Source organism: Pseudorca crassidens, chromosome 10 (genome assembly GCF_039906515.1).
Source record: "Pseudorca crassidens isolate mPseCra1 chromosome 10, mPseCra1.hap1, whole genome shotgun sequence".
NCBI lineage: Eukaryota > Metazoa > Chordata > Mammalia > Artiodactyla > Delphinidae > Pseudorca > Pseudorca crassidens.
In genome coordinates this window covers 15,801,480-16,954,912 of record NC_090305.1, presented here as the reverse complement: position 1 = coordinate 16,954,912, position 1,153,433 = coordinate 15,801,480, and the positions used below count along the sequence as shown (strand labels likewise).

The 1,153,433-nt window shown below is 39.9% G+C and overlaps 2 protein-coding genes, 3 long non-coding RNA genes and 1 pseudogene across 12 annotated transcripts; 3 read left to right on the top strand and 3 right to left on the bottom strand.

Annotated features, from left to right (window-relative positions):
• Positions 1-11,974: 11,974 nt before the first annotated feature.
• LOC137231629 (uncharacterized) lies at positions 11,975-100,573 on the top strand. 2 transcript variants are annotated; one of them, XR_010946697.1, is made up of 3 exons: positions 11,975-14,847; positions 93,907-94,019; positions 94,799-100,573. It is a non-coding gene; the product is annotated as an uncharacterized lncRNA (long non-coding RNA). The 2 variants fall into 2 exon arrangements; XR_010946698.1 differs by having other exon boundaries at positions 93,907-94,941; positions 95,233-100,573.
• Positions 100,574-111,683: 11,110 nt separating this feature from the next.
• LOC137232646 (large ribosomal subunit protein uL18-like) lies at positions 111,684-112,533 on the bottom strand (annotated as a pseudogene).
• A 187,036-nt stretch (positions 112,534-299,569) lies between these two features.
• Positions 299,570-950,498, bottom strand: CDKAL1 (CDK5 regulatory subunit associated protein 1 like 1). Of its 5 annotated transcripts, none has more exons than XM_067752108.1 (16): positions 950,421-950,493; positions 949,547-949,590; positions 937,523-937,692; positions 935,927-936,039; positions 849,503-849,587; positions 784,675-784,771; positions 765,149-765,197; positions 736,031-736,151; positions 667,913-668,016; positions 571,256-571,422; positions 537,697-537,842; positions 474,096-474,276; positions 431,164-431,226; positions 336,124-336,207; positions 332,987-333,151; positions 299,570-300,227 (listed from the first exon to the last, which is right to left on the bottom strand). In XM_067752108.1, the coding sequence occupies exons 3-16, from the start codon at positions 937,690-937,692 to the stop codon at positions 300,036-300,038; spliced, it is 1,737 nt and encodes a 578-aa protein (XP_067608209.1). In that variant the 5' UTR covers positions 949,547-949,590; positions 950,421-950,493; the 3' UTR covers positions 299,570-300,035. The 5 variants fall into 5 exon arrangements, with proteins under 5 accessions (XP_067608209.1, XP_067608206.1, XP_067608207.1 ...); XM_067752105.1 differs by having other exon boundaries at positions 937,523-937,697; positions 950,421-950,489; XM_067752106.1 differs by lacking the exon at positions 950,421-950,493 and adding an exon at positions 950,375-950,395 and having other exon boundaries at positions 937,523-937,697.
• On the top strand, positions 713,664-719,473 carry LOC137232974 (uncharacterized). Its single transcript, XR_010947259.1, has 4 exons — positions 713,664-713,763; positions 716,980-717,082; positions 717,983-718,067; positions 719,300-719,473. It is a non-coding gene; the product is annotated as an uncharacterized lncRNA (long non-coding RNA).
• A 36,607-nt stretch (positions 950,499-987,105) lies between the features above and the next one.
• E2F3 (E2F transcription factor 3) lies at positions 987,106-1,067,850 on the bottom strand. Of its 3 annotated transcripts, none has more exons than XM_067752100.1 (7): positions 1,067,277-1,067,850; positions 999,314-999,425; positions 997,866-998,085; positions 996,387-996,545; positions 993,209-993,323; positions 991,769-991,904; positions 987,106-990,599 (listed from the first exon to the last, which is right to left on the bottom strand). In XM_067752100.1, the coding sequence occupies exons 1-7, from the start codon at positions 1,067,673-1,067,675 to the stop codon at positions 990,337-990,339; spliced, it is 1,404 nt and encodes a 467-aa protein (XP_067608201.1). In that variant the 5' UTR covers positions 1,067,676-1,067,850; the 3' UTR covers positions 987,106-990,336. The 3 variants fall into 3 exon arrangements, with proteins under 3 accessions (XP_067608201.1, XP_067608202.1, XP_067608203.1); XM_067752101.1 differs by having other exon boundaries at positions 997,866-998,067; XM_067752102.1 differs by lacking the exon at positions 1,067,277-1,067,850 and adding an exon at positions 1,066,072-1,066,400 and having other exon boundaries at positions 997,866-998,067.
• LOC137231622 (uncharacterized) lies at positions 1,067,096-1,069,189 on the top strand. Its single transcript, XR_010946696.1, has 2 exons — positions 1,067,096-1,067,639; positions 1,067,746-1,069,189. It is a non-coding gene; the product is annotated as an uncharacterized lncRNA (long non-coding RNA).
• Positions 1,069,190-1,153,433: the final 84,244 nt, after the last annotated feature.

The window sequence follows — 1,153,433 nt, the reverse complement described above, 5'->3', positions numbered from 1 at the left end:
TCAAATTAAGGAGAGGACTCCACGAAATGCACCCAACTCCACCCCCTTTTCCAAGCTGAGCTCCACTTCTCCCCACTTAGGGTTGATGCTGAGTGATGGGGGCAGAGTCCAGCTGGAGGCAGATGTACCAGAAAGTACCAAGGCCAAATTGCAAAGAGAAAACGTCCTACTTGTTGAAGGATAGAATCTCGAACTAGCAGAGGGAGCACACAATCAGTGTTGAGTTCACTCCTACCCTCTGATGGAAACAAAACCTATAGTCTAATGTTTGAACGTAAAGGACTAAGCAAGGAGGAGCACAGCACCAAAGTTGTCAACTACCCGGAAAACGTCTGCTTCTCCTCTGAGCAGGCAGATAAATCCATTCACTTTATACACTCTACAGAAGTTTTTATTGTTTATAAATAACTACAGCTCTCTTTCATGTCTCCACATTCTGGGTCTGAGAAGGGAATTGGGCCTGTTAACCTTCATGTGCAACTAAGAAACAGTTTATGGCTGGCCAGGTGCAAATGCCCTATCTAATCTCTCCCTGTGTCTGTCCTGGAGCAGCTGCAGCAGTTGGAGGGAGTTAGGGAGTTATGAAATATCAAGGAAATGTTTGTGCCAACATTGTCCCAGTTAGGGAGGTAAGAGAAATTTACAAGTTGTTTTCCATTTAGAAAGAGTGACAATCATCACTGGGGAAAAGCTATTTTTACTGAGATCTCAACAATGGGGGTGAGGACCAAGTCCAAATGGAAATTTGAGACCTTTTATCAGTCTGTTTCCTTTTAGGAACCATGGCCCCTTATAGTTGCAAAAGCCTTTACCGTGAACTTTTCTTATTGCCACAGGTTCTCTGTGATCATGGACAGGATACTCAGGTCTCAGAGCTAAAGTATATTTACCTAGAAAACAAAAATTTTCTTTAATTCCTCGTGAATGCCCAAGGGTTATTTAAAAGGTTAATAATATAATTCTGGGTTCAGTAAAATGAGATATTGAAGAGAGAGAGTATAAGACAAGAGGAAGTTTTGTATGAATTATTCAAATGGGGTGGTGCAATGCAATGAACACTGGCTGAGAATCTAGAGTGAGCACAGGCTGTAGGACTTGCCGGAAGCCTGAGTTGGGACAAGGCTTCTGAGCCCCAGTTTCCTTATCTGTACCATGAGAAGGTGATCTTTGCAAGACTCCTTTCGTTTTACAAATCTATACTGAATGCATACCACTCATCCGGGAGAGGGCTAGGCACTGTGTCAAATGTAAAAGAAATAAGACATAATCCATATGCTCTCATAGTGCTCATAATGTAGACAGTACTAGCACAGATGAAACAGTGACCTGTTGACGTGAACTTTTTACAAAGATATTAATGTAAGAACAATCTCTCTCTCTCTCTGTCTCTCTCTCTCTCTGTATGTGTGTGTATATATATATGTAAAATCAAATCATCATGTTGTACACCTTAAACTTACAGTGTTATATGTCAATTATATCTCAGTAAATCTGGGAAAAAACCAATCAAGCTGGAGGATGGTTTGTAGTGATATGCCATAGTTCTATCTTTAGCTCTGTTCTGTTTCAGTATCTTTTATTTCCCCCAAATATTTAGATGAGACTACAGATGGCATCTGGAGCCCATAGAAATTGCATTTGCTAAATGCAGCAGCACCCTGACGACACAGGCTTAACCAAAGAGGGGTTGTTTTTGTCACAAGACAGAGACTCTGGGGATGCCTAGTGAAGGGCCTGTGCAGCTGCTATACAATGGCATCATGCCCCAGGCTACTTTTCTTTCCTCTCCATCTTTCTTAGAATCCGGTTTTCATCCTCATGGATCTGGCCTCTTTAATAAGCTGGCCTGGAAGTCTTCCCAGTGACTTTTGCTTTTACGTCACTGGTCAGAACTGTATCACGTGACCACCCCTAGCTGCAAGTGATGCTGGGACATAGAGTTCGGTTGACTCTTGAACAGTCGAACCTCCCTGTGTAACCTTATAGTCTGCCCTCCATATCTGGGCTTCCACATCCTCGGATTCAACCAACCACATGTAGTACGATAGTATTTACCATGGAAAAAAATCTGCGTATAAGTGGACCCGCACAGTTCACTCCTATGTTGTTAGGGGTCAAGTGTACTTTAATTGAACACATTGCTACAATTTAATGCAATCAAACATTTGTTAGTAAAGAAGATGAAAAATGGATATTGGGTATGTAGTAGCAGTGGGTGTCACAGGCTTCTCCTGAGATTCACAGATCACACAGTCTGGGGAGGACAATAAATACGTTGAAGAAGTCAGAACACAGAAGGATCTTAGGAGAACGGAATAAAAAAGTGAATCTAACATGCAAAACTCAGTAGAGTTAAAGTCTTACCCCTGAGTCTAAAAGAACCAACTGTATACAGATAGAATGGGAAAATGTTTCTTAACAGCACCCTATAAAAATCTCTATTAATTTAAATTTACCACGAGTAGTAACAGCAATCAAAATAATATTTTACATTTCTTGAATGTTTACTATTAGTTATCTCATTTAATTCTCATAGTAATCCTCTGAGGTAGAGTTATTGTTATTACAATCCCTATTTTATTTTTGAGAGAACAGAGAATTATAAGGAACTTTACTAAAGTCCTATAGCTAGTAAGTGGCTAAGCCAGGATTTGAACCTAAGGCCAGGGCTCTTATTAATTACCTCTATAGTATACTGTTTCCTAAGGAAAAGTGATCTGTCTAAAGTTAATACAGTTGTGGACTACATTTGTAGTTTCACAATATCTATGTCTAGGAAGATAATAGCCTGTCTTTTCTGATCAGAACGTGTTTGCAGTGTTGCTCTTAATTCTGGAAACCACAATCAGACAGACAGGAACCAATAGCTCCCTCGTACACCCATACCATCTTTGCTTCAGTTTCAGAGGATAAGAAGGATGCTCAAGGCCAGCTCCTCCTCCAAGGATGTTCTTGGCCTCATCCTGTGTCTCTCTGGAACTCCATCACTTAACCCTTCTATCTTCCATATCTCCAACTTACCACTTTTTACTAATTATTTTTCCTCAGCCAATAACTTTATTTTTAAAGTTGCTATCCTAAATAATTACCCCCACAAATCTCATGTGTAGAAATATGTACCTTTTAAACTACTCCTTCTAATGGGTCTTTGTTAACCATAGTTCTTAAAAGAATATCTAACATATGCTTTCTCTACCTCTTTGCCTCCCATTCACACCTTCCTCAGTTTCCAACTATATTGAACGTCACCAGCCATCCATCGCACATACAACTGGCAGCCGTCTTTGTAAGTCAGAGGAGTTGACAAACCGGATGCTTGTTGGATGCTTGTACGTTAAGGGCTGCTCATTTATCTGATTTGCATCCAGAAAGCATTCATAAATCTGTTACGAAGTCTAGTTTTCACAAATGTGTTCTCCTACTAAATCAGGATGACTTTTAATTCGCTTTGAAACTGAACCTAAACACTGCATGATTTTATTGGCTCGCTATTGGTTTTCTTATTATATTATTCTTAACATAACAAGGCTGACTACTGCAGCTCTTTCATACTTAGGAAATAATTTTTATGGCTGTAACACTAACTTATTATGGAAATGGTGGTATGTTGAGTGATACAGTAAATGAAAACTGGCTGGTTCCATTTTGAATTATCAGTGCAATAAGCATTAGTGACATGAAGGATCTGAGAAAAGAAAATCTATTGTCTGCATCTACCCTGGGATTGGCATTGCCCAGCACCACGTCCTCTGAGAATGGAAGAGACATGAGTCCCTTTGGCAAAATGCTTTGTAAGCAGATAATTTCACGATGGCATAGAAAACCTTAGGTTTTAATTGCAAGCATATAATATAATCATATTTCTAAACTTCCACCATCTAGAATATATCAGGAATACTGGTGGTGTTCAGAAGTTCTATTTCTTACCAATTTTAACTCTTAGACTCTTTCTGTTTTCAGTGGATTGTAGCAAGCAATATCCTTCAAGGAAAAAAATCCTAAAATTTCCTAAAGGTAGAAGGAAAAGAGTAATTAACTTAATATCCTGCTAAGATACAAAGAACAAGTTTTCTACAAGATTTGGCTTTTTGCAGCTTTTTGTTTTTGACCATTTGCAAAGCATGATTAGAACAAGACATTGCCAAAGACAGGATGGAATGAGAGGCAGGGTCTAGGAGCAGCGCGGGGTGGGGAGAGCGAGCAGTGGTATACAACCAGATCATGTGCGATTACAGAATTTACTCAAAAATTTAAAGAATACTGTTACATTAGTGCCTGTATTTTAAAGTAGCTCTTCCAACTTTTTTTTTTTTTTTTTTTTTTTTTTTGCGGTACGCGGGCTTCTCACTGTTGTGGCCCCTCCCATTGTGGAGCACAGGCTCCGGACGCGCAGGTCCAGCGGCCATGGCCCACAGGCCCAGCCGCCCCGCGGCATGTGGGATCCTCCCGGACCGGGGCACGAACCCGCGTCCCCTGCATCGGCAGGCGGACTCTCAACCACCGTGCCACCAGGGAAACCCAGCACTTCCAACTTTTTAAAGCACATTCACATGCGTTATACATTTGTGTGCATTACTCACAAATATATTCATTCTCAGCTTAAAATTAGTAAGCCTGAGATGGAGAAGGTAAGTGATTTGCCCAATGTTTTCTATCTCCTCGCTCAAAAACCTCTCCCCCCATGCCACAGGCATGCACTTATTTACTTTTATCTCATCTCTTTTAGCTTCCATTCCTGAAATGAGAAAGGAGACAGAGGGAGAGAGAAATACAGCCAGACTTGTTATTAGAATAAAATGGAATAAGAAGGTAGTGATACTTGGGGAGCATTCTGCAAGCACGTCTAGATGCTAGAAAGACTCCTACATTAATAAACAAACAAGAAGCTTGCACGGCTATGTATTTTTCCAAAATAGACTGCATTTACGATCAACTTTTAAAAGCTAATAACCTTTACTCTACATAATGTAAGAAAAAGAAATCATTTTGTATTGAGTTCTAACCTGTACTTAGAGCCTACACTCTAGTATATTTTACCAGACAACATTGTTCAAAAGAGTTATGGCTTAGCATTAAACAGAACCAAGGGAAAAACAGAATAACTTTAAAGTGTTCCACCGGTACAAGAAAGAGTTTAGGGGAATCTTCTATTAAACCATGTTTTCAAATAGCTGCAGTTATTTAGTAACTACCTGTCAGCCCCTTGCTGTAGCCCCTTGCTCATTTGGTTATATGTGCTTTACAAATTAGTGCCCCCAAAGAGCTAAAAAAAGTATTACACAGAACATGGTGATTATCCTTAGAGTTACTTGGTTTCTCAAAGGGTAATTGCAAGTTAATTTACTAGGTCTGAATTCCTGTCCTGACCTCATGGTATTCACGTACTTACAGAGTGACTTTGCATGGCTGTTGGAGCCTCAAAGTATCGTGCACTGGCTAAAGTATGGGACAGCACTTGGGAACAGGTGCGAATCCAAAATGGTGAGTGCAGTGTGTTTGTACGTGCTCCTGGCTATACAGGGCTTGCAATAAATATTATTGAATGCATGTGTGCGAGGGAGCACATGCAAACATACACCTGCAGGCTCCTTTGTTCTCTCAAAGGCTGACCAATTCTCAGAGTGAGCAACCTTTTACCCAATCAAGGGTCACTCCCACTTAATAAACTACACACATTTGTTATGTTTATTAGATAGTCAAGGGAAGAGAAATACAAATGTCTCAACTTCCTTTAAAATCAAGAATAACAAAAGTAAAAACATCTTTCATTAAATACAAGAAGTACAGGCACACAGTTTGGGAGGGAGAACAAGAAAGATACAGGAGACTATCTAAGACCTTGAAGCAGCAGAGAGCTGGGGTTTAATCAGAGAGATGAAGACTGTCCTGAAAGTAGAGGCATTATAAAATGATATGGCTTTTGGAGGCTTCAAAGGAATCCGCTGCTTGAGCCCAAACTGTGGTGTGCTGAGGGCTACTCCTGTTAGCTTGCTAGAACCAATTGTTAAATATTCAGAAATCTTGGGAACAGGTTGTTACTGTTGAAATCTTGAAACTGGCCACAGTGGGAGTATTTACACCATGCAAATTGGCAAACACTGCAAGCCAGGGCTCCCAGCCCCGACCCAAGCCAATTTATTAGCATGCCACTGAGTTCAAATATCGTTAAAGGAACACTATAATTAGAAGCCCAGTTTTCTAATAATTTGTATGGGACAGGGTCTCCCTACTCATCAACTCTCAGACTTTAAGCCTTCCCTTGAGTGACTCCAAGTCTCGCTTCCCTTCCTTCCTTCTCTCTCTAGCTCTTCCGACCCTCAAGAGACTATCACAACTGAACACTAATTTGTAAGAAGCCTGTATTTGAATATGAATAGGTAAGAGCATAGATTTGAATTTGAACCCAGGTCAGACAACCTGGGTTGGAATCCACAAGCCTGTATTTACCGGATGTGTGATTTGAATAACACCTCGTCAAGCTTTGGGTTGTAAAAGGGACGTAATAGCTCCCCACCTAATGGAGTGGTTGTAGGAATAATAATATCTTTCTTAAAGTGCTGCTGGAGCTATTAAATGAGTTGTTATATGTAAAACATTTGGAACTCTGGCCATAGAAGGCCCCGTATGTGTCTCTGTTATTGTACTTATGATTGGGAAGATGGTCATGTGCACAGGGCACACTGTAGACACTCAGTAAATGGGAATTGCTTTTATTCTTCTTTTTGCAGTTCCATTATTAGACAGAATTGGCGTTTGGGTTAAAACACCTTTTTCTTTAGCAGCTGGTAGGCTGACGTCTCTTGGGCCACAGCCTGGCTATTTGGAGAGTGTCTGTTGTCACATCGGATGCCATTTTCTGGGAGTGGAACTTCAGCTTTAAAAATGAACAAGCACTGGGGCTTCCCTGGTGGTGCAGTGGTTGGGAGTCCACCTGCCGATGCAGGGGACACGGGTTCGTGCCCCGGTCCGGGAAGATCCCACGTGCCGCGGAGCGGCTGGGCCCGTGAGCCATGGCCGTTGAGCCTGCGCGTCTGGAGCCTGTGCCCCACAGTGGGAGAGGCCACAACAGTGAGAAGCCCACATACCGCAAAAAAAAAAAAAAAAAAAAAAAATGAACAAGCACTAAGTGGGTGGGCTAGGAGACCCACAACCCGTGGAAGCAGGCAGAGCAGGGAGCACCTGGTGACCTGTCCTTTCTCTGAATTGACAGAACTTACTACCTGTAATAGTCTGTAAGAACTGCACAAATTTGTTCTGTATTCCCTTGGGATTTTATTAGCGCTTAGGGTACCCTGGTGATAACTTTATCCCCTTTTTGCTCTTTTGTGGTTGGGCTGGGATGGGTGGAAGTAAGCAGGGTTCTGCCCCCACCTCTTCTCAACTGCTTCTCCACCCTCTCCCTATAATAGTGGTCCTGTGTTCAGTGACACTGACTGCAGAGAGGCCCAAGGATGGGACAGACCTGTGACACCCATTCCAAGGACCTGCCAATGCCAACACGGGGAGAGTGGGGAGAGGAGTGTCTCCCTGGCTTGTAACACTCTGGATAGAGCTGACTTGATGTTCCAACTCCTGGGCCTCTGAGAACTAAGTCTTCCCTGGCCTCCAGGCAAAGGGTCTTCCCTCAAAGCTCAGTCTCGTTAACAGAGGAGTTCTTAATTCTGAAAAATACGGTATGTTTCAGCAGGTGTGCAAATTGGCCATTAGACTCTACAAGTGAAAATGCATTCATGAGGGTATAGGACTATAGGTGCAAGAGGCCTGATTGATTGCATGTGTTGTGTACAGTGATCCCCTAATACAGCATATAGTTTTAATTTGTCTTCTCTAAAATCTCTAAATCATGCTGAAACTACATCCATCAATAATTTCTCTGTTGAATTGTCATACTTTCTTAGATTCTACAACTGATGCAAAAATAACACCAGCCCTTCAAACCTCTATTACCCACAAGAGTCAGGAACCACAGGGGAACCCTCCATTCTCCAGAATCCTAAGTTGGTTGTATATGGTTTTTTTGGTTTTGTTTTCTGCCTGTAACCCCTTAAAAATCTCATCAGTTTTTCCAGGGCAAACAATGTCAATCTGCCATGATGATCAATTGAATAAGAAAAAGTAGGAGGAGGGAGAAGGGGAAATTATTCATGGCTAACAGCCACTGGGAGCTTAGCCTGTGTGAGAATCCATGCTAAGCGGCTTATATGCACCACTCTATGCATATACAAAACAACCTGTGAGGCACGCAATATTATGAGCCCTGTTTTTTTTTTTTGGTGGTTGTTGTTGTTTTTTGCAGTACGCGGGCCCCTCACTGTTGTGGCCTCTCCCATTGTGGAGCACAGGCTCCGGACGCGCAGGCTCAGCGGCCATGGCTCACGGGCCCAGCCGCTCCGCGGTATGTGGGATCTTCCCGGACCGGGGCACGAACCCGTGTCCCCTGCATCGGCAGGCGGACTCTCAACCACTGTGCCACCAGGGAAGCCCTGAGACCTGTTTTATAGAAGAGGAAGTTGAGTTTCAGGGGAGTGAACTTGCCCAAGGTCCCACAGATAATAAGTGGTACAGGATTCAAAGGTAGGCCGTCTAACCTGAGAGCTTCATGCTTAACCATTGTGGTTTATATTCTTAAGCATTTTGGATTCTGGGGTTGAAATAAAGGAACATATGATTACAAGTTGGCATTATTAAATATATTGCAGCATGTCAACCAGCTCTCCAGAAAAAAGCAACAACCCTAAATTTTTAGTATTTGTCCGTTTCCATGGTGTAAATATTCCCAGTGTGGCTAATTTCAAGTACCCAGTTTTTAAAATCCCTGCACATCACTGACTAAATATCAGTATGTAATAGGAGAGCGTTTGCTGTAGGTTTAGGAGAGTTGGGGCCTGGGCTGTCTCTTTACTTACGTGCTGCTGTAGCAAGACTCAATCTTTTTTGAATTTCAGTGCCCTCCCTCATCTATAAAACAAAACATAGAAGCCACTGCCTTCACTTTTTTTTAAGCCTCAGGAAGGGTCTCTATAATGGGACTTGACAGTTTGGAAAGTATAGTCTTTTTTTAACGTGAAAATGAGGAATATGCTAGTCACTGAAAAGGTCACTTTTGAGAAGAAATTAAGTTTCAAGTTTCATGAAATTTAATAAATACAATCATCTGTTTCCCTCCCTCCACCTTTATCTTGTCTAGGCTCTTTTTTTTTTTTTTTTTTTTTTGGCTGCACCGAACAGCTTGCGGGATCTTAGTTCCCCGACCAGGGATCAAACCCGTGCCCCCTGCAAAGGAAGCACAGAGTCCTAACCACTGGACCGCTAAGGAATTCCCATTGTCTAGGTTCTTCTTGATCTTTGCTTTCTTATTGGGTGATTGTTGGAGGAAAGACAGTCAAAGTCACTTTGCAATTTTACCTTGGAAGTATTTTGATTTTCTAAGGCAAAAGTTCTTCAGTTAGGATACCTAGGACAATTAGTTTTCTTTGTAATCCCATTTATTATATTGTATATGCATATAAAAGCATCCTTGAGAAATGATCCATAAACTTTACAAGACTACTGGAGAGTGCATGGCAAAAAAAAAAAAAAAAAGCACATATCCAAATGGAGTGTTCCAGAGGCCTTAGGAACAGAGTTTTTTTCCCTCATCTGTGCTGGGAGAGGGCAGATTTCCAGCAAAGGCATGAGGAGCCACGACTTCACTGGCCTCACTCCCCAAAATGAAAAGGAAAATAAAATATGTTCCTTACTTTTCTGAATATCTAAATTGAACTGAAATTTATTAGCCATTAAATACTAATGGGATTTTGATTGACTTTCATAAAGCGTGTCATCCATTTTTCCACACACACCGCCCCCACCCCCCCTTTTTTAATCTTTCCTCAAAGCCAACTATAAATACTGGCTTTGAGTCAATATTTATAGTTGAGAATGAACATTCTTTCAGTCATTGGGAAGCATGTTCTTTCAGGATAATCTACAGTGAAGGAAAAGCTTGATCTTCTTGTGTTGGAAACTTGGGTATCGCTGAACTATCTTCTCTAACAGGAAGACATCCTTTAGCATTCCCTCATTCCTTTCACAAATACTGAGGACATACCACTTGCCAGGCAGAGTGAAGGCACTGGGGCCATTAAGACAAATGTCCCCTGCCTCTGCCGTTGAAGAGCTAAGTCCACGGAGGAAGACACTAGGTGAGCAAAAAATCACAATGCAAGGTGCTGAAAGAGAGGAAGGAACAAGCTGCTGTGGAAGGGTGTGACCTCCACAGGTGGCCAGACAATTACAGAGGACCTATGGGTATATCGCAGCTGCGTAGATGTCCTCGATTAAAGTTAGTTTCTATTGATTTGTACAGAATTTTAACAGTAAAGATAGACACATTTAAGGACTCATTTTTATTGGGTAATTCTCATATTCAACTAAAATATATATTGTGTATTTGAATTTCCAAACAAAATTCACATGTGCATAAAGGAATACATTGCATTATTTAATCAGTAGTTCTCCATGTTGGATACACAGTAGAATTAATGACCTGATGGCAGGGGTGGCGGGGAGCTTTTTAAAAATACAAATGCGTGGGCCACTTTTCCTTGGTGGGCAAGGACCTGAGAGAGATCACAAGGAATGATGGGATGCCCTTGAGGGGGGAGAGGTGTTGCCCGAGTGTCTCCTGCCCCCATGACCCACACTGACCATACATATTCAGGGCACACGCTGGGTTTAGTGGGTTCCAGACCAAGCCTTCCCTGCTCCACTGGCACCACAGGCACAGACCTGCCATATGATGGAGATGCAGACTCCCTGGCAGGCCTCCTTGCCCCACAGAAATGATTTCCCACCTGGAGCGTTGGTGCTTGAAATCCCATTAGATAGCCATGGCTTTTCTAGAAGTCTTGCATTCTTCAAAGACATAAGTGCCTCTGAGGAATTACACGAAAACTTATTGGTTATTTGTACCATCCGGGGGCTCATTTCCTGAGAGCAGGTTTTGAAAGAAGGCAGCAAGGTGAATTTATGAGATTTGGATTCTTGACTGAGAGCTGAAAAAGGGTACAGGAAGAGAAAGCGCCTGTTTGGTTCTCTCCAGGTGGCATCCCTCAGCATGGGCCTGCACCCACCGACCGCCTCAAAGTAGAATCGCTGCTTTACTTAAATGTCACTTACGACTCTTAGTAGTTCCCTAACGACCTGAGGATACTCTTCCATCCAGTTTTGACCTTTCTGTTGGCTATGGAGAAACTTCCTCTTTCAAGTGGGATTCATGTCAAGAGAACCAAATAAGAAGCGAATAGAAAAATAAAATTCATAAGGCGCACATGGGGAGAAAAATCACTGGATCCTTACAAAACAACTGGCATTGGTCAAGGTGGTGCTTCTCTCTATGCCACCTGCATGATACATCGATACATGTGTCCTTCTGGCTCAGAGCAAGAAGCACCTCTGCCCAGAGAGGCTGGGCATGGCTTGCCCTGTAGAGCACTTAGCACTTTCTGAGGGATGTCGCCTCAGAGGAAGGTGCCGTGCCGATACTAGTATTGTTATGCTTTTAGCGCAAATTTATAATTGACTTCCTGTTAAACACTGCAACAAAAATTAATTCTGTATGATTACAGTCATTAAACAAATGCCTGGTGATGAATGCTTTCTTATTAGCATTCCTCAAATCACTGGGGTGATACCATATAAGGCTCTTGCTCCATTGTCAGATTAATTGGAATGCACAACCTGCCTTTTGCAGTAGAGCCTGCACACAGCTTTAGAGCAGCCGGACCATGATTTAAGGCTACTGCTGGACTCATTTATCTTCGAGTTTTTTCCGATCGCTCTTGCCCTTCCGTTAGGTACAATTTACAAGTTAATTACAGCATACAAGTAGCTGAAGGCAATTTCTACCTGCTAAAAGAAAGCAGTGTGTTTTTTAAAACCAAAATGCAGGGGAGAGCTCTCCCACCAGTTCTTCTTTTGATGCCGAAACTAACCCAGACAATAAGGATGGTGAAGGTTTTCACCTGTTTCTGCATGGGGACGGTCACGCCAAGAATCACCTGCCTTCTTAGCAAGCAGGACAGAAATAGTTAAGTCCCGAAGGCTGTGAGTTAAAAACTCTGCCTGAGAGACACTCAATGTGAGGTGTCCCTGCCAGGTGTGGGGTAGCACTGCCAGGTGTGGACGGAGAAAGGCTGCCCTCCTGCAACTCCACTTCACAGTCAAGGTCGTCTGACTGGTGCCACCTTAGAAACTGGCCCGGTTCTGTAGAGGACATGGAACGATCACACCCTGCGAGTCAGCTGACTGCTGTGTCATCGCTGCTGCTTTCTGCATCATCGCACTGCCCCAGCCCTGGTTCCTGCCGTTCCCTCATCACAAAGCATACAGCTAGGCAAAAAGCGACAGTTTGAAAGTGTTCTTTTCCTGCTGCTACCTAGCATTTCTTCCGTGAGGAGTATTTACCTTGTGTAGCCAGGAGCAGAGAAGCAGTCTGAATGCACACAATGGCTTCACACTTGGCAGCGTGCATTTCCAGCAGAGCAGGTACTGCCTGGAGCCTGGTGGCCAGCCTGCCCCTGGTGGAGCGCGGCTGGGTCCCCAGCACTTGTGGGAATAGCGTGCGGGCTTCTCACGCCGCGCCGCTCTACCTGCAGGAGTAAAGGCTAGGACAAAGGAGATGCTGATGCCGTTTGCCTGGCTGGGGCCTGGGCAGGCAGACTCCACCGAACTGATGCTGTGTGACTCTCCCAGCTCCCAGTTCGGGCTGGTCACGGGGGCTGGCGCAGATTCCCGCTCCTCAGTTAGAACACGGTTGAAAGGAGAAACCAGGCTCACTGACCTAAATCCATCCCGGTCCTCTCTGGATGCGGGGACAGCTGTCGACTAGCAGTGACACAGCCAGCCATCAAGTGGAGAATCGTTGCGACTGCAGTCTGGGTGCAGGTGGAGCCTGGGAGATTGACAGTTTAATTGCGGTCCTCCGATGGCTTCTTCTCATTTTCCTAAATAATCGTGCGCGCTAAGTGTACAGTTGCCTGGATTAGTCTGCCTTCCACAGTCTTCGTCTGCGCTGGTTGGAAATCAGGGTGCCAGGCAAGACTGTTTAGTGCTGGCTCCTTCCTGCGTGATGTTATTCAACTAGGATGGGTCACACTGACAACAAAGAAGGAAGCAGAAGGCATCACTTTATCTTCTCTTGTGATGTTAGCGGAACATAACCGTTCTCCTCCGCAATGATGCCCTCCTCTGTGTGTGTGTGCGCGTGTGTTTGTGTGTGTGTTTTAATTCGTCTCATCGAGGAGCCTAACAGATATCATCATGGATGTGTGCCTTTTTAAAAATGATTTGGAAAAAAAGGCAGCCTGTGGAGACAGCGATTTGAGACAGCTGCACATTAGGTTATTGCCAATTTGAAATACTTCGGTTTGTGAAGCCGAGCCCTAAGAGACAAGCTGGGTAACTGAGAAGGAGATCGTAGATAAAGAAATAAAAATGACAAGCGTAATGGAGGCTCTGTGGAAGGACTGTCAGAGCATCAGTTCCTGGATGGCAATTTCGCCAGGCTGAGATTGAATAATTCATAGATTGAAATTACCCTGCTTTCACCTTTCCATTTAAACCGGCATGATCTGAATCTCTAATAAATTTTCAAGATAAAGTAAAATGCCAGTTTGAATCTGAAGAGCTTTTAAAACCAGATGCTGCATCCCTGAATCTTTCGGTATCTTTCACAATTATCCTGTGAGAACTGCACTTCATCACGAAGCACCATTACCAGTGAAAATTACTGTGATTACAATAGCAACAGTAGAATACCGTCAAATGATCTCTAATTTACCTAATTTGCTAAGACTGTGTGCTTTTAACGCCCATTGTATGTCACCCTGCCGGGCACCCTGGATCTCTCTTGCACCGAAACAAAAGTGAGGCAGTGTGTGTGATACCTTAACTCCCAAAGCACATTCTCCTAGGTTACAACGTCTCTTTCGTTGGGTTTGCATTTGTGTGTGTGTGTGTGTGTGTGTGTGTGTGTGTGTGTGTGTGTGTATGTGTTTCCATTGCCTATACCCCAAATGTCCATTTGGGGAATTGGTGAGTGTGTTGTATATTTGGGGTTGATTCTTGGATACAGGAGAGCACAGACTTCTTAATTTATCCACCCTTTTAATTTTAATGTATACAAGCATGTGTTTACCAGAAGGGAGGGAAGATTCTGTTCTAGGAGGAGTTTAAAAATGCAGCCAAGATGAAGTGTTCATCTTTGTTTCTTTTTTGAAACTCCTTTCTGCTTTCAGGTTAGAGAGCCTTTCAGGGAATTATAATCCTGGTGTGATGTGTTTAAAACAAAACCAAAAACGTTTCAGATTGAGAAGAAGCTCAAGAGACATCCAGTAATAACTCTGTGCAGCCCTTAGTGAGAGCATGTGTGCCTGAGTGAGTATAGGAAGCTTTGGTCCTAGACTTTGGTTGTGTTTGTGTCTGCTCGCTCTCCAAGTAGAAGTCTCACCCAAATAAGTGCTGCAGGTTTTGTCTCGGGGGTCACTGTGCCACCTGAGAGAGTGGCATGGCTCTTCAAGCCTCCGTGGAGAACAGACTGTAATCATTTGATAGGCACAGGCACTTGTGGAATTTCACCCTCAGTAGCAGACAGTATGTGGGCTTCTGCTAGTCAAGTGATTTAAGTTTGACTCTAGGTAGGGTTTCCGAGGAATGACAATCTCTGCGGAGGAAGGTAGGGTTGAAACATACCTGTCTAATGTTGCGAGTTGTTTGCTGAAGACCCTGAGCTCTGGTATATTTCTTAATCCATTATCCCAGCTTTACCTCTTCCTGCACCCCTGCAAACACCTTTGGCAGAAGGAGGTAAGTTGTATTTCGAATCATTTCTATAGTCGACGATGTTCCTTGTTGTCTGGTTTCAGTGGGTGTATGTTTTTTATGTTATACTTTTCTTTCCACTTATTGTTATTCTCACTAACCTTGAGATAATAAACAACTTTTTTTCCTGTGTTTTTTCTAAATACAAATGAAACATGGTATTTTTAAAAGGTGATTTAAATATAGTTTTTTTTTCCCTTTGTCTGAATACATACAAAGTTTTAAGGCTTTCCAAAGGAAAGGGGGAAACAGTTTTACACTGTAAATAATTTGTTTAAAAACAGCAGCAATTCACTAGAGATCAATTCTGTTACCATGTTGTTTTGTGAGATAGCTCACATTTCTAATACTGAACCTATTCTTATCTTTCGAGGAAGAAGCTTGGCTCTTAGTGACAAAGGGCTTTTCACAAACCCACACTGCCTAGGTGCCAAAGTGTTTTCTTTTGTGGGGGGGGAGGGGGGCGGGGGAGAAAGAAACATAGTCTTGATATTCTGCACAAGGTTTTAAATTCCTGGCATTTTAAAGCTCTCCAATAGTCAAAATTGGAGCAGGGTAATTAATCATTGATTGAGCAAACTGGTTTACAAGTCTGATATTTAAGTAGTAACAGGTATCCTAAAATTCTCTAAGAATAATTGGAAGTCAGATTTTTGTTACTTTTTGGGGAATGAGAAACTAATTGTATTCACTTGATAAAATAGCAAATTTGAAACTGATAGTTTTATGATTCAAGTATTTGTACCTCATATTCTTGGAAAATGAGAGGTTTGTTTTATTTTGTTGGGATGCAAGTGCCTCCAGTGCTATCATGTGTTCGTGCTTGATGATATTGATGATATTGAAATTCCCTTGTTTTGCCACAAAAAAGAAAAGATTCAGCATTTAGAGCTGCTAACTGAAAAATCTTGAACTCCAGGATTTCTCTAAAATTAAATTCTCTTTTCAAACTATGTTTAAGTCATTGAATGTAAATGATCATGGTAGTATAAAATAAGTTCTTTAGATAATTTCTAATCCATTGTTGACAACTTTTTTCACTATGGATATGTCTGACTTATAATGCTCTAGATAAGCATAACAGCTGAAAAAGACTACCAGGATAACTTTACAATTGCAAGTAATTTGAAAAAATTAAAGAATCAGCTGTAAAGTAGGGATTAATTTGGGTGAATGTCAGATACTGTCATGGCTTAACACTATTTTGTACCTTTTTTTTTTTTTGATGAGCGTGAGAAGACAGGTAAAAAGTTACCCCCTCCCTCCTAACTCCTAACCCCCAACCCCCAATCACTACAGAGCATCAGCTACAGTTAGCAGGAGTGATTTAAAATGTAAACACCTGAACCACACTCATAGACTCCGCAAGAATGCCTCGTATTTTAAGATAGGATGTGCAAACTTTATCACTTAATAATTGCAGTCTTTTCTGCAATACAGATACTTTGGTGAACAGATGCATTTCACATATAGTCAAATAGAATATTCCTAGTTGATATGAGATTTCTCTAATTAACATATGCTACAAGGACAATGGCAGAGTATAGTTTTTTCTAAGTTTTAGGAGCGTAGTGATGAAACATGCTTTTACCAAGTACCAATATTTGTGCTATCCTAGGCTGCCAAAGAGAAAAAGGCAGGTGAGACAAAAGAAACAGGTGAAGATCAAAGAAAAGCACTCACATTATTCAGTGAGGCTTTTTACAAAAAAATAGCATGATCAAAAAGATTGAAAATCTTGTGTCTGTGTACTGTGTCTGTGCATTGTCTTTTTAAAGAGCCTCTTCTCTCTAGTAAGAGAATCTTTCCAACATTTTACTATGAAAAATTTCAAACATACAGAAAAGCTGAAAAGTTGTAAACACCCAGATACCGACCCTCCAGACTCTGTAAATACCATTTTCCTGTACTGGCTTCATCACAAGTATATCCAACTATCTACCCTTCTGTTTATCCATCAATCCATCTTATTGTTTTGATGCATTTCCAAGTAAGTTGCAGGCATCAGTATACTTTACCCCTAAGGAGATACCTGCTGAAGTGTTTAACTAGAATTCAACATTTGTTTATAGTGCTTTCCTAAGTAAAATTTATATGTGATGAAGATAGAATTTTGAAAACAACGTACTGTTTTTTCTTATGTGGCATTAATTATTTCTTTAACGTGATGAGTGACTGCTTGCAAACTCTTATGATCCGATGTTTTAAAGGTACAAATCCCCCATTAATGGTGGAGCGAAAGAAGCCCTTTGCAACCTCAATCCCCATCGTCCAGGTGAGCCTTCATCCACTGAGCCTGGGGACCACTAGTAACTCAGCATCAGTATTGGGATGGAGGAGGTTTCAGGGCATATACATAATTAATTCCCAGGGTCCATCCCCATTCTTGGACCAGCTTTCCCTTCTTTTACCTGCAGACCCTTAAAAAGTAACCCTTTGCCTCTTGAACAATCACCAGCTGTTCTTTTACTTGGGTTCTTCTCTGCCTCTTCCCTTTCCTCCCCTCCTTTTCCCAATTGTTTTTTTCCCTTTTCCACTTCCTTCTGACTCCTAATTTTTTTTCTCAGAACAAAAAACCAAATCTCTTCGTTTTTCAAGTCATTCTTCTGCATGCAATTTCAGGGAAATGATTATGGGAAGCAAAGGTAGGGAGTTAAAGAGTCACAAGAACGCTTAAAGGGATTGGTCGTTTATGTTATAAAAACAGAAATGAGTTAAGGATTGCCCTCTCAAGACCCCTTCATGAATCCATCTCTCGAATACAGTCTTGTGGGTGAGTTTTATCCAATCCTCTCTTAACTGAACCTTAGACCAAGCTTCTTTACAATCTGTACTGGTGTAGTTCCTAAGAATAAGGACATTCTCTCTGCTTCCCAAATCTGCTAAGTTTCATAGACTCAGCTTCTGGTCACCAGCTCTGGTCCATAACATTTCCATCAGTAGCAGCACGAGGCCTGCCTCTTAAATTATGCTTGGCCCTGACCCCCCAGGATGAGGAAATTCTCAAATCTTTGGTCCATATACACATGGCGCTTTCTAGGTGGCTTCTCCCTCGGGCCATCTTTCTTCCGTTCAGTTCAGCATATGCCTAAAGCTTTCATTAGATATTAGATAAAAAGATCATTAGGTCGTTGTGGCTGGGTCTATCTTGGGCTGGATTGCCGCCAATTCGCCTATTTTTATAAAGTACTAGTTGGTTATAACAGACCAGTTAAAAGTTTAGGTTTTGTAATTAGACAAACCTGGATTGTAATCTGTGTTGCCACTTAACTAGCAACACTACTCTAAGCCAAGTTATTCAACCATTTTGAGCTTCACTTCTTCAAAGGGTTGCTGTGAGTATTAAATTACATTTATATATTATATAACATATACATATTATCTATATATAAATAATATATAAATTATAATTGATTTATACATTTTTATTTATATTATAATTATATATTATTTATATATAAATGAAATGTGTATGTTATATAATATATAATTATATGACATTTTATTAAGTCTATATAATGTATTAGCACAGTGCTTGGCTCCCACTTGGTACTCAGTATATATTAATGTTCTCATCATCATCATCACCATCACCACCATCATCACCATATCAACCAAAGGTGCCATCCTCCTTGAACTCAGCCGGCCCTCCATCAATCTGGGTTCTCCAATACAGCAGTCCCTAACCTTTTCGGCACCAGGGACTGGTTTCATGGAAGACAATTTTTCCACGGACTGGAGTGGGGTGGGGCGGGGATGGTTTCTGGATGATTCAAGCACATAACATTTATTGTGCACTTTATTTCTATTATTATTACATTGTAATATATAATGAAATAATTATACAAAGCAATAGACTTATTATGGTCTCTGTGCAGTGAAACCTCTCTGCTAATGATGATCTGTATTTGCAGCCGTTCCCCAGCGCCGGCATCACCGCCTCAGCTCCACCTCAGATCACCAGGCATTGGATTTTCATGAGGAGCACGCAACGTAGATCCCTCCCATGTGCAGTTCACAGTAGGGTTCCCGCTCCTGTGAGAATCTAATGCCGCCTCTGATCTGACAGGAGGCGGAGCTCAGGTGGTAATGAGAGCGATGGGGAGCGGCTGTAAATACAGATGAAGCTTCTCACTTGCCAGCCACTCACCTCTCCTGCTGTGCGGCCCGGTTTCTAACAGGCAACAGACTGGTACTGGTCCGTGGCCTGGGGGTTGGGGACCCCTGCTCTAATAGATCCTAGCAGACTGCCCTCTCTTACCATGTCCACATTTGCTTATTGTAATGGAACTCACATTAAATTTCCCCCTTTTTTTAAGGTCTAAGAAGGGCCCCCCCCCCCAGCTTTCAGTTTGGTGTGGAGCAGAAACAACCAATAGAACTCACTGAATGATCAAGCTGTTCAGGTGAGGGCTCCAGGTCTTCCTCAGCTGTTCCCCATGAGACTGCCCTCATTCTTTCAGAATTCTACATTACAAAGTCAAATTGTGGAATATGTGCAAGCATAGGTTTAATTTAATTTTAACAAAACGGGGAGACACAGGGTCTTTCCGTCTAGGAGGGTCAAAGGTAGAATTGTGGAAGATTAATTTCCTACCACATCATTGCAAAACATAGCAGATGACCGAGGACATACCAGAGAAACACAGCCTTTAGGTCGGCAAGAGGGGCCTCTGCCCTGGGCACCATGCTTTTGAGAGCTGCACTTCAGAGGGCCCTGCTCTTCCCCTCCGCTGTCATGCCCTGTCACAGCACTCCCCACAGGGCACAGTCAGTGCGTCAAGGGGACTCGTCCATCCAGAGCCTGCGCTTCCCCTCGCTCCTAGAGCTTGCTTCCGGGAATCCTGAATTCCTGCATAAGCATCTCTGTGTAAACATCCTGGGCTGAGGATGAAGGATGCTGCCAGCGTATGTACTCCTAGGCCTGAGAGGTACGCAGGGGAGGCTACTGGGGGGGCAGCCCCTGTAATCGAGCAGGACCCTGTGGGGCCTTCCAGGGAGAGACCCCTCCCCCATACCCTCTGCTGAAGCTCCTCTCTCAAGTGCCCAGATAACAGTATCTGATGCACATTTCCTGAGTTGTTTTACAGATGAGAAAACCCCCACCAAATGGAAGCAATTAACTGCTTGATGACCAGGAGCACGTAGCCCTCACGCCTACTAGGGCCTAAGGATTGATCAGTTAACCCCTGTGACACCTGTTACCTTACCATCAACCAATCAGAGAATTGTGCATGAGCCGATCACGTACCCTGGGACGCCCCTCCCTCACCTGGCCTTTAAAAATACTTTGCTGAAACCCACGGAGGAGTTGAGTGTTTTGAGCACTAGTTGTCCTGGGCTCCTTGCTTGGTGCCCTGCAGTAAACGCTGCATAGTCCTTTACTGCAACCAGGTGTCAGTAACTTGGCTTTACTGCGCGTGCGTGAGAGGACCCAAGTTTGGTTGGGTAACAAGGTGGGCTGGAGTATCCACACGTGGGAGACGCCTTTCCTAACGCAAGAAAGCACTGGGGGTGAGCAGAGGAGCTGGTCAGGCCAGAGGCTGCTGCCCGTACCGCCGCCACGTTCTGGCGTAGAAACCCAGAGCAGGGAAGAACCCCGCGTTCCGTTCTGGTCTTGGGAAGGAGGATTTGTCAAGGTAAGAGGGTAGAATTTAGTTTCTTTAACAACATGCTGGCTTTATTTGTACCTTTTAAGTATTTAGAGATGGTGTGGCGGCCTCTGTCTCTACTCTCGCCCAGACCCTGCTCGTGGTGGTCAGGCCTGAAGCTGAGCTCGCTTTTGGAGGCTCAGTCCCCCCAAAACCTGATTGGTTGGCCGTTATTGTGTTCGTGGACCAGTCAGCCTTTACTGTAAGTACAAAGGGAAAAAGGCTGTTTGCTCACTCAAATCTAGGAAGCTTATTCTCTAATTGAGATTTTTAATCCCCAACGTTTTTGAAAGTTAGTAAATTCAGAAAGTATCAAAGTTCCATTTTGTATTTATGTATAGAACATTCTATGGGTAAAAAAAAATGTGAAAATGATTCTGTCTCTCTACTGACATATTAAAGAGGTGAACTGGTTTTTTGTACTTGACCTAGCCAGAAAGCCAGCAGCTAACTGAATTAGATAGGGGGCTGGGCAGGATTGGTATATTAGAGGCTATGGACCCAAAGTCGCCATTTTATTGAGCTACTTAAAGACATGATCTCTCTTTTACTGCACTGACTACGATATTCGGTACTGAAGAGGTGAGTTGAAAACAGAGAAGTTAAAAAATTAACACCTGGCAGTAGGAGAGTCCCTGTTTCATAAAATAAATCCTAGAGTATATATGATTTTTTAAAAAAATTGGATTTCCAAAAGAAAATTCAGGGGTCAAAGAGAGATTTGGGAAGCATGGAGAGGGAATACGCCCAGGGCTGTGGGTGTTTTATACACAGTAAATGATAGACGTGTTAAATGTCATTTGGTCCAGCATAAAACACAGGGGCTAACGTAGCCGGGTCTGGAGCTCGTCAGCCGGGATTTTTTTTTTTTTGCGGTACGCGGGCCTCTCACTGTTGTGGTCTCTCCCGTTGCGGAGCACAGGCTCCAGACGCGCAGGCTCAGCGGCCATGGCTCACGGGCCCAGCTGCTCCGCGGCATGCGAGATCCTCCCAGACCGGGGCACGAACCCGGGTTCCCTGCATCAGCAGGCAGACTCCCAACCACTGCGCCACGAGGGGAGCCCCGTCAGAAGGGATTTGAATCCTGATTTTGTTGCTTTACCATCTGTGTGAACTTTGAGTTTTTAACCTCTCTGGTTTTCAGTTTCCTCATACGTAAAGTAGGGATAATAGTGCCCTCCTTGGGCTTCCCTGGTGGCGCGGTGGTTAAGAATCCACCTGCCAATGCAGGGGACACGGGTTCGAGCCCTGGTCCGGGAAGATCCCACATGCCGCAGAGCAACTAAGCCCATGAGCCACAACTACTGAGCCCATGCACTTAGAGCCTGTGTGCTGCCACAAGAGAAGCCACCGCAATGAGAAGCCCACACACCACAACAAAGAGTAGCCCCCGCTGACCACAACTAGAGAAAAGTCCGCACACAGCCACGAAGATGTAATGCAGCCAAACATAAATCAAATTAAATAAATTAAAAAAAAAAGTGCCCTCCTTGGAAGGTAGGAACGAGGATTAACTTAGTTAATATTCACAAAACTCTTAGGAGAGTGCTGGCACACAGTAGATGCTATAGAAGCATTTGTTAAATAACAGAGTAAAAATGGAAGATGAAGAAATTCAAGTCAAGAGAAGTTATTAACTTTTTCCCCATCACACAGTGAATTAATAAAAGATCCACCATCCAACACAGATATTCAAATATCAGGCCTGATTCTGAGAGTGGCACATTGCCCAAGAGCTGATTTTGGCCAAAATAAAAATATTTATTTGTGTCACTTATTAGATGTCTAAAGGAGAAGGAAAAGGAACTTTAAAAAATACTGTAGTACATTATTCTGATATATTTTTAAAGTTTTTGTCCTACCTTTTCTGTATTTAAATGTTGTTTTTTACATTGTCATTCCCTTTTCAAGTTAACTCTTATTCCTAGCCAATAATCTACCAAGAGAGCTTACTACCTCACCCCAGTACATTACGTACTCCAGAAAAAGGGCCGTTGCCACACACACGTACACATCCCATCATTGTACGGTGCAGTGAGTCTCATTATAAAAATAATGCAAATATATGAAAGAAATTGGGAAAATGCACAGAAGTGTAAGAAGCAAAATAAACCTCAACAATAATCCCACTATTCTTAAGACAAGCGTTGATTGTCTATATGATACAACTGTGTGTGTGTAAATAAATTATAAAGATTGGACTTAAATTGCATATCCTGCTTTGTAACCTGCTTTTAAAAAATGAATATATCAAGAACAGAGCCCTTTAATTGCTGTATATTGTTCCAATACACAATCCTTTTAGTGGGACGTTTAAATTTTTCCAGATTTCTACTATTATAGATGTAATTGGAAACAATAAAAGTTTAACATGGCAGAATACATTCAGAAGCAACCAAGGTCTTTCCTTCTCTTCCCAAGGACCCACATAGGCCTTTGAGTCGTGGTTATCTGTACTTTCCTTGGTCCCTAGGGGTAAGTCAATAGGCCCTTGTGTTTTCAAAAGTGTGTGTTCAGGGAGATGAGTCAACTGGGAGTCCTACGTAGGAAAGCGTTGGAGGCTTTGAACGTCTAGAGTCAAGAGGGAGAAGAGCCAGACCGGAAGCAGAAGGTGGACTGTTCCAAGATTCGGAATGAGGGGTGGGTTCCTCAGGAGGAGGCAGCAGTCGGGAGGCTGTGGTGGCATCCTGGAGGTGCAGAACTTTGAACGGGGGACTGTGGGATTGCCTGGGGACTACTCTACATTCCTGTGGCTGAGGTGGGTCCAGAGGGTTGTGGTGTCATTAGCAGAGGCTCTGGCCCTGACAAAATGCACGCAAGCCTAGAGAGTAAAACTTCTTGGAACGACCTTCCCTAGATTCTTCAACTGCTTAAGCCCAAGGATTCTCCCACAACCCCAAGGGCTGCAAGAGGAAAACTAGAACTCGGAAAATAGTTGAGCGTCCCACCAACTCTGGCTGGTGGTGACATACTAGCCTTAGTATTGTTTGGAAAGATGATATGGCACCCAAGTCTCAGGGGTACACTTCTTGTATGTATAACTTAGTATGCCTGATGATTTGCTTAGTATAAATTCCTAGAAATGAAATTACTGAAAAAAGGGTCCAGTTGAAGGCTTTTTGTATATCCTGTGTCTTATAAGTTTCTGTATTTTTTAAGTCCACTGATTCTTCTATTTATCTCTTACAAAGGATTGTTAGGGGGAAAAGCAAAATTAGCCAAGCTAATTGATCATTAAGTATAAATTTCCATTTATAATCTTCCTCATCTCAGAAGACTTCAATTACTGGATTACTTTATTGATAAGCCCAAGTGATAGTTAATCATTAAGTATTTAAGCAAACAACATAAATTCCCACATGAGCAAGTGACATGCACTTTATCGGTTATGCAGACTGTCAGGAAATTATCTGAAAAACCCGACTCCTTGGCAGCCTTGCCAGTTGTATGACCTTGAACAAGTTACTTAACTTCTCTGAGCTTCAATTTCCTCTTCTCTAAGCAATGGGTAATAAAAGGACTGACTTCTTGGGGTGATTGGGAGAATTAAAAGCGGTGATACATGAGATACACTAGAAGAGTGCCCGGCACCTGGTGAGCACTCTGAGTGTCATCATCAGATCATGCAGCATGCCCTCCAAAGCGGACCTCCTTCCTGAGTCCCCAGTGTCACCTCTCCCGCTCCCCTCGCCTCAGGCGCCAGCTCTACTGAAATGCTTGCTATACTCTACCCTTGCCCTACTCTCATTTTTCTTGCCTACAATCGTACATGCTGCTTTTCCTCCTGGAATGACCTTGACTCCCTTCTGTTCCTAGTGAATTCTCTTATCATCCTTCAAGATTGAGCTCCTGTGTTATCCCTCTCCCTGCAAAGCCCTTCAGGCTGAGCTGGGCACCCCTCTGCTGTCCACTTATGCGATGTGGCAGAGTGTATTTTAATTGCTTGTTTACGCTGCTGTACCCCGCCCCCAGGTAAGCTCCCCAAGGTCAGGGAACATGCTCGATTTTCTGTTGTATCTCCAGGGCCCAGCCCAGTGTGGCCCGTCATAAATCCTCAGTAATCATGTGCTGAACGACTGCATTTGTCGCAAGATCACCAGGGGAAGAACGGGACCATTTATATTCGTAGTGTTTTCGAGCATTTCCACAAACATCTCATTTGATTTCTGTGGACCAGACAAGCAGGGATAATTCCCATTCTTAGAGATGTGGAAACGGAGACTCAGGGAAGTTAAAGCTCTTACCCAAGGAGCCCTAGCCTGCAAGAACCAAAGCCCAGTGCCTCTTCTCCTGGCCAGTTTTTGTTTTGTTTTGTTTTTGCACTGCACAGCTCCATCTTTCTAGAGCAGTCTCTATAAGACACTGTGTATGCTTTCGACTAAGGGCTGACCTCTCCAAGTAGGAGTTAAAAGAAGGTTAGAAACAGCAACGTAAATCCTGGAGACGGGTGAGCTGGTTGGAGTAGCTGATGAAGGAACGGAAGACAGAAGAGGCAGGTTTTCTTTTTCTCTCTCTCTTTATTGGAGTCTAATTGCTTTACAATGTTGTGTTAGTTTCTGCTGTATAACAAAGTGAATCAGCCATATGTGTACTTATACCCCATACCCCCTCCCTCTTGCGTCTCCCTCCCACCCTCCCTATCCCACCCCTCTAGTGGGTCACGAAGCACCGAGCTGATCTCCCTGTGCTATGTGGCTCCTTCCCACTAGCTAGCTATTTTACATTTGGTAGTGTATATATGTCCATGCCACTCTCTCACTTCGTCCCAGCTTCCCCCTCCCGCTTCATGTCTTCAAGTCCCTTCTCTACATCTGTGTCTTTACTCCTGCCCTGCTACTAGGTTCATCAGTACTGTTTGTTTTTTTTTAGATTCCATATATGTACGTTAGCACGTGGTATTTGTTTTTCTCTTTCTGACTTACTTCACTCTGTATGACAAACTCTAGGTCCATCCACCTTGTTACAAATAACTCAATTTCATTTCTTTTTATGGCTGAGTAATATTCCATTGTATATATGTGCCACATCTTCTTTATCCATTCATCTGTCGACAGGAAGACCCGGGTTTTGTGGAGGTGCTTTGGGAAGGTGGGAGAATGGACCCCAGGGTGATGTGCCCACCTCTGAGTTTGAAAAGTGGATCAGAATACTTACCATCTACTTTTCCAGAGGGCTTTAGGCCAACACAAATCATTTTGATTCTCTTTCCCTCTTGAGGCCTCAGGACATTTTAAAACCTGCCTCTGTGATTCTCACCCATGGGCACGTGGAGCTGATTCGGGGTCCATCAAACCAAATGGAAATCGGCTGCCTGCTTTCCTCTGCTATACTCTGAACCTGCCATTCAGAAGCTGTAATTGATACCCCACTAGTTATCTTTCTTGGTTTTTCGAAGATTGGTGAGGCAGGAAGGATCCGCTCTTGACCATGGTTGCATTTATGTTCAGGAAGAACGAATGCTCTTCAGAATTTCATGCCCCAGATACCAGTAACAAAGGAGCTGTGATGGACAACGTTTAATTTCATTATCCGTCCTTGGAGGCTGTTAATTAAATAATGCTTTTTTAGAAGTGTTGTAGAGTTAAGCTGATGTGCTCTTCCATGCTGCCTTTAATTTTCAGTCCCTTCTGCTTTGTGAGTTAGGATAATGGCCGTTCTTTATATATTACTTTCCAATTTTCAAACCACTCTCATCTATGTTATCTCATTTGTTTCTTATGACCCTGAACTTGGAACATAGAGAATTGAAACAACTTAAAGTCACCCAGATGGTGAGCAAGCAGATCAGAAACTCAGCTCCTGACTGCAGACTCGGTTCTCTGCTCACCTCTCTGAGGATATTCTGACCAGGATTCACCTGCTGCCCAGTCTAAGGCTAGCCCGCCAGGACAATTCCCGGAAGCATGAATCAGCATTCCATACAACTTCAAGGCTTCTGAAATCAAATTTTGAAGATGACTGGTTTGGGGAGGAAAAGGACTGAGTGAAAACTTTCAGACCCAATTCAAAGGCAGAGTCCCCCTTTCCATTCTCATACCATGAACGTTAACTCTTTGGGCAGAATAATTGTAAATGTCCAGGAATTGTAGTCTCAAAAAAGATTTCATGCATTTCTAATCATGGGCCTTTTATGATAAGGCCAGTTGTTAGCAGGAAGGCAGCAAGATACTGGGTGAAAAGCATGGAATAGGGAGTGAAACGGACTTGCCTTTCAAGCCAGCTTTGCCATGGACTGGCTGTGTGACCTTGAGAAGTTATTTACTCTCTCTGGGCCCTTAGTTTCTTAATTTTTACAGTGTAAATAATAACTACCTTGTCATGTTGTGAGGGTTCCCAGTAGCATGTCCCTCCAACACTTAGAACACCAGTTCATTAGTAGATGCTTGATAAAAAATCTGTTGAATTGGATGAAATGAATTTGAGATACATATGGTGCACCTACGTGGAGTCTGAAGCCTGGTGAAAACAACAAGGGCTTTCAGTTCTCAAAGCTCTACAGGAGCACCAGAGGCGAATAAGTTACCTTCAGTTAATCTAGCAATGGCATAAAAATGTGTATGAAAGAGATGATTTGTTTGGTTATTGTGAAATCAATCCCAACTCTCATTCTGGTCGTTTAAGAGACGGGAGGGGAAGAAAGTGCTTTTATTTTTTTTTAACATCTTTATTGGAGTATAATTGCTTTACAATGTTGTGTTAGTTTCTGCTATATAACAAAGTGAATCAGCTATATGTATACAGCTGACAAAGGATTAATCTCCAAAATGTACAAGAGCTCACTCAGCTCGATATCAGAAAGTGTCTTTTAGATCATCTTGAAACATGGTTAAGAAAAGGGACTTTGTCCCAGTCTTCCTCATGCTTTCCGGCTGACAAGTATAGACCAGCTGGAATCTTCAGTGGGTTTGTGAACTTCAGGCCACTGGTACACCAAAATTGTACCATATTTGTAAATCTTGTGTAAGTTCACAGTGGGGCATTGTCTTCTCTGCTCCAGGGTATGAGGATTGTCTGGAAAAAAAGGTTAGTTGTTGCCATGACGGAACTTGGTGTAGCCAAGACTACAGTGCAATATTGAAGCAGAAATAAACCATGGGCTCTTGACATGTTTGCCAAGTGATTTACGAATGAGTTTACTTAAAAAGTAAGCATAGGGTTTCCCTGGTGGCGCAGTGGTTTAGAGTCACCTGCCGATGCAGAGGACACGGGTTCGCGCCCCGGTCCTGGAAGATCCCACATGCCGCGGAGTGGCTGGGCCCATGAGCCATGGCCGCTGAGCCTGCGCGTCTGGAGCCTGTGCTCCGCGACGGGAGAGGCCACAGCAGCGAGAGGCCCGCGTACCGCAAAAAAAAAAAAAAAAAAAAAAAAAAGTAAGCATAACACATCATCTTATATAATATTATGTCGAGGGAAGTTTTGTGACTCTAAAGTGCCCACATCATATTCAAGTAATGGCTTCACATCTCCCTAATACGACCTCAGGTCAATTTTTAGTTTTATCCAAAAATCTTGATTTCCTGATCTTTTACTTATGCCTCATTTATCCAGTTCTCTCTTTTTTTTTCTTAACATACCTGAAACTAGTTTTGAATAAGAGGAACGGTATTAACCTTAGAACCTCTAAAAGCAAAGTGTTGTTGGAAGTTTTCCAGTGAAGTAGATGGAGGGGGAGAAGGGTGTCCTTGTACTTTTTTTGCTATTTCACAGTGCTTTGAGAGGTAGGGAATGTACACCTTTGAAATAGTGAATCAAATCATCATAGACCTAATGAGATCACCTGATCCAATCACCAGGCTTCAGGCAACAAAATGTCTAAATCTTCTAAGACACATAGTAACGAATATCTTTCAACTTCAAGATCTTGAAGGATAGAGGCATTGCTGTCTGCCTTAATAACCTGACTGAAGGGCTAAAAACTTTTTTCTGCATCCAACTGAAACTTCTTTTGTCATCTAAATGATAAAAATAACTGATCAGACTTCTTGTGGAAGACACATAGATTGATAGACCCAACACCCATTCCTATCACTTTTTCCCTTTCTGTCTCCACTTATAAAATCCTGGAAAGTTAACCAGTCACTTTCCCAACTTCCTTTGTAGATAGAAATAATGCTGCAAAATTTCAGGCTAATATCCAGCAAATGAATATCTGCTGGGGGTGGTGATGAAGCAAGGCTCTGGATAAACTTTTGTTGTCCTGAAAAAACATGACAAATATGTCTTGTGATACCCTATTCCTTTCTTCCTGTGTTAAATACAGATGTGATGTCTGGTGCTACAGTAGCCATCTTGAAACCATGAGGGAAAGGCCAAGAGAATCACACAGACATTGGTCCTACCTTTTTGAGCAATTGAACCACTTCCAGCTACCACTAACCTCCAAACTTCTGATAAGAAAACTCCACCCCTATTCCTTTAAGCCACTATTGTTGGGTTTTCTACTATTTGCAGTTGACCTCAATGCTATCTGAAATTCATTATCTAAAAGATTTCATGTGGCCAAAGAGTCAAACCCATTCAGCTTCTCAAGGCAGGCTCTGTTCTCCCACTGCACTTTTATATGTTCCTCCCTTCCCCAATCAAAGCACACTCATGAAGGCATTGGTTCCTTGGTTACTTTTCTGTGTTTACTCTTTTTTTAAAAATTTTTATTGGAGTGTAGTTGCTTTACAATGTTGTGTTAGTTTCTGCTGTACAGCAAAGTGAATCAGCTATATGTATACAAATATCACCTCCTTTTTGGGTTTCCTTCCCATTTAGGTCACCACAGAGCACTGAGTAGAGTTTCCTGTGCTATACAGTAGGTTCCCTATTTTATACATAGTAGTGTATATATGTCAATCCCAATCTCCCAATTCATCCCACCCCCCCCCCTTTTTTCCCCTTGGTGTCCGTATGTTTGTTCTCTATGTCTGTGTCTCTATTTCTGCTTTGCAAATAGGTTCATCTGTACCATTTTTCTAGATTCCACGTGTATGTGTTAATATACGATATTTTTCTCTTTCTGACTTATTTCACTCTGTATGACCGTCTCTAGGTCCATCCATATCTCTGCAAATGGCATAATTTCGTTCCTTCTTATAGCTGCGTAATATTCCATTGTATACATGTACCACATCTTCTTTATCCATTCTTCTGTTGATGGACATTTAGGTTGCTTCCATGTCCTGGCTATTATAAATAGTGCTGCAGTGAACATTGGGGTACATGTATCTTTTGGAATGTTGGTTTTCTCTGGGTATATGCCCAGGGGTGGGATTGCTGGATCATATGGTAGTTCTATCTTTAGTTTTTTTTTTTTTGCGGTATGTGGGCCTCTCACTGCCTTGGCCTCTCCCGCCGCAGAGCACAGGCTCCGGACGCGCAGGCTCAGGGGCCCTGGCTCATGGGCCTAGCTGCTCCGCGGCACGTGGGATCCTCCTGGACCGGGGCACAGCCCTGCGTCCCCTGCATCGGCAGGCAGACTCTCAACCACTGCGCCACCAGGGAAGCCCTATTTTTAGTTTTTTAAGGACCCTCCTTACTGTTCTCCATAGTGGCTGTATCCATTTACATTCCCACCAACAGTGCAAGAGGGTTCCCTTTCTCCACACCCTCTCCAGCATTTATTTTTTGCAGAGTTTTTGATGATGGCCATTCTGCCTGGTGTGAGGTGATACCTCATAGTGGTTTGGATTTGCATTTCTCTAATAATTAATGATGTTGAGCATCTTTTCATGTGCCTCTTGGCTATCTGTATGTCTTCTTTGGAAAAATGTCTATTTAGGTCTTCTGCCCATTTTTTTGTTTTTTGGCTGCATCGGGTCTTAGTTGCAGTACGCTGGATCTTTGTTGGGACATGCGGGATCTTTCATTGTGGCGTGCAGGTTTCTCTCTAGTTGCGGCACGTGGGTTTTCTCTCTCTAGTTGTGACATGTGGACTCCAGGGCATGTGGGCTCCAGAGCATGTAGGCTCTGTAGTTTGCAGCACTTGGGCTCTCTAGTTGAGGTGCAGGAGCTCAGGAGTTGTGGCTCATGGGCGTAGTTGCCCCGCAGCATGTGGGATCTTAGTTCCCCGACCAGGAATTGAACCCGCATCTCCTGCATTGGAATGCAGATTCTTTACCACTGGACCACCAGGGAAGTCCCTTCTGCCCATTTTTTGATTGGGTTGGTTGTTTTTTTGATATTGAGCTGCATGCGTTGCTTGTATATTTTGGAGATTAATCCCTTGTTAGTTGCTTCATTCGCAAATATTTTCTCCCATTCTGAGGGTTGTCTTTTCGTCTTGTTTATGGTTTCATTTGCGGTGCAAAAGCTTTTAAGTGTAATTAGTTCCCATTTGTTTATTTTTGTTTTTATTTTCATTACTCTATGAGGCGGGTCAAAAAAGATCTTGCTGCAATTTTTGTCAAAGAGTGTTCTGCCTATGTTTTCCTCCAAGAGTTTTACAGTATCCGGTCTTACATTTAGGTCTTTAATCCATTTTGAGTTCATTTTTGTGTATGGTGTTAGGGAGTGTTCTAATTTCATTCTTTTACATGTAGCTCTCCAGTTTTCCCAGCACCATTTATTGAAGAGACTGTCTTTTCTCCACTGTATATTCTTGCCTCTTTTGTCATAGATTTATTGACCATAGGTGCATGGGTTTATCTCTGGGCTTTCTATCCTGTTCCATTGATCTATATTTCTGTTTTTGTGCCAGTACCATACTGTCTTGATTATCTCTATTTACTCTTGGTTTACTTCCCACTCTGCCCTCATCCCTAAATCAGCTCCATCTTTAAAGGCACATAATTGTCTGTAATCTCTGTTATAGACTGAGCCCTACATAATTCCCCAGTAAAACACTTATGTGTGATCACTGTGTTACCTAGACTTTCCTACTAAGTCTCAATTGTTCATCTGCTTCTCCAAGTCCCTCTACTGGAAATGCAAAGGAGAGGCAGGATAAATACTTTGAATGACATGAAGAAATGGCATTAATAGCCATGGATTACTTCAAAAATGTTATATAAAAAAATGTTATATAGCATTAGTTCTTCCATCATTCCATGGTTCTGGTTACAGAACCATGGAGCTTCTGTAAATAAAAAGGAGGTTCTTTAAAGCAGTGATTTTGACACCAGAAGCATTTTTATAACCATAGTTTCATTAATGCAAAAGTTTTCCTTTATAAGACTTAATTTCTCAGTAGAATAAGAAAAATTATCCCTAGAAATTAGTTACTAAATGAAATAAGGTGGTTGAGTTAGATTATCTTTGTTTCCTTCTAGCTTTGAATTTATGATTATAATGAACTTTTCAGACTTGTGTTTGATAAAAAACACATCTCTCCAAATAATTGAGTGAGATCTTGGGGAACTAAACAAACTCATTTCCTTCTCTTCCTGTGTAACTCAGTCCCAAAGCCATTAGATGAAGCAGAGGAAAGTAGAAGTTCATGGAGTGGGGAGAGAGGGAGACAGGACGGCCCAAAACAGGAAATTGGAGCCCAAGTGGGGTGTCCCCATAGAGGGAAAGGGTAGCCAAGTGTCGAGGGTCGGATCCCAAATGAAGGAGATTGATCAAATAAGTATATTAAGAGTAACGGAAACCACGTGTATTAGTCTGCTCAGGCGGCCATAACAAAGTATGTTAGACTGAGTGGCTTATACAACAGAACTTTATTTTCTTATGGTTCTGGAGGCTGAACGTCTGAGGTCAGGGTGCTAGAATGGTCCAGTGCTGGTGTGGATTTCTTCCTGGCTCTCATATATAGCTGGCTTCTGTGTCCTCACATGGCACAGGGCTCTGGTGTCTCTTCCTCTTCCTATAAAAGGAAGAAATTCATCACGAGGGTCCCGCCTTCATGAACTCCTCTAAGCCAATTACCTCCCAAAGGCATTGTCTTCAAATACCATCACATTTGGGATTAGAGCTTCAATGTATAAATTTGGAGGGGGATATAGTTCCATCCACAGTATCATGTTCCTCACTACCAGAGAAGGGAAGTATAATGGGAGAAAACTAGAATTAACCTGTGGGGTTGGATTGGGAGTGGAGAAATTAGCATGAACTCAGGATTTCCAATATATAGATAGATATAGAAATATAGACTTAAATGTATGTGTAAACATGTATCTGTATATATATTCCCTAGCTCTGTCCACTGAGAGTGTCTGGGAAATGAACACAGTTAGGGTCCAGATCTCGGCCTCTCCACTAAATGGATCCAGAGCTCCTTGGAGAAATGGTCAATTCCACGGTCAGGTCAGGTGAAGTACAACATGAGCCTGAAACACATTTTTTGTGCCAGAAACCAAGGAAGTGCTCAAAAAATGATGATGTCATGTAAAAAAGCATAGAAGTCAGCTTAAACAGACTCCTGTTGTGGCCAAGTGGGGAAAAGTTAAGCATTAAGTTAAATAATTATATAAATAGATTTCACAGATCAAATAAAATAGGAAATGATGAATCCTTACATTATTAATAAAGTAAAACTCAAATGAGGAATGGTATATTGACATGGTTACAAAATATCACGCCACAAAATACTTATTAATAAGGGAAAAAAGTAACTGCAGTGGAGAAGCTTGGCAAGCATCCCCTTAAGCAGTCAAACTGAGCCATGCCTGTAAGGGGACAGGGTGTAAGCGTGCACCACCTATCAGGATGCAGAGAGAACAGAGTGCTGCCTCCGTGTTATTCCTGCCAAAGTTGCATAACCTGAATCTAAGCATGAGACAGTAGCCGATAAATCCACGTGGAGGGATATTCTACAAAGTGAACTGTCCTGTACACTTCAGAAGCATGTCAGGCTCATGAAAACCAGAGAAGGATTGAGGAACTGTTTCTGACAGAAGACAAGTGAAGATGGGTGATCACTAAAGGCACCGTGTGACTAGATCTTTTAGCTATAAAGTTGGACATTGACAAGACGATGGGAGAACCTTGAATGGGCTCTGAGGATTAGAGGGAAGCAGTGTATCAATGTTAATTTTCTGAGTTTGATGGTTGTACTGTGTCAGGTAGGAGAATGTCCAAAATAGTATGAAAAAAGCCACACTAGAATATTCAGGGTGATGGGGCATCTGAGCAGCATTTACCCTCAAATGGTTCATAAAAGAGAAGTTCCTTGTCCTGTTGCTCTAATTCTTCTGTAAATTTGTGATTATTTTGAAATTTAAAAAATTCTAATGGAGCTTTTAAAATGAGTCTAAAACCAAACTAAATTAATCTTAAATGAAAACTTTTGATTTTCCTTTTATCAAAAAGTTGACAGCCCAAACCCATAGAGTGTACAACACTGAGAGTGAACCCTAAAGTAAACTATGGACCTTGAGGGGTTATGATGTATCAATGTAGGTTCATCAGTTGGAACAAAGGAACCTCTCTGCAAGGGGATGTTGATAATGGGGGAGGCTATGCATGTGTGGAGGTATACGGAAAATGGCTGTACTTTTCTATCGGTTTTGCTGTGAACCTAACACTGCTCTAAAAAAAAATATGAAGTCTTTAATAAGAATAATAAAATGTGAACAGCAACTTATATGTTGTGAGTTTGCACAAATATAAACTTAGCCTTATTACGGGATACAAGTACAGATGGTCCCCAATTTACAATCGTTAGACTGATGATTTTCAACTTTATGATGGTATGAATGTTACTGAGTCCAAGCCCATAATGCTTACTGTACTACAGGCCAATAAATTGAGAGACGAGTTATTGGGGCAAGGAATGGTGACTTTATTTGGAAAGCCAGCAGACTGAGAAGATAGCAGACTAGTGTCCCAAAGAACCATCTAACCAAATTAGATTTAAGGCTGCTTTTATACTAAAAGGGAAGAGGGTGTGGCTGATTGTTGCAAACTTCTGGGTATAAGAATCCTTTGTTCTTGCATCTACCCCCACTAGGTCAGATCATGAAGTTCCTGTAAACCTCCAACAAGACAAATGTTATTCTCTGTTCTGCAACTTTTTATCTTTATATGAACAGAGAAGTTTTATACCTTTAAAGGTCAGAGACTTGAGAATGAGCTCTCTTGTATATTTCAGGTTCTAGGGAACATTCTTGTAGCAAAAGCAACAGAATACAAAAGTGAAAGTAAAAGAAACAGATCAGGTGTGGAGTCAGATTTGTTCTTGCCTACTACGTGAAAGTGGTATGCATTCAGCAGCACTGTACTTTGAATTCTGATCATTTCCCCAGGCTAGCAATACGTGGTACAGTACCGTCATGATGCTGGGCAGCAGCAGCGAGCCACAGCTCATGGTCAGCCTCACGATCGTGAAGGTGAACAACTGATAGACATACAATTATTCTGTACCCAGACAACTGTTCTGTTTACCACTTTCAATAAATTACATGAGATATGCAACACTAGCATAAAATAGGCTTTGTGTTAGATGACTTTGTCCAGCTGTAGGCTAATGTGTTCTGAGCACATTTAAGGATAAGCTATAATGTTCTGTAGGTTAGGAGTATTAAATACATTTTTGACATATGTTTTCAACTTACAACTGATTTATCTGTATGTAACCTCATAATAATTTGAGGAAGATCTGTATATACTGGGCTTGCTTGACAGACATTTGTCAGACACCAATGTATGCAAGGCCAAGTGCTGTAAGGATATTTTAAAACTACAGTTGACCCTTGAACAACATGGGTTTGAACTGTGTTGGTCCACTTATAAGGTGATTGTTTTTCAATAAATAGAGTACCTGTATGCTCATTTTACAGATTTTTTTTTTTTTTTTTTTTTGCGGTACGCGGGCCTCTCACTGCTGTGGCCTCTCCCGTTGCGGAGCACAGGCTCCGGACGCGCAGGCTCAGCGGCCAAGGCTCACGGGCCCAGCCGCTCCGCAGCATGTGGGATCTTCCTGAACCGGGGCACGAACCCACGCCCCCCGCATCGGCAGGCGGACTCTCAACCACTGCACCACCAGGGAAGCCCCATTTTACAGATTTTTAAATGAACTAAGTGTGGGGAAAAGTTTGTGTTTGATGAGAGATCCCAGTATGTGGAATCAAAAGAACTAGGGTTTGAGTCCTGATTCTATCCAAACAGTTTCAGCTTCTTGCCCTTGGGTGAATCATTTTATCAATTCCTTTGTTTCGAGGCAGAGATAGCAGTATGTGGATTTTTGACTCGTGGGTAGTGGGGTATGGGGGGTCAACACTTCTAACCCACCACATTGTTCAAGGGTCAACTGTAGTCATACGTGGACTCTGCCTGCAAGGAACTCACGAGCTGGTTACACATGCGTGTCGCTTAACCACAATCCCATTCTGTATGATTCTAGTGGACAAAGCGTTTATTTAAACCTCTCGTTAAAACTACGTGTTTATGACTAACTGCAGAGAGGAAAGGAAATTGAGCTGTGGGTTCAGAGTTGACTTAATGCAAAAGAAAGCCAGCATATTCACAGCAAGCTGTGGATTCCTAGAGCTGGATGCTCATGGCATGCATTTGTATGTGTAGGCTCTATCTTGAATCTTTGTAATATCTACTACATGGGTCTATTTATACTTGATAAAAATCTCTCTGGAGACTTTTATCTTTTACCTTCACTATGGAATAATGACACCTACATTGAAATTAGACTTACCAAATAAGGAACTGTTTGTTTTTTAAAGCCATGGATACTTCTAACAGTCCAGTGGCCCAGTGGGTTATGTTGAGCCAGCAGATGACTACACTTAAAAGAGGAATGTGCCCTTCTTCAAACAGCCTCTTGCTACTTCGGCACCTTGCTTTGCAGGGTATGTCCACTAATTACTCAAATGAGCATTTGTTTCCACTTGTAAAAGCCAAGTCTAGATGCTAGCACATCCCCAATCAAACTTCTCAAAAGCCCCCACTTTTAAAAAAATTTTTTAGTTTTTATTGGAGTATAGTTGATTAACAATATTGAGTTAGTTTCAGGTGTACAGCAAAGGGATTCAGTTATGCATATACATGCATCTATTCTTTTTCAAATTCTTTTCCCATTTAGGTTATTACAGAATATTGAGCAGAGTTCTTTGTGCTATACAGTAGGTCCTTGTTGGTTATCTATTTTAAATATAGCATTGTGTATATGTCCCAAACTCCCAGTCTATCCCTCCCTCCCACCCTTCTCCACCTGGTAACCATAACTTCATTCACTAAGTCTGTGAGTGTGTTTCTGTTTTGTCAATAAGTCCATTTGTATGATTTTTTTAAGATTTTGCATATAAGCAAAATCACATGATATTTGTCTTCTCTGACTTATTTCACTTGGTATGATAATCTCCAGGTCCATCCATGTTGCCGGAAACGGCATTATTTCATTCTTTTTAATGGCTGAATAATATTCCATTGTATATGTACCACATCTTCTTTATCCATTCATCTGTCAATGGACATTTAGGTGGCTTCCATGTCTTGGCTGTTGTAAATAGCACTGCAGTGAACATTGGGGTGCATGTATCCTTTTGAACCATGTTTTTCTCCAGATATATGCCCAGGAGTAGGATTGCTGGATCATATGGTAGCTCTAGTTTTAGTTTTTTAAGGAACCTCAGTACTGTTCTCCATAGTGGCTGTACCAATTTTCATTCCCACCAACAGTGCAGGAGGGTTCCCTTTCCTCCACACCCTCTCCAGAATTTATTGCTTGTAGACTTTTTGATGAGGGCCATTCTGACTGGTATGAGGTGATAATCTCCTTGTAGGTTGATTTGCATTTCTCTAATAAGCATTGGTGTTGAGCATCTTTTCATGTGCCTCTTGGCCATCGGTATGTCTTCTTTGAAGAAATGTCTATTAGATCTTTTGCCCGTTTTTTTATTGGGTTGTTTGTTTTTTTGATACTGAGCTGCATGAGCTGTTTGTAAATTTTGGAGATTAATCCCTTGCAGGTCACATCGTTTGCAAATATTTTCTCCCATTATGTGGGTTATCTTTTCATTTTATTTATGGCTACCTTTGCTATGCAAAAATTTTGAGTTTAATTAGGTTCTACTTGTTTATTTTTGTTATTTCCATTACTCTAGGAGACAGGTCAAAAAAGATATTGCTGTGACTTATGTCAAAGAGTGTTCTGCCTATGTTTTCCTCTAAGAGTTTTATAGTATCCAGTCTTACATTTAGGTCTTTAATCCATTTTGAGTTTATTTTTGTGTATGGTGTTAAAGAATGTTCTAATTTCATTTTTTTACATGTAGCTGTCCAGTTTTCCCAGCACCATTTATTGAAGAGACTGTCTTTTCTTCATTGTATATTCTTGCTTCTTTTGCAATAGATTTATTGACCATAGGTGCATGGGCTTATTCCTGGGCTTTCTATCCTGTTCCATTGATCTATGTGTCTGTTTTTGTGCCAGTACCATACTGTTTTGATGACTGTAGCTTTGTAGTATAGTCTGAAGTCAGGGAGCCTGATTCCTCCAGCTCCATTTTTCTTTCTCAACATTGCTTTGTCTATTTGGGGTCTTTTGTGTCTCCATACAAATTTTAAGATTTTAAAATTCTAGTTCTGTGAAAAATGCCATTGGTACTTTGACAGGGATTGCATTGAATCTGTAGATTGCCTTGGGTAATACAGTCATTTTAACAGTATTGATTCTTCCAATCCAAGAACGTGGTATATCTTTCCATCTGTTGGTGTCATCTTCGATTTCTTTCATCACTGTCTTATAGTTTTTGGAGTACAGGTCTTTTGCCTCCTTAGGTAGGTTCATTCCTAGGTATTTTATTCTTTTTGATGGGATGGTAAATGGGGTTAATTTCTCTTTCTGATCTTTCATTGTTAGTGTATAGAAATGCAACAGATTTCTGTGTATTAAGTTTGTATCCTGTCACTTTACCAAATTCATCGATGAGCTCTAGTAGTTTTCTGGTCAAATCTTTAGGATTTTCTATGTATAGTATCATGTTGTCTGCAGACAATGACAGTTTTACTTCCTCTTTTCCAATTTGAATTCCTTTTATTTCTTTTTCTTCTCTGCCATGGCTAGGACTTTCAAAACTATGTTGAATAAAAATGGTGAGAGTGGACATCCTTGTCTTGTTCCTGATCTTAGAGGAAATGCTTTCAGCTTTGCATCTGTGAGTATGATGTTAGCTGTAGAGTTGTCATATATGGCCTTTATTATGTTGAGCTATGTTCTTTCTATGCCAACTTTCTGGAGAGTTTTTATCATAAATGGGTGTGGAATTTTATCAAAGACTTTTTCTGCATCTATTGAGATGATCATATGGTTTTTATTCTTCAATTTGTTGATCTGGTGTATCACACCACATCAACAAATTGATTTGTGGTTATTGAAAAATCCTTGCATCCCTGGTATAAATCCCACTTGATGCTGCCGTATGATCCTTTTAATGTATTGTTGAATTCAGATTGCTAGTATTCTGTTGAGGATTTTGGGGTCTGTGTTCATCAGTGATATTGGCCTGTAATTTTCTTTTTTTGTGCTGTTTTTTGTCTGGCTTTGGTATCAGGGTGATGGTGGCCTCATAGACTGAGTTTGGGAGTATCCCTTCCTCTGCAACTTTTCGGAATAGTTTCGGAAGGATAGGTATTAACTCTTCTCTAAATGTTTGATAGAATTCACCTATGAAGCCATCTAGTCCTGGACTTTTATTTGCTGGAAGATTTTTAATCACAGTTTCAATTTCAGTACTGTTCATATTTTCTATTTCTTCCTGGTTTGGTCCTGGGAGATTGCACCTTTGTAAGAATTTGTCCATTTCTTCCAAATTGTCCATTTTATTGGCATATAGTTGCCAGTATTAGTCTCTTATGATTCTTTGTATTTCTGTGAAGTCCACTGTAACTTCTCCTTTTTTGTTTCTAATTTTATTGATTTGAGCCCTTACCCTTTTTTTCTTGATGAGTCTGGCTGAAGGTTTATCAAATTTGTTTATCTTTTCAAAGAACCAGCTTTTAGTTTCATTGATCTTTTCTATTGTTTTCTTTGTTTATAATTCATTTATTTCTGCTCTGATCTTTATGATTTCTTTCCTTCTGCCAACTTTGGGTTTTGTTTGTTCTTCTTTCTCTAGTTGCTTTATGTGTAAGGTTAGGTTGTTTATTTGTGAGTTTTCTTGTTTCCTCATGTAAGATTGTATTGCTATAAACTTCCCTCTTAGAACTGCTTTTGCCACATCCCATATGTTTTAGACCATTGTGCTCTCGTTTTCATTTCTCTCTAGGTAATTTTTTATTTCCTCTTTGATTTCTTCAGTGATCAATTTGTTATTTAGTAGCATATTGTTTAGCCTCCACCTGTTTGTGTTTTTTTAGAGTTTTTTTTCTTGTAGTTGATTTCTAATCTCATAGCATTGTGGTTGGAAAAGATGCTTGATGTGATTTCAGTTTTCTTAAATTTACCAAGGCTTGTTTTGTGGCCCAGCATGTGGTCAATCCTGGAGAATGTTACATGTGCAATGAAAAGAATGTGTATCCTGCTGCTTTTGGATGGAATGCTTTATAAATATCAGTTAAGTTCATCTGGTGTAATGTGTCATTTAAGCCCTGTGTTTCCTTACAGATTTTCCATCTGGATGATATATCCATTGATGAAAGTGGGGTGTTAAAGTCCCCCACTATTATTGTGTTACTGTTGATTTCTCCCTTTCTGGCTATTAGTGTTTGCCTTATATATTGAGGTGCTCCTATGTTGGGGGCATATATAGTTACAATGGTTATATCTTCTTCTTTGATTGATCACTTGATCATTATGTAGTGTCCTTGTCTCTTGTAACAGTCTTTATTTTATTTAATTTATTTTTTTTGCGTTACGCGGGCCTCTCACTGCTGTGGCCTCTCCCGTTGCACAGCACAGGCTCTGGACGCGCAGGCTCAGCAGCCATGGCTCACGGGCCCAGCTGCTCCGTGGCATGTGGGATCCTCCCGTACCGGGGCACGAACCCGCGTCCCCTGCATCACAGGCGGACTCTCAACCACTGCGCCACCATAGAAGCCACAGCCTTTATTTTAAAGTCTATTTTGTCTGATATGAGTATTGCTACTCCAGCTTTCTTTTGATTTCCATTTGCATGGAATGCCTTTTTCCATCCTCTCACTTTCAGTCTGTATGTGTCTCTAGGTCTGAATTGGGTCAGCATATACACGGGTCTTGTCTTTGTATCCATTCAGCGAGTCTTTGTCTTCTGGTTGGAGCATTTAATCTGTTCATGTTTAAGGTAATTATCGAAATGTATGTTCTTATTGCCATTTAAAAAAAATTGTTTTGGATTTGTTTTTGTAGGTACTTTTTCTTCCCTTCCTTTTTTGTTCTCTTTTGTGATTTGATGACTAAATTTAGTGTTGTGTTTGGATTCCTTTATTTTTTTTTTTTGCGGTACGCGGGCCCCTCACTGTTGTGGCCTCTCCCTTGCGGAGCACAGGCTCCGGACGCACAGGCTCAGCAGCCATGGCTCACGGGCCTAGCTGCTCCCTGGCATGTGGGATCCTCCTGGACCAGGGCACGAACCCGTGTCTCCTGCATCGGCAGGCAGACTCTCAACCACTGCGCCACGAGCGAAGCCCTCTGGATTCCTTTTTGTTTTTTGTGTGTATCTATTGTAGATTTTCGATTTGCGGTTAACATGAGGTTTTGGTACAGCAGTCTATATATAAAAAAGTTTGTTTTAAGTTGCTGGCCTTTTAATTTCAAATGCATTTCCAATATCGTGCATTTGTGCCCTCCTCACAGTTGCTGGTTTTGATATCATATTTGGGTGAGGATGATTTCCAACCTCTACTGTATGTTTGCCTTTACCAATGAGCTTTTCCATTTGTAATTTTATTCTTTCTAGTTGTGGCCTTTTCTTTTCCATCTAGAGAATTTCCTTTAGCATTTGTTGTAACACTGGTCTGCTGGTGCTGAATTCTCTTAGCTTTTGCTTGTCTGTAAAGCTTTTGATTTCTCCATCAAATGTGAATGAGAGCCTTGCGATGTAGAGTATTCTTGGTTGCAGGTTTTTCCTTTTCATTGCTTAAATATATTGTGCCACTCCCTTCTGGCTTGCAGAGTTTCTGCTGAGAAATCAGCTGATAACCTTTTGGGAATTCCCTTATTTGTTATTTGTTGCTTTTCCCTTGTTGCTTTTAATGTTTTCTCTTTGCCTTTAATTTTTGTCAGTTTGATTACTATGTGTTTTGGCACATTCCTCCTTGGGTTTATCCTGACTGGGACTCTCTGTGCTTCCTGGACTTGGCTGACTATTTCCTTTCCCATGTTAGGGAAGTTTTCAGCTATTATCTCTTCACATATTTTCTCAGGTCCTTTCTTCCTCTCTTCTCCTCCTGGGACCTGTATAACGCTAATGTGGGTACATTTAGAGTTGTCCCAGAGGTCTCTTAGACTGTCCTCATTTCTTTTCATTCTTATTCTGTTCTGCATCAGTAATTTCCACCATTCTGTCTTCCACCTCACTTATCCGTTCTGCCTCAATCTGCTATTGATTCCTTCTAGTGTATTTTTCATTTTAGTTATTGTTCATCTCTGTTGGTTTGTTCTTTTAGGTCTTTGTTAAACATTTCTTGTATCTTCTCGATCTGTGCCTCCAGTGTTTTCTGAGATCTTGGATCATCTTTACTATCATTACTCTGAATTCTTTTTTGGGTAGATTGCCTATCTCCACTTCATTTAGTTGTTCTTCTGGGGTTTTATCTTGTTTTTTCATCTGGGAAATATTCCTCTGCCATCTCATTTTGTCTAACTTTCTATGATTGCCATTTCTGTTCCGCAGGCTGCAGGGTTGTAGTTCTTCTGGCTTCTGCTGTCTGGCCCCTGGTGAATGAGGCTGACTAAGAGGCTTGTCAAGGCTTCCTGGTAGGAGGGACTAGTTCCTGCCCACTGGTGAGTGGAGCTGTGTCTTCCCCCTCTGGTGGGCAGGGCCATGTCAAGCAGTGTGTATAGTGGGCAGCTGTGTGTTCAAAAAGACTTTAAGCATCCTGTCTGCTGATGGGTGGGGCTGTGTTCCCACCCTGTTGGTTGTTTGGCCTGATGTGTCCCAGCACTGGAACCTGCAGGCTGTAGGGTGGGGCCTTCAAGAGGGCTTATGCCAATGAGTGCTCCCCAGAGCTACCACCACCAATGACTTTGTCCCTGCAGTGGGCAAAAGCTGCCCCCACCCCCACCTCCACAGGACACACTCCAAAACTAGCAGGTAGGTCTGGCCCAGGCTCTTATGAGGTCACTGCTTTTGCCCTGGGTCCTGATGTGCACGAGACCTTGTGTGTGCCCTCCAAGAGTGGAGTTACTTTTCCCCCCAGTCCTGTGGAATTCCTGCAATCAAACCCCATGGGCCATCAAAGCCAGACTCTCTGAGGGGCTCCTCCTCCCATTGCCACACCCCCAGGCTGGGTAGCCTGATGTGGGGCTCAGAATTTTCACTCCTGTGGGAGAACTTCTGTGATATAATTATTTTCCAGTTTGTGGGTTGACCACCCAGCGGGTATGGGATTTGAGTTTATTGCAGTTGCAGCCCTCCTGCTGTCTCATTGTGGTTTCTTTTTTGTCTTTGGATGTAGAGTATCCTTTCTGGTAGGTTTCAGCGTCTTTTTCTTGATGGTTGTTCAGCAGTTAGTTGTGATTCTTTTGTTTCTGTAAGAAGAGGTGAGTCCACGTCCTTCTACTCCACCATCTTGTCTCTGTCTCCCAAGATTGGATTTTTCCCAGGATCTTTTATATACACTGAAAGCTCATGGAAAAGTGTTCTTATGAAACAAATTATGATGGCTTTATCCCAGCTGAAGAAGAGAAAATTGTGGAATAAGCACTTGCTTTATCTGCAACCAGGCATCCACTTTGCACCACTTCTGAACAGTCCACCCCACGGCCCCTCGCAGATTCTTCTGACTCCTCCTTGTCTGTCAGACCTGCACACTGGCCGCTCCGGGGTCACCGGAAGTGCACCTCAGGAACTCAAAAGCCCCCAGTTTAAAGTTCAGCCTTTACCAAAAGAATATGTTCAGAATAGTAATAAAAGTCTTATTAATATTAAATTAATATGCATGAAACAGGAAGATCTAAGGTTTTCAGCTTAAATGTACAGGGAGGTATCATTTTCCATTTCTGAATTTAGACTTCAAATAAACCCATGCAACTTAGTTATGGTTGCACAAGCAGATCTTAGGCGACGGTCTTTCATGTCACTGGCTAAAGCAAAACTTTCTTTCATTTTGGTAAAACCACATTCTAATTTCTGTATTTATTTTGTCATCTTCGTCAGTGGTCACGGGTTGTTTAACTTCATCTATTTGTTTACCAAATGTCTCTAATGGCTTACTTCCTGCTGGGTATCAAACTAGGCACTGAGATCTATCAGTTAATGGGATCATCATGGCCCCTGCCCTCAAAGAGCCTCACTCTATCCCGTGTACAACCCGATGCTGGACTACAAGCCATATGGAAATATGGGGAAACTGGGGAGCTTACCCACAGTCAGGAGTACTAGCAAAACAAATTACTACATGAAATTGTGAAAAGTTTATTGGAGATCACTGACAGTGGAGGAGTGTTTACACATGCCTTGGTTGGGTTACAGTCACCTTTTCTGGAAAAACGGAGCAGACAACATTTTTAGAACTTCTAATTTTTTTTTTTTGTTTCATCTGTGTATTACATAAAAATCTTTCTTGGTTTTCAAACATAGTAATGATTTCATTGGCCAATTGTCTGGTTTGCTTTTTTCCAGAAGTTGGGATAGATTGCTCCATTCTGTCCACATTCTCCTCTCTGGTTTCTTTGACAACTGACATCTTCAGACACTTGATTCAGAATTCAAGAGAGATTTAGGGTAGAGACAATTAAAAAGAGGGAAGCTGGGCTTCCCTGGTGGCGCAGTGGTTGAGAGTCCGCCTGCTGATGCAGGGGACACAGGTTCGTGCCCTGATCCGGGAAGATCCCACATGCCGTGGAGCGGCTGGGCCCCTGAGCCATGGCCGCTGAACCTGCGCGGCCGGAGCCTGTGCTCCACAACGGGAGAGGCCACAACAGTGAGAGGCCCGCGTACCACCAAAAAAAAAAAAAAAAAAGGAGGGAAGCTAATTACCTGGTCCATGTGGACTTCAGATTTATGTGAATATGGATAAAATAATACAATCAGGAGGGAATGATCTAGATAAGCAACCTGAGAGGTGGCAAGGATAAAGGAAAGAACTTGGGCATCACATTGACCACTTTTATGTGATCTTGGCCAAGTTACTTGAACGCTGTGATTCTTGGTCCTCTCACCTGTGCAATGTGGGTAGTAATATCTATCACATAGTGCTTTTGTAAGGATTAAAGTGAGATCATTTATGCGATGTGCTGCAGGTCTGTATATAAATGGTCTTAGCAGACAAATACCTTGAGGTGACTCCTGCGTGTCAATCCTACCTAGGGTGTGTGTGGTCTAATCTGCTCCAATCTCTTACATGTTAACACAGTACTGGTTAATCATTGTCTCATAAGTTAGGAGAGGCTAGGTTATGCTGCAATACCAAGCCATCCCTAAGTCTCAGTGGCTTTCAAAAAGAAACTACAGGGTTTTTTTCCACTTAAGCAAAGGCCACTGAAGGTCTGTGTGACTCTTCAGGGAAGCTATCCCTCCTTCGATGGCTCAGCAAGATGCCTCCTATGGAAGTAGGTTTCCATGACACTGAGGAAGGAGAAGAGGGTCCTGTAACTGAGGACCAGTGGTTAGATGATTTGACTCAGATATGAAATGCCATGTCCACTCACTTTACATTGGTAAAACCAAGACATATGGCCATGCCTAAACTCAAGGAGCTAAAGAAATGCAACCTTCTGTGTTCCCAAAAAGAGGACCAGAAATATTGGTGAGCAGCACTGATGCCTATCAGTCTACCATGGGGAATGATCTCTAACCAAGGGTGCACGGGGGGGTGGCTAAAAGTTACTGGAAAACTTAGTAGAATTCTGAACCTCGCAAACTGTATAAAACCTTTAGTGGCCACGACAGTGGCTTCTGAAAATGATATTTGTTTCAGAATAGCAAGGCTGTTTCTTTATTTATATTGCCATTAGCATGCTTTCTCTTCCCCATTTTTCATCTTTTCTGCACTTTTGTGACTAAGAGAAGTGGCAGTGAATAGTACGGAGCACACAGTGAGTGCTTACAACTCATTTGTTGATTAATTCCAACCATCGTAAAGAAATCACATTTGTAAGGGCAATGAATTGATATGTTTCCTGCCCGAAGTCACAAGGCAGTGAGGGAGCCAGAAAGAGACGTTCATGATGACTGTCATTGGCCACAAGGGTACATTTATTACTTCCTCGAGAAAAGCTGGGCCCAGAAAAGTTATTCATGTTTGTTGGCAGTTTCCAAAGGTGACTGCCACTATTAGCCTTAGACTGTAGTCATGCCCAGAATGTTAGGAGCAATGATGGTATAGAACAATGTCAGACACAATTAAAAGATCCTGACGGTAGGGCACTCCCCAGTGTCTACGCGAAGAAAGTACAAAACTACCACCCATCATTCAAAAGTCAGCTCACTTCCTCTGTAAAGCCATTGCCCGTCCCCAGTCAGAATTGATAGTTTCTATAGCTTCTTATACTCCTAGTGCTAGATAGTCATATTTATAGCATTTCCGTATTCTTTACTGGACTTTGACCTCCATGAGGACACAGATCTGAGATTATACAGACTTATTGCCCCCAGCACCCAAGAGACTTCTCAGACAAAAGAAAGACAAAATGACTCTTCGCTGAATTGAAGCCCTGCATTCACTTCAAAAATCCAAACTGTAGGGCTTCCCTGGTGGCGCAGTGGTTGAGAGTCCGCCTGCCGATGCAGGGGACGCGGGTTCGTGCCCCGGTCCGGGAGGATCCCACATGTCGCGGAGCGGCTGGGCCCGTAAGCCATGGCTGCTGAACCTGCGCATCCGGAGCCTGTGCTCTGCAACGGGAGAGGCCACAACAGTGAGAGGCCCGCATACCGCAAAAAAGAAAAAAAAAATCCAAACTGTAGTACTTGCCTCACCCCTTGCTGCATTTTAAAATTGCAAACCAACATCTATAGGCAAAGAAGGAAGATGGGGACAGTCTGTGTTTGTAATCCTGGTCCAAAACACACATCATGCCAAAGAGAGAATTTGATTCCATTTCTGAGCCAAGGTCTCAGGTCCAATTTAATTAGATCCCCAAATGACCAAGCTGATTAATTGTCAGCTCCAGCCTTCTTCACTGTGAACCTTAATCCCTCCTAATATGCCATGAAATTAGTGGGAGTTGACTGTTCTAGGCATGAAAAACATAGGTCTTGTTCAAACCTCCCCAGGCCTTACTGAGGCAAGGAGGGGATGGGGCTCGAAGCCCTGGAGAGGAGCAGGTGTCCTGAGGATTAGGTCACATGGGGGAAAGGGGGCTGCAGTAGGTAGGCAGCTGGTGCGGTCCCAGGTGTGTGCGAGTTGGCAGGGATACAAAGACAGGAGAGCTGCAAACAGCTCAAAGTCCCTGGGCTGTGCAGCTGCTTGTTTGGCACTTGCACGGGACCCACCTGTAGTGTTGGTGGGCACAACCCATTCACAGGAGCAGGGAAACATGAAAGGTCCCCAGTGAGCTGTGGCGGCCCTGCCCGTCCCAGGCAGAAGGCTGGAGGAAGCAAGCCTGCCTGAGGACTTCTGGGTAAAGCATCTCTCTTGCACTTTGCAGCCTCCCCAGGCTTAAGACAAGGCAGCTCTGGCTTTCCTTTTTCAAACGATGGCCCTGAGAGGACTGAAATAAAGATAATTATTTTTTTTCCAATCAGGGGGCTTGTTCCCAAGTACACCTAGAAAATAAGTGAAAAACTCCCCAAGCTGGAGAGTAAGTCAACAGGCAGAGATACTCAAGGGAAAAAACAGGCTCAAGGCCGAGTAGCAAAAATAAATGATCATCCCCTCTCCTGGGCTGCAGGGAGCTCATGTAAACAAACTCATCATAACAAGCCTTTCTTAATCTGTTTCTGTCCCGCTGCTAATCGCTCCTGTAGTTTTGCAGGATAGAATGCATTCTTGGTGCTGAGGCTAGTGTTTCAGATTTAGTTACTGTGAATTATGGAACGTCTCTTGATCTCTGAGGACAAGAGGGGACTGATGGCCACAAACCCAAATGACTGTTGTTCATTCAAGGTGAAACAGCAATCTCTCTCCAGCGTACCAGCTTGTAGAGGGTGGTGACCTCTTCTCTCCATATTAAGCCAGCCTCCAGAACAATTATGACACAGGTTAAGGCCATCTTGACCACTTACTGCTCTACTTTGGTATCTCCCATCTCTGCTTTTAAGTGCAAATAGCAGAACCTGCCAATGTCCCTGCACACAGCATCCATCCCCCTGTTCCTCTTATTAACAGAATCCCAGCTTCGGGGCAAGGGGACAACGGCAGTGTACACAGTTAACACATACTTACAGCAAGATTCTGTAGCATCCGGGCATGGCTGTGTGTCATTTATTGTCAAGGAGATACAAGCAGAGGATGTCTGGGAAAGATAAAGGCCCCAGCCATTCTGGATTCACCCATTTTTCCTACCTGGCATGCAGATATGGCATATAGAGTACATCTTCCTCCCAGGAAGATGAAAGTCACATGCTGAAGATGTCAGAGCAGGGGGAGAGAAGCAGTCGGCATCCTCAGCATTGCTGAGCCAGGGTACCAGCCCCAACTGCTCAACCCTGGGCTTCCTGTAAGAGAGGATAACCCCTGTGGTTCCCATACTCCGGTGGGCATCTTAATCATCACAGGTTTCTGGGCCCCTCCCCCAGAGTATCTGATTCAGAAGGTCTGGGGTGGGGCCTGAAACAAGTTCCCAGGTGCTGCTGATTCCGCTGGTCAGAGACCAGCCTTTAAGAACCACTCGGATAACTGAACTTCTACCTGTTGAGGCCACTGTCTTTATATATTCATAGCTGAATACAGTCCCAACTGATACACTGCCCTCTAAACCCTCAATAGCCAAACAGCTCACCTAGTCCTTTACCTCTGAAAAGGGGCTGAAAACTTAATCACAAGGCATAAATAACCAATGAGGTTTATAATCTATTAAGATTCTCATCAGAGAGAGATCATTAGGTCAAAGAAAGGAATCTCTGCGTTTAGCTTTGAGGCATCATTGGAGCTAATTGGAAGAGAGATTTTGGAGCAGAAAGGCTTACCTGGAATCTCTGAAATTACACCAGACGCTTACCTTTTATACTTACAAGTGGATTTTCTCTGGCACTCTTTCTAGAGACCATTAGCCTAAGGCTGTAGGGTACATTAGCTATGGGACTTGGGGCAATTATTTTTTAATTAAAATTTTTTTCATTCTTTTTCATATTCTTTTCCACTATGGTTTCTTACAGGATGTTGAATATAGGTCCCTGTGCTCTACAGTAGGACCTTGTTGTTTATCCATCCTATATTTAATAGTTTGTATCTGCTAATCCCAACCTCCCACTCCATCCCTCCTACACCCTCCCTCCCCTTGGCAACCACAAGTCTGTTCTCTATGTCTGTGAGTCTGTTTCTGTTTTGTAGATAAGTTCATTTGTGTCATATTTTAGATTCCACATATAAGTGATATCATACAGTAGTTGTCTCTTTCTGACTCACTTCACTTAGTATGATAATCTCTAGGTCCATCCATGTTGCTGCAAATAGGAAAATTTTGTTCTTTTTTATGGCTGAGTGGTATTCCATTATGTGTGTGTATACATACATACACATACAAAAACCACATCTTTATCCATTCATCTGTGGATGGACATTTAGGTTGTTTCCATGTCTTGGCTATTGTAACTAGTGCTGCTATGAACACAGAGGTGCATGTATCTTTTCAAATTATAGTTTTGTCTGGATATATGCCCAGGAGTGGGATTGCTGGATCATATGGCAACTCTATTTTTAGTTTTTTGAGGAACCTCCATACTGTTCTCCATAGTGGCTGCAACCAGTTTACATTCCTACCAACAGTGTGGGAGGGTTCCCTTTTCTCCACACCCTCTCCAGCATTTGTTATTTGTAGACTTCTTAATGATGGCCATCCTGACCAGTGTGAGGTGATACCTCATTGTAGTTCTGATTTGCATTTCTCTATTAATTAGTGATGTTGAGCATCTTTTCATGTGCCTATTGGCCATCTGTATGTCTTCTTTGGAGAAATGTCTATTTAGGTCTTCTGCCTATTTTTTGATTGGGTTTTTTTTTTTTTTGATATTGAGCTATATCAACTGTTTGTATATTTTGGAAATTAAGCCCTTGTTGGCTGCATCACTTGCAAATATTTTCCCCCAGTCCATAGGCTGTCTTTTCATTTTGCTTATGGTTTCCTTGGCTGTGCAAAAGCTTGTAAGTTTGATTGGGTCCCATTTGTTTATTTTTGCTCTTATTTCTATTGCTTTGGGAGAGTTACCTAAGAAAACATTGGTACGATTTATGTCAGAGAATGTTTTGCCTATGTTCTTTTCTAGGAGTTTTATGGTGTCATGTCTTATATTTAAGTGTTTAAGCCATTTTGAGTTTATTTTTGTGTAGGGTGTGAGGGAGTGTTCTAACTTCACTGATTTACATGCGGCTGTCCAACTTTCCCAACACCACTTGCTGAAGACACTGTCTTTTCCTCACTGTATATTCTTGCCTGCTTTGTCAAAGATTAATTGACCATAGGTGTGTGGGTTTACTTCTAGGCTCTCTATTCTGTTGCATTGATCTGTATGTCAGTTTTTGTGGACTTGGGGCAAATCTTTTTTTAAACTAAGGAGAAAACTTTATTTCTTTTTTGGGTGGGGGGAGGTTAAGAAAAATTTAATTTGGAAACATTTTCTAACTTACAAAAATGTTAGGAAAATAGTAGAAAGAACTCTCATATACCCTTTACCCAGATTCTCTAATTATTAACGTTCTGCGCCATTTGCTTTATCATTCTCTCTATATAGGCATATTTTTCTGAGTCACTTCAGATTAAGCTGACATTATGCCCCCTTACACCTAAGTCTTTCAATGTATATTTCCTAAGTATACGAACATCTCTTATATTATCCCAACACAATGATCAGCTTCAGGAAAATTAACCTAACATATAATACTTTAATCTACCACTCATAATTTTGGGGGCAAATTTTTTTAACTTCCTTGAACCTCAGTTTTCTCATCTATAAAATTGTAACGGTAATACTCCTCACACAGCCTTGCTGTGAGACATGAGTGATGTTGGGGAATTTGAGACAACCTCAGTGTCCATCAATGGGAGGATGGACAAGTAAGATGTGTGGGTGAAAATCACAGAATATCATGTAGCAGTCAGAGCAATAGAATAGCTGCACACACAGCAAGACCTTGAAAACACAGTGCTTAGTGAAAAAAAGGCATATAATGCAAACATTTTATGAACTAAAGAATTAAAGGTAGATACATACCAAATACTACCCATCCTGCAGAATATAAACAGATATATATTAAATACATTAGATCGGTTGTCTGGGACGGGGAGGGAATGGCAGTATGATATGGATATAAAAGTTTTTTTTTTAAATAAACGAGTACCTATCAGCTTAACAAAAATCAGTGTCTGACAATACCAAATTTTAATGAAAACATGTAAGAAAAGGAGCTCTCATACCCTGATGATAGGTGTGTAAATTGGTACAAGACATTGGTGTAGTCTACTAGTTATCCCAATATCCATTTCCCCTTCTTCTGTTACCGACCAGGGTTCCTGGCCTCCTTAATGAATAGAAATTGATCAGAGGCGGGACAAGAAATTCAGTCAAGGCTTTATTGGGGCCCCTGCTGCAGCAGGGGGGAGTGAGAACAAACAACAGGTTCCCTTGCTTGCTTGCTTGCTGAGGGGGGCAGCGGTCTGGGTCCTTGTATGGCGTGAGGGTAGGGGTGTGTCCAGGGGTCAGGCTGGAGGCGTGGCTTAGGTGGTTTGCCCAACCCTTTGGTGGTGGTGTGTGCAGGGCACATGCACAGTACCCTGCTTTTGCTCCCAACCCTCTGCTTTTGTTCCCAGCTTTTGGGAAGTGGCAGTTGGGCTTTTGGGGGTTTTTTTGTATCTTGTTGTCCAGAATTTGCCCCAACTGCACATGTACACAGTTATTTTTAGTACTCAAGGAGACATCTGTCCAGGTGCAAGCACTGCAGCACTGCAGCAAAGGGTCCCAGGTCCCAGCCTGTTTCACTTCTACAAAGTTGAACCCTTTGATTCTTTAACTTGGCCCATGGCCACTCAGACTAACTCTCCATTTCCCAGACTCCTTTGAAGCTAAGTGTGGACATTTGAATAAGTTCTGGCCAATGGTATGTGATTGGAAGCATCATTTGACATTTCTGGGAAGTGTTATTAAATGAAAGGGGGGGGTCTCAATATATGACTTGGGACAAAAGAGGCGGGCAGAGAGACATGGAAATAATCTGTAATGGCTAAAGTCTCCCCCTTAGCTGACCCAGCCCCAAACTGAGCGGCAAGTAATCCATAATGCTCACTTTATTCTTAAAGGAAGAGGGAAATAGGCCTGCAATACACAAAATGATCATACAGTATGTAACTTAGCACCGGTACTGCAACGCCCTAAGAGGATGAAACTGTTAGAAAGGGGCAGCCATAAACAAATTTAGACTGAAGTGATTTGAAGCACAGTGGTAAAGGAATCTTTATAATTACTTTCTAAACCGCTGCCTCAGCCTGGAGATACGTTAACAAAAACAGTCCCCCCGTTCGTTGTGCACTGTTCAACATATGCATAAATAAATATCTTGGAGTTTGTTTTTGATGGTTAGGTGACTCCTTGAAGAAAAAGATGATGAATTCAATTTGTTAATATTTCTCTGTCCTAAAAAAGAAGATATTATGGTTCTTAGCTGCTTGTTTCAATAACAGTTTGTCTACCACTCAAAACCACAGCCCCACATCTGTTCCTAATAAAAATCTATAATCAGCAATGCCCATTGCCTTTCAAAACTTATTTTCATCATCCCCAAACTATGCACAGACCTGGCCAAAGCTTATTTCTGTTGTCACCAAGACATAATGGCATTGCATTTATTCCAGGATAAATAAATCAACAGTGATTCCAAGTAGCATCAGTGTCAGCCACTTAGGCGATTGAAAATTTGAGCCTTAATTACAAATTGACATTTTCACTTATTAAAATGCTGGGGTAGGCAGGTTTTTTTGTTTTTAAGTTTATGACATTCAAACCTTTGTGATACTTTGTTTCAGGTCACAGGGCTAAAAGACATTTGATAATAAAAACAGTTCACATTTTCTGGAAAAACAGACTCTCAAAGCAGCAACCTTAAAACACCCTTTCCACGAGAAACACTTATTTTTAAAAATTGTGGACTTTGAGCCCGAAAGACAGCAGACCAGGCCACTATCTAGCAAAGAACTTCACCTGGAACTGGCCTGAGGCCTGCAGGTTCCTGGAGAAGAGATTCAGAAGCTGCCCACTGCCCCATTTGGGCGGACTGTCTTGCTGCTGTGTGAGAACCAGCCGGGGTGTTTAAAAACAGCCTTTAGAAAAGGATAGTATATAATTCCGGGTGAAAGTTTAGTGCTGCTTTTCCTGGCAGTGACAAACCCACCACATTTTCTTCTTCCTCTGAGAACAGTTGATCCTCGGTGTTTTTTCAGCTTTGAGCCATTTTTAAAGAGAAGCATAAGCTGGGAGCTTAAGCAAACTTCTGTTTGTCCTAAAGTGATAGCAAAGTAGGGTAAGTGTGCAAAGCCATGGTGCAAAGTAACAGGAGACTCAGCAAGACCAAGGCATGGAGACAATGGCAGAGAGAGGTGGGGTCTGGGAGCGGCCTTAAGACCTCATGGTCTCGGGAGCAGGCATGTGAAGCTCACTGCTGAGGATTTCTTTCTAACTCTAGGAAGTTCATCGCCCTTCATGATGCAGAGGTGGGCACTAAGCTTTGGTTATTTCAGACAATAATATTTCCCACTGGTGACATCTAACAGGCATCTTTTAGCTCCAACCAGATCATTAAAAGATGCTGAAAACAGCATATTCCCTTTTGAAGGATGTACATTAGTTTGTTAAAATCCATATTTTTCAAACCCAAGGCCTGTGGTGTCACAAATTGATCAAGGCTTCGTGTGGAGGAAGGGAGAGGTTTAAAAGCATGGAAAAGATATGAAAAGGGCATAATTTTGAATTATGGGGATGACTTCAGAATGATATTTTTTCTCTATCAGGGAACTCTTACCTGTGATGTGCAAGAATACTGATTTCTGAATTTAGGGCAAGTGGCCCTAAATCCATCAGGGCTGTGCTGGTTTGTGCTTCGTTCCATGAGCAGCATGTGTAGAAAGAAAGAAGATGTGGTTTGTGCACAGAAACCTGCAGCAGGTTTTCCCAGAAATCCTCAAGATAGCTGGGATTGTGTTCCCAGCAGGGGAGAGTAAGAACTGTCTCCTGATCCACAGCATGTGAACTTGAGTCAGAAGCAGAGGGTGGACTGGCACCCTAGGGGACCCTCTACATAGAATGAGGATGAGCTACAGGGGGTCCTGTTAGGTCAGAGGCTGGAAACTTGTGGCCCATGGGTGACGACTCCAGGCGCCCAATCCCTAGAATCCGTTTGCAGAGACACCTGTGTTGGGTGTGGGAGTCGAGAGGTGTTTATGTTGCGTGAGCACCTGGAAGGAGAAGAAAAGGGAGCAAGTTCCCAATTCCCCCACCAGCCTGGAAGTTGCCCGTAAAATCCACAGACCCAGACCCCGAAGCAACTGTCGTCACTGAAGACTCAAGACAGACGCAGAGCTGCTTGCCCTCCTCCCCTCACTCCCCCCAGAGCCCACAGAGAAGCTCCAGGCCTGAGGAGAGGAGGCCCCCAAGTGGTTCAGGTGGTTGGCATCCTGAGGACCTTTCTCAAGAGGGCACTGGCAGCAGAGATGGTGGGCAGGTGCCTTGGCCAAGTTGGTGTGGAATGCAGAAATAGAGATGTGTCGAGGGCCTGCAGTTACAGGGGCTGGGAGCTGAGAGTGCTTAGACTTATATTTCCATGTAAATATAACCTCCCTTGTCTCCACAGGAGGATGAGGCTTGAGACACTCAGTTTACGCATACAAAGAGCCCCCTCACTATTCACCCTTTACCAGGTCATTGACCAGTGAAAAGGGGATCCATCAGCTTTGCGGCTTTCAGGGACACAACCAGAGTCTGTGGGGCCCCTGTGATCAACTGTAGAGGAAGCATGTGGCCCCTGAGAAAGGGTGAGCTGGGTTTCCTTTGCTGGGGGTAGTCAGGATGGCAGTAAATGGCCCTGGGCCTGCCCTCAGTCTGTTCCTTCTTTACATTTATTCAACAAATGTCCACCGAGCACGGAGTATGTACCATGGACTATTCTAGGTGCCCGAGATACAGGAACGAACAAAAAGGATGGAAGATCTGACATCATGGGGTTTATGTTTTAAAAAGCAGACAGATAATAAGATACATTTTCCAACTACATAGTACATCAGGCAGTCAGTCAGGAGTGTGCTAAGTTAAAAATAAAGCAGAGGAGGAGGATGGGAAGAGTGTAGGAAATTCCATGAAACCATGGAAAGGTAGGAAGCAGAAGCCTGAACGATCTGATTTCAGGAGGCCTTTCTTCTTGGGAGGGAGAGAGCTTGCAGTTCAAGTCAGAGCTTTTCTCTCCCTTGGCACGTTTGCGAGGAGAGGCTCTTTAGGGGAAAAGTCATGGGGTGACAAAAGCTTTGGAGTTTGGGGTACTTGAATTTTTAGAGCATCAAAGCACTTATCTCACCTTCACCCTCAGTAGAAAACCATCTGAAATGAAAGTTCCCCAAGATAGAGCAGTTTCCAAATTGTGTTGAAGATGGAGACCTGGACACAGAGAGAAATGAGGCTGAGCCAGTCCAACCAAGCCCAGAGAGAAGCAGTGGGGACTTGGGGTCACCAAGCCACCCTGCGGCTCTTCTCTCCAACCCGAGGGTCCCCCAGGAGGAAAGAGGTAATGACTCCTGCTGAGAATCTGACCAATGGCTGGAGGCCAAGAGCTGCCATCTGCGGAGACTATGATGAGAACGATCATGAGGGCATTTGAGCCAGCGCTGTCCTGGCTCCGACTCTGAAGGTGGACTGAGCCTGTTTCCTTTCAAGGTGGGGTGATATCCCTGGACTTACTCTTTTTTCCCCACTTAAAAAAATTGTGGTAGGGCCTCCCTGGTGGCGCAGTGGTTGAGAGTCCGCCTGCCGATGCAGGGGACGCGGATTCGTGCCCCGGTCCGGGAAGATCCCACATGCCACGGAGCGGCTGGGCCCGTGAGCCGTGGCCGCTGAGCCTGCGCGTCCGGAGCCTGTGCTCCGCAGCGGGAGAGGCCACGACAGTGAGAGGCCCGCGTACCGCAAAAAAAAAAAAAAAAAAATTGTGGTAAAATACACATAACATAAAATGTACCACCTTAAGTAATTTTAAGTATAAGCTCAGTGGTATTAAACATATTCATAATGTTGTGCAACCATCTTCACCATCCAGAACTCTTTTCACCTTATAACACTGAAACTCTGTACCCGTTAAACAATGACTCCCCATTCTCTCTCCCCCCACTCCCTGGCAATCACTGTTCTGCTTTCTCTCTGGACCTATTCTTAATTGCCCTATAAGGTCAGGGAAAACCTCTCATATATCTAAACGGATTCATTGGAGAATGGGCCCAAATCAGGGTTCTCATGTGGAGTTCTGCAGGGCCCACGCCTTGCCCTAAGGCTGCCAGTTCCACTGCAGCAGGAAAGCAGGGAAGAGGCCGAGAGTCTTCCCACTCTGCTTTTCCTCCATGGAGACTGGCTGAGGCCCAGCAAACTACAAGGGACCCTCTGTAAAGACCTCTGGACTCTGGCCACAAAATAAGAGCTCATTACCATACGGGATGTTTCCTTTTTTATTTTTTTAATTGCTTTTGACTAGAAAAGCAAACAATTTGGGGAATTTGTATGGCTGATAAAAAGGCAAAAAGAGATTGGACTGTTAGAATTGAACAAATATCTACTACCAAGCAGGACGAAACTTGTCTTTATTGAAGGAGAAGTGGAAGGTTAAAAGGTACTGTTTGCTACAGGTTGAGATTTGCACACAGAATTTGCAGAGTGCTGAATTGCAGCAGGATGCCTGTGGAGAAGCTGGAACGCATCTCCTGCGAACTTCTCAGGTGAAGGGGGACTTGACAACTGAGACTTCACTAATAAGTGACAAAAATTATGTGGGTAATAATTGGACATTTTTAGTGTGAAAGTCTCTATTGAGATAGAATGCATAAATTAATACTCTTAGGAGACCTGCTTACAGGAAAAACGGAATGGAGATCATGAACCCTATTAAGTCACGTCTCAAGCCTCTAATGAAGAATTCCTGAGGGAATGGGAATGAGTAGGATGCTCTGGGTATGTAGGAACTTTAAGACACAAGCATGTGGTTTGCTTTGCTTGCTTTTTGTTTTTTTTGTTTTTTTCTTTTTTTGTGGTACGTGGGCCTCTCACTGCTGTGGCCTCTCCCATTGCGGAGCACAGGCTCCAGACGCGAAGGCCCAGCGGCCATGGCTCACGGGCCCAGCCGCTCCGCGGCATGTGGGATCTTCCCAGACCGGGGCACGAACCCGCGTCCCCTGCATCGGCAGGCAGACTCTCAACCACTGCGCCACCAGGGAAGCCCTGCTTTTGGCTTTTTAATTGATTAATTTATTATTTATTTATGTATTTGGCTTTGCAGGGTCTTAGTTGTGGCACGTGGGATCTTCATTGTGGCATGCGGGACCTGTTTTAGTTGCAGCGTGCAGACTACTTAGTTGTGGCATGTGGATTCTTAGTTGCGGCATGTGGACTCTTAGTTGTGGCATGTATGTGGGATCTAGTTCCCCGACCAGGGATTGAACTCGGGTCCCCTGTATTGGGAGTGCAGAGTTTTACCCACTGGACTACCAGGGAAGTCCTGTCACAAGCATGTGTTTTATAAAGTTGCAGGGCAGAATCCTCAACTGATTTTATAACTAAGATTTATGTCTCTAGCAAAATAAGATACATAGCAAGAGAATCGCTCTGCTAGCCTTTTCTGGAGAGGGATTGATAAGTTCTCTAAAGATATTGTTTACTCTGCCGAGTTATCTATTTTTTTCTGTAAATTTTCTACATCGCCCCAGCTTGGAACTCCAGATCTGTTGTTCCCATCAAATCAATTTCCCCAGAGAATGAAGAGTGCAGTAAACACTGTGCTTAAAGTTCATTGTTATCTGTTAAGAACCCAACTCAAAAAGAATCGCTAAGATTAAGAGGGTCTGTGTAGTGCAGGTGGAGAGAATGTGGGAAAAAAGAGATCCACACGCTGATTATTTTCTAATAAAACTTTTCATTCTGTCAGTAAGTGGAGAGAATTAAATATAAACAGATTTGTTTAAACCCAATTTCACTACTATTCTGTAGGCTGCCTTAACAGTATTCTGACATGTTATTAAATAAATGATGATATTTTCACAGATAGGAAACAACTGAGCTGAAGCTACCCAGGATTATTCTGTATTTAAATTTAATGTACACAGGTTGAAAAAATTATATGACTGTAGAACATATTCACAGATTTCACGAGCTTGGAATTCCATCCAACAAAATGACTATTTGTCAGGAAGTATGACAGTTTTTAAAAATTGAAATAGAAAATAACAGTAATAGCAACAACTTACTCAGTGCCTACTATTTGACAGAGACTTTATATATATACATAGTTTATACCTCTCATCCTTCCAACGACCCTGCAAAACAGTATTAACATTCTGATGTCACAGAGGAGAACACTGAAATTTACAGAAATTATCTAAGGTTAAATAAAGTCTAATCCATGGTTAACTAAAGCATAGAACCAAGATTTTACCTGAATTTGTCTAACTCGTAAGTCCTGTATACTTTCCGTCATTGTGCTCTGTCCAATACTACAATTAGGTAGTTGTCAACTGGAAATTTAAAAACCCTAGTTTTCATAAGTAAAATTCCAAATCCACAGTTAAGGGACGTAAATCGATTGCAAATGTATTTGTGTGCATGCTTCCCTAATCAACTTCCTTGATTGAAATAAAATTTAATGGACTTTAAAATGAAAATAGAAAACCCGGTTTTATTTCCTTCTTATTTATTAGGTACCTGCTAGGGCCCAGGCACTATGTCCGACATTGGGGATCTAGAGGTACAGAGGTTTCAGTCTCCGTCATTCATGCTTTAATGACTGCCGTTGTGAGCGCTACAGCAAGTTTTCAAACATATTGACTTAAAAGGACTGATGCTATAAAAGGAGAAAAGGACTGTACAGTCTTATTAGGTGTTTCAACTTACCTCTACTAAACCCACATGACAACTAAGCAATAAAGCAGAAAAGCGTTTCATACTGCATTTTTCTTTTTTTAAAATTGGACTATAGTTGATTTACAATGTTAGTTTCTGCTGTACAGCAAAGTGAGTCAGTTATACATACACATATGTCCACGCTTTCTTAGATTCTATTCCCATATAGGTCATTACAGAGTACTGAATAGAGTTCTGTGTGCTATTCAGTAGGTTCTTAGTTATCCTATATATAGTAGTGTGTATATGTCAATCCCAATCTCTCCATTTATCCCTCCCCTCTTCTCCCTTGGTAACCACAAGTCTGTTTTCTACATCTGTGACTCAACTTCTGTTTTGTAAATAGGTTCATTTGTACCATTTCTTTAGATTCCATGTATAAGAGATATCATATGATATTTGTCTTTCTCGGTCTTAGTTCACTCAGTATGACCATCTCTAGGTCAATCCATGTCACTGCAAATGGCATTATTTTGTTCTTTTTTTATGGCTGAGTAACATTCCATTATATATATGTACCACATCTTTATCCATTCCTCTGTCGATGGACATTTAGGTTGCTTCCATGTCCTGGCTATTGTAAATAGTGCTGCAATGAACATTGGGGTGCATGTATCCTTTCAAATTACAGTTTTCTCCAGATATATGCCCAGGAGTGGGATTGCTGGATCATATGGTAGCTCTGTTTTTAGTTTTTTTAGGAATCTCCATGCTGTTCTCCATAGTGGCTGTACCAATTTACATTCCCACCAACAGTGTAGGAGGGTTCCCTTTTCTCCATACCCTCTCTAGCATTTATTGTTTGTAGATTTTTTGATGGTGGCCATTCTAACTGGTGTGAGGTGATACCTCATTGTAGTTTTGATCTGCATTTCTCTAATAATTAGTGATGTGGAGCATCTTTTCATGTGCCACTTGGTCATCTGTATGTCTTCTTTGGATAAATGTCTATTTAGATCTTCCACCCAGTTTTTGATTGGGTGGTTTGTTTTTTTGATATTGAGCTGCATAAGCTGTTTGTATATCTTGGAGATTAATCCCTCGTCGGTTGCTTTGTTTGCAAATATTTTCTCCCTTTCTGTGGGTTTTCTTTTCATTTTGTTTATGGTTTCCTTTGCTGTGTAAAAGCTTTTAAGTTTAATTAGTTCTCATTTGTTTATTTTTGTTTTTATTTTCATGAATCTAGGAGGTGGTGCATTTTTCTTTTTATATGGCTAAGAGTTATAAATGAAAAGTGAAAAGAACGTTAGCTTGGAAGCCAGTTCTGGGCTATACTTACCTTGTGGCCAGGCTTCTCTGAGTATAAAAATGGGGATGGTAATATGGTTTTACAGGGCTTTTTGCTCAGACTCAGCACAGTTTCCAGGAACTGTTAGTGGTCTCCTTTCCAGGCCAGTCTACAGCTCTTTCTATCACTCTGAGTACCCTGAGATCCTGTCTCTTCGAATGGCTGGCTTTCTGCGACAGACCAAATACTTTCTGCACGTCCACGGCTCTGCTCAATTCCTCATCCATGACTGCCTGGCACTTCCTTGCCTATGGAAATCTCTCCCACTTGGAAACCGTCTTCCCAACACCCCCAGTCTGAACTAAGAGCTCCCTCCTTACTTCTCCTTGAATGATAGATTATCATCTGGACCATGTCTTAATCCTTTCTGTTCCCTTCACTGTGCCCAGGACGGTGCTCTCCAAAGAGTGACACTCAATACATGCCGAACGAGTGAATGAATCTATTCTCCATTAGCACGGCAAAGGGGTTGGGAAAGAAGGTCCTCTTCCTTCGACTCCATTCAGTAATTAGCTCGGTTGTTAAAAAGACATACATAAAATTTTTAAACAGTGTATTTTCCATTGAGGATATATATGATTCTCCAGCACTTAAAATCTCAGACTCCAATAAAGAAGTGATTTTGAAGGATAATAAATGGTGATCTCTAAATGTTTAATTGTGTACTCCTATCATGAAAATATTTTGAATTTTATATTTTTTGTGTAAATATACACAAATTTTAGTTAACCCCAATATACATACTAATTTATAAAGTGTGCATATATCCTACTGTATTAATATATATGATATATATAGAAAATATAAAGTTTTTAAATGAAGAAATAAAAATAAAGTTTTAATATTTTCTTTCCCCACCCCAGTAACTGGGTTGCACAAGCAAAGACTGATTTAGCTGGGCAGCTACATTTTCTGGTAGAAAGGAGATCATGTTTTTCTTTTCCTAGGATATTCCCTGATGTTGTCTATTTCCTCTCTCTATCCAGTTTTCCCTTATGAGACCACCAACATTCTTAAGATGTTAGCAAAATAAAACAGGAGGGTTTAGAGCTCTGGACTCTCAGTCTGGAAGTGTCACAATTTGATCTCAGAGGTTTGCTGTGAAGTCATAAGCATGACAGTGTGAAACTCCACATATGATTCTTGAATTCCTGTTTGTTTTCATTGTGACCTGACTCTCATAAAATTTTATTTTATTTTTTTCTTCAAAACTCCCAGGATGCGTGATCATATGATTTAAATGGAGAAAAACACTGTCAAAATAGTATCAAGGAATTATCACTTTTACAACGTGTTTATTACATGAAAAGCCCTGATATTCAGATAATCTAATACTATAGTTTTTGTCTATATCTTAAAGAAAAAGAAATCAATAAAGATTTAAACAGAGAGTTTGTTTTCAAAGTATAAAATGCCCACAGTGTTAAAACTATTTTAATTGTGTGCACGCACACACACAGAGACGGGAAAAAATGTCATATGGATATTCTCCAAAAGTTAACAAGGTATATATCCCAAGATGGTGAGATTGAAGTTAATTTTGTTTTCTTCTTTGTGCATTTCTGTAATTTTCCAGACATCCTGTAATGGCCAAGTACTTCTTTTAAAATTGAAGTATAGTTGATTTTACAATGTTGTGTTTCAGGTGTACAGCAAAGTGATTCACTATATATATATATATATATATATATATACACACACACACACACACACGTGTGTGTGTGTATATATATAAATTATTTTTTAGATTATTTTCCCTTATAGGTTATTACAAAATACTGAGTATAGTTCCCTCTGCTATACAGTAGTTTCTTGTTGGTTATCTGTTACATATAGGAGTGTGTATATGTTAATCCCAAACTCCTAATTTATCCTCCCCCCTCCATTTTGATAAACATAAATTTGTTTTCTGTGTCTGTGAGTCTATTTCTGTTTTGTACATAAGTTCATTTGCATCAGTTTTTATATTCCACATATAAGTGATATATGATATTTGTCTTTCTCTGGCTTATTTCATTTAGTATGATAATCTCTAGGTCCATCCATGTTGCTGCAAATGGCATTATTTCAGGCTTTTTTATGGCTGAGTAATATTCTATTGTGTATATATACCAGATCTTCTTTATGCATTCATCTGTTGATGGACATTTAGGTTGCTTCCACGTCTTTATTGTAAATAGTGCTGCAATGAACATTTGGGTGCATGTATCTTTTCGAATTATGGTTTTCTCCAGATATATGCCCAGGAGTGGTACTGCTGGATCATATAGTAGCTATATTTTTAGTTTTTTAAGGAATCTCCATGCTGTTCTTCTTAGTGGCTATACCAATTTACATTCCCACCAACAGTGTAGGAGTGGTCCCTTTTCTCCACACTCTCTCAAGAATTTATTTGTAGACCTTTTGATGATAGCCATTCTGACGGGTGTGAGGTGATACCTCATTGTAGTTTTGATTTGCATTTCTCTAGTAATTGGCGGTGTTGAGCATCTTTTCATGTGCCTTTTGGCCATCTGTATGTCTTAAAATTTAGAGAAATGTCTTTATATCTTCTGGCCATATTTTGATTGATTTTTTTTTCTTGATATTGAGCTGTATGAGCTGTTTGGAGATTAATCTGTTGTCTGTCCTAAATTGCAAATATCTTCTCCCATTCCGTAGGTTTTCTTTTCATTTTGTTTATGGCTTCCTTTGCTGTGCAAAAGTTTTTAAGTTTAATTAGATCTCATTTGTTTATTTTTGCTTTTGTTTCCATTACTCTAGGAGACGGATCCAAAGAAATATTGCTGTGACTTATGTCAAAGAGTGTTCTGCCTGTGTTTTCCTTTAGGAGGTATATAGTATCTGGTCTTACACTTAGGTCTTTAATTCATTTTGAGGGGTACTTTTGAGTATGTATGGTGTTAGAGAATGTTCTAATTTCATTCTTTTACATGTAGCTGTCCAGTTTTCCCAGCACCACTTATTGAAGAGACTGTCTTTTCTCCGCTGTATATCCTCGCCTCCTTTGTCATAGGTTAACCATAGGTGCGTGGGTTTATGTCTGGACTTTCTATCCTGCTCCATTGATCTATATTTCTGTTTTTGTGCCAGTATCATACTGTCTTGATTACTATAGCTTTGTAGTCTGAAGTCATGGAGCATGATTCCTCCAGCTCCGTATTTCTTTCTCAAGATTGTTTTGGCTTTTTGGGGTCTTCTGTGTTTCCATACAAATTAAAAACTTTTTTGTTCCAGTTCTGCAAAAAATACCGTTGGTAATTGGATCGGGATTGCATTGAACATGTAGGTTGCCTTGGGGAGTATGGTCATATAGTTTTGACAATATTGATTCCTCCTATCCAAAAACACAGTATGTCTTTCCAACTGTTTGTGTCATCTTTGATTTCTTTCATCAGTGTCTCATAGTCTTCGGAGTACAGGTCTTTTGCCTCCTTGGGTAGGTTTATTCCTAGGTATCTTATTCTTTTTGATGTAATGGTAAATTGTTTCCTTAATTTCTCTTTCTGATCTTTTGTTAGTGTATAGAAATGTAAGAGATTTCTGTGTGTTAATTTTGTATCCTGCAACTTTACTGAATTCATTGATGAGCTCTAGTAGTTTTCTTGTAGCATCTTTAGGATTCTCTATGTATAGTATCATGTCATCTGCAAACAGTGACAGTTCTACTTCTTTTCCAATTTGGATTCTTTTTATTTCTTTCTCTTGTCTGATCGCTGGGGCTAGGACTTGCAAAACCATGTTGAATAAAAGTAGGGAGAATGGGTATCCTTGTCTTATTCCTGATCTTAAAGGAAATGCTTTCAGCTTTTCATCTGTATAACGTTAGCTGTAGGTTTGTGATTTATGGCCTTTATTACGTTGAGGTATGTCCCCTCTATGCCCAATTTCTGTAAACTTTTTATCATAATCGGTGTTGAATTTTATCAAAAGCTTTTTCTGCATCTATTGAGATGATCATATGGTTTTTATTCTTCAATTTGTTGATGTGTATTGCACCGATTTGCAGATATTGAAAAATCCTCGCATCCCTGGGATAAATCCCACTTGATCCTGGTGTATGATCCTTTTAATGTGTTGTTGAATTTGGTTTGCTAGTATTTTGTTGAGAATTTTTGTGTCTGTGTTCGTCAGTGATATCGGCCTGTAGTTTTCTTTTTTGTGACATCTTTGTCTGGTTTTGGTATCAGGGTGGTGGCGGCCTCATAGAATGAGTTTGGGAGTGTTCCTTCCTTTGTAATTTTTTGGAAGAGTTTCTCTTCTCTAAATGTTTGATAGAATTCACCTATGAAGCCATCTAGTTCTGGACTTTTGTTTGTTGGAAGTTTTTAAATCACAGTTTCAATTTCAGTACTGGTGATTCGTCTGTTCATATTTTCTATTTCTTCCTGGTTCAGTCTTGGGAGACTGTACCTTTCTAAGAATTTGTCCATTTTTTCCTAGGTTGTCCATTTTATTGGCATATAGTTGCTTGTAATAGTCTCCTATAGCCCTTTGTATTTCTGTAGTGTTAGTTGTAACTTCTCCTTTTTCATTTCTAATTTTATTGATTTCAGCACTTTTTTTTTTTTGATGAGTCTGGCTAAAGGTTTATCAATTTTGTTTATCTTTTCAAAGAGCCAACTTCTATTTTCATTGATCTGTTCTATTGTTTTCCTCATCTCTATTTCATGTATTTCTGCTCTGAGCTTTATGATTTCTTTCCTTCTAGTAACTTTGGGTTTTGCTTGTTCTTCTTTCTCTAGTTGCTTTATGTGTAAGGTTAGGTTGTTTATTTGATATTCTTCTTGTTTCCTGAGGTAAGCTTGTATTGCTATAAGCTTCCCTCTTTGAACTGCTTTTGCTGCATCCCATACATTTTGGATTGTTGTGTTTTCGTTTTTATTTGTCTCTAGGTAATTTTAAAATTTCCTCTTTGATTTGTTCAGTGATCCATTGGTTGTTTACTAGCATATTTAAAAACATACTGTCCTCGATGTGTCTGGGGTTTTGCAGTTTCTTTTCTTGTAGTTGATTTCTAATCTTATAGTGTGGTCGTAAAAGATGCTTGATATGATTTCAATTTTCCTAAATTTGCTGAGGCTTGCTTTGTGTGTTAGCATGTGATCTGTCCTGGAGAATGTTCTATGTGCACTTGAAAAGAATGTGTATTCTGCTGCTTTCAGATGGAATGCTCTATAAATATCAATTAAGTCCATCTGGTGAAATGCGTCATTTAAGGTCTGTGTTTCCTTATTGATTTTCTATCTGGATGATATGTCCATTGATGTAAGTGGGGTGTTAAAGTCCCCCACTATTACTGTGTTACTGTCAATTTCTTATTTTATGTCTGTTAATATTTGCCTTATATATTGAGGTACTCCTATGTTGGGTGCATGTATATTTACAATTGTTTATCTTCTTGGATTGATCCCTTGATCATTATCAAGGGATAATATGTCCTTCTTTGTTTCTTGTAACAGCCTTTATTTTAGAGTCTATTTCATCTGCTATGAGTATTGCTACTCCATTTTCTTTTGATTTCCATTTGCACGGAATACCTTTTTCCATCTTCTCACTTTCATTCTTTATGTGTCTCTAGATCTGAAGTGGGGTCTCTTGTAAACAGCATACATATGGGTCTTGTTTTTGTATCCATTCAGCCAGTCTGTGTCTTTTGGTAGGAGCATTTAATCTGTTTACATTTAAGGTGATTATTGATATGTCTGGTCTTATTGCCATTTTGTTCATTGTTTTGGATTTGTTTTTGTAGGTCTTTGTTCTTCTCTTCCTCTTTTGTTCTCTTGTGATTTGATGATATCTTTAGTGTTGTTTGATTCCTTTTTCTTTTTTTCTGTGTATATCTATTATAGATTTTTGTTTTGCGGTTCCCATGAGGTTTCGATATAGCAGCATATATACACACACATCTATATATACACACGTATACATAGATATGTGTGTGTATATATATGTGTATACATATGCATATGTATATACACATGATTGTTTTAAGTTGCTGGTCTCTTAATTTCAAATGCATTTTAAATATCCTGTATTTTTACTCTCCTCTAATGATTACTGTTTGTTTTTGATATCATATTTGTGTGTGGATGATTTCCTACCTTTACTGTATGTTTGCCATTTCTGGTGAGCTTTCCCATTTTGCAATTTTCTTGTTTCTAGTTGTGGCCTTTTCTTTCCATCTAGAAAAGTTCCTTTAGCATTTGTTGTAAAGCCAGTTTGGTGGTGCTGAATTCTTTAGCTTTTGCTTGTCTGTAAAGCTTTTGATTTCTCCATCAAATCTACCTTGCCGGGTAGAGTATTCTTGATTGTAGGTTTTTCCTTTTCATCACTTTAAATATATCATGCCATTCCCTTCTGGCCTGCAGAGTTTCTTTTGAAAAATCAGCTGATAACCTTATTGGGATTCCCTCGTATGATATTTGTTGCTTTCCCCTTGTTGCTTTTAATATTTTCTCTTTAATTTTTGTCAGTTTGATTACTTTGTGTCTTGGTGTGTTCCTCCTTGGGTTAATCCTGTATGGGACACCCTGCACTTCTTGGACTTGGGTGGCTGTTTACTTTCCTATGTTAGGGAAGTTTTCAGCTATTATCTCTTCCAATATTATCTCAGGCCCTCTGCCTCCAACAAGAGTTCAGTAGATGAACACTCCCTGATATGTCTGCCAGCAGCCTTTATGACCCCAGAGAGAGCCACAGCCACCCCCTGCCTCCCAGGAGGCCCTCTAAGAGCAGCAGGTAGGTGTGGCCCAGGCTCCTATGAAACCACTGCTTTTTCCTTGGGTCCTGGTACACAAGAGACCTTGTGTGCACCCTCCAAGAGTGGAGTCTCTGTTTCCCCAAGTCCTGTGGAGCTTCTGTAATGAAGCCCTGCTGGTCTTCAAAGCCAAATGCTCTGGGGGCTTCTTCTCCCAATGCCAGACCCCCCCAGGCTTGGGAGCCTGATGTGGGCCTCAGAAATCTCACTCCTGTGGGAGAACTTTTGCAATATAATTTTCTCCGCTCTGTGCGTTGCCCATCTGGGGGGTATGGGATTATATCACAAGTGCGCCCCTCCCACTGTCTTGCTGTGGTTTCTTCTTTATGTCTTTGGATATAGGATATCTTTTTTGGTAGGTTCCAGTCTCGTTCAGCAGTTAGTTGTGACTTTGGTGAGCTCAAGTTCCTTCTACTCCACCATCTTGTCCAGGAAACTAACTACTTTTTAAAAACAAAAGTATACATATAACCAATTGTAAATAATTTATATAGGTTTCTATAATATAAACTTCCCATAGAAATTTTTAAAATAGCTTTTGGAGTTATTGGTATTGAGGAGGAAATTATTATTTTCACGTTTTGTGATGCATTGTAACACAATTTTTAATGTCATTTTGGTTTCACGTATGAAATTTGCATTTTAAATCAAATGAGTCATAATGGAACCTCCCTTATCTAGATTTTAGCCACATTTTATATTTGGGATACAAAGAGAGGCAGAGCACCAGTCCAGAGGAGCTTGTAAACTAATGGAATCAAAGCAGAGAAGAAGCTCCTATATCAGAAGGTGGGTTGATCTGGAGAACATTAAGATTGTGGAGAGCCCCATATAATCCCAACATGTGATAGTCCTTGTAAGGAAAGCCATCATCATATAAATAGTCTGGAATCCCAGTTCCCCTCATTTTTTCTGACAGAGTCTCAATTTGGCATAGATGTCCCATGTGCCCACGTTGGTCTAAACTATATATGATAGTCTCTTCCCCTTGTCACTGACTCACTTAGGAAATCCCTGCCATTGGGACTCAAGAGGTATTCTGTTGAGGGTATTCTGGTTAGACTTTCCCCTCCTTATGAAGGCTGAACACAATATTTAAACCATCCATTGAAAGCCATAAAAGAACAGTGAAGGCAAATAGGACTTGCTTGGCCAAATTTCTAGAGAGAGAGGGGACAAATTGAAAGAAGCCCTGCATCTTTTTTTCTCCATCAGGACGCTCTCATTCTACCCATTAATGGTGTGGGGAGTGAGGGTGGAGCAGAAAGTGACAGCCCAGCACAGAGATGACCTCTCTGGCCTGGAAAAAGTTCAGGTTTGGAGTTTCCAAAGAGGATGAGAAAACAGAGGTTGAAGTTTGAGGCCCAACATGATTGAAGGCCCCTAATATTGTTGAGACCCCAGACGACTCTACTATGAGTCTCAGAACAAACGATGAACAGATCAAGCCTAACAAAGCCTAGGACCCACCCTTAGGACATTTTCAGGTCAACTTGTGTTGGCTCTCTGCCTTCCAGAAAAGAATTAAATCCTCTGACCATTTAAGATTTATGTATGTATGTTATACTTTTTAAGAAGCTAAGTAATAAATTCTAAGAGAAAGAGAAAGAAAATGTCTGACTCATCTTCGCTGGACATCATACCTGTGATTCTTCAAATTAATGAACTCCTCTCGACCATGAAGGAAGACACTGTCAATGTGATAAAGATGGCAAAGTAGAAAGCTGGAAATTACCTAGGTCCAGGGGTGATATAGCAAATAGTTAAAACCCGTGTACACTACAGGCACCAACCAATCAGAATGTACACCAACTGTAAATCAAGTGGTATGCTTGAATTGGGGTTTTCTATCATTTATGAAATTATAGAACCAATGAATTAACTATTTGAGAAGAGTCCTATTATAATAGTTAAATGAGTAGGATCTGGAAAGCTTGGGTTTAAATTCTGGATCTTACACCTAATATTTGTGTAAACTTTAATAATAATTAAACTTTCCATGCCTCAGTTGCCCCATCTCAAGGTGGGGACACACCATGAGCTTTATATAAGGGAATAAATGAGTTAATACATGTTAAGAGCATAGCATAATACCTAGGACTTAGTCCTTCATGTTATTTCTTGAATAAATTATTATTAATATTATTCCTTATGGATTTTTGTTATGTGAAATAATAAACCCCTTCCTGTTTAGGCTTTTATTTGGATCTTCTGTTACTTGCCAAAATCATCCCAGTGCATTCATGTGGCATCCAGTAAAGACAAAAGTATGAGGAAATTGCTCATTAGCCTTAAGTGTTCATCCAGAAAGAACTCTTACCTTATGTAAGAATTCTCTCAACGTAGTTCTTTCCCTCCCATGAATCAACCTGAACACAGGTGTACTGCTGCTATGGTACAGATTTCTCCACATAGCTGCCACATTTCAACAACGATTCAAGTATGCTTTTCACATTATCTTATTTAAAACATTCCAAAGCCTTTGTTACCATTGTAGAGCAGTATGTGTACTTGAGAAGTATAGCAGCAGAGCTGTGAAACACACTTCCCTAGCCTAATACCTCTCATCTCTGGGATTCATGCCACCTTGTTTGGAGTTGCTTTCAGTTGCTGTCCATGGTTACCAATACCCATCCAAAAAAATTGTCATAGTCTTTTTCTAAGTAATTTTACTTCTGAGACTCCTAAGGATAAGAGACTCCTAAGGATAAAATCCCAAGTTAATCAATCAAGCAAAAGCTGTGTTCAGGAAGGTGTTTATGGCAGGGTTATTATAATAGTAAAAAATTGAAAATAAGCTAAAGTTTCAGTAATAAGAAAATATTTAAGTAAATGATTATATAGCTACTCAGTGGAATAATCCATTGTCATTAAAAGGATAACCATGAAGATATATATATAGCAACAAGGAAAATACTTACGAGATAGTACATTTTATTTTTATTTATTTATTTATTTTTTGGTACGTGGGCCTCTCACTGTTGTGGCCTCTCCCGTTGTGGAGCACAGGCTCCAGACGCACAGGCTCAGTGGCCATGGCTCATGGGCCCAGCCGCTCCATGGCATGTGGGATCTTCCCGGACCGGGGCACGAACCCGTGTCCCCTGCATCGGCAGGCGGACTCTCAACCACTGTGCCACCAGGGAAGCCCCAACATAATACATTTTAAAAACAGGATGTAGAAATACAAAGGATCATAAGAGACTACTATGATCAGCTCTATGCCAATAAAATGGATAACCTAGAAGAAATGGACAAATTTGTAGAAAGGTACAATCTCCCAAGACTGAACCAGGAAGAAATAGAAAATGTGAACAGACCAGTTACCGGTACTGAAATTTCATCAGTAATTTAGAAACTCCCAACAAACAAAAGTCTAAGACTGGATAGCTTCACAGGTGAATTCTACCAAATATTTTTAAAAGAGTTAACACCTGTTTCTGAAATTATTTTAAAAAATTGCAGGCAGAGGTACACTTCTGAACTCATTCTATGAGGCCACCATCACCCTGATACCAAAACCAGACAGAAATACCACAAAAAAAGAAAATTACAGGCCAATATATCACTGATGAACACAGACGCAAAAGTCCTCAACAAAATACTAACAAACTGAATCCAGCAAACTGAATCCAACAATCAATTAAAAGGCTCATCCAGGAAAGGGAACCCACTTACACTGCTGGGAATGTAAATTGGTGCAGCCACTATGGAAAACAGTATGGAGGTTCCTCAAAAAACTAAAAATAGAATAACCATATGATCCAGCAATCCCACTCCTGGGCATATATCCAGACAAAACCATAATTCAAAAAGATAACATGCACCCCGATATTTACAACAGCACTATTTACAGTAGCCAAGACAGAAACAAATGTCCATCAACAGATGAATGGATAAAAAAGGAGATGTGGTACATATATACAATGGAATATTACTCTCAGCATTAAAAAGAATGAAATAATGCCATTTGCAGCAACATGGACAGACCTAGAGATTATCATACTAAGAGAAATAGACAAATACCATATGAAATCACTTATACGTGGAATCTAAAATATGGCACAAATGAACCTATCTACAAAACAGAAACAGACTCACAGACATAGAGAACAGACTTGTGGCTGCCAACTGGTTGGGGGGAGGGAGAGGGATGGACTGGGAGTTTGGGGTTGGTAGATGCAAGCTATTACATTTAAAATGGATAAACAACAAGGTCCTATTGTGTAGCACAGGGAACTATATTCAATATCCTGTGATAAACCATATGAAAAAGAATGTAAATATAACTGAATCACTTTGCTGTACAACAGAAATTAATACAAAATTATAAATCAACTGTATTGAATAAAATAAAAATTTTTAAAAGGCTCATACACCACAAAATTTAGATTTATCCCTGGGATGCAAGGATTTTTCAATATCTGCAAATCAAACAATGTGATATACCACATTAACAAATTGAAGAATAAAAAGCATATGATCATCTCAATTGATACAGAAAAGGCTTTTTGATAAAATTCAACACCCATTTATGATAAAAACTCTCCAGAAAGTGGGTATGGACAGAACCTACCTCAACATAATAAAGACCATATATGACAAACCCACAGCTAATATCATAATGGTGAAAAGCTGAAAGTATTTCCTCTAAGAGCAGGAACAAGACAAGGATGTCTGCTCTCATCACTTTTATTCAACATAGTTTTGGAAGTCCTAGCCACAGCAATCAGAAAAAAAGTAAAGGAATCCAAATTGGAAAGGAAGAAGTAAAACTTTCATTGTTTGCAGATGACATGATGCTATACATAGAAAATCCTAAAGACTCCACCAGAAAACTACTGGAGCTCATTAGTGAATTCGGTAAAGCTGCAGGATACAAAATTAATATACACAAATCTGTTGCATTTCTATACACTAACAAAAAAAGATCAGAGAAAGAAACAATCCCATTTACCATCGCATCAAAAAGAATAAAATTACCTAGGAATAAACTTACCAAAGGAGGCAAAAGACCTGTACTCCAAAAACCATAAGATGCTGATGAAAGAAATCAACAATGACACAGATGGAAAGATATATGGTGTTCTTGCATTGGAAGAATCAGTATTGTCAGAATGACTATACTACTTAAGTCAATATACAGATTCAATGCAATCCCTATCAAATTATCAATGGAACTAGAACAAAAAATTTTAAATTTGTATGGAAACACAAAAGACCCTGAATAGCCAAAACGATCTTGCAAAAGAAGAATGGAGCTGGAGGAATCAGGCTGCCTGACCTCAGACTATACTATGAAGCTACAGTCATCAAAACAGTATGGTACTGGCACAAAAACAGACACATAGATCAATGGAACAGGATAGAAAACCCAGAAATAAACCCACGCACCTATGGTCAATTAACCTATGACAAAGGAGGCAAGAATATACAGTGGAGAAAAGACAGCCTCTTCAATAAGTGGTGCTGGGAAAACTGAACAGCTACATGTAAAAGATGAAACTAGAACATTCTTTAATACCATATACAAAAATAAACTCAAAATGGATTAAAGACCTAAATGTAAGACTGGATACTATACTCCTAGAGGAAAACACAGACAGACACTCTTTGACATAAATCACAGCAATATTTCTTTGGATCCCTCTCCTAGAGCAATGGAAACAAAAGCAAAAATAAACAAATGGGACCTAATTAAGCTTAAAAGCTTTTGCACAGCAAAGGAAACCATAAACAAAACTAAAAGAAAACCTATGGAATGCAAGAAAATATTTGCAAACAATGTGACTGACAAGGGCTTCATTTCCAAAGTATACAAACAGCTTATATAGCTCAATATCAAAAAAACAAAACAACCCAATCAAAAAATGGGTAGAAAATCTAAGTAGACATTTCTCCAAGAAAGACATACAGATGGCCAACAGGCACATGAAAAGATGCTTAACATCACTAATTATCAGAGAAATACAAATCAAAACTACAATGATGTATCACCTCACACCAGTCAGAATGGCCACCATCAAAAAGTCTACAAGCAATAAATGCTGGCGAGGGTGTGGAGAAAAGGGAGCCCTCCTGCACTGTTGGTGGGAATGTAAATTGGTGCAGCCACTATGGAGAACAGTATAGAGATTCCTTAAAAAACTAAAAGTAGAGTTTACCATACAATCCAGCAATCCCACTCCTGGGCATATATCTGGAAAAGATGAAAACTCTAATTTGAAAAGATGCACACATCTTTTGTAAATAGTTCATAGCACTATTTACAAGAGCCAAGACATGGAAGCAACCTAAATGTCCATCAACAGATGAATGGATACAAAAAGATATATATACATCTATCTATCTATCTATAGATATGCAATGGAATATTACTCAACCATAAAAAAGAATGTGGCAACATGGATGGACCTAGAGATTATCATACTAAGTGAAGTCAGAGAAAGACAAAATGTCATATGGTATCACCTATATGTGGAATCTAAAAAACAAAAATGGTACAAATAAACTTATTTACAAAACAAATACCAAAGGGAAAGGGGCGAGGGATAAATTGGGAATCCTGGATTAACAGATACAAACTACTATATATAAAATAGACAACAAGGACCTACTGTATATCAGAGGGAACTATATTCAATGTATTGTAATAACCTATAATGGAAAAGAATCTGAAAAAGAATAAGTACATATGTGCATGTATAACTGAATCACTTTGCTGTACACCTGAATCATTGTAAATCAACTATACTTCAATAAATTAAAAAAAAGATCTAGTATGTAAACGTGTACAGCAAATGTCAGTATGTTTGCAAAAGCATGCATAGGAAAAGCATGCATAGGAAAAGAAGTACACCAAAGTGCAAAGCATGGTGGTGTTAGGGCGACAGGAACTACAGGTTTTGGAGTTGTTGTTTATTTTCTCTGTATAACAAATTCTCTGTAATAGAATTATATTCATCCTATTAGTGGAAATTTTACAAATTAAATTAAAAATAAATAGGATGTTAACATATCATCCTGAAAATATGAAATTAAAAGCCAGAAAATTGAACAAAAGTTATGTGTAATCTGGGTATCTCATATAAATCTCTATCAGATGCCTAAATTCTATGCTATAATTAGCACCTTTTATTAATTTCAGTGGTACCCCATTTATACAGTCAGCTCAAATCTTTGGAATGTGGTCAGGAGACAGATAAAAGTAAAAAGGATTCTAGCAAGCAGTGAATGTCACTTAACTCACAGGCTCCTACTAAAAGCCAGTTAGAGTCATTCTTGCCACAATTCTAACAAGTTAGAGTTTTAGGCCATAGCATATGAGAAGCAGGAAATTGAAAAGTGGATGGTGACATCTGCCAGCCTGACAGTAAAGTCCAGAGGTAGAGAAAACCACCCCAAAGTGGACTAAAACGTTTTGAAAATGATTTAATATTAGGTGTCAAGCATAACTATATTCCAGCATTTTCTATGGCAGTTGGCTCTAATAATGACATTGGAGCCCTCAGTTGCAAGACACTTACCCTCTTTGGGGTGCTGTCTAGTCAGAGAAGCATGTGGAATACACATTTCAGAAAGAATTCCACTGAGTATGGTTTCTTATTAAAAAATATTTTTGGTACTTGTTTTGCCTTAAAACACACACAGATACACACAACTGCAAGGAATTGCTCAGTCTTCCATTATAGGCAATAAATGAGGAGTTAAACTTGAGCTTTTCTGGAAAAAAAAAAAAAAGTGGCAACTTTTTATAGAAGCAATTCCCTCCTCAAATTTCTGTGGTTTTGCTCTGTTACTAATGAAACAGGATGAGAACATGTTTCAATTTCAAGGCTTTCAGGGTGTCCTTTGTCTCCTGTTCCATACCCTCCTCTACCCATGCCTGTTTGTTTTCCTCTATACTCCATCCCCCGACTTGCTTATCACAGGCCTGAGCTGCACTAGTCTGCAGGGAATTAAAATTGAGATATGTAAATGTCAGATTCTATTATAGCTAAAAAGAAACTCTTTCGCCAGGATCTCTGCAAGCACTGTAAGCCCTGGGAGCTGGGTTCCCCAGGATCGGGGCCACCTGCGGATTGCAGCAGTGGGGTCTGTTGGGAAAGTTTTAAGGTTGTTTGCTTTAATGGATTTGTTCCAAGTGAGGCGCATGTTTTTCAGAAACGAATGCCAAAGATAACAAGGACTGCAAAGGAGAGGGGAAAGGGAGACTTATCCAGAATATATGAGTGAACCCGGATAAGACTTTACTAAACAGCAGAATGTTCAAGGGCACTTGGCTCTCCACCTCATTTAGAATGACCCAGAAAGACTGAGGTTAAAAACAATGTACATAAGCACTTGGAAGACAGTGATTTGGGACCTGGAATGTGTTTAACATCTTCTTCATGTCAGTTGGGGCCTAGGTCACTGCAATATTCTGTTATTTAAGCTGTTTACAGCTATATTTGAGTGGTCTTTGTTGACAATTTTGTTCCCAAGTAATTTTCTAAAAACATTCTAATTACCGTTCCCTGTCATTAGCTACTGTAATTTGTTTTCAGGGCTGGTGGTCAGCACTGTAATTGCCTTTAGGAAGCTGAATGGGTTTGCATGATCATTTGGTGCACCTCCCTGTTAAACTAACTGCTGTTTCTTGAACCCACTTTAGATTTAAGAGTATGTCACTTACATCTTTAAAGAAGATAATGGAAGATGATTATTTTCTATTATCATTTAGCATTTGCACAGCACTTCCATTTCCAAAGGCATTACAGTCATTTATGAATTACCCAGCCCTATACCCTTGAGCTCTAAGTCATGTGGAGTCTCTCTGATTTCTAGATAAGCCACTGAGGCTGGCAAAGGGCAGATGCCTGGTGAGATGTTCCTCCCTTCCTGTTAGGATTCCCACCCTTTTTCCGGGCCACCCCACCCAACTGGGATCTGCACAGGCTGGCTTCATTGCTGTGTTTGAAGTTTTGTGTTTGATGTTCTCTGAATGTGTGTATAAAATACATTCCAAAGTCATATATAGATTACTTTGGGATTATTTGATGTTTGGGATTTTCCCTGTTACTGTTCACTCCCATCCCTTCATTCCTCCCTCTATTAAAACCTGTATCGAGGTGCCCCTCTGTGTCAGGCAGTGAGCTAGGCTCTGGGGAGTGGGGCGCTTCAGTCTCACCATGCAAATCATTAAGACTGAAAATCCTGTTAGATGAGGTGTGGGATGGCATCTGAAGGAAATACCGTGGAAGAACCAGTGGAATTATTTCTTCTTGGGAGGGCAGGGGTGGTGTTTTTTGAGCTGGAAGTTGGGGGCTCCAGCTTTGTGTGTGTGCATTGGGTGGGAAGTGGGGAGGAAAGGGTGAAGAAGAGATGGAAAGAAATAGGATTATTCCAGGGAGAAAAAACCAACAGCATGGAAAATGGAAACTCGGGGAACAGTAAGTCACTTATTTGCCCTGATTAAAGGGTTTGATGTAAGGAATGATGGTAAATGAGGCTGGAAAAATGGTTTAGAGGAACATTCTGGGTGGTCTTGAATTGTCTGCTGATCAGGGTGAACTTCACCGTTAAGCAATATCTCCCCAGTTGGACTAAAAGCGATTGAAAGCAGCCAGAAATATAGGGAAAGTAATAGGTATAGTTGCATACACTGTATGGGAGAAAGTTACACAGGGAGACTAATTATATGGATGAAAACCCAAACAACCAAGAGAACCAAAGAAAGCCAAGAGAATAGAAGGAAAATTGATAACTAAGTAAGGGGTTAATTATACTAGAGAATATTGAAAGCAACAAGATTGAGGAGAGTTTTCTCATTTTCTATCAATAGATCTATCTTATCATAAACAACATGGGCTTCACTCAATCATTTATTTATTTGTAGGGGATTAAAGGGTTGACTACTCTGAGTTTCAGCTCTTATTTACTCATGGATTCCTCTTTTTCTCCTCCCTTCTGACTTTTTGTCTCAACCCTGTACTCTAATACCAGATTGGTGCCAACCACCATTTCATGCTAACTTCCACAGGAAGTCCAGTCATATCAGTGATACTGTGATGTGTGCAGTTTATAGAGACAAGCAGGATGTTGGGAGTGTGGGTCACATCACAATCTTTCATCATTTCCCTCTCCTCAGCATCACCCAGCTTATAAAGTACCCCCTCCGACTCAGGAAGCTCCCCTTCATGATAGGTGGCCCTTCCCACCTGCTCTCAGCCTGTCGACACTGAAGACCTGGCCTCTGATCCACAATCTTGGTTTATAAAGATACAAACTCTAATAAAGTTGGAGCAGCTACGCTTTATTGAGCATCTACTATGTGCCAGGTCCCAAACTAAGAGCTTACCTGCCATTATCTCATCTGACTCTTCAACTCTATTACTAAGCTATGTTACAGACAAGGAAAGAGAAGCACAGAGAGGTTAAGTCACCTGTCCAAAGTAATCCCGATTTTAAGAGGCAGATATATCAGTCTTAACAAAAGTGTCATTAAAATTGTCTTCATTACTCCATGCTAAAGACACATTGTCCTAGGCATCCTCTGGAATAAAAATGAAATAGGCTACAGCAAAATTTTAAATACAGGAACCTCAGTTATTCAGAATGAAAACTCAGTGAGTGAAAAATCAGTATGAACATATAAGTTAAAGTCACTGACAATTAAAATGATGTTCCTTCAAATACCGAGTCTTTTAATACCTTGTGGTGAAAATCTTTCCAAAAGGTCCTGGGCACTTCTGTGTATTAGTTAATAGAACACAGTGAACTTAATCTGACTGCTTCTAGGAGGTTTGTTTTTGAGACACTGGAAGCATTTGTTTTTGCACTGAGCGTATCAGTGAGGCTACCAGATACCAGCAGTGGGTGCTCCTTACATGGGTTTTCACTAAATGCCACACTTCCCCCACATTATGGGCTGAATTTCATCCCCCTCCCAGCCAAATTCATATGTTGATGTTCTAACCTAATACCTTAAAATGTGAACTTATTTGGAGATAGGGTCTTTATAGAGGTAAGCAAGTTCAAATGAAGTCATTAGGATGGGTCCTAATCCAATATGGCTTGTGTCTTTATAAAGGGAGAAATTTGGACACAGAGCCCTTATAGAAGGAAGACATAGGGAGAAGACGGCCATCTATGAGCCAAGGAGAGGCTGGGAATAGATCCTTCCCTCACAGCCCTCAGAAGGAACCAACCCTGCTGACACCTTGATTTTAGACTTCCCAGCTTCCAAACATGTGAGACAATACGTTTCTGTTATTTAAGCCACCCTGTCCGTGTACTCTGTTACAGCAGCCCTAGAAAAACTAAAATACCTACCCCACATCCCTAATACTATGATAGTTGGAATTCCCTCTCCTTTCCTCATGTTCACCCCATTGACTAAGAACCAACAGAACTGACAGCACTTTGATGAGCTATCCCTTTTTGAACAAAGTACCGGACAGTGAGCTTGTCCTAAAAGAGTTTCCTTTGAATTGATCTGCTCTAATGATTATGTAAGAACAAGTATTTGAATATTACTTTTCCTGAATTAAAAAGAAAAAGGAATGAGTTATCTGGGGTCCGTAACAACTTTCGAGTCTGACCCGCACTGCAGCAGGGGCTGATTCTAACACAGACAGACTCCTCTGTGAGATTACTGGAGAGTGCCAGTAGGATTCCGAATGGATCTTAAAACAAGTATATGCAGCTTCTTGCTTAAGACGTGTAAATAAAGTGACAGCCAAGTCAACAGCCCCTTGTCTATTCCTTTTTTTAAGTAATTTTCAAGACAAGCTCAAACATAACTCTCACAGTTGGTAACTAGAGGAGTTAATGACTCCAAGCTCAAAAGGAATGACTTTTTTGAATTATCCATTTGACAAAAGTCTCCCTAAGGCAAAACTTTTACCCCATGCCTGAGTCCCTTGTTGAAGGTAGCAATCGTGTATTAATTACGTGAAGCCAAATCCCAGGAAGCACTAACCCTTGCCTTGTCTTTTTAAGAATACTGAGTTCACATTAGGAGACAAGTAACTCTAAATTACCTAGAAGCTTCTTGTTATGTGAACTGAAAGTTTCCTGGTAAATATTTTCCACAAACTACCAAATTAAGGACCTTTCGTCTTAGTAGGACTGACGTGCTATGAAGGTAGTTTGTGCCCTACTTGAAAGGATCAGCGAGTTAGCAAAAACGTGTTCCTCTCCAATGCATTGCCTTCACTGGCTTGTTGCAAATATCAGAATTTCACCACAAATACATCAGTGTTAGAGTTAATCACGGCCTTTGCTTCTGCATCAAAATGTACCATGCCTAGAAGAAGTAACTTCTGGTTCTTACTGGAACCCACTCACATGGAGGGGGGCCCAGCAGAGACAGGTCAGAAGCCCCCCCCGCCCCCAGGCCCTGCAGCATGAAGCTTAGTTTTGCAGGGATCAATGGGACAACTGGTAGCAGAAGACATGCTCCTGGCAGGGTACTGAAGGTCAAATCAGGGCTGGCGGCCTTTTTTGTAAATAAGTTGGGCTTTCAGATCTCCCTCCTATTGGGAGTCAAATAGTCATAGTTTGGTGGTACTACCTGGGTAAGAAGTCCATTATTGGATCGACAGGTAACATTTTAAGTTGCTTGCACGTTGGTAGGAATTAGGCGTTTTCTGTGTGATCAAATTGATGCTAGCCGGATGAGAGGACTGGCCCCCCAGAGGGGGCTGTGGTGGGCAGGGCTACCAAAAAGGATAAAAGAGGAAACTGGACACAACAGCCTCCAGAAATGTGAAAAAATAAATTTCTGTTGTTTAAACCGTCCATTTGTAGTGCTTGGTTACAGCAGCCCTAGCAAACTAATACATTTGCCTTGCTTTAGTCTCTTTATTTTTGTGAAGCTCTGTAAAAGATTGTAAGTGCCTTTCTCCAAATACTTTGCTTCTTTTTGTGGCGAGCTACAACTATAAATTCAGCCCACATCCAACCCTGTTGGATCATTCGAGGTCTATTAAAATCTATCTAGGTCTTGTTCTTGATGAGACACTTATCAAGTCTGCCATTGAAAACTTATACCTAGAGGAGATTCTGAGATAATCCTAAATGTAAAGAGAGTTCATGGAGCCAGAGATGATGATAACTTACTATCTGTCAGTGCTTACCATCCATCAGCACCTTCAATGCACAGACTCAATTCTTAAGACAATTCTATGATTTGAATTTTGATGCAGACTAATGAATAGTTACTACTCTATCCCTCTTTACATGAGAAAGATGAAGCATAGAGAATATAGGGTGCTTTCTTAAGATCATACAACTAGTAACTAAATAAAAGGAATTTAAGTCTCAGCAATTAGATGCTAGAGCCTGAGCTTTTAATCACTCTGCTATTCTGCCAACACATTTCATTTTAGCGATGGAAAAACAAACTGAAGTTGGAACCCTACCTCACACCACATATAAAACTAGATTAAAGACCTAAATGTAAGAGCAAACTATGAAATTCCAAGAAGAAAACAAAGATATGTCTTTTTGATCTGTCATTAGACAAGGATTTCTTAGACATGATACCAAACGCACAAACAGAAAAAATTTTTAAACTCTTGCACTTCAAAGGACAGTATCAAGAAAGTTCAAAGACAATCCGCAGAATAGGAAAAAATATTTGCAAATCGTATATCTGATAAAGGTCTAGTATCCAGAATATATAAAGAACTCTTAAAACTCAACAACAAAAAGACAAACAGCCCAATTAAAAAATAGGCAAAGGACCTGAATAGATATTTTCCCAGAGAAGATATACAATGGTCAACAGGTAAAGATGCTCAATATCATTAGTTATTAGGGAAATGGAAATCAAAACCGTGATGAGATACCACCTCACACCTTCTAGAATAGCTATAATTAAAAAAATTTAAAAGACAATAACAAGTATTAGGTATAATGTGGGGAAATTAGAACCTCTTACCTTACTGATAGGAAAGTAAAATGGTGCAGTTGCTATAGGAAACGGTATGGCAGTTCATCAAAAAGTTAAACTTAATGACCATACAACCCAGCCGTTTTACTCTTGTATATATGCAAGAGAACTGAAAACATATTTCCACACAAAAACATTTTCATGAGTGTTCATAGAAGTATTATCATAATAGTCAAAAATTGGAAACAAACCAAATGTTTATCAACTGACGAATATATTTAAAAAATGTGGTATACCCATACAATAGAATATTATGCAGCCATAAAAAGGAATTAATTACTCATACATTATACCACAGATGAACCTTGAAAACATTACACTACATGAAAAAAGTCAAACATGAAAGATCACATATTGTATGATTCCATTTATATGAAATGTCCAGAACAGGCAAATCTATAGAGACAGAAAATAGATTTGTGGTACCCCACTGTTCATTGCAGCACTGTTTACAATAGCCAAGACATGGAAGCTACCTAAATGTCCATCGACAGGAATGGATAAAGAAGAGGTGGTACATATATACAAGGGAATATTAGCCATAAAAAAGAATGAAATAATGCTATTTGCAGCAACGTGGATGGACCTAGGAATTATAATGCTAAGTGAAGTAAGTCAGACAGAGAAAGACAAATATCATGTGATATCACTCATATGTGGAATCTAATTTTAAAAAATGATACAAATGAACTTATTTATAAAACAGAAACAGACTCACAGATTGCAAAAACAAATTTAGTTACCAAAGAGGAAACATGGCAGGGAGGGATAAATTAGGAGTTTGGGATTAGCATACACACAACACTATATATAAAATAGATAATCAACAAGGACTGACTATAAAGCACACGGAACTCAATATTCTGTGATAAACTATATGGGTAAAGAATCTGAAAAAGAATGAATATATGTACAACTGAATTACTTTGCTGTACACCTGAAACTAACACAACATTGTAAATCAACTATACTCCAATAAAATTTAAAAAATTAAAAGTTAAAAAAAGAGAAAATAGATTAGTGGTTGCCAGAGACTGAGTGAAGGCGGAATGGGGAGTGACCATTAATAGGCTAGGGTTTCTTTCTGGAACAGTGAGAATGTGGTGGTCGCACATCTTTGTGAGTATATTCAAAACTACTGAATTGTATGCTTTAAAAGAGTGAATTTAATGGTATGTGAATTAAATGTCCCTAAAAAAATGTAGGTCCCTTAGGGGCTTCCCTGGTGGCGCAGTGGTTGAGAGTCCGCCTGCCGATGCAGGGGACACGGGTTTGTGCCCCGGTCCGGGAGGATCCCACATGCCGCGGAGCGGCTGGGCCCGTGAGCCATGGCCGCTGAGCCTGCACGTCCGGAGCCTGTGCTCCGCAACGGGAGAGGCCTGCGTACCGCAAAAAAAAAAAAAAAAATGTAGATCCCTTAAATAAACTTTAGCCAAGATAAAAACAAAATAATTTCAGATGTGCTGTATTTGTTTATTAGGGAATGTCTTCGGGGGAAGAAAAGATCTGTCCCTTTCCATTAATATGTATGTACATTAAAAATAATTTTAAAGCTCCAAAGGGGACTTTCAAAACGACTTAAATAGCTGTCGCACATACTGATAATATAGTTATGTGGAAATAGTTGGAAAACTAAGCTGTTTTGTGGAAAAAGGAAATTTCAGCTTTGCTTTGAACTAAAACTTCCTCCAGATAATCGAGAACTAAAACTAACCAGATTTAACGTACATTTTTAAAAATTCAGTACATTCAAATAAGATTTATAGATATTGAAAATGTAGAATTTTGGGTTTGGACTCTGCCAATGATAAAAGACCTTGGGCAAGTTGTCTAATCTCTTTGAACAGGAGTTTTCCCATTTGTGAAACAGGCAAAATAATATCTGCTGTGCAAGGATTTGCCAACATTCAACGAAATAACAAATTCACAGTACCTGATGCGTATTTCATTTCACCGTGGCTGTGTTGCTGGTGGTGATGAGGAGGAGGGATGCAAGGATCCCAAATGAGCTAAGTTCCTGCAGACCCAACAGTCCCCAGCACAGGGCTAGCCAAGAAGTAGGTCCTAAACAAACACATGTGAGTTGATCAGTTATTTCCTACTGGAAACCACACAAATTAAAAACATTTGTCCTCTGATTTGTCATCTCTTTTCAAGGGACCTCCTACCCCTAGGCTTTAGCATATACTCTTTAACTAGCAAATGCACCCTCCTCACTCATTAATACTGGCTCAGGGCAAGCTACGCTACGAGATTATTTTCTTTTGATTATATTTTCCCCATCTAAGAATGTTTACTCATTCTGTATTATGCCAAACCGCATCATCTGGAAGAAGGTACTACAACTCCAGTTGGAAAGACCTAATTGGGTTTCAGCCATTGCTGGGAACGTTGTAGTCCTTACTTAAAATCATTACTATTTTAACTGGCCAAGCGCCCTTTGTTCTCAGATTAATAATCTCTCTGCATCATGCCTGAAGCCTTGAAGTTATTTTCACTTTTACGCTAAATTTCACCAGATTCTTTTTGAAAGAAAAGCACACCCTCATTTTCAGAGCTCAAAACTCTTCTGAGTTTTTCTAGTCACCTTATTTCAGAGGCCTAAGCTTTTGAAAAGAAATCTCACTGCATTGGTTTGAGTTCTCTTTGGCCCATCCACTGAGCCAGCTATTTTCACTGGCAAAAGGAAACAATATTTGGTTACTGTTCATTTATTTGTTTCAGAGAAACTTTGTCATACCCCAGTTTAAACCATACATATTAACATTAGTCTAGAAACAATGCAATATTATGGGACCAAATCAGTTTCAGACCATCGCACTGGAATATTACAATAGACTGAATTATATACGACAGGTTCAAGCTAATATGGCCCCCTCCCCAAATTACTAAAAAGTCTAAAAGTAAAAACAAGCTGATGTCAAAGCGTAAAAGAGAAGTGTTGTTTCTTCAATAAGGTGTTTAATCAAATGTAAAATTTCGAAACTATTCAGCTAATTCTCAAGTGTTCCATGGTAATTAACCGGGCTACTGAAAACCTAAAGTATTCCAAAACCTTTGCTTTTGCCTCCTCCAAGATAAAATTTGAATCCATTCTTGGTAACAAGGAAAATAATGTGTTGGTTTCCATGCCTTTCTTTTCCCCTGTCACCCTCTCACCTCCAAGTTCTGAAATAGCCCAAAGTCCGAGATACGTTAATGTCCAACCCAAGGGCAAGTTAACTGATGGTTTGTGAAATTTGCCTCTGAAAATCTGAAGCCGACTGCAATTCCAGGATGATTTCCGAGGAAGAGACAGTCTACTCGATCGGTTCGGGAGGCTCCAGTTAACCCTGTCACCATGGGACCCACCCTGGGCCCATCAGCCCAGTCCTGGCCCTGGGAGGAGGCATTTGTGGGAGGGAAAGAAATTGCCCTTGGATGTTAACTCCTCTCCCCAGCTTCCTCTCAACAGCGTATTATTGATTTATTGTCTGTATATTTGTCTAAACCCTAAAGCTATTTATCTTTTCACCGGGATAACAAGTTCTGTATGTATTCAATCTACTACTATTTTCTATTTCCCTTAAACTAGCTCCTTTAAGCTTCAAAAAGATTCTGAGATTTGGGGAACAAGTTCTTACACAGATTTTCTCTACCTCTCATGATTTTATGGATTTTCATCAGTTCCCCTCAGCTTTAGTCTCTTACCGCCAATACTTTCATCCCAGCAGGCATCAAGAAAGAGGTGGGAGAGAAGACAGTAAACTATGGGGGTGGGGGGAGAATGGAATAAAAGACACAGGATGGGGGAGCTGGAGAAAGATGAAGGCTTGAAGGGTTGGCCATTGCACTAGAAAAGGCTTCTGGTAAAATAACAGTGATACCTTGGAAGAAAGTGTTTCACATTCATTTATTTAGCCATTTCAAGTGGTATGTACTTGACAGGAAGAAAGAGCTACAGGTTAGACCTATTGCTACACATGCCAATAGGATTAAAAACAGTCTTGCTTTACTTTCTGCATCACATATATTGAAACCTCACGGACAAAAACAAATCCCATATTGTAGGGTTCCATTTACGTGAAATGTCCAGAATGGGTAGATCCATGGAGACAGAAGGAAGATGAGTAGTTGCCAGGGGGCTGGAGTGAGGGAGGGAGTCGAGGGGGAGGTGGTGGTGGTGACTGCTTAATGGGGGTGGGGTTTCCTCTTGGGGTGATGAAGATGCTTAGGAACTGGACAGAGGTGATGACTGCACAACATGGCGAATGTATGAAACACCACTGAACTGTATACTTTAAAATAGTTAATTCTATATTATGTGAGTTTTCACTCAACTTATAATCCAGTCTCATTATGTATACTATATATGCATATAAATATGTATACGTTGCATCCAATTTAACAAATATGAGTGTCAATGATATGCTAACCACTTTGCAGCTACTGGGGATTCATCAACGAAAAAGATACAGCTCTTACGGGAGTCTTTAATAAATTAACCATGAAATCACCCTGCAGTGTGAGAAGTACTGTAACAGGGAAAGCACAGACAGCTGTGGGAGGGACGGTTCACAGAGACTTTGAGGGTCATGGAAGGCTTCCTACAAAAGTAACATTTAAATGGAATTAAAAGGTGCTATTCATTCCACAAACGTGTACTAGAAGGTATTAGTCACTGATACAGGCCCTAGGGACACAGCCGTGAACAAAATGAAGTCCCACCCTCATAGACCTTACATCCTTGTAGGAGAGACAAAGGATACAAGTACGTATACAAGTATAAGTGATGAATGCCATGGAGAAGAATAATACAGGTAAGGGGGTAGAGAGGTGTATGTGGGGAGCAAAGGTCCAAGTGCAGCTTTAGACAGTTGGGTCAAGGACTCCCCCACTAGTAAGCTGATATTTGAGCAGAAACCCAAAGTTAATAAGGGTGGAAGTCGGGCTGCTGTCTAGGGAAACAGCAGTCCAGGCAAGTCACAGCAAGTGCAGAGACTCAGATGCAGAAGAATTCTAGGTGGGCTCAAGGAAAAACAAGGAGGACGGTAGGTCTGGAACACAGTGAGTAAGAGGAAGAGGGGCAGGAAATGCAACTGGGAGCATCACTGTGGCCTCTCACCCATAAGACACTGGCTTGACTCTAAGATGGGAGGACTCTGGATGATCCGAAGTAGAGCAGCAATTTAAAAAGGGCTCCTCTAGCTGCTGTGCTGAGAAAGCAGATGAAAGGGCACAAGAGGGGAAGCAGGAAGATGAGTTAGGAAGCTGTTGCGTTTAACCAGGCGAGAGACAAGGCAGGGCTTGGGCCAGATACAGACGTAGGGGCAGCAGGAAATGACTTGATCCTGGATTGATGTTCTTTGAAGGTGGAACCAACACTTTTGTGATGGATTAGATGTGGGTAATGAGGGATGGGATGATACCAAGGTTTTGGCCTGATCGTGGGGAAGGGTGGAGTTGACATTTGCTGAGATGCGGAAGCCTGCAGGAAGAACAGGTTTGCTGGATGGGAATCAGGGGTCAAGGTTCTGAACGTGTGAGGTTTGAGATGCCCAAGAGACATCCCAGTTGCGATCCTGAAATAAGAAGCAGGAGTTCAGGTAAAATTCTGGATTAGAGGACATAGCAAGTTGGGAGACATCAGCAAACAGATGGTATTTAAACCCTGAAACCGAATGAGATCACCTAGGGGTGAGTTACCCAATGTCTGAAAGTCAAGTAAGCAACAGCCAGCCCTGAGTCTTATGCTGAGCAGATCATTTATGTGGGGAGAGAAACGTGTTACAGAGCTTGGAGACTCAGCAAGCATTTACACGCCAGATCCAGCTTTCACCAGACATCTCAAAATGGTTCAGGAAAGAGTCAACACATGTGTACAGACAGGAAAGGTGGCATATCTCCAAAGACAGATAGGAGCTGATTTAAGCAGGAGAGACTGGACAGTCATGGATCACAGCTTGCTGCTGCCCTGCCTGCTCTGCTCTACAGATTTCAGGGACGTTGTGTTCTTAACAGGAACTGTATCCCAGTTCAAGAAAACTAGAAGCCCGGGACGGATTGCCTCTGAGTTTATCCCATCTTGTTTTGTTTCATTTTATTATTTTGAATGAACACTTGTGTTTCCAGTAATTGGAGAAACTTTTCAAAATATATAGCATGAGGTCTTTTAACCACCAAGATCATTTCTTTTTTACTCTATTCATCTAGCAGAAAGGTAAGGAATAGACCAACTTTTGCTGTCAGAGGGACTGGTTGTTACTCAGGGCTCCATCTTCAGAGAGACCTAGGTATCAGTGGCCCCAAATGCCCACTCCGTCCTCTAGCTGGCCTAAGTGCTAGAAGACCCTTAGGACAGGAATCCCCGCCTAACATGTACCTAGTGATCAAACATCATTTGCAACACTACGCTAGTGCACGTTACCGAACCAAATTCATTTGCCCGACTTGCAGCAAGCCAGACCCTGAGCGCTGAGGTTTGCAGCAGAGAAAGGGTTTGCTCATGAGGCAGCTGAACTAGGAGACGGGAGAACACGTCTCCAATCCGCCTCACCAAGGCGAGGGGCTTGGGGTATTTGTGGGTGGAGAGTATAAGGTGTTTGGAGGTACAGAAAAAAGTGAGGGAATCGCTGCTCTACACAGGCCTGTCTGGATCACGCGCTTTTTCATGGGTTGCATGTTCAGGAAATGGCGGCGTTAGCATGTCTGAGGGTGGAGTTTGTGAGCCTCTGACGTCACAAGGTTACTGAGCGGACACTTGTGCATGCCCAGTTGTCGGGTTGGTGGTCCCAGCCAGTCTTAATTGGCTCAGATTTGAACTGCACAGCAGCTGACTCTAAGTTCCTGAAAAACAACTTAATCAACCACTACCACAGCGGTCCATACGTCAGAAGCGTTATCTATAGGGGGCTGTTAAAGGAGTCTTGTGATGTATATTGCCTAAGCCATGTGAAGCTAGGAGGGTATGCAATTTGCAAGAACAATTAGTCAGTGAAGGCAGGTTACAGGATAGTCTTTATTAATTAATTAAGCTATAGTTTAAGGGATCTGATGATTGCCCTCAGTTTCACAGATAGAAATTATACTACCTGTTCTCATTTAGATTTCAAGTGAAGAGTTCTTTATGGTAACCCTGCAGGTCGTTGTTGGTTGGTCTGTCATATTAATTTTTCTTTGGCTGTCACTCACCCAGAAGTCCCCATTATTTTATTTATTTATTTATTTATTTATTTATTTATTTATTTATTTGCAGTACGCAGGCCTCTCACTGTTGTGGCCTCTCCTGTTGCGGAGCACAGGCTCCGGATGCGCAGGCTCAGCGGCCATGGCTCATGGGCCCAGCCGCTCCGCGGCATGTGGGATCTTCCCGGACCGGGGCACGAACCCGTGTCCCCTGCATCGGCAGGCGGACTCTCAACCACTGCGCCACCAGGGAAGCCCAGAATTCCCCATTATTGACCCAGAACTTCCACATTTACTGGTTACCTTATTAAAGTTAGACTCTGCATTTCATAATCTACAGTGGTAACACTTTTGTTCAGCGTGCTGACACGCTGAACCTGACCAAAACTGCTTGGACCGGGATCCCTATAAGAACCGCTGATTGCATTTATTCCTTTCCTGGGGCAAAAAGCTTCCATTTCCTTTAAGACAATATCCTTCACAGCAAAACCAGATCTGTTTCCTAGCAAAGCTACCAAAACCCCTGACTACTATTGCCAGTTGCCAGTGGACACTCATAACATAATCTGCCCTGACAGAGCCAACCATACAAAGAGAGGGGTTGGGTGGCTGCTGCCTGGTAGGATTTCAGGACAGGGGAGAGGCTCCCATGCAGAACTCCCTCCCAGGCCACCTGAGCCCTGCTACCTGAAACTCTACCACGAGTGAATCATTCCTTTACAGAACACATTGCCTTTTGGAAAACATTCTTCAAAGAGGTATTGTACTTAAGTCAGTTGGTGGTTAAGAGGGTGGTGGGGGGGAATTACAAAGAGAGGCAAAGAGGAAGAGAGTTGAAATGAAGGTGGTAACATACAACTTTGTGTGAGGAGAGCCTTATTAAGGATTGTATTGCAACACTGGTGTAAACAGGGTAGGTAACGACTATGAAAGAATGATTCCAGTATGGCTCAAACCCACAGGCTCATGCCTAATGTGGTCTTATTATCTATTATGTATTTGTAGGAAAGCTTAATAAATAAGTGAAGGTTCAACCTGATTTGTATTTGGCCTGCCAATTCAATATACATTATAGGTTTTGATTAAGACAGTGATTCTCAGCTGTAGGCAGTTTTGCCCTATCCTCCCAGGGGTTACTGGCAATATCTGGAGACATTTTTGGTTGTCACAAGTAGGGGATGGGAGCGGGTGTTACTGGCATTGAATGGGTAGAGGCCAGGGATGCTTCTAAACATCCTTCAAGGCCCATGAAAGCCTCTTCCGGAAAAGAATGATCTAACCTAAAATATCAATTGTGCTGCAGTTGAAAAACGCTGCTTTAGGCTTATAGGTGAGTAGCCAGGATTGTAGAAATGACAGAACTGTCATGTAGTAATTTCTAGTTACATCTTGCACAGGAACAGGAAAGCATGGATATAGAGTACAAAGGCAAAAAGAGGCTCTGAATGTTGTTCATCTTCAGAAATTCATCGTTACATCCAGCCCCACAGTCTGCTATTTGGAGAGTTGGTTTTTGGCCTCTACATTTAATCTATTCATCACCATCTCAGAAGCCAGAAGGAGAAGGTTAGGAATCTTAGCCAATTCATTTTAAGAAGCTCTGGGCCTCTGATTCAGTGATACCTCTAATCAGTAAGCTCTATGGGAGGAAATTTCCTATAAATAACTTAATTGACAGACCTTGATGAGGGCAAGAATGCCTTAGTTCCCAGCTTCTAACTGTTCCAGCCAAATTCATGGCAGACAGATGCCATGAGAAGTCATCTTCTTCTCTAGCCCCTTCTGTATTTCCTTCCCTCTGATGAGAGTAATTCCCTCCCACCGCCCCTCCAGCACAGTGTGCACTCTTTAGCCCTCACCCATTCACCTTCTTCTCCATCCCACCCCCTCCTTTCCCAAGAGCAAGACCAGGTGACTAAGAGCTGGCACAGAAGGAGCTGCCATCACTTACTTCCCGTTCCCGATCAATGCACTTTAATAGCAACTCATCCACAGCAACCACGACCTCATAGGGTACTTGTGGAATAAAAGGATTTCTCCATTCCACCTTCTACTTTGGCAAAGCCGCTCTAGACTTTAAAAGCAGCAGAGAAATCTTGAGAGAGGGCAAACCAAATTTGAAAATTTCACTAAGCCCACTGCTTTGTCTGAAGGTAAGTCTGATTTGGTCTTGAAAACTCGTTTGGGGAAGAGGAGAGGTGTCATGATCAGTGTATGCACAGAAGAGACCAGCAGTGAACCTCTGCTACCTGACACCCCCTGACTTAGGGAAGACCTACCAACTTGGCCAACCTGGGAGTAGAAGTTTTTCTCAATCCTTCCTGAACAATCCATGCCCTTAAAAGAACAGCCTCTGCTAGCTATCTGCTCCCTGCAAGCTTTCTTCTGGTGTCGGACAATCAATCAATCAACCTTAGCGCCAAGGTTTCTAAAACACATTTTTAATATCTTCTTGCACGTATTACTGGAACCTACATTGCTATCGGATGACTCTTTTTCTTTTAATGCCAGCAGTGCCCTGATGTAGCCCATGGAGCCCTCCTTTAACCCTCCTATATTCTGACTCTGATTGTTTAGTTTCTGATAATACGTGTCCCTGGAATGCCCCTCTTGGCTAATGGAAGCATCCCTGTACTGCAGTCACAATCCCTCTTTAGGAGACTCTGGTTTGAACCCGATTGGAACCTGACTGGTATCTGCAGGATAAAAGAGAAATGTTGCTGAGTAGTCAAGAGAATTTGTCCAGACCTCCAGCCACAGGGAGAAAAGGAAGGAGGGTGGGAAGGAACCAAACTAATCTTCATTCTTCCAGCAGAGATACAGAGGCTGGGAAACATCTCATCCATAACAACCACATCACGGCTCACTCCCTCTTATGCTCCTTTCCGTAAGGCACTTAAAGAAGAAGAAAAAATTAAGTCCCTCTTTTCCCCTTGCCTTTATTCTTTTAGCCAAGTTGTGACAAGCCACTGATTTCTACCCTATAAATTATTTAAAATTCCACCTTCACATTGGGATTGGAAAATCAATCTCCCTGATTAAAAAGTGACCAGCTTCACATTTCTAAATGTCTCTTTAATCTTTTAATTATGTCTGGTTACAGACAGCATGAGTCTCAAAGAAGCAGAGAAATGCACTCTGTGCTAACTCAACTCAAAAGATCTATACGTCCATCAGCCTTTTTACTTAACCATGTGGCAGTGTTACCGTCGCATAGGACTGCTTGGAGAAACACTGCCTAGAGACGAGTATCTTAATATACTCTGATTTCAATGTCATGTGTGAAGTTTTGTTGTTTCTAATTTCCCCAACTAAATTAAATATTATAGCATCTAACTGGAGACTCTGTAGATGCAAACGCTAGTTTTAATACAAAGCACTGAGGCATATGAATTCATGCACAGACCTGAGAATTCACCCCAAATCCACCATCGTAAATAGGGCAAGCCAAAGCAACCCAGCTAAATGTATACATTTTTAAATTGACTCCGGTGCCAAGACTGTTGGAAGAAGAATTACAATCACTTCAACCACCCAATTCTTCATGAAAAACTACTCCTCTCTAGTGAGCTAGATGAAAAACAGTCTCCAGCAGGCTTTTAAATGTAAGCAACAGATGATGGAGTGCGAAACAAGGGGAGAGGGATCCAGGTAGGCCTTACAGGGATTCTTGGAGACGTCATTTATTATGTGTGTTGTTTGAAAGTGCGGTGAAGTCTGCGATAATGCGGCCCAAGAAACCAAAGCATTTCAAAGCCCCAAACACAGACATGCAGCCAGCTCTTCCTAACTCGACATCCCAAGGACCATCGGCAGAAATCCCTGCTGACTAATAAGCTGACTTAGACACCATAAACGACTGTTTTAAAGTATTCTTGCCATATGAATTGCACTGTAAATTTCACAGCCCCTTCTCCACGTGTCTAACAGAGAAAAGGCACATTTAGCGTTCTGAGGTCCAGTCTAATCAGAGAGCAGAATGGAGGCTCCAGGGAGACACTTCAGAATGGAAACGGACGATTCCAATTCCCTCAGTTGTAAGTCTGGGCCTGGTTGGGATGTTTGTGCATATGAAACACAGGGGAATCTGAAGCACCACAAGAGATGGTTGCAGGCAAGAGGAGAGATTCACTGGGAAGGTTCTGTGGTCGTGAACCACTTTGATGGTCTAACCTGCCTTTGGCCTAGCAAGTTCAGTGGGCTTTCTCCATCTCATCTAGGCGGGGAAGTGACAGCATCCACTGGAGATGATGTGTTCTGGGGTCTTACCACCATGTGCTTGTGATGAGTCTGTATAACTCTTGAACTTAAAGGACAACCTCCGTATCTATCCTTGTGTTTCAAGGACCACACCTGAAATCTCTTGGAAATAATGAAAACTTGTATTCTCCAAGACTATTCTGAAAAAGATGATTTAGGTTATGTTTCCTATAATATTGCACAAAATTCTTCTAATCTCAAGTCCCAGATGCCTCAAAAACCCAACCTTGAGCTAATTTAGACACTCCTGTTGAGTTGACATGCCTCTGTCATGGCCTAATGATTTCCTTTATACAATCAACTTTTTTTTTTTTTTTGCGGTACGCAGGCGTCTCACTGTTGTGGCCTCTCCCGTTGCGGAGCACAGGCTCCGGACGCGCAGGCTCAGCGGCCATGGCTCACGGGCCCAGCCGCTCCGCGGCATGTGGGATCTTCCCGGACCGGGGCACGAACCCGCGTCCCCTGCATCGGCAGGCGGACTCCCAACCACTGTGCCACCAGGGAAGCCCCTATACAATCATCTTTTTAAAAATGTTGTGTATTTATGTCCTTATGACTTTAATTTTCCTGGTCTGAAGCCCTATAATCATCTCTGGAGAACACACTGGATCTGCTCCTTCCCATGGGATTGGAAGGATCTTCATCTCAAAGCACTGCCCTTCTGACCTAACCTGAGTTAAATATAAAGGCCAGAACAGTGAAGCAAGACAAATCATCGAACACTCATTAGGCATCTACAGAGGCCAAGTGATAGAGATAAATGTACATAGAGATATCCACATGGACATACATTTAAATCTACAGGTATAGCTGGAGAGAGAGAGTTTAAAATCAAGTGAAACATACTAAAATAACTAAATAAATACAAAGTAGAATAAAATAAACTCCAAAAGAGAGGAATACTGATTTGTGCAAACAGGTAATAAATTTCCTTTTAGGTGTATTGATTGTGAATTTCCTAAGAGGTGGAGATGAGTGTGTAGGTTAGCAGTCATTATCATAAAAGTCATAATTAGAGCCCTGGAAGTAAATGAGATTCCCCTGGGGAAAGAAATGAAAGAGACATGATCAGCAATAATATCGGCGAATCAAAAAGCATAAGCTCAAAGAAGTCCTCGTAAAAGAGTTTAATCTAAAAAGGTGTTTCACGGAGTCAGATGTTGCAGAGTTCAAGGAAACACTAACACCATAGGCCGCTGGCTCGTAGATCCCTTCGGAGCAAGGCGTATGCCGAGCACAGTGGGAAAGGAATGGGGAAGGCATGGTTTCGGCACACGAAGGACTTCTAACAATAACTGGGAGGACAAAGCTGACCCGAAGGATGGTACTAAAACTCAGAGCTAAATTGCGTGATGCCAATTATAGAAGGTGGGAGGTTCTACGATGGTCCAAGATGCCGGCTGCCAAGGAGCCCTAGACCCCACAAAGAACAAAAGCAGATGCTGCCCAGATTGCTGCAGGAAGGATGACACTGAGGCTAGAACTTTTTAAAAATAAACTGCCCTAATATAATGTAATTGCCCAAGCTAGAAAATGACAAAGGCTGTTTAGCCAAACATTGATCCTGCATTCATGAATGGAAGAGTGAATGGAAGATTTGACAGGAAATGCCCCACTCCAGCTCTGTGGATGAAAGCCACCAGTGCATGAAAAGACACACGATAAAATTAAAAAAAAAAAAAAAAGACACATGAACTCTTCATCTCACCATCTCCTCTCGCCCTTTATTCTCATTGCAGAGACTCACAGCCAAAGACTCTTATCTGCAGACCTGCCAAAGGAAGTGATTGCCAAAGGGTCTTTTAAATGAAGAATGGAGACAATCTGTTGCCTCTTTTCATTCCGAACCACGGTATTGGATTTGAAGTGCTATTTGGGCATTTAAAAATAATGTTAGTGTTCCTTAGCTGTATTTGCAGCTCTTAGCACTTAGCTCTTAGCACTTAGCAGCACTTAGCACTTAGCTTTATTTGCAGCACTAGAGAACCAGTAATCCAGGAGCTCAGAAAAGAATAGTGGTTTCTTAGGATCAGCAAATAGTTAAGAAAATACATTCTAAAGGAAGAAAATAGCAAATGATGATGATTCATATGTCAGGAAAATAACCTCAACTCGTATAATCCAGACATTCTTTGATTTATTCATTCATTCATTAAATATGCAGGAAGTGCCAACTTCATGCCCAGCACTGCCCCAAGGGTGGGGCTACATGTAAGAAGAGCATATGGTCTCTCCATTTGAGAGGTTCACCCCCTGATGGCGAAGGAAGAAAAAATAATATCTACCATTTATTCTGCACCTACTTCCCATCAAGAAATGCCCATAACCCTTTATCTGGCTTTGTTCATTTAATACAACCAATCTGGGAGTTAGGTATTATTATCTCAATCTGATATAGCAGTAAATTTAGATGTAGCAAGATTGAGTAATTGACCAAAGTCACACAGCCAATATGTGGAATTCAAACCCAGCTCCCCTGCAAAAGACCATATTCTTTGCACTGCACCACAGGGCCTCCTGAAATGAAGAAGAACTTCAACCTGCCCTCAAAGATTAATCACAGACATGTTTAGAAATAATAACAATGATATGATTATTGTAATAATACCATCACTTCCAATGCCTACCTAGGATTCTTGTCAGCACTGAGGAGAATTTTTGAACCCATGCCCACCCCTGGATCAACTCTGAAGGGCGTAGCCTGGGGAGTCTCTCCATGAGGAGAAGAAGATGTATTCAGAGCTGCTATCCATCTCTGGTGATGCTCCTCTAGGGTACTGGGCCTGCTAAAATGTAGCATCTATCTATCTATTTATCTATTTATCTGATCTATCATCTATCTATCACATATAGCTATATGTCTAGGATAGAGCATATAGCTATATGGACTCATTTCCAACCTTCACACTAGCCAGAGCCTTGGATCCTACATAAAGAGTATGAAGAAAAACTGACCTAGGCATTTTTATCACCTTCAGGGGGAAATGGTACTCCCATTGCATTGGGTGCATATTTCTAGACTAAGATGAATTACATTGCCTAATATTTATCTGTTTTCTTGACAGTCTCTCTCGCTAGACTGTGAAGCTCTCCAGGCTAAGGACTCTTTTTCCTTCATCATGATATTTCCAGCTCATACAGAAGTTTATTGCACTTAGTTGATCATTAAAATGTTTACTGAAGAAAAGAAGAAAACTGCAACTGTATTAGTTCATTATTGTTGTTGTTGTTGTTTTTAAGTTTATTCGTTAAAAGGTCTGTGGGCTGGGCTTCCCTGGTGGCGCAGTGGTTAAGAATCTACCTGCCAATGCAGGGGACATGGGTTTGATCCCTGGTCTGGGAAGATCCCACGTGCTGCGGAGCAACTAAGCCCGTGTGCTGCAACTACTGAGCCTGTGCTCTAGAGCCTGGGAGCCACAACTACTGAGCCCATGTGCCACAACTACTGAAGCCTGTGCACCTGGAGCCCATGCTCCGCAAAAAGAGAAGCCACCTCAATGAGAAGCCCGTGCACCATAACGAAGACTAGCCCCCACTCGCCACAACTGGAGAAAGCCTGAGCGCAGCAACAAAGACCCAATGCAGCCAAAAATAAATAAAATAAAAATAAATTAATTTAAAAAAAGAAGTCTGTGGGCTAACTCCTAGGAGAATGGTTGATACAAAACCGAATAAAACAAACCCTGGTCCTGGTCTAACCTAGTTAGCACATCCAACTTTCACATATTGTTTAATTTATAAGGGAAGACTGGGTCTGTATGTATTAACCTTGAAATAAATGCTATGTTAATATGATATTTAAATTCCCACTCTGATTTCATTTATCAATATAAGGCCTGACATCCCTTAAAAAATAAGCTATAACTCAGAAGTAATCATCAATCAAGTTACAAAATTCATATCCAACTAAATGTGAGACATTGAATACATACATATATATTTATCTCCACTTTCTCCTGGAAACCCACTCACACATCAGTAAAAGAATACAAAAGTATAAACCCACAAGAAATACAACAGCAAAGAGGACATCAGTGGATGAGGATGGCAACGAATATCTGCTATAATGCAAAGTACTGGAGGAATGATAACAGTTTAAGCAGAACAGAAACGGCTGGATTCTATGTGCCCATAGAGGCAACCCAATAAGGAACAAGCTAGCCATCCTTCAGAACCCTGGGAAGGCTCAGGAACTGGAGGTGTGGGGCGTGCAGAAGATACAGGCATGAGGTCAAGGGTGACTGAAAGTCAACATAAGGCAGCTAGCTCCTTAGGTCTCATCATGACCTACCTCCCACCTCCAGAGACAGGTGACTTATTCTCTCAAAAAACTGAACCAAACAGGCTCAGGACCAGGGACCCAAGGCACAGAAGACAGAGAAACAGGGGCCATTAGCAAAAGTCTGATCACCAAACTCTTCTAGCCTCTTCCCACCTGCCACCCAGAAGGCCACAGCCAGGTTTATAATCCCCAGAAAGAGCTTTGGGAAGTCCTACTGTCGAGAAATTAAAGGGCTTAAGGAAGAGACCTGTAGAATTCAGGGTTACACTAATAAAAATGTTGGCTTACTGCCCCGTCATTCTATAGTGAATCCCTCAGTTGGTGAGCCTTACGTACACACAGAGCATTCAGTTCACATGTGATTCCCTTGTAGCCAAGGGTCACAAGATTTGAGGGACAACCTCCAACATGAAAGAGACAAAACCAGCAAACAGAAAACAAGAAAATCAGAGGGAAGAGAGACAATGCAGGGATTAGAAGAACACTTCAAATAAAGTATGCTGAACATCCACAGAGAGGTTAAGAAAACATATTGCATCTATAAAATAGCACAGGTGCTATAAAAGAAAGGAACAATCCTAGAACATGAAAAATTCCCTAGAAATTAAAAATGTGGGCCCTGATATTTTTAAAATATCAGTAGAAAGTTTGGGAGACAAAGTAGGTGAAGTCTTCCAGAGCGTAAAACAAAAAGATAAAGCAGGCATTTGTGAGCGAAAAGATAAGAAAACGTGAGATTAATCCAGGAAGGGTCAATAACTGACCAATAAGAGTTCCACAGGAAAAATCAGGGGGGTTGGGGAACAGGGAGAAACAAACTATTGAAGAAACACTACAAGAAAATTTCACAGACCCGAAGGATATAGATCTTTAGATTAAAAGATCCAAAAGGATGTGGAACTTGAGATTAAAAGGACCACTTAATGACCAACACAGTAAGACCCAACCAAGGCATATCATTTTGAAATTTCAGAACTACAGAACTACACAACACTCACATAAAAATCACGGGGGATCAGAATGACATTAGACTTGTGAATGGAAACATTGGAAGCTAGAAGATAATGGTGCAATGCCTTTAAATTCAGAGTGAGAATTATTTTTAACCTAGAATTCAAATTTCAGCCAAACTATCAAACAAATGCAAGGGTAGAATAAAGATATTTTCAGGCAGGAAAGCTCTCAGTAAATTTACCTCACATGCACCCTTTCTCAGGAAGGGTGTGCCGCCAAAAGGAGGGAGTAAAGAAAGAGGAAAACCAGGAAGGAACCAAGGAGAGGCTCCAGCACAGGAAGGAGGTGAGGAGAATCAACAGGATGATAGCAGAGGGAAGTCCTGGGAGAACAGTGGAGCCCAAGAGAAAAACCAGTCCAGGTTGCAAAAAAGACATCAAGGGGCCCAGAAAGGAGGTATTTAGACTCCGATAGATTACCTGCTCTATATTACTATGTGGAAAGTTTGGGGGGCACTGTTGAAAGTTGGGGACAGTTATATACAAAGCCTGGCTGATGGAAAAAACAAGGCAAGTATTAACTCCAAGAAAAACAAAACGTTGTACAAGAAAGGAAAGGTAATTATAGGGTAATGTTAGCTCAGTAGAGAATATTATTTATACAGTTATAATAATATAAATCCTGAATATTGATTTAACCGAAAAAGGGAACAAGAGGAAGCAGTGTTGTGGGATAGGAGACTTAAGTCCTCCCCAACTGTAATAGTCACTAAATAATGATCTAGTCAGACACATATATGACTTAGAAATATGGAAGTAAATACCAGAAGGAACTGCTAAAATTAATTTAAAGTAGCTACCCGCAGGGACTAGTGGTAAAGGGGGTGGGGCAGGAGGATAACTGTGGGTTTTGTCTTTATTTTTTAAAGTGCTTTAGTAATATTTGACTCTTAAAATATATACATTTATTTGGATACATCTGAAGTTATTTTTAAGCTGCCATAACTCTGGTCCTAAGGAGGTTTATGATCAACAAATCGGATACACTTCTGCCCTTAAGGATCGTACAATTTAAACACAAATCTGAGAAAAATCATACAGACCATTTTCTAACCTAACAAAGCCTAGGAGATTTCAGAACCAATCTGAATGCATTTGTCCCTTCTCCTCTCCAACCTGTAGATATCTTTAAAATGTGAGAAGCTCCATAAGCAGATACGCCCACATTTTCCCAAGATGTTTGAGATTACATAACTACAAAACTTGACCGCAGTCTGAGTGAATGTGTACGTGGTAGCACTTGCTCACCAAAGCAGGGAAACCAGCTGATGTTAGGAGAATTGGTAGAGGCTTTATCTGAGTAGAGATTCAGAGAAGGTACCAAGGATGGGGGGGGGTTCGAGCCAAATCTTCAAGTACAATAGATGTGCAATTTGATGGACAGGAGGTAGTGCCATCCCTGACGGGCAGTGAACAGCTCGGAAAGTCGGTTAAATTGAGAGTCAGAATGGCCTTGGGGGTTCTCAGAAACCCACAGGGTTTTGGGAAATCAGACACTCAAGAGTCACAGAGAATGTAACCTGCTGATTCATCCCCAAACGAATTTCTCCATCACAGCAGAAGTCTCTGGTAGAGCAATAAAGACTCTTCTCCTGAAGCAGCATCTCCGCGACCGAGCAGTAGCTAGCCTGCTCACAGCAACAATAATGTGTTAATGACTTCGATAAGGGGGATACTCATCATTATCACCTCTGAATCCCCTTTTGAGCAATGGGAGAGCAGCTGTGGAATACACAAAGAAAGGAACCAGGGGAGGAACTTCCCCTTACATTGGCCTCTGTGATTGTTAATTTTGTATTATTCTGCCTCTAGTAATTATCTTTTTTTTTCCCCTAAGGTCACCTCCATTAGTCAAGAAGCAAAGTACAGGCTTGTAGTTGATTTGGTTCCAATTACAAACATGGTGTTTATCTATGGGAAGACCATTTCCGTTGGGCATGTGGCTTAGAATTTAGGTCCCTGTTGATTTCCCTCCCCATCTTTACATTGACAGGATACAGGTCTCCACATTTACTTGGCAAACCAAGAACCAGAAGGCACTTTGGGGTGACTATGATTCCTTAAGAAGGGAGCTCTAGTTGTTATCCACCATGGCACCTAGCACAATATAGATGTGGTGTGTGGAATCCCCAAAACTCCAGTCCCGAGGTGTCCTGTCCCCAAAAACTCTGCCCAGTGGCCGGCCAAGGAATGAGTGAACTTTGTGCAGTAAATCAATAACCTTTTCCCTTTCTCTCCACATAAAAAGCAGTCATCAGCTTCAGACTTTCCTTGCAAGCTGCTCTCTGGGATTCAGGGTTACCTGAACACAATTCCCATGATCACTTCAGGATTCCTCTGTCCTCATATTATCTAGCCCTCCATGGAATTATTCTTCAGCTGTATGAAATTCTGGGCCAACTCCCTGTTCACAGTTCACTGTTATCAGTTATAATATTTAATGCTCCCGAGACAACTCGTTTCTCTACAGGTTGGCAAAACCATTGCTGGAGAGAGATGGGGGGAGGGGGCTAGAGAAAGAAGGAAGGAAGGAAGAGAGGGGAAGGAGGGAGGGAGGAGCAAGGGAAAGAAAGAAAGAAAATGGGCTGTGAATACATTCAACTGAAAAAACTAAAATGCTGGTTCTGAAAGTTTGTCTTGCCTTGTTATTTTTATTTTGATAGATTTTATTCTACTTTCTGTTTCTAGCCTGGACTAGGAGTAAAGGAGTTATTGAAGTCCTTTATATTCATGAACCCAGGGCGATCTAAATCTAAGATTATGGGGCTTCCCTGGTGGCGCAGTGGTTAAGAATCCTCCTGCCAATGTGGGGGACACGGGTTCGAGCCCTGGTCCGGGAAGATCCCACACGCCACGGAGCAACTAAGCCCGTGCACCACAACGACTGAGCCTGCGCTCTAGAGCCTGCGAGCGCCAACTACTGAGCTGGCGTGCCACAATTACTGAAGCCCATGCGCCTAGAGCTCGTGCTCAGCAACGAAGAGAAGCCACCGCATGAGAAGCCCGCGCACCGCAACGAAGAGTAGCCCCCGCTCACCGCAACTAGAGAAAGCCCGCGTGCAGCAACGAAGACCCAACGCAGCCAATGAATGAATGAATAATAAATAAATAAATTTATTTTTAAAATAAATAAATAAATCTAAGATTATCCCTCAAATCTGAAGTTAGCATAAAACCACAAACGATGAGTGGGCAGCTGAGATGACCACAGATTCCACTATTTGGATGTAACAAAAAGAGATCAGAAAAAGTGCTGTCTAGATGAACAGTCATCCTGATTTTTCAACAGTGATTCTGCATTGTATGTCGAATTTCTAAACGTTAACATTTGAATTTTAACGTTTAGGGGCATTTGAATTTTGTTAAAAAAAAAAATGCAGGCCAGTGCAATTCACTGGGCCAGTTAGTTTTTATCTGTCCCTTGCTCATAAGCAGACCTAGAGCAGCCGCCCGGCCCCTTGCCCTTACCACCCTCTGGCTGCTACTGTCAGGCATGACCCCTTATCTCACTCGGCTGGGCAAGGGCAGCGTCTATGACATCAGAATAGATAAAAGGGGCAAAGGGAGGAGTGTGAGAGAGAAACCAGACGCTCCTTTCTCTTCCACCCCACCTGCAATGGCCTCCTCATCTTCACCTAAGGCCCCCACCCCCCACAGCTCCACTTTCCAGAAGCCCCCGAAGCTTCTTCACCTCTGTTCTGGCAACCAGTCCTCAGTGGTACCCTGAAGCTGGGGTTTTACTAAAACAAAAGAGTATGGTAGCCCCTTCATATCCGTGGGTTCCGCATCCCAAGATTCAACTAGATTTGGATGGAAAATACTCAAAATAAAAAATTCCAGAAAGTTCTGAAAGAGCAAAACTTGAATTTGCCATGTGCTTAAAAATTATATGCATTGTATTTACAATTATTTACATAGCATTTACATTGTATTGGGTATTATAAGTAATCTAGAGATGATTTAAAGTATAAGGGAAGATGTGTATAAGTTATATGCAAATACTACACCATTTTATACAAGGGACTTGAGTGTCCTTGGGTTTGGGTATCTGCATGGGTGCTGGAACAAGTCCCCTGTGGATACCAAGAGACAACTGTAATTTTTACTTTAAACCATGGTGTTTGGGAATAACATGCCGTTAGCTCTTATCATCTAATGAATCTATTGCTGTTCCTGGTTGAAATTGACGATGAAAGGGTGGAGGGGGAAGACAGAATTCCCAAACTGCTGTGTGTTTGCTGTAAAGATGGCAGAATTAGAAAACAAGAAAGGAACGCTGGTTTCTAAAAACCAGGCAAGCGAAATCTGGAAGTTTAATAGCAGACCAGCAGTGTGGAAGAGAAATGGCGTTGCCTGGGAGCTCAGGTGGGCCCCAGGAGTTTGTGTGTGAGTTGGGCCATGACAGACGGTGCTATAGCCCAATAGCTGTCCTCTTAATCCCCACTTCGCCCCTCTTACACGTTCACACGTGATCCTCTGTCCCTTCTGCTTAGCCCACCCACTGGAAACGACCAAGAGCCTGTGTACCGAATTTTCTGAGAGTTTCTCTTTTAAATGTCTGTTCTCCTGGCCCTACAGACAATAGTAGCAAAAGCCAGGTGCTGGGCTCTGGCACCAGACTGCCCAGTTTTGAATCCCAGCTTTGCCACGTAGTGAGTGACCTTCCTTAACCTTCTAAATCTCAGTTTCTCACTTATAAATCAGCCGTAATAGTAGTACATTGGGATTTTGTGAGAATTAAAAGTGCTAATATGATGAATAGCTTAAGATAGCATCTGTCTCTGCTAATATCTAATAGTATCCAATAGTAATAGTAAGCTCTCAATAATACTAAACTTATTTTACTCATAATTGTCATTACTGCAGCAGTAGATACTTTACATACATTTCCTCTACTCTTTATGATAACCCAGGAAGGGATAAAATGTCTTAGAAATTGCAGAAGTTGGTGACAAAACAATCTCTCTCAGATTGCGGCTTCTATCAAGAAAATGATGCAAAAACAACTGGTACATAATTTGCAAACTTCCTTGTATGATTTTAAGTCAGCCTCAGTCATTTCCCTGCTAAGAATCTGTAGTAGGTCTTCACAATTGAATCAATGCTAGTTAAGCCTTAGTAATGATCTGTTTTGACCTTGCAAGACTGCAAAGCTGTGACCTCAGGGGGAGGTAGGTGCTCTCTCAGCAACTTTAAACCTCCCTCCAGCATAATTCTTTTCACATTGCCCTGTGTTCACTGGTTGGCCTTTCCCAGGAGACTGAGCCAGGTCATAGTCACCTTTATATCCCCAGATCCTGGCAAGGTCCACCTCCCAGTAGGTGCTCGAGAATCTTGGTTGAATGAATAAATTAATCAAAGTTAAAGGTGGAGAGATTTCAACTCAGCATAAATGTGGAAGCAAAGGAAGGAGGGAGGGAAGGAGGAAGGAAAAAAGACTGGAGGAGGGAGGGAAGGAAGGAAGGGAGGAAGGAAGAGGGCAGAGCATTATGGAAGTGGTTATTTCTCTAATACAGCAGAGTTTATTTGCCCATCTATTATCTGGATTTAAAAGTCCCAACTCTAAGATGCTATGAATTATTGAACACCTATTGAGGACTTAGAACTCCGATGGTTACCAGAAGAAAGGGAAAGTGAGAGTTTAGCCCGTAGACATTAGACACAAAAGTTATCCCCTGGAGCTTACAATTTAATTGGGGAAGTAAAATTAACACACGAAACAGTCAAAAGACAATACATTCTAGCATGTAATTGGGTTCTAAATTACTTGTTACGGACAAAATTGTAAGGTCAGAAGGGAGGAACTGCAGTGTGAGCTGGAGGAATCAGGGAAGACTTGTTGGAGATGTGAGACTTGGGCTGCCCCCTGGAAGGATAACAGGGAAGAGCAACAATCTCAGTGAGGACAGAGGCAGGGAGGAGTCTGTTCAGAGATCACTGAGACCAATTTGGCAGGGGACAGAAGCAGGCAGAGTGGAACCAAACGACTGGTGGCCTTGGAAGTCAGCCTAAGGCCTTTTTACACGGGATGTGGTAGCGCATAGAAGCAGCCAGGAGGACGTTTTGGGCAGGACTCACTTCCTAGTCTTTCTTTCTCTTGCCCGTGGATGAGAGTGACTTGTATTGGCTAGAAGCACCCTATGGGTGATGAATTTCCGAGAATGTGGCAGATGAAAGCGGTGGTGGCAGCACCAGGCAGCTCATTCTAGTTCCCAGATGGTGCTAAATCTAGGCCAGGAAGCGTCACTATTTCCCCAAATTCTGTGACTTCACAAGTTGCAGGAAGTGGGGTGGGGATGGGAATAAAGCGCTTTTCTCCACCGCCTCAGAGGGTGGTATTTTACAAGAGGCATATGTGCTGGCTTCGATCTGAGATGGCTTCCACGTGTGTGCCTCTTCTCGTGAGTGATAAACCAATCAGAGAAGTATCCTCTTGGCAAGACAGCCCAATGCTGGCTGATACTACCTTCCATCTTTCTAGATCATTCTGATTTTACATAGATACGTAAGTATGTGTTTTTTCTATCTATCTTCTCTGAAGATAGATCCTAAACACACTTGATGGAGTATATAATACTGGCTTTCCACGAAAATGAATTCACCACAAAATTTGAGCTATCACTATAACACTCTGTTATATCAGAACAATAACTGCTTGGAGCCATTGCGATATATAAAGTATGAGAGCTTTAACAAAATGAAAACATGACATAAAAGAAATGCCCTTCAATTTTTATGCAGATTTCTCGATTTGAATAAAAGAAACATTAAGTTTACATATGCAAATTAATTCTAACTAGCCATGTTTTCATACTTAGTTATTAACCACAGTTTTCTTTTGTCTCATTGAAATTAGCCCTACCATTTAAAAAATATTAACAAAAGAATGCTTTAAATGCCTTAGATTTTTATGCATTATTATGAAATATTATCCAAATAAGGAAAAAAACATATATTTGAAAATATACTATAAAACAATAAAGAAATAATTTTTTGGAACTAATTTTGTGTTAATTTGAGATTTTACTAGATATCAGAGGAACCATGTGTATTTGTGCCTATCTCTGTTATGTATCTGTGATCCTGCTGTGTTTGTCTATGCCTCCATCCTTAGACGAAGTCTTAGGATGATTTCTCATGAGAACAATAAAAAGGATCTTCCACCAATGAATAAAGTAGCAAGAAAATGTTTGGGGGGAGATATTGAGAAGCAAGTCTGATCTTTTGTTTTATATACCAATGAGTAATTATTGATATAACAGTTTTAATTAAGGTAACTTCCACAGCCTAAATACATTTCAAATCACATTTTCAACAAACATAAAGTAAGGGCCATTCCTTGCAAAATCCATTTTGCAGGTAGAAAAACTGATTGCAAGAATAAATGACTTGTTTAAAGACAGGTTGTCAGTAACAAAATCAAACCTAGCTGTCTTCACTTTTAGCTCAGAGTATTTCTCATTAACCCTCATTTATGTCCAGGACCCACTACTGGACAAGACCTCACTTTGCCCAGAGAAGGTCTCACAGGAGAAAAACAACGGATTTTAGGATAGATCTCCCTATTATATACCCCCTCTTTTAATTTATAGAGGAAATTAAACCACTGGTTCTTAACTATGGTTGGTCATCAAAATCACCCATGAGACTTGGAAACATGCAATGAGCAGGACCCACACCAGAGCCAATGAAATATACTCTCTGGAGGCGAAGTCCTTTAATACTTCTTTTTCAAGAAAAATAACATATGTTTACTAATCGACCGCCTGGCACACTCCATATTGCTTTTTATTTCCTGTTTGGAAATGTCCCGAATCTCATCCTCCTCTTTATTTATTATATTTTTTGTCATTTCCATCGTCTACATTTTCTGTCCCGAAAGAAGTTTGATGACCTTGAAGATTTGGAAAGGAGATGGTATTAGAAAAGTTCTAAAACTCTCTGTTTTAGAGTGAAAGAATTAAAGGAAAATCATTTGCTGTGGAGGTGTCTTATCATTTCATCAGCATTTTTGGAGATGGTTGTTGGGAAAGAAGATTCACAGATGAAACAACACAAAGGAGAATACATACAAAGAAGAGATCATTCGTACTGAGGAAGAAACAGACCCAGCTATGCTAGCTCATATTCAAGTGTTACTCTGCGACCTGTTTTAATTCTCTAAATGGTACTCTTAAATGAAAAAAAAAAAGGTCTTTACAGGGAAGAATGACCATCACTGAGGCTTCTTTTGCCCTCTTTGTTGCACACAGTTCCATTAACCAGGATTAGAACAGGATTCATCCAAAAACCTAACATGATGAAACAAAACAACAAAATTACAAATTCACCATTCCTCCAGAATGCTTGGTAGAGAATCTGAATTAACCCAACATTGTGATAAATTGGCAATAACGATGTTTACTGTTTCATACAATGTATTTAACAGTAATCATATTCTGCATGTAATTTTTAAATTTATTTTTTTATTCAGGTAACACTGGTTTATAACGTTATGTAAGTTGCACGTGTACAACATTATATTTCTACTTCTATATACACTACAGCTTGCTCACCACCCAGAATTTAGTTTCCACCCATCATCTTACAGCTGATTCCCTTTACCTATTTCACCCTCCCCCCGAATATAATTTTTTTTGATAAATCAAAGAAGTCATATCTTTAGTTCTCATTGGGCAATTCTTTAGGTGCAAATGTACCCACACAAAACTGGCATGAAGTGACTAAGCAGAAATGCCTGTGTTCTACCTGCCCTTTCCATCACCACAGGAAGCAAGAGGACACAGCTGACAGAGAGTGCATACACGCACTCATAGTCATTCAACAATAGCTGCTGATTTCGTGTCAGGCACCGTGCTAGGCAATGGATTTACGGCTGTGAGCATAAGTTTTGGTCCCTGCCTTTCTAATACTTACATTCTAACTACAGAGACAGAGAACCAGGGCATTCAAACTGATAGTGGAAAAAAGCAAAGCCACTGACTTAAGTCTGCTCAGGCTGCTATCACAGAATACCATGACTGGGGGAGCTTACACAACATTTATTTCTCTCAGTTCTGGAGGCTGAAGTCCAAGATTAAGGCTTTGGCAAAACTGGTGTCTGGTGGGGCCCTCTTCCTGGTTTGCAAACAGCTGTCTTCCCCTTGTATCCTCACATGGCCGAGAGAACAAGCTCTAGTCTCTTCCTATAAGGACGCTAACCCAGCATGGCAGGGTGAGGGCGGGGGGAACTCCATCCTCATGACCTTATCTAAACATAATTACATCCCAAATCCACCTCCTGATACCGTCCATTGGGGGTTAGGTTTCAACACATAAATTCTGGAGGGACAAACACAAAGTCCTTAACAGCCATCTAGACCTGTGTTATCCAACAAGATAGCCACTAGCCACATGTAGCTACTGAGCTCTTGAAGGGAGGTTCATCCCTGCTGAGGTGTCCTGCAGTGTAAATTATACACCAGATCTCAAAGATTTAGCGGGGAAAAAAAAGCACTATGGAAAATACCTCATGAATAATTTCTTATATTGTTACCTGTTGAAATGATAATATTTTGGATATATTGGGTTAAATAAAAAATATTACTATTTATTTTTCTAGTTTATTTTTACATTTCTTTAATGTAGCTATTAGAAAAATTAAAATTACTTCTGATGCTCACACTTACGTCCTGCATCATATTTCTGTAAGACAGAAGTGGTCTAGCCCCAAGGTTCTCACATAAAGGCGATTTTAGCAGACCAGCTCAGATCACTCCTTCAGACCCCCGGTTGTCACATGTCACCAGCATGTTCGTGAGTAAGAACTAGAGGGTTCTCTCAGAACCCTGAAGAGATGGTTTAAAGTTTAAGGCACATACTTATGGGTCTGAGTATCCACAACAAATATTCACAGCAGATCTCCTTAGGCCTCATGTTAAAGAACTTACTGCTTATAATTCTGACTAGATGGAACCTTCCATAATACAGATTTTAGAATTCAAAATGAGCCACATGTGGTCAATGGTTCATCTCAGCGAAGTTTATTTCTGCCTGAATGTGCCACATGTTTTAAAGAAGTTAAGAAATTTGGCTGCGATCAGTCCCGACCCTGTAACATTCTGATAATTGCTTTTCTCTTGAAGGTGTGCCTGATTTCAACTGATTTCCTTGCCATGTGTTATTTTCTTACTGCCAGGCAATAAAGGGTTCTGATTATTTCAGCTTCCTGGTTGTTTGGATTTTAGCAAGGAAGTGTAACCATACTTGGATGTGATGCATGACATATTCGAAGCTGTCGTATCAAAGGGTTTTGGGACTTTGGCTAAATATTTAGAACCCCTACTTCTCTATTTCCATCCTGATGCAAGAGAGAAGCCCAGTGCTTATACACTGAAGTTCTTCAAAAATAACAGTAGGAAAATAAGTTTCCTTCCTTGGTCCCCAGGGACGGAAACCTACTCCCCACCTTCCCCACTCCAGTGTCTCATCTGAAAACTCTGCTTTGATCCTCCAGATCCACAGGCCCTGCTCACCTGAACCTCTCCTTCTCAAAGTGCAACTGTTGCTTTGAGATTTAAATAAAGTTTTCTCATGCATTCATTAGCATTTTTACATCCAGACCACCTCGGATTATTTCTTTTTTTAAAAAATAATTAATTAATCATCTCGTTTGTTTGCATTGGATCTTCATTGCTGCGCGGGGGCTACTCTTTGTTGCGCGGGTTTCTCATTGCGGTGGCTTCTCTTGCTGCGCAACACAGGCTCTAGGTGCACAGCCTTCAGTAGTTGTGGCTCACGGGCTCGGTAGTTTTGGCTCGTGGGCTCTAGAGTGCAGGCTCAGTAGTTGTGGTGCACGGGCTTAGTTATTCTGTGGCACATGGGATCTTCCCAGACCAGGGCTCGAACCTGTGTCCCGTGCATTGGCAGGCGGATTCTTAACCGCTGCGCCACCAGGGAAGCCCCCCGATTATTTCTTAAACAGGCAGAAAGTGGTGTGCCCTTATAGTCACAGTCTTCAAAATTTAGGCACAAATAAGGCTTTACTTGGAAGCAAAAGCAAACTGCTTAGTGATAGGGTGAAAGAAAATTATCTTGTTATAGAAACCGCTTGAGGAAGACCAGGATTGGTCTACAAATACTGTGCTGCATCATTAAACCGCAGGAAGAAAAAAAAAGGAAACCACATTACTTTACATAACTTTCAAACCTCATGTAACCTCCCAGGCCCTCCCCCTTAGTCAGATGCATCATCTGCTTCTAAAGCACAATAATTTTCCAGAGTAAAACTCATCGAGGAAAAGTTCCTATACTTTGGATTAAAAATACACATAACTCATTTATATTCTAGGTGACGTATGACTATGTTGAACAGCAGGGAGAATAGCATATTGAGTTGGCATATGTCACAAATATTCCAGTTCTCCTTCTGGGTACTTGGTAGAATTGCATTTTCCCACCCATTTGAATTTAGACACAGCCATGTGAAGGTGGCTAAAAAAATACGAGCAGAAGTGATGAGTGTCACTTCCGGTCAGCTTTGAGAGGAAGGGCTCATGGCAGAGTGTATCAGCTCGGATCTTGAGTGAATTAGATAACCAGAGTTCTTCTGAAGACCTAACTTTGAAGATGTAGCCTGTGATGTTAAGTCCTAGAGACTTGGGGGCTTTCATTACTACAGCATCTATCTATTCTGACTAATAAACACATCATTTAGAATCTAGTATCTTGTTTTTACCTTCTATGTCTTCTCAAAATATCACTTACTTTCTCCCAATGTAACAGAGGAAAGAGAATTCTATAAGCTGACTTAAAAAGAATCATTACAAAGATAAAAGTACATTTAAAGCACAGAAAGTATACTAGGAGGGAAGAAGAGGGTGGCTGTCTGACAATAGATATTGTTGCTGCAGTTGTGTGTGTTTTGAGTTCATAGTGCCACTTCGCTGTGTTGAGCACGGGGATTTGCTCCATCTTTTCCCCAGGCCAATTCAACAATGTTACCACAGCATGATTTTTAGTGACCAGTTTTTCCATGCCCTGCTTTTGGTTGCAGCTAGTTTTCCATTATGTTTTGATGTCTGTGGTCCTTATTTGACTCTGTTAGGATGGAGGCTACCAACGTGAAGAACACCTGCAGTGTCTGCGACTCAGCAGCTAACTTTGCATGTGCTTTTTTTTCTATTCTCCCACTGTGTACTAACCACAAGTATGCAAGCTAGAAGACTGAATACTAATCAAAAGGGAAAACTGGGTTGGTTGTGGCTTAAGGTGTTAGTAGGAAATTCCTCAGCTGCTGGGGCGTTTGTTGAACACGTGACTACTGCTGGCAATGGCCGACGCTCTACACCAGCTGACTACCAATAACTGGGAAACTTAGTTCTTTTTCTTTTTTATTTCCACTTAATTTGCAGTTTTATCAAAATGAAATGCGTACTTAATTTTTAAAAATCAAACAATTCTACACAGCCTGTAATGAAAACCTCTATCCGTCCCGACCCCTGATTTACATTCCTTGGATATCCATTTTCAAATCCATTCACTGCTTCTGTCATCATGTTTCTAAACAACCTGCTTCTCTTGTGTTGCTTGCTTTTTCAGATTTAGATAGATGGAATGATTTCCCACTACAGAACACAAAACCTTCACTTTACCGCATTAACATCCTCCTGTAGACATACTGGCACACGTACGCATAGTATCAATTCGTTTTTGCTGTGTAACAAATCATCCCCAAAGGTACTGGCTTAAACCGGCCATTTCTATGCACTCACAAGTCTGTGGATCAGCCGTTTGAACTGGACTGGGCTGGGCAATTCTGGTCTTGGCTGAGCTCATGGTCAGCTGTGGTCAGTTACTGGGGTGGGTGGGGGCTGGCTGACCAGAGTGGCCTCAGCTAGGGGGGCGCTTCCATTCTCCTCGTGGTCTTCCATCCTCTAGCAGGAGAGGCCAGGCACGTTCACACAGAGGATGGGCAGGGTCCCGGGGGCCCGAGTGGAAGCACACGCAGCTTCCTGAGGCCCAGGCTCAGAACTGGCTTTCTGGTACTCCCACTTCATTCTCTCACAAGGCCAGCTGGATTTGAGTAGAAGAGGAATAGACTCCACCTCTTGATGGGAGGTGCTATAAAGTCTCATCGTGAAGGATACAGGGAGAAGAAAATTGTGGCCATTTTTACAATCGACTACACACAAGTAGTATACGTACACATAGGTACTTTCCCTCGCCACCATCCTCTTTACATAGACATATCATATATCACCAGTCAGAGTTAAATGAGTATTTAATATTGACCCTATTATAATGATGGACGTTTACTTATAACTAGATCTCATAGTGAACTAGGATTATATTTTCTTTCCTACATGAGGATTTTTGCTCTGCTCCTCAGAGTAATTAATTGTCTTGTTTTGAGTTGTTTGCTAAAGCTTTTCTATGTGCTTGCCAGTTATTCAGCTCCAAACTCTGCAGTAAGTATACATTTCCTAAGAACAACAGATGAATGATCAACTTCTTCCCCCACCCCCTTGGAGTCATCCCTCTGGATCCCTCCATCCTTCTATTCAATCTGGACTCGGTCTTCTCTGGCCCTGTTTCATAGTAATCACCCTGAGGTTCCCTTGGCTCCTTTCTTCTGTAGAACGCCTTCTTTCTTGTCTGCTGGTGTCCTCTTTCTTTCTCCTCATTTTGGAGGGTATTCTCTAGCAGGTTCCTGGAAAAGGGTGCATAGGCAGCAACTCTCTGAGACTTTGAATGTTTGAAATGCTACCCCACCTGCAGACCTGTCTAACAGCGTGGATGGAAATTCTAAGGTGGAAGTTATTTTCTTCAGAATTGTTAAGGTGCTGCTTTTCTACTTCCAATATTATTTTTAAGACCTCTGAGACCTTCTGATGCCTGATCCTTTGTCCATAATCAGGTTTTCTTCTCTAGAATTTTTTAGAATCATCTCTGTTACTGGACTTCTGGGAAAAAAAGACAATGATCTATCTCAGTGGGGGTCCTTTTCCATTCATCTAATTGCATGTTGACTCAATCTAATAACTTGTCTACTTATTATGGGACTTCTATTGGAGATCCTTTACAGATAATTATTTTTAATCTTATTTTCTCTTATTTTCAAAACTGTTTTCACTTGTTTTACTTTTACGAAGGTTTTTGTTGTTGGTGGTGGTTTTCACTGCTTTGTCAATAAATTTATTGTCTTTATCTGAAAAATCTTCACAGAAAGTTGTGGTTTGATTCATCTCTCAGTGGTCCACTCCTGAGCTCTGAGGCAGCTTGCCTTCTGAGCTACTTGATCTTTCCTCTGAGCAAGAGACCTTCTGGAACAGCTCCAACTCTTTTTTTTTTTTTAACTTCTTTCTTAGGCTTCTTCTGATAGGCCGGATTCTCTCATACAGTAGTACAGTTTTCGTGTACATCTCCTCCATCGTGTCTGCAGCTATGTTGTTCTTTATGTACTGGGAGGATTGTTTCTTGTTAGCATCTTCATCATCTTCCATAAGGTAACTCACATCATCTGCAACGTTCTGAGCCACAATGTGCTTCTGAGGTACTTCTGCTTGGAATCCCCTGCTTTCTGAATCGTAACCAGGGAACAATTTGGTACTGTGAGGCACTGATAAGCCTCCATCCACAACTCCCCTCAGAGCCCCGAAAACTTTATTTCCAGTGGTAGTTCTGGCAAAATTTTAGTTCAAATAGCAGGTGAAGGTACCAGGCTGACCATCAAAGCTTTCCTCATTGTATTCATATCTTGTCCATGTAAAACCAACTGAGAAGGCTGTGGGCCAGCAGGAGGCCAGGACAGAATGCCGCAGAATATCTGTCAGGCCAACCGCCACACCATGCTTTGGGAGTTCATGAGCGTTATCTCCGCAGAATATCACATGCCCTTTTATTCAGGCATAAGAGATTTGACAAATGATATCTCTGTTGGTTACATGGACGATCATTCTTTATTTGGTTGTGTTGTACTTAACTTTTGTCCTGGAGTACCAAGTGTTTCTGAGCATAGCAATCCATTTTACCCTCTTGTTTTCTTTAAATTTTACTTGGTATCTCTTAAAGTAAGACCTATTCTTGATATCTTTAACAGAAATCCATGTCGATGGGTTGCCACTGACCTCTTTTTTGGTTTTTAAAACTTTATTTCTCTACCATTCTATTTAATATTTATTTATTCTATTATATTTTTAAATTCTAAGAGTGCTTTAAGTCTTGTGAATGCTCCTTTTCGAGAGCACTCTGTTCTTGTTTCTTGGATGCAATATCCTCTCTTATTTCTCTGAGAGTTTTGTTTGTTTTTTACATTTTCTTCTGCTCCCTGAATGGTCTCTTCCCTCTGTGGTGTTTATTAATTTTGAACTTTGCCTTTTATGTTAGATACTTCCTTCAAATATCTGTTACTCCTTGGCTGTCCATTTTCAAGAGAAGTCCTAAAAAGTTAGTGGCAGAAGTCCTAAAAAGTTCCTGTCTGAGGAATGAAAGTGTATGCGTGGGATCTGCAACAAATGAGATTCACCGTTGGGCTCCCCCAACAGTCTGTGTCTGCACTAGTTTTCTATTGTAACGGTAACAAATTACCACAAACTTGGCTGCTTAAAGCAACATAAACTTACTATCTTACAGTTCTGGAGGTCAGTTGTCTGATTCCGTCTTGCTGGCCTAAAATTAGGTTGTCGGCAGGGCTGCATTCCTTTCTGGAGCCTCCAGGGAAGAGTCCATTTCCTTCCCTTTTCCAGGTTCTAGAAGCCACTTGTATTCCTTGACCTTTGGCCCTCTCCTTTCCTCTTCAAAGCCAGTAACAGTGGGTCAAGTCTTCTTCATATCACATCACTCTGACCTCTTCTGCTTCTCTCTTCCACTGCTAAAGAGCCTGGGGATGGCACTGGCCCACCTGGATAACCAGGACACTCTCCCTATTGTGGCTGGCAGATGAGCAACCTTAATGCCATCTGCTATCTTAATTCCCCTTTGCCATGTCACCTAACACAGTCACAGGCTTCAGGGATTAGGATGTGGACATCACTCTTACCACAGTTACCCCAGTGCCTGTAGACACTGTCTCCTGGGCTGATCCATTTACCCAAAGAGGAAGGCTCCTTTCTCCTGCCAGTGTACATGCAGCATTCCGGGGGTCAAATGTTGCTGGCGGTGCCACTAGTTGGTCTGCAGATGCCCCTCTTAGCCTCCCTGTTTCTAGTTGTCACGAGTGCCCTCAGCTGTGTCCAGTATTCCCTCATCCAGAGCAGCCTCACTCAACCTCTTTTGAGAATAAACCTTCAGTCTTGTACTGAGTTGAGGAGGTATAGTCACTGGCGGTGCAGGATACCATAGGGAATCTAGGTCCAAGTATTCCTTAAACAGATTCTTAATCACTCCTCCTGGTGTCAGTCTTGCCCACACCCCTTTGGAGGCAGCTGGTGCCTCTACTGCTGAGACTCTTGGGGCCTCGGTGGCTTCATCAAACCAGATTTTTGGCTTTGCTTCTTACAGGCTCTTGCCATTCAGCTTTCTCCTGTCTAGTCGGTCAGTTATTGCCCATCCATCTGCTTTCTGGCTTTCAAAATAATGCTATTTCCTCTTTTGTTCCCATGGTCCTTATTGATGTGTGCTTTTTCATTCTCTGTCATCTTAGTGGGGCTTCGAGAGGGAATGGAGATCCGGTCATGTTTTGTTTTATCTGCCGTGTTTAGCTAGAAGTCCCTATGGTTTGTTTTTTGGGAGCACTAAGTAATTGTGAAACCAGTTATATCCTTTGTGTTCTGTATGACAATCAGTTTCTATTAGTTTTCACTAAACACCAGTGACAAGAGTTCTGAAATGTTTGTGTTCCCTGTGAAGGAAAAAACAAGGAAGTGAAGACGGCAATTACCAAGTGGCCGTCTCAAAACAGTAACGTCAAAACAGCCTTCTTTGCCTCATCTAGAATAGGTGCTCAAGAGGGCATTTGTATGAATTACATGCTGCCTAAAATGTACTCCAAGAATCAGGCAGGTCCAAGCTTTAATCCCAATATCTCTGAGCACAGGCCTGTGCAAACTGAGTTGTTGTTGAATAAATACTGATGAATTCATTAGCTGTTTTTCTTAAGTTGAAGCTAGAAAAGCAATTCCTTCTCATTCTAAACGTCTGAAATGAAAAGTAAAAAGTACCACACCCTAATCAATTTCAATAAAGGCAAAATACTGAATTCCCTGGAATGCATCAAAAGGAACTTTGATATTTTATATACTAGTGGTACTGCCGGTAGTAAATCAGATAAACCATGTATAGAAGATGTAGATTTTTATCACCTCCTAGTTATGTTATATTAATAAGTCATTCTCTCTCCTCTTCCCCCAAAGCATGCTATTTCATTAATTGTTTTACTTTTTCCTGATAACTTCTGTCTGAGGACTGAAAGCTTGGCCAACTACTGTTTTGACAATGCAGGCGAATGGGATGGAAACATCACCCAGTTAGAGGCAGAGTGGTGGCTACAATCTCAGTCTCCTTCTCTTAGCACTATGGCTCTTTTCACAAGTATCTGCTGCCCCTTTGGGGGGCCTGTAGTTTGTTCCATGTAAATATAAGAGGTGTTGGGAGCTAGCAGTGGGTTACTAGGGGCCTCCGGGCATCTAGCAGTTTGCTCAGACCAACAGCCAACACAGCTACGTGGCAAGCTCCAAATGAGGACTTTGGCTGCTCTCAGAAGGCTTCTTCTAGCCCTAGGCTAACGTCTCCACTGTACTGGGCTTTCTTTGTTGACACCTAAGAGCAGCAGCTGCATCCAGCACCACCGTGACACAGAAACTCGGTTGTGTTAGCGAGGCCGACCTCTGCTCTGAAATGCTCCTAATTCGCTGTTAATACATGACATCTTCACACACACACACCTCAGTGCAAAGAAAAGCCAGTTCAACCCATGCATAGAAAGCTGACGACAAAGGCGAGAAAGAATGAATGGTTATGATACATTCTGTTCTTTCAGGGTAAAGGAAAAATATTTGAATTGTATACGGTAGCACTTTGTTGTCCCATATTTATGATTCCAAACCTGAGATCTCATCTGGACTGCTGGGTGGCTTGGAAAACAGAAGAAAAGATATTTCTTTTTTTTTTTTAAGTTTTTTTTTCTTTAATAAACTTTTTTCTTTGGCTGCATTGGGTCTTCGTTGCTGTGCACGGGCTTTCTATAGTTGCGGCGAGCAGGGACTACTCTTCGTTGCAGTGCGCGGGCTTCTCATTGCGGTGGCTTCTCTTGTTGTGAAGCCCGGGCTCTAGGTGCGCGGGCTTCAGTAGTTGTGGCACGTGGGCTCAGTAGTTGTGGCTCCCGGGCTCTAGAGTGCAGGCTCAGTAGTTGCCGTGCATGGGCTAAGTTGCTCCACAGCATGTGGGATCTTCCCGGATCAGGGCTTGAACCTGTGTCGCCTGCATTGGCAGGTGGATTCTTAAGTACTGCACCACCAAGGGAATTCCTATATTTCTTTTTAATCTGTTCTGCAAAGATTTAAAAGCAGTTGAAGAGATACTTATTAAAACTTCAGCTAGCTCTGTGACCTAGAGCTAGTTGAGCTAGTCTGTAGCACAATCTTTCTTCTCTTAGGACCTCAATGTTTCTCATTTATAAATGAAGGGATTAGATTCTCTATATATTGAACTAAGAGGTTTCTGTCAGTGTTAAAAACCTGAGATTCTAAGATAGGCAACTTTCCTGAAACGACGGGGAGGAAAGCCTTTGAAAAAGCACCACTCCCATTATATGAGGATTTGTTATATCCAACTCGGATTTAGCACCTTTATACACAGACAGGTGTTAGAAATTTGCAATGAACAAGAAATATGCTGAAAGATTTAGTAGAAAGAAACAGCATATTGTTTGTTTGTTTCTTTTTAAATAGCAATATTGTTTTTTGAAGAGCTCTGTGCACTGGGAAATTGTCATCTAGTACCAAAGAAAATGTTTGTCATAGTTATGTTTCCATTTCATGATCTCAAGCACAACTTTGTAACTGTAACTGTGACTGGTCCACCTGTCAACTCCTGGGACCTGGAGATTTCTAACTCCACAGGGAAGACAGGAGAGTACTGCCTTCCACTGCACCTCTCAGCCCCACACAAAGTGTTTTATCATGTATCATCTCATGCAGGACTCATTTCCTACAGTCAGAAAGACACAACTTGAAAGAACTTTTTTTGCAGACGTTTTGAAAGCTAAACTTCTCTCTTGTGGGTGGTAGATGAAAGCTCAGTGTTTGTACCCACGGCCTTATAGCTAAGATGAATATTCCACTCTGCTTCCGCCCAGTTTCCCAGGGTATAACCAATTTTCCTGATGGAGAGTGGATTAAATTTGCAGATAAAACGTGCTGAGGCAAGAGAACTGGCCTAGGAAACTCAAGGAAGGAGAGTTCAGAGCCTAACTAACGAGGTGGGTGGTCTAGGGAGAGTCACTTTCCTTCCTGGAGCTCAGTTTCTCTACTGTATGTAATGCCCACGTCACTGCATTCTCAACAAGAATCTTCTCGGGTAGTTTCTTTTGTGGTATCATGCCAGCCTGGAATTTTTTTGCTCCTTTCTTTCAAATTCCTGGGAATGGCTTAAATAAGGAGAGGTACTATCACTCCAAAGTGGTTTTAATATGTCAATCTTGTGTGAGGCCTGTTGGTAATTCTCCAGATCTTGGTCTTTTTTATGACTATATTCAGTTAGGATTAGGTTTGGCCGTGAATAATGGAACCCTAAATAATGAAGACCTGCACAAGGCAAATGTCTTACTTCTCTTTCACGTAAAAGAAGCCTGGGGACTTCCTGGTGGTCCAGTGGCTAAGACTCCACGTTCCCAATGCAGGGGGCCTGGATTCGATCCCTGGTCAGGGAACTAGATCCCACGTGCCGCAACTAAGAGTTCGCATGCTGCAACTGAAGATCCTGCACGTGGCAACAAAGATCCCATGTGCTGCAACTAAGACCCGGTGCAGTCAAATAAATCAATCAATAATTTTAAAATAAATAAATAAAAGAAGACTGGGGGCAGGTATCTAGAAATGCATCAGCAGAAAATCATCACAGACGCGGCTCTACCTTGCTATACTGCCCGTTTTAGCATAGGGATCACACCTCATAGTCTAAGATGGCCCCTCAAGCTTCATCCATTATTTTGACATCCCTCTCCACTGGAAAGGAGAGAGGGCTTAAAAGGGAGCACCTTCTTGCTTTAAAAATCACTTCTGGAAGTTACATGTGGCAATTCTACTTACATCTCACTGACCAGAACTTAGTCACATGGCCACAGCTAGCTGCAAGGGAGGCTGGAGCAATGTAGTCTTCAATCCAGGCAGCCATGGGCACAGCTAAATGAGAGGGTTATGGAGGTGAGCACTAGGGTCTGACCCAGATCAAATATCCTGCAGAATTCTTTCACTCTCAAAGAGTCATGAACTATTCCTCTGGAAAGGCTCTATGATTAAATTAGGAAGTACCATCTCAGGAAGGACAAAGAGGCGATAAGATGGATAAAAGATAGCCTCAAGATACACTAGACTGTTTCAAGAATGTCTTAACACATCCATGCAGAATGTGTTAACCTATCAGAGAGATGCAAGGGGTGTGGTCATTATGGGTTAACTAGAAAAGTTTCCATGGATAAATTTTATCCAAAATCAAAGAGATGGGAAAGATATAATTTGGCAGGACAAAGAGGTGGACGGTTTCAGGAAAGAGCGCAGTTGCTCCTTGGAAAAACCATAAAGTGAAGAATGTTCTCTTCAGTTCCCCTCTATTCTCACATCTATATACTTTCCTCTCTTTCAACACTACTCCCTTTCCATAAGCATGCAATGGTGTGGGCATTTGTGTGTGCGCACACACATAAACATACACACACATGCCCATACACAAAGGCATACACTAATATTTTACTGAACCATAATTTAAGAGGAAAAAACCAAATCTGCTAAACTAATTAACTCTTACCTAACTTTCTACCATCCCAGGAGTACTGTACAAATTAAATTAAAATTAAAGTTCCTGGGAGTGAGCGTTGCTTCAATTCTAGGCAATAAATGCCCTAGAGACTATTACTTACAGACCCTATGAGGTTGAAAAAATATACCCTCAAAGAGGTTATACTCCAGAGAGAGCGATGAACATTCCTTCCAAGAAAAACATGCAGTATGATCTTTTATTCAAACTGTTATGAGGGCACTGGGAAAGCAGAGTTTAATCCCAGCTTGAGAGGAGGATGATGAGAAATGGGTAATATTTCGTAGGTAGAATCAGACCTGGTTGAAAGGAGGACATGTCAGATGGAAGGACCAGCCTGAGAAGAGGATGGAGATGGATGACAGTGAGTAGCCTACGTAATGGAAGGAAAGGGACCAGGGATGGCACAATGAGACTTGCAGCTGAAAATACAGTTTGAGATCTTATCATGAAGGGACTTGGAACTTTAACAATAAAAGAAATGGACAATACAAGAAAGTTAGAAAGTACCGTGATCAAAGCTCTTCTATAAGAAATGTCATATGGAGGCAGCACATAGACTGAAGGGTGAAAAGAAGTGATCCAGGCAGAGCAACTTGGAGACCGCTTAAGTCCAGATAAGAAGTAACAGAGACCTGAATAAAGTTAGTGGGAATTGAGAAGACAATGTATCACTAACGGTGAAATTTCACGTGAAAATCAGGTGGGATATATGGGGGAGGGAGCCCTTCTAGGCACTTCTCAGGTAACACCATGTGAGTTTCCACATTTCCCAATGGTATGTGTGACCGCTGAGCCCAAGTGCAGAGAGGCAAAGGGAGGGGAAGGCGGGGGCGGGGGTTGGCAGAGGAGAAGGGAAGGCAGGGGAACCTTAATAAACCAAAAGGTAAGAAGAGAAAATGAAATCATAGACTTTCAGAGGTGAAGGGGCCCTACAACAAGGTTCACATTTTTTACAGATGAAGAAACAGATTTGGGGACATAGTGGTAGCCCAAGACCTGTGGGACTTGCCCTCCCTGGTGTCTTAGCAGGAGAGAGGTATTATCTATCTGAAAACACAATATGGAAAGTCATAAGACAAATGACAAACTGGGGAAAATATCTGCAACATACATCACAGGTAAATGGTTAATATCAACTAATAAAAGCACCTAGTTAACAGGAATGAAAAGATTAAGTGCCCAACAGAAAATGGGCAAAGAGACATGAACAGTCAGTTCATACACACAAAAACTATAAATGGTCCTTAAGCACATGAAAAGATACTCAACCTTACTCAAAATAAGACAGAGGCACATTAAAACTGCCCTGAGTACAATTTCTTACCTCCCAACCAAAAGGTGAACAACACGACTGGTGAAGCTGTGGGGAAATGGACACTCATGTTTTGCTGGTGAAGGTGGGAAGTGGTACAACCCACAGGAAGGGTAATATGGTGATTTCTATCAAAATTACTGATGTATGGGCTTCCCTGGTGGCGCAGTGGTTGAGAGTCCGCCTGCCGATGCAGGGGACGCGGGTTTGTGCCCCAGTCCGGGAGGATCCTGCATGCCGTGGAGCGGCTGGGCCCGTGAGCCGTGGCCGCTGAGCCTGCGCGTCCGGGGCCTGTACTCCGTGGCGGGGCAGCGGCGGTGAGAGGCCCGCGTACCGCAAAAAAAAAAAAAAAAAAAAAAAATTACTGATGCATTTATCCTTTGACCCAGTAATCCTATTTGTGGGTATTTACATAGAACTTGCACGTGGAAAAGACAGAGACATGCACATGTGGTTATTAATTGCAGCATTATTTGTAATAGTAAAAGACTGAAAACAAGCCAACTGCCAGCATAAGGAACTGGTTCCAGAAACAGTGCAAGAGTTTCACAGTAGAATTCTACGCAGCTCTAAAAGGAGAGAGATTCTTTATGTCTTGATATAGAATAAGCTCCAGAGTACGTTGTTAGGGAAGAAAAAGTATGTTGTAGAACACGCATAAAGTATGTTATTTTTTGTGTCAAATAGGGGAGAAACAAGATACATATTTTGTACTTGTCCCTGCAAAAAAGAAATACCGGAAAGATAAATAAGGAACTAATAAAAAAATGTTTGTCTATAAAAGGAGAGGTTGTGGGGTAAATGAGAACAGAAATCAAAGCTAGATAGCTCAGCATATAGGTTTTTATTTCATTTTGATTTTTTTTTTACCATGTCAACATGTTTAAAGTAGAAAAAAACACACTATAAAACTTAAAAAATGGCAATGTGACAAACATGTAGTTGAGCCATTCACGGTACTATCACAGCCAGGAAAGATCTGACCTAATCACAAAGCTCAGGGGAGCCTTCCTGGAGAAAGTAGCTCTTGCGTTGAGATCTGAAGAATGAATAGAAGTTAATGGGTTCAGAGAGCAGGGAACATTATAATCAGAGAGGGAAACCTGTGCAAAGGCTCTGTGATGGGAAGGGGAAAAGTGCTTATGAAGAACTGAAAGCAAGCAGAATAGCAAAGCCAGCTTTGAGATGAGGCTAGACCAATAAGGGCAGGCTAGACTACGTGGGGTTGTGGGCCATGCTGAGAAATGTTTTTTTTCTAAGAGCAATGAGATGCCGTTGAAAGGTTTTAAGCAGGTGGAGAGGAGGAGGTCCGGGGAGTTTGTGCTTTCTTCAGGGGAATATTCGTAGTCACTGAAGATTATAGAGGAAGAAGTGTGGTGTGATCACTACACTTGTTCTTAGAAAGCACTGTTGGCCCACCCATTTCCTCAATTCACCTGTAAAATCACACGTGATGCTTTGCTAACAACAGTCTACGTATTTCAGTTATGATCCATCAGTTGCTATTTGCCAAAAACATTACACAAATTGCACAAAGGATAAAGTTATTATAGTCTAATTTACACTGGAACTTATCTTCGTTTCTAGGCAACATCATTGCACTGGATAATGATGGTTCCGACCCTCAGAATCTTTCACAATCTGGTAAGTGAAATGAATGAGGGAACCAATTTCTATGTGTTCAGGCCAGTATTTCACCCTATTAGATCCAGCCTGGGAATAAAACCCATTTTTAATGCACCATTTGATAAGAACGCTTAACCTCAGTATGTGTTGTAATTAGAGAGATAATTAGAACTTCACTAGAACCTCTTAAATCTAGAAATACATTTGAAATTCACCTAGAATGAAAATCGCACTACCTAAGACTAATCCAAGGCATTTTTCCTTCCAACTCTATACCTTGCCTTCCCCTCCATCCCAAAGCCTTTGCAGTCTAAGAAGTGTGAAAAAAGAATTTTATAGGTAGTGCATATCACAGAAGGCTAATGGATTCAGTTGAAAATTGCTTTATATGTTTATGGCAAAGATGCTTATGGGGAAGATACTGGAGGTGGCCTCTCAGGGCAGACAGGTCCTACATGTCTGTGATCCAGATGAGTAACCACAGGGGAATGGAATCTCGGGTGTAACTTGAATTTTCAGAGTCCATATCATCCAAGGTGTATCTGAAAGAGCCGTGTGGCTGACGGGTTGTGGTGCTCTGCCTGCTGTCAGACCCATGACGCTGACGTGGGAGAGCCGAATTCAGGACACTGGTCCACCAGAGACCTCCCGGCTCCACGTAATATCAAGTGGCAAAAGCTCTCCCAGAGATCTCCGTCTCAAATCTAAGAACCAGCTCCACTCAACGACCAGCAAGCTACAGTGCTGGACACCCTATGCCAAACAACTAGCAAGACGGGAACACAACCCCACCCATTAGCAGAGAGGCTGCTTAAAATCATAATAAGGTCACAGACACCCCAAGACACACCACCAGACGCGGTTCTGCCCACCAGAAAGACAATATCCAGCCTCAGCCACAGGCACCAGTCCCCTCCACTAGGAAGCCTACACAACCCACTGAACCAACCTTAGCTACTGGGGGCAGACACCAAAAACAATGGGAGCTACGGACCTGCAGCCTGCAAAAAGGAGATCCCAAACACAGTAAGTTAAGCAAAATGAGAAGACAGAGAAACACACAGCAGATGAAGGAGCAAGGTAAAAACCCACCAGACCAAACAAATGAAGAGGAAACAGGCAGTCTACCTGAAAAAGAATTCAGAGTAATGACAGTAAAGATGATCCAAAATCTTTCAAATAGAACGGAGAAAATACAAGAAATGTTTAACAAGGACCTAGAATAACGAAAGAGCAAACAATGATGAACAACACAATAAATGAAATCAAAAATTCTCTAGAAGGAATCAATAGCAGAATAACTGAGGCACAAGAATGGATAAGTGACCTGGAAGATAAAAGAGAGGAAATAACTGCTGCTGAGCAGAATAAAGAAAAAAGAATGAAAAGAATTGAGGACAGTCTCAGAGACCTCTGGGACAACATTAAACACACCAACATTCGAATTATAGGGGGCCCAGAAGGAGAAGAGAAAAAGACAGGGTCTGAGAAAATATTTGAGGAGATTATAGTTGAAAACTTCCCTAACATGGGAAAGGAAATAGTCAATCAAGTCCAGGAAGCACAGAGAGTCCCATACAGGATAAATCCAAGGAGAAACATGCCAAGACACATATTAATCAAACTATCAAAAATTCAACACAAAGAAAAAATATTAAAAGCAGCAAGGGAAAACAACAAAAAACATACAAGGGAATCCCCATAAGGTTAACAGCTGATCTTTCAGCAGAAACTCTGCAAGCCAGAAGGGAGTGGCAGGACATATTTCAAGTGATGAAAGGGAACAGACTACAACCAGGATTACTCTACCCAGCAAAGATCTCATTCCAGTTCAATGGAGAAATTAAAACCTTTACAGACAAGCAAAAGCTAAGAGAAATCAGCACCACCAAACCAGCTGTACAACAAATGCTAAAGGAACTTCTCTAGGCAGGAAACACAAGAGAAGGAAAAGACCTACAATAACAAACCCCAAAGAATTCAGAAAATGGTAATAGGAACATACATATTGATAATTACCTTAAATGTAAATGGATTAAATGCTCCAACCAAAAGACATAGACTGGCTGAATGGATAAAAAAATAAGACCCATATATATGCTGTCTACAAGAGACCCACTTCAGACCTAGGGACACATACAGACTGAAAGTGAGGGGATGGAAAAAGATATTGCATGCAAATGGAAATGAAAAGAAAGCTGGAGTAGCAATTCTCATATCAGACAAGACAGACTTTAAAATAAACACTATTACAAGAGACAAAGAACGCCAATATATAATGATCAAGGGATCAGTCCAAGAAGAAGATATAACAATTGTAAATATTTATGCACCCAACATAGGAGCACCTCAATACATAAGGCAAATGCTAACAGCCATAAAAGGGGAAATTGATAGTAACACAATCATAGTAGGGGACTTTAACACCCCACTTTCAGCAATGGACAGATCATCCAAAATGAAAATAAATAAGGAAACACAAGCTTTAATTGATACATTAAACAAGATGGACTTAATTGATATTTATAGGACATTCCATGCAAAAACAACAGAATACACTTTCTTCTCAAGTGCCCAGGGAACATTCTCCAGGATAGAACATATCTTGGATCAAAAATCAAGCCTTTGTAAATTTAAGAAAATTGAAATCGTTTGAAGTATATTTTTTGACCACAATGCTATATGAGAGTAGATATCAATTACAGGAAAAACACTGTAAAAAATACAAACACATGGAATTAAAAAATACACTACCTATTAACCAAGAGATCACTGAAGAAATCAAAGAGGAAATCAAGTTACCTAGAAACAAATGACAATGAAAACAAGACAACCCAAAAACTATGGGATGCAGCAAAAGCAGTTCTAAGAGGGAAGTTAATAGCTGTACAATCCTACCTCAAGAAACAAGAAAAATCTCAAATAAACAACCTAAGCTTACACCTAAAGCAATTAGAGAAAGAATAACAAAAATCCCCAAAGTTAGGAGAAGGAAAGAAATCATAAAGATCAGATCAGAAATAAATGAAAAAGTAATGAAGGAAACAATAGCAAAGATCAATAAGAACAAAAGCTGGTTCTTTGAGAAGATAAACAAAATTGACAAAGCATTAGCTAGACTCATCAAGAAAAAAAGGGAGAAGACTCCAATCAATAGAATTAGAAATGAAAAAGGAGAAGCAACATCTGACACTGCAGAAATACAAAGGATCATGAGAGATGACTACAAGCAACTCTATGCCAATAAAATGGACAACCTGGAAGAAATGGACAAATTCTTAGAAAAGCACAATCTTCCGAGACTGAATCAGGAAGAAATAGAAAATATAAACAGACCAATCACAAGCACTGATATTGAGACTGTGTATAAAAATCTTCCAAGGAACAAAAGCACAGGACCAGATGGCTTCACAGGCGAATTCTATCAAACGTTTAAAGAAGAGCTAACACCTATCCTTCTCAAACTCTTCCAAAATATAGCAGAGGGAGGAACATTCCCAAACGCATTCTACAAGGCTACCATCACCCTGATACCAAAACCAGACAAAGATGTCACAAAGAAAGAGTACTACAAGCCAATATCATTGATGAACATAGATGCAAAAATCCTCAACAAAATACTAGCAAACAGAATCCAACAGCACATTAAAACGATCATACACCATGATCAAGTCGGGTTTATCCCTAGAATGCAAGGATTCTTCAATATATGCAAATCAATCAATGTGATGCACCATATTAACAAACTGAAGGATAAAAACCATCTCAATAGATGCAGAAAATGCTTTCGACAAAATTCAATACCCATTTATGATAAAAACCCTCCAGAAAGTAGGCATAGAGGGAGACTACCTCAACATAATAAAGGCCATAAATCAAAAACCCACAGCCAACATCGTTCTCAATGGTGAAAAACTGAAACCATTTCCACTAAGATCAGGAACAAGACAAGGTTGCCCACTCTCACCACTATTATTCAACATAGTTTTGGAAGTTTTAGCCACGGCAATCAGAAGAAAAAGGAATAAAAGGAATCCAAAACAGAAAAGAAGAAGTAAAGCTGTCACTGTTTGCAGATGACATGATAGTATACATAGATAATCCTAAAGATTCTACCAGAAAACTACTAGAGCTAATCAATGAATTTGGTAAAGTAGCAGGATACAAAATTAATGCACAGAAATCTCTGGCATTCCTATACACTAATGATCAAAAAACTGAAAGAGATATTAAGGAAACACTGTATTTACCATTGCAACAAAAAGAATAAAATACCTAGGAATAAACCTACCTAAGGAGACAAAAGACCTGTATGCAGAAAACTATAAGACACTGATGAAAGAAATTAAAGATGATACAAACAGATGGAGAGATATACCATGTTCTTTTATTGGAAGAATCAACTTTGTGAAAATTTCTATACGACCCAAAGCAATCTACAGATTCAGTGCAATCCCTATCAAACTACCAATGGCATTTTTCACAGAACTGGAACAAAAAAATTTCACAATTTGTATGGAAACACAAAAGACCCCAAGTAGCCAAAGCTATCTTGAGAAAGAAAAACAGAGCTGAAGGAATCAGGCTCCCAGACTTCAGACTATACTACAAAATTACAGTAATCAAGACAGTATGGTACTGGCACAGAAACAGAAATATAGATCAATGGAACAGGATAGAAAGCCCAGAGATAAACCCACGAACATATGGTCACCTTATCTTTGATAAAGGAGGCAAGAATATCCAATGGAGAAAAGACAGCCTCTTCAATAAGTGGTTTTGGGAAAATTGGACATCTACATGTAAAAGAATGAAATTAGAACACTCCCGAACACCATACACAAAAATAAACTCAAAATGGATTAAAGACCTAAATGTCAGGTGAGACACTATCAAACTCTTAGAGGAAAACATAGGCAGAACACTCTATGACATAAATCACAGCATGATCCTTTTTGACCCACCTCCTAGAGAAATGGAAATAAAAACAAAAATAAACGAATGGGACCTAATGAAACTAAAAGCTTTTGCACAGCAAACCATAAACAAGATGAAAAGACAACCCTCAGAATGGGAGAAAATATTTGCAAATGAAGCAACTGACAAAGGATTAATCTCCAAAATTTACAAGTAGCTCATGCAGCTCAATATCAAATAAACAAACAACCCAATCCAAAAATGGGCAGAAGACCTAAATAGACATTTCTCCAAAGAAGATATACAGATTGCCAACAAACACATGAAAGAATGCTCAACTCCACTAATTAATAGAGAAATGCAAATCAAAACTACAATGAGTTATCACCTCACACCAGTCAGAATGGCCATCATCAGAAAATCTACGAACAATAAAATGCTGGAGAGGGTGTGGAGAAAAGGGAACCCTCTTGCACTGTTGGTGGGAATTGATACAGTCACTGTGGAGAACAGTATGGAGGTTCCTTAAAAAACTAAAAATAGAACTACCATGCGACCCAGCAATCCCACTACTGGGCATATACCCTGAGAAAACCATAATTCAAAAAGAGTCATGTACCACAATGTTCACTGCAGCTCTATTTGCAACAGCCAGGACATGGAAGCAACCTAAGTGTCTATCGACAGATGAATGGATAAAGAAGATGTGGCACATATATACAATGGAATATTACTCAGCCATAAAATAAACGAAATTGAGTTATTTGTATTGAAGTGGATGGACCTAGAGTCTGTCATATAGAGTGAAGTAAGTCAGAAAGAGAAAAACAAATTAGTATGCTAATACATATCTATGGAATCTTAAAAAAAAAAAAAGAAGGTTCTGAAGAACCTAGGCGCAGGACAGGAATAAAGACGCAGACGTAGAGAAAGGACTTGAGGACACAGGGAGGGGGAACGGTAAGCTGGGACAAAGTGAGAGAGTGGCACGAACATATATACACTACCGAATGGAAAATAGATAGCTGGTGGGAAGCAGCCGCATAGCACAGGGAGATCAGCTCGGTTCTTTGTGTCCACCCAGAGGGGTGGGTTAGGGAGGGTGGGAGGGAGATGCAGGAGGGAGGAGATATGGGGATACAGGTACATTTATAGTTGATTCACTTTGTTATACAGCAGAAACTAACACACCATTGTAAAGCAATTATACTCCAATAAAGATATTAAAAAATAATATTTCTGTGTATTCTTACACATTCACCATCAAAAAAAGAAAATTGCTTTATAGTTCTTTGAAAAGGAAAAAAAAAAACCACCTTAATTTTGAAAATGAGTTTCAGAGGCCAAGCATGAAGAAGACAGAGTGTGAGTCACGTATGGAGAGAGAAAAAACTGCTCTTGCAAGAACCCACTCGTAAAATGTTAATATATGCATAAGAAAATTGTGTTCCTTAATCTCTGAAGAAATACTTATCGCTAAGAACCCTTTAATTCTTTTCCTGTGCTTGATTTATTAGCTTATGAAATTATGTTAATAACCTTCATGTTAATGGTTTGGGGACTCAAATGACCTGATTTTAATAATGAAGTAATTTATGCAATAAATGCAATCAGCATCTATGAATCTCACTTAACACAACGGTATTGGTGATTAGCCAATGCTAAAACCAGTGATTGTCGGCGTGGGGCAATGCATGTGCTTCTGCAGAGAAAACGGATCTCGCTGATGGGTGATAGGCACAGAGGTAGGGGCAACTCAGGGCACGTGATGTGAGCTGCAGCCCTTAGCTGCAAAAGCTTTGGTAGCGAGGTTGAGCATGAATCCAAACTTAGTTTATGAACTGTAAAATGAGTCTGCTACTTCACTAACTACAGAGTAAATCTACATAGGACGTGTATCCATGACAAGGAACATTTGTATGTTTGTTGGAGTGGAGTGATCTGCTGGAAGGAAACTGGGGAGCCCAGAAGAGAGCAGATGAAGGAATAGCCAACAGCTTCCTGGGAGAGAGCAGAGTGGCAGTGGGCGGAAGGTCTCCCGGGAGGTCGAGGGGATACCTAGGAGGAACGGAGGGTTCCCAGTCCTGTCATCAGAAAATCCACGTCTTAGAATAACCTGGGCGCTAGTGTTAGTCAACTTTGGCTTTTGAGAGTATTATGGTGAATTATCCTTTTTCCTTTGCTTTGTTTTGTTTTTTGACTTTTTTCCATTCCCTTCAGATCTAAAGCGTAGAAACAACTAATTTACACCCTGATACATTCATCTAAGTGCAAAGGGCCACTTTAACCATGCTGGATAGATGGGATTTTTCTCCTTTCTTTCTTCAGCGAATCCCCAACAAACAAGTTTCCATTTCTTTCTCTTATGATTTAAATATTCCTCTTAAATGTTCTTTCTCCCTCCCAAGTACAATCCCCTAAGCCGTTGTCTGACTTCCTAGAAATAAAGACAGGTGTGGTCATCGCCTCCTCCTACTGGCTCTGCAAAACCCCAGCCAGGTGAGAGGAGGGCAAGGCTGTTGTGTAAGCCTGTGTTTCCAGCTGGGTGCAGACACACAGTGCGAACCTTCCAGAACCCTTGATCTTCACCCCGAATAGCGACATTCGCAAGATATTTTTTAAAATGTTCAAAAAGACTGTTGGGGTACGTGATAGAATGTTACACCTCCCCCGAAGAAAGTTTTACGTCAAATATGCTTTTGGCACAATGTTAAGTGAAAACAAAAAGCAAAATATTAAATTAGCTAAACTCTAAACTGTGACGTTGCAAAGATAGCACTGGCTTGGAAATCAGACTCCCTAGGTTCCTAATTCGGCTTCCATTGTCACTGCTTGTGAAATTGGTCAAGGTGCTTGACTCTTTAAGAGAGACATATTTATTTCTATTTTTCTATATTTGAATGAATGGGCATTAATTTTATGACAAAATCATAAAGCACATAATTTTGGAAAATATATACAGACTACACCTTGTAAGAAGAAAAATCTTCAGTAGAATTTTAGTTCTTCATCTCAGTTGTAAATTGGCATTTTATTGACGATGTTGAAAATGAGGGTCATCCAAACTCTCGTGTCTCATACGAAATCTAACCCAAACTCTACTCTCTGTTTTGGATCTGCATAAAGTTGATCACAATTTTACCATCCCAGAAAGCATGAAGTAAAATGCCTTTCAGAGGCTTCACGTGCAATCTGCAGTCGGAGCCGCTCTACATAATTCCATAATTTAGAAAATTACAAGTGATAATAATACCGTGTGCTCATTGCAGCACCTAAGTCCTCAAATCTCTACTCACAGGTTGTCAAGCCAAGTACCATGCACTGCATTAATCCTCACCACTGAAAAGCAACCAGAATTGTTGTCCCATTTCACAAATAAAAATATCTGCTGAGAGACCTTGTACCTGCTTTGCCCGTGTCTTCAAGCACAAAATCTGGAATCTTGGTCCACTGTAATAATCACCATACGGTCATGGCTTCATCCATCAGCATTCTCATTAAATACGGGCTTAACCTATGATATCACAAATAAATTAATTAATAAAATTGCAAGGACACCTTCTCTTTGGAGAAGAGATAACTCTTAAAGTTATTTAATCCATCTCTCTGCACGCAAAATTTTGAGGAATTAATTTTTTCTGTAGCCAGGAAACATTGTAAAAAGAAAGAAACCATACCTTTTTCCTAATATCAATGTAGAAAATAGAGATCTAAGCTAAGCCTTCCTTTGGTTCTAAGGAGTGGACTCCAAGATGAGTACTTTGGATGGAATTCCATCCTACTGAGTTTTGATGTAATTCCACGGCTTTTAATATTGTTTCTAAACTCTGACCACTGTTACTTTAGGTGCCTCTCCCCCTCACCTGTTTGAGCTCTCAAACTCACAAAGACACTTTCTTGCACTTTGGTAGCAACATCGTACCTTGCAAGGCAGGAAGAAAAAAGTGATGGGTGTAGTAGTGGATGGGTTGGAAGTGAGGCTCGTCTCTCCCACTCTGCTTCCAATCTCTTCTCTATTTTGCCTCACGGGTACTCTCCACACTTTGAGGAACATTGACCAGATTATAGCCACTTCAAACATCTTGAGAGACTATTCAAAATGATCCCTTGGGTGGAAAAAAACAAAGGCTCTTTCCAATGCTGTGGTATTGAGAGATCCATCATGTTGGGAGACGCTGCGCTTCCTGTTGCGCTGAGGAGTGTAGTCACCAACTCATCCCATTCTTCTGAGAGTAACTCTGCTCCTGGTGACCTGGGAGTTTCTCACCTTCTGACTCCATGGTTTAAAACATGTTCTTTCTTCTCTGCTCTGAACTGAAGCATTTCTTTTACCACTCACAGCTGCTGTGTAATTTAAACAGGCCATAATGTCAAAGGAAATAAAATGAATTAAAACAAGAAAAATCAGTTCTTTAAATTTTAGCTCCATCTTTTTTAAAAAGGAAAATATCAACCTGGATCCCATTCAGGCCAGGAAGGTAACACAAAGTCCCTCTGAACACGTGCTTCTCTGGCTTTCTCCACATCTTACTGTACTCTTTTTGGCGGTGCAAAAACTCTGACTTGTTTTGTATTTAAACTGACTTAAAATGAACGGGTAACAAAAAAGAGACTTCCTCTTGCTAATAAAACTGTTCCTGGGATACATGAATATATTTTTACACCCATGGCCAGAAATAGATTATTTTTAAAATCCCAGTGTCTTTAAATAGCTTAGAACCACAGTACTGTGGTTGAAAAGGTGGATTCTGGAGCCAGGATAACTTGAATACGAATCCTGCCTCTTTTGTAAGAGCTGGGTGACGGGGCAATGATCTAACTCTTCAGCTCGCTCTTCTCATCTTTAAAATGGAGACACTAATCATACCTACCCCATTTTTTTTTTTTTTTTTTTTTTGGTGGTGCCGCATGGCATGTGGGATCTTAGTTCCCTGACCAGGGATCGAACCCGTGCCCCCAGCATTGGAAGTGCAGAGTCTTAACCACTGGACCACCAGGGAAGTCCCATACCTACCACTTTTGATTGTAGTGCAGACCAACTGAATTTATACATATAAAGCACTTAGAACTATGTCTGGCATAGAGTAGACGTTCAACAACCGTTATCTATTATTTGTGTAATAATTATGCACCACACCCAGTCCCGTTAATAAAAAAGGCCATTCAGCCACTGTGACTCTAGAACAATTTCTGGGAATCTCCAAGTAGGATCAGGAACAAAGAAACTGTTTTGCCTCTCACATCCTCTCTAAAATACTTTTCTCTTTACTATTCAAAAATTCTTTTGATTCAGCACAATCTTGAAAAGATACTTATCAAGATAATAGTTCAAGGGAGTAGGAGACTTAGTTATGATAACTGGAGTTAGCCAGATAAGCATTTGACTCGTACTGTTTAGTACCCTTAACAACTTTGGTTTAAGCCCTACGTAATCAAAAACAATCAAAGCCAGTGGCTCTGTCAGCTTCTCCACAGAAACAAAAAGTCATCAGAGGCCAAAGGAAGTTAAGGTATTTATCTTTTCCCTGTAAGAATTTCTCATCTCACATATAAACTACAGATCTCTGTCACGGCATCAAGCTTTAGCGAAATTAAGATATGGCTTGTGGAAGGAATTAAAAATTATTCACCCAAAGCAGTTTTGCAATGTTTCATGTGGGGGGGTGGTAAGGGCGGGGAACAGTCATTGTTTCTCCTGCTTCTACCCCATCAAGATTATCCTCCAATCTGACATTTCTTAATCTGAGTTTATTTTCCAGGTCATTAATTTGATTTCTCAATGTTTTGCAGCCTTTAAATTTCTCAGTGAAAACAGCAACATCAACATCAATCATCATTTTCACTTCTTCCTTTTTTTTCCTTTTCTCCTGCCATCTTGATTTGCTTGCTTTGTTTAATCCTTTTCCCACCATTATTTCTGAATCCTTTTTCCATCACAATTTTTGACCTTTCTTTGCATCAACCCAAGCTAATTCAACTTAATAAATCAATTTTGAGTCTCCAAAGGGAGACAAATGAAATAGTGGGCAGGCCTATGTCCTGGATTGTGGAAACCAGAAGAATGACAACATGGAAGCGTATGTTGATCTCTGCAGAATTTTTCCTGAAACACAACAAACTGGCTACCAACCAAACAGATAACATTACAAATGGAAAGCAGAAGATCTTCTAAGTCCATCATTCCATCAACAGATAGCTGCCTATCAACCCAAATTCTCTTTCAGCTGTCTTCAGGGCTATAGAGTTGAACCACGGGGATGTTTCTCTCACCACTGACCATGCTCTGGTCTGGTTATAAATATAGAGGGCTTCTCTTTACATCTATTTTAGACACATCAGATCTCCCAGAAAACTGAAATCTCTTAGGTGAACTAGGATTTAAATTCAGAAGAAAGAAAAATAAGAGGAGCGAAATTCCAGGAACTTAACTGACTCATTATCTGAAACGTAAGTTAAATTAGTTCAAGTGAATATACTTGAGTCCTAATATTGCAATTTAATAGTTTTACTGCCCAGAGTCACAAGCTGAGGGTATATGTGCACATTTGTTCAATATGTTTTGGTACATGTAAAACTTTGGCCACCTAGCCAAAGGGTAGCCTTATTGGGATTTTCTCTGGACACCCTCAACTCTGAAATTGTCCACAACTCTCCACTATTCTTATTGTCCGGGGTCAGGGCAGCCCTGAGTATCTGACACTCACCTGGAGGTTTGTTGACTGTTCCTCGAAAACCATTCCAAAGCATTTCCATGGCTCCAGAACAGAACAGCTGCTTTCCTCTGCTATACACCCTGATGTCTGATCCTGGTCAGCATTCTTCAGCCATTCAACAGAACCCTTCATAAGCATTGCTGTCATGTCTTTAGGCATTTCGCGCTTGAGCTGATGAGGTGTATATGAAGAGTCTGGGTAGAGACAGAAAGGTGAATTAAGTTACAAAACATCTTTGCAAGGTTTTTGTTTGTATGCTTGTTTAATATACAATGCATTAAAAGGTCAAAAATTGTGATGGAAAAAGGATTCAGAAGGTTTTTGTTTGTATGCTTGTTTAATATACAATGCATTAAAAAAAATTCTTTAGATGGTTAGGTTTCCAAGCCTGCCTCTAAAAATTTATTTAAATGTTAAGGTAGTTGAACTGGAGTATTAAAATCATTTCCCATTATTTCTTTAGGAAAAACAATGAAATAGTCCTAACAGGGATATTGGAAGCAGGGTGAGAACTCTGCTTTTGCTACAGTCCTAGTCTTCAGAAGTGAATTTCCTTTAAATTTCTTTCCTCCTTTTCCTCTCAGGGACAAATGAATTTTCTCTTCCCTTTTCCTTTTTTCCTTCTTTTTCAGGAAGCGAGAGTGGATTTCTTCTTCCATTTTACGCCTCTCCAAACAATAACAGGACCCTCGGGGGTCCTGCCCAGCAGCCAGGACAGTAAATCCAATAGTGGACAGTGACAACAAGGCTCAAGAGAGAATCTTCCTACCGCCCTTTCCTTAACAAGGAATGTCCCATGTCAGCTGTGTAGTCCTTGGGGACCACAGGTAATAAAGAATAGTCATGGCAGGGGCTTCCCTGGTGGCCCAATGGTTAAGAATCCATCTTGCAATGCAGGGGACGCCGGTTCGATCCCTGGTCTGGGAACTAGGATCCCACATGCCGCGGGGCAACTTAGTTCATGTGCCACATCTAGAGAGCCCACATGCTGTAACTACAGAGCCCACGTGCTCTGGAGAGTGCATGCTACAACTAGAGAAGCTCTGCCACTGCAATGAAGAGCCCGTGCACTGCAGTGAAAGATCCCGCTTGCCGCAACCAAGACCCAACGCAGCCAATAATTAATTAATTAATTAATTAATTTAAAAAACCCCAATTCCATGGCCAAACTAAAGAGACAATAAAAGAACAGTGGTTATCAGGGGTTTGGAGAGAGAGAGATGAATAGACAGAGCACAGAGGAGTTTTAGGGCAGTGAAAATACTCTGTATGATACTATTATGGTGGATACACGTCATTATACTTTTGTTCAAACCCACAGAATGTACAACACCAAGAGTGAAGCCTAAGGTAAAGGATGGACTCTGGGTGATTATGATGTATCAATGTAGGCTCATCATTTGTAACAACTGCATCACTCTGGGGGGGGAATGTTGATAATGGGGCGGCTATGCATGTGTGAGGACAGGAAGTATATGGGAAATCTCTGTACCTCCATCTCAATTTTGCTGTGAACTTTAAATTGCTTTTAAAAAGACACGGAAGTCTTAATGTCTTAAAAGAGGGGGAAAAGGAGGGAAAAGAAATACAGTAGAGCAATTCTGAAAAGAAAAAAAACCCACCAACAACAGCTTAGCACTTTCAAAACATACCCCCACCCATCATCACACTTAATGCTCACGTTAACCTTGCAGGGTAGGTGTGATTTCCACCCCCATCTTACAGAGAAGGTAACAAGCTCTGAGAGGGTAAGTTAAACAAGGTCACTTGGTTCGTAAGTGGTAGCTAAATTCTTTTCACAATATCAAAGACAATTGTCTTTAACGTGCAGTTGTCATCAATTATACTTCAAGAAAGCTGAATGTAATTGTCTTAGTAGCACAAGTAGAGAGACACAGTATAAATTTCTTTTAACTGTTAATAATCAACTTGCCTTTGTATGTTTAAGGCAAAGTGACTGAAATTTAAGAAGTATTTGTCCTTTTATTTTTTTAAGCACCCTGTATATTAAAGCTTATTATTCTGTTTTATTCATTTAAATGTTAAAGGCTTGAAAAATTGAAAAGCATACCTATCAGTGTGTAAAATAAGGATTTATTTCGGAAACCTAAGAATGAGCATTAGGAATTTTATCAACATAATTTATTCCATTAATAAATTAAGGGGAAAATATAGGACTGTACCAATATATGACAAAAGAGTAATTGATATAATTCAGTAAGCATTCATGATGAAATCTCTAAGTAAAATAAAAATTGAAAATTTTAAAACAAGATAGAATATTTACTGGAAGCTAACAATGAAATACTAAAGAAATTTCTGTTAAAATCAGAAATAAGATAGAGCTGTCCATATTGCCGCTATTCTTCAGAATGTGTTTTGGAGGCAGCTAAAATTTGTGGGGGCGTGGCCAGAGAAAGGGGTAGCTACACAGAGCTGGGGCCCAAGAAAACTGGATGGCCACTCCCTCAGATCCTGGGCCAAGAACTGCGAAGCACATGTACAAAGCCTGACTCTGTGAGTTCTGTTGCTGGGAAGCTGAGAGCTGAACAGAGATATTAGCGAGCACACAGAGTTTGGAGAATCTGGGATTGTGGCCCAGCCAGAGTGGACACTCCTCACTGAAAACATCAGGCATCCAATTGAGACCCTAGAAAAGCCATATCTTAGTGAAATTTATGTCCTAGAATAAAAGCCATTCCCTAGGACTTAGGGCAAAAATAGTAATAGACTATTCTAAGAAACCTTAAAACAAAGTCTGACTAGATCAAGATCTACCAATTATGTCACTATTCGATACCACCAAAACAAAACTTATCACCCTTTAAAGGGAGACAACATAATCACTTCTCCCTATAATGTATCATCTACAATGTCTAGCATGCAATAAAAATTATTAAACCTGCAAAGAATCAAGGAGAAAAAATGGAAACAGACCTTGAAAGACCCAGATGTTAGGATTAGTATATGAGGATTTTAAAACACCTATTATAAATATCCTTAAGGATATGAAATAAAGCATGAATAACTATGATGTAAGAGATGGGGAATCTTAGTCAATATATAAAAGCAATAAAAAAGAGCCAGTGGATATTAAGCTGAAAAATATAAAATCTTAAATAAAAGATCGCCTGGATAAGCAATTTACTATTAAGTAAATTGGACACTACAGAAGAAAGCATCAGTGACCTTGAAGACAGCTCAATAGAAATTTTCCAAATTGCTGAACATGAAAAAAAATTTTTTGAAATAAAAGCAAAGCCTCAGTGACTTGTGGGACAATATAAAATGATCTAACACAGTGTTAAGTGGTGATGAAGAAGGAGAGGAGAGAGAATAGAAAAAAATATTTAAGCAATAGTATCTGAGAATTTTCCAAATTTGATGAAAAACATTAAGAAAATCGTACCTCAGCATATCACAAAGTACTAAAAATCAAAGATAAATTATAAAGCATTCAGAGGAAAAGAAAAACACTGTGTGTCAGGGGACAAAGATAAGAATTATGAATGACTACTACTCACAGAAAACAATGAAGGTCAGAAAACAATCTAATGGTATGTATAAAACACAGAGAGAAAACTGTCAACCTAGAATTCAACAGCCAGTGAAAATATCCTTCAATAAATGAGGTTAAAAAAATTTTTTTTTGGATAAAAGAAAGCTAAGAGAATTCATAACAAGCAGATCCTCACTTCAAAAAATTCTTAAAAGAAGTTCTTCAGACTGAAGAGAAATGACAACAGATGGAAACTCAGTTATACAGAGAGAGGTCACTACCACCACTCTTAGTAAATACGTGGGTACATTTTGAAAAACGTGCTTTCTTATGTTTTAAATTTCTTTAAAACAAAATTGATCATTTAAATTAACTATAATAACATTTTGTTGTGGATTTTTATAACGTAAATAGAAGCAAAATATATGACAGTTCATGAAGAATGGAGTGGCAGCATATGGAGTGATACTACTGCAAGGTTCTCATGTTTTACACGAAGTGGTAGTGGACTATGACAAATTAAGAATGCATAATAAAATCCCTAGAGCAACAGTTTAAAAAAAAAATACAAAGAGGAATACCTAAAAAGTCAATAGCCGTTCAACAAATGTTGCGTCACAATTGGGTATTCATATGCAAAAGTTAACTTCTGTCCATACAAAAATTAACTCAAAGTGGGTCACATATCTAAATATAAAACCCAAACTCTAAAATTTATAGAAGAATACATAGGAGAAAACCTCTGTGACCCTGGGTAAGGCAAAGATTTCTTAGATACAACAACAAAAGCAAGATCCCTAAAAAGACAAATTGATAAATTAGACATAAGCAGCAATAGAAACTTCTGCCATTTATGAGAAGATCATGAAGAAGATGAAAAGACCAGCTACAAACTGGGAGAAATATTTGCAAACGATGTCCGATAAAAGATTTGTATCCAGAAAATATAAAGAACTCTCAAAATTCAATAACAAGAAAATAACCCAATTTTTAAAAATGGTCAAAAGATTTGAACACATGCTTCGCAAAAGAAAATAAGCAAATTTAAAAAAAATGTTCAACCTTCATCATTAGGGAAATGCACATTAAAACCACAATGAGATGCCACACATGTCTATTAGAATGGCTAAAATTATAATGACCATATCAGTGTTGGTGAAGATGTAGAGTAAATGAAACATTCCTACACTGATGATGGCAATATAAAATGATGCAACCACGGGAAAACAGTTTGACAGTTTTTTAAACATATACCTGTTGTAGGATTCAGCCATTCTACTACCAGATATTAACCCAAGAACAAAGAAAGCGTGTATCAATACAAAGACTTGCACACAAATGTTCATAGAAATTCTATTTGTAATGGCCCAAAACAACACAATCCGAATGTTCATCAGTAGATGAATGGATAAACAAATGGAATACTTCTCAGTAATAGAAAGTAACGAACTATTGATACACTCAGGTATAAGGATGAACCAAAATTCATTATGCTGATGAAAGAAGCCAGACAAAAACGAGTATATAGAGTATGATTCCATTTGTATGCAATTCTAAAAAACGCAAACTAATCTACAGTGACAGCATATCTGTAGTTACTGCCTGGGGTTAAAAGAAAACAGGGAGGAGAAGAGATGGGGAGAAAGATTATAAAAGGAGCACTGAGGAAATTTCAGGAGTGATGGACACGTTTATCATCTTGGTTATGGTTATGGTTTTGCAGGTGTATACATATGACAAAACATAAAATTGTACACTTTAAATATGTATAGTTTATTGTATGTCAAATATGCCTTAATAAAGCTGTTTTTTAAAAAGCCAATAGAGGAAATAGAATACTAAAAAATATTTTATTAACTCCAGAGAAAGTAGGAAAGGAGAAATAAAAATTAAACATTTCCACTAATCAAAATGTACCATTAAGAAAATACAAAGGGAAGTCACAAGAGAAAAATTATGTATATATAAATAGATAAGTAGATAGATATACATATCTCAAGGGGCTTGAATGCAAAATATATAAAATCCACTACAAATTAACATTTTAAAAAAGAAAAACTTATTTTCAGGGCTTCCCTGGTGGCGCAGTGGTTGAGAGCCCGCCTGCTGATGCAGGGGACACGGGTTCGTGCCCTGTTCCGGGAGGATCCCGCATGCTGCGGAGCGGCTGGGCCCGTGAGCCATGGCCGCTGAGCCTGCGCGTCCAGAGCCTGTGCTCTGCAACGGGAAAGGCCACAACAGTGAGAGGCCCGCATACCACCAAAAAAAAAAAAAAAAAAGAAAAAGAAAAACTTATTTTCAAATGGGCAAAATGCTTAGACACTTCACCAAAGTAGATTAAAATGATAAAAGAAAAACATATGAAGGAGTGTTCAATTTTCCTAGTCAACAAAGAAATGCAAATTAAAACCACAATGAGAAGCCACTCATTCCACTAAAAAAATGGTAATTAAAAAGACTAACAACCATCAAATACTGGCAAGAATGTGCAGTGATTGGCATGCTCATACCATTGCTGGGTATATAAATCGTACAACTCCTATGGAAAAAAAAATTTGTTGGCTTCCTATAAAGTTAAAAATGTACCTCCCTATGACTCAGCAATTCCATTCTCAGTATTTAACTCAAGAAAATAAAAACACACATCCACAAAAGACATGCACAAGAATGTTCATTGCAACTTTATGCATAATCCTAAACTTACCCTAAAGTCCATCAGCAGAAGAATGGACAAAGAAATTGTGGTATATTCATACAACTGAAAACTACTAAACAACCTAAAGAGAAAAACTACTAAAACATGTGACAACATGGATAAATCTTAAACCCATTTTGTCATGCTGAAGAAGTCAGACACAGAAGAGAATATACCATATGATTTCGTTTAAATGACATTTAAGAACAGACAAAAATAATCTGCTGTGATAGAACAGGATGTGCTTCTTGAGAGGGATTGACTGCAACATGGCACGAGCAAACTTTTTAGAGTGATGAAAATGTACATCTTTATTGGGATGTTTATTTACACACAGATGTGTAGGTCTGTCAAAGGTCATTGGACTTACACTTATTTACGGTGCATTTTACTCTATGTAAATTTTGCCTAAATTAAAAATAAAACTCAAGAAAATCATAATGAATTAGTGAATTCAAAATCTGAGTAGAACTTTATTCTGAGTATCACACAAAAGGATGAGATCTAAAAAATAAAATAAATATTACAAATGTAGCCAAATATTATCATGTTAAATCAGGATGCTGGGTATATGGGGTGTCTGAAATGTTAGCGTCTGTGTTTTTCTGCATGTATAAAATATTTCAAATTAATTAAAATCAATAAAATATGATGAAGTTAAAATGTCTCTCCAATCTTAATTGCATCCTTACAGTCAGACTTGGATCAGAGATCAACAAATAATGTCATTGTTTTAAAAGATCCCATAAAAGAGGAATGGAAGTTTATTGACCCATGATTTCTGATTTAAGAGTCATTTTTCTATTGCTACTTAACAGTACAATATATTGCCTTCCTCTCAAACCAAGATGTCAGTTTCCTAATTCGTTAGGTTTGTCACAGTACTGTAAATCCAACGAGCCAATATTTCATCAGATGAGCTGGGAGCACAATTTCTGCACTGTCTTTCGTTTCCGTTTTGCTTTTGAAATTTGGGCATCTGACTGTTCCACTCAACTGAAAAAAACACAGCCAGGCTCCTTAGGCGATTTACTCTTGCATTTTAAATGCAAAGAGCTTTCTAAGGGAACTGATACTATTGTTTACAATGTCGTTCAATTGTCATCATTAAATTTCACTCAATCGCCCTACTAGAGGGACCAGATTCTTTAAAAATTTCATTTCGTACATTTCTCACAGGAGGCGACATTTTAAAGAATCAACTGCGTCATTAGTGTTCTTACTTTATTACTACACCAATTAGTGTCCATGGAGTTCTCAGAGGGTGGGTGGTAAATCAGTCTAGTGATATCTGATTCCTTCAACAAATTTCAAGTGCTTTATATAAAAAACAGACTCTGTTCTAGATGGGAGGTGACTACAGAACTATAAATGATACAACCCAGGACTTTACAATTAGAAAAAGACATGAGGTTCGCACGAATAAGTATGATGCCCGAATAGGAAAAATGACTGAAGAGGTGTAAGGAAAGGGTTTTTGGAATTCGAAGAAGAAGGGAAAACATTCTGGCAGCTGGGAGGAGAGTGGGTTATCAGAGTTCTTAGGGGTAATGATGTTTCCATAAGGTTTTTAATGGTGAGGATTTCAGTAGATGGGTAGAGGGAGGGAGGGATTTCGAGGGGCATTTATAGAGTAGCGCAGATGCATTTGGCTGGGGACCCTGAAGTGGTAAAGATCCAGATTGCAATTAGGTTGAAACAGAAAATAAAAATGGAACAAGATTGTGTACAATGCTTGTGGCTGCAAGTAGCTGAAAGCCTGACTCTGATTTAAAATAGAAAATTGTATCATCTTAATATAACAGGGTCTCCAGAGGCAGGGAAGACTTGAGAGTTAGTAGTTGCTTCAGCAGCTTGGGGATGCCATTAATGACCTAGGTTCTTTCTATCGCTCTGTTCTTCTTGGGGTTGGCTTACTTCCAGGAAACCCAGTCAAACATAAAGCATCCAAAGACAGACTTCGCTTCTCCCTAAGACCCTCTCAAAAGCAAGGAAACTTCCAGAGGCCTCTGACACACTTCTCCTCACATCTCATTGGCCAGAACTGTGTTATAAGCACATTCCTAAACCAGTCACTAGCAAGGGGATTTGGATTATTCTTAGACCAACCAGAGCCTCCCTTTTCCCCTGAGACATATTTCCAAGTGTTGGATAAAGGGAGGTCTAAGAAAAATAAGGGTTATCTTAGGATAAAGGAAGGAGGAAAAGAAATGGATGCCAGATGGAAAAAACTAACATCCACTAAGGGGACCAACACTTGTCACATGCCTTCTATGTATGGGCATAGGTCTGCTATGTATTTTAGTTTAACACGTGTGGATCTGGATAATGAAGAGCTTTTCAAGGGCCAGGCTGAGATAGCTGGACTTCATTCCACAGACATGAAAAGACTTACGGATTTTGAGCAGGGAAACGATATAATCAGAGAATGATATTTAGAGACTTAGAAGAAAGAGGTTGTGAAAATGCACATGTACCTGAAAGTGGTATGACTACTTGTCAAAAAAAAAAACAATGTCAAATGTTCACCAGCTTCCCTTATTTTCCATTTTTAGTGGCACCCCTTCCTCCATCCTTCTGCCTGGCATTTGGTCAAAATAACTGTACAAGTTAAGCTTTACCATCATATGAAGCAAATATGAGGTGCAAACAGGATGGAATGGAGATAAATAACCAATAAAGTCCCATGCTACTTCAACTGTCATCCTTTAAAAGCAATAAAGAGTCCGTGCCTGTGCCTCTGGCATAGATCCTAGTTTTGAGATTCTGCTTTTATTTACTTTGTGGTGTGTTTAGCTCCCCAAGTTGAGCTTCCATCTCCTTCTATACTTTCTGAGCTCAGTTCTTCCAACTCTATTCATTCCAATTCCTATTGTCCATTTTACTCTTGCTGTTAAGACCTCCCCAGGGATGTCCTGTGGTCCTTCCATGTAACTTATAAGGTCTCTCTCCTTCTCGTTTTCATTTGGGTTTTTCAATACGCCATCTAGCCACTTCACCCAAATACACAATATCCTTGCTTCTATAAACCAGAGCGAGTGAGATTATTTAAGTGTATTTTAATTTCTCAATCAAATCTCTGAAATCACTTTTGGGAGTCAATATTTGTATCTTTTACCACCAGACTTTTACAGGGTCCAAAATATCACAGGATTAAGTTTAGAGCTTAAGTCACTAAAGGTGCTCAAATATTGACAGATAGAAAAGGCCGTGAGAAATGATGTTGTTAACTCAACTCTGAGGTGGTGAGTAACTGTGTCAAAATAACATGTTGAGTGCATCTGACCTCATTTGCAGTCAGAGGTTTGTCAGTTACATCTCCTTTATATCCTAGAGCCTCCTGAGAGAGGTCTTTTCTCCCTCGCTTTCTCTTTTCTGTGGTGGCTCCTGCCCTGGGCCCATCCCAACTGGGGATTCACCAGTGGTGTCCTCCCTAAGGGAGAAAGGGATCAGGGAGCAAGAGTCAATGCCAGGTCTAGGAGGAACCCTTTTACTCCCTCTACCCCTTTTCCATGTCCCCTAAAGCAATCCCATAAGCACTTGTAACTTGCTGGTAGCATGAGGAAACAGTTTGTGGTGTTCCCAAGGGGATAAATTCTGCGGGGAATGATTAATGGCCATGGAAAGGGAAACAGGACAGCCAACCCCAAGGTCAATGAAATAAAAGCCTAACTAGGGAACTGGGAGATTTTTCCTGATCAAGGTCTGACTTCAGGGTTTGCAAACATAGGACAACCTGCAATATGGTCTCATCTCAAACTCATCAGTCTTTGCCCAGCCCCCCAGCAGCAGATGGAGTGACTCTATCCTGCAGAAGGATGGTCCCACTCAGTGCCACTGCCCTGAGGGCAATGCATTCCTACCGTCCCGTGCTGGAGTTGTGAACAGATTTCCCCCAATGGAAAATGCGACACGGGAAAGGTGCTCCTGAGACTGGACTGTATTGAAGGTACGCATAGTCTAGAAGTCGAAATGCAGAGTCAAACCCACTGTCCCACACCACGTAACACATTAGCTTCAGATCCCGGACTAGAACTCAGTTTCCCAACTACCAAACTAGCCCTATTTCACGACGACTCCATTATGAGTGAACTGGGTTTTTCAGAGTGAATCTGAGGCCTTGAACACTTCCGCTTACAGAATTTATATGAGAGGGAAAAGCACGTGGAATTTCAAACGATCAGTTCTGCTAACATTATTAATAGGGTAGGGGACATCCTGTACTGGACTTTCAGCTTTCTGTGTCGGCCTTTTCCTCTAAATGCCTCTAGCATGTCTTCCTAGTATTGAACAAACATCAGTTCTGCCTAGGTCATGGATTTTGTCAATATGAATTGAAAATGTGCTGGCTTTTTTTTTTTTTTTATCATCACTAACAGCTTTCTTAATTAACCTGCTGATAGAATCAACAGCACAGTTCACTGTTCCCTGTTTGCTCTCCAGCCACTGTGGAGTCAAGATGCTCTTTGAGAAGTACAGAACACTTGCCTGAGGTTGTTTTGTTTTCCAGAAAGAAAGGGGGACAAAAAACCCAAACCCTCACAACCACAGCGAATTTGACTTAATTGCTAAAACTTCCTTCTGATTGTGTTGCCCCGAGTAATAGCCCTTCCTTAACTAATAACTTTAATTATAGCAACCACTAGTTATAAAAGTGTACCTTTTCTCTTGACTTGGTTTGTGCCTGCAAAACTTCTAATTATGAAACCAAGGATCAGCAAGTCACCTTCCTGGGTTTTCATTAGGTAGGATGCTGGGTCCAGGAGTTACACATATTGCATATTTCATGCTCTGTACATCAGGCTGTTGTGCCTGAAGTCAATCTGTGGCTTTGTCTTCAATGTTTTTCTTGACACATGCGATGACTACAAAGCAAAAACAGGATCCTAATTCTCGAAGAACTCATCTTCAGAGAATAACAAAGTTGAGGATATTGTGAACCCTCTTCAAGATGAATGTAGATTTCCCAGTGAAACCTAAATTCTTCATTTCATCTCAAAAAGTTTACTGGGATGGTACAGTTACTGTAAAAAAAAAAAATTAAAAAGCTGTTTTAAATTTAAGGCACCCCAAAATTCCAATATGAGGCTGTTCTCTGGCTCTGTACCCACAACACTTTCATCGGATTATGAAGAAAATAAACTTTTTCTGTACTTCAGGCTACTGTGTCAGTGTTCTTGTTACGGGATGGTTAAAGGCCGTGTTGGGCTCAGTCACAATGAAAAATTACTTAAATGATCTATTTCAGCTGTGTTATTGCCAGGTAAGGATGATCTCGTGTTTGATGACACATATTCAGTGGTTGATTGTGCAAGAAATGGTGATGTTTTTCTAGAATGTTTTGCTCCTTACTCATCAATCCAGCTTGCTTTCCCCACGCTGTTTGCAAAGCTGCCCCTTCTCTTTGAAAAATCACTCAGCAGTCTCAGAGGCACTCCCACTTGCTGGCTCTTCTGTGATGCTGTGGGGTGGACATTCTCACTCCCAGCCTCACCCCCACCCCCAGGCAGTCTGTGGTTGGCCCTCACTTTCGTATCCAAGCTGGGAGAAGCAGGAAGGGCAGTTCTGGGCATGTGGCCGCCATATGCGGAGAGCTGATCGCTGGGTGGGTGGCTGTGCACTATCTATCCCTTCTGTCGTGATGATGGACACCCCCCTAGCCACACACCACAAGAATTTCCCACAGCCTTAGCTGAAAAATTGGATCCTGACAAAATGATTTCTAACCAGGGACTGTATCTGCTTAATGGGATGCTGACTACAAAAGTTTCACTTCTCAGAGTTCTTTCCCAGTCCCTCCTTTTGGGTCCCTCCCTTCTCTTACTGTTGTTCATTGTTTACAGAGACGTGTAATGTGAAATGGGTGCCTGGTTAAATCAGAATTGTTAACTTTTATTTTTTAACAAAAGTAGGTAGTTATTTAAAATTTGCAATCTCGTCTCTATCCTAGAGATGGCGAGTCCTCTTGGAGGTTTCCATGGCTCTGGGAAGAATAACTTAAATGTAAAGTAAGTAGGTATCCACAAACTAGTCTCTGGTGGATTGGAGTAGACTGACTGAGCTCTGCTGGCAGGAAAAGACACCAAGGGCCTCCAAAGGGGGTCTCAGCATGATGGCAAAGGGAGAGCCTAGAAACGTAACCCCAACTCCACAAGAGCAGAGTGATGGAGATGTGGTTCTGGTGTAGGGTGGATAACATGGGTGTACTGGGGTGGTGGGAACAGCCAAGCAAGGAAATGTAAACCAAGAGCTGTGGACCCTGAGAATGTGCTCATCATCCCGTCCTAAAGAGCCACTTGGCACAAAGATCTGGACCAGCAACAGCATCGTCACAGGAGAGGATGGGAGCCCTGAGCGGTGACCACGTGGTCTACAGGAAGGCAGTGACGGAGCCACAAGAGGGCCACCTCATGGACTGGTCACATGCGGCAGCTCCCTCTACAAGAGGTGTTTATTACCAGAACTAAGTAATCCGATCCCTTAGAGAGATTGGGTGTCCTGTCAATCTCTGGAGGCCCAAGCTAGATTTAACTTAAAAATCATAAATGCTGGAGAGGGTGTGGAGAAAAGTGAACACTCCTGCACTGCTGGTGGGAATGTGAATTGGTACAGCCACTATGGAGAACAGTATGGAGGTTCCTTAAAAAACTAAAAATAGAACTACCATATGACCCAGCAATCCCACTACTGGGCATATACCCTGAGAAAACCATAATTCAAAAAGAGTCATGTACCAAAATGTTCATTGCAGCTCTATTTACAATAACCCGGAGATGGAAACAACCTAAGTGTCCATCATCGGATGAATGGATAAAGAAGATGTGGCACATATATACAATGGAATATTACTCAGCCATAAAAAGAAACAAAATTGAGCTATTTGTAATGAGGTGGATAGACCTAGAGTCTGTCATACAGAGTGAAGTAAGTCAGAAAGAGAAAGACAAATACCATATGCTAACACATATATATGGAATTTAAGAAAAAAAAATGTCATGAAGAACCTAGGGGTAAGACAGGAATAAAGACACAGACCTACTAGAGAACGGACTTGAGGATATGGGGAGGGGGAAGGGTGAGCTGTGACAAAGCGAGAGAGAGGCATGGACATATATACACTACCAAACGTAAGGTAGATAGCTAGTGGGAAGCAGCCGCATAGCACAGGGAGATCAGCTCAGTGCTTTGTGACCACCTGGAGGGGTGGGATAGGGAGGGTGGGAGGGAGGGAGACGCAAGAGGGAAGAGATATGGGGATATATGTATATGTATAACTGATTCACTTTGTTATACAGCAGAAACTAAGACACCATTGTAAAGCAGTTATACTCCAATAAAGATGTTAAAAAAAAAAAAAAAAGGATATGGCTTCATATGTATCCAAGGTGGGACTCCAGTCATTCAGGCTAATTTAGAACCAAAAAGGACTACAGAGATCAATTAGTTCTCATTTTGCAGAGAAGAACTAATCAAGTCCAGAGTAATTTACCCCCGTTGCAAAGTAAGTAGTGGGTAGAGTTTCCATAGAAGACACAGACGTGACTGCCAACCCAGTGTCTTTTCCACTGTCATAAATGCAACTCCCAATAAATACGGTATTATTTGCTTTAAATACTCTGAGATTTAGGAAGGTGCAAACTTTAGCTCCAACTTTGGCATTTTGAGACTAAGCCTGACTTTTCCAGTTTCACGCTTTGGGAATATATGTTATCAGGTTTTCTCTAGTAACTAGGAGAGCCTAGAGATTTCTTGGTAAGGTAACTACAGAGATGGAACTCTTTATTTTTGACCCTAATTCCAGATCTCTCTCCTGACCTCTCGTCCTTTATATGCAGCCACCAACACAACATCTCCATCTAGATGATCAACATGGTTAAAGCATAGAGTCATCTCAGTCTCCTCCCAACCAGCCCTCTCGCCCCCAACAAAATTCTGTTCCTCCTCCTGGGTTCTCTGTTAAAGGAAGGGCACCACCAGCTTTCTCCTCAGCCATACACAGTCCTACACATTCCAGCTCCCAAAAAATTATTTTATATCCTCTTTTCCGTTCCCACTGCTATGACAGTACTATAGGATCTTATACCATCTTCCACCTGGGATGTGATAATTTCCTAATTGGCCCCTTGGTTTTTCATCCCATTCCAGATCTTTTTCCTCACTGGCACTAGACTGATCTTTTGAAAATATAAACTGGATTATGTTATTCCTTCAGTGGCTCTGTGGTCCATCAAGATAAGCTCCAAACCCCTTTGCATGCAAGGAGCGCCTGTCATTTTATTTCATTCAGGTCTTATTTCACACAGTCCACCAGCCATCTCCCCAAACACTATGTCCCAGCGATCCCAAGCTCTCAGAGTTGCTGACTAGTCAGCAATTTTTCATGACCTCTTCGCTCATCATGAGTCCCCCCACCCCACCACCTGGGAATGTCCCTCTGCCTTTTCTCCAGGTGACCACTTACATCTTTGAAGACTCAATTCAAGTACCACCTTGTCTATGAAGATTTTTCTAACCTGTCAATTCCACAGGGTAAAGATGAACATACAACCTTTCATGTTCTGACTGAACCCTTTTTAGATGTCTATCCTAGGCCTTTTAACATTGCGGGGTAATTATTTTGTTCATGTCCGTCTCTCCTGCATGGTGTTAGGGACAACTTGATGGTAAAAAGCACGTCTTATTTGTCTTTGATTTTCTAGTAGCAAGCACAGTGCCTCATATATAGTAGACACCTGATAAGTGTTTTCAGAAGGAAGGAAGGAAGGAAGGGAGGAAGGGAGGAAGGGAAGGAGGAAAATAGATATTGTCACAAAATATTGTTCCATTTTTTATTATTTCCAGAAAGAAAGGCACGTGGTAAAACTTTGACCACTATTTCTGTAAAACACTGATGCTAATTACCAAAGGCAGTTCAGGAATTCAATTAGGAGTGTTAACGAAGATAAATATGTATTCGTTTTCATATTGTATAATGTGGCCATTGGTGAGATACCTCAATGCTAAGATTTAAAATTAGTGACTATAGTGGATACTGTTTTTCTGTCTAGATGCCCTTCCTATGTTGGAGAATTCTCCTATGTATAAGTCTTTTGGGGAGGCATAGCCCCTGCTCCTCTATAGTAGCTGCAGAGGTGGGGTACCCACATTCCCAGCATCCTTTCCAGCCAAGGTACAGACTTAAGTGTGCACAGGGCTTACCAGGTATATGTACGCATAAGGAAGAGAAGTTGATGGTAACGAGATGTGGGGACCTAGGATAATTGTTTTCTAGTGGTGGTAATGGTACCAGCGGCATCAGAATTCAGCACCAGCAGCCACATGGACCACAGGGACTGGCAGGTGGCAGCAGTGTCCCCACTGGCCCATTCTGCAGAGGGATGTTAGCCAAAAAGCTGATGCATTGCCTCCCTCTGACTCTGCCCAGGTCCTGAGCCTGGCCCTTCAGCTGTCCTAGTGGTTCTCTGACCCACAACTCATCTTTTCAATAAATCCCTTAGCTGCTTATAGTCCTTTCTGTTCCAACTAACAAACCCAAAAAGATCCAGAAGTCCTGGGTGATTCATAAGTGCTCCTGGCCTCGGTGACTTGGGTCACTAGTGTGCACGATTTTTATGAGCCTGGTTGGTACAGTATCTCATCCACTGGTGAGTCAATGGTTAGTTCATTCCACATCATTACAGGGAGTTTTCTAGACAGATTATTTTCCAGAAAAGCCTCATTGGGGCAGGTTTCTTCCCCTAAATCACACCCGCATGTGTTAGTACAGTGCCTGGCATATAAAAGATACTTGACAAGTACTTGCCGCAGGAACTAATGAATGAATATTTAAACCCAGGGGACTGTTACCTAATTTTACTATATCAAATTGGTATTAAGATAAAATCCTACCGAAAGAAACTAGATGGTCTTTGAAGATTCTCTTCCTACGTGTGATTTGATGATGAACCCACTCAGGAATAATGCTGGTAGATAGTCTAGCAACCAGTTCAATTCAACAAATATTTATTGATCCTTATTGATCATTTCTTGGAGCTGTTCTAGGTGTTCGTGCTCAGGTTATGGCTCCCCCAACTGCTGTCTGTGACCTTTGGCCAAACTTAATCTCTGTGACCCTCAGTTTCATCATCAATAAAATGGAGATAATAATCCTTCCTTAAAGGGTTGTCAGCAAAATCAAAATGTTACTGATGCCCATTTCTTTTTGCCTTTATTATTCCTGTTTCTGCTCTCAGCATCCTCTCTTGAATTTCGGTCAAGACCCCTCATGAGCACCTTCTCTGCTCCACTGAGTAAGTCACAAAGGTAAACAGGGCCTGCTCCCGCTCTCCAGGAGTTCACCGCATAGTCAAGGAGATGAATGGGTCAAAAGAAATCAGTGGATACGGGGAGGGCAGCGATGGAGGCAAACACAGGTACTGCTAAGGAAGGGAAGTTAATGAAGGAAGAGGTGGCAGATGCGGAAGGATTCCTGGAGATGTCCTTGAGGGGAGTCTCCAAAAGGAAAAGAGAAAGGAATGAACCTCCAAGAAAAATAAAGTACACGTGCAAAGACAAACATGGAACATGACATTTCAGTATTTCTGGAAGGTGAAGTTCAAGATAGGTTTGGAAGGAAGCCAAGTCTGCAGACGGAGGTGGGTCAGGTCATGGATGACTGTATCTGTTAATAAAGGGCCATGGGACTCTGGGTAGTAGGGAGCCCCTAAAGGATTGTAAACAAGTGGGTATCTTCAGAACCTCAGTCTGGCAATAGTATGGAGGACGAATATGGGAAGCCACAAGCTTGCGCAAGGCGAGGCACAGTAGGAAGTCATCACCTGGTCCAGGTGAATGATTGCGTGGGTGCAAACTGGGGAAGTGGTGTGAGAGAGAGGGATGAAGGATGGGAGTCAGCAATGTTTAAGAAGACTTTAAATATGCTGTGCGAGGGCCCGTTAGTCTCCTTGGGGTTCACCTTTGTTCTATTTCTATTTCTTAGCATCGTCATGGCAGAAAGGGGCTGGACTGATGATGATGGATGGTCGCTTGGCACACACATTCCCCACACCTCCATCTTCAAATAGGATGGCGTCAGAGCCCATCAGACTCTGTGCCCAGCACCAGGCTGTGACAGCTTTGTTCCAAACCATCTTTCATCGATACTCAAAGATCACACAAATAGCAGAAAGGCTTCTAATATTTTCCATGTCAGAAGATATTTTTGACGAGGTATAAATTATTCATCTTTCTGGAATTCCTTGTAAAATACTTTACATTTTTTAGACAATTCTATTCGGAAGTTCAAATGGATCTCTAGCTAGGATTTCTTTTCTTATTTTCACCAGACAGCCTGTATACATTAAAATCAAATAGGACAACAAGGTCCTACTGTATAGTACAGGGAATTATAGTCAATATCCTGTAATAAACCATAATGGAAAATAATGTGAAAAAGAAGATATATATATATATATATATATATATATATATATATATATATATATATATATAACTGAATCACTTTGCTGGGCAGCAGAAATTAACACAGGATTGTAAATCAACTAAACTTCAATAAAATAAATTTGAAAAAATCACCTACGGGGAAAAGAAGGCAAAAAGGATATTTGGGTAAAAACACATGATAACACTGGCCAGAAACGTCTAGAATAGCTGCCCCATTCTGTCGAATAGAAATGAGGCCAGACGGTTATTTCACTGGGATTTACATTCCTCCCCAGCTGCCCCACCCCCAGCAAATCTAATCTCATCCTGGTGTTCACAGTCTAGGCCAGCAGGAAGACGGTCTAAATGTGGAGCACAGAGATGCAGATAGACTGGCTCCGTTCCCAGGAGGCCAGGTCAGCATGAGAATCAATATTTCAATAGCTCGGGATTAGGAAACACACATATCAAACCTTGTCCATTAAGGACGCAAACGTTAAAACCACAGACATCCTGTATCTTGCATAGACTGATAGGGATGAAGTGTTTGACTCATCGGCAGAAATGTACCCATTATCCTTGTACTTTCCGGACTCGTACAAGTTGTGTAAAAACTTCTCAGAATGAGACCGAGGCTGCTCAGAGGATTGCCATAAATAAGATCTTAAGGGCCCTGATAAGCAGCTTTTCGGGGTAAGGGGAAGACACAGCAGGGCTCTTAAATGGGGTTGTGTAGTCCTACGTTATCTAGAAAATAAGAGTCACAGAAATCAGAAGAGGTAGAACATGGCTTGGATATGGAACTGCCTTTGCTCAGATGTGACAGACCTCCCCCGGGTTCCCCCGCCCCCCCCCCGACCCCGGCCCCGCCACTCCAAACATTTGGAAAATCCAGGCAACTCAGTTAGTCCCAGCCAATTGGTACCTTTCCTGTTTGTATCAAAGGAAACACACTGAAACCACAGTCTGATTCATATCAGCTCACACACTGGGACATGCATCTGCAGGTGTAACTGGGGGGATTTCACATTTACCTTTTCTCCCCTCAAAAATGATGAATGAAAGCAACTGTATTTAGAAAAGGGGTTTTCCTCGAGGAGAGGTTCTGTCTCTGGTGTCCTAAGCACTTCAGCCACGCGGCTTTCTCCAGGGCATGCCTGGGTCTAGCACTTCCAGGTGTCCAGGAAAAGAGAAGAAATAAGAAGAAAGGGCGGGGAGGAGGCAGGGGCCAAATGCAGAGTCTCAAAGATCTGACTGCAACCTTGACAAGCAGCAGATCAAAGCAGTCTCTCCCTGGTCTTTGATCTCTTGATAACTACATTTAGCACCCTCCTCCAGCTCGGCCTGGGGCAGGCAGCCCTCCTTCCTAACTCCCTTGGCTCTTCCCAGTTTAAATAATTCGACTGCTAAGCACGTTCAAAGGGGTGGAAATAGGCAAATGCTTTAAGATCCAACTCCTTGTTAGATTTAATAGAGTCCCATTACCATACTAATACCAGATTGCAAAATAAGGAAAAACACCATCGAATCCTAACAAGGATGGCTATGGCTTTGAATCCCTCATCTGACTTAAAGTTGTGCAGCATGGGCACAGAAATGGGGCAACGACCACAACTCCACCTCCAGAGGGGCCTGGAGTGGGAGGGAGGGCAAGAGGTGGCTTCCAGTTCTTCTGCTGGCAGAGGCAAGAATCCTCAGCAGCGGCCCTTCCCTCCTCCCAAATTCCCAAGACAGTTGGCTGGGCCTCCCCTTGGGGTCCACCCAGTATCACCCAGTATCTCCCAGTGCTGAGTTTCCTTATTAGGCTGTACCCAGAATGACCTTTAATAAAGGTCAGAGATGACCTTTATTACAACATTAGGAAGTGGGGCAGAAAGCCTGCCATGGAACTTGCTTCTACCCTAAGGTGAGTCGGAGTTGCCAGATTTAGCGAATAAAAATACAAGCCAGCCAGTTCAATGTGAACTTCAGATAAATGAAGAATAATTGTTTAGTGTACGTCCCAGATGTTGCAGGGGACACACAAGTACTACCTAAAAAGTTACTCGTCGTTTATCTGAAATTCACATTTAACTGGGTGTCCTGTATTTCACCTAGCAACCTACCAGGGTTTCTCTGTCACCCAGCCTTGCTGGAATGCCATGGGGGTAGCCCTGCCTCAGATTGTAGCAATGACTGATTCAGCCCTACCCTTTCGTTCCCTTGTGAATCTGGCCCAGGACAGGCCTTTTACCACGTGGTAGGGGACAGAAGGGGCGAGCATCTGTTGAGCACCTGAATATGTCGTGTCCCATTTGATCCTCATAATTTCCCTAGAGGATAGGGACTGTGATTCCCCTTTCACATTTGATGGAGTTAAGGCCCGCGAAGGTCAAGGAGCTGGCCAGCTTCTGAGCTTTGGAGGTAGGATCCTTGTCCAGGTATCCCTGACTTCAAAGCCACGGTCCATCCGCTAAGTACCACTGTGTCCTTCCCTCTCCCCAATGGGTACGGCAGACCCTGAGGCCAATGCACTTGCTCCAACATAAACAGGCCTTTTTCGTTCCTGATATATCTTTTCTGTTAACCAAATGTTCTAGATCTTATCTTCTAGAACTCTCTATTTTGCCATTAGAAACTGAGGGATGTAGGAAACCCAGGCTAAGAAAGGAAAGTAGATCTGAAGGGGGGGATCTTATATACTTAGGTAAATTGAACAGAGTCGCTAGTGGTTTTTCCTCACACCGGTGAGCCTGTGTAAACTCACTGGTCTGCACTGAATTCAAACTAGGAAACCAGCATATTGCTCAATCCTGACTTCCTTATTCCCTGGGGCAGTGGTTCTCAAATTTAAGTGTGTTTCAGAATCACCTGGAGGGCTTGTTAAAATACAGATTGCTGGGTCCTGCCCAGGTCTGGGACGGGGCCCGAGAATCTGCATTGCCGACAAGGTGTCAGGTAACTCTGATGATGCTGATCTGGGGACACCACTTTGAGAAGCAATGCTCTAGGACTAGAAGGAAGGCTTCCCTAAAACTAATATACAGTACTTGGAACTTAAATCCACATAGACTTGGAATTCAAGGACATTCTAAACCTTTCATCCCCACCATTTGAAAATCTCCCACAACCCTACCTCTTCAACAAAGTCTACAAATACTCTTTCACTCAGTCATTCCCACAGATATGAATCAGGCAAATGCAACATGTCAGATAATGTGTGAATCCTTATGTCAGAGATGAACTAGACCCAGTTCCTGCCAGTGCACAGGAAACAAACACCACATGCACAAAATAACACCAATGGACAAAGAGATGTTACAAGAGAAGCAGATAAACTCAGTCACAAAGGAACAGAGAGAAGGAAGGGAGGGCTCTCAAGGGACTTAACTGTTGAGTCCAGTTTAGAAGCTGAAGATGAGATTATAGGAAGACAAAGGGCAGAGGGACAGTCCATGCAGAGCGAACAGCATGTGCAAAAAGCACTGAGATGTGAAACAACACGGCGAGTGCAAGGGCTGCAAGAAATTTACAATAACTAACGTATATGGTCCATTTGGTGGTGGATGGGGGCGAGTGAGGAGAAGCCCAGCAGCAGGGCATGCTGAGATGCTTGGCTTTCTTTGAAGATGATGAGGAGGCATTGGGTGTTTTTTAAAGGAGAAATGACATATTCAGGCCCATGATTTGGAAAGGTTATCTGAACGGAGGGGCCAGGGATATCAACCTCGGAGGCTGTCGCAGTAGGACCCACTAGCGATGGTGAGGGTGTAAGGGAAGGTGGGACTTCTGTGAATTGAATGGAGAAGTAAATACTGGTGGGCGGAAGATGAAACCTTCATTTCCACTCTTGCTATTCTCTACTGCCAAAAGGACCCTAACTAAATCTGGGGGCAATAAGATGCAAATATTTCCATGTGTTTTTACACTGATATCTTAACACAACTGTGCCTTAGTTAAACCGTGCACTTCTGTTCCAGTAATTGCCGCCTTTTAAAGGATTGCTTTAACTCATTATTAGTTGTTTAATTTTACTCTCCTTCCCATTCCCAGCCATTTATATATTCATCCAAAATCATTTTGGTAGCTTACTGGCTGGCAGAGGAGACAAGCAAGTAAATGGAGAGCTGGAATTCCATGTGGCACCTGATACAATGGAGGGATCTACAAAGATCCATGAGATGAACCTAAAAATAGTCAATTGCGTGACAGGTAATTTTCAGATCACTTTGAAATTAATTTTATGGACTTGAATAGAAAATATCAATTCATTCCTTCGAATGAAAACTACTTCTCAGAAGAGCCTGTATTTTTTCCTTTATACACTGTCTAATAGAGCACCTATAAATATGTTTTGCTAATTAAGAAGATGAATTAAACTCTTTTAACACGGTAATCTCACTAGAATGTCAAAAATCTAAAATAAGTAGAACTGTCTTCATTATGTGACTTTCTCCAAATAAAAATATTAAAAAAATTAACTCAATTTTTTTTTTAATTGTAGTTTAAAAGGGATGAGAGTGTAATATCAAATTATCTGGTACAAAAACCTACCCTGGAAGGGAGAGCTTGACTTTCAAAGGGGGGATGGGTGGTTCATGCAATCAGGGCTCTTTATGGAGTGAAATAATTGAGGACATAGGAGAAAAATATACCAATATTCAATAATTATAATCTTAGAAGATACAAACATTTTCATAAATCACTCCTGCATATGTTAGGAATCTGAAGTAGCAACAACAGCATGATACATCAATAGAATCTCTTTAAATAAGGCAAATTTTAAAAACCATCTTCCAGCAGTTCAGTGCCAAGTGCTTGAACTGGTGATAACAGAAGTTACACTAAAAGGGCAAACCTTTCTCTGGGTTTCCTGTGGGCCACAAGTACAAGTGGGACGCCCGAGGATGGTAGCTTCTCCCCATCTCCGTAGATGACCTTTGGCAAGTCACCCACTGCGGTGTCCACAAAGAGTCACTGTCCGCCTTTGAGAGCTGCCAGCAGCTCCATCCACGGGGAGACCAAGAATGTAAATGACCCTCCCCAAGCCCCGTGCCCCGACCTCACTGCAGGGAAACCCACACCTCCGCAGCCAAAGGAACGTCCAAGATGAAACTGAACTAAAATTAACTGGGGAAAAAAATGAGAGAAAAGAAATTACAGGCAACGATTCAGGATCTCCCCCGCCTTTGGGCTCTTCCTGTTGAGCTAATTCATGATTGGCCTTGTTCTTGATAAACTAAGTAAGAGTCTGCAGCCGAGGGAAGGCAGCTTCATCCTGGCCTCATCCCCCTGAGGCCATGCAGCTCCGTGAGGACCAGGCTTACTCCCAGAGGCAAGTGACCTAGAGACGGGAAGGTCTGCTGCTTCCACCCCTCCACCTGCAGCCCTAGCTGTGCTGTAGACTGAAGGTCGCTAGCATCTTTCTTTTTTTTTTGCGGTACGTGGACCTCTCACTACTGTGGCCTCTCCCGTTGCGGAGCACAGGCTCCGGACGCGCAGGCTCAGCGGCCATGGCTCACGGACCCAGCCGCTCCGCGGCACGTGGGATCCTCCCGGACCGGGGCACGAACCCGTGTCCCCTGCATCGGCAGGCGAACTCTCAACCACTGCGCCACCAGGGAAGCCCCACTAGTATCTTTCTTAATGGCCTGGAAAGGGTCCTGGGTATGGTTTACTGACAGCAGGCATCCGTGAAGTTTAGTTTGCATGGCAATAAAAACAAAAACAAACAAAACCAAATAAACAGGCATTGGAGAGGTTGTTTAGCAACTGGGACACCAGAAGAGTTGTCAATCCTGGGAAAATTATAAATTGGGTTCATCACTGCTGCCATCACATCTTGCTTTCATCACCCCATCCCATCACTTGGCCCTTGGGCCCCTCAGTTGCCTGGCCACTTCCTATTTATACAACGATCTGCACTTGGAACTCCTCAGAAACCTGTGTTCTTAAAGCACACGGTACACGAAACTATCCTTCCCTTTCCTCACCTTAGGTCTATTTCTGTCCTACCTACCTGCCAAAATTCCTTTCCTATAGCGTAACAGCTTTCAGGTAAAAAAGCCAACGGATAAGTTATTTACACTAAGGTGCGAACAGCAATAGTAGCAGCAGATACACAGCCCGCTCACCCATTCTCTTCTTCCTTGTAGTTATAATCCCAGCTGGTTTACTGGTTCTCCCAGCCTTCCTGGCCTGGGGTGGCCATGAGTCAGTCTGGCCAATGGAACACAAAGCACAGCGCTGCTGGGGATGTCCTTGACAGCGTTCTCCTGATAGAAGGGGGCAGACACCTCTCTTTATCCTCCTCCTACTAAGAAGCAGGCACATCAGCTTCCCTGGCACAGAAGCTATGCTACAACCAGAAGGCTGCCGGCAAGAGGGAAAGGCCGAGGAAATGGTGAGAAGACAAGTGACTGGCTTTGTCTCCTCATCTGTCTGCGTGGAACCCTGGAGCCCTCCAGCACATCCTCTCTTGTCAGCACCCTCCGTGCCCTTGTGTCCTCTTCTGACCCTTTGCCTCTCTAATCCACCACTCAAGCACCATCTAATCATTGACTTTCTCCCGTGCTGCCTGCACCCTAACCCCCATCCTATTGCTGGAAAAGGTTGACTGGCTCCATTATGCATTTGAGGTTGTTGGGTGGTGTTGTTTTTATGGTGGTAAGAACAGTTAGCATGAGACCTACCTTCATCTTACCCCATAAGATTTTTAATGTACAATACAGTGTTATTAAATGTAGGCTCAATGTCTCACAGCAGATCTCCAGAACTTCCTCATCTTGTAAGACTGAGATTTTATAGCCATTAAACAGAAACTCCCCATTCCCTCCTTCCCCCAGTCCCCAGCAACCACCATTCTACTCTCTGTTTCTATGACTTTGGGTATTTTAGGTTCCTCATATAAGTGGAATCATGCAGTATTAGTCCTTGTGCGACCAGCTTACTTCCTTTAGCATAATGTCCTCCGGGTTCATCCACGTGCTTGCATAAGGCAGGATCTCCTCCTTTTTTTATGCACACATTTGATATTTAAACCTCAGTTGGAACATTTTCTGAGGCCTTGTCGACAGTAGAAACCACACTCACCCTGCCCCATAGCTGAAGAAGCATGGAAAATACTGGAACTTAATGACTTTCCCTGGCACTTCCAACTTCTGGATCTTGTGTAACTCTACTCTTAAGATCACAAACAGATCTCTGCCTCCCTGTTCTCCTGGTTCTTGTCCTGTTATTATTAGATAGAGAGTAATGGGTAATGTTTTGGTCAGAAAGACCCAGGTTAGTTTCCCAACTCTGCCAGGAGAGCTGAGTAACTTGTGAAGTGACTTAACTGCTTTCCCCCTCAAATTCATCCCCTGTAAAATGAAACCATTTTACCTGTCGTTATGGACTGTTATAAAATACAAACGAGTTCTCATACACGCACACAATAAGAGTTTAGTAAGTATTAGCCATTATTCTTAACGGGGTCTGTACCAGTAGGCCACTGCCACTCTGGGGCCACCTTACCCGATACCACCAGCAATTTACTCACTGGCTAAAGCATCTCCTCAACTCCAAAGTCCCCTTTATCCTTGAGAGTGAAAAATGCATTGTCACAAAGACATCAGATTAAATCTATTTTTTAAGTTTCATTACTTTAGTGGCCGAAGCTGGGGTTGAATCGGAACATGAGAGCTTCACCAAGGCAGACAAGATCGAGAAGGCTGAGAGGGATGGGATGGGGATGGAGAAAAGGGTGGGAAAAATAGAAGAAACTGGGACCAATGGACATTTGCCCCAGAGACAGTCCTAATTGGGTTCTTTGCTTTCCTGTTGCTGTTTTTGCTTCCTTTGGTTTAAAAATAAAGTGTCCTGTTTTAGCTCTAATTGTGCCTTTTATTTTCATATTTATAAGATTAAAATTGCACAACCTGTCCAGGACAAACTATGATCTTAAGCATTTGATGTGTGTTGGAGAAGGGGAAAAAAGGCCTCAAGCCCAATCCGAGGAGGCAAAATGCTTATGCAGCATGAGAACATTATGACTTGAGTTTCGGGACTGTTCTCCCAGGCAAGGGAAACCATCTTACAAAACAAACAAGCTTGTATTCTGGGGTATTTCCCAGAAAAGACGCAGGTATGGTTTAGTAAGATGGGATTTGGTTTTGTTTTTCAAGCTTCAGCCGGGTGGTAAAAGGTCAGCTCTGTGTTGTAATCCACTCTGGTGCCTTGCTCCCGTAATCCTCACCACAGCCCTCTAAGAGCTATGCAGCATGGCAATTAGCAAAATGCAATTTCGTTTTCTAAACATTTTCTCCTTGATACCTTCAGAAGTTACTGCTGCATTTTAGAATGTTCTGGAAAAACTCTAGTGGTTGAAATTTCAGAATAATTTCCCTTGGAGAAAGCTGTTAAAACTATTTTCTCTAAAATAAGTTACTGAGATGGAGCGATGGGGCAAAGTAGCATGTCTAACATGACTGAGGTCTTGAGAATGGGTTAGAAGGAAAATGAGGTGGTGAGACGTGGGAAGAAAAAGGTGTGTTTTTTGTTTGTTTGTTTGTTTTAAATAAGAGCTACATAACCTTTTGACCTGCAAACAAGCATGTCTGTTGGTATGAAGCCCACCAGTCTGCCCCAGTCTGTTCAATGAAACACAACCTATTTCAAGCCCTGTCCTGGGTCCTGGACCTCCAGGCAGGGATGCTCCAGCTCCAGCCTGTGGAGCATGGGCTCCCCAAGGTCAGCCTAGAATAGAACCTGCCATCTATACACACTTGGCGAAGGTGTCAGACAAGTAAATCACATGACAGTGAGCACTGTTGCAAGAAGACATATCAATATTATGGCTCCCAACTTTAAGTTGGATTGCAATCCTTACTGCATCATTGTCATTATAATTAGGTCTGGTATCTTATCCGTAATTCAGCCACCACCCCCTTATCTATCATTGTGATGGGAAGCTGCTTATACACACCATGAACTAGAAGCCTCGTTTTGACCCCATCCTGTTACCAAAGCTTCATGCCACAAAGTGAGACACATTGGCTTGAACTTTATTTTTTCCCTCTTTACCTAACTTTTATTACAAGAAACTGGGCAGCAAAAAAAAAAAAAAAAAAAAAAAAGTAAAAGGGGAAATCAAGAGCCTATATATCTTATAAACTAATTAATAAGCTCCTAATTCAAGAGCCCAACTCTTTTGTTATGGATTGAATTGTGTTTTCCCCAAACTCATATGTTGAAGTTCTAACCCACAGGACCTCAGAACACGACCTCATTTGCAGATAAGGTCCTTGCAGATGTAATTAGTTAATGAGATCATACTGGAGTTGGGTGAAGCTTAATCCAATATGACTTCCATTCTTATAAAAAGGATACATCTGGACGCAGACACATGCACACAAAGAGAACACCATGTGGAGATAAAGGCAGCGATCCAGGAGATGCTTCTACAAGCCCAGGAACACCAAAGATGGCCGGCAACCACCAGAAGCTAAGAGAGAAACCTGGGACAGATTCTCCCTCGTGGCTCCCAGCAGGAACCAACTGTGCAGACACCTTGATCTTGGTGATCCTCTAGCTTCCAGAACTGTGAGACAACGCGTTTCTGTTGTTTAAGCCACCCAGTTTGCGGTACTTTGTTACAGCAGCCCTGGAAAACCAATACCTCTTTCTATTTAAAATCCCCATGATTTGGAAACAGGGGTCTCTCTATGTGAGTAGAAGAGTGTGGGTACCCATTTAAACTTCAGACTGCTTCCCACAAGTTTCACGATCAGCTTCGTTTACAGAGTGATGTGTGAGAGTCTCAAAGGAATGAACAGAAATCTTCACTGTTTGGGAATACAGTCAAAATGTATTGTTTTTCAGGCATTCCCCCCTCGGTACGTCTTGTCCACCTCAGGTTATTAATGGGTTAATGTATTTCCCACACAGCTGTGGTCTGATGAAGATGAGAGTGACCTTTAGAGCAGTTTTCAACCTATGGCTCCTACAAAACCACCTCACTGTGTGCTTTACGTTACTTTACCCGAACGTGTGGTGCTCTCGCTCCAAGAGCAGTGCAGAGGTCAATGGAAATAAGGAGAAATAATTCACGGAGCCATGACATCAGCACTTCCTCTGCCTTGCAACAGTGATTCCACGTTGAACCCTTAAGTATGTTAATATCTACTACTGATAAGACCATTTGTACACTATGGGCTCAGAGAGGAGGAGGCAGGGGTCTCTCCCAGCACCAATCGATTTCTTACGGCCTCATGATCATTACTGCCAAAGCTCAAAACCATGCTAGCAGATCCCAAAGGGAACTGTCTCTCCATTGCCCAGAGGAGGCTGGTGCTGGGAAGGCTTCCTGCCTGGGGTTCGCACCTTCCATGTGGCTTCTGAACACTTGCTCTTGCTGGAAAATACTGACGTCAGCAGGAAAGCAAAGCAGGTTGAATGAACATTATCAAGCAGATTTTCTGAACTCACTTTTGCCAAAGTAATCCATTCCGTTGACTATTTACATGTGAACCGGTCATGAAAATACAGCTCTCCTTGGAAATGTGCTGTCAGATGGACTGGCATTTCACCATCCTCTCCAGGCCGTTTCCCTAATATTTACATTGCCTCATGTTACTCCACTTTGATCTTATTTTTCCTTCCAGGCTCCCAAGCTGAAATGTCAACAAAACTCCACCCCAAAAGCTGCTCCTATACTACTGGTGCTAATAATTTTTATAAACAGAAAATGAAAATTGCCTATAGCACTAAGTGGGGCAGAAAATTATGGCTTTCACTCTCTGCCCCTGAAGGCAAACCTTCTGTCCAATCTGCAGAGTGCCAAAGACAGCATTTGGTGCTTTAAAAGAAGGAGGAAGAATGACTGCAAGTGGGACTCAAGATGTGGCGTTTCCACAGAGGCTTTCCAATCAAGTAATCACTAAAGGGTGTGCTCTGGACAAAGTATTTTTAAACAATACTTCGCAAAAGAAAAGATGTTAGGCCCCAGGGCAAGTGATCCGGTTATTAAATGTTGTGCGGGGGACCAACTCTTTGTCTCACACGAGCACCTAGAAGATATGCCTTCTGTAAACCTTCTGAGGGTTTTACCTTCATGTTCAATCCTCCTGCGATTGCTTTGAAGTTATCATCTCCTTGACAGTACTGACTGTGAATGTGGAACCCCATACACTTGGTAACAATCTAGGAGTGGTTAAACCTCAGTGTCCACAGACAGAGAGGACTGAGTTGAATGGGGACTCTGCCATCTTGCTCACTGTCTGATCTTCAGAAAAGTACTCACCACAGAGGGTTGTTGTGAGGATGAAACGAGCTAATGTGCAAAGTGCAAGCACTGTTTTGGAGCAAGTGCCCAAGAGCAGCTCTCACTACTGTTGATGCTTCAGGCCATCTCGGCACTTGGGAAATCTGGGTATGAATCTAATGTGTCTGTTGGCCTGATCACGCTCAGTTTGCTACGCGGGGCACAAATATGCAATAAACCTGTGCATCTGCATCTCTTCCTTGTTTGGGTACGTTCATCTCAATCAGTCCATTCAAGGTCCTAGTGGGTTCATACATCTGTTTCTCTTGAATCTGGTAAGTTCCCCCTGCCCCCAGCTTCTCACATAAGTTCCCCAAAGTCATTCCTAGTCCTATGTAATCACCACTCTCTGTTTTCTTTTCTCTTGTGCCCAGACTGCTGGGCACTGTTGCAAAATGTCAAGAGATTGATCTATTCATTCGTTCATTCGTTCAACAAATATTTACCGAGCAAATCTCTACTATGTGTGGAGAGCACTTTGTTGGGAAGAGACAGGAAAGATATCACACTCACAGACTAGTGGGGGGACAGTGAATGAACAAGTTGACACATGAATACATACATTGTTCCCCAATGTGACAAGTGCTGTGAAGGAAGTGACCAGGTGCTGTGATCGGGGATGATGCGGGAAGAGGGAGGCCACTTCCTCAGGAGGGGGCATCCAGGCTGAAACCTGCAGGATGAGGGGGGCTGTTCTGGGGGAACAGCACGTGCAAAAGCCCTGAGGAGGAAGTGTGCCCGGCACGTCCATCCAGGAACCTGAGAAGGCCTGTGTGGCTGCAGGGAGGAGTCTGAGGGGAATGGTGGGGGGCAGGGTTAGGGAGGTGAGCAGAGTTCAGCTCATGCCAGGCCTGGGTGGTCCTGGTAGAGTTAGAATTTTATCTTCAGAGAAATGGGAAACCATTGACAAATATTAGGCAAAGGATGGACGTGATAGAATTAAGATTTACCAAGAAAAGGAGAACCTCCCACATCACCCCTGAACCTGGGCCATTCTGGTGCCCAGTTCTTGTGCTACCTGGTACGGGTCCTCACAGCTTTTCTCCCTCCATCCCCATCCTCGGGGGCTCGCAGCACTCACCCTCCCTACCTACCTGACTGCGAGACTGAGCTCACCCTTTCTCTCCCTCTGATCAAATATAGCTAACGTAACATTTACCATTTTCACCACTTGTAAGTGTACGATTCAGTGGCATTAAGTACATACACCATCAATTTCCAGAGCTTTCTCATCATCCCAAACTGAAACTCTGTACCCACTAAACAACACCCTTTCTCTTTTAACTCCTCTGTACCTTCACCAGCAACTTCCGTCCTGTCTCTGAAGAAAAAGTGGGCCCCTCCTGTGCCAAGGCCTGTGCTCGATGCTTTTCTTCATTCCATCCTCTCTGACCCTCTCTGAGCCATTTCCCCGGACTTGGCCTGTTTATATCTTCAAACTTTGCACTCTCTCCTTAGACCTCCCTGACAAACAGACCTCTGTCTTTCTGACAGTAATATGAATGAATGAATGAATGAATGAGGGAATGAATGAATACTTTAAAAATCCTTCCTGCAGTTCCGCTACTCCCTTGTATAAGCATAAGCTTCTCCTCTGCTTCGACCCTAGATTACGAGTTACTCCGTACTCTGCCTGCATCACTAACACCAACCGTAGCCCCGAGCCCAGGGGTTATCAGCCCTGGCCTTGCTGCAGCAGGTGACACTGTTTGCTGCCACTTCTTCCTTGAGGTTCTTTGATTCCCTGTATCCCATCACACTGCACCACAGCAGTCCCTCACACGGGGAACGCCTCCTTTCCTGTGTCCTCCCCACTCCTCCTGTCTCTAACCATAGGCAGCTCCTGAGGTTCTGTTCCCTAACCCAGTGGTCCTACCATCAGGCCCACTTTTCCAGATGCCATCTGGACATCTCCAAGGGGACAGCCTGCCGGCATCTCCAGTGCAACAGGTCCAAAGCCAAACTGGTAATTTTCCCTAACCAGGTCCAGCCCCACTGCCAGTTCAAGTGTCCCAAAGGCCCTAAATGCCACTGCCCTAGTTCAGGCCTCCTTAACACTTCCCTTTACTATGGCAAGAATCTCCTTTATGTCTCTGACTCCATTCTTGTCCTGCATGAGTCCCTCTTATCTGCTGCTTCCTGATCGATCTTCCTGAAACCTGGGCTTGATCCCAGTACTCACCTGTTCCATCACATCACTGACACACGCCGACACACCTTTAGCCTGACACGCAGCTGTTCCCAGCCGGCCTTTCAGCCTTATCTATGACAACGGACTGGACCACAGGAGTCCAAGCATCCTTCAGCATCCAGGCTCTCGCCCCTTCCCTGGCTCCCCCATCTGACATCTATATCCCTTTCTTTCTTCAAGGTCCTTCTAGCTGATGCTATTCCTTCCTAAAACCTTCTACCCAAAGTGGTCCCTCCCTACTGTACTTTGTTACAACTTTCTTATTGACGTGAATCACGATCAGTCAGCTTCAGGTCTTCCTGGGTATCACCACCTTGGCCAGGGAGGCCGGTCCCTCTGACCCAGGACCGTCCCCATTTCTGCGCACTCAGTTTTTCCGAGGCCCTTGCCGCTCCCCGTAAGTTCAACCTCGTGCCGAGCCGTCTCCCCAGCTGACTCCCTTGACTCCAGGTCACACATCCAATCAGTCCTCCTCACAGTGAAGTGTCTGTGCCCTCAGAAGTGCAAGTGTACGTGGAGGAGAGATGAAGAATGGATGAGAGAGGGTGTGTGTCCCCGGCTATCCCGGGAGGGTGTCCAGGGGAACATCCTCCAGCTCATTCTCCACGCCCCGTCTGCTCTGCAGGACAAACGCCGCTGATATTTATGCACTGAGTTCCAAACTTAAAGGCTTGGAACCCTCCTCCCCCGGTAAAAAATGCTCCCATCATATGATCTTACTCATAATGGTCTTAAGAAGGTAAAGAGCTCTTTCTAGTCTTTTTCATTTGTTTCTATGTGTTAAACATCTGTTTTGTGTGGACGATTATCAAGGGCTACTCCTGAGAAAGCATGGAGGAGGTGTTGGTGTGCCCGAGCTTGTATATTCCCTGCACTTCCCATGAAGTGCGGACCCTCTGCTCTGGACAAGGAATCCACCATCAGCCGTGCACGCTGTAATGTGGACTGGCTCACTCTGTAGTCCAAGTATCCGTCCCCTCAGAAAGCCCTTGGGTGCTTGTGAAGATGCAAATTCCTGGCCTCATCCAGACCCACTGAATAAGAATATTGGGGAGTAAGGGTTGAGGTCTGTTTCTTGTGCTTAGCTTGCACTGCAGTCCATGTGCTAACGTATTTCAGGGATATTTTTTAGTGGAAGGCACTGTCCTCAATTATGGGAACTTGGGAACTGACGAGCAGTCAGTAGGGGTGGGGAAGCTGGAGATGGATGGGGGGGCGGATTTTGAAAACCAGGGATCTTATTTATAAGGTTAAAGTCATACCTCTGGATCTTACCACCTGAGTCTATTAATATATTCTGTCTTCTCTAACTAGCTGGCACCTCAAAACTATGTCAGTTTAGAAATTCTGAAAATAGGGCTGCCGCTGAGCTTTTGAAAAGAACTGTCGGTATCAAGAATGTGACACCACTCTTTCAGGAGTTTTAACCTCCACCCACGTTCAGTTATAACAATTGTACTTTATGCATTTGGAGGAGCAAATGGCCAGATTCAATCTGTACAGAGCTCTGCTCCTTCCCCTCTCCCTTATATATATGTATATATTATATATAATAGATACAGTTTATATATGTTCCACACATGCATACGACCTCCTTATATACATACAACACAGAGACTTTCTGCCACGGAAAGCCTTCACAACAAATGCAGCCAAAGGAGTTTGCGAAACAGCCCCTGCTGGATTTTTTTACCAAAAATAATTCTCATGTGGTACAAAAATAATTATCCTTACTAAGGAGCATTAGTATTTTCCAGCCTTAAATAAAACCTGTGTCTATATGTACCTTAATTATATATATTTTGTGTGTATATATAATTAAAATATTAAAAGGTACATAAAACTAAATAAATTTAGTATATAAGTATAAAGAGTATATCTATTTAGTATTATATATATGCATATATTTATACATATCTATAAATATCCATTAATCCTCAAGACTATCTTTCAGTGCATGGTTTCGGAACTAATCTTTTTAGCTAGAGCCCTATTCTCCTGCCTAACATTTTTAAAAAAACAGATGAAGCCTGGTATAAATGAGGACAGCTTTGATTGGCTGCATCTAGAAACTGTGGGTGCTCCTGAAAATGCAGATTCCTGGGCCTCGTATTTTACTGACTAGTTCAGAATCTCAGGGGATGAAGTGCATTTTTTTTTTTTTTTTTTGGTACGCGAGTCTCTCACTGTTGCGGCCTCTCCCATTGCGGAGCACAGGCTCCGGACGCGCAGGCCCAGTGGCCGTGGCGGCATGTGGGATCTTCCCGGACCGGGGCACGAACCCGTGTCCCCTGCATCAGCAGGCGGACCCTCAACCACTGCGCCACCAGGGAAGCCCTGAAGTGCACTTTTAACAACTCCTCAGGAGGCTGTGGTCATCATGATGTCATATCCTAGAGCTTAAATATCACCAGCTACTCAGTTGGAAGGTAGATGCGTCCTTGCCAGGCTCTGAGTTCATGTGAAAGTGGCTTAGCTCTCTAGCAAGGCCAGGTGAGAACACAGTCTTTCCCTTTTGAAATATCTCACAGCATATAATAGAAGCTCAATACAGATATTTGTTTCATTGTTTCTCCTGCCTCTGAGGGAGGGAAGAGGGGTCATGAAATACCAGTGAGAAAGTACGTGCACTAAGGGACTCATGCTAATAGTGTCTTACCTGTTGACCTTTATTTTCTCAGCCAGCTAATAGTGATGTCTATTCCACAGAACCCCTCAGACCTTGGATCTGGTCCCATTCTGTCCTTCCACGGGATAGGCCCACTGTCCCTGTACCAGTAGCAGACAACTCTACCCAGAGGCTGAATTTAACTACTGCAGACTTCTGTTTCACCTTTCATCTTGGCTAATGGCTTTTTGATCCCAGACTAATAGTAAATTCTTTCTGGAAATCAAATAACACTTAGGCAAGTAAGTGTAATCGTGTGGCTTGTTACCGCTCCCTCCCCACAAAAAGAATACTTTTTCTACAGTACTGGGAATCACACCCATTTTAATAAACCCTCCATGGCCCATGGAATTAAAAGTTTGGAAAAGAAGTATGACAATGTATTTAGTGACTAAAAACGCCCTTCAGAACTGGGAAGGGAAATGGGAAGATATGGAAGAGAAAGACTAAGTAATTGATTAAGTAGCTTTTCATATTTGTCATATTAAGACCTGTAGTCATTATGATAAAATTTGAAGATTTGAACTTAGGATCCGTACACTATGAGAAAACATTGAGTTTGTTATTATTTTATTTTTTCTGAGTTTGTTATTATTTTACTAATTTTCTTTTTACAGCCTACTTCCAGGCACCATCTGAAGCTACATATTTTAAAACAATAATGCTGGAGACAATTTTTTTAAAAAGAAACTCTTTAAAATGCTCACTTTGAATAAACCATTTGACAGTGCCTATTCCAATAAAAATCTCACTTCAGCTTCCTTTCACTGCGAGATTCTAGGCCTGGCTGGAGCTAAAGTTTTCCTTTCCTGAGATGGTGGAATTTCCATGAAGGTCAGAGTTTATCCTTGCAGCAAAGGTTAGACAGGTCAGCGATTTGGCAGTAGAATAAAGGGCTTGCGAGGAAATGAAAACCAAGATTACAGAGAATATTAAAGTACAGTCTATTCCCCGAAATGTAAAACAACTTAGCATAACATTCACATACATGATGTAGATGAACAGAAATGCTTAGAAACCAAGGAAAGGAAAATTGTTTTCTTTTGCTGCTTTTTTCCCCAAAGGTCTTTGAATCTGCACAGACACACCCCAAAACACTTGGCTTGTTCCCAAAACTCCTGACTCTCAAGCTGCTGTAAAAATAGCTGTGAGCTAGCAGGAATGAAGGGTGGCGAAGGAGAGGGGCCTTGTTTGGCTTCAGCCCCAAAGAGTTTTACGTGTACAAACTCATTTGTCCACGTGGATAAATGCAGTCACTACGATAACCACATTTACAGGGCAAATAGTCACATGAAGTAAAAATCTCTGACAGTGTTCACACTGTGAGGGAAAAGAGAGAGAGAGTCATTCCAGATGTCGCTAGATAATTCTGAGCTGTTTCCATGAAAAGCTGGAGGAATGGCATTAGCTCACATGGAAATAATGTTTTAACTAGCTAGGAGTGGTTCCTGGGGCTTGCCCCCATCCTGCCCAGATCTAACCCACCCTGGGCCATTGAAGAAACTATACCCAGCTACTGAGCTGTTAGAGTTGAGCAGAACTCTGGTAGAAATAACCTCTGGTCGAAAAAGACATGGCATTTATCACTGCCAGCCTGGGCATCGGTAAACACGCCTCAGGGGACCAAAACCAGAACTCTTAGGGCTCTAGGTCACAAGAAATGCTGAGATAACCCCACAGAGGTAACCAGGGAGAGCAATTTCAGGGTACTCTGTGGAATTGAGTACATCAGTTGCAAAGAGAGGCATCTTCTCTCTATAACCACTGGGTGAAATCTGCCACTATGTGGTTATATATATATTTTTTTATTCCTCCTCTGTGATAAACAATCCTGGTGACATGAATTGATTTTACTTGATTTCGGTGCTAATGAAATGTGGAGACTGTCTGCTCAAATTAAAATCTTTTTATTTCAGGGTGAATAAATATGAAAGGGCTCTTTGGAATGAGGTTTTGAGTTGGGGTCTGGAGCTCCTAAGAAAACTGTGCAATGCCCTTCCCCCCAAATCCTAGTATTATAAAATAAAACATTGTAAAAATACTCTCAGATGTGCTTCTGCCTTAACCACGTGATTGCTAAGAACAGGCCCCTCACTCCCCCAGCGCCTGGAGAGCAGCCTTCACTGTGGAAACCTTGCAGAACTCAACCTTAAAGAGACAGCACTCTGTAAGAGGGACTTCTCTCCTCATCTTGGCCACTGTGGGCCAAATGAAATTCTAGGCTTGAATAGTTAGGGAGGATCTATCAGATCTGTTGGTCTTGCTACCTGGGGTAAGTAGGCTGCAGTGCGCCATATTGGCCACAACCCACAAAATCAGCTCCCACTTAGAAGTGGGCAAGGCTGGCTCCCAGCTTGGAGTGTGAGGCAGAGGACATCTACAGATGAGGGGAGGGTCATCTTGGAAAGCAAGAGACCATCTGAAAAGCCAGGTGGTGGGGGAGTGGCTAGAGGAAGAGAAAAAACTAGGAGAAAAGGGTCAACAGGAGAAAAACCACATGAAGGATCCAGCAGGTTCAGGGGGCAGGAATCTGGAGGGTTTCCTGAAGCCACTGGTACACAAGGGAATGAAAATTTTATAGAGAAATTGGAGAAACAGCAATGTGGTGGAGCTACTGAGGACACCCAGTAAGTGCAGAGGACAACAGTGAAGCCTAGAAGGCTTTTCACTGGGATCCTCATGAGGAGGTGTTGTGGAGAATGTTGAATATGACACTCTAATGAGAATTAGGTTCAGTTTAGGGTTATCCTATAAAATCCAGAACGGATACTGCACGGGACAGATATACACTAGAACAATCATTCATTGTTTACCTGAAATTCAAATTGAACTAGGTGTCCCATATTTTTATTTGCTAAATCTGGCAACCCAGATTCAGTTTACAACGCACACTACGATTACTTAAACAAAATGAACTGTAAAGTTTACAAAGTGGGTTTTATCGCGTGCCTTCAATTCTTTCTCCTCTAAGGAACTTGGCGGCGGGGGCGGGGGGGGCAGGGAGGGAATAACCTTTAACCCAAATGTGGCTTCAGAAGAAGTCTCTCCTCACGTCAAGTCTTGATTCCAGTGCATACACCACATGTGGTTCGTGAACCACAAATCACACCAACCACGCTACGGAGCCTTATTGTTTCCAGGCCTTTATTGCTAAGTCTTCTTCTCCCTTATGCAGTTACTGTAAGAACAGTAGTTCAGCACCAAGTCTATAAATCTTTAGAAATTAACTTCTACAGAAGGCTTTATTTGCTTCCAAAATACTCTTCAAAATGCTTAATAACCTGTATTCCTCATTAACTTAGAAAAGATGCATAAAACTGCATCCCATCCTTTTTCCATGCCACGAGCATTCTCTACATGGTGTGGCTTTCCAGTTGCTACATTTGTCTCTCCTTTTTTTTTTTCCTCTCCTTCGCCTGCAGGAGACCAGGCCCCATGGAGCTTATCCACACCTTCTAAAGGATGCAGGGTGCTATGGAATTTTGTTTCCATTTTCCAGCTCCTTGACTGAGAATCTTACCTTAGCGATTCTGTCAATGAATAGTTCCATGTGGGGATGATCAAAACCCAGGGCTCCAGCTGTGATCTCTCTCCTACTTTCCAGACCTACATATTCTGCTGCCTGCTCAGCCTGGCACCAGGGTGCCTTATCAAAAGAGCCAGAAAAACATCCTGGTCCCACTGATTGTCGGCCACTCCTAAAAAGGCATGATGGGAGGTGAAGCACCTGTAATCACAGGAAGTAGTTTTACATTGGAAAGAAGAGTACTCTGCAGGTGGCCTCTTCTGGGGACCTTTGAAGGATAAAGGGCCATGAGATCAAGGAAGGAAGTTCCACTTTGAAGAGTTGATGCAGGGCAAATAGCCCCAGTTTCTGAGACAGAGGGGCCAAGGGAGATTCTTTGTGGTTCAAGGAAAGTAAGAAAAGCTCCCCAAGGCTTGATGGAGGATGGAGGGGGGAAAGTGGAGCTGTTCCGCGGGGGTGGGGTGGGGGGGGGGTGGATGCCTACATTAAACTGGAGTGGAGTTTGGTTGAGAAGGAACTTTTCTTTCTTTTTTTATATGAGCTCAGATCAAGTTGTTGTGTTTTTTTTTTTCCCCAGTCTTACGGAGGTTAACATTTTAGGGGTGGTTACTATAAGTTTGATAGCACGCCTGTTAAGGATGAAGAGTGGTAGCATTGAGCCAGTAGTGAAATATGCAGAAAATACTGCAGGAACAGGCAGTAAACCTGAGAAGGATGGTCACCTCCCATGAGCATCTGAAGAGGCAGATTTGGTCAGTACCGGGGATGGTTCTCACAGCTTAAGGCTTCAAATGAGATTACTGACTAGATTAATTTTCTGTGGGATATTGGGTTTGGTTTGCAATTCAAAATCAGAGTTCATTAAATTTGCATTGCAGTTGATTATCTCCCATTAAGGAGCACATCTTGAAGTTTCATTACTGGGAAATGTATGTGTGTTGACACCTCCTTAGTTCCAACGCTCAGAATGCAAATATAGGAGCTTCCTACTGATTTCATTGAATTTCACCAGGCAGCCTAAACCCATACCTTAAATGCCCATTCCAGTTTCTTGAAAAATTAGCACCACTACCCATAACTACAAAGGAGTGGAAGTCTAGAAAACTATTGTTAAAATTGTATAGGTCCTTCGCATAATGAACAGAGAGTAATTGAACGAATAAAGCTGCTTTAAACAATATTTCTAACTTAGCAAATATATGATTCAACACCTTTTGAGGACAACTTCACTTATAAGTCTATTTTGGAGTTGGGTTTTTGTTTTTCCAAATACCACCATAGCTATGCAGGATTTTTTTTTTTTTTTTTTTTTTTTGCGGTACGCAGGCCTCTCACTGTTGTGGCCTCTCCCGTTGCGGAGCACAGGCTCCGGACGTGCAGGCTCAGCGGCCATGGCTCACGACCCCAGCCGCTCTGCGGCACATGGGATCTTCCCGGACCGGGGCACGAACCCGCGTCCCCTGCATCGGCAGGTGGACTCTCAACCACTGCGCCACCAGGGAAGCCCTCTATGCAGGTTTTTAAAGCTATATTTCAGATTGAAAACCTAGGGGTGGTACGTCAGATCTCAGAACCTGAGCTCAGGAAAACCAAGTATTCTGCATCCCGAAAAGACTTAAGAAAGAAGATATAATCCTACGAAACACCAAGTTAGCTTTGCAGAACTGAAAATCTCTCCCAGTCAGCCTGAGCTGTGGGTAATATAGGTGACTCTCCTATATTACGACAAAGAGTATGTATATTCAAAGGCAAATGAGAATTTCAAAGGAAGAGTTCACAACTCCTAAGCACTTGTTTTTAACCTCTCACTTGCAAGAGACCAGAACTCCTGGAGGTTTTAACCAAAGTTGTTGAGATGTGGGAAGTTCTCTATTTTTTAAACTGTCATCCTGGCAAGCCTATGCCTCAGGATAACAGACACAAAGTAGGGAAGGGATTTGTGAGGCCTAATAAAGGTTTATGAGAGTTTCACCTTGGTCTAAATTCTGGAAGCCACCCACTGTCCTGTCTGTGTCCTCAACAGTGAAATGATGAAGTTTAAACAACACACAAGAGTCCCAAAGTAGAGGCCAGGCATTTCTGGAACAAAAATTTGCCTCACTTGGGAGGACATTTTACTAAGGCAAAGTGTGAACTTTGATCACCCTGTTTTTCCACCCGTTGTGAGATGTATAAAGTTCGATAATCGGAGCGCTGGCTCTGAGTTGGAGAACCTTGGAAGCCACACACACAACTTCCAGTTCCTGGGTCTTGAACTCGGGGAGCCATGAAGACAGCAAGACCCCTAAAGACACATTGTTATAGCCTTGGGGTGGTGATACCAGGGCCCCCCTTGGCCACATGTTCTCTTTTTTAATGTCTCACAGCCAGAGACTGCAGATGGAACCAGAAAATCATGTCCTGGTCTCTAGAAGCAAAGGTTCTACTAATGCGCCTCTCGATACGATTGGGTTTTTCTGCAGGAAAAGCCATATTCAACAAGATTGCGTAGGAGAAGGCAAGTTTCAGAGGCCAAGGAGGCAATAGGTTGGGAGACATGACAAAAAATTATCAGAGGTCAGAACCTAGGCAGACTGGAGAATCAATACAAGGTCAACTCAATAGAAGTCAATACAACAAAAGCATCAGATAAACCCTACCCAGAACCCAGATGTAGATTCAGCTAAGCAATGGTTCTCAGCCCTGGCTCTACATTAGAATCGCCTGGGCTATGCTTTAATCTAAATTCAATAATCAATTTCTCTCCATGAGTACAGTGAGGTTTAAAACTGGTGACTCTAGTTTGCAGTCACAGTTGAGAAACACTGAGCTAAAGAGTTCTTAAATAGTCCAGCTGGAGCAGGTAGAGGTCTCATATCACGGACAGTAAGAGCTTAACCCTAGGGAAGGATGGGAATGGATCACACCTGGCTGGAAACAGATACGGAAGGAGGCAGATGAAGGTCGATGTTGATATAGATGCTTGGGCAGCTGTAACTAGCCTGGTTATAAAACATGTCTTTGGGCCTGGGAAAATGGAAGAGGGCCTGATTCTCAGCCTGTGGGAGTCATATTGCTACTGTTTCCCTAGGTGTACATAGTCCCTTCAAGGTCAAGTGGCCGCATCTTTGGCTCTACTCCCTCGGTGCCAAGCTTATCAACAGGGATCTCAGCACTGTAATCGCCTACTGAACCCCACCCCTACCCCACAGTGGCCCTGCCACCTCAGAGGCCCTGAGTGTGTGTGGGACCAATTCTCCATCCCTTGAAATACCTGCATTCCCCCATCATCCTTCCCAGTCTCCACGGACCCAACACAAAAATGGTTCAGATCTGCTCCACATCTAGCAGAAGAGGAAGTTAATACATATATAATATGTTTCTCCCACAAGTATCTTTGAGCATCATACTAACATCCTGCCACCTTCTTTCTTGTCTGATTATGCATAAGTTGAAAAGCAGTGAGTCCTATCATCTTGGAGAAGTGAGTCACCAAGAAGAGATATGTGGTTTTCTGGCCAAGTTCAAAGTACTTAGCAGATGTCATGACTTCCTGCCAGCATGGTTCAATTTATCGCCTAACAATAAACAGTCAATCCCCAGGTGATTTCTCTGTTTCTATAATAATCTTCCAAGATGAATGGATCATGAGTGCTTTCCCATATGACTGGAGCTATCCCCTCTGTCACTGTTATACCTTCTAAGCATCATTTCAGATTAAACTGGTTTAGTAGTTGAAATTCTTCTGTGTGATAACTCTGGATTCTATTATTAAACCAGTTTAGAAACTACCATCTGGTTTTGGTGTTGATGTCAGCAGTTTCTAGGTTTCGGGTATAATATATCCACCGGAGGGATCCTTCTGGCTGTAACAATATTCCTCAAATTGACCATTACCATAGTTAAGAAAACCAGCACTAATAAAATTATTTTTCCTTTGATACTCATATTCTCTTTCATGCTCCTCTCTTGCCTTCGCTCTCCTAAACCCTCGGGAGCTGTCCCTGTTATACCCTAAGACACCCAGAACACAAAACTTAGCCTGTTCTCTGATTGCTTTGAGGCAGAGGCCTTCTAGGGCTTTTTTCTTTACAGATTTTACTGGAGATTTGTGGATTTGCAGGAAGGAGTCACACTGCAGATCTCTTGGCCTTTGACTGTCTCCCTTGCTCAACCTTTATTCCCCCCTCTATTGTACCACACTGAAAAGAATAAATTAAATCTTCTGAAAACAATGTACTCAAAGGAAACATACTGAAAATGCAGCATCTCCCTCTCTCTCTCTCATTACTTTTAACTGAAAGCTTTTACAAATCAATGGTTGGTGGGTTTATTGGAAACAGTCTTTCAAATGAGCTCCCTTCCTTCCTTCCTTTTTTCCTTGCTTCCTCCCTCCCTTCCTCCCTCCCTCCTTCTCTTTCTTTCCTTTTTAAAAACTCATTTCTAATGACTCAGGGTCCAAAGCACCCTTGAACCCATACTCAGAGTCTGGCTTTCATGTGACCACCAGAAGTGTCATAGCTCTGGTAGTTGACTCTTCCTACCCTTTGAATATGGAAGCTTTTTTAAAAGCTTTTCTTTTTATTTTTTACAGCAGTTCACAGCAAAATTGAGCAGAGAGTACAGAGAGTTCCCATGTATTCCCTGCCCCACATACACAGGGCCCCCCCCCCTCTACCAACATTCCACACCAGAGGGGTTCATTTGTTGCAACTGATGAACCTACATTGAAACGTCATTATTATCCAGAGTCCATAGTTTACATGAGGTTCACTCTTGGTGAGAGGAAGCCTTTTTTATCAATGGCTTTTATGGTACCTGCTCTGTGATCTGGGTTCTGCTGGGCCTTATAAATTGATGCTCACCCTATATCCCCCATTAGAGGGCAGACAACACGAAGGCAGGGACCCCGATTCCAAGGTCTGTATAATTCCAACAGACTTCAATATTCTGCCCAGCTCTTGCTACGGACCTATCTTAAAGTTCTGGAACAGAAAAATTATCTTACAGGTCTGGAAGAGTCACAAGCATGACTTTAAACAAGCCATCAGGGGTGAGCTCACACGGGTGCATTTTCAGGACAGGGATAATGGTGGTGCCCTATAAGGTTAGGGGGTCGGATGTCCTCATGTGACTTAATCAGTGCCAGATGCAGTGGGTTCAAATCAACTGCAGTGTGACAGCATCAGAACGTGGGGTAACAAGTTGCAAGTGTTATTGAAAAAGAAGAGAGAGTCTTGTCCCTGCCACTTTTATTACATTTGGATCCTTAATTTATTTCTAAAATAGTCTTGGAGCCAAAGCAAACACATCTCAGCTAATGTGCTCTGTTGTGTGCTTCTGAACCCGGCCAGGCCCTGATGACTGCACTTTGTGGGTCCCTGAATTCACCACAGTTACTTCCGACTTTCTCATTGTGCAATCAGAAGGGGCTTCGTTTTTCAATGATTCCAAAGATTGAACTCCTTGCTGAGGACAGTTTCTCAGGGAGCTCAGATGCAGCAAACTGTGAGAATTCGGAGGACAGTTTATCTTGTTATTTCATAACCCCTAAAACTCCAGCAAACACGCTGAAGTCAGACACTATCTTAACTTTTCGAACACTGAAATCCAAGACAAAGGGAGGGCCAACTTCAAACTTAAGTTTGTGGAAAAGCAGGTTTTCTTTTTGGAATCGTGACTCATTTAAGTGATCATGAAAGACTGAAAATTAACCTTTCCAACAGGCCTTCTGCGATGAATAAGGGTTATTTCAACAAAATCAAGAAGAGGGCTTCCCTTCTTTTTGGTTTTCTTTCTTAAAAGTAAAGCTTGGTCAAGCGACTTAACTTTGTAAATATCTATGTTTAAAAATTATTATCTTTGGGTGGTAGAACTAAGGGTGATAATTTCCAGCTTTTTATTCTTTGTATTGTCTTACTATTTCATAAAAAGTGTGTCGCTTTTAACATTTTTAAACCTGGTTTGTAAATACAGATATATTTAAAAACCCTAGGATTCTTACAAGACAAATTAAAACATTTTTCGAGCATCATTATGGATTCACCATAGAGGTAAGCAGGTTGATTTATTTTAGTGATGTTGCAAACTCTCCCAAACCAATTTGGACATTCTCAATTAGCCTCCAGAGACTACAGGCAGTGGTGTTCGGAAAATGTTTAATGACCAGCTTTCCCAGGTGAAAAAAAGCGCTGATTGGTAGTATTTGCTATTTTCGTGGTGGATTTTAAGCTACTTTGTGATGTCACTGGACATAGGGTTGAGAAGCGATGTGCACACTGACCTCTTTCCAGCCCACACGGGCCCGTGTGTGCAACTCCAGCCCACCAGTGAAGTAACAGGTGTGCACACGCGCGCACACACACACTCACCACCGGGGACACGTTACGATGAAAGTAAATCCCAGACCGGTTCGGCAAACATTTCCAGCCAACAGGCACCCAGCACCCGTGCAGTCACAGCACGTGTCCTTGGAAGGTGAGTAAAATCCCAGGCCGCTGCCTATTTCTACATCCCAACAGGCACTTTCTGGAAAACTCTCATCTGAGGTATGTATTCCTCAACCCTAACAGCAAGATGCAGTTTACTTTCCAGTGGGTATCAGGTGACTGTTCCAGGGCCACACGAAATGCCATTCTGAGGAGTACCTGTGACCAGGCTGACTGTAGCCTTCAGCCCTGTCTGGGCAAGGGCAGAGGGGCCTGGAGACTGCTCTAGCCAGTCCCTGCATCTTAAACACCACTTGTCCTGACAAGGAAAAATGTTTCCCAACGTCTCCTGCGCTAAATCACAAAGCCTCTGTTGCTGATGGAGATGGCCAAGAAGCAAAGCCTTGGAGGAGACACACACATCTGGACTGTGGAGCAGAGAGGGCTGCAAATCTAACAGACCACGCGGGGGGTGGGCGTTCCTGGTCAGAGTGTATACTAACCACTCAAGAACAGAGATTAAAATGAGCGTCTCTAATCAACAAGGACATACTGTGTAGGTCAGAGGACTTTACTCAGTACTCTGTAATAACCTATATGGGAAAAGAATCTAAAAAAGAACAGATACATGTGTATGTATAACTGAATCACTTTGCTGTACACCTGAAACTAACACAACACTGTTAATCAACCATACTCCAATATAAAATAAAAATTTAAAAAAACCAGCAACAAACATCTGTATATCTCACAGGCTGTCCTTTTGGAACATGTAAGGCCCTAGGGCTAAGTGAAGCCAGGTACCAGTCAGGTCCCACATACTCCCCAGGGTCTGCCAGCTGAGGCAGCATCACTTCCGTCCCCCTTTGGCCTGCCTCTGCACGGGAAGGGAAAGCCAGGAACCGTGAAGGCCTCTGAGTGACTGGAGCATTGATTGGTCCATCAGCCACGCTGACATAATCTCCTGGTCTCCGGATTTGCCCGTAGGACAAGGCTATATTTGTTCTGAGTATCGGGGCTTGGGTAACTAGCTAAGGACTTGGACGCCCAGGAGCTACATAGGGCCCAGTGCAAGAGCAGGTTTCTTGGGGAAGGGGAGAGTAAAGATGCTAGAATATAGTGAGCAGCCCACAGAACATCAATATCCGAGGTCTATGATACTTCCATCAGCTCATTGCATGGTATTTTGGCCATACTCCAATGGCCACTAGTCATGTGACCCTAGGCAACTCATCTGGTCTTTGGAGCCACTGTTTTTTCATCTATAAAACAGGGGGTGTTCCATCTTCCTCAGGGAGCTGGTGTGATTGAGTAATTAATGAAAAACGGCACCTGCCAGGCTGCCACACATATTACAGCCACTCAAATTGTCAATATTATTATTAATCTTGACTAACCGATATTAGCCTAAAAAAAATCACAGCCAATTTCATGTGACAAGAAACTCTTTTAAGAACATGAAAGTGTGCTTTGTAACCCTAAAGTTTTTTCCTTCCTTCTCCCTCATTCTTATCATTTATTCTGAACCCAATTTATTGAATCAATTTCTCTATCAATTAATGACAAGCATTTGTTTTCTTTTCTTTCTTCTTCTTTTTTTTTTTTAAACATTATATTGATTCCAGACTTGAGGAAGATGGGGAAGCTCTGGGCAGGAACTGGGAGAAAAGGTAATGTTCCCATCACTTTTACACATGAAGAAATTAAGAGCTAAAAACAGTGATTATTCAGGAGAAGAAGATCTGACAATCTCTGATGCCATTTTAATTTCTGCTAGATTATCATGCCTCCTACTGTTTTAACCTAGTTTTTAAAATTTGTTTTCTGCACTCCAGCAGCATCCTGCCTGTCATGAGTAGTTTTTATTGCTATGATATCTCATGCCAAGAGATTTGTTGCCGCTGAGAACATCTTTAGGGGATAACATGATTTAATGATTAAGCCTCTGCAAGTAAATATGTAAGCACAAACATATGCAAGAATATATCAGCAACAGACACTCTCATGTTAGCAAAGATTTTTTCAATTCCTAAATATTGGCCCAAATCTCAGGACTTTGCTTTATCCTTTTTGTTTGCCGAGTTCCCTCTAATGCCCTGATTACACACCCAGCAAAAGAATCAAGTGGGGTCTGGCTGGCGGGCTTGTGACCACGGTGTCCTGCTACCCTGTCAGCGCCGGCCTGATGAGGGCCGGGTGACAGGGAGGTGAGCAAGGGCACAGCTCGGAGCTGAATGGCCAGGGAGGGGAAGGGTGAGCTCATCTCTTCCTCACCCCCTCCGTCCCTTAGGAGGGGCTCTGACACCAGCAGCAGCTAGCATCGCCAGTCACAAGATCCCCAGAGGCCTGGCCCTGCGGGACACGCCAGGGCTGTGGTTGCTGCAGATGCAGCCTGGTTCTGCCACCTTCCTTGGGATCACCCCCAGGGCAGCTGCCCCGGGACCGGCGGGTCCACGTCAACAGGGGCAGCTTTCCACCTCAGGATTTTCCCAAGGCACCAAATGAGGACCTCAAGACTGAGAGGCTGGTATTAGTCTAATTCCTGTTTTATGTCGGAAAAGAGGTTGCCTAGGACCAAATAAAGAGGCTGAGAGAGCTCACTGGGGACGTGGAAAAGCCAGCTCAGCCAACGACAGGTACATACAGCTCTGACCCACACAATTCTGGGCAGGGGTTCCAAGATGTTACAGCCAAAGGGCATCTGTGCCACCTGGAAGCATCTGGTCATCTCCACCTTCTACCCATTATCAGAGAGGGAAATCAGAGGGTGGGATGGGCTTCACACTTTCTAGAAATTGGCACCAGGCAATGAGATAGGTTCCCAAGTACAAGCAATGGTTGTTCATTGGTAAAGACAAAGGTACTCTCCTTGAAAGTTGCACAGTTAAAAACGGAGTCAGTAGAACCATAAAGACATAGATGACACTCCCTACAGGAGAAAATCATTTCTTTTTTTTCCTTTAAATAAAATGGATTGATGGGCTCTTGGAACAAGGAAGAAAGGGTATAAGTGAAGCCCAGAGAGCATGGGACTGTGAGAGCTGGAGAAACAAGGAAGACAGCCCACAGAAGACATTTGGAGGAGGGAGGGCGGCTTAGAAGCAGGCGGAAAAGGAGGGAAGAGCGTTGCCCATAGTCTCCAGTGAGGTCTGGCTCCCCCCTCAGCACGCACTTAGGGACAGTCCTCTTGGCCTCTCCCTCCTTCTGCAACCTGTGCTCCTACTGCTTCCCCACCCCTGGTGTAGGCTGGGCTCCTCTGCCCAGACCTGGCTGCCCTTTTAGTTTCCACCAAGTTCCAGTCTCAAGGGGAGAAGACGCTCGTAACCTCACTAGTATGTCACTCAACCCCAGGACAGTCAGCCCTGGTGTCCAAGGGGATTGCTTCCAGGAACCCCAAGGTCCCCACATCCACAGACGCTCAAGTCTCTTATTTGAAATGGTATAGTATTTGTATATACCCTATGCACACCCTCCTGTATACTTTAAATCACCTCTAGATTACTTACAATACTTAACACAATGGAACTGCTATGTGAATAGTTGCCAGCACAAGGCAAATTCAAGTTTTGCTTTTTGGCACTTTCTGGAACTTTTTTTTACAAATACTTTTGATCTGTGGTTGGTTGAATGTACAGATGTGGAACCTGCAGATACTGAAGGCTGACTGTATATAAGGATATAAATTCAATGGTTTATAAAGATTTGTTTTTACTGACTTCTCAAAGACTTTAAAGAAAGGAATAGTAATATTAAAGAATAACACACAACCCTCCATTAAAGATGTCTCTTGTTATAGGCTGAATTACATCCCCCAAAATGATGTGTTGAAGTCCTAACCCCCAGTACCTGTGAAGGTGAATTTATTTGGAAATAGGGTCTTTGCAGAGGCAATCAAATTAAGATGAGGTCGTTAGGGTGGGCTCTTAATCTATATGCCCAGTGTCTTTAAAAGAGAGAGAACCCCACGTGAAGACGGACACTCAGAGGGAAGATGGCCATGTGAAGACAGGCAGAGACCGGAGTGATGCAGCCACAGGCCAAGGAATGCTTAGGCCACCAGTAGCTGGAAGCAGCAAGGGAGGATCTTCCCGAAGAGGATTTGGACCTGCCAACATCTTGATTTTGGACTTCTACCCTCCAGAACTGTGAGAGAACAAATTGCTGTTGTTTAACACCACTCGATTTGTGGTACTTTGTTATGGCAGCCCCAGGAAACTAATACATCTCTTCTGTCCCTCACTGGCCTACAGGCCTTGTCCAAATATCATGACCCTTTACTCTCTCTTCCCCAAGGGTGAGTCCCTTCCTAAGAAACTCCTTGGATCAAATGCAAATAGGTCTTGGTGGCCTACCCTTGGCCTTCCAGGTGCATCTGAGTCCTAGAATGAACATGGCTAACACTCTGAAGCTGGCACTGCTGCTCTATCTCTCTGAAACCTGTCTCTTTTTTCTAAATGTAGTAATCAGAGAGACCCCCAAACCTATCTTCAAAATTCTCATTTTCAACAGCATTTACTGACAAACTGCTATATGCTAACCACTATTTTAGACTGGTGGGGAGGGAGGGTCAGAGGAAATAAATGGTCTCTGCCTTCAAGAAGCGGATGTTTCTTTCTGGAGAGAGGAGAGTAAAAATACATCCATATTTAAAGTGGGCTCTAAATCACAAGATCTAATTAAATGTTAAACTGCAATATAGAGCTTACGTTCCAAGGGAGTTCAGATAAAAGGGCTTAGAGATGTCAGGAAAGGCTTCCTGAAGATGGGGCTTGAGTGGCGGGGTGAAGAGAAGAGCTTGAGTGAGGCGAGCAGAAGGGAGAGGGTGGAATATTGTGGACAGTAACACTCTGGCCAGCAGTGGGAGGCCAGAGAGTCCTGGGGAATGAGACTGTCCCCGGATTGTAGAGGGCCGTGAACCCCAAGCAGAAGGAAAGTCCATTTGCCTCCAAACTGCTAAGGGAAGTTGACGACTCTACTAGAGGAGAACAGGCAGAGTGATAATCAGCTAGTCTGCCCCCACGCTGTGATTGTCACTCTGTTTCTTAGAGTTTCTAAAATCGTGAGGGATTAGAGGTAAGTACACACTCTCAAGAGCAATTCCCAAAAGATGAACGGAGCACTGAAATGTCACGGTGACTCTCCGGCCCGTTTCATCCCGCCCCGTCATGCACAGATCCACGGCACACGCCCCACATGAGCTGGGGAGGACGGCTGGAAATGTATGAGGTGTCTTAAGCGTGCTCTCAGAGACAGGCTCCACAAATAGCCCTGCCAGCGTTCCGCAACCGGGAGTTACGGACGCCAGATGCTGTTAGCAGCTCATGACTGCGGAGACCAGAAACAGGGGTCTTAGCGATATGATCATCATCTAGCTCCTGGCCTTAAAGCTCTTATCATGTTACTCACCCGCCGACTAAGTGGAGAGCATTCTTCCCTCCAGGAATGTCGCTGTGCTTCACTGTTTGCATTCTTGGTCTGTGAACGTAAAGCAGCTGAGTTCAGGATGCCGAGTTCCAGAAAAATCACTGAGACGGATTTGCAGAATGCTGATCTCTCTGAGTGTTTCCAACAGTCTGAGAGGCGGGGACCTGGGGGTCCTAAAACACCAGGCGGGACCTGAGGATGAAATGTTAAGCAGTGTCACCGTGACATTTCAGGCCTCTGCTAATCCTTTGAGAAGTGCACTTTCAAGCGAACACCTGTCTCTGGTCCCTAAGGAATTTAGACACTCACAGAAACACTATGTCCTCGGTTGCAATTTGCAATAATGCCTTTGTGACAAACTGTCACTCTGCCCCTTCCAGAGGCCTGGAGCGACATGCTCTTTGGCCCCTCTTTCTACTTGGGGTAGACCAGGCAACCTTCCACAATCTACTTTAAGTGTCCAGGCATGTACATCGCCCAAGTTATTATCTAGAGAAAGTCTGTGTGCAGTTATTCCACCACCTTCCTGCTAGTCCTGGTGGCCTTGGCACCTGATCTACCTGGTGAGGGGGTCAGAGCCACCTGGGTGCCCTGAGACAAGAATCCAGGCTGGGGCTTTGCCGTATCATCTCTCTTCCCACACACACAGAACAAGTCCTTGAATATAAATGACTTCTTTTATTATAGATCAGCGGTCAGTGAACTTTTTCTATAAAGGGTCAAATAATAAACATTTGGGGCTTCGTAAGCCATGTGGCCTCTGTCTTAGGAACTCAGTTCTGCCACCGTTGGTGTAGCAGCAGCCATAGACTACCTGTGAGCAAATGAACATGGCTGTGTGCCAATAAAACTTTACTTACAAAATCAGGAAGGGGGACAGATTTAGTGTGCTGGTCTAGATCTACATATACATAACTATTTTTGAACAGCCATTATAATTTTAAAAATACTTTCACAGACCTCTTTGCTTCTTACCACCCTGGTAGGCGTAAGGTAAGACAGTGCTATATACACTTATTTTATATTCAATGCAGTTGAGGTCACTAGTGACTTATCTGATGCCAACAGTTAGGAAATCACAGAGGAGACTCAGACACAGGCCTTTTGTTTCAAAATCCAAAATATCTTCTACCAGGCCAGTATTTTCCAGAATGTGTCTCTTGCTCTTAATAGGTGTTATGTGAAAGTAGACTTCTGGAGTCAACTAAGCTTGAAAACTCCACAGTAACCAAGGTTAAGGAGGCTTTCAATGTTTGTTATGAATCTCCAAGAGGGGATTATAGCATGCTGAGTTTTCCAAACATATTAGATGCCAGACCCCCTTTCATTCTTCTTGTCAAAACATCTCTCAGGACTCATGCTTCTTGGATCAGAGTCTAGGAGATCCTTGACTAAGGATAAATACAAGCTATAGAGGAGAAGACATTTCAGAGAAGAAATGTAAGACTGAGCTATCAGACAGGTTAAGGTCCCATGGCAGCCCACCTAAGACAGACTGTGGATTTTTTTTTAAACATCTTTATTGGAGTATAATTGCTTTACAATGGTGTGTTAGTTTCTACTTTATAACAAAGTGAATCAGCTATACATATACATATATCCCCATATCCCCTACCTCAGGCCTCGCTCCCACCCTCCCTACCCCACCCCTCTAGGTGGTCACAAAGCACTGAGCTGATCTCCCTGTGCTATGCAGCTTCTTCCCACTAGCTAGCTATTTTACATTTGGTAGTGTATATATGTCAGTGCCACTCTCTCATTTCGTCCCAGCTTACCCTTCCCCGTTCCTGTGTCCTCAAGTCCATTCTCTATGTCCATGTTTTTATTCCTGTCCTGCCCCAAGGTTCATCAGAACCATTTTTTTTTTTTTTTTAGATTCCATATATATGTGTTAGCATACAGTATTTGTTTTTCTCTTTCTCACTTACTTCACTCTGTATGACAGACTCTAGGTCCATCCAACTCAAAACAAAAACCTCAATTTTGTTTCATTTTATGGCTGAGTAATATTCCATTGTATATATGTGCCACATCTTTATCCATTCATCCGATGATGGACATCTAGGTTGCTTCTGTGTCCTGGCTCTTGTGAAAGGGTGCTGCAATGAACATTGTGGTACATGACTCTTTTTGAATTACGGTTTTCCCAGGGTATATGCCCAGTAGTGGGATTGCTGGGTCATATGGTAGTTCTATTTGTAGTTTTTTAAGGAACCCCCATACTGTTCTCCATAATGGTTGTATCAATTTACATTCCCACCAACAGTGCAAGAGGGTTCCCTTTTCTCCACACCCTCTCCAGCATTTATTCTTTGTAGATTTTTTGATGATGGCCATTCTGACTGGTGTGAGGTAATACCTCAGTGTAGTTTTGATTTGCATTTCTCTAATGATTAGTGATGTTGAGCATCCTTTCATGTGTTTGTTGGCAATCTGTATATCTTCTTTGGAGAAATGTCTATTTAGGTCTTCTGCCCATTTCTGGATTGGGTTGTTTGTTTTTTTGATATTGAGCTGCATGAGCTGCTTGTATATTTTGGAGGTTAATCCTTTGTCAGTTGCTTCATTTGCAAATATTTTCTCCCATTCTGAGGGTTGTCTTTTCGTCTTGTTTATGGTTTCGTTTGCTGTGCAAAAGCTTTTAAGTTTCATTAGGTCCCATTTGTTTATTTTTGTCTTTATTTCCATTTCTCTAGGAGGTGGGTCAAAAAGGATCTTGCTGTGATTTTTGTCATAGAGTGTTCTTCCTAAGTTTTCCTCTAACAGTTTTATAGTGTCTGGCCTGACATTTAGGTCTTTAATCCATTTTGAGTTTATTTTTGTGTATGGTGTTAGGGAGTGTTCTAGTTTCATTCTTTTACATGTAGCTGTCCAGTTTTCCCAGCACCACTTATTGAAGAGGCTGTCTTTGCTCCACTGTATATTCTTGCCTCCTTTATCAAAAATAAGGTGACCATATGTTCGTGGGTTTATCTCTGAGCTTTCTATCCTGTTCCATTGATCTATATTTCTGTTTTTGTGCCAGTACCATACTGTCTTGATTACTGTAGCTTTGTAGTAGAGTCTGAAGTCAGGGAGCCTGATTCCTCCAGCTCCGTTTTCCTTTCTCAAGATTGCTTTGGCTATTCACGGTCTTTTGTGTTTCCATACAAATTGGGAAATTTTTTGTTCTAGTTCTGTGTAAAATGCCACTGGTAGTTTGACAGGGATTGCACTGAATCTGTAGATTGCTTTGGGTAGTATAGTCATTTTCATAAAGTTGATTCTTCCAATCCAAGAACATGGTATATCTCTCCATCTGTTTGTAGCATCTTTGATTTCTTTCATCAGTGTCTTATAGTTTTCTGTATACAGGTCTCTTGTCTCCTTCGGTAGGTTTATTCCTAGGCATTTTATTCTTTTTGCTGCAATGGTAAATGGGAGTGTTTCCTTAATTTCTCTTTCAGATTTTTCATCATTAGTGTATAAGAATGCAAGAGATTTCTGTGCATTAATTTTGTATCCTGCTGCTTTACCAGATTCTTGACTAGCTCTAGTAGTTTTCTGGTAGCATCTTTAAGATTCTCTATATATAGTATCATGTCATCTGCAAACAGTGACAGCTTTACTTCTTTTCTGTTTTGGATTCCTTTTATTTCTTTTACTTCTCTGAATGCTGTGGCTAAAACTTCCAAAATGATGTTCAATAACAGTGGTGAGAGTGGGCATCCTTGTCTTGTTCCTGATTTTGGAGGAAATGGTTTCAGTTTTTCACCACTGAGAACAATGTTGGCTGTGGGTTTGTCATATTTGGCCTTTATTAAGTTGAGGTAAGTTCCCTCTATGCCTACTTTCTGAAGAGTTTTTATCATAAATGTATGTTGAATTTTTTCAAAAGCTTTTTCTGCATCTATTGAGATGATCATATGGTTTTTATTCTTCAGTTTGTTAATATGGTATATCACATTGATTGATTTGCCTATATTGAAGAATCCTTGCATTCCTGAGATAAACCCCACTTGATCATGGTCTATGATCATTTTAATGTGCTGTCAGATTCTGTTTGTGAGTATTTTGTTGAGGATTTTCGCATCTATGTTCATCAGTGATATTGGCCTGTAGTTTTCTTTCTTTGTGACATCTTTGTCTGGTTTAGGTATCAGGGTGATGGTGGCCTCATAGAATGAGTTTGGGAGTGTTCCTCCCTCTGATATATTTTGGAAGAGTTTGAAAAGGATAAGTGTTAGCTCTTCTCTAAATGTTTGATGGAATTTGCCTGAGAAGCCATCTGGTCCTGGGATTCTGTTTCTTGGAAGATTTTTTTTTTTTTTTTTTTTGCGGTATGCGGGCCTCTCACTGCTGTGGCCTCTCCCGTTGCGGAGCACAGGCTCTGGAAGCACTGGCTCAGTGGCCATGGCTCACGGTCCCAGCCGCTCCACGGCATGTGGGATCCTCCCGGAGCGGGGCACGAACCCATGTCCCCTGCATCGGCAGGCGGACTCTCAACCACAGTGCCACCAGGGAAGCCCTCTTGGAAGATTTTTAATCATAGTTTCAACTTCAGTGCTTGTGATTGGTCTGTTTATATTTTCTATTTCTTCCTGGTTCAGTCTCAGAAGGTTGTGTTTTTCTAAGAATTTGTCCATTTCTTCCAGGTTGTCCACTTTATTGGCATATGATTGCCTGTAGTAATCCCTCATGATTCTTTGTATTTTTGCAGTGTCAGTTGTTACTTCACCTTTTTCATTTCTATTTCTGTTGATTTGAGTCTTCTCCTTGTTTTCTTGATGAGTCTGGCTAGTGGTTTATCAATTTTGTTTACCTTTTCAATGAACCAGCTTTTAGTTTTAATGATCTTTCTCTTGTTTCCTTCATTTCTTTTTCATTTATTTCTGATCTGATATTTATGATTTCTTCCCCTCTGCTAACTTTGGGTTTTTTTTGTTCTTCTTTCTCTAATTGCTTTAGGTGTAAGGTTAGGTTGTTTATTTGAGATTTTTCTTGTTTCTTGAGGTAGGATTGTATTGCTATTAACTTCCCTCTTAGAACTGCTTTTGCTGCATCCCAGAGGTTTTGGGCCACCATGTTTTCATTGTCATTTGTTTCTAGGTATTTTTTTAATTTCCTCTTTGAGTTCTTCAGTGATCTCTTGGTTATTAAGTAGTGTATTGTTTAATTCCATGTGTTTGTATTTTTTACAGTGTTTTTCCTGTAATTGATATTTAGTCTCATAGCATTGTGGTCAGAAAAGATACTTGATACGATTTTAATTTTCTTAAATTTACAAAGGCTTGATTTCTGACCCAAGATATAATCTATCCTGGAGAATGTTCCATGAGCACTTGAGAAGAAAGTGTATTCTGTTGTTTTTGGATGGATATCCTATAAACATCAATTAAGTCCATCTTGTATAATGTGTCATTTAAAGATTGTGTTTCCTTATTTATTTTCATTTTCGATGACCTGTCTATTGGTGAAAGTGGAGTGTTAAAGTAACCTACTAGTATTGTGTTACCTTTGAGTTCCCTTTTATTGCTGTTAGTATTTGCCTTATGTATTGAGGTGCTCCTATGTTGGGTGCATAAATATTTAAAGTTGTTTTACCTTCTTCTTGGATTGATCCCTTGACAGCGTGTAGTGTCGTTCTTTGTCTCTTGTAATAGTCTTTATTTTAAAGTGTATTTTGTCTGATATGAGAATTGTTACCCCAGCTTTCTTTTGATTTCCATTAGCATGGAATATCTTTTTCCATCCCCTCACTTTCAGTCTCTATATGTCCCTAGGTCTGAAGTGCTTCTCTTGTAGACAGCATATATACAGGTCTTGTTTTCATATCCATTCAGCCAGTCTATGCCTTTTGGTTGAAGCATTTAATCCATTTACATTTAAGGTAATTATTGATATGTATGTTCCTATTACCATTTTCTTAATTGTTTTGGGTTTGTTTTTTGTAGGTCTTTCCTTCTCTTGTGTTTCCTGCCTAGAGAAGTTCCTTTAGCATTTGTTGTACAGCTGGTTTGGTGGTGCTGATTTCTCTTAACTTTTGCTTGTCTGTAAAGGCTTTAATTTCTCCATCGAATCCAAATGAGATCCTTGCTGGTTAGAGTAATCTTGGTTGTAGGTCTTTCCCTTTCATCACTTTAAATATGTCCTGCCACTCCCTTCTAGCTGGCAGAGTTTCTGCTGAAGGTCAGCTGTTAACTTATGGGGATTCCCTTGTATGTTATTTGTTGCTTTTCCCTTGCTGCTTTTAATATTTTTATTTTGTATTTAATTTTTTGATAGTTTGATTAATATGTGTCTTGGTGTGTTTCTCCTTGGATTTACCCTGTATGGGACTCTGTGTTTCCTGGACTTGACTTACTTTTTTCTTTCCCATGTTAGGGAAGTTTTCAACTATAATCTCTTCAAATATTTTCTCAGAGCCTTTCTTTTTCTCCTCTTCTTCTGGGACCCCTATAATTTGAACATTGGTGCATTCAACGTTGTCCCAGAGGTCTCTGAGACTGTCCTCAATTCTTTTCATTCTTTTTTCTTTATTCTGCTCTGTGGTAGTTATTTCCACTATTTTATCTTCCAGGTCAGTTATCCATTCTTCTGCCTCAGTTATTCTGCTATTGATTCCTTCTAGAGAATTTTAAATTTCATTTATTGTGTTGTTCATCATTGTTTGTTTGCTCTTTCATTCTTCTAGGTTCTTTTTAAACGTTTCTTGTATTTTCACCATTCTAGTCCAAAGATTTTGGATCATCTTTACTATCATTACTCTGAATTCTTTTTCAGGTAGACTGCCTATTTCCTCTTCATTTGTTTGCTCTGGTGAGTTTTTACCTTGCTTCTTCATCTGCTGCATATTCCTCTGTCTTTCATTTTGCTTAACTTACTGTGTTTGGGGTCTCCGTTTCACAGGCTGCAGGTTCGTAGTTCCCATTGTTTTTGGTGTCTGCCTCCAGTGGGTAAGGTTGGTTCAGTGGGTTGTATAGGCCTCCTGGTGCAGGGGACTGGTGCCTGTGTTCTGGTGGATGAGGCTGGATCTTGTCTTTCTGGTAGGCAGGACCCCATCTGGTGGTGTGTTTTGGGGTGTCTGTCAACTTATTATGATTTTAGGCAGCCTCTCTGCTAGTGGGTGGGGTTGTGTTCCTGTCTTGCTAGTTTTCTGGCATAGGGTATGTACCACTGTAGCTTGCTGGCTGTTGAGTGGAGCTGGTTCTTAGATTTGAGACAGAGATCTCTGGGAGAGCTCTCGCCAAATGATATTATGTGGGGTCGGGAGGTCTCTGGTGGTCCAACGTCCTGAACTCAGCTCTCTCACCTCAGAGCCTCAGGCCTGACACCCGACCAGAGCACCAAGACACTGTCAGCCACACAGCTCAGAAGAAAAGGGAGAAACAAAGAAAGAAAAATAGTTTTTTTAAAATAATAATTACAATTAAAAAATTTTTAATTATATTTTAAAAAGTAATAAAAGAAGAGAGCAACAAAACCAATAAACAAATCCACCAATGATAACAAACTCTAAAAACTACACTAAGATAAACATAAAAATCATAAACAAGTCAGCCGCAGACAGCAAACCCCAATTCTACAGTTGCTCCCAAAGTCCACCGCCTCAATTTTGGGTTGATTCATTCTCTATTCAGGTATTCCACAGATGCAGGGTACATCAAGTTGATTGTGGAGCTTTAATCCGCTGCTCCTGAGGCTGCTGGGAGAGATTTCCCTTTCTCTTCTTTGTTCGCACAGCTCCCAGGGGCTCAGCTTTGGATTTGGCCCCGCCTCTGCGTGTAGGTCGCCCTCAGGCGTCTGTTCTTCGCTCAGACAGGACGGGGTTAGAGTAGCGGCTGATTAGGGGGCTCTGGCTCACTCCGGCCAGGGGCAAGGAGGGGTATGGAATGTGGGGCGAGCCTGCGGCGGCAGACGCCAGTGTGACATTGCAACAGCCTGAGGCATGCCGTATGTTCTCCCGGGGGAGTTGTCTCTGGATCCCGGCACCCTGGCAGTGGCGGGTTGCACAGACTCCTGGGAAGGGAGGTGTGGATAGTGACCTGTGCTCGCACACAGACTTCTTGGTGGCGGCAGCAGCAGCCTTAGCGTCTCATGCCCATCTCTGGGGTCCGCGCTGATATCCGTGGCTTGTGCCCGTCTCTGGAGCTCGTTTAGGTGGTGCTCTGAATCCCCTCTCCTTGTGCACCCCAAAACAATGGTCTCTTGCCTCTTAAGCAGGTCCAGACTTTTTCCCGGACTCCCTCCCGGCTAGCTCTGGCACACTAGCCCCCTTCAGGCTGTGTTCACGCAGCCAACTCCAGTCCTCTCCCTGGGATCTGACCTCTGAAGCCCGAGCCTCAGCTCCCAGCCCCACTCGTCCCTTTGGGTGAGCAGGGCTGGTGAGTGCTGGGCGGCACCGATCCTCTGTGCAGTAATCTCTGCTTTGCCTCTGCACCCCTGCTGCTGCGCTCTCCTCCGTGGCTCTGAAGCTTCCCCCTGCCCACCCCCCGTCTCCACCAGTGAAGGGGCTTCCTAGTGTGTGGAATCTTTTCCTCCTTCACAGCTCCCTTCCCGAGGTGCAAGTCCTGTCCCTATTCTTCTGTCTCTGTTATTTCTTTCCTCTTTTGCCCTACCCAGGTACGTGGGGAGTTGTCTTCTGCCAGCGTTCAGTAGGTGTTCTGTAGGAGTTGTTTCACATGTAGATGTATTTTTGATGTATTTCTGGGGAGGAAGGTGATCTCTACATCTTACTCCTCTGCCATCTTGAAGGTCCCCCCAAGGCTGTGGATTTTGATCAAACCTTGACCCAGCAGAGTGTTAACAGAATGAAATAGGGGCCATCATACCCTAGATCCAAGTTCAATACAAACAAGGTAACTGAAAGAAGTGGGGATGGAAATGTATTTTGCCCTGCCCAATACCATATCTGCTTCTGCTTTTTCTCCTTCTCAGGAGGAATTGCTGATCTGATTGGTCATGATCCACGTTGATGGTTGGGCCTCTTTTCCTTCACAATCTCTTTGGTAGAGGGCATAGGCCCTAGCCAAGATGCTGTATGGGGTTTGGTTATAGCCCAGAGTTTCTGAAGAAATACTCCTTTTTAATGTGCCAGATGTCAATTATAATCAGTACAATATTTCATTGTGCCAATCAAAGAAGTGAGTGTCCTCTGCAAGAGGGTTTGATGATACTATGAAGGCATTGTGACTGGAAATCCAAGAATGTCTGAATCCTGACTGTAAATACCCCTTCTCCCTCCAGGATTCTGGAATGGATGATACTCAAGGAAAAATCACAGGACAAGAATCAAAATGCATAGTCTTAATAATAATGCACAAATTCTCCTAAATCCCCAGTGCTGGCTTCTCTTATAAAACCAGGACTGGAGTCCACAGCTGAGGCTCAAGTCTAAATGAGGGCTCCACTCACCATTTATCACTAAATCCAAGAATAGGGACCAGCACACCAGGGCATATTTGTGGGAGGCAGAGTTTAAAATACGATGGGCCCCTAAGAGGGATCCTGACTCACTGTTCTAAGAGTGCTACCCTTTGTGGGAGAAGATGTGCAGAGAGTAATGGCTTGTGAGCTTCAGGGAATAGGGGCAAGAAGCACATGGAAGAAGGGAGAATGGTTTTCATTTTACAGGCTGGTCACCACGTCTCACTTGAGTTTGCTGGCTGCATGGCATGTTGCAGGCCAAAGTAATGTACGCTAGTCAGTTGAGGTCCTCTGTCTTTTCATCTTTGGCCAACTCGCCAGGGAGTATTCTGGGATGCTGAGGACATTTCTCTCCTAACCTCTTTTAAGGAGTATGAGTCAACAAACAGTAAATGAGGGTCTACAGTTGAACAAAGGGAGAGAATCATTGCCTTTGAAAGAGCTTGTGCGAGAAGCTTACCAGATTTGGCAAAATGGGGATGACAAGGTCCTTGGTAGAACAGGGGCAAGACAGTAGAAGAAATATCCTCTCTCTCCTTTTGTGAATGAGCTCTCCTTGTGCCTGGAAGGGCCTGAGAAGGGCATGCAAATCCCATGGACCATAGCTTGTATCTGCAAGAATAATACAAATCTAGAATAAAAATCATTTATCTTCATAAACAATGTATGATCTTATGCATCTACCTTAAAACCTTTTGGAACAAGTTAAGGCATATAAAAGAAAGAAATACATTTATGCAAATCAATCAACCAATCTATAATATTGCACCTGCTTCCAAACATTTTCCCATGAGCAAGTGATCAGTTTGGGGGACTACAGTGGGCTAGATGGTAGACCCCAAAAGATATGCCCACTTCCTAATTCCCAGAATCTGTGAATATGACCTTATTGGAAAAAAGGTCTTTGCAGATGTAATTAAGTGTCTTGAGATGAGGAGATCATTATGGCCCTAAATCCAGTGACAAGTATCCTTCATAGAGACACAGAGGAAAAGGTGACGTGAAGGCAGAGATTAGAGTGATGTGGCTACAAGCCAAGGAATGCCAACAGTCACGAGAGGCTGGACGTGGCAAAGAACAGATTCTCCCCTATAGCATTCAGAGAGAGCACAGCCCTGCTGACCCCTTGCTTTTGGACTTCTAGCCTCAGAAGTGTAAGAGAATAAATTTCTGTTGGTTTAAGCCACCCAGTGCATGACAATTTGTTACAGCAGCCCCAGGAAATGAATACAGGCACTTAATCTTTTCATGTACTTTTAGTTAAATTTCAAATGCACACGTGCACACATACAGATATATATTCCTGTTGACCTTCCACAATTCTCTACCTCCTCATACGAGTATAAGACCTCCTACAAGCCCTGCCACACAGACCTGATCTCAGCTCCTCCCGTGAATGGAGAAGAGGCAAGAAGCATCTGCCTTGGTTTCATGGCAAAGATTGTTTGGGGAGAAGGAGGGACTGCAGGTAGAGAGGAAGAGGAAAGGCATCTCCTCACAGGACCAACCAGCCTGCCAAATCAAGTGGAGTTGGAGGTGGTCACCAGCTTTCACCTGGGACTTGACTTGTGTTGCACAGAGAAAGAATGGAGGTGATGCTACTAAACTCGGTTCCATCCTCTCACTCTGCTCCACACAGTGAGACCACGTCTTCTGTAGTTAGAGCTTTGGACACGGGATTCTGTCTGGCTAACTTCCTGGGTCTGGAATCTACAGTGCAGACCCTCCCTATTCCTGCTCCCATTGAATCTGATACAATATTCTAATCCTGTCTCATTTTCAAAAAAGTGCTGGTTTACCCAAAGTTGATTTCTATGTCCCTTGAGAAACTACAAGGAGAAGGTGGACTCCAGGGGAGGACTGAGGATGATTTGGTTGAGAAAATTATCTGGGTTCCCAACTCATACTTGTTTTAATCAATTTGGTCAAAAGGTATGGCAAATTTTGAAGGAATGAAATGACCAAAAGGCACTTTTTCCCCAGGATTCGAATAAGTCCAATTCAATTAAGTTTCTGACAGGAAGGTGCTTAACTTTTTTAATAAACAGGTATCCAGCAAGAAGGCAGCAGAAAACAAATTCTACTAAAAGAGCAATAGGCAGTGTTCTTAGTAATCACTTCTCAACTTTCAGGGCCTTGTGCTGTACTTTTCCATTAAAAAAAAAAAAGAGAGAGAGAGACTATGCAAAGGGGAAAAAAAAAAAGAAAAAAAGGAAGCTGGAAGTTACTGCCAAAACAGATCAGTTCCACCAAAAATGCACCACAGTCCTCTTTTCCCTGCCCTGGAAATTATGCAGCTCTCTCCACCCTTCTAAATTACACTGTCCTGATAGATTTTATTTGCCCACTAAAAATACAGAATGGAGATATTAGCTGATAACATGGCTCACGCTACTTTTGGCCAAGCTTTTTTTTTTCCAAGAACAGAACCAAGTTCTGGATCACAAGACCTTTAGAAATAAAGCCAGCATTTCTTTGTCCTTTGCAAAAATGTGGTGGCTGTCTCTTATCTCATACCACAGAGGGGACCTAGTGGCTGCAGCAGTAGTGTATATGAAATAATTTTGTAGAAATCACAACTGAAGAAGGAGTATATTAATATTGCATTTGGATTCTGCACAGTATGTATATTACCCTTTCTCTAAACCTCCTTAAGTATTCCAGAGCCTTAGACAGAGAAAAGAGGGACAGTGGAATCAGTTTCCAAGTTAAAAGCAATCACAGCCTTGATGTAAAAACAGTAGCCAATAGCCTCAACGTTGGTCCTGATTTGGGTCTAGATTGGCCTGCTAAGGAATCCGCCAACACGAGAACCCTAGCTGGTCCCCTCACTTACTTCCCACTGAAATGAATGCATCCGACTTCCAAATGGTAGTTTCGAATAAAGGCAATAATTTGTTACCAGCTGGTACAATTGTTTAATAAAATGCCTGCTGGCTCTCCAGAAGTAATATTTTCCTCTCCTCGGCAACAGTGAAAATTACCCTGTCTTGGGGACCACTAACTCAATCCGTACAAAACGGTCTCAACTTGAAGCATAAGATTTTCAATGATGGTAATTTGCCATATGGAGGAAAGAAAAAAGAAAGTTTCAGAGATACATAGTAAACTGGAGGAGAGAAAAAAAAATCTTAACAGAAGGCTGAAGCCATTTCACTATTGTAATAATTATTCTTCTAATGTTTTAATCAAAGGAAGCAGCCGGTCTCTCTCCCCTCATCTATATTCAAGCCACCACACTTTGTAGGTGTTAATCTCCACGCCCTCAGGCTGTTAGGAGGGAGCGGAAATTGGCAGCCTTTGCACTGCAGAAGCCTGGAGGATAACAGTACCTGGCACTGCCCTTAATTAATTATCTCAATTACGTTAATATGTGTTGTTTGTCAACAGCTAGAAAGAAATGAGGTTTTCTTTTTTTTTTTTTTTTTTTTGCGGTACGAGGGCCTCTCACTGTTGTGGCCTCTCCCGTTGCGGAGCACAGGCTCCAGACGCGCAGGCTCAGCGGCCATGGCTCACGGGCCCAGCCGCTCCGTGGCATGTGGGATCTTCCCGGACCGGGGCACGAACACGCGTCCCCTGCATCGGCAGGCGGACTCTCAACCACTGCGCCACCAGGGAAGCCCAGAAATGAGGCTTTTAGGCAGTTGGGGAGATAGGTTTTTAGATGCAGGTTTGGGCAACGAAGGTTTCCTTTCAGTTATAATTTTTAAAAATTGTTCAAGGGATTTTTTTTATTTATGAGGATGAAAGAAGTATCTAAAAAGTCACCGCATAATCTCAGCTAGTGTGTATTTTCTGGAAGTCATTTGTCCAATGTGGTTTCAGTAAGTTTTTATTCTTCTTCTCCATAAGTGATCAAAAAATATGTAAATGTATAAAAAATATAAATAAGTAAATACAAACGTTATACACACAGAATGTAAGGGATTGTGAGTGATTTATTTTCCAGGAGCTCAATTAGCTAATTAATTAATTAATATATAAAATCAGTAGCATGTAATACTTTCAAATACAACAGGAAAACATTTTAGACTATGCCATTGCTATTCAAACCCCTAACACTAGCAGATCTTTTTCAGGGCAGCATGGCGAAGCTTATATGAGAGTTCTGGTCAACTTTCTAGTTTCCTGACATAAACAATGCCTGGAACCCAGCCTAGTCTGTCCATCCTGAGACCACAGAAGTGAATTGGACCAATGGCAATTCCATGGCAACTGAGTTATCACTAGGTCACCACACACACACAGGGTGTGTTCCCATATCAGCAACAGAAAGGAGAAGCAGGTGTCCTTTTTCTTAAGTCATTTCTACTCCGAACGTGAGCTTTTCTGCGTATTTCCCGAGCTGCCCCCGGGCTGAGCACGGCCTGATCACTGGAGGGAAAGGGAGTGCGCAGTGGCTTGCCTGCTCTGATTTCAACAATCTGAGCTGCAGTTTCCTCATCTGCTGAAATAACGCTAATCGGACTAGCTGGTTTTGATCAGCCAGTTCTCAGAGCCTCTGTCCTGGCTTGCTGGACTGGCCCAGAAGAATGGGGCCTGAGTAGGGACTGGCATGTTAGCATTCTGCCAAAAGCATTGAGAAGCACTGAAACTTTCCTTCTAAACCCACAGGGATGCTAGAAATATGTGACTTCCACAAAAAGAGTTCGTACACGGCAGGGCAGTAGAGTGGAGAGAGGTAACTATGGTTGAGGACCTGGGTCCAAGCCCCATCTTCGATTGACTTGCTGGGTGATTTGGGAGAAGAAATATAGTATTTCTAAGTCAAATTCCTTACCCGTAAAATAGAACTAACACAATACTCCTTTCATTGGGTTATTTGTAAAAATTAATTCGAACAATGTAAGAAAAAAAATGTATAAGCTATCAAACGCAACATAGATGTAAATCTCATCTTTCTTTTCTTCTGAAGGCAAATCCTACTTCTAGATTCAGAGCACTTTTATTTTCACTGAGGTGCTGGGTATATCACCCTCACAAAGTGACTTTTATTCCAATGCACACAATGTCCAAGATTTTCTGTCGAGGAGGACCTACCTCCTTGGCTACATGCTAGAACTTAATTCCATGGAGAAAGAAAAAAAAAATGTCTCCTTCCACTGAAAAGGAGTTGTTACCGTGTTCTATTTCGTTAATGCTGATTGGAAATGTGGCCAAATTAAGTATAAGTTTGAGCCTTTCTGCCTAAAAAGATCTAGAGAGAATTTAGTTTGCTGTGTCCCTGGTGAGAAAAGTTGAGTGGGTCAGCGGGGCCTTCTCCTGCCCTGCGGCCGGGGTGAGCCAGTGGGACAGGGTGGCAGGGAGCCCGTTCTCCCCGGCCCCTTCTACTGGCCCCGCCTTCTGCCCAGGCAAGGGAGCAGAACCAGGGTCAGCTGTTCTCCTCCCAATGAAAATGTAACTGCGCTAGTGTTGCCAGATACAGTACAGAACACCCAGTTCAGTCCGAATTTCCGATAAACAGCAAACGATTTTTGAGAGTAAGTATGTCCCAAATATTGTTCAGTCTGGTGATCCCAAACTGTTGCCCGAGGCAGAAGAGTCGTGGAATCATAGAATTTTCTTTTGAAAGAAGACGAACCATAGCAATCTCCTAATTCAGCCTCCTTATTTTACGTACGAGAAAAACGAAAGCTACCTGCCCTTATAAACACCAGCAGAGTCAAGCCTAGAATCCCCCCACAGAGAGCTGACTTTCTACCAAGAGCAGTTTTGTGACTGATTTTTTTTTTTTGAAAAGCTATTGAATACACAGTGCCTTCCATTTTTCTGAATATTTGTTTACATAAACCCAGGAAACGACTGAGTTGCCATTTTTATACCAAAGTCTTTGCGTGTTTGGGGCCAGCAGAAATAGCAAGCACTAAAAGGTTAATCAATGACTATCTATGGCTACTTCTGCGGACACAGGATGCGAAGACAGGAGGGGATTTCGTGTGAGGTCAGTTATTTCACAGGGTTTCCACCGTGACTTAACTTGAGAAAAGGAGGTCATCAAGCCAGAAAGGCACAGAGTAAAGGGAGGTAAGAAAGGAGGTCGACCAGGAAAAGGCTTTTACCTCAGAACTCAAAAGCAAAGTACACATGTTTTAGTCACAGTCTCATCCTTTGACCTCTGTGCTCTGACCGTGACCTACCTGCAGTCCCAGGGCTGCCCTTGCCTCCTTCCCCTTCCATAGCTGGGGCACGGGTGGGTGCCCAACCATCACAGTAGCTCCATTTCTTCTCTCAGAAGAACTGGGCCTGGGAATTGTTTTGCAGTGGATTTCTCCCTCAAGTCAAAGCATACAACAAAAACAGCGTGCGGCACCATTAAAGCCGGATTTGAAAGAAGGCTGGGAGGACTCCCGTGTTTTAGGTGGATACAGGGGGAAAAGATGACATTCAAAGGCTTCAGTTTCATGAATATGAAACCAGTACTTTTCCCCTTTCCTTGTCTTTTCAGGGATTTTCACCTCGTGCTGTGAGACACTTGGTACACACAGAGCATGATGAGAAGAATGCTAGGGGACAAGCGTTGTCTCGTCATTTTCATCCCACCCTTCGGAGCTGGCTAGCACGCTCCACCTCTGCAACCGGCCAAGCCTCGACGCCTGTGGTGCTTTTGGAGCTGCGAGCCCTCCACACCCTCTTCTGTGACTGGCTTTCAGCAGCACATGCGGCCCACGAGGGACTGTCCCCTCCGCGCTCCACAGTTAGCGCTGAATCTCCTTGGCAAGGCTCCAGTGACTGCACAATCTCACACCTGCCAGCGCTGAACAGTTCTGGAAATCAGGACTCTGTGCCAGACATTCCTCTGAAGCACTTTGCCTCATCCAGTTCCTCATTCTCCAGGCCGTTAGCCGAGTCACCAATTTCTTGAACTTGGTTCAACTTTGTGCAGTGAAAGTACGCGAAGAGCATATCTGAGAACCGGAGTGGCTGCCCAGGCCCTCGGGCTCTAGCGCTGGCTTTCTGGCTCCCTTGGGTAGTATGCCTCACACTTTCCAAAGCATCCTCACATCTGTTCCTCCTTGGGTCTTTAGGACAGCTCTGCGAGATGGAGGGGGCAGGTTCAGATCAAGTAACACGTTGTGAGGATTTACCTTGTGACAGGTTTGTGCTGGGCCGTTTCATCTACTCTATCTCATGGGATCCTGCTGACAATCCTACAAGGTGGGTAAAGAGAAGGTACCCACAGAGGGAACGCTTGGGAACCAGAGAGTGGAATGCCCCAGAGTTGAAAGCTGGCTGTTCTTCTGCATTACAGATAACTTATTTTAAATTCTGTGCCTCAAAACAGACATAGGAATCAATGGAACAGAACAGAGAACCCAGAAATAAACCCTGACACCTACGGTCAATTAATCTTCGACAAAGGAGGCAAGAATATAAAATGGGAAAAAGACAGTCTCTTCGGCAAGTGGTGCTGGGAAAGTTGGACAGCCACATGTAATCAATGAAGTTAGAACACACCCTCACACCCTACACTAAAATAAACTCAAAATGGCTTAAAAACTTAAACATGAGACGTGACACCATAAAACTCCTAGAAGAGAACATAGGCAAAACATTCACTGACATAAATCATACCAATGTTTTCTTAGGTCTGTCTCCCAGGGCAATAGAAATAAAAACAAAAATAAACAAATGGGACCTAATCAAACTTACAAGCTTTTGCACAGCAAAGGAAACCATAAACAAATGAGAAGACAACCTACAGAATGGGAGAAAATACTTGCAAATGATGTGACCGACAAGGGCTTAATTTCCAAAATATACAAACAGCTAATACAACTCAACAATAAAAAAAAACAAACAATCCAATTGAAAAATGGGCAGAAGACCTAAAGAGACACTTCTCCAAAGAAGAAATACAGACAGCCAAGAGGCGCATGAAAAGATGCTCAACATCGCTAATTATTAGAGACATGCAAATCAAAACTACAATGAGGTATCACCTCACACTGGTTAGAATGGTCATCATTAAAAAGTCTACAAATAACAGATTCTGGAGAGGGTGTGGAGAAAAGGGAACCCTCTTACACTGTTGGTGGGAATGTTAACTGGTGCAGCCACTATGGAAGACAGTATGGAGGTTCCTTAGAAAACTAAAAATAGAATTACCGTATGATCCAGCAATCCCACTCTTCGGCATATATCCAGATGAAACTATAATTCAAAAAGGTACATGCATCCCTATGTTCATAGCAGCACTATTCACAATAGCCAAGACATGGAAACAACCTAAATGTCCACTGACAGATGAATGGGCAAAGAAGATGTGGTACACATACACAGTGGAATACTACTCAGCCATAAAAAAGAACAAAAGAATGCCATTTGCAGCAACATGGATACAACTAGAGATTATCATACCAAATGAAGTAAGTCAGAAAGAGAAAGACAAATACCATATGATATCACTTTTATGTGGAATCTAAAATATGACACAAATGAACCTATCTATGAAACAGAAACAGAATCACGGACATAGAGAACAGACTGATGGCTGCCAAGGGGGAGGGGGCCAGGAGAGGGATGGAGTGGGAGGTTGGGCTGAGCAGATGTAAGCTTTTATATATAGAATGGATAAACAACAAGGTCCTATTGTATGTCACAGAGAACTATATTCAATATCCTATGATAAACCATAATGGAAAAAAATATTAAAAAGAATGTATATATATGTATAACTGACTCACTTTGCTGTACAGCAGAAATTAATACATCGTAAATCAACTACACTTCAATAAAAAAATTCATGAAATAATAAATAAATAAATTTTATTAAAATTCTTTCATTAACTACAGTGAGCTCAAGAAATGCAGCTAGGCAGGTGGATAACATCACACAGTCTAAAAACAATAACTGGTAGTTGTGGCCACAACTTGTTACTTACACCCCTCATAGGCTCTTTATTCCTGGACAAGTATCTGGCCTATACCTAGCCCTTCAGACAGATGATACATATCAAAGCTGGAGGAGGAGTGCTAGGTGCTTCTGCTATGAGTTCCCAGAATACTCTCTATCTTCTCTGTAGTATTTTATTAGTAATAAAACTGTTCCTTGTTAAAATTCTCTTTATTTGATACTTTACAGAAGTAATACAGGGTAAGGTATAAAAGAAAAAAGCTAATCATCTACCCAATCCCATCCCCCCGTGGTAACCAATACTAATACCATGCCAGGTAACTGTAAACACATTTCTCCTTGATCATATAAATAGACAAGCTTATACATATATTCGAGTTTGGTGGCTTATTTTTCACTGAAAGTGAATCATACCTGTTTCTTACTCTGAAACTTTATTTTTCCTCCTTTTAAATTTTTGTTTAATAAGGTATTATGGATATCCCTAAATCTAATTTTTCCTAATTTTTTATGCATATATATATAAATATATATAATATCACACATATGGGATAGTATCATGCAAGAAATAACAAATGCATAAAAACCCCCATTGAGTGGCTATATCATGATTCCTCTTTTGATCTCTTTGTTTCCAGTTTTTTGCCACTATGAACAAAGATGCAATAAACACTGTTGAATGTTTAGAGGAGGGGGAAAAAAAAATCTTTTCCTCTAACCTCTTATGTTCAGTTCCTGGGTACTGTGAATGAAACTGAAAAAGACAGATTAACAGGAGAAAAGTTTATTACACAGTAAAGAAGTGAAACCTGAAGAAGTGGTTAGGTCTGAGTGCTTATATACCATTTTAACAAAAGGTGATAAAGTGTGGAGAAGTGACAAGACAAAGGTAAAGGAGTTTGGGCTAATAGGGGTGGTAAATTGTAGGAAGGTAAATATATGGACAAAACCAATGGAAGATAAAGGTTATTTTTGTAAGGTTTGTTTATGCAGGCTCAAGTCAGTGCTGTCCCCAGTGCTAAGAGTCGACTCTTCTTTCTGCTATGAGACAGGGTAGGGGGGGTATCTTTACAAAGGGAAATTTGTACCCTGCTTTAGCCAGAAAGGGGCAGGGCAGAGAGTTCTTCCCGTGACTCCTCCAGCTCAAAATAATCCTTTTTCCAAAGAGGCGTGTTTTGGGGTGGCACGTTCTGATCCTCTTCAGATGTATGTTCTTAAATACTATTTCCATGGGAGTGCTCCACATTTTAGTTTTTATAGCTGTGGCCGGATTACTTTCTTAAAAGGGTGAGAACCCATCTCTTCCACATTCTGGCTGCCTTTAGGTGTTTGTTGGTTAGTTCTCTCAATCTAATGGGTGTAAACTGACAACTCATTAATATTTTACTTTGCATTTCCCTCTCTACTGGAGAGGCTGAATATCTTTTTATGTTTGTTGACAATTTGAATCTGTTCTTCACAGAATTCTCTGTAACTGTTTAATTATTTTTCCTTTCTCCCTGGAGTATAAGCTCCACGAGAGCAGATACCAAGTATGTCTTGTTATTCTGGTTGTTATTTCTGGTTCCTAAGACAGTTGCTGGCAAAGAGCAAACACTCAATAAAGAGCTGCTTAAGGAATAAGTGAATAGCCTTCAACCCAGCCCTTCTCCTTCAAGGAATGATATTAAAGAAATAATTACAGCTGTGTAACGATCTGTCCATGAAATTTTCATTATAGGACTGTTTGTAACTAGAAACAAAATAGGTACTGATATTTGATACAGAAAGAAAATAATAATGACTATAACAGCTAACTTTTATTTAGTGGATACTATTAAGTAGTGTGTTAAAACATTTTAATAATTTATCCTGTTTAATCATCACAACATATTAAGATTTAAAAAGTAATTATAACAGTGTATGCACTGTTATAGTAATTATAATTGTGTATGCACAATATAATCCTCATTGTTTAAAGAAATGTTTCTGTATGCATCAACAAATAACTGGAAAGATATATACCAAACTGTTAATAGTGGTATATTTGTGTGATTTTAAAAATATAGATTTTTAGTATCTTTTTTGCTTAAACCTACTTTTTATTTGAATTGTAAGAAACAGATTTTTATTTTATTTGTTAACATCTTTATTGGAGTATAATTGCTTTAAAATGGTGTGTTAGTTTCTGCTTTATAACAAAGTGAATCAGCTATACATATACATATATCCCATATCTCCTCCCTCTTGCGTCTCCCTTCCACCCTCCCTATCCCACCCCTCTAGGTGGTCACAAAGCACTGAGCTGATCTCCCTGTGCTATGCGGCTGCTTCCCACTAGCTATCTGTTTTACATTTGGTAGTATATATAAGTCCTTGCCACTCTCTCACTTCATCCCACCTTAGCCTTCCCCCTCCCCGTGTCCTCAAGTCCATTCTCTACAACTGCATCTTTATTCCTGTCCTGCCCCTAGGATCTTCAGAACCTTTTTTTTTTTAGATTCCATATATATGTATTAGCATACGGTATTTGTTTTTCTCTTTCTGACTTACTTCACTCTGTATGAATGTCTCTAGGTCCATCCACCTCAGTACAAATAACTCAATTTCGTTTCTTTTAATGGCTGAGTAATATTCCATTGTATGTATGTATCACATTTTCTTTATCCATTCATCTGTCGATGCATACTTAGCCTGCTTCCATGTCCTGGCTATTGTAAATAGAGCTGCAATGAACATTTTGGTACATGACTCTTTTTGAATTATGGTTTTCCCAGGGTATATGCCCAGTAGTGGGATTGCTGGGTTGTATGGTAGTTCTATTTGTAGTTTTTTAAGGAACCCCCATACTGTTCTCCATAGTGGCTGTATCAATTTACATTCCCACCAACAGTGCAAGAGGGTTCCCTTTTCTCCACACCCTCTCCAGCATTTATTGTTTGTAGATATTTTGATGATGGCCATTCTGACCGATGTGAGGTGATACCTCACTGTAGTTTTGATCTGCATTTCTCTAATGATTAGTGATGGTGAGCATTCTTTCATGTGTGTGTTGGCAATCTGTATAGCTTCTTTGGAGAAATGTCTATTTAGGTCTTCTGCCCATTTTTGGATTGGGTTGTTTGTTTTTTTGATATTGAGCTGCATGAGCAGCTTGTAAATTTTGGAGGTTAATCTTTTGTCAGTTGCTTCATTTGCAAATATTTTCTCCCATTCTGAGGGTTGTATTTTCGTCTTATTTATGGTTTCCTTTGCTGTGCAAAAGCTTTTAAGGTTTATTAGGTCCCAGTTGTTTATTTTTGTCTTTATTTCCATTTCTCTAGGAGGTGGGTCAAAAAGGATCTTGCTGTGACTTCTGTCATAGAGTGTTCTGCCTATGTTTTCCTCCAAGAGTTTGATAGTGTCTGGCCTGACATTTAGGTCTTTAATCCATCTTGAGTTTATTTTTGTGTATGGTGTTTGGGAGTGTTCTAATTTCATCCCTTTACATGTAGCTGTCCAGTTTTCCCAGCACCACTTATTGAAGAGTCTGTCTTTTCTCCATTGGATATTCTTGCCTCCTTTATCAAAGATAAGGTGACCATATGTTTGTGGGTTTATCTCTGGGCTTTCTATCCTGTTCCATTGATCTGTATTTCTGTTTCTGCGCCAGTACCATACTATCTTGATTACTGTAGCTTTGTAGTAGAGTCTGAAGTCAGGGAGCCTGATTCCTCCAGCTCCATTTTTCTTTCTCAAGATTGCTTTGGCTGTTCAGAGTGTTTTGTGTTTCCATACAAATTGTGAAATTTTTTGTTCCAGTTCTGTGAAAACTGCCATTGGTAGTTTGATAGGGATTGCACTGAATCTGTAGATTGCTTTGGGCAGTATAGTCATTTTCACAAAGTTGATTCTTCCAATCCAAGAACATGGCATATCTCTCTGTCTGTTTGTATCATCTTTAATTTCTTTTATCAGTGTCTTATAGTTTTCTGCATATAGGTCTTTTGTCTCCTTAGGTAGGTTTATTCCTAGATATTTTATTCTTTTTGTTGCAGTGGTAAATGCAGTGTTTCCTTAATTTCTCTTTCAGATTTTTCATCATTAGTGTATAGGAATGCCAGAGATTTCTGTGCATTAATTTTGTATCCTGCTACTTTACCAAATTCATTGATTAGCTCTAGTAGTTTTATGGCATCGTCTTTAGGATTCTCTATGTATAGTATCATGTCATCTGCAAACAGTGACAGTTTTACTTCTTCTTTTCCGATTTGGATTCCTTTTATTTCTTTTCCTTCTCTGACTGCTGTGGCTAAAACTTCCAAAACTATGTTGAATAATAGTGGTGAGAGTGGGCAACCTTGTCTTGTTCCTGATCTTAGTGGAAATGGTTTCAGTTTTTCACCATTGAGAATGATGTTGGCTGTGGGTTTGTCATATATGGTCTTTATTATGTTGAGGTAAGTTCCCTCTGTGCCTACTTTCTGGAGGGTTTTTCTCATAAATGGGTGTTGAATTTTGTCTAAAGCTTTTTCTGCATCTATTGAGATGATCATATGGCTTTTATCCTTCAATTTGTTAATATGGTGTATCACATTGATTGATTTGCATATACTGAAGAATCCTTGCATTCCTGGGATAAACCCCAATTGATCATGGTCTATGATCCTTTTAATGTGCTGTTGGATTCCGTTAAACCTACTTTTATCTCAGTCTTCTCCACCTTTTCAAATAAGAAAAGCAATTCATGAATAATATTCTAGTATCCAGTGCTTTCTTCTTATTTTTAATGAAGTGTGTATATATACTATTACATGTATATATATTTAAAAATATACATACATATAAATATGTATGCAGAAACCAAATAAAGTCCTACAATAAACACTAAAGCTGATAAAAGCCTAATGAAATAGCTCATTGGCCACCTCATTTTTCCTAGATAATGTATGTCCTGGGGCTTGTTTCCCCATGAATGAGGTATATTTGACTCCTCTGTCTTTTAGGGTTGACCCAAAGGGCCATTAATCATTCTGTCTGGAGCTCAGAGAGAACCCTCTGGCAACAGGGAGAGGTGTAACAAGCCCAGCTAGCTTCATCAGGAATGATGAAGGTGCCCGGCCACTGGGCTGGAACGAAGCATGGGCAGGAACGGAATGATGAAGAGTGTCATTTCCTGCCTCCCTGGCCTGTGCTGCAGGTGAGGCCCACACCCATCCCACTCACACTCTCAGAGCAGTTCTTCCCCCTAATGTCATATGGAATCGAATGAGGCTTTTCTCTCAGTGGAAATCAAGACTGGAATCCAGAGAGCAGAGTTGAAATGCGGCGCTTTAACTGGTATAACGTGAACACAAAGAAGCCATTGACAACAGATCACAAGGAAGATTTCCCCTTAGCAGCAAAAGCATCTCCCCCCAAAACCAAACAAATAAATCAACAATTAAAATTTTACAAAAGCCTACTCTGTTTCTCTTGTGTTTCACCCCAAATCCCTTTTCCACGTTGAGCAAACCCAACAGAAGCCACACAAACAAGTCTCCGCATTCCCTGCCCTCAGAAAACTCACGGGCTGATTCCATTCGTGTGGGTTTAAGCTATTTCTAAGGACCTCATGGACAGGGAGCAAAGCCCAGGCCCAGTCTGGGGGCTCAAGGAAAGCTGCGTTGAGACACAATGTGAATGCCACAGGGTCAGTCCCCAAAGACTCAAAGTAAGAGCCTGAACCTAAGTGTGGAAAGCGGTCAAACCACATCGTCCTCTGTGGACCCTTGGTGACCAAGGCCCACCATCCCTACCTGCTGTGTGTCTCTGACAGTGCGATGCCGGTGTACCCCCACCCCTTCTGTGAACTAAGATTAGATACCAGTGAAAATCAGCTTGGGGGAGAGGTATTCACACACATCCCTGTTAATGTTCTTAAAATAAATTTCCTTTTCTCAAGAGACATGGATCTGCCATAAACCAACTACAGCTCCCTTAGTACAGGCAGTTATCCCCACGAGCCCAGGCCCTCACCTAGAGAAGGAGGACGCAACTCTGATGGGCATGCGTCAGCTCCCCGTCAGCTCTGTGTGGCCCTCATCTCTTCTCATTAGCAGCTTAGCCCTTCTCTCCTCACTCTTCCTCCAAAAAGATGCCGTTCGCTTTCCCGTGTGTTGCCTGAGCAAGCTGTCACCTGTCCTGCACCTGACCTGAGCGGGTGCCTCGTTGGCCTGGCCCTGACTTCCAGGCACAGTGCTGCCCAGTCACAGAGGGAAGCCGGAAGTGACGAGTGGGCTGGGGAGACAGGTGCAGAGGCAGCCAGCTCTCCCTGAAAAGCCGCCCTAGACGGCCAGTCTCAGGGATGTGTGTCAGGGCGGCTGCACCCGGCACACAGAGCGTCCCTTGCTTGGTCCCTCACACGGTGAGGTGCTGCCCTGGGGCCACCTCATGTTGGCTCACGCAAGCCGATGATTCCATCTTCAGGAAGTCTGGGAGCCAGCTGAGTTCCCACCGGCAGCTTGAAATGGGCCCCAGAGAGGACGGAGCCATGGAAATCAGCAGAGGCTGTCAACAACAAGGACTTCTTTTTGTCTGAGAACTCGCTGTTGAACCTTCCCCAGCACATCACCGGGGGGCGGGGGAGCGCCCATCCCCAGCGTGTCCAACGCAGTGGACCAGGGCGAGGCCTGGGTCCCCGCTCCAGCTCTTTCACTACCTAGAAAACACGGGGGCAGCTGCTTAAGCTCCCTGTGCCTGTTTACTTCTCTGCAAGAAACGACAGAACCTATAGCAGGACTAAATGAGTTAATTTATTTAAAATGCTAAGAATTGTGCCTGGCACAATGTAAAGTATTTTCCATTATTCTCTGCGTTTAATACCCTAGGGCATAGAAAGGATTGAGAAACAGATTAAAAAAAACACCCACCCCCATATCCTGAACGCTTAACAAACTCGTTTCAGGGTTCAAACGAGGCTGGCTATTCGAAGACATCCAAGGGCTAGAACGTCCAAAAAGTGAGCCACAAAAACAAGGATTCACCAAATAAGTGTAAAGGAGAGAAGATGTGAATGTAAAAGTACATGATGAGTATAGTGGCTTCATCCGCTGATTTCCCCTCAATACACATAAGTAGGAATGGAAAAATGGAAGGTCTTGGTAAGCCACCAGACGTTTAAAGTCCATCTGAGAAGCTGACTACCTTCATAGCAATTATTCAGGGGATGTTTTCGCTTAGATGTTTTGTGTTTAGAAAAAGAACTCCAAGAGCATTTAGCTCCCAGATGCAGAAACCTCAGTACCTTCTCATGCTTTGCAAAACTGCTGTTGGAACCAAGCATCACTGTGAAGTAAGCCGGTAGCAATAAATATCTTGTGTTTTTGTTGTTTTTTTCCCCCACATGAAGAAAGTTCTATTTTGTCCAAGGCTTCACCCATCCAGGTAATCACAGTCAAATACTCAAATTTGGATTTCTGCTTCCCGCTTTGGTTTCTAGCACACTGGGCCCCCTGCCTCCTTTTGGACTCCTTGACTTAAGATATTTGTCATTTCAGGGACAGACTTTGCCAAGAGCATTTTGGTTTCAGGCAGAAAATAAAAATAGATGCACTCCAAAAATGATCCAAGTGTTGTTATATTTCTAATGTTTTTTATCCCTTCCACCACTACAAAAATAATAATTATAATCCTGCCGTTTCAAATAATCACCTGAATCCCCTGAGAAGCTTTAAAGCACGTTATACAATTAAACAGATTCCCGGCATCACTACGGCCAGCTGTGTGTGTGGGTAGCACGCGAGCAACACGGTGCAGCTAGAGGTAATAATTGGAGGACACACGGCGGGTGTAAGCTGCATCTTTTTTCCCTGGAAGCGACCACATCTCAAAGTTTCTTTGATAATATCCCCATGATTTCTTGTCAGCATGATGCTTCCAGCAGTTTTGTTGAGAAACGCCTTTTGTGCTGAGGAGACCACGTGGGCTTTGACCCCGACCTTGTTTTTTCACATTTAATAAATGAGAAGAAAACAGAGCTAGAGGACATTACTCCAAAGGCATTACTCCCAAACTTGCTTTTCCATGATTATCCACAGCATAGCATGTGCCTGAGAACACGGACAGGGGGTGCTACTGTAATGTGATAATCCTGGCACCAAGGAGCAAAAAGGAGGCTTCATGCCCTGAGCATCTACCTCTGCCTGGACAGGGTTACTTTGCGGCACTGAAAGGTCAACAAAGAAGCAGCGTTGTCAGGCAAGTAAGAAGGACGCTTCCGCCTTCAATGTGTACAGTCTGCTTTCCGTCTCCATGGGTTTTGCATCCACGGATGGAGGGCCAACTATACTATGCCATTTTACATAAGGGACTTGAGCATCCTCCAATTTTGGTACCGTGGGGACTTCTGGAACCAAGCTCCTGTGGATGCCGAGGGAGGAATGTGCTGTAATTGCAGCTCTGCATCCCTAAAAAACACTTATGGGTGTAGAAGCAAAGGTGGGTGTTGTATGCCAATACCAGACGACAGAATGAGACGGTGGAAATACAGACACCTTATATATTCATTTGCAGACACCTTGCTCCTAAAAGGACTGGGACAGCTTGCAAAAATATATAAAATTTAAGATAAGGTGTTTGGGCGTTTTCTTTTAATCATGATAAAACACACACAACATAAATTTACCACCTTAACCATTTTTAAGTATATAGTTAAGTGTATTCACATTACGGTGCAACTGATCTCCAGAACTTTCCCATTTTGCAAAGTTGAAACTCTCTACCCATTAAACAAATTCCCATTAACAAGTTGTTTTTTTATGACAAGTTTGTGTATTGCTTAATGAAAATAAAACACACTTTAAAAATTAAGCAAACTGTAATGATTTTGCTATTCATGAGAGAAGGCTTTTGGCTTGGAAACGTTTTGCCTACCAACCTAACAATTCCTTTTGACAGAATAAAAAAGGCTAGTAAGGAAAACAGAGCAGACTTACAGGAGGGTAGGCAACAGTAGAATGAAATCTGTAATTTTAGTATGTAAAACACACCTGGTAAGGTCCAGAACATTGCAAAAGCTGGGCTGCAAATGTCGTGGGAGGCCCTCCAGCAGCCCATGTGAAGAAAGACCAGCGGTTACAGGAATGAAGAGCAAATCCACTACTGCTCTCTCGAGACCTGCCAGGAAATGAGTTTCAGGAAAGGCAGGGCCTGAAGCGTGTTGACAAGAAATGTACATGTGACTGAGACAAAAAAGGCAGGAGGTGAATGGAAATGGGACAGAAATGGAGAGAATCTAAATGAAACTAGAGGATCCTTCTAGAGTTCCCAGTTGGAAGGATAATCTGCAATTTGCTTGATCCAGGCTGGGAGTGAGAGATCAAGACAGTTCAGAAGATCACAATTATAGATTCCAGAGCAGCAAACAGGAAGCTAACTCGGCTGCTAGCTGCATCCACATTGGAAAGTTCCTCTCCAGAAAGGACCTTCTTTATACCCAAGCCAGTGGATATAAGAAGAAAACCCACCTTAAAATCTATTTCTAAGCTAAGCCTAAAATTTATTTCCAAATGGATAAGTTAGATCTCCATATTCTTCCTTCCATAACACACAATGCACTTTAAAGAGTTCCAAGATTATATACTACCGAGGAAAGTCCTTTAGATGCTGGCACTAGAATCTACTAGAAGAAAACAGAGAGGATTTCTGCTAAATTTCAGGCATAAACAGAGATGAAAATCTGTCTCATGGGACTGATGGTATGGAAAAAAAGTTTTCTCAGATTCTCAAAAGATGCTTTTAGCTCCATGGAAGAGAAACAGTCAAATGTGGATGTTCCTGACAGCATCTGACAGCTTTACTTGGAAGAATTTTAGCAGTGTTTTTGAAACTTGGAGAGTTTTCAAGCATATTGTATGGCTTTTTAAATAACTCTATATCTGATAGAATTACAATATTACTCTCATACCTTACAGAAACGCTACCATTACACTTAGGTTTGTAGTAGGTGCCAAAGTGGAGGGAAAGTGCACTGGTGTTAGGTTTCAGAACAAGTTCCACAATTCATTAGCTGTGTGACACTGGGGAAATCACTTAAACTCTCTGATCTTTAGTTTTCCATCTGTAACCTGCGGGTGATGATACTGTCTTATGAAAATCATTGGGAGGAGTGTGAATTGAATTGGATGCAAGAAAGTGTTAAATGGATTTCATAACATAATATTGAACGTCCAGCAACATGGAAGATGAACCTGATGTGGCCTTGATTCCTCCAGTTACAAAAATACCCAAATGTTGGATAAGACATAACATTTACAAATATAGAGGGAGAGCTGAACTCAAAGGAAAATAGGGGAAATGGCGAAGGTCACCAGTGAGAAATAAATAAAAGCCCAAACTTGTAATATGTACAGGTGTGGGCTTTGAACCTATCCTCCCTGCATGTTGTGGGAACTGTAAACTAAGAAACTGACAGAAAGTGAAATTTCTCAAACCCTACCAGAAACTTAAAAAAAAAGACTAATCAGAGCAAACATCTTACAACCCAAGATATGACACAGATATTTTTGAATCCTGCTACAAATTAACTCCAAAAAAAGAAAGTTACAAAAGCTCCAATGAGAGTCATCAAATGCAAGAATGGTTCTCAAAGTGTGTTCCCTGGACCAGCAGCACCAGTATCACCTGAGAACTTGTTAGAAATGCACATCATTAGGCCCCATTAGACCACCTGAATCAGAAACTTTGGGAGTGGGGCTGAGAAATCTGTGTTTTAACAAGGCCTCCAGGGGATTCTGATGAAGTGTGGGAAGCCCTGCAATAGAGGAGTGAGCATCTCACCAACTGTGGAGTATGATGCTTCCAAACAATAGCCCCTTTCTCCCTAGACGCTACCAGCTTAGATGCTCATGCCACCAAATGCACTCTCCACTGCCCTTCCCTGTTGGTGTGATGTTCAAAGCCCCAGGTTACGCCCCTTCATTCCTAAATGCCTTTCCCCCTCGCTCACTAGCCCTCCCTGCTCTGCCCCCACCCCTGGGGCTTAGTACATAGTTGGTGCTCAGTACATTTTTATTGGAAAGAATAAACAAGAGCTGCATGTGTTGTTGGGCTATGTTCTTTAAAAAGCAGCTACCCTTACCACATTTGATATTTAAAATGGGAGTGGTGGGCTGCTAAATCCAACATGGCTAAACCTAGAAAGCATACCTCTGAGACGAAGACAGTAACTTTGCAGAAGGAGACTGTATCAGTCAGCTAAGGCTGCTGTAACAAAGGAACAGACTGGGTGGCTTACACAACAGAAATGTATTTGCTCATAGTTTTGGAGGCTAGGAGTCCGAGATCAAGAGGTTAAAGAAGAAGATGAACTTGAATCCAGAGACCAAGGTGATGAGGATGACAAAGATGAAGATGATGGCAAGGAACAGGGTCACATCTAACTTTACAATCTCTAGGAATGACAGAGGTTCTCTTGTAACTTTGAAGACGGAATCTTTAGACAACGCTTTGGTTTGCCCCACAGAAAATACAGATTTAGAAACCAAGTGGAGAACGTTTACTAATACAACTCTTGATGTATTTTTTTAAATGATGCCATCCCTGTTGATAATCCTATTACTCTAACTTTATGCAGAACACACATCTTTCACTAAAATTCATCTGAACTGTCCCAAAATACAATTTGCAGAGAGCTACAGACACCAAAAATATAATATTTTAAGGCATGTGGTGGTAACGCTATTTGCCTTAGTTCATTGGTTGCTTATATAAGTTCTGCATTTGCTACTTTTACTTTTCAGAATTTGTGACTTTAAGTACTAACACATTTGATTTAATGTATGTTGGAACCATTGCTTCTGAATTCAATACGGAGTTCTTAGTTAATGATTTCCTTTCAAAGAAATGGATTTAATCAAAGGCAAGATAGCGTGGTCTGGGGGCTAATATAGCATCAGCCCTTCATCCAATGCCACTCCTAAGATGAGCAGGATAGGACAGTATAGAATGAGTGCCTTGACACTTGGTCTGTCTGCATTCTGCACCTCAGTGAAGAAACAGAAGGATGCTGGTACACAGTGAAGATGAGGGCATTTCTGAGAAACTTCTGCAGCAATGTATTAGCATGTGTTTGGTTTGGGTTTTATTTTAAGCTAAACATTAAAATGAATTACAAGTTAACAGCTCATACAACTCAGATTAGTATTATTGTTTATTATAAAAGATATTATATTCCTAGTTTTAAAAAGAACCAAACTATAGTTTATATAATTTATTGGCATTTTTGCTGAGTAGGTTTAAGTTAGATAATAGGTTTTTAAAAAGCAATGAAACAATGTGTCAAAATTTAATGTTTTCATAATGAAAATAGATATTATGTTCACTTAAAAAAAAAAAGAGAGGTAGGCAGGATTCCGTCTGAGCGCTGGGAGGGAATATCTGCTCCGGGTACCTTGGGTATTACTTGCCTTATTGAAAGTGTTCTCCTGTGTCTACACCTCATCTTCCCCCTGTAAGTGTTTCTGTCTCTTCCCAGGATGTTCTGTTATAAGGACACCAGTCACAGGGACTCACCCTACTCCAGTACGACCATGCCGTAACTCAACTAATCACATCTGCAAGGGTACTTTTTCCAAATAAGGCCTCATTCTGAGGTACTGCGTGTTAGGACTTCAACAGAGGAATTTACGGAGATAAAATTCAACCCATAACAGATACAATCAGCATACTATGTAAAATTTTAAATTATATAAAACCGTAAAACAAAAACAACGTAGGATATAATTTATGGACACATAAATGCATAGTGAAAGTATAAAAACACGTACGGGAGGGAAGAGACCAACTTCAGCATAGTGATTCCCTCGAAGGAGGGAGAAAGGGAAGAAAATGGTACCAAGAAGGGATCTGGAAAGGAGATTTGACTGTATCTGCACCATTCAGTTTTTTAAAATATGAAGCAAATACAGCTCAGTGTTAACATTTGTTATATGTTGGTGGTGGGTTATTATTTTATCTCTGCATTTTTTCTTTCTCATTTTTGGCATGTCTGAAATATTTCAAAATATTTTGTTTGTTTATTTGAGAAAGTAGCATTAGGGAAGAAATGTTTCTGCCTGAAATGAACATGACATGAGGACAAGCCCCAATACAAGGCAATATGAACTTTGTGCAGGTGAAGACATCAGGGAATGCCAAGGGGCAGGTGGCTGTATGAAAGGACAAGGGCAAGAGTCAGGCCAGACTGTAGGGGGATGGATGTGTCCCACGTCAGGCCACAAGTCACAGGAGATGGGGGATCAGGCAGGTTAACACAGGCAAAATCCAGAGGATGCTGCCCAGGTCAGCAGGGAAGGTGAGGCTGTGGCATAGATGTAGGCGAGATCTAGGTGAGCCAGGTCCAGAAATGCAGTCCAAAGAGATAAGCACCCAAGATTCAAACTTGCTGCAGGCAGTGAGCTCAGGTGGGCGGCCGGAATAGGCACCGGTCAAGCAGGATTAGATTAGGAATTTTGCCTTAGAATTCTAGGGAGGGGGTTAGAGTCCTACAATTTTACAAGAGATGCTTGGAAAGGGAATGGCAGAGATCTAGCAGAAGCCCCAAACCAACTGGCAGCTAAACTGGATGTTTAGTTTGCCCCGCACCCTGGGGGCAACTGCCAGGCGACAGACCTAAGGAGGGAGGGCGGGGTATTAACCCTGACCCATCTCTGCCTCACTCAGAAGACTGAAATGTTTGCCAGGCCCAGAGCTAAGCACTTTACAAGCATTATCTCACTTAATCCTCACAACAACCCCGTGGAGCTGGTACTACTATCCCCATTTTACAGATGAAGACGCCAAGGCTTAGAAAGATGACACAGCTTGCCAGTGGACACGAGATGGCACAAAATCAGTAGATGGCAAAACTGGGATCTGAGCCCAGTCCGGATTCCAGAGCTCAGTCTCGGGCCCTGTGTTTCATGGCCTCCTTTCATTCACGTCAGCAATACTTGCCTGGGGACTTCCCTGGTGGCGCAGTGGTTAAGAATCCGCCTGCCAATGCAGGGGACACGGGTTCAAGCCCTGGTCAGGGAAGATCCCACATGCTGCAGAGCAACTAAGCCTGGCACCGCAACTACTGAGCCTGAGCTCTAGAGCCCGCGAGCCACAACTACTGAGCCCGTGTGCCACAACTACTGAAGCCTGCACGCCTACAGCCCATGCTCCACAACAAGAGAAGCAACCGCAATGAGAAGCCACCACAATGAGAAGCCCATGCACTGCAATGAAGAGTAGCCCCTGTTTGCCGCAACTAGAGAAGCCCGCATGCAGCAATGAAGACCCAACGCAGCCAAAAATAAATAAATTAATTAAAAAAAAAAAACAAAACAAACCTTGCCTGACCCCGGTTCAGGTGCTGGAGATACAGCACAGAATAAGTCAAAGAAGAGCTCCATCTTCCTGACGCTCATGTTCTAGGGAGTAGCTCATCACCCCCCTCTTAAATAGCAAATGTAGCATTAGAGGCCTTTTTAGAACATGCCCTAGCTTGACATTTTTTTTTAAAGTGGAGAAGGGTGGGGTTTGGGGAAAGGAATATAGGGAGGAGGCCCTGCTACATGGAAAGGCCAGGATTTCTAAAAGGCACCTCTAATCATTTTTGATGTGACAAAACTGTAATGATGACCTTTGAGCTAAAAGGAAAAGGAGGCTCGTCCAGATGGAATGCCCACCGACAGGGAGACCCTGGTCTGGCCGAGGTGCACTGTGCTTCTTATTCTAGCCTGGGAAGAAAAGAAGTCAACTCAAAAATTGCTTGTTCATGTCATGGTACATCCTTAATGCTTTTAATGAAAATTCTCCTTCATAAAATATTTTCTATTTTAAAGAAGAACGGCAAATTAATACAGCGTTTCCAATAGCCTTTAAGTCAGGTTTAATTGGGGCAAATCCCTCCAGTGAATCGAAAGATGACATTAGCCTTCATTGCCTGGGTGGAATGTTAAACTAGAAGCAGGGAGGAAATGTCAACGTAAAATAATGCTAATAATTATTCTGAATGTTACATTCTCCTTGACCTTGGAATTTAAAGGGCCAAGATGAAGGCTTTTTGTCAAAAGTCAAGAAGTCATCTAGAGACGCTGCTGACATTTATGATTAATGTAATCTGGGATTATTAGGAGAGAAGTGCAGAATATGATTAGCTTCTAGGATCTCAGTAATTCATTTTTATATCATTATAGAAACCATATAGTATATGGACATAAAAAGAGCTGACATGCTGTGGATAATCCTAATCTCTAGAAATTTAAAAAGGAAACCTCTAAAGATAAGTAAGACGTTTTAATTAAAGCCGCAGTGACCAAATAATTAAATTTATAGGTCTGTAGTAAGAGGGAAGAGAATGACCCCAGCCTATGGAAAGATAATGATTTCTTATGCATAACACACATGCGCACACAAAAGAAATCAAGCCTCTATCTGCAGGGTCCTGTCACTTCAGAGAATTTTCTGGTTCATTCGCGGTCACAAGAGAGAGTGTGGCTGGGAGAAGGCTTCCCCGGCACCGAGCTCTGAGCAGGCAAGTCAAGCGCTCCCTGAAAAAATGCCACTGGGTAAGAGCAAAGCACCTCTGTAACGGGAAAGATGGCTTTCTGTTTTTGTTGAGGAAAACGAAGCTCCCATTTCAAATAAAGCTTTTGGTCCAAAGCTCTAGCTGGGCCAAGTGCAAAGGGGAAAGGGCACCCACTCTTTGGGACCTGGTTTTCCTGCCCCTCAGCTCCCCCCGCATCACATTTCATCTCATGCCTCTCCTTCTTTCTTGCTCAGCCTGAAGCAGGAATGAGGGAGGGGGTGGGGTGGGCAGGGAAACTAATTTTTAGAAAGAAAATTAAATTAGTAAGAAAGAATCACATGCACATTAAAAACAAAGAAAAAAGGTTTTGGAGAGAGAAAAAATATAAAATATTTAACTTACCCATTTTAAAATTAAAAATTGGAAATGAGAAGCTTTGCATCATACATTCAAGCAATATATGTAATTCTGCTATATGTACAGACAACGTATATGTATAGGATGTGTGATATATGCACAGTAATTCTTCATCGATTTTTCCCCAATAGGGACAGATGAGAGGGAGAAAGCGAGAAAACAGAGAAAGAAGAGGTGGGAAACGGTGAGGCGGCATGTGCAGGAGAAAAATGTGGAAGGGAGAGGGAGACGGAAGGAGAAAGCACAAGGAAGAGAGACCCACCGGAGAGGTTTCCCTATAGCCCAGTGCCCATCAGAGGTGTTTCTGATAGCTTTTGATTACTCCCCGGTAACTGAGAACAGCGTCTCTGGTTTAAGGTCTCACTCTCATAATCCTGCCAGTTCAGCCCTGAGTGCTGGTAGATTTCCATGTTGGTGCGCGTATCACTCTATCCCATGTACAAAATCTGTGTAGGCCAAGAGAAGGGCTCGCTCATCCATGGGTCTGTACCGCCTGGATTACACTGCAGGCATTTGGCAGTGTAAGAAATAATTCAGGGGAAGTTAAGGGAGGCACTATTTGTAAAGGAATCATATGAGCATTTCTTATGTTGTACTGAAGGCGCCTGTGAAAACAAATGAAGGGAGTGTACTTGCAAAACCCCAATAAGGTTGAGAGAACTGTGCTCAAAAATCTGTCTAAATCGGGACTTCCCTAGCAGTCCAGTGGTTAAGAATCTGCCTTCCAATGCAGGGGACGTGGGTTCGATCCCTGGTCAGGGAACTAAGATCCCACATGCCGCGGGGCAACAAAGCCTGCACGCCGCAACTACTGAGCCTGTGCACTCTGGAGCCCGTGCGCCACAACTAGAGAGAAGCCCGCGTGCCTTGATCAACTGGAGAAGCCTGAGCACTGCAATGAAAGATCCCACATGCCGCAACGACGATCCCGTGTGCCGCAACTAAGACCCGATGCAGTCAAATAAATAAATATTAAAACAAAAAAAAGAAAATTGCTGACTTTAAAAAAAAAGAAAAGAAAATCTCTCTAAATCAATACAGCCGATGACGGACTTGAGAAGACTTTAAAGCAGCCGGGATCCGAGATGGAGCAATAATCACAGTGTGTTCTACTCACTCCAAGCCTCTCCCCGACGCCCCTCTGCTCCAGATGTTGCCATCTCAAATAATCACACATTTAAATGGACACCGTCAGCACCTTAAGAGGCACAGCCACAGTCAATGTTGAAAGATATACATGGAAAAAGTCTCTAAATGTCAAAACTTGCCACTGTCAAGTGGCAACTGGGAGGTATAAGGGTGACCACTAAAACCAAGCAAGGAGCTTCATTTTATTTCAACCTTCTTTGTGGACCATGGGCAGACACTGCTCTAGGCCCTGAAAGACAGCACAGGGTCTGCTGTCCTCATGGTCTAAGGGAGGGGACAGACAAGCAAACCAGCCATGAGAAGACACTGGTGTGAGTGCACAGGTGTAACTACTGAGGGCTAAGGAAGGGGAGGGGAGAGGCACTCACCCAGCATATCTCTGCGGGGGGAGAAAGGGTGATAAGGCTTATCTGAGGAAGTTACTCTTAAGCTGAAGTTTTAAAGAAAAAGAAGGAGTTAGGCAGAACAAGACGGAAGAGTAGGGTGCCTAGGAATTGGGGCGGGTGCACATGAAAGGGGATTCCTGCCACAGGAAACTCTCTGCAGGAAGGTATGGCAGCCTGCTTCCCAACAAATGGCACTACTGTCCATCCAGTGGCTCTAGCTAGAACCTAGGAGTCACTCTTGACCCCCTTCTTTCCCTCACTGCTCACATCTAATCATTAATTCCTGTTGACTTTACCCCAAAATACATCCCCAATCCATCTAGTTCTAACTTCATGCTACCTCCTAGTAGACGCTCTGTCCTCTCTCCTCCAGACTCTGCAGTAGACTCCTAACTTGCTGTTATGGGCTGAATTGTGTCCTCTGCCCCAACCTCACCTCCCCACACCCCTGCCCCCCCACCAAATTCATATGTTGAAGCCCTAACCCCAGCCACTAAGTACATCAGAATGTGACTGTACTTGAAGATGGGGCCTTTAAAGAGGTGATTAAGTTAAAATGAGGCTATTAGGGTGAGCCCTGATCCAATCTGACTGGTGTCTTTATAAAAAGGCATTAGGACACACAAAGACACCAGGGATGCATGGAGAGAGGAAAGACCATGTGAGGACACAGCAAGTGGGCAGCCATCTGCAAGCTAATGAGAGAGGCCACAGGAGAAACTGACCCTGCTAACACTTTGATCTTGGGTTTCGTAGCCTCCAGAACTCTGAGAGATACATTTCTGTTCTTTAAGCCACCCAGTCTGTGGAATTTTGTTACAATAGGCTTAGCAAACCAGTAACCTTCCCCTACATTTGTATTTTATACAAGACGTGCTCAAGGGGAACGGAAGTCCTTCCGATTTCAGATTGACTGTCACTTCCTCAGAGAGGCCTTCCCTGGTCCCCAGCATGAGGGGCTCACCAGATCCTCTCTGGGGTGTCAGTGTGCTTTATTTTCTTCACAGTATCCAAAACCGTGTGGTACTTTCTTCCTTATGTGATTGTTTATTTCTACGCCTTCCCTGCTATAATGTAAGCTCTTCTGTTCTCCCTCTAGAACCTTCATCTGTCACATTCTGTCTCTTGATCACAGAGCACAGTAGGTGCTCAAGTATCTTTCTGGATAAATGAACAGGAGCAGAGTGCATGACCTGTTAGAGAATTGCTTGTAGTTCAGGTTGGCTGGAGGATGGACAGGGAGAAGCCTGGGGAGGTGGAGAGGAGTCAGAACAATTCTGATGTGAGGGATGCAAACTATCCTGTGTCTGTGAAGAGTTGATACCCACCTACCCACACCGGGCGCTATGCACTCTGGTCAGTGTCTCCTTAATTACTACGGAGTATTTAGGGATAATCGAACAGTTATCCAGTCACAGACTCTGCTTTCTAAGGGGGCTCAGGAGCCCCATGAGAAAGAACACACACACACCCTGTCCACGACTGGGGATGAACACCCACTAACATGACTGATGGGCTCTGGGAATGGGGCAGGTCGAGGACGGAGCCGGCAGATGACAGATGAACAACGATGCTGACAGAAACTCACCAAATCAAGGATGAACCTGGAGGAACGGGCTGGAGCAGGTGACGGAGCCTGAGTGACACCAGTGCAAAGGGGGTCAGGATACAGTATGAGGTTCAAATCCGCACCCCATCCCTGCCTCTCCCAGAGTAACTGTGTGCCATGGAGGAGGAGGGGCTTTGGGGGAAAGTGGCAAGAATGTCTCACTTAAGAGCCTGGTCCCTCCGCAGCGGGCCTTTCCTCTCAAAGAGAAGGGCACTTCCAGCTGGAGAAAGGGAGTGAGGGCCAGCGATGGGTGAACAAATGGTATTTGTAGGAGAAAATCCTCCAGCAACGGGGAGAGAAGGTGGACCTCCTGGGCACCACAGCCGAGACCCGGCAGCCCCTCTGAGAACCCTGGAGATGTCAACAGAGACAGGGCTGACTGAGAGAGCCACAGCTGGAAGGAAGGAAGGCAGAGAGGCCATGCTGAGTTCACATGAAGCCATCCCCCACCCCTCCCTAATGGGGCTTTGTAGACACTTGAGAATGACCCGACTTAAGACTCAAGTTAGTAAGGCCAGCAGTTATAAACTTCTAGATTTGGGGGAATCAGTGAAAATTTCCAAGTGAGAAGACACTAATTTACCATTTTAAAAGATTACTCTTGGTACCCAATGGAAGATGGACTGGGGAAGGGGGTGGGGGAGAGAAGCAGGAGTTTCAGCCCCATGTGACCCTCTCCAGCTGTGGGGAGAGGGAAGCTGTGACCCTCTCCAGCTCTCCAAGAATTCTGAAAATATCGTCACAGTATCTAACTTTCAACTCAGTTTGACAGCATGATTTTTATGATTCCCCGGAATTATACGGTAACTGCTGGATGAAAAGGTTTCCTCCATTCCACATAACTAGAAAACTCATCTCCGTAAAAGAAAGCAATGCTCTGATATCCATAAATACTTCCATTCCTTAAAATAGTTTGTAAATCACAGAAGTAAACACCTCAGTACTTAATCCAAATATACCGTTTCCAGTTAAAAATTATATTCTTCAACCTGATAAACCATCTTAATCATCAAATTTGGTCCTAAAAGAATACAAATTGTTTTCAAACAAACAAGCCACCCTCCTAGGGCAAAGATTTGTCCGTTTTACTATTTTAAAAAATCTGAGACAAGTTCTGACTGTATTGGGTTGGCCAATAATTTCGTTCGGGTTTTTCGTAAGATGTTATGGACAAACCCGAAATAACTTTTCGACCAATCCAATATTTATTTTAAAAAGTCAAAACTGGTTTGAGCAACAGAAGCATTTAACCAACATTATTTTAATAAGCTTTTAGTCTCAGAGTGATTAGGTGGTAGAAGCCACTGGAATAGGATTTCTAGCACGTGTATTTTTTAGAAATCAGACACGATTTTACGCTAAATGATATGTTTGTGTGCATTGGGGTGATGGAGGGGCAAGGCAGAGAATACATGTATATCTTTCATGCATTGGAAGCACCGTCAAGATTCTAATGGAATACTCCTAGAATCTCATTATTCTTGAGTTTATGGGCTACACAAATTGTACTAACAATACATGCAAACTAGCCACATTATAATCAACCTTCGGTTCAGTTTCCCTTTTATAAAACAACGGAAGTTACAGCAATCTCTTGGTTCAGTTTCTAAACTTGCACTGCTTTAAAAAATGACACTAATTTGGATACATTAATACACATTAATTTAAGATCCCATTAAGAAGTCACAGAGAAAGGCCAATTACTTCTGTTTCTGACAACACATCTTTTCCTGGCTAGCCCACAACGGCTTCAACCAGTTCAGAGAAGGACGAGATAGTAGGTACAGGCTACAGAGCTAATTCTCCTATTGCCCACTAAATATATTCTCCTACAAAATTGCAAAAGGTTATTTCTAAAAACCACAGTGAAATTCATAAAATATTGGAAGGAGGTGATAAATATTCTGTACAAGAATTTTGGAATTAAATATATATCATCAGCATAGGTACCAATTACCCAATTATACAATATATTTTGAAACTTAGTTGGCGAACTATACCACTTCCTGTAGTATAAGGGTTGACGCCAGAACAAACTTCAGATTATGTCAAGTGTTATAAAAACCAACTAAGAGATAAAAGGAGATTTGAAATTTTTTTCCAGGTGTACTGAGGTATAACTGACAATACAGCATTGTGTAAGTTTAAGGTGTACAATGTGTTGATTTGATACACTTACTACAGCATTAGCTAACACCTCCATCATATCACATATATGTAATTACAGTATTTTTGTGTGTGGTGGGAACATTTAAGATTTACTCTCTTGGCAACTTTCAAGTGTACAGTACAGTATTATTAAGTATAATCATCATGTTGTACGTTAGATCCTCAGAACTTAATTCATCTTATAATGGAAAATTCATACCCATTATAAGTTTAAACATCTCCCTATTTCCCACATCCCCCAGCTCCTGGTAACCATCATTCTACTCTCTGAGTTCAGCTATTTTAGATTCCACATATAAGTAATATCATACGGTATTTGTCTTTCTCTATCTGACTTATTTCACTTAGCATAATGCCCTCAAGGTCCATCCATATTTTCGCTAACAGCAGGATTTCCTTCTTTCTCATGGCTGAATAATATTCCATTGTATGTATGTACCACATCTTCTTATCCATTCATCTGTGACAGGTACTTAAGACTGTTTCCGTATCTTAGCTATTGTGAATAATGCTGCAGTGAACATCTGAGTGCAGTTATCTATTCAAGATACTGTTTTCACTTCCCTTGGATGTATACCCAGAAGCAGGTTTTCTGGCTCATATGGTAGTTCTACTTTTAATTTTTTGAAGAACCTCCATACTGTTTTCCACAGAGGATGCACCGATTTGCATTCTCACCAACAGTACACAAGGGTTACATTTTCTCCACGTCCTCATTAGCACTTGTTATCTCTCAGGGTTTTTTTGTTTGCTTTTGGAGGGGTTGTTTTTGATAACAGCAATTTTAACAGATGTGAGGTATATCTCATTGTGGTTTTGATTTGCATTTCCCTGATGACTAGTGATGTCCAGCACTTTTTCACGTACCTCTTGACCATTTGTATATCTTCTTTGGAAAAATATCTATTCAGTTTCTCTGTCCATTTTTTAATTAGGTTTTGTTTTTGTTTTTTGCTATTGAGTTGCATGAGTTCTTGAATTAACATTTTGGATATTAATCTCTTATCAAATATATGATTTGAAAAATATTTTCTTCCATTCTGTAGGTTCTCTAGAAAATTTCTTGATAGTTCTCCTGAGCAAGCTCTTCCATGAATATCTAATCTTTTTTTTTGCGGTACGCGGGCCTCTCACTGCTGTGGCCTCTCCCGTTGCGGAGCACAGGCTCCGGATGCACAGGCTCAGCGGCCATGGCCCACGGGCCCAGCCGCTCCGCAGCATGTGGGATCTTCCCGGACCGGGGCACGAACCCACATCCCCTGCATCGGCAGGCGGACTCTCAACCACTGTGCCACCAGGGAAGCCCATGAATATCTCATCTTAAGGTGTTTTTTAAAACAGCTCTACTGAGTTATAATTTACATAAAAGTCACTCACTGTAAATGTAAAATTTGATAATTTGGGCACATTTGTATCATTGGGTAATTATCACACCACCACCATGATCCAGTTCTAGAACATCTCTGGAAAGTTACTCGTGCCTTACTTCTGACAATCCTCATCCCCAATCCCAGTCGCAGGCAACCACTCATCTGTTTTCTGTCCTATACATGTGCTTTTTAAAAAATTTTATTTCATATAAGTTAAACCATGTAGTCTTTCCTGCTTGACTTTTTTCACTTAGTGTAATGTTTTGAAAGTCCATCCATGTTGTACTGTGTATCAATAGTTCATTATTTTTTACTGCTGAATATGATTTCATTGTATGAATATACCACAATTTGTCTGTCTCTTCACCAGCTGATGGACATTTGAATTGTTTTCAGTTTGGGGCTATTATAATGATGTTAGGAGTATTCATATTCAAGTTTTTGTATGGAAATATGTTTTCATTTATCCTGGGTAAATACCTAAGGGTGTTACTAATGATGTATGTTAGGTCTATGTTTAATCTTTTAAAAAAATGTCAAATTGTTTTCTCAAGTGGCTCTATACCATTTTACCTATCTTCCAACAATGTATATATTACGGCCCCAGTTTCTTCACATCCTCATCAATACCTCATTCGTATTGTTAGACTTTGATTATAGCCATGCAAGTGGATAACTAGTGGTATCTTACTGTGGTTTTAATTATAATTTTCCCAATAACTAGTGATGTTGAGCACCTATTCAAGTACTTATTAGCCATTTCTATATCTTTTTGGTGAAGTTATTTAAATTTTCCACCAATTTTTAACTGGGATACTGCCTTATCATTATTTAGTAGTAAGAGTTTAAAACAATACACTCCATATATAAGCCCTCTGTCATATACACAAATATATGATGTACAGTAAGATATATATATATAAGATATAAGATACTTAAGATATATATAACATTATTTGCTAAGATATAAGATATCTTATAAGATATATGTTGTGTGTGTGTGTTCTAGGTAGAGGTCTTCTATCAGATTTGCAAACATTTTCTCTTAGTCTGTGACACGTCTTTTTATTTTCTTAATTGTGTCTTTAGAGGGTAAAAGTCTTAAATCTTGATGAAGTCCAATTTATCAACAGTTTTAAATTGAAGGTAACTTTGGTGTTTATCTAAGGAACAATTGGCTAACACAATATCACAAAGATTTTTCTCCTATGTTCTCCTCCAGAGCATTAGCTCTTACATCTGAGACTGTGATCTACTTTAAGTTCATTTTTTGCGTATGGTGTAAGGCCTAGGTGGAGGTTTCTTTTTTTTCTATGGAAAAAATTGCCAATTGTTTTAAAACCATTTGTTGAAAAGACTGTTCTTTCTCCCACTGATCTGTCTTTGCAGTCTGTCAAAAAAAGACCGTAAATGTAAAAGTTTATTTTTAGATGCTAAATTTTGTTCCATTGATCTGTATGTTTATCCTATGCCAATGCTATAGTCTTAGTTACTATACCTCCATAATGAGTTTTAAAATTGGATAGTGTAAGTCATCCAACTTTGTTCTTCGTTTTCAAAATTGTTTTGGCTATCCTAGGTCTTTTGCATTTTTATATACATTTAGGATCAGTTTGCCAATTCCTACCCAAAAAAAGAAAAGCCTGATGGGATTTTGATATAGATAGTGTTGAATCTATAGATAAATTTGGGGAGAGTTGTCATCTTAACAATATTGAGTGTTCCAATTCATGACCATGGAATGTCTCTCCACTTATTTAGATCTTCTTAAATTTCTGACAGCAGTGTTTTTCCATTTTAAGTTTAAGAGACTTGCTAATTTTTCCGCAAAGTATTTTATTCTTTTGGAAGCAACTATCAATGGAATTGTTCCCTAATTTCATTTTTTGATTGTTTATTGCTAATACATAGAAAAACAATTGATTTGTGTACTATGATCTTTTATCTTGGAATCCTGCTAAACTCTCTTGATTAGTTTTGGTAGCTTTTGTGTAATTTCTTCTGGATTTTTTTTATACGGGATCATGTTGTCTGCAAACAAAGACAGTTTTACTTCTTCCTTTCCAATTTAGATGCCAGTGATTTCTTTTTATTGCTTTAGTTCACTAGCTAGAACCTCTGGTATGCTGTTGAATGGGCATGGTGAAAGCATTCAGTTCACTTTAAGTATTATGTTAACTGTAGATTTTTCATACCTGCCCCTTATCAAGTTAAGGAAGTTCCCTTTTCTTGTTTAATATGAGTTTTCATAACGAATGGGAGATGGATTTGCCAAATGCTTTTTCTGCGTTTAATGATTATCATTTATCATGTGGTGGAGTTGGTCCTTTACTGTGTTAATATGGTATGTTAATTGATCTTTGGATGTTAAACCAACCTTGCACTTCAGAGATGAATCTCACTTGGCAATGGGTGTATCATCATTTTTTTCAGATGTTGCTAGATTCAGTTTGCTAGTATGTTTAAAAAGATTTTTGCATCTATGTTCATGAGGAATATTGGCCTGAAGTTTTCTTTTCTTGTGATGTCTTTGTTTGGCTTTGGTATCAGGGTGATACTGGCTTCAAAGAATGAGTCAGGAAATGTTCCTTCCTCTTCTATTTTCTGAAAGAATTTGTCTAGAAATGGTATTGTTTCATCTCTAAACAACTGATAGAATTCACCACTTGGAACTAGGGGGATTTTATTTGTAGGAAGATTTTTAATGTCTACTTTAGACACTTTACTTCTTATCCTTCTGTTCAGATTCTCTATTTTCTTGAGTTAACTTTGGTAATTAATGCCTGTCTGGGAATTTGTCCATCTTTTCTAAGTTGTCTAATTTATTGGCATAAAGTTATATAATATCCCATTTATAATTATTTCCATTTCTGTAGGGTCAATGATGTCCCTTCTTTCATTCCTGGTTTTAATGGCTTGTGTCTTCCCTCTTTTATTCCTGGTCAGTGTAGGTAAAGGTTTATCAATTTTTTTCATCTCTTCAAAGAAGCAACTTTGATTTCATTGGGTTTCTTTATTGTGTTTCTGCTTTCTATTTCATTGAGTTTATATTTCTTTCCTTTTGTTTGCTTTGGGTTTAATTTGCTGGTTTACAGTAGAAGCTGGTTTTGTTTTTGCTGGTTTACAGTAGAAGCTTAGAGGATTATGTTGAGAACCTCTTTTCTCATAGAGGTATTTAAATCTATAAATTTCCTCCTAAGTACTATTCTAGTTGCATCCATAACTTTTGGTATGTTGTGTTTTAATTTTCATTCAGTTCAAAATATTTCCTAGTGTCCTTTTTGATGTCTTCTTAGATCCATGTGTTATTTATAATTGTGTTAATTCCCAAATAACAGGAAATTGCTAAATTTCTTCCTGTGAAAGATTTCTACTTTAATTCTGTTAGGGTTGAATGGTTCTAATCCTTTTAAATTTATTCTTATGACATAGTATATGGTCTATCCAGGAAAGTATTCCTTTTGTACTTAAAAATAATATATATTTGGGATTCCCTGGTGGCGCAGTGGTTGAGAGTCCGCCTGCCGATGCAGGGGACACGGGTTCGTGCCCTGGTCTGGGAAGATCCCATATGCCGCGGAGCAGCTGGGCCCGTGAGCCATGGCCGCTGAGCCTGCATGTCCGGAGCCTGTGCTCCACAACGGGAGAGGCCACAACTGTGAGAGGCCCGCGTACCGAAAAAAAAAAAAAGAAGAAATAATATATTATACTGTTGTTGGGTGGAGTGTTCTATAAATCATTAGGCCATTTAAGTTTGATAGTGTTAATCAAGTCTTCTATATCTTTGCTGATTCTCTGTTTAGTTATTCTATTAATTATTGAAAAAGGAGTATTGAAATCTCTGTTCAATTTGACATTTCTTCTGTCAGTTTTTGGTTCCTATATCTTGGGGCACTGTGGTTACACACGTATACACTTATAATTGTCATATCTTTTTCATCTATTGATTCTTTTATCATTAGAAAATGTCTCTCTGTCTCTAGTAATAATTTTTGACTAAGGGCTGTTTTGTCTTACAGTAATATAGCCACTCAAGCTCTCTTATGGTTATTATTTGCATAGTATATTTTTTTCTACCTTTTTACATTCAATCTATTTGTGCATTTGACTCTAAAGTGTATTTGTTGCAGACAGAATATTGTTAGTACTTGCTTTTTAATCCATTCTGGCAAACTCTGCCTTTTAATTGGAATGTTTAGTTCACTCAAATTTAATGTAATCATTGATTTGGCTGGATTTATATTTGTTATTTTTCTGTTTTCCATATCTCATCTTTTTTTTGAATTTTATTTTTTTATACAGCAGGTTCTTATTAGTTATCCATTTTATACATATCAGTGTACACATGTCAGTCCCAATCGCCCAATTCATCACACCACCACCACCACCACCCGCCACTTTTCCCCCTTGGTGTCCATACGTTTGTTCTCTACATCTGTGTTTCTATTTCTTACCTACAAACTGGTTTATCTTTTTTGTTCCTTTATTTCTGTTTTACCACTTTATTTTGTATTAAATAGATATGTTCTAATGTGCCATCTTAATTCCTCTTTATATATTTTTAAGTTCTTTTCTTAAAAGCTATTTTTGTAGTGGTTGCTCTAGGGATAACAGTATGTATCTCAAATTCTAATGATATACTTTAGTTTGATTCTGATTTAATTCTGGTAAAATATAGAAATTTTGCTTCAGTAGAGCTCCATTTACTTCATCTTTCTATGTGTTATTATTGCCATATATATCACATGTATATATGTCATAAAACCCAAAAAACAGGGCTATAGTTATTGCTTTATACAATTTTAAATGTCTTTTGAAGAACATAAGGGAAGAAAAGAAAAAATATATTTATACAGTCTTTTATATTTACCCACATATTTGCCATTTCTAACCCTTAGTTTTATTGATATTTTCTTCCCATATGTTCCCTACCTCAACCTTCTCTTCTACTTCTCTCAAAGTGGCCCAGACACAGGAAAACATGTTAGTTACCACAGAAAACATCCTGAAACTAAAGGCTGTCCAGAAGTCTAATTTCTGATATAAATCAGAAAGGCAGAAACTTTTTCAAAAATGATTCAAATGCCATCTTCCTAAATAGTCTCTTCCTAGAACCAATCTTTCTGTGTAAAATGAAAGAGCATTTTAGCCTATTGTTTCACATTCTTCTGTTTTGAGGGTAACTTGCAACAACTTATGAACCTCATCCTTGAATAGCTGTTGATTTATTCCTTCCCACAGATATTCTTGGCAATTTCATTTGCTGCGTTTGCTGTTCATTTCTAACATCCAGGTGTTTCCCTTTACCTCTCAATAAGCTGATTCATTTCCTAGGTGTGATTACTTGGACTATTCTTCCTAGGTGTATTTGAATGACAGGGTTAGCAAGAGGATATCTTTCTGGTCTGCAGAAACTGAACCCAGACTTAAATCTATATTAAACAATACCCTTGAAGAAAATCCTTCTACTTTCAAACTCTTTAAACTGTGGGATAATTAACTGAACTCTTAGACTTCTAAGTTTGCATTCCAAACAGAAGAGTAAAATAATTATTCTTGAACCTGTTAAAACTTGACTAAGTGTTTCATTAAGATTATAATTATAGTTTCAGGACATCACTAAAGAAATATTCCAACATGTCCTATCTGCTTAATTGTATGTATAAACCTATGTATGCAATTGACTCATAAACAAACACATATTTGCTTTCTGTGGGTTTTTTTGTTGTTGTTCTTGCTGTTACTCCCAGTGGTTTGGGGTTCCTTAAAATACTGTCCATATATCTTTTTACCATTTTATAATAGGGATATAATGTTTATAGGTATGAGATTCCTGACAGTAGGGTCTGCTTAATTCACAGTTGAAGGAAAAAGAAAGAAATTGGGGTGGGGGGAAGAGAGGAAGGGAGAGGCAAGGGAAGGGGAGGGAAGAAAGAAAGGAAGAAGAAATAGAAAGAAAAAGGAAATATAAGCTAAGAAATGGGTGAGAATTGGGAAGAAATAACCTGTGTCTGAGTCCTTTCCTTAATCTAACTATCACCTGAGAGAGTTAAACCTTGGAGCCCTGAAGAGAAGGAAGTAGAGGATTGGGGTCAGAGTAAAGTCTCAAGAAATTGTATATTAGTCACCAAGGTGCTTTAATTAAAAAAGGTAAAAAGGACATTCTTCTCCCTCTAAACAAAAGGCCTATTGAAATGGAAACTAATGATATCTTCAGGAAAATAGAAAGGGTCTGATGCGGAAAATAACTAACATCCTACACAGTAATATTTTGTTATTGGCAAACACAAAGCAATAGTTCAAAATTTATCAAGCTTATCAGTTCCACCTAATTAAGGATATAGCCAGAGGGTATAGTAAACAAAACTCTAATAACTCACTTCGGAGCTCCTGGCTCCAGTGAAATCTAATATCCTCCTTGAAATGTGCTTGGTGGTCTCTGCTCACCTTGACCTTCGTCCGAAAGGCGACCACATGGAAACACTCTGCTTCTGTTGAGGCCAAGGATGAAATATTTAGAGATTACATTTTTGTCATCTATGACAGACACTTGTCTCCAGCCATAATTTTGCCAGAGGATGCATGAAATTTGTATGTGGTTCTTCGAGGAAAAAGAAGTTCTATAGAACCTGGAGGAGGATAATTTAATTTCAATTTCAATTACCACCACCATTTGTTTCAAAATGAAGCCCAACGTTATCCTAGAAAACCTCCCCTTCTCAACTGAAAAGATGTTTCAGTGTGAAAGTTACATGTTCATCAGAGTGCTTGGATGAGGGTCATAAAATGGTCTCTAAAGCTAAAATTACAAACACTGGCAATAATAGGTGAATGCAAATTCGAAGACCCTCAGGCTCCTTACTTCTAATCCTCTTCTACCTCTGCCCCAAATTCTCTCTTTTTTTAAAGATAAAATGGACGTTATTATTTTTTCCTTTTTTATTTATTTATTTTTGGCTGCGTTGGGTCTTCGTTGCTGTGCAAGGGCTTTCTCTAGTTGTGGCGAGCGGGGGCTACTCTTTGTTGAGGTGCACGGGCTTCTCATTGCAGTGGCTTGTCTTTGTTGCGGAGCACAGGCTCTAGGCGCATGGGCTTCAGTAGTTGTGGCACATGGGCTCAGTAGTTGTGGCATGTGGGCTCAGTAGTTGTAGCACACGGGCTTAGTTGCTCCGTGGCATGTGGGATCTTCCCGGACTAGGGCTTGAACCCGTGTCCCCTGCATTGGCAGGCAGATTCTTAACCACTGCACCACCAGGGAAGCCCTATTATTTCTTTCTGAGTTAAAGAATTCTATTTTATTGAAGTATAGTTGATTTACAATGTTTCAGGTGTACTCTATCTTTTTCTTTGGAAGTCACTTCTTATCCTCTTTCAATCTACAGTCAGAGAGAAGAATGTTGCAGACTAAATGTTTCTGTCCCTCCCCCAATTCCTCTGTTGAAGCCCTAACCCCCAGTGTGATGGTGTTTGGAGATGGGGCTTTGGGAAGTCATGAGTATGGGACCCCCATGATAGGACTATTATCCTTATGAGAAAAGGGAGAGAACAGAGCACCCTTTCTCTCCACCATGTGAGCACATGGTGAGGAGGTAGCCATCTGCCAGCCAAGAAGAAAGCTCTCACCAGAACCCAACCCTGATGGCACTCCACTCTCAGACTTCCAGCCTCCAAACCATGAGAAATAAATGTCTGTTGTTTAAGCCACCCAGTCTATGGTATTTTGTAATGGCAGCCCAAGCAGACTAAGGAAGAGAGATGCCCTTAAGAAGGGCTGGTCGTTCCATTCTCAGGCCACATCACTGTCACATTGAGATACGGGCAGCCACAGGAGCCAGCAGCAGAGAGGGGCAGGGCAACTGATCAGGCGGGCAAGATATCTCTGCCCAGAGTGGATGTGATAACTGGAAGGGCCAGGTAGATAAATGCATCAGAGTTAGGAAACCCACTTCTCAGAGGAATCAAAAGTAGCAGGGAGTCCACAGACACTGGGTCTACCCAGCGATAAATCAGTGGGTACTCTTTGGCCAAGAGCTCAAAGAACCCACAAAAAGGGACACCAGAAAAGGGGAGAATTGGAGGCAGACACAGACTTGGGGCAGAAGCTGACCTGTACTCAGATACATCCTGGACATGCCTCCCTACAAGGTGGTCAGGGTCCTATGCTCTCTGGCTTAGAACCTCTATAATGGCCTCATATTGTAAGCAGCCTGATAAACAATTCCTGGGAGGGGGACTGGCCCCACTTGAGGTCGTGATAACCGGGAATCATGAAGTCTAAAAACTCAGAGGTATGAGAAAAGAGAGAGATCATTGTACCACTCTTAGTCATGCAGATGAGGAAACTGAGACCCAAAAAGATTAAATGACATTTCCACCCCCCCAAGGTCACACCATTAGGAGTTACAAAACTAGTTAAGTCACAAAACTTAATGCCCATATCAGCACTTTGCCCTCTACCTCATGATATCTTCCCTTGCACAGTGTCTGGAGACCATCACACATTCTGCAGCTTAGATCTCAGCATACTCTCCAGGCATAATCACGTCTCAAAAAAATAATTCCTTAATGAAGAAGTGCATTGGGGCCAAATTATGGAAGATCTAGAATGCAGGCTAGAAACTGGACATTTTCTGTAGGTCATGGTTTTTCATATGAAAAAAACCATATTAAAGTCTCCTGAAAGTTATAATTTAAGAGTGTATGTACATGTGTGCATGTGTGCATGCACACATTTTCCTGGGAAGAGCTGTTTTTTTTTTTTTGCGGTACGAGGGCCTCTCACCACTGTGGCCTCCCCCGCTGCGGAGCACAGGCCCCGGATGCACAGGCTCAGTGGCCATGGCTCACGGGCCCAGCCGCTCCGCGGCATGTGGGATCTTCCGGACTGGGGCACGAACCCGCGTCCCCTGCATCGGCAGGCGGACTCTCAACCACTGCGCCACCAGGGAAGCCCGGGAAGAGCTTTTTAAAAGAATTCTCATATAGGTAAAGAACGACTGTGGTCAGTAGAGGGGAGCTAAAGAACATTTTTAAACTGGAGAATGTCATGACTCAGAATCTTTTCTCCAAACAGTTACAAAGAATTTGGGACTCTGCTTCTAAAGTATTACTTTTAACAACCATCCTCACTTCCTTTCAAATTAGCTAAGATTTTTTTTTTCTGTCACTTACACTATTTTAAAGAAATAGTTGTACTTTACAAAGCATTAGAAACTCTTTGTAAGCAAATACTTCTAACAGTGTAATTCCCATTCTTCCCAATTGGAGCCGCATTGTCAAGATGAGGAATCCTGTTCATTAGGCCCAGATATGCCTAGGAACTTGTTCTGGGCAAGTGGAGGAGAAAAAAGAGTTCCCCTTTCTAACCCAGAGTTCACCTGATGTTCAGAGAAACCACATTCCAGTGTCCGGTCTGCTACTTTGTCATTCTGCCTTTTCACCATGCATGACAGGGAAGTTTCCTGTTCCTAGTTCATCTGCAGGTCTTGCCCTCAGCAAAACTGACAAGTAGGAAAAGTTTGTCTTCATTAGGCCCTGCAACTTTTCTGGCTTTGGGCTTCTAAAAATTGAGTCTGACAGCTAAGTAGTTTGTGGTTGTCTGTCTTGCTACAAAATCCTGCTTTTAACCAAGACCTTTCCTTCTGTTTTATGGGCATTTCCAGCTTCTCCTCTCTGTCACGTCCATGCCAACAAGCACATTCAGCATCGGGTCTGGGACATTTGTGCCTCTGGAAATGTGTTACTTCTCCCAAAGTTGCTGAAGTGTAGAATGGATCTACAGATGTAGAATAAGAGACTTTAGCGGGGTAATATTGTCCTAAACTATTTGGAGAGGTAGGGACATTTTCTGAGAACCTAAAGTCACATGGGAGGGGCCTGCCTGTAGGAAAACTCTGTCTTGGCCATAAGCACCTGTAAGCTGAGAATTTTCCTTTAACACACAACAATGTTTGGGAAAAAAAAGTGGAGAACTCCGACTCCAAAATAGCGACACAGTCATCACCACAGAATCTCCTCAAATATGTATTTTAAATCTGTTGACAATTCTTCTCTGCGTACTAGAATGCATATACAACAAATCAATCTACTTAGTACTAAAAAAAAGGCTGAAAAAGAAATTTTCAGTTCGACATGCAAAATGTTTATTTTTTTAAAATGCAGATGTTATTGGACTCATAGTTCCAACCAGGCATGTAAAAGATCATTTTACACCAGGACTCCCACAAGGAACTCCGAGGGGCCAGGAATTGTGGGCTTGTTTTCTTATAAGTCAAAGAACTCTTTTAAATCCCTTCCACACAATTTGCAGAAGTCTTGTTAATGCAAACCATATAGACTGTTTGGAGTTCAGTAAATAACAAACATGAAATGACTAAGCCATTTTAAAAATATTATTCCTTCAATAACCTTTAGAGCAGGAACCAGAACACCATTTTGAACCCTCAAGAAGCCGAAAGCCAAGCCCCAGATCTTTCTCCCTGGTCATTGGGGAATGTTAGCCTTCACGTTGATTATTTTGAAGAAAGTGGCAGTATTTTACCATTCCCCAGTTTAAATCTGACATGGTTATTGCCACTCGGCTTCATTCTGGCCAGAAGAGCATTGCCAAGTTTTCTGTTTTCCTAAAGGGTGAACAAGTATGGCTTACAAAAATTCAGTCTGACAGTTAGGGAGTTTGAGGACTTCAAATCACATTGCCTGTCTTGCTGTAGAATTCTAACATTGTAATCAAAACATAATGTTTCTGTGAAATCTAATTTTGACCAACCAGTTACAAGCAACGGGCATTATCAAACAGGAAATTCCATAATTCAAATAGACCGTTTATCCATTTTCTGCATTTCAGAAAAATCCTCGTTGGGATTTAGTTTTTCCAGTTTTCTTCTATATCCATTGATCTGCTGTGAGATACACAAAGTCCCTCTCCTGGCTTTAAACTCTATTATCTTGACAAGGGGCTCAAAAGCTCTGGCCCTCCTACAAGGGAACTAGAAAAACATTCTAAAATGGTCTGGAGTGCTTTTGGATCTAGATGGTAGAGTAAACATGTTTGTGGCCCCCTTCTCTTGAAAATAATCCCTCAAACCACTCTAAAACAATAAAGATGTGGAAACACAAAGTTTATGTTTAATGAAAACAGAAGATAATTATAATGGAAACAACAACATATAAAGACACAAAGAGGGACTTCCTTGGTGGTCCAGTGGTAAAGACTCCGCCTTCCAATGCAGGGGACGCAGGTTCGATCCCTGGTCAGGGAACTAAAGATCTCACATGCCGCAGGGCAACTAAGCCTGCGCGCCACAACTACTGAGCTCACGCGCCTCAACTAGAGAGCCTGTGTACCACAAACTACAGAGCCCATGCGCTCTGGAACCTGCACGCCACAACTAAAGAAGAGAAAACATGCACGCCAGAACTACAGAGAGGGCCGCACGCCACAACGAAAGGTCCCGCCTGCCTCAATGAAGATCCTGCGTGCAGGAACTAAGGCCTGACAAAGCCACATAAATAAATCAATAAAAATAAATAAAGACAGAAAGAAAATGAAGGAATGGTAAATACTTTGCAGAGGAGGGGGGAGTCAAACTGAAGAGTTAGCAGGGATGACAATGCTGAGAAATAAGCTATTTTGCATCTCAGAAACCCACAAAAGCTCACTGGAGACAGTTGCAGCCTGAAGGAGGTATGTAGGAGACAGGATATAAATACAGGGAAATTGTTTGGAATTCTGTATGGGAAACAAGTTGACCCTGGTCTCCTCTTGGCCTTTATTGAGGAAAACCTCCAAAATGGCTATAAACAAATAACTGCCCCCCCAAAAAAACTCAGAGGAAATAAAAACAACAGGAAAGCCAAAGAAAATTTCAAGATATTACATTTATGAAACAGGAATAAGATGTATTTAAGAAAAAGAAGAAACATTTAAGAGCTCCTGGAAGCTAAAAATATGAGAGCCAAACTTACAAATTTAAAACTGCAGTTGGAAGATAAAGCAGACTTTAAAAAAATGATAAAAATGGAGAATAGGAGGAAAAAGGCAAGAAATTTAAGGGTTAGACAAGAATGTCCAATACCCAGACAATAGAAATTCCAGAAAGAGCAGAGAAAATATGAGGGAGATATAATAATACAAGAGAAAAACTCCAAAACTGAAATAAATGAAGCTGAATCTTCAAGTTGAAAATTCCCACTAAGTGAATTTTTTTTAATGACTCACATCAAGATGCATTATCATATTTCAGAACATTAGAAACAACAGACCCTAAACACCTCTAGAGAAGAAACCAAGGTTACATACAAAGAAGCATGAGTCAGAGCAGCATTGGGCACGTTGTCAGTCTGCTTGGGCCGTCATAACAAAACCCCATAGACTGGGCAGCTTAAACAAGAGAAATCTCTCTCTCTCTTTTTGTTAGGTCACTGATCCTATCGGATTAGGACCTCACCTCTATGACCTTATTTAAACTTAATTACCTCCTAAGAGCCATATCTCCAAACATAATCACAGTGAGGGTTAGGGCTCCCACATTTGAAGTTTGAACAATTCAGTCTCAATGGCAACATTAGAAGCTAAATGATAATGGAGGAATTCAAGGGAGAACTCATTAGGCAGATAATCTCTCAAAAACAGCAACAGTGTTCAAAGGAGACTTCGCAGTTACACAATATGACAAATGTCCACCACAAATTTACATAACATAATAAGAAAAGCTTCAGACATGGATTTAATTTTTTAAGTGATATAACTAAATTGAGAGGGGAAGGGAGGTATAAGAGCTAAAAATACTATGTTTCAAATAAGGAATTCAGGAATACTTAAAATTGATTAATCTGATACAGGTTTATAGGTTGTGGCAGATATACTCTAAGGTGGCCCCAATGTGTCATGCCCTTGTATATTCCCCACCCTTTAAGTGTGGGCAGAAACTGTGACTTGTTTTTGGCCAGTAGAATATGGCAAAGGTCCCAAGTCGGTTGATGTCAAGGTGAACAAAAGGAGATTATCCTTGGTGGACTTGAGTTAATCAGATAAAGGTCTTTAAACAGAGATTTTCTGCTGAAAGCAGTGAGAGGGCCAGATGGCAAAGAATATCAGGTAGCCTTGAGAAGCTGAGAGCAGGCCACAGCCAATAGCCAGCAACACAGGGACTTCAGTCCTACAATTTTAAGGAACTGAATTCAGCCAATAAGCCCATGATCTTAGAAGAGAATTCTGAGCTCGAGAATGGAATACAGCTCAGCTGACATCTTGGTTACAGTTTTTGAGACCCTGTGCAAAGGACACAGTGAAGCTGTGCTGGAATCCTGACCTGCAAAAATAATGAGTTAAGAAAGGTATGTTATGTTAAGTCACTAAGTTTGTGGCAACTTATTATGCAGTGATAGACAATTAATACATAGACACAGTATTTAGAAATATGAAGGAACATGTCAAAAGTCATTAACATGGTTACCTTTGAAACTCTGGACCTAGAAGGGTAGGGTTGCAGGGGGGTAACAGGTCGGTAGAGAGGGGCTATTTAACTGTTGTTACAAGGCTTTATTATTTGACTTTGAAAACTATTCAGGTATTATTTTGAAAAAAATTAACTTTTACAGATGGTAACCTGAGGAAAACAAAGATTATAGAACTTATTTCAGATGAAATGGGATAACATATATAAAAGTGCTTTAGGAAGATAAAAAGTGCTGTACAAAGATAGGAACTTGTATTTAAGTTCCAAAACCTCAGTCTGGGAGGAGCTTCAAGATGGCGGAAGAGTAACACGTGGAGATCTCCTTCCCCCACCGACAAATACATCAGAAATACATCTACATGTGGAACAACTCCTGCAGAACACCTACTGAACGCTGGCAGAAGACCTCAGACCTCCCCAAAGGCAAGAAACTCCCCACGTACCTGGGCAGGGCAAAAGAAAAAACAGACAAAAGAATAGGGACGGAACCTACACCAGTGGGAGGGAGCTGTGAAGGAGGAATGGTTTCCACACACTAGGAAACCCCTTCGTGGGCGGAGACTGCGGGTGGCGGAGGGGGAAGCTTCGGAGCCGCGGAGGAGAGCACAGCAACAGGAGTGCGGAGGAAAAACCGGGGAGATTCCCGCACAGAGGATCGGTGCCGACCGGCACTCACCAGCCCCAGAGGCTTGTCTGCTCACCCGCCGGGGCGGGCAGGGGTAGGAGCTGAGGCTCGGCTTCTGTCGGAGCGCAGGGAGAGGACCGGGGTTGGCGGCGTGAACACAGCCTGCAAGGGCTAGTGCGCCACGGCTAGCTGGGAGGGAGTCCGGGAAAAGTCTGGACCTGCCGAAGAGGCAAGAGACTTTTTCGTCCCTCTTTGTTTCCTGGTGCACGAGGAGAGGGGATTAAGAGTGCTGCTTAAAGGAGCTCCAGAGACCGGCGCGAGCCACAGCTAACAGCGCGGACCCCAGAGACGGGCATGAGACGCTAAGGCTGCTGCTGACACCACCAAGAAGCCTGTGTGCAAGCACAGGTCACTGTCCACACCTCCCCTGCCGGGAGCCTGTGCCGCCCACCACTGCCAGGGTCCTGCGATCCAGGCACAACTTCCCTGGGAGAATGCACGGCGCGCCTCAAGCTGGTGCAACGTCATGCTGGCCTCTGCCGCTGCAGGCTCGCCCCGCACTCCGTGCCCCTCCCTCCCCCACAGCCTGAGTGAGCCAGAGCCCCCCAGTCAGCTGCTCCTTTAACCCCGTCCTGTCTGAGCGAAGAACAGACGCCCTCAGGCGACCTACACGCAGAGGCAGAGCCAAATCCAAAGCTGAACCCCTGGGAGCTGTGCGAACAAAGAAGAGAAAGGGAAATCTCTCCCAGCAGCCTCAGGAGCAGCGGATTAAATCTCCACAATCAACTAGATGTACCTGCATCTGTGGAATACCTGAATAGACAACGAATCATCCCAAATTGAGGAGGTGGACTTTGGGAGCAACAATATATATATATATTTTCCCTTTTGCTCTTTCTGCGAGTGTGTATGTCTATGCTTCTGTGTGTGATTTGGTCTGTACAGCTTTGCTTTTACCATTTGTCCTAGGGTTCTCTCTGTCCATTGTTTTTTTTTCTTTTTTATTTAGTATAGTTTTTAGCACTTGTTATCATTGGTAGATTTGTTTTTTGGTTTGGTTGCTCTCTTTCTTTTTTTTTATTACTTAAAATTTTTTTTAAAATAATTATCTTTTATTTTAATAACTTTATTTTATGTTATTTCATTTTATTTTATCTTTTTCATTCTTTCTTTTTTTTCTCCCTTTTATTCTGAGCCGTGTGGATGACAGGCTCTTAGTACTCCACCCAGGCACCAGGGCTGTGCCTCTGAGGAGGCAGAGCCAAGTTCAGGACATTGACCCACCAGATACTTCCCAGCTCCACGTAATATCAAGCAGTGAAAATCTCCCAGAGATCTCCATCTCAATGCCAAGACCCAGCTCCACTCAATGACCAGCAAGCTACAGTGCTGGACACCCTGTGCCAAACAACTAGTAATTCAGGAATATAAACCCACCAATTAGCAGAGAGGCTGCCTAAAATCATAATAAGGTCACAGACACCGCAAAACACACAACCAGCCGTGGACCTGCCCGCCAGAAAGACAAGATTCAGCCACATCCACCAGAACACAGGCACTAGTCCCCTCCACTAGGAACCCTAAAGAACCCACTGAACGAACCTTAGCCACTGGGGGCAGACAACAAAAACAAAGGGAACTATAAACATGCAGCCTGCAAAAAGGAGACCACAAACACAGTAAGTTAGGCAAAATGAGAAGACAGAGAAACACACAGCAGATGAAGGAGCAAGGTAAAAACGCACCAGACCTAACAAATGAAGAGGAAATAGGCAGTCTACCTGAAAAAGAATTCAGAATAACGATATTAAAGATGATCCAAAATCTTGGAAATAGAATGAAGAAAATACAAGAAACGTTTAACAAGGACCTAGGAGAACCAAAGCGCAAACAAACAATGATTAACAGCACAACAAACGAAATTAAAAACTCTCTAGAAGGGATCAATAGCAGAAAAACTGAGGCAGAAGAATGGATAAGTGACCTGGAAGACAAAAGAGTGGAAATAACTACTACAGAGCAGAATAAAGAAAAAAGAATGAAAAGAATTGAGGAGAGTCTCAGAGACCTCTGGGACAACACTGAACACACCAATATTCGAATTATAGGGGTCCCAGAAGAAGAAGAGAAAAAGAAAGGGACTGAGAAAATATTAGAAGAGATTATAGTTGAAAACTTCCTTAATATGGGAAAGGAAATAGTTAATCAAGTCCAGGAAGCACAGAGAGTCCCATACAGGATAAATCCAAGGAGAAACACGCCAAGACCCATATTAATCAAACTATGAAAAATTAAATACAAAGAAAAAATATTAAAAGCAGCAAGGGAAAAACAACAAATAACACACAATGGAATCCCCATAAGGTTAACAACTGATCTTTCAGCAGAAACTCTGCAAGCCAGAAGGGAGTGGCAGGACATATTTAAAGTGAAGAAGGGGAAAAACCTACAACCAAGATTACTCTACCCAGCAAGGATCTCATACAGATTTGACGGAGAAATTAAAACCTTTCCAGACAAGCAGAAGCTAAAAGAATTCAGCATCACCAAATCAGCTTTACAACAAATGCTAAAGGAACTTCTCTAGGCAGGAAACACAAGAGAAGGAAAAGACCTACAATAGCAAACCCAAAACAATTAAGAAAATGGTAATAGGAACATGCGTATCGATAATTACTTTAAAGGTAAATGGATTAAAGGCTCCAACCAAAAGACATAGACTGGCTGAATGGATACAAAAACAAGACCTGTATATATACTGCCTACAAGAGACCCACTTCAGACCTAGGGACACATACAGACTGAAAGTGAGGGGATGGAAAAAGATATTCCATGAAAATGGAAATCAAAAGAAAGCTGGAGTAGCAATTCTCATAGCAGACAAAATAGACTTTAAAACAAAGACTAGTACAAGAGACAAAGGAGGACACAACGTAATGATCAAGGGATCAATCCAAGAAAAAGATATAACATTTGTAAATATTTATGCACCCAACATAGAAGCACCTCAATACATAAGGCAAATGCTAACAGCCATAAAAGGCGAAATCGACAGTAACACAATCATAGTAGGGGACTTTAACACCCCACTTTCACCAATGGACAGATCATCCAAAATGAAAATAAATAAGGAAACAGAAGCTTTAAATGATACATTAAACAAGATGGACCTAATTGATATTTATAGGACATTTCATCCAAAACAACAGAATACACATTCTTCTCAAGTGCTCATGGAACAGTCTCCAGGATAGATCATATCTTGGGTCACAAATCAAGCCTCGCTAAATTTAAGAATTTTGAAATCATATCAAGTATCTTTTGCGACCACAATGCTAAGAGACTAGATATCAATTACAGGAAAAAATATGTAAGAAATACAAACACATGGAGGCGAAACAATACACTACTTAATAACCAAGAGATCACTGAAGAAATCAAAGAGGAAATCAAAAAATACCTAAAAACAAATGACAATGAAAACACGACGACCCAAAACCTATGGGATGCAGCAAAAGCAGTTCTAAGAGGGAAGTTTATAGCAATACAATCCTACCTTAAGAAACAAGAAACATCTCAAATAAACAACCTAACCTTACACCTAAAGCAATTAGAGAAAGAAGAACAAAAAACCCCAAGTTAGCAGAAGGAAAGAAATCATAAAGATCAGAAATAAATGAAAAAGAAATGAAGGAAATGATAGCAAAGATCAATAAAACAAAAAGCTGGTTCTTTGTGAAGATAAACAAAATTGATAAACCATTAGCCAGATTCATCAAGAAAAAAAGAGAGAAGACTCAAATCAATAGAATTAGAAATGAAAAAGGAGAAGTAACAACTGACACTGCAGAAATACAGAGGATCATGAGAGAATTCTACAAGCAACTATATGCCAATAAAAATGGACAACCTGGAAGAAATGGACAAATTCTTAGAAAAGCACAACCTTCTGAGACAGAACCAGGAAGAAATAGAAAATATAAACAGACCAATGACAAGCACTGAAATTGAAACTGTGATTAAAAATCTTCCAAGAAACAAAAGCGCAGGACCAGATGGCTTCACAGGCGAATTCCATCAAACATTTAGAGAAGAGCTAACACCTATCCTTCTCAAACTCTTCCAAAATATAGCAGAGGAAGGAACACTCCCAAACTCATTCTACGAGGCCTCCATCACCCTGATACCAAAACCAGACAAAGATGCCACAAAGAAAGAAAACTACAGGCCAATATCACTGATGAACATAGATGCAAAAATCCTCAACAAAATACCAGCAAACAGAATCCAACAGCACATTAAAAGGATCATACACCATGATCAAGTGGGGTTTATTTCAGGAATGCAAGGATTCTTCAATATACGCAAATCAAACAATGTGACACACCATATTAACAAATTGAAGGACAAAAACCATATGATCTTCTCAATAGATGCAGAGAAAGCTTTCGACAAAATTCAACACCCATTTATGATAAAAACCCTCCAGAAAGTAGGCATAGATGGAACTTACCTCAACATAATAAAGGCCATATATGACAAACCCACAGCCAACATCGTCCTCAATGGTGAAAAACTGAAACAATTTCCACTGAGATAAGGAAGAAGACAAGGTTGCCCACTCTCACCACTACTATTCATTGAAAGTTTTAGCCACAGCAATCAGAGAAGTAAAAGAAATAAAAGGAATCCAAATCGGAAAAGAAGTAAAGCTGTCACTGCTTGCAGATGACATGATACTATACATAGAGAATCCTAAAGATGCTACCAGAAAACTACTAGAGCTAATCAATGAATTTGGTAAAGTAGCAGGATACAAAATAAATGCACAGAAATCTCTTGCATTCCTATACACCAATGATGAGAATCTGAAAGTGAAATTAAGAAAACACTCTCATTTACCATTGCAACAAAAAGAACACGATACCTAGGAATAAACTTACCTAAGGAGACAAAAGACCTGTATGCAGAAAATTATAAGGCACTGACGAAAGAAATTAAAGATGATACAAATAGATGGAGAGATATACCATGTTCTTGGATTGGAAGAATCAACATTGTGAAAATGACTCTACTACCCAAAGCAATCTACAGATTCAATGCAATCCCTATCAAACTACCACTGGCATTTTTCACAGAAGTAGAACAAAAAAATTCACAATTTGTATGGAAACAGAAGAGACCCCGAATAGCCAAAGCAATCTTGAGAAAGAAAAACGGAGCTGGAGGAATCAGGCTCCCTGACTTCAGATACTACAAAGTTACAGTAATCAAGACAGCATGGTACTGGCACAAAAACAGAAATATAGATCAATGGAACAGGATATAAAGCTCAGAGATAAACCCACGCACATATGGTCATCTTACCTTTGATAAAGGAGGCAAGAATATACAATGGAGAAAAGACAGCCTCTTAAATAAGTGGTGTTGGGAAAACTGGACAGCTACATATAAAGGAATGGAATTAGAACACTCCCTAACAGCATACACAAAAATAAACTCAAAATGGATTAAAGACCTAAATGTCAGGCCAGACACTATCAAACTCTTAGAGGAAAACATAGGCAGAACACTCTATGACATAAATCACAGCAAGATCCTTTTTGACCCACTTCTTGGAGAAATGGAAACAAAAATAAACAAATGGGACCTGATGAAACTTAAAAGTTTTTGCACAACAAACGAAACCATAAACAAGACGAAAAGACAACCCTCAGAATGGGAGAAAATATTTGCAAATGAAGCAACTGACAAAGGATCAATCTCCAAAATTTATCAGCAGCTCATGCAGCTCAATATCAAAAAACAAACAACCCAATCCAAAAATGGGCAGAAGACCTAAACAGACATTTCTCCAAAGAAGATATACAGATTGCCAACAAACACATGAAAGGACGCTCAACATCATTAATCATTAGAGAAATACAAATCAAAACTACAATGAGATATCATCTCACACCTGTCAGAATGGCCATCATCAAAAAATCTGCAAACAATAAATGCTGGAGAGGGTGTGGAGAAAAGGGCACCCTCTTGGACTGTTGGTGGGAAAGTAAATTGATACAACCACTATGGAGAACAGTATGGAGGTTCCTTAAAAAACTAAACATAGAACTACCATATGATGCAGCAATCCCACTACTGGGCATATACCCTGAGAAAACCATAATTCAAAAAGAGTCATGTACCACAACATTCATTGCAGCATACTTTACAATAGCCAGGACATGGAAGCAACCTAAGTGTCCATCACAGATGAATGGATAAAGAAGATGTGGCACATATATATACAATGGAATATTATAATAATAATATAATATTATTATATTATATATATTATATTATATATATATTATATATATAAAATAATATAATATAATAATATAATATCAGCCATAAAAAGAACCAAAACTGAGTTATTTGTAGTGAGGTGGATGGACCTAGAGACAGTCATACAGAGTGAAGTAAGTCAGAAAGAGAAAAAGACATACCGTATGCTAACACATATATATGGAATCTAAAAAACAAACCAAAAAAATGGTCATGAAGAACCTAGGGGCAAGACGGGAATAAAGACGCAGACCTACTAGACAATGGACTTGAGGATATGGGGAGGGGGAAGGGTAAGATGGGACAAAGTGAGAGTGTGGCATGGACAAATATACACTACCAAATGTAAAATAGATAGCTAGTGGGAAGCCGCCGCATAGCACAGGGAGATCAGCTCAGTGCTTTGTGACCGCCTGGAGGGGTGGGATAGGGAGGGTGGGAGGGAGGGAGGCGCAAGAGGGAAGAGATATGGGGATATATGTATATGTGTAACTGATTCACTTTGCTATAAAGCAGAAACTAACACACCATTGTAAAGCAATTATACTCCAATAAAGACGTAAAAAAAAAAAAAAAAGTGACACCCAAAGCACACACAGACACACAAATCTTGGTCTGTTATGGATTGAATGTTTGTGTCCCTCTAAAACATTCATATGTTGAAACCCTAACCCCAGATGGCTATAATTGGAGATGGGGTCTCTAAAGAAATAATTAAGGTTAAATACAGTCATAAGGGTGGGGTCCTGATTCAATAGGATTAGTATCCCTATAAGAAGAGAAACCATAGCACTTATTAGTGCACTCACTCTACCCCCACACCCTTGCCGTACATACTGAGTAAAGTCCATGTGAGGACACAGAGAAGGCAAGTATCTCTGCCAGCAAGAAAGTCCTCACCAGAAACTCAATCAGCTGGAACCTTGATCTCTAGAACTGTGAGAAAACAAATTTGTGTTGTTTAAACCACTCTATCTATGACATTTTCTTATGGCAGCCCAAGGAGACTAATACACATTTTGGTACCAAGAAGTGGGTGGCACTGTAACAAATACCTAAAAATGTAGAATTAGCTTTGAAACTGGGCAATGGGTAAAGGATGCAAGAGTTTTGAGGTGCATGTTAGGAAAAGCTTAGATTGCTATGAAGGGACTGTTGCTAGAAATCTAGATATTAAAGACAATTCTGGTGATCACACGGAAAGAAAAGAGGAGAGCTAAAGAGAAAGCCTCCGTATTCCTAAAGGATACATGTATCATCACAAACAATGTTGGTAGAAATATGGACATTCAATGCCATTCTGGTGAGACCTCAGACAGAAAGGAGAAAGGTTACTGGAAACTGGAGGCAGTTTCACAAGGCAGTCCTTGTTACAAAGCGACAAAGAACTTAGCTGAACTGTGTTCTAGTGTTTCATGGAAGGTAGAACGTGCAAGTGATAAAATTGGATATTGAGCTGAGGAGATTTCTAAGCCAAGTATGGAAGCAGCATCTTGGTTTCTCCTTCTCACCCATAGTAAAATGCAAGAGGAGAAAGATAAATTCAAGGAATTGCTAAGCAGAAAGGAATCGGAGCTTGAAGAACTGGAAAATTCTCAACCTATCCATATTGCAAAAAAAAAGAAGCAGCATGTTCTGAAGACACTGAGGGTGTGGGTGAACTACCATTTGAGAAGGCCATGAGGATGGGTGTGAGCCATGGATTTAATCAGCCAACTCCACAGAAGCTAGCATCAGAGATGGGATTATACCTGCAGAAACATTGCCAGCTGGGAGTCAATGAAACAGAGAAAATGGGACAAAATGAAGGAAGGCTGTTAACATGCGCTATCATTCAAGAAAAAGGAAGACTGACCTCAAAGGCTATTCAGAGATCATCAGGGCTGCCACTCCCATCACACAGGCTCAGGGGCAAGACTGCTTCCCCCTCAGTTTCAGAGGAGTGGGCCCCCTCTTCAGTTTCACTGGGCCAGACAGCCACCAAAAAGAACTGTGTGAACTCTCCCAGCAGAGAGCCAAGGTGGGAGGGAAGGGGCAGGTCACCCTGAAGAGTGTGGGAGTGATACCACCAACCCCAGTGGTCCTGACAGGCAGAGCACTGAATGCTATGGACTGAATGTTTGCGTCTCCCTGCAAATTCATCACGTTAAAGCCTTAACCCCCAGTATGGCTGTATTTGGAAACGGGGTCTCTAAGGAAGTAACTAAGGTAAAATGAGGTCATAAGAGTGGGGCCCTGATCCAACAGGATTAATGTTCTTATAAGAAGAGGCACCAGAGAGTTCACTCTCTATCCATAAGTATGTGCTTACCAAGAAGAGGCCATGTGAGGACCCAGAGAGAAGGTGGCCATCTGCAAAGCCAGGAAGACCCTCACCAGAATGTGAACCAACCAGAACCTCGATCTTAAACTTCTAACTAATTATCTGTTGTTTAAGCCACTCACTCTATGGTATTTTGTTATGGTACTCTGAGCAGACCAATTCACAGTCCAGTGCTCTGGTGTGCTTGTAGTTGAATCTAATGTTTTTTTTAAGTTTATTCTAACTATTTAAGAAGTGCTTTTAAAATAGAAAATACACTTGCTTTGTGAACGGGAGCAAATAAAACAAGAGCTTCCTTAATATAATACATAAGTACAAGTTAAACTTGCTATTGCTAAGTGAATATATATGTATCGAAAAAATAGCAAAAATACAGAAGAGAACACAACAAAGCAATTATCTGGAAAGGATTTGCACTAACAGTTTCATACAAGGATGCTTATTGTAGCATCACTTACCATAGTGAAAAACTGGAGACAAGCTAAACGTCCAGTAAGTAGGTTAGATAAATTATGTCACAACCATGCAATGAAATATTATTTGGTCACTTAAAATCAGCTTTAAAGGAGTAATTAACACCTTAAGAAAACATTAACAATATCGTTAAGGGGAAACACTGAACAGTATGAATAATATAATCCAAATTGGGAGTGTGTCTTCATGAACAATACATGTCAAAATGCCAATGGTTATCACTAGGTGGTACGATTACAAGCAGTTTTTATTTTCTTTTTAGAGCTTTCCTGCATGTTCTATATTGTCTACAATAAACATTTCTTGCTTTTTTTTACTATATATGTATATTTTTTTTTGTTTGGAGGACACATTATGATAATTTTACTCTCATTAGTTCTCAGAGAATTTGACAAGTTGGTTCCTATATTTTAATGCAGCAGATAAATCCTGACTTCACAGTTCTGTCTAGCACACTTTTTTCTCCTAGTAGATGAGAAACACCAGTGGGCTCTCAATTGCTCATCACAAAAGTAAAAGGAGTTGCAGTCACAAGCAATGTAATGGAAAGGGGAGGAAGCCATTCTGAGGCTTCGCAGCTTCTGCTGTACTAGGTTGCCCACCACATCTGCCCTGCTGTGCATCGCGTCCAAGAATAGAAAGCACGTTAAGTATGTAGCAAATTTTCCTGGTGCAAACTTTCTCTGTTCTTCCAGGAACACTAAGGGTTTGGGTAATGCTTTCTCTACAGGATTTAAATGGAATCCCCAAAGGAGAAGAGAAAAGTATGTCCCAGCTCTCCTAGTCTTACTGCCTCACTCATCCTGTCTCTTCTCTTTCCTTCTCCTTAGAGCCAAGTCACTGAAAGAGGGAGACACCCGACTCTCCAACAATGGGCGCACCACATCTGTATGTAGAGCTGAGAACTGTGTGGGCAGGGCCCTCTCAAAGGAAGCACATGTTCCCAGGAGTTGGCAGAACTTTGCCACTATCAAGGTAATAAGCAATTTGTTTTCACATTTTCCCTCACTGGTGTTAACTGTTCCCAAAACCACAGATTTGACTCATTAATTCACAAAGGTGTTATCAAAAACTAACCATTTAGCCTCATTAAGAAAGGTAGGTAAATGGTGTTGATGATAATTGATAAGCCTGTAGTTAATTGGAAGTAGTGTTTTCTTTTATTTCACCAACAAGGAAGGTGGATATACTATAATCAGTGTTGCCCTTAAGCTTCTGAGTCAACCATCCAATGAATGCATGAGGGTCTGTCACTAGACCCTCTCACTTACCAGTATCCTTATTCCAACCTCATCTGGGACTATCTCTTTCCACTCCACCTGGAGACCAGGAATCCTACCACAGAAATTCCCGGCAAATAATTCAGGCAACATGGATGTGGAAGTGACTGATGTCTCTCATCTCGAGCACCTCCAGAGTCATTCATATAATCCTGATGACCAAGGTGGTCTTTCCCTCTTTTCACCCCCATTTCCTGCCTAACTGCCCCTCCCTCTCCCACCCTGATCATCTCTCACAGAGCAGAAACCTTAACTAATCATGTAGAGGAGACCTGTCCTCAGACGTGATGGAATGTTGTACTGAGGTACAGAAAAGGGATATGGAAAAAAAAATGTCATGAAGAACCTAGGGGTAAGACAGGAATAAAGACACAGACCTACTGGAGAATGGACTTGAGGATATGGGGAGGGGGAAGGGTGAGCTGTGACAAAGCAAGAGAGAGGCATGGACATATATACACTACCAAACGTACGGTAGATAGCTAGTGGGAAGCAGCCGCATAGCACAGGGATATCAGCTCAGTGCTTTGTGACCGCCTGGAGGGGTGGGATAGGGAGGGTGGGAGGGAGGGAGACACAAGAGGGAAGAGATATGGGAACATATGTATATGTATAACTGATTCACTTTGTTATAAAGCAGAAACTAACACACGATTGTAAAGCAATTATACCCCAATAAAGATGTTAAAAAAAAAAGGGGGGGTATGAACAGTTCTCCGGCAAGCTCTGTGCTCACCCCACCCTAAGGACAGCCACTTATATTACTGCAGCAATTCTCCAGGGGAGCGGAGGAGCATGCTCTCTCTCAGAAGAGGGCATCAGAATACGAAGACCAGACGTGTAGTTGGCAAAACACGCTTAATTGATCAAATGCTTATTGACAAAAACTCCAAAAGCAAAGCTCAATAAAATTGGTTTCGCTGTTGGCGATACACAGAGGATAAAGAAAGAAAGAATTATATGGGTTTGAAGAGGTTGACAAACACAGCAGCATTGCTACTCAAATTGAACAAAAGAAAATCTAATGTGGATTAAATCTAATAGGGAATAAAGTCATAACACTCAGCAAGCAATCATTTAATCAGCAATGTTGTCTCTTTTTGCAAAACCTTCTGTAATACCACCGGGCATAAGAGGTCCAGGTGATAGCCTCATAGCTCCCTAGTCTTTAACAATTCTTGAGACATCTTCTCTAATAATTCATCAGGGCTGAGTTCCTTTCTTGAACATGGAAAAAGACTGAGTGGTGTCATGGATTGAATTGTGTCCTCCCACAAGATATGTTGAAATCCTAACCCCCAGTACCTCAGAAGGTGATCTTCTTTGACAATAGAGTCATGGCAGATGTAATCAGTTAGGTATGGATGAATTCATACTGGGGTAGCATGGGCCCTTCATCCAATATGACTGGTGTCCTTGAAAGAAGATGAGGAGAGACACAGGCTAATAGACACATGAAGTCTTGGAAGGAGGTAGACATTGAAGTGATGCACCTACAAGCTAAGAAACACCAGGGTCAACAAGAAGCAGGGAAGAGTCCTGCTCTAGAGCCTTCAGAGAGAGTACAGTCCTGCTGACACCCTGATTTCAGATGTCTAGCCTCTAGAACTGTGAGAGTATATGTTTCTGTTGTCTTAAGCTATCCACTTGGTGGTACTTTGTTACCATAGCCCTAGGAAACTAATACAAGTGGTAAGAAACTTATGGGCAACCTTCCTCCCACGATTTGCAATCAATGCTACTGATCCGTCATGCAGTCACTCTGGTGGAGTATTATGAGGAATAATGGCAGCTGGTGAGTTTCCTGTGCATAAAGTACAAATAGGGCACATGTTTCATTTTCAGAAATTAGAGTAGTGAGATGCTGCTAGTGAAGACGTTCAAACATAGATGGGACGCCCACTCAGGAGAGAGTCTGGAAAGGATTTAAGTTTTCTATATGAAGAGCTGCACTCTAGAAACACCTTAAAGTGTCTCACCAAATTCAATGCCTTCATCCAGAAGCTTCCCCATGAGAGGTGTGCAGAATCCACAAGGCATCAGACTAAACTTTTCTGGTCATGTCTCAAAGAAATATACAAATGTTTGGCAGGTTGTGCCCAAAAGACTGGCATACGCTTCAGTCGTTTATACCCTTTCCACCTGGAAAATATTCTAGGTCCCCTGACTTAGCCTTGTGCTGATGCTTTTAGAATAAAGGGTCAGGAATTGAGCGCTTAACGTGTTCCAGATTCTATGTCAGTTTCCTTTTCCACTTATAGTCCTATTTAATCATGTGCGTTTACTCCAGGATGTGCTGCATTACCGTGACCAAGGCACTCTGATAACACACTTCTAGAAAGACAGTGCAGCTTCCCTGTAAAGCCATCCTGCACAGGTCGGCAAATCATGTTCTCAGTTTGTGAATCATTTTTTTTTTTTTTTTTTTTTTTTGCGGTACGCGGGCCTCTCACTGCTGTAGCCTCTCCTGTTGTGAAGCACAGTCTCCGGACGCGCAGGGCCAGCAGCCACGGCTCACGGGCCCAGCTGCTCCGCGGCATGTGGGATCTTCCCTGACCAGGGAACGAACCCGCGTCCCCTGCATCGGCAGGCGGACTCTTAACAACTGCGCCACCAGGGAAGCCCTGTGAATCACTTTGACTTTGATTCATACAATGTTCACTTGCAGACACGAGCCAATTTGGGACTTTGTCCTAATAACTGCAGAGATGGGCCAGGGAGAAATGCCAGTCCTAGAAACTGGAGTGGAACTGGCAGCCCACATCTGGGATCCGCAGCAGTGGACGACACAGGACGTTAGTATTCAACATTGCTCATTAGACTTTCTGGCAAGCACCACGCAAACAGATGCTGTGCAGTGCACACAGTCATCTAATTAAGGGCATGGGCTATTTTTTCTATAAGTAAAAGCATTTATTACCCATTTTAATTGTAACTGCTTGGTGTGTGCAGAACACTTCAGGCATGTGTTTCAAAATCAAAAGATACATATGAGTTTTTAAATGAAATCTATAGGAGGTATAAAGAATCACGCAGTTACTGACACCTCTGTTCCCACTTCCCCAATTTAAGAAGCTGGCGTTTTTTTCCTCCTCTGATGCAACTGCCGGAGTTTGAGAAATATCTTGAAAGATGACTCTGGTGTGGGTCTCTGAATACACAAGGCTGACTTGATTAAAACTGACATTTGTGTGAACTATGGAACAAAATGTGCTCCCATCCCTCGTCTGTGAGGTCTGTCTACCCTCAGCAGTTCCCCGATCAGCTCATTGTTTAAACACAAGGTTTACGCTTACACACCAGAATAGTCCTCGTGTGAACATGGGTTAGAGAGGCTTCTACCTACACCAACCCAACCTCTCCATCTCACACCTACTGCCAGGCTCTCTGGCTGTGGGTTCTCCCATCCTATATGCCATCCCATTTTCCAAGCTCAACAGTGCCTGTCATACTGGAGGTAATGGTCAGACCCTCAAGTAACAGAAAAACCCCAAACCCAAGAATGTCTCTGATAGGGGAAGATCATTTGCATGCCTGAGGCAGAATCATTCATGAACATCGATAAAACTTGAGCCAGAAAGGCAGTGGAACAGAGCCTACACACACACACATAACCTAAGAGAGAACTCCTGGACCCTCCTCCTAGAACCCTCCCAAAAGTCTTCCACAATCATGCTACTGGGACCAAGTTCTCCCCATGGTAATTCCCTAGCTTGCCAATGCCAGAACCAATAAAAACATCCTATGGCAGTCAGAAGATCCATTTTCAAGATAATCACATCTTCCAAGTATGTTTCTGTCTCAGCTTTTTAAGAGAGAAATCCTGTATCTTGCTTTCAGAAAAAGGAGCCCATTCCTGTGATGTGCTGTCTAAGAAAAGAACTCCATTGTTGTTTAGCCCTAAATGGTCATTATTACTAATACTGTCATCTATTAATTGGTTGTAGATACTTAACATAGTTTTAGTTAATGTTGCTGTTAATTAATGTTAAAAGCATTTAATCTGTGTCCATCAACTGATGAATGGATAAACTAAGTGTGGTACATCCATACAATGGAATATTATTCAACCATAAAAAGGAATGAAATACTGATAGAGGCAGACACAAAAGGCCACATATTATATGATTCCATTTATATGAAATATAAATGTGACTCAATTGCACACTTTAAGATGGCTAAAATAGTCAATTTTTTTTTTTTTTTTGGTACGCGGGCCTCTCACTGCTGTGGCCTCTCCTGTTGCGGAACACAGGCTCCGGACGCACAGGCTCAGTGGCCATGGCTCACGGGCCCAGCTGCTCCACGGCATGTGGGATCTTCCCGGACCGGGGCATGAACCTGTGTCCCCTGCAACGGCAGGCGGACTCTCAACCACTGTGCCACCAGCGAAGCCCTAAAATAGTCAATTTTTTGTTCTATATATTTCATCACGATTTTCAATTTTGCGTTATATGTATTTTATCACAATTAAAAAAAAAGACTTTAACCTCTGGGTTTCTGTTCCCTCAGTTATACCCTTAGATCTATCGTTTTTGGTATGTTACAGGAGGCATATAATAACCTATTTTGTGAAAATCTTTGCAAATGGAAGCTTTATTTAAAGTGGAATATAAGAACCACCATGCTGAGCACACACTGAAAGGCTGAAATAGTCCATGACACCAGGCCACTGGGACAAGATATTAAAGGTGACAGCTGCACTCCCCCAAGCATCACATCACATTCCCCTCAACGTCTCTTGTTCTCTCTCCACCGCCACCCCAAGATAAATTGCTAGTCACAATTTACAATCAGAACACTATTTAGAAGCATAAACAGGCAGGTGTGCTTGCTCCTAATGGATTCTAAGTACTTGATATGCTGAGAGCACAGGACGACTTTTTCACACGATTGAACTCCTTAGGGTCTGTCTTCTAGACCCTTTTGTTGGTTTAAAATACACCATGGTGAAGTCCGCCCATGTGCCTGGCGGAGAAAGGGGGTGAATTTGGTTCACCGTGCTGAGATTTTTCTTTTATTTAAATCACCTAAATTTCAAACGAAATCTTTTATTTCTTTCAACAACATCAAGCATTAGCATGACACTTGCCTCTGTTTCTAGGAATAAAGACTAGAAATCTTAATATAAAACATTAACTCAGTGGGCTGGTCCGGGAGAGCAATAGATCTTCCGAACTGTAGTGGCAAAACCTGGGTGGGGCTTCCTCAAGTCTCAGTAAAGCTCTGCAATCCTCTTACTGAGCCAGTAGCATTCAGGCCACAGATGTATCTATGCAGAAAGCAATTGTGGCAGCTCTTTGAATGGATGACTAAAGGAACCATTCAGCGCCAGTGCTGATGGGCCCTGGTGCTAAAGGTGAAAATAGGAGGTTAGATTAGAAAGCACTGCTCAGACCCAGAGCAATCAATGACACCTCAGAACTGCTTATGTGAGCTGTGATCACTCTTCCTTTACATGTAAAGCACACTGCATTAGCTACCAGACGGTATCTTCCTTTTCCTGCTAGACTTCCTAGGATTTCCAAAGACTCTTGCCTGAATTACTTCACTTTCTCTGGCCGGCATAATAAGGTTTCAGCCAGCTGACAAGCCTGAATACAAGGAAAAATGAATCCCAACAGATAAGCACAACTATTTATTGGGCTTAATAAGAAAAGAGGAGAGAGAAAAAAAAAGCACAGCTTAGATATCAATACAGTCAATACCTCTGAGTCTCATTTTTTTAACCCCTGAGAACGTGTAAAATCCTATAGGTCCGGGAGGGATGTCAGAGGTCAGTTACTCAACATGCCGGATTAGTTATCTACTTCTACTTAACAAATTACTCCCAAACTCCGTGGCCTGAAACAACAATGTTTATCATCTCAGTTTCTGTAGGTCAGGAATCCAGGTGCAGCTTACATGGGTCTTCTACTTGCAGCGTCTCTCACAGGCTGCAATCCCAGTGTTGGCAGGGGCCGCAGTCAATGGAAGGCTTGACTGGGGAAGAATCTGTCCTCAGCGCACTCAAGAGATTGTTGGCAGAAGGCATTTCCTCCTGGGCTGTTGGACTGAGCCCTCAGTTCCCCGTGAGCTGTTGGCCAGAGGTCTTACTCTGTCCCTTGCCTCTCCACGTGCCAGCACACAGTATGGTGGCTGACCCCATCAAGCAAGCAGAGGAGATGGCAAGAGAGGGAGTATGAACAGAACACGAGTCATGGTCGTTTGCAAAGTAATACAGGCCCTGAAGATATTGTGGATTCAGATCCAGACCACAGAAATAAAGGGAATGTTGCAATAAGGTGAGTCACACAAATTCTTTTGGTTTCCCAGTACATATAAAAGTTACGCTTACACTATACTGTAGTCTAATATGTGTGCAATAGCACTGTGCCTAAAAAACGTACAGACCTTAACTTAAAAATACTCTGTTGCTAAAAAATGCTAAGCCTTCAGTGAGTCACAGTAGTAATATCCAAGATCGCTGATCACAGATCGCTGTAACAAATAATAATGAAAAGGTTTGAAATATTGTGAGAATTGCCAATGTGACACAGAAACATGAAGTAAGCAAATGCTTTTGAAAAACGGGCACCAATAGACCTGTGTGATGAAGGATTGCCATAAACCTTCAATCTGTAGAAAACGCAATAAAGCAAAGAGAGTAAAACGAGGTATGCCTGTATCAGAAGTAATATCCCATCATTTTTTCTATTTAGTAGAAGAAATTCACTAGGTCTAACCCACACTTAGGAAGGGGGGATTACATAGGGCATGCACGCCAGGAGGTGGGGTCATTGGGGGCCATCTCAGGGACGCCCTGCCGCCTGTGCCCATTAGACATTTCTATCTTATCCAGAGAACACTCACCAGCCTCTGCTTTAACTTCCACCGTCATGAAGCGTTAACTCACCACCTCCTGAGGCACCCAGCTCATTCCATTTCAGAACCCTAACCACGTAAACAGTTCTAATAGCTAACCCACCTGCCACTGCCTGGATCCCTGAGATTCTGTTAAATACCTGGAAACTCTTAAGAGACCCTTGAGTTCAAGATATTTATAAAGAAGATGTTCAAAAATAGGAACTTTGCTCATGAAATAAGATCTGGGCAGAGAAACAGTTTAGTTATCACAGAGGGAAGTTCTCACACAACCATTTAATCTCAAGCACTGCAAATATTAGGGCCAGCTGTGTAAAGGGAAAGGCATGCACCAAGCTCATCGCAGGGCCGAGCTCCCCCTAATCAGCCCTGTCCTGGGCTTCCCAAACCATTTCGGAAATGCATACAGGTTTGTCTCCTTGTGCTTAAAACCACTAGGTGCCCAGATGTAGCGATGGTATGGATACCAGCAGGGGAAGAGGGAGGTGGGATGAATTGGGAGATGGGGATTGACACATATACACTATTGATACTATGTATAAAATAGATAACTAATGAGAACCTACTGTATAGCACAGGGAACTCAGTGCTCTGTGGTGACCTAAATGGGAAGGAAATCCAAAAGAGAGGGGATATATGTATATGTATAGCTGATTCACTTGGCTGTACAGTAGAAACACAACATTGTAAAGCAACTATACTCCAATAAAAATTTAAAAAACAAGACAAAGTACTAGGGAAGGCTTCAAACAACTCTGGGCTGTGCCGTCCTTGCAGAGGTTCAGAGGAAGAATGCCAAGGACAGTTGCCTGGGTTCTGAAGCATCGCAGAGCCATCTGGAAAGTGGGGAGGGGGACAGCCCTGGTGACAAGTGGGAAAAGGACTTCCGATCAATCAGGAAGGAAAAAAGCCAAAGAACCACAGCCCTCAGGACACAGTCACATCATAAGCCTGAGAGGTCCTGATTTCCCAAGAGGCTGGGTTTCGTCAAGTCAGGAGGGGTTAGATGAACAGAAATGTGGACTGGAGACAGGGAGTAGGAAGGGCAAGAGGGGGAAGAAGCCTGTGCCCCTGTATTCTATTCATCCCATTCCAATGGTCACATTAATATTTTTTGCCACTCCATACACATTCCAAATAAAGAGTCCATGTGGGGCTGGGTCAGGGTGGTAAGGGAGGGAGGACTAAAGGAAGAGCATCCTGAGTTGGTTCCTTGCTCCACCTCCTTTATGGGCCCTAAACTCGTGGATATATTATTATTCACCAACGTAGAGCTCAAATCTAACTCAGCAACTTAAAAAAAAATCGTCTAATGAATTAGCAAGACAATTGACTCAGACAGACATGGGTGGCAAAAGGAAAATTGAAGCCCGTGTATCCTAGAAGAGGTAGAATGCCCCCTGAATCAATCTTCTGGCAAGGTTATTTCCAAATCAGTACAATGGTAAGACTGTACTGTGGGAGTGTTAACCTGGTTCTGTCACTTCTTTCCCTTTTTAGTTTCTCTCTCTGCCATTTACATTCTTCTCAGACAGGAACCATGACCTCTCTATTCTATGTAGTTGTCCTCAGCTTCCAGGGTGATGGTCAGCGTTCACCCAGTGGGAGCTCAGTGTTTGTCTCTGGCTGAATGGTAAGAATGAGAAACAAAAAACGCAAGCGTGATACCAACTCCTAACTCCAGCGCCTTTCCAAATGCCCTGGAGCAAATTCCACGTGCTCATTTAGCCTCAAATGCTGAGTCACTGGTAGATGATGACCACAAATCCCAGCCAAGGTTAGAAATACCGTGACAGGACTGATGAGAGTGCATAGGGGTGTATTTCTCCAAGATGTTCTGCTGAGAACCAATCAGCATTACCCTTTCAGAGATACATAAATGACAGTGTGCGTGGGGATAGAACGAACATGGGCCCAAACTTGCACTCAGATTCTGGAAGTGCTTTTTTTTTTTTTTCTTTTTTTAGCAAATCTGAAGTTGTTTGGGAGTACAGAAATATTTGCACAATAAACCTAAATTAACACATGGGCTGTAGGCTGAGGACCTGAAGACTTCCAGAATCCAAGGGGCCTCCAGGCCAGCCAACTATTCTGTCCAGTCAAAATGGCCAATCTACACCCAAAATTTCCATCCTGTAGTGTAGGTCCGCAATATAGGTCAAAAATTCAAGAACATGAAATTATATGTTTCAAGATTTATCTTAAAGGAAAATTAAGGTGACTTCAACCAGTTCAATCTTCACTCACATACAATGTCAATGTTTCTTCTAAGAGCCCCATACTCTGTGGTTCACAGGTGACTAAGTAATGATAATAAAGCATTTAAAAATTTTTTAGAGATAGATGCTTTCAAGAAAAACCTGTTAGCCAATGAAGAGAAGAGGGTCACAGAATGATTTCTTCCCCAGTCTTTTTCCACTACGATAGAGAGAATATTGGGCTTCTCCAAATGTGGGCTACATAAATCCTCCACGTGGTTCGTCAGCTGGTCTCTTGTGAGATTCAAGATTATAATGAGACGGAATGCTTGTTTCTGGCCTGACTTAATAACTTACTAATTGTAATTGACTGGACACCAGGTGTCAACTCACACATGTCAAGACTCATTTCTATCACCATCTTAGATCTATTATCTTCTATAGAGAAGCATGCTGGGAAATGTCCAGTGGGTCACCCAAACATGGCAGACCTGAGGTCGATATCACGTTCCAGAAGATGAAGCCAGGTGGTCCCGGGGCCAGGGCACAGGAGCAGGGAGCTGAGGTCAAGCAGGCACTGCGGGATGAGTGAATGAGGTCACTGAGCCCGGGCCACTGTGACTGAATGCACTTAGTGATGAGTGAGTACGCACAGCTCCTCTGAACAGCCAGACGCGGGGCACCATGGTAGGGGGTTTTAAAACAGAGCTGAGTCACACTAGATAGGCCCACCGCCCAAACCTTCTGAATGCCCTCATGTCTGGATGTCTCTGGTCTCTCTAATCCAGTGCTCTTTCCAAGGACCCAACTATCTTTATGTGCAGATTATTAGGATGCAATGTCTCTTTCCATTGCCTTCCAGCAACAAATGAGACTGTGTCATTTAGAAGCTTCTACAAAACTAGACCCAAGAGATATATATTGAGTAGAGTACCATGCACCAGGGACTATTCAAAGAACTAGAGAGCAGATGGCATATAAGAGAGGGTTCTTGCCCTCAAGAAGCTTGCCCGGAGGGGCAACAGAGACCCTGTGTAGAGATACATTTTCATACATTCTTGACAGCACGAAGTTTTTCCTTGGCTTCCTTCTCTCCAATTCTGTCCATGACAGGAAGCCTGGTTACGAGTTGAGGTATCTCTTCTCCACCCCCCGCCCTTCCCACAGCTCACATGGAAGGGCAATGAGCCCAGCCAACAAGCTCTGCCTCAAGTCTCTGCAAGATGGAAGAGCCTGTGAGCAGAATCTGTCCCGAGCCCTGTGCGTTTGCTGGGACGGATTTCTTCTCTCAACACTGTATTTATTACTGGGGCGTGAAACACAAATCTGCAGACGCCTTTTCCACTTGCTTGCTGTTGAGAGCCTGCTCAGTAATTCAGCGCTCTCTCCCTTAAGGACATTTGGTTTCTGCTGGCTGCTGCACACGACGTAAGACGCCTGTGGGACGGGTTCCGAAGGATCCGGATCCCTGCCCCCCCCCCCGGCCTCTCTTTCAGTTGGCTCTTGTAAGCACTGGTTTGCAGCTGCAGAAGCAGCAGCTCCTTAACTCTTGGGCGGCCACCACCATGACTGCTCTTTCACAGATACAGTACTGTTCTGTCTCTCCATTACATTATCAGAGCAAATGGATGATTACTTAAAAAAAAAAAAAAAAAAAAAAAAAGCTGTCACAATAGGAGACCAAACACTGGCAACAGATAAAACAAAAGAAGGCACCAAGCTCTTTAATTAAGGTTCAGGAAGGCGTGTGAATCCTAGCTTTTCGTTAGCCTGCTGTGCCGCTGCCTGATTAGCTACAATGCATCTGCTCGGTTTCCTGGTATCCATCTGTACTGCTAAGGAGAGATGTATTTGGGTTGCCCTGATACTCAGTAAGATGGTTCAAAGGCATCAGCTGTAGATAGACTAATGCTTATGCGTGTTGACAGAGTGTTTCCTGCGCTCCTTTCTGTGTTGACATGCAAGATCACACCACCTTACACGTACCCGAAATTAATCCACAGAATTAACCCGCACAGACAGCCCAAATGAAGCGCCTACTGCCACGAAACCCGAAGAGTTTTAGGACGACTCATTTCTCTGCTGTAGCGTTTAAAGCTGGAAGTACACCTCAATCACACCCTTTTCAGAAACTCCACCTACCTGTTCTGTCATGGCTCCTGCCATAGAATTTCTCCTTGAACAAATTAGAAGGACCACGAGAATTGGGATCTCTCTGCATGTTACAATGGAAGGGACTTTTCAACTCAATGTGTCCTGAAGGTGTGTCTGTGTTATACAAGGATTCTTTCTCACCAAGAAAAGGGCAGCCAAGACCTAAGAGGCCACTAGTCAGAGCTGTCTGGGCAGAACATGTTGTGCAACTGAAGTGATGTTGGCCCTGTGTGATTTTTGTTTCCCCAGTGACTTTATTTCCCTCATTTATAAAAATGGGTTAGCGCTATGTGGATGCTAAAATTCTTTACTCATATGCCATTCTGTGATTCAATGCCATCAGCTCAGGTTCATAGAACTTGAAACAGCTGAGCTGACCCCTGTACACAGATTCAGACATCTGAGATTTAAAAATATCTTCCTAAAACTGGTAAAAGCCAAACAAAGTCTGGAGTTTCATTAATAGTAGTGTATCAGTGGTTGCTTAGGTTTGACAAGTGTCCTGTAATAATGTAAGACGTTAACAGCAGAGGAAACTCGGTGAGGGGTGTATGGGAACTGTGTGTTATCTTTGCAACTTTTCTGCAAATCTAGAATTATTCCAAAATGAAGCATTTATTTAAAAAAATTTTAACATACACTTTCCTCACTTGGGTGTAAATGAAAGCAACATTGAGTTTAAATGGGGGTATTATGATGTAACATCTTGTCAGCCCTTTCATTTCAGAAAAGACAGGTAAGGGACGTGGGTTAAAATTTTGCTACTGCTATGAATGTAATGCCCATGCCATCAGACCATTGTCACTTCTTGAACACTTTGTACTCCCTCCATTGACGTAGGAAGGGTCTCAGGTTCTGAAGAATTTCATTCTTGGAATGTGATTGCATGCCTTGAACTATGAGGATAGTAATTGGTATAAAATACTAGAGGTAAGAAAAACTATAGGAGGGATTTCCCGTAGAAAGTGACCAAACCAGGGAACCTTAAGTGAAAAGCTTTATAAATCTTGAAAGCTTATTGGTAAGCATAGACAAAGCATTGTTTAGTTATTGTATACTAGATTTCCTGCTACGTGTTCACACTAGCCTGTCAATTAGGGTTACATTTGGTGCAATGATCATTACTCTACCCCGTTCTTTTCTTCCCCATTTAAACACCTTATTGAACTCATAGTGGTGGCTCCAAAAGGGACTCAGGAATGGCCCGACCCATTCTCTTCCTGAGGCCCAGAGGTAGGTGTCAAACGAAAAAAGGACACACAGGCGGAAATACTTTGAATAAACTGCTGCAAAATTATAAGGTATAATTACTACGCTATCATGACCAGCCACTGGGCCAAGATCACCCAGCTCCATGGACCATGGAAGATTCTGAACTCCAAAGATCCTGGCACGGATCTTTGTAATTTAATGATGGACAGTGCTGAATCCCACATGAGGAAGTGTTTAATAAATAATCAAGCGATTGCAACGTGAACTCTTTAATCCCAAGCCAGTAGAGAGGCTCACTTTCCGCTTCACAAAGAGCAAAGCCTGAAGAGACAGCATTTCTTTACCAATTTGAAAAGGGAGCAGAGGAAAGCCTGCATTTATTCCTGGAGGAGAATACTGTAACCGTTATAAGCTGCTGTGTTACATCAATTTAAAAGTAATTTTTCTGAATTAAGAGAAAATTGAGTGGGGAAAATGCTTCCTTTTGGAAATTTAATTCCCAACTATTTATATGCTGAAAGTCTTCGCAAGTACACAAGCCGTAAGCAGCTTCGTGTGCCAACATCACCCAGGACAGGGAAAGAGTCGTTCTTTAGACAGCCATTTTCCTCCCAGCCTTACTTACCCCAGTCCCCGTGATCTCACCAAAACCCAAGCCAACTGCTTTAAAAACAGATCGGCATAAAATAATCAAGTTCCATGACGAATATCAACAGAATCCACGGCAATGAATGGGAATGAAGGAGAACATTTCATTTCTTATTTAAAATGTTAAATTGGGTACTTATAATTCCCCTTATTTAGCTTTTTTAATCAAAAAATTCAAGCTTTATTCAACATTTGCATATTTATCCTCTATAATGTGCACTGATTGCATTAAAGGCGGAAAAAAAGCACGTAAGTGTGGCACAAATATAGTTACTCATCAAGTGCACCATCTATGTGTGCATAGATAAATATTTCCAAACAAATTAACATACACCCCAGCACAGGTGTCCTGGCCTCACAGCTCCCTCCAGCTATTTCAATCCCAGTTTTCTTTCCATAAAGCTTCAAGAGCCAGAGCATCAGTTTAAAATTTTTCTAATTTGATGATGTAGGATTGGTGGGTCCTTTTGCCAAAGTCACTGATTAGTGACTAACTCTTCTAATGAGCAATAGTCAGGGAAGAAAACACTCAACTGCACTTTTTATTAAAAACCAAAACTACAGCTTCCATGATTCAACAAAGACCTCCAGTGGGTAGTTTGTTGCCGTTAGTCATAGGAAGGGGCAGTTCCCATGTCTGAAAAGAGAATAGCCTTGTCCAGGCATAACAGGCACTGTTAATGGTCCACCAATAGCCGGTCACCACTGACTTCATGCCTACAGAATCATGACTGTTTAGAGCTCCAGTGTGGTCAGCTCTTAGAAGCAGGTTATGTTTTGTCTAAGCCAGAGGCTGGTAAACTACCCCTGGGCCAAATCTAGCCCATCACCTGTTTTTGTAAATAAAATTTTATTGGAACAAAGACCCACCCACTCATTTACTTAGTGTCTATGGCTGCTTTCACACTCCAAGGACAGATTCGAGCAGCTGCAACGACAGCACATGGCCTGCAAAGCCTCAAATATTTACTACCTGGACCTTCACAGAAAACATTTGTCAAGCCCTGGTCCAAGCCAACTCCAGCCAATTTCCCAGCCTCCCTTGCAGCTAGGAAGACGTTGGATTATATATAGTAGGTGAGGAAGAAGATGTGACCAAGAGCTACCTTTGGATACAGAATAGATGATAGACACATTCACTGAAGTAAGGACCATGGAAGAGCATTAGATTTGGGGAGTTCAGTGCAAGGAGGAAGACGTAAGTTCAGGACATCTGAATATGTGATTTGAGGTGCTTTGGGGAAGTCGAGTAAATACTTCAACATACAAGTAGAGGGACTTCCCTGGCGGTCCAGTGGTTAAGACTGCACTTCCAGTGCAGGGGGTGCAGGTTCGATCCCTGGTCAGGGGACTAAGATCTCACACGCTGCACGGCACAGACAAAACATACATACATACATACATACATACATAAATATTTTTTAAAAAAAGTATAGAATTCAGAAAAGAGGTCTAACTGAAGACCTCTAAGGTCAACTGCTTCATTAACTTTAACTCAAATAGACCCTTCTTGGATCTTATCTCCTGCAAACCATTATCTCAAATTAAATCCTCTTGACCACTGCCTCCTTCTTAACTGAGTTCCTAGGCACTAGCCATAGGTTCTCTTCCCGCCTCTCTCACTGCTCCATCTTTTTGGCCTGTCCACATTTTCACTCCTTAAGTTGGGGAATTCCTTTAGGTCTTATCATCAAGCTTTCGGGCTTCCCTCATTTTTCTCTCCCTGCACATTCTCATTAGCCTCACAGCTTTCAAGCAAATGCCTCCCAAATGGGCACTGCTAGCCTAGACTTTTCTCTAGAACTTGACCCACTGTTACCTGACTGCATATCCCCAAATGGGTACCATGTTGCCACCTCAGACTCTATGTACGTAAAATATTTATTGGTCTCACCCCCAAAAGAGAAAAGACACTGGTCATGGAGTCGGAATGACTTGTTTTGAGTCCTGGCTTTGAGTCTTACTGTGTGAATTTAGGGAATTTCCTAATTCCTCTGAGCCTCAGTTTCATCACTTCCATGTGCCTCAAGAGAGGTACAAAGTCCCATTTATGGTTATAGATGAGAAGAAGATGCTGATTTGGAATAGCTGGTGAGGGGAACCTGGAAAGACTGGGAGAAGAAGGTAACATTTCAGCTTGCAAAGTGTGGGGAACTTCAGCAATCTGCATGGCCTCCTTCCATGGGGCCTATGTGATTTAACCTGAGTATATGCACGTGTGCAGCGTACTCTGATCCTGGCCCCTTTATGGGAAGAAGACAAAGATCCGAGTACCGTTTCTGCTTTTGTCCTCTGCTCCCAGCTTCATTTCATACTCGCTTAGTTTCAACCTGGTTCCAACCTCTGCTCTGGTGTCCGTGGCCTGTGCTAATCGGTGTGTATCCAGCTCATTTTATCCTCTGGCCCTTCCTGAAGCTGGGCGTCCAAGTTAGCTCACATGGGAGCTTGGGTTTGCCGCTGCTTTTCTTAGGCTTAAACTCCTCTGATTTACACAACCGCCACAGCCAACAACTGTGAATGAGCTTTACAAAGACGCGGACGCTTAGAGTGGCTTTATATCAAGTCACAGAGGAAACAGGCAAAACACCAGGAACGACCTTCAGGGGTGTTCCCTCAGGTAGCAGGAGCCAGCAGCTGCATCCTGGCCCTTCCTGGCTGTGGTGTCGCTCCTGCTGGCCGCTCTGAGCCGCCAAACTGAAAATGTAATGGAAACGAGCTTCTTTTGCCCCATTTCTGTTTCCTATACTACATTTTTAATTTAGTATTTGCCGAAAGATCAGCTTCTAGCCTTCACACGTGTCCTGAGATGAATCCTTTACCAAAGAACGCATTTTCTGACTCCATAAGCACTCAAAGGCCAGATTCAGAATACTTTATTCATCTCCCTTTTAAGGTCTTTTCACAGGGGCTATAATTTCAGAGATCTACAACGTGGTCTCTCTATTCCTACTCCTCAAGGACACGAGGAAGCAAACCAGACCTGAGAAAAGGAAAAAGAAACAATTTCCAAGCCAGTGTCGTTCCCAGAAACAGAAAGTAAAGATGAAATTCCTTGTCACTCTCTCTTGACTGTTGCTTTAGGACGGAGAGCTGCCCAGGAAGATGGAGTTAACCAGAAGCCAAACTCCTGTGCGAGAGTCCAGGGGCAGAGTTCTTTCTTTGTAGTGATGACTAGATAGTTCTGCCAGTCAGTGCGAGGCCGCAGGCCTGGCATTTGAACAGGAAGTGAGGCCAATCCTAAATGAAATCAAACTGTGAATAAAGGCGGATTCAAATAAAAATTGACAGCATAGTTCACAGAGCTTGTGTGCGGCTCGGCTGCCTGAAAGTCGCTGCCATCACACGCCTTGGACGAGGGACGGGAGAAATCGCTTCCATAGCGATTGGCTGAGGAGGTTGTGCGAAGCGAGTTTGTCTGCACTTTGTCGTGCCTGTGACACGGGGAAGGTAAGAGGGGCTGGTGAGAATGTTGACAGGCTGATAAGTTTCTTTGGAAACAGCCTGGAAAGGCTGCCAGGAATGCAGGAAGCTGAAAGTTCTAACTCGAAAGCTCTACTCCCCATGTTTTATAACTGCCGCAATACGATTTTAAAATAACTATTTCGGAAAGGACATTGGATTAGGACTCTGGAACTCGGGTCCTGCTAACTTTTTTGTATAACCTTGACAAATTGCTTCACTTCTCCAGGCCCGTGTGTTTAAAAGGGTATTTTCTGCCTAAAGGAAAGAGAATGGGGGCGGGGGGAGCGGGTAGGCAGACTGGCAGGAGATTGGGGAAGGGGTGGCAGAGAGGAATGAGATTTGGTTCATGGGTTCAGTCTGCGGAGGCCTAAGCCCTGGAGAACAGAGGAAGTTAGAACAGGACTGAGCCGACATTGCTCCAAAGAGGTTTTAGCTTATCGGCCACCATTTCAGCGGAAACACTTTCACCAGCAGTGGGTTGAATAGTAACTTTCCAAAAGAGAAGTCCAAGTCCTAAGCACCAGAATCTGTGAATGTGATCTTATTTGGAAGAAAAATCTTTGCAGATGTAATTAAGGGTCTCAAGATCAGATCATCCTGGATTTGGGTGGGCCCTACATCCGATGACTAGTGTGCTTATAAGAAGAAGACAGAGTGAGGGTTTGAGAGACTCAGACACACAGGGGAGAAGGCCACGTGAAGACAGAGGCAGAGATGGGATTCTGCAGCCCCAAGTCAAAGCACACTCGCAGCCACAGAAAGCAGGAAGCGGCACAGAGGACGCACCACTGGAGACTCCAGAGGGAGCGTGGCCCTGCCAGCGACTTCATTTCAGACTCTTGGCCACCAGGACCGGGAGAGACTCAGTTTTTGTTTTAAGCCACACGATTTGAGGTAATTTGTTACAGAAGCCCTAGGAAACGAGTACAACATCCTTGCGAATGGAAAAGTCAAGCATCCCTTTAAACAGACTTCCTTCCTCCCCTTGGGATCTTGGAGATGACCGGATTCAAGCCCCAATTTAAATATGGGCAAGGGAGAAGAAATATGTCTCTCTAACCCTACTAAAGGCCATGCTGGTCCCAGAAAGGAGAGACCTCGCTGCTTTAGTTTAACTCTGAGATGAACAGCAGAGTGTCAGAGCTGTTTGAAGCTGTTTGGCAATGGTGCTGGGAAGAGGCAGCTTTTCCACAAGCCCTTCCTGTGAGAAGCTGAGAGATGCTGACTGGACAGGAAAGGCTGATGAGGCGTTACTGGCATCGTGTCATTTTTTCCCTAAAGACTGCTTTTGATGTGGCTCATTTTTAAAGTCTTTACTGAATTTGTTACAATATTGCTTCTGTTTCATGTTTTGGTTTTTTGGCCACAAGGCATGTGGGATCTTAGCTCCCTGACCAGGGTTCGAACCTACACCCCCTGCATTGGAAGGCGAAGTCTTCACCACTGGACCACCAGGGAAGTCCCATTGGGTCATTTTTTGGTGTGAGCTCTTCATCGTTTGAGGGTGTGGTTCTCAGCCAGCGGAGGCCCACACGCACTCTGTGCTATATGCTTATGACTCCCACTCCACGACCAGCTGTAAGGATGCTGTAGGCCTCCTCATATGCCAGTCATACTATCCGTCCTCCACATGGCTATGAGATTCATTCTCAAGTCCCATTCATGCCTTGATTCATTCATGCAACAAATATTTTCTTAACCCCAATGGTTGGCTCTGCCTGATTGGTGCTAACCACCCCACATTCTCACCTAATTGCCCCTGTGATCCATGATATGATTTACAAAAAAAAAAAAAAAAAAGGCAGGCATGTGGCAGTAAGTAGGGGAATGGGTGTGGCCCTAGTATAACCTGAAGCTAACTGGTTGGCCAGCCACCCAAGGTGAGAGGGAGAGAGAGAGTCTGCAGTACAAAGTCACAGTAAAGATGCTTCCGTTTATCAAGAAAGCTGAGATGATTACTGATTTTCAATAGGCATTCATTACTGAATTCACTACCTCTGGGCGTCAGGGCCAAGAGAACTTCTGCAAAAACCCTCATTTGGGTGAAACAATTTTTTAAAAAGTCCTTGGGAGAAAATATGGAGAGGAATCAAATGTGCTTCACAACTGAAGTGAACTTAAGTGGTTTAAGGAAAAGGAACTATGGAGATGCTCTAAGAGGCATTTTCCTTCACTATAGAAAAAAGTTACTACAATCTTAACTGCACATTTCAGTTTTAATGAGTTATATGTTTTGTTTTGTTTTACTTTTAATTGTAGCAAAAGACACACGGCATAAAATTTTTACGATCTTAGTCATTTTTAAGTGTATAGTTCAGTAGTGTTAAGTATATTCACATTGTCATGCAACAAAGCTCCAAAACTTTTTCATCTTGCAAAACTGAAACCCTGTACCCATGAAACAAATCTCCCCTCCTCCCTGCCTCTGGTAAACATCTTTCTACTTTCTATCTCTATGAATTTGACTACTCTGAGTGCTCATATAAGAGGAATTACACAACATCTGTCCTTTTGTGATTGGCTTAGTATAATGTCCTTAAGGACAAACTGTGACAAAATGCTTAATGTCACTTAGCATAGTGTCCTCAAAGTTCATCCATGTAGTAGCATGTGTCAGAATTTCCTTCCTTTTTAAGGCTGAATTATATTTCATTGTACGTATAGACCACATTTTGTTTACCCATTTATTTGTCAATGGATATTTGGGCTGCTTCCACTTTGGGTGTACAAACCTGGAAGAAATTGGTAAATTTCTAGAAACATACAACCTACCAAGTCTGAATCATGAAGAAATAGAAAGTTTGAACAGACCAATAACAAGGAGATTGAATCAGTCATCAAACTTCCCCAAAAAGAAAAGCCCAGAACAGATGGCTCCACAAGTGAACTCTACCAAATACTTAAAGAAGAATTAATGCCAATTTTTCTCAAATTCTTCCAAAAATCTGAAGAGGAGGGAATACTACCAAACTCATTGTACAAGAACAGCATACCTAATACCAAAGCTAAATAAGGATGCTACAAGAAAGGCATACTACAGGCCAGTATCCTTGATGAATACAGATGCAAAAATTCTCAACAAAATACTGGCAAACCAAATTCAATAGCACGTTAAAAGGATCAAGTAGGATGTATTCCTGGAACACAAGGATGGTTGAACATATGCAAACCAATAAATACAGCACGTTAATAGAATAAAATAGAAAAATCATATGATCATTTATAGATCATATAATCAATAGATGCAGAAAAAGCATTTGACAAAATTCAACATCCATTCATGATAACAATTCTCAACAAAATGGATATAGAAGGAACATACCTCAACATAATATAGGCCATACCTGACAAGTCCACAGCTAACATTATACTTAATGATGAAATGTTGAAAGCTTTCCCTCTAATATCAGGAACAAGACAAGTTTGCCAACTCTCAACTCTCCTATTGAACATAGTACTAGAAGTTCTACTCACAGCAATTAGGCAAGAAAAAGAAATTAAAGCCATCCAAATTGGAAAGGAAGAAGTAAATTGTCTCTATTTGCTGAGAACATGATCTTTTGCATAGAAAATCCTAAAGATTCCACCAAAGAACTGTTAGACCAAATAGAGGAATTCAGTAAAATTGCAGGACACAAAGTCAACATAAAAAAATTACTTGTATTTCTATACATTAACAATGAACTACCTGAAAAAGAAATAAAGAAAACAACCCCACTTACAATAGCATCAAAAACAATAAACTACATAGGAATAAACTTAACCAAGGAAGTGAAAGATCTATATACTGAAAACTATAAGACACTGATAAAAGAAATTGAAGAAGACACAAATAGAAAGATATCACATGTTCATGGATCAGAAGAGTTAATATTGTTAAAATGTATACTACCCATAGCCAGCTATCCAATCCAATCCCTACCAAAATTCCAATAATATTTTTCACAGAAATAGAAAAAAAATTCTAAAATCTGTATGGAACCACAAAAGACCCCACATAGCCAAAGGAATCTTGAGAAAGAACAAAGCTGAAGGCATCATATTTCTTGATTTCAAAGTATATTAGAAAGCTGTAGTAATCGAAACAGTATGATACAGGCAAAAAACCCAGATACACAGACCAATAGAACAGAATTAAGGGCTTGAAAATAAATCCATTCTTATATGGTCAATTAATATTTGACAAGGGAGCTACCAATATACAATGGGGAAAGGACAGTCTCTTCAATAAACAGTGGTGGGAAAACTGGATATCAACATGCCAAAGAATGAAATTGAACACCTATCTTACGCTACTCACAAAAATTAATTCCAAATGGACTATGAACTTGAATGTATGACTTGAAACTGTTAAACTGCTAGAAGAAAACAGAGGGGGAAAGCTCCTTGACATTGATCCTGGCAATGAATATTTGGATATGACTCCAAAAGCAAAGGCACAACAAAACCAAACATAAACAAATGAGACAATAATCAAACCAAAAAGTTTCTGTGCAGCAAAAGAAAAAAACAACAAAATGAAAAGCAACCTGCAAAATTAGTAAAAATATTTGCAAATCATATGCCTGATAAGGGGTTAATATCCAAAATAATCAAGGAACTCATATGACTCAACAGCAAAAAAAAAAAAAAAAAAAAAATCCAATTAAAAACTGGCCAAATAATCTGAATAGACATTTTCCCTAATAAGACATGCAAATGGCCAACAGGCACATGAAACGGTGCTCAACATCACTAATCATCAGGGAAATGCAAATCGAAACCACAATGAGACATCACCTCACAACTGTTAACAAACAAAACAAAATAAGAGATAAATGCTGGGAAGGGTGTGGAAAAAAGGGAACCCTTGTGCACTGTAGGTAGGAACGTAAATTGGTACAGCCATTATGGAAAACAGTATGGAGTTTCTATACAAAATTAAAATCAACCGCCATGTGATCCAGCAGTCCCACTTCTGGGTATTACATCCAAAGAAGATAAAATCACTATCTTGAAGAGATACCTGCATACATGTTCACTGCAGCATTATTCATAGTAACTGAGACATGGAAACAACCTAAATGTCCACTGAAGGATGAAAGGATAAAAGAAAATGTGAGATAGACAGACAGATTAGATAGATAGACAGAACGAAAGAACAAACAAATGGAATATATTATTCAGCCATGAAAAGGAAAGAAACTCTGCTGTTTTCAATAACGTGGATGGACCTTGAGGGCATTATGCAAAATGAAGTAAGTCAGAGAAAGACAAATATTGGGTGATCTCACTTATATGTGGAATCTAAAAGTATCAAACTCAAAGAAACAGAGTAGAATAGTAGTTGCCAGGGGCTGAGGGGTGAGTGAAATAGGGAGATATTGGGCAAAAGGGTACAAACTTTGAGTTATGAATAAGTTTCAGGGATCTAATGTACTCTTGGTGACTATAGTTAACAATATTATATTGATATTGTATACTTGAAAAGTTTTAGAGGGTAGAGCTTTAATGTTCTCACCATAATAACAACAAAATGGTACTTATGTGTTAAGTAACATTATTGTGGTAAATATTTTACAACACAAACATGTATCAAATCATCATATTGTACACCTTAAAGTTATACAATATGTCAACTATATCTCTCAATAAAGATGGAAAAAAATAACACTAATCCCATTCATGAGGGCCCCACCCTCTTGAGTCAATAACCTCCCCAAAGCCCCACCTCCACACACCATCACCTTTGGGGGATAGGATTCAACATATGAATTTGGGGGGTCACATTCAGACCCTAGCAGGGAACAAGGCTGAAAACACTAAGCACTTATGAAGAAGACCCTGAGAATACAGATGGCAGAGGAATGAACCCGTTTTCCAGTTTTGCTGGAGTGTTGATGATGCCCATCTGGAGAGTCAATCTTGACCCCCCACATGGGGTCAAGGAAGAGTGAACCACCAGCCACAGAGGGCTGTCCTCACTGTGTCCTCAACATCAAGCCTGGTCCCTTATTAGTGTGACGAGTGAATTCCAGAAAAAATAAATGAAGTGCTAGGTTCTCTGTTCAGACCCCTTTCTGTTATTCCTTCCTGCTCAACCCTCCCACTAATTCTTAACGAGTACCTGAGTCAGGCCTTTCCTTATCTTCCACATAAACAGACTTTAAAGGTAACGAAAGAAAAATGTTGACTCTTATGGCTCAAAAAGCTTCTCACAGATATCCAATTTAGCACAACCTACTTCCACTAACTGTACAGTTTAACACTTCTTTCACAGCTCCATGTCCTTAAAAACTTTAGTAGCTAACGATGAACCTGAAGGAGGCTGTCACGTGAAGGGGCGTGCTTGTAAATCAAAGGTTTGTCTCATGTCCGAAACCTGACACCTTTTGAAAATGACAAAGATAGTCTTTTGATTGTCACCACAGAACAATTGTGGGCATTTATGATGCTTTTGGAGGAAGTAATCAAACTGTAAGGCTGACAGCAAATCAATCCCTCTTGGCCTCTGTTTTCTCATCTATAAAATAAGAGGCTTGGTCTTCGAGTCCTTTCAGCCCTCACACACTGATTCTGCTAATACTGGAGGGCCTTTGGCAAGGTCACATGGGGTTACCAAATCCTTCACAAATCCGGATGAAGGGAGGAACTGGCCCCAACATTCCCAGCTACGTTCAGACTTGACGCAACTGACCTTGACAGATGACCGACTCATTCCAACTTCTTGATGGGTCCTGCCTCCTTTTCTAGAGACTTCTCTTCTGACCACCTTTAAGCAGGACTATTCTTCCAACACAACCTTTCCTCATGGCTAGTGCCCCCAAGCTACAGGGTGAAAGCCAGCCTCTGCTTTGCCCCCACCCCCTTCAGCTCCTGTGACCCATGCACAGCCCCAGCCTCTTCATCGTCTGCAGCAGCCTTTGCCACCCCCAGGACAGTCAAACATACCTCCTTCTCAGCATGTCTTTTGCAGAAATGATTATTCCCACCCCACCTCCAGCCCATGTTTCCACAGAGGGGAAAGGAATTAAACCCATTTCTGAGGAGGCAACAGTGTAGGGTGAACACAGGTGGCCCCTCTTTCCACACTCTGCTCACCCTTCCAAAGAAGAACGGGGAGCCTGTGGCACTAGTGGGTTAGGTCACTTTGGTTCTGGAGTGGGAAGGAAGCAGTCTCTGCCTCCCCTCTCTCCCCCAAGACCTCCTCACAGACTGGTGAGGATGGCAGTGAGCTTGCTTCTCTTCCAGTCCCTGTGGTTCTTAGCATGCAGGGTCTGGCTTCTAGAAGCAGACTTAGGAGCCCATAGTTCTCTCCTCCACTCTCTAGCTCTCTCCGTTGTGCTACCGACTGGGTTCATTAGGTGACTGTGAATTTCTCTGATGACTAAACATCTTTGTTGCAGACCTAGCTCTTCGAGAGGTGGGAACCAGCCTCCATCTTGCAGACTTAGGGAGCAGGAAGTCCATTTGGCGTTTAGGTTTGGGGGTTTGCTTCAGGGTGTGGCGGGCACCTTGCCCACAGTTTTCCAGGAGAGGCGTGCTCTGGGTAATGAACTGATAACTCTGCTCATCTGACTGCTGGTGTTTGCTCTCAATTATCTGAAAGTTGGAGTAGATGAAGGGCACGTGGTATAGATGAGGGGCACATGGTGGATACTCCAAACACTCCAGCAAAATCACGCAGCTACTGAGGACCTACCAGGCACCAGGCACTCAGCTTACCCACATTTTTGGATTCATGCCTCTTTTTCCTCAATGCAAATGGTTTTCTGAGACCATTTTCCCATGAACTAAAGAGAGCCTTCCATCCCTCTTTCAAGCACAGGTTTCAAATTAACTTCCTCCACAAAGCCTCTACAAATAATTTCAAGTCCATAGACACTACGTCTCTACTTTGACTTTCTTTATATTTATGAATTTTATGCAATTTATTCATTTTAATCATGTCTAAGTGCCCTGGTTATTTCCTTCACACTCAGCATGTCACTCCAAATCTGTTCAAAGTTACACATTTAGGAATGATATTTTTTCCAACATCTCTCCTGTCCCTATGAACCCTCCCACATCTTAGGTTCTCTGACAGGGTTTCAATTTTGTGTAATTTTATTAACTTATTCAGAAAAACCTCTACTGAAATCCTACAACAGGCAGGCATGACACAGGTAAAGATAAATAAAACACAGTCCCAGCCCTTGGAGTTTTCAAATTCCATTGGGAGAGACCTTTCAATAGGAAGTATTGTCATAGACTTTATATTTACTTTACTTTGGGAACGGAGTCATGAAAACAGAAGACAGCAACTCACTTTGCCTAAGAGTCAGGAAGGCCTTACTCATAGAGGGGGGATGTGCCAATAAGGCTCTGAAGGAGGAATAGGAATACACCATACAGGTTAAGAGGGAAAGGTATTCTAAACAGAAGACATAGTATATGCAAAGGCACAGAGTCAGCAGTGGACCAAGCATGGCCCAGAAAACAATGAAAATCTCCAAGGAGCTGGAGTGAGTTGCCATGGAGATGACTGGTAGGGGATTAGGTTGGCAAGGCAGTTGGCAGCATGTGGTGAGAACTGTGTAAGTCAAGCTAAGGTGTTTAGATATTATCTGGTCAGCAACTGGCAGCCAACAGCAATTCCTAAAATCAACTTCAGCTTTAAAATATTTTTACAAATAGAAATTAACTTAGAATAAATTTCTGGTTTGATAATTATGGTTAGGATGTGCACAACGCCCAGGATAACGCTAGACACACAGAAGGCACGAAATAAATTCCTACTGAGTATGAATTCAAAGGCGGTCATAATGGAGGAACCATAGAAAGAGAGGCTGAGGCCATATTTGTCACTTTTCCAAATCTTAGCTGCCATTGGTCATTCCAGCAGAGACAGGATGCACAATGATACAAACAGAAGTCCTTTTCTTCAAAAAGGACAACTGTGTGTTTACAGGACTGAGCACATCTGCTCTCGTCCCACTGACTCTCACTTTGTGGTGAGGAGATGGCATAAACCACATTCACACACTCAGCTCACACTCGGTGAGGGCCTGTCACGACTCCCCAGTTTTACCATGGCTGAAGAAATGACTAATGCTGAGGTGGAGTCATCAGATAAAAATATTTTGAAAAATTAGGCACAGATGGTTGAGGATTGCTGTAACACTTTCTCAGATTTTTTCCTCCTTCTCCTTCTTTTCCCCTCCTCCTCTTTCTTTAAATAATGCAATTAAAGGAATGCCTTAACGGGAGACCTGGTTTCAAACCCCAGCTGTTGCTTACCACCTACCACACAGGTGACCTCGGTCAAGTCACTTTACTCCCCTGAGCCTCAATTGTTTTTCTGTAAAAAGGGCTGTTGTAAGGAGTAGATAATATGCAGAATGGGCCTAAACATCCCCTGGTACAAAACAGGTACTTAAAACACAGTACCTTTTATTATAACAAACTCTTTTTGATACTCCAATCTCTAAAATCTTTGGATGAATGCCAAGAACAACCAATATACATGCAGTGTGTCAGGGTGACATTATGGGGAATTATCCAAAAACTCTCTCCTTTACTTGGTTCCACCTTGACTCTGACAGCCAGATCTATGTTCTCAATTTCAAAACTTCCTTTCGTACTGCTTATCGGTGAGTCTTCAGTCTTACCTCCTTCATCTTTGCTGTAGAACTGACTGTGTTTCTCAAAAGTGGCTTTAGCTTACCCTATCCCTAAAGCAAGCTTTTGGGCCAATGGTCAAGCTCTGGAAATGTTTTAAAAGCATTTTAAAATCATTAATTAGGCCTCTGAAATGATACATTCTGCCACAGGTGAAATCATCCAGCTCAAACATACATGAAACAATAACATTAAATTATTAATTTCTATTCATTATAAATGAGTGGAAAACACAGTCTCCTGTTGGTTCTGATTTCCGTCTAAAATCAAAGCAGTCAGGTTTTGAACACAACGCACTCTCAACCTTCCAGCGTTAGCAGGATAGTATGACCACAGACAACAACTCACTGAAAACAAAATCCCCAGTAAGAGTCTGAACAACTCACAGGCCCCGGGAAGAAAAGTCATTAAATCCAGAAGGGCTGCTGCCTCCCCCTACCCACAGCAACCTCCGACCCCACCACCCACAAATAAAAGGTGCAAATCTCACCTAGCTGTTGAGAGGGCCTTGGCACAGAGAAGGGATGGAAGATGTAAAAATGTCCAAGGATGGAAAAGTCCTTCGCAAATCTCTATGTCGATGATTAGTGTTTTACAAGCTTGTAGAGATTAGATTATTCCTTTTTCTTAATCATTGTCTCTGAAAAGCTTCCTCTCTGTGGTCTGTCTACAGATCCAAGCGATACAGACTCCAAAATTCCAGCCGTGGGGCTTCCCTGGTGGTGCAGTGGTTGAGAGTCCGCCTGCTGATGCAGGGGACATGGTCGGGTTCGTGCCCCGGTCCGGAAGGATCCCACATGCCACAGAGCGGTTGGGCCCGTGAGCCATGGCCGCTGAGTCTGAGCGTCCGGAGCCTGTGCTCCGCAACGGGAGAGGCTACAACAGTGAGAGACCCGCGTACCGCCAAAAAAAAAAAAAATTCCAGCCGTTAAGAACGGGAAGGGCAACCCAGGGCAGCTCCCAGCTCAGCACCCATGAGCTTTCTGCCTTAGTATAGTGGTTCTCAGGCGTGACTGCACGTTGCAATCACCTGGGGAGCATGAAAAGCTATTGCTGGCTGGGGCTTACTGGTAGCACAATGGTTCCCAAACGTTGCTACACATTAGAATCACCTGGGATTAATCCTCCTATTGCCCAGGCTTTTCCCCAGAGCAATTACATTATTTTCTCTGCAGGTGACACCAGGTTTATCAGTAGTTCTTATAACTTCTCAGGTGACTCCAATGTGCAGCCATTGCTGAGAACCAGTGTGAGATGGGGGTGGTCTGGGGTGTGACCTGGCTGCGGGATTTTACATTCCCTGGGAGATTCCCGTGGGCAGAGCACTGCCCTGATGGAAGCCGGGAGCAGTGGGTTCAAACAAGGATGAAGGAGATGGTCACGGGAAGGAATACTGTTCAAGGAGAGAGTCTTGGAAAGAGTCTTGACATTCACTGCCAGTTACCTGCACAGCTTGCATGTTCCCCTTTATTCGTCACTAACAGAACACCGATTTTGTTCCGGTGATAATGTACCCAGCTTTAAAACACTACATTTCCCAGCTTCTTGCAAGTATGACTAGACATACGATATGTTTCTGACCAATGAGACATAAGCAGCAGTTACAGAGTGAGGATTCTGGAAAAACTCTTTAAAATAGCCAAAGCCACTAGAAGTGATTTTGGCCGTTGTTCTTTTCCTTATTCTTGCCTAAAGCACAAATGGGGGGCTACAGAGTAGATACACATCTCATAACCAAGAGGACACAACCACTACACACTACGAATGTTGCTGCAGAGAGCTGGAAGGAATCTGGGATTCTGAAACCATATGGGGAGCCACCGCACCACTGATCCACAGACTTCTTGTATGCGAGACGATCCCTCCCTCACTTGCTGAAGCTTTTTCTCCCTCATATTCCTGCACTGGATGGTACACCCTCCAAAGAAGAAAGGGACCAGATAAACTAATAGGAGAAGGTTTCCACAGCAGAAGTAACAAGGAAGTCAACGTGGAAACTGTGAATTAAAAACAAAGTGGGAAGAAACAAACATCATAGCAGAGCTCATTTATATTTTAGAGATAACCTACATGGAAAATACACTGATTTTTCTTTCTCCTCTTGTTCATCACTTGTTAGTTCCGTTGCCTCTTTGTGAAATTTTCTTGGATATTGCTGCTTGCCAATCTTCATGGCTCTAGAATTAAGGACTGCACCATTTATTTCATATATATACATATATATGTGTATATATATATATATAAAATGCATGTATATATGTATATAATGCAAAACAATAAAACCATTGTTTTCCTAGCATTTTTGAGCACAGGATATTTAACACCCCCCAAAATGTTATGTTTTATGTGGCTTTCTGCTCAACACTGTTAGCTCTTTGTGGATGAGACTGTGTTTCTTTCACCTTCGTGTTCCCATCACTTAATAGAACTTAGCACATAATAGATATCATTAACTGTTGGGAAGAAAGAAAGGAGGAAGGATGGATATGTCAGGAGGGAAACAGGAACCCTTCCCTAGAGGGAGAGAAACTGTAACGAGGAACGTTTTTTAAACAACTTCCTGTGCTGGCCACTAGGTGGGGAAGTTGGTTTAAGGCAGTTTTGCTGTCAGAGCCTATATAAAAGGATTCATTACATACAGGGCATTTTAAAAGTTGGGTCTTCGTAAACAGTAGTTTTTTCATTATGAAGTTCAACTCCTTTCCACTTCTAGGTTTCTTCCCTGAGTTTTATCAAGCATCCCTAGGGATTTCCTTAAAGGAAATACGATCATCTTTAACTTGTCTTTGTCTCATATTACATTAGCAGGTCCTGTCTCAACTCTATATGGGTTGGTGAACTATTTCCAAAATTTGATAACTCTAAACACAATTAACTATGTTCAATGAGACAACTCCTTTAAAGTGCCTATTATTGTGTCCAGCAAAATGAAAAAAAACATATGTCGGTTTCTTTCCCCTTGATTAAAAACAATACATGTCTTTTAGGAGTGGTTTTATAAGTGTTGGTTCTAGCTAGTGGCAAGAATTGAGACATAACTGAGATATTCTTCTAGACCTGCTGTGTGTTATTTCAAATTCTTTGAAAAATTATCAAAAGCAATTTTTGAAATTAAATAGTAAATTGAAAAGTTTTTCCAATTTTCCAATATTTTCAGTTTTCTCCTCCTTATCTCTTTCCTTTTATCTAATTTTTTCTGATAGTAAGATGACTGGTTATAGTAAGTCACAGTGTAGGGAGAAAGAAAGCAGACAGCTGTGAGGATGACAGTTCTGGTACGTGAATGAATGACAGTGAGCTAAGGTCTCCTTCTCCTGGTGCTTTCCTCATGTGAATGGACAGTGGACTTATGACCTCTATTTTTTATTAATTAATTTTCTGTGACTCATGACATCAGAAATGTGCTGGTATTGAAACCTCTTAGAAAAAAAGCTAATAATGAATAGAAAAAAGAATAGAAAAAGATTCACTATTTTGTAAATGTCAGGAATAATGATTGCAGGAGGATGCAAAGATCCTCCTTTTAGAAAGCACATGGGGGAATTCATCTTAAATAAATTAAAGGTCACAGGCGAATTCTATCAAACATTTAGAGATGAGCTAACACCTATCCTTCTCAAACACTTCCAAAATATAGCAGAGGGAGGAACGCTCCCAAACTCATTCTACGAGGCCACCATCACCCTGATACCAAAACCAGACAAAGATGTCACAAAAAAAGAAAACTACAGGCCAATATCACTGATGAACATAGATGCAAAAATCCTCAACAAAATACTAGCAAACAGAATCCAAAAGCACATTAAAAGGATCATACACCAGGATCAAGCACATTAAAAAGATCATATCCCAGGAATGCAAGGATTCTTCAATATACATAAATCAATTGATGTGATACACCATATTAATGAACTGAAGGATAAAAACCATATGCTCAATTCAGTAGATGCAGAAAAAGCTTTTGAAAAAATGCAACACCCATTTATGATAAAAACGCTTCAGAAAGTAGGCATAGAGGGAACTTACCTCAACATAATAAAGGCCATATATGACAAACCCATAGCCAACATTGTTCTCAATGGTGAAAAACTGAAACCATTTCCACTAAGATCAGGAACAAGACAAGGTTGCACAGTCTCACCACTATTATTCAACATTGTTTTGGAAGTTTTAGCCACAGCAATCAGAGAAGAAAAAGAAATAAAAGGAATCCAAATCGGAAAAGAAGAAGTAAAGCTGTCACTGTTTGCAGATGACATGATACTATACATAGAGAATCCTAAAGACTCTACCAGAAAACTACTAAAGCTAATCAATGAATTTGGTAAAGTAGCAGGATACAAAATTAATGCACAGAAATCTCTTGCATTCCTATACACTAATGATGAAAAATCTGAAAGAGAAATTAAGGAAACACTCCCATTTACCATTGCAACAAAAAGAATAAAATACCTAGGAATAAACCTACCTAAGGAGACAAAAGACCTGTATGCAGAAAACTATGACACTGATGAAAGAAATTAAAGCTGATACAAACAGATGGAGAGATATTCCATGTTCTTGGATTGGAGGAATCAACATTGTGAAAGTGACTCTACTACCCAAAGCAATCTATAGATTCAATGCAATCCCTATCAAACTACCAATGGCATTCTTCACAGAACTAGAACAAAAAAATTCACAATTTGTACGGAAACACAAAAGACCCCGAACAGCCAACGCAATCTTGAGAAAGAAAAACGGAGCTGGAGGAATCAGGCTTCCTGACTTTAGACTATACTACAAAGCTACAGTAATCAAGACTATGGTACTGGCACAGAAACAGAAATATAGATCAATGGAACAGGATAGAAAGCCCAGAGATAAACCCATGCACATATGGTCATCTTATCTTTGATAAAGGAGGCAAGAATATACAATGGAGAAAAGACAGCCTCTTCAATAAGTGGTGCTGGGAAAACTGGACAGCTACATATAAAAGAATGAAATTAGAACACTCCCTAACAGCATACACAAAAATAAACTCAAAATGGATTAAAGACCTAAATGTCAGGCCAGACACTGTCAAACTCTTAGAGGAAAAAATAGGAAGAACACTCTATGACATAAATCACAGCAAGATCCTTTTTGACCCACCTCCTAGAGAAATGGAAATAAACACAAAAATAACCAAATGGGACCTAATGAAACTTAAAAGCTTTTGCACAGCAAAGGAAACCATAAACAAGACAAAAAGACAACCCTCAGAATGGGAGAAAATATTTGCAAATGAAGCAACTGACAAAGGATTAATCTCCAAAATTTACAAGCAGCTCATGCAGCTCAATATCAAATAAACAAATAACCCAATCCAAAAATGGGCAGAAGAGCTAAATAGACATTTCTCCAAAGGAGACATACAGATTGCCAACAAACACATGAAAGGATGCTCAACATCACTAATCATTAGAGAAATGCAAATCAAAACTACAATGAGGTATCACCTCACACGGGTCAGAATGGCCATGATCAAAAAAATCTACAAACAATAAATGCTGGAGAGGGTGTGGAGAAAAGGGAACCCTCTTGCACTGTTGGTGGGAATGTAAATTGATACAACCACTATGGAGAATAGTATGGAGGTTCCTTAAAAAAGTAAAAATAGAACTACCATATGACCCAGCAATCCCACTACTGGGCATATACCCTGAGAAAACCATAATTCAAGAAGAGTCATGTACCACAATGTTCATTGCAGCACCCTTTACAATAGCCAGGACATAGAAGTAACCTAAGTGTCCATTGACAGATAAATGGATAAAGATGTGGCACATATATACAATGGAATATTACTCAGCCATAAAAAGAAACGAAATTGAGTTATTTGTACTGAGGTGGATGGACCTAGAGTCTGTCATATAGAGTGAAGTAAGTCAGAAAGAGAAAAACAAATACCATATGCTAACACACATATATGGAATCTAAAAAAAAAACAAAAAACTGTTCTGAAGAACCTACGGGCAGGACAGGAATAAAAACGCAGATGTAGAGAATGGACTTGAGGACATGGGGAGGGGGAAGGGGAAGCTGGGACAAAGTGAGAGAGTGGCATGACCATATATACACTACCGAATGTAAAATAGATAGCTAGTTGGAAGCAGCTGCATAGCACAGGGAGATCGGCTCAGTGCTTTGTGTCCACGTAGAGGGGTGGGATAGGGATGGTGGGAGGGAGACAAGAGGGAGGGGATATGGGGATATATGTATATGTATAGCTGATTCACTTTGTTATACAGCAGAAACTAACACAGCATTGTAAAGTAATTATACTCCAATAAAGATGTTAAAAAAAAAAACCTAAAATAAATTAAAGGGCCTCACAGACAATTCTTTCAAAAATCCATAGTTGGACAGTAATAGCAAATGCTAATGTAGGTATTATTCTTTATAACTATAAAATATGAATACTGATGTTTAAGAAAAGTTACTTCAGAGAATTAGATTAATTTTAAGAGCTTAACAAAATAAATTTTCTCCCCAGAGAAGTGAATCACAATTCAAAGCAAATGCCATTGGTAATTTAAAAGTTTTCCCCAAAGTTATTTAAAAGCTTTCCATCAGTTCAAATACTGCATATGTTGATAGAAAATGAATTATAAGATTAGTATTTGTTAAACAAAATTAGTTGACCGAGTAATTTTGTATGTGGCAGTGTGTTAACAAATTAAGAAAGGAACAATAGTTGCTAGGCAGTTAACACTATAGCTTTATAACAGTAAACATAGTTTTGTTAAGACAGTCCAAATAATTTGTTACACAAGTACACATTACAACGTCAGTATTTCCAGTATTAGGACGTGCACATAAAGATATAAAACTCTTGAAAACCACTGAGCACTTATAGCTGCTAGTGAGAAACACTCAGAAAAGAACATTGAGCATATATCAATGTCCAGAATAAGGCATTCGCTGTTCACACTGATTGACATTATCTATCTATTGCCTGCTATTTATTTTAAAGAGAATGAGAGAGAAAATTAGTTTACAAGATCGGCCAGATGTTGATTTAGCACGCTTTCCAATGCTTTCTGACCTATTTCACACCAATATATGCAAAAATGACAAATGCAGATAAAATGATAATATCGTACAGCATACTGGGGATATACTGAGATACCCCATCAGCTATCCCAGGCCTCCCCTATACACCTCAAGGCGAAGGAAATCAGTACCTTGTCAGGCCCAGACGGGGACCTGAGTTTAGTCCTTTCATTGGATAATTAAGTTGTGGGTAAGTAAGGTGTGACTGAATCAGAACAGTGAATGTTCGGTGGTTATTTCTGGTTCATCTTGGGTAGCATTAGAGTAGCAACATTCTTACTTATACTCGGCTAGTTGGTTGGGTCATTGAAACATACAGTTAAAGTGCGGAATAAAAAGTGACTTTAAAATATGTAAATGTCCATTCACACTTCACCATAAAGGTGAGCTTCTACCGTGTAGTTAGGGACCACATGCACCCAAATTGCCTGAGGAGCGTGCCTAAGATGCAGATTTCTGGTATGCAACCCAGACCTCCTCAGTCAGAGTCTGGGGAGCAGAGGGGTGTGTGAGGGAAGGGGCACAAGGGCCAAGAATCTGCAGTTTTTAAAAAGCATCTCTGGTGACTACTATGGTTGGTTTTAAAGCTTGAGAGTGAATACTATAGGAATTGACTATATCACTGTTGCAGAAATAAAATGTTAACCTTAAGAGAGAACTTAAACAACACCACAAGGAAGAAATCGGTTCATTTCAGAGTGGCAACATTCTATAAGACAACTGACCTGGAGATTAAAACCACTTGAAGGCCACTTCAGATATAAGCTAATGAAATACATTGGATCTTGTTTGGATCCTGATTCAAACAAATCAAAGGGAAGACAGTATTTTAAGACTATTGGGGAAATGTAAACATAGACCATTTATTGGTTGATATTGAAGAATTAGTGTTAGCTTGGTTATGGTGGTAACGTAAGAAGATGCTGCTCTTTATTTTTAGTTGTATACTTAAGTTTTGGTGGAGGTTGGGGGGAATTACATGACGTACGGTATTTGTTTTAAAATGCTCCAGAAAACCAAAGTGAGGTAGTGTGGAGACAAATAAAGAAACAGGTGTGGCAGAACATTGACGGCCATTGAAGGTAAGTAGTAGCTACGTGGGGCTTGTTGTATTTTAAATTTCTAGATATGTTAGGAAATTTTTAAAGCAGATTGTTAAGAGGATCTAAGGAAACAGAAATGCATAATCCAACAGAATGAGTTGCCAAGGTGGACTTGTAAGAAAACAGTTTGACGGTTCCTCAAAAAGTCAAACATAGAATCACCATATGACTCAGCAACTCCACTCCTACATATGTACCCAACAGAATTGAAAACAGGAACTCAAACAAATACATGTACGCACATATTCATAACAACACTAGTCAAAATAGACAAAAGATGGAAACAGCCCAAACATCCAACAGCAGGTGAATGGGCAAAAAAACCCATGGTGTATACACAGAATTGAATATTATTCAACCATAAAAATTATGAAGTCCTGATACATGTTACAACATGGATTGAAAACATTATGTGAAGTGAAATAAGCCACACACAGAAGGACAATTATTATATGATGCCACTTATATGAGGTATGTAGAATGGGCAAAATTCACAGAGACTAAAAGTAAAACAGAGGTTACCAAGAGCTGAGGGGAGGGAAAATGAAGAGTCACTGCTTAGGGTGCAGAGCTTCTGTCTCTGGGGATGAAAAAGTTTTGGAAATACAGTTGACCCTCAAACAACAAGGGTTTGTATTGTGCGGGTCCACTTACATACAGACTTTTTTCAATAGTAGATACTATAGTCCTACACGATCCACAGTTAGTTGAACTGAATATGGAGGAACTACAGATGCAGGGCAACCTTGGATATTGGGGACTGACTATAAGTTTTATGGGGATATGTGACTGCACGGAGGGTGGATGCCCCTAATCCCAAGTTGGTCAAGAGTCAACCGTTTCCAGAAGCGGTGGCTGCACAGCGTGCAGGTGTACTACATGCCGCTGAAACGTTCACTTTAAAATGGTTAATTTTTATGTTATCTGAATTTCACTTCAATTTAAAAATGAAAGGTGGAAGTCATCCCCAGAAAAGTTGAAAAATAGGTGTCCTACCTCTGTACTCATGGAAACCACTGGCCCAACACTGCCTGATGTTAACTGATCATTCTACATAAAAGATGAATCCAAGGATTACTTTCCATCTATTAATTAATCTCAGTAAATTCCTTGTTTTTGCATGCCTTCTTTCAGGACAATTTTATTACCTTTTTTTCCCTCCTAAATGGAATTTTTATTCAATGTCATAAATACTTCCATTCCTTTGTGTAATTATTTTCCCCTAGATTCACTTTGGGATCAAATTGTGGACAATATAACTGAGAATGGTCAGATGAGACTTTCCAAGGGGTTGGCCTTTGTTGGTTACCTGGGGTATGTGAGCTGTCGGAGCACCCCAAGAGGTGACCACAGGAGCTAAGTAGAAATTTAAATTTCTCATCATCTGATTTCTCCTTTGCCCCAGGAATACTGATGTAGCCACCCTAAGGCTAGCCTTGGACTTTCATCTGTAGATGACCTTTTCATTAAGGACAGTTTTAAAAATGTAGCTGAAACAAGTCTTGTTATTCCCAGAAGGGACATGGGCTTGGTGGGGAAATTTTAGAAAAACTCTTTCAAAAGATAAAGATTAACTTGGAAAATTAGACGATAAAACCACACAGTGTGATTTGGTAGCTGTAGAGAAAAGACCTGCTTCAGAATTTTCCTTTGAAAAATTGATCAGATCGAAACTAACCCAGGGTGTAACTGGACAACATGAAAATGAACGAGAAGCGTCCCTGCTCAGGCCTGTGTTGCAGAACTTGGCACTCAGGAAGGAGGGAATGAAACCAGGGTGTGGGAGAAACATTTACTGACTCTGCCCCATCAAGGCCCTTAACCACTAGAAGTTCAGGAGTGGAATGGGCGTCACTGGATTACTGCCAACTCTCATTCACAGGTGCTGCACGTTTCTTCATCAGAAAGAAAATGAGTTTTTCCCATGTGTTTTCACTTGTAAACTCACATCAGGGGCTGCGGAATAGAGTGAAAGAAAAACTCAGAGGGGTTGACACCCTTCTCGGCTAGATGCTTCTTTCTCTCTTTTCAAATCAAAGAATGAGACTACCGGAAATGAAACAAGCAATCTCATGGAAATTGATCAGGTCCGTAAATGCAGGGGTCGGTGAGTAGCTGATAAGGAAGGAGGACTGAGACCTCAGGGAAGGGAAGAGGCTCAGACTGGGGCAGGAATGCCTTGGATGCCTCTCTATTATTTCTCTTGTCTCCTCTTTTCGGTTTTTTTTTTTTTTTTAAACCAACTGCTGTAAGCTTCAAGTCCTGAGCCTTCTTCAAGCAATGCTAAGTAGGATATATTAACACTTTTTATTTTTCATTTTTTAAAAATGGTAACCTTCTATGCATGGCAAGTGACATAGGGTTGCATTTGTAATAAACGTTTTCTTTTAAAATAGATAAATTGAAGTCTCCAAAGTGAGTGATTGGAAGCAAACTATTAAGTAAGCAATTCTGCTGACGGTACTTGGCTGTGACAAAAGTCCTGAGGTTTGAGAAACTTCACGATCGAACAAAGTCTTTCTGTTTGTTAATGACAGGTAATATTTAATCAGCATCTACTACGGATAGGCCACTGTGCAGAACACTTTTCACATCTGATCCATCACAACCCTGCAAGGTCGGTATTATGGGTCCCATTGGATAGAAAAGGAAGTTGAGTCTTGAAGTTAAATTTTGTTGTGAAAGAACACACAATAAGAGGAGAAGCCAGGATTGGAACTCAGGTCTAATGCCCAAAGCTCTGAGCTTTCTGATAAAACACCCTACTTCTGGTTCTTCCTTACAGGGCTGGGCCAGAAGAGGAGCTCCATGAAGACCTGTCAGAGAACCGCCATAAAGGGCATGTGCTCTCTGTGTCCTTCCCCAGGTTAGAGCTCAGACGTTGTCCCTATTTCCACATCCTCATTTGCTTTATACAATAGCTGGGGCCCATTTTCATTATTTTCCTTGCTAGTCTGAACACTTCTTCCTGCCCCAAACCCTACTTCTGCTCCATCATTATGAAAACACCTGTTCCCGCAATCTAGCGCCCTAACAAGTTTTGTTGGAAGGAGGCAGTGCCCACTGACCTCAGTGTGAATTAAAACAAATCAAAGAGTCCGCGTTTTAAAGTTGACAGACCTCCGTTTCCAAGAGGAGGAACTCTTTTTTTTTTACTTCTACCCCAGCAAGACATTAGCAGCCTGAAATCACTTTGACAGTGTCAGTTGCTCTATTGCAGACCACAGGGAATTTTAATTCCAGCCTGTGAAATTGTAATTGCTTCTCAAGGAGAAGTGAGGAATCCTGGGTAATGGCCACAGCCAAGCTCAATGTCAGAGTTGCCAGTTGCTGCCACATCAGATATTACTTGCTGTTATTCAAAAATCACTCCAGCTTTCCATATGGGAGGTTGAACTGGGGAGTGAAAGTAAATTAGCAGAAACTGTCAGCTGTTCAGACAGAACGGCACAGACAGCAGTGTGACAGAGGTGACTGACCTCCCATCAGAAAAGGTAACTTTTTCTCTTTTTTTGGTTAAGATAAAGAGTTTCACAAACAAATTTCATTACTTAAGGTATGAAGCTAAATGATATCATTATAAGCCAAAAATTATCTGGTCCATGGCCTGATAAGATTAAAGCTGGAAGGAGTGGTGGGCACGGAGCGGGGAGGTAAGTGGCCCCAAAGAGTAATGAAAATAATGAAGATAGCAAGTCCATGTCAGGTTGATGTTTGCAACGGATTAAAATTACCTGCTATCTAAAGTTAAATTGTCTGAGAAATTCCTTCCTGGCTATGTTTGGAATAAAGAGAAGTGGGAGCTACCACATCTGATTACAAAACATTAAGAGACAGAGAAAATTATCTGCAAAGGGAAAAACTTGTTACCTGCCACCTTCTGAAGATAGGGGAGGTTCTGATGAGTACTGAGAGGTTCTGAACTTAATTTTTTTTGCTACAGAGGGTGAGAAAGACAAGAGGAGCAGCTAAACAAAATTGCTTAAATAGATACAGTCTGTGGCTTTCTTGTTTCAGACATTAGAAAAAATTCAGATGTGGGCTTTACTTTTCCTTGCTTGATGATTTTTAGGGCAAATTTTAGGAATTATATTTCACTCTTCGGATGAAAGAAAACTTGCCCTCAGAAGGTCCTTCCATGTAGGATAACTTCTGTTAAAGGTACTCCTGTCTGCCAATCTTCTACTCCAGTCTCCCCCAAATTCTATCTCACCTCTCTGCCTGGCTAAATCCCCTCACCGTTCAGCAATCTGGTTTATACTCCTTGCTTGCCCCACGATCTCATCACACCTGCGCCTGCCCCTTTCAATGTGCTTAGCATTCTTTAGAAGGCCTTCATGGACCTCCCCAGTCTGGGTTAGATGTCCCTCCCATGCTCTGATGATTCCCTGTATTTTTCTACCTCGAGTAGCTGGGTTACAATTGTCCCAAAGCTTCACAAAGGCAGAGACAGCGTCTGTCCTGTTCATTTCTCTCATCCCAATGACAAGCACAGTGCTTGGTACATAGCACCAAACATCTGCCGAGCTGTCCTTCCCCTTCAGGAAGTCTTCATCCTGCAGCCAGAAGGGATTCTGTTTCTCCCAGTGCCCTCACGTTACCTGGAGCACCTCCTGTGTTCATGGTCTGAGGGCATCTGTGTGTGCTCTGCCCCCCCTCTCTAGCTTGAGAGAGGAAAGCAAACTGGTTGAGAATAGGACTGTAGCTCCACATTGCCGGGTTATAATCTTGGCTCTGCCATTTACCATCTAATGACCTTGGACAAGTCACATCTTTGTGCCTCAGTCTTCTCATCTAGAATAATCGTTCAGAGTGAGTGGCTCTGAGGATTAAATAAGCTAATACATTAAAGTGCTGGGGAGAATGCCTGGCTGTACGTAGATGTAGCTACGGAGATGATGATGATCATGTTATTTACTTTAAGGTATCTTGGCTACTGCTTCCACCTGCCTTGACTCTTGTGCCAATCCAACCAACGCTTGAGCATGATTTCTAAAACCAATAATGTCAGGGAGTTCCCTGGTGGTCCAGTGGTTAGGATTTGGCGCTCTCACTGCTGTGGCCTGGGTTCAATCCCTGGTCGGGGAACTGAGATCCCGTAAGCCACACGGCACAGCCCAAATTAAAAAACAAAACAAAACAAAACAAAACCAAAAACCAATAATGGCAAATTACGGTGACTACAGCTTCCTCAGAAGCAGTCATCCAGGACCCTTCTCCTCATTTCTGTGACACTCCAGGTCCTCCTGCCATCTCCATTCCTGGATTTTAGCATTAAATGCCTGTTCCAGACCCAACAATTTAACAGGGACCCCAACTACTGTGGCGCGGCCTCATTCTCTCATGGCCTTGGAGAGCGTTTCCTCGCTCCAGTCACAAAGGCCTCAAATCTTAACCCAACCACTAAGTGCTGAGAAACTTGCCCTATGACAGAAGATGAATTAGCGCGTTTCATCTTTTCAAGTTGTACATAATGAAAGCAATGTTTATGGTAACAGAATCATGGAATGAGAAAACCGGCCCCCGAAACACTGGGCAGTCCTGGGCCCATGGGGCTTTATGTGACTCTGGTGCGTGGGTGGTCCATAACCTGTGTGCACTGAACGGTCAGAAGCTGCCGCAGGGAATCCGGCCCGATCCAAGATACCAAACCTGGCCGAGAGTAAATGGGGCCATTGGGTCAATCTTAGGAGGAAAATGCGAAGGTCCTCTGGGTGTGGGGAAGGCAGAGCTTCCAGATCTGGTGCCTAAAATCCAGAAGAGTCGTCACTATATTCCTAAATACAACATAGTTGTGGCAAAGAGTGTATAAACTCAGGAGTGTGAGGAATATGAATTTTACAACTCCGCTCAAGTTTCTTTTTGTAACTCAACTTTTTATAAGCCCATTCCAGTGGAGAGACAAAGTGAACCTGGGTCAGTTCAGCGCAGTGGCCCCAGTCACCACCACCGCCACTGCCTTCTCTGGGGTTGGGACGAAGAACTCAGGGGATGGAAACAGTTGCAGTTGGGCCCAAACTGGCATCGGGCTGTATAGGCATTCTCTTAGCCCTGAGCGGAGTCTCGAGAGGTACATTCAGTTATGATACACCTCTGGACACAGGTAAGTCCCAAAGCTTCTCAATAACAAAGAGAATACTTGGGATTCCTGTTCAGAAATGCTCCAGACTAGAGGAGCGGATCTTAGACAAGTCACTGAACTCCTCTAACCTCAGTTTTGCCATCTATAAGGCAAGGGGGTCCAACTCTATGGTTCCTATGAGCCCCTCTTGTCTTATTCTAGGCTGACCTGCAGGGTTCACCACTCCTGCTTTTCAAGCAAGACCAAGTCTTGGGTGAAGCAGAGAGACACAGAGCGATCCCGATCTTTTATCAAGTGTGGAGAATGAACAGTCTTTCTGTGTAACTTATTCAAATCTCAGTTCAAATTTCCAGCAGTAACTGGAGGAAAGTTTAAATTCCCTGACACGCTGCAGAGAAACACAGGTTGTTTAGGACTGATTAGCAGAAGGCAGCCGGTGGTGACTTTCTGGGGGTTTACACTTGTGACTTCAATGTTGGGTTGCCACAAGTTTTGCTTTTAATATTAATTGGAGTTACTGCAGCTCTTCAGATAGACAGCTTGACTCTGCCCCATAGCGTGAGGGAAAGCTGGTGTTAAATTGCTTCTCCCCTCCCCCACTTCCCTTTTGATTTGTGTGTCTAAAGGCATTAAAAATATTCTTCAACCTGAAATACGACATTTCTAGCTAGCGAATGTTCTTGCAGCTGGTATGATTCTGATTGCCCAAGGCAAGCTGGTTTGATAAGATTAAATTTTTTAGACTGGGATCCAACCAACTTGTGCTTTTTGTCAGACTGCTTTGGAACTTTCAACCTCTCTAACCTCAAAAATCTTGGAGGATGCTGTGTTAAGAGGGAAAAAGAGAAGAGGGATCTAAATTGGAGGCTTGAGAATCTTATCCTGCGTGAACAGGGTTAGAGATCTTACACATGGAAGGGATGTAGGAGAAGAAAAGCTGTTGGAAAATCAGAGACAAAAAAGATATAAAAACAGGAAAGGTGAGAAGAGGTCCAGGGCAACAGCTAGAGCAGACCTTTCAGAGGCTTTCAGGTCACTCTTTTCAATGACACAAAACCCAAGCCATCCTTGGGTTTTTAAAAGTAAATTTCAACAGCTCCTTTACTTCCTCTAGAGGGGACCCAGACTCTACAAGCTCCGTCTCATCTTCTGTTTGACTTCCAATTTTATTCTCGGATTTAGAACCAAATGAGGTATGATATTGACTATTCACCACTGTTTCCTGGGTGAGAGACTATGCTAGAATCAGGTTTATTTACTCAGGCCCAAAACATGGAGTTGATACCAAATTATAGCCTAGTTTTCCCGGTCCTGTAGACATGACAAGTTTTAACACTTCAATGGGCCAATAATCAGGAATTTAGAGTTTTCCTGTGAAGCTTGGAATTGAGGGTAGTAGACCATGAGGGCTCTATGGCGGCAGAAGCCCTTCCCTCATATCTCAAACGACACCAAGGAAGGTTGCAGAAATCATACTGGCTGAAAAACCAAAAACCAGAGAACCAAAATGCCAGGAGCATCTGCTCTCTAAGATCACGGCCCGAGATAGTTATCCCAGGTGGCTTTTTGGTTAAGTATTCTCATCCATTTGTTGAGAATAGAGCATGTGAATTCTTAACTGAACAGGTGTATTAATAGAATTTGAGATACAGAAGATCAAACCCAGAAAGCTGGAGTCGCTGATTTGAATCACGGTAGCTAAGCAGAGAAGGTAGCAGGTGCTGGAGGGATGGAGGGTTGCTAGGTCCCCAGAAGCTCCTCAGTGTGGCAGCACAAAGCAAAGATTAAAGAGCAAATGCACTGAACTACAAAGACGGGAGCCTGACTCTTACTGAGGAGCTTTCTTAATTGAGATAACGGTGGGACCCACACATCCAGTTCCGTGTTACAGCAACAGCTGTAAAACAAGCAAACCCCCATGTTAGCAACCCTAGTGTCAGTAACAGCAATGATAGGAACCATCACCAACGGGCTAAGTGAGGCTTGCTAATGGTTCTCTTGGAAATGGACACATTTGAAGCTTGGAAGCAGATAAAAAACTCAAAACCAAGGACAGAGATTTAACTTTCCTTAAGCCTTGCTTCACAGCCCCTGAAAAGTGATGACTACATTGTACATTTCCGAAAGTGGTGGTATAGGGTGAGGAAACGGGAGCCCATTGGCCTGGGTCATCAACAGAACAGGCCAGCCTCCAGACGGTCACTGCTTATCTTTTCAGACAACAATCTCTTCAGAGCCTGCAATGCTCAGAAGCCCGTTTAGAAGCCTACAGTGGCTCTTCCTTGACTATCAAATAAAGTCTAAATTCCTTAGAATGGGATCAAAACTTTTCACAACCTGAGCTTACTTGTAGTCTAATTTCTAGGCACTTCTCTTATATAGCCTTCACTCTAGCCACGTTGTTTCTCAAATTCACCATACACTTCTAGACTACGATGCCATTTTTATTTTGGTAAAATGTGTATAATATTGATCATTTTAACCATTTGTAAGTGTATGATTCAGTGGCATTAAATACATTTACAATGTTTTGTACCCATCACCATTATCTATATGTAAAACTGTTTCATCATACCCAGCATAAACTCTACCCATCACACAGTAACTTCCCTTTCCTCCTTTCCTCAGCTCCTGGTAACCTTTATTCTACTTTCTGTCTCTATGAATTTATCTACTCTAGGTACCTCATATAATGGTATCATACAATACTTGTCTTTCTGTGTCTGGCTTATTTCTCTAAGCATAATGTTTTCAAGGTTCATCCGTGTGGTTGCATGTGTCAGAATTTCACTCCTTTTTATGGCTGCGTAATAGTCCATTGTATGTATACACTACATTTTGTTTATGCATTCATCCATCAGTGGGCATTTGTGTTGGTTCTCCCTTTTGGTTATTGTAAATAATGCTGCTATGAATATTGGTATACAGATATGTATTAGAGTTCCTGCTTTCAATTCTTTTGGATATATAACTAAGAGTGGAATTGCTGGGTCATACAGAAGTTCTAGGTTTCAATTTTGAAGAACTGCCAAACTATCTTCCACAGTGGCTGAACCATTTTACATTTCCATCAATACTGTATGAGGGTTCCAACTTCTCCACATCCTTGTCAACATTTTTATTTTTTGTTTGGTTTGGTTTTATTTATTTACTTATTTGTGTTTTTTTAATGGTAGTCATCCTAATGGGTGTGAAGTAATATCTTATTATGATTTTGATTTGCACCTGCCCAATAACTAAAGATGTTGAACAAATGTGCTAATTGGCTGTGCATGTAACTTATTTGGAGAAATGTCTATTCAAGTCCTTTGCATATCTTTAAATTGGGTTGTTTGCTTTTGGATTGTTGAGTTATAGAAGTTCTTTATATATTTTGGATATGAATCTTTTGTCAGAGAAATGATTTGTAAATATTTTCTCCCATTCTGTCTTTTTGCTTTCTTGATAGTGCCCTTTGATGCACATAAGTTCTTAATTGTGATGAAATCTAAAAATTTTCCTTTGTTGACTATACTTTTGGTGTCACATCTATGAAATTGTTGCCAAATTCAATGCCATGAGGATTTCTCCCAATGTTTTGTTTTCTTCTAAGAATTTTATAATTTTAACTCTTAATTTTATTTAGGTCTTTCATCCATTTTGAGTTAATTTTCATATATGGTGAGAGGTAAGGAAAGGTCCAACTTTATTCTTTTGTATGTGGATATCCAGTTCCCCCAACACCATTTGCTGACAAAACTGTCCTTCCTATATTGAATGATCTTGGCACTCTTATCAAAAATCAACTGGCCAATTATGGGAATAATTTTCTCTGAGATCTCTATTCTATACTATTGATCTATATGTCTGTTCTTATGCCAGTACCATACTGTTTCCAGTGCTGTAGCCATGTTGTAAGTTTTGAAGTTGGAAAGTGTGTGTGAACAGTGAAAGTGCTCTTTCAAATCTATTCTTTTTCAAGATTTTTTTGTTAGTTGGGATCCCTTGAAATTCCATATGAATATAAAGGTTGGCTTTTCCATTTCTGCAAAGAAGTCTGTTTCAATAGGGAATGTATTGAACCTGTAGCTCACTTTAGGTAGTATTGACATTTTAATAATGTTAAGTCTTCCTATCCATGAACACTGATATCTTTTCATTTATTTAGATATGTAAAATTTTCTTTCAGCAATGTTTTCAGCATACAAATCTTTTACCTCTTTTGTGAGATTTATTCCTCAGTATTTAATTCTTTTAGATGCTATCGTACATGGAATTGCCTTCTGAATTTCTTTTTGGATTGTGAAACAATCCAAAAAGAGACAAGTGATTTTTGCATGCTGATCTTATAATACACAACTTTGCTGAATTTGTTTATTAGCTCCAGTAGATGCCTTGTGGATTCTTTGGACTTCTCTATACACAGGACCATCATGTCATCTACAAATACCTCTTCCTTTCCAATTTGGATGCCTTTTCTTCCTTTTTCTTGGCTAACAGTTCTGACTAGAACTACTAAGTACAATGTTGAATAGCAGCTGTGAAAGTGGGCCTCCTTGTCTTGTTCCTGATCTTAGGGGGAAGCTTTCAGTCTTTCACCACTGAGTATAGTATTAGCTGTGGGTTTTTCATAAATATCATGTTGAGGAATTTCCCCTCTAAGAAGTTTTGTCATGAAAGGGCGTTGGATTTTGTCAAATGTCTTTGCTCTTTCAGCTGAGATGATCACATGCCCCCCCTTTGTAAATTAATGTGATGTTAAATTGATTGATTTTATATTGAACCACTCTGTATTCCTGGTATACATGCCACTTGGTCATGGTAAACAATCCTTTTAATATGCTGTTGAAGTTAACTTGTTAATATTTTGAGTATTTTTGTACTTATATTCATAGGGGATTTTAGTTTGCAATTTTCTTGTAGTGTCTTTATCTGGCTCTGATATCAGGATAATGCTGGCCTCATAGAATGAGATAGGAAGTGTTCCTTCCTCTTACCATTTTTTGGTAAGAGTTTAAGAAGAATCGGTGTTTATTATTCTTTCGATGTTTAGTAGAATTCACCTGTGAAGCCACCTGCTCCTGGACTTTTCTTTATTCATGCTGGTCAGGGGGGAAAGTCTAGGGTTTAAAGAAAATAATTCTTGCCGCAAGTTCTTTTCTTTAGAGAACCAAGGCCCGCAAAAGAATTTTCCCAGGGACTCCTACCAATATACCTAGTTCACTCTTATGCTTCACTCACTGTTTAAATTATTTCTGGTTATTTCAAAACAAATTACACTTGCAAGAGTAAAATGTCACATAAATTCCTCCTGCAAGGGCAAAGATTCACAAGATAGCATGAGGAATTTCTTTCAGGATTGAGTGTCAACAGAGTCATTCTAAAGTGACCTTTAAGGAGATAACACTGAATTTAAGATGAGCTGGAATCTGTACTTAGACTCATTACTTCATTACTTATGTATACATTATGTGGACGGTATGCCTCAGGTCACAAAGGCTGGACCCACGTACATTGAGTCATAAGTAAACAACTTCCTTTACATCTATTTGAAAATCTTTAGGTCTGTTTAAAAAGCATTTGTGTTTTATTCCTCTTTATGGAAACTGGGGGTTAAAAACAGAAGTTAAAAGCTTGGACCTTGGAATTGGACAGTCTGGGATAACATCTATAGTTATTATGATTAATTACACATATTAAAAGCAGATTAGATAAACCCGAGAGTTAAAATTCCTAGTTCTTCAGGCTTTTCTGAACTCCAAGTTTTCCCTTACCTTGATCCGAGGTTTCTGGGTTTTTTTCCCCCTACATTTTTTTTTTTTTTTCTGGGCACTTGCCTCACCCGTACTTGTAAGTGTATTCAGATGCCCATAAATTAGGAAGACCATAAGAGACCACATGAAACTCTTTGCTTCAACTGTTACACAGTTGGGATATTTTGGCTATAGAGCTCTAGGAAACAGTACTGGTAGGAAATAATTGACCAAAAACTAATGAAGAATAATAGTGTCTGCACTTCCTTTTACCCCAAGGTAGGGTGGGGAAGGGCGCGACTTCTAGGCCTCCCTATTAATCTCTGCTCTTTTAATCTTTGGCCATGGAAAATCTTAGATCTTAGGCTGCCCACCCAAATCTGTGCAACATAGCATTCATTAATTTGATCTCCTCCAATACAGCTGCAATCCATTTTCTTTGAATTTTTCTTCCTTTGCTGCATTTGTTAAAATTAGACTTTAAGTCCCTTGAGGCAAGAATCTTTTTATCCTACATATAATTCTTTTGGGTGGTCATGTGTTAATAACAAAATTTAAAACACCTAACCTTATTTATAACGGTGGTTTTCATGTTTAAATGGCTAAAGGAATCATGAAAGGGGAAGGAAGGATGTGTGCCTAGGACACACTACTTGATACATGTGATCTCATTTCATCTTTAATGACACTGCAATGCAGTTGTGTTCCTATTTTACAGATGAGGCTCAGAAAGAAGTGGTCTGGCTGCAAATTTAAACCAAACTTTTGTTGATGTCAAAAATCTCACGCTCTTCCCCTATACTATTTCCCTCAGATTTGTAATGGAAACAACTGAGATCTGGACCCAGCTGATTCAGGTCCTTAACTCCTTCATGGTTCCTTAACTCAACTTCTATGGTTTCAACAGCATAAAAATCAAGCTCAGGGTTTCCCTGGTGGCACAGTGGTTGAGAGTCCGCCTGCCGATGCAGGGGACGCAGGTTCGTGCCCTGGTCCGGAAAGATCCCACATGCCGCGGAGCGGCTGGGCCCGTGGGCCATGGTCGCTGAGCCTGCGCGTCCGGAGCCTGTGCTCCGCAACGGGAGAGGCCACAACAGTGAGAGGCCCGCGTACCACACACACAAAAAAAAAAAAAAAAAAAAAAAAAAAAATCAAGCTCAGTGGAAAAGCAAGTATAAATTTATCAAATGTGCTATCGATGAATTAACATTTACAAACTAAAAATACTTTGAGAAGTGGTTAGAACTGCAGATTAAATATAAATTTGGCATGGATGCTCCAGGTGAGGTTGTATCATAGAGAGAGATGCCCAAGCTTTCTTGATTCACGGCACCCCTAGGCCAAAAGAAACAGCCAACCACTCTGGTTATTAAGTAGGTAGGTCCTAACAGCTTAAGAAATATTTGTGTCTTAATTTCTTACAAGAACTATTTGAAAAAATAATACATGTAAATTAAAATAAATTATTTCATTCTAAAATTGCCATAATTATCTATTAATGGGAGGTGTGTATCTTTTGGGCACTGCACAACTTCTCAGACCTTGAAATAAAATCACCTTCATTCCTTGTTAAACATTGATTTTTCACTTGATACTTGCTTTTTTATCACAGGAACCACCTAAAACCTAGTCTTACAAAGATATGGTAACATCAAAAAATGTTGTGCGTTTTAATGTTGAAACTGTGAACTATTTTGAGCTAATAGTTTTACATGGTATCTGATAGATGTCGCTGTGTTTCCCTCAAAAATTTAAAATACCCTGTGGCGCTCCTGTGAGTTCAGTGCAGCACCTTGGGGGGCTTAGGGGTCAGGCAAGCCTTAAGAATATCATTTACCCTCCTATCATTTACCTTTTCTTCTTTCTCTCCCTCCTTTCTTCCCTTCTCTACCTCTCTCCCTTCTTACATTTTTCCCCTAAGCTTATTTTATGATGATAAAACCTCTTGAAGCTTCATTTGTAACTCTAATTCTCCCTCTAAGACATCTTATAATATACATTGAAATTTTCAACCTGGAGTGAAGTCAATGGAAAAGCCTATGTTTTGACTGAACGACATATGGAAATCTGATGTTTAGACACATTTTCCTAGCAACAAAGCAAAGTTTTCACCAAAGAATTTTTATGTTATCCTATTGACAGTCTTGCACTTGATGAACTAGGGAAGATAGAAAGAAAGAGAGAGAGGGAGAGGGAGGGAGGAAGGAAGGAAAAGAAACTTGATTGTTAAATCTTTAAGAGTGCATCAAGTACCGTGCACGTTCTTGGAGCAGGACGACATGGAGAGAAAGGCTGGGCTCCCCCAGAACCTCGGCATCCACAGAGTTAATCCTAGATACCCGTCTATTGGTTCAGGTCAAGTTTAGGTGGAAGATGGCGTCATGGGAGCGGGAAGAGTATACAGCCTAGAAGCACAGGCTTTGGAGTCAGGCTGAGTTCAAGTTCTGCCTCTAGAACTTAGTATCTGTGCCCCTGGCAAGTTACTTAGTCTTGTGTGTTTTAAAGTTTTTTTTTTTTTCTCAGCAAAATAGGAACGATAGTACCTATCTCGGGGTTGTGTTTTCAGGACCGATGAACACTTGTAAAGTCCACATCATTTTGTCTGACACATTTAAAGGCTAGAGAGTTGATGGTTATCAGTATTATCAAAACAGGGCTGCCTCACGGATGAGAGACAACAGAGACAAGGCCTGCTGAACAAAGTCAAAGACAGAGAGAGAGGGCTTCCCTGGTGGCGCAGTGGTTGAGAGTCCGCCTACCGATGCAGGGGACATGGGTTGGTGCCCCGGTCCGGGAAGATCCCACATGCCACGGAGCGGCTGGGCCCGTGAGCCATGGCCACTGAGCCTGTGCGTCCGGAGCCTGTGCTCCGCAACGGGAGAGGCCACAACAGTGAGAGGCCCGCGTACCGCCAAAAAAAAAAAAAAAAAAAAGAGAGAGAAGAAACAGTGGGGAGAGTGGCAGAGTTCACGTCAACAAGTGGATGGCACCCGAACTCTTAGATACGCTGACAGGAACGTAAATGGGTACAACGCTTTCCAAACACCAGGGCAGCGTGTGCAAACGCCCTGACTTAGCAACTCCATTTCTCGATATAAGTTCATAAAATGCACATCTCTGTGGGCCCAAGAACATGTTTATAGCATTATTATTCTGATAGCCAAAAAATCAGAAACAACTCGAAAGTAGGATGGATAATTACAATGTGGTATATTCATACAGCGGAATCCTATTCCGCAATGAGAGTGAAGGAACTACTGCCGCACACAACCACCTGGATGCATCTCGCATGCAACGCTGAGCAAAAGAAGGCGGACACAAAACACTGTCTGCTGTATGACTGCATTTATGTAAAGTTCAGGAACAGGCAGACCAAGCTATGATTAGAAATAAGGATGGTCGTTACCTTTTGGGGGACAGAGTGAGTGCCTGGGAAGGCGCATGGGGAGCCTACCTGGTGCTGGTTACAATGTGCTCACTTTTTGAAAATGCATCATGCTGCCACCCTACGATTTATGCACGTATTTTTATACATGTATGTGCACTTTCATGTGTTTGTTTTACTCTAATAAAGAATTTAAGGAAAAAACTGGCCCAAGTATTCAAAAGATATTGCTATAGATTGAATATTGTCCTCCCCACCCCCTGCCAATTCATATGTTAAAACCCAATGTGATGGTGGGAGGTGAGGCCTCTGAAAGGTGATTAGGTCATGAGGGTAGAGCACTCATGAATGGGATTAACGCCCTTATGAGAGAGACTGAGAGCTCCCTTGCCCCTCCCACCATACGAGGACGCAGCAAGAAGACGGCCATCTGTGAACCAGACAGTGGGCCCTCACAGGCTACCGAACTGCTGGCGCCTTGATCTTGGACTTTCCAGCCTCCAGAACTGTGAGAAATACGTTCCTGCTGTTTAGAAGCCACCCAGTCTACGGCATTCTGTTATAGCAGCCTGAATGAACGAAGACAGATCTCTTCACGGGTGTCCTTTTTAGTAGAGAGGGCCGCATTAAAGAAAAAATGAAAAGACTTTGGTGCTAAGGAAAAACATGAAAAGAAAATATAAAGCGTAACAACAGTTATGTTTACAAACTGCAGGTCAACTGATAGCACATTTGATAAGTTTATCCTACCACGCCTGACTCTGTGAATCAGGATAGGCTGACTTACGCCATGGTAACAGCTCCCAGAGCTCAGTGGCTCAGCACAGGCTCCTTGTTCTACACAAGGTCTAGCGCACGCCGGCAGAAGGCGCTCTCCCTGCACTCCCTCAGGGACCCAGGCTGGAGGAAGCTTCATCCTGACACGTGTGTCCACAATGACGTCTGTGGTGCAAAGAACACAGGGCAGACTGGATTTGAACATGTCTGCCCCAAAGAAAGACATGACCTTTCCACTCCCTTTGCACTGGCCAGAACAGGCCACACCATCAGGCCTAATCCCAGAAGGGTAGATGTGCCACCACACTACGGGCAGGAAGGAGAGGAGCTGGAAAGGAAACAGCTTTGCTGACGCCACACTTACCCCTATGGCTCCCAGGCTCAGTCGCATTCAAAATTCTGTCTACAAGATGACTGAGTGGTTGACGCCCACCCACGCTTCTCTCTCGTATCCCTCTAGCAGGAGGTCGTGGAGACGCAAGCTGGATCTCCAGACCACTGCCACCCCCTTGCCAACTGGTCCTCAATATGGCGGCTGCTATCATGTACGATCTGGTCCCTGCTGCGGGGCTTCTAAACTTCCTGGACCTAAGAGCGGAGTGGAGTCGCAGCCTCCTTGGGGTTATGCAACAGCCACAGCGGCACGGGGACAATCCCGTACGGCTGAACAATCCCTGATAATCCCCACCATGGTTGGTGAGGGGCCGTGGGGCTATCGGACTGCTGGGTGTATCACTCTCACTCACAGAAGAAAAAATGAAGGGACGAGAGCGGAGGAGAGACAGGTACAGAGCTAGAGGGGAGGAAAGAAGCAGATGAGGGGGTGAGAGGAAAAGACTGAGACAGTGGAAATAGAAAAAAAGCTTTCTGTCTCCAATCTGTCCCAGATGCAAAGCTTTTCTTATGTCTTATATAGTGTGACTCTAGGCTTTCGGTAGCATTTCCACTTCTGCTAGGTTTTTATTAAATAAGTACCACGCTGGAACCCACTCTGTTTATTAATAAAGAAATGACTGCACATATCTCAAGAAAGGAAGCACCCAGCAGGCTCCTATTCTCTGTCAACACATCTCTCTCCTCTCGCTGCCAGAACAGGGGGATCCCAAGTGGACATCTCACTGCAGGACTCAGAGGAAGCAGGAACAAACCCTGGCATTTTAAATGCGATCTCCTCTTAGAAGCACATACCAGGGTCAGGAGAAGTGTACTAATACTAGAGTTTTTTATTTTGGTTTTTTAACTCACTGGCTTATAATTTAATTTTAATCTGGATTCAAAAGATACAAAAGAGGTTGAAACATTTTGAGATAAAATGAAGAGCTGAAAAGGGATGGGGGTTTAAAACTGAAAACTGTCCTGTGGTAATGACGGGCGCCTGATTTCCCTGCGCTATACGATCCAAATAACTTATCCAAATGCTGACAGTCATGAGCCTTGCTCACTACAACAATTCCTTTTATTGTGGAAGAAATCACTTCATTTAGTAAATGGCCAGTGATGTCAGGTAGAAATAGACAGTGGATGGAATCAATCGAAAATGTCAGAAAAGAGGCAGAGCTTGTTTTCGACAAGTCCAGTCTTTGAAAGTCTGCGGGAGCTAAAGAAGTGGGTGATTCCTCTGACTTCTCAAGATGGTGCCAGGAGTCGTTTAATTGCTAGGCTCTCCCTGCATGTTCTGAAAGGATTCAAGCTCCAGAAACAGGTTTCCATGTAAACTTTTCAGGAACACATCTGCTGTGGAAAATAAGATGTTCGTAGTGGCATCGGGACCCCAAACAAAGCATAAAGAGAAAGATACATGTAAAAATGTTTATTGAAAATGGAAAATCTTCCCACATGAGGAAGAGGTGACCAGACCCACGGTACAAATAGGTTTCTGACTTGAAGATTGGTGATTTAAAGAAAATGCGACCACTTGCATTTCTTGCTAAAAATAAACCAAGGGGAGCTTAATTGAAAAGACATGCTATAGCAGCTGTTGTTGGGTTTTAGGTCAAATAACCAACGAGTCCAACTCAAGATGAGACTGGGTAAGCCCCATTAAAGAGTGTGGCTGAAGGGCAGGCAGACAGTGTAAATTACTGCCCTTTGAGAAGTGATGTGGTCGCTCTCCTTTTCTTTGAAGATTTTAATTAGAAATTCATTCCTCTTCACAGATTTTATTTTTTAAAGGCCACACCGTGTAGCACGTGGGATCTTAATTCCCCAACCAGGGATCGAACCCATTATTCTTCTTCACTGATGCTTCAGTTAGTTGTGTTTTAATTACAGACCTTGATCAAAAAAGCAAAAAGAAAAGCAAACAGAGCCAGGACCACAGACATCCTCAGTGTACAGTCCTGGTGTAGCCTTTGCAATTGTAGCGCCATTCTGGAACTCGCCGAGTCTTGCTGAGTTGCATCCAAGGTGTGGGATACTGAATTCAGGTGGTTCCCAAGCCTATTTCTGAATTCCTATAGAAAGAGAAACATAGAGGAAAACGGAAGACATTAAGGATGCAAAATAAGAAAAAAAGCGCTAATGTGACATCAGTCAAGCACAGGACCCCTAGAAGGAGCTATTTTTTTATTGAGATATGATTAACATATAATATTGTATTAGTTTCAGGTACACAGCATAAGGATTCAATATTTGTATACATTGTGAAATGAGCACCACAGTAAGTCTAGTTACAACACAGTTACAATTTTTTTCCCTTGTAATGAAAACTTTTAAGGTCTACTCTCTAACCAACTTCCAAATACACAATGCAGTATTGTTAACTATAGGCAGCATGCTGTACGTTACATCCCCAGGACATATTTACATGATAACTGGAAGTTTGTATCTTTTGACTCCCTTCACTCCTGTCACCCACCTGTCACCCCCCTGTGTCTGACAAACACTAATCTGCTCTCTGCATCTATATATTCGGTTTTGTTTTGTTTTTTTAGATTCTATGTCTTTCTCTGACTTATTTCACTTAGCATAATGCCCTCAAGGTCCATCCATGTTGTTGTGAATGGCAAGACTTCCTTTTTTTTTTACACCTGAGTAATACTCCATTGTATACATACGCCCCATCTTCCTTGTCCATTCACCCATTGATGGACACTTAGGTTGCTTCCATCTCTTGGCTATTGTAAATAGTGCTGCAGTGAACATGGGATGCATGTATCTTTTTGAGTTAGTGTTTTTGTTTCCTTTGCGTAAACACTCAGAAGTAGAATTGCTGGATCATATGTTGGTTCTATTCTTAGTTTTTTAAGGAAACTCCATACTGTTTTCCAGAGTGGCTGCACCAATTTACACTCCCACCAACAGTGCACGAGGGTTCCCTTTTCTCCATATGTTCACCAACATTTGTTAGTTCTTATCTCTTTTGATGATGGCCATTGTGACAGGTATGAGGTTACATCTCATTGTGGTTTTAATTTGCATTTCCCTGATGATCAGTGCTGATGAGCACTTCTTCCCGCATCTGTTGGCCATCTGTCTGTCTTCTTTGGTAAACTGTCTATTCAGATCCTCTGCCCACTTTTTCTTTTTTTTTTTTTTGTGGTACGCGGGCCTCTCACTGCTGTGGCCTCTCCCATTGCGGAGCACAGGCTCCAGACACGCAGGCTCAGCGGCCATGGCTCACGGGCCCAGCCGCTCCGTGGCATGTGGGATCTTCCTGGACCGGGGCACGAACCCATGTCCCCTGCATCGGCAGGTGGACTCTCAACCACTGCGCCACCAGGGAAGCCCCTCTGCCCATTTTTAAAATCAGATTTTTTTTTCTATTGAGCTGTATGAGTTCTTTATATATATTTTGGATATCAACCCCTCATCAGATATCAGATATGTGATTTGCAAATATTTTCTCCCATTCAGCTGGTTGCCTTTTCATTTTGTTGATGGTCTTCTTTGCCGTGTACAAGTTTTTTAGTTTGATGTAAGAAGAAGCTATCACTCACTCCTTCAACACAGGCACATTCAAACACCTACCATAGGCCTGGTAGGCCAAGCTACGTACAAGCTATAGTTCCTTTCCTTGAAGGGTCAGACCAAGTTCATAAATTTCCAGATTATACACAAACTATATGAAAGAGACAAACAGTGTTTACGGAGAATCAAGGCCGACTTCACGAAGGGTAGAATTTATGTAGAGTGGAGTCATCACAGACGTATCTAACTTTTAGGGATGCAACCATATCTACTCAGGAAAAGAAGAATGACACAGGAAAAAACCACGAAGCCATTTTATTCATCAAACACGTCCCTTAGGACAGGGACTCCCAGCTGGTGCACCGCTGCAGGAGGGCTGCCCCGACCCCCAAGGGGCACCTGAAGGGGTCTGAGTGGCCACAGGGCTCCACCCCCACGCGCAGCCTCTGCATCCACTCTGGTGTGCCATGTGCCTGACATGGAAAGGCTGGGAAACCCTGCTTGGAGAGAACACGAGGAGCTAGGAGACATGACGGTGAGACTCTGTAGGGGGTCTCTGTCCCCTGATGCGTCTCAGCAGGTGTGGGGAGGAGGGGACAGGGGGCACCTGGCCACTCTCAGGGAGGTTCTAGTGTTTCGACGTGTAATTTTGATTCCACGCTATAAGATTTCCACCTTATGCACAGGCCTTAGAATCAGTGTCTCCCCTGTTGAAACCTGAATAACACTTTAAGAGATGGAGGCGGGGTGGGGAAGGAGAATCCGGGATGGAAGAAACATTGCGGGGCTGGGAGGAGGGGGCGAGCCAGAGGCGCGGCTGTGGAAGTGCAAGAAAGCCACAGAAGCACAAGATGCCTCCGAACAACCATTTCACGTGGCTTATTCTTTCCTTCCACACTCTCGAACAATCTGGGGACAGCTTCGGCCCCTGTGTGGAATGGCAGCCCCGCCATGCACAGTAGAAGCACTGGAAGGGTGCTTTACGGAAGGTAACTCTGGCACGAAGGTGTAGGGTGCATTGAGGGGAGTGGGGAGGTGGGGGTAGAGAATCCGGGGGCAAGCTGTGGCGACAGATGAGGTGGACAGTGCTGAGGACCTGTGTTGGGAGGATGGCGGAAGGCACGGAAAGGAGGGCACAACAGACACTTAATGTAGAATCAACAGTAGCTGAGTTCAGGTGAGTGGGTAATGGAGGGACAAAGAAGAGGAATGGGGAAACGAGAAGAACTTTCACAACCCAATTTCCACCAGCTAATACTTGCCTGTGATAGATATGGAAGAACTCTTGCTTTGACTATAGGAGACTGATTGCAAAATTAATATAGCTTTTGTCCACAAGGATGAATCTCTCAACCCCAGTGGCAGTCGAGCCATCATTTACTTCTGGGCTCCTCAGGGATCTGGGCTGACACCCTGCTGCTGTTCCTGCACTGGGGGCCCTTGACAAGAAGGTCACAGCTGGACAGACGGAGCCGTGGTCCCCGCAGCAGTGACGGCTGCACCCAGACCTGCCCCGGGAAACCGCTCTCTTGTACGATTGGCTTTCTGCATGATATTTTGGAGCTGGGAATATGTTGACAAGCTTTCATTTTGATGGTTAAAAATAGCCCCAAGGTCTCAAGGACAGCACTCAACCTTGGGAAAGAATGCAGCCTTCTACAGCTAAAATAACGGAAGCTCTGTGAGTTCCTCAAAAGCAGAGAGGTTGCCTAATTCATCTCTGGGTTCTTGCACAGCGGCAAACACAGAGCAGGTACTCAGCAAGTGTTCAGAAATGAATGAACGAACGAATGAGTGAATGAACGGATATGAGGATGAGTATTCCAGATGAGATACAACTGATCAAAAACATGCTTAGCTATGTCTCTGGTGATCGATAGGCACAACTGTAAAAGGGTCTTGAGTTGTTGCCTCTAGCAATTAAACCATCACTTCCTAGGCTTGGGTTTACAAGACAAGAACTAAGAGGCTGATTAAGTTCTCCTAGGCCTGAGTTCTTTAACCTTTTTAAGTCACAGATGGCTTTGAGAAGGCAGTGAGGACTACAGACTGTTCCCCCAGAAAACTGTGGAGGCATCCGTGCACATATACACACAGCCTCGCTCACACCCTGCAAATAACTTCAGGAGGTTCACAGATCCAGACACTGTGGGGCCTGATGCTTTCTCTTAAAAAAAAAAAATTCAATACAAAATTAAGAACAGGGTCTTGGAAGGGGCCCCTCAAAGTGTCAGGCCCTGAATCTTAAGCTCTACTAGCTTCAGGGAAGATCTGCTCCTGTCCCACCCCCAGTTCTGAAAAATGAACCTTGGTTCTGTGCATGCAATCCCAGAAGCTGCCATTCGGTGATCACTGGTGTTGGGGGCCAGGGGTCAGGCTGCCCCGGGCAGGACTAGGTGAGTCTCAAAGCATCAAGCATTGGGTTGGTTTTTTAACATATTCTGCTTCACAAAGGTGCAGTACAGGTAAAGTACCTGTGCACTCAGCCTGAAAATACCCTTCAACTCTTTTTTTTTTTTTTTGCGGTACGCGGGCCTCTCACTGCTGTGGCCTCTCCCGTTGCGGAGCACAGGCTCCGGACACGCAGGCTCAGCGGCCATGGCTCACGGGCCCAGCCGCTCTGCAGCATGTGGGATCTCCCCGGACCGGGGCACGAACCCGCGTCTCCTGCATCGGCAGGCGGACTCTCAACCACTGCGCCACCAGGGAAGCCCCACGACCCTTCAACTTTTAACAAGAGTTTCACAGAATTTCTTCCTCTGTTCCTTCCAACTCATTTGCCATAAAATTTTGCTCAAAACATAAAAGGCACCTATTAAAGCAGCATTGTGGATTATCTGTGGCTGGGTTCAACACAGTCATTCTTTCTTGGGCACTGATTTTTCCCTCCCTCACTCAAACATTTAACACATCTGAACATAACGGACCCATATGGTGGCAAGCTACTCTCCTGTCCCTGGGGGCAAGTCTGCAACACAGGATCGTGTGGAGTACCGTGGCACCCATACGCAGCCCCACAAGAAGCCCACCCTGCCATTCTCCCTAAGATCAAGGTGAGAGCTTGATGACACAGCAGGAGAGAGGAAATGCAGCCTGTCTCTGCCATGCTGTGCTTCTTTTATTATTTTCACCCTGTACCAGTTCACCATCTTGATTAAAGGAGTTTGACGATATGTTTTAAAATATAAGATTGAAAAAAAGTTTCTCAGATGACAGAGTGATCTGTTGCCAGCTAGCTTTGTACATTTCAATTGTCACTACCACTGTGATACTGAAGGAAAAGTAATTTAGAAATACAGGAAATACAAGGACTTTCTCATAAAGTCCAAGATTCTCAAACATATAAATGCACAACTATTATGATTTCCACACAGTCAGAAGCACCATTCATGAATATAAAATAATGTAGTATTTCTAGACGGTAATGAAAATAAAAAGGGTTTACAGGTGAAGTGATGATACATAACCAATAGCAAGATAAAGTTTAGACACACACACGCGCAGAGTAATGTATACAATTGACTTTAGAGAAAAACCTGGCAGAGTCAGTAGTTCTGGAAAGTAAACAGAAGGCTCGAGCCTTCCAGAAACCTCTTAAACATTACCAAGTCATTAATCTTTGAAATTTAAGACACACTTGTATCTCTCAAGCTATAATGCAACAAATACAAGAAATTTTATTATTTACTAAAACTAATTAAACATCAACTCTCAGATTTATAATTCTTAAGAAATCAAATTCCATTTAGAAATGCCTTTTACAAAACAGATAGAAACAAAGCAGGATATGACCTTCGTTCAATCAAAAAGATCCACGTATTTATCCGGTCATAGTAGACTAAGGACACATTAAGAAAGTGTTAACTTTGATTAACATGCTTTTCCCCCCTTGTAAATCTCACTGTTCCCTTGATTAATTTCTAAACATACTCACTTCCTAATTCTTAAACATATTGTAATTTTCAAAAGTACAGCTTATCAAATCCTACTAAAGTAATACATCTATTAGAGTAGCATCACATATACATGCCAAAAAAACCAAACCAAATCAAAAACAACTTTGATGTTCAGAACCTTCAGGGATCAGATTTCAATCAGTTAAAGATAAAGACAGTTGGGACGGTAACAACAGTCAACCTCTAATTATTTCCTTCTTCTCTAGCAGTTATACATGTATTGCTAGGGAAAGGAAGGAGAGGCCTTTAACCTGGGCACTTTTATCACCAGAGAAACAAATGGGACCTGTTCTAGAAGCAGTAAGTACATGGGCTCTGGGCTCTAATCCCAGCTCCATCTGAGAATTCTTGGGCAAATAACTTGTCCTCTCTTTTGCCTCCATACAGAATCACCTGAGATAGAGTAAGTATCTGCACATCATAGGGTTGTTATGAGGATTAAACGAGGTACATATATTGTGTCTTGAACATTTAAGATTCAAAAAAGATGAACACACTCCATGGTATTTTATGGTCCTAAGGAAATATGCAAACTGCCTCAGATATTATTTTTGTAAAATTACAAAGTCACTATTTTATTTGCTTCTCAAACGTGGTTTATCAATTTAAACTATTTTTGTTTCTTACACGTATCATCAGGAGGGGCACAGTATAATGAAGAGCATGGCAGACCAGAAACCGAATCCAAGCTCAGATGTTTATTAGCTGTGTGACCCCGGGCAAGTGGTTTAAGCTCTCCAGGCCTAGTTACCTCTTCTGTGAGGTAGGGAGACCAGTATCTACTTTAAGATGTTATTGAAAGGGTTAGAATTCGCATGCCCAGAGCCTGGGCAGAGTGCCAGGAATACAGAAGGTTTCGATGAAGGGCCACCATTATACTCCATTCCAGGAGTGTGGCGTGGAAGACGGAGAAGGGCAGAGCCTCCCACAGCATTTGCCAGCAGTGCCGGGAGGGTGACGTCCTGTCCCGGATGCTGTCCTCGCAGCTCTAACCCGCGAGGGAGAAGCTATGCCCGCCGTGAAGTTGGCACCTCCTACTCCCCGGGCTCTCAGTCTGTGGGGTGAGCCTTCTGGAAAGGCTCTTAACTAAAACCATACTATATAAGAAGGGAGACTTGGACACCACCATTTATAAGGGGGAATTCCCCTGTCAGATGTGCCACGGGCCCTTTTTATGTCTGCCTTTTCTTCTAATACCTAATATTGCTGTAACGCTGCTTTCAAGGAAACTAAAGAGGAAGAAAAGAAGTCACAGTCACCGCCACGACTCTGCTCTCCGCCTGACCCTGCCATCTCGCCTCCAGCCACCATGCGCCCCTGCCCCTCTTCTGATGGACGTGTCAGATCTCGACGGGACAGATCTCGACCCTCTCAACCAGCACCCAGCCCAGATGCACCGGAGCTCCCACTCTGTGGGCTGTGTGTCCTGCCGGCTGGCCCTCGTCACGGCACTCACGGCGTATGTGATCCCCCAAGCTCTCGCCGTCCCACCAGAAGGTGCGCTCAGTGCACGCAGAGCTGAACGAGCTGCACAAGAGGACCCGCTCCAGCGGAAGCCTCGGGCTCCACACAGTTACCAGGAGAGGGGTGCAGGGCGCCTCCCGGCAACTGTATGGCCGGCTGATCCTGAAGCTGCCTGGTGGAGGAAGAAGGGGCCACCAGGGCTGGGCCTCCTCTAAGGCCCTTTCCTTCTGTGGAGCTCACCAGACCCGCTGAGAAAACAGGCCTCCAGGGCCACCCTTACTGGTCCTCCTCACAGCTCTTTCAGCCAAAAGAAACAGACCTGAAGGAAACGGAGGGTACCTAGAAGGTGGTCAATCAACGTTCTCTGAAAGGATATTTGGGTTTCTCCTTGTTCCTTTGCATTCTGTGTTCATATTTTCATATAGTTGCAAGGATCCTGTTCTTGGGAGCTGATGAACTTGCCCTTCCAACGTTAGAAAGCCACCCTGTTCAGTGGCCTCTCCTGCCATTCCTCCTCACCAAAAATGTTTATAAATTGTGACATGGGTGCAGAACCAGAGGCATAACGATCCAGCAAGAAAGGTGGACGACAAGCTCTGGGTAAACATACTAAGTAGAAGAAGCAGTGTTTCTGGAATGTTCCCCATGTGCCCAGAAGGGCTCTATTCTCCATGCCTTCTCTCCTTTAATCCTCCCAACCACCCAGTGAAGTAGTTAACACAGGTTTCTCCCAACTTTAAGTATTCACCCAATTTACAGACAGTAGGTGTAAATGTGGAAGCAGAGGAGAGGATTGGCTTTAGACATATTAAGTCTAGCCTGGTAGTTACATATCAGAGATGCATTTATAGTGCAATGCAAAGAAATGAGAAAAATCAAGGCACTGAATAATTATTAAAATAACTACCAGTATCAAGATTCCTATCAAACAGACTTTCTCCACTTTACATGGAGGTGACGGTGTTATTCTGTGTTTCCCCAGAGAAGGCCCTTCCAGGAAAGCCAGCCCCAGGTCAGGCAGAGACATTGCACGCGACCTGTCTTGCAGCTCTGGGCCATGTTGAGACTCAGTAAACGTGACCTGTGGACGGCACATCCCGGGTTTCCTCTGCACACACACGCACATGCCCACACGCACACATACTTGATCTGCTCACATTAGAACGTGTTGCAAAATGTGTTTTAATGAGGAACAGTTGGTCTGGTTCTGCTCAAATAAAAGACATCCCTGTAAGAGAGTTGCCACCTGTCTCCCCAGCTTGCAGTGCAGCTTCTAAATGAATTCTTCGGTCCCTGCCGCCTGCAGGTGTTGCCATGGGCCAGCAATCACATTCCACATGCCAGCTTCCCTTCCCGGACCGACAGACAACTTTGTCCCTGTGCTTCGTGTCATTACTGGATACCAGGACGGACACGGGATTACAGGGGCCAAGGTACCTTTCTCCAATATACTTCTAGACATTTCTCAAACTGGGAGCATCTTAATATCACATAATTAGGAGTGCCCATTATCTCTGAGCCAAAGATGGTAGTATTTTCTAGCTCTTGCAGTCTCTGGAAAGAATGTTATACGTATAGTCCATTAGCGTTACTGGTATATCGTCATGTAACAGGATCAACAAATTAAACTTGGAATCAATTATACCTTATCATTTATTTGGGGAGAAAACTGACATTTGAAAATCTCTTTCACGGACTCACATGATGACAGCACAGTACTGTCAGCCTTTTCTGTATCACTTTTGGGCATGAGCAATTCTAAATCAGAAATTATTCATATGTAATTTTTCCTCTTCCCCCTCACCTCAAATGTGTACTTGTTTATCAGATCATTAAAACTGCAAAGAAGAAGTTTTAAACCAGAACACACACACACTCTCTAAAAAAATCACTATTATCTTAGTTTTCTGAATCTTATTTTGGTGATAGCAGAGTAAACCCAAGGCTCTGCTAATAAGGCCACACATAAATTATTAAACTGTCTGCCGTACGATCAAGTGCGTTTCAGATTATATTCTGAATAATTTTGGCTTGACGTCCACCAAAGGAACAGATCTGACGTGTCCCTGCGTGGTCTCGGTGATCCCTCCCTTGCTGGATGCCCAACCCTCTGACCTGAACAGCACTAAACGAAAGAGATAATAATCCTACCAAAAACCAAAGCTCGGCACTTGCCCAACCTAATTATTTCCTGTAAGAGCGGATTTCACCCTACTCAAGAGATCTGAAAATGACTCTTAAGCTCTGAACTTCTTTTAATAAATTCAAAATATTTCTTATGTGTAAATTTTTCTCATGGCTCAGAGGCACTGTTACAGCTTGAAGTGGAAGCTAACAGGGAGGAAGAAAAAATTGTTTGATATCTTGTAACTCTAGATAAATTAGAGTTTAGAATCATCTTTTTTTCAACCAAGCCTGAACATATGGCCTATGCAGAAAACCTATCGAAACCAAATATGTGATCAATACAAGGAAATTGTCTTAAAATATACATTATGCAGCGCGGTACACTATTCAAAAAGAACCTCTAAATCCCCTAATTTCGAAGAGTTTGCTTTGAATACAAAATTATCTTCATAGCAGAAAGGTATCTCTACTACAATTGCATTTTATCCCTAAAATATAAACTTAAGGAGGCACCCCTTCACATAAGCAGCCCTAACGCGCACTGCTGCATGAGTCCCTGGTGAGGAGAGATGAACAAAGGTGACTGCTCAGGCTCCGTAATGCCTTCTCAACCCTCCACTGCGGGCTTCTATCTGAATGCCTTCATCTTCTTTGAACTTTTTTTTTATTTTAAAGATTCTTCTGATGTGGACCATTTTTAAAGTCTTTATTGAAGTTGTTACAATATTGCTTCTGTTTTGTTTTTTTTTTGGCCACGAGGCATGTGGGATCTTAGCTTCCCGACTAGGGATTGAACCGCACGCCCTGTATTGGAAGGTGAAGTCTTAACCACTGGACCGCCAGGGAAGTCCCCGTCTTTGACCTTCTTAATCTTTCTTGAACCTAGGACAAAATGTCCATTCAAATAAGCTTACACTTCCCTGATTTTCGACTTGTTAACACGTACCAAAATAAGAGGGGTGGGGCAGGTAGGGTAGAGAATCAGATCCCAAATTAATAGTATAGTTCTCTCTTCTGCTAATTAAATATCAGCCACAGATGTACACACACACACACACACACACACACACACACACACACACACGCGTGCACACAGACCAAGAGGCTCACTTAGAACTATGAAGTCTGTGATCACAACGTTCATGACAGTGGCAGAAATCAGAACTCATCTGTTCCGAATTACTGGCTGGAAATAAGCATTAGTACAAACTAAAGCTGCTCCACAGGTGTGGCAAAGTTAAAGAAAAAGTGAATTGGGTCAAAATGCTTCACTGACAATGAAGTCCTTTTGATAATCTCTTAAACCAGAACCGAAACGATCCTCGTTCCATGGAGTGTACACTGGAAGCTGTGAACTGGGATGCAGATGGACATAACAATTGGGGGCATTAAAGTTAATCTTTAATCAATTCAACTCAAAATAATTACTCCTAAGGATTTTGTCCAAATAGGTAACCATGAGGGTGTGTTGGCAGATGTTTGTTTTAAATAACAACAACAACAAAAAACATGGGTGATGTTAACTGCTATCACAATGCAAACCTCTCATCCTAAGTATCACTTTCAATGACACTGGAAATATGGTTTTAGCATCACTGAGCTCCATGAACTGCATAAAATGAATAAAGGAGATGGCAGGTGCTTTGTTCTGTCTCAAAGAATCTCACAAATGATGAGCTAACATGTAAAATGTTTCCTTCAGATCACCATGACGTTTATTCATCTTGCAAAGTTCAGATAAACTAGTTAAGAAAAATTACACGGTACATACTCACTGTAATTACACTGAACTCAGCCATCTGAAAAAGTTCACATCTCTACCTATTTTCCTATCACTTCCAAAGTTCTATTATGTGTTCTTCCAAACATCCATTCCAAGGTATGCCCGTTCTCCCCTTCTACTTTGAACATGGATAATTTTTTAAAAATAAAAAATGATGATTCTACCAAAAGTCATTAAAATAACTGAGAGAAGGGCTTCCTGGTGGCGCAGTGGTTGAGAGTCTGCCTGCCAATGCAGGGGACACGGGTTCGAGCCCTGGTCTGGGAAGATCCCACATGCCGCAGAGCAGCTAGGCCCGTGAGCCACAACTACTGCACGTCTGGAGCTTGTGCTCCGCAACAAGAGAGGCCGCGACAGTGAGAGGCCCGCGCACCGCGATGAAGAGTGGCCCCCGCTCGCCGCAATTAGAGAAAGCCCACGCACAGAAAAGACCCAGCACAGCCAAAAATAAATAAATAAATGAAATTAAAAAAAAAATAACTGAGAGAAGACTAATATTAAGAGATCTAATCATTTATATCACTATAAAAGCATGGCAGGCAGCCTTTCAGATGGCCCCAAACGATCCTCACCTCCTAGCAGCCACGTCCTTGTGTAACACCTTCCCCGGGACGATGGACTGAACTTACTGACTTGCTTCTAATTAATTACACTCCACATAAATGATGGGATGTCCCTTCTGAAATTAGGATACTAAAAACTGTGGCTTCTACCTTTCTCACTCTCTCTGTTTGCTTGTTCTGGGGGAAACGAGCTGCCCTATGCAGAGGCCCTCATGAGAAGGAACTGAGGGAGACTTTCTACGAACAGCCAACGAAGAACTGAGACCTCAAACAACCCAAAAGAAACTGGGTCTCACTGGACTAAAATCAAGTGAGGTGTCGTCCTCCTTCTGGAGGCTCTAGGGACAAATCCGTCTCGTTGCCTTTTCCAGCTTATGTTACGTGGCTGTGACTCCCTTCCATCTGCAAAGTCAGCATTCTCATCCCTCTGATTCTGATTCTCTCGGAGCCTTTTCACTTTAAGGTCTCTTGTGATGTCACTGGACCCACCTGGATAATCCAGGAAACCTCTTTATTTTGATGTCAGTACATTAGCAAATTTATTTTGAAGTTTAACTTCTTTTTTTGTTAGTTATCTATTTTATACAATATTAGAGTACACATGTCAATCCCAATCTCCCAATTCATCCCACCACCACTTCACTCTGCATGGCAGTCTCTAGGTCCACCCATGTCTCTACAAATGACCCAATTTCATCCCTTTTTATGGCTGAGTAATATTCCACTGTGTATATGTACCACATCTTCCTTATCCATTCGTCTGTCAGTGGGCATTTAGGTTGCTCCCATGACCTGGCTATTGAAAATAGTGCTGCAATGAACATTGGGGTGCATGTGTCTTTTTGAATTATGGTTTTCTCTTGGTATATGCCCAGTAGTGGAATTGCTGGGCCATATGGTAGTTCTATTTTTAGTTTTTTAAGGAACCTCCGTACTGTTCTCCATAGTGGCTGTATTAATTTACATTCCCATCAACAGTGCAAGAGGGTTCCCTTTTCTCCACACCCTCTCCAGCATTTGCTGTTTGTAGATTTTCTGATGGTGCCCATTCTAACCATTGTGAGGTGATACCTCATTGCAGTTTTGATTTGCATTTCTCTAATAATTATTGATGTTGAGCACCTTTTCATGTGCCTCTGGGCCATCTGTATGTCTTCTTTGGAGAAATGTCTATTTATGTCTTCTGCCCATTTTTGGATTGGGTTGTTTATTTCTTTTTTTAACACTGAGCTGCATGAGCTGATTATGTATTTTGGAGATTAATCCTTTGTCCGTTGATTCATTTACAAATATTTTCTCCCATTCTGAGGGTTGTCTTTTCATCTTGTTTATGGTTTCCTTTGCTGTGCAAAAGCCTTTAAGTTTCATTAGGTCCCATTTGTTTATTTTTGTTTTTATTTCCTTTACTCTAGGAGGTGGGTCAAAAAATATCTTGCTGTGATTTATGTCAAAGAGTGTTCTTCCCATGTTTTCCTCTAAGAGTTTTATAGTGTCCGGTCTTACATTTAGGTCTTTAATCCATTTTGAGTTGATTTTTGTGTATGGTGTTAGAGTGTTCTAATTTCATTCTTTTACATGTAGCTGTCCAGTTCTCCCAGAACCACTTTTTGAAGAGACTGTCTTTTCTTCACTGTATATCCTTGCCTCCTTTGTCATAGATTAGTTGACCATAGATGCATGGGTTTATCTCTGGGCTTTCTATCATGTTCCACTGATCTATATTTCTGTTTTCATGCCAGTACCATATTTTCTTGATTACTGTAGCTTTGCAGTATGGTCTGATGTCAGGGAGCCTGATTCCTCCAGCTCCAATTTTTTCCCTCAAGATTGCTTTGGCTATTCGGGGTCTTTTGTGTCTCCATACACATTTTAAGATTTTTTTGTTCTAGTTCTGTAAAAAAAAATGCCACTGGTAATCTGATAGGCATTGCACTGAATCTGTAGATTGCCTTGGGTAGTATAGTCATCTTTACAATATTGATTCCTCCAATCAAAGAACATGGTATATCTCTCCAACTGTTTGTGTCATCTTTGATTTCTTTCATCAGTGTCTTATAGTTTTCTGCATACAGGTCTTTTGTCTCCTTAGGTAGGTTTATTCCTAGGTATTTTATTCTTTTTGTTGCAGTGGTGAATGGGACTGCTTCCTTAGTTTCTCTTTCTGATCTTTTGTTGTTAGTGTATAGGAATGCAAGAGATTTCTGTGCATTAATTTTGTATCCTGCAACTTTACCAAATTCATTGATTAGCTTTACTAGTTTCCTGGTGGCATCTTTAGGATTATATATGTATAGTAACGTCATCTGCAAACAGCGACAGCTTTACTTTTTCTTTTCCAATGTCTATTCCTTTTATTTCTTTTTCTTCTCTGATTGCCATGGCTAGGACTTCCAAAACTATGTTGAATAATAGTGGCAAGAGTGGACCACCTTGTCTTGTTCCTGATCTTAGAGGAAATGCTTTCAGTTTTTCACCATTGAGAATGATGTTTGTTGTGGGTTTGTTGTATATGGCCTTTATTACGTTGAGGTAGGTTCCCTCTATGCCCATTTTCTGGAGAGTTTTTATCATAAATTGGTGTTGAATTTTGTCAAAAGCTTTTTCTGCATCTATTGAGATGATCATATGTTTTTTATTCTTCAATTTGTTAATATGTTGTATCACATTGATTGATTTGCGTATGTTGAAGAATTCTTGCATCCCTGGTATAGATCCCACTTGATCATGGTGTATGATCCTTTGAATGTGCTGTTGGAGTCTGTTTGCTAGTATTTTGTTGAGGATTTTTGCATCTATATTCATCAGTGATATTGGTCTGTAATTTTTTTTGTAGTATCTTTGTCTGGTTTTGGTGTCAGGGTGATGGTGGCCTCACAGAATGAGCTTGGGAGTGTTCCTTCCTCTGCAATTTTTTGGAAGAGTTTGAGAAGGATGGTGTTAGCTGTTCTCTAAATCCTTGACAGAGTTCACCTGTGAAGCCAACTGGTCCTGCACTTTTGTTTGTTGGAAGATTTTTAATCACAGTTTCAATTTCATTACTTGTGATTGGTCTGTTCATGTTTTTTATTTCTTCCTGGTTCAGTCTTGGAAGGTTATACCTTTCCAAGAATTTGTCCGTTTCATCCAGGTTATCCATTTTACTGGCATAGAGTTACTTGTAGTAGTCTCTTATGATGCTTTGTATTTCTGTGGTGTCCGTTGTAACTTCTCCTTTTTCATTTCTAATTTTACTGAGTTGAGTCCTCTCCCTCTTTTTCTTGAAGAGTCTGGCTAGAGGTTTATCAATTTTGTTTATCTTCTCAAAGAACCAGCTTCTAGTTTTATTGATCTTTGCTATTGTTTTCTTTGTTTCTATTTCATTTATTTCTGCTCTGATCTTTATGATTTCTTTCCTTCTGCTAACTTTGGGTTTTGTTTGTTCTTTCTCTAGTTCCTTTAGGTGTAAGGTTAGATTGTTTGAGATTTTTCTTTTTTCTTGAGGTAGGATTGTATTGCTATAAACTTCCCTTTTAGAACTGCTTTTGCTGCATCCCATAGGTTTTGGACTGTCATGTTTTTGTTGTCATTTGTCTCTGGGTATTTTTTGATTTCCTCTTTGATTTCTTCAGTGATCTCTTGGTTATTTAGTAACATATTGTTTAGTCTCCATGTGTTTGTGTTTTTTACATTTTTTTCCCTGTAATTGATTTCTAATCTCATGGCGCTGAGGTCAGAAAAGATGCTTGATATGACTGCAATTTTCTTAAATTACCGAGGCTTGATTTGTGACCCAAGATGTGATGTATTCTGGAGAATGTTCCATGTGCACTTGAGAAGAAAGTGTAATCTGCTGTTTTTGGATGGAATGTCCTACAAATATCAATTAAATCTATCTGGTCTATTGTGTCATTTAAAGCTTGTGTTTCCTTATTAATTTTCTGTCTGGATGATCTGTCCATTGGTGTAAGTGAGGAGTTAAAGTTCCCCACTATTATTGTGTTACTGTCAGTTTCCTCTTTTATAGTTGTTAGCATTTGCCTTATGTATTGAGGTGCTCCTACGTTGGGTGCATATATATTTATAATTATTAGATCTTTTCTTGGATTGATCCCTTGATCGTTATGTAGTGTCCTTCCTTGTCTCTTGTAATGTTCTTTATTTTAAAGTCTATTTTATCTGACATGAGTATTGCTACTCCAGCTTTCTTTAGATTTCCATTTGCATGGAATATCTTTTTCCATCCCCTCACTTTCAGTCTGTATGTGTCCCTAGGTCTGAAGTGGGTCTCTTGTAGACAGCATATATATGGGTCTTGTTTTTGTATCCAGAGGCTGTGTCTTTTGGTTGGAGCATTTAATCCATTCACGTGTAAGGTAATTATCGATACGTATGTCCCTATTACCATTTTCTTAACTGTTTTGGGTTTGTTTTTGTAGGTCCTTTTCTTCTCTTGTGTTTCCCACTTAGAGAAGTTCCTTTAGCATTTGTTGTAGAGCTGGTTTGGTGGTGCTGAATTCTCTTAGCTTTTCCTTGTCTGTAAAGCTTTTGATTTCTCCGTTGAATCTGAATGAGATCCTTGCCAGGTAGGGTAATCTTGGTTGTAGGTTCTTCCCTTTTATCACTTTAAATATATCATGCCACTCCCTTCTGGCTTGTATAGTTTCTGCTGAGAAATCAGCTGTTAACCTTATAGGAGTTCCCTTGTATGTTATTTGTTGTTTTTCCCTTCCTTGTTGCTTTTAATAATTTTTGTCTTTAATTTTTGTCAGTTTGATTACTATGTGTCTCAGCATGTTTCTCCTTGGGTTTATTCTTCCTGGGATTCTCTGCACTTCCTGGACTTGGGTGGCTATTTCCTTTCCCATGTTAGGGAAGTTTTCGACTATAATCTCTTCAAATATTTTCTCGGGTCCTTTATCTCTCCCTTCTCCTTTTGGGACCACTATAATGCGAATGTTTGTGTGTTTAATGTTGTCCCAGAGGTCTCTTAGGCTGTCTTCATTTCTTTTCATTCTTTTTTCTTTTTTTCTGTTCTGTGGCAGTGATTTCCACCATTCTGTTTTCCAGGTCACTTATCTGTTCTTCTGCCTCAGTTATTCTGCCATTGATTCCTTCTAGTGTATTTTTCATCTCAGTTATTGTATTGTTCATCTCTGTTTGTCTGTTCTTTAATTCTTCTAGGTCTTTGTTAAACGTTTATTGCATCTTCTCGATCTTTGCCTCCATTCTTTTTCTGAGGTCCTGGATCATCTTCACTATAATTATTCTGAATTCTTTTTCTGGAAGGTTGCCTATCTCTACTTCATTTAGTTGTTTTTCTAGGGTTTTATCTTGTTGCTTCATCTGGTATATAGTCCTCTGCCTTTTCATTGTCTGTCTTTCTGTGAATGTGGTTTTTCTTCCACAGGCTGCAGGATTCTAGTCAGTTCATTAGCAAATTTAATTCCACCTGCACCCTTAAATCCCCTGCCTCCCATGTAACCTGACATATTCCCAGGTTCCAAGGATCAGGCCATAGGCATGTTTGGGACGCTGTTATTCTGCCTACCACAGGCCCTACGGGTGATAATGTTGAGTTGCTGGGTACATACACTTCAGAGAATAACTGCCATCCTCCAGAGAACTGGAAGTTTCCTAATCGAAGACCATGAGAAAGAGCTTTAACTCCTAACTTTTAGATTTTAGATTCTTTATGTGAAAAATGAGGGGTTTCTTTTATTTTAAAAACTAGATCTAACCCTTCCCGTTTCACAACTCAGTAACTAAAAACAAGACAGTGAGTTGTAGAGCTGGGATGACTGGCTCAAAGGCTAAAGCAGCATGTAATTTATCTGGGGCTACAGAAAGAGGGTGGAACGATGTGCAGCTCACAAGCAAAAAAGTCCAGGATTTCATAGGTTGGGACAGACTGAATACAGCAATGGTCCCAACTCTTCGTGCTCCCCTAGCTGTGCCTTCGGTCACATAACTGCCTAGTGCTTTCCCTGATCTTGGCCACGTGACTTACTTTGGCCAATGGCATGTTATCAAACATGCCGTATGCCAAGGCTTGGAAAGCTCTTGTGCATTCCTGTTTGCTGTTCCTGTTCCTCTGCCTTTACCATGAGGACGTTTCCAGGTTAACCTGTTGTAGGATGAGACACATGGAGCAGAGCTGATTCACCCGAGTAGTCCCAGTTGTGGCTACCTGCCAGCTGCCAGCTGAATCACCAGGCATGTCAGCAGCCACATCTAGATCAGAAGATCCACTCAGAGACCCCACAGCTGACTGCAGATGTGTGAGTGTGCCCAGTCGAGATTAGCTGAACCCCACTAAGGTTTTGTGGTTGTTATATATGAGGCATTTATAGTGACAGTAGCTAACTAATATATAGGATGACCAGATATTTGGTTCTGCAATCCTTTTTAAGTAAGGGATACACATATATCTCCAGCACAAATATATTCATTCACTCATTCATTCATTCAAGAGACACTGAGTGAGCATTTGCTCTATGCCAGGCACTATTCCAGACATTAAGGACAAAGGAGTGAACAAAGCAAAATAGCTCAGCTCTCATGGATGGGCCTTCCACTGTATTAGCTGGAGACAAAGAAACATAGATATTTGGTATGTCTGATGGTGAGATGTACCGTGGAGAGAAACAGAGTAAGGACAGAGGGGGTACTAGGTGTGACAGATGGTGGGGGCTGCTACTCAACAGAGGGCTCCTCAGGAAGGCCTCATTGATAAGGTGGGCTTCAGCAGAGACCTGAATGGAGGAGAGGACAGACATGATATGTGGGCATCTAACAGAAGCACGTTCCACGCAGAGGGTCTAGCAAGTGGGAAGGCCCTCCTGAGGGAGCAAACCTGCTGTGTTCACATCTCAGGTGGAGCACGGAGGCCAGTATGGCCGGCCCAGTGTGTTCGAGGGGGAAAAGGGTAAATGATGATGTCAGAGAGGCAACGGAGGAGTATGCAAGGCACTAGGCCTTGTAGGCCAGTGCAGGGCCTTTGGCTTCCACTCTGAGTGTCATGGGAAACCCGAGACTTTTTAAAAATATTTCTTACTGTGGTGAGATATATATAACATCAAAATTACCATTTTAATCATTTTTAAGTGTACAGTTCAGTGGCAATTACATCTGCCATGTTGTACAGCCATCACCACTGTCTATTTCTAAAACTTTTTCATCACTCCAAACAGAAAACTCAGTAACTATTAAGAAACAACTCTCCTACCTCCAACCTCTGATAACCTCTAATCTACTTTCTGGCTCTACAGATTTGCCTATTCTAGATCTTGCATACAAGTGGAATCACATAATATTTGTTCTTTTGTGCCTGACTTATTTCACTTAGCATAATGTTTTCAAGGTTCAGCCATGCGGTAGCCTGTACTAGAACTTCACTTCTTTTTAGGGCTGAACAAAATTCCATTGTATGTATATATCGACGTATCAAAGACATTTTGTTTATCCAGTTATTTGTTGATGGACACTTGGGTTGTTTCCAGCCTTTGGTTATTGTGAATAATGCTGCTGTGAACATTGGCATACAATACAATTGGCAACAAACAGAGCGAGTATCTATCTGAGTGCCTGCTTTTAATTCTGCTGGGTACATATGCTAGGTCATATGGAACCCTAGATTTTGAGCACAAGAAAGACATGATCTGATTTTTATAGAGGGTAGAAACAGGGAGACCAATTAGGCAGATTGATTGTGTTTATTTTCAGATTATATAGTACAGAGCATGGAAAAACCACCTCCTACAAGAATATTTAAAAGAAAAAGCTGTAGCAAATAACACTATCCCACACTATGGATACTTTGTGACTGGTCAGAGGAACTGACCTCATCTGAAGGACAGCAGAAAAGAAATAGCACTCAAAGTCAACGAAAAGGGGAAACTTAGAAACACGATCACAAAGTATTTATTTTAGGTAACTATACTTTAAAAAACGCTGTTGTTGGTTATAAATATGACTGAAAAGACCAATGACCAACTCCTCTTCTCACGGTATATATGTCGTGGATGCGATATTAGCATCTCGGTTAACTAGGCCCAAATAAATCCTCAGTGATCATCACCATGCCACCAACTTCGTACCGCATAGTCACTGATCACTTCCTCTGTGCCAGTACTGCTGAGTGCTTCCCATGCATCATCTCACTTCATTGTCAGAACTACCCTATGGAATAGATTCCATTATCCCCAATTTATAAAAGAGGAAACATACCTTGAGATGGTAAGTGAGCAGCCAATGCACACAGTTGTAAGGGATAAAACCAAAATTCCAAAATCTATACAGTAAGACCACAAAGTTTATGTGCTTGAGGGATACTCTATTCTTTCAAAGTGGATGTTTGCAGGAAAGAATCCCTGGGAGCCAGGGGCCTCTAGAAGGAAAATACTGACCTTGATAAGGTAAATCTGCAACAGTTTTTGGCTTTTTTTTGTCCTTTGGACTTCTTTCTCAAGTGGTGGCAAATCTGAAAGTTACTGGATCCTATATTTATAGGTTGACTTCCTACCAGATAACTGTTGACTTGACACATGGCTTGTACATTTATGTTTCTCAGTAATTTTATAGAATTACACTAGGGAGATTGAGGGACAGGAGAAAATTTATTTCTCCAAAGCCCTTTAAATTTCAAACATGGCAAACTATGTTAGAAAACAAAGATATTCATGGTTCTATTATTTTAGGCACAACTCAAAGTTAGTACTCTGAATATGACAGGAGAAATAGGCTGAAAATTTATGGTTAGAAGCATGCCTGGCTCTAAAAGTACTCATCCCTACAGTTCCCACGAAAAGAATTTAAATTTGCAAGATTAACATCAGTTTAAAAAGAGGTTTTTGCAATCTGCCTATCAAGATGTCAAATGACTTCAAAGAGCAGGTTGGGTGGCTTGACTGTGATTTTTTTAGCCTTTAAAGAATATACTAATGTCCTAAGTTGAAGTAATAGACGATATCAACCTATCACGTACTGTCAACCTCCCTGCCTCTGGTCAAGAAACCCTCTATTCCACCCTGCGTATCAGTGACAGCCAAGTTCATTCAACAAGTATGTACAGAGCACCAGCTCTGAGCCAGGCACTGTGCTACGGCCCGAAGCTGGTGGTGAACAGAAGAGACAGGGTGGCCCTGCTCTTGTGAACTTTTGTTCACACAGGCTACTTTCACTGTTTTGCTCGTGCTCAAAAACGTGCCAACGTGCATGGTAGAAACTTCTAGTATTCACCCATATCTTCTCTATCTTATTTATACAGAAGTATGTACTTCCCAAACTCTTGAAATTGGGTGGGGCCACGTGAATAGTTCTGGGCAACAGACATAAATAGAAATATCCTGTGCCACTCCTGTGCAGAGGCAGTGAAGAGCCTGGTTCTCCAGATAGGCAACCTGGGTCCCTGAGTGCCTGGGTGGAGCAGACAATCCCTGATGCCAGATGTGCTGTAGTATGAGTAGGAAATAAACCTTTCTTGTGTTAAGCATGGGATTTCAGGGTTAATGTGTTACTGCAGCACAGCCTAAGTTATCGTGGACTAATACATGTGCTTTGTTGTATAACGTGCTACTTTACTTCAAAGCCCAGAGGGCCCACTCTTCACAATGAACATTATTTTACGCTTGCTCCCAATTGCCCACATCTGCTTACAGATGCCCAAGGAAAGCCAGATTTATTCCTTGCATTCACTTGCCTCATGTTCCTTTTGCACTGAGAAAAATCTCCTTCTTCACTTCCCTGATTAAGTCCTTCTCACCTTCCAAGTCCAGTTCTAATCCCATCACATCCACGAAACCCTCTGTAGTGGGAACTGTGTGAATACTCTCTTCACACTGACAGTCTCCACGCTGTAAATCTCACCTCACTAATACAGATTCCAAGAAACACTTCCCATCCTCCTTTGTCCCTAGGGTACAAAACCTGAGACCCCGGTTCTCCACACTCAGATGCAACAGGTCTGAGACCTGGATTGTGAAGTAAGCTTCACGAGGAAGCAGTCAGGGCTTGGGGCTTCTAACTTGCTGGGGCAGGAGGGGCGGAGGTCACATATCTTACCAGCAGCTTCTACGTGGTTTGGGTGTTATTGTCAGAAAACTCAGCAAAGAGTCTGCTCCACAGCCCTAATTATTCTGTGGACGATCCAGTATCCCTTTCTAAACCCCTTTCTGTTTAAACTAACTGAGCTGTTTTCTGTTGTCATCAAAGAACCCCGACCTATACATTCCCTGATACCCCAAGTCTACAGAGGTCTCCTATCTTCCTATCTCTTATGATCTGATGTCATTCAATTTAGCACTTTACATATTACAGATTTTGTTTTACAAGCACCTGTCTTCTCTTCCCAACTACAGTTCCATCTCCTTGAGGGCAAGGATCACACCTTAAGACTGCTGGTCCCAAGCAGCGCTCGGCATAGTGCTGGGTCTACTTTGTGAATTGATCGGATGACCATATAATTTATCATCCAAACCAGGGTACTTCGGAGAATGGAAAATGGGCACTATTATTAATTATACCAGGGTAACAGGTATAAACCAGGGCCATCCCAGACAAACTGAGACATATGGTCATACGTTGGCACTGGTAATTGATGCCTGAGTAAGAAGTCTGAAAAGTAACGTAGTCAAAATGAGAGAACAAAAGAGCAATTCTGGACACCTTAGATGTGGTAAGAATCATCTATAAAACTTTAATCACCGGAGCAGTGATGTCACATCGGGCAGCCAGTGCACCCACAGAGGACCCTCTCTCTCACCCCAATCCCTCCCAAAAAGGGTCACAGCAGAATAGCAGTACTACGAGAAGAACATTCAGACTAAAATCTCCTCAAAGGCCGAGACCTTATTCATTATTTCCATCTCCAATATCTAGTCCGGTGCTTAGATAATATCATGTTCAATAAGTACTAAAACATATCCTAAGAAGCCAGGCATTACCTGCATGTTCAGTCTGAGGGTAATTCAGGCTGGGGGGCCTCATTCTTTTCTCTCGCCCCAGCCATTCCTAGCTCCGGGAGTCTGCCTGTTGCCTTGCCTCAAGCTCCCTCTACCCGCTTCTCTGACTGTGGGCCAAGAATGCAGAGGAAGGGGAAGTGCCTGCCCAATCCCACCCTATGGTGTCTCCTTGTGAGTGCGCACAGCCATATAAAGAACATTTCATGGGACTTCCCTGGCAGCCCAGTAGTTAAGACTTCACCTTCCAGTACAGAGGGTGTGGGTTCGATCTCTGGTCAGGGAGCTAAGATCCCACGTGCCTTGTGGCCAAAAAACCAAAAACATAAAACAGAAGCAATATTGTAATGAATTCAATAAAGACTTTAAAAGTGGTCCACATCAAAAAAAAAAAAAAAAAAAAGGACACTTCATGTGTTCTAGCTGCTGTAACCCAGGCCAGAATAATAAAAGAAGGTAATACAGGTAAAAAGTCGCAACACCAAGGCACATACTAGAGGCTCACTAAACAGTAGCTATTATTATTATCATTGAGGCACAATTAGTTCCTTGATGCATGCAATTCCCCTCACCTCTGGAGGGGGAAAATTATCGTCAGTGATCGTACAGTTAGTGATGCAAGTGAAATGAAAGCTAATTGTTTAGCATCAGCTCGCTCTGATGATACTTTGAATGGTACTCAAATTGGTGCATGGAAGGTACTGCAAACATACTGAAGACCTTTTGAACTGACATAATCATACAAGTTCAGCTGTAATGCCCAGTAAAATACAGCTCAGGGGCATAGAATAAAAGCTGTGTATCTAGACTGTGAAACCCAAATACGTCCTAATGGATCTGCAAATGGAACTAATTAGAAGCCATATGAAAGGAAGAAATGGACTAAATATTAGATGTGCTACAGTTTTAATTGTGACAACAATTTAACATATGGGCAATGAAGAATTCAGTATTATATAAAGTTAAAAAGGAAAAAAAAAAACTAGGAAAAATTGCTCGGGATTGGAGCCAGTATCTTGGGGGTGGAAGGAAAAGTCGGAAGGAACACACCCTCATTTACTTCTAACACGGTTAGCTGATCTGTTTGAAATTAGATCCACTTTCAACTGTTTTAACTTAATTGTTAAGCCATTTCTTAACCTCATGAATGCAGTTTTCATGCGCTTTCAAATCTGGCCCTGAACTAATAGACCCTTTCACTTCAGTAGTTTTGGAAATGAATGTTAGATGGAGAGGAAAGCATTTTAACAATGCTTTTCGAAGGGTCAAAGCTCTGAAAATATAGTATAGTTTGTACATAAAACTCAGTACACCTGAATATCCTGCTGGCCCTTTGTCTGGTAATGAGGCAAGCCATGCCACCCTTTAAAACTTCTGCTTCCTTTCTGAGGGCAGCTGGCTATGTTGGTGCTGAGCTATCTAACTGCTCAAGTGAATCCATTATTAGGATCAAAGTCCCAGCAGATGAGAAACAGGTGGCAGCCAGGCACCCTGGGGCAGTCTTCCCTTCCCTTGTGAGAAACAGGGTAGGTCCAGGTCTCCATTCTAGAATATTCTCCTTTAAAAGGGGGCATAAGGAATAAGAGGAAGAAATGCCTGTCAGTAAGAACAGCCAGTGCCGTAAGACTGTTACTGAGCCTCCTTCTGTGAATTTGTCATTCTCACTGTGTGGAAGAACCCCTAAATGAATCTGGTTTCATTTGCCATTTTGTAGGAAACCAATGGGTGACGATCACATTTGAAATGATAAAAGATTATGCCATTTTTACCTTCATTGCTTAAAGTAAAATGATGCCCTAGCATGTATCACAAATTAATAATGATAATTATTATTAATTATCAGTAGCCAACATTTACTGTAACAGTAGCTGACATTTCTGGATTGCTAAGGCATTTCCATGTAAATCCTATGAAGTGGGTACTATTACGTCCCCCATTTCCAGAGGCAAGAACTGAGGTAGAGAGAGGTTGAGTAACTTGCCCAAGGTCTAATTCTTGTGGTGAAACAAGGATTCAAACGCAGGTGATCAGAACCCAGAATCCATGTTCTTATGTGCTATACTGTGTTGTATAGTGACGACCAATGGAAGCAAAGTACCACTTAGAAAGTTAAAGTAAAAATATTAAAATAGAAGTCAGTAAATCACTGATTTTTTAAAGGTATACTTACTGAATCCCTTTATCAAATATTAACATATGTACTATGCACTGGGCACACTGTCCACATTATCTAATTTAATCTTCTGCGAATTAGTTATGCCCGTTTTACAGATGAAGAGACCGACTGAAGAAAGTGTGCTGTACAACATCACAGGAATTGTACTTGTAATCTGAACCCACACCTGACAGGTTCCAAACCTCGAGCTCTTCTCACAAAGCCACCCTACCTCTTCTTTTTTTAAAGCAATTCTCTATGACTAGGAATAAAACTAATAAGAGGAAAACTTTGGAATAAAACTGACTACTTTTAAGTTTAGAATTAGGAGAGAATTTTCCTCTTCTCTCTCTTCTGTCAGGCACAAAATAGCTCTGACTTCTTAAGTATCGATCCTAGAAATGGGAGGATTCAAGTGATTTGTTATAACATGGGCCGTAAAAGGAGAAAGAACCTCAGCAGTAAATCTGCTTAGTCTTTATCAAGCAGCAGTAGCGCTCACATTCCCATGTATTCCTAAGGCAAACTCACAACTCGAACCACTTTTAACAGAACACAGAGAAGATGATTAATACTGTCCATTTTCTCATCATTTTTTTCCTCTCCTTTTTTGTACCTAGTGTAAGCTTCTCTGTTACATAAAAGGAAACAGCTGTCTAGAAGTTGTCAAATAAGACTCCTGCAACTCAAAAAGGAAAGGCAGTATAGGCCTGGGATTAAAAACCCAGGCTTGATCCCACACCCATCAGGATGGCTACTACCAAAAAACCAGAAAATAATCAGGGCTGGGAAGGATAGGAAAGAAACTGGAACCCCTGTGCACTGCTGGGGGGAATGTAAAACGGTATAGCCACTGTGGAAAACTGTATGGTAGCTCCTAAAAAAGTTAAAATTACCATGTGATCCAGCAGTTCCACTTTTGCGTATATACTCAAAAGAATTAAAAGCAAAATCTCAAAGAGATATCTGTCCAACCACATTCACAGGAGCGTGAGTCACAACAGCCACAAGGTGGAAACAACCCGAGTGTCCACTGAAGGATGAATGGATAAACAAAATGTTGTGTAAATACACAATGGAATATTATTCAGCTTTCAAAAGGAAGGAAATTCTGACACATGCAGCAACAGGAATGAACCTTGAGGACATCACGTTAAGTGAAAGAAACGAGGCACAAAAAGACAAATACTGCTATGATTCCTCATATGTGAGCTCAGAGACAGAAGGGCGGTTGCCAGGGGCAGGGCTGAATGAGTTGTTCAGTGGGTACAGGCTTTCAGTTTTATAAGATGAAACAAATGGGTTCTGCAGACAGGCTGAACAACTTGTGAATGTACTTAACACTACTGAACTGTGCATTTAAAAGTGGTTAAGATGGTAAATTTTATGTTATATATGTATTTTACCACAATTCAAAAAGAAGAACACAGGCTTGGAAATTGGTAAGACCGGGAAATAAATCCTGGCTTGCCTCTCCCACCTTCTAATTTTGTGACTTTGGATAAGTTGTTTTTTGTTTTTTTGTTTTTTTTTGCGGTTCGCGGGCCTCTCACCGCTGTGGCCTCTCCTGTTGCGGAGCACAGGCTCTGGACGCGCAGGCTCAGCGGCCATGGCTCACGGGCCCAGCCGCTCCGCGGCATGTGGGATCCTCCCAGACCAGGGCACGAACCCGTGTCCCCTGCATCGGCAGGCGGACTCTCAACCACTGCGCACCAGGGAAGCCCTATGCTCCTGTAGGTCTAGGAGCCAGTGCTCTCTATAAGGTAATTCTGTCTGTCTTTTCTTTGACCAAAAGGGTATTGGGTTTCATACAGGGTAATATTATTCAACTCAGGTGCTAGAGCAATATAGAGTTTCAGGTATTTTGTTTAACAGCCTAAGAAAAATCATTAGAAACATTCACTGAATTTCTATATACAGTTAGGCAGTAACCATCAAGATATATTGCTGAGTGAAAATAGCAAAAGTATCCACCATTTATCTAAGAAGAAGGTAATAAAAAGTATGTAATATATATAAACGTTTACATTGTTAAGACAAACCACTGGAAGAATAAACTGAAAACTAAAACAAACAAAAACAGTTCCTTAAATAGGTAAGAAAGGAAACAGGGTGGAAGCGACAGGAGTAGTAGAAGGTGGACTTCTCAGAACACGCTTTTGTAGGTTTGATTTTGCAAAGTATTTTACATAATTATGAAACAAAATTAAGTGTTAAAAATTCAAAGAAATGGAAAATGAATACTCCTACTTATGTACTGATTTGTTGGTATAACTATATGAAGAATTAGTTCAGGTGCCTTTAGAACCGTTCTTTGCCTGTACATCCCTAGTGGGATGCACTCTATGAACAAAACCAGTGGAAAAACCACCACCACCACCTAAACTGCTTTCAGTAATCACATTGTTGGTGATAGCGTTGGTATAGTTATTATTAGGCAGTTACGTGAATATTATAGGACAAAGCAAATGAATAATTACGCTGTGTTACTGTGAACTGGGATGGAAGAAAGAAGTTACAGATGCAGGACAGAAAATTTCAGAATTTGACCCGGATGGGAGCTTGGGTATGAATTGAAAAAAAAAAGCGGGGCGGGGGGGATGTTGTAGCTCCACCTGCTGAAAGGTATAAATATAATGACCAATTAAATAGCCCACACTGTAGGCTCTAAATATCATTTGTTTAACTAAAAGAAACCAAGGCTCCTTAGAGACATGGCTGATTCCAGGTCTGGAGCAAAGAATGAGCCTAGAACATCTTGTCACATCAAAAAGCAAAGAAACTATCAGACTTCAGGAGCTGTGTCAAAGGAGTGAGGAGGTAATTTGAAGAGCTTCCACTCTCCAAAAACGCAGCTACTTGAGCACCAATTAAATATAATAACTGCAATGGATAAAACCATATCAAACATGCGAAATCCATGAGTTTATAATGATACTAAAAAACCCCTCATTGGCTACTTTTGGAGGATGTTACAGAATCAACTCAAAGTTTTAAAACTGGTCAACAGAGAGAAAGACATCAAGCCTTTATCTCACCTTTCCTGTCAGAAATGTACCTCAGGGTAAACAAAAATGAATAAGGCAAAGTTTCTCTTCATGGAAGTGCTTTTAGCTAATAAGTGAGGAAGGGAAGACAGAATTAGAACGCCACATTCTGAAACCCCTAATGACTCAATGAATCTAGGCAGTGCTCATCAACCACTGACACATAAAGAGAGACAACCAGACATTCTACGCCTCATAATGGAAACGCACAGCATCACACAAAGCAAGCTTGTCAAAAACTCAAACCTGAATCTGATTAAGCCTCTAAATCTAACTACCAATGTATAAAACAAGTGGGGAACAGAGAAGCCTGTATCAGAGGATACAGTTAGCAAACTCCAAACTGTGGGAAATGCTGCAGGACAAACAACCTGGTTTCTTCTACAAATAAACTGCAATACAAAAAGAGAAAAAAAGAGCGAGAAAAGGGAACACCTATAGATTAAAAGTGACTTACAAGACATACTAACTAATTGCAATGAGTGGACCTGATTTGCCTTCTGATTCAGACAAACTGCTTAAAAAACTGCAAAATTTGAACACTGTGTTGACATGAACTGGATAAAGAATTGATGCTAATTATTTTAGATTTGATACTGAATTTAAAAGGAGTCTTCATCTTTCAGAGAGATTTTCTGATATATACCTTGATGAAATAAAATGGTAAATGGGATTTTCTTCAAAAGAATCAGAGGGGGATGGGGGTGAATAAGAGCAGAGATGACATAATTGTTAAAGGCGCGCGATAAGTACGTGAGATAATTATACTAGTCTCTCTACTTTCGTACATGCTTGAAATTTTCTGTAACAGAAATTTTCCAGAACAGAGTTAAAGCAAAACCGCTTTCTGGTCCTGCTCTTTGATGACGGCTCTCAGATGATTTTTCATATTATCAAATAGTCATGGATCTTGGTACAGGTGACACTAGGTCCTGTTTACCCAAAGATTTTCTTCAGATGGAAAGCCTGAACAGCACAGTAATTTTCCAAGAAACATGAACTGTATAAAAAGATCATCACATTAAATTGGATATGTTAACACAGATTTAGGTTCCACGAGAGAACATGGTAAAAATATCATGCTATTAACATCGTAAAACTGTTTTCCCCCCAAGTTCCTACTCTTTTGGCCCTTTTCACTAAACATACTGTTTTCACAAATATCAAACACTCCTTCCCAGTTGAGAATCATTTTCCTGAAAGAGGGGCTCTCAAACCTCAGCCTGCATCAGTATTACCTGGACAACTTGTTAAAAAACAGATTACTGGGTTCCTTTCCCAGAATTTCTGGCTCAGGTCTGAGCTGGGGGCCAAGAATTTGCATTTTAACAAGTTCCCATTTATTGCTGATGCTGCAAGTCTGGGGACCACACTTGAGAATCACTGTCCTGGAACGTCTATGAAAATTTATGTGTCCCCTGCTTCCTCCCATCTCTTCTTCCTCCTAAGAACAAAGTTGCCTGACAGTTTCCATAGAAAAGGGCATGATCTATCCTTTCTTTGATTTATATTTACCCCTTTGAACTCTACAATGCCTTCCATTGGATAATTATTACATAACCTTTTTCTGAAATTAATTACCCTTCAATGATATTTGTTTTAAAATGTTCCCTATTAGGTTAGAGGTGGCATTTTGGCTGCCACCTTCCCTAAAAATAACCAGACTAATTTTGTCTCTCTATCCTACTCTCCCCTTCCTCTCTTCCTCCATCCCTCTAACTGAACTGAAAAGAGGAATAGTTAATAACCATAAAAAGATATTACTATATGCTGTTTTTATTAGAATATAATTTCTGAGAGGACAGTAACCTTTTGACTTTACTATAGCTTTCCTTTCCCACCATGTTATGGGCATTTATGTAACTATTATTATTTGAAAATAACAAGGCCTGATTTTTATTAATAGTTACAGAACAGAATTAGAATTCAAAGCCCTGACACAGGGTATGCATTCAATCCATTTTTGTCAAATGAAATATTTCAATCACAGAGTCTTAGAGACAACCGAGGTCCAGGGAACCTAAGTGATATACAAAAGGTCAAAGGGTCTGTTACTGCAAATGCCAGAATCCTATAATCCAGATCTCGTAACTCCTACCCAGCCTGTGCTTCTCCCCCTAGTCTGTTGTACCTCTCACCAGTTTTATCAGGAGAGGTCAACGGTGCCTAAAGTGAGACAACGTTAAGTCCAAAGTAGCATAGGGATAAATACTTAAAGAATAATCTTAAAATTCTCAATTAAGGAAATACACTTACTATGGAAAATAATTTTTTTTTACACAATATTTTGCTTTAGATGCTTTGGCCTTTCTAGGTTTCTTTACAAAGTGTGTATGAGGAGGTTATTACTCTAGAAAAACTCAGAAAAAGCCTAGAAAATTTAAGAAGATAGAAATTCTGATGGGATTGGTGTCTCTGGCACTGAATAAATTACCCTAATAGATCACCCCCACTCCAATGCAATGTGCACTGTGTGATCACAAGACCAAAGCTGATAGTACCACGGTCATCTGCAGAGTCTGCTCTTTCTAGAGAAGCTAGATTTGGGGGAAAGGGAAAATAACCACTTAGTAACTATTTACTACATCCCCAAAATAGTTTTAGGTGGTTTACATACACTATTGAATACATTCCTTTCAACAACCCTATGAAACAGACATTATTGTCACTTTTAACAGACTAAAGCTCAGAGGAGTCACAGGCCTAGGGTAACTGGCAAGTCCAGATGCAAACTCAGGTGTAACTGCTTCCAGGGCCACACTTCATCCACAGAGTGAGGCTCCTTGTTTCCACTGAAGAGTTCCGGCACCTTTGTCAGTACTCAGACTCAAAATGCCTGAGACAGGATTATAACCTCTATCATCTACTTCTAAATCCTATAAAAATGGAAGCTGTTCTCCTGCTGCTTAATTTAGTTTTGTTCATATCATTAGCAAAAACAGTTGTAACACCAGGACAAATTCATTAAGGAAGGATTTCTGACCCCGAGTTTGGCATATCTTTAAAAGCGGACAAATAATGAAGCGTAAAGCTATGTTCATTAATTTACATGAAGTCTCAAATGGTGATAAAGGACTTGCCTGACGTTTCCCTTAATGTAAATGCCCAAATCAATATTCCTAACCCTTTGGCCTAATGCATGCAATCAAACTATAATTCCTAGAGGCCCAGAAGGGCCAGCAGTCAAATGACCTTTATCCTCATCTCACCTATAGGGCTTTTGGGTCACGCCGGCTCAGAGGAGGGCTGTTGAGAGAACTGGTGACACCATTTCCCAGGCTGGAGGGAGGCAGAGGAGAATGGAAAAAGCTGCTCATAGGATTTAAATGGGGCTCTGCCCCTTTAGAAAGCAACACTACAGTTAAGGAACCAGTGAAAGGGCACTGCTTTTCCTTATTTGTGTATTATTAATGTGATGTTTTAAAATACCACCCTTTTCTGGATGGACCTAGAGTTTGTCATACAGAGTCAGAAAGAGAAAATCAAATACCGTATGCTAACCCATATATATGGGATCTAAAAAAAAGATGGTTCTGAAGGACCTCGGGGCAGGACAGGAATAAAGACGCAGACATGGAGAATGGACTTGAGGACACGGGGAGGGGGAAGGGGAAGCTGGGACGAAGTGAGAGAGTGGCATGGACATATATATACCACCAAATGTAAAATAGATAGCTAGTGGGAAGCAGCTGCATAGCACAGGGAGATCAGCTCGGTGCTTTGTGACCACCTAGAGGGGTGGGATAGGGAGGGTGGGAGAGAGACACAAGAGGGAGGGGATATTCGGATATATGTATACGTATAGCTGATTCACTTTGTTATACAGCAGCAACTAACACACCAATGTAAAGCAATTACACTCCAATAAAGATGTTAAAAAAAAATACCACCCTTTTCAATAGGCTTGCATGAAGGAATTAAAGCAGGCAGGGTCTTGAAATAATAATTTGCCCACCACTGCCATTTGTCATAAAATCCTTTTCACTGTGGCGATTTAAAATCAACCTTGTAAAACACACTGTGAGGAAAAACAGAAAAAAAATTTTAAAAGCCACTTCCTTTAAAAATTTCTGAAGTAGTAGTTAACATGTCAAAAGCCAAATCTCTAGCAATATAAATGCTGGATTACACTGTTCCTTCCTGGCCATCCATCCAAAGCCCCACGTATGATGTATGATTTTTTTCTAAACAACAGCAAACATTAATGGTTATGCTTATCAAGTGTGAGAGTTCACTCCTGGTTGAACAGGATGACACACTTGGCAGGGCTTTGACAAAGGCTGGCCTACGTCCTTCCATAATCAGTCAGATGGCTATACACACGGATTCTTCACATGTCCTCGTCAAGCTCATGAGAGGTGTCACTCACGTTTGGATTCCAGAGTCCACCACCACAATAAGCGAGAATATAGATAATATGAACTTCTTTGTCATGATTCCTAAAGCTTAATTAACATGCCCTTGACATTTCTTTTGAGTGAAAAGATAATACATATATTAAAACAATTTTAGAATTATATAGCCAGATAAATATCACTCATCATTGTTCTGAATGTTAAGTCATCGCTGTATACTTTTTTGGGGAGCACTTCACAATTGTGCTGAAGGAAGGACATCAAATGATGCTTAGAAATGTGACACACATTTTCATTTCACACTCCATCAGCTTTCACAGCTGTAGCTCAATGAAATGTAAGAGAGAGCTTGGCAAGCAGCCATATTTACCAAGGTATGAAATAGGGGTCAGGTTACTTTTTTATAGAAAGAAAAAAAATGTTTAATTTTCACTCCACATTACTCAAGCAGATATTCAGCTAACACCCTAGAGAAAGGCACCATAACCACATATACTGACATGGTTTAATGCCTGTTTAACTGCATGTAGGTTTTTACTATATTACAAACAGCTTTGCAAAGCACAAAAATTATCCTTTCCTTACCCCCTTCCACTGAGGATCTACTGACACAGAAACATACTGGATCAGATCATCTTCCGTGTTAAATCTTTCACCTGAAAATAATGGCTTTTGCCCTCTGTTTCTAGCCTAGAAGCAGAAACAGCTTATTCCCTTCACAGGCAGAGAAGCAAAGCTATAGGCATCAGCATAAATGCATCTTTCTAATTCAGATTTCAATCTGTCAGAAAGGATTAAAGCCTCATGCATACATAAAAAGGGAACTATAAATGATAACAGAAACATGGTGGGAAATCACTGTGCTTCCAGAGCGGCTGTTTTACTAGCAGGGTAGAGAGGAAAAGCATCTTCTACTCACCTCTGTTAAACCTGAGACTTCTCCTTTTGCTAATGGTTTGCTGATGGATGGCGCGTATACTTTGGCATCTGAAACTGGCTGCCCTTTCATAAAATGTTTTCCTGATTCATAAACGTTCACTTCGACCATTTTCCCCATGAATGTGGGGTTCTTTGGCACTAAAACCTTAAAAAAAAATGAGAGAAGGCTTAATTTTTAAAACTAATATTTTATCTTAGAACAGCTTTAGACTTACAGAATTATTAAGATAGCACAGAGAGTTGGTATACCCCAGACGCAGTGCCCCTCTTATTAACGTCTTATGTTGGTATGATACATGTGTCACAATTAATGAGCCAATGTTGGTGTATTACTATTAACTAAAGTCCATACTTTATTCAGAGTTCCTCACTTGTCCCTTAATGTCCTTTTTCTCTTTGGGGATCCCATCCTAAGTGGGCTCTATCTTCCAGATGCTCAAGGACCTGGGGATCTAGCAGGAAGGGAAGGCATTTCTGGGAGGGGTAAGGGGTTATAGACAGCGCTTTCTCCTTGTGGGATGCCTGTGGTCCGAGGGCACGTGGAAGGCAGGCCTGGAACCGCCCGAGGCATCCGCCAGTCACTCTTGGACAGGCCTTTGATATCCGACTCTTGGCTGTCCCAGGCAATGAAGAAAACTGGGACAACACTGATGAAAGCTTTATACTTTTAATACCTTCCAAGTTTGCTGTCAGAGTCAGGATTTGAGCAGCCACTTCAAATAAAGGCCTGCATGTCTGGGTGCATATGTGTGTGTGTGTGCAAGTGCACATGTGTGTGTGTGTTTTGGGGGAAGAGGAAGAATATTTCAAAGCCACCTTTTCAATATCCCAAACCTTGGTGTTTGGAGCTAAATGACTCCTTTAACTGATGGCTGCCATTCACTTCTTTCGTTCTGTTATGAAAAGCATGTACTTGTTAGTTCTGCCTCCACGTAGAACCAGCTCCTCTGAAGGGTACTTGGGCTGGCTCACAGGAAACTGTCAGATGGTCCCTTTCCACGAGCGATTACTGACGGAGGTACTTGTTTACCTCGAGCAAATGTTTCCCCTCCTCTTGGACTTACAGGTAGTTTGTATGTATTATGTCTCCCTCACACTTCTATTTCAGTACTGGAGCTCCTTGCCAATCTTTTCAAGTCATAATCCAAAATAAACAGACTAATTCTAATCCAGCAATACTTTGATATCTAGATACAATCTTCTGGAAGTCATCTTTTTTTAGAAAAATAATTCCTATGAAATCTTTGATATGCTTGGTTTTAGAGACCAAAAAAAAAAAAAAAGAAAGAAAAATCAGATGAGAGCCAGAAGTTCCACAGCCAGTTTCTCCGAGAGGCAGAAACGGATCTTGGTCTTTCTGAGTCTGATTTTTTATGACCACTGAGTACACTGCTTCATCAAAGTATAGGAAGAAAGGTCACCTGGGTGGTGGATTACTCGCGGCAAGCAAATGGACTAAAAAAGCTTTAGTATCAGGATATGAAAGCCCTTTTAAATCAGTTTTTATAAAACAAGAAAATCTCTAGAGCAAACTATCCCTGGGAGATCTGGTACTATTCTCGGGGAAAATAACTCTCCTTGATCTGCTGTCTTGATCTGAATGAAGGGCTCAGTGTTTTTTTCCCTCCGGTTTTAATAATTGGAAAAAGCTCGACTGCTTTAAATTGGAGGAAACAGCTAATGAGACATGCCATCGCCTTTAAAATGAAGGGGAAAAAAGTTCCCTGCTGAGGCGAAAACCCAGATGGCAAGAGAAAGGAGAGGAAAGAGGCAACCAAGATACAATCAAGCTCCTCCCGAGGGCTGAGCAGAAGTTTGGCCTGAACAGGAAAATGGCTCTCTGGAGTCAATTACTGAGGTGGAGAACGGGGAAGAGACAGACTCAGCTCAGACATGGAGTGTTCGGAATCCATCCTCAGCTGTAGTCTCTACTGGGGACCGAACAGGGCACATTCGGTCTGGGCCATGAAAAGCTCCCCCACTTTCCCTGAGGACCCAGTGCCCAGTCTGTGCCCCATGCTGGAGGCCCCTCCGGCTCCGGCTTCCCTGCTTTCTAACATGGGCAGTCGGCTTCCCTCGCCCATCCTTTACGTGACTTGCCCAGGCTGGGCTGAAGAGCCTTCCCAAGCCGTGACCCACAGAAAAAAATTTCACTTGTCATTTGATGAGAGTAGGAAAAAAAAAAAGAAAAGTAGGAAAACTCACTTGATATTAAGAAAAGCGAACACGATCCAGGGATGACCCATGAAATCCCTGTGCCCTTATGAGGGTCTCTCACCAGGAGGGGCATGTTACACCTCCTCCTTGGCCCTTCCCAGGGTCCATGGCCCCCGAAGGAGGCACTGTTTTCTTCAATCGCTTTTGAATTGCTTTACCACCTGGGGTAATGGAATCCCAAATGCTAAAACAGAAGTCTGGTTGCTGGTGGGGCAAAGCACGCGACTTTAACGGGCAGGGAGTGGGAAGCCTTTCAGGTTGGCCTTGAAGAAAACTCTCAGAGTGAAGTTGGTTTGATCCTTATGCTGGTCTCCAGAGTTGTTCACCCAACTTGAGTTGAGTCCAACGAACAGACTCCTTTCCCTTTGCCCCCAGCGTTTTTTATCAATGTGGAAGTTAAAAAAAAAAAAAAAAAAAACCCAAAAAAACAAAACACCTGAAACTAAACAAAACTAAGAAAGCCAACCAACAGACCAACCAATCAGAAGCCTGTGTGAGTGCTGTGACAGGGACAGGAAAGCCCTGCCCTTCCAGGCTGATGTCGCCGGCACAGACGTCCTTCCTGTCTTCTGGACAGAACTTTCCCCTCCACATTGCCAGGCTGTGGGGATTTTGGCAGTGAGAATTGCCTGTTCCAAACTCCGCAAAGCTAGAGGCGGGTCCTGTCAAAGATGAATGGGGACTAAAACACACTTATTCCTTCGTATAGAATGTTCTGGAGATGAAGCCACAGAGATAAGCCCCATGTCAGCCTGGTTGGCTTGATGCTATAAAATAGCCTTCCCGCGACAAGATTCTACACCTCCCCCCCCCCCCCCCCGCTTTAAGTCTCTTTCGCTTAAATTGATTTACTTTTTTCTCATTTTGGAGAAACCCTAAGAACGTGGGAGTATCTCTTACCTGCTCATAGAATCGATTGTGTGCAACATAAAACTTGGAATCAAAAGATTCTTCTGTGACTAACACTTTTTGTCTCTCACCAATCTGTGGAGAGAAGGGGAGAAAAACAGGAGAGATCAGGGCAAATACCTGAGCATCCAAAAGAAATGCCAACCCAAATAGTTATGGGCCGTAAGTCGTGTCTCCTTGAATTTAAAGTAGACTCCAGATTGCCAGCTACTAACAGCCAATGCAAGAGTCACTGATTCAAATGTTCAGAAAGACATTATTATCTATGTAGTAACATCAAATTAGTGTAGAACGGAATCTTATTTTCTTACAGAACTATGAAACAAAACTTGATCTCATTTCCTTCTTCAACGTAAGTTAGATAATTAAAGGCTTCTAAGACATACAAAAATCTTCTAAATATCACTTTGTTTTTCTTGAAACAAAGTTGCAAAACAAGTCAGAACAAGCTGCTTCTAATCCAAATTCATGAAAATATTTTGGCAAAATATGAAGTGGTAATAAACATTAATTTGAGTTACGAGGGATGTAGCACTAAAGAAAATGCCTTAAAAACTAGTCATTAAGTCCCCGTACCTAAACATTTCACACGTTACATGCAATTCTGAAATTACTGATTAATTCAGTTATTTACTTGTTATATACGTTTTCTCTGTCACGGGCAACTGTCTCTTTTTTGTTGCAGGCATGACCCCATATTCATTTTATTTTTTTAAGAGAAAGACGGCAAAAATAGGGGACTGTTAATTCTCTACAGGATCTATATTTACGATCTAAGCATGCATTTTTAATAACCAAGAAGTTAAATCAGCCAAAACGTTGGTTAAAGCAATGTGACCATTTTAAAAGTCTACTATTTCCAACTTTATTCTACTGTGAAATGCAACATTTAAAGTATCATTACTTTCTTTTTTTTTTTACAACATCGTCAAAATGTCTGATTTAGCAAACCAGCTGTATTGGGTGATTGTGCCTGGAATCATTTTTGCCATTGTTACTTGATAAATACAACCCTCTACGTTAAAGCACATTGGCAAGACTTTTTAAACGAAATCCCTATTCTCATATGTAGGGACCTGCCACCATGTTCAGGCAGTTACCACTCAGGCAACATAAACACAGCTGCACTAAATAGACCACCTAACAAAAAGAAAAAAACAAAAACACCAAACTCTTCTGTCCATTATACAATGCTAATACCTAAATACACCATAATTTGCTCTTTTTCACTCTCTCATTCAAATGTAGCTCCCTTAGCCGAAGGTTGTAAGGTCTCTAGGATACTTATCAAACACTTAACTTAGTTCACTCCTTGAAAACCAGTGAAAAGTTCCCGCACTATTGTCTCTTTTAAAGATCAAGGAGAAACAAAAGAACTACTCCCAGCTTCTACTTTGAGCTTTAATGGCCCTGTTTATAGAAAAAGACTGATGAATATTGGGTTTCACTGAAGTATATTCTTCTGGAAGGAAACTTAGAATGTTTGCACACATTTCACAGTGCGAGTTGCTTATAACTTAAGATAAGTATCTGTCAATGGTTCTTAAGGAAATCTGCAATTACACTTCATCTAACATTAAGTTTTCAGGAAATTAACAACAATACGAGAGAGCAGAGCCACTGAAAATGTATGCCGCTTTTTTCCTCTTGTTGGAATGAATGTGGACAGTTGGAGTAATCGTCTTTGGGCTATTCCATTTTATCTGGAGAGAATAACGATGACAGTAATATATACATATTGAGTTAGACAGACTTGCTATGTTTATACAGTAGAGGGCAGGGCTTTCGATCAACCATCAGAGAACTATTTGTATGTGAGTATTTAACTATTATTTGCCAAAGGGATTCAGGAAAGTTGCTATGGGCAGTAATTTATAGTGGCAAACACCTCTCCAATCACCCTTTTGGTCCCCTCAACTGTGGATTTTGTCTCATTGGTGAGGCTCTTAAAGTTCCCCAGAGGCTGCTGCGCACAAATGAGCATAAGCAAGATAGGACTTTGATGAAGAACTGATGCAGTCTATCCCCAACCCCTAAAAAATCCAACAAAAACAAATGCTCTATGCACAACTTTTTTTAAAGAATGAAGTTGCAATGAAGTGAATGATCAAATATGACCTTTCAGAGAATCAACTGTTTCAAATAACCTTAAAAACAACAAGGGGGGCTTCCCTGGTGGCGCAGTGGTTGAGAGTCCGCCTGCCGATGCAGGGGACGCGGGTTCGTGCCCCGGTCCGGGAAGATCCCACATGCCGCGGAGCGGCTGGGCTCGTGAGCCATGGCCGCTGAGCCTGCGCGTCCGGAGCCTGTGCTCCGCAATGGGAGAGGCCACAGCAGTGAGAGGCCCCCCCCAAAAATAAAAATAAATAAATAAAAACAACAAGGAAGTTAAGGGATGGGGGGTGGGTTTCAGCTGGAACTCTGGAAGAGGCAACTTTGCCTTGGTGACAATAAGGAAACTTACGGGCCAAACGTATTATTAGCCTCAAATGTTTTTTTAAATGAGTCACCTCCTTACTCTCCAAGTGTTTTCTCCCCAGCCCCACTCAATAACCCAGTATGGTTAAAGACCACATAACAAGATTTAGGATAATCATCCTGATTTACCTAAGAATGCCTCTCCTATCCAGCAAGGAAGTCCTGTTCTCAGAGGAAAAAGCAGGGCTTCGGAAGAAAAAGGGCCACAGGTACCCTTGGGCCACTAGGACTACAGCCACCCAGCTTTCTATTATGCTAAAGGCAGAGCTAATCCACTAAAGCAGGGGTCCCCAGCCCCTGGGCCACGGACAGGGTCGCAGAGCAGGAGGTGAGCGGGGGCCGAGTGAGTGAAGCTTCATCTGCTGCTCCCCATTGCTCGCATTACAGCCCCCCAGTCCATGAAAAACTGTCTGCCACACAACTGGTCCCTGGTGTCAAAAAGGCTGGCGACCACTGCCCTAGAGGGACCAGTTTGCCTTAGAGAATGATGGGTGTACACTGCGTCTTCTCTGAGATTCTGCAACATCTACTCTCTGCTGACATTCTGCTGAGAAGGCGGCTTCCTGGGCTACTCACCATCCCTGTCAGAACCTTCCCTGACAGCTGGAACCTCTGGCAGGAATGCAAGGTTACATCACTGGCTTAAGACAAGCCCTTTGAAGAGGAAGTTAACAACAAGATTGCTTGGGTAATTAAAAAGATGAACAAACTCCTGAGTTTATAGAATATATATATTTGTATACATACACACACACACACACACATATATTTTGAGAATGTAGAGGAGGTTGAAAATAATGGCTTCCATAAGCTTTGTGACTGGTAGCACAATATGGCTGTTCAGCAGGGATGATTAAGATGCAAGTGGAACTGTAAACCCAGTCGGTCGGTCTGGAGGGTGATTTTAAGATAACTGGAACTTTCAAGCACAGGAAGAAAGGGGGAAGTTATTTGGAGGGAGAAGGAATGGTCAGAAGCAGGAATGCACAGTTCTAGCAGAGCCCAGGGGGGAGGAAGAAGAAGAAGGTTTATTCAACACCATCAAATGCCGCATATTCAAACTGGACAGTAGGGTGAGAGGACATGGGTCTGGGCAGATTATTTTTAAGGTAAAAGAGATTTGGCTACTTTTTGGGACTTTGCTTTTCCTCATAAAAAAAATGAGAGTTTGGAAGAAGTGACGTGGAGCTGGGGGGACGTGAGCAGGGCTCAAGAGGAAGTAGATTCTGATTTTTAGAGGACCTTTCAGTTCCAAAATTCTCAGTCGTCATTCAGGGTAGATTTGGTCTGCTCACAAGGTTTCAGATGAAGGAAACAGGTACTCTAAATCCAGGCTGTCTCTTTTTTCACAGTAAATGTGTGCTGAGAGCCCTCTGCAAATTACAGGTACTTTCTTGCTGCACTTAAAGTAACAACGTGATCTTGATACCCACCAAAGAAACATTTACAACGTTTTTCATAAAGCTATTTAGTGACCTGAACCCGAAGAATCCTGTCAAAATCTTCCCAACAAGCCCCTTTTTAAAATAACCTCTTTTCCTTCTGATTTTCTTTACACGTATACAATTTATAGCTGATTAAATAAAATGCTTCTTTGATTTCTAGAGCATTTTAGAGTTTAAGAACTAGGGCTGGGGGACTTCCCTGGTGGTGCAGTGGTTAAGAATCCGCCTGCCAGTGCAGGGGACACGGGTTCAATCCCTGATCCAGGAAGATCCCACATGCCGCAGAGCATCTAAGCCTGTGCGCCGCAACTACTGAGCCTGTGTGCCTAGAGCCCGTGTTCTGCAGCAAGAGAAGCCACCTCAATGAGAAGCTCGCACACTACAACAAAAGTAGCCCCTGCTCGCCACAACTAGAGAAAGCCGTGAGCAGCAACAAAGACCCAACACAGCCAAAAATAAATAAATAAATTTATTAAAAAAAAAAAAAGAACTAGGGCTGGGAATACAAAAACCCCTGCACTTTTATGGGAAACTCAGTTTCCATTTACAAAGTTTGACTTTCAGGACATTTGTCAGGACTTTTCAAAGTGGCTGTCAGTCCTGGCACCTACTGTAACAACCTAGATGTACTTTGTAATTTATTCATCAGATGTCAGTGAAGACAGTGGCTTTTCCAAGGACGTGCAGAACTTCACTTAGTACATTTTAACCTGACTTCATAAATACATTTTATGAAAAATGAACTATAGAAATAGTCTTGTAAAAACCTTCCCTCCATTTCACAGATTGGGTCACTGAAGGAAGAGAAGGTACAGAAAAAGTCCACAGGTTCCTGCATTACCGCTGATCTCACAGAGGTGATGGGAACTACAGCCCCCACTATGAAAGGAGTGTAGTAGAACTTTCTAGGCTTTGTTGAAAAGATATGAGAAAAGCTCTTATGCTTTTTTTTTTTCAAACCACAAAGGGAGAAAAGAAAGACCCTATTCCCCTAAATAGACAAAGAAGGTAAGAGCATGAAGGGGGCTTAGAAATCTCTGATTTCACAGAGAGGAAACTGAGGTCCAGCAAGATGCGGTGATTTGCTCAGTGTCAGAAAGAAGTCTTGGAAGCATTCCTGCTACTTGATATCTCCTATTTAATTGCTAGCTGCAGAAAACGTACAACATCATGGCTCTGATTCTGCAGTGCATGGCTTTTCCTTGAGCAGAGAAACATCTGTGACAAACAAAAAGCAATGTTTTTTTAAAATTCAATTTGGGGGTAGATTTTACGGTACATTACATAATCAGCTGGCTGTGTTATTTGTGTCACATCTATGCTTCGAATTTCCCGAGTGCCTGAAGTGGTGAGAAACATCAGTTCTAACCATATGGCCAGATAACACACAGAAAACACACACTTGCATTCAAAAGCAGTGGTTTCCAACAGAATTTGGTTGCTGAATGAATGTTCATTCAAGCACATTCTATTTCTCCATTTGTCCTAAAACAAACAATATTCTGTATGGCTATTTAAGGATTTAAAGAGAGAAACTAAAAAGAATTGCTTCAAGACAGGCAGATAATACTGAAATTTAACAAAGACATTAAGAGTACTTGGGCTTTTACCTTTAACCCAGTAAGAAATGTTACTTGTAGAAGTATTCCTTGAACTAGAAGAAGCAAAGAGTTTCTTTTAAACCCATATATGGCTTTAAAGTATAAACTTTATGTAAATCTTACTTTTAACTAGTTTTTTTTTTTTTTCCCCTTCTTCTCACTTTTGTTTTACTTAAACAGAAAGCCTGAGGTGTGGCTTTAGAAAATAACTGCAATTCACTTTACTCTGAAGGGTTAGGTTAGAGAGATTTTAATTAATTCAATATAACCACTCAGAGTATCCAAAAACGTTCACAAAGGACAGATATATATTAGAAGACCTGTGTAAGAGAAATATTTATTTCTTGAAAACAGTTATAAGAAGGTAGAGGAATTATTTTGCTTCCCCTGAAAAGTTCTAGCAATTAATTTTTCTGTCCAATTGCCTTAGGTGGAAAAATGCAGATTAAAACACACGTATCAAAAGCTCTCATAATTATTTATAGTACATTCCTAATAAACTTAAATTTTATCTATGTTTATCCTATACAATATTCTGACATGCTACTTCTGCAGCTAAGTTTTTTTTTTTTTTTTTTTTTATTGTAGATAATAAAATACAATTTTTCTCCCTGACTGGTTTCTGAATGCATGACTCTGGGAAATGTCAAATGTCTTTCTTTACCTCCAGTCAAATTAGTTTTTTTTTTTTTTTTTCCCCTAAGCTGCCTGGAACATGTTAAACACAAGGCTGTGACCTTAAACTCTGAAATAATATTTCTAGTGTCTGTGCAAAAGCCTGCCCTCACATACACCTTTAGACTAATTACTGCAGTGTAATGTTGCCAGTGAACCACTGTAATTACACTTGGAGAAAAGTATGGTCTTGTTCTTTCCTAGCTAATGAAAATGATAACCTTTCCATTTTGATTCATCATTCACAACAGGCAGAACATGCGAGGCTGGGTCTCCACGGTATACAGTAATTTTCCTGACTGTTTATGCACACTTCTGTTTTCGGGCCCTGCAGAAGCTGGAATTAAAGAAGCAGGCATACTTACGCTAAAAATAGTCAACAGTAATAATAGCAATAACATTAAAATTTAATATCATCCTTACTCCACAACGCCATTCTATAATGAAATAGGGCCATGACACAGGAATGTGTGTCAAAAATGATGACAGCATAGAAAACAAGTAATGAGCCTCTAAGTCCATCGTATTCAAAATGCTTGCCATCAGTTTACTGGTCTACTTAAGGATTCTGAGAGAAGATGTGGGACAGTTCATTGTGAAAGGGGCTGAACTTGGATCCGACTCTTAAACAATGACAGAAAATACATTCTATTAGATTTTTAAAAAAACACTATCCTCTGTGTGAAGAAACACACATTCTTTAGCTATAATTATTATTAGAATTAAACGTGTTCAAAAGGGGAGGAATGTTCCTTTGAGGTAGAATATCCATACCTCTGAAGTGTTTAATTTATGTTTATCTAGTAATTGCCATGAGTATCTTAGTGGCTTTATTATTCCTTCTTCACATTTCAGAAATAACCTAAACACCAAAGCAAAACTGAAAAACAATTTGGCTTTTTGAAAGTCCTTCCTCCCAAAACAATGATGAAGGTTACAAAGACCAGACCCAAGGTGGTTCTGTTGAATCAAATCAAGACTATGACATTTCTTCTAACGATGGCCCTTGTGCTTTTGTCTTCAATTGTTGGCTGGTTTTCTTCTAGCCATGTGCCCACCCCAGTAAGAGAAAGGCAACCCAAGGGAGTCTCTTCTCAGTTGGAGGCAAATGCCATTCTTAATAACAAAGCCATTTTCTTCTGCTGGTTGACAGCCAACAATAACAGTACAGTAACAGTGCTTTACTGATCTGCTAAAAGTCATTCTAGACAGCAAATGCTTACATGACAAATGCTGACCTGATCCCTTTGCAGCATTAGAGATCTGTACCTGAGCGCTGACTGAACTTCCAATTCGAAAACCAGCCAAGTTTTAATTACCTGCCTGTACATTTTTGGTATTCTAGAACATTCTCTTAACAAACTCAAACAAGTTGCCTTTCCTTATCACAGACTCTGGCGCAAGTATGTTACCTCTATTTTTTCCCACACTAGGCAAGCTCTACAATGCCCAGGCAGTATAGGAAGCTGCTCAACATTTAAAACTACCAAAAGCCCTAAAACCAGATGTTGCCAGTAATATCTAATCATGAGATCTTGTTAATGGGATGACCAAGTGGGGCCAGTATGGGATATGTATGTGGAACCCTTTTTTTAATTAAAATTTCAATTCTAAGATTGAACAATTATCTCCATTTGCTTCTACCTTCCTGATCTTTTCCCATTGGTCCCTATCAATCATTACTCAGCAAGTCTGGGCCAATTTTCTTTGACGAGCTTTTCACATAGGCACAAAGGTGACCATCCTTTTATCTTAGAACTACTGAACAGACTACCTTCTTGGAAAGTGTCTTTAGAATTTTCACTGATGACACAATAAATAATCCAAATTACAAACTCAGACAGGCAGCTGAGCTTTAGAGAGAGAGTTAGTGTTCATGTAATCTAGTGATGTGCAGTAATTACTTGCCAGCTCACCTCACAGTTGCCCAAAGCCCTCATTCCAAAAGCACCAAGCATCAGGCACCTTCAGTCTCCAATGCTACCAAATACTTTATCAAAACAATACAAGACTTGGAAGAGTTCAAAGAAAGGTTCAGACATTTGGAGAGAAAAGGTGTGGATGTGGTATACAGGACACCTAATTTTCTTTGGGGGGAAAGAAGGCTTCTTTTCAAATACTAATTTATAGGAGAAGGTGGACAGGTTCTAGTGTACTCAGGCTCTAAATGTGAATTTCCTGAATTATGAATTCAGAGCTGTGTGGGTGGTGGGATTAAAAGATCATTCAGTTCAAGGGCTTCCCTGATAGCGCAGTGGTTAAGAATCCACCTGCCAATGCAGGGGACACAGGTTTGTGCCCTGGCCTGGGAAGATCCCACATCCTGTGGAGCAACTAAGCCCATGTGCCACAACTACTGAGCCTGTGCTCTAGAACCTGCAAGCCCCAACTACTGAGCCCGTGCACCTAGAGCCCATGTTCTGCAACAAGAGAAGCCGCCGCAACGAGAAGCGCGTGCACTGCAATAAAGAGTAGCCCCTGCTCGCCGCAACTAGAGAAAGCTGTGCGCAGCAACGAAGACCCATAACTTTAAAAACGGATTTTATCCTGACAGTTGCTTTTAGGCATGCGGTAAATTAATGAATTAATCTAAACCTGCACCATCCAGTACAGTGGCCACCAGCCACAAGTGGCTGGGGAGCGCCTGAAGCATGGCAAATCCAAATTGAGATGTGCTGTGAAACACACACCAGAGTAAAGACCTTACCAGATTTCAAAAACTTAAATAAGAGTATAAACTAGCTCATTACTTTTATATTGATTACACGCATGTTGAAATTGTAAAAATTAATCAACAGAAACCTCAATGAAATTAGAGTCGGGAGGCCGGAACGGGAAGTCCTGTGCTTTATGAGGATTGCCGAGCCCAAGAGGAAGAAAGACGTTCTCTTCTTTCCTGGCAAGAGCTCTGCTAATGAGAGACCAAAACAACTCAGCAAATGAAAAGCCACAATAGTGCTTTGAACTCTCAGTTCCTCCAGTGAACTCTTTGCTTACTACACCCATCCTAAGTTCCTTTTCCCTCTTTAAAAGAGTTCTCTCCTTGCTGTGTGGGGACTTGCATGGGGCTCACTGTGGCCGTAGACCCCAAACTGCAATTCTCTGTTGATCCGTCATAAACCCATTTTTATCGGAGAAACAAATGGCAGCCTATTTCTTGTAGGTCAACAAAATGATGATATATTTGATATATAAATAAAATATATATTAAAATTAATTTCAACTGTTTTTTACTTTTTTTAGCGTAGCTACCAGAAAATTTAAAATAACATCTATGGTTCATTTCCACTGGACAGCGCTGCCCTAAAACATTGTTAGGTAGTTTAAAAAAATTTAACAGAAATCCCCCCTTTCACTATTTTAAGGACCAGATTGATCACTTAAAAAAATTTTTTTAAACTCACCACAAATACCCTTAAATTTGCACTAATCATGTAAATGCAATGCTTTAATTTTCGGAGAGAATGCATACGTATCTATAAATTGTTAAAGGTAGGAATTTTGAACTGCTGAAGTTCTCTTTTTGACCTTGAAATTAATCTTGTTTCCATTCTTCTGGTCGACCCTAGCCTCTCCAAAAGCTTAAGGCATGATCAACTTGCTTATTGTTTTTCGGGCAATGCAAGCACCCTAAAGAGGCCACCTAAATTTCCCAATCTGTCATTTCCCATTTTGTGTGGCTGCAAAAGCAAATGGTGTGTGAACTTAAAAGGCAGAAACAGACCATTCTCAACTTCATTTTTTAAAAAGCCAAAATGAATGTCCAAAATAGGTACCGCCTTCGGTAAGATAAATCTTTTGTTACCAACCCTATTACCGGAGAACTCAGCATAGATGTGAGCAATAAATAACACGTGCAGTACACCCACCATCTTTCAACCATTTGCCAGCCGGGATGGAGGCAGAGGAAGCAGAATGGATTAAGCAGAAATCAAAGACAGCCAAGCTCTAATGGTGCCTAATTAGCATAACAAAAGACACCGCCACAATCTTTCAGCAGTGGGCAATACATCTCATTAAAGAAGACTGAATAACAATTATGCTCTCCTGCTCCCCGCCCCCCCAGCCCCTATGCTTCTTGGCTTAGCTCTGGGAGACCCTGAGAGCTGGGCTTGAGAGCTTCTGCTTTCTTGGCCAGGCATTGGGGCTGCAGGGAAAGAGCCCACTTGTATTACTGTGCACCTGCATCTCAATGCTTTATTCTGCTTACTCTCCTGCTGTGAAAATGTAGCTTCTTCAAGCACACCAAGTCCTACTATGCGGTTTATAGGTATATAATATTGAGAAATAGCAATGATGACCTAAAAAATGAATACCAGTTCCCCCTAAAATATCTTTACTTAAAGAAAATGATCTATTTGTTTCTCTTCACTTATTCTGTTTTTCCCCTTTGATATTACTACCCTGTCTCAGAGTTAATGAAGCTAAATTGAAATTCGACCAAATTTATCGCAGCCAGTAATTAGCCCTGAGTACGTGTGCATGCACATGTGCGCGTCTGCATGAACGCGCGCACACACACACACATCCATCCATACATACATCATGGAATTTAAATGAGAGCAGTCTGCTTCAGACCTATCCTCTCTCCCCATCTCCTCTTGATGACAGACAACCAAGAAAATATATGAAATTCAACACAAGGAAATTGAGGTTGCAGGTGAACACGTGGGTAGTTGTTGTATAAATTTAAACCAAGAATAAAAGATTCTACTTAAACCAAGGATAAAAAAATATTCTTCCAGGGTGATCACTAAGAAAGATGAAAGCTTCAAGTAATCCTATGTACTTTTTCATATCAATCCACTTTGGGGGAAGGATTGAGTGGGGAGGAGACAGAAAAGGATGCATTTATTTAAACCAAACAATTTCCAGTTCTGAGCTATATTTTTTGATCAGTAGCCTTTCAAAAAGGAATCTAGTTATGAGGGCTGCTTTGATTTTTGTTTTTTAATGGTCTCTCCTGCCAAACACAATATTACAGAGTCTACTTAAACCCAAATACTGCCATGTCTGTGAGCTGCCCTAGGAAAAGCTGTTGATCACAGGGGTGGACAGGAACCTCTGCAATCGTTAGAGAGACTCGAGCAAAAACTGAGCCAATGCACCGAGTAGCTGGGAAAGCCTGCTGAACCCATGTAGTGTGCCTGGATTGTCCACACTGCTGCAAAGTCGCTGCCTTGCAGGAACTGAGAGACCTTGAGAATATTCAGGTCATTCACATCATAGGCAGCAGACGTGGGGCGAGACATTTTGGTGCTATACACAATCTGCACACGGCAGCACACAGTTAAAGTAAAACTTGAGAAGTCACTTAAATCTTAAAAGGCCCTTCTCTCTCTGGTGAACTACTCAACATTCAAGAGCTGGTTTCCACCTTCCACCCTTTAGGAAGAGTGAATTTTTAAAAATCCTCTCTCCCACTTCTCCTGTTTAATAGATCACATTGTTTTTGTTTTTTACCTTCTTGCCTATTTCCACCTTAAAGTTTTGCCAAAAAGTAGTATTCAAACACAACACAACACGTTATTATGAAGTCTATCCTGCTTTATCTTTTAAAGTACAACAATTTGGTATTTTAATTCCCAGTCAGTAACTAGATCTCTGGTAATCACCACAGTCCGAGTCTACTGGTCTGACATCTTACAAAGGTATCTGGGTACATTGGTACAATTTCCTTCTCTTTTAAGACAGAACCCTGGCCAAGAAGAGAAGAGCTTGAAAAGTACTAACCAGGGAGTCAAGAAGCCTTTCATTCTCCAGACGAAGGAACAAGATAAAACCCCAGAAGAACAACTTAATGAAGTGGAGATAGGCAATCCACCCAAGAAAGAGTTCAGAGTAATGATTGTAAAGATGATCCAAGAACTCAGGAAGAGAACGGATGCACAGAGTGAGAAATTACAAGAAGTTTTTAACAAAGAGTTAGAAAATACAAAGAACAACCAAACAGAGCTGAAGAATACAATAACTGAAATGAAAAATACACTAGGAAGGAATCAACAGCAGAATAAATGAGGCAGAAGAATAGATCAGTGAGCTGGAAGGCAGAACAGTGGAAATCACTGCTGTGGAACAGAATAAAGAAAAAAGAACGGAAAGAAATGAGGACAGTTTAAGAGACCTCTGGGACAACATCAAATGTACCAACATTCACATTATAGGGGTCCCAGAAGGAGAAGGGAGAGAGAAAGGGCCTGAGATAATAGCTGAAAACTTCCCTAACGTGGGAAAGGAAACAGTCACCCAAGTCCAGGAAGTGCAGAGAGTCCCATACAGGACTAACCCAAGGAGGAACACGCCGAGACACACAGTCATCAAACTGACAACAGCCACTAACTAGCTGTTTGACTCCAAACAAATCATTTCACTTTGGGGCCTCAGTTTCCTCATCTTAAAAAAGGGGGAAGGGGGTTGAAACCAGTAACCTGAAAGGCCACTTCTGGTCCACATATCCATGGAGGAGGCAGGGCCAGCAAGGTGTCTGTCCTGCAGTGAAGGCTAAGAGTACACGATGGGAAGGGAGTGTCTGCTGGCAGTGGTTGTGGTGGCAGCAGCAGTAGTGTCCCATGGACACAGCCAGGGGCCGGCCCTTGCTGCACAGCTTGGCACTAGTCTCATCACCAGTATTCCTTCCTTTCACTTCCAGAGCTGACACATAGCCTGGGATTAACAACATTTGCCAAAGGCAAGGCTTTGTGGAAGAATGAATGGGAGTAACATTTTGGGGATTCGGTTTACCTGTCTGGAAGAAACAATTAAAATAATTACCCGGCTTGAATCTTGAGTTGTCCTCAGATTAATGACCTAGCTTTTGGAAGTCAGTATATGTGCTGGAAAAGTTGGATTACTGTTGGCATTACAGCTGATAGTACTCCTGTTACCGCCAGGAGTATATTCCCAAATTTCATGCATTTCATTTACTATAGAAGGTAGCTCTGTGAGCTGAAACACATTCATGAGTTCAACATTACTGCTGGATATCTTGATTGAAGGAGTCAAGAGAAAAATCTAAGAAAACTATCTTGGGGCTCTATCCAATTACTGCTTCAGAATAGGCATAGGTTTTAGAAAGCAACACCATATGGAGGCAGGATTATTTAATGTACATAGACTGTTGCTAAACAGGTTAACAAAGCAGAAGGCTGCAGGGCCTGGACCTTACGGAGCCCAGGTCAGCTGTCTTGCTAGGCCTGCTGTCGTCTCTCTTGAGGAATCCTGCCCAAAAAGCAGAGATAACTCTTGTGCTCCCTTTTCAAAGCCATGACCCAAAAGGATTTCAGAGAGGTAAGACAAAGCATATTTAATGGGAAGAAAGGAGGATAATTGTCCAATATTGATAAACCCACAATTCATTTTTTCAGTAGCTATTGGAAAGATGAATTATGCTTAAAAAAAAACACAAACCCCCCCCCAACCTGAACAGCTTCTTGTCACTTCTAAAACATGATCCTGTGTCTGCCTGAAAGAGTTAAGCCTATATAAATATTTATCATTCTTCTTTCAAAAGGATAAGAAAAATTCCTTTTGCATACATGAATTTCAGATTGCTAAGCAAACATCAGGATATGGTCAGGGGCCCATCATCTTAATGAGGATATGGTAATGATAATTTTTTTTTTTTTTTAAGCTTGCTTATATGTGATCAAAAATACACTAGAGATTTTGATTTTATACTGGGGCATGCATAGACCCATGAACAGTTAATGCCTTTAGAAGCATATGGGTGGGATAACAGGAATACCATCAAGGGCTTACAGTGGGACTAGGGTGAAAGATTCATTAAAAGTGATAAATAGGATATGCCTTACTTAATGTCTTGCAATTGCATATTTAATATAGCAGGCCAGTGACTATGCATTTTAACTGTCTTTATTTTTAAGAGAACTGCCAGATCTTAATTACATATTAAACAGTTATTTGCAAATGAGGACTTCTTCATTAACATATCAGAATCATAATAATAAACAATTCTCTGTTACGAAACAGTACATAGGACAGTGGGAAGTTTAAGAACAGTACATACATATAGCACTACAGCAGGGCAAAATATCCTACTTACCTTGAGCAAGCTGATACCTTAAAAATTTTTTAAGGGAAATAAATAACCTAGATGCAAGTTCACAAGATTCTACATTTTATGAGATCAGAAATTTTGTTTCTTCTATTTGCAGCTATATCTCTAGTGCCAACACCATGGTTGGTTCACTGCAGGTGCTCAATAAATGTTGAATGAATGAAAGAACCAGCTCTTTTTTTTTTTTTTTTTTTTTGCGGTATGCGGGCCTCTCACTGCCGTGGCCTCTCCCGTTGCAGAGGACAGGCTCTGGACGCGCAGGCTCAGCGGCCATGGCTCACGGGCCCAGCCGCTCGCGGCATGTGGGATCTTCCCGGATCGGGGCACGAACCCGTGTCCCCTGTATTGGCAGGCGGACTCTCAACCACTGCGCCACCAGGGAAGCCCAGAACCAGCTCTTTTAACAAGTACATAGTTATATTTTTGCAATTAGATTGTCATGCACTGATACTTTTTAAAAAATTAAAAATTCTTAAAAGTTAAAAAATTAAAAAAATTTTGCTTTTATGTTTCAATAACTGTGTATGTAAAAAAAAAAAAGAGACCTGAATATTTAAATTATGAACCTAGACTATAAATGTGTTTATAATAAGGCATGGATATTTCCTTCAGTAGATTGTAACCATATTTTAAATTATTTTGTTCCACACTGTTTTTTATATCTTTTTTTATCTGTTTTTTATATTTTTGTAAACTGGAATTAAGTCATCAGTGAGGTTATTCTCAAAGGATTTACTTCTCGAATTTATTCCAAGGGACATAGAAGAAACGCATTTTTCTGTTACCACCTTCATAACAAATAGCAGCTGTAATAATCTTACTTCACATAGTTCCTTATTTATTTATTTTTATTAGAGACTATTTTTTTAGAGCAGTTTTATGTTCATAGCAAAATTGAGAGGCGGATCCAGAGACTTCCCACGTATCTCCCTTATAACTTGTAACAAATGTACCACGCTGGTGAGGAATGTTGATAACAGTTCCCTATTTTTCATTTTCAGGTATACATTTGTTGTTTCTAACTCAGAGACCAAGAAACACAAAGAATTTAAGTAACTTGCTCAAGGTTAACAGTGAGTTAGATACAGCTCCCAGGCGCCAAGCTTCCTAGCCCAAGTGTTCTCTGCCGTCTACAATGCCGCACCATCTCTCTGCTACTTAATTTGTGGGTCTGGAAGACAGCACAAAACAAGGCCCTTAAGAAGAGGTATAAGAAAATAAGAGGTGCTGTAATTAGTGCACAACAGAGTAAAGCAGAAAAAGATGGGAAACGTTAGAGAAATTTTCAGTATTATCATTCACTAACTAGCAGAGAAAGATGGAAAATTATTGAGATCTTTTCTCAAAATAGTCACCTTGAGTTCTCTGCTTTGTATAATTTCTCTACTTACTTCTAGCACCTACCACGACCAAGAGCACAAGCACTGCCCGCCCCCACTCCTTCTGTTCCAGCGATGCAATGGCGTACCGTATTTCTCCACCACACACTCTCTAGGGTAGGTATTGACATTATCTTTTCTCTACAGACAAGGAAACTACGGCCCACTGTGGTGCTCTTAGCCAAAGTCACATAGTGTATAACGGTGAAGCTGAGTGATTTCCTTTTTATGGAGGTGATAGTTAATAGCTTACAATATTCATTCAGAAAAATTTTATTTATGATTTTTAAAAAATACAAAGATGTATTATTATGAATAAACAATTACTTCCAAATTCTTCAGCTTGCCAGAAAGCCAGTAGGCAAGAAATATAAAATAAATTTAAGGCTATTTATTTATTTAGTGGTACGCGGGCCTCTCACTGTTGTGGCCTCTCCCGTTGCGGAGCACAGGCTCCGGACACACAGGCTCAGCGGCCATGGCTCATGGGCCCAGCAGCTCCGCGGCACGTGGGATCTTCCCGGACCGGGGCACAAACCCGCGTCCCCTGCATCTGCAGGCGGACTCTCAACCACTGCGCCACCAGGGAAACCCAAGGCTAATTATTAAAATATACCCGTGCCCAGCATTTCCTAGCGAACACGGGGGGAGTGGGGGTAGGAATGCCCTCCCTTCCCGAAACTACTTGCTCCTAACTAGGCATCTTCATGTTCAGCATGTGACTTTGGTTAGCATTAGTCTTGAGGTTAAATAAGGCCTCAGACTGATAAACGAAGGAAACATCTGACTATTAACAAGCAAACCCATGATAATGAATTGTTGAATCAGGGCAATTTATTTTATAAGCCTGTTTTGGGTAATATTTCTATTATGGTCTCATTCTCTCTCTCTTTCTTCCCCTTCGCATCATGCCCCCCACCCAACCACCTTACTTCCTTCTCTGTCTTTGAAATTCCCAGACGCTCTTTGCAAAGATATTGAGGGCTTTGCTCACCCTGAAAGGAGGTGAGGAAAGGTGAGCAGCGCCATGCCAACAGCAGGTAAGTTACTTCCCTGCTAATGAGTCTATCACTTGCTGTGTCCTAGGTTAAAAGATAATACGGATACTGGCAAATAAGTTTATAAACTTTTAAAACTAATCGTGACAGCACTCTTCTCACACTTTTTGAGTTGAAATGTTGTTTGGGTAAAAATTCAGAAAAATGTGACAGGCTGGAATCACTCCCTAAGCTGTGTGCTCTGCTAGTGACCCCGGCATTACAGAAAGAACAGGGAACCTGGTTGGAGACCAGAGCTGAGCTCTCACGTGCTTGGGTAGGTCCTCTGGGGTCCTCGGTCAGATGCAAACACAGCTAGTTCACTTAAATGAGAGCAGGTGCCACTCCTTAAGAAAGTGACAACTGCTATATGAAAATGCATTGTCGGTGATACTGATACCACCGTTAGAACTACAGAGGCCCAGATGGTGTACAAGTGAGTAAGTTATTGTCTGGAAGCTGTCCTGGGTTGGAAACTTTTTTGGGTACCATTTTCAACCAGATTAATTCCTTCTGCAATGACTTTTAACAAGATAATCTTTGACAGTGTGATCCCTCCTTTCTTTCAATTAAAAACTCTTATATACAACTTAAAATTAACACTAAAACCAAGTTTTTTAAAAAAAGCTAAAAAGTGTGGCCTCCTCTTCATTATTTGAGTTCAAAATCTACACAGGGCACATCCATATTAACAGCACAATGATGTCTTTTCCACTATCAGTGGAATCACAACATAAATGGTGAAGGATTTATAAAGAAAAATAGGCATGGGGCTTTGTGGAAGAATTTTATATTATTAAAAATCCTTAAATATATATGTAACTGCTGTCATATAGTTTAGAATGATGATAAGAAATGTAATTTCATGACGGTTTCCTTTTCTCTCTCATCTTACTCCTCCTCCAGTACACTGCCCTCGCCTTGCATACTGTGTACTTGCCCCTTGAATCTTCATCTCTCATTTTGTTCTGCTGTCCTGTGCTTGCAACACTAGCTGCTCCTATCTTCTAAGTGACATTTCGTTATTTAGTTGACAGACTAGACAGGGTATCAAGGGGTGACAACAAAACAGGCTGAGTTCAAGTGAGATTCTGGCTTTGGTTTGGACAAGCTACTCACTCTTGCCGTCTATGAAATGAGAAAAGATTTAAAATCCAACTATCTTAGAATTAAAGAAACATATATAAAAATATCAGCTAAAATACTACAGAATACATTTAAAAATGTCACTTCGCATATTGGTTTATGCAACATTTCTGGTTAGGTTGCTAGGCTTTGAGAAAATTTTTATCAAAAATAAACGATTACTCTGTGTGTTTGCTTGCATTATCTTTTTGGAAAATCATCAAATATATCAGTAAATGATGATTCTTCAATTTCCTTATAGAACAAATGTTTGAGTAGATCCAGCAGGCGTTTTTGAGGTGATGTATCGCCGTGCTACTAAAAGAGAAAAAGTAGATCAGATAAAAACCTTAAATAATACCTAGCCAGGTTGAAAATCATATCACACTCTTTAAATCAAGGCTTTGGTTTTAGAAATCAAGTCTTCTGGTTTTGTTCAAAACATCTACTTTTTTTATGCATTCACTTTTAGAAGTTAATGAAAAGAGGGTAGAAAAATAGTAATACGAAGTAAAATTTCCAAATAGAATTAGGTAATTAAATCAAATCTATGAAAAATTCATAATCATTACAAACAGGAACTAGTTCTTCCTTGTATTTGATAACAAATATACCCTCTATAAAATAAAATGTGTGTGGGTGTGTGTGTGTTCAATTTATCAAAACAGTGATTATCATGATATATAAAAATCAATATCCCCCAAATGGAAATAAGCCAGTGTACTAAAGTGGAGGGAAAAAAAAAACCTTCTCCACAGTAGAAGGGAAGAGACCTAACTTTATTTATTTATTTTTTAAAAAGATTTTTTTTGATGTGGACCAGTTTTAAAGTCTTTATTGAATTTGTTACAATATTGCTTCTGTTTTTTATGTTTTGGGGTTTTTTTTGGCCATGAGGCATGTGGGATCTTAGCTCCCCGACCAGTAATCGAACCCACACTCCCTGCATTGGAAGGTGAAGTCTTAACCACTGGACCACCAGGGAAGTCCCGAGACCTAACTTTAAAAGCAAGGCACAAGGAACTCTGCTCAATATTCTGGAATAACCTAAATGGGGAAAGAATTGGAAAAAGAATAGATACATGTATTTGTATAACTGAACCACTTTGCTGTACACCTGAAACTAATACAACATTGTTAGTCAGCTATACCCCAATATAAAATAAAGATTAAGGAAAAAAAGGCAGTATTTTATAGATTTCCATTCTGTTCAAGTCTACCTAAATTAACTGCGAATATCCAAAAGTCCAAAAAAAAAATCATGTTTCACTATGATTCTAATTTAAGAAGTCTTGCCTATGTAAATACTTCAAATGAACAGCACAATTGTGGATTTCAAAATCATAATTCTTCTCTAACAGTAAGGGGATTGTGAGGATTGCTTTTCAGAAATGAAATCCCATCCTGTGAAGACATTTTCAGACCATGGGGCCAGGAAGACCCTTTGCCTCAGCTGTCTTGGGCTTCTTAAGAGTTCATGTTCTAGTGCATATGTCATCCTTCATATAGGGCTATCTATACACATGAATTCAAAGCAATAGTTTTTACTCCTTTATTTAGACTGTAATTTACAAAAACTCCCAAGCAGATTAAAAATTTCACCACTGGGGAGACAGCTGCATACTGAGCATACCCCTCGTTTGTCCTATTTGCACATCTTTTTAAATGCCAGCCTTTTCACTTCCACCGTTTGGCCTTGCAACGTTAACACCAAATTAATCAGCATGAACATTCACAAAGCAATCTATGGTTTTAAACTGATTAATGTATAGAAAAATGCTCTCTTCTTTTAGAAGTATATTTGCATATGCGTGAAAAATCAAAATCAAAGCTTTAAACCTTCAGTGCTCCTCTTACATACAGCCTTAAATGAGATAAACTTCTCTTCCATCTAAAGATGTACACTAAAAAAGAATCTTCATCACATTTTTAAAAAAAAATTTAACAAATGCCTATAGCTAGTGCTTTACAAATGTTAGCTAGGTGAATGCTCAAAATGACTTCATGCAGTGGGGACTTCCTCATGAGGAGTCTGAGACCCAGACGGACAAAGTCCCTGCCTGCGGTCCCACTGTTGGTAAGTGACAGGCACAGCCTGTGTTCAAACCTGGTGGTCTGGTTGTAAAGCCTGAGCTCTTAACTACCACGCTATATGCTACCTCTTCAATTTTAGAGTCAAGTTACAGTGTTCAAGTAATGTTATAAATGCTTAATTAATCTTGGGGAGCCGATAGTTTCTGTGTAGCTTGCTGTGGATTTAAAATGGCCCGTTTCTTTTTAGAAGAGCTTTGCTAAACCATTATGAAATATTCACAACTTTAGGAGATAAAAATCAAATGACACCTTTAAAGTCATCAAGGGAATCAAGGAGAATATGCAGCCAAAATGGTAAGTTTAATGCATTTATTTTGTTAAGAACAAGATAATAGGCCCCAAATGGAGTCACTTATGCTAAGCCCCACAACACCAAACCAAGACTTAATTACAGTTTTGGCCTCTTCCAGAAATGGAATCTTAAACCAGTCCATCAGGAATTATCCGGTCAGTACTAGCAAGGTAACCTGCCCAGGAGACCCCTACCACTCCCTGAAGGAAAGTGACCTTACCACAACCAGTCTGCTTTTTGCTAATATAACTTCCTTTTTTCCACCCGCATCTGCCTACCGAAGTCTTTCATTTTGTACAGCTCCTTGAAGCTCCTTTCTATCTGCTAGATTGGATGCTGCTTGGTTCATGAATCATCGACTAAAGCCAATAACATCTTTAAAATGTACTCAGTTGAATTTTGCTTTTTAACAGTAATTTTAAACCTGTCTAGTTTTTAAACAATGGATAATCAGTGTACAATAAAAACAACACTTAACCATGCAGCTTTTGAAAATGAAAATACAAGATGAAACTATGGAGGAAAAAGTGGAAGCTAATTCTACCCTAAACTTAAGCTTTATGGTCCCTGTAGTTGAGCACTGAATTCATCTCTGAGCTTCCTGACAGTCAAGACAAAATGGCTAGCGTGGTCACCTAGATGAGCTCCACTGTTTCAAAAGAGGGCATGAAAGGCCTCATTTGGAAAGCACACAATAAAACTAATAGATTTATAATTTTAACCTATTGGGAAATAGATACTACAGTCAGGAAACCTACTTTATCATCCTTGCCTAGGAAACTGCTTTGTACATAGGAGCTGCCCAACAAACATACGTTAAAATAGAATACAAAATGAATTTCCACCTGAGTATCTTTTTGGCAGTGTAACAACAGTTTCAGCTCTGCCATACTATGGGGCCACCATCAATACTCGACTGGATTAACAGCCTGGTAATGGGATTCTTGCCTCTATTTTCTGTCTCTCTAATCCATTTCCCATAATCCACCTAGAGAGATATTTTAAAAACTCAAGTCTGGTCATCTCATGCCTCCATTTAAAACCCTATGATTGTTCCCCACTGCGCTCAGGAGAAAGTTACCACATAAAACCCTACTTTATCTTTCAAATTAGTACACAGGAGGCCATGTAATGAAAATGTCATAATTTATTTAACTACTTCCCTATTAATAGACATTTGGCTTGTTTCCAATTTTTGTCTATGACCAACAGCAATGCATGCCTCTCTGGACACGTGTGTGAACATTTCTCTAGAAGTGGAATCACTAAGTCGAAGGAAGAATATTTACAGTTATGATTCTCTTTTTTAAAATTAATTAATTAATTAATTAAATTATGGCTGCATTGGGTCTTCGTTGCTGCACGTGGGCTTTCTCTAGTTGAGGCGAGCGGGGCTACTCTTCGCTGCAGTGCACGGGCTTCTCACTGCGGTGGCTTCTCTTGTTACAGAGCACGGGCTCTAGGCACGCGGGCTCAGTAGTTGTGCCTCGCAGGCTCTAGAGCACAGGCTTAGTAGCTGTGGCACATGCGTTTAGTTGCTCCATGGCATGTGGGATCTTCCCGGACCAGGGCTGGAACTTGTGTCCCCTGCATTGGCAGGTGGATTCTTAACCACTGCACCACCAGGGAAGTCCCTATGATTTTCATATATAAAATGAAATTGCCCTCCAAAATGGCTTTATTAATGTATACTTTCCCATTTAGCATACGGGACTTTCTTTCCTATACCCAACAACATGGTATATTATCAACTAAACACAAAAAACTTTGCAGAATAAAAGGTGAACAAATATTTTTGGTGTAATTTTCATTTCCCTACTTGCCAATGAGATAGAACATCTCCCATACCTCTATTGAATGCATTTGCCCATTTTTCTGTTGAATTACTGAATTATAATTATTAAAAATATTTTCCCCTGGTTTGTTGCTTATCTTTTAATTTTATCACTTATTATATAGAAGTATTTACTCTTTTGTAGCAAAATTTATCAAAAAACCCTGTTGGGCTTTTGATTAAGATTACATTGACTTTATAGAATAATATGGGGACATCTGACATTAGCATTATATTGAAGTGCCTATGCAGGAATGTGTTATTTTTTTTTGTTTTTTGCAGTACGCAGGCCTCTCACTGTTGTGGCCTCTCCCGCTGCGTAGCACAGGCTCCAGACGCGCAGGCTCAGCGGCCATGGCTCACGGGCCCAGCCACTCCGCGGCATGTGGGATCCTCCTGGACGGGGGCACGAACCCATGTCCCCTGCATCGGCAGGTGGACTCTCAACCACTGCGCCACCAGGGAAGCCCTGTGTTATGTTTTATAATTTAAATATGTCTTCCATATTCTTCAAAAAATATCAGTTTTTATCATAAAGATTTTGTACATTTCTTATTAGATTTATTTGTTGTTATATGTATTTGCTTGGTTTCTATTGTGAATGGGATCTTTTTTTCCATTACTTTTATTTGAACCATGCTTTTCTGTTAATTTTAGTTTTGATGGGATCTTGTAGCTGGGCTCATACCCAATTGTCTTCTTAGTTTTTCAGTTAGTTCTCCGGTATTTCCTGTAATTGTGCACTTGTCTTCATTCTCTACCAGAATAAAACTTTCATGAGAAAGGAGACTATTTCTATCTTTTCACTGGCATGTTCCCACTACCTAGCATAGCTCTTGGCACACAGTGGGCAATCAATAAATATTTGTTGAACTGAATAGACTTTAAAATGTAAATTCAAGTTTCTCTTCTCATATGAGTGTCAACATGTTCATTTCTCTCTATAATGGTCAACCTTTTTGAAGGAATGAACTTAGGATTCTATTATCTAAAAACTTAATAATAATTAGGCCTTCCCAGGTGGCGCAGTGGTTAAGAATCCGCCTGCCAATGCAGGGGACACAGGTTTGAGCCCTGGTCCGGGAAGATCCCACATGCCACGGAGCAGCTAAGCCCATGAGCCACAACTACTGAAGCCCACACGCCTAGAGCCCATGCTCCGCAATGAGAAGCCACCGCAATGAGAAGCCCGCGTGCAGCAACGAAGACCCAACACGGCCAAGAATAAATAAATAAATTTTTAAAAATGTAATAACAATTAACCTATGAAAATTAAAAACACTTTGCTCAACAGTCACTAGATCAAGGAGAAAAGAGAAACTCCAAATAAATCAACTTAAAAATAAGAAAGATCAGAACACTACACAGTGGACATGGAAGAAAAGAACAAGGAACAAACATGAAGTTTAGCAATTTGAAAAACAAGAACAACAAGCCCAACAACAGCCATGCCCTAAGAAATGCAGAATAAAGGAATACAATTAAAATCAGAAATAGAAAATATAAAAATAGGAACAATTAATCATTCAAGCATAGTTTTGTTTGTGCGTGGGGGGAGGAGCTCACAAAAACAAAATGAAACACAACAACAAATCAATACTGAAACAGACAACACGTTAGCCAAAGCAATCAAGGGAAAGAAAGAAAACAATGAGGAATGAAAAGGGCATGGTAATAATTAAGAGAATATCACATACAACTCTATGCTTAAAAAGGTGAAAAGGAAAATCAGTAACATAGGTAGTTATTGTAGGAATGTGTTATAAAAATTGACTGAACATTTTAAAAAAACTGATATACATACAAGCAATTAAAAAGGTTATTGAACAATTTCCTCTTAAAAGACTCTAGGCAGAAAGCTTCTTAGCAGTCAACTCTTAAACTTTTAAGAAACAGATAACCTCATGCTACAGAAATAGACTCAGAGCACACAAAAAATATGGCAAATTACCCCATTAGATTTTTAGGAAGGCAGCATTACTCTTATTAGAAAAACCTGACAAAATGACGTGAAAAAAGAAGAAAGACAAGGTGTGTTAACCTCAGTATAGTATAATATCCTGGATAAGAGGACAGGTTCTGGAGTTTGAATCCCAGCTTTACCATTTACAGTTGACCCTTGAGCAACACAGGGGGTAGGGGCACCGATCCACCAGCTGAAAATCCTTGAATAACTTTACAGCTTTTCCTCTGTATCTGTGGTTCCGTGTCTGCCGATTCAGCCAACTGTGCATCGTGTAGTACTGTAGGATGTATTTATTGGAAAAAAAATCCACATGTAAGTGGAACTGGGCAGCCTGAACCCATGTTGTTCAAGTGTTAACTGTGATAGTTATGCCACTTTGAGTGAGTTGCTTTCCTTTGTGATGCCCCAGATTGTGAGGATTGAATAAAATAATCCATGCAAAGCACTTAGTATAATGGGAGCAACAATATTTTAAGGGGAAGACTCTCCACACTCCCCTTAAAATATGAAAAATCTGCATTTTCTTGGTATGTTGATTTTTCTGAGAGGAAGGCTCATGATTTTCCTGAGATTTTCAAAAGAATCATGGCTTCCCCCAGATTAAGACCCACTGCTATACACTACTCTTACTTTCGAGTATAGATGTAGAAAATCTGGATGCAATATAAGATAAATAAATACAACAGCACATTAAAAGAATCATTCATCAGTCCCCCCCCCCCCCAAATTAATCTTTGAAACTGAAGACTAGGCTGGGGTGAGAATGTACATTGGTCAGCTTTTCAAGAAAGCAATTTGGCAGTATTTATCAAGAACCCCTTAACCAAGTAACATTTGTACTCTTAAACCTAATAATAGTGCTTCCAGATATACATCTAATGAAAATGGCCATTTTAAAGAATATTGACAGTGAACGACAGAGCTGCCAACCGACCATTACTTTACAAGTCTCTAAACAGCTGAATTATGTTGGCTAAAAGCAATGTAACCCGTTTTGGTAGGTTATGGTACTTTCTCAGCCTCTGTAAAAGGCAGGAAGTTTTCCCTACCTTCCATGTGAAAGCAGTGAAACATATTCAATGCATCAGAAACATTTTAGAAACAGTGTCATGATTTTTTGCTCCAAACTTCATGAAGAAGAAAGAAAACCTAAAAAAGTCCTTAAGTAGATAATATGTATGAAATAAGATGACTAATGAAACTACTTCTGTTATCTTCCCTTATAACTCCAGTCTTACACAATATTAAATGTTTTCCTGGTCAACCAGTCCCTCTTCTGTAACTATACAGTATGGCCCTGGTGGTGATCTCAGGGGCGATGCTTTAGGCATCTCATCGGACAAACTAAACTTTACTTGTATGTTCCACAGATCATTAGCTGTCTTCACTATTACTTTGCTTCTCTCACTGGTAGGTATGAATTCGTCTACATTCAGCAAGAATTTCATGGGTTTTTTCTTCTTCCTCCCGTCAGAAGACTGACAAATCCACCAAGGATTAGGCTAGTTGGTAAATAACACTTTTAAAACAATACAGGGTCTCAGTGGGGACACAGGTGCACAACATTTGCAATATCTGTTCATCAATATTACTGTCATGGGGTGCACTTTGTAAAATATTCCAATCTTTTATATCTATATATATATATATATTTTTAATTAATTTATTTGTTTTTGCTGTGTTGGGTCTTGGTTTCTGTGCGAGGGCTTTCTCTAGTTGTGGCAAGCGGGGGCCACTCTTCATCGCAGTGCGCGGGCCTCTCACTGTCATGGCCTCTCTTGTTGAGGAGCACAGGGCTCCAGACGCGCAGGCTCAGTAGTTGTGGCTCACGGGCCTAGTTGCTCCGCGGCATGTGGGATCTTCCCAGACCAGGGATCGAACCCGTGTCCCCTGCATTAGCAGGCAGATTCTCAACCACTGCACCACCAGGGAAGCCCTCTTATATATTTTTAATGTCCAACTTGTTGACCATCTTATTTTGTTTCTTCCCGTATTACTTTCATTGGGATAAAAACTATCCTGTGTAGGTGTCTCCTTTCTCTAAATAAATAATTTCTTCCTTGCCTCTCACATGAATTTCTCACAAGTCTTCACGGACTTGGAACTTTGTCTTGTAGCCCAAGAGGTCCATCCACATTAAATCAGCTTCTGTCTCAGGCAGGAAAGAATACACTTACATATTTATGTTTTAGAGGAGGAGAGTATTTATAAAGAGGAAGAGGGGAGAAAGGAACCTCTGAGAAAAGGAAGAGAGAGAGAGAGAGAGAGAGAGAGAGAGAGAGAGAGAGAGAGAGAGAGAGAGAAAGTATAAACCAAAATGGAGAGATAATGAAAAACACTGAAGTGCTCTTGGTTTGGGGGTAAATATATTACCTAAAAGAAAACTGCTAAAAGCCTGCTATTTACCTGGGCTATGCACCCGTTAGAAATTGTTTTTATAGCTCTTTGAAATCACATTGAGTTTCAGAATATTCCCTTTAGCCCTTAGAAACAGATGGTATGCATTTTATTTTGAAATTACTCCTATCAACTTTTCCCAACTGTGGTGTATTATTTTCTGATTTGTAAGACAACAGCTTCAAGTCCAAGGAAATATAAAATTACACACAAAAATGTCCTCATGTGTAGCTATGTCAGCATTAAAGCTTCTTCCCCAAAGTGACTCAAAACTAATCTCTCTGTAGCTTCCATGTGTTGCTTGTAGAGCATCTGCTCAAATGAGTTGTCTTCCAGGCCGATTGACACTTTAGTGCCCTGATCATGATCCCATATTGCTTTAATCTCAAATGCCCTTCATAAGCATCACTGATGAAACGGCTCGAGCGCCTGGATGTTACCTGCGTGGAATTCGGTTCTTCACTAGGAGTAGAAGGCTGAGTTCACTGGTGTGAAAACTTGTCTATTATATTTTTCTTTTTAAATTTTTATTTATTTATTTATTCTATTTTTGGCTGAGTTGGGTCTCTGTTGCTGTGCGTGGGCTTTGTCTAGTTGCAGCGATCGGGGGCTACTCTTCGTTGCGGTGCACAGGCTTATTGTGGTGGCTTCTCTTGTTGCGGAGCATTGGCTCTAGGCACGCAGGCTTCAGTAACTGTGGCATGAGAGCTCAGTAGTTGTGGCTCACGGGCTCTAGAGCTCAGGCTCAATAGTTGTGGCACACGGGCTCAGTTGCTCTGTGGCATGTGGGATCTTCCCAGACCAGGGCTCAAACCTGTGTCGCCTGCATTGGCAGGTGGATCCTTAACCACTGTGCCACCAGGGAAGCCCCAGTTGTCTATTAGCTTCTCAAAGATACACTGACTGACTTCATTGCATCTTCTGCTTTTGTACTCAAGTCACTAGTCAGCATGCTTCCTACCTGCAATCTGTGGCTACAGATGGATACATCTCAAACACATCCTGGCTAGAACCTCACCACGACTCAGACTTATTGTCAAGCAATAACGCGCTGCCAGCTCTGCACAGCCATTTCTAACCTAGCGCACCTTCTAGGCCATGTCTAGCGTCTGTCACACACAACAGTTTTAAGGGCTTCTGAAGACATCTATAGAAGGCAATGAAAGAAGTCCTCAAGAGACTCAGACATATTAGGTTGGCCAAAAAGTTCTTTTGGGCTTTTCCATAAGCTATTACAAAAACCCAGGAGAACTTTTTGGCCAACCCAATATATTCTGACATCAGCTTGCAGGTCCTTGTGTCTCCCTGAGTAAGGTTCATAAAGCCTCACGGTAAATAGAGTTTATTAAATTAAATCAAATGGAATCTGTAACAATCCTGATTTACTTCAACGTCACAGAATAATACGTAGGCAAGGTGCCGTTAACTGGCCATCCATGTAAACATACTCAGGATTTTGGTCCCTTAATCAGTTGACAAGATTTGCAGCAGTCATCTGAGAGGAAGCATTCTCACTGTGTCAGAGAAAGGTCACAGAATAGAATACAGAGACCATAAAGTTGTGAGCAGAGTACATATTCTTGATCACAATGAGGCCTAAGATTGTTAAATAATTCTAGAGACCTAGGCAGAATGACAGAGTTGAGTAGCCATTGTTTAGGTAAGGTCCTCCTATCTATTATAAACTAGCTGTTGTCTTTGTTTCTAAGCTAATTAAATATTTTCTGGCATTTATTAAATAGCCCTTCCATGGCTCATATGAATTAGTCATGGTTACTTTTAGTGGCACTTTCATTACAAGTGATTCAGTCAACTGTCAGCTCTGACAGTGCATGTGGCAGAAATACTTTGGAAAAGCAACTCAAAAATTAAAATTTAACAGCATCACTACTCAAACTCTTTCTCACCTGGCTCAAAAACTCCACTAAAACCAAACCCATATTTATAAGAACCAAAGGATAAACAAAAAGCTTAAAATAGCCCATATTAGATGCACAGCTTGGCAAATGCCGCTTTTCTATTTCACATGGCTCTCACCTACATTATCACATTTGTTTCTCATGACAGCTATCTGAAATCCAGTTGGCCTTCTGTATCTGCGGGTTCCGCATTTATGGATTCAACCAACCGCAGACCAAAAATATTTGCAAAAAGAATTCCAGAAAGTTCCAAAAAACAAAACTTGAATTTGCTGCGTGCCTGGCAACTATTTACATAGCATTTTCACTGTATTTACAATTATTTGCATAGCATTTACACTGCATTAGGTATTACAAGTAATCTAGAGATGATTTCAAGTATACAGGAGGATGTGTATACATTATATGCAAATACTATGCCCTTTTACATAAAGAATTTGAGCACCCTTTGGTATGGGGTACGTGTGTGTGTGTGTGTGTGTGTGTGTGTGTGTGTGTGTGTGTGTGTGTCCTGGAATCCCCCGAGGATACCAGGGGATGACTCTATTATCTCCAGGACACCGAAAAGTAAAGCAAGGCTCCCAGAGGTTAAGGAATATACCCATAGTCACCGAGTAGTCTGGGTTTTCCATCTTCCACTTTCATATCCACCCTCATAATAGACCAGTACTGATGCAGATAAAAAACAGATGTTTACGAGCAACATATGAGACAAAGTGTGGTACCATATATTTAGTAGCTTCTCCTTCACTGGAGTTGTTTGATTATTCCTCTATTTTAAAAAATCCATGTCCCAAATAGTTCATAGTAGTCTAAAATTTTCACTTCCAATAATAATTTTCCACTATGCTCTCTTTGATTAGTCTATTAAAAGCTAAGCCTCTGTCCATCTACAGGTTTTTCAATAGTTAAATTTGAGATGAGGACAATATGCTTGTACTAATGTTTGATTTGGCTGACGACTGTGTCTCAAAGGACCTGGCCCATCAAAAGGTATGAAAGCAATTAGCCTTTAACAAAACTGCTGGGTGAGGAGTGTAGCATCCTTTCCTCTGCCACTCCTTTAAGTCTATACCATTCCTTGCCTGGCATGTTACACAATCTATGTTATCCTCAATCTCTCCCTGGCTTTCCCTTTTCCAGCCTTAAAACTGGCAGGAGGATATCCTTTACAAAGTCCAAACCCAATCACCTAAAGCCTTTTAATGGGTCTCCCGTCACTTACAGGATAAAGGCCAAATCACATCTGCTTGTACAGTTCTCACCTCCCTTTACTCTTACGTGTACTACCTCCTTTTGGGGCAATATTGAAAAACTGCACGAGGTTCCCTGAACTTGGTATGCTCTCTCACACATCTGTACCCCTACATTTACTCCTTTTCCCTAATTCAATTATCAGGTCAACTCCTAATAGTAGTAAAAGCTAATTCTTCACTAGGCACTGTTCTAAGTGCTTAGTGCATGTAACACGTGTCATTTAATGTGTGTGATACTTACAAAAATTCTGTGAAGTAAGTACTACAATTACCCTCCATTTACTTATGAGAAAACTACCAGCACAGGCAGGTTAACTTACTTTCTGAGGGTCGCACAGGTAGTAAATGGAAGAGCTAGGATATGAATCTGGGCAGTCTGCTTCCAGAATGCCCCCCTAAGCACTGAAATAGCCTTTAAGTTCAGCTCAGGCGTCCCTTCCTCTGTGAAACTTCTCTTCAGTCACCCCGTCCTCAGGTAGCTAAGGCCCTCACTCTTCGCAATTATCACCCTGACAGCATCCCACCCACTCTTCTGTAATTGTTCTATTAATATAATGCACAGCGCTGACCCCTACGAGCCTCCCTGTCTGGGGCCATGATCCGTGTTCTCTTCATCCTCTCCCCTCAGTATGTGCCACCTGGGGACGTGGTCAGTTCTGAAGAAATACATTTCGATGGAATAAAACAAAAAATATTCTTATAATGAGAACAATATGTCAGCACAATAATTTACTAATCTAGTCTCTTCTAATGGTTATGAAACCAGAGTGTCAATACTTCCTTCTCCATAAAACAAAATAAAGAAAAGGGGTTTATAAATATAAAAGTTAAAAGGAAGCTAATAACTTATCATCTTAGACTGTTTTGAGCCAATAGAAATAATCTGATATTTCAACTAACAATCAAGTATTTATTGGCTCTTTACAGTCTGACCTCAGAACCCTAAACAATCATACTATTATTTTACTGTACCACCACACAAACACTGGAGCACCAAATTTTAGGAGAGCTGGGCAAAAAAGAAGCTGATTTCAGGAGTGGAGTGATTGCTCAGAAATTCTCAGAAGGGTCCAGTAAGTTACATAAAGACAAGGCGGCCCTCCCTCTCATGAAACAGAAAGTGGAAGGGAGGGGATGTGAGAAATTATCTTTGCTGCCACCAAAGCTACAGTCACTTGCTATGCAACAGGGCTTTAGTCAGGAAGGAAGTTTGCTCCTCTGAAGAGACACTTGGGGAAGGAGGAAAAAAAAAGTTTTGCTTCCATTCTGATTAACCACATCTTAGCTGTCTGTTCCATTTGTTTCAGTTCAGAAAGTCTTCAGAGTTTGTGCAAAGGTCACAAAGATGAAGAAGCCAGATCCCTTTCCTCGTGGAACTTTCCAGCTTAGTGATGGCAACAGATGTAAGAAAGAGATTCTTTCCAATAGGTGTTCATGATCTTGATGAAAGTAACAAGCACAGGTGTAGGGCACAGAGACTGGCACACTGAGGGTGAAGCTGGTAGTTAAGTTTCAAGGATCAATACAAGTTAATCAGGTTTCAACATAGCTAATCATTAGAGAAATGCAAATCAAAACTACAGTGACGTATCACCTCACACCAGTCAGAATGGCCATCATCAAAAAGTCTACAAATAATAAATGCTGGAGAGGGTGTGGAGAAAAGGAAGCCCTCCTACACTGTGGGTGGGAATGTAAATTGGTGCAGCCACTATGAAAAACAGCAATTAAAAAAAAAACAAAAACAAAACCCAAACCAAAAAAAAAGTTAAAGTTTACAAAAAGTGGGAAAGCTGGCTCAAGCAGAAAAGAAGCCATGAAAGAGGAAAGGGCGTTCTGAGCTAATCTCAGGCACTCAGAATTGTTTGACTCTGTTTATGAATATAAATTTCCCAGTTTATATTATGCCATCATTGATGGATTTTTACCTGGCTAGTACTGTTAAGAATGAATGCCATCCAGCCAATTTAGATCAGAATACGAAATGGTGGGAAACGATGGAAGTAGACAGGGGCTGGTCCAGGCCTTTGCGTTGTGCTGAAGCATGCGGACTTGCAGATAATGGTGGGTGCCGTAGGGTATTAGACAGAGCAGGGACACTAGTAAAATTGCGGAGGGGGAGGGGTAAAGCTATTAAACAAAACCAACCCAGTTTGTTTATAAGGTTAACCACTTTTTATTTTACAAGTAGGGACATAGTTTTTTGAAAATATAATACTTATCACCACAATCATTTCATAATAGAAAGGGATTTTAAAAAGAATCTTTTAAATAGTGAATTTAAATTTACTGTATTGTATTGTCCTTATTTTCCTTAAGTCAGATTGGTGAAAACGTTATCCTGGATCAGCACTAAATGCTAAGTACTGGGATAGACCATTCTGGGACTATAATTTAGACAGAGCTAGTGGGGCAGGACTGGGAGCCGGAAGCCCAAGTAATTAAAACAATAGCCTCATTTTAAGACCACAAACTTTACGATAAGATTTGCTAGAGGGCTTCCTTGGTGGCGCAGTGGTTAAGAGTCCGCCTGCCGATGCAGGGGACATGGGTTCGTGCCCTGGTCCGGGAAGATCCCACATGCCGTGGAGCGGCTGGGCCCGTGAGCCATGGCTGCTGAGCCTGCATGTCCGGAGCCTGTGCTCCGCAACGGGAGAGGCTGCAACAGTGAGAGGCCGCAACAGTGAGAGGCCCGTGTACTGCAAAAAAAAAAAGATTTGCTAAAGAACTCAACTCCATATACCTTTCCCTGATATTCATCTAACAAATGTCTGTGGTTGACGAGCCTCCGTGGAATAAGGATTTTGGCCATTTGGTTAGAGAACCGTTAAGGGAGAATGGAAGGGGCTAGGGTGGAAAAGAAACAAGCAAGGAAAGAGGAAAAGGTGGCAACTTGAAATCAAGAATATATCCCCAAACTACAGACAGTTCTCTTTGTGGCTCCAAACAAACTGGTGTTTGTTTTGTGTTACTGTGAAGACTAAGAGGCCAGGATGCAGGTTAAAGCAGCGACGGAGGAAACCTTCAAGAGGGCGGAAGAGTAATACGTGGAGATCACCTTCCTTGCCACAGATACATCAGAAATACATCTACATGTGGAACAACTCCTACAGAACACCTACTGAATGCTGGCAGAAGACCTCAGATCTCCCAAAAGGCAAGAAACTCCCCACGTACCTGGGTAGGGCAAAAAAAAAAAAGAAAAAACAGAGACAAAAGAATAGGGAGGGGACCTGCACCAGTGGGAGGGAGCTGTGGAGGAAAGGCTTCCACACACTAGGAAGCCCCTTCACGGGCGGAGGCTGCGGGTGGCGGAGGTGGGGAGCTTCGGGGCCGCGGAGGAGAGCACAGCAACAGGGGTGCGGAGGGCAAAGCAGAGACATTCCCGCACAGAGGATCGGTGCTGACCGGCACTCACCAGCCCGAGAGGCTTGTTTTGCTCACCCACCGGGGTGGGCGGGGGCTGGGAGCTGAGGCTCGGGCTTTGGTTGGAGCGCAGGGAGAGGACTGGGGTTGGCGGGGTGAACACAGCCTGAAGGGGCTAGTGCACCACGCCTAGCCGGGAGGGAGTCCAGGGAAAAGTCTGGAGCTCCTGAAGAGGCAAGAGACTTTTTCTTGCCTCTGTGTTTCCTGGTGCGCGAGGAGAGGGGATTAAGAGCGCCACCTAAACGAGCTCCAGAGACGGGCGCGAGCCACGGCTATCAGTGCGGACCCCAGAGACGGGCATGAGACACTAAGGCTGCTGCTGCCGCCACCAAGAAGCCTGTGTGTGAGCACAGGTCACTATCCACACCTCCCCTCCCGGGAGCCTGTGCAGCCCGCCACTGCCAGGGTCCCGGGATCCAGGGACAACTTCCTCGGGAGAACACACGGTGCCTCAGGCTGTTGTAATGATATGCTGGCCTCTGCCACCGCAGGCTTGCCCCGCACTCTGTACCCCTCCCCACCTGCTCCCCGGCCTGAGTGAGCCAGAGCCCCCGAATCAGCTGCTCCTTTAACTCCGTCCTGTCTGAGCAAAGAACAGACGACCTCCGGCGACCTACATGCACAGGCGGGACCAAATCCACAGATGAACCCCAGGAGCTGTGCGAACAAAGAAGAGAAAGGGAAATCTCTCCCAGCAGCCTCAGGAGCAGCGGATTAAAGCTCCACAATCAACTTGATGTACCCTGCATCTGTGGAATACATGAATACACAACGAATCATCCCAAAATTGAGGTGGTGGACTCTGGGAGCAAAGATATATATTTTTCCTTCTTCTCTTTTTGTGAGTGTATATGTGTATGCTTCTTTGTGTGATTTTATCTGTATAGCTTTGCTTTTACCATTTGTCCTAGGGTTCTGTTGGGTTTTGTTTTTTTTTTCTTAGTATAGTTTTTAGCGCTTGTTATCATGGGTGGATTTGTTTTTTAGTTTGGTTGCTCTCTTCTTTCTTTCTTTTTAAATTACTTTTTAACTTCAAAAAAATTTTTAATAATTATTTTTTATTTTAATAACTTTTAAAAATTTTATTTTAATAACTTTTAAAAATTTAATTAAATTAATTAATTTTTTTTTTCTCCCTTTACATCTGAGCCACATGGCTGACAGGGTCTTGGTGCTCCAGCCGGGTGTCAGGCCTGTGCCTCTGAGGTGGGAGAGCCAAGTTCAGGACACTGGTCCACCAGAGACCTCCAGAGACGTAATATCAAATGGTGAAAGCTCTCCCAGAGATCTCCATCTCAACGCTAAGACCCAGCTCCACTCAACGACAAGCAAGCTACAGTGCTGGACACCCTATGCCAAACAACTAGCAAGACAGGAACACAACCCCATCCATTAGCACAGAGGCTGCCTAAAATCATAATAAATCCACAGACACCCCAAAACACACCACCAGACGTGGTCCTGCCCACCAGAAAGACTAGAACCAGCCCCATTCAAAAGAACACAGGCACCAGTCCCATCCACCAGGAAGCCTACACAACCCACTGAACCAACCTTAGCCACTGGGGGCACACACCAAAAACAATGGGAACTACAAACCTGCAGGCTGAGAAAAGGCGACCACAAACACTGTAAGTTAAGCAAAATGAGAAGACGGAGAAACACACAGCAGATGAAGGAGCAAGGTAAAAACCCACCAGACCAAACAAATGAAGAGGAAATAGGCAGTCTACCTGAAAGAGAATTCAGAATAACTACAGTAAAGATGATCCAAAATCTTGGAAATAGAATGGAGAAAATACAAGAAACATTTAACAAGGAACTAGAAGAATGAAAGAGCAAACAAACGATGATGAACAACACAATAAATGAAATTAAAAATTCTCTAGAAGGAATCAAGAGCAGAATAACAGAGGCAGAAGAACGGATAAGCGACCTGGAAGATAAAATAGTGCAAATAAGTACCACAGAGCAGAATAAAGAAAAAAGAATGAAAAGAATTGAGGACAGTCTCAGAGACCTCTGGGACAACACTGAACACAGCAATATTCGAATTATAGGGGTCCCAGAAGAAAAGAAAAAGAAAGGGTCTGAGAAAATATTTGAAGAGATTATAGCTGAAAACTTCCCTCACATGGGAAAGGAAAGAGTCAATCAAGTCCAAAAGCACAGAAGTCCCATAAAGGATAAATCCAAGGAGAAACATGCCAAAACACACATTAATCAAACTAGCAAAAATTAAAAACAAAGAAAAAATATTAAAAGCAGCAAGGGAAAAGCAACAAATAACATACAAGGGAATCCCAATAAGGTTAACAGCTGACCTTCAGCAGAAACTCTGCCAGCTAGAAAGGAGTGGCAGGACATATTTAAAGTGATGAAAGGAAAAAACCTGAAACCAAGATTATTCTACCCAGCAAGGATCTCATTCGGATTCGTCGGAGAACATAAAGCCTTTACAGAGAAGCAAAAGTTAAGAGAAATTAACACCACCAAACCAGGTTTACAACAAATGCTAAAGGAACTTCTCTAGGCAGAAAATACCGACTGAAAACAAACCCATAACAGTTAAGAATAAGGTAATAGGAACACACATATCAATAATTACCTTAAATGTAAATGGATTAAATGCTCCAAACAAAAGACATAGACTGCCTGACTGGATACAAAAACAAGACCTGTATATATGCTGTCTACAAGAGACCACTTCAGACATAGGGACACATATAGACTGAAAGTGAGGGGATGGAAAAACATATTCCATGCAAATTGAAATCAAAAGAAAGCTGGAGTAATAATTCTCATATCACACAAAACAGACTTTAAAATAAAGACTATTACAAGCAACAAAGAAGGACACTACATACTGATCAAGGGATCAATCCAAGAAGAAGATATAACAATTGTAAATATTTATGCACCCAACATAGGAGCACCTCAATACATAAGGCAAATGCTAACAGCCATAAAAGGGGAAATTGACAGTAATACAATCATAGTAGGGGACTTTAACACTACATTTTCACCAATGGACAGATCATCCAAAATGAAAATAAATAAGAAGACACAAGCTTTAAATGATACATTAAACAAGATGGACTTAATTGATATTAATAGGACATTCCATCCAAATACAAAAGAATACACTTTCTTCTCAAGTGTTCATGGAACATTCTCCAGGATAGATCATATCGTGGGTCACAAATCAAGCTTTGGTAAATTTAAGAAAACTGAAATTGTATCAAGTATCTTTTCTGACCCCAACGCTATGAGACTAGATATCAACTGCAGGAAAAACACTGTAAAAAATACAAACACATGGAGGCTAAATAATATGCTACTAAATAACCAAGAGATCACTGAAGAAATCAAAGAGGAAATCAAAAATTACCTAGAAACAAATGACTATGAAAACACGACGACTCAAAACCTATGGGATGCAGCAAAAGCAGTTCTAAGAGGGAAGTTTATAGCAATAAAATCATACCTCAAGAAACAAGAAATATCTCAAATAAACAACCTAACCTTACACCTAAAGCAATTAGAGAAACAACAAAAGAACCACAGAGTTAGCGGAGGGAAAGAAATCATAAAGATCAGATCAGAAATAAATGAAAAAGAAATGAAGGAAACAACAGCAAAGATCATTAAAACTAAAAGCTGGTTCTTTGAGATGATAAACAAAATTGATAAACCATTAGCCAGACTCATCAAGAAAAAAAGGGAGAAGACTCAAATCAATAGATTTTGAAATGAAAAAGGAGAAGTAACAACTGATACTGCAGAAATACAAAGCATCATGAGAGATTACTACAAGCAACTATACGCCAGTAAAATGGACAACATGGAAGAAACGGACAAATTCTTAGAAAAGCACAACCTTCTGAGACAGAACCAGGAAGAAAAAGAAAATATAAACAGACCAATCACAAGCACTGAAATGGAGACTGTGATTAAAAATCTTCCAACAAACAAAAGCCCAGGACCAGATGGCTTCACAGGCGAATTCTATCAAACATTTAGAGAAGAGCTAACACCTATCTTTCTCAAACTCTTTGAAAATATAGCAGAGGGAGGCACACCCCCAAACTCATTCTACGAGGCCACCATCACCCTGATACCAAAACCAGACAAAGATGTCAGAAAGAAAGGAAACTACAGGTCAATATCACTGATGAACATAGACACAAAAATCCTCAATAAAATACTAGCAAAGAGAACCAACAGCAGGTTAAAAGGATCACACACCATGATCAAGTTGGGTTTACCCCAGGAAGGCAAGGATTCCTCAATAAATGCAAACCAATCAATGTGATAAACCACATTAACGACTGAAGGATAAAAACCATATGATCATCTCAATATATGCAGAAATAGCTTTTGACAAAATTCAACACGCATATATGATAAAACCCTCCAGAACATAGGCATAGAGGGAACTTACCTCAACATAATAAAGGCCATATATGACAAACCCACAGCCAACGTCATTCTCAATGGTGAAAAACTGAAACCATTTCCACTAAGATTAGGAACAAGATAAGGTTGCACAGCCTCACTACTATTATTCAACACAGTTTTGGAAGTTTTAGCCACAGCAATCAGAGAAGAAAAATAAATAAAAGGAATCCAAATCGGAAAAGAAGAAGTAAAGCTGTCACTGTTTGCAGATAACATGATACTATACATAGAGAATCCTAAAGATGCTACCAGAAAACTACTAGAGCTAATCAATGAATTTGGTAAAGTAGCAGGATACAAAATTAATGCACAGAAATCTCTGGCATTCCTATACACTAATGATGAATAATCTGAAAGAGAAATTAAGGAAACACTCCCATTTACCATTGCAACAAAAAGAATAAAATACCTAGAAATAAACCTACCTAAGGAGACCAAAGACCTGTATGCAGAAAACTAAAAAACAATGATGAAAGAAATTAAAGATGATACAAACAGATGGAGAGATATACCATGTTCTTGGATTGGAAGAAACAACATTGTGAAAATGACTAACTATACTACCCAAAGCAATCTACAGATTTGATGTAATCCCTATTAAACTCCAAGTGGCATTTTTCAAAGAACTAGAACAAAAATTTCACAATTTGTATGGAAACACAAAAGACCCCGAATAGCCAAAGCAATCTTGAGAAAGAAAAATGGAGCTGGAGGAATCAGGCTCCCTGACTTCAGACTATACTACAAAGCTACAGTAATCAAGACAGTATGGCACTGGCATAAAAACAGAAATATAGATCAATGGAACAGGATAGAAAGCTCAGAGATAAACCACACACATATGGTCACCTTATCTTTGATGAAGGAGGCAAGAATATACAATGGAGAAAAGACAGTCTCTTCAATAAGTGGTGCTGGGAAAACTGGACAGCTATGTGTAAAAGACTGAAATTAGAATACTCCCTAACACCATACACAAAAATAAACTCAAAATGGATTAAAGATCTAAATGTCAGGCCAGACACTATCAAATTCTTAGAGGAAAACATAGGCAGAACACTCTATGACATAAATCACAGCAAGATCCTTTTTGACCCACCTCCTAGAGGAATGGAAATAAAAACAAAAATAAACAAATGGGACCTAATGAAACTTAAAACTTTTTCAGAGCGAAGGAAACCATAAACAAGACCAAAAGACAACCCTCAGAATGGGAGAAAATATTTGCAAACGAAGCAAATGACAAAGGATTAATCTCCAAAATATACAAGCAGCTCATGCAACTCCATATCAAAAAGACAAACAACCCAATCCAAAAATGGGCAGAAGACCTAAACAGACATTTTTCCAAAGAAGATATACAGATTGCCAACAAACACATGAAAGGATGCTCAACATCACTAATCATGAGAGAAATGCAAATCAAAACTACAATGAGGTTTCACCTTACACAGGTCAGAATGGCTGTCATCAAAAAATCTACAAACAATAAATGCTGGAGAGGGTGTGGAGAAAAGGGAACTGTCTTGCACTGTTGGTGGGAATGTAAATTGACACAGCCCCTATGGAGAACAGTATGGAGGTTCCTTAGAAAGGTAAAAATAGAACTACCATACGATCCAGCAATCCCACTACTGGGCCTATACCCTGAGAAAACCATAATTCAAAAAGAGTCATGTACCACAATGTTCACTGCAGCTCTATTTACAATAGCCAGGACATGGAAGCAAGCTAAGTCTCCATCGACAGACGAATGGATAAAGAAGATGCGGCACATATATACAATGGAATATTACTCAGCCATGAAAAAGAACAAAACTGAGTTATTTGCAGTGAGGTGGATGGTGTTAGAGTCTGTCATACAGAGTGAAGTAAGTCAGAAAAACTTACTGAGAAAAACAAATACTGTATGCTAACACATATACATGGAATCTAAAAAAAGAAAAAAAAAAAAAACGGTTCTGCAGAACCTAGGGGCCGGACAGGAAGAAAGGAATAAAGAAGCAGATGTAGAGAATGAACTTGAGGACCTGGGGAGGGGGAAGGGTAAGCTGGGACAAAGTGAGAGAGTGGCATGGACTTAAATATACTACCAAATGTAAAATAGCTAGCTAGTGGGAAGCAGCCGCATAGCACAGGGAGATGAGATTGGTGCTGTGTGACCACCTAGAGGGGTGGGATAGGGAGGGTGGGAGGGAGACATAAGATGGAGGGTATATGGGGATGTATGTATTTGTACAGCTGATTCACTTTTTTATAAAGTAGAAAGTAACACACCATTGTAAAGCAATTATACTCCAATAAAGATGTTTAAAGAAAAAACCCAAAAGCAGTGAGGGATGTATGTGAGGCCTCTGCAAGGCTGAGAGGCGGCACGGATTACTACACAGACCCCAGGAAGTAGGTGGACAGAACCAGAGCCAGGAAACCACCGCCTCAGCTTCAGGCATCTCCAGAGAAGTAACTTTTTCATAAGGCAGGACCGAATGAGGAGTGGAGCAGAGGTGAAAAGGGCCATTTGCTTGCTCCCTACGTCAGGCATGAATTTAAGGCCAAATTCTGTGTGTTGTGAGATAGACACCCTGATATCACTGTGTGTGTGCAGTGAGTCCACCCTGATGGATTATAATAGATGGGTTTAGGTGTGACACCAGTAAATGAGACATCAACAGTCTTATTCTCGGTCCTTGAAAGCAAACAAGGGGTAGGGAAACTACAAATGTGATGCTCAATCTGAGCCCGGCAGTTTTGTTTTTATTTTCAACATTAGAGCAAAACCTCCATTAACTGGAATTCATCCAACTCAAATCTTGGGCCAGGGCTGGTTCTAGGCAAAACAGTGGAATAAATCTCACAGTTCTGAGCCCCGTTTATCCCTTTTCCATCAAAGTTTTCAGTTCTAGGGTCTCTTACATTTTAAAACGTTGCCTCTCTTGGGGAGATGTTTACTTTCATGACCCCAGAGAGATACAACTTTATGGGGACTTAGGAATCCATAAGGAGACACGATGAGACAGGTATATCCTATCTGTTGTCCTGACAACCATGCCACCAGGAAAGGCTTTCGGATGTTCTCTAGACTTTTGGGAGAAAGCAGTAAATTAAGGCTCATAATCAGAGAGACAAAATTTCAATGAATTTTGTGGGGTCAGGGAAGTTCAGTTCCTTACAATATCCACAGAGAGAATTTCAGTACCAAACAAATTAATATGCAGAAAAAAGATCCTAAAGACTCAAGATCCCATACTCACTAATATTTTTTAGACAGAATTTTTAGAAACAAAGGTTAAAACTGCAAGGACACACTGTTTAACCAGAAGATGGCTGTTCAGTGTTACAAACCTGAATTCACCCTGCCGAGTCCTGGAACTGTCCCAGTGTGTTTCTTGAGTCAATAATCAAATTGAAAACCTTTCTAAGATTTTAAATTGGTCTGGCAAATTAGTCGCTCACATTTTTGGAGTCTGAAACCAATCTCTCCCTTCCTACCAAGGCACATCTCCATCTCCAATGTCTACTTCCTGCAAGTAACACGGTTTCAAGAAAATATCAGCATAAATTAACTCAGGGAAGCAGTGTCTTATTACCGATTAAAAGCCTCTCGCTAGGCACAACAGGCGCTCACATTCAAGTGCTGAAGTAATGAAAACAGCACTTCCTACTTTCCATTCAAACGCATCTTTTCTTTTCCACCGCAGTTTAACTTCTTTCTAAATGCGGCTTTTAGTAGAAAATGACAACAATTATGAGCCCTTTGAGATTTAAAATCTGAAACTCAAATGATCAAGCCTTAATAAAAGCCTAATAAATTCCTTTATGTGTTATATTATGTCTGCTTAATTACTCCCATCCCATAATGGAAGCAACAGAGGAGCAGAGTTTATAGTCAGCTTTACAGAAGAGTTATTTCTGAGACTCTTTCCTCTAAATTTAATTTTTATGTGTACATTCAAAAACATATATTCGGAAACATTATAAATCTGAAATTAAGATCACTCTTATAAATATATTAAGTGGACAAATTCTCTTGAAATGCAGGAAGTGATTAAAACCACCCCGAAGTTCTTTATCTCCAAATAGTATATTCTCAGTTCAGTGGGCACCTCTTCGTTATTGCTAACAGTTTATCTCCTACACTGATTGGAAAGAGAGATACAACTTGCTTGTTGAAACTACCATTTAAATAGTGTTTTCCCACAGAACATAAATAACCTTTTAATGAAGCAGGAAGTCACTGTTACTTAGAAAATGGTCTTTGCTTATCTGCTACTGTTTAGAAAAAAACAGCAACCAACATTATTTTTCTTCTGATAATGTCAATCTTATACATTATCTTTGGAGGGGAGAAAGAAATGTAGCCTTGTCAAGTACAGGAGGAGGATGGGCCCATTTATGTAAGGTTTCCACAATCTCTTAACTCAGAGGAGAAAGGTAAGGTAATTACTCTGCACTTGTGACACGCAAATCAAGCTGGTAACACCAAAAGGTCATGTCCTCTGTCCACCTTTGACCCTACCTTCACCATAACCCCTAGGCTCCCTGTACTATAATCGACTCCTATTTTTCCTAAACTTGCATTTTCTAATTAACAGCTGTTTTCTTGACTGAATTAGCCACTGTTTAAGTAAAAACACATATGTATCCAAAAAGTAGAGTGAACAAAAAATCTTTTTTTCCCTTGAAACCAAAAGATGGAATGAAAATGAAAAGGTAGGATGCTCAGATGTCATTTCAAAGCCAAAGGTTCTTACTGATCTTTCACTGAAACTCTCAAGCCTAGGTCTATGTGGTTTAAAGTGGATCTACAAAAATATTTACAGACCACACATATGCTACCTACTGCCCAGATAAGCAAAGTGTTCCCTTCGAGAACTGTCCCAAATGGACAAAAGCAAAAGGTAACCCCAAATCACAAGAACAAATCCTATACATTTGGTGTCACAGTGGGTTTTTTTTTTTTTTCCCCAAACATCTCTTGTTCTGGAAATACAGGATATGAAAATGATCAGGCCTCAATGCAACGATCTTTTTCAAGAGTTGCTAGGAAGTCAATAATCTCCCCCTCTTGTCTCTTATGGAAACATATCCTCAAACCCAATCCATGCTGGGTGAAATTAGAGGGAACTTTTCGCATTTCAAACCGTGCCTGGAGCACGGATTTAAAATTTTTAAAAGGCTAGTCTACACTGCAGACTACAAAACAAATATACAAAGGAAGAAAGATCTCAACTGAGTGATAATTACGTGAATTAGGTGTCACTGTAAGTGTCCATCATCGGATGAATGGATAAGGAAGATGTGGCACATATATACAATGGAATATTACTCAGCCATAAAAAGAAACGAAATTGAGCTATTTGTAATGAGGTGGATAGACCTAGAGTCTGTCATACAGAGTGAAGTAAGTCAGAAAGAGAAAGACAAATACCGTATGCTAACACATATATATGGAATTTAAGAAAAAAAAATGTCATGAAGAACCTAGGGGTAAGACAGGAATAAAGACACAGACCTACTAGAGAAAGGACTTGAGGATATGGGTAGGGGGAAGGGTAAGCTGTGACAAAGCAAGAGAGAGGCATGGACATATATACACTACCAAACGTAAGGTAGATAGGTAGTGGGAAGCAGCCGCATGGCATAGGGAGATCAGCTCGGTGCTTTGTGACCGCCTGGAGGGGTGGGATAGGGAGGGTGGGAGGGAGGGAGACGCAAGAGGGAAGAGATGTGGGAACATGTGTATATGTATGGCTGATTCGCTTTTGTTATGGAGCAGAAACTAACACACCATTGTAAAGCAATTATACTCCAATAAAGATGTAAAAAAAAAAAAAAGAGTGGAGATCTGTAAAGAACAGACTTGTGGTTTCCGAGGCAGAGAGGGAGGGATGGGTTGGGAGTTTGGGGTTACCAGATGCAAACTATTATATATAGAATGGATAAACAACAAGGTCCTACTGTGTAGCACAGGGAACTACATTCAATATGCTATGTGATATGATAAACCATAATGGAAAAGAATATAAAAAAGAATGTATATATATGTATAGCTGAATCACTTTGCTGTACAGAAGAAATTAACACAACCTTGTAAATCAACCATACTTCAATAAAAAACAAACAAACAACTAGTGGATATCTGTGAAAACTGTAAACCAGGCTGACTGAGGATATACTTTCTTAAAATAGAATATACTACAGATATGGTTGTCTTTGTTCAATTCTACAAAGTCTCCACTGAGCAGGTACCGTATGCCAGGCTTTGGGCTGGGCTCTAGTGATACCACGGTGAGCAAAACCAGGTATGGTCCCTGTCCTTACGGAACTTAACAATCTAGGGAGGGAGATGAACCATGATCAAATAACGACACAAACGTAAAATGGTAACTGATGTGTGTTTAAGAGGAGTGTCACCTGTTAGTAACCATGATGGTGATCTGGCCTAGTCAGAGAGGTCTGGGGAAGGTTCTCTGAGGAAGCTCTGGGGGTGAGATCCGCAAGGTGACCAGGAGCTAATGCGGTGAAGAAGGGCAGGAAGAGCATTTCAGGCAGAGAAACAGCACAGGAGAAGGAATGGTGTTTGCTTGAGGGAGAAGAAGAAGGCAAGGTGTGGTCGGAGCAGAGAGGGCCGGGGGATCATGGGGAGAGATCTAGCCTCACACGCAGAAGGGCTTTCTGTAAGAATGGAAAGTCATTGTACAGTTTTAAGTAGAGAAGTGATATGATCAGATTTATTGGTGTAGAAGAGCATACTAGTTTCCCTTGGGTGAATGAATAGATTTGAGAGGGAAACAAGAATGAATGCAGAGGGATGAGTCGGCAGGTGACTGATGAAGTTCAGGTGAGAGAAGAGTGCTGCCTGGGCCAAAGGAGAGTTTGAGTAGAAATATACAAATGTTTGCTCGCCTGTAATCAGTGTGGTGTTTTCACTACTGGCAGATTTTCTCTTACCTGAGTAAGAGAAGTTGCATTCTATCCTAGAAATGAAAGCATCTTTTGGCAGGACAAAAATTCGTCCTGGAAAGACAAATCATGTATAATGATATATATGATTACAGTTATGTAAAACTAAAAATACGTAATTAGGTACACGTTTCTAATTGAAAAATAAAGGCTAGAAGTTGAAGATTCTAAACATTCAATGGGAAATTCATGTGCATGTTTAGCTATTCTAGACTGAGTTTTATAGGATACAATATTCCCATTTATCCAAACTAAATCGCTCAGATTACAGGCCACATAGTTGTAGAAACATTTAGTGATGAAATGAGCACTGAATTTCTAGACTTACCCTGTCAATACTATCATGAATGCTATCACCCATGATTTGCTTGTGGTTATTTGCTACTCAAGAGAAGAGTGACGGAAATATGTAAGAAACTACCAGGTATCCATAAAATGGAGTGCGCTTTTGTGGTCCAGGGTGGGAAACGGCAGGGCATAAACCCGCCCTGAGCTTTATTTTAGCAAAGGGGTTAACCGGTGCCTGCAGTCTTGTAGCCTTCATCTTGAGCACTTGAGTTTTTCTCCCTGAGTAAAGCAGAAACAGCACATCAGATCCCTGCAGATGCTGAGAGCTGAAGGTAACGGAAAGAAAAGCTTTGACATTCTGTCACTGGAATGACAGGACAAAATGGACTGTAATAAACAACAGTTTGAGCACGATAATTTGAGGCACTGGGACCTTAAGCTTCTCCAGATGCTGAACTCAGCTTGGGATGTGAGATAAGAGAACAGCATTTACCCTCTCGGATAAAGTAAGGGTCGGCGAAACCAGAAAAATTTTCTTGTGTAAACAGAAACCAGTTCACTAACACGCAGAGCCTCAGATATTATATACATTAATTCACATACAGAATACATACAATATCCATACATGTTACTGGCACATGTAATCATCATACTCACACGTATGTATAAAATATAACTTGTCCCTTGTTGTAATAGGAAACGATAGTTAAGCCAGAAAGAAAAACCAATGCTGGCGAGGAATCTTCACATGGAAAGAGCGCTACACCAATATTCAGCTTGCTCACTCTCATACTGCTCCATAACTATTACAAATAAAATGCCTCTGAATAACATTTCTTTTCCAAATAAACAAGCACATGCAGACGCAGATTTTGACTGTGAAGATTTAATTCACAACAGAAGGATGTTGCTTATGGAGTGAGAAGTGAAATCACAGTCCCTCTGGGCACATCCAGGTGTCTGCCAGTTTTCCATAACAAGGCTGAGCGATGTGCTTGCGTTTCTCAAAGACTGTTTTGTTTCAGGAAGGCCAGTTTAGGTGACTGGTAGATGTCATAATGAAATAGAAGTATCACCACACTATTGATTTTGGTTAGGAGCACTCAGAACCAACAAGGCATCTTGCTTTTACTGGTGAAGATTTGAACTTTTTAAAGATTTTGACTAGTTTTTCTTTACACTACTTAAGAAAAAAAATTTTAAAAACTACAAACAACACATCAACACAAGCATGTGGTTTTGTAATTATAAGATATACTGTGCTTGTGTAAGCAAGAATAAGAAAATACAACCTTAAGAACAATAGCTAACATTTACTGGCTGTCTATTACTGTGAAGGGCATTGCGCTAGTGACTTTACATACATTTATCTTGTTTAAAACCTTGCAAGGTACTTGTTATTAGCCTCATTTTAACACTACTTGCTCAGAGCATCAAAGCAAAGTTGTCCAAGGTCACAGAGCTCAGAGGTGAAAGAGTAAGGATCTTAAGAGTAAGATCCTTAAGAGTAAGAAGTTCCTGTCTGCTGAATTCTGCCAAGCTCAGAAGCCCATCTCTTTCCACTCTACCCACTGTCTCTCAAAATATCATTGCAGAAACAAAGAACAAGGTGCAGAAAAAAAGAAAGAAAGAAACACATATTAAGAGTCAAAGGAATATATGGCTAAAATGTGCTTAAATCCTATGCTGAATAAAACCCACCCAGGCAGACTGCAGACCCTTCCCCTAGACAAAGCTTACCAGGGTTCTGTTTCTTACCTACTTCACATGGCTTGATACTCTTAGGAGGATTCCATGCCAAAGCAATGACAAAGGTATGCATACCGATCTTGCTCCTCTGGTTCCAGGGATCTCTCTGCACCTTTCTAGCTCTCTGAGTTCTATTAACCCCACCAAACAAATTCTTTGGTGGCTGCTACTCTTAAATGTTGAGTGATCTCTCTCTTCCTTGTACACACTGTCACCCTTCCTCACCTTCCACTTACCTTTCAATCCCTTCCTCATGGGCTTGTCCCATCACCCTACAAAATGGCACTGGAAAACTTTCCTTTCTTCCACCTTTCTTTACAAAAGCATTACATGTTTGTTTTAGAAATATTCAAAAAATTCAGAAAGGCCACCAGAAAAGAAAATGAAAATCACCCAGGATTCTGTCACTTAGAGATAACTACTGTTAATGTTGTGGTGTATGTTACCAGTCTTATTTTTTTCTAAGCAAATATATTGTGATTATTAATAAAATTGATATCAAAGATACATGGTATCTCGTCATACTGTTTCCATTTTTTGACACATCAATAAACATTCCCCCATCATTAAATATTCCTTTACAACATGATTTTCAGTGACTGCATGGCCTTATATCCTGTGAGTGTAGCATATCTATTAATCCATCACCTAGTACTGGATATTTAGGGTTTTTTTCTTTTTTAATATTTTATTATTACAAACAGTTCTGCAATGAACCTCCTCATAGATTTATGTTTACCCAAATTCATGACTGTTTCTTTTAATATATTCCTCTATACACTTGGAAAGCTCTGATACATACTGGCAGGTTGTCCTTCTCACAGATTTTATGAATTTAATTCCCAGCAAGACTAAATACTAAGGCATGGGAAATGGGTCTTTTGAACATAGTGAATAATCACAAACTTGCAAAGTGACTTATAAGTGAATTCACTAACTCATTCAACAAATACTCATTAACCTTCTAAATGTCCTAGACACTAGGGATACAGTAAGCAGATACAGTCCTTGTTCTTAAAGAGCTTTCATTGTATCAAGACAGAAAATGAAGGAAGCAATAACAATAAAATGTAAAAAGTGCAAAAATGGGAGGTTATGAGAATGGAGAAAAAAGACTAGATTGGAAAGGTGTCCAGAGGTAGAGGAGAAAGTCAGGGGATTGACTGGATGTCCTGGGCGAGGTCAGGCTTCTCCACGAGCTCCTCAAGTCAGGTTCCTCGCCCTTCCTGCTGTCACAACGATTCCCCTTGTCCTCCCATGTTTCCTGTTTGCATTTCCAACTTGAGCTGAGCTAAAACAGAATATTTTATTTCAAAAGTCCCCTCCCAACTATAAAAGAAATCACTATTAAATATTACAGCTTTTTCAAGTTACTCACTTACTACCTCCTCCCAAACACACTGATTAAAAACAATAATTCTGGAGAAAAATTAAGTAAAATAAGCAATTACTTAGGGGGAAATGTTTTTCTAGAGGATTATTTAGATTTGAATTATAGTCTTTTTATAGCTAAGTTTCTAGATATATTATAATCAATATGGTAAACCAATTCTCATGAACATAAATGGCTACCAAAATTGGTCAGCAGTACATGGCCTAAAGGTTTAAGAGGAAGCAATCAAAACACACAGTAATTACATTCTCAAAACAACGTCACCACCCCTGTATTTTAATATTTCACACAGTACAGCATTTACCAACCGCTGAGGCTAACTTCTTCAAAGTAAGCTGCTTTTCCATTTCATGCAGACAAGAGCCCAGTGACTGAAACTTTAAAAGTTATGTCTAGTGAGTCCTAGTTACACCACTGCTTTAGAAACAAAGCACAGCTTTTCTCTTGAAGAACAAATGTATATGGACTGGAAAATATATCAACATTCTAATAAGATTCTGGTCTTTTAAAATACATGATGACATATGGAGCCAAATAATATTGATATATAGATAATAAATTACTCATCATTTATTTGTTTGGAGTATAAAATACATTTAAAGGAGAAATGAAGGTGTTAGAAAGAAGGGGTACTGAATCAATTTTGATTCCTTAGGGTGGGTTTTGTATGTATTACTTCTTTGTAACTGAGTTTTAAGCATGTGCATGAAAAGCACACCCAAATGTTCTATTATATGCATGCTTACAATGAGGACGGGTGATGTATATGGCAACATCCAGTGCATACTACGTATAGCATTTTTCTAATCTCTTCACTTGTATTCATTTATTTCATCATTAAGACACCCATATATATATACACTTTTATTATTTCCATTTTGTGGATGAGGAAACCAGGAATGAATATATATGAAACTAAGATGTCATCTGGGGTCTCCCTACCCCTTCAGATCTAGGCTCCCAACTTCCACACCTTGTCTTATGAAAAAAAGTATAGTGCCCTTCTCCATATGACTTTCAACATCTGGGGTTCTTGCATTCTCAAGGTCACATCTAGTTCCCAATTTCTGGTCTTCTGACTTAGTTTTGTGATTAAAGGCACACAGGAAGAAAATGCAAATCACCTATTAATTATTAATTATTTTATTTAATTGAATATTAATTATTTCTCCACTTCTTCCCCCTCTTTAATCACTCTTTCTTCTGTTTATAGTGAGAGAAAAATTCCCTCTATTTTTCTACTGCCGAGCATTCAGTTCTATCTTTCATAACTTTTTTCCTTCTCATTCATGGTCTCAGGTTCTTTCTTTGTCCATTAAACTGCTTATCGAAATAGTTTCCTAGACAAAGCTATTTCCTTTCCTAAGAGGAATTCTGTTCCTAGCTAAGACAGTGACATCCCGCCCCCCAACCCCCCATGTGCACACAAAGATGAAGGTGAGACATCCTATATTTTGATTAATATAAAATACTGCTATTGATGATTATACAGCTGCCATAACAGAAGAAATGTGACATATGTTCACTGACATCAGAATAGATGCAGAAGCAACCCACGTTCAAATGACATTAGGTTAATTCATTACAGTCTTAAATAAATCCATACAAGAGCAATTATTTTCCTTTGTATTTGAGAATCCATGGTTAGAAATGACAATGCTTACTGATAAAAAGAAATCACATACCTCCACTCTGCCATTGAGGTTGTCAATATATATAACAAGTGTTAAAAAGTCATGTCAAAACACCATTAGATGTCATTTTTCACAGAACTAGAACAAAAAATTTCACAATTTGTATGGAAACACAAAAGACCCCGAATAGCCAAAGCAATTTTGAGAAAGAAAAATGGAGCTGGAGGAATCAGGCTCCCTGACTTCAGACTGTATTACAAAGCTACAGTAATCAAGACCGTATGGCACTGGCACAAAAAACAGAAATATAGATCAATGGAACAGGACAGAAAGCCCAGAGATAAACCCAAACACATATGGTCACCTTATCTTTGATAAAGCAGGCAAGAATATACAATGGAGAAAAGACAGCCTCTTCAATAAGTGGTGCTGGGAAAACTGGACAGCTATGTGTAAAAGACTGAAATTAGAACGCTCCTTAACACCATACACAAGAATAAACTCAAAATGGATTAAAGACCTAAATGTCAGGCCAGACACTATCAAACTCTTAGAGGAAAATATAGGCAGAACACTCTATGACATAGATCACAGCAAGATTCTTTTTGATCCACCTGCTAGAGTAATGGAAATAAAAACAAAAATAAACAAGTGGGACCTAATGAAACTTAAAAGCTTTTGCACAGCAAAGGAAACCATAAACAAGATAAAAAGACAACCCTCAGAATGGGAGAAAATATTTGCAAACAGAGCAAGTGACAAAGGATTAATCTCCAAAATATACAAGCAGCTCATGCAACTCCATATCAAAAAAACAAACAACCCAATCTAAAAATGGGCAGAAGACCTAAATAGACATTTCTCCAAAGAAGATATACAGACTGCCAACAAACACATGAAAGGATGCTCAACGTCATTAATCATTAGAGAAATGCAGATCAAAACTACAATGAGGTATCACCTCATACCGGTCAGAATGGCCATCATCAAAAAATCTACAAACAATAAAAGCTGGAGAGGGTGTGGAGAAAAGGGAACCATCTTGCACTGTTGGTGGGAATGTAAATTGATACAGCCACTATGGAGAACAGTATGGAGGTTCCTTAAAAAACTAAAAATAGAACTACCATACGATCCAGCAATCCCACTACTGGGCATATGCCCTGAGAAAACCATAATTCAAACAGAGTCATGTACCAAAATGTTCATTGCAGCTCTATTTACAATAGCCAGGACATGGAAACAACCTAAGTGTCCACTGACAGATGAATGGATAAAGAAGATGTGGCACATATATACAATGAAATATTACTCAGCCATAAAAAGAAACAAAATTGAGTTATTTGCAGTGAGGTGCATGGACCTAGAGACTGTCATACAGAGTGAAGTAAGTCAGAAAGAGAAAAACAAATACCGTATGCTAACACATATATATATGGAATCTTAAAAAAAAAGGTTCTGAAGAACCTAGGGGCAGGAGAGGAATAAAGACGCAGACATAGAGAATGGACTTGAGGACACAGGGAGGGGGAAGGGTAAGCTGGAACGAAGTGAGAGAGTGGCATGGACATATATACACCAGCAAATGTAAAACAGATACCTAGTGGGAAGCAGCCGCATAGCACAGGGAGATCAGCTCGTTGCTTTGTGTCCACCTATAAGGGTGGGAGAGGGAGGGTGGGAGGGAGATGCAAGAGGGAGGAGATATGGGGATATATGTATACATGCAGCTGACTCACTCTGTTATACAGCAGAAACTAACACACCATTGTAAAGCAATTATACTCCAATAAAGATGTTAAAAAACAAAACAAAACAAACACTATTAGAAAAAAGAGGTTAGGAATACAATTGGGGTCATATACAGATTACTAAATCATACGTATCTAATTCATATAAAAATGAATTTACAAAACATCACCTACTTCTGAACCACTGAGTATGAATTATTCCCATGGCTTTATGTACTGCGTGGGTGGGTGGGTTTAAAAAGAGTAGGAGAAAGAAAGGATTCAGGGATGCCTTTTAGAAAACAAAACAATGTTTCATAAATTGCTGGCATCCCAAGAGTCAAACAAAAATACTTCTTGAGCATCAAGAGCCACTTAGATTGAGATGTGTTTGGTCCCCCTGGAGCTGAACGGTCCACAGCCTGAGTGGCTGCAGGAGGTAGCCCTGTGGTTAGGGTCCCCTGTTAGGCAATGACCATGAAAGATAAAAAGCAATTCAGTTTTAAAGCAGAAACTAACACACCACTGCAAAGCAATTAAATTCCAATAAAGATGTTAAAAAAAAATTCAGTTTTGGAAAAACAGTCTTTGCCTTCAAAATGTTTCCACCAAAACCGAAGAAAAACCACATTAAGCATTCTGGATACATATAAAATACACTTCAGAATTGGGGACAGGAAACAAGTACAAGTTCAAAATGAGACACATAGCTGGTATGGGCTCTGGGAATTGCATACACTATGAGATCCTTGAGAGCAAAGACTGTCATTAGCCATCACTGTGTCACTTGAATTTGACTCAGGAAATGTTTGCTGAATGACTGTGGAGGTGATATAAAGAACAGATTACCTGTTGAATCGGTTTGGCAGTTGTCAGCTATTTAAGAGAAGGGATTCTACCTCATTCGAAAGTGTATATACCCATGTGTATTACCTGGCTCAATGCCTGGGACCTACTGAGTGTTCATTCATGTTTAGCATTAGAGAAGAAGGTAGGTTAAAGTGGAGATTATTATTAGGCCCATCAGAAAGCAAAAAGGAAGAAGACCCAGAATAGGGGAGACCTCGAGACTCCTGGGGACAAACGACAGAATTCCAAGAAAGCCTGGAGAGACCTGATTGAGAGTCAAAGGGAAGGAAGAGCTTTGTCAAGGAAGAGAGGAACCTCTTTGAGACAGGCAGGAAAGGAAAGATCATGAACAAAGCACAGGATTATTTGCAAGGGGAAAGAACATTAAGAAAATCACCGATGTCTCCATCTTCTCACTTAATGAAATAACGATCCTTATTTAAAAAGTGCATAGGTCATTGTCAGCAAAGTTGACTATTATTACCCAAAGGAGTCAGGGTGGACTGAGTAGGATCTGAACCTTAAAAATGGCAAAACCTGAAAGTCATCACTGTGTGTGTTTGGGGGCGGGGGTGGCATGCTAGGGAGAGCCAGAAAGTTTTAAAAAATTAGATATGGACCGCATTTCCCAAACCAGTGGTTTAACTGTTCAATAATTTTATCAAGAACTGTGCTAGGCACTGTGGGGAATTGAGAGAAATGTAAGATATGGCTCTTGTCCTGAGAAGTTAAAGAACAACCCAGAGATATTTCATGGTAGAATGTGAACAGATGCCAAAAAAAAGTGGGAGAGATAAGGGCAAAAAAGTTCCATAACAAGAACTACATTCATTACATGCTATTTCTTTTTATATTAAATTCTAGTAATTATCTCCTCTACTGTTTTTTGCTGCTCTCATTTTGCTGTTTACAGTCAATAAAAAGTCATTTTCTGGCTTTCGTCTTAGAATAGTTATTTTAGTAGGTATTTGAGTTCTTCTTTTGTTTGTGAAGAAATTGCTTCTCCTCAAGGTTCACTGAATACACAGGTCACAAAGCTTTGGTTGAACACAGGGTCATTTCTTAAGTAGGCAGAACAGATTCTTTCAAGAAACACTCTGTGCAAATACAGGCCTGCGTCCCCAAGCTACACAACAAAAACGGTTATTAATGTCGGTCCACACTGAGCCTGGGTCTGAGAGGGTTAAGCTAAAAATCAAGTTATTGTTGCTTCTCTTTTGGTTCAGTACAGCTTTTCTATAATTCTCTAGAGCTAGGCAGCTGACAGCATGGATTTTTATTGAAGAAATGCTATGACATTTGTTCTAAATGTCACATTTCTCCCCTACAAACTAAAAATAGCATGTCACCATACCCCTACCCCTAATAAAATTGTTGGCTTGGAAATGACATTGATAAGCAAAATGAAGCATATAACCTTTTCTCCTCTTTTCTGTAAATGTTTTATTTATTCCTGAGTAACATTTGGTATCTTTTGTAGGCTGAGATCAAAGGGACAAATCAGTAAATTTTACTGCTGAAGTAGTCTTTACAGTATGGGATTGTCATTTTTAAAGCATGTTCCACGCAGGCACTGCTGTCATTTGAGTAGTGATCTAGTGACTGACAGAAAATATCTGTAGAAATAATGTGTGCTCTCATAGTAATGTGACATTTTATGAGCAGTTTGACTGTTTTCATTACTCTGATTTGGGTCTGTTGAAAAGTAAGTTAGAAAGCCAGCAATGGAATATGGAAAAGCCTGTCAGGATGAAGTTGACAGGACAACCTTGAAATTGGGCTGATGTATTTAATAAGGCTTTGTGGCAATTATCTGAAAGCGTTTTAAATATTAAGTTGACTTGAATGCTTAATCTGATCAATTCCAAGGTTACTGGTTTTATTGATAAGAGTGTTTGGTTAACTGACATTAAGAGCCAAGTTTCAAGCAAACTTTATGGAGGCTTTGACTACACTTGCCCTCATTATCTTAACTAGGTTTTGTTTTAAGGGTGAAGATTTGGTTATATAGGGAAACTTCCATTACAACAAGAGTCATATCTGCACTGGTCCCTTCAGTGGTGGAATTCTGTTAAAAAGAACATCTTGCTAGAGAACATGGTCCTGGACTGAAGGCCATGAAACCAAGCTTCCAGCAGATGCTCTCGAAGCAATCATTGCCAGTTTTGACTTTTATAGCACAGTGAGTAAGGAATACCTGTGTACCTTGTTTATGAATACCCAACAGACTTTTTTTTTTTTTTTTTCTTGCTCCTGGAAGTGTGTGCTGTTTGGTAAATGCACAATTAATGTGAGAATTCTTTCAAATGAGTGTGAGATCCTTACTACTCGTTTGAACTGGGATGTTCAGGACATTTATCTATTTGCTTTTTTGGTGACACACGATTTGGAATTCCCAAATTACTTCAAGATTGGTAGATGGGATGGACTCACTTAAGAGTGAAGACAGTCAACTTCCCAGTGTTTTACATCTTTACATGGCTTTCTTACTGCCAATGTGCACAGTCTCTTTCAGACAGGCCTGAAGGTGCCACTCTAAATTTTCAAATACTTTTATTAGCATAATTTAGGGTTGTAATTATAAACTATAAGGTTGTTTGGGAATCTGAGGATTCACAAAGGCTCTAGGATATGGCCAGCAAATGTCAAAAGGCCACTGTATATACAAATTATTACAACCAGATAAATGCCATTTCCACTACTACCAAAATTCTCCTGAAAAACTTTTTTTTGTAAGTAAATTACTGCAACTTCTATTTTTTTCTTTTTTTTATTTTGCGGTACGCGGGCCTCTCACTGTTGTGGCCCCTCCCGCTGCGGAGCACAGGCTCCGGACGCGCAGGCTCAGCGGCCATGGCTCACAGGCCCAGCCGCTCCGCGGCACGTGGGATCCTCCCGGACCGGGGCACGAACCCGTGTTCCCTGCATCGGCAGGCGGACTCTCAACCACTGCGCCACCAGGGAAGCCCTACAACTTCTATTTTGCTGCCACTCCTAGTCCCCCAAATGCTGGCTTACACTGTAAGCTCCTTCAGGGAGACTCCTATCTTTATCATCTGTATCCCTAAGCACACAGCAGACACCAGGCACACAATATATACTGATGTTTCCTTCACAGTATGAAATCTAATGTCGCTTCTGCTTCCAGATGTAAGATTTCATCCTAGTATTCTAGGACTTAACTAAAAATAGGGTCTTCATAGAGTTTATAATTTTTTCGTCATGAATGGTAATCTTTTCCTTCTGAAAAGTATGTGTACTTGGTTTTGGGCAACAATCTGCAGCTCGCATTGTGTCCTGTCTCCCCCGACCCTTGCCCCCCAACTTTATTATCTATTCCTGTGGACATTTTATCAGTACACCACCACTCTTTGAAATTACAATCAGATGCTTTAAAACCTCTGATTGTTCTCTCCAGTTGTGAAAACATAATCAGTGTGCTTTAAAGAAGCCTGCGGTGGTAGCCGCTAGCTAAAAAACGAATGCATATCCAGAAAACCTGTAATTTTTTCAAAAAAGGATAAAATAATTTATTTGGAGCTCAGACTGTAGTACTGTGATCCTGTGCTTTGCTCAGGATATACAAAACACTGAAAAATCAATGCTTCTGAGTTTCATAAAATAATTACCTATTCTTCTGTATATACTGTTATACATGAATGAGGTTATTTAGGTATTATTATTATTAGCTGGTGATTATACTTTCTATTAGATAAGATTTTTTTTTAAAGGATGAATTAAGACTATTTTCCCAAGTAAACGTAAGCTACAATGTGTGGCATGGAAGGGCAACACCAAAGCCCCAGTCACCAATATCCAGCATTTCATTTCAGGCCCCTCTTCCTTTGGTTCATTCATAAACATTCCCATCTTCTTCTCTGCCTCCCCTCCCCCTCCAAAACAAAACATTTATTAACTGAAGCTTCCAACTGTGACAGAAATTACAGTCGTGCTAATGGTACAGATGGTGTAAAAAATGCAATCTAAAAACATGATTAAAAAACTTAGGAGCTAGGTAACCCGAGTTCATCTCGGATATGCCTGACCAGACATCCCTCAGGAAGGAAATACACGTTTTTGGTTAATTAGTTTGCTTTTATCCATCCCTGTAATTAGAACATGCTTTTCCCCTACTTAATCCTAAAACAGTCATTAGATTTAATAAACCTTTCTCAATTGCCACAAATGAGAAAATGAATTAGTTAAAAAGTAAGCATTACGCTGGTATTAGCAATATGATTATAACATTATGTGAATAAAAATATTTTTCTTTAATTATTCAAGATTAAATACATCATTTTATAGCTTGTTGCAAAAGAGTATACAGGGTTTTTTGTTTTTCCTTTCTTCCTTATGTTGCTTCATAAGGTAGTAAAAACATTAATGCTGCCTCCACAGATTACATTCCACTAAATGGAAGTGATTATTAATCATTCTTTCCAAAAAAAAAATCAAGCCATAATTAGCTCCTTCTCAAGTCAAAATAGAGTCAGAATCCACATGACTAAGGAAAGAGGCTGGTCTTCGTTGCAGGGCACTAACTAGGGAGCTGGGCGCATACAACCTGCAAGGCTCCTGTGAATGGATAAGGGGGACAGAGCTGCGGGTTAGGCTTTGTTATTCTTAATTAGTTTAAGCTCTAAGCCTTTGTGTGATGGTCTGATCTGTCAGGGAGTCCACTAAGGCCTCCAAACTCCACAGGTCCCATTCATCTCCACCACGCTCTCTCTACTTGCCAGTCTGGCGAGAAAGCCAGTTACTCACATGGTGCTACTTTTCACACGATTAAAGGTGAAACTCATATTTAAAAGTAAAAAACAATATACCATAAAGTTGAAGACCTAAACTTTCCAGACTTTCACCTTGTTGAGCATTCTCTGTATTAAATGATGTCACTCTTTGTTATATGTCAAGAAGCATCTCAATAAAAATAACTTCATGTATGAAAAAGAACCCAAGTTGGTCCTCACCTGGATCTTGTGAGACAGTCACAGCAAAAAACTATTTGTTGGATGGCAGGTTCTAGGGCATTGACACTTCCCCCAATCAACTCCCTGCCTGTGTTTGCTGAAGCGCCTTTGGTCATGGCACCCACAGCCATTATTACTGATGGGCCATGCAGGCTCCGCAAAATGTGGATCTGGACCTGGATCGGATAGGAAAGTGTAGGAGAAATTACGCTTATTTCGATCATAGGACAAGAGCAGAGTTTTGAAGGCACCCTGGGTAGGAAGGTGAGTTCAAGAATATCTTAGTGGGACTAGTCTAACCCAGGAATAACACTAGAGGCTCTAGAAATAATTCTACATATTTTCCTCCTCACTTCAAAACTCAGAAAGTTAAGAGTAGTTAAGACTAGTCCAGTCTTTCCATATTGATTTTGAGCTGAACCTACTTTGGAATTTGTAGGATAGATCCGAGAGGTTGGGGTCTGAAACCAAAACCATTTTTTCCTCTGGGCTATGGGACATCAACTGCAATATTTTTAGGGAATTTTTAGGGAAGAATGGTACCCCATGGAGCTGATAGTTGGTCACGTCAGCCATCCTCATTTCCGAGCAGGGGAAACTCCCAAGACCCAGAAAGTACATGCTGGAGCTCAGACAACTGCCTGGTCTCTGACTCCCAAAGCCATACTTGAGGATATGTTTTGTTTTACTAGGCAATTGTGTTACATACAGTCCAGACCCATTTAAGGACAGTAGAAAGATATAATATTGGGCACCAGTTTAGAAGTGCGAAGTCTCCAAGCCAGTTTTCACATGTATTTATTTTTATAAAAAACGTTACATTCTAGTCCACCATAACCTTTAGGAAATATCACTCTTTATGTTGCCTAGTGTATCGAATTATAGCATCAGCCGTAACCCAGCCACGTGATTTCAGACAGACACTTAGCTTCTCGGGGCCGTGGCTGCCTCACTGCAAAATGCAGTGGTTAGATAAGATGATCTCTACGGTTCCTTCTCATGAGAAGATTACTCGATTTCACTCTATTCCCTAATACCACAGACTGCCAATCCGAATTACTATTCTTTGTTGAGATTAACTTCGAATGCTCCCTAAAAAGAGGCTAGGAATCAAGTTAAGAATAAACTGCTCCTTTACAAATGAGCTAGAATAAAAGAGATGTGTGTCAGGATGGATGCTTGACCTACGGGTTAATAGAGAATTCCAATTCTCTGGGATGTCACTAACAGGAAGAAAAAAGAAATCTCTTCTCCTAATAATGTTACAAGCTCTGGGAATCTTTTTTTTTTTTTTTTTTAAAGGAGTTACTACAAAGGAGATATTCTGAATGTGAAAAGATCAGTTCAGTGAATGAAGACATTTACATTATTACTTTAATTAAAAAATTGTATAGACTTTCTGCTCTTCATCATTAAGAACAAACATGAAAATCTGCACACTTCCAACAGTTAGGACATTGTCCTGAGAAGGAGAATGGAAAGAGAGGCTGTGAGTCTGGTGTGTGCAGGAGCCCCACGCCACCCACCTCTGCAGACCTCACAGATACATACGGCTCCAAGCAACCCAACGGGACATGACCACCCAGTGCTCAAGCCGAGTGAAACTAGAGAACTAATCCTGCGCATCTGATGTGGTTGAAGCCACTCTGCGTGAGTGGTTGAAGCCAACTCTGGTGGACAGCAAATAAGAATACTCGAAACAGGAAACGTTAGAAAATACGGGAAGTGGTGGCCTTCTCCTGGCTGCTCCTCCCCGGAGTCCCAGCTCGCCTGCACTTGTTTCCTTCGTTTTGAAGAAATGACAGGTGATTCAGTGTGACCTGCCTCATCACGGGATCCACTCCCAATGCCTGCATCACACTGGGCTCCCTGCTCATGGCACAGGACTTACCGCGCAGCGGTTGCTTTAAAAACAGTTGTTAACGGATGTGCGTGACTTCACTCGAGCCGAGGGAAAATACCTAACGCTTGCTTGACTGAGTGCCGCATCATTTGACCTTCACAGCTCTGTGGGGGTAAGAGGACGATTTGCGATTTTTATGCCCATTTCTCAAAGATCAGAAAACTGAGGCTTGAGGAAGTGAAATAACTTGTTCAAGCGAACAGGGCTTTGTGGTGAGAAGATTCATATGTAAAGTGCTTTCTGTAAAGTACTATACAAATGAAAGTAATTACTATTTAAATAGTAATTACTAATAGTAATTACTAATTTACAAATAGTAATTACTATTTGGGCACATCTCTATAAATTAAGGCAAAATTAAAGCTTCACATAGAATGGTATTCCAGTCTTTTCTGAATACAATATGCCTATGAAAGTTTTGGTGTTTTCCACCTTCAAACTCCCTCTTCACTTAGCCATAAACGAGGGGGGCTCCTTCTTTGTGGCGGAACAGCAGAGGGTTCGGCATGGGGAAATGCACTGTTCTATGACCTGAGTTGTTCCAGACGGCCTGTCACTGGCTGTTCAACAGAGAGCAGCAAGACACGCAATTACCCTCCTGACGAGGGTCCCCAGAGACACAGGCCTGGAGAATTATGGCATTAAGAAACGGGGTTTGGTAAAATCAATAGTCTTTCAGGTTGACTTAATGTGGAAAGAAAACAGTATTAAACAATTATGCTGCACATGAGCATTCTCTAGAAGAGTGCATAGTTGATCATTTTTATGGTTTAATAAAAATGTATTTGCTTTCATTTATTACAACTCCACCAGGAAACTGAAACATCTAGCAAGACACCAGCTAAAAAATAAAAGCCTGACAAATGTAAAAAACAAAATATCAATTTCTCATTTAAATAACATCAAGCCAATTTTGTTTAAAAACATACACAAAGCTTTTGTGTGGCCTGTTAGTCACCCTCGTTTTTTGCAACAGAAAAATGAACAGAAGGGCTTTTGGGATGAAATGCTACTATGAAAGGTTTGCATGGTCCTACCTTGCACTCATGAGACAAAGTCATCCTTACAGACACACTTGCTTTGATGACACACACACAAATAGTAAAAAACCCAAAACAACCCCTACAAAATAGAGAAATGCTGACAGAAAAACAAACTTTTAGAAGTTAATTACTGTGTGTGTTTTTGACTTTCCCAATTCAGGGTATACTGACCTAATCCTAGTTGCTTTTATTTTTGATCTTCTGGCAAAATTGTGTTTTTCCCTTTTAAGAAGTAAAATGTAACTCAATGATATATGAACTTACAGATTTCTGTTTCGCCATCTGCGAATAAGGATTAGGCCGAATCAGCAAATGAATTACGTTCCCTACATTTTGGCTGATGGAATGATCATTTGGCTTCAGGCTGCCCAGATCATGCATTCTTCTCCGTAATGAGGCAAATTAGATATTTATGTTTCTATTCCAAACAAAGCAGACATGCTGTCTGGCATGATTTTTTTCTACACGAGTTAGAACTCTTGTAGGTAAAGCTTGAGTTTTATCCTGTGGCACTGCAACCCTGCCACGCATAAACAATCTTTATGAGGGTCATACTGCTTGTTGTTTAACAGTCAATAAACGTACTACTGCCAATACGATCTCTAACGTCTTGCAATAATTTTGTAAAAGTAATATTTTCTTGCTTTAATTTGCACACAAAACAGTTCATATTTATTCTTTAAGAATGCCTTACTACAATTTGTGCTTGTTTTCCTTAAAGCATTCTATTTGTATTCTTGCCTATGCTTTGGTTCAAATTATCAACACAATTGTTCATCTCTGAATCTTTGTAATACCTGGCATGATGCTCCTCATATCCTAGGCATGTCAGTGACCCCCTCCCATAACCTGCTCAGTTGCTGCCAATGAGGGTTCCCAGCCTATGAATCCAGCAGCCTCCTTTAGTTCTTGAGCTAAATCATTGTCAGGGTGCAGAGTGCATTGGTGGCCACCAACTCACCAGGAGGTAGGGGTTAGAATGAGATGTGCTGCCACAAACCCTGCTGCTTGAAGTACAAACTGGGCACCCCGATTTCTGTGGAGTCTCAGCTCTCCTGAAACTGCTGACAGGCTGACTTGATCCACATAAACAGATTTTTTCTTTCTTTCTTTCTTTTTTTTTGGTTTTCTGCTTGGTACTGCAGCTCTGGTCAGGTGCTAGTGTCTTCCCTAGAACTCTAGGTACTCAGAGAGGACCCTAATTCTAACCACTTGCCTCTCTAACTTGTCTCAAGTTAACCAGTCCCCCTGCTGGGAGGGGAAGAAAGGAAGGGAGGGATCAGCGGTAAGCTCCTGCTTTGTCAGCACCCAACTTGGAGGCTGGTGTGCAACAGACGCGTCACTACACTGGGATTGCCTGCACCAGCGATGCTCAAATATCTGTGTTGAACAGCAGCTTACAAAATGTTTTCCCTCCTTCCTTTCTTCCTTACTGAAAAACATTTCAGATGTATCAGGAACCAATTTACTTATTAATTATTTTGTCTAATTCTTTTCTTTTCTTTTCTTTTTTTTTTGCAGTACGCGGCCTCACTGTTGTGGCCTCTCCCGTTGCGGAGCGCAGGCTCCGGACACGCAGGCTCAGCGGCCATGGCTCACGGGCCCAGCCGCTCTGCGGCATGTGGGGTCTTCCCGGACCGGGGCACGAACCCGCATCCCCTGCATCAGCAGGCAGACTCTCAACCACTGCGCCACCAGGGAGGCCCTATTTTGTCTAATTCTTAAACGCTTACTCTCACCTCTGTAGTTAGCTCATTTGAGATCAATACGTTTGTGGACTGGCTGGGTCTGAGGCCCTTGCCTAGAACAGCACGGGCTGAGCTCCTTGTTCTCTCATGTCCCACACACGGTCTTAGATCTATTGAGTGAATCAAGCCTGGGCTGGCCCCATGGTAAGGGTGATTTTCCATCCTTTCTCCTGATCTCTTCCCTTTCCTTGCACAAGGTTTCCTCCCCATTAATGACGACAGTGGTGCTGATATCCTCGTATGCCTCCTGCCAAGGCTCTTCTTAGTTATGAAAAGCACACAATACATATTTGCTGAATGAACTAATTCCTGTCTGAAAATTGCATTGATTGATTCACTCATTCAAAAAATTCTTTATCAAGTGCTCAGTGTGTGTCAGGCACTTGGTGAGATCCTGGGATATCCAACTTGTTCTTAAGTAGATTTCAGTCTAGTGAGAGAGACAGAAAGCAAACCCACAACCACAATTCACTAGGGAAAACGTCAAGGCAGGAGGCACAGGGTGCTTTGAAAAGCACATCAAAGTGCCACTTATCCCAGTCTGGGTTTGAAACAAACAAGGGCTTCTTGGAGGAGGTGGTGCCTGACGGGTCAGAAGACATTCCCTAGAGGAGAAAGTAGGACAAGAGCAGAAGAAACAAAACCTGCAAAGATAACGAAGTAGACAGAGCTTGGCACGATCAAGAATCAAGAAGCTGAGTAAAGCCTAGACACACTGTACAAGGCAGGAGGGGTGAACGTGAGGCGTGAGTAGTAGAAAGGGAAAAACTAAGGAATCTAGTGCTTCCTAGCGACAGGGACTAGCGGCATAAGGGGCACGACAAGTTTTTAGCCTGAAGGACTGTGCTGTGCAACACTCAGGACGCTGAGCATCCCTGGCGCCTCGGCGCCACACGCCAGGACGCCGGCACAGAGCGACATCAACCCTGGTTGAGAACCTTGGGTAGACGCGTGATTTGGTCAAAAGTAGAGGAGTCTCTTAGGAAGATGCAGTGGAACCAAGTGGGCTGAATTAAAGTGCCATCCTAAAAGGTGTGTCCAAGGAAAACCACATCAGCCGTGTCCAAGTTCTTCCAAAGAAAAATCAGACACCTCTAGTGTTTACATCTGGCCTCTCCATAGGGAATCTATAAGTAACTTTACCATAAATTCAATTCCACTCAGCAAGTATCTACTTAGAACCTATTAAATGTCAACTACTAGCCTAGTTTCCTTTAAGGCATTTGAAAATATAAGACATAGTCTCTACCCATGAGAAATTTATAATCTAGTTGCCAAGACATAATTAAGCAAACACACAAGGCGGTATGTAATCCAGTGCTTGACAGAGTATTATTCATATGTTTCATGGGAACATTTAGCCATTCAGTGGATTCCTCTTTACTCTTTCTCCTTCATCTTTAGTATCTGACCACATCCTCTATCAGAAGAGCACAACAAAGTAAGAAACAGAAAGTCAGCAGAAAGCTGAGATTGTCAACAATTACCTATGAGTCTTCCCAGTCTCTCCCTTATTAGGGATTTTGAATAAGATACAATTTTAATCTACCTGAGAGAAACAAAGATATTCTTGCCTGCAATGTATATCCTAATAATGAACAAGACTTTCATATATTTCCCCTAAGTGAAGATTCTGAGAAAAGGCACAACACTACTGATCTCGCGCTGAAGGTGGATGTTACTTTTCTCTACCATCTCCAGTGCTATTGTGTCTTTCTTAGGACACGTTGATGACCAGAAATAACTACTTCTAGTCGTGCTGTGGCTGCCATTCCCTCTTCCTCCCAGATCTCTTCCTTGATGACACTGCATTTTACTGAACTGCGTGGTCACAAAGTGTAATGGGCTTCTGCCTAAAAGGGGCAGTTTCTAGTGATTTGTGGATCTCTCTGCTGGGGTTACAAGTCATCAAAAGTAATCTCTCCAAGGGTAAAAGGCCAATTTCAAGTTATAATTTTCAGGGACATTATAACTGACCAGTTCCAGAAAGCCTGTTAGAAAATAAGAAGGTTCATTAACACAGGAGAATCAACAATTAGTAGTGAATACTTGGGCTTGAGTCCTCGTCTCTTTTGTTAAAATGAAAATAGCGGGAGAGATTCTCATACTGACGCTTTTCAATCATTTATACCTGGTAATGGCTGCGTTTATACCTTCTTTACTGCAAGCGGCTGGACTGTGTGGATGACAGGAGACAGTGAGTGAGAGGGGGAGTAGCTTGGGAGCAATGAGAAGGTCAGGCAGCGGGGCAGGGGGAAGGTAACTGCCAGAAGAGGCTGGGGTGGACTTTGAATTTATGTATAAAGATGGCCTTGACTGAGACGAGCCGTGAGGTGTATATGTTTTCATTACGATGTATTTTTCTCAACTGCCCTGGAAAGGCGTGAGAAATAAAACATGAAAATATTCAATAATTCAGTATTTCCAAGTGTCCGGACTACTGGGCATATTCCACAGTAATTGTTCAGCAGGAAGGGAAAGGAAATGGGTAAGAGACTTTACGAGTACTTAGGTACAATGAATCAGTTGTTTGGAGAGGTTTATTTCTCACAAAAACCAGACACCGTGTTCGCCTAGTCTACAGATGGCCAATGAGAGGGTCAGATAGATTAGGAAATGCGCCCAAAGTTTCACAGCTAGTAAAGGGGAAAATGCACATTCCACGCCAGGTTCTCTTGAATTTCAGATCACTTGCTCTTCCTCATATTCACCATGCTGCCCAGATGTTTTGGCAAATTTGGATTACAGAAATGTTAGAAGTAAAATTATGTTCCTTAAAGGATGGGCATTTAAAAAACCGTAGGTTGTGGTTGCCTGTGGTTGAAATGATAAAATAATGGTTTCCCCCAAACTCACACACACCCTGATAATGTGGGTTATTATGACTGAGCCACTGAATGTGCTTGAAGGAATCATTTTCTTTTGTGTGACAAAATATAGATGGCAATACCCAGACCTTTTGGGGTCAAGGGCAACAAGCATCATTTGAACCAAAATATGGTCCCGGTAACACATATGAAAGTGAACCGCTTTGTTAAAAGGAGAAAGGGGAAAAGGAATAAAACAGTAAGAATGAAGCTGAAATGAGACTGAAAGGAGAAAGGAGGAAACTGGGAGGAGTACAGGGCATATGTGTGTGCCACACAGAGCCGTTCTAGAGATGTTTATAAACAATAGATGTGGAATGGAAAGCTAAATAGCTGTGACAGTAAGACTTTCTACTCTTGGGATAAACAGGGACACCCAGGCCTATATATTATTTGATTCTGACAAGCATCTTCCTATCTTGTCTAACCTTTATATTAACTGTGCAAGAGGTTTTCCTTTTATTATTTCGTTTTTCTGCCATCTGAAAATAATGAGCTTAAACGGCAACCATGCTGTCATTCTACCCCATGAATAGGTTCTTTTAATGAAGAACTCTAATGAAATTATCGCTTTGGAAAAGAAAACCAATTCCCATTTTTATATGCATTTTATTAAAAAAAATCCTAAATCATAAAAAAAGACTCTTTCAAAAGATAAATATCTCATATATTTAGAAGAAGACTTTAGTCAAGGCTGAAGTCGTGCTTTTCATTTCAAGGCTTTTTCATGCTTGCCCTCTTGAAAAGAGGTCGTTTGAAAACAGGTAATAGGCTGTGAAAAAGAAAATAAGAGTAGTTCCTTTCCTTAATACGATAAATCCACCTTTGGCAGTGAAGGTCAAGTACAGGTTGTAAATAACTGAAATAACTCGTAACTAGTAATACACAGGTTGATCAACTATTATTGAAAATAACTAGCTTTTTTTTTTTCAGCAAGAATGGTATCTTCAACTTGAAACTAAATAATTACAGCATACTAGGTTAGCTATGAAATGTAGAATTCTACAGGGCAAACGCTCTTTCCTTATTGTAAGTGAGATGAGTCTTGGTGACCTTTTGTTCGCATTAATGCTGACAAACTCTGCATAATGCATGACTGTCCCACCCTCCAGCTCCTCCCAATAGAGTTTTCCGTTTTTTATTCCAATCAGTGTACTTACTCCAGTCTATGGCTATGGTGCAGGACACATTAGTAATTGGTGGCGGTGAGGGGATGGAAATGGTAGACATCAGTCTGGACTATCAATAACCTTGGAGGCCTTGGGGGAAGAGTACAAGGGCAAATAATTTCTTGCGGTAGAGGAGAGAGAGCTAGGAAGTAATTCCTCAGTATTATCTTTATGATCTGAAATAGCATCAAAAGAAATAATACATGAGAGTATAGTGCCATTAAGGAAAAAGCCCTGGAAAGTTATTTGCACAGGTAGGTGCTAGGTTTTTAGTTTCCATTTAAGCCAGATGTGAAACCCAAAGAGGTACGTTGGGACCATTACGCTCTTGGTGAATTGGCACAAGGGCCGTGACAATTTAGACAAACCTCTAAACAATGAGTTTTAGGGGAAGAAATGTGGGCATTTTAAGTCTTAGGAGAATGAGGAATAAACTGATCTCAATCAAATAATGAATGAGTCTTGGTTCCCACAATTGTCTTCAGGCATGAAGCTAGTACTGAATTCCTTGTGCTTTCAAAGTTTCATAGAATGTGGTTCCTTTAAACTGTATCTGTGGTGTGCTATTAGCATGATTACTATAATAGAGTAATTGATAACAGTGGTATGAGTGCCATTATGTGTGGCTGTTAGAATTAAAATTAGCTGCTCAACTCTATCCCCCTCAACCCACCACGTGTCGAGACCTGGGGCCGCACAATACCCTGTTCTTTGTGTTTCCAGTGCCTTGCCCACAGTGACTGAATAAACAAATTCGAGTTTTACAAAATTTCATATAATGACTTCTGAGTCCCTAAATGGGGACAATACTGCCATCAGGGCGAAACTTACTGTTTACAGACATTAAAACCTGCCCTGTGACACTGGCTCAGTATACAGAGAGGCACCTGATCTCACCTAAAGTCAAAGCAAACACAAAATGCAGCCTTGAATGTCATTTACTTTCCCCGATTTGCAGAACCACACACGTCTGGCTGTCCCTCCGACAAGCTGGCAACATGAAAAAGTGCTTAAAATTCAATAACAATATAAATGTTTTTATATTCATGATAATGCCAAAACATAATAGATTCATTAAAATGTGACAAATTTAAAAACCACTTGTGTTCTTGTATTTACTATTTGAAGGAGGTTTATTTGGCATGCTGGGACTTTATTGCCTTTTGAATCAAAATCTAAGGATGAATCGTGGAGGAAGGGGAAAGCTGTCTAGTTTGTAACTTGTCCATCTGTTCGTGCCCTCCCTCTGCAAGGCCCCAGTTCTCCGGCAGAGAACTGAAGCACTGGCCTTTGAAAGCTGTCTTTCTGGCATCGCCTTCCTGTACTAATGAAATATTTTGCTCTAAAGTCCTACCCTTTTATTCCTGTCAGAGCTTCAGGATGAATGTCCTTAATTTTAAAGAAGCACAGTCCAATAGTTTAGATGTTGCTTGAAGAAGGAAATTATGCTGTATTTCACTAGCATATGGTCCTTTACAGGAAAAAATAGTTTTCAACCTCTGCTGTAAACTCTAGAGGGAATTTATACAAGAAGAGGAACCCAGGCACCAGGAAACGCAATGTGTTCATCATTTCACTGGTTCTTAAATTTACTGTGACATAGAACGAGAATATATCACTGTGCAAACTCTCATGAATATATCACTGTGCAAACTCTCATGAATATAACAGATGAAATCCAGGAAAGTTTAATCAGCACAAAATGACAGTGCATATATTTTTAAAGTATTTAAAAGTTAACACATGCACATTATACCATTCAACCCTCACAAACACTAAAGGTAGATAGAGCAGGGATGATCCTCATTTTCCAGATAAGAAATCAGGTTTGAAGTTACTGAAGATATTTTTTTAGATAAAAAGCTCACTAAGACTATCACGTCTTAGACGGAGGATTAATCTGGAAATAGGCCAGCCAGTCTGAACCCATTTTCAATGCTGTCCAGCTAGTCGAGTGGCACAGCCAAAACATGAACCCTGCCTTCCCTTAGCAAAATCAGAGTTTTTCACAAATCCCTAGAACCACACTGGCGTTCTCATGGTCACAGTCCTGTTTATCATAGAACTTCTACTCTCTAAGTTTTCAATGCAGTGTTCTTGGCAGTTGAGTGTATTTTAAAAAAATCAATTAATAGAATGAATTAAGCAATAATGGGATCAAAATTACCAGAAGAAACAGCTAAAAATAGCTTTAAGATAAAAAATGGATGAGATGAATATTTTGTTACTGTTTTTACTCCTAAAAATGATTTTTACTCCTAAAAATGACTTCCCCTAAAATTCATATTTAGCTTTACAGATCATGCTACCGTAATAGCATAAACCCTTCGGAGGTCCGTTTGGACCCATGGATGACATTTTATATAGTTTCTATTGGTACTGTTCATAGCACTTATGTGACGAGTTAAATCTCAATGAGATGACATTTCAAACAGAAACTGTAGTTTACTTCTTTCTCAATAAAAACCATGATCATCGGCCTTGTGCCCCATCCATTCTTCCAGGACAGAGCCCTGTTACAGTGTGGACTGTATTTTGCATTCTGCTGCACACAAGCTAACCTTCACTCATTCTTCTGGAGTATAATTCATTAAAACACGTACTTTGAATTTAAGGCACATATAAGAAGATGTAGCCACAAAGGAATTATGGGGCTGTTAGGACAAAACATAATTAATAAAACATAAAATGTGTTTTATGAAGTTATGGTTTTAATTTGCTACCTTAAGAAATATGCTCTAGCAATTTTGTACAAGGTAACTTCCCAGGAGAATTTAAATCCTCTTTTACCCTCCCTTCTCGAGGTACTGAAAGGATTATGATTAATGCACACTAAATCTCTCTTAACTGGAAAAGGTCCTAGCAAATTTCTAAAACCAAATTTAAGCTACTGAGAAGTATGATAGTCCTAAATCTGGAGCAAACTTTCTTTGACTTGAGAATTCCTATCCTCTCTCTCTTTTTTTTCCTGGACGTTATTACACAGCAGGAGACAGTTTGTCAAAAGTGGGCGCAGCCAGAGGCAGCACAAAAGAGCAGGGCCACAAACAACCCCAGCGACCCCAGCAAACGGGTGACCTACATTTGATGCAAGCAGTTCACATGAGAAAAAGTGAATCTGTGCTGCAGCTTACATTTAACCTGCATTTTAAGAGGCAGTTAGAAACATATATAAAGTAAATACGGGCAAGATAACTATTATAGGCATATATCACTCTAAATTCATATGAGACATCAGCAAAACTATACATGTTCATGTAAATGTGCACATGGTCTTCTTTCTCTTAATTCCTCAATCTTCATAAACAAATGTACTAGTGGGAGGTTAGTACAAGTAAAAACAGCATTAATGGGTCACATATTAATATTTATGTTTTACTATACAAAGACCTTGCATACATTATGACTCTGTTTTGCAAGCTGAATGAATAACTAATGTTACATTATGTATGGGTACATATTAAACAGACGTGTCTACACTTTCTTAGTTCAGGATATGATTAATGCAGCCTATCAGAAGCCAGATGGTGCAGAACCAGAACCATCAATCAAAATGAAAAGACCACTGCGTGCTCTCCACAATGAGGTTCTCACAAATGGAGATTCTGTTCACAGACCCTCACTGGTAATAGGCAGAAAATGCCAAGAACATAGCTGCACTGTCCCACTGGGATTAAAAAGTCACAGCTCAGGCTTGGCTGGATAAAAAATCTGGTGCAGGAATTCGTCGCTGGAGCCCTGAGCATCAGAGCTGGGAAAGCCCCAACAAGCAAACAGTCTGTCCTTAGGACTAACAAAAAGAAATTTAGAAGCTTTTTAATTATTTTAATAATGCTTGCACTGATGACAGTATCTGTCAAACAGTATCCATTTCCCATTTGATTTAGGATGGGACGGTGCCACGTAGTAACAAAGCAGCTGCCACTGTCTGCCTGGGCTGGCATCTTGTTTCTCTCACACAGGCTTTATTATAAATAACCCCAAATGCTTTAGTGTTACTTTGCAGCCTTTCTCCATGGACCTATGGGAAACAATTTTAGTCTCTGTTACGTTTAATACTAATGACTATTTTGGGGGCAGTTGTAGGGAGAAAGGTGGTCGAAAGATGTTTCCTATTCCTTTAATAGCTTTACATAAAAATAACTACAGAAACACAAGGTGCTTTGTCTTTGTAAATGGATCATGTGTGCTTAGAAAATGTTAAATAATCCCCAGGCACGGTAGGACCAAAAAAAAAAAAAAATTAAAACAAATATATAGGTTCCAATTCCTCAGAGCCACTGAAATACCATCTCGGAATTCTAATTTTGTGGAGCTGGGGGAGGTAGACAGATGTGCAGGCCAAGAGAAAATTCCAGGAAATGTGTGCTTCTTCCAGAAGAGTTGTGCGGCAAAATGAGATATTTAAATATATTGAAAACTACACATCTAAAAGGCTAATGGAAATAAAAATATTTGGAAAACTTAAATCTGTTATCTAAAGACATTTCTGCTTTAAGATAAAAATTATATTATGACCCTCAGAACTTGACACGTGAGATAATTTGGAAAGAGAACAGCCTACTTTTACTTTTGTAGCAATAATGGAAAAAGGAGTGACTATGCATATTCATATAAATAAGACCTTAAGTGGAAATTTTTGGTATTTCTGTCTTCAATATTTTGTTGTTTTAAAACATCCACACTTATGTAAAATTCTGTTGGCGTCTTTCCCCTAACAATATGACCATCTCTCACACTGTCATAAATTCTAAGCGACAGTTATTGGTCGGGTATTATTCTACTGCACACATTATGATTCACCTACATCATCAGTTTCCTTAATGGCAAACATCTGAGTTTTTTCTCTCTCCCTCCTATTATCATTAATAATACAGTGAACATTTTTGTGAAAAGTGGTATTTCTGTCTTAAGAAGTATTTCCTTAGAATAGATTTTCAGAAGTGGAACTGCTGAGCTAAATGATATGAATTTTAAGGCTCTAAAATTTATATTCTCATCCAGCACTTGGTAGTGTCTATTAAAAAACCTTAGTAATTTTATAGGTGAAAATAATACTTTATTATAATTTAAATTTGTATTACTTTAATTACCAGCTAGGTTAAGAACTTTTCTGTAGTTAAATAACTACATTTCCTTTTTAAAAGCTTATTGATGTCTTAGAATACGTATCACTCTTATCTACTCATAAAAAGAATCACAAGGTACTCCTCCTTGGAATACTGAATTTATCTAATTACTTGAAATTAGTCAAAATTACTTGAAAGCAATAAGCTTTCAAGTTTATTTATTATCTATTATTATTATTTTAGAATAAACTAAATATCCCCTTAAAATATTTAAAAAGAAATATTTTTCACTAATTTGGACCTTGCATACATTATGACTGTTTTTCAGGCTGAATTAGTAACTAATGTCACATTATACATGGGTACATATTAAAACAGACAAGTCTATACTTTCTTAGTTCAGGATATGATTAATGCAGTTTCAGGTCTCCCTTGAAACTACTTCAAATTAGTGAAAATTTAACATAAATAACTAAATGTTCTGAACTGATCAAAAGCATTTTAGAGCAGCCATCTAGTTTTCATTTTATTTCATTTTTCCAGTGTTAGACATGAACAACATTTATCTTTCTCAGTAACTCCCTCCCATGAAATGTTTCTCTGTTTTACTTCTACTGAAACTTGAATATCGGGTGGTTAGTCAAGTTCCTTTTGACTTGTTTCTGGTGACTTTCTACTATACATATCACATGGGCCAGACCAAAGTAATGAAGATGCATGGTGTGAAAGAAAATAGTTATGATCAAAACATACAAGACCATACCATCAAAATGGTCCAACAAGAGGGGGAAATTAAACTGATACAGAAACTGTACATCCTTCTATAACTAGATATTATTGAGATAAATACCCCAAAATGCAGTTATCTGTCCTCCATCAGTAGTCCCAAAATTCAGTGATGTTTATATTTAAAGCAGACGATACAGATAAAAAAATCAGATTTTGAAAAATCCAGAGGCATCCAAACTTTCTCTGGCTCAGTCAAAAGCCTTTTTCCAGGAAAGTAATATTTACTCCTTTCATTCCTCTTATAGAAATCATATTATAGAAAAGGTAGACAATTCAGAAGCACAGATACCTAATACTGGCATTATACTGAGTACACTATTTCGTAACTGCTTTTTGAACTCTGGTACGATCATAAGCACTACCCTGTATGGTGAATTAGTCTTTGGGACCACACTCCTTTGAATTCCACTGTGGCAGCTGGTGCAGAGGAAAAACCAGGGAGAAGAGGACTTACTGATTACAAAAGAGAAATCAAAGTTACTTCTAAGTAGCAGGTCCTCTCCATCTTTGCACTGGCAATTTCTGTCATACCATCCTCTCGCAGCTCTGCTTTCCCAACCCTAACCACTGTATCCCCTGGGTGCTGGCCATGGAGAGGTCTCCAGGGAACAGAGGACCTACCACCAGCCTGGCCAATTCTGTGGCTTTCTACCAGTAGAGAAGTGAAGAGGGCAACTCCAGTTGCTTTCTTTCATACAAACCTCAAAGAGGTCTACATAACCCAAGAATAGTAGCTGTGTTATTATACTGTACCACTATAACTTCTCTTGTGATCTGTATGCTTGGCCAAGTAACCTGGAGATTCACATTCAGTTGAGCAAATCAACTTCACGTCAACCTCGAGGGCTTAAAACGTTAAGTCCAGTTTGCTAAAATGTGGAGTTCACTGGAGTTTTGAATCCCATAATAATTAGAAATAAGGAAGCTCTTATGCTGCAGAATGCAAATAATGAAAATCAATAACAGCTATAAACAAAAACAAACAACAATGTCCAAAACCCCCCAAAGCACCTTGTGGTGAAATGAAAGGCCTCTCAGACTAGCAGTTGGCAAATCTGACTTTAAGGTATAGTTTTATTATTAATTAGCTAACTGCCTGTGGAACTTAACCCCTGTGGGCCTTGGTTTCCACATCTAAATTAAAAAGAAAGAAAAAAGAAGGAACTGTATTAATTTGACCTTACAGTTCCTCTCAGTGCTAACATTAATGATTCTAAATATATACCCTATTACTTTGACAATTTAAGGGATAAAGATAAAAACCACCTATCACCAATGTGTTAGCATGTAAAATAATCTAAGTAGTCTTATCTTGGGTTATATCTAGAGTTATCAGTACACTTTTTCTATTTTTTCTCCCTGTACTTTTATGGAGGGTGGTGGGAGGGAATGGTAAACTAGAGTTACAATTTAAAGATAGCATCCTGCAAGACAATACTGCTTATACAAAGGAATGGCTGGACCACATCAACTAGGCCACTATATGCTAATAAGCCAACACACATCTAAGTAGCATTCTAAGGCAGGTACTGTCAGCGAAAGTGTGAGTTATGAGGTCTACCTTGGGTTCACACATGTTAGTTAGCTTTTTGACCCTTCACACCACAGGCTTTTCACTGTGATGCTATCTTGGAGTACTTCAGTGCTATTCTAAAATGACTCGTTTTAAATATATATATATATAACAGAAAATTTTACTCAGTTCACAGAGAGAACCAAAACAATTATTTTCACTTTTCTCCTTTAGATTTCCAGCTGGTTAGATTTTTATCTAGTTGAAGGGCCCTGGTGATATTTTCTAGTACCCAGTCACATGGATGCTTTAATGGCAATAAAATTACCTCATGGCTGATATTCTTTTACATATATCTAATTACAGCAATACAAGTTTACTGATGGGATTTGTAATTATTATTATAACATCTAACATTTATTAAGTACAACATTGAGAGCACTGTACCAATCTCTTCAACATACATTCTCTTTTTTATTCCTTATAATAACTCCATGGGGTAGGTATTATTTTTTTATCTCCGTTTTAGAGATGAGAAAGCTGAGGCTCAGAGAAGTTTAGCAAACTGCCTATGTCACACAGCTAATAAATGGCTTCTTAAAACCCAGGTTTCAGTGTTTCTCTTTTCAAAACTGTACAAAATAGTTTAAAAGCTTATTGGATTTTGTAAATTTTATGGTACAATAGTCCATTATGCTGTTCAATGCCCCTTAACAGAAAGATTGATGGGATATATTCTATTTAGAGATTTGCCCTAAGAAAAGGTTGTCACTCCTCTTGAGTGATATACTTTGTTATTACAAAATGAAAGCTGTGCATTTAGCTGTTTATCTATTTGCCTTTGCTTCCCAGAAGCCCAAGCTTTTAGTCTCAACTGTAGCAATGATTCAGATTTTATGGGTAAACAACATAGTTCTTATTCTGTCCTAAAATATATTATGTACTTTTTTTTTTTTTTCCGGTACGCGGGCCTCTCACTGTTGTGGCCTCTCCCGTTGTGGAGCACAGGCTCCGGACGCGCAGGCTCAGCGGCCATGGCTCACGGGCCCAGCCGCTCCGCGGCATGCGGGATCTTCCCGGACCAGGGCACGAACCCGCGTTCCCTGCATCGGCAGGCGTACTCTCAACCACTGCGCCACCGGGGAAGCCCTGTACTTTTTATATAAGCCACCCTGAGGCTTTATACAAAGCCAAAAATAAAAACAAAACAGGTTTTAAGTAATGAAGGCAATGTGTTAGTAAAAGAGAATTACATTTTAATTATAATGATATTTTCTTTGGTCAGGTAAACTCAACCTTATGAGATAGTGAAATAAATAACAATTAACTCTGCCTTTTTATTATATGCTTTAACATATACAATATCATTTCATTTGACACAATAACTGTGAGATAAATAAGACAGGTATTACTTATACCTGCATCTAACAGATAAGAAAATAACTTATCCAAAGTCAAGTGACAAACATTGATTTGAAGTCAGTTCTTCAGACTCTGTTATACCATACTTCTAATATTTAGTGGAGTAATTTTACTATTTGTAAAAAAATATGAAACTGACAAATTCAATGACAGAGAGTGATTTCTTATGTTGCTTATAAAAACAGAACATATTATAACTCTGTTTTTGCATTCACTTCACCAGAAAGTCAAAACGGTCCAATATGACCCAGCAATTTTACTATATCTACACATGACACTTCAGATTAAATATACATTGCTCAGATGTTGATGAAATCCTTACAGACAGACCACATTATGATAATGTGCATGACTGTGAACATGTGTTGTTTGCCCTCGCTGCATTCATCTTTCACTCCTTGGGGAATTCACTGCCCCTTCATCCCTCATGCTGTAGCCAACACAGTCTGAGGGCAATAACAGCACCCACAGCTCCTGGGGTGAGAACCCTGACTGGCTTAATTGAATAAACACACTGATGCCCAACTCAAGGAAGTGCACACAACCCAAATCAATCAGGTTGATGGAACTCTGGTTGGATTTTCCAGGACAGTGGCCTTCTCTCTCCTTTGTATTTGGTAGTGTGAGGAGTGGGGCTGCCATAGCTACTCTACTAACTCCACGGAGATGAGTCTGAGAATGGCTGACATATCAAACCCTGCCAAGTGACACAGCAAAGATAGCTACTGGTGACTCCATTTGAGTCCTGAATCAAGCCTTGCTTAATGCAAGAATCTACCTTGACAGTTCAATTAAGAATGCCAATAAATTATACATATAAATTGTCTCTTTGTTTAAGTCAGCATGAGTTGAGTTATTCACAATATTACTTTAAATAAAATATCCTATAAGTCAATTAGGATCCTTAGGGATATGTCACATTATCAGATTAAGTACAATGTGGGTAAAACTTGAAATTCAAAATGGTAGACTTCGGTCTTCTGTGACCAATTCATAAGGGGGCTGTGTGTGTGTGTGTGTGTGTGTGTGCGCGCGCGCGCATGCACGCGCCCGTGCAGGCTACAGGTAGGGGTGAGACAGGAGGACTAAGAAAAGTGATAAAGGTTTAGGATAAGTGCCAGGAGAAATGGGAAAGAGAGCTGAGTGCAGATAAAGAAAAGGATTAAGGTTGAGGGCTCAGCTGAGATGGGAACCCATAACTTTATAATGAAGTCAATTAGCATAATTTGCTCATTTAGAACATTTGGAAGCAATGCAACACACACAGACACAAACAACTTGTGCAGACATGTGGGACCCAAGCATCAGTGTGTTTTAAAGCACCCCTGTTGATTCTAATGTGCCATCAGGTTTGTGAACCTTTGGTGTGGAAAAGGCATCACACCCTTAAGAGGTGCTCGCACACTCTTCACTCAGACACAGAAGAAAGCACACCCTGCTTCCAAACCATTCTCCTCAATTTTATATAAATGTAACATAACTGGGAATAGAAAAGATACATTTTAAATATGAAATATGGAAATCCAGTGGGACCACTGCTTGTCCATACAAACTTATACATTTTCCGTGTATGCACAGAATACAGAAGATGTTTCAAGAGATACATAGTCAAGAGTAGAACAGACAATCAGACCTTGAAAAAAATTATGTTCGGCCCTTAAATTAACATTTACAGAGCATCTCGACCTGCCCTGGATGGTGCCCCTGGAGCATCCAGGGTGTCCCTCAGGTGCCCGAGGCCAAACAGTGGCATCGTTTCCTGTTCCTAGCGAGCCACTCGGATACCCACTGTGGTGGTGCGCCCAGTGAGCAGCTTTCCTGGGGGTCAGATGCCGTGGAGCTGACAGTGTCCTGGTGCCCTGGCTGCGTGTCAGGCCTGAGCCTCTGAGGTAGGAGAGCCGAGTTCAGGGCACTGGACCACCAGAGACCTCCTGGCCCCACGTAATATCAATCAGCGAGAGCTCTCCCAGAGATCTCCATCTCACACTAAGACCCAGCTTCACTCAACAACCAGCAAGCTACAGTACTGGACACCCTATGCCAAACAATTAGCAAGACAGGAACACAGCCCCACCCATCAGCAGAGAGGCTGCCTAAAATCATACTAAGTTCACAGACACCCCAAAACACACAACCGGACACTATCCTGCTCACCAGAAAGACTAGAACCAGCCTCATCCACCAAAACACAGGCACCAGCCCCCTCCACAAGAAGCCTATACAACCCACTGAACCAACCTTACCCACTGGGGGCAGACACAAAATACAACAGGAACTACAAAACTTGCAGCCTGTGAAAAGAAGACCCCAAACACACTAAGTTAAGCAAAATGAGAAGACAGAGAAATAGGCAGCAGATGAAGAAGGTAAAAACCCACCAGACCAAACAAATGAAGAGGAAACGAGCAGTCTACCTGAAAAATAATTCAGAGTAATGATATTAAGATGATCTAAAATCTTGGGAGTAGAATGGAGAAAATACAAGAAACGTTTAACGAGGACCTAGAAGAACGAAAGAGCAAACAAACAATGATGAACAACACAATAAATGAAATTTTAAAATGTCTAGAAAGAATCAATAGCAGAATAACTGAGGCAGAAGAAGGGATAAGTGACCTGGAAGATAAAATACTGGAAATAACTACCAAAGAGAAGAATAAAGAAAAAATAATGAAAAGAATTAAGGACAGTCTCAGAGACCTCTGGGACAACATTAAATGCGCCAACATTCAAATTATAGGGGTCTCAGAAGAAGAAGAGAAAAAGAAACGGACTGAGAAAATAATTGAAGAGATTATAGATGAAAACTTTCCTAACATGGGAAAGGAAATAGTCAATCAAGACCAGAGAGCACAGAGAGTCTCATACAGGATAAATCTAAGGAGAAACATGCAAAGACACATATTATTCAAACTATCAAAAATTAAACACAAAGAAAAAATATTAAAAGCAGCAAGGGAAAAGCAACAAATAACATACAAGGGAATCCCCATAAGGTTAACAGTTGAACTTCAGCTGAAACTCTGCCAGCTAGAAGGGAGTGGCAGGACATATTTAAAGTCATGAAAGGGAAAAACCTGCAACCAAGATTACTCTAACCAGCAAGGATCTCATTTGGATTTGACAGAGAAATTAAAGCCTTTACAGACAAGCAAAAGTTAAGAGAAATCAGCACCACCAAACCAGCTTTACAACAAATGCTAAAGGAACTTCTCTAGGCAGGAAACACAAGAGAAGGAAGACCTACAAAACACAAACCCAAAACAATTAAGAAAATGGTCATAGGAACATACATATCAATAATTACCTTAAATGTAAATGGATTAAATGCTTCAACCCAAAGGCACAGACGGGCTGAATGGATACAAAAACAAGACCTGTATATATGCTGTCTACAAGAGAAGCACTTCAGACCTAGAGACACATAGAGACTGAAAGTGAGGGGATGGAAAAAGATATTCCATGCAAATGGAAATCAAAAGAAAGCTGGAGTAACAATTCTCATATTAGACAAAATAGACTTTAAAATAAAGACTATTACAAGAGACAAAGAACTCCAATACATAATGATCAAGGGATCAATCCAAGAAGAAGATATAACAACTGTAAATATTTATGCACCCAACATAGGAGCACCTCAATACATAAGGCAAATGTTAACAGCCATAAAAGGGGATATCGACAGTAACACAATCATAGGAGGGGATGTTAACACCCCACTTTCACCAATGGACAGAGCATCCAAAATGAAAATAAATAGGAAACACAAGCTTTAATTGATACATTAAACAAGATGGAATTAATTGATATTTATAGGACATTCCAACCAAAAACAACAGAATACACTTTCTTCTCAAGTGCTCATGGAACATTCTCCAGGATAGATCATATCTTGGGTCACAAATCAAGCCTTGGTAAATTTAAGAAAATTAAAATCGTATTATCAAGTATCTTTTCTGACCACAATGCTACGAGACTAGATATCAATTACAGGAAAAACACTGTAAAAAATACAAACACATGGATGCTAAATAATATGCTACTAAATAACCAAGAGATCACTGAAGAAATCAAAGAGGAAATCAAAAAGTATCTAGAAACAAATGACAAGGAAAACATGATGGCCCAAAACTTATGGGATGCAGCAAAAGCAGTTCTAAGAGGGAAGTTTATAGCAATACAATCCTACCTCAAGAAACAAGAAAAATCTCAAATAAACAACCTAACCTTACACCTAAAGCAATCAGAGAAAGAAGTACAAAAACCCCCCAAAGTTAGCAGAAGGAAAGAAATCATAAAGATCATAGCAGAAATAAATGAAAAAGAAATGAAGGAAACGATAGCAAAGATCAATAAAACTAAAATCTGGTTCTTTGAGAAGATAAACAAAATTGATAAACCATTAGCCAGACTCCTCAAGAAAAAAAGGGAGAAGACTCAAATTGATAGAATTAGAAATGAAAAAGGAGAAGTAACAACTGACACTGCAGAAATACAAAGGATCATGAGAGATTACTACAAGCAACTATATGCCAATAAAATGGACAACCTGGAAGAAATGAACAAATTCTTAGAAAAGCACAACCTTCAAAGATGGAACCAGGAAGAAATAGAAAATATAAACAGACCTATCACAAGCACCAAAATTAAAACTGTGATTAAAAATCTTCCAACAAAAAAAAGGCCCAGGGCTTCCCTGGTGGCGCAGTGGTTGAAAGTCCACCTGCCGATGCAGGGGACACGGGTTCGTGCCCCGGTCCGGGAAGATCCCACATGCCGCATAGCGGCTAGGCCCATAAGCCATGGCTGCTGAGCCAGCATATCCGGAGCCTGTGCTCCGCAACGAGAGGGGCCACGACAGTGAGAGGCCCACATAACGCAAAAAAAAAAAAAAAAAAGGCCCAGAACCAGATGGCTTCACAGGCAAATTCTATCAAACAATTAGAAAAAGGCTAACCCCTATCTTTCTCAAACTCTTCTAAAATATAGCAGAGGGAGGAACACTCCCAAACTCATTCTACGAGGCCACCATCACCCTGATACCAAAACCAGACAAAGATGTCACAAACAAAGAAAATTACAGGCCAATATCACTGATTAATATAGATGGGAAAATCGTCAAGAAAATACTAGCAAACAGAATCCAGCGGCACATTAAAAGGATCATACACCATGATCAAGTGGGGTTTACCCCAGGAATGCAAGGATTCTTCAATATATGCAAATCAATCAATGTGATACACCATATTAACAAATTAAGAAATAAAAACCATATGATCATCTCAATAGATGCAGAAAAAGCTTCTGACAAAATCCAACACCATTTATGATAAAAACTCTGCAGAAAATGGGCATAGAGGGAACCTACCTCAACATAATAAAGGTCATATATGACAAACACACAGCAAGTATCATACTCTGGTGAAAAACTGAAAGTATTTCCACTAAGATCAGGAACAAGATAAGGATGTCCACTCTCATCACTCTTATTCAACATAGTTTTGGAAGTCCTAGCCACAGCAATCAGAGAAGAAAAAGAAATAAAAGGAATATGAAATTGGAAAAGAAGAAGTAAAACTGTCACTGTTTGCCAATGACATGATACTATACATAGAAAATCCTAAAGATGCCACAAGAAAACTACTGGAACTAACCAATGAATTTGGTAAGGTTGCAGGATACAAAACTAACACACAGAGATCTCCTGCATTCCTATACACTAATGATGAAAAATCTGAAAGAGAAATTAAGGAAACACTCCCATTTACCACTGCAACAAAAAGAATAAAATACCTAGGAATAATCCTGCCTAAGGAGGCAAAAGACTTGTGCTCAGAAAACTATAAAACCCTGATGAAAGAAATCAAAGATGACATAAACAGATGGAGAAATATACCATGTTCTTGGACTGGTAGAATCAATATTGTGAAAATGACTATACTACCCAAAGCAATCTGTAAATTCAATGAAATCCGTATCAAACTACCAATGGCATTCTTCACAGAATTAGAACAAAAAATTTTACAATTCGTATGGAAACAGGAAAGACCCTGAATAGGCAAATCAATCTTTAGAAAGAAAAACGGAGCTGGAGGAATCAGGCTCCCCGACTTCAAACTATACCAAAAAGCTACAGTAATCAAGACAGTATGGTACTGGCACAAGAAGAGAAATATAGATCAATGGTACAGGATAGAATGCCCAGAGATAAAGCCACACATATGGGCACCTAATTTATGACAAAGGAGGCAGAACATAACATGGAGAAAAGACAGCCTCTTTAATAAGTGGTGCTGGGAAAACTGGACAGCTACATGTAAAACAATTCAATTAGAACAATGCTTAACACCATACACAAAAATAAACTCCAAATGGATTAAAGACTTAATTAAATGTAAGACCAAACACTATAAAACTCTTAGAGGAATATACAGGAAAAACACTCTTTGACATAAACCACAGCAAGATCTTTTTTGACCCACCTCCTAGAGTAACAGAAATAAAAACAAAAATAAACAAATGGTACTTAATTAAACTTAAAAGCTTTTGCACAGCAAAGGAAACCATAAACAAGACAAAAAGACAATCCTCAGAATGGCAGAAAATATTTGCAAATGAAACAACAGACAAAGGATTAATCTCCAAAATATACAAACAGCTCATGGAGCTAAATATCAAAAAAACAAACAATCCACTTAAAAAAATGGGCAGAAGACCTAAACAGACATTTCACCAAGGAAGACACACAGATGGCCAAGAGGCACGTGAAAAGATGCTCAACATCACTAATTATTAGAGAGATGAAAATCGAAACTACAATGAGGTATCACCTCATGCTGGTCAGAATGGCCATTATCAAAAAATCTAGAAACAATAAATGCTGGAAAGGGTGTGGTAAAAAGGGAACCCTCCTGCACTGTTGGTGGGAATGTAAATTGATCCAACCACTATGGAAAACAATATGGAGGTTCCTTAAAAAACTAAAAATAGAACTACCATATGACCCAGCAATCCCACTGCTGGGCATATACCTGGAAAAAACCGTAATTCAGAAAGAGTCATGTACCACAATGTTCACTGCAGCACTATCTACAATAGCCAGGACTTGGAACCAACCCAAATGTCCATTGACAGATGAATGGATAAAGAAGATGTGGCACATATATACAATGGAATATTACTCAGTCATGAAAAGAAACGAAATTGAGTTATTTGTAGTGAGGTGGATGGACCTAGAGTCTGTCATACCGAGTGAAATAAGTCAGAAAGAGAAACATAAATATCGTATGCTAACGCATATATATGGAATCTAAGAAAAAAAATGGTGCTGACGAACCTAGTTGCAGGGCAGGAATGAAGAGGCAGACACAGAAAATGGACTTGAGGACATGGGGTGGGAGGGCGAAGCTGGGGCGAAGTGAGAGTAGCATTGATGTATATACACTACCGAATGTAAAATAGTTGGCTGGTGGGAAGCAGCAGCATAGCACAGGGAGATCTGCTCGGTGCTTGGTGATGACCTAGAGGGATGGGATAGGGAGGATGGGAGAGAGGTTCAAGAGGGAGGGGATATGGGGACATGTGTAGGCATATGGCTGATTCGCTCTGTTGTACAACAGAAGCTAACAGTATTGTGAAGCAACTATACTCCAATAAAGATCCATTAAAAAAAAAAAGGAACAAGGAGCTCTTTATGTACTGATTGAAATTATCTCCAAGATACACTGTAAAGTGAAAAAGAGAAGAATTTGTAGTATGTTAGCATCTGAATTAAAAAGGGCATGTATCTACATAAAGACACATAGGAAGGTATGTGTTTCTACATGCAGAAAACAACTCTAGAAGCATATACACAAAACCAAAAACAGTGATTGCCTCTGGAGGGAACAGGGATCTGTAGGATAGTGTTAGGAGGGACACTTTCTTTGAGCATGGTTTCAAGTGCGTGTATTACCTATTTTACAATTAAAAACCAAGAACAAACTCAGCGCATCCTCCCACAGCTGTGGTCATTACTACTGGAACATTCCGATTGTGTAGTGACATGGACAGAGCACCAAACTGGGAATTAAAAGGCTGAGTTTTCACCTTGTATTTGCTGTGGGATAATAATGGGTAAGTGCTTTGTACAGTTATGGTATGTAGAGCAAAAGAAGAACGAAACACACTTCATATATACAACACATTAAATTCTAGTCCACCATTCAGGGTCTTCCCCTGGAGAGGGGAAAAGAAGACAAGTGAGATATGATCTTTGTCCTGTAGACATCCTCAGTGTAACAGGAGAAAACAGTTGTATCAACAATACATATGTAACAGAGCAAAATAATTACAATGCAATGTTTGCTGCCAACCCCTCTATTGCCCTATTGGGTTATAAGCATTTATGCCTGCCCCTTAGGAAAAAACTCATGATTGTTGAATGGCACTGAATTCTAAGAGCATGACAACTCAAAATAATACAGACATATGCATGTCATAGTGATAGCACGACAACAATTTTCTGTGAGCATCAGAAAGGATGCAAAGAAGGTAAACTTAAGCTGGGTCATGAAAGATGAGTAAGAATTCAAAAGGACAAGAGAGACTTTTCTTTACGTGTACAAGAGGTGGGCAGTGGGATTACATGAGCTCCCTGGTTTGAGAAGGGAGAATGGACGGACCCAGTGTTGATTTTCTGTGTTACTGTCTCCAGGGGAAAGGAAGTAAGTTCCAGAATATGCCACCGGGTTGAAGATCCCAAGAATTACACCCCATACACTCCAAGCAGGAACATACTAGAGGGTAAAAAGCAAAACCATCTGAGAAATTGGGTGGAGAGATGTAAAAGTATGTGGCATAGTAAGGAAACATGAGCACAAAGAATGGATAGGGAGAAAGACAAAGTGAAAAACAATGGAAAGGAAGCACACAGCCCCAGAGGTACAGGGAGGGAGGCAAACGTAAAACGTTAACTACATCGTTTAAAATTAAATCAGAAAGAGTTGAAGCTCCCATCTCTTCTCCCTGCCAGTATTTCATCAGTGCTGATAAAGCTGTAGAGAAAAAACCTCCTTGAGTCTTCCACCATCTACAGACTTAGAAAACTGCTTGTGTAGCAGTGGAATATAAACCACAACTGGGAAAGAGCAGGACCTAGACACCAGGATCTGGAGAGGAAGACAAAAGACCAAGGCTATTATTGTACTGGGGGCTGGGGATGGAGAGCTGGATTTATAAGTGATTTCTTTTTTTAGTTTGTTTAAAAAAATGTTCCATTATCTTTACAACAAGAATACATGTTTTTAAAGCCAGAAATTTTGGCTTCTTAAGTATGGTTATTTGTTCTCGGGTAAAGAAGGTCATGGTTAATGCGCCCATTGCATCCTACATAACATGAGGATAATAGCCACTGTCAAGGAAAATCGTGTGAACTTATTCATCTAATATGTATTAAATTTTAATCAATAAAAAAAGAAACCTGTAAAAAAAAATTAAATTAGAAAAAGAAAGTGCTGATAAGAAATAAAGAGTGAGGAATACAGACAAAAAAGCAGCTTTAAAATTACCCCCCTCCAAAAAAAAAGGCCTAAATTGAATGAGAGATTTCTGTTGTATGAGTATATGCTGGATTATTATACTTCACAGTAATTAAAAGTGGAATATTCTCCTTTCTTACCCATGTGTGTGCCGTATAACGATAGAGCTAAATTATAAAGAACTCGAGCTTTTAAAACTTTTATTTTTATTTGACACGTGCATTTAAAATACCTCTGGACATCTGAAGAGCACCCAAAGGTACAGTGTTGAATAATGGAAAATATTAACAATCATTAAAAAAAGCTGTTTACCTTATTTTCTTCCAGGTACCAAAAGCCTCTAGCTTTCTAACTTCAAGAGAAGAGTGTTAATGTATACATTAGAAAAGCATCATAGATGCTAACTGTAATTATGTCTTCCTAACCTTGCACAGAATGAATTATTGGCCCATGGAAATATTTTCATTTCACTATTCTTTGTCAAGAGAATTCTGGAAATTGTGCAAGTCAGAATCTGTATCGAAGGCTGGTGATCATGGGAGAGTGGTACAAGACTGGGGCCTTTAGCCGCTGTTAATAATGTGCTGAGGAAGACAGAGGCCAGGCCTGGGGAGCCAACTCTGCAAACAGCATCAACCCACACTGCACCAATCAAAGGATTTTCAACCATCTGAAAACTTGAGCAGCAGAGCTAGAGACGAAAAAAATCAGTAATAGCATCCTCATTTCGCTAGTGGATGCCTGCACTACTTGCTTTAAGCATCACCGGCATTAATGCTTTTTAGTGCATCTCAATAAAAATAACTTCAGCTACAAAGAAGTCATTAACATATTTTACGATAAAATGTATTGCTGAGAAACAAAGTGTACTTTTTCGGGGGGTGTTGAAAATTCTTCCTTGAAAATAAGGTACGGGCACTTTTTTTTTTTTTTTTTTATGCGGTACGCGGGCCTCTCACAGGCTCCGGACGTGCAGGCTCAGCGGCCATGGCTCACGGGCCCGCTCCGCGAAATGTGGGATCCTCCTGGACCGGGGCACGAACCCGTGTCCCCTGCATCGGCAGGCGGACTGTCAACCACTGCGCCACCAGGGAAGCCCGGTACAGGCACTTTTTAATTTAGCTTCTCTTTGTGTCTTCCAAGCAATTTTCCAAACAGGTTTCCCAGGATAAAACATGGTCATAACATTTTAGAGAACAAAAGTTAAATGAGTAACTTGCTTTATCTTCTTAATTAAAATTGTGAATGTTTGAAAAACTATGTCTGACATTGGTGTCAGCCTTTGACAGGGAGGCCACGCACATTATACAACGATGGTGTCAGGAGTAGGAAGAAACTTGCTCATAACCTTCACATTATATACAGCGGAGGTTTTAAAATCATTTTTTATTTCATTCCATGTTGGATATTCTTTTCCCTTTCATCTATCTCAATTTGCTGAAGTGAAAAGTGTAATGTACATGCAGCTGGGGTTGCCAGATAAAAACAACACACCCACTTACATATGAATTTCAGATAAATAAATTTTTTTTGATAAATGAATAAATTTTTAGTATAAATAAGTCCCATATATTGCATGGGACATACTTATACTAAAAAACAAAAACAAACAAACCAAAAAACCCCTCACTGTTTATCTGAAGTTCAATGTAACGGGGTGTCCTGCATTTTCATTTGTTAACTGGCAACCCAACATGCAACAGGCCTAACATATCAAGCGGAGGGTGTGCTAGCTAAGTGTGTTGTTGGGAAAGGTTGGTAAGTGGTAGCGCCCACTGGTGGTGAGACATAGAAAAAAGGTTTGGGGCAGGTACGTATCAAGAAGGAAAGAGACTGGTGATATGTTTTAACTGCATACAAAGACTGATGTTCGAGGGCCAGCATGGGGGTGACTGCTGGAGCAGTCAGAGGCAAGCAGCCCGGGGATGAGTGGTACATGCACACACTCTGGCTCTCGGTGCAATGCAGTTCCTCTTCCTTCCTCTGCTGATTTCTCCCTTATGCTAGTGAATTTCGTAGAGGCAGGTATACAATCAATGACAGTAGAAACTGAGATACTTTTAGGCCTGATAAATAATTTAAAATATAGTAACTGCCATTTCTATGTAGATTTTCTTTTTTATTTATTTTTAAATTGAGGTATAATTGAAATACATTATGTTAGTTTCAGGTGTACAACATAAGGATTCAATATTTGTCTACACTACAAAACGATCACAATGGGCCCAGTTAACATGTCAGCATATATACAAAACTTTCTTCTTTTAATGAGAACTTTTAAGATTTACTCTCTCGGCGACTTTCAAATACACAATATTATTAACTATAGCTGCCATGCTGTACATTGATCTCCACGACTTATTTTATAACTGGAAGTTTGCACCTTTTGACTCCCTTCACCCATTTCTCCCACCTGTCTCAGCCTGCCTCTGGAAACCATCAATCTGATTTTTTTTTTTAATCTGTAAGTTTGTTTTGTTTTGTTTTAGAGTCCACATTTAAGTGAGATCATACGGTATTTGTCTTTCTGTGCCTGACTTATTTCACTTAGCATAATACCCTCAAGGTCCATTCATGTTGCTGCAAATAGCAAGACTCCCTTTTATGGCTAAATAACATTCCATTGTGTGTGTGTATATACACACACCTCATTTTCCTTATCCATTCATCTGTCGATGAACACTTAGGTCGTTTCCATGTCTTGACTATCATAAATAATGCTGCAATGAACAATGGGGGTGTATACATCTTGTTGAGTTAGTGTTTTTATTTTCTTTGGATAAATACCCAGAAGTGGAATTGTTGGATCATTTGGTAGTTGTTTTTAATTTTTTGAGGAACTGCCATACTGTTTTCCACAGAGGCGTGGCCAGCAATAGCGCACAAGGGTCCCCTTTTCTGCAGATCCTCGCCAACACTTATTGCTTGACTTTTTGATAACAGCCATTCTGACAGGTGTGAGGTGATATCTCACTGCGGTTTTGATCTGCAGTTCCCTGATGATTAGCGATGCTGAGCACCTTTTCAGGCGCCTGTTGGTCATCTGTATATCTTCTTTGGTAAAATGTCTATTCTGATCCTCTGCCCACTTTTTAATTGGATTGTTTGTGGGGTTTTTTTGCTATTGAGTTGTATGAATTCTTTACATATTTTGGATATTAAGCTCTTACCAGATATATGATTTGCGAATATTTTCTTCCATTTGCTAGGTTGCCTTTTCATTTAGTTGATAGTTTCCTTTGCGGTACAGAAGCTTTTTAGTTTCATGTAGTCCCACTTGTTTATTTTTGCTTCTCTTGCCTTTTAGATTTTCTTTTGATTAATTTTTTATCAGTACTTTTATACTGAATGTTAGCAAAATATTTGATCATGAACTTTGTTTTCCCCTATTGCTGATATTTCCCGGGAGTAGCTGGGCGGGAAGGTGGAGGGAGGAGAATATGCTACTAAATAGGACATTTAGTCAGGACCTGGGGAACTTTCTGACTTTTGCCTCATGACGCCACCTGCCCATAAGATAAGTTGCAAATGCTAGCTGGCGTCCTGATAGATGGAACAGGACAGCAGTCTACCAGTTTCTAACCTGCCCTGCTGCCATTTTCCCATCTCCACTGGACCTCAGTTGATTCTCCTCAACCTTTCTCTGGGCTCTAGGGTTTTAGGCTGGCGTGCCCTGTTTCCCTGGCTTGGACATCCCCTGCTGCTTTGGCCCTAAAGAACTCCCATCCTTTGGCTGGAACTTGCCCCATTCCCACCCTCACAGAGGGGAGCTGAAAGGAGAGCACGGTGAACAGGGCTCTGTGAGTAAAAGTGTGCCCGACAGTGTTTAGCAGTCATCTGTTAGTGTCTGATGATAGCAGCCCTGATGTACAGCTTAAATCAAGTTTCCTTTGCCCCAGGCTGATGGTGAATGAATCAGACAGGGGAAGAGTGGAGGTGAGGGTGGCCGTGGTCAGCACAAGCTTGGCTGCTTTACTGTCTGCTTTACAGGGAGGCCAGTCAATGGAATCCTTGACACTCTTCCCCCGGACTGTTGCTGTCCTTTCTCTCTCCTTATTCCTTCTCCTACCTCTGTTTCTACATAGAGTCTGCCTATTTAGATTTAGGGGTTGGAGGGAAAGAGGCAGGGTAAGAAGGCCCACCCTGACCTTGAACTTAAGCTGTGTTTGTCAGCCCACCTTTATCAGAGCCTCTTACTCAGCAGATTTGCAGCTACTCATGGCAGAGGGGTGATGGGCATGGACTCTGGAGCTAGAATGCTCTATAACTTACTAGCTGTGTGACCTTGAGCAGTTACTTAACTGTGTCTCAGTTTCCTCATCTATAAAACAGGGGATAATAACAGTACTTACTGGGTTGGTATACAGATTAAATGAGTTATGTGTATATGTAAAGCTTTGAGAATATTACCAGTTACAGGGTGTGCTGTAAGTAGTTTAATAATAATGATAATATAACAATAATAATAATGGTCCAATCAGATTCCAGTCTCCTCGTCAATCCTCAGGGTAACTGCCAGAGCAGAATTCTGACATCTATGGGTCCCTGGATATATCATTTTAACGTCACCACAATCTCTGCCATTTACACATACTTCCATACCACCTATCCCTGCGTTTACAGTAACAAGGTAAATTAAATCAACACGTAAAAAAATAATGTTTGATTTTTAGAACAATGCCATGTTAGAAGGAAAAGAAGAAAATACACAGGTACAATGTCAAAGTTAGGCTCAAGGAAACATGACCTGTTACTCAACTTGAATCGCAAGCTGAGGGAAGTTAAAAATGAGGAAAATGCTTTTGGATCAGGTTGGCATTCATCAGGAAGCAAAAGCGTGGCTAGAGATACTTATTGCTGAAGCTGGAAGCAGCTGAACTATATCTGCCTCTTTGGCAACAATTATATGGTCACCTAGAGAGGGAAGCACAGATTTTACACCAAAAGAGCTTTTCAGTATGTCCATTGTTCTGAGGCTGAGTTATTCAACCGACTTTAGAGTGGAGTTCATGGAGCCAATGAAATGGGTTTAATATTTACTGAAGCGTTCACTTCCTTGCGTTTCAAGGCCATAACCCGAGCATGGTTTTACTATGACACATGTTAACATGACAATAAGGGAACTCAAACGGTTAGAAGCTAATCCAATTGCTCCTGATACTTAGCAACATCCCGAAAATTACTTTTTAGACATTTTTTAGTCTTTGCCAGAGATGGGGAATGGAGGTAAGTGCACAAATGGCTTTGGCCAACGTGCTGCAGAGAACTGTTTTAAGCATGGCAAAAACATGCCAAATCAATAACTTGTCTCTTTCTCTGCATGTGCCATGAAAATCTGGCTATCGTAGAGGGCTGGATCCATTAAAAACTGAATTTGCTGTTTCCAGACAGCAGATAGCTCAAAGCTCAACAGGGCCAGCAGGCAACAATCCAAGTCTGCATCTCCCTCTCTAAAGCGCAACCCACAGCACTCTGCTGCGGCATGACGTTACTCAAAGCTCAGGGGATGAGGAAGGTTTGACAGTATTGTAGCTGCCTGAGGATGGAGTCAAATGGCCATTATTCTTCAAACATAAAGAGCTGGATAAAGTAACTTTTATCTTAAATCACTAGATATATTTGATTAATGGAGAAATGTAAATCAATACATGATTTTCTGAAACGAAACTGTCCCTTTTGCTTAAGGTATGATATATGTATTTATGAAACTTGATGTCATAGAGACTACTAATCTCTTAAGGGAGGAAAGGGGGTTGTATAACTGAAGACTTTTTCTGTCCCAAGACTTCTGAAATAGATTGGGCTTCTGCCCAAATGAAGCCGCAGAAAATATAATTTTACATTTTTTATTATATAGCTCACTGTGCACTAGGAGATATGAATTCCCACAAGTGGTTGTATTCACGACAGTTCTTAAGGTAGTCTTAGAAGGGTGGATAAGAGAAATACATATCAACTTTTTTTGTACACTTAATACTTCAGTTAAAAATGCATTGTACTGATTCACTGCTTACAAGTATTCACTCAAGTTATGCCTAGAGTAATCTTTAGGATAAAAATATCTTATAATAATTCTCAAAGGCTTTAATATTTTTACAGTGTCTAATTATATGAATGAATAATTTGGGGTAAGACTGATTCTACTCTTCTCATCTTTTATGCTCCCACATATTTTCTGTCCTTAACCCAATTACCAATACATGTTCAACCATTCTTTCACTATTTCTCTTTTATTAAACCACTCTCTATAGTAATACGTACTTCATTTACCCAACCTTATTAAGAACCAGCTGTTCCTAAGAGAGTTTTCAAGATAAATGAAATTTATTCATAAAATAGTTTGTACAAATAGATTATACACATCTCTACTATTTTTAAACAAAACATCTGTTTCTTGATATAATTTTGGTCCAATTATTTTATTCCGGGACTACAAAAATGTATTACAGGGGTGTTTGGGTCCAAATGAAGGAGACTTGGGCAGCTGCACTTTTAGAGCCCTTCTGTTAATGACTTAGAGTTTTTATGGCCTTGTCCTTGCCTTCACTTTGTATGCGGCCACTGCTTAATGGAGCTCTGACTTCTTGAAGCAATAACTACCCTCTTTTTAACTGCTGCTAGGGTTGACTGTGGTTTGAGAAGCCAGGCATCTATGTGTGTTAGAACTATTAAAAAAAACCAAAAAACTGGACTGTTTGTGTATGGAGAACTGAAGAAGTAATGAGGCGGGGAGAGAGAATTAGATGATTTTGACAGTCTGGGCCTAGGCTGGCTTACTTTCAGGTTCTGGGCTGTGTTTTTGACGGCTAAGATTGCTACATAAAATCCCTCGGAGTGAGTGATTTTCTATCTATTCACATGCTAACTTATCAAGTGTATTCACACGCAGCTGTTTTTTTGGACAGGTGAGTTTGTTTACAGTTCAAGTGATACATGTCTATGTGTGTAGAAAAATCATTTAAAAAAATTGGTCACCAAAAAGACAAAGAAAAGTTTATTGCACCAACACAGGAGCCATATAATAATGTTTCTACGTGTCCATTGATTTATGTACGAAATGTAGAACATTTTACAAATGTAGAAAATTATTAAAACAACAACAGTCACTAAAAGAAAATGAGAAGCCTACTTCACAAAATACAGAAACTATAACAGTGACAGCCTGTTAAAAACTCACTTTTAATGGTCAAGTATATATTAATTCATATAGATTATTTGTTTAAATAATCTCTGCCCCTTAAGTTCCATTAAGAGTTCTAATAAAAGAATAATGGAATAGGAACTTATTCAATTTTGCAGATGTTAAAAACCACTATAGATCTAAACAGAACTGTGTACTTTTTTCTTTCCAAGTATTTTCATATTTTATAGTAGCTTTTTACAATAGCAGATTATAAAAAACATCTGTGTTTAGCTAATAAACCTAGATTTCTCCAAACACATAATTCTGATAAAATCTAACAAGAAAGAAAAGAAGTAAGGAAGGAAGGAAATAAGAAAGAGAGAGACATCTTTTATATGCATGGCAATATTTTCGTCAGGCCAAAGATAAAAAGCATATGCTAATTTGCATACCTTTAATAAAAGTGTTCTAATTATAGCCTATTCTACTTACCTGTGACTTCTCCAAAGGAAAAATTCAACTCCAGGTTGGCTGTCTGCGAAGTGGAAGACCTCTATCCCTATAATCTTCCTGGCAGTTAGTATGTGTTTTCAGAAATTCCAAGCTATGTTTATTATGTGTTTATTAAAATAACAGAGGAAAGAATATAATGTTCAAAATACAATCAGATTACCTGCTGCTTTGGATTCCCTTTACCAATGTTCCCTTTTATTAGGATAGATAAGTGGGAATTAGGTTTGGTCAAGCCTTTCTGTGTAAGTTTGTATTATGAGAACTCCCAAAAACAATTTTTTAAAAAATGGACATGGGACCAGAGATAACAATCCAAAATGAAATTCGTCCAGTCTCCAGCAAAATTTGTCTTAGAGTCTAAAAAAACAACTCAGGTATTTTTCTTAAGACTAATTTTGAATGCTCATTTTGCCCTAAGCTTTATTTGCTTTTTGCAACAGCACCTAAGGGAAAACAAACTGACCATTTACAACCTAAACAATGGCTTTACAGTATGATTAAGAAATGCACCTGGCTTCACTCAAACAACAAATTTGTTTAACCTGGTGACTTTCCTGTGTCTGGGGTCAGGCAGGAGCAGTCTTGGTTGGGGGGAAGGAAAGGAGAGCAAATATAACTGACTCACTGAGAACAAAACGGTGGTACTAACGCCCCTTTGTAATGACAACTGTTTTAACAGTTTCTTGTAGGCAAGGCTATCATTTAAGTGACCCACTATAATTTGGGATGAAGCCCCAGGAAATTATGCCAACTCTAGAACAGGAGTTGCATTTCTGAGTTTACCCAGCATAATGAACCCACTGAAATGCTGAGTATTCCTTCTTTGGTACAAATTTACATCAAGGGAAAAATGAACAATTGAAAAGATTTAGCTGGAGAGGAAGAGTATCACAACATTCGCTCCCGGGAGCAGACCAGAGTTTAGTTTACTTCTTGCATCATTTTTACTATGGAAAACTTCAATCATATAAAAACATACACAGAGTAGAATGATGAACCCCTACAAACCAATAATTCAGTTTCAATAATCATCAACACATGGCCAACCTTATTTTACTGTGCCCTACCCACGTTCCTCCTTTGATTCTTTTTTAAAGCAAATCCCAGACAGCCTATACTTTATTTTATATAAGCTTTATATAAGCTTTTATTTATGACACGTGTATATATTTAACCTGAAGATCACTCCAGAAATCTCATTGAGCATGAGATGTTTAAACCAACTTTAACCACATCTTACAAAACGTTTTACACTAACGTTTTTTCTGCCTAGAGAACGAATTTGTTCGAATATAATTGGGTAATTAAAAATGACAAAGTAACTCGAACCACAACCTTCTATTATTTTATTTATGGGGAAAAAAGGAACATTCTAATATTGAGAAAACAGTGCACGTGACTCAATCCCTGTGATTCTAGTCTTTGTGGAAACTGACCAACAAGAGACACAGTTAAAAGTAACACGGTTACCCTTGCCTGGTTGGAGCTTAGAAAATCCGGAGGAGGCAGTAAGGGACGGGAGCCAGAAGGAAAACTCTCCCCTTTCCCTTCACTACACGTATAGAGTAAGACAGAACGCCCCCAGGCTGAACCTTGGGGGCTGCAAAACCCACTCATCAAGCAGTCCAGCTACTTCACAGTAATTTATTACCGATCTGAAAGCAAAGATCAAAAGGAACTCCATCTAGCATTTTATATTCAATTCCTCACTGCCTGATGACTAATTTGTAGAGGAATGAAGTCTTCACAAGGGAAGCCAAAATCATCTGAGGTGACTTTGATACAGTGCCACGAAGGATATGAAGAGGAAGCTGGGAGAAGCTGTGAATGGCGAAGTTCCATTAAGAGTTCTAATAAAAGAATAATGGAATTTCCCTTAACTGTGAATTAAAAAAATGTTCGAAGTGGGCAAAATTTAGACAAGTCAGGCAAAACCTCTGATTTGTCATAGCCTCTTGTTGTTGCTGTTGTTAAATGTTAACTTCAGCCACTGTTGCATTTATGTTTATTAAGTGGCATCGTCTAAAAAAAAAAATGCAACTTCCCCACCAGAAATCTGGCCGATCTCATTCCTTTTGCTCTTGTACTACTTATCAGCCTGCACCTTGCGCCTGCGTTGTCAGACACGCCTGGCTCGCTCGATCGCTTCCAAACAAATTGCCATATTCTGCAAAGTGACTGATTTAACTTGAAAAATGTAACTTGAAATGATAAAATTTTTAGTCTTGTGTATCGCCGCGGTCACGTGGAATATAAACACCTCTTCTGACAAATTTCTGATGCTTAAGTCAACTGTTCACTACAGAAACACTAGAAGCGATGCAAATTCCTTCAACTTCTATGAACAACTGGCACAATTTTTTCCTCCTGAATCCAGACATTTCTGTATTCTCAAATGAGGAGAGTACTTTTCACACTACTTATTTTGGCTAGTTAAAAAATCCTTACCACATGTCTCCTTGTAGATTCATAGATAAAGATTTAAGTTTATATTAGCATTTCAACTGTGCGAATGTTTTGTTTGCTTCTGAAATCACCTCGAATTAACAGATTTACTGGAACCTTATATGATATAGAAGTTTTGTACAAGTCTCAGAATACTTTAATGTATTCCCTCCCCATGAAGATGTGGTGTTGAGCGTTTTCTTTAAAAGTTATGTTTTTTTTTTTTTAAAGAGAACTTATCTTTTACAAATATATGGTGAAATACTTATAAATGAAGAGATGTTTGAGAATTCTTCAAATATAGGAAGTGGAGAGTGTGGGTATAAATGAAACAAGACTGGACATGGGTCTATGAAACTATGGGATGGGGATGCAGGGGTCATTACACTACTCGGTCTCCTGTGTAGCAAAACTCTCGGGAGTGAATATTTCAGTTATGATTCTCGGCACTGCTTTTTGTTAGGATTTTTATTTAGAAACATAAGTTTCTGTCAGAAGCAATGGAGAATCAACAGTTGGCAGATAATATTTCAACTGTCTCTACCAATTCCAAAGCCAGGTTCGTCTACTACACTGTTTGGAAAGAAAAAACCCACCAATCAAAAAACACCCCCAAATCTGTCTTTTCACAGTCTTTGAGATTTCAGTGATGATATGTAACTAGATTTTAATATGCATAAAATAGAATTATTTTAGTTCAGAAATACAGATCTTCTCTTTTCTTTACAAGAGATAAAGAGTTAAAAAATTAAAACTGAAATATAAATGTAATTGGTAACTAGTTCAAAACCACTATATATTGGTGAAAAGTGTGCTATACATTCAGAAGGACTTCTACTACCCAGGAACACGAATAACATTCTTCTCTTACCTTGTGATCATATGGATTGTAAGAATGAAATACTTGAGAGAGATCTTTTGTTCTTTGCTTTTTCTGTGGAAGAAAACACAAACATGTGAGTACGCTGATGGCAAAAATATACACGCGTGTATCTGTCTGTCTGTATGTATCTGCTTTACAACATTGTTTACTTAGAGGTTCCTCCTTTGTGCAAGCTGAGGGGTTACACTGTCAACCTGGGACAAATGGATATAACCAGAAACCAATGCCACTTGATGGCTATGTGGATCACTGTCACAGACCAGTCAGGCAACCTCCTTCTAGAAGGTTCCATAATTAAAACTCTATTTATAATGAATGCATAATTCAGAGACTAAAATGAAGAAGAAACTATGAAAAGAAAGAAAAACATATTTAGGACACTTTCAATTTCATTGCAACACCAACTTCAGTTACTCTGAGTTAGGCACTAGCACGCATCCATTTAAACAAGCAATATGCCTACTTCAGGCTTCCTGGGCACAGCCTGGGTCTGTCTGCTGGAGTCTGCAGCTGTGAGGCTATCTTTGCTCTGTCACTGCTATATAGTGACACAGATATGTATATGTGGCACTGTTATATATATGGTGTCTCACACACAGTAGGCCCTCAACAAATATTTGCTAAACTAATGAATAAATGAATATACCTGAGTTAGGCATAAAACTATTGCATCGGTAATGATGACATGTAAGTCTCATCCACAGTTATGAACAGAGAAGCCTCTCTTCACTTCCAATGATGTTGTCATCATTAGAAGAAGCCGGGCTTCTCCACTTCCTGTTCCTCAGTGTCTGTGACAATGGAGAAGTGTGCGGTTCTCCTATGAGAGTCGACTATAAGAACCAGCTTGTTTACTAATCCACTGTGATCTGTCCACCCCACCACAGCCACCATGAGCAATTCTGTGGATGGTTCCAGACCTTCTGTGCATATATCTTCACACACAATTGATTACTATTACTTCCAAAGAAAAGGAATCATTCCGTGTACACTGTTCTGAAATTTACTTTTTTCCTCTTCACAATTTACCCTTGCCAAACTTAAATGCTTATATATCCAGCTCTGCAATCCCTTAGACAGAGTTATGAAATCCAAAAACTTCTGAAATCTGAACTTCTTTCCTGAAATGCATTTCAGTTTATAAATATAATGATAATCTTTGCACAAACATCTTTGCCAGCTTTAGTGTGTGTATTTTTTTAAAAAAAGATAAATTATGGAAGTCAGGTTGCAGGATCAAGTGGAATGCATGTTTATTACCTTGACAGACACTGTCAAGCTGCCCCCTCCCCCAAACACTAGACCGGTGTGTCCTCTCATGAAGAGTGAAAGAGAAGAAGGGATTGTGGCTTAGGTTGGAAATTCTTAATTTCTCTTTTTCGTTTATAAAGGTGAGAACATTTTTAAATTTAGAAAATAGATATTTTAAAAACAGATACTGAACATCATCCCAGCTGTTGATTATAGAATTTATTTCTTGGGCTTCCCTGGTGGTGCAGTGGTTGGGAGTCTGCCTGCCGGTGCAGGGGACGCGGGTTCGTGCCCCGGTCTGGGGGGATCCCGTGTGCTACGGAGTGGCTGGGCCCGTGAGCCACGGCCGCTGGGCCTGCGCGTCCGGAGCCTGTGCTCCGCGACAGTGAGGGGCCCGCGTACCGCAAAAAAAAAAAAAAAAAGATAGAATTTATTTCTTGCATTTATTTTTTATACATCATAGAGTTAGCCCACTACCGCGTCTTAAAATTCTGTCATGAGAGTGGCCTGTTTGTCCTTAATGCTGCCCCCATCTTGTTCCAGGTTCTACTCTGATGTTGTTAATGCTTGCCTGGTACCCATGTTTCCTAGGGAAGTGTTTCCTTCTTTAAACTCCAGCCTCCTCATGAGCACATCTGTCACACCTCCCCTACGCCACAGGTCTAGGCAGATCCCCGGCATAGGTTCTATATGACCTTGGGCAGCTACTTGGCTCGGCAGTCAGAGCCGATATGAATTAGGACCTTGTGTTAGAGTCATTTGTATACACTCACAGTTTTCCCAAAGATTAGTTCCCTACTTCAGAACTGTCTTTGGAGCCACAATTCCAGTTAGCAGTCCTTCAACTCACTTGGCCTGTTTCCACATTCTGACACCCACTAACAGTCATCTCTCCCTGCAGCTCAGCTAAAATTCCTACCTCCTCTGTCCAGCTCTGAGCTGTGCTTCTGACCACTGGGCTCGAAAGTAATCTAACACTCCTTTTCTCTAGAGAGCAGAGATGCATCTATAACAGTTTGGAAACAGTCCCCTGGCTCTATGAGCCCTGGAATCTGTTCTGAACAGGTCACTTGCCCGCCAAAGTTTTCATTAGCTTATAATTTTCTCTTTCCTTTCCACACACCCACTTAGTTGGTCTAACAGTTCTTGGCTTATACTTCAATCAGAAGAAAAATGACGGATATTAACACTTCCTTTGGTAAGAGACAATATAAAACACTGGGGAAATTTTATTTTCAGAAAGGAAATTATGCTTGAGAAGATAAAACAGGCAGCATATCAGTATCCAACCTAGGAGGCGCCCCAAGGACCAGTGAGCCCCTAAAGTGGTTGAGTTACCAGCTTGAGTTGGCAGGTGGATAAGGAGCACTCAGAGGTTCTTTTATGTGACCTTTTTATGTGGGTTTGGAGTTTATATCTTTATTTCGATAGCTAAAATCTAAATATACCTTCTATTATTTTGGGAAGAAAGTAGGGTATAAATAAAAAGCAAATAACACTATTCAGACTAAGCCCCAAAAGAAGACAGTGAGGAAAGGATGCCCTTTTTTTCTGACAACAAATGTATTATATACAACTGAAGTAAAGTCTTGGCTGTGAATACTGAAGGTTATATGTTACTAGTCCAGTTAACGGAACACCATTGCTATTCTTCCTGTGAGGTCAGAGTCATATAGCCCAGAACTGTATCTTCTGGGATCCAGAATAGGGATTGACAAACGATAGCCCCTGGGCCAATCCAGCCTATTGCCCATTTTTGTAAATGAAACTGTATTGAAACACAGCCACTCTCATTTTCTTATGTATTATCTATGGCTGCTTTCACGCTACAAGAGCAGAAGTTGAGTGGTTGCAACAGAGACCCTATAGTCCATAAATCCTAAAGTATTTACTATCCGGCCCTTTATGGAAAAAGTCAGCCATCTCTCACCTAGAATCTCTATCTCTGACCATGGCCACTTCTGGCAATAGTCCCTTGACCCCCAAATCAAACGAACAACTAACGGTCCAGTAAAATTCCTTGTTTCTTCTGCTCACTGAATGAAGACAGCTCAAGAATCAACCCTAATGGATATCCTGACACACCAGGATGAACACAACAAGGAAAATAAGAATTAGCTGTCTTGCTGTCTTGTTTGTAGGATTTTGCCTTCTGGGCATTCTATATTCAGACAGAGAATGTTACAAGTTGTTTTCTAGAGCATGTTGAGATAGATGTAGGGCTTTTAGAGCCTTCTGTATTCACAACGTAACTGCGGATGGCAGAAACTCTGAGAAGAGACCCTTACTACGTTCTAGCACTAAAGCCAAGGAGAAGGTTTTGTGTACGAGTAACTAAAGCACGGTCATTACTGCTAGTGAGCCAGTTCCTCACGTGCAGACAATGTTAACAATACGAAGCTACAAGACCTGTTGAGCCTTGCTGTCAGCAGTTTTAACTGAAAGGAAAAGCTGAGCCAAAAATGGAACAGTTAGGTAGTTTCCTATTGCATCATAGTGTGTGTCTAAATTACCTCCCACTTTTTCGCCTGTTAAAATAAACATCTCAGTCATGCAACCACCTGTTAATTCTCCAAGTGTTCAAAAAGTAAACGTGTCAAACAAGTTGTGTGATGAACTTGGAATGAGGGTGGCCAAAGTACAGTGAATATGGCAAACATCTCCCCGCGAACAGTACGAGGTGTCTTCAAGTCCACCTTGTCATTAATCTCAAGGTCCTGGCCACAGAGATGAGAGGATGGTAAAAAGTAACTACATGCTGAGTCCTGCAGTCTCTGTGGGTTGCAGCTGGGTTTAAAAGATGAGGCAGTATGTAAATTTGGTAAAGTTTCTACATTTCTGACAAGCTGAACACCTGAAGATCTCTATCCTATAGGCATCTCCCGCCCATAGGAATTGTGAATTTCACTCTGCAAGGACAGAAAACACTGATGAACCCCTTTTAGATCCATGTTTACACTCCCTTTCAGACAAAACCAGACAAATTTAAAGGCCCCAAAGGAGGATTTTTAACAGTTCAGATTTCCAGATGATGTAATTATTTCAATTTTTATCAAAGGTAACAAAAGAGCTCGGATCTGAAAGACATTCCACATGTGATGAGAACCTGTATTTTGAACATGAAGTTACACAATCAACTGAGTTTTAACAGTATCCACCAATTTAACTTCTCCTGGTTCCTCAAACTAATTGTTTTCTGTGCCCATTCGCTACTTGTAGATTAAAGTTTTCTCAAAGAAAATAGTGTGATTATAAGGTAAAACTGTAATAATGCTACGAATGTCATTTCTACATATGGATTTTCAAAAATGATAAAACCTACAAGCTTTCAGAGAGTTCGATGTGCTTAAGGTATATTATAATAAAATATAAATGTTTCATCAAATCCTCATCATACTTTGTGGTAAGGAGACAAAAGAGCAAGTTTGAGTTTCATTGTACTGACTTCTGATTTCTGGTTCCGCACGTAAGGAACTTGGAAATTACCACTCTGTCCTCACAAGTAATAAGCTGAAAAGACTGAAAAACCAGAAACTCAGGGAAAACTACTGCCCTCCCCCACCTGCCCCCCTCCACCCCCCTGCAACTGGAGAGACCAACAGGCAATCACCGGGAACGCAGCTTCCCAGGGCAGAGAGAATCCCTGTGGGAACCAATGCTGGGGCAGGAAAACTGGAACTATAATTGCTGGATTGTTGGAGGCCCGGTGCTAACAACTCTAAGAGCTAAGGACTCCAATGGGATTCAGCAGTAGGGGCCCTCACGATGTTGTGAGATTTACTAGCAGAAGCTCAATGAGGTTCCCACAGTAAATATCAGAGAAAATCCCCTTGGGCTTCCAGCAGAAGGAGAGGGAAAAGGAACCATTTTGAAATACACCAGTGCACTCTGTTTTTAACAAGGTCTGCCCTCAGGAGAAACTAGCTAATCAAAACTGAACCTGCTAGGGTATTATTACCAGAGCCTAACTGACCTGGAGAATGGAATACCCAACTCCAGCCCACCTAGCCATCCTATCCCACCTAAGAGGAGAGAAAAACACCGAGAAGTGCACAGTCCAGAGGTCTAGGCTAACTAAAAGACTGACATGTAATCATAGGAATGTAGAATATTTCCCCACCTCTCACATCTTGCCACATTACTAAAGGCAGTTCCTTTTAAGCAGTACATCACATCCGACTATCAATAAAAAATCACAAGGTATGCCAAAGGCAAAAAACACCCACAATTTGAAGAGATAGAGCAAAAATCACAACCAGACATGACAGAAATGTTAGAATTATCAAAAACAATTCTGATTAATACACTAAGGGCTCTAATGGATAAAGCAGACAGCAAGAACAAATGGACAATATAAGCAGAGAGATGGAAATCCTAAGAAAGAACCAAAAGAAATGTTAGAGATCAAAAATAATGTAACAGAAATGAAGAATGGCTTTATGGGTTTATTAATAGACTGAACATAGCTGAGGAAGGAATCTCTGAGCTAGAGGATGATATATCGCTAGAATCCTCAAAAACTACAAAGCAGAGAACAAAGACTGAAAGAAAAGAGAACAGAATATCCAAAGGCTGTGGGATAACTAAAAAAGGTGTGACATATGTGGTTATGGAATGACCAGGAGGAGAAGAAAGAGAGAAAAGAAAAGAAGAAATATTTGAAACAAGAATGACTGAGAATTTCCCCAAACTAAGGTCAGATACCAAACCACAAATCCAGGAAGCTCAGTGAACACCAAGCAGGACACATGCCAAGAAAACTACACCTTGGCATATCGTTTTCAAATTACAGTAAATCAAAGATAAAGAAAAAAATCCTGAAAGAAGCCAGAGGGGGAAAAACACATTACCTATAGACAACAAAGGTAAGAGTTCCATTTAACTTCTCCGTAGAAACCATGAAGGCAAGGAGAGAGTGGAGTGAAATATTTGAAGTGTTGAGAGAAAACAAAAAATCCACCAACCTAGAACTCTGTACCCTGCAAAATTATCTCTCAAAAATGAAGGAACAATGAAGACTTTTTCAGACAAACTGAGGCAATTTGCTGCCAGTAGACCTGCCTTGCAAGAAATGTTAAAAGGAGTTCTTTAGAGAAAAGAAAACAATATATACCAGAAATCTGAATCTACATAAAGAAAGCAAGAGCACTGAGGAAGGAATAAGTGAAAGGGAAATAACTTTTATTTTTCTTATTCTTAATTGATCTAATAGATAACAGATAAAATAATAATAGCAACAATGTATTTGATTATGTATGCGTAAGTATATGTGAAATACATTACAGCAATGATACAAGGGATGGGAGGAAGGCATTAGGGTTATTTTGTTATTACAAGGTATTCATACTACCTGTGAAGTTTTATCATCCTATGTAAAAGTGGATTTCTTTTACTTGGACTAGTTGTAAATGTATATTGCAGATTCTAGGGCAACCACTAAAATAAGTTGTTCTTTTTGTTTTTGTTTTTTTAAAGTATAAATGATATGCTAAGAAAGGAGAGTTTCAACACACTTATTTTTTCCTGCTCCCTTTCGGGCAGAGAGCCTAAGAAGCGGTTAACCGATTAAGTGGCGAGTCACAGCAGCGAAGTAAGAATGAGAGAATAAGGAGCCCAGGAAGCTCACCAATTGGACGATCAGGTTCTGAATAGCTGACCTGTGTGTCACGCAGGGGCAATGATGGTGCCGTGGGGACTAGGAGACTGTGGCTCTAAATACATCCCAAGAGGCTGGAGTCAAAGTTCCAGGTAATAACGGCTAGGGATCAAGGACTGGTCAGTTACTACATGACACGGAAAGGACACGCATTCCACCTCAGGAACCGTATCCTGAGGCAAAAGGGTGGAAACAGCCAAGAGTTGCAAGATAATAACAAAGACTGAGAATCCAAAGGGTTGTTGGTGAAGAACTAGGAACTGGGAGAATCACAGTGAGGACTAAGGACTAAGCAAAGCAGTAAGAGACACTGAGGTCAGGGGTAAGAAATGAAGTAGCCAGGAAGCCTGCAGAGGTGAGTGCAGGCCGTGGCTCCCAAGGACGTGGTCGGAGGCTGAGGCAGCTCTGGGATCTTCTATTACGCTTCCTGCAGAGGCAGGTTCCCCTAGTCAGCGTGTGGGCAACGCGGACCCCATTAAACTCAGTCTGAAATGGGACAGCATTTGGTTGAAGAGGGAAAATAGTACGGTGTACTGGGGAGGTCAGCTTTTGATAAAAGCAGAAAGAAAAGAACTGAGTCTATAGATAGATTATGCCATTTATACTGTAAGAAAGTAGGTCGAGTATAGGAATGCTGAGGCAGAGAAGAAAGACGTAGCTTTGTTGAATCAAAGAAATGGCTAAATGATTAGAGCACACAATGATCAGATTTGAGCTGCAGAAAGAGTTTTGTTATGCTGTTAGAGATGGAGCATGGGAGCAAGGCTAGAGGCTGAAGACTGCGAGAAGAGGGTCCAGTGGTTCTGCAGAAATGACACCATCCCAAAGGCAGCGAGGGGCAAGGGGAGTAGGTGGGAAGGGCGTGAGAAAGTGCCAAGAGGCAGGACAGGCGGCACTTGGTTAGACAGGAGTACACCACAGGGGAGAGCAGAGGATGACTCCAAGATTTCTGACGCAGACAGCTGAGGGGAGAGAGGTACCCTGCACTGAGATAAGGAATCTAGACTGACAAGCAGGTTTGAGTGGTGAGGTGAGGGGGCAGGGAGTTCAGTTTTGAATACAGTGACATTTGGAGAGTTAATCTGAAAGAAGTCAGACATTAAGTGTATGGTGCTAAGAAGAGAGATGTGGTGCTAATTATCAGAAAAACGCAAATCAGAATTACAATGAGGTGCCACCTCACACTGGTCAGAATGGCCGCCATCAAAAAGTCTACACATAACAGATGCTGGAGAGGGTGTGGAGAACAGGGGACCCTCCTACACTGTTGGTGGGAATGTAAGTGGCTGTTGGTACAGCCACTATGGAGAACAGTATGGAGGTCCTTAAAAACTAAAAATAGAGTTGCCATATGAGCCAGCAATTCCACTCCTGGGCAGATATCCAGACAAAACTATAATTCAAAAAGATACATGCACCTCTATGTTCACAGCAGCACTATTTACAATAACCAGGACATGGAAACAATCTAAATGTCCATCAACAGATGAATGAATAAGGAAGATGTGGTACATATATACAACGGAATACTACTCAGTCATAAAAAACCCCAAAATAATGCCATTTGCAGCAATACAGATGGACCTAGAGTTTATCATACTAAGTGAAGAAAGTCAGAAAGAGAAAGACAAATACCATATAATCTCACTTATATGTGGAATCTAAAATATGACAAAACGGAACTCATCTACAAAACAGAAACAGAGTCGCAGACATAGAGAACAGACTTGTGGTTGCCAAGGGGGAGGGATGGACTTGAAGTTTGGGATTAGCAGATGGAAACTATTATATGTAGGATGGATAAACAACAAGGTCCTACTGTATAGCACAGGGAACTATATTCAATATCCTGTGATAAACCATAATGGAAAAGAATATAAAAAAGAATATGTATATATATGTACTGTATAACTGAATCACTTTGCTGTACAGCAGAAATTAACACAAAATTATAAATCAATTATATTTCAATTAAAAAAAAAGAAGAGAGATTTGGGAGTCATGAGCCTACTGGTGTAATTTAAAGCGGGAGAGGGGATATGATCGCATAGGGAATATAAGGACACAAGAAGATTAAGGTTAAAATCCAAGCAAATAATTCCTCTCTGACTACTGGGCCGGGTATCTGCTTTGCATTTCATATGTAGAATGAAGGAGTTGGATTAGGCCAGTGGTTTTCAACCCTGGTTGCAGGTTAGAATCACTGGGGAGCCTCTGAAGTATATGCATGCTCTGGTCCTAATCCCTAGTGATGCTGATTTAATTGGCACGGTGGGACCTACTCAAGTGTATTATTTAAAAGTTCTTGAGTTTTCCTATGAGCAGCCAAAGTTGGGAACCACTAGCCAAGCTGATCCCTAAGGTCTCTTCCAACTGTTAACGTCTATTCTTCTCTCTCAGTTCCACACTGTCTTTCAGCTGTTGCCATCCTGGGCTGTGAATTCTATCAGGCATTCCCATTCTTAATCTCATATTATGCCTATAGCTTTGCCTTATTTCCTGACCTCTTCCTTGACTTAAAAATGGACTCTATGCAGGAATTCCTCTGGGGCACGTTGAGGCTTTGGCTGCAGAGAACAGGCTGCTCTTACATATTTAGTTCCCTATGTGGTGGGAGCTTTTTAAAAATCAGTGGAGGGCTTCCCTGGTGGCGCAGTGGTTGAGGGTCCGCCTGCCGATGCAGGGGATGTGGGTTTGTGACCCGGTCCGGGAGGATCCCACGTGCCGTGGAGCGGCTGGGCCCGTGGGCCATGGCCGCTGAGCCTGCGTGTCTGGAGCCTGTGCTCCGTAATGGGAGAGGCCACAGCAGGGAGAGGCCCGCGTACCGCAAGAAAAAAAAAAAAAATCAGTGGAAAGCTAATTTAATAAATCTGAACCTTTATTTTGTTATCTATGTATAAAACATCAGAGTCTTAATTAAAAGCACTTGACATTATCAGCGCTCAATCACAACCTCACTTTTATATCGTAGGTTTTTGGCTGGTGTCCCTAAGATGATGAGAATCACTCAAGATCACCGAGAAGAAGGAAAAACAAGCCCCTGGAATTTAAACAGTTAACCCCCAAATTTAGAAATCAATTAAAAAAGTCAGTGATGTGAAGTATGTTTGGTGATCAAAAATACCCCAAGATACTCAGGTAAACACACAAACTTCAAAATATCACCTGCTTTTCCTTTATATGGTACATATATATAATACTTCTGTGTTCTACGAGAAACAACTCTACTGGGAGGATGGTAGGAAAAATAAAAATCAAGCTTTATTTATTTTTTCACCTCTCACTTTCCAGTAAGATCTGCAAGATAACGGAAATGGCAATGAACGCTGCTGGCTGGAGTCCTAAATTTCCTTCTCTCCCTCCTGTTACAGCAAATTCAAGGAGAGTTACCATGTTCTTTAGTTTCTCCAATCTTCACAGTGCGGGGCCCAGTATAACCTCCATTCTTGGAAGACACTGAAACAGCAGACTTCTGAGAGGGGACGTTAGAAAATGGGTAAGTGAATTTGTTCACCCGACTGTAATGGTGCTCAAGTAACATAACCAGGCCAACGTGGAAACGTAGCACTGATTTGAAAGCACAGCAGTGTCGGCGGGAAACTCTTCCCTGGCCTTACGGTTTCTAAAGTAACCTCAGTGGAATGAAGGGGCAATAATCAGCCTCTCGTTTTCGTAGCGCGGGAGGTGGAGGAGAAGTGGCACCATTTATCCTGGCAGATCCTCAACTAAGCAACAAATGCCGGAAGAAAATGCAAAGAGGGAATTCTGCATTAATGCAGTGGTACCTGATAAAATAAAAGGTAAGTAGCCATATCTCCTTATATCAAGCTCACCTTACTTTCTAAAGAGAACATTTGTTTGCAAGGAAAGGTCATTCTTTGAAAACAAAGGCATGGCTGGCACCTAAGGAAGGAGACTTAACCAGTTTGTGGTGCTAGGTGTTGCCGAAACGAAAAGCCATTACAAGTAGTTGGAAAAGAAACAGCCTTTCAATGTAAAACAAATCCCCGCAAAAAGACGAAGTCAAAGGGGGCTCAGCACCACACGCCACACACAACGGTTCCCTCCAAGATCCTCTGCACAGTAACTTCCGGGTGCTCCACAGTAGCACATGAGAACGTGAGTTGCTACGAATATCAATTCAGTATCACTTATCTTCACTCTGCCCTTCCAACGAACCACAAAAGAGACTTAACTTGACCTCTCATCTGGATTACTGCAGTAATATTTTCTTTCCTGGACTACCTGAGTCCAATTGTCACCCTCTAAGTCAAGAACTGGCAAAATAGGGTCTGTGGGCCAAATATGACTTGCTGCTTAGTTTTGGGCAGTCTGCAGTTTGTTTTTACATTTTCAAATGGCGGGGGGAAAAAAAATCCACAGAACAAGAATACTGGTTACCTGTGAAAATTATATGAAATTCAAATTTCCGTCAAGTTTTATTAGCACGTGGCCACGCTCATTCATTCACATATTGCGTGTGGCTGCTTCTGTGGACAATGGCAGCCTGGGATGGCTCCAACAGAAGCCCTAGGGCCCATAAAGCCAAAAATACTTACTACCTGGCCCTTGACAGAAAGAGGCTGCCAAGTCCTGCTTTAAATCATTGGCACGCGATCCTGACTGCACACTGGAATCCCAGGGGGATTGAAAGAACACTGATGTCTGGGTGCCATGATTACAGATTCTGATTTAATTGATCTGGGGTGCAGCTTGGGATTTGGAATTCTAAAACTCTTTGCAGGTGAGGCTGACGTGAAGCCAGGGTTTAGAACCAATGCTTGACCCAACTCTGTCCTAAGGCCAGAGTGAGCTTTCTAACGCATGATTGTCTGCTGTCACTCTCCTCTTTAAAAACCTGCAAGGGCTCCCGTGCTCAGAGAATCAAGTTTTAAGTACTGCATTAGGGCTTTGGCCCACTTTCCCCACTAACACCAAAGACAATGTCTTGTTCCTGGCTGACCCCACATTTTCTTGAGTTCACATCTTGCTAATGCTATTTCCTTGGCCTGGAATGCCTTCCCTACCATCTCCATGTATTAAATTCATTCTGAAAAGCCCAGTTCAAAGATCCTATCCTTCTTGCTGGATCCCCCCCCTCCCCCAAACAGAAAGAACCCTTTAAATTACGTGCTTCCACAGTTCGCTTCACCACTCTCCCTGTGTGTCACTGCCTCCTTGGGGCAGAAGCCATGTCCTGGTTGTCTGGGTAGCATCTCTTCCCTCCACAAGGCTTTATTAAAGTGCCTTGCATGTGGGAGCTGTTCAGTAAACACTGCCACCCTCTTCATCCCACAACATTTTGGTTTAATCTTCACTGAGCCTCCTAGACCCTCAAATGAGCCACCCAAGTCACTTTTCCCTCCAGGCTCTCTATTTGTGAATACAACACTCAACTTGTATAACCTCAGCTTCCCCATCTTCCTTCGTCCTCATTCTCCCTACAGACTCCTGCTGCCCCCACCTTATATGACTCTAATCACTTGCCCCTGAGTAATTTGGGTACCTCTGTGGACTGAGGCCACCTCAGCATTCCTTGGCTATTCCTCTGTGAGGAGATAGCTGCTATTCCGATTCCTCATAAGAGCCTCCCACCAGTTTTTCTGTCTTCATTCTCACCCTATATATCTAAAATACATTCTCTGAGCTTTAAAAATTAGCTATTAAATCCCTATGTTCACAGCAGCACTATTTATAATAGCCAAGACATGGAAGCAACCTAAATGTCCATCCATAGAGGAATGGATAAAGAAGAGGTGGTACATTTATACAATGGAATACTACTCAGCCATAAAAATTGAAATAATGCCATTTGCAGCAACATGCATGGACCTAGAGTTTATCACACTAAGCAAAGTGAGTCAGGAGGAGAAAGACAAATACCATATGATATCACCTATATGTGGAATCCAAAATATGACACAGGGATTTCCCTGGCAGTCCAGGGGTTAAGAGTCCGTGCTTCCAATGCAGGGAGTGCAGGTTCGATCCCTGGCCGGGGAACTAAGATTCCCACATGCCATGTGGCCAAAAAATACTACTACTACTACTAAGTTAATTAATAAATTAATTAAATATGACACAAATGAACTTATCTATGAAACAGACTCACAGACAGAGAACAGATTTGTGGTTGCTAAGGTGGTGTGAAGGGATGGATTGGGAGTGTGGGATTAGCAGATGCAAACTATTATACGTAGAATGGATGGACAACAAGATCCTACTGTACAGCACAGGGAGCTATATTCAGTATCCTGTGATAAATCATAATGGAAAAGAATATGAAAAAGAATGTATATATGTGTATAACTGAATCACTTCGCTGTACAGCAGAAATTAACACAAAATTGCAAATCAACTACACTCCAATAAAATAAATTTTTAAAAAACCTTCAGGTTTAATAGTATCACTTATTCATTCATTTGCTGCACTGACTCTGTGCCCATCCTGCTGCAGGGGCCATACTAAGCACCGGTGAAGACAGACAGCAAGTCAGATGAGGCCACGGGACTCAACAGAACTTATAAACTAGCGGGAGAAATATTACCACACTTAACCACAACCAGGAACACAGTAACCAAATGTTTGCTAAACGAATTGCAAAAATTCTGGGTATTAACATTGGGTGTAACACTGCTTATTAAGTGGCTGTGCTAATGAATGACCTGTTTATGGTTTGTACACAGATTACTAAGTCAAATGCAAATTTATTTTATGTTGGACAGAATTACTTTTATAACTATAAATGGTACTTTAAGATGATAATCGTAAAAACTCCAGAATTTGAAACTTATTTCCACGGGATTCCGCTTTTGAGTCAACTTATATATATGCACAACTTTTTTGTGTTAGCACGTCTGCATTCTCATAAATGCTTGCTCCTTTCTCTGACAAGTTATATACAGGATAGGGGAATGACAACACCAGTATCTTTTGCCAGGTAGAAAAATATTAGGAAAGGACAAAATCAACAGCTGTTAAGTCATGGATTACTCTTACCTTAAAAATAAATAGGTAAATAAAACAACCAATCACAGTTCAAAATATAGTCAGATAACTGATTTGCTATCCACATATTTGATACTAGCTTTAATAACATACCCCCAAACACCTGATTGTGCAAGAATAAATATTACCTCCCCACCGAGGTCCTCCATCTCCCCCATCCTGTCCCTGTGGTTAATCTGAAGCTAAGCAGTTTGACAAAGGAAAGAAAACTGGGTTTAATCTGATTCCTGTAAAATTTGTTTTCACACAATTTTAGAATTTCTAGACCAATCATACATATAACATGAGAGGTTTCACTGTTATTTCTAAAATTTAAAAAATTCCTTTAACATGTGACGACTATTCTCACCGCGGTATTTTAGAATTACCAGTTACACTGTCAAAACTCTCTCGAAGTTTGGCTCATCACCACAACCCAGCAAACCGTGGAGGGAACAAATCTGCTGCCATCTATGCGCTGCACCGTCTTTATTTTTATCTTCAAAGGTTTACTATGCTATAAACTACTTGAAATTAGGGAGAGGGCAGGGACAAATGGTTTTATTTAACTTTTTTCTACTTATTATTGTTACAACGTCTGATGCCTGTAAATTGTTTTAGTAGGGACAAATTATATAATTGAAAAAAAGTAAAAATAGTAAGTCATATTAGAGATGTAACTATGAGAGAATAATATTTTGCGAGTGGATAAAATAAATGCGGGATGGGTTTTTCTAATTAGTGTCCTGGAGTCCTATGTCTTTCTGTACTGTCATTAAATACTTTTCTTCCTTTCATTTACAGAGAGATGGTAACATGCTTTTACTAAATCTAACGTTCAATGAGCTTGGAGCCCAACATTGTGAAATACATAGGGTTGTACAGTCTGGATCTGCACAAACTCTATTAACGCTCAGAGCCTCATCCTGGCTTCCAGAAGCGAATCCACATCGCACCCAAGGGGGAAAATGATGAAAAAAGAATGGAGGAAACTAAATTTCTCTGACCCACAGATAAGCGGCTCTACAGTTCTAAAAACTGATCAAAACCAATGCATCTCTTTCATGACCCCAAATAACCTCTGGTATCACCCCATTTGAAGAGAAGCTTGAAAATTGTTCTGTGCCGGTTACTGCTGAATCGCTAGATAAGCCCACAACTCGTTTTTATTATGATTCCACAACTGGGACCTGGAAGGTCACACATGACAATGTGGGTTTGATAACGCTCCTACTTTCTACATCTAATTTAGCACCTACTGTAAAAAAATCACTTCTATCAGCAACTCGACCATCACCGATCTCTCTCTCTGCCCCATCACATCAATAATAAGAGTCTAAAATTCATTTCAGGGGTGGCTGGGCTTTTTGACCTATTTTCTCCTCTAGTACTACGTCAAAAATAGACTTGTTTTTGTTCCATGTATTAAACATACACATTTTCTTTTTTATCTTTGGCCTTTATGACAGAGAGTCTTTATTCGATAACCAGAAGACAATTTAATATACAGCTCAATCTTCTCCATTCTCTCATCCTCATGTCACTTCAGAAATCAGTCGATTTTTTTTTTTTATGTTGTAGAGCAAGGTTACTAGGCAAACAGCCAGTGGATGAAAGTTTCTGAGGCTGGCTCTAAGCCAAGCAATATTTTCAGCCACTGGCAAGGACGGTGCAGGGTGGGTGGGTGGGCGGTAGAGGCCTAGGAAATTAGAAAAAGGGCAAGACAGGAGGAACATAAAGTGGCTGAGGTTTGCCCTGTGCCCATTCCAACACTTCAGACAGCTCCGGCTAAACATAATTCATGTTACATAATAGCTTTCAGAGAAATTAATCCATGCTCACACAAGCAGGAAAAAATATGCAGAGAGGGTAGGTTTCTGTACCAAATGACAGGCCTGATCATTTTAAGTAATGAGAAAATGGGCAGAACACGATGCTTCTACTAAGTCCAGGATCCCAGACCTCCTTGGAGGCTGTAGGACTGTTATCCCATCAGCCAGGCTCTCTATTCTCAGGAGGCCTCTGCCCACCACCTGAGGCATATTCTCAGGGCTCAGAGTGGGCCTTCCTCCTCAGCCTTGGGATAAGGCTCTCGTGTCCCTGTCAGTTTCTCATCTCTTGGCTCTCTTTCTTTCTCTCTCCAAAGAGGAAGAGCTAAGAAGTGAGAAGACCCTGACATTCACTTACGGTGACTATCGTGTGCTTTCTGCTTTTTCACTGGGAGATGATCCTAAGGTGGAAAAAAAAAGCCCGTACGTTTAAACATACATGAATGTTTACAATGCAAAAGGACAAGAATACCTTAGAAGAAGCTCAGTGAACTACCTAACTATGATGATTTTAAAGGAGTTATGCTTAAAGTAACTTTAATCAATGTCAAAGTCCAAACCCCTTTTTTGACATTTATATAGTGCTTTATATTTTCAGAGTGTTCATTAACTCTAGTTCAATGATAAGCATTCATCCATTCACTCAAAGATTTACTGAACACTCCACGCACTTTATAATTAGCCGCCTTCCCTTCACCCTGTGACTGGATATGCTGGCTTCCTCTATCACCAACAGCAAATGACCATAAACTTCATTGTTTTTAAAAAAAATTCCAGAGCAATGTCGGAAGTTCTTCATGAACATATTAGTTGTAGAGGGATGCTATATGTTCTTCGTAGTTCTTTTTCTCTTCCAATGCCAGCATCTTCCTAGCTGTTTATACTCATGTGTACCTCAACAAGTTTCTAGGTTGGAGAGTTCGCCTTGATGTACTCTTTTTTGTGTATGTTGTTTGGTTCTAGCAACTCTCTTAATCCTAACCTCCCCGAGACATTTGCTTATCTTTTCAGTTGTTTTCCAAAATCACTTACACACACATACAATCTAAAAGAGTCAACCTCAACAGTTTCCCAGCTGCCCTTTCCTATTTTTGCTTCCTTAGAAGTAACTACTTTTCAACTCTTTTAAGTTTATCCTTTCTTTTATCATATTGCTAAATAACATATCTTCATTGCTATTGTTAATTTTTTAGTATTAAATACTATGTATTGATTTCTCACTATGGAAGATGAGCTTTCATACCTTCCCCTGCCCACCCCATTTACTTGTATATTTCCCACCCCCACTTCCCGATATGATGACATCACACACATGCCATTTAGAATTCAGCTATGTAACAACTATGATTATATTTCCTTTCCTGTATATTTTGTTTTCTCTGGAGTTTTAAAGAAAAGGTCACTTTTCTCATTTGCTTAATTTTCTATGCGCTTATTGCTAATGCAATCCCCAATTCTCTTCCACTTATCTAAGTCACTCTTCAAGAAGTTCATTCACACTATCCTTTTCATACTCTATCCTTTTCGTCTTCTTCCAAGTCTTTCCCTCAGACTAAATATTTAGTCCGGTTTCTCTCCAACTCTGATTCATGGCTCTCTCATTTACCATTGTCCCGGAGATTTTGCTTGCCTCTCATCTGTGTTGTCTGTTCCTTTATCTTATATCTTTTCTCAGCATACTCTCGTTTTGATGATGCCCCCAAATTCTCTAAAAGCCTCCTGAAAAAGTGCTATCTTGGAACCTGATTGATGCTTTGGTGAGATATTAAATTCTAGGATGGGAAACATTTTTCTTCAGAATTGAGAAGGCATCATTCGTTTTCTGGGCGCCACTAAGAAGTCTGAAGCCATTCTGATTCCGGATCCTTTGAATCTGACTTGGATTTTCTCTCTTGTCTTAGTCTATTTTTCATACATACTGCTGGGCTCAGGGTGATGGCTTTCCGTCTGGCAATTCATGTCTTACAGTCATAGGAAATATCCTTGACTTATTTCATTGACAACTCCTTCCTTCTCTGTCCACTTATTGTGGAATTCCTATTATTTGAATGTTGGACCCTTCTGGATTGGTCCTCTAATTTTCCTTTTATTCCCCTACTATTTTCTATCTTGTTTCCTTTTGTTCTACTTTCTGGAGGTTTCTTCTACTTTATCTTCTAATTCTACTGACTTTTTCATTTTGCTACCATGCTTTTAATTTCTAAGAATATTTCTTGCTCTCTAAATCTTTATTTTTGGCATCCTGATCTTGTTTTAGGAATATAATACCTTCTCTCATTGCTCTGAGAATAGCAAGGATATTTTAAAAAGTTTTATTCTCCCTGCACAGTCCTGTGTCTTTTTTTTTTTTTTTTTTCTCTCTCTCATCCCACTTCTGTTTGTTTGCTTTGGCCCTATTCTTCATGTCAGTGAATGGCTTTCCTCAGCTGTCTGGTAATCTTTGATTGCCTATTCAAGTTTAAGGGTAAAGTACTATAATGAACTGAACTGTGTCTCTCCCCAAATTCATACGACAAAGCCCTAACTCTCAATGTGACAGCATTTGGAGCTAGGACCTTTAAGGAAGTAATTAAGGGTAACAAGGTCATAAGGACAGGACCTTAATCCAACAGGACTATAAGAAGAAGAGATAGAAAACCCTCTCTCTGCGCACTCAGAGGGAAAAGAACATGTTGGGACCCAGTGAGAAGGTGGCCGTCTACAAGCCAGGGCGAGAGGTCTTACCAGAAACCAACCCTGCCCTCACCTTGATCTTGGATTTCCAGACTCCAGAACCGTGAGAAATAAATTTCTGTTGTTTAAAGCCACCCTGTCTGTGGAATTCAGTACGACAGTCCTAGGAGACTGATACAGGGACTAAAAAGCTGACTGAAATTTCTGAGCCTACGCCCGGGCTTGTCAATGTCTTACTATAGGATGATCTGGCTAGACTGTCTAATTCTGGAACTTCTGATGTCAACATCTTTTAAGTCTTGGACTGGTCAGGTTTCCCAAAGAAACTCTTCCAAACTCTTGCTGGGAAGGTAGAGGCATGTATGACTGCCAGCATTCTATCTGCTAAATAAACAAAGGGACATGTGATGTCCATATACTGAAAGAATCTTCTTTACCCTCAACTGTGCCCCGTGGCCACCAGTCCAGAGACCTTGCATCTTCCTGTGATGGTTAATTTTATGTGTCAACTTGACTAGGCCATGGGGTGCCCTGACATTTGGCTAACATTATTCTGGGTGTGTCTGTAGGGTTTTCTGGATGAGACTGACATTTGAATTGGTAGACTGAGTAAGGCAGATTTGCTCCCTTTAATGTGGGTGAGCTTTATCCAATCACTTGAAGACCAAATAGAACAAAAAGCCTAAGTAAGGGGGAACTCCTCCTGCCTGACTGGATGGGCTGGGACATTGCTCTTTCCTAGCCTCTGGACTTGAACTTTAACATCGGTTCTTTCTGGGTCTTGAATCCGTCAGCTTTAAGATTAGAACTTACACCATTGGCCCTCTTGGTTCTCAAGCCTTTGGACTTGAACTGGAACTACTTATCGGCCCCCTGGGTCTCCCGCATGCTGGCTGCCAATTGTGGGACTTCTCAGCCTCCATATATATATGTGTGTGTGTGTGTGTACATACACATCCTGCTGGCTTTCTTTCTCTAAAGAACTCTAATACATATCTCCTTCAGAGAACAAGCCCCCCGTCTTCTGTCAGGGCAGGTGAAGGGATGTTACCTGGAAGCCTTAGTTGGGGAGGAGATAGAGAAATCTAACTGCTTCTTAAATTGTTGTCAAACAATCTTCTTCATTTTTAGTCATCTCCCTTCCTGCCTCATTCTCCCTTCCAGAGGTGCCAGCCAATTCTTGGGCCACTTAAGAATTCTGTGGGGCTTCCCTGGTGGTCCAGTGGTTAAGACAACGCGCTTCCACTGCAGGGGGCACAGGTTCAATCCCTGGTTGGGGAAGTTCCGCAGGCCATGAGGTGCGGCCAAAAAAAAAAAAAAAAGAATTCTGTGGTATGCATTAAGTTGCTTATCAGTTTGGATTTGGGCTTTTCCTCCCCACCAGGTAGGTATTTAGGTTTCCCTGGGGTGGTGAGGTTAGTTGTCAACTGTCTATCTCCTTGTCACAGCAACTTTGCTGTTGCTTCTTCTGTTTTCTTTATCCTTGTAGGGTAATAACGCCTGACATAAAAATCTCTGCGCTGTAGTTTTAGTAGGATTTGGGACAGTATGAAATTATATCTGTCTTGAACTTTGTTTTCAAACTTGAAGCCAAACTTATCCTTTGAAAAATTTTTAGTACTCTTAAAAAAAACACCCTTCAACCACTTAGTGTGCACATATACACGCAACTTATAAACTTCTTTTACAAAAGAAGCAATGTAAAGAACATAGTAAATGATAATCTAACATTAGAATCCACTGTATAAAAGTGAAGAAGTTTTAGATAATGCTAGAAATTTTTTTTTGCGTTTTTCTTGTTTATTTTTATTGTGTTTTTAATGGAGAAATACATCAGCTGTTTTCAAAACAGCGCTTGAAGAATACAAGGAGTACAGATACTATAAAACAAAGCAAACTCCAGTCGTGAGATACTACGCATACCATATGAAAAAAATAGGCTGATATTCAGGTAATGAAAACTAGAATTAAAAATCTCCAACTTTCCAGCTTGGTAAAACAAGTACAGTTACACGAAACATTTAACAAACTAATTTTTCCCCAGTGTGTGAACAAAATGGCAAGACTAAATTTGTGCCTGGCAATTTCATGACACAATAGCTATTCGAAATACACACGTTCTGTACACACTTCACCTGATTTGTATGTATTCTGTTTGTGTATCTTTTCTTTTTTTAATGAATTTATTTAATTAATTTATTTATTTTTGGCTGTGTTGGGTCCTTATTGCCGTGTGCGGGCTTTCTCTAGTTGCGGCGAGCGGGGGCTACTCTTTGTTGTGGTGCACGGGGCTTCTCATTACAGTGGCTTCTCTTGTTGTGGAGCATGGGCTCTATGTGCGCGGGCTCAGTAGTTGTGGCACGCGGGCTCAAGAGCGCAGGCTCAGTAGTTGTGGCTCATGGGCTTAGTTGCTCCATAACATGTGGGATCTTCCTGGAGCAGGGATCAAACCCATGCCCCCTGCACTGGCAGGTGGATTCTTAACCACTGCGCCACCAGGGAAGTCCCTGTTTATGTTTCTTTAATAGATACACTAGTAGTATTCTTTTGTTCTAGAGGCTGTGCATGAGTAAATAAATGCCATAATGCATAAGGTCAGTCTCTACTGGCAAAGGGCATTTGAAAATTGTATGCCACAACTCTTTGCTGTTCCAAACACAACAGATTCTGTGTTCTCTGAAGACTGTGCTCAAAGAGAGAAGAAACTGTGTGTTCTGGTTATAAAAAAACAATCAAAGGTGTTACAGTTGTGCTTATTACCCTTTTGGTCTAGCTGGCACTTACAGATAGTCTTAACCTATACTCTTAATATACATACCATTCCTTGTAGGACAGCCATAAAGGTAAGATGAAATGTCAATAAAACGCTTGGTACAGCGTCTGCATATAGTAATCACTCAATAAATGATAGCTCCTATTATCAGCTTGCAAACTTCTTAATGAGTCTTCCAATTAATGTAACTGGGACAGTTCAATCATATCACTTGTATTTATTATCTTATCACAAGCTAAAGTGTAACAAATGTCTGTGTAGCTATAGTTACAAATATATGAGACCCTCATAAATTTTCTTCATAAATGACTAGACATATATCTCCATAAAGTCAAAGAGCGATGATGACTTTCACACTGGCACGGTGTACAGCAACATCGGAAAACAATGTTAGCTACTGTTTTCTAACCATTACTTCAATTCACGTAGAAATTTCAATTTCAGCTGGTTGTATCTCTGTTCAAAAGCAAAGAATTCCAGTATCCTCAAATCTTACTTTACAGAATTAGTATTACATTTATGGCTTCTCCTGCTTCACATCCCTTACCCTGGCTTATCAAGTTTGACATGATCTGACCCTTGGCCACCTCACCTACTTCATTTCCTACAAGTTTCCGCCTCACCACGATACTTCAGCCACATCGCTCTCCTCTTTGTTTCCCACGCCATCCCTTTCAAAGGCTATTGGGTGAGCTATTCCCTCTGCCTACAGTCTTCTTTCCTAGAATCCTGACAAGGTTGACTGCCTATTCTGATCTGAATTCATTTATCACTTCCACAGAGGCGATAACTTTGTGGCCTTCGGATCACAAAGGACCCATTCAGCCATTACTGATTCTATTAATCTATTTTAATTTGCTACATACTGTCTGGTATTTTGCCAGCTTTTGTTTGCTGTTCTCCTCCCTGTGCACCGTGAGAGGAGCATCCTGGCCACACTGCGCGTCACTGCAGTGTCAGGCACATAGGAACCTAATACATACAGTGCTGAATGAATTGAGAGAAAAAGATCAGAAAGGCAGTCCTCGTGATTACAAGTTAGGGCTGGCAAAACCCTTCAATCCCACACTTAAAAAATACTGGAGACTCTGTGACCACCTAGAGGGGTGGGATAAGGGAGGGTGGGAGGGAGGGAGACACAAGAGGAAAGAGATATGGGGATATATGTATATGTATAGCTGATTCACTTTGTTATAAAGCAGAAACTAACACACCATGGTAAAGCAATTATACTCCAAAAAAGATGTTAAAAATATATATATGGGAGACTATTAAGTTTCAAGTCCTTATGTCTGGTTACTTGGGTCCCTTATATCAGACCTGAGTGCTTGACATGGGGTCTACCACGGAAAACTGGGCCTGAAAGCACAGTTTTTAAGGCACGGGAATGTTATCTTTTCTAAAAACCAGAAAACAGAAGTTTATTTATTTATTTATTTTATTATTATTTTTTTTTGCGGTACACGGGCCTCTCACTGTTGTGGCTTCTCCCATTGCGGAGCACAGGCTCCGGACGCACAGGCTCAGCGGCCATGGCTCAGGGGCCCAGCCGCTCCGCGGCATGTGGGATCTTCCTGGACCGGGGCACGAACCCGTGTCCCCTGCATCGGCAGGCGGGCTCTCAACCACTGTTGGGCCACCAGGGAAGCCCCAGAAGTTTATTTTTAAATAATATTTTTGTTTAATCTTTTAAACTGTTCGCTTTCCAGGTCTTCAAGATTAAAAGATTACTAAGCATTGATAATTTTAACAATTAAACAGGTGTTAAAAACAAGGCAACAGGCCCAAAATGGAGTAGTCTGTGCTAAGCCTCATGTCAGCAAACCAAGACTTATAGTTTCAGCTCTTCCAGAAATGGAATATTGAACCAGTGAATCAGAAATCACCTGATCAGAATTAGTGAGGTCATCTGCCTGATAGGCCCCTGCCATCCGTTGTAAGGAAAGTAACCTTGCAATAACCAATCTGCTTTTTTGCCCAGTAAAACTTCCTTGTCCTGCTCTCTTCTGCCTATTAAAGTCCTTCATATTGTAAGCTCCTCAGACCACCTCTCAATCTGCTAGACTGGATGCTGCCCAATTCATGAATTACTGAATAAAGCCAACAAGATACTTAAATTTTACTCAGCTGAATTTTTTTAAACACAGGTTATTAAAAAAATACCTATATTAAAATGTTTTCTTAAACTGAGATATTAACAGATGATTGGTTCTTCACCTTTTGTGGAATAGGATCCCTTTAAGAATCTAATGGGGACTTCCCTTGTGGCGCAGTGGTTAAGAATCCACCTGCCAATGCAGGGGACACAGGTTCGATCCCTGGTCCAGGATGATCCCACATGCCGCGGAGCAACTAAGCCCATGCGCCACAACTACTGAGCCTGCACTGTACAGCTCATGAGCCACAATTCTGAGCCCGCAAGCCACAAATACTGAAGCCCGCGCGCCACAAATACTGAAGCCCGCGCACCTAGAGCCCGTGCTCCGCTATAAGAGAAGCCACTGCAGTGAGAAGCCTGCACACCGCAACAAAGAGTAGCTCCCGCTCTCCACAACTAGAGAAAGCCCGTACCCAGCAACGAAGACCCAACACGGCCAAAAATAAATAAATAAAATAAATTTATTAAAAAGAAAAAGAATCTAACGAAAACCAATGAATTCCTCCTCCAGGGAAAAAAAAATACTTATAGACTCTTCCACTGCTCCACACAACTTCAGCTGGTTTCCAGACCCTCTGAAGCCTATGATGGACTAACCCAGGCCAAGAAACATCAGCACAACTTCAGATTCCTCTAGAATCTCCTCAAGGTACGGGAATTTTAGAACATTCATCTCACCACCTACTGACCTCATAAAGAGGCCAGTTTATCCTTTTCTTGTTTCATTATTTTAAAAAATCAAGGAAAGTTAATGCTATAATTTTAATTTCCAGAAGCACATATATTGTAAGACTGCATAGTGTGTAATTCAGGATCCACAACGTAGAAGGTATTATTTAACATGCTTTATATCATTAATTTTCAAGACTCTTAGTAACACAGCTTCAGTTGCCCCCCCAAAAAACAGTATTGGAGAGCCTAACATTAATGACAGAAATTAGTAAATGATGAAGGTATATAGTTCCGAACTTTTAAACAAGTTATATTCTATAACTTTGTTTTTAAGTTGTTTGTTTGGTATCGGGCAGTACTTTTTTCATTATAAATGATGATTACATTCTGATAGAACTCCCATACCTCCCCAAACCCAAAACAATAACAACAAAAAACATCTAACCAATTATTTAACCTGTAGATCATGTGCGTTGTTTCAATTACATTTAAATGTTATTTACAAGCTGCTTCTATGAATTCTTTTCCAGTTTCAGGTCGTATTGTACAAATCTCATAATGGTCTCTTTTTCGTTCTCAGATCTCTGTAAGCCCAGATTCTAGAAGTGCTGTACTATCTTTGTCCTTGACCCGTTTTTCGCTGCTAGGTTTTATACGAAGCATGTTCACTAACCAGATGTTCAAGTATGTTTTTCTCATGAATGAACCTGTTTATCAAAGTTAGTGTCTTTATGCAGCTTCTTCAGCAATTATGTGGTCAGTCTACATTTACTCTTTCACTCCATTCAACAATCATTCATTGTTGGTGCCTGCCATCTATGAGGAAATGTCCTACTGTGGACAGGAAGTAAACTGAGACGGCAGCAAGCCATTCAGGTGACACAGATCACTGTGCACGCTGTCCTTACTATGGATGGCTTTAGGATGTTAATATACTGCAAAAACACTGACCTTTTTGGGAAAACTGGCTTTTGTCTGGGAAGAATGCATATGTATATACATATATGCATGTATGCATGTGTAGTAAATATTATATATACGTGTATATACGTGTGTGTGTGTGTGTGTGTGTGTGTGTGTGTATCATCAGATTCTCAAAAAATGTTAAAAACCACTGACCTAGAATTAGAGATAGATAAAATCTCCTATAAACTACTCAGTTGGTGTCCATGGAAGCCAATATTCTTGACATGTTTGATGTTCTGAGAGGGCCAGCTGAGCACCAGATGGGAGGGGGTGGAAGACAGTAACACAGGGAGTGGTGTCCTAGCCTGCTCACGCCACTGGGCAAATCAAAAGACAGGAAGTGAAGCAGGCGCTCCCCTCTTTAAGAGGCAGTTCAAAGCAGATCCTTTGGGAGTCTGAAGGCTCATTCCAGGTGGCTTCTCACAGCTTTAGTTATAACCCACATACAGTCCCTCTCCCTTGGAAGAGTTCTAATAAAGAACCGTTTTCCCCATCTCATCCTATTTCCAATGATGTCTGGCATCACTTGCTCAGTCTTTGATAGACTGAGCACATAAATTGCCCACAGTTTCATGCTGTTTATGCTACTCATTGTTTTGTTAGGCTTAAGTGCTGAAGAGAAAGAATCCACAAGACCTATGGAAGGATAAGTGGACAGATATGGTCAAGTTAAGTAACACCTTACTAATTCATAAGCAAGAGAGTCAGTAGGCCACAGAGATTCAGGACACCATCCTAATCAGTGATAGACACATAAATCTTTCCTGAAAAATATTTGTTTAGGAAAACGACATCTAGATCTAGTAAGATAGTTAAGAATTAAAAATGAGAGACTATGGTATTTTTTAACCTTTGTAAACTTCCTCCAAGTTTTCATTCTGTTTTTCTGTTTTCAACAGACATCAGCAAAAAAGTCAAAGTGAAAAAGGAGTTTGGGCATAGCGATGAAGGGTTTAAACCCTGGGTCTTACCTGAAGCTGGTCTGGGGGTGAAAGAAAACATGGCAACTGTTGGGAAGGCAAAGGGAGGTGCCTGGGATTCAATGCCAGATTCTGACCCTGAACACTTACAGACACGCCTTACAGTAGCTAGAGCAGCACTGCGGTCTGCCTATGGCCGCTGTCCATTGACCCATTTGGGCCCTATTATCTATTCCATGGGTGAAACACTAGGTAAATCATTTTACCATGTGAAGCCTCAGAGCACAGATTCCTACATCTTCAAGGTTGTCACTCTGGTTAAAGCATTTTGCCTTTAAATGAGTAAAAATTTGGCTCTAAAATTCTATACATTTAAAATAGAAATTGAGAATTCTGTATTTTAATTAAGTCAGAGCTTTATTTTAGGCACTGCTTTTCTTTCTCCCTTGCCACTATAATTTATTATTGATAGCATGGCTAGGAAGCAGAGTACAGAGCCAGAATGCCTGGTGTTAAATCCTAACTCCACCACTATCTGTGTGACTTTGAGTGAGTTACTTATACCCTTTGTGCCTCAGTTTCCTCAAATGTAAAATGGGGATAAGAACAGTCGCTACCCAGGGTTGTTGTGAAGATTAAATGCATCGATACACATAAAGCATCAAAAATGTGCTTGGTACATGGTGAACATTATACAAGGTGTAAGCTGCCAGCATCCTCTAGCTTACAAGCCATACAGATTCTTCCTGTAAAGTCTCTCTTGTTCATTCTTTTCTGTCTACTCCTAAATTCACCACCAACACTTAGACCTCTGTCACCTCATGGCAACACTATTTCCTTACACTCTCACTTCCTGCCTGCAGCCTTTCTCCACTTGGATGCATCCTGCATATTCTTCCTAATTTCATCTTCCTACAGTATTGCTGAAATTGCATCACTCCTCTGCTCAAAAACATCCAAACAGCAGATGTTGCCTACTAACTACAGATGATGAACTTCCTTTTTTTCCCGGCCACTCTGTGCAGCTTGCAGGATCTAAGTTCCCCAATCAGGGATCGAACCTGGGCCGCGGCAGTGGAAGTGCCAAGTCCTACCCACTGGACCGCCAGGGAAGTCCCAGATGATGTACTTCTCTGCTGGCTCAGCTTGTGACTGTTATCTAGGTTCCCAGGGGCTAAGGTTGTGAGTCTAGGTGTGATTACAGAGTCAGAATTCCCTTGACTGGCCCCAATCCATCTTCTAACAGGTCCTTCTCATGATTTACTATAAACCCTGCATTTTAGAAGAACTAAACTCATCTAACTCATCATTTTCTAGAAACATCTTGTCCCTTACTTCTAATATCTTTCATATAGCAAAAACCTCAGCTTAAAAGTTTCTGACAGTGACCTTGATCATCACACTCACAAGCCTCTAAGTGTTAACAGCCTTTTGTATCACTCTTACAGCAGTGAAGACACACTGCCCTGTAGTACTGCCATTTACACCATCTTTCTCTTCTTTCTGGATTATGCTATTTCAGAATAAGGAATGCCTAGGAATCATCTTGATACCTCGTGTAGCACCCAGCCCAGCTCCTGGCATATAGAAGCTTATCTGATACCAGATAGATTAAGTAATGTTATCCTACCTGTAGCTTTAACTATAATTTTTAAAATAGCAGATCGGATTGCCAAAGTGATGGAGAGACTTAAATTACTCCCCAGAGCCATGTTTTTGGTCACCATGGGCACTAGGCCTGCTGTGGTTACATCACACTGATGAGAGGTGCCGGCAGAGAGCCCTCTTTCAACTTCCAATCTGTCCGTGTTAACTCTGGCTGCTAACAGAAGATAAATCAAATTAAACTACTTCACAGTGGTCTTTAGGTTCTCTAATGGAATAGGATTTCAGGTACCTGACAAATTATCCATTTGGATAACCTTTCTAGACCTTTGAAGAACTCACTGATTTTCATTTTAATAGCATAAAATGAACCAAAAGGGCTGCTCCCTGGGGGTCTTGGGGCTCCTGGGCTCTCTAAGATTTAATATCAAATTAGTTGGGAAGAGATCCATCAATTACTGCATCTTGGCATTAACTCTGTAATGTCCCCAGTGATTTCAATCATATGTTTCTGGGCTTGATTCCAAGTAGAATCAAGCATAACTTAATCCCACCAACTGGAATTTACATATAGGATTCTTCCTCCACATTTGTTTGTCCTAAAATAACAAGTTCAAATCACCCAGAAAGTAGCTTGAGAGGACACTTTTTGACTTCACAGATAACAAAGGTCCAGAGGAAAGACAGTAAAGGAATACAAGGTACATGGAAAGTATTTCTGACTCCCACTGTATGACTTTGACACTGAGTAACATCCCGATAGAGTGGTGAATCTCATAGCATTTCAGGAGAAATATGTCGCTCATGACCTGTGAATTCCCCCTAAGTGTTAAAGATATTTCACCCATGAATTTCCCTAGCTCCTCTTGATCCACACAAGTTTTTGATCTGCACAGTTTTTGAGAATGAAAGTTCTACATGTACTTAATTGCTGTGTAAATATACAGGCACTTCAATGAAACAAATTTTCTGCCTTTTCAATTTTAGTTTCTCCTCTCTGTCACTGCACACTCAATTTAAAGTATCTTGTTTAAGGACCTACTGTATAGCACAGGGAACTCTATACTCAATATTAAGTAACAACCTAAATGGGAAAAGAATTTGAAAAAGAACAGATACACATATAACTGAATCACTTTGCAGTACACCTGAAACTAACACAACATTGTTAATCAACGATACTCCAATATAAAATAAAAAGTTTAAAAAAAAAATAAAGTGTCTTGTTTGGGGGGAGGGATAAATTAGTAATTTGGGATTAACAAACACATACTACTATACATAAAATACATGAATAACAAAAATTTACTGTATAGCACAGGGAACTGTATTCAATATCTTGTGATAACCTATAATGGAAAATAATCTGAGAAAGAATACACACACATACACATAAAATTGAATCACTTCATTGTACACCTAAAACATTATAAATCAACTATACTTCAATAAAAAAAAGGGAAAAAATAAAGTATCTTGTTTAAAACTATTGTAGCCTAAGGATTAAAAACTGATAGAAAAAAATCGAAAGATTTAGAATAGATTTAAACTAAGAAATGAAAAATCTTTTATTTTTTTAGAAATATTTCCCAATTTTACAATAATTAATTAATTAATTAATTTTTGGCTCCGTTGGGTCCTTGTTGCTGCCTGCGGGCATTTTCTCTAGTTGCGGTGAGCGGGGGCTACTCTTCGTTGTGGTGTGTGGACTTACTGAGATGGTTTCTCTTGTTGCGGAGTATGGGCTCTAGGCACGCAGGCTCAGTAGCTGTGGCTCGCGGGCTCTAGAGCACAGGCTCAGTAGTTGTGGTGCACGGGCTTAGCTGCTCTGTGGCATGTGGGATCTTCCCGGACCAGAGCTTGAACCCGTGTCCCCTGCATTGGCAGGTGGATTCTTAACCACTGTGCCACCAGAGAAGACCCCTTTAGAATACATAACTGTAGCAGTCCAAGCTATCATAAAATTGAAAGTGGGAATTAAACCACTAAGATTTTTGAGTTTTCAAGGCCTGTTTTTTCTTCCTATCTTTGATCCTATTAAATACTTGAGAGTAAACATTCTTATGCTAAAAATAGATAAGTACACAGTGAAGAAACCAGACACCACCTTAACCACGTGATCGAAATTAACATCACCAATAAGGGGCAAAAAGACATAATGTGTCTCCAGATGTGACGTTCTGAGCAGAACATAACATCATTTATTTAGTTTAACAGGGCCAAATATATAACATGAATTTAATCATGAGGAAAATTCAAACCCCAATTGAGGGACATTCTATAAAATAACTGGCCAGTACTCTCAAAAACTATCAATATGTCATGAAATATAAAGAAAATCTAATAAGAAACTGCTATATAAAAAAATAAATAAAATTAAAAGAAAGGAAGTGAACATCTTTGAGGGGTCATTATTCTGCCTATTATGGGGACTTTTGGTGAGTTTTTTTTTTTTAATTTCAGGATTAATTCCAATTGATATTTAACTCTTTTCTTTTCCAGAGGCCTTTCAAGTATAGACAATATGGTCAAATACTAAATAAATAAGAAAAAAGAAAGAAAATCCGAGGAACTGTCTTGATTAAAGAGGACTAAGGAGATTAAATATAAGATTCTGAATTGAGTCCCATATCAGAAAAATGACAGCTATGAAGGACACTGTTGGGATTCTTGACAAAATTGGAATCTGAACTGTAGATTAGGGAAAGTACAGTACCAGTGCTAAATTTCCTGAATGTGATAACAATATTGTGATTATATATAAGATCCTTGTTTTGGGGAAACACACACTAAATATTAAGGGGTAAAGGGGCATGATGTCTGTCTGTAATCTACTCTGAAATTGTTCAGGGGAAATATCTATGTCTAAGTCTCTGTCTGTTGCTTGAAAGAAAGCAAATTCAGCAAAATGTTAAAAACACTGATAAATCTTGGTAAAGGGTATACTGGAGATATAATCTTACAACTTTTCTGTAAAGTTTAAAATCATTTTTAGGAAATAAATTTCTAGGACCTATAAATAAAAAAAAATCACTGCTATGACAGAAAACAACTTTGGAAACCAACACTTTTTTGGTCGAAATGTTCTAAAATTATTTTGAATTTCTGGCATAAATACTTATTTTACTGTTTACTATGTATAAAATAGATAACTAATGAGAACCTATTGTATAGCTCAGGGAACTCTACTCAGTTTCTGTGGTGACCTAAATGGGAAGGAAATGCAAAAAAGAGGGGGTATATGTATATGTATAGCTGATTCACTCTGCTGTACAGTAGAAACTAATACAACATTGTAAAGCAACTATAGTCCAATAAAAATTAATTATTAAAAAAAAAAAGAGCATGGAGCAAAGAGTCAAAGAATGGAGACTAAGTCTCCAGCGTTTCACTTAGTAGTTACTTAGCGAGTTTACTTAACTTCTCTGAGCCTCAGCTAACTCATCTGTAAAGTAAAAAATAATACCAGATACCTGAAAATATTGTTGGAAGAATAACACAGGACAAAGTACACGAAAGGCACAGACTATACAATTCTGGCATGTGTTACATTCAAACAATGGAAGTTTCTTTTCCCTGCCCTTTGAATCTTATATATCACTTCTATAAAGGTGCTTTATTATGAGTAGCAAAAATAAAGAATCAGGATATTCATCATAGATTATATGATCTCAGAACGTAATTAGTAGAGTACAGTTTTATCCATTTGAATGCTTATCTGGTTATATTTGATTTGTTAGTCCTTAATTATGAAATAAACATGATTCTAAGAGGCAGGAGTTAGAAAAGAGTGTCATATTAAATTACCAAATATATTCTGTTGACCTAAATACACATTTAACATTAGCTCTAATACTTGGAACTACACTTATAAATCCCTTGGAAGGTTATAAATATGGAGTTATTAATGAACCATAGTTATCACAGTAAAAAATAAGGTCAAGAAATAAGATAGATCATAAGGTTCTTTATCTTTAGAAGTTACTCCAAAGTCTACTCAGTTCTAAACTTGTTATTAAGGTAATAAAAAATGAGTTCAAATTGAATATTACAACTTTAATAAATCAAGTTCATATAAAAGGCGTAAAAGAATTATGTAGATCCTTCTAACTTTTCTGAAACTTATATAAATCAAAGCATGTAATCATCACTGAAAAAGTCAGACTAAAATATAATAAAGATGACTTTGCAAAGGATAGAATTTATATTCCTTTATTTAATATAAATTCACTCAGTCCTTCTCAACCCTAATACCCACCACCATTCAGCATCTGAGAGACAAACTTATACCCACATATCTTCCCACTGTTTTGGTGATTATAAATTCATAAAAGAAGCAGGATAAAAATAAATGCCAAAATGAAAGCAAGAAATTAAAACATCATAAGAAACAAGTTAAGTGCATTTTTTTTCTACAGAAGTTAAAAAAAAAGATTTTCTATAAGGTCACGATGAAGTACAAATTCAGACTGCTATCACTGCACTCAAGGCTCTCAAATCATATCTGACTCTTCATTGTCCTAAAGTTGGGTTATTTTAGAAAACTTGAAATACTAGGATTCCCAAGACAAACCCATGGTTCCAAAGTATAGCCATCCCTGATTTTTTCTTACAATGGCTTGTATTTAACAGAAGAGTCATAAGAAAGGGTTTCAGGTATCAACAAAAATCTGTGCTTTTCCTGCCTTTACCATCCTGAACATAACATGGCTCCATCCTGGAGTTACAGTCTACACGTGTCTAGTCCTGTGGGTCTGACTACATGAAAGCTGATTTATGTGATAATGGAATTCAGTTTGTTAATGTCACATCAGGACTTAATAAAAAGTTAGGCAGTTCTCTGTGGCAGGCAGGTAGGCAAGAGGTCAGAGGGCAGAAAATTAGGGGGAGCGGTGAGCATACACTGAGAGAAGGTTGGGATTTTCTGAAGAATGATTTAGGCTGAGAGGAATCAGGAGCAAGCTTTTCAAAAACAAAACAAAATGAAACAAAAAAGAAAAACAGAAAATCCACCTGTGGCAGTAAAAATAAATAGTGGTCTCACTAGTGCTACCTCTTTCCTAGTTTTGGGAGTGAGAAGCCTAAAACGGGTCTCATGGGCTAAAATCAAAGTGCTGGCAGTGCTGCACTTTCAAGAGTGCTGGCACTCTTTCTGGAGTGTCTAAGGGAGAATCTGTTCCTGACCTTTTCCAGTTTCCAGAGGACATGTGCATTTTTTAGCTCATGGTCCTGTCCTTGAACTTCAAAGCATATTATTCCGATCTCTGCTTCTGGCCTTACATCTCCCCCCCTCTAACTTTAACATTCCTGCCTTCCTCTTATAAGAACCCTTGTGATTACACTGATCCCACCCAGATAATCCACAATAATTTCTCCATTTCAAATGCTTTAACTTAATCACATCTTCAAAGTCCTTTTTACTCTGTAAGGTAACGTATTCACAGGTTTGGGGATTAGGGTGTGGACATCTTTGGGGGCCAATTATTCTCTCTACCACAGCTGGTCTCATTGCCGCCATTTTGAGCCATACAATCAACTAATTTAATTATTATGTTTAACATTCCTAGTTCACATTCAAGAAGAAGTCATTCAATTTATTGATTACACAAACAAAAAGTCATTGGATTCACAGTAAAGTAAAAGGTGAAAGAATAGGGAAATGCCAAAAACATATTTAGGCCAATGATCTAGAAAAATAAAGCACCTAAAATTTCTAAACATGGTTTGAAAGGCGGCCTTAAAACCAAATGATAGAGAATCAAAGATTATTAAGAGTTTCAAGGGGCCTTAGAGATCATTCAATTCAATTCTCCATTTGTTAAACGAATACCATCTGTATAAAAACTCACATGAAGTAGGTAGGCTATTCCCAACCACCTCTCTGGATTATAATCTAGTTCATACTTCCTAATGTTACTACAGTCATCATAAAAGACTCTGTTAAGTGATCTGCTGAAATCTATTAAAAACAAAACTATGGTCAGGCTAAACACTCTACCAAAAGAGGAAATTAAAAGAGAAATGATATGTCCAGAAAAAAGAAACTTAAAAGACCCACTGGAGGGCTTCCCTGGTGGCACAGTGGTTAAGAATCCAACTGCCAATGCAGGGAACATGCGTTCGAGCCCTGGTCCGGGAAGATCCCACGTGCCACGGAGCACCTAAGCCTATGAGTCACAACTACTGAGCCTGAACTCTACAGCCCGCAAGCCACAAGTACTGAGCCTGCGCTCTACAGCCCGCGAGCCACAGCTACTGAGCCTGCGCACCTAGAGCCTGTGCTCCGGAACAAGAGAAGCCACCACAATGAGAAACCCATGCACCCCAACGAAGAGCAGCCCCCGCTCACCGCAACTAGAGAAAGCCCACACGCAGCAACAAAGACCCAGTGCAGCCAAAACCAAATAAAAATAAAATAAATTAAAAAAAAAGACTCACTGGAAGAATTGAATACAATCGTGTAAGAATCCCAAAATATTCCTTTTGAAAAGAGAAGTCAAAACAAAAATAATCTTGAGAAAAGGGGCTTCCCTCGACATATGTTTGGAAATCAATTTAGAATAAAGTATAATGGACAGTCTAGAGTTTAAAAACTCTTGAAAATATTTTTACCTCTCCCCCAAGGAAAAACTTTAATTTGAAAATCAGAGACTGTGTAAATAATGTAATTATACTATCAAGTAAGGCAAAAATATCAGAATTCCTTTCATTAAGGCAACTTGATAGTCTCTAAAATACTGAGGTGTTAAACTTTAGATCATACTCAGAAACAACAAACTTTTAAAAACATTTAGAGAAAGTAACAAAGCTCTTTCTATCTGCTTTATTTCTCTGTTTTGCTTTTTAAAGGAACTTATAGGCAGCTAAATTTGGGAAAGCCATTATATGTCATTGTTCTTAAACCCACATATGATTTAAGAACCTTTTTTTTTTTTTTGCAGTACGCGGGCCTCTCACTGTTGTGGCCTCTCCCGTTGTGGAGCACAGGCTCCGGACACGCAGGCTCAGCGGCCATGGCTCACAGGCCCAGCCGCTCCGCGGAATGTGGGATCTTCCTGGACCGGGGCACGAACCCGTGTCCCCTGCATCGGCAGGCGGACTCTCAACCACTGTGCCACCAGGGAAGCCCAAGAACATTTCTTATTCAACATCTATTCCAAGCGGTCACCTGGCCTTGGTTTGAATACCTCCAGCAAAAATTCACTCCCTCACAGGGAAGCCTACTGGGGACAATTTCAGCAAAGCTGCCTGGATCAGTCTCAAGGATGGCCCTCCAGGTGCCTCAGAAACGTGCACCCACACTCCTCAGAGCTGAGGCAGGAAGCATCTACTGTGGCCTCGTCATCCCTCGGGTACATGTTCTCGAAACTGCAGGTAAGTGAGTTATGATTCTTTTGTGCTAATATATATCTAAAGACATTATCTTAGTTCCAAGATGTAAGACAAGCAAGCAGGTGGATTTAATATCACAATTTAACATTTTAAACCAATATGAAAATTCCAAAGCTACTCTCATCACCTAAAAATTATTTTTTCAAGTCATAGGCCTCTTAAAATAAAGATTTCATTACAACTTCATTATTTTTCATCAAAATTTTCTAAAAACAAAGTCTGGAATTGATAGCTAAGAATCAAATGACTTTTTAAACTTAAGTTACCTTTTCTTGGCAGACTAAGAACCTCAGCCATAATTTTAAAATACTAATAGAATTACTTAAGATTAATGAAGACTACTCAAGGAAGACTCAATGAAATAGAAAATGTAAACATGCAAATTTGACCTTTCATCTAAAAGTCTAAGGTCACTCCCAATTAGCTTAAGTGATTCCACTATTAAATCTTATAAATTAATAAGCTTGCAAAAGCTAAGAAAAAAATTTTAGTCTATCCCGATCATGAAAATACATTGCCTAAGTTATTTTCATTATCATTTAAGAGGGTTATACTTTTTTTTCAGCAGGCAATAAAGGATTGGCAAAAAATCTGCCCCTCCCACCTATGCAAATGCAAAACTCAACTGTATGGTGCTTTTATCCATTTGATGATTTAAAGGATTAAAAAATACACAAAATTTAGTTCACTTATCAGAGCTCTACTATAAAGCATGAAAAGCACTGAGATTTACTTACATTAATACTAGGATTCATGTAAACGTAGTTATGGGAAAGGGAAAAGTATACTGAAATTATTCATGTCATTTATCGGAGAAGAACATTTGGGGGGGGGTTGATTTTAGTGGAAATAAAATATACCTAAGAAAACAATATATTTTCACTAAGAGGAGCTCTAAAGACAGAATAAAAAGTGTTGTTTGAAAGTAACTGATATTGTGGTCTTCTTCCGATAAGGGGTTAGAGCCCATCTTCATTGTTGATTTTTTAGGCAAGGAAATGGGAAACAAATTAGGTAAGAAAGAATGGATATCTATTTTGTAGCAGTGTTTTAGTGACGTCCAGTTGGTAAGCAGTTTCATAAAGTACTTACCTTAGGGTAGAGAGTTGTTAATTTTTGATAAATTTAGGAAAACCAGGGAGATTCAATGCACATGATATATCCTCTCTTTGATGGCAGGTCATCAAAGAGTTTCATCATTAATACTTAATTCCTTTTATTTAAGATTCTGAATTTTATAAAGATGAAACTCTTCCAGGCTAGTTTTTACCTAGAGCATAATTACAGAAATTTAGAGAAGTGTGTGGATTGAGTTGTTATCTCCCACCATAAAAGATATGTTGAAGTCCTAACCCCCATAATCTCAAAATGCAGCCTTATTTGGAAAGAGGGTCACTGCAGATGTAATGAGTTGAGATGAGGAATAGGGCGGGTCCCTAATCTAATATGGCTGGGGTCCTTACAAGAAATAGCCATGTGAAGACAGACACACACAGGGATACCATGTGACAATGAAGGCAGCTACAAGCAAAGGAAAAAGATTAGCAGCAAACCACCCCAAGCTTGGAAGAGGCAAGGAAGGATTTTCCTACATGGTCCAGAGGAAGCCTGCCTCTGGACTTCAGTATTCAGAACTGTTGGACAATAAATTTCTGTTGTTTTAAAATGAAATGAGCTATCAAACCACAGAAAGACATAGAGAAACCTTAAATGCACATTACTAAGTGAAATAAGCCAATCTGAAAAGGATACAACACTCTAGGATTCCAACTATCTGACATTCTGGAAAAGGCAAAATTATGAATACAGTAAAAATAATCAGTGGTTCCCAGGTGTTGGGGGGTAGGGGAGGGATGAACAGGTAGAGCACAGAGAATTTTTAGAGAAGGGCAACTATTCTGTACGATACTATAATGGTAGATACATGTTTTTACACATTTCCACAAATGCAAAGAATGTAGACTGAAATGTAAACTAGTGACTTTGGGTGAAATGATGTCCCAATGCAGGTTCAGCGACGTAACCAACGTACCACACTCTGGTGTGGGATGTTGATATCAGGGGAAGTTGTATGTGTGTGTGGCAGAGTATATGGGAACTCCATGTACTTTCTACTCAATTTTGCTATGAACCTAAAACTGCTCTAAAATATAAAGTCTAAAAAAAAAAATGGTTCTGCTATGCCAGGATTGGGTGACAGAAGCTAAAAAAAATGTAAGGAAGATGCTAAGGGGCTATGTTTAAAAGATAAAAGAGCAAAATAAAAAGCATCTGAAAGCTGATCTTATGCAATGAGTTCTGCTTCTGGCTAAGGCAAACCAGCTTGTATCAGACCAATGATCTTGCCAAGAACAATTAGAAAAGGTGAATAAAATTTATAATATGTACTGTTTGAACATCAAAAAGCTACCAACGCAGTGAGAACCTGAGGAACTAAGATCCTGGAGAGAAGCTCAACATTTGGATCTACTTTTCCCTTCTGGGTGTTTATTAATTTGTAAGCAGTGACTGGGAGACTGAGCAGCCAGGTAAAAGCTAAGAGGCCGAGAAACTATGCAGAGCCTGAAGCATTCTCATGATCCTGCAGAGACAAAAATCAGAGTGGAAGACCTGCCGTAAAAAAAGGCCCTGCTAACCAGCACAGGATTTCAGCTGAGATCCTGAAGAGCTCCATAGGGTGGTATGTCAGCTCAGGCTTTTTACCAGCTCACCAGAGTTGATTATGTGCATCTCTTCCCAATTTCATGTGCTGTTCAGTGATATCACAGTGGTGATTTGAAACTGGCAAGAGTGGAAGTATTTACACTATGGAAATCAGCAAAAGCTATAAATCAGAACCCTTCCTGCTGAATGTCAGGTGTTAAAAACCAACACACCCCTGCCTGCCTTCAAAAAGTAAGGGCAAGTCAGAAATAACCCAATCCTCAGAAAGGCTGAAAAATAGTTTGAAAAATCAATCTCAGATCAATTCAAATAATCAGTCCTTATCTTGGAGTCTAGCAGAAGCAAAATTAAGTACTCCAAGAGGAAGATACATTACAGTCTAGACCCTATAGTTGTTTTTTTTTTAAATAAACAATGGTAGTCATATAATAAAAATGATCAGGTATATGGAAAGAGAAGACAAATGATCAAAATCAAGAAAAAAACGACAATACAAACAAACCAACATTAGATCCAGATATTGGAGAATTCAGTATGGGCTTTAAGGTAACCGATTAAATATGTTCAAAAAATATAGAGGAAAGTACGGGGAACTTCACTAGAACACTGGAATCTATAAAAAAAAAGAATCAAATTGTAATTCTAGAAGTAAAAAATTAAAATGAGAAATTCCATTTATGGGTTTGATGGCAGATTAAAAACAGATGAATAAAGGATTAGTAAACTAGAATAGCACTTCATAAATTTTAATGTACAGACAAATCATGTGGAGACGAAGAATGACTGAGAAGGTCTGGGATGGGGTGGGGCCTGAGAGCCTGCATTTCCAGCAGCCCCATGGGTGGACAGCAGTGCTGCTTCTCTAGGGACCACACATGCTACTGTTGCTGTTCACCTTGCTGTTCACTACTGTGAATAGCAAGAAACTAGAAAAGAGGTGAGGAGAGAACATCCAGAAACAGAACAAAGAAGGAAAAATATAGAAAAGGATAAATCAGACATTGGATATCATAACATGTATAACTGAAATTCTAGGAGAGAAGAGAAAGAGAGAATGGAGCAAAAGAAATACCTGGAGAGAGAATGGCTGACATTTTCCAAAGCTGATGAAAGAGGTCAGGGCAGAGTAAAGAAGCTCCAGGAATTCCAAGGAGGAAAAATACAAAGAAAAGTACTCAGCAGGGGGCTAAGGTAGAGAAGGCATCATATCATAAAGATCTGTTGATGTGATTTTTGTCTAACGGAATAAACTCCAGCGAAATACAGGGAAGAGCCACAATGTTTTTGAGAAACTGCTTTCATGAACAAGGAAAAATGACTCAGAGGGCAGAACCAAGAAACCAAAGGGTAGAGCAAATATCAAATTAACAGTCCCAGGGATTACATAGAGTATGTACCCTAATGAGGGCGGAAGGGATGAGGGAGTTTCTGGGGCCATCTTACAATTCCACTTAATACATTAGGTAATTCTAGGTATATTTAAGGGAAAATAATAGAAATACTATACAAACTCTTCCAGCAAAATGTAGAGGAAGGAATACTTCCCAACTCATTTTATGAGGCCAACATTACTCTGAAACCAAAATTAAGAAGACATTACCAGAAAACTACAGATCAAAATTTTCCGTGAACAAAGATGTAAAAATTCCTCACAAAATTTGAGCAAACTGACTGAAATAATATATCAAAAATAATACATCATGACCAAGAGAAGTTTATCCCAGGAATGCAAGGTTGATTTAAATATTCAAAAGCCATTCAGTAGAATTCACAATATTAACAGACTTAACACCACAAACCATATGATTATTTCAGTAGATGAAAAGAAAGTGATAAAAGTTTAATTCTATTCATGATTAAAGCGTGCATGCACACACACATAATTTACCTAATTTACACACACACACACGCACACACACACACACACACACACACACACACACACGGTAAATTAGGACTTAGAAAGGGACTTCCCTAATCCCCAAACTACAGTTAACTTTTATACTGAATGGTGAAATTCTGTAAACTCCACTCTTGAGTTAGGAAAGAAGAGAAAACTACCCAATTTTATTCAGTAGTGTACTGGAAGTTCCAGGCAATACAATAAGAAATAAAAGTTACGAGGATTGAAAAGGAAGAAGTAAAACTGCAACTATCCTCAGATAATACAACTGTATATGCAGAAAAACTGGAAGAAAAAAAAATCCTACAGAAAAACTATTAGAATAAATAAATTCAGCAAAGTTGATGGGTGAAGGGTAAATATGTTAAAATCAATTCTATTTCTAAATAGTAGTAACAATTAAAAATGATTAATAATATCAAGGGAATACACACATATGGATAAAAATAATAAATGATATGCAAGGCTTGTATACAGAAAACTATCATTACTGAGAGAAATTAAAGAAGATTAAAATAACTAAGAGCTATATTTTATTCAAAGATGAAAAACTTGATATTACTACAATGTCAATTTCCCCCCAAATGATCTATAGAATCAATACAATATCAATTAAAATTCCAGCAGGATTTTTTGGTGGAAGTTGACAAATTTAGAAAGTCAAAGAATCAAGAATAGTCAGGACAATTTTCAAGGAAAAAACATTTGGAATACTTACACTGCCAATATCAAGACTTATTACAAAGCTACAGTAATTAACTTTGTGATTTTGGGGAGAAATCAACAGACCAAAGGAACAGAATAGTGTTCCAGAACAGACCCACGTGTAGAGACAGCTGATTTATGATAAAGGTGACCAGGCAGAGCAGTGGGTAAAGGATGAGGTATTCCATAAGTGGTGATGACTCAAATGGATATCCTTATATTTTTAAAAAAGTCTTGACCTCCGTACCTCATAATCTAAACAAAAATAAATTCCAGCTGTATTAAAGATCTAAAAGTAAAAGGCAAAATCATAAAATCTAAGAGTATCTTTTGTGGGGAGGGTATCTTCATGACAATGTGGGGAAGGTAATCTTAAACAGGACCCAAAAAAACACTAAAACAGAAGAAAAATATTGATAAATTCTACATAAAATTAAGAATGCTCTTCAAAAGGTGCCATTAAAAGAGTGCAAAGACTGGTTATAGAATGGAAGGTACTTAGATTACCATGACCAACAATGGATTTCTATTCAGAAAACACAAATAATTCCTATAAATCAGAGGAAGGAACAGGGGAGGAAACAAACAAGACAGGTAAGCCAAGAGATAAAGAGGCAAAGGTGTGAACAGGCACTTCACGAAAAAGTGTATCCAAATCTCCAATAAACACATAAAAGGTATTCAGTATCAACAGTTGACAGGGAGGTATAAAACCACAATTAGATTACATTACAGGACCTCCCTGGTGGCGCAGTGGTTGAGAATCCACCTGCCTATGCAGGGGACACGGGTTCAAGCCCTGGTCTGGGACGATCCCACATGCCGCGGAGCAACTAAGCCCGTGCACCACAACTACTGAGCCCTTGTGCCACAACTACTGAAGCCCATGTGCCTAGAGCCCATGCTCCGCAACAAGAGAAACCACCACAATGAGAAGCACACGCACCACAACGAAGAGTAGGTCCCGCTCGCCCCAACTAGAGAAAGCCCATGTGTGGCAACAAAGACCCAACATAGCCCCCCCCACAAAAAAAGATTACATTACATTCCCATCAGAATGGTTACTAATAAAAACACACTGCCAACTGCTGGCAAGAATACAGAGTCACTGGCATTTTTAGATATACTGCCACTGAACTCTAAATTCAACTAGTTGGGAAGACTATTGGGCAGCATCTAGTAGAGCAGAGTAATTGTATTTCCTATGATCCAGCAATTATACTCCTAGCTAAACACCCAGCAGAAATGTTTACATACACGAGTCAAATAAAAGATACAAGCAGGAAAGCTGACAGCTGTATTAGTTGCAATACTAACAATGGAATGTTGAAAAGACCCAATTCTTCTTTCACATTAGGATGGACAAATTGTGATTTGCATAATGGAATACTATATAGCAAAGAAAATGAATGAGATACAGCTACTAGCAAAAACAGACTACTCTCACCGACACAATGTTAAACTTAAAAACCCAACATTCAAACACTGATGAATTCTTTCATTTATATGAAGTTTAAAAACAGGTCAAACTAATATTTCAGAATGAGGGATAGTGGTTTCTGTTGGGAAATAGGAGAGGATAGTAAAGAGAAAGGCATGATGGGGACCTCTGGGGTACTGCTAATGTCCTATTTCTTGATCAGACTGAGGGTTACATGGAAGTATTCACTTTATGAAAACATACAGCTGTACACTTTTCTGCAGGTATTTTGAAGTTTAAAAACTTTTTTTATTAAAGAAGTTTAAAAAAGAATGAATTAGACTATAAGGACAATAGAACAGTAGTTGTTAAGGAGCTGGGGATGGAGAGAGTAGACAACTACAAAAAAAGTAAAAGGGAGTTTGGCAGGGGGCCCTGATAGAACCATTCTGTATCTTGATTGTGGGACCAGTTACACCAGTGAATGCTTTCATCAAAATTCAAAGAACTATATGCTGGAAAGAGGTAATTTTGCTGAATGCAAATTATACATCAATAGAAATTGTAATTTAGATATAAAAAGTAATTAGTTCATTTGATTTCTTTTTATGTTTATGAAAAATTAATGGTAGCACACAATTTGTTTTGGTAATCAGAAACAAAGCAGAAAATTTTCAGTGAAACAAATTCTACTTCCTCTTAAGGCTTACTAACATTTTTTCATCTTGGGCCAATGAATCTAGAAACTAAATGTTTGTTTGAGGTCATTAATTTCTGGTGCATTCTGGGAAACAGTTTGCCTTTACTGGCTCTCAAACTTTTTCACATTTATTTCAGGTCATCTTATTCTAATATATCTATGAACATGTAAATTGAGGTTCACTGTGAAAGCAACACACATCCGAAATAGACAGACAGCATCATATCTATCCCATGGAAAAGTAGGAAAACCAGGGGACCCTCAGAAAGTAACAAATTATGAAAAGCATCTCTTAAGAAGCAGGGAAGCCTCCAAGCTCACAAATATTTAAGTTTTGCCTTATTGTGAAAGACCCAAGGCTTTATCCTATAAACAGTTAGTACTAGATATTAGTTTAAAAAATTTTCCCCGTGTCATCTGAACCTCACTCTTCAAGAGAAAAAAAAAAAGGTACTATTATAGTTGCCTAAGGTCATTTAATGTACCAAGGTCTCCCTGCCCCTGACCCCAACTGGGAACAAACATTCCGTATTTCGTAACTTAAGGGTTGGTTATACCATGAGCTAGTTGTGTTAAGGCAGGCAACACAGCTGCATTTTTATAGCTGTTGGCTAAATATAATACCTTACAAGAAAAGTATCTTACCACTTGCGCTGGAACTTGCTCCATTTTTGCAGCAGGAGTTCCTGGTCTTGGGTAAAATTGGTTAATAAAGAGACTTGGAAATTTGTACTCTTCAACAAGTTTCACTGTTTCTTGAAAATCTTGGTCTGTTTCTCCAGGAAAACCACAGATAATGTCTGTAGCAATAGTTATTCCAGGAACTCTAGAAAATAATAAAACAAAAATGTACAAAGTTGACTACAGTCCATAATTATTCTATTTCCTTGACATTTTAAATACCACTATTCCTTTAAAATTAAATTTTTAGGAAAGGGACATTTGCAAACAGTTTTAAAATGCCCTAAATATTAAAAGTTTATGGAAAACACGGCCCCCTATCATCCTCAGGAAATACCCATTTTAAAAAATTTCAGATGTTTCTTCATCCTTCTATATTTTAATATTGATGCTTATTCTATTTCTAGACTTATTGACTATTAGGCAATATTTGCAGACTTCAATGAGGATTCAGCTCTTTAAACTACTCTATCCCTCCCCTTCCAACATAATCACTGCTCAATTTTTAGTTAAATTAATAGTGTTAATAGTATTTCCAGTGGTATAAATGCTGAGATATTGTTCACTTTCACAGCCAACTGGTATACTCAGTAAGTTTTCTTTTGCCATATTTAATTTTTCCTAGAGTTGATAATTGCCTTTTTTAAAAAAAAATTGCTTAATATTCTATGTACCTATGTAAATGTTTTCCAGAAGATCCATCAGTTCTATCAAAAACCAATACTACTTTCTAAACTCTCAGTGTACTATATAATTTACCAGTTCCATTTTTCTCTCTGGAAATGCCACTCCTAACTTTCTTCAAGTATGTGCTGCTTTCATAATGAACCAGCTATCATCCTTGAATGTGGTTCCTTGGTTTTCTTTCCAACCCCCCCCCCCTTTTTTTTCTGGATCCTATGTCTTCCTAATTCTTGACTATTCTATTCTCCTTAATTCTGCTGGAGCATTCTTTCAGAAGCTTCATCAAAAAGAGTGGCGGGGAAATTTTGTTGTTATTGTTTTAGCATCTCTGAACATGTCTTAATCCACACACAACTGACTGATAGTGTGGGGTGCATAGCCCTCCAAAATGAAAAGTATTACCCATCAGAATTTTGTATTGTTCCCTTTTTTTTTCTTAAGTTGGCAAGGTTGAGATGAGATGTCCAGATCCACTCTGATGCAAACTTCTTTACAAGTGCCCCACTATCTTTTTGAAAGCTTTTAGGCTACTAATTTTTTTCAATGTTTTAAAATTTCATGATAGTAGGTCTTGGATTAAGTACTGAAATATTTGTACAGGTACAATCTGGAGACTCATGGTCTATAGGTCTAATTTTATGCTATTTTAAAATCATTTTTCTCTCTCTGCAACTCCTCTCCTTGGAATGTTGAAACTACAGGATTGACCCTCTAAGCTGCTCCACTATTATTTTCCATCTTGTGCTTTTGTTACACTTTCTGAAAGATTTACTTGTTTATCTTCCAATGCTTCTATTGAAAAAATTAATTGTTTATCATATTTTAAATTTCTAAGAGCTCTTCCTCATTTTCCAGTTTTCCTTTTCACAGCTTACTGTTTTTAGAGATGCAACATCTTTTCTTAACTCTTTGAGGATACCAATTACAGTTTATCCACAATCTTTCCTTTGCTCACTATAACTGTATCTATTTCCTCTGGGTTCTTGGATTTGGTCCCTTTCATTCATGACTAAGACCTGCCGTAATAAATAGTGACTCTTGCTGCCCTTTAATACTTAAGAATAAAGCACTAAAAGCTTTTCATCAGAGTGACTGGGTAACAAGCTCCATTTGTTTTTCAACAGGTCCATACGTTAGCATCGTGGAAGTCACTCCTCTTTGGCCATTGAGTTTCTCCATAAGTATGCTACAATATTCTGTGTGAAAGAATGACAAATTTATTTTAAAAAATATTTCTTTCTTGATTTCTGCTTAGTCTCACCCAGCTATTAACTTGACTGAACTTTAATTAGTAAGGGAAGTTCCAAGGTCTGGAACTTTTCTATCTGATGCTAAATAGAAAATGAGACAATATACATACAGAAAAATCCAACAGTATATTTGGAAAAAAATTATTTAAAAAAATTTTATCATTTTATAAAATTATTTTTCTCTTTTAAGGATAATGATCAAAATTATTGTTGAAAACCATAAAAAATATACTTTTACAGTAAATGGTAAATAAAAAGACTATTTTCTAAACTAACTAAAGCATGTGAAATAGAACTATGTTAATAACTTCAATTAGCAATTTTTTACAGTTGACTTACAACTATTTCTGAACAAAAGAAATCCACACCTAAAAATAAAAGTAATGGATCACAGCAGAAGTGACAGAGAAGAGACCATCTCCCCTAAGAAATTAGGGGGAAGAAAAAAAAAAAATCTGAGAAATTGCCTGTGAAACACTGCAGCGACAAAGACAATAGGTTATTGTTCCAAGCTATGAATTGGAATGAACTTGGCACTAGATTATGGGGTATTCCCAAAGGAAAGTACCTTACTGATCCTCCCCCCGCCTCACCCCACATCCTTCTTGATCCAATGTAGTTGAGTTCAGTATTATGTAACACCTGCTTACTTTGGCCTTAAAGTCCATAGCGAAAAAGAAAAGACAGACCTTTACAGTAGTCATCATAAATGTTAAGGAAGGGGATGTTCAATGTATAAATATATTTGATAATCTACACAAAAAGGTGACCAATAACAGAGGTGGGGATAGGACACAATGAATTCGTGAAAGACCTAAGTTAGTATTTAAAAGTAAAAGCAGTTTAAATTTCAAAGTATATAAGAATATAAACTGATTACCCCAAAAATGTTTTCAAAGTAGAGACTACACTTTAATATTGAAGCTCATCTATACATTGATTTTGTATATGCAAATCATGCTACTTAGGTTCTTCAAAATAACTGGGCTCCTTAGGTGAACCAAATAAAACATCTCATATTTATACTGCTAATTTGCTTATTAGTAAATATTCTCTTCAGTTCATAAGAAAAATCAAAAATGTTTGAAGTGGACCAAATTCTAAACTAATTGCATGCATATGATTTAAGTGGCTATAAGGAAATTTTAAGGGGTGTAAAATAGAGTATTAATCCAAATATTTAATATGCTAATTGTGAGTAAATGCTGTTTTTTGAGACGGTATGAATTTTCAAATTACTAAATTTTTTTTTTTTTTTTTTTTGTGGTACGCGGGCCTCTCACGCCTCTCTCGTTGTGGAGCACAGGCTCCAGACGCGCAGGCTCAGAGGCCATGGCTCACGGGCCTAGCTGCTCCGCGGCATGTGGGATCTTCCCGGACTGGGGCACGAACCCATAAAATTTTTAAAAATGATCATTTCCACAGATTTATTGAAGCTGTGAGTCTAATAAATATAATTACTAGGTATTATGTCTTTTTAAGATTTAAAAGACTTTCTATATTTACATTTTCATAGTAGTATTAATTCTGCAGGAATGATGAAAATGAAAATGTCCAATTAGCTTAAATATGAGAAGTCTTGACCCATTTTTTTCTGACTTATACTTGCTATTTACTTGAAAAAAGAGTTCATTAAATAACTTGGGAATGGAATTAATGAGAAAGTTTCCAATTATGCATATGAATTGAGGTATATGATTAGTTATGAAAATCAATCAGGGACATGTAAGTAGAGTACTACCTATTTGCTGGCACTAGGCCAGCATTTAAGAACGCCCCAAATATCTTAAAATACTTAATTATTCACCTTGACTAAAAATACATACATATATACACGCCATACTGTATTTGAAATACTACAAAAAATGTTGTACTTTAATACACCTCAAGACTTTCACTTGCAATTTGGTGTTTCACTGGCAAAAATATAAAAAGGATGATTCTATTTCATTCTTTAGATCAATAAATTATGAGCTTCAAATTCCACATGTGAAAAAAGTGAGACTAAAACACACACTATCTGCCTCAAAAGAAAGCGGTAAAAATGATCAGAAAAAGGATCAGACCTATTAAAATTATTAGGCATAAACAAAACACATGATTAAAAGAAACATTTTTTAGTCCTATAGAGATTAATTCCAGGACAATTACTCCACAATTTCATGGAAGCTAAACTGGAAGTAGAAAGGGAATAAAAAGTATCTTGAATGGAATGAAAATAAAAATATACCATATCTAAATATATGGGATGCAGCTAAATCAGTGCTTAGAAAGAAATTTATAGATTTAAATGTCTGTGTTAGAAAGAGGTAAACAATAATCTAAGCTTCCACCTTAAGAAGTTTTAAAACAGGAGCAAATCAAACCCAAAGTAAAATAAAGGAAATAATAAAGGCAAAAGAAGAAGTCAATAAAATAGAAAATAGAAAGAAAACAATAGAAGTAAGGTGCATCTTTAAAACTAATTAATAAAATTACTAAACTAGTAGACTGACAAGAAAAGAGAAGACACAAATGACCGACTTCAGGCATGAAGGAGGGGACAGCACTACAGTTGTTATCAACATTAAAAGGATACTAAGGGTATATTGTAAGCAATTTTAAGCCAATAAATTAAAAACTTAGATGAAACAGGAAAATTCTTTGAAAGGCATAAATTATAAAAACTGAAGAAGAAGCAGAAAATCTGCATAGCCTTTTATCTATTACAAAAATTGAATTTGTAATTCAAAATACTGTCACCAAAGAAAACAACACAAAACAATGGAGGCATGCAGGCCCAGATGACGTCACATTTAAGAGAGAATAAAACTAATCCTACAGAGACTATTTCTTTCCTTTTTTTTTTTTTTTTTTTGGCCATGCAGCTTGCTTCGGGATCTTAGTTCCCCAACCATGGATCGAACCTGGGGACCTGGCAGGGAGAGACCCGAGTCCTAACCATGGACTGCCAGGGAATTCCCAGAGACTGTTTCAAAAATAGATGAGAAACTCATTTTACAAGTCCAGCAATAGTAGCCTGTATGAAAACCAGAGAAAGAGATGGAAATAATTCCAGACCAATAACGCTCATGAACTCAGAGACAAAAATTCTTAACAGAAGATAAGCAAAGTGAGCCTCAAAACACATAAAAAGTATTGTATATCATGACCGTGTTTTTAATCTCAGAAACGCAAGGGTTGGTATGATGTGCAAATATCAATTAATGCAATAAGCCATATGAAAAGAATAAAGCATAAAAACCCCATGGTGATATTAGTACATGCAGAAAACTCAGTTTACAAGTCCAGCACCCATTCATGATAAAAACTCTCAGCGAAGAAAGAACAGAAGGAAACTACTGCAATCTAATAAAGGACCTACAGCTATTATCATATTTATTGGTGAAAGACTAAATGCTTTTCCATTAAGAATAGTAACAAGGCAGAGAATTCTGTTCTCACTTCTTCAAAATATTAGTGGAGTAGAATATTATAATCAGTGCAGAAAAGCAAGAGAAAGAAATGAAAAGCATACAGATTGAAAAGGAAAAAGTCTTTTTTTTTTTGCAAGTAACATAATCTCATACATAGAAAATCTAAGGAATCTAATGAATCTACTAGAATAAATGAGTTCACTAAAGCTAAGGATCAACATATAAAAATCAACTGTATTTTCTACTGTATAGCACAGGTGACTATGCTCAATACTATTTAACAACCTAAATGGGAAAAGAATTTGAAAAAGAACAGATACAGGTATATGTATAACTGAATCACTTTGCTGTACACCTGAAACTATCAAAACACTGTTAATCAGCTATACTCCAATATAAAGTAAAAAGTTAAAAAAAATCAATTGTGTTTTTATATATTAGTAATGAATAATGAGAAAGTGAAATCAAGAAAGCAGTTCCATTCACAACAGCATAAAAATACTTAAGGATAAATTTGAGCAGAGAAACAGATCAAGAGTTTCTTAAAATTTGCTGAGAGAAATAAAAGAACAGCTAAATAAATTGAAAAATATATCATTTTCATGGATTGGAAGATTATACTGTTGTTAAGATGGTTAGTCTCTTCAAATCAATACTAAGATTCAGTGCAAAAAAAGAACTACCATATGACCCAGCAATCCCACTACTGGGCATATACCCGGAGAAAATCGTAATTCAAAAAGAGTCATGTACCACAACGTTCATTGCAGAACTATTTACAATGGCCAGGACATGGAAGCCACCTAAGCGTCCACAGGCAGATGAATGGATAAAGAAGATGTGGCACATATATACAATGGAATATTACTCAGCCATGAAAAGAAACGAAATTGCATTACTTGTAGTGAGGTGGATGGACCTAGAGTCTGTCATACAGAGTGAAGTAAGTCAGAAAGAGAAAAACAAGTGCCCTATGCTAACACATATATATGGAATCTAAAAAAAGAAAAATGGTTCTGAAGAACCTAGAGGCAGGACAGGAATAAAGACGCAGATGTAGAGAATGGACTTGAGGACACGGGGAGGGGGAAGGGGAAGCTGGGATGAAGTGAGAGAGTGGCATGGACGTATATACACTACCAAGTGTAAAATATTTAGCTAGTGGGAAGCAGCCACATAGCACAGGGAGATCAGCTCTGTGCTCTGTGACTGCCAAGAGGGGTGGGATAGGGAAGGTGGGAGGGAGACGCAAGAGTGAGGGGATATGGGGATACATGTATATGTATAGCTGATTCACTCTGTTATATAGCAGAAACTAACACAACACTGTAAAGCAATTATACTCCAATAAAGATGTTTAAAAAAATAAATAAATAATTAAGAAAAAAGATTTGGTGCAACTACTATCAAAATATTTCAGGATGTTTTTCTGTAGAAAACATTGACAAGCTGATTCTGAATTTATACGGAAATGTAAAGGACCTAAAATAGCCAAAACAATTTTGAACAAGAACAAAGTTAGTGGAATGGATGAACCTGACTTAAAAGACTTACTACAAAGCTACACTATCAAGACAGTGTGGTAGCAGTATAATGACAGATCAGTGGAACAGCATAGAGTCCAAAAATACACCCATACATTTACGGTTCATTTTCAACAAAACTGCCAAGGCAATTCAATGAGGGCAGGTGACAGTGTTTTCAATAAATGGAGCTGGAGCAATTGGATACCATATGCCCACCCCCCAAAAAAACTTATTAGTATGATACAAATAGATGGAGAGATATACCATGTTCTTGGATCGGAAGAATCAACATTGTGAAAATGACTCTACTACCCAAAGCAATCTATAGATTCAATGCAATCCCTATCAAACTACCACTGGCATTTTTCACAGAACTAGAACAAAAAATTTTGCAATTTGTATGGAAACACAAAAGACCCCGAATAGCCAAAGCAATCTTGAGAACGAAAGAAGGAACTGGAGGAATCAGGCTCCCTGACTTCAGACTATACTACAAAGCTACAGTTATCAAGATGGTATGGTACTGGCACAAAAACAGAAAGATAGATCAATGGAACAGGATAGAAAGCCCAGAGATAAACCCATGCACATACGGACACCTTATCTTTGATAAAGGTGGCAGTAATGTACAGTGGAGAAAGGACAGCCTCTTCAATAAGTGGTGCTGGGAAAACTGGACAGGTACATGTAAAAGTATGAGATTAGATCACTCCCTAACACCATACACAAAAATAAGCTCAAAATGGATTCAAGACCTAAATGTAAGGCCAGAAACTATCAAACTCTTAGAGGAAAACATAGGCAGAACACTCTATGACATAAATCACAGCAAGATCCTTTCTGACCCACCTCCTAGAGTAATGGAAATAAAAACAAAAATAAACAAATGGGACCTAATGAAACTTAAAAGCTTTTGCACAGCAAAGGAAACCATAAACAAGACAAAAAGACAACCCTCAGAATGGGAGAAAATATTTGCAAATGAAGCAACCGACAAAGGATTAATCTCCAAAATTTACAAGCAGCTCATGCAGCTCAATATCAAAAAAACAAACAACCCAATCCAAAAATGGGCAGAAGACCTAAATAGACATTTCTCCAAAGAAGATATACAGACTGCCAACAAACACATGAAAGAATGCTCAACATCATTCATCATTAGAGAAATGCAAATCAAAACTACAATGAGGTATCATCTCACACCAGTCAGAATGGCCATCATCAAAAAATCTAGAAACAATAAATGCTGGAGAGGGTGTGGAGAAAAGGGAACCCTCTTGCACTGCTGGTGGGAATGTGAATTGGTTCAGCCACTATGGAGAACAGTATGGAGGTTCCTTAAAAAACTACAAATAGAACTACCATATGACCCAGCAATCCCACTACTGGGCATATACCCTGAGAAAACCAAAATTCAAAAGGAGTCATGTACCAAAATGTTCATTGCAGCTCTATTTACAATAGCCCGGAGATGGAAACAACCTAAGTGCCCATCATCGGATGAATGGATAAAGAAGATGTGGCACATATATACAATGGAATATTACTCAGCCATAAAAAGAAACGAAATTGAGCTATTTGTAATGAGGTGGATAGACCTAGAGTCTGTCATACAGAGTGAAGTAAGTCAGAAAGAAAAAGACAAATACTGTATGCTAACACATATATATGGAATTTAAGAAAAAAAAAATGTCATGAAGAACCTAGGGGTAAGGCAGGAATAAAGACGCAGACCTCCTAGAGAACGGACTTGAGGTTATGGGGAGGGGGAAGGGTGAGCTGTGACAGGGCGAGAGAGAGTCATGGGCATATACACACTAACAAACGTAGTAAGGTAGATAGCTAGTGGGAAGCAGCCGCATGGCACAGGGATATTGGCTCAGTGCTTTGTGACAGCCTGGGGGGGTGGGATAGGGAGGGTGGGAGGGAGGGAGACGCAAGAGGGAAGACATATGGGAACATATGTTTATGTACGACTGATTCACTTTGTTATAAAGCAGAAACTAACACACCATTGTAAAGCAATTATACCCCAATAAAGATGTTAAAAAAAAAAATAGTAATGACAATAAAGGTGGTTGTTGATCATTGCTTGACACTGAAGACTAACGTGAATAAAAAAAAGCAATTTCTTTAAAAAAAAAAAAACTTATTAGACCCTTACTTTACCTTATATTATACACAAAAAGTACTTCTATATGAATCATAGATATAAATGTAAGAGCTAGAATTACTAAACTTCCAGAAGAAAATCTTTGTGACTTGAGTAAGGAAAAGATTTCTTAGCTATAACACCAACACCAAAAGCACAATGTATGGAAAAAAATTGGATAAACTGGTAAATTGGACTTATTGAAAATACACCATTAAGAAAACAAAAAGAGAAGCCATAGACTGGGAAGAAGTATTTGCATATCATGTATCTGATAAAAAGATTTGTATATTTTGTATACAAAATATTTTAAGAACTCTTATGTCTCACCAATAGGAAGACAACACAAACGTACAATGGGCAAAGGATTTTAACACTTAACTAAAGAAGATATATGAATAGTTAATAAGTGCATAAAACATTGCCCAAAGTCGTTAATAATCAGGGCAATGCAAGTTAAAACCTTGTAAGATGCCACATACCCAGGAGAATGGCTATATTGAAAAAACACTAGAAAACAACACACATCGATGTGCGTATTGAGAAACTGGAACCCTTATCCATCGTAGGTGGGACTTCAAAATGGTGCAGTTACTTTGGGAAATGGTTTGGCAATTGTTTGAAAAGTTAAATACACACTTACTGTGACTAAGAAAGTCTACTCCTAGCTATCTACACAAGAGAAATTAAAACATATGTCCACACAAGGACTTGTATGTGGATTTTTACAGCAGCATTCTTCATAATAGCTTCAACCTACAAACAGTCCAAGTGTCTATCAACTGGTGAATGGATAAACAAAATGTGACATACCCATACAATGGAAATTTACTTACAAATAAAAGAGAACCAACTAATGATACATGCACCAACATGGATGAACCCTGAAAACATCCTAAGAAGGAAGACACAAAGGATTACTTAGTGCTTCCATTTACATGAAATTTCTACAAGAAGCAAAACTAGAGAGACAGAAAACTGATCAGTGGTTGCCTGGGCCTGGGAGCAGGGATTCACTCCAAACAGGCATTAGGAAACTCTGTGTCATAACCAAAGCGTTCTAAAACTGACTTGTGACGATGCTTGCACAAATGTATACATTCACTAAAAATCTTCAAACATACTCTTACACTGGGTGCTTACTGGATGGTATCTGAATTATACCCACAGCAACCCTCTTAAAAGTGAAAGAAACAAAACTAGAACAAAAAACGTCTTTCTAAAGACAGAGAGATAGTTATGCAATCCTCCGTAACAGCGGTCCCCAACCTTTTTAGCCCCAGAGACCAGTTTCATGGAAGGGAATTTTTCCACGGATGTGGGTGGGGGGCGGGGGACGGCGGGGGGGATGGTTCAGGCGGTAATGCGAGCGATGGGGAGCGGCAGATGAAGCTTCCCTGCTCGCCCGTCGCTCACCTCCGGCTGTGCGGCCCGATTCCCAACAGGCCGAGGACCGCCAGGGGTTGGGAACCCCTGCTCCAGAACATACTTTATTCTAAGAAGTCCTATTAGCTAAGCTTTTGACAAAGCATACTCCAAGAATTAAATACGGCCAAACAGGGGCAAAAGGCAAAGATAATAAAAGGTAAGGTTAAGGTTGAAAGGGAATTATGTTCAGAGCCTGCCATCAGGAAGGACTAGAAGGAGGAAAACTTGGACTTATTTCCCAACTCCTGATTTATGACAATGAGCAATCATTCTGTTCACACCGAAGAGGAAATTTAGGGAGAAACAATACGACCTCTTCAAATAAAGTTAAGACACCTTTCAGCAGCTTTAAATTTATTTTCATAATTTTACGAAGAAATTCTTAAAGGACCTGAGCTGAAAACAGAAAAAGCCCTGCAACATTTAGATAAGGGTTGAAAAGCCATAATGAGTCACTAGGACAAAGAAAGACTGGTGTGGCTTGGGAGTTCATCCCTAATTTTTTAACATGGATATCTAGGAGAAAACTCTTCCCATGTGTAACCGAGGGGCTCTGCCACTAACTAGCTGCATGCTCTTGGGCAAATTACTTATTTAGCACTAGTATGCTTCAGTTTCCTTTTCTATAAAATAAGAATAGTAAAAGTATTCACAGATAAGAGGACTAATGAGTTAATATATAGACTAGTTGCTCAGGACAGTGCCTGCTACGTACTGCCTGACATGTTTTAGCTATTATTATTGTAACCCTGACAGAGAGATGATAACAACAACTACCATTTATTATATAATACTAAGTGCCAGGCAATATGTGAACAACTTACACCTTATTTAATACAACCTCCACATAAGATAGATTCTATTTTGTCCCTGTGGGAAATAGGGAACGCACCATTAGGGAAATAAGATTCAAAAAGCTGGAAGAAATTGCCAATCATCACAGAATCACTAAATGGTAAAGGAAGGATCAGTCTTATCTCTTATCTGTGTCACTTAGGTACTCATCTCATTGGTGTACACACTTGAGCAAACCTTAACGAACAGAAAACTGTGTATAGAACTGCTCTTTTAAGTTACCTTCTAAGTAAAAACTTGTCTGAGCTATTTTAACTTTATTCTTTTAGTTTTATTTAGTTTTACTTTATTTTTAGTTGTGAACTTATACTGAACAGTTTTGATTTGTGCAGTTGTTTTTAACATAATTAGACTTCCAGAAACAAACTCAGTTCTGGTGTAATTCCTTCGTTAGATACTTTTGGACTTTTGTCAGGAGGCACTGAAGCTGGAATATTGTTCATATCTAGAGCATTTTAGAATTTCTTATACTTTATACATAAATCACTTCACCATGTCAGTGTCTTCTAATTTTTTTGTGATGAAGAATATCAAACTGATCATGTCATGTCAACTTTGTTTTTGTGTCTTTTATACTCTGATCATGCACTCCTGCTAAAATTTTCTACTAACACTGATCAACGCTACCAGATACAAAAGAAATGTGAGCAGAAATAGGTGCTACGCATGTAACAGAAGGAGAAGAGTCCAGGTTCAAGGGAGCTCTTGTTCCCCATTTCTGTTAGTCTCTTAAGGAACACAAAAGCAAGCTGGCGTCTATTAAGCACGTACTGTACGCCAGCTGCTATTATAAATGCTTTACATTCATTACTTTACTTGCTCTTCACAGCAGACCAGGAAGGGATGTGTTGTCATCCCTATTCTGTGAAAGAGGGACCTGAGGCTCAGGAAACTAAGATAATCTGTGAAAGTGTGGCTAGAAAATGGGGACCCAAATCTGTCGGGATTTAAACCTGATTTCTTTCTAGTGGTACTATTACTGCTTCCTCTCTCTGAGCCACCTGTAAATAGGAATGATTACATCTACCTATTTGTTGATGAGTGATGATAATGATCAAAAAAAATGTTAGCAGGTAACCATTTAGGTTTTATTTATTTATTTATAACATCTTTATTGGAGTATAATTGCTTTACAATGGCATGTTAGTTTCTGATTTATAACAAAGTTAATCAGCTATATATATACGTACATACCCATATCTCTTCCCCCTTGGATCTCCTTCCCTCCCACCCTCCATATCCCACCCCTTTAGGTGGTCACAAAGCACCAAGCTGATCTCCCTGTGCTATGTGGCTGCTTCCCACTAGCTATCGGTTTTACATTTGGTAGTGTATATATGTCCATGCCACTCTCTCACTTTGTCCCAGCTCACACTTCCCCCTCCCCGTGTCCTCAAGTCCATTCTCTAGTAGGTATGCGTCTTTATTCCCAGCCTGTCCCTAGGTTCTTCATGCCCATTTTTTTTTTTAGATTCCATATATATGTGTTAGCATAGGGTACTTGTTTTTCTCTTTCTGACTTACTTCACTCTGTATGACAGACTCTAGGTCCATCCACCTCACTACAAATAACTCAATTTTGCTTCTTTTTAAGGCTGAGTAATATTCCATTGTATATATGTGCCACATCTTCCTTATCCATTCATCTGTCGATGGACACTTAGGTTGCTTCCATGTCCTGGCTATTGTAATAAGTTCTGCAATGAACATTGTGGTACATGACTCTTTTCGAATTATGGTTTTCCCAAGGTATGTGCCCAGTAGTGGGATTGCTGGGTCATATGGTAGTTCTATTTATAGTTTTTTAAGGAACCCCCATACTGTTCTCCCTAGTGGCTTTATCAATTTACATTCCCACCAACAGTGCAAAAGGCTTCCCTTTTCTCCACACCCTCCCTAGCACTTATTGTTTGTTGATTTTTTGATGATGGCCATTCTGAAGGGTGTGAGATGATATCTCATTGTAGTTTTGATTTGCATTTCTCTAATGATTAATGATGTTGAGCATCCTTTCATGTGTTTGTTGGCAATCTGTATATCTTCTTTGGAAAAATGTCTATTTAGGTCTTCTGCCCATTTTTGGATTGGGTTGTTTGTTTTTTTGATATTGAGCTGCATGAGCTGCTTGTAAATTTTGGAGATTAATCCTTTGTCAGTTGTTTCATTTGCAAATACTTTCTCCCATTCTGAGGGTTGTCTTTTTGTCTTGTTTATGGTTCCCTTTGCTGTGCAAAAGCTTTCAAGTTTCATTAGGTCCCATTTGTTTATTTTTGTTTTCATTCCCATTACTCTAGGGGGTGGGCCAAAAAGGATCTTGTTGAGATTTCTGTCATAGAGTGTTCTGCCTATGTTTTCCTCTAAGAGTTTGATAGTGTCTAGCCTTACATTTAGGTCTTTAATCCATTTTGAGTTTATTTTTGTGTATGGTGTTAGGGAGTGTTCTAATTTCCTTCTTTTACATGTAGCTATCCAGTTTTCCCAGCACCACTTATGGAAGAGGCTGTCTTTTCTCCATTGTATATTCTTGCCCTCTTTATCTATAATAAGGTGACCATATGTGTGTGGGTTTATCTCTGGGTTTTCGATCCTGTTCCATTGATCTATATTTCTGTTTTTGTGCCAGTATCATACTGTCTTGATTACTAGAGCTTTGTAGAATAGTCTGAAGTCCGGGAGCCTGATTCCTCCATCTCTGTTTTTCTTTCTCAAGATTGCTTAGGCTATTTGGGGTCTTTTGTGTTTCCATGCAAACTGTGAAATTTTTTGTTCTAGTTCTCTGAAGAATGCCAGTGGTAGTTTGACAGGGATTGCACTGAATCTGTAGATTGCTTTGGGTAGTATAGTCATTTTCACAATGTTGATTCTTCCAATCCAAGAACATGGTGTATCTCTCCATCTCCTTATATCATCTTTAATTTCTCTCATCAGTGTCTTATAATTTTCTGCATACAGGTCTTTTGTCTCCTTAGGTAGGTTTATTCCTAGGTATTTTATTCTTTTTGTTGCAATGGTAAATGGCAGTGTTTCCTTAATTTCACTTTCAGATTTTTCATCCTTAGTGTATAGGAATGCCAGAGATTTCTGTGCATTAATTTTGTATCCTGCTACTTTAACAAATTCACTGATTAGCTCTAGTAGTTTTCTGGTAGCATCTTTAGTATTCTCTATGTATAGTATCATGTCATCTGCAAACAGTGACAGCTTTACTTCTTCTTTTCCGATATGGATTCCTTTTATTTCTTGTTCTTCTCTCACTGCTGTGGCTAAAACTTCCAAAACAATGTTAAATAATAGTGGGGAGAGTGGGCAACCTTGTCTTGTTCCTGATCTTAGTGGAAATGCTTTCAGTGTTTCCCCATTGAGGACGATGTTGGCTGTGGGTTTGTCATGTATGGCCTTTATTAAGTTGAGGAAAGTTCCCCCTATGCCTACTTTCTGGAAGGATTTTATCATAAATCGGTGTTGAATTTTGTCAAAAGCTTTCTCTGCATTTACTGAGATGATCTTATGATTTTTCTCCTTCAATTTGTTAATGTGGTGTATCACATTGATTGATTACATATACTGAAGAATCCTTGCCTTCCTGGGATAAACCCCACTTGATCCTGGTGTATGATCCTTTTAACGTGCTGTTGGATTCTGTTTGTTAGTATTTTGTTGAAGATATTTGCATCTATGTTCATCAGTGATATTGGCCTGTAATTTTCTTTCTTTGTGACATCTTTGTCTGGTTTTGGTATTAGGGTGATGGTGGCCTTGTAGAATGAGTTTGGGAGTCTTCTTCCATCTGCTATATTTTGGAAGAGTTTGAGAAGGATAGGTGTTAGCTCTTCTCTAAATGTTTGATAGAATTCGCCTGTGAAGCCATCTGGTCCTGGGCTTTTGTTTCTTGGAAGATTTTTAATTACAGTTTCAATTTCACTGCTTGTGATTGTTCCGTTTATATTTTCTATTTCTTCCTGGTTCAGCCTCAGAAGGTTGTGCTTTTCTAAGAATTTGTCCATTTCTTCCAGGTTGTCCATTTTATTGGCATAGAGTTGCTTGTAGTCATCGCTCATGATCCTTTGTATTTCTGCAGTGTCACTTGTTACTTCTCCTTTTTCATTTCTAATTCTATTGATTTGAGTCTTCTCCCTTTTTTTCTTGAGGAGTCTGGCTAATGGTTTATCAATTTTGTTTATCATCTCAAAGAACCAGATTTTAGTTATGTTGATCTCTGCTATTGTTTCCTTCATTTATTTTTCATTTATTTCTGATCTTATCTTTATGATTTGTCTCATTCTGCTAACTTTGGGGGTATTTTTTGTACTTCCTTCTCTAATTGCTTTAGTTGTAAGGTTAGGTTGTTTATTTGAGATGTTTCTTGTTTCTTGAGGTAGGTCTGTATTGCTATAAACTTCCTTCTTAGAACTACTTTTGCTGCATCCCATAGGTTTTGGGTCGTCGTGTTTCCATTGTCATTTGTTTCTAGGTATTTTTCGATTTCCTCTTTGATTTCTTCAGTGATCTCTTGGTTATTAAGTAGTGTGTTGTTTAGCCTCCATGTGCTTGTATTTTTTACAGATTTTTCCTTATAATTGACATTTAGTCTCATACTGTTGTGGTTGGAAAACATACTTGATACGATTTCAATTTTCTTCAATGTACCAAGGTTTGATTTGTGACCCAAGATATGATCTGTCCTGGAGAATGTTCCATGAGCACTTGAGAAGAAAGTGTATTCTATTGTGTTTGGATGGAATGTCCTATAAATATCAATTAAGTGCATCTTGTTTAATATATCATTGAAAGCTTGTGTTTCCTCACTGATTTTCATTTTGGATGATCTGTCCATTGGTGAAAGTGGGGTGTTAAAGTCCCCTACTATGATTGTGTTACTGTCGATTTCCCCTTTTATGGCTGTTAGTATTTGCCTTATGTATTGAGGTGCTCCTACGTTGGGTGCATAGATATTTACAATTGTTATATCTTCTTCTCGGATTGATCCCTTGATCATTATACAGTGTCTTTCTTTGTCTCTTGTAATAGTCTTTGTTTTAAAGTCTATTTTGTCTGATATGAGAATTGCTACGCCTGCTTTCTTTTGATTTCCATTTGCATGGAATATCTTTTTCCATCTCCTCACTTTCAGTCTGTATATGTCCCTAGGTCTTAAGTGGGTCTCTTGTAGACAGCATATATACGGGTCTTGTTTTTCTATCCATTCAGGCAGTCCATGTCTTTTGGTTGGAGCATTTAATCCATTTACACTTAAGGTAATTATTGATATGTATGCTCCTATTACCATTTTCTTAAATGTTTTGGATTTGTTATTGTAGGTCTTTTCCTTTTCTTGTGTTTCCTGCCTAGAGAAGTTCCTTTAGCATTTGTTGTAAAGCTGATTTGGTGGTGCTGAATTCTCTTAGCTTTTGCTTGTCTGTAAAGGTTTTAATTTCTCCATCATATCTGAATGAGATCCTTGCTGGGTAGAGTAATCTTGGTTGTAGGTTTTTCCCTTTCATCACTTTAAATATGTCCTGCCACTCCATTCTGCCTTTCAGAGTTTCTGCTGAAAGACCAGCTGTTACCCTTATGGGGATTCCATTGTATGTTATTTGTTGTTTTTCCCTTGCTGTTTTAATATTTTTTCTTTGAATTTAATTTCTGATAATTTGATTAATATGTGTCTTGGCATGTTTCTCCTTGGATTTATCCTGTATGGGACTCTCTGCCCTTCCTGGACTTGATTAACTGTTTTCTTTCCCATATTAGGTAAGTTTTCAACTATAATCTCTTCAAATACTTTCTCAGTCCCTTTCTTCTTCTCTTTTTCTTCTGGGACCCCTATAATTCGAATGCTGGTGCATTTAATGTTGTCCCAGAAGTGTTTGACACTGTCTTCAATTCTTTTCATTCTTTTTTCTTTATTCTGCTCTGCAGTAGTTATTTCCATTATTTTATCTTCCAGGTACTTATCCGTTCTACTGCCTCAGTTATTCTGCTATTGATCCCTTCTATACAATTTTTAATTTCATTTATTGTGTTGCTCAACTCTCCTTCTGTGCTCTTTAGTTCTTTTAGGTCCTTGTTAAACGTTTCTTGTATTTTCTCCATTCTATTTCCAAGATTTTGGATCATCTTTACTATCATTATTCTGAATTCTTTTTCAGGTAGACTGTCTATTTCCTCTTCATTTGTTAGGTCTGGTGGGTTTTTATGTTGCTCCTTCATCTGCTGTGTGTTTCTCTGTCTTCTCATTTCGCTTAACTTACTGTGTTTGGGGTCTCCTTTTCACAGGCTGCAGGTTTGTAGTTTCCGTTGTTTTCGTTGTTTGTCCCCATGGGCTAAGGTTGGTTCGGTGGGTTGTGTAGGCTTCCTGGTGGAGGGGACTGGTTCCTGTGTTTTGGTGGATGAGCCTGCTTCTAGTCTTTCTGGTGGGCAGGACCGTGTCTGGTAGTGTGTTTTGGGGTGTCTGTGAACTTCGTATGATTTTAGGCAGCCTTTCTGCTGATGGGTGGGTCTGTGTTCCTGTCTTGCTAATTGTTTGGCATAGGGTGTCCAGCACTGGAGCTTGCCGGTCGTTGAGTGGAGCTGGGTCTTAGTGTTGAGATGGAGATCTCTGGGAGAGCGCTCGCCGATTGCTATTACATGGGGCCAGGAGGTCTCTGGTGGTCCAGTGTCCTGAACTCGGCTCTCCCACCTCAGAGGCGCAGGCCTGACGCCCAGTCGGAGCACCAACAACTATATATATATAGTTGCTCCCAAAGTCCACCTCCTCAATTTGGGATGATTCGTTGTCTACTGAGGTATTCCACAGATGCAGGGTACATCTAGTTGATTGTGGAGATTTAATCTGCTGCTCCTGAGGCTGCTGGGAGAGATCTCCCTTTCTCTCCTTTGTTTGCACAGCTCCAGTGGTTCAGCTTTGGATTTGGACCCGCCTCTGCATGTAGGTCGCCTGAGGGCGTCTGTTCTTCTCTCAGACAGGACGGAGTTAAAGGAGCAGCTGATTCGGGGGCTCTGGCTCACTCAGGCCGGGGGAGGAAGGGGTACGGATGCGGGGCGAACCTGCGGTGGCAGAGGCTGGTGTGACGTTGCACCAGCCTGAGGCGCGCTGTGCATTCTCCCGGGGAAGTTGTCCCTGGATCCCGGGACCCTGGCAGTGGCGGCCTGCACAGTCTCCTGGAAGAGAGGTGTGGATAGTGACCTGTGCTCGCACACAGGCTTCTTGGTGGCTGCAGCGGCAGCCTTAGTGTTTCTTGCCCGTCTCTGGGGTCCGTGCTTTTAGCCGTGGCTCGTGCCTGTTTCTGGAGCTTGTTTAGGCGGTGCTCTGAATCCCCTCTCCTCGTGCACCGCGAAACAAAGAGGGAAGAAAACGTCTCCTGCCTCTCAGCAGGTCCAGGCCTTTTCCCAGACTCCCTCCCCGCTAGCTGTGGCGCACTAGCCGCCTTCAGGCTGTGTTCAGGCCGCCAACCCCAGTCCTCTCCCTGACTTCTGACCTCCAAAGCCCTAGCCTCAGCTCCCAGCCCCCGCCCACCCCTGCGGGTGAGCAGACAAACCTCTAGGGCTGGTGAGTGCCGGTCGGCACCGATCCTCTTTGCAGGAATCTCTCTGCTTTGCCGTCCGCACCCCTGTTGTTGTGCTCCACCGCGGCCCCGAAGCTTTCCTCCTCCGCCACCCGCAGTCTCCGCCGGCGAAGGGGCTTCCTAGTGTGTGGAAACCTTTCCTCCTTTACGGCTCACTCCCACTGGTGCAGGTCTCGTCCCTAATTCTTTTGTCTCTGTTTATTCTTTTTTTCTTTTGCCCTACCCAGGTACGTGGGGGAGTTTCTTGCTTTTTGGGAGGTCTGAGGTCTTTTGCCAGCGTTCAGTAGGTGATCTGTAGGAGTTGTTCCACATGTAGATGTATTTCTGATGTATTTGTGGGGAGGAAGGTGATCTCCCCGTCTTACTCTTCGGCCATCTTGAAGCTCCTCTGCCATTCAGTTTTTAAATGCCTCCATAATCACCAGGGTAGAGTAGTGGAAATAGCACTGATCTGCTTGAAAGGTTTGGGTTTGAATTCTAAATATCCTCTGGTAGCAAAGGCTTGCAAAGTTTTTCTTCCTAATAGGACCTAAATCAAAATAATCAGTATTCTACTACCTTAATGAGATCACGTTTACACAGACCACATTCTCTGAGAATAAAATTAGAAATAAATGGTAAAATGGTTTAGAAAAACGTCAGCCCTCTTTTTTGGAACGTGAATACAATAAGAATATAAATGTATTCCTACAAATAAATAGCTGTGGTCTCTTTCAAAGCAGGACGTATAACATTTCTGACCTTTAGAGAGCAGATTAACCTACTTGCTTGAAGAAACTGCTTTCAGTAGTAGCCAGAATCTGCATGTTAATATGTAATTCACAGCGTAATTTAAGTGACATTTATAAACAAAGACAGCCTTTCAAGGTCCCACTGAGAAAAAATTAGTAGCAATTAGCTTTTTAAATTATTCCTTCTCTTTGAAAGTAATAAAATCTTTTAATAAGCTTAAAAAAATTCAGATGGTTTTTTGTTTAAATTTGGCACAATTTTACTTTTTTGAAGTAAAAAAGTAGTATGTTTCAGACAAGGAAGGAACATGGGTAAAATGACAAATGATTTGCTAAAGCTTTCAAATTTCTGGAAATTCTAAGAAATCGGGATTTAAAATCGTAAAAAAAATGGGTTGGGGGAGGGATGGAGTGGGAGGTTGGGGTGAGCAGATGTAAGCTATTACATAGAGAATGGATAATAACAAGGCCCTACTGTAGAGCACAGGGAACTATATTCAGTATCCTATGATAAATCATAATGGAAAAGAATATAAAAAAAGAATGTATATGTATGTATAACTGAATCACTTTGCTGTATAGCAGAAATTAATACAACCTTGTAAGTCAACTATATTTCAATTAAAAATATTAAAACTGAAAACAAACAAAATAAAATGGTAAAAAAAGACTTAAATATCTGTGATAAAACTGATCAAGTACATGGGGAAAAGTGTTTCTGAAACTCAGAAAGAAACGTGGCTGTCAAACAGGACAAAAAAAAAAAAAAAAAGACAGGGGGCCAAGCAGATGGAGATGACGCCAAAGAATTTCGTGTCATCCATTACATTGCTAAACCTGGTTTAAATCCAGAATATACAGTTTGGCTTCAAGCAAAAATCAAATGAATCATCACTGTTAACTAAAAACTAAATAAGTACTATGTTAAGTAAGTTTTTTATCCTGTAACACCATGCTTGCTTTCCACAGCAAACATGTTAGAATAGGCACAAAGCCTTCCATAAGACCAAAGATACTGCTTTAAAAATTAAAAGTAAGCAAACTGGATAATATTGTTATAATATTTAAAAGGAACCATATTAAATTTCACAGAAGTTTTACACATCTGTTATTAAAATCGTTTATGATATTGCCAGTTAAAGTGAAGGTATTGACTATCTATGGTACTGTTAACACAATTCTTATATGAGTTTTTCCGTTTCTATGGTGACATGAATTATAAGGTTCAATGAAGCCAGATTCCGTAATGTGTATTTTTCTGTTACTCAAGGTGAAAAGGAAATGAAACATTTCTAACATTCATAAACCGCAGCACATGTCTGAATTCCATTTAGAGATAAGATGATAATTACTAAAGTAATTAGAATTCTTCCTGGATGGAATTATTTTGCACACAGTGGAAATTTAGATTTAGGAACGAAAGCAGTGGCCAGAGTATATTCAGCATCGGTAATTAATTACAACCAAACCCAATATGCTATTCTGATACCCTGGAACAGACGATACCTCTGTCTGCTTCTGACTATAATATGAAAGAAAATTGGTCAACCACCCCCATCCCTTCAGTCAGAAAGATAAAGTGGGTGAAATAATTTTATTCAAGAGAAAATCTAATTACTGAAATAATCAACGTTTCCCTCTTGCTTTATTTTTTCATATTTGAAAGGGCATTCACATTAGCAGAACCAATTAAACGAATATCAGGACAGGGCAAAAACTACAAAGTTGGGCAAGTTGCTTAAATCCTTTAAAATTAAACTTTGAAAAAAAAATCACTTGAAATTTTAGTGACTCAAACCCAGATCATAGCATTCTTTAATAGGAAAACATAATTGGAAGGTGACTAAACATCAGGTCTCAGGAAGAATAATTTATAAAATGGTATGGTCGTAAGGTGGTTGACTCTAAAATCCAGTCCAATGTAATTAAGAAATTAGGCAAATCTTTACTTTTAATGGAAGTGTCATTATCATCAAGAAATGGTACTCACCGATATCACATTTCAAGTCTATACCATCCTAAAATGCAAGTTGTATAGTAGCATCGTAAATAATACTGGAAAAATACAGAGAGAGAGCATGCCAAATGCCACCAGATCAAAACACAGTAGTATTATTCACAATTACTTTCTTCATCCCTTATTAGTAGAACTCATGTTCTGTTTTGTTTAAATTCAGTTTACTCTCAAAATCAGATCAAAGGTTGGCAAACTATGGCTCATGGGCCAAAATTAGCCATTGCCTATTTTTATAAATCAAGCTTTACTGGGACTCAGCCACACCCATTCATTTACATACTGACTATGGCTGCTTTGGCTACAAGAACAGAGTAATTGTGACAGTTGCAATCACAAAGCCAAAAATATTCACTACCTGAAGCTATTTTAAACAACCAAACAAAATCATGACTGATTGTGGTAAGTACTCCCAGGGACGCTCCAGGGTGAGTATGGGGGCCATCAGCGGGCATACGATGCTCTCCAAAACGCAGCCCTAATCAATCCTTTCATTGTCACCAAAGTCTTCTTGATACAATTCAAATCAGAATACTTTCTCCCTGAGGAATCTTGGTGCACAATCCATTAGCACCTATCTGTACGATTCCTCCCTCACGATCCATCTCTCTGACAAAATTTTTCCTGATTTTCTCTCAGCATCTCAACTTCATGGTTCCTCCTCCATACCTCTGTGAAAGCCGGAGTACGATGGCACCTGGCACCTTTCACATTTGTTTTCTTGTCTTATGCCTCCTAGTAATAAACCATAAGCACCTGGTGGAACTAGAATGGGGTCATATTCATTTTCTTACACTTGCAGCAAGGAGGCAGCAGCTCACAGATAGTTGAGGCTCAATAAAGGTGTCCACTGAATTAAAGGTGATGGGCAAGGGGGAACTGGGAAGAAAGACAGGGATGATGGATAAATAAACTCAACAAAGCAATAGGCTTTATTCATAATTAATCCCTGTACTGACTAATATCAATCTCAACATTCTACTTCAAAGTCTGAGAAGTGAACTTCTGACCTTATCTATCTGGCAAGGGAAGAGAAGGGGCTATCACAGGGCTTTTATGTGACATGTTTCTCTTTGGAGTAAAAGCTATACAGACGCTGCCCAGACACTAGCCACTGGAGCTGATCTGTCCTGCTTACAGTGAGGGCATCGATTCTCCAATGAGCACTTTAAAAAAATGTATTAGTTCACTAACAGTTGTTTCACCTTAAATTCTTATTTCTAGAAATAATTAAAACACTTACAAGGGGTCAAAGCTTATTTTAAATGACCTGAGTTCATTTGCAACTTTCAGTTTAAAATCTGGGGAAACGGGGATCAAGCTGGAATCTTTGATGTTGAAGCAAGATTTATGAGACTCAGAAGAGGAGTTTTCATTCTAATTCTACGTTACAGTTGCTCTCGTGTATTTTTGAAGTTGGTAAGTTCCATCACTCAAAAACCGTTTATCAATTGGATGGTATGTTCTCGGCAGGGTTCTTGATAGTCAACGTCTATGAGGGCTGCGATGGCAGAGAGGCAGCAAGTGGCCGAGAGCCCTTTCCATACAGAAATCACATGAAATGTGTCTGTTCCTTAAACGCTGCAGCTTTTATGGGAAGGGCCTGTTACTTTTTATGGCGCTGCCTTTTGGATCCCCCGTTTGGCCCAAATCTCTGCCTCCAAACAGGCAATTCCATCCCGTCTCACGCCACGCCTGGCTGGTCTGTCAGCAGTGGTTGTTCCCCAGCCTTCCACGGTCACGCAGCACCACCTAAGACACGCTTCTCCAATCCCTAGGACAGCCTGGGGCCCTTCCCGACAGTGAGTAACCCAGTTCAGCTCCAGCCACAGCAGCTCTCTGGAGGCAGCCTGCTCACACCCCTGGTTCAGCAGTGCTGGGCTGCTGGGTGTTGCTTTGATGCTGATGGCAGCTGATCCTAAACCAAGAGACGTTCCAAAAACCAAGAACAAAGCCACTACGTGAGGGAACACCAGGATACTACAAAGATCTCCCAAGTCATCGTTAGGGCAGCAGACATAACTAGTCACAAACGAACTAGCTCAATACCAGGCTGATCTTGTGGCATTTTCTGACACCAGCCTCTCTGAACCTTACTGAACACTTACCGGGTGCCAGGCATTCTTTTAAGTGCTTTGCATATATTGACTCATTTAATCCTCAAAGCAGTTACCGAGAAAGATAATATTTTCTCCACTTCATAGATGTGGCAGCAGAAGCACAGAGATATTAAGTCTCCTGCCTAACGCCATCCAGCAATAAGCAACAGAGTCCGGATCTGTCTGCTTTCAGAGTCTGTGATTTTAAATGACAATCTGCCACCCAGCGACGGTGGGCAGTGAGTATCAAATAGTGCCAGATACAATTATTCCCACAGGCCTCCTTTCTCAGAAACAATAACTACGAGGTGTCATCACGGGGTGGCTTGACTGAGACTCTCATCTAGAAGCACGAGTGCCCTCTGATGAGCCCACAACTACTACATAACAAAAATACCCACCTAACGTTATCTACTCAGTCATTCCTCAGTTATTCGATTATTACTTTCACATTAAAAAACAAGGACACTGAGGATGAGGTCACTTGTCCATGGTCACGGAGCGAGTTAACAGGAGAGCGCGTCTGGGATTATGTTTTCTGACTCCTAGTGCTTTGCTCAGGTACTTATCCTTTTAGCCAAGGAAAAGAAATGTAGGGGAAAAAAATCCTCACAAGATAGCATATCTGTGCCAGTAGCCAGCAAAAAGGTATTCATGAAAGCTCAGATTTTATCACACACATTTTCAGCGGCGCCAAAATGAGGAGAGATAGGCCCCCATGAGACCAGAAACATTAGCAGACAGAACTAGCCCTTGGCTCAGAGAAGCAGTGAGAAAACAAACAATCTTGTTAATTTTTAACACTTCACATCACGTCCCAAACCATGCAAGGTCTAGAAAGTAGCACTGATTGCAAAATTTTTGGCAAAGGAATCTGAGGAATATTTAGATAACTGTGGTGGTGCTTGATTTCAAGTCCTGGACAGTTCATAGCCTGGCACAGAACCCAAAGTATCTCTGTCTTCCATATAATTCAGATCCAACTAACGGCTCTAAGGACCCACAATGGGTCACATGCTAATGCTCCTTTCTCTGTGTTACTTCACCGACATCAAAACACCCCTCTGAGAAAGAAGGGGTGATATAATTACTTTACAGAGGTTCCGAGAGGCAAAGTATCTGCAGGAGGAGAGGAATCAGGATTTGAACACTAACTGCCGCCTCTCAAACCTGCTAAACTGAACAATTCTCAGGAACCACAGCCTGTGCCAAAGGTTTTTGTGCTGTGATCTTAGACCACCAAAACTTTTTGTCTGTGAGCACCAATATAAACAGAGGGTGTAAGTGTCTATCAGATAGGCATTGGGGTGGTAAGATCTACCAGATGAAAGCCTGATTTGAAGACAATTTGATTCAATCCAACCTACGATAACTGACTACCTACAACCAAGGGGCCAAACAAATAGAATCAGAATACACCGGAGGGCTGTGCAGCACTTCCAGTCACCGGTGGAGGTGAACAGTGATGTGGCCGACAGTGCCAGGCTTAATACAAGGGAGAAGGGTGGGAAAGGGAGGGGTGGTGGAATAAATGGGATTATGGGCCTTAGAGAACATGAAATCAGGAATAACATGGACTGGAGGTGGTGGGGGAGGACACAGGGCAAAACTGCAGAGGATTGTGGGCATGACAAGGGACACAGAGCCCCAGACTGCCACCTCCTAATGTAGAATCTGCTGAAATCAACAGAAACAAAGTGTGACAGCACTAGAATCTACAGTCCACTTCAGTCTACACATGTAGCTCCAATTACAGCAAGCAATTCCTTTAGCAAACAGCTTTAACAAATCAATTTCCGATCAAAAAAGTAAATGAAGAAACCCCAGGTGGTAAAACACAGCCAACGGCCATCTCATCATTCCTAAAGGTCCAAGACAGCGTCTGTGCAGTCTGACAACAGGCCTCCTACACAAAGCTATTTCCTTCTGAACGTAAGTCACGTTTCCCAGGCAGCCTTGAATAATAATTTTTAATTGTATGATGATACTTTTTTATAAAAAGTGAACATAAACTGAATGTAACAGAAAATCATGAGAAAATGACACTGAGATAGCAAAATGCAAAAGCACACATCACCACTAAAATAGGGCCGATGAACAGCATAATCTTCAGAGGTATGAGAGTGCAGAGACGAATGGTGAAAACATGCAGACATGACATACTCTGAAGTGTGTATAAATGCTTTATGAAAGGAGGGAAGGGCAGTCTTGGAAGTATCTCTAGGAGTATTGCCTAGGAAGTATCTCCAAGGCCAGAAGAAACAGAATAAAGAACCATTATAACACATATTTTGGGGGACTGAAAGAACTTTAAATGTTCATGTAGGTCACCCTTCTATTGAAATTTCTCTTTTTGAAAAAAATGTAGGCAGAAGAGTCACTTTGGGCTTTGACAATTTCCCAGGGAAAATTCAGTTCAATCCATATTATCAACTGAATCGATAATCAACTTAATCAATATCATATAAGGAGGACCTTCTATGTCCTAGAACCGTGCAATATAAAGAGAGCAGGATACTATACCTGCCTTCAGAGACCCCAGTCAGAGATAAGTCAGGTATATACCAGTAGCAGTAGTAGAAGCAGTAGCAGTAATTTTAGTGGTTATGGAAAACATTTACATTACACTTTATGACAGGCAGTGTTCTATTTTCTATACATTAACTCATTTAATCCTCCCAGGACTCCCGTAAGATAGGTACTACTAATATCTCTAATTTACAGATGAGAAAAATTGAAGCTCAGAAAGGTTAAATGACTTCCCCCAGATTACCAAATTAGTAAATGTCAGAATGTGATGGGAACCCAGGTATCTTGGTTCCAAATTCTGAGCTCTTCACTCAATGTACATACTATCGCTTGATAAATAACCATAATTCCCTTGCACAATGAATAAGTGACCACTGAAAATAAATCCTACAGCGATGCAAATGCAGAGGGGAGAGAGACGAAAGTAGCTTTAATGAAAGCGGCAGATGAGCTCAGGACAGAGGCAGACGGTATAGGGTGGCACTAACGAATAAAAATATAACACGAGCGACACATGTAATTTTGAGTTTTCTAGTAGTCACATTTAAAAAAGAAACAGGTGAAATTAACAGTATTTAATTTAACACAATATATACAAAATACCATTTCAACATGCAATCAATATAAGAATTAATGAGGTGTTATTCTTTTTTTCTTGCTAAGTGTTTGAAAGTCGGTATGTATTTTACACTCACAGCAGATCTCAATTTGGACTTGCTACATTCCACCTGCTCAGAAGACACAAGCGGCTCCTGTATTGGACACTGGACAGACACAGAGAGAAGGTAAGACTTTCAACAGGAGGAAAACCAAGAGCAAAGGCTTCAGATAAAAAAGAAACAACAAACACCATAGGACGCAGTATGCATGAAAGGGTGTAGTGGAACTTCCAGTTAAAAAAGGGGGTTAGGACCACCATGTTGAAGTTTGGCAAAAAGGAGCTACCAAAGGCTTCAATGGGGAGCAATGCCTTTAAAACTCTGCATCAGTGAGATGGTTCTGGCAATGTCTTAAGAATGCCTTAGATGAGAGAGATGATAGAGCACAAGATAATGATGGCCCCAACTAGGATGGTGAGAGTGGATATGGAAAGGGGAAAGGAGTGTGAGTCATGGCATGACCATCTGTGATTGTCAGGTGACTGACTTGGAGGAAGCAGGTGGTGGAGGAAGGGAGTGGAGACAGTAAAAAACAAGAGTCAACATGACTCCAGGGTGTTAAACCTGGAAGTGAATGGAAGGAAAGTAAGACCATGCATCCAGACCAGGTTACCCAATCAGAGTATCCAGCGTCACTATAGAAGTGTTCGTTGTACAACTGATGAACTCTAAGTGCAGTGAGGGCTGGGAGCATGTCACATCTAGGTTTTATCTTCCCAGTCCATGGTGCAGTTCTAATACCATGTTTGTTCATGGGGATATAATGTACAGCCTGGTGACTATAGTATTTGAAAGTTGCTAAGAGAGTAGATCTTTTTAAAAAGTCCTCATCATACACACACACAAAATTTGTAACTGTGTATGGGGACAGATGTTAACTAGACTTATTGTGGCAATCATGTTACAATACATACAAATACCGAATCATTATGTTGTACACCTGAAACTAATATAATGTCATATGTCAACTTAAAAAAGTGTTTGTTAACAGAGGATCAGGGATGGGGTGAACAGTGGTAGTGGTGGTGGGATACAGTGCACAGGAAAGTTAAAAGATAAAGTTGAAAGATACGCACAAGGACCACACTGTAAGAAATGCTGGAAGGGAGGCACAGTGTCTCAAAATGGATTAAGACTTCAGCACCTTGACTCTACATTTCCTATGCAGATCAAAACATTAAGGGAATAAAAATAGAGCAAAAGGAAAAAATAAAAAAGAAGAAAAACACTTTTACCAGAAAGCAAATTGCACTCTAGTAGATGACTATTCCTTTATTTAAAGCTAAAACTGTGTTATCCATGTAATTTATTGTATTAAAATAAATTTTACTGATGAAGATAAAATAACAAGAAAATGTGTCTTTGTACATCGACAGTAATAAAAAGATGTTTACAAGTCTGTATGCTACTCGCCATAAAAATTATAACCAAGAGAGACATTAAGTCCCTAATCATCAAATATTAGAAACGCTATAAAAACCGTTACCAAATTACGCAAGGACACATCATATATTATAGGCAATTATTTTATGTTATGTGTTAAAGTATTTAAAAGGGAAAAATCTGAAATCCCCAGAAAAATATGATTTTCAGAATAATAGCGAAAAATCTAAGATAGAAAGGTAACTGGATACAGAAACTCTATTTTATTAAATTGGAAATTCAGTTTAAAGGAGTTACATCATTTTAAGCCTGAGTTTTTTATTCAAACCTTCTGTTTCAATTACTTTTTACAAATTTAAATCTGCTGATGGTGTGCATATTTCCAATAAATACAACAGCATGAGATTCCATACTAGCAGGACACCTGCTAACATCTTTTATTCATGTACATGTTCCCAGCACAAAGCAATTATATTATTTCAAATATTTTAAAACATTTCCTATTACCACCTAACATAACTGCAGGTTACCTTACAAATCATTACCTTCCTTTTGCACTCCCTCTGTCTAAATCTCTGGGGGAAAAAAAAGACTTATTTGTGCTGTTGTTTGTAGAAGTCAATAATAGCTCACAAGTAATCTCAGTCTGGTTTACTTGCATCTGATCATAGACATGAGAATATAGCTTCCTATCAAATGCAGGAAAAAGGCATGCATATATAGATTTTGGTTCTTATCCTTGATTCAGCTCTTTGGAACTGGTTCCCAATGTTATAAATTCTGGTGAAAGAAATAAGTGCTAAAAGCTAGTTATTATACCTCTGAAAACCTTGAGATACGCACTATTCTCCTATCAAGGGCTCATCATCTCATGAAGCCACTGCAGTCTTGTCAGCTTCTCATCTGCAGGAGCGGGCACAGAGGTACACAGGGGGGCATGATGCTTCAAAGAGTGAGGGGTGCAAGGAATTAAGGAAAAAACAATGTGTGTTTATGTCATATTTTTCTGCATTTCTTGAAATGACAGTCACTCAGATATAACTCACAACTGAAAGTGGTAAATCTGACAGGCAATGAATTTCTTTATATTAATTTTAGGCCACCATTTTATGGATATGTCAGTTATTTTTTAGTACAAGTATCTGGGAGGGAAAAGGTTAGCTTTGAAGATTAATAAAGAAATCTCATTTTTAGCATTGAAATAAGGATTCTAAAGTATAACAATATTATTTAATAAATCTGAAACTATTCATTGACATATGCCTAAAGTGAAGATTTTTAATGAAGCTATTTAATCTATTTAAATCCATTATTTATATGACTTATAAATTATAGGCTATTAATAATTAGATACTAGCTATTATTTACTCTATTCCTTTTTTACCTAACTTTCTCAGCACTGGTGACTCCTCAACAAAAAAATATTTTTAATCTCAACTCGACAAAGAGACATTCATCTAAAAGAGAACCGTCTCACACAAAGCTTTATCATAAGGGCACAGGACTCCAGACCATTATTGTTTTATGACTAAAAAACGAATGACTTAAGACAAAAAGCTCAACAACTTTAAACTTCATTTCTATTCATTCTCTAATAAATACCATCTGGTGTGTACTTTAGGGATATAATACCCGTCAAAAACTTCATCGTATTATGAGAACCGGCACCAAGTTGATCTGAAATGCATATTTGAACAGATGTGTTTAAATTACATCTCCGTCTATCCACATGCATAAATTCAGAGCAAGCGTGTGTTGATTTAAAATGCATAAAAAAAGGGATTTGGAGATGCATCAAAAGCGAAGAGCATCTCAACGGATCAAGGCTCACATTACGAAAGGTCAGTACTAAAAATAAAGTTTGCATTTATTAAGGGTTGCACCAGGGGTCTGTTCATGGGAACTGATTTAATGTTTGTTGCACAAAATCAGCCACCGAAACTACACTAATTTTTTACAACTCCTCCATGTAAAACATTAAAACCATCATGCATGAACAGAAAAAATGGAATAGAAGACATCAAAATAGAGAAAATTATATGGCATGTTTATTGACTGACATTAGTTCATATGGCTTGGTCCCCCACGTTTCAACCATAATTTGCATTTGTCCTAGAAAAAATATCTGAGTGATTTCTGAAGGCATAATACTGTTCTGATTACACTTTTTACAGACATGCTTCCAAAAGTTAAAATTAATTAAATCCTCTTGGAATTATGAAGTTCATCAATGTTTAGCAAGAAATTAAACATACTAAAATACAAGTATGAAGGTAGAGACCTTAATTAAATATTCTCTATATTTTACAAGGTGCTAATTTCTAAGCTGGCTTTTCACCATCAACATAAAGCTTAATGGTGAGCTGAAAATCCTGCCCATTACTCATTAGGTTAACAGTATGAGAAGAAGAAAACCAATTGCTGAGTGAAATTCCTAGTTATCAATATTATCAACAAATATCTAATTAATTTATACTATTTTACATGATATACATGTACAAGCAGCTCCTGTAGACTCAGCTCTCAAGGAAGGAGCTGAATGTGAGACTAAATCTAGTCATTCATGAGTATTCATTCTTAAGTAGTGCTACTACCTAAACCTGTGCTAGATATACTGGACAATTAATATTTTCTTTATTCATAGATGAGGAGAGTAAAGATTAAGTATAAAACTGATGGGGAGGGGGGAAGGATAAATTGGGAGACTGGGATTGACATATACACACTACTATATATGAAATAGATAACTGGACTTCCTTCATGGCACAGTAGTTAAGAATCCACCTGCCAATGCAGAGAACACGGGTTCGAGCCCTGGTCCGGGATGATCCCACATGCCGTGGAGCAACTAAGCCTGTGCGCCACAACTACTGAGTCTGCATTCTAGACCCTGTGAGCCACAACTACTGAGCCCGTGCGCCACAACTACTGAAGCCCCTGCGCCTACAGCCCGTGCTCTGCAACAAGAGAAACCGCTGCAATGAGAAGCTTGCGCACCACAACCAAGAGGAGCGCCCGCTCGCTGCAACTAGAGAAAGCCCACGTGCAGCAACAAAGACCCAACGCAGCTAAAAATAAATAAATTAGATAAATAAATTTTTTTAAAACAAAATAAAATAGATAACTAACAAGGACCTACTGTATAGCACAGGGAACTCTACTCAATACTCTGTAATGACCTATATGGGAACAGAATCTAAAAAATGTGGATATATGTATATGTATATGCATAACTGATTCAATTTGCTGAACAGCAGAAACTAACACAACATTGTAAATCAACTATGCTCCAATAACAATTAATTTTAAAAAACTGATAGGGGAAAAGCTTTACGTACTGGTCATCTTTCAAATAAGCCTTTAAGGTACTATATAATATGTTAGGGCAGTTTAAGAAAAAGGACCGTTTTAAGAGGAATTTCAGATTTGTACAAAAAGGAGATTTCTGAGGTACAGGAGGAAAATCCGCTTTTTCAGAGTATATCTAGTCTCTTAAAGTGTAGATTTACAGTTCTTCTTACTGACAGGTTCCAAAAATTCTATGAAGCTTGAATTAATTCATGAAGGGATAGTAATGAAAGTAAGCACAACTAGTAAGTGTAGTAATAACCGCTATGAGAAAAATTGCTTTTTATTAAAATTCTAAATGTCATCTAGGTTTATAGTTTGTGCTAATTATCCTGTCCGCTGCCCCCAGCCGGCCATTCCTGCCCTCTTGGCCCTGCTGTGAGCCCTACAGCTAAGCCCTGTAGGTACATCATATGGGCTCCACATCATGCATTACAGTCCACCCAGCTGACTTCCATTCCCTTCCTCGAAGCCCCATGTTCTCGAGCTATAGACCTGACACACATGACGTCTCCTTACTGCTCCTCCAAGTCTGTTTGGCAGAGCTAACTCTCCCTCATTATTCAGGCCTCTAAATAAAGGGCATTTCCTCTAGGAAAACTTCCCTGCACTTAGACTATATTCAGTGCCTTTTCCAAGCTGCCAAACTCTCTGTATTTTCTAATATTCCATTATAATTGCTTGTTATTTCTAAGTTTTCTCCACTGGGACTGGTAAGTTCCTTGAGGACACTGACTGTCTTAACATGTCACTACATTCCCAGGACCCAGCTCAGTGCTTGGCACAGAGTAGGTGCTGACTAAATATTAATGAATTAATGGCACAGGGCAGGTGCTGACTAAATATTAATGAATTAGTGAAAGATTCATTAGTCCCCCTTTTAAGGAGGAAAAATCAAATCCCATAAATAATTTTTATCGAGGCCTGACTATCAGCTGTTTTAGCTGAAATAAGTGAAATCAAATACTTATGTGATACATTTAACAAAATAGTCTAAGATGAATATAAGCCACATAATAATTTTTCAAAGGAAGTGAAAGTAAGAGAGAATCACTGGAGAACAAACCAGTTTGAACGTGACTGTTATCTAGAGCAGAACTTCTGAATATATAGTAGATGCTATCTACCTACTTAAATCAAAGTGAATTAAAAGCAAATAAATTTAAGATTCAGCTCCTCAGTTACACCAGACACCTTTCTGGTGTTCTATAGCCACATATGGCTACTTCCTATCATACTCGACAGCACAGATACAGAACGTTACCATCGTTGCAAAAAGCTCTATTGAATAGCACTGTTCCTAAGAGCTGAGATCCTATAAATAACGATACTTAAAAAAAAAAAACCTAACTATAGATTTGAACCTTCTTTTCCTCATTTTACAAATTGGTGATGATATCTACTAGTTATGTTGCTACGAGGATTAAGTGAGATACTTTAAAAGACTTATTAGCTAATACATAACAGTGTCTAATACATAACAGGTGATCAAACAAGTTTCCTCCCTCTTCCTCTTGTAATGCAAAGGCACTTTGCTCAAAGTACATTTTATCACATGTTCCCCCCAGTTGTGCTAAAAACTGTGTTTTCAAAATTTTTCTGCAAGAAAGGGTAAGGGGACAGGGCTTGAGCAGCACTTCAGGACTACGGGGCTCTAGGTCTCCCACCTCCTGACTTTTCAACCAAGGCAACTTCAGATTTAACTGTTACAGATTGGGTTTCTCCTTGAGATTGTTCTTTTTTTTTCCCCTTCCCTTCCCAACAAACAAAAAATCCCAAAACCCTCAATGTCCTGGAAGATATGTCTCCAGCCTTTATGAATAGCAAGCAAGTAAGGTCCAACCCAACCTAACTCCTTTGGGGTCATCTCCTCCCACACCCTCCCTCTTCTCAATGTTCTACACACGGAGATGAAGATATTGCGACCAATGGCAACAGTCAACTAGAAAACAAAGTAAATGATTTTGACAGGGGATCCTTGGCTTTGATGAATTAACAGATGCTACAAGTACTGCAGAGTTATTTTTGTTTATGAGTGAAGTCCATGCCAAAATTGAAGTGACTGAAAATTAACCTCTATGAATCGTCTGCATGGGACACCTACAGGCAAGAATATTTTCAAAGGAGTTGAGAAAACAGTAATTCATTACAACCTGAAGTGGAATCTGCTATGATGTGTTGTAACTGATGCAGGGTAAAAATAATGTATGAAACACAAAAAAAGCCTTAGGTAAACAAATTTACAAGCCTGTGAGAATAAAAGCCTATGGTATTGATGAGCAGGTACTCTATGGAAATATTTGAATCTTATATGTTATTGAGCCAGTAGTGTCAGTAGTCAATTTCATTCACTCCTGTGAACTTAATTTTCATCAATTCCATGACCTTTTGTCATCAACAGAAGCTGAATATTTTGCCTCATCCCACCACATACCACTTCAAAGGCTTTCCAGTGGTAAAGTTATACCATGATATTTTTTGAGATCAAGGTTGATAACTGAAATTTTTCTTGACAAGAAGAAACAACTTCAACTACTATTATCAAATGGTCTTGAAAATTAGATTTTGTTATAGATTTGATAATGTTTCGTAATGAATTCAACCTATTACATGGCAAATTTTGCTTTTATGCAAAACTTATACTGCAGTGAAGTCATTTATAACAACAACTAACTTGTTTAAATCACAAGTAATGTTCAGGTGCTTTATACACTTACCATGCTGTCAAAAGTGAAAGCGTGCTCTCCATCCCCACACAAATTTGCAGCAGATGCATTTCCTGAGCTCAAACTATAGTCTGAGCAGCATTTTTCTGATCTCAATACAAGTGCAAGGGAAATGTCCACATTTGAAAGTCTATTGAGTTGTATAACTGAGAGGAGCTTCCACCCAACCTTCAGTTGGAAGTGATAGATTTGATAAAAGGAAAATATCAAGAAAAGGATCTAACAGAATTCTATAAATGCCAAGTGATAAACAGGTTCAATTAAAACCACGATAGGGGGCTTCCCTGGTGGCACAGTGGTTGAGAATCTGCCTGCTAATGCAGGGGACACGGGTTCGAGCCCTGGTCTGGGAAGACCCCACATGCCGCGGAGCAACTAGGCCTGCGAGCCACAACTACTGAGCCTGCGCGTCTGGAGCCTGTGCTCCGCAACAAGAGAGGCCGCGATAGTGAGAGGCCCGCACACCGCACCGCGATGAAGAGCGGCCCCCACCTGCCACAACTAGAGAAAGCCCTCGCACAGAAACGAAGACCCAACACAGCAAAAATTAATTAATTAATTAATAAACTCCTACCCCCAACATCTTCTTTCAAAAAAAAAAAAAAAAAAAACAACCCATGATATACTGATGTCATGAATTGAAACCAATATTTGGCATTATGTATCTGTGTGAAAAGATATTTTCAAAAATGAAATACATAAAATCTCATTAGACATCAACATTGACAAATGAATATTAGTGACTGAATTTGATGATAGGGAACATTAATCTTTGTACCCCAATAAGTGAAATGTTATCCAACTAAAGTAATTCTATTCTTACTAGTAGTAGGTCAATATTTTAAGTATTGTAGTACATTGTTATTATATTTTTACTTTCATCAATAAAAATTTGTGAAAGTTGGTTTCCCTTAGAAATGGGTGGTAGATAGATTATCCTTGATTTTGTTTCTTGACCTGCAAAGTCTAAAATACTCTCTAGCCCTTTACCAAAAAAGCTTGCTGACCCCTACACTACATGCTTCTCTCATGACCCTGAAGAGTATAAAATATATATGAAAGTAAAGTTTTCCTCTCAAATATGAGTTATGTTCAAAGCAAAATCTATGGCAGCTATATAATTTTTTTAATAGTAAAGAAAAGTACCAGAGTAGAGGAGATTCCCAGGAGGGTACTAGGCAAGCTGTGCTTTGTCTCAGGGATTGCTTGCACTTTGGTCTGAATAATTCTATGAAGAGAATTTCAATAGATTTTAAACAAGCCCAGTCTCCAATCATGGGTCTCAGAATCTTGCTTATTGAGAACTGAACTCTTTAGGCAATACTTAATGTTGATTACATATTATATGTTCCTGTGATGATATGTTCCTATGATTGCCTAAGATTGTTGTTGATAAAGAGAGAAAGATGCTGAAATAAAATCTGTATTGAATCTCAAGCACAAACATCAACATGCACATACATTAACAGAATATTTCAATACGAAAAGTACTTAACATGCTATCAATTTGGTCTATTTCATTAAAATGAGCACCAGTAAAAGACATTATGTCTTTATACATGCCATGTAGACAAACCCACCATATTGTAAAATTTATAGATTAAAAGATTTTAAAAGTAGTTGAGTTTACAATTCACAAATAAAATTCCTAAAATGAAATTCTGTACCCTTGAGCCTTTTGTTTACATAGGGAAAATGTCATACATCAATTGCTCATGTTTTATTTCTTCATATTTATTAAGTCAAACCAAAACTGGTTATTTAAAAAATAACAAAAATAATTTGCTGAGATTAGATTATCCATTTTTTGCTTGGATGAACGAACAGCTGTATTAAAGTAACCCTATGTTCATGTGAACAAGTCTTTTATGTGTTGAACTTGTAGGCAGTTTGTGTTGGCCTGATAACAAAACAGATGTTTTCCTTAGAGATTTGGCTAGCTATGTTAGGTACAGACCAGCCTTGGGATCAAACTACACACGTGCTTTAAAAAACTGTATTCATCTCTGTAAAATAAAGTCTATCAGACTAGCTCATCTATGAGCTGCTTTAATTGGCCACTTACTTGAAATTAAACAGGTGTAATTCCAAACACTTTTTTATTTTACAAATTTTTTTTTTATTAAAAATACTTAGAGGATATTAGAATCTCCAGAGATAAGACAGTGGTGGCTCAGAGGTAAAGCTGGGAAACTCATAAGAGTACCAGTTGCAAAACCAACTATGGTGACAGAAAATAACACTGGCTCCTTAAGAGAGAAGATGGAGACCATCTGGCAGGACCAGAATTTCGTCTTCATCCACATATCTCGATGTAGTTTGGTATAACTTTCTGTATCTTTCTTCCAGGTTCCGAGGAACACATTTACTGTTTCCTTTATAACTGTGCTCTGGATTCCGTTTTTCTAGAGCCCCTGGTGGGCCTTCCTGTCACGCTTGCTCCTTGCTCTAGCGCCATCATACTCTTCTCTATACCGTGGCTCGCCTACACCAAGGAACAAATCCACCCGGCTTGTCCTGCCTGATTCCTCCATCCCTTTCCCCTAACTGGTTCCAAATAGCTTCCCTCCTTCCTTTCCTTTCCAGACTTGTGGAAGAACAGTCTATCATTGCCACTTCTACTTCCTCACGGTTAACTTCCTGGAAAACCTACTATAACCTGGCTCCTGCCTCAACACAGTGATGAAATTATCTCATCTCTGGCAAATCCATGAATGTTATTTTCTGTCCTAATTCCACTTGACCTACTTACTGTGTTTCACACTGTTAATCATCCTTTCCTTTACTGATCATTTGACAAACCATGTGATGGTGTGAGCTTTAAGGTCGATGGGTTGTCAGTGTATAAACAGCATTAGCATTACAGAAAGAAGGAGCTGAAAAAGATGTGCCTTGTGGGAGCTAAATGGTATGGGGAGGGTGTCTATGTTATTTACCCTCCAAACACAGACGTGGAGTGAAAGTGTGGTGCTATTAATAAACACGCTAGGACAACAGGCATAGACCAGGATGGTCCTAGGCAAACAAAGACAAAAAAGTCACCACAGGTAATGGAGGAATAGAGGCCTAGATGACTCCACACTTTCAGGAAACCTTGGGACACTGAAGCATCTTCCAAATAGTATTCAAAAGTCATGCAAATAATACACTGAAAGAGACTGGGCCTTGATATGTGGTAATCTGTTACTCAGTAACAGAAAATGAAGACACAAAGAATGAACTAAGGGAAGTCCTAGACATCCACTAACACCCCTGTCAGCTTTAACGAAAAGAGAATGGACCAAGGGAGTAATTAAATCAACTCCCCCCAATTAAAAATACCCCAGAAAAGGAGAAACTGAGTGGCTGGAGTGAGAGACCTACTTTTCAATGTAGCCCCCCTTTATACTTTTTTTTTTTTTTTTCAGTACGTGGGCCTCTCACTGATGTGACCTCTCCTGCTGCGGAGCACAGGCTCCAGACGCACAGGCCCATTGGCCATGGCTCACGGGCCCAGCAGCTCCGCGGCACGTGGGATTCTCCCGGACCGGGGCACGAACCCGCGTCCCCTGCATCAGCAGGCAGACTCTCAACCACTGCGCCACCAGGGAAGCCCCCTTTATACTTTTTGAATTTTTTTCCCATGGCCATGCATTCCCTATTACAAAATAAATAAGAGTGAAATTCATCATGACATCTCCACAGATGATTTCAGGAAAGCATCAAAAGAAGGGATTTAGTGGAAACTGATGCTTCTACCTTCATACAACCTTGAAGTTAGAGCACTTAACCCACATAGCATAACGTACTTATCCTACAGGGAAGCCCTAAATGGAAGTTTCATAGGCAAGTCTCCCAGGGAACGGTACTTCTCCACCACCACCTCCATCACTCTGACTTCCAACACTCTCTACTCTGACTTTCATCTTATCTCCTTTTTCTCTCTTGTTCATTCAGAGAGTGATCGACATTACAAAAAAAAAAAGAGAGAGAGAGAGAGACAGAGAGAGAGACAGAGACAGAGACAGAGACAGAGACAGAGAGTTGGTGCCAACCAGTTAATTGCCAGATGTCGGGAGCGAGGAGGAGAAGAGCATCAAGTTCACTGTCTCCAAATTTTAAGTTGTAGCAACTTTGAAAGCCTAAGTACAGTGAAGAGAAATACTAAAGCCTTAAATCAGTAAGGCTGGCTTGGGGAAGGGGATATGATTTCTGCTGGAAGCTGAATTTGAACCGTCAATGGGGCATCCAGGTTAAGAGGTCGAGCAGGTACTTGGTAAACAGCTGTGTGATCCTGAGCACCTCTGCCCCACCCCAGTTTTATTGAGAAATCTTGAGCCTCTTTAAGGCTGTGTGTTTTAGCCTACAAACTGAGGATAAAACCTAATTAGCTGAATGCTGGGAGGATCAAATGAAATTAACATCCACACAGTTCTAAGATACTGCCGGGCACAGAGGCAATCCTTAAATGCTAACTATTATAATTGTTGGAAATGGGAGAGGTGAGTCAGAGTCAGGAAAAAAAGACCTATTCAAAAGTTCTTTCAGTAGTCTAAACAAGGTATTTCATTGACTCAGCGCCTGGGCTTACTTCACCACAGTGACTCCATTCTGCCCAGATGACCTTCACACCAGCTTCCTTCAGATTCCCCAGCACCTGGGCCCACCTGCTCCTTTCTTGGATTCCCCGACTCCTCCTCACTTCCTGTGTTTAGTCCACCTGTATTTCATGTCTCTGGCCCTACCGAGCACCCCAGGCCTAGTGATCTCCACCTCACACACCCAGACCAAAGCCTTCAGCTAACTCTGCTCAGCTCTTCCCCCACAGATTCTGTTTTCCAAAACATGGTCGACATGGGAACCTGGCACTGCCACGCCTCTCACCTCCCTGCCCGTTAGGATTTGCATCAGTCCAGCTGAAGAGGGGAGTGAGGAACGACAAATCCTTAGGCAGGAGGGATGTGGAAACCGATCAGTATACAACTACATTCTGAGCTCAACAGGGAGGGGAATTAAGGTGCTACTTGCTGGGAGGTACCATTTTACTGCCAAATGGCTTAGGTAAAGTTGGAGTATTATACTTGAAAGAGATGAAAAAAATTGAATGTGGCTAATATGAATGTGGACAAACAGACTGAAAAAGAAAACAGAGATGAACAGCAAAGAAGGCTCAATAAAGATTTAAAAAATATGACTCCTAAAAGAAAAAACGTCACCCAATGACCCCCCAAAATATGACTCCTTTAGTAAGGTTAAAGCCAGACTTCCACAGGCACATTTAGCAATCTGGAGGGGGAGAAGTGGGTGCTAGTAGTAGGGCCAAGGCTAGTGGTAGGGTTAGGGTTAGAAGTAAAGAAAAGCCAAAGCTGCCTCAAAGAATATCACTAAAAGAGAGGACCATGGGGTCCAGGCCAGGGGGAAGCCAGAAGACTGGAGAATTAGGAGAGATCAGATGATGAGAGTTCATGACAAGGATGCAGAACAGGAGAGAGAGAACACAGTGGAGGCTGAAGTTCACCCTCTGGCAGCCAGTTGTTATTATAAATGGACAACCTAATGTATAAAATCATGTCCAATAACAGACAGAGAAGTGTCTAGAAATGAAGCCATTTTCTCTGATAACGTCTTAGTTCAGACTGCATATATGTTTGGTTTCACACATGGGTAGTTTCCACTTTTCTCCAAAATGAATTCCTGGAAAAAGCATTATAAAAGTCTGCCTTTTCTCATAGGAATCATAAAGATATTGGTTGTTGCCCTTCTGGTTGTGACTCGACATTAAGTAAATTAGAGATAAGACCAAGAATATATCATAAAAGCAAAGATATAATAATAATCATGTATAACCATTTAAAACATTAAAACCGTGTTCTAAGTTTTAAAATGGTAGAGTTTCAGAGCAAAAGTGAACTTTAGAGCATGCTTAGTCTACTCCCTGCATTCAAGAGATGAGACTCGAAACTACAAAGATTAAATCAGTTTTTCCAATTCAACAACAACAAACCTATTTTTCTTGATTCCCAATCAAATAAATGCCTTCACAGCCTATTTCAAAAGAATTCCATAAAATGAACAAAATTATACTATGTATTTTGAATACATAAGGATATATAATTTACTTACAGAACTGAAAAAATACAACTGTATTATATCATAATTTTGGATTATCTTACATTAATATGTTAGCTGCAAATACATACAGTTGCCCATCTGTATCCAAGGATACGGAACCCATGGGGGCCGACAGTACTAAGCCATTTTATATAAGGGACTTGAGCGTCCATGGATTTTGACATCTGCGGGGGTCCTGGAACCAATTCCCCAGGGATACCAAGGAACAGCTGGGCTTCCCTGGTGGTGCAGTGGTTAAGAATCTGCCTGCCAATGCAGGCGACACAGGTTTGAGCCCTCGTCCGGGAAGATCCCACAAGCCGCGGAGCAACTAAGTCCGTGAGCCACACAACTACTGAAGCCCGCGCGCCTAGAGCCCGTGCTCCGCAACAAGAGAAGCCACCGCAATGAGAAGCCCGCGCACCGCAACGAAGAGCAGCCCCTGCTCACTGCAACTAGAGAAAGACCGCACGCAGCAACAAAGACCCAACGCAGCCAAAAATAAATAATAATAAAAAACACACAACTGTACAATGAATTTTCACTTGCTTCTACAGTCTCCACTTCAAAAAAGGGAAAGGAATTCTTAGCCAACTCTTTACATGATAGTTAGAAATTGAAAACAATCCAAATGTTTAACAATGAGCAATAACTATGTAAAGAAGGGAATGTAAACTTACCAACAGGTTATATAACCTCTAAAAAGTGATAAATACATGGGCAACACTGAATCATGGAAATGTGTATTCTAAAGAATGATATGAGAGAAATGACTACAAACTAATAGGTGTTCAGCTATAAATTCAGAGAACAATATAAATAGCTGAAAATTAACCTTCATTGTATTCTTTTTTCTCCACAAAGTTCTTCCATGTCCATACATAAACCAACAAAAAGCAAGCAGATGAATGAGCAACCTGTCAGGGAAGTTTGGGATGAAGCTTTCTATCTCTAGATAAATTCCTCTGCAGCTAGAAAGAGGAACAGGGGTTCACAAAATCAGTTTACTATTCATTTATTTCAAAGAGAATGATTAGAGCACTTAAATAGTCTAATAATTCCCTTAAAACTTTCGTTTCCAAGGCCCAGAGAAAATAATAGTTTGAATTCTTTTTGTTCGTCTCCACTTCATTGCTCATTACTTTCCTATCCCCAAATAAACAGACCAAAATCTCTATGTCTCCAAATGGAGAAAGAAGTCAGAGGGGTGGCCTGAAAGTTCTAGACGAAGAGGGGTAACAAGAACATTCATCCACCTTTGCATTTCTTTAAAACTTGCTTAAATTTATAATAAAAATAAACAAGCAAAACCAAGTCAACACAAAAAAACACAACTAGAGCAGACAAGCATGCCTTTAAGAAAAATGAACTGAAAAAAAGAAAAACGAACTGAAAACATATAGAAAAGCATGTAGATAAGAGCATGCTTAATCAGAAAAAGTGAGTCTGACTATTAATTACACTGTAAAAAATACTATCTTAGCACACGTTAATAATCCAAAAAGCAGAAAGAATTTTGGAGAAGAGAAGGGATGGGGTGACAAATTGTACACGTGACAATTAACCAGAGCCAACCTGAAAAGTGCATAAGATTGGAGTACATGTATTTTTAATAATAACCTGACCATTGGCATCATCTTATCTTTCCTACATTAATTTTCTCCTTTCTCTTGATTTCTTCAACTGCATTTAAAAAAAAAAAACCTTATGTTTCACATGTTTCTCTGTAAACTACTCAATTCCCGAGTACAGGTATAAATAGATAAATTCTGCTAATATATGTTAAAATTACATAGACTCACATCACCTGTCAAACTGTTCCATACCTTGTCTCAGAAAAAATTTACTTCTAATGTTGATACTTTTCATCGACTCATCTCTGAAGTTAATCCTCATTTCATAACAGTAAAGTACAACCTAGCAGATACAAACATAATATGTATATCATACTATTTTGTTGGCTAAAATAGAACTGCCATGTCTTGTTATTTTACTATCTCTATTACATATGTATTTACAAATTAATATAAAAGGAAATGCCACACACTAAAATTCATGATACATTCTTCAAATGAGGACAGTTTCCTCTCATTTGAAGATATTATGTAAACCAAAAGAAAACAATCGTAACTTTCCTTTCCCATGTCATACTATGTGAGCAACTAATGCATCCCATTAAAGTGAATGACACAGAAAATGATGAAAGAGCCATGACGGATTTGTCCCCATTTTGCCATGGAAAAGCAAAATGGCTATGATCTATGGTAAATAAAAATATATTGTGCCATTCTGTCTATTGCTTCTATTCTCATGAAAATTTGCACTCTGTTCTAAGATAAGTGAAACCTAAACTGGAAAGTAAAATAAAAACCAAGGAAATCTGTAGCAGACATTCTCTAGAGGACAAAATTCTAGTCATTAGAAAATGGACTCATTTACGATTGAGAAGCAAATCTCTTAAATGATTTGGGGACTTTCAAAATTATAACGGGAAAGAGATAGGGTACAAAGTCTGATAAGGGTATGGAAGAAGAAAATCACTTGACTTTATGTACTTAAAGAGCTGGAGCTTTCTGGCTTTCTAAACCAAAAACTAATTTCCAGAAAGAACACGAAGGCAATGCATATCACAACATGGCCCTCAAGGTTTCCTGAGACTCAGTCAGGCACTAACAGGGGTGTGTGAGGTTACAGCCACCTTGGCTCACCCTCTGGGGTCCAGTTCCTTACAGTACCTCCCCATTAAACAAAAGTATCCTTTAATAGGACCTACTGAAACAAACATACCTATATAGAGACTTTAATCACCTCAGAGTAAACAAATTTAAACTGGTATCAAACCGGTTAACAAGTGTCCATTTGTGTTTGTGTCTCAACTTCAAATTGCTACAACTTATTTTCAAAGGCAAATGGTAGAAAAAAAATTGAATTACAAATTGAGAAACAATTTATCTTCAAACTTAAAAAAAATCATATTAAAACAAACTGCTAATGTTTTGCCCATATTTATCCTCATGCTTTCAACCTTAGATCACTCTTCCAACCAGTATTTAACCTGAGTGATCTAATCAAAAGGTAACAAGGATGATTAATGCTGACGCAATGTAATTCCTGCCCTGCCCTAGCCTAGAATATACTGGACAGATATGAATCCCTACGAGAGTCAAGAAGTGCAATATAGATGTGGCATATGATAAAGTACTAATGCACTTCTTATTAAACGTCACCAACAAGAGTGGTGATGAGCAGAAATGAATAGAAATTACACAAAGCGCACAATATACTGGCATCTCCCTCAGGCGTGTATGTGGCTGGATAACCAGTGATGGGCATGAGTGGTATGAAGAAGCCGAAGCCTGAGCAGATGAAAAGTCACAGAAAGAGCCTCATGGCCAGGCTGTGGAGGTGGCAGGATCAGAGGTCATCCCCTCCCTCCTCACACACAAAAGCAGCCTCCTTTACTGCTAATGGTTTACAGATAAGTCAGCTGACCCAAACTGGTGTTGGGTCTAAGTATGAGTCAAGCTCCCTTGACAACTTAAATCAACAGTTTGGGTGCAGTCAACCCGCCACTTACTGGAGTCCCCGCCACATCTATTGTTTGGAATTAACTGAAACTGATTACATCTGCCAGGACGCTGGGCAGCAGCCAGGCCATGAGAGGTCTTGAAGATAATTTACCCCCTCTCAGTAGTGCACAAAATTAACTCTTGGGCTGGCACAAACCTGTGCAGCAACTCAGGACAATACTTTTATTTATTTTAAAATAGTGGAACAAGATAATGTTTTACACCATCCAGAGGTAAGAGAACAAATTCTGCTTTTAAATGCAACTAAATTTTGCACCTGGGAGCTTCAAAAAGGGGAGGCCGTGCTGGGAGTCTGGGCTATTCCATATACTGGTATCTTTTCTAAAATGTGTTGGTGGGTCCATTAGAAAAACACACAACTTTCTGAACACAAACGTCTTGCATATTGACTCTTCAGTATTCCTAACCTATCCTCTGTTATTTCTTCTTTTCCTTTAAGTCAGTAAAGACCCCAGGCAAATGCAAATTTTATTTAGGAAAGAAGTTTCCAGGCATTATCAGACCAACAACATTTCAACAGGAATGACCTCCTACAAAATTAACTACCAGTGAAAAGGACTGTGAGGTGTTCCAGGAAAGCAAAAGTTTACAATGAAGAGGAAAGACTGAAAAGCTTTCAGGACTGGCACAACTGGGGCTTGAATGAGGGTTGGAGTGAATAAAGGGAGAAAGGTCTCAAAATGGTGATGGCAACTCTGGTCCTGGGGAAAAAAAATGTGACCCCCAATTCATAGCACCATTCTTAGAGACATTAGTAGACCTTAATTAATATGTAGCTGTTGCATCTTCACCCTGTTTTCTCAATCTTTTGGAAGAGTTCTGCCAAATAAACTACATTTTTAACCTAAGGGGACATTTTCTAAAAACTTGCAGAAGAAAATAAAACAGAAAAGTATTTTCAGTGAGTTCTTCTTCTTCCATACTGACTTTGTGTGTATCTTAGATTGCATAAGCCATGTACACTGGCTTCTACATAACATGTATCAATTACTTTTATTTTTTAGGTATCACTTTACTACTGTTCTGTGTTGTGGTTGTGCTGCTGTTTTTATTACTAGAAGAAAATTAGCAGCGATCATTTAGTAAGTACGTACCAAGCACTGTCCTAAGTCTATCTCAATGCGTATCATCTCATCTAAGTCTCACAACCTTAAAGGAAGGGTATTGTTAACCTCATTTTACAGATAAGAAAACCAAGCTCCAACAGGTTAAGTAACTGGGTCAATATGACAAAGACAGTCAGGATTTATACCTAAGGCCTGTGCTCCAATATTCTGATTTTGATCATTCCCACAAAACATTCTTGTTCAGAATAAAAGTAAGACAGCACCTCACTTGAATATCTCTACCAAAGTAGCGAGGTTCCTAAGATACTTAAGTTTAGCATTCTTTTTCTTTGGCTCTTTTTTTTTCTTTAAAATTATAATACCTGTGAATTTGCTCGATTTCCTTTCTGTCAAAAACAGCAAAAATTAGTTGAAGATATGGGGCTATCTCCAATACAACCAACTTATAGACTTCTGACAGCTTCAGAGAATGAGCTCTACATGGCAGCCAGGCGGTGCCACAGAAAACCAGAGATTGACTTGGCCATTACATATATGTAAAACGGAAAAACAAAACCCCAAACTTCTCTGGGCTTTGGTTGAAAACAAGGAACGACAGACTGATTTCTAAGCTGCCTTCTAATTCCACATGTTCATGATCATATTAATTAAACTGGCAAAAACCACATATCTTTTCCTTTAATTTTTTTTTTTGGCGGGGGAGTAAAGAATAAAAGAAAAAGAGAAAAAGAAAAAAAAGAGAAAGAAACATTTGTTTCTAATGAGGTTAGCACCATAGCTTCTAAAACTTCTAAACAATATCATTTAGGATACTGGTGTTAAAGAAGCATTTTTATTTTAGAGATAAAATATTTGGGGGGGGCGGGTAAAGAAGGAAAGAAAATGGCCACTGTATAAATAAAATGCTTTGAAAAAAGGTAAAATGGTAAAAAAAAAAAAAAATTAAGCTAGAAGCAACTTTTAAGATTCTTTCCTCAACGCTAGTTGAAATAAGTAAATTAAATAGCTGTATTGTTACTTAGCATCTCCTAGTGGCCTGTCGGCATATGAACCATTTTGAAAGACAGGCTTAAATAGGTTATATTTTGCCTACTGCTGTATGGACGGTGATTCCTATGTACAGCCAATTAGTTAAGAAAAAAATTTTAAAAGATCACCATAATGGGGGCTTCCCTGGTGGCGCAGTGGCTGAGAGTCCGCCTGCCGATTTAGGGGACGCGGGTTCGTGCCCCGGTCCGGGAAGACCCCACATGCCGCGGAGCGGCTGGGCCTGTGAGCCATGGCCGCTGAGCCTGCGCATCCAGAGCCTGTGCTTCAAAACGGGAGAGGCCACAACAGTGAGAGGCCCGCGTACCGCAAAAAAAAAAAAAAAAAAATCACCATAATGCACGCTGCACAAGACAGCAGTTGACCATGTACAACAGCTGAAGCATGGGCTATTTACTGCTACAACTGAGTGACTTCTGAGGCTTCTGGCAAAGGTATTATTTAAATTTCCTATATCTAATGATAGCCTAAGCCACTAATATTTATGTCATCCAGCCTCCAGTTCGTTTTTTAATGCAAAACAAAACTCCTTTAGAAACTCTAATTCTGTCCACGGCACCTGACACAGCAGTAGAAAGAATACCACATGGGATCTTAATTAGGAAAAAAATAATAATACATCCACAGTATTGCAACAAATGGGTACCTGAAGAAATAGTTTCTCCTAAAACTGAGAGAGAGAGAAAAGAAAAGGAATAACTCAGTGATGAGGACAACAGAAACCAATTAGTTAAAAACCAAAACCAAAACAAAACAAACACTGAACGAATGAGACACATGACAGATGACAAAGCAACAGAGATAAAATAAGGTAGTCCAGGTATAACCTCCCTTTTGCCACTAAGAAAACTCACCTAGTTTACATATGGATGTAACTTCATTTAAATAACCTGAGAGGGAATGTAGAACAAAAAGAATTCACTTCCTACCTTCACAAAGGACACCCTTACCACAATAAGGAACAAAAAGTAATAATAATGTACAAACTTGTATTATTCAATTTTAGGCTATTAAAGGTTTGCTTGACCTAAGAGTTCATCGTCCTTATCAAAAACACTCAATGTCATAATATTTGCAAAACGGTAGACAATCCTTCTATTTTATATCTAAGTATAACTTCTATTACTTAGATAGAAGCTTATTCCAATATTTTAATAACATTTTTATAAGAATACATTCCATTAAGGTAACATGAAATAAAGAGACATAATCAAAAATTGCAACATATACATATTTATATTTTAAGGATCAACTTTGGTTTCAGCATTTTGTTTCAGGTAATTAGGACCAAATTAGTTCATTTGGAATCAATGTTTCTTTATTTTTTCTCAGCAGCTCTTATAGCAAAAAACAGAAATATAAAACCCTGTCTTGAAACATACAGTGTGGACCAAACAGAGCCTGTCTGCATATACTTGCCTACATTGTTAGATTTATTTCCCTTGGCTTGATATTATTTCTAGAAAAATAATCTTGGGCTCTGTATTTAGCTATCTAAGTAAGAAGTCCTATTAATCCACACCTATCTTAAGCAGTGAATATTCCAGCAACTTGTTTGAAGAAGGCGTAACTTCTCTCTGCCCTTTCTGCCGGTGCACCAAATACTGCAATGGCTTTACCCAAGGGAGACTGTACAGAGAAAGCAGAGACTCCTGTTTGACCCCTGCTGGCAATCAATTTACGGCCTCGAGCACAGAGCCTGATAGCCCTTGCAATTCTATATTAGCTTTTGTAACTCTTGATATTATTCTTATTCATATAAATGTCAAATTCCTATTGGTAACCTGAACTAAAAGTGTTCATAATCTCAGTTTACACCCTTCAGAACACCTCAGAATGGAGGAATTGAATTAAATTTTATATATTTTAAATTAAACACCCAAGAAAGGGAATTAAGAAGAATAGTTTTTGCTGCTAAACATAGGATAGATACCATGCTGTGTGAAGGTTGATCACTTAAGAAATATAAAATAGTCTGGAAGAGCCAGCTATCTTACAATAACAATAATGAAATCACTGTCTTTCAGTGAAAGGGGTCAGCAGTGAAGAATGAGACAAAGCGGAGCTAGGAAGGGAACTGCCTTGCCAGGGCTATTTTCTATAGGATACAATTATTTTTCCTTAAAATATGGTGCATGTCGGCATGAGGCTGCTAGTAGTAGGCTGTATGCACTGAATCAAAGCATAAAGACAGTCATTTTCACCCCTTCTCGAGTGCTGGTGCATTCAGGTGATGATGAAAGAGGTGGGTGGGCTGCATTACAGGGCCTCTGACTCGCTTGACTTGGGACAAGTATTCTGCCTTAGCCAGCAAAGCCTTTGCTGTCCTTCCTGTAGGCTTTTCTACTACAGGATTCGAAATCTCCACATCCTACAACACAAATCAGTCCTATGACAACAACAACAGAAATCCTTCATTCAACAGCGATATAATGAGTTTATGTTTTAGGCACTGTAGTAGTACGTGCTGCAGATACATTCATGAAGTTGTACGGGGTGGGGGGAGCGTCTGGGGAGGGGGAACATGCACAAGCACAGAACAATGTGAGGAAGCCTCATAATGGAGATAAACTGTAAGGAGATTATGCATGTAAAATACTTTGCAGCATTCCTGGCAGTACACATCAGTAAGTGGTTGACGATAAAACGACTACTGCTGCTGTTCCCTGTACTGAAGGTGATGGGGAGCTATGGGAGAATTTTGCTTAAAAAAATACAAGGTCTATATTTAGGAAGAACATCCTGGCAATGAATTGAAGGGTAGATTGGAGGGAGTGAGCCTGGAAGGGATTTAGGAGGCAACACAATTCACAGAACTTCCTCAATGAGGGTAGTGAGAGTGGGGATAAAGTGTCAGACACAGGTCATGTGGGCGATCAAACTCATGGGACCTGGTGGCAGATTAGATTGGGTGTTGAGAGAGGAAAGTCCACAAAAACTGTGCTTCTGACTTGGATGGATGGATAGGGGGGGTCTTTTACTAAGATAAAGAGAATGGCACGAAGAGTAAGTGTGAAAGGTGGGGACTGAGAGCTTGAGGGACACCTAAGTGGAGCGCTCTCATTGAAAAGCATTCTGATAGACAGATGCACAAGTGTGAAGGTGGGGGGAAGGGCGGGGCGAAGACTGACGGACACTGAACCCGATTCACGAGTCACGGAGGAGGGAGTCGGCCAACGTTAGAGAGAAGAAAATTAAGCACGAAAGACGACTGCCTGCTGGAGTCCGCAACGAGAAATTTAACAAAAGTAGACCTATTGAAGGAGAGTGGGCCAAAACCAGACCCCAGAGGATCGAGGAGTGGATGGAAGGCGGGGGAGGGGTGGCAGGCCGCTGGGTGGTCATTCTTCAGAGAAAGTGGGCCGTGAGGAGGAACGAGGGCACAGGAAAATGCAGGTTCCACAAGGGGTTTCTGGAGAACAGGAGTAACTGGAAAGTAGAAAAGACTAAAACTCATCAGGAGAAAGCTAAGAAAAGGGGGGAAAACGATACAAACCTTCAGTTAGACTGGAGTTTTAAATAATTTAGCTCATCCTTTTTATTTTATAGATGTGGAAACTGAGGGAACGCTACCTTACATTCTGCCATTACCAGGAGAGGCAGCAGCCAGAAGATCTCAATTGCCTCCAATAAGTCAAAATAAAAATCTCTTAATAAATGAAACTAGGGTTGCCGCTACCCATTTAAAGTAAGAACTGCCTCTAATAATTCACAATAAAAATAATATCTTAACAAAGGATTAATACATGACCAGGCTGTATTATTCTCTTTATATTCTCCAGGTTTCAAGAATCTTTAAATTAAAAAAAAAAATTCTTACTTATTCAATCTAAGTTCTCTTTTATGAAGATAACCGACAAAAAAAATATCTTGAAAGGCTTCAACAAATTTATATGTTTCAATACGAATGTCACCAGGGACGGGAGAATATAGTTTCTATACTGTATAGAATAAAGACCAGGCTTTGAATTGCAGATCCATCACAAGTGTACCTTCTCTGATCTTTAGTTTTTCAACCTAAAGCATGTGAATAGCACCATAAACTTGCAGGGTTATTGTGAGAATTGAATGAAATCATGAATTTAAAAGCACCTAACAGCTATAAAAGCTACTCTCCTTAGAGCAATGCTTCTTGAACTATTTGTGGAGAATAACCAGTTTTCTTTTCAATTCATTATGGACTGATACATTTCTAAAAACACAACTAAGGTGAATTACTAAAAAATATATCACAAATTTGATGTCTTGGGAATGTTAAATTACCAGAAAATCTAAGCACTTACTTTCAACTTCAGTAATCTTGCACATCAAAGACAAAGAGGTTGCAAACAGGCACTGGTCTACGAGCCAATTTTTGAGCAGTACTTATTCAGAGCATAGCACGTGCGATAGTACAGCACAATAGTTCAAAAGCACTAGCTCTGGTACCAGGCAACCAGGGTTCAAAGTCTTCTCCATCACCTACTAGCTATGTAACTTCAAGTTCTCTGTGCTTTGGTTTCTTCATCTCTAAAATGTGATTGTCAAAAATACGTGTTTCACAGGGTTGTGGTAAGAATTAAATGAGTTCATATATATAAACCAATCTGAAGAGTGACTGGGATGTTTTTAAGTGCTCAGTAAGTATTAGAAATTAATATAATTATTCAGTGAGTAATATCCAGAGAAAAAGTCATGATGTAATGTTTTTATGCAAATGTTGTTTTTCTATTTGTTTGTTTCTGTTGCTGTTTTATTTGGGGAAAAAATGGAGATTTATTTTAGCTTACAGAAAGGGAAAACATACATCTTTTGTGCATGAAAATATTGCTTGAAAATGTATTAAAATTTAATAGTTTTTTTTTTTTAAAGCTTCCTATGTACCAGGATTCTTAATGTTGTAGAGTTTCCCATCAAATTTAGTCTCTTTTACCTCTATAAGAAAAAATTCAGGGAATTACACTATAAAAGTTAAGATGAATTCTGACTTTTTTTATAAGTAGAAAAACACTCTTCAAAATTTAATTATATCATGATTCTTGAAAGCACAAAGTATTTAAAAGGGAGAAAAAAGAATTAACAGTTGAAAGAGTTAGAGCAAACTAGACAATGAAATAAATTTTTTCAAGGAAAAACTCAAAAGAATAATACTTTTTCCAACAATACAATTAAAACATTGAATCACAATAAATTAAGGAAAAGTATATGAAAATTAAAACAGTATTTTCTAAAAGGTGTTTGACGCTTGGTCTTATTTACATAGTTAGACTAAAAACAACTTGCTCTAAATAATAATTAAGGGAAAAGAAATCTGTTCACTTTAAAGGCTATTAACAAGAAACAACTGATTTCATTGATCAAAATAGATTAGTTTATAAGGAAGAAATTCCTTTAGGAATCTAAGATACCTAAAATAAATAAAGCAAAAGCACACCATGCAAGTAACCCCACACAAATGGAGAGGAAATACTGGGGTGGAAATAAGCTTGCCCCAACAAATAAAAGAAAAATGTGATTTTCTCCTCTCTGTCTCTTCTGTTCTAACATGAAAGTATTTAGTAATTCTGGAAGAATGCCAACTCCAGTATACTGTCATCTTGAATTGGAGATGGTAGCAGGAGAAATACACTTAAGGCTTTTGCATTTACTTTTTGATCTAGTGTGATAGATAGAAGCAGTGGGTAGAAGGATATGCCCTAGAAAGTACAGAACCACAAGAAGGGACTCACCATGAGGCTGAGGCAACTGCTAATGTATACAAAAAGGACATCTAGGACAAGAAAAATTGAGATAACACTGATTTTTGACATTAGAAAAAAAATGAAGACGTTAAATGTCTTTAAGTTTTCAAGTCTTAAATGGCATTTTCTGATAATCACTCAAAATAGACAACTGATAATATGCCAAAATATGGTTTAGTTTGTGAGGTGGTCTCAGTATATGTACATTAAAAAAAATGAAACTACCAACCCCACCAGCAACAATAAAAAACAAAGAATATCAACTGGTTCATGTGCAAAAGAAGGTATGATACCCAAGAAAAAATAATTAGATGCTTAGAACTATGATTACAAATTCAACTCTTTTTAGGGGCAGTTATCAAACTTTAACATGAGAACTTTTAAAAAAGTACATGTAGTGACAGAGATTTTTGGTGACCCCCTCCGTATCCATTCCCGCCATCTTCCACAGAAATAGATTATTAGCTAGACACATGGACGCCTGGAAGAAACTATTACTTCCCATCTTCCCTTGCAGCTAGGGATGGCCATGTTCTAATCAATGAGATATAAGTTTAAGTGTCCTGTACAACTCCCAAGAATGTAACTTTTAAGGAGAGGAGGGGTACACACTTCTTCAATTCTTTCTCCTTTTTGTTGGCTGGAATGCAGACTTGATGGATGGATTTAAGCAGTCATTATGGACCATGATACAGAAACTCAGCCTGAGGAGAGCTGAGCAACAAGACAGAATCCTGAGTCCTTGCTGCTGTGGACAATCCCACCAGCACAAGATTACTACCTCCTAAATTTTTTCTTTAAATGCGAGAGGGCAATACACAACTATCTTCTTTGAGATATTATTTTATGTTTTTGGTAATTCACAGCCAAAACCAATGATATGTAAAGTGGAGTGCTACATGTGATAGAACCTAAAAGTATGGCATTAGTTTAGTTGGGCAGCAGGTAGAAAAAACCCATATTGCAGGCTGGAAAGCTAATTAAAGTTATATGTTTGCAAAATATTTGGTCAAATTGTCATCTGCTGAACCTTGGAAGACAGACCAAATGTTAACTAAGTCTGCAGCAGTAGAAGTGCAACAAATGATTCAGAACCTTAAATATGAGCTGGCTCCCCCTTACTGTTCTTAGCAACAAGGAACACAGATTAGGACTGGCCAGCTGCAAGCTGAGATTTAAGAAAACACAGCTTTTCTAAGAAAATCTCTGTTTATGAATTACGGTCTAATTTGACTGAGAATTCTGTGATTTTGAGGTTTGCAAAAGCCAAGCAAAGCAATCACAAGCACTGGCTACAATACCATGGAAGATAGAACTGGTGCCCCATCATACATTGGCTCAGTTCTCTGGCAGTGATGTGATTAAGAGAGTTTCAGATGGTCTGAAAGGAGTCATCAGTAAGTTCAGAGGCGGGAGATAAACAGAGGCCAGAGGTCAATAAATAAGAGAGTCTTCAGGTTCAAAACTATACCCAGACATGACTTTCGACTACACTTGTTCATGGAACTGACAAGAAACAAACAGAGTGAAAGCATACTAAATTTTTTAGGGAACTGGGCTGCCAAAGATACACCAGGATGATCTGCATATCATGTACAGCTCTTAAAACAATTTCCATGTCTCTGATCAGCACCAGAAGAAAGCAGGCATGGAAGTGTTGGAACCCAGGCAGAAGATCAGACTCCCTAATGCCTTTCACAGATATGGCTGTGAAGGCCAATCAACTAGGGAGTTTCTCTCACAGAGGGAAATCAGGGCTCATCAGATGGGATAACTGAAGAATGTCCTTCAGTGCTCGGGCAGAAAACCTTCATGATTTCTACCAAGCAGGGTTTGTTAATATCCAGCGAATAGTAGCTGATGTGTGTTTCACATTCTCCCATTTTTCAAATAGGAATTTTAAAAGTTATAATCATCTTATTTTTACTCCATTTTAAATGGGGAATTTATTGGGTTGCCCTTTAGTTTATAGCCATCAGTCCACAGAAAGCCACATCTGGACCTTCTAAAAAGGGTAGCGCATCAACCATAGATCCTGGTACAGTAGGACAGGGTAACTAGATGGGGCTTGGGTTATCTCTCTTAGACAAAGGATAAGTTCTGTATGTAGCAAGAAGAGTGATCAAATGGGAAACACAGAGACAGATACTACTAGTTGCTCCCCACTGTCTCACTTACTCTTATCTCCAACGGAGCCCTTTGTTTACAAATGGGAACAAGGCGACTCAAAATAAAAATTACATTGCTTAGCCTTTCTTTTTGCCAAGTGCAAACACGTGACTAAGTTCTGACCAATTGGATATAATCAAAGTAACAGTGTGACTTTCAGAAAGCATTTAAAGGGAAGGAAAACATACTCTTCTTTGCCTCTCACTTTCCTACAGACTAGAATGCAAATCTGATGGCTGGAGTTCAAGCAGCCATGTTGGACCATGAGATGAAAGCTTAAGCCTGCCTGCATCCCTGATATGCCAGAGCCTTATAAAGCCCTACTGCCTAGTCTGGACTGCATTTGCATGACTGAAAAATAAACTTCTACTTTCTTTATGCCATTACTTTTTTTCTGTCACTCACAGACAAACTGAACTTCGATTTTTATATACATAAATATACTTGTGTGTGTGTAAGCTAGTTAAAGCCTTTCTCAATAGCAGTAGGTTTTATGATATCATAAAGAAACTCAAATCTACCAAGTATAATTGTCTAAGGAAAAGAGGTTGGTTTTCATGTAAGACCTGTAATTCAGTATTTCTTTCTTATTCATGGAAAGCCTATAATAAACATTTATACTCACCCCCACCCGCTACACCAGAATTAACCTTAGAGTTTCACTATACTTACCAAACACTGTAGTTACAAGTATTTATATAATATTATCCATGATTTAAGAATGTCAGTCCCTAAAAGACAGTTATCAAGTTTTACTGGGTTCATATTCTACACCTAACAAGTGGCTAACATATATTCTATAACCAATTAATAATAGTTGAATAAATGCAAGACTCTGGCTCCTTTGGATTAATTCACAGTGATGTTTTTTGGTCTTATTTCCAGAATTTAAATTGGTCAGATTTTAATAATCTGAGATTCAAACTTTAAAAACAATTGTGGCTTACATTATCTAGTCTTTTCCCCACTGTTTGCTGCTGACTTAAGTTTTGGTACCTTTTGAGTAGTACTGCAAACTCTAGTAGAACAGTCAAAATTACATGCACTATACATGCTCCCTTGATTTGTTGTTGTTTCTGTTAAGAATGGAAGGTCCTGGATAGAATAATGAGGACTCAGTGAATGTCCATCAGAGGATGACGACACGGATGAGAAAGGGGAAGCGAGAGTGACCAATAACTGGTTCTCTCTCCTTATGCAGCAGCAAGTGAGAAACTGATCAGTGCTAAGAACTGCAGCTGTTTACGAGCAGGATTTTGAGCTGTAGATTTAATATACTTGGCTCTAGGGAAAAGGATAACTAGGAGGTAGAAATGAAGCCTTACAAAGTTTTTACAACAAGCAGCTTATGTAGGATGATAGCTCTGCAACACATAACCATTAGTACAGCATTTTATTTACTTATATACACACTTCATGAAGAACGTACAGCTTACAGGTAAAGATGTTGTTACAGGTAAGGCACTCATTACTTCTATTTGAAGGTTTCCTCCATGTGGTCACATTCAAACAACTTATCACCCCCTTAACCCACTGACTCCACCTGGATGGGGAGTAAAAGCTAAAAAGGGCATACTGACTATAGAAAGAGGTATTAAATTTTTAAGAGAAAGCATGTAAAATTTTAAAATTTCTCTTTAAAAGTATAGTACAATTTTTAACTGGAAAATTATCATTATCCCTAATGTTTCTAAAAATTATCCTACCTGAAAAAGCTAGATGCCATGACAGCAACAAATAAAGTTTGGAGGACCACAGGCTGGAGCCTGAATCTGAATCTGCCAGTTACTAGCACAGTAACTTGGGGCAAGTCTCTTAACTATGTGCCTTAATTTCCTCACCTGGAGAATGGGGGTAATAATATTTCCTATCTCGTGTGTGCCACGGTGAGAATTACATGAGTTAACCTCTATAATTTGCACATTACTTTCGACACATTATATGCTCAATAAATGTTGTCTAGTAAGTATTGTTAGCTATTAGCCAGCAGGGGTCCACAGAACACTGAATCTCTAAGAAAGCAGAGTACTATGTTCCACTAAAGGGAACATATCAGTTTCTCTGCAAACATCAGGGGATTTTCTTGCCTATGAAAAGAGAACTTTAATTAAAGCAGACTGAGAAATACTACTCTAAGCCTTAATGTTATTGGTTCCAGAGTAAGTGCCATTCTTCAACAAATACACATTATCCCTGCTTCTTGTTCTTGTGCCCCTGGTTGCCATGTACACAGTGCAACCATATGGAGGTGAAGGGGGACAAACCAAGCACTGTGCTAGGGACCGAGGATGCGGCCATCAACCAAGGACCCGGAAGACTTGTTCTCATATTAGCCATGACTACAACTCAGTAGCTTTTGAACACTTATAGTATTTGGTAAAGAAAGTAATCTAACAATACTTTTTATTTTCTCATATAACCCAGAGCACCTAGCCCCACGTCTGCTTATAGGAGGCAACTCTAGTTGGCATTTGACCCTTACCATTTTCATTTCCCTAGAAGTGCAACATCCCTCGGCTTCCACGGTGTTATTTCCTTCTGCGTCTCCTCCTACACTGGCTTGATTGTGCCTTTTCAGCCTCTGTCACAGGATCCTTTTTCCTTTTCCACCACTCAAGTATTGATGTTCCCTGGACTTCTGTTCTTGGCCTGTTTTCTTTCTTTTGGATGATCTCATCACCCACAGCTTCGTCTACTCCTCAAAAGCTGATGACTGCCAAATATTTCTCTCCAGACCCTCATCTCCCTCCTGGGCTCTTGACCCACATTTTCTATAGCCTGCAGGAGCAGTTCTGGATTGCGTACAAAGGCCTTTCAGATTCAGTATGTCTAAAACCAAAGCCATTATCTTTTCCACCCAAATTCCTCCTTCTTCTCATTTCCTTATCTTGGTTAACTACACCTTCTTCTACTATGTCTTGAGATAAGATACCAAGGAGCCATCTTGACACTCATGCCTACCTTCCTCATCTTCCCTTCTGAGCACACACTGTAAATTTTTATCTTCTCAGCATCTGTTGAGTCCACCTTATTGTCTCCACCCCTAGAGCAACATGTCTTAGATTAGAACAACAATAGAGTACTGGCTCTGCAATAACATGGCCTGAGTTTTCATCAAGGTTCTGTCACTAACTGCATGACCACGGGGAAATTACTTAACATCTTTGGGCCTTAAAAATTAAATAAGCTAGTATATGCAATGCCTTCATAGCAGTATTTGGCACAAAAGTAAAACTCAAAAATATTATTTATTGGTTTTATTACTATTAGCATGTTAAGTAGTATTGATATTGATATTGTTATTGTTCCATTCGCTGGGCACAAAACAGATAAATGAGAAAGTGAATCATTTAATTAACAGGTATTATTAGAATGGGCTGGAAGATTGTTACACAGTAGAAACTGAGGATCTAGTCCTATTATGCATTAAGTCGCTATGGGATTTCAACAAGTCTTTTTAACCATGTGAACCCTGACCTTCACTCTATAAAGTGCAGATTAAAAATATCTAACCTAGATACTTGCTAAGGTTTTTGTGACAACATCCTGACAATATGTGAACCCTGTGGAATAAAAGAAGCACTCTGAAAGGAAAAATGCTTACTATTAGAATATGGCTTGACAGACTCTAATGTTTACAACAAAACGTTGAGGTAGAGAAAACATACAAAGGATTAAGGGAAGGGAGCGTCTCAGTTCCTAGAAGGAATAACACAATCATATTACAAAAGGAGGTGCAAAGAGGTGAGTGGTGATGAGACTTCTCTCTGAACCAGGCTAGAAGGACAATAGAAAGCTAAATCAATAGAAAATTTAATTACCTTCAAACCAATTAATCAAATTTGGGGTAATCCCCAAATAATATGGTATTTAGCACATGATGTCAAAATCTTCCAAATATAAATATAATACCATGTTCAAAAAGTAAATGATTTTCTACTAGATAACTGTTCCAATGATATGTATTCATTCTCTTGAAAAAATTTAAAAGTAGCAAGGGAGAGAAGGGAAAAGAACAGAACTTCACTACCTCAGAAAGAAATATGACAAAAGATAAAAGCATGAACAAGACCCTAGGGACTCCAAAAATAACAACCTAGTTAAAGATATTAAGAATGATGAAAAAGAGCCAGAAAACATCTTTGAGGGAAGTGTTTTGCCTAAATTATTTTGGAGGTGGTTATTCAGCAAACAGAAACACACCTGGGAATGCATCTGGAAGAAAACTTAATTATTGAATCCTTGTTGAATCATTCTGGGTTTTTTTTTGCAATTTTCTTTTCTTCTATTCTGACAAATATTGCTATTTACGTTTCCAAGCCACTAGGAATAAAACTAGACAGAGGGGGAAAATAAACAGAATAAAATACAAGTTTAATGTAATTTGCCTTTTATCAGATTGTGCTCCAGTATGGACACACGGATGACAGGGACTAATGAAAGGAAGAAAAAGAACTCAGGATACTAATGAGTGAGCACGACATTTTTGCAGATAGATTGGAAAAGTAGGGAAAAGGACAGGCTGGATGATATGAGAAAACTGTGACTCAGAGAAATCATCCTGCCAGATTGACCCCAGCTTCATGCCCTTGTGCCCCTTCACCGTCTGAGCGTACAGTAGAGAGGTCAGAGGACAGAACTTTCTCTGCAAAGCTGCCACTTCCCCTCTAGTTTGTTTTCCCCACAAAAAGATTCCCCTTTACCCCTGAGTACTCATTAGTTATTGGTTGTGGCATTTCACTTGGAAATCTCTGGGTATAGTAAACTTAGGGGTGTGTGAATGGATATCACAGGGCTAAAAGGGTTAGTATGGGAAACAAGACAAATTAATCCAGAAGTGCACAGTACACTGACAAATGATAATGGTAAATTCTGAGATAGACAATACCATGGAATTAAAAGTCAACACAGGGCTTCCCTGGTGGCACAGTGGTTGAGAGTCCGCCTCCCGATGCAGGGGATGCGGGTTTGTGCCCCAGTCCAGGAGGATCCCACATGCCACGGAGCGGCTGGGCCCGTGAGCCATGGCCGCTGAGGCTGCGTGTCCTGAGCCTGTGCTCCGCAACGGGAGAGGCCACAACAGTGAGAGGTCCGCGTACCAAAAAAAAAAAAAAAAAAAAAAAGTCAACACAAAGACGCTAATGTTAGTACGGTGCAAGTTACTTTAGATCCATGCAACTTGCAAGGAAAACAAACTGGTCATTAATTCACTCAAATTTTATTTACTGAGTGAGGGAGAAGAACCTTGTCTCCCAAGTTTAAGGTCTAGTTAACATAAATCAAAAGTCCACTGGACTTTTAACAAAATAATTTGTGTAAACGGTTAGGTCTTTTAATTCATAAACCATTTCATTTCTTTCTTTTTTTTTTTTTTTTTGCAGTACACGGGTCTCTCACTGTTGTGGCCTCTCCCGCTGCGGAGCACAGGCTCCGGACGCGCAGGCTCAGCAGCCATGGCTCACGGGCCCAGCCGCTCCGCGGCATGTGGGATCTTCCCGGACCGGGGCATGAACCCATGTCCCCTGCATTGGCAGGCGGACTCTAAACCACTGCGCCACCAGGGAAGCCCCAACCATTTCATTTCTTAAAACATATCTATCAATAGGACATTCTTGCATATTTCTTTCACACTTTCGTGTGTGAATTTGAGGACTAAGTGATTCTTTTACTTAGCATTAGAACATATTCTTGAGAAAAGAACTCTGCATATTGTCATTTTTAAAAAATATATGTGAATATACAGTTTATGTTGGGGAGTGACTGTGCAAATTCAACGCTGCTCAAATGGGGTAGGACCCAATTAAAGTTTATGTCCAAGGCCCCAAGGTCCTGGGAACCCTAATTACATCCTTGCCATATATCACAGTGAAAAATCCTCTCGTTGGGAAGTAAGTCTTTAAAATTACACAAGAAAATAAAAATAAATGATTCAAGTTTTCTACTTTTTAAAATCTCAGTATTATGTTAAAAAGACAACAGAGAAGCCAGTAAAGTGACAGGTAATGAAAACAGTAAAATTTATGAGGTATTTATTAAAAATTATAAAAACACAAATCTCTCTCAAACCAGAATCGCATGTCTTGCTTTGTTCTATGTAGTTTTCTTCCATCTCCCTATAAATCCCATTACATATTTCAAGAAATCATCTTATCCATTTAAATAAAAACATCAAAGGACTTGGTTAATTTTCCAACAGGATTAATAAATTTGAATAGAATAATTTCAGTCATATGATTGTCTGCTCATGACCAGCGGTTTTAAATTAGTTTATTAAGTAATTTAGACACTTTTCTTTGTAAAGGTTGCCTGATTTAGGACATTCCCATATGCCTCCACACGTGCTAACACTACCAGGTTATCTTCAATCTAGCTGCCATTATGGGAGTAGCCGCCAACTTTCAACCAACTGAAGAGAATAATGAATCAGCTTCAAGTTGGCTCATATGTAAACTTCTACTGCTCCCAGCTAAAACAGGGGCCAATTTCAACTGTAAAGAAAATTAATTAAAAAGATTTCACCTCCACTGTTTGAGAAACATGGCACCATGAACACCACTGAACTAACAGCTTAAAAGCATGCAGCTTTATGTAAAATCCCATAGTGTGGATTTCAGTCTTAAATGCTGTAGGTTGTTTTAAAGATTGGATTTTTTGAGGAAACAGATCAGGAAATGCCTCGTCCCTAAATTCATAACATGAATATTTGAGAAGCCTCACACTGCTGGAGAAAAAAAATAAATAAATGAGACTCTTGTTTGTTAAAGGTTCATTACAAAAAAGACTTCAAAGGCTTCAGAGGAAAAAAGATGCAAATGAAAAGGGCCACATTTATACTCCTTCTAAAAAACAGAAGGAGTGAGCACCAGACACACCATTTTAAGTGAGAGCCATTGCATGAATGTAGTGTTAGGCATAAACTAGGGCAATGTGGTAATATCAGACCCTCTTTCTAAGAATGACAATACTGTATTAAATTTTAATAAACACTGAACAAAACAATTTTATGCTGGATCAGTTATCCAGACTAGTGGTTCTATAGAAACCCCTGAAACTTTGGTGTTTCCAAGAATCATGAATCTGTTTGGCATAAAGCTATGCTAGTTTTTATAGGGAAAAGTAAGCAAATGTCAGAGCAGAAGAGTGCTTAAAATATTTCATTTATTTCTAAATGTCCATCATAGTTGGAAATTATTCACTGGATAGATGAACTTCCCTGAGAGGACAGGAAAACCTTTCCACTAGAGAGTAAAGTTAGATGATAGAGTCCTTACAAGATTGAGGCTATACTATTCTTTACAAGCAACAGGATAGATGGGACAAAACATACAAATTTCTGGTTCTGATGAACTCTCTAAAACTATATATAGTACAGAGTTAATTTTTTTAAAATCGCCTGGAGATGCTAACTGGCTAGACTCATATTCTCCAATCCCAGTGAGTCACGGCACCTGAAACTGAAATTGTGGATGGACGGGTGGGATAGGCTGTCTTCTCCAGGCATCTCTAATTTCCTCTCCAGGGATCTCTGATATTTCCAGTGCTGGAAATACTGGAGATCCCTAGGTAGGTTCTGAAGCCTTCCACACAGTTGGGATAGTTCTAGAAAAGTCACATGGATGCCACAGTGTAATTCAGAATCCAAAGAAAGAATAATGAGCTTAGTACTATTTTCTAATACTTTGATGGTATCATCTTTTGACCCCTATTTAGCTCATGGATGCTGTTGAAACTGTTCAAAATGCAACAGATTTAAAAGGTCCATCTTTGGAGTAACATAAAAGGCTAAAGCTTGTTGGGAAATTGTTGCCCAGTTAAGTAGCCACATTAATTTCCCAAACAACTGAGTCAGCACTCACCCAAATGGAGGTAAAAGGAGCTGTGGATTCCTTAACCTCACTGAATCACATTAACACAACTATTTGGAAAGTGTTCTAGTCCATTCTGCACAACAGGCTGCACGTCTACACTCGGCAAAATCTTGTGCAACAGGTGTGGACTGTGTGCATTATTTGCTACTGCTCTAGTAAGCAAAAGGGCAAGAAATTTCACAGGTGTAACCAATTATTTGCAATTCTGAAAACATGCTATTCACCAGCACCAGCGTGCCCAAAAGGACTCTCTTACATCAGACAAGTTTACCTATAATAAGCTAGAATAAATGCAAAGGAGGGATACAGGCCAACAACAGACATCTAATGTAAAAATTCTTATTCTTTAGCCTTGCTCTCAGTTCTGTTCAAGATCAGGAAGTATTAGAGATCCATCATTATTCTGTTTTCAACTTTGAAAGTTGTATATACTTAACGATTATAATTATGAAATCTTAGAATAAATATATTTTCTATTCACTGATTTGAATATTCGAACAATTAGCTGTATTTGCTTGAATGCACACCAAGTGTCTTTATTTCTGGTAGTTAGGATAATCAAGAAATGCCTGGAGGTGAAAAAAAAAAATTAGACACGTAAAGGGAAGATGAGGAAGGAAGGAGAAAGTAAACAGAAGAAGAAAAAGATTTTTAAAAGATCTGTATGTAGTCAGGATAAGTGACTAATTGAAGGTGGAAAAAATAATTGCTTACAATTTGTATAAAGCAATTATATCCACGTAGTACTTGGTACAAAGGTACATAATTATAAACAAGAAGATGGAAATAAAGAGTTGTATTTTAATTTAGAAAAACAACAGAGGAAAAGATTATGGGAAAAAATTATGGAAAGTAGAAAGACCCAGGCCACAAATATGCCAAGATAAATGACACAGCCCCAGTGGGGAGAACAGTGCCCCAGACGAGAATGTTCTGTATGACCTTGGCCAGCATTATTTCCTGCCTTTTATTATCACAAAAGGCATTCAACGTTTGGTGATGATGAGAAGTAGGATTTTGAAGAATATAATTATAGGCTGCAAGTGTTTTCTGTGGAAGCAAAATTATCATTCATGTCTGAGATTGTGTAAATGTGCCTTAATTTTGGTCAATGGCAATTTGAACTTTTTAAAAAAACAGAATCCCAAAATCTCCTTATAAATCCCATTCTGCAAGAAAACCACAAGGGTAAGTGTGTAAAAGCAAAGACATTCCCAGATACTCTTCAAAAAAATGGTATCTCAGAGAAAATTATCTCTTTTGTAGTGACATGATTTGACCTACCTCCACGTCAAAATCAGTTGACAACTTCAAAAAGCCACATTAAAGGAGATTTAAGCAGAGCACAGCTAAAGCAGTTTTCATCTACTAGGTCAGGTACAGAAATGATCACAATGCACATTACCTTAGCAAGACTGGCAACTCTACACAAATCAATGGGGTGCGATGCACAGATGGAAGGTGGATAAAACTGAGGGGCAAGAAGAAACCACATCAAGGGTGTCTAAGGAAAACTTAAAGGCTTTAAAAGCTTCCAAAGTCCCACCTCTCTCTGGTACCTTTAATTGTGGCTACCATAAGTACATTTTTGCCACATGCTTTTAAAAGAAAAAAGGAGATGGTTATTTCTTAAATGCTAACAGACTTACTTGTCTTTCAGAAAATCCACTACTCTTTTGAAGTCAGCCACGCAGTATTCTCTTTTCATTTCCATGAGCACAGTGTCAGAGGCAGACTGGACTGGTATGTGCAGAAAGGCATAGACTCGGGGGTGATTAAGGATTTTTGCCATTTCCTTGAAAAAGATGGAAGGAGAAAACAATCACTGTAACAAAGCAGAGAATGGTTGCCCTCAGATCAATTCTCACGAGTACAAGCAAATACACACAGCTGAAAACGGACCAATCTTCTAGGCTCCCCGAGGGAAAGTCCACCGGCATCACTCTAGGGTGACATCTGGGAATTTAACATGACTTTCGGAGGATTTCACAGAAGTGTTATGTCCTCACGGTCATTGCCTCTCTTAGGTGACGAAACAGACATAAAGTCGTGTAATGCCTAGAGAGTAAAAACGATTTTTGCATACTTCAAAATAAACACCACTCCTCCCTTCCCTCAAAGCAGTGTTATATTCTGCCCTGTTACATTAGCAGCAGAAGCAGCAACATTTACGGCAAACGGTCAAAGCTGTAGAATCCTGTATACTTGAATAAAGTTCCCAAATTTAGGGCAAGTCAACACTTTTTTTTTTTTTAACGCTGAAGGAGAAAAAGAAATCTGTTAACTCACCTGTTTCTTTTTTAGCTAGTTAGCAAACACTTATTTTTGAGTATCTACTATGCAAAAGGCAGAGTATCAGACAATGAAGCCAACCAGTTCACCAATGGTCACCTACTGCTATCTACCTTTAAGCTGCGGAGTTCCAAAGAAGAGAAATAAGGAAAGAGCAGAAAGAAGAATATGTCTTGCAAAGTTAAAGAGAGCAAGTTTAAGTGAAACAAATTAGGAAATTCAGAGATTGTTCTAAATTCCTCCAAGGATACAAAGTGGGTAGAAAAAAGAGTGGTAAAAGGAAAACGGTGGTAAGGAAACCATTTATGTGAGCAAAAAGAAAAATGTGACTAATTTATGGCCCATCAATGGGTTGGGGGAGAAGAAGGAAGGAGAAAAAGAGGGGGAGGGGAAAAGGGGGGAGAAGAGAGAGAACACTAAAGGTCCAATAGAGATAAAAATGTCAAGAAAGGAACTGCTCTTTAATAACTTGCATGTGTCCAGTGAGTTTTAGTTTTCAGAGTACTGTACCATACTTTCACAAAGTACTGTACCACACTTTCACATCTGTCATCTCGTTTTATCATTACAACAGTATTTTGAAGGATCTTATGGAGTCAAAAAGCCACCTAATTCCGTACAGTCACCTCTCAGCTATTCAGGGCTCAGTCATGCATATGTGTCACCCATACCCTTCATTCCTTCATTTTCCTTCCGTTGACTATAATATTAGTATTTTGACTAAAGTGGAAGAATAGAGTGACAAACTCAAACTAACCATCTTCTTAGGAGCAGCTTAGTTGGTTTAAAAAATCCTTCTAAGGGATTGAAATAACCAAATGATACTACTCATGGATATCCTTTATTGACCTTCTCTTCCAGGAATTAATAGGGATATACCTTGTTATATATAGATTACTAAATTGGAACTGAAGTTCAAGAATTTCTTATTTAGCAGCAAAATAACTGGCTAACACATCATCGGAAGATTTCCTTCACAAAAGTGTTCCTTTTCTTGGCTGGGTATTTAGTTAGAAGGCGCTTCATCTCCTTACTCAACACCTTCCATGTATAATAAGGCTGTGGGATACAGGGCAACATTTATCACTACCTACTCTACAATAAACATGTTGTCCTCCTGCTAGATTCTCTGTCTTTCAGGTTTTTCACACTTGAATATCAAGATTCTTGAACAGTGTGAGAAAAACAAATTATACAAAAATATCTGTTTCCTAAAGGCACAGGACTCAGCTTTAGTTAACTTTCAACCTACATACTGTGGTAAAAAAAAAACGACACCTCAACAAATAACACAATTTGTGAAATGAAATTTTACTCTCAATCTCTGTGCCTTGGTTTTCTCATCTGGAGAATGGAGACAGTGGTAATACCCACCTCACTGGGCTACAAGGCCGTTGTAAAAATAAGATAATCCAGTATGTGCTTATACGTTGGCTCTCAATACATAAATTATCTAACATTCTTCTTCCCTGGAGAGTATTGAAAGTTCATGGTAACACGTTTTCATACACACGAATGGGACTTTATCAATAAACAGAATAGCTTTTCAACAAGGCAGTTTCCTTACCTAGTAAGTGAAGGAGAGATAACTTGTACTGACTTGCAAAATCTAAATTTGAAAGGGGTTCCCAGTAAACATGACCCAGGGCCAGAAAGGGTGCAGTTTCTGTTGGAAATGCTCAGGGTGGCCTTCTCCTATAAACAGGATACTGCACTAGATGAAGCCCTGCCCTATTACAGTATGACAATTTTCAAGTTAATTAATAGCAAACAAGTAGGATAAATTCGGTGGGTTTTTCCCCTTTGGCTCAAAATTAGATTTCCCGCGAGCAATCATGCTCAGCCTCATACTACAGACTTTGCAACTTTGTAACAGGAGGCACCAGAACACAAAATAAACTTGCCCCTTATTTAAAGTCTGTATTTCTTCTACTAAAAGAATCACGACTTAACATAGATTAATGTACCCCAAAGAGACAAAGTACATATTTTTTCTTTTGTTTTTCCTTTGATCCCTCTTCTCAGCACTGTTGGTTAAGAGTAACCTTTGGGCTACTTCCCCTTTCAAAATTCTTCTCTATTTTTGAGGTTCAGCTTAGAGTTACAGATTCTCTGGTGCAAGAGATGACTTCCTCCTCTGTGATTCCTCAGCAACCTGTTCCTGGTGTTACCAAAATATCTCCTTGGTTCTACTTTGCAACATGGGTCATGCATCTCCAGATGGAAGATGGACAAGGGCTGCGATTATATTTGACTCCCCTCTGGGTCTTTACAATGGCTAGGACTGTGCTGAGTACACCGCCAAACATATAAACGCAGATCTGAGTCAAAACTACATCCAGATACAAAGAGAGAGATTTAAAATATAATTGCTATTTGATAGGAAGACAAATTTTCAATTAGCTCCATTTGGTTACCATTTATTTGGTAAATGAGCACATATTCAGGCAGGTAAACAAGCAGATAGTCAGCCTGTTTTAACTTTAGAACAGTGAAAAATTATATATGAATATGTAAGTAAATATATATCTAAGAAAAGATCAGATTCTTTATAGGTAGCCCCACCATGGGTTATAATTCTAAGTCTCTTGGAGACTTGGATTGGAATTACAATGTACATTCTTACGGAAATAATTTATAAATGGTGTGCCCAAGAACAGCAGCCATGAGCACCCCTAAGCTCAGAGCTGGGTAAGAGAGTCTGAGTAGACAGGCAAGTATGTGTGCAGACATGTGTGCACACAGGCCTGTGTAGGTCTGTGTGTGCATGCAGGCACATGTGTGTGTTTTAAGGAGCCCTGGTAGCAACTAGCATAGAAATAGTATCTATTTTAATATATGGTCATTTTTTATTTAAGGGTTGATGTACCAAGGCTGCTTAAAATAGATGGTGACTATTTCATAGGTAAAGACCAGAGAATGTCTAACAGATCAACAAAACAGTATTTCTACCTGGTGTTTTCACATGGGGTTTTCCTATTACAAATTGGTGTTCATCTCACTATTTGTGATTTTTTAATGAACTTAAAAAGCAAAGAAAAAATAATGAATGAAAACAGGCTTAATTTTAAAAAGCAATTCATGTATGGTGCATTTTTAAAAGAAATGTTAAGTTTCACTTTTACTGCCCAGCAGTCATCAAATTCATCATCATATTCTACCTGGTTTTGAATATAACCAGCTGAACAAAGTCACTCAGTGTATATTAATGCTTGCATTCAGATGTCTCTGCATTCACAGTGAAAGCCCTCTCAGATTATAGCTTTGTTAGGAAGTATTGTATCTGCATACTTAAAATGCTAAACTTTATGTAACATCGCTATGTTTTTTTTTTCAGCTAATCTAAGATATATGTTGAAGCAAGAAAATACCTCAAAAAAAAAAAAAAAAGACAAACTATACCATTTACCCTTAGGCATGAAAAGATAGCTTATTTAACATATAATTCACATACCATACCATTCACTCATAAAATGTATGCAATTAAATGTTTTTTAGTATATTCACAAAATGGTGCAGTTTGCCTGGAAATTTCTTGTTTATCACTCAAAATTAAACTCCATTTGGGGTGGAACTTTCTATGGCCCATACAACACTTAATTTCTTCATCCCCTGTTCTACTTTTGTAATTGATATGCAATTCCATTCCAGTATTTATTGAAAACTGGTTAAGAAAAAGGACTCAGCAGTCTGACAGGCTGAGGTTCTACATTTAGTTATTTCATTTACTGCTCTTCACTGGGGACAAATTATTTAAATGTCTCCGAAGGTTCATTTTCTTCATTCATAAAATGACAATGTATCAGCAGGATGCATTAGGTTATGCTGTATAGCATACGATCTCAAAAATCTCAGTGGCTGAGCCCGTGCGCCACAACTACTGAAGCCCGCGCGCTGAAACTACTGAGCCCGCGTGCTGCAACTACTGAAGCCCGTGCTCTGCAACAAAGAGAAGCCACTGCAATGAAAAGCCTGCACACCGCAAGGAAGAGTAGCCCCCGCTCGCGACAACTAGAGAAAGCCCGCGTGCAGCAACGAACACTCAATGCAGCCAAAAATAAATTTAAAAATTAAAAAAAAAATCTCCGTGGCTTATAACCACAAAAATGTAATTCTTCTTCATGCTACATATCTTTCATGGACTGGCTAATAAAGCTTTGCTCAAGTTGTTTCCACTTGCAAACTGTGAATGTGGAAGAGGGGGAGGAAAAGAGAATCATTGGCTTAAACCTTCTTCCCGCATTTCACTGGTTGTTGCAAGTCACACACCTGCTCCTGAGCTTAACTAGGCAGATATTCTCACGCTCCCACGGAGAGGGAAAGCAGAATATTTGGTAAACGGTGATACGATCTACCATAGAGATAATAAAAATACCTGCACTGTGGAGGGAGGAGTCAGATGAGATACATAAAGTATCGATACTCAGTCGAGTGAGTGCCAGACACAAGTGAGTGCTTCCCCATCCAAGGAGGCAGTTGTGTTTACATGTTTGTTTATAAAATGCAAAGGAGGTTACTGCGTTCTTTGCATCCCCATCCCAGAAACACAGTTTTCTGTTTAATAAATACTTGTTTGGCTGCATCATTTCACATACCAAGCAACCATAACTACAGCAGTGAAATCACCAGAACATTGTTTCGACTCTGTACCCCGTGATGTGCAAAATGAAAGTTAGCATCATTTGGGATATTCAGACCATAAACAAGTAAGAGTTAAATATTTCTAAATAAATCTTTAATATCTGCCTTCCCATTGGGTTCTTTAATTATTTACGTCATATTTGGGAGAAGCCAATAGAATTTGTCTGAGTTGAACACTCAGTCTAACTGAGTTGCATGTATTATCCCCATTAAATTGATCAGGTATTGATTTGTTCTTTTAGTGTCTGGTAGACATGGTCTTTTTTTTAATGGAAAAAAGGGCAACTATATTTTAAATATATATATATTATATATATATATAAACACATATACTTTATATATACATAATTTTTAACATACACCAATGCATGTTATAGTGTTTGAATCACAACAGATTTTATTGTTAGCTTTCTTGTCTATTTTATTTTAAAATTAATACAGTAAAATTGACTTTTTTCTATGTGTTCAGTTTCATGAATTTTAACATAGGTGTAGATTCACGTAACCATCACAACAATCCAGATACAAGAACTCTTGATTTCTTGGCATTAGCAGAGCAGAATAATAATTTAAAAATAAAACAAAACACTGATAATATCAGATGAACATAAATGTGTGTAGAATTACAACTCTTAGCATTTTGACATTAGTATTGATGTATATTCTTATCTTCATAATGTGAAGTCTGATTATTGACTCTGACACTAAGATGAGTGGTAATGGTAAAGGGGGACTGAAGTCCTTTTAACATTTCTATGAAAGCTAATTAGAACAGATGTTTTGTCTCAACTTATTTTAATGCAAATATTGAATGTTAACTCTTTGCAGTTTAGAAGTGAATTTCCTGTTATAATTAAGTTATAGATCAAATATAAATTAGAATCTGTTCACAATATCCACTCCTTTTCATTTGGGATATAAGGATTGAAAGTGTTCTCCACTTGTGCTCCCTTGTTCACTTTCTGATGCTATTAATGATAATTTATTTTTAGATGGCTGAAAGTAAATGTAGGTGCTGGTAATTGACTTAGTGGCTGTTACAGTGTCATTAATGAAATAATGGATGAAATATGACTCTGATCTTATTTTAGCTTGACCTATATGACCTTTGGAGCATTGAAGGTGACTCCTAGGAAATAGGATTTCCTAGAACACAGGCACTGATGTTTGACCTTTAGCTAGAATTCTTTGTAGGATTTACTCTAAAATAACCATTTTGATTATTCAACTGGGTTATCCAATCATTCATTCATTCAACTGTAATTTAACTGTTTAAGCACCAGGCATTAAGCAAGGAAATGGAGAGATAGAGAAAAACACTGTATACTCTTGGGGTATGAGCATGCATGGTAAAATTGTAGGACAGGGAAATAAGAGCTATTGAAGTCTGTACAGTGTGCTCTGCCATTGAGAGTAAAACTACCTAAAAAAGAGATATTTAAAATAACATAACATTGCTACAACAGGGATGAACTTTGAAGACATTATACTAAGTGAAATCAGCCAGACACAAAAGGACAAATACTGCATGATCTCACTTACAAGAGGTGCCTAGAATAGTCACATTCATGGAGACAAGTGGGGGAGAGAGGCATGGGGAGTTTATTGTTTACTGGGCACAGTTTGGGACAATGAAAAAGCTCTAGAGATGGATAGTGGTGACGGGTGCATAATACTGTGAATGTACTTTATGTCCCTGAACTGTACACTCAAAAATAGTCAACAGGTAACACACATAAGACATAAGGCTGTATATCTTGTAAAATGATCCAGTAACCTGTTGTATCAGTTCTGCTTCTTTCAGTCTAATAATATCAATTATATCTTTAAAAGTACATTTGGGAAAAATAAGGAGTACACTTGGGAACCACTTAATGATTCTCTACCTATTTACTCTTTTATCAAATATACCAACTGTAACATTATTTGTTGAAATCACTTTAAAGAGAGAATTGTTTGTTTGAGGGTTGGACTCACAGATCTTATAGGCTGAACCTGTTACATACTTCTAAAATAAAGATGCATATGGTAATTAGTGTACATAAAATAATGAAAAACACTGTTCTTTTTAAAAATGAATGTTTTTCTGTATTATAAAGGTAATATATATTCATTTTTAAAGTTTTGGAAAAACAAAAATAGAAAGAGAAAAATAAATCAGAGTTAAAGCAATACTGTCACTACCATCTTGAAACAATTATATTATAAAATTATATTTGATACCATTTGGTGGGCTTGGAGAAAGTAAAATGATTTTCAAAGAACAAAATATTAAGTTAATAATATTTCTTAACAATATATCATTCAGTGTGAGCTCAATTTCTTCAAAAATGAAAGAAGTAAACCTTTCTTCTAAGCAGGGTTCAAATCACCTAGGCATTTATACTCAAGGGGCTCATTCCACATTAGCGTAACAGGAGAGAGAAATGTGAATATGAAAACAACAAACAAAGGAGAATCAGAGATAAGAATCAGCAAAAATGCCTTAGAATCATTCCTGAAGAAGTTATTACCATTTGAGTAACTCTGTCCCTGGAGCTATGATGAGAGAGTAAAAAAAATAAATAGACCTGAAAGAAATTTCTTTGTTCAAAAACAAAAACAAAAACAAAAATGAGAATGAAAGTAAAAGGAGAAAAGAGGTATGAGCAATTCTTTCCCCATTCCCAAATTTATTGTAATGTAAGGGAATTCTTAAAAACATGGGCCAGAAGAAGTCATTTAATTGGAATGATTATTAGAGGGAAGAAGAAAGCCCTCAGCACTCTCCAAATCACAATACTATCAAGTGGTACAGCAGCAGTAGTAACAGTAATAATAGTGATAGGCACCCTTATGTGCTAGACATTTTGCTGATTCACAATGAAACCTGCAGAGCTCTGGCGGGGCCTTCCTGGGTATAAAAGTCCCTCTGTGACCCCCACTTCTTGTTTGTAGAAAAAAAGGCTTTAGTCCCCTAAGCCTCCCCCAAATTCCAAAGAGCAAACTCAAGTAGTTACTAATTATGGAAGTGAGAGAATGCAGAAACAAAGGAAAAGCAGTCAAGCAAGAAAACTAGTAAGAGCTTAAACAACAGTTTAAGGATAAAACAGAGTCCTAGTTCCTCCTCAAGGGATATACATAACAATTTGACACAAATCTTTGAGATGTTCTGCAGAAAGTAAGACCCACAGCCAGGTGGAGGCTGGTGATTACCTGCTGATCGCAAGCAGTAGGCCCCTGACTGACTGGAACCAGAAGGCTGATGATAAAGATTCCCAAAACATCACCCTGTTACCTCACCACCAACCAATCAGAGAGAAGTCCATGATCTGCAAACCTCACCCCAAATGCTGCCTTTAAAAATCCTTCCCTGAAAGCCATCAGGGAGTTCAGGTCTTTTGAGCATGAGCTGCCCATTCTCCTTGCTTGGCACCCTGCAATGAACGCTGTACTTTCCTTCATCCCTGATGCCAGGAGACTGGCTTTGCTGCCAATCAGGCGAGCAGGTCCAAGTTCAGCTCGGTAACAACACTCATTATCTCCTTTAAATTTCTGAACAAACCTAGAGAGTAGTTTTACTGAATCTAACACTCAGGGAAGTTACAACCTTGTCCAAGGCACAGTGGTACAACTGGAGTGTAAATACAGTCACCCTGACTCTCAAAAGTTACCAACCGCCAAATATGTCTCTTTTGCATATGGATTATTTTGAGCTAAAGGCCATTGAGAACCAGCAGACTCAGGAAAAGGTCTAAAAACAGGGCCTTTTGTTTTCCTTTTGTAAAAGGAATTTCTATTTATAGATTTTCCATCTTTTTTTTTGACTGCATTGGGTCTTCGTTGCTGCGTGTGGGCTTTCTCTAGTTGCGGTGAGCAGGGGCTACTCTTCTTTGCGGTGCACTTGCTTCTCATTGCTGTGGCTTCTCTTGTTGCGAACATGGGCTCTAGGTGCATGGCTTCAGTTGTTGTGGCACACAGGCTCAGTAGTTGTGGCTCATGGGCTCTAGAGTGCAGGCTCAGTAGTTGTGGCACACGGGCTTAGCTGCTCCGTGGCATGTGGGATCTTCCCAGACCAGGGCTTGAACCCGTGTTCCCTGCATTGGCAGGCAGATTCTTAACCACTGTGCCACCAGGGAAGTCCCGAATTTTCCATTTTTAAAGGTAGAAACTTTGGGGAAAAATGATGTAAATATGGAAATTCCATACTAGGAAGAAGAGAACAAAATTTTAACAATTCCTATCAATGGTGAAGACAAGACTTAAATATGCATAACAAACCTTTCTAAACAATCCCTGTTTACCATACTTTTCCTGGTCACCTTCCCATAACTAGTCTTCCTCACTCAGAACTACAAATCCATTTTTCTTTGGTTTTAGCATAAGATGGTATATAAACCCAAGTTCTAAACACCCTTTGGGGTTACTGACTGCTGGGTGCTTCCATGCATATGAGCAGGAAGCACATGTTAATAACCTTATGTTTTTCTCTGTTTATCTATCTTTGGCTAGTCTAACTTACAGAAACCCACCTGGAGAACCTACGAAAGGTAGAGGAAAAGATTTTTTACTTCCTTACACTCCATTCCATCAAAATGTGTCTCACAAACGTGTCCTCCCTAAATCTAAAATCATTCCTTAGGAACGGCACTAATTAATTCACATGACAGTGTTAACTAACAATAAGTCATTTCTGGGAGCACGGCTTGAAATAAGCAGTGGAGAGCTGTCTCTCCAAAACAAGACCAAAATAAAATCAAAGAGTTTAAAATTTTCAGTTTGCAAAATTCTCCTTATGTCTGATTTATTAGAAATGTGTGGATTTTTTTCCAAATGTCTCAAAATGCATGAATTAAATGCTTCTTATTACATTAGTTGAAATTAAAATATAATAAATTAATAGGATCTTTGCACTCTTGTTACTGAACAATATGGAATTTGAGGTCAAATGGATAAATGGGTATATAATTTTTATAAAGCAACAAAGAGGGGCCTATTTCTTCCTTGTTCTACTTTAATTGTTTTCACTTGGCAAAACTGGCTTCACGTGTCAGTTCTTTAATTGGCTCTGAAATGAAAGCATTTCCAGTTACTGCATGGTGGGCTAGCTTGTCTAAGAACACCTATAGTCAGAATATTTGCTGAGATTTGAATCTGCTGCTCTTTTAAGCACTGTGGTTCCAAAGTTACAGGATCAGATAGCTTGTAGAGACTATAAAGAAAGATCAGGAAAAACTTCCATGTGATGAGCCAAATTTACCTGTTAAGACTTGAGCTATTTTTTAAATGTTGTTATTTTTTAATCAAATGGAAGTTAAAATCCTATGCAATTAAAATAGATTTCTTCAGATTAGAGAGGGAAATGAAGATTTTTATTTTCCTCTTTTCTGTCAAAGTCTGTAGCCTCTACAAATATAGAAATCTGATGTACCTTAGTGCCTAAGGTTATAGAAGCAATCATTTGATACATAAGTATTTTCAGATCTTAAATGTTGCCATTTTTATAGGATTAAAGTACTTTTTTTTACAAAAGATAGAGCAGGGCTTGAACTTCATCTTTCCAGTGATCAAATGTTATAAATATATATTGTTAATATATTATGTTTATGTGGCTTCAAAACTAGATAAAGATGGGTCTAAATAACAATGATTAAAGAGATATAAGATACCATGTTACATACTAAGTATCTCCTTCTGTCTTAGGTGAGAAAAAGGATTTCTAAATCAAGTACTCTGTCTTTTTTAATATTTCAAAATTAGCTAGAGATCAAGAATCTAGAAGACAGACAGGAAAAAAGAGAACTATGTCCAAGAGAGTTTAACAACATGCGCAAACCCTGAAATGAATGTCGGTGGAAAGTGATGGCACCAGCAACAGTTCTCCATAGAACGTTCAGATCACTTCCTTTGTCCCATCCTCAAAGGACTCTAAATAATCTCTCCACAGAATTACCTAAATGGGCACAGTTCAGATAGGAGATCTAGAAAGAGCTGGGATTATTGTGAAGTAAGAAGAATAATTTATTCTGAACAAATAATACTCAGTGTCTCTCCAGAAACGGTGTCAAGAAGTGGGAGAACACAGCCCATATGAAGAAATTTCTCCCAAGAGGCTGCCCTGAGTAAATGAAATGTCTTCAGCTGAGTGAAAGGAAGACAGGAAAATCCAATCCCTTAGTGGTTTAAGGATTATACATTAAAACTACTCATTAAAAATTAAAAACAAATGGGATACTCCCATCTGGGTGTTTATTTTCCCCTTAATAAACTATTGAATGACTTTCCCAAGCACTGATTATATATATGACGTTTAAAAATGAACTCACTGTGGATGAATGGATAAAGGAAATGTGGCGTATGTATACAATAGTATACGTATTATTCAGACCAAAAAAAGAAGGAAATCCTGCCATTTGTGACAACTTGGATGGCCCTTGAGGGCGTTATGCTACGTGAAATAAATAAATCAGACAGAAAAAGACAAATGCTGTATGATCTCACTTACATGTGAAATTAAAAAAAAAAAGAAAAAGAATTCATAGATACAGAGAACAGATTGGTGGTTGCCTATTCTTATCACTTATTGTGATCATTTCACAATACATACAAATATCAAATCATTATGGTGTATACCTGAAACTAAGTTGTATGTCAATTATAGCTCAATTAAAAAAAAAAATGAAAGCAGTATATCCTTGCCGAAGCATTACAATCTTTTCCTGATCAGTTTTAAAACCTCTGAATTTCTCACCTTCATCCATTATACCCCATTAGTTGCTATGTGTTTCTTCTACTACTCAACCCTCAGAATTCTCTGATATTTGGCCATATCTACCTCCTGAGCATAACTTCGCACTGTCCAGGTCACACAACTTCTTTCTTACAAACTATAGTGTAAATTGGCCCTTGAAATGGGCACAGAGTATTCCTGGAGGGAAACAAACTAGCAGACAAGGGTCATTTAAAAATGAATTCATGTCCAGGTCTTTAATTTCCATTTGTACTTTTTCACAAAACCGATTTGTCTGTGGTCAAGGCTTCCCGCGGGGTGTCCTTTCACACCTCCCTCTCACTTTTACTGAACACCTTCAGGTCACCAAGTAGGGACTTGTGAAGCTGCCTTTTTCAAAACAACATAACGAGCTCCCACGGCTGCCACCCTCAACATCCATTTCATTAGAAGCAGAATTTATAATAAATTTATACATTTATGCTTAAGAAGTATTTATACTGTTTTTGATGAATTGTGTACTACTACTAATCTAATGACAATTCGATAAAAATTGTTTTTTAGAAAATATTTAGAGGCTTGTGGTCATAATGTTTTAATTTATATATACATTCTGATAGAGAAAAGGGTGGTAGAGTGATCAATAGATGACTTTCAAGCTTAAAAATATATTAGATAGAATTCTGTAGAGAAAATGGAAATTCAAATTCTGGGAAAAAAAGAGGATGATGTAAATTCTCCTATTTTTTAATATTTATTTGAATACATTTGAGAGAGTGATATAACAATTTTATTTTACAATTCTATATTTAAAATATACCAGAGGTTACCTCTTCTGCAGCTATTTAAACTTAGCATGAAAAAAATTCAATGTCAATCAGAAAATGTATGAGGTGGCACATGATTTTAGAAAATTATTTTGGGGTAACACCAAGCAGAAGTTTCAATACCACTCACAGGTCTGCAAAACCAAGTCCCAACATCTTAGTCTGGCATTCTGCCCTCTTTCCAATCTCATCTTCCCTGATAGCTTTTCTCTTTTCCTCCAACATATACCAACTCCCAGGGAGCACATCTCCACCTAAAAGAGACCTACAGCGTTTTGCCTGGGACATGCTCTAGACTTTTCACCCTTGTTTAAATGTCAACCTCAGCCTAGAATGCAACTCCCCACTTCCAAGCTATTCCTGCCTACCCAAAACTATCCACACCTCGTGTATCAATTCCTCCTGTGTTTCCCAATGTATACAAAGAACTAATCATCTCTTTTCAATTTTCATTTAAAGTGCTTTGTATCTCTACTAGGCAATTACCACAATCTACATTTCAATTACCCCCACCACCCGCCACATCATATATAAAAAAACAGTTGGTATCTTTTTGTTTGAGTTGAATAGCGGTAAAACCAAGAGTCAATGTGTTTAAGCAAGACAAACTATAAACTCAGTATTCACAATTCTCATTCTGGCTTTTTCAATGATTTCCTATGTGCCTCCAGGGAAACCTCAACTTTAGATAGTTTATACCTAAGTTTCTGCATTTTAAGCTTGAAGATTATACTCATGCTTTTTTAAGTGTACAGCGTGAGTAACTTTGTAAGGTTGTACAACCACAAACAAAATTGGCAAAGTCGCTTTTTTAAAAATTGAGATATAATTGATATATAACATTTTAGTATCAGGTATACATCATAATGATTTGATGTATGTATATATTGCAAAATGATCACCACAATAAGTCTAGTTAACATCCCTCACAACACATTGTTTTTCTTCTTGTGGTAAGGACTTTTAAGATAGACTCTTTCAGCAACTTTCTAATATACAATATAATACGGTATTATAAACTGTAGTCACCATGCTGTACATTACATCCCTAGGACTTATTTATTTTACAACTGAAGATTTGTACCTTTTGACCACTTTTACCCATTTTGCCCACTGCCTACTTACTTCCCTACCCAATCTGTTCTCTGTTTTTATGGGCTCTTTTTTTTTTTTTATTCCACATATAAGTGAGATCATACAGTATTTGTCTTTGTCTTATTTCACTTAACATAATGTCCTCAAGGTCCATCCAGGCTGTTGCTTTCTTTATCCATTCATCCATCGATGGGCATCTTACTTTTTATACAGGAGAATTTTTAATGAAGTTAACCAAAAATAATTTGTCATCATTTGCAAATATGAGAGATCAATGATAAGTATTACTAAATTAGAGGAACCTAAAATTAAAGCCATTTTTAAGATAAATAAGATACAAGGAGGTCACATGACAAGGCCAATCAGCTGGAGAACAGATGATACTGCTCAAACTCTATGCTAGTATCCAAACTTATCTTCACTTTCCTGTCCAAAATATGAGATCTTCTAAACAAACATAGACTCTACAATCCTAAAAAACAAAAAACTCCATATTCACTAACCATTTTACTAGTCACCTCTCTCAAACAACAACCAGTAACAAAATGATGATGAAATTCATTTTACTTTTTTATTCAACATTAAAATGTGCAACATGATAAATTCCCATAGTCCATTTCAAAAAGAATATACTATATTTCATCTCTCAGTCATAAAACTAGTAACTTATAGCCCAAAGAGAATAAGAAAACCTGGTAGTCTCAGAAACAGCTCAACTTCATAGTTATTTGTATGTCTAACCTAACATCTGTTTCCTGTTTATATTTTCACAAGGTATTTTGCATTGCTCAATGTAATTATATATTCTGCAGTAAGAAAAAGTACAATATAAGGCTTCCTTTAGTCCCATCTGGATGTAATAAAGGAATCAAATTTTGAAACGGCAAGACTGTGAAAGGAAACTTCTACCTTTAATCATAACAGAAACAGCTGACTGCCCTTTTCCCTACACCATGACACTTACTAATAACTGTAAGAAAAACACTAGCCACATGTGAAACTCTGAATCAGTGTAGGTAGGATCTGAGGAGCCACAGACGGGTTGAATCGATTTCAGGCTGACTTTACAAAACCCAGTCCAAAGTTGAACGTTTGCAACATTATATGTGGAATGTCCTTTAGGATTCTGATTATATAGTAGCTGAGTAGCCACATCTGTGATATATTACAAAACCAAAGTAGTGGCCAGAAAAGTTGTTAGCATTTTATTTTTTAAGAACTTAACATTCTGGGGGGACTTCCCTAGTGGCACAGTGGTTAAGAATCCGCCTGCCAAAGCAGGGGACATGGGTTCGATCCCTGTTCCGGGAAGATCCCACATGCCGCGGAGCAACTAAGCCCATGCACCACAACTACTGAGCCCACATGCCACAACTACTGAAGTCCTCGTACCTAGAGCCCATGCTCTGCAACAAGAGAAGCCACTGCAATGAGAAACCCGCACACAACGATGAAGAGTAGCCCCCGCTCGCCACAACTAGAGAAAGGCCGCACGCAGCAACGAAGACCCAACGCAGCCAAAAATAAGTAAATAAATAAAAATTTTTTTTAAAAAAAGAACATTTTTGGTTTAGTAAATCCTATAGTCTCAGTAGTCTAAAATGTGAGTCACTTCCATGTCTTTGAGTCTGTAATCACTTTTCTGAGTTAATGAAAATTAATGTATTATGTTAATTTATTAATTAGATATATAAGGTAATAATTTAACATAACTTTAAGTGACTTATTAAAAAATCATAGAAAGAGAAAACTAAGTGATATATATATATCAAACTCCTCTTCCACTGCTACTACTTCTACACAAAGACAAAGGTTTAAAGGGGTTACATGACTTGCCTAAGGTCACAGTTACATAGTGCTAGAATTAGGGTTGGAACCAAGGTCTTCAGATTTTCAGAACAGTGTCCTCTCAAATATAAACCTTCTAAATTGTATGGTATGACAGGTAGATTAAATTACACCAAAATGCATTCTAACAGAACATGTGGCTCAATTATTCAATCTGCTATCATACAAACATATCTAACATACATAAAACCTGTACATTCTGAAGTTTTTCATTCTCTTGAACAGGCATTACATCAAGTACCTACTGGAAAAAACCAACACACAACCAATCCCAACACTTCGCCTTATAGGGGGAGTATTATGCTAGGCCATCTGTTGAAGGGTCTTCCCATTCAAAAATCTATCTAAGAGAATAGTGGCAACTCTCATACATGGCTGGCAGTTTTATTAAAGCCAAACATATGTCAACCCTATGATCCAGCAATTCCACTCCTACGTATATACCTAAGAGAAATGAGTGCACCTGTTCACCAAAGGACGTGTATGATAATGTTCATGTAAGCTTTATTCATAATAATTGAAACCTGGAAATCACCCTAGCGTTCACCAGGAAAATGGCTGAACAAACTATGATGTATTCACACAATGGAACGCTTCACAGCAATGGACCTGTAACAAATTCCCAACACACAAAACAACATGGATGACTCTCACAGACATTCTGATGGCAAAAGACAGATGGCAGCACTACAGCAGAGCCCAGGTGAATCATGGCATCCCTTTATCTCTGCTCGTAGTGATGAGTTACCTATAAGCCACTCCTACCCCAGACACCTTGGAAAGTCTCTCACTTCCTCAATGAGTCTTGCTTCACTCCCTCACTAGATCTCTTTCTCCTTCCCCATGAGGACCCTAGACTTCATCTTGCTCTATTAATCATGAGATTTCTGATAAGCAAATCCTTAAAAGTTGCACTTGCCTGATCCAAAAGATGCCTTCATAAAGAAAAAGAAAGAATAAGTTATATACTTTCAGATCTGATACATTAAGGTAAAATTCCAAAATTCTGATATAATAATAGTAATATTAATAGCTAAAACTATTAAGTACTTTCTGTATGTCAGGTACTATTCTAAGATATTAATTCATTGTTCTAAGATATTAATTCATTGTTCTACCAATTCATTGTTCTATTCATTATTAATCTAATCCAGATAAGACAAAATCTTACATTTATATAGCATCCGATAGGGCACTGCTGATACATTGTTTAATATTCTTTGTACAGGGTAACTGCTATGATGCCCCAGGTGATATCTGAAAACATCAAAAGCCACAGAAATGTGAAAAATTCCCTCAGTGCCCCACACAAATCAGCCGCACATTCAGGACTATATCAAAGAATGGAAGCATAGAAGAATGGAGAAACAGAAGTAGGTTATTGTTATTCCTGCTTTCTTTTGACAACTTCTTTACAGAAATAGTAAGGGCTTTGAGGGACTAACTTCTAGGGATCTAATGTACAGCATGGTAACTATAGTTAACAATACTGTATTGTATAGTGGAAAAGTTGCTATGAGAATAGAGCCTTAATATTCTCACCATAACAAGAACAACAGAGTGGTAATTATGTGATGTGAAGGATGTGTTAACTAACCTTGCTGTGGTAAGCATTTCACAGGATATATTTGAATCAAATCATCACATTGTACACCTTAACCTTACACAATATTATATATCAATTATATCTCAAAGTTGGAAAAAAAACAAAAAAAGTTTTGTTTATACTATACTGTAGTCTATTAAGTGGGCAATAGCATTATGTCTAAAAAGTGCACACACTTTAGCCAAAAAATACTTTACTGCTAAAAAAATGCTAATCATCAATCGTCTGAGCCTACAGCAAGTCGTAATCTTTTTGAAACAGTTTTATCAGAGATCACAGATCACCATAACAAATAATAACAATGAAAAAGTTTTAAATATTGCAAGAATTTGCAATATTTAAAATGTGTCTCTGTGTCAGCAAAATGTGCCACAGAGACACGAAGTGAGCACACACTGTTGGGAAAATGGCATCGATAGACTTGCTCAATGCAGGGTTGCCACAAACCTTTACATCTGTAAAAAGTACCATGTGTGTGAAGCACAATAAAATGAGGTATGTCCATACACAAAAGAAGAGTAGCTGGTGCCCTGGGAGACTTGAAAAGGCTCCCTAAGAGAACAGAGAGTGCCCCAAGCCCAGGGAGACTGAGCGTGACGCTAGAGGTACGTCTGAGGCCTCATGAAGCCAGCCACCATAATGATGCCCAATTCCTCTCCAGGGTCATAGGTGGGGAACCAGAATACCCTGTCTATGCAATAATCATTCCTTGAATAAGAGAGAGATCTTCTTGATGTGGTTTTCCGTAGATTTCATTTTTCTACTGTACCATTTGCAACATGAAAAGCATTTGCAAGTGAGGAGGGCCATGCTATCCAAAAGAAATGCTTCGTTCTCAGGCGTTAGGTAGAGGATGCAAATTCAGTAAGTGATTCCCCACACTCACTACAGAAACAGAAAGCTTTTGGGTTCCAGGCCTCTCTGACACAGGCTTATATAAATATGACACAACCGTCAAAGCAAGTACTGGGATGATTATTTCATACCAAATACCAGACAATGGAATGGCACAACAATTCTTTGAAATGCTATTTTTTTTCTTTTAAGTTCTAGGTCACATCAAGTAAAATGAGTTTGCAAAGATTTTAGAAGGCTCAGAATTTAGAGGTCAAATGGAAAAAATTTAAACCTATCTCATTCAGCTCAGCCCCTTCAAAATGGTGTTTCTTTTTAAAAAGACTGAAATATAAATAGAGTGATCAAGATTCAACGAATTTGCCAGATTAATGACAAACTGATTCAGACTCAGGTCTTCTACTTCTGTGAACACTTCAGTACGGTCACGTCCCATTAAGTTAGAAGGATAATAAATAAAAACATCATAAAGATACTTCAGCAAAAATGTTGGTAAAGAAACTGAGGAACTTTAAAATGTGCATTTACTTTCATGAGAGTAAAACAATGTAAAACAGAGTAAAACAATGCACTGCAAATTTCAAAATGACTTCCTGGAGTTACATATCCTCGAATTACCAGTATTTTCCAGTGTTGTTTTTCTACAAACTCTAGAGTCTATAGCTATTAATTCTAAGTTTGATATCTTTTTAGTTTAGTAAAGCAGCATCGACAGCAAACATCTTTCTGATTAACAAATACCTAATCAACTGATGTGCAAAGCTTTCTGGAAGACTACACAGAGGATGGAACATGGCATAGTGACAGGGACACCATCTCTCAAGAAAACAAAGCATTTTCTTTCCTTTTTTTTGGCCACTCCACACAGCATGTGGGATCTTAGTTCCCCAACCACGGATCGAACCCGTGCCCCATGCAGTGGAAGCATGGAGTCTTAACCACTGGACTGCCAGGGAAGTCCCCAAAACAAAGCATTTTCATGAGAAGAGATCTACAGTAGCTTCAACAATATAAAAGACAGTGACTGTGGAAGTTGAACTATCTATTAGAATATAAATAACGAAGTAGTATTGGGTATGGTTTTTAGAAAAAGAATCAATAAAGAAAGAGAGGGAAGCAACTAAATGTCACATGCAAGGTTCCGTCTGAGTAAGCCACAGTCTGCTCTGTGCGGTGCCCACAGCTACAAGTATCTAACGAGGTGCGCGTTTTAGTCTCCAAATCTCTGTGCTTTCTGTGAGGGTGTTGTTTGTTACAGGCCACTGAGAGACTCAATTAATAGTGATCTTTTGCTGTCAGTAACCTACTAATGACATGAGCTCCTCCCCAAAAGCTTTACAAGGGCAGATGGAACCATAAGTGATTGACGGTACCTTTGACATGGAACACAAAAATTAAGGAAGAATACGAGCTAACCCCATACACTTATGGCCTGACACATACAGAAGCAGCCCATTTTAAGGCATAAGTAATATTTAATGACATCAGCAGGAATGGCAGAGTAAAAACCTCTGAAAATCCTCTCCTACCTAAAAGGCAATGAGGACAGTGACAAAAATGGTCAGAATCAATTTTTTTCAGAACTCTGGAAATTAACTAAAGGCTTACAGCAATCTGACGAGTGTTTATTCCAGAAAAATGGAACAATCTTGGTAAGAACAGAAAGTTATGTGGCATTTTAAACTGGCCCTTTTCTCACCTCCCACTTCCCAGTTCTGTGGTAGCCTTGAAAACCAACAACCTTCAATCATGGTGAAAACCAGCAGTCTGGCAGCCACTGAAGGGGGCAGAAGAGGGTTGGAGCTCCTTCAAAGCCCCATTCCCAGAAAAACTGTCAGTATTTGCCCTGTGCAGTGGTTTCATGGAAGACTCTACTCACATGGCTTTCTTATTTAACCTGACCTGGCACTCACCCAGTAGAAAAGCTTTTTTCCCAGGGGCATTTGTCAAAAATAATCATTGCAATTGCTTAACATCATGGCTGCCTGGGGCTGCAAATAACAGAGCAAATAATAAGCAAATCAAAAAGCATAAAAGGAAAAGCTAGGGAATGTGATTCCAGAGGGGATTTTGAAACACACTGACACGTTCCTGGGAATCTAGAAGGCCATGTGCACGCACAAGGACGTGTGCATGTCCAGGCTGTGCACCTGTTCAGTGAAGACATGAGAAGGCCCTTAATTCTCACCTCTGGCTAAGTCTGAGGTTCTACACAAACAGGAAGTGCAGGTAAAGATGGAGGTACAGGCAACCTGCGCACTGAAGGATGCTCCAATATGAACAAAGGATTCCTCCACAAAGACAGACTTATTGTTTCCAGGTTTTAAGGAAATCTCTGTCCAATCATGAGCTGACTACTAAGCTAATTTGATAGAGACTTCACTGGCCACATATAACAAAGTAGACTTTACTGAATTAATTACGAAAAGTCACTAAACAAACAACAACAATAATAACTCTTGTCAAGAGAAGACTATCTGATTTCCAGAGCTGCCACATTATATTTAAAAGTATATTAAAATAAATAAATAAAATAAAAAATAAATAAAAATACAAAAACAAACAAACAAACAAACAAAAACTATGTTGGGCTTCCCTGGTGGCGCAGTGGTTGAGAGTCCGCCTGCCGATGCAGGGGACACAGGTTCGTGCGCCGGTCCGGGAAGATCCCACATACCGCAGAGCGGCTGGGCCCGTGAGCCATGGCCGCTGAGCCTGTGCTTCCGGAGCCTGTGCTCCGCAATGGGAGAGGCCACAACAGTGAGAGGCCTGTGTACCGCAGAAAAAAAAAAAAAAGTATATTTAAATGTCTAGTTTTCAACAAAAAATTATAAAATGTGAAACACACACACACACACAAAAGCAATCGATAGACACTCCCAGCAAAAGCCCAGATTCTGAACATACTTGACAACGACTTTAAATCATCATTTTAAATATGTTCAAAGAAGTAAAGACAATCATGTTTAAAGAACTAAAGAAAAGCATGAGAATGATGTCTCACTGATTGAAGAATATCAATAATGAGACAAATTATGAAGGAGAACCAGATAGAAATTCTGGTATGAAAAGTAAAAGAACTGAAGTAAAAAATTCACTACAGGGGCTCAGCAGGAGACTTGAGCTGGTATAAGAAACAATCAGCAAACTTGAAGACAGGTCAATTGAGATTACTTGGTCTGAGGAACAGAAAAAAAAAAAAAAAATTAACAGCGCCTCAGAAATCTGTGGGACACCATCAAGCATACCAACATACATATAATATGAATTCCAGAAGGAAAGAAAAAGGCAGAAAAATATTTGAAGCCATAATGGCCCAAAACTCAGAAATCTGAAGAAAAACAATCTACGTAACCTAGAAGCTCTACAAACTCTAAGTAGGATAAACTTAAAGAGATCTATACCTAGCTATCTCATAAACCGCTGAAAGATAAAAACAGAATCCTGATAACAGCAAGAGACAAGCATCTCATCACGTGTAAGGGATCCTCAGTAAGATTAACAGTTGATATCTCATCAGAAATCAGAGGCCACAAGGCAGTGGAATGACATATGCAAAGTGCTGAAAGACTGTTAACCAAGAATTCTGTATCCAGAGAAGTCATCCTTCAAAAGTGAAGAAAAAGTTAAGCTATGCCCCGATAAACAAAAACTGAGAGAATACTTTTCTAGGAGACCTGTGTTAGAAATACTAAATGGAGTCCTTCAGGCTGAAATGAATTGACATTAACTCCAATCCACATGAAGAAATAAAGAGCACAGGTAAAGGTAACTACAAAGGTAACAGTATAAATGTGGTTTTTGTTTGTAGTTCTTGTTTTTATCTTATCTAACTTAAAAGACAACTGCATAAAGCACTAATTATGAATGTGCTGATAGGTGTACATTTTACAAAGATATACTTTGTTTGATAACATCAGCATAAAGAAGGGGAGAGGGAATTGAGCTATATATAGAGGCAAAACTTGTGTATCCTGTTACAAAGTTGATATTAACATAAACTAAACTGTTATAGATTAAGATACTAAGGTAACCACTAAAGAAATAATTTTAAAGATTATATATATGAATTAAAATGGCACATAGAGAATATCTATTTACCACAAAAGAAGGCTGTTGTGGGCTGAACTGTGTGTCACAGAAGACACATTGACGTCATCATCCCCAGAACCTGTGAAAATGAGCTTCTTTGGAAATATAGCGTCTTTGCAGATGTAATCAAGTTTAGACGAGGTCATACTGAATTAGGGTGGACTCCAATCCAGTGACTGGTGCCCTTATAAAGAAGAGGAAATTTAGTCGCAGAGAGAGGAGAATACCATGTTAGCACTGAAACAGAGATTGCAGTGATATGTCTACCAGCTAAGGAATGCCACAAATTACCAGCAACCACCAGACGCAGGGAGAGAGGAACGGGACAGATTCTCCCTCAGAGCCTCCCGAAGGAACCAACCCTGCCAACACTTTGATTTGGGACCTCTGGCCTCCCAAACTGTGAGGATAAATTTCTGTTATTTTAAGCCACCCAGTTTGTGGTACTTCGTTACAACCACCTTAGGAAACTAATACAAAGACAGTAATAGAGGAATAGAGGAAGAAGAAATAACAAGGATCTATTGAGGTGGAAAGACAAAGGCTTGGCTATATAGTAGCCAATTAATGAAAAGATTAATGTCTGAGATTTCAACTAATCAGCATTTAGGCAGACATTCCATATGACTGTATGATAAAAAATTGATGTCAAGTTTGCTTTTTACATATATTTTAACATGTAAATATGGAAGTTACTTCTTTGTTGCCATATATTAGAGACACTCAAATCCACAATACTTTCTCTAGTCAAACAATGCTTTACAAGCAGCAAACTTTTCACAGTGTTTTTAAAAACACAGAAAAATGCATGCTACAAAAAGAGACAGAATAGTTTTTTTTCCACCTAAACTAATGAATAACTAGAGAACTTTCAATATTACTCTAAATAGTTTGACTTCTCTGGCCCACATGCAGCATCCTCTGATGCTAAAAATGATTCATTACACATACACTATTCATGCCCATTATAATCAATTTGATAGCTCTGTTCAACACATCCAAATAAAGGTGTTCTTAATCATATAAAAATGCTTATGTTTCCAATTTAGGACACAATCATCATTTACTGTTAAAGGACATTAAAGAATTTTGGACTTAAAATTTGAAAGCTTAACATTTTTATGTGGATTATTTTTGTGGTAGACAAAGGAAGATGTGGGAAAAAGAACCAATGCATATTGGATCTAGAAACAACAAACAATTTAGTATATTAAAAATAAACAGAAGCAAAGTAAGGAACTGCATTTTACTTGCTGAAAAATATGCAGAATGTCCCTCAAGTATTCTCTGAACCATTAACTTCACTACCAACCTTTCTGTTCTACACCATGAATCATGAGAAAATTCCATTACCCACCTGATATAAAATATGAAGATTTCATTTTACTAAGTGCTGAATTAGCAATGGCCTAGGGTAGCCTTTCATAGGCTATCAGAGCAAAGAATCAATACGGAAATGATCCTAGTACCAAAAGAAAAGTGTAAAGAAAAAACTACATTGAATGCCTTATGTGTTAGCCATGCTCTGTGCTTATGAAGGAAAGTCGAAGGCGGCTTTTCTCAGTGGTTTGAGCATAACTGACTTCCTAAATTAATGAGAAAGATAAAGTCCACGGATGGTGTATTGTGGAGTTTGAACTATACTAATTTCAACAGGTGACATGGAAGCCCTCTTAGCTACTCCTGTGAAATTAAGGATCCAGGGAAAACAGCAATGTGAAACGCCTTTTAAGATGCATATTAAACCATCACGTATCTAATGCCCTCCTTTAGAAACTGAAATGTACACTAGAATACTAAAAGATGAAACACGAATATTTTGTATGCCACAATCAAAATTTGTAAATTTCCAGCCTTCTAGTATCCTAGAATTGTAATTCTGAAATATTAAAGTGTTCTGCTTTATTGGGTTGGCCAAAAAGTGCCAAGTAAAAGTTTTTAAGTAAAAGTAGAAGACATTTTTCATTTTCACCAAGAACTTTATTGAACAATGTATTCACCCTTTTGTTCCACTGCCTTCTGCCATTTTTCAGGCAACTTCATAATTCCGTCTTCCCAAAACTTTTTATCTTTTTGAGCAAAGAACTGTTCCAGGTGCCTTTTACAGTCTTCCAGGGAATTGAAATTTTTTCCATTAAGAGAATTTTGTAAAGACCTAAATAAGTGGAAATCCGAAGGTGCTGTGTCTGGTGAATATGGCAGATGAATCAGAACTTCCCAGCCAAGCTGTAACAGTTTTTGCCTGGCCATCAAGGAAACATGTGGTCTTGCGTTATCCTGATGGAAGGTTATGCGTTTTCTGTTGACTAATTCTGGACGCTTTTCTTCAAATGCTGCTTTCAGTTGGTCTAACTGGGAGCAGTACTTGTTGGAATTAATTGTTTGGCAGAAGGAGCTCATAATAGAGGACTCCCTTCCAATCCCACCATATAGACAACACTACCCTCGTTGGATGAAGACCAGTCTTCGGTGTGGTTGGTGGTGGTGCATTTTGCTTGTCCCATGATCTCTTCCGTTGCACATTATGGTACAGTATCCACTTTTCATCGCCCATCACAATTTGTTTTAAAAACAGAACGTTTTCATTACGTTTAAGTAGCGAATCGCATGCAGAAATACGGTCAAGAAGGTTTTTTTCGCTTAACTTACGTGGAACCAAAACATCAAAGCGATTCACATAACCAAGCTGGTGCAAATGATTTCCACCGCTTGATTTGGATATTTTTGAGTATGTCGGCTATCTCCCACATGGTATAACACTGATTGTTCTCAACTGATGTCTTGATTTGATCGCTATCAACTTCAACTGGTCTACCCGACTGTGGAGCAACAACCAGCAAGAAATCTCCAGCATGAAACTTTGCAAACCACTTTTGACACATTCAATCAGTCATAACACCTTCTCCATACATTGCACAAATCTTTTTTTGCGTTTTGATTTCATTTTCACCTTTCTTGAAATAATAAAGCACAATATGCCGAAAATGTTGCTTTTTTTCTTTCATCCTCAATATTAAAATGGCTACACAAAAATTCACCAATTTTGGACTTCCCTGGTGGCGCAGTGGTTAAGAATCCGGCTGCCAATGCAGGGGACACGGGTCTGAGCCCTGGTCTGGGAAGATCCCACATGCTGAGGAGCAACTAAGCCCGTGCGCCACAACTACTGAGCCTGCACTCTAGAGCCCGTGAGCCACAACTACTGAGCCTGCGTGCCACAACTACTGAAGCCCATGCACCTAGAGACCATGCTCTGCAACAAGAGAAGCCACCACAATGAGAAGCCTGTGCACCGCAACGAAGAATAGACCCCGCTCGCTGCAACTAGAGTAAGCCCGCAGGCAGCAACGAAGACCCAATGCAGCCAAAATATAAATAAATTTTTAAAAATTCACCAATTTTGATGTCTTTTTTTAATGCACGCTGATATGACAGCTGTCACATACAATCTAACAAAATTGTTTAGGATGAAGTTAAAGAAAACTAAGTGCTACTAGAGCCAAGTTTTTTTCTTACAGAAAAAACTAAATGAACCTTTTGGCCAACCCAATATATATATATATACACACACACACACGCATGTGCACACACACACAGACAAAGACACACACACAGACACAGACATGGTTCCAGATGTTTGACTATGACACCAGTTTCTTTATAAAGCATTTGCTGAGGCCTCTTTACTTATCATCTTGACCCGTATTTTATCCCTATGTCCCTACATTCTTTTCGTTTCAGGAAATGATCATCTCTTTTGGCAATGAATATCGGTATGTCTCTGGATTTCACTGGTAAAAAACTTAGGCCAATAGCAAGAGATAAAATGATGATATTAGTGATTGCAAAGTTCAGATAGTTTTTATCACAAAGTGGATTAAATCGTATTATGATAACCAAAGCCAATTTGACTACTTATATTCCTCTGCTGGATCTAGACTCCCATCCATGCTATCTGGTAATTCAGAAATTGTAACTGAGGGCAGCAGGGAGGCCCACAAGGTGGGTCTCTGTATAAATTATTGCTGGCCATATAAACAGAATCTTAAAACAAGGCATTTTCCATTGTTCTCCCCCAAAAGACAGAGAAACCCAATATTTTCAACATGAGAAACATTCATGCACAAAATAGTTCATTTTCCCCCGAAAACATACCTGAGTTGATAAGCAAAAAATAAAATTCCTGATGAAACTGATGAGTCTGTGGCTGTGAGGACAGCAACAAAGAGTTATTTGTTGAGATCAAGTCTATCTATTTAAGAGCTCATTTCTTTTCTGGGTCCTCTGGCCTGCATGTTACCCTGAGGCTTAATCACCCAGACAGAACGTTACAAACTGAAGCTCAGTAGTCATAAGCAAGAAGCTATGGAAGTTTTTCTGAGGAGCTGTTGGATTCAAGAAAAGCTGAGGCTTCTTGGGCAGGGCTGGGGTTAGGAGCTGAAGCCTGAAGAGGGAACAAGTGAGGATCACAGGATGGAAAGGGGTGAGATACAAGTAGGCGCAGAGGTGCAAATGTTTTGGTAGAGGGCCAGACTGAAGCTTTGCTGGTGCTCAGATCCGGATCCCTCCAAGGAGGAGCAGAGGTGGAATGTGGGGTAGAGCCCACAATCATGCTTATGTGGAGGAGCATTTAAATTTCATGGTTTATCACAAGGAGTCAAGTCATTTGGCACATAGGGCTGGGGCATAACCCCCATTCCATTCCAGGGGGGCTGCCCTCAGCTCTCATAATTAGGCCTGATAAGCTTTTTATTAAGTATATGAATCCTTTTAATATTTGATGGTTTCCTCCCCCTAAATTTTCAGATAGGCACAAGCTTTGGTCTCCAGTTTTAGAGGTTTCACTGACCTCTTGAAATCTATTCACAAATGCCAGGTTAAGAATGAAATAAAGTGCTGATGATTCTAATCAGTAAGAAACGGGGTACCAACAGTCACACAAACCACACTGACAAGTTGCAAAAGCTATAGTACGTGGATGGCAGAAATAAAGGATTTTTCCTTTCCATTTCATTGCTCAAAACGAATCACTGAGCATGTCCTTCTATTCACCAAAAGGGTGAAATAGTTTGTATACAACAGCACAAAATCTATTTGCATATTTTTCTATTATTCTGGAAAGTATAACCCTTAAGGAAAAAAAAAAGTTTAAAGACACATGTGAACTGTTGACTTCAATTTGGAAATTCTGTATTGCTCTGATGAAACATAAGCACAGCAGGTATTGTGTTTGCTATTATTTTGAAACTATGAGGCATTTTTCAGAAGTCTGCCAAGACAAACATACTATTAATGTTCATAAATTACCATGCAGCAAAAGTCCTTGACATATATCTACTGTCTTACCAGATAAATTAATTTTGCTAAATGTACTATTAGATTGGAACATAAGGTCATTTAAATAGAAGTAAATATACAAAAATCAAGGGTAGCAGGAAACTGACTTGTAGTGACTAAAAGATTTCTCAACCAAAAACAGACGGAACATTTAAAATACCACTATGATTAACCTTACACAATGTAACACATATAAGTAACAGAAATATACTAAATATAAATCTTTAAAGAACTTATACATTTTAATTCAAGCTGAATAAAATGTAGCATATCAATGTGAATATGAGTGTCAATATTCTCAGCAATATTTTACAGAGTAATAGAAATTTTAAAATAACCAATTTGCTTTATTTATAATTTGAATGTAGGAACAGTCCTTAATAACAAGCATTTGCACTCCAAATTAATCAACTTGCCCTCTCTGTTCCAGGCTGTAAGTGATGCACTAAAATTCTGATATGACTTTAAGACACACAGGCATTTTCAAGGAAGATAACAGTTATTTTAAATTATTCATAACACAAGGAGAACCAGAATAGCTTAGATAAATAAAATCCACAGATAATCCCCATATCCCTTTCTGGTCAACAGCTTTAATATCTTTTCCCTACCAGCCAACCCATAAAATGAAAAACAAGACAAATTGCCTGATTTTAATTTCTCCTCCTTGACCATCCACTGCTGACTTCTCTGATGGAGACTATAAAAAGCAGTGAAAGCTAAGAAGCAGGAAGAAGAAGAAAGAAGCTAAAAGCCTAGATAATCTACAAACTCAATAATCATATAATGAGCTCATTTGCTCTAGGTGGTCCTAAAGATACTATCTGTCACTACAGTATCTTAGCAGAGCAAATAATAAAGCATATCCCTTAGATGGATTCTCCTCCACCATCTAGTAATTCTGCACAAAAGTGTGACTCATAAGTGAGAAACACATATGACAACCATCCACAAACTCTTCCAAAACTAGATGCTCAGTCCAGATATGAAGGCACCTCAGTATGTATAAGACATGCAGTCAAAGAACAGCTAAACTTAGAGCCATCACATCATTCCATACACATTTATTAAGTGCATGTCATCACAGGCACTGAAATGCAAAGACAAACAATACAGCCTCTTCCTACAGATGGTAACAGTTTTGTTGAATTTATGTGTAAATAAGTAATGATGCACCATGATGAGTGCCCACAGAGACAGGCTGGACAGTGTCTGACAGAGCATGGAAGGAATCTAGGAAATACCTGAGCTGGCTTTATGGAAGATTCAGTATAGCAGAGAGCATTTTAGAGTCAGACAAGATTAGAAACCCATTCAGCTGCTAATTAGTTATGTAATTTGGCCAATTATTAAAGCTTTCTAAGACTTGGCTTCTCAATAAATAAAATAAGGATAATGTTATCTATATAGCTAGCTTATTGTAAGAAGGAAAAGAGATAATGTGTGTATAGCAAGTAGTATGGTTTCTAGAAACTAATAAACGCCCAATAAATTGTACTGATGTTATTATGATTATTATTAGGCAGTGCTGAATAATGTTACCAGTGTCTTCTGGTGCCCAGGTACCAGTAGCCATTGCATCACTGTCACTGGCCACATCACACCTGGCTGGGTTCATATGTGTTATGTTCAGTCTGAATTAATACCTTAGCTGTGGGCTACCTACAACGCAGAGGGAAAAACTAAGCAATGTAGTTTCAAGAGTAATCAAATTCACAAGCTGCTCCACCTAGAAGGTCAGAGTTCATTAAACAGGAATACGCCAGTGTTATTATCTTAGCGACATCAACAGGAAAGCAAACATAGAGGGAAAATACCTCTTATGTGCCACTATAGGGGCAATATATTAGTCAACATATATATTAGTCAACATATGTATTTCCATTAAGAACCCGTTTTTTTAACGGAAAAGCCCAAACGGACATTTTGGCCAACCCAATAGTAGCAAATATTAGTGTATCTGATTAACTCAATACTAACAACTGTCATCATGTGGTAAGTATGAAACGGGAAAAAGTTAAAGTAAAAATAGCAGGAGTATAAAATGGTTAAAAAAAATATAGGCTACACAGGAGGCCTCATAAGGGTAGCAAAGGGAAGAGCAAACAGGGATGTAGTGGAGGAAGCGTCTTAAGGACCCCGTATGTCATGATAAAGAGCTTATCTTTATTCTATGGGTAATGAAGAGGTATTACAGACCTAAGATGAGGTAAAACATTTTTTAATCTACTGTTTTATCTATTGTTTCTACCTCATATCCAAATTTAATAAGTATTACATAAGCTTATAATTATGTTTCTTCAATTCCAGGGTGTTTTCCCACCATATATATATGGTATACATATATATAGATATGTTTGAGATATCTTTGACACTTATGTCATCATTTAAAATGAATCCCATATGGTTTTTTAGGGCAGTGACAAGTTAAAAATAGGGTTTGTAGGTACTCCAATTAGATACTTGACTTTGCCTGTTAGGGATTAAGAATTCTCCCTCCTTTCCTTTTATTCATTACACATTTATTCAATATCTACTATATAAAGTGCCACACATAATGTTAGACTCTCAATTAAAAGTTAGATGTGCATCCTACGTTAAGTGTGATATCTTCTGTCCCTTGGAAAATTTAATAAAATGTATTTTCAACAGACCTATTTTTCCACACCATACGCTTAAATAATGATAGAAACGTTGGTATTTTCCTTTAAATGATTTCCCCTTTAAACTGTGCAATTAAAAAAAAACTGGTAAAAGAGTTTAAGAGAAAAATCTCAAGAGTCAGGTGAATGTGAAGTGAACATAACCAAGAGGAAGGAAAACAGCCCCGTGAAGTGCTCGATAATTAAAGTCTGTAGCGTGAAGCATCTTCCAGAAACACAAGGAGGCTGGGTCCTACCAATACAATTCGCCAGAAACCCTCACCGTAAGTGTATTAAACCATCAGAGTACGTTTTCAAGAGTGGCTTCCTTCTATCCTGGCAGTTAAAAAAAAATCATCACCTGTCATTCACTGGTGTTATTTTTCCCCCCGTTTTCAGCTTTTCCCTCTTCTTTTTTTTTTTCTCATTGATGAATTTTCTTCAGCACTTTAGGTAAGTCAAGTAACTTCTTCAGAGCAGTCTCAGCTTAGTGAGAGGAAAATGGGGAAATACAATGCATTGTGGGTGCGGGGTTAGGCTCCATGGGGTTGGCTCTCTTCCCTAATGTCCTTTTTCACACTTGGAAGCCAGTGATGCCTGTGGAGCTCAGATACCTTTTCTGTTACAGAAGGATGTGTTTGTAGGACACTGCGAGCTTGAAGCTCTGCCACTCAGAGAAGGATGAGAACCACCACCAAGGTGTGCAGGTCTTGTCAAAGTGACAGAGGAAGACTTGAAAAGCTCTTGCTTCCAGATACTTGGGTTTTCTCGTTCTAGCACATCTTTGTTTGTTTGTCTCCTTTGCTTCTGTTTCCTCTGGCCTGCTCTCTCCTTTGCTGTGGAACCACAGGATGGAATTACTCCCTGCATATCAAGTGGAGGGGAATGGGTGGCTTTCTTTGGGACAAACTCTCACACTTGAAGCTCATTTACTTTGTCATCTTGTGCTGCCTCTTCTGGCCAGACGACTTCAAAGTTCAAGATGGTAGAGTGGGCTCTACAATTTATTTTATGAAAAAGGCTCTTCCTTTATTCATCTTTTATTCATTCATTTATTGAGCCACTAGTGGGTGGGGTAGATCAACACATAGACGTGACAAGGTCCTCGCCTCATGAAAATGAGAATGTAGGAGGGAAGGCCAACATTATAGATATCTTAAAGCAAGAATTTTTTTTTTTTTTTTTTTTGCGGTACGTGGGCCTCTCACTGTTGTGGCCTCTCCCACTGCGTAGCACAGGCTCCGGACGCACAGGCTCAGCGGCCATGGCTCACGGGCCCAGCCACTCCGCGGTATGTGGGATCCTCCCGGACCGGGGCATGAACCCGTGTCCCCTGCATTGTCAGGCGGACTCTCAACCACTGTACCACCAGGGAAGCCCAAAAAAGCAAGAATTTTTAAAAGGTAATTTTATGACAATTGTTACTTGCTATCACTCTAAGTACAATCTATGAACTAAACACCTGTGTTCTTCCAGGTAAAGCGTAAAGCTACATTTACCGTCCTCTGTTGATTTTTAGCAGCTCTTCTGGAGCATCTATTCGGAGATCAAAAACTCTAGCACTATTTTAGATGCTGAGCATGAGGGTTTGCTATAAACGCGACACTGGTTTCTGCAACTTGCAATTAATTAAAGGGTTGAGTTTATTCCAAGAGATATTAGGTTTCTCATCACAGAGCCAATACGTGATTTTTTTCCCCTTGTGTTTACTCCCCACCTGAACTGCTCTGACTGTAGCCCCACCTGAACTGCTCTGACTCTAGCTACTAACGTTCTCTTGAAATTTGATAAGATTTTTTAAATCCAAAGAAACTGGGGTGTTACCAGCTGTATATTGGCAGGGCTTACTTCTCTTCCTACCCACCATATATGCAGCACATCTCCTGATCTTCATGATGGACACCTCACATTTACTGCAAACATAGCAAGACTGCTATAGCTCTTAGCAGACTTGATTTTTACAGAGAATCACTGGCTTTTTCAAGTGCCACGTCAAAGGGTTAAGTAAAAACTGACACGCCTGTGGCTTACTTTTAAATAGCAAATCATAATAGTCACACACTGTCCAAAGTACCAAAGTTAACATATAAATCACACACCTTTACTAAAAAGATCTGGTTGGGAAAATGTGAATAACAAAATTGAAATCGCGAAATTTCTTCATTAGATATTTATAATTAACGATCAGATTGCGATCCACTCTGTTTTCAGAATTTCTAAAATAGGTTGCTGAGAGCAGGGTGGCTTTTCAACAACAACCTCAACAAGTATAGGCCTCAAATCAAATCAACAGAAATAATCTTTGAATATTCATTCACCTTGAATTTCAGCCACTACACTTGCTAACTTTTAGAATTCTGAAATGTCATTTTTCTGTACAACTGATAAAAACATAAGTGAGTTGTTTCTGTACTTTGCACATGACTCTCCAACAGCACTTATTAGATTTCTTATTCTTAACTATGGACCTAACAGCATAATCTTATTTCTCAAATAATCATCATGGATCCCAGCATGTACTTTTTCATCTACATGGTTGCTCCCTTGTCCATATTCTTTGCTCATATTTATTGTATCATTTGTCATCAAGTACCACAGTTACTTGTACACACGTCCATTTTCCTAGTTTAATAGTAAGCTACTTGAGGGTAGGCACTCTGTTCATCCATGGAAGGTATAAAAACAAAACCAGGGATCTTGCATTATCATAACTCCTTTTTTCACAGCGACCACAAGAGAATCAAGTGGAAGACTACAAAGCTCTACGTCTCCTGGATTTCATTTTTCCCCTAACTATTGCCAGACAAAAGAATCAAATTTAAAACATCCTTAAACTCCACTGCACAGTATCCTCACTGGCAGGGCTAACAGCAGTTCAGATAATGCAATGTTCACAGTTGGTTGCAAAATCAATGCAACGTGGTAGCAGTCCTGAAATACACAAGGGTTACAGACAGAGGAACTGAGGCAAACTTATGCATTGGAAAACTGAAGGGCTGTAAGGAAGAAACAAAGAACTGGGACAAGATGGCAAATACTGGAAAATCTAGGCAACATTAATTAATGGTGAGGAAGCAGAAACAAGATGTGAAGACTGACAAAGAAGGGACTTGAAATTCCCGATTCATTCTTGGTAACGTGGGACCACACAAAAAAAATGTGGAAGTGATTTTAAATGACACTCATGTGATGGCGCTGAGGCTGCCACGTTGTCTGGATTGGTTCGTCTCTGTGTCAGCACGGAAATGGGGCGCTTTTCCTTACCTCCAGATGCTCTAAAATATAGGGCGGATTTGTCATGCCAAGCCTCAGCATTGCTCCCTCCGGAATCACTTCAACCAGCTTCCACAGCAGTGCGGGCAGACTGGTGCCAATATCTCTGCCATAAGCCCCTGTGTCTTCACTGGTCAACCATATTTCACAAACACCCTCTGTGAATCAAAGGAGATAATTAACAAATCTGTTGCAGAGCCGTTTCCTTCATCATACAGCTGCTCACTCTTTTTAATGCAGTATTTCTCAACACTGATATGCAGGCAGCCCGGGTATTCAATTGCAGAGAAAAAGCAGCTTATCCCATGGTGGCACTGGGTCATTAAGTTCATTTTATGAACACCAGAGAGTTACAACAATGCTGTAAATTATCAGTGCGTCCTATGGAGTGATTAACATTCACAGCCAATCAGTTCAACCATGCTTCCTCCAAAGCACTTTGATCAAGACTAAAGCTTTAGTCCCATCACAGACAATACCTAGTTTATTGAATAGCAAAAGCCCCGGAACTGAAACAGTCACTCAACAAAATAGGTACTATCAGCAGTGAACTCACTCATCAGTCTGTCACCGACCCAAGGAAAATGTCAAGTGCTGTTAAAGTTTGACTCACAAATTATTAATTATGAGGTACCCATTTCTCCTGTAGTAACCATGCTAATTTGTTTTCTTAATTCAATTGAGAACAGAGTGCATTATATGGCTGCATTCAAAGAAGTTGGCTACTGTATCCACTAAGCATCTGTGTTGAAAAAGCTGTTTACTAAAAATAGAACAGGTTGCATCCTATTTTCCATCAATCAGACTTTATAAAAATGTATCTATGTTTCCATGTTGTTGTTGTTATAAAGAATCCTGACTTCCAATAGTACCGGCCTGCAATAACATTCTACCAGAAATTGAAAGGAAATACTTCTGGATCACCTAGTATTACTTAAAATAAATAAAGCAGAGTTAGTAAGAGCCACCCAAGTTTCCAGGGCACACAGATCTTTCTGAAGGCATAGTCAACTAAAGGATTAGCCTGTTTTAAAAGGCCAAATGATTCACAAGGCTAAAATAAACAGTGAAATGGGCCTGTGAAATTTGTTCATGCTAACGTGATTTGTTGCTTCTGAAGAACCTCAACACACACACAAGGCACACAAAGACAGCCTGAACCAAAAGTAGAAGTTTCTAGGAAGAGTCTTAAAATTAAAATTTTAAACTGTCTTTAGTTGACAGAACAGAATAATTTCAAAAATACATCTAAATATTCCTAGCCAAGAGAGACAACAAATAGAACACACAGCTTCTATGTGAATGTGAACTTAAAACTTATAGAACAAAGAAGCAAAAAGGAAAGATCTTCACTCTCTTTAACATGTTCCACAGAGGTGGAAAAATGTATCAATACATGAAGCTAACATCTCCAGTCACTATTCCTTCCTTTAGAAGAAGAGATATATTTACTTTATCAACAAACTAGCCAACCTCCATTAAAAACATGTTCCCTTTTCCCCACTTTACTTTCTTTCTGAGACAAGCACGTCCTCACCCACACCCAGACAACATGGAAAATACAAGCATAGAAATAAAATTAGTTTCCCAAAATTAAAGAACAGGAGACATCAAAAAACAGCTCCATTTTAAAAGTTAGAGATGTTTTTAGTATTTGAAAATCAATAATGTTATGAATATATATGGGCTTTCTTAATTTAAATATGTAGTTTCAGAAATTAATAAACCTTTGCTTAGTTTTAATCATTTAATAAAAAGTTTTATCCTCAAAGTAAATAATCTGGCATGTCCACAGGCTACCTTTGTAGCTCTGTGGTTTTATAAATATTCTCTGTACATGGAGTAAATATTTTTCTATTGAAAAAAACTGGTTGCAATTAGTGGTATTATCTGTATTTTAATATTACATATGCCATCAGACACTGGACTCATACAACCTTTTTTAAAAAAATCTTATCACAAAATCCACTCCAGGAAAGAGATGGCTAAGTAACAACATAAATGGATTTTAAAACACTCTGAAAGAGGTTATAAAAACAGGACATTATCCATGATTTTCCAGTTACTGGCATCTGAGCAACACAATATGAATATTTTTAAATGAACAGAATAATTTTAATTTATAATTTTTCCATCCAAATGGTTCCATGTTACGCCTTATGTAGAGAGAGCGAGTTCCTGGAACAGTGCCTTGCTGTTGCTAGATGAATATAGAAGGGGAAAAATCGCTATGAATAGGAATGGGAATAACAGCCATGCAGAAAACAGCATCCAGCTCTTCAAGCTGCATAGGTGGGGACCAACAGCCCCCTGGTGGGCTGAAGCTTCAAATTAAATCACATGAAGAGGAAGCAGCTGTAACACTACATCAGCAACAACAGGAATAATGGTCTTGATGTCTCCAAGATCAAGGCTGCTAAAATGCTCTCTATAATAGCAACCTGGTTTAAAACACAATGAAATAAGAAAACATGTGCAAAATGTGAAATCCTTGGACTTGAGAAGAATTGTGCCTTGCCAGTTCAATCCAAAAATTTGTCAAAGATGATTTTGCTCTTAACGTGAGAAAGTTCAGGTTTGTAAGGTTATATTTCAAGCGTTCATTCTAATGAGAGCTGATCCCTCCCACAGTTAGGCCACAGAAAGCCGTTTCATAGTAAAGGTGAAGCTCAGTGTGGAATCCCGAAGTCCTGTGATTATTCATAGTGCAAGCAGTGCCTGTCAGGTCAGCTTGCATATGAATTCACCAGGGAAACCGAAGGCTGCCGTCTGTAATCACTAATGGATATTGGGACACACAGGCATGCTTTGAGCTGCACTCTTAATTGGCTATACTTATGGACAGAAGTGCTTGCCTAAACAGCTTCATTCCTTAAGGACTCCAGTTATGAGCTACATTCCTTTGCACATTCATTTCTTCATTCATCCATCAAACATTTATTAAGCCCTTACCTACTATGTGCCCTGCAGCTCTTCCAGCTCATGACAGATACAGATTCATCATTAAACTTCTGAGATCTAAGACTGGCTATTACTCAGGCGCCGGTGAGAGGACACTTGACAGACATCCTGGGAGCTTCATATACATCCCTATCAGTGGTGACGTGGAGGCGGATGGGTACTGGAGAACACAGCCTTAGAAACCAAGATCAAGGGCGAACTGAACTGGCTTGACGTGGGTATGATGTCAACCCCAATGAGATAGACCCCCATCTACACTGTAACATGGATTTTGACTAATACATGTCAGAAAAACAAACACATGAAAATAAAAAAGAGAAGCAGGCAGGAAGAATTGAGATAAGAGAAGTGAATGCCCAGTAAAAACTCCCATGCCTGTAATAAATACATGCAAAAAAAGAAAGTGGTGGGGAAATTCAGGAGACAGGAATGAGGCTTTTTTTAAACAGCCGAGGAGGAATCTTACTTTTTCCTAAAACTGTTCATCTACCTGACTTCTGTTCATGTTCCTTAAATTATTCAGTGTATCTGACTTTTCTAATGAACGTTAGGTTCATAAGATCATCTGTCATCCTTTTGTTGTGTTAATTTTGGTTGAAAAAAAAAGCAAACACTAGGAAGAAATGAAATACATCTTACAAAGGAAAACGCTTCAAAAAGTTAAGTTACTGGAATCCATTATCATTTTACCCAAGTAACTACAGATCAGCCTACAGTTCTAACACTACTTTTCCCTGAATAGAGAGCAGCTACAACAGCTGCATTCTGATCTCTGCTTCATAGTAATGTGAGATGACAGAGGATGGAAAACATAAAGAAGACATAAAAGGTTAATAATAAAAGAAAGATCATATTCTCAGTAAAACAGTCTCACAACAAAGAAAATCCTTTCTGAAAAACCAAACTTTGCCAAAACTCAAGTTCAAAAGATTATGACTCACTATAACTCTTCCTGTGTATGAGCTTCATTGTAACAAATTAAAATATGGGTGAAGATTGATTTTATCTGGTCAGAGAAGTGATATTTCTCTGGTAGCTTTTGGTTTATCACTGGGGAAAATTTCCATCATAATAAATTGTTTTAATTATTCCATATGAGTAGAGTCTCTAAAAATAGAGATTATAAAAATATAAAACTGTAAACAGTGATTAATTGGATCAATAGTTAAAAAACACTAGATGGTAAGAAAATCTACATCAATTAAACATAATTATTTTAAAAATCACCTCATGTGCAGAAAAGGGAATCCTCCTACCCTGTTGGTGGGAATGTAAACTGGTACAGCCACTATGGAAAACAGAATGAAGGTTTCTCAAAAAACTAAAAATAGAGTTGCCATATGTCCCAGCAATCCCACTCCTGGATGTATATCCAGAGAAAACTATAATTCGAAGATACATGCACCCCTATGTTCATAGCACCACTATTTACAATAGCCAAGACGTGGAAGCAATCTAAATGTTTGACAGATAAATGGATAAGATGTGGTACATACACATACACGATGGAATATTACTCAGTCATGAAAAAGAGCTAAATAATGCCATTTGCAGCAGCATGGATGGACCCAGAGATTATCATACTAAGTGAAGTAAGTCAGACAGAAAGACAAATAGCATATGATATCATTTATATGTGAAATCTAAAATATGACACAAATGAGCTTACTTACAAAACAAAACAGACTCACAGACAGAGAGAACGAACTTATGGTTACCAAAGGGGCAAGGCAGTGGGGAGGGATAAAATAGGAGTTTGGGATTAGCAGAATCAAACTACTATATATAAAATAGATAAACAACCAGGTCTTACTGTATAGCACAGGGAACTATATTCAATACCCCACAATAAACCATAATGGAAAAGAATATGAAAAAAGAATACACTCTCACACATATATATGTATAACCGAATTACTTTGCTATATACCAGAAACTAACGTAACACTGTAAACCAACTATACTTCAATTAAAAAAAAAAATCACCTCGAAGTCTGCTATATCTTTCTTCCTCAGAAGATGTGTTCTCTCTCTTCCTCTATCTTGTGCTCTCCACTACTAGCCTTGCCTTTCCCTCCTCCCACAATTCCATCCCCTAGTCTTTCACCACCATCCATCCCAGCCTTCATTATCCATTTTCTTCTATAGCCAATAAAGAATATGAATTATACATTATCTGTAATGTTTATTTAATATGCATTACATTCTCTGCTCTTCATTCCCCATTCTCTCTTTTAAGGGTCACAGTGTATATTAACTAGATTTTTATGGGCTCTTTCTTCTCAAAAAATAATCTTAGACAATTCACAAATGAATATGACCCTCTGTTTAAGCATTTGAAAGGTCATGGAAATTTCTTCAATGGCAATGTTTCTAAGTAATAATATACACAGGCAGCCTTCTACCTATTTAGCTTATTCATTTAATAGTGAATTAGACAATATAACTCCTTTGGTCCCTTCTGATCCTGTTATTAGATACTCAATGGTCTTATGTTTCCCATTTAGATAAAAAAGGACTTAAATAACAATTTTATTAAAGATAGCATCACAGCAGATCCAGTCAAGGCTATCTTTTATAGAATAATGATCTATCACTGATAAATACCCAATTAATAGGCCACCATAGAAGACAGTTATTAATTAGGTAATCTTCAATTATATCATGTTTATACTACTTTTTTAAACTTTTGAAAAAAGTTTATTAGTGACCTGAAGGGTTTTCTTTTCCTCTTAATATTTTTTATTTTTTTAATTAATTAATTTATTTTTGGCTGCATTGGGTCTTCGTTGCTGCGCACGGGCTTTCTCTAGTTGTGGTGAGCAGGGGCTACTCTTCGTTGCGCTGTGCAGGCTTCTCATTGTGGTGATTTCTCTTGTTGAGGAGCACAGGCTCTAGGTGCATGGGCTTCAGTAGCTGTGGCACGTGGGCTTCAGCAGTTGTGGCTCGTGGGCTCCAGAGCACAGGCTCAGTAGTTGTGCACATGGGCTTAGTTGCTCCACAGTATGTGGGATCTTTCCGGACCAGGGCTTGAACCTGTGTCCCCTGCATTAGTAGGCGGATTCGTAACCACTGTGCCCCCAGGGAAGCCCCCCGCCTTTTTATTTGAACAGTGCTAAATTTCAAGAAAAGTTTCAAGAGTAGTACAACGAATCCCTGTACCTCTTTCACCTAAACCCAGGAGTAATATTTTGTCACATTTGTGAGCACTCTCTCCACATCCACAAATACAAGTTTGTTTGTTTTTTTCCTGAACCATCTGAGAATTAGTTGCAGACATTAGGGCACTTTACCTCCAAATATGTTAGCATATAGCTTCTAAGATCAAAAACATTCTCCCTTACATTCTCACAACACAACCACTACTGCAGGCAAACCTAACACTGGACGACACCATAGTCAGAACTCTATGCTTCGTCATTTGCTGTTCCCTCTGTCTAAAATGCCTTTCACTCTTCTTGCATAATGAATACCTCTTCCAGGAAACTTTCCTGACCAACCAGACTAATTCAGATGCTCCTCTCCTGTGCTTCCAAGCATCTTGTACAAAATTCTGTAATACAATGTGTTATAATTATTGGTTTAATTGTGTCGCCTGATAGGATGCAAGCATCTTCTGGGCAGAGATGCAAAAATCTTCCTAATACACATATGCCTAGGACCTATTATAGTGCTTAGCACATAGGAAGCACTCAATAAACTTTGGTTCCATGAATCAATTTAATAAGATTGCGTTTAGTAAAAATGACTAATTAAGTTTAATTTAGCTAACATTTGACAAGCACCTCTTCCTTGGCCCCACAAAGGTATATATAAACATACATGTAAGCACACGCATACACACACACACACGGAGTGTACACAGCAGTGTACAACGTTCTGCATTAGGCAATAAGGAAATATCAAAATGAATTTTCTTTGGAAAATATGAAAATGTAGCTTGAATGTTGCAATGTTTGTTGCATAGTATCTTAACTTCTAAGCAATCTTACTCAAAGTTCCTTATTACCCTATAGTGATCATTGGATAGCATGGCAAGTGAATAAAAACTATCTTTTACTTAGAAGTAAGACTTTCCGCTTACACGTAAGTTCAGATGGACCAATTACCCATAAATCAATTAAATTTAAAATGATTTTTTTTAGTGCTTGAATAATAAGAGTTAACAAAGAGACAGTATTTCCAGAGCATCCTGACATCTGTGATTACAGTCATACTCAGAAAAACTGTTGTTGGCATAAATTGATAATGTTGCTGCTAAATAAAAACAACCTGTTTATTTCTTTTTGAAGGTCATAATCACATAAAAATTGTTTATTTCCATACTTCCTTAAGAATTTGGAAACAATGGAAAGCTAAAAGCAAATTAAACACCACAAAATGATGACACGCTTTCTGAAAACAAGGTATCTGACTCCCCAGGCTCCAAAATCTGCAATACGCCTCAATGCAACAGATTAAGTTTATCCTCTTAATACCAGTGTGTTCTACTCCATATACGCGTTTTTTAAACACTCCTAGAGAGAATACAGACGGCTGCATCTGTGAAAGGACTCTCTGGTATTTCAGTAGGATGTGGGGAGAGATGTTACCTTATTATTAAAAGAAAGCACAAGAGGCTCAACTCCCAGCAGTCCAAATAGTACACATATATAAAAGGATATGAAAGGATACATACCTGTAATGCAGTACCTGTTCTCAGAAAAGACTAATATGAGCTGATCATGTTGATGGACAGAAATTTATCTAGATTCCATGACAAACTTAAAGAGCTACAGAATAGTTTAAAGGGTAAAGAAAATTTTAAAAGCCAAAAGATTCTGTGTTATTTTGGCCACTGAACTTAACTACAGAATGAAGAACAAATAGAACTTAAATATTTACAAGAACAGAATATTTTTATGATTAACGTTTTCTGGTCCTAAAGGTCTTCCTCAAAAGTGAATTCCAGGCATACACAGTGTCTCTGCACACGGCCTGCACCATCTTAGTTGAGTGATCTGTGAGGAGCTTCAGCTCACATACCAAGCTCAGGTGTCGGCTCAGCCGTTTCACAAGCATCTCTGCTCTGAAGGGCCAGGGGCAAGGCCTCTGCACAGGGCCCGCGATGAGAAAATGAAACAGACTAAGCACAAAGGAAAAACAGGTGGATAGGCTAGGTGTGAAGTGACATTGCCAGATTTATGTCCTTTCCAGATGAAATGTGGATCCTCTAGCAACAGGAGTAATGGAAGATTTCCCTAAATCTGCCCTTAAGATTCCCCTTGATTGATCTGTGAGTATGGAACATTTCAAAACTGAAGAGTGTGAAGAGAGAGGACCTTCAAGATGGTAGAGACGTAAGACGTGGAGATCAGCTTCCTCCCCACAAATACATCAAACATACATCTACATTGGAATAACTAAGAAGACCTACTGAACGCTGGCAGAAGACCTCAGACTTGCCAAAAGTTGTGTGGCGGACACGGTCTTGGTCAGGCCTGAGCCTCTGAGGTGAGAGAGCCGAGGTCAGGACATTGGAGAGACCCCCCCCGGCCACATGTAATATCAATCAGCAAGAGCTCTCCCAGAGATCTCCAACTCAATGCTAAGATCCAGATAAACTCAACAACCAGCAAGCTACAGTGCTGGACACCACGTGCCAAACAACGAGCAAGACAGGAACACAACCCCACCCATTAGCAGAGAGGTTGCCTAAAATCATAATAAGGCCACAGACACCCCAAAACACACCACCGGATGTGGACCTGTCTGCCAGAAAGGCAAGATCCAGCCTTATCCACCAAAACACAGGCACCAGTCCCCTCCACCAGGAAGCCTACACAACCCACTGAACCAACCTTATCACTGTGGGCAGACACCAAAAACAACGGGAACTACGAACCTGCAGCCCGTGAAAAGGAGACCCCAAACACAGTAAGTTAAGCAAAATGAGAAGACAGAGAAACACATAACAGATGAAGGAGCAATGGAAAAACCTAACAGACCAAACAAATGAAGAGGAAATAGGCAGTCTACCTGAAAAAGAATTCAGAGTAATGATAGTAAAGATGATCCAAAATCTTGGAAACAGAATGGAGAAAATACAAGAAACGTTTAACAAGGACCTAGAAGAACTACAGAGCAAACAAACAATGATGAATAACACAATAAATGAAATTAAAAATACTCTAGAAGTGATCAATAGCAGAATAACTGAGGCAGAAGAATGGATAAGTGACCTGGAAGATAAAATAATGGAAATAACTACTGCAGAGCAGAATAAAGAAAAAAGAATGAAAAGAATTGAAGACAGTCTCAGAGACCTCTGGGACAACATTAAATGCACAAACATTCTAATTATAGGGATCCCAGAAAAAGAGAAAAAGAAAGGGACTGAGAAAATATATGAAGAGATTATAGTTGAAAACTTCCCTAATATGGGAAAGGAAACAGTCAATCAAGTCCAGGAAGCACAGAGAGTCCTACAGAGGATAAATCCAAGGAGAAACACGCCAAGACACATATTAATCAAACTATCAAAAATTAAATACAAAGAAAAAATATTAAAAGCAGCAAGGGAAAAGCAACAAATAACACACAAGGGAATCCCCATAATGTTAACAGCTGATCTTTCAGCAGAAACTCTGCAAGCCAGAAGGGACTGGCAGGACATATTTAAAGTGATGAAAGGGAAAAACCTACAACCAATATTACTCTACCCAGCAAGGATCTCATTCAGATTCGAGGGAGAAATTAAAACCTTTACAGACAGCAAAAGCTAAGAAAATTCAGCACCACCAAACCAGCTTTACAACAAATGCTAAAGGAACTTCTCTAGGCAGGAAACACAAGAGAAGGAAAACACCTACAATAACAAACCCCAAACAATTAAGAAAATGGGAATAGGAACATACATATTGATAATTACCTTAAATGTAAATGGATTAAATGCTCCAACCAAAAGAGAGAGACTGGCTGAATGGATACAAAAACAAGACCTGTATATACGCTGTCTACAAGAGACCCACTTCAAACCAAGGGACACACACAGATCAAAAGTGAGGGGATGGAAAAAGATATTCCATGCAAATGGAAACCAAAAGAAAGCTGGAGTAGCAATTCTCATATCAGACAAGACAGACTTTAAAATAAACACTATTACAAGAGACAAAGAACACCAATACATAATGATCAAGGGACCAGTCCAAGAAGAAGATATAACAATTGTAAATATTTATGCACCCAACATAGGAGAACCTCAATACATAAGGCAAATGCTAACAACCATAAAAGGTGAAATCTACAGTAACACAATCATAGTAAGGGACTTTAACACCCCATTTTCAACAATGGACAGATGAACCAAAATCAAAATAAATAAGGAAACACAAGCTTTAAATGACACATTAAACAAGATGTATTTAATTGATATTTATAGGACATTCCATCCAAAAACAAGAGAATAAACTTTCTTCTCAAGTGCTCATAGAACAGTCTCCAGGATATATCATATCTTGGGTCACAAATCAAGCCTCGGTAAATTTAAGAAAATTGAAATCATATCAAGTATCTTTTCCAACCACAATGCTATATGAGACTAGATATCAATTACAGAAAAAAAACTGTAAAAAACAAAACATATGGAGGCTAAACTATACGCTACTAAATAACCAAGTGGTCACTGAAGAAATTGAAGAGGAAATCCAAAAATACCTAGAAACAAATGACAATGAAAACATGACAGCCCAAAACCTATAGGATGCAGCAAAAGCAGTTCTAAGAGGGAAGTTCATAGCAATACAATCCTACCTCAAGAAACAAGAAACATCTCAAATAAACAACCTAACCTAAAGCAATTAGGGAAAGAAGAACCAAAAAACACCAAAGTTAGCAGAAGGAAAGAAATCATAAAGATCAGATCTGAAATAAATGAAGAAGAAATGAAGGAAACAATAGCAAAGATCAATAAAACTAAAAGCTGGTGCTTTGAGAAGATAAAATTGATAAAGCATTAGCCAGACTTATCAAGAAAAAAAGGGAGAAGACTCAAATCAATAGAATTAGAAATGAAAAAGGAGAAGTAGCAACTGACACTGCATAAATACAAAGGATCATGAGAGATTACTACAAGCAACTATATGCCAATAAAATGGACAACATGGAAGAAATGGACAAATTCTTAGAAAAGCACAACCTTCCGAGACTGAACCAGGAAGAAACAGAAATATAAACAGACCAGTCACAAGCACTGAAATTGAAACTGTGATTAAAAATCTTCCAACAAACAAAAGCCGAGGACCAGAGGGCTTCACAGGCAACTTCACAGGCAAATTCTATCAAACATTTAGAGAAGAGCTAACACCTATCCTTCTCAAACTCTTCCAAAATATAGCAGAGGGAGGAACATTTCCAAACTCATTCTATGAGGCCACGATCACCCTGATACCAGAACCAGAAAGAGATGTCACAAACAAAGAAAACTACAGGCCAATATTACTGATGAACATAGATCTAAAACTCCTCTACAAAATACTAGCAAACCGAATCCAACAACATATTAAAAGGATCATACAACATGATCAAGTGGGGTTTATCCCAGGAATGCAAGGATTCTTCAATATACGCAAATCAATCAATGTGATACACCATATTAACAAATTGAAGGAGGAAAACCATATGGTAATCTCAAGAGATGCAGAAAAAGCTTTAGACAAAATTCAACATCCATTTATGATAAAAACTCTCTAGAAAATAGGCATAGTGGGAATTTACCTCAACATAATAAAGGCCATATATGACAAACCCACAGCCAACATCATTCTCACTGGTGAAAAACTGAAACCATACCCACTAAGATCAGGAACAAGACCAGGTTGCCCACTCTCACTGCTATTATTCACATAGTTTTGGAAGTTTCACCACAGCAATCAGAAAAGAAAAAGAACTAAAAGGAATCCAAATTAGAAAAAAAGAAGTAAAACTGTCACTGTTTGCAGATGACATGATACTATACATAGAGAATCCTAAAGATGCTACCAGAAAACTACTAGAGTTAGTCAAGAATCTGGTAAAGCAGCAGGATACAAAGTTAATGCACAGAAATCTCTTGCATTCCTATACACTAATGATGAAAAATCTGAAAGAGAAATTAAGGAAACACTCCCATTTACCAGTGCAACAAAAAGAATTAAAATACCTAGGAAAAACCCTACCTAAGATGACAAAAGCCCTGTATGCAGAAAACTGTAAGACACTGATGAAAGAAATTAAAGATGTTATAAAAAGGCGGAGAGATACACCACGTTCCTGGATTGGAAAAATCAACATTGTGAAAATGACTATACTACCCAAAGCAATCTGAAGATTCAGTGCAATCCCCATCAAACTACCACTGGCATTTTTTACAGAACTAGATCAAAAAATTTCACAATGTGTATGGATACAAAAGACCCTGAATAGCCAAAGCAATCTTGAGCAAGAAAAATAGAACTGGAGGAATCAGGCTGCCTGACTTCAGACTATATTACAAAACTACAGTAATTAAGACAGTATGGTACTGGCACAAAAACAGACATATAGATCAATGGAACAGGATAGAAAGCCCAGAGATAAACCCACATACATAGGGTCACCATATCTTTGATAAAGGAGACAAGAATATACAATGGAGAAAAGACAGCCTCTTCAAAAAGTGGTTGTGGGGAAACTGGAGAGCTATATGTAAAAGAAGGAAATTAGAACACTCCCTAACAGCATACACAAAAATAAACTCAAAATGGATTAAAGACCTAAATGTAAGGCCAGACACTATAAAAATCCTAGAGGAAAACACAGGCAGAACACTCTATGACATAAATCACAGCAAGATCCTTTTTGACCCACCTCCTGGAGAAATGGAAATAAAACAAAAATAAACAAATGGGACCTAATGAAACTTAAAAGCTTTGCACAGCAAAGGAAACCATACACAAGATGAAAAGACAACCCTCAGAATGGGAGAAAATATTTGCAAATGAAGCAACTGACAAAGGATTAATCTCCAAAATATACAAGCAGCTCCTGCATCTCAATATCAAAAGACAAACAACCCAATCCAAAAATGGGCAGAAGACCTAAATAGACATTTCTCCAAAGAAGATATACAGACTGCCAACAAATACGTGAAAGAAGGCTCAACATCATTAATCAGTAGAAAAATGCAAATGAAAACTACAATGAGGTATCACCTCACACCAGTCAGAATGGCACCGTCAAAAAATCTACAAACAATAAATGCTGGAGAGGGTGTGGAGAAAAGGGAACCCTCTTTCACTGTTGGTGGGAATGTAAATTGATACAGCCACTATGGAGAACAGTATGGAGGCTTCTTAAAAAACTAAAAATAGGACTACCATACGACTGAACAATCCCACTACTGGGCATATACCCTGAGAAAACCATAATTCAAAAAGAGTCATGTACCACAATGTTCATTGCAGCTCTATTTACAATAGCCAGGACATGGAAGCAACCTTAGTGTCCATCTACAGATGAATGGATAAAGAAGTTGTGGCACATATATACAATGGAATATAACTCAGCCATAAAAGGAAATGAAATTGACTCATTTGTAGTGAGGTGGATGGACCTAGAGTCTGTCATACAGAGTGAAGTCGGAATGAGAAAAACAAATATTGTATGCTAGCCCATATATATGGAATCTAAGGAAAAAAACGGTTCTGAAGAACCTAGGGGCAGGACAGGAATAAAGATGCAGACGTAGAGAAAGGACTTGAGGGCACGGGGAGGGGGAAGGGGAAGCTGGGATGAGTGAGAGTGGCACTGACACATATACACTACCAAATGTAAAATACATAGCTAGTGGGAAGCAGCCACATAGCACAGGGAGATCAGCTCAGTGCTTTGTGACCACCTAGAGAGGTGGGATAGGGAAGGTGGGAGGGAAACACAAGAGGGAGGAGATATGGGGATGTAAGTATACGTATAGCTGATTCACTTTGTTATACAGCAGCAACTAACACAACAGTGTAAAGTAATTATACTCCAGTAAAGATGTGAAAAAATATATAAATTAAAAAAAGAAATGTGAACTCCACACAATCTACAGTCAAATAGGATGCGAAATTCTGTAGTTATAATTAGGGAACTTTCACTTTGAATATAAAAATTATCAATTAATATTTTAAGTATTTAAACAGCAAATAGAGTTTTCTATTTTCTACTACATTCTTATGTTCAGTTTGAAGGTGCATTGAGTAGGTGTCCTAATACAAATATAACATCACTCATTCTTTCATTCATCCTTCTTCTAGCAAGTATTTGTTAAGTATTATTATGTGCCAGACACTGTTCCAGATCTAGAGACAAAGTTTCTGCCGTCCTGAAATGTATTCAAGTGAGAAACCATAAACTGAGTGATAAAGAATATATTGTCAAGTAAAAGTAAGCGCTAATAAAATGTTTGAAAGTAGGATCAAAGGAAGGAGTGATAAAGTGGTTGGGAAAGGACATTGCTACTGCTGACAGGGAATAGTTAAGGACAACTCAGGATGACACGAGATCTGAGTGAACCAAGTAGTAAGCCACGCAGATCAGCGATCTGAAGGAAGAGCACTTGCAGCAGAGGGACTATTATAAGTGCAAAGACCCAGAATGAGCATGTTTATAGTTCCCAAGGGACCACAAAGTGGTCCATGTGGTTGGGGCAAAGTGGGTGAGGGATGTGTGGTGAAAAAGAATTGTAAAATGGGAGCCACTGGTGACAGAAGTTGTTGCAAGGGGCTCAAGCTCACAGGGTAGAGCTAAGTGAGCAAAAATTCCACGTCAACAACCTATTAACTATTGTATGTGATGAATATGCAAAATGCCTATTATAACTGCTAGTGAAAGCTCTCAATAACGCCATGTTTTAAGAAACTCTCAAGCTGATGCTCATGAATATTCAAAGCCGTTTCAAAATTCTCAAATCACTAGATTTGGTATATAAGAAGGGACAGGAAAAGAAATAACAGAAAATGCCACTGTCTAGTCTTACTTAAAAAAAAACTGCTTTCTTTCACTGTTTTTTGGAAGGGGAATTTATTATAAATGACCAAAGTGCATGAAACAAGACTCACATATTTAAATAGAAACAAGTAAAAGGAACCCGAGACCAGTATAACATTTATGCTTTCCAGTTGGGAGCACCTGGAGGGAAAGGAAGTGGTGTCATTCTTTTATCTCTTCTCCTTTTTCTTTTTACTTCTTCTCACCCCACAGAGCCAGGCACTACTTCTGGGCCATGCCCATCACTTAGCATCATTGAAGCTGACGTCCAACAAACCAGCATTTGCCACAAACTCAAAGAGTCTTCAAAGACGTTGAACCACTACAACAACTTCAGAAAGAAAGACAAAAATAAGTAAAATAGAACCCTCTCTTATGAGGCAGGAAAAGGAAAGGAAAAATAGGCTCATCCTTAAGAATCTCCTACACACTCACCAAGTAACTATCATGATAAACAGAATAATTCAGATCAGTTTTACTCTTTTTAACTATAATTGGCAACTGGCCAAAAAGTAGGCTGGTTAAAATAGTCTTGGAAGGATAACTCGTGCCCTTTCTGGGTACAATGTCACAGAGATCAGAAGACATTTATGCTCTGGTGAGTAAAAAGTAAAAAAGGGGGAAAGAGGTGAGTGCTGTTCCTACATCGTGAAAGGGTACAGTACAATTTTAGGACAAAAACATATTTAAAAGTTTGGAAGTTTTATGGAGAAGTTGGTGGTTGTGCCTTGAGAAGAGGAAGAAGATGAATCAGAATAGGAAGGTCTGATACACTCCCCAGACATCACGGATTTAATAATCAACTACCTCTTCAACTTAAAATTTCTAAGAACAAAGCATAACAAACATTTACACATGGTATTAATAGAAGGTGATTTTTTTTTTTTTTTTTTTTTTTTTGCAGTACACGGGCCTCTCACTGTTGTGGCCTCTCCCGTTGCAGAGCACAGGCTCCGGACGCGCAGGCTCAGCGGCCATGGCTCACGGGCCCAGCCGCTCGGCGGCATGTGGGATCTTCCCGGACCGGGGCACGAACCCGTGTCCCCTGCATCGGCAGGCGGACTCTCAACCACTGCCCCATGAGGGAAGTCCCAGAAGGTGATTTTAATATATATTACAATAGAATAACATATAACCAAAACCTAGCTCTGTAACTTGACCAAGCTATGCTAATCAAAATTATATCCACCAATATGTCTGTTTCTGTAGAGGAATGTATAATATCCAGGATTAACTGTGGACTCTGGCCATATTAATGACAACATATAATTTTAATTAAAAAGAAATATTGTGGGCTTCCCTGAGAGCTCCAAAGATCAGCAGAGGGCTGCCCTCAAGTTTCTGGCTGAGAATGCAAGAGAGGAAACTAAATCCCAAGGCTGGGTAAATAATCATAGAAAAGCAGTAGGACAAACAATTCCTTGAAGTCACACAGGACCAGGAACAGTCTGTGTTCCTACAAACCAAAAGAAAGACTTCAGAATACACAAATTATTGGATGGAGTCCTCAAGAAGGGTAACCACCTTAGTGGTAGAGAAAAATTTGTGTTAAACTAAAAGCTGCTCTGGACCTATACTAACAGACATTAAAAAGAAAGCCTCAAAAAAAATAAATAATAGCACTTTCAAATATTTTAACTCTAAAACAGAACAAAGTCCAAAACACTATAAACGAACACAACAAAATCCAAAATGAAATTCAAAATGCCTGGCAGCCAAACAAAAATTACCAGACATGCAGACAACAAAGAAAATACTGACTATGGTTATGATGAGGAGAAAAATCAACCAAATGAAACAGAACGACAAATGACAGAGATGATAAAATTAGCAGACAAGGACTTTAAAACAGCTATTGTAAATGTGTTCCACATGTTCAAAAAACATGAACATGATGAGAAAATAAACAGAAAATTCTAGAAAAAGACACAACTGGAACTTCTAGAGATGAAGCTCAAGGTCTAGTAACAGAAACTATCCAAAATGAAGCAAAGAACACTGAGAATGAGCATGAAATGAACAATACCAAGCTGAATAACAAATACATAATTAGATTCCCTAAAATAATGGTTGATTTTTCTCCAAATCTGATGAAAACTCTAAACTAAAAATTTAAAAAACTCAATCAACCTCAGTAGAATAAAGAACCACACCAAAGCACATTATAAAAAAATTCTTTTTTAAAAAATAAAGAGGGGGCTTCCCTGGTGGCACAGTGATTGAGAGTCCGCCTGCTGATGCAGAGGACACAGGTTCATGCCCCAGTCCGGGAAGATCCCACATGCCGCGGAGCAGCTGGGTCTGTGAGCCATGGCCGCTGAGCCTGCGCGTCCGGAGCCGCAACGGGAGAGGCCACAGCAGTGAGAGGACCGCGTACCGCAAAAAAAAAATAAAATAAAATAAACAGGGAATTTTAAAAGCAGTTGAGAATGGAGACGACGTTGTACACAGGCAGAGATATAAAAATGGTAGAAAACTTCTTGTCAGAAACTATGCAAGCCAGAATGTAATGAAGAGACATCCTCAAAACACTGAAAAACCGAACTAGAATTTGGATTCAATGAAAATAGAAAAATATCTGTCCAATAAGGGCAAAATAAAGACTTCAGACAAAGTTGAGAGAATTCATTACCAGCATATCACTACTCTAAAGAATAGTATTTAAACCCTAGAACAGCCACAATCAATCAATCAGTAAATCAATCAGAGTTATAGCTAACAGGGCAATACTGGAGATAAAAATGGAATCCTAATACTCAATCCAGAAGTAGGCAGGAGAAGAAGAAAGAATGAATAAGAAAACGATGGAAATAACAATAAATCATTAACTCCAGAGGAGACAGGAGTGAAATGGGATCATGGAGAGATACACACAAGAGGCTTCAACATTAAAATTCTTTCTTTATTAAAAAAAAAAGTCTGAATTAAATATAATAAAATGTTAGGATCTGATACAGCTGGTAATTGGTGTGTGCGTGTGTTTAACTGTGTTAGTTTTCTATAGTTTTCTATATTTTGGAAACATTTTACAATTAAAATTTTCAATGACAACTAACAATCTCCATCATTAAATGAGTACTGGTAAAGTTTTTTTTTTTTCTGTTTTACAAAACATTTGGAAGCTAAATCAACCAATGAAATCAGTGTGTTTTAAAATAAGTGGTTCTATAAGCATAATTAAGCACAATGACCTTTATTAAATTCTGCTATGTGAGGTTAATCTAGATAGCTAATATTCAATATTTAAAAAGAGAACGTTAATTCTTCTCTAGCCTAAGAGGAGAACAGAATGCCATTTTAAAATAACTACCTCATGAGGGAAAATGATAATTTCTTGCCATCATTATTTCATGTGACTTCAGCTGGTTGGGGATTAAGCTCAGGTCCTAGAGAGGGTCTCTTTCATTCATTGTTTATTTTAAAGATTTCCAACAGTATCCATGGAGAGAAATGACTTGGTGAACAGCACAGGAGGGAGGAGCAGGCAGAAGGAAATATGGGGAAAAATATCTCTAACATACTATAATTTACTTCTATTTATGTTTATTGTGGATTGTCTCTCTACCCGACCTCCAACTAGGATGAAAGAAAGCTACAATAAGATTGAGATTTTCACCTGTTTTGTTCACTGATGTATCTCCTGCAATAGACCAGTGCCTGAGACTTCACGGGCATCCCATGAATATTTGTTGATTGAATTATTCAATTAATAAAAAGATAGGAGGAAAGGAACACGTGAAACAGAAGAGAAGGAGCAGATTCGGGGATGAGAACATGTGGGACTGAACAAGGAGCCTACAAGTGCAGGTCTCAGGTTTGTTTAAGTGGTAGGAACGCCAGAAAGTCATAGTATTTCAAACAGAACACAAAATATAAATGCAGAACACTGCACAATCAGAAGATGCCTTAGATATATTGAATATATGTATTTAACAGGAAAAAACAGAACAGACTGTAAAAATAATTGTAATAAATTGTTTGAGCTTCTGTTAATACTTGTTTTCTATTTATGCGCTAATTTGTCATCTTTTATACATCCAGCCAAGTAGAGGATAGCCATCAAAAACAATGAGAAAAAGTTTTCTGAAAAATACTGACAATGGAGATAATTCAATCCATTGACTTAATAAATATTGAGGAAAATAAGGAAAAAGAAAACAGCATTATTTTAACAGGAGGAAAAGCAGAGTTCCACTAGAGAATCGTTTGAAGATCATCAGTATATACAGAAGTGTACTTTTTTTTTAAGTTTATTTTATTTATTTACTTTTTTTTTTAATTCATTTTTTTTTTGCCTGCATTGCTGTGCAGGCTTTCTCTAGTTGTGGCGAGCAGGGGCTACTCTTCATTGCGGTGCGTGGGCTTCTCATTGCGGTGGCTTCTCTTGTTGTAGAGCATGGGCTCTAGGCATGCAGGCTTCAGTAGTTGTGGTGTGCAGGCTCAGCAGTTGTGGCACACGGGCTTAGCTGCTCCATGGCATGTGGGATCTTCCCAGACCAGGGCTCAAACCCGTGTTCCCTGCATTGGCAGGTGGATTCTTAACCACTGCACCACCAGGGAAGCCTAGAAGTGCACTTTTTTCAGTTCCAACAGAACTCCACACATTTGAAATGTAAAAGATCAAGCCAGATGATGATACCCCAGAAGCAGTGAGCATAACTAGTGACAAGATCTTGGGTTTAAACACCATTCTCCCATAAAAACAACAACAGATGCTTGAAGAAATGGTAGATTCTAGGACTGAGGTGAGTAAAGTACAAGACAAGCCTGAAACATTTTCTGGTACCAGAAACGAAGAAAATGCTAAAAAACTCATAGTATATCTAAAGAACACAGGAGCCAATTTGAAGAAGCTCCCAATGGCCAATCTGGGACAATTTGAGCTGTAATATAAATAATGATAGTAATGGAATTTGAAGTACAGAATAAATATGCATGAATCCATACTTATATAAATAAATATTTGAAAAAAATAGGGGACAAAGCACAGCTCTTCCTTATAATATAATTCCAATTACTAACTGCAAAAGGAAAGAAAAATCACCAACTGGCGAACAGTGCAGTAATAATCATTGGAGGTAAGAATCAACAACGAATGTTAAAGTTAGTGGGCAAAAGTATGAGGAGAAACAGGTTATTTGCATAGTCTTGTCGTGCATCCCCATAGGATGCTTACTAACTGAGAAAAACAGTAACTACACAGTGGAGAAACTTGGCAGATACCACCTTCATTAAGTGAAAAAATTTAACCCCACCTGTAATCAGGCATCTCAGAATCACGAATCTCGATATCCTGAAAAGTGCACAACATCATCTGCAGTGGTATTCTTGCCAAAAATACATAATCTGAATTTAATAATGTGGAAACATCAGACGAACCAAAATCGAGAGAGGTTCTTTTAAATAACTCGCCCAGTAACTTCAAAAATATCAAGGTTATGAAAGATAAAGAAAGGCAAAGGTACTATCCCAGACTAGAGGAGAAGAGACTCAGGAGACATAACTAGATGTAATATGAGGTCCTGGATTGGATCCTGGACCAGAAAAAGGATTTTAGTGGGGCAATGGGTGAAAGCTGAATAGGGTCTATACATTACATAACAGTATGACATCAATGTTAATTTTCTGCTATTGATCAATGCTCTATGGTCATGTAAAATATTAACACTTGAGGAAGTTGGATGAAGACTGTGACCTCTCTATAGTATTTTTGCAACGTTTTCTAAGACCAGACTTATTTCAAAATAAAAGTTTAAAAGGAATAAGATCAAGACAGGGTATTTGTTACCAGGAGAATAGTGTGTATCTGTGAAACCTTTGCTTACCACTTTAATGCAGAGTGAAATTTACATAGGGCAGACCCAACTTACTCTTTGTGCAGAGTGAAATTTACGTAGGGCAGACCCAACCTACTCTTTGTCTAATGCAAATCAAGAACCCATTTCCCTTAGCAATGAGTACAGTTTCCTGATTTAAAATAGCTAATGTCAGGATGCTTCTAAAAATTATCACCTTATTTAAAAAATCCATCAAATGAACAGGATTTGAAGAACTCATCTTCAAATAAAAAGCTGCACACACTACGTAAAGAAGAAAAATGTTATATATTTATTTGCTGTTAGAAGTGAAAAGACTGTCTTTTGAAACATGTCATAGTACTGCCATTAACATCACAAAGTAGTATTTATTAGGAAGTCACCATTGAGCCCTATGTGAACCTTCCCAGTTTCCTAAGGCACTTATAAACAAAACTGACACAGCTGTGGAAGAGAATTTAAAAATTAAATGTACAGAATATTCTTAAGTTAAATATTTACAAGATATTGCCTATCATGTAAATAACCATAACGAGTAGGCCAGGGAGATGTAAAAATGATAATGTCAACATGCAACAGGAAAGAATATTCTATGTTTCTGAGGTATTAAACTTAGATATAATGAAGATAAAATATATTACATCTATATTTATTATTACATATGCACTAATACAAAGGAGAAGTTACAGGACAAGGAAGAGTGGTGTAAAGGCATCAATATAACACTTGTATCTGAATAAGAGAGAATCCAGTCCCTGGAAGCTGCCAACACACTCCTCCATAGAGACGGCAAGGAAGCAGGTCTGGTGTGCAACTACAGGAGCCCAATTCCGTACCCCACACAGGGCTGCTTTAACAGTTGCAGGAAAAACAGTGGGAAGGATAAGAGGGGGAAGTATCTGGATTTTTAACAAATATATTACAATTCAGCTTTGAAAACCATGCCTTTCATAATAGTTACCACTTAGAGAAGACCAAAGCTAAAGAATATTTATTCTAAATTGCAAGGCTATTAAAAATCATTAGCAATAAAAAATGTTACACACTTAATTTAATAAAAAGTATGTGTAAAGTAAATTAAATACAGGTGTTTTGTTTTGTTTTAATGCAATGGCTTTATAGTATGCCTTAAAGGTCAGAAAAGTCTATCCAAATAGAAAATGAAAAAGCAGCATTCACAAATGAAGATAATCTGCAGAAAATGATCACTGATTCCTTTTGGTCATGTTATTCATAATAATTCCACAAATGTTAACCAAATGAGATCCATATGCCAGGCACCATGCTTAGAGACCAAAGATGAACAAGACACAGGTCCTACATCCTAGAAGCACACTGTCCAGCGTCACAGAGGAGCAGAGGCAACTTGTATTGAAAAACCCATACTTCAAGTGGGTGTCCAAATCCCCCCTAGTCCTGAGATGGCTGTCTACCTGCTCTAATGTGCCAAGTAGTTATAGCCACTCCTTGAACTGTATTGCTCTCCCATACCGAGACTCTCCCACCCCCAGAGCTATTTATTTATTCTACCTGTGTCACTCAAAATATTCTATTTTTTAATCCACGGTGAACCTAAATAAAGAGGTAAATTTAGGCAACCTCAAATTACCAGACACTGAGTTTATTTGGGAAGAGCAGAGGAATCACAATTTGGAAAATGCATGCTGCAGCAAGCGACAGGGGAGTCTGCTGTATTTATGGGCAAGGAGTGGAAAGAGGGGGAAGTCCAGCCTGAGTCCAAGCAGTAAGTTCAGTGGTTTAAGGATGGGGAGGGATACTTGGCAGATGTTTAGGAGATATTATACAGGAGCTAAGACTGGGTCTTCCGTAAATCAGACATTTACGGGAAATCATCCTCTCAGTTAAATTCCATTGTTCTGAGAGCGCGTGCGTGAGATTCTCCATTCCACATCCTCCGTTCCATTTTCAATTGCAATCCTTTCACATCACTTACTGATTCTTGGTTTTTTCAAACTACTGCGATCGGCACCACAGTCCACATAATGCTTTGAACATTACTGGTTTCAGTAAATAACAAACCAGCTTTACTATTAAAAAATAAATTAAAAATGAACAATGAACCTAGATTGTAGAACTCTCTATTGACCACAGAATTGCTGTCAGTGTCCCTAACAGCTATTTTATTATAAAAGGGCCTCAAATTATAAAATATGCAAGTTATCTTTATGCAAGAAATGTACCGAATATTGTAAGATTCAGAATGCTTAAAAATATTCCCCCAACTGGGATGATTTCAGATTAAAGAAAATAAGGACTGTGTAATTATATACACTTACCTTGACAAATAGAAAGCAATCTGTGATTAGAACATAGCAATTAGTTACAAAATGCTTCACATGGATTTAATTACCCATCAGTCTACATGTAGCTTAGTTACTTTTATCTCATTACATCAGTAAAAGATTTCTGCCTAAGGCAACTGCCAGTCATATATTTATAAGGCTTCTAGACTTTACAGTGAATACATTATAACATTCAGGCAAATGTGCTAAAGTTACAGTTGCAGAGACATTCTTAATGTTGAGTCCTAGTTTTAGTTCATAAACGTCTCATCACTGTCTTAGAGTCAACTCTCATCTAGCTTTCACATCGACCCTCACCTATCTGGTGTATAACACTGTTGACTAAAACATCACTTCTGTTTATTCCAATTCTGTAAGAGCCAGAAGGAAAGACCTTTAAAACCAAAACAATTAACTTATTGTCCTGAGGCAAAGGGTACTATATTCTCATGCATAAGGTAAACACTTAAATTCAGAAAGGAGATGACCCTTCTTTCAGGAGAGATGAAGAAAGTCCTTTCACTCAACCTACTCTGCTAAGTTTGGAAAGATGGTGGCTTCATGGGATGCAACTTTTTGTGTGTGGGATTCAGAGTGGGAAGCTGTGTCTTCCATTTTTCTTGCCTTAGGAAGACGTGTTTTGCAACTCAGCCAACCAAGGTTTCATTCCTAAATCCTTTGCTGATTAACTCAGTATCTTTGGGCAAGTTATTTAACTGACTTAAGGAAAAATAATAATCATCTCACCTAACTGTTCAATTCAATAACACAAAAATATCTAGTAGAGGGTCTGGCTCATAGCAAGTATATAACAAAAAAGTTAACACTGTTTGCTGGGCTCCCCTAGGAGGCGTCTGTGAGGATTACGTGAATTCATCAGAAAAAGAGGTCTCTTTGGAACTAAGTAGAAAAATACTCTCCCTCCATTCTTCTTTAAGGGAATATTTTTGGTGTTGGTTACAAAATTAGATTCTTTAAGAAGTGGGAGTTTTCCAAGCTCTGGAATCTGGTGTTAGGGGATTCTGACCTCATCCTACTCAGAACCATTGAAGAAACCACCATCTGTTAAGGAAGGCACATCTTTGGGCCAGATGGCATTGTTTCAACTTCATTTACAGAGATCTACTGAGGCTTCCTTTAGGGCTCACAAGTCACTGAGTATCCCTCTGTAATTTCTTTTTTACTCAAACCAGAGTTTCTTCTGCTTCTGCTTAAATACATACAAAATCAACAAGAAAATAGGTTTCAAGTACTACTGTGCTCAAGAATCACAAAGCATATTAAAAATTGGAGCAGGGTGGGCGAGATTCTAATGAAGTAAGCGTGGGTTGATGTCTAAGACCATGTACTCTGCTGCTAACTGATAACCACACTTAGAGAAACACTAGGTTAGGCTTCATGCATGTATACAGCAACAACAATGAAATATATTACCAAAATTCTAAAAAAATACCTTTTCACGCCTTTTAAAGACTTAAAATTCCCTCCTTGAATTTAGTTAACACTCACACTATGATTTCATACTTCCCAATTACTGATTTCCAAAAGGAATATAGGCTCCGGATTCTTAACAAGAGCTTGCAAATGGTTCGTGTGTCACCGTGATGTACAGGTTTTCCACTACCGTTGAGAGAAACACAGAATTGGGAGAGATAACATATGATACAGTGGCCAGATTTTATGGTTAGGTGTGGGCACTAAAGCACAGAGAAAGATCTCAATGTCTGAGATGCATGTGAAATACGTGGAGATAACCTGTACTGTAAAATCAATCCTCTGAAGGTTTTATGAACTTTTACTCCTTCCTTTGTAAACTTCAAAGCAAGTAGTAGACAGTAGTTGCTCACAAAGCATTTGTAGGTTCTTACAGGTCAGAATGTGTTTTTTTCTTTAGGTGCTCCCAGCTCTTCATACAATGACCATTGCACATAATAACTACTTAACTAATATTTGCTGAAGGAAGGAAAGGGATGGGGCAGAAAGGAGGGAAATGATTCAAATATTTAACCTTCTAGTAAAGGGCAAATTTTTTCAAAACGAATTTTCCCAATATTTAGGAAATATTTTTTTAGAAAGTGTTCTAATCAGATGCCATAGAGACAAATACCATCATACACTAAAACAAAACAAAACAAACAAACAAACAAAACCCCCTCAATTGTACTTTAATCCTTTTGGATGGCTTGTCCAGATATTCCTAACCAGAAATAGAAAAATAGCTTTGAGAAAGACCAAGTTCTTTTTTTTTTTTTTTAAATAGTGGAGTATATAGTTGATTAACAATGCTGTGTTAGTTTCAGGTGTACAACAAAGTGATTCAGTTACACATATACATGTATCTATTCTTTTTCAAATTCTTTTCTCATTTAGGTTATTACAGAATATTGAGCAGAGTTCCCTATGCTATACAGTACGTCCTTCTTGGTTATCAATTTTAATTATAGCAGTGCGTACCTGTCAATCCCAAACTCCCAACCTATCCCTCCTCCCCACCCTTTCCCGCTGGTAACCATAAATTCATTCTCTAAGTCTATGAGTCTGTTTCTGTTTTGTAAATAAGTTCATTTGAATCTTTTTTTTTTTTTTCGGTACGCAGGCCTCTCACTGTTGTGGCCTCTCCCATTGCAGAGCACAGGCTCAGTGACCATGGCTCACAGGCCCAGCCGCTCCGCGGCATGTGGGATCTTCCCGGACCAGGGCACGAACCCGTGTCCCCTGTATCGGCAGGCAGACTCTCAACCACTGCGCCACCAGGGAAGCCCTGAATCATTTTTTTTAAAGATTCCCCATACAAGCGATATCATACGATATTTGTAAGAAAGACCAAGTTCTAATCCCTGCGTTGGCCTCTTCCTAGTTAGTGACAATGACCACATAAAATCTTCTATGTCTTGTTTGCAAAGTGGGCATACTGACATTGGATTGTGACAATTCAATGACGGCAAATTTTCCGGTAAAAAACTCAGCACAGGAGCAGAAGCCCACGAGGCCAATTACTATGCATAGTTACTCCTCTAAATTGAAGTGGCTTCAAAGATGAATTATAATGAGAAACACACACACATACATAAATGTACATCCCTGTGTATCAATATAGCACAGATGCTCATGTTACAGCAAGCTTAGAGTCTGGGTTAGAATTCTGACTCTACCATTTGCCAGCTGGGTAGCCTTGAGTAAGTTAACTACATGACTCAGAGCTTACGTTTCCTTGGCTGTGAGATGAAGATAATCACACACACCCCTCACAGGGGGTGATGTAAAGATAAATGCAACAATCCGTACAAAGCAATTCCCACTCTGCCTGGCACACAGTAAACAACGAATACTAGCAACTGTTATTATCATGTGAAATACCAAAGTAACAGTGAGGCGATATGGATCTATTTCAGGTCTCAACATGGGTTTTGTTTGCTGGACCAGGGGCCATTGCCTTTGGAAATTGGAAATGACAGTATGTTTACTAAGTCATTTGAGTTACTCTGAATTTCCATTTGGAGAAGAAAACTACTTCGTTGACAGTCAAGTTACAATAAAAAGGATAATTGTGGCATAGTCTGTTCAGACCTATATGCAGAAATGGCCCCATTTGCAAATGGGAACTACCCAAGCACAGAAATAGAGCCTGATGCAGGGCTTTAAAAACAATAAAGTTAATTAAGAGAAAAAAATACTTTTTTTTTTGCGGTACGCGGGCCTCTCACTGCAGCAGCCCCTCCCGCCGCGGAGCACAGGCTCCGGACGCGCAGGCTCAGCGGCCATGGCCCACGGGCCCAGCCGCTCCGTGGCACACGGGATCCTCCCAGACCGGGGCACGAACCCGTGTCCCCTGCATCGGCAGGCGGACTCCCAACCACTGCGCCACCAGGGAAGCCCGAAAAAAATACTTTTTATAGAGTTCAAAAACAAGCTCATTTTTCTAAAATTCACGTTTATAGTGTTAACAGTCAAGGAGTTAAAAAAGCAATGAAATAAATGCTTAGAAACTTCAACTGACTTCTCTTAAATAGCTTTCATTAGTTTGGTTTGAGTCTGCTTTTTAACTCATTATGTGTTTTCTAAAATTAGATTTGTTGTTTTAAAGCAGCTTTTCTTGGCACATTTTGTCCAGAAATTACTTACACTTTTGATCTGGAAAATCCAAACCAACTTGATAAATTTTTTTGAATATGAACTTTATGAAGATGAGTTAAAAATTAAAGGAAAAAAGAAAATACAGTTTTAGAGTATTTAAACAAATACTCAAATCATAAGCCAGGAGCTGACACCCTTTAAAAAAACAATGTGGGCTTCCCCGGTGGCGCAGTGGTTGAGAGTCCGCCTGCCGATGCAGGGGACGCGGGTTCGTGCCCCGGTCCGGGAGGATCCCACATGCCGCGGAGCAGCTGGGCCCGTGAGCCATGGCCGCTGAGCCTGCGCGTCCGGAGCCTGTGCTCCGCAGCGGGACAGGCCACAACAGTGAGACACCCACGTACCACAAAAAAACCCCAAAAAACAAACAAACAAACAAAACAAGGTGCCAAATCTCTAGCCTTTTGTCCTTGTATTCTTTGGGGTCCAAGTGGGAGACACTGACGTGAGTTAGTCCTTGAATGCTATGCAGGAAGGGGCCATCGGCGGCCCACCTGCCCATGAGGAAGAACACACCTGCCAGTGACTGCGCAGGTGAACAGGTGCAGACTTTCAGTCAGGTCTGGTGTGAGCCACAAAAAGTAAAAATAAAAATAATAAACCTAGCCTATGCCCTGCCTGCTACAAACGAAACCCAAAAAAGCTATTTTAATAATTATGAATGTTAATGAAAAGCTAAATAAGAAGCAAAATCACTGCTACAAACATGAAAATAATTAGAAAGATTAGTTTTAAATTAAATAGGATTGGGCTTCCCTGGTGACGCAGTGGTTGAGAATCTGCCTGCCAATGCAGGGGACACGGGTTCGGAGCCCTGGTCTGGGAAGATCCCACATGCCGCGGAGCAACTAGGCCCGTGAGCCACAACTACTGAGCCTGCGCATCTGGAGCCTGTGCTCCGCAACAAGAGAGCCTGCGATAGTGAGAGCCCCCCACACCACGATGAAGAGTGGCCCCCGCTTGCCACAACTGGAGACAGCCCTCGTGCAGAAACGAAGACCCAACACAGCCATGAATAAACAAATAAATTAATTAATTTAAAAAATTAAAATTAAATAGGATTAAGATTAAACAGGAAACATCCAATCTGCTATCATTTCTTCTTTGTGAGTAACTGCCCTTCTCAGAACATCCTCATCCCACTGCCTTCTTGACTGTATCTTACTTTCCCTACTATGGTTCTTGCTGGAGACCATCTCTGCTCTTTGGGGTTCCCTCCACCATTTTCTCCTATACTGCACTGCACTAGTAACTATTATCCTTGCCCCCAAGGCTAGCCTTTGTTACCAGAAAGAATGGAATAATATCTCTATGTGCCCTCTCCACAAGAAGACCAGGAATACCCCCAAAGAAAACCCAACCAACGGGTAAGTTGCATATATTAAAACCATTTGTTATCACCATCCTCCCAGGATGGTCATCCCACTAAGCCTGGGCCTTTAAGTAAGGATTCTTTCAGTGTCTACTGGGAACGCTCCTTATTATCTGGAACTACCAAGATGTATTCAACAGATGCTGGAAGAAGGAGAAGCTACATTTCCATTATATAGGGTTAAAATTGGGCAGGGGAGGAGGCATTACTTTCTCTTACAAAATGTAATCAATACTGGCTGTCTTCTACAGATAATAACTTCAAGCTAAGTTGGAACTCAAAACAATATCGCTGAGATATTGTAAGTTCAGGTCTCTAGCTCATATATATTTGGGGTTGAATAGATTTTTTGTATGGAAAAGGTCCATAATTTTTTTCAATTCCAGGTTCTGAGCATCTAACTTCTAAAAGAATATTGGAAACCTCAGGGACAGTCTATGGTAGGAGAAAGGATTTTAACTGCAGCTCTTCCAATATTGTCTCCCTTTAAATAAGTCACTTGATTTTGCTGGATCTCAGTTTCTTCATCTGGAAAATAAGATTAGACCAGGCTATTTACTTAGCTCGACTCTTTTGGGTTAGAGATTGCCTTTGACACTGATGGAAAGTATGGATCACTTTCCAGAAATTAGCCACATACAACACTGTGCTTGATATTTTAGCGGATTCATAGATTCTTGAAAGCACATGTGTGGAAGAATTCTTCAACTATATTTTAAAATGTGATGCTACAGTCCATACACATAACAAACCATTAAAAAAAATAAAGATATACAATTTTTACCACTAGCAAATCAGCTGCTTCACATACTCACGAAATAACTGTTGGATAATAACTTGAAAAATATAAATTTAAAGGGAGTCTGAAATTACCAGACTGCCCATGGTATTCACGCATACACATACCTACTTTCTGTGTAACTGTAAAATAATCACTATCAACCAAGGATAGCCACTAGTGATTGGCAACTGACTTACAATACTACAAGAGTCATAATTTCTCTTTGGTCAGAGACTTTCAAAGCTCTCATGAAACATTAATGAAATAGCTGGATAAAGCTAAAACAAGTTTTTCAGAGACAGTCATTTCCCTTTTACATCAAACACAGGCTGTTCGCTTAGAAAAAGAGAGTAAGAAAGAAGCATCCTAATTATCAACAGTCAAATGAGACAGTTAATAAATAACCATCTAAGATTTTAATAAAAATTCACATAATTAATTTTTATATTCAGCAAAGCTCCTATTAAAGAGAATAGATTTTATGATGACTACTAAAGAAAGTAATGTAATTAAAGATATAAAGTTCTTCTAAGTTTAAACTAGAAGATACCATTCTTAAGGGGAAAAAAACCCTCCATTATTTCCGGTTAACATTTTCAATAAATAACCATTATTCAGGCTTATTGGTTACCTAGGCAAATAGAAAATAGTAAAGCAAAAAAGCTCATCCCTCCTTTAGGAAACCTAGGATGTGATTCCCAGAGTATCCTTCAAGTTCCAGAATTCTAGAGTTTAGGACATATCTTCTTGTCCAACATAGGTCAAAGATTTGATTTTCCACTTACCTTTGTTACTGTGGATAAAAATCAATGAAAAAGTAATATTAATGCAAAATAGGTGTACTCTTATTGAATTATTAATAGGCAATACAATTGTAAATGCTTTTGTTCATCATTCTTCACTGCCCTTGCAAACAATTTCAAAATGGGAGGTGCTGAAGCATGAAGATTGTTTGCAGCCATTGCTTTTTGAAATCACAGTGCTGGGAATTGGTGGAATTCTTGCTTCTTTGGGTTATTATCAGACACTGTGAACTTTTCTTTGAAAGCAGACTATAAATTCACAAGGGGGTCCCTTGCCTTCAATCAAGGAAATGTTTCAAACGACCCCCATCTGTCATTTTAATGTATTCTTCTCAAAGACTGCCATAAATATTTAATATAAGAAAGACACTGTTTAAACACAACGAATAGCTTATGAAATTAAAGTTGGCTGAGGGATTACACCGTGTACATAATACACTGTAAATAATGACAAAAAATAGAAGCCGCATTACTAACCTTCTCTTGCTTCTCCTGACATTTCTTAAGGAATATGCAAAAGACACTTAGATATTAACGTCAGTTTAATTGATATCAAAGGGTGACTAACTCTATAGAACCATTCTATTCTTGACTCTGTATATAATATATTGATACATTACCTCACTGAATGGATACCACACAGGTTTTTCCATTTTTCAAGAAGTCTCACTTAGCCTGCTAACTACTTTCAAGAAAGTCACAGAACTAGGAAGGACACTATATATCTAGTCCCTAGTTTAGTCTCTTATCTTCAAACAGGGATCAACACCTAACATTAGACCTTTCTATGGAAGACATTCAATACATATTTATCAAATGACTACATAGTTATTACCAGGCGCAATTACGTACTGTATTCAAAATTTCTAAGGATAGGCTCTCCTTTTTCTTTCTGGTACTATTACAACAACCAACCTGCTTATTTCCCACTCTCATTAATATCCATTTATTCTTACTCTCTGTTAATAGAAATGGAGAACAGCTGGTACCTCTTCTTATAACTCTTAATCTCTTGATTCTTCTGTTTAAAGCAAACCATTTCAATTTCTTTTAATTTTTCTCAGGGGTCTCTTTTTCTAACTCATTTTCACTGAATTTCTCCAGAGTGTAACAGAGGATTATTTCTCAATACTTATATGGTTTACCCCAAAGTAATGGTAACTCTGACAAGAACAACGTATCCTTGACATAATCTAAGCGAGCTGCCCAGGTTACCTCCCACTCCCCTGCAGGGTTAGTGCCAAGCCTCAATTCTTTACAGAAACGATTTACAGTTCATCATACTACACACCTATTGATGTTTTGGACCAAATCTCCTAGGTTAATTTAGATTCTTTCATTCTCTTGACACCACCAATTTCTCCCATATTGATGTCATGCATCAATACCCTCTGTATGCTTTTCATTCCATTTACTAAATAAAGTGCAATATTGTTCCAGGCTAATGATAGCATCTGTAGAAAACCATCCTCAGGCTATTAATAGAGCTCTACAGAAGTTCCTTCAATATGTTTGACTTCATCTTCTTAAAATTATTATGGGAAAAATATAATGGAACTGGCAGAAATTTTCATTGATGTCTACATAGTTAACATTAATTTCTTTCCACATTTTTAGATGGGCCATTACTCTATCATAAAAGAAAGAAACAAAATTGATTGGAAGTATTCTTCAAAATGTCATAGTACTTACTAACCAATATCATTGGCTTGATATTTTGACTATTTGTTGAGGTTCTAATATCTTCACAATTCTTATTTATAGATATGTCTATTAGAGAAAAACAAATATCGTATATAAATGCATATATGTGGAATCTAGAAAAATGGTACAGATGAACCTATTTGCAGGGTAGGAATACAGACATAGATGTAGAGAATGGACGTGTGGACACGGGTTGGGGGAAGGGGGGATGAATTGGGAGATTGGGATTGACATACATACACTACAGCTAGCTAGTGGGAACGTGCTATGTAGCACAGGGATCTCAGCTCAGTGCTCTGTGGTGACCTAGATGGGTGGGATTGGGGGGTGGGGGTGGGAGGGAGGTCCAAGAGGGAGGGATATATGTGCACACAGAGCTGTTTCACTTCACTGTACAGCAGAAACTAACACAACATTGTAAAGCAACTATAACCGCCCCCAAAGAAAAAGACAATTACTATATATAGTGGAATCTAAGATACCAACAATGTAAAATACACCTTTTTTGTTATATGTCAATTACATATCAATAAAACTGGAAAAAAGTAAAATAAAATGCACTTTATAAAGCGTGCTTCTAAGGGAAAAAACCACCACAAAATATTTCCAAATAATTACAAACTTCCCTCAATTATAACATGCATCTTCATTTAGATGTAAAATGATATGTAAATGCATCCTCATTTCAAAGTAAAAATCAATATACCCTAAAATTTACTAAACAAGGTACTGTGGATTTTTGCTCTTATAATACTATATTCTATAATAAGTACAACGTGGAACATCACTTATGTAGTATTTATAATGTAAGCTAGAGAGTTAACTATTTAACGAGTCAGTGTGTTAATAACCAATTTTCTTTGTTAGAATTTTGAACACCTTAAATAAATACCTAAGTTTATATGTACATGCTTTTCCCCTCTAAATGCCTTTTAAAATTACTTTATCTCTTTTATAAGTTCTAGTCTGCCTTAATAAAACAGTTTTGAGTCAAATACCCCCTCACCTAATAAATACTCTTGTGCCTAATGCTTAAGACATATACCTGAAACATAAATTATGCTATTCATTCATTTTAATATATCAGCTCAAATGGTATATAGATGCAGCTGAAATTACAAACCATTTGAAAAATGATGGAAACTTCTGTGCATTATTTAGACTGACTGAAACAACCTACTTTTGTAATGAACAAAAGCTTCCGAAGGGAGAGTTATTGCTTGAATAAAGTCAAGCCATAAAAGTCAACTCCCGATTCTCTACTGTCATCCCAGCCTTCAGTCAGATCTTACAACCTGCAGACTGTTTTTCTGGGTGAAAAAGCTTGGAGCTGTTTGACTCAAACAATTAAAGCCTAATATTGAATGCAATGCACAGGGAAATTAAGGAACCCTCAGTTTAAGCTCAGTTTACCCTCACCACTCTTTCGCTACAGCAACTTGCCTGTCATCTTTCACAAAACAGTACATACACAACACTACCAGATGTTACTAGATTATTGTATGACTTAAAATCTTCATTTCCATACTGTCCCCTCTGTCTGACTTCTGTGTTTCTCAGGTGAGATCATTGTTTTGTTAAGTTCCTCTATCACCCCACACAAACTTCCCCAAATCAAGAATACTGAAGAGGGTAAAGAAAGAAAAACTTCAAAACCACAATTTCTTTACAGCCTAAAATACAAAAAAACTTTTACAGTGCTTCCTTTTATGTCTGCATTTTGAATATGTGATTCATTATGGCAGGAGAAGCAAACCCTTTGAATGTTGATGGGGTGATGATCTATTCAAATACCAAGTTTTTTCCCAAATAGCATGGGAGGATTGAAAGAAGTCTGATGTCATTCTTCTCTCCGCATTGGTTCAGAATGTATGCCCTTATCGCAAAACCAGGTTGAATTTTGTTCAAATATCCTATTACACTTTATTCAAAATATCCTATGCTTTAATACAGCTCTGGAAAATCTATCTGAGGCACTTCATTCACTTCAGTTAACAGCCTACAAATAAATATATTAGGGCCCCTAAAGTAAGTGCAAATCAGGCCTGGCATCTCCCAGTATGAGAGGAAAAGTTGAAAAGTTTGACTTATTTTTCCTTCCCAAAACAAGAAAATAGTGGAGGTACCTGCAATTGTTGAGAAACAAGTCAGAGGGCTTAAATTCTCCACGCAGCACTTTCTTCTCATTTTGCTGTTTTGGCCATGCGTGAAGAATGGAAACTAGTTGAAAGTGCAGCTCAAATCTGTGAGGAATTACTTTACCAATAGGGAGTGAAATGAAGTGATTCTTAGTAGTCACTGCCAGCTTTTAAAAGATAGTAGTCTGTGAAATCAAGCCACAAAGTTGGTCCACAGGTTAAACTATTCTGAAGATATAAGCTAGGATGTGCCGCAGGGCCATTCTACTTAAGACTCTGAGATCAGGTTTAGGGTAACAAGTAGAGATTCTTAAGAAAAGCACCTTGGTCTCCTTTTGTTTAATTTAAAATTACTCTGAGGACCTCCCTGGTGGCACAGTGGTTAAGACTCCACGCTCCCAATGCAGGGGGCACAAGTTCGATCCGTGGTTGGGGAAGATCCTGCATGCCACATCGTGCAGCCAAAAAAACAAAAAATTTACTCTGAAACATCAACTTAAAACAGACCTGGAGAGCCCTGAGCAAGTCACTTAAGCTCTCTGGGCCTTACATTCTTGATAAGATAGGGATGACAACTTGTCTTTCTGGGTGTTGTATGGCTCATACATCATTTATGTATTATAAAACATATAACACAGTGATTGGACCCAATCAGCACTAAATAAATGTAAGCCATTTTTATTATCATTTTATTTTTTAATAAGAAATTTTTAAGAAGGAAACTTTCAGTTGCATATGTATGAGAGGGGCTTTAACTGAGACAACCATCTGAATCTCCAGAAAGAGAGGCACTTAGCAGTATGGACCATATTATTAAAGTAACATTACCTCCTGATTGCCATATTCCCAAACTGAGAGTTAGTAGTTCATTCTATAAAAGGTAAGTAAAACTCTCAATATTGGAATAAATCTACTAAGAGTATCTGAATGACAATTCCATAGGTCCACAATTTCTGGAAGTGTATTTTCATTGTAAGTGCTTTCTTGGGCATACTACTCACTAATAACTGAAAAATTATCATCATTATTTGAAAAACAACTAAATGAAAGTGTGAATGGCAGTATGTAAGACTAAAAGCAAAAATAATTCTGGTTTAGTCACTTCTGTATATGGTAGACAAAAAATCTGAATCTTCGAAACTTTTTAAGACTTAAAAATCTTGGAAATATGACAAAGGGAAGTCAGAATCAGAAAAAGGTATTGAAATCTAAAATGTTCTAAAACCAAGACAAAAATTACCCATATTTCAATGTGTCAATCAAGCATGAATCTAACATATTCCATTCACTTTACTCACTTTGATCTCTACCGTCACCTTGTCTTGGAGTTAGCTTTTCCTATGGTGGGCTCAAACCTTTACCTTTTTCTTTTTCTTTTTTTTAACATCTTTATTGGAGTATAATTGCTTTACAATGTTGTGTTAGTTTCTGCTTTATAACAAAGTGAATCAGCTATATGTATACATATACCCCCATATCCCCTCCCTCTTGAGTCTCCCTCCCACCCTCCCTATCCCACCCCTCTAGGTGGTCACAAGCTGATCTCCCTGTGCTATGCGGCTGCTTCCCACTAGCTATCTATTTTACATTTGGTAGTGTATATATGTCCACGCCACTCTCTCACTTCGTCCCAGCTTCCCCTTCCCCCTCCCCGTGTCCTCAAGTCCATTCTCTACATCTGCGTCTTTATTCCTGTCCTGCCCCTAGGTTCTTTAGGACCATTTTTTTTTTTTTTTTAGATTCCATATATATGTGTTACCATACGGTATTTCCAAACCTTTATCTTGAACCCAGGCATCACTCCTCATTTACAGGCCTACTTTTCTAGGTCTAGTCCTAAAAATGGTATAATTCTTTTCAAGTTCTAAGCCTAGACCCTGTCCTCTGTCTTTACCTGTCACTGAAACACAGCCAGGCTAAATTTAGTCTGACACCCTAATAAGATGCTCCACAGCGTTAACTGAGAATTGATACCATTCAAGTTCTTAGTGGTAACAGCAGCTGATTCTGAGTAATCACACAGAAAAGGGGTTTATTAAAAGGATAATGAGAATGAGGCTCAATACTAAGCTTCCAAGAACAACGTGCAACATCGTACAAAACAGGCCTAATGAGAATGTCAGTGCTTCTGCCGCACCAGGAATTCAACCCTGTAAACACTGCCATCCCCGAGGGCAGGCTGCCACTACTGCCACTCTGGCTAGCAAAAACGGATTATAGAGGGAGCCTCTATCCTCAAATAGCTCATTTCAGAATTTAGATTTGTAGGTGGAATCTAGGTCACATTCCAGTGGCCTAGGGCAAAGGAGGTTAGTCTTCTCAGTTCCATCCTGGGGAGTTAGTTCTCACAAGGTTGGAAACACCCCAGATTAGAGTTAAGAGTGTTCAAAAGGTACCGGGCAGCCGGCAAACAAAACTAATGCCAACTGGACAGGCTATAAATTGCTAAGGCCAAATAAACACCCACATAAATAAGAAAATGAACAGTCTTCAGCCCTTCATCGTGGAAAAGAGACGTGTTTTAGAGCAAATAATTAAATCATAAATATAGCAAACAAATATGGTTTGGCTCCAGCAGTATCTCCAATCATGATTTAAGTCTATCACAGAGAATGAAGAAGAAAATCTGTAGTGTTCCTAACTGCCTAGTGCCAACACTTCCAATACCTCTTAGTCACCCTCAACCTTTTCAAACTGTAGAGGCACAGCTGATGCTTTAGGCCCCTTAGTGACTTACGTCACACCTCGGCGAATTCTGTTCCCTTTAATCCTCCCTTTCCTCTTTCCTTTTTCCTTTTATCTTTAGTAACTCAATGACTACTGACATAACAGTTTCTGCTGAGTTCTCACAGAAAGTCACTTTCATCATTAAACATGTGCATTCACGTGGAACCCCCTCTGTAACATGAACACTTTGTTCGGACTCATAAAGTGAAGGATTCTAGGATAAGACATGCATAATATTGCTATTGGCCAATCCTAGAGGGGAGGAATGACCATGAAAACTAAGTGCTGGCTACATTCTTGCTCAACTCAACATCGAGCATGGATAAACACAACAAAGACGGGTTGATTCCTGTTTCTTAATGCTCTGTAACATAGCATCATTTTACGTAGCCTCCCATGTGAAAAACTGTATTTAGGGATAGGAATGTAAGTGAGTTAAAAGAGACTGAGAAGTGGAAGAAAGAGGGTTATCACCCCCAGGCTGAGGTCCTAAAACAAACGATACGCGTTTACGGTGGGCCTTCGCTGTATCCGGGGGCTCTGCATCTGGGAATTCAACCAACTATTGGTCAAAACCGATCTACGGTTGGTTGAATCTGTGAATGTGGAACTGCGGATACGGAAGGCCAACTGTACTACGCAATTTTGTATAAGGGACTTGGGCACCTGCAGATTTTGGTGTCTGCAGGAGTCCTGGAACCCATCCCTGCAGATAGGCAGGATGACTGTATAAGCCTTAAGAATGATTAGAAGCACACATAAAACTTCACAGTACTTATATGTGGGCAGAATTATAGAATGTCTTACTCTTCTTTGTGGCTTTTCTTTGATGTGCAAGAAGGAGCATGTGTTACAATTCTCCCATTAGAGGGAAACAGACAGACTTGTTTACTGGAGTATAGTCCCCCAAATCTAACTAGCCTACAATCATATCTTCCAGCAAAATTCAAGATTATTATGATTGTCATTTTCCTTTTTAAAATAACATTTTTAACAGTACTTTTATCAGAGAAAGTTTTAAATCAGGTAAAGCTTATGATATTTAATGGCATATTAAATCTCTTTGTGTAGTCAGGTATAAGGCAACCTCTTTCACCGCTCTTTTTCAACATCATATTGGAAGTACTAGCTAGTGTAAAAGACAAACACAAGGAAATAAAAGATATACAGACTGAGAAGGAAGAAATTAAGCTGTCTTTACTTGCAGGTAACATAGTCATCTGAGTAGAAAATCTGAAAGAACTAACAGAAAAACTCCTGGAAATAATAAGTGGTCATAGCTAGGTTGCAGAATACAAGGTTAATAAACGAAAGTCAATCACTTTCCTATATACCAGCAACGAACAAGTAGAGCTTGAAATTTAAAACATAATACCATTTACATTAGCAACCTCCAAAAAATGAAGTATGCAGGTATAAATACAAGAAGCTATGTATAAGATCTATATGAGGAAAACTACAAACTGTGATAAATAAAATCAAAGACGAACTAAATAAATGGAGAGATAGTCTATATGTTCATGGATAGGAAGATTCAATATGGTCAAGATGTCAATGCTTCCCAAATCGATCTATAGATTCAATGCAATCACCATTAAAATCCCAGCAAGCTATCACCAAACAAAGTTTATATGGAGAGGCAGAAGACCCAGAATGGCTGACACAACACTGAAGAAGAACAACAAAGTTGGAAGACTGACACTACTCAACTTCAAGACTTACTAAGAAGCTACAGCAATCAAGGCAGGGTATTGATCAAAGAATAGATCAGTGGAACAGAACAGAGAGCCCTAGACCCACATAAATATAGTCAAATGACCTTTGACAAAGTAGCACAGGCAATACGATGGAGCAAAGATAGTGTTTCAAACATATGACGTTGGAACAACTGGACATCCATATGTAAAAAAATTAACCCAGACACATTCTTCACAAAAATTAGTTCAAAAGGGATCACAGACCTAAATGTAAAACACAAAACTATAAAACTCCTAGAAGACAACATAGGAGAAAACCTAGATGACCTTGAATATAATAATTACTCTTTAGATGCAAAATAGAAGAAATAACTGATAAGCTGCACTTAATTAAAATTAAAAACTTCAGCTCTGCAAAAGACAGTATCAAGAGAATGGGAAGACAAGCCACAGACTGGAAGAAAATATTGGCAAAAGACATATCTGATAAAGAACTGTTATCTAAAATATACAAAGAACTGTTAGAACTCAACAATAAGAAAATAAACAAGCCAATTAAAAAATGGGCTGGGCTTCCCTGGTGGCACAGTGGTTGAGAGTCTGCCTGCTGATGCAGGGGACATGGGTGTGTGCCCCGGTCCGGGAGGATCCCACATGCCACGGAGTGGCTGGGCCCGTGAGCCATGGCCGCTGAGCCTGTGCGTCCGGAGCCTGTGCTCCGCAACGGGAGAGGCCACAACAGTGATAGGCCCATGTACCGAAAAAAAAAAAAAAAGGGCTAAAGGCCTTATCAGATGCTTCATCAAAGAAGATATACAGATGGAAAATAAGCATAAGATGTTCCGCATCATATGTCATCAGGGAAATACAAATTAAAACAACAATAAGACAATACTACACACCTATTAGTATGGCCAAACTCCAGAACACTGACAATACCAAATGCTGATGAGGACATGGAGCAACAGGAACTCTCATACACTGCTGGTGGGAATGCAAAATGGTACAGCCACTTAGGAAGATAGTGTGGCAGGTTATTACAAAACTAACCATACCCTTACCATACAATCCAGCAATTACATTCCTTGATATTTACCCAAAGGAGTTGAAAACATGTCCACATAAAAATCTGCACATTGAGACTTCCCTGCTGGTTCAGTGGTAAAGAATCCGCCTTCCAATGCAGAGGATGTGGGTTCAATCCCTGGTCAGGAAACTAAGATCCCACATGCCGCAGGGCAACTAAGCCCGCGCACCGCAACTACTGAGCTCACACACCTCAACAAGAGGGCTGCGTGCCACAAACTACAGAGCCCACATGCTCTGGAGCCCGTCTGCCACAACTACAGAGCCCCGCAGGCCACAGCTCGAGAGAGAAAACCCACACATCACAACTAGAGAGAAGCCCATGCACCGCAACTAGAAAGAAGCCTGCGCGCCACAAAGGAAGATCCCGAGTGCTGCAACTAACACTCAACGCAACCAAAAAAAAACATTGCACACTGATGTTTATAACAGTTTTATTCATAATTGCCCAAACCTGGAAGCAACTAAGATGTCCTTCAGTAAGTAAATGGATACCTAAAGTGTGCTACATCCAGACAATGGAATATTATTCAGCACTAAAAAGAAATGAGCTATCAAGCCATGAAAAGACACGGAGGAAAGTTAAATGTATATTAATAAGTGAAAGAAGCCAATGTGAAAAGGCTACATACTATATGACCCCCAACTATATGACCTTCTTGAAAAAGCAGAAGCATGGAGACAGCAAAACTCTCAGTGGTTCCCAAGGCTGGGAGGGCAGCATTCCACTGTAAGAACACAGTTTGTTTATCCATTCATCTGTTGAAAGACATCTGAGTTGTTTCCATTTGGGAGCTATCACAAATAAAGCCACTATGAACACTCATGTATACTCATGTACAGGTGGGACTGCTGGGTCATATGTTACCTGCGATGGTTAATTTTTGTGTCAGTTTGGCTAGGCTATAGTATATAGTTATCTGGCCAAACACCAGTCTAGATGTTGCCTTGATGGTATATTTTAGATGTGATTAACATTTAAATCTTTGAGTAAAGCACATTACCCTCCATAATGTGGGTAAATCTATTCGCATCAGTTGAAGCCCTTAAGACAAAGGACTGAGGTTCCCAGAAGAGAAAAGAATTTAAATAGCCTTTAGACTCAAGACTGCAGCATTGCCTCCTGCTGGAATTTTCAGCCTGCCCTGCAGATTTCAGGCTTACCAGTCCCCACAAGCATGTGAGCCAATTCCTTAAATCACTCATTCATTCATTCACTCACTCACTCACTCACTCAACCTTTGTGTGCCTGTGTGTATGTATAACTGGTTCTATTTCTCTGGAGAACTCTGAGTAATATAGAACCCTAAAATTAGGAAACAAGCAGAGATATCTGTTCTCATCACTGCTTTTAAATTTTTTCCCATTATTAAATAATCTGTGATTTTCAAAATGCCAATCAATTTTTAATAAATTAATATTCTTTCAGATATTTGCATATTGCCTAGCAAAAGATTAAGAATTTAATAAAGATTCAGCAAATATGATGTGAGAACACCTTATTGTAAAGTCCATTAGGGACTTCCCTGGTGGTCCAGTGGTTAAGAATACACCTGTCAATGCAGCAGACACAGGTTCGAGCCCTGGTCCAGGAAGATCTCACATGCCATGGAGCAACTAAGCCCATGCACCACAAGTACTGAGCCCACACTCTAGAGCCTGAGAGCCGTAACTGGTGAGCCTGCGCACCACAAGTACTGAAGCCTGCACGCTCTAGAGCTTGTGCACCGCAACTACTGAGCCCAAGTGTCACAACTACTGAAGCCCACGCACTCTAGGGTCTGTGTGCCACGACTACTGAGCCTGCGCTCTAGAGCCTGTGAGCCACAACTACTGAGCCCGCATGCCTAGAGCCTGTGCTCTACAACAAAAGAAGCCACCACAATGAGAAGCCTGCGCACCTCAACGAAGAGTAGCCCCCGCTCACCGAAACTAGAGAAAGCTCACGCACAGCAACGAAGACCCAACGCAGACATAAATAAATAAATAAATAAGCAAATAAATAAAAATCCAAAAAATTTATAAAAAAATAAAGTCCATTATTATTTTAGCAAGTAAATTCTGCAAGAAGGAGTAAAACAGATTACCCTATCTCCAATTTTACAATCACCATGGTAAACTAAGTAAAAAATATGTTCAGTCATATACTGTGAGTTTGGAGGTGAGCATTATGGGTAATGCTTTAGATTTACAAATGATATGTAAATTTTGTCAAAGTGGTACCAGAGCTGTGAGACAATCTTCACATTAAACAGGTGGGAAAATTGGGTAGTACTTCAAATGACTACTAAAGACCTTTTTAGGGGGCTACGTGAAACTACAGAAAACTATTATTATGCTTTTAAAACCTGTTTTACATAGTAGCGTTTTAGAAAATAATGCAGGACCAGACAGGTAGTGTTAATATCTCTGCCATTAAGACAGTCATTCAAAAATTCAACAACAAATTTCTATCGAGCATTTACTAAGTTCTAGACTCTGGTTAGTAGCAATAAGAAAATATCCAGTCCAAACTCTTCTGGAATCTACACTGGGCTGGGGTGGGACAGAGGGAGAAAATGCACAGATGTATAATAATTCTTATGAAGAAATGTGAATCTATATAGACATTAAAAGATGGGGGTGTGGGTGGTGGCAGTGCTATTTTAGAGAGGACAGTCAGGGAAGATTTCCCTGAGAAGGTGACATTTGGGTGAAACATGGACTCTTTAGAATCAGGAGTGACCTCCCACAAGGGAAGATAGAAAGTGAGATCCTCAGAAATTTCCTCTAGTAAACTTGATTCTTAGATCAACTATTTGACCATGTTAGCCTCCAACTCACATCCTGCTTGCTGGGCTATCTGTTTTTCACAAGGTGCCTCTGATATCATTCTTGATTACCTGCCTCATTCAGCTCTTCCTAAATTAGACCATCACCCTTACTCCTCATGTATCTAGACTCCTGAATGCCTTCCCCTTGGTTAGGAACTGAAGGCCAGATCAACACACCACTTCCCTGATAAAACTATTCATCAGCAGAAACTAGGAGACCAACTTCACCTCAAGAGAAGGTGAAGCTGGTCTCCTAGTTTGATGCCAGGACCCAATCTAGGAAAGCCTGCTGTTTCCCCACCCAGGCAGGGAGTCAAATAGGATTCACTGAACTCCACTTTAGATGAAGGGGAAACAAACAAATAGTAGCTAAAGAGAAGTGTGTGTGGGGCGGGGGGGCGGGGGTTGGAGGGAGAAGAACCCTGGAAATTTTTATGAATTTGAATTAAACAATAATAATAACAATAAAATTACCCAGTAGTTTCCTGGTAAAAATCAAGAGCACAAACAGGGGCTTCTTCATACACTTTCACTCAAAACCAAATGGCAGTGGGTCATGAGAACATCAGTCACCATGCGGTAGAAAAACACAAGAACTACCAAACTATTGGGTGGTCCTTCTCAGAGGAAAGTTGTCAGATCCATCTGACTTTGATCTCTCATTCACAGAAATGCCTGGAGAAACTTCTCCACCCCGTAAAAATAATAAATCTCAGAAGCCACACACTCTGCATGCCAGAAATCACCTCTGGTGAGAAATCCTCCTTTCCTATGTGCTAGGCACACATTAACTGTTCAAATGCTGGACGAGACACATTACAGGGAAAACCCAAAGAAATAAGTCTGCATCACAAATCTCAGGTGTCGGGGAAGACATAGGAAGAAGAAGAGAGAAATAAAGTCTTATTTCCTGCGTCAGGAAGATTTTATTGACAGCAATCCTGTAGGGAAACTGTTAAGCATTAATAGGAATTTAATACCGAGAAATCAAATTTGACAATGTCTATCCTGGTCTAAAGACAAAACAAAAAGAGCGTAAATAATAAGATGAAAACCTTACTTGTACCACATTCTTCTAATTCTTGGTAACACTCATGAACAAAGGCATTTTGGGTGACCTTGCCCACATCAAAGATTACTAATTCACATGCACATATCAAAATGAGAATGTGAACCAAAATACATAATTCTAGAGCCAAAAAAACCCAACTAAATAAATAGCCTCTTTACTCTCATCTAGTCCTTTGCAGAGTTATACAACTGGTTGGCATCCTTCTTGTCTAGAAGTAATATAGAATAGAGCTTGGAACCAGAGAACTTGGACTTGATTCTTGGTTCCTCCTCTTGGTAGCTACTATGTGCCTGTGCCCAAACACCTTATCTTACTCGGCTTCAGTTCTCATCCATAAAATGGAGCTCATGAACAGTGCCTAATCACTGGTTATCCTGAAGATTAAATTAGATAATGCACATGAAGTGTCTGGCACATGACAATCACTCTACAAAGGTTATTATTACCTTGTACTTTACTGGTAATAAACATTATTCCATATTTATATGTTAATAAATGTTGGTAAATATGAATACCTTAACCAGTGGCTTGCTGTGTCAGCTTGGGTTAAGTCATTTAACCACTCTGAGCTTCAACTTTCACATTTGGAAAACGGAGGTCATGCTAGTTGTCAGGCCTACATTCCACAGATTTTCCACACCAAGGCAAGAGAAAGTTCATCAGCACAATTTCCGTACTGCCTGTTTATTAGTTTGCTAGGGTTGCCCTAACAAAGTACCACAAACTGAGTGACTTACACAACAGAAATTCCTATTCTGGAGGCTAGAGGATTAAGACCATGGTGTTGGCACAGTTGGTTCCTTACAACAGCTGTAAAAAAGAATCTGATGCCTGTCTCCTAGCCTCTCGTGGTTACTGGCAACATTGGGGTTCCTTGGCAACACCCTGATAGCTGCCTTTATCTTCACATTGCATCCTCCCTATGTGAGTGCCTGTCAACAAAATTTCCCCTTTTGATAAGGACATCAGTCATACTGGATTAAGGCCCATCTTAATGACTTTAACTTGATTAACTCTGTAACAACACTACCACCAAATAAGGTGAGGTGCTGGGGGTTAGGACTTCAACATATGAATCTGGGGGAGGGGATGCAATTTCACCCATAACACCATGCTCCAGCAAATCAGGGGACACACAGAGCATTTGAAGTGGCACCTACATTTTATGTCCAAGAGATTTCTAACTCCTGGCTAGAATTCATCTGGTCCCCAGGCTACAAGTTCAAACAGCTGCTTCTACAGCACAGATCTACTTTCTCCAAAGGTAGGACTGCCAGATAAAACACCAAGTTAAATTTGAATTTGAGATAAACAATGAATAATTTTTAGTATAAGTATGTCCCATGAGCCTCCCGTATTTTTATTTGCTAAAGCTGGCAACCTACCCATGGATGCGTTTTCTAATGCGTTGCCACACTGAGCTCGTCTCTCAAGGTCAGGCAGCACTACCTAAACCGTAAGAATCACCTGAGGTACTTGTTATACACACAAATTCCCAGGTTCCACCCAGGATCACAGAATCGGACCCTCCACGGCAAGAGTCTGGAAAACCAGAGGCTTAACCAGTAGCCAAGATGATTCTTATCAAAGACATTTGGAAAACAATGGGCTGGATGAGGACAAAGAACAGTTGAAGAGCTGTTAGTATAAGAACTACGAGGAAGAATGATAAAGTGAAAACAACATCGAGAAATAAACAGCTGGGAATAACAAACATTTTTCTAATTTAGAACATGAGAATGGAGGAAATAGGACTTGATAACCACAAATAGTTAATGCTTACCTTCTGGGGAGGGGGGAGTAGGTGTGATGATTGCGTGAGTCACACTGTTCCCCACTGGGCTGACTCCACCAGGCTAGAGTTGCTAAACTCAGACTGCCCCACCACCAAGTCCACCTCCCGGCGGAAACGAGCACCTGCGGTTCTTCCCCTCCTGGCACTGCAGCTTTGCTCTGCCTGAGGCCTAGCCTCAGAGCATGTTCTCACTGCCTCCGGAATCTCAACCTCACTTGCGTGGGGACATCATCTTTCTCCCTGTACATGGAGAATCTAAGGGCAGAACTGTACATAGGTGGTGGGTGGTCTGGGTACAGCTCAAAGTACTGATGTATGTTTCAAACACTGGAAAAAACAGAACAAAACCACCAGGGCAAGAACCATATTAAAATAAAATCTGGGGCTTCCCTGGTGGCGCAGTGGTTGGGAGTCCGCCTGCCAATGCGGGGGACGCGGGTTCGTGCCCGGGTCTGGGAAGATCCCACATGCCGCGGAGCGGCTGGGCCCGTGAGCCACGGCCGCTGAGCCTGCGCATCCGGAGCCTGTGCTCCGCAACGGGAGAGGCCACAACAGTGAGAGGCCTGCGTACCACAAAAAAAAAAAATTAAATAAATTAGATAAATAAAATAAAATAAAATCTGTGTTTTAAGTTGATCTTCAATGAAGCACCTAAAGCATTTAGATAAATCTCATTGACTGCATATGCAATAATAGTCTAGATATGACTAGTGGCCATTTTAAGCAAAGTATCATTGGTTTACAAGACTAAATTATAGTGAATGAGTCAAGACTTGTTGGATTAATTCTAAGAGATGCTGAACTATGATATATTCTTTGGAAAATCTGACCCCCTTTTGGTTCCTTCATCAATTCTGATTACCTAACTCCAATTTTCTTCTTGTACTAGATGTTTGGAAAGTTTCTGAGCTCTGTGCAATTTGAACTCTGTCCTAGGGAGGCTTAAATTCAACAAACGCATTATACATATCACGTCATACACACAAATCACACAGATAAATGCACACGTTTTTATCACATTACAGCTTTTTTTAGCTTTTGGATTTTAATTTACAGTGTTTCACCTTTTATTTAATATAGTTTTGTTTACTAGGAAAGGAGACAGCAACAACAAAGAAGAAACAACCAGAAAATTTGACAATTCATTAGGACAGATCCAGTGCCTAGTACTGCTTCAGATACATATATTGTAGCAACAAGACACACAGGATATATTCACAAAAATGAATAATTTTCTTATTAATGAAGCTAAACCAGTACTTTCACTGAAAACATAAGTGAAGATTCCTCTTAGAAAAATAACCAAGAAATAAGAGTATTTAAACTTTAATAAAAATATTCTGTCACATTACAATTGCTTGGAGACAGACTTCAATGGAATCAGACTTAATATGTAATGCAGAGAGTCTGTTCATTAGAAGGTCATTACTTAGGATAAAAATGTTTACTATGTAAGTTAACCTCTTGTTGACTGGAGGAAAATTTTCCCCTAAAGACATGGTAATATCTGAAGATTGTATAATACTTCTTAGTTTCCACATACATTATTTCTTTTAATCCCCATAAATAATGTAAAGATAAAAAAAATAAATATTTATGCCAAGTCACATAGCTGGTTTATAATACAGCTAGGATTAAAATCTAGAGAGAGTCATGTCTGGTCCAGTGTGTCTTTTCATTTGCCTACCAATGAAGATTGAGGAAGGAATTCATTGTAATCACTCAATTAAATTTGTATTTATAATTCTTATATTAAATATGATATTTTTAATCAATGCTAATATTTTCAAGTAATTATACTTAGGCCCATGTAAATCTGATAAACAGACAGTACTCAATTCTTACTAAGCTGATCTTGCATATTCAAGATGTCATTTGTCTTCTAGTGAAAAGTACATTACCATTTCTTTTATTGCCATTTGATAATTCTGGTATTTGAAGTGGTAGAGAAAATATATCCACTTTCAGGAGCCCCATTACTCAGATTCCATCCTGTGATAGTTTGTTCCTTCCCTGTTCGGTCCTTGAGTTAAAGCCCAAGGAGGAGCTCACATGAGATTTGGAAGCAGAAGTGAGGCAGCAGCCACTTCTCTCTGAATGAAGGTCATTGTGATTAGAGGTGCTGACAAAAGACGCAGAAACGCTAGCAGGTTCCAGCTTCGTCTCGTTCTCCTCCATTCTGTTTCCAGCAATTGTGTCCAAGCGGACCCTGTTGACCAGGAGCAGCCTGCAGCCCACTGCCAGTCTCCCGCCCAGACCTGCGTCCCTCAGTTCCCGCCACACTGTGGAGGCTCCAGCTCCTGCAGTAAAGCCTTTATCCCATAACTCTCAGTGGTCCTGCTTCCCCTGATAGATCCTTAACTGATATACATAACTTCTAGACCACAGTGGTGAGAGGACTTGCCTAGCGCTGTTTTTGTTTCCCTAATTACTATTTTTTCTTCATAGTCACTTTTTCTTCTTTTGCGGTACACGGACCTCTCACTGTTGTGGCCTCTCCCGTTGTGGAGCACAGGCTCCGATGCGCAGGCTCAGCGGCCATGGCTCGTGGGCCCAGCCACTCGGCAGCATGTGGGATCTTCCCGGACCGGGGCACGAACTCGCGTCCCCTGAATTGGCAGGCGGACTCTCAACCACTGCGCCACCAGCGAAGCCCCATAGTCACTTTTGAGACTACAATTTCTAATCCTAAAAGGATTTATGTTTATCACAACAAAATAAAGCAAGCCCAACTCTGCCCTATGATATGACTGCATAGGGACTTCAGAGTTTCATTTGTTCCTTAGGGGTGGTTATAAGCTCTTCCAAATAAAACATTTTCTATTTAGAAGCAGCACCTTCATTACCAGAATTCTCTCTTCTTCTCAGTTGCTATGTGCACTACATGGAAAATACAATCATGACTGAGCAATCATACTAAAGGATATAGGAGCAGAAAATCAGCTCATCTTGTCCAATAAATATAGAAGGGCACTGTAAAAGTAGCAAAGCTAAAAGATGGAACATCAAGATTGGTCTCTGAAGACTTCTAAAGTGATGCATATTACGAATGCTCAATTATAAAGTCTCAAAGGAACTCAGGCTGAGTAAAGTAATGAACATGCGTTTACCAATTCCAGCAGCACTTTACTCAAGAACACATCTCCAAAGAATGATGCTTGGGAAGATTAAAGGAGCTAGTGTTTCAAAGACTAACATCCTCAGAAAAGCTTTGATATCAAAATTAAGATATTCAGCATTAAAGGGGTGTGTGTGTGTGTGTGTGTGTGTGTGTGTGTGTGTGTGTGTTAAGTGGAGAGAGAACAGGTGGGGTTAAGTTTGGTTGTTCAAACAGAAATTGGGCAGAGCCTTTTGGTGAGTAGGACTGGCAAAAGGATATATTAAAAATAATTTGGCTTTTCTATCCACAACTTCAGACTTGCCTGTTTTCCCTCAAAAATGAGCAGCTTCCTATTACAGCTAAGTGCCATTCAGCCTATAGAATAGTGACAGCCACAGTATAAGACAGAGGGATGACTCACGGGCAAAAGTCCTAACATCACAGCTGAGTGTATCATTACTTTCCTCAACTCCCAGGAGGGCTTTACCTCTATACACTCTTCATGTGTCATCCATGTGGACTGCCTAAATGACCTGCTGTCATCCCACTGCCAATAGCCATTCTTCCATTATTGCCTTTTGGATTGCATCTTCTTTTCTCTGCCTCCCTTTTTTTGTATCCCATACCTTTTAAATATTATCATTTCTTTTCACTCTATACTCCATCTCTAAGAGATTTATTTCATCAATAGCCATGGTTTTAAATGTAATCTGTATCAGCAATTCTTAAATTCAGATCTCCAGCTCAAACTCTTTTTTTTCAAACTTCAGATATAGCTATGTATTCAACTACCTCCTTGATCATCCCCCTTTGACAGCTCACAGCTATTTAAAAATAACATGCCCAAACAGGACCTCCAGAGCTTCTCGGCCAAACACCTGCCTCTTCCGGTCTTTCTCATTCAGTACATTAGACCTCATCCATAAACCTGGGAAATATTAACGCCGCCGTCCCTGCCACCTACTCACGTCTTACATCTAATTTCTGTTTATTTAATCTAGCCAATTGTGTAGGCAAGCACATGTGTGTGTGTGCACACACACGTGCACATCTTGAACCTGTCCATTTTTTTCCATCTCCACTGCCATGAACCTAGGTCAAACCACCAGGTGATTTCATCAGATAGCCTCTTATCTGGTCCCTCCACTTAAACTCTGGGTCCCTTCTCTACACTGCAGCTACTGATCTTTTAGAAATGCAAATTAGATGATGTCACGCCACTACCTCAAACCTTTTCATATGACTTCTTCCCATTTTTGTTCTTAAATAAAGTTCAAAACCCTTAATCTGGCCATTTATAAAGGCAAAGCTAATCGATGTATTAGAATTCAGGCAAGGAGTTACTCTGGGCAGATGACTGGGGGATAAGAAACTGCTTTCTGAGTTGATGGGAATGCCGTGTTTCTTAATCTGGGTGCTGGTTACATGTTATGTTTCTTGGTTTCAGCTTGTAAAAATCAAACTGTACACTTAAGATTTATACAATTTTTTGTACATTTGCTACAACTGAATAGTGATATTAAACACTAATTCAAGAGAAAAAAACAGACTCTGCAATAAAAGGTAAGAGTCACAAATAAAGACTCCATCTTTATACCTGGACATCACCAAAAGGCCTACTTGACATTGCAGCTGACTCTTAAACCACAGAACTCACACACTAGCTCCCCCCCGCACCTGCCTCCACACAGAGCAAGCATCAGTGAGGCTGTCGTCTCTGAATTTCAAAAGCAACTTAAACGCTCATATTTGAATACCTGAGCTCCAATGGACAATATCTCATCATGAATATGGAAGACGACATGTCCCACTGATTTTCAGTACATGATTGCAGTTGAAACTATTAGAGATTACACAAAACCCACAGGACAATGATTTTCCATATAATTTTAATATTTAACTTCCAGGGGAAAAGATCTACACAAATGATAAAATATTCTATCACACGTTCATAAAAGATTTCCTTAAGGAATGCTGCCCATTCTCTTACATTCTACAACCCATTACTTAGGCAGAGATGCTACGGTAGTATTTTGCAAAAGAGAGTTTGTGTTTTCCTCCTTTACCAAGAAATCCATTAGCAAAAACAAGGTGAGTCCATGAAGAGAAAGTTGGAAATGACTCTAACCTACAGGTGTTGTTTAAAAGTGACATTGCTGAGAAGGGAGCAGATGTCTGGGATGGGAGGGACCCGCTTTAGATAAGCACACAGTTAATGACACTCAACCTCATCATTAAATTTAACAGCAACATTTTCCCCTGAGATAGCCTACACATTATGTGCCACTAGCAATATCGATTTACGGTGCTGGTGCTTCCATCTGCATACCGCATCAGAGCACGCACTATCTAAAGTGAAAACATAAGAGACCACGTGACTGTGCTGATTAGGATATAAGCCTTGAGCATCTCAGTTTGCCAAAGATGCGAAATCATCAGCACTAAAGTACATTACCACAGCAGTTTGGAGACTAGCTTTTAAATAACAGAAGATACCAAAACATTGTTTTCTTCCTTTTTTTTTCTTTAAATAGCATTCTTTTTTTTAATTTTTCTTTTTTTTATTATTTATTTATTTATTTGGCTGCACAGGGTCTTAGTTGCAGTAGGCGGGCTCCTTAGTCGTGGCATGCGAACTCTTAGTAGTGGCATGCATGTGGGATCTAGCTCCCTGACCAGGGATTGAACCTGGGCCCCCTGCGTTGGGAGCGCGGAGTCTTAGCCACTTCGCCACCAGGGAAGTCCCAAAACATTGTTTTCATAACACCGTTTTACCTACTTGTCTCGGAAAACGGTGATTTCCGATTAGTGTGATTCCATGTACATGCTTGCTTACCACTTTTTATAAGGGTTGGGCCACACACTCACTATACCAAGGCAGCACAGGTGCCAAATTCTATACGGGTAAGGGAGGAGGCACTGTTCAGTCTCAAACTTTTGCTGAAGAAAAGTTACTGTGGGTAAAATTTAAGGACTAGAATATTCAGCAGGTCAAGTGTAAATCTTAAACTGTTCCCTAGGGTATTAAGAGCGGAGAGTCCAGGCAACATCTCTAGTCACCGAACATCACTGCTTCAAGCTTACACGCATGGTCATTAAAAGTAAACACTTGCATTACCTTGGTCGTATCTCTCAGGACCCCTTTGATTCAGTTTCCTCATCAATAAAATGTGGTTAGTAATGACAACTTCACAGGGTTATTGTAAGAATAAAAATGAAATTAATGATATGTAAATTGCTTAGCACAATACCTGGAGATATTATATGCCCAATAAATGGCTTTAAAAAGCAGAATCGTTCTGCTAACAAGATTCATTGCAGCAGGAACAAGACACGCTCTGCCCTGAAAATAACATCCCATTAACAGGATGTAGTGTCATGTGGTAGCTAAAGAATTGGAAGAGGAAGGATCCCAGGAGACTGTGTCTTGCTGTACTGAGCTCACTAGAACTAGTTACATAATTATATAACATGCACAAGTCACTTAGCCCCTCCTGCTCTCAATTTCCATACAAATAAAATGTGGAATTTAGTAAGATGATGTCCAAAGTACTCTTGGCACTAATATTTTGTATAGGGGGAATGCTGGGAGCCATTAACCTTAGCAGTCAGCTATTCTGAGCAAACATAATTAGGAGGGAATTGTTTTATTAAAAGTTTCATCATAAGGTTATTTTAAATACAGAATCTTATTGTTAGAGAATTAAAAATATATATATGACTGACTTTCCAGAACATTATTCAATAGTTTTCATGATGGGAGCATTTAAATAATGTTTAGTTTATCAGGACTCTCAATAGGTGGTCCTAGTCCTATCGAATCCATAGTATTTAGAAAGAGGAATTGGGTTTCTATCTGTTAGATTTCAGATGCCAAGAAAAAGTCATTAGTCAAGAGTAGGCCACTTTAGAATAATGATAACATTCCTATAAAAATGAGTTCACTCCTGAGAAGAAGCTAAAGAACACTAAGCAGGAAGCCACTCTCAGGAAGAGTCACATTTAGTGAGTCTGCTCCAGTCACTATGGTCTAGCCCGCCTAAAAATCTCGTCTGGGATACCCCAACTAGAGAGGGCTACAAAATCCTCAGGAACACGAAGAGAGACAAAAGGAGGGGGCGGGGCAGAAACAATGCACCTCTAAGGACCAAGAGAATATCTAGAGGTACAGAGAAAGACAAGCAGTACAGGACGGCAAATGCTGAGATACGCAGAAGCAAATGAAACAAAACTCAGACCAAGTAAAAACAGTATAAGAGAGCCCAAGGTGTCCCCGCATTACAGAACCCAGCTGTCATAAACTGTCACAAAGTGAAATACACCCAAGAGTAGCTGGGTTATCCTTCTCCGCCCAGAAGTAAATGGGTAAAAGTCTGTTGATTAACAAGACTGTACCCTGAAGAGTAACTACATTTTTCATGGACTTCTCTACAGACTCAGAAACTTAATTTCATCAATTCATCAGACCTTGACTGAGTCATTCATATAATCCAATCTTAAACAGATTGATTTATTAGTTTTGCAGCCATTTAACTGAAAAATGAATAAACTACAAAAACATCACGGCCGTCACATATCTTCTTACCTTCTGTGCAGCATTAAAACCATTAAGTGCTTCAACTATGTATTTTTAATTACTTTATAATGGGAGGAGTTAATTCACATTGATTGTGGGAGAAAGGTTTTGGACACTCACTGTAATAAATTCTATAGAATATAAAAATAAAATAACTAAATCCCATTACTGAGAGATTACTTATTTTATTTCAATCCATTCTTTCTTCTAAACACAGAGACATCATTTTCCCATAAATAACTGGGATAAGATTGTGGTCCCTTTCTAGAAAAGCAGACTTATCACCTGATTATAAAACTGAAGATCTGGTACGAAAGAAATATAAAATTAGAGTTATTTCTAGGAAGACTTTCCTAACATATATTTGCTTTTACTAAATTGTAGATATACGTTACTTGAGGCACCTGACTGCTCCCAGATTCCTAAGGTCAAAGAGGCCATGACATATGGCTTCACTCTCAGTCTGGTGTGGGGCAAGGTGGACAGCCTGCCCTTTAAGAGGCATGGCATGCTAATCAATTCTTCATCTGAGCCTGCCTTGTCCCATCCCCACTCATGGGCTCTTCATTTCAACTAAAGGGTAGAAAAGAGAGCTGATTTTCTTGTGGTGCTCATTTAACTTAACTCCTTTCTAAAAAAATCTCCAGTTAAATCATCTTTAATTAAAGGGTACAGATTGGGGTCTTCTTGGAAAGCAAGGCTCATCCCAACAGTGTAAAATAACCTAAATTGTCCCCCGACCCTTATCTCAAAGTTTACGGCATTAGGAGATTAAAAGTATAATCCCAGCCTTCATCCCCATCCACCCTTTATATCTCAGTGGGTTTTGGTCTAAGAAGGTGGTCTTTTCCATAAAGAGAATCATGTCTCCAGCAGAAAACTGGTTGCTTGTTGAACACGTTAATTGTCTAGGACCATTTTGAATCTATATTAGTAGTGTAGGAATCCTGAAACAATCAAACTTAATAGTTTCCAAATTATTAAGTACATTTAGACAAGACTGCCACACTTCTCAACACTCTACCTGGCAGATCCTAACACATATTCATCCATCATTTAAATATAAGTTTCAAACAGAAATTTTTTTAAAAACTCACTTTTACCAACAGAAGTTCCAAGTCTAAAGGCCTTTTTTATTTTCCTTTGGAGACAGTAGCTCTGAGTAAAAAATGATTTCTGAGATCATCCTCTGAACTCAGGACCATTTTAACCTTATTGAGTTCTACGTACTACAGAGTTCCAAGGCCACGGCTCTCTTTGGAAGACAGGTTTATTTTGAGACGGGTAGGGAGAGGAGAGGGATGGAGTTTTCATCCTGGTGGTCCCTGCCCCACCTAGCAGTCTCAGTCTCCAAAAATGGGGCACAGAAACCTAATCTACGTTGAAGCGTTAACTGAAAAACCAAAGCACCACATTAATTTGATGAGTTCATAAATCAAACCCAACTATATATACTTATTTCTAAACCCCAAAACCCAATCCCTGCTCTTCATTGCTGATTTAAAATGCTCTTTACTCCCTACTCCCACTCTTAGGCGAGGGGACACTCACCTAAGCAATTGTGAAGATATGCGTTTTACAGCAACCGGGCATAATGTAAGTGTCTTACTTACTAATTTTTTTTAAACATCTTTATTGGGGTATAACTGCTTTACTAATTTGTTTTTACGAAGACTTTGCTATCAAGTCTGCTGAATCCCACTTTTAAATTTCATAAAGCGCTTGCAAAAGAAAAAAAGCCATTTCCAAATCCCAAATCCCAATCTCTTAATTTTTATCTGGCAGTGTTCCCTTTCAGCCAATGCCCAGAATGCTAAGTTTTCTTTGACATACTTAGCTCAGTGGTGTTGGAGACCCTGCTGTGAGTGGCAGCATGTCAGGATCTGCAGTGGCGCAAGGGAAATTAGACTTTTCGCTTCCTCAAAAGGGGTAAAGAAAGCGGAGGAACACAATTTTAAGGAGTGACTATCAAAGCATGCATATTTCCACTGGCTGGTCATGCACCTGGGTGCGGTTTGGACACACAGGTGCTTGCACTAGGGTAGGTTATTATGGGAAGCCATTCCCATTCTTTCCAGGAATGATTATAAATAGCGGCAGTTAAACAAAGCTAAAGAGACAGAGACTTACCTGACCTCTCACAACAGCCAACGTTAGATGTCACTTGCAAATTCTGAAATCTCCTAATGGAAATTATCCACACAATGATGATAAATACCTACTGAACAAACGCATCTGTGTTTACCTATCTATGTATCTATCAGCTTACACACAATATTCTTCTGATAGAAATTTCAGATTCTGAATTCTAAAAATGAATAGTAAGGATGTGGAGAAATGGAAATAACTTATACACTTCTGGAAGGACTGTATGAGAGCACTGAGGTAACATCCAGTAAAACTGAAAATAAACATATCCATTAACCCAAGATTTCACTTAGAGGTAATATCTACCACACATGTACGCAAGAAATAAGCATAAGGATGTTCATTGCGATTTCACTGTAACTGAAGATAATCCAAATGTCTATCACCAGATAAATGAATAAATTATAAATTCATAAAATGAAATACTACAGAGCTATTAAAATGAGTGAAACACATATATGGACCAACATGGATAGCTCTATAAAACAAAATGTTGAGTGAAAAGAGAAAAGTTGAAAAATATTTGAGAGTATGAAACCATTTTTTAATATTATAAACACACAAGACACACACATGCACACACACACACACAGACACAATAAACAACAAATTCATGACAGCAGTTACTTCTGGGAGAGAAGCAGGAGAATAAAACCTGGTGGGAGATGATGGGGTATTTCAACTTTACCTGTAATATTTTATTTCTTAAAAAAACACTAAAGCGCATGTGACAATACTAACACTTGTTCTTTCTCTGTGAAAGATTCACCAGTTTTTGATATATTAATTATGTATTTTATGTGTTATTTTTATTTGTCAAAACTCAAGTTAGAAAGTACATAACTTAGCGAAATATAAGTTACCTCTATAAATGAGTGGTTCACCTCTATAAATGTGGAGTCAGTTATTACACCTATAACACTCAAACATGAAATGAAAGACCTTCTTCCAACTTCCCCAAATGGAGAATCTCTGATTTAGAAGAGCAGCCTTTACAAAGAAGATCATCATTCAAAATTCTTTTAAAACCTGCTTAAATTTAAGACTTTTTAAAAACTTATGGTGTTAATGTGCTTTCCTCTGATACCACTGGAAGAATTATTTCCTCCATGATCGAAAGCATAGCAAGGAGAGTGCAGAACGCAAGATCAGAGGTTAATTCTCCCAAGTTCGAACACTGGTAAATTTATCACTGTTGATTTATGAAGACCATCTGCATGGTATGGTAAGAATAAAAGATTTTTCTTGAATGTGTATATTAATTTACTAAATAATACTTGACTAAAAATACACTTAAGCTGAATTTTTAAAGAATCAAATAGTTGAGGTCAATAATTTGCTGAAGCAGAAACTGGTGTATTAGACTGACTCCAAAATGACATTTTAGATACTAAGAATGCAGCCAATAAGCAAATGAATCACCAGTATCCTTGGCAATAATTCCATTTTCACCTTGATTAAAATGGGCTCAGTACACAATTACATACCAAATAGTTGCAACGTGTTTCTTTTCTATGTACTTATATTTCATTTATAATCACATCACTTGAATGCTTTAGCAAGGTCTGTTTTGCTAGCATAAAATAATGTTAATTTCTAATCAAGTAAGAAATGTTCAAAGTTATACACTCAATCTTTTTGCTCATATAATACTATACTACTACTCCTACTCATCAACATCACCATCACTACCACCACCATCGCCATCACCACCATCGCCACCATCACCATCACCATCACTACCACCACCATCGCCATCACCACCATCACCACCATCGCCATCACCACCATCGCCATCACCACCACCACCATCGCCACCACCACCATCATCACCACCACCACCATCACCACCATCACCACCACCACCACCGTCATCACCATCACCTCCACCACCACCATCAGCAGCAGCAGCAGCACTTATTTCAAGCCCAACCCCTTGCCAAGCCCTCTGCATATATTTCTTCATTTTATTCCCACCACAACTCAATGAAGTTAGTTCTGTCACTCTCCTCACTTTACAGACAGGCAACTGAGGAAAAAGACATTAAATGAGTCATTTAAAGTCATGTAGACTCAGCAAATAGGAGAACAGTGATTCATCTGACTGAGGAAGTCAATTACTTAACCATTATACATTCTACATGCTACCAGACAGAAAACCTTATAAAGAACATACATAAGTGCAACTCTGTACACAAATAAAAATTATGCAATGAGACAAACACACCTTAAAAAATTTACAGTATCTTCCCCCGAGTCAGGCCCTCCCCACTCAAACAATTCAGCCTTAACATATCCTGTAATATCCCTTACTCTTTACTCTAATTATAAAGAAACAAAAAAAAACAAAACAAAACAAAAAAGAAACAGTTGCTACAGGCATGAGACCTAAACTGAATATGCCAAGAATGTTTAGTTATACAGCAGGGAGGCAGGTGCACCGAACCCTACTGTCCTTTTGCTCTGAGGCAAGGAAAAGGCCAGCAAATGCCTCGTGGAAGTAAGCTCTAAACTGCATTCGGTGCAGGTAGCGGAATGAATCATGATTATCTGATTCCAGTCAAAATCCCAAAGAATTTAGTACCTTATTCAGATGTCCTAATGTGCTTCTGCTGTGATGCCAAGTCAAAAACATCAGCTAGTAAAAATGAGGCTGCACAGAGAACTCCCTATTTGGGATCATTCCAGACCCACCACCTACAGAGCAACGCTATTCTGCTTTCCACAGCTGTTCCCCCTCACCCGAGGTGAGGCAGGTGCAGGACAAAAGAAGCAAAGGACTCTGCACCTGCTCCCTCAAATCCAGCTCAGGTAAAGAAGGAAGACTGACCTTTGTGAGCCCGTCACCAGGAGCAGATGTTTAGTGGAGACCAGGAGGTTCTCATCTGCTTGACTTTGCCTCAGTTGAATTCATTTAATTTAATCAATCTGATCAGACTCTACTGACAGATGCTTAGGGCAACTGCTTCTTGAAGGTTTGGTTTATCTAGAAAGATCCTGTCAGAAAATACTGGAACAAAATCTTAGCAGTTCAAGGTAGAAGTATATAGTTAGTATGAGGTAAACGAAAACTCCTTATAAAGAATCAATTTTAAAGTAAGAACTGCTTCATTAATTCTGGAGGTTTGTGCAGACAAGGAAGGATTATAAGCACATATTTCATTTTAACTTTTTATGATAAAAAATTTCAAATACATATACAAGTAGACAGTATAGTATAATAAAACCCTCATGTACTTATCAATCAGCTTCAATAAATACAACCCATACAGACCCATGGCCACCCATCCACACACGCCCTCCTCCAACCCCTCCCAGGGATTTTTGAGGCAAATTGCAGATATGTCACTTCACCCATAAGTATTTCATTATTACCACAGCTAAAATGTTTTAAAATATTTTTCTAAATCATCAGTATTCAATTTTATAACTGTCAAACAACAACTCTTTGTATGAATAAGGATCCACATGCACTCCACACATTGCAATTTTCTTTTCAAATCCTTTCATCTATATGGTTCCCCTTCCAACTCTCTTCCTATCACTCCCCCTTCTTTGTTGAAGAAACTGTGTCTTCCTGTAAAGTTCCTCAGGCTGGGTTTTACTGACTGCATCCCTGAAATGCAGTTTCCTGTATCCCCACGTCTTCTGCATTGCCTTAATCAAATCTGAGTTCAACTTTTGGGTAAGGTTTCTTCATGGGTTGTGGTGTGGAAACATTTATTTGAATGGAGATACACAATAAGCAAAAATCACAAAATGCTGAAGAAGATGAGAGACACAAAACCACAGCAACTCAAAGGAAGCTACAGCAACCGAAAGAGTTGAGAAAAAAAGTTTGGAGATTAGACTAAATTTAAAAAAGAAAAATAGACGACCATCAAAAAACGCAGCTGAGCCCCATGTGCAGATAAGGAATGAGCAGGGTGGGTGGCAAAGGGGGAAACGGCAGGCGAGCGGAGGATGAGCGATACACCACGTGGCATCGCCTCCCGAGATCTGACCAACACAGGAAGTATGAGGAACTCGAGGAAGGGATGGGCTGAGGCAGGCCCAAGGTTCTGCTGTTAATAAGTGATCAAGTCACACTTCAAGCCAAAGCCTTCCAACCCCTATGCGGTTCAAGGTCACGAGCACTAGTGACTCAGCAAGGAGATAAGAGAGGAAGGACAGAGGCACTGGACTACCATTATACCTCAACACACTACTGGAGAAAAATTCCTTCCAACTTTCAAAAAGAAGAAAATATTTTTTCAACAACCCATTTTGTGGCCAAAGTGCTGGGTAAGGCATGGACTCTGCAGCCAGAATCTCTGGGTTTAAAGTCTGACCCTGTCACCTTCTATCTTTGTGACCAAGGGCAAATTATTTGTCCTCTCTGGACCTATTTCTCATCTGTAATATGAGATAATAATAGCACCTTCTACTTTTCTGAGGATTAAACAAGGTAATACAAACAAAGCATTCACAAGAGTGACTGGAATACAGTAACTGTGTAACATTCAATAATATTATCTTATCATTTTTATTATTGTTGTACTGAATAATTAAGCTATTATTGGTCACCACTAAGAATTACAATAGTACTTCAGGTCTGATGCCTTTACCTACAATCTGAAAGCAGTGTTTCCCAAACAATTTGACATGAATTGTCTGATGTACTTGTTAAAAAGACAAATATCATGATTCTCATCCAGACACACTGAGGCAAAATGTCCAGGAGAGGAGTGTAGGAAATATATTTTGAACCCACACTCCAGGTGATTCTTATTTTAAGCAATGTTAAAGAAACTCTGGAAAGTTCAGGAGAGAAAAATTTGGCTGTCACCAGAAGGTTCTCTTCCATCAGACTGTTTGAAATTACAAGGGACACAAACAGAAAAACACGGTTTTATAAATACTCTGTCATCCCTGAAAATTTATCAAATTATCTACTGCACACTTTCTTCCACTTTAATTGCCAAGCAGTTTTTTCTTCACAACTGCTTACAGTGTTCAAATCTGGGTCCTGACAATTTTATCACTAGAAAGGAAGTTCTTGAGAAAGGAAAGCTTCCATAAATGGCGTTTGCGCATCTTCCTTAGAGTCTACAAATTGACAATTAAGCAGTCAGAAACATCAAGATGTAGCTTAAAGTACTTGCTTTTAAGATACATGGTGAATACGCTGTAAAACACCAGGCTCTCACTGCCCAAGGCCAGCAGTAACAGCCCCATAAGACATGCCGTTGTTTTGTTTTATGCCACTGAATTCTTAGAATTATTTTCCTTTTTTAGCACTAACTAGAGTTTTTTTATTTAATGCAAAATTTACATAAAAGGAAATGCACAGATCTTAAGTGAGTTTTGACAAATATACACCACCTGTGGAACTCAAACTACTCTCAAGACACCATCAGCACTCCTCTGGAAAGTGATCCCCATGCACCTAATCAATCAGTCTCTACCACCTCCTCCCCAGCCACATTCCAGACGCAACAAATACACTGAACATTTTCCCACCATAGATTAGTTTTGCCTGTTCTAGAGGTTCATGTAAATGGAAAACACACCCTGAGTATTTTTTGTGTAATGATTCTTTGACTTAGCACTTTTTGAGATAAATCCATTTTTGCTTCTATCAGTGGTTCCTTTTAATTGCAAAATGATATTCCCTTGTGTGAATAAACTACACTTTGTTTATCCATTTTTCTATTGATGGACACATGGGATGTTTCCAATTTTTTAGCTATGGTGAACAAAATGGCTATAAACATTCCGTACAAATCTTTCGTGACCATTTGTTTTCCTTTCTCTTCAGTAAATGAGTATAATACCTAGATCATGAGGTAAGTGTACACTTACTTTTTAAAGAAACTGTAAGACCCTGGGCTTCCCTGGTGATGCAGTGGTTAAGAATCTGCCTGCCAATGCAGGAGACGTGGGTTTGAGCCCTGGTCCGGGAAGATCCCACGTGCCATGGAGCAACTAAGCCCGCGTGCCACAACTACTGAGCCTGTGCTCTAGAGCCCGCGAGCCACAACTACTGAGCCCATGTGCCACAACGACTGAGCCTGTGCTCTAGAGCCCGTGAGCCACAACTACTGAACCCGTGTGCCACAACTACTGAGCCTGTGCTCTAGAGCCCACGAGCCACAACCACTGAAGCCCGTGCACCTAGAGCCCGTGCTCCACAACAAGAAAAGCCACCGCAGTGAGAAGCCCACGCACCGCAACGAAGAGTTGCCCCCGCTCCCTGCAACTAAAGAAAGCCTACACGCAACAATGAAGACCTAATGCAGCCAAAAGTAAATAATTTTTTTTAAAAAGAGAAAAGAATCAAAATAAATAAAAAATTTTTTAAAAACCCAAAAACTGTAAGACCTTTTCCTAAGTGGTTAGAAACCCCAATTCCCAACAACAGTGTATGAAAGTTCCAGTCACTCAACATCCTTGCCAACATTTAGTGTTGTCCATCTTTTATATTTTAGTGATTATACTGAATGTACAGCAGTACCTTACTGTAATTTGAATGCATTTCCCTGATGACTCATGACACTGAACACTTTTATATGGGCTTATAGTTCATTTGATTGTCTTCTTTTGTGAAGTATCTGTTCAAATCATTTGCCCATTTAAAAATATAGTTGTTTAATCAAAATGACAACGTTCTATCACCTCACACCTGTCAGAATGGCTATAATCAAATAGAACACAAAAAACAAATGTTTGGCGAGGGTGTGGAGACAAGGGAACTCTCCTACACTGTCAGTAGGAATGTAAATTGGTACAGCCACTGTGGAAAACAGTACTGAGGTTCCTCAAAAAAACTCAAAATAGGGACTTCCCTGGTGGTGCAGTGGTTTAGAATCCGCCTGCCAATACAGTTGACACGGGTTCAAACCCTGGTATGGGAAGATCTCACATGCCACGGAGCAACTACGCCCATGCGCCACAACTACTGAGCCTGCGTGCTGCAACTACTGAAGCCCACGTGCCTAGAGCCCATGCTCAGCAACAAGAGAAGCCACCGCAATGAGAAGCCTACGCACCGCAGTGAAGAGTAGCCCCCACTCGCCAAAATGAAGACCGAGTGCAGCAATCAATCAATCAATAAACAGACTAAAAACAGAGTTACCATATGACCCAGCAATTCCATTCCTGGGTATATATCAAAAAAAAAAAACCCCACTAATTCGAAAAGATACATGTGCTACCCCAATGTTCAAAGCAGCATTATTTACAAAAGCCAAGACATGGAAGCAACCTAAGTGTCCTTCAACAGATGAATGGATAAAGAAGATGTGTGTCTATACTACTCAGCCATAAAAAAGAATGAAATTTTGCCATTTGCAGCAACATGGATGGACACGGAGGGCATTATGTATGCTCAGCAAAATAAGTCAGATGGAGAAAGACAAATACTGCATGACATCACTCAGATGTGGAATCCAAAAAAATACAACAAACTGGTGAATATAACAAAAAAGAAGCAGACTCACAGATACAGAGAACAAACTAGTGGTTACCAGTGGGGAGATGGGGGCGGGGCAACATAGGGATGCAGAGTGGGAGGTACAAACTACTGGGTATAAGATAGGCTCAAGGACATATTGCACAATGTGGGGAACATAGCCAATATTTTGTAATAACTGTAAATGGCAAGCAGCCTTTAAAAATTACATAATTTTTAAAAATTTTTTAAAAAATTAAAAAACTAAAATTCAGTTGTTTGTCTTCCTATTATTGAGTTTTAAGAATTCTTAATCTCGGATAGCAATCATTTGTCAAATAAATGTATTATGAATATCTTCTCTCAGTCTTATATAACAATGAGTCTTACTGTTTTAACTCTTGCATAAGGCAAGGAGTCTAATTTCATTCTTCTGAATGTGGAAATCCAGTTGTCCCAGTACCATTTGGTGAAGATACTAATTTTTACCTCATTGAATGTACTTGATAGTCTTGTCAAAAATCAGTTAGCCGTAGAGGTATGGGTTTATTTCTGTACTCCCAATTCTATTCCATTGATCTGAAGGTCTGTCCCTGTGCAAGTTCCACACTCTTTTGATCACAGTAGCCACATAGTAAGCTTTGCAGTTGGGAAGTATGAGTATTCCAACTTTGTTCTTTTTTAAAAAATGCTTTTGCTACTCAGGGCCCCTTGGAATTCCACATGAATTTGAGTATCAGCTTTTCTGTATCTGCAAAAATGGCTTTAGGAATACTGATAGGTATTGTGTTGAATCTGTAGATTGCTTTGGATAATACTGACATCTTTGCAATATTAAGTCTTTCTATCCATGAACATTTTCCTATTTATTTATATCTTATTTCATTTTTTTCAGTTATGTTTCACAGTTTGCATGGTACAATTTTTTCACTTCCTTGGTTAAATATATTCCTAAGTGTTTATTCTTTTAGATGCTATTGTAAATGAACTGCTTTCTTAATTTCATTTTTGGATTGTTCATTGCTAGTGCACAGAAAAACAACTGACTTTTTTGTGTGTTGATCTTCTAACCTACATCTTTGCTAAACTCATTTATTAGCTTTAGTTGCTTTCTTCTACATTCATTGGTATATGCTGTGTATAGGATCCTATCACCTGTAAAGAAAGATTTATTTCTTCTATTCCAATGTTGGTGTGTTTTACTTCTTTTTCCTTTCTAATTGCTCTTGCTAGATCTTCCAGTACAATGTTAAACTGCAGTAGTGGAAGCAAGTTCCTGATCTTAGGGGGAAAGCTTTCAGTCTTTCAGCATTTAGTATGATGTTAGTTGAGGGTTTTTCATAAACGCCCTTTATTGTGTTGAGGAAGTTCCCTTCTATTTTTAGAATTTTTTCTTTTAGTGTTTTTAATTAAAATGAGGTGTTGGATTTTTGTCAAATGCTTTTTCTGTGTCAAATAAGATTATGATATATTTTTTTCCCCTTCATTATCTAATATGGTGTATTTCATTGATCGATTTTCTACGTTTAAACACCCCCTTGCATTCCTGGGATGAATTCCAATTGGTGGTGGTGTCCAATCCTTCCAATATGCTGTGGGATTTGATCTACTAGTACTTTTGCTGAGGATTTCTGCATCTATATTCATTAGTGATACTGGTCTGTAATTTCTTTTCTCTTAATGTCTTTTTCTGCTTTTGGTGTCAGGGTAACAATGCTGGCTTCAGAGAATGAGTTAGGAAAAGTTCTCTCCTCTGCTATTTTTGAAAGAGTCTGAGAAGGATTAGTGTTAATTTTTCTTGAAATGTTTGGTACAATTCTCCAGTGAAGCCATCTGGTCCTGGACTTTTCTTTATTGGTTATAATTAATTTTTCAGTAAAGTACTTCGTAAGATTTCCTCCCATCACGTTATAAAGCTTCAAATATACAGAAAAAGTTGAAATAACTGTATAATGAACTCCATATAACCAGCATCTAAATTCTATGATAGAAACATTTTACCATACTTGCTTTCCCACATAACTATCCATCTTAATATTTTATGCATTTCAAAGTAAGATGCAGACATCAGTACACTTCATTCCAAATACTTCAGCAAGCACATACGGCTATTTATTCTTAAATTAATGAAAATTAAATAAATAAAAATATTCAGTTGCTCATTTGTATCAGCCACGTTTCAATGTTGACTTGCCACTTTGGCTAGTGGCTACAAAAGCACTGGAGGAATAGCCTATCATACTCACGGATTCCACCGACATTCAAAGGGAGGGAATTATGTAAGGCATGCACAGCAGAGGGTGAGAATCTTGGGGACCGTATTTCAAGTCTGCCTACCACATGTGGGAAAGGGGCAGCTGCCTGGAATTAGTCATCCTTGTCTTGACTAAAATGCAACAACTGGGAAAACAATGCATGCAGAGAAGGTGAGAAGAGGCTCATGCCTGTAGCTCAAATCCAGTTCCTTGCTGCTCCATTTCCCATTCAGCCACCTACTGAGAATTGGGTTTTGTTATCCTTCAATATGGATTTGAGAAGATCCTGTTGGAAGAATTATAGGTGGGGCCCTATACCAATCTATGTCAGAACTCATGGTAATACTTAAAGTATCTAATTTCATCTATACCTCACAAATGACTGTAGACTTCTCTCTTACAAAGTGAGCAAGGGAAACAGAACAAAAATTTCAGCAGCAAAACAGAAAAAAAAAAAAAATCAAAGTGCCGAAGAGAGACAAATTCTCATCAACATAAAATGTAAATAAAAGAACATTTTTTTTTCCAGTTTTAGAAACTTGTTCTTAACAACACACAAAAGCACACTGACTCCATTATGAGAAGACATGATAGTAGTAAAGACAACATGAAAAGGAAAAACTGGTGAGGAAAGTCAGAAACTACTTAGGATGTTATCTCACAAAAATCTGTATGTGAATTTTTATAGTGGCTTTATTGATAATTGCCAAAATTTGGAAACAACCCAAAGGTACCCCAACTGGTGAACCCATAAACAAATTATCGTACGCTCATACAATGGAATACTACTCAGCAATAAAATGGAATAAACATGCAGCAATATGGATGAAACTTAAATATGTTACGCTAAGTGAAAGAAGCTAGACTGAAAGGGCTACATACTATATGACTCTATTTATATGTCATTCTGGAAAAGGCAAAACTATCAGGACAGAAAACAAATTTGTGGTTGCCAGGGCCTGCAGTGAGAAGCGGGCTGGACTGCAAAGGGACAAGCAGGGCACTTTTTTTTTTTTTTTTTTTTTTTTGCGGTACACGGGCCTCTCACTGTTGTGGCCTCTCCCGTTGTGGAGCACAGGCTCCGGACGCGCAGGCTCAGCGGCCATGGCTCACGAGCCCAGCCGCTCCGCGGCATGTGGGATCTTCCCAAACCGGGACACGAACCCGTGTCCCCTGCATCGGCAGGCGGACTCTCAACCACTGCGCCACCAGGGAAGCCCCCAAGCAGGGCATTTTTGTGAGTAGTACAACTGTTTAGTATCTTGACTGTAATCCCAGTTACAGTTTCCAAACAGAATGAATTTTAAAGTATGTAAATTTAAAAAAATGTTTAATCTGGAGGCAGAAATAGGAGATTTAAGATTGCATTAAAAATAAATTAATAAGGACTTAAGAAATAAAACCATAACAAATAACAACAACATGCTAGCAGAAAGGAAAAGCATTTCACAGAAAGCCATTTCTAGAACAAGCAGAATTCAAAGAGAAAAAGAGATAATATGGCTATTTACCTAGAAAGCCCAAAAGAACTAACTAAAAAGCTACGGGATTAATAATTAATAAGAAAGTTCAATCAAATGTCTGGATAAATACAGCAAAATCAATAGCCTGCCCATCTGTAAGTGACAGAAAACATAACCAAAAATGAGAATCCATTCACAAGAAGAGTAAGCTAAAAATAAAATCCTAATAAGAAATGTACAGAATAAAGAATAAAAAATGAAGGTTTATAGAGCTATGTACCATATACAGAGAATATATGTTTATAAACATATATGGTAAAGAAGGACTAATACACCAATGGAGAAAGGACGGTCCCTTTTCCAGTCATCCCTGAAGTACAGTCCCAGACCAGCAGCAGCAGCAGCATCTTCGAACTTGAAAGAAATTCAAGTACTTGAGCTCTACTCCAGACCCACTGAATCATGAACTCTGGGGACGGGGCCCAGCAATCTGTTAAATAAACCCTCCAGGTGACTGTGATATTCCTTTAAGTTTGAGAACCAAGATGCTGATGTTGTTTGGTCTGGGATCACACTTGGAGAATTGCTAGTCTATTTAATGAATAGTGATGGGACAAAGACTTAGCAACTGTCTGGAAGGACACCATATTAAATCCTCATTTTTTATATACATATAGTTTATACTTAAGGATATATATGTATATATACACATATATATATTTTATCCTGACATAAGTTCCAGATGGAGAAAGAGTAGTTAAGGAAGATGCCTGGATAACTTCCTCAAGTCCTCAGAGAGCTGGTGATCCCTTGCCGAGGAAGCCCCCAAACCCATCCAGCAAAGTCACCTGTGGATGTTCTCCCACCTGCTGAGTTGCTCAGGTGTTGCAGGAACCAACAATAAGTAATTTTATAATCTGTTTCTTTAAGCCTCATGGGAACTCATTTAGCAACCCTCCCCCCTTCATAACATATAAATCAATCATTTGACTTTTAGATAGTCGAGCTTCAAATATGTTTTCAGACCTACATTATATATGAATTCAGGGGGCTTTATATAGCCCATATAAGATATATAGGTCACAGAGAAATGTATAAATAACAGAAAGACCAGTATTATGATATAGCATCTTGGTTTCACATTAAAATACTGTAAAAGCTGAAAGAATTTAGTTTCTTTGTGGGGTTAAAAAAAAACAAACCCATAACATAAAATACATAGAGCTGCTTACACTCTAACCTCACATTCCCATTCTAAGTATTCTGGAGCCTTCGGCAAACTTCTTCATGCTGATGTGTAAGGAAATTACTTACAAAAATTCCAATATAATAAAATATCCCAGAGTGCTTCTGTGTGTGTGATGTGGAAGACATGGAATTTATTTATAAAAATAAAAATCTTTATTTAACAATAAAATATTTAACATTTTAATAATAAGATATTTAATAATAATAATTACTAAAGTCACAACCTCTGAGAAAAATAAAACAACTATCTTGGTGAACTAAACACTGGAAAGCAATGGCAAGAACACGGCAGACAACCCTGCTCATAACAGTCAGGGAGGCCTGAAACTGAGGAAGACAAGAGGCACATAGATGTAAAACACGGTAAGAGAAAATGAGGGAAGGGTGGGAATAGAGAGAGGATAACCAGTATCTCAATTTTGTGCTGTAATTGAGAAATGGACAGTCAGGGTAAACCTTTTAATTGACTGTGAGGAAAAGGATCTGTTTAAAAAACTTTGTCAACTTCCTGGTTTTGATAGGTTGGATTCTCTCACTAAATATCACTCCAGGATACAGGCAGCAAATAGCAGGGATTATTGCACAGAATAGGAACCGGAAGTCCAGGGAATCAGGGATGACTTCTAAAACCAGAGAGGTAAGAAAAGTCAGAGGAGGTCAAGGGCAAAAAGTCTCGAAATCCAGCAAGGATATGAAGGAATTTGCTGATAAAAAGGAGAATGAAGTTTAAATTAATTTCAAAACACCAAGCAGAGACAGCAATAAGCCTGACCCCAGGACATACATTTTTGCTTCCTGCATAAATCTTTGAATCGCAGGCTCTTCATTTATAAAAGCAGGAATAATAATTACCAAAAAAAGCTGTTTTGAAGATTAAATGGCTTAAAAACTGTTCAAGCACCTTGTATGTAACAGACAGGAAATATTATTTATTGAGAGTTTTTTTAAGCATATATGAGCCATTTTAAACCCAAGAGGTATATTCTGTTCATCTTAACCAGGGAGTACCAATACTTTAAAACCACATGGAGATTCTTACTTACCTTCCTCCCACTTCCAAAGCGTTATCTGCCCCTTTTAGGGAGCCTGGCTTTGTCAGTGGTACTAGTGGCTTTCTGGGTCTACAAAAATGGGAGCAGAGCCCACCTGAACATCAGTCTTAAGACTGTGTAGATACTTCTCTGTCCTCTTAGTACTGAAACAATCTCTGATGGGAGAGATGTATTTAAAAACATAGGGTTGTTATAGTTGGCTTTAAAGATCTATTGACTTATTCAACAATTGAAGGAGTGCAGGATAACAGTGCAAAGCTGCTTGCTATATATGTAGGAATGAGGGCAGAGTAGGTTAGCATAGAAATGGCTGCTGGAGATCAAAGTCTGCAGGGGAACAGGGAGAAGCTTATTAGATAACAGATAAGAAAGGCATTCAATCTTGCTGTTCTCAGTTACTAAAGTCTAGTTCCCCACTCCTTTCCAACAGCAAAATTTTACTTAGAACCTATATGTATGAGACAGTACATGGGATATGGACAAAAACATAAAATATTATTAGATATATGACAGTCTTGAGTAGAGAGAAATTATTTCTGTTTGGAGAAATCACCTCAAATTCCAAAATCAACGCGGCCATTTTGAACTCGGCCTGAAGGAAGGAAGAAAACCAGGTAAGCAAAGACCCATCATCTTGGTGGGAAAGCTTGAAACACATGTGGAAAAGTATAAGTAGGTGAGCTTGACGGGAGCAGCAGGGAGTGAGGTGGTCAGGCCTACGGCTGGAAATAGAGACCACAAGTGGCCTAGATTTCCAGGCTAAGGAGCTAGGATTATAACCACACAAAGCCAAATACAGACACTTCAAACATTCAAGGGCTGAGTCAACACCGGATGAGTATGACATTCTGCTTCTAAGAGAAGGAAGGCTCAATTAAGAGTGACCCCAATGCACATGTTTAAAATGAGAGCCGAGCCATGAGTCATGCGTGGATGAGTAATGGTGAGAAATGCACACAGAACCAATTTAGGGTCACAAACAGGTTCTCTGAGTTCACACTAAACTCCCACTAAGGAAGCAGAGTCAGGGCCAGCCAGAGTAATACACAGTGAGTCACTAGCAAATCTATGACACAGGTCTTTGCTCCAGGGCAGTGAGCTCAGGCAGGCCTGTATAATGGCCAGATCAGTACATCTCAGTCCTGGTCAGCCCGGGAGGACACCTGAAGATTCTGTGATGGTGGGAACAGGACAGAAATTTTAGACAAAGAAAGATCTGAAAACTCCCAGGATACTTTCACTATATTTAACTAAAAATTCCCTAAATTGGTCAGGTCATAGACTGCACAGGTGTCCATATGGCATGCACAAATCTGTCAGGGTCAGCATCACTATGGCCATCGAACAAGGGAGGCATTTTCACATCCCTGAGTCCTAACTGCTGTTACAAATATATTTTTTGGTGAAGTGTTGCATATTTTGTACCACTGGCTGCAGGAAGGCTTCCCTAACCACACTAGTCTTCCCTATCACAGCAATGATCAGATCACAATATAAATGCTTGTCTACTCTTCTATATTTACAGCAGTCCACACCATCTCCCCTCCACTCCCATTAGAATGTCAGCTATATGAAGCCAGAAATTATAACAGTCACAGCTATGTCTTCCTGTACCTAGCACATACAATACACTAAATAAATGTGTTGAATGAATAAGTGTATTGACTTTTAGCTTGTTCTGGCTAGCACATACATTTATAACATATAGAAGATTGATTTGTAAAAAGATTGATAGTAAAGAGGTAAGAGGAATACTCACAGGTATATGTGTGTGTGTGTGTGTGTGTGTGTGTGTTATACTGGGAACTGGTCAACCTTTTAACTAATTGTTTTCATTACTTAAAGGTGCTAAAGCAAAACACTTAAAATGGAGTATCCTCTTCAATGAGGAAAGAAAACAAAATGATTATACGCTGAATTCTAAATCTGTGTTACTACTTATAGAACCAGAATGTATTGAATTTGTATGACACTAACAATGTAAGGATTTAGGACACCAAAATGTTTCAATTCTGAAGCAAACAAACTTTTAGTAAACATTTGTCCTTTTGATAAGTCTACACCAAGGGAAAAAATAATAAAAGGCTACTAACCATATAAGTAATCTCTTATCTGTGAAATGAATATAGTGCCATTTAGGCACATTATTATAGAGTAAATGCTAAACCTTCACATCTGTTTCTTGGTTACTACTCATAGTATCACAGATCTTAACACGGTGTAGGAAAATCAACAGATACCTGGCTAGGGCTTATTCCCTCAGAAAGGCATAGTGACCAAATATGAGCCACTGTTGTTTTTCTTCGTTTACTTCCATGTTTTCAGGGCTATAGAAACAGTATCAGACCGAAGTGGCTTTCCAAGGTGTAAGAATCACCCCGACAATTCCACCAGGTAGATATCATCCCTTTTTTACAGATGAGGAAACTGAGGCTCAGAAGGTTTAAGCAACTTGTTTGACAAGATCACACACCTAAGAAATGAAAGACTCTGAATTCACATCTAGGTATGTTTGACTTCAAAGTTCAAATTCTTTCCAAGAAATCATTATATCCTCTAGGCTCAGAATAAAAGCTTTGGAAATGAAATACAAGAAGAAAAAAATATTAGGGAATTTAATCTAGAGTATAAGATTTCCCAGCAATGTACAAATACTGCCATTTAGCCTAAAATATGTCTACTAGATAAAAGATGGGTACAAGTTTTTTCCTCCAAGGATGACTCCATGCTCAACAGTAGTGATATCCTGCATGTTCTGACCCCTTAGCAGCAAGTGGTGGTACCCATCTTCCTCATTCGTACTGTAACATCTGTACACAAAGTATACCCTTACCTCCTGCCCCAAGTGTAAGGATCTCTGCTGCTTAACAGTGCAGTGACTTCTCTAATGACCAGTCCAGCCCTGTCGGTCTAAACTACAGGTTCTCAGATTTATCAGCAGCAACCAACCCACCAGTGTGTTCAGATCCTGAGTCAGCTTCAAAACCCCAGCAGCAGCTGGTAAAATGGAATGCTAATTCATTACAGATGGCAAAACACTGCCTAACATTTTAATTTATTTACATTTTCAGAAATTTTGAATCTGCAGTTAGATCGCCAAATTATTTTAACATGTAAGTTTAGCCTTTTCCAATTCAGTCTGTGCTCAATAAAAATTAATGTTTACATGTTAAAAATTCTTTCAACAAGCCCAATTAGTCCTATATTCCCACAGTTTATATCTTAAAAGCTATTTAAGCTGGTGAGCTTTTTTTCGAATTTCTTATTATACAAGCCACACGCAGAGATGGGACAAAATTAGGCCTACTTCATACCAAAATTTTTCAAACCGAACTATTACATATAAGGATAATTTTCAGTACTTTCCACAATTGCTGTGTTTAGCAATGTGAGACCAGTAAATTAATAAATTGTAAGACTATTAAATAGTTTTATAGGCTCCTATTTTTTTCATTAGTTAAGGTAATGGGGACAGAAAACACATTACTACTTAATTTTTTAAAGCCAAGTGAACAGAGAAAGGAAATACGTACCCAAATTAAATGCTTATAGCGTTGCTGCCCCCTCCTGGTATCAGTCTTCCAACCTTCCCCCCCAACATATCTCAGAAACAACAGTGAAGATGAAATATTTTAAATCTAAATACTGAAACATCTTCTAAGAGCTTCTATTATTTTTTCTCTTATCAATTTCAAAGGTCTACAGAGACATATAATTATCAGGTGATATACAACCATTCTCAAATCCCCAGTGATTCCTGGGAGCAGATGACCTTGCTACTTACTTATTAAAAGAGCTGGAGAACGTTTGAAAGTCTTTAACCTTCCTTCCATCACTTCAAAATTTCTTTCTTTTTTTTTTTTTTTTGACATGAACTCTCCTTTTCGTGTCACAGTAACAAGTGTTCCTGTTCTTTTGCTTATCTAACCTTACTATCCTTTCCCATTTCCTTCAAAATTGCTCTCCCATCACATAAGATCCATCTCTCTAGTAAGACCAAAATCTTTATTTCTACCTCCTTTTTCCTTGTCATACAGAAACATGCGTAAATAGCCCCTAATGTAAAAACAGTGTTCCCTCCATACAATTTCATCATCTACCACACCATTTCCATTCTTTTTTCCATAGTCGGGGGCACCAAAGGGTAGTTTTTATGGGGCTTTAGCAATCTCCCCCTGTCCCCACTCCCAACCCCAATTATTTCCTTCTGTATCCCTGGCCCAATGTCCTTCAAGGCAGTACAAATAAGCATAACTCTAAGTGGAATCAGTATGCTTGGTTTATATACGCGAATTTTTTGTTTTTTTTCTTTTTCTTTTTCTTTTTTTTGTGGTACGCGGGCCTCTCCCGTTGTGGAGCACAGGCTCCGGACGCGCAGGCTCAGCGGCCCTGGCTCACGGGCCTAGCCGCTCCGCGGCATGTGGGATCTTCCCGGACCGGGGCACGAACCCGCGTTCCCTGCATCGGCAGGCGGACTCTCAACCACTGCGCCACCAGGGAAGCCCAGTATGCTTGTTTTAAAACCACAGCTTCCTCACCTGGAACTGCCACCCTTAAGATCCTTCTACACAGACTTCTGGGCCAGGTGCTACTCCTTAACCTCCAAACCTTAGCTACTTTGATTTCCTTGCCTCCCCTTAGCTACTAATTTCACTGCAATCCAACTTCCTCTGCAATCACTTGCCCAGGGCCTCTTGAAAGTTAAGAGAAACCTGGTCACTCACATTTTTTAAGGCTCAAAGAATATTAAAAATTAAGCAAGGTCAAAACAGTGTTACAAGAATTGTAACAGGAAACAAAGCAATGCCTTTTAAAACACCCACAGAAATAAATACAATGACTAAGGGCCCTGGTAGATGAAAGGCTGGGCAGTGGTCTTCCTTCACTTGCCTTTGATGGGCCGTGCTCTAAGTTACTGATTCTCAGCACTCACTGGGAGTAACATGGTGGTCAAGATCACAGGCTGTGGAATCACCATTTCTTGGCTGTGTACATTGGGGCAAGTTATTTAACTCTTTGTGATTCAGTTTTCTCATTTGTAAAATAGGGAGATTAAAATACATACCTCATAGGGTTCTTATAAGACCATGATTATAAATATCATCAACTTAAAACAGTGTCTGGCATATAAAAAGTCATACATGTACACACATATACATATATACACACATATATACATATATACATACATATATATATATATATATATATATATATCAGCTACTGTCGTCATCATCATCATCATCCGAGTGCTTTTTCGAAGCAGATTTCCAGGCACTGCCCTAGTCCTAGAGACCTGTGATAAAGAGTTAACAAATCGACATTTTGGACAAGCTTTCTAAGGCCATTCTTAGGCACACTAAAGTCTGGGGATGGCTACTACAATGAAATTGTTCTCTTCAGGTAATCAATGAGCTCCTAATTGTCATATCAATGATATCTTCTTAAATCTCATCCTACTCAACCTCTGCAAAACAGATGGCATCTCTTCAGTTTTCTGCTTCAAAGTTTGAGTCCCGGGCTTCCCTGGTGGCGCAGTGGTTGAGAGTCCGCCTGCCCATGCAGAGGATGCGGGTTCGTGCCCCGGTCCAGGAGGATCCCACATGCTGCGGAGCGGCTGGGCCTGTGAGCCATGGCCGCTGAGCCTGCGCGTCCGGAGCCTGTGCTCCGCAACGGGAGAGGCCACAGCAGTGAGAGGCCCGCATACCGCAAAAAAAAAAAAAAAAAAAAGTTTGAGTCCCCAATCCTCACGTAAACTTGAACTTTTTAAGAGAGCACCAGATGAGAATTTGGAACGGGCAGCTATGTTTTTCCACAAAGAAAGACTTCCAACACTACACTGAGCCTAAGCCTAAAACTGCCTTTTCCTCTAAAACAAGATGCTCCTGTTTCAATTTCCATTTCCTTTTACAATCAATCAGACCACAAATTCCAGTCATTTATGACTGTGTGTTTCTTTTTTCCACCCTCCAATTTTGAAAAATCTGTATTCTAAAGTATCCCTTGGTTCTAACTCATCCTTTTCAAAATTCCCAGTGCCAAGTTCAAGTCTCTCACCTGGATCATTTGAACAGAACAGCCTTTAATAATCTCATTCTTCTCCAATGTTTTCCCTTTTCTAATCATCCTTCATATTATTATACAACCTGAATTATTTCCCTAAAATGTAGATTTGTTCCTACGTTCTTTCTGATTAACAAAGAAAAATTTTATTTCCTTCCAATAATTACAAAATAATGGTTAAGCTTCTTAGCTGTGGACATAAAGCTTCAATAATTGGGCCTCTATAGACTCATCACCGCCATGCACCCAGCTATCCAGACTGCGCTGTGTTCCTAACGAAAACACGCATGTCCAACTCCTTCAGTATTTGCTCGTATTTTTTCTGCAGCCTAGAATAGAAATGTCCTTTCCCACATTACCATCTACCAAATCCTACATGTCCTTTGAAACCTAGATTAAAGGTACCTCCTAGAAAATCCCGCACCATCCTAAAAGCCAAAATTAATCTTTCTCTGCACTCTGATGACTCTCACTAAATTACTTTTACTTAGTTCTGAGTACAGTTTTGATAATCAAAACTATAATCAGAAAAGTGCAGATTAGGAAAAGTAAGCTTTTCAGAGTTAAGAAAACAAAGTACTGCTGCTCTAAAGTATACATTTTAAATTAAAATATTTTTAATAATACAAGTTGCTGAATATATTTTTAAAATATGGTATACTTTTGTGGCTACAATCTTCTATAATTAAAGATATATAAAACTGTGTAACTACAATCTCTGAGGAATAAATATGGTTGGAGCTTTCCTGTTGCTCTCTGTTTGGACAAAATAATTTCAAGATTTCAATTTAGGCATCCCCTAAAGCTCAGGCCACATTGTTTGAGAACTCCAAGCCTACTGTGTTCCTAAGCATTCTTTGCTCACAGGTAAAGAGACAGATATTTTGTCTGTAAAGTAAGTGAATGTTATAGACCTGTGACACAGATAGATTTGACAGGAAATTATATTGATTTCATGGAAAATTCGTATTCTACTTCAAATAAAACAGTAAGTACATTTGGAAACATAAGTAACAAGGAACTATTGAGTATAAGACTGTAAGACATAGCTAATGTTATAGGAGGGGATGGACAGAGGTAGCACTGAAGAGCCCACTGATCAGGGGTCTTGGTCAAGGACTAATAAAACACAAACCAGCTGGTCTGAGTCATTTTTGTATTTTGTTCATGTTGATAAGTGTGTGTATTAGCTTCTGTCGTTGTTGTTTACATCTTTTCCTTTGTTAGGAAAGCTTGTTGAAAGTTACCTATACTCCACCAGGGGTTCTTATTTTGGGTACAAAAGCCCTGAAGGTATGACACACTTGAGGGGTGAAGGAATGAATGCGTGAACTTGAATGAGAAAAAAAAAAGTCACAACTTTGTTTTCATTAATCTTTTGCCAAATTTTTGCATTTTTACAATTATGCCAACAAGTTACAGGTATTTGCAGTATCTGTGTTTTTGTCCATAAAAATTATAGTTTCATATCACATTACAGTTATTCCAGGTATTGTGAAATATCACTATTAGGAAATTATTAAAATTATTAGACACATAGCTGCATCTTGCTATTTAATGTACTGATAAAGAAACACATATCACAAAAATGTCCTTTCTGAACACTGATGATATTTCAATATAATTTGTTTTCTTTTAAAATCTTATGTATTTTATGTATTTAAAAATACCATCATGAGAAGGGATATACATGTTAAGTATTTCTCCTAATTGATTAATACCCTTCAGTTGGCATTTCTAATCTATTAAGTATCTTGGAACTGTGTAGGTATATGTCCACCCTTGCCTTTGAGGAATATGCAGTGCTAGTAAATAAAGGATGATGACTTATTGCTGTGTTTTCCTGTGCAATGGTTTCTGTGAAGATAACCTAAACACTGGAGTATAGGTTCTTAATCATATTTGTTAGTAAAGAGAACCGTAACAGCAGCAACCACCCAGTGAGTGCCCGTTCACAGGCACCCTGTTAGAGATACGTTATCATGTGTTCTCACAATTTGTGCAAAGCAAAGAATTCTTATTTCCAGGTTATAGATGAGAAGACTGAGGCTTGAAAAGGTTAAATTACTAGTTCAAAGTCACATATCTGGCTAGTGGCCAAGCCAGGATTCAAATAATTTGACCTCTTGCCTGGCCTTTGCTAAGCTCACAGCCTAGTAAATAGGTGATCTAGCTAATGTCTGCTGGATGTATGAGAGGAAAAAAAAAAAAAAAATCCTGATATTTAAATGCTCTGAATACAAATGAGTAAACTTTAGGAGAGAAATAAAGTATTGCTGATGTACCTTCTGTCCACCACCACACTACATATTAAGTAATAATCAAGTAATTTCCCAAGAGATAACTTACAAGGAGTTTTCAACCTCTTCTCATTTGCTGCCTTACATGAATTTATAATAGAAAGGAGGGGGAAATGAGATACATTTTATTAATGTTTTAGGAGCCTTATTCAAGATAAACGTGAAACAAAAAGTTAGTTGGGTAGTAAATTGCTTTTAACTCTCTCCTTCCATGGAGCTGGAGGTAGCTGGTTACTAGGCTGAGATCCATCGACGGGATGTTAAGGTGGCAGCACTGTCACTGAGAGAAAAGCTCTCCAAGCCTCTGTGCAAGCCCACTGACAAACACTGACCGCAGGGGCATAGCTGGGGGCGTTCATGTAGTTTTTGGAAGAAGCTAATATGTCTTTCTCTCGTTTTCCATTTTAGAAAAATTCATGGAAATGGAATGACAAAATGCATGGGGATTCTCCTGGTGGAAAATTTAAATAGGGGTATTTCTGTTATTTATAGAAAGCTCTTAGAGAACCACTCAGACCATACAAATATTACACTTGTATTTATTAAAGAGATTGTGAAATCGCTAATCTAATGTCAGTCAGATGCAAGCAGAGAGTCCAGAAGACCGCCCAAATTATTCTGGTACACTGAACCCTGGTATAAAATAATATATGGTGTAAAAAAGTTGGCCATTAGATGCTACTTTATTGTTACTTCTCGTGTTACATGAATGTATACTATAGATTCCACTAAAATTTTTCATATTAAAATTCATATTAATAAAGAAAGCAGTCATGTGTGAACTACCTACAACATTATGCTAGGTGCCTTAAAAATATTTTTCTTAATATTAGTGAAAATATTTATAAAATTCATTTAGCACATTTAAAGCATTTTACTTTCCTATATATACAACTTCAAGTATCATTTTTTAAAAACCATTTTAACCATTCTTAAGTGTACAGCTCAGGGGTATTAAGTATATTCATACTGTTGTACAAATAACTTATTCCTCAGCTTGACTGAAAAATAAATTTTTGTTATATTTGAGACAAAAATTACATCAGCCTGTAGAAATAAGACATGTAATTTTTTAAAAATTACAAAAGATGCACTTTTGTAATTTTTTATAAAATATTCTTATTTATAAAACATTTTGGAGAACAATGTGCATTTAGTCAATGTGAACAGCTATTTTAATTATTTTATTAAAAAATAACGACAAAAGTGGTGAATCATTTAGAATTAGACAGTCATGTGGATATTACTAAAGACAGCTTTACTCAAAAAAAAAAATCAACTCGATGATTGGTTTTAATATATTTCACATAGCTGAGACTGTGAATTACATCATATCAATACCACTGTTGAAAGCAACTCCCAACTAAAATGAGATGAGATACTGAACAGATGAAGTGCTGTTCAAAGTCAATGTAGCCCAGACTTAGAGGACAGAAGAATTAATGAGAAAATGAGAATCTAACAGATGGTGCTGCACGATTCCTCGCTGCACATCCACCACCTCAAGCAGCTTCTATACATGCAAAGCCCCAGGGCCCCACCTGGTAGCAGCATAATTACCCTAAATGTGCACTTATGTTTCATTACACCTTGGCCATTACTATGTGCACTGATTACAAGTATCAATCCCTTTCATTTTCATACACCTCTGCAGTTCCATAGCATTCAGCTGTGAAAACTCAGCACTCTGGTTGCTTCTAACATGCGGCCCATGCTGATAAAACCGCAGAGGGTAAATTATTTGTCACTCTACAGGGTGCCAATTCAGTTTGATAAGGATGACATCATCCCCATTTTACCAATAACAATGGTACTAACAAGAACGTGTAATCAACAAACCTCAGTCCTCCGCTAGCCCTGGCAGGTGCAACTCTTTTTATGCTAAAAATAAGCCAACATTAGCTTCCAGCTCAAAACTATTTCTTTTATCACAATGCTAAGCAGAAGTTGGCTTCCATAAGGCACTGCAGCTGCTGCCGCCGCCGCCGCTTCTGCAGATGCCTGCATTAATTGTATCAAGGACATACTGAAATAAGTGCTTATTCAGCACAATGGCTATTGGGGAGCAGCTGGAGGCACAAGACAAACTGTCTTGAAGAGAATGTACCAACCCAGTGTGTAAATTACAATGATGAAGTACAAAGAGAGTCTAAGTTTAAGGGCCTAATATAACTTCAGAACAGCATGAAAATTTAGTGTTATCAATGGAGTCTGAATGCAAGTATTTCTGAAGTAAGGAACAGACACTTTCAGATTTCACTAAAACCACTTTTAGAATGGGGGTGATATTTAGTACCCCTTCGACAAAGTACAAATAAAAAAGTTACCATAAAAATATCAAATTGATACTGCTCTCCTTCTATGTATAATCATAATATAATTCCCCTCCTGTGTGTGTGTATAGGCAGTGTGTATATTTCAAAGACTTAAACAGCAATATAATAATAACATTGTTTATTACACAGAAGCAACATGTGGCTCAAAAGAAAGGACTGATTTGTCTAGCTTTCTTCCTCATCCCCTTACTACTTATTCATGCCCCCTTCATACATGTGTTTTATTTATGTTCTTTAGTCATATCCCTTCCATTTTCTAACCCTTACATTAGAGAGCAAAAATGAATTAACGGTGATTAAAGGCTATTCCAGGTGATAGGTTATTATGTAGCATTCAATTGTGCCAATTTGGGTGGGGATAGGAGAAATGGGTCCATAAAGGTCCTGCTGGAGAGGAATGCACTATGAAGTCAGAAAAACACTACGGCCGGATAATGACATCCCATGATTCTTTGCCAGCCTTCACCATGGTCTCCCCAAATAATACATACCCTCTCTAGAAGGGACTAAGGATGGCCATACTTCTGCATTGGTTCAGAAACCAACCTGAAAACAAACAGTGGGCCTAATAATACATCAACATATCTGAACTGACTTGTAGTTGAGATCATGACCAAGCTGCTCTACATCTGCATCACAGACATCACTCCCACACAGGTTGCACTTCATTCAGGAGCATGGTTTTTGAACTTCCACAAAATGATCCACACTCCTGGTAAAGAATCACACTTCTACAAATTAGAAATGACCTCAAATCAAAATAATTAAGTTTTTCAAACTTTTCAAATATTCATTTACTAAGACAGTAGATCATTATCATCTCCAAATCCACAAAGGTTATACCACTAGTAATTGGCTTTCTTTTAGGTGACATCTTGGACACACAAACAAAGATTTAGTCATTTACAACTAAAAAATTACAAGAGACTTACTCTGCATCACACTGAAATAAATGCTGAGCTGCTGGCTAAACTCATTCATCAGATAAATGACTTGATCTTCCACTTTAGCCTTGAAACACAGCTACTCAAATACAAATACAAGCATCAGAAAATTCAAATTGCTTCTTTCCACACTTTCAAAGTATCAAAAAATAGTTAAAAACACAAATGGTAAGTCTTGAATGCCAAAAGTCTACTATACAAGTCATTAATGCATGGCAAGTACAGTTTAATTTTAGCTAAGTGCAAAAAGGGTACTTTACATGAGGAGACTAGGATGCATTTGTAGAAACACTGTTAAAAGCACACAGAGACAATAATAACTGTACTTGTAATCAGTGCTGGGAACCAACACCTTACTGCTTCAGTAATAATTTCCATCTTTATGTAGCATTTCCTAGCACAATTGCCATGATGCTAAAATGTTATTATGGTCATATTCAAACCATTATATCATCTGCAATCCCATAAAATAACAATTAACAGTATGTCTTCATTCAAACGATATACAGCTGAATTTTAAAGTTTCTAACCAATTTAATCACAATGGCTACCACTCAGATGATTCCATTCACTTATCCATAACCTGACTATCTATAAAATAGCATCCCTAAGAATATTTGAGGGGTTAGAAAAGATACATTTAAACCAGAATAAAAATAAAATTCTGGTGTAAACCACAAAGCAAGATAGTCATGCTCCAAAGTCTTAATAGTTTTTTATTTCTGAAAGTGTTTTCTTCTTTGAACGTATTTGATATTTGATGGATGTATTAGCTCTTGAGCAGCATTTATCATGTTTATTTTTAATAGGGCTCCCTTAGAACAGCTGCCTAAGATGCTAATCTTTTCTTTTTTCTTGGGCCTTTTGTAAATATTTGAAATAGCTATTCATTAACAGTTGCACGTTTATTCAGTCCTGTTGTACGGCTTGTGAACTGGAATTAGCTTTTATTTTATTTTTTCTATCTGTTGGCCAGACTAGAGAAACCCTGCTGTTTGGGTTCAATCTGTCAAGGTTCAAATTATCCTCCAACTGAGAGCTAATCAAGGGCGTCTGACCTGGTTTGCAAATAAACTAGGAACAAAAGTGGGTTTATTTTTTCTTTCTTTGGAGCACTGGTTCTCAAAAAGTAAAGCCAAACAAGAGTGGGTCACAAATGCAATTGCCTAAAATTAAAAACAGACACAACTGGCAACTGAAGATGAACTGGATTTACTTGGCATTTCGGAAGTACCCAGTTTTGAAGCTATAAATCCACTTTTTAATAGGAATTGGTTTCCAAATACATTTCAAATTAAAATTCACAGTTCATTTAATGCAAATCCGCAGCTGAGCAGAACACAGATTTTAGGCAATCAAGCTACTCTGATGGGTACCCTGGAAACTTTAAGTATCTTCATGGATGCAAAGCCTCAAGGTAATAGTTACACATAGTAGAACTAATCTTTCTGCATCATTAACATCATTACTATATTCATTTTACGTACATTTCTAAACTATGAAATACAGTTTTATTTTCTTTTAAATATTTTCAATCTCCAAACTTGAAAAGAACAGGTATTTCTACAATTTAAGCAGAGTTTGTTTTAAATGTACCTTAATGAACTACTTAATGAATGTACTTAAATGTAGTCTATTTACTGACACACATATTAAAATACTTTCTCCTAGTATATTAAGGTAACTAGAACCTAAAATTACTGCTTGGGTCTGATTTTCAGCATTCTGTTGTTTTTATAAGGTATCTAATCTTTTGGTTTGAAACAGCGACGCCAATGAAACTGAAAACCTGTGAAATGTGTCAGTGCCACCATTCAAGAACATTATGATTGCAATTCTACTAAGGGCCTCTCTCAAAATGATCCCAACTGATGAAATGACCCCAGTTACCATAATAAACTAAACCGCACTATAGCAACCAATGCATTTGCAGTATCAAGTATTTGAGTACAACATCTTCCCGGAGGGGCAGCATGCTATAGTGCAAAGTACAATGGCCCATCCATCAGGAAAGCTCTATTTTATCACTCTTCTTCAGACATGCAGTGTAACCTCTCTGTGCTTCAGTGAAACGGGGACAACAATCACCAGAAGCTATAATTCACTAAGCAAATGTAAGGATGAACTGAAAAGCTACATGTGAAAGTACAAAGAACATCATTTGACATCCACTTCTTAGACAATTTTATTAATATAGGGGCCCACAAAAGAGCATAATGTCTGAATTATATTTATAATCACGCCTGTATTCATCACAAAAAATCAGTATGACAAATAAGAATGAAAATAAAACAAAGAATAAAATCGGTGATGTGCAAACGTTCTATTTTATGTTTTTTGGTAGTAGAATATAATAAATACTAGGCAGCATATAAAATAAAATTTTCTTTGCTTAGGGATGGCAATTTGGTTTCCTGAAGTCCATATTTAAGAATAATTAGCAATACAGTGGCTGAATATGTGATCAGGTGTCAAGAGTGAGCTGACACCCAATCTGAGAAATATCTTGCCCTACCTAAAATACACTGGTCCAAGGGTCCATTTATTTTTCCTTTTATATAAATTATTCTGAACAAGCCAGACTCTTTTAAGCAGCAACTTATATTTTATCAAATTCTATATTTTAGTGAAGAAAAATGTTTTTGCTTCATAACCTGCTATCAAGTCATACTTACAAATCACAAATTGCTTCTTGTAAATGTTCCAGGATTCACTACAAAAAATGTAAACTGTAAACAGCACTTCACTATCACAAATCTTCCACTTAATAGGTACTTGACAAACGTTTGTTAAATAAACAAATAATAGTAATAACAATTAAGATTAAATCCAACACTAACCTTGGCTAAAGTGCTACAGAAAACCTCATTCTCCTGTATTTACTCAAAAGTAAGTTATTTTAAACATCATCATTTTAAATCAAGAACTAGTCATCAAAAAGCAAAATGTTAGTCAATCAGAGCAAAAAAATTTACAGATTTTTGAAATTCATATGGAGAGGTATATTTTCATGCCACTGAAAGATTTATGAATTTATACAAAGCATATACTATTTGAAAATTTAGTTGCAGAAATAATACTGCTGGAAACATTCAAATGCTGGGCTAATACAGTTAGAGAAATTATTTTTAAAACCTTTATTCAATTATTCTCCACTTAACATAGTGCCAAGCTTCTCCTACCCCCCTCCCTTTTTACTAAAACTAATTACACAGTGAATTATATCTCTAAGGCAGTACAACTGTAAATGAAGGTCAGACCATTGCATATAAATTATTTCTAATCTAAAAAATAAAGCACAGATGTAGCCAGAGCGAACAAATATAGATACAAAAACAGAAATGAATTCACTTGTATATAATACATAGCAACCCAATTTTTCAAAGAAAACATCTATTATCTTTTTAAATCCAGTTTTCTTCAACATTTCCTATGCAGAACATTCACTTTGTTTCAAATATTATCTAGTTGGCCATTATTTGCTTATATGATATAGTATGGGTCTACATTCATATTCACAGAAAGAAACAGTCTGAACTGTGCCCAACCCACGTTATCCTCTCCAAATTACCTTCCATCTGTGAACAGTCCATGTTTCTCTCATTACCAATCAAGGATACTGGCTGACTACTCCTTCAAACTCCAGGATCCACAGCCAGATATTGAGAAGGTTCATGGGTTCAAAGGTTCTGAGAACACTTACTACTTCTAGTAGGTAAGATGAAAGACGAAGTTTCCAGTCTACATTTATGAGACTCATAAGGGCATGTATCAAAAAACATTTACTGAACATTAATTGTGATATCAAGATAAGTAAGACCCAAGCAGTCCTTATCACAGAGATCACAGAGGAGGTAGAGAATATAAATATTTTAACAAGTCACTTTAACTACACCTGGTAAGCACTATCACAGATGTGTGAAGAAAAAATTCTGTGTGATTGAAGAAGAAATTATGAATGGTGAGAGATGACAGCTGAAGAGGAGATTTAAGACTAAAATATGAAGGTCGTGAGGACCAGCAGTATCAGTATCAACAGAGAACTTAAAACGCAAATTCTCAGGCCCCACTCAAGACCCTCTAGAAACAAAATTTGCACGCTAACAAAATCTCCAGGTAATCTGTCCGCCCTTTAAAGTGTGAGCAGCACATCTACGGGCCAGTGTTTCTTCTTAAAAACAGCCAGGCATGGGCATGTGAAAGCATGTGAATACACACAGAACAGAAAAATAAAGAAAAATAAAATGGCAACAGCATTTTCTCTTTTCTGTTCCCCTTCCTCCTTCTTGCCCTCTTACTATATTGTTAAGAACAACAACAATAATAATAAGCAACCATTTATTATTCTCAAAGTATCAGATTTAGCATTACATTATCCTGTTTAATATTCATGCTGATTATCTAATGAGTATGCTTTACTCCTATTTCTCAGACGAAAAACTAAGCCTGAGAGAGAATAAACAGTTTTCTTAAGGGCACAGAGCTAACAAACTACGGAAACAGAATTTAACCCTTTCTGTTCTTAACCAAAATGCCACAGTATCTAAGGCTTATCTGAATCACTGCTCTTATCACTCAGTGATATTATGGCTTACTTACTAAATTGCAGACTATAAGCTACATGGCCCTGTGATTTTTAACTCCCTCTGTGCTAACAGTTTCTGGTGATATGCCAGTAATTGTTTAAACCATATCCTATTATTACCACCATATTTAGTTTAATGGAAAACAATCTTGAATATATTTGTTGAATATATATATACAATAATATTATATGGAATAAAAGGTACTGTAAATATAATAATGGCATTATGACATTTTAATACTAAAATATATTTTTAAATATCTAACAAAATATACTTATTGCTGAAAAACACACTACACAGAAAGTTAGCGGCTTAAAACAATAATTTATTATTGCTCCTAATTCTGCATGTGGATTAGGTCCAGCTGGGCAGGTATTTTTGGATCAATGTGATAGTGGGAACATTCAATATGGCTTCTTCATTCACATCTGGAGTCTCAGTTAGAATATCTGTGGGCTGACTATGCATCTCTCTGTCCATATGATACTGCCAGTAGGGTAGCTGGACCTCCCTCAAGGTGGCTTAGGGTTCCAACATTCCATAAGAACAAGCCCAAGTATACAAGTGCTTATCAAACTCTGCTTGCATAATGCTTTCTAATGTTCCACTGGCCGAAGCAAGACACATGATAAGCAGATAGTCAATGTGGAAGGGGTCTATCTACACGAAGCATGAATACTAGGAGGAGTGATTCAATGAGGCCCACGGAGCAGTAGTCTACCAGGATTTTTCAATAGTTTATCCACATGGTATTTAGAGAGAAGAAAACAGGAATTGTTGATTCCCTGGGTTTGTTAAATCTTAGATTCTAAAATGTATTTATAAAATCTGTAAGTAATTATGAAACGTAAAATCAACTAAGCTTAAATATTTCAAATAATGTTTATGACAAAAGTGGGTTTTGTCCATTGCACACGTAGCCTTTTATCCCTGAATCAAGTCCAGCACTCTGCAAGTGGCAAGCAATGTGGCCCATTCTAATTAATTAGCTAGGATTTTCTCCTATTTATTCCCCATGTGCTTGGGTTTATTTTCTCTCTACTTTTCTGGTTTCAGACTCTGGTTTCGATTTCTGACTCAGATCTCTTTGTTTTGATGACTTCCTGGGCTACTTTTTTGAGTTCCACCATATTTCTGAGCTCTAATCATGCCGTATCAAATGCACATGCACACACACACATTCTGTATCAGGCCTGACTCATGAAACACTGCTACTGTCCCCACACACACCACTGAAGTCTGTCACTTCACACCCACTGAGGAAGGTATTTAGAGAAATCAAATCTGTATTTCCTAATGAGATGAACATGTAGAAGACCATTTACGTAGCTTACGTTGTTTATGCTGATATTCTTGACCGTAAATGGTACGTTTCTTCTCCACTTCCATTCAATATTTTGATCAAATGACTTGGTATTTGAGAATCAAGAAGGTTCTCTAGACAAGTTTCTAGAAGTGGTCCTCACAACACCTCTACCTGGGTCATTTTGAGCGAGTCATTTGAAAATGTAAATTCCCGGGTCTATGGCAGACCTACTGAATAGCAAATATGGCCAGATACTTGCATTTTAAATACACATCCCAAAGGTCCAGTGGTTATTCTCAGAGACAGTAAAGTTTAAGAACTGCTTCCATAGATGATTACTACCTCACCATCATTCACCTTCCTTAACTAAAATTCAACAAGTCAAAAAGATCTATGTGGAGTGTATAATCATCTAAGCCTTCATTCCTTCCCTTTTTCATTCAATACATTCTTTCATTAGATCTTTCTCATTCTGCCCCAATTATATTTTCACTGGTTAAATCCTCTTACCCCCAGGTTCTCACCCATACCAGAAATGAACTAAAGGGCATAGTATTTAAAGTCAGCAGTCTAAATCAAACTTTTCTTTCTTATATTACAAATAACAAGAAATGTGTTGGAACTCACAAAGAGAAATAAAAAGCATAACTGAGAGCAACAAATAAAAAGAAATACAGAAATTTATAACCTCTGCTGACCAGCCAAGGTCCCACTAACAAACATTTTTTTCACGCAGAAAATTTTGCTTGCCGCACCTGACATTGTGCAAGTATGTTTACTGCAATTTAATATCCACACAAGCAGGAGAAGAAATTTAATAATTTTTCAGCTGGAATGAATTGACAGCCAGTGTTAGAAAACTGCATACTCTGCAGAATCAATAAAAGCTGCTGGCATCACAAAGTAGTACTTCTGCCCAGAAAACATCTCACAAAGGTCAGGTTTACAAACCACCAGGTAGCAGTATCACTTTCACATCTTTCCAGGGCTATTAAAATTCCATTAAACAACCTTCCAAAACTAACTTGCAGCCTTTAAAGTTCACCAAAATGATCCCAGAGACAGATCAGCCTCAGTTCAAACTCTGAAAGCAAACCCTTGGTTAACTTCTGTCCCCTTGTCCCCAGAAATCGTTTGCAGAATTCTGTTTCATAGAAGAAAAATATCAAAGCAAATATTTATTTATAACTAGAAACGCGGACCTACACGGATATACTCATTTGGTAAAATGACAGATACCCGTTAACTATCAGGAACTACTTTCCAAAAGTAAATTATTTCTCTGTTGCAAATCCTGGAAAGCTGCCACCACCACAGATAATCTGGTATCATAAAATCAAGCCTGTGTTATAAGACACAGTACTCAATTGTGAAGGAAGAGCAGCTGAAACTAAGCAATATCTCTAGCCCACTTTAGAAATATAGATTTTCCAGGCTTTATTTTCATCGTAGGTTCCAAGTCGCATATGGAATTTCATCGAGTATAATCAATTCAGGATTAGCCACTCATTCAACATTTATTGAGCACCTACTAAACCCAAATACACACTGTCACCCATGCCTGGCCCGATGCCCTCCTGGCTCAGTCCCCCAGTGACCTGAAACCCAGATGGAAGGAGAGCGGGAACATTTGTTGCGAGGACCAAGAGCCTGCCTCTGAGTGGACGCTCGGCAAGAGTCTGTTAAGTACTTCAGGTTTCCTCCAAAGGGCACAAACTTCATTATTTGCTTATTTGATCTCAAAAGCAGATGGATGTGCACTCAGTCAAAACAGAATACAAGCACCTTAGGACCTTGACAGAGAGCAAAGAACTCTGCTGCCCTGCTGAAACCAAATGGCTGGCAGAAAGAATTGGGTTTCCAGTGGAAAATGGGCAGGCTATTCGTTCCTCTAAATCAGTGGTCTCCATATTTTAGAAAATCACTCTCCGGGATCGCTTAAAAATTTTTTTAAATGCATCTCCAGGGAGATGTATTTATTTATTTATTTATTTTTTTTGCAGTACGGGGGCCTCTCACTGCTGTGGCCTCTCCCGTTGCCGAGCACAGGCTCCGGACGCGCAGGCCCAGCGGCAGTGACTCACGGGCCTAGCCGCTCCGCGGCATGTGGGATCCTCCCGGACCGGGGCACGAACCTGTGTCCCCTGCATCGGCAGGCGGACGCTCAACCACTGCGCCACCAGGGAAGCCCGAGGGAGATGTATTTATTAATGACACTCAAGCACTACTGTGCTAATAATATATTATATACGATATGAAACATACACCAAAAAACTTTTTAAGGAAGAGAAAATACAGATCAATATAAATTCTAGTATCTTCTTCCTGCACTCTGACATATCATCTCACTAAACGACCTCAGGCATGCAGACCCTAAGCTAGGAGCCTCCACAGCAGGATTCCTTTGTGGTGCCCAAGGACTATGGAAGTGGGGTCAGATCACTGGAGTACCAAATACTTAGCATGTGTTGTCTTAGCCTCCCAAGAAATCCTTCCAGAGTGTTATGCTTTACAGGGCACGGCTGCAAGTTTTAACAAGGAATGCCAAAGCATACAAGTTTAAGAAACTCAGTAAGTGAGTCTGAGTGTTAAAGGGATGCTGTTGAGACCTGATGCATCTCTCAGTACTCCCTAGAAGAGCTCACATGTGAAAATTTTCTTGCAAATCTAATGCCAAGTTGGGTTGTTTTTATTCCTTATAGACTATATAAGCTTTTAAGAAAAGTTCAGAGTCGAAACTGCCTATCTGACTATGGCTTACTTTCCCGTGTTCCAATGCTGCACCAAGTCTTGACTTTCCTCATCTCCTTTCCCAAGGTCTCATTATTTTATATGGTTTTCATACTTACTTGCATTCTTGCAGGTTGTTTTGTGGAACAAAATAGAGTAAAAAAGATAAAACTCACCAGTAACAGTGGGGGATGGATATGAAAACGTATTCCCAGAAGCTCCAAATTTTCCGTACTTTGGATTACATGTACTCTGAACTACGAAAGCTTAGAGAATTATGAACAGATGTGATTTCGTAAAACAGCCTTGGGACTGCATCCTTGTTTCCCACAGCAGAGATAAGCAAACCGCACCACTGGCCTCCCTATCTTATTGGCAGAAGTAATGAAAGGCTGATTATAATGATGTATTGTTATCACCGCTTTTCTAATGCATGTGCCTATCAGGAGAAATATGAACTGTTTCGAATAAACGTTCAATAAATATTTGTTGAATGAATGGCAACATAACAACTATATAGTTCCAATGGTTACTTCAGTTAGAGTCACTGTTTGGTTTCTTTCTTTCATAGACCTCTAGCATCACATAAACCTTAAGATTAAGGATGGCAAGTGGATTTCATCTGGAATACTAAGCAGTGGCTAATAAGAACTCTGTATTAAGAGGGATTCTTTGGGGAAAGCCTGGTTGATCAGTAAAGGATGCCTGGAGTTGGGAAGGCAGAGGCGCAGCACGAGGGCTGCCAATTTGCTGACACCACCCTGACAGATAACGGATGTTTTCCAAATGTAGAGATATTTAAGTTAAAAGGCTCAATGGTTTTTGCCATCTGAAGACTTGCTTCCTGGGTCTGTGTACTTTTAATGCTCATTAGTCCAACTGGCTACTCTGTCCTCCTAAACTAGGAGGAGCTCCTTGGAGACAAGGACCCCATCTTTTCCACCCTTTTAATTCCCATACAGCACAGTAAATAAACACTCATAAAATGCCAGCTAACCCTTTTGTGATACCTGGAGAAAACAAAAATCACCGAGCCTTTTCACTAAATAAGCACCACTGGATTCCGAAACCAGCCACTTACTAGCAGGGTGGTGTCTGCAAATGAACAACACGCTGTTCTGACCTGCCAACCTCCCTAACCTGATTCATTCTTTTTTTTTTTCTTTAATTAAATTTTATTGGAGTATAGTTGCTTTATTGTTGTGTTAGTTTCTACTGTACAACAAAGTGAGTCAGCTATAGGTATACATATATCCCCTCTTTTTTGGATTTCCTTCCCATTTAGGTCACCACAGAGCAATGAGTAGAGTTCCCTGTGCTACATGGCTCGTTCTTTACTAATCAACCAGGGTTCCTCCCCACAATCCCTCTAGAGGTCAAGAGGGTCAGTTCATTTAATAACTTCAACCAAAAAATTATCTAAACTAGTGGTTCTCAATGCAAGTTCTCAACTCTGGCTTATATGTTAGAATCAACTATATTTTAGAAAATGCAGGGCCTCCCAATCCACAGAAATGATGATGCAGTAGTCAGCAATGGGACACAGACATCAGTGTGGTTTTGGTTTTATAAAATTTCCACATGACTAAAATGAACAGCTAGACTGATAATACTAATCTATTCTAGATCAACATGAGTTTCTAAAGACTACATCCATCTCTTATGAATTTATGATGTGTATTAGCATATTAGAGACAATAAGAAGTTCCCAATAACGTCTCATTTACTTTAAGTTAGCTTTCTCCAAAGTTGACCATTAAACCCTTATTCGAACACGGCCACTCCCATTGATTCATGTACTGTCTGTAGCTGCTTTTATGCTAGAAGGACAAAAATGAACAGTTGCACCAGACACCTTGTAGCACACAAAGTCTAAAATATTTACCATCTGTCCCTTTAAGAAAACATCTTCCAGCCCTGGACTGGTGTACTTAAGGATACACTAGAGAAATACTAAACTACACCAGCCAATTCAGGCCAAATCCTAAAGGTTCTGAGGAAAGGCCTCAGAAGCAAGGGCTCATTAAACAGGGCCCCACCTCTACTTCAATCCTGGCAGTTCTGCTTTCACTTTCCAAAATTCATCTGAAGAAAGTTCCTTTATTGCTAAGAAAACTTTGAACACCACTGACTTAGAAACTCAAAGGTGTAAAGAGGCAAGAACCAAGTAAATCATACTCTGGTCTGCCACAGATAGCCTTAACTAACATTCTCTGAAATAAGAGTGATTAATCTCAGCTTATTTAAACTAAATATCTGATAAACAGCTCTTTAAGGCATCAGATCTCCCTATCAAGTTATATGTATTATGTACATTACATTTATTTAGCTCCCCCCATTAAAATGTCTTTAAAAGTTATAGTTTAATATTATATTGGGGGATCTGTAAGAATCAACAGAAGAAAAGACAATGTAGAAACTATATCTTAAAATTCTACACACTGCCAGCTAAAGGCATTTCTATTATCTTTGTCAATGTCTCTTAGAAAAGAATATAAGAAAATAATTCTTCTTAGCGTTTACAGTCTAGAAACATGTAGATTTCTCATTATAAACTATATCCTTGGGACTTCACTGGTGGTGCAGTGGTTAAGAATCTGCCTGCCAATGTAGGTAGGGGACACGGGTTCGATCCCCCGTCCAGGAAGATCCCACTTGCTGTGGAGCAACTAAGCCCGTGCGCCACAACTACTGAGCCTGCGCTCTAGAGCCCGCGAGTCACAACTAGAGAATCGGCGCACCACAGCTACTGAAGCCCACGTGCCCTAGAAGCCCGCCCGCCACAACAAGAGGAGCCACCACAATGAGAAGCCCATGTGCAACAAAGAACCAACAGAGCCAAAAATAAATTAATTAATTTTAAAAAATATATCCTTGCTTTTATACATTCATACAAGTTATATACATCACCCTATCTCCTTATTCTTTGGAACAGCCAAGATTCACCAACTTGAATATACCAACTTCATACCAATACACCAATCAGCCAAGATTCAAGTTGGTATAATTATCTTCCCTCTTGAAACATAACACAACATATAACACAACATTTCATACACCCTTTATTTTCATGGTCTATTTACACACAATCATTTAATGTAAGCTGCCTAAAATCCCTTTTTGGAAGTTGACAATGTATAACAGATATGTACAGTAACATTATTAATCCTATAGAAGAAACAGATTTCTCAATTTGAACACAGCACAAATGAAAAGATAAAGGAATAAAAGACATTTAAATAACTGCCAATATAAATTAATAGGATGCAATTATTGGTCTCTTTTTAAGCTTAGATGAAAATCAATATACAGTACTCATTGCTAAAGGTGATAAGTCAAATGCAACAGCTCAACAATCTGAAGTTCATACACCAGAAAATCAAATATTGCTCATATCCTTTCCTATCTAAAAGGGCAGGAAGCAATGTTTTCCAGCTGCACTGCATAATTAATCTCATACACAATAGACAGTATCTTTGCAAGTCTTGAAATAAAACAGAATTCATTTCATAAAATTCCAACATTAATCTTGAAATCACTAAGCATCAAGAAATTTTCTCCTTGCCCTGAATATTTCATCTTAATTTATTTACCTTTCCATAACTGGTTTATGCCACTTATCTTGTGGGGGACGTTCAGATTTATGAGGGAGAAAAAAAGTAGCAACACAGAAATGAGATCTAGAAAAGCACATGAGAGCTATAAAAACAGCTCATCCATCATCTCTACATTTTGATTCCAGAGACAGCAGTGAAAGGTGTTGTTTCCACACCACTCACCCAGCACACTTAAAAAGGTTTGCTCCATCACTTATACAACTGAAACTGATTGATTAGTTGCTAGAGAAAAATCAATACAAATATCCTAGAAAATACTAGCTTGTAAATTCATTCTGGCCCCAACAAAGTATAGGTCATTGCTTGACATGTTTTTCTAGATGTCTAAAATGCAACCATGTCAAACCCCAGCCCCCAAAGACTAGGAAATTTTAAAACCTAAAGTTTGGCATAAGTGAGGAAGTGAGGGGAGAGGTTTCCCAATGGTCTGTTAGAACAATGTGATGATACCCAGAAATTAACCTGGTAAATATTATAGTCATATGCAGAACTGCCCACAAAAATGATACACACACTGAGAAGGTAAAAATAGTCCATGAAAATGTCAAGGGGCTAGGATAAGTCCAAAAAAGAAAAATGCTAGGAAACCAGTGAAATATAAACTATATTTTTTGCACAAAAGGTAAACTAAAGTTTCCATTCAAAAATATAAACAATTTTATTTACTGATATCCATTCAAAAGTTAATGAGCTCCCTTTCTCATTCCTGGCAGCTGAATGTACAGTCAGTATATTTTTAGTATGTTAGGAAACCATTTTATATTCAGAATGATTTCATGGTTATTTCAGAATCTCTTCTGAATGCTCCCTTGCCTATGGGTTAGCCCTAGTCTCTTCACTCATTACACTTCTAAGAAATAAATGTTTATGAATATAAAATGTTTCATAAATATGCTACTCAGAAAGAAATTGTGATCTTATTGTAATAGTCTGTCACGTGACTGGCAACCAGGATTGTAATCCCTATTCTACAATTGGTGTAGAGTTTTTTTTTTTAAATCACTTTGTATTTGTGACACACAGTCATTTAAAACTTAAAGGAAAAGCAAGAAAGGAAACGCAATTTTCAGTTGGGAAATTTAACTTGCACTGACAGGACGGCTTTAAACATAGCACTAAAATTTACTGACAGCATATTTAGACTTTTCATCTTAGAGTAAATTTTCAAAGAATCATAATGTTTATTACTGATTATAGGACAATTTAATAATGGTATAATGTAGAATTTAAGGGGCTCTGACCCCCCCAAACGTTCCTACTATCTGAATTACTAAAGAATGAATTACAGAGAAGTCACAAGAATACGAAAAACAGGTTATTTCTTCTATTACATTTAACTTCATAATTATTCTTCGCAATTTTATTTATTTATTTTAAAAAATTTTTGGCTGTGCTGCACGGCATGAGGGACCTTAGTTCCCTGACCAGGAATCAAACCTGCGCCTTCTGCAGTGGAAGCAGAGTCTTAACCACTAGACCACCAAGGAAGTCCCTTCTTCGCAATTTTAAAACTCAAACACAGGAATCCTGTAAGACCCTTATGATCCCAATGTCTTCTGCAGAAAAAAAAGACAATGCTGCTAACTCAATGTCTTTAAAATGTGAGCTTATAGACTGCTATTTCCTATTGTGAGATTATAAGACCACCCTTAGCATGAATTTGCAATTCTCAAATTAAGAAAATAAAAGGTAATTGTCATACTAGTTTCTATCTGTAGAGACATTTTTCATAAGACATATTGTAGAAGCAAAAGAAAATTTGTCTTTTGATTCTAATCATTAAATGTTCCAATATTAGATGTTCCAATATTCTCACTCAAAATTAGACTTCTCTTGTTGGATTTATTTTAAATTCCTTCAGTTTAAGTAACATGACTTCTTCATAATAAGGACACAACCAATTACTTAATGTAAGTTATCTCAAATTCAAACAACAAGCAACACTTAATGTCACAGTAATGAGAAAACCATGGCTTGTATATAGGTCAAGTACCTTGGTCAGATCATGTGGCTAGTAAGCAGCAGAGCACTGTTTTGAATTCAAACTCTCCTATGGCAAAGAGCATCTTAGGACTTAAAATTGCCTAAACACACTGGCTTACCTAGAAAGTTATGACCTCGATATTTTAGTAACAGTTCCACATAGCAATAAAATGAGCCTGCCAGTCCGAAAACTAGCCTTCCATTTCAACCCTAATATTCAGATAACAAGACAACAGAAAAATTTTACACCTACTACTGGGCATACACCCAGAGAAAACCATAATTCAAAAAGACACATGCACCCCAGTGTTCATTACAGTGCTATTTACAATAGCCAGGTCATGGAAGTAACCTAAATGCCCACTGACAGACGAATGGATAAAGAAGATGTGGTAGTACATATATACAATGGAATATTACTCAGCCATAAAAAGCAATGAAACTGGGTCATTTGTAAAGACTTGGATGGACCTAGAGACTGTCATACAGAGTGAAAAAAGTCAGAAAGAGAAAAACAAATATCGTATATTAACGCAGATATGTGGAATCTAGAAAAATGGTACAGATGAACCGGTTTGCAGGGCAGAAATAGAGACAGATGTAGAGAACAAACATACGGACACCAAGGGGGGAAAGTGGCAGGCGGGGTGGTGGTGGCGGTGGGATGAATTGGGAGACTGAGATTGACATATACACACTAATATGTATAAAATAGATAACTAATAAGAACCTGCTGTATAAAAAATAAATAAAATAAAATTCAAAAAAAAAGAAAAAGAAAAACTTTACATTGCAAACATTCCTTGGTTGGGAATAACCAAGCACATCCGTATCTACTGATGATGATGAAAGTAGTATTAAATAAACCTCTTCTAATACTTTCTCTATAAATAGCCACTAAATCACTGCTGACCTCTGATATATTCTTTGAATCGCTCACCTTAACCAGCAAAGTCACTTGTATTTGTAATTTGAATACCTTCCAATTTGCAGAGTTAGGTGGATAGATCATATAGTTTTAACATCTCCATTATCCAACAGATATATGGAAAAACAAACACTAAGTAAGAATGCCAGCAAAGGGATCATTTTTCAAATAAAGTAGGTTTCTGTGCAAATTCATGCCCTTTCTGAAAAATCCTTAAAGTAGCCATGTTGCAGAAAAGACAACCACCCAGACTTTTCCTAAGATTAGACAATTACCTGGCTCTGAAAGCAAACAACTGCAAGAGTCAGTGAGTTTCCATTTATTTCTTTCAATACAAGCTGAATGTGAACAGAGGAGGGGACTGTGCTAAGAATATAAAGGTAGAAAAAAAATTGTTGAGACGTGTTAGATTATTCAAGGGTGTTTTTCTCTCTGCTATAAAGAGCATTTCAAATTCATGTTGATAAAAGCTTTAGACTGAATAAGTTTGTTTGGAACTCATACATTCTGAGATGCAGGACGTGAAGTACTGAAAGTAGCTCTCCAAGTTACTTGCTAAAAGGAAAAGTACATTACCAATAACTACTAACCCACAGGATTATGAGACAATAGATTATCTCATGTTGGTTATAAAAACACAGCAGTGTTATATACACGTATTATAAGCCAAGACAAAAGGGGCAATTTATGGTTAGGTATCAACACAACTGTGACTCAACACAACTGAGACTCGTGTTACAGATACGTCTTACTATATGCTGAGAGATACCTAGGCAATCACATTTTCCAGCAAGTGATGATTCAAAAGTAGCTGGCCACCCACACAAAAATTGTTCTCATTAGGACTCTCTACCAGTACCAATATTTACTGCCCCACAGCAGTCCTGTGGATGACGAGGGTTCTCTCTTCTGGCTCATAGTAAAACCTACCTTCTCTTTCCAAAACTCCTGGTAACCCTTATTAGCTCTATATTCTGAATGGACCAAGAATTACCAAAGAAAGAGGGAGAAATCTTGAGTATTTCACTCAGTCCACAAAAGTCTTATTAACACACAACAGAAGGTCATGGCTTTCATTTTTATTTTTTTGTCTCTTCCATGGAATATAAAGATAGGTGATGAATTTCAAAATACGTCACTTACCTTAGAGTCATAAGAAAACAGAAGAGTGGTGAAAGGGGAGTTATGTCAATATTATAACCTGAATCTGGTAACATCTTCTATGAGATAAGCTGAAATATTTGTAAACTCTTCAGAAAGCTAAAGAAGCATGTATCTAAAGTGAACTGTTACTTAGAAGACTATTATAATTTATTGAAAAGACTATAATCACACAGAATTCTAGAAACTCTTACCTTGAAAAGACTGTTTGGCTCTATCTACTAACTCATCAACTGGATAACTGGCCAAATTTCCTCTGGCGTGTTTAGTTTTGCAGTAGGTACAAGCATTGAGACACCTGTTCAAACGACAGCAATAAATAAAGTTAAATTTTTAAAGACAGTGCACACTTAACACGGGAAAAAATATCCAAAACATACACCAAAGTGCTGTTTTAGTATCATTTGCCAGGTTATGTAAGAGATATAAAAAATGAATATCTACCATGCTTCATATTTATTTTATTTCCACCAGGCACAAAAATCTGCAATTTGCAATTCTGTTAAGTTTCAACTATTCAAGAAAGATTGTACAAATCCCATATTATCTTCAAATGCACACATTAATGTGGAAACAAAAATGATAAATGCTTACAATGGTTAATCAAAACAAATTAAAGATTCACATTTTTTAAAACCAATGACATTTATTTGGCTATCATAAAACTAAAATTTTAGTATCACTTATATATACCGTATTATTCATAAATGAAAAAGCTTTTCATTTAACTTTTAACTAATGATTTAAGAATAAACAGGCAGGGACTTCCCTGGTGGCACATTGGTTAAGAATCCACCTGCCAATGCAGGGGACATGGGTTTGATCCCTGGTCCGGAAAAATCCCACATGCCACGGAGAAACTAAGTCCATGTGCCAGAACTACTGAGCCTGCGCTCTGGAGCCCGCGAGCCACAACTACTGAGCACGCACGCCATAACTACTGAAGACCGCACACCCTAGAGCCCGCACACTGCAACTACTGAGCCCACGTTCTGCAACTACTGAAGCCCATGCACCTAGAGCCTGTGCTCTGCAATGAAGAGTAGCCCCTGCTCGCTGCAACTAGAGAAAGCCTGCGCACAGCAACAAAGACCCAATGCAGCCAAATAAATAAATAAAATGTTTAAAAAGAATAAAGAGGCAGTACAGAATTCTCGTAAGAAAGTACACCCTAAGAAATCTTCAGATAATATTTTTAACTCCTTGAAATCAGAAAAAAATATTAAAACATGTCCAGTGAATGCTCTTTGGGATTATATTAGTCAAAGTAAAGAAGAATAATGACAACATTAATTTAAAAAAATCAAAAAATAGGATTAATTCCCAAAATACTTCAGACATGATACAGAATTGTTTTTTAAAAACTAAAATGTTGGACTTCCCTGGTGGCGCAGTGGTTAAGAATCCGCCTGCCAATGCAGGGGACACAGGTTTGAGCCCTGGTCTGGGAATATCCCACATGCTGCAGAGCAACTAAGCCCATGCACCAGAACTACTGAGCCTGAGCTCTAGAGCCCACGAGCCAAAACTACTGAGCCCGTGTGCCACAACTACTGAAGCCCACATGCCTAGAGCCTGTGCTCCACAACAAGAGAAGCCACCGCAATGAGAAGCCCGCGTACCACAACAAAGAGTAGCTCCTGCTCGCTGCAACTAGAGAAAGCCCACGTGCAGCAATGAAGACCCAATGCAGCCAGAAATAAACAAATTAATTTAAAAAAAAACCTAAAATGTTTGTTCTACTCTTATAATTTAAAAATATAGTTTAAATAAATTTTCTTATTATAAAATTAAAGAAAAACAATTACATATAATAAGATATTCTTATGCCAGAAAGATAAGGCTCAACAACATTGAACAAAACAAAGAATAACATTTCTTCAATGACTCAACTGCTATAATAAATAGCAAGGTTTTAAAAGACCATCATTATACAAATCCTTTAAAATTTCAAACAGAGGAAAACAACTTTTAATAATTATAACTGGCCAATGTGTAATTCTGTTAATATATGACTTTAAAATACATATAAATCATTGAACTCAGGAGGCAACAATGTAATGCTTAATTTCTAATTATTTTTGCATGGAGCTCTTAAGTGAAACAACACACACATTTTGATTTTTAACTGACCACATGTTCTTAAACAGCTAACATTCCTTTCTTCCTAAGCCATTTACACACACACACACACACACACACACACACACACACAAATTGTGGCCTCTCTCTTATGAATAGAGGTTCCAGTCTCCCAATTGTTATATGTCTTCGCTTTTCAATTTCCATCTGTTCCATAACAAGGGCAAAAAGAAAACTGGTTTTTTTTTTTTGGCTTCTCCTTGGGAGAGTAACTCACTTTTGTTTAGCCCTGATTGAGCACCAGGCATTTTGCTAGATGTTTCACATACATTATCTCATTTAACTCTTCTAGAGTTGATGTTACTATCTCCATCTTACAGATGAAGAATCTGCTAACAAAAAGTCAGATAATACAGCTCATTCCACAGAAAAACAAAGGCGCATAAGATACTGTATACTATGAACAACTACACACCAACTAACTGAACAAGCTAGAGTAAATAAATAAGCTAGAAATGCAACCCACCAAGACTAAATCATGATCCCATTTACAACAGCAAAAACAATAAAATACCCAGGAATTAATGTAACCAAGAAGGTGAAAGAGCTGTACAATGAGAAGTTTAAGACATTGATGAAAGAAAAAAAAAAAATCACCAAAGCTGGAGGCATCACAGTTCCTGATTTCAAACTATATTACAGAGCTATAGTAATCAAAACAGTAGGTGCTGGTGTAAAAACAGGCAAATAGACCAACATAAAAGAATTGAGAGCCCAGGAATAAACTCACGCATATACAGTCAACTAACATTTGATAAAGGAGCCAAGAATACTCAATGGAGAAAAGATAGTCTATTCAACAAATAGTGCTGGGAAAATTGGATATTCACATGCAAAAGAATGAAACTATCACTAACTTATACAATTGACAAGAATTAATTCAAAATGGATTAAAGACAAATGTAAGTCCAGAAACCATAAAACTCCTAGAAGAAAACACAGGGAAATAGCTCCTTGACATTGTTCTTGGCAATTATTTTTTTGGATATGACACCTAAAGCACAAGTAACAGAAGCAAAAACAAGCAAGTTGGACTGCATCGAACTAAAAAGCTTCTGCACAGCAAAGGAAACAATCAACAAAATGAAAAGGCAACCAACAGAATGGGAGAAAATATTTTCAAACCATATATCTGATTCATAATAAATTCATAATAATATATGATTACTACTCTACAATAAGGGATTCATAATATCTGGTAAGGGGTTAATATACAAAATATATTTTTAAAAACTCATGCACCTCAATAATAAATAATAATAATCCAATTTTAAGACATCCAAATAATATGGATGGACATTTCTCCAAAGAAAATATTCAAATGGCCAACAGGTACAAGAAAAGATACTCAACATCACTAATCATCAAGAAAATGCAAATCAATACCACAGTATCACCTCACACTTGATAGAAAGGCTATTATCAAAAAGATAAGAGTTAACAACACCTGGCAAGGATGTAGACAAATAGGAACCCTTGTGCACTATTGGTGGGAATGTAAATTGGTACTGCCACCATGAAAAACAGTATAGAGGTTCCTCAAAAAATTAAAAATAGAACTACTATATGATCCAGCAATTCCATTTCTGGGTTTATCTCCAAAGGAGATGAAATCACTACCTCAAAGAGGTTTCTGCAAACTCATTTTCATTGCAGCATTATCTACAATAGCCAAACATGGAAACAACCCAACTGTTCTTCAACAAATGAACGGATGAAGAAAATGTGATACGTTTAAACAATGGGATGTTATTCAGCTATTAAAAATAAGGAAAACCTGCCATTAGCAACAACATGGATGGATCTTGAGGGCATTATGCTAACTGAAATAAGTGAGTCAGAGAAAGAAAAATACTGTATGATCTCACTTATATGTGGAATCTAAAATAAACATACAAAATCTGAAAAAACCCAACTTCATAGAAACTAAGAAAATATTGTTGATCACCAGAGGGTGAGATTTGTGGGAGGTGGGGGAAAAGGGTGAAGGTGGTCTAAAGTTATAAACTTCTAGTTATAAAATAAATAAATTCTGGGGGTGTAATGTACAGCATGGTGACTGTAGTTATCAATTCTGTATCATATATCTCAACAGCGTTAAGAAAACAGAACTTAAAAGTTCTCATTACAAGAAAAAATCTGTAATTATGTAAAACGAGGGATGTTAACTAAAACTGTTGTAAACATTTCACAATATATACATATATCAAATAATTGTGTTGTGCATCTTAAACTTACACAATGTTATATGGCAATTATATCAGTAAAATCGTGGGGGGAAAATCAGATAAGTAGCTTGTCTGAGACATGTAACAGCTAAAATTCAAATATAAGCCTGCCAAATTTCAAATTCCCTCCTGTTTCCATACCAAGCTGCCTCCCCAGAATAAATATGTATCAAATATCCTAGCTATAGACAAATGCAGATAAGAAATAATAGTAAGACAGGCAATCATCTGACATGAGATATAAAGTAATACAACACATATATTCAAAGATATGGCTGGTATTCATCATCCTGTGTATGGAACTGTTTGTTTAAAACCTGTTTCTCTCCTTTATTCTTTGGAAATCTAAGGCTAGGCTTCTTGTCCATCCACTGGCCCAAACTAGTTATTTCACCGTTGTTGTTTATAAGTTCTGTTTTTCATCCAACTGCTGCTCTGTGGCAAAATATGTCACCTTGTTTGTCTTGCCATGGTTCTTAAATTCTACTGCTCAGGTCCTCCAAGCTGATTCCTCTCTCTGTCCTTCTCCTCGGTGGCTTCATGATGGGCTCAATGCAAAAGACCCCTTATTCATTCACCTGGGATCCCCCCTCATGACTGCCATTCACTCAAGTTGAATCGGCACCGTTCTGAGGAATCTGCTCTCTCTACCCTCGATACTACTTATTTCCAATGGAGAGCTCCATAAATTAAGTGGACAATCTCGATAAAAGCTAATACTATTTCTAACTTGGGCTATTTCTTAAAAATAACTTTCTTAAGGGACACTAGCCTAGAGAAGGGGAAGGAAAACAGAAGGGAAACATGTATTTTAAATATTTATAACATAAATCAATTAACACACATAAAACACTTAGAATACTGCCGGCACCTAGTAAGTGATCAGTAACTTTAATGCAACTGTTCTAAACAATTCTGTAAGGAATTAATTATGCACTATCATGTTCCAGGGGTACCTAACTTTATGGAACAGACGTGTTGCTGATAGGTTGACTTAAATCAACTATGGAAATGAAATCATGTTTTCCTACTGGCTCACTTAATAAAGGTGGAAATGTATTCCCCCCTCCATGGAAAATCACTCATGAAAATGTACTAAAACATTTAAATAAAACAAGCTGATATTTGGAAACATTTATAATAATCAAAATAAGCCAGTAAGTATAAATAGTACATTAAGAATTCAAAATATTCTTCACTAAATTGCTCCCTTGGGGTTAATTAGAGTTGTTGATGTGATATACTTTTGAAGTTCTAAACTCTTTATTGTATAAGATGGGTTCATCCTTATCTGCAATTACCAAAGTAATACTTCATATTATTTCAATAAAGTGAAAATTTCTATAGAGAGCATTTCTATAAGCATGTTATAACAGCACTAATCAAGCATTAAATCTGCTATGTCTTCAATTTAAAAAGGAGAGATATTTGTTATAATACACAGGAAAAATATCCAATACAAAATCAGAAAAGAAAGAAAGAGCTTTTTGATGCTATTTGGCTTAAAAACAATCTTCTCAAACACCAGGAATTATGATGACCAATCATTTCGACATGACAAGCCTCCAACAAAATAAAAGGATTCATCATAGAAACCTTTAGTAGTTTCAGTTATCTGTAAACAATTAAATAATTGTCTAAGAGTAAGAACACTGAGCCAGTTTCTTTAACCGTCACAAAACAAAAGATCTTTGAAGGTTGACTGTTGAAAGCCAAAACCAAAAAGAGATGGCTGTTGAACTGCAAGGAAGAGGCAAAATCCTGAACAGACATAGCCTGTTGTGATAGAAGCATAAAGGTAGCACACTCTACCTACTCATCTTTGTACAGGTTGTTATATGGCCACAGGCCAAGAAATAACTAAAAACCTCAGAAGCAGAGACAGACTGGGCATTTAATATAGCAGTATAACTCAAGTCTTAAAAAGCATCTGCGGTAGAATATTTTTAAATTACAGAAACTAAATATGTGAAATAACAATAAATTTTCACAATTAAAATTAAAAATAAAAATATTTCAAAGGGTTCAAATGCACAACAACATGCCAGTTTGATAGCAAAACCACATAAAGCAAAGAAAAATTAAAAGTTTTAATACATTAGGCTTTTTCTTCTAAAGAGCATCTTTAGATATCAGAAGTTTGGGAATAATTTAAAAATCAGAGTTATACTTTTAAAGTTTCACCCACACTAATATCACTTTTTTTAAGGCGAAAAAAAGCTTATGTGACTCAGGATTCTGCTTCTCTCTGCTTAGGGTCAAAGATAATTTGAAATATGCAGAAACTATTGTTTTAACAATAACATTAACACTTCAAACTAACATTCTGTGCCACTCACATAATTTAATCCTTATTTATTTTTAATCAGTTGACAGAGCATTATCTTTCTGAAAGCTTCAAACTTTACAAAATAAGCCCTTCATAGAGCAAAACCTTGGAAAAATCATATTGTGGCCTTCCATATGGAAGCCTCCTGAAGCAAAGAAAAAACAAACACTCAAGAAATAGAAGGTTCACACACAGTAGGCTGTGCCAGACGTGACTGTTAAATATCGCCTATTGTGAGCCCTCATCATGGTTTTTAAAGTATTTTAAAGTATTTCCAGGAAAATTACACACTTTCTGATCTTTTAAATAAATACAAGAGATACTCTTAGCAAAATGTGATTGGATCTTCAAATTATAATTCCTATTTGCCAAGATCAAAATCCTGAACAAGCAAAGGAAAAATAACACCTGAAAAACTAGCAGAATATATCCTAAGTTCTTTAAGCTTCCTGTGGCCAGGACTCCTCCAATGTAACAAATCTCTCCACCTGAGTTACTGCCTCGATCTCCAATCTCAATCTCCTACTCGAAAAATTCATTCTAATAATTACCACCTCTGTCTTTAACTGTAATTGTGCCCTTTGTGGAGTTCCTTTTCATCTGGGGGGGAGGGGAGGGGGGGGGTCAGAGGTAGGTCTGGGAACCCAGCTGCTAACCCTTCTATCTGTACAAAATTCAAAAACAATTGCAGCTATATTTTTTCCTTATCCTACCCCCATTAGCTGCTGTGCTATATCCTTTGTTTCAAAAACTTGTGCCATCATATTTAAACTCTGTACCCTTATTTCTCATTCCCTTTACCTGAAAGAGATATCCTTATCATCATCACCCATCAATCTCTATAAAAATCATCACAAGGGCTTCCCTGGTGGCGCAGTGGTTGAGAGTCCGCCTGCCGATGCAGGGGACACGGGTTTGTGCCTCGGTCCGGGAAGATCCCACATGCCGCGGAGCGGCTGGGCCCGTGAGCCATCCGCTGAGCCTGCGCATCCAGAGCCTGTGCTCCGCGACGGGAGAGGCCACAACAGTAAGAGGCCCGCAAACCGCAAAAAAAAAAAAAAAAAAAATCATCACAAGCTTTAAAATCATTTGGGGTGTGGGAGGTGCTAATAAGAGTAAAAGATGGTTGCTGAAAGCTCGCCAGACACTCAGCCATACACTTATATTGTTTCATTTATCCTCACAACAATCTTGATATAAGTATCATTATCCTTAATTTTCATACAGGAAAGTGAGGCCGAAAGGGATTTAAAAACTAGCAAAGTTGCATAGATGGCCAAGTGAAAGATGCAATCAATCTTATCTGAAATTCTTTGATCACTGATTGTACTCTACTTCTCTTAAGACACAATAACTTACTCTAGGTAAGAATACGTGATTGTTGGGAAGGATTATGGGAAGATGGCACAGTGGGAAGCTCCAGGAATCTGTCTCCCCACCTAGACAACAACTGCACTGGCAGAATCTGTCTGGTGTAACTATTTTGGAACTCTGGAGTCAGCTGAAGGCTAGCAACTTCCAAGGGAAGATTTGAATGGCAAATTGCCCAACAACAACGAAATAAACATAGGACATTTTCCAGAACAGACCATATAACCACAAATTAAGACTCCAAATACTTTATTTTTTTTAAGATTTTTTTTTGATGTGGACCATTTTTTTAAAGTCTTTATTCAGTATGTTACAATATTGCTTCTGTGTTATGTTTTTTGGTTTTTTGGCCGAAAGGCATGTGGGATCTTAGCTCCCTGACCAGGGGTCGAACCCACACCCCCTGTATTGGAAGGCAAAGTCTTAACCACTGGACTACCAGGGAAGTCCCCCAAATATTTTAAAAGATAGATATCATACAAAGTTTCTTCTCTGACCACAAGAGAATGAAGTCAGAAATAAGTAACAAAAAGAAGAGGGAAAATTCACAAAATTGTGGAAATTAAGCAACACACTTTTAAATAACCTACGAATCAGAAAAGAAATCACAAAAGAAATTAGAAAATACTTAGAGATGAACAAAAACAAACACCACACACCAAAACTTACGGGAGGCAGATAAAGGAGTTCCATGGGGAAGTTTCAAAGCTAGCTATAAACACTTAAAAAAGAAAGATCTCATATCAATACCCAACATTACAATGTAAGTATACAGAAAAAGAAGAATAAACTAAAATCAAAGCTGGCAGAATGAAGGAAATAAAGATTTTAGAAAAGGTAAACAAAATAGAGAATAGAAAAACAAAAGAGAAAATCAACAAAACTGAAAGTTGATTCTTCAGAAAAGATCAATAAAATTGACAAACCTTTAGCTAGACGGACTAAGAACAAAAAGAGGAGACTCTAGGGCTTCCCTGGTGGCGCAGTGGTTGAGAGTCCGCCTGCTGATGCAGGGGACATGGGTTCGTGCCCTGGTCCGGGAAGATCCCACATGCCACGGAGCAGCTGGGCCCGTGAGCCATGGCCGCTGAGCCTGCGCGTCCGGAGCCTGTGCTCCTCAACGGGAGAGGCCACAACAGTGAGAGGCCCGCGTACCGCACAAAACAAAAAAACAGACAAAAAAAAAAAAAAAAAGAGGAGACTCTAGTATAATCAGAAATGAAAGTGGGATATTACTACTCATTCTAAAGAAATAAAAAGGATTATAAGGGAGTGACATGAACAATTGTACACCAACAAATTGTATTACCTAGTTGATAAGAACAAATTCCTGGAAACAAAAAAACTACCCAGACTAAACCATGAAGAAATAGAAAATCTAAATATATCTGTAACTAGTACAGAGCTTGAATCAGTGATCAAAAATCTCCCAACAAATAAAAGCTCTGAACCTGATTACTTCACTGGTGAATTCTATCAAACATTTAGAGAAGAACTAATACCAATTCCTCTCAAACTTTTCCAAAAACTGAACAGAAGGGAACATTTTCGAACTCATTCTCTGAGGGCAAGATTACCTTGATACTCAAGCCATACAAAGACACTGAAAGAAAACAAAACCACAGACCAATATCCCTTATGAATATCAATGCAAAAATCCTCAACAAAAAAGATGCTAGCAAACAGAATTCAGCAGCACATTAAAAGAATTGCACACCATGACCAAGTGGGATTTATTCCTGGAATGCAAGGATGGTTCAACAGTGTGAATCGATCAATGTAAATGCCATATCAACAGAATGAAGGAGAAAAAAAAGAAAACATGGTCATATGAATTGATGTAGAAAAAAAGCATTTGACAAAATTCAACATCTTTTCATTATAAAAACAATCAACAAACTAGAAATAGGAACTCCCTCAACATAATAAAAGCTATATGTGAAAAACCCACAAAGAACCTCATTTGCAGTGATAAACAACTGAAAGCTTTTCCTCTAAGATGAGGAACAAGGCAAGGATGCCTACTTTCACCACTTCAACATAATACTGGAAGTTCTAGCTTGATCAATTAGGCAAGTAAAAGAAAGAAGGGGCATCCAAGTAGAATCTGTTTGCAGATGGTGCTATTTACAATAGCATCAAAAAGAATAAGATACCTACAAATTAACTTAACCAAAGCGTTGTGAGACTTATGCAATGAAAACTACAAAACACTGCTGAAAGAAATTGAAGAAGACATAAATAAAGGGGAATACACCTCATATTCATAGATTAAAAGACTTAATATCATTAAAATGTCAATATTACCCATAGTGATCTAAAGATTCAGTGCAATCCCTTTCAAAATTCCAATGACATTTTTTGCAGCAATAGAAAATCTATCCCAGAATTCATATGAAATCTCAAGGTACCCCAAACAGCCAAAACAATCTTGAAAAAAAAAAAAAACTGGAGGACTCACAGCTCCTGATTTCGAAAACTTTCTATAAAGCTACATTAAAACAGTGCAGTATTGACATAACACAGAAATATAAACTAGTGGAATAAAACAGAGAGCCCCAAAATAAACCCTCTTGTATATGGTCAGATGATTTTTGACAAGAGTGTAAAGACCATTCAATGAGATGAGGACAGTCTTTTCAACAAATGATGCTGGGAAAACTAGATAGCCATATGCAAAAGAATAAAGTTGGACCTTTACCTAACACTGTATACAAAAATTAACTCAAAATGGATCAAGGACCTACATGTAAGACCTAAAATAATAAACCTCTTAGAAAAAAACCAAGGACAAAAGCTTCACAACACTGGACTTGGCAATGATTTCTTGGACATGACATCAAAGGCACAGACAACTTAAGAAAACAGACAAAGGACTTCAGGAAAAGTTTTTAATTTTTTGCATCACTATCAACAAAGTAAAAAGGCAACCCACAGAAATGGAGATAATATTTGCCAACTATACACCTGATAAAGGATAATACCCAGAATATATAGAGAACTCCAAAAACTCAACAACAATATCAAAAACCCAAACAACCCAATTCAAAAATGGGCAAAGGACTTGAGTAGACATTTCTCCAAAGAAGATCTATGAATGCCCAATAAGCACATGAAAAGATACTCAACATCACTGAATCAGTAGGGAAATAAGAGTCAAAACTCCAACGAGATACCACCTCACACCAATTAGGATTGCTATTACCAAAAAAACAAAAGAACAAGTGTTGGAGAAAATGTGGAGAAACCAGAATCCTTGTGCACTGCTGGTGGGAATGTAAAATGGTACCCACTGTGGAATACAGTATGGTGTTTCCTCAGAAAATTAAAAGTAGAATTACCATATATGATCCAGCAGTTCCACTTCTAGATATATACACAAAAGAATTGAAAGCAGGGTCTTGAAGAAATATTTGTACAATCATATTCATGGCAACAGCAATGTTATTTACAATCAATAAAATATGGAATCAACCCAAGTGTCCATCGATGGACGAATGGATAAGCAAAATCAATGGAATATTATTCAGCCTTTAAAAGGAAGAACATTCTGCAATACACTACAAAATGAATGAACTTTGAGGACTTTATGCTAAGTGAAATAAGCAAGTCACAAAAAGACTTGATTCCACTTATACGAAAGTACCTGGAGTAGTCAAATTCATAGAGACAGAAAGTAAAATGGTGGTTTCCAGGGCCTGGGGAGAGGGGGAAAATGGGGAGTTATTGTTTAATGAGTCTAGAGTTTCAATTTTACAAGACAAAAAGACTTATGGGGCTGGATGTTGGTGATGGCTGCACAGCAATGTGAATGTATTTAATACCACTGAACTGTACACTTAAAAATGGTTAAGATGGCAAAATGGTTACGATGGCAACTCTTTTTTTTTTTTTTTTTTTTTTTTGCGGTACGCGGGCCTCTCACTGTTGTGGCCTCTCCCGTTGAGGAGCACAGGCTCTGGACGCGCAGGCTCAGCGGCCATGGCTCACGGGCCCAGCCGCTCTGCGGCATGTGGGATCTCCCCGGACCGGGGCACGAACCCGTGTCCCCTGCATCGGCAGGCGGACTCTCAACCACTGCGCCACCAGGGAAGAACCCGATGGAAACTTTTATGTTACTTGTGGTATACCAAAATTTTTTTAAAAGAATACATGATTATTTGTGGGCTTAATGCATAGGAGATTATAGTTTATTTAAAAAAATAGGCATGTATCTTACTCGTCTTACTATGGTAGTATCTAACACAGTAACTTGTATACTATTAGAATATCAACAAATACTCAGTTATGGGTGATTTCATAATGAACCAGACCAGATGTCAAGCCAATACTTTGTTACAGAGTCGGGAGCAGTGCTTAGCAGAAAATGGGCTGGCAATTATTAATTCTACCTGCTTAGAAACACATCCAGAAAGATACAATGAAGCAGGGAAAGGGAAGCCAGGAATGGAGAGGGATGGGGAGATACCATGGATCTTGGTAGGCAAAAGGATCTGCACTCCTGTCTTCAAGATCAGGCAGTTGGGAACAGGAAACTAAAGCTTGGAGACTAAAACTGTAAGGCCAGGGACCCTACACAGGATATAAACACAGTACAATGTGTACACCAAACCAAATAGACCATCTGACAAGAGAAATCAAAGGGCCAAAGTATCCATTAAGAACCAATGATTTCATTTATCCATTTTCAACATACATTTTCCATCAATAGTTCCCAGACCTTAAGATGTCACAGAGCAATAAATTTAAAATGCACACACCTAAAACTGGCAACCAAATAGGGCGCAAACTTTCTATTTTGCCAAGTAAAGACATTTTTTTAAAAAGCTAAACTACCCTATTGTGTTTATATATTTTTATATTTTAAAATGTTTTAAATTTTAATATTTTTATTATAATAAGATATATTTATATTTTAAAATATATAAAATATTAAAATCTGATATAAAATAAAATATCTGATTTCTCTTTAAGTCTTCAGTGTTACTAAATGTAGTATTCAACAATGAATGCACTTCAACAATGTTAGCACCTACTATTATTATTAATAGGAGTAATTTATCACTCCATTCCTTGAATGTTTACATAATAACATTATAACCTATAAGTCACATACAATAAAAGCTTGATATTCTCATGGGAAAAGTAACTTTAAATGGATGATATCTGACACACACAGTTTCAAGTAGTTCTGAATTGAGCTGAACAGGTTATACTTGTATGTATGTGATTCACTGTGTGCTTGACCATTTTATATTTCTGGAAGTGGATTTCCAACAGTGCAGGAGGGTTCTCTTTTCTCCACACCCTCTCCAGCATTTATTGCTTGTAGACTTTTTGATGGTGGCCATTCTGCCTGGTGTGAGGTGATACCTCATTGTAGCTCTGATTTCCATTTCTCCGATAATTAGTGATGTTGAGCATCTTTTCATGTGCTTTTTGGCCATCTTCATGTCTTCTCTGGTCTATGATAATCTTTAGAATTGAAGAGGTACAGGCAAAAATAGCAGAAAAATGGCTTTACCTGAATATTAGCCTAAATCGAGTAACATGTCAACTGATACAAACATAGAATATAATTAATAAGCCACAATAATAGTCACAGTTGGATTTTCAATGTGTTCTATTTATAGCTAGTGGTTTACTCCCTGGGGGACAAAGTCCCACCCCCATAACAGCAACAACTGTTTTCTGAGTATGTTTACCAAAATAGCATGGTGAAAGATGAGGAAATTCTGACAACCACAGAGCACGTACTTTTCCAAAATTTTTCTTTTATTCCGCCTACATTGTTATTTTTAGTTTTATAAAACAATGACAGCAGTACAAACAATTAAGACTAAGCTATTATCTCTATACCTTTCAAAGACAGCAGTGGAGGTAGCTGTAGCCACCAAATAATATTTGCTAGTGAAGCAAAACTACCTGATTGGCCATTAGAACTGGAGAACCCATACAAAGTTACTCTGTGCTGCTGATCTGAATTAACTTATGTCCAAGCGGAAAAAGAAATAGGAACTCTGACGACAACTATTTATCTGCTACCATGGTAGGGGACTTTATTTATACAGTGGGTGTGTAAATCATATATACATTTACATATATATTATGTTTACATATTATGTGTGTATTTAGGTTTATAAATATATACATATAATTCTTCCTTTTAAAATACAATTCTGCCATGTAGGACATATTCCTAACATACGGTAAGGTCAAAGAAGCAATAACAAATACTCTTTAAAGTAACATAATCAAGTAGATATGTATTTGTATGTAAAGCACAAACACACAAGTACACAGACACACACACACACACACACACACACAGTTTCGCCACTTCCACTCATAAATATTCACTGCATCTCTGAGTTTGTGTTTGACTTTTTTTTTTTTTACATACAGGTACCTGGCCCCCTTTCCAAACTTACTGAATCAGAATCTGCAAAAATGGAACCAAGGCATATGCATTTGTAAAACGTAGTACTATTTTTATATGCTTGAGTTGAAGCCAAATTTACTTGGTGATAATATTAGAAATAACAATTTACTTCCTGTGGCTTAATAGTTAACACTTATCTCCTATTAAACTAAGGAAAACTAAATCTTCACTTTTGAGTATTCTTAAGGATAACATACGGGAAGTGATCTCTAGCAAAGACTTATCTAAGAGTTAATCTCCTCAAAGTTTGACTAACCACACACAATTATACCAACCAAAAAAAAAAATGAACCGAAAAAACTGAATAATGAACCTCAAACTATATTGAAAAGTAAAGGAGTATCAGCAGAGAGGTATTGTTTTTGCTTCCTTAGTGGCTCTGGAGGCTGACGTCTGCCGGCGTGAAATCTCACAGGAAACACTGGCAGAAACTAATTCTATAACATATAACAGGTACCATATTTTGGCGCCTAGGATAAAAGGTATTGTTCGAACATGGGTCAAAACATCCTGGGAACAGAAAAAAAAAAAGTCTTATATTTCAACTGTGTTGAAACTAGAACGCTAAACTCAGATAATTTTCTAACCTGTGTAGGAAAATAAATTGTTTGGGTCAAATAATGGTGTAATTACATAATGAAGAGAGAGGAGGTGTTTTAAATTGAAATGGAAAAGTAAAGCCTAAGCATTTATGCAATTACCCAACTTTGTTTTTTTTTTTTTTTGGCCGCACCAGGTGGCTTGTGGGATTCTATTTCCCTGACCAGGGATCTAACCCGGGGCCCCTGGCAGTGAAAGCAGGGAGTCCCAACTGCTTGACTGCCAGGGAATTCCCAATTACTCACCATTTTCACCTCAACAAATCCTCTAAATGTGAGAGCTACAATTCCAATTAGCATTATAATGATCGAATAAGTAAAAGCCAATGCCTATGTCTCCCCTTTGGCAATTATACCTAAAGCAGGGCCAAGACAAAATACCATATATCAGAGATAAAATGAGGGGACCAGGGACTTCTCTGGTGGTCCAGTGGTTAGGACTCAGTGCTTCCACTGCAGGGGTCACAGGTTCCATCCCTGGTTGGGGAACTAAGATCCTAAATGTCACACCGGGCAGCATCCCCCTTCCAAAAAAAATGAGGGGACCAGCAGGTCCCTAACGTAAAGTCACTAGCTATCAAGCCAACCACCAAAACCTCCAAGAGGAAAGCTTTTCCCACTCAAGACTCAGGTGCACAATGGTTTGTTTAGTGTACATCATTCTCCTTCACACATATTACACCTATTTCCTTGAATGATTGTAAGAACCCCTACTGATTCAATAAAAGCTCTTTTCCTTTCTTTTTTGGGACAAGGAGTGATAAAAGCTATCCCAATTAAATACAGAATTTAATCCTTTCTAAAGAATCATGCTGTTTTCAGAAACATTAGGATAAGAAGGAAAAATGTACCTCAAATGGAAGAAATATTTCAATTTAAAAACTCGAATGGGTCTTCCCTGGTGGCGCAGTGGTTGAGAGTCCGCCTGCCAATGCAGGGGATGCGGGTTCATGCCCCGGTCCGGGAAGATCCCACATGCCGCGAAGTGGCTGGGCCCGTGGGCCATGGCCGCTGGGCCTGCGCGTCCGGAGCCTGTGCTCCACAACGGGAGAGGCCACAACAGTGAGAGGCCCGCGTACCGCAAAAAACAAAAACAAAAACAAAACTCGAATGGGAACACTAAAGGAGAATGTTTTACAGAAAAGCCATATACCAGTTAAGGAGAACTTCCTTCCCAAGAGGTGGGGATACACATGGGGCATATGATCCTAAAGAAGCCACCCTTTGATGAAGGCAAAAGTGAATCATAAGAAGCCTCTGGCTCCCCAGTAGGGCTAGTCATACAGGCAGACACAAAGGTATGGAATGTTACCTTTGTTTAAAAGAATCAACCGATGCAATACAGTAAGATAGTTTATCCAAATGTTGGAGATCAGACCAGGTACCTGAGCACCCACAACTCCCAAAGAGTACAAAACAAATGATAGGAAATGCTGTTTATTAGTATTTCCCAGAGTAGATTTCTTACCTATCCTTAAATGTTTATTTTGTTGGCTTCCAACAGATCCTACTGGAAAATTCTTTCTTATATTTCCAAATATCTCCTGTCCTATTTAACATTTTTTTCTAGATTAAGTGGGGAAAACTGGTTCATTTTAAAATTTATCAAGATAAAATCATTCTAATTTGGGTCACTAATTCCATTTCCAGGGGCTCTAGAGGTTGCTGATGAGAGTGCAAATTAGTATAACTTTTCTGAAGACAAATCTGCTAATACGTATTAAAAAGCCTCACAATGTTCCCCAATAACTCGATTTCCAAAGTAATAAACATTTTATTTTAAATTGTTTAATCTGTATACAGTGTGCAAAGAAATAATCTTTCAAGTACAGATTTTTTTTAACATCTTTATTGGAGTATAATTGCTTTACATTGTTGTGTGAGTTTCTGCTGTATATTAAAGTGATTCAGCTATATGTATACATAATCCCCATATCCCCTTCCTCTTGAATCTCCCTCCCTCCCTCCCTATCCCACCCCTCTAGGTGGTCACAAAGCACAGAGCAGATCTCCCTGTGCTACGCGGCTGCTTCCCACTAGCTATCTATTTTACATTTGGTAGTGTATATATGTCCACGCCACTCTCTCACTTCGTCCCAGCTTACCCTTCCCCCTCCCCGTGTCCTCAAGTCCATTCTCTATGTCTGCATCTTTACTCCTGTCCCTCCCCTAGGTTCATCAGAACCATTTTTTTTTTAGATTCCATATATATGTGTTAGCGTCAAGTACAGATTCTTAAAAACACAACACTATTGCTGACATAATAATAATAGTAAGCTAACAGTTGCACAATGCTTACTGTCTGCAAGGCACTAAGCACTCTAGATGTATTAAATCACTTTCAATCCTTAGAGCAACCTTTTGAGGTTCATGTTTTTATCGACCTTCTTTTACACATTAAGAAACTGAAGCAGAATGAGGCTAAGTAACTTATTAAAGGCTACTAATTAGGTGTGAGGCTAGGATTTGAAACCAAGAAGCCTTAGATCATCCAACTTCGATATACAAAGTCAAAATTTGCTAGACTAATATACACGATTTTACTATGTTCTGATATCCATTACCAAATATCATATCCTAAGGCATCTAAATTCCACCATGATAAAAGAAAAATATTAAAGGCAACTAAAACATATATAACACATGGTAAATTCTCAAAGAAACTACGGAGGAAGCCCCTTCGCAGGCAGAGACTGCCCCTTCGCAGGCGGAGACTGCGGGTGGTGGAGGGGGGAACCTTCGAAGCCACGGAGGAGAGCACAGCAACAGGAGTGTGGAGGGCAAAGCGGAGAGATTCCTGCACGGAGGATCGGTGCCGACCAGCACTCACCAGCCCGAGAGGCTTGTCTGCTCACCCGCCAGGGCTGGCGGGGCTGGGAGCTGACTGGGGTTGGCCGCTTGAACACAAACTGAACGGGCTAGTGCGCCACAGCTAGGCAGGATGGAGTCCGGGAAAAAGTCTGGAGCTGCCGAAGAGGCAAGAGACTTTTTCTTGCCTCTGTGTTTCCTGGTGCGCGAGGAGAGGGGATTCAGAGCGCTGCTTAAAGGAGCTCCAGAGACGGGCGCGAGCCGCGACTAAAAGCGCGGACCCCAGAGACAGGCATGAGACGCTAAGGCTGCTGCTGCCGCCCCCAAGAAGCCTGTGTGCGAGCACAGGTCACTCTCCACACCCCCGCTTCCGGGGAGCCTGTGCAGCCCGCCACTGCCAGGGTCCCGGGATCCAGGGACAACTCCCCCGGGAGAACGCACGGCGCGCCTCACACTGATGCAACTTCACGCTGGCCTCTGCCGCCGCAGGCTCGACCCGCATCCGTACCCATCCCTCCCCGCCGGCCTGAGTGAGCCAGAGCCCCCGAATCAGCTGCTCCTTTAACCCCTTCCGTCCTGTCTGAGAGAAAAACAGACGCCCTCAGGCGACCTACACGCACAGGCGGGGCCAAATCCAAAGCTCAGCCCCGGGAGCTGTGCGAACAGAGAAGAGAACGGGAAATCTCTCCCTGCAGCCTCAGAAGCAGCGGATTAAAGCTCCACAATCAACTTGATATACCCTGCATCTGTGGAATACCTAAATAGACAACGAACCATCCCGAATTGAGGAGGTGGACTTTGGGAGCAATAATATTATTTTTTTTTCCTTTTTCTCTTTTTGTGAGTGTGCATGTGTATGCTTCCGTGTGTGATTTTGTCTGTATAGCTTTGCTTTTACCATTTGTCCTAGGGTTCTGTCTGGCCGATTTTTAATTTTTTTTTTTTTTACTTAAAAATATTTTTTTCTTAATAATTATTATTTTTAATAACTTTATTTTATTTTAGCTTCTTTCTTACTTTCTTTCTTTTTTTTCCTCCCTTTCATTCTGAGCCGTGTGGAGGACAGGCTCTTGGTGGTCCAGCCAGGCATCAGGGGTGTGCCACTGAGTAGCGAGAGCCAACTTCAGGACACTGGTCCACAAGAGACCTCCCAGCTCCACGTAATATAAAACAGCGAAAATCTCCCAGAGATCTCCATCTCAACACCAGCACCCAGATCCACTCAACGATCAGCAAGCTACAGTGCTGGACACCCTATGCCAAACAACTAGCAAGACAGGAACACAACCCCATCCATTAGCACAGAGGCTGCCTAAAATCATAATAAGGCCACAGACATCCCAAAACACACCACCGGACGTGGACCTGCCCACCAGAAAGACAAGATCCAGCCTCATCCACCAGAACACAGACACTAGTCCCCTCCACCAGGAAGCCTACACAACCCACTGAACCAACCTTAACCACTGCGGACAGACACCAAAAACAACGGAAACTATGAACCTGCAGCCTGCAAAAAGAAGACCCCAAACACAGTAAGATAAGCAAAATGAGAAGACAGAGAAACACACAGCAGATGAAGGAGCAACGCAAAAACCCACCAGACCTAACAAATGAAGAGGAAATAGGCAGTCTACCTGAAAAAGAATTCAGAATAATGATAGTAAAGATGATCCAAAATCTTGGAAATAGAATGAAGAAAATACAAGAAACCTTTAACAAGGACCTAGAAGAACTAAAGAGCAGACGAACAACACAATAAATGAAATTAAAAATTCTCTAGAAGAGATCAATAGCAGAATAACTGAGGCAGAAGAACGGACAAGTGACCTGGAAAATAAAATAGTGGAAATAACTACTGCAGAGGAGAATAAAGAAAAAAGAATTGAGGACAGTCTCAGAGACCTCTCGGACAACATTAAATGCACCAACATTTGAATTATAGGGGTCCCAGAAGAAGAAGAGAAAAAGAAAGGGACTGAGAAAATATTTGAAATGATTATAGTTGAAAACTCCCCTAATATGGGCAAGGAAATAGTTAATCAAGTCCAGGAAGCACAGAGAGTCCCATACAGGATAAATCCAAGGAGAAACACGCCAAGACACATATTAATCAAACTATCAAAAATTAAATACAAAAAACAGGGCTTCCCTGGTGGCGCAGTGGTTGGGAGTCTGCTTGCCGATGCAGGGGACGCGGGTTCATGCCCTGGTCCGGGAAGATCCCACATGCCACGAAGCGGCAGGGCCCGTAAGCCATGGCCGCTGAGCCTGCGCATACGGAGCCTGTGCTCCGCAGCGGGAGAGGCCACAACAGTGAGAGGCCCTTGTACCACACACACACAAAAAAAATTAAATACAAAGAACAAATATTAAAAGCAACAAGGGAAAAACAACAATTAACACATAAGGGAATCCAAATAAGGTTAACAGTTGATCTTTCAGCAGAAACTCTGCAAGCCAAAGGGAGTGGCAGGACATATTTAAAGTGATGAAAGAAAACAGCCTACAACCAAGATTACTCTACCCAAAAAGGATCTCATTCAGATTTGACGGAGAAATTCAAAGCTTTACCGACAAGCAAAAGCTAAGAGAATTCACCACCACCGAATCAGCTCTACAACAAAGGCTAAGGAACTTCTCTAGGCAGGAAACACAAGAAAAGGAAAAGACCTACAATAAAAAACCCAAAACAATTAAGAAAATGGTAATAGGAACATACATACCTATAATTACCTTAAATGTAAATGGATTAAATGCTCCAACCAAAAGACACAGACTGGCTGAATGGATACAAAAACAAGACTCATATGTATGCTGTCTACAAGAGACCCACTTCAGACGTAGGGACCCATACAGACTGAAAGTGAGGGGATGGAAAAAGATATTCCATGCAAATGGAAATCAAAAGAAAGCTGGAGTAGCAATTTTCATAACAGACTAAACAGACTTTAAAATAAAGACTATTACAAGAGACAAAGAGGACACTACGTAATGATCAAGGGATCAATCCAAGAAAAAAATAAAACAATTGTAAATGTTTATGCACCCAACATAGGAGTACCTCAATACATAAGGCAAATACTAACAGCCATAAAACGGGAAATCGACAGCAACACAATCATAGTAGGGGACGTTAACACCCCACTTTCACCAATGGACAGATCATCCAATGTGAAAGTATAAGGAAACACAAGCTTTAAATGATACATTAGACAAGATGGACTTAACTGCTATTTATAGGACATTCCATCCAAAAACAACAGAATACACATTCTTCTCAAGTGCTCATGGAACATTCTCCAGGATAGATCATACCTTGGGTCACAGATCAAGTCTCGGTAAATTTAAGAAAACTGAAATCGTATCAAGTATCTTTTCCAACCACAATGCTATGAGACTAGATATCAATTACAGGAAAAAATGTGTAAGAAATACAAACACATGGACGCTAAACAACACACTACTTAATAACCAAGAGATCACTGAAGAAATCAAAGAGGAAATCAAAAAATACCTAGAAACAAATGACAATGAAAACACAATGACCCAAAACCTATGGGATGCAGCAAAAGCAGTTCTAAGAGGGAAGTTTATAGCTATACAAGCTTACCTTAAGAAACAAGAAACGTCTCAAATACACAACCTAATCTTACTCCGAAAGCAATTAGAAAAAGAAGAACAAAAACAACCCCCATGTCAGAAGATGGAAAGAAATCATACAGATCAGATCAGAAGTAAATGAAAAACAAATGAAGGAAACAATAGCAAAGATCAATAAAACTAAAAGCTGGTTCTTTGAGAAGATAAACAAAATTGATAAACCATTAGCCAGACTTATCAAGGAAAAAACGGGAGAAGACTCAAATCAATAGAATTAGCAATGAAAAAGGAGAAGTAACAACTGACACTGCAGAAATACAAAGGATCATGAGAGATGACTACAAGCAACTATATGCCAATAAAATGGACAACCTGGAAGAAATGAAAAAATTCTTAGAAATGCACAACCGTCCGAGACTGAACCAGGAAGAAACAGAAAATATGAACAGACCAATCACAAGCACTGAAATTGAGACTGTGATTAAAAATCTTCCAACAAACAAAAGCCAAGGACAACATGGCTTCACAGGCGAATTCTACCAAACATTTAGAGAAGAGCTAACATCTATCATTCTCAAACACTTCCAAAATACAGCAGATGGAGGAACACTCCCAAACTCAGTCTATGAGGCTACCATCACTCTGATACCAAAACAAAGATGTCACAAAGAAAGAAAACTACAGGCCAATCTCACTGATGAACACAGATGCAAAACTCCTCAACAAAATACTAGCAAACAGAATCCAACAGCACATTAAAAGGATCATATACTATGATCAAGTGGGGTTTACAGGGAATGCAAGGATTCTTCAATATATGCAAATCAATCAACGTGATACACCATATTAACAAATTGAAGGAGAAAAACCATATGATCATCTCAATAGATGCAGAGAAAGCTTTCGACAAAATTCAACACCCATTTATGATCAAAACCCTGCAGAAAGTAGGCATAGAGGGAACTTTCCTCAACATAATAAAGGCCATATATGACAAACTTATAGCCAACATCATCCTCAATGGTGAAAAACTGAAAGCATTTCCACTAAGATCAGGAACAAGACAAGGTTGCCCACTCTCACCACTCTTATTCAACATAGTTTTGGAAGTTTTAGCCACAGCAATCAGAGAAGAAAAGGAAATAAAAGGAATCCAAATCGGAAAAGAAGTAAAGTTGTCACTGTTTGCAGATTACATGATACTATACATAAAGAATCCTAACGATGCTACCAGAAAACTACTAGAGCTAATCAATGAATTTGGTAAAGCAGCAGGATACAAAATTAATGCACAGAAATCTCTTGCATTCCTATACACTAATGATGAAAAAATCTGAAAGTGAAATTAAGAAAACACTCCCATTTACCACTGCAACAAAAAGAATAAAATATCTAGGAATAAACCTACCTAAGGAGACAAAAGACCTGTATGCAGAAAATTATAAGACACTGATGAAAGAAATTAAAGATGATACAAATAAATGGAGAGATATACCATGTTCTTGGATTGGAAGAATCAACATTGTGAAAATAAATCTACTACCCAAAGCAATCTACAGATTCAATGCAATCCCTATCAAACTACCAATGGCATTTTTCACAGAACTAGAACAAAAAATTTCACAACTGGTATGGAAACACAAAAGACCCCAAATAGCCAAAGCAATCTTGAGAAAGAAAAACGGAGCTGGAGGAATCAGGCTCCCTGACTTGAGACTATACTACAAAGCTACAGTAATCAAGACAGTATGGTACTGTCACAAAAACAGAAATATGGATCAATGGAACAGGACAGAAAGCCCAGAGATAAACCCACGCACATATGGTCACCTTATCTTTGATAAAGGAGGCAAGAATATACAGTGGAGAAGAGACAGCCTCTTCAGTAAGTGGTGCTGGGAAAACTGGACAGCTACATATAAAAGAATGAAATTAGAACACTCCCTAACACCATACACAAAAATAAACTCAAAATGGATTAAAGACCTATGTGTAAGTAAGGCCAGACAGTATCAAACTCTTAAAGGACAACATAGGCAGAACACTCTATGATATAAATCACAGCAAGATCCTTTTTGACCCTCCTCCTAGAGAAATGGAAATAAAAACATAAATAACCAAATGGGACCTAATGAAACATAAAAGCTTTTGCACAGCAAAGGAAACCATAAACAAGACAAAAAGTCAACCCTCAGAATGGGAGAAAATATTTGCAAATGAAGCAACTGACAAAGGATTAATCTCCAAAGCATACAAACAACTCAGGCAGCTCAATATCAAAAAAACAAACAACCCACTCCAAAAAGGGGCAGAAGACCTAAACAGACATTTCTCGAAAGAAGACATACAGATTGCCAACAAACACATGAAAGAATGCTCAACATCATTAATCATTAGAAAAATGCAAATGAAAACTACAATGAGATATCATCTCACACCAGTCAGAACGGCCATCATCAAAAAATCTACAAACAGTAAATGCTGGAGAGAGTGTGGAGAAAAGGGAACGCTCTTGCACTGTTGGTGGGAGTGTAAATTGATACAGCCACTATGGAGAACAGTATGGAGGTTCCTTAAAAAACTAAAAATAGAACTACCATATGACCCAGCAATCCCACTACTGGGCATATACCCTGAGAAAACCATAATTCAAAAGGAGTCGTGTACCAAAATGTTCATTGCAGCTCTATTTACAATAGCCAGGACATGGAAGCAACCTAAGTGTCCATCAACAGATGAATGGATAAAGAAGATGTGGTACATATATACAATGGAATATTAGTCAGCCATAAAAATGAACGAAACTGAGTTATTTGTAGTGAGGTGGATGGACCTAGAGTCTGTCATACAGAGTGAAGGGTAAGCTGGGACAAAGTGAGACAGTGGCATGGACATATATACACTACCAAATGTAAAATAGATAGCTAGTGGGAAACAGCTACATAGCACAGGGAGATCAGCTCGGTGCTTTTTGACCACCTAGAGGGGTGGGATGGGGAGGGTGGGAGGGAGGGAGATGCAAGAGGGAAGAGATATGGGGACATATATGTATAACTGAATCACTTTGGTATAAAACAGAAACTAACACACTATTGTAAAGCAATTATACTTCAACAAAGATGTTAAAAAAAATAATAAAATTTAAAAAAATTTTAAAAAGTAAAATATCATGAAAATATGTTCCTTTTATGCTAATTAGACTAAAGAAGAAAAGAAACTATTTACATTTTTGGATCTTTTAACTGCCGAGGAAATAAACATTATTTTGTCCTTATTTCAAGAAAAGTAGCTCGTCAGCTACAAAATATTAACCTACAACAGCTGTGCACCCTTCAGAGTCACCAACTCATCGAATGCATCCCCCAGTGGAACATGTACTACAGGCACAAGAGCATCTATTTCTTGTCCACTGTAAAGCCATTTGACTTGCCACAGAATAGCTGCAGTTTCAGCTGAGTTTCTACATATGATTGCCTTGGTGGTGCTACTGCCTTTTGATTTACTTCAAGGCTTTTCTTTTCCCACTGCCATTTCTTGAGGGCATCTCCAAACTAATGACACAGCTACTCAACAAATTCACAGCCAAATAATGCACATGTGGCCTGTCCAGGGGCAATCTAACCTCACCTTACCTTTCCATTATACAGAAGGAAAAGGAGGCCAGAGCGGGATCCCACGGGGTATATTTTCAACACTCAGAAGAAGGAAGGAAGGAGAGAAGAGTGTTAACTCGAAGCACACAAAGCGTTCCCTCTCACAGCCTCCTTGCCGGTAGTAAAAGCTCTGTTTTTCAGAGAAGAAAACTGAAGCTGAAAACAGTTTACAGGACACAGACTAATTAAAAGCCAGAAGTAATGTTTGCACCCACCTCTTTACTTTTAAGAATACTTAAGGGGTTGGGTGTTTTGTTTTTTTTTTTTTTTTAGTGGGTAGGAGGAAGCCCTGTTTAATTGCTGAATAGGTATTATTTTAATGAGTAAGTGTATTAATAATCTTAATAGCTTTATTGAGGTAAAACTGACATACAATATACTGCACATATTTAAAATGTGTAATTTGCTGAGTATTAACATATAAATACATCAACCCCAAAGGTTTCTTGTGTCTCTCTGTCATCTTTCTCTCCAGTCCCTTTGTCACCTCCCCACCCCACTACCCAGTACCTGTTCTTTCACTGTAAATTGGTATTCACGATAAATTAGTTTTGTAGAAATTTATATAAATGAAAGAGTATGTACTCCTTTTTGTCTGGCTTTTTTCATCCATGTCGCGGAGTGTATCAAGAGCTCACTGCTTTTTATTGCTGAGCACTAGTCCATAGATTCCACGCTTTGCCAAACTTGTCCCAGTGAGGCCATGAGAGCCGGGAGCAAAAGAGGGAGACAGGAAGGCTGAACAAGAGAGAAAGGACTTCCTTTTTCTCATTTGCCTCCTGTCCCTGTTAACATGGCACATGTTTCTAACCCCAGAAGGGAGAGTTGAACATCAGCGCTCTTAACCAATGAGCTAATAAGTAAGGCCTTCGTGATTACTCCAGGCATTTATTACTTGGCTGCTTCAGGTAAAAGAAAACTTAATACGGTACAGAAATTAAGAACGATGACATGTGTTGCTTACTTGTAGCCTAGATAAAGATAAGCTTAGGGTAAAAGCAGAGAGGGGAGAAACAGGATCTTTGCTATAAGGGGCCCTCTCTGCCTCTATAACCCAAATAAGCTAAAAGTCTGGTTGTGTGGACTCCAGCAGGGTTAAAACAAAAACCAAGCAAACAAACAAAAAGCCAAGTTGTGAAAGCCAAGCTAAGGTCTGTGAAAAGAGAGGCTGGGGAGTTAGATTCCACTGGGGATGAGACTGGAGCCTAGAAGACACCTAACCCCACCCCCAGAGCTGTCCATCGGAGCACCTCCAGCCACTAGGCCTGCCCTTGCCTAACAAAGAAGACAATACACTTCATTGTGAAAACGTATTTGAAATGCAGCCTAAGGGCAAGGAGCAAGCAGAGGCCAAGATGGGGCAGTGGCCTTTATATTAAGGTCCCAGGGCCTGGGCGGAGGCTTCATGCCCTAAGAGGCTCAGAAAGGATGACTGGTCACTGCAAATGCACCTGACCATAAACAGACCAGTAGTCTACTTAGATTTTCAGGGAGCTAATCTGCCAAAGAAACCACAAAACCTGCTAAATGTCTATGTCAACGGTTCTAAAGCTCGGTAGATCCAATGCTCTGTTAACGGACAGGTTGCTGGAGCCCCTATTCTGATACAACAGGTCTGGGGTGACAGCCAAGAACTTGCTATCCAGGTCATACCAGTGCTGCTGGTCCTGAGACCACACTGAAAACCACTGCTCTGAAGCAACCCTCCTTTCAACGTCATGTCCACTGCAGGACAGCTACTAGAAGCTGCAGTTCCCAAATGGACAGTCCTTCCCAGAGGCCATCCCAGATATGCTACAGAAGACAAGGATAAAGAAAACACGCTCAGCGGTAAAAATCGCTTGCTGTCAAATACACTGACTAAGAAATTAACTTCCTGCCAGTATAGGGACTACTCACCATTCCTGGACTATGAGAGAGTGGCCAATGTGTGTAGTTTTCCGCTATCCTCCTTTAAAAAGGGGAACTTTTATCACTGTCATCCTGCTCTTGCTCCAGCATTAAGAACAGACATACGGACGTTATTCTTCAGCCTTAGGTTGCAAGACCATGAGGGGTTCCATCAGACCTGAGAAAGAGGACCTGGTCTTGGAACTGTTTGAGACTTTGAAATGTCCTTGTTTTGGGAGGTGGTGAGGGTGTTCCGTTGAAGGGTAAATTTTAGTTAAGAACGTGTATAAGAGGAAGTCTGGGAGTGAAAAGGGTGAACTATAGGGCATGTTGTTAGATTTCTGCCCTGGACTTATGCCCACTCCCCTTCCTCAAAGAACACTGGTTTTGTTCAGGAATTGACTCCTCCCTCATGTCATCCATAAAACCCAAGAGAAACCAGCTCTAGCACCAATTTTAGAGTAGGGCATGATTACAGAGAAATCCCTTTTCCTTTTCCAATAAATGAGTTCAGGAACTCAGAACTAAGCCAATCAGCACATGGCATTCTTATGGAAACTGGAATTAGTTCAGAAATGTACAAGGATAAAATTCATATCAATAAAATGCACTGAGACATTGGGGAAAAGATTTTGTTCTTAAAAACAGCTCCTTTCTTTTAGAGATTATGAAATAACAGGTTTGCACTCAAGACCGTTTGAGGGTCTGAAAGCCAGAGGAAGGTTGCCAAAAATAACACAGCAAAATGCAAACAAAGCCACTGGATTAAGGTGTATCTCTTAACTTTGCATTATGCAAGTCATTATATTTCATTATCATTAAGTTATTTATGATCTGCAGTCAAAATATATGGATGCAAATAACCAATATATGCATCAAAATCCATTAAGAGCTTCAAAGAACCAATTAAATGGTGTCTGCCACAATAATTTTATACCTTCCTTAACCTGAACAATTTTCTTTGCATTTGCAATTTTTCTAGGTGCCAACTTTGAGAAATGCCTTATATCGGGAGATACGAGGTTTACAGGATGGATGGTCCCTGCCTTCAAACTAGGAAAGAATTACAGCATAGACACATTATTAAAACCCTATAAAGATGATCTGGGGAATTTGCTAGGTTTCAGAATTTGGGGTGTTTCTAGGACTCCAGGATCATACTCCCTCGCCACCCCACACACACAAAGAAGAAAATCAGAGTTAGAAAGAACGTCAGAAAGTACACCCTTCTAGTTCAATCCTCTCATTTTACAAATAAGAAACGAAGACCCAGTGATTCAGCTAATTAATTTGAAGAAGAAGAAGAAGAAAAAGCATATTTCCTAAAATGCAGTTTAACTGTACTGCTTGTTGTCAACCTTTTCTCCTGCCCAAAGACAATACTGAGACGGGTCCCAGTACCATCAACAACAGAAATCCTGATGGGAGAAGAGGAGGTGGATTGAGGTAGCCTCACCACTGACACTGGGGGAGACAACTTCTTGTACCGCAGCCTTATTATATTAGACGTCATACGCAATTTTCTTTAGTTCGTTTTGGATTTTTAAATTTGGTCCCAAAATATATGATTCTAAAATTCATTTATTAAAAAAGAAAATCTTCTATGGCACAATTTCTCTGCCTTAGGAAATAAAATACAATGAACAGAAGAATATTGAATAGTATCTCAAATTATCATGCTCGACTTCATATAATCATTGTCAAGTGCTACAGGGATATAAGACAAAAGATATTGTTGGACCTTTCTTTGTCATTGGGTTTCCTTTATTTGTTTGGAGAAAGTGAAAAGGGAGTCATACCTCTACAATCAATCAATCTATTTTTGTTAGCCCTCATTCTAAAGTTATGTGAAAAAATGTTCACCTATGATGATGTCATTGGTTGATAATAATCCATTTTAAAGTAAAGAATAACAAAACTACTGTTAAAATATTTACATAAATTCATTATCAAATTCACATTAAAAACAGTTTATCCATATACTTAAAGGTACACAGTAGTATTTGTTGACCCACAGTCTCTTCCATGAATCTGAGAAATCAAAATCATTAATGTCAGTCCACTTCCATACTCTCAGTATAGAAGGACCTGAGATAAAATACTTGATGTTACTTTTTGTGTTTTGTCATCTCAGTCTTTTGGTGAGCTTGAAAAATAATTCTGTTCCTCAGGACTACTTGAACACAAGAGTCTACCTAGCCCTATGGTTACCTATTTTGATGTTAACTTTTGTGGCTAAAGTTGAAAGGTAATGCCCTGCATTTCATCTTCCCAAGGAAGTTTTGCTGGAATGAGGAAACAAGTAGGTGGCCTAATAAAACTAATATTTGTAATACAATATTCATTGTATTAGGTATGTAGGAATTAAACCTGATAAGGACTACTAAATACTAGGACAATGGCTCACTTTGAGGCTGTGATGAAATCTCATAATTAATTCTCAAGAAAAATGTACACAATACAAAATTCTGTAGACGGTGGTAATAAAATGGTATAGCCAGTGTGGAAAACAATAAGCTGGTTCCTGAAAAAATTAAACACAGAATTACTATATGATCCAGCAATTCCACTTCTGGGTATATATACAAAAGAACTGAGAGCAGGAACTTAAACAGGTATTTGCACACCAACGTTTATAGCAGTATTATTCACAACAGGCAAAAGGTAGAGCAACCCAAATGTCTATCAATGGGTAAATACATAAACATACAACAGAATGTTATTCAGCCTTAAAAAATAAAACTCTGACACATACTACAACATGGATGAACCAAAAGGACAAATGTTGTATGATTCCACTTATCTGAGGTAACTAGAGTAGTCAAGTTCATAAACACAGGAAGTTGAATGGTGGTTGCCAGGGGCTTGGGGCAGGGGAGGGGATGGAGAGTCATTGTTTAATGGGTACAGAGTTTCAGGTTGGGATGATCAAAAAGTTCTAGAGATGGACAATTGGTGATGATTACACAAAAATATGAATGTGCTTAATGCCACTGAACTGTACACTTAAAAATGGTTAAAATGGTTAATTTTATGTTATATATATACCTTACTACAATTTTAAAAAAGACTGAAAAATTGATTAATGATAACAATGCACCATGAAAGCTTCAAAAACAAAGTAAAATTCTGTAGACAATTTCAAGAGTTCACAGATTACCTAAAGATCAACAATGAATCCCAAGTTATAAACTGCTAAATTTCAACACAAATATAATGAAACAGGCACCATAGTACTTTTTATAGAAATTAGCTTTCCGTGATCCCTATAATGATTGCCAAGAAAATCCCACGCCTAAATATAATAAAAATGTATTAAAACAGCAGAAAGTTTTCTCCTACTCTGAAGTTGTCTTTCCCACACAAAAATAGAGCAGCAGCAATTCCACATTTGTTGTTTGTGTTTCATCACTGTTTTCAGACAGAACAAGAGATCTGCTGCCTACACACCATTTCTCAGCATCAACACCCATTTTCTTATGCAATTTTAAGTTCTGTTGGCAGGTTAAAGACATTTTTTCCAACCACAAACAAAAACTTCTTTTGATACTCTAGTGAATGTTCAAGGAAATGTTCCCAATAAAAAAAGACTATTTAAAACAATAATGTGGAAGTGTATCAACAGTCAAGAAAACTTAAGTAGTAACTCAATGAAAACTTAAGTTTTAGATAATAAGACATACAAGATTTAGTCCCTACTTTGTTCAAAATCAGATGTTTTTATGTCTTGAACTAGGAACTGAAGCAAATGTTAAAAGAACACAGAATGCTAAAAGAGGCAAAATCACATTACTTGGTCTTACATACAACTCCATGGACTTTTTTTTTAAATGTTTAAAACACTACTTTGCCATAGTCCTTGATAATGAAAAGTGGTTAGCTATAATTTATTTCTTAAGAGTTACAGATAAAAATGGTTTCTACTGGAAATTCTTAGCTTTAAAAAACATAAATCCTAGTACATACTTTTAATATATAATAAAAAATTCTTATTGTTATTAACAAACCATTTGTAAAACTAGACAATCACAATGATGATTAATGATAGCTAAGACTTACATGCACCTACCTGGCAGGGCCAGGCACTGTTGTAAGCACTTTATATATATTAACTTAATCCTGAAAACAACCTTATGAGGTAGGTACTATTATCATTCCCTATTTTTCTGAGGCACATAGAGACAAAGTGATTTGACAAATATCACAAACATCACAGAACCATTTAAGTGGTGGAGGTAGTATGTAAGCCCCGACAGGCCGGCTTCCACATCCACTCTCTTAACCATTACACATACTACCTGTCATAATATACTGGGGAAATAAGGATGAGTTTGATAATGCTGAACAAGTTTTTCAGTAATGTTATATGAAATATTTCAGATGTCTTTTTGATCATTAGTATTGTTTGCTTTTTAAAACTACAAGCCACTAAGCTAGAGAGGGTAATTCACAGGATTAAACACACAAATGAAATCTCGATTTTTGGTACTGCCCGTGACGGAGGAGGATGTAAGTCACACAGGTTGAGCAATACTTTCTTTTAAAAAGTCTTTTCCTGACTTTGCAATCAATACAGAAGTATAAAAACAAAGTTAGTGCCAACAGCATTGGTAGATACTCAACTAAGATATAACTGTATCAACCTATAAAGGAATGAAAAGTATAGATGACTCAGCAAACCTTTATAAACAGACACACACGTTGAAATTTTTAACCTATTAGCTTCTAGACATTAAGATAAGCTGTCCAAAATAATTAGAGGTTTGGAAGAAGGGCATAGTTTGTGATAAGTATGACTCACATGTGTCTCACAGAAAAACAAAAACCACCAGACGTTTATCTCTTAAAAACAAAAGACACAGAGTCTGGCACCAGACGGCCAAGCAAGAAACACCACGTGCGAGTCAGACATCGTGTGCCATTTAAAAATAAAAAAGGGAGATAGGCATGTGATGAGTGATGCCTGCTAAACCTGACCTTCTCTGAAATACACAATGCCATTTATAACTTCCCCCCAAATCAAAACACCTGAAAATAGCAAGTTTCACAAAGGAAGCAAGAAAGAAAGACAAAAAGAAACACTGTAAATCAGAGGATGAAATATCTTACAGTGAGAAACTACTATATTTAGGCAGAAGAAAAGTCACAGCCTTTTGTCACACTGACTCTTCATTCAGCAGGTTCCCCTGCACTTACATGAACTCAGGACAGCCACACTCTCCTCAAGACGACCAGGCTGAGGTCACCAGGACAGGGGACTGGCTTCCACTGAGAGCAATTCTTACCCAGAACTCCATTTCTAACTCAAAAGAGAAAGGCTGCAGATAGATGGAAAGTTGCTACACCTACTTAAATGTGGATCCTGTTTGAAGAGGACATTAAATAATTACATGTTGCAAGAACACCTCTTCCAGGACCAAATTCAGGTCCTCTCTGTGAATAAAAAGAAAGCAGTTAATTTTGCCCCCAATATAATGTAATGTAATGTAGTAATCTCCCAAAATTTATCTAAAAACATAGAATGGAGAGGAGATATAAATCCATAAAGGAATACCATAAGAATGGGCTGCAGGAGGTCTGGGGGCCTCTACGCAGCCTGCCCATATTCGGAACTTGGTAACACTTTCATTAAGTCACAACAAATAAGCAACTGGGGTTATTAGTATCTGTAACCTGGGATCATTTAAAAATTCATTAATTAGACGTGTATTGTCAGCAACAGTTTTTAAAGTATTTACAGTAAATACAGCCTGTCACTAAGGGATGTGCTTTCACGTCACAAGTACTGCCAAGAAGAATCAAGTCATACTCTAAAAGTTGACAAGAGCTATCATAAAAGCACAGGGTGTGACACAATGTAATATTACTTAAATCTAAAGTGCCCAAAACAAAACAAACGAAAAAACCTGACGAAGTTTCTAAACACTCTCTATTTCTGTATGCACCTTGTCAGACCAGTGCCACACCCTCTACAAAGTTCACATTTTGAGCACTGAGTAGATACAGCTAGAGCGCCATGCTGTTTTCCATATAGTGACAAAGTGGCTGCCAATCTACACTCTCACCAGCAAGCAGAGCAGAAGGGTTCCTCCTCCTCGTCCTCATCCTCCTCCACCACCACCACCGTTAAGGAAGAAAATGGCTTCCAGGCATGACAACTTGACTCCAACAAGACTGAATGTACTGGCGTAACCACAGGCAGCAAAAGGAGGTGTGATTATAGAGTCAGAAGCCTACACCCTCTTCTGCCAGCACTACTACAATCCTTACTTGTGAGAAGCTATGAGCAGTGACAATGCTGTCTACACATTTTTATCCCTAAGAACTTCTGCTTACTTTCGGGAATTCTGAGAAGCACCAAAAGAAAGCAAGCACAGACTCTTGGAGGGAATCCACTGGCCCCCATGGCAGGCTACACCCTAGACTTCAGCCCTGTAGTGTTCTCTGGGTAGAGGAAGCCGGGGCAACTACAGGTACTAAGCAGCCTCCATATCAGCTCATGGCATCACCGATAGGGGCAGACAAGGTCCATGAGATATCCTCTTACATAGTCAACCAAAATGAAAAGTAAAAATTTTTGACATGGGATTTACTGCTATCTTCCTATTTCTATAATAAAAATCCATTTGTAAAGCAGAATATATTTTTAAAAATCATATTCATTAAATAAATCTTCACACTGCATTTTTTTCAAGTATAGAAAAATCTCATTTGTTTAGTGATCAAAGCTTTCAACACAGCATAAGATGAATATTTAGATCACCTGGTCACCATAGGACAGTATCTAGTTAGTTGGTGTTTTCTGTCACCAAAGGGGTGAAGCAAAGTTCAGGTATCAGTCTGACCATCAGGAATACAGGAGATAGAGCCCTAAATGAATCCAAAAGAAATACATTTGCCAACAACAATGAATAGTCTGCCACTTCTTCAAAAAATTCGAAATTCTTATAGAGACTTGGAGTCAGAAGAAACCTACAAGGCAAACCTATCAGGTTTTCAAAAAATACACTCGAATTATTTTGCCTAGCAAATTAAAAGAGATGTTTGCTTATAACCTACCTGAAACTTTTTTGGATAGCCCAGCAGACTGTCATCTTTAACGAACTATCCATCAATATAGGTAAAAAATATATACTCTAGATAAACATTTAAGCAAGCAAAACATGGGGAAATAAAACAGCAAACATATAAATCAAAGTTCTGCAACAACATATGCTAGCTACATGATGGCCAAAATTACAGAAAACACCATTTGAAAATGGCACTGTCAGAAAGTGTTCTCAACAACCAGACCAAGTGAGTCACTTGTAAGCACCATTAACTCTAGTTCAACCAAATGAGTCGTTTAATATAAAGCATAAATCAAGCTCTTGCAGCATCCTCAAACTGGAGAAACAATCCTGTGTTAGTTAATAACACATAAGAGGACAAAAAGATTTTAAAACATTCTATAAAACCTACATTCTAAACATATGCAATCATAAAGATGTGTCACAAGAGGATGAACAAAGAGCCTCTCTCCCTCCTCCCTAGTGTACCACAGCATCTCACTGTGACTTCATAGCAACAGGGGCACCATACTGGTACAGCATAATATACTGAAAAGAATTTCACTATGAATTCTTAAATGTTTATGTAATTTTAATGCATCTGTTCTAACAAATCTTACTCTGATTCTGAATGAAGCCTTATGAAGTAGAAGCCCTGAATGGGAAATTATGTAGTCACTCTTCTTTATTTTCAGTGGTTATAATATAGATCTACAGTTCCTTTAAGTAACTGATTTCAAGTATAGGAGGTAGAAAAGTAACATTAGCTTAATTTTAATGAGAAGAACCTTACCACTTTTCTTAAATACAAAACACTCACACAAAAAAGATAATTAGTTGATACTGGATTGCTATTTAAAATACTGACAACTCAATAATGTTATAATAATTTGAGTTTATTGCTCCATAGTATGTGAGTAATGACTGAGGTACAAATCTGAGACACATGACATTACTATCATAGAACAGTTTATAAGATTCAATTCGGAAACATTCCTCAGGTGAAGAAATAGTGCTAACTCCAAGTTTAAGACATGTTATCAAAGACCATAATCTAACTCTTGGTTGTGACAGTATAACATCTGGTCCCACAAGACCAAACAAGATTGTGAAAGCTCTGAAATAAGCCATCATCATAGAAATGACTCAGTAGTTTGAGGGGAGTACCTTTGGGAAAAGCTGACACCACAGTATGAACCATAATGTAATGACTACTTGGTAAGTCTTCATGCGGATGGGGATGGGGATGCGGATGGGAATGTGGATGGGGTGGGAATGGGGATGGGCTGGGGGTGGGGATGGGAGGGATGGGATAGGGGGTGGGGAGTGGGGGCACTAGGCTTGGAAAAGAGTAAAAGACCTTTTCTTCAGGAATAGGAAGTTTCTTTGAGAGCCAGGCACTTCAGGTTATACTCATGTTCATCCAGCATACCATTATTTTCATAAAGCATTCTATAAGATCAAGCAATTTTTTTCACAAAAATCCTATGATATAGTTCCTTGTTGCTATAAACCATAAAACCTCTCAGTATAACAGTAGTAAGTCTGTGCTTTCCTGGGTCACACAAAGCTGATCAGACAAAGGGTGCATGTGTGTACTGGCTGGAGATGGAGGACAACTTCACATCATTATTACCCTTCAAAAAACAATAAATAGTCACTTCTTTTAAGACGGGTTTTTAAAACACCTAGAAGTCCCCATATTACTTAATCCAATAACATAAAACAAATCAGTAGGATAAAATAAAAGCAGTTTGACCATGACTTTCTCCAACCTTCTGACAGAGAATTGTTTTAAACCTGTAATGATGATGAAGAGATAGTATATGACTGAGAATTTAAATAATTTAAAGAAAAAACTAATTAAGCAAATTCCACTTCAACTCTTAAAAATGGGTTGCCTTACAGAAGACTTTATAGAGGACATTTATATATACCTTCTGTCTCTACGCTGGACCCTGCTTGTACATTTACTAATAAAAAGAACTACAGACCTTCCTCAACTTACGATGAGGTTATGTCCCGATAAATTGATCCTAAGTTGAGAATATGCATTTAATACACCTAACCTACCAAACCTCATAGCTTCGCCTACCCTACCTCCAACATGCTCGGAACACTTACATTAGCGCACAGTTGGACAAAATGATCTAACACAAAGCCTATTTCATAAGCGTTGAATCTCTCATGTAATGTACGGAATTCTGTCCTGAAAAGTGAAAAGCAGAATGGTTGTCTGGGTAGGGACTGGTTGTAAGTGTGCCAGCTGTTTACCCTCATGATGGCATGGCTGGCTGGGGGCTGCTCACCTCTGTTGCCCGGCACTGAGAGAGGGCACTGCACTCCCTCCACTAGCCTGGGCAGAGAGCAAAATGCATAGCTGGAAATAGGGTTTCTACTAAATGCGCATCACCTTCACACCACCCTAAGGTTGAAAAATCCTCAGTCCGTAGCGCTATAAGCAAAAGTTCGAAAATGAAGACCTAAATTACAGTTCCAATTATACCAATAACTAGCGATATGATTTTGTCTCCATGTTTCTAATATTGAAAATGGTGTAATACTTACCTTTCAGTCAGTTTTAAGAAATGAGCAAAAATAACATGTAATATCACACAGTACATTGCACGTACTATCCTCAAAGAATGTTGGGTCCTTGCCCATACCCTGCCCTCCAGAATCCTGTATCTAGACTAATTAAAATGTAACATGTTAAACAGCCACACAATAAATACTTATTAATTCATCATAAGGAAAAGCCACTGACTTTTGAGTTACAAAAATAGCAACAGAGATAGAGCAACATTTGTTAAAGAAATGCAGAAGATAACTAGAGAATATTATAGGATATGTGAGGACCAGGATGGATATCATAAAAAGGGTCCAGGAACAACCACCACCACCACCGACAACAACAAAAAAACCACTCAAGCCACCAATTTTTTTTTTTTTTTTTTTTTTTTTTGCGGTACACAGGCCTCTCACTACTGTGGCCTCTCCCATTGCGGAGCACAGGTTCCGGACGCGCAGGCTCAGTGACCATGGCTCACGGGCTCCGCGGCATGTGGGATCCTCCCGGACCGGGGCATGACCCCGTGTCCCCTGCATCGGCAGGCGGACTCTCAACCACTGCGCCACCAGGGAAGCCTGCAAGCCACCAATTTTTTTTTGAAGTTTTCTGATGATACAATTTGATTAAATCTATTTGCATTTTTATGATTCTTAATTCAGGTTTAAAAAACACCACGTTCATTCTATTCACTTAGATATAATACATTTTAATTATTTTCAAGAACGATACGAGAAAGAACAGTCTCATGTTCTAAAATTAACTGGGATATAAGCTCTAAGGAAATTTCATGAGCCCTGCCTCTCTTTCCTATGATGACACTTCGTTAGGTAATGATGGCAATTTGTTTACGGATAAACTGGACGTATAATTGGCTGCTAGCACACCACATTGCTGATATACTCTAGCACTGATGGTGCCCAGCAGTAGACCATAAAATTCACTTATAAAAATAAAAGTACAAAGAAGGCCTTGAAATAAATAGAAGGGAAAATAACAGAATACAGTACTTGGGTGAATGGTGTACCCCCAAAATTTATGTTCACCCAAAACCTGTGACAGTGACCTAATTTGAAATAGAGTCTTTGCAGATATAATTAAATTAAGATGAGCTAAAACTGGATTAGGACGAGCCCTAACTCAATGACTACATTCCTTAAAAGAACAGGGAAATATGGACACAAACACACAGGAAAGAAGGGCATGTGAAAATGAACATAGATTAGAGTCATGTTTCGAAGGTGCATGGCCATGCTTACACCTTGATTTTGGATTTCTGGCCTCTGAAATGGTGAGAGAATAAATTTCTGTTATTTTAAGCCACCTAGTTTGTGGTACTTTGTTATGGTTGCCCTAGGAAATTAACACAAGTATGTGCACAGAAAACTGATCTCAATTGTGTTAAATTAATATGCAATTAATTTAACATATGAAATGTTACCAAACTGTTAACAAAGGCTATATCTGGGTGGTAGAGTAGCTGATTTTTATCCTATTATTTGTGATTCTTCCAAATTTTCTAAACCTTTTTTCAATAAACATGCTTACTTTTAAAATCAGAATAAAAGCCAATAAAGGTGACTCCATAAAAAAAGTGTACAAACAATAAGCTAATCAGGAAGCAAGGCATAAAGAAAAAAACATGCAAAAATCAGAAAAGGCAAGAAAGAAATAACCGTCAAAACAGAGAAAATTTTAGAAATAAAAAACTACTCGGCACAAACTTATGTAAATGATTTTTAAAATCTAGATAAAATGAATGCCTTCTAGAAACATACAATTTAGCAAAACTGATCCCCGAAAACACAGGAACACAAAAGACCCTATTACTAGAGCAGAAACAGAGAATCTAAACTCCTTCCACCACTGATACAAGTGCTACATAAACTACTCCTAAACACAGGAAAATAAGAAAATTATCCAATACTTTTCTTATGAAACAAACATGACAATAATTCAGAAATCTGACAAAGAATTCAAAAACCAAAACTGCAACCATTCTCAAGAATACCAAAGCAAGAATGCTAAATGAAACAATGGCAAAAAGACTTTTGCTTCTGGCCAAGTTGAAGTGACAGGAAATATTTATTATGTCGTTTACAATATATAAAAAAGCAAAATGTAGGACAATAATTGAATAAAGAAGGAAAAGAGGATGTAATCATATACTGCTATAAGTTTCTTAACCTATATCTAAAATGGTATAACCTGGAAGTAAATTGTAGTAAATATAGATACGGTAAACTGTGTAGAGCAACTACTAAGAAAATGGGACCAAAATAAAGGGATAAAATTAAAATTCACATTTCATGCAAAAGAAGGCAGGAGAAGAGGACAAATGAAATCAAAACATATGGGATGAACAGAAAACAGCAAAATGGGAGAACTGAATCCAACACACCAATAACCACATTAAATGTAAGTGGTCTAAACATACCAATAAAAAGACGGAGGTCAGCATTTCCATGATGTAAAAGCTAGACTTCAAGAACACTCCAGACCAACATTTTCCATGAAAATAGATTTTAAAATTCGTTGCAAAATTTTAGCAAATTGAATCCAAAAATGCATAAAATAATTACACATCATAACCAAGGGGGATTTATACCAGTAAAGCAAAGTTGGTTTAACATTCAAAAATCTATTAAATTCGGGCTTCCCTGGTGGTGCAGTGGTTGAGAGTCCGCCTGCCGATGCAGGGGACATGGGTTTGTGCCCTGGTCCGGGAAGATCCCACATGCCGCAGAGCTGCTGGGCCCGTGAGCCATGGCCGCTGGGCCTGCGCGTCCGGAGCCTGTGCTCCGCAACGGGAGAGGCCACAACAGTGAGGGGCCCGCGTATAGCAAAAAAAAAAAACTATTAATTCAATTCACCATATTAAGACTAAAAAAGAAAAAATATGCATATGACCATCTCAATAAATGCAGAAAAAGCATTTGACAAAACTAAACATCCATTCATGATTAAAATCCTTAGCAAATTTAGGAATGCAAGCAAACTCCCTCAACAACATAAAGCCCACAATTAACATCATACTAAATTGTGAAAGACCACCACTTTTCACCTGATATATATAAAAAAAGCTGCTACTCTTATCCTTCTATTTCACATTAGGCTAGTAGTCCTAGCCAGTATAATAAGGCAAGAAAAAGTATCTAAAGACTTAGAGATCATAAAGAAAGAAGACTGATTTATTTGCAGACAACATTATTATCTATGTAAGAAACTCTAAAAAAAACCTACAAAAAACTACTAGACCTAATAAGTAAGTTTAGCAAGATGGTAAGATACAAACAAAAATCAATTATACTTCTATATAATAGTAATGAACATTTGGAAATTGAAATATTTTAAAATACCATTTATAATAACATCCCCCCCCCAAAAATACTTAAGAATAAATTTAACAAAAGATGTGTAATACCTGTTAACAAAAACTATAAACATCACTGACATTAAAGAAGATATAAGTAAATGGAGAAATATATCATCCTCAGGGATTAGAAAATTCAACATTGTAAAGATGTCAGTTCTCCCCAAAATGATCTATAAATCCAATACAATTTGATTAAAAATCATAAAAGAGGCCTTTTTATTTTTGGTAAAAACTGATTCTAAAATTTCTAAAACTGCAAATGATTTACAACAGTATAATTGATTTTTCACAAGAACAATGAAGTTGGAAGACAAACTACTTGATTTCAAGCAACACTAATCAACATAGTGTATAACTGGTGCAAAGGGAGACATACAGATCAGTAGAACAGGATAGCCCAGAAATAGATGCACACGTTTATTGACAACTGATTATTGATGAAGGTTCAAAGACATGGGGAAAAGATGATACTTTCAACAAACATTGCTGGAACAATTGTATATTCATATGTAAAATAATGATCCTCAACCCTTACCTCACACAACATGCAAAAATTAACCAAATATGGATAATATATCTAAATGTAACAGCTAAAACTGTAGAATTCCTAGGAAAAAAAGAGAGAAAATGTTAGTGGTCTTGGATGGACAAAGATGTCTTAAATAAAATAAAAAGTACAAATTGTATTTTAAAATATAATAACCTAGACTTCATAAAAATTTAAAACTGTTCAAAAGACAAATCACATAATGGAAGAAAAATATTTGCAAAAAAAGAAAAAGAAAAGGAAAGAAAATACATATATGAGATAAAGAACTTGTCCCCAACATATACACAGAAATCTCAGCACTGAATAGTAAGCCAAACAAGCCAATAAAAAAAGACAAAAGATTTGAGCAGGCACTAACCTAAAAAGACATATGCATATTCAACATTATTAGTCATAAGAGAAATGCAAATTAAAACCACACTGAGATATAAATACATACTCACTACAATGGCTAGCACTGATTGACTATATCAAGTGTTGGAAACAATGTAGAAAACTGCACCTGTCACCAACTGTTAGCAGAAAGACAAAACGGTACAATCAGTTCAGCCAATCCACTCCTAGATATTTCCCAAGAGGAAATGAAAGCAATTGTCTATGGAAAGACTCACACAATAATGGTCAAAGCAGTTTTATTTGAAATCAGAAAATAAATAACTCAGGTATCCATCAACAAATGAACAGACAAACCAATTTTGCAATATCCCTACCATGGGTACTGCTCAGCAATAAAAATAAATGAATTGTCATATACACAACAATATAAATGAATCTAACAATCTAAGCTGTATTAAAGAAGTTAGAAAAAATCATACTATATGATTTTATTTATATAAAACTCTATAAAATATCAATACGAACTAATCCTTAGTGACAGAAAGTAGATCAGTTGTTTGTAGATAGGGAAGGAGGGAGGATTGGATTTTAAAGCAGCATGAGAAAACTTTGGGGGTGAAATGTTCATTATGATTGTGGTGATGGCGCATATGTCCAACTCTTTACTTGGTACACTAGAAAGATCACTGAGACCAAGGCAAAAACACCCAGGACCCAATGTGAAGGAACCTCCACTAGCCAACATGCAATGGTTTGAAAGACATCAAAAAAAAAAAAAAAATCCATAAGTGTGTAATGATTCTTGGTTAAAAATTTAAAGCAAAACAAAATGTAATAGTTGCTTTTGGAGAGTACTAGGGAGCCAACTTATTTTTCCAATGCCAGTAACTAAAAGGGAAAGAATCAGGCATTCATCCTGCCTTTTCTACAGGAACTGTACGTCAGGGTAAACAAATAATTAGGAAAAAATTATTTTCATAGGCATTCCAACTAAAAGGTGAAGAAGCAATAGTAGGAGAATTAAAATTTAATGATTTTGCAATGCTTAATAAAAAGAATGGATGTAGGACGAAGGGTGACAAACTACAGCCAGTAGATCAAATCTGGTTCACACAGTTTATATATGACCAGGGAGCTAAGAATGACTTTTACATTTGTAAACAGATGTAAAATGACACAAAGAAAATTATTCAGTAGGGATTTTATATGACCCACAATGCCTAAAATATTTATCTGTCACACTACAGGATATATCTGCCTACCCCTGATGCAGCTGGCTGTCTAGCCTTTTTTTGACTTTATTTTTTTTTCACCTTTATTGGAATATAATTGCTCTACGATGGTGTGTTAGTTTCTGCTTTATAACAAAGTGAATCAGCCATACATATACATATATCCCCATATCTCCTCCCTCTTGCATCTCCCTCCCACTCTCCATAATCCATCCCTCTAGGTGGTCACAAAGCACCGAGCTGATCTCCCTGTGCTATGTGGCTACTTCCCACTAGCTATTGCTTTTACATTTGGTAGTGTATATATGTCCATGCCACTCTCTCACCTCATCCCAGCTTACCCTTCCCCTCCCCGTGTCCTCAAATCCATTCTCTACATCTGTGTCTTTATTCCTGTCCTGCCCCTAGGTTCTTCAGAACCTTTTTTTTTTTTAAGAATCCATATATATGTGTTAGCATACGGTATTTGTTTTTCTCTTTCCGACTTACTTCACTCTGTATGACAGACTCTAGGTCCATCCACCTCACTACAAGTAATGCAATTTCGTTTCTTTTCATGGCTGAGTAATATCCCATTGTATGTATGTGCCACATCTTCTTTATCCATTCAACTGTCGATGGACACTTAGGTTGCTTCCATGTCCTGGCTATTGTAAATAGAGCTACAATGAATATTTTGGTACATGACTCTTTTAGAATTATGGGTTTCTCAGGGTATAGGCCCAGTAGTGGGATTGCTGGGTCGTACAGTAGTTCTATTTTTAGTTTTTTAAGGAACCTCCATACTGTTCTACATAGTAGCTGTATCAATTTACATTCCCACCAACAGTGCAAGAGGGTTCCCTTTTCTCCACACTCTCTCCAGCATTTATTGTTTGTAGATTTTTTGATGATGGCCATTCTGACCGGTGTGAGGTGATACCTCATTATAGTTTAGACTTGCATTTCTCTAATGATTAGTGATGTTGAGCATCCTTTCATGTGTTTGTTGGCAATCTGTATGTCTTCTTTGGAGAAATGTCTACTTAGGTCTTCTGCCCATTTTTGGATTGGGTTGTTTTTTTGATATTGAGCTGCATGAGCTGCTTGTAAATTTTGGAGATTACTCCTTTGTCAGTTGCTTTGTTTGCAAATATTCCCTCCCATTCTGAGGGTTGTCTTTTCATCTTGTTTATGGCTTCCTTTGCTGTGCAAAAGCTTTTAAGTTTAATTAGGTCCCATTTGTTTATTTTTGTTTTTATTTCCATTTCTCTAGGAGGTGGGTCAAAAAGGATCTTGCTGTCATTTATGTCATACAGTGTCCTGCTTATGTTTTCCTCTAAGAGTTTGATAGTGTCTGGCCTTACTTACACGTAAGTCTTTAATCCACTTTGAGTTTATTTTTGTATACGGTGTTAGGGAGTGTTCTAATTTCATTCTTTTACATGTAGCTGTCCAGTTTTCCCAGCACCACTTACTGAAGAGGCTGTCTTTTCTCCATTGTATATTCTTGCCTCCTTTATCAAAAATAAGGTGACTTTATGTGCGTGGTTTATCTCTGAGCTTTCTATCCTGTTCCATTGATCTATATTTCTTATTTTGTTAGCCTTTTTTTTTTCCACCAGTAAGTAAAAAGCTGATGAAACTTCACATAGGTTGGATTCAGTTAACAACATAATCCTCATGCTATGGTCTGAATGCATGTTCCACCAAAATTCGAATGTTGAAATCCTAACCTCCAAAGGTGATGGTACTAGTAGGTGGGAACTTTGGGAGGTGAATAGGTCATGAGGGTGGGGTCCTCATGAATGGGATTAGTGCTCTTATAATTTTGAGGCTCCAGAGAGATCCCTTGACCCTTCCACCATGTGAGGACACAGCAAGAAGGCAACAGCTATGAATTAAGAGGAAGGCCCTGGCCAGAAGGTGACCATGCTGATGCCTTGATCTTACACTTCCTAGCCTCATGAGCTGTGAGCAATAAATTTCTGTTGTTTATAAACTACCCAGTGGTATTTTGTTACAGCAGCCCAAATAGACTAAGACAGCACAGAGTAACAAAAGTAAGATAACTAGAAATAAGCCTCCTGATATGATGCAATAACTAGTACACACCACCTGCTATGAAGTATTCTTGCCAAAATTCTAAACTCTGATCAAGCCTCTAGATCTAATTTCCAGTTCACAGCAGAAACTGGGAAATAAAGAAACATATTAAATAACACAGTGAGGATATAATCAGCAAAATCCAGAACGTGAGAAATTGTAGGACAAACGAAATGATTTCCTAAGTTAAAAAAGAAAGAGAAAAACCAAACAACAGATGAAGAAATACATAAGAGACCATGTGAGTAAAGGGTTAACACTGGCCTGGGCTGATGCAGACTTTCCTGGGAATGACCTCAATGTCCCTTTTCTCCTACTTGGAAACATCAGAGTTAAGACGAACTCAGAACATTATATCTGCTTCATCCGTTACATGAAACTGCCCCTGTATTCAGTGAAATGGTATGCAGGGCTGGGCCTACTTAACCGAATGGTTTAAAAAAGTAGTGAAAAACTGAGTCTGAGTCAACGCTGTGTCAAGGTGGCATCCACACACCTTCGCTCTTGACCATGGCAGCTGTAATGTTCAATATAGGTGAAGGCTAAAATAAGCTGTATATTAGAGTAGACAGACCAGGCTTCCTGATGAGATGAAAATGTTGCACCTGTTATGTCTCCTGCCCTTGGTCCTTCTATGAACTGACATAAAAGCAGTATTAGATTAAAATCACTTGAGTCTTGTGAGCCTGATGGCCAACTTGGACACATAACCAAGTGCTGTGGTGGTGCAGATGTATCAGCCAAAAGCAGTGTGTGGGTCGCCTTTGGGTCCCGATTCAAAAGAACCAACTGTAAAGATGGTTGGGGGAGATGGAGAAGAAGAATGAACAAGGGCATCAACTGGAAGTTTTGAGACTGACTAGGTATTTGTTGATAGTAAGGAAATCTATTCATTTTATTTTAGGTGTAACAATGGTATTAGATTGGTTTCTCTTCCCCCTGCCCCCGCCAATATGGGAAGGAAAAAGAATGAACAAGATCTTTTCTTTAGAGATACATAACTGATATATTTACCAATTAAATAATACACTGTCTGGAACTTGCTTCAAAATAATCAAGTTGTGCTAGGGCAGGCAAGGGGATGGGGGTCGGGGGGGTCGGGGGGGGTCGGGAGGCAGGTGAATAATAGGATTGCCCATTAGTTGGTAATCACTGCAGCCTGGTGAGTACTTGAGGGTTCATTATATTACCCTCTCTTTTCTACACCTTGAAATCTTCCATAATTAAAAAAATAAAGGAGGGCTTCCCTGGTGGCACAGTGGTTGAGAGTCCGCCTGCCGATGCAGGGGACACGGGTTCGTGCCCCGGTCCGGGAGCATCCCACATGCCGCGGAGTGTCTGGGCCCGTGAGCCATGGCCGCTGAGCCTGCGCGTCCGGAGCCTGTGCTCCGCAACGGGAGGAGCCACAATAGTGAGAGGCCCGCGTACCGCAAAAAAATTAAAAAATAATAATAATAAAGGAAATGTGGAAGAGTAAAAGGTAGAAAAATAGGATACAAAATAAAGGATGACTATGAGTCTATAGGGACATCTAACTAAAAGTTTAGATGTACCATTAAACTGACTTGCTGCTTCCCTTTCTATTTTGTATTTATTATTTTCATATGCTAAACATAGTGAATATTCCTTAGTAATTCCTATTCGTAAGACCACAAAAATAATATTATCTTTCTTCAGGGAGTTACATTCTTAAAAGAGAAAAAAAGTCAGCTAAAAATAAAAAGGATGAGCCAAACCAATCCCCAACTTTCTGTCACTCTTCAGGAACCAGAGCGACTCATCTGTAAGTGTCTCCTTTCTAAATTTATTTATTCTTCAATTGTTAATCCTCTATTTTCATAATTTTATTGAGTTCAACCGAACAAATATTTCCTAAGCATTCACTAGAATGAGGCGTTCTGCAGAGAGCAGACAAGAACAAAAAGAAGTGTGCTGCCTCCTCAGGCAGAGCTTCACCTCACGCACTCCAGGTACACAAATTATTCCTAGTATACAAAAATACCAATGCAGTATATTCTCTGCTCACAGTTGGCTACTGAAGAGATATTCCTATTCGGCACACTGGATTTCTAAATTTGTTTTCAGAAAAAGGCAAAAATAATAGTTTAAAAATCACTAGTGATATGAAGTAAAACATCTTTTTCTTAGCATATTATTTTAAGCTAAAAAGGGCATGGCCCCCAGATGCTGACTAGTAAGCTGAAATACACACTGCATTAAGGAAGGAATGTGTGTGTGTGGTGTGTGTGTGGGGGGGGGTGCCCCTGTGTAAGGAAGGAATGTGTGTGTGTGGTGTGTGTGGGGGTGTGTGTGTGGGGTGCCCCTGTGTAAGGAAGGAACGGCCCTATGGGTGATGGCTGGGACTGGGAGCCCCAGCTCTAGCTAAACAGTCTTAATTAGGAAATACTGACCTTAGATGTCTGTTACAGGAAGTTGTTTTGGAAAGAGTCCTCAGGCAAAAAGATCACAGATTTTGTTATGCTTTCCACTATAAACAAGTTTTTGCTTTCCCCCTGATAAAAACACTGTGGTTTTTCTGCAAGCAACACTGATGGAGCCAAAATGCACGTATGCTTTTTGCCTTCAAAAAAGATCTTCTAGATGAGAATGAAAAGTATACGTAATGAAAGAGAATTATATCATGTAGTCAAGAAGAGAAGGTGAAATATCCTCCTTACTATAAAATCAAAGAACAGTAGTTACTTAGTGACCAGAGTCTGTATTTCAGGAACTCCATGAAAACTGAGCCTTGTTTCAAAACAGAAAACATAGTAGGAAAATATACTTGTTTTCTAAAGGAATACAAAATACATTTAAAACCACACCCTTATTACCAACTTATACTAATGACAGCACATCTAGTCCTAATTTCTCTCCTGAAACCCAGTCCCAAATTTTCAACTGGCTCCTGAAAATCTCCCCCAGGCATCCCAAACACAGGTCCAAAATTCAACTACTCTTCTTTGTCTCACCACCAAACCTCTTCTTCTCTTGAACTCCTGTCTGCAAGAACATCATGGCAATGTCACGCCAGAAACCACAGGCATCATGTCTCCTGTTTCCATCACTCCCCTTTCCACATTTCAGTCAACTAACAAAGGGATAGCACATTTTTTCTATAAAGGGCAAGACAGTAAATATTTTTTCAGGCCAGGCTTTCCAGGCCAAAAGGCAATATCAAGATTATTATGTAGGCACTTATATAATAAGAGAAAACAAATTTCCATAAGATTTTTATTGACAAAATTCAAAATACAGTAACAGAATACATTTTTTTTGTAATACAAGTCTATTAATGAGAAGAATGAAACTCTTTATGGAGGACAATATTTTACTTAATTTCAGTTCAAAGTTACTGTCCCCTATCATCAAAATCAGTTAAAAATGTTCATCTGTTAAGACAGATATGTGAAGAGATTTTACTCATTTTATCTTTGAAAATGTCTTTTCACACAGATCAGTAATGGCAAATACTAACAGCAACACACAAGCATGATTGTAATTGAGCATATTCACCACCTGGAAGGCATCTACAGAATTCTATTCTTGATATTTGCCTCTTAGCTTTTCATTACAAGGCAGATTAATCCTTTCCATTGAAGGTTAGGTGGGAGTTCCTCACTGCACACTTAAATGGATTTTGCAGTACAGAAATTTCCTTTGCTCTGGCACTGAGGTCCAAAAAATGCTGCTAGGATGGTAGTTGGAGCTCAAAATATGTATCTGCTACAAATCTAGGTGGGAATGGAGGGTGTGCTTCTTGGTTTAAGTCCTGACAGCACATGAAGCATAAAGAGTAGCTGGACATTACTTGTGATGCAAACATTAGTTGCTAACAAAATGAATTTACTGTAGTATTAGCTTTATACATAAGTTCCATTTTACCTTTTCATTTTAATTTAAGATATATTATCAAATCTTTAACAAATCCTAATTTCCAAAGCCACTTAGTGTTCAGTAATAGTAGTTAAGAGTGGTTCCCCCCATTCAGAAAAATTTCAATTCCAGCCCTCACCTCAAAAAAAATCAGAGTAAAACTTTGCCACTGCTAAGTCACTAACTGCTGTGTAGTAAGGCAAGTCACTGTATTTAGCTTTAGTTTCTGACAAAATTTCATGGAACTGAGAAAGGCTAAGTTTGTGAGAAAAAAATGAAGTTCACCAACGACACCACCGGTTCAATAATATATGACAAGATTCAAATACTTTCCTCAAATATTTTCTACTGTTGAATAACACAATGAATAACTATGTGCTTTACACACCCTACAATTTCCCCTTTGTAAACTTGTCTAAGACTTTCAACACATCTTAGCAGATTCCACTTCGGCTTGTACTGAATTAGTGCTTTCTTACTTTCTGCCTAAATATTCTCACCTGTAGATTGTTGGACACAATCTATTCAGAGAGGTTCATTCTTCCATCACTACACACTCATCACTGGTTCCTCTAATAAACAACTGAGAAGCACTGGAAACATCTGCTGACTAATCAAGACCCAAAGAAAACCACATGAAATCATTTGTCTTGTTTTATAATTAACTATTGACATAGCTCCCAATGTCCTCAAATCTTTGAGCAACTGTTCTCACCTAACATCTAAAAGTTCATTTTCACGGGACACAGCGCTACGATCAAACATGATTTAATTAAATCACTATTGATGAGTGGCTTTTTTTGCTCGGCTAATAAAAGTGCTAATCAGAAACTTCATTTGGTTGCAGCCTCATTTTCATTTTTTTCCTTTTGTAAAGAAATTCTGCTGGGAACAGATACTCCATTTTAAGTTGTCTAATTTTTCTGATTGCTGCTCTCCTGTGAACTGGGAATACTGTGATAAGTGCTTGCTGTGGTAATGTCAAGGCATGTTGTATTCTTTAGCACAGTGCCACTGGATAATAAACACAATGCTCTGCCATCCAATTTGATAACAAAATTATTCTGTGACTGGGACATTTTTGTTCTAACCAAATTCCACCCTTGCCCATTCCCACCTCCAGCAACAATAGAATACTTCTGAAAGTTGTCTTCTGACCAACAAATGGCAACCAGCAGGAATTGTCAAAATGAAAGGAAGTCTTCTTTAATGGGAAATGGCACCAGGTAACTAAAAAGTTTTATTTAATAGATCAAATCATGACATAATCCTGCCATTTCACTGTCATTATTCACCTCATATTACCTAGAGGTGACAATATCCCATTCAGTACTGAGGATAAACTCACTAATGCTTCATCTACCCTTGGCAACTGTTCCAAAGCTCAGTTCTTCTCAAATATACAGACACAAACCCATCTCCCACTCTGTCCAGATGACTCTGCTTCCTACCTAAGTGAGGTATAAACAATTTTTCACAAAATTCAATCTCTTAACTCCCCATCTAGACATTTCTTAATATATTTTTTCTTTACAGGCCAATTAATTTTTAAAATAATTGTCACATAGTAAAATTGATTTTTTGTAGAGTACATAGTTCTATGAATTTTAGCACATATATGGACATATGGAACCACCGTGGCAATAACAGTACAGAAGAGTTCCACCATTCAACACACTCCCTCTTGCTATCCCTTAATAGGCACACTTTCCCCACCTCTACCCACTGGAACTCATGGACCTCTTCTCCATCACCATTTGTTTTGTCTCTTCTTGAATGTCACATAAATAAATCACACAGTTACAGCCTTTTACGACTGGCTTCTTCCACTCAGCACAATGCTTTTGAGATTCATCCAAGATGGTGAGGGTATCAACCATTCATTCTTTTCTTAGTGCTTGGTAATGTGTTCCATTGAATGAATGTAACACAGTATATTCATTCAACTCCTGAAAGACATATGACTTGTTTTCAGTTTTGTACAATTAGGAAGGGAGCTGCTACAAACATCTGTGTACAGGTTCTTCTGTGAATTTAAGTTTGCACTTCTCATGTCCAGAAGTAGGATTACTGGTCACGTAAGCCCATGGTTAACTTTTTAAGGAAACTAAAACGCTGTTTTACAGAGGGGCTGTACCTTCCGCATCCCCACCGACGATGTGTAAGAACTCCAGTTGCTCCGTAACCCCATCAACACCTGGTACCGCTTGGGTATGTAACGTTTTCTCCCAGTTTGCAGCTTGCTTTTTATTCTCTTAATAGTGCCAGTCACAAAGCAAAAGTTGTTCACTTCGATGAAGTCCATCTTTTGTCCTTTTACAGATTGTCCTTTGGGTATCATGTCAAAGAACTCTTTGCCTAACCACCGGTCTGGTCACAAAAATATTCTCCCTTTGTTTTCTTCTATAATTTTTAAAATTTAACATTTAGACAGTTGATCCTTTTAGGAGAGATATATACATATACATATACACACACACATACATACATACACATACATATATGTATATGGTTTAGGTCAAGGCTTTTTTTCTTTTTTCACATGGATATTCAATTTGTTCCAGCACATTCTGATGAAAATACTTCTTTCCCCCTTGAAAAGACTTGGCACCTTAGTCAAAACTCAGCTGGCCAATTTGTGTGGGCCTACGTCTTGCTCTTCTGTCTCCACCGACTTAAGTGTCTATCCCTTTACCACTACCACACTGCCTTGACTGCTGCTACTTTATAATTAGTTTTAAAATAGGGTGGTATGATTTTTCCAATTTTGTGCTTTTTCAAAACTGTTTTAGATAACTACAGTTCCTTTGTCTTTCCATTATAAAATGAAAATTCAGAATTAGCTTGTCCATACCTACAAAAAATATCCAAGTGGAATTTGCACTAAAATTACTTTAAATCTACAGATGAACCTGGGGGGAATTTATACCTTTACTATGTTGAGTCTTCCAATTCATAAACTTCATATACCTATTTTTTAGGTCCTCTCTGATTCCTTCTGTTTTATAGTCTTCAAAATACAGATCCTATACATGATTTGTTAGATTTACACCTAAGAAATTATACCTAATTAATTTTTCTTAGCGCTACTGTGTAAAATATTTTTTAAAATTTCAGTTTCCAATTGTACATTGCTAGTATATATGGAAAGAGGATTGCTTTTTGGTGGGTTTACACTGTATCCTTGCTAAACTCACGAGTTCTAGGTGTTTTATGGTAGATTCCATAGGACTTTCTAGGTAAATAATCATGTCATCTGTGGATAGGTATGGTTTTATTTCTTCTTTTATTTTCATACTGTAATAGGGAAGAAGCTTTTGTATTCTATTACAAGTTAATCACTAAAGGAATGTTGCCTGTAAGCTTAAATTATACATAACGGCCCATCTCTGGGAACCCTGCCTCCCAGGTAATGAGCATTAAGCTAAAATACCTTTGTTTAGCTCACAGGAAACATCCTGACCAGGCCCACCTGTGAATGACTGCAGGGAGGAAGAAATGAACATATCCCCTCAGAGGCCGACCCGAACCAGGAAATGTTTGACTTCACTCCCTCCCCTTTTAGTATAAAAGAAGCCTGCATTCTAACTCAGGCAAGATGGTTCTTTGGGGCACAAGCCAACCATCTTCTCGGTCTGCCTGCTTTCCGAATAAAGTCGCTACTCCTTCCCCAACAACTCGTCTCTTGATTTACTGGCCTGTCATGCGGTGAGCAGCATGAGCTTGAACTCGGTAACAGTACAACTGAGCCCTGACACATCTAATGCTGACCCCCTTTGGGAAGAACTCAGACAGTTACTAGGCTTAGATGTCATGCCTAAAAACAGGGCTGACTCTCAGGGGTCAGCTGGAGTGGCCACATTGGTGTTAATGATACTCAACCTACTAGTTCCACTAGTCTCTTTCCTTTGCCCTTAGAACCTGTGCTGTCATGGTCCCAGCTTGTCTCACATACAAGCTCACCCAAGCAGTGACCAGTTTGACATTCAAGCTGTATATGCTTTACATGAGAAAAATACAGCAATATGAGAGCTCCATTACACACTTATTGCTGGTTCTTTTAAAAGACTAAGACAATTTTCTGTAACTTATTCAGCATAAAGCAAACTGAGCAACCACCCTTAGTAAAAACTTAAGTCTATGCAACCTAAGGAAATGTGGGGTAAAAACATTTAGTAAAAACTTAAGTCTCTGCAACCTAAGGAAATGTGGGGTAAAAACACTGGCATCAAAATGAAGTCAATCAACGATGACACTTCTCAGAAGTAAGCTTTCAGAAGGGTATTAGGAATAAACCAGCCTTTCTAAACCAGTGTGCCGAGATAATTAAATACTACAAAAAATAACCTAAACGATCGTTTTCTCCAATCTCCTAAGAATGGTACACAGCTGTTTACCAATCTAGATGCCCAGGAGAAAAGAGAATTCATTAACCACAGTGAATGCCTAGAACATTCGGGTTGTAAGTTTAGGTTTAATTCTCTCAGAAAGCACAAACTGAGAAAGGCTGGAATACATGGTCAAGACTCAGCAAACAGCAAGAGACCCTTTGAATGAAAACATACCATTATTGAGTCATAAAATATTTTTTGAGAGCTTCCGTATGCTAGTGACTATTAGGTGTTAGGGATACAAACAATAAACCTACAGGAATAAATGTAAGGTAAAGATTAGAACCCGAAACATTGATGGGAAAGGCAAACAATGAGTGAACAGAAGAGGAACACAAGAAGATGTAAAGTCTGGAGTTCTTGTGAAGGTTCTCACACATCAAAAGAGAATCTTAAGTCTCAATAGCCTCTTTAACCCATGTAACCCAATTCACTTAGTAGAAAGAGTCACTGTTTTCCATTGTTTATTTGCCAAACATTAATGGCCAAAGCAATACCATTTTCTGGTGTTTTGATCTATATTTAGTTCAACGCAAGTTAAAATAATATATCATTTTTATGACACCCTGCAGACCACAAATGCTTCTAACCCTCCCACCAAGCTGTAAAACCCTAAAGGTGAAGGTCTACCACCTGTCAGAGGGGTCTCTTTCTGTTTGTCACGAACCAAATTCTCCAAAAGTGAGTGCAATTGGCAGGCCACCTGACTTCAGGCTGTTGGGTCCCGTGGGCCTCAGTGGCATCATGTATGAAAAAAAGATTTTAAATATCTGAAATTCTTTCTAGCTCTAACAGTCTCTGAAAATATAAATCTGCCAAAAGGATGTTTAATTATCCAAGAAGAGATTCGTATTAAGAAGGTGTGCGGGCAGTTGGTATTTGGCCATGGGGCTACAAATAATAAAGAAACTTATTAAATAGTTTGCAAAGCCTATCCCTAATTAAAAGGGTTTTTTTTTTCCATCCCTTATAAAAAAAGGCCTCAGGCCATTCTCATTAGTTGGCAAACGATCTTCGGCAGTGTAACGCATTACTAAATAGCTTAAATCAAACTGCTGCTCACTTTGCAAACTATCATGTTGCTATACAACCCATCCAAACATTTGGCAAGGAAACGTTACAGAGGACAAATCCATATGTCTACCATAGACATATTTAAGTTTGACTAGTTCTTTCTCATCTAGTATTTCAAAATAAGGAGGCTTTTAGTAAAACATAATTATATAAAAGCCAAAGATGTGGGTTCTAGTCTGGCTGGCTAGCTGGCTGGCTGGCTGGCTTTCCTTCTTTCGTTTATCCACTCAAAAAAAAAAGTCTGAATGGTTCAGTAATTTGATAACCCAAAACGCCTATGTTGTTTTAGAAAGAATTAATAATAGTGATAATGGTAACAATCTCTTATATAGTAATTATATTTACCAGATGCTTTTCTAAGCTATATATAGATATATTTAATCTCCACAACAAGCCTAGGAAACACATTATTTTTATTATTATTCCCACTTCAGAGATGAGGAAACTGACACACATAGAAACCTGCCCAGAGTTACACAGTAAGCACTGGAGCCAGAATTTAGACCCAAGAAATCCGGCTCCAGAATTATACTCCTAACACTAGGCCAAATGGCCGCGCACATGCAATAAATGGCCGCGCACATTCAATAAATGGCCGCGCACATTCAATAAACGAGGCTGCACATTCTAGCTGCATCTAAATCTAGACGGTAGCTCTGGGCACATTATTTTATCTCTTCAACCTCAGTTTCTATAAAACAGGAATAATAAGGAAGACTCTACAGTGAAGTAAAATACGTACCCTCTTGTTAGCATTGTAAATGACAATGCTTTGGAAAGCAATTTGAGTTTATATTCCAAGACCCATAAAAAGGTTCTTAACCTTGACACAATAATTCCACTTCTGTAAATTCATTCTAATGAAATATATTTGAAAAACTATGCTTTTTAATATGCAAGAGTACAAATTAGACATGTCAAAGTTAATTGTAGTTAACACCATCAGAACAGAAAGAAAATAAAAAGACAAAGGTAAATTATGAAGTATTGTGTTCTAAAAAGAACGGATAATCTAGTCTAGATCATAAGAGCTACTTTCTGGCTGTTGTCACTATATCTCAATTCAGGAAAAAGGTTCTGCCATGGTCCACTCTCCAAAAAAAAAAAAAAACAAAAAAAAAACAAAACAGAAAAACACACCCGTAATTCCATATCAGATGTAGAGAAGAAAAGAGCATATTGGTGATACCCGAAGACCAAACTACTCTAGTAATCAACGTATCCTGATGGTAACGGCACCTCATGAAAAGACAGGAGACATAGAGGATGGGAGAATGGGAAGGGAACAAAGCAACAATTTAAAGAAGATAAAAAGACTCAAGACAAGAGAAATCAGAAAATATAGACATGACAGGATCAATTAATTAAAGTTGTCTAGGAACCATTAAGATGTAAGCATAAAAGATAAAGAAAAAACTAAAAAAATTAGGCAAGTCACACTGATGCTGCTTCAAATGAGCATTTGTTAAGTGTATCAGGAAAATACATATAAGCCCTAATCAAATTTGGATTCTTTATTAGGATATGCAAAAATAAGATAAATTAAAAATCAAAAAAAAAGAAACTGAAATATCTGTACTATTCTTAATTCCATCATTCACCTTTGAAAATCTATCACAGAATTTAAAGTTAATGGAGTATTAAATTATGTCAATTATATTCCAAATAGAAATTTTAGATACAAAGCCACAATAAAATTAAGAAAATTCATCATTTGATATATTACTGTGAAAAACAAAATATGTAAGTGCAAGTCAACTCACACAGAAAACTTGCATTTTGCCAACTGCCACGTAGAAACCTTTGAGCATCACTAAATATCACTAAGACTGGCTTTCAGCACCAGCAGAACCTCACCCCCACTCTCTCCTCATGAGCACTGGACAGAGATCTTCCTAAAAATTTTCAGGAATTCCCTGGCAGCCAGTAGTTAGGACTTGGTGCTTTCACTGCTGAGGGCCCGGGTACAATCCCTGTTTGGGGAACTAAGATCCCACAAGTGTGGCTAAAAAAAAAATTTTTTTCAAAATTTTGTTTGCTTTTATTCTTATTGCTTTGTTTCTTACTTTGCATAAAATTGAGAAGGTAGGAAAATGAAAAAATAAACCTAATAGGAGAAATAAGAATGAGAAAGAAGTTGGAGTAAGCAAACTGGGGTCTTAACAACTCCATTCTCTGGAAGTGAAATCAGGTGTTTAACAGAGTAGGCAGAGACTCAACATTCAAAGGATCAGGGGTTGCCTAAATTCCAGAGTGAGAACAGTATGTGACGGTGGATAATGGAATTCCCAACGGTAATCAATTTACCAAAGAGGCCCCCCAACCTGACTTGTTACTTGTTGTACAAGCCCATTTTCAGCCATCATATATCGTAGGAGTCCTGTTTTATTCATTCTCTGTATTTGTGGTCATTTCTAGGTACATAGCTCTAAGTCTCACACGTATTTTTTTAAAACCTGATGATTATATTCCATGATGATCAAAACAGCGTTATTTACCAGTTAACGAAACTATGCTAGTAATAAAAAACTTACGGGGGCAGTGATAAAACAGGTAAACCTTGTTTCTTTTATTGCACTTAGTAGATAGAGTATCTGATACGTACAGATATCTGTAAATGTTTGTTGAATAAATGAGTGAATGACTAAAGAATAAACAAACAAATATGGGAACAAACCAATGAATAAAGTAGACAACCACCAATCTTGACTGGGGATATCTTCCAGTCAGAGGGCTACTGGTCCTAAATAAATAAATCCATTGTACATACCTGTTCTCTCATAAATTTATAGATGTGGGGCGGGGGAGAGAGAGAAACAGAGATGGGGAAAAGGAAGTGAGGGAGGAGGAGAACAGACTAAAAATCTCATTTCAGACAGTTTATGTTTTCCTCACGAGCAGTAATGGAAAAATAAAAGGTACTTTACAAGGTAGAAAGATCTTCCTAAATCCGAATTATCTCTCACCATTAACATTTATTTTAAGGACAACCTAAAAAGAACCGCAGAAATACACATTACAAATCACAGAGCTATATACATTGTTTAAAAATAGAAAACCAGGATTTTAAAAGATGACCTTGCCTTAAACCCAGTTTCTTTAGTGGATTTACAGAAAAATACACATTCCTCAGGGACTACTTCATCAGATAAAGTAAATGAGGTCTTAACTACATGCACTGCTGCCTTTTTAAAAAGCCAAACAAAACATTCTGCTTTGTCAGGGTTGGCAAAAATAAAACAACTGGTGCTACCATGCTGAGATGTAGCGAAATAAAAGCAAAGTCGTTTCACAAATAAATATGAGATATATATTATTTTTGCACTGAAAAAAAGACAGGCTTTTATCCACAATCACATGTGTGTCCAATTATACTTAAAGTTGGACAACACAAGTATTGGGTTTTTTTTTCCCCTTCCTGATATGGCTGGAAAACAAGTTTTCTTCAAGCAATAGGAAAATTGACAGATGGCAGCTCTTTGGAAACATCCATTCATTCACTCCTATTGTGCCCTTCCAAGTCCACCCTAACTCAAGTACTGACTCCAAGTGCACCCTAACTCAGGAAAACAAAACAAACAAACAAGACAACCAGACAGGAGGGTACACTTATCAACTATCTGTAAATCTATATGACTCGGCAGTTCTATCCTTTAAACATCATAATAGGAAATTCAGATTCCATCCCACTGGATAAACTTAATGCATCTTAAGAGGCATTTGACACAGTACAATATAAGAAAAGAGCAGAAATTCTCCCAACCCACCTACACTTGACGGCCCATGTTTTCCTTTCTCTTTGTAAAATTCTGGGGCCCATAGCATCTTTTTCGGGTTTAGTTGGCTAACCTCTAGATTAGTATCAAACTTTAGCTCTAACTGGCTTTCCTTTCAACTAACTAAACAACCACAGTTCCAACGCAAGGATAGAAAACTGGGCTAGAAGCCAATGAACCTGTGGTTTACTGGAAAAAGAACTGGTTAGATGATGTGGTTTAAGTTACGACTCTGCCACTCACTGCTCTGTGGTCTTAAGCACACTGCAATCTAATTAGGCCCGAGGTCTGCCTTCTGCATAGTTGTGATAGTAATAAACTCGATAGTAATTGTACTGAACACATATTATGTGCCAGACATTGTGTTAATTATTTTAAATGGATGATCTCTTTAAATTCTCACAACACCATAATTATCCCCATTTTATAGATGAGAAAATTGAGATCTACAGAGGGGTTGAATAACTTATACAATATCACACAGCAAATGATAAAATGATAAGGCCAAGTTTGAACCCAGGCAATCTCAAGCGATCTCTTTCTAGCCTTTCTCCTACCATTCCCTAATTCAAAACACACACACACACACACCCGATCCACTCATCATTCTCTGTGTAAGACGCTGCCTTTCACAATTCAATACAAAGAGGGGCACCCGCTTAGATTGCCTTTGAACCCACCAATGAGATACACTTTGAGAGACAGCCTCAGTATCTACTGAGCTTCTAGGGAAGCTCCTTTAACTCACCCAAACAATCCATCATGCTCATAAATAACTTTGTTCGCTCCTGTACTACTGTACTTACAATGATATAATTTAATTGTTTTCTGCTTGTTTTACTCTCTCTCCTGCTGGATTCTCAAGGGCAGACACCAAACGAAGGTACCTGTCAATCCTCTGTACTTGACAAATGTTCAGCCATGTTTGCTGAATAAATGAATGTCCAGAAACAGGGCTCAATAACAAACATAAAAGACTTTTACACATGAAATAAAATAATAAACTTTCTAAACTATAAAAGCATCTTTAAGTATTTATAACTAATGTACATCCTCACCATACAATCTATGAACTAACCTGAAAAAAGTGTGAACCATTCTACTCGATTAACTTTAAGGCTTCTTTAATGATATGCCAAAATTTGAGTACCTTTAAATTTTGATTTTTATCCAAACTCAGTTATTCTACCTTCCTCAAACTAAATAATTTTGTTTATCAGAAAAATGGTAAGCAAGATGCACTCTTTAGTTACAGCAATGGTACATTCTGTAACATACTAGAACTTGAAATGGCTTTTAAAAATCAGCCTTTTCTTTATATATAATTACTAGAAAAGTTATATATTCATTTCAAAGTTTATGTAAAATAATGGTTACATAAAGAAGAATTTACAAAATTTAAGACTAAATCCTCATGCTAATGCTGTCTAAAATTTCTAACTGGGCCACTTACTTAAAGGCATTTATTAAACCTGCATTTCAAAGTTCTGCAACTTAATGATAATTACTTCACAGGTATGAGCCAATAGTGCCATCCACTGTTCTTATGAATGATCTTGCCCAAATACAATTTTTAAAATGCACTAAAAATAGGATTACTTTAAAATTTTATTTGCACAATGTTTAAGTGAAAACAGGTATTTGGGGATTTCACTGAAGATATCAAAACAGCTGCAAATTTCAGGACAACTAGCTTTGGGATAAAAGTAAAAATGTAACAAGTTCAAAACTGACATAAATACTTCAATTTCACACATTTAATTGTTTGAGATAAGTTTCACGTCATTCATGGTCCAAATTAACATTTTTCTCTACAAAACAATCATCTATAGCCAGAGAGAAGTAATTGGAATTATACTCCAGCTCAGCCAGAAAATTTTTTCTGCATTTAAGTAACCCTGCTGTTACTGAAATACTAAAATACTTAAGTGAATACTGTGAACAAGACGGTTCTAAAAGCTACAGGAGAGACTAAGATTAACTTTTCTTCATTTATTTGTCAAACATTCACTCAAAACTGAACAAATGAAAGAGGAGATTGAGGAGCTAGTGATGAATCGAATAAACTCCTAACTTTAAATTCTAGTACCATCACCTTTCCGGCCTAAATAGTACAAACGATGCAGAGAAAGGAAAGGGAGAGGGGGTCTTGGAGAATGCTGGTAGAGAACAGGATATAGCAAGATCACAATTGTAAGGAAAACACTTATTAAAATGCCCACAATGTGTCAGGCTACATATACAGCAGGTAGTACATGTTACGAAAGAGATCAGCTCTTAGCAGTTACCCAGTTTATTTGAGTCATGCAGATAGAAAATAACAATGTCTAAGACTCCAAACCCAGAGCACAGAGGTCTCTCCAATGTACCATAAACTCTACTGTCTTCTCCGGAATAGGCTGGTACCACATTCCAGGCTCATTACTAAGAGATAAGCTTCCTGGCCTCCGTAAGCTTACAGAAGATCAAGAATAATAAATGTGTAACAGCAGTTATTTACACATTTTACGGATGTGCCAAAAGAACGGTTATAAACTCTAGATTCAAGTTTCACATGGGCCATGTTAGGACTTCCATAATTTACTTTTGAAAGAACTGAATGTCAAGGGGGTAACATAAAATGTGTGAGTTATTTTAAGCTACAATTTGCTAGTATTTAATTAGAATGGCTACCTTCCAGAGCTTACTGGTATGTTTTAGCTGTCTTTTATCCTTGGTCAACAGCAGAGGCTTTGCAAATTAGCATAATAAGTGACAGAAATAAGTTTTCATTTGTGAAAGTAGTGGTTAACTACTAGACACAAGTGGTTACCTAATAGCATAAAAGATAGTAGAAATGGGATCTCACTGGTGGAATCAGTGACATTCAAGATGAGTTGACTGGCTAAAATATTTGCCAGAAGAGGGTAAAGAATTTTGCAACACCGTAGCTGAGACGAGTGTTTCTCAAACTATCTATAGAGACAGATCAGGATTTTTATTTCCAACCTCTTATAAACCAGTATTTTTGTAAAATACAGTGAAAAGGAATTATAAGACACTGCAGCAACGTTAAATCATCTTAAAAGTTTCTAACATGCTTACTCTCAATTTCTATACTTGTCACAGACCAGTCATCAATAGTTAATAACCTGGCACTGGTCCATGGATCACACTTTGGGTAGCACTGGCTTGGACCATTAAGGATATTATTCTGTCTTGGTCCCTCCTTTACCCTCACTCTAGATATTGGGTAGAGGATTCCGGTTGCTTGAGGCTGACAATACTGTCTCATCTGGTTCAAGTGAAACTTTCGTGCAAGGTTCGATTTAATCACCCCAAAGAAGAAAGAGGACTTCACCAAGCTTATAAGAACAGGTGGACGGTGCCAGCTTGCTTAATGAACTCTTATTGCAGATTCTGGACTGGGACTTGCTTTCATTATAACCTGACAACTGGGTTGTAGAGAAGCAACTAATCCTCATTGGTAGGTACTACTGTCTATCAAAAAAACTTCTAAGAGTATACATGACAAAACTGACTTACATTAATTTACAGTCATCAGTGCCCAATATATAAAAAAGTGATATTGACCAATAATTTTTAAAGAAATGAGTGACTATTAAGTCTGCTGAATTCTTTTTGGAAAATGTTTTATCTTGAGATACTGCCTCTTGGAAAAAGGTGTCAGTACCTAATAGATGTCTCTGAGGACGGCACCGAGGCTGAGGGAGCTTTTATCAAGAGAGCAGATTCAGAATAGTGCCACGGTTATTACAATCAGGACATGTAAACAGAACAGTACAGTGTAACTAGGAAAAAAAAAGAACACTTATTTGCTGACACCATGCTAAGATAAAAGAAGTTAATGAATCATTGAATATACTAAACACATAGTCATTTCAAAGGGATTATAAAATAAAATATCCCAAATTTTATTCTCCAAAAATGTTAAAAAGATTCACCCTAATACAAGTGTGATATTGCATATATTCAACCTTCTAACAGGATCTTTTTGGAACCTTAATTCAAGCTTTATAAGAACACTTCTAATTACGGGTTGGCCAAAAAATTCGTTCAGGTTTTTCCATAAGATATTACCAAAAACCCAAACGAACTTTTTGACCAACCCAATGAATTTTTTACCACCAAATTTTTTTAATAGAATGTTATTTTCTGAAAGCTGTAATTTAAAGAGTAACATTAAAAGATAGCATTTGAGGCTTATATTTTCCACACGTGTACTGACAATGGCAGTAGTCGTGTTTGATGACAAAGGTCAAGGAGAAGACCATTTCACTTTGTTGCTGCCACATCTCATAGAGGGGCAGTAAGAGGATACCTGAGTCTCTGACACCACTTACATTCAGAGGTCGCAGGAGTCACTGCTGTGTACTCTCATGGAGAGTGTCATGCTGGCACCTAAAAGCATTCATTCCCCAGAACGTGGAACAGAACAAGACCCAAATCCTCCCCATACAGGAGCTGCAATTAACTCTGTGTTTACAGCTGGATTTTTTGGATTATTTCAGTCAATGTTAGTTACCTGTTGACTTGGGAAATGTTTATCTTTGTATATGTCATAATATCTAATACCATACCTGGTAATGTGGTAAGCACATAATAATTATATTTTCAAATGCATTGTGATTATATGTAGTTAATAATTATTTCATGTTTTAATCATTAGAACCAGAAAGATAGCAAAATGTTATTAGTAATGATCCTACTTCACTTCTATGAGAGAAATTTGCATTCTTTCTCTTTCATTCATTCATTCACCTATATATCTAGCCCTGGAATAGGGACTGATAAATTCCGGACATTATAGAAAAAAAGTTGAAATATCTTAGTTTGTTTTCCAAAAGCTAAGATGTCACAGGGGGAAAAGTAACAGATACTTTAAAAAACTGTAATAAATTCAAGTATGTAATCTCAAAGAAAATTAGATTCCCCTTAAAGGTTCCCATATACCATCATTTTATGTCTGGCAGATGGCAAACAACAAGAAAGATGATAAATTTTAAAAGTGAAAGTATCAGTAAAATATTACAGGGTCAGATGGTATTTTCTAAGATGTGTTTAGCCCTAGGGAGGATTACCCCTTCAAACTAGGGATAATCTGATAGTAGTATCTAAAATATGATATACTTTATATCAGAACTGCTGAGTAGCACCCAACTCTTGGCTTTGGAAGAATGAAAATTGCCAAGGGATTGTCAAGATGATGACTTTGATAGTGAGCGAGACAGCAAAATGAAGCAGAGATTTTCTTTATGGCCCATTTTCTGATTTTTAACTTTTTGTCCCCTGTATTTCCTTCTGTCTCCACACTCCATTCTTACTACTAGAAAAAAAATAAGGCAATCACACAAATGGGGTCCCCTGACAAAACCTGAGCTTTTCAACCTCAGCTCACTTCTTCCTTTTATGCACATATTGACTCCCTATTATACTGACCATGGCACCTGGTTGATACTTTTCTACATAAATATCCACAGATTTCCTACTCTGTTGTGCATCAGGACCATGACCTCACTCCACGAATTTCATGAAAAAAAATGGAACACTCTGGCATGACTCTTCAAATTTCATATATTTACCCCAGAAACAAGATTATTTCTGGCCAAATTTTTAATTAGAATCTCAGATTAGACAGAGCTTCCAGTTTATAGAAAATCTGTAGTGTAGAATATCAGCTGAACACCACCACCAAAGGGAGGAAATCGGGGAAGAAGAAAACTGACAAACCTTGGAAGGAGGGGCGATTCTGATCGAGAACTGGCTGTATCTCAAGTCAATGGAATCAAAAAGAGACCACAGTATATTAACCAAAACATAAAGGGACAGGACACTGAACCCTCCACCCTCCATTTTGCCTGACAGCATGGAGGAACTGAGCACCTTTCTCTAAATTAAATCAGTGAAGACCTTTAAGAAAAATGAACTGATAAGTTCTACACTTAAACTTACATCCTTTACTCTTATGTCTGAGGAAGCATGAAGGGGTCTTTCTCTCCAACACTTACCTTTCTAACTATGTTCACAACTGTTCCTGTTTAAACAGTTTCTCCTGTCAATATATTTCTAATCCTTACCCCTCTGCCTCTAAACAAGCTCAGATAGAAATATCCTTGTATTCTAAAGACCACATCTCTCACTTTATAGCAGAACTCCTCCAAAGAGCAGTCCTCCTGTAGCAAGGCCTACTAATTTCTAACGTGGTTTGCAAATTTCCAGCTCTTTCGAAAATGATTCACCTAACCTGGCATTACTTCTCCTCAAGGGATCAGAAGTAATTGATAGTTAGACACTTCTCTTCATAAAACCTTCGCCACTGACTTGTTTTATTTCATAGATAATTCCTCTCTCTCCTCTTATTTCCTATATACAAGCACTGACCATTCACCTTCACTGACCTCAACTCTCACCCCTCCAACTAAGGCTTCTTTTCAGCCTTGTATTTCTATCTCCAACCACTCTTTGGAACTTCCAAATCCATGGTTACAAATAAATCCACTGGAGAATGCCAAAGCCCATCTTCTTAACTATTACACAGTACTGCCACCCTTGCTTTTCCTTCCCAAAACTACCACCCAGGCTCTCATTCCTTCCTGGCTTGGTTGCTATAGGAACCATAAGCAAGAAATGTGGGTGGCCTATAGATGCTGAAATTTCATTTCAAATGTCACTATAATGCAAAGATTGTTCTGTTCCCACACTTGATATGATCCCTTGCTCCTGTGAACCCACAGAAGTGTCTGACGGGAGCAAGAGATAAGCTTCAGTCTCAGTCCCCTACTAGCTGCACGACAAGGTGAAGTCACCTAACCGCTCTGTAACTTAGTTTCCTCATCTACTGAAAAATCTCACAAGGCTGTTGTGAGGACGAAATACAGGAAAAAATACACATTTCACAGAATTATGTCTGGCCCACATTAAGCACTCAATATACATTAGCAATGATTAACTTCATTCTCTCCTGCATTTCAGTCATGTCCATACAGCTCTCATCATCCTACTAGACAAACATGTGCCTATTCATGTCTACAGGGAGTCCTTACCCCATAAGGGACAGTCTAGAAATAAGAGTGATATTGGACAAGGGGCAGCTAACCTCAGAAGGCTCACCTCAAAAAAAAAAGAATGTTGTAAATTGAGACAAGGAACCGAGTAGACCAAGTTTTTATATGCAATACAGCAAACATAAGAAGGATGAATAACTGAACATAAAATTGAGAGTATGGAAAGAAAAAATAAATGTTATTTAAGAACTAAAGATACTCTTGGGCTTCCCTGGTGGTGCAGTGGTTGAGGGTTCGCCTGCCGATGTGGGGGACACGGGTTCGTGCCCCGGTCCGGGGGGATCCCACATGCCGTGGAGAGGCTGGGCCCGTGAGCCGTGGCCGCTGGGCCTGAGCGTCCAGAGCCTGTGCTCCACGGCGGGAGAGGCCACGACAGTGAGAGGCCCGCGTACCGCAAAAAAAAAAAAGAACTAAAGGTACTCTTATTATACACAATGTGATCAAACAAGTAGTGGTCTCAGCTCATCCACAATCTAGCATGATATGAAATTTTCAACTTCTTCCTTGGCTAAAGCAACTAATATACTCCTTTTACATTTTAAGTTAGAAACGTAACAAAGCATAACAACCCTGTAGAGTTTAATAGTAACTTTGCTAAATTACCAATACATGTAATAAAACTTGCTGAAAATGGGGTCCTTTCCCTAACTGATGGATAGAAAATTTATATGAAACATATATCCATATTTAATTTCAAAGCCATAAAACTTTGAAAAGTGTAAGATTTTGATGGAGATGATAATTTTTGCCTGAAAGAAATAATTATCCGTAGAACTCTTTTAAAACATTTAAATGTAAATGAAAAAAAGCAATGAGCTCTACTGGAGGTAAAAAAAAATAAAATTCAAGGTAAAGATGTTAAGAGTGATACTGTCGACAAACACTCATGGAGAGACTTTCATCCGAGAACAAGTGATAAGGCTCCAACAGATTCAGGAAAATGATTAGTCGTCAGAGAAGTTCAGAGACTCTTATCGCAACGAGTGACAGCACAGATTAATGCTCTCAACAGCAAAAGAATGTTTGCTAATTTATTTACTAAGAGGCAATTCTATACTGTAATATGAGAGATGTGAGAGGATGAGAACGTGAAAGGAAATACCCAGTGAGCTTTAAAAAAGTCTATAGCCTCATTATAAGAAACACTAAATCCAAGAGAAGAAAAATTCAAATTATAAATATATGAAAAATTTTAACTTAATGCTATTTAAAATGGCTACCTAAGGGAAATTTTGAAAAATACACGGCAAAATAAATTAGTAGTGGCTTGAAAATACAACACTGATGCAGCATTTATTGAGTGCTCACTTTGTCCTGGACCCTGAAGTCAGAGATAATAACAGTGATGACTGAAATACCTTCTGAACTCACGAAGCTCATAACTAAGTAGAAGATATAAACTATGCATCCTGAGAAGTGCCACAATCAAGGTAAACAGGGAATGTTGTAGACGCACAACGGAAAGATGGAGGTATTTAGCCTGGTCAGGAGGGGAGGAACAAGCAGCCACCCAAAGAAAGGGGCACACAAGTGCGTACCGCAAGATTACCCGCGAGTAAGTGGAGAAATGGTAAGACACGCCAGGGGATCCTTACAGCACACAGACAGGCCTGGAGTCGAGAGAGAGAAGGACCTTGAGGCTGAGAATGTCAAGTAGTTCAGTGAGACTGAATACTGGAGTGTGAGGTGGGGAGTGACAGAATGGAGAAGTACGGAGACTAAAAATATAAAGTATCTTTGAAAACAAACAGTTAAAATCGACACTCAGCAGGTCACAAGTAGCTACAAAGTCACCTTGATCCTAAGATAACAGATTCTAATACAAAAGGGTTTGACAAACCCTAAAATAATAACATACTTAAAGGAATGTGCCAGTCAAAAAGGAGTTGATCAGTCCTGTGTTTTTTTTAAAAAATGAGACTATCAGAAACATTTAGACTTTGCCCCTCTAAAGACATTGTTTAGGAGAAAGTACACTTAGCCAAACTCCAAGTATTACGGAGCAAGTAGCAAGGCAATTTGTACTGCAACAAGAAATTAACATGATCCCATTCAACTTTCTAATTATAGAACTCAATTATTCATTCATAAGTGAACATTCATAAGTGAACATTCATAAGTGAACATAAATCCCTACTGTGTACATACTTCTGTGTACTAAGGATACAATGATAAAAAAGAAAGTCAATTCCCTACCTTCATGGAGCTTATTACATGCCAGTGAGGGGAGACAATTACAACATAGATGGACATATGTCTATTTCAATACCCAGAAATGTTACAAAGGAAAATAAGGCAAATATGGAGGAAAGGAAATGTAGGTATGCTGAAATTTTAATAGGAATTTGAATTCAGGCGTCAAAAACAACAGCAGCAGCAATGCAGGATGTGAAGGAAGGTGAAGAGTGACTGAGACAGAGGCAACAGCAAACAGCCTTACACCCATAACTTGGCTCAGGCTCCAGAGGATATATCAGATTCTCCGGTCAATGCGACAGCTACGCTTCTGACTGTTAAATTCTGACTTAGTCGCTAGTAGTCTCTGAGCTTGATGAGTCCAGGTTTATGAATCTTCCACACTGAAGGCCAGACACTGGTCCTGGACAAGTTCACAAAGTAAACTGAAAGTGCCCAAGGGCTTTTAGGGAAAAGCCAAATGTCTTCTTCAACAGTCCCCGGTCTTTGGCAGCAGTGGGGAGGATGAACCAGAGGTGGATGATAAGGCAAGAGAAAAGACAACCAGTGACAACACAGCTGCAACAGTGCAGGAGGAAAGGACAGCACTGGCTTGGAGAGAGGTAGAAAGATGCTGGGGCAGGAAAGATAAGTTCACCCGTTCTCAGTGGGAAAGATCATGAAGAAAGCAAAGGGCAGAAGGAGGACAATTTTTAAAAAGAGAGAAGGAAGATTAAAATTTAAAAGGAGCAGAAGGCTTAAATCTGTGGGAAATGTGAGGCAGCTACATGAATGGAGGGACTTTCATGAGGTTTGAATTTAAATTTATTACCAGACTATGATAATATAAAGTGGGAAATAAGTAACTTTCTCAAATGGAGTCACTATTTAAAAGAACCAAATTCAACAAACGCAAATAAAACCAAGTATGACTGATTATACCAGCAGTTATAATCAGGCAGAACTTCAGACCAACATGGCAATTAAAGAGTACTTCATATTCAGTCACGATGTTTATCTTCAGTTTAAGGCTCATAAAAGTAACATTTAAAAATATTCATTTCAGATAGTTAATAATCAAAATATGGTTAGGATCTTGGGCAATATTTACTATAATGCTATGGAAAAAAACAGTCAAAGATGATGGGTGTATTAACCATTTCACAGAATGAAATACTCTTCTTGGGCTTCCCTGGCGGCGCAGTGGTTGGGAGTCCGCCTGCCGATGCGGGGGACGCGGGTTCGTGCCCCGGTCGGGGAAGATCCCACAATGCCGCGGAGCAGCTGGGCCCGTGAGCCATGGCCACTAAGCCTGTGCGTCCGGAGCCTGTGCTCCGCAACGAGAGGCCACAAGAGTGGCCCACGTACCGCAAAAAAAAAAAAAAAAAAGAAGGAGAAGTAATACTCTTCTTGAAAAGATTTTAACCAAGGGCAGAGCTGGAAAACAAAATCCACGTTTATTACCAAAAAGAAGTTAGAGTAATGTTAATCAAAGAAAAAAACACTTGCTGCATATATAAGTGCAACTGCATACAGGGAACATCTTAGAGGGAACGATACTCATGTCTGATTTTTTTAAAAATTCATTTTTGATTTTTCTTTCCCAAGGAAATGTTCAACTACTTTTCTGTGTCATATAGCCAGGAAAATTCATGGAGTATATTAAATATTTTATGAGTTACAGAAAAGCTTACCCAGTGTTGATGGAAATGATTTCTATCAGTGGATTCTTCCTAATCTTTGGCAAATCCAGTCGTGCTCCCCCCAACCGTTTTCCATTATCCTTTTTCTGACCCAGCAGTCTCACAGAGTGACCTTCAAATAAAGCATAGAAAACACGTTAGCATGAGTCATACAACTTCACTTTAATTTACTGCTTTCAACAAATGTGTTAATATTTGCATTTAACTTTTTCTTTTATGAAAACAAATAAAAACAACCCGGAGAAGATATGATCACTGAACCTAAGAAATACTACCAAAGGGAAAGGCAGCGGTGTTCAAGTCCTACAGTCAAAAGTGCTTTGCTTAGAATATCTGCACATTAATACTGCACAGATGAGAGAAATAAAAATATCCTCAGAGTGTCATTCCACAGGTACGAATGGCCCCTAACATAGACCAGATATGTAAATATATGAAGCAGGAAGGGTTCACTTGGGCACTGGCCCTGCAGGCCAAGTGCAAAAGCAGATCATCTGCTCAAAGCAAACTGTAAATCAAAGAAGTAAAGAATTAAAAAGTTGAGATAAAATGACACTCTAGGGCGGCTTCGCTTGGTGGCGCAGTGGTTGAGAGTCCGCCTGCCGATGCAGGGGACACGGGTTCGTGTCCTGGTCCGGGAAGATCCCACATGCCGCGGAGCAGCTGGGCCTGTGAGCCATGGCCGCTGAGCCTGCGCGTCCAGAGCCTGTGCTCCGCAACAGGAGACACCACAACAGTGAGAGGCCCGCGTACCGCAAAAAAAAAAAAGACACTCTAGGGTTGGATTTTTTAAGAACAAACAAAAGCTTTTAAACTTATTTTTTTTAAAACGTTACAAAAGAATCAGAACACTTCTAAGACCCATTAAAATGTTGAATTAATTGTAGTTACAGAAAAGTTGGAAGAATAGAATAATTCCCATCTCCTTGATATTCACTAAATATTATTTTCCATATTTATCACTTTCTCTATATACATATTATTTTTTATAACTTTACTGAAGTACATCCTGTAAAACTCACCCATTGTAAGTACACAATTCAATGATTTTAAATAAACTTATACAGTTGTACAATCATCACAACCCATTTTTAGAACATTTCCATCACCCCCAAAACTCTCTCAAGCTTATTTATAGTCTATCCATGCTCCCATACCAAATATATTACATTTTGCTAATCTATCAACCAGCTGATGAACACTTGGACTGTTCCCAATTAACACCTTTTATAATAATGCTTCTATGAATATCTGAATACAGATCTTCATGCGGACATATGTGTTCACCTCTCTTAGATAGATTCCTAGGAAAAGAATTGTGGGTTATATCATAAATTTATATTCACTTTTATAAGAAATAACTGTTCCAAAGAAGTGCTCCCATTTTATATCCCACCAGCAATGTATGAGGGTTTGAGTTTCTCCATATCACCAAGACCTCACTCATACTGTAACTTCTGACAACAGCTATTCTAGTGAGCATGCAGTGGTATATTATTGTGCTTTGAATGAATAATACGCATTCCATAATGACTAACAATATTGAGCACCTTTTCGTGTGATTAGCCAATTGTATTCCCATTTGGTAAAATGTTGTCATGGTTAATTTTTATGCGTCAACTTGCCTGGGCCACAGGGTGCCCAGACATTTAGCCAAACATTATTTTGGGTGTGTCTGTGAGGGTGTTTCTGGATGAGACTGACATTTCAATCAGTAGACTGAGGAAGGCACACTGCTCTCTCTAACACTGGTGGGCATTATCCAATTAATCAAAGACCTGAATAGAACAAAAATGCTGAGTAAGAGGGAACTAACTCCTCCTGTCTGACTACTGAGCTGAGTAACTGGTCTTTTCCAGCCTTCAGACTCAAGACTGAAATATCAGCTCTTCTTGGGTCTCGCACCTGCCCAGTTGCCAGCTGTAACTTACACCAACAACTCTCCTGATTCTCAGACCTTTGGACCTGGACTGGAACTACACATCAGCTCTCTACAGTCTTCACCTTGCCGACTACAGACACTGGGAATTTTCAGCCTCCTTAATGGTGGGAGCCAATACCTTATAATACATCTCATGATACACACACACACACACACACACACACACACCCCTATTGGTTCTCTTTCTCTGAAGAACCCTCACTAATATAAATGTCTATTCCAGTATTTTGTCAATATTTTAGTTATAGCATTTGTCTTATTGAATTATAAGAATTCTTTTCATATTCTGGTTATATGACCTTTCTGAGATATATAATTTTTAAATATTTTCTCTCAGTCTGTGGCTTATAGTTTCACTTTCATAATGGCATCTTTTGAAAATTAAAGTTTTTTTTAATATAATGAAGTTCAACTTATCAATATTTTATTTTACAGCTCATGCTCTGGGTGTCATATCTCTGCCTAGCCCAAGAGCACAAAGATTTCTCCTACATTTTCTTCCACAAGTTTTTTTTTTTTTTAACATCTTTATTGGGGTATAATTGCTTTACAATGGTGTGTTAGTTTCTGCTTTATAACAAAGTGAATCAGTTATACATATACATATGTTCCCATATGTCTTCCCTCTTGCGTCTCCCTCCCTCCCACCCTCCCTATCCCACCCCTCCAGGCTGTCACAAAGCACCGAGCCAATATCCCTGTGCTATGCGGCTGCTTCCCACTCGCTATCTACCTTACGTTTGTTAGTGTGTATATGTCCATGACTCTCTCTCGCCCTGTCACAGCTCACCCTTCCCCCTCCCCATATCCTCAAGTCCGTTCTCCAGTAGGTCTGCGTCTTTATTCCTGTCTTACCCCTAGGTTCTTCATGACATTTTTTTTTTCTTCTTAAATTCCATATGTGTGTGTTAGCATACGGTATTTGTCTTTTTCTTTCTGACTTACTTCACTCTGTATGACAGACTCTAGGTCTATCCACCTCATTACAAATAGCTCAATTTCGTTCTTCCACAAGTTTTATCATTTTCACTCTTATAATTAGGTCTAGGATACACTGTGTTACTTTTTGTGTATAATAAAGGTCTAAGTTTATTTTTGCACATGGATAGTCAATTGTCCCAGAATCATTTCTTTTCCTTCTTTCTCCTTTGTGCCACTGCCATCACACATATTAACATATACAGTTGTATAAACCCTAAAATACAGTGCTACAATTGTTGTTTTATACAGTTGTATGTTTTTTAAAGAAAAATGTGAAAAAAATATATTTATAAAGTACTATATATTTACCCACATAATTACCACTTCCAGCACTCTTCATTTCCTCCTGGGGATTTCCATTTGGTACCACTTTCTGCCTGAAAAATTGTCTTCAGTATTTCTTGTAAATCAAGTCTGCTAGCAAAAAATTTTTTATTTGGAAATGTCTTTATTTTGCTTCATTTGTGAAGGATACTTTTGCTGGATATATCAACAGAATTCTTAGTTGACAGTTTTGTTCCTTGAGCACTGAATATATCACTCCACTGTCTTTGACCTCTAGTGCTTCTGGTGAGAAGTCGACTATTAATCTTGTTGTTCTCTGGTACACAGTATGTCATTTTTCTCTTATGCTGCCAAGATTTTCCCTCTCTTTCTACAATGACTACGATGTGTATAGGTATGGATATCTGGGACTTCTCTACATGGAATTCATTTAGCTTTTTGGATCTGAAAGTAATGGTTTTCATAAAATTTGCGAAGTTTTCATCCAGTACGGTTTAAAACTACTGTTGTTGCTGTTGCTGTTTTTCACTGTATCCTTTTCTTTTGTGATTCCCATGACACATTTTTTGGTGTGCCAGATGTTGTCCCAATGGTCCCTGAGGCCCTTTTCATTTTTCCTCTTTTCTTCTATCCAAATCAGATCATTTCCCTTGGTCTATCCACAGATTTTTTTCTTCGGCCATCTCAAATCTGCAGTTGAGCCCCTCTAATGAATGTTTTCATTTCAGCTACTGTACTTTTCAACTCCAGATTTCCTATTGGTTCTCTTTTATAATTCCTATCATTTTGTGATTCTGTACTCAAGTCACCGTCATCATCCTTTTCTTAAATGCTTTTCACATGGTTTCACTTAGTTCTTTCAAGTCTTTGCTAAATCCAACACTTCTGGCCGCTCAACGACAGTCGATACTGACTGCTTTTTTCCCGCTTGAACGTGGTTATACGTGGTTTCTTTGTATGTATCATAATATTTTGTTAAATACTAGAAATTTTAGCTAATATATTGTAGCAACTCTCAATTCACATTAATCACCCAAAGTGTAGTCTATGAAGTTTATGTCTCCACAATGAATGGTCATTAATCTCCTTTCTTAGCTTTTTTGGCTTTCTTCCCTCCAAAGCGTCACTTCCCAGCAGTCAATTCTGTATCTGCATAGCAAAGCTAAGTCAAGGACTGGTCACGTATATGGTCAAACACCTTAAACCAGTAAGATTCCTAACGATGTGCTGATTGATCTGTGTATGAGACGAGAGCATTCAAACTTAGGGCCATTTTCAAGCCTGCCCCACCTTTTACTTTCTCCTGGGCTTTCTTGGGTCCTCTCCCACCTTCTCACGATGTGCATACAAGCTCCAGCCAACAGATAAGTGTAGGCAGCTTGGGCCCACTCTGCTCCCTGTTGTGCCTGTGCACAACGTCCAATCAATTTACAGTTTGCGAAGACTCATCAAGCATCCTCTCTCTGTCTCACCTCCCAGAAGTCTCTACTAAATCCATGGCTAGTCTGTCTGTCTACCACTCCTGCCAAACAGGCCTACAACTTCAGGTGTGTAGAGCCAGAGACACCCCATCTCCTAACCCCCCGCCCCCCGTCACGCGCCATAAACACCTTCACTTTCCCAAACAGTCCTCCAAGTCAACTGAGCCTTCTTGGGAGCAGCAGTGAAGCTGCTGGTTTTTACAGCCTGCCCTGCCCTGGTTGAACAACCTTGCCCACAGAGCTGAGGAAGGAAAACGGCAGGAGCACCAGGCACAAACACCACAGACTCACACTGTTCTTACCCAAAGCTCAGTTGTTTGCACAAATAAACACTTCTCATTTGCTGACTGCTTTTACTCACTTTCCAGAAAGCAAGAATGGCTTGTTTCTGACCATGTGTCCAGCTTTGTTGTTGCTTGTGGGGAGATCTGTTGACCTTCTCACACAGTCGTGCCACAAGCTAATCAGAGCCCACTTTTTAAAAGCAATTATTTAAAATAACTTCAAATACGTAATTAGTACAGATATAAGATTCTAAGCAATTATATGTATGTTTCATCACCCCTCATTTCAGAAAGATATACTGCTTAAACATCTCCTGTACAGACAGCTTTTCAGGACCAGAAGTAATAAAACCATCAGTCATGGCCTTTTTTGTACTAATCGCTTTAATAAGAAACATTAAGTACTTCATTCATTCTGAAAATTCTTGCTCTGATGGAGAAACACAGTTAGACTCAAGCATTTGGCATACCAGATTTCACAGATTTTCAAGATAAGTTGAACTCTTCAATCACAAGTCCAGTTAATGAAGAGGTGAGCAAGATTGGCATGATAACATAATAGTTCTCTGAGAGATGCCAAAAGTTCAATAATGACTACGCAAAGGCATGCTATTTTCATACTAGCCTGAGACAAATTTCATTATATCCTGCTGAGACTTCAGCAATATGAGCCTGTACTAATAACATTTGATAAATTATTCATCTCCAACTATCTACATGCAAATAAAGGAACATATCCTGCCTGATGATATAATGAGTTATTTTCCAATCCAATGATTCATTAAAGAGTGGCAGACCTAGCAACAGTCTGTTTTTTTCTTTAATTGAAAAATATACCACACTAAAAACAAAGTAGGAAATAACATAAAAGTCCCTCATTATATCTGGTCAAAGATGAAAGAAAGGAAATTCAACCACATAATGATTATTTTTTAAAAAAACAGACTAGCAGAATAGAACTTTTATACTTGTTATACCATCTTTTTAAAAAATCCTTTTGCAAACAGAATTGCTATTTCAAAGTAACTCCTTAAATCTATAGACCACAGAATAAAAACATATACTACAAATCAATACCCATTATATGTGCAGTTATCAATATTATTACCCTCTAAAACAAACTGAAATTTGACAGAATAAATAATAAAACTGAAGGAGATGTCTTAAAGAAGGTGTATCTGTGGGACGAAAAGGAAAGGAAACAAGGACTCAGGAACAGGGAAACATGCTGAAGGAATAAAAATGTGAAAGGTAAAAAGGAAACTTTTGGAGCAAATTTATACTGAAAATGAACATGCTATACTTATGAAGGGACCAAGCCGTAAGGACCACCATTAGACACTCACACACTGCTTCTCTATACAATCCCTTCTGATTAGTCACTGATGCCTAGCACTGTGAAAGAAAAAGAACACTGCTCAATGAGTACCAATTTATTTTGTGACTACTGCGGATTTCATCACCCTTTGTGGCTAGACTGAAGAGAAGGAGAGGAAGAAAAGAAATCAGGACAACAGAGTTTGAAAGAAAAGGAGAGTGAAAATATTGGTTTTTACATCATTTCAATCACACGTAATAAGAAATTAAAGGAGGACGTATTAATAGGAACAGATGGGAACAATGATGCTCAGTGTGACCAGATAAACTGATAATAACATGAGACCACTGAGGAGACAGGGATAAAGATGTAAGTTATTAAAATAGAAATATGCAATTTTAATCCAAGGATGAAAAACGAAGACTGCCTTATATGTAGAATGGGACATACTCAAATGTTCTATTTCCAAGATTTTATCTTTCCCATTTTCAATGTAAATTCACATTTCATCTCCTCTAAATAATGGTCAAATATGTCTCAGTGGGCTTATTAACCATCTTTAATAAACATCTCTCTAAGTTGTTACTTACAAGTGTCACATAAAATTCAGTCCTGTTAAACCAAATTTAATTTTAAGCCCGAGGCTTTCAGCAGTTATTTATAAATCAACTACAAAACCCTGATTCTGTGCTCGTTTTTACATTTGATCTAATCCAGTAAAGAATGTTACTAAACTATTTTTTTAGCTAAAATTATTATATATTACAAAGTATTGAACCAAAAGCTAGTTTGTTTTATATAATTCACTATTATATGCACACCTGTGAATTCATAACACTGAAAAACCTACACGAAAAAAGGCATATTTTGTACAATAATGGCTATACTCGTTGAATCAATATTCAGTGTGGTTTATGGATCTTCATGAGCAAATAATCTTTCCCAAATCCCACAGTGCTAACTGCACTGAACATTATTAGAGCTGAGGAAAAACATCCCACCCATACATACTAGAAAGCCCTGTCTGTCAACATGTCAAGAAGCCAATTATAATGGTCATTCAAAAGCAGAAAAGTACCCACCCCTGTAATATAAGCATATATGTAAACACATATGCGCGCACACACACACACACTGATAGAAACAGGACTACCTACAAAATACGTATTTATTAATTAAATTATGTTTCTACATACAAAGCAATCGTTCCCCCTCTGGTTCTCAAAGCTAAAGTCATTTGTACAAGTTAGCCTTAGAATATCATTACACATTATAGAAGCACCAATAATCTGGCAACTTGGACTCCAATTGTTTATTTCTTTTTCCTTTAATTTCTTTTTCTTCTAAAGCCTCTATAAACAGCCAGACTTTCCTTCAATACTTCATTCTTCTCACCTAATTTTAAAGGCCATTCACTGTTTCCTTAATATGTTACCACCCACCTCCACTACCACCAGAGAGGCCTCATGCCAAGTTGCTGTCATCTCTTATACTAACTGCTCTCACTTCACACAAATTCAGTCCTATTAACAGACATTCTGAAGACCTATCTGAACCCTAAGCTCTGGGTCGTCCTGCTGGAAAGCTTCCTAATAAAAGCAAACCCAACCCAATGCTGGGGCAGAGGGTAAGAGAAGACTGGTAGATATACAAACAAAAACAAAAACAAAAAAATGAGTAAATGCACTACAGACATCAATTCTCACTTAAGAGAGCCCCATCAATTTGAATATTGTTTAAGAATATTAGAAAGGAAAGCTCAGTTTACTGTTTTTCTACAAAATGCTTGGAGCTGTTACTCAGCATGGCCTCCAAAGGCTTTTTAACTACTTAATTACACAGAAAAACAAAAATTTAGCCCAAGTTTGTCTCTGCTCCGTTCAATGTCATTCCTCATATGTCAGCTCCTCCCAAGAAAGCAAGCATCCTCTAATGGTCACACTAAGTAACTCTCCTGAAATATTCTCATTTTAAAAGAAGAAAGCAAAGTGAAACAAAGATGTTGGGTTAAGTGAAAGAAGCAGCTAGTCTGGGTTGGAAAATTTTACCCGAAATGCTAGAATTGACTCAAAACACAAGATCATTACAATTCAAGCGCCAATTTTAGCTACTAAGATTTCAGCAATTACTAAGAATTTAAATGTTAACTAGAACGATGACACCTAGAAAAAAACATTAAAATAAGAGAAGAATGGTAAGAATCAACTGTCCAAAAAGACAGAATTCAAAGCGTGAATCAAAGTATAAGCAAAGAGAGCCTCTACTAAGGTCCTGATGTTACCAGCATGCATTTCCAGAGTTTTGGGTTGGAGAGGAAGCTAAGATAAGGACAGAACACAAAGTTTAAATCCCCTCAAAGTTTGAGGGTTATTTAATATCAAAACTCTTCTTGCACAAAAAAGTAGCTACACTATAATTATAATGATGTGAAATTTATGTATGATTCAGAACTGTGGAAGATGTAAAGATGAAAACATGTTGGAATGGAGAATTCTAAGGCAACTTTTTCTTCCATTCGTACAGCACTGTTGGTACAACTAATGACAACTATTTTCAAGTCATCATACTGGACAAAGAATATAAAAAATAAATAATCCACATAAGCAAGATGTCTTCTTATAGTAATGGAAATACCTTCTGGAGGCAAACTACCAGAAGCATTTAATTTTATGAATTAATTACATCTTTTGCAAGCAGATATACCTTTTATGACAGTGGGAGATTTATACGGTGCCAACTTACTTTTCACAATCTAAATCAAGTGTACATCAAAATACTCACAAGTCAAAGCACTCGCACATCAGTTAACTCCACCTCAGTACTGACCCTTAAAAGAACTCAGGTGGTTGGCTGTCTTGCTACAGTAGGCTCCCCTGAATTCTATATATTTCTTTTCTTTTTTCCCCACACTCTATTTATTTACTTTTTTATTTTTAAAATTTGTGTTGAAGTATAGTTGCTTTACAATGCTGCGTTAGTTTTTACCATACAGCGAAGTGAATCTGCTATACGTATACATATATCCCCTTTTTTGGATTACCTTCCCATTTAGGTCACCACACATCTCCTGAATTCTAGTAGCTCCAAGGCTTTAATGTTTTGGGGTGTTTTTTTTGTTTGTTTTGTTTTGTTTGTGGTACGTGGGCCTCTCACTGCTGTGGCCTCTCCCGTTGCGGAGCACAGGCTCCGGACGCACAGGCTCAGTGGCCGTGGCTCACGGGCCCAGCCGCTCCGCAGCATGTGGGATCTTCCCAAACCGGGGCACAAACCCATGTCCCCTGTATAGGCAGGCGGACTCTCAACCACTGCACCACCAGGGGAGCCCTGGGGTGTTTTTTTTAACATCTTTATTGGAGTATAATTGCTTTACAATGGTGTGTCAGTTTCTGCTATATAACAAAGTGAATCAGCCATACGTATACATATATCCCCATATCCCCTCCCTCTTGCATCTCCCTCCCACCCTCCCTATCCCACCCCTCTAGGTGGACACAAAGCACCGAGCTGATCTCCCTGTGCTATGCAGCTGCTTCCCACTAGCTATCTATTTTACCTTTGGTAGTGTATATATGTCCACACCACTCTCTCACTTTGTCCCAGCTTCCCCTTCCCCCTCCCCAGCTTTAATGTTTATGGCATAAAGCTACTCAGTACTTCCGTTTCAGTAAGTAAAGCATCCATGGCAGCAATGCAAAAACTTAATCACTGCTCATGCTCAAACCCATATTCCCCAAATTACTGCACCAGGTGATGAAAGCAGAGATAACAGACCTAATAACAGATGGCATTCAAGCTCCTAAAAAAAAAAAAAGAGAGAGAGAGAGAGAACAACACTATACAAGAATAAGGAACCTGTAAGCCACACTTAGCTCAGATCCCCACATCCGATCATGAAGGAAAATGTCAAGCTCTTCCTGCAACTCTTCAAACCCTTATAAAGTGTCACCGAGGAGCGGTGGGAGGCAGTATAAAGGCAACCTAAAGGGGGGAAGTCAGGGAAGGGGCATCCGGCACTTACTTGTTGGCTTTAAATTCACAATCTTAGTCCTCAACCCCTTGTGACTGGCATTACCAATGCCCGTCTGGAGAAATGAAGACAGTGAAATAAGTGTAGAAACGTACGGAAAACAAAGAGGATGGACATTTTACATCACAACACAATACACTAATGCACAGGCATAACCGAAACAGAAGTTCCAAAATGCTACAGATGAGTAAAAAATGAAGTAGGTTTGAAATATTATTTTATCAATATTTAGATACAACATAAAGACTCCCCAAACCCAACCCCCCCGCCAAAAAAAAACCTATTCTGTCCTGAGTCATCACAATGACTTCTGCCCTAAAGGGACTTACAGTCTTGAGGAAAACAACTTGTAAACAAATAACTGGAATGAAATGTCAGACATGGTCTGATCAGTGTTTTTAAGGACAGTAGATCACCATGAGAGAGTGGTCAACTCTCCTAAAAAAAGACCAGGAAAGGCTTCGAGGAGAAATGACACTGTAGTGTGGGAGGCTGAGCAGGCCAGAAACAAGTTACATACACAACTACATAGATTTCCCAGTACATCCGGACACAACACTGCTAACACAGCCAGCACAGATCTTTGCTACAAATCCTGTCTGCTCATCTTCTGCTTCTTAAACCAGCCTATCGCTAAAACCAGAATTCACTGAAAAGATTTATTAAGACTTGGCATAAAGGAGCTCCACTGTGAAAAACCCCACCTTCAAAAATTAAATGCCTCTAAACATAGTTTATGAGATAGGAATTATGTGGGTTTGAGATATGCATTCTTAGTTCTAATCAAAAGACTGGCCAAACATTATTTTTAAAGGTTAATTCAAAACCTCAGTATTGAACACTGAAAAACAAACAAACCAACCTTAATTCAAGAATTTAAAATTAATGTTGGTTGTGAAATGTTAAAGACTGAAAGTTATCTACATCAAAATCCTTCAGATTACAGCTTCAATACTTATCTGGCCTAAATACAAAACTAGAATTTAGAACATAGGCCATAGCCTTAAAAAACATGGAAGGACTTTCTTGACTTAATCATTTGACAGTAAAAACAGTATAAACTGTGTCTTACCTTAAAACCTTCCAAAATTACCTTTAAAAAACACACCCAAGAGAGTTCTCTCTGCAGAATCTCTTTAGGTTTTTACTGGTTTGATTAGCTTCTTTATTGTTTGCTTACAGTTAAGGAATACGTTTACTCACTCATTTCCTAAATTAAGCACCCTTATAGCAAGGTAAGACTAAAATATTCTTTTCAGATTTTTTTTTAAAAAATATAGCAAATCTTTATTAACTCCTTAAAAAAAAGTTTTTATGTTGCCACAAAATAAAATGGCAAGTAAAACTGAGAAGCAGGAAAGGGAAAAAGAAATCAAAGAGGAAACAAGAAACATGAAGGAACAAAACGTGTAAGTGAGAATATGAAAGGGAACTAGAAATGGTTGAGCCGTGACCTTAGTCAATAGGCAGGAGGGATGGAGATAACAATAAATGGGTCTCACTTTCTCACTTCCCTCCATTCAAGGTAAGCAGCTTAACAGAACCTAAAGAACTTGAGATTAGAGGAATAGGTTTCAAATTATAGTACACTGAGGCCTTGCTATATAATCAGTAATGCCAGGGTTCCTGTGGAGTACAAATGAATTAATGTATACGAAAGGGTAAGCTACAAAGAGCCAGACAGAAGGTAATTACAGTTGCTACTATAATTAATGCAACTGTAATCTTATCAAGACCTATAATGCTAATGACGTTTCTCAAAAGCAAGAAGGCAAGGAGATTTTTAAAACTTTCAATCACTGTAAAATAAAGTCAGATCCCATTTATTTTTAAACCTCTGGAGAACTAGGAAATAGGTCACAAATAATTGCATTGATAATGATAATCAGATTTGCGAATGATTTAATATTTTAAATATATAAATCAAAGTAGATTCAAGGTCATCCCTCTCAAATCACTGACTGCATTCCGATACAAGTTCTTGAATATGAGGGAAGAGAAAGAAGGCATAAGTAGGGCACCTGACCCTGGGTAAGTCTAAGCATAGATGCCAGAGAGCCATGTCTGTTTTCCCACCCCAGGACATCTGAGTGATAGGATGCTTACCACTGTGACAGTGGCTCACATGGCAAATGAATCTAGGTGAAGGGCCACATGGCAGAACCTCCAAGGCCCCAGCTTCCCCAGGTTCAGGTAAGCCACCCTGCCATCTTTCCACTCTGGCTAAGGGTCCCTCTCCAAGCAAACACCCTTGAGAATCACTGCTGCAGGTAATGTTCACACCTTGCATTAAATCCTCTCAAATTACTTTTTTCCCCCCAGCAATCCCAGTCACCAAGATGAAAACTGCCTGCCTCAAAGTCCCAAAAATAAATATGCCCCAGGGTAGAAATGAAAGTTGCTTTAGAGAAGCACAAAACTCCAAGTACACCACTTGTCACCACCTAGGATGGCATTACCACGGAATAGAGTAAAGGCAAAGGAGTCAGGGAACTGTGCTTTACTGAAGACCCTCTTCACTGGAGAATACAAATACATACAAAAGAAAAATGCATGGTATGTCTGCCACAAATGCCTTCAAATTCATTTTGTAAGTAAGAAGGTATGGGGAAAGAAAAAGCAAACTCTGGCATGTGGAGATTAGGATGCAAGAAAAAGCTAGTCACATTACAATAACTTTTGCTAGAGATCACTGTCCAAAATGTCAATGTCTCATTCTAATGACAGGCTCTGAAACTCAGTTTTATATTACAGACTCCAACACTCCTAGAATGTCAGTCAGAGCTGAAGGGACCTTCCATGTCATACAATTTACAGCCCAGGAAACTGAGAACAACCAGGTTGCGTGGGTTGTTAAACACGACGCTGTTAGCGGCAGACCAAGTAATTCAACATAACCCTTCACATCCTCAACCCATGATTCTAGCCCATCACAGCACCAGACTTCAGGGCAGCTTAAAGAAATGGGGCACTTGAATTTTCAGAGTTACGCTAAAGATTTAATGTCTTAGAAACCATCTTTCACAAAGACATTTCAGTTACTATTTATTACTCAATAAAATGTATGCCTTGTTATAACGGTAGTACTGATAAACTTCTCCTTAAAAATCCATCCATAGTTGATATCCTAACTGGAGATTCTGCAGATGAGTCCCCCTACCCCCAAACTAATAAGTAAGTGAAATTAGTGTTTATTCTCTCAGTCTCAGAAGTAACTGCTACACATATGCTGTGTGCTTTGTAGAGTGTTATGGAATGAACTTTTAAAAGAAAAGATGTGCATCTCCAAACATTAGATACAAAACTGTATCAACTGAGCATTCTTTCTCTATACCAAGTGCTAACAATACGAGGTTTTCTAAGGAAAGGTCAATGGTATCACCTAATAAAAGACACCCTACAACTAGTCTCATTAAATAAATTCTTCTAATTCACATAATTTTCAAGAAAATGAGAAAATCAGATTTAAATTTCCTGTCTAGTTACATCTGAGCCATCAAATTACTCTATGTTGCCAGTTTTTTTGGGTTTTGCTTTTGTTTTTGGTTTTTTTCGGTACGGGGGCCTCTCACTGTTGTGGCCTCTCCGGTTGCAGAGCACAGGCTCCGACGCGCAGGCTCAGCGGCCATGACTCACGGGCCCAGCCGCTCAGCGGCATGCGGGATCCTCCCGGACCCGGGCACGGACCCGCGTCCCCTGCATTGGCAGGTGGACTCTCAACCACTGCGCCACCAGGGAAGCCCTATGTTGCCAGTTTTTTCACTTGTTTGTGTTATATGATTTTACTGGCAATAAAATATCAATATTTGTTTTTTAATAAAATTTTCAAAAATGTCATAATTTTTATGTATATTTTGCTACTGGAGTTTTAGATACTGCACCTCTAACATCACCTGGTTTCTACTTTGTATTTCTATTTTTACAGAACCCAGCTACAAAGTACCAAAGAAGAATTACCAATACAATACAATTTACTATTGTGTTAAAGAACAGTCAAACTGCAACAGAAAATACCACAATCAACCTACAATTTCACCCTCTATTTAAAAAACATAATAAATCTGCTAGGATTATTTTCTCTAAGTTTATCATCCCAACTATTCTCATTATATTTTACTAAACAAAAATAGTAGATTCTTTAAATGAAGACTAACGCTTCTCCAGACATGCAGTAAACCACACATATGCACGCAGAGTATAAAGGCAGTGCACCGCGTTCCAATTCTCTACAAAGGTAGTTACAACAAAGGAAGAACTTAAGTACATTAAAGGTTTTTTATTATATTAATTTTAATGTTTTCTATGAGAGCCTCAAAACAGGATTAACTGATCTACTTGTCATTGTTTACTAAATAAATCCTATTAGAATAAATAGAAATTAGAACTGTGGGACTCAGAAATTGTTATATCTGAGAATACCAAATACCTGCAATGAAAATTATTAATACACAGACATGATAAATGTTCAAACTTTATAAACTGTTTTAACATGAACAGTTCTCACAAAACTCTAGACTACAGTAACGCATTTTTAGAGAATTCAACAATACTTGCAGTCTCACCTTCATGGAATCTGCCAAGGCAGAATCAAGCTTTGCAAAGAGGTAACAGGTAAGTGCAATTTTCACAGCAGCCAAGTCCCTGTTAATATTTAAACAAGGAAGGATGGGGCTACTTTACCAGACAGATCAGTGGGACCACTAACACAAGGGTTGGGTCATGGGAAGCCTGAGAAGTTCAAACTTAAAGTAATTTCCTCTCCTTGTTTTGAACAATCAAATCCAGTGAACCATTATAACAGCGTTACGTGCAAACTCTAACACGATCATCAACCTAACAAACTATTCAACACTATGCACCCTCCCCACTTGCACTCTGGAATGAAGAAGTCAAAGTTAATGAAATACCCAAGTCTTCATATCAATAAATTCCATTATTAATAAAAGCTGGTTGCAAACCATAAGATAATGCATCTTCGAACAGAAAGGGAAATATAAGTGATGAACACACAAAAGCAGTGTAATTAACTTTAAGACAAACCAAAACATATAAAACAAGCCTGAAGCCAGCACAGCAGAATTCACCTGGGGGACACATTTATGCATTTATTTGAGTTTTAAAAGTTTTAAAGGCAGAAAAATATTTGACAAATTAAAGTTACTTAACTACTTTTATTTTAAAAAATAAAATAAACATGACTACTTCCAATGTTTAAAGAAGACTCTTTACAGAGCATCTATTGGCGATTTTGGAGATAAATAATTCTGGGACTGCTTAGTGTTTCTGTGGCTAGAAACAGGACCGATAATTTAACTTATAAAGTTAGAGAAATACAGACAAGACATTGGTGGTTTCTCCAATAAACAGTCCTTGCCAGCCATTATTCCAAACTAGCTATTATAAAAGAAAGTGATGTGAAAAATCAACTTACAGTCTTATGGTAGAACTTTGCTGCTTGGGACATAAAGACATTTGCCTGGTCTTACTTCTAAAATTATTATGATTTGAAAAAATGTTACGTAAAAGAGATACAGTGAATAAAAATAAGTTCATTCTAGAACATATAAGAAACACAGAGGATAAATAAGTAAAGTTAGAGGACTGGTTATTTGAGGGAAACAAAGCAGGAGAGAGAAGGGAAAGAAGACTGAAAGGGACATGAACTGACACATCTAAGAAGGTGGCAAAATGCAATGTTTACCAACCTGTAACCACATATTAACACAGAACATAAACTTAAAACAAACAGGCTCATGAGAAAAAAAAACAAAACTAAATAACAGCAATAAATTTCTGGCACCTTTAGTTATTAGAAGGCAGAAGTTATCACCTATCTAATTACACCAGTGAGACTGGGAAGTGTTCCCAACATGTAAAGCCAATGCACAACTTTTTCTACTATATTCAGACTATAGTAACTACATAAGAGATTACATAATGTGATGATGCGTAAGAGTATCCATTCAAAGCATATTTCAACATCACTAATCATTAGAGAAATGCAAATCAAAACTACAGTGAGGTATCACCTCACACCAGTCAGAATGGCCATCATCAAAAAATCTACAAACAATAAATGCTGGCGAGGGTGTGGAGAAAAGGGAACCCTCTTGCTCTGTTGGTGGGAATGTAAATTGATACAGCCACTATGGAGAACAGTATGGAGGTTCCTTTAAAAACTAAAAATAGAACTATCATAAAACCCAGCAATCCCACTACTGGGCATATAATCTGAGAAAACCATAATTCAAAAAGAGTCATGTACCACAATGTTCATTGCAGCACCCTTTACAATAGCCAGGACATGGAAGCAACCTAAGTGTCCATCGACAGATGAATGGATAAAGATGTGGCATATATATACAATGGAATATTACTCAGCCATAAAAAGAAACGAAATTGCATTATTTGTAGTGAGGTGGATGGACCTAGAGTCTGTCATATAGAGTGAAGTAAGTCGGAAAGAGAAAAACAAATACCGTATGCTAACACATATATATGGAATCTAAAAAACAAACCAAAAAAATGGTTCTGAAGAACCTAGGGGCAGGACAGGAATAAAGACAAAGACATAGAGAATGGACTTTAGGACATGGGGAGGGGGAAGGGTAAGCTGGGACGAAGTGACAGAGTGGCATGGATACACTACCAAATGTAAAATAGATAGCTAGTGAGAAGCAGCCACATAGCACAGGGAAATCAGCTCTGTGCTTTAGGACAATAAAAAGTAATGAACTATTAAATACTTCTAATTATCAAAATTTTCAAGAAAAAGAGAAAATCAGATTTAAATTTCCTGTCTAGTTACATCTGAGCCATCAAATTACTCTATGTTGCCAGTTTATTCACTTGAGATAGGGAGGGTGGGAGGGAGACTGCAGAGGAAGGAGATATGGGGATATATGTACATGTACAGCTGATTCACTTTGTTATAAAGCAGAAACTAATACACCACTGTGAAACAATTATACTCCAATAAAGATGTTAAAAAAAAAAAAGAAAAAGAAAATTATTTTATTGAAAAGCAAATACTGAAAAAGGAGATGTGCTTTTGTGGTTCAATACTATCCCAGATGTACCATGCTATATACCGAAGCTCAGTTCACTTACTCATTAAGTTTAGAAACATCTTCAAGTAAATCTCCACCGGACATCGAAAGAGAAGTTACTAAGTCATTAACACTGATAAAACCACACTTGAGATAGTTCCGCCTTACAGTCTCAATTTACAAAAAGTTTATATTCTAAATTAGTATCAAATGCAAAGTACAATTCTGACAGAGTGAAGATTAATAGCAATGTGTTAAATAAGAAAGAGCTGTTTGGTGAAGCACCCTGGGAATTTAGGTCAGCCTAATCCAAGATCACATCAATTACTGAGAAGGTAGGGGAAATGGAAAATCAATTAAACTTGCAGATTGTACCATACTGGAAAAGCCTTCAATTACCAACACTGGAGGCAACTGAAATCAGACTAAACGAAATACCAGCAAATATATTAAAACAACTGAGGCCTCCTTTATTAGAGACTGACTAGAGAAGAAATATGACTTAACAGTAAAAACATTTTTCTATTTTCAATACACAACATTTATTTGCAATCATTTATCTTAAGATATCTGGTTTGACTACCTTTCCCAAAGACAAGAACTTTTTTAAAGATGTTTTTTGTTTAGAGGATTTCATATATATATATCAGAACAAATACCCAGATTTATATGTCCTTCAAAGCTTTTATACCAAAAACTAAGGGGGGGGGGCTTTAATGACCATGTAAAGCAAGACTAAGGTGCATATGAGTATTTTTTAAAGAAAGAAATGTAGGAGGAGCTTCACGATGGCGGAAGAGTAAGACGTGGAGATCACCTTCCTCCCCACAAATACATCAGAAATACATCTACATGTGGAACAACTCCTACAGAACACCTACTGAACGCTGGCAGAAGACCTCAGACCTCCCAAAAGGCAAGAAATTCCCCACGTACCTGGGTAGGGCAAAAGAAAAAACAGAGACAAAGAATAGGGACAGGACCTGCACAACTGGGAGGGAGCTGTGAAGGAGGAAAAGTTTCCACACACTAGGAAGTCCCTTCACTGGCAGAGACGGGGTGGGGGGTGGGGGTGGCAAGGGGGAAGCTTCGGAGCCGCAGAGGAGAGCGCAGCCACAGGGGTGCGGAGGGCTAAGTGGAGAGGTTCCCGCACAGAGGATCGGTGTCGACCAGCACTCACCAGCCCGAGAGGCTTGTCTGCTCACCCGCCGGGGCGGGCGGGACTGTAAGCTGAGGCTCAGGCTTCAGTCGGAGCGCAGGGAGAGGACTGGGGTTGGCGGCGTGAACACAGCCTGCAGAGGGTTAGTGTGCCACGGCTAGCGGGGAGGGAGTCCAGGGAAGAGTCTGGACTTGCCAAAGAGGCAAGAGACTTTTTCTTGCCTCGTTGTTTCCTGGGGCGCCAGGAGAGGGGATTCAGAGCACCGCTTAAAGGAGACCCAGAGACGGGCGCGAGCCGTGGCTATCAGCGTGGACCCCAGGGATGGGCATGAGACGCTAAGGCCGCTGCTGCCACCACCAAGAAGCCTGTGTGCGAGCACAGGTCACTATCCACACCCCCTTCTGGGGAGCCTGTGCAGCCCGCCACTGCCAGGGTCCCGTGACCCAGGGACAACTTCCGCGGGAGAACACACGGCGCCTCAGGCTGCTGCAACGTCCCACCGGCCTCTGCCACCGCAGGCTCGCCCCGCACACCGTGCCCCTCCCCCCCCAACCCCGGCCTGAGTGAACCAGAGCCCCTGAATCAGCGGCTCCATTAACCCCGTCCTGTCTGAGCTAAGAACAGACGCCCTGCGGCGACCTACACGCAGAGGCGGGGCCAAATCCAAAGCTGAGCCCCAGGAGCTGTGCGAACAAAGAAGAGAAAGGGAAATCTCTCCCAGCAGCCCCAGAAGCAGCGGATTAAATCTCCACGATCAACTAGATGTACCCTGCATGTGTGGAATACCTGAATAGACAACGAATTATCCCAAATTGAGGAGGTGGACTTTGGGGGCAACAATATATATATTTTTTTCTCTTTTTCTCTTTTTGTGAGTGTGTATGTGTATGCTTCTGTGTGTGATTTTCTCTGTGTAGCTTTGCTTTTACCATCTTTCCTAGGGTTCTGTCTGTCCGTTTTACTTTTTTTTTTTTTTTTAGTATAATTTTTAGCACCTGTAATGATTGGTGGATTTGTTTTTGGGTTTGGCTGCTCTCTTTTTTTAACTACTTAAAAATTAATAATTATTTTTTATTTTAATAACTTTGTTTTATTTTATCTTCTTCCTTTCTTTCTCCCTTTTATTCTGAGCTGTGTGGATATCAGGCTCTTGGTGCTCCAGGCAGGCGTCAGGGCTGTGCTTCTAAGGTGGGAGAGCCAAGTTCAGGACACTGGTCCACAGGAGACCTCCCAGCTCCATGTAATATCAAACGGCAAAGATGTCCCAGAGATCTCCATCTCAATGCCAAGACCCAGCTCCACTCAATGACCAGCAAGCTACACTGCCGGACATGCTATGCCAAACAACTAGCAAGACAGGAACACAACCTCACCCATTAGAACAGAGGCTGCCTAAAACCATCATAAGACCACAGACACCCCAAAACACACCAACAGATGTGGATCTGCCCACCAGAAAGACAAGATGCAGCCTCAGCCACCACAACACAGGCACTAGTCCCCTGCACCAGGAAGCCTACACAACCCACTGAGCCAACCTTAGCCACTGGGGACAGACAGCAAAAACAAGGGGAACTATGAACCTGCAGTCTGCGAAAAGGAGACCCCAAACACAGTAAGTTAAGCAAAATGAGAAGACAGAGAAACACACAGCAGATGAAGGAGCAAGGTAAAAACCCACCAGATCTAACAAATGAAGAGGAAATAGGCAGTCTCCCTGAAAAAGATATAATGATAGTAAAGATGATCCAAAATCTTGGAAATAGAATGAAGAAAATACAAGAAACGTTTAACAAGGACCTAGAAGAACTAAAGAGCAAACAAACAGTGATGAACAACACAATAAGTTAAATTAAAAATTCTCTAGAAGGGATCAATAGCAGAATAACTGAGGCAAAAGAACAGATAAGTGACCTGGAAGATAAAATAGTGGAAATAACTACTGCAGAGCCGAATAAAGAAAAAAGAATGAAAAGAACTGAGGACAGTCTCAGAGACCTCTGGGACAACATTAAACGCACCAACATTTGAATTATAGGGGTCCCAGAAGAAGAAGAGAAAGAGAAAGGGACTGAGAAAATATTTGAAGAGATTATAGTTGAAAACTTCCCTAATATGGGAAAGGAAATAATTAATCAAGTCCAGGAAGCACAGAGAGTCCCATAATAACACACAAGGGAATCCTCATAAGGTTAACAGCTGATCTTTCAGCAGAAACTATGCAAGCCACAAGGCAGTGGCAGGACATATTTAAAGTGATGAAAAACCTACAACCAAGATTACTCTACCCAGCAAGGTTCTCATTCAGATATGACGGAGAAATTAAAAGCTTTACAGACAAGCAAAAGCTAAGAGAATTCAGGACCATCAAACCAGCTCTACAACAAATGGTAAAGGAACTTCTCTAGGCAGGAAACACAAGAGAAGTAAAAGACCTACAATAACAAACCCAAAACAATTAAGAAAATGGTCATAGGAACATACCTATCGATAATTATCTTAAATGTAAATAGATTAAATACTCCAACCAAAAGACACAGACTGGCTGAATGGATACAAAAACAAGATCTGTATATATGCTGTCTACAAGAGACTCACTTCAGACCTAGGGACACATAAAGAATGAAAGTGAGGGGATGGAAAAAGATATTGCATGCAAATGGAAATCAAAAGAAAGCTGGAGTAGCAATTCTCATATCAGACAAAATAGACCTTAAAGCAAAAACTATTACAGGAGACAAAGGACACTACATAATGATCAAGGGATCAATCCGAGAAGAAGATATAACAACTGTAAATATTTATGCACCTAACAGGAGCACCTCAATACATAAGGCAAATGCTAACAGCCATAAAAGGGAAAACAACAGTAACACAATCATAGTAGGGGCCTTTATTAACACCCCACTTTCACCAATGGACAGATCATCCAAAATGAAAATAATTAATGAAACAGAAGCTTTAAATGATACATTAAACAAGATGGACTTAATTGATATTTATAGGACATTCCACCCAAAAACAACAGAATACACTTTCTTCTCAAGTGCTCATGGAACATTCTCCAGTAAGATCATATCTTGGGTCACAAATCAAGCCTTGGTAAATTTAAGAAAGTTGAAATCGTATCAACTATCTTTTCCGACCACAACGCTATGAGACTAGATATCAATTACAGGAAAAAAATCTGTAAAAAATACAAACACATGGAGGCTAAAGAACACACTACTTAATAACCAAGAGATCACTGAAGAAATCAAAGAGGAAATCAAAAACTACCTGGAAACAAATGACAATGAAAACACGATGACCCAAAACCTATGGGATGCAGCAAAAGCGGTTCTAAGAGGGAATTTATAGCAATACAATCCTACCTTACGAAATAAGATACAGCTCAAATAAACAACCTAACCTTACACCTAAAGCAAAAAATAAGAAAAGAAAAAGAAGAAACAAAAACACCCCAAAGTTAGCAGAAGGAAAGAAGTCATAAAGATCAGATCAGAAATAAATGAAAAAGAAATGAAGGAAACAATAGCAAAGATCAATAAACTAAAAGCTGGTTCTTAAAAAAAAAAAAAAGGCTGGTTCTTTGAGAAAATAAACAAAATTGATAAACCATTAGCCAGACTTATCAAGAAAAAAATGGGAGAAGACTCAAATCAATAGAATTAGCAATGAAAAAGGAGAAGTAACAACTGACACTGCAGAAATACAAAGGATCATGAGAGATGACTACAAGCAACTCTACGCCAATAAAATGAACAACCTGGAAGAAATGGACAAATTCTTAGAAATGCACAACCTTCCGAGACTGAACCAGGAAGAAACAGAAAATATGAACAGACCAATCACAAGCACTGAAATTGAAACTGTGATTAAAAATCTTCCAACAAACAAAAGCCCAGGACCAGATGGCTTCACAGGAGAATTCTGTCAAACACTTAGAGAAGAGCTAACATCTATCCTTCTCAAAGTGTTCCAAAATATAGCAGAAGGAGGAACACTCCCAAACTCATTCTATGAGGCCACTATCACCCTGATACCAAAACCAGACAAAGATGTCACAAAGAAAGCAAACTACAGGCCAATATCACTGATGAACACTGATGCAAAAATCCTTAACAAAACACCAGCAAACAGAATCCAACAGCACATTAAAAGGCTCATGCACCATGATCAAGTGGGGTTTATCCCAGGAATGCAAGGATTCTTCAGTATATGCAAATCAATCAATGTGATATACCATATTAAGAAACTGAAGGAGAAAAACCATATGATCATCTCAATAGATGTAGAGAAAACTTCCGACAAAATTCAACACCGATTTATAATAAAAACCCTCCAGAAAGTAGGCATGGAGGGGACTTACCTCAACATAATAAAGGCCGTATATGACAAACCCACAGGCAACATGGTGCTCAATGGTGAAACACTGAAACCATTTCCACTAAGATCAGGAACGAGACAAGGTTGCCCACTCTCACCACTCTCATTCAACATTGTTTTGGAAGTTTTAGCCACAGCAATCAGAGAAGAAAAAGAAACAAAAGGAATCCAAATCAGAAAAGAAGAAGTAAAGCTGTCACTGTTTGCAGATAACATGATACTATACATAGAGAATCCTAAAGATGCTACCATAAAACTACTAGAGCTAATCAATGAATTTGGTAAAGTAGCAGGATACAAAATTAATGCACAGAAATCTCTTGCATTCCTATACACTAATGATGAAAAATCTGAAAGTGAAATTAAGAAAACACTCCCATTTACCACTGCAACACAAAGAATAAAATATCTAGGAAAAAACCTACCTAAGGAGACAAAAGACCTGTATGCAGAAAATTATAAGACACTGATGAAAGAAATTAAAGATGATACAAACACATGGAGAGATATACCATGTTCTTGGATTGGAAGAATCAACATTGTGAAAATGACTCTACCATCCAAAGCAATCTACAGATTCAATGCAATCCCTATCAAATTACCAATGGCATTTTTCACAGAACTAGAACAAAAAACTTCACAACTGGTATGGAAACACAAAAGACCACGAATAGCCAAAGCAATCTTGAGAAAGAAAAACGGAGCTGGAGGAATCAGGCTTCCTGACTTCAGATTATACTACAAAGCTACAGTAATCAGTATGGTACTGGCACAAAAGCAGTAATATAGATCAATGGAACAGGATAGAAAGCCCAGAGATAAACCCACACACATATGGTCACCTTATCTTTGATAAAGGAGGCAAAAATATACAGTGGAGAAAAGACAGCCTCTTCAATAAGTGGTGCTGGGAAAACTGGACAGCTACATGTAAAAGAATGAAATTAGAACACTTCCTAACACCATACACAAAAATAAACTCAAAATGGATTAAAGACCTACATGTAAGTAAGGCCAGTGTAAGTAAGGCCAGACACTATCAAACTCTTAGAGGACAACACAGGCAGAACACTCTATGACATAGATCACAGCAAGATCCTTTTGGACCCACCTCCTAGAGAAATGGAAATAAAAACAAAAATAAACAAATGGGACCTAATGAAACTTAAAAGCTTTTGCACAGCTAAGGAAACCATAAATAAGACGAAAAGACAACCCTCAGAATGGGAGAAAATATTTGCAACTGAAGCAACTGACAAAGGATTAATCTACAGACTTTACAAGCAGCTCATGCAGCTCAATATCAAAAAAACAAACAACCCAATCCAAAAATGGGCAGAAGACGTAAAGAGACATTTCTCCAAGGAAGATATACAGATTGCCAACAAACACATGAACGAATGCTCAACAGCATTAATCATTAGAGAAATGCAAGTCAAACTACAATGAGATATCATCTCACACCTGTCAGAATGGCCATCATCAAAAAATCTACAAACAATAAATGCTGGAGAGAGTGTGGAGAAAAGGGAACCCTCTTGCACTGTTGGAGGGAATGTAAATTAATACAGCCACTATGGAGAACCGTATGGAGGTTCCTTTAAAAACTAAAAATAGAACTACCAAACGACCCAGCAATCCCACTACTGAGCATATAATCTGAGGAAACCATAATTCAAAAAGAGTCATGTACCACAATGTTCACTGCAGCTCTATTTACAACAGCCAGGACATGGAAGCAACCTAAGTGTACATTGACAGATGAATGGATAAAGAAGATGCGGCACATATATACAGTGGAATATTACTCAGCCATAAAAAAGAAATGAAATTGAGTTATTTGTAGTGAGGTGGATGGACCTAGAGTCTGTCATACAGAGTGCAGTAAGTCACTTCTTCAGAAAGATAAAAACAAATACCGTATGCTAACACATATATATGGAATCTAAAAAACAACCCAACAAAACGGTCATGAAGAACCTAGGGGCAAGATGGGAATAAAGATGCAGACCTACTAGAGAATGGACTTGAGGATACGGGGAGGGGGAAGGGTAATCTGGGACAAAGTGAGAGAGTGGCATGGACATATATACACTACCAAATGTAAAACAGATAGCTAGTGGGAAGCAGCCGCATAGCACAGGGAGATCAGCTCGGTGTTTTGTGACCACCTAGAGGGGTGGGATAGGGAGGGTGGGAGGGAGGGAGATGCAAGAGGGAAGAGATATGGGGATATATGTATATATGTAACTGATTCACTTTGTTATAAAGCAGAAACTAACACACCATCGTAAAGCAATTATACTCCAATAAAGATGTTAAAAAAAAAGGTAAATCCTTTAAATATTGTACTTCTTCCCTTAGCTTTAATTACATATCTTGTTCAACTATCAAGATGATACAAAAGAAAATCCTAAAGTCTTTATAATATGGTGTCTCCTAAAGCAAATGCTATAAATGGATGGAATTTTCAGGCAACTAGTGTTGAACAGTGAGAACTCATTCAGCATATCTTAAATTCTCCAGTTTGCTCCAACCAAGACAGATATAAAGGTAATATGCTTTGTTTGGTTTTCTTGTAATTACAATAGATTTAAATGTTTTTATCACCAGTGTATCTTATTAATACCTTTTTAAAAAATACTATTTGGTATACCACAAGAAGAATGCAAACAGGCTGTGGCAGAGGCTGTGTGTCCAAACCCCCTTCAAGGAAGACATATGAAGACAGCCCAACAGGAATCAAATGTGGAAACAAGACAGTTACAGCAGAATCCTCTCGTCAGGCTGCATTCCATCTGGCCCTCCTCGGCACAGCCTTCTTCTCCATGGAGCATTTATCAATCAGGGTCCCAGCAAAGCAGATGGCACACTGCATAACTGAAGAGATTTTAATAAAGGGACTATTTACTAAAGCTTGGCAAGTAGAAAAACCAACAAGAGACAATGCAGTACTCTCAGGCTAGCAACAATGGGGTGTGTTTTCACCCCTGGGCCTGAAAAAGCAAAGGAAAGGAAGAGTTACAGGAACCCGCAAAAAAAGATGAATAGAGAGGGCCACCTGACAGGAGTTGTGACCTTCAGGTTAGGACGGGCAGGTAAGAAGGGAGTGAGAGAGGGGAACGAATCCTCCCATTTCACACTCTAGTCACACCCCCAACCTCTAACTGGAGAAATCCAAGTAGATGCCAGGTAGCAAGGATCCTACGGATGCAGTCCACACAGGTCTGCCTCCATGGACACACATCAAGGTGCGGAAGGGTGGGGAATGGATCTGGAGGGAAACAGAACTTATCCACTTCTGTGCAAGATCCTAAGATGAATGTGAAGCAAACTGCAAATAATATACAAGACATATCAAGCAGTACAGTTGACTGGAGCAAAAGGTGTATGTACGGAATTAATGGAAGAAAAAGCGGAAATGGTAGAATGAGGTAGAAGTCACAAGTTAGTTTTGTAGGTAACAAGCAGCTACCGAAGGTACACATACAGGAGAGTGAGATATTCCCAGAAAATGACAGCCGTATATACAGTCTGATTGAAAGGAGCATCACTGCAATCGGAGGTCAGTTAGATTATTCCTGCACCCTAAGTATTAAGGGGGTAGTAAGAAGTAAATATTAACATGCATTTCCCCTAGTATATCCCAGGTATCTCAAAAGTCTTATCCATTTAATTCTCTCCATTTTAAACTGAGAAAACTGAGTCTCAGAAAAGTAACTTACTGAAAAACAACCAACAAGTAGTTAACTGTTACAAGGACCACATTATTTCACTAACTTGTGCTGGCTTGTAAGACTTGGCAGTAGAAAAAGAAAGTGAAGAATGGAAGTTTCAGTGACAGGCCCAGATCTCCATTAACAAGAAGATCTCAGATGAGTCCCTTAACCCCTTCCTGGATCAGCTTCCTCATCTGCAAACTAAGGGTATCTAACAAAATTATTTCTCCCATCTCTGAAATTCTCCTGTTGTATTACCAAGACTTAATTCATCAATCTTCCCACCCTCAAACCAACCTGCCAGTGAACACCCACAGCAACTTCATCTTCAACTCATCTCTTGCTGTAGACTATCACAATTAAACCCAACTACAGTCTCTCCAATAAACCCACTTAAGCAAAACTCTTCAGTGAGATGCTATCCCTAATTAACCCAACCTGGAAGTGATAGGCCTTCTGTGATATAAGAAATACATATTTGGTCACCATCCCCAGTTCTTGGTACAGATCGATCTCCTAAAACTCTTATGATTTCCTGAGTGATAGGGTGAAAGGAGCATCTTTTGTTATTCATAATAAGCCCCTTTCAAGCAAATCTGAAATTTGTAGCAATGAGCTAACTCTTGGAGGAAACAGGCTGGTTGGTGTCATCCCTGATGACATATGATGTGGAGCATCTTTTCATATGCTTATTTTCCATCTGTGTATCTTCTTTGGTGAGGTTTCTGATAAGGTCATTGGCCCATTTTTTAATCAGGTTGCTTATTTTCCTGTTGTTAGGTTTTGAGAGTTATTTGTGTATTTTAGATTACAGTTCTTCATCAGGTATGTCTTTTGCAAATATTTTCTTCCAGCCTGTGACTTGTCTTCCCATTCTCTTGACACTGTCTTTTGCATAGCAGAAGTTTTTCATTTTAATGAGGTCCAGCTCATCAATTATTTCTTTCACAGATCATGCCTAGGTGTTACACCTGAAAAGTAACTGCCATACCTATGGTCACCTAGATTTCCTCCTGCATGATCTTTATTGTCATTCAGTTTTTTTAAAGTATTTAATGGCTAGTATATGCCTGGTACTCAAGCGACAATACCCTCAAGCATCCTGAAGCACTGCTTTAAGAAGTTCAACTGAACAACCGTTAAGGCAGTGACTCTCAACTGGGAGAGAGCACAGCCATCATGGTATAGTATGAACGTAGTGTCAAATTTAAGAGAACAGGCATCGGAATCAGACTGCCTAGATTCAGATTCCAACCATGCACTTACTACCTGTGTGCCCCTCTGTCACAACTTCCTCTTCTAAAAAATGAGGAAAACAGAGGAGGTACCCACTGTACTTCACAGTACTGTTGTAAAATTAAATGACTTACTCCATGCTTAGCATAGTGCCTGTCACACTGTAAGTGCACAATAAATGCTAGTAGTGATACTTCTAGACCTTACAAGATGGGGTTGAGGTATAGTTTGAAAAACAATATTCAAAGTTATCACTGCTACAAATTTTTAATCGTGACAGTTCATTTTATTTCAGGATTTCAAGGAAGACTAAGGTATAGTCTAAAATTCTCATATTCTGTGGTCACCTAATAAATTAAAGACTCAAAATGTGCAAGGTATGTAAGGCATGTGGAAGGTAGTAAATACAAGCCAGCAGGAAGGGTATGTGGTTAAAAATCTCAATTTGATGGAAGTAGACTGTTTTTTTTAAAACACAAACTCCCATTTATTAAAAAAAATGGTAAAAATTTTAAGTGAGAACCTCAATTCACTTAATATTTTAATATCATATTATCAGTTTTCATTTGTACTAATCTAACAGAAGAAAAGTAGACTATATTTACAAATTAATCACAGAATTAAGAATGGTTTATTAATCACAGAATTAAGAATTAAGAATTAATTAAGAATCACAGAATTAAGAATTAAGAATTAATCACAGAATTAAGAATGGTTTATTCCTCAGTGGCTTCAATAAGAATCTGTTTCAAAGAACACTGGCTAATAAAACAATCAAAGCATAATTCTATTTTCTGTAACTACAAAAATTATACATAGAAGAGGAATCAAAACTGAATACTACTTTTAAAGTACTTTCAGAAGGGATAACTGCAGCTAATTATGTGATATAAAAACAAGCAAATAATGTCAATTATATCTCAATAAAACTGAAAATAAAGCTGTTTCCTTATTTTAAAATTAAATTCTGTCTTCCTGATCTCAGGTTCAAATTAAATCTATTTTACGCTAAAATAAAAATAAGATTTTTTAAAAAGACTATTCCTGACATTTATAAGCCAACCAAATATATGCCTCCTATATTGGATTGGCCAATGCACAAAGCAGTCAAGGACAAAATTTTATGATTTTTGTCCAACAATAACTTCCATAAAAATGCTTAACAATATTAACTAAGTAGTATTTTATAATACAGTTCAAATAATATATACATGTGCTTATCTGACTTTCAACAATTACCTTTAATTGTTTCCTCCACAACTTCTACCACACGATCTATCTGTTGAACCTAAAAAGAAAACAAACTGTTAGACAAGCAATTTACATACAGAAGAAACAGCAATTTTTGTTTATCATAACACATTTCGAAGCACATAAATGCAAGTTTTCTTTAATGCATTTGGAGATATTATAAGAAATACTCCATATTGTTTTGTGTTACAATGAAGTATGAAATTATCACTCTCCTGTCCTCCAATTATAATTGAAGAAATCATATTACATTTAAATAAACTGCCTGGAGTTCTATTAGGATAGCCTATCAACATAAACTCAACATATCCTGAGATATAAATTGCAGTTTAATTAAAACATGTATCTTCACACAGAGCTTCAAGGAAAATAGCATAATATGACAACCTACACAAAAGGATACATGCTGGTATTAAGAAGATCTACTCCAAATTTTATGCTTTATTATTTTAACACTGAAACCCCTTTTAATGAATTTCTACCATGTGCCAGGTACCCGCTCAGGTCCGTGGAATACAAAATCAAATAACAGCTCCTGCCCTAGACACAAGTGACTAAGGAAGATTTCCCAGGGTACCATGGGAACACAAAGGGAAGATAATAAAACACATCTGAGTAATCCAGCTCCTCAGGGAACCAGAGATGGGTCTTGAGGGATAAAAAGGATTCAGATAGGAGAAGCCCACTAAGGGGATTCAGTTAGAGTGGCTACAGTTTGGAAGGAAAATGAAAAAAGCAAAGATTGTAGCCCAAGCAGCTAGAGGAAGGAGAGCAAGACAGGTAACAAAAGGTCATAAGTTGATATTTCTTCTACATTTAAAATCCTCAAAATCATTACTGTTTTATCACAAAATAGAAATATAAAAAGGAAATAAAGTAACTCATAACACTTTCCACTCCTCAGATGAAATCACTCATAACAGTTTGATGAGTAGATACCAAGTGTTAAACATTTACACATAATTCTGTTCTGTAGCGTTTTCTTCCATAACAAATTATTAGATAGACAGATAACAGATAAAATAACAGACCTCAGCTTGATTTGTTTTTCTATACATCATCAATACATCTAGGTCTACTTCATTCATTTTACTAGCTGCCTACTCTCTCACATATGGATATAACATAATGCATTCATACAGTTCAGTAGCGATGAATTCCCCTACTGATGAGCATTTTTGTCACTCCTAATCGTTCATTATTATACAATGATGTTGCAATGAACTCAACTGAGACAAGAAGAACCTTTTAAAAAACACTTTATTTAAAATGCAATGTCACATCTCTTTGAAATATTCTTTTGGCCTCAGTGCCTTATAGGAAATAAGGGAAGACTTGACAGAACACACTTGAATCCAGCTCTGCCTGTGACCACTCAGCCCAGCATGATGGTAGTAGTACAATAATTATTGAGAAATTGTCAAAGGCAAAGTAAATCTCAGAGAAAGTAAGATATTTAGTCCTAAACAAACCTACCTAACTGGAGATGGATGTGTCCACCTAGAACCACTGGAACCATTAAGTTCTGGTTTTATTAAGAGAATCCACATGGCTTCCATATAGAATGTGATCAAACCCAGGATAACAGAGAGTTCAAAGAGGAAGAAGTAGCCAGAAGTGTCAAATGCTTCAGAGATGACAAGTAACATAAAGACTAAAATGGGTATACCTGGTTTAACAATAAGGGGGTCAATGAACCCAGTTCGGTAGTAATGAATCATAAATAAGAAAATGGTGACAGCTCATACAGACAACTCTTACAGAAAGCTGGGTAGAAAAAAGAGAAAGAGGACTCCTGATAGCTAAAAAAAAAAAAAAAAAATTGAGTATCCATGTGTTAGTACATTTAATTCTTTCTTTCCTTCCTTCCTTTCTTTTTTAAAGTTTACATGCTGAGGAGAGAAAGGCCATAGATAAAAAGGAATTGAAGATAGAAGAAAAAATTGTTGGAGCTAGGTCCTTCAGGAAGTAGAGAGGGTAAGATCCAAAACACAGGTAGTAGAGACACAAGCCAGAATGGGAGAGGGGCCAAGTCATCTTCTGAGACAAGGGGTTAGGAGGGGAGCCTGAAAACAGATGCTATTACTCTTGTAGAAGTCAAAGAGGATATTAAACAAGATTCCCATCTGTTGGCCTCAATTTTCTCAGTGAAATAAGAAGCAAGTTCATCTGCTATGAGTGAGCAAGCATATTGTTAAATAAGAACAGAGTGGATGTTTAAAATACCTGTTAAAAGTTTAATACCTGGTTAAAAAAAAAAAAAGAGAGAAGACTAGAAACACATAAAAATTGCTACGGTATTGAGATACCAGTTGAAACTAGATACCATGAACTTTTAACAATGACTCCATGTATAGCTGCCATTTTCCTCAGGGCCCAGCAGATCTTATGTAGGAACGAAACAGTCAAATGGACTGACCCAAGGTTTGTTCATTCCATCATTTATTCATTCACTCATCATTTGTTAAACATCTAACAAGTGCCAGGAAGGTTCAAAAGTCTGGGGAAATAGCACAGAGATTTACAGGACAGATGTGAAGGATATGGAAAAAAGGAAACTATGCTGGATAACATGAAACTTTAAGTATAGGTTAGATAGGTAAAGAAGAAGCAGAACCAGAAAGGAGAAATAAAGTGGCTGGGGGTTGAAGGAAGGAAGGAATGAAAGGAAAGGGAGGGTGGGAAAGAGGAGCGAGGATGGAGAGAGATAAAGGAGAAAAGAGAATAGGAGGTTATAACCGAGTACAGATATAGGTATTTAGTATTTTTGAAGAACAGCAAGGTCCAAGATCTAGTCATGAGAACAATTTGCTGAAAGAGTCTGATAAAGGTGATAACCACTGGAGTTGAGAAGTAAGGAAATAAGGTTAGAGTGTTGGTGAGACATTCCATATGGACACTCAGATTGCCCACGATATTAGAAATACAGGTAGGATAAGGAAGGAAGAGTTGATCAAATTTCCCAGTGAATGTAGGTGAATGACCAACATATCAGTTGAGGAAAAGACAGAATAAAAGAAGTACAATATAAAATAATTCAATAATGGAACCAAAACAAAAATGCTTTCCTATGCAGTTGGAGACATCACAGTTTAAAGGGAGTATTGCACCCAATCTCGTAGCACATGGACTGAATAAGAAGCGGGTTCCCTGGAGAAAAGTCAGAATAACATGTGGAGGGAGGAGTTAAAAGGTTAAAAAGTTGCGGGTAAGCTAAAACTGTAAAATTCTTAGAAGAAAACAAAGCCATAAATCTAGATGAATCTTGTATTAGACAATAGTTTCTTACTATTACATCAAAAGAATGAGTGATAAAAAAGGCAAACTGAACATCATCAAAATTAAAACCTCTTGGTACATCAAAGGACACTACTAGGAAAATAACAAGACAAGATAGAAAATGGGAGAAAATTTTTGCAAATCATATACTTGATAAGAGACCTGAATCTAGAATATATAAAGCGCTACTTGAACTCAATAAAAAGACAAATAAGCCATTTAAAAATGGGCAAAAGATCTGACTAGACACTTCTCCAAGAAAGATATACAAATGGCCAATAAGCACCTGAAAATATGTTCAACATCATTAACCAACCAATAAATGCAAATCAAAACCACAATGGAGGAAGTGGGCAGTTACTGTTTAACATGCATAGATTTTCAGTTTGGAAAGATGAAAATGTTCTGGAGATGGATGCTGGTGATGGTTCCACAGCAGAGTGAATGTATTTAATGCCACTGAACTATACACTTAAAATTGATTAAGATAGTAAACTTTATGTTGTGCATATTTTACCATAATAAGATACTTCATACCCACTAGGATGGCTATAATCAAAAGGACAGACAGTAACAAATGTGGGCAAGGATATAGAGAAATTGGAACCCACATCACACATCGCTAGTGGGAATGCAATAAAATGGGGCTGCTCCTTTGGAAACCAGGCTGGCAGATCCTCAAACCATTAAACCATGTCATCCAGCAATTCCAATCCTAGTTGGATACCCGAGAGAAATGCAAACGTATGCCCAGACAAAACTGGTACACAAATAGTCACAGCATTATTCATAATATGCAAAAGGCAGAAACAACCTAAGTCCCATCTACTGATGAATAGATAAACAAAAGGTGGTACATGTCCATACAACAAAGTGCCACTGAACCATAAAGGGAAATGAAGTATTAATAATGTTAAAACATTATGCTAAAGGCCAGAGGAAAAAACCAATCAACGTATTGTCTGATTCCATGCATATGAAATGACCATAATAGGGAAATTTTCAGAGGCAAAGTAGATTAGTGATTACCTATGGACGGGTGGTGAAAGAAATGAGAGGGACTGCTAAGGAGTACTGTGTTTCTTTTTGGAGTGATGAAAATATTATAAAATTGACTGTGGTGATGGTCGCATAACTCTGTGAATATACTAAAAACCACTGAATTACACAACTTAAATGGGAGAATAGTGTGGTGTTTGAATTATATCTCAGAAGGGCTGTTATTACTGCCACCATCCCCCCCAAAAAAAGGTTGAGGGTGGTCAAATGTTCTAATGTCAAGGTCATGAAACTCAAGAAAAAACTGAGGAAATGTTCCAGTTAAAGGAGACTTAAGAGACCTGACAACTGAATGTAACTTTGGGTCTAGATCTGGGATTTTTCTCTTCCTATAAGGGACACTGGAACAATTAACAAGATCTGAATAAGGTCTGCACACTAACTGATAGTATTTTAACAATGTTAAATTCCTGATTTTTATAATTAGACTACAGTGATATGACACTAGCCTTGTTTTTTAAATATAAGGACATTTAGAAGTAAAGAGGCATCAGGTTTACATCTTGCTCTCAAAAGGATCAGGAAAAATGTCTATATATAAAAACAATAAGTAAATTTGATAAAATATTACCATTCGGGGAATCTGGGCAAATGGTGTATGTTAATTCTTTATTTTCACCACTTTTCTGTGAGTGTGAAATTATGTCAAAATAAAACTTTAGGGCTTCCCTGGTGGCGCAGTGGTTGAGAGTCCGCCTGCCGATGCAGGGGACACGGGTTCGTTCCCCGGTCTGGGAGGATCCCACACGCCGCAGAGCAGCTGGGCCCGTGAGCCATGGCCGCTGAGCCTGCACGTCCGGAGCCTGTGCTCCGCAACGGGAGAGGCCACAGCAGTGAGAGGCCCGCATACCACAAAAATAAATAAATAAATAAATAAATAAATAATAAATAAAACTTAAAGTGTGTGCATGGGTGTGGGTGTTGAAGAGATGAAGATTTTCTTTTACCCTAATGGTCACACAGAATTGACATGAATGCATCAATTCTGAAATGCATCAAGCTGAAAATACATCCTCTGACTTTGAAAAAGTACTTGATTATCACATTCACTTTTAAGGCAGAAAAATAGATACTGCCTACTCCTGATCAGTAACCGCTGGGTGGTATGGGGGGAATCCAGGACTTCAAAAGGAAGGCTCTACCAAACTTTAAGAAAAAGAGAAAAAAGCATTTGATTACAAAAAGCAGGGGGGAAGTTCATTAAATGCTTTAAAGAAAATGTTGTGTCACTTCCATTTCTAGTAAGGAGGATACTGGAGGAAGCAGTGGGAGAAAAAAAAGAAAGAAGAGGAGACTGAAGAAAGAGAGAGAAGAGTCAGGGGAGGGGGAATTAAGTGGAAGAGGGAGAGGCTAGGAGGCAAAAAGAACAGGGTGGGAGGCAGGGAGAGAAGAAAAAGCAGTCCTGAGTGAGAACAAACTCAAGATTCACATACACTAATGAGGAATATATTGAATTCATTCTGGGAAGAAAAGGAAAGCTGTTCTTAATTAACACTATAAATTGTAGCCCTGAACACACAAGAGCTTAGTCTCTGGCATATAATTCAAATAAAATAAATAGAACAGTATCTTGTGTCCTTCAGGCACTTAGTTATAACCATACAGGAAAAAAAAAGACATGCGGTATGTTCTATTACAGACTCCATATGATCTTGACAATGAAGAAAGGAGTTGGTGAATAAACAATTCATAAATAACATTAATGAGTCATTCTGCTGCAGAACTTTTAAAAGAAACCCATAAAAATATTTTATTCAGCTATTATGAACTACTCCAAATTTATAACTCAACATATATTGAAGAAACAAACCTATACAAAGCCACCTAAAGCAAATAAAAGAGCTATTCTGAAGTTTCCTAATTGTTTCGAGCAGTGCTCTCCAACAGAACTTTCTACAAGGACGGAAATGTTTACAAACTGGGCTGTCCAACATGGTAGTCACTAGCCACATGTAGTTACTGCGTACTGGAAACACAGCTAACTGTGACTGAGGAACTGAATTTTGATTTTAATTCACTTAAATATTCACCTGTGGCTTTTGGCAACCACACTGGAAAGTGCAGGTTTAGAGTATGGCTAAGACAGCTACCCAGTTTGTGGTGACGTGTTAAGGGAGCCCTAGGAAACTAACACACACCTCAAACACAATTTTGCCAACCAGGCTAAAATAAAAGAGTCGTCAGAGAACAGGCTAATACTGCCCTGCAGTCAGAAGTTCAGCTTTCATATGCACTTGAAGTATCTTTTTTTCTGAACAACCAGCAGCTAGATAAGTTGCAACCAGACTACTAATGACACCGTTGATAGTTAACATTTCTTGAGCAATTACCACGTCCCAGGCTCCGTGCTAACACACCACATGCACCATCACTTTTAATCCTCAGAACATCCCTCAGCAGTAGACACTTACTGTTATTTCCTAGGCTGAGGGAACTAAGGCACGAAGGTATCCTGCTAAATTCTAGCCAAGTGGTCTTAGTATATCTTATCTAGGAATGGCACATAAGGGGCACGTTTTGTGAATTTCCCTTTTCCTTTACACACCGAGGTCATTACTAACTGATCACAAAACGATATCCAACTGAACTTGGACTTTCAAGTTAACCAGGCAACAACTATTCCCCCAAACGCTCACCCACCAATCACCTCTGCCGTGCATGCATTCACTTGACAAATATCTATTAAGCACCAACCAAGCACTATGACTGTTCTAGGAACGGGGGATCTAACGGTGAAAATACCAAGTCCCCGCTTCATGGGCCTTACAATTCTATTTGGAGGAGACAAACAGGTAAACAACGGAAAATGTTCATTTCCTATCATGATAGATGCTATGAAGAAAATAAAATCTGGGAGTGGCCGGAGGAGGAGAGGGCAATTTTGCTACAGTGGTCCAGTCAACCTCTGGACAGGCAGCACTGATGCTGGGATGTGAACCATAAGGCAGAAGCACCAACGTGAACGTCCAGGGGGAAGAGCGCATACAGGGGTTGAGAGACAGAAGTGATGGCGAATGAGGGCCATCGTGGTAGGAGATGAGGTCAGATAATCAGGGAAGGAAGGCTATGTGAGACCTTGTAGCTCATGTTGTGCCGGTTACACTTTATATTCTACCTGCGAAAGGAAGTGTGATTGGAGGGTTAACTGAACAATCTCAGTAGCATCGCTCAGGCTAATTCTATCAAAAATGTGCAAAGAGCACTCTCTCTCCACATGTCTCTATTACTTGGTGTGAGGCTTTTTATACTTGTATGAATCTGGCTGGGGTTTTACTACCTCTTGATCTTATCCCAAGACACTTCAAATCCTTTCAAGAGTAACAAAGGTTAATAAATTATAGATACACATCAACATAGATACAGAGGAACTCTCTCATTAGCTCTCTTAATTTTGATTGTACATAAATAAAGTAGGACAACCTGTCATTTCATTCTAATTAAGAAATATCAGACCAACACTTTAAAACCACCTAAAAACTCTATCAGCCTTTAAAAGAAAAAAATGCCTTTCTTTCTATCTCTGTTAAGAACTATACTATAAAAAGCCTTTTCCATTAAATGCATGTTCAGAGTTTTCACTTTTACCATAATGGGAGCTTGATCCAATAATCAGCATTTGACAGGTTAAAGTTCAATACTGACTTCATGGTAAAAAAATATTTTTCTCTCTAAAAAATTTTCCTTCAAGCTGTTAAGGGAAGTCCCTACCTCTATAAACGGTATTGGAAGAGCTCAATTTCCAAATCTCTTAAATTTGGAGAAGTCCAGAGCAGGCAATAGCTAACTCTGCTGGAAGACAGATTTCTTGAATTCACAAGCCCATGAACAAGTTTACTAATGTTACACAAAAGAGCATTTGATGCTACATGTGGTTTAACTTTTTCAAAAAAACTTTCTCATCTGCCAGTACAGTTTCATCTTCTTTCACCTCTTCATTGAGAAAAATTCTTCCCCAGCAGTACAAATAGCCCTTTCATCAAAAGTTATATGACAACACATTCCACACACCACTAAAAGCATACTTTCTACCTGAATGGTACCAGTGAGTGACGAACACTGAGTAAGAGATAAAAATTACTAAGTGAAAGATGAGGCCAGGCTAGATGGATGCCAGCAAAATGGGGATCAGTACCAGGAACTTTTCCCCCTTAAATCCAATTAAAATACCTATAAAACTTTCTCACAGAGGTTGGGGGGGGATCTTTAAGAAACTAAAATCAACATGCTAAATTCAATTACAGAGAGAAACATTCTTTGGGACATTAGAATATTATAGCCATATTAAATAATAGGACATGTTATAAAGTAAAAAATTATACATAAAGTAACACTAAAGTTGAAAACAGTAGTACTAGAATAAAACAGAAATACACATTAGGGATGTGAAACATCAACTAATAAACAATGTTGCATGTAGTAGGCAGAATAATGGTCTCTCAAAGATGTTCAAGTCATGATCCCAGAACCAGAGAGTAAATTACCTTCCATGGCAAATGGACTTTGCAGGTGTGATTAAGATTAAACACCTTGAGATGATGAGATGAACCTGGATTATCCTTAAAAGCTGAGGATCTTTCCCATCTCCGGATACAGAGAGAGATCAAGATAGAAGAAGGGTCAGAGAGAGATGGCATTGCATTGCTGGCCTTAAAGATGGAAGAAGGGGGCCACAAGTCAAGGAATGTGGTGGCCTCTAAAAGCTGGAAAGGGCAAGGAAGAAGACTCCCCTAGAGCCTCCAGAAAAGGATGCAGCCCTGTCAACACCTTGATTTTAGCCCAGTAAAACCCATGCCCAACTTATCTCCAGAATCGTAAGATAATAAATGCGTGTTGTTTTAACCAACCACGTTTCTGGTAATTTGTTATGGGACATGTGAAACTCATACATTAATTAAGAAACAAACATGATAAGAGCACCTTCAAAGAGGGAAGGGAAATTTTAAAAATAAATGCTGCTGGAACTGAGAACAATGAAAAAAATAAATGCATACTTCATATTTAACAAATATTCACTCAATAAGTATTTACTGAGCCAGACACTGTAGTAAGTACAGAAACTAATGTAAAATATGTAAAGCTGGGCTTCCCTGGTGGCACAGTGGTTGAGAGTCCGCCTGCCGATGCAGGGGACACGGGTTCGTGCCCCGGTCCAGGAGGATCCCACATGCTGCGGAGCGGCTGGGCCCGTGAGCCATGGCCGCTGAGCCTGCGCGTCCGGAGCCTGTGCTCCACAGCGGAGAGGCCACAGCAGTGAGAGGCCCGCACACCGCAAAAACAACAAAAAGTAAAGCTGTAAAATAATAGCAAACAGAATCCCTGGCTTTGTGGAGCTTGTAAGTGTCCACCACAGTAAACTGCAGACAGAGTGAAGAGCTGAACAAATCCTTTCCATAATTTAAAAAAAAAAAAAAAAGGTCTAAAAGAAAAAGAAAAAATATATACTTTATCAGACCTGTTCCTCGATCCTGGAAACGTAAATTTTAAGTTTTGAAACCACAGGAGAAATTACCCACTCATTCCCCTCTCCCTCAAATTCCAAGTTTCTAATATATCAAAATTTTAAAAGGCAATGAAAAATAATGATAAAGAGACACACAAATTTTCCCAAGTTAAAATAGATTCCCTGCTGTTGAGTTGTAGGAGTCCTTTAGATATTCTGGTATAAACCCTTTAGGAGATATGTGTTTTGGAAATGTTTTCTCCCAATCCCTGGCTTATCTTTTCATCTTAACAGTATCTTTGGGGGAGCCAAAGGAATTAATTTTGATGAAGTCCAATTTATCAATTTCTTTTCTTCTGTGTCCTAAGAAATAGCTGTATGTGGCTACCTAAGAAACAGTTTCCTAACTTAAGGTCACCAAAAAAGAGGGGAAGGTGATAAAACTTTATCAAAGATATATGGATATTAAACAATCACAGAAAATATGCTCAACATCACTAGCCAACAGAGAAAACAAATTAAAACCACAATGAGATACTACTCATTCCTAGCACAACAGCTAAAATTAAACTGGGAGTACTAAGCTTTGGTCAAGATGTGAAGCAAATGAACTGCTGGTGGAAATGCAAAATAGTATAGCTGTTTTGGAAAACACTTCGGCAATTTTTAAAAGGCTGAGCAGATGCTGACCATATGACCAAGCAATACCATTCCTAGGTATTCACCCAAGAGAATGCAAATATAATTCACACAAAGACCTGTGCACGAATGTTTACAGCAGCTTTATTCTTCATAGCCCCAAACTGGAAACAACACAACTTTCCATCAACTTGCTAAATGTATAGACAAACTGTGATCCATCCATACAGTGAAATAATTCCATACAATAAAAAGTAACAAACTATTAATAATCACAACAAAATGTAAAATAGCTAGCTAGTGGGAAGCAGTCACATAGCACAGGGAAATCAGCTCGGTGCTTTGTGACCAGCTAGAAGGGTGGGATAGAGAGGGTGGAAGGGAGGGAGATGTAAGAGGGAAGAGATATGGGGATATATGTATATGTATAACTGATTCATTTTGTTGTAAAGCAGAAACTAACATACCATTGTAAAGCAATTATACCCCAATAAAGATGTTAAAATAATAATAATCACAACATGTATGAATACTGAATGAATCATGCTAAGTGAAAAAAGAAACAAAGTAACATATACAGGCATACCTCATTCTATTGCACTTCACTTTACAGCACTTTCCAAATACTGAGTTTTTTATAAATTGAAGGTTTGTGGCAACCCTGCATGGAGCAAGTCTATTGGCAGCATTTTTCCTGCAGCATTTGCTCACTTCCTGTCTCTGTGTCACATTTTGGTGATCCTCACAATACTTCAAACTTTTTCATTATTATATTTGTTGTGGTGATGTGTGATAAGTGGTCTTTAATGTCACTACTGTAATTAATTTAGGGCAGCGTGAACGGCGCCCACATAAGACAGCAAACTTAATTGATTACCGAAATGACAAAAAAGGATTTAGACTATTACATAAACTTAGTTGACAAAGAAGCAGGATTTGACAGAACTGACTCCAATTTTGAAAGTTCTACTGTGGGTAAAATGCTATCAAATAGTACTGCAGGCTGCAGAGAAACTGTTCATGAAAGGAAGAGTCAGTTGATGCAGCAAACTTCAGTGTTCTCTTATTTTAAGAAACGGCCACAGCCACCCCTCTTCAGTAACCACCACCCTCATCGGTCAGCAGCTCTCAACACTAAGGTAAGAGCCTCCACCCCCCAAAAGACTGTGACTCACTGAAGGCTCAGATGATGCTTAGCATTTTTTAATAATAAAGCATTATTTAAAATGAAGGTATGGGGACTTCCCTGGTGGTCCAGTGGTTAAGACTCCATGGTCCCAATGCAGGGGGACTGGGTTCGATCCCTGGTCAGGGAACTAGATCCCGCACACCCCCATCTAAAGACCCCGCGTGCCGCAACTAAAGATCCCGCATGCCCCAGTGAAGATCCCACCTGCTGCAACTAAGACCCAGCACAGCCAAGTAAATATTTTTTTAAATAAAATAAAGGTATGAATATATTTTTTAGACATAATGCTATTGCACACTTAAGAGACTACAGTATGGTGTAAACACAACTTTTATATACGCTTGAAAAGCAAAAAGATCATGTGACTTGCTTTACTGTGATGTTTGCTTTATTGCAGTGGTCTGGAACCAAACCCAAAATATTTCTGAGGTATGCCTATAATTCCATTTATTTGACATTCTGAAAAAGGCAAAACTATAGGGACAGAAATCAGAACAGTGGTTTCCGAGGACTGTGTTTACTGTTTGCTGGGGGTGGGAGTTGGGGGAGCTGACCACAGAAGGAGACAAGGGAAATTTCAGGTGCAATGGAAATGTTCTGTACGAAATTCATCAGGGTGATTTCATTACATGTTAATTATATTTCAATAAATTGTACTTAAAATAACAAAAAAATTAGTATCAATAACATACAAGAAAATAATTAACATATAATGAATAAAGGGCATATAGAAATAACCACTAGATTATACTGCTTCTGACACTTACCTTTTCATACTATCTTACCCCTACCCTCCCTCAGTCTTTCACCCTGTCATGTTGATTCTGACTTAAGCATTTCACTGAATGCAAACTCTTTCTTTCCACCCTATTTATTACTCATCTGCACTACTCCAAGCTACACCTCTTAAAATTAGCGCCTCCAAATTACACTCAAATCAGGGTGCACTTCTTGCTATTCCTTCCCCCTTCCAGGCACCCTTAAGTACACATGCTTTTCCTTAGATACGTTACTGCTTCTGCTCAAAAGCCCTCTCTCCTTTCTCTATTCATCAAACCACTACTCATCCTTTGAAACCCTGGTCAAGAATGGTTTCAACCTCTGTGTGCCCACCAGACTTTATCCCTATGCATATTTATCATGATTATTTGCAGCTCTCCTCAGATTTTACTGTCTTTAAGGACAGACAAGTTTTATTCAGCTCTGTATCTCTAGCAAATAGTTTCATTCCAGGCACATAGCTGAGCTCAGTGTTAACTCTACTAGTAAGATAATTAAATTTTTTAAAAAATGCTAATACAGAGCACTAACTATGTGCCAGGGACCATGCTAAGCACATTATGTGTATTAAATACTTTAACCCTTACAAAACTCGGAGTTAGGTTCTATTATTATCTCCATTCTATGATGAAGAACCTGAGGCACAGAGAGGTTAAGTAACTTGTACAAGGTCACACAGCTAGTAAGTGGTGGAGCAGGGATATGAGCCTGTGTAACCTAGCTCCTAAACCCACGCTCCTCCTAGTATGCTAGACTACCTTTTTATAATTCAGTAGGTGAAAAATCTATACACATATAGATAAAATTAGAGGAAGCCATGAAAAAGTAAAAACACATCTAGGAAGGTAAAAAAATGAACGGGCTTTTAAATCTACATGTCATTCTGTTACAATACTGCCATTTTGATAATTAAAGGTAAAAAAAATGGAATATGACAAGAAGAAATATCAGAAGACATGAAGTAGAGACAAATAGGAGAAGGACAGTTTCTAAAATTTTGCCCTCAATATCGATGCCACCATCACCGTGACATTATTCCATTTCATGAATTTATTTACCTTCTGGAATACAGTAATATGATAGAAATGTTCTAAAACGTATCCTCTTTCAAATGCTGCTTTATTTATACACATAATTTTCAAAATTAACATTCACGTATGAAAGAGCCATCATGCTGTCTGACTTTTCAGGATTAGAGCAGCCTGCCTGAAAAGATGTTTAAACCACTGCAAATCAACCTGGTAAGAGTCTCTGAGATAAGTGGACACCTGCGTTAAACCACATTTTTGTTCAGCTGTCCAAAGGAAATATGCATCTGCCTGCAGGGCTCACAGCTGGCACATCAGGACGTGCTGTCATATACAAATTTTCAGCATCTAACTGTATTCTGCTTTGAATTGCATGTTTTAAAAATGTTTTTAAATGTTACAACCTGTTTATTAATTCACAGTTTATTTAGGATTTCTAGAGATATTATACAAAGATAAGCCTAATGAATCAATGCCAAGACCAATTTCAGATACAGTCTTTATTAGCTCAGAAAACCTACACAAAATGTACAATTCTGTAAACATGCTTTCCTGTAACAGAATAAAAACCAACCTTCCTAATAAATGTCATGCCTATCAATAATGACTACTATAAGAACTGAGAAATAACACTACCTTAAGCAGAACTCAAGCAAATAAATACTATTTCAGCCATCTATTCCTAACACAACTCCCAGCTGATGGACACAAAGTGTATTTCCATCTGAACCTTACAGAGAAATTCCCAACTAATCAATCTCCCCATCATCTAGGGCCCCATCCCACCACACTCTCCAGAAGGCTGAAGATGTTCTAGGCTCAAATCAGATTTCTCTCCCCAAGAACTAGAATGCAAGCTCTATGGGCACAGGGATCTTTGGTGATTTTATATACCGCTGCATTCCTAGCACCTAGAACAGTAGCTAGCACTTAGTAGGCACTCAGTAAGTACTAGCTGAATAGAAAAAAACAATAATGTGGCAGCCCTGGGATTTAAAGCCTGGCTTTCTGAGCTCTGAAGTCTACTATTCTTTTTTGCTACCAGACTTTAAAACAGAACATCCTTTCTGGTTGACTATGCTAAAAGAAACTTTCCTGCCAAAAAACAAACTGAAGAGAAGAAAAGTAGCATTCAATAGGTATAGTCACAACATCTTGGAACTACCTACAGCTAGACACAGAGTAACCAATGTAAACAAATAAGAGCAGTGATTTAAAAAAAAAAAGTGACATTGCACGAAAACTGATTCCAAGGTGAACAGTTAACCATAAGTATTTGTCAAGAGAAATGAAGGGACTTCCCTGGTGGTGCAGTGGTTAAGAATCCACCTGCCAATATAGGGGACACGGATTTGAGCCCTGGTCCCGGAAGATCCCACATGCCGTGGAGCACCTAAGCCCGTGCACCACAACTACTGACCCTGTGCTCTAGAGCCCGCAAGCCGCAACTAGACAAAGCCTGCACACAGTAATGAAGACCCAACGCAGCCAAAAATAAATGAATGAATGAATGAATGAATGAATGAATTTTATTTGAAAAAAAGAGAAATGAAAATTTTCACTGTAAGGTAAAATGTTTCAAGATCCCATAAAAATGAAAAAGATCTTGATTCTGCACTAATTACCTATAAATTCATGTTTTTATAAATTTATATTCTAGATATAAACTTCATTTAATCATGCTAGGGAAAAAGTTTTGGTTAAAAAAAGGTCTTTCTATCCAACACGTATACGTTTTCAAATCTGTTCTTTCTCCTCTCCTGCTATAAAAAAAAACCCAGATGGGAGAAGCCTACAGATTACTGCCACCAAAGCCAGTTCTTCTGGACCCAGAGGTTGATAGGTATTACTTCTGGTTGATATTCTGTTATTTTCTTTCTCCGTTCCACCACACAGATAATATTAATCACAACTAGATTCAGGAGACATTACGACAGATGATAATATAAAGCCCAGGAGTCAAATCACCAATTACTAAGTGCCCTCACCACACTGCTCTCTCTGATTATGGACACAAATTAACTGTCCCATTTCTAAAGGTTGATATGGGTGGAAATTAACGTTATCATGGTAACAAATATCATTCTTCCTTATTAAACATCTTCTTAAATGCTTACTCCAGGAGCACCTGCAAACATGGGACAGACTTGTCTTTTTTTTTTGCGGTATGCGGGCCTCTCACTGCCGTGGCCTCTCTCGTTGTGGAGCACAGGCTCCGGACGCACAGGCTCAGCGGCCATGGCCCACGGGCCCAGCCGCCCCGCGGCACGCGGGATCCGCCCGGACCGGGGCACGAACCCGCGCCCCCTGAATCGGCAGGCGGACTCCCAACCACTGCGCCACCAGGGAAGCCCCAGACTTGTCTTTTTAACTCAAGTGTGCAATAAGTACCTTGCTCACCATCTAAAGGCAGCCTTTTATTTCGATCACTTGGTCAACAGAGCAGACCATCCTCCCTGTATGTGGCACAACACAGACAAATCCTAGCAGGAGGTGAAAGCGCATAATACAGTTACAGCTGGTCTTCCTTCGACTTCTATTAACGCTCTCCCATCACAGAAACTCTGTGAGGAAAATTCTGTGAAGGAATAACAGTTTTCACACAGCCTGTAAATCAACTGTGCAATACAATTCTAAACATCCTCCTAAAAACAGGTTCCCAAGTCAATGAATTTAAACACCTTCATATTTTTTTTTACACTTCAGAATTGTTTTTCCTTTGTGTAAACCAATATATTTCTTTTTTAAAAAATAAATTTATTTATTTTTGGCTGTGTTGGATGTTCATTGCTGCGCAAGGGTTTTCTCTAGTTGCAGCAGGGGCTACTCTTCATTGCGGTGCGTGGGTTTCTCATTGTGGTGGCTTCTCTTGTTGCGGAGCACAGGCTCTAGGTGCACGGGCTTCAGTAGTTGTAGCACACGGGTTCAGTAGTTGTCGCTCGCAGGCTCTAGAGTGCAGGCTCAGTAGTTGTGGCTCACAGGCTTAGTTGCTCTGTGGCATGTGGGATCTTCCCAGACCAGGGCTCGAACCCATGTCCCCTGCATTGGCAGGTAGATTCTTAACCACTGTGCCACCAGGGAAGCCTCTAATTCATTTCTTTACTTGACTGTAACTCACTATGTTTCAGAAGGTTTCTGATTTTGTAGCACTTCAACAATTATATTCAGAAATAGATCTCTCGAAATGCCAATTATAAATAATATTGGTTTCCTTCTCCAAATTTTCTTCAAAATTTTCAGTTCTCCTGTACATAATTTTTATATATAAAGTGTCAGTTATGATAGATGTCATATAGTTGCCACAGATAAAAAGGCTCTATAAAATGATGTTGACAAAGAACAATCTTATACTTTAGTAATAATACCAAATGCTGAAGATATAATTAAACTACAACCCCGAAATGTTGTTATTGTTCGTGCAATTCTACTTTTGGAAACTTTTCACAATATACTGATCTTAAATTTAAAAAGCCCTTTATGAGCATTATTGTATGATGTACATTTCCTAAAAATTAGAACACTACTTATATCCAACAATTAAGAACAGTTAAGTAACTTATGGTATACCCTTCAGCAGAAAATTAACACAGGACTTAAAATGGTTAAAGAGCTCATGGAATAAAATCTCATGGAAAAATAAGGACACAAAATAGTTTTGAGATTACAATTAAGTAAAATATGCAGAGGTTAAAAGTCTGAAGGGGGGCTTCCCTGGTGGCGCAGTGGTTGAGAGTCCGCCTGCCGATGCAGGGGACATGGGTTCGTGCCCCGGTCCGGGAGGATCCCACATGCCGCGGAGCGGATAGGCCCGTGAGCCATGGCCACTAGGCCTGCGCGTCCGGAGCCTGTGCTCTGCAACGGGAGAGGCCACGTCAGTGAGAGGCCCGCGTATACTGCAAAAAAAAAAAAAAAAGTCTGAAGGGGATGATTGCTGTGTTAGGGTGAGAGGATTATGAATTTTCTTTCTATTCACTTTTTCAAACATGTATTGTTTCTCCAATGATAAAGAAGCTAAATAAATATAAAGAATTTTAAGGGTAATAAAATGAGACAAAACAGAAAGCATGCTAGATTAAATGGGGTAAAAAATGTTTATTTGCCATACGCACGAGTTTACATCATCCCTGAAAATAGTGTTCCGTATCACCAGCGCTGGGCATCCTCTCTCCCACCATCTTGAGAATCTCCCCAATATACTCACATACACTAAGCTCTTCACAATACACAGTGGAGTTCAGGGAAATGTTACCATAATGTATACAGAGAAGAGACTTTTGCCATACTACAGAAATTCTACTATTCTGGGAACTTAATTCCTTGAGATGAATTGAAAGATGAATTCTAAGCTTTTACCATGCTTTATCTCTAAAACAGAATCCTAACTAGTTTTCCATTTCCCTAACACAGCAGGATTATGTTTATGGAGAAAGTTAGTCTGACATGAAAAGATAACTCAGGAGTCCATATTCAGTTCATTCCTTAAACCAAGAGAAATCAAAATGTAAACAGACAAGTGGTGAAAACAAACTAAAGTTCCCAAACATTCAGGTTCTGTTTGTTTAACATGAGAATGTTTGTTCAAAGATTATTAAATTTGCCAATGGGGCAAGGACTTCACAGCAGAAAACAAGTTCACTACACTGAGAATACAGTATAAGAACCTATCAATTGGGCTTCCCTGGTGGCGCAGTGGTTGAGAGTCTGCCTGCTAATGCAGGGGACATGGGTTCCAGCCCTGGTCTGGGAGGATCCCACGTGCCATGGAGCAACTAGGCCCGTGAGCCACAACTACTGAGCCTGCGCGTCTGGAGACTGTGCTCCGCAACAAGAGAGGCCGCCACAGTGAGAGGCCTGCGCACCACGATGAAGACTGGCCCCCGCTTGCCACAACTAGAGAAAGCCCTCGCACAGAAACGAAGACCTAACACAGCAAAAATTAATTAATTAATTAATTAACTCCTACCCCCAACATCTTCTAAAACAAAAAAAACAATACAGCAAACCTTCCAGAGGTAATTATAATTACATAAAAAAAGAACCTATCAATAGTACATCAAATAAGGAAAAAACTCCAATAAGTCTCAATCCAGATGCCAATTTTTCATACAATTTTTTCTATGAGCATACAATATTTTTATATATATTTTTAAATTAATAGAGCCTCTTTAAAAGAAGATCATTACTAACCACAGTGAGTACAGCTATAACAGAATGGTGGGAAGGATGAAACACCACCATTTGGTCAACAAGTACTATCTGAATGCTAACTCCCTCTGGGCATTTGTGAACAGTGATGTTCACAAAGAATAAGAAAGATATTATAGGAAGTAGTCATCCCCTGACTTCACAGAACTTACTGCCCAACAGGGAAAGAAGCACACCAACAACAGAAGTACAAAAGGAAGCTTCTTTCATTCAGTCAGTCACCAAACACTGATTGAAAGGATGCCTACTGTATTTCAGGCACCTTGGCAAAGGCTGGAGAAACATGGTGGGTGTTTAAAAAAAGACTGAAAAGCTGTCAGTGTGGAGCTAATAATTCAAAAAGAGAGGTGGGCTGTATTCAAAAAAACCACATAAGTTAACCCCAAAAATACAACTCTGTGAAATGCTGAGAGATCAAATGAAAGATAACTGCATAGTAAGTGAAAAGAACCCAGAGACAGGATTATCGAGGCCTGCGCAGAGCAGTCAGGTCAGGCTGAGAGAAGGGGTAATGGTGAAGCCACGTCTTGGGGGATGAGTAAGATGGAAGTGGGACATTCCAAAAAAGACACCTATATAGTATGATATGGCAAGGGATAGTGCTGGACACACAGATAAAGACCAGGTTATAATTAACGACCTTAAATTCCATACTATGGCTTTTTATTGTGTAATTTTTTCTTTTTAAATGAGAGAACCTAGAACATGTTTTCGCAGTAGGTTCAGATGTTACACAGACATGACAAAGTTTCCGTGGCAATAGGGAAAGTATGTTAAGGACAGCCAGAAGTGTAACCTAGCTTGTAAATAACCTAGACATAGAAAATAAAATGTGGAGCCATGATAAGTTTTAACAATGTAGGACTGTCTTTTTTCCTATCAGGTGCAAGCTTACCCCTATGATGCTCAGCCCTTTAAGGTAGTCCTGGCGAGGCTGGGCTTGAGGAACACATCCAGCAAGCACTATTTTCTTGTTCTCCTCTTGAGCTTTTCTAAAAGATTGAAGAGAAAACAGTGTTAATTCTTTTCCTCACAAGCGTACCCTTGGAAACTGATGTTAGTGCACGTAAGTTCCCTAAAACATAACATGACCATCTAGCATCAAACAGGATTTTCTTACAACTGCTTCAAAACAATGCATTATAATAAGACTTCTGAACTATGTGTCTATTTAACACACCATAAACAACACAATGGCAGTCCAATCTGATAATGTCTTTCATTACAGCCTCATTATAAAACAAAAAATTTTACTTATATAGAATATTCAAGGATATAAATCGTTCTTGAAAACCATATTTTCCAGATAGACATTAGCCATTCAATTATTTTAAATCATTCATTATTTTAAATATTAATATTAATACATGATTTCCCAGTCTTTTGTCTAGTATAAAAGTAAAATATACATTGAAAAAATTGAACAGAAAAGTAAGAAATAAAAGGTATAATACTCCCTCTACCCTGAGAATTCACACATCTCCTCACTTCTGTTCCTCAGAGACTGTCTACAACTTATAGATTATTTATGCTTATGTCCAGACAATCCCTCTCATATGCAGGTATGATGTATAACTAGACCTCTGTTCACTATAAATACACAAAGATGAAACAATATTTTGTTTTACAACTTCCATCCAATACACCTTGTGTATCTTTCCTTTTGTTTCTTTAGTTAAAGATCAGCCTCACCCCTTTTTTTTTTGTATTTTATTTTTTCAATTGAAGTTTAGTTGAAGTATTATTGAAGTTACAGGTGTACAACATAGTGATTCACAATTTTTAAAGGTTATACACCATTTATAGTTATTATAAAATACTGGCTATATTCCCCATGTTATACAATATATCCCCAATAGCTTATAGCTTATTTACTTTATACATAGTAGTTTGTACCTCTTAATCCCTTACCCCTATCTTGCCCGAACCCCTTCCTTCTCCCCACTGGTAACCACTTGTTTTATATATCTGTTATTTTTTGTTAAATTCACTAGTTTGTTTTATTTTTTAGATTCCACATATAAGTGATATCATACAGTATTTGTCTTTCTCTGACTTATTTCACTTAGCATAATACCTTCCATGTCCATCCCTATTGTTACAAATGGCACAAATTTGTTCTTTTTTATGGCTGAGTAGTATTCCATTGTGTGTGTGTGTGTGTGTGTGTGTGTGTGTGTGTGTGTGTGTGTGTGTGTCTATACACCACATCTTCTTTATCCATTCAGTTGCTGAGGGACACTCAGGTTGCTTCCTTATATTGGCAATTGCAAACAATGCTGCTAAGAACATTGGGGATGCACATATCTCTTTGAATTAGTATTTATATATCCTAGATATACACCCAGCAGTGGAACCTCATCCTTTATAAAGGTTACAATGTGGGTATACTATAGCTTAAGTATTTGTGTTCTGATAGGCATTTAGGTTATTTCCAATTTTTCACTATTACAAATTTTTTCACAATACACATGCATATAGACATATGCACACACATACACGTACAAATACATGTGGATGGATAGATAATCTTTGAATATTTGAGACAGTATTTCTGGATTATAAAAACCTAGATGCGAAATCTATGCTAAATTTCCCTAACATAAATTCTAAGAAGTAGAAACGTTGGTTCAAAGGTATACATGTCTGGTTATTTTATATTAGGCATTTCTTTACTTAGGAGGAAGTTGGGATATATTTTATGTGGGTGTTAATCATCTGTCTGGGCACACATGCATACAGCAAACATTGATTCTGTGCTAGAAGACAGTGGTAAAGCAAGCAGAGCTAACAACTTTTCCTAGAAACTATTCATGTTCTTTACCCATTTATATTAAAATTTTAAGTCTTCAATTCTTCTTCAAGTATGTGGGTTTGGGACGTGTGATGCTTTGTTTCCTTTTTTCCCCTGGTTGCTCGGGTATTGTGTTTTGTACACCAACTGTGTTTCTGAGCCCCCCACCCCGGGCAATGTCTAGGTTTCTGAAACCAACTGAGAAAGCTAAGGGAATCAGCAGTCCAGTTTCCAGACTTGTAACTTTTAGACTACACCACCATGAAGTGAAAAGTCTCTATATCTGACACCCTTTTTTGTTTCTGTCAACTTTTTCCAGGCTACAAATTCAGAACCGAAAGCCTAAAAAAGGTGGCAGGGGATGGTTAACAGAACTAGCTATGGGTGATCAAGAGCCACATCAAAACCCCTGGGAAGTGTGCAAAGAATGATTAAGTGAATGAACGGGCAGAGGACAAAATACTAGTTTAACAGCATCCATAAGCATTTCACTTCCGTAACTTCTTAAAGTACTCTGGTATAACTTTTCCATTTGGAATCCTGAAAAAGCTTGTTAATAGAATCAAGAAAATCTGACGTTGGTAGATTGCTTAACATATCCAAGAGAATTACTGCCTGGCTCTGCCACTTGGTTTTACTTTTTTTTTTTTTTTTATCAGTACCAAGCACACCATTGCACACAAATAGTTTTCTTGTAGTAAATGTGAAATACCTTATCAAACAAAAAAATCTTTCCATTTACATTAATAACATGTACAAGGAAATAACATCTGGTTTCTTCCCAAACTTTAGCTATGCACCTAGAATCACTGCCAAATGTTCAAGGGTCTGTGAGGTCACCAATTATTAAATCCAAATTAAAAAGCTGGCTTCCAGGGTTTCCCTGGTGGCGCAGTGGTTAAGAATCTCCCTGCCAATGCAGGGGACACGGGTTCGAGCCCTGCTCCAGGAAGATCCCACATGCCGCGGAACAGCTAAGCCTGTGTACCACAACTACTGAGCATGCACTCTAGAGCCCACAAGCCACAACTACTGAGCCCGCAAGTCACAACAACTGAAGCCTGCATACCTAGAGCCCGTGCTCCTCAACAAGAGAAGCCACCGCAGTAAGAAGCCCGCACGCCGACCCGAAACGAAGAGTAGCCCCTGCTCGCCGCAACTAGAGAAAGCCCGCACGTAACAACAAAGACCCAACGCAGCAAAAAATAAATAAAAATAAAATAAATTTATTTTTTTAAAAAAAAGAAAGCTGGCTTCCAGTAATGTGATTCAATTACTTAATTATTAAGCACGTCTACGACATGATAGTGAGTGTTTAAGGGACCACAGTAAGAGGAAGATAGGCACTTTACACTCAACGAGCTTCTGGTTTATAATGGATGAGATGAGATGTAAAAGAACATAAACAACACAGCATCAAGTAAAATGCCCTAACGCGACAGAAAGATGTACAGGCAACACATCATGGAGGGACAAAGAATACGCACACAGAAAAATACAGTAAAAAGCTTTATGAAAAAAGTTGAGAGGATTTTAAGGGGAGACAGGAGTTGGAGAGGGTGAAATGGAGGCAGGAAAAGCTCCAGGCAGTTGTTACACCACGGACAAGGGCAAGAAGGGAGGAAGTTAGGGGAAAGCATTTCATTATAGAAAGAATTTCTATGTAAGGGAGACATAGGGCTCATATTGTGGAAGGAGCCTTACACAAAAGGCTGGACAGGCTCCAATGTAGTGGGCAGTGGGGAAAATTTAAATTTTGGTGGCAGAGTGGACACAGAGTAAAGCCAAACTTGGAGAACAGGACCCTGGTGGCAAGGTGCAAAATGAAATACACGGGGAAAAGAAGCCAGTGGTTGGGGAAATTCATTTAATACCCTAGGCAAAAGGATGTGAGGACCTGGACACATGTGGAGGATTAAAAAAAAAAAAAAGTTAAAAGGAGATGAGTTCTCCTGCTGGAATATACTTGAGAAACCCCAAGGATGAATCAAAGGTGATGTCAAGGTTTTGAGTCTGAGGCAGGGATTAACAGACATTTTCTAAAAAAAGCCAGAGAGTAAATTACTTCAGGCTTTGGTGATCACAGGTCTCTGTTGTAACTGCTTAACTCTGCCACCTTAGAGCAAAAGCAGATAGACACAATACTTAAACAAATGGGTACATCTCTGTTCCAATAAAACTTTTTTAAAAACAAGCAGCAAGGGCTTCCCTGGTGGCGCAGTAGTTGAGAATCTGCCTGCTAATGCAGGGGACACGGGTTCGAGCCCTGGTCTGGGAAGATCCCACATGCCGCGGAGCAACTAGGCCCGTGAGCCACAGCTACTGAGCCTGCGCGTCTGGAGCCTGTGCTCCGCAACAAGAGAGGCCACGACAGTGAGAGGCCCGCGCACAGTAATGAAGAGTGGCCCCCTGCTTGCCGCAACTAGAGAAAGCCCTCGCACAGAAACGAAGACCCAACGCAGCCAAAAAATTAAATAAATAAATAAATAAAACAAGCAGCAGGTCAGATTTGGCCCAAGGGCCAGAGGCTGCCGATCCCTAGTCTAAGAAGATAAAAGAAAAGTGGTGCCACTAGCTGTCAGCAGAAGCTGAGTACTGGGATAGAAGGAGATTCCAACAGGACACACCCAGTCTGAGGTTCTGCTAATGCCCATCAAGTCTCTGGATGCAATTCAGCTGGCTGGCAATAGAGCTGGGGGTAGATTTTTGAAATGTATTCCAAAGTGATGGTTGATGACAGTGGATGCAACAGTCCCTAAAGGTGTGGAGAGAATCCTTATTGAGTACAAAACTGTAAGGTTCTTTAGCAATGCAGAAGTATTCCCATAGGCTAAAAAATATTAGCGTCAAAAACAAAAAAAGGTAATATCACCACCAACAATACTATAACAGCAATAATAATCATGATTAGCATTTATATGTACTTCATCAAGGTCACCATTATATAGTTAGTTGTATAATATATTTGAAAACAGTATAGCCAATATACAACAACCCAGGGAAAGCGTTCTGCTGACTTTATCAACACTAGACCAGGTCATGAAAGAACAGTCCAAGACTGCTTTTAGGGAGTAAGCAGAACACCAGAAAATTAAGAGGAAATTTCAAAATAGAGATGTTTAAATAATTTATTTAAAATATTATTTCACGCTTTTATTGAATTTGGCTTTAAAATGCTAGGGTAGACCAGAACTATAAGCCAAAAATCATGCCCCAGCTATGGAATATTGATGCTACACTCTGTGACCAAATAAAGTATCAAAAGTTTTAATGCAATTTCTCAGAGTGTTCTTGTTCTAAACATTCCTTTCTTACATCCTGTTCTTCTTGTTTAGTAAACTTTGCTCAGGTTCATAAGCCTGAAATAAGGCCTGAAAATTTTTTCTTTAGAAATGTACCCAGCACAGACATATTTTTTAAAGCCTTATCCTTCAACATATGAATGCTGATAAGAATAATACCTTAAGAAATTTTAAAATACTATAAATGTCCATGTTTCCATTTTAGATAGCCTTGAAATGTCAATTAAAATGAAAACTGAGTGCTCGCTTCGGCAGCACATATAGTAAAATGAAAATTGAATGTAAAGTTAATTCAATATAATCATTCATATTTTCTTGAAACGCATTTCTAAATTAAAACAGAGATGTATCCTTGTCTACAGCATTAATTTGAGTAATAAAGAAAACATAATGAAACCTTTTCTTCTTTTCTTCCAAGCACCAAATGAAAGAAATAATTTGCACAGAATCTTAAAATTCACAGCATCATAGAAAATGCATAAAGATGATATAGTATCATGATCTCACAGATGAGAAAATTGATATTCAAGAAGACGTGCAATGGTCGAGGTCCAAAGTTCCACACTTTGTGGATTTAGTGCTGGAGCTGCGACGAGCTCCCAGGATCTCCTGAGTCCCTGAATCCTACATTTCAGAACATAAATCAAACCTGAGTTTTGATTGTGTAATAAACATTGGAGCAAACATTTCTTGATTAAAACAACACAGAAACTGACACAGATTATAACATATTGAATGTCTTCAAAGTAGAAACACAATTTAATATTTCACAGCTCTTGTTTTCCTGAGTCTTGTGAACAAAATCACAGTCTAATAGAAGAGTAGTAAATTCATGGATCCATCAAGAAAAACTCAGTTCCCTATAAGTAGCAGATAAAGAGGAAATGTTGCTTCTTCTCCATGTTCATTTCTCTTATTCCTTATATCCTTCCTGCAAATTGATATTTAACCTATATAAAAATACTCATAGTAATATCTAAGTCTTCAATCAAAATTTTCTTTTATGAAAAAGTATTCTTAAATATACATCTGATTTTTTAATCTCTAAATGTATACTGATACCCCTCTTAAAACAGCAGTACTGGAAGAAGGGTCAAAACCAATCTGTTTCTATGCAAAGCAAGCACTCTTAACTACTCTGCAAGTGAGTACTGTCTGCTTTCAAATACTCAAGTGAGAGGACACTATTTTAAGTATTTATGTGCAGGCATATAGCCATGTGAAACTCATAAAAACACCTCAGCAGATAATCTAAGATAAAACAACTAAGGATCTATGTTTGTGATCTATTTCCATAACCACGATGCCCTTCTTTTAAATTTTGGAACAACCAGTCAAGGAGGAAAGAGTTGGCAGCAACAATGCAACTGTCTCCATACATGACTGTTATCAAGACTTGCAGAGTTAGGCTAGGAGCCACCAAAAGTTGAAAATAAAGTTACTCTAAGTCTTGACAGGATTTATCAGTCTAAAAAAATAATGCAAACAGATATATTCAAATAGGTAACTGGGGCTGTCTGGAGACATTCTAATCCAAAGTAGCTGGGGTTTAATCTCAGGGTCACAATACTGAATATTATTTTAACCAACAAAGCTAAAAACGTAATTGCACATTTTATGCCCCATGAGAAGAAAGAATGTTACCACACGGGGAATGGTCTTCATTGCACTAGAAAAGAGGAGTCCAAAGGGTAAAAGTTTCTCAACACTTAGTAACAGTGGCAAAGTAGGCACCTGAGGCAGATTACCATAGTACAATAGTTAATCCTTTTAGACACAGCAGTCATTTCTTTAAAGTGTATCTGGATATAACAACTTGCCATTCCCTGATGAACTGGCCATATAAAACCAGTGAAGAAATTCCCACTTGATTTCAGGTTCAATAGGTTTCCTTTATTGTGCTTACTGCAATACAAGCTCCTGGGTTCACCTATAAGAACTATTATTTATTTAAAAGTCATTAATTCGGCATTTTATTTTTCCATTCTACCATTCAGTCACTCACCACATGCTAAACACAAGGGAACAAAAAAAATAAAAGGATAGTCTCTACCCTCAAGGTGTTCTCGCAATCTAGTGAGAAAAGGAAGAAATAGGCCTTACAACCCAGGTTTTTGCGTGCAGGGGAAGAACAGAGATGCCAAGGTAGTGAGGACAGCTGCGAGCAGCCCTGTGGGAGAAGAAGCATGTGCCCATGTAAAGAGACCCAAGGGTACCCAGTTATGAAGGAGAGGTAGATTCTCTGAATGCAGGGCTGTGGAACGCTGACTCCCAGTGAAGTCCCTGAGGGACCAGGCCAGGGACACAGAGGGGGCTGAGCAAGCAGGACCAGAAACTTCCTCTTCCTCCTACATCCTGTTACTGTGCTTTCATCTGCTCTACCTATCAAGAGTCTGTGAAATATTTTGTTTGAAGAAAGGATTCTGTGACTTTAAGAAAGATGGTGAGAACAGGGCATGGACTTTTTTTCTTCCCAGCTTCATTGAGGTATAATTGACAAGGACATAGACTTCTGTGAAGAGGTTAACAGCGTAAAGAAGGTTGGTTCATTATAGAAAAGGGAATTTCAATGAGAAGTATAAAAATGTTTTTTTAAAAAGCTACAGGGGAAAAAGTGATGGAGGAAGGGGGAGAGACCAAAGACAGGAGGGATGGCAAGAAGTAGGAAGAAGAACCTCCTGCAGAAATCAGAAAATGGGTGACTTGTGCTTGCACGCTCACGAGAGGATAAGAAACACAGTGAGAAAGCACCAGGTGGGCCTGGGTAGCCTCATGCTCCAAAGGGAATCAAGTTCAGAGAATGGGAAAGATTCCTTAGGCTTACAGGAAGATGCTTCTCTCTGAATCCTGCCAGGGATTCTGAAAGGAAATATTCCAAATTGTAGATAATAGTTATCTCTGTTGGATAAGGAGTTAAGAAAATAAAGAAGACACTCATAACACTGTTTTCAAAAGCCTGACACCAAAACAGGGCAAGCGAAAGATTCCCCAGCATCTGTGGTAAGGCACCGGGACCAGCTTCTCGGGAGCCATCATGTTGGGATAAAGACCAGTTTCAGAGGATTATGTGCCATATTCCTCCCTATCTACCTCCCTAACTTACTTCAGGTAAACTCACAGTGCTCCCCAACATTCCCAGACATCCTCTTGGATAGGAAGGTTGCCCAGTTAAATAAATTTTACCCAAATGTTTAATATTTTCTACAATATTCCTTATAAATGGTCATGTGGCTTCTGCTTTACTTCCTCAATGGCAGGAAGTTCATTACTTCAAAATTTCCTGTTTAATCACTGTACACATGTTTTTGTCCATATGTTCTTCTTATTAAACTCTACCTCTAGATAGCTTCCACTTATTCATTCTAATTTGCCTTCTTTCACCTCCCAAAGCTTTATTCCCTACACACTGGCCTACATGCCAGGCAAAACATATGTAACCATTCTCAAGGAAATGTTTCTAAAATACATGGCATGCTTACATTTCTTATTACACAAGATACAGTGAATCTAACTGAACCCATAGTTGATTGCCTTAAATAATCACAGTAGATATAGAATTTCACATCTGTAAGAGACAACCAAAATTTTCTAGCCCTATCATTTCACTTATAAAAGAGGAAACTGAGGATCAGAAGATTAAACAGATTGCCCAAGGTCAAAGTCAAGACAGTACTCGCAGTCATCCATCACTGCCCTTTGCCTTGATATAATGATGTCCTAAGCCAGGGCTTACCAAGATCCATAAGGTTGTATGGCCCCATAATAAATAACCTCAGTAAGCCACATATATTGATTCTTCTCTTTCTGTTGTGTCAGCTGTTACTTCTCAATATATTTCTAACTTGTCTATTCAATCTACCACCACCATTTCTAACTGCCATGACAAAAATTTCTGGAATAAATGACAACAATCAAAAACTTCATTTTATATATGATTTTCACAAATTCATTAATGAAATATTTTGTGTCTATTATGTGTACAATATATGCTTAGAGGTCTGTCGGATACCAAGAGGAATTTGTGCCTCAAGGAATACACAGGAAGTTAAAAAGACCAAAAAAGAAAGTTTGAAATATGCAAACTGAACAGACATAGAAATCAATATTTTAAGTACAAGGTTAGAACATCAAAAAGAACAAATAAATTTACAGAGCAGTGGTTACCAAACTTTTTTTTTTTTAATTTATTTAATTTTTTTTATCTTTGGCTGTGTTGGGTCTTCGTTGCTGCGCACGGGCTTTCTCTAGTTGCGGCGAGCGGGGGCTACTCTTCGTCGCAGTGCACAGGCTTCTCAGAGCAGTGGCTCCTCTTGTTGCAGAGCACAGGCTCTAGGCACGTGGGTTTCAGTAGTTGTGGCTCACGGGCTTAGCTGCTCTGCAACATGTGGGATCTTCCCGGACCAGGGCTCAAACCCATGTCCCCTGCACTGGCAGGCGGATTCTTAACCACAGTGCCACCAGGGAAGCCCCACCAAACTTTTTATCAAGGTACCCACCAGTTAAAAAAAAAAGAGATGGACCTCAAATACATACAACTGTATATAAATCATACACATGGAGTACTACATTAATGTATTATGTACATTATAAAATATGCCTTAATATTATATTTTTTAAGTGAAATGCTGCAAAATAACTTTAGTGCTCTGAGTTCAAATGGGAGGAGTTGTTGCAGGCTCAAATAAAGGATTAGTAGGCCTCATAATATCTAGTGTAATGTTATCATTCACCTAGAACTTTCTTTTCTCATTTAAGGGGACCAGAATATGCCACCCCAAAATATGCCACTTTGGAATAAGAATTCTTTTGAGATGAAGGCAATTAAGAAACAGCAGACTCAGGAAAAAAGCTCTCTCCCCTCTCCCATCTGGATAAAAGCAGGACATAAATTTCCATTTGTAAAGGTGTCTCCCTCTCTAGTACCAGGAAGAGAACTACTCCAGAGACAGCTCTTATCACCAGACTCTTACCTGCATAACAAGCCTTACTAAAAAGCCTTATTTATCATATATTTCCTAATCACCTTCTCATAATTTACACCTCCCCAATAAGCCCCTTTTTCCTTTGTCTAAACTCTTCTCCACTCTTTACCCCCTTTGTTAAGATGGTATATAATCACCAAATTCTAACTCCTGCATACTTGCATAATTACAACTGTTTTGTTTTGTTTTTCCCGTTAGTCTGTCTTTTATCACTTTGACTCACATGCCCCAGTTGCTGAACCTAAGAGCATACACACAAAGAGATGTATGTATTGTTTTCCCTACCCTACATCATGAAGTGTAAGGTTCAGTGGATTTTTTTATGTAACTTGAAGATCCAAGGCAAAGTAAGATGAGTGAGGCTAGTGAAAATCAGACCACTGTATATATGATACCTCACTACATTTAAAACTGCATTTAGATATATACGGAATCTACAAAAATGGTACCGATGAACCTAGTGGCAGGGCAGGAATAAAGATACAGGCGTAGAGAACGGACTTGAGGACACGGTGGGGATGGGAGGCTGGGAGGAAGTGAGAGAGTAGCATTGACATATATACACTACCAAATGTAAAATAGATAGCTAATGGGAAGCAGCTGCATAGCACAGGGAGATAAGCTCAGTGCTTTGTCACCACATAGAGGGGTGGGATCGGGAGGGTGGGAGGGAGGCTCAAGAAGGAGGGGATACGGGAATATATGTATACAAATAGCTGATTCACTTTGCTGTACAGCAGAAAGTAAGACAACACTGTAAAGCAATTATACCCCAATAAAGATGTAAAAACAAACAAACAAAAAAAACTGCATTTAGGACTTGCACAGCATTTAGTATTTGAATCAATTATTTTCTTCTTGATAAGCTAGTTAATGTAAGTAAAACACTCCTTCCTTAAAAGGATTAACATAAAAAAAATAACCTAAAGTATATGACATGTATATTCCTATTATGGAGATTATCCCCATAAAATGAAAAGCAAATCTGTAATTACTTCACCTCCCTAAGATCAAAACACCAATACTCTACTCATAGCAAACACTTTAGACGGTAATACCCTTCAACAGAGGAAAGGAAGAAAGAGAGAAAGGAAAAAGAAGTTTTTTTAAAAATAAAATTCCGAGGTGCATCAGTATATAGGAAGACCTTAATAAAGTGACACTGAAAAGAGATGCCCTAATCAGCTGTTACATTTATTCAATTCACCATCCAATTTTCACATTTCATTATAGTTTACTCTAATTATCACATTCACCAAGAAAGACCAAAATTAAATTATGACAGGAATCTATATTTTGAGCAAGGAACGAGGGAAATTTACAGTTCTGGTTCCAATTTAAAATGGGATTACAGGACTTCCCTGGTGGCGCAGTGGTTAAGAATCCGCCTGCCAATGAAGAGGACACGGGTTCGAGCCCTGGTCTGGGAAGATCTCACATGCCATGGAGCAACTAAGCCCGTGCGCCACAACTACTGAGCCTGTGCTCTAGAGCCCACGAGGCACAACTGCTAAGCCTGCACACCTAGAGCCTGTGCTCCGCAACAAGAAGCCACCGCAATGAGGAGCCCACGCACGGCAACGAAGAGTAGCTCCCGCTCACCGCAACTAGAGAAAGCTCGTGTGCAGCAACGAAGACCCAATGCAGCCGAAGACCCAATGCAGCCAAAAATAAATATAAATAAATAAATAAATTTATTTTTAAAAAATGGGATTACAGGGATAAAAGTTCTGAAGGAAAATGCATACTTGGTCTTATTCAGAGTTCCAACCTGAATACAATTTGAGCTACAGTACTATTAGATCCCAACCTGGTTTCTGGTGGGAGACCCAGAAAAAATTAGAATTTAGAACCGACTTACACAGTCTGAGTAACAAGCTGTTGTAAACGCTTATAAAAGGTTCCTAAACAAAATTTTCAAGTTTTTACATCTTTTTCAAAGTCACTTTTCCAAAGAGGCATTAGTTAATGGAAAAACTGATCCCCTGGAGGAGGTAACAGAAAAGTGCTTTGTTATTTAAAATAATACAATTAAAAAGTGGCCAAGCAAGAGACACTTGTGCCCCCGGAAAAGATAAGAATCTGCGGAGTTGTGTCTTTGGCTAATTTACACCTACAGGACTGAGGCAACAGAAGAGACTAAGTCAAGCTGCTTAACTGCGTTTCAGCCAGCTCTAACTCCTGCATGATCAAGAGGTTTCACTGGAGGCGCAAGAGGCAGAGAATATCAGTATTTCAGGGCACTATTAAAAAACTTATTTTTAACATATTCTAGTTGAACTAGCTAATTCAGAAGGAATTATCAGTACTGTTCTTATGGCAAATGATTTACAACCTTCAGCACTGACCTATAGTATTGATACTATATCAATAGATATATATCAATAGCTCTTCCAATAGATTTCTCTCCCCTACAAGACTATAAGCTCCCTAAGGGCAATGCCTAGATATGATTCATTTTACACACCTCACAGTACATTTTCAAGAAACCTCTTGCAATTTAATAAACGAATGAAAAACCAATTAACAGGAAATAACACTAGAATCAATCATTAACTAAAATTGTGATTAAGAGCCATGCTTATGTCTCTTAAAATTTAATAAGGCCAACACTAAGCAGGAATCCATCTTTTTCATCATCAGAAACACAGATAATCCAATCAGAGGAACTACCTTTGATTAGTGTCAACACCATTTATGTACATTTGAATTTTATGGTAAGTCCTCAGACTCTTTTACAAATCAAATAAACAGTTCATAAGAATTACTATCATATTCTTAAGAACAATTTTCTTAGTGTTTAAACAGCACGGTTTTCCTTTCAACTCTCTCCTTTGTCCCCTCCATCACTCTTTCTTTAAATTTTTTTTTTTAATTTTCATTTTATCTTCAGAAAAGTAATACAGCTATTAGTTATAATTACTCTGACCTCAGTTCAGAAAGGTACTGATCACAAATACAACTTTTTTTTTTTTTTAACTTCACAAGAAAAAAAAAGATTTTTTTATAGCAGCAACCAACATAGCTGGTCACAGACAAACCTTGGAGCCACTACTCAACTCTAGTCCCAGAAAGCAAAGCAATTTCAGTGAAACAAACACTGTCTTCTACGTGAAAATGCCCCATTTACCAACATCAATGTACAAAACAAAATCCATTTTGATGGGGAAAAAAAACTGTCAAGTTTTTCCTGTTTGCAATGCCAGCAAAGGACAAACTTCATCACCCTGATACCAACGTCAGTCTGACATCAATTCAAATTATCAACGGAAATAACCAAGCAAATGACATTTACCATTTAGCAACACGACTTAAACCATAATGAACTAAAGAGAGGATTTCTTCATTATTACTTCATTATTATCAGCAGAGTCATACAGAAAGAGACTACAGGCTCCCTCTGAGCCACACGAAACATGTTCAGAGTGTTTCTTCCATGTTCAATGTTGTCACCACGGGGACAGAAAAAACAATGAAAAGGCTGTATGTATACACGAAAACACAGAGGACTGCAGCAATTTAAAAAATTTTATTTAATCAACTAATACTTATGGAACAATCACTATGTAGCAAGTATGAAATATGTGGGGTGAAAAATTATATACGTTAAAGATGAAAAGAAAGATTTGGTTTGCTTTAACTGTATAATCCTATTAATTATCCATTTCCCTTTATAGGTAGAAACAAAGCATGTCATTCTTGGGATGCTTTTTTAATTATTAAGGCTAGCTGACATCTGTGGTTAATTTAAAGGTTCCATTTCCCTCTGGAGATTCTTCTCTGAATTCTACTGAAATTAATCAATTAACTGGCCCTTTAAGTAACTATATTTTACTAATGCACAGGAGTATACACATACATACCTATATATATATATATATGAGAAAAAGAGAGAAAATCAACACTCTATTAGACTGATATTCCCTCATTTTTATCTCAGAACTAGTAAGGTACTACATATTACCTGTATTTTTACACATGAAAAAAAAATTAGACTGCTATGGTCACATAAATAATATTAAAAAATCCTTAATTTGAAGCTAGAAAAAAAAGAAATGGGACTTGAAAGAAATAAGAGAATTACATTCAGAATTACTGCAGAAAAACTGCTGTGGAGGAGCATGTTACAACTGGAACCACAGCAGCTGCGGTCACCAGTGCCTCACTTAAAATACAAAATATAGGTGTGGAAATTTACTATATTCTTACACCTTCTAAAAGGTAAAGCCAGGGCTTCCCTGGTGGCGCAGTGGTTGAGAGTCCGCCTGCCGATGCAGGGGACACGGGTTCGTGCCCCAGTCCAGGAAGATCCCACATGCCACGGAGCGGCTGGTGAGCCATGGCCACTGAGCCTGCGCGTCGGGAGCCTGCGCTCCGCAACGGGAGAGGCCACAGCAGTGAGAGGCCTGCGCACCGCAAAAAAAAGAAAAAAAAAAGGTAAAGCCAAATTATGTACTTTGATCCCAGCAGAGAGCTGAGATGACCAAATGAACAGAAACATCTCTGCGCCTTCCCAAAATTCCAGAGAAGACATAGTTTATACATGGGAAAGGGAACATGAGTAACCGAAGTCATGGAGCATTTGTGTAAAACTTAACAAAAAAAAGTGACTTTTCCAAAGAAAACCTATAAATCAAAGGTGAAAGGAGCCTAGAAAAAGCTGATCTCCATAATTAAAGATGGACAAACAGTGATTTGAGTCCCCTGTCCTCACAGCAATTGGCTTCCAGAGTCACCTACAAGTTATGACCTCAAGTACAGCTCCCAACATAAAAGTAGAAGGTCTTACATGTGCACCTGTGAGCATTAGCACTGCAACCAGGTAAGCAGAGCAGTGCCACCGAATGACTTAAAGCCACCACAGGGCCACAATCACCACACCTGAAAGAACTCCCATATTCTCAAGAGGAAGCCATTCCTCAGCCAATCGTGATCTTATCATCCTTTCTATCACCCCCTAAGCAAACTAGAATCAGAGCTCCTAAAAATAGAACCACATTTACTGTATTAACACACTGAAAAAGAAAAACCAAATGATCATCTCAACAAAAGCAGAAAAAGCATTTGACAAATTTCAAAATCCATTCATGAAAAAAGTCTCAGCAAACTAAAATTAGAGGAGAACTTCCTCAAATTGATAAAGGATATCTATAATAAACCTACAGCTAACATCATGTTTTCTCCCTAAGATGAGAAACAAGGCAAGGATGCCCATTCTTACCACTTTTAGTCAATATTATAATGGAGGCCCTTGCTAAGGCATAAGGAAAGAAAAGGCATACAATCACAGAGAAAAGGAATCAAAAGGGTTTCTTCACAAATGAAATGTTCAAATATGGATAAAATCCTAAAGGAATAAAAAGCTACTAGAACTAACAAGGTAGTTCAGCAAGACCACAGGATTCAAAAGAAAGTAACAATTACTGAAGATAGGCAAAGACAATCTATCATATGAATAAGAAGAGTTCCTGATGAAGAAAAAGAAACCTGAAGGCAAGGGAAGGGAATACTAAAAATTATAATCCAAGAAAATTTACATTAAAAAATTTAAAAGTTTTGTCCATATATTGGAAGATTATACTATATACCTGAGAACATTACCCCAGAACAATAAGAACAACCAACACCAAGAGACATTCTAATAAAATTACTGGACTTTAAGAAAAAGAAAAAACTCCTTTGAGCTTCTAGGCAAAAAGAACGCATTACTTATAAGGAGGGGAAAAAATTACACTGCCACCAGACTTTGAAACCAGTGCTCTATGCCAGAAAGAACATGTGACCCAAGAATTTTATATCCAGCAAAACTGACTGGATATACAGTATAAGGAGCACTAAGTAGTATCAACATACCACGACTAAGAGACTGTTGTTCCTAGGGGCCCTTCCTAAGGAACCTACTAAAACGTGCTTCAAACCACCAAAAATAACTAGAAGTGTATTTACATGGGGTCTCTGTGGCAGGCATTAAGTACATAGTTATTTATGGAATGAATATCAAATAAGGGTTAAAAGTGAGAAACTGAGTATGTAATGACTATATGATTTGACAATGTAGATACAGAATTCCCATTAAAAATATCTGGGAGGAGAATGGGGATATAGCATTTGCAAAACAATCCTTTTAATTTTTTCAGTAATCATGACTGGTGATGTATGTACAAGTACTATTATTATTCTGAAACTATTGTATGTGTAAGACATCCCGTATCAGTTCTCCAGCAGCTTGTCATAGAGACTCAATTGTACCTTACGTTAATTATCTTACAGAACTATCAGAGTTCCAGTGATTAGGCCATTCATGTAATGTGCATTGGGCACTTTTCTATTAATTCTATAGTAAGCTGCTTTTCGACACTCTATGGATTGACTTATCAAAACACTAGTTAAGGGAAGTATCATGTTTGAAGCAACAGGTTTAGCTCACTTTGTATACAGAACTTTGTTATCTTTAATAAAACTGTTTGGAGGAAAAAAATAATAAATAAATAAAGTGGAATAAAGCTAATGAGGACTATGGGATAATTCTATCATCCCCTATGTTCTTGAGAACTAGGATTCTTGGTGAAGAAGGAAGGAAATATATACGTAATATATGAGATTAAGGTAAAACTCTATAATCTTAAATGTAAATTGGAAATGTCAATATGAACTCATGAGGTATTTTATCTTAAAAGTTGTGTTTAAGTGTGGATGTGTCCACTGAAAAGAGTGGAAAAGCCTAGGAACAATAACCAACAACAGAAGCAAAGTACCCAGATGTGGCGATGAAATGCCATTTCCCACTGAAGGAACCAGGGCTTCTTAGAGAAATGGTTGATTCCATGTCTGGGATGAGAAATGTACACGATGAGCTTGGAACATCTTATCAAACCACCTGAGAGCAAGGAAGCTATCAAAGAATACCAGGGTCGGGCTTCCCTGGTGGCGCAGTTGTTGAGAGTCCGCCTGCCGATGCAGGGGACACGGGTTCATGCCCCGGTCTAGGAGGATCCCACATGCGGCAGAGCGGCTGGGCCCGTGAGCCATGGCCGCTGAGCCTGCGCATCCAGAGCCTGTGCTCCGCAACGGGAGAGGCCACAACAGTGAGAGGCCCGCGTACCAGGAAAAAAAAAAAGAATACCAGGGTCATGTCAAAAGGACACAGAAATCAACCTGAAGGGGATCACAGTGGCCAAAGACAGGACAATTTGAACTTGGGTAAGAATCGCCCTTGACTGAAGCCCAAATATGTTTAAAATCATGAGTTTCTAATCATACTTTAAAAAAAAAAGGGGAGGGGACTATCAGTTACCTTCTGAGAATGATAGGATCCAATTTATTATCTTAGAAATCAGGTAAATAAGGGAATCTAGAATTTATCCTGCCTTTCTCTATAAACTCTACCAGTGAGTAAATAGCTAATGAGGGGAGACATCTCCTTATCAAATTATTACAGCTAATCTCTGACAAGATGATATAATAGAATGTCATCATTTTCCAAACCCCAAAGAAATAATGACTCACGGCGTTATACGTCAACGGCTGGTAGCATCGAAAACAGAGAAACCACCACACGTTACGAGCCTCCCAATGAAAGAATACAATTCACCCTAACATCCTGCCAAGGCTCTATAACAAGCTGCCAATTTGCAACAAAAACAGAGGACAGAGGAAGGTGCTGAACTGCACTTGAATATGCAATCAGCAAAATCTGGACTACGGAGAGCTCGCAGGTCAAAAGGCCCAAGTTCTTCAACAGGTAAGTTATAAGGAAAAGAAAGAGCTAGAAGGGGAACCTATTGATTAAGAGAGATTTAAAATACACTTCAGGTTTTTTTCTTAAATGGGCAAGATTTAACTGCATTGTCTAAAAACAAAACGTGGGTGATAAAGCCATAAGGTATAAAGCCATACAGAAGTGATTATTATAAAAGTCAAGACAGTGCTCATCTGTGGAGATAGGGAGAGAGCTGTGACTGTGATGGGGAACGTAAAGGGGTTTCCAGAGTGGCTAGCAATGTTTCATTTCTTGAACTGGGGGGACAGTGACAGGGGTCTCTGCTTTAAAATAGTTCCCTAACCTATACGTTGTTCTGCAATTTTAAAACTTATCATTGTATTTTACAACAAAGTTAAAATAAATCTCTAATAAAAAATACTCTAGAACTAAATAACCAGAGATTTCCCAGTAAACAAAAAGGGGAAGAGAAGTAAAACTGTGGTATCCATCTCTAAAGCCTTTTCAAACTCCCTATATCTCAGAACCCACATGAAAGCGGTTTTAACCCGTGGTATGTAAACAGGATGTCACAGTTAGCTGGAAGAACCCCAATGCACGCTTGTAGAAACAAAACTGTATGTTGTCCCCTGACCATCTTTGTTGGAGGTAAATGGAATGACACTGAAAAGACCAAGTAAGTCAGAATCATTACTGAAGACATTCCAAGAGAACATCACAAAACTTGTTTATTTTCTATATTTTGTGGCAATTAATTACCATTTATACCACTGAAAGGACAGGAAAATTAAAAAGCATGAAGAGTGCACAGAATGCACCTCTGTCTGCTCTCCTGTACTGTATATGGGCAACTTCTCTCGTTCTTTCTGCAAACCCAACTGTGAGATTTAAGTGGCAGGGCAGTTCAAGAAGGAAAATCTGATGCTGTCCAGAAACCTAAATTCAGGTCCCAGCTGTACCATGAATTGACAGCAAGACAAATCGTCTTTGTCTCTGAGCATTAATTTTCTCACATATACATGAAAATGGTTAAACAAGATGAACCCTGATACGTATTCCAGCACTAAAAATCTTGGTTGACATAAGAAATATCTGCCCCAAAAGGGTAGCATTTGCCACCAAGATTAAGAAAAAATACCACAGTGGCAAATAACATCATTAGAAATTCTTTTCTTTCTCAATTAGTAAATTGTATTTAATTAGAATAAAAAGAAAAATTTCTTTGAAAATTCCCCCCAAAAAGCTGCAATGTACGTTCAATCTTTTTACACCCAGCTGATCTGTAATAGACTTGAAAATTAGCAAATGAAAATATAAGAAGAAAGTTCAGTTTTAATATTTTAAATTCTGGTTTATGCTTTCACGTATCCGTTTGTAAAACTGTGGTAAAAGGGAAAGTTTGTGGTTTTAAAAAGTTAGAATAAAATAAAAGAAAGCAGGCAATAAATTCAGTTTCCTTCCTCCCACCTCCAGTTTTGCAATATTCAAATTTCAACCCCACACATCAAAATCTCGAATAATACTCAAGTCACTACGTTAAGTCCCTAACAGAAAAGAAATAAGAAAACAAGAAATGAATGCCCCTGTAAGGTGAAACCCAAGAGTCTAAAGGATGGTCCATGTCTTCTAGAGAATAACAAAAATTATCATCATGACAACAGGATTTTGCTTTTTATACTGCTTTAGGCTTTTCCAGAGCAATTTTCACATACAACACATACTGCCTCATGAAATCTTCAAGACCCTGTGAGGGATTCTTACTTTACAAATGAGGAAAATGAAGTTCAGAGAAGCAAGCTAAAAAATGGAATACGAGAATAAAAGAGGAGTTAACATTGGTCTCTACTACTTAAAGCAAAAAGGATACTCTGAAGTACTCAAAGAAAACAGAAGAAATGCAGGAGATCTGTACACCTACTGAAGGGGAAGGACAAGACTTCACTTAAAACCTGAACAAAAGCATGTCTCCACTCGGGTCACTTTCACCAGGGGGGTAGGTAGGCCACTGGAGCTTCAGAAGTTGGAACACTTCACTGCATTAGGAATGCATTTTCAACTACTCCCAAGTCCTGGAAGCAAGCAGGTGCTGCAAAACATAACTGAACTCGACGAAACCATCTTCCCTCTCTATCACCGAAAAATTAAAGAACTAGAACAAGGAGAAGGACCAAAACATAGGTTACTAAATTTCAAATCCCCACCCTCAAAAGGCGGTAGGAGGGGAGAGGGCAGAATCTGATTTATACCATACAAGTCCTAGTGAAATTCGGTTCTCCCTGTTGAAATAAAATGTATGGGCATAGATTGCTAACCACCATAACAACAACAAAAACTCAACAGCTAAGGGAAGAATATATTTCCTAAATATTATTTAGAAAATAAAGCAAACATTTTATATTGCTCTAACATGGCCTCTCTCCGTTAAGGTTCTCAGCAAATGACCTCGCTTCTTATTTCACTGAAAAACAGAGGCAATCAGAAGAGAATTGCTCTTTCTTTCCACCACTGCATCTATCAAACTACCTGCTCTGTACCAACATCTGTTAAAATAAATCCACTGTCCTTACTGCCATGTAAGCCCAATGCTTCTGCCTGTGTGCTAGATCCCGGTCCCTCTTGTATACTCTGCTCCCATAATTACCCTCTTTCCTTCTACTAAGCAATTTTTACCTCTATAGTGGATCATATCCAACAGCATATAAATACGCAGTAACAGCCAATCTTAGAAACACAAAAAAACTCTCCTTTGATTCTAAACCTTTCCCCACACAGCTTTAGCTCCATTTCTGCTTCCCTTTATAGCAAACCTCCTTTAAGATGCAATCTGTACTCTGTCTCACTCTCATTCCATTTTAAGTCCACTCAAATCAGTCCTATATCCCCACCTCTCCACTGCAACTGCTCATCAAGAACCACCACCAGCTCACTCCCTCTTGACAAATCCAGCCGATCAATTCTCAGTCTTCATCTGACTCAATCTCTCAGCAGTACTTACACAGCTGATCAATCCCTCTTCTTGAAACATATCCTTCACTTGCCTGCTGAGACAAAACACTCTCCTGCTTTCTTCCACCTCGACTGAGCCTCCTCTGCTGGATCCTAGTCCTTGGTCTTCTTCTCTATCTACCCTAATTCCCTAGGCGAACTTCTTTGGTCTCATGGCTTTATATACCAGGTTAAGGATTCCCGGTACCTCTCTCAAACCTCAACCTCATATATACAAACATATCAACTCAGGTATCTTGTAAGCATCTCAAATTAAGCATGATCCAATCAGAATTCCTGATCTCCCCCCTGCAAAACAAGTGGAAAAAATCTGTCTTTTCTATTAAATGCTTTATAAATATCCTATAAATCATTTTCCTTACACTTAGGTTTTCTTTCTTTTTTTAAAGAAGTGAAGGTAAATTTTATTAAAAGTTCATATATGATCAAAATTAGTATCACAGATGGATTTTTCAAATAGCCTGCTAATATAGATAATATACTTCTCACATTTGGGCTTTACAGTAACCAGCCCACACAGGTGACTCTGACTTCTCCCACGTACTCACCTTGTAATATTTTGTGAGAAGGTATTTTAAAGGCTCAATAAAGAATATGCCTGAAATTTTTATTTCAATTGTAATTATTACATTTTTGAACTTAGATTTTGTTTTGTTTTCAGCAAGATGAGGAAAGAGAAAATTAAAACATAAGGCAATATCAATTATAAATTCTTAATTAAGAATTACCATTGTACATTGTATGAGTCCTAGTTCATCAAGAATTTATTTGTATAAGTCAGGAAGAGAAAAACAAATACTGTATGCTAATGCATATATATGGAATCTAAAAAACAACGGTACTGATGAACCTAGGGGCAGGGCAGGAATAAAGACGCAGACGTAGAGAACGGACTTGAGGACATGGGGAGGGGGAGGGGGAAGCTGGGACGAAGTGAGAGAGTGGCATGAACATATATACGCTACCAAATGTAAAATAGATAGCTAGTGGGAAGCAGCCACATAGCACAGGGAGATCAGCTCGGTGCTTTGTGACCACCTAGAGGGGTGAGATAGGGAGGGTTGGAGGGAGACGCAAGAGGGAGGGGATATGGGGATATATGTATCCGTATAACTGATTCACTTTGTTATACAGCAGAAACTAAACACACCACTGTAAAGCAATTATACTCCAATAAAGATGTTAAAAAAAAAAAAGAATTTATCTGTAAACTCTACTACACCCTTTTCCTACTTGAAATACGTGGTTAATCTTGCAAACATTCTCCCAGTAACAAGAAAAAAAACAGAGTATCAATCTCCTAATACAATGTCTATGCCTGTGGAGAACAAGGACTAGAAGCCAAAAGTGAGTCACTTCGTGAACTCTGCGCAGGAAGCAGTATCAGTTTTAAAGAATATAAGACACTGGTATTATTTAAAGAGAAGAAAAACATGCAAAAATACTAGTAGAGGACAGAAAATGGACTCTCACTTCCTAATCATCGGAAGAAGGAAAAACACTTGATAGTCTTCTCTCTAAATTAATTAATTAATTCAATTGAAACTCAAGAAAAAAGAGCTTAAAGAATGCAAGTAAAGGTAAAATAACATAGCAGAATGGTTAGTCCCAGGTACAGTCATTCCTCGGTACGAAGCGGGGATTAGTTCCAGGACACCACAGATACCCAAATCCAAGGATGCTCAGGTCCCTTATATGAAATGGCGTAGTATTTGCATATAACCTTCACACATCCTCCCATATATTTTAAATCAACTCTAGATTACTTATGATACCTAATACAATGTAAATGCTGTGTAAATAGTTGTAAATACTATGTAAACAGTTGTCTGTGAGGCTAATTTAAGTTTTGCTTTTTAGAGCTTTCTGGAATCCCCCCCACCCCCCCCAGCTTATTTTCGATCCACAGTTGATTGAAACCGGCAGATGCAAACCCAAAGATGTGGAATCCTTCCATACAAAGGGCCAACTGTATATGCTTTGCATTTTAATCAAAGGGGAAAGGTCTCTCACAGGTGCTTCCTGAGTAATGAAAGCCATCCTAGGTTTTGGTCTACTAAACACTTCTCACTACAGGGCATCAGGTAAGTAATGGTTGTTTTTTACAGAAGAGGTTACGGCAGCACAATTCCAAGTCCTGATTCTTAGACTCCTACAAAGATAAAAGTGTTTCTTACCAAAAATATATGGCACTTGGAAAGTTATTATATAACTTTCACTTGAAGAATAAGGATCATTTTGAACATTAGTTGTTATAGCTATAGGTAATGGGGCTTAAGTCTGATTGGGTATTGAATCCACAACTTTTGCCCTAAAATTCTTCTTAAAATAGTCCTGGATACACCATGATGGCTAGGTTTTGACCTCTTATAAATGTGGGAAAAGGGAGCACGGCTCAATGACTAATAATTGCCTGATTTCCACTCATTCTTCAGGTAACGACTTAGACGCCATTTCCTCCAGAAAAGTCTTTTCTAACCACTGCAACTTTAGGACTTAAGTTTTTCTCTTGTGTTCTGCTGTAGTGCCCTATACGCTTCCCTGTCATAGACTGTATCATATTCCGTTATCACAATCTCTTGGTTTATGTGCGTCTCCTATTAGATTCTGAGAAACAAGGTATGCTCACTATTGCTTTCCAACTCAGATCCCTTCTCCCAACCCACGCCTTTTTTTCTTGCTGGCAAAGACCTGATTTTGTTTGTTGTCAATCCTTTGAGGCACTGTGCTCAGGAAGGAGTCTCCCAAAGTCCCAGGGCAGGTTAAAAAATAGTCTAAGTCAGTCATGATGTTTTCATTCTCCTTGCTAGTAAGTAACTTTTAGGTCTGATTTTGGGATCCAATTCTAGCCAGTGGTATGCAGTTGGCACTAAGGGGAATGATTCTCCTCTCTACTAAGAAGAGAATTATGAGAGTAATACCTCTCTTCATTGGCTGTCGTCATAAGTGCATATAATACCTGAAACTATTGCTACTATAGCAATATTGCCACAAAGAAAGAACAGCAGCATCAAAAGGACCGTGTTTCATAGAAGACGTTGTTGCCATGAAATGAATCTAACTAGAACTGACAACCTCCAGACTTCTTATTATGTGAGATCATAAAACCCTTACGGTTCAAGCTGCTTTTGGTTGAGTCTTTTGCTACCTAAAGCCAAAGGTATCCAAGCTGAAATGTCCTGGTTCATCACAATGTATTAATGTAAGTGGTAAAACCAAACACCTTCCAGTGTCCATATTCTCATTCTACTATACTACCTACCAGGCTTTCTTCTCAACTAGCTGAGCCAGGATTTCAACCTACTCTTAAGACTCCAAATCCAAACCTCTTTTTACTGAATTACAGTTGATCTGGGGAATCCATGAATCTGCATTTTGTTTACAAACTTATTAGTGTGACATCATTCCAGATGCCAGACATCATTAGAAGCTCATCTTTGGCTAATGAGGTACCAGAAGTGTTGGGAAAATGTAATGCACATGTATCTACAAAATACTTGCCTTTCTAATGTATGTTTCAGAACAGAAAGACTCTTTTCTATAAGCTATATGCACTGAAGACAGAACACCTATCTATCTCACAACTTGGATTCAGTTTTTACCTGTCCCTCCTTGTTCAAATAAACTTAAATCACATATGATCTTAATTACACTAAAAAGTCACACCTCTAAAGGAAAGAGATATATCACTAAATTCCCAGGAAAGGAATGGTTTCAACCACTGAAGCGCAATTCATTTGTAGAAAACTAAAGGGGAACTCTTTTACAGATAAAGAAATGAGGGCTCATAGAGGTTGAATGTTTTACTAGAAGTCATATAGGTAGTTAGGGTCAGAATCAGAACTAGAAATTTGGGTTCCAATTCCTAATTCAGTGCTTTCTCCACAATATCATAATGCTTCCAAGTTGCGCATTAAATATTTACTGATAATTCTTGGCCAAACAAAAATAATCCATCACCGTTATGTTCAAGTAAATCAAAAACCTTTTAGTAAGTTAAGGTGACAGATGCACATTGCCTTTATATTGACTTTTTATTTTTTTAAGTAAGCTTCACTATGTGCTAGTTATCTTTCCCACTTTTCTAGTCAACAAGATTTCATTTTATTTAAATAATTTAAACATACCAATTGTTATCAGTGCAAATACACTTAAGGGGGAATTATGGTTCTGACTTTACATATCTACTTTCTACTTTATAGAAACATTGTAGCATGTCATACTTATTAGACTCTGGGAAGACAGAACAAAATTGTCACATTTTTTAATTTAAACACTAATTTCCCTAATGAAGCAATTATCATGATGATGTTGACTTCACTCAGCATCCTCCTGGTTATGAACATAATTACTCTGGGAAGTACTAACCTGGAACTCAGGAAATCAACAGTCTTTAGAAATTTATTTTAAAAGGTTAATTCATATAAGATCTCAGGGAGTGTTGTAGCTGATTCCAACATCTATCTCACTAGAGATGATTAGTGCAAGTCAATTGCTATACTTCCATCTTCTTTGCCAATGTTCAGGAAAGAGTAGTCTGAAGCCAATTTGGACCAGTGATACATGCAGAAAGTCTTGCTCAGGCCTTCAAAGAAGGAAAAGCCAGTCTCTTTCCCACTGGTAAAATAGGAACTCAACCGTTGTTCCTGTCCTAATAACCACAGAAAGAACCAGCTTTAAGGATGAAGCTAAGAATGTAAAAGGAAGAGGAAAAAGAACAAATGAACCTGGGTCTCTTATGACAACAGTAAAGTGCAATCAACTCACTCTGAAGCTTTCCAGGACTTCTTGTTGTGAGAATAATTCACTTCCTTATTGTTTAAGTGAGCTTCAGTTGAGATTTCTATTACTTGCAGCAAAAAGGACCTTAACTAAAATAGTAAAATCAAGTCTGGGGACAACAAGCACTAGAAAGGAAAGAGACTGTAAGCCCCACATTATTACAAGAAGAATCACTCCAAAGTACTTTCCCCCTCAGCAGACGGTTCAAATACCAGCTAAGACTCAGGTCTTCTGTAAAGCAAAGGAACTCCAAGACTCTCCCTAATTAATATCTGACCTAATAAACTAAAGCATTTCTATTCATTTCTTTAAATAGTTATTAGGCACCAAGCATACTTCCAGGCTCTGGGGATATAGCTGTAAACAAAGCAGAATGCCTGCCCTGGGAGCTTCCACTGAAAAAGGGTAGGATAATTAACAAGCAAATAAATATCTCCCTAGTGGATTTAGTTCTGCTGTACGAAAATCAGGAAGCACCTGAGAAAGTTCTACCATGACCAGTACCTGAATATTATGAACAATTAGGGTAGAAATAAACAAGAAGACTGCATGAACTCTTACCAACATGAAAAAAAATCAGAGAAACAAGACCAGAGAACAAGAAGAAAAAACTGAAAGATCAAGAGAGAAAAAAAAAAAAAATCAGGTCTGAATTGTAGAAAAGAAAAAGGGGAAGATGGAGAAAGAACAAGACTACGAAATCATCAGGACACATACACACACAAAGAATAAAGAAATGGGAATTTCACATCTATCTCAACTCTTTCATATTAGAAACAAGGAGCCTAGGACAAATAGCACGTCAAACCAACTAACAAGGTTTAGAACCCAGGATCTTCTAACACCTCTTTTGAAATCAGAAAAGAAAAAAACCTATGTCAGACCAGAAGAAAACACTAAAGTTCCCAGCCCACATCACAGATTGTCTCTAAACCACAACTGACTTTCCAAAACCCACCACACAGCAACCCACATTCCAGGGTTTAAAATCCATCTCATGAGATGGCCAGATGGGCAAGAAACACCATTTGATTATCTCATGTAGGAAAGGAGAGAAATTCCTGCACCCTTTTCTATTTCTTATATGAAGTAAGTTAAGGCTTAGAGAGAGAGAGAACATTTTTTAAAACAAAGAAAATTTCTAAAGTGATAAACATAAACTTAAAGCTCAGCATAAAAAATTATCCAAAATTTCAATCCTCCTATGAAAGTCTCTGACTGGGTACTATCAGATAACTAAATTGAATAATCTGGCATCCTTATTTTGTCAGAAGAAATTCAAGAAACTGTTAAGTAACCAATGAACTGTTTTACAACTTCAAGTAACAAGGTGAAGTAAGTAAGTTACTGGGTAAGTCATAAGCACTTGACTAAATGGCTCACTCTCTTAGTATGTATTTTAAATTATTTTAGACAGAACAATAAGCAACTGCAATTTTTAAGTGCTTTCCCTACCTTTATAATAAATAAACTACATATTAAAATGGTTTCAGAGTTCAAATCATAGGCCAATGGGTACTATCACTATGGGGAAGCCTGAGACTGGGCCTGAATATTGGGAAAATATAGAGGATTTTTAACCCAAAGCTGTTTTAAAATGTACATTTTTGGGCTTCCCTGGTGGTGCAGTGGTTGAGAATCCGCCTGCCGATGCAGGGGACATGGGTTCGTGCCCCGGTCCGGGAAGATTCCACATGCTGCGGAGTGGCTGGGCCCGTGAGCCATGGCCGCTGAGCCTGCGCGTTGGGAGCCTGTGCTCCGCAACGGGAGAGGCCACAGCAGTGAGAGGCCGGCATAAAGCAAAAAAAAAAAAAAAAAAGTACATTTTTAAATATAAATATCTTTAAATAGCAGGAAGCTTTAAGTTTGTTTGTTTGTTTGTTTATGGCTGAGTTAGGTCTTCGTTGCTGCACACAGGCTTTCTCTAGTTGCGGCGAGCGGGGGCTACTCTTCATTGTGGTGCACAGGCTTCTCACTGCAGTGGCTTATCTTGTGGCAGAGCACGGGCTCTAGGTGCGCGGGCTTCAATAGCTGTGGCTCGCGGGCTCTAGAGCGCAGGCTCAGTAGTTGTGGAACACAGGCTTAGCTGCTCCGTGGCATGTGAGATCTTCCCGGACCAGGGCTCGAACCTGCGTCCCCTGCATTGGCAGGCAGACTCTTAACCACTGCGCCACCAGGGAAGCCCAAGTTTTTTAAAAACATAAACATTTATTCAATTTGCAAATATTGATTTAGTGCCTACTTTGTATGAGACACAGTACCAGCCTGAATTAAGGAAATTTAAATATAGAAATCATCCTTTAAAACATATGGAATATTTGGTTATTCCTGATCACAGAGGATGATAAAAATGGCCATGTCTTATAAATAGAGTACCCATATGTCCTAGTCTATGCCTCTTATCCCATTATAATTTTTAGTGGCTCTCTGTCACTTTCAAAGGGTCCCAGGTTGGTCACTGAATTACAGGCTTACCCTACCACAGTGGGTAAGCAGACAGGTGCTGTATGGTAGCTAGTTACCATAATGCCAAATACTACTAGATTTCTGTTTCTATGTTGTAGATAAGAATAAGCTACCCCTAGATAAAATGTAAAGACTCAGATGTTATATCAACAAGATAAAAGCATTCTGTGATTGCTGAATAACAACTTTAAAAGGGATTTGTTTTCTTACTTCAAACACCCAGTAGTCAAATATTCCATCATTCTGTGCTACCAGATTAATGGTTTGCAACTAAACCAGGCAGATCTCAACAGCCACGTGACCAACGAAAGAACCAAAACACTGGGGCCACTTGCCAGACTGCCACAAGAACAAAGGCCTAGCAGGTGGCCATCCACTGCTCCAAATTAAATCATGCTGCACAGAACATTATCTCCATCATTGTATAATGTTGTTTTTGTGTAATGTTACTCCTCATACCCAATTTTCAAAATTAAGACAAAATTGTTTTTAACGGCAGGCAAACCACAATAGGAAGTAACAATGATCCAAATAACATTGTTCAAGACTCAGTGAAAAGGGCCCCTCCCAAGTTGCAGAAGTAATCACCAAACCCTACCCACCACTCACCCCAATATTTGTTCAATGAAGCAGTGCTGTATCTGGAACAAATCCCGAGGCCTAGTTAAACACCAGGTGGTATACTAGGGTAATTTTTTTTTAAGTAACAGATGGCTCAAACTTTTCATCTTTATGACATGCAGCAAAGGACTTAGGCAAGTGAAACTCTCTTCCAAGTACTTTACACAAGTAATACAATTACTCATGTGACTCATCCCTCCACATCATAAAGAGAGCAGCAGGTGAGACAGATGCTATACTCCTAGATTATTTATTACTTTGGATAACATACATAAATGATATACAGATACACACATATTTAGTTAAATATGGTTATATATCTGATGGTACTGTTTTGCTCGGTTGTAAAATTAGGGGGCTCAATTCAGTGAACATTCTGGTGTCAGTAAATAAAGGTAAGATGTTACAAATCTGAAATAAAGTCAGAAGTAAGGAGAAGGGTGTGGCCAGTTTCTCTGGAATTTGACTTACAGGATATTTTTAACAGAAATTTAAGAGTGGAAAGTAGGCAAAAGCTGGCTGAGTCAGCCTATGGGCATCTGATCACTACCTCAAATTTACCAAAAAGGACTAAGAAAGCCTAATGAAAAGTAAGAGAAGTTAGGTTGAGTGATTCTTCTTCTTTCCTCCTTATTTTCCCCCACCACACAATTCACCCTCCAGCCAACACCCAGCCCCAAACAACTTTGCCTCCCCGCATCAGGCAAAGCTAGGGAGGGGGGTGGGTATCCTCTGATTAGCAGCAGAATTAAGGCAAAGGAGTCTTCAGAGGAAGCACCTTAGACCGTTAAGTAGAGAGAGGGTATTGGTCCCAGCACCGCACCTGGCATTCCCCACCTCCTACTGTCCTACAACTTGGGGAGCAAATGGGTAGTCAGGGGCACGGCCCTACCCATCACCTCAGCTTTCTTGTGGCTGAGAATCAAGGGGATGGGGACCCATGGGTAAGAACTGCTGCCCTGGGAAGAGCTAGTGACAGGATTAAATGTTTGGTGACATCAATAACTGCCTCACCTGTAGACCCAATTCATGAAGCAACCCTATGAACACAGACCCCCTTACCCACCACAGGGGACAAAGCGACACACGCAACAAACAGACAAGTAATCCTAAACAGACTCAAGGAGGAATGTGCTGCTGAAACACGTACACCAAGGAAAAGAAAAGCTACAGGTTCTTACTAGAAATTAGATCTGCTCAAAACTGCACGAGAGTTGTCTCTAAAATCCATGACATATATATAGATTCCTAATATATTTTGGGCTTGGCTGAAAATCAATTACCATGTATATTATTACTCCTGGGTAAAAATGAGTCCTGAATTCCAGCGAGTATTTTCAAAAGAACTTTTTTTTAACACAATCTGTTTACACATAGGGGCCTTCTTGGTGAAATACTTCTCTAAACGGTACAGATTTAATTAGTCTTATCTTTGTATGGCATTTCAATAATCATTACTACTGCATTTCAAAAACCTGCACTGTTTTAAATATGGTACAGTTTTAACAGCTGATTGATGATGTTCTTTATATTTTGTGAATAAGCTGAAGTAATAATATTATGCCTGAAACAAAATTTCATTTATTGATACCTATGTTAAAATGGAAAGAATCACCATAAAAATGTTCTCAGTGATATTACAATAAATTAAAACCCCATAAACATAAATATTGTCATTCGTAAAATGAAAAAAAAAACAATTATCTTTAAATATCTACTTTTGCTAAAGCAGATTACACAAGCCATAAGTTAATTAGTTCACACTTGGGGTCAGCTACCTAGCATGCCTCTCAATTATAAACACAATGATCTGTGTTTCTACAATTTCAGGAACTTGACCAATTAACACTTGGAATAAAGCTGACTTTTATTAAATTTACAACTATTAATTATCATTCTACTTCTGTTCTCCCCTTAACCCTACTACAATGAAACATTGTTACAGGCTATGCACATTTTAATTGAATGTGAATTGTTATTCTCATTTTAGTCAGGCTTTCTGACCCATTTATCCCAAACCTCATATTCTTTGCTGCAAATTAACCGGATCGCCACCCTGTAATGGGTATTGCCATGCCATAAATTCAACAATTTATACAAACCTCAGGGCATGGACCACACCATGCAGAATTCCATTTTGAAACAGTAAATCACAAGGAGAGTCACAAGTGAGATTTAATTTCAGAAACAATGAGCAAATTGACTCTATTATTTCCTGATCTCGTCTTGGGACATCTTCCACAGATCCCTATTTTCTTGTTTTATACCACTGTCATTTCATATACAATTTAGCTTGGTCCCATGTGACTTTACCCCGATATATACATTCAGAGCCATTCATTGAGTAGAAAATAAACTCCTCTCCTACCCTTCTTCCTCTGGCTCCTTCTCCGCCAGCCACACTGGCCGTTCCCTGCTGTTCCTTGAACAACCAAGCACATTCCTATCCCACTGCTATTCCCTCTGCTTGGAATATTCTTTCCTCAAACATCCCCACTGCTATTACCTTATTTCATTTAAGTCTCTGCTCAAATGTCATCTTATCAGAGAAATCCTTCTTGACCATCCTATCCAAATTAGAATCCCCAATCTCTCTCCCAAGACCTTGCTTTCATTTTCTTCATAGAATTATACATTACCTCTCTTCTCCAACTACAATGTCAACACGTAAAAGACAAAAAAATCTGCTTTTTTCATTACTATATCCCAAGGAATTAAAAGAGCATTTGGGGGCTTCCCTGGTGGCGCAGTGGTTGAGAGTCCGCCTGCCGATGCAGGAGACAGGGGTTTGTGCCCCGGTCCGGGAAGATCCCACGTGCCGCGGAGCGGCTGGGCCCGTGAGCCATGGCCGCTGAGCCTGCGCGGCCGGAGCCCACGCTTCGCGGAGGGAGGGGCCACAACAGTGAGAGGTCCGCGTACCGCAAAAAAAAAAAAAAAAGAGCGTTTGGTACCGCTCAATAAATGTCAATGAATGTTTATTTCTCTCCTTGCCCATGTATGGTCACTAAGTGTTTTTGCTTAATTCCTGAGACACTCAATCAACATGTCGAATGAATCCCACAATACAGACCTGCTATTTTCAAATGTTCCCAAAATTGAAAACAATAAAGATCGTAAGTTAATTCATCTATAAGTTGATCATTAAATGAAAGTTCACTATTTCTCTACTAACTGAAACTTTTAGCAGTTTTCAAAGTTTAACTTAACACCACAATGAACCATATGTGCACATTTAAGCATTAAGTATATTCCTGAAAATATTATGTGTAAAACTAATTAAATAATATCATGCTTTCATACTTAATGCCATTATATTCTTCCCTCCAAAAAAGCTGTAGCCCAAAACATAACAAGACTTTTATTTTACTAATTTTCACTAATACCATGTTTTTACTAACTATATTACTTCATGTTTTCCTGTTAGCTATTATTATAATCTTCCCCAGCAGTAACAACATGGTACATGGACGTGGAAGCTGCGTGCAGTGGGAGGCAGTTCATGGATCAGCAACAAACCTGGCAACTGTAAGGTGGGGAACTGCCTAATGGAACCTGAAGGTGATAAAATCCCATTAAAAATCTGCATTATTCTCTATGAAGACCGAGAAAAGTACAACTCAGGTATTCCCAAGATACAAATAATTAAAATTGCTTTCTTCTTTACAAAAGTCAAGTATGTTCCTAAGGCTAAAAATCAAGATATTTTAGAAACAGATAACATAAAAAGTATTAAAAAAAAAGCCAGAGCACCCCCCTCCTTGGGTGTTGAGTGATTTATTTCAGTCAACATGTAAATCAGTTTCAAAATTCATCTATAAAAATTCCATCAAAAAAAATAAAATAAAAAAATAAATAAAAATTCCATCTGGTCCTAACGTCACACAAACGGTGGCTCAATGGACAGTTTTCTTTCTCAATATTCTGTATACATTTCTCCCTTTGCAGCTGATATCTAGTCTCAATCATTGGAATCTTGTAGCAGAAGGTGAATTTCATGCTATAAAACAAATCTGAGCTTGCCATAAAATTTAGGCTACTTAACTCAGGTCAGACCTGTCACAGGTCAGGCCTGCCAGCTGCTGTACAACTTCTGTTCTAGTTTCTGCCCAGGCCTGTAATTATTTACAGTTTTGCACCTGTCAAAATCTTGAAACAATGACTTTCCTTGTTTCTCAAGGTTTATAGACAGTGAAATGTACCAAGTTTCAAAACTGAACACTTAAGGCACACATGTTAAAAGGGGGGTCACTATAATTAAGTTTTTGAAACTTTTTTTTAAGCAGAAGTAAAACAGAAATGAGGTGGAAAACATAAATTAGGGTTTGATGGTTAATAAATAAAACATTAAAATAGATGTTCTCAATCTTCATGAATAAAGAAATTGCCCATGAGTTGTTAAAAAAAAAAAAAAAAAAAAGCTTAATCCAAAGGCCAGACCTCCAAAATCAGAATTTAGAAATAGAGAGGATAGATATATCTTTACCATATGATCTGGAAAACATGTTTTTTAAAATGCTGAGTACAGATAATACAATAATATAATAAACCATACCATCATATTAAAGCCTGACTGATCACTTTTACTACTGTTGAGTATACAGTTGAGGGGGCTATTTGTTAAATCGGTAGACAGGTAAAATAAAAATACTAAGTCAGTCAAAAGAAGGAAAGCTAAATAATATCTGAAAGTGGTTCTTTCAACTAATCTGCCTACTCATGAAGAGACAGATGTAAATGGTCCTCAGTACAGCTGATTTTGCAACTGAGAGAGATGGAGAGCTCTGGCTGGCCGAGCTTTTATTCCTTCTCCTAAGTTATGCAACTCTACCCAGAAGGTGTATATTTCTTTAAGAAATCAGCAGCACTGGGTAAACAGGGTGCATCTGGTGAACACATGTCCATGTACAGGTAAACACATGATTTTAGTAATTACTTCCAACACCATCTGTCAGGCAGGTAGTTCAAAACCTACTCAACAGGAAAGGCAGTTTGAAGTAATTTTTAAGCAAGTACACTTCTCATCTGCCTAAATAAAAGTAAAGATCAAAATACAAACCTGGAAACCTGTCTGCTCTGTCCTGAATTTATCCAGGGCAGAGGCAGGCAGGTTCATTCTTGTAGCTAAAAGAGAGGATAACCCTACACTGGTTTGGAAATACACGAATCTGATTAATTATCCTCAAAGGAAATTTTCTTCTGATTAAAAATGGCAGTAATTTATTCGCCACTAATCAATAACTAACAAGACTAGTCTCTGCGATACATTAAAGTGTGTCACCTGTCTGCAAAACCACCTCGCCATTAATTAAGGGATGAACTACTCTGGTGACAAATGCTTTGAAATGTTTCTCAATCTCATTAACTCAGCTTGAAAAATATAAACCCTAATGGAGAAGAACACAGGGAAAGAAAAAAACATAGCCGCAAAGGAAAAAAATCCAATTAAGAATTTTTCTGACTTCAAAAAATTGGTTATTTGAGAGACTTTTTAAAGATTATTGCAGTTTGCCTTGATGTATATCTATCTATATACCACTGGCCTTTTCATTTTTCTGATTTATATCAGTCAAGCATTTAAATAAAGTAAATACTACCAACTCTCCAACATACAACACAATGCATGACAGGAATACCAAGGGCTGAATTCCCCCAGATAAGTTGAAAATTTTCCTGTAGATTCAGTGCCCTCGCCTTACCTTTACCACAATTTTTACCATGGCAGAACTAACTTATTTAAATTTCACCTTCTTGCTCTCTCCATCTCTCCATTCTGAGATTGAAATATTAAAAATAAAATTGTTTAGCATGTACCCCTGACATGACATAACGAGAGTGGCACGTCACCTCTGTGATCTTCCTCCCCAAAACCCATAACCCCACTCTAAATATGAGAAAAATATCAGACAAACCCAAATTGAAGGACATTCTACAAGACAGTGTTCCTCAAAACTGTCAAAAACAAGGGTAGTCTGAGAAACTGTCACTGACTAGAGTCTAAGAAGACATGATCATGAAATGCAATCCTGGATGAAATCCTGGAACAGAAAGAAGGACACTGGGGGAAAGCTAGCGAAATCTGAATAAAGCACTGTGTTTCGTTAATAGTAACATGAACCAATGTTAATTTCTCAGTTGTAACAAAAACACTAGTGATGTAAGATGTTAACAATATGGGAAACTGGGTGAAGGGTATACAGGAATTCTCTACATTATCTTCACAACTTTTGTGTAAATCTAAAATTCTTCTAAAATTAAAAGACTGTCTAAAGTTTTGCTCAGCGGGGATTTTGAATGTTCATTATTCATTCAACCAAAATTCATTCAGCAGCCAAAATATTATAGCCACATACAATGCAATGCATTGGAGACCCCACCATGAGACAGGGACCATGCGAACACACACTGGAACACCACAAAACTGGGACTAAAATCAACCCGATAGGAAAATGATTAAAAGCAGGCCAGTATGAAACAAGGGTCTCATTGATAGAAAGCATACAAATTATTACCTGCTGTTACAATGTCTGTCAGTTAGTTTAAAATACTTGAGCATAAAGAATGTAGTTTCTGTAGTTCAAACCTGGAGTCTAGGGACATTCAGTTGCCCTAGTCAAGAACGCAAATCCCAGTGTACTCTAATCAGAATCCCAATTCCAGAGACAGCTACTATAAATATTTCTATTATCAATATCTCAAGTAACAACTCAGGGTTTGCTAATTGGTACATTACATGTCAGAAATGAGTTTTTACTGGTAAACACAGTAGCTTGTTGACTTGCAGGATTCTTGCCACAAACGGGTTTTCACTTATTGAAAGTAACAGTATTTGACACATATAGACTGACTAAACAATTTAGAGACATGACACACTTCTGAATCAACAGGGCATAGAGTTAGTGAGGCCCATAGCTCTTACCCTTAGAGATAGCTCCCCAAATTTAATCTCTAGAAGGTCCTGTGTCCAGTCATGGGTTTAGGAGGATTCTCTGTTGTCTGATGTTCAATATAAAGGTAACTGAATCCTACTTCTGAAATGTCACAGCATTTGCCTGGATGAACCTTCCAGACAAAGTGCTGGTCAAGGGACCTAAGACCACAGAGATCTGAACCTTCAATCAAGCTTATGTAACAAACTGCATTAACTGTTTTGAGCCTGCTTCACTAATGAATGATTAATACATATCTCTGTGTGGCAGGATGTGGTGTGAGACTTGTAAAGAAATAGCTCTCCTGCCTCAAACTTGTTTGGCAAAAACTAAGTGCTGTGAATGACAAACCTGACTTAACGTCAATTCACTACACCCCTTAGAGAAAGACATGGCATCCGTGTATGTTCTAACTTGACATTCATGTATGGCTTTGCAGAAATCCAGCTGAAATGGTATGAAAACTTTCCATGTGTTTGTGAATGTGCTTCTTTTTGGTAGGGAGAGAACGTCCTTAGCTTTTACCAGATTAGTAAAATGATCTGTGACTCAGAAATCATTAAGGACCAGCCCTGAATAATCAAGTCAACCAACAATTACTGTTTTTTCCATTAAAATAAGTCTTCCCTTAAATTACACAAGTTCTATTTTCCCCAAAACAAGTGGCCTTCTCGTTTGATCTAAATGAATACCACATACCTTCTAAAAACAGAGAAAAATTTAACTATTATACAATTCACTTGACCTTTCAAACACCTTACCCAAAGCAGAAATCAAAACTTTCTTCAAGAAGCCGTTATTTTCAAACAATGATGAACAATGCATTTTTGGATTTCAAACCATTTTATCCAAGGGCGTGAATGATCTGCACATCTCACAGGAGTTGGTTTGGTTTTTACAAACAAAATCAGTTTACTTCAGCTATGTTTTACACTAGTTCTTGAACTATATATCTTTTAGTGTCTAGTTCATCCAACCTGGGAGAAGAATGGACAATTTTCTTTCTCTTGCACCTCTCTCATGATTTTTTTCATCCTGAATGAACTGGTACAGAAAAATAACTTTCTAAATAGTCACCAGAAATGCTGCTAAAGGTCATACGATCATCTCAGCAGTAAAGTGTCTGATAAAGCAATATGCAGTATTTTTTTTAATCCTCATGAGCAAACATGGGAAAATGCTAAAATTTATCACAACTGAACACTATGAAAAGCAAGTGCCGAGTACCCACATCATACAAAATACCCTTCAGCGTGTTCTGTTTTGGATCAAGTCCTAACTGGGGAAAGCTGGAAGGAAAATGAGCAGGAGATGGGGCCATGGACTACTTTCTTAAAGTTAATGAAAGGGTTACACAGCATTGACTCAAATGCTGTATAACCATCAGTTGTGGTTCTCCTTGCATGACAGTATCTTTCAATTTAACATATCCTATATTAAAAATAACTTTAGCGGGGGGGTGGTGGTGGGATGAATTGGGAGATTGGGATTGACATATATACACTACTATGTATAAAACAGATAGCTAATATGAACCTGCTGTATAAAAAATAAATAAATAAAATTGAAAAAATAAAAACTTTAGAGACATTTCGTTAAAATATAAATAATTTTGTTAAAATATTTACTTTAAAAATTATTAAAATAAAAACAAATTTTTCTCTAATCCAAGCATGAAATGATGGCTAGAGATTAAAAAGGAGTTCCAAATTAAAATGTCCATATACTAACTTTAGAGAGAAAACCAAAAGAAAAGGTCCTTGCTGAATGTGGGGCTAACTTCTAATTTCTGTTTTCTAAGAATGGACTTTATTCACTAATTTCACATGCCTTTAGCTACCTGATTTCTTAAAGAATTCACAGTCTAACTTTAAAAATCTTTAGAGACTTGGAGACGAAGTAAAGCCTGAACTTGAAATCCTTCCTGTTTTGCAGAAGTACAACGCTGCTGCCACTGACGGCTGTAAAAAATATGGGGAAGAACGCCTTCATTTTTAGATAACTTCTCAGGATCGGTTTTTATTAAAAGGAGGAAGGTCCAAGATTTCTCGGGTCTCCTCCATGTTTTGCTCTCTTGCTCCTAGCTGGCCCATCATTGTGGAATGACTGTGGGGCCACAGCTAAGAGAAGACGAAAAGCAAACTTAACTTGTGATTTAAACCACACATTCAAGAAATGTGGCAGTGGCCTTTAAAGATATATTTTTTAAATTTCAGTGAGTCCACTTATATGAGGTACCTGGAGCAGTCAAATTCATGAAGACAGGAAGCAGAGTAGTGTTTACTAGGGACTAAGGCGAGGGGAGAAAGGAGTTAGTGTTTAACGGGCACAGAGTTTCAATTTGGGAAGATGAAAAGCTCTGGATATGGAGAGTGGTGATGGTTGCACAGCAATCTGAATGTACTTAGTGCCACTGAACTGTATACTTAAATGTGTTTAAAACAGTACATTTTATGTTATGTATATTTTACCATAATAAAAAAATAAAATCCGTGAAAACCAGGATGGCTGCACACAGCATCCTGAAGAATGGGTGGCAGTCCAGGGTATACCTGCACGGCCAGAGAAAAAGTGAACAGCAGAAGAATGATGGAAGTAGCGGGAACAGATATCAGGAAACCAGGTGGCAACTGAATTAGCAGATATGAAGAACCAAAGCACCTTGGTAGTATAGAAATACCACCTCCTCCAAGTATAACCTGACATCTGGGCTCAGCTCTGAAACAGAAGACTGTGTATTTATGAACATCTGGATGGAACTATAACCTGAACAGTCCTAGAAGATGAGTTTTACAACAAACCCTTCATCTGAGAGATAAAGGGTTATTGGCAGGTGAGCCAAATGCCCTAGATACCTCTTTAGAAGCAATTCTGGACATACCTATCAATACCAAATTTCATCTAGAAGCATGAGAACATCCAGTTCTGAAGGCGCTGAACAACTTGATTTTTTCCCCAGGAAGACACAGTCCTAAAAAATATGTATTATATCTATTTCTTTCAAACTTACAGGCTGGAAAAGAGGCAGCTCTGCATTATACAGGGACTTAAAACATTTTCTACTTTTTCACTAGAGGTGAAAGGCAGTGACAAAGGTCTTCAATATGGTTTTTATGTATTTCAGTACATGGATGATGACATACTTCATTACTTTCTTGGGCTGTATGAAAAAGACAGAAAGGACTTCTTTAGCCCTGGCATCAATGTAGCTCTTGTTCCTGTTACCTCTGCTGAGTCGATGCTTCGTAACAAATTAATATAAACATGGAGACTATGCAAAAGATGGGGGCGGAGAACACTCTGTACAACTCAGAGAAGGACATCCTGATGCACAGGTAGAGATGTCCTTTCTTCTCCTTCTATGGAACTGAAGGGGTTCCTCCTGCATCCAGAGTAAAAACTGTGACTCCTATGAATGTAGCTGGCAGGTTCTGAACCACAAGTTAATTAAACTAGAATTTTTCTGAGTTAAGTAACCCCAAGTTCAAGTATAACTAGGTCTTAAGAAAAGCTTTCAGTATTAGACTTCAATCATCCACATTAAATGGATGAGACATGACAAGAGAAGGCAAAAGTACTTCTGTGGTCTTGACCTTTTGGGAAGCCAAAGGCAAGAAAGTAAGACTGCTGTTGTGTGTAGTACTAAGTGTACACTAATACGAAGTATATCAACTAAAAAAACTAAGTACAGAACATTTGTCCCTGGAAGAAACACATCTATCTGGAAAGATAATTTGGTCATTTGTCCTGTTCTTCACTATTTGTTTCTGGGAAACAAGAAAGTGACTGTTCTTCCTCTTGATAAAAAACACACAAAAAGTTCTAACAGGTGGTGGTTCTAAAAGTTTAGTCTCAAAGGGATTTCAGTAATCTGTAACTGCATAAACAAGAATTACCTTATCTCAATTCAGTAAATTATCACATATGGTTAGTATTTCTGACTAACGAGAAAAACCAATAAATATTTGCAGACTTAAAATATTTGTCGAGGAAATGAGAATGAAGGAAGAAAAGTGAGAGTCTGTCTTAGAACTGGAAGGGCCACCCTCCACAAAGACCAGCTGAGATCTGATCCCTTGCCAGTTCTGGCTCTTTCTTAATTTCTTACCACTGTTGGCTGCTCCCATCTTCTCTTAGTTGTGACCCCTCAAAATACTGATTTTTCCAAATTTATCCAAACGGTTTGATTATTCTTTCTTATTGTTCGGGGCTGCTGAAAAACAGCAACAACTCAAACTAAAAAGGAAGCCTCAAAAAATAATTTATCCTAAGAAAAAAAACGCAAAAATGAGAATTACTATAAATTCTCACAGCTGACACTCCCCATCACTAACCTTTCTACAATGGTCTCACTTCAGGTTTCATGATTTTCAAACCTCAAGGATAATAAAATTTCAGAGTTCCCAAAAATAACTAACCCCTCTGTGACCCATACAGAAATTCTGTGGAATACCAAATTAAAAGGCCAGAGTGGTTTCAAACATCATAAACAAACATTGAAAAGAAGGAAAGATGAAGAAAACCAGAGACAAATTACTATCATTACACCTATTTATTAGCTGTAGACAGAATTCACAAGAGCCCCTGATGCTTGGGGCTCCAACAGAAAGCTGTCTAAAACAGCTACAAAACTCCAGGTGAGCTCTGAGGTTGAGTGACAACCCGAGAATGTATCCACACTAGCCAGCACTGAAGCCTTTACTCTTCTTGACATTTTTAAATTCAGAGTAAAATCCTGGCAAAGAAATAGTGAGAACTGTCCTCGAGCTCATGCCCTTCATATGTACTTTATTAAGCCTGATTTACTCTGAGGGAAAAACAAACCAAAACCAAAAAACTCTCAATAGGTAGACAGTAGTCTTATATAAATGTCCCAATGATAGGGATAGAGTAAGATAATTAGTTAGTTTAAAAGTCCCACTAGGGGATTAAAGACAGAAAGGGAATTTTAAGGGAGGTTGGGAGACTGTCTTAAGCTAATGACCGCTCAAGGAAAAAACCCAGTAACCCAGCAACAGTCTACACTACCTTGAAGGAAGACCAGGCGCATTCAAGTTCCAGGCACACTCAAGCCACCAAGTCCTGATAGTTAAAACACAAGACAATAGACATGGGGTCTGGATCTTGTTATATGAAGTCAGGGAGTGAATGGTCCTTGAAGAGTTGCATTCCTGCTTGTGCCCAAGACAGGAATATAGGTGAAAGGGGACATTATACCGAAACCTGAGATGAGCTGCCATATTTTAGTATATGTTACCACCCTTTTGCTAATATACATATGATTTAAATAGCACCATGACAGTACCAGTTAGACCACACAGGGTTAAAGGAGGAACTAATGACAGCTACCCCCAAATGAGGAAGAAGGTGGTCTTCTCCTCTCCCCACTTTTCCTTTGATTACAAAAATGTAGCCCTCCTTGTTCTCAGGGCTGCACTTCCTTGTGTGCCTGCTTGCATCTCTCAGGAGCATCCTATGCTATTAAACTCATTCTTTGCCTATGGCCTTGCCTCAAGCTGAATTCTTTCTGTGAGACAAAAGAATCCGAGCTTCAGTTAAGTCCTGACACCAGGTGAGTTAAAGACGATTAAATTAAAGACAATTAAAAGACAGTGGGTTCGAGTCCCCTCCTAAATCAGAGATTATGGGGTTCAAATCCCAGTCTGAGGTGCAGCTGGGTTCAAGTCCCATCCAAGAAAGACTGCGGTTTCACCAATGTCCTAGTATTAATAAGCAAAAGTTACCATACCTATACAACAAATCCCATAAGACAAAGTCCTACAAAATTTAAAAGCTTCATGCTTTGAAAACTTAGTTAAAATAAAAAATGTTTGAGCATATCACCCCAGTTTATACATATTTATTTATAATTATATACTTGTCTTACTGTACAGATTGATTGTGTATTTTATAAAAGATATATAGAAGTAGAAATTTTAAAAGTATGAGATAAAAATGAAGTTTTTACTGTTTTCTTCCCACCCAGCTCCCAATGCACGGTTTTATCTACCTTAGGGGTATGTGTACTGCATTTTTGAGATAACTACAAGAAAAGACAGAAACCGGACTGAGGCACATAATGAGCTGCCCTTACACTGCCTTGGAGTCCAGTCTAAGTTATGAGCACTGACAAGTGAATACCTTCTCCAACTCTGGACAGCTGCTTTCTGCCCTTTCTGTATCTACTACCATCATCTCCCTCAGAAGATACAGGGCAAGAGAGGAGGCAAGGAGGCAAAACAGCATGTGCGGAGGCCACTGCTTAGGAGTACTAATACGGACGTTTAATAAAACTCAGATTAAATTAAGTGTGGATGTTTGCTCTGCCAGCTCTGACTTTCACTTCGCCTGGTTCACTTGCTCCCTTGCCTCAGACCATTATGCAGAGCAAGCTGCATGACCAATCAGCTTCTCCAGTTCCACCAAGCAGAAGGCAGGCTGCCCCACCACGCCATCTGCACACGCACCTGCTCTCAGCAGCCTGGCTGCTCAGGGACTGCTGGCCCAGAGATGCCCTGGCCCAGGGGGCACCACTGGGATCTCATATTTTCCACAGGAACTAGTCCAAAGATCCAAGAAGAAAGCTGGAGAGAGCCAAAGACAAGAGGCGGGACAATGAATGGCAGCTTACCAATGAGAGCCACAAAACCTCTTGGGAGCTAGGTCATAAAGCATCTTACCCACCACAGTCCCTAAAGAATTCAAAGTCACTGTTGCCTATTCCCTTGGATATTTCCTACTTTTAAAAAAGTCTAGTAATATAGCATTTGTTTCATGAAATATATATTTCATCTTATTTGAAAAATATATTCATCATTATGTATGGGCAAAATAATTATCATAACATATCATAATCTCAATTTCCTTTTATTTTTTTAACATCTTTATTGGAGTATAATTGCTTTACAATGGTGTGTTAGTTTCTGCTTTATAACAAAGTGAATCAGTTATATATATACATTTGTCCCCATATCTCTTCCCTCTTGCATCTCCCTCCCTCCCACTCTCCCTATCCCACCCCTCTAGGTGGTCACAAAGCACCAAGCTGATCTCCCTCTGCTATGCTGCTGCTTCCCCCTAGCTATCTATTTTACGTTTCAATTTCCTTTTTTTTTTTGTACACTGCTGAAAGTACTCAAGCAGACCATGGTGGATACACAGGAATATTAGTAAATGAACTCACATTAGATCTGCAAAACCTTCTCCCAAGATTTCAATGTTAAATTTATTCTTGATTACTGTTTTTATTAGCATAGTAAAGCAGTCCTGACTTTAAAAGTTCTCTTATAGCTGATTCTCAATATACAAAGAAGCTCATATGAGCATACTTGAAAAACATTGTCTATAATAAAGACAAGGTAAACGGTTACTAACCCAAATACATGTAAAAATGTTCAATTCTATTCATAATCAATGAAATACATATTAAAACAATGAACTGTCATCCCAATCCCCATTAAGTTAGCAAAGTCAAAATTTGTTAATTCAAAAAGCACATGAGGGAGAAGCGTGTCTCTGTCACTGCTGTACAGGGGGCTAACTCACACACTTTTTCTAGTGAGTAATGTGACAAAATATAGCTAGAGTTTTTGAAATGCTCATTTTTTGACCTAAAATTCCACCTTTGCAAATCTAAGCTACATTATAAAAATATACGATAGCCAGAAATGAACTCAAAGATTTACACCCAGAGATGTTCATTTATTTGATGGATACAATACATTTATTGTAGTGAATGACAAATTGGATAAAATCTAAGCAACAGCCAAAGAATGTACATAAACTATCCATAAAATGAAATATTACACAGCCATTTAAAATTAATATTAATCAAGTAATAATCTTAAGTGTTTTTTTAAGTGGGATACAAAAATAGCACAAAACAATTTCATCTATGTAAAAGAGAAACCAATACACATAAAGACTGGAAAGTCATAGGCAGCACGTTAACTGCCTAAAGGGATACATGTGACTTTCAAATTGCATTTTACAAGCTACCTTTTTTTTTTAATAATTGAGAAGAAAAATTGTTTTAAAAGTCTATGGATCACCAACCAACGATATTTCTGAAAAATCAGCTGTTTTTCTAACACTAAGACTAGCTTTATGAAACATAAGCCTTATACAATAAAAACAGAATTCCTTATCATTCAGTTCTGAATGATTCTGAGATAAAGCATCTATAACTTTGAAAATCAATGTCACAACATATAAACCTTTAAAAAACAACAATCAATGACAAAGAAAACACCATTTATTTGCAGGCAGAATTATACAAGAGTCATAAAATGGACATTATGGTTTTGACCCCATGATTTTCATCCCCTAAAAATTACTATGTAAGAGACGAAAGAACCATGTATTAATTCCAATTTTGAAGAGCAGAAGACACTATCCATTAGAATTTTCTGCTAACAAATAAATCTCTAAGTATAAATAAAACTAGGAATAATTAACCAAATGCTAGTTTACTATGGTATTCTAATAGATCTATACTAACTATAACGAAAATAAAAATTAGAAACATACAAAAACTTGTTTAACTTTTAACATCTTCTAAACATGCAGACCCAGGTTTAAAACGAACTCCATCACTTCCTAGCCATGTAAACCTGGGGGCAAGATACTTGACCCCTCTAATCATACTTGTTTCCTCAAGTTTAAAAAAAATTAAATAAGACAAAGTCCACAGATGTGCTTCACATACTGCTCAATAAAAGATAGCTATCGGGCTTCCCTGGTGGCGCAGTGGTTGAGAGTCCGCCTGCCGATGCAGGGGACACGGGTTCGTGCCCCGGTCTGGGAAGATCCCACATGCCGCGGAGCGGCTGGGCTCGTGAGCCATGGCTACTGAGCCTGCGCGTCCGGAGCCTGTGCTCCGCAACGGGAGAGGCCACAACAGTGAGAGGCCCGCGTACGGCAAAAAAAAAAAAAAAAAAAAAAAAAGATAGCTATCATTTTCCCTCAGAAACAATGTTTTACTAGGTAGAAGGAAGAGGTAAAGAGCGAAATAAAAGATTGAAGTCAATTCAGTCAGCATCTGGGAGGCTATGCTAGGTGCTGGGTACACTGAAATAGATAAAAGCTCACGGTTTTCAAGGAGGGCAATACAAACCAACTGAAAATCACAATCCCCTCTAATAGGATGATATAACTATGGTAAACACAGGACGCTTCAAAGCAGTGCAAGGTAGAAAATGTAAATTGGGCTGGAAGTTCAGGGAAGACTTCAAGAGGGAAGTGCTTGCACTGCTAGATCTGGATAATAAAAGAGAAATGTTATCCAGTCAGAGAAGGAATGTAAGATCAGGGGAGGTACAGATGGTATGGTAAAGCTAGAACCAGAGTTTCCTGAGGGATATGGGCTGCAATGTCCCTGGAAAGGAGGCAGGATCTGTACTGTCACCAGAACGTCACCAGGCCTTCCACACACTCACACCTGGCTCTGCAGTGAATAAGGAAGAAGGTGGTCTTCTTCCAATAAGAGTAAGAAAGAAAGGAGGCCTGGAACCCAGAGGAGAAGTGCTTTCCTGCTACTACAGCCTTGCAATTTCCCACCAGCACCCTCTACTGACTGCAGCTGCTAACAGAGGAGAACTATTACTGGGTCCAGGTCCAGTTCCAGTCCCACAAAGCAAGGCAAAGAAGGCTGAACTGGGGGCTGAGAGATGATAAACAGATAACTGGCACACTGTCTCTCCTATCAAATAAAGACAGTACTCTGCCTTATTCATTTTTTTGGTCCTTGGCCCCTAATACAATGCCTGGCATAAAGTAGGAATTTAATAAATTTGTAAAGCACAGTAAAATGGAAAGAACACAGAATTTAGACCCAGGCAAATACTGGCTCAAGCCTGTCCGGTCATGGGCCGGGGACGACACACAACTAAGCAGCAGGAAAGAACTGGATTTCCCGGAGATCAGCATATGCACAGGACTGTTGCTGCCTGGGAACGTTCTGGACTCCAGAGCATGCTTAGGAGCTGCTGTAACAACTTCCTGTGTTCTTTACAGGGATTCACCTACAAGGAGAGGCCATCGTTCAGAAGAACTGTAAAGGCATTCATGACAACACTGAACAGTGGAGGTAAAGCGGGCCAACAGGAAAGAGGCTTAAGCTAAGGATCCCCCACTAATGTGACGCAGCAAACAAAACCGAAACCATGGATCCTTCCCAGCCTGTTTCTCATTTCTCACAAAATACTGATTGTTAGTTCCAGGCATTAAAAACTTTAGCATCACTGGTATCAAAAATTGTTACTTTCTCCCCTTAAAATCACATCCTGATATCAGAAAACTTAGATGATCAAACAAAATACCCTTTGCAAGCTAGCAAACAAGAAACATGGGTTTAAATATTGCCCTGTTATAAAGAGCCTCACCTTGCTAAACAGAAGGATGTTTTGTTAAATTATCTTTTTCAAGGTTTTTTAAGGCTCAATACTTGATCCAAATGTGCCCTGTCCAGCCAGATTTCTATATAAAGCCACATGTAGAAAGTAAAGATTTTTTTTCAATCAGAATAAAGAGAATCACAGATGTAGACAGTGACAGACAACATTAAGTCTTAATCAAGTCTTGCTTATTGAAAGAAAAATTCCAGGTAAGTGATAACCTGTCTAGTTTTAACCATCTTTAAAATAAATAAATAAATTATTAAAAAGACTAGTCCTTGAATAGTAGCACTTTGAGCAATGAACGTAAAAAATCAAACATTGCTAACAGCACTGTCAGGAAATTCACCCTCAATTTTCCTTAATTTGGCACATATTTATAAGAAAACTAACTTCAAATATAATGTCATATCTTTAAAAACTACTAACACATGAGAGTGTACAATCATAATAAAATAAAGTTTTTTTAAAAACCTGACATAATTGATAACGTCCTTGCATTCTAAGATGTTCTTCCAATAAATTTCAAAAGCAACATTCATTCATCTTTCAGAAACTATACAATTTAATTACACCAGAACCTCCCTCTAAAGCCATTCAACACAGAACAAAGCTCTGCTCTAAAGAGGTTTATTTATAGCTGAGGACAGGGGGCATGCCCCAGTGCCTAGTATACTGTCCAACATATAAGAGATATGGGATGATACTTGCTGAAGAAATGGCTAAAAGGGTCTCTCTACATGGCAGTCTAATCTACAAGGTGGCTCAGGCCATGGATAACAGTGCCAGTCATTTTATCTCATATTCACAATTACTAATTTAAAAATAGTCATTTAATTTATTCTATTCACCACCACTGATCTTAACAAACCCTTTGTCAGCTAGTTCCAAGCAGAACAAAATACTACCCACATATAATTTCCATTCCAAGTAATAATCTAGGTCTCACCTGAAGAGGACTGGAACTAGAATGGCAGCAATAGGAATGGCAAGGAATATAATATACAAAGATTTTTATTTAGTGTTTTTCTGATATGTCTGGAATGTTCTTCTCTTACTATGAATAAATATTCTAGAACTCATCTGAGATCTAGATTAAGACTTATTCTTTCAAAAGCCTTCCCAACTAGCCCACCCCAAAATGATCCCACCTAACTATAAAGAACCATTCTAAAATCTAATAAAAATGCAATAGAGAATATTGAAGAAATGCAGTAAAACAATCAACATAATAAGAATGAGATAAAGAAGCTAAAAAAACAAAGTCAGAGAGAAACAGGAAATAGGAATAACATTCATAAAACTGGAGTCCAACAGAAGATTTTTTTTAAAAAAAGGAATAGAACCAATATTTAAAACTGGAAGCCAAGAAAACTTTCCAGAAGTAAAAGAAGATCTGAATCTACATATTGAAATTCTCCCAATACCTGGGATAATTAACCGGGAAGAATCACCTCCCAGACAGACCTTAGTAAACTCTTAGGCTTCAAAGATAAAGAAAAGATACTCAAGGCCTCTGGGCAAAAAAGATAAAATAATGAACAAAGGCAAGCAAATCTGGGATCTGATCTGGGGTCGGAGCTGTCTAAAATAAAACACAATGCAAGGCAACAATAAAACAGCTTTTTTTAAGAAATTCAATGAAAGAAAGAATGAATAATGGATTTTATATCCAATCAAGCTGTCCTTCAAGTATCAATGCTATATAAAAACAGTTTTAAACATACAGGAATTCATAATCCCTTCTTGAAGAATCTACTACAGAATGAGCTTAATGCACCAACCAAAGACTAGGAAATTTCAGCAAAATAGAGTGATACATCCATTTATACATGAAACTGCAGATATGAGACTAAAATAAAAGTGGGGACATTCATCTTTGAAAGCTGAAGATTAATGTACAAATGTTACAAGTTGTAACAAAGTACAAACAGTGCAAAAAAATGTGAAGAAAAAAGAGAGGAAGTGAGAAAGTAAAATAAGTTCACTGGTTGGCAAAAGTCAGAAGTTAAACTCTGAACACTGAAGAGAAGGTAAATGATTAAATAGGTAAAAGAGGAATACAGTCATTTAAAAGGTATAAAGACAAATGTAACTACTAGAATAAAAACACAAACATTCCTAAATACCATTTAGTTGATTTAAGGGAAAAAAATACATCTCATAGAGAAACACAGCAAATATAAAATAATATATACAGAGAGAGAGGATCACAAACTATCACCACAGAGACAAAATATATCAGTCATATCAACAAATGTAAAGAAGCTTGGCTTTCTTTATTAGAAGAAAAAAATTTTAAGCTCACAAAGCAAGATCCAACTTTGTTCTATACACAAGAGACACGTCTTAAACAAAGTATTATAGTTCAGAATGGCTAAATTAAAGGGATAGACAAAGGTATAAAAAGAGAGTACAAAAGAAAGCAAAGTAGAATTCAAGCTACAAGGATTAAATGTGAAAAGAGCACTTTAATTCTAAAGCCACAACTGACAACAGCATTGTAAGACAGAAATATTCAGAGACCAAATAATGCTGGAACCACCCTTTTAAAATAAAGAAGGTGAGTGTGAAGGGATTTGAATCTAAAATGGAACCAGAGAATATGAAATGGAGAATCTCAGGAATGCGCCCTCAGAAGAAGGAAACTTAAAATCCAAGAGACTGATTTTTTTTTGGGGGGGGGAGTATTTTGGTAATATCTATGTATTCACTTACCTTTCAACCTAGCCATGTCACTCTAGAAATTCATCCTGAAGATACACTTCTAATAATACAAAAATATATGTGCACAAGTTTACTTACTACGGCACTATTTGGAACTACAAAATATTGGAAATAACCTAAATGTCCACACAAGCTGAATGAACCATGATACAGCCATTCAATGAAGTTACTATTCAGCCGTAAGAAAGAATGAGGATGACCTCTGTCAACTGATGCAGTTTCCAGGCTATATTACAAAGAGTAAAGAATAAAAGAATATCTAGAATATGCTACCATTTAAGTAAAAAACAAAGGGAAACTTTAAAAATTTACATGGATTCCTCATACAGAATTCTGCATATGTATTCTGTGGGATTATGACCCACAGAATAACCATGAGTCTATACTGATATAAATGATTAAATAAATTGACAGGGAAGAAAACAACTCTTCCTCACAGTAAAAGCCCAATTAATAAACGTAGACGACATAACAGAAATAGAAGAATCACAACGTGACTTGTGGTCATATGTACAAAAAAGGAAGAATAAACTAGAAGCTAATGGAGACAGGTGGGATTAGGATGGAAAGAGAGTAATGGGGATAATAAACAGGGAATTCCAGTATCTTTGGAAAGCAGCAGTTTGACCACATAATGTAAGATTCAAGACAAAAAGGACTTAAGATGTTTAATAGGATTGAACAAATAACATAAATGCATTGTAAAAACTGAGAGCTGCGTTTCCCACTGTTACAGAATGAAGTTACATGTAAGAAAAGGAAGGGGACTTGCCTGATGGTCCAGTGGTTAAGACTGCACTTCCAATGCAGGAGACTCAGGTTTGATCCCTGGTCGGGGAACTAAGATGAAGGAAGGAAGGAAGGAAGGAAGGGAGGGAGGGAGGCTAGGCTAGAAATAAATCCTATGCAGTTGAAATAGAGTCAAAGGGCACAGTATGACCTCATGCTTTTTAATACATATACAGATAGATAACCAAAGCAACGAAAGTACAAGATGGGCCTGGACTCTTTGGTACCAGAAAGAAGCCAACTTAGAGGAGTTTCCATTGGCCAAATCCAGAACAATTTGAGCAGTAAAAATAATGACAGCAAGGGATCATGCCCAAGGTTAAAATAAATAACCTTGACTCTATGAAGACAATATTACAAAGATAGACAGACAGATGGGAGGGTGAAGAGTCGGCTCCTCCTTACAGTAAGATTCCAATTAATTAATGCAGATGGCATGATGGCAACGGAAAAAATCATCACTTGATAAATACCACAGTATTAAATGTTATATGCAAAAGTAATCAACGGATGCTAAAAGTAATGGTGAAAACATGATGAGAAACAGACTATATGCATAAAACCAAAGTACCACAAAATACATATTAACTCCAAAGGGGAAGATAGTAACTATAGAGCATAAAGCTGAAAGCTACCACCTTAAGTAGATGAATTTAACACCTAGTTACTGTATGTCAAAGTTAACAAAAAAACAAAAAAAGATTTAACAATATCCTGAATCTCCTTGGTATGACACACTGAGACGGACACATACCTACCACTCCCTATATTCTTGATAAAATGCATAACACCTGAATCTAATTATGAGGAAATATCAGGAAAGCTCAAATTAGGCAATATTCCACAACAAAACTCACCAGCACTCTTCAAAAGTGCCAATGTCATAAAAGACAGACTGAAGAACTGTCCTAGATTGGAAGAGACTGTGACCAGACAACTAAATGCAATGTAGGATACTAAATTGAATCCTGAACCAAAAAAAAAAAGACAAATTTTGAATACGGTCTGTATAACAGTTCACAGTACTGTAGCAATATTAATTTCCTAGTTTGATCATTGCATTATGGTAATGTAAGATATTTAAACGTTAGAGGAAGCTGGGTGAAAGGTCTATGGGAAGTCTTTGCACTGTTCCTGAAACTTTTCAGTATGAAAAGTATTATTTCAATACTTTAAATAAGATAATTGTAATAACAATAATAAGATAATTATTTCATCTTATTTCAAGATGCAAATTAAAACAAAAAAGTTTAATACTCTATAAAATTCCAGTCAAAGCATGTTTATAAACAATATTTATAATAGCCAAGTATTAGGAAAAAACTCAATGTCCATCAACAGATGAGTAAATAATATTTCATGTATATAAAATAGAACATTTATGAATCCATAAATAAATAAGAGCACAAAGTAGTCTATGAATCTAGAATAAGGAAGCTTTATATACACCTGTAGGGAATTATTCCAGGGTACACAGTTAGTTGAAGAAAGGAGGGAAGAAGAAAGAGGGAGGAGAGATAAAGGGAAGGAGAGGGGAAGGGAGAGAGGAATAGAAGAGTCAAATTTGCTGTAACACTTTTTGCCATTATAAACAATGGTGCAATAAATGACTTTATATCCCTGTCCTTGCAGACACGTGTTTTTATATCTATAGGAGAGGGTCATAAAACACAGAACTGCTAAATCAAGGTGCATACATATTTTTAATTTTTATACTTATCAAAAAATTACTTTCCTAGGAGACTGTGGTAATTCAGACTCTCACCAGCAATAATATCAGAGCAAACATTTCCCCCAAATCTTAGGACCACCAGTTCTACTGAAAACTCCAATTTACTCAGCAAAAAAACAGTATCTCATTTTAATTTGTATTTTTCTGATCACTGGTAAGGATGAATGAACTTTTCATACTTATTTCCTCTTCCATAAGTTGCCTGTTCATACCCTTTGAAGACTTTTTAATTAAGCTGTCTCATTTATGGAGCTCTTTGATATTATTCATATATACATTTATTTATATGTTCATATATATGTTTATATATATACACACATATATTATATATATTTTAAAATCTCTATAGATTTTTTAAATCTTGTTTTGGGTGCTTCAGGCCATACAGAAATTATAATCACTAGGGGTGAAATCTATCAAATCTTTTTGGTTGTGATACTGGTTTGGAGAATGTAACTGCCATTTAGTGGGCATAAGTCAGAGGTGCTAGGTGTCTTCTAAGGCATGTCTGTCCTGTACAAATAACTCCACAGGTCCTGCAAGAGTTCTGAATCTCCTATTAAACATTCAAGTAGGTAAAAAACATATTTACATTATCTAGTCCTAGAATCTAAGGCGCATCCCTAGGGCAATGTCATTGTCGGTATTTAAGCTGTTAAGGCTATACACATATCAGATGGAATTCATTACTCTCACATTCAGTGTAATTCTACATATAGGTGATTTCATCAGGTCTTCTGGTATATTAGTACCTGAGTATTTATATTTTGAAATATATATTACATTACCAATGTTTCTGTTTATTTCCCCCTACATTAATTATATTCAGAGCACTGTGTTATTTGTAATAATGTGTATAGGTAAGTTATGTTATTCATGAATTTTACTAAAGGGTACTTTGCTAAACATTTGTTATACAAAAGGATCACTGGGTCTGATAAGGTTCAGAAACACTGCTGCAGGCCTATAGGAGAAGAAAAGACTCCTCAGATTCTAGATCTTTTACCTTCCTCTCCACCCCCACTAGGACTAGAGATAAGGCCCCCTCCTCTAACACAGGTACACCTTCTTCCCAGGACCCAGGGTCTCAACTCCATCTGTGTTCTCCTCTAACACAGAGTTCTAAGGCTCTAAAAGATGCCCAAAGGCATTTAGCCAGTGGGACAATGAGGGGATAAGAAACATACATACTCAAGGTACCATGTGCCCAGGATTTGCTCAATGGAATATCCATCAGTTCTATTTTCGTGTTTCTTTAAAAATTATCATTTTTAAATGTAAATGATCAATGACACCAAAACCTTTGCTATTTATTAAAGGAGTAAAAACATCAAAAGAACAAATTAATCAATATTTCAACTGCAGATGACAAAAAAATTATTTAAAAAGTTGACTCAAAACATTTTCTCATTTAAAGCAAAACAAGTCTTTCCCTTCAGTAACTATCATAAGCTACTGACAGGCATTTAAGGAAAGCATCAAGTTAAACGTTTTAGTTTTGCCATAAACTTGCTTATCTGATCCCTCTTAGAAAAGAAATTTATGAGCTAGAAAGCACATCCCTGGCTGGCACAAAGGATGAGCTGTTGATTTCTAAAACATATTGTAAAAGAGAGCCTTGACATACACCTTAATTTGTATTTTTTCCCAAAATAGTTTGTATCATGTGATTCTGTCATTTCTTTCTTAATGCATCTACATTCCCTCCCTCCCTCCCTCTCTGCCTCTGTCTCCCACACACACACTCGCTCCTTCTCCCTCTCTCCCTCTCTCTCTCTCTCTCCCCCTCTCCTTCTCTCTCTCCCCCCCCTCTCTCTCTCCCTCTCCTTCTCTCTCTCTCTCCCCCTCTCCTTCTCTCTCTCTCTCCCCCTCTCCTTCTCTCTCTCTCTCCCTCTCCTTCTCTCTCTCTCTCCCTCTCTCTCTCTCTCTCCCTCTCCTTCTCTCTCTCTCTCCCTCTCCTTCTCTCTCTCTGTCTCTCTCTCTCTCCCCACCCCCTCCTTCTCTCACACACACACTCTCTCTGTCTCTCTCACTCACTCACCACAAGAAGAAAAACACCAAAGAATGGGCCATTACAACATAAATAAATCTGGGCAGTTTGTAACAATGGTTCAGCAGAGTATCTCTGCAAGGACACAAAAAGACACTGTTGCAGAATGTTCACATTGTTCACAATCTAGGATGAGGACTGGATACTCCTAACTTTCCTCTAATAGTATCCAATGGCGCCAACCTACAGAAACCCTACAGCAAGTTTTATAGGACTCTTCCCATTGGTTAGCTTTTCACTGCTTACATTGAATTCTCCACTTTTTTTTTTCCAAGTTAAATGTAAACACTAACTTTCTATCTGAGTGAAAAGAAGCATTGTTCTCAGCTGAAACAAACTTTTTAGAATTATATAAAATACTGTTTTCTAGCAGTTAATTATAGAATGAACTTAAGTCTCAACCTTTCTTCCAATTAGTTAAGACCTTCTGTGATAATTTTAAACTCTGCTTTTGCTTTCTGTCTAAATTCTTGTAAAATTTCTAGTTTCTAAATCAGGTTTATAATCATTGTTATCACAAAATGGAGTATCAGAAACAATGAGATATATACTTTCCTCATAGATCCCATTTCAAATATGGTCACTGCAGATCTTAAGAGTGGAAAATATGTGAAAATCCCAATTATCCTTTTTTGTTATTATTATTTGTGTATGTAACATCTAAGCCATGAGCTTCTCCAGTGTATTTTGTTATTGTTATTATCAATACTTCATTAGAGACAGCTCAGGGTAACCAAAAAGAAGAAAAGTTCTCAAATGTCAACTGTGTTGTTTCTTAAACATTCTGAATAAAGTAAACAGGAGAAAGAAGGGTCATTGGTTCACAAATATGTTGAGAATCTCATCCAATACTCTAGTCCTGATAAATGAAGAAGGTAAATAAAATACGTATCTTGCCTCAAAGACTACAACTTGCAGCAGAGGCATGAAGTTAAGACCCAGTGAGCATTCTCCCTTTCTTCAGTACTGACAGAACCCCAATTCGGTTGGGAACAACAACATGACTAGTCTAAAACAAATGAAAATAAACCACATTTCCTAGCCTCCCTTACAAATAGAGGTAGTCATGTAATATGGCTCCAGCCAATGAGATGCAAACACAGGGTTCTGTGTGGGACTTCCAATGAAGTACCTTTAAAGGAGGAACCAACTCAGCTGGTACTGTCCCTTTTGGTAGTTCCTCCTTTTTGTAAAGTACATATGACGGCTGAAGAGTAGCAGCCATTTTATATCATAATGGAAAGATCAATAAAACTTTAGAGACTTTGCCCTCACATCCTTGAGCTGGTAAACCAAAGCCAGCAACTTCCTATCTATGGACTTTGCACTATATAAAGAAAAATAAACCCCCTATCTTATTTAAGCTTCTACTTTTAGGGTCCTCTATGACATGGGGTTGAACTTAATTTCTAAGTAATGCAATCTAGTAGGAAAGAGATACAGAAGAAGTTCTGTGAAAAGCTACAGAGGAAGACACTTGTTCTGACAGAGGCAGGGAGTGGAGGGGGGGTGAGGAGAAAAAACATACAGAGAAAGCAAACACATGAGTTGGTTCATTCATTTGTTCAACTATTATTGGCAACCACTGTGTTAGGTGCTGGGCTACAGGTAAAAGACATAGTGGCTGTCCCTAAGGAACTCTGAAATGGGTTGCAGACAGATGAAGATACGATTAAAATACAGGGTTATTTATAGGGGCAGCCACACACAGCTGTGCCAGATTGTGTCTACAAGAACTGACATCTTTTCCTAATCCCACAAAGGTAACATCCACTCATCAAAGCCTGTACCCAAAGGTGCCTCAAGGACTGCCCTCAGCCCCTGAGCTATAAAAACAGTAACAGAGGTAAACATAAGGTACTTTGAGTAGAATCTGCACCCACACATAAGACTATTAACTAAAGGCAGAGTGGTTACCTGAGGATTTTGTTTATCCTTCACTGCCACCCCTTATCCAATTTTTGATGATCACAGACAACCATTCCTTAATGCAGTCTAAAATCAATGTAACTATTTTACTATGGCCCAGAGGACACCTAAACCTAATTGTAACCATAAATAAGGAACAGAAATAGTTAACATTTAATATTTTAATATTGTGTGCTATGGGTTTAAAGGTCATCAGTTAATAAACAACACTACTGAGTGACCAAAAATTAAGAAAGATTATGTGTTTCACACTTAGAGCATACAAGAAGGGGAGTAAAAAAATACGTTTCTTTTTTTCTCTGCTGTTGTATTAAAACACACACCAAGAATAAGTAGAATGTCTTTCAAACCAAAACAATAGGAAATCACTCCTGGCTGAAAGCACAGGCTTAGATCATGTTGATTTCTTCTTTAATCCTGCTGAAGCAAGTTTCTGCATGCTTTCTGGGGCCTCCACCTACAGAGCTGTTAGGACAACAGCCAACACATATATTTAATTACATAAGTATTCAATGCTATCAGCCAGCTGTTGCCAGTACATAATACTCTGACCTCTTTCACTTACTCTCTTGCTTAAAATGCCAAAAACAAAGCAACTGTTGATGTAACAGTAATCATGAAATATGCAAAATACTGTTCTCCAAAAAGATTTTTGATAGCTATGAAACTCAGTTTTGCATTTTATAATGATTTATTACATCTAAACTGCTTTTTCTGTTCCTGATTTGCAAATTAAGTAACTTATCTTACAACTGTAAATTTAACTATTCCTTCATTTTTTTAAAGTCAACCAGGAATTCAATCCTAAAATATACTTTCTCCTTTACTCCCCATCAAATTTCTCACTGAGATTTATCATGTAATAGTCTCCCTGCACTCCCATTCGTCTCCATGTTTTCCATGGATAGGGGACAAACAAGTAAAGTCTGTAGCAGGAAATGTGTCAAAATCTGCTCTGAATTATGTAACTCTCACCCCTCACTTTAGGAATCAACAGAGAACTCTTCATTTATGTTTCCAGAAAGCATGTTCCTCTAATACCATCATTAACCCCAGACTAGCTGACAGAGAAAAAACAATACAAAGTCCTAGCATCAACAGAAAGTAGACTAAACAGACCCATGACTTAAGACTTGAATAATATGAATTCACATATGGTAGACAGTAAGAAGACCTAACACATAAACAGCAACTTATCCAGAGAAATTTGGCCTTCATCAAATCAGCTTTCAATTCAATGCAAAACTCAGTGCCAAATATTTACCAGGCACTGTACCAGAGACCAAGGATCCCTCAGTAAACAAGTGAGACAACATCACTGTCTGCGTAGATCTTACTGTTCCACTCTTCTCTCAAAGATCCTATATCAAGTCAACCTCTCCAAAACATCTACTTCTTACCCCACAACAGCCATGTTGATTTCTTTCTCCCACTTTGGTGTTTTTTAATGTTTTTTGCTCATTCATTGAAACTGGACAATCTGATATTCAAATGTAAGACAAGTGTTGTGATATTAATATAGTTATATAATTAATAATATACTTAACACAAAATAATACATTAGCAATGACTTGCTGATGCCCTGACAGCAGAATGATGCCAAGCACTCTTCCCAAAACAGGAAGAATCAATCCATTTAAAACCTAAGGGTACAAACACACGTTGAGTACAGACTGTGTGTCTAAAACAAGGTCTAACACTACTGGTTTTTATCTACACCTTTGTTACCCTTTGACTCAAGATGAGATGCTTCAATTAATCCAGTGGCCAAGGTCCTGAAGCAGAGCCAGTCCACTTAGTTTGGCAAGAAGAACAGGGTCCTGCCACTCGCAGCTGAGCTTCTGCCAAGACCAAGCAATACTCCAAGAAGGGAGAACAGTTCTCACTCCTTTTACTACTTTACTCTGGAAAGAAACTGTGGACCAATAGTGGCAAGCACAAGTTTCTTATCTCATTTAGGACAAGAAGGGGCAGGTTTCTTCCTAGTTTATAAGCAAAACATAAAAAGCAAAACAGCATGATTTCTTAAAAAGAGAGCCCTTTAGTACAATCTTTGCAAATTAGAATGTTCTTTCCCCTTTTTGCAAATATACAGCCTGTCTCTACAAGGGATTCACAGGTGCCTTGGGAGTCTCTTCTCAGAACAGCTGACAAGCAAGTCTTACTCCATGAATGGTATCTGTTTCCCAAGAAAAGGAAAATCATTACATGGTAGAGTCAGAGGGTCAAAGACTTCATAAAAAAGGATTTTCCTGAGGTCAATAACCTGACCTCAAGACCACAATCTAGTAGAGAGCCAAATATGTAAACAAATAATAAAATGTAATATGCAACAATAGATGTTTGTACGGGATAAAGAAGTAGCACAGAACAGAGGGTGATTAACTCTGGGGACCCTGGAGGTAAAGGGTGGGAGTTAGAAGGGAGATAACCTTGCACACAGCATTACCTTTGATATGAGTCCCACAAGATGACTAGGTTGCCAAGTAGAATTACATGGGGTGCATGAGTGGGGGGGGGGGGCGCGTGAGCAGGTACATGCACACATGCATGCCTTTGGGGGAAAGGGAGAGCATGTTCCAAGGAATAGGAAAAACATATGCAAACACATTATATGTCTGGAAAATCATACAATTTAGGCAAGAAGTAAAATTCTATGGAGGAATGGCGAGAAAAGAGGCCATAGAGGTAGGCAAGGAACAGATTATTTTAAAAGACCTTTTTACACTAGGAAATTATATCTTTATCATGTAGCTGAGAAGGAACCATTACAGGGTGTGAAGGAGAGGAACGCATGAACTGGAACAGAAAAGGAGCTGAGAACAAGCTTAACTTCTACTGTAATATAAGAGCAAGAGATATTGAGGACCATAACTAAGACATTAGCAATAGGGATGGAGAGAAAGGATTAAATTCAAAAGATATGTGTCTAGTTCGTGGCAATCTGATGAAACATGAGAACACAGTGGTTCACTGCAAGTTCCAAGAAGCAACAAAACACTAACAACACTGGGCAAAAGTAATGAGAAGGAAGGAATCAAAGGGAGGAAGGAAAAGATATTTTAGAAGTAGAATCAGTTCTGAAGGATGGAAAATAGGGCAGGGAAAGAGGGAGTCAAAGAAAACTCCCAGACTATCTGATAGGTGACCTTGTAACCAAACAAGACAGGCAATACGAACAGGAACATTAGCTGGGGAAAAGGTGAGGTAGATAATGAAGAGGCTCTGACACGATGATTTAAAGTGTCAACTTTAAGGGGCATCTAAATGGAAAAGTCCAGAAAGCAGCTGGACATACAATGGACGTACAAGTTTGGTTCTTGGAAGGAGAGACCAGGGTCAGAGACAGAAATCTGGGAGTAATCAACACACAGATAGTATCTAAATAGTGGAAGTAGATGAGAAATGGTAGGAGGAAACGTAAACTCATGTTAAAAATAGCACTGTTTGGAGAAAAACAATAGCCTTAGACAAAACTTAACTGACAAATATATATTAAGTCAAACAGTACAATATTTTGAACTAACTTTCCATATAGAGGGAAACCTTTAAGGTGGGAAAGGATAGCTGGAACCATGAGACTGTGACTGGTAAAAGCAAACAATGAACGACACTTGAAACAATAACATAAAAGTGCTACTGAACTAAAGCCATTGCATACTAGAAAAGCCAAAATTAAAATATCTAAGTTTTAAGAAAAAATCCACAATCTACAACATTAAAAAGTAAGTTTAACAAAAGAACTTGCGTTACCTAACCTGTTTCTTGAAAAAGGCCAAACTAAAACCTAGTATTCTTTTTTATCTCCCAATGCCAATTTTTTTAATTAAAAAAATAAAGATAACCTGATTACTAACAAATTTAGTTAGAAACAGAACGAGTTGAGTTTTTTTCTTTTTTTAAACTGTATAATTACTAACTGAAAAGGAAAGCACTTCTCTGTTCGTAATAAGTCAGCTTTTGTGAAGGCAATTTATTTTACAAATTCAAGTTGAAACAATATTCTGATGCCTCCCCCAACTTCAGTTTACAATGAAGAACTCAAAGTCAAATCCACATAAAGCAAAAAATCTTTTCATAATAGGAGTGAACATCCAATAATTTACTTGATCAACAGAACGCTATTTCTAAAAAGAGCTCTCCTTTAAACAGAAGATATAATACAAAGCAGGTTATCCTGTCTCAACATACACTTTTCTTCTTTGTCCATTTCTCCTTATATTTCCATTGTTCTTTCAAGTAATTTCACTGAGATATCTAAACCATCCCTTCAACATTACCATTTATTTCTACAGGCAAAGGTGGTTCAAAGAACTAGTGACTCATCTATCTACTATCAGTGTGGCTAAACCACAGTGCCCATTTGGGTTAATAACGCACAAGGTCAAACAGAGGTTGACAGTCCATGATCAAAGCAAGCTGGCTATTCTTTCTGTCATTTATATAGAACACACAAGACGTGTTTATCTTCACCAGCCTCTGAATGACCTCCTTTAGGTGGCATGGAAAAGATTCCACATTTCTATAAAGCACTAACCAAAGGAGTTTTCTTATTTGATACTCTCATTAAGAGCAAATTTTATTTTTTTGAAACTTTTGATCTTTTTCGTTTACTCAAGAACCCCTCAAGTTTAAGGCCATATTGTCTAAATCAAATTGGTTTAATGCATAAAACAAGGACAGGGCAACTGGCAAATGCTCAAGAGGAAAGAGTATGCATACAACAGGCTGCCACCACAAAACATGGGCCTCATGAGAGATTTTTTCAAAATTAGTAAAGGCAATAGCATTTAACATTTCAAAGTTCAAAAGGCAGCCATAAAAGTCATCCTTAACTCCTTTTTTACTACTTAAAACTCCTACTGTCTTATCAATCTGAACATCAATAATACAAACACTGTAAAGTCTTAGTAATTAGATCAACTAGTAGAAAGTACTGATCAGTACAGCCTACGGATTAACACGTATGCATTTTCATGCCAGGTATGTAACTTGGACTAGATTAAGGAATTATTTAAAGTAGAATGATTTACTGTCAGCATTACTGTATAAAATGAAAATTTCCAAATAATTTTAAGCCGTTATTCTCTGTGACCAAGGTTAAATAATACTCCCAATATATTTTATACTGTGAAGTTGCAAAACTAATACTTTTGACCACCACCACCAAGAGAAGAAAAAAAAAAGGCCCTGGCTGTCTTGTCACAAATTCACAATTCTGGGATCTTATGCATTGATTACATGAAAGATAGTAAATCTCTCAGTTTTCTTTCTTTTCTCCTGTTAAAACAAGAGGGTCCTACTGCCTGGTAGCTCAGGAGAAATAAAATGAGTTGATAATAGACAAACAACTATTAAATATCAAAAATACATATGGCACAGAGAACTATGTTCAATATCCTATGATAAACCATAATGGAAATTATATAAAGAAAGAATGTATATATATGTATAACTGAATCACTTTGCTGTACAGCATTAACACAACATTGTAAATCAACTATACTTCAATAAAAAAAATTTCTACAGTCGAAAAAAAAGAATACATTGGGAGAGAGACAAAAGCAGATGATCAGAAATTAAGGTGAACGCTCAGAAGTAAGTGGCAAAGTGAAGCAATCATTATTTGTAGGGGGTTCAGGTTAGAAAAAAAGAGCCCCCAGCCCATCCTGAAAATGGGTGAATATGAGCATAATGCATTAGGCGCAGCTGAACAAGGAGAGATGAAACACCCCATCAGGGCCTCCTTGAATTTAAATGTTGCCTCACTGTCATGGGGGGAAAAGTGCATGCTCATGAGGAGGCTGAAGGGAAAGGATGGAGCTGGAGGTTGAGAGAAGACAAATGTGTCGCATGACTGAAGGTGTAATAAAGTTTACGAACTATTTTTCTTTGTTTTGCTTTGTTAGGAGACAGTGGTGAAAGGGGGAGAACATTTAAATAAAGCAAAATGCTTGACAAGAGTAGGTAATCTTTCACTGAAAGTCTTTAAATGTATAAATGTCACTTGAATTTGACATTTTCTCAATGTTAATTGTTACTGTGCCTTCTACAGGATTATATTTATTCTGGAAGCAAATCCAACGTTAGCTTAGGTGGTATGTTAACAAGAACTAGTTGTGATTAGCAAAAGCTTTCAAAGCCATTTAAAAAAATACTTAATCACCTATAATACTGTTTTTAAATTTTCTTTCAAGCAAGCAGAATAGTGCATTAAAGGAACCTGTGCTCTCTACCACTAGTGTTGTAGTGTTAAAATGACAAAAATCTTAAGTGATTACCTCACTTAATCTTTCAAACACCGTATCATTACCTTGAACTGCATTCACAAGAGTTTATGTAAGAAAACCCATTGACACAAGTTATATTTGAGTTTTTAAATAAACTTTTAGAAACAGTCTAGAAGTGCATCAGTTAATCACATTTTAAAATTGATAATCACACAAACTGAATTCTCTGGGGTTTGTACTTAGAGGCTATCAGTAGCACTAAAGTATCTTTGTATCTTACGCCTCTCCTATAGGAGAAAAAGTAGATAATCAGGGAACATGATAGACTTCCCATAAAAGGCATTCTTTGAAAATAAGCAGCACCTGGTAAACATCCTGCTCTGCTCTTGGTTTAATTCTCCCTTCTTCTGGTCCTAACCATGACCCTAACTCCCCTGTTCCATCTCACATCACTACCACCCTCCTAAGCCTCCCACCATCGTTCAGGTAACAACTCTTCTCTGCTCCTTCCATGATTTCTAAGTTGAGGAAACCATCATATTCAACTATCGCTTCTATGGAAACAATGCAAAATCTGTACCTCTAGTGGTGCCTCTTTGATATCTGCCTCAATTCTGTAACTGCTTATCTGACTTCTTTACCTGGTATTAAATTTAACATCGCACAGGCTCTAGTGAGACTACCTAGGTTAACATCCCACCTCCACCACTTATGAACTCAACAGCTTTAGAGAACTTCATCTGCAAAACAGATGCTTCTTCATCTGTAAAACAGAAATAAAATTGGAACCTACAACTCATTGGTAGACTGCAAGAATTAAACTAGATAATATCTAATTGATGTAAAGCACTTTGAACAGTGCCTGCCACATAGAAGACACTTGATAAAAATCAAATATTATCCATTACTTTATTATAACATTTAGCTGTAACTTTAAATACAGCACATTCAAAAACAAAAACATGTCTTCCTTCAAACTGGAGAACAAAAAGGCACTAGCGGTATCAAACATCTAGACTTATTATAAATCTATACTAATTATGACTATGTCAGGTAAGCAGTAGTAGAATAAGCACCAAAATAAAGAAACAGATCAGTGGAACCAAATAGAGAGCCCACAGACAGACCCAACCATCTATGGACACTCAGCCTATGACAGAGTGGATAATATATAGATAAAAGGAGAAAGGACAGGTTTTCAAAAAATAAATGATACTGGAAAAAGTCGGAGTCTACACAGAAAATAAATAAATAAAATGGGATCCTCTTCCTGGTATCATACCAAAAAAAATCAACTCCAGATGAATTATAAACCTGAATGTAAGAAGTAAAAACCATGGAATTTTTAGAAGAAAATACATAGAATATCTTAACTTCAGAGTAAGGAAAGACTTCTTAAACAGTAAGAGCACGGACCCAAAGGCAAAGGTTGATAAATTTTAAGCCAGAATTTCTCTTCATCCTAAGATACCATAAAAGAAAGTGAAAGATAAGCCACAATTGATACAACATATGTAATATGTAAGGATTAGTATATAGAATACATTTAATGTATTCCCACAAACAAATAATAAAAAAATAACAGGGAAATATATTTAAGAGCCATTTCACAGAAAAGGACAATCTAAATGGCAAATAAACATATAAAAGGATGCTCAACATCACTAGTAATCACAGAAACACAAATTAAGACCACATTGAGATACCATCTCCACCACCAGATGGGCAAAAATTTACAACCCTGACCGTATCAAGCACTGGCAAAGAGTGGAGAACAACCACACCCACCCATGACTGGTGGGAGTGAGCGCCAGTACATCCGTTGGGGGAAAAGTTCATCATTACCTAAAATTTTGAATATGCACACACCTGTGACCCAATAATTCCTAGGTACATATCCTAAAATAACTCTTGCACATCCGCACCAGAAAACATGTTCAAAATATTCAGAGCAGCAGTGCTCATGAAAGCAAAACACAGGGAAAACTCAAAACTCTTTCAATAATAAAATGGATAAATTGTGACAAATTCATTCAGTAAAATACTATGAATGGCCAGTTATTTTACATCCATCAACATGGATAAATCTAAAAGCAAAACGTTAAGGAAAAGAAGCAAATCTCAGAACACAAACAGTATAAGTCCAATAAATATAAAAGAGGGCAAAACTAAACAACACATTGTTTAGAGATATATTTAATAGATGATAAATTTACTAATAAAAGGAAGGGAATGACCCACAAAAGTCAGGATAAAGGTTACATCTCAGGGATATGACTGAAAGAGGGACAACGGGGCAGTTTCTAAGGTCTCAGCAATGCTTTATTTCTTATGCTGGGTGGTAGATATTAGGTGTTAAGTTTGTTAACCTTATTTAAACTGTACATGTTTCATAAACTCATTTATGTATGATATATTTCACAATAAAACCAATGTGGTGGGGGTTGAGTTTGAGAGTGAAGTCAGGAAATGAAAAATCTTAACAAGTCTCTCAGGGGACTTCCCTGGCGGTCCCACGGTTAAGATTCCGCGCTTCCACTGCAGGGGGTTTGATCCCTGGTCCAGGAACTAAGATCTCACGTGCTGCGCAGCACAGCCAAAAATTTTAAGTCTCTCGGGGAAGGCAAGAAGAAAAACAGGACCAGAGCTAAAAGGGGTGTATGGGGCTGAGTAGGTCTGAGCTTGTTTAAATACCAATGAAAACGCACCAATGGGGTTGGAGAGATGAAAATAGAGGTGAATAAGGAAATAACTTATAGAATGAAGGTTGTAAGAAGTGGGTGGAGTGGGTGGAGTATGATTCAGAGATGTGAAAAAAAGATACTTCTTTCACTGTAACTTGAGGAACAATTCAAGAACCACGGATTACATGCCCGCTCCCCCAATAAACTGTACTTCTCTTGATGGCCAGGCATTATTAGAACAGTGCTAATGGACAGGGAAGAGAAAAGAGGTAAGGACTGCTTTGGATAGTTTCAAAATGTAGAGACTGGATTCCCCGAGAAAAGTATGTTGTTAATACTTGACAGATATTCAAATCACCTATTAGCTAACTTCACAAATACTCAAATACCTATTAGAAAAGTCTACCTTGAAGTTTTATTCCTTACCAGATAAATTCAAAACAGTATAATGCCCAAAGTCCAACTCATACTTTTGCTGATAACATACTGAGTATTTGTAATGGTAGGAATCTTTTAAAAGCTAACTTCCTGAAAATTAATTCTTACATCACTTATAAAAAGATAAGAAAAAAAATCAACGTCCACTTACTTAATTGAGTTTCTAAAGTGGTCTTCAGCCGGATTTTTTACAGTACAACTATTCAGGAGCCATAAGTCTGCCTCTGATGCATTTTCTATTAAAAAGATAAATATGAAAAAGAAAAGTAAGTATCACATTTAATCAGCCGAAAGTATCCAAGTGCTTACTCAGATGGCACTGGGACCACAGGGGGAGAGGAGAGAGAGCTAGTGGGTAGAGTCAAGTAAACAGGCAATTACAACATAGTAGATAACTGCTTCAGCATGGAAACATTGGTGAGAAATAAATATTAAAATATATAACCTGTGCTATTATCTTCTCATTTAAAATATAAAGAGGATAAGCATTTTCTTCAAACATTTTGAATACTTGCGAGTATTTAATACTAACAAAAACTAAAGTGAAACTGGCCTAATCTTACCTCTGAATATGAAACTAATCGCCCCTTTTTAGGCTGTGTGTTAATATTTTTCAAGCACATGTATTATACACTGAATATTCTTCAGCTTGAGATGTTACTAAAAACATTGTTTGTCTTCTTTGAAAAAGTTAATGATTTACATCAAAGTGAGTCTTTTATTCCTCACTAATTTGATTAGATACTGTTATACACTATAACAAACTCACTAGCAACACAACAAATTACCCAAACCAAACCCGTCACGTTTATTGAAATGAATATGTACGTATGTATGTATGTATGGCTGCACTGGGTCTTCATTGCTATGCGCAGGCTTTCTCCAGTTGGGGTGAGCGGGGGCTACTCTTCGTTGCGGTGTGTGGGCTTCTCATTGCGGTGGCTTCTCTTGTTGCAGAGCACAGGTTCTAGGCGCGAGGGCTTCAGTAGTTGTGGTACGCAGGCTGCGGTAGTTGTGGCTCGTGGGCTGTAGAGCGCAGACTCGGTAGTTGTGGTGCACGGGCTTAGGTGCTCCGCGGCATGCGGGATCTTCCCAGACCAGGGCTCGAACCCATGTCCCCTTCATTAGTAGGCGGATTCTTAACCACTGCACCACCAGGGAAGCCCCTCGAAATGAATTTATAAATGCCTGAAGTGCTTGATGCTATTCCAACAGCCTTACTGCCTAAAAGGACTTATACATTAAAATAGGATTAGCACAATGAAAGGAAAACCAAAGTTGAAAACTGCAGCACCTTCAATGTTATTTCAACAAGAACAGAAGCAGAGGTCAAAAGACATGAAGAACTAAGGACATATGGATGTCTGTGTGTACATTCTCCACCTGGGAATGGAGCTTCCAGTGAGAGCATTCCATGAGAGGGATGGGGAGCACATCCAAGCTTCCGGTAACTTGGCAAAACTTTTCCCCCAAACATTTTGTTATAAAAATGGTAAATTTTTTACAAAGAGATAAGATCCACAAATTCTTGAAAAGGAAAGCTCCTCATTACTATACATCAGCTGAAACTAGGATCCCTCCTAACTTGTCTCCCTCCTTCCATTCATACTCCCCATCCCCACCCAGTCGTCTATTTTCCCACCCAGCAGCCAGAGTGGCCTTTCGTAAAACAGCAATCTGATTACGCCACTTGCCTGCTCAAACTTGGTAATGACGAGTATTCACCGACCTCTTCTAGTTCCCTCCAAGTTAGTCCCCACAATGCCACCGAAAAGATAATCCTCTAGTAGCAATCTGACCATAGTACCTTTTCAACCTTACAGTAATTTACAATTGGTATTCAAAACCTATCCAGATCTCCACCTCCTCAACTGCAATATTCATTTCTCCCTATATTCATCTATCCTTCCAGGCACACCAAACCAAATTCCTCAAGCTTGCACTATTCCATCTGCCTAGAATACCTTTATTTTCTTCACAGAATGACAGCTCATACCCCTTTCACCTGCCTATCCACCTGGCTAACTCCTTTTCATCCTTCAGTTTCAGCTCGATGTTTGTGAGATGCCCCCTCTCTGCACTCCCACAGTAGACTGTCTAGACTATTCTTGCACTTTATAATTCTGTATTAAAATAATTCATTTTTCCAGCCTGTCTTTATTACTATTTAAGAGATATTGAAGACATTTTTTTCTGCCGCTCTCTGAATGTCCAGGACCTAACACAGATTGTTCTACTTACGAGCATAAATCAGTCAACTATCAAAACACAATGAGGATTTACTATGTGTCAGGCTCTGTTCTAAGTACTAAGGATATGAGAGTGAAACCAGTTTCCACCCTCAAGGAGTTTACAGCCTTAAAGAGGAAGTCTGACCAAAACAAAAGACAGAAGTAAGCAAGATAATTTCAGGTACCAGTCAATGATATTAAGATGATTAAAGAGAGTACTGAACAGAGAATAATTGTGGGGTTGCTGGTCAAAATAAGTCTCCCTTGGGGGCTTCCCTCGTGGCTCGGTAGTTGAGAATCTGCCTGCTAATGCAGGGGACACGGGTTTGAGCCCTGGTCTGGGAAGATCCCACATGCCGCAGAGCAACTAGGCCCGTGAGCCACAACTACTGAGCCTGCACGTCTGGAGCCTGTGCTCCGCAACAAGAGAGGCCCACGATAGTGAGAGGCCCCTGCTTGCCACAACTAGAGAAAGCCCTCGCACAGAAAAGAAGACCCAACACAGCCAAAAATAAATTAATTAATTAATTAATTTTTTTTAAAAAAGTAACAAATGTTCAAGTACAATTGGTGTCAAAAAAAAAAAAAAAGTCTCCCTTGGAAGCTTAAATCTGAGTTGAGACTTAAACAATGGGAAGGAATCTGCCACGCAAAGATCAGAAGAAAGAGCATTCCAATGAGAAAATAGCACAAGTGCAGAGGCCATGAAACAGGCCCAAGCTTGCCATGTTCCAGTAACAGAGAGAAGACCAGTGTGATTGGACCCAGGGAGAGAAAGGTCTGAGAGGTGGGCAGGAACCAGATAATATTGGCAAGTTAAGAAAATTACATTTATTCTAAGAGTAATGAGAAGTCACCACTGGGTTTCAAACATGAACTAATTCCTACTTCAGAAATTCCATTATGGAAACACTGTGAATAAAAGTCTGTAGATGGGGTAAAAGCAAAAGAAGTGGGGAAAAAAGTAAAGGCAAGAAAATCAGCTGGAAGCTGAGACACTGGTCTAAGGGTAAGAGAAAGACCGCAGAAACCTGGACTGGGATTATAGCAATGGCAAGAATGAGAAGTGAACGGAGGCGTGTTTTGGAGGTAGAATTAAAAGAATTCACTGTTAGATCAGGTATAAGTCGTGCAAGAAGGCATCATGTAGGATCGCTAAACACGTGGAAAAGATTCTGGCCTGAGCACCAGTTACTGAGGTGCCATTTACTGAGATGACGGAGGTCTGGAAAGGCACGGATTTGGGGAACAGAGAATCGATAGTTCTGTTGTGGCCATGTTTTGTTTGAAATCCCTATTAAATGTCCAACTAGAAATACTGATCAGCCATTTGTATATATGAAACCAAAGCTCACAGGGGTCCTCCAGGCTGGAGACACAAATGGGAGAATCTAAACCCTAAAAAGATACCTCAATTTAGAGGAATGGATGTGCTCACCTAAGGAGAGAATGTAGGGTGGGGGGAAAAAGGAGAGAGAAAAAGCAGAAGACAGAACATCGGGTTGTTCAAAGGTCTGATGGAGTTGAGATGAGAAAAGGACATGGAAAAGGAACAGCCAATAAGATAAGGGGATAAAAACTAGGGAGCATGGTGTCACAGAAATCCAGGGAAGAAAGTACTTTAAAAAGAAATAATCAATTGTGTTAAATGCTAAGAGTTCAAGGAAGATATCTGTATAAATACTAGTATTGTTACCAAAAAAAATAAGATGGTCCTCCACCCTTTTTCATTTTGCTTTCTCAATTTTGAGTATTTGCTTGCTCTGTGCCAACTTACAATCACCCAGCAAAGGCCCTTTTTTAAGGTTTTTAAATAACACAGAAAACAAACTCACTACCAAAGGGGAGTGAAGAGGAAAATCGTATATGGCTCTTTGCCAGTAAGTAATGTGATCCCACATGTTCTGCCCCCTATGAACACATTTCCTGGGTTTTAAGATGCCATCAACTATAAGAAACACAACCAAATTTGTAGCAGCTCTTCAAGAGAGGTGGAACATTATTCTCTGTTCTTTTAAGTTTTAAGATACATCCCAACTTCAAACATTAATATAGGAGGCAGAGTGGGGGTGAGATGCATCTGAAACAGAAGAAATAAGCTAGTATTTGGCGTGTCTACCTTAGAGCAGCAGCATCTAGAACAATCAGGAAATACCAGAAGATGTGCAGTTTCTAGAACTTCATCACCCCAAATAAAATAACTGTTCAAACATCCTACTGCTGGTAGGTAATTAGGTTACTGCGTTAACTATCTGCTAAGAGAAGGTTAACAGCTTATGTTCTTGCCTTAATCAGAGCATCCATGTCAGGTTCTCCAGTGTCTGGGAGAGGAGAACACAGGGGACAGGACTAGGGAAATGGGCAAGAAAGGACCACGGAAGGGAAAGGCAGTAAGAAGGCACCAAGACTGGAGGCACAGACTTCACGAAGACCCAGGAAACAATTCTACCTACCGTGAGACCTGTCCTCCAACACTTGTCCTTGTTAACCCGGGACATGCAGCTGAAAATCATCTGCACATAAGGCAAATATTGCCAATGCCAGAGCTGCGAAACCAGTACTGGGGTAAAAAGCTACACATCTGAGGCTAGCCAGATGGAATCTAGACCTCCAGATTTGACTACTTACAGTCTTTCATTATTTCAAATGGCGCTGCAATGAATAGCACTGTACATGTATCATTTTGTATTTTTCCCGGATTACCTGTGGAATCAAGTCCAAAAAGGTGTGACTGTTGGGTCAAAGGATAAATTCCCCTCCATAAAGGGCGCATGGCTTCACATTCCCATGAGCAATGCATGAGACTGCCCATCTACCCACAGCATCACCCATGGAGTGTGCTATCAAACCTCTGTACTTCTGGCAATGCGGTGAGAGACAGGAAGCCCGTGGGATTTGAACTGTGCATTTCTCTTATTAAGAATGAGTTGAGCATTTTTTCACATGTTTAAGGGCCTTTGCAGAGTTGGGGGTTTTTTCCCCCCCTGTTTTCCATCTGTTCAGATCTTTAGCCCATTTTTCTATCAGGATAGTCATTTTAATCTCTAGTTTTAATTTACAAATATACACACACACACAAAGAGGATGTTAATCTTTTGTCTATGATAGAAGTTACAATATTTTCTCCCGGCTTGTTATTTTACTTTTTTATAGTTTCTTCATGCTTTTTTATATTCAGGATATCAAATTTATCAAACTTTTCTCTTTTTTAAATTTTACTGAAGTATAGTTGATTTACAACGTTCTGTTAATTTCCGCTGTTTAGCAAAGTGACTCAGTTATACATATATATATATATTCTTTTTCATATTCTTTTCCATTATGGTTTATCACAGGACATTGAATATAATTCCCTGTGCTATACAGTAGGACCCTGTTGTTTATCCATCCTATATATAATAGTTTGTATCTGCTAATCTATCAAACTTTTCTCTTACTGCTTCCAGATTTTCAGTCATAATTAGAAAGTTTCCTCTACTCCCAGATTATTAAGGAATTCACCCATGTTTTATTTTAATACACACAGGGTTTTACATTTAGATGTTTGCTCTATTAGAACTTTACCCCGATGTACATTGGTCTCACTGAATTTTTTTAATGCAAAATGAAATAAGATCCTTTGTGCTCATACCAAATTGGAAAATATTAGAAAGTATGGTACTACCTAGTGCTAGCAAAGGAATGGGGAAGCTGGCAAGCTCTACTCTGTTGATGAAGTCTATTCTGACAAAACTCTTTGGAATGCAACATGGGAATAGCTGTCAAAAATTTAAATGTGCATGAGAATTCCTCCTACACATGCTTGTAGGATACTTGCACCACACACACATAGTTATATACAAACACACAGATATACATATACATATATATGTACACACATATAAATTTTAAAATTCACATGGAAGATTACTGACAAGGCAAAAAACTTGGAAAGCCTACATATCCATTACAAGGAGACTGGTTAAATAAATTATGAGACTGCATCTAAAATGCCATTCAGCTGTTAAAAAAGCAAGATAAATCTGTAAGTACTAATTTATAATAATCTTTGTTATATCATCAGATGAAAGCAAGGTGAAGAGTAGGTCTTGAATTTCACTTGTGTTTTAAAATGGAAAAAGAGGAAATCCTGTTCTAAGTAAAAAAACAAAAATTCTCGAAGCATAAATATGAAACTGTTTGAGGTGTTTGCCCTTGGAAATAAGATGAAGGTTCAGCTGGTCTCCAATATTGTCTTAATATGCACTTTTATAGTCTCTTTTTTTTGTTTAAACTTGCATGGATATTACTTTTATAATTTTATAAAGTTTAACCCTGAGAAGGGGCACATTAATATTTAATTTACCTGTCTTCATTGTTTGAATTTCTAACAGCATTTAAACTAAACTAAGAAAAACTAATCAAGCCTTTAAAAAAAATTTTTTAATTTCCTTTTTCATAGGGCTCAGAATCAATAGTGTTCTTTCATTTTAAGGTAAGAACATAAACTATTTTCCTGCTGTGATCCATCATGAAAACAGTGACCTGATATACATTTTCTGGGACTTTTCTCCCCACTGCTAAAAGCTTTTGCACTCACTGAACCAAGAAAATGATGATCATTGACACACCACCCACTTTGAGTGTGAGGATGGAGAAACAAACTATTATTTGTTTTAATCGAAACGCATTTACTTTCCAAACTATTTCTTTATGTATACAAGATAAATTACTTCTAAATCCAAAGTAATAAAAATCTGATTGGCAATAATGACAATAGCTAACATTACTGAGTACATATTATGTACCCAGCAATGAGCCAAGCACCTCATACTCCTTTTCTTTCCCCATTTAATTCTCCCAATTTGAGGTGGGTTCAACTTTTACTCCAGTTTTACAGAGGGGGAATCTAAGGCTTAGAAAGGATAAGTAACTTGCCTAAAATCACACAGTAAGAGAGGGGCCAGGATTAGAAATCCAGACAAACTGACTTCAGAGACTGTAAATTTAAGGAAATTAGAATGCCTCATTAGGGGCTCTTTGCTTCTTGATCAAAAATAATATAGACAATACCTAAAAACAAAGTAAAAAATGTATTACATGACCTTGAGGCTGCCTCATGATACTACTTCTAATAAGACAAATAACTAGGCTTCAAATGGAGCTGTTTGGCTATTTCCAAAATTTCCAAGATGTTGAACATGTCAGCTCTTGGCCATCCGTTATCAGTGGGAAACAGGCAAGTAAAGAAAGAATTAATACTGAGTGCATATAAAATGGATAATTGGGCTTCCCTGGTGGTGCAGTGGTTGGGGGTCCGCCTGCCAATGCAGGGGACGCGGGTTCGTGCCCCGGTCCGGGAAGATCCCACATGCCGCGGAGCGGCTGGGCCCGTGAGCCATGGCCGCTGAGCCTGCGTGTCCAGAGCCTGTGCTCCGCGACAGCAGAGGCCACAACAGTGAGAGGCCTGCGTACCGCAAAAAAAAAAAAAAAGGATGACTAATAAGAACCTGCTATAAAAAAAAAATTAATAAAATAAAATTCAAACCAAAAAAAAAATACTGAGTGCAGGAGCATTACTGCAGAGCACAGGCAGACTTTCAAAGCAACCAATCTTCCCTTCCCCCTGCAGCCTTCTGCATAATGGTGGCATTACAGAAGAGATGGGCATGGTTCATATCAACAGTACCCACAATAAACCATTTACCTTACACAACTGTTCCATCTGAAAGTCAACTAGAGGAGCAGCCTCAAACAGTAAGAGGAGCCTTACAACTACTTAAATCCATAGATTTAAGTAAGGCAGCCAGGCAAGCTGATACAAATAAAAATTCATTAAGAACAAAACGAAGAGGGAGAAAAGTCTTGATTATTTTGGACCCAACAGCATTTGGGGGGAATTTTTTTACCACAGAACTCTGGAAGGCAAGGCAAGTCCAAACACTTTAAATGTCCATTATGTTTAATCACAGCTGGGAGTTTATTTATGTAATACAGATCATTGGATGCCTACTAAAAACTCAGAGAATAGAGCATGCTATAATACAAAAATTTTAAAGCACCTTTAGGGAGCATACTGAAAAAATCTTAAAACCAATAAAAGGCAAAACAAAAATTCTAGTCAACAGATTCATATTTTCCTTCCACATTTCATTCACTGTTCTCCCTAGGGACTGTGTAAATGCACAGCGTGGAGTAGCCATGCTTCAGAATCCATTTTATAAAAGCAAGTGACCCACGACAAAGAATGCTCCCTTTAACCAGCTAGGCTCGGAGGAGTGGGAGGCTGGGGAGAAGACAGGGAGAAAAAGAAGGCGTAGGAAAGATGCAGAGGAGAAATGAGAGAGACAGACAGACTGACAGAGCATCTCTAGCTCCCACGCCGAAATACGTAGAGCAAGAACGGCCCCTCCTCCACTGTGCAGTGCTGGTGACTGTTCGGCATGTTTCTGAGTGGAACACAGCAGCTCCTGGGGAAAGCACTTAGGCTTGGAGATGACACGCATAATGAGTTTGTTCTTTTAAAACAGTCATGCTGAGCGCTTCACAGAAATAAGATGAGGAAACCAAGGGTCAGCTTGAACTCTGTTTACTGTATGAAGGGAAAAGAACATTTTTTTCTCCTAAATGAGAAATAATAGCTGGCAAAACTCTACCAGTAAGTACTGAAGATTAATTATATAGCGAAACAGACCTGGTCATAATCAAAATCAGAGCGCTAGGCAGACAGACCGTTTACTTACTATGTAGAACAGAACACTGCTAATATTCCCCCATTCTCTTTCCAGATCAAATTGCTCTGCTGATCCCTATACATAATTACTTCAGAAGTAACTGTGTCTAAAGAATCCCTAAAAGGATATCTATTTCTAGGTGTTAAATAGGTTTGTAAACTAAGAAGCAATAAATATACCAAATGGACTTTAGAGGGGACTGCGTGATCTGGTCCCCACCCCTCTATCCAAAGCCCACCTTGTATGCTACTATGTTCCTGCCACACTGAGCCTTTAGGCCCTCAGGCCTAATAAGTAAAATTCAAACGTTGAGATGACCAAAATCTAATTGGAAAAAAGTGCGCAAAGTCTATGAACAGTTTACGAAGGAAGAAACACATATGGCTCTTGAACATACAAAAAGATGTTGAACCCCATTCTTAATCAATGAAAACTAAAACTGCACCCCCCAAAAAAACTGTACCATTTTTCTTCACTTCCTATATTGTCAAAATCCCAAAAGTCTGATAACACACTGAACTGATGTAACCATGAGGAAACAGGCACTCTCATGCATTGCTGGTGGGAATACAAACTAGGCCACCACCTATGGAGGCAATTTGACATGATCTCCCAAAATGGCAAATGCATATCCTCTGACCAAGCAGTTCCAAGAATTTAGCTATGACAAACGTACTTGCACAGGTGCAAAGTCATTAACTGCAGCTTTATTTCTAACAGCAAAAGGTGACTGACTAAAGACATTTTAGTTTATTCAGAATTGAGACTCCTATGGGGGGAGAGATAAATTAGGAGTTTGGGATTAACATATATACACTACTATATATAAAATAGATAATCAATAAGGACCTACTGTATAGCACAGGGAATTCTACTCAATAATCTGTAATAACCTATATGGGAAAGGAATCTGAAAAAGAATGGATAAATGTATATGTATAACTGAATCACTCTGCCATACACCTGAAACTAACACAACATTGTAAATCAACTATACTCTAATATAAAATAAAAATTAAATTAAAAGAAAAAAGAATTGGGCTTCCCTGGTAGTGCAGTGGTTGAGAGTCTGCCTGCTGATGGAGGGGACACAGGTTCGTGCCCCAGTCCGGGAAGATCCCACATGCCGTGGAGCAGCTGGGCCCACGAGCCATGGCCGCTGCGCCTGCGCGTCCGGAGCCTGTGCTCCGCAACGGGAGAGGCCACAACAGTGAGAGGCCCGCGTACCGCAAAAAAAAAAAAAAAAAAAAAAAAAAAAGAATTGAGACTCTTATAAGCTACTTACAAAAGAAAAAAAAAAAAATAGAATAACCTCGAAGTCCTAATATAAAAAGATCTCCAGGACACATTGTTCAAAGAAAATAATAAGACACTAAAAATATATATACACTATGCTACCACTGGAAACTGAGAATACATATTCACATTTGCTTGTATTCATATTTTAAAAAATTCTGGATGTACATCAGAAACAAAGAGCAATGGCTGGGATGGGGAGGAAGGAGTCGAATAGGACTGATGGGGGACAAGAGGAAGATTTTTTTCCTTGTATAACTTACTTTTTATTTTTGAACCTATTCAAAAATTAAGCATTTTCAAAGTAAAAAAGCAACTGTAAAAACTGTAGCTTGTCTTAATCCTCCTATCTTCCCATTTCTTTACTCCTTCCATAGTCAAACATCTGGAAAGACGTGTCTGTCTGTACCAGATGTACTCTGCCACCTCCCATCCACTCCTCCACCACTTCATTTTGATGAAGACCTTCAACCGCTCTCCATTCCCCGGACACCACTTTCATCGAGGGAACTGATGGCAAATGCCATAGACAGCACACCATGCAGTCAAACACTTTTTTCTTTACGTTGTGGAGAGCATCACTCTCCTGTTTTCCTCCTACCTCCTTGGCTGCTCTACTTTATCCATTCCCATCTGCCCTCCATGAAGTAGAGTTCCTTAGGACTAGATGTTGGTTCCCTTGTCATCTATTCACTGGATGATTCCAACCATACCTCTCACGGTTTTAAGTACTACCAGTGCACTGAGAGGTGATAGCCAAATTTATTCTCCCAGTTCAGACATCCATCTGAGCTCACTATACAACTCATCTAGTAACATCTCCACTGGAACATACTGAAAAAATATTGAACTGGACACAGACCATTTCCAAAACTGAACTCTCCAATTTTCAGGTTCTAGTTAGGAAAACAGAAACCACTCTAGGCATTAAGATAAAGAAAAATTAATACAGAAGTGTGCTTAATGGGCGATGGAAAAGCCAAGACACCAAATGTCTTCACCAAATGGGGAAGCGGGAAGCAACCAGGAGATGAGTAACAGCAGGAAGCCATTATCAGCCTAAGGGCTGGAGGGACTGACTGGAAGAGCCCAGAAGCTGTGATCACTGGCAGGGGCAAGAGCAACAACAGGGGCTGCCCATCGGAAAGCAGCACTGCAACGAAGGGAGGAGCTGTCTGATAGGGACAGAAGCCACCGGAATGAAACTGTCACTTCCTGGAACCGGACCCAGAGCAAAAAGCGTGGGAGGAAACCACCCTACTTCCTCCCTACTCCCATTCGCCAGGCTTCCATTAGCGCCTCCTGTTGGCCAAATCTAACCACAAGAGCCAAAAGGCAAGGAGACTGAAATGCAGTTCCATGCAATACAGAGGACAGACGAAATCAGGGAATTGAAACTGAGAGCCAGCAGGCAAATGACTAAACCTTCCATCTTCCAGAATTCCCCATCTCCATAAATGGGATCTCAGATCTAAGAGTACATCTAGGTGTACTCATGCTGAAACCAGAAACCTGGGAGTCATCATTAATCATTCCTTTCACCTCACCATCTCTCGCAGCAAATCCAACAACTCCCAAAGGATTTTACCTCCAAAGAATGTGAATATGTCTGCTATTCATCTCCACGGCTGCCACCCTTGTGTAAGTCTCCTCCCTCCCTACGGCTGCCATTACAGCAATTATGAAAACTATCAATGAACCAAAGGGAAGCAAGAGTTGTTTTAACTAGATTATCATGGATAATCTATACATGTGGACAATGAAAACTGGGTGAATAAGATACACACTATTGGCAGCCAGCTGCAACTATATTTTGCTAAGGAGAACATAATTCATTATTGAGAATTTGCTACAAAACAGAAAATAGAATTGTTTAAAAAATATAATTGTATCTTTTTTTTTTAAAGGACAACTCAGTAAAATAAAATTCCAGTTTATTGTTGGACAACAGTGTTTCACACATACATCAACAGACCAAAAAAATAAAGTCACTTCATAGAGAAAAAAAGGGGAAAAAATTAATCTTTTATCTTTGGCCTTTATAACCATCTCATAAAACTACTTATAATACAGCTAAGTACATACCCCAAAAAAGTTACTGGCATCCTGGGAATAAGACTGTTTTTGTTGTTGCTTTTGCTTTGGTTTTTTTCTAACCAGTTGTTTTTTCTCCTTTGAGATTATAATGAACATGGTCACACAACAAGTAAAGTCTGAAGTAGGACAGAGGACACTCCAAAGGCTGGTCTGGTCATCCAAGATCATTAAAAACGGCTGACCCCTAAGAGTATGTTCAAAAATAAACATGCAAATTAAAATACAAACAAATCTTCCTTTTGAAAGCACTTTTTTTTTAATTGAAGTATAGCTGATTTACAACGTTGTGTTAGCTTCAAACGTACAGCAAAGTGATTCAGTTATACAAATATATACATATTGATACATATATAAATCTATTCTTTTTCAGATTCTTTTCCATTATAGGTAATTACAAGATATTGAATATAGTTCCCTGTGCTATAGTAGGCCCTTGTTGGTTATCTATTTTACATATAGTAGTGTGTATATATTAAAAGCAAACACCTAATTCATCCCCCCCCACCCCGGTTTTTCTCTTTGGTAACCATAAGTTTGTCTTCCATGTCACCTTTAAGAAAAGAAGCAGGACCTTGAAAGATCTGGGGTTTCTTCTTCTGCTGCAAATTCACGTTGTGTGTTTGGTTGGGTGCTGGGGAGCACGCGTCACCTGCAGGTGACTCTGCCCACAGTGGGCAGCCTGGGGGCCTCTCTGCTCCAAGGTACTCATGTTTAGATTCTGAGAGAGGAAGTGGGGACTGAATGGCTCAGGGTGGCCTTTCTTCTTAGTTTAACTTTTTCGTTTTTGCTGTCTAGTCATCCTCATCAGTTTTCCGCTTCTTGGTGTCAACACTGTCATCCCTGTCACCTTCAGCTGCCCATCTGCCCACAGCTGCCTCAGCCTCCTTGTCTTCACTCCACCCTCTTCCTCCCCACAGCCCCCTTCCCCCTCCTCCACTGCTCCCCACCTTCTTCCACCTCACTGGCAGCCTCCTGTTCCCCACCTCGTTAGCCTTCCCATCAGCAGTATACCTTTTCCACTCTCTACTTCCTCCACAACTTCCTTCTTCTCCTTTAAGTCTGTGGTGATGATCTCAGAGCTGGTGTCCATGGCCGTGTCTGACATGGTGGGGCACACCAGAGATCCAATGCAGCAGACAAAAAAGAAAGCTCCAGTTTGGGGACTCTGGCAATGAAGCAGCCTGAGTCCATGTCTGCGGAGGAGGCATACAGACCTGTGGCTTCAGTGAACAGGGAGCCAGTCTCAGGGACAATGAAAAGATGGCTTTTCAGAGCAGCCAACTAGTCCAATTGTATCTTTACATTCATGTATTCCATAGAAAATTTCCTTCCTGATTCAAACATTTTAAAAGTAGTATATTGAAAAGAGTTCTATTTGGCCAAAGAGCAAATCATAACAACCTAGAGAAACCACTCACTAGCAAATTTGCAAAACATCTGGTTTCCATTCAGATTATATATAATGCTCAACTGTTCAGCACAAATCGATAACTTGATTCATCTGCTTGGAATGGTACACTTCCACGACCAATTCTAGAATACAGAAGTATCTCCTTGAAGGGAAGTTTAGGTTATCTGCTGAATATTATTATTGCTAATACCAAAGCTACCTCTAGGATTCTGACCCAGCAAACTTACTGGGTCAAAACAATTACCAGTTTGGTTATCAAAAGAGAAATATCCATAGGATACTGCCAAGGGAGGAAAGATCCAGATCAAAAATAAAGCTATGGACTAGGCATAGGTTCACTGGACTTCAAAGTACAACGAAGAATAACAAAGATCTATGACTGGAATAATGAAACTGACTGTTGAGTGAAGTACTTTAAAGCCAGTGTCCATTCGGACTTGTTAATGCCCACACCACACCAATATTATATATTTTGACTATGACTCCCGGAGAGAAACAAAATGCGCCAACTGTATACCTAAGCGGGCATCCAATAACTGCTGTTCAATTGATTCATAAATAATATCCCCAAATGACAGTATCAAACTTTCTAAAATTACAAATATGTTTTACCAATTTGAGACAAAGAATAAGAGACAAAGAGAAGAAAAACCATTGCCTTCAAGGATAATTTGGGAAAGAAATCAATTAGAAAACGATTAGAAAACCTTGCCCATTTGTCACAGCAGCTGGGGACTTCCTGAGAGAAGCGAGTATTTGATTATCTGACACCAGTGCACAGAAATAGGGAGAATTAGCTTAATAAAACGAGTAAGATCATTTAACTAGAATTTGACTTGTGGAATATATTAATGTTACCACTTTTGAAAATTAATATTGATATCCCCTATCTCCAATTCTGCTTTTCAGATTTAAATTTTCTTTCTTTTAGGTGATTCAAAATTTTGATTGAGTCATTTTCTACTTAAAGTCAGAAGTAAAGTATTCTAGTCTTAATTTTGCTTCAAAACACTAGAGACAATATAAAAATTATTACACTTCGGGCTTCCCTGGTGGCGCAGTGGTTGAGAATCTGCCTGCTAATGCAGGGGACATGGGTTGGAGCCCTGGTCTGGGAAGATCCCACATGCCACAGAGCAACTAGGCCCGTGAGCCACAACTACTGAGCCTGCGCATCTGAAGCCTGTGCTCCACAACAAGAGAGGCCGCCATAGTGAGAGGCCCGCGCACCACAATGAAGAGTGGCCCCTGCTTGCCACAACTAGAGAAAGCCCTCACACAGAAACGAAGACCCAACACAGCCAAAAATAAATAAATAAATAAACAAATGTGGGGTTTAAAAAAAAGAATATTTATAAAAAAAATTATTACAATTCAGTGATTTAAAAAAGGCAAATAATCTGATTAAAAATGGTCAAGAGCTCTGAATAGACATTTCTCCAAAGATATACAAATAAATCATCATCACATGAAAAGATGCTCAACATCAATACCCATCAGGAAAATGCAAATCAAAACTACCAGGAGTTACCACTTCACATCTACTAGGATGACTATAATAAAAATAAATAAAATGAAATAATAACAAGTGTTGATGAGAACATACAGAAATTAGAACCATCATGCACTGCTGATCAGAATGTAAAACAGTATGGCTAATTTGACTATTAGTATAGCTAACAGTCTGGCAGTTCCTCAAATTGTTAAGCATAGAGTTAACATATGATCTAGAAATTCCTTTTCTGGGTGTACAGCCTAGAGAAGTAAAACTATATGCCCACACAAAAAAACTGTACATCAATGTCCATAGCAGCATTATCCCTAATAGCCAAGAAGTAGGAAAAACCCAAACATCCATCAGGTGATGAATGGAGAAATACATTGTGGTATATCCATACGACGGAATATCATTAGGCAATAAAAAGAAATGAAGTAGTGATACATGTTTTAACACGGATGGACCTTGAAAACCTGATAAGTGAAAGAGGTCAGTCACAAGGGAACACACGTCATATGATTCCACTTAAATGAAATGTCAAAAGAGACAGAAAGCAGAATGTTGATTACCCAGGTCTGGGGAAGCGAGCAAGGAGGACTGAGGGGTGACAGCTAAAGCAGTTTGTTTGGGGTAATGAAAATGTTTTAAATTGACTGTGGTGATGAATGTACAATGCTGTGAATACACTAACAACTACTTAATTGTACACTTCAAATGGTGTATGGTAGGAGAATCATTATCTCAATAAAACTGCTTAAAAAACACAACAACAGTAACAAAATACTACAGCTAAGCTTGAGCCACACCATCACCACTCTTCTCACTTCTGTGCCCTCTGCCTCAATGTCTCTTCCACCCACCAGCTCTAGCAAACTCCTACTCGCCTGTCACAACTCAGGTACATGTCATCACCCCAGGAAGCCTCCTCTACCCTCTTCAGAAAGAGTAAGGCACTGCTCCCCGTGTGTGCACAGATGAGCTCGTAGTGGTGGTAAAGATTCATAAATGTGTCCCCCCTTAGTATGAGTCCCTCAATTGTCTATTCATCTTTAAATCCCCAGAGCCAAGCTGAGGACTTAGAAGAAAACATGCTCTTATTGTGGATGGAGGGAAAGAAGGGAGGAAGGGAAGGGAGTGATAGAGGGAAGGAGGGAGTGAGAGAAGCGAAGAGGGGAAGCCAGGGCAGGGAGAGAGAGTAAGAAAGAAAGGGAGGGGGAGGGGAAACGCATGAATGAACAAACAAATGAGCAAAGATCAGGGCAGCAGAAAGGTGCGTTAATGAGTACTCATCAAGACCTAACTTCCGGGGCAAACAGACGAGTTCTTGTCAGTAATCAAAAAGTTAACTCGAGAGAAATACTACTTTCAGCAGAAACTGGGGTCAAGCTCTGATAGCAAATCTGATATTTCTTCCAGGGGATCTTCTTGCTCTAACAGGAACAAATAACGCAGCAACTTTTCATTCTATGGAACACTGTGTACTGATAATTTTTTTTTAATTACACTTACAAAATTATCACAGAAATAATTTTTTCATTTAATACATTATGAAATTTATATATATAATTATAGAAAAAGTAAAATAAAAACCCTATGCATTAAAAATAGATTAGAGGGCTTCCCTGGTGGCGCAGTGGTTAACAATCCACCTGCCAATGCAGGGGACATGGGTTCAAGCCCTGGTCTGGGAAGATCCCACATGCCGCGGAGCAACTAAGCCCATGCGCCACAACTACTGAGCCTGTGCTCTAGAGCCCGCGAGCCACAACGACTGAAGCCTGCGTGCCTAGAGCCCATGCTCCGCAAGAAGAGAGGCCACTGCAGTGAGAAGCCCGCGCACCGCACTGAAGAGCAGTCCCCGCTGGCCACAACTAGAGAAAGCCCACACGCAGCAACAAAGATACAATGCGGCCAAAAATAAAAAAATAAAAAAATAAAGATTAGAAGGAAATATACCAAAATATTAACAGTAGCTGTATTTTGATAATGGCACTCATATTCTAAACATCAGGTCTTCCTAGATTCTAGAGGCTTTCAGACACGAGTCTGGGCCTGACAAGGCAGAGCTTCTTCCCCAAGCCTGATCCCAAGCATCTGGAGGTTCGTAAGGTCTCTGGAGACATGTTCTATAGCATCCAAATGGCTCACCTGGAAGGGCTGGCCCCTCAGAGAGTTGACTTTGACCCCAAGGGCCCTCTCTTCATCCAATTATTCAAGAGAGGCCCATGCTGGAACCTGCCAAGCCAGGGTTCTAACACTGGCCTTGAAGAAGGCTATATTGACTGTTCAGAGATTAGGTAATAAGGGACAGAGGTAGACTGTTAATTATGGGAAAAGGAAGCCTCCAGTGGGAAAGAGGTTTCTGTAGAAACAAAAGAACTCAGTGACTGATTAGATATGGGAAATGACAGAGTGAAGATTTAAGGTTTCTAACCTACAAGGCTAATGCAAAGAGTGACACCAGTAACGTAAGTGGAAGCTGTAGGGAGGAGCAGGTCAGAGGAAAAGAGTGTAACTTTGGCATTAGACACGTTCACTTTAAGATACTATCCAGTGATCTATGTGAGCAGAACTGCGCCACAAACAATTGTAAACGCATGACAGAACTCATATAAGATCAATGATGTTGATGTCACCAAAGATGACAGACACCAGGAACCGCAGTGAGGAGGACTACTGTACACCAGGGGTAAAAATCATCAAGGAGGTGGAAATGTGTCACAGAGGCAGAATGGGTGGGCAGGACTTCAAAAGAGGAGTGTTTGCCTGACTGAGTAATGGTGACAGAACAATGGACTTAAAGTGGTAGCGAAAAGCAAAAACTATGCTGACCTCTTCTCTGCCTTATGAATCAGAGGGAATTCGCCTAGAGATCACAAGTGCAATTAAAATGCTTGACTTAATTTCCTGTAGATTTCCACTGGACTATGCAATAAATTAGAACTAAAAAACCACATACGCATAGCGTTTTACCCTTTGCGAAGCATTTTCAAGTACTTTATCTCATCTAATCTCCCCAGCAGCCCCATGAAGTGAGTATTTATGATCCCCACCTTATGGATGAGGAAACAGGGATAGAAAGATGTTGTGACTTGCAGAGAGGCGTCCTAAACTGGAAACCAGGAGGCAGGGCCAGGACGACCTGCGTCTCTAACAGGTGAACTGAAGCACTCTGAAATCTGAGCTATCAGTTTCCCTTTTGAGGGAAACGGCAATGTTGCCTTTAACTCCCATGTATAGGGATTACTTCTTTTGTGATGCCTACAACAACTAAGCTTCGCACATTTAGTAACAGATTATAGTCATCTACTTTCCTCTATAGAAAACAAAGTTTAGGGCTTCCCTGGTGGCGCAGTGGCTGAGAATCCTCCTGCCAATGCAGGGTACATGGCTTCAATCCCTGGCCTGTGAAGATGCCACATGCCATGGAGCAACTAGGCCCGTGCGCCACAACTACTGAGCCTGCGCTCTAGAGCCCGTGAGCTACAACTACTAAGCTTGAGTGCCACAACTACTGATTCCCGCACACCTAGAGCCTGTGCTCTACAACGGGAGAGGCCACCACAATGAGAAGCCCACACACCACAGCTGGAGAAAGCCCGTGCACAGCAACGAAGACCCAACACAGCCAAAAATAAAAATTAATTAATTTTTTTAAAAAAAGAAAGAAAATAAAGTTTACATTTAGAATGCTATAAATTATCTATACTCATATAAAGAGCTATGAAGTAGAAAGCAGAGATGAGAAAGCAAACGTCGGGGGGCTGGATAAGAATGCAACAACTAAGAGGAGACTGGAGCACCCCTCACCCTCCCCGCCTTCCATACTGATTGCGTACAAGGCGATGGGGTGGGGCCGAGCAAGGTCAGCAGTCACGCTGGGGGAGGTGGGTGGTATCAGAGCCCATCCAAGGGGAGGAGGCTGTCAGAGCACAAGCAGGAGAAGAAAGGCATCTGTACAGGAGGGTGACTCTGCATGGGGGATCAGTGGACGAGAAATGAAGAAGGGAGGGACGGTCACAAAGGAAAGTGGCCTGACGCCAGGTGACAGAGCCTGAGCAGAGCAGGAGCATCCCCCAAGGCACGCAGCCCAGCCCAGGGTCTCAGCGTCCAGGAAAAGCAAGAAGGGCATCCCTACAGGGGGCAGCCCAGGGTGGCTGTCAGAGCTGCAGCACAGTGAGATGGGCATATGCACGTAAGGAGAGCCTGGCCCGTGAAGCCCAAGCCCAATGGAGGTGACGAGGGCTGCCACATGGAGCGGGTGGTGGCAGCTGCCCAGCGTCCGCTGTCAGACCATAAACAGGGTGAGGAAAGTATGCACGCAGGAGGATGGCCCTGCGAGGTGTTAGGAGGCTGTGCTCGCAGGGCACTGGAATCCGGGAGGGGTGAGGAGGCCATCTCTGTAGGGCCGCACCAAGATACGGAGTACAGGAGTTCTAGAGAGGTGAAAGTTTGATGAGGAAATTTACATAGCTCAAGGAACCCTCTCACAAAATACATTATTAACAACAGGAAAAAAATAACCTTACAGTACAGACACTTGGCAGACATCACCTTAATCAACTGACCAAAGTTAACATCACCAATAATGGAACAAATCCAAATCAGGTGTCACTTGATAGGAGGCACTAAGAGGATCGATTCTGAAGATATTCCTACCAAAGATGCCTAACTTGAACCTACGCAGGAGAAACATTAGACAAACACAAATCACGGGAGGATCATTCAATAACTGGCCTGTACTCCTCAAAAATGACAATGACAAAAAGGCAAGGAAAGAGAGAGAAACTGGTCCAGATTTCAAAAGTCTTAAGGAGACATGACACCTCAATGCAAAATCCTCTTGCTATAAATGACATTATAGGGGTAACTTGTGTGAGAAGTGAAGAAGCGATGGTACGGAGGTCTGAGGGCCAATTCCCATTTTTGATGGCAGCGTTGTGGTTTCTGTTGGACAATAACTTGGAAGAAAACAGACACTAAAGCATTTGGGGGTGATGAGGCAAAAGTGAACAGCTTACTCGCAAATGGCTTAGAAAGGGAAAAGGAAAAGGAAAAGATTTTCTGTAGTGCTCCTGCAACTTTTCTGTAAACATCTTTTTTTTTTTTATTTTATTTTTGAAACCAAGAGGCAATTAGAGGGACAGGCTGCTTGGCAACATAAGAATACAAGGCTGCCACCAAAAAAACTGCAAGAGAACGAAAGGCATTAAAAAACACGGAATATGACTATCCACATGGAAGTATGTTTTCTCTGATAGGAAAACAAGCATCAGTTTTATGGGAACAATGTCAGTGGCAGGACCAATAAAGATACTGGCAAACTGGGTTTTTTGTAAATGTCTATATTAAAGGAAAATCTACTTTAAAAGCCAAAGAGAGACAGGTGGAGTCAAGATGCTGGACTAGGAGGACGTGTAATTTGTGTCTCCGAACAACTAGGGGCACCTATCAGGCACCGGTAGGGGACCACAGACACCTATGGGGATGGGAGGAACCCCAGCAATCAGCTGGCGGGATCTTGACTCCCAGGCCGGAGGTCAGGTCCGAGCCCCTGTGGTGTGAGCTCTGAGTATAAACCACTGGAATAACAGAGAACCTCAGACCCCAGGGAATATTAAAAAGAGTGAAGCCACCTAGAGGTCCTAATCTCAGCACCAAGACCTGGCTCTAACCACTGCCTGCAAAGTGCAGTGCTGGACGCCTCAGGCCACACAAACAGTAAGACAGGAACACAGCCCCATGCACAAAAAAAAAAAAAAAAAAAAAACGACAAAGAAATATGTTACAGACAAAGGAACAAGATAAAAACCTACAAGACCAAATAAATGAAGACGAAATAGGCAACCTACCTGAAAAAGAATTCAGAGTAATGATAGAAAAGATGATCCAAAACCTCGAAAGCAGAAAGAGAAAATACAAGAAACACTTAAAAAGAATCTAGAAGAACTAAAGAGCAAACAGACAGTGATGAACAACACAACAACTGAAATTAAAAATACTCTGGAAGGAATCAATAGCAGAATAACACAGGCAGAAGAACGGATAAATGAGCTGGAAGATAAAATGGTGAAAATAACTGCCAGGGAGCAGAATAAAAAGAATGAAAAGAACTGAGGACAGTCTCAGAGACCTCTGGGGCAATATTAAATGCACCAACGTTTGAATTATAGCGGTCCCAGAAGAAGAATAGAAAAAGAAAGGGTTTGAGAAAATATTTGAAAACATTATAGTTGAAAACTTCCCTAACATGGGAAAGGAGATAGTCAATCAAGTTCAGAAAGAACAGACTCCCATACAGGATAAACCCAAAGAGAAACACACCAAGACACATATTAATAAAATGATCAAAAATTAAATACAAAGAAAAAATCTTAAAAGCAGCAAGGGAAAAGCAACAAATAAAATACAAGGGAATCCCCATAAGGTTAACAGCTGATCTTTCAGTAGGAACTCTGCAAGCCAGAAGGGAGTGGCAGGACATAACTAAGTGATGAAACAGAAAAACCTACAACCAAGATTATGCTACCTAGCAAGGATCTCATTCAGATTCGAGGGAGAAATTAAAACCTTTACAGACAAACAAAAGTTAAGAGAATCCAGCACCACCAAAGCAGCTTTGCAACAAATGCTAAAGGAACTTCTCTAGGCAGGAAATACAAGAGAAGGAAAAGACCTACAAAAACAAACCCAAAATAATTAAGAAAATGGTAATAGGAACATACATATCGATAATTACCTTAAACGTAAATGGCTTAAATGCTCCCACCAAAAGACACAGACTGGCTGAAAGGATACAAAAACAACACTGTACATATGCTATCTACAAGAGAACCACTTCAGACATAGGGACACATACAGACTGAAAGTGAGGGGATGGAAAAAGATATTCCATGCAAATGGAAATCAAAAGAAAGCTGGAGTAGCAATTTTCATATCAGACAAAATAGACTTTAAATAAAGACTATTACAAGAGACAAAGAAGGACACTACATACTGATCAAGGGATCAATCCAACAAGAAGATATAACAATTGTAAATATTTATGTACCCAACAAAGGAGCACCTCAATACATAAGGCAAATGCTAACAGCCATAAAAGGGGAAATCGACAGTAACACAATCATAGTAGGGGACTTTAGCACCCCACTATCACCAATGGACAGATCATCCAAAATGAAAATAAATAAGGAAACAACAAGTTTAAATGACACAATAAAAAAGATGGATTTAATTGATACTTACAGGACATTCCATCCAAAAACAACAGAATACCCTTTCTTCTCAACTGCTCATGGAACATTTTCCAGGATAGATCATATCTTGGGTCACAAATCAAGCCTTAGTCAATTTAAGAAAACTGAAATTGTATCAGTTATCTTTTCCGACTACAACACTATGAGAATAGATATCCATTACAGGAAAATAACTGTAAAAAATACAAACACATGGAGGCTAAACAATACACTACTAAATGACCAAGAAACATTCACAGAAAGACAGACAAGATGAAAACACAGAGGGCTATGTACCAGATGAAGGAACAAGATAAAACCCCAGAAAAACAACTAAATGAAGTGGAGAGAGGCAACCTTCCAGAAAAAGAATTCAGAATAATGATAGTGAAGATGATCCAGGACCTCGGAAAAAGAATGGAGGCAAAGATCCAGAAGATGCAAGAAATGTTTAACAAAGACCTAGAAAAATTAAAGAACAAACAAACAGAGATGAACAATACAATAACTGAAATGAAAACTACACTAGAAGGAATCAACAGCAGAATATCTGAGGCAGAAGAACAGATCAGTGACTTGGAAGATAGAATGGTGGAATTCACTCCTGCGGAACAGAATAAAGAAAAAAGAATGAAAAGAAATGAAGACTGCTTAAGAGACCTCTGGGACAACATTAAATGCAACAACATTCATATTATAGTGGTCCCCGAAGCAGAAGAGAGAGAAAAAGAACCTGAGAAAATATTTGAAGAGATTATAGTCGAAAACTTCCCTGACATGGGAAAGGAAATAGACACCCAAGTCCAGGAAGCGCAGAGAGTCCCATACAGGATAAACCCAAGGAGAAACATGCCGAGACACACAGTAATCAAATTGGTAAAAATTAAAGACAAAGAAAAATTATTGAAAGTAGCAAGGGAAAAATGACAAATAACATACAAGGGAACTCGCATGAGGTTAAGAGCTGATTTCTCAGCAGAAACTCTACAGGTCAGAAGGGACTGGCATGATATACTTAAAGTGATGAAAGGGAAGAACGTACAACCAAGATTTCTCTACCCGGCAAGGATCTCATTCAGATTTGATGGAGAAATCAAAAGCTTGACAGACAAGCAAAAGCTAAGAGAATTCAGCACCACCAAACCAGCTCTACAACAAATGCTAAAGGAACTTCTCTAAGTGGGAAACACAAGAGAAGAAAAGGACCTACAAAAACAAACCCAAAACAATTAAGAAAATGGTCATAGGAACATACATATCGATAATTACCTTAAACGTGAATGGATTAAATGCTCCAACCAAAAGACACAGGCTTGCTGAATGTATACAAAAACAAGACCAATAAATATGCTGTCTACGAGAGACTCACTTCAGACCTAGGGACACATACAGACTGAAAGTGAGGGGATGGAAAAAAGATATTCCATGCAAATGGAAATCAAAATAAAGTTGGAGTAGTTATACTCATATCAGATAAAATAGACTTTAAAGAATGTTACAAGAGACAAGGAAGGGCACTACATAATCAAGGGATCAATCCAAGAAGAAGATATAAGAATTACAAATATATATGCACCCAAGAGCACCTCAATACATAAGGCAACTGCTAACAGCTATAAAAGAGGAAATCGACAGTAAAACAATCATAGTAGGGGACGTTAACACCCTTCTTACACCAATGGACAGATCATCAAAAATGAAAATAAATAAGGAAAGGAAGCTTTAAATGACACAATAGACCAGATAGATTTAATTGATATTTATAGTACATTCCATCCAAAAACAGCAGATTACACTTTCTTCTCAAGTGTGCACTGAACATTCTCAAGGGTAGATCACATCTTGGGTCACAAATCAAGCCACAGTAAATTTAAGAAAACTGACATCATATCAAGCATCTTCTCTGACCAAAATGCTATGAGATTAGAAATGAATTACAGGGGAAAAAAACGTAAAAAATACAAACACATGGAGGCTAAACAATACGTTACTAAATAACCAAGAGATCACTGAGGAAACCAAAAAATATCTAGAGACAAATGACAATGCAAACACGACGATCCAAAACCTATGGGACTCAGCAAAAGCAGTTCTAAGAGGGAAGTTTATAGCTATACAAGTCTACCTCAAGAAACAAGGAAAATCTCAAATAAACAATCTAACTTTACACCTAAAGGAACTACAGAAAGAAGAACAAACAAAACCCAAAGTTAGCAGAAGGAAAGAAATCATAAAGATCAGAGCAGAAATAAATGAAGTAGAAACAAAGAAAACAACAGCAAAGACCAACAAAACTAAAAGCTGGTTCTTTGAGAAGATAAACAAAATTGATAAACCATTAGCTACACTCATCAAGAAAAAGAGGGAGAGAACTCAGATCAATAAAATTAGAAATGAAAAAGGAGAAGTTACAACAGACAACGCAGAAATACAAAGCATCCTAAGAGACTACTACAAGCAACTCTATGCCAATAAAATGGACAACCTGGAAGAAATGGACAAATTCTTACAAAGGTATAACCTTCTAAGACTGAACCAGGAAGAAAGAGAAAATATGAACAGACCAATCACAAGCACTGAAATTGAGACTGTGATTAAAAATCTTCCAACAAACAAAAGTCCAGGACCTGATGGCTTCACAGGTGAATTCTGTCAAACATTTAGAGAAGAGCTAACACCCATTCTTCTCAAACTCTTCCAAAAAATTACAGAGGAAGGAACACTCCCAAACTCTATCTATGAGGCCACCATCACCCTGATACCAAAACCAGACAAAGATTCTACAAAAAAAGAACATTACAGACCAATATCACTGATGAATATAGATGCAAAAATCCTCAACAAAATACTAGCAAATAGAATCCAACAACATATTAAAAGGATCATATACCATGATCAAGTGGGATTTATCCCAGGGATGCAAGGATGCTTCAATGTACGCAAATCAATCAATGTGATAAACCATATTAACAAATTGATGAATAAAAACCACATGATCATCTCAATAGATGCAGAAAAAGCTTTTGACAAAATTCAACACCCATTTATGATAAAAACGCTCCAGAAAATGGGCACAGAGGGAAACTACCTCAACATAATAAAGGCCATATACGACAAACCCACAGCAAACATCATTCTCAATGGTGAAAAACTGAAAGCATTTCCTCTAAGATGAGGAACAAGACAAGGATGTCCACTCTCACCACTATTATTCAACATAGTCTTGGAAGTCCTAGCCACAGCAATCAGAGAAGAAAAAGACATAAAAGGAATCCAAATTGGAAAAGAAGAAGTAAAGCTGTCACTGTTTGCAGATGACATGATACTATACATAGAGAATCCTAAAGATGCTACCAGAAAACTACTAGAGCTAATCAATGAATTTGGTAAAGTAGCAGGATACAAAATTAATGCACAGAAATCTCTTGCATTCTTATACACTAATGATGAAAAATCTGAAAGAGAAATTAAGGAAACACTCTCGTTTACCACTGCAACAAAAAGAATAAACTACCTAGGAATAAACATACCTAAGGAGAGAAAAGACCTGTATGCAGAAAACTGTAAGGCACTGGTGAAAGAAATTAAAGATGATACAAACAGATGGAGAGATATACCACGTTCTTGGATTGGAAGAATCATCATTGTGAAAATGACTCTACTACCCAAAGCAATCTACAGATTCAATGCAATCCCTATCAAACTACCAATGGCATCTTTCACAAAACTAGAACAAAAAATTTCACAATTTTATGGAAACACATAAGTCCTGGCACAGCCAAAGTAATCTTGAGAAAGAGAAAACAGAGCTGGAGGAATCGGGCTCCCTGCCTTCAGACTATATTACAAAGCTACAGTAATCAAGAGAGTATGGTATTGGCATAAGAACGGAAATATAGATCAATGGAACAGGATAGAAAGCCCAGAGATAAACCCATGCACATATGGTCACCTTATCTTTGAAAAAGGAGGCAAGAATATACAATGGAGAAAAGACAGCCTCTTCAATAAGTGGTGCTGGGAAAACTGGACAGCTACATGTGAAAGAATGAAATTAGAACACTCCCTAACAGCATACACCAAAATAAACTCAAAATGGATTAGAGACCTAAATGTAAGGCCAGACGCTATAAAACTCTTAGAGGAAAACACAAGCAGAAAACTCTATGACAGAAATCACAGCAAGATCCTTTTTGACCCACCTCCTAGAGAAATGGAAGTAAAAACAAAAATAAACAAATGAGACCTAATGAAACTTAAAAGCTTTTGCACAGCAAAGGAAACCATAAACAATACGAAAACACAACCCTCAGAATATGAGAAAATATTTTCAAATGAAGCAACTGACAAAGGATTAATCTCCAAAATCTACAAGCAGCTCATGCAGCTCCATATCAAAAAAACAAACAACCCAGGGCTTCCCTGGTGGCACAGTGGTTGAGAGTCCACCTGCTGATGCAGGGGACATGGGTTTGTGCCCCGGTCCAGGAAGATCCCATGTGTCGCGGAGCGGCTGGGCCCGTGAGCCATGGCCACTGAGCCTGCACGTCCGGAGCCTGTGCTCCGCAATGGGAGAGGCCACAACAGTGAGAGGCCTGCGTACTGCAAAAACAAAACAAACAAACAGAAAAACAAACAACCCAATCCAAAAATGGGCATAAGATCTAAATAGACATTTCTCCAAAGAAGATATACAGATTGCCAACAAACACATGAAAGGATGCTCAACATCAATAATCATTAGAGAAATGCAAATCAAAACTATAATGAGCTATCACCTCACACTGGTCAGAATGGCCATCAACAGAAAATCTACAAACAACAAATGCTGGAAAGGGTGTGGAGAAAAGGGAACCCTCTTGCATTGTTGGTGGGAATGTAAATTAATACAGCCACTATGGAGACCAGTATGGAGGTTCCTTAAAAAACTAAAAATAGAACTACCGTACGACCCAACAATCCCACTACTGGGCATATACCCTGAGAAAACCATAATTCAAAAAGAGTCATGTACCAAAATGTTCACTGCAGCACTATTTACAATAGCCAGGACATGGAAGCAACCTAAGTGTCCATCGACAGATGAATGGATAAAGAAGATGTGGCACATATATACAATGGAATATTACTCAGCCATAAAAAGAAACGAAATTGAGTTATTTTTAGTGAAATGGATGGACCTAAAGTCTGTCATACAGAATGAAGTAAGTCAGAAAGAAAAACAAATACCGTATGCTAACACACATAAATGGAATCTAAAAAAAAAAAAAGTTCTGAAGTACCTAAGGGTAGGACAGGAATAAAGAAGCAGATGAAGAGAATGGACTTGAGGACATGAGCGGGGAGGGGGAATGGTAAGCTGGGACGAAGTGAGAGTGGCACTGACATATATATACTACCAAATGTAAAACAGACAGCTAGTGGGAAGCAGCCGCACAGCACAGGGAGAGCAGCTCTGCGCTTTGTGACCACATAGAGGGGTGGGATAGGGAGGGTAGGAGGGAGACACAAGAGGGAGGGAATATGGGCATATATGTATACATATAGCTGATTCACTTTGTTATACAGCAGAAACTAACACAACATTGTAAAGCAATTATACTCCAATTAAGATGTTAAAATAAATAAATGAAAGCCAAAAAGAAAAAAAATTCACATGTAATTATTCATAAATCTGTCCTTAAATATGGAGAAATAAGTGAAATTGATTCAGAGCCAGGTAAAAATGTCTTTGGTGCCTTAAGCACTATATGTATTAGGTAAAAGACTTTATCATTCTGCTATTCATGCATTAACGTATTTCCAACTAAAAAAGAGTAATTTGTCCCCCTCATAGTATTTTTAAGTATCTATAATTGATCCAACACTCATTCGTGATAAAAACACTCAGAAAACTAGGAACAGAAAGTATTTTCCTCAATCACATACAGAATATCTACCAAAAATTCTATAGCTAATATCACTTAAAGGTGAAAGATCAAAAACCAGGCAAGGATGTCCCATCTCACCTCTCAAATGCAACACAGTATTAGAGGGTCTAGACAGCACAATGAAGCAAACAAATGAGTAAAATACAAACAAATCATAAGGAAGCCTGTTTCTTTTTGCAGATAACACAATTACCTATGTAGAAAATCCCAAGAAATTTACAAAAGAAACTCCAAGAACTAATAATTGAGTTCTGCGTGATCACAGAATATAAAATCCACAAACAAAAATCAATTCCATTTGTATACACTAGCAACTAACAAGTGAAAAAAATCAACAAAAGGAATACCACTTATACAAGTGCTCCACGAAAATGAAATACTTTGGTGTAAATCTAAAAAAATATGTACCAGATATGTATGCTGAAAATTATAAAATTTTGTTGAAATAAATTAAAGTAGACCGAATCCCTGGAGAGACTTACCATGTTCATGGATTAAAAGACTCAGTGTAGTAAAGATGTCAATTCTCCCCAAATTGATCTGTAAGTTTAATGCAAGTTCTATCAAAATCCCAGTAAGGTTTCTGGTAGACACAGACAAACTTATCCCAAAATGTATATGGAAAAGGAAAGTCCCTAAAATAGCCAAAACAATTTTTGCAAAGGAAGAAGAAAGTAGGAGGAATCAGTCTACCCGATTTTAAGACTTCTTGTATAGCCACAGTAAACAAGACTTTTGTGACCGAGGTAGACCCTCCCAGGGAACATAAAACAGGGGCAGCAGATGGATTAACTTAGGAATTTAATCCACTGCCAGAACAGGAAGTCTTCAGCATCTTCCATAGTATGGTGTTTTTGTGGACCAGGGACTACTTTGAGTTTTTAATTCTCCCCCTTCTTCCTAAGTGGGAGGATTCATTAAAGTTATCTTGTTCCTTTATCCACTGAAGTTTTCTGGGTGTACAAGGAACACAGATTTTCTCTTTTAGCTTTAGGTCACCAGAAGACGAGCTACAACCAGACCTGATGGAGAAAAGTACACATCAAGCAGACATCCTGGACTAAGAGGTAGATGCAATCATGGATGAGAACAGGTATCATCTACCTCAGAAACGTGGTAACTGTATTCCATGGAAAATGCATTCATAAGAAGAAGGCTATATTTTGATTTTGGCTAGCCAAAGTGATATATTTTGCAGATACTATTGGTTAACAAACCCAATACCTATTTCCAAACTCTTTCTCCCTTCCCCCATCTCTACCAGAGGCTGGAAAAGCTAAATCACACTTTCTCAGCCTTCCTTCCACTTAACGGTGGCCATGTGAATCAATTTTGGCCATAACACTTAAGGGGAAGTCTGCTGTGCTCCAAGGTTTCCAAGAAGGCTTCTGGTCTCCTGATAAAATGAATAGAGATGTCCCAGGAAGGCTTTTGGTTTCCTGGTAAAAAGAGAGATGCTGCTGTCAATCCATACCCCTTCGTGGCACCTCAGACAGAAAGGTGATGCCTAGAGCAGGAGCAACCATCTTGCAATCATGAAGGAAAGGCCAAGAAACTTACAGAACAGCCCTGACACTGCTGAGCAGCTAAGTCAATGTAAGCAAGATCCCTACCTCCAAACGTCTTCTCATGTAAGAAAAATAAATCCTCATTAGTTTAAGCCACTGTTGACTAGGTGTTTTGTTACATACAATGAAAAGCACCCATATCTAAATACAAGTTATGTTATCTAATAATAAATTCTTTAAAAATACGAATAACAATTTACTATTGCATGAATACTACTACTAATAACTAATCTTTCTAAAGCCTTCTGGAGTACTTTTATAATGAATATTAATTTGATAGTATGTGTTATACATTCCCCACATATATTCACTTAGCTTCTCAGGATCTAATTTCCTTTCTTCCATTCAACATGTATTTTGAAGAGGCTACTATGTGTTAAGCACTCTACCAGGTGCTGGGAAAACAAAGTGATTTAGTCAAGGCCTCTCTTTCCACCCAGCTTACTTTCTAGCAGGAAGCTTATCTGCAAAATGAGACAGATGGAAAATGATCTCTCCTAACACCAACATTTATAAAGCAATGAAGCTTGTTTCAGTGTACAACACACGGATCAGGAAAAACAATAAAGGAAGGAGGCTTCTGAATAAGACTACTCCAACTCAGTGAGTCTAGGAGGGAAAAAAAAAGTAGTAACAGGGAAGTTAGAAGTTAAATAATTACAAAATAAAAGAAGCAGGAAAAAAATATACTCAATCCACATTCTCAAGCCCCACTCTGCCCAAAGTAACCGCAGCAAAGAAAACACAGATCTCAAAACAGACTTTAATGGTTGGCTAACAGGGAACACAATAAAGGCACGTCTTGGGGACAGTGCTATGGCTTTAAGGTTAAGCCAAAAAAAAAAAGGCCGATATTTGTCAAATGGATGTAGAGTCTCCCAATTCCAATTTTCTAAAATCTCGCTTAATTTTTTTCACTTAACAGTCTATATTTTCTTCTACAATGATATTTTATAATCTTCACTACAACCAAATCTGTTTATGTTATGCTCTACCCAGAAGCAATGTATTGATTGTAAATGCCTTACTTCTACTTAACCTCACGGGGAAGATAGATCAAATATTACAAATCACTTAAGAGAGTTAAAATACAGAGTGCATCTAAGCCAAATATGTCTAAACACTTATTAAACTGTACCTCAGAGCAATATATTGACTTTTTACACACTACCTATATATAACTTGACTCATTAGAAAGCCCCAATTTTAGGAATTTATCATAAGTCACAAAGACATTCAAAACTTTTCAATTAATTTAGTGAAATTCACACATTTCCCTGGTGAGAACTGTGAGAAACATTCTAGACTGACATACACATCACTGGAATTCTTGTTTAACTAACCAATGCAGAAAAGGTAAAAGGATGCGTATCGACTGAACACTTTAACTTAGTTAACCAATAAATTTTCTCTAACAGCCATTTTTATATTTGATAGATAAGAGAATCCAGGTAAATAAAAGTTTTACAACATATTTAAAAGAAGTTTGCCGAAGTGGCGTAGAATGTAGAACCACTTCTAGATTACAGTTACAAAAACAGACACCAGTCATATCTATGGTTTTATTCTTACACAATGCTTTAATAGAAATAATTTTCCTAGGAATTAACTGTCCATAATACCTTTAACCAGAATGCGTCAGTGTTTTATATCATTGCAACCATAGCAAAGACAAATATTGTCTTTTTGAATTAAGTGTGCTAATAAGTATTGTAGGAAATCATGCTACTACTCAGAAAACAGATGAAGAAGAAGGTGGGAATATTTTACAAACCATAATCATAGGATCTATGCCAAAAAGCATAGAAACATTAAAGACAAAATTTTGTTTTGGGCTTCCCTGGTGGCACAGTGGTTAAGAATCCGCCTGCCAATGCAGGGGACACGGGTTCGAGCCCTGGTCCAGGAAGATCCCACATGCCGCGGAGCAACTAAGCCCGTGCGCCACAACTACTGAGCCTGCGCTCTAGAGTCCGCGAGGCACAACTACTGAGTCTGACTGCCACAACGACTGAAGCCCGCGCGCCTAGAGCCCGTGCTCTGCAACAAGAGAAGCCACCCAATGAGAAGCCCAGGCACCGCAACGAAGAGTAGCCCCCGCTCATGGCTTAGCCCACGTGCAGCAACAAAGACCTAATGCAGCCAAAAATAAAAATAAATTTATTTTTTTAAATAATTTAATAAAATCATTATTACAAAGAAACTATTTCTATGCTATAGCTTACTCCAATACCAGCTGTTGATGTGAATATAATAAATTCAATTAAACAAACAAAAATTCCATAAACTCTGCAGAAATACTGTACTATACAAAATTTTAAACACAGAGGCTTATGTACAAAATTTTAGTACTAAGTAATCTCATAATTTGAAATACTTTCCAAATTTTCATGTCTCAAACAAACGTATGTACACCAAGGGGGGAAGTGGCGGAGAGGGGTGGTGGTGGGATGAATTGGGAGATTGGGATTGACATATATACACTAATATGTATAAAACAGATAACTAATAAGAACCTGTTGTATAAAAAATAAAAATTTTTAAATTTTAAAAAATTTTCATGTCTCTCCTTTTTTTCCCCCCCACTACTCCCTTCATATGTGGAAAGGGATGTTTTTAAATTAAATGTAGCCCTCGGTTCTCATCTGAGATGATACGCAGTTTCATATGGTTTGGGGGGCTTAGGGTGGTGTTGAGTTCTTAAGAGAGCATTAAGGTGAAAAGAAGTAGGGATCCAAGTACATGAAAGGCAGGACTTTCATATTTTGTAAACAGGACAGAGCAGCAGCTGGACACCCTATTATCTGCCTAGCCTATTCCTGAGTAAGAAGATAAAAAGAAGCAACTTCAAGAGAGAGGAAAAGTCTTATAAAAACAGACAAAATACTATGAGTTTGTCCTCTTAGTTGACTGATAGGGAAAAGAGGCTATCCCCATGGGTCTCAGATCCAAATACTACTACTCCACTCCTAAAAAGTGGTCTCTACCAAGAGCTGACCAGCCCCTCATCCTAGCGTTCACCACAAACCACCTAATGCCTCCTCATAAACTTTGAAAACAAACCCCTTGAATTAGGTGGTAAACTCTCCACAGTTGCACAGGATCTAGTTTCAAGAAAAGAATTCCATAATAAGCTGCATAGAAACGGTTCTCCAATCTCCCAAAAAAAGCACATTAATAAACCAATGTGCCTTTTTTAAAAATGAGATATAAATAGATATAAATCATAACTATCACTTATTCAGCACATTCTTGTGCCAGGCTCTCAGAGTTTCATATGCATAAATTCATTCAATCCCTACAACGATTCCACGAGACAGGTACATGGTTGTCTCCACTTTACAGATGAGGAACCTGGGCTTAAGTAACTTGGCCAAGGTCACACATTGTCAAATGATAAAACAAGGATTTGAATTGAGCAATCTGGCTCCAGACTCTGTAACCTTAATCACCACTTATACGCTCCTGCTGTCAAATGTATTTAAAAGCACTTCAAAATATATCAGGAATAAAATAAGGGTCTATTACATAGCACTATCTTTTTGTCAAGCACCCTGGCTTAGAAATCAATAAAACCTCCCTATTAATTACTAACCTCCACCTTGATTTACTTTGTAAAACACATACAGCAAGCATCTTGCACCTCATAAAAAAATTTTTGAATCAGTATACTACTCTTTCTGTAAATTATAGCAATAAGATTTTAACAAGATTTGAACACAACATAGCAATTTCCCTTTCCCACGGAGTTTGGGAAAGTATACTGTAAAGGATCCCATTTTAAAACCTTTAATACACTGAATAACCTAAGAGTTACAAAGTAAGTCTAAGTTGGCAGGCTGTTATATTATTATATCAAACTCCCCTGTCCATGGTCCAAATGGATCACTGCACAAACTTATTAGTTTGCTTTCTTGGCTTACAAAGTTAGCTTATGTACTGATTATCTTAAGATCTTTCAAAAATTATCATTCTTCTAAAATAAGGGTATATAATTCACTACAATGTTAAACTCTTTTTCTGTTGTTACTAAAAAACGAATGGACTTTCTTCAACAACAAAACTTGTCTACAACTATTTGAAGAGAAGTTATGCTTTGCCCTGGAAATATACAGATTTATATTTCATTGGTCACTAATCAACAAAACACCTTTAATAAACATTTTTCTTCACCAAAAAAGCCATATAAAAATAATATAGTCTCCACAAAGATGTTTAGGCACCAAACATTTTATTGAAAAAAGCCTGGCAAATGCAAGTGGTCTCCTTTCTGTTTCAGATTAGTATTAAAAAAAAAAAAAAATCAACGTGTCAGTTTCTAATGAAAATGATAGCTAATTAAGTTCTTGAAAAATTGAGAGTTGTACTAGATAACAGCTAAGATAACAATTAGATATTGCAATAGTACTTAAATGTAAATAGTAAATTGGAGGAAGCAGTAAAGCAGAGTGGAAAGGGCTTTCAAGAAAACATGTGTTGGTCAAGGGAAAAGATGGCAAACTAACACAGACTCACTGAACCTATCTTTTTCAAATCTCAATGAATTAAACAGTAGAAATAAAATTAGCAAAGAAAAATACCACCAGTGTTCTAACCTGAAAAGGGGCCAAACTTTATAAATTTTTTTAAAATGTCATCTGGAAGCAGAGTAAACATATAAAACTGAAAACAAAATATTTCAATCATCAACTCAGTGTTATCCCTCACTCCTTTGCCCACATTATCCATCCAAAATCAAAAAGAAGTACTATAAGGGAATTCCCCAAGGGTGGTTAAGACTCCATGCTTCCAGTGCAGGGGGCATGGGTTTGATCCCTGGTCAGGGAACTAAGATCCCACATGCCACACAGCCAAAAAATAAATAAATAAATAAAAGTGTGAGGATGAAAGGTGAATGGATAAAATTTCTGAATATCACAATGATAGAAATCAATTTTTATTAAAAAAAAATTTCAAACATATGAGTAAGAACTTAGGAAATACAGTATCGATAAACACTGGGGGGCAGGGGAGCAACTTGAGTATAAAAAAGCTATATAATCCATGGAAGAATGAAAGTGATATAGAAATGAAGTCCTTACAGGAAACAACTGGGAGTGAACACTGAATCCGCCTAAATATAGCTAAACAACAAACCTGAACAACAGAAAAGGGTGTCTGTTGTGGGACAGGATAAAACTGCCATAAACTTGTTAAATGTTTTTTTTAATTACTTTAAAAATAGGAGTTATACTAACTAGAGCTGGAGACATAGGTAAGAACTCATGTTTAACCTAATATAGATCCATATGGAAATATTTATACATATGTGTATATACATGGGTTAGTATGCACATATGCATTTCCTTGATTTGCCATCTGAGATGGTCTACAAGAAATAATAAGCACTGGCAACCAATACACCTAGCACCCCAATCTTGGTTTCTAATACCTCTCTCTAGTAAAAGGAACCAGGGCTCCCTGGAGAAATGGCTGCTTCTGGGGGTGAACAAAGAATGTTCCTCACCACCCAGTTCTACAAGGGTGAGTTGATAACCCACTGCAGCGGCTGACTGACAGTGCACCCTGGAGGAATTCAGGATGAAAAAATCAGCGTAAGGCACTCTGTGTTTTGGATAAATTAGCCCCGTAGATAATTAGAAGTATACCTCAGGAAGAATTTCAATGACCCCAGATTACTGCATCTTCCCATACACAGAAACACTAAAATTATTAACTTGAGATACTCTTTTTTTTGTGGTCAGCAGTAATCTCTTACCAAGATAGATGCTTCACTGCATATATTTCCTAGCCAAAAATCATATATAAACTGGTTTCTCCCCAACCTCTTCAGAGCAGTTTCCTCAGAGCTCAATGGCTGTCTCCCAGGCTAAAGTCCTCAGCAAGACCCTGAATAAAACTTACACTCACAACTCTTATGTTTGCATCGTTCTTTAAGTCAACATAGAAATGAGGCAGAAAATATACAAATAAGCCTGGAGCACCCTGTAGTGCCAGAAAGTAGTAAAAAAAAATTTTTTTAATTAAAAAAGAAACTGATGGGGATATGTCAAAGGAACAACTGAAAAATCTCCCAATGACCAAAGTTAGAACAACTTAAGTAACAAAATTAAGTTGTATTGGATTATAACCTAAAGTATAAAATTATATCCATGCATTCACAGTGATATAAATAAATGACTGAATAAATTAATAAATGAGAAGAGACAAATCTCCTATGCAGAAAAATTCCAAATGAATTATGTAGATATTACAGTCTAAAGGAAAGGGAACGTGGGACTTCCCTGGCAGTCCAGTGGTTAAGACTTTGCCTTCTAATGCCAGGGGTGAGGGTTTGATCCCCTGGCCACATGCCTCGCAGCCAAAAAACATAAAAAAGCAGAAGCAATACTGTACAAATTCAATAAAGACTTTAAAAATGGTCCACATCCAAAAAAAAATCTTTTTTTTTAATGTTGTGTATTTTATTTGTTTGTTTATTTATTTATTTTTGGCTGCATTGGGTCTTCGTTGCTGTGCGTGGGGCTTTCTCTAGTTGTGGCGAGCGGAGGCTACTCTTCACTGCGGTGCACAGGCTTCTCATTGTGGTGGCTTCTCTTGTTAAGGAGCATGGGCTCTAGGCACACGGGCTTCAGTAGTTGTGGCACACGGGCTCAGTAGTTGTGGCTCACGGGCTCTAGAGCACAGGCTCAGTAGTGGCGCACGGGCTTAGTTGCTCCACGGCATGTGGGATCTTCCTGCACCAGGGCTCGAACCCGTGTCCCCTGCATTGGCAGGCAGATTCTTAACCACTGCGCCACCAGGGAAGCACCCCCCACAAAAAAATTCTTTAAAAAAATTAATTAACTAAAAAAATAAAGGAAGGGGAACATAACTTCCCACTCCTCAAGTATAGGCTGCACGTAAGTGACTTCCTTCCAAAGTGCACAGTACGGAAAGGGTGGAGTACAGGGGAGTAATTTTACAGTGGAGAAACCTGACAAACACTACTTCAGGCAGCTGATCAAGGTCAACATCAATGTTCATAAATCATGTTGATATGATGTGATATGATTATATGATGTGATGAAAATGGCACTTCTGTGGTCTTCCTCTGCAAAACCCATCCTCCCGGCCTAATCATGAGAAAAACACCAGACAAATTCCAGTAGAGGGACATCCTACCATATATAATGACCAGGAGTCCTTAAAACTGTAAAGGTCTTCAATAACAAAGAGAATCTGAGAAACTGTCACAGCAAGTGGAGCCTAAGGAGACATGACAAGTAAACGTAATATGATAACCTAGGTGGCATCCTGGAACAGAAGTGAAACAATAGGTAAAAACAAAGGAAATATGAATACACTATGGACTTAGTCAATAATAATGCATCAATACTGGCTCAATTGTAATAAATATACCATACTAATATAAATGTTAATAATAGTGGAAACCATGGGAAAACAGGGGCCTATATATGAACTCTGTACCACACGCTCAATTTTTCTTTAAGTTTAAAACTGTCCAAAAAAATTAAGTCTGTTAAGAAAAGATATTCATCAATTTTGAAATCTGAAGTCCTCCAACCCACCCCTAACACCTATCTAAAATAGGTGTTAGAAAAGCAGGGAATACAGGTATAGTAAATCTAACTGTGCTAGTTTTCTCATCTTCATGAATTCAGTAGAAACCATCAAATGTTGAAAGGAAAGAGCTCTGGATTCAGAAATGTAGCTTTAAATCTTCACTGAATCACATACACTGCATCATACATTGCAGTGTGACAACATCGATGATACTTAACCTCTAGAGCTTCGGTTTCTTCATCTATGATATGCAGATAATGTTTACTTTGTGGATTTGTTGTCAAAGTTAAAGATGATATATGAAGTTGCTACTAGGACAGATCCAGCACACTGCAGAAGCTTAACAAATGGTACAAATATTTAAATTCTTTAAGAATCCGAACTAATAATTATTTTCAATAATTCTAAATTTAGTAGTTCTAAAAGAAGGTTATATTTATAAAAACAGAAAATTTAGCAATCTCGTTAAATATATGGTGTCTAGATAATACTTTTCCAGATTTTACCATTTGCCTCAAATAGACTGAGGAGGTTTTGTTTTTTGTTTTCCCTCAAATATAAACTATGTTTTTATATATGTGGGAAATAAGATTTTCAACCCACACTTTGTTTTATCTATTTAGCCAGCACATATGAATTAATAATAGAGATAAAAACCTACCAAAAGGAAACTGAGAAATTCTGTCTAACGTGGAAAAACTGAGTACACCTGCCATAGATAATTTGTTTACACTTTACACAAGGGAGAAAAGATTCAACCAGTTTATTCAAGTCAAATAAGAGGTGTGAGTAGCTTTCCACTAAATTATTCATTATGGGATTGTGCTATAACCTTCCCAAGTTGGCTGAACACATGGAGAAATTAAGGGGATATTTAAAAGCTTAAGGAGAATATGGAGACTTTAATTCAATCAAATGACTAGATAGTAAAAACCAATGAGATAAATGAAAAAATGCCTTATCAGATCATTTTCGGGAATTGTAGGGCTCTGGAAGACCTAACCAGTCAAATATCTATGGTACTACTAGACAGTAACAGATTATAACAAGGCATATAAAACACAATGAAACTGAAGAAAATCAAGGAACTGTAGAATTCTACAAAAAAAAAAAAGGAAGAATTCCTAGTCAAACTGGATATATGAATTGTGCAAATAATAACTAAATTCTATATTCATTTTATATCACTGTAAGGTATTTGGTGAACGCTGGTGAATACCAGGGCTATTTGATGAAAATGGTTTATCATTTTCAAAAGAGTTTTACAGGTGTACAAGAATGCGAGCCATGTTTTAAGTTTCTGAAGCTGCCTTCAGAAATAAATCTGAGGATATAACTGAATTATCAGGAACAAGTCCTATTAGGTTAGCTCAGTTTTAAGAAGATTAAAGTGAAAGGAAACATACTAGCCATGGAATCTAATCGACAAATATAACTTGAACCGAAATATATAGTTATGTAAAACATTCTGTACCCATCTGGCATCATGGAAGTGTATTTTCTCACATGAAACTGACACATCTGAAACCGAGCACTAACTTTAGTGATACAATTCTAGAATCAAATAGGACATATGCCCTGACACCCTTATTCTCAAGAACGATTTCTAGCACTAGCCTTCTATACAAGTCAGAAATAGATTAAGATGTATCTTAACTGCTTGTGTATCACTCCCCGGCTCCCACCCATACATTTGGCTATACTTAACCACTGCTTACAATTTTATTATTCATGTAGCCTACACACAGACTGCTCGTTATGTGGCCCACTAGTGAAATCATCTGGACACCTTTACGCTAATAAAACATTTCAATACCCATGGTACACAGTGCCAGGCCCCTCCCAAAAAAAAAAAAAAAACAAAACAGTGCAGGAGGAAAGCTTCATGATGACTCAATACTAAACAACTCGAGGGCTAATATGATGTCACCCTCTGAAGTAACTGATTACTAATAAAAGCACAAAGACACCAAATGTTAGCCCCAAATGTTTTTTCTCTTGAATTTGGAATAAAAAGTCAAATATTTAACTTACCTTTTAAAATGTGCATATTTTTGGAGGTGCATGCAGAAGTTACATACGGGTCAAATAACACAGTATCTGGGATTGCTTTAAAATTCTCCAACAGAAACAGAAATAATGAAAGAAAGGTAAATCTTAATTATTCAATCTGTTGATAGGTAAATTTAATTATTCAATCTGTTGATAGGTATGGAGGGTTCAATGAACTATTCCTTCTACTTGTGTGTATGTTTGAACTTTCACAATGAACAAATATAACTTTTAAATATGAAAATAAAATACAAATGCATCTACGAATTTAGTGTATGGTAAAGGTAGCATTTCAAATTAGAGGAGAAAAGATAAACGATTCAGTTAATAGTGTCAGGAGAACTGGTTAGTCATCTGGGGAGAGGGGGGATGGTTGGATCCACAGGTTACACAGAAATCAAAATATACTCCATGTAGCTCAAAGATTTAAATGTAGGAAAATGAAACCATTAAAGTCACAGCAGAGGACTTTCCTGGTGGCGCAGTGGTTAAGAATCCACCTGCCAATGCATAGGACACGGGTTCGAGCTCTGGTCCGGGAAGATCTCACGTGCCGCGGAGCAACTAAGCCCGTGCACCACAACTACTGAGCCTGTGCTCTAGAGCCCGCGAGCCACAACTACTGAGCCCACATGCCACAACTACTGAAGCCCGCGCACCTAGAGCCCATGCTCCGCAACAAGAGTAGCCACCGCAATTAGAAGCCTGTGCACTACAACGAAGAGTAGACCCCACTCGCTGCAACTAAAGAAAGCTCGCGTGCAGCAACAAAGACCCAACGCAGACAAAAATAAATAAATAAATAAACTTATTTTTTTAAAAAAAAGACATGAACCTTTAAAAAAAAGTCACAGCAGAAATGATGAGAGAATTACGATCATCATCTTGGAATAAAAGAAAACTGGTAACGTCAACTGTATAAAAAATAATTACTTTCTTCATGGCAAAAGCAACCATAAACAACAAATACAACAAAGAGGGGACAACCTGGAAATCATATCACAGAGGATTACTTTCCCACAGAGATGGCCTACAAATTAATAAGCATCACCCAATGGAAAAATGATAAAGGGACATGGATAGGTCACAGAAAAGAAGATACAAAGAGCTCTTATGAGAAACGCAAAGACACTGAAATATCACTTTTCATTCATCAGATAAGCAAAGGAAGCAATTTGGCAGTACCTACCGAATGTCTAGAATGAAGGGTGTGGTTAAAAAAATTATCCTACATCTCTAAAACAGAATACAATATTACTTCAAAAAATAAGGAAATTTCGGGCTTCCGTGGCGGCGCAGTGGATGAGGATCTGTCTGCCAATGAAGGGGATACGGGTTTGAGCCCTGGTCTGGGAAGATCCCACATGCGGCAGAGCAACTAGGCCCGTGAGCCACAACTACTGAGCCTGTGCGTCTGGAGCCTGTGCTCCACAACAAGAGAGGCCACGACAGTGAGAGGCCCGTGCACCGCGATGAAGAGTGGCCCCCACTCGCCACAACTAGAGAAAGCCCTTGCACTGAAACGAAGACCCAACACAGCCAAAAATTAATTAATTAATTTTTAAAAATAATGAAATTTGTAATGAACTGGTAGAAAATGATCACCAAATCATATTGTTAAATGAAAAGGGTGCAAAACCATGTGTATTATATGCTAGCTTTTAGGTAAAAGGAGAAGGCAAAAAACATATGTATGTTTATATATGTGTATGTGTGATTATGTATGTACATTTATCCTTACAGTTCCATCTCCTTTACAGAGAGAAAGAGAAATTTTAATTAACACTGGATTTCTTCAGAAAGACTTATTAGTTGAAACGGATGGAGACAGTACTTTATACCCTTTTGTTCCTTTTGAATTTTGTGCCATGTGAATAAATTATCCATTCAAAAACATTTCTTTTAATATTCTAGCTCTAATCCAAAAACATGACAGTAATAGTAAATACCAGAGTCTTGGTTACATACACTATTAGTTTAAAGCTGAAATACAAAACAAATGTCTTGGTCCTGGGCCACAACGAAAGCTTTATCTATCCGAAATATACTAATAAAAAGTTGGCCTCCTAAAAATGATACTATCACTTTAAAATAATCTCTAATTTGCTCTCATTCAGACTATTAGAATTCCTCCTACATCCAAAGAGGTAGCAGGCACAATCAACTGCTCGTTATATTTACTAGTCTATATTATCAAGAAACAATGCATGGTTTGCCTGCAGTCTTTCTCTACACGAAAGTAAGATGATGAAATGGTCACAACTGGAAGAAAATTATTCTGGGGTGGGTAGATGCGCATTAACATACTTTCTCAGGTTAGAAAGGAGGCAACAAAAACCAAGGCAGTTAAGTGGTTAAAAGAAAGCAATCTACAGCAAAGAAATGAGGGGAAATTCCAGAGAGGCATGAAAGATGAGCCCAGAAGTTACTGCTGATAAAATAAAGAGGTGGTCATCGGTAGCATACAAAACTAACATTGTATATGTATATATAAATTCAACAGTATATTAACAATCTGCATGAAAATGTGGAATGCTGAATACAGATTTCTTTAGGTATAATTAATGCATATATGGATATTTATTTTTATTTATTTGGGGGGGATTTTTAAATATGCACTAAAATTAACTGTTACCGTGTATTTTTTAGTGTATCACTGTCAAGGAAATTCCAGAAAGTACAGCAGAAAGACAAACAGAAAATAAGAAAGTAAAGTTAAAAGGCAAAGAAGTTCAGTCCACAAAGACTAACATATATAACAGGATTGCCAGAAAAAGACAAAGAAAATAAAGGTATGGAAATAAAGAATAAAATTCAAAACATTTTAGAGCTAAGACAGGAACCTTCTGTCTGACAGAGTGCTAAGTATGGTAACTCAAAAATCATTCACACCTGGAAATACCCTTCTAATATTTCACACTGAGGCTAAAGATAAGGCCCTAAATGTTTTCTAAAAAAAAAAGATACCTACAGGGACTTCCCTGGTGGTGCAGTGGTTAAGAATCCACATGCCAATACAAAGGACACGGATTTCAGCCCTGGTCTGGGAAGATCCCACATGCCGTGGAGCAACTAAGCCCATGCGCCACAACTACTGAGCCCACGTGCCTACAGCCCATGCTCCGCAACAAGAGAAGCCACTGCAATGAGAAGCCCTCACACCGCAACCAAGAGTAGCCCCAGCTCGCCAGAACTAGAGAAAGTCCGTGTGCAGCAACAAAGACCCAACGCAGTATTATAAATATTATAATATTTATACTATAAGTAAATTATATTATTTATATTATTTTTTTAAAATAAATAATAAAATAAAAGAAAGAAAGAAAAGATACCTAGAGAGAGAAAAAAACAGATTGTCATCAGACTTCTTAACTATTAGACTGAATTCTAGAATGAAATTAGAACACGCCCTAACACCATACACAAAAATAAACTCAAAATGGATTAAAGACCTAAATGTAAGGCCAGACACTATAAAACTCTTAAAGGAAAACATAAGCAGAAAACTCTATGACAGAAATCACAGCAAGATCTTTTTTCACCCACCTCCTAGAGAAATGGAAGTAAAAACAAAAATAAACAAATGGGACCTAATGAAACTTAAAAGCTTTTGCACAGCAAAGGAAACCATAAACAAGATGAAAAGACAACCCTCAGAATGGGAGAAAATATTTGCAAATGAAGCAACTGACAAAGGATTAATCTCCAAAATCTACAAGCAGCTCATGCAGCTCAATATCAAAAAAACAAACAACCCAATCCAAAAATGAGCAGAAGACCTAAACAGACATTTCTCCAAACAAGATATACAGATTGCCAACAAACACATGAAAGGATGCTCAACATCACTATCATTAGAGAAATGCGAATCAAAACTACATTGAGGTATCACCTCACATGGGTCAGAATGGCCATCATCAAACAATCTACAAACAATAAATGCTGGAGAGGGTGTGGAGATTGCACTGTTGGTGGGAATGTAAATTGATACAGCCACTATGGAGAACAGTATGGAGGTTCCTTAAAAAACTAAAAATAGAACTACCATACGACCCAGCAATCCCATTACTGGGCACATACCCTGAGAAAACCATAATTCAAAAAAAGTCATGTACCACAATGTTCACTGCAGCTCTATTTACAATAGCCAGGACATGGAAGCAACCTAAGTGTCCATCGACACATGAATGGATAAAGAAGATGTGGCACACATACACAATGGAATATTACTCAGCCATAAAAAGAAACGAAATTGAGTTATGTGTAGTGAAATGGATGGACCTAGAGTCTGTCATACAGAGTGAAGTTAGTCAGAAAGCAAAAACCAAATACCATATGCTAACACATATATATGGAATCTAAAAAAAGAAAAAAAAAGGTTCTGAAGAACCTAGGGGCAGGACAGGAATAAAGACGTGGACATAGAGAATGGACTTGAGGACACAGGGAGGAGGAAAGGTAAGCTGGGATGAAGTGAGAAAGTGTCATTGACATATATACACTACCAGATGTAAAATAGACAGCTAGTGGGAAGCAGCCACATAGCACAGGGAGATCAGCTCGGTGCTTTGTGACCACCTAGAGGAGTGGGATAGGGAGGGTGGGAGGGAGGGGATATGGGAATATATGTGTATGTATCGCTGATTCACTTTGTTATACAGCAGAAATTAACACATCATTGTAAAGCAATTACACTCCAATAAAGATGTTGAAAAAAAATAGACTGAATTCTAAAAGGAAAGAATGCCTCAAAGATCTGAGGGAAAATCATTTTCAGTCTAAAAAATTATGCCCATTCCAAAAAGTATGAAACATGTTCAGTCATGCTACCACAGACCTCTTCTGACACAATTATTTAAGACTGATTCTAAGTCAAAGTTGCATTTTGTTGCCATATTTCCCTACCTTTTATATTTTCTTAATTTTTGTTTTCATCATCTGGATAAGATTTACTCACAGAAGGGAGAAAGGGGGAAAGGAGGGGGAGAGAGAGAGATGGAAAACCCTAACCTGATGATTACTTATTGGTCCTTTAATGAGCCTGGGCAGGAAGGGTGGGTAAAGAGGACACCAGACAAAAACACAACCATAAGTAATTTCAAAGTCAAAACTATTAAAAAAATAATAATAATAAAACTGTTCCAAGAGCCCAGATGGAGGGAGCAAAAGAGTCACAGCACACACACTTACTGCCCCCACCGACACACAGGGCCGTGAGGAACAAACCAGTGTCCCCCCAACCCCAGCAAGGCCTGTAATGTATGCTATAGCCTCACACATGCAGTGCAAAACTTTATTTCAGAACAGAGTCATAGACATGAAAAGGAACAACTTATAAATGTCTAACAACTTTAAGAGTTATTTTACTGTACAAAAATAACTGTCCTAACTGTCCTAAATCCTAGTCTGTGAAAAATCATTCTTATAAAGGTTTTTGCCTCATTGTGAGAACACCTTTTCCAACCCTCAGCACGCTAGCTGCAATCGCAAACCACAAACACCAGTGGTTTAACAGCATTAAAAACAAAGCATATCATGCAAATCTTTCTGAATAACTTAATCAAGGGTTATTTATTTTTTATAACGCATCACCCCTTGCTAAGAGGACGTAAAGACGCTAAATCACGTTCTTTCCTGACTGGCTTCCCAAGGTAGCACTAGCTGCAATTGTTTGACTAAGCCACTTGGAAAGTACCTGACTGCAGGCAACTTCAGACGTACTCTCATTTACTCCACGTTCACAAACTAAAAAATAATTGGCTTTCTCTCTGCTGGTATCAGTCATAGTTTTAACAGATAGTGCCATTAAATGAGGAAGGTACGGTACTGAATACAACTAATGACTAACCGTATGCCAGCAACAAAATAGTGTTTTTGTCAAGGATGTAACACAATGGATTTTATTTAATTGTTTGTTTTTAGATGGAGTAAAACATAGTACAATGCAGTTATATAAACTGATACCTACTTGGAACCAGGAACAAACCTAAAAAGTACTAAAAAAAAGAAGATCTTCAATTTCTTAATTTTTTTGACTTCCTAAAGTATACAGAATATACCAAAGAAAACAAAAGTACACAATTGCCAATATCACTCTCACAATCAAACAATGAGAATTATTTTTATTAGTTCAAGAACTTTTCAACTTTGGCCACAGGGTTTAGACATTACCAGAAGCAATAATATCATTTATATGACGAGCACTAAACTTCTCCGTTCTTCAGTAACCTTCTGTCTGTCCACATGGTGATATCTACTACACATAGGTTAATTTATTTCAGGAATAAGAGAACACCATTATTTAACATTCTTCATAATGCAATAGGCTTACACAAAAGAATACATGCTGGCATTGCACGTATTCAACTCTATTCTTACAACCACTGCCTTCTCAAGAAAAAACGGTAGCCACCACCCCCTGTCATAATAACTCTGTTCTTATAGTGTTATTTAATTGTGCTTCAGGATCAGATGATTTTATTTGGGAAAGGGACTCTCTGACTCTTTCTTCTGTAATACCAACATTATGACTCCAAGTGTTGTCTGATACAAAAATCTATCACAGATCATTTACAAGAATGCATAATTAACTGTTTAAAATATGTATTTAAAATTATGTAACTATTTTATTTAGAAATATGGCCACTTCAACAAAAGAAGTGTGGGCATTTCAACAAAAAGTACATTAGTCAGAACAGGGAAAACACAAAACCTGGGTTAGACAGGCTACTCAGTCTATACTTCCCTTTTTATGTTAATTTGGTGACCAGAAGAAACTGAGATAACCTACGAACTACTTTCAGTTCTTCAGTTTTTGCTCTTTACCCAAGGAAAAAAGTCTTCATGTATTAACTTCAGAAAAAGCAACTATGAACACACAACCCATGTGATGAAGTATAAAGAATACTTGCCTATGAGTCAAAGTTCCAGGCACAATCCCTGCTCACTTACTAGCAGTGACCTTAAACAAACTACCTAAGCCCTTATATGCCTCAAAAATCTCCACCGTTAAAATGAGATTAATACCAAGTACCTCACAGGATTTGTCAAGAGAAAAAGATGAGATAATATATGTAAAGCACCTGGCATAGAGTAAGGCAAAAAGAATCCGAAGAAATAAAAACCTCATTTCATAAGAAGCACACCAACAGCCAGAATACCCTTCAAAACCACAGCGGGAGCCACAGGGTTTTGCCATTTTCACCCTGAACTGAAGTCGATTCTACGAAAAGTTTCGTGAAAGTTAGCTTTTTGCTCTCCCATTTCTTACTCAACTTTTCTGCAGCATGTGTGGATCAACTCCTTCAGCCTGATAAATTCAACATACATAAAACAGATCTCAAATCAATAAGTAACAAACACAGAAATATATCGTGAAGACAAGACCTTAGGAACACTGGGCTTTAAAAGCTGCTCTTTTGATTCTTTGCTTTTTTCATCCTGCCTTTATTTACAAATGATTCCTTGTGCTCAGATAAACTCTATTCCTTCTCTATCAACTTGAAATTCTATACATTCAGCCTCCCTTCAAACACAAACCTACAGAGAAAATCAGGTCAGTCTTATCTGCTTTCTCTCTTCTCTATGTTCTACAATTTATAAAGAAAAACTCTGGACACACACAAATCTTCAATGACAATGTATCTTGCCATGATTAAGAAGTGGTTATAAACGGCTAAAAACAGGCTCCTGGGCTTCCCTGGTGGCGCAGTGGTTAAGAGTCCGCCTGCCGATGCAGGGGACACGGGTTCGTGCCCTGGTCCGGGAAGATCCCACAATGCCGCGGAGCGGCTGGGCCCGTGAGCCATGGCCGCTGAGCCTGCGCGTCCGGAGCCTGTGCTCCGCGACGGGAGAGGCCACAACAGTGAGAGGCCCACGTACGGCAAAAAAAAAAAAAAAAAAAACAGCCTCCCATTATGCAGAAAGGTTTACTTTTACTTTCTAAATAATCAGTATGTTTTGTTCTGTTTAATCTTAGCCTATTAAATGTTACATGAATATGCGATCTCAAACACTATACTAAAAGCCCCCACCTGAAACAACCGAAAAAACATGCAAACTATATAAAACAATAGTTTTTAAGATACTGAACATCACACTGTGAAGGACAATGAATGACCCCTGAGAGAGGGGATACAAATGAGATGGGTTCTCAATTGCCCCAAGCTTACTGCCCTCCCAGAGTTTCCAGTCTGAGTTGTATTTGACCAAGACAGTCCAGAGGAATCCAAATTAAGAGTTAATTAAGGGTCTGGGGAAACCAAGGTTTGCTATGATTTGCAGGACAGAGAACTGGAAAGAAGAAAGCTACAAAGCAAGAGAATTCCAGAGGTCTGCAGAAGGTGCTCTTCAAATACTCAGCTAAGTATCGAGAAGTGCAAACATGTGAGGAAACAAGCCAAATTTAGAGAAAGAACAATCTCAAAAGAATGGAGGTTAACAGTGCCCAAAGCTCACTCAGGGTTGGGAATAATGCCTGTTCTCTCCAGCCAGATGGAAAACCTTGATGATTCATGGGACACTGGGTAGAGTACACAGAAGGGTCTTGCCTCAGCAGAGCCTTTGACCAAGCATGGTCATGCTCAAGAGGATCAAACTGCTTCCAAGTAACTTAACTGGATCCCATAACAAAGCTCAAGAATATTTACAGGAATACGAAAATACCCACATCCAACAAGGTGAAATTTACAATGTCTAGCATCTAATTAAAAATTACCAGGCATGCAAAAACTAAGAAAAATAAACCCATAATGAGGAGAAAAATCCACAAATCAAAACTGACCCAGAATTAACACAGACATTACAATTGGCAGACAGAAACATTAAAAGTTTTTATAACTATATTATATATGTTCAAGAAATTAAGCATAGACCTGAAAAACCAAAACCAAACCAAAAAAAAAAAAATTGAAGCTCTAGAGATTAAACTATCTCAGCAGCTCTGGGTTCTTTATCTGGCAGAGTGACTCAAACATTCATTCTTTTTATTTTTGGCTGCAACACATGGCATGCAGGATCAAGTTCACTGACCAGGGACCGAACCCACGCCCCCTGCAGTGGAAGCACCAAGTCTTAACCACTGGACCGACAGGGAAGTCCCCAAACCTTCATTCTTAAAAGATCTGAGTCATTAATCATTCTGCCCTCTTTTGGATGACATAGTTTTCCATTAACCTTTACTACTGTGAATAAAAATACTAAGAGGAACATCCCCAAAATCCCCTGGATTCCAGATTTTGTCTCCTTGACTCCCTAATATAACAGTAACCCAATTTCCCCTTGGTAATCAAGAGTGATCACTCCGGCGAGTAAGTTAGCCTCTTTTTTTCACCACCTGTTGATTCAGTGGCACAAGGACCCCAAAATGGCCAAGTAGTAACTGCATCTTCCAATTCAGTGGAGCCAGTGTTGTTTCCCCTAGTGGAAACATTCTCCCCTTGGAGACTAAGGTCTCCAAAATAGCAGAGCTCAGTATTCCCAAAACAGGTAGCAGAAGTTCTACAAGTGTGTTATTAGGTATAACAGAAATGCCACTCTCACTTCAATCCTTGATTCCCAGAGCCATGAATTCTAACTATGAGAGAGACAGAACCATATAATTCAAAGTATATATTGCATCCTATAATGCAGAACCCCATCCTTTCATAGTACTGTCTCAACTGGTGCTGCAATGGAGTATTCAGTAAGCCATTCCACCTTTCAATTAGGTAAGCCACTTTCAGGTAATAGGGTATGTGGCAAAACCAGTTAATTCCAAGGACAGGAGCCTATTCTACACCTATGTTGCTGTGGAATGAATGCTCTGATCAGAAGCAGTGCAACACAGAATGCCATGACAGTGGATGAAGTATTCTGTGAAGCCAGATGGCGGTGTCGGCAGAAGCATTATAGATGAAAAAGCAAATTCATATGCAGAATATGTGACTATTCCAGTGAAGATAAATCTTTGTCCTCTCCATGATACAGGAGGTCCAGTATAATCAACCACCAGCAGATGGCTGGCTGGTTCCCTTGGAGAATGGTGCCATGTCAGAGACTCAATGGTAAACCTGCTGTTGGCAGATTAGGCGCTCAGCAATAACATTAGCCAGGTCAGCCTTGTTATGAGAAAGTCCGAACTGTTGAACCATGAACCCTCCGGTCCTGCCAAAACAGCCATTTTTTCATAGGTCAAATGAGCAAGACCCAGGGTGGCTGGAGAAAGAGGCTAACTGACATCCACAGAATATATCGTTTTGTCCACCTCATTAGTAAGAGCCTTCTTTGCAGTAGATGCCCTTCAGTGGGCATTCGCAAGGGAAACAGTCTTCACAGTCTCTGAATATTCAGTGGTCCATCCACACACCTCTTCCCTAGACTTCCTTGTCACCAATCTTCAGATTCCGTTCCTTCTAGACAAAACATCAGCAACTGCCCATAATCCATGTAGGTCTTTATCTCTGGTCATCTCCCACTCCAAACATAGCAGGCAACAAAATATACTGCTCAAAGTTTGCCCACTGATGCCCCTTCATCACTGTCGTTCATGGTTAGTCTTGAGTGGGGCTTTAGTGCTGCAGTATCTACTTTTGAGTGATAGCCAGCATATCATGCGGACTCATCTGTAAACCAGGTTGAAGTTTTTTTCTCCTTTGCTCAACTGATCATAAGGAGGCCATAGGAATAGACTGAAAAAGCAGCAGCAACGACCAAAAGTTGGCACTGAAGGCATCGGAGCCACCTACTCATACAACATACTTATACCTTCCATACCTGCCCGAATTTGGTCTGTTATATACCATTTCCATTTGATAACAGACTGCTTTTGTTCATTCCCAATCTCTGGCCAAATGGGTTAGGCAAAACCCAATTCATGGTAGGAAGCTCAGGCCACATGGTCACGTGATACCTCATGATTACGTATTCAGTCTCAAGCAAGGCCCAATACGAGCCAGGAGCTATTTCTCCAAAGAATCATTATCTGCAGAAGAGGGCATAGGTGTGCCTTCAAATCCTTGATGTCTGCACTGTGATTCTTACCAGTGTCTGCCAGGGGCAAATAATCAGGAGAAAAAGGGAAAAGTAGGAGGGGAAAAAAATCATAGAATACAACCATTGCTCATAGTACCCTCCCTGTTTCCAAACACAGTGGGAACAAATGGATGCCACTCCCTAAATCTATCCCCCTCTGAGACTTCATCACTATGACAGGACTATAGTCCCAAGCAATAAAGGAGGCCCAGAGAAAAGATGGTCACTGAGTTTTTCTTCCTCGCCTTGAGAAACTGGGTGTGACCATTTTCTTCAGATTAGAAAAGAATACAATAAACATGGCTAAAAGGAATTTGAGGTCAAGATGAGAAAGAAGCATCAAGTGCCTCACTGCTCCAAATCCAGCCCAGGTGACTGATATCCCAGGGTAATGACAGAACAAACAGATGAGGCTGCTGAGTCCATCACTAGTCTCTAGAAATAAGGAAATATAGAAAGACAAAAGGCAGGTAAGTACTCCAATTTTCAAAGCTAAAGTAAATTGAGTAACATGTCCCTTTGTCATCAATCCTCAAAAGACTGTAAATAAGCCATTTTAAAGATGGTTTAAAACCACTTCCGAAAGAAATCACTAACCAGTGAGGGGAAGTCTGAAATCCCGAGGACCAAATAATGTCAAGCTAACCTCACTGCTCCCTTTCTAAGCGTTGGCAGACCTTCTGGAATACAACATGAAGGAGTCTCGCCTCTTAGAAGCTAAAGTGAGATCCAATAAGCTAACTTTCACACTATAATTGAAAAGAAAAGAAATTAAAACTCAGTGGTCATTGGATGGTAGAGCTGGAAAGGGCTTTGGATTTTTGCAAAGGTCTTTCTTCCCTTATACGATTGACATACAATGGGAAGCAGAATGGGATATGAGAGGAGTTCAAATCTGCGCTCCTGGGACTTCCCTGGAGGCGCAATGGTTAAGAATCCGCCCGCCAATTCAGGGGACTCAGGTTCGATCCCTGGTCCGGGAAGATCCCACATGCCATGGAGCAACTAAGCCCGTGTGCCACAACTACTGAGCCTGCGCTCTAGAGCCCGCGTGCTGCAACTACTGAAGTCCATGAGCCTAGAGCCCGTGCTCCACAACAAGAGAAGCCACCACAGTGAGAAGCCCACTCACCGCAAGGAAGAGTAGCCCCCGCTCGCCTCAACTCAAGAAAGCCCACGTGCAGCAACGAAGACCCAATTCAGCCAAAAAAAAAAATCTGCGCTCCTACCCTCAGTAGATACTTATCTTTAGCAAATTACTTCATCTCTTTAAGACTTAACTTTTGCATCTACAAAATAGTATAACAATGCTATCTACCTCACAGATCTCTTTTGAGGATTACATGCAAGTGCGTGTAAAGCTCTTTGCCCCGTGCCTCTCATATGGCAAGCCCTCAATGTCACACTGGCTGCTGTTACTAAACTGACTGTCAGCAGCCCTGGTCTGCAGCAGAACTGCGAAATAAACTTTTGCATTAGGTCTTCCTACCTCCTTTCTCGATCATACCTAACCATCTGGTAGCCCAATAATAATTCTGTATAACCAATAAACAAGTAAGGAGAGTAGCGAAGGAAAAGGTTCTGAGCTAAACAAATAAGACCTGGAATCCAACCTGCCACTAACTAGTTCCGTAACTTGGCACACGTCCTCCATTCTCCATGTGCCTCGGTTTTCTTAGCTATATTATTACATGTGTCAGTTGAGTGCTGTCAAGAGTCCTTTCCTCCATTACAATTCTACAGTGCAATAAGCACAAAGCAAACTTGTAAGCTGTGTTATTAGTATACCTGTGCTTGATGCTCCCAGATTTTTGCTTTTGTCATCATCTTGATCCCCATCAACTACCAGCTCACTACCAGAGAAGCTCTGAGCACTCCCACTTCTCCAAGGACAAATTTAAATCAATTCTCAGGGTTTTTCTTTTCCTTCCATTTATTAAACCCAAAACTTTAATCACCATTTACCATTCTCTCTCCAAAAAAATGTTTGCTCAAACTTAATAAATTAATGTTTGAGGAGAGCAAGCATTTATTATCTAAAAGAAAAACTAACAATCATTATGATATTTATTAGAGGGACCCCAAGTAGTGCTACCCCCAAGTGATCAATGGCATTGGATTAACCCACATTAACTCAAAATTAAACAAGTTGCCACCATTTGCATTTAATTACGTGTTTCCGCTCTTTCTCAGAGGTACTGAGCCTTCTATAATCATGTACAAAGCATTCATCAATAACACAGGTTTTCTCAGAAATCTGACCTAAGTGTGGACCACAGGAGGAGCAAGTCGGGAAGAAAAGTGGAGACTGAGCAAAATGCCATCCAAGGGAAACTGCCAGTTCCCTCAAGGGATCCAGGATCAACGTGACTAAGAGCATGACTGTTTATCACTCAGCACACCCACCACAGAATCTGGGAACAAAAAAACATACCAGGTTTCATAGAGGCATGCCTCACTTTACGTAACACACATCCTAATCTAATATTGTACATAAAGTGAATTTTACAAATCTAATATTTTAAATACACTAAGGGGTGCACACTAGGCAGAAATAATGTACAAATAATGCTACAAAATATTTTACATTTATATACCCATCCATTCAGGTTTCTTTGGACATCATTAGATTTGTTCAAGGCAGCCAAAACTTTACAAGTAAAAGTAAATATCTTGACTATTATTCAATTACCATCTTATTAAAAACTTATTTTAAAAGGCACAGAGACTATTCATAATAAAAGGAGAAAAATTTTAATAAAATTGTACCACTTAAGGACTGATGTTTGTTTAGGCACTACCTTGAAAGTGATATCATCCTGAGGTCCTACAGATAATGACTTCAGTGAAATTGATAGGATCAAACTGTTCAAATACAGAGGCCTATTCAATGGCCTGACACCCTTACCAAATATATTTACAGTAGGTTTAACAGATGGAGAAAGGTAAAATAAGAGGTGTGATTTTCCTCTGCCTTTGCAAATCTCAGGCAATCACTGTTCTAAGAAGTAATCAACCTTTGTAAATAGCCAGGAATTTCATCTGAAAAGATTTATATAAGCTCACTGCCTCCAGTAAATCATTACACGTGCATACACTCATTCAGTATTTAATAAAAAGAGTCACCTTCTCTACACAACAACAAAAAAGACCAAATGCTGGTGAAGTTGTCAGTTAACACCAGAAATAAAGGAAGAGCCAACATAAAGAGAACAAAATTAGTGTAATTTCTTTCAAAATTATAAAGCACATCGAGCCATAGTACCCCGCTCCTGAATGCTCTGCCTACCGAGATCCACACAGAGAGGACGTGACACAGCACAGCTTCTAGGATTTGAAACGTGCTATCCACCATTTCCAGTATGAAAAGACAAAAACTGTCAGACATGTTTCTGACATTGTGACATGACACCACAGCTAATTTCCAGAAAAGATTGTCAGTAAACCAAATGTGCTTAGTTTTTCATCATGACAGTCAAAGCTGCACATGCTACATAAATAAGGAGTTAACATTTTGCTCACTATACCTTAAGCTATCTAGAAGACCAATTTTATGCAAATTTTCATCAACTGTAAATGGAGTTGGGTTAATAATCACAGGTCTAGATTCAATATGCAAATTAGATTTGAACACCTGAGACAGAGTTATCCTGAGAACGCTGCCTGTCACAGTACCTTTTTATTTGGTACACACTATAGTCTTTCATATCCACAGCATTTGAACTCTTAATAATATACAAAGCTGAATGAGCAGAATCACTATGCAAATTTCCAAAAACTCCTTTGAGAAACACAAATAAAAAATACAGGTGGTAATATTTGTATAAAGCACACAATGTTTGCATGACTGACTAAGTTTGCATACGATGGGTCAAACAGAAACAGTTCCAGAAAGGGTAGGTCCTCTCCAGGAACTTTCTATTCTGAAGATGAAGCAAACACGTACACTCAACCTGAAATAATAGGGGAGCAGGGTGATACACACGATGAATGAACTGATTTCCAAGTATAACAACACTGTGACTTTGTTCTTTCCAAGTTATCATCTAACATTTATTACCTATTACCTTATATGTCTGGATTTCTACCTTTTTTAATGTGACAAAGACATGTATTTGCATTTTTGAAACTATGGAAGGATACACAGAAACTAATCAATGTTTTCACCTGGAGAGGATATGAGACCAGAGCAAATAAGGAATTCAGATAGGAACATACCTTTGCCTGTGAATCTTTTTATGTCTTAGGTATTTTAAACTATGTAAAGATATAAATCATACCAGAGATTAAATTAAGAAAAATGTAAATGAAATGATGTGACAGTACCCCGCAGTAGCAGAAAATACCTTTTTATTAACTGCAGAAGTCAAAGGTGGAATTTTAGCATTCCAACAGACTGCAATTGAATTTAAGTAGACTTAAAAGCATTAAAGATACTTTACAATTATAGTTTTATCATCTGAAAAACTCAGTAAGTTCTTTTGTTATATACAAAAGCCCCAGAGAATAAAAGCAGAAATGCCATTGTTTAAGTGTATGAAAAATAAATGTCCCCTTTCATCTTCCTGAGGCAGAAATCTTATAGCATGTAGTAAACATGTTTTAATTACCTTTATTCTCAGTGCTAAAAACTAATTAATTATTAAGAGTTAATAAAATGAGCTGTTTGAAATGTTTAATTTGATTCTAGTTTCATATGTATGTTTTAATGAACACAGCAGACATTTCTCAGTGGGCCACCATTTATGAATTTAAAACATGTGTCTATGCTTGTGACAGGAGGTCAAGTCATTAATGACTTGCTTCAGCAAGATGTGTCAGACACACAGAACGTGCCATCCTTAATGCAGAAGTTCAAACGTAATCTCTCTTCAAAAATGGCTGTAACCTATTTTTCAGTCATCACTGTACAGCCCTCAAAATCAATATTAAGCTCAGTAAGCTGAGGTTCCAGTTTAGAAACAATTTTGCCTTCTGGGGAAAAGAAAATCAGTATGTGACATTAGCAAAAGCAAATTCTGCTACAAAACTAGCCCACACCACAGCCTTCCCTAGGTTCCAGAGTATTCCAACGCTTTTTGTAGCTGTAACCATTACAAATGTAAGAATTTAAGGAAATGCAACTTCATCTTTCTAACAGTACCTCTGAAACTCATTTAATCCTTTAATGCCTTCACAGCTTTATGTGGCCCCTATGCCGACACTAAAATAAAAGGACTGTGATTCACACTGCAGGCACCACAGTGTCTGCACCATAACTCCAGCGGTCATAACCACCTCACAACAGATATTACTGGACAGAGAGGAGGAACAGTAGATGGGAGATAAAGGAGGGGGGAAATGTTGGCCCAGCACTCACGTCCTCACACTCCCTGGTGAAAGTATAACGATCCCCACCATGTTTCTCTCACAGCCGGCAATTAAGCAACATTTATTTCAATTCTGTCTAAACCCCTGAATCCCAAAAGCATTACTCTTTCTGGAAACTCTCTAGATATCCATTTAGCAGTGAAACATTACAACAGATTCAGGAAAAAGGAAAACAGATATCAGGCAGGGTTTTCAAGAGAAAAAAATATTAATACTACAACTACCAGTAATAAAGTTATGGCGCCCTCCTCTGCTTGTAGATCACTGTAGATCATTTAGATATGCGTCTCTATGCCTCATGATGACTTTTATTAGGTACAACATAATATAATCTTCATTTTAAAGATGAAAACTTAGATGTGAAGTAAAGTAAGCTGGGAGAGTCGCATAACTCTTCAAGGACGAAGCAAGAATTCAGGCACAGATCTATTAAGACTAATAATAAGGACAACAACAATAATAGCAGTAGCAGCTGCCTATTACTACAGTAATAGGCACTTCTATGCACTTCTCAGTGTCCTAAATATTTTAATCTAAATTCATGTATTATTCATAGCAACCATATAGAACAGGCACTATCACCCTACTTAAAGATGAGAAAACTGGGTACAGAGAGGTTAAACAACTTATTCAAGGTGACACAGTCAGTAAGTAATGAAGTGGCTCTTGGACTTAGGCAGCCTGTTGCCATGACACATTCTTACCTGCTTTCCTAGACCACCCCTCGGAACGTCTAGAATAACACAACGCGATTCTACAGTCAACGGGTAACTGTAAAACTCTAAAACATAAATTTGGGCTTCATTCTTAAAATTTCACTGAAATAAGAGAAAATCACCTAATAAAATAATTTTATAAGTATTTTTTGTGGTATATTCTTTTTCTGAAATTCAGTCTCACTGATGTGAACTGGGAGGCTCTCCATTTTCCTAAAGAACTGAGAGGCAAGTAATGAATAATTTTCTAATCAGACAAGGAGTATTATAGGATCCTGGAATGTTCCATGACAATACCTGCCAAAGGAAACTTGAGAAACAATAATTATTAATTACAGAATTAAAGAAACAAAAACTCTCTTACAAAGAGAGTTTCAACTGGCTTTCAATTTCACTGGCTTTCAGTAAGGGTAGCAATTACATCCAAAATCAAACAGGAAGCAATATGAAACTAGAATGTGTGTGTGTGTGTGTGTGTGTGTGTGTGTGTGTGTGTGCGTGTGTGTGTGTAATACTAAGTATAAAGGAGTAAGCAGAAGCAAACCCATCAATGAAGTAAAAGCCCAACATAAATATGCAAGATATTATGATACATGTACTTTAACAGCTCTGATTAATGCTATTTACCCTGAATATTCAAAACATATGCATCCAAAAACAAAAGGAAAAGCAAATTTCTCAGGGCAGGAGAGTAGATATTCATGAGACAAAAAGACCACCAAAAATTTCACATAGGGCTACCTGAGTGAAAAAATAACAAGATACCTTCTTTGTAGTGAGAGTTTTCATATTGTTCCCTGGACCAATGCTTTTGATTCATAGAAAACCACAAAAGAAAATCCCGTGTCGTAAGATTTCAGATTTTTCATTTCAAAACTTAAGTGTATAATCCTATAAAACAAAACTGGATAGTAGCTAGACTCAAGACATCTTGATTAATTGAGCTTTCTAGTCAAGGAAAACAACAGCTTGTTTTTAGGGCTATTATACCTACAACAGAAGCAGCAATAGCATGTAAAATAGACGAAAATATTTTAAAAGGAGATCTCTTTCTATCTCAAGAGATTATCTTAGTAGAGAAGTGGAGTTTGAAAACAATAAACAAAGTTCAAAGCCTAATTTTACTAATTTTGCCTCTGAACTTCTGAAAGACTGCCAAAGAGACCTAAGCAAAAGGGGAAAAAAAAGTTTTAGTGAAAAAAATCCACCTCTGAGCGACGGAAGGGAGGAGTGCTAGAGGGAAAAACCGAAATAGAAAGAAAACTTCAAAGAGATTCCATAATCGAAGATGCCTGGCTCTTGACTGCCTCATCTCAGAGATTAAAGAAGATTTTTAAAGCAGTTCCGTGGACACAGAGATCAAACATTTATAAATGTTTATAATTTTACAAGTCCTAAATTCAAAGGTGGGCTCAAAGAAATACGAGTAACATAGGCAGCTAGGAGGAAAGATGAGTTTTCTTGGGTGAGGGAGGGATGCTGAAGGTGACTTTGAGGACTATACTCTTTGGGTTGGAGAAGAGAAAGCATTTTTGAAACACTCATTCATCACCCAGAACACCTAAATGAACCACAACATGCTAGGAAAAGGGTACTAAAACACTGCCTCAGTTTATTTATACTCGATTTTAAAAAGCATTAAATTCATCAAGTATTCACATAGTATCTATTCTGCAGCAATCCAAGATTATCATGTAAACCTAGTTAGCACTTCTCCTTTGCAATGAAAATCTTAACAGTTCAGATTTGTAATTTTGGAAGTTCACAGACAACTGATGAATTTTACTGTCCCGGTGAGCTTTCTATAGAACCCAATCCCATAATGAGAAAAAGAGGAGAGAGGTGGGGAGGGAAAAAATTAATAATCCCTATCAACAACAGCTTGGAGCAAATCAGCTACTAGGAGGAATGGTCACTATAGGTGCTGATGGAATCAAATAGACATTTCTCTTAACATAGTTTTATATGTCAATCTCTTAATTATTAAATAATCAATATACCATTTAAAATGCTAATAGAAAAAGCTGAACTTAAACTTTTCATTATTTTACTATTTCTAATCGGTGGACGCCACTATATCACATACAATGAGTTCCCTGACGGAAGCAAGAACATTTTATTAATCTTCTTTGTATCAGCAGGGCTCAGCACAGTGCCCACCACACAACAGAGCTTGTGTACTCATCTGAGTTGCCTAAAGGTCAGCATTGTTGAAAACAAGGTAAAACTAAAATATTAATTAAGTCACATGATTTTAATATCTCTTCTAAAATAAGACAATTTTCTATTCATTCCTTAAGGCCTAATTCAAATTTCACTGTTCTATGAAGGTAGTCCTAGTCCTGAGGCTGAAGTCATTACTAATTCCTTTGTACCTATAAGAAGGCTTCATTCGTAAGTCAACAAGAGTTTATCACCTTGACTCCAATTACTTATTCATTAACTAAATAAGTTAATGAAGTTGGCTGAGTGCCAACAACTGTTCTAGGCTCTGGGGCTACAACTGTATTGGGACATGAGGGCCCCTGCTCTCACAGAACTTATATTCTAGTGAGGAAGACACAGATCACAAACAAATAAGTCTAACAGGTGGTGATCATTACTCAAAGAAAACAGAGAAAATTAGAGGTAGAGAGAAGGGAAGGATGTTATTTTATATAGGGGAATCATGGAAAGACTCTCTGACAAGGTAATATTTATTTGAACAAAGCCTGAAATGTAAGATCAGAACAAGTAGATACCTGGAGGAAGAATATTCCACACAGAGGGAACAAGTGTGAGCACATACTTGGTATGTTCGAATGAAAAATTAGGATGACAGTGGTAGTAGTAGATGAAATCAGAGAAATAAAAAGGGTTCAGTTCACCTAACACCTCAAAAGTCATGATAAAAACTCTGGCTTTTACTCATGTGGTTATTTATATTTAAATTCATTAAAATTAAATAAAATTTAAAGTTCAGTTCTTTGGTTGCACTAACCAGATTTCAAGTGCTGAATAGCCACATATGGCCAATGGCTACCGTATTAGACAATGTTTTAACCGTATCAGACAATGTAAAACAGAATAGTTCCATTACTGCAGAAAGTTTTATTGGACAGCATTGTGAAATTTGAGCCGAAGAGTAAAATAACATGATATTCAAAGAAGCTCTGACTGCTGTGTGGAAAACAGATTGTGCGGTGAAAGCAAGGAGATGAATCAGGCAACTACTATAATCTAGGTAAAACACAACGACACTGATTTAGAGCAAGATGGTAGTCTAGGTGGGGGTGATCAAAATGGTAGGACTCTGGATGTCTTCAAGGTAGAGCCATCAGGATTTGCTGATAGATTCAATGTGGGGTGTGAAAACAGAAGTAGTTATCCTTGATTCCAAAATTCGGGGCCCAAATAACTGAAAGGACATAGGTAGATTCCTTGTACTGAAATAGGAAGACTACGGAGGGGCAGATTTGTGGGGGAGATTAGGAGTTTTAAACATGTTAAATAGACACGTCTATTAAAAATCCAAGGTCAGGTTTCCCTGGTGGCGCAGTGGTTGAGAGTCCACCTGCCTATGCGGGGGACACGGGTTCGTGCCCTGGTCCGGGAGGATCCCACGTGCCACGGAGCGGCTGGGCCCATGAGCCGTGGCTGCTGAGCCTGCGCGTCTGGAGCCTGTGCTCCGCAACGGAAGAGGCTACAGCGGTGAGACGCCCGCGTACCGCAAAAAAAAAAAAAAAAATCCAAGGTCAAATGATATACAGCAGAGAGTTCAGGGTTCAAAGGCAAGATTAGATTCAGAAATATATATTAGGGAAGTGTCAGCATATAGAGAGTACTTAAAAGCTGAGGCGCTCTATAAAATTCCAAATTAGTACAGGTGGGAAAGTAAAACAAAGTACCTTGGAGACACTCCAACATTTAGATATCATAATAATGAGGATGAATCAACAAAGACGACTGACTGAAGGAACAGCCAGTGAAATGGGAAGAGAGAACCAGTAACCAAGACGGAGTGGTGTCCGGGAAGCCCAGTCAGTGTATTTCGATTAGGAAAGAGTGATCAGCTATGTCAAATGCTAACAGATAAAGAGTACAAGCACAAAGACGTGACAGTTGCATTTGGCCATACAGCGGTCACTGATGAACTGGACAAGAGTACTTTTAGTAAAGGGGCATGACTGGAGTAAGCTGGGGAAAGTAGGGGAAGCAGCAGGTATAAACAACTGCTTACAAGGAGTTTTTGCCACCTACAAAAAAGGAAGAAGGACATGGAATAGTTGGAGAGAAATATGGTGTCAAGGAAGGAAACTATTTTAAGATAGCATGTTTGATGATAGGAATGATCTAATAAAAAAGGGAAAATAATTCAACGGAGGAAGGAGAAAACTGCAGGAGCAATGTCCTCAAGCAGGTGAGAGGGGGCGACTGCACAGTGATTAGAGATGGCCTCAGATGGGTTCATGGACATTCATCAAGGGCAGTGAAGGGACCAGAGCCTATAGGGAGGTGAAGCAAATTCACGCAGGTAGGTGGATTTGGTATTGGGAATGTGTGAATATTCTCTTCTGATGGTTCTAAATAGTTATGTGCCTCATTAGACTGATAGCTTTTCAAAGGAATGGGCTGTGTTTTAGTCATCGTTGTATTCCTAGCACTAGCAAGCTGGCACACATTAAATTATTCAACAGTTCTACTGAACAAATACATTCTTGGAACTACTTAACTACCCAGGGACCTCAGCTTAAACCTTGACTTGCGCAGGACTTTCCAGTCCGTTCTGTACCGAGAACACTTAACATTACACAGAAGAAAAGGGGTCACAGCTATCACCAAACCACAGCTTACCCCCCCCCCACAGGAGGCCGATGCTCCAGGATGGCGGAGGGGGGTGACGCACATTTCCAGCCTGCACGTGCTGAAAGTGCCTCCTGCCTGTTGGATTAAAATCCCCAAAGGGCGACTACCCACTTTTATTTCGACTGACCCCCACCCCGCCCAGACAGTGTTCTCTTTACTCAGAACAGACCAACAGGTTCTACTTTCTTAGAATATAATTGAGTTCCTTTGCCTTTAAGCATACTATAGAGTGCCTTCCTCACCGTGACTAAACCCAGCTGCTGTGGGGTCTTTCCCCTCCTAGCCTCCCGGACTTATAGACACTACAGACTCCTATTTACAAAAAGCCTTTAGAAATTATACAAAATTTTAAAATAAGAATGAGATTGGAAACCAACTATATAAAATGTAATAAAATTTCCTGAGCCCCTTTCTAAGAGTAAGGGTATTGAAAACAAATCTCAAATGTGAAATATAAATAGTAACATTAAAAATAAATAAATTAAAAAAAGGAAAGCAGCCAACATTACTGATGTTCATTAGAGGGGCAAAGTCATATCCCCTCTAATCTGGAATACATCTGACTTGTTTCCTATAATTGCTTTCCTAGCTTAAAGTAGTATTTTTAATAAAATAAATTTAGGCTTATTAAACCTGTTAAAACTTGACAAAGATAAAATAATATCCTCAGTCTCTCAAAAATTCTGTAAGTAGCTCAAATTGTTGAGAGGAATCATTCTCTGCAGCAAGCCTGCTGAAACTAATTGCAGGGGGGGAGGGGAAGCTTTGACTAACAAAAGTGCCTGATTATATAAGATAATGCAATACATCTACTATATCTAGTGCAACAATACCATGCGCTATAGCTAAGACTCTTAGCATTTCCATTATAAAAACCTGTTTTTCAATTCTGCCACCTGCCATCCATTAAAAAAATTTTTTTTTCTCCCACAGCATTCAAGTGTTGATCCTGGAAACATTCTACCACCACTCCTACTAAATGTTTTTGTCCTTTAGATTATCATGCAAATATTTTAAGAGTGCATTTTGTCTTTGCACACTGCACAGTTCTGATTTCAAATATCAAAGCTGTAATGTGCAAGCGAGGATCACAGGAACATTCATTCCAGAAATACATCAATATGTACTGGAGGTCAAGTTGGTAGAATCTTAGGCGACAGAACATTACTCTAACACCCGAAACAAGAGTTACAGATATTTATGGTTCTGAAGACATCAACAGTGATAAATGTTCTTCATCTGACAAAATGGGGGAAAAATCTAACAAAGTAATATGAAACAGAAAAATGTACAAATAAAATATCAGGTAAAAAGAACCAAATTCATGGCAAGGAAAAGCAAGTATGCAATGGTGAAAGTTCAGTAAGAAAAACGTGGGCTAAAATACAACCTAGCCACTCTCTCCAACAGGTGTTAGCTATCTTCTAAAAAATGCCCAAAGGTAAGGCACAGTTTATTTTTCCCAAAACAATTATCCCTCAGAAAGGAGAAAACTGTTTTATACTTCTAATAAAGTCCCTACCAAGTATTTCTTTTTACCAGGAGCTCTTATTCTCTCCACCCCCTTATTCCGAGTTACAGTGTCACTTGGAGAAGACATTACCCTGAGCAACAGGATCCCTGGAAGCCTAGGGAAGTCACCTGAATACGGTCAAAAGAGCTGCAATGGATTTAAGCCTTACTTAACTCCTGGGGATATAACCTGACACTGGCAAGTATTGGATTTCACTGTAAACAAGTCTTTCAAAGACAAATTTTTTACAAAGCATTATAATAAGTGGTTACACTTTAGAGATCAACATATATGCTTCTCCAGGAGGAAAGAAAAAACCAACTGTCCTTTAATTATGAGAACAGGCACCAGGGAGAAAATTTCCAGGGTCCTCATCATAGATTCAAAATATGTTGGATTTCAAACAAGTCAAATGGAAGTGAAGTCTTGAAAACTGTGTCAGACGACTCAAAAAGTGATTTAGGGAGGGGTTAAAAAACCCTTATGTTCAAGATGCCCTCGAAGTGTCTAAATAAAATTGCTTCATGAAAAGCCAGGGGAGAAAGGCAACATTTAAAAACTACTTCATATAATGCAATTTTAAATATGTATGTATAACTTAATATAAGGATGACAATTTCATCTCCATTCCTACAGTTTATATATTCCAGTTAGTCAAAACACTTTATTTAATCTAGTCACTGGGAAAACTGGGGCATCGCCTTATATTGGAATCATACGTATTTGCCACCTGCGATAACTGAAAAAATAAAGAAAAGGACCAAATCTTTTTATTTTTAAAATCATTTCCCTCAGCACATAGCACTGTATCTCATAGATATGTTGAATAGTTAAGTAACATGTTAAAATGTACTTCACATATATGAAAAGGTCTATATAAAATGTCTTGTGAGAGAAACAATCAGAGTATTTTATCGGTTAGATTACATGAAGTACTTCCTTCCCCCGAAATAATTATAAATTTGCAGTATGTCTATTTTTGAAAATACATTTATACATCTGTATGCACATGTTTTTTAAAAAGGACTGGGGATGTGGTGCTGGGCTTTCCAAACCCAGGGTGTGCAAGACAGCTCTGTTGTATTTTCCCAGAAAGATTTAGTATTACTTTTTTGAAAACCATGATTAACATGAAGTTAATATATATGTAAAGCATTCAGAATAATTCCTAGCACACAGTAAAAGCTAAGTACATTTTAGATATTACCATGAATTGCTAAACCAAAACTGGGGTGTTAAAGGTTGTTTACTGACTTGTACTTTACTGCAAAAGGCAAAACCTGCAATTTCACGATATTCAGTATAAATCATACGTAAGTAAAATAAAACCCAAACTGGAGATTGTACTTCAATGACTGCTGCAGGCACTTCGTACTGGCTGTAAATCTGCTCAAATCTGAAGGTGCTACAGCAGCTGCCATTACTGACTGTCACACTACGTGGGTCACTTTAATACCCACGTTTTGTGAGAAACAGCATTAAAAATGAGGATTAATGAAACTTGTGATAAACTAAGAATTTAATATCGTGTATAGAATTTTTCTTCAAATTTTTACAAACACTCTAACCCAGGGTAAGAATCCTAGCTCCACCCTAAGGACTTATGTGACTTTGGTCCAGTCTTTTAACCTCTCAGTGCCTCAGCGGCCTCATGTGCAAAACAGGAATTAAAAAGAAAAAATTCACACTTTGCCCATTTGTGAGAATACATGTAAAGCAGTTAGGACAGTGTCTGGCACATAGCAGGTATTATGTAAGTGCAAGCAAAACAAAACCTACACATGAAAACTCAAAGCTGGACTGATAAAACTCTGAACAGAATGAACAGCATCATATTATTATGAGCATCTTTGAAAAGTCTTAACATGACCACTTTTCATATATACAAAGGCTATTTCGTTGCAGTCATGAAAGGGGAATCTAAACTGCGCTACTGCACTGCTTTCTTTCCTACCTCATGCCACTTTTACATCTCCCTTTTATGCTTTTCCTCTTGGTTCATATTTTAGCTCATCAATACCTGCCATTAACAGTGCTTGGTCCTGTGGAAAACAATTAGAATTTTACAACACAAGACAGTCCTTCACCAAATAGGTCTGCCACAGAGAACTAAACAAACACATAACCACAGAATGCAACTGAATAAGATAACGCATGCAAAGCACTTAGCATAAGGGCTGGCACTCCATAGATGTGAGTTGTCATTAATTCTATTAACAATACTCGTTAAAAAGCATTACTCAATCTCTCAGCTTTAAGGTAAAAATAAATTTTTATTTGGTTTTTAGTGTACACATTTTGTTGTCAGAAGCAAATGGAATTTATATATGCAACAATATGAATTTCAGAAACATTATTTTGAGTAAAAGAAGCCAGACACAAAAGGGTACATACCATATGATTTTGTTTGTATGTCTCCCAAGAACAAGCAGATAGTATCAGAAACTGCCTGCTACAGAGGGGAAGAAAAAGGGAGGACTGATTGGAAAGAGGCACAACAAAATCTCCTGGGGTGATGGAAATGTTCTCCATCTTCTTTGGGTGGTGGAACATGGATGTACAAAATGGGAAACATTTTTTAAACTGAACGCTTAAGACCTGTACATTTTATTGGATATAAACTATACCTGAATTTTTAATTTAAAAAGCAAATACCTCCTTGTAATTGAGAGTAGGGATGTTATAAACATAGGTGATTTCGAGGAGGAAAGATTAGAATAATTGAGAAATTTGCAGTCAAAAACTTACGAGTTACGGCCCAGGGAGGACAAATACATGTATTTATTTATTCTTCGTGTTGAGAGCGCACCTCCTATTTACATGCACCTCAGCCATCTCCTATTGTCTCTCCCAGCTCTGAGCGCTGGCTCATTCTTCCACTCATCTCAGCAAGTTTGCAGTCTCTGCCTACACTACGATACTAACAGAGTTAACAAAAAGAAAGACTATGAATACTCAATCAAAATAGCTATGTTTTTATTAAACAGACCAGCAGCTGTGTGAGCAGAGACTTGTAAATGCATCTGTTCTACAGGATTTTATGTTTAATTCAATTTGTTCAAATCAGAGCAGCAAGGCACTATAACTATGGGCTAGACAAGGAAATAGTTTTGCAAAAACAGAATCCTACATGAAAATGGCATTTGTTAGAAAAGAACTGCACCTATTCATTCATTCACTCATTCATGCAGCAAGCACTTACTGAGCACCTATTCCATCCCCACCATTGTGTGTGGTGCTGGGAACACAAAGGTGAAGCCCAGCCTGGCAGAGGTGACAGACATCTGAACAGATGGTCATAATACACTGGCGGGCTCATAGGCCTGGGGTAGCACTCTGAGAGCACAGAGGAGGGGAAGACTTCCTTTAAAGGCTGGAGCTTTTCTGGAGTAAACAGGCAGAGAGAATGAAAAATACACTCCCACCTAACCCCACTCCATACATAGGGAGCTTTAGCTGTACCCATAATGTTTTCTTTCTAAATCTGGGCTGGAAGTACATGGCTGTTCTGTATCTTATTCTTTTAGTCTTTTTCTCTGTCGAGTATTTTGTAATGAAAAAATTTAGTGCAATCCACCAAGTAGTGCCTGTAGACTTTGAAAATCTTCCCCACCAGTAGCTCCTTCTTCCACAACAGACAGCTTACAGTTGCCAGGGTTAACTACTCTGAAGTGGAAGTAAATGGGGAAAAGAGACAGGCTGAGGAGTTCTCTAGTGATAGCTGTGTGTCAGGCCTGGAAAGGCACAAGGGGTGTGTAGGACATATTCCAATTTCACTTTATATAGCCACAGGAAAAAAATGGGAGTATATACCTTTGCCATAGAAAAAAAATGGTTCATCACAAACAACTAACTCTACTCATTCTGATCTCTCTTCTCTCAGCAAACGTTTACTGCACACTTGCTCCACGCGACATCCATCCATCCGAAAGCAAGCTCCTGCCTCCCAAGCACCTGCCATCCAACAGCAGGGGTGAGTCAGGTGTGCAAGCTCCGGGAGTACAACAGGTAGACTCTACAGTAAGGACTGGTGAAGATACAGCGTAGGCCTGAGACAGGGGACAGGGGCAAACAGCAGGCACTAAGCCTTACTATACTGACCGTCTTCACAGGCCACACCAACTAACCCTGGGAATCTTGCAAAAACATACGACACGGAAATAAAAACTATTTTTAATTCTTTTAATTATTAAAAATTAATGTTCCTGTGCTCCAGAATACCTGACATTAAAGGGTATGAAATGTTCAGTAACGATGCAACAACACTCACTGTCCTCCCACTCCATAAACGAGTGGTAATGACATCATCTCACTAGCTCCTCCCCACAGGAAAAAAAAACTGACAGAATTCTAGAACTCACTTTGAAGTTCAAGGTACCACTCTCATGCTGAAATAATACTGCCTTAAGCCAAAATGACTGATGGGAATGTGCTAGAGCCTTTAAGCAAAGGCAGACTTTTCTTGACTGGAGTGACTGTGTAATATGTTTACATGGATAATATAACTCAGTTACTTTTTCTTCTTTTACTGTTCTCATAAACACTAAATTTGATCAGTCTTCAAATCAGTTATTTGGAATCTTCATTTTTCCATCCTAAAAAAACTGTTTAATTCAAAATAAAGTCAATCATAACACACACACACACACACACACACATACCCCACATATGTATAACTAAGTGAATTTAAGGTACTTTTGAGATTAATTTTTTTTAACTGACTTTCCTCTCCTTCTGCCAACCCTCCTGTAATCCAATATACTATAAGAATAATGCCACTGCTTACACAACTCCTTCTTCCTACACTTGAGAGTTTAAAGGTAAGGGGCAAGACAGGTTTGCAATGTTTTGATATAATGTGTTGCCATGGAAATGACTGGCTTGTTCCTTGTGAAGCACCATGACCTCATTGCAAATGAAAAAGGAATAGGATGACTTCTGAGGATTCAACTCAGAGAAAAATTAATAGCTAGGAAAAAGAAACCCAAAAACTGAAGAGACAGTCTGGAAAACATTGCAATGTCAAGAGTTATACTGAAATATTTTCAAAGAACTTATAAAAGCCTGACCTCCAAAATAGGAACCCTGTAATCAAAAAGGAAGATATAATATTAATGTGAAGATAAACCATTCAAATAACATGGACCAGTGGTTTCTAAATAAATACATTACACCCTCAATCTTGATAGACTATGAGCAAAATCCTATGACTTTCTGTGGGTACATTATAAAATTAAACCCACGCCATACTTTTCCCTTCCTAGAAACAGCCTGCTTTTTTCTTTTTCATTTCTTTTTCTTTTCTTTTTTTTTTTTTTTTTTTGGTGCCCCTGTTTATACAGCTTATCCCTTATCACACTGACAAGACTGGGAACCACACCAGATGGTCCCCCCAGACATAATTCTAACAGGTTTTTTGTGCAAACAAAAGATAAAGAAGGCTACAGCAATGATTTACTGATATCTAAAGTTGAAAACTGACAAAACACAAACTGCTTTTTTCTTACTGTTTGAACTGTTTATCCTTTAAACTACTAAGATAGATATGGCCAAAATTAAATATGATTTCAAACTACAAAACCAAATACCCAGCTTTAACTGCCATTAAGTTTTGTCTTTGAGTTACCAAAATGTCCTAAATCACATTTTTTAAAAACAATGTCTATCATTCCCTTTGTACTGGCGAAAGGGGAAGAAATTTGTAAATTTCTGACTTATAAATCTCACTTAGTTGCTGGCTATGAAATAAACTACTCATCTGGATTTTTCATGAGCAAAGAAAATGCATTTGAATTGAAAACTCCAGAATATTTTCCCCAAGAAGAGCTAAAGAATGAATTAACTGAACCAAATCTGGAATCTTGGCTGTAGAACTAAAGTCTATTCTATTTCAAAATAATGTACCAAGTGAATATAACACAAGACCAAATGGAAAGTGTCCCCCAAATTACTCATCCTTCAAGATTAAAGAGTGTTTACACACCATAAAACAGAAGCTCCCTCATGACAATCTAATTGCAAAGAGCACTGTTTTTACGGTATACCTGAAAATCCAGCAAAAGCCCCAAATGATAATATATAATGAAACTGACAAGCATCTGAAATAAACTACCCAGACATCAAGCAAAAATACACCAGACAGACCCACAGGGCTCTTGTAATGTAGGTCATGACTGTCAGACCATAGCAAAAACATGGTGACCCTTGATAAAAATTAACCTTGATTATATGTAATCATGCACATATTTTGCTCTCAGTAACCAGCCCTCTGAAGTAAGTCCATAAAGCTGCAAGAAGTGGATATCAGAGTTGGCTGGGAACTATTTTTCACCAAAGAAAATGTCTGTCTCGTCATCTATCTATGGAGGTATAGGGGTAGCTTCAAACAAAATAGTCCAAGACCTCTGGGGCCTCCAAACATCTTACTTTCTCAGAGATCTTACTGCTTCAACCAAATGCACTTACTCTATAGTGTGTTTGTACAGATGTCTAAGACTCCATAAAAACCTACACGTGCATACGTTCTAGCTAAACTCCTTAACCTTCTAGAGGCAGAATATGTCTGTTTTTTTGTAGAAAAATTATAAAAGTAAGCAAATTAAAATCAGATCAGGAATAATAGGCCTGATCATATAATCTCTTACACCGTCTCTTTTTGTAGAAATCACTAACAAAGTCTCTGGGAGAGAGGTGGTGCTAAAATGCTGACTTTCCAGTTAATCCAAACTCATATAACCTCTTACGAAAACTTACAGGACAAAAATTCCCCACGCAGCAGAACAAAAAATGAGCATGTTCACATGGTACAGACACTTTATCCACAGCTAGTTAATTCAGGTAGTGACAGCATAATACTCAACGAGCCAGTGGTGTAAATCTGAACCAGCCAGTCACACTGCCTTCTGCGGCCACAAGGCAGATGTTTACTTCTGCCAGCAGCCATCACACGTGAGAACGGAAAACAGGACCCAGTGAAAGACTGTGCTCAAATCAGTGCAAATCCACGACCACTGCAAGAGCGGTGGGTCACAAAGGTCACGTCTGTAGGGCACACATCATTCAAGGGAAACAATAGGTGTTCTCTGTACAATGCTTCCAAATCCAATCTAAACCCACTGTACCAGGGGTAAAGCACATAGTTTTCTGATGTAGGAATATCCAAGATCCAGGACACTAAAACTGTACGAAGTGTAATCTAACAGTTGTTATTTGATGGTCTGTGCCCTAAACCAAATATTTTATTTATTTCTGAACAGAAAATTAATTCTGTCGGACACAGAAGAAATCTAATTTTGACTTTTACGGCGAAAGTATGGCATTTATTATAACTCTAAGACTAAATAAAAAGCATCATGCTGATGTAAGAGATAAAATTTAAAATAAATGCAGCGTATTTTCTTTTAACACATATTAGGTTCACTTCCATCTGCCATCTTTTTGGAGGATGAAAAACTCCCTAGCTGAAATATGTTTGCTAATAAATATAACTTGAGATTTTTCTTTGAAATTAAGCTGTAAAAGTGTTATGAAAACTGTCTTGTTTGCAGACGGCGCCAATCACATACTATTCTCATTATGGTCACTATACACATATTCTTAATATATAAATAACAAACACTGACAAGCAAGGTAAAATAATAACAACATTGGATTCCACAATGGAAATTTTCAATCTGAAAAGGCAGGTCTAACATACTTTTCAAAAAACGCAAACAGGAAATATGCAACAGTGAGTTGTGCAGTGTGGTCCTTAAAATCCTGAACTCACTAAATGTCATCATATTAGTAGGAAACTCTGGCTACAGGCTAATTTAATACTTAAATGTTAATATAATTTTCCCATTACGACATCTGCCATGAATGTTTTTTTAACCAATAAAAGGTTAGAAAACGGCATGTAAGGAAGAAAAGAAAAATCCTCCAGCAATATCCTTGATACATAAAGTCATAAATATGCATTATTTCCAGGCCTAGTTTATTAAAAATTACTATACTTTCAAAAATGTGTGATTTGAGCAGAAATAAAGGAAGGAACTAGGTTAATAAAAAAAAAATCTAAAAATAAGATAACTGAAATTAGGCTACTGTCTTGCCAGGCATGAATATATAAAACAGTGTAATTTTATTTAAAACATGCAAAGACTAAATCCTAAAATAATTAATTTCTTTAGCCACCGCAAGACAAGTGAGTCACAAAAATAGCAATGGATAAATCTTGTTACGAATACTATAATGTGGACCTGTATGTATGATAAATAAAGTATAAGAAAGCACGCAGCATTTCTATGTAAACTGCTTCTGAAGGATTATTATGGAATGCACACACTGACTGAACTTAAAGTGCTCGGGTTTTAAACATTAATTTACTTTGACTATGTGCATGTCAAAATGAAAGATTGCTGTCTGGATCCAGACATGGCGTATTAATATTGAACACAGGCATTCACTTCAGGTCAGTAGTCACTCCAAGTCGACTTCAGCAGGTGGTAAAAGTAATGTACTCATTAAAATGTATGTGTTACGAGGTTATCTCCACAAAACAGCTCTCAAATAGAGGTAGCCTTGAAACTGAAGCATTAGATATGCTAGAACCAACCTCTATTTGTCGTAAGTCTGGAGAAAATTGAACTTACCCTCGCTCCCTAATAACCAATAAATTAGTTGCTTTCGTCAGTATCTAGGGAAAAGTCAGAGTTTAAAATTCCACAAAGCTAACCTGGCTGCGTCCAACAGAGTTAAATGCTCTTGAACCAACCTATACAGACTAGAGTATCATTTTAGATCCAGAAGCCAAATATGGGAGTTTTCTTCATTTTGGATGTCTCAGTGTATTTCTTAATTAAGTAGAAATTCACTCCTTTCGAGACATCCCTGGTGGCACAGTGGTTAAGAATCCGCCTGCCAATGCAAGGGACACGGGTTCGAGCCCTGGTCCCGGAAGATCCCATATGACGTGAAGCAACTAAGCCTGTGGCCACAACTACTGAGCCTGCACTCTAGAGCCCGCGAGCCACAACTACTGAGCCCACGTGCCACAACTACTGAAGCCCGCGCACCTGGAGCCCATGCTCCGCAACAAGAGAAGCCACTGCAATGAGAAGCCCACGCACCACTATGAAGAGTAGCCCCTGCTCGCCACAACTAGAGAAAGCCCATGTGCAGCAACGAAGACCCAATGCAGCCAGAAATAAATAAGATTAAATCTTAAAAAAAATTTACTCCTTTCATTTCAATTAACTCTATTCAAATTATTTTCCCCTTCTGTGAGATAATAAATTTCAGTTCTCCAGACTAAAGGCATAAAGCTCAAGACACTAGAGCTGACTCAAACCAAAGAGATTCCCCCCACCCCCGCCGCCCAAAAAAATTACATCTGACCTTCAACATATACAACAGTGTAACTACACCCAAAAAGCTCAAATACGTTTTTTTAAATTACTTTCCAACGTCAGGGATAAATCTTTTCCATTTATTCCTGGCACACCTAAACTTAAACAAGATCATTCTCTTTCACTTCTCTCACTCCTAAGTCACCCAATTATTTCCACTAACAGATAACTCACTTCTTCATTTTAATAACCTTTTTAACGTATATATATAACTATCGTCTTTACAAGTTGTTCTTTTTTCCCAAAAAAATACTGATCCATTTTGTACATAAATAAGCAGACAGGGTCCCCAAATTTGTAATTAATCATTTCAAACTGCTTCATTTACTCATTATCCATCCAATTACTAGATAAGGGAAGAACGGGAAAAAGGTCAGCAGAGACAGGGGAAACAGAAGTCTTCTTACAAGGATGAGCCCGTATCTGCCTTGTTCACTGATGAATACACAGCACCACAGGCACACGATGAGTATCTAATGAATGAATGAATTTATAAAGAACCAGAGAGCACTGGAGTTCACCTCACTCATTTGAGATATAAGTAAACTGAAGGATTAAATGGCTTGGCTAAGATCACAAGGTAAGTTGGTCAGCTTTGCACAGAGTCTAACTCAACAGATGCTGCTTTAACGTGGAGTTTTTCTCCTTCTTTCTCCCACCTTTAGTACTTATTCTTTAAGCTCAACACAACTCTTTCTAGACATTTATTACGTTTCCCTTTCGAGAAATATAGGTGGAAAGTAGTGCCTCCCCAATCAAGGGGCTAATAGTTCTAAAGATTTCCGTAGCAGGAGAATATATTTGAGGGAATCTAAGATCTAATTGGAAGATAGAACCGGGAGACCAAAGGTAGAAAAAGAACCCATGGAAGCCCCTATCAATATCTGTAAAATTTACTACAGTCTAATAAAGACACTGCACCTTCTACAGTTTCATTCAAATGTGAGTAAACTTCTTTTGGCTTGCAGCAGATAAAATGCATTCTAAGAATGTGTCCAAACATTTGTAAGTCCAATAGATTCCTTTCTTACTGCAAAGGATTCCTATTTTGGGGGGGCCCCAGGGGCCTTCCAGCACAGATCTCAGCTGCCTCCCAGCTCTCAGGTACAAGATGATAAGCACTAGTGCCCCAAAGTATCCCTCTCTTCCAGGATGAAAGGTTAAAACCTCTACATACGATCTATGAGCCATTTTTCTTCCTTTCTAATTGCCAAGCCTCAATTCGTCTTTTCTAAATTATCTTAAAAAGCGGTGACTTAAATATACCTAAGGAAAAAATTCTAACAATCCTGAAAGATTATGTAAAAGTAAATATAATACGGTCTGCTGGAAATTCACACAAAATAAAATCATACTGGGAGTGGGGGAAAAGTCTTCAAATTTGGTTCCTAGTTTCATATTCAGATAAAGGATTTTTCCATCCTCCATAACACCTGTAGGTTTAAAAGGCAGAACACCAGAATTAAGCATTCTAGTGGCAGCCAGTCAATGCTAATTAGTATGACACGCTTAGACTTATCAGGGGGTCCATGACCTACCCCATAATGAAATCTAACTCACTCCAAACGTTCTTGACCAAAGTAAAAGCATTTCTTTGGCAGGTGGCAGAAGGAATGATGAGTCAGGAAGAAATACTCAACACAGGCCAGATGCCTTAAGGTATCACCAGTAGAAACAGGAAAATTACAAGAACCAATTGAGGAAACTAACAAAGAACAATGTGCCTATTCTGTTCAGTCACTTTAAGCAGGAAATCTATACTTAAGGTGCCCACGAATCACAACATTTGTAAAGCACCGACAAGGCCACTTACTATGGTCAGGCTCATAAAAGGGTCTCAAAAATTTATAAAAGACTACTTGACCTAGAAAAATGCTAAATTTAATTCTTTCAGGTGGTAAGAAATCATCGGTGGTTTACACCTAATAGTAAAGGCAACACAAATGAGAAACCGCCTCTGTACTCCATGGAATCACTCAGTAAATTTTACCTGTTTCTCATGAATGACATGAACATTGATATAAATTCATTCAATGAACACGAACCAAGTGCTTATTACAGGCCAAATATGGTAATAGGTACTAAGAATACAAGAAAAAAGGGCTCTCTCTGCACTCAAGTTCAGTCTTACAGGAGAGAAAGTTATGTAAACAAATAATTCCAGTAGAGTCTAATGAGCGCTACAAGCAGAGATAAAGATAATCTTGGTCGTAATAGTATGTTAAGGAAAAGCCTGCTTTGGAGGTGTGCTGGGGGAGATGGGATAAGGAGGAATGGAATGAGAAATGTTGGAGAAGGATTTCACACCTGATATTTCTTAACCTGATGCTGTACCTCTTTCAGAGTGAGAGAAAGGTGAAAAAGCATGACCTGCCCACCCAACCCTCATATTTCTGCAACAGTCAAATGGGTTATTTCACAGGCAAGAATTAAAAAGTCAAAAAAAGATTTATGTATAACGGAATCACTTTGCTGTACATCTGAAACTAACACAATATTGTAAATCAACTCTAGTCCAATATAAAATACATTTTTTTAAAAAAGGAGAAAAGAAGCCAAAACAGAGATAAGTAAGTTCACTAGCAATCCATGTCACCTTTAAAGCAAGACCTCCAATCTTCCAACTTCTAATCCCTTATTCCTTCTATGAAATCACTCCATTCTGCCTCACTGGTTCCCCCCACCAGAAGCCATCTATTATACATTACTTCAATATCCCATCCTCATTTCCTAATTAACAGTCACCATCAAGAAAAAGATGTGCAAGAGAGAAATACATAAAACTAAAAGACATTTAAATAGATTAAAATAAATAAAACATATTTAAATTAAATTTCATTAAGTTACCATTCATTTCAGAGACTCAAATTTAAAACATACATAATGGTGACTTTTCTTTATTAATACTTAATATAATAATAGCTAACATTTATCAACCATTTATTAATTTTCACAACAACCCTGTAACCCATTTTACAGACAAGGAATCACAGGCTCAGAGAGGTTTGAGAAATACTTACTCAGTTATGCCAAGTATGCTAATTTAAAAATTACCCCACGTTTTTCAAGCATTTGAGTTGATCAGTGTCTTTTAGATCAAGATGAGAACCAAAAATGGGGGACAACAATTTCAAGGCAAAGCTAAAGGGACATTACACTTTCAGATAAAGGGCTAAATATCAGAAGGAAAAAAAATCTCTCCAAGTATACTTTTTATAGAAAGAATAAAAATAAATTATGTCTATTTTGTAATTTCCTCCATTACTAATGCATGCTTAAAGAAACTGATTCTGAGATAAATTTTTCTTGTACTTTTCCAGTCCTTGACATAGACTGGTGAGTGGTACTGTGGACTAACAAGCATATTCAACCAACACAGATGACTAAAATTTAAAAGGTATAACATATTAACATATCTAGGCCACACAGAAGGGTCATAAGGTAAGATCACCAGCATAAATTAGCACATTATTATAAGGCGTCTAAAGGAGCCAGACAAAATCTGCATGATAGATCTTCTTTTATACGAATATATAATGCTGATTGATTGGATTTTTTTTAATCCTAAGTATTTTAGGAAAATAATATTGCTTGTATAATATCACATTTTACTACTTCAGGTCCTACCCTGAGAAGCACATTTGCCATTATGGGGAGCCTGGGGAGGTGCAGGGGGTGGGGACCTGTTGAAAGCATTTTGGGGGCACTTAGCTGTCTTTCTCAGTTTCATGCTTTTTAAAAAAGTTATTCTGAGTGCATTTTTGCACTTTCTAATTTCCTTACAAAAATCCCTAAACACAAAGTCATTTAGGAAAATAATCTTTGTTATTTACCAAATCCCTAGAATTTTACATCTAGAAAAAGCCTAGGTTAAAAAACAGATCTGTTTCTTGCTAAATGATTAAAACACTTCATTAATCTCTACAATAAGAATATCCTAAGAGTATGGGCTCTGAAGTACTGTAGTGTCACAATGCTTTGCTTCAATTTTTCATACTATTCATAGCTCACAGAACAATTGTCAAATATTGGAAGAAAATGTCTAAGTGATAGTCTTTAGCTACTGAAACAGGTGCTGAATAATCAAATCCTCCTTTAATTATGCATTTTTAAACAATTCAGACAAACCACATATGTATTATTATTACTAGCATCAACAAAAGCAGCAGTAAGAGTGAACATTTAAATATAAGCACATACACTCTCATGAACATAAAAGAACCCCTCTAACTGCCAATTGTGTCTTCACTTCCCCCAAACTACATACATTTAGTAACTGAGACAGTCACTTCAGAGTTATAAGGATGAGTTTTTAATGGAGGAAGACGTTAACTCTTTATTTCTAAGGATTAGTACCTTAAAAAGGATACTTCAGAAAAAAATAACAAAAACTGAAATGTACAAGTTATGTTGACTTCAAACATTTTCTGCTTTTAAATAAAGGAAACAGTGGAAGCACACCTGAAATTATCTCAGATTTTTTTAATCTTACACCCAAAACAAGAGTCAAGCATTTTATATTAGTAACAGAAGCATCTTGTGCTGTTCTACATCCAGTAAAAATCACTGACAAATTCTGTTTATATTAAAAAACAACTACAGATAGCTTTTACTGGACATAAAAATATACTAATTGTATTATCTTCTGGGGTCATAAAGTACGTTGGATGTAATATGCTTCATGAATAAACAATCAGGGAGGTTTTCACCTAACTGTATGGAAAATGTATGCACCACATCCTTTATATAAATCATCCTCACTTCAAGTCAAATTCGTATTATCTAATTTTTGCATTCTTCACCTAGAGAAGCTATTCATAGAACCTAGATTCTCCTTTCATCTCACTACTGCCGGTAGGAAATTCAAGCAATGAAAGATTTTTCTAAATTTTCAAAGGTACTTTTACCATAAAGTAACATTCCAGAATGGATAAACCTATGTGGTATGACCTAAAAGCCACACAAATCATTTATTTATGGCTGTTATGTTTTAATCACTGGATAGTTTTTAGAGGCTTAAAAAAATTAATGGGTTTTGCTATACAAAAGCAACTATGTTTTCCATGAAACATTAGCTGTCACATTAATACAAGGTTTTACCATTAATTATATTGGATTATACAGGAGTCTATGTCTACACGATGATTGTTAAATATCTGAATTTCCAAACCATTTCCAAAAAAAATGTAACCTGGTCCTACTAAACCTTACATGAATTAAAAATCCATTTACAAAACAGAAAATTAAACATTAAAAAATATAACCTCAATTTAATAATACATTTGCAGATAAAACATGCAACACATTTTTCATCAAAAAGCAAAATATTATATATACGTAAACAGTGCCACCTTTTGGTACATTTAGGAAATGAGCTTCTAAATTGTACAAAAATATCTTTAAATGTGATGAGAGAGCAAAGCAAGAAATTAAAAAAACATCAGTTTACAATTTAATAACATTAAGGTGTAATAAATGTTACTCATTTTAAAACATAAATATTTTCAAAAACTAAAACGTTACCTCATGTTTATATGTTTTCATTTCATTTTCATGAGGTTGGCAGAGCACCATTTCATTTCAAAGAAAACTGAGGCTCAGAAAATGTTAATGCCTGACTCAAATATCCCTCAGTTAAGAATGGTTGAATCATCAGTATCTTGAAATTGTTAGTTTTAAATTTCAACATTAATTCTTCAATAAGATTTTACAAAATTTTATTTGTATAATGTTTTTTGTATATACTTGCAAGGAAAAGATATTTATGTTTAAATTACTACATGAAGAACATACAAACACTGACTACACTCTCACAGTTGTTTACATTTCACGAACACAAAAACTCTTCATCTAATACAGTATTCTTCCTACCTCTATGCTAAAAGAAAAAGCCTTCACTGAAAACTGCAAAGCCTTCTCTCATTTTTTTCCTCAGGAAAAAAACAGCCCTTGTTTATGGCTTGCACGCAATTTGCAACTTACCTAAGACACAGATAAAAAGCTGCTACAAATGAGATGGAAATGATAAGCTTCAAATATTCTCCCTAAAGCTTCTTTGCCTTAATTTGATCTCCTATTTAGGTGTCTGTATAGCATTTTCAATGTCTTCTACTTCTACCTCTCTCACTGATTTCCTGAATAGTTTTTATGAGACCATAACATAGTTATTCTAGAACACCCTCACAGCTCCCTTATTTTTGTAAGCTAGCTAATAACTCAGCTCTCACATGGAAAAAAGAAAATATTCTCAATGATCTTTATCTGTTACTATGGATTTTACTCAAAGTGCAGTCATCAAGTAGTTTTTCATGGAGCAGACTTCAAAATCAGTTAATATGTAATGAACCCATCCTAAATTACTGCACACTGCCACTCAATTAAAAAGAAAGAAAGAAGACAACAGCTGATAAGATGGTAGCTAAAATGGTTACTGAAAACACTGAAAGAGTAAAAGCAAAGAGCAAGCCAGAGGGATGGGCCAGAAGTACTACATCTTCTGTGAAACAGAACTCCACGATCAAATGCAATAATTAGACATTAACTCAGAAATGTTCATTAATTAGCCTCACCTCTTGTTCATAACATATTCAAGAAAAAGCACAGTATAAGACATAAAAATTGGTAAACCTAGCCATTTCTAAAAATGATTCAGTGGGAAAGACTGAATATGAACATGCTAAGCATACATTTTTAAAGGATTCCCTTTCACCCCACAGCTCTTTTTTCATCACTGGGAGCGCTGGATGCGCCCCCCTCAAGAGTAAACAACATTCTGGATCTTCTCTAGAGACTCTTGATTTCCCTCCCCTATTTCCGAATGGATGAAAATCCCACTTTGAAAAAGCCCTTAGTTTTAATTCTCTCTGCTTTTCTCCCTGGGCAGAAAGGGAAAAAAGAAGGAGGAAGTGCCACTCTCGTTGCCACCCTGTACTATGCCCCCTTACCAATCACTACAAATAACTCACTGAATACAAGCAACGCTCCAAGATCACTTCTCTCTCTGCAAATGCACAGGCATACACACAAATACATGGAAATATATATGTAACAGAATTTTATTATGTTTGAAGGAACATCAAAATTTCTAATACTGAATTCAATCCCATTAAATTGAAAGCAATTACTGCTTCCAATTTAATAAGAATGGATTAAATTAGATTTCTGATTCAATATAATTTGTAGCGTCCATGTCAGGTAAAGTGATAGTACGAGGATCTTATCTGAGACATGTCAGGACCATGAAGACTGGACTTGACAGCCACTAAATAGGATTCTACTGAAAAATTCAAGGGACTCACACACATACCACACGCCACATTTATTTAAACTTTAGAGTATACTTTAACTTGTATTCTTCTATAAAGAGAGAATAAAACTACTTCAATACATTATAGTCAAAATATTGTTTTTACTTGTTCACTAATGCACATGCAAAAAACACCTGAATTCCTATCGTGCAACAGGTACTGAGTTTGATGATGAAGATGGTAATACCAGACACACATGGAACACGTTTGTACATAGTAATATTTAATCTTTAGAAAGGACTGCTGTAGTCATCTTCATTAAATAAATAAGGATACTGAAGCACAGAGGTGTTGTCATTTGCCCAAAGCCATAAAGCTAATACATGGCAGTAGCTGGCTTTACAGCCTGGCTCAATATTAACAGCTGGCTACAGTCTGCTCTTCATCACTAAGCAACAGTGTCTCTGAGATGCCAAAGGTAAAGATGATTAAGACAGAAGGAACTCACACACCATGGGAGAGAACATGTAAAAAGAAGATAAATTACCCTAAGACAGGAAGTAGCTGAGGTACCACCCTCTCCGTCTCTAAGCAGAGGAAGTAAGCTGAATGGCGGCAGTGCAAGTGGAGATACAGCTGTACAAGCAGTTACAGCTAATGATCAGATTAGGTGATCAGAGGTATAGTCACAACACACACGCATATGCAAAAAGCCCTTAAATCACCCATATATATGACATACACGAATTTGTGTACATAACACAGTACAAGAATTCTTAGAAACTGTTAAATTTGAGAAGCACCAAGCTACAATGAAGGAATATCCAAAAGGAAAGTCTCTGCAGATGCCTGGACATTCAAATCATCCTGAATTAACCATCAAACATGTGTTTGATGCTGGTAAAGTGGGAATGAGTGGGAAATTTTAAAGTGCTGTAATTTACTCCATTCTCCTTTAATATGAAACCTCTTTAACCTTAATATATGTTCATAGATTTGGGGATTACTCAAGATGCACCTTATGTGAAGGTTAGTTTTTAGTTAAGTGTGAAAGCAATGTAATGGTAAAGGTATCAAATGTTTGTCCTCAGATTCAAAAACTCCCACTTTAGCATATGCTCTTCTGGGCAAAAGGACAATGACCGCATTCTACAACAAGCACAGTCAGGGCGACAGAGCAACGACGATGTCAAGCAGCAAGCAATGAGCGAATCATTTCACACGCGGTCTCCAGCATACGTGTGGTGGGCGGGTATCTGAGCCGGGTCATGCTGCCTCTGAAAAGGTCAATTTGTCTGACTCTTGTATAAGTACTACTAAAAAGTTTAAAGAGCAATGAATCAGAATAAAATAAAGTGTTAACTAATTTAATGACTTCTAATAATTTTATTAGAAGACTATTTGTAACACAAAATTCACTTTTCATATTAATGGCATAGATGCAGTTATCATGTAATGTAATACTGCCATCTACTGTCCAAGAGCTAAAAATACATCGTCTTTAATCCAAACCAACTAGAATTTTAACAGCCAAAAAAAGAGCCAACATTATTTTACATGTTCCAGTGTCAACATCTGAAAAAAAGGTTTTTTCCTCAAAATCAGGGACAACAATGCAAAAACATAGATTTTTAAGTGAAGCTTTCATGGTAATTACTCATCTTTCCATTTTCTTAAAAAATAAAATAAAGTTTAAACACAGGCTATTTCTAAATGAATTATCAAAAATAACTTTTACAAAATCTCAAAGGGCAATATGAATCATTAAGCAATTAAGCAAAAGTGAAGTTTATGAAAATCCGTTAGTCTCTGTAAATTTGTCACTCATAAAAATTCTAAAATATTTTGAAGGGTGTACTTTAGGCAGAAAGATTCCAGATAAAGGTCTGAGGTGCAAGATGGAATGAAGAGTAAAGACAGGGACAAATATGTGGATGTGTTGAATTAAACACTGACCATATAAAATATTAGTAAGTCCTAGGAAAAAAAATTCTAAAATATTAAAACTAAAAAATATTTTTAAGTTGTTCAGTATCAGAATGCCAGCAATTTTGAAAAGACTGGTCATCTTAATACAGCTGAGCACTCCAGTGCATTTATTCACAAAAATTACTGCAACTAATGTGAGTTGAAGTACTACCACTTACATGCTACAAGAAATGCAAACAAGAAGTTTAAGTGACCTGAAAAGGTCAGGCCAAAAGTGGAACAGGATGAAAAATGATCGAAAGTTCCCAGAGAAAAACGATTAAAAAAGATGAAGTTTTCCCGCATCTACCAGTGAGAAAATTGAGCTTAAAACTTTTATCAAAATAATGTGATTATCATGCAAGTTATTAACTATGACTGGGCATTCACTTTGACATAATATCAAGTTAAAAAAGTCAGGACCTGGAGCCAAAGTATTTTAGAATTCACAAGAGTGAACTAGATTTTTCTCTTTATCTCTGTAAAAGGTAAAGAATCTAACGAACCATGCAAGTTCACTCTCAAACATAAGGAAAACAATGCTCAGGATTTAAACAAGAACAAAATTAACACTACTTAATTTGTATGGATAACACACAATTTAGTACAGAATCAAAACTAGTGCCACTTAGTAGGCAGATGGTTGAAACACAGTTTTATGCTTCCTATCACAAGAGGAGATTCTTGTTGAGATGAAAAGACGAGATAAAAAAAAAACAAAACTAAATGTTCCCATGCTCTATTTAAAGAAGAAAAAGAAAACTAGAATGTAGAGATCAGAAAAATCAGCATGTATCCTATTTTATGTCACAGTAATGAAGAGTCCCAACATATGAGTATCATACCACAATACTTGTTCATCAGATTTGGCCTCAAACGACCTGTGACCATTCAAACACTAAATATATTCTCAAGATATAAAGATCGCCACCAATGAGGACAATGAAAATAATTGACCAACATTCCAAAAGAAATAATCCAAAAACAATAACCAAGGCAGCATTATTTGTGGGGGAGGGGGTTAGTCTATAAAAATTGCTCACTTGAAGAACACACTCATGAAATGTTTGTGTTCAAATCATACTTCTGTAAAAAGCCACTGTACCTACCAGGACAGTTTAACTGCTTTCCATAATACTAATTTAATTCTATCATGCAAACAGGTATCTGAGTTTTAGAGAATGACATCATTTTTCCTCAGCAGGTTTCATTCTTTGAAATGAGAAGCAAGCAGGCATTATAAGTTATAAACCACCCTTTTCCTCAAAATAAAAAGGATTTGAAAGAGCCAACGAACAAGCATTTACTTCTCTAAGTCTCTGTGAGGTCTTACTATGGAGTAATTATATTCCTAGATTCACACAGTTAGAAAAGTAGCAATTTCAAGTATATATCTAATCTCTCTTTCTTCCCCAAATAGTAAAAATATCTACCATTGGTAACTGAGATTTCTGAATTTCTCTGTATACTGTTTTCAGTAACTTCTGTGTACATTATACATAATCTATTATATATCTCATTCTTATCAATTACAGAGTTAAACGAAAATATTTTTGGTCTACATGTGATTAATGAAATATTATAAACTATTAAGCAATAATAATTTTTATAAATTCCCATTATTCCACAATAACAAAAGAGACCACTGGCATAGGTATCCAGAAATCATTCATATATCTAACCTAAATGAAAGACCTGTAGAGATTTCCTTATTAAATATTTTAAGGAAGCTAATGTTTATATTTTCTGGGCCTATGGCATCTAGACAAGGAAGAAAGTGGTCCTACAGTCTACTGCATGCAAGCCAGACTAGAATTAAAACTGCTAAATTTCTGAAGTGGGTAAAATCACAGTATGTAAAATTAATACAAATACATATAAGTAATACAGGCATATAAAAGAAATAAACTACAGTAACAAGAAAAATAAATTTCACATTCAAGTGATTAAGGAACCAATTCCCATTTTTACTATTCCCAAATAAGAAATGAAAATTAGGTTTGCATAACAAAGTTTAATATTCTTGTATAAACACATCAAGACTTATTTTACATAGAAGAGTACTGTTATAATACTAAAAACCTGTTAATAGGCTAAAATGAATTAACATGTGTTAGATATTAAATATCACCTAGGATAAGTCAAGCTCTGAATTTTTTTAATATTTAGGAAGTTATCTTAAAGGCTATTTTCTTAATTTTCAAACTGTACCATCAGAATGTATTAAGGTAAGTACAGGCTAAATTATACAAAAATTACTAATGAACACAGAGAAGTAATTCTAAAAGCAGATTGAGTGTTTTTACCTGTTTTAAGACTGATTTTGCTGTCTAAAGAATGAGTTATCAGGACTTCCCTGGTGGTGCAGTGGTTAAGAATCCGCCTGCCAATGCATGGGACACGGGTTCGAGCCCTGGTCCAGGAAGATCCCACATGCCATGGAGCAACTAAGCCCGTGCGCCACAACTACTGAGCCGGTGCTCTAGAGCCCATGAACCACAACTACTGAGCCTGCGTGCCACAACTACTGAAGCCCGCGTGCCTAGAGCCCATGCTCCACAACAAAAGAAGCCACCGAAATAAGAAACCTGCGCACCACAAGGAAGAGCAGCCCCTGCTCACCTCAACTAGAGAAAGCCCGAGCGCAGCAACAACACCCCAACGCAACCCAAAATAAATAAAAAAAAATAAATTTTTTAAAAAAAGAATGAGTTATCAAAAACAGAGTTAATGACATACAATTACTTACTTATTGAAGGAAACAATGCTATGAAAGGAATAACTTTCCAATCTGCCCTTCTCCTCACATCCATCTTGAAGCTAGGACAGGCCAACTACACATGCAAAGGCAATGTGCTATGTGATACAGACTAGTGGTCAAGAGCAATGTTTTGGAGCAACAGACTTTACCGCCCATGTGATTTAAAGTAAGAAACAACCTCTCCATTCTCACCTATATGAATGGATGCTAATATGTCCTTTTGTCACAAGGACTAAGCATGATAACACATATAAAGCACTGGGCCATTCACTGCCTCTCACAAAGCATTCGAATTATGTTCCCATTTATTGTACATACAACAGAAACAGATACAGATGGATGTGCCAGTTCATATACATATATATTCCCTAACTCTGTCCACTGAGAGAACCTCGAAGCACTGATACTTCACAGTAGCAATAAGCACAACTAGTGCCCAGATCTCTGGTCTGGTTCTACACACTATTCTCCTAATGAAAGGGGTCAGGATTCCTTGGAAAAGTGGTTGCTTCCAAGGCTGGGGAAGGGAAAATACAACACTAGAATATCTTGTGGTGCCAGAAAATAAGGAAGTGCTCAAAAAGGAATGGGGGCATGTTTGAAGGACACAGGAGCCAGTCTAAACAAGGTCCTATGGCCAAAGTTGGAACAATACAAGAAACAAAATAAATAGGGCTTCCCTGCCGGCGTAGTGGGTGAGAGTCCGCCTGCCGATGCAGGGGACATGGGTTCATGCCCCGGTCCGGGAAGATCCCACATGCCGCGGAGCAGCTGGGCCCGTGAGCCATGGCCGCTGAGCCTGCGCGTCCGGAGCCTGTGCTCCGCAACGGGAGAGGCCACAGCAGTGAGAGGCCCGCGTATCGCAAAAAATAAATAAATAAATAAATAAATAAATAAAAATAAATAAATAATGATAGCTCTGAACTATAACCTATAGAATAAAATAAATATCCATGAGTTCATACTGATATCAACAAATAAAATGGGGAGGAAAGGACAGCCCTTCCTTACAGAAGACTCTGATTAATAAATGTGGAAGAAAAGAAGAAAATAGAAAATCACCACTAGGCAAATATCACAGTAATAACTTGCAGACAAGATCCACCAACAGATACTAAAATCATCGAATACTAAAATTACTAGGCAAGAGGTTGAGGAGGCACCGGGTATTTACTAGTTACAATGAGAAAAACAGTAACTTTACTGTGGAGAAATCTGACAGACAAGGGGTAGTGTACTGACATCATGAAGCCCCCTGCCCGATGTGATGCACTGAGAAGGATACAATATCATTTCTGTGCTCTTCTTGCCAAAAATGCATAATTACCTTACTCTAATCTAAGGTAATCATAATTACCTTACTCTATCAGACAAACCCAAGGTGAGGGACATTCTACAAAATAATCGATTTTCTTTCAGAAGTGTCAAAGTCATAAAAGATGAGAAAAAACTGAGCAACTGTCACAGATTGGAGGAGACTAAGGAGACATTACAAATAAACATAAGGTGAGAGCCTAGATTGGATCCTGGAACATAAAAAGGATGTAAATAGGAAACCTGACAAAATTCAAACAAGATTTGTAGTTTAGATAATAGTATTGTGCTAACACTAATTTCCCAATTTATTAATTATTCTACAATTATGTTAGATATTAAGATTAGGGGACCCTGGATAAAGGACATATACAAACTCTCAATTTTACTACTTTCCTGAAAGTTCAAACTTATTTCAAAATAAAATTTTTTTTTAATATTATACACACACACACACACACACAGAGTCATCCCTAAGTATGTTCAGGGGATTGGTTCCAGGACCTGCGGCAGAGACCAAAATCCGCATATCCTCAAGTGCCATAGCCAGCCCTCCATATCCGAGGGTTCCACATCCTAGGATTCAACCAACCACGGACTGTAAACATAACAGTGTATGTATTGAAAAAGGTCCCCGGATAAGTGGACCCACACAGCTCAAAGCTGTGTTGTTCAAGGGTCAACTGTAGTTATCTAGACAACATATATTAGGTATCATTTTGTTTTCCCTTAAAATCATCAAATTATGCTAAAATGTCCTTTAGTTGCTGAAGTTAGAAAAGATATCTCTAAAAAACTTATCTCTGAAAAATTTAATCAATAAAATACATTACAGATCTCATTACCTGTAATTTTATATCCATAAGCAGCTAGTTGTCCAGCCATATATTCTCCATCTGAATTATTATGAGAACAACCCCAAGTCCGTATCCAAATTTTCTGTATGCCTGGAATAGTGCTGTTAATGAATTAAAAAAAGAAGTCTCATTAAGGGATTTTTTAAATAAAAAGCACTAGGTAATTTCTGGGCCCATTATGCAAAAATACTCACTCACTGCAATCCATTCACAGGCTATTGATTAAATGCACCAACTTAATACATAATCTGCTGTTACACCAAAAATCTAAATACAAGATAAAATAACAGCACGGGATTCTAAGTTAAGACTCTGTACAAAAAATATCTTTTCTCTGAGTTGTATTTTAAATTCAATACTACTAAATATTACCACTAAGTTCAACTACTGGAAAGGTACAAACAAATAACAATAGCACAGAAAATGGTTCTAGCAGCAATGGCAAATAAAGTTAAATACATCTAAAGACTACTATATACTAGTTACAATCTTTATTTTATAACTTACAGATATAAATAACTGAATCAAAATGAAAATCTGTCACTCTACAGCACTATTCAAAGCATTCCACATATAAAAATACAGTTCTGAAAAATGTAATATTTTTACAAAGGAAATAAAAGGACTTTCAACTTGGATTGCCCTAATAATTAATAATTAAATAGACATTACCTTAACGACATGTTTAGGACAAACTTAATAAACTTCATTCATTAAAATATAAGCAAATTTTAAATTCATACATCTTATGAATCTGTTCCAAACAAAATAATCAAGTGTATTAAAACTCTCAACAATTTACTAGGTAAACAAATATAAGCATATTAAAACTATGTAACTGCATATTCCTTTCTGGCTACGTTGTATTAGAATTTCACTAGAGACCTAATTTAACAGTGTAAACAGCACAATAATTTGTGCCCAATGCTTTTAGATGATCCACAAGTATTTGTAAATTTGCTAAGAAAAACCAAATGCCCAAACCACCACTATCTCATAAGAATCACAAATTCAATACAATTTTTAATGTGGGAGTAACAATTACACACCAACTACTGTAACAGCAAAGACATCCAGCCAGGGGAGGGTGCAGGGGGGGAGCTATCTTTGTGCCAAATACTGCCCTAGGCCCTGCCTTTAAGAAACTTGCAATTTGACATCTTTTTCTTCTTTAGTCAATGACTTTGCTAAATTTAAAACCATTCAAAAAACAAAACAAAACAAAAAAACACTACACATTTCCTCTCAAAATTTCAAAGTTGTTTTTGTTTTGTTTTGTTTTGTTTTTTTGTGGTACGCGGGCCTCTCACTGCTGTGGCCTCTCCCGTTGCGGAGCACAGGCTCCGGACGCGCAGGCTCAGCGGCCATGGCTCACGGGCCAGCTGCTCCGTGGCATGTGGGATCCTCCCAGACCGGGGCACGAACCCGTGTCCCCTACATCGGCAGGAGGAGCTCTCACTGGGCCACCAGGGAAGCCCCTCAAAGGTTTTTTTAAAAGAGACATTACGTATATCATATACAGTAGTGCCAGCCACTCCCCTGGTATGATACTGAATATAATTTCAAAAGAAAAGAAAAGCTTACCTATCACTTGGTGGACTGTTTTCATCTTGCAAATATTTTTGGGTATTTCGCCTTCGCACCTTTGGAACAACGTGCTTTCTCGCAAAACGCCTATCTTGGGGCTTTGAATCTTCTTGTGACACAATATCTTCTATGTCATCCAGGAATGTATCACAGGATGCAGAAGGCATCTTCTCTATCACATAAAAAAGTTATAAATGATTCAAGCATATGAGTCCCTCAGAAAATCTGTTCAACATAACATCACCCGTGAAATATTCTCGCCAAACTTGAATCTAATAAAGCCTTTAGATTTTAACTTCAAGTTTACAGAAAATACAGGAGATACAGTAAAAGAAACACGAGATAAATCTTATTGACAGTGGGACATTCCAGGGTTCAACTGGAACTATTTCTTCAACAAATCAGTGTCATGGAGAAAAAAGCAGGAAAGGAACTGTTCAAGATTAAAGGATACTTAGAAGATAATATGAACACAATTCATGCTCTTGATCAGGTCTTACTTTGTCCAAACAACTGTAAGACATTTTGGGAACAATTAGGGAAATCAGAATATGAACTGGGTATTAGATAGTATTTGGATATTGCTAAAAATCATTAAAGTATTGTCTTTATGTTTAAAATCTTATTTTTTAGAGATGCATACTGAATATGTAGAGGCAAATATTATGTCTATAATTTATTTTAAAACAATAAAAAATATATTAAGACATGGGGAAACATTTACAACTCTTAAATCTAGGAAATAGGCATGTTGGTATTTATTATCCAATTCTACTTTCCTGAATGTTCAAATTTTTTATAATTAAGAAAAGAAAATGTGGACACTGCTTCCAGGAAGATGAAATAAACATATTTTCCCTATCCCTCCCACTAAGTACAACTAGAACTCCAGACATATATGTAAAGTAAACATAAGAACACTTTGAAAGATGGAGAGAAGGCAGACCGGCTAGGGACCTTGCAACCCAAGTTATACCACCATGGTGGCTCCTTGGGTTTTGCTTTGCCTCCTATATCCCAGACTTGGAGCTGAAGAAGCCAGCAACCCAGAAATGCCAACAGGTGCAGACAATAAAGGCCCTCAACAAAACAAAAGCCTGTTCTGTTACCAAAGAACCAGAAAAGTGGCAGCCTAACAAGACAGAAAACTTTTAGACAATAACCATTCCACTCCACACAAACACCAAAAAAACACAAAACTGCAAAACACAATTCAGTGGAGGAAAAGATAGCCTTTTCAATAATTTCTGCTCAAGCAACTGGACATTTATAGACAAATAAATGAACAACCACCTAAGTCTCACACCTTATACAAAACTTAATTCAAATAGATCCTGGACTAAAATGTAAAACAAAACTATAAACTTATAGAAAAAAATCGTAAGAGAAAGTCTTCTGGATCTAGAACTAAGTGAGTTGTTTTTAGACTTGACACCAAAAGTACCATCCATAAAAAGAAAAATTAACAAGCCCAGACATCACCAAAATTAAAGACTTTTACTCCGCAAAAGACCCTTTTGAGAGATGAGACGTCAAGCTGTAGACTGAGAAAAACATATTTGCAAACTACATGTCTGACAAAGGACTAGTATCTAGAACTCAAAACAGAATAGTCAAAAAAAGGAAAAAGAAAGAAAAGAAAAAAATTCAGTTAGAAAATAGACAAAAGACAAAGAGATATTTCACCTAAGAGGATATCCAGAGGGAAAAATAAGCACCTGAAAAGAGACTCAACATGACCAGCCATCAGAGAAATATAAACTAAAACCACAATGAGATAGCACTGCATAGCTATCACACTAAATGCTGGCCAGGATGTGGAGAAACTGGATCACTCGTACAGCCCTGGGGGGAATATAAAATGGTACAGCTGCTCTGGAAAACAGTTTGGAATTTTCTTAAACTAATCATGAAACTACAGTGCAACCCAGCAACTGTACTTCTAAGTGTTTATCCAGGAGAAATATTAAGACAGTCACACAAAAACCTAAAATAAATATTTACAGCAGCTTTCTAAGAGCTGAAACTTGAAAACAACCCAGATGCCCTTCAACGGTTGAATGGTTAAGTAAACTGAGGCACATCCAATACCACGGAATACTACTCAGCAACAGAAAGGAATGAACTATTGACACATGTAACAACCTGGATGAATCGCCAGAGAATTCTGTTCAGTGAATAGAGCCAAGTGCAAAAGGTTATCTACTGTATGATTACATTTATATAACATACTTGAGAGGTCAGTGTGCGCGATCCTTGTGGTGACGGAAATGTTCTGCATCCTGACCACATCATGTCGATATCCAGGTTGTGATACGGTACATATTACAGTTTTGCAAGATGCTACCTTTGGGGGAGACCTGGGTAAAGTGTACAGCATCTCCACATAATTTTTATAACTAAGTAAATCTACAATTATGTTAAAATACTTAAGAAAAAAAGCTACCTGAAAAACGAAACGTGCAGGCATAACTCAAAGATAACTGCAGGTTCAGCTCCAGACCACCACCATAAGGCGAATGTCATAATAAAGCGAGTCACATGAATTTTCTGATTTTCCAGTGCACATAAAAGTTATGTTTACACTATACTGTAGTCTATTAAGTGTGAAATAGCATTATATCTAAAAAAACTATGTATATGCCTTCATTTTAAAATACTTTGTTGCTAAAAAAAAGTTAACCACCATCCGAGCCTTCAGAGAATTATAATCTTTTTGCTGGTGGAGGGTCTTGCCTCCATGTTGATGGCTACTGACTGGTCAGGGTGGCGGCTGCTGAAGGGGGGTGGCTGTGGGAATTTCTTAAAATAAGAGAACAGTGACGTCTGCCTCATCAATTGACTCTTCCTTTCATGAACACTTTCTCTATAAGCATGCAATGCTGTTTGACAGCATCTTACCCACAGTAGAGCTTCTTTTGAAATTAAAGTCGATTCTTTCAAACCTTGCCTCTGCTTTATTAACTAAGTTTACGTAATATTCTAAATCCTTTGTTGTCATTTCAACAATCTTCACAGCATCTTCACCAGGAGTAGGTTCCATCTCAAGAGATCACTTTCCTTGCTCACGAGGAAGCAACTCCTCGTCCATCCACGTTTTACCATGAGATCGCAGCAATTCAGTCACATTTTCAGACTCCACTTCTAATTCTAGTTCTCTTGCTAATTCCACCACATCCGCAGTTATCTCCTCCACGAAACCTTGAATGCCTCAAAGTCATCCATGAAAGTTGGAATCGACTTGTTCCAAACTCCTGTTAATGTTGAAATTTTGACCTCCTCCTATGAATCACAAATGTCCTCAATGGCCCCTAGAATGGTGAATCCTTTCCAGAAGGTTTTCAATCTACTTTGCCCAGATCCATCAGAGGAATCACTATCTATAGCAGCTTAGCCTTATAAAATATAGTTCTTCAATAGTAACACTTGAAAGCCAAAATTACTACTTGACCCATGGGCTGCGAAATGGATGCTGTGTTGGCAGCATGAAAAACATTAATCTCTTTGTATATCTCCATCAGAGCTCTTGGGTGACCAGGTGTACTGTCAATGAGCAGTTAATATTTTCAAAGGAATGTTTTTTCTAGGCAGTAGGTCTCAATAGTGGGCTTAAAGTATTCAGTAAACCATGTCATAAACAGATGTGCTGTCATCCAGGCTTTGTTTTTCCATTTATAGAGCACAGGCAGGGAAGATTTAGTATAATTCTTAAGGGCCCTAGGATTTCCGGAACGGGAAATGAGCACTGGCTTCAACTTATCATTATCAGCTGTACTGGCCCCTGACAAGAGAGGCAGCCTGTCCTTTGAAGTTCTGAGACCAGGCACTGAGCCACTGTAAGTATCTTAGCTAGATCTTCTGGACCTTCTGGGTAACTTGCTGCAGCTTCTCCATCAGCACTTGCTTCTTCACCTTGCACTTTTACGTATGGAGACGGCTTCTTTCCTTAAATCTCATGAACCAACCTCTGCTAGCTTCAAACGTTTCTTCTGTAGCTTCCTCACCTCTATCAGCCTGCACCGAATTGAACAGAGTTAGGGCCTTGCTCAGGATTAGGCTTTGGCTTAAGGGAACGTTGCAGCTGGTTTGATCTTCTATCCACACCACTCAAACTTTCTCCATATCAGCAATAAGGCTGTTTTGCTTTTTTATCATCCATGTGTTCACTGGAGGATCTGTTTTAATATCCCTCAAGAACTCTTCCTTTACATTCGCAATTTGGCTAACTGGCACAAGAAGCCTAGCTTTCAGGCTATCTCGGCTTCCTCATTAAGCTTAATCACTTCTAGTTTATTTAAACTGAGAGACACGCAATTCTTCCTTTCACTTGGACACTTAGAGGCCACTGCCAGGTTATTAACTGGCCTAATTTCAGTATTGGTGAGTCTCAGGGAATAAGGAGGCACGAGGAAAGGGGGAGAGGTGGGGGAAGGGCCAGTTGGTTTAAGTAGGAGCACACATTTACCAATAAAGTTCACTATCTCATACAGGCGTAGTTCAAGGCGCCCCAAAACAATTACAAGAGTAACAAAGATAAATGATTACAGATCACCATAACAAATATAACAATAATGAAAGAGTCTGAAATACTGCGAGGATTACCAAAATGTGGCACAGAGACACAGAGTAAGTGCTGTCTTTTGGAAAAATGGCATCAACAGACATGCTGGATGCCAGGTTGCCACAAAGCTTCAATGTGTAAAAACAAAAAAAGGCAACATCTGCGAAGCACAGTAAAGTGAAGCACAAGAAAACGAGGTCTGCCGATACTTGAGGACACTTACTGGCAGACCTCCACTAATACTGTGTCCAGACAGGAAGCAAGGGCTTCACAGCTTCATCTCATTAACCATTCACAACAACTCCAGGAGGTAGGTGGTGGTGTTATGCTCACTTTAAAGAGTAATCCAGGGAATTCCCTGGCTGTCCAATGGTTAGGACTCCACACTCTCACTGCCGAGGACCTGGGTTCCATCCCTGGTCGGGGAACTAAAATCCCATAAGCCACGTGGCACAGCCAAACAAAAAAAAAATGAAGAGTAATCTAAAACACAGAGAAGCTAACTCACCCAAAGCAGCTCAAAGACTCCACGGCAGATGAGCCTGAGCCCACGTGCTGTGCGAGACGCTACGGCCTACTTAATTACCCGGAACGACCGCTTTTCATCCGGGTCGCCTAAACCAGTGTTAAGGGTCCTACACTCTCCTCTGGTCTCGAGCCTTTCTGATGAATTTTCCTTCTCTTCATTTGTCAGATTCCCATCTTTCCATTAATAGAGCATTTCCAGCCAGGCTCATTTTGTGCCCTTGGCTATAATGCACTTTACAAGTATGACAAACTAGGCCCTGTAAATCAGACAAATCTGTGTTCAAATCTCAGCTAGCTTTATATTGCTTAGAAGAACAAAAGATCAGAAATAGCCCAGATGGCTATCAGTCAAGAACTGTGTAAATGATAGTGAACACCCATACCACGTGGTCAGGGTAGGACTGTCTGTCACAGGCCTCCTCCTTCCCCAGATGCAGCCATGGCACATGAGCCCCATGTGCCAGAGTAATTCATCCTCTGGGCCACAATGATTGGTGCAGGTTTGGACATGACAAGCCGAGCCAATGAGAATCATCACGAGAACTTCTGTGCCAGGGCTAACAGGAGAGCTGGCTTCTCTTTCACTGAAGTGACTAAGTTAGGAGGCTGTCAACTTGAGGATACTGGGGGCCATCTTGCCTGCCACAAAGCAGAAACCTACCCAAGGCAGGAAAGGCTTCTAAGAGCTGGAGAGACAACGAGCAACACTGACATTATTTGAGCAACTGGGTCCAACCAATGCCTGCAGCCAGATGCAGCCCTGCCCTGCCCAGTCACGTGAGCTAACAAATTCCCTCTGTGGCTCAAATTCATTTGAGTTGGGGCTTCTGTTCTTGTGAACAAGAGCCCTGGCCGACTCAGCAAACTATAGGTAAGGTGAAATGAACTAGGCTAGTCTTTCCCAAATTCGTTCTATTTATTGACTATCAGTGAAGACACAGTTCTGTGGTCAAATAAATTTGGGACAGTCTGCGTCTGGGAAGACAGACAGGCTCCCAGTACGCATTAGTAGAGCAAAGACTGGGAAGCACTGTGGTGAAGAAACTTAAACTCGCTGATCTTAGGAGTTTTCTGAAAATTAATTCCTCACAGATCTCCTCTTCATGAGGCTGCAGACGGTACTGAAAACAGAAGGCCAGAATGAAGCCAACCCTCAGATCCCCTCCCACATTCTGTACACATGGATGACTTCATTCTCTTACTGGGAAATGGGTCTTTGCCCACATATCAATCTGTTACAGTGAATGAACTGCCCACCCCCCTTAGAGCAATCCCTCTACTCTGACCTGCTCCAGCACAGAATTCCAGCCATGCTTCCTCTTCTTGCATCATCACTAATTGTCTCTTTACTGAATCATTACTATCTGGGTATAAACATACTGTTACTTCTCCCATTTGAAAAACAAAAACCTTATCCGGACCCCACCTCCTCCACCTACTAACTCCACCACATTTCTCTCCTTTAAAAGAAAACTCCTGGGCTTCCCTGGTGGCGCAGTGGTTGAGAGTCCGCCTGCTGGTGCAGGGGACACGTGTTCATGCCCCGGTCTGGGAGGATCCCACATGCCGCGCGGAGCGGCTGGGCCCGTGAGCCATGGCCGCTGAGCCTGCACGTCCGGAGACTGTGTTCTGCAATGGGAGAGGCCACAACAGTGACAGGCCCACGTACCGCAAAAAAAAAAAAAAAGGAAGAAAGAAAAGAAAAGTCCTTGCAAGAACTGTCTCCAATCTCCCCCTCCCATTCTCTACTAAACCAGGCTTTCACCCCGACCACTCCACCAAAACTGCTGTCCTGATTTCAGTGACTCACAACAGTGTACACGGTGGTCAATTCTCAGCCATCTCGCCTGACCCGGTCTGCAGCATCTGACACTACGGTCCATGCATTCCCTCCTAAAGCGATCTTCTTCACTGGCTCCTGGAATCCCACACTCTGAGTTCTCCTCCTACCATGTCAACCACTCCCCAAGTCTCCTTTGCTGGTTCCTCCTCAACTCTCCAACTTCTCAATGTCGGAATGCCCCCAGGGCTCCGTTACAGTACTTCTCTTCTCTAGTTAACAGACACACCCTAGGTGATCTCATCCAGTCCCAAGGCCTTGCCATACCAACTGTATGCTTGTATAACCAGCCCCAGTCCTCCCCTGAACTTCAGACTCAGATGTCCAACTGCCTATTCAACACCCCCGCTTGAATGTCTAATAGTTACTTCAGAATTAAAAGGTCAAAAACAAAACTCTTGATCCTCTCCCCACCTTACCCCACCTGCAACCAACAACATCACACCAGATCCTCCCAGAACTTTCCCCATCTCGCTTAAAGGCAATCCCAACCTTCCACCCACTCAGGCCAAAAATCCTGGATCCATCCCTGACTCGTCTCTTTCCTTCACCCTAAATCCAACCCACCAACAAAAGCCTGCTGGCTTGACCTTCCAAATATATTCAGAATCTACTTCTGACCATACCCACTGTTACATTCTTGGTCCAAACCAACAGTAACTCCTGCCTGGGTTACTGTAACAGTCACCCTGCTTCTACCCTTAATTCCCGAAGGACACTTGCAGCACGTAAGCCAGGGATCCCTTTAAAATCTAAATTCTTCTCAGGCTTCTGATCAAAACCTTCCCTTGGTATTCCATCTCAGAGTAAAAAGCCCCAGAGTAAAAACTGCTACAGAGTTCTACTAGGACATAATCAGCTTCCTGTTACCTCTGTGACCCCACTTCCCACCGCTCTCCCCTCTCACTCCACTCAGCCACACGGGCACCCTGGCTAGTTCACACCCACCAGGCACACACTCATCTCAAGGTCTTCGTCTTGCCTGGAATGCCTTCAAGCCCTTTGGGACTTTGTTCAAATGTCACCAGTGAGGTCTTCCTGAGCAACTCCCACCTCACCACGTACACACGCCTCCTATCCGCCTTCCCTGCCTTGTTTCCTTACCACAGCAGTTCACCACCTGCTTAGATACTACAGGGGAGTAAACTTGCCACCCCAAAATGTCTGCTTGCCACGCAGATTATTCTGAGCTGAAAACAATCAAGGACCAAAAGATTCAGGAAGAAACTCTGACCTTCCCCGTAAATGCCTAAAAGCGTGTAAACAGAGCACCTGTTCCAGGAAGGGAGTAATCACCACAGATAACTAGAGTATGAACTACGTGTGCAGACAGGGAGGAACCTAGCAAAGTCTGTTTGTTAAAATTCCTCTGTTACCAAACATTTGCTTTTCCACGGCCTGGCAACTGCCTTCCTCCCCTCTGAGGTCCCAAACCACTACCCCAAGATCCTCTTTTGTCTTTAGCTGAAGACAGAAGGGTTTAAGGCAACGGTTTCAACCACTTGGGAGAGTTACTGTTTGGCTGGGTCTCCCCATGTATGCATGTTATTAAACTTTCATTTGATTAGCCTCCTGTTAATCTGTCAGTTTAATTCTAGACCAGCCAGAAGAACCTAGAAGGGTAGAGGAAAATTTCTTCCTCCATGAAAATATCTTCATTATTTTGTTTACTATCTCTTTCTACTAGGATATACACTCCCAGGGGGATGGGGGGGGCAGGGGGAGGTAAAGGCTTTTGGGTGCTTTGCTCACTGCTTTATCCCAGGTGGTGCCTAGAACTGTCTAGCACACTACAGCTTCTCAATAAATACTTTTTACTGTACACGACCCGGTCTAACAAAATATGCCCCCTCTGCTACCTCCCACTCTGCCCCAACTATAATAATCTTTCAGACATTCTCTGAGCAGGCCAAACTAGCTTCTGACTCAGGGCCTTCACACTTGCTCTTCCTCGGCCTTGAATATCATCCCCAGATATTCGTATGCCTTGCTGCCTACTTCTCTACTCAAATGACACCTTGGAGAGGCCTTTTCCTAATCACCCTATCTAAAATAAGCACACACCGATTAGGCATCCCACACATTCTCACCGGCCTCTAACCCCCTTTATGCTTCATTTTTCTTCATAACACTTACCTACCTGACTCCAGGTAGGTATATAAGTGCATCTGTCTTTCTCACTACAGTGTAAGCTCCATAAGAACAAAGGTGTCATCTCTTTTTCACCACTGTATCTACAACACCTGTAACAATGCCTAGCACACAGCAGGTGTAGAGTATCTGTTGAATGAATGGATAAATAAACACTTGCTTCAGCTGAATTTAGCTAGCCTTTCTGTAACATAGGAGGAAATTCTTACAGTAGGTGGGAAGGTGAAATAAATACCTAACCCCTACGGCTTCTTCTATAAAGTATGACTCTATGAAATAACAAAGTTAAGTGAGAAAGGCTAAGACCAGGTAGTGCCTTTCAATGTTACTGAAGAACTACTGAAGGATTATGAATTGAATGACATATATTAATTTTTTTTAATTACACAATATTTACATCCCATACACAATTGCTTATGGATCCACTGAAGGGAAACAGTATGGAAGAAGAGAGATGAGAGGGGTCCACTGCAGTAGACATACAATATCAGAGTTAGGGAAGCAGGGAACACTGCTAAGCCTCTTATTTTACAGAACTGAAGTCCAGAGGAGCTAAAAGATTTGTCCACTGATAGAGCTAAAATTAGAACCTAGGCCCTCTCTCAACACCAAGCTCTCCCCACATGGCTCTGCCTCATTGGCAAGGCACAAATAATACAAGAGTCTAAGGCAACCCTAAGAAAGAAAAACATTCCAGAAAAAAATGGGCAAAGGCAAAACCGGCAACACACTTAAGAAATGCAAATAGCTGTTAAGCATAGGAAAGAATGCTCAAACACACTAAGGGCACGTGTTTAAACAAGGAGTTATTTTCCATCTACCCCATTGATAACAAAGACTGACAAACACCCAACTGCTAGCAGAAAGCATGGTAAAACCGACATACCCTTTCTGAAGGGCAATCTGGCAATACATGTCAAACTTTAACACATATATCCTTTTGCCCAGCAATTCCATTTCCAGAAATTCACTCTAGGGAGACAAAAGAGACAAATATATAATGCAGAGGTTCCTAAACCTGGCTGCATATAATAAGCACCTGAACAAACTCACTCATCACTATTAATCAGCTTAAGTTCTTACTGCCAACGAACTGGTAAATGGAATTGTTAGCCTTCAGAAATTATTAACTAAGTGAATAATAATGAAAGTTGGAGAATAAAAGGAAAACAAGATAGTAGTTAAATGGAACAACAGGATCGCAGAAAGTTTCTTCTCAAAGGTAGAGGAAATCAAGTTTAATAAAGGAAATAAAAACAGTAAGTGAAAAAAGGAGATATTGAAAATGATGAAGAGAGAATAATATAGAGTACTGGTTACTTACAGAGGTGATTTATTAGGAGACCTTTAGAACAGCAAATACCCAGGCCCCATTCTCCAGAGAGGAATTTAAGGATGGGAAGGTAAAACCTGCCCAGGTGATTCCACTATACACCTCTGATTGAGAACCACTGTTCTCCTACAGCAAAGGTTCTCAGTCTTGAGTGTTCATTATAGTCACCTGAGGAGCTATGGAAAATTACGGACAACTGAGCCCTGCGCTAGTTGAACCAATCGCTAGAACGGAGCCTGGACATCAATATTTTTTAAAACTTTCCAGTAATTCTCATATGTGTTGCCACAGTTGTGAACCAAAGTCCTACACCAGTAGTTTTCACAGTGTGGTTCCCACACCAGCACAATTAGGGTCACTGGGGAACTTGTTAGAAATGAGAAGTCTGGGGTCCCACCCAAAATCTACTGAACCAGATACTCTGAGTAAAGCTCAGCAATCTTTAACACGCCCTCCAGGTGACTATGATGTGCACTACAGTTTGAGAATCACCGTCCTAGAGTTATTCTTTCACAAAAATCATCCAGAATGCTTGTCAAAAATGTATTAGCTGGTCAGCTGATTTTCAACAAGGGTGCCAAGAAAATTCAATGGGGAGAAGAGTAGTGTTTTCAACAAATGGTGCTGGGACAACTGGATAGCCACATGCAAAGAATGAAGTTGGATTCCTACTTCACATCACATACAAAAATTAACTCAAATTGATTGCAGACCTAAATTTAAGAACTAATGCTATAAAACTCTTAGAAGATAAGACAGGTGTAAATGTTCATGACATTAGATTAAGCACTGGTTTCTTAGTTATGACACCAAAAGAATAAGCAACAAAAGAGAAAACAGACTGGACTTACATGTAAGACTTTCAGATTTAAGACTTTCACGCTTCAAAGGACACTATCAAGAAAGTGAAAAGAGAGCTCATACAATTGGAGAAAATATTTGCAAATCAAATGTCTGATAAAGGTCTGGTATCAGAATACATACAGAACACTTACAACTCAACAACAGAAAAATAACCCAATGAAAAAAGGATTTGAACAGACATTTCTCCAAAGAAGATATACAAACGACCAATAACATGATGAGATGTCAACATCATTAGCTATCAAGAAAATACAAATCAAAATCACAATGAGACACCACTTCACACACACTAGGATGGCTAGAATAAAAAAGACAGAGAACAACAATGTTGATGAGGTTGTGCATTAGCTCACCCAGAGAAAGAGAACAGAATTTCTTCTAATTGGAAAGAGGACAGGACCAAGCCTTAAGGAACTCCATGTTTACCTGCCATAGGGAAGAGAACCAGCCTATAATGGAGATCAAGAAGAAGCCACTAGAGAAGAAGAAAATCAGTGGGTCACCAAAGGAAAAGGAAGCGAGCATGTGAAAGAGGTGGACACGGTCAGCGCTGCTCAACGCAGGTAATGCAAAGTTAAGTAAAATGAATGAAAACGTTTCTTGGATTTAGTGATAGGGAGATCTTGGCGTTTTCAGATAATGATGGTGGCAAAATCACTAAGAAATTAAAATTAGGCTACCTTTCTGCACGTTATAATATGTAACACGTCACTCCAACATAAAAGGCTTAAAATAAATGAGTACCTTGATTATTCGCAATTAGTCTCAAATCTTCTTGAAAGATGAGTCTGGAAAATTAAAACTGATTAGAAAAAGCAAGCTCGCAACAACTTCACTAAACCACGGTAAGGGCTCTTTAAAACTACCTAAAAGGGATTAAACTCCATAAAAGGCTACTTTATACATCAGGGTTAATGATGTTCCATATTACTCCCAATTTCTTTCTGATTAGGCCAGGTGTGTTAACATCTGCCACATTTGCTATGACTGAGATCCAGCGTCTGGCCGTAGTTAATAAATACTATCCAGCACTACAACACGTCTGCGTGATTCAAGTAATACCGAGAACTACAAAACAGAAATATGGCAATTAAGTATCCACATCACCTGACACACGAAAGACACGTATCGTCCCGAGATTCAGAAAGAGGTTTTATCAGTAAACAAGAAAGAAAAGTGAAAAATCAAGACACCTAATCTTCAGACCAACTTCAGTTTAAATTTCTGAGATACAGCTCTGTGAAAGCTAGGTAACTGTGAAAGCCTTGTCCCGTCCCACAAACTCACTAACGCAGAAAGTGGTAAAACGAATGAAGTTAGATTTGACAATACGCAACGAGTTCCCTTAAATACTCCTTACAGCCCTGGAGCACATAAGGCCAAAGACCCGTCCTCACTCCTGGCAGCGCTACCTGCCTCCCAATTCCCCCAGCTCAGCTGGTAAGTTCCCTTTTAACTGCGAAACAAACCAGCAAACCTCCCGAGAAAGACTAAAACTGGGGAAACAAGGCTCCGCCGTAAAAGGAACTCTGGCCAACTCTGCCCCACACTGACCCACCCGCCACCCTTAACCCAGCAGTCACGAAACAACAAGCCAGCCAAAAGTAAGAGAACCTACACGCCACTCTCCGGAAACTGCAGCGACTTTAGATGGAGCTCGCCATGACACATACGTCCCGCCACGCTTTTTTACGCATGCTCGCAGACGGTGGCCCAGAGAGATCAAATTACTGGAAGTGCGCGTTCAGGTTCAACTTGGTTTAGTAATGATTTCATTTAACGATTCTTTTGGTTGCCAGAACGAAAATAATACCTTCAAGACCTCGAGTTCTTAGAATCGTTTAATAGCTACCTTCTCCTGAGCTCTTACTACGTGTCGAGTACTGTGTTCAGAGCTTTCCATAAACATTATCTCCTCATTTATTATTATACTTATTTTACAAAAGAGGAAACTGGGAGTTTGATTACGTGCCCAAAGTGATTCTAGTAGTAGTGACTGTCCTCTGTGCTAAACCCAACTCTGCCGGACTCCCAGAGAATCTGCTCTTTTCATTACATTTTACCAGCTTCCTCGACCTTTTGTGAAAAGAGGTCATATTAAAGAAAATGGAGAAGGGTAAAAAGATAACAGTTGGATTAAACTTAATATAGATCATTTAACACCAAGCAAGGTTTTTTGTTTGTTGGTTGGTTGGTTTTAATGCTTAGAAGACAGTCTAGGAGCAGCAGTTTAGCTGAGAAAGACAACTTTCATGGAGTATATACAGATTCTGACCTGGTTACCTTACATGAGTTATCTCACCTTATTATTCTTTACCCCAGACACTGACCTTGTTTACCAGAAAAGCATTTCCACTTTAGAAAGTGAAGACAATAGCCATGAAAGGAAGTCGAAATTATGCGTGACTCTGGGTTTCACAGTGAGTTGGGACAATTGACTTATTTTGTAAATGACTTTCCTAGTGCATTTCCCTCTAGCTAAAATGGCACGCTTTGCTCATCCAAAAAAAAAAATCTGAACTGTGACCTAAGGTCCACAGCAGTCTTCACGCAGCTGAATTAGAATTGTGTGTTTATGTTGCCTCATCTCTTTCACTAGACCAAAAGTAGGCCCTTCTTCTTGGTGGTCATCCCACTGCCTAGCTCATAACCTTCTTCTTGGTGGTCATCCCACTGCCTAGCTCATAATCTTGCACTTAATAGCCTCTCAATAAATATGTTGAATCAATGAATGATTGTACCCCTTCTCCCCAAGATCTGGTTAAGTTCAAACAAATTTCATTGAGTGCATACCATATGATATGCACTTGCTGGATGCTGGAGCTAGAAAAGAAGAAAGACACTCCCTACCACCCTTTCAGGCTACTGCAAGGATATAGCTTCAGTAGAGAATAGCAATCCCTATGGAAGATGAACGCAAGAGGCCTGTGGAGCACAACAGAGAGATCAGGACTTCCCCCAGGGGTGAAGTGAGGGAAATGGACAAAGGTATTCCACGCTGGGGAGACAGTGAGGGCCAATGCATGGGGGCCTGAAAAAAAGAGTAAAGTTGGATGATAGCAGAGAAGGCTGGAAAGGAAAGTGCAGGGATCAGATTAAGGTGAGCCTTGTTTGCTAAAATAAAGACATTAGACCTAATCCTGGATGTGTTGGGTAGCATGAAAATGTCTGAGCAGAATATTCTCTCAGGAGGATGGGTTTGAGGACAACATTTCACACATGAAAAAAATAGTGAAAAGCCTAAATCAAGTTGTTGGCTGTGAGCAATGGGAAAATGAAAAGGGAGGACAGAAGAGACTGAGGTAAAATCAGCAGGACTTAGAGACTGATAGGTGTAGATGAGGATACAAGGAAGTTTCCAAGTTTGGAGATAAAGCAACTGACACCAGTACTTCTTTGGTGAAATCTGTCTCTTTAGGCAGTTTTAATCTGAATTATTTGAAAAGCCAGTAACACTACCTCTAGGAATTTAATTTACGGAAATGCTCACAGTTATACAAAATGACGTATGTGCCAGATTATCCTTTGAAAGATTGCTTGCAATAGCAAAAGACTGAAAACTCTCTCTGGCTTCTCAGTAGAGAATTGGTTAAATATCTTTATGGTGTCTACAGCTCCTGAAAAAGAAAAAGGTTGCATTTAATGCACTATCTATTCTTAAGTGGAAAAAGAAATTTGCAACATAGTGCATAGAGTGTATGACTATAGTTATAACTACAGTTTTAGACATGTATAAAATCTGTGGCAGAATATATAAATAATTGGTAATGGAGTCATGTCTCTGGGAAAAGGAACTGAGCGGCTAAAGGAAGATTTTCTTTTCCCTGTATATCATTTTGTACCTTTTATTTTTGGACCATGAAGATGTATTATTTATTCAAAAAATAAGTGGGTGCATTTTATAAATAAAATGACATTTGATAATTTATAATTTAGTGGTTTATCTGTTACACTGTGATATTTTCTTTCATATGAATATTTAAATTTTAAATCTTTTTATTATAAGATATACATAACATAAAATTTACCATTTTAACTGTTTTTAAGTGTACAGTTCAGTAGCACTGAGTACATTCACATTTTTGTGCAGCCATCCATCTCCAGAACACTTGCATCTCCCCAAACTTAAACTCTCAACCTGTTAAACAGTAAGTCCCTAATCCCCCTTTCCCCAGCCCCTGATGACCACCATTCTACTTTCTGTCTGTATGAATCTGACTACTATAGGTTCCTCATATAAGGGGAATCATACAGTATTTGTCCTTTTGTTACTGGCTTAATTCACTTAGTATAATGTCTTTGAGGTTCATCCGTGTTGTAGCATGTCAAATATCCTTTCTTTTTAAGGCTAAATGATATTCCATGGTATGTATATACCACATTTTGTTTACAAATTTTAAATATTTATGCCTTGTTTCTCAAATTAGATTGTAAACTTCACAAGAATAGACGCTCCATATTGTTATTGTTTTTTCAGCCAACAATATAATATTAAATGCTTTATAAATGTTGGTGGTAGACAAACCAATTCGTGTATACAAAAACATGCTAAAAATGCAAGTGAATCTATAAAATAATAGTAAAACCTAACATTTTTTGAGACCTTATATGTGTGTGCCAGTGAGCATCCTAAGCCCTCTATGTGAATTATCAAATGTTTTCATCACAATGACTCTGTAAGTAATCCTATAAATTAGGAGTATTATTATTATCCTCATTATCCCCTTTTTACAGAGGAGAAAACTGAAGCTCAAACAGTCTGACTTCAGGGACTTTTTTTTTTTTTACTCTATACTTCAGAAGAAAGAAACGGTATACTTTCATTAAAAATGCGAAATTTCAAATAAAGAAAAACATTGGAGAGAAAAAAGAAAAGAATGATAAGGGAAATGTGCAATAAAATCTATAAACCTTCAGAGTAATTAACTCAATCTTTTAATATTCTTTACAGTGAAAATCGAAGAGAAAATGTGGGCAATAATGAAGTTAGAGAATTCTTACCGTCTCAGCCACTAATCAAGAAAGAATAAAATAAAGTTATAAAAATTTAGGAGCACAGGGACTTCCCTGGTGGCGCAGTGGTTAAGAATCCACCTGCCAGTGCAGGGGACACAGGTTCGAGCCCTGGTCCGGGAAGATCCCACATGCCACAGAGCAACTAAACCTGTGCTCCACAATTACTGAGCCTTTGTGCCACAACTACTGAAGCCCGTGTGCCCTAGAGCCTGTGCTCTGCAACAAGAGAAGCCACCACAATGAGAAGCCTGCGCACCGAAACAAAGAACAGCCCCTGCTCGCCGCAACTAGAGAAAGCCTGCACGCAGCAATGAAGAACAAACGCAAAAATAAAAACCAAAAAATTAATTAATTAATTAAAAAAAAATTTAAGAGTACATATCTTATTTTTGGTTTTTTTTGTTTTTAGAAGCACATATTTTAGATTTAGCTTATGATTTGAGTAATTAGCTAATGTACTTATAAATTTGTTCCAATCAGTATCTTTTTATGATAAATAAATCATGCATTTAATTCACTCTTGAAAAATGATAGTAAGTGTATATGAAATTTTCTGTGTAGAATATTAGATAAGTTTAGTAGAATGAAATTTAAAATGGATTAATCTATTATATATGAGATAAGAAAAGTATGTGTTCTCAATTTCTAAAGTTCAGCAGGTCAACATGTATTATGCAAATATATTATTATTTATGTTAGCTTCCCACCGCATGTGGTGGAAAGCTAACTGGAATTTCTTAATTACAAAAGGATGAGGGGGCACATGAAAATTAATGCTAGACCCAGGGATTTTTATTGGATCTGATAAATTGCCAGAATAAATTCCCCAACTGGACACCATACAACTAAAGCAGTTTTTAAGCAAGGCTTTTCAGGTGTTTGTTTTCGTAAAGGATTAAAACTAAGTAAATAAGTTTGGAGATTATCACAGTGGTCTAAATATGAAACCAAGAAGAAAGATGGTGATTGTAGAAATAGAGAAAAAAGAAAGGATACAAGAACGGTCAAAAGAAAATTTGCCCCAAAGAGGTGAATGCTTCAATGTAGAGGATAAAAGGGAAGGACACTGATGTTCTTAAATAAATGGAGAAAAGATTATATAAAACATGATGTGAAATAAATTAACCTGCTGTTGTCTTTGGGCTAATGCTGAATTTTCTCCATGTAATCTAACCACTAGAGGTCAGAGTGCTATACTTCTAATGTCAACTATTCTATCAATTTACACAAATTGGTTTGGCTCATTTCTGTAATTAACTGTATCTTTTCCTTCTCCCACTCTCACTATGGGTGGTTTGGGGGCTGTTTCTGTGGCCCAGGCCAAAGCCACGAGATCACCACATTCCCTTGCCTCAGGGCAGGTAACCCATGCCAGGCCAGAGTGAATTCTGGGCTCTCAGTCAAGTGGGAGAATCTGTGGTTGGAGCTTCCAGGACCACCACGTGGAGAACACCTGCCTGAGACCCAGGCTATTTCGGAGGAAAGTAGAGCTGAGCAATGTAGGGAGAAATCAGTAAGTTCTGAGGACAGCTGTAAGCCCCCCACATCCACATGCCTGGAGCTAGATTTACTTCTGAGCTCTTCAGTTCTGTGAACAAGTAAATCCCCCTTTTTATCCCTGAAGCTAACTTGAGTGGATTTCTTTCACTTGCAACCAAGAGTCCTGGCTCATCTTATTTTTACATATTCTCTTAACTTTTAAACAATTTATAACAGTTGTCTAACTCCCTGATTGGGAAAGAGACATATGATGTTTTCTCTGTCCTTCAGTAATACATGACTCAAATAACAAACGTACTGAGTTATATAATAATATATTTATTGAGTATATACAGTGCACCAAGGATGGTTTTAACACCCCGGGGGAAAAAAAAAAACCAGACCAAGATCTCAGCCCTCTTAACAGTTCATATGACAGCAGGTAGAGATAGATAATACATAATAAATATGATATAAATAAAAATTATATATTGTGTTCAGAGGTGATAAAATGGCCAAAAATTTGCTGCAGATTAAGGAGAACCAAGAGTGAGGATTGCAATTTTTAAGATGGACTTGCAATTTTTAAGCCTACATTGGTAGGCTCATTGAGAAAAAGACCTTTAGGCAAAAGCTTGAAAAAGATGAGAAGGTTAGCAAAGGAATGTGTGGGGAAAGAGCATTCAAGTAAAAGGGACCAGCCATTGGAAAGCCTCTAAGGGAAGAGCACACCTGCCATGTTCAAGAGATAGCAGGGTCCATCAACAGATGAATGGATAAAGATGTGATATATATATATGATGGAATACAACTCAGCCATAAAAAAGAATGAAATTTTGCCATTTGCAACAACATGGATGGACCTGGAGAGTATTATTATGCTTAGTGAAATAAGTCAGACAGAGAAAGACAAATACTCTATATGATACCACTTATACGTGGACTCTAAGAAATAAAACTAGTTAATATAACAAAAAAGAAACAGACTCAGGTATTAGAGAACAAACTAGTGGTTACCAGTGGGGAGAGGGAAGTGGGGGAGGGGCAGGACAAGGGCAGGGGATTAAGAGGAACAAAATACTCTGTATAAAATAAATAAGCTACGAGGATATATCGTACAACACAGGGAATACAGCCCATATTTTATAACTATAAGTGGAGTATAACCTTTAAAAATTGTGAATCAAAATTCTTGTATGTTGTATACCTGAAACTTACATAGTATTGTAAGTCAACTACACTACAAGAAAAATAAATACATAAATAATTTTTTTAAAAAGAGAGAGAGCAGGAAGGTCAGAGTGGTTGGAATGGAGTAAGAAATAGGAAAAGATGTCACAGAGTGAACAAAACCAGATCATGTGTGGCCTCATGGGCCACAGTCAGAACTCTGGCTTTTACTCTGGAAGAAATGGGAGGCTTCAGAAGGTTTTGAGAGGAGGGGTGGATCGAGGATGTCAGTTAGAAAGCTGTTGCAATAATCCAGGCAGGTACTGACGGCATCCTGGACTAGGGAGGCAAGAGGAGGAGGTGATAAGAAGTGGTTAGATTCTGGACATATTTGAGGACGCAACCCATAGAATTTCCTGTAGACTGGATTTAGGGTATAAGAGAAAAAAAGAGAAATAAAGGATGCTGACTTCCAAGTTTTGGGCCTGGACTATAAGAAGAATGAAATTGCTATCAGTGGAGATGGAATAGATTGCAGAAGGGGGAAATCAGGTTTCAGTATATTCTTAATTTTTTTGCCTTTTATTATTTTTTTCTTTTGAAATAACTTTAGATTTTTTTAAGTTGCAAAATTATTACAATTAATTCATGTATAACCTTCACCCAGCTTCCCCAGATGATAACATTTTACATAACCAAAGAATAATTATCAACACCAGGAAATTAACATTGATACGATACTATTAACATTGATATGATACCCAATCTATGACTGTTCTTCATTCTTCCTTTGTCTTTCCTGACTTTGACACTTTTGAAGAATACAGATCAGTTATTTTGTAAAATGTCCCTCAATTTGAGTTGGTCTGATGTTTGCTGATGACTAAATTCAGGTTACGAATTTTTGGCAATACTACTACAGAAGTGATGCTGCGCCCCTCTCAGCCCATCGTATCAGGGAGGTACGTGATGTTCATAGGTCTCATTTACCAGTGATGTACTTTGAACGTGGCCTCTGCAATGTAAAGTTACTATTTTTCCCATTATTATTAGTAAGTGTCTCGTGGGAAGATACTTTGAGAGTATATAAGTATCCTGTTTCCCAGAGTGTATTTGCCCACCATTTTAGCATCCTTTAATGATTCTGGTAGACAAGAATTATTACTGTGCTATTTGACAAATGGTAATTTTCCATTTCCATTACTCCTTCTACTTTTATTATTAAATGAGCTTGGCCAAACCATTGGCCTTCAGGTTAGCATCTGTGTTCTTTTGACATGGCTGCTTTTTTTTTTTTGGCTGCACCGTGTGGCTTGTGGGATTTTAGTTCCCTCGCCAGGGACTGAACCTGGGCCCTTGGCAGTGAGAGTGCAGAGTCCTAACCACTGGACTGCCAGGGAATTCCTGCTTTTTTTTTTGCACTTCTTTATTTTCTGGCTCCACAAGATGCCCTAGGCTCATCTTGCACTTTCTCTGCCCTATCCCTGGAATCAGCCAGCTCTCCAAGGAGTAGTGGTTCCTTTTAGTGGGAAATGGTATTTAGGAACTGGACATGAGCTCATTGCTGTTGGGTGGCGTTACTTCAGGAGCTCAGTTTTAAACCTATTAAACTTGAGATATCTATGAGACATCCAACTGGACTGTTAACTTGGCAGTTATAATTATGATTCTGAAGTTTAGGTGAGAAAGTTAGGCTGAAGATATAAATTTGGGAGTTACTGGCATATAGATGATATATAAAGCCAAAACACTAAATGAGATTAGAATTGGTATAAAAAGTGAAGAGGATCAAAGACTGAGACCTGGGGGCACTCCAATACTAAGATGAGGGCGAAAAAGAATCAGCAAAGAAAACTGAGAAGGAACAACTAGTGAGGTAGGAAGAAAACTAAGAGTGTTGTATCTCAGAAGCCAAATGATAAAAGTATGTCACGGAGGAAGGAATGATCAACTGTCAAATTATGCTGATAGGTCAAGTAAGATGAAGGCTGAGAATAAATCACTGAATGGAGCAACCTGGAAGGGTAGTTTTGGTGGAGCGGAGTGAGTAAAAGTTGAATGAAGTGGATTCAAGGGGGAGGAAGGGAAGAGAACTGGAGATAGGACTTACAGACAACTTTGAAGATTTACTGCAAAGAGGGGTGAAAATATAGGACTGTAGCAGTGGAGAAAATGGGTTCAAAAGGAAGGAAAAAATTCTTTTAAGATAGGAAAAACAAGAGCATGATGATATGCTAAATGTGAACAATCCCTTGGAGATGGGGAAACCCACAGTATTGTACAGAGAGGAGGAAACTGCTGAAGTCATACTCCTGAGAAAGGACAGTGACTATTTTCTAAGCATTATATCATAGTAACTGAGATATAAATATTCGGAAAATAAATAAAGGCTGTTCACCTAGTTTAAAAAAATCAAATACATTTGGCTCATGTTATTTTAAAAAACACATTTAAAGAAATGTGACTTTTGGGCTTCCCTGCTGGCGCAGTGGTTGAGAGTCCGCCTGCCGATGCAGGGGACACGGGTTCGTGCCCCGGTCCGGGAAGATCCCACATGCCTCGGAGCGGCTGGGCCCCGTGAGCCATGGCCGCTGAGCCTACGCGTCCGGAGCCTGTGCTCCGCGACAGGAGAGGCCACAGCAGTGAGAGGCCCGCGTACCGCAAAAAAAAAGAAATGTGACTTTTTAAAAACTAGAGCTTTCTAATAAGACATTAGTAGTGACCAAGAGTCAACTAAAATATTATACTGCAGATATATTTCACTGGCAAGCATCAGAATGTTGTCACTGCCAGGAAAATGTGGAAACAGAAAATCCTTTTTTTCTTTTTCTTTTTTTTTCTTTTTAACCATAGATACTCATGGCTTTTGTTTTTAAAAATGCATTCATTAAATGCTCTCTATTAGTCATATCTCTCACTGGCTTCTTTCCAAATACTTTCTTACAAGTGATAAATCTGTAGGGGAAATTCAGAGACTTGCAATTCCACGGAGAGAAAATCTCTTTGAGAGTGAGTGATGGGAATAATAAAGGCCACGGAGGGCTTTACTAGTCAGAAACTCTCTACCAGAGAACAGAACAACTCTTGCGGTAGCTGATTTCATGAGAATATACTCCCTGAAGCTACAGAGAAACCAGGTTTAAACTGCAACAGCTAGGAGGGGAGGAAGAAGACGGAGTGTCCAGTTTTGGATTGTTTGGTTATTCTAAAGTTCTCAAAGACCCCCTTGGGGTTGTTGTCCATTCAGTTGGAGAGTAATAGCAGAGATCAAAAGGAAAAGCAAGCCAGGAAAAAAATAAGGGAAACAAGACTTTTTGTCTTCTTTGTTGTGTTCTTATACTTACCTTCTTTAATTTCTCAATAAATGATTTGTAAGGAGGCAGAAAAAAATGTTTAGAAAAAAGGCACTCACTGAATAATTACAGCATTTATTTTCAAAGCATATATTTAATTATGTTATACGTAAACATGGGCAGAATTCATATCCTAAATGAATTTGCTCAGAGCAAAACTGTATTCCCTGAAGTTGACTTGTTTTGACAAAATTGTGATGTTTTATTAGACAAATGATACAGGTAAGTTTACTTAGTTGATTGCTGATTATCTCGGCTAATGGAGGGAAACAATGGTGTGGTTAATCCAAAATGATCTAAAGTCATTTATATTTGACTTTGAAAAAAATTGATATTTGGCAATGAATGTGGATATTTTTAACATTCTAAGATTTTTTTTTATATAGATTTATTTATGGCTGCACTGGGTCTTTGTTGCTGCGCACGGGCTTTCTCTGTTTGTGGTGAGTGGGGGCTACTCTTCGTTGCGGTGCGCCGTCTTCTCATTGGTTGCGGTGTGCCGTCTTCTCATTGCAGTGGCTTCTCTTGCTACAGAGCACAGGCTCTAGGCGCGCGGGCTTCAGTAGTTGCAGCACGCGGGCTCTAGAACGCAGGCTCAGTAGTTGTGGCACACGGGCTTGGTTGCTCCACAGCATGTGGGATCTTCCCGGACCAGGGCTCGAACCGGTGTCCCCTGCATTGGCAGGAGGATTCTTAACCACTGTGCCACCAGGGAAGCCCAGTAAGATTTTTTTAACTTCAAATAAAGCAACGAAAACATACTGAGTAAAAACTTACTCAGATCATAGCCTAGCCCTGCATATGTTAAACTTTCAATAAATAGATGCACCAGGAAATTTCTCAGCTTCCTTATCTATCATTTAGCAACTATATCAGATAGTCATTGTTTTTCTCTATCCAGAAGAACCTACTCTAATTCTATGTGGTTCAGGTGGCCATGGACTACTTCAGCCTCTACTAATGGGAAAGTGACCAAGACCAGTTCAATCAGAACCTAGTATTCCTCTGACCACAATACGTACTGGATTCTACGAGTACATATAACTTGGGCGAGCTCCGTCACCATATCCTAATCCTGGCCGTAAGTTCATGGATGAGCACATGGTAACAACTATCCCATGGTAACAACAGTCCCCAGCTGCCACTTTTATAAAACATTACCATGCCCTCTGTCCCTAATTGATCACTCTAGAGTTGACCTCTGACCAAAATTGGTCCAATCAGAGGTCTTTCCCTATGAATTCAAAATTGAGACTAAGAGAGTCCAATATCAGTTTTGACATCTAACAGAAGAGTTGCTTATAAGGGAACTTCCATGTAACTGTGGAGAAGAGAAAGCTGTTCCAAAGAGAGAGAATAAGAGAAGAAAGCACTGTTGGGCAGAGAGAAACAGAGATGAAAATGAAGAGAGAAGTCCTGGAGTGGGTACAAATGTTAATTTGTTAATTATGTTAATTCATGTTAATTTCCTTCCTTGAAGCTAGCTCCAGTTGGTTTCTCATTGTCAATCAAGAATCTTTACTGATTCTGCAGCCCCTGAAAATAGCTGAATGAATGTCTTGACAGAGAAGGCAGATGAATGTATTGACCCAGGGTTGGGAATCTGTAGGACAGATATAATAGAAGGACAGGAAGGGAAAGAAATTGAAGGTACCAGTGAGAACAAAGTTGAAGTGGCTGAAAATGAGGGTCAAATTGGATTGAGAAGAACAAGAATCCAAAATGGGATAAATCCAACTGGAAGAAGGAAAAGAGCTGAGAGACTACAAGGCATGGTTAGATGAGTTTGTTGCTTTGTGGGAGCCTGGAATCAAGGGGAAGGATGTGGTCTGAGAGTGAGATGTCAAAGGTAGAGGAGCCCCAAACTGTAGCAAGGTCCAGGATGTGGCCAGGAGAGTGGTCTGTTGAAAGGAAGTAAGAGTTGGAGTAGAGATTAAGGAACGCTGACACTAAGAAATAGAATGTATAATTTACCTGGAAAAGTGGCAGAAATTAGGTAGAGAATGTGAACCAAGTGTCAAAGCCCTGGTGTATATGCATTTGTTAGAAATACAGGCAATTGACAGAATCAAAATTATACTGGAGATTTTAATTCTCCATTGTCAATATGAGAGACTGAGTGGATGAAGTATTGTATAAAAGGTCCTGACATCTTCAAATACAGAATTAATTGATGTTTGTAATAAATTAAATGAGGTGCAGGAATTCTATTTATAGTGCATACATAATATTCTCCAGGCCATCAGTTGTGATAAGAACAGAAATTAATAACAAAAATATAAAACCATAAAACCCTAATTACATGAAAAAATTTAATTCTCCTAAACAATAGACTTATCAAGGAGAAAAGTAAGAATGCAATAAAAATCTATTTAAAAAAATAATAAAGTACTTCTCAAAAACTGTGAAATGCAGGTAAACTCTTCTTAGAAGAAAATATATGCTGGGAATTCCCTGGCAGTCCAGTGGTTAGGACTCCACGCTTCCACTACAGGGAGAGGGGGTTGGGGGGTGTCCAGGTTTAATCTCTGGTTAGGGAACTAAGATCCTGCAAGCTGTGCAGCGTGGCCAAAAAAAAAGTTAAAAGAAAAAGAAAATATATGCTTTAAAATTATTTTATTACTAAAACAAATTTTTTATTACTAATAGTTAATTAAATAAACATTAAATTTAAGATCTTAGAAACTTTTTAAGCACTGGGTGAAAAAATATTAAAAGCATAGTAAAGAAAATTAGAAATTAAAAACACACGACAGGGGCTTCCCTGGTGGTGCAGTGGTTGAGAAGCCACCTGCCAGTGCAGGGGACAAGGGTTCAAGCCCTGGTCCGGGAAGTTCCCACATGCCGCGGGCGGAGCAACGAAGCCCATGCGCCACAACTACTGAGCCTGTGCTCTAGAGCCCTCGAACCATAACTACGGAAGCCCACGTGCCTAGAGCCCATGCTCCGCAACAAGAAAAGCCACTGCAATGAGAAACCCGTGCACCGCAACAAAGAGTAGACCCCGATCGCCGCAACTAGAGAAAGCACGCATGCAGCAAGGAAGACCCAACGCAGCCAAAAGTAAATAAATTAAATAAATAAATAAAATTTTAAAAATCATATTTAGAAAAAACAAAAACCACGCAAGTAAAATCAACAGCTGATTTTTTAAAAAGAGACTACTATAACAAATGACAGATATAACACAATAAAAAGAAAAAACAGTAATTAGAAACAAGAACACAGACATGGCAAGCAAATAAAAAGGAATATAAAATTATAAAGGAAAGAAATTAGTATCATAAAAGAATTTTTGTAGAAATCAGGAAATGTGTATAAAATTCATTTTTTTAAATACCAGAAAAACCAATGTCTTTCAAGTAGTAAACAGTTGAACTTTGGTACATACATTTAATGGAATATTATTCAGCAAGAAGAATGAATGAACTCAACATACACAAAAATATGCTGCATGAAAAAAGACATAAATGGCTACATACTACATGATTCTATTTGTATGACATTCTGGAAAAGGTTAAACTATAGAAACAGAAAACAGATCATCAACCGACAGGAACTGGGGGTAAAGGAAGGGCTGACTATAAACGGGCAAGAGGGAACATTTTAAGGTGTTAAAAATGTTCAATATCTTAATAGTGGTGGTTGTTATACGGTTTTGTGCATTTGTCAAAATTCTTAGAATTGTACACGCTAAAAATGGTGAATTTTATTGTACGCATATTATACCTCAATAAACCTGGATTTAAAATTTTTAATGGACAAAATATTAAAGAATAATGCTAAAAAGAACTGGTGAAAAGTGTTCTTATAAAAGAATATTCCATAGACTAAAATTAAAATGATATGTTAATAGTATGAAAACAGAAATCTAGATCAAAAGAAAAAAATTAAAGAAACCAGACATAGACTTAAATATAGGTGGTAGTTTACAACTATCTCTTCCTTTTCCTCTTTTCCTTCCCTTCCCTTGTCTTCCTCCCTTGCCCTGCCCTTCTTGAACAATGAGGTGAAAAAGCCATTAGACTATGAGAATGGAAAGTGGTAGAGCCACTCTGGAAAAGAGTTTGGTGGTTTCTTAAAAAACTAAACATGCTCTTACCCAATGATTGCATTCCTGGGCATTTATTCCAGAGAAACGAAGACCTATGTTAACACAAAAACATGTCCACAACTGTTCACAGCAGCTTTATTTGTAATACCCCACAGTGGAAATAACTAACATGTCCTTCAATAGGTAAATGGTTAAACAAACCATGGTACATCCGTACTGTGGATACTATCCAGCAGGGGGGACCCAACTTAGGATGTCAGAGTTGGAGTTGGGTGAAGAGGATATCCGTATAGGACAGCACCAGTACCAGCCTGGCACAAAGTATCAGAGCCCTGGCAGCGTAAGCGTAGTGTCTGCCAAGGCTGGGGGTGGGGTGTCAGATTCCAAGTGGGGTGAGGAGGGTGTCTATGACAGGGGAAGAGGCATGGTGGCCACAGTGGGAGATTGGTGACATATAAGAGCATCAAGCAAATAATATATTGAGGACAGTGGGAACCAAGTTTCTCGCTAACAAGAGAATTAGAAAGAGGAAAACAGAGAAAATAAGGAAGAACCCTGTGGTACTGGATTTGAATTAGAGATGTCAGTGTGAACTCGTTTTTAATAGATAGCAGTAGATATAGAAGAAAATAGAAAAGGAACAGCATGTGTATATACATAATACACGTGTGGGCGGGATGTGTGTGTGTATACACACTAACTAGATTTTCTTAAGTAAAACAGGATGTTTAAATCTTAGGATGGTTCATGCTTCAGGCAAAAATGGATTTAGAGCCTCAAATAATTTCACCCAGGACCAATTTCTCCCTCCACATCTTGACTCTGTCATTCATCTTGACTTCATTTTCATTCTCAAGACTCTATCATTAGTTTCCACGCCAATTTCCATATTCAAATCCATAAAAAAAGAAAAATTAGTTTTCACTCAACAATCTCAAAAAAAAAAAAAGGCTCATTGCATATCATTGGCTCTGACTGGGTCCTGTGCCTCTCCTTAGAATCCCTCTGGCAGGGGGAATGCCGTGCAGTGGTTGAGCCACACCCACCCCTGGAGGCAAGGGTGGAATAAGTTCTCTCTAAAGTACCTGGACTGGTGTGGGACAGGGTGGTCCCATAGAGGAAAACTGGAATGATGAATGGGTACTGGGTAGAAAAACAGATTTTCACTACTCAGTTCACTCCTTTCAGCAGCTCAACATTCCCACACACCCTTCTTTCCATACATACAGCTTAAAACATGCCCACACTTCTATACAGGAATATCATATGCAGTCAAAATACAGCCACTCCATCCTTAAAATAAGACAACTCAAAGTCCTGTCTAGTTGCTCCATTGAAATGTCTAAGTTCTCTGGGTGACTCCATATAATCTAGCAAAGCCCAACTAAAATGATAAAAATAACACAAGCACACACACACACACACACACACACACACACACACACACACACACCAACATACCCAATATATAATAGTATTCACGGTAATGAGAGAACCAAACTGCCAGGATAGTCAAATCAACCGGTCATCACCCTGTGGCAGCCACGGAAGAACAACCAGCAGGTCTGCTCTCAAGAAAGTACCTGCTGCTCAGCTGGGACGAGTGCAATTAGCTACCAGCTTCCTCAGCAGCACCTTCAGAACCCACCCCAGCTCCTCAGCTGAGGGGAGGCTCTTTCTTAGCAACTCCCCCAGGCAATAATTAAGCATGACAGGCTTATTCATATGTAGCCATTTCAGTCCAGTGCAGACGACTCTAACTGCAGTTTTTGCTACAGAGCCGTCCATGGCACTGACCCAGATTTTGCATGATCGGTGTTGTAAGCTGAAGGCTTTCACTACCCAGCTTGCTCCCCCTTCATCTTTTACAGACATTACTCTAGTCTGATCAACTAGAACCAACACAACACTCTATACCCAGGACCGAAGTACCTGGAGAAGAGAATCAGAAATAAAAGTGAAGTCATGATCTGTCAGTCATCTTCTGTCTTGGTGACCAAGCTTCCATCAACCTTTCTTTGGAAAAGGGAATAGTAGGAAAAAAACCGTACAGCGGTCTCCAGTCCATTTACATCATACACTACTGGACAGAACAGCTAGGTCTCGGTCTCCAATCCTGGCAATGGAGTGAGTTTCTTAATAGGCCAAAATGGTCCCTTTTCCTCCATGGCCACATTTGAGGTGGACATTGGGGAGGATTTCCCTTCCTGAGGTCACATCTCTTTAGCAACCAAGAGTGTGGCAAGAGATTTAGACGTGAAATAGTCACTAGTTTTTGTTTGCCAGACTTGGAGTTTAGTTAGCTTTTGCTTCCATGCAATTCTCTGGGCTAATAAAAAGCCAGACAGCTAGTTGAGTCTAGAACTGGATCTATGGACTTCTGTTCCTTAGCAGCAGATTCCAGTGCTCTGTTGTTCTTCTACAGGCCTTAGCTTAGGGGTCTTCCTCTCCAAGTCTGTCTTGAAGAGGGCAAAACGATGTTCTGGGGTAGGTAGGTGAGGCTATTCTGCTCCAGGCCTACATTCCAGCCACGTTTTTTGTAAATGGTAATTGCCCACTTTCTCAGGCAGAAGAAGTACATTAAGGGAGGTGGTTGGATAGAATCTGTGGGGTCAGGAGTGTTTTAAAAACATTGATGCTGGCTCTTCGATTTCAGATGAACCATTTTCAACCTAAGCCCTCCTTTTTGGAGCAAAAGAACATAGGCCACAAGAAATAGCCAACACACTCTAAAATTCTGACATTGTTCTACGCTGTTCTCTAATGTTCCATCCTTTGTCAATAAACAGTCTGAGTCCCAAGATAAAATACACGACAGTCATTCAACCAGCTGTTTCCTACTTCACATGAAAGGTTAAGAGTTACCAACTTTCCAGCCCAGGAGAGAGGATCCTTCACTCGTCTTGAAACTACCCTTAACCTAGACGTTTCTACAGTTTAGTGTCCTTTACACCCCAATTCTGGTATAAATTTCTTCATCATTTAGAACTTCTTTTTAATTGCAAATACTAGAAAGCATAATCCAGATTGGCTTACATAAAGAAAGATAAGTTATTGGCTTATGTTAGTGAAGTCTTGATTAAGATATCGCTTCAGTCAAGGCTGGACCGAGAGGAAGGTTAAACAAAATGTCATCAGGAAAAGCCATTTCAATTTCTTGTCTCAAAAAGGTTGGGCTTATTCTCTGGCTCCATGGGGGTAACAAGATGGCTGCCTGTAGAAACATCTTCCCATATTCAATTCAAATAAAAAAAAAAAAAAAATTAAAGGTGTGCCTTTCAATGATCCCAGCAAAAGTCTCATTTCTTTTTATTAGCTTGATTAGGTTATGTAACTGTCCCTGAACAAATTCACGGTAGCCAGGAGAATGTAATGTTCTAATTAGCCAGACTAAGTTGCATGAATTCTATTTTTTAAATTACAGCTTTATTAAGAAAAAATTCACATGCCATAAAGTTCATCCCACATGAACTGTCTGGAAGCAGGACATGGAATGAATGCCACCTGCAGCATCTGGACTGAAGGCTGGGGAGACAAGAATAAAACGAGCACTCTAAGAAGAAGGGTAAATGGATGCTGTCCATCAAAAGCTGAGTTTAGGGAGTACGAACTGATTTTCTAAGGCTCTCACCTGATATATTGACACTCTGTTAACAATTATCCTCTGGGTTGCCCCCAAGATGAAACACTCTGTGAGACTTGCCCTAAAACAACTCAATCATTGCTTTTCTACAAATATTGAAAAGGTCTTAGTCCTGGTTTATATTCACAGCCCCATCTGGCTCTGTGTTTTGCACAAAACTGACACAAAAGAAAAGTGTTCCGAATTTCCTTATTTAAAACACTTTATTTGTTTGAGTTGTAGTGTTAATTCTGTAATTCTCCAGCAACATCCTGGGACGGCTGTGGGACTGATTGAGAAACAACTCTCTCAGTGCTTCCCAGCTAGGGCCTGACAACACAGCATGGTTCACAGGTGCACAAAATGTAAGGCAGAGATCAAGGGCCCAGACAAGGAACCAGACAGCCCTAACTTCAAATCCTGGTTATTCCACTTCCTAACTCAGTGAATTTGGGAAAGTCGGCTAAAGTCCCTGAACTTCAATTTCCTAATTGGAAAATTGAGATAATAATATCCCAAATGACAGCCATGGGGATTGTAAATGAGATGACCTACGTATAAGGAGAGAGAGGAGATGACATTCCCTTGAATTTCTCTTATGATCTAGTACCTGAGTTTGGAAGAAATACTTTGATGACTAAGATCCCAACAAAACATACTGCCTTCTAGGGAGGGTGAATCCTACCGACTGGAGGCCCTTTGTCTTTCTGAATGTTGAAGAGGGTTTGGATACACAATGTTTGATGGTTAGGAGCTGAGAGACGGGGTAAATCTGTGAGGAAGAAGAAAAAAATCAACGTGGTTGGTACTGATGGGGTATTAGTGTGCTGGAGCCGGCTCCTGTTGGCTCCCAAGGGCTGATTGTTGGCATTTATTCCTAACTGCGTGTTCAGTGACATCATGTTCATAGTGTAAAAGCAACCATGCTGGGAATATTTACACCACAGCAGTTGGCAACTCTACAAATAAGTCCTTCCCACCCCCGAAAGAGCTGGCTGGTAAAAACACAACATTCGATAAAATATATCAGTTGCTTTGGAACAGAGATATCTAAGAGAGATTTATTTGCAGATTGTTTTCTTCTCATTCTTCCCTTGACATCTTCAACAAAGTCACTTTTATTCACTCTTTTTTTTATGAATTCTTGAAGGAGATGAGGACAAGGGTACAACTGCTCTCTAAGTACTGACAAATGGTAGCAATAATTGTCTTTATCATCCTTCATAATAACAAGAAAAATAGCGCCTTTTCTTCCCCACGTGGGTGCTAATGGAGCTACCTTCCTCACGCAGAGTAGATTTCTATTCACCTGCTTCATGGCAGGATGGGTTCAGGGACGCCAGTTATGAGAGGCCATTTCTCTGTCTGAATCCCACATGAGCAGGAAAGTTCTCTCTGTGGTAGTGATGTGTAAACTGAAGCCTAGAATAAGAAGCCAGAGGAGAGGGAGAGTGTGAGGAAGCAAGGGAAAAAATTCTAGGCAGAGAGAGCTGCAAATTCAAAGGCTCCAAGGTGGGGAAAAGGGCCAGTGAAACTGGAATGTATGAATGGGAAGAGAGTGGCCTGAGAGGAGGTGGGCAGAGATCAGCTATGCTAGCCCTTCTATACCGTTAGCCACCAAGAGAGGTTCATTGGCCTCAAGGAACCTGTCAGCTATTACAGTGTCAAATTTCCTGATGCTCAACATTGACTAAAGCTTGGTTGACAGATTCAGTATTAATAAAGGATTGCCTTAAGGGTATGGAGTGCATGCTTGTCTCTAAAAATCTATCTGTGGGTTAAGTCAGATGAGCTGAGAGCGGAATTGCACTGCTGAAAGGTACGATGACATAATGCCTCAAGGCCAGGTTAAGAACATATGGCAGCCAGTGTCCAAGATGACCCCCATGAGGCTCAGCTTTATATATTTCCCCCTCACATTGAATCCGGCTGATCTGCATAACCACTAGGATATTAAGGAAATGACTGTGTGTGATTTCTAAGGCTTGGACATATAAAAACAGTGTAGCTTCCATCTTTTTCGTTCTTGGATCATTCAACCTGGGGAGCCCAGTGGCCATGTGATAAGGACACTCAAGCAAACCTATGAAGAGGTTCACATGGGAAGGACTCAGGCCTCCTGCCAAAAGCCAGCACCAACGTACTGACCATGAGTGAACTAACTTGAGGTGAATCTTCTGGTCTCAGTCCAGCCTTCAGACGACTGCCGCCCTGGCTGACATCTTTACTGCAGCCTCATGAGACCCCTGAAGCCAGATCCACCTAACAAAGTTGCTCCCCACTTCCTGATCCACAGAAACTGTATGAGATAATAAATGTTTATTGTTGTTTTCAGCCAATAGGTTTTGGTATTTGGTTATGTGGCAATAGATTAAAGCAGACATTAAAAGAAACAACCCTAATAAACTAGTTGCTACAATAACAGCAACACTGTTTATTAAGGGTATTCTCTGTGAGTTTTGGCAAGTTACTTAACCTTTCTACCCCTCAGTTTCCCCATCTGTCAAAGGGGACTAATTAATAGTGTCCATCTTTCAGACTGTCTGTAGCATTAACTCTAATAATAGATGTAGATATTTTAAAGAATAAAATGGAATCATAGAGACATAGTAGAAACTCATTAAATGTCATCCATCTTTATTATTATTTGCTGTTATTGTTATGACTATTATTTTTTAAATTTTACTTTTAACCAAATCTGTTTCTCCTGTTTTTTCTGAATCAGTTAGTAACATAATGATCCAGACAGTCAAAATACCAGAAAACTGGATATTACCCTTGACTGATTTTATTCTTACTCTTTATCCAGTCAGTCATTATGTTCTAATGATTATATATATTAAGTACTTTCAGACAATTTTCTTTTATTTTTACTCCCACTGCCTTAGTTCAGGCTTCCATCAACTCCCATCTGGACTATTAACAAGTTTCCTGCCTCTAATCTTATTCCCCTCTAACCTGTTTTTCACACGGCAGCCCGTGACCTGTCTACAACACGAACATGAGAAGCCCTTCCCTGGTGAAACTTCCATTGACCCCCTGACAGCTACATAGAGTCCAGTCTCCTTAGCATGACCAGCACGGCCCGTCAGGATCTGGCTGTCGCCTGTCTCTCCTCTAATGAACACAGTGTAACCTAGTGTTAATTCCCTTATTTGTTGCCTTTCGTGCCTGTCTTTCAAAGTGTTGATTTTCCTCAGATGTTTGGTGGTTCTTGCTTTGTTTTACTTTTTTCTTTCCTGTTAATATTTGCTGTGTGGACCTAGGTTAAACATCTTATTTCCACGCCCAAATAACACTCTCTGGTTACCTATCAGTGGGTTCAAGTTCTGATCACAGAAAACTATTTTTGATGATGGCAGGTGAGAGCTGGGTCATGTGGCAAAAGGAGCATTCACACTCTGACACTTGGGCATAAAAGACTGCACAAAAGTAAATTATTAAAGAAAATACAGGTGCCTTTCCCACTCAGGCTGGCACTCAGTCCTGGTCCAGCAACATCTGCATCCCTAAACATCTGCTGTCATGCTAACACTGCTCAAGCCCCAGAGAAACACATTTCCTCATGTCCGTGACCTTGAAAGAAAGGGCAATCCTGTCCAAATGTCCTCAATGTTTGTGAGTTGTGCCCTACCGATTTTGGAAATGGGTATTGTTTCAGCAGGGAGAATTTGAGAGGCAGAAACACTGAAGAAAGAGAAGATACAAATTAGTAATTGTGACAAATCCTTCCTCTCAAGATGGATGCGGTAGATTCTTGCATAATGAAGGATTATTCTCTAAGAGGGCTCAGCTTCCATTTTCTTGCTTGCCTTTGTGAATCTGAATGTTCTCTTATATTAGCTCAACATTTGAAACAATTGTACACGACAGGTGAATAAAATTTCCCAATATTAAATAATTCATATTACTCTTAAATTTGCATATACACGCATGTTTAGGCATGTCGCATGATGCTGATTCTTTCTATTGGCAACCAGATGGACCGTGAAAACTAAATATTTGACTAGCTTTTAGTGTGTTTTATTTTTAAACTAGTAACATTAAATAAATTTTAAAAATTATATTTAAATTTCAGCTTTAAAAATAATTTGATTTTAAAATTCAATATTCATTAACTTTAATTTGTAGTTTGTCATTTAATTTTAATAATTTAAAACACTTCAGAAAAAAATAACATTTGGGCTTCCCTGGTGGCACAGTGGTTAAGAATCTGCCTGCCAATGCAGGGGACACGGGTTCGAGCCCTGGTCTGGGAAGATCCCACATGCCGCGGGGCAACTAAGCCCGTGCGCCACAACTAGTGATCCTGTGCTCTAGAACCCATTAGGCACAACTACTGAGCCCGCGTGTCACAACTACTGCAGCCCGTATGCCTAGAGCCTGTGTTCCACAGCAAGAGAAGCCACCACAATGAGAAGCCCACATAGAGCAACGAAGAGCAGCCCCCGCACACCGCGACTAGCAGAAAGCCCACGTGCAGCAATGAAGACCCAACACACCCAAAAATAAATTTAAAAAATAATAAAAAAGAAGAAAAAATAACATTTGAAACCTTATATAAAAATTAATTTTCATATTTACTTTAATTTACATTTTGATTAAAATAATTGAAATTTTGTACATTTCAAATATAATTATATTTTATTTTTAACCCCTCAGATAATAACTGTAAATAGAACACAAATTCGGTGAAAATATTGATTATAATCTGAAATGGTCAAGAAAAAGAAATGTTATGGGATAAATACATAATCATTTATGAATTAGATTTTTTTTTACACATTTAAGCATGATTGGTCCATCAACTGAGTATCCAGACAGATGCAATACTATTAAAGTCAGACACCTTTGATATTTTGCAAAACCATGGCTTTGCATACTTTAAAAAGTTTTGTTAGGAAGGAGTGTTTGTCGTTTAGAAAGATAATACATACATAATATATATGCATGTATGTATGTATTTGTTTATATACAGAGAGAGAGAGAGAGATTGAGGGTGACTTGTGGTTTTGGAGATACCTTCCTCTTACCTGGTGCCTTCTACCTATCTTTTGAAATACAATTCTCTCTTTAGAGAGCCGTGCTCATGACCTTAATTTGGAATCTTTCACCCTCTATAGTCTTGGCCAAAGTCTAGAGTTACCTCTGGCGCCTTCTTGCTTTGCTCTCTGACCCAAATAGCATGATAATTCTAACTCTAACCCTAACCCTTCCTTGCCATGCTTTGAGAAAAACATTCTCAGGCCTTTATTCTGGGAACAAACTTTGCTAGAACATAGGGAGGGGAGGGAGATCCAACAGATACTGCTGTCCCAAGTCAGATCTTTCAGTAATTGTCATTATGCTGTGTCCAGGCTCTATTTTTCTCTTTATGGACAACAAACTTGGGGTTTCCCTAGGAAAATCCATTCTCACCCTTGAAATGTCACTGAAGTGACTTTCTCCTCCTTGTGTTTTGGCTACGGCTTCTCCATTTTGTTGCTTTGCTAATGTGATGCTATAAATGTTCTGTTTTCCAGGAATTCCTCAACTCTTTTATCTGCTGCCTACAGCCCTTCTACATTTCTAGTGTCATTATGAATTACTGTTTTTAAAATATCTTTCCTGACATTCCAATAGGCGTATGCATGGGATGGAAAATCATCGTGTTAGCGTACCATCTGAATCCCTAAACATTTCCTGACATTTTAAATCTCACTGCCTGTACTGTTGAGCTCTGGTGATGCCAAAATGCTTGAGTTCCCTTCTCGTACACTGCTGTGTCATGCTTCTGTGCCTTTAGTCCTCTTGTTTTTCTTTCTCACTCAAATACTCTTCCTGCCTTTCTTCCCCTGGTGAACTCCTACATATCCTTCCAAACTCAACCCAAGCATTCTTTCTCCAGAAAAGAACTAACCAGGTAGGTAAATAAACAAATAAAACAAGATTTCTGAGACACCCTAGTTTGGGTTAAGCGCCCCTCTTCTCTAACATCTGTCTACGGTCTATCTCTGAGGTTGCCGGATAAAATATTTGGGAAACACTTACACTAAAATGTGTTCATTGTTTACCTGAAATTCAAATTTCACCAGGCATTCCTGCTTTTGTTTTTGTTTTCTAAATCTGGTAACACAAAGTATCTCCTCACTTACTATACCGTGTAGACTTTATCTGCTTACGTGTGTACCTCTCCCCTGGGTACTGGAGGTTCCATGCAGGAAGGGACTTGTTTTTTGGTGGGGAGTTGTGCAGTGGTGGGATGAGAACCATACCATTTTTTTTTTTTTTAAATCTCTATATCCCTAGTGGCTGACAAACTGTCTGACATGCTAGGTTATTATATTAGTTAAGATCTTCTGGTTGCAAGTAATACAAACAAACTGAAGCCCAATTAAGCAATGAAGAATTCATTACAAGGAGAATTTCAGGGCCAGAGTGCTGCTGGCTTCAGGAAGCATGTGGAACTCACTGCTCTCTGTCTCTTATCTTCGTTTCTCTTAAAACTTGGAGTTCCTTTTTCTTTAATTGCCATGGCTTCCTCTGCTACTCAATTCATGTAGAAGATGGCTACACAACACTTCTGAGTGGTTACATCTCTTCCATTCAAGAAATAGACATGAATTCCTCTTAACCCCAATTCCAATTCCTGGAGAAAAGACTGCATTCAGCCAGCTGAGTCTAGCAAATGAGGGGTCACGTACTAATAATCACAGGATCCACCTGTGACCCTATGGTTTGATATTGGAGGAAGCACAGACATGATTTCTACTACACAGATGCTACGTTAGTCGAGTTCTCCAGAAAACAGAACCCATAGGATGTGTATATGTATATATATACACAGACCACTCTTCTATAGAAGTCATCGTATGATCTGATTCCCACATCTCATCCATTCCGGCCTTCCTGTTTACAGTTTCAAAAGAAACTCAGCACTTATCATCAATCTCTTACCACTCACAGCATAATGAAAGCCAAGTGCTCAACACTGCAATGTGTTGTCAAAACACCTCCAGGCATTTTTTTTTTTAAACCAGCTTAAACTACTCTCCTCCAATCATTTTAAAATGTAGACTGTCTCAGATCTACAAATATGTTGATTTCTAGAAGAAGCCCTTTGTTTAGTGGCGCTAGAGCTAAAAAGTGAGGTAAAAGTAAGAGAGTTGCTGAGATCGAGAACCAAGAGAAGGGAATTATAGCTGAATCTGTTCAATAACCATGGCTGATGTTAGAAATTTCCTGAACCATCTGGAAAGTCTCCTTAATTACACCGCTATATAATTAAGTTTGGGAGGTTACATTGAAACCACTATATTTTTGATAACTGAAGCAATAGGAACTTTATTATGTCCTTAATGCTAAGAGTTGAGGCTTGCTTTTAAAAATTTTTTGATGTGGACCATTTTTTTAAAGTCTTTATTGAATCTGTTACAATATTGCTTCTGTTTTATGTTTTGGTTTTTTTGGCTGCAAAGCATGTGGGACCTTAGCTCCCCAACCAGGGATCGAACCTTCACCCCCCTGCACTGGAAGGTGCAGGGATCGAACCTTCCCCCCCACCCCGCACTGGAAGGTGAAGTCTTAACCACTGGACCGCCAGGGAAGTCCCAAGAGTTGAGGCTTTCTATGTGATGTTCATTCAGTATCCCTCAAGCAGTCCTGAGCATGGCAGCTCTAAGTGGTACAGGCCACTTAGAAGAGGGAAGAGGCCAGAGTGGTCTCCATTTCCTTTTCTACTGTCATGTCACCTTCTTGCCCTGGTAAGACAAACAGTCATCCTAAAACAAAAGCTTTCATAAATGACATAGCGTTAGTACTATCTATTTCAGTTATGTCAAATAATCGCCAAAAGAAATATAATAAGACAAAACTGGTGATTTCACCAGGAAGAGAATACCTTTGTAATTTTTTGAAGCTAAGCAGCTGGGGCATTGGAGGAGCCTGGCGAGTCTGGGTTTCAAGCCAGAGCTGGGCTTTCCCCATCCTTCTTCCCAGGCCGTGGGGCGCTGCAAAGGGCGGGGAGTCAGCTCAGCGGAAACCTGGATTTCACTTGAGAGCCGCGGGGTTGAGAAAGGGCGACCGGAAGTGATCTTGGGATGACCGGAAGCAAGGCCTGGAGGGGAGCAGGAGAACGGACCCGGGAGGGAGGGGCTTCCAGCAGAAGCGGGCAGGGAAAGGTGCGAAAGCGGCCTGGGAGCGCTGGGTAGGCGGCGGGTCGCTGCCCTGGTCTGTTTGGAAAGCAGCGAGTGACCACCACGATCTCAAGCGGGAGCCCAGCGAGTGGGATATGCCCTCCGGGCGGTCGGGAAGAATTAAGCCAAAGGGGCCTCGCGCGGCTGCGGAGAACTGCGGAGACGGAATTTGGAAGTCAGGGCAGCCAAGAGCAAGGACCCAAGGGTGCGGGCAGTGAGGGTCGGCCTCGGGGGTGGCTGGCTGGTGGGTACTGCGTGGGAGATCTTGGTTTACAGTTTTCTAGTCTTGGTCCCATTGGGTAGAATCACAGTACTTGCCTTTGTACAAGAAACGCTGTCTCTGGGGTATGGAAGGAGCCAGGATGGCCTGGGCTCTGCCGCTGCCTCTGGCGGATGAGGTGACTGAATACGGCCGGTGCAGGACTTTGATGCTCTTCTGCCCTGGGTTCATCAGTAGCTGGGTGCTGGTACGTATAGCATGAGGTGAGTGAGATTTCACCAGGCCCTGTGCTTTCTGAATAATAAAGGCAGGGTACAGGATAAGCGGGGCGAGGGCTGGGGTGGAATAGAGTTAAAGAAGCTGTTTCGTCTGCGGTTGGGGAAAAGGAACTTGTTTCTTTTGTTGTTTTGAGCAGTGAGTATTGTGGGAGAAATGGAAAAAGAGATGGTAGGCAGTGTCAAGAAGAATGGCCCTTGATTAGCAACCAGATGAGTGATGAGAGGGTGTTGTGCATTGTGGCTGACTTGGAGAGACTTGATGTGTGTGTTATGGGTGGATTGGTTGCACTGGACTTGTGTGTATAAGAGGCCACATTGAACATGTGAGAGATGGCTAGGGAATTGGGGCTTAATGATGAACATTGGTTGACTGCTTGGGAGGAAACGTGAGACCTTAGTGAAGAAATCCACACACCTGTATTTTAACCTGCTTTAAGGCTTTACTCAATTATAGTAGGGTTTCTGATTTTTGAAAGGTAATCACTGAAATGAAAAGTCAAAAATAACTTTTGGTTTCTTCTAGACCTTCATGTATCAAGCCAAATGTTGATAATAAATAAAAATCTCGTTTGAAAGCAAAAAAACAAAAAAAGCTAAACAAAGGATGAAAAGAGTATGTATAGATTATGTAGCATTTCCCCCAAAGTACAATAAATGGGGAAAAAAGAAAAGAGGAGAGGCCCAAAGAAGATTGTAAACTGAGTTGAATGGTTATTTCCAGAAAATAATGAATACAATATTGTTTGATTGTCTCTGCTCTTCCATTAATGCATGCTGTGATAGCCAGAATTGGAATAGTAAGGTCTAAGATGCCAAATACAAGCCCTAGGTGGCAGGAGGGGATTTGGGCTTAGGGGTAGGAGGTCAATGCTGGGCAGGTGCATCGAAGTCAAGTTCACACTGATTGTGATGGCCTGACAAACAGCGGGCCCGAGGGAGGAAAGAAGTAAGAGAAAGCACAGATGATACGATAGAAGCTGTGGAATTTGGAGGTGAGAAAGGTAAGAAAGAATAAATCAGCAAGAATGGCTCAGAGGGCCTTTCTTACTCTGGTTTTTTGCCTACTATTTTCATGAAATTACTACGAAAGGGGCGGGCACACAACACAGTATCAGTGGTGCTTCCTGCCCCTCAGCTCTGCCTGCTCTCACCAGCCTCTACCTGCGCTCACCGGCCTCTACCCTGTTGGCACCTATCCACAAGCAAGTTGTGGCTGGGGCCTTTGGAAAGGTAACTGAACTCAGCTGGACAAGGGGCCTGGAGGAAAAGCAGTTTCTATAAAGGGCAGTTCCTGGCACTCTGTACACATCAGCACTTTAAAGAAGGGCTAAGCAAAGCACGCCATAGTCCTGCTGAGGTAAAATTCTAGTTTTTTCTGACTCCTTGCTTCTCTTCTAAATATTCTGTTTCTGATTTAACTCTTGGCTTTTTAAAAAAAAATAATGAATTGTAAAGCTTTGCCTTTCTCTTAATTCTGCCCAATTCCCTATTTTTATGTATCTATCAGAAGGCTTTATTGCAGTGCACAGCACAGAAAAAAAAGATGAGCTCAATCTATGGTGTGTCAGCTATATATCAGGTAATGATCTATCACATTTGGTACTCTAAAGACCAGTTGGTTGTCACAGTTGCCAATCCCTTACCTTTATCCTTCTGACATTTTGAGGCCCAACCTCAAAATTTAAAAAAAAATTGTGTAATAATTTTACATACAAAAATATTATGTGCATGGACTTCCCTCGTGGCGCAGTAGTTAAGAATCTGCCAGCCAATGCAGGGGACATGGGTTCGAGCCCTGGTCTGGGAAGATCCCACCATGCCATGGAGCAACTAAGCTTGTGCGCCACAACTACTGAGCCTTCGCTCTGGAGCCTGCGAGACACAACTGTTGAGCCCGTGTGCCACAACTACTGAAGCTCACGCGCCTAGAGCCTGTGCTCTGCAACAAGAGAAGCCACTGCTCTGAGAAGCCCGCACACCACAATAAAGAGTAGCCCCCACTCACTGCAACTAGAGAAAGCCCGTGTGCAGCAACAGAGACCCGATGCAGAAATAAATAAATAAGTAAATTCATTTAAAAAAAAATTATGTGCAGCATGAATGTAAGTTTTGATGCTTAATAATAAAATGAGTACCTGTGAACTCACTACATAATTTTAAGAATAAGGCACCAGTACCATTATATCAAACTGAGTCCAACTTATCAATATTGTTTTCACAGATCACGCTTTTGCTGTTGTATCTCAAAGTCATCACCAAACCAAAGGGGACCTAGATTTTCTTCTCTTCTATTTTGTAGAAGTTTTATGGATTTGTGTTTTACATTTAGGCCTATAATTAATTTGGAGTTAATTTTTGTGAGAGAGGTAAAGGCTGTGTCTAGATTCTTTTTTTTTTTTTTTTTTGCATGTGGACGTCCAATTGTTCTAGCACCATTTGTTGAAAAGACTATCCTTTCTCCATCGAATTGTCTTTGTTACTTTCTCAAGGATCAGTTGACTATATTTTTGTGGGTCTATTTCTGGACACTCTTTTCTGTTCCACAGGTCAATTTGTCTATTCTTTTACCAGTGTCATACTAACTTGGTCACTATAGCTTTGTAGTAAGTCTTCAAGTTGGGTAGTGTCTTCCAACTTTGTTCTTCAGTTTTATGTTGGCTGTGCTGGGGATTTTTCCTTTCCATATAAAATTTACAATCTCTTTGTTGATATCCACAAAATAACTTGTTGGGATTTTAATTAGTATTGGGTTGAATCTGTAGGTCAAATTGGAGAGAACTGATATCTTAACAATTTTTAGTCTTCCTATCTATGGACATGAAATAGCTTTCCATTTATACAGATCTTTGATTTCTTTCATCAGAGCTTCATAGTTTTCCTCATGTAGATCTCACACATATTTTATTAGGTTTATGCCTAAGTGTTTGCTTTTTGTGGCACTAATGCAAATGGTATTGCTCTGTCTGAAATTAATATAGTAACTCCACTTTGTTTTGGTTAGTATTTGCATGGTATATCTTTCTCCATTCCTTTACTTTTAATCTAGCTGTCTTTATATTTAAAGTGGATTTCTTATAAATAACACAGTTGGCTCCTATTTTCTATTTCACTCTGACAGTTTCTGCTTTCAACTGGTATATTTACACCATTGATATTTAAAGTGATTATTGAAAATAGTTGGATCAATATCTACCGTATTTGTTACTGTTGTCTATTTGTTGCCCCCCCTTTTTTTGTCTTCCACTTTTTTTCTCTCTTCTCTGGTTTTAAGTGAGTATTCTGTAAGATTCTATTTTTCTCCTCTCTTACATATCAATTATACTTTATAAAAAATTTTTAGTTTTTGCCATAGAATTTTCAGTAATCTGAGTCCATTTTCAAGTAGCAGTATTCTGCTTCACATGTAGTACAGGTATCTCCTAACAGTATCTCAACTCCCCTCTTCCATGCCTTATAACATTTCTGTCATTCATTTCACTTATCCATAAGCTATGATCATCTAACATATTGTTGCCGTTGTTATCTTGAACAAACAATATATTATCTGTTAGCTCAGTTATGAGTAAGAAAAATAAAATATTTTACCTTCATTTGTTACTTCTCTAACAAATCCCCTTTCTTTAGGTAGGTCTGAGTTTCTGACCTCTGTCATGTTCCATCTCTCTGAATAACTTGTTTTAACATATCTTGCAAGGCAGTTCTGCTGGAAACAAATCCCCTTAATGTTTATTTTTTCTGAGAAAGTTTTTATTTCTCTTTGATTTTTGAAGGATAATTTCTCTGGATATAGAATTATAGATTGGTCTTTTTTTTTTCTTTTAGCACTTTAAATATTTCACTCCACTCTCATCCTGCTTACGTGGTTTTTCTGAGAAGTCCAATGTAATCCTTATCCTTGCTCCTTTATAGATAAGGTGTCCTCCTCACCCCTAGCTTCTTTCAAGTTTTCTTCTTTGTCTTTGACTTTCTGCAGTTTGAATATGATATGCCTAGGTCTAGACCTTTTATCCTCCTTGGTTTCTGGTGAGCTTCCTGGATCTGTGTTTTGGTGTTTGTCATTACTTTTGGAAAATTCTCAGCCATTATTATGTAAATGTTTTTTTCCTGTTTCATTCTTTCTTTCTTCTCCTTCTGGTATTCCCATTAAGTGCATATTACACCTTTTGTAATTTCCCCACTGTTCTAGGATAGTTTGTTATTTTTTTCATTCTCTTTTCTCTTTGTTTTTCAGTTTAGGAAGTTTCTAGTGACATATCTTCAAGCTTATTGATTCTTTCCTTGGCCATGTCCAACCTACTAATGAGTCCATCAAAGATGGTCTTCATTTCTGTTTCTGTGTTTTTAAGTTCTAGTATTTTCCTTTTGATTCTCTCTTAGAGTGTCCACCTGTCTGCCTACGTTGCCCATCTATTCTTGCAGGAAGTCAGTTTTCTCCATTAGAGCCCTTAGTATCTTAATCACAGTTATTTTAAATTCTCAGTCTCATAGTTCTCAAACCTCTACCATACCTGAGTCCGGTTCTGTTGCTTGCTTTGTCTCCTCACTTTGTTTTTGCCTTTTAGTGTGCCTTGTAATTTCTTTCTTTCTTTCTTTGGCTGCACCTCGCAGCACTCAGGACCTTAGTTCCCCAACCAGGGATCAAACCCAGGCCCCCACAGCAAAAGTGCCAAGTCCTAACCACTGGACCACCAGGGAATTCCCAGCTTTGTAATTTCTGGCTGGAATTCAGACATTATATATTGGGTAAAAGGAACTATGGTAGATAGCCCTTTAGTGTGAGGTTTAAGTTTATCTGGCTAGGAAGTAGGCTGTGTGTACTATTTGCTGTAGCTGTTGTGTCAGTGGCTAAAATTTTCTCTAGCGTCGTTGTTTTGCCTTTCCTGTTGTCTTTGGGTTTTACTAGAAACTCCTTTTTATTTTATTATTATTATTATTTTTTGCGGTACATGGGCCCCTCACTGTTGCGGCCTCTCCCGTTGCGGAGCACAGGCTCCAGACACGCAGGCTCAGCGGCCACGGCTCACGGGCCCAGCCACTCTGCGGCACATGGGATCTTCCCGGACCAGGGCACGAACCCGTATCCCCTGCACTGGCAGGCGGACTCTCAACCACTGCACCACCAGGGAAGCTCTAGAAACTTCTTTTTAAAAAGAGTCTGAGGCTTGCATTTCTTTCCACTGTAGTGCCCTATGATTATACACAGCCCTATTAATGTGGTGGTAAGGTGTGGACAATGGTAAGCGTTCTGTAATCCCATGATTAGATCTCAGTCTTTTATTGCCTCTGGCTGTGACCTTCACAAGCTTCTCAGCTTTTTTTCCCCCCTTAGATGGGACAGGAAGGCTAGAAAGGGCTGGAATTGGGTATTTCCTTTCCCCTACATTGGGAAGACTCTGGCAAAATCCACATGGGGTCGGCTCTGGCAAAATGGTTTTCCTTGAAGACAGGCCTTTATTAAGGAGAACAGAATGGTCTGAGCATATTTCAAAATAGTTACTTGCCCCTCCCCCTACCAGAAACATGAGGGAGATTTTCTCAGATCTTCACCCTGAGGTCCTTCTCCTGATGGCCCACAATGCCTAAAACATTTATTATCTGGCTCTTTACAGAAAAAAAAAAAAAAAAAAATCCAATCCTTGCTCCCCATCTCTGTTTCCCTATTTCCCACCTGGAGGGAAAACTAGTGAAGGTGTGAGGAGTCCTAAGAATGGGTCCTCCGGAGATTCCATTTCTCAAGCTAGTCTACACCCAGACCCCAACAACTAGTCAGTTACCCTTGAGGTTTTCATACCAGTTGCTGGTTCCAGTGGCCGTTTCTGCTCTGGGTAGCTCTGGTTCTCTGGATTTGCCGTTTCTCCAGTTTTCAGGGTGGTAGTTTGTCCTGGACCTCAATTCTCTCATAGCTCTAAGGAGAGTTGTTGATTTTCACATTGTTCAGCTTTTTTCTTTGTTGTGAGGACAGGCGTGACAACTTCCACCCTCCACATGTTGGACCAGAAACTGCTCACCACCTCTTTTTGTACCACCTGTGAGCTAAAGAACAATTTTTACTCTTAAAATGGTTGGGGAAAGTCAAAAGAAGAATATTATTTCATGACAAGTGAAAATAACATGAAAACCAAATTTTAGCATCCATAATTTTTATTGGAACACAGCCACACTCATTTATTTGCTGACTGGTTAAGGCTGCTTTCACGCTACAGAGGCAGAGTTAAGTATATAGTTTTGACAGAGACCTTATGGCCACAATGCCTAAAATATTTATTATCTGGATTTTTTACAGAAAAAAATTATTTTTTCAGTCCCTGCTCCCTCTTTCTTAAAATTTATTTGTATTTTCCATCTCCTTTTCTTTCTGTGCTACATTCTGGGTAATTTTGTCAGATTTACCACACCAGTTTATTATGATCTTTTTAGCTGTATCTAATCTGCTGGTTTAGCCATCATTTTTTTCTTTTCTTCAACAATTTTATTTTTAAATTCTAACATTTTATTTCTATTTCTAATCTGTGCAGCACGTTTTGATCATCTCTTCTTGACCACTCGTTTTGTGTTACCATCTTTTATTTCTTTAAGCATTTCATACATATTTATTTTATATACTGTATCTGATAGTTCCATTATTTGAATTCTTTGAGGTCTAAATCTGATGTTTCCTGCTTCTGCTATTAATGCTGGTTTGTTTCCTTATATATTTGTTGACCTGTGACTGTGATCTGGTATTTGGTAGTTACAGTCTGTGGTCCTACGTTAAGGAGGTCTTGTCCAGAAAGGATATGTGTTTGCTCTGCTGAACGCCAGATGACTCTGACCTGGAGCACTAGTGCCTTCTTCCAATTTCTCTGGTTTAATCTGAGTCTTAGGTTCAGTACTTCACTCTTTCTTTGTTGGCCTAAGACTTTTTTTTCTCAATTCCAGTAACAGTATTAGAAATGAAATTGGTTTCAACCTAAGGTTTACCTGTCTTTCCCATTTACAGGCTCTTCAACCTTTCTTTTCAGCTCAGTTTTCTTTTTTATTCTTCTGGCCCTCAGGAATTCCCTGTAATCTCAGCAATACAATAAAGATTAAAAAGCTTTTTTTTTCTCTGTGCAATCTAGGTTTTTTGTAACAAGAGGGTTTCCTGGCCATCTAATCAGCCGTATTGCCAGAGCTGGAGTCTTATCCAATTCTTTCTTCTTCACTTATAACTAATTTGTCCCCCCAATTGCTGGTTTATCTCCTTCCCAGGACCAGGTAAGGGAATTATTTCCACACTTTCTATTGTCTCCTTTCCTTCATTACACCCCTATGCCTGCCCCTGTCTTTAGCACCCACTTTATTCCCTTGATAGATAACCAAACTTTGAATCAATGGTGATGGTACCTTCTCTTTGATGAAAGGAACAGCCGTTCTTTGGTTTCTTGCCAAGGATAGGATTTAGCTGTAGCTCTTTTCAAGCATCTTGGGTCTTGTTCTGTCTCCTTCCATTTCTAAGCACATACAACCTCTATTCCCATCTCTAACCCATTTAAACATGCTCTCTTTATTGACATGGTTTAATTTTTATTTACTGACGTCATTATTTCAGGTCTCTCCTGTAGAATTTCAGTGTTCTTTCTTGCTCCTTGGTCTCCAGAGTATGGGTTAAAGCTAAATGCTTTTCATCCTTTGTTTATATCACTGCCCACATACTGTTTGTCATTTTTCAATTGATTAGCTACTTCTGCAGCTGTTGCCATCAGTTACAAATGGCTTTAGATGCAGAGACAAGGCAACCAAAAATACTTTGTAAACTGTAAAGCCTTGTACAATGCTAAGGGCTGTTCAAGGATGAGAGAGAGACAGTATAGTTTAGGCTTCACCTGAGGCAACTGCCCCTGAATTTGATGATGCAGAGAAACTGTCTTAAAGGCTTCTAAAGCTGAAAAGTAGCCTGTACAGGAAGAGAAGTCTGAGTCTTTCAAGGCAGAGGCGGAACATCCTATTTAGGAGCTGTTGCCAATTTGATTATTCCTCTGTTTAAACAGAGCAAATCCATTTTTATCAAAGACTGAGGACAAAAGAACCACTGAGAAGTCCTCCAACTTGGCCTTCCAATGGTTTCCATCTCTCCCAATTTGTTACTGTGCACAGAGACACAGAGAATAATGATAGCATCCACCCATGAAACATGGGGATGAGTAGAAATACCATTGCAATGAGAAGCCCGCGCACCGCAATGGTGTTTCTTTTAACTTCTGATTGACTCCTAGCTGATTAATTCTAAGTAGCCAGGGCAGGGGTTCTCATTCTTATCCCAAGGCATGACCTACCATTTAATCTCGTCATTTTCCTTCACGGTATCCGGGTTGTAGTCGAGATTGGATTGAGGCTCCCCAGCTCCCTAGATCCTAGAAAATGAATCTATTGGCTTATTCACATTTGAGTTGTGCCTACCTGGGCAGTCTTCTGCAAAAGCCCTCCTGCATCCTGGATCAGAAGCTTTCCTGCTTTGTAAAGCTCTCCAGCAGAAAGTCTACATCTTCATTTCCATTTCTGCCTCTAACCATCTATCCTTCCAAGTCTTCCAAATGTGGCTTTGGAAGGAAAAATCACTTAAGACCTGGCCCTCAGAACTTACTTCTCCTAACTAAAACTCGTTCCTCTCCCCACTAGACTATAAGCTTCCTCTTGCTAATAGGATCTATGTCTTTTTCCATTTGCACTCCAGCACCTACAACAGTGTCTGGCATATAGTAATCACTTTATGCTCATTCAAAGAGTGACCGAATAAATGAATAACTATTGATATTTCTCTTAATGGACATTAAATGAGTGGAATACAATTAACTTTTTAATAATGGTTTTATTTTCTATTTCAATATTACAGACTGATTTCTAAATTCTCCCCAGAGTAGAGTGAGCCCATTTTAAAACAATACTCAGGTAAGTTTCTGAATTATAAACTGTTTACACATCCTAGTCATATATTCACCTTTTGAAAAGATGCAGCTCTACACAATTGATTCAAATTCATCTTCTCTACATTTTTCAACTGTGTATGGACAATTCTTGTTTTATTTGCTAGCTCCTACCCCCCCCCCCACCACCACCTTCAGTAGTCTACCTGGAAGAAGGGATCCATTTTTGTATCACTTTGTTCAACTTCCATCACTGGCTTGACTATAGAATACCTGCTGACCAAAGGGGCACACCCCTGGATATGAGAGCGGCTATGCTGGATGACAGAAGTCAGGTGCTCCAACTCTGGGAAAACAGGACTCCAAGCAGAACTAAAAATAAAACGCAAAACTGTGAAAAAAAAAAGTCCAGTATAAGGTACAAAATGAGGTGAGAAAGCCTTTGAGCTCATTATATCACTGTGTTGCCTTTTAATTAACATTCTTAAACCTCAGACTCATCTGCTAAATACAAATCATTCATTTAGATATGTATTAGGTGCTTATTATGTGCCAGGCACTATTTTAGGAACTGGGGGCACAACAGTGAGTAATACAAAGTACCTCTCCTCATTGAGCTCACATTCTAGAAGAGGAGCGATAACGTATATAGGATTAGCTAGTGATGCGTGCCGTGAAAAACCACAGAGCACTCACATGAAGCACTTAAAATAGTACCTGGTGTTCCAGTAGCCAAAAAGTGGAAACAACCCAAATGTCTATCAGCTGATGGACAGATAATGGAAATGTGGTATATCCATGCAACGGGATATTATTCAGGCATGAAAAGGAAGGAGGTACTGACACGTGCTTCCACATGAATGAACCTTGAGGACATAATGCTAAGTGAAAAAAAAGCAGAAAGGTCACATATTGTATGATTCCATTTATAGGAAATAACCCAAACAGGCAAATCCATAGGGACAGAAAACGGATTAGTGGTTGTCAGGGGCTGGGACTAGAAGAGGATGGGGCTGGCTGCCTAATGGGTGTGCTGTTTCCTTTTCGGATGATGAAAATGTTCTGGAACCAGAGTGGTGATCATTGCACAACATGGTGCATGTATTAAATGTCACTAATGGTAAATTTTATGCTATGTGTATTTTACCATATTAAAAAAAATAGTACCTGGCATAGTATAAGCATTCAATAAAACATATTTTCTATTTCAAAAATATCTTCAAACAGGAAATTAGCTAGGTAAATAAATTATTAAGTAAAATTTTAATCACTGGAATGCTATGCAGGCTTTGAAGGGAATGAACATGATCTCTAAGTACAAACATGGAAAGATGTCCAAGATGCTATTTAGTGGAAAAAAAAAAAAAGCTAAACATCAACATATATGTATTAAGTTCAATTTATGTTAAAAACTGTATATAAACGCGTGTTTATATATGCCTAGAAAACACCTAGACCAGAAGGATACACACAGGAAAAATGAAAATAGTGGTTACCTCTGGGGTGAATAGACGGGGGCGGGGGGGCAGCAGGGGATGTTTCTTTTTTCTACGTTAACTCTTGTGCATTGATTGTGTGTGTATACGATATACATTTTGAAGTTTTTACATGATGAGCTCTGAGTTAGGAGTGACATGGCAGTCAAAAAAAATCCGAAGTTGTTCACAGGTGGCATTATAAGAAATACAGAATCTAGAACGAGGAAGGTAATTACCAATCTTGAGAAACAGAATCTACTGGCTTCATACTCCTTATGAGGAATAAGACTTGACTTGTCACTTTCTCAGTGTAAAAATCCTCCATACCTGGTAGTGGTTTCTGCCAAGTGATCAGAGACACGGCAAGTCCTTCTGCTTCCCGGAGTGGCAGGCATAACACAGGTGCTCAAAAAATTTTCTGCTTAATGTTCCCCAAATCCCAACTAAATGGTAAGACATATGATGTTGTGAGTTTTTGTTCAAACGTTCCCCTTAACTTGCTAAGCGTGTCTTTAAAAATAAAATTAATGTAGGAGCATAAGACAATAGTAAGAAAAATCCATCCACAAGTCTAAGCTCTTTAAAAAAAATCATTTTATTGATCCTTTACCATACAAAATTTATTCAAATTACACCCATTTGAAGTGGTAAGATCACAGCTAGAGAACAGGTTACCCTGTAACAAATCTATTTACAAAATCCATCATAAAAGCTTTTTTTTTTTTTTTACATTATATTACATATTTTCTTCTTTTAACTAGCATACAACACAAAGCTAAACTGATTAGTAGTTTGCCTGCTCCCAATTTTGGGAGAAATACTTACTTTTGACAAAATTACGTACCCCATAGGAAAAGAAATTCCCACAATCTGACAGTTGCCACCCGACTCACTCTGCAAGGCATCTTCCTTCAAATCCCTCCTCTTGTACACACGAGTTGTCATGCACACGCTGAGTTCTTACTTTTCTTTTTCCTGAAAGCTGAAGCTTTAAATACTGCAATTGTATTTACAGATCTACACTTACAACAGAAATGAACACAAGCACGCAACAACAACAACAACAAAAACAAAACAACACTCTTAAAAAATTACAAACCAGCTAGAAAATATTCTGGCAGTGTTTACAAATTAATTGCTATTTTTGTACAAAATTGCTAGATAATGAAAATATGAGTAGGCTGCGTATCAACTTAAATAAAGCGATTGCTACGCACAGATCTGTACATATAAACACACACCTAACACTGTTTGACAGCTCATGTGTTGCTCTTTATACAGTTTACTTTCTAAGGCTCACGCAGTCATAATACGCACACGTGTAACTTTTAGCCATTTCATGTGTGAGCTTTAATAGCAGCAACTCAATGGTACCAGGAAACCTGCATACTCAGTACTTAAAGTAACGCAAATACTGTAGTACTAACCCACTTTGTGTGCCAGATACTATGCAAAAAATAAAATGACTAATAATGCAAACAGAATACAGTATGGACGTCTAATTAATGTACACCAGTTAAGCCCATTAACTGGGAAAACCTTATGCATGAAGGAACTTGTAAGACTTATTAGGATTCCTTTCATTTTTAAAACAATAAATACGGCATCATGTTACGAAAAGGTTTAACGAGAAATTCAACCAAACACACAAACACCTAGTCAGGTGAGCTCAGTCTTTAGACTTTGGGAAAAAATCAGCTTTTGTGCGGCTGGCAAAGAGAATTACACAAAGCTGGAAGCGGAGGCAGCTAACCAGATGAGATAAATATGGGGAATGGGGAAAAGCTTGGCATAAATGGTTTCCCATACAGGAAAACACCCCACAGTGCATTTCCAGTAGGCACTTGACACAAAGCTCCCCCTTCCCCCCCCCCACCCCCCCAATGCTTCATCTCGGACCAAGTCCAGTGTGTGTATGAGGGGACGACGGGGGTGGGGATGGAGGCAGAAGAAAAGGGAGGATGATCTGCACCTTTGTTTTTCTTCTCAAACATACACCCATGCATACCTACACAAATAGTTTAAAGTGCTGGTGTCATTGTTTTGACCCGACCACCACTTTGCATATTGTGGAAATCTACCTAGACTAACCCGGCTAGGGCTTTCGCGGTTTTGTTTTGTGTTTTTCCTAAGGGATATATTTGCCATTCAATTGAACACGTGAATCGAGTGCCTTACTATGTGCCTACCGCTGTGTTGGGCACATAGCATTTCAATTTAACTGTTCTTTGTGTTGAGGTTTGTTTTTTAGATGACTCCCTCATTCCCACAGTCTTTAGCATCCAAGGAATGGATGTGAGGTACTCTGCCACATTCCCAGCGGGAGAGGGCCATCTCCCCCTGGCCAATGGGAAAGCCATTCTTGGACAGAACTGGTAGGATTTGCAGCTGTCACGAAGCCTCCAACTTGGGACACCATTCCTGAAGAGTTAAGGGGAAGATGCCCTGGCATCCCGTCCTGCTTTTTCTACATCCCTGACTTCCCTTGGTCCAGCTCACTCCTTCGTAGCGGGAGGGGAATGGGAGCTGTTCTCACCAGCGGAAGTAAAGGCCACTGATAGAACCCTACTCACAACGGGGGATGTCTTTCTCCCCAGAGGCCTCTCCATCTGACCCCATCCTGAGAAGTGGTCTCCCTGAGTGCAGTATAAGAGAGCCCTTTCCCCGGTCACGGGGGCCCGGGAAGCCCAAGGACGGAGGGATCCACACCTGCTGCTCCTTGGGGCTGCTGTGTCATCTGACCTGGTTCTCCTTCCAGATGGGCCGCCCCTGTCAGCGAGCTCCACTGGCTCCAAGCGCCCCCTCCTGGGAAAGGAAGCAAGATGGGGCAAAGCTTCTTGCAGAGGCTGTTAAACCTTAGATCACACACGTTTAGATGCTCTGATCAATAGAGGTTCTCTACCTCTGCTTAAATAATTTGAATTAGCAAAAACTGCTTCAAAGTAAACAATTAAATTGAAATGGTGATGGGTGCCACAGGAATGCTTAAATGGCAGCTTAAAAAAAAAAATCTAAAATAATCCACAAAGAACTCCAAAGTAGGCATTTGCTACAAATCAACTTCAAACTTACGAATACATTGGGGGCAGGGGAGTGGAAGTGGTTTATGGAGACAGGAAAAATCCACAACAGCTCAGAGGGGCAGAACTCAACTATTCTTCTGTATCTGCGACAAATACTTGAAAACAGTTTCTTCATCTGAAAGGCTGTGGAGGATCTCTTGACCTCCTAGTGGGACATGCGGTCCATAGCTTAAACTGAATTATGACAGTAATTTAAATATTCCTAAGAAGAGCTGAAGAAATCCATTTCATACTTTTGCATGACTTCAAGTTTACAGTTCCTGCAGTTCCATTCCAAATTAGCAGACCCCAAAGACATGCATTCTGCGAAGAAGGCACGGCTTGAAATGCTATTAAGGAAGATTGCTGTTTGCGAGTGGGCCAGGTGGCCAGACCCCAGTCTACAGCCCATCCGTCAGGCACAGCAAGCCAGTCCAGGAGGGAGGGAGGAAAAGGACGGGTGAGAGACACCTGATTGCACATTTTCTCACTTGCTGACTCATCCAGGAGATTTTGGAGCCTGGGGCGAGGCAGGGCTTTCCCAAGGGCGCCTGCAACTGTGCGTTTAGACATTTTTTTTCTTTTTTTTTAATTCATTAAAATGTCAGCTTTGTTCTGAAGTTTGTAGTTTACTTCATGATACTATCTTGGAGGAAGAAGGTAGGAAGGGACAACACTGCATGACAGATGTTCGGTTTCATAATAAAAAAATATGGGTTTATAAGGGAAGTCCACACAAAGCATAATCAGCTACACATGAAGTCTTCCACCAGCGGGAGCTTTTCCAGATCGTAAGCATCAAAGAGATCGCTGATGCCTTCCTCCTCCCCAAGGCTTAGGAGATAGTCTTCTTGGAGCAGGGGGGGCAGTAAGTTCACAAATGGTCCTTCTAGGTTGGAAGGAATTTGGTCCTCAGTCTGCTGTAAAAGGTTGGCTGGGGAGGCCAAAGGAGAAAGGTTTGCCATAGAAATTGAGCAATCACTATGTCCTGAGTTGGTTGAAGCCAAGTCTGAAAGGAAAAAGTTGGTGGAAACAAGAAAATAAGTTAGGCAACAATCAAATTAATTTAGGAGAAGTATGTACGTGTTGCTGTTATGAAAGCCTGCACACTCTTTGCTAAGGACAATTAGATGACATTACAGTATAGATCACCTCATGCTAACAGGCTCTGTGAGCAGTGACTCTGGTAAGCCTTTCTGTGTTCTTGTCTACTCACTCATCTTTTAAAATACCGACGGTTAGCAAACAAGAATACACGTAGCTTCAAAGATTAGAGGCTAACAAGCTAAAAACTGTCCTGCTATCAGTTAGTCATTCTGTAAAGAAAAACAAAAGAAAACAAAACCTACAGACTGAAAAGTTGGCTCCTTAGTAGAGATCACCGATTTTAACTTAGTCTTTTTTTGAACAACTAGCTTATTAAAGATACTTCTAAAAATACAAATAAAAAGACACATCCACTTTGAAGTTCTAGGGTGGGAAAAAAAAAAGTGGTCTTTTGTTTTACCGTCTGAGGTAGCATTTTTTTCTCCCCCTCAATATTAAGTCAGACCTGATCACTTAAATCATTCCTATTCTTGCTCCTATATCGGGAGGTAGCAGAAGAAAATTAAATGCGTATCTCCAATCTGAAAAAAACGAAAAGACTGCAAAAAAGCTTCCCTCGCTGTGTGGACAGTGGAGGGATGCATTAGATTTATTTTCCTGGGGTTTCCCTCCCTTATTCTCTCCCCATCACATGGCGGGGGAAATTAGGATAAAACTTCTTTGGCAAAAGGCTCTTCTCTCCTAACTTTTTTCAGTTCCCTCTCCAATGATCTCTGCGGTATCACTCAGAGGTGTGCGGCCAAGTGTCGCTGGTGATTCACCCAGACAGCTTCCAGCTCCACTCCTCACTTCCGCTGGTTTTCCAAAACACTGTAAAGAAATGGTTTCTGCTGACGGCAAAAGCCTGTAGGGGCTCCATTAAGTGGGTGGAGGAGCCATTTGCCCTGAAGAAGATCATTATTTTCTTCTGCAAACTATTCAGAATGACTTTTTTAAAAAAAAATGTTACCTTAATAACATTAATAACAGAAATTTTTGTTTCTTGCCTAGACTTGTGATTCTGATACAGGATCCTTCTAGCCACATTTCATTTTTAACATAGTTTCCAAATGACAAAAGTGGAATTTTTACCTTTGGAAGTGGGTTTAGAGATATTCCCATTGTGGTCTTGGTTGTTCGTTTTCATTGGACTGTGTGTTTCAGTCTCTTCTGGACACAAATAAACCTCAATGGGTCCTTGGGTACTTGCCAAATGTATTTGTAGGCTCTATGAACAGAAGAAGTGAGATAAGTTCAAACAGAAAGTTCTTTTGGAAATGAGAGCTATAGTAATCTTCATCAAAAAATGGAAAGTAAGGGTAATTTTCATTGTTCCTTTTGTTTCTCTACTGGTAGTCCACCTCAATCAATGACTGTCATCCTCTAGAGCAGGGGTCCGCAAACTGCAGCCCGAGGGTCAATCCTGTCCACTAACTGGCTTTGCAAATAAAGTTTTATTGGCAGAGTCATGCCCATTCCCATTGTTTGTGTGTAGCCTCTGGCTGATTTTTTTTTTCTTTTCTTTTCTTTTTTTTCATGCTATGATGGCAGAGCTGGGCAGTTGAATAGTCCCAACAGACTGTAGGGCTCACACAGCCAAAAACATTTACTGTCTGGCTCTTTAAAGAAAAAGTTTGCTGACCCTTGCCAAGAGGAGGTGAATTTAAAAAATATATATATATTCCTTTTATGCAAACTGTTAGAAGGTCTTTTAAGTGTTCCAAATACAGTATTCCCATGTTATTATTCCTTAACAGTAGGGTTTTTTTTTATGTTGAACTTTAATAGCCACTGGAGGAATAGTACTCTTAAGTGCTAGGAACTGAGTTTAATGAGAGAATGCAGCACACTAATATTTAAAATTCTTCTTTATCTAGGTCATAGAGCTATTATTATCATTTAAGGTGAGAACTCTACCCTAGATGGGAGCTTGCAAATTTCATTCTCTTTTTATTTTCTACACATTCTTTTACTACATTTCTGTATCTTTTACAGTCTAGGTCTATGTTATCAAAGTATATCTGAAAGCAATCACAAAACTATGCTCCTTATTTTCTTACAATATTCTAGTCTATCAATTAACCCGAAGTCCCATTTGATTTCTTAAAAGTAAATGTTTTATAAATGATAAATTCTTAAAATGTCCTAAGATAAGTTAGGGAACTACTTTAAAACATTTATATCTCTGTCCACGGTGGGGACCACATCCAGAGTAATCCACGTAAAATTCCCCACCGGTTCAAATGGATCAGAACTACCATATAACAAATTATGAGAAAGAGAAAATACAAGAGGGACAGGGCCCCATATACCACTTTGAGTTGAATGCCCTGCTATGTTAAAATTAGAATTTTTGGACACTCAATACATATCAAACTGTTGAAATGTTTTTAAAGTTAGGATTAAGTACAACAGATGGGGAAGAACTATGAAGCTTTTAGGAGAATACACTTTAACCAGGAGTCAATGATTCTTTAACACCAGGCATTCCCAAAAGATCTGTACAGATGAACGAAGACGTTATCTCCTTACCTCTATCGGGTCAGGCACTTCAAGTCTTGTTTCTGGAGGGGCTTTCACAACTATAACAGTTTGGTCTTTAAGGCCACTAATTTTTCGAATATCTTGATATGTAACATAAGCTAACGTAATGAGCGTTAAGGAAATCTTCCAACTAATCGTCTCGGATGTAACCATTATGAAGATAACAAAATAGATGCATGGAAAGATTTTTAAGTATTTTATTTCTTAGAAGAATATATCTGTCTCTCCTTCTAGATCTTTAAATATATGGGATCTTCCATGAATCTTCTTCTCTGGTTGTTATTCTAAACAACGAAAGAAGTGTCTAGCTCTTTTTCTTTCCATTTCTAAGTTCATGGCTACTTAAGATATTAACATAAACACAGAAACAGAATAGTTAAAATAAACTCTTGAAAGAAAACTGAAACCCAATTTCGTCAGGATTTTCAAACCAGGTTCCTCTGCAGCACAGGTATTGCATGAACTCCAGTGAAGTACTCTGTCACTCAAATTGAATGATGGCAGATCCCAATTCACAGAAAAAATTTAAGCCCTATTAACCCTAATTTTGTTGAAACACCGGTAACTTCTATCTGCTACTTGATTATTAAAAAGTGTCAGCAGCCACCCAAATGAATGAATGAAATCTATGTATCAGTGGAAGAACTCCGAGTACTGCTCAGGCAGAGAGCTTGTTTTCTTAAGTGTACCTGGGCTGGTTGTGATTATATATTGCCTACTGATAAGAGTATCATTACTTCTCTGTTAGAAAGATTACCCTCTGTATGATATTATTAACTACAACATTTCAGTGTTCACAAGGAGGAAAGCAGCTTCCAGATGATCTGCAACCTAAATGATTTAGGAAAAGAGAGTAAAATAATATTTCAGTACTCTTGGTAGTTACTTCCGAGCACTGAACAATTCTTTAAAGTGCCCTGACAGTTAAACCTAAGAGGATATTACGAAAGAACAAGGTACTTATTTTATGATAAAGTATTCATGCTAGCTTGCTTAGAGAGACAGGCTTTGACTTGGTACTACAAGAGAATAGGTTGCATAGCTTTCTTTTATAAGGGGCACGGAGTACCATAATTAACATACAATGTCTTTAGCCAGTTGCTTTTCATATTAACTTACAAAAAATGCCTAGGATAAAACAGCAAATCACAACCCAACAAAGGCATTTCCGGAGGTAATATAATGTAGTGAATAGAGTCTGTAATCTAACATGTTAAATACAGAAATAGGACTTAGAAAGCCTAGAGGAAATGATGTCCCTGAGATTAGTAGCTTTTTATTAGAAATTGAAGGAAGCTATGAACCTGCTGTCCAGAAAAAAGCACATTCACCCCAAATCTGCATGTACATTTAGGGGCAGCTATCACAGACTAGCATCTTTAAGTCTCAGTAGTTCAGACAACAGCTATTTCAGTGTTGAGCTTGACAGGACAGCTCACGCAGGATTCTGGGTTTTAGGTCATCATCTGTTTCATCAAGGAAGCCAATTGCTGTCTTTACAGAAGACCTGACAGTTACGAATTTTTACTGAGAACAGTGGGGAAACTGATAACTAGGTACTTACTCCACAGCCCACTGTCAAAAAGCTATTCGACAACCACTTATTAAAATAAAACCTCATCTACAATTACCCAACGTGCCGCAGGAAGGAAAATTTCAACACATTTGTGAGCAAGCTGTACCAAATTCGGAACTGGATGGCAAACGGAAATAAATTGTGCAAACATAGTCTCTAATCTCACAGACTTAGAAGTGCTTCCATCGGGGCTCCCTCCTGAATTTGCTTCTTGGGTTAGCAGCCCCCTGCAAGGAAGCTTTCGTTTTCTGCAACAAAGGCACCAGAGAAAGCTAACGTAGGTGACAAGGCTGTAAGCTGCCCATCACATGGAACAGCCACGTCTCCTCCCCGAAGGGGCTCCTGAGTAAACAATGTAGGAAGCAGCCCAACGAAAGCTACTCTCATTTCTTCCAGTGTAAGCCCACTCTGGCCACCACGGGGAGGGGGGAGGGGGCGGTGCCCAATCAGCACGCCTCTTCCCCAGCTCACCAAGCAGCAGCTGACAAGGTTAATCCTTTGGCCAACAGGAAATGAACAATCAGAGTTTCCAAAAAAACCGCTTAAATTGGAAAATAAATGTCCCCACAACTCCAAGGGAAAGCCTACTAGAGATGAGACACTAGAAGAAACCAGGCAGGTCACATTTTATTTTCTGTCTAACGAAGATAAATGGGGAACTAAAATCAGAGATGAGATTATTTAAAATACTGGTTTTGTTTCCTACTAATAAGTGAGAAAATTGCAAAATCTTCTCGTCAGCATGATGAAGTAATCTCTCTCCTCTATGGTCTGAAGTGAGGTGATGAACAGTAAGTTCTCCTCAGGTGGTCAACAGACTGTCAGCCAGTTAAGAACAAGAGTTGGCTTTTTATATTTTTACTTCCAAGGACTAATGTTTGTGGATGAATGGATAAGCTGAGATTTCTTAGGCCTTGAGGTGTTTCTGAAATCAGTTTTTGGTGCTGTGATTCAGCATAATGTGCTTTAAAAATTATAGAATGATCCTTCTATACTCTTTCAATTCCTTCAACTATAGTTCAATTACAGATTCAACAAACTCCAGTTGCCCCCAATATCTGATGAAAAGCAAACAGAATATGAGAACCCCAACAGTGACAGCTAACACCCACCTAAAACCTGGGAAGCCCAAGATGAATCTGCTGTTATCATTAATACTGACACCTTACATATCTCATTAATAGTGTTGCCTGGGCTTCCCTGGTGGTGCAGTGGTTGAGAGTCCGCCTGCCGATGCAGGGGACGTGGGTTCGTGCCCCGGTCCAAGAAGATCCCACATGCCGCGGAGCGGCTGGGCCCGTGAGCCATGGCCGCTGAGCCTGCGCGTCCGGAGCCTGTGCTCCGCAATGGGAGAGGCCGCAACAGTGAGAGGCCCGCGTACCGCAAAAAAAAAAAAAAAAAAAAAAGAGATATGATAGGATGCAGTCTAATGACTATCATTCCATAAATACCGAACAGACACCTACACACACACACGCTTACTTGTATGAAACGAGTAAAATTCTACCTTGTACATAAAAGTCAGATCATCAACTCTGGAAATAGTCTAGAAGGCAGTAACCCCCGCCAAACAGGTGGCACAAAGGATATCTTTGATTCTCTGAATCCTCGGTTAACAGTTTGAGGTCCAGGGTGCAGCTTTGGATCAGTTCATCTAATTTCTTCTCTTCCTGACTGAGCTCGGTCACTTCTTTAGACAGGCCTTGACACTGGGCCAGCATGCCCCCGTCCTCAGACAGACTGCAGCCCCTGGAAACCCAAACACAGACTCTGCATGGCTGCTCGACAGGCCAAAGGGGAGAGGGCGAAAGGGAGGGCTGGGAGAAACGGTCCTTTGGGTAAATGTCCCCTCTTGATGCAGGAGGTCACACTGTTTGTTAGCCAAGTGTTAAAATTAGAATGTTTATACATATTTTTCCGTACATAAAGTCCTTCACTTTTCACACCATAGAAATTAAGTGAAAAAACACTGCTATTTTCAGGTTTCTTTCCTCCAGAGGAGGCTGTTTCTTCAGAAGGCTCAAATTCAAAGGGCCAAAGGAGGCGGCTCCTTCCTGCCACATGCCTCCCAGTGGGGGGGAAAAGAAACAGGGGAAAAAGGATAGAAAGACATAGCAAGATAGAAAAATTTGAAGAAAAAGATGGAATGGTTCAAAATTCAACCAAACGTCATCCAAAAAAAAAGCATGAAAGACCTAGGTAATTTCTGAGGGTCTTATACCAACAACTAAAAAGGAAAAGGAGGTGAAGAAACAGGTATATGTGCTGGACGCAAGAACAAAACCCAGTTCCCAACAGGTTTGTCTCAACCACAGGCTAAAATGGGTCACTGAAATGTCATAAAATTCCAAAAAAGTACATGTTCATTTTATCATGTCTGAAGTAATGTTTTTTTCAAAGCCAACCCATAACAGATTTATTCCCTCCAATAATGCTTTCATAGTTCCTTCTGATATACTGGGTGTTCAGATGCTCTGTCCATAATTCACAAATGACATTATCATACATTTAATCATACATGTGGGTGTGTAGATGACAAGTATTATCATCCCGGTTTTCCAGAAGGAACCTTGATTTAATTTACACAGAAAGTGAGTTAATCGGCAATGAGAACCATCAATAAAGATACCTGACAACTGTGCGTACACATACATGTGTTGATACACAGCCACAGATAGTTTCTCAACTCCTATTAGAGACAAGCCACAGACCTGTGTAAGCATCTATTAGATTACACATGTGAGCACACACGCAGATATCACGGTGACAGATGACAGCGTTTTACTTTACAGATGCAGGGCTCCATTTAATCCCAGGATCCCCTTGCTTGAGGCTAACTGAATATAAACCCTTTTATCTCTGACAGCATCTAAACAGAAGGTCTCTTTGTAAAGAGACTTTGAACTTCTGGCTAAGGAGTTGAGGAGGGAAGAGAGAAGGAGAGAGAAGTAGGAGAGAAAAGGAATGAAGTGTGGACATGGGCGTGAAAGTTGGGCCTGGGAGAAACCCCTCTGCAGTTTGCAAGGACCCCAGAGCCAGTGAATTGCGGGCCCCGTGACTCATACTCACATCCACTGCACGTTGTTTTTAGACTTCTTCTTAATGAGGTGGATGCCTTCCAGTACGTTGGTGATGTCATAAATCCTTCTCTTTTGCACCTTCAGCACCTCTGCTGCCTTGTTCAAATCCAAGACCCCATCAGGTGATTGGCTCAGTAGCTGAATGAACTTCTTGGTGAGCAGACCAAGTGATGTATCATACCGTGTTTTTTCTGAGGGAGATTTTGGAGCTTAAAGAAAAACAAAAGCCAAGCGGGTGGGGGGATAGGGGCAAAGGTAAAGAAATGAAGGGTTTCTTTGCAGTCAAGCAAGCCCCCATTCCCCCAGCAGCCCAGGTATTAGTGTTGGAAGTAAAGCTGTTGTCGCTGATGTTTGTGGCGAGTTATAGAAAGCTATGAAATTGCTTTATTAGGAAAGGAAGGGACAGTAAAAACTCCTGTTTGATTAAAGCATTTTACTGTGCATTTCTCAGTAGTTTCTACTTTGGCTTACCCTACTCCCTGGGGTCTAGTGAAGTATCTCACACATAGTAGGTGCTCAAAAACAACTGTTGAATGAATGAAAAAGTGCTGTAGCCTCACGGGATCAGCACACGTGGAGCCTAACTTGATGGGGTCCGGCTATGAATCTCGCCAGCGTTTGACGATGGGACCCAGACAGACCCATCCTAACTGCCCTTTCAGACTCCAGTGTCTCTGTGTGTATATAACTTGTTCACCAACTTTTCAAATAATGTAGATGAAGAATACCTGGAAAGGTCGTTCAGTCCAGTCTCCCCATCCCTCTGGAATGAACTGTCCTCATTTAATATTGCATTTATTCTCTTATAGGTGCACAGGTCAAGGGTTTAACTGAGTACGACACACAATTTGTGGATTGCCTAATTCATACACTACGGGATAGGAGAGGACAAAGTCTAAATTAATTTAGCCTTTGCATTAAATGCCAAAGATGTAAAGGACTATTTAGCTATTTCCAACCTACTTTTCTCTCTCCCAAAAGAAAGAACGATTGTGCTTGATGGAAATGGAAACTAGCTGCAATTTACTGGTCTCAATCAATCCTTACGCTGCCACACGCTGAACTCGAGATTTAGGCTGGCACAGACATCACCTACACCCAGCTAGCCCTGGTCCCTGAAGTAAGGTCCATGAAGGAAAGTTAAAGTTAGATTTGACTATGGAACAGTGCCAAAGAGCTTGTATCCTGAGTTGAAAAATGAAACTGCACACATCAAAAGAGGCCTCCCCTGCAGTCAGTATTCAGGTATCGGAGGGACTCTGTAAACCTCTCACTGGGTGTCTGCAGACATCATATTTATTTTTTGGATAGGCACAGGCAGAAATGAAAAAGAACCAAACATGCCAAAATTATCGACACCTTGCCATCCCTTCAGCCACAAGCTCTGAAAGTTGGGAGGCTCACACCCAAGACAGGAAGAGATCACGGAATCCTTACTTTTTGGACTATCTGGACTTCGGAGCGCAGCTCTTCCTTTGCCCTTGGGGGTTTTTAAACCATCTGAGAGGTACTGCTGACCGCTTTCTCCTAGCTCCAGCCTGCGCTTTGCCTGGAATAAGAGAGGACAGTTGTTGGTCGCTGGTCATGTGGACGATCACAAGTGAAGCCGAACGCCACAGGCTCGCGCCAGCCCCCGCCGGCCCCCTCCATTTCACTCAGGGGCTCGGTTCCCTCCAGCCGGGGCTCCGGCTCCGGAGGCGGAGCTCTCGCCACCTGGGCTCAGATGGACAAATCCAACCATCCTTCAGGGTTGGGCTCTGGGGTCACTTTGTTCATTTACTCATTGATTCAACAGACGTGCCAGGCATGGGGCTGCAGACTAAGAATACCGCAGGCATCACGGGACTTAAATTCACGTTTCCCCAGCAAACCTCTGGTTCTGCCTCCATCTCTGACCTGGGTTGAATCCCCTTCCTTGTGCTCCCCAAACACTCTGTGTTTATGGGTATCGTAACACTTGCTGGATGTAAGAGTTATTTTACTTATCTGTTTCTCATTTCCTTTAAGGCAGGGACTGCTTCCCATATATCTTTGTATACGCAGGGCTTGGTACAGAGCCTGGGTTTCTGTAGGTATTCAGTCTCACACACACACACACACACACACACACACACACACACACTCTCTCTCTCTCTCTCTCTCTCTCTCCATATATATATATATATATATATATATATATATATATATATATATATATTCAGTGAAAGAAAGGGTGATTGAATAGTAACACAACCGGTCACAGACTGCAAATGCTCATTCATCAGAATAACAAATACCACAAACACTCAATCCTGGGTTTCACCTAGGATTACGTTCCCCATTTGGTCATCAAACTGGGCAAACGAGAAGCTCTCACCCAAGTTTTTAATCTGATTTTTCATATAAAAATATGCACTTCATGTCTTTTATGTACTGGGCTCTGGGCGAAGGGAACAGAGGTAAGCAAGACAGATAAGAGTCCCTTGGTTCCTAGTGCGTGGAGTCCAGGAGAGAAGCCAGGTAATTATGAAATAAGTAACTGTTGAGTACTGACTGCATGGGTGTGAAGGGTGTTCAGACAGGGGTGGTACCAACTAGACACCCACGTGACAAGGTGCATTGAGGCTCATTTCAGGGCGGATGCTTCTAATGAGGAGATTCACAATTTCAAAATAACTCCCCATGACATAGAAACTGAAGTAACAACTTATCAGCTGAACTTGTTCTGTTCACTAAGAAGCCATGAGCCACAGGCAGCTCATCCGATCTGACACGTGATGTCCGTGTAAAACACACACTGGATTTCAAAACTTAGCACGAAAAAGGCTGAAAGAGCTCATGAATAATTTTTATGTTGATTACATGTTAAAAGGATGCTGTTTCGGCTTTATAAAATATTACTAAATAAGATGCTATTAAGATTATCATTTCACCTCTTTCCGTATATATATACGGAAAATATATGTATCTTTTTACTATGTGGCTTGCATTTGTGGCACACATTATCTTTCTGCTGAGCAGTGCATCACCACTCCAAAGGCCTAGGAATGACAATTAGCAAATTAACTTTCTTAATTTCATTGTCTGCTCCCAAACACTCTTGTCAAATCCTTGTGTGGGCCTGTTGCTTTGGTTGGCCCAGTGAACATTCCTGCTTCATCAGGCAAAACTCCCTGCTTGTTCTTTGGGGAGCATCCCTTCCCTCTCACAGACTAAGAGTGGCCTGCTGCACACAGGTGACCCAGGCCGGGCTGGTCTTTATGCTCCATCCTCCCCCTCGCCCACAGTGATTGCAGTCCTTCTGGCACAGGACCAAAGCTGGGTGAACGAAGGCAACCCCAGGAATTTTTCTGGAACTACTGGTAGGAAGGGGTGCGCCTTCTTAGTAAGGTTGATAAGCTGGTAGCCGGAAGCTACCTGGAAATGAGGCCTCCCCAGGGGAAAGCAGAGTGGAGAAACAGAGAGAAAGGGGTCTGAGGCCATCATTCAAAACTCTGGGTCAGGTCATGCAGTTGGCCTCCCCCAGACTTTTCAGTTACATCAGTTACATTAGCCAATAAAGTCTCCTTTTAGCTCAAAGCACTTTGAGTTGGGCTCCTGAAAGTGTGGGGAATATGTGACAACCTGTGGAAATGGCTGAGTCAAGACGGGCTCCAGTGAAATGGGGAGCTGGCATGCCTTGCTAATAGCAAGGGGCCAGGTGTGTTGGTCACTTCTTTCCTGTGGCCTGCAGTAAATTACTACTGATAGAGTCAAGCTTTGTAGAGGCTCACCTAAAAGTAGAGAAGGAGAAAACAGCTTTGCTTTGGAGGCTTTTTCTCAGTAGAAAGCAATCCAAGAAGATATACAGCTGTACTCTCTGCCCCTGCTAAAGTCCACAGAAGGAAGGCAAAAGGGGAAAAGGGCTTGGGCCCCTGAGCTCCTGGCCCCTTAAGGCCTGCACTCTCCCCGCACCCTCAATGAAGAACCACCCACTGGCCAGCAGCCTGGGGGCATGTCCTTTGTGCCTCCCCAGTGCTCAGCTACTGTTTCAAATTGCTTTGAGGTTAAGGCCTGTGGAAGCAATGTGCTGTAGGCTGGGGAAATTCCAAGATCTGTTGCTAAGAAACCGCGATCTAACTTCAAGGACCAGAACTAGTCAGGTTGTGTGACTTTGGTAACCAAGCACCAAACCCTAGAGTTGACAAATCTCAATACTGGATAGAAAATCTACTACATTTGAAAGGCACCAGAGGAAGCAAAGGCCTATGAGACCTCAGTCTTTAAGTGAATCAATCCCTAAACCTATAAGACTCACACCGAAAAGAAATGAGCTGTGAAAGAAAGGCAGCCCCAGAAAATCCTCCCAGAGAGTAGAAATCGGGGTGACCATCTTGGAGCCACAAGCAAGCCACATCTCCAGCAAGTCTCCAAGGGCTTGCTATTCCTGTTGGGGGGGACATGACATGCTCCGGGAGGTGACCACCGTGTGTGATTTCCTCTTTTCCAGAAGGATGTTTCTGTTGGGTTATCCTGTTACCTTTCCTCCACTGCTGAGTGAGTGGGGACTAAACTGGAACACATAGTACTTGTAGGTCCTAGATCTGACGATGGGCACTGTAACTGGACTTCCTTTTGGGGAAGTGCTGTGATGAAGCAGCATTACCTTGATGCTTACCTTAGCGTGTTTGCGCACACATGCTTGTTAAAACAAACAAGAAGCCAGAAGGGAGGATTTAAACAGGGCAGGTAGTCTCTGCCTACACCCCCTTGCCCTGGACAGAGCACCAGCGCAGATAAAAATCTCCTCTTGGAATTCAAATTTTCTGCTGTTCTTTGTTGGCTCCTGAAGATACGTGTAATCCCCTGGTGTCATTTTTCCTCCGCCTGAAGAATGTCCTACAGCCTTTATTTTAGTGTATGTCTGCTGGTGACAAATAATCTTAGTTTTATTTTTTCTGAAAACATTTCATCTTCATCTGTGAAGGATATTTTCAATGGATACAGAATTCTGGGTTGATTTTTTTTTCCTGTCAGCACTTTCTAGAGAATGTTCCATGTACACTTAAAACTAATAATAATATTGTAAGTCAAACACAATCAAAAAATCAAATAAAAAAAAAAATCTCCTCTCGGTCATCTCAATTTTTGTTTGCTCTTAGTGTGAACATCTTGCTGAACAGAGCGCTGTCCTGTTTATAAACAGACCTTCCTATTACATGGCCCCTACCAGTAAAGCAACTAATATATCTGGTGCTTAACAGGAGGCCCAGCCGTTTGGTCCTAAGCAGGAGTAAAGGCCGAACATGAGTGATGCTCTATAGATCACCCACAGGGCATCTGCCTGAGCTATTATCAAGGGTGGCTTTTACTAGAAAGGAAGTATGTGCTAACTATAGGACCTCAGCCCCAACTATGACAACATGCCTCTGCAAGGAACAGTTGCACTGTTACGCGTTTCAGAAAATGTACGTATGAACATGATAGGAGTAACTGTCAGGCAGCCAAGCAGCGGGCCGAGGGGAACATCCATGGTTTCTGTCTACCTGGCATTTGTTGCCCTAATTTTTCGTTTGGGGAACTTCTCCACAGTTCTTAGTTCAGGTGGTTTCTCTTGAAAACAAACAGGCTTGAAAACAAAAGGCCTGACACTGTTCAACATCTTAGGCTAGCCCTTACTATCTAGGTTACAGAGGTAAGCACCTTAATCTAGGCCCACCAATCAGTGTAGTCCAGTCAGCTGGCGAATGTGACTGGTTTCCGGGTGGTTTACCCATGACCAAAGCAGGATGAATCACTCAATGATGGGATTTTTGTTGGAAAGTACAGGGTTCTTTTCACTGGGAGTTATCAGGCTGGTAGGATGTAAGCCTGGAGCTACCTGGGAACTGAGCCCACAGAGAAGAAAGCAGAGTTAAGAGCTAGAGAGAGACTGCGTCCCAGTGCCTTCAAGGGAGGTATGAGATCTTACCAGTCCCAAAGACAGATCTACTAGACTTTCATTTGTGTGAGGTGAAGAATTCCCTTTTATGGTAGGAGAAAACTGTCAGATTACTACCACTTGCAACCAAGAGTCCTAGATATAGGCTTTTAGTATGAACCACAATGCACTCAACATCTGAGTGCTTACAATAGGTCATACGCCAGGTTAATTGCTTTCCACTTGACTGTGTTATCTTATTTTTACAACAACCCCATAAGATAGCTGTTATTATTATTTCCTATTTTACAGGACAAAATGGAGGTTTAGCGCTCTTAAATAACTTTTCCAAGATCCCCACAGCCAGTAAACAAGCCTACTCCAAAGTCCGTGCTTATAACCACTCCATAAAATGACTGTGAAAGACTGCCATATAAAAATAGTTGAAAAGTTATATTAAATTGATACCATCTTACTTTATGATCAACTTAAGTTTTATTTTATTCATAATTTAAAAAAAATCTTTTCCTTTACATAAAAGGCACATGGTAATTCAAACAGCACAAATGGATATATATGGGTAGCAAACCTTTCTCCCAGGGACTTCCCTGGTGGCGCAGTGGTTAAGAATTCACCTGCCAATGCAGGGGACATGGGTTCGATCCCTAGTCCGGGAAGATCCCACATGCCACAGAGCAACTAAGCCCGTGCGCCACAACTACCGAGCCTGTGCTCTAGAGCCCGCGAGCCACAACTACTGAGTCCCCGTGCCACAACTACCAAAGCCCACAGGCCTAGAGCCCGTGCTCTGCAACTAGAGAAGCCACCACAATGAGAAGCTCACGCACCACAACGAAGAGTAGCCCCCCATCTCTGCAACTAGAGAAAGCCCGTAAGCAGCAACGAAGACCCAGTGCAGCCAAAAATAAATAAATAAATAAATAAATAACATAACATAAAAATAAAAAACCAGACTGTGTGTTTCATAACCATTAAAAAAAAAAACAACTTTCTCCCACTCTTTTTAGTCTTTTTAAAATTTTTATTGGAGTATAGTCGATTTACAATGTGTCTTTCTCCCACTCATGATCCCCAGTTCCTTTCCTCAAAGGCAAGCACTAGTAAGTTACTTAGATATCCTTTTAGATAGTCTAGGTAAATACAAGCATATATATATACAGTTTTATACCACCACACCTTATAAAATTTTTTTTACACAAATGGTAGCAAACCGCACACTATTAATAACATGTCTCAGAGTTTGGTCCCTATCCGTACACATAGAACGACCTTATTTTTTAGAGCTTCATAATATTGTATTCATTAATATACCATGATTTGTTTACTTAGCCAGACACCTACTAACGGACATTCAACACTCCTCTGCTATAACCACTTTCCCAATAAATATTCATGACGGCACTGTGGGGTACGCATTCCTATACCCATCTTGCACTGAGGCAGAGAAGTTAAGGATTTACCTGAAGTCTCAGTTAATAAGTCACAGATACCAGGATTGAACCCGGGTCTGTTCAAATAATTTGTCAGTGACCACGACTTCCCTGGACTGATTGAGATGTCCCTCCTTTGCTGCCATAGCAATTTCTGGGCTGCTGGGGCATGATTTCACCATCATAACACATATATACTCCGGGTTTCTGCACTGGACCTGAGTGCAATCTCAGGTCTTAAGTAACTTAGTTTTCCCAGAGCCTTACATATGGCATGCACCCAGTCAAACTGACTTATTTATTTTGAATGAACCAAGGAATAAATTCCCGAAGTCTCTTGGCAGGTAAATCACAAAGCTCCAACATTACCCACCTGTAAAGGGGATACTTAAATATATATATATATATATATTTACACACGCTGGAGATTAATCTACATGTTTGGAAAGATTTTCAAGAAATATAAAGGGGGAAAAATTAAGGTTGCAGAAGGCTATGTATAATACGATCTCATAGGGGTAAAAAAACTATAAAACTATATAGATCTCAATATGAAATTTTCCATGTATCCATGAGGAAAAAGGTCTGGAAAGATCCACAGCAAATGTTAATGGAGATTATCTCTGAGAAGTAAAATTAAATATGAGGTAATGATTTCATGTTTATAGCTGTATAATATTTGGTTGGGTTTTACAAAGTGATATGTCTATATACATATTAAATTTATATCTTTCAAACTAACACTTCCACTTTTTGGAATACATTCCGAGAACATTTATGTTGCTTCTAGGGTTTGTCTATTAAAAACAGCACAGCCAGTTTCTTGAATATTTATACTTTTCTACTTATGTCCAACATAAATGCCCAATCTCAGAAGAAAAATTCAGTAAGCTATTGTATATTTATATAATGGAATGTTATGCAATTAATAATGATGTACTTCTATATATCTAAGTCTTTTTTAAAAAAGTGTGAATAGTAAAATTTTATTTTTGTGGGGAAACTATATGCATAGAAAGAAAGTAAGTCAGGATATATAACAAACAGTTTAAGAGTATTAATCTTTGGGTGGTAGGATTATGGTGACTTTATTTCTTCTTCTTAACTTTTAATATTACTAAATCACTTTAAAGTGAGTGTGGGTTTCTTGCATAACAAGAAAAACAAAAATCTTTTCCATTTGGAGTTCAACAAAAGAGGTCTGGTGGTTTATACCCATTCAACATGTACGGATATCGGTTCAAAACAAAAATGGGGTATGCTACCAGAATGCGCATCCTATTTTCACGGTGGGAAAGAAAGTGGTGTTCTTATCTGCCATTCAACTGAGTCACAGGAAAAATTTAAATCAAGAAAAAGGCATGCTGGCTGTAGGTTAACAAATTGTGAACACTAAAATAAACTACCTTTACCCCAGTTAATAGATCTGGGCAAGGGAAAGAACTAGATATACGATACATTTTGTCTCAAAGCCAAGGGTGAGACAGGGTATTTTGAACAGAGGAAGAAGGGAAATAGAGGAAAATGGAGATTAAATCAGTAGAATGAGGACCAGATTAAATACAATACTGAAATAACCCAAAGGAGGGGACCTCCAGCTTGAGACTAGACCACAGTTGAGACCCACTTGGATTCTGGCCATTAGGTCAGTGGGTTAGGGCACGAGGATTTTAAGAAAAGAATACTTAGTTTCCAGCTGTGACTATATATTAACTCAATCTGGTTAACCATTTAAAAAGGGAGTGGGAGTTAGGGGCCTTAAGCAGGCTGTCCAAGCACAACCAGAAGCACGGAGACTTGGAAGCGCCCCAGTTTGGAGGTGCTGGTGGCAGGGAGGGGGGCTCTGATGCAGAGGATAAAGAAAGGGCCAAATCATGGTCCCTTACATGCCAGGCGAATAACCACACTCCCAGCATCAACCTTTCATTGATATAAGGTTACCTAAGATGAAGAGCTCTGAGGTCTCCTCTGGAGTTACTGTTGTTGTTGTTTTCCCCCCAGCAATAGGTAAGTTCAGAACCTATCAAGAGCAGCGTCTCTATGAGCTGTTAGGCGGGGAGCTTAATCAGAAACCAATATATCTCGAACTGATGAACTGAAGAGCACGCCGGAAGCTCAGACGGAGGTAACCTGGCACCAGGAGTAGCTAGTATGCATTTTATCTTGGTGGAGATCTCCCCTTACATTCCACATCCCAGCCACCCAGCAGTTGGTGGGCTGAATATTCTCCTTTCTCAGAGGTGTCCCTCTCCACGCCTGCCCCACTGTCCCAGCCAGATCCCCCCATCATTTCTCACTGGATTACTAGAATGGATCCCAAACTTGACCATTTTTCTCCTTTTGACTTTTAAACTACAGATCTAGGCGTTTTAACTTCACTCTAACTTGTATTTGTGGACTGGTTGGGGAATCTAACCACATACATATGAATGTTTCTAAAGGAAAAGGAATCTCAAACTGATGTCTAACTTTGGAATAGAAGCCATTTACTTATGAACTGGTGACTGCCTTCCTTTTTATATCACTTAAAAAAATAATTAAAAAACAAATAGATGCACATGATTTTTTAAAAAAATCCACGAGTTCAGGGATCTACCTCGCCAAGGGAACACATTTTACTATTTTTCCTGGAGGTCACCTCCCTATTTCTAAGTAAAATAAGCTTACACAGACATTTCTAGCTATTATGAGGACTTCCTTCAATGATAAGACAGCCACCTTTCTTCCACCCTTTCTCCCGACAGTGACATCAGTATTTTTGTTTAAATTAAAAGCCAGTGCTGTGCATTTTGACTACATAAATATCGCTCCCTCAGAGTCACACAGGATGCTGAGAGCGCGTTTCCTGTCTGTAAAGTTGGTTTGTTTTCTTTGGAGTTTTTCCCGATCGTCTTTCCCGCTCGTTGGCACCGTCTGCCTTCACCACATCTTCAACTTTTTCCAACTCGCCATCATATCAGATATTCTATCAAGTCCCCACTTTTTCTCCCTGAAGCTCTTGGACCTCCTACTGTCTAGACCCTGCACGGTTCTCCAGGTCATTGCATCGCTGTCATTCTGCAGTTTTCCCTCACCACATACAGTGTTGAGGCCTGAGGTGGACATTTGTCATTTTATTTGACTGCCCAGCCTCTGAACCTTCCCTGCCCTCCTGTGGGTTAGGAAATTCCCCACTTTGTCAGTCTTGGTGGGAGGCACAGCCACCTTCTTACCGTTGGGCCCAGGGCAGGCCACCCCAAAATATGCCTCCATAACACAATGATTATTTTGAATTAAACTTGAGAAACAGCTGGAAAAAAAACCAAAATACTTTGACTCCCTGTCCCCCATGAAAGTGGGAAATAAATCTCCCATGTGAAAGTATAAAAAGCATCCTTATCATCGGAATTAGGGAATTCAAGGCTAAGGGAGCCATATAAGCAAACTTTGTTACTTCTTCATTAGTCTGCTACCCCAAGTACAAGCCCCTTGGTTTTGTTAAATCTTCACAAATAATTGTTGCTTCGTCTAAAAATGATATATAGGGCTTCGCTGGTGGCGCAGTGGTTGAGAGTCCGCCTGCCGATGCAGGGGACACGGGTTCGTGCCCCGTTCCGGGAAGGTCCCACATGCCGCGGAGAGGCTGGGCCCGTGAGCCATGGCCGCTGAGCCTGCGCGTCCGGAGCCTGTGCTCCGCAACGGGAGAGGCCACAACAGTGAGAGGCCCGCGTACCGCAAAAAAAAAAAAGAAAAAAAAAATCATATATAAAGTCTGCTTTGGTCACTTTGGGGGGGGTCCCATTTCTCTGAGACGTCCGTGCATATGAATTAAATTGGTCTTTTTTCCTCCTCTGTTAATCTGTCTTGTGTCAATTTAATCATCAGACTAGCCAAAAGAACTCAGGAGGGGTGGGGGAAGAATTCCCCCCTCTTGAATCAACCATAGAAATTGAAGACCCCCAATCCTCTCTCCCAGCTTCCCTGGAACCTGGGCTAGGGCTACCTAGGCTGGGACAGGCAGTCACACCCACCCTAGATTTGGAGTCTGGAGTTGCTCCTGCAAAACAGCAGACGGGAGGTGATGGCTGTGGTTGGATGTCTTAGCTGTGGTTCTGGCTAGGGATACTTCCTTGTTCCTGCCTGTTTGCCAAGCCTAGTTCTCTAATCTTCCTGACAATTCAGCGAGTTATCCAATATCCTTTCAATAAACATCTTTTCTGCTTCAGTTGGCCAGAGTTGTGTTCAATCGCTTGCAACAGAGTCAGTTTCCTGATCCCACTGTTAATCCATTGTTTTCCTGGAACATATCCGAACCGTAGTATGGAAGAGAAAATTTGAGCCCTTATATGTCTGAAATGCGTATTTCACCCTCACATTTGATAGTCTGTCTAAGAATTTAAGGCTGAACATCTGTTGCCCTCAGAACTCTGAAGGCACTGCTCCTGGGGTTTTGATATCCAGTGTTGATGATGAGAAACCTGCAGCCGCAGATTCTCATTCCTTTGAAGCTATTCGATTTTTAACCTCCCTGAAAGCTTCCAGGCCTGTCTTAACGTTTATTGTAAAATTTCATAACACGTATTCAGGTGTGCATCGTTTTCTCACTCACTGTGTGAGGAAATCATGGGCTTCTAGAAACTACGTGCTTGGCCTTCAGCTGTGAGAAACATATATGTTGTAAACCATTCCCTCTCATTGTCTTGGTCTAAGCTTTCTGGAATTCCTATTCCTCTTGGATTGATCCTCTAAAGCTTTTATTTTCTATTTTCCATGTCTTTTTTGTTGTTGTTCTACTTACTGACATCAAATTTACTTACTTGCTTACATCAAATTTAGCTTTTACTTGACTTAAAAAAAAATGGGAAACTAGATTTTTAGTTTCCAAGAACATTTGTTTTGCTCCCTGATCAACCTATTTTTATAGCATCTTGTTTTATGAATAGCATAGCCTCTCCAACACCACTAATTATTTCTTTTAAAGTCTTCTTTTGTTTCCTGTTTCATTTGTTTTCTCCATAGTCATAACTACCTACCCCCCCTCCAAAAAAAAAAAATCTTGGTCTCACTCTATAGTGTAGTCTTTTCTCAAATGTCTCACCAAGCTTTGTGTCTTTAAGACACATATTTGAGAATAAAACAGTACAGTGACGACTGGGAGCTGTATGATTCAAGTTGAGGTGATGCCCTTAAGTGCCAGAATGAAGCCAATCCATTTATTTTGAGATTTCTCAAAAAATTATTTGTCTGGGGAAAACTCTTCTGGTTTCTGGACGTTAATTCTGCATGAAGACCTTGATGAGAATCCCCTTTTATCTCTGGTTTTGTCCCACGAGCTTCTGTGACTCGCCAGAGCCGACCGATACCCTCTTTGGTCATGGCTTCCTCTGTTCTACTTAATGATCGCCGCTCCTCTACCAGTTCTCTGTGTTCCAGAGATCTGTTGGATTATTTTGGGCACGAAAAGCCCCCCTTTCATTTTCTTTTATTTCTTAAATTCATTTTTATTGGAGTATAGTTGCTTTACAATGTTGTGTTAGTTTCTACTGTACAGCAAAGTGAATCAGCTATACATATACATATATCCCCTCTTTTTTGGATTTCCTTCCCATTTAGGTCACCACAGATCACTGAGTAGAGTTCTCTGTGCTATACAGTAGGTTCTCATTAGTTGCCCCCCTCTTATTTTCAATGACTAAAAAAATTGTTTACTCTTGTTTTCACAGAGTTTCAAGACAAAGAAGATAAATACGTGTGACAATCTGCCTTTCTGAACCGTAAGTGTCCCTCTATGTGTTTAATTCTCATTCATCAGCAAGTGGTATTGATGGGTCTCTAAGTATAAGGCACTGTGCCTGGCACTTTGTATCAGTAATTGAACTCAAATAATAGAGGCAATTGTTTCTTTTGCAAATGCTGAAGCCCTAATATCTTTCTTACCTAAGTCTCTACCCCAACAATTAGATGTTGATCTTAAAAAGCCAAGACCTCTGAAAACCTTTTACAGACTAATTCTCTATTTATCTATCTATCTATCTATCTATCTATACCAAACTAAAAGTAAATGGGTAAGAAGCTTAAGAGAAAGCCCTGATTAATAAATTACATAGACCTAACGTTATTCAGATGAAATAAGAAAAAATGAGTAATACTTTTAATAATAAGAGACACTATGATGACCCTTTTTATCTGTGAGTCATAGAGGTCTCTACGTCAGAGTGGGCAAAAGGCTTTTATCCCCCATGCAATGCTTAAGCTTTATTATTCCCTTCACTATTCCCTTCGAAGTCTGAATTTTCTATGCTTTTACAGAAAAATAAACGGCAGGGAAAATGGTGCAATTAAATCGCTAACTTAAAAGACAGTTTTACATTTATTCATATGTTCATAATGTGTTCTTCTGTAATTTAAATGATTGCTAGTCTTAAATATGTAGCTATTGTCCATAAAATGGAATTTAAGAATTCTTCTCTTCAGACATCTGAATTTCCGATTTGGAGGTTGGCAAAGTATTTAAAATATATTCAGTGATGGGCAGTTAGGAAGCTTAGGCTCTCATTCTGCTGCTCAGATGTCCCCCTGCAATAGTGTACTTGAATCTCCCACTCGAGTACTATTTAATCTCTACTTCCCTCTCCAATTCCTAGTTTTGGTCTTAAGATTTTACCTCACTTCAACAGCAGTGCAATAAACCAGGAAGTTGGCAAACGTTTTCTGTAAAAGAACCGGTAGTAAATATTTTAGACCTTGTGGGACACAGCTCTGTTGTAGCCTCTCAACTCTGCTATTGTAACAAGAAAGGAGCCAGAACCCACACATGAATGGGTTTGGCTGTATTCCAATAAAACTTTATTTAAAAACAGGCAGTGGACAAGATATGGCCCACAGGCCACAGTTTGTGCACTCATGGGATAAATCATTATCCTCTTAAAAATTTTCATTATGTTTTATCAAAGGACATCTATGTTGCTCATACCAAACACTAAAATTTTATGAAGTGAGAAAGCCAATCATCTTTTGGGTTAATGAAATTACATCTCTGTCATGCTTTGTGTTATATGTGAGTACTTGAAACAAGTACTAAAAATAAAAGCAAATTTGAGCTATCCATCTGAATAGTTGGACCTAACACCATCCATGGAAAACAATGATAATTAAATACACGAAGATACTCCTTTTTATGTCCTCAACCATTCATCACTAAAAAGATAGTTTATAGGTGCAATAAAGGGCTATAAATAAATTCTTACTATGGGTTTGACAGATCAATTTTAGAGAGTATTAATTCAATTGCTTCGTAACTAGCACCAATAAAATCTGTCCGTAAACCCTCTCCCACTGAGTTACTGTTAACACACGAGGGTAACTGTTCTGAATCTAAACTGGTTGAGTTCACAGAAGCTTACTTCAGAGCGTAGCTGCTAAAATGGCTTGCAGCACAGCAGCTGGTACCTTAAATCTCAGAAAAAGAGCATGTGTTTATCACTCAGGCTCCAAAGGACAGGGCACTTGGCTCTGGAGGACATAGTTTCACAAACTATCTCCTGGTGCAGGAGCATGATAAATGGACTTCAAGAAGTAAGAATGGTTCTGGAAGACTTATGACCCTAAGAACCAATTGAAGATCTCCCTCTTAAAGTAGTAAAATATTACTTTAAGAAATACAAAGAACTGGGTTTCCCTGGTGGCGCAGCGGTTGAGAGTCCGCCTGTCCATGCAGGGGGCACGGGTTCGTGCCCCAGTCCAGGAAGATCCCACATGCCGCGGAGCGGCTAGGCCCATGAGCCATGGCCGCTGAGCCTGCGCGTCCAGAGCCTGTGCTCCGCAACGGGAGAGGCCACAACAGTGAGAGGCCCGCGTACTGGAAAAAAAAAAAAAGAAATACAAAGAACTGAAAGCTGACATCTGCTAGTGTCGTATCACGTCAGGAATATCCAATACTTGTACAATTGACCTGATGGCCAAAAAGTGCTGCTTTCCTGCTCACTCAACTTCCATTTAGTGGCAAACTCTAATCCTGTATTTGAGGTCTGGGAGTTTCCAGGCTGTAGTACAGTAAGGAGGAGCCCAGGTAGAGGCTGATACACTCCCTAAGTTGAGAAGATTTTGCTCAGAGTCTGGGGAGATCAAAATAGCTAGAATTTGGACAGAGGACCAAAAAGGAAAGAATATTCAGAGACAGAAACTTGGAAATCCGCAGAAGGCATCTTGGATTCAGTAGACCCCTGATCAGTGCATGCATGTGAAGAAACTACCCAAGGCTAGGAAAAACAAACTCCTGAAAGGAATAGAAAACAATGCCTAGAGCTCCCACAGGGCCTGAAACCGCAGGCACAGTGTTCCTACGATTGTTCTCAGACTGAAAAAAAAAAATCCTCATAATTCATGAGGCATAGGGTAGAATACTCAGAAGGGTGTTGTCTCATTGGTGAGGCAAAATTAGCCCTTGAATAAACACTGCTCTGGTCCCACCCAACAAAGCAAGACCTGAAAGATCAAACTGTTTCTAAGAAACTTAACTGCATCTCAGGATAAAATTCAAGAATATTTACAGAAGTACAAAAATGTCTAGCACCCAACAATGATTACCATCTAACCAGAGATTACCAGGGTTCCAAGGAAGCATGAAAATCCCACCCATATTCAGGAGAAAAAAAAAAAAAATCCATCAACAGAAACTGACCTAGAACTGACACAAATATTAGAATTAGTAGATAGATAAAAGTTAATGCAACTATATTCCATATGTTCAAAAACTTATGTAGAGACATGAATGACATAAACCTACAGATTCAAGCTCAATAAATCTCAAACACAAGAAATATAAAGAAAACTATACCAAGGCACATCACAATCGAATTGCTCAAAATCAGTGGCAAAGAGAGAAAATCTTAAAAGCAGTCAGAGGGGTAAAAAAAAAAAAAAAAAAGACATGTTACAAACAGAGAAATAAACAGACGGGAGGTTTCTCATTTGTAACCATGTAGTTAGAAGATAGTGGAGCAACATCTTTAAAAGCATTGAAAGAAACTGTCAAACCAGAATTCCATACCCAGCAAAAATATGCTTCAAAATCCACAGGCAAAACAGAGACTTTTTCAGAGATACAAAAGCCAAAAAAAATTTTCACCAGTAGGCTTGCACTAAAAGAAATATTAAAAGAAGTCCCTTGAGCAGAAGGAAATTATGCCAGATGGAAATATGGATCTATACAAAGCAATTAAGAGTATCAGAAATGGTAACTACATGGGTAAATATAGGAGGTTTTCCCTCCATTACATTATATTTAGATCCCTTTAAAAGACAATTGACTGTCTAAACAAAAATAGTAAATTGTATCATGTATATGTATAAGTAAAATACATGACAATACTAGCATAAAGGCCAGGAGGGAAGAAATGGAAGTATATTATCATAAGGTACATGGTATAATTTTTTTTTTTTTTTTTTTTGCGGTACGCGGGCCTCTCACTGTTGTGGCCTCTCCCGCTGCGGAGCACAGCCTCCGGACGTGCAGGCTCAGTGGCCATGGCTCACGAGCCCAGCCGCTCCGCGGCATGTGGGATCTTCCCGGGCCAAGGCACGAACCCGTGTCCCCTGCATCAGCAGGCAGACTCTCAACCACTGCGCCACCAGGGAAGCCCTACATGGTATAATTTTAAGTAGAACTAAAGAATGAGTAGGGGTAAGTGCAGAGAGCGAAGAATAAAAAAAAGACTATTGGAGAGGGAAACAAAAGAGTATTCAACTGCATTGTTAATGTCAGTATATGGGGCTATTCTTTCTGCCCTTTGTATCTGAAACATTTTATAATAAATTTTGAAAAATTAAAACAATGAATAGGAGTCAGCTAGTGAGAGAAGAGTAGGTATGTGACCAACAATCTGGAGGGTAATCTGGCAGTATGATCAACATTTGAAACATACACATCCTTTTGATGCTACAATTGTACTTCTGAGGACCAATTTAGAAATACTAAAAACATGTACACAGAGAGGCAAGTACAATCATTTTGTTACAGCATTATATTTAACAGGGGGAAGTTAAACCTAAATGTCCGCTGTCCATTAATTGGGGAATGGTTAAGTAAACCACTCAATATTATACGCCCACATTATAGAACATCACGTAGCTGCATTATTTTACGGTGAGGTCCACCTTTGGCTTTACCTAGTAAAAAAAAAAACCAACTCAGAACGGTATTTGCCCTATAATCTCCTATTGTAAAGGCAAAAATAACCACTGTCGAAAATACACAGAAAAGGCCTCAAAGGAAGCCCATCAATGAGGAGGAAGGTGAAGGGTTCAGGAGGTGATACACTCCATAGACTTCTGCTAGAAGGTGTGTGAGAATACACTAGCACTGTGACTCATCTCAAAAACTGGTGAAAATAGGGTATTAACAGAGGAAACATGTTGTAAACAAAAATGCCTAGGGGCCAGGGATTGGCCAAATGACAAATCTGAGGAACCAGAAGTTAAAGGTGAGAAGAGTGGGGGCCAGCGAACGTGAGGAGTTCAGAGATGGCTGGGCTTCTGGGAGATGGGGTGCACAGAAGCCTCCGCGAAGAATGACAAAAGACAAAGTGTAAAGAAAGAACGGACCGATGAGAGGGAGGAAGGCCGGAAGGAAAGAAGGAAGGAAGGGGGGATGGGAGACTTCAGGTTTTAGGATTACTGACCATTTCTACAATATCACCTTTCCACTTCCCTAGTTAGGTAACTAACTCCGAAATTTCCAGAAAGGAAACTAACATTTATCCAATGCCTACCATGTACTTTCAAACAGATTATTTTAATGAAGGAAAGGTGGGTCCTCTAACACACTTAATTCGTTAAGATGAAAATTTCTTTGTATTTAAAGAAAATCAATGTAAACATAGTGATATCAATTCTCAGATACACTGCCTATTCAGAAGCACAATATTAAACATAATATATTGCAACAGGAGAACTTCAGAACACCATTGTCTCTTGGCATCCACAGGGGATTGGTTCCAGGACCACCCCCACCCCCAACTAGGGTACCCAAATCAGAGGATGCTCAAGTCCCTTATATAAAATGGCACAGTATTCGCATATAATCTATGTACATCCTCCGGTATACTTCAACTAATCTCAGATTACTTACAATATCTAATATGCTATGTAAATAGTTGTAAATACAATGTAAATGCTATGTAAATAGTTGCTGGTGCACATGGCAAATTCCAGCTTTGCTTTTGGGAACTTTCTGGAATTTTTTTCCCTGAATATTTTCAATCTGAGGTTGGCTGAATCTGTGAACACGGAAGCCGCAGGTAGAAAAGGGCAGACTGTGGTCTCCTCATCTAATGGTATACGGGAGCCTTGGTTTTTATAGGTTATCCTGGGTTTAATAAGTCTCTTCAGATAATCCCTGTAAAGTTCATTCCTCCCACTGGTGCTCTTCCTAGCTAGATCACTAAAGAGCAAACAACTGTGGGAAATATAACATAGATCCCAATTCATATGCTCCCCAACAAAGTAGACATGGTATTAAACAACTTTTGAGATGGGAGAATCACCCTAAAACACCCAGATGGGGGTCAGATGATGGAAGAGCCTCCATTATTCTAATCATCTCTTCCCCAGTAACTTCCACAGAAGCTTCTTGTTTCTGTGGAATGGATTATTTAAAATGCATTACCCACACACACAAAAGGCAAGTTTACCCCCTTTGTAATGACAATTTTACCAACAGACCTACCTATTTTTGAGAAATCTCCTAGAGTTTAAAAGATAGAATGGATTCTTTGGAAAGTATATAAAGTAATACTGATAAGACATGTATTGGCTCTGAGATGAGAATTCAACATTTTTTTTTTCTATCACAGAAGCTTTATTTATTTTAACATCTTTCTTAGAGTATAATTGCTTTACACAATGGTGTGTTAGTTTCTGCTTTATAACAAAGTGAATCAGTTATACATATACATATGTTCCCATATCTCTTCCCTCTTGCGTCTCCCTCCCTCCCACCCACCCTATCCCACCCCTCCAGGCGGTCACAAAGCACCGAGCTGATCTCCCTGTGCTATGTGGCTGCTTTGCACTAGCTATCTATTTTATTTATTTATTTATTTATTTAAATTTATTGGAGTATAGTTGATTTACAATGTTGTGTTAGTTTCAGGTGTACAGCAAAGTGAATCAGTTATAGATATACATGTATCCAACATTTTTGGCAAATTAAAAAAATGATAATGTTAGGAGAAATTGGGGGCTTCCTCCTTTTTCTTTTTTTTTTTTTTTACTTTTGAAGAAGAATATTCTTTTATTATCTCTTCTTGTGTCAATGCTCTTCTCTTTTTTTAATTTAATTTTTAGTTTTTTTTTTTTTTTTTATACAGCAGGTGAGAATTCAACATTCTTAAAAGAAACAATAAAGAACAGAAATTTCTCAGCTTTCTAAGGCTGAGGAAATGGAGAAATGGTCTGGGAGGGGGGCTCCAGAGGAGCCCCGCTGGGTGAGTAGGGGTCCCCTAATGGGCTACTTTAGCAGCAGAGCGATTCCTGCTATTAGGTACCGCCTGACCTAGGATTCAAAGACCCCTCAATCTGGAGAACACAAAGTATGGATCCTCTCCTTTTAGATCTACAGGGCAAAACAATACAGCCATCAAAATAGAAAAAATACAACTCTTTGAAAGGAGTCAAATTCTTCCACTCATTTTTGCAGTTTTGACTCCCCACGTTCTAACACACGAAATGGACTTTAACTCCCCGTTATACTAATGTGGGCAAACATTTTGATAGAGATCATGATTCAGAAGCCTCTCACTTACCCAATAAAGGTTCAAAACAAGGTCTTAGCTTTTTTCTACCTCATAATGAGCCACTACCATTGAGGTACAGAAGAAAAATCAAAAGAAAGGCCTACGGCAGTGAGTGCTAATGAATACATATGAAATCATGTTCATTTCCCAAATGCACACAAAAAGATCTTGAAAACATACTAGGAAAAAATACTATGAAACATGTGGGGTGGGGACTTCCCTGGTCGTCCAGTGGTTGAGCATCCACCTTCCAGTGCAGGGGACATGGGTCCCTGGTCGCGGAACTAAGATCCCACACGCCCTGGGCCAACTAAGCCCGTGGGCCGCAACTACCGAGCTCGAGCGCTCTGTAGCCCACGCGCGGCAACAAAGATCCCGCATGCCACAACTAAGACCCAACACAGCCAAATAAATAATAAATAAATAAATTTTTTAAAAAAAGAAAAATGTGGGATGGAATAGGGGTGATACAATAGCTCTAAAACTGTACAAACTTGATAATACTGAATTCAAAGAACATGCAAAGAAAAATGTTTTTCATCTAAACGAGTTTTGAAAAAAAGAATACTAGTGTCTTGTATAGGAGATGATGATAAATGCTAACGTTTATTAATGATGAAAATCAATAACAAACTATAAAGTTTAGCAAGGACCTAGCTCTATTCGGCAGCTTGGTAATTACAGGAAAAGCAGCGATTTATCTGAACAGGGCTTAAGCTCAGGTGGAACAAATCAGGCTTTCTTTAGGGGGCAATATAACTTGTCTCCTTTTTTTACAAGTGAGTTTTTTCCTAACCCATTTATCTTTTCACTACCTCTAGCCTATATACCTTACAACAGTTCTAGGTACTGGATGTTACCCCAATAGATGTTATGTTAATTGGGAGACTAAAGAGAGATTACAAAAATTACTCGTTGAACCTGACAATTTGGAGAACAATTTCTCCCCCAGTCTATATACAGTACGCCCTCCAGCCCTCCTCTCAGTGGGTTCCGCGTCCACGGATTTTCGTATCCGCGTGGGTCCTGGACCCAATCCCCCCAGGAAATCGAGAAACGACTGAACTTACTTCCAGATGTAGGCAAGGTGGGTGCACGAAGCACAAACACGCTCTTCATCTCTGAAGCTGTACCTGTATCACATCCTCCCACTGCCCCTCCTCCCGCTGCTTCTCAGCCTGGAAATCTCGCGGTGGCAAAGTGAGTTCACAAACCTGAAATGCATTGCTTTTCTTGATGGGCGACCCCAAGCAGAACGTCAAAGAACCGCCTGAGGTCTCACCCTGGGAATTCATCCAGAGATTCCTATTACCTGTGTTAACTTTTTTACAATTGGTCATTACAAATGCAAAATAAGTACCTGATTATTAAAAATAATAACAAATAAGTACCTGATTATTAAAAATAATAACAAACAACTTATCTGTGTGGTAAATAAAATTTCCTGATCTCTACAAATCGGTTAAAGTTTACCGATCTGAGGATGTTAAAGAGTCTTATAGAGTAAAACGAACCAATCCAAAAAACCCTGATAGTGTTATTAAACATATGATTAATGAATCTTGTAATTACTTTGATACTTTTTTCAACTCCTGGACTGATGACATTAATTTTCACAAAATCTTTTTCTATTCGCACTCACACATTGCATTTGCTCACTAAAAGACGTGTGGGTGTAGGCAGTTGCTTCATAAAAAGAAGGGAGGAAAAGAGACAGGGCTATTTGAATCACATTCCAATTTAGGAGAACGCTCTTTATGATGATATTCTCGGAGCGGTTTATAAAGGTGAATAAAATAAGAAACTACAAGAACCGATACATTACAGTGAGCGTTATTTCCACCATGTTACTATATCATTCTTTTTTGTCAGTTCGCAAAATATAACTTAAAAAAATTTTTTTAACTGTGAGACTGTGGAGGGACAGCAAGAACGTTGGCCAAGTTGCAGAGCCTCCGTTTCTTTGTTTGTACATAGTGAAGAGAGGACTGGAAAAATCCCTGGAGTACTTTCCAGAGCCTCAAGGCCTGTGAGCATCTCTGAAACCTCTCTACTAACAAAGTTCACCTCTTTTTTTTTTTTTTTTCTTTTTTTTTTTTGCGGTACGCGGGCCTCTCACTGTTGTGGCCTCTCCCATTGCGGAGCACAGGCTCCGGACGCGCAGGCTCAGCGGCCATGGCTCACGGGCCCAGCCGCTCCGCGGCATGGTGGGATCTTCCCGGACCGGGGCACGAACCTGCGTCCCCTGCCTCGGCAGGCGGACTCTCAACCACTGTGCCACCAAGTTCACCTCTTTTGTTCACTTGCATTTACATTTCTGAGCAAGAGCCCTTGTGTGTGAGTGTTCTAACCAGAACCTGGCAAGTGCTAAATTCACCAGAAAGTTTTACTAGATTAGTTACGAACATAAGGTAAAGAAAATATAATTCAAAAACCATCCGAGGACCTAAGCAGAAATTTAAGAATACCAAAAGTCTCTTGATTGTGACTTAGTTCATAGCCAAACACACAAGGCTTGCTCTCTCCCCAGCTCCTTCAACCGTTAAACTTGAGGAGTGGCAAGGGGTGTGTGTGTGTGTGTGTGTGTGTGTGTGTGTGTGTGTGTGTGTCTGTGAGAGAGAGAGAGGCTGAGGGACGTCTCTCAGACATCAGAACCAATGGGAAAGTCCAAAGTGACCCACCTGGCACTTCGTCACTGCCAACAAAATCAGCAAGACTATTACAACAAAATACAGGGGATTCGGAGAGAAACACATGCTACAACCTGTAATCTTTGAAAGATGAGAAAGTCATCCAAAAAGCAGGTGATCTGGACTTCTCTGGTGGCGCAATGGTTAAGAATCCGCCTGCCAATGCAGGGGACATGGGTGTGAGCCCTGGTCCAGGAAGATCCCACATGACGCAGAGCAACTAAGCACATGAGCCACAACTACTGAGCCTGCACTCTAGAGCCCGCGAGCCACAACTACTGAAGCCTACGAGCCACAACTACTGAAGCCTGCACACACAGAGCCTGTGCTCCGCAACAAGAGAAGCCACCACAATGAGAAGTCCGTGCACTGCAATGAAGAGTAGCCCCTGCTCGCCGCAACTAGAGGAAGACTGGGTGAAGCAACGAAGACACAACGCAGCCAAAACAAAACAAAAAAACCCCAACCCCCCCAAAAAAAGCAGGTGATTTAAGTTTCAAGCAAGTTGCTCTTTCTTGTTCAGATTGTATTTGATATTTTCAGGATGATTTTCTTGCATGTGATATCTGGTCACCGTTACAGTCCTTGTGGTACTGAAATCACTATAAAATAAATGCACAAATCCTTGTTCCCAAACTTGGATATACATTGGAATCAACTGGAACATTCAAAAATTTCTGATGCCTGGGTCCCACCTGAGATACTGATTAGGTATATATGGGTGTGGTCTGGGTGGCAAGATTTTTTTAAATGTTAATATTTGTTTATTTAAACCTGTTTTAAAAAACTGAAGTATAGTTAATTTACAATGCTGTGTTAGTCTCAGGTGTACAGCAAAGTGATTCAGATATACATATATGTGTGTATATATATTCCTTTTCAGATTCTTTTCCATGATGTTATTATAAGATATTGAATACAGTTCCCTGTGCTATACAGTAGGTCCTTGTTGTTTATCTATTTTATATATATTAGTGTGTGTATGTTAATCCCAAACTCCTAATTTAGCCCCACCCCCTCACCCCCCGCCATCCCCTTTGGTAACTATGAGTTTGTTTTCTATGTCTGAGTCTATTTCTGTTTTGTAAATGAGCTCATTTGCATCATTTTTTAGATCCCACATATAAGTGATATCATATTATATCTGCCTTTCTCTGTCTGATTTACTTCACTTAATATGATCATCTCTAGGTCCATCCATGTTGCTGCACGGGTGGCAAGATTTTTAAAAGCCACGCAAGTGAGTCTAACGTCTAGCAAAGTTTTAGAACTACGGCTCCACGGTAAACCCTGGTTGGCAATTAGGCTCAGAAGTTACTGCCGTGTATGGGAAGTCTGCCTTACCTTGCCAAATACAAGCACAATTATGGTGTGGTGAACACTCATCAGGGGGAAATATGTATTCTGTTCTGACACCAAATTATTTTTAAAGGCAGAAGGGCAAGAGACAAGAAGGAACAATGATGCTTTTGTAGCAGTAAGACAAGTCTTCAGTGCTACAGAACTTCCTAGCGTATTATGGAAACCAGTTTTGCTGGTTTTTTTATTATATGACAAAGGGAAGCACTTTGTCTGAATTTTGGATGTAAGATGTACTAGTCCAAAGCACTAGTGACATATCTCTATGACTTCCGGAAAAAATCCAGAGAAGCTTTCTACTCTAAGAATATCACTGTCAAAGAACCAGATGTTGTCATTTCCTACCAGTCTTTACATTTTTCTATGGCAAGAAGATAAGGGCCAAACCTGTCCACCTAAAAGGCAGTGACATAAGGTTGCAATTTTCCATTAAGAGATTAAATATAACTTCCAAGGCCATGGGTCCCAAACTTGACCATGCTCAGAATCACCCAGGGGGCTTGTTAAATGCAGATAGATGGTTGGGCCCCACGGCACAGGTCTGTGATTCTGTAGGTCGAGGGTGGGAATCTGCATTTCCGACAAGTTCCCAGGTGATGCTGCTGGTGTGAGGACCACATGTTGAGGACCCCTGTTCCAGGTGCTCACAAATGGTACTCCTGGAGTAACAAATGTTCACAAATGGTACTCCTAGAGTAACAAATGTTCCTGTCTTGCTTCAGGCTTTGTGATAAAGAGAAAACTCACTTTGAGTGAAACGAGACATTGTCTTAAGATAAATCTTGAGATTTATGCCAAGAGGTAAAATCTTATCATTCCCTTAGAGAGGCACAGACGGGTTCAGTTAACTTCATTCATTCACTTGTGAGCAAATGATACGCTTGGAGGAGAAGACGAAAGAGCTGTCTTAAGTTAAAAGAGAAAGACCTTAACATTTCCCCCCCAAAAAAACGTTGACCCACGGTTTCTTGTTTCAGAAAGGAATATTGGCTATTTTTCATTTACAAAATGTTTATTTCATAATGTGGCATTTAAGTGGGTATAAAGGTGGGCTTTTTAACTAAGCGGTCAGGGCCATTGAGTAATATCTGGAAAAAAAATTGACTCTGTACTTTGTAGAAAAGCAGGATAAACCTCAAATGGAGCAAATATTGAGATGTAAAACAAACAAAAAATATCTACATAATTCTGCAAAAAAATATGGGTCAATTTCGTACATGTGTGTGGAAGGTAGATAGAGGAGGATGCTTCCTGTGACTCAAAATCTGGAAGCCACAAAGCAAAGAATGGAAAAAAATATGCTTTATAAAAATTAACTTCTGTATGTGGCAAACCAAAACCTCAAAGACTAAAGAAAACGATAAACTGAGAAAAATATTTGGAGATCATATCATGGTCTCAGAGCTAATTAATCTCCCTATTACATAAAGTGCTCTGTAAATCAATAAGACAAAGACCAACAACCCAGTAGAAGAATAAGTCAAGTACAGGAAGATACAGTTTGCAAAACAAGAAATACAAATGGCCTTTAAACAGATAAGATGTCTGACCTCACACTCTTTAAAAAAGGCATGCAAATATAAACCATATTGAGATATAGTTTGCATATCAGATTGGCAAAAATTCCAAAGTGTGGAAACTTACTCTGTTGGTGAAGCTCTCATAAGTTCTTGGTAAGAGAGCAAAATGAAACAATCCGGTGGAAGGGCAATCAACACCATCGCCAGTAAGTAGGAGCTTATCCTCTGCAGTTACAGTTGCACGTGCATAAAGCTGATACCTGTGCAACTTTGTTTGTAACAGCAGAAGATTGACAGAACCTATGAGACTATTCATAGGAGACTGGTTTAATAACTGACACATCCATACAATGGAATATTATTTAGCTCTAAAAATCATGACGTGGCTCTGTATGTTCTGACACGGAAGGCTCGAAGTATATCATTAAATGTGAAAACAAGGTGCAGAATAACATAACAGTTGCCCTCTATTCTAAGAAAAGGAGGAAAATAAAAATATTTAATCTTTTGAGTTTGCACAAACAATGGAAGAATTCACAAGAAACTAATGGAAATAGGAGGTTAGGGTGGATGGGAACAGGCCTTAGAGCAAGATTTTCAAGTAAGTCTTCTTATAGAAGTTCCTTTATAAGAGTGATTGAAATCAAATTGTAGTATTATTTAAAACATGAGAAAACTTTGGTGTCTGAATATTTTTTCTTCACATGTTTTCAGCACCATTCAAAACCCCGCCCCTGCACTCCCCTCAAAAAAAGTACTTAGTAAATACAAGTCAAGCGATAGGGCTAGGCCAAAATTACTGACCTCTAGAAGGCCAGATGTTAGATGGCAAAGTCCACTTTGCAGGCAAGTGCTTTTCGGAAGAGCATTTACTACAACAGGTCTCTGAAGATGAAAGAAGCCAGGCTTTTAGTTTTACCGTATCATTCAATTTCTGTAAATACTCTCCTCCAATTAAGCCGATGAATTTATGTTTCTTTGCAGCCCATACTTTTAAGCCACGCTCAGATGTTTGCCATAGAATGTTTTTCACTCAGTGGCACTCTCCCCACTTTTGTTTTAATAAATAAACAACCAACAGAAGCACCTAATTATAGACTTCAGGAACATGAAATTCCCCAGATCAGACAGGAACTACACTCTACCCTCCCCCCAGCCCTCAAACCTGTCCTTTCTCTAACGCAAAACCAGGAAGCACCTTTAGATACTGTACGAAGTACACCGCATAGAGGATTCAAACGAGGCAAAGTAACCAAATTTTTAGTACCTCCACGTCTCCCTGAAGAGATGCCAGTTTTTACATAGTCCCTAAAATATCATATTTTAAAATCATCCTCTATGTTCAGACTGCTGCTACATAAAATTTATAAAGTTAATGTAAACCTTATATAAATGTTATATAAAATTTTTTAAAAAATAAAGACAAACACATTTAACTTATTCTGGGCACATGTCAAGACACCAGAGTTATGGTTCTATGACTTTCTGTCATGATTCAATGAAAGAAAGCAAGTCAGCTGACTTTTCCTGTACCGGCTCTCAGCAGCAGGAACTTACTGGACGGTATATGCCAGCAGGCACGAACCTGCCATCGCACTAGCACTTGCTGGAGAGCCGGTTATCATTTCTCTGGAGATGTTTCTAGGCTATAAACGGAGAGCACTCATGACAACCAAACCAACCAAAAAAAAAAAAAAAAAAAAAGCCCACCCAACAAACTAGCTTTACAGCATCCCTTGCTCAGTTTCTAAAATTACCACCTGTAATCTACCTGGAAAAAGAGAATGGGTTTGGACAAGTGAAAATCCTTTCACATCAACCCCCAGGAATGAAATTTGAGTAAAATCCTAGCCACTGTGTCACCAGAAAGTGGAGAAGAAAGATCCAAGGACAGAGTATCAAGAATCGCCTGTTTTCTAGTCCTTGATAGGGCCTTAACTCACTGTGTGACCCTGGGCAAGTCACTGTCCCTCTCTGGGCCTCCATTTACTCATCGGAATGCGGTGGTGATACCTGAGGTCTCACAGAGGTCTTTCCCTGCACTCATGAACAGAGACTGGAACTCCAGGTTGCTTAATTCTGCTAGCTTACTCTGTCACTAAAACACCCAATTTACTGGCAAGAATAAATTATGGGGACGACAGTGGCTTCTTCTGTTGATGACTGCTTACAATGAATGAATGTGTTGTAACCCAACTCGTGGGCAAAATGACTTCACAGTCTAATCCTTTCGATTTCTGACTCCTGATTATGTAGCAGTCTCTGCACGAGATGACATAATATAAAAATAAATTCTCTATTTCATTCTGTCCCTTCCCCTTGGAGTCTGGATCAGTGCAAATCACCGACATTCGGAAAAAAAAGAATCCCAGAAGATCACTGTGGGTCTCCGTCTGGGGCAGTGGGGAGCTGCCTTGTTGAGAGGCCCAAGCAGAGAAGGCAGTGGCTTGGCTTGTCAGATGGAAAGCAAAATGGCCAAGACTTATCAGCTCTGCCAGTGTGCGGTTCTCTCTCTCCCACACGCACACGCACACACACACACAACCAATAATGCAGTACTGCTTAACTCATTTGTCCCTTGGGCAAAAGAAAAAAAAAAAAAAAAACCTCACAAGAGAGGCCGGGCCCTTTCCCTAAGTCCGTCAAAAGCTGTAGAACACGAGCAGTGGCGGGTCCTATTCCTCCACCAAACGACATTCAACAAGATAACGTGGTGTTTCCTCTCGCCTCTGTGCTCTGAGGACCTACCTGTTTTCCCTGACAAGAAGCCACAGCTAATATATTACGTTCACCTAACTTATTACGTTGCATCCCGATATTATCCAAGGAAGACGTTTAAAAAAACGAACATCTTCTGGGTCCAAGGTGGCTGCATTGCTTTATAAAGATGCAGTAAAACAGTGACATTTTATGAAGCTGCTTTGCTGGCGTTGAGATTTATTTGTTCTTACTTTTAACCTTTTAGGTTCCCTCTAAGTGTATATGTTGCGTCGCCTGTCAAGAGTAAGACAGAGGGTAGATTTCAAATCTCACTTCTCATTTCCTAATTCAGAAAGAGATATTTTACACCAGGGGTCAGCAAAGCTTCCAACCTTAAGCGCTGCCCATGGTGGTACCCAACCCCTGTATGTGTCAAGTAGGCACTCCTCGTGCTTTAAAGGGTAAGTTCCTACCTTTTGGTGAAATAATTAGAGTTAACATGCACTGAGCCTCTGTTGAAAGTTGGATTTTGGTGCTCAAAATGATCATTTTATCCTCCTGGAACTCCTACGTCACAGATAAGGAAGCAATGTCAGCTAGAAAGTGGCAAAGTAGCCACTTGAACCCGTCTTTCTAATACCCAATTTCCCTCCAAGAGTGGATGAGAAAACAAGTCCTCGGCTCTAAGAAGCCCCCGACTGCAAGAAGTATCACTGTTTCATAAACAAATGGAGAGATCGATGGCAGATGACATCTGCCAAAAAATGTTATGTCTAAGAAAATGGAGAAAATACCCTCATTCCCACACAAAAGAAACAACTCACTATGACCTGCTCCCCACTCCCCACCCCGACTGAGGAGGAACCTGAGGCTCAGAAGGCTGTGATCTGTCCAAGGGCCCAAGGAGTGGCAGAGCCAATGCAGTGCAGTTCCAGAAACATGCACCTATTATGTGGCAAACTGTGCTGGGCCTGGGTCCCCTTGTGCTGCCTGCCCTCGGGGAAGTTAGCATCAGAATGAAAGCCCAGAGGTCCTGATGCCATATCCCAGCCCTTAGCTACACCCATTCATGACTCAGGGCGACTTTCCAAGGCCTTTGGATTGACTCTGCAACATTTCCTAAGACTTGATATAAAGTCTTGAATTGAATGGTTAAGAAAGAAAATGTGTCTTCTCTGTTTTTGATTTTTGTTTTTTCTTTTGACATAACATTTCATTTCCAAGGATCTTGCTTCTGGGTGAGGATGTAAACAAGTCGGACAGCACTCACACTGCTTTCCTGCCTCTTCTGGAATCAGCTGCAGTAAGGAACTCACATGCAATGGGACAGAGAGAAACAGACCTACAAGTTGAGTTAAGGTGCAGGTGGAAACTAATATTTTTTGAGGGCCCACTAGGGATCATACTAGATACCAGGTGTTCTTGTTTTGTGAAAGGATGAACTAAGAAATGGATAAACCTTTAATCTATTCAAGGTGTCAACTACATAGCTCTACTGCAAAACGCACTGGACATCTCAAGGATCTGACGAAGCTTATTTCACAGAGGCTGAACCTGGGATGAATCGTGAGTAGCTAATATTAAAAATCTCTTTGTGGGACTTCCCTGGAGGTCCAGTGGTTTGGACTCCACGCTCCCAACGCAGGGGGCACGGGTTCAATCCCTGATCGGGGAACCAAGGTCCTGCATGCTGCACGATGCAGCCCCCCCCCCCAAAATCTCTCTTTTTTGAAAGCACCATATCAAATCATAAGTATGTGGTACAGACACCATGGGGCCACTAATATGGAACTTTTATCGAAAAAGCTTACAAGCTAAACAGTGATCAAACAGTTGATAGGAAATTAAAGTAAAATAAATAAAATAAAATAACCAACTTTTAACTTATGGAAGACATGCAGTATCAGTACACACAATTAAACTGTCAAATGAGTTCCATAGGCAATAAAGCCATGGGAATTCACACAGGCCGACACAGCATCTGAAGCACTACAGTTTTCAAAAAAAGAAAAAAAAAACCGTTATTAATAACACCACCCTGGGGATTCCAGATTAAGAAAGTGTGTATTTTGTAAAGTGTGAAGGTATGGGGAAATGATGAGTTGGGATGTGGGATAATTATGTCCATATCCAACATAATAATTCCATGAAGAGAAAAAGAACAAGGACCCGAGAAGGACACAGCTACAGAGAAAAGAGTCACAGAAATGAAAGCAGACATCTCTACCCCCACTCGTGCCTACCCACCCCCCATCGCAGGCAGTGGTACCCAGCCTACACCGGCCTCTCCCCCATTGCACCCCCATGGGAATTTTTGGGCAGGTCCAGCTTTCCTTGTTGACAGACATGCTCCCTTCCTCTCCCGCCAAAAGAATCGTGCTCGAGAGCCACCTACTTCACGCAAATGTTTCAAAGGTTACATTAAATAAAAAAAAACAGATCTGAGATTTCCATAAAAGTGATTATCTGAGAAACCTAAATGTTCACTAAAGGCTTTACCTGCATTGATCAAGGAAAAGAATCATGTCCAGATATAAGTACACACACACACACACACACACACCACACACACAACTGAAGGTGTTACAGCATTTCAAATAATTCTAAAGGTTGCTTAATTTACTGTTACTACCTGATGATAATAAAAAGGTGTAAAAAGTTGAAGGTTACGGGGACTCAAATAATTCTCAGCTTTGCTTGAAGAAATTAAAAGTACAGAAGTTACCGAGGTAATTGGTAAAATAACATGTGGCAGGTGAGGAGCCTTTCCTTTGGGCAAGCCGCACAAGATAAATTTTTCATTTAGAGGAACCGGCAGATCTTAAGAGGATGGTTAGTGGGCGTATGAAAAGACTCCAGGGCAGGCTGTTTCTGGAGGCACAGTGAGCCCTCACCCAACTGGCTCCCTTTACAGGAGACAGGACCCAGAGCCAAGGCTCAGGAAGCCTTCCTACCCTGCATAAACATGTGGTTGTGGCCATACCCAACCAGGTAGTAACAAAACAGAAACGCTCTTTCCCCCAGCCAAAGCTAACTCACCAGGCAGCAAAAACAGTTCCTCCTGGGAAACCCAGTGAGGAATGAGGCCTGGTGAGCATATGCGAGTTACGTGACATTCAGAGGGGTCAAAACAAGGATTCCCCCCTTGGGCAAGGCTGGTGGGAATGTGAAATGGTGTGGCCGCTGTGGAAAACAGTTTGGAGGTTCCTCTAAAAGTTAAACATGGAAATACCATATGATCCAGCAACCCCACTTCTGGGTATCCACACAAAGGAATCGAAAGCAGGAACTCAGATGCTTCTACACAGTATTATTCACAATAGCCCAAAGGTGGAAACAACCCAAGAGTCCAGCAACAGGTGAACAGATAAACAAACTGGGGTACACACACACACACACACACAGGAATATTATACAGCCATAAAAAGGAGTAAAATTATGATATATGCTAAAACATGGATGAACCTCAAAGACATTATGCAAAGTGGAATAAGGCAGACACAAAAGGACAAATATTCTACAGTTCCACTTATATGAGGCACTTAGAGCAGTCAAGTTCAGAGACAGTACTGTTATGAGGGACTGGCGGGTGGAGGGGCAAGGGGAGTTCCTGTTTGGTGGGTACAGAGTTTCTATTAGGGATGGTGAAAAAAATTCTGGAAATGGTGATGGTGTACAACATTATAAAGGTACTTAATGTCACTGAATTATACACCTAAAAATGATAAATGTTATGTTTTGTATATATATTTTACCACACTAAAACAAATAAAACATGGATTCCCAAAGGATACCTTCACCCCTGCAGGTCCTTCCCTGGTGTGTCCTCACTGGATTGCAGGATCTCCCCACCCCTACCTCTGACCACTTTCCCTTTCCTTGACCATCTGTACACTGTGAGATGTCCGTTGAAATTACTCCTGGCAGAAGTAGGCTCAAATAAATCTGGGAACCAGAGTTAAAGCAGGAGGCTTGTGACCCTCGGTTCTGATGCTCCACTGTGAGCTCCAGCATGTGACCTCCCCTTCCAAAGGAAAAGAACTCATTCTTTTTACGCGGGTCTCTCACTGCTGTGGCCTCTCCCGCTGCGGAGCACAGGCTCCGGACGCGCAGGCTCAGCAGCCATGGCTCACGGGCCCAGCCTCTCCGCGGCATGTGGGATCTTCCCGGACCGGGGCACGAACCCGTGTCCCCTGCATCGGCAGGCGGACTCTCAACCACTGAGCCACCAGGGAAGCCCAGAACTCATTCTTAATGAGTTTTCACAGAGGCGGTAACTACCAACATTTAAGATCATCATGGAGAGAAAACTTCAGTGTCTCCGGTGGGTTCCAGAGAGCAGACCAAATCCTAAGAAAAATGGGCTTTTGTACTGGTATCACTGACTTCCTACTAAAAAGCCCGAGACACAGAAAAGGGGCTGAGCCTTCCATGTGTGGATGGGTGAATCATTCACTCTCCCTGACATGAAGGCTGAATTTTCTCCTCTCTTCTTTGGATGGATGGATATATTCCTCTTTATAACTGTCTTAAGTTATAAAGTAAGCTGGGGCAAAGATAAAAATTCACAGCAACCGTTTGTTTCCATTGAGTAATTCTGAAAGAATGTTCAATGTAAGATAATGGTGACAATATTAACCTAGGTTATTATAATTTTCCTGGATAACCGAATTAAATAATTGTTACCGTTTCTTTGGCAGTAATAGCCCTGTCACCAAATATGCATCGGGTAAGTTGCGGAATGAAGAACCCAAGAAAAATGACTCTCCAAAACAAAGATGAGTTCAAAATACGTGAAGCCCATAGTTCAATAATGTGAGTATGTCCTTGACGTACAGTGATGGGAGTTTTCGAGAAAGTACGACAAAGGGTCCAGACGGCGCATAACGTTTTGATAAGGAGATTTCACGGCAGGAGATGAAGTACTGGGTAGAGCACCCTGGCTGGGCTGATGATGGGTCACTGCTTTCTCCACTGGAGTTTATAAACAAAACACAAACATACAGAAAGGAAAGTATCAGTACTGATCATAAATTCAGGTATTTTCTTTACATATGCTTAAGTAGGACGAGGTTTGTGAGGTCAGTGAAATGTGAGTTCTCCTTTTCCTTTTTTTTTTTTAAGAAAAAAATGCGAGGAAAAAAAGATGGGTGCAGAGGGACACATCACTGCACTTGTAATCAGTTAAAAGTATGAGGAAAGAACTGCAGGATTAAAGTCAGATCCAAAAGAGAAATGGGCAAATAAGAATGAACATACACACAAACGAAAAGAAACATCTGAGTAAGCCTCTTCCTCCCTCTTGAAAGGGCAGCTTGCTTTGTCAACCCATGTGGAAGGGTGGTGTCTACATTCTAAAACTCAGTTCAGGGCTTCCCTGGTGGTGCAGTGGTTGAGAGTCCGCCTGCCGATGCAGGGGACATGGGTTCGTGCCCCGGTCTGGGAAGATCCCACATGCCTCGGAGTGGCTGGGCCCGTGAGCCATGGCCGCTGAGCCTGCACGTCCGGAGCCTGTGCTCCACAAAGGGAGAGGCCACAACAGTGAGAGGCCCGCGTATCGCAAAAAAAAAAAGAAAAAAAAGAAAAAGAAAACTCAGTTCAAAATTTGAGCGATTTTACATTTTGTTTCCCATTGACAAAGTAGTTCTTTGCTGCTACTTATTTATAATTTAATTCCCCTGATGGTTCTAAAAACAAGGGAAGAAATATTTTCAAACAAAAATCATTATTTATACAGCTGCAGTTTTCATTTAGTTAGGAAAATTAGTAGAAAAATGTTTGGTCAGAATTTGAGATAAGTTTTGAATATTTCACAAAATCTCATAGCATCAACTTCCAAATCTCTTTCACTATATTTAAGTCTTTCCCAGACTCAACCAGGGAAGCCCCCAAATCAACTAAATTAGTGGGTTCTCATCTGGGCAACTCCTTTGGCAAGGGGTGGGGGACCTTTGAATCAGCCGGAAAAATAGCTCAATTAAAATACCATTCTAATATGTAGTTCCTTTTTGTTTGAAAATGGAAACCAGCAACTTGCTTGCCCGAGTAAACAGAAGACAATTATTCAGGCTGGGGTCTACAGAGCAGAGAGCAAAGGAGACAGCTGGCAATTATCTGGCTAACTTAACCAGATAATTCATGCCTAAAAATTCACTCTGGTGCCCAAATTGCCCAGACCGGCTATATTCACAGAAGAACGAAAGAGTGTAATTACCAAATCTCCTTCCAATCTGTGTTGCCTAGGTGGGTTGTTTAAGGTGATGCTCTTATCACAAACCACATACTCAATTCTCCATTTCCCCAGTGAAGAGCATGCTAGGATTTTCACAATACAAGCCTGAACATTTGCTAAAGTGTCCTATGGCCTTGTAAGATGCAGTTCATATGCTGAACAAAGAATCAAAAATTTCAAATAGGCCAAAGAACTGACAAATTGCCCTCGAGGCACTGCTTTGAATGTATATACCTTAAGACAAAGGCCAGATCAACAGAGATGCTATCATTCTGCGCATCTAGAAATTCTAAAGGAAAAAGATACTCAGAGTAAAAATAGAGGAAGAATGTGTATGATTATGCAATTAGAGTAAGCAAAATTTGAAAATATGTCTTTTTAGCCTAACACCCAAAACATGAGATTAATACCCTTATGCCTATATATAGTACTTTATACTCTACAAAGCCCTTCACATTAATTAATCCTCACAACTGTGGAGGGTAGATTGGGTGAGTATTATTATTCCCATTTTACGGATTAAGAAAACAGGGCTCTCAGAATTGCTGAAGCAAAAAGCTAAGGTCAAAGCTGAAACTTGAACCCAAGTCTTCTAGATCCAAGTTTAGTGCCCTTTCCAACACACCATGCTACAGGCTAAAGTTAACTTAAAGTAAATAAAAAAGATCACATTACCCAGTCAAATCTGAGGTATTCACCATCACAGTCTTAGAGTCAACACATGTCATTAAATAAATCTTATAACCCAGCACGGCTGGAGAACACAGTTTGTACGGGAAGGTGGTAATGAGGAAAGCAGCTTTCCCACTGGCTCTCTCTGACCCTGGGCCAGGGGTTTCTCTGACTCAGTTTCCTAATCAGTAAAGCGAAAGGACTGAGTAAAGAATCTCTAAAAGGCCCTTCAACAGCAAGTTGGCTGTGAAGCTAAGTGGCTTCAGTTTTTTCTGTTCACGCCTACTCAGAATTCAGTGTCGATTTTCTTTCCCTTCTGGATACTAGATGCTTCTCCAAGTCAATTGCTCTCCACTCTCCCCAGCTAAACAAAAACAGAGTTCCAAAATGCATTTTACCAACTTTTGCTCAACCTAAGCAAAGCAATATACGAACACTACAGAAGAATCGTTTCGAGAATTATTCAATGTTTTCTGTAGATTAGAGTGCCGCTTGGTTCTATTTCCAACTTGGATTTGCATCAGCCAATTTTTATACTCTTCTGATAGATCAAGGGTATCAGAAAGCCAGAATAAGAACAGTCTTGCCCTAGAGACAAAGACTGTTCCTTTTAAATTGATGCCATTTCAAAAGCTGATAAATTCTATTCAAAATTCCCAGTCACCTGTAGTTCACAATGACTGAGGTTTTACTTTCCGTATCAGCTAGGTCCAACCAAGAGACTTCGTTTTCTCGGTAGCACATCCCACTTGGGAATGTTGATTTTTGATGTTTTAAAAGGTATGAAAGATTTTCCTGCCCCCTAATTCGACTTATTTGTTACACTTTTATATAAGTCTGTATTAGAACTTTACTGGAATTCAAGGGATTGAACTACAGTCACTGTGTTACCTTTGCCTTCGTGCTTTCCTACTCCTGCCTGGTACTTTTGTTTAAGGGAGGAGGAGGGAAAGGGCTGCTAACGAGAGAAAGCTTCTAATATACAGAGAGAGGAAGAAAATCGAGAATCTCCATTCTACCGTAAACGTTCTAAGAGAAAACCCAAACATTCTTCTTTTACAAAGACAATTCTTTAGTGTACGATCTGAGTTTTGGTAAAGTTCTTTTTTTCCCCAGGGGCGGTTGAGAGGAACAAGAAAGCAAGCAAAGGAAGAGCTGTAATAACAATTGCTATTACTATTATTATTACTGTTCTATAATAACAAAAGGAGCCCATTCTTCTTACCTCTGGTATTCCTTTAATTACGGTATTCAGCAGTTCAATGAATTTTAGTAACGTTCATTGTTCCCTCTCTCTTTTTATTTAAGTTAACAAATTGACTTTGTAAACTTCTACAGCTTTTATGATGCTAAAGTGGTCTGGTCTCGCTATCAAATCAAAAGGCCAAGCAATATTCAAGTCTCCCCATCTTCAGGGTTGACTTAATTTTTTACATGACTTTGGGCAAGTTACAACCAACCTAGGTCTCAAGTCCTTCCTCTGTAAAATGGATCCACCTACTTCAAAGAGCTGTTGCTGGGAAGAACACATAAAAACCATCATGAAATATTCTGAAACAATCCAGCAGGACCTCACTCATCCATGGCCACACCCAGCGGCCCATCAGTGCTGTACAGAGCACTCGGGGCCGGTGCCAACTCTTCTGGCTCTGGCGCCATATTCCAGGGCCCTCCTCCATTGCTTATGCCCGGAACTGGTCACCCTCTAGATTCCCCACCCCCTCTCCATCTGCCATGCTCTGATTATGTGCGTGTGCCTTTGCTAATTTTGAAAAGTAGAAGTCACTGGCTCTGCTCAGTATTATCGGTGGCTGGTCCCCAGTGCTCTCTCATTCCAAGGATGCCCACAAGCATTATAAAGTTTGCAGCAGTGAATGGGGTGTCCGGGCAGGGAAAGGATATTCAGCTACCTGGGCCCCTTCTGATCCTAAATGAGACAAAGAAGTGAAGCTGCCAGGTACGACAGTTAAATTTAATAAAGGCATTTTGGAAGAAACCTGCATTTCTCTATGTACTTTCTGGAGAAAGAACAAGCAGAACACTTTTGGTAATACTGAAAAATCCACTGATGCATTGAGATGCTTTTAGTGGGTCTAAGGTCTAAGTGGCTTCTCCCATGAGAAGCAAAACTGAGATGTATTACTTGTAAATTTTTCTTCTGACATCTTGATATCACAGTTAAACTATACCTAAATATACCACAAATCATAGTGTCTTCAGGTTCAGAGACTGTTAGATCTTAGTGACCATCCCATCCCCTAATTATATGGATCACAAACTGTTAAGTGACCAGTCCGAGGTTTCTTGGCTACCCTGCACCGAGTTCACCAGAATTCAAGCCTCCTGACCCCCCACTGGATCGCTCCTTTCTTTAGACCACAACAGGGATTTACTCATGGTTATTTTCCTTTAATAAATTCTTGCCACAAGTGAATTTAGGCTGTTTTTAATTAAGGTCTTAAACCAAAAGATCATTTGGAAAGCGCTGTCCCTCCCACAAGGCAGGACAAGCTTGTTTTGACCAGCTGTCCTAAGATTTTTCTGCTCAATCATCAAAGCTTGCAATATCCTCTTACAGTCCTGTCAAGGTGAGTACATCTTCCAATCAAACTATGAGAAAAAGAATCTTTCACAAAAAGGTCCATTTCAAAATTATACAAGCTCCTGGGGGAGGGAAGAAGAAGACTCAAAAAGAATCAGTAAGCCCAGAGCAGGGGGTGGGATCATTTTTGATAGGAATTACTATCATAATTTAAGATAAAGCGATAGGACCTCTTTTTATTTATTTATTTAAACATAATTCCACTAAAGCTCTTAACTTCTTTTGTGCCGTGAGCTCCCTTGGCCTTCTGGGGAAGCCTATGAACCCCTTCTCAGACCAATGTTTTTATATACCTAAAATAAAATACACAGGATCACAAAGGAAACACTTGTACTGAAATACGGCCATACAAAATATTAAAAAGAAACTTATGATACAGTAATCTATGTGTTTTACTAATGCATTCAATAAAAATATCCAGTTGCAGGTCCAAAATTTTGAAGTTGTGATGAGCATACACAGCATTTCAAGATACCTGCCAACGAGTGTAATGTGATATGAAAATATCTGTGATTTCTGTAGGTGACGAAGTCAAAGGCACTGCCGGTACTACTGTGGTTTATTGCCTACATTCGTAATGAAAGGAAATGCTAACTTTCAGTCACAGGGTAGTAAAAAGAAAGAAGGAAACTCTAGAATTCTATTCGGGGACCCAGGTTAAGAACCATACCCTGGCTTGTGATGTCCTTAAGGTCTTATTCATTCCGTGATTCCTGATACCTAAAAAGCATAATGCACGGCACGAGACAGACACTCAGTAAATGTCTGAACTGAACTGAGTAAATGTGACCTTAAAAAAAAAAAGAATTAGGAAGGAGTCAAGGAAACTGAGTGACCTTCCCACCTCCCAAATCTCAGCGAGTCCACCTACTGCCAGCCATTGAAAATAAACGTATACTTGTTAACATATTGGGTTTTAATACACTGCAATAGACCGCACAACTCGGTGCACAGGAACCGAAAGCCAAGCCTGTGGGACAGCTAGTCGACCCCGACGGCCAGGGTCCCGGAGCCCAATCAAGTTTTTCCTTCATTAGCAAGTATTCACAGAGCACCTGGTAACTGTCCGGCCACCTTCTAGGTACTGGGTGAAGATCCTAACTTCAGACAGAGATTAGTGTGAAGAAAATAAAACACGAAAAGAGGATAAAGAGTGGCTGGGAGGGGCATTTTAGACTGGATGATGGCAGGGGCCTTTCTGGAGTGTCAGTGGTGACCAGGAGCCAAGGTCACGTGGGAAGATGTGGGCCGAGGCCATTCCAGGCAGAGGGAACAGCAAGTGCAAAGGCTCTGAGGCAGCAAGAAGCTTGGCTCGGGCCTTTCTCACTTCCTATCTTACCCTAAAATGCTGCTCTCCGCCCTGGACCCATCTTCTCTCCCATACGGCGCTGCCCAGTACATCTTCCTTTGTGCTGTGGGGCCCTTGCTCAAACATATAAACACACCTGACCTCACCGTAACCTATCAACGTTTCCTCCCACTCTCTCACACAGACCCTCTGGTCTCTTTCAAGACCCCGGAGGAAGCAGAAGAGGCTCTGTTCATTTCTACTGTAACCTCCCTTCTTCCTTACATCTATCACATGTTCCCACGCTCCAGGCCACACTGATCTCTCAGTCAGAGAATTTCAGGGCAGAAGTTCCAAAAATCACCTAAGTCAAACATTACCTATCATAATCTGATCATTCCTTCAGGGACAAGAAACTCAACCCCACTGAAGCAGCATATCTCCCCTCAACTTCTAAGTGTATGGTCTGTATCATATAGCTCGTCTCAAACAAACAAACTGTGCTCTGCTGATGTGTGTCTAATGGTCTCTTTTTCTTCTTTAGACTTTAAGATCCTTCAGGCTGAGGCAGCAGCCTTGCCTGGCATGTCTTCTCCAGAATGTACGGGGCAGAAGCGGACACATACAGGCTGCTCGTTACATTTAAAGCAAGATAGCCAACTAATGTAGCTTTTTCCACTCCAAATTCACAGACCCACCTCTCTAAGGTCCTAGGGTAGACAAGACAGAAAAGTTTGTGAAAACGACCACAAACTTGAGACCAAATAATTATGGTGGGGTAGCCTGTATTCTAGATAGAGTTTTTCTTCTTCACAGGTGTTATGGGCTGAATTGTGTCCACCTCAAAATTCACATGTTGAAGTCCTAGTGGCCAGTACCTCAGAATGTGCCTGAGTTTAGAGACAGCATCTTTACAGAGGTGACTAAGTTACAATGAGGCCATTAGTGTGCACCCTAATCCAATGACTGGTGTCCCTATAAGAAGAGGAGATTTGGGCTTCCCTGGTGGTGCAGTGGTTGGGAGTCCGCCTGCCGATGCGGGGGACACGGGTTCGTGCCCCGGTCCGGGAAGATCCCACATGCCGCGGAGCGGCTGGGCCCGTGAGCCATGGCCACTGAGCCTGCGCATCAGGAGCCTGTGCTCCGCAACGGGAGAGGCCACAACAGTGAGAGGTCCGCATACTGCAAAAAAAATAAAAGAGGAGATTTGCACACACAGAGAGACACCAGGATCCACACACACAGGGTCCATGAGAAGAGGCAGCAAGAGGGCAGCCACCTGCAAGCCAAGGAGAGAGGCCTTAGAAGAAACCAATCCTGCTGATCTTAATTGAACCCAAACTTGATCTTGGACTTCCCACGCTCCAAACTCTGAAAAATAAACTTCTGTTGTTAAAGCCACCCAGTCGGTGGTATTTTGTTATGGTAGCCCTAGCAAACTAATACAATAGGTGTCTACAGTTAGACATTTCCAAAAACGAAAACCGAGACAAGGACCTGGGTGCAGGTGGTTTATTTGGAAGTGGTCCCAGGAAGCAGGAGTAGACAGCAGGGGACATGAGGCAGGTGTATGATTTAAGAGTGTGTGAACCAGCTCATGGCCATGGGCGACAGGGGCTTAATTCTGTTGGGGTCTCCCAGGAAGCATCTGTCAATAGAATGCTTCCAGAACTGTTCTGAGAGGCAGGGACATTTACCCCCTGGTCCCCTTCCTTTCCCAAGGGGTGGAGGGTTGCCTCAGGGATGTTAGCGCCCTTGACATGTAAGCTGCAGTGCGTGTGGCCGGGGCACTTGGGAAGCTACTTGGGAGAAAGCAAAAAGCAGTACTGCATGCACCAGAGGTGGCCCAAAACAGGGCGGGCCACGGGGATGTGAGGTGGGCCCAGAGGAAACATGAAGTTAGGTGACGACAGGTGACACAGCTGGTTCTTCCTCCAGAGGCAAAAACATCCTTAAAACAGCTGAAGGCAGCAAGATCCTGCGATGGACCCATTTCGAGGCCACAAGGATGTAAAGATGCTGGCTTCCATGACAGTTGCTTTCCTCCCGAGAGGTAAATATGGGTGTCAGTAAATAATGGAGAGAACATTAAAGAAGACTCACTTGGGCATGCCCGCTTTCAGCAGACTCTTGCAAATTCTGTCTTTTAGATAAGAATTTTGGTTGGGCTTTTTTTGCTGTTTTCCAAAGCCAATCTAAGTCTTTTACAATACACCTGTTTCATTTGATGTAACTGGCCCTTCAGCTCTAAAAGGAATTAATTCTACCACTTATGAAGAGCAGCAGAGTTTAGATTTTGTATAATCACCTCATTTAAGTCCTACGTAATCCCTGGAAGCCAAACCATAGAAAGGATTCCCTCCCATCCAGCCTTCACCTCTGAAATGGAGTTTTACGGTCCAATATACGGCACTTCTGAACATCAGGTGAGAGATTTCTTCTAGTTTATTCAAGCTGCCCTTAAAGACCAATGAATGTGACTGCAGAACAAATTTTCCAAATTGCCTTCAGAAAATTATTTCCATCTTTTTGGCAAATAATTGTCTGAGACTTATTATTTAACAGTTTTGTAAAGTACAACATCCAAGATGAAGTTATGCAGGGAGATGCCAGACCTGAGTGGTATTTCCTGGTATCTTCCGATACTCTGAGTTCTATCATTGGAGTTGCCAGATTTAGCAAATAAAAATGCAGAACACTCAGCTGAATTACAATTTCAAACAAACAGCAAATAACTTTTTATTATTATAGGCATATCCTAAATACTGCACGCCACAGACTTATACCAAAAGTACTTGTTTATCTGGCATTCAAACTGAATGCGGCATCTTATATTCTACATGGCAATCCTACCTACCTTAACATTCCAGAATGGGAAATTATCAAAATTAGAATTTAAAAGTAAAATTTCTTCTTAAAATTGAAAGCTCCTGTTTTAACCTCAATAAACCCCATGCTCAAAGCATAACTAGTTAGGGCTTCCCTGGTGGCGCAGTGTTTGAGAGTCCGCCTGCCGATGCAGGAGACGTGGGTGCGTGCCCCTGTCGGGGAGGATCCCGCGTGCCGCGGAGCGGCTACGCCCGTGAGCCATGGCCGCTGAGCCTGCGCGTCCGGAGCCTGCTCCGCAACGGGAGAGGCCACAAGGGTGAGAGGCCCGCGTACCGCAAAAAAAAAAAAAAAAGCATAACTAGTTAGAACAAGCTGCTATTCTAACAAACAAGATGCATTTTAGAACTGATGGCTCATTCTAACAATTAGGGTAGTTCAACTTGAGAGAAATAAAATAGTTTAAAAATAAATACTAAAATTGCCCTGAAATCAACGTGTAGGAACCAAAAGCCATAAATTATTTGTATAAAAAAGAGCAATTAAAATGTAGTAAGAACACATCTTATTTGTATAGCTTGCCACCGTTTACCTAGTGCTTACAAAAACTAAAGCATTAACGTAGGTTATGTGATCCTGGGGGTGCGGGGGGAACACAAAAAAGAAAGTTGTTGAGAAAATTTCTGATTGGATTTGAAAGCTTTACACACCTTGAGAACGATCTGAACAATTTCCTCTCCAACCTCCTCCTCCCCTTACAGTTTGAGAAATGGTTCTAGATTTTCAGGACTTTGAAGATTTTTCACATGGAAAACCAATATACCTTAGAAAATGTGTATGCCTTGTTTGAAAAGACTTATATGACTTTGCAATAAGGGAAGGAAGTTTGACTGCAATAGGAATGGGATTACCTGAGAGCACAGCCTCTAAACTGCAGCACTACTGACATTTGGGGCCTGATAATCCTTTGCTATGGGGAGGGCTGCCTCCTGTGTGTTGTGCAATGCTTAACAACATCCCTGGCCTCTACCCACTAGATGTCCCCCAACCCCAGTTATGACAACCCAAAATGTCTCCAGACATTGCCAAGTGTCCATTCCCAGGAGGGCAGAATTGTCTCCAGTTGAGAACCACTGGCCTAGGAGAACATTTAGTGTCTTGGTTCTCTCTAGTCCTGAGCTCCCAGCAATTTTTAAAAATATCATTTCAGGACAGCTTAGAATAACAGACAGAGGTCGGGGGGAGAGAGAGAGAAACAAAAACAAAAAACAACTAAAACAAAATTTGCACCAAATTCATGCTGATCAAAATTGTTCTAAATATATTTACAGTATAATTAAATGAAATAGGTCTATCTATCTAAAGATGCCTCTAACTCTCTTTATGCACAGGAAGTTGTTGCTAACACAAGGTTTAGGCCGGAGACCTGTTTTCAGTCCCATCTCTCTCACTTGCTCACCATATCTAGGAAGAACTAAACTTCTGGTCACTTTCTATGACATGCCTTTTCATTCAGTCTCTCCATCCACCCAGAGAGGCAGGCCATTAATTGTCCTACATTATGGATGAGTAAACTGAGGTCTAGAACAGTGAAATAACTTGCCCGAGTTCCCACAGCTCGTGAGATTTTAAACCCAAGTAATTGCAAAGTCTAACCCCTTAACCACCTCTCTCACCTTAGGGGAAAAACAAGTCACTAAATGTCTCTGACCTTCATTCCGTTTCCTCACCTGTAACCCAGAAATAACGTTTCTCAGTATTTCTCAGAATCGCGGCAAGAACTTAAAGGCAGTTCACAGTGAGTTGTTGGAGGGCAGGGCCCAAAGTCCTGGCCACTGGCGTGCAGTGATATTCAGCGATTTCTGAATGACTGTAACACTCCCCTAGGCCTGAGGTACTTGAACTCTGCCCATCTCATAGGCCAGAAGAAACACACCCTGATTCTGAGATCTACTTAGACTAGAAAATGAACTGGAGTCAACTCACTGTGAAAAAGCACTATCAGCACTATCAGGAATGCAAATGTAAATAGTAAACATCATAATTAACCCTTAGGACTTTAAAAGAGGAGAAGCGAGAGACTTCAAGTCTGGCTGGGAAGGGGTGTGGCGAGTGGTGGGAAGATCCCGCCCTCGGTGGCTTTCCCTTCTTGCTAAGGTCCCAGTCACCTCCAGTGGAACTCCCAATGCATGGTTGCAGCTGAGTGGCTCCGCTGAGCTTCCAAACCTCCCCGAGGACCCCTGTAGCTTCGTGGACAAAATCACAGGAGATCTGAGCAGAAGGGTCCATAAAGATCACTCACGTTTGACAGAGAAATGAGCCTAGATGCGAGAGAACTGATCCAGCCCATTCCGGCTGTGAGCTTTGCCAGGCCCCAGGTCCCCCTGAGAAGTCTGACCACATGGTAAGCCCCTGTGCTGCCCAGGCCCCGGCTAATCCTTCTTTCCTAAGCGGCCTCCCGTTCCATGTAAGAAATCACCGCGTAGTCTGGCCTGCCTCCAACATAAACAGTCATATTTGTCACGCACCTATTTTGCAGGAGTAGTTTCAGGACCCAATTATTGTTTTGAACTTCTAAAAGAAAAAGGCCCAAATACAAAGTGTTTGGGTAACTCATTCCCTAAAGCACACTGAAACGTTTAAGCTTTGAGTTACAGAGTCTCATTAGGGCAAGAAGCAGCTGTAGGAACAAACAAAGGGAAGGTTCTTGATTCCTATTACAAGATAGGAAACGCAGTTAGGTTGAAGTCCATTCAGTATGCTTGCGGGGGTGGGCAAGCAGGCAGCAATGGCGGCCAACAGCCCTCGGCTTCACTGTAGATGCAGAAACAGCTAACACGGTGCCTTATACAGAATTTTCAATTCTAAATCACTTTCCCATTTTCCCCCCAATATCACAGTGGAGAAGGTGCAGGTACGTGGTTTGGGGTGCCAGTAGATCACAGACTACTCAAAGAGAAAAATGTCTCACCTATCGTTTCATGAAGCCACATTTAGATTCTAGGTCTAATTTCAACAGATATCAGCACAGCGGAGCTACAGTTACAGTGGACAGATCATTTGTCAAGAATGGAAAAAGCCAGGAGGCCAGGGTAGTGAGTCGTATTGGGGTGGGGGGGAGGGAAGGAAGACGTGAAAGTATATTTTAAAGGAAAGGTGGAGAACGACAGCTAACAGAGTGGGCAGAGTTAAAGCTTCAGCCCTCAGTGAGAGAAAGCCGGGGTCAGCAGAGGCGAAGCCAGGATGGCAGCGTTACCGGCACCGGCGTAGTCACCACCGGTGCTGCCCCAGGAGCCCCACCTGTGGTCATAATCCCGGAGCGACACTAGGTGGTGACCGCAGAGACACTAGCAACGGGGAGGCGGGGAATGGACGTACCAGCCATAACTGCAGACCTAAGAAACAAGGTCGGGCAGTGAGTGCTAAATACATAAAAAAAAGAATTATACGTTTACCTTTCAATCTGGAAGAAAACCTTGCAAGCTTTCACAAAATTAAGAGTGTACTCATACAATAAAAAGAAGAATTCTTTAATGAAATGCCTTCTGTTTTATTGTACAAGATTGGGCAAAGTGGGCTAATTAAACAAGGAAGCAAAACTATGTATTTTTATAAAGGTCTCTAAGATTTAATAGCTATGCCTCTATCCTTACACCAGTGATTGCTGAAGAAAAGGTAAATTAAAGGATTTAGGACACGAAAACAAAACTTGACCTACCAATTGCCAATTTAATTATTGCACACACGAGAAATTCACTAAGCATCTCATCATTTACATTCTGGGCTGGTACTTCTGCCCAGCTATTCTGTTAGATATTTTAAGTTATAATTTCAAACGGACTCATTGTCACAGGCCTCTGGGTCCATTTTACACACAAAATCAATATACTACTACTACTAAACAGGATTACCTTCCCAAGGCTCCCGATGGGAGCTCAGCTGGACTTCTGTTTGGGACGCAAAGTTCTCCAAAGAAAATTACTTTCCTGATGTTCACCCGTAAGAATCCACAGAAGGCACCTGAGAGAAATTGAATCAAGAGGCAACCACCAGAGGGAAGAGAAGGCTTAGACTGGTAGGTAGATGGATTAGACACAGAGGAAAATTGCCCCCATTTAAAAGCCCCTCTCAGGATCACCGCAGACCTTTGTTTCTCCACTAGGGAGTCAACACGTGTTGCCTTTTCTTGTGTCCGTGGCCTCTCCCACTAGAATGCCCCTTCCTTTAATGTCAAGGGCTGTGTCCTCTTCACCTCTGTACAAACCACGCCCTGACCCACTGCTCTACCGCCGTCTGGAAGTGTAGCCATGGACAAACTGCTTAACCACTGAGCCTCACTTTCTTCCTCTACAGATGAGGGAGGGTTGCTTTATCAGATGAAATAACAAGTGTAAAACGCTCACTGCCATTCCCAGTGTACAAAACTATTCAATAAGGCAGGCAAGGATTATCTTTCTTATGACCTCAAATTGACAGTGAATGGGGGAGACAGAACCCCAAGCTGTACAATTGCAAGAATGTGTAAAAAAAATGTAATAATGAAAACTATAATTTTAACGAAAAAAACCAAGTATAAGATGAAAGGGGGCGGGATTTTCCCTATGTGTAGCAAAACATACCATAAAGCTACTGTATTTAAAGAAGGATGCTATTTCCTTAGAAAGAGACAAAGATATCAACAGAGCACATTAGAAGGTCCGGGTACAGATCAACACAGACCCATGCACGAGCCTGCACATGTACACACACACACACACACACAACAAAATTGGCATTTCAAATTCATGGGTAAATGCTGAACCACTCAATGAATGGCACTAGTATAACTGGCTATCCATCTGGGAAAAATATAAAGTCAGATCTTTAACACATACACATAACCCCTTCCGAAGAGGTTAAATATCAAAATAATAAAATTATAAGGTCAGAAGAAGGAAATAAAGAATACGGTTATAATTTGGGGATTAGGAAAGGCTTTCCCAAAACAAGCCACCAAAGTCATCAACTAAAGACTGTAGTTTTCCATGTTAAAAAATGAGCAAAACTTCCGTACAGAGAAATACATCTCATAGATAAAATTTAAAGAAAAGTAACAAACTGGTAAGAAATATTTACCACACACGTGTGCGCACACACACACACCAGAGAAAGTCCAATACCTGGAAAGTTCCAAGAAGTCATGAAAAGTCCCAATAAATCAGTAAGAAAACTATAAACAGCCTTAAAAACAAAAATGATAAAGGATTCAAAGAGGAAATTCACAGAAATACCAACTGAGCAGAGATGCTCAAATTTACTAATTCATCTCTCTTTTATCGTCTGTAAAATGACAACAATAATCATACCAAATTCACAGGGATGTTAAACTTTAAATTAGTAAATTTCATGTCAAGTGCTTAAAACAATCCTGTCACATAAAACATTCAATAAATATTAACCAGCAGCAGTCATAATAGCAGTAGTGGTGGTGATAACAGTAGTATAATTAAGGAAACACAAAATAAAAATCAGGAGATAGTATCTAGCTTCACTAGCAAAACCATCATGAGCAAAACTGCAAAAGACTAATGTAATCCAGTCTTGGAAAGAGTATGAGAAAATAGAGGAAGATCAATCGGTTTGGCCTTTTTGGGGGGATAATTTGGCTTTATCTGTCCAGCATTTTACTATATGTGCCCTGTGATAGAAATTCAATATACACATAGAAATTTAGCCTACCTAATAACTTTTTTAATATTTGAATTTTATTTTATTTTTTTATACAGCAGGTTATTAGTTATCAATTTTTCACATATTGGTGTATATATGTCAATCCCATCTCCCAATTCATCCCCACCCCGCTTTCCCCCCTTGGTGTTCATACGTTTGTTCTCTACATCTGTGTCTCTATTTCTTCCTTGCAAACCAGTTCATCTGTATCATTTTTCTAGATTCCACATATATGCGGTGATATATGACATTTGTTTTTTTCTTTCTGACTTAATTCACTCTGTGTGACAGTCTCTGGGTCCATCCATGTCTCTACAAATGACTCAATTTTGTTCCTTTTTATGGCTGAGTAATATTCCATTGTATACATGTACATCTTCTTTATCCATTCGTCTGTCGATGGGCATTTAGGTTGCTTTCATGACCTGGCTATTGTAAATAGTGCTGCAATGAACATTGGGGTGCATGTGTCTTTTTGAATTATGGTTTTCTCTGGGTATATGTCCAGTAGGGGGACTGCTGGGTCATATGGTAATTCTATTTTTAGTTTTCTAAGGAACCTCCATACTGTTCTCCATAGTGGCTGTACCAATTTACATTCCCGCCAACAGTGCAAGAGGGTTCCCTTTTCTCCACACCCTCTCCAGCATTTGTTGTTTGTAGATTTTCTCATGATGCCATAATAACTTTAAATGTAGTATAATCTATAAAAATTTTGAATCACTGTATTGTACACTTTAAACTAACATAATATTGTAAATCAAGTATACTTCAATTTAAAAAAAATCTAGCCTTCAGAAATACACACATGCACAAAAACAAATGTACAAGGATATTCAATGCAGCTCTGTTTATAAAATTAGGAATAACAATCAAATGGGAAGAGTTAACTACATTCTGGCATATCCATATAACGGGTGGCAATACAAGGTGTAATTAATACCAAAATGGAAACGTGTCTAACACCTTGTTAAGAACAAACTGCAAGCCACAATTCACAGCTTTATATAGAATATATATTTTCAAATGGATATAAAAGGGACAAACCAAGTTGTGATTACCTCTGGAAAGTGAAGCAGGAGGGAGTGAAGAGTGTATTTCAGATTTTAGTCCATTGACTTAAACCATCTTTGATTTCTTTAAATAACAAAGTTGTACTAAAAGCAAGTATTTTTCTTAAAAAAAAAAGAAAGGAAGGGGCAACAAAGTCAGTGTTTCATAACAGTCATCACTGGACACCTGAGTAAATGACAGTGTCCATTATGTTCCTTAAACAGCCAGCAGGACTCCCACCCCTGCAGGTGAGCTCCAGAGAGGAGCGAGCACAGTGGGAGGGTACTAAAAGGATAACTCAACCCCTTTATTCTGAGTCAGCTAATAGCCTTCTGATCGGAAACCCAAGGCAATACCAATTTCTGCAACTGTCCACTTGGCAGTTACGTTTCTCATGGTAAATTAATAAGTTTGCATTCTAGTTTATCAGCTTTCAGAACTCCGATTTACACAAAATTGTCCCCAGAGCAATAAATCTGAGTCCCTAATCATGCGAAGTTGGGGTCTATATCTAGTCCTTTTGAGAGCACTTCTCGAAGGTGCTAAAAGAGCCGGAGACCTACCTTACCTGAAACGGGCAGCCAATAAGCTGACTACTGTACCATTATTCTTACATTACAGCAAAGGAAAAGCAAGACTCAAAAGAGCCCAACGCTCATCAACCTGTTACTGTCAAATGTAACAATCTATCTAAAAAATATTTATAGAACTCAACTGTGTAGATGGCATGGCTCTAGTCTAGTCTAATTTCTTTTACTCTCTCTGCAAGGCGGAGGGGAGGCCCACACCCTGGTCCCCAGACCTGGTTTTGGAAAGGATGGCAGGCGCTGAGTCATGTTAGACCTTCAGAGGTGGTGGCATGTAAGGGCCACACCTCGGCCACCCGTACCATATAGAGCAGCGAACTTTGAAAGTCAAGGACTTAGAAAAGCTGATCCTCACTCTCGAGCAAGGCAGGAAGCAAGAAATGAGTACTGCTCGCCTTACTTTCCCAACTTCTATAATATAATCAACCACAAATGGCAAATTTAAAACCGTCACTGTAACCAGAAGTTGTTTTGGCTGAAAGGGGGTGGCAATGCCAACTGATGGCCAGAGAGACATTTTTAGAAGAGAACAACAGGACAAAGCTGGGCCATAGTAAAGCCTTATAATCTTCCACATGCATTTTCAAGACACAGCCTTTTATCAAAAGGAACTATCAATCCACCTCAAACACTCCTTTTAACATAATCAACGTTATAGTAATTCATTACCATTTGTAAACTGAAGATGACTCTTCAATTGATAGATTCAATTAAGAATCTATCAATTTAGCAGACAAGATGAAAAGGCAGAGGGCTATGTAACAGATGAAGGAACAAGATAAAACCCCAGAAAAACAACTAAATGAAGTGGAGATAGGCAACCTTTCAGAAAAAAAAATCAGAATAATGATAGTGAAGATGATCCAGGACCTCAGAAAAAGAATGGAGGCAAAGATCGAGAAGATGCAAGAAATGTTTAACAAAGACCTAGAAGAATTAAAGAACAAACAAACAGAGATGGACGACACAATAACTGAAATGAAAACTACAATAGAAGGAATCGATAGCAGAATAACTGAGACAGAAGAACGGATAAATGACCTGGAAGACAGAAAGGTGGAATTCACTGCTGCAGAACAGAATAAAGAAAAAAGAATGAAAAGAAATGAAGACAGCCTAAGAGACCTCTTGGACAACATTAAATGCAACAACATTCGCATTATAGGGGTCCCAGAAGGAGAAGAGAGAGAGAAAGGACCAGAGAAAATATGTGAAGAGATTATAGTCGAAAACTTCCCTCACAGGGGAAAGGAAATAGCCACCCGAGTCCAGGAAGCGCAGAGAGTCCCACACAGGATAACCCCAAGGAGAAACACGCCAAGACACATAGTAATCAAATTGGCAAAAAATAAAGACAAAGAAAAATTATTGAAAGCAGCAAGGGAAAAACGACAAATAACAGACAAGGAAACTCCCATAAGGTTAACAGCTGATTTCTCAGCAGAAACTCTACAGGCCAGAAGGGAGTGGCATGATATACTTAAAGTGATGAAAGGGAAGAACCTACAACCAAGATTACTCTACCCAGCAAGGATCTCATTCAGATTCGATGGAGAAATCAAAAGCTTGACAGACAAGCAAAAGCTAAGAGAATTCAGCACCACCAAACCAGCTCTACAACAAATGCTAAAGGAACTTCTCTAAGTGGGAAACACAAGAGAAGAAAAGGACCTACAAAAACAAACCCAAAACAATTAAGAAAATGGTCATAGGAACATACAAATCAATAATTACCTTAAACGTGAATGGATTAAATGCTCCAACCAAAAGACACAGGCTGGCTGAATGGATACAAAAACAAGACCCATCTATATGCTGTCTACAAGAGACCCACTTCAGACCTAGGGACACATTCAGACTGAAAGTGAGGGAATGGAAAAAGATATTCCATGCAAATGGAAATCAAAACAAAGCTGGAGTAGCAATACTCATATCAGATAAAATAGACTTTAAAATAAAGAAAGTTACAAGAGACAAGGAAGGACACTACATAATGATCAAGGGATCAATCCAAGAAGAAGATATAACAATTAAAAATATATATACACCCAACACAGGAGCTCTTCAATACATAAAGCAACTGCTAACAGCTATAAAAGAGGAAACCGACAGTAACACAATAATAGTGGGGGACTTTAACACCTCACCTACAACAATGGACAGATCATCCAAACAGAAAATTAATAAAGAAACACAAGCTTTGAATGACACAATAACCAGATAGATTTAATTGATATTTATAGGACATTCCATCCGAAAACAGCAGATTACACTTTCTTCTCAAGTGCACATGGAACATCCTCCAGGAGAGATGACATCTTGGGTCACAAATCAAGCCTCAGTAAATTTAAGAAAATTGAAATCTTATCAAGCATCTTTTCTGACCACAACGCTATGAGATCAGAAATCTATTACAGGGAAAAAAACGCAAACACATGGAAGCTAAACAATACGTTCCTAAATAACCAAGAGATCACTGAAGAAATCAAAGAGGAAATAAAAAAATACCTACAGACAAATGACAATGAAAACACGACGTTCCAAAACCTATGGGATGCAGCAAAAGCAATTCTAAGAGGGAAGTTTATAGCTATACAAGCCTACCTCAAGAAACAAGAAAAATCTCAAATAAACAATCTAACCTCACACCTAAAGGAACTAGAGAAAGAAGATCAAACAAAACCCAAAGTTAGTAGAAGGAAAGAAATCATAAAGATCAGAGCAGAAATAAATGAAACAGAAACAAAGAAAACAATAGCAAAGATCAATAAAACTAAAAGCTGGTTCTTTGAGAAGATAAACAACATTGATAAACCACTAGCCAGACTCATCAAGAAAAAGAGGGAAAGGACTCAAATCAATACAATTACAAATGATAAAGGATAAGTTACAACAGACAACGCAGAAATACAAAGCATCCTAAGAGACTACTACAAGCAACTCTATGCCAATAAAATGGACAACCTGGAAGGAATGGACAAATTCTTAGAAAGGTATAACCTTCCAGGACTGAACCAGGAAGAAATAGAAAACATGAACAGACCAATCACAAGTAATGAAATTGAAACTGTGATTAAAAATCTTCCAACAAACAAAAGTCCAGGACCAGATGGCCTCACAGGTCAATTCCATCAAACATTTAGAGGAGAGCTAACACCCATCCTGCTCAAACTCTTCCAAAAAATTGCAGAGGAAGGAACACTCACAAACTCATCCTATGAGGCCACCATCTTCCTGATACCAAAACCAGACAAAGATACTACAAAAACAGAAAATTACAGACCAATATCACTGATGAATATAGACGCAAAAATCCTCAACAAAATACTAGCAAACAGAATCCAACAACACATTAAAAGGATCATACACCATGATCAAGTGGGATTTATCCCAGAGATGCAAGCATTCTTCAATATATGCAAATCAATCAATGTGATACACCATATTAACAAATTGAAGAATAAAAACCATATGATCATCTCAATAGATGCAGAAAAAGCTTTTGACAAAATTCAACACCCATTTATGATAAAAACTCTCCAGAAAGTGGGTATAGGGGGAACCTACGTCAACATAATAAAGGCCATATACGACAAACCCAAAGCAAACATCATTCTGAATGGAGAAAAACTGAAACCATTTCCTCTAAGATCAGGAACAAGACAAGGATGTCCACTCTCACCACTATTACTCAACATAGTTTTGGAAGTCCTAGCCACGGCAATCAGAGAAGAAAAAGAAATAAAAGTAATACAAATTGGAAAAGAAGAAGTAAAACTGTCACTGTTTGCAGATGACATGATACTACACATAGAGAATTCTAAAGATGCCACCAGAAAACTACTAGAGCTAATCAATGAATTTGGTAAAGTTGCAGGATACCAAATTAATGCACATAAATCTCTTGCATTCCTATACACTAACGATGAAAAATCTGAAAGAGAAATTAAGGAAACACTCCCATTTACCACTGCAACAAAAAGAATAAAATACCTAGGAATAAACCTACCTAGGGAGACAAAAGACCTGTATGCAGAAAACTAAAAGACACTGATGAAAGAAATTAAAGATGATACCAACAGATGGAGAGATATACCATGTTCTTGGGCTGGAAGAATCAATATTGTGAAAATGACTATACTACCCAAAGTAATCTACAGATTCAATGCAATCCCTATCAAATTACCAATGGCATTTTTTATGGAACTAGACCAAAAAATCTTAAAATTTGTATGGAGACACAAAAGAACCCGAATAACCAAAGCAGTCTTGAGGGAAAAAAACGGAGCTGGAGGAATCAGACTCCCTGACTTCAGACTATGCTACAAAGCTGCAGTAATCAAGACAGTATGGTACTGGCACAAAAACAGAAATATAGATCAATGGCACAAGATAGAAAGCCCAGACATAAACCCACACACCTATGGTCAACTAATCTATGACAAAGGAGGCAAGGATATACAATGGAGAAAAGACAGTCTCTTCAATAAGTGGTGCTGGGAAAACTGGACAGCTACATGTAAAAGAATGAAATTAGAACACTGCCTAACACCATACACAAAAATAAACTCAAAATGGATTAGAGACCTAAATGTAAGACCGGACACTATAAAACTCTTAGAGGAAAACATAGGAAGAACACTCTTTGACATAAATCACAGCAAGATCTTTTTTGATCCACCTCCTAGAGTAATGGGAATAAAAACAATAATAAACAAATGGGGCCTAATGAAACTTAAAAGCTTTAGCACAGCAAAGGAAACCATAAACAAGATGAAAAGACAACCCTCAGAATGGAAGAAAATATTTGGAAACGAATCAATGGACAAAGAATTAATCTCCAAAATATATGAACAGCCCATGCAGCTCAATATTGAAAAAACAAGCAACCCAATCCAAAAATGGGCAGAAGACCTAAATAGACATTTCTCCAAAGAAGACATACAGATGGCCAAGAGGCACGTGAAAAGCTGCTCAACATCACTATTAGAGAAATGCAAATCAAAACTACAGTGAGGTATCACCTCACACCAGTTAGAATGGGAATCATCAGAAAATCTACAAACAACAAATGCTGGACAGGGTGTGGAGAAAAGGGAACCCTCTTGTACTGTTGGTGGGAATGTAAATTGATACAGCCACTATGGAGAACAGTATGGAGGTTTCTTAAAAAACTAAAAATAGAATTACCATATGATCCAGCAATCCCACTACTGGGCATATACCCAGAGAAAACCATAATTCAAAAAGACACATGCGGGCTTCCCTGGTGGCGCAGTGGTTGAGAGTCCGCCTGCCGATGCGGGGGACACGGGTTCGTGTCCCGGTCCGGGAAGATCCCACATGCCGTGGAGCGGCTGGGCCCGTGGGCCATGGCCGCTGAGCCTGCGCGTCCGGAGCCTGTGCTCTGCAATGGGAGAGGCCACAACAGTGAGAGGCCCGCATAACGCAAAAAAAAAAAAAAAAAAAGAAACATGCACCCCAATACTCACTGCGGCACTATTTACAATAGCCAGGTGATGGAAGCAACGTAAATGCCCATCAACAGATGAATGGATAAAGAAGATATGGTACATGTATACAATGGAACATTACTCAGCCATAAAAAGGAATGAAATTGGGTCATTTGTTGAGATGTGGATGGATCTAGAGACTATCATACAGAATGAAGTAAGTCAGAAAGAGAAAAACAAATATCGTATATTAACGCATATATGTGGAACCTAGAAAAATGGTATAGATGAACCAGTTTGCAGGGCAGAAATAGAGACACAGATGTAGAGGACAAACGTATGGACACCTAAGGGGGGAAAGCCGCGGGGGGGGTGGTGTGATGAATTGTGCGATTGGGATTGACATGCATACACTGATGTGTATAAAATTGATGACTAATAAGAACCTGCTGTATAAAAAAAAAAAAGAACCAAAACAGCCAAGACAATTATGAAGAGGAAGAAGAAGATGTGGTAGTGATAAGGTGTGGAGACTTATTTATGCAATAACAAGACTTTTAAAATAAAACTAGTGTAATGTTGGCATGGGAGTGGGCAAGTACTGTATGTCAATGTAACAGTTCAGAGTGTTCAGGAAATGACACACATATAATGAGAACTTGGTGTTATTATAAATTAGCATTATACTGATTAATCAATATATTGTGCTAGAAATTTTTGCATGAAAAGAATCAACTTAATTCTATATGTAGGACTCTTCTTGGTGTTTCAGACTCATACTCAAACAATGTATCCCAAACTGAACTGATTGTAACTTGTGAAACTATTCCTTTTGTATTCTGTGTATCACTAGCAAAGAAATTTGAAAGCCAGTATTTATTCTTCTGCCTCCTAAATTTATCTCGCACATCCAAGCAATAAAATATTTTGTAGAGTTAAAAAAAAATCTATCAATTTAGATGTATGAGCAGAATCTTGGGCTAGTGCAGAAGAAAAGAATTTGTCAATCTGATTAGGGCTTTAAAAAAAAATCCATCTTCATGAAAAAAAAATCAGGTAACATCTATTTCTTTTAAGTTTCTAAGTTTATTTAATTACATATATATTTAAGTTTTAACTGATCAGAACTTCTGATTCCATGATTTTGGTTATAATTTATATGATGATTATTCATACCCATTCAAACTGTGGGTAGTCGAAAGCTTTTCACATAAAGAACTGTGGTATCTACTTATTGCCTTTACTGGTTTTCATAATGGGTTGGGAACAGGGGTGGGAATTTATCAAGTGGCCGGACACTCTGTGCCCAGCTCCAGGCTGGACGCTGGCCCAGGGTCTCTCATTTCATTTACTCTTCACGATATATTTAAATACCCAAATTACCAGACATGTAAGGAGAGCAACCATTTCATTTCCAGAGAAGCCTGGTACATCTGGCTGGCAATTCGGTTATAGATATAAGGATTTTTACTGGTGCTAGATAAAAGGACAATTAAACGAGAAGGAATTAAAAGGAGGAACATAATTGTCAAACAAACACATCAAAAGCCTCTGGAGAAAAGGGAGGGAAGCAGTTTTTCCTGTTCACGGGATGCTGCTGAAAAGCCCAAAGAAGGCTAAGAACGTCTGTTACTGAGTTCTGTGCTGTGGCTCACAGGATCCTCCCAGAGTCCTCCCATTTCAAAAAGGGATGCCAGGCCCAGAAGAGATCAAAGGGCACTGCCAGTTTTGAACTGTCTTGATACACCTAAGATCTTTTGTAAGCGCTGCTGTTTTTGGAAATGCACTGCATGGGCAACACCCTCTTTGTCGCGTAACACGACAGCCCAATCCAGGCCTTGGCTTCCCCTAGTCCTTTCTTGTTGAGAGGTATCTTTTCCCAAACTGTGCCTCTCAAACCTGGGCATCAGAAAGACCTCGGGGGGGCCTGTCAAACCCCAAGCTGCTGGTCACACCCAGAATTTCTGACTCAGTAGGTTTCGGGTGTGAACCCCAAATTTGCATTTCTAAAAAGCTCCCAGGTGTTGTTGCTGGTCCCGGACCACACATTTAAGAACCACTGTTGTGAAAAAAACAGGACAGGATCCATCAAAGACAGGAAGCGGGGTGGTGGTGGGGTTATTTGTTACACGGCCATATCTGCATCACTCACGATCCAAGCCACACAAGGCAGGCGATTTTGTCCGTGTCGACCCTGCTGCATCCCCAGCACTTAGGACAGGGGCTGGCATACACTAGGTGCCCTATACACATAACTGCTAAGTAAGTCAAATGAATCAGTATGCCCCGTGCTGGAAACTGGGGCCAGCGTTGGGATGGAGGAGCAAGGGAAGTGGTTGTGGAAACACCAGCAACAAAGGGAATGGCTTTTAACAGCTAACTTGCCCTGAAAGGGAAGCTCAACTTGCTAACAAGGATGGCAACAACAACGACAGCAGTAATAATATACATGATGCTAACAAACACGTCAGAGTGTTTGGTATGTGGCCGGAGCTAGAGCCAGCACTTTACATGCTTTGGGGCGTTCAGTTTTCACAACAACCTATGAGATGAGAACCTTGATTCTCCTCATTTACCAGGTGAGGAAACAGGTTAGAAAGGAAGTGATGCTCCCAAACCAGCTAACTATCTATGGAGAAGCTGGTCCCAAGCAGAAGGTCTCTCTTAATTACCCAGTTGAGTAAATGATAAATGCAAAACTTCTCTGGCCTTCTCTGAACTGCAGACTTTGATCCTTTCTTCTCCAAGTTACGGAGAGGCTTCACGTGGCCCATTCCTAGTATGCCTGATCGTAAAACAGGCACGGCTCCGGCTGGCTACACAGTTTGTTTTCTCTGTATCATCTCTCAAGAGTGGGACACTGAATCACAGCGCCGGGGTTCCATGTGGGGGTTAGGCATGCCCCATAAAGGGCTAGTTCAGTGGTTCATCAACAGGGCAGGGAAGGGGGCGGGGGAGACATGTGGGCCGACTTTGCACTCGGGGGACATTGGACAGATGTGTCCAATGTCTCTGTGTCCAGAGACGATTTTGATTGTCATAACTGGAGGGTGCTACTGGCGTCTGGTGAGGAGTCCTCACTACTCACTAGAGTAGCGAGTAGCCAACAGGGCACAGGACAGCCTCCCCCCACCAAGAGGTATCTGGCCAAAATGTCAATGGTGCTGAAACTCTGCTCCAATTTCAAAGCCTTCTCTGTCTCACCCCTCCCACCCCCGCCCCAGGTTGGATGCCTAAGAAACTTCATCGATATTCTCTAACAGCCTTCACTGTCTTTTATCTTGTCTTAGTTATTGGAGAACTTGCTTCATCTCCCCTACCTCCCTTGAGGGCCAGAAGAACATCTTAGTCATTGAAACACCCAGAATACTGGGAACCGATTCAGCTCAGAGTGGGTGTTCAGTAAGTGTCCTGTACTTTGTTTTCCCTCAAATGGGTAAAAATGCTGAGAACTCACTCCTAGCCATGGAGGAGGGGCAGCGGGGTGAACACACTAAGTTAGGAACACACAGTACACTTCCTATAAACTTATCTCAATTAATCCTTCCAACCACTGAAGGAGACAGGAACACTATTTTAGGTAACTACAGCTCATAGAATTTGTGAAAGGTCACACGCTGCTAAGCGACAGAGCACGTTTCTGGAGCCCGATGTCAAGCCCTAGGCTCCTTCCGTACCCCACGACCGTGCCATGGGTCCCCAGAGCTGAAAACCTCCCTCCTAAAGACCAGTCCCAGGATTAGAGTGTCTGAGATGCTAGCAAGGAAAACAGTAACAGAAAAGGCTGAAAACTTGACCACATTATTAGTGTGATCACAAGTCTTGCTACCAAACATAGCAACAAAGTTGGTCAATTCAAGGGTTACTGCAAATAGGCTTAAATACAAGTTACATGTTTAAAAATCAATGATAATGATACTTAGAATTTACATGGCTCTTTCATTTTTAAACTTTAATATGCTAGGGCTTAAGAAAATATATCCAAGATACATTTTTTTTTAATCTGCAAAATCAGAGAGCACAGGAAACAATGGTCAAAAAAGCCATCTTAGTTCAAGACATAATTACGTGACCTTTCCTTATGCACAGCACTCTCCAGCTGGCTCTCTGCTTTCTCAGAGCAGCTAGGAGCCAGGCCCAGACCTGGGAAAGTATGTCATAAATAACATCTGATGGCTCGTCTCTGGGAGCCCTGACAGTATTGATCCCCCAAATCAACCTGATGAATCTGTCTCGTTTTCATATTATAGAAGGAGAAATGAAAATGATGAAAGGTTTTTGTAGCACCACGTTTAATTCTTTGTTTTTTTTAAGCTAAGGAGGCCAGTCTTGGCTGGCTGCTGTTCATCAAGGCCTCCACTCCAACCTCTGTTGCCAAAACCACATTCCCAGGGCTGGGTCCTAGCCTCTTAGAAAGCTGGGTGGCCCACGGCTTCCCTCACAGCCAGCTCATTCCGAACTCACCATTCCCTCCACAGGGTGCAAACCCTGACGGAGGAAAAGCTCAGCCTTGTCCATTCTTTCAGCCCCAGGAGCTAACCATCTTGGGAGTCAAGGTCTTGTATGTCTTTTCTCCCTTAGCCTGTCTCTCACTTCCATCTTGCCTTTCACACCATCACTGTTGCTGTCCTGCTTCCAGACTCATCAGCTCTGTAGCACCCATGCTCTAAATGGTATGCCCTACTTTTCTTCCCAGGGGAACTTCTGCCTTTCTGTCCAGTTGGTAACCTGTTCCAGGCAGGCCCAGACCCGACAGAATGGAAAGTCTTCCTGCTATAGGGTAAAGTAAATCCCTTGAGGGCCGGGTGTCCAGCGTATCACCCTGGTTCCCAGTGGTGTTGGTGCCAGGCAACAGTGCTTGCTTGGACCCCCTAAGTTCTCAGCCCCTTGGGAGTGCTTTTGGTTTCACCTCCTTTGGGTTTTGGGTCACTCGTCTTTGGATGGTTTGCCTTGGCAATGACCTGGAAGTCCAGAAGCTGGTACCAGGGTCGGCATGGGGTACCAGTGCACCTGGCCCAGGTTTCTGGGGTCTGCAGACTTTGGAGCCAGCCTCCTTGGGTTCAATTGCACTTGCCTCTCTCATCAGTGGAGCCCTGAGCCAGCCGCTTAAGCCCGCATTGTCTGCATCTTCCTGTGCAGGACAAGCGTGGTAATGATACCCACTTCACAGGTTATGTGGATAACGTGTTAATGCGCATAAAGCACTTACTTTAGTGCCCCCCATGCGCGTGGGCACTTGATAAACATCAGCTATTATCATCCCACAGACCAGAGACTGCTGAGTGGCAGCCCCGAAGCCAAATCTGGCCCAGAGACCTATTTTGTTTGGCTTGCACATTTTCCTTTTTAATTGAGCCTGCATTTTAACGCTGGTAGGTTTCTGGCATTTTAAGAAAATTGAAGATCTGGCAACAAATGGGACCCACTTTCCTTTCTGGAAGCCATCACCTGGGGCGGGGTCCCTCCTCGGCTGCCTTCTCACAGGGCATTTCTTCTTTGTTCAAGCCCAACTCCCATACTACTTATCCCCACCTTTCCATACCCCCCAGTTAATTCCCTGCCTGGCCCTTGTAGGAAGGCAATCTCTATTCCAGACCAACTTTACCAATGTATCCAGTGTTAGGTTCTATTATTCCCCCATATTGACACCAGTCCAACTGGTCTCCTTATGCTAGCCCACTTCCTGCCTTCCTACCTTGGCCTCATGACCTTCCCCCAGCCATGAACAGCCTCCCAAACCTTCCCCGTCCACCTAGTCCAGCAGTTCCAATTGAGTGCACGTCAAAATGACATGGGACACTTTCAAAACATACTCAGGTCTGGATGGGGGTATTTCTCAAAAGTGCCAAGATGATTCAAATATGCACCCAAATGTGCTCTAAGGCCGGTGACCATGGGAGCCACGGCCTGCCCATTCCCACGGTCCAGCTGGCACATCCTGTCGACACGGTACAACCGAGGACAAGATGAGTCTTGTTTGACTCCTGTTTAGTCCTGCTTGCGACTCAACTTGTGTTTAAAGCCGGTCTCCCCAAACAGACCATAAAACTCAAGAGTGGGTGGATCACACTTCATACTTCTTTTGCATCCTCAACAGGAAGACTGGGGTGCCAAGCACACTGTGGGTGCCTGATGACAACGCCTCTTGTCAAATATTTGAGCGTCCACAACGGAGAAGCCATCGCAAGGACGACGTGACGCGAAAACCACAGCCTGGTTTCCTGAAGCTTGTGGGTTTAGAGGAAGAGTAAGTCAAGGGCACCACTGATGAGGATATAAGGTGGACGAAGATGTCCTATGGGAAGGGAGGGGCCCAAGGCCTGGGGAATCAGGGAAGGCTCTGTGCAGGGGGTGTCCTTGATAGGCTGGTGGGAAGGACGGCAGCAGCGAGGGGAACAAGCGAATAAATGCCCCGGAGGGAAAGCAGCAGCCTCCGTAAGCGCCAGGATCCCAGTGGGGAGGAATGGGAGCAGAACGGGAAGGGCGAGATTTCACTGGACCTCAAACGCTAGGGAAAGGGTTGTAATTAATTGGCTAATTCACGGAAGCAGCCCGTGAAGGCTGTGATTCTGGCCTCCTTCTAAGAGCCAGGCAGAGGGAGAGGTGAGGGCTAAGTGGGAGGAACAGGCATAACACACTGAACAACTAGACACTGCGAGAGGGAGAAGAGAAGGGGCCAGGGAGGCCCGGGGGTAGCTCCCCTCCGCACACGGAGTGGCGTCTCCAGTCCCGCAGGGCCCCACACGCCTCAGACACCCTGATCTCCACCATTCAGTCTTAAGCCCTGGGTGGCTGTACAGAAGTGAAACCATGTTAAGAGTGCCACTCCATTAACGCAGATCATCACAGAAATAAAGATTTTCGTCATGACACTACCACTGCCACAAGGACTGCTATAAGGCGACGCTTATCTTTCTGCTCATTCTCCCGAGTCCATGCACAGCTTATGAAGAGATACAAAGGCCCTAAAGAGTACGTTGGGAGACAACCGCCCTGTGGGTCACCCCTCTGCTTCCTCACCGCCATGTTTAGAGGTGTAACCTGGGTCTGGATGAACACAAGGGCTGGTTCAGAAACTAAACCACCACAGGGTGGGCCCCAGGGACAGCCACGGAAGAAAAGGGCAATTCCGCCACGTATCTACCGAATCCTTCCCATGGGTCAGGGACCGGCCTAGGCACCTTACAAATAGGAACTCCTTTAATCGTCCCGGTCCCCATGAGGTAGCTACTAGGATTTGCCCATTTTACAGGTGAGGAAATTAAGACGCACAGGTTAAGCAGAGTGGCCCAAAGTCACACAGAATAAGAACCCAGACACTCTGGCTTCAGGCCCCATCGTCTGACTCTTATACTTGGCTGCCCTTCAGTTTGCCTTTTAGGTGGAGGGTGTGGGTTAGGTCCATAAAAGCCTTCACCTCTCCTAAGGGCTGCCAGGCCCAGAAAGGCTCAGAAGGTATGGGGTCACAGGGCTGCTGCTCTGGTTATATATTTCTGGAGCCTCAAAGCATCAGACGTGGAAAAAGGGCAAGGGAGGGGTGAAATCTATAGGCTCTGAGCTGACCTCCTGTGACCCCCAGCGTCCCGAGCTGCAACTTTCAGGATCCTGAAGACCAGAGCTTGGGGAGCCCTTCTCAGCAGTCAGGTGTGTGCTGCAGAAGCCAGCAGGGTCTCCTGGGGAGCCAGGCACGAGCTGACTGGGAGGACCAAGGGCGTTCAGTTCCTCTGCTCCCGGAGATGGACTCCATCCGCCATAAAGTCCTCCAGGGGGATCAGCTTCACTGATAACTACAGGTCTCACCAGCAGTTGCTCCCTGATCTAAGACCGCACCTACACATGGCACCTTTCTGGTTTGTGGTTTATAGACAAGCCATATATCCCCGCCCCTAACGCGTTGGTGAACTACAGCGACATTGGATTATGTTTCACTTTTAGGCTTCAGGGCTTGAAGTGATTCTATTTTTAAGCTTTCTCAATTCCACAAGTAAAAGAAGACGTTTTAAGGAAATTAGTTCTGGTTTTTAGGGGATGAGGACTTCTTCCCCTGAAAGAGTTAAACTTCGTTAAACCAGCAATCTTCCTGAAGGAAGGGCACCTGGTCTAATGTCACTGGGCAAGGGCCCCAGGACCTCTGAAAACCACAACAGTCACCCAGGATGTGGACAGCCCAGGACAAACCTCCAACACCAGAGCTATACTGTGCCCTTCTCCTGAAGAGAGCGGCAAAAATCCTTTCAGGTTCTATTCTCAGTGAAGTATGTTTCACCGTTTCAGCACTGGAAGTGTCATATCCACAAAAGTTTGCAAATAACAAATAAAGCTTTAAAAAGGCTACTATCATGTTTCTATAAGAGTCTGTCATTCCTTCCATTTTTTAAAATTCTCTTTCATTGAACATCTAAAGGAGCGTGGCGTATTTTGTACCTTGGAGAATGAGGTGTTACTCTAAAGCCAACTGTTCAAAGGACACTTCTGTATGTGTCTATTTTAAAAATGTAACCATTCCTGAAGGCAATCTTAAATGTATTCTACACATCCCAATTTTCCCATATAGGGTACATGAGACTTAGTTAACTTTCTCTTGTCAAATGGGGCTGCTTCTAAGAATTCCAGTCTCCAGTTTCAGTTCTGGCTTTGCCACTAGTTAGCCTGTGACCTTGGGTAAGTAACAACTGCATTGGGTCTTAATTTCCTCCCCTGCAAAATGAAGGGGATCGGGTCAGATGATGACTCTTGCTTTACAGCTCTCACATGTTACGATTCAAAGACCATTGAGGGGCTTCCCTGGTGGCGCAATGGTTGAGAGTCCACCTGCCGATGCAGGGGACACGGGTTCGTGTCCCGGTCCGGCAAGGTCCCACATGCCACGGAGTGGCTGGGCCCGTGAGCCATGGCCGCTGAGCCTGCGTGTCCGGAGCCTGTGCTCCGCAGCAGGAGAGGCCACAGCAGTGAGAGGCCCGCGTACCGGGGGGGGGGGGGATACTAATCAAAGACCATTGGGAATATCAATTATTGCCTATGCTAATTAGAAGAATTAGTTATAAGAATGTTGTCTGGACACTAGAAATAGCCCCAGACGGTTGGGCTACAGTAATAAAAAGCAGACTAAAGTCAATTACTTTTATTTTTACTTCCTCCTATCGCCTCTCTATTCCATCAGCTGTCCATTCTCACTGCTATCAACCTCCGCTGACATAAACCCCGGCCTTAGTTTACAAAGCTAAGCAGTGGTCTGTTTCACCAGGTTCTCCAGCAAAGCAAGGGGCCCAGGCTTTGTGATTGCAACCTGGCAACCAGTGGGCTTTACCTCTTCCCCTTCAAAGTTATATTGTAGATGATCGTGGCCGCCACAGCAACAAGACTGACCCCCAGTTAAGGTTGGAGGCGGACTGAGAATGCATCCTTGTAACTTACACATTCTTTGAGTTCTAAAAACGCATTGCTTTGGCAGGAGAGCGTCTGAAGCAAAAGCGACAACAGAAAATAAACCGATTTCCTTCTTACTGGCCCCAAAGCTATATGTATTATCCCTCTATATTAACCCTACTCCTGCCCTCCAGGATTCCTTACCCCCATCCCAGTTGTTGTCTTTTTGTCCCTTCTGTTGTATAACTTTTCCTTGTGTAAGATACATTTTCCAAGCCACTCTTGGAAGCCAAAGAGAAGGTCAGGGTAGGAGGAAGGAGATACCATTAGTGGTTTCCTATACTTACTGCTTTCCCAGTTAGCTCCCCTTCTTAGTCCCATGAAAAATGATTAGTAGAAAAAATGCTTCTTAGCAATTGTAAATAGTCCCCGAAACACTTTTAAGCTGCTAACAAGCACGAAAAATATGCATTAAACCACATGCTTAGTACCTCAAAGAATTCAGGGAAGTTCCTCTCTTTAAAAACCAAAATGAAACAGAGCATCTGATAAGAACTGCAATCTACCTTCTTTGCCTTGCACTATTTGGGGCGGTTTCATGGGCATCTAGGAGGGATGTGATTTAATCAGCACAGGCAGTGGCTGATTTTTCACTCTTCCTAGTTTAAAATGTTAGTAGAAAGTAGGTGATTAAAAAGGAATTGGAGTCAGTCGGCCTGGGAAAGTGGATGTAAACTAGACATACAAATGGAATATATGTTAAGTCATGTTAAATTAGAAAACTGGCCAGAAAAATCAACTATGAATATCTGAAGCGTTGCCAAGTGGGTCCAGGTCCTTTGGAAAAAGGCTAAAGGTACGGATGGTGTGTCTTTGGGGATGGCAATAAAAGACCACTATGGATTATACCTATGAGAAATGAGAATAAAAGCCACTTTTCCCTACAACCTTTCAATCTCCAGGTGCTATCATCTATTTGCGACTAAGCTTAGAGTATTATTTTCTGTTTTCATGTTAGCTTTACACAGCACAACATTAATCTCAGAATCTACCCTTCCAAGTATTACATAAGGTGACGATTTATAGAAAAACGACAACAAAAAAAACCCTTTCCTGTTCACAAGCTTGGGTTCCTTAGCTCACAGAGCCACGTTTACGGGTGCTTTGTTTCAGAAGATGATTAGAGTGGTGCCCTGGGCACTGATTATAGTGGAGCTATTTGAACTGCCTGAGTCTGGGCACTGCATTATATTAAAACTTCCATTTTGGGGTATGTAGTGACTAAAAATTCTCTCCTAGCTTAAACTTGGCACCAACCATCTATCTCAGCAGAAGCAAGATTATTGACTACAGAACCACAGGAACCCAGCATTTTTCTTCTTTTATATTTATACAGGAAAGAAACTCAGCTGTAGCACCTATGGTTTCTCCATTCTTACAGGGAAATTTCAAACATTGTGGGTGCCTTCCCAAAGTCTAATAAGTGGGATGCTATGACTGGATTAAATTAAATCAGATGTGACAGGCCATTGTCTCTTGCATTAATAGATCCCAAACTTTCTAGAAGCGTAATGAAATCATTTCAGCTTCTTTTTAGCAGAGGCAGAAAATGATGAAGCCCTTTCAGTTCCAGAAAATATACAGCACTTGTGACTCTGGTTTCTCTAGACTCCTTCCACGTCCAACAGTTCACCATCTAGAGCTGAATTTATCTCGTGCATGTCTCTGACATGGTGATGATTAAGAGTTCAGTTCCACAAAAGCCACTAAGCACGGGCTGCACGCAAAAGATGGCCGGTCCATGCAGTCAAGGGAGGAGCGAGGCAAAAAAGTGAGGATGAGTTGATCTAAATTTGTCACAACTCAAGGCACAAGCTCATACTGGGGCAGTTCATCATCACCATCTCTAACACAGGCCTGTGGTACTGACGTGTCCCTATTTTATCCATTCTTAGGAGAGCCATGATTTATGGGTTTAAAAACTCAAGTTAACTAGGTATAAATAGTTAATTACATATCATTTTTTAAAACTTTTAACCATTTTACTCATATATGTCAACAAAGGGGCAGTGTGCACATGGTCTTACATTATTTCTCTAAGTTCCAAAAAAATATAAATTTCTGAATATTCATTTGATTGGGCATCTACTATTTACCTGGCACTGTGCTAAGTGTTTTACATGCATTATCATATTTAACCCTTAAATAGAACTTTCAAGTTCGTACTGTTATTGTCCCTATTTTACAAGAGAGGAAACTGTGTTGTGAGAGTTTATTTGCCTAAGATCCAACGACTTGTAAATGACAGAGGCAATTACAGCTAGTAAGGTAGTACTGAGATACATATATATATATATATATTTTTTTTTTTTCCACGTTAAAAAAAAGGTGAAGAATATGCTCCTGGTTGTTCTAGAGACAGAACATGGAATCAGAGCCAGGTGAGTCTGTAACTGTGGCCACTTGAACAGGAGTTCTCAACCTCTTCTTTGATGGAAAGTGTTTAAATGATCTCTTTGCTCAGCCAATCACTTAGCCATCCCCATGCTGTCCCTCCTGCTTAGGGAAAGAATATCAACAAAAGTTCAAGACTTCAATAGAAGTCTAATATAATTTTGATAAGAAAAAAAAGAAACCAAACTTTATATACAGTGCTCATGATTCTGGAATAATAATCTCGTGGCAAGGAGGATAAAGTTTTGAAGTAGCTTGGAAGGTGGTGAGGGTAATTTTTTATACTTTAAATACTTAAATACAATGAATTACATAGAAGTTTGGCTAGGCAGTTTCAGAGACCTGGCCCAGGTGCGCTAAAATTCAAAAGGAAAAAAAAAAAAAGCAAACTGGTCGTCTCACAATTTCCCATTGTCAAAACTACCCCCCCATAAATCTGAATCAAGTCCCAGAAGCATGTCAATAGCTGGTTGTTTCAGATTAGGTTTATGATATAGTGACAGAACCCTGAGGGAGCAAATATGCTTAAAATATATCCAAGCACGTTTAGGTCAAGTCAGTAATAGTATTCAATGCTGATAAAAGCGTGGCATATTCTCGTGTCTGAGAATCCGGCACACTGGATACTGTTATGTGTAAGCAGGTACTGTACTCTTTCCCCCCTGCTGGCAGACCCTAGTCACTAAAACACCATGAGCTTCTTTGACTGAGACGGTATCACACATCCCTAGCAAGTATCTCTGGGGCTGCAAAGCAGTTAAGATCCAACTCGAGGAGAAACTGGGAAGAGTCATGAATTAAAATTTTTCATTATTCCAAAACCCATCTCATCCCCCAAAGTGTTGCCTGGGTGCCGACTCTCTTAAAGACCTCTGCAAAATCTTGATTCTTCAAAAATTCAGCCCATTCGGAGCCGAGACAAGGTGAGGTCAACGACTGATATTATCAGCCAACCATTAATCTAACTGGGTTTGGTTCGTTTCTAGCCTCGTGGGGGCCGAGCCTCACCACGAGGGTGAAGACAGGAGGCATGGAGGAAGGGAATGAAGGAGAGAAAAGGAGAAAGGAGGAAGACCTCCGGGCCACACTTCTTTCTAGTATCAACAAAAAGAGAAGCCGCATACTGACCTAAATCATCTCTCAAAGGCGCTTTATAAATTACAGGGACAAAGGGAGGGGGTGGCGAGTGGCCTGGGAATCCTACAGACACCCTACCCTCTGACCCGCCCCCCTCCCCCTCCAGCACAAGGGAAGGAAGATAGAAAGCAGAGCTCAACTCGGCCATTGGCGAGAAGCCCCCCCTCCGGTTTTCGATCGCCCATCCCTCGGCCCCCTAGAAAAACACACACGTAAACACCATACCCACCCCCTGGGGCGGACACTCCTGCCCCGAGGTTCCTAGAACCGGAGGCCGGGCATTTACTTAGTTAGATTTTTCTTGCTTACTCATTTCCCTCGAGCACCCAACCCCCCGTTCCCACTCCAAAACCCCGCTCAACCGCCTACCCTCACGGCTCCAACCCCCAACAGAATCCGGTGCCCCCGCGGCGGCGGCGGCCCCCGAGCCGTCCCGGTCACTAACCTGCTGCTGTAAGGGCATTTCCGAAACCAGCCTGGCTCCGGGGGGAGGTGGGGGGGGGGCGGCTGGAGAGGGGGCCCGGAGGGCCGAACGGACCGGCGGCGCCGGGCGAGGGCGGGCGCCCGTGGAGGGGGTTGGGGAGAGGAGAGGGAGGGTGGCCGCTCCGGGGGCGGGTGCGAGGGCGCCGGGACCGTCCCAGGCCAGGGAGCCGGCGAGCAGGAGGAAGTGGGTGCCCCCTCTCCCCCTCCAGCGCCCCCTCCCGCCGCCGCCTCCTCCCCAGTCACAGGCGCGTCCTCCGCGCACGTGTGCGAAACGTCACCGGCGGGTCCCGGGGAGAGGGACAGACCCAGGCGGCGGGACGGGAACACGGCTGCCCCCGCCCTCCGTCGCCGGAGGGCGGAGAGGGGGGACAGGGCGGGGAAGGAAGGGGCAAGGGGAGAGGCGGGTCAAGGGCAGGCCCGGGGCCCGGCGAGGCAGGCCCGGGCGCTCGGGCCACGCGGGCGCCGCCGCTGCCACCACCGGGATGCGCCCAGGCCGGGGTGCCCGCCCGCTAGCCCCTCACCCCCAGACAGCCCACGCCCCGGCCTGCAGCCGGCTTCCAGCTCCACCTCTCCCCTCGGCTTCCCCCAGCCCCTTTGTTGCCGGCAGTTACAGATCCCAAAATGTGTCAAGCGCAGCCTGGCAGAGCCCCTGCACTCCGAGCACGCCTTAGGGACCCCCGGCTGCCAACGGGCCTCCGAGGCCGGCGGGCGGCCATCACCCCCAGGGCCCCCCGGTTTCCACCCCCCTGGAATCTCCCACTCCCCAGTTCACTACTCCCTCCCCCACCCCCTTCTCCATCCGGGGCGTGACCCCTTCCTACGCCCGAGAAAGAGGAAGCTTCGAGTTGGAGGGGAGGGGAGAGTGGGGGTAGGGAAAAGTGCAGGAAAGGAAGGGGGGGGCCGCGAAAAGTTTCGGAGTGTTTGATGTGGTTCGCGCCATGGCGATCCCCGCTGCCCTGCTTGCCTGGCGGAGCCCCCCAGACCCTTCGGGGGTTCGGGGGCAACACACAAGTCTAACAATAAACTCTTGTTGGAGGGGCAGCCGCCGAGGCCCACGACGCTCGGCCCCGCGCTCTCCCAGGGCGGCCCGCAGCGCGCCCACCACCCCGCGCGGTGCGAGCCCACCTCCCGCCCGGGCTGGGGACGGTGGGAACGGGAGGGCATTACCGGAGGGCCGCCGCCGCCGCCGCCGCCGCCGCGTCCCAGCGCTGGTGGCTGCTGCAGCAGCCCGGCTCTGCTGGAGGGTCCGTGCGGCGTGGTGTAGAGGAGGCTGCCGGCGGTCTGCTCCACGCCGGGGGCACTGGGGAGGAGGGGGCCGGCGGCGACGGCGCCGCTTTGGAGGGAGGAGGAACAGGAGGTGGTGGAAGTGTTCGTGGTGAGGATCTGGATGTACGCGCTCGGGGCGGCGGCAGCAGCGGCGGTGGCGGCGGCGGGGAAGCTGGGGCTGGCTAGCAGTGCCCTTTTGTCCATGGAGGCTGCAGCGGCGGCGGCGACGACAGCCGCCCCCTCCCCACCCCCGGCGGTCACCAGGTACTGCTCCAGGGCGGGCTGGATCCCCTTTCTCATCTCTCGCTCCTGCTCTTTTTATTGCTATGGTATATTAACGTATTGTTTTCAATTTCTTTATTATTTGCAGTCGGAGTTTCCAAGTCTCTCCTTCTCTCCTCCCCGCCCGGCGCTTCCGAGCCCCTTCTCTCCCTTTTCTTTTTATTTTTCCGCACCGCCCGGGCCCCGGGGGCCAAAAATAATCGGGGCTCTGGAGAGAGGAGGGTCCCGGGCGCACGGATATCGGGCCCCGAGGGGGGATGGAGGCGTCGGGGGCGGCCGATGCAATGGATTGCGAGGCGGCGGCGGCAGCACGGGTGCTGCGGCCGGCAGCTGAAAAATGGCTCCAGGAAGCTGCTGCTGACAATGAATGAAGGGATACGGTTTACGCGCCAAGGTCCTCCCGCGAAACTCAGATTTCCCGCCGGCTTTTCAAACCATATTTGCATATCCCCGCCCCTCAACCCGCCGAGGACCGTTCCCACAGCCCATTGGGCCTCTGTCTCCTTCCTTCCGTCCCAATCACGGAGCAGGGTCGCAACCTGCCGGTTTCCATTGGCTGCCGTGCATCATGGTTGCCGGGGCGACAGGAGCCCTATTTGCATATGCTTCCTTGATTGGCTGGGAGGTAGTAGGGGTTTTAGGAGGTGGGGGTAAAGTCCGCCTTCTCTCCCACGGAAGACCACGCCTGGTGAAGGCTCCGCCCCCGTCCCCGCCCGCCAGCCGGGCGGGCACTGCTGACCTGGGCAGGGACTCCGCGCCCCGCAGACTCAGTGTGGATCTAACCTAGAGCGCAAGTTTCGCTTTTGTAAATTGTCAAGGTGACTAAAGGGGACACTTTCGGGAACTCTCTTCTGTTTGACCAGTCAGTGTAATAGATGAACAACAGCGAGAGATTCTCCCAAGTATGTGCCAAAGGCAAGTTGGACCTTGCGAACGACGCCTGGCAGGTGGAAACCGAGCCCTTTAAATCGCGGGTTTCTCTCTTCCTGAAATCCGACCAATGCCGCGGCGAGAGCTGATCCCGAGGCCGAGGCTGATGGACAGAAGCATGTGGGCCGACAGAATCGTGGGGGCAGAAGGTTCGACTGACGTGATTGCGGGCACCATTTAGTTACCATTCCAGATCATTACCGGTAGCTTCGTTATTAGCCTGGTTGGGGTTTAAGTAAAAATTAACTCCGAATGCTTTGCCGAGTGAAATCTTACCACAAGTACTGGTTTGAGTCCAGCAGACACCCCCAAAACCCTACCCACTGGCCCAGAAGCACCCAGGACAGTTAATCTGGGCTAACCTAGGACTTATTTGCGTGTTTCTAATCCGCCAAACAGTAATCCGAAGAAGTACGTGCTTCCCACGATGACGTCTTGCTCCTAACAAACACTGCACGCTGGCCACGAGCACTTTACAATTTCGGTATCCTACCAAGTTCTCTGACACAATGACCCAAACCTTTTCCAAAATATTTTAAAAGAATTTTTTTAAGTAAACTAGAAATTGCCACCAGAAAAATATTAAATTATTGTCAAATTGACTTCTGTGTTGGTGCAAGTGTTCATGGGTCTTAAAATTGAAGATTGCGCCTGTGAGACGGAGCAGGAAAAGGGACCCTGGCAGGTTGTGGGAAAAGGTGTACCTAGGTCAGGTCATCATTTACAGTTCTGGTCACTGAGAACTGCACAAAATAGCTGCTGATCTGGTGCTCACTGGGTGATGAGCATTGCAATACCTCAAGCCCTTTTGCAAGACTTTTATTATTATTATTATTAATTTTCAAAGCTCATATGCTCAGTCTTCTGAAAGGCCTGACAAGATATGTCAGTTCAGGCTAGGAGTCCTTACTACTTCAGTCCTGTTACCTGAAATAGGGTGAACTCAAAGTACTGTTACACCTTGCACCAGGCTCAGGAATATTTTGGTCTTGCACTCAAGCTAATTGAGGATCCAAGGCCCAGTAGCCAAACATTTACTGACATAAATGATATGTGTCATCAAACTGACACTATCTTTAGGGCAGTTTAGGTGGTATTCAAGGGACATCAATTGCTGGTTGGGCTAGAGGCATAAGGTATTAGCAACTTCCTTGACCTTGTTCCATCAAAGTTACTTTCCACTGTGGGTCACTATGGAGGAAACTTGTACTGTAACTACTTGGATATCACCAGCTGTAGAACATCACTGGCAGCATGCATTTGGTGGCTCTTGTGGGGATTGTGGGAGGAGGGAATGGTGCAACATGCACAGTCATTATAAGACTTGCATTTTAAGATTAGAGACAAGCCTAGGACCTGGGACTGTGCACAGAATCTCTGCTTGAACTCACACTTCTCTTCACTGGTCACAGTAAGATGGATATAACACAGTCACAAGGGAGCAAGTGTTCACCATCTAGATTCACACCTGTGGTTCTGGTTTAGAAAGCTTTGAAATATTTACCACTCTACCTTAGCCAAGTTATAATTTTTCATGTAGGGTATTCGATAGAGAAACAGATGTTTTGACATTTTATGCCTAGTGAACCACAGGATGGGGTGGGAAGGGTTCAAAGAGAGAAGACGAGGTGTTAGAAGTTAAGATGCTAAAATTTGGGGCAGGCTATTAATTTGTGGAGAGGTAGCATGTTTTAGAAGAAAGAAAATGGGCTTTGGAGCCACAGTGATCTGGTTTAAATTCTAGCTCTGCCACTGATTGGCTATATAACTTTAATCTTTAAAATCCTGTGTTCTTGTATGTTCAATGGGAACCCATATTGTAGTACCAGTATTGCAAGATTATGATGAAAAGAGGCAATAATAATGGCACTTTACCAGGTATACAGCAAGTGCTCAATAAGTGGTAGGTATTTATGATTCTACTTGTTTGTGTGATTGTGTTTGCAGCTCTTTGTAGTCCAAGCTGACTCCCAGCCTCTAATCTTCATACTGCCCCAGATGTCCACTTACTGTGGCAGCTTCACTTTGTCACAGGGTAGGAGCACAATCGTGTCTTGGTTAGTAGGGATTATAGAATCCTGACTCAGAAGTTCAAGGTAATAAAGTCAGCTCTGCTGCTCATCCTACTCTAACCTGCTCGTCTGTTCATAGGCAGCTTCTGGTTGGTTACTTAGTCTGAGTCCCCAAGACCTTCCCGCGAAGGTCAGACTGCTCTAGCACTAGAGCCAGACTATTCTTGCCAATCACTGCCATCCTTTCCCTTGATCTGACAGTGACCCAAGGCAGCTAATTGTCCCAGAATTGACCTGTGTTGTTGTTTGAGTGGTGCCTGTCCCCCCAAAACATGTCTTTGTCCTAATCTCTAGAACCTGTGGTTGTGACCTTATTTGGAAAAAGGGTCTTTGCAGGTGTAATTAAGTTAAGAATCTTGAAATGAGATCATTCTGGGTTATCTGGATGGACCCTAAATCTAATGACAAATGTTCTCATAAGAGACACCTAGGGGCTTCCCTGGTGGCACAGTGCTTAAGAATCCGCCTGCCAGTGCAGGGGATACGGGTTCGAGCCCTAGTCCGGGAAGATCCCACATGCTGTGGAGCAACTAAGCCCGTGCGCCACAACTACTGAGCCTGCGCTCTAGAGCCCGCGAGCCACAACTACTGAAGCCCCGCGCGCCTAGAGCCCACACTCTGCAACAAGAGAAGCCACCGCAATGAGAAGCCCGCGCACCACAACGAAGAGTGGCTCCAGCTCACCGCAACTAGAGAAAGCGCGCGTGCAGCAACGAAGACCCAATGCAGCCAAAAATAAATAAAATAAATAAATTTATAAAAAAGAAAGAAAGAAACACAAAGCCTCGTGCTCCTCTCTGAATTAAAAAAAGAGAGAGAGAGACACCCAGAAGAGAGACATACAGAGAGGAGGAGTTGGCCACGTGGAGACATGAAGACAGAGGCAGAGGTTAGGATGAGCAGCAGAAGACAAGGAATGCCAACAGCCACCGGAAGCTGGAGGAAGCAAGGAACAGAATCTCCCCTAGAGCCTCTGGAGGGAGCGGAACCCTGCCAACACTTTCCTTTCAGACTCCTGGCCACTAGACCTGTGATAGAATAAATTTCTGTTGTTTTCAGCTCCCCAGCGTGTGATCATTTATTATGGCAGCCCTGAGAAACAAATGCAGTCTGTTAGCCTGCCTACCTGCACCTCAGACCTCTTAGCTGCTACTCACTTGTTCTGGATTGCTGCCAAGATATGATTCCTTACTGGACATCGATGAAACTTATTGCCAGCTTGTTGAAGATTCTTCAAAGCATCACTTCTTGACCACCCGGTGCAGACTCACCCAAGGAGCTTATAAAAGTGCAGATTCGCAACCAATCAGAATCCCTGTGGCAGGACCAAAGAAGCTCATTTAACAAGTCCCTCCAGGTAATTCCTTTATGCTCTAGAGATCGAGGGCCACAGTCAGCTGTATGACTTTGGACTTCCGCCCATTATATCCCATTGCTACAGCTAGCGTTGCCACCCCTCTGTCTAATAACTTGATGGGTGTTTCCAATCCCCTACTACACCTTCTCACCCTGCTGGTTACCATAACAAGCTCTGAATTTTTATTCACACACACATATACATATACACATATATACACTTATATATGTACATTATACATACTATAGGTATAAAATTTGACATTACAGTTTTCTCTAAAAGCTTTCATTTTCCATTTTGGATACAGTTTTGCCAACATCCATAAGATCTATATAAATAACTCCCAAGAAACAATACTGTTAAACAGTTTTTTTGGGAATTCAATATTAAATCTTCAGATGGAAATATTATAGGTTTCTGAGATTAAGGAAACTCTTCACAAGCCCAGAAAATCTTTGGAACATCTAACGTTTAAATTGTGCCTCTAATTTAGTTTAGCCAGATCTGGTTGTCACATTGGATTGAGAGTGTAAAGTTTTAAGTTTTAGGGTCTGGAAAAAACTAATCTGAGTCTAAGTCTTTTCTATTGCAATTCAGTTAGTTGCCCACATAGAAATAACATTCTCTGTTTTATTTTCCTGGTTAGGAAGAATGAGGAGTATGTCCTTAACCCATTACCACATCAAACACTAATAACAAAATTTCTAGGTACTCATCCTAGAAAATTGACCAATATTGTTATAGATAGTGGTTTGGGCACGAGCGTAGAGTTTCTTGTCTTCAGTTCTTTGACCAGACCAGGAAGGTACTGTTTAGATAGAGCTTTTGTGTTTTTAAATAAATCTAGGATGAACTTACAGCATAGAGCATTGCTGCCCATCTCATCTACTGAATCTGAATTTCTGGTTGGAGTCCAGGAATATGCATTATAAACAGGATAATTGTGATGCAGGTGGTACACTTGGGAAACAGTGCCACACGGGCACCCATGACCAAGCAGTCTCTGCTCTATAAATTGGCTTCTAGGCAATGATGACATGGAAAACTCCCTTGTTAATAGAATCTTAGGGCAACTAATGTTACCACTGTTAGTAACTATTTATTTAGACTGTACTGTGATTGCAAATTGCCTCTTCTACTAAAGCTCTTTCTGCTCAGTTAACAAGTAATGTGATTCAGACAAAATATACTGGAAGGAAAAAAAAGGTATTATCTCAAATCTGTGTGTTTCCTTGCCGTTTTGAAACAGATTTTTATCAAAACAAAAAATACAGATACAGAAACCTAAACAAAACAAATCATGGATTAATGAATTATTATAAGGTAAACACTCTTGTAACCCCGACCCGGGTCAAGAAGTAGAACTTGACCTGCACCCCTGAAGTCCCTTTCATTCACCCTAATCCTGATCACAACATCTTCCCTCCCACTAAAAGTACCATTAGCCTAATATCTTTTAGTCTTTACTTCCTTGTTTTTAAAAAAGTTTGTCACCCAAATATGCATCTCCAGGAAACATAGTTTAGTCTTGCCCATTAAAAAATGTTGATATGTCTTTTAAGTCTCTTTTTTAAAAATTTTATATTGAAATATAGTTGATTCACAATGTTCTGTTAGTTTCTGGTGTACAGCAAAGTGATTCAGATATATATATTCTTTTTTTACATTCTCTTCCATTATAGGCTATTACAAGATATTAAATATAGTTCCCAGTGCTATATAGTAAGTCCTTGTTGGTTGTCTATTTTATATATAGTAGTGTGTATCTGTTAATCCCAAACTCATAATTTATTCCCTCCCCCTTCCCCTTTGGTAACCATAAGTTTGTTTGTATGTCTGTGAGTCTGTCTGTTTTGTAAATAAGTTCATTTGTATCAATTTTAGATTTTAGATTCCATATATAAGTGATATGATATGATATTTGTCTTCCTCTGTCTGACTTACTTCACTTAGGATGATAATCTCTAGGTCCATCCATGTTGCTGCAAATGGCATTATTTCATTCTTTTTCATGGCTGAGTAGTATTCCATTGTATATATAAACCAAATCTTCTTTATCCATTCATCCGTTGATGGACATTTAGGTTGATTCCATGTTGTCCTGATCAATTTTGATTCCCACCCCCAGCAGTTCCTCCTTGGTCTTCCTCCCTGTCTGAAAAGGGAGCCCTGAGGGTCAGTTTTGAGGGGAGTTGGATAAGACTGCTGTGGTCCCTTTAGACCTTCCTATTGCCCTCCCTTACTGTCATCTACCTCTGGGGAGCAAAACCCTCTCTCAGTTTCAGCTGCCATGGCCCCATCAGCCCACTCACATCCCAGTGAAGATCTACTGGCTCTCTGGGGGCTCCTCCTGTTCTTAGGTCCAACAGGCACCCAACACCACCCAAGTCTTTCCTTCTTCCTCATGTACAGGGGCTGATACCACACAACTCTTATGGCAGCCGGTGGTTGGTTCACGTTCATTTATATTCTGGGATTCGTGGAGGCACCTCTGCCACTAAGTCTTGTTGTAAATGTAGCCCGTGGTGTTTGGTTTTCCTATGTAGACGTGCTTTCTGTTTTCACGTGGGAGTAAGGAGAGACTGAGGAACGATGCTGCTTCATCGCCCATTCAGATTTACCTTTCCTTCCTTTTTAAACGTTTGTTTTGAACCTACCACGCTGAAGTGTCATTGAAATGATGCCACGTAGGCAAACGTCTCCAACAAGCATTAAGGGAAAGGAAAGTTATGAGCTGTTTTCTTCGCAGTTTCTCAGAGAGAACTTGAAAAACCGAAGAAGAAAAGTGGAATCAAGATCCTTCATTCACTTAGACAATGGTTAGAGTGAGATCTGGGACAGGAGTAAGCAGAGGGTCGCAAGCTACCTTTTCAGACTTGGTGGTGTGGGTGTACCTCTTGCTTGTGGGTTTTAAATAGGGAAAATGGTTGGCAGCATATCACAAATGGGCCTGTGGGTAGAAAATCACTGTTTTCTTTCTCACCTTAGTTTCCTTGGCAGCACTCCCTCTGGTTTCCCATTCTACCCCTCTGACTTCCTGGATCTCCTTGATGGCTTCATTTCCTTCTTTATTGCCTTAAAAATCTCTTTCCCCTTTTCCTGTTCTAGTCATTCTCTCTGGATAATCTTTTATATTATTATTATGGTAGAATCTACATAACATAATATTTATCATTTTAACCATTTGTGAATGTAAAATTCAGTGGTATTAAATACATGTTGTATAACCATTGCCATTATCTATACCCAAAACTTTTTTATTATTCCCAACAAATACTCTGCACCCATTAACAATAACTCCCCATCTCCCTCTTCCCACAGTCCTTGGTAATCACTATTATACTTTTTTTTTTTTTTTCGGTACGCTGGCCTCTCACTGCTGTGGCCTCTCCCGTTGCGGAGCACAGGCTCCGGACGCGCAGGCTCAGCGCCCATGGCTCGCGGGCCTAGCCGCTCTGTGGCATGTGGGATCTTCCCGGACCGGGGCACGAACCCGCGTCCCTTGCATCGGCAGGCGAACTCTCAACCACTGCGCCACCAGGGAAGCCCTCTACTTTTCGTCTTTATGAATGTGAGTACTCTAGGTAGCTCATGTAGGTGGAATCACATAACATTTGTCCTTTTGTGTCTGGATTATTTCACTTAGCCTAGTATCTTTGAGGTTTATCCATGTTGTAGCATGTCAGAATGTTCTTCTTTTTTAAGGCTGAATAATATTCTGTTGTATGTATACACTTATTGTGTTTATCCATTCACCTGTTGGTGGACTCTTAGGTTGCTTCCACCTTTTGGCTATTGTGAATAATGTTCCTATGACTATTAGTATACAAATATCTGTTCAAGTTCCTGCTTTCAATTATTTTGAATATACAGGTATACCTTGGAGATATTGTGGGTTTGGTTCCAGACCACCATAATAACATGAATATCACAATAAAGCAAGCCACACACATTTTTTGTTTTCCCAGCACATATAAAAGTTATCTTTACACTATCCTGTAGTTTATTAAATGTGCAATAGCATTATATCTAAAGCAACAACGTACATATCTTAATTTGAAAATGCTTCATTGGTAAAACATGCTAACCATCATCTGAGCCTTTAGTGAGGCATAATATTTTTGTTGGTGGAAGGCTTGAAATATTGCAAGAATTACCAAAATGTGACACAGAGTCACAAAATGAGCAAATGCTGCTTGAAGAATTGTGCCGATAGACTTGTTCGATGCAGTGTTGCCACAAAACTTCAATTTGTAAAAATGCGATATCTGTGAAACACAATAAAGCAAAGCACAACATAAAATGAGCTGTGCATGTATTCCACCTAGCAGTGGAATTTCTGGGTCATATGGTAGTTCTATATTTAGCTTTTTGAGGAACTCCTGGGATGATCTTGACTTTAGCTATAACTTCAACTAAGTCTATGTAATGTTGTCCAACAGAACTTTCTATAATGATGGAAATGTTCTGTAATTCTGCACTATCCAGTACAGTAGCCATTAGCCACGCATGGCTGATGATCACGTGAAATGTAGCTAGTGTGACGAATGAACTGAATATTGAAGTTTTATATAATTTTAATTAATTTAAATTAAAATGTAAATAGCCACGTGTGGGCTAGTGAATCGGACAGCATATATCCATAGGCTGTGACTTCCTCTAATTCTGTATTTTCAATCTCACAATTTTTCCTCTTTTAAATACACACTTCCACTAAGTTTCCACTATCATTTCCTTGACTCATGTGGTCCTTATTTCTTACATGCATTGTTGCTGCAGACTCCAATATTATTTCCTAATGGGAGGTTGGCATCAAATTTCAGTCAACTCTACTGCCAGAATGATCTTGTCTCCTTTATCCCAGGCACTTTAATTGTATCTAGACTATCTACATGGGCAATGAGATGTAAAAGAGCGTTCTAAAATGTAAATTCAACCAGCTGTCCTTCTAAGCCTCCTCATTACCTGAAGAGTTAAGACTAAATTCCTTATCTTAGCCTACAAGTTCTCAGGTTCTCTCTCTAGCCTCATTTCACATCATTTTCCAATTAGCATGAACTCCAGCCATACCACACTCTCTGGAGTATCGCAAATGGTCTTTCCCACTTTCACGTCTGATCTAGCTGTCACTCTGCTTAAAAATACCTACCACTCCCTGTCAAAATTATAAACTGTTACTCATCTTTTAAGACTCTGCTCGTGGAACATCTCCTCTGCAAAGCCTCCTAAGATACCCCTCTTCATATTATTCATTTATGCAATAAATGTTTGTTGAGCATCTACTTTGTGCCAGACCCTAAGTTAGAAATGGCAGATATAAGTGAGAAAGAGATAGGCTTAAGGGTGTCCTCATCCAGCTTGAAGATGCGGCTAGCAAACAGGGAATTATAATAATGGTATCATTGTAATTATATACTATGATAATAATTATAATATATAATAAGTGCTGTGAAGTGAGGCAATATACAGTGCTATCAAAACACTAAGGACACCTAACCCAGGCTTGGGGAAGAGTTTAAGGAAGGTTTCTTGGAGGAAAAAAAAAATAGGTAGAAGAAAGAGTAGGGATTATTTAGGTACTATGGAATGGGAGCAGGGAATATGGGATGCATGGTTTGTTGGAGGAAATAAAAGCGGTTCAGCAAGGAGTTGTGAAGAAACTTACAATGATCAAGATATTTGGAATTTATCCTGAAGGCAATGAAAAGTCATTGAGACAGATGTGTGACAAGATAACATTTGGTCTAGAAGCATTCTTCTGGCTGCAGGATGGGGAATGTATTGGAGTGGCCAGGACTGTGGCAATGATCTAGGTCAGGGATGGGCAATCTGACTTCCGGACCAAACTTGGCCCACTCTGTCTTTGTACAGCCTGAAATCTGAGAGTGATTTTCATACTTTTTACATTTTTGAATGATCGAAAAAAATTAAAAGAAGAATATATCCTATGACATGTGAAAACTTAAAAGAAATCCAGAGTACGGTTTCCATGAATAAAGTTTTAGTAGAGCATAGCCAAACACATTTGTTTCCATATTGTCTATGGCTACAAGGGCAGAGTTGAGTAGTTGCAATGGAGAGAGTTTAAACCACACAGCTGAAAATATTTACTATGTGGCCCTTTCCAGAAAAAGTTTTCCAACCTCTGACCTGTTTAGGTAAGACATATTAGTGAATTAGACCAGACAACCCAGGCAGACTTTGATGTCTCCTTCTCTCCTTTTCCATAGCATGTGAATTAAAATGATACTCTCTTGATTTCTTATTGTTTTTCTATTTTTCTCTCTTCCACTGGACTGTGAACATCTTGAGAGTAGATATTTTTCTTTAGTCAGTTTTGTCTTTTTGATGCTTAGCACATAGTACATGCTTGTTAAGTGTTTGTTGGATAAATAGATGTATGTGGATTTGTAGGGGTGTGAGACATATATAGTTATACACAAAGCATCAGCTACTTTTGCTTGCTGGTCCCTACTTCCCATTGCCAGGAACCATGTGACTTATTTGAAGCTGGAAACTTTTACCCCCGCTTCAAGAGTGGGAATGTGGCCTGGGCCTGGCCAGTAAGTCTTTTCTAAGCCTTAGGTTTTCCTACTTGGGAGCTCAGAGGGTCACTTTCCCTTTAGTTGATTTTGCCTAGAGTTGACCTTACTTTCATTCTACCCAAAGCTGGTGAGAGATCCATGAGTAAAATTGAAAGATTTACCCCTCTAGGTACTCACTTGTCCTGTTCTCGCGTGGCACCAAAAATAATAAGATAAGATGAGGTAGAATCAAATGTCGTGGGTGGGCATATGGATTAAACCAAGCCAGAGAAACTCAACTCAGGATTTTGTTTTTCTCTACCTATTGGAAAAAAGGAACTCTTTCTTCTAAACTGGGTTAAACAAAGTCATCTTGAGATCATGATTTAGAAAGGGGCTGCCTGAGAATGACGTCAATGCAGAGGACAGTGGAAGTAAAAAAAGAAGAGAATCCAAGTGTTAATAATATAATTAGAGCCCCTCGGTCTAGGTGCACTTTAAACTGGACTCCTGTGCTTTTCAGTTATGTGTGTTAATAAGGACCCTCATTGCTTAAGCTAGTCTGAGTTGAGTTTCTGTTACTTCAAATGGAATAATTCCTGTCTAAAGGCTTATAGAGCTGAAGCCTATCAGGTGCTGTGTTAGTTTGGGCTCCAGAGCCTGAGATAAGTATTGGGGTGCTGGGAGATGATATCAGAAAGCAGAGGTGAAGGAGCAGTGAGAGTGAAAGAGCAAAAGCCAATAAAGGGGGTTTGTTAATGACCTGGGGACCCTCTGGGTAGAATGTCTCAGAATTGTCCCTCCAAAGGAAGGGAAACTGAGGCATCCACCCAGCATCTCTCGTCCCTCATTTATCTGTAATTTGGAGCTGCTGGTGCACCCAGTTGAGTAGGCTGCCTTACCTTTGGAGAGAACTTCAAGCAGAACTGTAGGGAGATGCTGGGGTGCATGGAACTCCCCACAACTACTCTGAAATCACAGACGAGTGGGAAGTGAGTATAACACAGGGCACTGAGGGGACAGGCCACATATGTGACCTATTCTGTGTTAATGGTCAGCAACCTCTGTTAATCCTGTGTGTTCTTAGGAATGCCCTTGAGCAGAGAAGAAGACCTAAAACAAACAACAGAGGAAAAGCAGAAGAAGAACAAATGGGAAAGGCGAAAGGTGAGAGGAAGAAAAAGAAAGGGATGGAATATGGAATTGTGGGAGTGCTTTGGACAATTGCCTCAAATGCCATTTACTTGCTCGAGTGAAACCTAAGATGAATAGTAGATATTTTGGGAGGAATATTAATATTTTTTAAGACATTGGGTATGATTTATTAAATGTAATAATATCTTAATTTGTGAGTGCTTTACAGATTATAAAGCCTTATGCATTTTAATGAAGGTATTTTAATTTTACAAGTAATACATGAATACAGTCTTGTTTTGAATAATTAAAAATATTCACAATAATCCACAAGGCTAAGTGCCTTTGCCTTATGCAGTATTGGTATATAGGTGTTTCTAACCTTCTGAAAAACCTAGGTATTTTTACCCTCTCTAACACAAAGGGTTACAGATATCAAACACCTAGCCCAAAGTCACACACCTGCTAGATGGCAGAGCTGAATTTCTAACTCAGATATTCCTACTCTTGATTCAATGATCCTTCTACAACTCATACCACCCTAAATGGGAGCCCAGTGGCCTATATATATCAATAACATAGCTCTGAAAATGGAACACTGGTTTAGACCGAGTACCCAACTTCTCCAGAGGGCAAGACCTGCTTTCCAAGTCATTCTCCAATGAAATTACAGATTCCAGATATGATTGCTTGAATTGTGTCCCCCTCAAAAGATATGTTGAAGTCCTAACCCCCAGTACTGCAGAATGTGTTCTTATTTGGAAATAGAGTCACTGGCAATATAATTAGTTGAGTTAAACAAGGTCATACTGGAATAGGGTGGCCCCTTAATCCAACAAGACTGGTGTCCGCATAAGAAGATGGCTATGTGAAGACACAGACACAAGGAAAATGTCATGTGATAATGAAGGCAGAGTTTGGAGTGTGTGGATACAACCTGAGGAATGCCAGAGATTGCCAGAAAACTCCCAGGAGCTGGAAAAGACAAGGAAGGATTCCCCTACAGTTTTGAGAGGGAGCGTGGTCTGGCCAACACTATGATTTCAGACCTCTAGCCTCCAGAACTGCGAGACATAAATTTCATTTGTTTTAAGATCCCACATTACAGCAGCCCTAGAACACTAATACAGCAGGTAAATTTCTTTCTAATAAATTCTACAAAGGTAAATGTCTTTGCTAACATCTTACTTGCCAAAAAAAGTGATCACATTCTTTTCTTCAGGGTAATATTTTCTGTTTATATGTTAAGTTGCTCAAAACAAAACAAAGCTCTTATAAAAAACCAGAAACAATATGATTTGTATCTTTCAGTTACTCAGTGATGGTTTAAGGGTTTAAAGGTGAATGGCATGTCCTTGGTTTAAGAGCAAGTAGTTGATATTTAATCTCTAAGGTTATTTTCCCAACATTTTATTACAAAAATGGATATTTTTTTAAACTCTGAGTTATTTCGGGGGAAATGCACAGAGAACTACTTACACATTATGGTTCTATGAAAACATTTTCAACTTAAACTATGGCAGAAAATGTATAAAACATGGCTAATACTTGAAGTATATATTAATTTTTTCCTCTCCTTGCAAGAAGGTCACTGAATTTTCTTTGTTGAACTAGTTTTTTGTTGGAGGATGACCTACAGATAATAGTATGAGGTGAAGGACCCTCCAGTGCTAATATATCTCCTGCCCTTTTTACCGTAGCCTGAAATTCCTTCTCTTAGGGGCGTTTCCTTGGGTTAAGAGAACAAAGGTCAGGACGTTGTCGTGAGAGGTTGTAATAATTCACAGATGACACTGAGACAGGTAACAGATGAGTGTTTAGATTCTCCATGGCTGTTTTCCCATGAGCTGATTAGCCTGGAATAATTTACTTGATCCGTTAAAGTTTACCAGCAATGTCAAAGAATCTGGATCAGAGAGGCTAAATTTGGTACCGGAGAAAGTGCAATAATGTGAGCTTGGAGGGCTGTTGGAGAGATCAGTAGACTCTTCACATGGACAACAGTCCTTCTCTATCTGGGAAGGTCGTCCTCTCCCTTTGGCCAGCCAGCTTTAGGAGGGACGTTCTCGAGCAGGGAGGACCTGCCAAGGAGCAGTTGGACTCACTCTGTTGACAAATGAAGGAGGGGGCTCGGTAGAATGCTGTGCCCTCACACCCTAGCGAGGAGGTGGGACAAACAGTGGGGCCTTGGGTAGCAATGTTCTGGGAACAGAAAGATGGGAGCGGTGCTGATGCGGCGATGGTGATGAGAAAGCCCACTTGAGGGGAGCAGAAGGAACAAAGGAGGAAAGGATGCTCAGAGGGTCAACTTCCCATCTTCCCTTTTGTTGGTTTTATCAAGAATTGCCCTTATTTTCATCCTGCGCAAAGCTGGTGAGATATGCACCAGGAAGAGTGAAAAGTTTATCCCTCTAGGTACCACTAGTCCTGTGTTTGCCTCACACACACCCCCACAGTACCTAATGTGGAACTGTTCAATACAAGGCAGGCATTATTTTGGCCTTGCACTACAAGAGGAGATAATTTGCCTGCCACCTTGAAAATCCTTCCTCCCCTCTCCTCACATTACTGAAGGGAGAGAGTAGGGCTCTGTTACCTTTACTGAGTTGTCCATCACAGGAAGCTTGATACGCTTCTTGAGAATAAGGAGATTGTTTTATAAGTTCAGGAATGTCTCATAAATATTTGTCGATTGATCATGTCTACATCGCCCATCAGATCCTATCTACCCAAGGTATGTACATGTAAACATCCTGCTCCAAGATATAGTTCCTGTCATCCTGAATATAAAACAGAAGAAAATGAAGCAAGGAACAAGCACATGTTACACAGACGTACTTGTTTTACTGCACTGCCTGGTTCAGAATCAAGGGCAGAAATATGCAGAGACTAATAGACTTCAGATGAGCAAATGTTAAAATCTGTGTTTGCAAATAAATAGAAATGAATTTCTGGAGGGAAGAAAGGGTGGCAGAAAGGGGGTAGGGTGAGAAGGAATGTGTGGAATTATGGGAAGAACATCTGGTTCAGTTAAATAATCAAACCTGAAAAAACAAAAGCTGGGGGTCTGGATGCTCAGTTTATGTTGGTGATAGCTTCATAAGAGCTGGGACTTTGTCCTTTCCACTGCTGAGACCCTAGGGCCACAAGAGGCATACAAGAAGTGTCTGTTGAGTGAACGAATGATGAATGAATGAATGAAAGAATTTCTTGAAATAATTTCCTGTCTATGAGGAAACCCATTAGACCTATGATTTTGCAAAACCAAAGGCTTATTTTATTTTTGATGTTGAATTCTCTATTCAACCAAAATCTTGCTGAATGTAAATAAGGGCAGAACAACACTGATGCGAGTTTGCATGAGACGTCCAGTGTCGTCATCCAATCACCTCTCTACCCGTCACATCCCTCTTCATTTCAGATGCTCCAATTCACTGGATCTTGGGTGAGGCACCCAGGGATTTTGATCTTAGGAAGCTTCCCACACAATTCTAATGGAGATCCAGGCTTGGACACTGCAGCCCCAGGGCTCCCCTGGGCACTAGACCAGAAACTGCATGAGAACAGGAACTGTACATGTTGCATCCCTCACAACTGGAGGGCCATCTTTACCCTGGACCACTTCTATTCTATTTTCTCTACTTCTATTGCTGCGGTTGCATGTTTGTGGTCTTCTAAGCTACCCTCAGAGCTGACCTGGAGTTATCATAGATGCTCAGTGAATGTCTGTTGATTTCTCTAGCTTTTTCAGAAAGTTCGGGATAGGAAGAAAGATTTTTTTCCTTTCTTCAACTGAGACAGAGATTTCCCCCCTTTGAAACGTCTCTCTCTATCATTTTTCTTCACAGAATCCTAGTGGGTGGGGAAAGACAGGTATTTTTATTCTTATTTTATAGATGGGGCAACCGAGGAGTAGAAATAGTTATTCATTTGCTCCTTGTCAAAAGAACAATTCCAAGTGGAGCTGGGATTGGCTTCCATGGACATATGTACAGTGATTGGTTTTCCTTAAAGCAATCAGTTAATATTATTCTATACACTTTTGGGTCTCTCAGCTCCTTCAGAGTACTTCTTGGTATCTTTCTCGTCAGCAGTATTTATACATTGCATTTCCCATTAATTTTCATCAAGCCTGTTCTCTCGAAGTTTCTAATAAGCTTCCTTTGTAACTGAATTCCTCTTCTTTCTCCCCAGTACCTATTAAAGAACAGACCTCCTCTGAAAGGCACAACATTTAATGTATTATCTCACAGTCTAATTCTCAGACTTCTCGAGATAACCTTGAAAGGGCATCGGCTCTGTGGCATTCTCTAATGAATATCACAGGAACGTGTGCGTTTTGACCCAAACCATGAGAGAAGTTCCTTTGGAAGCAATCCCAGATTTGGGTCTGCAGATCATAAGAATGAGTTTATTTATGGACAACGATGATGTGAAATCTTCTGTAGAAATACAGAATATTCTAATCATTGCCTTGCTCTCGAGCATCCCTCCTCAATCTGAGCATACTTTCTTTCAGTTTTGATCAGGATGTGTGATGCATAACTAATGGGCTTCCCTCTGCCATCTGGCAGACTGTGTGAGTTCACCACTCACGCTACGGCAGACGGGAGACCACGAGCCAAATTTAAAATAAAAGTGAGATACAGGACACTTGAACCCGTAAGAATGAATTCTTGTTTTGTTCCATAAATTCAAACTACCACCTTGAACAGCTGGCAAATCTCTGTAGCCTTTTGGATAGGGCCTGTTACCTGTACTGGCAAAGGTAAAGCTGAGTTTCTAAACTGTTTTGTTCCCAAAGAAAAGTTTGCTGATTTGTGGAGTTTTAAAGCTTTCTTTAGTTTGAATCATTCTTTCTTCACTAGTTGTTAGAATATGGTTTAGTTACGTTAAGAGGATGGAATCTGGGGACTCTCTCACTGTTGAGAAGATGCTCATGTATATTAACCAATATCCGAAATTGTGTTTATGTTTGATAATTATAGGAAAATGGCTTCATTGACTTACTTGAAACGATTGTTACTGTCTTTAGTTCTTCACCTCAAGATGGGTCACTGGATGCTTCCAAGTAATACTGGAGCAAATGAGGACACTGGCAATCATGCTTACTTTCAGGGTAATTTATGCTCTTTAAAATTCTTACATGACATAATTTTTCCCTTAAGAAATACTTACTGCTGTGTGTTTTTCACATTATCTTATTCCCAGGTCAGAACTTCTCTCTGCATCATATTCACATATGTTAGTCCATAATATATTAGTCTTGTGATTGTAAGTCATGGCAAGCCAACTTGAATTTGCTTAGATGCCAAGGAAGAGTTGAATAACTACTGTAGCTCATTGATTCTAAAATTTGCATTACACTTTTAAAAAACAGCTCCGAAATGAGTCTAACAATTGATAGCACATTACTATTTCATTACAAGAGTATTTACATCAAATACATACATAACGTAGTGGTGCATCTTTTAACTGATGGTGTCTTAAACTTGATCAGGTATGGTAAGTCAAAGAGGGCTGTAATGCAGGTACGTCTTGGGGACGACTTGAACCAGAAGTTCAAACGCTACTGGAACTCTGTCTATGGCCGTGGCTTCGCTCAATTGGATTGGCTTTATTTCTTTCACTGCAGACTAGTAAGAGACCGGGCTACCAACAGCTCTTTAGGGTCATATCTTATGGGTTCCACCACCGAGTCACAAATTCAAAACCACCAGTAAAGGCACTCATTATTTTGGTTTGGGTCAGTTGCTCACCCTTAGCTTTGTCACATTTGGCTGGGAGTTGTAGTCATGCAAGAATTATCAAGAGCATAGATGAACAAGGAAGGTCTTATAGTAGCCATGTACATAGGAGTGGTGCTGGGGAGAGCCCTTCTCAGAAGCAGAGAAGTCAGTGCTGGGGGGACAGTGCCACAGATATCCATTACTGTTATATCTATATCATTTATCTGTCTACCTACCTTTCTATCTACCTTTATCTATCTATCTATCTATCTATCTATCTATCTATCTATCTATCTATCTATCTATCGGCCTCGCCGTGTGGCATGCGGGATCCTAGTTCCCCGACCAGGGATCAAACCCGGGCCCCCTGCAGTGGAAGCGCAGAGCCTTAACCACGGGACCGCCAGGGAATTCCCCCCATTATATCTATATAAACAGGTGATCGATTGTCTTGGTTTGGGAATGTTAAATCTTCACCGGTTTCCAGTTCTCACTTTGCTCTCATAGCTGGAGCCACTAATTCTCACTTATAACGCTGCCCTCAAGTTTAGGACAAATTGCAAGAGTACTAAATCAGGAAAAATAAAGATATTTATAAATCATATTTATTTATAAATCATATTTATAAATCATATTTATTTATAAATAAATAAATATTTTCCCCTCTCATTCACAGAGGACAAAACTTTATTGAACTCTTAGAGAGAAAAAGTATATGTTTCCTTGTAGTGGAATCTGTCGGTTGTGTAGAACTCACTTCAGTCCCTTCCGGATGGTACTTCAGAGGCTGGAAAGCTAAAAATCCACTTTGCAGACTCCAGTAGCTTCCACCAGAAACTTAGAAGGTGGAGCAAATGATATGAGCTGGCAGCCCGCGGGGAGACAGGACCTTGTGGTGGAGACTGATTCTTCCGGGGCAGCTGGGTGGTGGCACAACTGTCCTGTGTCCAGTGGTACCAGCAACAGCTGAGAGGCTTCCTGGTGTTAGACAGGCTCCTGGTGTGGTTGGGTGTTTCTCCCGGCAGCATAGTTTCTGGCCATATGGCTGCCAAACTTGGTCTCGTCCCTCTTGGAAATTCCTTAAGCTTAGATAGCAATGATAAATCCATTTCTGTTGTGACTAGGTACAGTGATTCTGCTGTCTCCGAATCAGACCCCTCACCAATACTCTTACACTGTCAGCAAGAACAGCAGGACTTTTCTTTCAGTCACAAAAATATTAAAAACTGGGTCTACTGGAGAGGTAGCCACGTGGAGTCAACTTTCTAAGGTTTTACCTTTACATCTACTTCAGAGCTCATATAGTATGCTCACATACATTATCTCATGAAGTTGACAAAAATGCATAAATCCCTGTTATTAATAAAGGTGTGGGGAAATAGATACCCTCCCTTAGAGAGGCACATGGATAAGGACATATGCTCTGGAGTCCAATTTACTAATCCATGACTTTGGTCAAATTATTTGACTTGCCTATGCTTTAGTTTCTAAATATATAAAATGAAGATAAGACCTATCTTAAAGGGCTATTTGAAGGAATCAGAAAATCAATCCATGCAGAATATTTGTGCCTTGGGTACAATAAACTCTCAGTCACCGTTGGCTCTCATATCATATGCCTTTGCTACAAGCATAAATTGGCAAAGCTTTTTGGAGGACAATTTGGCAGTATCTATCAAAATGTCTGTATACTTTGGTTCAACAGTTGCACTCTGTATCTAGCCTACAGGAATATGCTTGCTGAAATGTCTGTTAGTAGGGAAATAGTTAAATAGATTATATCATATGATAGAATACTGAGCGGCCAATAGAAAGAATAATGGAAATCCATACATTCTACGTGGAAAGATCACCCATATATCGTTCATTTATTCAACAAATATTTATTGAGGATTTACTTTGACCTTACTGTTCTGGGTGTTGAAAGTTAAAAGTATGAAATTATGGAATGTAAGGTGAGTGTTAAACAATAATCTGCATCTATGTACAGACGTACGTCGGGCTGTGGTCCCCTCTGTCCAGGCAGCAGGGAGGCCAGCTGTTTCTCGTTAGGCCACGCAAAGTGGATGCCGCAGCTTGCTTGACCGCACATCACTTCTTATGTATCCTGGCTCCACCCTCCATCCTGGAGGCCTATAAATGGCCTGGGCCTTTGAAAAGGGCAAAGTTCTGGGGCATAAACAGGCATCATATCTGCTGAACAACTGATGGCTGTCCAGCTGCTGTCTATAGGAAGCCCTCGCCAGAGGGCAACCAGAACAGCTGAAGGGTTCCTTGGTTCTGCTCATTCAAGCGGCTGCTGGACCCTCTGCAGACACTGCCTTGGCCCCCTGGTGGCTCTCCACTGCTCACAGGGAAGGAAGGCGGAGTCTCCTCTTCTACAGATGTGGCTGCTTCAGGTCCTGCCCTTCAGCCTGAGGTCCCCACCCCTCTGTCCTGTCCCTTCCATCACTCCACTTCCTGTCTAGTCTCTGGTGGCAGGGAAGTTGGCCTCTGCAACCTTTCTATTTGCAAATGACTGTTTATGCCATGAGTTTTTAGCCCCAGATACCTTAGGGCTTTGATGTTGATACATAACAACAAGATTCGGGAACTGAGAATACTTTTATGTCAGGTCGTTGGAATCTAAAGCTTTGGCCGTGAGTTGCCTTGATTCTTACAATGCCCCTGCCTCATGGTCCTGCTTTCATGGTGTGTGTGCATGTGTGTGTGTGTGTGTGTGTGTGTGTAGGGTGTGTAGGGAGTATAACTAAAAGGGTCATCAGATAAAAAAGAATTATGAAAAGAAGTCAGAAACAAAAACAAATATCAAAGACAAAATCACATTGATTAATGTACCAACATATTATTCTATCACACCCAGAAGAATATTTGGGAAATCTGCCTAGCTGTTAGCGAGGTTTATTGCTGAGGAACAGAGGGGAATTGATAGTGAAGAGAAAGCAGACTTTCTATTTTTACTCTGAAAACCTCTTTAAGTTTCTTTACATTATTTGCAGACATGTTTTAATGATATCTTTTGTAATTAAAACTAATTACAAAAAAACCAGTAGTTTTCCAAGCAGGTCATAGTGTTTGGATCTTGGGTCTGGGGTTGGGTGTATGAGTCCTGTGCTTCTACCCCTTTGACCTTCTCCTCTGCTCACCGTACTGACTCCAAGCCTGGGCTGCCCTTCTTCACCTGGCTGCCTCTCTGAGGACACCTCTCAGAGCTCACCTCCTCAGGAAGTCTTTCTGGACTTCTTTCCCATTCTCTCCTCCACGCTGGGTTGATAAACCTTCCTGTGTCTGTGGGAGCTTTCCACAGATCATAGTCCTTACCAGGTGGCCCTTAAATGATCTATTTTTGTGTTTGTCTTCCTCTCTCTACCGCAGACTTCTCAAAGATAGAAATTATGTCTCATTCATTACCATGTTTCCAGATCCTACTCCAATGCCTGGCCCATGGGAGTGCTCAACATAGTGTTTATCTGAATTCTTTTCTTGTATCCAGGCATACTATAGATACGCACAAATACAAACACTAGTGTCAACTGTGCTTTCTCTGCTAATTGTCAGTTCTTTTTTCTATATCTTCCATATCTCATTCCTCTCATCAATTGTTCCAACCTTTTACAAATTCCAGAGGTGAACTTCCTTTCTCCTAAATTTACCAGGAAGATCAAGACCATCCCTGCTTTCTCTAATCCTAACTGATTACAAGTCCCTCTGTTGAGACTACTCCCCTACCTCGGCTTTTGAAAGCATTTCTATTTTCTCTTGAACTAAAGTTTAGTTAGTTCATTAATTACCACTGTTTTCTGTTATCTCAGACTTAGTTGGGTGTGACTTGATGAACTGCAGCAGGATGACACATTTATTTACCCAGTCATTACTAAGCACCTACTGTGTGCCACTATGCCTAATATGAGGCTTCAGAGACAAAAAAGAATCCATCTTTATCCTTGGATCAGTTAGCATCCCAGTAGAAAAAACAGATGGTATTTAAAATTGGTGAACTTGAAGAGAATGTAGACGGAGTGTAGGGAAACCACATGGGATAGGGTAGTCTTCTAAAGCTAATAACAGTGGGAACACTTTACCATCCTTAGGCCTGAAACTGGGGGAGATGGTGAGCAAAGCTACTGGAACATGGGAGGTGAAGGAGAAGAAGTACCAGGAAACTATGTAGAGATCCTTCCTGTCCAGTGTGGCTTCCAGTCAAGGGAGAAGTCAGCCAATGACAACCTAGCGAGGACTGAGCTGAGGAATAAATACCCTGAACTTCTCCTCACCCTGCTGTGTCCCTTCCAAACCAATTGGAAGCCAGTGGACGAGGAAGCCAACTGATGTGTCTATACATTAGTTTCCTTGAGCAGAGTAGGAGGGAGAAGGGTAGGGTGGATCTGGACAGCCAAATGAAAGGTATCCTGCAAGTCCTCAAGGAGCTCAGTATCTAACAGAAATAAGAACAGGCACTTATAATACAATGTGGGATGTGATGGAGTAGCTGTCTAGCGTACACTGGAGTTATTACTCTAAGCTACTATTAGGCATAATTCTGAGTGTTTCACTGCATGAACTAAACAAATGTACAAGGTATTGGGAGGGAAACTAGCCTGGAAGGACCAGATAAGGTTTTTGGAGAAAGCAAAGTGGAGATGAATCTTAGAGTGTGCATGTGAGATGGTCAGGCTGAGCTAAGTTCAGGGAAGGGGCATAAGCAGAGAAATGAAGGAATAAATAGCATCATGTGTAATTAGAGCCTCATAAAGTTCATTATTGCTGGAGTTTGGGGAGGGGGACCTTGGGAGGAGATGGAAGAGGGAGGCAGGGGCTGGATGATGGAGGGCCCGTGGCAATTTTATCCAATGGATGATGGGCAGCAAGTGAACAGTTTTTAAAAATTGAGATACAATAGACATATAACATTATGTTAGTTTCAGGTGTACAGTTTAATGATTTGATATTTGCATATATGGCAAAATGATCACCACAATAAGTCTAGTTAATATCTCCTATCACAGTTACATTTTCTAGTGACGATAACTTTTAAGATCTCTCTTTGCAGCTTTCAAATATGCAACACAGTATTATTTTCATTTATTTATTTATTTATTTTAAATGGCTTCAAATGCTTGGCTTTTTATTAATTAATTAATTTATTTATTTTTGGCTGTGTTGGGTCTTCATTTCTGTGCGAGGGCTTTCTCTAGTTGTGGCAAGCGGGGGCCACTCTTCAACGTGGTGCTCAGGCCTCTCACTATCGCAGCCTCTCTCTCGTTGCGGAGCACAGGCTCCAGATGCACAGGCTCAGTAGTTGTGGCTCACGGGCCTAGTTGCTCCGCGGCATGTGGGATCTTCCCAGACCAGGGCTCGAACCCGTGTCCCCTACATTGGCAGGCAGACTCCCAACCACTGTGCCACCAGGGAAGCCCATGCAACACAGTATTATTAGCTATGGTTGCCATGCTGTATATTACATCCCCAGGACTTGTTTATTTTATAACTGGAAGTTTGTACCTTTTAACCACCTTCACCCATTTCACCCATACCCACCTCCTGCCTATGGAAACCACCAATCTGTTTTCTGTATTTATGAGCTTTTTTTTTAAGATTCCACAAATAAGAGAGATCATACATCTGTCTTTCTCTGACTTATTTCACTTAGCCTAATGCCCTCAAGGTTCATCCATTTTATTGCAAATGGCAAATTTCCCTTCTTTTTCATGGCTGCATAATATTCCATTGTATGTTGATAACACATCTTTTTTTTAACATCTTTATTGGGGTATAATTGCTTTACAATGGTGTGTTAGTTTCTGCTTTATAACAAAGTGAATCAGTTATACATATACATATGTTCCCATATGTCTTCCCTCTTGTGTCTCCCTCCCTCCCACCCTCCCTATCCCACCCCTCCAGGCTGTCACAAAGCACCGAGCCAATATCCCTGTGCCATGCGGCTGCTTCCCACTAGCTATCTACCTTACTACGTTTGTTAGCGTGTATATGTCCATGACTCTCTCTCGCCCTGTCACAGCTCACCCTTCCCCCTCCCTATAACCTCAAGTCCGTTCTCTAGTAGGTCTGCGTCTTTATTCCTGCCTTACCCCTAGGTTCTTCATGACATTTTTTTTTCTTAAATTCCATATATATGTGTTAGCATACGTATTTGTCTTTTTCTTTCTGACTTACTTCACTCTGTATGACAGACTCTAGGTCTATCCACCTCATTACAAATAGCTCAATTTCGTTTCTTTTTATGGCTGAGTAATATTCCATTGTATATATGTGCCACATCTTCTTTATCCATTCATCCGATGATGGGCACTTAGGTTGTTTCCATCTCCGGGCTATTGTAAATAGAGCTGCAATGAACATTTTGGTACATGACTCTTTTTGAATTTTGGTTTTCTCAGGGTATATGCCCAGTAGTGGGATTGCTGGGTCATATGGTAGTTCTATTTGTAGTTTTTTAAGGAACCTCCATACTGTTCTCCATAGTGACTGAACCAATTCACATTCCCACCAACAGTGCAAGAGTGTTCCCTTTTCTCCACACCCTCTCCAGCATTTATTGTTTGCAGATTTTTGATGATGGCCATCTGACTGGTGTGAGATGATATCTCATTGTAGTTTTGATCTGCATTTCCCTAATGATTAATGATGTTGAGCATTCTTTCATGTGTTTGTTGGCCGTCTGTATATCTTCTTTGGAGAAATGTCTACACATCTTCTTTATCCATTCATCTTGGATGGACACTTAAGTTGTTTCCATAGTGTCCATGGATAATGGCAGAAAATGAAAAGTTTTAAACAGGAGAGTGAGCTTTGCAATCAGCTGACTCTGAGAATGTGGGAAGGATGGATTTGAGGGAGGCAGGACCAGAGAAGGGGAGACCAGTAACAGATGATCACAGTGGTGGTCGAGGAGAGAGATGACGTGACAGGAACTCAGTGTGGAGAAGGGATGATGAAGCTGAGAAATGCTTAGGAGCCAAAAGAGGCAAGTCTCAGGGATTGAAAATGAGGGTTGGAGGAGAGGCACTATCCAAGATGCCTCACAGGCTTCCAGAGTGGGTAGTTGTTAGATAGTGGTGGGTCCAGCTGAAAGCTATAGACCAGGGATGTCAATAAAGAGTTCAGCTGGGTCTGTGGGATGTCCAGGTGAAATTGTTTAGCAAGTAGTCAAAAAAATGAGCTTAAACTTCAGGTAGAGGTTGAGACAGGAGGAATAGATTTGAGAATCCTGAGCATGTAGACAAGAGGTGGCTAAAACAAGAGAAATGTTACCAAACTAAACTTGGGTCCACTTACCCACGTGCAGTAAAGTCAATCTACTGACATCACGTTGTGGTGAAGGGAAGTGCAGTGTTTATTCCAAGGCGCCAAGCAAAGGGTCCGGGACAGCTAGTGCTCAAAAACCCCGACCTCCCCGATGGATTTCAAGGAAGCATTTTTAAAGGCCAGGTGAGGGTGGGGCGTCCCAGGGTATGTGATCAGCTCGAGGTAACAGGCATCACAGGGGTTAACGTGATCAATCCTTAGGCCCTAGTAGGTGTGAGGGCTACGTGCTCAGGGTCATCAAGCAGTTAATTTCTTCCATTTGGTGGGGGTTTCTCATCTGTAAAACAACTCAGGAAACGTGCATCAGATACTATTATCTGGGCACTTGAGAGAGGAGCTTCAGCAGAGGATATGGGGGAGGAGTTGGTCCAGGGAGGACCCACAGGGTCTTGCTTGGTTACAGAAGTAGATGGAATTACTCAGTGGTGGGGCGGAGAGTGGGAAAAGGACAGTGGACTTCTCTTGAGGAAGAATGTGGTTAGACAGTAGTTGGGGGAGAGTACAAGGGAGATACGTAGGATCCAGACAGGACTTTTTTTTTTAAAGGAGAAAACATTTCAAGAAACCTAATATTTGGACACTTTTAGCTCTGCTCTCTCTTCTTCCAACTCCCTAATTTCTTGGCTTCTGTGTAGTTGCTTTTCGCTGGTCCTTTTTTTTCTCAGTCTTCCTAATTCTTCCACTGATGTACTTCGTTCTTCTGTCCCCGTACATGTAGCACTACAAGTACTTAAATACCCTTGATGATTCTAAATAGTAGTAGTTCTCACCGACTTTTTTTAAAAAATTATTTATTTATTTATGGCTGTGTTGGGTCTTTGCTGCTGCACGCGGGCTTTCTCTAGTTGCGGCAAGCAGGGGCTACTCTTCCTTGCGGTGCGTGGGCTTCTCATTCCGGTGGCTTCTCTTGTTGCAGAGCTCGGGCTCTAGGCATGCGGGCTTCAGTAGTTGTAGCACGCGGGCTCAGTAGTTGCAGTGCATGGGCTCTAGGGTGCGTGGGGTTCAGTAGCACGGGCTTAGTTGCTCTGCGGCAACTCCCGGCCAGGGACCGAACCCGTGTCCCCTGCATTAGCAGGTGGACTCTTAACCACTGCGCCACCAGGGAAGTCCCTTACTGACTTGTTCTAAATTGAATCTAAACACTCATGGTTGCCTCAGGGATGGCCCCAGAGCCTGCAGAGATGTGAGATAATTTCCTACACCAAGCCTTGTCACTGGAGGAAGAAATTTTACTGGTGCCAATACAGTTTTCAGCCACTATCCTCCATGTGATGTCACTTGTTCTCTCTTCCTCCTTATCTTCTCAACTAACACCTTTACGTGTGCCAACAGATGGGTGTACCATAGAGAAAGCAATACTAATACTAATAATAATAGAGAACAGATCACTGGAAGCAGGGCAATAGAGAAAATAGAACCAACAATCTATTCTTTATACTTCTTATAATCAACGCTCCAATAATCAACTTCTTCTACCCCTCCTATTCTCACAAGTTTTCCATATGCTAATACATCAACAGCTTTAGGGAAAGATCAAGGAGCAAATAAGACAGAGAGGGTTAAATAGGGAGGGAGTTACAACATTTGGGCCAAACGCTTTTGCTGCCCCACATGCTGTAGGCATTTCATGTGTCCCTTACGCTTCTGAGCTGAGAACCTGGCTTTGTCCGCCTCTCCTATTTTTGATTTGAGGAGTTTAATAAAATTTATGTACTTTCTCGGAGATACCAAAAAAAAAAATCATTCACATGTGGGAATTATTTAAGGGTAATCAACTCTAGAACACGAGATACTGAGTCAGAGAAAGTTTCTAGAGTCACTGGTTTGCAGACCAAATGCCTCTCTGGAAGCAACATTTGGGCTTATCGCCGAGTTTATTGTTAATTGGTGAAATACTACACTCCCCGCAGTGGACTAGTGATTACAAGACAGATACCCCCTTCAAGAATTCATTACAATAAATGGCCTCTTTCTGCCTTCTGTTAATTGACTCTCCAACCCACTATGCCTCATGTTAGTACTGCTCTAGTAGAAAATGGATGTCATCCATGCTTATGTAACTTCTGGTTGAGTGCTTTATGCTCCAGCCATGGTTATTTGTGAGTCATAATTATGTCTGTGTGAAAACACTGCTGCAAGCTGTGTGTGCCTGTGTGGGTGTTTTATGTATGGGTGTTGTCCACAGCCTGGGAGGCTAAACCTGTTGGTGAAGGGATTTTCATTTACCTAAGAGAAAGATCTTAACACTTAGTAGAGATCAGATTAATTTCACCTGGTTATTTACCTGGAAAATAAGGTTTGTTAGCAAAAGAAAGTGCAACCAACTGGATGGCTGACGTCTTCCTCCTTGAGCTACTTTCCAGGGATAGGAGTGGGGAGGAAAAAATAAAAAAAACGCTCAACTTCTCCTAGATGAGGCAGGCTGCAGTTAGCTCTTGGGTCTACCCATTAAACCACATGGGCTTCTCCAGCTCTGGAGGAAGATTCAGCTTTTTTTTTTTTTCTTTTTTTGAGTAAGGGAGAGCCAGGGGAGTTTAATGGATAAGAGAATAGATTCTGGACCCAGACCACCTCACCAGCTGTGCGCCCTTGGGTAAAATTTCTTTATCTGTAAAATGGGATGATAACAGTATATCTCACAGGGTTGCTGTAAGAATTCAATGATTTAATACATGAAAGGAGCTTAGTACCTAAAACACTGTGGTACTCAGATAGCTGTCTTCTTTCGGAAGGGTTTGGTATTGGTCCTAAGGCTGGAGCTGGCTCACTGCCTTGAATCTCACAAAGGAATAAGGTCTCAATCCTCTCCAGCTGGGCCTTCGGAGGCTGTCTCACGTGGACACACTCTGGTTGGTTCTCTTCTCCTCGACGTGGACACGCCCTGCTTGGTTCTCTTCTCCTCGACCCCTCCTCTCTATGGCAGTCTCTGGAAGGCCCTGATCCCGCCGTGGCTCTGCCTTGCCCGGACGCTCTGGTAAGGTCAAGTCTTTCTTGTCCCTGAGTCACATTTTCATACAGGCTGCGGTGCATGTTTGTCTTTTGTTCCAGTTGGTTCCTTCCGCCCCTACTCCACTCCCAGCCCTGCAGACACCGGTGCCTCCTTTCTAGGGCTGAGTCTTTTCATCTTGCTGAAGTTCGGGCAGCTCTGTCAAACCCCCTGTTTGCCCTGATGGAGTGTGGGTGACTCTGTGACTGCCTTCCCAGCTTATCTGAGGCCAGTTTGTTTCCATCGTGGTGCTGGGAAATTGGCGGGCTCAGTTGTTTCCTGTTTTTCTGCACCTTCTGGGCATGGTAGGGGGGCTCCGCTGAGGCTGGCGCCCTCTTGGAAAACCCGAGCTTTGTGCTTCTCAGTTCATCCCACCTGGTGTCCTGCATCTCCACAGGCTTTGGATCCCTTCTCCAGTTAAGAGGGTAGCCCTAGAGCTTTCCCCTCTATGTTATTCCAATGGACTCTTTCACCCAATTCACCTCAGCAGCCATTTCCATTCCCTGCAATCAGAAAACAGAAAAAATAAGGATAACCACACCGATGTGCAGATTTGGAGTATTGATGAGAATGCTTAGGATTTTATAACTTGTGACACAAGGAATTGGGGTTGGCAGCTCTACCAAGATGCTGCCCTGCTTTACTCCCAAATCTATGTCCTTCCCGGACCACCTTGTCAAGGTTTATACCATGGGAATGTGCGCCTTCCCTCATTTGATTGCTGCTGGTGAATTTCTGGAGGACTTGCTTCTACTTTTTTCCATTATTTCCTTAGGAATTAGGTAAGATGCAGCTTTATTCCACTGTATTAATCCAGAAGTTGTATTTTTTTTCCTTTTCAGTATAAAAAGACCTATTCCATATGCAGTAGAAACCCTGACTTTACTAGGCTATAACACAGTTGCCTTTTTTCCTAGCCTAGCTTTTTCTTTTTCTTTTTTTTAAACATCTTTATTGGAATATAATTGCTTTACAATGGCGTGTTAGTTTCTGCTTTATAACAAAGTGAATCAGCTGTACATATACATATATCCCCCTATCTCCTCCCTCTTGCGTCTCCCTCCCACCCTCCCTATCCCCCCCCTCCAGGTGGTCACAGACTGGCTTTTTCTTTACAAGACTCCACTCGTAAACCAGCAATACTTGTACTTGAGCCATCTGGTCAAATGGCACCATATATATCTTCAACCTTCAAATATCTCCCCAGTAACTGGGATAATGGTGGATTAGAGAATCAGTTCAGTGTGTCGTACAAACGAATTTGCTATAACCAGCCACAGAAATTAGGCTCCCTCAAGAGCAGTGAGGTAGTTATCAGCATGGGCTTTGGAGCCAGACTGCTTGGATTCCATTTCTGTCTCTACCACTTACTAGCTAGCTATGCAAACTTGAACATGTTCCTTAGTTTCCTGTGCCTCTATTTCCTCATCTGTAAAATGGGATGATGGTAATTAATTTTACCCACCTCTTAGAGTTCCTAAGAGGCTTAAATGAGTGATTACGTGTGATCCATTTAAAATAGCACCTAACTCGTTGTAACTATTTAATACGTATTTAGCAATCTTCTTTTCTTACTCCGTTGTTTATTGTTTAATCTAGCTATTTCTGGCAAGTCCTGGTCTTCAGTGACCAACAGGAGCAAATATATTTTTATATAAGAAGAGTGATGTAGAAATATAACTGCTCTGCTGGTAGAAATAAGAGATGTGAGTAGAAAGGGGCAGAGATGGATGACATAAGAGTGGGAATTATTGGAGCTAGGTGATGGGTACATGCTCATTAATATATTAGTTCCTCATTTTTGTGAATGTTCATTTTCCATAGTAAAAATTTAAAGATAAAACAAGAGATGAATTCTGAAATGTGTCAGTGTGGATCAAGTGCGGTGCTATGGGAGTTCTCATGTACTCTAGGTGGGAGTCCAAATTGCTATAAGCTGCCTGGAAAACAAATTGACTGGATGTATCAAGAACCCTGAAAATGTTTGTTCCAGTTACTATTGCTGCATGAAAAATTAACCAGAAACTTGGCTTAAAACATCATTTTATTAAGTTCAAAGATTCTGGGAATCAGGAATTTGAGCAGTGGGGATGGTTTGTCTGTTCTAAGACAGGTGGGGCTTCAGCTGGTAAGATTTGAAGGCTGGGGATGACTCAGTGACTGGCGTTTGCCCTTCAGAAGGTTTGATCTCTCACAAGTTTGGTGCCTGGACTGGAGTAATGCACAGGCTAGGAATGTCCCCTGGAGTGCCTTACTTGGCCTCCACGTGGGTTGGCTTCTTCACAGCATGGCAACCGTGCGGTAGTCAAGGTTGTTTATATGGTGGCTCAGAGATCCAGCCATCAAATTTCAGAGACCACACAGCATCAGTTCTGTTTACTCTATTGGTTGAAGTTGTCCCAAACCTGCTGAGACTCAAGGAGAGGGGATAATAGACCCCAGCTCTCCCTAGGAAGAGTGTCAAAGAATTTCAGGGTCGTGTTTTGAAACTACCTCAGTGTTTGTCTTCTAACTCAGTGATTTCATTTTTCAGAATTTATCTTAATGAAATGATTCAAAATGTGGACAATGTTGTATGCTCATATATACATATTTATATATATATATTTAATATATATTTATGTTTAATAAGTATATATATAAATTATACTGAAATATATTTATGAATGCATTTCAGTATAATTTATAATAATGAAATATTGGAAATGAACTTAATGACTAACAATAGGAAAATGAATAAGTGCTGGTGAGCCACTAAGATTATGTAAAGCCATTAAAATAGTGTTGGAGGGCTTCCCTGGTGGTGCAGTGGTTGACAGTCCGCCTGCCGATGCAGGGGACACGGGTGGGGACACGGGTTCGTGCCCCGGTCCGGGAAGATCCCACGTGCCGCGGAGTGGCTGGGCCCGTGAGCCATGGCCGCTGAGCCTGCGCGTCCGGAGCCTGTGCTCCACAACGGGGGAGGCCGTAGCAGTGAGAGACCCGCTAGTGCTGGAGTTTTCTAATACATAGAAAAACATTCATATTTTATTTAAAATTGATAAGCATAGGGTTCATATTATATATAACATATAATTTTAAATGTTTTTACAAATCTAACTTATTAAAAATTGCAGAGAGAAAGATGAGAAGGAAATATATTAAACATTATATTAACATATTAAACATTAAACTCTAGCCATCTCCAGGCAGTGAGCTTATGGTTACTTTACATTTTTTTCTTTACAGTTTTCTGCTTTTCCAAAAATTTCTACATTTGCATGTATTACTTTTGTAATTATAAAAAAAATTTTTTAAATTCCAATATATTTGATACATTAAAAAATAGTGAGCTCAACCATTTTGCTTCTTATATTGAATGGAAAAGAATACTTGCTGACTTGATTAAAACTTGCATATATATCACCAAACATACAGCCTCTGGACTCTAAAATGGGGATGGACTAATTGGACAATAGCAGGATGGGCAGCATTTTTCTGAATCCAATTTCGCCCCATCTATACTTCTTCCCTCAGCCTGTCCCCTGCATTTTTAGGACCGGGAGACCCTCTCTTCTCTGCTCAGAGTAGCCGAGGTCTGGCAAGAGAGTGTGCATTCGACAGAGGCCAGTTTCACCCTCCCTAGCTGCTCAGTGAACAGAAGGCAGGACCAGGAAGTGAAAGCCCAGCCCTTAGCCTGCAGCTAAGAGTTTTCCTCTGCAATAAGTTTTGGTCTTCAGTGTCTTTATGGCTTTTTTCTAGGAAACATCATCCTGTGCTACCCCAGGTGCAGAAGTCCTTTACTGCCCACATCCCAATAAGACTTGCCCTGGGCCTCGGGGAGTCCTCTGCTGTGCCCACCGCTGGCTCAGCCCCACTTTCCAAGGACTGCAAACTGTTGTCCCTGGAGTCCTATCGTCTCTCCTTTTTCTGCTCTTTCCCATGCCTGATGCATATTTACCAGTGAGCTGACAAGATTGGTTATAGATGAGCATTTGTGTCTAGTCTCATCCCTGGAACCTGTCTGCCTCAAGTCCGTAGCTTCCACTATGACTCAACTGGCTACCTTTGCTTCCATCTCAGCTTCCACCTAAGTCAGAGGGCTGTATCCTTTGGTTCCAGTGGTACCCAACTTGTCCTAGGCTCGGGTGCCCTCTGATGATGACCCTGTCCATCTTTCTCTTCCCCAAGGCCACGGTCCCTTGGGATCCCTCAATAAATGTAACAGGTTGATATACCTTAGTTGCATCATACAACAGCTAAAGATGTAGTTCTCCCATAATCTATATATCACTTTTTTTAAAAGTGATTTTAATTTTAATTAAATTTAATCAGTTAATATATTCAGTAGGCAACCCTTGAAATAAACTGGTTGCAGAGCTGCATATTATTATTGGTAGCATTTTCATAATAGTTTCCTGGTCTGAATCACTGATGATAGGGCTCTAATATTGATATTCAATTCCTCAGGATAATTTTTAAAGCAGTTTCAATAATCATATCTATTTGTTTTAGATCACCTGGAATGAATAACACTGGGCTTTTTAGCATATCCCCAAATTGTCTTCTGTGCAAGTTACCAGTGCCAGCTGTCCATGCCCTTACTTCCTGGTTCGTTTGGTATTAGATGAACAGAGGATTAGGGGAGGGACAAAATATAGTTTGAGATAGAAATGGAAATGATTATGATGCAAACTCTGACTAATATGGTTAAATCATTTGATCCTCTTAAAGGATTTGCAAATCGGGAAAGATTTTATTCTCCATTCCAACCCAATTTCTACTACTAAATTGTTTATAAACTCCAGAAAACAAAGTGTCATCTTTGCCACTCACAAATATTTTAGTTCTTCTGGGGACATGGTAGGGGTGCATGGCAGGATTACTTTTTTGGAGTTAGATTGCCATGAGATTTGCTTTGGTGAATGAATGATGCTTGGAAGTAAGAAGTATCACTTCTGGGTGAGGCTTTGAGAACCAGGGTGTGCTTTGCCATATTCTGTGCCCCTGCTGGGTTGAATGGAGATTTGATTACCCTGGTTCCCAGAAGCCTAGATAACCAGAGTCTCCCCAACCTGCATTGGACATGTGGTAGGATGAAGAAATACATTTATTAAGCCACTGAGATTTCAGGGGTGTTTGTTACTGGAGCATTACTTAGTCCATCATGACTGGTAAAGTAGGTAGCTAGCTCTGGATAGGTATGTATATAGGTAGACAGGTATATAGGCAAAGAGATGGAAATTCAGATATACTGGTAGAAGTTATTCATGGGTAGGACTATAGGTCTGGAAACAATGACTCAAGTTTTGCTCTAACGTTGATTAATTACTCTACTGGTCACTATCTTTAATTATAATTCATTTGAGTCTCCTTACTCTGAATTAAAAACTATATTTCGATCTTGTTGCTATTTACATAGAGTTTTCTCAAGGTATTTTAAGTGAAAAAAAAAGGCAAATTATACTGCAGGATATACAGTATGACTCAATTTCTGCAAGGAAAAAAATATATATGATTAGAGAAATGTCTGAAAGGCTACATACCAGAATCTAAACTGTGGTGGGAACATAGGTGATTTAAATTTTCTTTCGTACATTTATTTATTTTTATTTATTTATTTATTTATGGCTGTGTTGGGTCTTCGTTTCTGTGCGAGGGCCTTCTCTAGCTGCAGCGAGCGGGGGCCACTCTTCCTCACGGTGTGTGGGCCTCTCACTGTCACGGCCTCTCGTTGTGGAGCACAGGCTCCAGACGTGCAGGCTCAGCAGTTGTGGCTCACGGGCCTAGTTGCTCCGCGGCATGTGGGATCTTCCCAGATCAGGGCTCGAACCCGTGTCCCCTGCATTGGCAGGCAGATTCTCAACCACTGCGCCACCACGGAAGCCCTAAATACACTCTTATGTTATTTAAGTCAATGCATGTCACACACGTGGCCCCCAAAATGCATCTGAATCCCTACTGTGGATATTTATCCTAAGTCAATAATTGAGGTTACGTGCAAAGATTTAAATAAAAATGAAATTTATCACAGACCTTATGTGAAAGTTGGAAATCAATTAAATAGTGCTTTGGTTAAAGAAATTATAGTTTACCTGTACAATGGAATACAATGAAGCTAGTCAAAATCATGACACAGAAGAATGTTGATTGATGTAGAAAAACATTCAATTTTTAAAATGCACATATACGACAAGAAAATGATTACCAGTGTATATGAGCTCGGCTTTCCCCTTTCTCCACCTGCAAAGGAGAACTCGAAGCCTGCCTGATATGTTTCTTTCTCTCTCTCATTCTCTATGGAAGGGTCTGTCTTGCCAGATGAAGTCCTTTGGGATTTTGTGATGAGAACTGACAGGAAAGGCACATTAGCTAGGCCTAGGAGGATATTTTCTAAACGGTTTTGAGAATCAAGAGGTGAGCTGTTGTGTGTGGGACCTTGGGTGGGAGAAGAAAAAGAGGATTTTTTTAAAAGTATGCCTGTGGACCATATACCTCTCTAAGATATTTGGGCTGAAATGATTTCAGGCTGCTGTGATATGTGGGCATTGGACCATGGGGTTCTCTATTGTGGGCATAGAAACGGGTCTTGAAGATATTTATCAAACACGCAGGGTTTTTACCAGCTTTTCCTCTAAGTGAGTAGAATTCCATTTTCTGCTTTTCGGTTTTCTGCTAGTACTTAGCCATTTATTAAAAAACAAGCATTACATTTTATTTTTAAAAAATGATTGCTGAGGGCTTCCCTGGTGGCACAGTGGTTAAGAATCTGCCTGCCAATGCAGGGGACACGGGTTCAATCCCTGGTCCGGGAAGATCCCACATGCCGTGGAGCAACTAAGCCCATGCACCACAACTACTGAGCCTGCGCTCTAGAGCCTGCAAGCCACAACTATTGAACCCGTGTGCCACAACTACCGAAGCCCACGCGCCTAGAGTCCGTGCTCTGCAACAAGAGAAGCCACCACAATGAGAAGCCCGTGCAACGCAGTGGAGAGTAGTCCCCACTTGCTGCAACTAGAGAAGGCCCACGTGCAGCAACGAAAACCCAACACAGCCAAAAGTAAATTTTAAAAAAAAAAGGTTGCTGAACCCTGCTAATAAAAATGGAGGGATAGGGGCTTCCCTGGTGGTACAGTGGTTGAGAGTCCGCCTGCCCATGCAGGGGACACGGGTTCGTGACCTGGTCCGGGAAGATCCCACATGCCGCGGAACGGCTGGGCCCATGAGCCATGGCCGCTGAGCCTGCGCGTCCGGAGCGTGTGCTCCACAACGGGAGAGGCCGCAACAGTGAGAGGCCCGCGTACCGCAAAAATAAAATAAAATAAAATTAAATGGAGGGATAAATTCATTGCAGTCTTTTCCCTTAGCACAGGGAGAGGGGAGGGGAAAGGAGGTAAGCTCCTGCTTTCACTGTCCTCAACTCACAGCCACACTCACCCCCATCTGCAAGAAATGACCATCTGATGCCCCCCAGGCCCTGAGCCGTTAGAGTCAGGTCAGGTGGTGTATGTCAGTGGCTCTTTGCCCACTGATGGAGAGGATGAGGGAGCTTGGTAAGAATCTGCTGCTTTATTTCTGGAACATGGGGCCATGGACACCCTTGTGGATGTGCAGGCCCTCTTTCTAATCAAACCCTTACCATATGTGGCCCATCCACCAACAGACCTCCTACCCCCACGCCTGGTTTTCATTCTTGGTAGGACTAAAGCTCAGCCCAGTTGTCTGGAGACCTGATCACCGTGCCTTTATCTAGATGGGGAATGAGCCCTGCAGCTGGAATTCCTGATCCATAGTTATGGCACATGCCTGATGGCTTGAAAATGACGGCCTCACAGAATATTCTGCTGTCCCCTTTGCCCCACCTTAGGGGGTGTCTCTGGGAAGCAATGGGTGAAGTGCCAGGTTCTGGGAATCTCCGCATAGAAAAGCAGGAGAGAATGGGGTTTTGTTCATCCACGTCAGTGACAGTGGATCAAATCACTTGCTTAACTATTTTTAGCTATCCGTGTCCTCTGAGAGACATCCTGAAGTCTTCTGAGCAGCTAGAGAGAGAAAATATAAAGAGTATGGCAACCAAGGTCATTCCTTCTACATAAGATCCCCTTTAAGTAGCTGCATTTTTCCAGAGACTTCATACCAAGCTCTTCATACAAGAGCTTCATGTACCAAGCCTCTGGGACACGAAGCGTGTCCCAGAGATTGACCTGGAGCTCATCCTGTAGGCACAATTGTGGTTCTGGGGTGGATGGGAAGGATAGACGAGAGAATTCATAATTACTGTGGGAGGAATATTTCAGCTGGTCGTATGGAAGGTATTAGTCAGCAGTGGGCCACTCAGCTGCCCAATTCTCTGGATATTATGGGGTATAGTTCTTGAGGAATTAATTCACAGATCTGCTAGTGCATTTGACATCGTGATGCAAGTGCTGGGCAGGAGATCCATGGGCTTGAATGGCAGGGTCTTAATTAGGAGCTACAAGAGTCTCACTGGGCTTGTGCTCACTTGGCCCAGGACTCCACAGGGCTGGAAAATTTCCCAGCTGGAAAAGGCCACTTTCTTGATGGCCATCTGAAGACATGTCTATATGACACCCTGTGCCATGTTATTTAAAACCTGAGCAACATAGTGCCCTTAAGACAAAAATCCATTGGTAATAAAAGCCCAAGTTGTTTCACAGCACTGCACATGAGTGGGTCGTAGGAGCAGGAAACTTTTAGGCAGGACTGTCTACATTATTTGCAGGACTCTGCAAAATGGAAATGTGGCGCCCCGTGTTCAAAAATTATTAAGAAGTTCAAGACAGAGACAGTAGAGCATTAAGTCACATGTGCGGTCCTTCTAAGCATGAAGCCCTCTGCCACTGTATGGGACGCACGCCCGGGAAGCTGGCCCTGTTTTTAACGTTTCCAAGAGAGTCTTTGAGACTGGTTAAAGACAGCAAGGGCCAAAGTAGGGTGGAACTGTACCAATAATTGCTGAGGTTGTTCACTTCCCGGTTTTTCATCTCTCTGGCTCTACTAGATATTGCCTCATGGATTATAAAATTTGCCCATAGGATCCCTGTAGCTACCACTTCATTTCTCTCATTTTCTTCACAGCCAGATTTCTCAGAAGACTAGATAACAATTGCTATCTCCACTTTTATTCTGATTAGACAGTCGTTGATATTTTACAATCAAATTTTATCCCCAATAAATCCACCAAATCTTACCAGTAGGGGTCACTTGTGTGAGTCAGGGGTGCTTCTAACTATAAGTAACAGATAATCTGGCTTATAGCAGCAAACAAACAAGAGTGTATTGATTTTTCTCCCATTCCAAGAGGCCTGGTGATAGATAGTTGTGGGTGTTGGTTCAGCAGCTCAACAATGTCAAGGCCAAGGTCATGCTTTCACTAGTGGTTGTAAGATTTCTGCCACTCCCACTCTGCTCAGCTCCTAGAATCAAGGCTGAAAGAAGAAAGAAAGGGTCATGCTGGCTATATCCACATTCCAGATGTAAAGCAAACCACCCCAAAGCTAAGCAGCATAAAAAAAACCATTTCATTTTGCTTTTAGATTCTGCGGTATAGGAATTTGTACAGAGCACAGTGGGGAGAGGTTGCCTCTGCTCCACCATGTCTGGGGTCTCAGCTAGGAAGACCTCAAGGCTGGGCATGATTCCCTGGTGGGGGCTACAGTCATTGAGAGATGTCCTCACTCACAGGTGTCATAGTTGGTGCTGACTGTGGGCTGGGACCTCCGCTGTATTGTCCAGAGCATCTAGACATGGTCTCTCCCTGTGGTCTCTTGGCATAGTCTGGGCTTCCTTGCTTCCAGAAGCAAGTCTCTCAACAGAGCAAGGTGGAAACACGTGGCAATTTTATGATCTAGCCTCAGACGTCACAGTGCCACTTCTGCGCTCTGTTGGCTAAGACAATCACAAAGCTCACTCCAGGATCAAGGGGAGAGGACATCGACCCCCATCTCTTAATGGGAAAAGATTTACGATCACATTGTAAGAAGAGCACATGGGTGGAAGCCATTGTTGTGGCCGTCTGTGAAAAACACAATCTTCCATGAGCCCTTTTATTAAGAAAGCAACATTTCCCCAGAAACCACTGGCAAATTTACTCTTGTATCTCACTGACACATCTGTGTCACATACATGCTTAGTTGCTAGGGAAGATGAGAAAGGGAGTATTTGACCTTCAAGTCTGTCTAGTGGGTGGTGGTTTGGGGGAAGGGGGAAGCATGACTGTTAGCTAGGCAGTAAGCAAGGTTTGTCACACACCCCTGCCCACGGCGAGACTCAACCTCTCCCTCCTGTGTGGGAGAAGCATACATGCTTCTATATAGTACCTATAAAGTTTTATTGTATTTATTTGCTTCTTTCAGTTATATTCTAAGTCCTTTATAGGCAGGGACTCTGAATTATTTGTCTTAGCATCTCCAAGGTCTATTTCTGTTCCTGATACAGAGGAACATTAATAATGCATGTATTGAATAAATGACAGGTAAGGTTCTAGAATTTTCTGAGTAGAAAAACTTCTAGTCTTAGATATTTGGGGTCCAAGATTATAAGTAATTTTAATGGAAAGACAAAGAAGTCCAACTTCAATGCCCACAATAGCTAGATTGCCTAGTGGTCTACAGATAGCAAAGAACCCAAGAGTCTAGAAGACACTTTTGAATAATAATAATCACGAGCCCTTTGTTTTATACAAAGTAGCTTTACCAATATCCTATTTGTTCCTCAAAACCACTTTGAAAGTTCAGAAGGGCAGATATCATCATTCCCATTTTGTAAAAAAGTGACTAAGGTTTAGGTTATGTGACTTTCTCAAGCTAATATGTGTAGGAAAAGCATGGTCATTTCTTTCTAAATTAACCCCATGTACGTTTGAAGTCTGGAAGCCTGTGGGATGCAATCAAAGCACTTACTGCCTAGTTGTCGTCTGCTCTAATTGCAGGTACAAATTTCTGAAAATAACCATGAAGTTTGAAATTACAAGTTTATACACACACACCATCTATCTATCTATTTATCTAATCTATCTGGACACACACACACACATAATCAAGTACCACTTACCTTGAATATTATGTAAAATAATATTCTAGAGAAATAGCTATGATTTTCCATGAGCAGAATTTTCTATCAAAATTTAGGGTGCAGCAATGTCTGCCTGAAGATTTGGGCTCATCCAATTCTTGAGTGCCTGTCCTGGAGTCTTGGCAGTGGTGGTGACATGTCAGAACATTAGCCTCTCTCAGGAGAAAGGAGTGGGAAAGAATTGTGAGGGATGTTAACCCAGCATCACATAGTCTTTGCTAAGGTACCAGGGAGAGTCCTACGGAGAGGAGCGTCCACACACAGTTGTTGAAACTTAGTTCTCAAAAGTTTCCAGGTAATATGGCATGGAACTATTGGAACTGGAAATCAAGTAATGAGAGCATGAAAAAGGGATTCTCCAGCTAAAGAAACAAAAGCTCCCCAAGGTCATCCTAAAAATGTTCCCGCATTTTCCTAGGAGACAATCCTACATATTTTTGTGTCTGTCTAAACGTGTCCTCCAGAAATGGAGGAACATCAAACGTGGTTACCGGAAGAATGTGTCTGGGTTATTCATGAAGAAAGTGACTGAGGTACATAACACCAAGTCTAATTTATCTTTGTGTCTGGCCCAGAGCTTTGTACTTATTAGTAGCTTAGTAAATGTTGTTTGAATTGAATAGCTCTGTGTAGAGGCTGCTAAGGCAGATACAGAGAGCGAGTTCTTGACTTAATTAGGTTCAGTCAATATATCATAAAATGCCCAGGGAAATTCAATGATAGGCCCAGGCTATGAAGGTTGAGAGCAGTATCTAAAACAGCTGGGATTATTATCTATCCCTTCTGGCATTCAGAAGAAGTTGACCCCATGTATTGATGCCTACAGAGGTACAAAAATGATCTGGCTGGGCATATAAGGGAAAGCATTTTACAGTAGTGCTTGAAATGCATTTTAAAGAATTCTCCATACCTTTGGCCGCTTTTTAGGAGCAGAAATGTCCAGCAAAAAGATATATTGCCTGTAGAGCTTCCTGCCTGACTAGATCTTTGATATGGCATAAAATATAATTACCGGTCCCCAGAAGTCAGACACGTCACATAAAGAATATCTTTATGCCTCTGATGGCTGCTTATTAGAAGGTCGTATGACAACTGGGATAAGGGTGAGTGAACTTTGAACTGCCTGGCTAGTGAAAAATTACTTCTAGTTTCGAGAAAGCCCTAGACGGATGATAATGTCTCAGACTCCTGTCTTCTTCCTTATTTGATTATTATGATCCCTGACACCTGAATATTGGGTTAAAGTTTAAAAACTACTTAGCTAGAACTACCTCCTGTTATTGTAGAACCCAACTGATGACAGATCTAGCTGTACTATTTTTCATGGCTTCCACTCTCACCCATGAAAGTGGGCTATAAACTTCAAGGATTTCAGCTCCATCAAGAACCTCTTGTCTGAGTTCCATCTCATTCGTTAATTCATTTAAAATTTATTTATTGAGCATCTATTTGGTGCTGGAGATAGAAGAAGACCCCATTCTTCTCCTAAGGAATTCACAGACTGTTAGACTGTTAGGGAGACAGAAAAACCAGTAATCATGATATAGGTCATCAGGGTACAATAAAGGCATAACCAGAGGATTCTGGAAGCACCAGAGTTGAGGAGGAGACTTCCCAGTAGGAGATGACCTTTCAAGTGGCCAGTTGCACTTACCTAAAACTCAACATTTCAAATAAAAAATTCATAATTTTCTCTCCCCAACTCTCATTGTGTCCTAATATTTCCATTTCTGTCAATAGTACTACTATTCATCTTCCCAGTGATTGAAGTTTAAAACCTTGTGTTTCTATTTTCTTCATGCCCTGGAGCCATTCAGCCCTTACATTTTGTCAGTTCTTCCCTTTCACTTCAGGTCACAAGTCCTTGGATACAGTAATGCCTGGAACCTTTGTTTTCTGTCTCTAGTCATCACAATTCCAGGCAGCCAGTATTATCAAAAGTAAGAAAACAAGACAGCCTAACTATCTCAAACCACCTACTGGTCCATACTCCATCACCTCACCCATGGACTACTGAACTAGCCTCCAGGCCTGCTGAACACGATCCATCCTGGATCTGCCACCAGACCATAAAGGTATTTGCCTGGAGTCTGGACATGTGGCTTTATGACGAAGAAAGCAGGAGGGAGAACATACCTACATAAACCTGTGAAATTAGGATGCAATAAATATGAGTGGGCATAGCATCAAGGAAGGCAGAAGAGCAGGAATTACCTAGCAGTTCACCAGGAAAGCCGACAGGGAAGCAATGTGACCTTCCAAAGTGACAACAGGCCAAGGTAGAGAGTAGCATAATTGTATTCGTTTCCTATGGCTACTGTAAGATATTACCACAAACTTGGTAGCTTAGAGCAACAGAAATTTACTCTCTCACAGTTCTGGAGGCCCAGAAATCTGAACTCAGCATCACCTGGCTGAAATCAGGTGTCAAAGGGACGTACTCTCCAGAGGCTCTAGGGGAGACTCGTTTCTTGCCTCTTGCATCTCCTGGTGGCTGCTGGCGTCCCGTGGCTTGTAGCCGCATTACTCCAATCTCTGCCTCCATGGTTACATTGCCTTCCCCTTTTTTTGTCTAGGTTTCCTCTCTCTGCTTCTCTCTCGTAAAAATACCTGTGATTGCATTTAGGACCTGCCCAGACAGTGGAGGATAATTTCCCCATGTCAAGATCTTTAATTTAGACACATCTGCAAAGTCCTGTTTTAGCCACAGGAAATAACATTCACAGGTTCCAGAGATTAAGATGTGGATCTCTTTTTTTGGGGGGGGGCGGGGCAGAAGGGAGCATTATTCAGGTTTCTACACTAATAAAGTACATTTGAAATCATGATCCAGGCCTATAAATCTGATCTCCTGGTTGCCTCAGAACTAGAGCTGGGATTTGGAGATGTGGGTGAGGCACAGGGTATTTCTTTCCAGGGAAAGAGCGTAAGTAAAGGCCTAGCGGCAGCTGTGAGGATGAAGAGAAGTTAATAGGGACTAGGCCAGCTGGACTGGAAATGTCATACGTGATATTTTGTTGTAGTGGGAGATGAAACCGGCTACTTCATTAAAGAGGGACCAAATAACAGAAGAGCTGGCGCAGGTGGGGACTGGTTCTTATAGAGAGAGAGGATGCTGTTGCTTCCTGCACAGGAAATGGCATCTTGGAAGTTTTGTTGTAGGAGGACCGGTCTGCACTCTCCTTGTGAAGGCCACTCCATTCCTAACTAAGAAGCTTAAGGTAATGGGCCAGAAATCTAAATTCCATCTCTGGGCACCATCTCAGATATTCCTCTCAACTTGCTGCTGACAGGTGTGGCCTTAGACAAAACGGTGAATAAAATCTAAACTTTAGGAAACCAGTGGGCTGAGTTCTCAGGAGAGCTGCTGTTTCACTTCCACTCTGAAGGTCACCTTTGACTGCCTTGCTGTGCTTCCCTGCCCTGTTTGAGCTGAAGCCCTGGTCCAGCTCTGCACCACAGGACCTTAGCAATATTTTCTCGCATATATCTCCTCAGGAGAGGGGAAAAGATAAACAAAAGGGACTACATCAAACTTTAAAGTTTTGCACAGCAAAGAAACCTATCAACAAAATGAAAAGGCTACATACTAAATGAGAGAAGATATTTTCAAATGATATATCTGAGAAGAGATTAATATCCAATGTATACAAAGAACACATACAAGTCAACAAATTAAAGAACTCGATTAAAAACTGATCAAAAGGACTGAATAGTCATTTTTCCAATGAAGACATATAGATGGCTAACAGGCACATGAAAATATGCCCAACGTCACTAATTGTTAGAGAAACGCAAATCAAAACCACAATGAGATATCACCTCACAACTGTCAAAACGGCTATAACCATAAGAACACAGATTGGGGCTTCCCTGGTGGCACAGTAGTTAAGTGGTCCCCCGGTGCAGGGGACACGGGTTTGAGCCCTGGTCCGGGAGGATCCCACATGCCACGGAGCAACTAAGCCCCTGTGCCACAACGGCTGAGCCTGCGCTCTAGAGCCCAAGAACCACAACTACTGAGCCTGCATGCGACAACTGCTGAGGCCCGCGCGCCTGGAGCCCATGCTCTGCAGCAAGAGAGGCCACCGCGGTGAGAGGCCCGTGCACCGCAGGAAGGAGTGGCCCCCGTTCGCTGCAGCTAAAGAGAGAGCCCACACACAGCAACAAAGACCCAACGCAGCCAAAAAGAAAAAAACAGATAATATAAAATTACTTAAAAAAAACAAAAAAAAGAACAGAGAGAAAAAATGTTGGCAAGGGTTTGGAAAACATGGAGCCCTCGGACACTGTTGGTGGGGATGTAGATTGGTGCAGCCCCTATGGAGAGCAGTATGGAGCTTCCTCCAGAATCAAAAGTAGAACTACCATATGATCCAGCAATTCCACACATGGATATATATCTTCAGAAAATGAACTTATTTGAAGGGATACATGTACCCAATGTTCACAGCAACACTATTTACAATAAACAGTACTTGGAGGCAACCCAAGTGCCCATCAACAGACAAGTGGATAAAGAAGATGTGGTACATGTATGTATAATGGAATATTATTCAGCCATAAATAAGAATGAAGCTCTGCCATTTGCAGCAATGTAGATGGACTCAAGAATACTATGCTTGGTGAAGTGGGTCAGCCAAAGAGAAATAGTGCGTGATGTTCCTTGTATGTGGAGTCTAAAAGGTAATGCCAGTGAATGTATGTGCAAGGGAGAAACAGACTCACGGTTATACAGAACAAACTAGTGGTTACCAAAGGGAAGAGGGAAAGGAGGAGGGACAAATTAGAGGTATGGGATTAAGAGATACAAACTATTATGTCTAGAATAGATAAGCAACAAGGATATTTTGTATATCATAGGGCATTACGGTCATTATCTTGTAATAACTTATAATGGAGTGTGATCTGCAAAAACACTGAATCTGTATGCCCCATACCAAAACTAATATAATCAGTCAACTCTACTTCAATAAAAAGTAAAATTAAAAAAAAAATCTAGGGCTTCCCTGGTGGCGCAGTGGTTGAGGGTCCGCCTGCCGATGCAGGGGACACGGGTTCGTGTCCTGGTCCGGGAAGATCCCACATGCCGCGGAGTGGCTGGGCCCGTGAGCAATGGCTGCTGAGCCTGCGCGTCCGGAGCCTGTGCTCCGCAACAGGAGAGGCCACAACAGTGAGAGGCCCACGTACCACAAAAAAAAAAAAACAAAAATCTAAACCTTACGTAGTCTATTAGGTCCTTTATGATTTGACCTCTGGATCCCTCTTTAGCATCATCTCTTGTCATTTTTCCTTTTACCCCGACCACTTTCAAAACTTTGAAGATGTCAAACTCATTCCTGCTTCAAGGTATTTGAATGTGTTATTTTTTCCTTGTAGAATGGTCCTCCACCACCATTTCCAGGGCTGGCCCTATCTCATTCTTCTAATCCCAATTCTTTTTGAAGATCCCTCTTGACCCCCCCTATTTAAAGTGGTTTCTCCATCACCGTACCTGTTAGCTTCCTCACCGCACTCATCACCACTTGGAATTATATGTGTTTATTCTTTTACTTGTTTATTATCTGCCTCTTCTAATGATTATCTTCATGAAGGAAACCATTTCTTCGCCTTCATGTATTCAACAAATATTGAATGAACATTTACAGCGTGCTGGGTGCTGTAACAGATGGTGTGAGACAGCAGTGAACGAAATGATACACACCCTGTTGTCAGAGAGCTCACATCCTAATAGCAGGCAGGCGATTAACACTTAAGTGAGCATACGGCAGATGGTGACGAGCATCAGGAAGAAAAATCAAGCAGAAGAAGGGGTAGCAAGGTACAGAGTGCTACTTATAAGAGGTGGTCAGGGAAGGCCTCCTGGAGAAGGTGACATCTGAGCAGAGACTTGAAGGAAGTAAGAAAGCAAACCATGCACATGTCTGCGAGAAGAGTTTTCTAGGTAGAGGCAACAGCAAATTTAAAGCCTCTCTAGGGACTTCCCTGGTGGCGCAGTGGTTAAGAATCCACCTGCCAATGCAGGGGACACGGGTTCGAGCCCTGGTCCGGGAAGATCCCACATGCTGCGGAGCAGATAAGCCCACGTGCCACAACTACTGAACCTGTGCTCTACAGCCTGTGAGCCACAACTACTGAACCCTCGTGCCACAACTAATAAAACTCATGTGTCTAGAGCCCATGCTCCTCAACAAGAGAAGCCACCACAATGAGAAGCCTGCGCAACCGCAACGAAGAGTAGCCCCCGCTTGCTGCAACTAGAGAAAGCCCGCATGCAGCAAAGAAGACCCAACGCAGCCAAAAAGAAATAATAAATAAATAAATAAACAAATAAGCCTCTGAAGCGTGAGCAGCTTGGCTGGTATGTTTTAGGAAAGCAAGGGGGCCAGGGACCAGGGTGGCCGGGTTGGAGAGTGCAGGGGAGAGTATGGTAGGCCTGGTTGATGCAGTAGACACTGTGGATTTCACTTAGAGAGAGATGGAAGGTGTTGGAGGGTTCTGAGAATGATATGCTATTGCTTACATTTTTCAAGGACCACTCTGGCTTTTGACTTAAGAATAGACTATATAGGAAGGCAAGGATAATAGCACAGAGACCTATTAGGAAACTATTGTAATAATCTCCCATATGAGACGACTGTGGCTTGACCCAAGGGAATAGAGGTTGGGTTGGAGAGAATGGTCAGAAAGTGGATGTATTTTGCAATAGAACTGATAGGATTTGCTGACACATTAGAAATGGGATGTGAGAGAAATAGGAGTCAGGACGGTGTCAAGATTTTTTTTTTTAACCTAAACAACTGGAAGAATGGGTTTTCAATATACCAAGTTGGAGCAGATTTTAGGGGAGAAACCAGAATTTAGCTTTAGATGTGTTACATTTGAGATCCTACTACACATCCAAGTGGAAATGTTGAAGGGGGAGCTGGATATATGAGTCTGGGATTCAAGAGAGAGGTTGGGACCAGGCATTTGGTCATGGAGAAGACGAGGTGTTGTTGGAGCACAGATTGGATTCACAGCCATTGGAAGAGACTGATAATTTGGGGAGTTTGTGATGATAAAAAAGACGAGGTCTGAAGGCTGAGCGAACTCCAAGATTCAAAGATCTGGGCAGTTAGGAACTAGTTAAGGAGATGGACTGGACAGTGAAATAGGAAGAACTAAGAAAAAGGGATGTCTAGGGGCAACAAGAAGCAAGTTTTTCAAGAAGGAAACTTCAAGATGGACACATCAAATGTTGCTGGTAGACAGAGCCAGAGGTCTGTTTTGTTAGCTCTTCAATGCTGGGCATGGAGTAGACATTACACAAATATTTGTTGAATGAATAAAGAAATGAGGTGAGGTCTGTGTCCTTAGTAGTCTTAATAAAAGTCTAATTTTCTAGCTTCAGAGGAGGAGCTAGAAGCAGGTTTTTTGATGTAGATGGGTGTTAACACAGAGTCGTGAGCTCCCTGAGAGAGAAAAGCACAAGACGTTTTACTGGAGATCCTGTCCTCCAAGGCACCAGCTGGTGAAAAAATAGAGAGTTAAGAGTTTCTGTTTCTCAACACATAGGCAGGAACCGTAAGGTGGTGATGGTGGAAAAAGAGATTCTCCCGCTGCCTAAGTGTCTTTGTGTCTGACAAGAAGCAAGACAGCACTTCCTTAATGGATCCCAACAATAGGGATAAAGGGAATGTTCAGTTATTTTTAAAAATCTTTTTTCCTTGAGGTATAGTTATTTACAATATTATACAAGTTCAGGTGTACAACATAGTGATTCACAATTTTAAAAGATTATACTCCATTTATAGTTGCTATAAAATATTGGCTATGTTCCCTGTGCTGTACAATATATCCTTGTAGCTTACTTATTTTATACCTAGTAGTTTGTACCTCTTAATCCCCTACCCTTAACTCGCCCCTCCCCCTTCCTTCTCCTCGCAGGTAACCACCTGTTTGTTCTCTGGATCTATGAGTCTGTTTCTGTTTGGTACGTTCCTTCATCTGCTTTGCTTTCTACATTCCACATATAAGTGAAATCATTTGGTGTTTGCCTTTCTCTGTCAGATTTATTTCACTTAGCATAATACTCCCTAGGTCCATCCGTGTTGTCTCAAATGGCAAGATTTCATTCTTTTTTATGGCTGAGTACTATTCTATTATCTATGCACCACATCTTCTTTATCCATTCCTCTGTTGATGGATACTTAGGTTGCTTCCATATCTTGGCTATTGTAAATAATGCTGCTATGAACATTGGGGTGAATATATTTTTTTCGAATTAATGTTTTCATTTTCTCAGATATACACCCTGGAGTGGAATTGCAAGATTATATGGTAGTTCTATTTTTAGATTTTTGAGGAACCTCCATACTGTTTTCGTAGCTGCACCAATTTACACTACCACCAACAGCATAGAAGGGTTCCCTTTTCTCCACTTCCTCCCCAACATTTGTTATTTGTGGTCTTTTTGATGATGGCCATTCTGACTGGTGTGAGGGGATATCTCATTGCGGTTCTGATTTGCATTTCTCTGATGGTTGATGGTGATGAGCATCTTTCCATGTGTCTTGGTCATCTGTATTTCTTCTTTGGGAAACTGTCTATTCAGGTCTTCTGCCCATTTTTAAGTGGGGTTGTTTGTTTTTTTGATATTGAGCTGTATGAGCTGTTTATATATTTGGATATTAACTCTTTATTGGTTATATCACTTGCAAATATATTCTCGCATTCAGGTTGTCTTTTTGTTTTGTTGATGGTTTCCTTTGCTGTAGGGAACGTTGTTATCTTTGCCTGCCTGGAGCCATCACCCTCCCTCTCACCAGATGAGCTGCCCCTCTGTGATCACCAGAGGTCAGGTACTCACCAGACTGATTAATCACAGTGCGGGTGGCTGGACCTTCACGGGTTGGGACTCTTTGGACAAAACTAAGTCATCAATTTGTCTAAAACAGTGCTGTCCAATAGGACATAACGCAAGCCACATATGGAATTAAAAAAAATTAGTAGTCACATTAAAAAAGCTAAAAAAAAATCCATTTCATTAATACATTTTATTTAACCCAACATATCCTGAGTATTATTGATATCATTTCAACATGGAATCAATGTACAAAATTATTAAAGAGGCATTTTACGTTCTTTTTTCTTTCTGTAATGAGTCTTGGAAGTCTGGTGCGTATCTTATACCTGTAGCACATCTCAGTTCGGACCAGCCACATTTCAAGGGCTCAGGAGCCATGCGTGGCTTGGGTTATTGTATGTTGCTCAGCACAGGTCAAAAACTTACCTTTGCAAGCCAACAATACACATACTTTTATTTTATTTTGTACTGTAGTATAGTTGATTCACAATGTTGTGTTAGTTTTAGGTGTACAGCAAAGTGATTCAGTTATACATATACCTATTCTTTTTCAGATTCTTTTCCCATTTAGGTTATTACAGAATATTCAGTAGAGTTCCCTGTGCTATACAGTAGGTCCTTGTTGATCATCTACTTTATATACAGTAGTGTGTATATGTTAATCCCAAACTCCTAATTTATCCCTCTCCCTCCCCCACCTTTCCCACACTCATACATTTCTCATGTAGCTTTGGGGCCTAAATTGAAAGCCTCCTCAGCCAGATTATGCCCAAAGCTTAAAGGTATTAGAGTCCTCAGGGGAAGTCTGGAGACCAAAGGAAGAAGGTCCCATCAGAGGTTTGGGCCCCAGAAAAAGGAAATGGTGGCGACAATGTTCCTCCCCTTACCTTTCCAGACCATCTTGCCCATGACCAGATGCCTGTAGTCCTCCTGTTGAGAAGTGAATCTAGAAACTAGGTCTCATAAAACCCCAACGTGAGCAGGAAGAAGAGAACAAATGCTGTGTGAACTTCCATCTTTTCCCAGTTTCTTCCCAAGTCTTCACAGTCCTAAAGATGCTTCCTCTCCTCCTCTGGAGCTGGCTGCCCCAGGTCTGGAGAAGGTCAGTGCCCACGTGAATCCTCTGGGGGAGTTGCAGGCATCCCAGCAGGTTGAGGTCTGGATGCATGAACTATGAGTGACTCGGTGTGTTCCACATCTTGCAATGCCTACGTTTTGAACAATTATGCCTAGGGAGAAGAATATTTAATGCAAAGAAATGAATACAGAATTGTGGAATTTTAGGTACCATTGGTCCTGAATTAAGGAGAGGGGATATTTTTTGGATGACAGGGCCCATTGGCTCCCAGAGTGATGAACTGTTTGGTTGCCTAATCCCACATCCCTTCCCTCTTTCTGCAAGGGTTGTTTGGACCCTGCCTGTGGGCTCAGTGCTCCTTGAGATGGAAACAGAGGCCAGTAAGTGAGTACCCAATAGCTGATTCTTCTCTGAACCTGAACTCCTGTTTTAAGAAACTTAGCCTTTGCTTTTTCCGTAGGACCAAGCCCACTCCTGGTCCCTCGGGGCCTCATCCATTTCCTCTGGTGATCTGGACCAACCCGGCAGTGTATTAAAAGCTCCATCTGCCTCCCTCCCAACAGGTGTGGTTTGGATTTAGTCTTAAGGATAGTAATAGTTCTGTGTACGGAGCGTCTATAATGGCGCCAGGCACCAAGCTTGGGGCTTCACGCACATTACATCACATAATCTTCACAGCAACCGTGTGCCAAGTACATGCTGTTATCCCCATCCTAAAGATGAGGCAACCACAATTCAGAGATGTTAATTAGCTGACGGTCTCACAGCCAGCTCATGGTAGACTCAAGATTAAAACCCCAATTAGTCTGAGTCGAGACAGAGGCCAGACTCCACCACCCTGCCGTCTTGCTGCCCCTGGCCAATATCTGGTGGACGTGGGCGGGTCCAACACACTCCAGCTACACATCTAACCTTGAATGTGTGTGCCTGTGCTTCTGTCCTGGGTCCTGACTTCTACTCCGGGACTGAAGCCCCAGCCTGACTCCCAGTAGGCTTTGCTGAGGCCCTCACATCCTGCCTGGGGCCTCGCCTACCTCTTCTCCTGGGGGGCTGCACCTCTTCCCTCCAGCCGCTAGGTGGAGTCTTGTGCTCAGCTGGCCAGGCTCTCCCAGAACCATGAACCCCTCTCCTGCGCGACTGCATGCATGACCTCTACCTGGAGGTGGTGTTGCCGTGTATCGTCAGCTCCTCTTTCAGTGGCTCAAGTGCATCTACGTCAGCCCACGTTGGGACTGCTACATATAAGGCCCCATCAGGGCTCACATTTTGTCATGAAATTGCCCTGGAAGCTGTCCTGTGTGCCCTGACCCTCCACTCTTCAACCTTTTCCTCTAGTTTCCTGATCTCCCATTGGGATCTTTAACTCAAAATCTGTTCTCAATCAAACTCTTGTTTTATGACCTAGTTTTGTATTTGCTGTCTAAAATTTTGTGTGTGTGTAAATTTGTTATTTTTTTTAACTTTTTAATTGAGGTATAGTTAATTTACAATATTGTATTAGTTTCAGGTGTACAACATAATGATTCAAAATTTTTATAGATTATAATCCATTTAAAGTTATTATAACATATTGGCTCTATTCCCTGTGCTATACAATATATCCTTGCAGATTTTTATTTTATACATAGTAGTTTTGTATCTCTTAACCTGCTACCCCTATTGTGCCCCTCTTCCCTTCCCTCTCCCCACTGGTAACCACTAGCTTGATCTCTATATCTGCGAGTCTGTTTCTGTTTTGTTATATTCATTCATTTTATTTTTTAGATTCCACGTATAAGTGATATCATATAGAGTATTTGTCTTTCTCTGTCTGACTTATTTCACTTAGTGTAATACCCTCCAGGTCCATCCATGTTGTTGCAAATGGAAAAATTTCATTCTTTTTAATGGCTGAGTTGTATTCCATTGTGTATATGTACATATACACCACATCTTCTCTATCCATTCACCTGTTGATGGACACTTAGGTTACTTCCATATCTTGCCTATTGTAAGTAATGCTGCTGTGAACATTACTAAGATTTGACATGACTCAAAGCCTCTACCTTCAGCCTCACCCACTGTAACCATCGCCCTGGGAAGTCGTGCTCTGCCCAGCAACCTATCATAACTCATGGGATTTGCCCCAGTCATTTTGCCTGGTTCTGCCTATCAGGAGAGGCAGGGATTGGGCTCCTGCTGCCAGATACAAGCACTGGTACCAACGCAAGTTAGACCCTAGTTTGTGGTTTGGACAGCTGGCTCCTCTCCTCAGGGTCATGCTCCAAACCAAATTAATCCCTCTTGCTTGGTCTCTGCCAGCTTTCAACTCATTCTTTCAGTTCTCACCGACCACTGAGATCCCAGCATGCCCCCTAGCCAAGTCAGCCCACATTATAGCATCCACTTTCCCCCAACTTTCAGAAAGTTCCTGCCTAAACCACCATGCCCTGCTCCTGCCTCAGGACTCCCCTTCTCCAGGGCTGGTGGTTGCATGGGGTTGTCCAGACCCAATGCCTGGCTTTCCCCTACCACGGTAACCCCACTGCTGTCGGCCCATCCACACATGGACCTCGCTGGATTGCTGCCGATTGCCTCACTCTGTGGAGCTCTGCCAGCCAGACAGACAGCTAAGCAGGCCCACACTCTGCTTCCCTGAAAGTCACTACCTTGTAACCCCTGTCGTCCCAATCATGTTTCCCACTTGGCGGTCTGCCCGTGTCTGGGTCCTGGCCATTGCTCATCTGGCTTCTCTCCCTGGCTCTGCTGTTCAAAACCTTACGTGCTAGGATGAGAGTGACCACCTGCAGTACTGAGAACATGGGACCTGGCTGTGGGCCTTCTCATGTGTCTCTCAATTTACCAGCCATCACTGCACACTGGTCTGTGTTGATTTCTAGAGACTTCATACGTGTAAGTCATCACCGCAGTTAGTTCTCAAGCCCCTTTAGGTTAATAACTATGTCTTATTCTGGATTAATTGAATATACATTGAGTCCTTATTATGTCCTAAGCCCTATGCTGGTGGGCGTGGGGATGGGGTGTGAGCGTGTAGGTGGAGCACAAGCATCGCGTCATGAATCCAAAAGAGGCCGTATATAGAGGGAAGGCATAGGGTTATCACCCCAAATTGGGAGACTTCTGAGAGTGAAAGCGGCCCTAAAAATAATTAAGTTAATTGGTCTACAGCACATGGAAACCAGGACTATCATGGGAAACTGGGAATCAGGGTCACATTTCTTATATACCATCTAGTTTGGCCTTTACAGGCCCAGCACACTGAGTAGGCTCATATGCAAGGCCTGCCGAGTGACAGCACGAGGCCCAGAACCTCCACCTCCTGGCTCCTAGCTCTTGCTGGTTTTGTTGTTTTCATTTGAATCGTTGCCCTTTAGAAATTTGTAATCTAGTTGGCAGATCTACAAGAATCAGGCGGAAACATAAGACAGTGTACGCCAGTTAACTGCCAAGTAAATGATAGAGGCGAGTATTTCTCAAACAGTGTTCCAGGGTACCCCAGGGTTCCTCAGGCTATCGGTGGAGAGATGCTCAGGCTAGCACATCCCCACTTCTGTCAGAGCCTCTGCTTATATCTGGTTTTCATATTGGCTTGTGAAGAATTTTTTTCCTCAGTAAAGATATTTACAGCTTTAAAAAGTATGAGACCTTTTGGTAGACAAGAGATAGAATGGAAGGTCAGAGGAGAGAGAGGTTCCTCTTGGTAGGTTTTTACAAGCCATGGTACTTAAGTTAAGACTTAAAAGATGGGTGGAATTTATATACTTCTAAGGTACTTCCAACCTCATCCAACTCAATACTGTGATCAACTTTGTTGCTGTTGCTTAATGGATACTAGTTGACCTTTTTGGCTGTCATGTACACACAAGTACATTCTGTGGTTTTTTTAAAAAAAGTACCATAATAATAGCTAACCAACATGACCTCATGCTTATCTCTCCGATTCCTGCTTCCTGAATCATTCAACATCCTCACTCTTCCTACCTTCGTCCTAAAACACACTTAGCATTGCTGTTCCCAATAATGATGGTTTGAGGATCGTCCTCTGGTAGGACCACCCACTTGCCCCAACGTGAAGGAGTCCTGTTGTTTTGCTTCCTACTGGTGGTGTTGACCTTGTGATGGGGGTGTGATGCTGCTGCTCGTTCACAGGCAGGCCAGCTGGTGGCAGGTGTGTGCGTGTGGCTCATAGGTGGTTATTGGTCTGACTGTGGTAACCGACTTCGACCAATAGAACACCAGGGTCGTGGCCCCGTTCACACAGAAAAGCGCTGATGAGCTCCATCCATGCCGTGAGCACCAGCGATCTGATCAGCGGGGAATCTGCAGGGCTTTATACACCTGTAGCAGAGCGAGCCTGAGGCGAAGACTTGGAAACTCCTGAGTAAAGCTCTGCTAGTGGGAGCTGCTGGTGATTCCATCTGCCTCACTGGTTGCAAAAAGGTGCAGGTGGGCCAAAGGGTTTTTCTGCACATTTGCAGAATACACCAGACAGAACTAGAGATGAAAGAGAAACTGAGTTTGGGTTTCATCCATGCCCTCATGGCTCAGCCACCTTATGGCCACAGCAGTGTCAAGACGCATTGAAAGTTCCAGTTCTAGTTCAGTTTTTAGTAAGTGAGAGACTTTTTTTTTTTTTTTTTTGCCTTAACTCCGGAGCTTCAGTTTAGATCATTTGCAAAAATAAAATTCAATTCCATCACATCTACAGAGATTTTCTACTTATAGAAAGGTAACCAGCTCAGTTGTCTAATCTTCGGGAATATACCACTACCTTTCTGTGAGCTGGAGAGAATGGAAGGAACTCTTGTCTCCCCCCTCTTTGTAAAGATAGAAATCAGTTCTCTCATTTCCTATAGAAACATAAAGCTCTACCACTCATGGATCAGAGAACCGGACGGTCTGCACTCGTTCAAATTATAAGTGGACACGTGGCGACATGCTACCTCGTGCCTCATCTATACAATATATACAAAATGAACAGAACGGGATGCTGAGCTCAAGTTATCACCAATCATCAGTGACAAATCGCCTTGAATATTCTCGTACACACAAGTGCAATTAACAGGCTTTTTCAATTTTTAAGCATACCCTCAAATAGTTGCTATTCATGGCGTACAACAAGCATGCTTTACATGCTCGGTTCAGCTCCACTTGGATGCTAGGAATTGGGTACCATTAGCAACGTTACATAGGTGAGGAGACAGGCAGAGGAAATCAACTGACTTTCCCAAGGCAGCAGAGAGCTAAGCTCTGGATCCATATCTCTCTGAAACCCATTGCTGTTAATCAAAATTTTCTATCCTCCTATCAAAAGCCCAGTCAAATATTGATCCTTTATTCTCTGTACTTAATTTTCAATGATACATTTTTGATTAGGGAAACAGTGTCTAGAAGACCCTGACACCTAGAAGGTGATTAATGCTAAATAAACGCTTCCCCTCTTAGAATCTGCGATATGTTTAAGAACAAGTGATGTGATTAAGGACGAGTTTGTTTTTTAGTGCAAGCCCTAGGAAGCTTTCTGGAATTTGCTGTCAAAAGCATATTTAAAAACCAAAGATTCAACGTTTCTGTCACCTAACCATGAAAGGGCACGACAAGGACGTTTCACTACAACCCCTAAGGAAAGTTATGCTCCTGGGAAATTAATCATTATTTAACCCTGGTTGAAAAAAATCAATTTGTCAAATTTAGCCCTACATCAGGGAAGGGCAGCCACATGCCTCCTGGAAATCAGGGCTGAATAGCATAAAACCTGTACACTCTGCACCCATAAACCTTTGTATTTTGACTTTACAACATTTTGTGCTCCACTTAACAGCTTAACTGCATTTCAACATATGTCACAAGGATTTTGGCTCATGTCTCTCAGCTGGTAAAATAAATGCACTTATGAGCCTCAGGAACACAAACAGGAAATCTATTCATACTGAGAGACAACCAAGGATTAGGAAAAAAAAAAAAAAAAAGGATTCTGGTGCCAGGAAGAGAATTGACATCTGAGAAGAAAACAAGAATTTCAAGGGAGACAGAACAGCAGCATGTGGAATAAAGGTTAATAACCAAGCTGGGTGGGTCTTAGCTTTTAAAAATATGAGTAGGTTCTAGACTCATAATTAAGAGTGGATTTTATTCCCAGCGTTATCCCTAATGGATGCAACTTTGAGAAACTCAATTATTCTGTGCCTCAATTTCTTTATCTGTAAAATGGAGTCATTGACCGCCTACTCAACTCCCCGTGTGGTCACAAGGAACACTGAGATAACGTTCTATGGAGAAGTGCACTGTACAGATATAGAATATGTCCCTTATCGTAAGCTACGCTGCTGTATTTCACTTTCAGTTCCCTCTCACTGTAAAGACATACTTGAAGACAAATCCTCAGGCACCTGTTAAAATCCCCTGTCCTGGATGATTCCCTTTTTTCAAGTTCTTATTTGGAATGCATGAGAAATCAAAAGTTTATTAGTTACTCCAGGTTCATCTATGATGCCTGAACTGGAATACATATCTACAATTACTGTCTTAAATGTCAGGTTTATTTAAAAGAATATGGGTGGTGAAAATAGGAAATTGGATAGTTTACCTTCTGGTGCACAATTTTTAAGATAAAGGTCATTGTTATATACATTGTAAATTTTTTAAATGAGTGCATCAATTAGGACGAAATTTAAGAAAAATTAATTATTGTAGGAAAACAAAGAGGATTGCTAGCATCCTGTTATGCTAACTTAGCATGTGAGTTTCATAATACAAGAAGATTCAGTCAACTCCAAGTTCTTTTGGAGTAGAAGGTAGCCTCTAATATCACAGCAGCCAGGAAATGAGTGTATCTTCTTACAGATGCTATATAGGGCTTAACTATCGACTGTTTCAAGGGCACAATATTTCCCGGCCAATTAGTAAAATACTCTGAGATGGAACTTTACCAGTGCAGTTGTAACTATTTAGACACTAACTGCTGGCATCTTGAAAGGCCCCTGGACTTATTCTCAGGATATCAGCCAGATAAACTGTGGAAAAGAAGCCCTGGGTTGCTTGGAAAGAGGATGCAATGGGGGAGCTCGAGAACAGAACTTCCGTTCTGGCATTCTTTTACTTCCTGTCCTTCAGCCTTGTGCAGCAGTGCACTCATCCCAGTTCGCGCCTCACCCAGAACAGCTCAGGTCCAGTTGAGTTCTGAAGACCAGAGAGGGAGGCAACTTGGACCTTGCCTTCTGAAGAGCTCAACCTCGGTGGAAAGAGGGTAGACTGGTCATGATTAGAAATAGAAGGCATGTTGTGAAGCAGAGGGAATTATCCAGGATCAAGTGTGGGTCAAGTCAGAACTCAGAGGAGAGGAGCCGCGGGTAAAGAAAGCCAAGGTGGGCATCACTTACCAACACCACAGGGTACCAGAGTCAAGGCACTGCTCCGAGCACAGGTCTACACTAGGCAGAACCTTCTCCGTCAACAATAAATTGAATAAAGACTTCTGAGCTCCTACTACGTGCCAAGCACTGTGTTAGGGAGTGGGAATACTGCAGGAATATGCGTTCTTTTGGTTACTATCCATTCCACCTTTTCGTCAAGTAACAACTCCATGGATTTCTTTTAGGGAACTATTACCACCCATCCTTGCTCAGTCCACGTGGTTTAGATTCCGGTCTCCAGCCCCAGCTTCAGAGAAGAAGCATGTGCCTCAGGGCTGGCCAATCACAGCACTGCATTCCCCTACCTAGTGATTGGTTCAGAAGTGGCTGAATCACTCCGATTCCTCCAATCAGAATGAACCCAGAATTTAAGAGGGAAGCACCGGGAAGATATCTTTCTCCTGGGATTCATAACAGTAAGAATGAAGCGAGCCTGGAGTTGCCAGGAGCCAGCACACAGCACCTAACGCACTCCGTGGGAGGCAGATCTAAGACGGATAAAAATGGAATTCTGAAGATAGCATTTGAGCCCCTGGATCCAGGCTTTATCAGTCTGGTACTAGCCTCGAACTTTTCAATTTTATAGAAAAGTTCCTATAGATTTCCTTTTTCGTTTTTTCAAACACCCTTTCCCTTAGCTTATGCCAGTTTGAATTAATTTCTTGTCCTTTGCCACCAACACTTCAGAGTTTTGACACAGAGACATAGATGAAAAGACGTCATTCCTGATACTGAGGTGGCAGACGTGTGGTTAGCACAAATTTAGAGATACCTTCCTAGTGTGAGGGGGTTAGAGCCACAGATTCTGTCGGGGGCGGGGTAAGTTTCCCCAGCCTGGAGAGCGTAACAGTTGGTGACTAACCTACACTCCTACTGACCATAAGACATACAATCTCTCTTCCTACATACCTCAAGCTAATTAGTTTGAGGAGGATCCAGTGGTCTGGAAAAAAATTTCTGGCAACTCCTTTTCTTCTCCAGTTTCCCCTTGTCTGTGCATTTCTGTTAACCAGTGTATATTGCTGAAGACCCTACAGGCTTAATCAAAGACTGAGAAGGTGAAAATGGCAGGAGAAAATATTTTTCTCTCTTTAGGGCAGCAGTAATTGGCCTTAAACCCCCATCCACAGCAAGAATAGGTCATGTAAATTACCAAAAAAAAAAAAAAAAGCAACGTATTGTACTGTCAAATGTTTCTTCTGGCTGGATGTACTCTTGAGAAAGATGATTACTGAGAAACACTAGATTCCTGGATTCCTGGCTCCTGTGCTCTCATCCAAGCTGGACAGCCTACTTCAGGCTTCAGCATCAGTTCCTGCAGGGTGATTGCTGTGGCTATGTTTAGAATTTGTAAGATTTGCTCGGCAAAACTTAGACTGGCAATATTCTCTAGGACCCAAGGTCTTTAGTTGTAGGCTGGTATGGAGGAACCAGAATAGTGAAGTGGGAAGAACGTGACCTTAGAGTCTGATGGATCGATTTTGATTTCTTACTGCACCCAATCAAGATAATTAACTTCCGTGAGCATTGATCTCGTTTGTAAAATGAAGATAATAGTGCATCACTCTCCGTGTTTCTGTGAAGACTGAGTGAGATCCAGTGCCTTGCACATTGCAGGTCACGTTCTGTATTCATTATAAAATAAATGGTTATAATCAGTGTGTATATTCTATTCGAATTCTGCTTCTAAAAACCAAGATTTAATAACTATCTAACCAGACCTCTACTTCCCCTTCTCCAAGCTCACTATACCCCAGCTTTTACTCTCTTCCATTCCCAGAGCATGAAGGCTAGAGTTCCTATCCATAATTTACAAAGTAACAGGGAAACTGGTGAGCTGTGTGTCCAGCTGGGATCACAGTGTAGAGAGCAGACTAGAGAGTGACAGCTGGTCTGAGAGAGAAGCCCTCCCTAAAAGGGAGAGGGGCTCTATTCCAGGCTGCAGAGCTGTCTTGGGCGGAGGTCTCTTCTCCATTTTCACCTGCACAAACACCGCCACTTAGCTGATTCTGTAACACGGCGTGCTGGCAGACGCTCCACCAGAGCGCACGCTCCCTGAGGGCAGAGCCTGATCTTTCTTTCATTGCTGGGACTAAATTCCCAGACCGTGTCTGGCATAGAGTTGACACACAATGAATATTTAGGAAGCTCTGTATAAACAGATGAATCCAGAGCCCCTACCGCCTTCCCTTCGTCAATTTCTCCCCAGGGCTTCCTCTGGATAAAGGGCTGATTAGAATCCCCTTGCCAGGTAATAGCCTTGACCCTCACCTTCTCAGCCTTGACCCCCCAGATAAACAACCAGACCTTAAATTGGCTCTCAGATGGAGGGAGAGCCTTTTGATGGCTCGAAGGGGATTAGACTGGGCTGGTGAAAAGGCCAAGTTGATTTTCTAGTTCCCCTTTCTCTAGAGCTAAAAACACTCATAATGTTTCATTTGCAGTGGGATATTTTGTTACATTATATTTTTATTATGAAGAAACTGCTTTAAATGCTTAGGAACTGAGACCCCCCCCACACTCTGCCCCCAATAATAGTAGCTTAAACACGACAAGCTACTATTATTATTATAAGCTACTACTATTATAAGCTACTACTATTGTTTCTCTCTCACATAACAAGGAGGCTAGAGGCAGGCAGTCAAAGGCTGGTGTGACGGCACTACAGTGGCATCCATATCCAGCCTCCTCCTGGCTTTCTTCTCTGCCATCCTTAGCACATGGCTTCCATCTTCACAAGAGGTGGTGCTAAAAACATCTCATCCAAGTTGGAGGATGGTCTGAGGACAAATGAGGGCTTGCCAGCGAGTACAGGCACACCTCGTTTTATTGCAATTCTCTTCATTGCCCTTCACAGATATTGGCTTCTTTGCCACCCCCCCTGCAAATTGAAGGTTTGTGGCAATTCTATCATCACCGTTTTTCCAACAGCGTTTACTCACTTCGTGTCTCTGTGTCACATTTTGGTAATTCTTGCAAGATTTCAAACTTGTTCATTATGATTATATTGGTTATGGTAATCTGTGATCAGTGACTTAATGAGACTATTGCAAAAAGATTACGACTTGCTGAAGGTTCAGATGATGGTTAGCATTTTTTAGCAATCAAGTATATTAAAATTAAGGTACATACTTTTTTTTTGGTTTTGGTTTTGGTTTTTTTTTGCGGTACGCGGGGCTCTCACTGCTGTGGCCTCTCCCGTTGCAGAGCACAGGCTCCGGACGCGCAGGCTCAGCGGCCATGGCTCACGGGCCCAGCCGCTCCACGGCATGTGGGATCTTCCCGGACCGGGGCACGAACCCATGTACCCCACATCAGCAGGCGGACTCTCAACCACTGCGCCACCAGGGAAGCCCAAGGTACATACATTTTTAAAGACATAATGCTATTGCACACTTAATAGGCTACAGTCTAGTGTAAACATAAGCTACAGTATAGTGTAAACATAACTTTTAGCTGCCCTGGGAAACCAAAAATTCGTGTGACTTGCTTTTTTGTGCTATTTGCTTTACTGCAGTGGTCTAGCACCAAACCTGCAATATCTCGGAGGTCTGCCTGTAGGTCTTTCCCAGAAGCTCTGTCCACACTCTTCCATTTCATTTCCTTGGCCATCCATTCTTCAAAGGGATATGGAAATGGAGCACATGTTTGTAAAGGATGACATATTTACACCTCCCAAATATAGAAGTTAGTGAAGAAGAGAATGGATACAGGGTAGGCAATTTGCAGTTTCTGACCAATTATTCTATCACTCAAGATGAATAGATGAAGATGACAGAATCCAGACTGTACATTTGTGGAGAAATTGTTGGGAAAATGCAAGAGCAGATTGAGGACGCTCTGCTTGGGGGACAACTTCTGGAACCACGCTGAGGACTGGCCTGCTCCATTGGCTGCTGCTTCCAGGCCCCAATCAGGTCTGCTGGGCTTGGAATAACCAAGTGTCCCCACTGCTGTGCTTGCCAGAAAAACCCCTCTCCCTATGCATGGCTTCCTCCTTCTTGGGCTTCATTCCTCCCTCCAAGTTGACCAAAGTAAGTTTCTCAGGACCACCCTCCCCTGAGGAAACCCAGCTGTGAGGGAGTCTAGGAAATGTAGTTGTGACCGTAATAAAAACTATAGGCTCTATAATATAGAAAGTAGGTGAGAATGAATGTTGAGTAAGTCAATTGGCCATCTTGCCCCAATATTTTAATCTGATCATATAACACACAGCTTTGCCATTTTCAGTAACTATATGTTCTTTCCCTTATAAATTCATTGTCACTCATTTACTTAATAAACGTTTATCGAGTATGTGCTTTGTGTCAGGGACCGTGCTAGGTGCAGTGCATAAAAGAATAAGAAGTGAAGGTCTACCCCGGGGGGTGAGGAGAGGAGGCCCATAGTGAAGTGATTTGCAGAGACCTGGAGGGTGCAGTAACCACCTCTCATTGCCAAATGGGTTTCCTTGAAGGATAGCAGACTCAGTGTTGTCGTATCTCCCCACGTGTCAAGAGAAGCCAGATCTGAACTTTCATGTGAACTCTTCACATTCTTAAAATCAATGATTTTTTTTTAGCACTAGCTGGACTTAGAATAACTGAGGGATCTTTAAAAAATACCGATGTCTATATATCTGGAAAAGATGAAAACTCTAACTCAAAACAATACATGCACCTCAGTGTTCATAGCAACACTGTTTACAATAGCCAAGACACGGAAGCAACCGTGTCTTGGCTATCGTGTCATCGACAGATGAATAGATAAAGAAGATGTGGTGTATATATACAATGGAATATTACTCAGCCATAAAAAATGAAATAAGGCCATTTGTGGCAACATGGATGGACCTAGAGGTTATCATACTAAGTGAAGTGAGTCGGACAAAGAAAGACACATATCATATGATATCACTTACATGTGGCATCTAAAAAAGTGATACAAATGAACTTATTTACAAAACGGAAATAGACTCACAGACATAGAAAACAAACTTACGGTTACCAAGGGGGAAAGGGAGGGGGGGATAAATTAGAAGTTTGGGATTAACAGATAGACACTGCTATTTATAAAATAGATAAACAACAAGGACCTACTGTATAGCGCAGGGAACTCTATTCAATATCTTGTAATAACTTATCATTGAAAAGAGTCTGAAAAAGAATATATATACACACACACACACACACATATATATGTATAACTGAATCACTTTTCTGCACACCTAAAACTAACACAACACTGTAAATCAACTATACTTCGATAAAAATAAATAATTAATTAACTAAAAAAATATCAATGCCTACTGTAGTCTAACCACGAGGAAAACATCAAACAAATCCCAGGGGAAGATCATTCTACAAATCCCTGACCCTGCTCTTGAGGTCTGTCAAGTTTCCAAAACCAAGGTAAGTCTGAGAAACTGACGACCAAGAGGAGCCTAAAGAGACATAAAAACTAAATGTAATGTGGTGTCCTGGATGGGATCCTGGAACAGAAGAGAATCATTAGGGAAAAAAGCCAAGGAAGTCTGAATAAAGTGTGACGTTAGTTGATAATAACGTATCAATATGGTTCATCAATTGTAACAAATGTACCATGGTAATATAAGACGTTGTTAATAAGAGGTCAAACTGGGTGTGGGGCGTAGGAAACTACTCCAAGAATTCTCTAAGTCTCACACTGTTCTAGAATAAAAAGTTTATTAAAGGGACTTCCCTGGTGGTCCAGTGGTTAAGACTCCACACTTCCACTGCAAGAGGCACGGATTTGATCCCTGGTCGGGGAACTAAGATTCCGCATGCCCCACGGTGCAGCCAAAAAAAAACGTTTATTGGAAAACAAACACTGATGTATTTGTACTAAACTAAGGCAGAATCGCTCAGAGGGTAGGACTCAGGCACTGACGTAGTGTGAAAGTTTTCTGGGTGATTTTAATGTGCAGTTGCAGTTGAGAATCAGTGCTTTGCCTTTGGCAAGCAAGTCATATATTTTAAAAGCACTGCAGAGGTAAAACAAAATGTCTGTGTGGCCATATGCAGCCTTTTGCCACCAGCTGGGGAATTCTGTTCTATACTTTCAAGAAACGTATAGTATAGTTAGGAAGACACACGTAGAATCAGATACAGGAGCAGTGTCTGAAATTTGTACAGCATATAAGGACGCTCAGAGAAGCAGAAGGGTTCCAGTGGGAGAGGGGAAGGTGATGGTGGTCGGTGTGATTGAGATGATATTTGTGGAACACGCCCTGATACATTTTCCCATTGCTCATCTATTTCTTTTCCATGCACCACCTCTGCTATTATTGTCCCAGGGGAGTGGAGTGGGGGAAGCGAATACAGTCCAGTGAAAGAGGATTGATCAGCCTGGCTCCTGAAAGAGTGGTGGTTGACCAGCTTGGCTGGCATCACCTGGGAGTTTGTAAGAAATACAGACTCTCAGGCCCCATTCTAGAACTATTGAATTAGAATCTGCTTTCTAATAGCATTCCCCAGGTGATTTATGTTCACATCAACATTTGAAAAGCATTGATGTGAGTAACTCCTGTAGGTCAAGAAGAGACATCAGAAACTCATTCCAGCACTAAGAGAAGGTGCTCAGGAGAGAGGAGGTGAAGGGTAAGGCTTGAGTTATAACTGTTGGACTCACTCTTCAGGGTTGGGATAGGGTGTAGAAGCAGCCAGGTAGTTTTGTGGCAACCAAGAATATTGGGGCAGATCCCTTGTTTCTTTGGGTATTATTTGGGGGCAGCTTATCACATCATCACATCCTGTATGATACAGAAACAGTAGGATGGCATTGGCAGAGGGTGGATCTAAATTCATGAGTCTGATGCAGGGTACCAGGTGCCCAAAGCCTGCACATGGCATGAGGATTCCAGAATCTCCACACATGTCAGAACAGGGCTGTTCAGCCAGGAGACTGGAAAGGCTCCTGGGCTCAGACTGAGGAGGCTTCAGAAGATGGGGATGATGCCAGAGGTCGTGGATTTCTGCACCTGTTATTATCACAATGTCCAAAAACCAGGTCAACAAACCATATCTCAGCAGCTACCAGTTCAGTACGTTCAGAGATCTGACAAAGCAGGTGATATCTCAGCAGGGTCAGGGAAGAGACTGAGACAGTATTGAAGATATGTAATATCCCTGCATCCAGGTGTCATCTTGGGAACTGTTGGGAGTGGTGGTGCATGAGTTCCTTTGAAAGAGAAGAAATTGTCTCGTGAGGTGCAGGAACCTTCCCTGTCTTCCTGAAAGCAACAGTTTTCAACCCAAAGAGACCAAATTGCGTTTTGGCACTGCCCCTATCATGGGCAGGAATAATATAAGCGAGAGAAAATAAATGTAGGAGTACATTTTTGCATATCTGAGATGAAGTGCATGCATTTCATCCCTGCTGTATGAGGAAGGACTTATAAGGAAGTGAAGCTTCAGTTAAGGTCGAAAGATAAGGTGTGTGTGTCAGGAGGACAAGAGGGGAGGGGAGAGCATTCCAGGCAAAGGCAAAGGCATTGTAGGTTGTCAACAGTGTGATGCACTTGTTGAACTGAAAATGGTCCAAATGGTTAGAGGACAGGATGTGTGTGTGTAGGGGTTGGGGGGGCAGGGTGAAGAAATAAACTGGAAGGTAGAGTCAGGTCTTGGAGAACTTTGGATGTCACGCTGTTTGGATTTTATTTTGATGGGCAGTTGGGGAGACAGGGATGGGCACTAAAGGATTTTTAAGTAGATTCGAGTTTCAGAATTAGCACTCTGGCACCATTGCGGAAAATGAGCTGAAGGAGTGTGATACTGGAGGCTGAGACCAGTTAGGAAGCTAATAGGTGGGGGAAGGGCTGGAATACGGTAAAGAAGGAAGTCTTGGGCTTCTCTGTGGGGTTCGTGTGTGGGTGTTGCTGTCATTCGCTGAGAGGGGGTATGAGAGAGAAAGCAAGCACTCCGCACAGTATTTACTGGCATCTCCTTAAGCATCTACCCATAGTTGAGCATTTGGGCTGTTTGTAATATCTTGCTATTAAACTGCTGCCATGAGCATTCTTATATAAATTATTATTCCTAAAATTTGGAGTTTTTAGGGGAGTGAGAGTAGGTCTCCAAGTTCTGACTATTTTGTCAACATGCAAAACAGTTTAATAATGCTTTTAAATGTTGTCAAATTGCTTTCTGGAAAGACATGCCACTTGATAGCTGTTAGTACAGCTGTCTGTATGCAGTCCCAATGTATTGGATTTTTACGATATAAATCAATTTTAGCTAATTTAAAAGGTGGATCCTAGAGTTATTAAATTTTGATTGCCATAATGAATGGTAAGCCCGTGACTTTTGTCCACATTGTTTTGCTGTATTTTCTCATATACTTGTTGATCTCTTTTGACACCTTTGATTGACAACAGTGATGACAAACCATCCATAAGCTGTAGGACTCTTAATAACTTCTAGTTTTTAAAGTAAGCTTTATTTCATTGTATGACATAAGGTAGTAATTGGTATTTTTTTTTTTTTTTTTTTGCGGTACGCGGGCTTCTCACTGCTGTGGCCTCTCCTGTTGCGGAGCACAGGCTCCGGACGCGCAGGCTCAGCGGCCATGGCTCACGGGCCCAGCCGCTCCGCGGCATGTGGGATCCTCCCGGACCGGGCACGAACACGCATCCCCTGCATCGGCAGACGAACTCTCAACCACTGCGCCACCAGGGAAGCCCTGGTATAATTCTTGGTCCCAATAATATTCATGAATAGTGACTCTTTTCCTGATTTCTATTCTTTTTGATTATCATTGTTTTCTGGTTTCTAGAACAAACATCTAATACATCTACTTCACTGGCTGCTTTTTAAAGTATGTCACTAATTTACGGCAATTCAATTAAGACGCATGGATCTTATAACCTGCTTCTTCGTGAAACTCATTTATAATATTTTGTAAAAAGTCATATATTATTTTTTCCTTTGTCTATATTTGCATCTCTTTTATTTAGAATAACAATGGATGACTTTTCTAGTACATTTAGTAGGACTAATGACAAAGGGAAATTTGATATACTCCTATTTTGAAGCTCAACATTTCTAATGCTAAGTTCTGTGCTAAGTGTGATAGCTACTATCAGTTTTAAGTATGCACTCTTTTTTTTTGGTCGTACCTCGCAGGCGTAGTGGATCTTAGTTCCCTGACCAGGGATTGAACCCGCGGCCCCTGCATTGGAAGTTGGGGTCTTAACCACTGGACAACTGGGGAAGTCCCAAGTATGCACTCTTTATCAAATTAAGAAAGAAAAATTCTTAGAGTTTTAATCAAGAAAATGGTTTGTACTTAATCAAATACTTTCTTTTTACCTATTCATATAATTATATGATCTTTACTCTTTTCTGTTAATATAATGATTGTCTTGATCATGTTTTATGTGTTATATTACCCTTGCATTCCTAGAATAAACCTAACTTGGTCATCAGCAATCATTTGTATTTAGATGTTTGTTAGATGATCTCATTTTTTTCCCTTCCTGCTTCCGCACTTCCTCCCACCTTTTCCCCTCCTCTTTCTCTCCCCTTTCCCCTTTCTTCCTTTGCATCTATGCTGATAATTACAATTTTCTTCTTTGATATTGGCTTCAGGTTTGGGACACAAATCCATGTTTAACTTATAAAGTCAGTTCTGAAACATACTGTTTTTCTCAGTTTTTGAAACAATATGTGAAAAAATTATTTGTTATTTGAAAGCTCTGCAAATTTAGCAGGGTGAGGGCCAGGTGCCTTTTCTCCTCCTTTCTTTTCATTATATTGTAACAGCTTTTCCTATTTTTTTCTGCTTAATTCTGTTGGGTTTTTTTTCTCTACTATAATAAGTCTGTTATAATAAATCACCTGTTATTAATTTTTCACTCAAGGGTAGAATAACAGGTACTTTAAAGATGTTCTCAGAAAGCCTGATGAGATATTCTTCAGGACGCTACACCGATCAAAATGAGAACTTGTATTTCTGCGAGTTCTGTTAGCTTTTATATTTTATATTTTTGAAAAGTCGTCCGTTTTGTTTTGGTTATCAAGTTTAACGTACAGTTGAAAATAATAGTCCTCCATTTTAGTGAAATAAAAAGTTTGGGTTTGAATTGTGATAGTTTTTTCTTGCACAGAATGTTACTAATCCGGGTCTTTCTTTTATTTCAATGATTAACACTTTAAAAAAATTGTCCAAGAACCTCCTGTTACCGATTCTATAGCTTTTGCCTTCTTTATTTGTGCTTAGTTTATTAGGTCTCCTTTTTCTAGTTTTTCTTGATGATTTTCTTTCTTTTTAAAAAACAGATAATTTAGAAAATTCATTAAATAAGGAAATTTAGGGCTGAGTCCCACAACCCAAAGACAACTATGTTTATTTTGATGCATTTACTCGCATTTACATAATTTTGTGACAGCCATATATAAACTTTATATATCGTGATCATATGTGGGTATTACACAATATAAATATGTAGTTTAAATTATATTGGAATGGTATAGCAGATTTCTTCTCTGATGTAGGTTATTAGTTAAGAAATTAATTTACAATTTTAATCAATTCTGCTTTTGTTCATTATTTCAAGTTGCACTCATTTTACTTTGGGAATGTGGTACGTAGAATCTCTTTTTTGTTGCTGTTGTTTGAATGAAGAAATTTTTTTGCGCCTTATTTGATTGATTTTTTTTTTTTTTTTTTTTTGTGGTACGCGGGCCTCTCACTGTTGCGGCCTCTCCCGTTGCGGAGCACAGGCTCCGGACGCACAGGCTCAGCGGCCATGGCTCACGGGCCCAGCCGCTCCGCGGCACGTGGGATCCTCCCGGACCGGGGCACGAACTCTTGTCCCCTGCATCGGCAGGCGGACTCTCAACCACTGCGCCACCAGGGAAGCCCTGATTGATATTTTTTATGACTCATTACACTAGCAAAAAATGTATTAAGTTCTGTGATTCGACATATCTGTTAATTGTACGTAATTTATTATACTAATCTACCCCACACTTTCTTCATTAAATCTTGATTCTCCCGATTTGTCATGTGGAACACTGACGTTTCAAAGTACAATTCCGTTTCCGCCTATTTTTTCCTTGCATGGTGTTCCAGTGTTCTTAGGCTTTTGTTGTTTACTATAACTTTTACTATTCTATGATGACTTTATTTCACTTTGAAATCAAACAGTAAGATAGCAACTCTTATTTTCCTTATAATCAAACAGGCAAGCCTCGTGAACCGCTTCCTCAGTGTTTGCCCCAAACGTATTCCTTGGCATATATATTGGTCTCCTGGAACTGCCTTAACAAAGTACCACAGACTGGGTGGCTTAAACAACAGAAATTTATTATCTCACAGTTCTTGAGGCTGAGTCCAAGATCAAGGTGTTGGCAGGCTCCGTTCCTTCTGAGGGCTGTGAGGGAAGGAGCTATTCCAGGCCTCTCTCCTTGGCTTGTAGATAACTATCTTCGCCCAGTGTCTTCATATTGTTTTCCTTTTATGTGTCTATGTTCAAATTTCCCCTTTATAAGGATACCAGTAATACTGGATTAGTGTTCCCGCTAATGACCTCATTTTAACTTGATTATCTCTGTAGAGGCCTGTCTCCAAATAAGGTCACATTCTGAGGTACTGGAGGTTAAGACTTCAACATATGAATTGGAAAAGTTAAAACATTCAGTATATGATGTTTTGGAGGGATAATCAATTCAATTCCATTCAATTCAGCAAATCTGTACCCAATGTGGATTGGGTCTAGTAATTGAGCTAGTCATACTCTTTCTTTTTTCTTTTTCTTTTTTTGTATCTCCTTGTAAAATGTATATTTATTTTTGCTGTTCTTTCTTCTTTCATTCATAGGGCTTTTAAAGTGTGCTTTAGGGCTTCCCTGGTGGCGCAGTGGTTGAGAGTCCGCCTGCCGATGCAGGGGACGCGGGTTCGTGCCCTGGTCTGGGAGGATCCCACGTGCCGCGGAGCGGCTGGGCCCGTGAGCCATGGCTGCTGAGCCTGCGTGTCCGGAGCCTGTGCTCCGCAATGGGAGAGGCCAGAGCAGTGAGAGGCCCGCGTACGGCAAAAAAAAAAAAAAAAAAAAGTGTACTTTAAACTCTTTATACCTTTTTGAGATGATGATGATCATCTAATTTGGTTACTTTTCTAACATTTTTAAACATTAAATATTTAAACACAATATTTACTATTTACTCCTGTAAATTTCTCATAGAAACTGGTGAGCTTTCTCTCCTTCTGGGGGTTATGAGGAGTCAAAAGTTTTTCTGTGAAGGTGCCATGCACCACGTGTGTGTGTGTGTGTGTGTGTGTGTGTGTGTGTGTGTGTGTGTTTTCCTTTACATCTATTAGACGTCCAGGTAAGATTTTGTTTGAAGAAAGCCATTAGTTCCCCGTCTAGATTACCTTTCCCAGGTCTGCTGCACCCATCCCCCAGCTGCTGTGAACATTGGCTGCTTGTGACCCACCACTGCCCTCTTGTCCAAAGAATTGCCCTCAGCATGGGGCTGCCTGGAGGTTACAACCCCACTCAGCCGCCCTCAGCCAAAGACCACCTGATGGGATACAAAAGGCTGACCCCTTGCCTAGCAGGTAATTGAGTCTGTAGTGTAGATTGGCTCCCTGGCTCCCTGGGGATCAGGCTGAAGCTGGGCTCCAGCTGAGACCACATCCTTGTTCAGCATTTCCATCCTGCCCTATCCTGCTTGCCCCTCTCCTCCAGGAGCACGTCCTCCACAATTCACTTGTGCAAGAATCTCCATCTCAGCTTCTGTTTCTAGGGAACCTGTCCTTAGACAAAAGGGTTCCATAACTAAACACTGTGTAAAAATCATCAATCTAATGGAAATATGGTGATACATCTACCAGGGTCAGTAGAATCCCGGGTGGTTCTAAGGAAAGAAGTTAGAATTCATCTTTCAGTGATTTTCTTGCTGTCTTCTGAGAAAGAGCCCACTGGAGACCACTTTTAATCAGCAGATATAAGATGAACCATAATAACTAATCATCATTGTGGAAACATTTGAGACCAGTGGATACCATCAAATAGAAGCAGATGCTTCAGACTCTGATATGAAATTGTTAAATATCTTCTCTAGGGTGAATTCCATTATCAATCCTTCTCATAAGTATGTTTTTATTTTTTTCCTCTGATGGGAGTTGAAGGCCTGAGGTTGGGAGGCCTTAAACTCAGGAGGGAGAGAGGACAAGGAAAGAGGAGGGAAGCAGGTCAGAGGAGGCTGGCAGGAGATGGGTAGCTGAAGAGGCATGGAAAGAGCTCTCTCCAGCTGGATATGTCATGGGTCCACCCAAAACATGTGCAAAACGGAAGCTTCTTGTCCCTAAATCATACCTGTTCTTCTTCCCTAGTTCAGTAGATGATGTGACCCTCTATCCACTCCTTATCTTCTCCCAGACTGTTATCCTCTTTTCACTCCAGTCTTTCCCATGCCTTCCAGTTCTCAGAAACCAATCTATCATTAATGTCAATTGCACCTTCTAAATATTTCTCCAATCCATTCACTCTTCCCCACCCTTCCTACGACCAATCCTGTCTCCACCACCATTACGTCACGCCTGGACCATGCAATAGAGTCCTAACAGGTCCATTCTCCACACTGTAGCCACTGTGTCTTCTGGAACACAAATCTCATCCTGCCACTGTCCTGCTTAAAGCCCTATGGCAGGTCTCCATTTCTCTCAGGATGAAGGCTAAAAATACATTATAACGACCCACATGACCTCCCTTTATTTGGCCTCAGCCTATTAACATATTTTTAAATCATTTTTTAATTGAAGTTTAGTTGATTTATAATATAGTGCTAGTTTCTGGTGTACAGAAAAGTTATTCAGTGGTATATAGATATAGGTATAGATATATTCTTTTTTTTTAACACCTTTATTGGGGTATAATTGCTTTACAATGGTGTGTTAGTTTCTGCTTTATAGCAAAGTAAATCAGTTATACATATACATATGTCCCCATATGTCTTCCCTTTTGCGTCCCCCTCCCTCCCACCCTCCCTATCCCACACCTCCAGGCGGTCACAAAGCACTGAGCTGATTATAGATATATTCTTTTTCAGATTATTTCCATTATAGGTTATTACAAGATATTGAATATAGTTCCCCATGCTATATACAGTGAAGCCTTACTGTTTACTTTATATATAGTGGTATGTATCTATGAATCCCAAACTCTTAATTTATCCCTCTCCCCACCTTTCCCCTTTGGTAACCATAAGTTTATTTTCTATATCTGTGAGTCTGTTTTTTTTTGGTAAATAAGTTCATTTGTATCATTTTTTAAGATTCCGCATATAAGTGATACCATATGATATTTGTCTTTCTCTGTCTGACTTACTTCACTTAGTATGATAATCTCTATGTCCATCCATGTTTCTGCAAAAGGCAATATTTCATTCTTTTGTATGGCTGAGTAATATTCCATTTTTTATATATATATATATATACACACACACACACACACACACACACACACACACATATATATATATAACAATGGAATATTATATATCACATCTTCTTTATCCATTCATCTGTCAGTGGACGTTTAGTTTGCTTCCATGCCTTGGCTGTTGTAAATAGTGCTGCAGGAACTTCCCTGGTGGCGTAGTGGTTAAGAATCTGCCTGCCAATTCAGGGGACATGGATTCGAGCCCTGGTCCAGGAAGATCCCACTTGCCTCGGAGCAACTAAGCCCATGTGTCACAACTACTGAGCCCGTGTGCCACAGTTACTGAAGCCAGCATGCCTAGAGCCCGTGCTCTGCAACAAAGACAAGCCGCCGCAATGAGAAGCCCGCGCACCTCAATGAAGAGTAGCCCTCGTTCACCACAACTAGAGAAAGCCTGTGTGCAGCAACGAAGACCCAGTGCAGCCATAAATAAACAAATAAATAAATTTATTTATTTAAAAAATAGTGCTGCAATGAACATTGGAATGCATGTATCTCTATTGTTTATTGCACTATTATTGTTCATAGAATTCATATGGATATCTAACATGGAGTAATTATGTAAAAACATATAGATGTCTAGGGAAAGATTGCATCTTCAGTTCTTTCTCTTTCTGTCTCATCTATGATCAATTACATGAATTAAAAAGATTGTGTTGCTTACTAGAGTTTGATCATGTATTGATTATCTCCTAGAGCAGGAATTGGCAAATTATGGCCTATGGACAAAATCTGGCTCATGACCTGTTTTTGTGAGTAAAATTTTATGGGAACACAGCCGTACTCATTCATTTCAGCATTACCTGTGGCTGCTTTTGTGTGACCAGGACGGAGCTGAGTAGTTGTGACAAAGACCACATGGCCTGCAAAGCCTAAAATATTTACTATCTTACACTTCTATAAAAAGTTTGCTGACCCCTTTAATACAGTCTCATTTAATTCTACAGTAACCTTGTAAGACGCGTATCATAGCACCACTTAAGCTATAATGATGCTATAATATTTACATAGCAAGGTCAAGGTTACATAACTCATAAGCAACAATGCCAGGATCTGATTCCAAGTCAGAAACTCTACTGTTTATGCTAAGTCTCTTTTATATACACAGTGCCACAAATCTCACAAAAATGCTCATTCCTCTTTTTCAGACGAGGAAACCAAGGCTTTCTAATCTGTCCAAGTTCATACAGCTGGTGAGTAGAAGAGCTGGGATTTGAACCTACATCAGTCTAAAGCTTCATTGATCAGCCTGTAAATACTACCAGGTAAACCTGCCTCTAAATATTATGTTGTTAAATGTATTACTTCTCAAAGTTTTTTGAAGAGCAATGATTTGATCCTAGCTTTAAGAAAAGTCGTCACGAAATTAATACTTAATTCAATTCCCTTCAGATGCAAAGGTAAGGAAAATGGTTGACAGGGTTGACGTTGTTTGACGGATCTGTTTTGTCCCTCCAGCACTGGGGTTTTCTAATCCTTAAAGCATTTGAGGATATCATTTACCTAACAAAGCAGTTGTAGCAGGAAATTGTTAAGACTGAGCTAATTCATTGCATCATAGCACTATCATTCCCCATTTTTTCCAGATTAGCAGGCAATAGAGGCAAAATTACTTCTTGTAAAATTTCACTATGTAATCCTATCAGATTGACTGGAAGCATACAGTTTAAAAAAGAAACAGGATAAGATTCTCTCTCCTGTATTTCTTTTTGACCTTTGAACCTGTAACACTCCAAATAATCATCATTTTATGATGTTCAAAGATTCCCATTTTATCAAAGTACAGATAGGATGTATAGGACAAATAGGGAATCCACATTCGATCTGTGCAGTGTTGGGTTGTAATTCCATCTGGCTTTGTGGGAAGGAATTGGCAGCCAGATGGAAGTGAGTAGAACTAGAGAGACAGTGTCAGCAGTGGGAATTAGGAAAAGAGGCTGTGATCAAGACAGAGAAAGAAACGTAAATTCCCCTTGCAGATTTCCATGTGGGTTTTGCGGGCGCAGGCAGGGAAAGTGACACAGACGTAGACAGTAGCATGACTGTGAGGCCAGCCCTCACCGATGTACCGAACGTGTGAGATTATCATCGTGCTTGTTTCACACCTGGAGGAGCAGAGGCCTCCTTTGACGTCTCACCCAGGGAAAAAGGGGGAGAGCAGGGCACACAGCAGGACTGGTTAACAGAACTGATGTGTTCAAGCACCTGCCAATCACGTGACAGAAGCAGCCTCTAAGATGCAATCTTCCACCCATGACCTCATAACGCCTCGTAATGTATTTTGTTTACATGTTGGTTTGTTTTTATCCCAGTAAGAATGAGCAGCTCGGGCTTGCTTTGCATCACAGACAAGAATGCATTTGCCTGTTGCTTGTTAGGCTTCTTCTAAGAAGTAACATTTTTAGGCTTGGAGCCCATTCTACAGAGGGCAAGGAAGAAATAGAAAAATACTAGTGGGACAAAGGGTCCCTTTCTAATTATATTACCACAAGTCTCCTGTTGACTCCCGGGGCTGTCCTGAATCAAGCCTTGGGATACTGACAAGTGGCAGGTGAAATTCACACCAGGCAGTCTGCTGGGGTTGCTGAACTGACACCAATAATTCCCAGTGAACTATTTTTGCAAGGTGTGAAGTTTGTTTTCTTAAATTACTTTGAACACTCTTCCCATGATTTTAGAGGCTCTTTTAACAGGACCCAAAAGGTCTGGCAGAAGGTAGGAGAGGAGATTGTGATCAGAAGGACTTTTGAAATTAGTTACGACATCAACCTTAAGTGCCCAAAACATTGCTCTTATAATTGTCATGCTTTTTTCTTCATAAGCCACTACAACAGGACAAATAACAGATCGTTTACTCTGCCAGCTTCCACATACCGCTGAAAAAAATAATTTGCAGAGTTAGTGGGGAAGTCTAATGCTGCACTTAATGAGAGAACAATCAGGTGATGTTTCATTTGTATTAAATAGAATAAACAAAGAAATTAATTCATGAAACAAAAATATAGACTATGTCACAGTAGGGAACATTCATGCTCAGAGAGACCAACCAGATGCCCTTAGTGGCCACTGCAAAGTGACCCAATGGGCTGCTTTTCTGGCTTGCTTTGACAAATTTTTCCTGTGTGTGGTTACGGCGGCGTGGTACGTACAGGTCGGCTGGTTTGGTGAGCGTCTAGGATTTCCACTACAGAAATATTGACACTGTTTTCCAACTCCTATCATTAGAAAAAAGATGACTTGATTTAAGAAATAGCTGATAGAGGAAGAGGACAAATAAAACATGTACAGACTGTATTTATTTTTATTTTGTTATTCTTAAGTGCTAGAGTACTCAAAGTGCCTCACAAGAGTGAGAATGCAGAGGCTTCCTAACGCAGGCAGGCGGGATGTAGACATGCTTGGGGTTGGCGCTGCCGCAGAATGTTTCCCAGCAGCCTGTCACTGGTGCCCAAAACAGTACCACCAGATTCGTTCCTTTGGATTTGAGGTGCTTATTAAAGAGCCAGTGCCCAGATGGCATAACACCTTAAGTCTAGGCTAAGTTATTCATGAAGGGCCTCTCTCCCCAGTGTGGCAGGTGATTGGCTGGGGACACATGTGTATAGACTTTCCAGGGGATGGTTCTGCGGGGGGGGGGGGGGGGGGCAGAGAGTCACCAGGAGGAAGCTGGGAGAAGAAGAAGCTCTGAGGGTACTAAGGGGTGTTCTAAAAGAGCCAGGACAGGCCGACTTCAGCCGTTTCAGTGTTTCCCAGGCTGGTGGTCAAATCAAGGATGACAAAATATTGTTGAGACATCTGCCCAGCTGTTTCCTACAAAGTCAGAAAATGCCTCTGGATTTCACAGGCCTACTATCACTGTTATTTGTAGGACTGGGGGGAAACCCACAAAGGATCTAAGAAACAACCCCCTGTTGGCAAGATCTTGAGTTTTGAATTGACTAGCATTGTCAATCAGGGAGCTTTGGCCCCGCCGTGGTAGAATAGATTGAACCATGATCTTTGCAGAGTGATGGATTCGGGGAAAGCCGGCAGATGGTTTGCAGCAATGCGGCCAAGGCACTAATAGCAACAGAGTCCAGAGCTTGCAATTGCTTAGTCAGCTGAGGCTCTGCATACCGCACAGACGAGGGAGTGGGCTGTCACAGGGTCGTGTCAGGACAAGAGTGGAGCCTGACTCCCGGACTGGGCAAAGCAGATTTTCCCTAATCTCCTCAGCATGTGGTCATGGGGGTGCAGCCCTATAGAGCTTCACAAATGGTCTAAGAGTGTCTGTAATGGTTTATATAATTTCATGCTCCTAGGATATTTTCTGAAATTCACTGGCAATATTCAGAGTTTAGCAAATTAGAAAAGTTCCTATGTGCACGAATGTTGTCTTTGGATACCAACTTTCTAGGTCATTTCTTTTTCATGCTTGATTTTCGTGGTATAAAGACATAAAACTGCACCTAGTAAAGAAAACATGATATACAGATAGTTCCCAATTGGGAGAGGAGGCGTTGGGGACCATATATATATATCGTGTGTGTCCATATATACACACTAGGTTCCGCCCACAAATATTCTGGTAGTCCCCGTCCCATCCCCAACCCTTTCAATTTGAGTTATTTCATTAGCGTTTTGGCCACAATTGTATTTATTTATTATTATTATTATTTTTTGTATTTATTTATTTTTAAAAATTAAAATAATAAAACAATTTAGTTAAACTAAAACAACCCAATTCTCCCATTTCTCTTACCCCCTTACCCCCTCCATAATTAGACTGAATAATCTAATACAACTGTATTTAGATGTGGGAAACAGAACATACATCTACAGTGGCTTAAACAAAAAGAGAATACTTTTTCTCACATGAGAAATCTGGCGTGGGTGGGTTTTGGTTCAGCAGTCAGACAATGGCAGGACCTCTGTTGTGTGATTTCTTGGCCTTTTCCTTCATAAATGCAAGAAAGCTGCTGTAACTCAAGCCATCCTGTCCATAAGGAGGGAAGGGAAATGGGGAGAGGGTCATGCTGACTTTGCAGCAGCGGCCTGGGAAGACTTCTGCTTATGTCTCATGGTTCCGAATGGGCTCACTTGGCCATCTGCACTTCAGGGAGGAATTTATAGTAGGACGGGGCAAGGAGAAGAGGTCGGAGAGGCTTCGGGGTAGCCATTTAAAGAATCTGCCACAAGTAGTTTCCACTATGGTCAGAAAAATTACCAGCTCTGACTGACTGGCCATCACAGTTGAGATGGTTCTTAATTCTGCCTCTAATGTAAGATTTCTCTTTTTTTTTAAACATCTTTATTGGAGTATAATTGCTTTACAATGGTGTGTTAGTTTCTGCTTTATAACAAAGTGCATCAGTTATACATATAAATATGTTCCCATATCTCTTCCCTCTTGCGTCTGCCTCCCTCCCACCCTCCCTATCCCACCCCTCTAGGTGGTCACAAAGCACCGAGCTGATCTCCCTGTGCTATGCGGCTGCTTCCCACTAGCTATCTATTTTATGTTTGGTAGTGTATACATGTCCATGCCACTCTCTCACTCTGTCCCAGCTTACCCTTCCCCCTCCCCATATCCTCAAGTCCATTCTCTAGTAGGTCTGTGTCTTTATTCACATCTTACCCCTATGTTCTTCTGACCTTTTTTTTTTCCTTAGATTCCATACATATGTGTTAGCATACGGTATTTGTTTTGCTCTTTCTGACTTACTTCACTCTGTATGACAGACTCTAGGGCCATCCACCTCACTACAAATAACTCAATTTTGTTTCTTTTTATGGTTGAGTAACATTCCATTGTATATATGTGCCACATCTTCTTTACCCATTCATCTGTTGATGGACACTTAGGTTGCTTCCATGTCCTGGCTATTGTAAACAGAGCTGCAATGAATATTTTGGTACATGACACTTTTTCAATTATGGTTTTCTCAGGGTATATGCCCAGTAGTGGGATTGCTGGGTCATATGGTAGTTCTATTTGTAGTTTTTTAAGGAACCTCCATTCTCCATAGTGGCTGTATCAATTTACACTCCCACCAACAGTGCAAGAGGGTTCCCTTTTCTCCACACCCTCTCCAGCATTTATTGTTTCTAGATTTTTTGATGATGGCCATTCTGACCAGTGTGAGATGATATCTCATTGTAGTTTTGATTTGCATTTCTCTAATGATTAATGATGTTGAGCATTCTTGCATGTGTTTGTTGGCAGTCTGTATATCTTCTTTGGAGAAATGTCTATTTAGGTCTTCTGCCCATTTTTAGATTGGGTTGTTTGTTTTTTTGATATTGAGCTGCATGAGCTGCTTGTAAATTTTGGAGATTAATCCTTTGTCAGTTGCTTCATTGGCAAATATTTTCTCCCATTCTGAGGGTTGTCTTTTTGTCTTGTTTATGATTTCCTTTGCTGTGCAAAAGGTTTGAAGTTTCATTAGGTCCCATTTGTTTATTTTTGTTTTTATTTCCATTTCTCTAGGAGGTGGGTCAAAAAGGATCTTGCTGTGATGTATGTCATAGAGTGTTCTGCCTATATTTTCCTCTAAGAGTTTGATAGTGTCTGGCCTTACATTTAGGTCTTTAATCCATTTTGAGTTTATTTTTGTGTATGGTGTTAGGGAGTGTTCTAATATCATTGTTTTACATGTAGCTGTCCAGTTTTCCCAGCACCACTTATTGAAGAGGCTGTCTTTTCTCCACTGTATATTCTTGCCTCCTTTATCAAAGATAAGGTGAACATATGTGCGTGGGTTTATCTCTGGGCTTTCTATCCTGTTCCATTGATCTATATTTCTGTTTTTGTGCCAGTTAATGTAAGATTTCATTGCTGCAAGCGGTCACTACATTTTGGTTCCTAGGGACATCATCTAATAATGCTTTTCCATGAAGCGAGAAACTCATTCGAGAAAAGCCTTGGAGTGGTAGCAAAGTCCAGACTTTAAATCTAGAAGGCAGAAATGGCTTGTACTTTTTAGTTATGTGAAATCTGAGAATGCCTTGGAGCCCATATCTTTATTCTCAAGCAGTCCTGCTACGTATTGAACTTTGCACAAAGGTAATAAAGAGTGAAGACTCAGTGTCTGACAACAGGTTCCCTGGGTGGGACAAGTGGGTCACTGAAGGATATCCAGGTAGCTTTGGTCTTGGTAAACTGCATGCATTCATGATGAGCAATTTTGAAGGAATCCTTCCAAAGATAAACCAAAACAGAAATCTAAACAATGTGCCCACCGTTATGAACTACTTAGACACAGAGTAAGAACTCTGGATTCTAGTTCTGATTCTGTTACGTCCAACTGTGTGACCTTAGGTGGGTGGGTCATTACTGTCCAAGGGCTATTATTTCCACATACTTGAAATGACGGAGTTGGATTAGGAGATCGCTTTTAAATATAAAGGATAATGATGTTCCCGTAAAGGTCAAACATTAATCTGTATATTTAATTAGGTGGATTACAGAATATATGGCTTGAGGTTTGGATATAATCCATTAAAATGGACCCTGTTACAGTAAAAAAAAAAAAAAAAGAGTAGCATTACTCCACTTTTTTTTAAAAATAGAAATTTCATTTTCTGCATTCCTTCCTTACAGTTTAAAAAATATGACCAACTCGGATGACTATGAGAGCACATGCGTCTGAAGCTAATTGGCACCATTGAATATGTACATTTAAGTACTTATTCAAAAAGTATAACCTCCAACTAACTGCTGCTCAACGGTTATCAAAATTTCCACTGAGATTATATTTATGAACTGCCAAATCTGCGTTTCTAGCCCAGATCCCTCTGTTGAAGAAATACAACTGCCCACTGAGCATGTCTATGAAGAAAGTCCACTCACTGAATTTAAAATGGAGCTCACTTCTCCCTCACACCTGCTGTGTCTTTCTGTGTCTTCTACTTCTTTGAATGAACCTTCCAGCCTGCCTGTTGATTCACTCTTCTAAATATCTCTGTCTCCCCAAATCTCCCGGTGACCCCCTGCCACTATCTGGGCCATCGTAACTGCTTGTGTGATTAAGAAACAGCCACCCAAGCTGGTATCTCCCATTCTAGTCCACACTGCAGTCTATCCTCACAATCTTTCTAAAACACAAATATAATTATTCTTTTATTCGCCAGATTTTTATTGAATGTTTCCTCCATGACCAGCACTGTTCCAATGACTGGGATTCAGTAGCACACAAAACTAAGTCCTGGCCTTCACGGAACTTACATTGCAAGAGAGACTGGCAATAAGCAAGTTAACAGATGGATATATACTAAAATGATGGGCGGGGGTAAGTTCTATCAAGGAAAGCAGGGTAGGGATGTTTTTAGATACGGTGATCAAGAAAGGTGTCTGAGGGGTGATATTACCTTCATAAGGAAGTGAGGAAGCAAACTAGGTGAATATCAGAGGAAAGAATGTTCCAGAATGAGAAAGCCCGAAAGTGGGAGATTTCTTACTGAGTTCAAAGAGGCCAGTGAGGCTGGAGTAGAGTCAGCCATCAGAGATTGGAGGAGAAGAGGCCAGGGAGGTGACGAGGGTCCAGATCACGAGAGGCCAGTCCAGCCACTGAAAGGTGTTCAGCAGGGGAGTCAGGTGACCTGACTCCTGTTTCATCCACCACTCTCTCTGTTGAACAGAAAATAGACTACATATAAGGGATCAAGAAGAGTCACAGGGAGAACAGTTAGGAGGCTTTTACATAGTTTTGGCAAGAACTAATGAAGGGTTTATTTTATTTTATTCATTTAATCTTTATTGAGATAAAATATACATAACATACAATTTACCATTTTAACCCCTTTTAAGTATACAGTTCAGTGGCATTAAATACATTCACATTGCTGTGCGACCATCACCACCATCTATCTCTAGAACGTTTGCATCTTTCCAAACTGAATCTCTGTACCCATTAAACAATAACTCCCCATTCCCTCCTCCCCCAAGTCCCTGGCAACAACCATTTTACTTTCTGTCTCTATGAATTTGACTATTCTAGTTACGTCATATAAGTGGAATCATATAATATTTGTCCTTTTATCTCTGACTTGTTCACTTAGCATAACGTCTTCAAGATTCATCCATGTAGTAGCATGAGTCAGAATTTCGTTCCTTTTTAAGGATGAATAATATTCCATTTATGTATAGACCACACTTTGTTTATCCATTCATCTGTTGATGGACACTTGGGTTGTTTCCACCTTTTGGCTATTTTAAATATGGTGCTATGAACATGGGTGTACAAGTATCTGTTCAAGTCCCTGCTTTCATTTCTTTTGGGTATCTACAGAAGTAGAATTTTTGGATCATGTGGTAATACTTGCGGGTTTATTCTGAATGTAGAGAAGGCAGAAATCTACTCCTCCGCTTAAAATTTTTCAGTGGTTTTTCTATTGCCTTCAGGACAAAGTCCAAAGTCACTTCTAACATCCTGCATGATCTCACCCTTTGCCAATCTTCCACTGTCATCCGTCCCCACTTTCTAAATTCTAGTGAACTTTTTTGAAGCCATAGAGTAGGTCCTGCTGTTTCCTCTTCTGAGAGCTGCCCCTCACTCCAGCCGACTTGTACTTATTCTTAGTTCTCCCTTCCAGGGCACCTCTCTGTCCCACCAAATTCAGGTTAGGTGTTAAATGCCACTATCCTGTGTGCTCCCTGGACCTTGCTTTTCCCCCACCATATGCATCACCCATCCTTGCGGGGCTGTCATAGATTGATTGGTCTCTGCTGCCCTTGAGATGGTAAGTGCTGTGTCTGTAACAGACCTGGTACATGTAGAAAGAGTATTTATTGAATAAATGAACAAAAGAGGATATACCATAAAACGACAATCTGTCCTTCCTCGAGACACGGTCCTCCCTCCCTTCCTTCCTTCCTTCCTTCTTTCTTTCTTCCTTCCTTCCTTTTTTTTCTTTTCTTTCTTTCTTTTCTTTCAAATTCTTTTCCCATTTAGGTTATTACAGAATACTGAGCAGAGTTCACTGTGCTATACAGTAGGTCCTTGTTGGTTATCTATCTTAAATATAGCCGTAGAGACATGGTACTTTAAAACATGAGTTACAAACAGAAACACCTCTAGGGGCCAGATAACCTAAATGTGTGATTTTGAGGTGGGGTTTAATAAAGTAGAGAACGGTGGGACCCGTGGTTTTCTAGAGCTGTACTGCCCAATAGGGTCTCCACTAGCCACACGTGACTATTTACATTAAAGTTACTTAAAATTAAATAAAATTTAAATTCTGTTCCTCAGTCAAACCAGCCACGTTTCACATACTCAGTAAGTAGCTGCATAGGGTTGTCAGCTACCACACTGGACAGTGCAGATACAGAACATGTTCATTATTGCAGAAAGTTCTATTTGACCGTGCTATTCTAAGGAATGTATGTGCCACCTGAAGGCGTTCAAATTAAAAAATCTTAAATATGGTGCTGGCCAAGCAAAGTACTTTGGCACCTCGGTTTCTAACCCCTGATCTCAACAATGAATCTTCTGATAAAGCCAGACACTTGGACACTGAAGCACGGAGATGTGTCTTTGTGGAAATACGGGTCATTCTATGGACGGCTGAATGACATTGAGGATGTTAATTACCCACCTTACCGTGGTGGCCTCTTTCTGAAAACCCTGGGGGAAATTTCCCTCTGATCTTAGTGTCAGGAAGGGTTGTGTGTTTTTCCATCAAGGTCTGATTCTGTAATTGATCAGATTTTCCTTTCGCGCTGGCTGCTAAAATTTTAGAGCCAAATGTGATCCAGCACTAACAGGTAAACCAAACCTCATTTTGTGCATTAAACCCTTAGCTTAATCTTATTTTTCCTATTTTATCTCTCTTTAAAAAAATTCTGTGGCATGTTTTGTAAATGCATTATTTCCCCTAGTGAATCTAATTTATTTATTTTAGTGCTCTATGGTATTCCATTGTATATATGTACTATAGTTAAATTCCCCATCCCTTTATTGGTAGGTCTTTGAGTTGTTTCCATTTTTCCCAATTACAAACAATACTAATGGATGTCCCTGTACATATATCTTCACCCTGTTGTGTGAGAGTGTGCTGAGAAACCAAACTGCCAGGTGGGAGGGTATGCTTATTTTTAACTTTGAGATGTTGCCAAATTGCCCTCCAAAGCTCTTGCACCAATTTACATTCCCACCAGCTATGTATGAGAATCTCACTTTCACATCCTGCTACCATTTGGAATTGTTATAATTTTTGCCATTATAATGGGTTTAAATATCTCATTGTCGTTTTGTGCTGCATTTTCCCCAACCCCTTGTGGGGAAACCTCTTATTTGCCAAATCGTGGTTCCTCTTCTGAGAGTTTCCAATACATATCCTTTGCCCATTTTCTATTGGATTATTTATTATCTTCTTATTGTCAGATGGGAACCATGTAAATCCAGTTTTAAAATAACAACTTTATTGGGATACAGTGCACATAGCCATAAAATTCACCCTTTTAGAGTGTACAATTCAGTGGTTTTTAGTATATGCACAGACTTGTGCAACCATCACCACTACCCTGTTTTAGAACATTTTTATCATCCCCCAAAGAAGGCCTGTACCCTGAGCAGCCTCTCCCCACTTCTCCCGGTCTCCACCCTCCAGCCCCAGGCAACCGCTAATCTCCTTTCTGTCTCTATGAATTTGCTTATTTGGGGCATTTCATAGAAATAGAACCATATAATAAAATCCATTTTGAAATAATATTTCAAAAGTTATTTAATGAGTTATAGGATAATTTTGCATTTTTGAATTACATAAGCGGCCCTTCATGCTTAGATGCCTTTTACTTGCATCTAAATCTTTTTTTCCCTTTAACATAAGTATGATGAACAAATACATGTACATATATAATTTTAATCTTGCCTTCCCGATCTTTGTCATCATTTACCTTCAAGGATTCCTAGAGATCAAAATCTCCCCCTTTGAAAAGCATTGGCCTGGAGCAAATCATAGTCTAAACACAGGTCTTGTGAGAGCAGAGCTAAAATTTAGTTCTGTTTACATTTGGTTGAACTAAAAGGGGTCATTTCAAGAAAGGGTCAAGGACTAGAAAAGGAAATGGCCTGGAATGACTCTAAAAGATTTAATGTTTAACAATTGGGGTACTCTAAGGGAACTTCCAGCTAATATCAACTACATGATTGAAAAGGAATCGAGTGTTAGGGTAACTGGCCAAATCAAAGGTCTTTATGGGTAAACAGCACAAGGTATATATTTATGTGTATACATAATACAGTGTACAGGGCAGAAATGAGAACATGGACCATACATAACATTCCTCTAGGAAATGCATTCCTTGAGAGTTGAAGGTTAGGGGTGGGGAGAAGAAAGGATGGTCTGTACTGAATGAGAAACAGAACTTTTCAGCCCATGAGACAAAAAGGATTGGCTTAAATAGAAATGAAAGTTAAATCTACTCATAAGTCAAGTATAATGTTCACATATTTTGTTTTTCTAATCGTTCCAAAGCAAACAATGGTTGTGGTAATTGGTTTTCTCTGCATACTCTGATAGGCAAAATGGTGTTTTTAATTGTATGGATTTAAAGTTCAATATTGTGTTATTTTCAGTGGGAGTCGTCTTCCTATTTTTTTACTTGGGTTTTAGAAATCCAAGGCATTCCAATATGTCTTTCAATCTGAACATGGTGGGATTTTTACCCCTAAAATGTAAACACTTATAGAGGTGTTGTAACTCACCAAGCATTCACACATGCCCACAAGGGCTTAACAAGTGTGATTTGCTGCCAGACACAGATAATGACCGTGGATATTGTTATAAAGGCTGGCATCTTCTCCCAAGGAAATAAATGTATATCAAGGTCTTCTGGGCATGCGCTAAATCTAAGTCTAGATGGGGTTATAAAATAAACGCAGTATGTTTTCTTGACTTGCAATTTCCACTTATTTCTCACTGGATCACCTCTTCTGTTTATCCTGCTTTTAAAGAGAAAATTGACAAATCCTCTAGTGGCTTACTGAAGTAAGAATAAGGAGGTTCATGAAACATAGACTGTAACACTTCAGTATCCTCAACTAAATGTGGGAGCACAATCTAAACTCGAGAGTATTTTCAGAGAACTGTAGTTTATGACTTTCTGGCACATACATGAACTAACGCCTCAGGCGAGGTGTTTTCAAGTTAAGGGCCTCCTGGTTTGTGTTTCTGTCTCATTTGTGACAGACAGTGCAGACACTAACACGCAGTGTGCTAACATGCTTACAGCAGATAGTTTGGGCAAATAGAAATTAAAATATGATCAACCTCTTTTTTTTGAAATTAAAGTGCTTATCAAGACTTTTTTTTTCCAAGAGATGAGCAATAGTACGGCTTCTTTTGTAGACTTACACACTTCAAAGTATTTAAATGACCAAGGTTCAGTCAATAATATTGAAGGTTTGCACCCCAGGCACCTACCAAAGAACGCAGCACTTAATTGGCTGCCAAAACACAGTGGAAGCAATTAATATCAAGAGAGATGGTTTAAAGGACATGTTAATTATTCATTTCCCCAAATTCTCCCGTTTCTGTTTCTGCATTCTACATAACCCAAAACCAGCCATATTTTTCTGTAGCGGTGGTTTTCCAACTTTAATGTATCAGATTCCTGGGCCTTGTCTATCCAAATTTTGATTTAGTTGGACTGGGAGAAAGCTTAGGAATTTGAATGTGTATCAAGTAGCACTAAGTGATTTTGACCCGGGGGTAGCACTGACTATGTTTGAGAAACTAGATGTGAATACATCAAATTTTCCTACCTACTATGTTCTGAGAGATTATGTGGAAGACGGAATACAGTGCAATTTCCTATGAAGAAATTTTTGCATCTCTGGCAAAACTGTTGTTTTCATGATGCTGTTCAATATTGCTCATGGGTCTTCTATATAAGGAATTATGTGACAAATTTATCTGAGAATTCAGTAACAGGAAAATGTTTTCCTCTCCTGAAAAACTGATTTTCCTGCCTGAAAGATGTATAGGAAGCTCAGAGAACAAATAAGCATCTCATTGCAGGCTCGCAGCTGAATTTTTTTCCTTACGTCTTCCTCAATATGGCTTCTAAACATTCTCTCTGATTTAGGTTTTAGCTGTTCTGGTGCAAATGGCTTTTAAATTATTATAATATTTTCTAAGAAGTAGGGAGGAAAAATTATAAAAATATAGGTAAAATATTGAATATGGTTATAGCTTCATAATGTTATCAGTAGTTGTTCTGCATTCAATTGCATTTCTTGCATTCAAGTGCAAGGCAGAGTTGTGTTGCCCTGGGCTGCCTTTCTGAGCCACACTGCTTCTCACACTGATTTTAGTTTCTCTTATTCCCCGTGGGTATATTATCCTAGTTGAGCTGGTCCCATGGTGGCCTTTCTTTCCACTTTCCTGATACCCCTTCTTCACCGACTTTTCCAACAGTGTTGCTTGAATCTGTTTTCTTCAGCAATGTCTAATATTTTGTGTTTATTCATCATGAGAATAATGCACTGATTTTCCAAAAATCCTCATTGCCAAAAACTGGAAACAACTTAAATGTCCTTTAGTGGGCAAATAAGCTGTGGTGTATCCATACCATAGACCATCGCTCAGCATTATGCCATGTGAAAGAAGCCAGTCCCAAAAGATTGCATACTATATGATTTCATTTCCTTGGGAGACTGGAAAAGATAAAACTATAGGAACAGGGCTTCCCTGGTGGCGCAGTGATTGAGAATCCGCCTGCCGATGCGGGGGACACGGGTTCGTGCCCGGGTCCGGGAAGATCCCACAATGCTGCGGAGCGGCTGGGCTCGTGAGCCATGGCAGCTGAGCCTGCGCATCCGGAGCCTGTGCTCCACAACGGGAGAGGCCGCAACAGCGAGAGGCCCGCGTACCGC

Coding starts and splice junctions, on each gene's coding strand:
- CDKAL1 (XM_067752105.1), bottom strand. CDS start 950,473: ATGTGTCATGGCGAGCTCCATCTAAAGTCGCTGCAGTTTCCGGAGAGT. Junction 765,198..784,674: donor AAGGGCTGAGCATCATAGGG/GTAAGCTTGCAC, acceptor TTTTCTTTTTAG/GTTCAACAGATAGATCGTGT. Junction 571,423..667,912: donor AGCCAAACAGTCTTTTCAAG/GTAAGAGTTTCT, acceptor TTTGATTCACAG/AGGGTGTTTGTGAAATATGG.
- E2F3 (XM_067752100.1), bottom strand. CDS start 1,067,675: ATGAGAAAGGGGATCCAGCCCGCCCTGGAGCAGTACCTGGTGACCGCC. Junction 999,426..1,067,276: donor GCGGCGGCGGCGGCCCTCCG/GTAATGCCCTCC, acceptor CTCTTATTCCAG/GCAAAGCGCAGGCTGGAGCT. Junction 996,546..997,865: donor AAAAACAACGTGCAGTGGAT/GTGAGTATGAGT, acceptor TTGGGTTTCCAG/GGGCTGCAGTCTGTCTGAGG.